At 44.6% G+C, this 1,153,433-nt stretch overlaps 5 protein-coding genes, 11 long non-coding RNA genes, 6 other non-coding genes and 4 pseudogenes across 52 annotated transcripts, besides 71 other annotated features; 16 read left to right on the top strand and 10 right to left on the bottom strand.

Moving 5' to 3' along the window:
- Positions 1-5,052: 5,052 nt before the first annotated feature.
- On the bottom strand, positions 5,053-65,010 carry LINC02826 (long intergenic non-protein coding RNA 2826). Its single transcript, NR_183612.1, has 10 exons — positions 64,793-65,010; positions 62,783-62,873; positions 62,426-62,690; positions 61,304-61,425; positions 20,213-20,319; positions 17,712-17,968; positions 15,981-16,059; positions 15,238-15,441; positions 5,950-6,094; positions 5,053-5,278 (listed from the first exon to the last, which is right to left on the bottom strand). It is a non-coding gene; the product is annotated as a long intergenic non-protein coding RNA 2826 (long non-coding RNA).
- On the top strand, positions 17,993-34,148 carry LOC105370056 (uncharacterized). The gene is made up of 3 exons (XR_001749370.2): positions 17,993-18,067; positions 31,642-31,856; positions 32,312-34,148. It is a non-coding gene; the product is annotated as an uncharacterized LOC105370056 (long non-coding RNA).
- On the top strand, positions 46,538-54,283 carry LOC105370058 (uncharacterized). The gene is made up of 2 exons (XR_945503.2): positions 46,538-46,644; positions 53,556-54,283. It is a non-coding gene; the product is annotated as an uncharacterized LOC105370058 (long non-coding RNA).
- Positions 64,592-65,279: an enhancer, noted in NCBI's record as "H3K27ac-H3K4me1 hESC enhancer chr12:126467800-126468487 (GRCh37/hg19 assembly coordinates)". NCBI's record gives its function as "activates a minimal SCP1, AML or CMV promoter by ChIP-STARR-seq in primed H9 embryonic stem cells {active_cell/tissue: H9 hESC(primed)}" and the evidence as "EXISTENCE:reporter gene assay evidence [ECO:0000049][PMID:30033119]".
- On the top strand, positions 65,159-89,849 carry LINC00939 (long intergenic non-protein coding RNA 939). The gene is made up of 6 exons (NR_034132.1): positions 65,159-65,329; positions 78,537-78,722; positions 81,191-82,333; positions 85,450-85,522; positions 86,552-86,791; positions 89,581-89,849. It is a non-coding gene; the product is annotated as a long intergenic non-protein coding RNA 939 (long non-coding RNA).
- On the top strand, positions 147,048-148,215 carry LOC100419701 (CTAGE family member 9 pseudogene; annotated as a pseudogene).
- Positions 186,904-189,655, top strand: LOC124903047 (uncharacterized). The gene is made up of 2 exons (XR_007063511.1): positions 186,904-188,705; positions 189,125-189,655. It is a non-coding gene; the product is annotated as an uncharacterized LOC124903047 (long non-coding RNA).
- A 150,927-nt stretch (positions 189,656-340,582) lies between these two features.
- LOC105370055 (uncharacterized) lies at positions 340,583-344,032 on the bottom strand. Its single transcript, XR_945494.2, has 3 exons — positions 343,918-344,032; positions 342,368-342,513; positions 340,583-340,832 (listed from the first exon to the last, which is right to left on the bottom strand). It is a non-coding gene; the product is annotated as an uncharacterized LOC105370055 (long non-coding RNA).
- Positions 364,577-364,676: a silencer, noted in NCBI's record as "silent region_5084". NCBI's record gives its function as "represses an Ori minimal core promoter by ATAC-STARR-seq in GM12878 lymphoblastoid cells {active_cell/tissue: GM12878}" and the evidence as "EXISTENCE:reporter gene assay evidence [ECO:0000049][PMID:35858748]".
- TMEM132B (transmembrane protein 132B) lies at positions 386,156-862,147 on the bottom strand. Of its 12 annotated transcripts, none has more exons than XM_047428241.1 (10): positions 767,232-767,478; positions 764,430-764,630; positions 698,190-699,081; positions 632,856-633,002; positions 528,908-529,094; positions 464,539-464,682; positions 404,252-404,457; positions 397,580-397,850; positions 395,901-396,092; positions 386,156-394,968 (listed from the first exon to the last, which is right to left on the bottom strand). In XM_047428241.1, exons 3-10 carry the CDS (start codon positions 698,801-698,803, stop codon positions 393,823-393,825), a joined length of 2,907 nt encoding a protein of 968 aa, XP_047284197.1. In that variant the 5' UTR covers positions 698,804-699,081; positions 764,430-764,630; positions 767,232-767,478; the 3' UTR covers positions 386,156-393,822. The 12 variants fall into 12 exon arrangements, with proteins under 12 accessions (XP_047284197.1, XP_047284196.1, XP_016874256.1 ...); XM_047428240.1 differs by having other exon boundaries at positions 764,430-764,508; XM_017018767.2 differs by lacking the exons at positions 764,430-764,630; positions 767,232-767,478 and adding exons at positions 721,026-721,126; positions 721,858-721,956.
- Positions 509,286-510,485: an enhancer, noted in NCBI's record as "BRD4-independent group 4 enhancer chr12:126022594-126023793 (GRCh37/hg19 assembly coordinates)". NCBI's record gives its function as "activates an origin of replication core promoter dependent on BRD2, P300/CBP, MED14 and CDK7 cofactors, and independent of BRD4, by STARR-seq in HCT116 cells {active_cell/tissue: HCT116}" and the evidence as "EXISTENCE:reporter gene assay evidence [ECO:0000049][PMID:35650434]".
- Positions 530,076-530,370: a silencer, noted in NCBI's record as "tiled region #9406; HepG2 Repressive non-DNase unmatched - State 22:ReprW, and K562 Repressive non-DNase unmatched - State 24:Quies". NCBI's record gives its function as "represses a minimal TATA promoter and a strong SV40 promoter by Sharpr-MPRA in HepG2 and K562 cells {active_cell/tissue: HepG2 | K562}" and the evidence as "EXISTENCE:reporter gene assay evidence [ECO:0000049][PMID:27701403]".
- Positions 612,009-612,531: an enhancer, noted in NCBI's record as "NANOG hESC enhancer chr12:125920548-125921070 (GRCh37/hg19 assembly coordinates)". NCBI's record gives its function as "activates a minimal SCP1, AML or CMV promoter by ChIP-STARR-seq in primed H9 embryonic stem cells {active_cell/tissue: H9 hESC(primed)}" and the evidence as "EXISTENCE:reporter gene assay evidence [ECO:0000049][PMID:30033119]".
- Positions 613,189-613,448: an enhancer, noted in NCBI's record as "active region_7322". NCBI's record gives its function as "activates an Ori minimal core promoter by ATAC-STARR-seq in GM12878 lymphoblastoid cells {active_cell/tissue: GM12878}" and the evidence as "EXISTENCE:reporter gene assay evidence [ECO:0000049][PMID:35858748]".
- Positions 615,104-615,302: a silencer, noted in NCBI's record as "fragment chr12:125917777-125917975 (GRCh37/hg19 assembly coordinates)". NCBI's record gives its function as "represses an EF-1alpha promoter that drives an FKBP-Casp9 reporter gene in an ReSE screen in K562 erythroleukemia cells {active_cell/tissue: K562}" and the evidence as "EXISTENCE:reporter gene assay evidence [ECO:0000049][PMID:32094911]".
- Positions 639,706-639,894: a silencer, noted in NCBI's record as "fragment chr12:125893185-125893373 (GRCh37/hg19 assembly coordinates)". NCBI's record gives its function as "represses an EF-1alpha promoter that drives an FKBP-Casp9 reporter gene in an ReSE screen in phorbol 12-myristate 13-acetate-treated (for megakaryocytic differentiation) K562 erythroleukemia cells {active_cell/tissue: K562(+PMA)}" and the evidence as "EXISTENCE:reporter gene assay evidence [ECO:0000049][PMID:32094911]".
- Positions 671,173-671,672: an enhancer, noted in NCBI's record as "H3K27ac hESC enhancer chr12:125861407-125861906 (GRCh37/hg19 assembly coordinates)". NCBI's record gives its function as "activates a minimal SCP1, AML or CMV promoter by ChIP-STARR-seq in naive H9 embryonic stem cells {active_cell/tissue: H9 hESC(naive)}" and the evidence as "EXISTENCE:reporter gene assay evidence [ECO:0000049][PMID:30033119]".
- Positions 717,369-717,428: a silencer, noted in NCBI's record as "silent region_5083". NCBI's record gives its function as "represses an Ori minimal core promoter by ATAC-STARR-seq in GM12878 lymphoblastoid cells {active_cell/tissue: GM12878}" and the evidence as "EXISTENCE:reporter gene assay evidence [ECO:0000049][PMID:35858748]".
- Positions 717,959-718,684: an enhancer, noted in NCBI's record as "H3K27ac-H3K4me1 hESC enhancer chr12:125814395-125815120 (GRCh37/hg19 assembly coordinates)". NCBI's record gives its function as "activates a minimal SCP1, AML or CMV promoter by ChIP-STARR-seq in naive H9 embryonic stem cells {active_cell/tissue: H9 hESC(naive)}" and the evidence as "EXISTENCE:reporter gene assay evidence [ECO:0000049][PMID:30033119]".
- Positions 718,685-719,411: an enhancer, noted in NCBI's record as "OCT4-NANOG-H3K27ac-H3K4me1 hESC enhancer chr12:125813668-125814394 (GRCh37/hg19 assembly coordinates)". NCBI's record gives its function as "activates a minimal SCP1, AML or CMV promoter by ChIP-STARR-seq in primed H9 embryonic stem cells {active_cell/tissue: H9 hESC(primed)}" and the evidence as "EXISTENCE:reporter gene assay evidence [ECO:0000049][PMID:30033119]".
- Positions 734,023-734,524: an enhancer, noted in NCBI's record as "H3K4me1 hESC enhancer chr12:125798555-125799056 (GRCh37/hg19 assembly coordinates)". NCBI's record gives its function as "activates a minimal SCP1, AML or CMV promoter by ChIP-STARR-seq in naive H9 embryonic stem cells {active_cell/tissue: H9 hESC(naive)}" and the evidence as "EXISTENCE:reporter gene assay evidence [ECO:0000049][PMID:30033119]".
- On the bottom strand, positions 758,133-764,422 carry LOC107984445 (uncharacterized). The gene is made up of 3 exons (XR_001749366.2): positions 763,489-764,422; positions 759,778-759,839; positions 758,133-758,521 (listed from the first exon to the last, which is right to left on the bottom strand). It is a non-coding gene; the product is annotated as an uncharacterized LOC107984445 (long non-coding RNA).
- Positions 763,298-763,347: a silencer, noted in NCBI's record as "silent region_5082". NCBI's record gives its function as "represses an Ori minimal core promoter by ATAC-STARR-seq in GM12878 lymphoblastoid cells {active_cell/tissue: GM12878}" and the evidence as "EXISTENCE:reporter gene assay evidence [ECO:0000049][PMID:35858748]".
- Positions 766,767-767,629: an enhancer, noted in NCBI's record as "NANOG-H3K27ac-H3K4me1 hESC enhancer chr12:125765450-125766312 (GRCh37/hg19 assembly coordinates)". NCBI's record gives its function as "activates a minimal SCP1, AML or CMV promoter by ChIP-STARR-seq in primed H9 embryonic stem cells {active_cell/tissue: H9 hESC(primed)}" and the evidence as "EXISTENCE:reporter gene assay evidence [ECO:0000049][PMID:30033119]".
- Positions 767,630-768,493: an enhancer, noted in NCBI's record as "NANOG-H3K27ac-H3K4me1 hESC enhancer chr12:125764586-125765449 (GRCh37/hg19 assembly coordinates)". NCBI's record gives its function as "activates a minimal SCP1, AML or CMV promoter by ChIP-STARR-seq in primed H9 embryonic stem cells {active_cell/tissue: H9 hESC(primed)}" and the evidence as "EXISTENCE:reporter gene assay evidence [ECO:0000049][PMID:30033119]".
- Positions 767,717-775,637, top strand: LOC105370054 (uncharacterized). The gene is made up of 3 exons (XR_945493.3): positions 767,717-767,804; positions 769,291-769,433; positions 775,558-775,637. It is a non-coding gene; the product is annotated as an uncharacterized LOC105370054 (long non-coding RNA).
- Positions 802,198-802,698: an enhancer, noted in NCBI's record as "H3K4me1 hESC enhancer chr12:125730381-125730881 (GRCh37/hg19 assembly coordinates)". NCBI's record gives its function as "activates a minimal SCP1, AML or CMV promoter by ChIP-STARR-seq in naive H9 embryonic stem cells {active_cell/tissue: H9 hESC(naive)}" and the evidence as "EXISTENCE:reporter gene assay evidence [ECO:0000049][PMID:30033119]".
- Positions 839,393-840,132: an enhancer, noted in NCBI's record as "H3K27ac-H3K4me1 hESC enhancer chr12:125692947-125693686 (GRCh37/hg19 assembly coordinates)". NCBI's record gives its function as "activates a minimal SCP1, AML or CMV promoter by ChIP-STARR-seq in primed H9 embryonic stem cells {active_cell/tissue: H9 hESC(primed)}" and the evidence as "EXISTENCE:reporter gene assay evidence [ECO:0000049][PMID:30033119]".
- Positions 841,412-841,662: a silencer, noted in NCBI's record as "fragment chr12:125691417-125691667 (GRCh37/hg19 assembly coordinates)". NCBI's record gives its function as "represses an EF-1alpha promoter that drives an FKBP-Casp9 reporter gene in an ReSE screen in phorbol 12-myristate 13-acetate-treated (for megakaryocytic differentiation) K562 erythroleukemia cells {active_cell/tissue: K562(+PMA)}" and the evidence as "EXISTENCE:reporter gene assay evidence [ECO:0000049][PMID:32094911]".
- Positions 854,087-854,618: an enhancer, noted in NCBI's record as "H3K4me1 hESC enhancer chr12:125678461-125678992 (GRCh37/hg19 assembly coordinates)". NCBI's record gives its function as "activates a minimal SCP1, AML or CMV promoter by ChIP-STARR-seq in primed H9 embryonic stem cells {active_cell/tissue: H9 hESC(primed)}" and the evidence as "EXISTENCE:reporter gene assay evidence [ECO:0000049][PMID:30033119]".
- Positions 862,155-862,364: a silencer, noted in NCBI's record as "silent region_5081". NCBI's record gives its function as "represses an Ori minimal core promoter by ATAC-STARR-seq in GM12878 lymphoblastoid cells {active_cell/tissue: GM12878}" and the evidence as "EXISTENCE:reporter gene assay evidence [ECO:0000049][PMID:35858748]".
- Positions 862,413-862,946: an enhancer, noted in NCBI's record as "H3K4me1 hESC enhancer chr12:125670133-125670666 (GRCh37/hg19 assembly coordinates)". NCBI's record gives its function as "activates a minimal SCP1, AML or CMV promoter by ChIP-STARR-seq in primed H9 embryonic stem cells {active_cell/tissue: H9 hESC(primed)}" and the evidence as "EXISTENCE:reporter gene assay evidence [ECO:0000049][PMID:30033119]".
- LOC105370053 (uncharacterized) lies at positions 887,514-897,195 on the bottom strand. The gene is made up of 3 exons (XR_945492.3): positions 896,712-897,195; positions 894,409-894,613; positions 887,514-888,020 (listed from the first exon to the last, which is right to left on the bottom strand). It is a non-coding gene; the product is annotated as an uncharacterized LOC105370053 (long non-coding RNA).
- Positions 888,439-888,939: an enhancer, noted in NCBI's record as "H3K4me1 hESC enhancer chr12:125644140-125644640 (GRCh37/hg19 assembly coordinates)". NCBI's record gives its function as "activates a minimal SCP1, AML or CMV promoter by ChIP-STARR-seq in naive H9 embryonic stem cells {active_cell/tissue: H9 hESC(naive)}" and the evidence as "EXISTENCE:reporter gene assay evidence [ECO:0000049][PMID:30033119]".
- Positions 904,852-905,426: an enhancer, noted in NCBI's record as "H3K4me1 hESC enhancer chr12:125627653-125628227 (GRCh37/hg19 assembly coordinates)". NCBI's record gives its function as "activates a minimal SCP1, AML or CMV promoter by ChIP-STARR-seq in naive H9 embryonic stem cells {active_cell/tissue: H9 hESC(naive)}" and the evidence as "EXISTENCE:reporter gene assay evidence [ECO:0000049][PMID:30033119]".
- On the bottom strand, positions 905,217-983,098 carry AACS (acetoacetyl-CoA synthetase). Of its 12 annotated transcripts, NM_023928.5 has the most exons (18): positions 982,816-983,098; positions 974,554-974,657; positions 971,922-972,042; positions 962,090-962,203; positions 957,010-957,107; positions 945,740-945,854; positions 945,452-945,533; positions 941,265-941,412; positions 933,976-934,056; positions 929,768-929,892; positions 923,764-923,828; positions 923,509-923,631; positions 920,259-920,372; positions 919,073-919,198; positions 914,461-914,530; positions 913,681-913,739; positions 911,669-911,871; positions 905,217-906,441 (listed from the first exon to the last, which is right to left on the bottom strand). In NM_023928.5, exons 1-18 carry the CDS (start codon positions 982,946-982,948, stop codon positions 906,304-906,306), a joined length of 2,019 nt encoding a protein of 672 aa, NP_076417.2. In that variant the 5' UTR covers positions 982,949-983,098; the 3' UTR covers positions 905,217-906,303. The 12 variants fall into 12 exon arrangements, 9 of the variants coding, with proteins under 9 accessions (NP_076417.2, NP_001306768.1, NP_001306769.1 ...); NR_183032.1 differs by lacking the exon at positions 929,768-929,892; NM_001319839.2 differs by lacking the exon at positions 911,669-911,871.
- Positions 914,641-915,272: an enhancer, noted in NCBI's record as "H3K27ac-H3K4me1 hESC enhancer chr12:125617807-125618438 (GRCh37/hg19 assembly coordinates)". NCBI's record gives its function as "activates a minimal SCP1, AML or CMV promoter by ChIP-STARR-seq in naive H9 embryonic stem cells {active_cell/tissue: H9 hESC(naive)}" and the evidence as "EXISTENCE:reporter gene assay evidence [ECO:0000049][PMID:30033119]".
- Positions 926,149-927,098: an enhancer, noted in NCBI's record as "H3K4me1 hESC enhancer chr12:125605981-125606930 (GRCh37/hg19 assembly coordinates)". NCBI's record gives its function as "activates a minimal SCP1, AML or CMV promoter by ChIP-STARR-seq in primed H9 embryonic stem cells {active_cell/tissue: H9 hESC(primed)}" and the evidence as "EXISTENCE:reporter gene assay evidence [ECO:0000049][PMID:30033119]".
- Positions 933,798-934,017: an enhancer, noted in NCBI's record as "active region_7321". NCBI's record gives its function as "activates an Ori minimal core promoter by ATAC-STARR-seq in GM12878 lymphoblastoid cells {active_cell/tissue: GM12878}" and the evidence as "EXISTENCE:reporter gene assay evidence [ECO:0000049][PMID:35858748]".
- Positions 942,701-943,200: an enhancer, noted in NCBI's record as "H3K4me1 hESC enhancer chr12:125589879-125590378 (GRCh37/hg19 assembly coordinates)". NCBI's record gives its function as "activates a minimal SCP1, AML or CMV promoter by ChIP-STARR-seq in naive H9 embryonic stem cells {active_cell/tissue: H9 hESC(naive)}" and the evidence as "EXISTENCE:reporter gene assay evidence [ECO:0000049][PMID:30033119]".
- Positions 943,201-943,702: an enhancer, noted in NCBI's record as "H3K4me1 hESC enhancer chr12:125589377-125589878 (GRCh37/hg19 assembly coordinates)". NCBI's record gives its function as "activates a minimal SCP1, AML or CMV promoter by ChIP-STARR-seq in naive H9 embryonic stem cells {active_cell/tissue: H9 hESC(naive)}" and the evidence as "EXISTENCE:reporter gene assay evidence [ECO:0000049][PMID:30033119]".
- Positions 956,961-957,462: an enhancer, noted in NCBI's record as "H3K4me1 hESC enhancer chr12:125575617-125576118 (GRCh37/hg19 assembly coordinates)". NCBI's record gives its function as "activates a minimal SCP1, AML or CMV promoter by ChIP-STARR-seq in primed H9 embryonic stem cells {active_cell/tissue: H9 hESC(primed)}" and the evidence as "EXISTENCE:reporter gene assay evidence [ECO:0000049][PMID:30033119]".
- Positions 964,915-965,426: an enhancer, noted in NCBI's record as "NANOG hESC enhancer chr12:125567653-125568164 (GRCh37/hg19 assembly coordinates)". NCBI's record gives its function as "activates a minimal SCP1, AML or CMV promoter by ChIP-STARR-seq in naive H9 embryonic stem cells {active_cell/tissue: H9 hESC(naive)}" and the evidence as "EXISTENCE:reporter gene assay evidence [ECO:0000049][PMID:30033119]".
- On the top strand, positions 965,238-987,258 carry LOC105370052 (uncharacterized). Of its 4 annotated transcripts, XR_001749365.2 has the most exons (4): positions 965,380-965,467; positions 966,938-967,043; positions 983,423-983,530; positions 987,224-987,258. It is a non-coding gene; the product is annotated as an uncharacterized LOC105370052 (long non-coding RNA). The 4 variants fall into 4 exon arrangements; XR_945491.3 differs by lacking the exons at positions 983,423-983,530; positions 987,224-987,258 and adding an exon at positions 968,241-969,101 and having other exon boundaries at positions 965,238-965,467; positions 966,935-967,043; XR_001749364.2 differs by lacking the exon at positions 987,224-987,258 and having other exon boundaries at positions 983,423-983,712.
- Positions 982,838-983,457: a silencer, noted in NCBI's record as "silent region_5080". NCBI's record gives its function as "represses an Ori minimal core promoter by ATAC-STARR-seq in GM12878 lymphoblastoid cells {active_cell/tissue: GM12878}" and the evidence as "EXISTENCE:reporter gene assay evidence [ECO:0000049][PMID:35858748]".
- Positions 991,952-992,173, top strand: TOMM6P1 (TOMM6 pseudogene 1; annotated as a pseudogene).
- BRI3BP (BRI3 binding protein) lies at positions 997,366-1,054,888 on the bottom strand. Of its 2 annotated transcripts, none has more exons than XM_011537940.3 (3): positions 1,054,530-1,054,888; positions 1,035,897-1,035,999; positions 997,366-997,571 (listed from the first exon to the last, which is right to left on the bottom strand). In XM_011537940.3, the coding sequence occupies exons 1-3, from the start codon at positions 1,054,740-1,054,742 to the stop codon at positions 997,402-997,404; spliced, it is 486 nt and encodes a 161-aa protein (XP_011536242.1). In that variant the 5' UTR covers positions 1,054,743-1,054,888; the 3' UTR covers positions 997,366-997,401. The 2 variants fall into 2 exon arrangements, with proteins under 2 accessions (XP_011536242.1, NP_542193.3); NM_080626.6 differs by lacking the exon at positions 997,366-997,571 and adding an exon at positions 1,017,302-1,023,542.
- Positions 998,793-998,892: a silencer, noted in NCBI's record as "silent region_5079". NCBI's record gives its function as "represses an Ori minimal core promoter by ATAC-STARR-seq in GM12878 lymphoblastoid cells {active_cell/tissue: GM12878}" and the evidence as "EXISTENCE:reporter gene assay evidence [ECO:0000049][PMID:35858748]".
- On the top strand, positions 1,021,110-1,023,090 carry THRIL (TNF and HNRNPL related immunoregulatory long non-coding RNA). Its single transcript, NR_110375.1, has one exon. It is a non-coding gene; the product is annotated as a TNF and HNRNPL related immunoregulatory long non-coding RNA (long non-coding RNA).
- Positions 1,052,689-1,052,828: an enhancer, noted in NCBI's record as "active region_7320". NCBI's record gives its function as "activates an Ori minimal core promoter by ATAC-STARR-seq in GM12878 lymphoblastoid cells {active_cell/tissue: GM12878}" and the evidence as "EXISTENCE:reporter gene assay evidence [ECO:0000049][PMID:35858748]".
- Positions 1,054,009-1,054,098: an enhancer, noted in NCBI's record as "active region_7319". NCBI's record gives its function as "activates an Ori minimal core promoter by ATAC-STARR-seq in GM12878 lymphoblastoid cells {active_cell/tissue: GM12878}" and the evidence as "EXISTENCE:reporter gene assay evidence [ECO:0000049][PMID:35858748]".
- Positions 1,054,189-1,054,248: a silencer, noted in NCBI's record as "silent region_5078". NCBI's record gives its function as "represses an Ori minimal core promoter by ATAC-STARR-seq in GM12878 lymphoblastoid cells {active_cell/tissue: GM12878}" and the evidence as "EXISTENCE:reporter gene assay evidence [ECO:0000049][PMID:35858748]".
- Positions 1,054,259-1,054,508: a silencer, noted in NCBI's record as "silent region_5077". NCBI's record gives its function as "represses an Ori minimal core promoter by ATAC-STARR-seq in GM12878 lymphoblastoid cells {active_cell/tissue: GM12878}" and the evidence as "EXISTENCE:reporter gene assay evidence [ECO:0000049][PMID:35858748]".
- Positions 1,054,519-1,054,568: a silencer, noted in NCBI's record as "silent region_5076". NCBI's record gives its function as "represses an Ori minimal core promoter by ATAC-STARR-seq in GM12878 lymphoblastoid cells {active_cell/tissue: GM12878}" and the evidence as "EXISTENCE:reporter gene assay evidence [ECO:0000049][PMID:35858748]".
- Positions 1,054,669-1,054,718: a silencer, noted in NCBI's record as "silent region_5075". NCBI's record gives its function as "represses an Ori minimal core promoter by ATAC-STARR-seq in GM12878 lymphoblastoid cells {active_cell/tissue: GM12878}" and the evidence as "EXISTENCE:reporter gene assay evidence [ECO:0000049][PMID:35858748]".
- Positions 1,054,739-1,055,058: a silencer, noted in NCBI's record as "silent region_5074". NCBI's record gives its function as "represses an Ori minimal core promoter by ATAC-STARR-seq in GM12878 lymphoblastoid cells {active_cell/tissue: GM12878}" and the evidence as "EXISTENCE:reporter gene assay evidence [ECO:0000049][PMID:35858748]".
- Positions 1,055,818-1,056,318: an enhancer, noted in NCBI's record as "H3K4me1 hESC enhancer chr12:125476761-125477261 (GRCh37/hg19 assembly coordinates)". NCBI's record gives its function as "activates a minimal SCP1, AML or CMV promoter by ChIP-STARR-seq in naive H9 embryonic stem cells {active_cell/tissue: H9 hESC(naive)}" and the evidence as "EXISTENCE:reporter gene assay evidence [ECO:0000049][PMID:30033119]".
- DHX37 (DEAH-box helicase 37) lies at positions 1,059,402-1,101,707 on the top strand. Of its 5 annotated transcripts, NM_032656.4 has the most exons (27): positions 1,059,402-1,059,616; positions 1,062,268-1,062,437; positions 1,065,910-1,066,022; positions 1,067,695-1,068,043; positions 1,071,043-1,071,191; positions 1,073,022-1,073,114; positions 1,075,934-1,076,030; positions 1,077,118-1,077,231; positions 1,079,565-1,079,666; positions 1,079,885-1,079,999; positions 1,081,315-1,081,410; positions 1,081,655-1,081,740; positions 1,082,721-1,082,865; positions 1,083,527-1,083,603; positions 1,083,907-1,084,139; positions 1,088,110-1,088,221; positions 1,091,398-1,091,504; positions 1,091,654-1,091,842; positions 1,094,322-1,094,446; positions 1,094,537-1,094,653; positions 1,095,963-1,096,135; positions 1,097,729-1,097,843; positions 1,097,983-1,098,120; positions 1,098,290-1,098,384; positions 1,098,474-1,098,547; positions 1,100,352-1,100,449; positions 1,100,646-1,101,707. In NM_032656.4, the coding sequence occupies exons 1-27, from the start codon at positions 1,059,511-1,059,513 to the stop codon at positions 1,100,729-1,100,731; spliced, it is 3,474 nt and encodes a 1,157-aa protein (NP_116045.2). In that variant the 5' UTR covers positions 1,059,402-1,059,510; the 3' UTR covers positions 1,100,732-1,101,707. The 5 variants fall into 5 exon arrangements, with proteins under 5 accessions (NP_116045.2, XP_005253647.1, XP_047285174.1 ...); XM_005253590.4 differs by lacking the exon at positions 1,100,646-1,101,707 and having other exon boundaries at positions 1,100,352-1,100,624; XM_047429218.1 differs by lacking the exons at positions 1,098,290-1,098,384; positions 1,098,474-1,098,547; positions 1,100,352-1,100,449; positions 1,100,646-1,101,707 and having other exon boundaries at positions 1,097,729-1,097,880; positions 1,097,983-1,098,076.
- Positions 1,059,489-1,059,698: a silencer, noted in NCBI's record as "silent region_5073". NCBI's record gives its function as "represses an Ori minimal core promoter by ATAC-STARR-seq in GM12878 lymphoblastoid cells {active_cell/tissue: GM12878}" and the evidence as "EXISTENCE:reporter gene assay evidence [ECO:0000049][PMID:35858748]".
- Positions 1,060,939-1,061,482: an enhancer, noted in NCBI's record as "H3K4me1 hESC enhancer chr12:125471597-125472140 (GRCh37/hg19 assembly coordinates)". NCBI's record gives its function as "activates a minimal SCP1, AML or CMV promoter by ChIP-STARR-seq in primed H9 embryonic stem cells {active_cell/tissue: H9 hESC(primed)}" and the evidence as "EXISTENCE:reporter gene assay evidence [ECO:0000049][PMID:30033119]".
- Positions 1,105,063-1,105,564: an enhancer, noted in NCBI's record as "H3K4me1 hESC enhancer chr12:125427515-125428016 (GRCh37/hg19 assembly coordinates)". NCBI's record gives its function as "activates a minimal SCP1, AML or CMV promoter by ChIP-STARR-seq in primed H9 embryonic stem cells {active_cell/tissue: H9 hESC(primed)}" and the evidence as "EXISTENCE:reporter gene assay evidence [ECO:0000049][PMID:30033119]".
- Positions 1,108,496-1,108,567, bottom strand: TRA-TGC4-1 (tRNA-Ala (anticodon TGC) 4-1). Its single transcript has one exon. It is a non-coding gene; the product is annotated as a tRNA-Ala (tRNA).
- Positions 1,108,773-1,108,852: a silencer, noted in NCBI's record as "silent region_5072". NCBI's record gives its function as "represses an Ori minimal core promoter by ATAC-STARR-seq in GM12878 lymphoblastoid cells {active_cell/tissue: GM12878}" and the evidence as "EXISTENCE:reporter gene assay evidence [ECO:0000049][PMID:35858748]".
- On the top strand, positions 1,108,815-1,108,886 carry TRD-GTC2-10 (tRNA-Asp (anticodon GTC) 2-10). The gene has a single exon. It is a non-coding gene; the product is annotated as a tRNA-Asp (tRNA).
- Positions 1,109,033-1,109,272: an enhancer, noted in NCBI's record as "active region_7318". NCBI's record gives its function as "activates an Ori minimal core promoter by ATAC-STARR-seq in GM12878 lymphoblastoid cells {active_cell/tissue: GM12878}" and the evidence as "EXISTENCE:reporter gene assay evidence [ECO:0000049][PMID:35858748]".
- Positions 1,109,311-1,110,510: an enhancer, noted in NCBI's record as "MED14-independent group 3 enhancer chr12:125422569-125423768 (GRCh37/hg19 assembly coordinates)". NCBI's record gives its function as "activates an origin of replication core promoter dependent on BRD2, BRD4, P300/CBP and CDK7 cofactors, and independent of MED14, by STARR-seq in HCT116 cells {active_cell/tissue: HCT116}" and the evidence as "EXISTENCE:reporter gene assay evidence [ECO:0000049][PMID:35650434]".
- Positions 1,109,553-1,109,822: an enhancer, noted in NCBI's record as "active region_7317". NCBI's record gives its function as "activates an Ori minimal core promoter by ATAC-STARR-seq in GM12878 lymphoblastoid cells {active_cell/tissue: GM12878}" and the evidence as "EXISTENCE:reporter gene assay evidence [ECO:0000049][PMID:35858748]".
- RPL22P19 (ribosomal protein L22 pseudogene 19) lies at positions 1,112,647-1,113,065 on the top strand (annotated as a pseudogene).
- Positions 1,119,492-1,120,691: an enhancer, noted in NCBI's record as "P300/CBP strongly-dependent group 1 enhancer chr12:125412388-125413587 (GRCh37/hg19 assembly coordinates)". NCBI's record gives its function as "activates an origin of replication core promoter dependent on BRD2, BRD4, P300/CBP, MED14 and CDK7 cofactors, with strong dependence on P300/CBP, by STARR-seq in HCT116 cells {active_cell/tissue: HCT116}" and the evidence as "EXISTENCE:reporter gene assay evidence [ECO:0000049][PMID:35650434]".
- Positions 1,119,492-1,120,730: a biological region, named in NCBI's record as "P300/CBP strongly-dependent group 1 enhancer GRCh37_chr12:125412388-125413587".
- Positions 1,120,021-1,120,090: an enhancer, noted in NCBI's record as "active region_7316". NCBI's record gives its function as "activates an Ori minimal core promoter by ATAC-STARR-seq in GM12878 lymphoblastoid cells {active_cell/tissue: GM12878}" and the evidence as "EXISTENCE:reporter gene assay evidence [ECO:0000049][PMID:35858748]".
- Positions 1,120,461-1,120,510: an enhancer, noted in NCBI's record as "active region_7315". NCBI's record gives its function as "activates an Ori minimal core promoter by ATAC-STARR-seq in GM12878 lymphoblastoid cells {active_cell/tissue: GM12878}" and the evidence as "EXISTENCE:reporter gene assay evidence [ECO:0000049][PMID:35858748]".
- TRF-GAA1-4 (tRNA-Phe (anticodon GAA) 1-4) lies at positions 1,120,618-1,120,690 on the top strand. The gene has a single exon. It is a non-coding gene; the product is annotated as a tRNA-Phe (tRNA).
- Positions 1,120,671-1,120,730: a silencer, noted in NCBI's record as "silent region_5071". NCBI's record gives its function as "represses an Ori minimal core promoter by ATAC-STARR-seq in GM12878 lymphoblastoid cells {active_cell/tissue: GM12878}" and the evidence as "EXISTENCE:reporter gene assay evidence [ECO:0000049][PMID:35858748]".
- TRD-GTC2-9 (tRNA-Asp (anticodon GTC) 2-9) lies at positions 1,121,117-1,121,188 on the top strand. The gene has a single exon. It is a non-coding gene; the product is annotated as a tRNA-Asp (tRNA).
- Positions 1,121,351-1,121,400: an enhancer, noted in NCBI's record as "active region_7314". NCBI's record gives its function as "activates an Ori minimal core promoter by ATAC-STARR-seq in GM12878 lymphoblastoid cells {active_cell/tissue: GM12878}" and the evidence as "EXISTENCE:reporter gene assay evidence [ECO:0000049][PMID:35858748]".
- TRA-TGC3-2 (tRNA-Ala (anticodon TGC) 3-2) lies at positions 1,126,707-1,126,778 on the top strand. The gene has a single exon. It is a non-coding gene; the product is annotated as a tRNA-Ala (tRNA).
- Positions 1,126,798-1,127,476: an enhancer, noted in NCBI's record as "H3K27ac hESC enhancer chr12:125405603-125406281 (GRCh37/hg19 assembly coordinates)". NCBI's record gives its function as "activates a minimal SCP1, AML or CMV promoter by ChIP-STARR-seq in primed H9 embryonic stem cells {active_cell/tissue: H9 hESC(primed)}" and the evidence as "EXISTENCE:reporter gene assay evidence [ECO:0000049][PMID:30033119]".
- Positions 1,126,798-1,127,501: a biological region, named in NCBI's record as "H3K27ac hESC enhancer GRCh37_chr12:125405603-125406281". NCBI's record gives its function as "regulatory_interactions: UBC".
- Positions 1,126,912-1,127,231: an enhancer, noted in NCBI's record as "active region_7313". NCBI's record gives its function as "activates an Ori minimal core promoter by ATAC-STARR-seq in GM12878 lymphoblastoid cells {active_cell/tissue: GM12878}" and the evidence as "EXISTENCE:reporter gene assay evidence [ECO:0000049][PMID:35858748]".
- Positions 1,127,086-1,127,256: a transcriptional cis regulatory region, noted in NCBI's record as "candidate enhancer chr12.4740 targeted for multiplex CRISPR interference". NCBI's record gives its function as "positively regulates UBC gene expression in K562 cells {active_cell/tissue: K562}" and the evidence as "EXISTENCE:mutant phenotype evidence [ECO:0000015][PMID:30612741]".
- Positions 1,127,312-1,127,501: an enhancer, noted in NCBI's record as "active region_7312". NCBI's record gives its function as "activates an Ori minimal core promoter by ATAC-STARR-seq in GM12878 lymphoblastoid cells {active_cell/tissue: GM12878}" and the evidence as "EXISTENCE:reporter gene assay evidence [ECO:0000049][PMID:35858748]".
- Positions 1,129,330-1,129,479: a silencer, noted in NCBI's record as "silent region_5070". NCBI's record gives its function as "represses an Ori minimal core promoter by ATAC-STARR-seq in GM12878 lymphoblastoid cells {active_cell/tissue: GM12878}" and the evidence as "EXISTENCE:reporter gene assay evidence [ECO:0000049][PMID:35858748]".
- Positions 1,130,707-1,130,916: an enhancer, noted in NCBI's record as "active region_7311". NCBI's record gives its function as "activates an Ori minimal core promoter by ATAC-STARR-seq in GM12878 lymphoblastoid cells {active_cell/tissue: GM12878}" and the evidence as "EXISTENCE:reporter gene assay evidence [ECO:0000049][PMID:35858748]".
- Positions 1,131,127-1,131,396: an enhancer, noted in NCBI's record as "active region_7310". NCBI's record gives its function as "activates an Ori minimal core promoter by ATAC-STARR-seq in GM12878 lymphoblastoid cells {active_cell/tissue: GM12878}" and the evidence as "EXISTENCE:reporter gene assay evidence [ECO:0000049][PMID:35858748]".
- Positions 1,131,127-1,132,530: a biological region, named in NCBI's record as "P300/CBP strongly-dependent group 1 enhancer GRCh37_chr12:125400549-125401748".
- Positions 1,131,331-1,132,530: an enhancer, noted in NCBI's record as "P300/CBP strongly-dependent group 1 enhancer chr12:125400549-125401748 (GRCh37/hg19 assembly coordinates)". NCBI's record gives its function as "activates an origin of replication core promoter dependent on BRD2, BRD4, P300/CBP, MED14 and CDK7 cofactors, with strong dependence on P300/CBP, by STARR-seq in HCT116 cells {active_cell/tissue: HCT116}" and the evidence as "EXISTENCE:reporter gene assay evidence [ECO:0000049][PMID:35650434]".
- Positions 1,131,552-1,132,231: an enhancer, noted in NCBI's record as "H3K27ac hESC enhancer chr12:125400848-125401527 (GRCh37/hg19 assembly coordinates)". NCBI's record gives its function as "activates a minimal SCP1, AML or CMV promoter by ChIP-STARR-seq in primed H9 embryonic stem cells {active_cell/tissue: H9 hESC(primed)}" and the evidence as "EXISTENCE:reporter gene assay evidence [ECO:0000049][PMID:30033119]".
- Positions 1,131,887-1,131,946: a silencer, noted in NCBI's record as "silent region_5069". NCBI's record gives its function as "represses an Ori minimal core promoter by ATAC-STARR-seq in GM12878 lymphoblastoid cells {active_cell/tissue: GM12878}" and the evidence as "EXISTENCE:reporter gene assay evidence [ECO:0000049][PMID:35858748]".
- Positions 1,131,896-1,132,190: an enhancer, noted in NCBI's record as "tiled region #517; HepG2 Activating non-DNase unmatched - State 1:Tss, and K562 Activating DNase unmatched - State 5:Enh". NCBI's record gives its function as "activates a minimal TATA promoter and a strong SV40 promoter by Sharpr-MPRA in HepG2 and K562 cells {active_cell/tissue: HepG2 | K562}" and the evidence as "EXISTENCE:reporter gene assay evidence [ECO:0000049][PMID:27701403]".
- Positions 1,132,874-1,132,986, bottom strand: MIR5188 (microRNA 5188). Its single transcript, NR_049820.1, has one exon. It is a non-coding gene; the product is annotated as a microRNA 5188 (primary transcript).
- Positions 1,133,305-1,133,644: a silencer, noted in NCBI's record as "silent region_5068". NCBI's record gives its function as "represses an Ori minimal core promoter by ATAC-STARR-seq in GM12878 lymphoblastoid cells {active_cell/tissue: GM12878}" and the evidence as "EXISTENCE:reporter gene assay evidence [ECO:0000049][PMID:35858748]".
- Positions 1,133,629-1,134,586: an enhancer, noted in NCBI's record as "NANOG-H3K27ac-H3K4me1 hESC enhancer chr12:125398493-125399450 (GRCh37/hg19 assembly coordinates)". NCBI's record gives its function as "activates a minimal SCP1, AML or CMV promoter by ChIP-STARR-seq in primed H9 embryonic stem cells {active_cell/tissue: H9 hESC(primed)}" and the evidence as "EXISTENCE:reporter gene assay evidence [ECO:0000049][PMID:30033119]".
- Positions 1,133,855-1,134,304: an enhancer, noted in NCBI's record as "active region_7309". NCBI's record gives its function as "activates an Ori minimal core promoter by ATAC-STARR-seq in GM12878 lymphoblastoid cells {active_cell/tissue: GM12878}" and the evidence as "EXISTENCE:reporter gene assay evidence [ECO:0000049][PMID:35858748]".
- Positions 1,133,883-1,136,887, top strand: UBC (ubiquitin C). Its single transcript, NM_021009.7, has 2 exons — positions 1,133,883-1,133,946; positions 1,134,759-1,136,887. The coding sequence occupies exon 2, from the start codon at positions 1,134,762-1,134,764 to the stop codon at positions 1,136,817-1,136,819; it is 2,058 nt and encodes a 685-aa protein (NP_066289.3). The 5' UTR covers positions 1,133,883-1,133,946; positions 1,134,759-1,134,761; the 3' UTR covers positions 1,136,820-1,136,887.
- Positions 1,138,776-1,139,070: a silencer, noted in NCBI's record as "tiled region #9680; HepG2 Repressive DNase unmatched - State 14:Gen5', and K562 Repressive non-DNase unmatched - State 8:EnhW". NCBI's record gives its function as "represses a minimal TATA promoter and a strong SV40 promoter by Sharpr-MPRA in HepG2 and K562 cells {active_cell/tissue: HepG2 | K562}" and the evidence as "EXISTENCE:reporter gene assay evidence [ECO:0000049][PMID:27701403]".
- RNU6-927P (RNA, U6 small nuclear 927, pseudogene) lies at positions 1,146,922-1,147,021 on the bottom strand (annotated as a pseudogene).

Raw genomic sequence — 1,153,433 nt, 5'->3', positions numbered from 1 at the left:
ATCTATGTTGTAAGCAGCTTCATATGATCTAAAATGCTTTAAGATTCCCTTCTAAGTTACTCAGAAATCAGAGTTTAATAAACAACAAAAATGTAAACATGAAGGCTTTGGAATTTTACAAATCCTATAGCAGAACTATTATTTTTCTAACTGGGAGGCTCGTAGATGTTACCTGGAATGGGAAAGATATTGTGCTGATCTTCAAAGAGCTACACCATCAGTCATAGTGTAGCATGAATGTGCAGTCAGGCAGACGTGGAGCTGCATAGGGACTGCAACTCAGTGTTGGAATCAATACTTACACATAACACGGTGAAGATTTGCACATAAGCCAAGAGGCAGAATTAATACTCATAGGGATTTCTTTTCCTGTATGACTATTTTTCACAAACTATGAAGACCCCAAGGATCCTATCACCTTACTGAGTGTAAAGGAAGTGAGATGAAGAAATTACAGAAGTATTGAATAGGAAAAGAAAGGGTCGGGGGGAATGCGGAAGAGAGTGGACATAGAGGTGAATACAAGGTTGAGAAAAGAAGAAAACAGCACACACCCATGGGAACCTAGAGTCTATCACTACATTTCCCATCATAAAACTCAACACAGGGCTTCCTGTTAAGCCTTTATGTTAACATGGATATTAATGTAAGCTTTTAATAACAGAGAAAAATGATCTGAGATTTGTTCCAATATATTATTCATAAGTTGTGCTTAAGCGACCAAAGCAGTGAATGTATTTTCTCTCACAAACAGAAACTCCAGGGCAGAAGAACATTTAGTGAAACTCTCACTGGGCTGAATGGTCACCACACAACTGATAAATGCCATATTAGATAACATTGGCCTGGCACAGTGGCTCGGGCCTGTAATTCCAGCACTTTGAAAAGCCAAGGTGGGAGGATCGCTTGAGGCCAGGAGACTAGCCTGGGCAACATAGTGAGACTCCGTCTCCAGCGAAAAAAAATTTTTAAATTAGCCAGGCATGATGGTGCATGCCTGTGGTCCTAGCTACTTGGGAAGCTGAGGTGGGAGGATTGCTTGAGCCTGGGAGTTTGAGGCTGCAGTGAGCTATGCTCACACCCCTGCACTCCAAGCTGGGTAACAAAGTAAGACCTTGTCTCAGAAAACAAACAAACAAACAAACAAACAAAAAACAACTAAAACCAAACCAAAACAACAACAACAAAAAACGATAACATGAAATTTCTAGGACACATTTCTCTCCTCCTCCCCATGTTATCTTACCCCAAGACCCTCTTAATGATTTGGGTTTGAACATGGGACATCTTTTTTTTTCCATAAGTTATTGGGGTACAGGTGGTATTTGGTTACATGAGTAAGTTCTTTAGTGGTGATTTGTGAGATTTTGGTGCATCCATCACCCGAGCAGTATACATTGCATCATATCTGTAGTCTTTTATCCCTCACTCCCTCCCATTCTTCCCCCTAAGTCCCCAAAGTCCAGTGCATCATTCTTATGCCTTTGTGTCCTCATAGCTTAGCTCCCACATATCAATGAGAACATACGATGTTTGGTTTTCCATTTCCAAGTTACTTCACTTAGAATAATAGTCTTCAGTCTCATCCAGGTCACTGCAAATGCTGTTAATTCATTCCTTTTTATGGCTGCATAATATTTCATCGCATGTATATACCACAGTTTCTTTATCCATTCATTGATTAATGGGCATTTGGGTTGGTTCCATGATTTTGGAATTATGAATTGTGCTGCTACAAACATGCATGTGCAAGTATCTTTTTTGAATAATGACTTCTTTTCCTCTGGGTGTATACCCAGTAGGGGGATTGCTGGATCAAATGGTAGTTCTGCCTTTAGTTCTTTAAAGAATTTCCACACTGTTTTCCATAGTGGCTGTACTAGTTTACATTCCCAGCAGCAGTGTAGAAGTGTTCCCTGTTCACTGCATCCACATCAACATCAACCGTTTTTTGATTTTTTGATTATGACTACTCTTGCAGGAGTATGTGGTATCACATTGTGGTTTTGATTTGCGTTTCCCTGATCATTAGTGATGTTGAGCATTTTTTTCATATATTTGCTGGCCATTTGTATATCTTCTTTCAAGAATTGTCTATTCATGTCCTTAGCCCACTTTTTGATGGGATTGTTTGTTTTTTTCTTACTGATGTGTTTGAGTTTGTTGTAGATTCTGGATATCAGTCCCTTGTCAGATGTATAGATGGTGAAGGTTTCCTCCCACTCTGTGGGTGGTCTGTTTACTCTGCTGACTATTCCTTTTGCTGTGCAAAAGCTCTTTAGTTTAATTAGGTCCCAGCTATTTATCTTTGTTTTTATTGCATTTGCTTTTGTGTTCTTCGTCATGAAATACTTGCCCAAGCCAATGCCTAGAAGGGTTTTTCCAATGTTATCTTCTAGAATTTTCATAGTTTCAGGTCTTAATACATCTTGAGTTGATTTTTGTGTAAGGTGAGAGATGAGGATCCAGTTTCATTCTCTTACATGTAGCTAGCTAATTATCCCATCACCATATGTTAAAAAGGGTGTCCTTTCCCCACTTTATGATTTTGTTTGCTTTGTTGAAAATCAGTTGGCTGTAAGTATTTGGGTTTATTTCTAGGTTCTCTATTCTGTCCCATTGGTCTATGTGCCTATATTTATACCTTTACCGTGCTGTTTTGGTGACTATGGCCTTATAGTGTAGTTTGAAATCAGGTAGTGTGATGCCTTCAGATTTGTTCTTTTTGCTTAGTCTTGCTTTGGCTATACGGGCTATTTTTTGGTTCCATATGAATTTTAGAATTGTTTTTTTTCTAACTCTCTGAAGAATGATCATGGTATTTTGATGTGGATTGTGTTGAATTTGTAGATAGATTGCTTTCGGCAGTATGGTCATTTTCACAATATTGATTCTACCCATCCATGAGCATGGGATGTGCTTCCATTTGTTTGTGTCATCTATGATTTCTTTCATCAGTGTTTTATAGTTTTCCTTGTACAGGTCCTTTGACTTCTTGGTTAGATATATTCCTAAGTAGTTTTTTTTTTTTCAGCTATTGTAAAAGGGGTTGAGTTCTTGATTTGATACTCCACTTGGTCGCTGTTCGTATATAGAAAAGCTACTGATTTGTGTACATTATTCTTGTATCCAAAAACTTTGCTGAATTATTTTTTAAGTTCTAGGAGCTTTCTGGAGGAGTCCTTAGGATTTTCAAAGTAAACGATCATATCGTTAGCAAACAGTGACAGTTTGACTTCCTGTTTACCAATTTGGATGTGCTTTATTTCTTTCTCTTGTCTGATTGCTCTGGCTAGGACTTCCAGTACTATATTGAAGAGGAGTGGTGAGAGTGGGCATCCTTGTCTTGTTCCCTTCTCAGAGGGAATGCTTTCAACTTTTCCCCATTCAGTATTATGTTGGCTGTGGGTGAACATGGGATATCTTATTAGTCATGGAGCATTGGACAAATTGTCTTTCTGTGCCTCTAAGTCAGATAATGTGTGTGATGTATAAGGCCCAGCATATGTTTTAAGCCACTAAAAGTTGTGGTATTTTTTTATTGCACCAGCAGGAAGCTAACACACAGAGTGTCCCTCACTCACAGCCCTCTACGACTCGGATTGTAGCCCTGATAGTTAACAATCCTCACAGTGAGATACCTGTCATCCCAGCAATGATGCCTGTAGTCTGTATGGGGGAAATAAGCAGCCAAATCCATTGTCCAGAGTCATTTTGAATTCATAAGATATTACATTTCTCCATATGCAATCACAGCCATTTATACCTGTATATTACTTCAAAATGTACAGCTTTTATATATAGAATTGCATGTCATATACCCAAGATAAGCAGGGATTTTAATTCCCATTTTAGAGGTAAAGTGGTTGAGGCCATGAGAAGTTAAGTGGTTTCCGGACTCAAGTTCAAGCAAATGGAAACGAAGGGAGACAGGTGTGAACCGGGGCTTTCTGACTACAAGTGAACATAGTGGTGTCTCTATAGGAGTGAGAGAGTCAGCAGCATTTATTGCATCTACCTGTATGCAAAGCCAAGGTGTATGAAATATCCAAAGTGTAGATGCCAAGGTATCATCTCTCAGGAGCTTTCCATGGGTTTGGAGATTAAATGCAAACATTCTAGGGAAAGACAAGAACATTGTGCAGCCCTACACCGTGGGCTCCAAGGCTCTACATGACCTGGTCTCTGCCTTCCTTCTTGACTTCATCCTGTCCCTCCCTCGCTCTGTTCAATATGCCCCAACCATACCCGACTGATCTTTGGTTCTCAAATATGACTCTTGCTTTGCATTTTGTTTTGCCTGGATCAATATTCATCTATATTTTTGTACAGCTGTGTCTGTCTCAATGCTGAGGTTTCAAATCAAATACCATCTCCTCATGGAGATCCTGCCTGACTTCCTATCTAACTAGAGTCAAATATCCTCCACTTATTCTAAATATCTTGGAGATGCTCTCTTCTATTCCATCATCCTGATTTCATGTTTGGAATATTACATCATTTGTTAAAATTATTTTATTTTATGTGTTTGTGTATTGTCTATACACTTTCTGTATTGGAAGATGAGCTACTTGTGTGCAGGGATCTTATATCCCATATTTACTATTGCCCCTGTCACCTGGAACAAGGTTTGGTACAGAAGGTATCTGTATAAAATGCTTGTCAAAATGGGCAAGAAGACAGGTGCACAAGACTCTAGGATGTACATTACCCTAGGTAAGGATACTTTAGGAGAGAAAGACATGTATGACTCTGGAGTCAGAAGATAGTCGGGTCCAATTTTCAGCTTTTTCACTGACTAACACTGTGCAATCTGGGAATTTGCTTTAAATGCTATGAAGCTCTAACTTCTCATGAATAAATGGTGCTATACACTGTGCTTTGCTCCAATGTTGCTGTGAGGCTACACCAAGATAAACCATGTGCTGTGCTTAGCACAGTATCTGGCCCATATTAAAGGACCAGCGTGAGCTCCTGTCACTGCAGGATGCTGTACACAGGGAACGGAACGCATGCCAAGCTGGAGAGAATAACACACTGCAGTAGATTGGATCATTGTTCCCAATGCCTCCTGCCCTCCTGCATTTATTTTTTACACACTCATCCTTTGCCATGTGGCTTTGCAGCTCCTCGTGCTAGAGGAGAACTGCCTTTCCCCATCTGATGCTGGACATGGCCATATGGGTTGCTTTGGTGGATGGAATGTGGACAGAGCAGCAGGTTTCTGATCTGGATGAGACTTCAAGAAGCACCACAATCTCAACTCATGCTTGTTCTCCTGTAATTAATAGAAGAGTTAATCCTGGGTGACAACTGCCCCTTCAGCCTGCATATCCACCAGCATAAACATTACACAAGTCAGTACATACAACATTTCTATCATCCAGGAAGCTGTTCCTTCCCTTTTCCAGAAATAGCCAACTCCTCAAATGCAACCACTTTTTAAATTCTACCATCTTAGATTAACTTTGCATGTCTTTAGACATCATATAAATGAAATCATATTTTTAGTCTTCTCATCCCTAAAGTAAGACATTTCTCTTCACCAAAACAAGTCAAGATTTCATGGAAGATGTGGGAAGATGTTACCATTTCTTTCATTTCTATTGCACTTGAGGAGCATCCATTCTCTGAATACTTAAACATTTCAGGGTTGCATTTTCCTTTCAGTCTTCCATTCTCTTCTTAACTGTAAAAATCTTAAGCAACCTTTGTTGGCAGGAGAGTCTAAGTAAGCCCTCCAGGAAAGTTTGATACGTCAACATTCAAATCATGCACATGTATGACTTTCCTCATGGTGACTTTGATTTACTGGCAACCTAGTAAAGGAACTAGTTTACAAGCTATGACAGTGTCAGGGACACTTTTGTAGTCTCACACCACTTTCCCGCCACTATACAGCCTATCATAACTTTCGTCTAAGGTAGAGATCTACAAACACAGTCATACCTCTGTGAAAACAAAGGGATGTTGCTCTCCTTCAAATGCAGCCCCAAGTATGCATGCTGCTATCTGCCTTCTCTGTCATTGATAAATTACACAAGCAGCGCTTATCAGATGAAGCACCTACTTATGTCGAATGAATGGCAGCTTCCTTAAAAAAAAAGAGATTTGCATTAAAACACTGATACATCTAGAGTTTCCACTGCATGGTAAATTGTTGAACTGGTTGGTATTAGCTGTCATTGGCACCTGTGAGTTCTTCGTGTATTGCTGAATGAAGCTGAAGTGCTAAGTTCTTAGGGATGTTGACAGATTTTAATTCCTGCTCTTTATCATTGGATAGCAAGCTCATGTTTGATATCACTTTTCACCCACATATTCATTTTAACTTCCACTCCCAATTTTCATTAACAGTTAAAAAGTGGCACTTGTGATTATTTTATGAGGCATACATCATTCAAACTTAGTTGGAGTGGAAGTCAATCTGAAGATGGGGGTGAAAAGCAACTACTTATGTCAGAATGAATTCCAGGTTCTGATGGCAACTTCTTTCCCCCCTCAAAAAAAAGAGTTGCATTTAAACACTAATACATCTAGAGTTTCAATTGCATGGCCAATGGTTGAACTGGTTTGTCTCTAAAGATGCTCATGATTGCAGATGCACATTTCTTTTTTTTAATTATTATTATTATTATTATACTTTAAGTTTTAGGGTACATGTGCACAATGTGCAGGTTAGTTACATATGTATACATGTGCCATGCTGGTGCGCTGCACCCACTAACTCGTCATCTAGCATTAGGTATATCTCCCGATGCTATCCCTCCCCCTCCCCCCACCCCACAACAGTCCCCAGAGTGTGATGTTCCCCTTCCTGTGTCCATGTGTTCTCATTGTTCAATTCCCACCTATGAGTGAGAATATGCGGTGTTTGGTTTTTTGTTCTTGCGATAGTTTACTGAGAATGATGATTTCCAATTTCATCCATGTCCCTACAAAGGACATGAACTCACCATTTTTTATGGCTGCATAGTATTCCATGGTGTATATCTGCCACATTTTCTTAATCCAGTCTATCACTGTTGGACATTTGGGTTGGTTCCAAGTCTTTGCTATTGTGAATAGTGCCGCAATAAACATACGTGTGCATGTGTCTTTATAGCAGCATGATTTATAGTACGTTGGGTATATACCCAGTAATGGGATGGCTGGGTCAAATGGTATTTCTAGCTCTAGATCCCTGAGGAATCACCCTAAAACCATAAAAACCCCAGAAGAAAACCTAGGCATTACCATTCAGGACATAGGCATGGGCAAAGACTTCATGTCTAAAACACCAAAAGCAATGGCAACAAAAGCCAAAACTGACAAATGGGATCTAATTAAACTAAAGAGCTTCGGCACGCAAAAGAAACTACCATCAGAGTGAACAGGCAACCTACAAAATGGGAGAAAATTTTTGCAACCTACTCATCTGACAAAGGGCTAATATCCAGAATCTACAATGAACTCAAATAAATTTACAAGAAAAAAACAACCCACCCCATCAAAAATTGGGCAAAGGACATGAACAGACACTTCTCAAAAGAAGACATTTATGCAGCCAAAAAACACATGAAAAAATGCTCACCATCACTGGCTATCAGAGAAATGCAGCTGCACCTTTCTTTTAACAATTTGAATGAAACTTTCCTCCAATAAAATTTCCTTTTCTCCAAGCCTCTTTAGGTCTGAAGAGTTTAGACATTGATATTCTTTGGCCTGCTTGGAATGCTATTTCTCATCCTCTTTTCCTTTTGTAAGAACAGCATTGAGGTTTATCTTTGAGGATTCCTCTCTCTGCTCCTCTGGGGTTTTCTGGTCTTGGTCAGGAGAACCAGGCATAGGACCCCAATCAGTCAGAGCACTAGGTCCTCTAGGACCACAGTGATGGGTTCAGGATGGACACACAGATCCCAGCTTTGAGATTGTTGCTGGGTTGTTGGAAAAGAGGCCACCTTTCTGCTGTGTAAGTCACTTTTGGCTGAAGCAGTTTCTTTCCCCTGGTTTCCTTGAAGCAACGTCTGTCTGTCATCCTGGGTGTGCTGCAGGTTTGCCTGTGAAGTCATTTCCGGTGTGTATACCCAAGCACTACCAAAAAGCTCTGTGCTCAAAGCATGCAGTTCTGTGCTTCAAGTCTGCTGGCGTCTGAGTACAAAAGACTTTCATAGGTGACCAGCTCTTAGGGACTGAATTGTGTTCCCCGAAAATTCATATCTTTAAGTCTTAAATTCGAGTAACTCAGAAAGTGACCATGTTTGGAAATAGTTTCATTGCTGAGGTAATTAGTTAAGATGAGGTCTTTAGGGTGGACCCTAATCTAATATGACTGGTGTCCTTGTAAGAAGGGAGACCAGGTGCAGGGGCTCACACCTGTAATCCCAGCACTTTGGGAGGCCAAGGCAGGATTGCCTGAGCCCAGGACCAGCAATGTAGTGGTCCTGAGACCAGCCTGGACAATATAGTGAGACCCCTTCTCTAGAAAAATGAAAATAAAAAAATTAGCCAGGCATGGTGGTGCATGCCTGTAGTCCCAGCTACTCAGGAGGCTGAGGTGGGAAGATTGTTTGAGCCTGGGAGGTCAAGCCTGCAGTAAGCTGTGATCCTGCCACTGCACTCAAGACTGGGCAACAGAGCAAGACTCTGTCTCAGAAAAAAGAGGGGGTCAGGGAATGTTGGACACACACACACACACACACACACACACACAGAAAGAGAGAGAGAACGCTGTGTAAAGATGAAGGGCAGAGATTGGGGCTGTGCTTCTCTACAAGACAAGGTATTTCAAAGATTGCCAGTGAACAACCAGAAGCTACAAGATTCTCTCTCGAGAAAGAACTAACCCTGTCAACACCACGATCTTGGACTTCCAGCCTCCAGAACTTTGAGATAATAAATTTCTGTTGTTTTAAGCCACCCAGTTTGTGGTGCATTTTTAAAAGATCCCTAGCAAACTAATACTCAGACGCAAACCTGGCTGTGAGATGAATAAATTCCCATGGTCAAAATGCTAACAGTAAATCCAGTGACCACTGTCAATTATCGTAAGTCTTTTGTTCTCCTGACCCTTGCAGTATATCAGTGGAAACTGCATACAGTGAGGTTATTATACAGGAGCTAGTAACGTTTAGCTGCATATGAACTGCCATCCTTTGTCAGTGTTTCTCAAAAATGATTTGTGATTAAGAAAACAAGTGGGGGACGTAGGCCAATATGAGCAGCTTACAAAATAAGGCTTTTGCAAAATACCATTAAATTGTCACAGGCCAACTGTTCTCACAATTGTATACGATAATTCTGTGTTGTTAGTCCAAACTGGGAAAAATAATCTCCTTATGCAAAATATATGTGATTAATAAAAGATGAACATTTTTATTCAGAAGTTCTTGCCCTTCCAAATACTAATTATATTTATTCCTTTTTATTCAGCTTTTTTATATAAATGTAATTATTGTTTAGGAAATTCATAAACATTTGTTGAACAGCAATGCTGATCACATCTCTTCAGTTGTGACTTGCAAAGCATTTCATTAAAATGAATTTTGCACCAAGCTTCACCCAGTGAATTTAACTGTGACAACAGAATAAAGCCACACATATACCAGGCACTTTAAAATGCTTCTGTACATATTATTAGCCAATGTTGCTGAAAAAATTACTTGTTTCCAAAGAAATGAGGAAAGGAGGTCAGGATGATGATGAACACAGAAACACTTCACAATGTAATCTACACAGACCTTGGTTTCAGCTTTTTTCACTTTCTGGTTTGTATGAGAAAAAGTAATGAAAACATCCACCTTACAGAAATAGCTTGGGTGAAAAAAGATGGCTTTTGAAGAACTCTTGTGGGATTTCTTGTTGACACTGCAGTCATTTGGCCAGGTGCAGTGTTTGTAAACACTCACCTGCACCAGTTCCTCCCCTGAACTCAGTGGGAGGAAGCACTTGTGAAGAGGGCCGTGAGAGCTGTACAAAAATTGTTTATGATGCATAAAAGCCCTTGTGGAGAAAAATGGTTTACCTGTGGCATCTTACAATGTTTGTGGTGTACACTTAAGCAGAGTGAGGGAACTGTAACATATTCAATTTCCCTGGAAGGAGTGCAGAAAATGCCACCCAAAATATGACACTTTGGTATGACTAATTACTTTGAACCAAGGGAATTTGGTAAACAGAAGGTGCAGGCAGAGGCTTTCTTTGAGCTTGTCTTATCTGCTTAAAAAGGGATCCTCCAAAAGGAACTCAATTGTCTTGAATTCCCTGCCTAGGAAGGAATCTTATCAATCAGAGAAGATTAACTTGGATTACAGGAGAGAACACTGGAGGTCGACAGCAGCCTGGATACTTTTATTACCTGAGAGACTTTTTATCTGCATGGTATGGTTTGGCTGTGTCCCCACCCAAATCTCATCTTGAATTGTAGCTCCCGTAATCCCCACATGTCATGGGAGGGACTGGGTGGGAGGTAACTGAATCACGAGGGAGGTTTTTTCCTGTGCTGTTCTCATGATAGTGAATAAGTCTCACAAGATCTGATGGTTTTATAAAGGGCAGTTCCCCTGCACACACTCTCTTGCCTGCCACCATATAAGATGTGCCTTTGTTCCTCCTTCACTTTCCGCCATGACTGCGAGGCCTCCCCAGCCATGTGAAACTGTGAGTCCATTAAACCTCTTTTTCTTTATAAATTAGCCAGTCTCGGGCATTTCTTCATAGCAGTATGAAAATGCACGAATACACTGCCTAACAAGACGACCGTACACTTCTTCCTCTCACCCTCCCAGAACTTGTGTCATCACCTCCCTCTAGGAGCCCCAAGCCCATATTCCTTTCTGTAGCTCAGGATCCTGTATAAGCTTCAATCACATGTCTCTTCTACTCTGATGTTTTGTGGGACTCCCATGTGTACTTGCATAGTTCAATATGGTTTTTCTCCTGTTAGTCTGTCTTACATCAGTTTAATTTGTAGCCCAGCTAAGGAACTTACAAGGATGGAAGATAGCCCCGTCTTTCTCTGCTACATTCTCTAGTTTAAAAAATCATTTGTTATTAATTCCTCAAGTTTAACTTTATTCTTTCCAAAGTACAATATTGTGCAAGGAGATCACCAAAGAGCTTTCTCCTTGGAACCCATCTCTCTAGGTGCCTCAGGGGCCTCATTTGAAAGTTTCTTTTGTTGTTGTTGTTGTTGTTGTTGTTGTTGTTGTTGTTGTTTTGAGACTGTCTCACTGTGTTCGCCCAGGCTGGAGTCCACTGGTGAGATCTTGGCTCACCACAACCTCCGCCACCCGTGTTCAAGAGATTCTCCTGCCTCAGCCTCCCGAGTAGCTGGGACTACAGGCGCACACCCCCATGCCTGGCTAATTTTTGTATTTTAAGAGAGATTGGGTTTCACTATGCCAAGCTGGTCTCGAACTCCTGATCCGCCTTCCTCAGCCTCCCAAAGTGCTGGAATTACAGGCATGAGCCACCGTGCCCGGCCTGGAAAGTTTCTACCTAATTTTTCCCATTCCCGTGCCTACAAGACCCGCCTGAGCAGAAAGTATGCTGGACACTTGCCGGTGGAGGAGAGCATTTTTTTTCTCTCTCTCTCTTTTTGTAGAGAGTGGTGAAAAGCACTAGCTGGCACTGCCTTTTAGAAATGCATCTGATTTACATGCAGGCCTAAAAAGAGAAACATCCAGGACAAAGGAGACTTCTGCTTCTGGCTAAAGTCAGGTCATTTACACAGCAGTGAAATTCCAGGATCAAGTCAGCAAGATACACAGTAGGATAACTGTCAACCATTTAGCTTATATCAAACACATTATTCTGCAGAATCCTCTTAAGATACTTTTCTGTCACAGACACTTGCACATAATCACAATGTTACAGACCAGCAGATCTTGGCACTACTAAAATAAACACTTTTAATATTCAGAGAATTTATTTGCCCTTCTTAGTAAATAGCTGGAGAGAGCAACTCAATTTTATGTTGATAAGATACAGAACAGGTATAGCTGTGACCTAAGTTTTATGGTATGTAAATATTCACCAACATTGTCATTCTCTCTCTAAGACAGTATAAAGTCCAGCCCTGTATTTTCTCCTTTCTTAAGGATTTAACCTGGCAGGCCTAGGACTGCATTTGTCAGAAGACCCTGGCTGGCACCTGGTAAAGGTGGCTTACTATGCCCAGACATTTTGTACAAATAATACAATCCCTGCCATACACCTGCTTTCCTTCTGGAATTTTAGTACCTCCCAGGAAGAGGGTGCCTATGGAATCAGCCCCTAGTAAAAATCCTGGGCATTGAGTCTCTAATGGACTTCTCTGTTATACCTGGCAGATTTCACACACATTGTCACTTGTATTCGCTGGGGAATTGTGTCCTGTGTGACTCCATGGGGAGAGGTTGAGGCTCGTCTCCCCCAGACTTCACACCATCCACCTTTTACGTTGGCTGACTGTCCTTCATATCTTTTTGTGGTAGTAAAACTTAGCCGTAATTATAAACCAGCAGATCTTGGCACAACTAAAATAAACATTTTTTAATATTTAGAGAATTTATTTGCACTTCTTAGTAAACAGCCTGAGAGAACAACTCGATTTTATGTTGTTAAGGTAACTTATCAGCATAACACTATATGCCGAGTCCTGTGAGTCCTCCTACTGAATTATGAAGCCTGGGGTGGCCTTTGGAAACTACAGGCCCTTTCCCCACCTCCCACCCTACCAAGGCTCCTTATTAAACTGCCAACTGGAGCTATTAACTTCTGTTTTTAGTTAAAATTAATAGCCAAGATTAATATAAAGGAGGCAGGAGAAAGGGAATTGTAGTTTTCAGTTTCGCACGAAATATTTTCTAAGTTAGTGAAAAACAAAATCCAGCTCACATCTCAGCAAATGTTATCCCCACATTTGCAAAATGCCCTGGTACTTGCTGATACAAGGCTTTGTCTTCCTGTGCAGTATCAGGGTCAGGGGCATACACATGTCATTCAGGTCCTGGCTTCCCTTCCTACCAGGCGACCTTGGATCCTAACAATCAATTAGACCATGATGTAAAAGACTTAGCTCACTGCCTGTTGCTAGATATCACTCACTAAAAGTTATTGTTGTGTTGTTGCTATCATTATTATTATTATTATTACCTGTCATCTTCCAAGCATACAGCCCCTGGTTCAGGTTTAATTATCAGAGTGACCTAAAAGGCCTGTGCTCACTGTGGGTGGGCTTCCTAAGCCCAGGTATTAAAAACGAGATAAAGACTCCATTATTTGACAACAGAAGTATATTAAATATTTGCAAATAGAATTTCAAAAATCACCCTTTTATTTGACAGTTCTTAATTATTCTCAGGGGTTCCATTGAGAAAATGCCTGATAGAATTTCTTGGTTTCTTTTTTTTTTTTTTCTGAGACAGAGTCTTGCTCTATCGCCCAGGCTGGATTGCAGTGGCATGAACTCTGCTCACTGCAACCTCCGCCTCCCAGGTTCAAGCAATCCTCCTACCTCAGCCTCCCAAGTAGTTGGGATTACAGGCATACACCATCAAACCCAGCTAATTTTTGTATTTTAGTACAGACGGGGTTTTACCGTGTTGGCCAGGCTGGTCTTGAACTCCTGACCTCAGGTGATCCACCCGCCTTGGCCTCCCAAAGTGCTGGGATTACAGGCGTTAGCCACTGCACCCGGCCAATTTCTTGGTTTCTCAAGAAAAATGGAGGATATGTTAGGCACATTGTTCAAGTTGATAATAGTAATGAATTCAGTGGAGTATGGAGTGAAAAACACTGTCACATCTGAGAGCTTGGACGGATCCCATGTAAGGAGAAATTGAAGGAGTACCATGCCCTAAGAAACGCCCAACAGGCCTGAAGCAGGAAGGTGTCCCTCCACATTCAAAAGGATGGAAAGAGAGAGGCAGATGGTGTCTCTTATTCACTGTGATTGAGAGACAGTGGCAGGTGGCATTCCTCATTCAACATGGTGTAGAGACAGACAGGAGATATCTTTCATCTAATATAGCAGAAAAACCATTAAATCTGCTATAAGAATAATCGTTGTTCACGTTTTGGCCCCAGGTCTTACCAAATGAGTGACTTTCACAAATCAGTTCGCTTACTCTTAGATCATCATAAAAGATTGATAAATGTGATAATTAACCTACTATTTGTGAATTTAGTGACTTGATTCTGAAACTTCACTATCTTGTGAATGACCTGACTTACTTGTTGGTATCTTACATGGATTTTTGGTGTATATGTGTCACTGGTATTCTGACACATTTTCAAATGATTGCTACCAGTGTTACTTTTCACTCTTAAATGGACTCAAATTTGCTAGGTCTGTCCCGCAAATCCTGGCCAACAGATGAAATGAGTACTCAGACACAAGTATGTAGCGTAAGAGCAGCTGGGTGACTGCCTGGCTCTAGTGACCAGAGAGCAGCCCCAAGAAGCTGGAGCTGCTTGCTTTTATTCAGTGCAGGCACAATGCCGAAAACCTGGAGCCCACACAACCTGTAGGTAATTAACATTTATTGTTTCCCCTTTCAGGAAGAGTCATGCGCATGGATGATCAAAGGTCAGTTCCTGGTCAACATAACTAAACAAGCTTGTTTGAGATAAATTCCCCCACATTCCCTTGTAGCTACTCCTTGCCCTTTGCCTCAGGGTTATAGAACAGCTGCCTTCAGCTATTCTCCCCTGGGGGCTCTGCAGAAACTTCTGACCTTTCAGAAGATTTGCGTCCTTTCCATATAGTTTTCCCACCACTCTGAGTGATCCCCCACATCTCCCTCTTTTCTGGTTTTTTTTTGTTTTTTGGGGGTTTTTTTGCACTAGGTTTTGTTGATTGAAGCATACAGATGTGCACAGCAACAGTTTTGACTGGCACAGCAGTTACAGCTTGTGTTCTGGCTTTACATCCCAGAACCAGTAAATAACATAAGACAAACATGAGTATAATCAGTATTATTCTTTTCCAATCAAGGTGTGATATGTAGTGTTACTTAGCACCTCAGTCCAATGTGTGCCATTACTGAGGGACCCCACTGGGGGGTATGTCAATCCCTCCTAGCCAATCAGTCACGTTATTAGAGCCTGGGAAGGGAGTGTCTGCCCAAGTAACAGAGTGGGAAAAAAGGCAGATCTAGAAGATGGGCCCAATAGAGTGTAGCAGTTACAGGTAGCAGGCAAAGTGAGAGAATAAAAAAGCTTAATACCCTACGAGAGTTGCAATGTACAACAGCATAGCGAGGAACACATTACCTGGAGTGAATGGTGTCTGTGCCTGGAGCAGGATTTGCTTGGCCTCCTGAGTTGTCTTCTTCAGCATCCCCCAGGTAATGTCCAGGGCCTGTGTCATCCAAGGAAGCCACATCATCCGGGATTGTGGGTCCTGTAGGGTCATTTTCTTCATTTTGGTACCGGGTTGGGTCCTAGCCATGCCATGGTATGGTTTGATGCCTCGTGCTGGAATCCAAAGAGGACCTGACGGGGTGTGAACACAAGCATATCCTCTTTCCCACATTAGCAAATCATTTGGACCACACCATATATTACTATTTACATCCTTCCATAAAACTGAAGGTTTTATATCTTGAGTGATTTTTGCAAAGCGCTTTTCTATACCTAATTGAAATTTATCATCTAAATTGAAGAAATTAAGGGTAAATAAGGCTTGTGCCAATAGTGTTGCAGGGTCCTTACTCATATTCTGCCTTTTTTGTTTTCTGAGCTTATTTTTAAGGGTGGAGTGGGCACATTCTACTATGGCCTGTCCTTGAGGGTTATACGGGCTACCCGTGGAATGTTGGACATTCCATGTGTGACAAAATTTTGAAATTGTGAGCTAGTGTAAGCCAGACTGTTATCAGTTTTAATCTTTGTGGGCCATGCCATAAATGTAAAAGGTTAAGAGAAGATGTTTAATGACATATCGGGCTGACTCTCTAGGAAGAGCATGAGCACTAATTAAGTGGGAATAGGTATCAACAGATACATGTACATACCTTAGTTTTCCAAATTCAGGGACGTGCATAACATCTGTTTGCCATAACTCATTAGGTTCTAGTCTTCTAAGGTTAACACCTGTTGAAGGAGGGGATGTGCCTGTGAGCTGGCAATCTGGGCAATGTAAAATAATTTGTTTAGTCTTTGGGTAAGTTGAAATTGTTTAGCTAAAGTTCTCCAATTCTGATGAAAAAATAGATGTGATTGTGTGGCTTGGTCAAGTAGTGACCTCATGACCTGCAAATCTGCTTGATCATTGCCATGAGCCAGCGGACCAGGCAGCGAGCTGTGGGCCTGAATGTGTGTGATAAAAACAGGATGTGTTCATTGATCCAACAATTGCTGAAGTCAGAGAAAAAGGGCACACAGGGTGGGCTCAAGAGTGGATTTAATGAGAGCTGTTTCAAGGTTTTGCACTAAATAAACAGAATAAGCAGAGTCACTAACGATATTGATGGGCTGAACGGAAAAGGTTTCCAGGGCCAATATTAGGGCTCCAACCTCAGCTCTCTGAGTGCTAGTAAATCCAGATCGAGTGAGAGAGTTATGCGGTTCCCACCAGATAGCCGCTTTTCCTCTGATTGCCTGCATTGCCTGTAACAGTCTATATTAGCATTTTCATAAGCCAATTGCAACAATAAGATATCAGCGGCCTGGGCATGACTAATTTGTCTCTTAATTGCCTGGGTTAACTGATTGATAAATTCAACAAATGGCTCCTGAGGCCCTTGTCAAACATTTACAAAAGATCCCTGTTGAACTCCACCTTCGGAAATTTGGTCCCAAGCCCTGCAGTCACATAAGGACACTTGTGCACAGGCTTGGGGGACAAAATTTAATTGTTGTACATTGACATAGGGACCCCTCCCCTACAGCATAGCAGCCGTTACGTTTTGCCTGGCCAATTGATTTTGGTTGGCTTGTTGTTCACACAACTCATCATATTCTGCCCTCCAGAGGAGATACTGACTGGCCTCTAAAGTTGTTTTAGCTAGCACTGACCAGTCCCATGGGGTTATATGGAGATTATCTGCTATGGCCTCAATTAATCCTTTCATAAATGGGCTAGCAGCTCCGTTTTCTCTAATGCTTTTTCTTATCTCTTTATAAGTCTTGAAAGTAACGGGTTCATGTAACTAATTGCCTTGTTGACCTTGCATCACCAGGCAGGACAAGAGTTCCCCTTCTAATGCCACTTGCCTAAGACAGGGTCCCATAACTGTAGTGTATCCCTTGCCTTTTTTCTAATTTATTGGAGGAGGAGGACTCAGGGAAAACCTTTCTCTCCTCTGTGGCACCTTTACCTGGTAATGGAGGGGCTGAGGGAGGAGGAGGAGGTGATAAGGTAGATGATGGTTCTTCCTCCCCTCCCTTTTTAGGCTCTTCTGTGTAGAGTGGGGCCAAAGCAGCCCTAACTAAGGCCCATAACATTAAAGATGTTACTGGGACCCGTTGCCCTTGCGCACGATGTTGTTTAAGACTTTTTCCCACTGTTCCCAGAGCTCTAGGTCTAACGTGACTTTTTCTGGGAACCACGCGTTGTGGAAAACAACAGTTTGCATTAGGTCCCTTAATTGGGCCTCTGAGACCGAGGCTCTGCTAGCTTTAAGCAGCTGTTTCAATACTTTATATACTGTTGCTGTTGAGCTGATAATTGTTGTCCCATGAAGAAACCCTAGCTTGAAAATCCCCTCGAACTTGGAAATCCCCAGCGCGCACCAATTACTTACTGCTCAGTCACTTCACATTTGTTTTCAGGGGTTCCCTTGCAATCCATTGCAGCGTTCCTCACATGGGGCACCACCTGCCTGGTCTGTCCCACAGACCCTGGCCGATGGATGAAGCGAGTACTCAGAGACAGGTATGCAGCATAACAGCAGCTAGGTGACTGCCTGGCTCTAGTGGCCAGAGAGCAGCCCTGAGAAGTTGGAGCTGCTTGTTTTTATTCAGTGCAGGCACAATGCCGATAACCTGGAGCAAACACAACCTGTGGGTAATTAACATTTATTGTTCTCCTTTCAGGGAACGTCATGCAGATAATCAAAGGTCAGTTCCTGGTCAACATAAGTAAACAAGCTTATTTAAGGTAAATTCCCCCAAACTCCCTTGTACCTACTCCTTGCCCTCTGCCTCAGGGTTATAGAACAGCTGCCTTCAGCCATTGTCCCTTGTGGCTCTGCAGAACCTTCCAACCTTTCAGAAGGTTTGTGTACTTTCTCTACAGTTTTTCCTACCATTCTGACTGATCCCCTACACAAATTGTTGGGAAACTCTCAATAGCAAGCAATTAATGTCCCTACAAACAATCATGCCAGAAGGTTAAGTACTTCTTTCAGGACATTGAGTTCTCCCTTTCCAGAAGTCCCTTATTTAATTCACATACACTTTCACTAAACTTCAACTGAGTGTCTGCTCTCCCCATAACCCCGCAACGGTCAGAGGGTGGAGACAGGGGCAAGTCATTGCTCTTGTCCTCATGGGACTCTATGGACAAGATCCATAAAAGCTGGCTCAGTTTGTGAGAGGTAGTGGCCAGATGGGGTTTTTTTTTTTTGGATAAGGTGCCTACTTATGCTGATATAGCCATACCACTACATAAGAGACAGGACACACTTTTTCATTTCAATTCAAATAGAACTTTAAATTTTCATATAGGGCTTCCTTTGTTGTAGGAGGAACCATTTGAATATCTTCAGTTACTTTTTAAGTGAAGGAGAAGGAAACACCTATTTTTTCCCAATGCCTGCATTTAGAATTTTTCAGAAGATAATTTAGAAAAAATTTGTATAAGAGCCAAGGAGCCTCCAAAGGGAAACCATTATATACAAATCCACTTGGATTTTATATTGATCTTATATCCTGCAATCTTATTCAACTTGCTTATTAGTTCTAGTAGCTTTTCTGTTGGTTCCATTTTTAAATAAATAATCATAGTATCTGTAAAGACAGTTTTCAATTTGGATATCTTTTTTTTTCTTACCCTACTGTACTGACTAGAACTCCTAGCACAATATTAAAGAGAAGTAGTGAAAGTGGACATCCTTTTCTCATCCCTATTTCCAGTGGGAAACAATCCAGATTCTCATCATTTATTATGACATTAGCTGTAGCTTGTCAGAGATGCCATTTATCAAGTCGAGGAAGTTACTAGTTTGCTGATGGTTTTGATTAGGAATAGGTGTTGGATTTTCTCAAATACGTTCTATGCATCCACTGAGATAATCATGTGTCTTTTCTCTTTTAGTTTGTGATATGGTTTGGCTCTGTCCCTACCCAACTCTCATGTTGAATTATAATTCCCAGTGTTGGAGGTGGGGCCTGGTGGGAGGTGATTGGATCATGGGGGTGGTTTCTAATGGTTTAGCTCCATCCCCCTAGTGCTATTTCATGATTGAGTTCTCATGAGATCTGGTTGTTTAAAAGTGTGTAGCACCTGCCACTACTCTCTTCCTCCTGCTCCAGCCATATAGAACATGCAAGCTTCCCCTTCACTTTCCACTGTGATTCTAAGTTTCCTGAGGCCTCCCGCAGCTCATGCTTCCTGTAAAGCCTGAAGAACCATGAGCCAATTAAACCTCTTTTCTTTATAAATTACTCAGTCTCAGGTAGTTCTTTATAGCAATGTTAAAACAAACTAATACAGTTTGTTAATTTATTGCATCACATTGATTGATTTTTTTACTTTAAACCAACCTTGCATTCCCAGAACTTCACTTTGTCATGATGCATTTTTCCTTGGTATATATTGTTAGCATTCTATTTGATACATTTTTTTCATCTATCTCTATATGTTTGCATCTGTGAATGACATTTGTTTTGTAATAGTCTTTTCTTGTAATATTCTTGTATCAGGGTAAATACTGGACTTATGAAGAAGTTCATAAGTATTCTCTCCTCACACACAGGCAGTCATTAGTACTTATCTGTTTACTCTAAGTCTCTTCTCCACAAATCTCCAGCGTTCTGTATCAGTGTAACTCTCTATACTCTGGTACTGTTAACTGCAATGTCCTCAAGACTCCCAAGTTCTACCTGGGTTCTCCTCTGCACTATGATCTGGAATCTCTCTGCAAACACTAAGCTAGAGCAATCATAGAGTTCATCTCATGTTCCTTATCTCAGAGATCATTGTTCATTGCTTTATGTTCAATAGCTTAAAAACAATCATTTCATATATTTTGTGTGACTTTCCAGCTGTTTCAAGGGAGAGGGTAAATATTACTTCTCTCACTTTATCTTGGCTCCAAGCAGAATCGGGGTCCAGAATTTTGAGTCTCAAAAGTCTTTTTTCTGACTTAACCATCCTCTCCAAAGCAATGAGTGTGTCAGAAGCCAAATCTTCAAATATAAGAAGGATCATGAGATGAAATGAAATACTTAGAAGAAATATCAGTTAATATTTTTAAATGTCATACCAACGCAAAATGCCTTTTATTTTCATACTTCGATATTGATCAGAACACCAAGCTATAAACATAGAGATAAGGGGCATTCCTATGATGTTTCCCAGAGATACATATGGGGAAAGCTCTCAATGACTAATGTAGATTTTGCAATAGACTTACATGAAGTAAGATTGTTTAGAAAAGTATTGTCCTCTTACCCAACCTGTTCTCTCTTCTGAAGCTGTGGACCTTTGTAGTTCAGAGTTTGAAGAAAGAATTTTCCAAGGTCTTCTTTAGCTTTAACATTATATGTCCCTATATTAAGCTCTAATCAGAATTGCTAAGTTACAACAGTTTTAATAAAACCAGGAATACAGACTTAACTGATGCAGTAGACTGAATGGTCTCATAAGGTTAACTATGTGTTTCTTATGGAAAGATTCACAAACCTGTGATAATAATCCTAGCATACAAGTGCGGGACACTTTACTGTGTCAACAGTAAGTTGGGCCAGTGTAGTGATCTTTGTTGGTAACCTTCCCAGCAACCATCATCCTCTTTTGCTCCCAATAGAGTCAAAATCTTGTTCAGATATCTACTCCTTTTGCACAGAACCATGAGCCTTGGGGTTATCTTCATGGATGGGTGTGATGGTAATCCATCTCCTTGGCATTGATTGGTTCATACATGGATAGATGACTTAGTATTTTCCAAAAAGAAGGAAGTTTTTCTTCTGGGAAGTACTTAGTGAAAAAAAAATTAGTTCCATAGAAAGTTATAGGAAAGAAATAACTTCTCTTGTTCCATGTCTAGATGTAATACCTGATACCACTACAACAGTCCTGCTACCTACTTGAGGTTGAAGGAAATGCCCAGGATGGTAGACCAGAGAAAAGGAAAGAGCCTTAATATCACTGAACTTCCGAATCAATCAACTCGGTGGCCTTTTGTAGGCTGGACTCTGTTATGAAGCAAGAGAAATTTCCTTTTTTAAGATGATTTGAGTTGAGATTATATTTCTTATTTGAAATTATTCAATCATACAAATATTGGTAACATTCTCATTTCTAAAAAATAATCTGAGTTACTTATCTGACCCAACATAACTTCTAAGTGATCAAGCTAGTGATAAAACTTAGTTTTTCTGGCTTCAAGATTATTGGAGGATGGAAGGGAGGAATATCTGAAGTAAAATCTTTAAATAAAATGGGGGTGAATGACTGAAACAAAATTGCATTATGTGCTGGTAAATTATTTTAGAGCAATGGATAACATCTAATCCTTTATCTTATCTTTTTTCTTAGGCTTCAGTCAGCCTCTCGTTCCAGTTGTTAGATAGAATTTTCAGAAAGGAGGCAAATTGAAAAATGGAATGCTAACACTTTTTTAAAATTTAACTCTCACTGTGTCCTTCTTCTCCTTGATATCTCTGATTATTCACTGGTTTTTAGGGACTGAGGTTAACTAAGTTTCAAGAATATGACTTATATAACCCCCACATGGTTTCTGGCAACATTAAGCCCTCACTTTTACTTGGAAATAGTTGCCTCTGGTTTAGCCCTGATGTTCCATCATAGACAGAATGTCAGTTCCCTTGTTCACTCCATTACTCTCTAGAGTCTTCTAAATGGCCCACTTTACTCACTGGCTTCCCTGGGTCCTGTTGCCATTTGAGTTTACTGTTTGTGGATGTCATTTGAAATCACAATTCAATTTCTTTTTTCCTAATTTTAGAAATTTTCAGGCCAGGCACGGTGGCTCATGCCTGTAACCCCATCACTTCGGGAGGCCAAGATGGGTGAATCACCTGAGGCCAGGAGTTTGAGACCAGCCTGACCAACATGGTGAAACCCCATCTCTACTAAAAATACAAAATTAGCTGGGTGTGATTGCACATGCCTGTAAGCCCAGCTACTTGGGAGGCTGAGGCAGGAGAATCACTTGAACCCAGGCAGTGGAGGGTGCAGTGAGCTGAGATCATGCCATTGCACTCCAGCCTGGGCAATAAGAGTGAAAATCTGTCTCAAAAAAATAAAAATTAAATTAAATTAAATTAAATTAAATAAATAAAATTCCAGTCACCAGATAGCCAAGATAGTGAATTCCTGATTATAAATGCTCATATATTTGTGAGTGGCAAATTCAAATTGTACTAGAGAATTAAGCTAGACGATTCTTTCATTTTTCTCCCTGTAATGGAAAATTCAGAAAGATTCTACATGCACAAGATGAGGGTAGGGGGGAGAGTTGATTAACATTTTCCTATCCTATTTGCGAATTGACATGTTTTCCATAAAATATATCTCATTTCTGAAGAAATACTAATATTTGAGCAAAATAAAAAGTTATCTTTTGATTCTTAATCATTTTTACTCTTTAATTTCCTGAAACTATCTTATGTTCATGCTACAAACAATTTAGTTCATTTTAAGAATACATTTATTTATGGAAGCAGCAAGTAGAGAACATTGATTTGCAATTTCAGGAGCTTGAACTGAAAGCTGTTGATTACCGAGCCCTGTTTGTAACCCAGAGGAGAATTTTGAAACCTAATTTTTGGAGCTTTTGAACACAAGTCACTCCCACTAACTTCTACTGCCAGTGAGATGTTGGGAATTAAGTATGCATAGGAGTAATCTAAATTTCCTTCTGATAATGAATAGTAATTTAGTCTGTGTCTTCCGGGTATGGCCCCATGACTTGACTTAAAGCAGAGTTTACAATTCATAAACACGCCATCTTAAAAGTGTCTTCCCTAAGTTACAAGTTTCTGCTCTTCAGTTCTAATGCAGTCAAACTTGTCTCAAGTGAAAATTCCTTTAACCCGTATTCCACTTTTGTTTGACACTCAGTGACACACGATGGCCCTGACAGGTTTTCCTCAATAACTGACAGCAGGTGAAAGGGTCTGCATGGAAACTTCTGCTACTTCACAGTTATAAAGTTCACATGGGGAGGCTGATTAGGGGCATGAGAGGGCCAAACTCCACAATCCAACAAATCCCCTGAGGCTGAGATTTGGATTCTGAAGGGATTCTTTCAATGCTTGTCTGTATACAAAGAATGTAGCCACCTGAACTCTAGAAGACAGATGAGAAAAATAAAATTCACCCTAAGTTATTTCTAACTTCAAAGACTACGGAGTAAAAGCCCAAAGATAGAATAATGGGGTTGGAATTTAAAATATCTTACGTCTAGAAATTTATGCTTTTACTCCAGTTATTTTTTTTCTCTTATCGTTATTTATTTATTTATTTACTTAATTACTTATTTTTTGAGACAAGGTCTTGCCCTGTCACCCAGGCTGGAGTGCAGTGGTGCGATCTTGGCTCACTGCAGCCTTGACCTCCTGGGCTCAAGTGATCTTCTTGCTTTAGTCTCTGCAGTAGCTGGGACTACCAGTGTGCACCACCCTGCATGGCTAATTTTTTAATTTTTCTTTTTTTGGGGGGTGGGGACAGAGTTTCACTCTTGTCTCCCAGGCTGGAGTGCAATGGTGTGATCTCAGCTCACTGCAACCTCCACCTCCAGGGTTTATGCAATTCTCCTGTCTCAGCCTCCCAAGTAGCATGGTGCCTGCCACCATGCTTGGCTAATTTTTGTATTTTTTTAGTAGAGACAGGGTTTCACTGTGTTGGCCAGGCTGGTCCTGAACTCCTGACCTCAGGTGATCCACCCACCTTGGCCTCTCAAAATGCTGGGATAACAGGCATGAGCCACCACGCCCGGCCTACTTTTTCTTTTGTAGAGACAGGGTCTCACTATGTTGACCAGGCTGGTTTCAAACTCCCACCTTGGCCTCCAGGGTAGCTGGGACCACAGGCAGGAGCCACCATGCCCAGCTAATTTTTGTGTGTGTCAGGGGAGAGCAGTTTGTAAAGATGGGGTGTCGCTATTTTGCCCAGGCTGCTTTCAAACTCCTGGGCTCAAGTGTTCTTCCTGCTCCGGCCTCCCAAAGTGCTGGGATTAAAGATGTAAGCCTAATTTATTTCTTAAAACAGGAACACTGCATTACACTGTTAATAGAAATCCAGTAGTACCTACCATCATAGGAAGTAACTATAGGAAATAAGTATTGTGCAAATTAATATGATAAAATGTTACAAAATCACAGCTATTCTTTTCTGCAGAGGCTTCTCAGTCTGGGTTTGGCTCTCTCTCTAAAACATATTACAAATTCACTGATGGCAAATACTCTCTCTCTTTTATGTAATCAAAAGGTCTGAAGGACAATCGAAATGAAAATATGTGATTTAATGTTATTTAAAGAGGTATCTGGTGCCACCTAAAACCTAAAATCGCCCAGCATTGATGCAGGTGTGTGTGTCTTCTGCCCTGGGAAAGACTGATGTGGTCTAACAGCTTCATTTTACTGATGAGATTTTAGCACAGAGAGAGGATGTGATTTATTCAAGGTATTTGGCAAAAGAAGCACCAGAACACAAGTCTTCAGGGTCTAAGTTCACAATCATTTAGCTATACCTCATCAATTTCTAAAAATACCAAGAAGGATGTGAACAGACATTTCTCAAAAGAAGACATTTATGCAGCCAACAAACATATGAAAAAAAGCTCATAATCACTGGTCATTAGAGAAATGCAAATCAAAACCACAATGAGATACCATCTCACACCAGGTAGAATGGTGATCATTAAAAAATCAGGAAACAACAGATGCTGGAGAGGATGTGGAGAAATAGGAATGCTTTTACACTGTTGGTGGGAGTGGAAATTAGTTCAAACATTATGGAAGACAGCTTGGCAATTCCTCAAGGATCTAGAACCACAAATACCATTTGACCCAGCAATCCCATTACTGGGTATATACCCAAAGGATTATAAATCATTATAATATAAAGACACATGCACACGTATGTTTATTGCAGCACTATTCACAATAGCAAAGACTTGGAACCAATCCAAATGCCCATCAATGATAGACTGGATAAAGAAAATGTGGCACGTATACACCATGGAATACTATGCAGCCATAAAAAATGAGTCCGTGTCCTTTGCAAGGACGTGGATGAAGCTGGAAACCATCATTCTCAGCAACACAGGAACAGAAAACCAAACACTGCATGTTCTCACTCATAAGTGGAAGTTGAACAATGAGAACATATGGACAGAGAGAGGGGAACATAACACACTGAGGCCTGTTGGGGGGTGGGGGTTAGGGGAGGGAGAGCATTAAGAGAAATACCTAATGTAGATGACGGATGGATGGGTGCAGCAAACTACCATGGCACATGTATACCTATGTAACAAACCTGCACATTCTGCACAAGTATCCCAGAACTTACAGTATAATTTTTTAAAAAAGAAAAATAAATTAATAAAAGAAATTCTGAAATCTTGAGATTAGAATACACATTACATGGATGTGTGCATGCTAGAACAATCTATGTACCTGAGCATTCTATGTATACCTATGTAACAAACCCGCACGTTCTGCACACATATCCCAGAACTCAAAGTATAATTTAAAAAAAGAAAAATAAGAAAAATAAATCTATGAAAAAAGAAATTCTGAAATCTTGAGATTAGAATACAAATTACATGCATCTGTGCTAGAACTATCTATGTACCTGAGCATTCTATGCCCAGCAATGTGGATAGACATCAGTTTATAGAACAGAAATGGGTTGGCACGGTGGCTCATGCTTGTAATCCCAGCACTTTGGGAGGCCGAAGTGGGTGGATCACCTGAGGTCAGGACTTCGAGACCAGTCTGGCCAACATGATGAAACCCTGTCTCTACTAAAAATACAAAAAAAAAAAAAAAAAAATAGCCTGGCATGGTGGCAGGCCCCTGCAATCCCAACTACTTGGGAAGCTGAGGCAGGAGAATCACCTGGACCCAGGAGGTGGGGGTTACAATGAGCCAAGATTGTGCCATTGTACTCCAGCCTGGGCAACAAGAGTGAAACTCCATCTCAAAAAAAAAAAAAAAAAAGTACAGAAATGGTACATGCCCTTGTGAAGTTTATAACTTCACAACTAGTAAGTTATAAACTTACTAGTAAATACATCATTTTAAAACATTGATTTGTTAATTTCAGAAGCTCTAACTGAAAGTTGTTGATTCCTGAACCTTATTTGTAATCCAGAGGAAAATTTTGAAACCTAACTCTTGGAGCTTTTGAACACAAGTCACTCTCAGTAACTTTTTTTTTCCTGTCACCTAATAACCAACCATCCTAAACTTCACGGTATAAAACAGGGGACAGCAAAGAAGGCCCCAAATCAAAATCTGATTGGCTGTCACATTTTGTAAATAAAGTTTTATTGAAACACAGCCACACCCATTCATTTACTATTGTATATGGTTGCTTTTTCACTATACTGGCAGAATTAAATAATTGCAGCAGGGACTGAATGACCCACAAAGACTAAAATATTTCCTGGTTCGTCCTTTACAGCAAAAGCTTGCAACCCCTTGGTGGAAAACAATAAAATATGTTTGAGCCAACTTAAGTGCCCAGTACTGTGCTGGGTTAAAGACAGACACTGATATTATAAACAGACCTAACGTCCATCCCTGCAAAGTGTACACTCAAAGACCCAGTTTTTGGGGTATTTTTTGTTTGTTCATTGTTCTTTTCTTAGCACCATCACCAATAAATACATGCAAAACTAAGAACTTAATGATCTCATATAGAGAAAGCGTGTTGCTCACTCCAGATGTAATAAAAGTCCATTGTCTGGATGCAAATGCTTCTTGTGGGTGTTGATTCATGATTTTCATTCACTAAAATGACCCTGCACCTTCGCCTCAGTTTCTCCACTGTGAAACAGAATCCTTTCTTTCTCTGAACATGTTAGCGTTTGGAACTGGCAGATCATGGTAGTACCTGGAGGTGAAGAAAGACTTGCTTCATTTCTGCCTATAGAAAATCGTTGTGTCTTCAAGTAAAACTTGATTTTTTTTCCTTATATTTCCAAACAGACTTTATGAGTGTGTTTAGGATTAGAAGTAATCACATAAAACATTAAAATGATCCTGACTTCTTAGTCTGATACAAAGGCAACTTGTCTATTTATGGACTCTGTTTGCGTATATAACTCCAATTAGTTAAATGTGAATGTTATCCACGCACCATTACTGACTCACGGCCTCCAGCTTTTTTTGGGAGAAAAAAATTATACTTACTTTTTCCCTATCATTAGTTTCCTTCCTAAAATTGTAATTCAAAGCTGCAGTTTTGATTCCTTGAAAAGCTGAGACATTAATGGTGGGTGGAAAGACATCCATCCATCTTAGGCTGATAATGCCCTTAATACGCCAGGGGCTTTGTGAGCCATGGCTTATGATCAATTATGCAAGTTCATTCTTCCACACCTCTAGGCTCAGATGTGAAGTCCATGTCGTAAGTAGTGAGAGCTGGTCCCTATGGTCTTAAGTTGAAAGGTTTGCTAAAAACACTAAGAACCAGAAGCCACTGGCCCACCAAGCCAAAGGCACGGCATGCAGACCACTCCTCTGGAACATGTCAGTGCAGCTCAAATCCCAGACCAAATCTGGAGGTTTTAGCCTGATGTCTGTAGGTTACATTGGTTCTCAAAGTTCTGTTTCTGAGCCTCTTTGCTTCTTTCAATGTTGATTTACACAATGTTAAAAACTGAAATAGTTGCTAACATAAAAATAAAGAGATTTCAAATCTAATTTAAGATTTCTGGTATCTCTTGAAAAAATCAGAGTATCTGTTAACACAAGGACCCCACGTCTTAATGATGACAAGGTCACTCTCCTTTTGCCTTTGACATCCGGCCACTGTCCCTTCCTTTACCTGAAGCTCACAGACATTTTCCTATCCAATGCCTCATTCTAAAGTTGTACACGTGCATAACATTCATACTTACTGATGTGGTTTGGCTGTGTCCCCACCCAAATCTCACCTTGAATTGTAATAATCCCCACATGTCAAGAGTGGGGCCAGGTGGAAATAATTGAATCATGGAGGCAGTTTCCCCCATACTGTTCTCATGGGAGTGAATAAGTCTCATGAGATCTGATGGCTTTATAAATGGGAGTTCCCCTGCACAAGCTCTCTTGCCTGCCACCATGTAAGACATGACTTTAATGGACTCAAACCTCTTTTTCTTTATAAATTACTCAGCTTCAGATATGTCTCTACTAGCAGCATGAGAACAGACTAACACACTTACATATCTAATCAGAGCCCATTTATTTTTCAGTGACATTATTTACAATGCCTTCCTTCAAAAACAAACAAATAAGCAAACATCATTTGGGGATGCCCACAGCCACTTGGCAGTTACTCCCCATGTCGACAGCAAGCATTCTGGGGTCAGCCTGCCTGGTGTAAAACCTGGCCCTGATGCTTGTACATCTGTATGGCAGCCGGCAAGCCCAGCTGCTTCTCTCTGCATCAGTTTCCTCATCTGTAAAATGGAGATAATATTAATATATACTTTGTAGAGTTACTGCAAGGGATTCATGGGATAATTTGTATGAAGCGCACAGGGCACAGCTTGGAAGAACAGAACCTCCTGACACAGGTTGGCAGTTGCTACCGTTATAACCATGACTACCTTACCACAAATGACCTCCTGCTGGTGACTGCTGTTCTCAGTTCTTCTGTCCCATGACTGACTTTCGCCTGCACTCTGTTGGGCATCGAATCACACTCTAAACTGCTTTACAGACTCTAGCTGAAGTGATTTCACCACAAATAAGATCATGTCGTCTAGACTCTTCAGCAGCTTTAGGGTCTTTCTGTTGCTCTTATAACGAAGACAGTGCAACCCACTGGAGTCCATGATGGCCAGTGTGGTCTAGCGCTTGCACTTCTCCAGCCTCAGCTCCTCCCTGCCCCAGCTCCCTTTGTGTTTCCATCCGCAGGGACCTTCTTTGGGTTCCTGGTATTCACACAGATTCTGTGCCCCAGGCCTTTTGCTCATGCTGCACTCCTTTTGCGGGTGCTCTCCTCTCCCCTCTGCAGCTCCTAAACATCTACTTGTTCTTCTCTTGACATCTCAGTGATGTAAGATATTTCTCCTCAGTCCTTTTGCAAGCTAGGGACCTCCAGCTGGTGATGCCCCACCAGGCCCCACTCAGCCATGCTGGCATGCCCCTGCTCACCTGTGTTATAGCTTGTGCCTGCATTCAGTGGTTCCCAAGCTCTTGTCCCACACCCAAGAAGAATGAGGATATGTGGGACATTGAAGGGAGGAGGGCAGAGAAGAATTTTATTGAGTGACGGAACAGCTTTCAATGGAGAAGGCATGTTGGGGATGGTCCCCGACCCCAGCAGTTGGGTGATTCTCACCTCCCCATGTAGCTGGGTCTGGGGCTTTTTACGGCCCTAGATAGTATTGGAAAAGGCAACATTCGATTAGTTAAAAGGAATTATTCAGAAAGAACCAATCGGGAAAGGGCAGGCAAACAGGAACAGAAGTTCTCACTCTGGGTCATGGGTTTCATTTGGGATCAGCAGTCTGGGCTTTTGGCCTTCATTCTGTTTTTGGCTTGAAGGTGGGGTTTCAACCGAGATCCATCCCTGTCTGTCTAGGCATTTTGCTGCCTCCTGTCACTATCATTAGTAGACACATTCCCACAGAAGCCTCCTTGACATCCCAAAGGGATGCAATCTTCCCTCTTCTGCTATTAGGGGACCATGTGCTGCTCCCTAGCAGCTCTTGTCACTGATAAAAAGATAAGTTTCATGTTTGACTCTGAGATCGTTTGCTTATTTTTCCTTCATTATACTGGGGCAGAGGCCAAGTCAAGTTCCATACACTCTTATGTCCTCAGGACCCAGCATAGAGCTGGGGCCCAGTAAACATGGGACCAAAGGAACAACTGACAGGGGCTGACTTATATTTAATTAAGTCAGTTGAACTCATTTAAGTCCTAAAGTGAAGCTCTTTGTAATGCAAATAGCTGCCCCTGATTTATTTGTAATGTTGGTTTTATTTTCACATAGCAAGTTACTAGCAGTGAATTATGTCCTCAGTCGTAGTCTTTTGGGAAATAAATGAACTAATTCTAGTTTAGTTGGGGTTTCTCACCTTAAAAATAGCTCACATTTCATGTGCCACTAACAGTTTTAAACAAAGTAATTTGGTTCTGTGTTTGCCCTGAAGAGAGCAATCTTATTCTACATGACAGTCTTCTGGAAAAATGATCCTGGTGAAGTGATTTTTTTTCTCTTTCCCTCCTTACCCCATGTACCCCAAAGCCTAGAGATCTATAATTGAAATGACAATCGTCCCCCAAAAGTCTTCATGTCCTAATCTCTGGAACCTGTGATTATATTACTTTCAGTGGCAAAATGGGATTAAGGTTGCAGATGGAATTAAGGTTGCTAACCATCTGACCATGGGATGGGGAGATTATCCTAGGATTATCCTGATTAAGGCCAGGTGCTGTGGCTCACATCTGTAATCCAGCATTTTCAGAGGCCAAGGTGGGTGGATCACTTGAGGTCAGGGGTTCAAAACCAGGCTGGCCAACATGGTAAAACCCCGTCTCTACTAAAAGTACAAAACAATTAGCTGGACATGGTGGCAGGGACCTGTGATCCCATCTACTCAGGAGGCTGAGGCAGGAGAATCGCTTGAACCTGGGAGGTGGAGCTGCAGTAAGCCAAGATCTTGCCACTGCACTCCAGCCTGGGTGACAGAGCGAGACTCCATCTCAAAACAAAAACAAAATGATTATTCAGGCAGTCCCGATGTAATCACAAGGGAACTTACAAGTGGAAAGGGAGGCAGAAGAGAGAGGGCAGAGAGATGGCAGCATGAGACGAACTCAGCTAGGAGTTGCTGGCTTTGTAGATGGAAGGGGCCAGGAGCCAAGGAATACAGGCAGCTGCTAGTGTAGCAGTCTTTCTCTCCTTAGCTCAGCTAGGTCCAAGTTCTTGTCTCACGACCAGGAAAATTTAGGCTCATTGACACCAGAGAGTAAGTGGAGTATAATTTATTAAGCAAAAGGAAAATTTTCGGTGGATATGGAATGAGAGGGGTGGTTCCCCCACCCAAAGGCAGGAAAGTGCCCCATGTGGCTGCATCTGGGGCCTTTTAAGGACTCAGAATGGAGAGTTTGTGCTGATTGGTTTGTGAGTGTGCAAAAAAGGTTAAAGCAAAGACACCATTCAAAAGTGGGCAGAACAGTGTAGAAAACCAATTAGGAAAGTGTAGGTATATGTAAAATAGGTAAAGGGTGGGGATCAATCCGAGGAAAGTTCACCAAATAAGAAGATGAGTTCTCAATCTGGTCTGATGATTTAACTTGTGGCTTGGTTTTTAGGCCTTACACTGTCTTTGGCTTGGAGATGGGGTTTCACCAAGGACCTGCCCCTATCTGCCTAGGCATTTGGCTGCCTCCTGCCTCTCTCACTACAAGCTGGAAACCCCAAGAAAATGGATTATCCCCTATAATGTCCAGAAAGAAACACAGTCCAGCAGACACCTGAGCTTTAGGCCAATGAGCTCTGTGCAACACTTCTTCTGCCTTTCAGAATTGTAAGTTAATAAAGTTAAGTTTTAAGCCACTAAGTTTGCAGAAATTTCTTACAGCAGCAATAGGAAAATAATCCAGGTACACCACATGTTAGTGCATCTCACTTTATTGTGAGATGTTGTGAGATGGGATATTGTGCATATTCCCAAATATGCATTTTTTACAAATTGAAGGTTGTGGCAATCCTGCCTCAAGCAGTTCTACAAGTGTCATTTTTCCCAACAGCGTGTGCTCGCTTCAAACTCTGTGTCACCTTTTGGTAACTCTCACAATATTTCAAACGTTTTCATTATTATTATATCCATTATGGTGAACTGGGATCGGTGATGTTACTATTGAAATTGTTTTGGGATGCCACAAATGGCACCCACACAAGATGATCAATTTAATTGATAAATGTATATGTTCTGACTGCCTCACCAAGCAGACATGTCCCTGTCTCTCCTCCTCTCCTCAGGTCTCTCTATTCCCTGAGAAAAACCAATCCTGAAATTAGGCCGGTTAATAACCCAACAACAGCCTGCCTGTGTTCAAGTGAAAGAAGAGTTGGATGTCTCTCACTTTTAATCAGAAGCTAGAAAAGATTAAGCTTAGTGAGGAAAGCATGTTGAAAGCCAAAATAGGCTTAAATCTAGACCTCTTATGCCAAACACTTACCCAAGTTGTAAAACCAAACAAAAACTGTTTGAAGGACATTAAAAGTGATACTCCAGTGAACACACGAATGATAAGAAAGCAAAACAGTCTCCTTGGTGATATGGGGAAAGTTTTAGTGGTCTGGATAGAAGAACAAACCAGCTACAACATTCCCTTAAACTGAAGCCTAACACAGGGCAAAGTTCTGACTCTCTTTAATTCTATGAAGGCTGAGAGAAATGAGGAAGTTACAAAAGAAAAGTTGGAAGCTAGCAGAGGTTAATTTATGAGGTTTAAGGAAAGAAGCCATCTCCAGAACTTAAAGGTGCAAGGTGAAGCAGCAAGTGCTGATGGAGAAGCTCAAGCAAGTTATCCAGAAGATCTAGCTAAGACCATTGATGAAGGCTACATTAAACAACAGATTTTCAATGTAGACAAAACAGCCTGCTATTGTAAGAAGATGTCTTCTAGGACCTTCATAACTAGAGAGAAGTCAATGCCTGGCTTCGAAGCTTCAAAGTACAGGCTGATGCTTCTGTTGGGAGCTAATGCAGCTGGTGACTTTATGTTGAAGCCAATACTCCATTCTGAAAATCCTAGGGCCCTTAAGAATTATGTTCAATCGACTCTGCCTGTATTCTATAAATGAAACAACAAAGGCTAGGTGACAGGACATGTGTTTACAGCATGCTTACTGAGTGTTTTAGGCCTGTTGTTGAGACCTACTGCTCAGGAACAAAAAGATTCCTTTCATATTACTGCTCATTGACAACGCACCTGGTCACCCAAGAGCTCTGATGGAGATGTACAAGGAAATTAATGTAGTTTTCATGCCTGCTAATACAACATCCATTCCACAGCCCATGGATCAAAGAGTAATTCTGGTTTTAAAGTTTTATTATTTAAGAAATACATTTTGTAAGGATATAGGTGGCTTAGATGGTGATTCTTTTGATGGATCTGGGTAAAGTAAATTGAAAGCCTCCAGAAAGCATGCACCTTTCAAGATGTCATTAAGAACATCTATGATTCACAGGAGGACCAAATATCAACACTAACAAGAATTTGGAAGAAGATGATTCCAACTCTCATGCATGACTTTGAGGGATTCAATACTTCAGTAAAGGAAGTAACTGCAGATGTGGTAGAGATAGCAAGAGAACTAGAATTAAGAGTGGAGCCTGAAGATATGACTGAATTGCTTAAATTTCATGTTAAAACTGTAACAGATGAGAAAAATTGCATCTTACGGGTGAACAAAGAAAATGGTTTCTGAGTTGGAATCTACTCCTGGGGAAGATGCTATGAACATTGATGAAGTCACAACAAATAATTTACAATATTATATAAAGTGAATTGATAAAGTAGCTGCAGGGTTTTACAGGATTGACTCCAATTCTGAAATAAGTCCTACTGTGGGTAAAATGCTATCAAACACCATGCATGCTACAGAGAAATTTTTTGTGTAAAGAAGAGTTGGTCTACGTGGCAAACTTCACTGTGGTCTTATTCCACAAAATTGCCACAGCCACCACCCTGATCAGTCAACCACCATCAACATCTAGGCAAGACCCTCCATCAGCAAAAATACTATGATTGGCTGAAGGCTCAGATGAGCATTAGCATTCTTTTAGCAATAAAGGGATTTTTAAAATTAAGGTATAGTTATTGTTTTTTCGACATAATGCTATTGCACACTTCATAGACTAGAATATAGTGTGAAGACAAGTTTTAAATGCACTGAGAAACCAAATACATTTGTGTAACTTGCTTTATTGCAATATTCAGTTGATTGTGGTGGTCTGGAACCAAGCCCACAATATCTCCAAGGTATGCCTGTGCAAGGTCTACACCAACAACTCACACAGCAAAGTCATGAAATCCACTCTGTAGGCCAGATTAAGGTTTCCCTGTCACATGATTGTGCCCAATGAAATTAATTCTTTCTTCCTTTACAAAGGCTTTACAGCACATTGTACATCTAATATAGCAGATTCTCTAAACTGCCTCTCTAACATTCCTTGTCTACTTTCTTATTGGCTTTACAGAACCCATATTTTCTTCTGAACATTTTATGCCTAGCTTAATTTTTTTCCATCACCACATTCTCCCTTGCACCTGGGGTGGCCAGTTGATCCCATTCTGGCCCATGAGACACTGTCATAAGTTTATGGAAGGGTGGTAGTTCTGGAAATGGTTTTGCTGTCCTAATAAAGGGCAAGACATGACTGTCATTACTCCTTTTACATTCTTCTTATTCTTTTTTTTGGGGGGGGGATGGGAATGTGATTGCTGGAACTTCAGCAGCCATTTGCAACTATGAGGAAAATGTCCATAAAATTGAAAAGGCATTCACCTAGATTATACTGAGGAGCTGCTAAAGTAAAGCCAAAAAATCTCTACATTTATTGATATAAGAAAAATAATTCTCTATGTATGCTATTATGGTTATCCAATTGCAATTGTGATTGATACCCAATAGCAAAGTACAATACTCACCACACTGTGCAGTCATTACAGAGAATAATGCAAATGTCCATCTCTTCTAAGTTCTTGGGGGGCATTCTCCATTCCTCTGCATTGCTCAAAGTCCCCAGCACAGTGTCTGCTCTGCTTTCTTAAGTCAATGGTGAGAAATATCCAAGTTGATTGAGTTATCTACAAGAATACTGAAAATTATCCAAGGAATCTAATTCAACAAGAATTTATAAACTCTTGCTGTGTGCCAATCATTGTTCCTGATTCTGGACTTAACAGGAGAATAAAGTACTACTCCTACCCTAAAAAAATTCACAGTGTCCTGGAGAGAAAAAACAATTTCTCAAATACAAGGTGATAAGTGTTGCAATAAGGATATGTAAAATATAGCAGCAACACACCATTGACAAAGGTGTTTGTCATTAACTGCTTTCAGCTACAGCAAATGCAGTCTCAACATGCTTATTCAAAAGAGGTTCATTATGTCCATTAGGAAGACTACACACCAAGTGGGTCCCCGAGTGTGTTGACTCAGTGGCTGAACCACGACAACAGGGGCTGAGGTTCTCAGTTTCTCTGTTGAAGTTCGTGATGGTTTCCTCTACAGGTTGGTAGCAAGAGGGTGGCAGAAGTTCCAGGAGCTCCATAGAGTTACGGAAATATTCACAGAACTGTTTCCTTCTTTCTCGGCTGTCCCTCGGGAGAAAGGAACATTTTCCTGGAATTCCATAGCAGAATTCCCCTCCCACCTTATTAATCAGAGTTGGGAGCTGGATGAGGAAATGGGATTACCTTGGTACAAATCAAACTCATGCTGGTGCCAGATTGAGGGGTCAGGTCCCCAGAGGCACGTGGATGGGGTCAGAAAGAGGGGTTACCTTCAGTTAGGAAGAAAGACAAGAGTGATAGGTTGCGGGAAGGCAACTCACACTTTCCACTATGGACATGCAGTTCTATAGAGATTCAGCATTTGATAGTTGGGTAGTTTGTTTAAATTACAAACATTTAATAGTATACTTACAGACCGGGCATGTTGGCTCACACCTGTAATCCCAGCACTTTGTGAGGCTGAGGTGGGTGGATGACTTGAGGCCAGGAGTTCTAGACCAGCTTGGCCAACATGGTAAAACCCTATCTCTACTAAAAATACAAAAATTAGCTGGGAGTGGTGGTGGTCGCCTGTAATCCCAGCTACTCGGAAGGCTGAGGCAGGAGAATTGCTTGAATCCAGGAGGCCGAGTTTGCAGTGAGCTGAGATCATGCTACTGCATTCCAGCCTGGGCAACAGAGCAAGATTCTGTCTCAAAACAAACAAACAAATATAGTACATTTACATTTAATAGTTAGATAGTTTGTTTAAACTACAAAACATTAGGGAATGAGTTATAGTGAGTCACCCAAAAGTTACAAAGCTGTCTTTTGCTTGTACCTATTTTTTAGTATTTTGGAAATTTTTATGCTAACTCCTCATTTTTCAGTGTTTCTTCTTCTTCTTCTTCTTCTTCTTCTTCTTCTTCTTCTTCTTCTTCTTCTTCTTCTTCTTCTTCTTCTTCTGCTTCTTCTTCTTCTTCTTCTTCTCCTCCTTGTCCTCCTCTTCCTCCTCCTCCTCCTCGTCCTCTTCCTCCTCCTCCTCCTCCTCCTTCTCCTTCTCCTTCTCCTTCTTCTTCTTCTCCTTCTTCTTCTTCTTTTGTTCTTTTTTTGAGATGGAGTATTGCTCTGTTACCCAGGCTGGAGTGCAGTGGTGCGATCTCAGCTCACTGCAACCTCTGCCTTCCAGGTTCAAGTGATTCTCCTGCCTCAGCCTCCCAAGTAGCTAGGATTACAGGTGCGTGCCACCACACACAACTAATTTTTGTATTTTTAGTAGAGACTAGGTTTCACCATGGTGGCAAGGCTGGTCTCGAACTCTTGACCTCAAGTGATCTGCCCACCTCGGCCTCCCAAAGTGGTGGGATTACAGGCATGAGCCACTGCACCCAGCCCTCAGTGTGTTTTTTAATATAATAAAGGACTGAAGATGTACCACAGCTTTTAAGAAGAAAAAGCATTTTCAAATGGAAACTAAAGATTATTTCAACATAATCCTGTCTGCTTCTGGAAGAGTGTGAAGATTATTCTAAAAAATTCAATTAAGCAATTCAATTAACCAGTGTGTATTGAGTATTCACTACGTACCAGACAAGTTGGCATTTGAAAATTTAAACATAAGGAAAAGAGTCATGCTGATTGTCATTTCTTCCACATGCACAATTTAGAAAATTGATGCCACTTTATCAAACCACAGCTATTTACTGCATCCCTACTATGTGCAAGGCATGTTCCTAGAAGCACTGACAATTTGAGAAATCATTTCAATAGGGATAAATAAAAATGATTTTTAAAATGTATTTGCTTTGATGGATGAGTTGATTATCGATTGAGATCAAGTTATTTAAGATTCAGTTTAAGGAGGAAGCTATAAATATTTAGGATTCTTGAAGTTGAAAGTGCTTGAGCACATGGAACTGAAAGGAAGGATGAGGAGTCATTTAGCTCTTACATAGGAGAAAATAGGAATTAGACGCTATCCCCGCAGTATCAGTTCTCCCAGGAAAAACTACCAGGCTTGCTCCTTGCCCCTGAGGTTTGCGGTCTCCAAAGTGTTTCTTCATCCCTAATAATTCAATTTCTAAGGGGCTCCCTTTACATAAAACATAATGTGACGATGCCCCTAGAGTCACATAACCAAGTGACCTGCCTCTACCACACACACCAAAATGCTCTAAATTCACCTCCCTGGTACAGAGGTATTACAGGAACCTGCAATTTGCCACCTGGAATCCCCACAACACCAGACGCGCAGCTGGCCCTGACCTGACCTCATTAAAAACACTCCAGTAAATGGATTCCTCCATCAGCCATCTCACCTAGACCTCAGCGTGCTGCCCTGTCCCCTGTGCTTGCCTCTCCATCCTAAAACCCTGCAAGGACTGCACCTTGAAGCCAGCAGCTTAAATGCTTCCACAGCTTCTCCATTCTGAACCCAATACCAGACACCTCTTTTGCACTTAGCAGCTGTGAGGTCCTCAGACAGGTGGGTGGAACCCAGAGGGTGCAAGTAGAAACCGAGACTTGTTAGTGTCTGGTTTTAATATATTGGGAAGGACCCCAGATGTCATGCAATAGCCTCTCATTCAGATTCAGAGAGGAGACATGGGGAGCCCAACCTCACAGCCTCTGCCTCTGAATTACAATACGGAATTCTTTCTACTACCGCTGAATTTCCCTGTGCAGGTAGGGGGTGGGGGAAGTTCAGGTGTCCTGGGTAAGGGGACATGATATCTTCATTTCAGCCATTGGACAGTTTGTTTTTCAGCAAACATCCTGTGTCTCTGGGACAGAGCACTTGGGCTGTGCTCAGAAGAAGGGCCCAGACCTTCTACACATGGCTTCAGGGAGAGATGACACTACTGATCCGGTCACATTCTGCCTTCTCCTTCCTTTTTCTTTCTTTCTTTCTTTTTTTTTTTTTTTTTGAGATGGAATCTTGCTCTGTTTCACCCAGGCTAGAGTGCAGTGGTGCAATCTTGGCTCACTGCAGCCTCCACCTCTGGGTTCAAGCAATTCTCCAGCCTCAGCCTCTCGAGTAGCTGGGATTACAGGCACGCACCACCACACCCAGCTAATTTTGTATTTTTAGTAAGGACAGGGTTTCACCATGTTGGCCAGGCTGGTCTTGAACTCCTGACCTAAGGTGATCCACCCACCTCGGCCTCCCAAAATGTTGAGATTACAGGTATGAGCCACCACACCTGGCCATCCTTCCTGTTTCTTGAATTTCCACAGAAACAGATTTTATTCAGGTCTTATCTAGGGACTTTTTGAGATATAGAAGATAGGTAATGCCAACAATTAGTTGTGATTTGGATCAGGGACTAATAAGGTAAAGTGACATTCTCTCAGATTCAAAAAGTGATTCAGAAAAATACACAATTGCAGGTGCTGGGTCTCTAGGCTCTTCCCCAGGTGCCTGGATTCCAACTTTTGTAGCCTAAATGTTCAACTGACAGAACAGGCCATCTCTGTGAAGGTTTGCCAGGGAAGAAAGTACAAAGCCAGGCAAACATCGTGGTTGCTCCCACTTATGTTTTTCCTAAAATAGTATTGCAAACTTAATGTGTATGTGAACCAGGCCCTCCTGCTTCAGCTCCTGGTTCCATTGCTATTGGGGTCTGGGGTTTCTGGCTTGAAAATGAAGTATCTTAGAATTAAACAGGGGCAGTCCAAAAGTTTTTCTTATTAGCAGCCTAAATTAACACCCTGGCCAAAATCATTCTGCTATTTTTCTAATATATGCTTAAATGCCATATTCCAATGTACTCCAATCTCTAGAACCAGATAGTACTAGTCAGATCCCTAACACCAAGGTTTCTTTACTCCTGTAAAAGGCATGGTCAGCATGAGGTTCGCTTTTGAACACCGGGGCTGGTGGGGGCAGGGCAGGGGCTTGTGTGACTATTTTCCCTAACTGTCCATTTCAACTAGGTCTTTCTGGATCCTTTAGAGAAATCAACAATTGTTACAGTAGGTGTAGATTGAGAGACACAGGGCACAGAAAGGTCTGGAGAATGTGTAAGTGGAGCCTAGTCATAGACTCTTTAGGAACTAATAACATCAGCCACATGGTGATTAGAAGGCCTTTCCCCTGACCCCTCCTCAATCAAGTAATTCATAACCAACAAACCTCCAAGCTCACTGCAAACACTACTTACTGCTTAATTTTTTTTAAAAAAGAAATACTGTGATGGTAGGGAAGATGGAAAATGCAGTCTTATAATAAATATATTCCTGTAAACACAGGTTTGTAGCTTTAAAGACTTTTGTAAAAGATCTCACCAGGTGTGGTAGTGGCTCACTCCTGTAATCCCAGCACTTTCGGAGGCCAAGATGGGGGGATTGCTTGAGCCCAGGAGTTCAAGACCAGCCTGAGAAACATAGTGAGACCCTGTCTCTTCTAAAAATTAAAATTAAAAAAAAAAAATAGCCAGGCATAATCACACATATATGTGGTCCCAGCTACTTGGCAAACTGAGGTGAGAGGATGGCTTGAGCCCAGGAGGTCAAGGCTGCAGTGAGTTATGATGGTGCCACTGCACTCCAGCCTGGGCAACAGAGCAAGACCCTGTCTCAAAAAAATGTGTATATATATTTATATATAAAATGTGTGTTTATATATATATATATATATATATATATATATGTAAACATTGTGTAAGTATGTAAGTATGTATCTAATATGTGTATATATGTGTGTGTGTATATATACACACACATATACATATATATGTATATGGCCAGGAGCTGTGACTCACACTTTGGGATCCCAACCTTTTGGGAGGCCGAGGCAAGTGGATCCCTTGGGCCCAAGAGTTCAAAGCCAGCTGGGGCAACATAGCAAAACCCTACCTGTACAAAAAAAAATACAAAAATTAGCCAAGTATGGTGGCACGTACCTCTAGTCCCAGTTACTCTGGGGGCTGAGGTGGGAAGATTGTTTAAGCCTGGGAGGCAGAGGTTGCAGTGAGCTATGATCATGCCACTGCACTCCAGCCTGGGCCATAGAGTGAGACAATGTCTAAAGAAAAAAAAATCTCACAGTGAAACATAGCAGATGATTACTCTGTTTCCTAAATTTAAAATGAAGTATTTAAAAAGTAATTTCACGTGACTCCAAAGTCAGATCATTACTAGCCACAGAGCAGTTAAAACTTCTGTGTCCTCATTCTGAGAATAAGAGAGATCAGTGAGAAGATTTTAGCATTCACTGAGTGCTTTATTTGTACCATGCCAGCTACATGTACCATTTCTATAAATTATCACAACAACCCCGTGAATTAAAAACTATTCACCCATTTTACTGATAGAGGAATTGAAGCACAATTAGAGCACCAAACCAGGCCAATCTGACTCCTTAGCCTGCAATGTTGAGATCTGTACCTCCTGTATTTCTAAATATAGGACTGATACAGAAGGGCTCCTGACTGAACCCCACCGTTAAGCCTGGAACCGCAGCCCTAAGTGAAAACGGCTGACCCTGTTTTTCCACCCAAATTTTGCCTTTTTGATCTACCATGCCCCTATCCTGTGCCCATAAAAAGACTTCAGCTGACACAGCAACACAAGTGGCTGAGTGTCAGGGATACAAGTGGCTGAGCACTGGGGATACCAGTGGCTCAGCAGCAAGGATACAGGTGGCTGAGTACTGAGGATACAAGTGGCTAAGCAGGAAGCAGAGAAGCAACTGAGTGTCAGAGACTGGATAGACACAGCTAACCTCAGATGGTGCAGCTTTGGAGAGGGCCCCAGCGAGAGATGGCCAGACTTCAGGGAAAGATCACCTTCTTCCCGCACCATCCCCTTTCCAACTCCCCATCCTGCTGAGAGCCACTTCCATCGTCCAGTAAAATCCTCCTTATATGCTACCCATCAATCCACTCATGTGACCTGATTCTTCCTGGATGCTGGACAAGAACCCAGGTGCCAACAGGGCAGGGGCTGTCACCCTGACCCTCCACTGAGCTGGTTGGCACTTGGCCAACCCTGGGTGACAGAGCTGAAAGGGCATTGGTTGTAATACAGTTGGACACTGCTGTGGGGCTGCACAGAGCCTGCTCCCACCAGAGAGGAGTGACTGGCTGGTTCCAGTATTCATTCGCTCCAGTTCCCACACTTGCTCCCTCACACACTCCCTCTCACAAGGGGTTTGAGCCTGTGGCAACCGAGTAAACGAGCCACACCCCTGTCGCAAGTTCCACAAAGGGATCAAGGGAATTATCCCATCTCGGAACCAGCCCTTTAAGTTTGCTGATGAGCTTTTCTTTTGGTTTGAGTTCTTCAGGAAGCAGGCCCTATGTGAAGGATTGCAGTGCCTGTGATTTATGAAAGAGTTAATCTCAGGACAACAAGAAGTAAGAGGGAGAAGAAAAGCAAGGATGTGATTCAAGGTAAAGTCTCAACCCTGTCTGATCCTACAGGATGTGTGAAACCACACCTCAGTCTATACTGCCTAGAAACAAAGGGCCAGGGCTTCTGTGTCCCCACACAATTCAGCCACTGGCTATGGGTTGCTCCAGGGGTGTGTAAATGCCCAGGTGCTTGTCCTGTCCCAAGGTGAGGCTGCCCTAGTAGCTCAAGGCTCTCCTTGGAGTGCCACTACTCTGAGGCGTTCAAAGAGCACAGAATACTGGCAAAGGGGACTCGAGAGGACCTGGGAAGGACACCTGTTCTGAGCACTTTCTACTCATCCTGTTGGTGAGGGAGGGACTCCTCACCCTAAATAGAAGACAGGTGAACACATAGCACCTGAAACTGCACAGGTGAGGTAGACTGTAGCTTGTGAGCCACATATACTCACAGAATGGGAGAGGTCAGTGAACACCAGACACCCCTCAGGGGAACACAGAGACTGCAATCAAGAACCCTGCAGCACCACTCACAATAGCAACACATGGACTCAACCTAGATGCCCATCAATGAAGGACTGAATAAAGAAAATGTGGTACAGATACACCATGGAATACTATGCACCAGGAAATACTGTGTATCTATGTAGCTATGAGATCATGGCCTTTGCAGCAACATGGATACATCTGGAGGCCGTTATCCTAAGTGAACTAAGGCAGGAACAGAAAACAAAATACCACATGTTATCACTCAAAGTGGAAGCTAAACATTGCATACACATGGACTCAAATAAGGAAGCAGTACTTACTGGGACCTTTTAAGGGTGCAGGATGGGGAAAGGGTGAAGAATGAAAAACTACCTATCAGGTATAATGCTGATTACCTAGGTGACAAAATTATCTGTACGCCAAATCCCTGAGACATGCAATTTATCCATGTAACAAACCTCCACAGGTACCCTTCGAAACTAAAATAAACGTTGGAAAGCAAAAAAAAAAAAAAAAAAAAAAAAAAGGAACAAAGTGAACCATCAGGAGCTGTAGGAAGCAGGCTTTGTAGTAACAAAAGAATGTGAGAATGTGGTGCCCCTGGTTCTGACAGGAGGATGTGATTGACTTGATTCAATGATTCTGTGGAATACCAGGGAAGTAAAATTGGTTAGGTTGAGGACATGGTGGAGTGCAAGCAGTCCAGCCCATAGATGAACTAGCTGGGTAGGGGGCATATCTTTTCAGCTACGGAGGAGGCATATCTGATGAGAGTAGAGAACACCCAGTTAGTCTTGGAGGCCCTCCAAGGCCCAAAGATGTCAAGACAACCCGTGAAATAATAGGCCCTACACTACAGCATTCCTAATATAAATATAGTCAATTACACAAGAAGTGAGTGGAGGAGAGGAGACTGATGCAGGGGGCATTAGGCTGTTCTTGCATTGCTATAAATAAATACCTCAGACTGAGTGATTTATAAAGAAAATAGATTAAATTGACTCATCGTTCTGCAGGCTATACAGGAAACAGTGCCAACATATGTTTCTGGGGAGGCCTCAGGAAGCTTTAGTCATGGCAGAAGGTGAAGAGGGAGTAAGCACTTTACAAGGCAAAAGCAGGAGCCAGAGAGAGAAGATTGGAAAAGGGAGTTGCCACACACTTTCAAATAACCAGATCTCATGAGCACTCACTCACTATGTGAAGACAGCACCAAGCCATGAAGGATCCAGTCCTGTGATCCAGACGTTTCCCATCAGAACCCACCTCCAGTATTGGGGATTAAAATTCAACATATTTGGGTAGGGACAAATATATAAACTATATCAACCCCAGCCCCTCCCAAATCTCATGTTCTTCTCGCATTGCAAAATACAATTATGCCTTACCAACAGTCCCCCAAAGTCTTAACACATTCCAGCATTAACTTAAAAGTCCAAAGTCTCATCTGAGACATGGCAAATTCCTTTCACCTATGAGCCTGTAAAATAAAAAAGTAGTTAGTTATTTCCAAGATACCCTGAGGTTATAGGCATTGGGTAAACGTTTCCATTCCAAAAGGGAGAAATTGGCCAAAAGAAAGGGCCACAGGCCCCATGCACATTTGAAACCCAGTAGGGCAGTGATTAAACCTTAAATCTCTGAAATAATCTCCTTTGACTCCATGTCCCACATCTAGGGCACATCGATGCAAGAACTGGTGTTCCAGGGCCTTGGGAACCTCCACCCCTGTGGAGTTTTTCCCTGTGAAAAAGCCATGAAAACCCTGTGCCTTTTTCATACTGAGGCTACAAGTTGCCAGTGGATCTACATTTCAGGGTATAGAGGATGGTGGCCCCCTTCTCACAGCTCCTCTAGGCAGTGGTTCCATTAGGGACTCCATGTGGAGGCTCCAACCCCACATTTCCCCACCTCACTGCTTTAGTAGAAGTCCTCTGTGAGGGCTCTTCTCCTACAGCAGACTTTGGTCTGGCCATCCAGGCTTTTCCATACATCCTGTGAAATCTAGGTGGAGGCTGCCAATCCTCAACTTCGGCACTCTGTATGCCCACAGGAATAACACCATGTGGAAGCTGCCAAAGCTTATGGCTCGCACCCTCTGGAGCTGCAGCCCCAGCTGTAGCTGAGCCCCATTGACCTGAGGCTGAAGCTAGAGTGGCAGGGATGTTGGGGAGAAGTGTCTTGAGATTACACAGGGTAGCAGGGCCCTGGGCCTGACCCATAAAACCATTCTTCCTTCCTAAGATTTTGGACCTGGGATGGGAGAGGCTGCCACAAAGTTCTCTGAAATGCCTTGGAGTCCTTTTCCCGATAGTCTTGACTATTAGCACTTGGGTCTCCTTTAGTTATACAAATTTCTCTAGTAAGTGGCTGCTCCAAAACCTGCTTGAATTCCTTTCCTGAAAAAGCTTTTTCTTTCTCTGCCATATGGCTGCGCTGCACATTTCCCAAACTCTTACACTCTGCTTCTTGTGTAAATATATGTTCCAACTTTAAGTCATTTATTTGCTCTTGCATCTGAGCGTAGGTTGTTAGAAGCAGCCAAGCCACAGCTTGAATGCTTTGTGGCTTAAAAATTCATTCCACCAGATACCCTAAATCTTTAGTCCAAACTTCTACAGATCCCTAAGGCATGGACATAATACAGCCATGTTCTTTGCTAAGGCATAACATGTGTGACCTCTGCTCCAGTTCCCAATAGGTTCTTCATTTCCATCTGCGACCTGTTCAGCCTGAACTTCATGGCCTACATCACTATCAGCATTTTGTCACAACAATTTAAGCAGTCTTTAAGAAATTCCAAACTTTCCCCCATCTTCCTGTCTTCTGAGACCTCCAAAATCTTCCAACCTCTGCCTATTACCCAGTTCCAAAGTCACTTCCACATTTTTAGGTATCTTTATAGCAATGCCCCACTTTTCAGTACCAATTTTCTGTATTAGGCTGTTCTTGCATTGTTATAAATAAATACCTGAGACTGGGTAATTTATCAAGAAAAGAGGTTTAATTGGCTCATGGTTCTACAGACTGTACAGGAAGCGTAGTGCCAGCATCTGCTTCTGGGGAGGCCTCAGCAAGCTTTTACTAGTGGCAGAAGGCAAAGTGGGAGCAGGCCCTAAACCTGGTGAAAGCAGGAACGAGAGAAGGGGTTGGGGGGTGCGACACATTTTTAAATGACCAGATCTCATGTGAACTCGGAGTGAGAGTTCACTTATCACCAAGGAGATGGTCCAAGCCATTCATGAGGGGATTCGCCCTCCAGAAGGAAACACCTCCCACAAGACCCCACCTCCAACACTGAAGATTACATCTCACCATGAGATTTGGAGGGTAAATCCAAACTGCATCACAGGGTCTCTCATCCTCCTAATGAGAGAGCATCACAGCGGATGGTTTCACCCACCCCTGCCATGATTGCCTAATCATAATATTAATGCACAAGTCACTGCACTCTCCATACCTAAGTCTCTGGCAGAAAAGCAATATTCAATTAGAGTACTTAATAAAATATAGACACTATTTGTAAGATTCCCTTCGAATAGACCTCAGTGATTTTTCTCCCTCAGTTATAACGACTGACTGAGTTCAGGATTCCCCCAGATCATGAGAGTTTAGAAACTACCATCAACACTCCACACTGTTCCCAGATATTAATGAGGGGCTCCTTGTATTGAGCAATTTGTTGTAAATCTGGTATGAATCTTGGAGTAGAGCCAAACAATATGATGAAAGTGAGACGGTGATCAAAGGAAACTTGGGGTGACAGAAGAGCTTTATCTTATTTCCCTTCATTTACCGAGAAGTCCTGTTAGAATCACCAGGTAGATTTCGGTGTGAGATGAAGATTAAAATAAGCAGAAGCATATTATTCACATACCAGTAAGATAAATTGCTGATGATTAAAGTGTAAATCTTGGTGCCCTAAGTTGATGATCTCTGCGGGTTTTGTGCACCATTTGTAAATGGCATTATCTTGTCAACTTGGATTTTGGGCAATTTCTTTTCTTTCATTGAGCAACAAACAACATGGCTCTCCCAGGCAACTAACTTGCTACCTAGAGAATGCCTTTGTTCTTGAATTCTAGGAACCAGAATTTGGAATGGAAGCACAAAATTGCAGTGTCTAATAGCCCTTTTCCAAGTCTTCATGAAGTCCGGTCACATGAATGAGAGCCCTTTCTTACGTTTTCCACTGAGGCATTCTCTCCTACCCCTTCTCACAGTGACCATATAAGTGCAGAACCAGGTAAAGATAATTTAATTGATGAACTTCCCCTTAAGGAGCCAGGGTGAACACTTAGCAGAAAAACAAAACAAAACAAAACAAAAAACCTTGGACTTTGGGTGATAATGATGTGTTGATGTAGGTTCATTGACTGTATCAAATGTCCCACTCTGGTAAGGGATGTTGAAATTGGGGTGGTTGCATGTGTGTGGGTACAGGGGGTAGATGAGAATTCTCCATACTTTCCATTCATTTTTTTCTGTGAACTTAAAAGTGCTCTAAAAATATAGTCTATTAATCTAAAAAAAAAGATTTGACAATGTCTTGTGGACTAATATAAAAAGTGGAGACTAGCCAAAACTTCAAAAATGTAGGAGAGGCTGGATGCAGTGCCTCATGCCTCTAATCCCAACACCTTGGGAGGCCAAGGAGGGAGGATTGCTTAAGTGTAGGAGTTCGAGGCCAGCCTGGGCAACATAGAAAGACCCTGTCTCTACCAAATAAATTTTAAAAAATTAGCCTGGCATAGTGGCACACACCAGTAGTCCTAGCTACTCAGGGAGCTGAAGTGGGAGGATCGCTTGAGCCCAGGAGGTCAAAGCTGCAGTGAGCTGTGATCACATCACACACTCAGCCTGGGCTTCAGAGTGAGACCCTATCTAAAAAATGGTCAAAGAATATAGACTAGAAGGAGACTTTCTCAAGAGGTGTATGGGAGAGGAAGAAAAATTACTCCGAAAAATGCTATTTGATATAATTTTCTCATTTTTATTTTTGTTGGAACCATCATGACTACAAAAATTCCCCACCCTCATAAAAATAATTATTCATTCACTTGCTCACTCACTCATTTACGAATTGTTTTTGAGAAGCTCCTATGTGTCAGCACTCTTGCAGATACCGGGATTGTTGAGGTGAACAAAACAGATATGGTCCCCACCCTCAGGCAGGTGCATTCTAGTGAGAGAAGACAAGAAAACTAATATATAAACAATAGTTTAGATGCTTGTAAGTGCTGTTACAATCATAAAACTTGGAAATAGCTGTGCAAAGACTAAAAGAAGAGAATTCCAAGCAGAGGGAATGAGAAATGCAAAATTTCTGAAGCTGTCCTTACCTTGACATAATCACGAAAGAGAAAGGCCAGTCAGGAGTGTGCCAAGCACTGAGCTCCGCAAGCACTATCTCATTAAATACTTCCAACAATCCTAGGCAACAGGTATTACTATTATCCTTGTCGTGTAGATAGGAACCTGAGGCACAGTGAATGAGTCACAGAAATCTACTAATTTTGAGGGAGACTCTGTCTCAAAATAAATAAATAAAGCCATTCCCACTGGAAGAAGAAGCACTTGAGTCCTTTCTCAAAACTAGTCAGGTTTTTTTGTCTAATATCCCAGAGTCATTCGCACTCTTACACATGACAAACCTGTATTTTAAAAACCATTTAGCTCCCCAAATATCTCAGAACAATAAAAGATACTGGGAGACGTGATTGGTGGTCCTTGTCTTGTAAATGCCCTTCTCTTGGTGAGTTTCTGTGCAGAATGGGCATTCTGGAGGAGGTAAGTTAAACAAAAGTCAACAGTTTCCTGACAATTAATAAAAAGATAATTTAGTGACAGAGAGGCAGGTGTGTACAGAGAAATCATAATTCAGCAGTGGAAAGCAGTGTGTTGATAATTTGAAACTATTTAAATCAGATAATAGGGAATGATTGGACTAAATTCTTTCCTATTTCCATCTTTTACTCTCTCCCCTAATTCTGTGCAGGGTAAACATTCCCAAGCCCCTTTGTTCACCTAAACTTCATCACTCAGAGTAGTAAATGGATAATTTTCGGCCACACACTAGAACACTGTCTATCTGACCTGGGTTTTTATTATCCAGATAACATATTTCCCATCTTCTTAATTTATGGCAGAATATGGCATGAAGGCTCAAGAATGAAAGAAAGAGATGGCTTTTTAACAAAAACTGTTAGATTGGTGCAATGATCTAGAATTCTGATGCTGTTTCAGTTGCCCGAAATTGGCGATCACACTTGTTCTTCTGGCATCCCCGCTCGGCGATGCATCTGCCAAGTTGCCTTTGGTTTTATGAGGCATGTGTTTCCAGAGTGTTTTGAATTAAATATCGTAAGAATCCAGCAGGGCTTTTAGGAATTCCACATGGATGGAAAGACAAATATTGGGTTCACAGCTGCCAAGGAAGCCAACACTTGAGGGGCCATAATCTCGAAGAGCAAGGAGGTACTGAGAAGTAAACACTACCCTCCAACTTTGTTCTCAAAACATTGCCAGGTTCTTAAACCACACAGGGGAGAGTGCTGTGCATCTAAACAGAAAGATGCTAAAAAGTAGATCAAAGTTCAAAGCGCTCTCAAGGTGCTGAGAAGGCAAAAAATGTGGAGTAGGAGTTTGCCAATTCTAAATGTGAGAGCATCTAATGATGTAGCCTGAAATATATATGAAGCAAAACTGAGAACTAAAAAGAGACATAGACAATTACACACACATAGAGAAAAACTTGAGCACCCATTTTTTTTTTATGAAATAAATAAGGAGTTATTACCAGATGGGTGCTCTGGGATTCAAGACCAGGTTTGTCTGACCCCAGACCTGAGACACAATAACTCTGAGCATTACTTTGCCAAGTTTACATCATCTTCACCTCTTGAACCTACATCGTTCTCTAAGTTGGATTTCCTTTGCTTGATTTTCATTTTGTGTTTTCGAGATCACTCTCAGTGAGTGGTTCATCATCACATCCTAAATAACCTATTTTATAGTTCCTGACATACCACAGGTATTCAATAACTATTTGCTGAGTGAACACCATCAATGTCTTATGAAAATAATTTATGAGGGTAAAGTCAGCATTGTTTTGTTGTCTTCGGACATTCAGGCTTGTGATCTTTGAACCACAATTCTGAGCCCTATTTTAGAGTGAAGTGAAACATATCACATCTGATATTTTTAAACTGTTGCCAGTGCATACGCTTTGACCACTTCTTGCTCCTTTCATTATTATCCTGACAAATTGTTTGTACCCAAATCCGCAACCATTTTTGGCTAAATTGTCTAATTACACAAGTTATACACATCCTTCCAATTTAAATGGTCCTCTTTTATTTGTTCATTTGTCCATGATCTGTTGTTAAGAACATCTTACATTATCTGCAATGTTGATATAGAAGAAAATAAAATCACTAACCCCAGAGCTAAATCTTCTGAGTCCTTTTTTTGTACAAGCAAGTCCTTTTTTTGTACATTTATGAGTCATAAATTTATTCCGTTACTAAAGATAAATAGGGTATTGGTATTCTCTTCATTCAGCTGTTTAATCAATAGGTCAATCACTCACTAAATAACTTGTATAATTAGTTAATTAAGTCCAAAATGGTGGTGGATTTGGAAACAATGAGTGGAGTTACACAATATTCATTTTGGCCAAGGATTCATCCAATGTATCTTATCTGAATATCAATTATATGATAATATGTAATTTTACTATTGGTCTACAGCATTTTATAGTAGAGATAAGTTATGGATTATGTGATCATTTTCATTCAAACTCAGAAAACCGAAAGCTGCATTTAAGGGATGACAGTATTCCATTAAAGGTTGATGACTACTTCCCATTAATAGATTCTGAAACCTTTTAAGAGAAAGTAATTGATATTCAATTTTAAGAAAGGCGAGAAATGTATAAACTCTGAAGCCATTTTCTCAGAAATGGAAGTGATTTTTAGCATCAAAAACTAATATAAAACAAACTATATGGGTACAGAGAAATATTACCCTTTTTCTCAATTTTAGGAGAGGAAGCATATGAGAATATAAGAGAGAACACATATGGCCCATTTTTATTGAACTTCTGCAAAGGTTTCTTCTCACCTACCTTAGTTTCACATTAAAGGCAATTCTGAGGAAACACATTGGATGTAGGGATGTGTAAATTAGAAATTAGGCCAGGCACGGTGGCTCACACATGTAATCCCAGCACTTTGGGAGGCCAAGATGGGTGGATCACAAGGTCAGGAGTTCAAGACCAGCCTGGCCAAGATGCTGAAACCCCATCTCTACTAAAAATACAAAAAGTAGCCGGGCATGGTGGTGCACGCCTGTAATCCCAGCTACTCGGGAGGCTGAGGCAGGAGAATCGCTTGAACCCAGGTGGCAGAGGTTGCAGTGAGCCAAGGTCGCGCCACTGCACTCCAGCCTGGGCGACAGAGCAAGACTCCATCTCAAAAAAAAGAAAGAAAAAAAGAAATTAATGTATGTTCACTTTTCTCTCATAAACACTTCTAGAATTTTTCAGCCAACAATTTTATTTCAGCAAGATATTCAGGTTGGTTGATTACTTTAAAACTTATATCTCATTATGATGTTTTGGGAACAAACAGAATATATGAAGACTGTGATGACAAGATTTGTTGTGAGACAATATCTCACAGTATCTTAAAACCCTCAGGAATTAAGACTGAGAAGGGTGTAGATTTACAACGTGGTTGTACTCTATTGTGAATCTGCTTAATGCCATTGAACTGTTTACTTTAATATAGTTAATTTTATGTTACATGAATGTTACCTCATTTTTTAAAAAAATACACTGTAGCCTTTTTTAAAATTGGATCTAATGTTATTTCATTTCTTTTTGAAATTTTTATCTGTTATTTTTAATTGACACATCATAATTGTACTTATTCATGGGATACATGGTGATGTTCAATACATATAATGTATAGTAATCATATCTGGGTAATTTTGTACCCTTTAATGAATCTTTCTCTATCCCTCGCTTCACCTAGTCTTTCCAGCTTCTGCTATTCTCTGTTCTACTTCTTACCTCTTTGAAATAAACTTTTATTTTAGCTACCACGTATGAGTGAGAACATGCTGTATTTAACTTTCTGTTTCCGGCTTATTCTGCCTAACATAATGTCTTCCAGTTAGCCAAGTAAGCTCTCCACGCTTCCATTTCTTCGTTTATAAATGTTTCTAAATATCTAACTAAAACATTGTTATGATGAGGTTCAATTGTGATTTAATAGACTACAGCATTTGTAAATGATAAAGCATTACAGAAATGCTAGTTGCTGTTTCTGTTTCTGCTCATGTTGTTCTTGATAGAATTGTCACCGTTTCTGCTTTTAGCTAAACTATAGGAAACTGTCCCCTATGAAGCAAGGAAGGGATTGTGCAAGCTATTTTCATCCATTGAGAAATACTTAGAAAAGAGTGTGCAACTATATTGGCAATTTTTCCTCTTATTTATTTGTGTTGATTGCATGCCCATTATAGCTGAATTCATGAAGACCATTGTCCTCTGGGTTAGATAGTTCCTACCTCTCCCTCCAGACGCACTTTTCACCCTTCCCCGCCCTCCTCTGTGCTCTGAAGACTGACTTCTTTGTACAGCATCACCTGGCTTCCCTTTCTCTCGACTTCTGATGAGGTTTAGTCAATGGAGACACCAGCAGAATTGTGGAGGACAAGAGCACAGAGAGATCAGGGAATTTATTTTGCTTACTCCCTCACTGCTGGTCATGGTTTTGTGAAGTCTGTTCATCTGGGGAGGCCCACAGTACCACTGGATAGCCATTTTCTCATGGCCACCACTCTTATGGGGTGTGACAATCTCGCCCACTTCTGCCCTTCCAGCCTGCATGTGAAGACAGCTCCACTGGAGAAGTTCCCATGTGTTTTGCCCCCTCTCACTGGTTCCCTTAATTTTGTCCACCCCTATGTGAGTATTCCCTATATTAACTCACTCCATTTACTGTCTTTGAATGTGCTACTTGTTTTCTGCCCTTCTGACTGATACACCTTCCCTAACAATATTAATAGGCAACATATGCGTGGTCATATGAATTCGGTGCTATTATTATAAACCACCGATTATACGTGAGGGACACGAAGCCCATTGAGATTAAGTAACTTGCCCAAGGTCATGCAGCTCATAAATGACAAAGTTGATATATGACCTGAGGCAGTTTGGCTACACCATAAAAGCTTTAACCCTTATGCTTTACTGTCTTCACCTATAAAATTGTTATTGGTGCTGCTTCCAAGTTCTTAAATGAGGGTTGTTCAGGCCAATGACTTTTCCCCTTACACTATCAGTGATATGATTTATTGTACTATTTAGTTTTCATTAGTCACTATTAATTGTGAGAAGTGCTTACTCAAAGTCACAAGCCAATGTCCTCCAATCACCAAGTGATACTTTCAATTAGTCTACTAAAAGAACCCCTCTTGCTACATCTAATCTGCCCTTGTTAACATGCTATTAGTGGGCAGCATCCAATTTTCTCTTTTCCAGACACTGAAATGAGGCAGGAGCAGCAATAATTTAGATACAATCAGAGTGGGTTATACAGCCTCATTTTCAAATTAGTAGGAATGATAAAATACTTTGCTACACCATCAAAGACTCCTCCATTTAAAAAATAAAAACAGGAAGATATCTCTCACATTTGTTATGTTTTAAAAGCGAACTTTAGTCTGCATGTATGCTCAGGAGTCTAGGGTGGGATTAAAAACAGACAAAAATACTGAAGAGAAACAGGCACTGGTGACCACTCTGGAAGTTTTGGGTATACCTATGAGATACATGTGATATTGTACACAAATAACACTGTTTAAAATTACTTGACTGGGGGCCATTTGTTCACATGCTTAGGTTTAATAGTGATCATCATATAATACGAACTTACTGCAGGCAGTAGACTCTCCTAACATTTCGCATGTCATAATTCATTTAATCCTTACCGAAGCCCCATGTGGTAGGTGCAGATTAATAAACCCATTTTACAGATAAGGAAACTGAGGCACAGAGACATTATTTAACTTGAATAAACTCAGGATTATTTGACTGGCTCCAAAGTCCAGGCTCATATGCCTTTCTTACTCCCCATTTGGTTTCAGTGATAGCTCCTGGATCATCATTTCCAGTTGTGCTATGAACTTACTCAAGCCCAAGTAAAGACACCGTCCCAGGTGGCCAGCTGGGTAACATCAGCTTGAAGTGAAATGACCAAGAACAATATTCTCTTTAGCTTCCTTAATATGTGTCAAGATTTTCCCTAGAATTCACATTCCTGGGCTTCTGAACAAAGCACTGAATTACCAGACTCAACTCCCCGGTGAGAACTGCAAAACCAAGCAACCTTTGATATATTTTCCTTCCAATATTTAGAACAAAATGAAAGAAAACAAAACCCTGAGATGGGCATTTCAGAATGTGGGCTCCTAAAACCAGCACTTGAAATACTTCCAGGAATGCCAGCCAGAACAGAAAGACCACTGGCAGCAATCTCCAAAGCACACTCAAAAGATCCACAGGTGGCCAGATGGTGCCATGACACAGCCAAGGCTTCCCCAAGGGCCCCAGGATGGAAGAAAATACCAGGGCTCTGTCAGAGACAAGCCTGCATCTGCCAGTGTAAAGAACCTTTCCTAGCCAAGTTATGACAATAGTCATGGGAATACGTTCCTGTCTTCCACTGCCTTTCCTCAGATGTGCACCTAATGTCCAAGAGGAGATTTATTGCAAATGCCTTCACAGTCATCAGGATAGAGAAGGAGTACTCAGGGTCTGGGCTTTGCTTTTCTCTTAAGAGGAAACTCTGTTAGAAATAAAAAGGTCTACAGGATATTGATTTTTCTCTTTTTTTCTTTGAAAAAAAGACTTTTTCACATTCTTTTAATTTTATGGACATGATGATGCCAGAAGTAACATTTGCCTACTTATTATGTGCTGATCATTGTGTTCCTCATTACATTTGTTTTCTCATTTGATAATACAACAGCCTAAAATAGACTGATGGTAAAGAGAGAGAGACAGAGAGAGAGAGAGAAAGAAAGAGAGAGTGAGAGAGAGAGAATAGAAGATAGATAGGATAGATGATAGATGATAGAGAGAGAGATAGATGATAGATTAGATAGATAGATAGATAGATAGATAGATAGATAGATAGATAAATACACACACAGAGAACTATACATGCACAAAAAAAGAAAGAAAGGGAAAAATAATCTGTAATTCCATCACCCTTAATCTTACAATTTTCTTTTTTGCCTATCATGGTCTGCAATCCCATGTACATATGTGTCTTACTGCATGGACATTGGAAATGTTCTTGGAAACAGCAATGGTCAAAAAAAATCCCCCCACCCCTAGAGTTTACTGCAAAGAATGACCCTTCCCCATATGACTTAGATAAAATTTACAAATGACCCTCTTTTTCCCCATGACAAGGACAGACATAGATCCTCCAAATTCCTATTCATTGTCTGGCAAATGATTAGCCAAGTCCTTTGACCCCACCAACCAGTCTGGATAAAACTTCGACTAATTTGACTTGATGAAACTTTAGTCGGGTTTTTCTCCTTCCCCAGGGTCACAAATTTTGGCTCACCTTTAAGCATTAGAACTCAGAACAACCCCTTCTAATAACCCCTCCTGAAACTCAGCTGACCTCAGGAAAAAAGTAATTCCTAATCAATCATCCAATCAATCCACTGACTCATCCCACCTCATGACACCTAATTATTTCTAGCCTTGTTTACTCCTCCCTCTAAAACAAGGGCCAACCCCTTGGCCATCCATGGCCTATTAGGAACCAGGTCTCAAAGCAGGAGGTGACTGTCAGGTGAGTGAGGGAAGCTGCATCTGTATTTATAGCCTCTTTCCATCGCTCACATTGCCACCTGAGCTCCACCTCCTATCAGATCATCAGCAGCATTAGATTCTCACAATAGTGCAAACCCTATTGTGAAGCGTACCTGCGAGGGATCTAGGTTTTGCACTCCTTATGAGAATCTAATGCCTGATGATCTGTCACTGTCTCCATCACCCCAAGATGGGACCATCTAGTTGCAGGAAAGCAAATGCAGGGCTCCCACTGATTCTACATTATGGGAAGTTGTATAACTATTTTATCCTATATTACAAGTAATAATAATAGAATCAAAGTGCATAACAAATGTAATGCACTTAAATCATCCCAAAAACATTCCCCCACCCTGGTCAATGGAAAAACTGTTTTCCATAAAACCAGTCCCTGGTGCCAAAAAGGTTGGGGACCACTGCTCTAAAAGAAAAGCCCCCTTTCTGCCTAGCCTTTTTTTTTCTAGCCTTGTTTTCTCCTCCCTTTAAAAGAAAAGTCCCCTTTCTGCCTGGCCTTTGAGATTTGCTTGCAAATCTCATATGGGAAGATCCTCCCTATTGCAATATGCATTTCTCCCTCATCTGGCTGGTTCTTGTTTAAATCCTCATTTTCAGTAAACTCTCTTTCTACCTAAGTTTAGATCTGTTTTTATTTGATATTATCTATCTAGAAAAAATAATAGTTGATGAAACTGGGACTGGCCTCTATTGCATATGCTCGTTTACAGAGAGGCAGCAGTGTGCCACCTGAAAGTTGGGCAAATTTGGTCTGGTTGCTCACCCTCTCCATACTTCATGTGTCATCACCTGTTCAATGCAGATGACAGTACCTGCTTCATGTAACTGTTGTGAAGACTAAAAGGTTAATATTAAATGCTAACAACACTGCCTGACACACCATAAACACCATACTAGTCTTTCCTTTTGCTGTTATTATTATAAGTTTTTCATTTAATGGTTTATTTTGAATAAATTCTTATGTTTTTAAAATTACTTTTCAATATAGTTTTAATGATGACTAATATTCCATTATGTGCTAAGGTCATAGTTCACTTAACTAATCTCCTATTATATTTTATTCTAATTATTCTCTAAAATATACAATGTTCTTGATAATTTCCAACCTAATATCATTACTCACATCCCTTATTATAGTCCCGGGAATAATTGTTAGATCAAAGGATATATAAATGTCAACATTTATTTTGAAAATATGTATGATCAAATATACGCCAGAAACACTGGGCAAGTGGTTCAGTGTAAGAGTACACAATTATTTGCACATTTTTAGCACATTTTTCCATTTTTTAACTCATTGACAATTTTATAATTTAACATTATATAGAATTTTTTCTTAAAATACTTTGCTATAGCATAAACATGCAAAAAAAAGTGTATGAACAAAAATGTATTGTCCATTAACTTATCACAAAGTGATATTCACAAAGTTTACCCACGTAACGTAATGGTGGCGAATATTAGTAGCACTGTAAAATCTCCCAAAGGCCACTCCCATTTTTATGAATTTTTATAAACAGCATATAGGTTTTTTTCTCTTTAACTCACAGTGAAAATCAGTATCTTTAAATTGAACAGTTCAGTCAGTTCACAGGTTATATGTTTGCCAATATAAACTTATGCTGCTATTTTATTATGTGCTTTCTATCTGTCTAGTCTGTTTTGTTTCGTTTCTTTTTTATCCTTGTTTTATAGTGCAAAATTTTTATTATTCTGTTTCCCATCTTAATTCTATTGCTTCTAATATTCCCTTCTACATTCTATTGCTATATTTTTAATTGTTACCCTAGACATTAAAAAGCATGTTCGATTTATGGAAGTTGAATATAATTTGATAATTTTCGTATCTTCTAGGACCATAAAAGGGTCTTAGAACAGTTTATATACATGTACTCACCTCCTGACATAAATGCTGTTTATGTCTTGTATTTTAATTCTACATGTATTTAAATCCCACAAGTCATTTTCATTTTTGTTTTACATGGTCCATACTCATCGATATATAGACACGCATTTTTACCCTTTCTACTCTTTGTTGCTTCTTGCACCTCTAACCCAAAACCTGGGATCATTTTTCCTTCTGTCTTCAGTACACTTTTCATTACTGTGGGTCTGTGATACATTTTTATCTGTTATTTGTCAAAAATATGTTTATTTCAAAATTTTTAAGGATATTTTTCACTGGTTACAGAGTTCTTGATTGGCATTTTTTTCAGCCATGTAAAGATATCATCTCACTGTTTACTGTCTTCCATTGTTTATGTTGAAAAGTCAGATGTCAAGTCTATTTGTTGTTCCCAGGAAGGTAATCTGTCTTTTTCTTTGAAACAAATTTCTTTTGAAATTTTTAATTGTTTCTGAATTTTAGTACATTTACTGTAATTGACACAGCTGTGGATCCTTTATAAAAGTATTTTTTCTTGAGTTCATAGGAATTCCTCAGTTTTCTTGATGTCTTTAATCAATTTTGGAAGGTCCTCAGCCATTATCTCCTCAAATATTGCTTCTGACTCATTTTATTGCTTCTCTGCTTTTAAAAATATAAATTCTTAAATGTTAGACCTTCTAACTGTATCCTCTGCAGTTCTTATTTTATCTCCTTTATTTTTAATCCTGTTGACTCTTGGTGTTTACTCTGGACTTTTTTCCCTGATGCATCTTCTTGTCCACTAATTGTCTCTTCAATGATTAATTTGTCCTTAAATTAATCCACTAAGTTTTACATTTTGCCTTTTGTTTGTTTCTTTGTTTTTACTTCTAAAACTTACTTTTATAGCATTAGGTGCTTTTTTAATAGTTTCCATTCCTCTGCTATAATTTTCAGTCTCATCTTTTATTTCACTTAACATAAATGTATAGTTGTCTTGAAGTCTGTGGGTAGCACTTACAATATGCAGAGGCTTTGTGGATTTAACCTATATGTTTCTATCATGTGTTGGTTTTTGCTGGTTTTCATCTACAGTGTTTTGGTTTGTTCATGAGCCTATTTAATTTTTATTTGTGGGGGACTATGTTTCTGCTTAATTGCTTGAAATGCTAGGATGAATTTTTTTTCTTCCAGAGAGAAATTGTATGTGATGCTGTAAGTCACACATGGGCACTTGCAAACTAATATGAACTCTATCTTATTTCCGCAGTTGGGGTGATTTCAAACTCAGATGAGGTCTTTGTGAAGGACTGCCTATTTGTGGCTCACATTTACCCCTAAGGTGCTATCCTGGGGAGACCCAAAATATAGTGTCGGTCCATCAGGCCCCCATCCAGCCACTCCCTAAATACCATTCCTTTTCTCCCTAGTCACACCAGATGTTCAATGTACCTCTCAGACCTCAGCATTCCAGCTAATTCCTCTGGAATTGGCCTGCAGGGAAGAGGGGCCTCAAAGTCCAGGATTCCTTCCCTGGATCTCTCTGTACAACCCTGGATACTAGCCTGGAAATCCTTTATTAATAAACCAATGGCTGCTATTTGCATTTGTTATTTTTCTGTTGTCCTTAATGGGAGAGTTATCTGAGAATCATCCCAAAATTACCTAACCTGCCATTACTTAAAGTAAAAAGCTTTTTACATTATTCTTTTATTTAGTTTCATTGATTTTTTTTGGTCAATGATAAATGATTTTTCATGGGCTTATAAATGATTTTTATTTCTTCTGGGAGTTGCCTTTTTGTATATGATAATGACTTAGTATTAATAAATCTACAAGTATTTTAATCCCTCCTTTGTTATCTCTGAGCTGGTGAAAATACAGCCAAATTATTTTGGCCATGTCAGGAAAAGTTTATTATAAAATATGAGTGTAAGTTCATTTTAGAAAAGATATAAACTTCTAAATTATCAGCAATTCCTGTGCTTTAAACATCTAGTTCCTAGTCATGGACAACGTTGTCTATTTTCAAAGTGTAGAACACATAACTCTCAGTTTTGCCTGTTAGGAAAGTACTAACATGGAGAATGCAAATGAAACCTACATATAACCAAGCCATTTATTAAACAGTATTTAATACTCTTTCATCACTAAACTATTGAAACAGCTAATAAGCTGTAATGTTGACTTATTTGGGGTTTTGCCTCATTCTTAAAGGTTGAAATGTTAAAAGTTACTGAAGTATCTATGGGGTTAAAAGTAGGGTAGACTTTATAAAGAGAACAGGTTTTATACCAATTGACAAGAGAATCTAAATGTAAATGTCTACTCAGAAAAAAACAGCAAAAGCTGAGTTTATGGATCAATAGCCTACCTTAATGCAGTTTGTCTAAGTGCCTTCACACATTTCCTCACAATTGATCTTGACCTTTAGATATGATATCCATTTTTACAGGAAGAAAACTTGGGTCTAGATTTAGTCAGTGTATTGGACTGCAGACATTGTTTCTTTCATAACTAATGATGACGAGCATTTCCTTCTCATCTCCATCACCTGCTAGATGGAAATCTTTTGATGACTACTCATCAATGCTATTTCTTGAATAATACGATTGCGCTAATGAAGAAGGCCTTGTTTCCTGGCAAAACTATGAAAAAGATCTGCTGAGAAGTACCTAATCAACCACCTAGTGGTTGCTCTCCACACAGTTAAACCCGAAGTTACCTCACCTAGGACTTAACTGTGAGGAGAGCAACCACTATAAGGCAAACAACAGGTTCATTGCTAGAACTCCCCCAGAGGCATGGGGTTGTGATGTGAATGCATCATGCAGCCTGGCAGCAGTGGAAAGCCTTTTGTAAGATATTTTTCAATGTTCCCCGGCCCCTTTGGTAGGTACACATCAACCTTTCTCACATAAAAGTGGTTCGCACTTCTCTGAGATCTCTGGGAAGCCAAAGATACAACACTTCCATCACTGGTTTTATAATACTGTCTATTTTCCAGAAAAGGCTGATGAAAGGATGTATACCCGTTTACCTCCAACCGCCCTTGGATTTCAGAATCTATGAAAAGAAACAATGAATCGGCCAGGCGCGGTAGCTCACGCCTGTAATCCCAGCACTTTGGGAGGCCGAGGTGGGTGCGTCACCTGAGGTCAGGAGTTCGAGGCCAGCCTGGCCAACATGGTGAAACCCTGTCTCACTAAAAATACAAAAATTAGCCAGGCATGGTGATGCACAACTGCAATCCCAGCTACTTGGGAGGCTGAGGCAGGAGAATCGCTTGAACCTGGGAGGCAGAGGTTGCAGTGAGCCAAGATCACACCACTGCACTCCAGCCTTGGCTACAGAGCAAGACTCCATCTCAAAAAAAAAAAAAAAAGAGAGAGAGAGAGACAATGGACCAATGCCAATATTTTCCCCTTTCCTTAGCTCTTATTGTGGAAAAAAAAATAATTGTATAAGAACATTTGAGGAAATGCTGACAGTCACTTTTTGACAAATAGACCAATAGGCCAGAGGCAACCCAGTAAAACCAACAGACACCCAAATGCTTAGGTATTTGGAGTTTTATGTCTTTCTCTAGCTCGCTGGAGTATTATGTCTTTCTCTAGCTCAGTGTTTCCCAGCCATTGATAATCTACATCTCACCTACATATGTAGTTTTTGATAGGTGTGCATCACCAGTGTTGGGAAAATACACTTCAAAACAAAATATCTGGCCAACGCAGAAAATCTCCCCATAAAGATAGTAGAAAAAGAAAATGTAGTTTTATCATTTTATTATTGAATAAGTGTTAAACCAGAATGTGATACACATCACAGGCAATCTGCTAAGAGATTGCAAAGATAGAAAGAAATCTCACCCTTTAATATAGTCAAAGCAATACAACTCATTACACATGTTCTCAAGATAAATAATAACTAGTTCTGAAGTAAAGGACCTAACAGCACCATTTGTCACACATAGTTCATTCTAAATTCACCAAGTAATTGAGGTTACCATCTGTGTTACCTAATTGGCTTCATACAGAAAAAAATACACTTTTTCTATCTTTATGACAGGAGATAGTTTTGCAACTTAGAGTAAGGAGACTATGCAAGTTAGACTCCTACCTTTTCACAGAAGCTGGGAGAGAGGGCAGCCATCTTCCTTGTAAACGATATTCCAAAAGGATGAGTCCCAGGTTCATAAGAAAAGACATTCCTGGTCATAAAGCTGGAAAAGACTTCTTTAGCTTTTAAAGAGATTTACATACATTTCAAAGAGACAGAGAAAAACAATTACAATTAGGAAATCTCTAAAGTGCTCTAAGAAAAGGAAGGAGGTATCTCTTTCTTTATTTTTCTTATTTTCAACAGGGAGAAGTCAGTCTCTTATTTTAAAATTGTATTTGCTCTTTACACCTGTACTGTTTTTATTTAATTTTTTATTCAATTCATTGATTCTTAAACTTAGCTAAACTGCAATTCATGAAATAATAATTTTGATGTATTGAAAATAATTTTAAAACATTTAAAATAAGTGAGTCATCACCAAAATTTTAGTTTTTATTTTCCCATATAAAATGACTTTACACGACACTAGTGATAGGACCACCACAATCTGGGAAGCACCGTCTAAGCTGAGCTCCATGGCTAAAATTGAAGATGCGATAGTCCTAGAATAACTAAGATGATTTTGCCAATGGAAGACTAAACTCCAGATACCAAAAAAGGAAAGCCTTCGTAGGTTCCAAAATATGTGAAATTTCTCTCTTTCAGGCAAAAGTAGGAGGGGGAGAAATTTTGACGGGAAATTTGTTAACATTTTAACACAGAGCATCCATGAAGAAATGGATCATTATTTTTAATTACATGCAGTTATTGGAAGAAGGTTCATATTAACAACCAGCACATTGATAACCAAGAGTGGTTCTTAGAAAGGGGAGGGGTGTTGGTTTAAAAGTAAAATAAAAATTGTATGGAATTATAAGTTCATAGGTATAAGCCAGATGCTCCCTATGTCTTTCAGCTCTCCTTTCTTCAATGTCTGCACATGGTAGCTCAAGTGAAGAGCTTTCGTAGTGGCAAGCTGAGCACTGCACATACACACCTCCCCACCACAAACCTGCACCTGCTCTGGACCAGCCACGGCTCGCTCCATGCCATGTCCTGGTTCCTGTGGCTCTGCCCATTATGCCTTGATGTTTATTGGACATCACTCCACCCCACTCAGTCACCCAAAGAGCTACTTACCTAATGCTGACCAAACTGGATTTAGTGACAACCCTGGGGCAAAATATAGAATGAGAGCCCTGGAAATTGAGAGCTAAATACCACTTTCCCAGAGCTTAAGAAAAGACAGCTAGAGCGAGCAAGAGAGAAGCCACTGGCTCTAGCGCCATCATAAATGGGGGCACATCCAGGTCCTCCTCCGTGTTTCTAAGTCCTCCTTGGTTCAAGAGTTTTCTTCTCCATGTCCTCTTGACAGCACCGTCCCATTCCTTGGGTGTTCTCCCTACTTATTTAAAAAGATGTCTGTATTAGTTTGCTAGGGCTGCCATTTAAAAATGACCACAGACTGAGTAAAACAACAGAAATTTATTGTCTCACAGTTCTGGAGGCTGGAAGTGTGAGCTCAGGTGTTGGCAGGGTTGATTTCTTCTGAGACCCCTCATCCTGGCTTGCAGATGGTGTCTTCTCCCTGCGTTTTCACATGGTCTTTCCTCTGTACATGTCTGTGTCCTCATCTCCTCTTAACAAGGATACCAGTCGTATTGGATGAGGGTCCACCCTAACAACCTCATTTTACCTTAATTATCTCTTTAAAGACCTTGTCTCCAAATATATTCACACTCTAAAGTACTGGGGAATTAGGGCTTCAATACATAAATTGGTGGAGGGGAGTGCAGTTCAGCTCATCACAGTGACTTACTCAACCTAGACTGTGCCCAAAAGTTCATGTCTTTTTCAATCAAGATATACAAAGATGTTTTTCTGAATAAAAACCCTGCAAACTTATGAGATGAATGTTGCCTTTCCCCATAAAACTTAGAGGTAAGACAGATATGTTATCTTCAAAACATTAATCCTCCCAAAATTGTAAGCATCCCTTCTAATTTGATTTTAATTTGATTCTAGATGTAGGCAAAACACACTTCCGTAAACATTAAGCAGTAAAAAAGCACAATGCATTTTAAAGGACTGGGTTTTCACACTGGATAGAGGTGGCATGGAATCCCAGCCCATCATCACCACAGGGACTTTGAGCGCGTTGCTTAGCCAGGTTGAGCTGCCTTCTTTTCTCCTGTCAACTGGGTATTGTTAAGGTAAGAAGCTTCTCATCTCAACCAGGCTTCCAGTTAAGGTGAAGAAAATAAAAGCTCACTCTCCTCCTCTTCTCCCACTAATAAGAAAAAAATTCCGGCCGGTCGCGGTGGCTCACGCCTGTAATCCCAGCACTTTGGGGGGCCGAGGTGGGCGGATCACGAGGTCAGGAGATAGAGACCATCCTGGCTAACACGGTGAAACCCCGTCTCTACTAAAATATACAAAAAAATAGCCGGGCGTGGCGGCGGGCGCCTGTGGTCCCAGCTACCGGGGAGGCTGAGGCAGGAGAATGGCGGGAACCCGGGAGGCGGAGCTTGCAGTGATCGCGTCACTGCACTCCAGCCTGGGGGACAGGGCGAGACTCCGTCTCAAAAAAAAAAAAAAAAAAAAAGAACAAAAACTCCTGGACATAAAACAGAAAGCAACCCACAGAAGGCTCTGAAATGTGGAGATTAGAAGGTGTAGCGGCTAGGGACCTCAGAATTCCAGGGAAGAGGAAGGATGCTGTTTACTTTTGCATCCTAAACACCCTGGCCCTCCAACCTAGGACCACCAAGGAGCACAAAGACAAAAAGCTCCAAGAAAATGTTGTTCTAGGTAGACAGCCGACTGGGAGGAGGGAGGCGCTGCAGATTGATCTCTTTTAACTGTAACCACTCCTCTAACAGTTAAGGAGCGCCGCTTCCTCACAGGAGCAGCTGGGCCGATGCCCCTCCCCACCTGAGTCCTCCACCAAGGGGCGTGGGGGGCTGGGCCCAGTCAACCAGCCTTTCCCAGAATTAGGCAAAGAATAGAAGGAGGTGGTGCCCCGCCCCCCGCCACCCCACCAGATACTGATCCCAAGGGGGCTGAGGGGTGGGACCTTGTCCAGCCACCAAGCTCTACACTAAGCCCCCCAGTAAAGGGGGCAGGCTCCACCCTTTCCTAAACAGCACTTCCTGTAGCCCAGGAGATTGTGGGGTCCAACCCTGGCCCCTGGCCCCAGGGGCACCAAGAGAAAGCCAGCAAAGTGATGGGGACCCGCCTGGGCAGAGTCTGACAGCCAGCCCTGCCCAGCCCTGAGCAAAAGTTGCAAAGAGAGGGTTTCCCCACAAAGCCCCTCCTACAGGAGCTGCCGCCTGCAGCCCGTGAATTGGAGGTCTCAGGAGGACAACTAGCCTCTCCCAGCAGAGCAAATGCCCCACAGAGAGGGTACCTTCCCCTACCGCGCCCTGCCCCCGGGGAGCCTAGTGAGGACCCCTGGCCAGTTTTAAGAAAAAGGCCACACTGGCGTGGGGCCCCTCCCCTTCTTACTGTGGGAGAGGTCTCTCCGTTGGCCACGCCCATTTCTGGTAAACGTCACAAAGAAGTGTGCCCCTCCTCCTCCCTAGAAGCCTGTGGGGCCGAGATGCCCGGACCTGCCCGGCCCGAACTAGGCAAAGTCCAGCGAATAGGTGAAGAGGTGGTGCCTCCTCCTCTCACAGGGCTCTGCCCCTAGGAGTCCAGGAAACGGGGGTGTCTTGTCCGCTGATGGTTCCCGCTAATAGGCAAACACCAGGAACGTGCAGCCCCTCCCCTCCGCCTCGCGCTCTTTCTGGGAGGAGCCTGGGGGGGGGAGGGTCCTGCCCACGGGCCCCGCCCTGCACTAGGCGGAAGCCCCCAAAGTATCAGCGCCGCTTCGTGGAGCCTGGCGACTGCTTTGGGAAGTCCTGCTGGCAGGCACTCTGCCCCTGGGGGTGTGCAAAGAGTTGTCCAGTTACCTTGATCTTCTCACAGCCTCCTCCCCAGGGCACCAGGAGAGACCAGGATTGGAGGACGGTAAAGAACACACTTCCCAGAGGATTCTTGGAGGTAGAGTCAACAGGAAGGGGTGGTGAGACCTGCACAGACCTGCTCTGTCCCCTGGGCCTGGTGACAGATGACCTGGATGTTGGGTGCAGCTGGGCAGGGACTGCAATTCTGTGTGTCCCTTTTTCTGGGAGCCACAGGAAACCCATGCCCTAATCCACATCAGACTACCACTTGTCCTTATCCTCCAAACGCAGCAAAATATTACACAAGGTCCAGGGCAAGGCAGGATGGCCACCTCGCTCACTCATCACAGCTGTCCTCTGACCTGAGCAGGGCCGTTCTGTCTCAGACCTGGAGACCCCGCACTCAGGGCGTTCAGGAACTCCCCGACCCACCAGGAGCCTCTCCTGGTGTCTCCCAGGGATTGTCAATAGTTCCATTTTCCTTGAAGAACTTGTTTTCAGGTATGCACTTCTCTAAACACGTATGCATTATTTTTTCTATTTTAAATTTAACCACGTTGTTTTATTTTTAATCACATCTACACTTTGTAAATTTGGAAACGGAGTGATTTTCCATGTTCAGTAATGATAGCAAGCTTCCTTTTAAAATACGTTTTACTTTTTATCTTCTTTTTTTTTTTTTTTTGAGATGGGGTCTCCCTGTGTCGCCCAGGTTGGAGTGCGGTGGCCGATCTCGGCTCACTGTAACCTCCGCCTCCCGGGTTCAAGTGATTCTCCTGCCTCAGCCTCCTAAGTAGCAGGACTACAGGCACACGCCATCACGCCTGGCTGATTTGTGTATTTTTAGTAGAGACAGGGTGTCACCACGTTGGCCAGGATGGTCTCGATCTCCTGATCTCATGATCCACCCGCCTCGGCCTCCCAAAGTGCTGGGATTACAGGCATGAGCCACCGCACTGGGCCTAAAATATGTTTTTTAAGGAAACAAACAAAAAGCAAGTCAGTGTGATGAGGTGGTAAATATAGGACAAAAAATCATGAAGGTGTTTCTCAAATGAGAAAATTAGAAAAAAACTGTATCTCACCTTTCCCCCTACCTTACACATGGGCGAGTGGCAAATGTTTATTGAACAATTGCACATGTAAGCACCCTGCCAGGTCGTCTTTACATCCCCAACCACGTTACAAGGTGGATGTGATGATCCCTGTTGGTGAGGACACGGGAGCTCAGGGAAGCCAGCCCAAGGCTACAGAGCCAGCATTGCACAGTCAGATATCAGTGAGGGAGAAGGAAAAGAAAAATCATTTGGGAAAAAGTCAGACTGCAGAAGCAGTCGGCCTGAATAGTCACAGCAACAGGCAGAAATAAAACAACCTGGGAAAACACTCAGGCTGTACCTGGACAGATAAACAAGCAATGTCCAGCCCAGAATCTCTTTGTTCTTTGTAATTAGTGAGCTCCCAGGAAAAATTTCCTCCCCTTTTCAGGCATATACATGATGAGAACTTGCACAAGGGGGAGGGAGCTTACCTAAAACAAACCCACAGTTATACAAACAAGAGAAGCTGTACTTTGTGCTTGCCTAGAGACATACCCACGGCCGCATAAGAGAAGGGGAGTTGCACAGACACCTTTACTGATAAGAAAAGTTACCCAAATAATTACAGGGAGGAGAGCAGTTTCTTGTAAAAAGCTTTTGAGGCTGGGTGCAGTGGCTCATGCCTGTAATCCCAGCACTTCGGGAGGCCAAGGCGGACAGATCACCTGAGGTCAGGAGTTCAAGACCAGCCTGGCCAACATCGTGAAACCCAGTCTCTACTAAAAATACAAAAATTAGCCGGGTGTGGTGGCACGTACCTGTAATCCCAACTACTCGGGAGGCTGAGGGAGGAGATTGGCTTGAACCGGGGAGATGAAGGTGGCAGTGAGCCGAGATGACGCCACTGCACTCTAGCCTGGGAGACAGAGCAAGACTCCATGTCAAAAAAAAAAAAAAAAAAAAAGCTTTTGAATTCAGCTGTAAACTGGCAGTCCACTTGCACTCCCCTCTCCACTGCAGAGAGTTTTCTTCTTTCACTTATTAAATTTTTGCTCCAACCCCAAGTTTGTGTCCAAGTTCCTTAATTTTCTTGGATTTAGGACACAGAACCCAGGATACTAGTTCAGACAATGAGGAACTGCTAGGTTAAGGTGCATTGGTGAGACTGCAACATCAGGACCTGGGTTTTCCTGAAGGTTGGAGGGAGAGAAAAGCCAGTTCCCTGGCTTAATCTCTGTGGTTGGCCACCACCCACTTAAGTTTCAAGCCACATAGGATCAAATCCACAGAGACGACGTTCAGGAATAGAAGCCTGAGCTCAACCACAGCAGTGTGGTGATAGGAATGAGAGAGTGGGGAGATGCCACAATATCCAGTTATATGTAGAAAAAGGCTATTGTGTCAGCAGATTTTATAGAAAGGGCTGGAATGAACAGGCTGCCACACACTGTCTCTGCAGGAACAAGATTCGCAAGGATACAAACAAATGCATTTATAGGAACTCACTAGGCAACAGCAATACCATTGCATTGATAGGTGTGCAGACATGTTTGTGCAGGGAGTAGAGAGAGAAGATGGGTAGCCAAGGAGAGAGAGAGAACAGCAAATCCCAGTGTTTCTTTCAGCACAACCTCTCAGGAACTCATAATTAATGCATTAATTCTCACACCCCTGTTTCTGGACTTTTGTGTGTTTCCTCACACTTCCTTTGATCTCATTTTCCAAAGGATAAATGAAGTCTAATGGAGATAAAGCACTGACATTTACAGAGGGTTAGAGACTAATGATATTAATGACATTCTTGTGGTTTGTCCAACATTATTTTTGTGCAGATTTCAATTCATGCTGCACTCATCCTGGGGGCAAAAGTTAAAGGTTTTCTAAAAAGCTACTTAGTGAATGTCTTAGTTAATGGAAAAGAAAATAAGTCAATCCTTTTTTTTCTAACCTTGAAGTTGCAAAGATTGACAATGAACTCTGTAATGGTGCATTCTCCTCTTGTGTGGTTTTTGAAAGCTGAGTTATCCTTCCTGTAATGATTCTGCACCTGCAAACTATACGTACGTGTCTCATTTTGTTTCATAATAAGAAATCATAAACAAACCCGAAATAGCTTAGAAATAAATGTAAGCAATTCATGACTAGAAATAAATAACATCTCTCACATTTCTTCCCTAGAATAAATATCATTGTTTACCCAAGGATGCCAACTATTTGCATGGTGGTGTTTAGTCAAATTCATTTGTTTAATACATGTATATTGGGCTAGTGTCTGGAGACACAGTGGGCTACAAGGGAAGGGTCTCTTCCATTTTAACCGAATATCAACGTTAGAGACAAATATTAGGTCAGATATTTGTCTTCTGTAAAGTGGCAGCACAGAGTCAAATCTATGTTTCCCTAGAACAGTGAGTACCTCCTAAAATTGAATCCATCATCAACATTTAAATATCAGAATATTGCATGTAAAAATAGTGTTTCCTTCTTCCCTTTGAAACAAAGATTAATTCACACTGGGCCTATATTACTGCATGAAAACAGCTGACTGCAAGTGCTGTGGTTTGGATGTTCCCCCCACCCCCCCCCCCCCGGCCCCAACAACCTCATGTTGAAATTTGATCCCCAGGGTTGGAGATGGAGCCTGTTGGTGTTTAGGTCCTGGGAGCATGATGTGGTTTGGCTGTGTCCCCACCCAAATCTGATCTTGAATACTAGCTCCCATAATTCCCACATGTTGTGGGAGGGGCCTGGTGGGAGATAACTGAATCATGGGCGTGGTTTCGCCCATACTGTTCTTGTGGTAGTGAATAAGTCTCACGAGATCTGATGGTTTTACAAAGGGGAACCCCATTCACTTGGCTCGCATTCTCTCTCGTCTGCCACCATGTAAGATGTGACTTTTGCCTTCCACCATGATTGTGAGGCCTCCCCAGCCACGTGGAACTGTGAGTCCATTAAACCTCTTTTTCTTTATAAATTACCCAGTCTTGGGAATGTCTTCATCAACAGTGTGAAAATGGACGAATACAGGGCATATCTCTCATGAATAGATGAATGTCCTCCCTGGGTGGTGGTGAGTGAGTTCTCACTCTCTTACTTTCCGGGAGAGTCTGCCTTCCTCAGTTTCTCTCTCTTGTCATGTGGTCTCTGCACACACCAGCTCCCCTTCAACTTCCCCCATGAATAGAAGCAGCCTGAGGCCCTTTCCAGATGCAAATGCCCAAGCTTTAACCTTCCAGTCATCAGAATTGTGGGCCAAATAAACCTTTTTATCCTTTATAAACTACCCAGCCTCAGGCATTCCTTTATAGCAACACTAAACTAAGAGCAAGTGAGCGCCAGCCATTCTTTTCAGTTGGGCCACACGACTTTCAGTTCACTACCATCCCTAACTGACTGCTTCTTTCACTAAATTCACTTTTCAAACTAATATTATATTTAGATAGCAATTTCTGAAAAAAATTGATTGCACAAATTTGTTTAATTATATCAGCAATCCGCATTGCAAAGGAAAAATTAAAGAACATGCTACATGGGGTGGAGAGATCTTCCCTAGTCTCAGGTCCCAGCCCCTGAGACTTCTCCAAAATCAGGCTGCAGGATTCAGCACTGATAGGGCCAGCCAGGTAAAGCTTCTGACCCGCACTGAGCTTTACAGATTGAAGTCATTTCAAGCTCCATTAAATAGCTATTCATGTTTGCCTGATAATGTGCATATTATTCTGGCTAAATACATCTGTTACCAGGAGCTGGTCTGCTTCAAAAATTCTTGGCCAGAGAAAGGGCCAAGACAACATCTTCTAGTTATTAGGAAGATTATTTAAGCTGTTGAAAAATGGTTTTGTGGCTAAGAATCATATAAATCCCGATATTTTAACTTGAAGCAAGGTGCTGAGCTATTACAGTATTCAATTATCTAAATGCTACAATGCTACAAGGCAAATGTTCCCAGGTCTGACATATTAATCTACTTGACATTTAACAAATTACACTGTGTTTTTATAGAGTGACAGCTATTTGAGAAGGCCAGAACACATGTCACCCAGCCTGTCCCCTGCCTGCCCTGACCACCTCCATTAACGCACCTGTTATTGATATAAAGGGGACACACTTAAATGTTTCCAGAAGAAAAAGCACCTGCAGCTTTTAGGAAAGATACCTCAAGGTCAGGGATTGTGCACATAAGGCTAAATCTGCCATGCCTTTCATCTTGAACGATGAATTTTGGTACAATAACAGAATTACTTCATCTTCAGTAAAATTCCAGCACATAGTCACTTCTCAGCTAAGTAAACCTTCTCTGTTAACTTTCCCTTATGAAAACAAAGGAGCAAGGACATTGGTACCTATGATCCGTCTTTGCCAAGCCACATATGACAATCTCATATGACACATGCAAAAGGCTCTATCTCATAACCACAATCTGTTAAACACCTTCTCCATGTAAGGCACAGCAAGAGGTATTTTGAATGTATTATCTTGTTGTCATCATAACAAAAGTAACAACAGCTAACTTTATTAAGGGCTTAGGATGTTCGGGCATGTACAACCCATGGATCATTGTGTTTAACATTTACAACAACCCTGCAAGGTGGCTGCTCTTACTATTCTATTTATTAACTTTTACTACTCATTTACCAATGAAGAAACTGAGGCTACAAGAAGTTAATTTGCCCCAAACCCAAACGTTTATAAACTAGAACTAGGGAATAAAACATTGTAGGAGCACGGGTCAGCATCAACTGCCATGTCTAAGAGCCACAGTGGACATCAACCCAGCCCAGCCTTCAGATGAAGGCAGACTTAGCCACCATCAGTTAAGAAATATCTGCAATTGAGCTTGCAGTGAGACACAATCACGCCACTGCACTCCAGCTTGGGTGACAGAGTGAGACTCTGTCTCAAAAAAAAAAAAAAAAGAAAAAAGAAAAAGAAAAGAAATATCTGCAATCACGTAAGACTCAGACTAAAGAAGAATCTGGGTGGCTGAGCCCAGACAGCCCGCAGAACCAAGGGAGACAATAAATGATCATTTTAAGCCGTTACATTTTGAGCAGTTGAATAAACTAGATACTACTAATATACCAGTTTTACCCATAAGGAAACTGGGGCTCTGGAGAGTTAATTTGTCTAACATCAAAGACTTGTCAGTGAAAGACCCGGGAAACGGTTTCAGGTTCCTCTGACTCAATGGCCCTTATTCACACAGGTGCAACCTACGGGCCACTCTTCTTTGCCAAATGTATTTGAACATTCTATGCCAAATACATGGGATGTGTCTCCAAGACCATCAGCCACTAAGCATGCATTATATGTAGGCATATGATAACATACACATAAGAGTTTTGATATGTGGACACTTTAATCCAGCCTTATATAATTTCTAACTAGGAATTTATCACACCTGTGTTCATGTAAAAAAAATGTAAAATCAGCTTATTAATGATAATGTTCAATGAAGACAGCACAAACACTATCTTCCATGAATCTCCAACCCACTGCACTGATTAAAATTAATTTTTAAAACATCCATGCATCACAGAAGTTGTAATCTGCAGAGCAGGGGATTATTTTTCTTCGTTGGGTAAAAATCATGCCTCTCTCCAGTTATCAGAAGGAACAGACGGTGCATAGCACAGTAAAAATGAGCACAAACCACAGCCTGATTGCCAGCTCCAAATCCAAGAACTGTCACTGCCTCTGTGACTTTGAACACGTTTCTTTCATTTTTGAGTAATGACTTTATTGAGATATAATTCATGTGTCATAAAGCTCTCCCCCTTGAAGTATACAATTCGATGGTTTTTGTTATATGCACAGAGTTGTAAAACCATCACCACTAATTCCAGATCATTTTCATAACTCCCAAAAGAAACCCTGTACCCAGTAGCAGTCACTGTCCATTTCTGCAGTCCCCCAAGACCCTGCAAGCACTAATCTCTTTTCTGTCCGTATGGATGCGGTTATTCTGAAGTTTACATATAAGTGGAATCATACGATATCATTCTGTGTCTGGCTTTTTTCACTTAGTGTGATGTTTTCAAAGTTCATTCATATTCTAGCATGCATCAGAATTTTATTCCTTTCTATGGCTAAATAATATCTCATTGTGTGGATGATTATCCAGGCCATATGGGTTGTTTGCACTTTCTGGCTATCGTGAATAATGCTGCTGTAAACATTTGTGTACAAGTTTTGTGTGAACACGCTTTTGATTCTACCACATGTAGTGCTGGGTTGTCGCTAGTGTAGGCATGTTTCTTACTCTCTGAGAACCTCCATTTCCTTGTCTGCAACGGGGCACAATAGCAGTGCCTCCTTCATGAGGTTGTTGTGAAGATTAAATGCATTAACTCTAGAGAAAGCATGTTAGGACCTTTTTCTATGATGCTAAACATTGTAGCATTTTCTCCCCAGCAGGTCTAGCATGGCCTAAGCTGTGCCTCCACTTCACACGCTTTTGTGCCTTTCCCCGTCGGCACACACAAGCCACACTGACTACTGGAACTTTCCAGTTATCTCTAGTCTCTGGGCTCTTTTGTTATTCCCTTGTCCTGAAATATCTTTTTTTACTGCTCTATTCTTGGCTGAATTTTCTCATCCTTTACGTCTCAGACTAAAGAACTAACTGCCTCCTAGGTGGGCCCATCTCTGAGCACCCTGAGAACAATAGGCTTGTCTTTCCTGTTCTCTGATTATTTTCAGTATAGCCCTATAAGGGCTGTCATATTCATTTCACCTGTTCTCCCATTTATTGTCGACCTCTCCACTGCACCAGAAGCATCAGAAGTTAGAATATACGCCTTTCTCACTATAGGCCTTCTAGCCAAGGTGAGGACACATATTTCATGCTCAAGAAATATTTGTCGAATGAGTGAATTAGTGAATTAAAAATTTTAGGTGGCCGGGCACGGTGGCTCACGCCCATAATCCCAGCACTTTGGGAGACTGAGGCAGGCAGATCACGAGGTCAGAAGTTTGAGACCAACCTGCCCAACATGGCGAAACCCCGTCTCTACTAAAAATACAAAAAAAAAAAAAATTAGCCTAGTGTGATGGCGGGCACCTGTAATCCCAGCTACTTGGGAGGCTGAGACAGGAGAATCGCTTGAACCTGGGAGGCGGAGGTTGCAGTGAGCCAAGATCGTGCCACTGCACTCCAGCCTGGGCGACAAAAGCAAAACTCCGTCTCCAAAAAAAAAAAAAAAGAAAAACAAATCTAGTGACTGCATATTGCAGGATCTGGCCAGCAGCCCGCAATGCAACAGGGCTCTCTCTTTGTTCCCAGGCGGATCGGCAGGTTGAGAAATAACAGACACACACAAGATAGTGAAAGCTGGGTCCCGGGGGATCACCGCCTTCTGGTCCCGCGGTGCCAACAATGCACTGGATATACCAGCATTTATTATTAAGTTTAGTGAGGGTGGGGGTAGGTTAGTGAGGGTGGGGGTAGGTTAGTGAGGGATTTAGGGTCATTTGATTATGAGGTGAGATGGTCACATGCGGATGAAGTAATTCTTTAACATAACATTTGTATGCAGAAGTACAGTATACAGAGATAAGAATTTACACTATAGTGTGTGGGTCAGTAATTTCTAACAGAGCCTTAGAACAGAAACACAGTCTTTCCATAACCTAGGATTAGCAAGATATTAATCAGCAGTAACAATTGCAACAAAAGCTGGTTACAAACAATCCATGGAAACAGGACATGAAGCTAGACAACCGGTTAGACCAGAAATTCTCAGAAGGGAGTATGCCTTAACCCTGAAGAGGCCTAGAAGAGCCGTGGCAAGATGAGGGTGTTTATAGCCCTATCTTATCCATATGGACAGGCACCCCCCATGCGTCCGTTTATAGGCTCCCCACAAGGGTCGCATTCCATTCCCAGAGCTATGAACATCTGCTTTTCTGGGATAGGAATCTTGGTGATGTGAAACCTCCCTGACTGCACGTCCATTCATAGGCTCTCTGCAAGGGGAAGCACATCACGCGCTGTTGGCTCATTCTGGCGTCCAACCTGGCATTGTCTTTACACAATCCTGCATGCAATTTTGTATTTACAATAATCAGGAGCATTTCATCTTTTACATAACATTCCATAGCAATAGTTTCAGGGGGTCTCCCTACAACTGCATAATATTTTGTTAGATATAAGGTCTTACCAATTTTAACAATTATTTTACATTTATTATGGCTTTTTGGTGATTCTAATTTTATCTATTATAAATATAACAAAGTATTTCGAATGGACCTGTGCTGAGAGTCATAGAGGTCCATGCACAGACTTGGGTATCACACACGCACTCACTTTAGTGATTCACAGAGAGGTGGAAGAAAGGGAAAAAGTCTAAGCTCATGCAGCATGGGAGGTGTGAGCTATGGGCTCACTGCACCCAGGGACAAGCTGGTCCTGGGACCCACAAACTCATGGGACCTCAGAGAAGTTTCTGGTATACCTGTAAGGCCTATTAGAAATTCTGAGAAATAACTGAGTCACCCTAGAATATTGGCTATTATTATTATATTAACCTTAAGCCCCATGGGTCTATACTAATGCTAAATTAACATTACCCAAGTAGTGGCTTTTCTCTTTTTTAATATAAATATTGCCTATATATGGAATAAGCTCTAGAAAAGTGAATTTCTTTTTTTTTTTTTTTTTTTTTTTGATATGGAGTCTTGCTCTGTCACCCAGGCTGGAGTGCAGTGGTGCTATCTTGGCTCACTGCAACCTCCGCCTCCCAGGTTCAAGAAATTCTCCTGCCTCAGCCTCCCAAAATAGGCACTGGCCACCGCACCTGGCTAATTTTTGTATTTTTAGTAGAGATGGGGTTTCACCATGTTGGCCAGGACTGTCTCGAACTCCTGACTTTGTGATCCACCCACCTCGGCCTCCCAAAGTGCTGGGATTACAGGTGTAAACCACCGTGCTTTTGACTAGAATTCAGAGTAAGAAATTCATCTTACGTTACACAAGTACACACAAATAATTCAAGTAACATTTCAAAAATCTAAATTTATCTTAGTACCTGTAATAAGGTAGTAAGGTATTCTAATTCTCTGAGCTATTCTATTCCATCCTATCCCATTACTTTTTTTTTTTTTTTTTGAGGTAAGGTTCTGCTTTGTCACCCATGTTGGAGCACAGTAACACAATCATAGCTTACTGCAACCTCAATCTACTGGGCTCAGGTGATGCTTCTGCCTTAGCCTCCCAAGTAGCTGGGACTGCAGGGGTGCACCACCATGCCTGGCTAATATTTCAAATTTGTTTTTGTAGAGACAGGGTCTCACTGTGTTTCCCAGGCTGGTCTCTAACTCCTGGGCTCAAGAAATCCTCCTTTCTTGGCCTCCTAAAGTGCTGGGATTACAAGTGTCAGCCACCATGCCCACTACATTTTTTTTCTTTTAATGTTAGTCTCAGCATTTATTTCATACCACAAACGCATCATGACTTGCAGCTTATTAAAACACTGCCTTGAAGACAGATCCCAGCCTAGAAGCTGTACAAGCCTTTGCATAAACATGCCTAAAAGCAGATCTTCCTAGCTGAGGGAGCCCAGGAAGAGCCCTCCTCACTATGTGTTGGACACACCCACTACCCAAAAAACAGACTATTTTCCTGGCACCTTTCCAACCTTGTGGATTACATAGTAAAGTCTCCCTTAGACACATACCACCTGGGGGGTGCGTGTGGTGGCTCATGCCTGTAATACCAGCGCTTTGAGAGGCCAAGGCTGCCAGATCACCTGAGGTCAGGAGTTCAAGACCAGCCTGGCCAACATGGGGAAACCCTGTCTCTACTAAAAATACAAAAATTAGCCAGGCATGGTGGCAGGAACCTGTAATCCCAGCTACTAGGGAGGCTGAGGCAGGAGAGTCCTTGAACCCAGGAGGCGGAGGTTGCAGTGAACGGAGATCATGCTACTGCACTGCAGCCTGGACAACAGAGCAAGACTGTGTCTCAAAAAAAGAAAAAGAAGAAAGAGAGAGAGAAAGAAGAAACAAAAGGAAGGAAGGAAGGAGGAAGGAAGGAAGGAAGGAAGAAGGAAGGAAAAAGGAAGGAAGGAGGAAGGAAAAAGGAAGGAAGGAGGAAGGAAGGAAGGAGGAAGGAAGAAGGAAAGGAAAGGAAGGAAGGAAGGAAGGAAGGAAGGAAGGAAGGAAGGAAGGAACCACCTGGGAAGCTGGGCGTCTAGAGCCTTCAAACTGTGCCCACCTCATTAATAATACTACATACAGCAAAAGCAAGTTCCAAAATTAGAAATAACACAAAGAAACAAAAAGATTTGTACACAACATTTATTACAATTTATAATATTAGGAGAAAGAACAAACAGTATTGGCCAAAGATCTGAACCAATTTTAATGTGATCAATAAAAATAATTCACAGATGAGCTGATGTTCCCCTTATCCTTCACCACTCATCAGTTCGATCACCCTTCCAAAAAAAGAATGGAGGAAAGGCACGAAAACCCTACTGTAAGTGCAACATGCCTGAGTTCCTATGAAGCCTGCAGTTGAGACAACAAAGCCTCCCTGGTCTCTCCAGGTGGAGTACGGCACTGGTTCAGAGGAAACTGTAGCAGCCTCTCTGGGGGCAGTTACATTGAGAAGTCCCTTCCTGCTGGAGGTTCTCAGCCTGAATCTGCTATTCCAGTGGCTTGGTGGGAAGCAGGAGACACCATGTAAACATATCCTTAAAAAATAGGAGAGGTGAACAAAAGACAGGCAGGAAAGACACAGATGGAGGCAGTGTGAGTGACAAAAACTCTGAACTCTTTCTGTTTTTTAACTTCTACAAACTTTTCTATATACTCTGTCCCAGGTGGCTGGGCAAATACTTGAGCCTTGAAATGAAATCTTGGAGTATTCAGTAACTCGCACCAGCTAAATCAATCATGAATTGTGTAATAAACTTTAGCCTTTGGCATTTCAGAATTTCAAGACTTTTATTGCGGCAGCTGTTCTTATAGTTTATCTTCTAAGTTATTTGTGTTTTCTTTATAATCTGTGTATACTTTTTATAAAAGGAGTAATACATGAACCTCTGAGTCAGGGAATAGAGCTAGAATTGTATGTTTTTTGCTATATGCAAATGATAATTTACTTTGTTTCATATTTTTACTTTCAAAATTATTTTTAAAAGGTAGTATTTCAGATAGATGATATAGTGTTTAATTACTGTTTAACAAACATCATTGCTGTGTGAGATCTCCCAGGAAACTTGTAATCACGCAAACATTGTTTTTGTAAACTTTTAAAAATCAAATTTACCTTCATACTTGTCTAGCAATTATCAATATGTGGGCAAAGGACTCACACAGAAGATCTATTAAAGAAGAACTAAATATATTGAACAAAATTATACAATAGAATCAGTCTTTCAACAATATGACTACTCCAAACCTCAATATTACTAAATTTATTGTTTTGCTAATCTTGTTCCACATATTTCAATTTTTTTAAATGAGTTTCTCTAAGGACTTCTGTGAGCGAGAAGAGTTTGTATGTTTCTTTAACATTTTCATTTCTCTTCTTATGTTCAAATGCTCTGACCATTTTTCTTTGAGTTGTCTATATTGTTATTTCTGAAATATATTAGTTCTTTAGATATGTGAATTTTAATCATATCTGGTATATATACTATAGATATAATTCCTAATTTATCACCATTATTTTAACTTTATTGATTCATTTTAATTTTTAATATTCAAGTTTATGAAAATATTTAGTAATAACTTTTATACCTCATTAATTACTAAGTAGGAATATTCTTCCTCGTATCTAATATATAGTCTGATATAATTCTTAAAAATATTTTTGCAGTCGCATTGTACTTAGCTCTGCATTTCATCAGGAGTTTATTTTTCTAACGCATGGGGTAGAAACCTAAATTTTTTTCCTGAAGTAGCAAAGCATCATTTATTGAACTGTCATCGGTCTATTCATACCACATTTCCCACTGATTTGAATATTGTCTTAATTGTGTGCTAAATTTATGAGTATGTGGATCTGCTGAATTCTGTGATATTGACCAGTCTATCAAGATCAATATTGGCATGATACTGTTTTAATTGCTATAAATTTATAGAAATATATGTTATGATATGTAGCAAATCAACCATCCCTCACTATTATTTTTGTATTCTTAAAGTAATGCTGGATTGCAAGAATAAGTATATCTCCAAATTTCAGTGTCTGAAACAAACAGAAGTTTGTTTCTCGTCCATGTAACCAAGGCAAATGCTCCTGGTTGGCAGGTGGCTTCCTCCAGGCAGTAAATCTACAGCCCAGGCTCCCTGCATCTTATGGCTCCAATCACTTTGGATCTCATCGTCGCCTGCACATTGCCATACACAGGGAAGGAGAAGAGATGGAGAAGGCAAAGACTTTCTGAAAGCCGTGGCTAAAAGCTGGCATGTGTCACATCAGCTCACATTCCATTGGTGAGAACATAGAATATGTAAGGCAAAGAGAAACCCAGGAAACTATCGCGTGCCGTTCTTAGATCTCTCCATCCCTAGCTGGTCTGCCTTCTTCTCTCCACATTTCTGAGTCTTTCTTCTTTGCTTAATTTACAATGTCCAGGGTGTTTTAGTGAAAGTAATCTTCTCTGTCACACTCCGCACAGCAGTTTCTCCATATCCTTTTAATATATTCCTTTTTTTGTGGTTAGAATTGAAATAATGGTTACTACTACCGAAACCCCTAAATAATAAGTACCTTGATGGAAGGGAAAAATGCAAATGACAGACTTCTAGCAAAAGTTAAAAACAAAAATAAGAAAGAAAGAAAGAAAAAATAGGAAAGAAGAAAGAAAGAAAGATAGGAAGGAAGGAAGGAAGGAAAGAGAGAGAGAAAGAAAGGACAAAAGAAAGAAAGAGAAAGAAAAAGAAAGAAGAAAGAAGAAAAAAGAAAGAGAAAGAAAGAAAAAAGAAAGAGAAAGAAAGGAGGAAAGGAAGGAAGGAGGGAAGGAAAGAAGGAAGGAAGGAGCTGTGTATAGTGGTACAAAGAGGAAATCCCATGTTGGGATGAGAATTTGAGAGTCTTAATTCACTCCCTTATAGAACTAAAGTCACGAGCCCTCAGTGGTTAAACTTTGAGGAACGTGATATCTAATTATCAAGGTATTAGCATTCCAGGTCTCTCTTGTAACTTTAACAACTACAAAGTACAGACACAGACATGGCCCACTATTGTCATCTGAGAGCAGGTGGTGCATGAGTGTGAACTGGTAACTTGGGAAGAGGAGCCAAGTAGAACCGTACATGAAAAGGTGTAGCATCTCCTGTAACCATGCACAAGGCAGAATGTGGCAGCTTCATTCTCTACCACCATTCTTTACCCTATTTCAACAATTTCTAAGGCTGGTGTGCCTGTGAGGAAAATATAAGATCTGGACAGATGGGATGAGGACATCTGGGAGGAGCCCCAACTCTCTGAGATTACCCCTATACCTCACTCCGTGCCCCCAGCCACATCAGTGAGGTGTTTCTTCTCATTTTCAAGCTCATTTAACTAGGACATAGTTTAGATATCAGGGAGAGTTTTCTAAACCAGATTAAAGATCCTCTCTGCCTGTTATTTCCAATCTGTGCTCTGAGGACCCAGGATTAATTGGAGAGCTGGGCAGGTGGCAGATCTCAGAATTAGTGACGTCACAGCAAACCCAAGAATTCACAGAGCAAAGCCCAAAATAATTTTTTTGCACTGCTTATCAGTAGATTCCAAGTGAAATGAAATTAACTTAGTTGATTAGGTTTTCAAGGGTTTTGGTGACAGAACCCACCCCCTCCTCCATATTTACTGATGAAGAGCCCATAATTTTTTAGCCTCTGAGGATTTAGCCTCTGACAGGGACCAGGTGTAGGAATCAACAGGAAGGATGCATGTGTGTGATGTCTCTAAGGGTGTATTTTGAAGAAGTCAGGATTGGAGTTCCCCAACCGCTCTTCCTCTTTTTAAAATGTCCAAGTGCAATGGCCCTGTCAGTACTGGCTAAGTAAAGGAAATTTCCCTTGCAAGGTGAAGCCAGATTAGTGAACGCAACACTTCTAGGAAATATGAACAAATGGGGTCCCACAATCTCAATGATCCTAGTATTTATCTTTCTAGCCTAATAAAGAATAATGTGTACCCCAGGGAAGGAGACCCTAGATGCTTATAAATAAGCCAAATAGAAGGTGAGATCCTCTTCCTTCGTGAGACCGAATGAACAGCTCAAGATTCCACAGCCAGCCACATATTCCCAACCACCTGCGGCAAGCCAGAATAGCAGCAGAATATATAATTTAGGTAAAGAGAGAGAGAAAAAAAGTCAAAGAGACAGAGATAGAGAGAATTAGAGCTATATAAATCACCAAGATATTTAGTATAATTTTTTTTATTGGAGAGGTAATTTAACCCTTTTCCCATTTAGAAAAAAAAGAAAAGTACAGCTCACTGCCAGCACTCATTTAATTTTACATAAACACATTCTTTGAGGCTGAAGCCAATCTGACTGATTTTCAATGTGAAAATAGAATATAAAAACTGTTATTGAAGCTATTTCTAAACAGAACTAACATCAGAATCGTCTGAATAATCAGAATCGTCTATTTCAGAAAACTCGGATTCATCAAATAATATTCGGCCAACAACTGTTCCAGAGTGATGTTAACATCACGTGTAGAATTGCTACATTTTCTGGGTTTTGATATTTTCCGTGATCAAGAATTACTATATTTTGTAAATGGAAATACCACTACTAAAAACGGAATGCTATGAATAAATGATGTCTTTTTTCCCCAAAGTTGATATACCAGAGCAATGCGAAAATAATAAAAGCCAGATATTTTGTGGCACTTATCTCGGGGTAAAGGCTGCAGCCGCAAGCACCACCGGCAATCATTCTTTTTTTTTTTTTTTTTTTTAGTAGAGACGGGGTTTCACCGTGTTAGCCAGGATGGTCTTGATATCCTGACCTCGTGATCCGCCCGCCTTGGCTTCCCAAAGTGCTGGGATTACAGGCGTGAGCCACCGCTCCCGGCCTGGCAGGCATTCTTGAGGCAAACGGGAAATGGGGTAAGTTACACAATCGATACAGCTCCGTCATCGTGGTTTAATTACTTTTCCACGTACCATGTTTCCTGACAGGTAGAACGATCAGCCTGGGCCTCCGTTTTTCATTCTACAAAGAATGAAGTGCATGAACTGTCCTCTATAGAATTGTGGAAAAAGTTGTTTTTATTGAGTTGTGGTTATCTTTGTCTTCATGGTCTAATTACGGAAATAAATGCTTTTCCGAGTCTCCGGGGATGGTCTGCCCTAGTCCAGCTCTCTGCAGTGTCTTTCTGGGTTTTTCCTCAGTGAACGGGAGGAACATTGGCAGCACTTGTGGTCTGCACCAAGAACTGAATCGAATTTCCATGTGTTATTGAATGTTCACAAAGACCTTGTACAGCGAGTGTTACTACCTCTGGTCAATGATTCAACTCAAGGCTCAGAAAAGTCAAGTGTCTTGTCCAGGGACACTTAGTCAGAAGTGAATCCAAGGTTTAAGCTCAAGTCTGCCTAACTCTGAATTTCACAGCCTTTTGCTACATATGGCGAATAATATATCCCTGAGCACTAAAGGCAGACTCCAAGGATCTTGTCTCTGCAATCATCATTCTGGCCATAATTTATGAAAAGCAACCCAAAGTATGTGATGTAATAAAAAGTACTATCTATGAGTTTACCCTTCCAAAAATTGAACTGAATTCTGAGCTCTAAATTTGGAATCAAAAGAACTTTTCTCTGCACTAATCATTTGGAACATCACTTAAAGAAAACAACGAAAAACTGGTGTCCCCTGAGAGAAAGCAATACAAAACATTATGCATAAAGAAATCCTTCCAAAAAATAAACCAAATCCAGTCAAATCTCTAGTTTTGACTCCTAGCTTACCGGAAATACGTGATGGGAAAAAAATGAAATGACACCACTATGATTCAATCAGCCAAATCCAGCATATGCAAATTTCTACCAGATAAATGGTTTAGTTTCTTCCCCAAACAAATGGCACAAGGAAACGGAGGTAAGAATGGGATGCTGTTATAGATTTTAAAAGATTTAAGAAAGTATAAACTAAATACACTATGTGCATCCTCTCTGAACGTGCTTCAAACATATCAAGGGGTCAATGAGCAGTTTTGAAACAATAAGGGAATTTGAACACTGAATGGTTGTCAGAAGATAGTAAGAGATCATTATTAATTTTACTAGACATAATGATGTTCTGATTTTGTTTTTTTTTTAAAAAAAAAACAGTGTTATTTCCTTTATAGATACATCATATAGTATTAACTAATGAAATGCTTTGATATCTGGAACGTTTAAAAAATATTCCCGATGGAGTAAGTGCAAAGAAACAGGTAAGCAAAATGCTGATAATTGCTGAAACACAGGATGTGTACCTGGGGCTTCATTTACTATCTCTTCATTTTCTATTTTGATATTTGTTGGACATTCTCATAAAAAGGAAAGTTATGTTTTATTTTCTCATAAGCTAGTAATGAAATAGCCCTACGTAACTGATATTGTAGAGACAAGAATAGGTGTAATAGAGCTTAAGGTTTTCATTTAAAAAACTATCTGTAGACTTCAATGGATCTTAGGTGGCATCCATGCAATAACACTCGTGGAACATGCAGGACAGGTGTGGAGCTCCATCTTCACACAGTGACATTTTTTATGCTTCTGTTTTCCCTAAGAGTGGAGTGAGAGGATGATTATTTTATATCATGGACTTCTTCCCTGCTATACTTTTTTTAATTATTTTACTTTCACTTCTGGGATACATGTGCTGAGCATGCAGGCTTGTTTACATAGGTATACATCTGCCATGGTGGTTTGCTGCACCTATCAACCCATCATACAGGTTTTAAGCCCTGCATGCATTAGGTATTCGCCCTAATGCTCTCCCTCGCCTTTCCCCCCACCCCCTGATAGCCCCCAGTGAGTCATATTCCCCTCCCTGTGTCCATGTGTTCTCATTGTTCAACTCCCATTTATGAGTGAGAATATGTGGTGTTTAGTTTTCTGTTCCTGTGTTAGTTTGCTGAGAATGATGTTTTCCAGCTTCATCCATGTCCCTGAAAAGGACATGAGCTCATTCTTTTTTATGGCTGCATAGTATTCCACGGTGTTATATGTGCCACATTTTCTTAATCCAGTCTGTCATTGATGGACATTTGGGTTGTTTCCAAGTCTTTGCTATTGTAAATAGTGCTGCAATAAACATATGTGTGCATGTGTCTTTGTAGTAGAATGATTTATAATCCTTTGGGTATATGCCCAGTAATGGGACTGATGGGTCAAATGGTATTTCTGGTTCTAGATCCTTGAGGAATTGCCACACTGTCTTCCACAATGGTTGAACTAATTTATACTCCCACCAACAGGGTAAAAGCATTCCTATTTCTCCACATCCTCTCCAGCATCTGTTGTTTCCAAATGTTTTAATGATTGCCATTCCACCTGGCGTGAGATGGTATCTCATTGTGGTTTTGATTTTCATTTCTCTAATGACCAGTGATGATAAGCTTTTTTTCATATGTTTGTTGGCCACATAAATGTCTTCTTTTGACTTTTATGTGGAAACAAATTTAACTGCACAGAGAGGTGAAAATTAATTAATAACTTTTAAAGTAATTCCCTAAGTTTCTAAGGATCTATATGTTTCCATCTGACTTTATTTTATTTAAGCTCTTGATTGATGCTGCATTTGGAGCAGGTTCATGAACATGAATAGAGTTAATCTGGGACAGATTTCCCTCATTTGATTTTTTCACTGTTTCCATCACAGAACTTATTTCATGCTCACCATGTTTGCAGGCATTGAGCTTGGTACTGGAGCCACAGAGCTGGATCAGACAGACTTGTGCAAATATTTCAGGTTTTTTTTGTGGGGGGGTCATATTTATAGATAAATAACAGTAAAGAGTGACGGGTTCTTATGAAAATGCATACACAGTGAAGTAGAGGGTGAAAAGGAGGGATGTGTTCTATGAGGAGGAAGAGTGATAAGAAAGTGTAAGGGGATGTGTCTGTGTCTAGACATATGTGTGTTCACGTGTGTGCGTGCTTGTGTGTACTGCATGTGTATATGTGTGGCCATGCACCTGTGTGCATGTTCATGTGTGTGTGTGTATGTGTCTGTGTTGAGGACTAAATTAATTGGGCTTATGGAAGCAGGGAGCCACTGATAGGTTTAATTAGAGACTGACATGATATGATAGTTTAGGTGGATTTCTCTGGGGGCTGTGTTGAGGGACAGTGGGGAGGAGAGCTAGAAGGAAGAAAAGGACACATGCATAACAGAAGCAATATCTGTCTATGGGATGGTGGAAAGAATCAGAAAAGACTTAATAAAACATGTGACACTTTAACTGAATCTTGAAATAGACAAGTGTTGGAGGAGGGAGTTGGACCAGATACTTCATGCAAAGGGAAGAAAAGTGCACAAACAAAATATGAGAAACAAGGCAGACAGGCATTTTTTTAAAATTTTCGCACCCACTGATAGACCAGTGATGCATTCACATCGTCTGCATTCATGATCAACAAAAGTGCTTTCCTAGAACATGAACCTCAACCCAAGTGTCGCCTCAAGTAGTGTATGCATGAACTCAAGCATTAAATTAGAATTGATTTTTTAAAAAACTCACACAAACAGATGTATTATTTAAAAATCTTTAAAGCAGGTTTAAACAGTTTTCAGGATTAAAAGCAGCCACTATTAGAAAGAACAAAAATACATTTGACATAAATATAAGGAGCCTCAATAGAACCTCCTGTACCCAGTCATTGTCAATGCCACATCCATTCATTCACCAGCCCTTATATCAATGCTTGCTGGGCTCACTTACCACGATCAGCACGTGCATGTCCTTATCTGAAAGCTTGCCACTCAAATGTGCTCAGTCTTACCTGTGTGGCTGGGAGTGTTGGGGATTTAATGTCAAGGGAAAGAATCTTCCATCAATGAATGATGAAAGTTAGTTTTCACAACTTCCGGTCCCCTTGGCCCTCATCAAAGGGCTCCAGGTGAGGTTTGGGCTCCTTGCTATCCTCCGAGTTTCCACGGTAGTTTTAAGCACCATTGCCCGTGGTAATGGCTGACATTGATACTGCACTTTTTTTTTATTTAAGATGGAGTTCCCCTCTGCCACCCAGACTGGAGTACAGTGGCGCGATCCTGGCCATCGCAACCTCCGCCTCCCAGGTTCAAGCGATTCTCCTGCCTCAGTCTCTCAAGTAGCTGGGATATGGGCACCTGTCACCATGCCCAGCTAATTTTTTTAAAATTTATTTTTAGTAGAGATGGGGTTTCACCATGTTGGCCAGGCTGGTCTCGAACTCCTGACCTCAGGTGATCCACCCACACTTTTTATTGTTTGCCTACACTTTCTAGACTTGCTTCATCAGCCTACTCCGTTTCTGGTTGATATGGTTTGGTTGTGTCCCCACTCAAATCTTATCTAGAAGTGTAATCCCCAAGTCTCAAGGGAGGGACCTGGTGTGAGGTGATTGGATTGGGGGGTGGTTCCCGCCATGCTGTTCTCATGATAGTGAGTGAGTTCTCATGAGATCTGATGGTTTTATAAGGCAGTTTTCCCTATTCTTGCTCACTCTTCTCTCTCTTTCTGCCATGTGAAGAAGGTCCTTGCTTCCCCTTCACCTTCTACCATGATTGTAAGTTTCCTGAGGCCTCCCCTCAGCCATGCACAACTGTGAGTCAATTAAACCTCTTTCCTTTATAAATTACTCAGTCTCAGGTCGTATCTTTATAGCAGTATGAGAATGGACTAATACACTGGTCTATCCTTCATCCAAATTAACTACCTGCACTGCAGTCCTTGTCTCAGGCTCTGCTTTGAGGGACCCCAACTGTGACAGCCGCATTAGAATGCATCACATACTGCAGTGAAATTCTAGAGTGGGTGTTGTCAGGTGGTGATGATTGTTAGATATGTCAGTCTGTTTTCAGGCTGCTGATAAAGACATACCTGAGACTGGGTAATTTATAAAGGAAAAGGAGGTTTAATGGACTCACAGTTCCACATGGCTAGGGAGGCCTCACAATCATGGCAGAAGGTGAAAGGCACGGCTTACAGGGTGGCAGCAAGAGAGGAAATGAGAACCAAGTGAAAAGGTTTCTGCTTATAAAACCATCAGCTCTTGTGAGACTTATTCATTACAATGAGAACAATATGGGGGAAACTGCCCCCATGATTCAATTATCTCCCACCAGATCCCTCCTACAACACATGAGAATTGTGGGTGCTACAATTCAAGATGAGATTTGAGTGGGGACAAAGTCAAACCATATCATTAGATAGGACACTGGAGAAAGGCAAGAAAGAAAAGACATCTGAAGAATGAAGGGAGCCAAAGAAATGCCAACATTTTGCTTTTTGAAGAAAAGCTAAATTAAAGTCAAAATGGATTTATCAATTTCCTTGGGTTCGTGAATGTACAGAACTTTATTAAGGTAAGTCAAAACTTCTCTTTTTATACTTAACCCAACTCAAATTGGCTTATGTAGGGGAAACAAGAAATCAAAACCCAAAGGAACATGCCAGTTCAGGAATATACAGTTAGCTAAGCTTCTTACTGAACAAATAAAATCACAAAGCATGTATGCAGATAGACCACAAGTGACTATAGTGAGGTAGTTTATTTCAGCTCTATTTATCTGGAATTAATGCTACACCATCTGACATATTAAGCAGTTATGCATCAGGTATCAGTAGTTACATCTTCCAGTGCCTCTTACAGTTGCCCCTGATGGTATATCTACTCGAAAGTATGTAAGTGCACTCACATTCTTCAACATTTCCTCATTAAAGCCAGATGGAATTGGGCTTCTTATACTTGCTATTCATTCATTTAATATTATTAGAGTGTCTACCATGTAGTAGGCATTTTCTGTAAATGCTGGGGATATCTTGATAACAAAGACAAAACCTTTCCCCACATAGATCTTAAATTTTAGTGCGAAGAGAAAGACAATGACTATTTTGAAGTTACGAAGGGGATTTGCTGATTTGAATGCCTACTTAGGAGATTCAGAAGTGGTTGGATTTAGGTGCTTAGATTAAGTCATCAGGAATTTCCACCTTCTACCCATAACAGTGAGCATCTGAAACTTACAAAACAATATTTCCTATTTTACTTCATTTTATTTTAGAGACAGGGTCTTGCCTGTTGCTCAGTCTGGAATGCAGTGGCACAATCATAGCTCACTGCAGCCTCAATTTCCTGGGCTCAAGGGATCCTCCCAAAGTGCTGGGATTACAGGTATAAGCCACCATGCCCGGCCAAGATACTCTATTTTTAATTTACAGTTTATATCAAGACACTGAGCCAGGGGAATTTGAAGTCACCCATCCAGTGGTCTTAGCATCTTTGCTCACACACTGAATGACTTGATGTAAATGACTGAATCAGACTTGTTTGCTTATAGCTGACACCACCGAGCAAACATATTCTCTCTTTCTCTGGGACAACACCTGATATGGTCTGGCTCTGTGTCCCCACCCACATCTCATCTTAAATTGTAATCCAAATTGTAATCCCCACATGTTGGGGGAGGGACCTCATGGGAAGTGATTGGATCATGGTGGTGGTTCCCCCTGTGCTATTCTCGTGAAAGTGAGTGAGTTCTCATGAGATCTGATGGTTTTATAAGGGGCTCTTCCCCCTTCATTTTGCACTTCTGTCTCCTGCTGCCTTGTGAAGAAGGACATGTTTGCTTCCCCTTCCACCATGATTGTAAGTTTCCTGAGGCCTCCCCAGCCATGCCAAACTGTGAGTTAATTAAACCTCTTTCCTTTATAAATTATCCAGTCTCGGGTATTTCTTTATAGCAGCATGAAAATGGACTAATACAGCACCTATCTCCCAGTATTGTATTTTCACAATGGAAGTTTTAATCCAGGGATGTCTAATCTTGTGGCTTCCTAGGCCACACTGGAAGAAGAATTGTCTTGGGCCACACATAAAATACACTAACACTAATGATAGCTGAGAAGCTAAAGAAAAATCACAAATAAATCTTACAATGTTTCAAGAAAGTTTACGAATTTGTATTGGGCTATCCTGGGCTGCGTGCAGCCATGGGCTATGGGTTGGACAAGCTTGGTTTAATCCATAGATGGAGCATTCTACACAGCTCCCTTAAAGATGTTCCAGAAGTGCTGACTCTGTGTCAGGCACCATGTTCACCACTTAGATGTTCGTTTAATCCTTACAAAAGAGCCATGGAGCATGGACTGTTACTGTGGCAGATGTGTTAGCCTCCTGTGGTTGCCATAACAAAATACTACAAACTGCGTGGCTTAAAACACCAGGAATTTATTCTCACTGTTCTAAAAGACGGAAGTCCGAAATCCAGGAGTCAACAGGGCTGTGCTCCTTTTTGAGGCTCTAGGGAAGAATACTTCCTCCCCTCTTCCAGCTTCTGCTGGCCACAGGTGTTCCTCGGCTTGTGGCCACATCACTCCAATTGCTGCCTCCATCCCACATAGCCTTCTTCCCTATGTGTGTGTTCTCACATGGTCTTTGTATAAGGATATCAGTTATGGGATTTAGTTCCTACCATAATCCATCATGAACTCTACTGCACTAATTACGTCTACAAAGGCCTTATTGCCAAATAAGGTCACATTCTGGGGTTTCAGGTGAATATAAATTTTGGAAGGACACTATTCAACCCAGTACAACAAGTAAAATTTAAAAAGGCACCCTTTTACCTTGGCATGTTATCTCACTTGATTTTTATAACAGCCCTGTAGATTAAACAGATAATATGTTATATTCCCACTTCTAGATATCATCACCCATTATTTGAGAGAATGGAAATGAAGTTCAGGGCTGTTAACACTCCTGCCACTGAAACATCCCAGGCCAGTGACCTTTTCATGTCTGACCTAACAGGTGGTTTCCAACCACAGTTACTTGTGACATCATTCCATCACTCCCCATACACATTCCCTGTAGATCAACTTATCTGGCCCTACAATTATAGTTACAGGGAATTTTACATTCTTCATCTTCCACAGGCAACTGAATCTTCTGGGACAAAAAGCATATGTTCTCCCATAGTAATAAAATTTCCCTTTTTTAGCCTGGCATGTGACTGCCAATAATAACACTTCCCAGACTCTCAGGTGTCCACGTCTATCCAAAGGGAAATATAGTCAGTGATAACTTCCAGACATAGATGAAACATGCCACACCTTATAGTCACTTTATGGGGTTCATTCTCTCTTCCCATAGACTGTCATGCTGTCATCATGGCTGGATCTGATACGGCCACCGTGGACCTTGAGGTGACCTCGGGAATGGAGACAGTGCATGGGAGAGAATCACATTGGAAGGGGCCTGGGTTTCTGAAGACCCTGTAAGACAGATCTCCTTGCAGCCCTGACTGCCCACATTAGGGCTTTTATGTTAGGGTGAAGTTACCTTGCATTGTCATATAAGCAATTGCTATTTGTGGTGTCTTGCAAATAAACCTATTCTGATCTAGTATGTTTCCTAAAAAACAAAAGTTTGAACCCAGCTCTTTACGTGTTACATGTTCTGAATACAAAAATAAGACCCAGTTTCTGCCCCCTAGCAGGACCCAAAACCCCTCAGTGAAGGCATACACCATAGGAATAATCTCACAAGTACTTTAGCCCCCTACCTAATGCAAACCTACTGTTCATAACTGGATTTTCTGAGAGTGGAGACCAACCCAACTGCACCCTATTTAAGACTGGAACCAACGGACAGTAAAAACAAAGTTAAATTTGTCTCAAAAGCAATACCTTTATTGCTGCCTCTGCAGAATTGAAGAAACATGATTGGATCTGAGGTAAAAATTGTCTTCCTGATACTTCACACAAAAACTCGAACTGTGGGTCCGCTCATATGGCAAACTGAGCTGTCTTTTATCTGGACAAGCACCGAGAGCAGAAGTCTGCCAACAGAAGCCACTTGTGACCCCAACATACAGATATTAACCCTGCCTAACAGGGGAATATGGGCAAATGTCTGTCATCATCCTGCCCTCCCCTCAATACACATCCCTCCCCTACCTGCAAGGATGAATGACCATAAAGGCAGTTGGATGCTGGCAAGTCTGTGGAGAAATAGGAACGCTTTTACACTGTTGGTGGGAATGTAAATTAGTTCAACCACTATGGAAGACAGTATGGCAATTCCCCAAAGACCTAGAACCAGAAACACTATTTGACCCAGCAATCCCATTACTGGGTATATACCCAAAGGAATATAAATCATTCTGTTATAAAGATACATGCAAGCATATGTTCATTGCAGCAATATTCACAATAGCAAAGACATGGAATCAATTCAAATCCCCATCAATGATAAACTGGATAAATAAAATGTGGTACATATACACCATGGAATACTATGCAGCCACGAAAATGAACGAGATCATGTCCTTTGCAGGGACATGGATGGAGCTGGAAGCCATTATCCTCAGCAAACCAACACGGGAACAGAAAACCAAACACTACATGTTCTCACTTATAAGTGGGAGCTGAACAATGAGAACACATGAACACAAAGAGAGGAACAATACACGTCAGGGCCTGTTGTAGGGGCAGGGAGAGAGAGAGCATCAAGATAAATAGCTAATGCATACGGGGCTTGATACCTCGGTGATGGGCTGATGGGTGCAGCAAACCACCATGGCACACTTTCACCTGTGTAACAAACCTGGACGTCCTGCACATGTATCCTGGAACTTAAAATTAAAGTAAATTTAATTTAATTTAATTTAAAGAAAGTTTGAGTTTAAGGCAAAAAAAAAAAAAAAGAAGAGGCAGTCGATCCCAACACTCCTGACAGGGAAAAACTTCCTATTTTCCTGGTCCAGACAGAATAAGCTGGAGCTGCTGTTGGGGAGGATAAAGCAGAAATGATGTCTTTAATAAAGATGAGGCCAGGCACCATGGTTAACACCTGTAATCCCATCACTTTGGCTGGCTCAGGTGGGAGGATCACTTGAGGCCAGGAGTACAAGACCAACTTAGGCAACATATCAAGACCCTGTCTCTTACAAAAAATAAAACTAAAAAAGTTATCCAAGTGTGGTGGTGCCGGCCTGTAGTCCCAGCAACTTAGGAGGCTGGGGCAGGCGGATTGCTTGAGCTCAGGAGTTCAAGGCTGCAGTGAGCTATGGCTGCACCACTGCACTCCAGCCTGGGCAACAGAACTAGACCTTGTCTCTTAAAAGATAACATAAAATAAAATAAAAATAAAAAATAAAGATGAGCAAACCATGGGACCCATGATTTGAAATGGTGAAGTAATGACAAGTGGAGGAAGGAGTCTGAATAACTACAATGAGATTGATCCATGGATGAGTTCACAAGGAATATGGTCCTTGTCTGTGTCTCCTACTCCCCATTATTATTAATATTATTATATGAATTGATGACATGTCTCTTCTCTTCCTCCTCCTCATTATTATTTTATTGGTGACAAGGTCTGTTTCCATTTCTTATTTAATATAATAATTCCCTGCAATCCAAGCAAGCAAAATGTACATATTTTTTAAAAAAGCTAAACAGCCCAGAAGTCACACACACATTTCTTTGGCTGGGGTGTACATATGCTCTGGGGGACACCACTCTGCCATGTGTCCTGCTGTCAGCAACACCAAGTGCACTTCTCAGCGCCAGTCCACACCGTGGGCATCTCTCTGGGCAAAGAGCTGTATCTAACACAAAAGGGGCTTCCATCAGGGAAACAGATGAGCTTGTTAATGAAGGGGATGAAAATCGGAGCCGTAATGAGTTACTGTATCATAAATGAATGCAAATTACATTGTCAGTGCTATTTACAATTTCACACGGCACAGAGTCTTGTAATTATGTCTATTCAATTATTCCATTCACAGAAATGTTCAGTAAGGGCTTCTCACCATGGCCAAAACCCATTTGGAAGCTCCGGTTGTACACGGAAGTTAGAACTGGCTCTGAAAGGATTAATCACCACATACTCAGTAATAAAAACATGGGTGAAGGGTCTAAGATGGGTCTGTATCTGAGAAATAGACGCTTAAGAGTTTAGAGACAGCATATAGTGACTGTGGGCTGTGTGGTCACCGAGTTGAAGCACTGAGTTGAACTCTAAATATCAACGTGGGTCAGGTCAGCAAAAGCTTCTGCAGAAGTAAAACATTGCAAATAAACTGTGACGACAGGTTTCTGCAAGGTTTAAAAATCCCTTCAGGCTGGGCGCGGTGGCTCACACCTGTAATTCCAGCACTTTGGGAGGCTGAGGCAGGTGGATCATGAGGTCAGAAGTTCAAGAGCAGCCTAGCCATGATGGTGAAACCCCGTCTCTACTAAAAATACAAAAATTAGCTAGGCATGGTGAGGGGCACCTGTAATCCCAGATACTCGGGAGGCTGAGGCAGAGAATTGCTTGAACCCAGGAGGTGGAGGTTGCAGTGAGCCGAGATCGCACCACTGCACTCCATCCTGGGCGACTGAACGAGACCCTGTCTCAAAAAAAAAAATCCCTTCAAAGGTAGATTTTTTTTTTCATAAAATCTGTAAGAGGGCTGGGTGCAGTAACTCATGCCTAAAATCCCTGCGACTCTGGGGGCTGAGACTGGAGGATCCCTTAAGCCCAGGAGTTCAAGGTTAGCCTGGGCAACACAGTGAGACACCTTCTTTTAAGAAAATAAATAAAAGTAGAAAACAATCTGTAAATATTTTAGTTTATTTCTTTGAAAAGGACGATTTTTCAAACATGATCACAAGACCATATCATGTCTAAAATGATAAAAAAATTTATATTATCACAGGCCTAATAAGCACTTGTTTTTGCAAGTATGTGAACCTATTTTAAATCTCTTCTATACATGTGGGATTTTATATTTTATATTCATAAATCATTGTATCAGCCTTTCATTTCACTTTGCTTCCTTTAAACCCAGCAAATCCCATATTTAGAACCACCTTCACTAAACTGTCCACAGCTCCTTCTGATTGGGCTTGGTTTCCTGCAAGATGTAAGCTAAATTGCTCAGCAGACAGAAGAAGACGTAGTTTGTCCTAAAAGCGGAGTTTAGTTACCATCCTGGTGGAAAATTAAAGCATTGACTGACATAAGTAAAATCTGCTTTTGCTATGTTATAAATAAAGCTTTTGGCTACCATAACGAAGGTCAGAATTGCAACTGCACAGAGGACAATAGTAAGCACCAGGATTATCTTAATCTATAGAATTTTCAGGGCAATGTTGGACAACTCCAGATGCCATCAGGCATTTTTTATGTAGAAGCACAGATGTCACGTGCCTGCTCTACAAAAGCTCCAATTCTGTCCTGGCACTATAGCGCCTGTGCTTGGAAAGTCTTAGCAGAATCATGACTGGACATAGCGGCTTCAATCCTTCATTGATATGAGTTGGGGCACAGGGGAGCAGCTTACTTCCTGCTGGGAGAGGTGGTTGGAAAAGAGCTATAAACCGAAACATCTCCAAAAACCATCCTTATTCTTCAGCCATTTGGAATCAGAATTTAGACTCTGTTGCTTCCAAACCTGCCTTCTATGGTCTTGTTGCCATGCGGCCACTTAGTAAACACTCGCACATGCTGGCCACCCACATCCATCTCTGTTTCTGAAACAAGCCAAGCCCATTCCTGCCTGCGGGCTGTGCCCTGGAGTGTCCTGTGCCTGGAGCTCCTCCTCCTGTTCTGGCTGTTTTGGATCTTTCCTCCTTACAGAACAGCACCCCATGCCTTAACCTAGAGGAGCCTTCCCTTTCCTCACTGTCTCAGGCAGCTCTGTCACTTCCATTCTAGTCTCCCTCCATCAAGCCACCTTGTTTAGTACCTTTATAGCATTTTATCACAACTTGAAGTGGTGTGTTTATTAGTTGCCTTGTGCGTTGTCTAACCCCTCCATTGTATGTGGCTATCCTGAAGGCAGGAATTTGATTGTCATGGTCACCATGGTGCCACCAGGGACCACATCAGTGTCTGGCATGAGGGAGGTGCTCATGGACAAATGGTACATGAACGAGTGAGTGAAGACCCTGCACTGGGGTCAAGGCAGATTGATATAGTTTGGCTGCGTCCCCACTCAAATCTCATCTTGAATTGTAGCTCCCATAATTCCTACATGTTGTGGGAGGGACCTAGTGGGAGATAATTGAATTATGGGGATACCTTCTCCCATACTGTTCTTGCGGTAGTGAATAAATCACATGAGATCTGATGGTTTCACAACGGGAAACCCCTTTCATTTGGCTCTCATTCTCTTTGCCTGCCACCATGTAAGACGTGCCTTGGTTTTTTCCCCACCTTCCACTGTGATTGTGAGGCCTCCCCAGCCATGTGGAACTGTGAGTCCATTAAACCTCTTTTTCTTTATGAATTACCCAGTCTCGGGTATGTCTTTAACAGCAGTGTGAAAACAGACTAATGCAGCAGACCTACCTTCATCGGATCCCCCAGTACAACCCACACCATGGGGAAGTTCCAGAAAATTTGTCTTCAAGGAGTCAGGTCTTTGACTTAAAATCAGTGAGAACATGGGGAAACCTTTTCTCTTTGATTTCCAACCAAGGACGTGTTAAAATAGCAGCAGTTTTAACATAAAAGTAGGGTGGACTTTGAATATTAAGGTGACCCAAGAGCTGAGCTACGTGAAAAGGGCGCCAAGCAGTGTCTTATTCTTGCCGGCACTGATGACGTCTGCCACATCAAAATGCAGGGATTGTGACAATCTCAGTATGTTCGAAGTAGCAACTTGCTGCATTTGAACTCTCTCTCTGGCCTCACACATGTAATATTCAGGAATATCTGTGTTCATAAGGGGAGCATGATTTGTGTCTTCTGGAATCCTTCTTCACGTCTGTTCCAACTCTGTGGTGTCTTTCTGAACAATTGTCCTCAGTCCTTCAAAGACTCAACTCTGCCAAACTCCTAAATAATGTCCTTCTGGAAACGGCACTTATTCCCATCATGATGACAGAGAAAAATAAGGGGAAAAACAAGATCCACATGGAAATAAGGCCTTCATCAAAAATGTGTGATGCCCTTTGATTGAGTTTCATAATGACGTTTGAATTAAAAATGCTTGAGCATCACACATGTCGTCAATGAAGTACATTTCTTGGAGAGGCTGTGTTGGAAATAGATGCTCGTTATGGATCTCAAAATGTTTTATTTTGTCAGAATTGGAGCTGGGGTCACGTGAAAATCACCACAGGCTTCCTCACGTTATCACATAGGCCCACAGGTGTGCTGGTAGCATCAATTTCCCTGTAGGTCCATACAGATAAGTTCTCTCCACTCCATGTGTGTGGAGATGGGTCCTCACAAACCACTTCCCCACTTTATGGAGGCAGTTGTGCTCAGGCACTAAGCTCTGGGGTCCAGCATCCTGTGTCCTGGCAGAGCTGGCCCTAGAGCGTGGAGACCAGAAGTGGCCCATGCCACTTGGGCAGGAGACCTGTCTGCTGGTCTCCATCTCACTATCCTGATGATGCTAGTTTTCCAGCACCAGGCATGCTGTCCTCTTCTTCCTCAGCTTCCTCTCCACCTGATGCTCTGAAGACTGGTTCAGCATGGTGTGCAGCCACCTCACCCGGCACCTGCCTCGGGTGCAAATGACCACGCGACCCTGAGTTGGGGTGTAAATGACTGCAGGACTCTAAGCTCTAAGAAACCAAAGGGCTCTGTGGTTAGGGTAGTCACCTACTTAAAATTAGGAGAGAGCCGCCTTTACACAAGATGAATCTGCACCTGATGTTCCACACCTGGAGGGCTGGGCTATCGAGGGCTTGACTCACGTGTGAAGGGCCAGGCTGCCTCACTCGGGCTGAACCTCCATGCAGTGCACAGACATTAACATGCTAATTAATAAGCTTGGCACCCATCATGAGATTCATCCCCACAAGAGCCATGTTTCATGGAAGGTGTGGCGTGCCCTGCCTCAGCGAGCACAAATCAAAGCACCTGTGAGCACTATATCTGTGCCCTCATAGTCACGCCTCTTGGAAGTTTCTCTGCTTTCTTAGTTGCAGTGGGATCTTTGCTCTTAGTGCTAAAGTTCGTGAGCCTTGCTCGGTTTCATCCATGAAAGTAAATCAGACACATCTGCAGCCACAGCAGGATGACACCCTGCCCTGAGAATATCTCACCACAATTTATGTTAAGTCAGACCAAGGGGAGATGCTGGACATATACTTACAACAGCCAGAGATAGAAATGTGTGTTTGTGTGTGTGTGTGTGTGTGTGTGTGTGTGTGTGTGTCTGGTAGGAAATGGGAGAAAGGAAAACGGGATTATTGAATATCATCTAGTCCAGGCGTTGTGGTTCATGCCTGTAATCCCAACACTGGGAGGCTGTGGCAGGAGAAACACCTGAGCCCAGGAGTTCAAGACCAGCCTGAGCAATATGGATAAACCCCATCTCTACCAAAAATAAATAAATAAATAAATAAAAAGCAATAATTAGCCAGGTGTGGTGGCATGTGGTTATAGTCCCAGCTACTCAGGAGGCTGAAGTGGGAGAGTCACCTGAGCCCAGGAGGCAGAAATTATAGTGAGCTGAGAAAACACCACTGCACTGTAGCCCAGGCAACAGAGCAAGACCCTGTCTCAAAAACAAAAGAAAGGAAAAAAGAATCATCTTGGAATTATTAAATATCATTATTGCAGGGAGAATAACCTAGTTACATCTAGACGCATCTTAAATACACCATGTCCAAAAGTTTAAAATTATTCCTAGGGCACAAAGGTAGATGTTTTGTCCCACTGAGTTTAAGAGTCAGACACTGCTATAGGACTTATCATTATCTTCATTTTGGAGGTAGGAAACTGAGGCACACAGGGGCTGAGATCCTGCCAGGATCCCCAAGTTGATAAGCGAGCTGAAATTCAGATCCTGGCAGTTTGACTGTAGAGTCTGAGCCCTTGTTCACTATTTGGCTCAAGATTTTTGCTTGGAATCTAGTTCTCAGGGAACCATAATAAACCATGTTTCCTCTGAACCTCATTTTGCTCCTACATAAAATGGGATCATACTATTAATACTTAACTTGTGAGCATCATTGAGATAGAACATGGTAAGGAAGGTTACAAGATGTAACATCCTGAGCACTACAGGTTACTCATTGATTCATGTCAAGCTGAGGGATACATCTTCCTGTCCCTGACCACAACTGGCCAGTCTCGTGCTTTCTGTCCTCTTCTCTGTGGACCCAGATCAAATTTCTTACTTGGAGAAGCTGCATCCTCACTGTTCACTCCTCACCAGGTGCATGCCAATACCTTCATTCGCTGTTTCTCCCACCTGCAATATCCCCTCGGAGAACCCGTAAGTACCCCATTCTCAGAGGGGCCAATCAACTCCACCACATCCATAAACCAGCTGGCTCCAAACTACAATGGCAGACACAGTCTACTCTACATGATCTAACCCTTACGTCCTGGCCACATCTTCTATGTGCTATGTCTTGTCTTCCCAGCCAAACTGCAAGCTCCCCAGAAGGTAACTAGTAGGTTTTTTAAAACTTACATCCCCTAGTATATAACACACCCAGCATAGAGCTGGGTACACTGTGAGTGCTGTCTACTCTAGGCAGGCTATTGATCAGCCTGGCTATATCACTCATAGATGCCCCAACCAATTGGACTGAAATTATTTGTCATACAACCCAATGCTGGTATATATAGAGCTTTACGTTTTGCTTGGTAACTGTTATCGATTCACCCTGCCCTTATTTTCAATTTCTTAAATGTGTACCCAAGACTAAATCTGTCTTCCTTAACATGAAGACTGTAGGAATAATCCACCAGGTTGAGTTTTGGGCTAGACAAAGTCATATGTACCCCTGTGGGCTCCTTAAATTTTGCTAACTGGCAAGAGGCTGCACTGAAAACTATATCTCTCCATGCGTTAAATCCAGGATTTAACTACAGGGTATTTATATTCAGTATGAAGAGGCACATAGGTGAGAGAGGGAATATAATATCGTTTTTTGGTTTTTTTTTTTTTCTTTTTTTTTGGAGACTGACTCTTGCTCTGTCACCCAGGCTGGAGTGCAATAGAGTGATCTTGGTTCACTGCATCCTCTGCCTCCTGCGTTCCAGTGATTCTCCTGTCTCAGCATCCCAAGTAGCTGGGATTACAGGTGTGCGCTACCACCCTGGCTAATTTTTGCATTTTTAGTAGAGACAGGGTTTCACCATGTTGGCCAAGCTGGACTTGAACTCCTGACCTCAGGTGATCCACCCACCTCGGCCTCCCAATGTGCTGGGATTACAGGCATAAGCCACCACACCCAGGCTGCATATAATATAGTTTTAATGAAATGAAAGATAGTTGAGGAAAAAAATAAGTACACAGAAACAACAGATATTGTATTCCAGCATCACGTCGCAGCCCATCTCCTGAAACCGTGGTGTGTGCAGTTCAGATTCTTCAGCAAGACTTTCAGTTGTTAGTGTAAGGATATATTTTGCCATCAGAAGTCTTTTTCTTTGCTTCCGCAACACTTATATTCCAATTTTCACCAACAGAAGTAAGTAATCTTCCCATCAGCACTGCTGCAGTGGCAGAGTAATAGCTGTCCCACACATTGATTCCTCTTTCTTCCTCACTATTCACGTTCTCAGAAGACTCGTGAGAAACAGGGCTCACATTTTTCCTTGACAGTGCTGTGTGGAATAAACAACAATTCCAGGAAAAAAGCGAGAGAAATTAGTAAAGCCCAAATCTTCAAAAAATAATTACTTAATAGATCTGAGGAACAGTTTGTAATGATGAAATTTGGAGGAGACAAGAGTTTTTAATTAAAAATGATGTTTATCAGAAACTTCTTATTTATCTCCTGGAAACTGAAAAAATCATCCATCCTAGAAAAGGAGTTTTGTTAAATTTTGAGGTCTTTTCTTCTTTACTACCAAACAAGAAAAGACTCACTAAGTGTATAGTTGTGTTAACAGCAACTTCATTGGTAATAGCCACAAAATGAGAATTAGCTCAGATGTCTTTCACCAGGTGAATGGCCCAACTAGCAGTAGTACATTCACACAATGGAAGACCAGTCCATAGTTAAAAATAAATGGAATATTGATATACATAACAACTCGAGCAAATCTCCAGGGAATTATATTGAAAAAAATAATTTTATGGAAAGATACTCTAATACCAAAAAGCCAGATTTGTGATTCTATATATACAATGTTATTTAAAGGGGAAAATTGTTTAGGAAAGGAGTAGCTGCCAGAGATTAGGGAATGGGGGGCTATAATGGAAGGTAGCTGGGAGATGGGTGTTAGAAAAGGGCAACAAAGGGAGGCTTGTGGTGTTGAAACTGTTCAGTACCTTGACTTGGTAGGGGATATAGGAACCTACATAGGTGAGAAAACCATATACAACTTAGTACACACATACAAATGAGTGCACGTATAACTGGTGAAGTCAAAATAAGATCTGGGGCTGGGCATAGTGGCTCATGCCTGTAATCCCAGCATTTTGGGAGGCTGGGGCAGGAAGCTCACTTGAGGCTAGGAGTTCACGACCAGCCTGGGCAACATACTGAGGGTCCCCCCAATCTCTATGAAAAATAAGAAAAGTAGCTAAGCAGGTGGCACACACTTGTTGTCCCAGCTACTCAAGAAGCTGAGGGGTGGAAGGATCTCTCGAGTGCAGGAGGTCAAGGCTACAGTGAGCTATGATCACACCACTGCCCTCCACCCTGGGCAACAGAGCAAGACTCTGTCACACACACAAAAAAAATCTATGGATTATACTTATGCACTTATGTCAATATCCTGGTTATGGTATTATGATACAGTTTTACAAATGTTACCGTTGTGGACATTTGGCAAAGGGATCAACGGATCTGTGTGCATTATTTCTTGCAACTGCCTGTGAGTTATCTCAAAAAAATTTTAACCACTCCCCAAAACAAAAAATAACCCCACATCTAACCACGAGAAAAACGACACCCAAATAGAAGGGCATTTTATAAAATGTCTGACTAGCTTTCTCAAAACTGTCAAGATCATCAAAAAAGTTGAATAGTGGATACAATTCACTACAAAGTATGAGAAACTGTCCCAGCTAAGAAGAGTTTAGGGAGACGTGATGACTGAATGCAATGTGGTCTCTTGGATCCCAGGATGGAAAAAGCACATTGGGTGAAAACTAAGGACATCTGAATAAATATGGACTTTAGTTAATAATAATATATCAATATTTGTTCATGCATTGTGACAAATGTACCATGGACATGGAATATTTTTAACTATAGGGAAAAATTGGGTATGGGATATATGAGAAGTCTCTATATTGTCTTGACAACTATTCTGTAAATTCAAAACTATCATTAAATACATAAATAATTGAATAAATGTTGGTAGTTCATTTAATAGTTAATTATTAAATAAAACACTGTTGCCCATCCAAGGGTCATGTCAAAAGGCAGGGGCCAATTTTGTCCTAACAATACAGAGAATTCCTTTCCCAGCTCCCATGAAAGGCATCTGCAGCCATGGCAGGCTTTGAAATCTCCTCCGTGGAAATGACACTTTGCTTCTATCACATAAGAGCACCATCTGCAGTGCTGTGCAGGAAAGCCACCAACCAGAACTCTGGATCTGTGTTCCAGGTCCGGCAACATAAGCGCCTTCAAGATGGCCCATGGGAAGTGGCTAAGGCATTCTCGGTGTGAGCTATTATTTATTTACTAATGAAAAACTATAAGCTAAAACGTTTACTCTAAGCACGAAGACGGCGTGATATATTTAGCTAACAATGTCCTCAATATACAGCCCTCTGGCATTGCAGTGACATTTTCTAGGGATGGAAACTATATTTTGCTTTCACACCTACGTGATTCAGGACCTGAAAAGTGGGGAAAGCAAAACAGTAATAGAACAAGTAAGAAGGTGGTTACAGCCTGGCTGTCTTTAGTATTAACTGGGTCAGACTTGAAAGTGGTAGGGCATAATTCTAAATTTCCCCAAGCTCAAGACCTGAACCTGTCAGGACTATAGTAAATGTGTGTCCTTGGAGAATACAGGTGACTACATTTAGATGGAATATGGAAGCCTTGTGAAATTTACTGGGAAAACAGACTGAAATGAGATTCATTTTTCAAGTCCTGCTTTCTTTTGTGATATATTTGCTTCTGTAGTCCCCAATAAAATAAGAGAGGATTGTTTTAACACCCTATGAATTTTCTTTGGGAGTCTATCAGCAAATAGGAAATATAAAAATGCATTAATAAAGGTATATCTGTAAGTACCAACTGCATGTAATACCCTTTAATATATTGGCCATTAAAACTTCATTTGTTCATATTTTTCATAACATTTTCTTGGAGGGAGGGCTAGTCTCCCAACAACTATTTCATCGTGGTCAGAAACAATAGCCTCATATTTGTTATTTCTGTCTCTGAAAGTAAAGGAGTCAGACTCTTGTAAAAATGAATTGATTGCAGGTATTTTACCATCTTTGCCTTTCTGTCTCCACTTCTAGGCCAAATATATTGAATCAATTTAGTTCAAGAATTATCTGGGCTTATGCCAGGGACCAAAGTTCAAAGAATATATAATAGAATAATACCTAGCTCTTGCTTTGAGAGAATTTTTTTTCTAGCTTGAAGCAAAGACTAACCTGAAATAATTATATTTGATTTAGCACCTTCTTTTACTGAGTGCAAAACATATGCCAAAAACAATAAGTATTATATCTATCCTATGAAATATACAGTATGCAATTAGCCTTAATTTTATAATGAAATATTATTCAAATTTGGCACTTTACAAATTCTCTATATTTAATCTGGTCAAGTGTAGTCCTAAAATACTGACAAGAATACTAACAATAAAGAAAAATATAGATTACTAGGTAAACTGATAATTTTATTATTACCAGTTTACCTAGTAATCTATATTTACTAAGCTGGAAACTATATTATTTTCATTCCTCTAAATTAGGTGTTAGAGCGCATTGTTATATTGGACTTGGACTTGCATGAAGATTTATCAGGGAATCCTCTGGAATGTGATAAATGTAATAGAAGAAAATGATTTTTATTTACAGCCTCTGTTGTTTGACACTTTATTTATTCCTGGCTTTGACTCCCAGAATTACCTGGAAAGTTCATTGCCTGTTGTTTCTAAATACGAATGCCTTCGTTACTTGGGTTTCCTTTTACTCTGGATCCCCTTTGAGTCTCACACGGTGGCATACAACTTTGATGAAATTGTTGTAGTCGTAATTTCCAGCGAAGCAGAATTTATCCAGAACAGAACGCTGACCTTAACATCAGCAGGAAAACCTTTTGGATAGCTGCAAGTTCAGGAATGCCAAAATATCTGGGAATAGGAAAACATCAGCTTCTTTGGGGAAAAAAGTAACAGCGAGTGTCTGAGAGCCATGGTTTAAAAGCTTGAGCTTGCATCTAGAAAGCCACACCCAGCCAAAGAAACGTCCGCGTATTTCTGAAAAGTGCTATTTTTTTAAATGTGATCTTTCTGTCAGAGACAAAAATAAAATAGAAAAGGAAAATGTGATCTGTCCATATTCCTAATTAATTTTATTTTCACAAATAAGTAAAAAATAAGATTTAACTTAATTATTTGAACATAGAAAATACAGTCATTCCATTTTACTTTTGTTATTTGCCAACTGCAATAACTGTCCATTCTAGGTTGGTTTGATTGATTGATTGATTGATTGATTGACTGGTCTCCTCATGACCTACTTTGCGTGGTTAATAATATCAAACGTTGTAATTTTACCTTGCTGACTGCTGGACATTTTTGTATTCTTAGAAATGTTCTTGAGTTTTGTTCTGGGATTCACCGAAGTTAATGAGAAGCAGTTTGAGCCTCTTTGGTTCTGCTTTTAAGAATTGTTTGGCTGAACAGGACTAGTACTCAGTTTAGAGTTGATTATTCCTACTGAAAAAGAAAGACCTTTCTGAGTACTTTCACCAATGCCCCACTGATCTTGAGGATTTCTAATGTGGCTAATGATACAGGCCCATAGCTGTAATCCCAGCACTTTGAGAGGCTGAGGTGGGATGATAGCTTGAGCCCAGGAGATCAATACCAGCCAGGTCAACATAGCAAGACCCCATCTCTACAAAAAATTTTAAAAAAAATAGCCAGGCATGGTGGCTTGCACTTGTAGTCTCAGCTACTCGGGAGGCTGAGGCAGAAAGATCACTTGAGCCCTGGAGGTCAAGGCTGCAGTGAGCTATGATCAAACCATTGCACTCCAGCTTGGGTGATAGAGCAAGACCCTTCTCTAAATATACATGTATATTTACATAGGCAGTATCCCCAGCACTATGTGTGTCCCAGGCCCTGGGACTCTAATTCTTTCTGGTAGTTCTTGTCCAGGCCTCAGGTAGTTTTCTCACACACATGTGTTAATCAGTACTGAGCTGAGATACTCAACATATCTTTGCATCTCTGTCTCTGCACAGCTCTATTCTGCCTGGTCCTTTGTCTTCCAGCCTGTAGCTGCCTTGGTCTTTCTTAGCTGTTAGCTCCATCTCTCAAGACAGGGAGCCTGCCAGGCCCCACCTCAGCCCCGCCCTGCACCACAGTCCAGAAACTCAAGACAGGAAGCTGAATCACTCACTTCATTTGTTCCTCATCTTTCTGTCCTTTGTTGATTTATTGCGGGTATATTACAAGTTATTTTTTCATTTATTTTTATCTGTTTTTTGTTGTTGTTGTTTTAGGCAGGAGGCTAAATCTGGTCCCTGCAACTCCATTTTTGCTAAGAGCAAAATGTTCACCCCAGACTTTTTTTCAAGAAGTCTATTCATTTGTTTAGGCAGAGATTTTACTACCAAAAAAATTAAATGAAACTCTCCTACTGAGGACCGGTTTAAAAGACGCACTTATTTGAAACTCAAAGATATGGAATTTTCAACAACCAAGACTGAAATATGGTTTTTGATTCATTATAGATTTCACCAAACTGGCAAGGACTGTCAACAAGTAGCACCCCTTAGTGGCCTGTATTCCTGATCAGAATTGCCAATGAGCTGTTTGCAAAACAGTCTATTCTAATGGATAACATCTCCATATGGAAGTAAGGTCGGCGTCAAAATGCAAGCAGAGTATTGCTGCTCTAAATCCCAAAATAGCAATAATTGTAAGAATTAACATGATCAATAATGTATGTAAATATGTACCAATCACCAATGCTAAGTGCTTTTAAAGTATAATATTACCTAATTTAATCATTGCAGCAGCATTAAGAAGTGGATCTTATCATTATTCCCACCTATAGATGGCAAAACTGGGGTTTAAAAAGATTAGGTGAACTGTCTATGGTTACTCAGGTATCAAGTGCTAGAGGTGAGCTTTCAATTCAGCTTTTTCTGACTGCAGAGTCCATGTGAGGCCTTTCTCCTCCATTCTGCCTCCCTGTGTAAAGAGAACCTTTTAGTCCATAAAATGCATTGTATCCAGCTTCTTAGCGTATGTGTTATTCTTTGCAAAAGGACAAAAGCACTTCCACTTCCTTCTTAGATATCCTTAAAGTTGCCTATGGAAATCTATGCTAAGGAGGCACAAGTAAGCAGCAGCAGTTATGCCAAAATCGATATTTACTATAGATTATGCAACGTAAACATTGGATATTCTATTAGGATAAAATGTGAGCTGTCATAATGCTCGTACTATGGGGAAATTATTATGGCAAAATAGGCTCAGTAAATATTTACTAGGGCAACTTATCCAGAGCTGTGCCCGATATTATATCCTGACTCTTGTATTAGCCAGGGTTCTCCAGACAAACAGAACTAGTAGGCTATATATGAATATTTAAGAGGAAATTGATTATGTGAATTGGCTCTTGCAATTTTGGAGGCCAAGAAGTCTCATCATTTGCATCAACAAGCTGGAGAACTAGGAAAGACAGTGGTGTAATTCAGTCCAAGTTTGAAGACCTGAGAATGGAGTGGGGAATGGAGCTGGGGGTGGTGGCTGGTGTAAGTCCCAGAGTCCAAAGAGCCAAAACTAGGAGCTCCAATGTCCCAAGGCAAGAGAAGATGGATGTTTCAGCTCAACAAGAAAGAGAGAGAGGGAGAATACACCCTCCATCATTTTGCTCTATTCAAGCCCTCAAGGGATCTTTACTCAGTCTACTGATTCCAGTGTCAATCTCTTCCAAAAACACCCCCAGCAATAATGTCCCACCCACCATCTGGGCATCCCTTAGCCCAGTCAAGTTGACATATAAAATTAACCAATGCAACTAAATCCTTAAAAATTTTTAGTTCATTTCTGGCAACTCACTAAGACATCTAAAAGTGCGATCCTCTTTCTTTATGTTAGAAATATGAAGAGGGATAAACAGAACATGAAGGGAGGGAAGAGAATATGGACTTCGAGTTATTTGGAACAGAGTTATATAAGTTTGACATGCTTCATATAATCTAAACAGAAATAATTATTCAAGACCATGTCTCTTTTATTCTTATTTTGCATTCTAAAGAAAAAGCAACATTTTAACCAATATCGTCAAGAAAGATCCTGTTATTCACTATTCTTAGTCTATATTAATTCAGGTAGTATTTGGATTCACTCCAGGACCAGGAAACCTAAAAATTTCTGCACAAACTTCTCCACGGGGTAAAAATTCTCAGCGATATCCCACAATAATCCCTGCTTAGAAGCTATCAATAGTGTTTATGCCAACATACCTTCCCCAGGAAGCAGCTCTGAGACACACAGCCTCAACACCTTTCTAAATATATGCAATGTTTTAAAATTGGTTTTGCCATGAAAGATTGAGGTGTGCCCATGAGACATTGACTTTAAATGCTTAAAACATCAATGTAGAAAAGTTGAAAAAGCAGTTGGATTAATGAGCCTCTCCCTTTAATTAACTCATTAAGTTGACAAGTATTTACTAAGTACGTGTTCTATGCCTAGTGCTATTCTGTCACTGTGGATGCAGTCATGACCATAACAGGCAAGTACACACTCTCAGAAGCTCACATCCTAACACAGCAACTGACCCTGGAAAGACAGGGAGCTTTACAACTGTCAAAGACAGAGATGGATAATATGGAAGAGTGGCAGAACTGAAATACTTTAGGTAACTTTATAAACAAGTGTGCCACCTCTGCTCTGAGCCCCTGTGCACACACTGACACAGACACACATTTTAACACATGGGAACTGTCACAGACACTCACACGAACACACCCTTCAAAGGATGTAAAAATCCTCCAAGATCTACTGAGGTTTTAGATAGCTTCATTTATCAGAAAGGGCTTCCTCACAGTTCATGAAAATCTCCTTTTCTTGATGATTCCACTGTTAAAATATTCCTTATTCTTTTTAGTGCCCGAGGGTCTTGTTACCAAAGTGTCTCCAAACACATTAAAACCACAGGCAATTTCTTTGTTCCCTCTGAGTCTGTCCTGGAAGATCCTGATACATTTACAGGTAGAGAAAAGTAGATGCAAATTGAAGACAATCATCCACAAACATTGGCTGTGTCCTTCATTGACATCCCAAGAGGTTAGAACTTACCGGAAAGATTCTGCAGTGATCCTTTAAAAAATGTTTTATTTTAATTGCTGTGGATACGTAGCAGGTATATATATTTATGGGGTACATGAGATGTTTTGATACAGGCATACGATATGTAGTAATCACATCAGGAAAAATGGGGTATCCATCCCCTGAAGCATTTATCCTTTGTGGTACAAACAATACCATCATATTCTTTTAGTTCTTTTAAAATGCACAATTAAATTATTATTGATGATAGTCACCCTGTTATGCTATCAAATACTAGGTCTTCTTCATTCTTCCCATTTTTTTGGTATCCATTAACTATCCTCACCTCTCCCACAGTCCCCACTACCCTTCCCAGCCTCTGGTAACTACTCTTCTACACCCTACTTTCATAAATGCAATTGTTTTGATTTTTAGATCCCACAAATAAGTGAGAATATGCAATGTTTGTTTTTCTGTGCCTGGCTTATTTCACTTAACATAATTGTCTCCAGTTCCATCCATGTTGTTGCAAATGACACGTTGTCCTTCCTTTCTATGGTTGGATGGTACTCCATTGTGTATAAATACCACATTTCCTTTATTCACTCATCTGTTGATGGACACGTAGATTGCTTCCAAATCTTTGCTATTTGAACAGTACTCTGCAGCAACTCTTGATCGGGGGCAACTCCCAACCTACATCTATAGGAGGTTTTTCTGATGCCCCACAACACAAAAGGTAAGTGCAAGCTGGCCCAAATAAAAGTGAATTCTTTCCATACATTATGATGGGGCTGTGGCTATATTAGGTGTTGTTGCAAGAACTACATTAAAACATAGCATTTAATGGGCCAGGCGCGGTGGCTCACACCTGTAATCCCAGTACTTTGGGAGGCCGAGGCGGGCAGATCATGAGGTCAGGAGATGGAGACCATCCTGGTTAACGTGGTGAAACCCCATCTCTACTAAAATACAACAAATTAGCCTGGTGTGGTGGCAGGCGCCTGTAGTCTTAGCTACTCCAGAGGCTGAGGCAGGAGAATGGCGTGAACCTGGGAGGCAGAGCTTGCAGTGAGCTGAGATCATGCCACTGCACTCCAGCCTGGGTGACAGAGTGAGACTCCATCTCAAAAAACAAACAAACAAAAACATAGCATTTATTTTCAGTACTAGTACTATCTAGTAGATATCTATTAGTACTACTGGAGTATTAGTGCTAGAGTATTAGTAGTGCCTCAAGTACTATCTAGTAGACACCAAGCCTAATGCTACACACGTTGCATGCAGTATCTCATTTAGCTCTCAGCAGAGCCAGGAGGGGTGGGTATTGTCACCATCCCTGTTTTATACATAAGGACAGTGGTAAGGCTCAGAGAGGTGAAGTACCCTGAGGGTAGGCATCCTGTACAACCTGTAGCATGTACAGGTTGTGTTCCTCAATATTTAATTGTTGATTAAAAATAAGGACTGCACACAAATTATTTTCACTGAAAGCCAGCCTGTTACTGGGTATGTGCATCTTTATTCCTTTTCAAATTTATTTCTATTTTGCTTGAGAAAAGCCAGCCAGATTTATGACGTGGTAGGACCCAGGATACCGTGGCCCCACTTTTCTCAAGAGATCCACTCGGACTCAACAAAAGAACCTTCCTGATAACTCTGCTGACACTGTGACTGAGCTAAGGGCACAACATTTATCAAAACAAATAACCATTCTGCATTCCGCTCCTAGACACATAACAAAATAGGTCTGGAGACTGGGGGAAGGGAGGGAAATTTGGATGCCACTTGTGGGGGCCACATTTTCTCTCCTGTGACTTGAATTCTTCCAGGGTGAAAAATGTGGGTCTATCTTAGCCTCAGGAAGATGCAGGACCAAAGGGAATAAATGCCTCTCTTCCCACCTGTCATGGGTGAGTTGGACTTTTGCACAGAAATCTCAAAGGATCTGAGACATCAACGCATCTTCCATCCAACTTGCTATGTAGCAAGATGACAAGACACTGGAACACAACAGAAAACTGAAAAGTGCGGTTAGAATATTTGACATTTCCCCATTGCCCTCTGACAGTGGAGGTGGAGAATTTCAGAGGTGGCCTGTTCATTCATTTTGTGTCTCTATCGCCATACAGGGTACTGTCCAGAAGCCTCCAGCCCCAAAGACTTTGTCCAGGCAACTTTTATGAGGTTCCAGAATAAGGAAAGAAGAGACTTTAGGGATTCAGAGAAACAGGAAAAAAAATCTCAAATTCACAGATGATGCCTGATTTTCTCTTTTGCAGTGGGAGCCTGGGAGATACGTTTTAAGAGGTCAGGCTTTCATTTATAAAGTCATACCCAGCAACAGCAAACTCATCAGGAGTTCTGAAAATTTGCATATTAGCAAATATGATCTGTCCACAGTTCTAATTAATTATATTCTAATAATTAAGGAAAAAAAAAAGACTTAGTTTGAAATGACTTCCATGGGTAGAGTGAAATATAAAGAACAGTACAATTTACAAATCTTTGTTTCTGGATAAAATAGATTAAAATATTAAGCTATGGTAGCAAAACCAGCATTAAACATAATCTCTGTATGTGTCCCTTTGGGTTAAATGGGGTTTTGGAAAGAACAATAAATTCAGAATGGTCCCTGAATTCCAGAATGAACATGAACAGATTCCTTCAGAAAGCTTAGCTCCAATATGCTGCCAGCTGATGATTTTGCCTTCATCTGCCAGCTAAAATTGTGGCTTTCAAAGCATCTCTTATTTTTACTCATTTATAATTGCCACAGCATGTCAATCTAACTTTTACTGTGTTTTACTTAGTTAGATATTGGTTAAGTTAAAATTATTTTTTCCCACAGCAACAGTAAAACATGAATATAATTAATAGAGATCAAATTCAAATTATTTACTTCAAATAGATCACCTGGGGAAGGATCCACGCTGCATAAACTGGTAGTAACATGCACATTTCAATCTCTACAGACCCTTGATTTCCAAGGTTAATCTCATTCATGGCCCTAGGCCAATCATGTCCCAATACTTTCTTGAATAAAACCATAACTTTTTTCCCCGAAGTACAAAAGCCATCTATATTCACAGTAGAAAATTCATGGAGGAAAAAAGAAAAATGATTTCCAGTCTACCAATCCTACAACCCACTGTGGTTAACCACTTTTAGTGAGCGTCGTTTCAGTCTTTCTTTTCTTTTTTTCTTATGAAAACATATGCATTAAAGAAGTACACTGAATATCACATTCTAAGGAGGATGTAGAGAAACTGGATCACTCGGTCGTCCATACATTGCTGGGGCGAATGTAAAATGGAAAACCTGCTCTGAAAAATAGTTTGGTGGTTCATCTTTAAATTGAATGTAGACTTACCATATGACCTGGCAATTGCATTCTTGAGTGTTTTGGGTTTTTTCGTTTTTTCAAAGAAATGCAAACTGATTTCTATGCAGAAACTTGTACACTAGTGTTCATAGCAGCTTTATTCATAATAGCCCCAGACTGAAAACTACCCAGATGTCCTTTAATGGGTGAATGGTTGATTAATCTGTGGCACAGCCATACTATAGAACACAATTCAGAAATAAAAAGAAATAAATTACTGACACATTCAACAACTTGGATGAACATCAAGGAAATTACTGTGAGTGAAAAAGCCAATCTCAAAAGGACACATACTGCATGACTCCATCTATATTTGCGAATAACATAATTACAAAGATGAGAACAGATTAGTGATTGCCAGGGGTAAGGGATGGAGGTATAAGAGAGGAAGGGTCTGAGGACTAGCAGGAGGGCACCCTGTGGCAAAGTACATTTACATACGGTGATCAATTGTGGTGGTGAGTATACGAAAGTATACATGTGATACAATTTCAGGCACACACATGCACACATCTGCAGAATGCATGTATAACTTGTGAAACCTGAACAAACTGTGAATTAGACCAATGCCAGCTTTTTTATTTTGGTGCTGTATTACAGTTGTACAATTATCTTAATATCAGGGCGGGCTGGGTGAAGGTTGTCTGGGACCTCCCTCTATGTTTCTTTCAAACTTTCTGCAAGTCTATAATTATTTTTAAATCTTGTTTTTTTTAAGTATAAGGAAGTAAGCTTGCTTTAATAAGAAATATATATAATATATATAATTATAATATATATAATAAGAAATTATATATAGCTTCAGTCATTATTTTTTCTAAAACCATCATGCTGTTCTAGTACAATTTTAAGGTTAAAGTATGAATCAATATGATATATAAAGAACACTCTATCTCATTCAAAAATATATTAAAGTAGGGAGCTAAGCTATGAGGATGCAAAGACATAAGAATGATACAGTGGACTTTGGGTACTTAGGGGAAAGGGTGAGAGCAGGGTGAGGGATAAAAAACTACACATTGGATACAGTGTACACTGCTTGGGTGATGGGTGCACCAACATCTCAGCAATCACCACTAAAGGACTTATTCATGTAACCAAACACCACCTGTTATCCAAAACCATATATATATATATATATATATACACATATATATATGCTATAGATTTTTTAAGCAAGCTGTGCATGTTACACTGTAGCCTGATTTAACTTTAACTATATGTAATTGCCATTTCTCCATATCATTATATTTTTTCAGCATTTTTAAGTGTCTTCATTAAATTCCCATGTAAAGCTAGACTATATTTAACTATTTAACTATTGGATATTTAAGCTGTTTCATACATGTCACTATTACTACTACTATGATATGCATGATTTTGGATATCATGGTTGATAACTTTTCTAATTACTTCCAGGATAATTTCCTAGATGTAAAATTTCTGGCTCAAAGGTTTTCCAAAATGTGTAAGGCTTATAATGGATATTTACCATTTCCACATCAAAAGAGGCTGCACACATTTCCTCTCCTAGAAGCATTTATGAGAGACTGTGGTTGACTCATCCTCCTCCCCTACAAACTGATCTGAGCAGAAATTTCTCTCCCCAGCTGCCTCCTGGGTTGCAGATTAGCACTCACAGAAAACTCACAGGCTGGAAACCCCAAACCTGTTACAAGGCTGTGGACCCATGCGAAGGATTCACTGGTGGGCACTGGTTAGGAGTCAGCCCCTCCATCAGCTGCAGTAGAGTGATGGGGGCTCCTGCCAGATGATGAGACACACTGTGATACCCTGAGCAACAGCAGAACTAGAAAACAGAAGAGTATCTGCCTCCCCATCAACTCTTCTCTATGCTGCATCCCAACAGAGTTCTTCCCTCTCAGGCCACAGGAGTTCACCCTCATAAAACATCAGTGAGTGTTTCCAAGATGACAATTAGTCTATTACCACCAAAAAATATTTTTTTGAGGAAGAACATTTAAAATATATACATATAGGCTGGGCATGGTGGCTCATGCCTGTAATCCCAGCACTTTGGGAGGCCAAGGCAAGTGGATCACTAGAGGCCAGGAATTCGAGACCAGCCTGGCCAACATAGGGAAACCCAAAATACAATAAATAAATAAATAAATAAATAAATAAATAAATAAATAAATATAAAGTTAGCCAGGTGGCACGTGCCTGTAATCCGAGGTACTTCAGAGGCTGAAGCAGGAGAATTGTTTGAACCTGGGAGGCAGAGGCTGCAGTGAGCCAAGACTGTGCCACTGCACTCCAGCCTGGGCAACAGAGCAAGACTCCGTCTCAAAAGTATATATATATATATATATATATATATATATATATATATATATATACACACATATGTGTGTATATATAGACATGTGTATATATATATATTTATATACATATAAAAAATAACTATTTTAGATATCCTTGCATTTTCAAGAAGGGAATCAGAAAAAAAAGTACTAAACAAAGTTGAAGGCCATGACAGAGTTAAAGTCAGGCAGAGCCAAGTCACCAGAGAGACCTTGGATTTCTTGGATTTTATCTCACGTTCTAATGATGCCATTGACAAGGGTTGCTGGGAGCACGATCTCCTTTACTGTGAGTTTCTGATGCATCTTCTACTGTCAGCTCAGCCTTTGGTTGCAAAGAAAGGATGAAATAAACTAGCAAACAGAATCCGTAAAGTTTGGTAGGTGACGGAAGTGGAGATTTAAACTGCAAATGAGGTCACTTCAAGAATTCGTATATTCCTGAACAGCATCGCTGGCCCAAGGTGAGTGAAATCATAAGAAGAAGGGCAGGTGAATTCACAGATGTTTGACTTGGTCCATGGAGTTTATGCCCCCCTTTTCCACTTGTTGAAGTCAAAAAAACAAATGTAGAGATGAATCTCTAAATTTAATGCTTTATTGGGAAGGAAAGAATTGTAATTCCAGGCATACGCATAGACTGTGTGGTCTTCCATATGTCCAAAGAACAAAGGTTACAGGTTTGTTTGGTTTTTTTTAAAGAAATGTTACATGTTCCTCTTTGAGAAAGAGTTTGTTGGCACCAGTGTATTAGTCCGTTCTCACACTGCTATAAAGAACTCCCTGAAACTGGGTAATTTATGAAGAAAAGAGATGAATTAGTTCACAGTTGCACAGGCTTTACAGGAGGCATGGCTAGGGAGGCCTCAGGAAACTTAAAATCATGGCAGAGGGTGAAGGGGAAGCAGGCATGTCTTCTCATGGCCAGGAGGAGAGAGAGAGAGCGAAAGAGAAAGTGCTACACACTTTTAAACAACCAGATCTCGTGAGAACTCACTCACTATCACAAGAGCAGCAAGAGGAAAATCCACCCTCATGACCCAATCACCTCCCACCAGGTCCCTCCTCTGACACTGGGGATTACAATTCAACATGAGATTTGGGTGGGGACACAGAGCCAAACCAAATCAACTAGTAAGGATTTGGGAAACTGGTAAGCTCCAATTGGTGAGCAAGGGTGGTGGGCAAAATTAGTCCTGAAGTTGCAGCAGGTTATCTCAGAAGCTATAGACGAAACACTTCAGGTTACAACAAGCAGTTTTAGCAGTTTTATCAGTCAGGCTTGCAGAGAATTATATTCTCAGAGCAATATTTTGTACCCTGTGTGCTTTTCCCCCTAGCTTTTCAGTTCTATTTTAGTTGAGCATGACAAGAATGACCCAATTTTTATAATCAACTTTCACATACTGCCAAGGCTGAGAGTGGATTCAAGACTGCAGGTCACACTCAGGGTTCCTCTCCTTATAAATGACTTGGTGAGAGCAAAAAGCACTTCTACTAGATTGGATCAGACTTCTGCTGTCTTCCTTTAGTTTTAGGAAAAGGAAAAATAAAAATAAAAATGACAGCTAAAGATGTATTCACAACAGAATGTGTCCCTAACAAGCCTTTTCTTTAAAGATAATTTATAAAGATGCATTTTGCAAAAGGTGATTCTGAGGACTCATCCCAGGCAGAGCAGGTGCTTTTTGCCTCAAGGCCCATAGTCTTCTGCAAGTTTGCTCTGGCCTGGTTCAGTGTTCCCTGTTTCTCTCCAACCTATTGCTGCCTGGGAATTTGTCCTCATGATAGCTGCCCCTGGGTATTTATTTCCAGTTTTGTATTTTTGATTGCTCTGATCAATATGCTACATTTTAATGTCTTGCTCATTCTATGTGCACTGCAATTTATGTTTAATTTAAAGTGAATCTGTGTTTTCTGGGGTGGCCTTTGTTTGAATACATAAAGTGGTAATCTAGGGGAAAATAAATGGTACTCTACTCTCCAGAGTAAAGAAACAACCTATAATTGTTTTAATGGTTGGTTAGGGACATCCCTTGCCACTCACTCGTTAGACTTGAGGGATGTGGCTACACTCTCGAAATGCAAAGTTGTGTGGGGCAAATAGGAACAGCGTTTGCAGAAATTCCTCCACCTGTGGGGATTTGCAGCATAACAAAAGTACCTGTGGAGAGTAAAATGATGATGATCAGAGGCTGGGAAGTGTATCAGGGAAGAAGGGAGATAGTGGGGATGGTCAATGGGTACAAAAATAAAGTTAAATGGAATCAATAAGATCCAGTATGCAGTAGCAAAATAGGGTGACTATAGTTAACAATAATTTATTGTGTGTTTAAAAATAACCAAAAAAATGGAATTGGAATGTTCCTAACACAAAGAAATGATAAACGCCTGAGGGGATGGATACCCCAGTTACCCTGGTCTGATCATTACATATTGTATGCTTGTATCAAAACATCGCATGGACCTCATAAACATATACAACTGTTATGTACCCATAATAATTAATTTTAAAAATGCAATGCCTGAGGACCCTTTTCTACCTGGGTGCTTAATCACTTTTCCAAAGATCCAGTATGTCTCATGCTTCTGGAGAAGTTGGCAAATAGTTTCTAACAGCTCTATCAATTCAGAGATTTATGTATCTGTATAGAGTGAATTCTAAAACTTTGTACCATCTCACTGTGAATACTGTAATAGATTAATAAAGCATGCTATGGGCATTCAATAGAAAATTACACCAAACTTGCCTGGAATGAAGGGAGATGGAAGCAATTCCAAAGGTCAGTAGATGGGGTCTCAATGCTTAGATCAATGTCTGAATAGGCCACCTATTCACTGGGCCAAAGCCAAGCCAGTTTTGTTAGTTAGGTGGGTATACAGTTAGGGATGCTTAAAATATTTTAGAATCTATTCATTCACTCATATGTTTATTCCCTCCACACAATATGTTATAATACTTATTATTGTCTAAGGACTATCCTTGGCCAGCAGTTTATAGAAACTTATTAGAGAAGCCAAGTCCCCTGCCCTTGGAGAACTTACCCTTAGGAAGAATGTTTCAGTTTCTTATTGCTGCTGTAACAAATGACCATAAGCACAGAAGCTCACAACAACACAAATATATTATTTCATAGATCTGGAAGTCAGAAGTCTGAAATGGGTCACCTAGAGCTAAAAATAAGGTGTTGATGGGGCTGCATTCCTTCTGGAGGCTCCAGATGAGAGTCCATTTCCTTTCCTTTTCCAGCTCCTAGAGACACTCACATTCCTTGGCTCATGGCAGCATCATTCCAACCTCTGCTTCCATTATCACATCTCTGTCTCTAGTTCTTACATGCCTCCCTCTTTCACTTATAAGAGCCCTGTGATTATATTGGACTTGCCAAGATAATACAGAATAATCTTCCCATCTCGAGATCCTTGTTTAATCACATTTGCAAAGTCCCTCTTGTAATGTAAGATCAAATTTTGACAGGTTGCAGAGATTAGGATGTAGACATCTTTGGGGCATCCAAAATATGGACATTCATTATTCTACCTACCACAGGAGATGACACAACATCAATTGATTACAACTGTGGAAAGTGCAAAAAAAATGAGGACTTTCTGGGTGCTCTAAATCAACATTAATGTTTATGCCAAACCCTTTTCTTACAACGTAGATTCTGTTTTAACCTGATGAACTAAGTCTACTTACCCTCTATCCTACAATTCAGTCGATTTTTATGTGAAGGTAACCTATTCCTCACCACCTTTGTTGAATTTATGATGCAGTTTCATCCTAGGTATTAATATGTAAGCATGCTGATAAACTTCATTAGGGAATCTTTAATGAACAGCTGATGGCTGCAGTTTGGCTCTTTATGACTAGGGAGACAAAATGCACTCTGTGCAATTGATGAAATTAATAACATATTGACATAGTACATCAAAGGGAAATTTCTGGAGATTGTAATGAGGGAGCTGAAAGAGAAAAATGCCCTTTATGTCTGTCTGGGGGAGAGGCCTATGGTGAGACTATATCCTCAAGACAAGCAAAGGCAAAAGGGATGCCAGGGAGCTTCCTTATGGCTCAGGGATTGGAACCTGGCCTCTGAGCTAGGGGTTCTGGGTTAGAATGCTGACACCGTTACTGTATTAGTCTGTTCTCACACTGCTAATAAAGACATACCCGAGACTGGGTAATTTACAACAGAAAGAGGTTTGACTCACAGTTCACATGGCTGGGAAGGCCTCACAGTCATGGTGGAAGGCAAAGGAGGAACAAAGTTATGTCTTACATGGCAGCAGGCAAGAGAGCGTGTGTAGGGGGACTCTCATTTATAAAACCACCAGATCTCATGAGACTTATTCACTACCACTAGAACAGTATGGGAGAAAGCCACTCCCATGATTCAATTTTCTCCACCTGGCCCCACCCTTGACACATGGAAATTATTACAATTCAATGTGAGATTTGGGTGGGGACACAGCCAAAGCATATCAATTACATTCTACCTGCAAGTTGTGGACACAATGCCTACCTTCTCATTGGTAAGATGGGCACCATGACAACAACAACCAGCTGACAGGCTCATCACCTTTAAAAGAGGAGTGACACATAACCAATGCTAAGTGTTGATGTTATCATCATGATTATCATGTTGGAAGATGCTAAGAGGGTGTTAAAGTCAACCTCTTTCCTTACATGAAAAATATTATGGCATATCATTGTAGTGCCAAGGACATCTGTGTTTTTAGTGCCCTTCCCCTTTGCTGTGTTTAGGGACACCTCTGACTTAGGCGAGGTATGCTGCCTGTCACATTAGGGGACCTACCTCCGCTAGCTCTCCTCAAACCAGGGCATAGGTCCAGGAGCTGGACTCCTTGCAAGATATGACCCTGTAAGCTTTCAGCCAGAAGCTGGGGACATAATGAAGGGACTCCAAAATGGCAGTGGGGCAGCCTCATCCAAGGGGCAAATATGGAAGTGGTAATAGTTCCTGAAGCAGCATCAGGGCTGGGGATGTCAGCAGTGCAGCCCTGGTTTCTGAGCCTGACTTTGCCTCTTATGTGCTGTGAGAACCTGGGAAAGTTACTATATTAGTTTGTTCTCACATTGCTATAAGGGAATACCTGAGGCTGGGTAATTTATAAAGAAAAGAGATTTCATTGACTCACAATTCTGCATGTCTGGGGAGGGAGGCCTCAGGAAACTTACAATCAAGGCAGAAGACACCTATTCACAGGGCAGTGGGAGAGAGAATGAGTGCCAGCAGAGGAAATGCCAGATGCATATAAAACCATCAAATCTCATGAGAACTCACTATCATGAAAACAGCATGGGGGAGCCACCCCCATGATTCAATTACCTCGCATCGGGTCCCTCCCACAACATGTGGGAATTATGAGGACTACAATTCAAGATGAGATTTGGGTGGGGACATAGCCAACCATATAAGTTATTTGACCTCTCTGTGCCTCAGTTATTCATTACTCCTAGAGAACAAAGCCCGTAACAGTATCTCATGTGCCGTTGTGAAAATTAAATAACTTTGGAGTACTTAGTTTCTGGAACACAGTGAGTGCTGTATAAATGTATGCTATTATTAGAATGGAAAGGATAGTTGAGGTCTAAAAGAATCATTAAATACAACCAAAGTAAGATAATTTTCTCACTTTGAATCTGTAGATTCTTTCAAAGAATCCTAGGGCAAGTTGGGAGAAAGGAGTCCTTTGGAAATCATTTGATCAGGTAGGATAACAGCTGTAGCTCCCACACTCCCAAATCCACTCTCTTTGGACTCCTGTTTTGACCTGCTCTTCAAAGATCTGAGACTCTTTTGCCATATTTATCATCATTGACACCTAAAAGAGGCATTGCCAGAGTCTCATCCAACCAGAGTCCTCTAGGATCCAGGTAGCAAATATTAAATGTGACTGTCACTACCCAGATTGAAGATGGCAAACAAGATTAAAATATTCATCTTTTCCTGCATTTTTCCTGCATTGAGTAAATAGAAAAAGATAGGGTTAGGAATCAGAGATTATTCAAAGTTGTTCCCAGAAAACAAAATAAGCTGAGTTGCTTTTGGTCCTTCTTGAAAAATCACGGTTTCTTAAATTAAAAATTTCCATTAGGAAAAGTATATGTGGCACGTGTGTATCCATATTACACACATAGGTATAAAGGTATATGCATATACATACAGTTGACTCTTGAACAATGCACTGGCGCTGACCCCCAGTACAGTCAAAAATTCTCAAAAACTTAACTACCAATAGCCTACTGTTGACCAGAAGCCTTACCAATAACATAAACAGTAAATTAACACATATTTTGTATATGTATTATACGCTGTATTCTTAACACAAAATAAACTCGAGAAAAAAGTTCTTAAGAAAATTACAAAAAAGAGAAATAATACATTTTTGTATTCATTAAGTGGAAGTGGATCATTATAAAGGTCTTCACATTGAGTAGACTGGGGAAGAAGAGGAGGGGTTGGTCTTGCTGTCTCAGGGTGGCAGAGATGGAAGAAAATGCATGTATAAGTGGACCCGTGCAGTTCAAACCTGTGTTGTTCAAGGGTCAACTGTATATGAATCTTCTTGCTTCAGAAAAAATATGTACTTTGTATACATATGTAACAAACCTGCATGTTGTGCATATGTACCCTAAAACTTAAAGTATAATAATAATAAATAAATAAATAAATAATTTTTAAAAATGTACTTTGCAAAACTATGGAGATGCAGTCTAGAAAGAGCATTTGCAAATATTATGGCTTACATGCATATGGAATAAAAAATTTATTGACTTTAGTGAGAACTATTCAGGATCTTCTGTGAAATAAATAAAGATAAGTAGTAAATTGGTTCAAACAAAGCAGTATAAATTCAGTAATATTGTACTCACAGTTCAGGGATAAACAGAACAGGACTCCTGGTTGAAAGCTGATAAATGTGCTTCAAAGCATGGGACCTGGTATTAGATAGATCACACTAGGAAGGAATATTCCAGTAATATCCAATGATAATACCCATCCCTTGCCTAAAACCCAAACTACAGCAAACCAGCACTAACTGAAACCCATGCATTTTGCTAGGGCTTTGGAATGTGTCCGTATCAAAGCAAGAGGGAAGCTACATCTTTGACTCTTACCTTGCTCAAGCTCTGAGCATGGCACCGTACACTCTGCTACAGCAAAACCCCCATTGTGTTCCTTTTATTTTATAGAAGAAAAGACAAGACGGCTATGTGATTTATTCCCTGCAGAGGGCACACCTAACAATCTTTGTCCTTAAAAGTCAGCTATAGAGGTCCAATTTTGCAAGATGCAATTCTCCACCCAAAGGCAGAGTGGTTGCATTGGGATCTGCCACCCATGACCTCTTCCAGGGATGCTGTTCTGTGAATCCCTTATCTAACTTGGACCACTCACTTCTGCTCTTGGTGAATTTGTTATGATGACACCTGTGCTTGGTTACTTATTTCCTCCTTTTCACTTTTGATTGCCTCCATTAATGTAGCACATCATAATACCTTGCTCATTTATGTGACTGAATACTTATGTTTAATGGAGGGCAATTGTTTTCTGGATGGTTTTTATTTGAGTCAATAAAAAGGTAATATAAGGGGGAAAGTGTATTCTTCTCCATTCTAGTAATAGAAACAGTATTTAATTGACACTGTTGTATCACCTGCTTGCTTGCCAGACCCAGGAGTGTGGTTATACCCAGGGAAATGCAAACTGATTTTGAGCAATGAAGAAATCATCTTGCAGAATGATCCCAACTTTGGAGGTTTGAAGCACAATGAAGACGCCCCTCAGCCCTCCCTTCTTCTACTGATTTACCTAGTAGTCACCTTCCCCAAATTCACTTTCTGCCTCTTGCCTCTAGAGAGAGTGTCCAGCTACCCTGTTAACTCTGATAAATTGGTTGTGTCAACATGGGCTCAGGTGTTCACAGGGAATCTGAGACCTGGTCCCACCTCAGTGAGAATGCTGTGATTGATTAGTGATGATGCAAGCGAACCCCCAAATTAGGGCTCATCTCAGAGGGTTCTTAGGTTTGCTCAGGAAAGAATTCAAGAGCAAGCCAACGGTAAAAGAAAGCAAGTTTATTAGAACGACAGTGTACAGTTAAGTGCCTGCTGCATAGACAGAGCAGGGATACTCCATAGGCAGAGTAGCACTGAGGGATTGCTGGCTAGCTATGTTCATAGCTACTCCTAAGTATATGCTAAATAAGGGGCAGGTTATTCACAAAGTTTCTAGAAAGGGGGCGGAGAATTTCCAGAACCTTATAAGGTAACATCCGGGCATTGTCATCGCATCTGTAAACTGTCACGGTGCTGGTGGCAGTGTCCCATAGCATGCAAATGCATTATCATTCCTAGTCCAAGCTGGTTTTAGCTGGTGTCTTTGCTACATCCTGTCATGAAAACACAACCTACTGATCTTCTACCTCAATGATGCCTACTGGGGACACAGAGTGGGAACAGACACAACACTGCCTCTGCCTAAATGAAAGAGGATGGAGCCTTAGTATCCAGGTTGATTTCTGATATTAATGACCCTAATATGGTAGCCCATACACACGACCAGAGCTAAGTCATCACGGAAAAGTAATGGAGCTTGCATTTACTGGTTTTCAAGACAACCTATTTGACTAGATCTACGTGTATTCATCCATTTGTTTATTCCTCCAACAAATATTGCTGATGCCCCTGATGTTCCAAACACTGGTCTCTGCTATGAGAGCATAAAAATCAATAAAATATTTCAGTACTTGCCCTCAGAATTTACGATTCAGTAGGGATGATACAAAATCCATTAGTTATAACTGCGACACATGCTACAAGGAAAACATTAGAGTGCTTGAAGCCCACATCACAGGATATGTTCCTTACACCAGGTAATGCTTTCACCTGACGAAGTATTTACTCTCCTTCCTACATTTCAATCTACTTTTTATGTAAATGTGAGTTAGTAATGTATTCTTCACTACTTCTGTTCCAGTACTTTCAATGCTTCTCATCCAAGTTATTAAAAATAAAAAGGGGCTGTTAAACACCTTCAAGGAAGATTTAATGAAGCTAAACAAATGCAATGTGTCCTTTTGTAGGTTGGATGCATGTAATTTACCAAACAATACAAAGATACCAATACCTACTGGCAGAGCAATTAAAGGGAAATTCCTGGCACTTGGATGGGTGGTTCTTTACATTATGGAAAAGTCCAACATATTGTAGGGGAATAACCAAGGAATAACATCCCTTGGTTCCATAGACAGTAGATGCCACAGCACCCTCCATTCACTGTGACTAGAAATGCCCCCACACCCTTACAAATGCTCCTTAGGGATGCGGTATGCTCTGCAATTGAGAATCACTTATGGTCAATGCATTGGTCTTTTTGTTGGGCAGTTCTACCAGATGGCATAAAAACAAACAGCTAAAGTTGGTTCTTGGTATAGGTTGATCCATGTGTTCACTGGAATGGAGAAGAGGAAGTTATCAGAGACCGAGTTAGCTTCTACACATCTTTGAAACTGACAGTGGATGCCACATACTTTGACAGAGCTTAGGGGTCTTTCAAAATAAATGTGTCTCCTGTCCACATGATGCCTTGCAACTGTCCTTCCCTCAGTTCATAAAAACTAGATTTTTAAAATTTTCTGGGAAAAAGAAAACTCAAAACAGTTCCAGGCCACATATCTTCTGGAACTTTCCTATTTTATACTTAGATGAATTAAAGTTGTTAAAATTAAAAGCCAAGGATTTACTGTCTTCATTCTCTGGATCCCCATGACAATGTGAACCTTCAGACAATGTCTACATTTGAGAGAGAAGCCCGATGCGGTGAGCCCAGGAGGGAGCAGCAGGAGGAGCACCTCTCTTAACTCATAACCATGTTATCTTTCCCCATGTTTCCTGTTTTCCCAAGTTTTATACCTTAAATAAGAAAAAGTAAGTAGATAACACATAAGACAGAGCAGATACATAGCAAATAAATATATAAAATTATTGAATAAAGCCTGCCAACACAGCCTTCTGAGTAAATGCAAATTTAAAAGTACATGTATCAAGAAAAGTTGCAGCCCTAGGTTTCAGAGACAAGAGCCACTCCAAATAACTGAGGCACCGTGCTCATGATGTGCTTATGACAAGTGTCAGGGAAAACTGCTGGAAGTCTTCAAAAACTTTAGCCAAGACACAGAAACTCCACTACCCAGGGTGCATTTCTTTTTGTGACATCTTTAAAGACATATAAATGGACACTATTATTGGCAACATCTGCTATCACCTGGTAAAAACATGTATACATTATTTTATTCAACAAAAATGTAGTATGTGTATATTTGTGTATGTTTGCACATTAATCAGTACACACAAATTTTTTTTTTTTTCGAGACAAAGTCTCGCTCTGCCACCCAGGTTGGAGTGCAGTGGCACAATCCTGGCTCACGGAAACCTCTGTCTCCCGGATTCAAGCAATTCTCTGTCTCAGCCTCCCAAGTAGCTGCGATTACAGGTGGCCGCCACCACGCCCGGCTAATTTTTGTATTTTTAGTAGAGACGGGGTTTCACCATGTTGGCCAGGCTGGTCTCGAACTCCTGAACTCAAATGATGCACCAACCTCGGCCACCCAAAGTGTTGGGATTACAGGTGTGAGCCACTACTCCCGGCCCAACAAAATTATCTGAAAATTATTTTTCTCTCACTGTGGGAGGAAAATCATGTTCAGAAGGGTTTACAGTCAATTGCAGCAACCTGGCAGAGTTTCCGTCAAGCATTATTTATAAAATACTAAGTATCAGTAAAAAACTAAAATTCAAATATATTATTTCAAGCTGATTTGTGATTAAAATATATGTATGATAAAATACAATTATAAAGTGTGTTGGTGTAAAATTAAAAATGAGTAATGTATGTACTTACCATGTGACTCACCAATTGCACCCCTGGGTATTTATTCCAGAGAAATGAAAACAGGTTCACACACAAACCTGTGTATAAATTTTCATAGCAACTATGTTGGTTCGTTCTTGCACTGCTATAAAGAAATACCTGGCTGGGCATGGTGGCTCACGCCTGTAATCTCAGCACTTTGGGAGGCCGAGGTGGGCGGATCAGGAGGTCAAGAGATCGAGATCATCCTGGCCAACATGGTGAAACCCCGTCTCTACTAAAAACACAAAAATTAGCTGGGTGTGGTGGTGGGTGCCTATAATCCCAGATACTCAGGAGGCTGAGGCAGGAGAATCGCTTGAACCTGGGATGTGTGGAGGTTGCAGTGAGCTGAGATCGCGCCAGTGCACTCCAGCCTGGTGATACAGCGAATCTCTCTCTGAAAGAAAGAAAGAAAAAGAAAGAAAGAAAGAAGGAAAGAAAGAAAGAAAGAAAGAAAGAAAGAAAGAAAGAAAGAAAGAAAGAAAGAAAGAAAGAAAGAAAGAAAGGAAGGAAGGAAGAAAGGAAGAAAGAAAAGAAAGAAAGAAAGGAAGAAAGAAAGAAAGAAAGAAAGAAAGAAAGAAAGAAAGAAAGAAAGAAAGAAAGAGAAAGATGGGAAGAAAGAAAGGAAGAAAAAGAAAGAAAGAAAAGAAAGGAAGGAAGGAAGGAAAGGGAAAGAAGGAAGGAAGGAAGGAAAGGGAAGGAAGGAAGGAAAGGGAAGGAAGGAAGGAAGGAAGGAAGGAAGGGAGGGAGGGAGGAAGGGAGGGAGGGAGGGAGGGAGGGAGGGAGGGAGGGGAAGGGAAGGGAAGGAAGGAAGGAAGGAAGGAGGAAGGAAGGAAAGGAAGGAAGGAAGAAAGAAAGAAAAAGAAAGACCTGAAACTAAGTAATGTATTAAGCAAAGAGTCTTTACTGGCTCATGGTTCTGCAGGTTGTACAAGTATGATGCTAGGCATCTGCTTGGCTTCTGGGAGGCCTCAGGGAGCTTTTACTCACATTGAAAGGCAAAACAAAAGCAGGCATGTCACAGGGTGAGAGCAGAAGCAACAGAGCAAGAGAGGGAGGTGCTTCACGCGAGTAAACAACCAGGTCTCCAAGAACTCACTCACTCTCTCCAGAACAGCACCAAGAGTATGGTGCTAAACCGCTCATGAGAAAACCACCCCTATGACCCAATCACCTCCCACCAGGCCCCACCTCCAACACTGGGGGTTACATTTCAATATGAGATTTGGAGGGGACATCCAAACAGTATCAGCAGCTTTATTGATAATTGCCAAAACCTGGAAATAGATCAGATGTCCTTCAAGGGAAAAAAATGGTTAAACAAACTGCAACACATCCACAGCATGGACTATTACTCAGGATTAAAAAGGAACAAACACACACTCCCCCTCCCTACTTTCCATCTTTTCTCTCTCCCTCCTTCCATCATTTCCTCTTTCTGTTCTTTCTTCCATTTCATCCTTGGTTCCTCTCTTCTTTTCTCTTCTCTTCTTTCTCTCTTCTGCCCCATATCTTCCTCTCTCCCTTCTCCTCTCCCTCCCTTCACCTCTCCCTTTTCCTTCCTTCCTTGTCCTCCTCCATCCATCATCTCTTCTCCCTCTCTTTCTCTCTTCTTTTTCCCTCTTCTTTCTCTCCTGTATGCCCCCCGCTCCTTTCCTCTCTGCTCCCTCCTTCTGTGACACTCTTCTCTCCTTCTTCCCGTCCTCCCTCCTTTCTTTCCTTCCTTCCCACTCTGGCTTCCCTGATGCTTTTCAGACACACAAAATGCACTCCCACCTCCTAGCCTGTGCAGGGGTCATTGATCCCTCTGCCTGTGTAAAAGTAAAATGGTGAAATTATCTTTAATGAGAAAGGAACTGCCTCCCCACCCTCCTGAGGGCATCTCCTTGAAATATCATCTGTCCAGGAGGCGCCAGGTCTTTTGATTTCACAACCCAAGGATCACGAGCTCCTGACCTTGGAGCTGTGGGGACGTGCCTCTGGAATTAGCTCAGGTGTCTCCCACAGGGAATACCAGAAACAATCCCAGAGTACATCTGTTTATCTCTTAAAAAGAAGAGAATTTTTCATTGTTCTCTCTTCCACTTTATTATACAAAGTTGAATGAAATTCTGTCCAGACCCTGTACACATATTCAAGGTACTTTTACATGCATGAGAATTAGTAAGTAATGCCTACTTGCTAATAAATTCTCCCTCTCTCTCTCTCCCCTGCCCTCTCCACCTCTCTCCCTCTCCCTCTCCCTCTTTCTTTCTCCCACTTATTTGTAGGAAGAAAACTTTTATTTCACTCCCTTCATTCAGGCCTCTCTCTGTGAGTGGTCACCCTCCCCGACTCGGTATGAAGAACGTTTCATTTCTCTTCACAGCATTTACTACCACCTATTTTATTTTAATATATTAATTTGCTTATTGCATTTATTCCTCATCGTTACTATCTAAGCTCCTTAGAGGAGGAACTTTTTTTTTCACAGCTGCATCCTGAATTCCTGGAGCAATTTGCTGTAGTCAGCAAATATTATTGAGCACATTCTTTCCACAGCTATTTACTGAGCAGTTACAAGATGCCGGGCACTTAAAATACCAGATGAGACCTGCTAAGCCTTTTGGATAGCTCAGTGGACCTACTACATAGCAATAACTTCCAGAGTTTATGCACAAACCATATTCTAGAATACAGAATTGAATGCCCTTCCTTCAGTACATTAAGCCACCTGTATTATTAGAAATCAAGATATAAATGGCAAACAATATGTTGAGTTAATGACAAAAAGTAGTTTACAAAACCCTGTGTTATAACAAACTTCCAGGTTTTTTGTTTGTTTGTTTGTTTGACAGTCTCCTCTGTTGCCCAGGCTGCATGCCGTACAGTGGTAAGATCTTGGCTCACTGCAACCTCCACCTCCCGGGTTCAAGCCATTCTCCTGCCTCAGTCTCCTGAGGAGTTGGGATTACAGGGGCCTGCCATCACACCCAGCTACATTTTGTTATTTAATAAAGATGGAGTTTCACCACGCTGGCCAGGCTGGTCTCAAACTCCTGACCTCAAGTCATCCTCCCGCCTCAGCCTCTCAAAGTGTGGGATTACAGGCATGATTCCTGTTGGAATCATGTATTTTCTGCCAGCGGCTTTTGAGCCACTTAAGCAGGTGACAGCTGACACCTAGAAGAACATATATAGGGAATAGTCACCACGCCCAGCCTAGGTTCTTTAAATTATATGTCTTAACTTTCTTTATCAGAAATAATGCAGCCTTTTGAAAATATTCTTATTTTTGCAAGCCGATTTTAGACTCATCTCTGAAGTTCCTAAGCCTTTGAAAGATAAAAATTCTTCTGGTTTGTACATGCAAATCCTCTACGGTCATCCTACCTCTGTGCTGTTTGAGCATTACTTTCTGGGACTCTCCTGGCTCTAACCTGCCTGAAAGACCCTGGAGAACAGGCCCCACATCTTTACTTTCTTGAAGGCCCCACTTCACTCTTCAAGGGAGATGTACACAGGACTCCTGCTATGGGGCATGCAGAAAGAAAACATGGCTCTGCACAGAGGATGAGACAGGGGTTGGGATCAGATACACCAGAATGAGATGTCTTCTTCCTGTGCCACTGAGGAATTGTGTGACCATGAGCAGGATCCTCGCACTCTGTGCGTCAGTTTCAACGATAGCCAAATGGAGATAGTAATAGCAGCAACACCCTCCCTGACTTCTATAAGGACCAAATGAGGTCAGGTCTGCAAAGCCCGTAGTCAAAATGGTCAGGGCATGGCCATTCCTTGGGGGTGGGGCTGGGAGGGTGAGGGACGGAGCAGGTGGATGGAGTCGGGGAGGGTTCTATTGGATACATTAGATTTTGGAAAGTTCTATCCAGTGTTCAGGTCACTAGGGTGGAATAAGGCTGGGAGGAGTGAATTGGAGAAAAAAGAACGGGAGCTGACTGAGTGAAAACATTTCACTCTATTTTAGGCTCTAGCAAAAAAGAATAATTGATTGAGGGCAAAAAACAATAATTGATTGAGGAGTTAAAAGGAAGATTCTCATAAGAGATTCTTATCTTTGCATGGAGAACTGTAGTAATTTTGTCCTGTGAAGGAATTAAAGTTTAACTCTAATTTACTAACTCTAATTTAATCTAAACTTAGAGAGATCACTATATAACAAGACCCAAAATTTATAACAGTCACCATTTTTTATCACAAAGTCATCCCAAGAAGTGTATTGAACACAAATTACATCCATCTATCATGCTTAGACATATGACATTGTAATCGTATCGGTGAAAGTGATCAGATATCAGCCATTTCACGTGGGCCAATTTAGTAAGAGTCACCAAACTAAACAGATAGAGCCACCCAAATGTTGACTAAAATCCACATTAATATAATTAATGTACACTCTCTTCAAATCGGATTCCAAAACTTACTTCATCTTCAAATATTCGCCCTGGCCCTGACCTCGGTTTTGCTCAAATAAAATAGTCCGAAAGCATCCTCTGAGCAGTCACCTAAACCGAGGCTTCTCATTCAATCAAACTGCCTAATCTCCTCCATTTAGAAACATCTGATACCCCCGGGGGCTATTTCCTTGAGACGAATTTAGAAGACTGCTTAGCTATTAGGCGTTTCTGTTTAGCTCTAAATATCCACTTATAAGTGCAAATTTGCCAGCGAGCCCCAGCACCTTGTATGACTGAGTCATAAACAGCACATGGTTCTGTTGCTCTAACACAATTGGCTGCAGGGCTCGATACCGTGCATCTGTCGGAATCGTGTATTTTCTGCCAGCAGCTTTTGAGCCACTTAAGCAGGTGACAGCCAACACCTGGAAGAACAAATATAGGGAAATAGTCACAAAAGATTGTAATGTGTAATGTTAGGACCATTTAAACACCAGAATGTGGAAGGGCTATAGATTTTTCTCTCTCTCCAAGGGATACAGGTCAAGGGGCTCCTGTTATAACGGGCAGAATTCCCCGCAAGCTGCTGCATTAATTAATGAGACCTGTGCCAACTGAGAGAATCACGTCCTGCCTCAGGCACATTTTGCTTCCGCTGACTTTTCCTGAGCTCTCATCCAGCTTCTATTCATCCTGCTGGCTGCCCCAGTACACTGTCAGTGTTAGGGTGACATTGTTCCCAGCAGGGCCCCCTCTGCACAGCCCCCAAAAAGGTTCCAGGCCGGCTCTCCATCCTGCATGGGCAGATGACCACAAGCCCCTGTTTGCCCAGGGCAGTTGTGGAATAATTAGTAATAGCAACTGTTTTATTCATAAAAGCATCCCTGTTTGGAGAATAAAGTGCACAGTTGCACTAGCATGGTCCACACCAGCTAACAGAGACACTCAACATCCTCAGCTACAACACACTCCAGTCATGTAGCCCCTTCCCATAGAGCAACCCCCAGCAGCCCTGCCACCTGGACAGGTAGACTGGCCCCCCCAGAGACCTGCAGACTTCCTGGGTGTCACCATCCATGGTGCCCCCAAGTTTTAAGCTCTCCATGGAAGGGTTACAAAGTGGCCGAGCTAGGATTCAAATTCAGCAAGTCAGTTCCACAGCCAAGAGCTGGTAGTAGAGGTCCCCATCTGTTGTTGGGGGAGTTTATAAGGAGCCAGCCAGTTTGGAGAAAGGGCGGGGGGTTGGAATCAAAGCAAGCTTGGCTTTGCAGGTGATGCAAAAGATGACACAGAGGGTGCTTCCGGGCAGAAAGAATGCCAGGGGTCTGGTGAACACACAGAGCTGTCTCTTTGGGGGGTAATCGCTGGTGAGTGGCCTGTGTACCCCTCATTCATTCCACAAACGTGCCTGAGGACCTAGGCTGTGTCGTGCTGGCTTCTAGGTCCTGTATCAGCAGCCAGCAAGGTCTCTCTGCTCAGGAAACTTACATGTTAGTGAGTGAGACAGAAAGCAAATAAATACATCCTCACTATTATTTCAGATTGTAAGGAGTGTTTTGAAGGACAGGAGACAGAACGATCTTACAGTGCAGTGGACATGAGGATGCAGGCCCAGCGTTTCCACTGCTCCTGCCTCGGCACATCTGCCCCATCTCTCTTCTTTATCTTCTTCTCCCTCAGGTCTCTCTGAGCTCACATGTCACCTCCTTGCTGAACTGTTTCCCGACAATGCTGTCTACAGAGGCTTAAGGTGTCATGGTCAGGAGCAAGCCAGTGTAGCCAAGTGCTGGCGAAGGTGGTAGGTGGAGGGCAGGTAGGGTCTTGTGGGGTTCTGTGGGTCACAATGAGGGTCTCAGATGTTCCTCTGAGCCTCCAATGATGAGGCATTTGGCAGGGAAGTGACATGATATAATCTATGTTCTGAAAGATTTCTCCGCCTGCTCCGTGGAGAATGGATGGCGGGAGATAAATGTGAGTGAACCTGAAAGCTTTGGAAGAGGTTGGATAGATGGTCTTCATTCATGTTCGGCGTGTGCCAGGGCTCTGCTTCCACTTGTCTCCAGAAGCCAAGACCACAGGGCCCTCCTGAGATAGATGTGACTAAACTCTAATAAATATAAATATACTAGTTGACTCGGTAGGATTTAAAATCATACAGGAAGAATTCCAGGACACATTTCCAATTCTCCAGGTGTTAATTTCGTGGCCAATCAATATACTTCCTCCGGTGTGAAAGAACAGCCCAGAAGCTAATTTTGAGAACCCATGAACTTGTACCCACATATAAGACCTGCATACGAAACTTGTGGAAAACCTGAATATAAACCAGCTGCCTCTGACCACCATTTCTTGCCCACATAGGAAATATTTTTGAAACTGAAATGCAAAGGAACTCTTTGATGTTATTATTTTCTTTACATTGGCCAGCAAAAGAAGAATTGAAATTGATGTAATTTTTTTCTTTTCTTTCTTTTTTTTTTTTTTTTTTTTTTTTTTTGAGACAGTCTCACTCTGTCACCCAGGCTGGAGTACAGTGGTGCAGTCTCGGCTCACTGCAACCTCCACTTCCCGTGTTCAAGCAATTCTTCTGCCACAGCCTCTTGAGTAGCTGGGACTACAGGTGTGCGCCACCACGTCCAGCTAATTTTTTGTATTTTTAGTAGAGGCGGGATTTCACCTTATTGGCCAGGCTAGTCTCAAACTCCTGACCTCGTGATCCACCACCTCAGCCTCCCAAAGTGCTGGGATTACGGGTGTGAGCCACCTCGCCCGGCCCAATGTGATTCTATTAATAAAATACATAGAACAGTCCCAACATGAGAAGCTGTGGTCATATTAAATCAGCCCTGTGCCTAAGCCTGTCCAGGATGCAGGCCCAGCGCTTCCACCCCTCCTCCCTCAGGACATCTTCCCCTATCTATTCTTTATTTGATTCTCTTTCAGGTCTCTCTCCGCTCACATGCCACCTCCTTGCAGAACCCTTTCCCAAAGATGCTGTCTCCAATGGCACCGGGCGTCACGGTCAGGAGTAAGCCAGTATAACCCATGATGGGGAATACCGTCTTAGTCATTTGGGGCAGTTACAACAAAGTCCTGTGGACTGGGTGGCTTATAAACAGCAGAAATGTATTTCTCATGCTTCTGGAGGATGGAGGGCTGAGATCAAGTTGCCTGTGTGATCAGGTTCTGGAAGGGTCCTTGTCTGGGTTGCCAGCTTGTCCCTGTGTCCTCAAATGGTGGAAAGAGGGCTAGAGAGCTGTCTGGGGTTCCCTTTTGAAGGGCACTCACTAATCCTATCCATGAGGGCTCCACCCTCATGGCCTCATTACCTCCCGAGGCCCCAGGCCTTTATACCATCAAACCAGGCATCAGGATTTTGACATAGGAAAGTTGAAGGGACACAAATACTCAGTCCATTGCACTCATCCCTCACCCTGGAACTTCCCCCAGCATGCAGTCCTTTTGTTTCTACCTAGCTCCAATTCAGCTTCCTGGGTGAAGGTGCTAATCTCAGGACATGATTCTCTCTGGGGCTGTGAAAGTCTCATGAATTGATTCAAGAGCTTGCAGAGAATTCTACCCACTGAAATGTGAGCAGGGAACGTTCGCAGGGCCCAGAGAAGGAGGAAACTTCTGCCAGGGCCCAGAGAATGCAGCCAGCTTGAGAAGGTGAGGGATTTACTTATCATCTTTCCTGCCACTTTCCTTCCATCTCTCTATTCCAGTCTGCAGTATCAGAACCTGGCTGGCAGGCTGGGGCTGAGTGAGAGCAGAAAGAGAGAAGAAATCCTTTTCACTGCATATTTCCAACCTGAAGATAATCACTTGATATTTCATAATATTTAGAATTTTGATTAATAGTTTAGTGGTGTATTAGGGTTCTCCGGAGGGACAGAACTAATAGGATATATGTACATATGCAAGGGAGTGTATTATGGAGAATTGGCTCTCAGGATCACAGGATTACAAGGCAAAGTCCCAGCATAGGCTGTCTGCAATCTGGGGACGAGAGAAGCCAATAGTGGCTCAGTTGGTGTCAGAAAGCCTCAAAACTAGGGAAGCTGACAGTGCCACCTTCAGTCTGTGGCAGAAGGCCTGAGAACCCCTGGGAAGCCACTGGTACAAGTCCCAGAGTCCAAAGGCCTTAGAACCTGGAATCTGATATCCAAGGGCAGGAGGATTGGGAGGAAGCATCCAACACAGAAGAACGAAGGAAACTGGGGGACCCAGCAAGCAAGGTCATCCCGTCCTCCTCCACCTGCCTTGTTCCAGCCATGCTGGTAGCTGAGTGGATGGTGCCCACCCACATTGAGGGAGGGTCTTCCTCTCCCAGTCCACTGACTCAAATGTCCATCTCCTCTGGCAACTCCCTCCCAGACACACCCAGAAACAATACTCTGCCAGCCATCTAGGCATCCTTCAAGCCAATCAAGTTGACATCTGATACCAAACATCACAGATGTGCTGTTTTAATTTAGGAAAGACCACTGGACTCTTTTTTTTTAACCCAATATTGAGGTGGCTGGTCCTGGGCTGGCTAACATTTTAAACAAGGGAGAGGCGAGGGTTACCCCTGTGAACACATATTGATTGCATTCCAGGGGCTGGCCCATCCACAGAACCACTATACGTGTTCCTTCCTCCTTTACTCTTCCTTTCAAAAGAGATTTGTAGAGGAATGAAGAGATCCTGCTGTGGAAGGAACACAATTGTGATAAACCCCAGCTTTCTTACCTCCTTTCTTTAAAAGTTCAAACATTTCCTGAAATGCTCTCATTTATTCACTTTGACTTTTGTTTTGAGTAGAAATGTTCCCCCTAAACTGAATGTGCAGACCACTTTTCTTCGGACATATTGAATATGTGCAAATGCCAGCCGTGCATTAATAGTCCTGGTCTTCCTACACCTCTGCCTGAAAGGTCCCTTTTGTATTTTTTTAAAGCATCTGGTTGTGAAATGATGTCACCTGGAGAAGGAGTCAGATCACGTCAGATCACGGTCCCTCCTCTTAGTGGCGGCAGACTTCAGGGCTTCATCAAGAACGCATCCTGGAAAGACTAGACTTTGGAGATGGGTACAGTTCATTCGAAGTCCTATGAGTACCAGGAGGCACGTCTTGTTCATTTTCTGATCACCACAATTGGCTTACACACCACCTTGATCATTGTTAACACTAAGATGTTGGTTCAACTTCATTCTAATTTTCAAGTTTGTTCTGTTGTAAGGGACAGAAACAGAGTCAGAAGCCACTAAGAACCTAAGAGGTGGCTTTGAGCACATGTGTCTTGGAGGAAAACTAGGGATTTTCATGGACTTGGGGAGAAGAAGGGGAGCCATGGGACCAGCACCCTGGATATGGGAGAGGAATTCAGAGCTGTCCTATCTTTGCAGGTCCAGTGCTTCACTGCTGGCCTCTGTGTGGCCTCTCTCTTTCTCACAACAGCCAGACATTTACCATGAGGTAGACCCAATGCCCAGAGGCCCCAGCTCCCTCCTTCTAACCTATGACTCCAAAAGTACAATTGCAACCATAAAGTCCCATAGAAAGACTCAGAGAGGCCAGGCCTGGGTCTCATGCCTACATGATTGGCCCCAGTAGCGCCATGTGCCCTCTTTGGCCAGGTGAGGGAATTCATACCCTCTTTATCAGAAAAGTGGGAAAAGGAAAGTTTTCTGAGCAGACAAAATAAAATTAAAATAAAATCTAACAGCACCTTCAAGCCCTAGGTATATACTCAGAAAAATTGAAAGCATATGGTCATATAAAAACCTACATATCAGTGTTCAATAGAAGCATTATCTAAAATAGCCAAAAAGTGGTCAGGCATGGTGGTTCACACCTGTAATCCAAGCACTTTGGGAGGTCGAGGCAGGCAGATCACTTGAGGCGAGGAGTTTGAGACCAGCATGGCCAACATGGTGAAACCCTGTCTTTACAAAAAAATGCATAAATTAGCTGGAAATGGTGGTGCATGCCTGTAATCCCAGCTACCCAGGAGGCTGAGGCAGGAGAATTGCTTGAACCTGGGAGGTGGAGGTTGCAGTGAGCCAAGATCACACCACTGCACTCCAACCTGGGTGACAGAGCAAGACTCCATCAAAAAAAAAAAAAAAAAAAAAAAAAAGCCAAAAAGTGGAAGCATCCCATGTCCATCAACTTATGAATGAATAAATAAAATGTGATCTATATGACAGAATATTATTCACCCATATAAAGGAATGAGGTACTGATCCATGCTACAATGCAGATGAACCTTGAAAACATGATGCTGAGTGACAGAAGACAGACACAAAAGGCCAAGTATTGTATGAGTCTATTTATATAAAATTTCCATCACAGGCAAATCTATAGAGACCTAATCAATGAGTAGTTTCCTAGGGCTTAGAGGAGACAGAATGGAGGAGGAACTGCTAACAGGTACAGAGTTTCTTTTTCAGTGACAAAAATGTTCTAAAATTTATTATAGTGAAAGTTGCCCAATTCTGTGAAAACTAAAAGCCATTGATTGGTATAGTTTAACAGTTGAATCTTAGGGTATGTAAATTATAGTACCATAAATGTATTAAAAAGAAAATAACATGGACTAAGAGATAGGGGCAAAATCAAATGGAGCCTAATGTCATTCATTCAATAGGCATTGTAGTATCGACACATGGCAGGCACTGCCATCTGCTCAGAAGCCAAGGAGGACTGAGATGTGAATATTCCCCTGAGAGCTCGCAGGTTTTGCAAGAAACAGACTTCTCACCCAACAGAGTCCATCAAGAGAGGAGTGCAAAAAGGAGAACTGCCAGGCACCAAAGAAGTTTAGAGAATGTGGTGATGAACTCTACCCTGTGGCAGGGGGTCAGGGAGGAGATCAGAAAAGCTTCACAGCAGAGATCACACCTGAGTGGGGTCTTGAAGGGTGAGGCTGTCCCAAAAACAAGATGGGAAAAGAGCGCTCCAGGCTGAAGCAGTGTAACAAAGCCATGATGGCAAGGAGGAGCTGGATGCTTGAGGAGCTAAGGAATGGGTTGGGGGGACAGAATGGGAGTGTGACTGGGGAAGGACATACAGGGAGCCACATATGCATGGTCTCCACCAAGAGGCCTCGTCCACCCTGATAAGGAAGGAACCAATCATGCTGATGAGAAGCTCTTTTTTATTGTTAATTAAAGGAAGGGTCTGATGGTCCCTAAATAAGGACAATGACTCATAGCTACAAGGCTCTTGCCACATGGAGGGCTCTGTGCAAAGGGTGTCATTTAATCCCCTAACCACCCCATGGGGCATGTGCTGTTCTTGTTCCTATAACAGGTAAAGAAACTGAGGCTCATGGAGTTTGCATATCTAGCCAGTGATTTCTCAGTGGTAGGCAGTGGATCTGAACTTCAAATGCAACTATATTAGTCCATTCTCGCGCTGCTAATAAAGATACACCCAAGACTGGGTAATTTATAAGGGAAAGAGGTGTAATTGACTCACAGTTCATTATGGCTGGGGAGGTCTCAGGAAACTTAACAATCATGGAGAAAGGGGAAGCAAACCTGTCCTTCTTCACATGGCGGCAGGAAGGAGAAGTGCTGAGCAAAGGGGGAATAGCCCCTTATAAAGCCATCAGATCTCGTGAGAACTCACTCACTATCATGAGAACAGCGTGAGGATAACTGCCCCCCTTTTTCAATTACCTCCCGCCTGGTCCCTTTCTTGACACATGTGGGGATTATGGGAACTACAATTCAAGATGAGATTTGGGTGGGGACAGAGCCAACCCATATCAGCAACTTTTCACTTCCCATGTCTGATATTTAGCCACTATATTATACTGCTTCTCCTAACAACAACAAAAAAGTAATTTATATTGGCAATGGGAAATTTTTACAATTCTTAAACCCAAAGCATTATTACTACAAAGCTAATATCTGAAGAGTTGATATTTGTGTAGAAATCATTAACATTGTATGCTCCCAACCTGATTTCAGTAAATGAGAGCATTTTTCTCAAAACCCAAAATTTCTGCCAGAATGAAGTGGTCCAGTAGTTCGTTGTGTATTCACAATGATTGCTAGGTACTCTGCATGGAAACTCAAATGATTCTGGATCAGTGAGTCCTAAACAAACCACATCAGGAGAAGGCCAAGCTTCACATTCTTGCCAGAAAGGGCTGTTTTTAATGCATACATGTATTTTAATGACAGCAAAAATTTATTGAGCTCGTACAGTAAGTCAAAACTATTCTAAGCACTTTGCACATATTGGCCCAGGTAATTGCACAGTAACCTATAAGTTGTGCATGATTATCTTCATTTAACATGTGAGGACACCACGGTATTAGAAGACTAAATTACTTGCTCAAGGTCACACAGTGAAACAGTAAGTCCAGCTTCAGTGTGTGTGTGTTTAACCATTATGCTACCCTCCCACCTACTCACCTGGAAAATCTGGTCTGACCCTATTTAACATAAAGAAGAATTAGGCTTGTAATCCTCCCAGCCTGGGCAACACAGTGAGAGCCCAATCTCTACCAAAAAAAAAAAAAAAAAATTAGGGAAAGGGATAGTTCAACTTGGATCCTTCTCAAAAGAGCTTGGTTATTAATGTGTCACCAGAAATACTTTGGCCACAGATAAAAATACCTGATACAAAAATTAGCTGGGCGTGGTGGCACACACCTGTAGTCCCAGCTATTCAGGAGTCTGAGGCAGGAGAATCACTTGAACCCAGGAGACAGAGGTTGCAGTGAGCTGTGATCGCCCCACTGCACTCCAGCCTGGCGACAGAGTGAGATTCTGTCTAAACAACAACAAAAAAAAAAAAAAAAAAAAAAAAAAAACCTGATAATTGGTCCCACTACATAATTCCCAAGATAATTAATTGTAAATGAATTGTAAGTAAAGTCGATGTATATCAATGTCCCAAAAGATTTGATAAATAAAAATCTGAATTAGGGTAGATGATTATAGCTTTTATTACCTGTTCTGCATTATGAGTTGAAGATACTGTGTTAATTTCCTGTCACTACTACAATAGATTACTACAAACTCAGTGGCTTAAAACAACACAGATTTATTATCTTATGGTTCTAGAGGTCTGAAGTCTTGAATCAAGGTATCAACCTTGATCTCCAGGTCTGCATTCCTCTTGCAGGCTCTAGATGATCATATGTTTCCATATCTTTTCTAGCTTCCAGAAAACACAGAAATTTCTTGTCCCATGGCCTTTCCCACAATCTTCAAAGCCAGCCGTGTAGCTAACTTCTCTCCTCCATGACCTCTGCTTCATCATCACATTTCCTTCTTTGACGCTAACCCTCCTTAAATAAATCCTGAAATATCCAGATAATAGCCAATGTCAGGATTTGCAAAATACCTTTTGTCATGTACAGTAACACATTCACTGATTCCAGGGATTAGGACACAGTAATGGTTCATTTTATGTGTCACCTTGACTAGTCTATGGGGTGCTCAGTTATTTGATCCACATTATTCTGAGTGTGTCTGTGTGAGTGTTTTTAGGTAAAATTAACTCTTAAATTGGTAAACTATGTAAAGCAGATTGTCTATGCTTATCCAATCCATTGAAGGCCTGAATAGAACAAAAAGGCTGATTTCCCTGAGTAAGACAGAATTATCCAGCCTTTTGACCTTCAATCAGGACATTGGCTTTCTCCTCCCTTTAGACTTAAAATGAAATATTGACTCTTCTTGAATCTCAAGCCAGTCAACCTTGGAGCTGGAATTGCAGCATTCCCTCTCCTGGTCCTCAGACCTCTGGACTGGAACAAGAACAAAATCATTGGCTCTCTTGTATCTCCATCTTGCCAGCTCAGCCTGCAGATCTTAGGGCTTGGCAGCCTCCATAATTGTATAAGCCAATTCCTTGCCATAAATCTCGTGTGTGTGTATGTATATATATTTACACAGGCATATGTGTGTATATATATTTATATATACACACGTATGTGTGTAGTATTTATGTGTACACATGCATGTATGTGTGCATATATACATGCGTGTGTGTACATATATACGTGTGTGTGTGTGTGTGTGTGTGTGTCCTATTGGTTTTGTTTCACTGGAGAACCCTAATACAGATGTAAACATCTTTTGTGGGCCATTATTCAGCCTACCTATCCCAGGTACAAATATGCTCACACCCTTTCTGTTTCTTAATTAATTATTTTTGCACCCACTAGAATAATGTCTCTTGCATGAATCCAAGTTGCTGAAAGTGTGGCCATCAAATCCCCTGGGGTCCTTAAAAATGTAGCCCTTTGGGGTCTATGCTGGAATTCCTGTGGGGGATACTGTGAAGGGCTGCCCAGATCCTCCTTCAACACAACACCTATTGCACAGATGATGGCAGGGATGTCAGAAAATAGCCTTAAGCTATAGCCCAAGACCGCAGAAGCTACCTTCCCCAAGGTACACCCTTCCCAGAGCATACTTCATCCAGTGACTGATGTATTCAGCCCCATAAAGGTCTGGCCATCTCTGTCTGATTTTGAGCACCTCTGAAGTTTCTTCCTGGTGCCAGAGCACCCCATGGGTGCAGTTGCACCTACAATGGCCTTGACTTCTTCTTCTGCCCTCTCCTGCTTCCTTTCCTTCCCTGCATTGGTGATGAGGGACTTCTTAATAAACATGTTTACAAAGGAGACCTCAAGCGACTCTTTCTAGAATCTAGGAAATCCGTTCCTAGAGCACTGTGCTGAGCCCTGCATATGTAAGCTTAACTCTATTCTGGAGTCTATTTCCTGGAAACCCTACCTGAGATATCTACTGTATTCATTTCCTATTTCTTCGGTAACAAATCACCAGAAACGTAGTGGCTTAAACCAAAGCAAAATTATTCTTAGAGTTCCGAAAGTCAACATTCTAAAATCAAGGAGTCAGCAGGGCTACATTCTTTTTGGAGACCTGAAGGGGAAATCCATTTTATTGCTTTTATAGCATCTAAAGCACACCTGCATTCCCTAGCTAGCGGCCCCTTCCTCATGTCACTCCCATGTTTTGCCTCTGACATCACATTTCCTGCTGCTAAGGCTAAACACCCTGCCTCTCTCTTATGAAGACCCTGTGATTACAGTGGGTGATTACAGACTCTCCAGTACAGTCTCCCCATCTCAAGACCCTTCATGGCATCTGCAAAGGCCTTTCTGCAATATAAAGCAATATATTTACAGGTTATGAGATTTAGGACTTGGTCATCTCTGGGGGACAGTTATTGGGCCTACCATACCCACTGAATCGGAATCTCAGAAGTGGAGTTGTATTAGTCCATTTTCACACTGCTATGAAGACATACCTGAGAGTGGGTAATTTGTAAAGGAAAGAGGTTTAATTGACTCACAGTTCAGCATGGCTGAGGAGGCCTCAGGAAACTAACAGTCAAGGCAGAAGGGGAAGCAATATGTCCTTCTTCACTTGGCAGCAGGGAGAAGAAGAATGAGTAAAAGGGGTAACACCCCTTATAAAGCAGTCAGATCTCATGAGAACTCACTCACTATCATGAGAACAGCATGAACGTAACTGCCTCCATGATTCAATTACCTCCCACTGGGTCCCTCCCACAATACATGGGGATTATGGGAACTATAATTCAAGATGAGATTTGAGTGGGGACACAACCAAATCATATTAGGTGTCAAGAATCCACATTTTTTGGCTGGGCACACAGTGGCTCATACCTGTAACCCCGGCACTTTGGGAGGCCAAGGTGGAAGGATAGCTTGAGGCCAGGAATTTGAAACCAGCCTGGGCAACATAGCGAGACCCTGCTATCTCTACAGAAAATTAAAAAGTCAGCCAAGTATGGTGGCGTAGGCTTTCCCAGCTACTCAGGAGGCTGAGATGGGAAGATTGCTTGAGCCCAGAAGTTTGAGGCTGTAGTGAGCTACGATCACTACTGCACTCCAGCTTGGACAACACAGCAAGAACCTGTGTCAAAAATAATAATATATATTTTTAAAAGAGTCCACATTTTTTATAAGTCCTTGAGGTAATTTTTACGTACATTTGAGTTTGAAAATTGCTTTCCTAAATCAATATACTAAGTTCTGGCCTTAATTCAGCTTGGCTTATGGTGTGTTTATTTTCAGGTTCCTTGACATTATTTCTGATCAATTACAACCATTAAATCCATCGGACATAAAATAATACCATTGAACTTTAAATGGGAAAGGGTTCTCCCTAGAAACCAGTGAGTACAGGCAGAAGCAGCTTTTGAGAGCCACTGAAGCTCCTCCCCCAACTCCCATTGCCCCAAACCACTACCCCTTCCCACAATAGTTGCCTGCTCACCACACCAAAAGGGACATTAATTCAGGTGAGAAGCATTAAAAAATCTGTTTCGAGACAGCTGACTTATTATTCAAATACCAGATAAAAACTGGTAAAAACTTCACACACACACACACACACAATCACATACACACAATCACACACACAATGTTAATTTCTGTTTGACCAAGCCCCTGTTACTTCCTTTCCAATTAAATTTAACAACTGTTTCCTGGCAGTCTTAATGCTAAGTCCAATGCTGCCTGCCTAGGGTTTTGTAGGAGAACAGAGCAAGTCCTAGAGATCTTGCAGCTTACAAAGTAGTAGACTGTCTTTAGAGTTAAACCTATCTGTGTGTGTGTGTGTATGTGGACAAAGTTAATATATTTTGTCTGTCAAAGCTATATGCATATATATAAACACATACAGCACAAACACATATACATATATATTTATTTAAGTATGCTTATAAATGCCTTGCCTTTGTTTGGACTACGTTGCTTCCAGACATTTAAATAAGCAAACAACCAAAGAGACTGACGAATCACAGGTGATAAACAGGTGTCCTAGGGTCTAGAAGACAGGGAGGAGGAGATAAAAATGCTGGAGTCCATGAGGCTCCTGAGTGATGTCCGCAGGAGCAACAACGACATTCTCATCACAGGGAAAACTCCGGCCCTCTGTAATTACAGTCAGCCTGAGGTTCCTTTTAGACTATTGGTACTCTGGGAATAGTTTGCATCTAAATTAAAATTGGACCTCAAAGCAGTCAGATGAGGTTGCATTTCTACAGATAGAAAAATGTGACAGGCAGGTTACTAATTGCTGGGGAGTTCTGCACCAGTGGCTGCAGAGAGCAGAAAAGGAGACAATAATTAAGCAGGTGGAGGTGCACTCAGCAAGAAGAACAGTAGAAAACCAACTGGGTGTCAGAAACTCACCCCTGGAATGCATGATTTCTCCTACCATATATTACATGTATAACACATAAGTGCATGTTTTATATATAATGTTACTTCTTACATTACTTTTCTAAAATATATAGGCAATATATATAGAATAATGTAAAAATAATAGTATATATAAAAACATGATATATAATGCTATTTTTACATTATTTTTATAAAATATGTATAGTCACATATAATATATATATTTTTTCAATACAAAGTATACATTTATATAAAATATAGTCTTACTTTTTAAAATTTAATATTTTTTTTGAGACAGGGCCTTGCTCTGTCACCCTGGCTGGAGTGCAGTAGTACAACCACGGTTCACTGTAGCCTTGACCTCCTGAGTTCAAGCAATCCTCTCACCTCAGCCTCCCAAGTAGCTGGGACCACAGGAGTGTGCTAACCTGCCCGGCTAATTTTTGGATTTTTTGTAGACATGGTGTCTCACCATGTTGCCCAAGCTGCTCTCAAATTCCTGGGCTCAAGCGTTCCTCCCACCTTAGCCTCCCAAAGTGCTGAGATTACAGGTGAGAGCCACTGCACCTGACCCAGTCTTAATTTATGACTTATTTAAAAATTTGTCTCTTTGATGATAAAATAAATCATCTCACTAGAAAAACTCTAAGAGTGAGTGCAGCAGCCACACAACTTTTGGTTAGGGCTCCCCTTTGGTGCCTGCTTTGCCATTCTAAATATTTATGGGGCCATTAATAAATACATCTGTCTGTACTGCCAACATGACATGGCAGGGTATTATGTTAAGATAGGGAAACTACTTTGTCCTTAGGACCCCTCCAAATTTTTTTTTTTTTTTTTGCTTCTCTAGAATAATAGACACCATTATGAGGAAGGAAAAAATCTGCATGCCTGCCCTCAGACCTGCGCATTGAGTTATTTACTGATGAAATTCCTAAACCTCCATCATAAGAACAATGTAGGGCATCTCCAGATTCATGTTCCTTCCTTATGGGGCAACCTCAACTCTCCTCATCTGTGAGAAACTGGTTGCATCCAAGGGCTTTGTTACTTCTTTTGCTCCATGGCACAATCATTGCTGCATTTAGAAAATCAGCTGACAGAGTGTGTAAGGGACCATAAGGTGATATGGTTTGGCTGTGTCCCCACCCAAATCTCATCTTGAATTGTAGCTCCCATAATTCCCACGTGTCATGGGATGGACCCGGTGGGAGATAATTGAATCATGGGGGCGGGTCTTTCCCTTGCTAGTCTCATGACAGTGAATAAGTCTCACATGATCTGATGGTTTTATAAAGGGGGGTTTCCCTGCACATATTCTCTTCTCTTGTCTGCCACCATGTGAGACGTGTCTTTCACCTTCTGCCATGATTGTGAGGCCTCCCCAGCCACGTGGAACTATGAGTCCATTAAGTTTCTTGCTTTTGTAAATTGCCCAGTATCGGGTATGTCTTTATCAGCAGTGTGAATCAGCAGTGTGAAAAAGGACTGATACATTAGGTAATGTATTTGCTGTTGAGAGCAGGGTCAGCTGAGGGGTGGGGAGCCTTGTAGGCCTGTCCTGGTGAGTGACACATCCATCTTCACTGTCCACTTTTATTAAAACATGGGGAATCACAGACATGGAGGATGACCACTCAGCTTGCTGTTTCTCTTTCTCACTCTCTCCAGGTTCCTGTACTTAATTCCTTTAGTTTCTCAAGATAGATGATGGCCAAAGGCAATATTTACAACTAATCTAGATAGCTGCTTCAGTGGAAAGAATTATAACTCTCACTTCTGCCCACGAGGACCAGCCTTATTTGTGAACCCAGAGCAGATGCCGTCTGATATTTATGTCTATCTCCCTTTAGTAAATCTTTATTAAAAGGAGCCTCTTCCGTCTGTATCTCAAGGCTTCATTCTTCCAATTTTATTAAACTTATTTTTATAAGCTACATGCTGTGTAAACATGTGTGTGCATGTGTGCCTGCAAGTGTGTGTGTTCTGTTGACTCATCCTTGAAGGAGTAAATAGGTCCATGATTTTATTTGATATTTACTCATTCCGAGTTATTTATTCATATGTATTCATATGAGTAACAGAGTGGGCAGACTGTTCTTAAATCCCCTCACTGACTGATGTTGAATTCATTGGTAGGGTTTCATAAGGATAAATGTCCAGGAACTCAGTGGCCTGGGAGGTAGAAAAGGATCCAAGGTTCAAGGTAGTCCTGGAAGAGGAGAGTTTCCTCTGTGATGTGTCCTCTTCATGCTCGGTGGTTTCACTGCAGTAGTGTTCAGCTGTCTATGCCTGTCTTTCTGTTTGGTTGTCCTCTGTGTTGAACAGACCCAATGGCCAGGCCCAGCCTCACCATTGGACTGCTTTTTCTGGGTGAATTCTGGCCACCCTTCCCTGGCCCCAGCTCGGTATCAGAGCTGCCCATGCTTGGGCTTCCCATCAGTGTTGCTATACAGCCTGTTGATCCCACAAAGACTTCCCGGTGATGTGGGCTCACCTGCCCCATGATCTGCCCACTCTTTATGCCTTTACCTGCATATTAGGACTGGATGGTGGCTTCTTCCAGAATCTCCATGCCAATGGTCGTTCTGCTGTTTGCAGGTATTAGGAAACCCCACTCAAACTGGCTTTAGCAAAAAGTGGCTCAGTGTAATCAGTGTAAATAAAATGTGCAAGGGAATAACTGACTTTGTGTGGATTTATGGACTCAAGGAAGTCATCACAATTCCGTTTCTCTCCTCTTAACTCTGCCATCTGCAGTGTTGGCTTCCTCTTCTGGTATAACCACCAGACTCTAGTTCCAGGCTCTCATTATCTCTATTCCTTCCAGTACCTGAAGTTAAAAAAAAAAAATCCTTTATCTGATAACTCCTATAATAGCCCTGGAATTTATAGAATGTCCTCCAATTTGCATTCCTAGCACTGTTTTCTCAGAAGGGACTTTATAGTTTGATTCTCAGTGTTTTCTTTCGATAGAGAGAAAAACACACAGAAAGAGACAGATCTAGAAATATAGAGATAACTATATGCATATTTATAGCTACAATATGTATGCATACATATCCGTACTGATATAGATATAGGCATATTGATGTAGACATAAATAGAGATGTATCCAAAATGTCATGGCTTTTATTGACATATGGATAATTACCTCTGTATTAGTCAAGGTTCTCCAGAGAAACAGAACCAACAGGACGTGTATATGGAGGGAGAGAAAGGCACTGATGATAAGGAATGTGCTTATGCTGTTAGGGAGCCTGAAGAGTCCTGAGATCTGCAGTCAGAAAGCTGGAAGCCCAGAAGAGCCAATGTGTAGTTCCAGTCTGGTCTCAAGGCCTGAAAACCAGGAGAACTGACGGTGTAAGTTCCAGTCCAAAAGTTGGCAGCCTCAATACAAAAGAAGAGTTAATGTTTTGGTCTGAGTCTAAAGGCTGAATAAAGACCAGCATCCCAGCTCAAGCAGTCAGGCAGGAGCAATTCCCCTCTTACTTAGCCCTTTTTGTTTTAGTCAAGTCTCCAGCTGATTGGATGAGGCCTACGCACATTAGGGAAGAAAATCATCTTTACTTGGTCTACCAATTCAAATGTTAATCTCATCAAGAAATACCTTCACATACACACATGCCAATCATCTTTACTCAGTCTAACAATTCAAATGTTAATCTCATCCAGAAATACCTTCATACACACACGCGTACGCACACATGTGCACACACACACACAGAATAATGTTTGGCCAAATGTCTGGACACCTCATGGCCTAGTCAAGCTGACATATAAAATCAAAACTGTCACAGTCCCCCTATAAATTGATGTATAATAATATAAAAACATTTTTGTTGTGGACAAAAAAATAATATATTTCTTCACAACTGTACAAAAATGTCATTAAAGATTTTTTATGGTATCCAAGAAATGGAAATAATCTAAATGCATATCGTGTATGAATTTAAAAAAGTATTTTATCCATGCAATAGAATATTGCTCAGCAATAAAAAAGGAATAGCCTGTTTATTTTATTCTAAAAATAAAAGTAATTACTTTTGCTCTAACCTAATATTTATGCAAAAACCTGGGTGAAACTCAAAAAATGGTGAGGAGTAAAAGAAGTCAAACACAGAGCACCAAACATGTAATTCCATATAATTAAAATGCAAGAGTAGACAAAACAACCATGGTGATAGACAGATATCACAACCATGTTTGCCTCTGGGGATTGCATTGACTGAAAATTTGCACAAGGAGTTTTTCTGGAATGATGGAAATGTTATTTATCTTGATGAGGATGTGGGTTGCATGGGTGCGGGCATGACTAAAACATTTCAGAACTCTACCCTGAAGAATTCTATGTAAATTATACTTCAAAGAAGCTGTGTCATAGGAGAACAGTTATCATCAAAAACAAAGACAAATAAATACCTTCGGTAAAAGACCCTTCACTTATGGCCAGACACCCTTCTCCCCAAATAAAACTAGAGGGGTAGCCTCAGGGAGGAATATTTATGTGACCTTTGGAGGCAGTGTTAAGCTTCACAGCTACAGGAGGAAGAATCTAACTGAAGAGGAGAAGAAACAGTGGGCACCTTTGCCCTCTACAAGCAGAGCATCTCGCCTGGCACCTGGCACACTCAAGTGTAGAGAATGGGAAACAGGCATGGATTAACTTTAATTTTCTTCATTTTCCAGGTTGGGCCCTGGGGCAGCCAGAGCTCCTAGACTGGTCACCTCTGACTTCAAGTGTCCTCATCCATTTCCTCCCATGCATTATACAAATGTTATCATTATCTATATGTTCATCTTGACCATAGAAGGTTGAGAAGCACGTCTTTATTCAATCAGTCCTCCCCTTCCCTGTCCCCTCTGATGGTCATTGCTGGTTTCCAGGTGCTTGTTTGGTTCTAAGTGGAACTCTCCATTGGGTTCCGTGTGGCCTACTGAGGTCCTGCAAGGTACTGGCAACCACAGGCCATTCTGCAGCATCTTTCAGTGCTGACCGTGATAACTCATCACTTCCAACTCATTCTGGAGACACTGGGCAGGTTTGGGCAGTGTTTTCTGAAGACCACAGCCAAGGTTTAGGTTATTCTGGGTTTCCTTGAGAATGGTGGTATATACCCAAAGTATTATAAATCACGCTGCTATAAAGACACATGCACACATATGTTTATTGCAGCACTATTCACAATAGCAAAGACTTGGAACCAACCCAAATGTCCATCAATGATAGACTGGATTAAGAAAATGTGGCACATATACACCATGGAATACTATGCAGTGATAAAAAAGGATGAGTTCATGTCCTTTGTAGGGACATGGATGAAGCTGGAAACCATCATTCTCAGCAAACTATCGCAGGGACAAAAAACCAAACACTGCATGTTCTCACTCATAGGTGGGAATTGAACAATGAGAACACTTAGACACAGGAAGCGGAACATCACACACCGGGGCCTGTCATGGGGTGGGGGGAGGGAGGAGGGATAGCATTAGGAGATACACCTAATGTAAATGACGAATTAATGGGTGCAGCACACCAACATGGCACATGTATACATATGTAACTAACCTGCATGTTGTGCACATGTACCGTAGAACTTAAAGTATAATTTAAAAAAAAAAGAGAATGGTGGTAAGCAATCGCTTTTATAGCACAATGCCTACTGAATTCAAGGATGGGAAAAGAGATAGTCAAAGGTTTTCTGATTGAGTAAAAGAACTGTAAACCCATGACAAACTTAGCCTGATTGCCAAAGCCCACAGAGACCATGAAAGTCACCTTCAATGGAAGCCAGCTCTTTCAACACATTGTAAACTTAAGAATCACAATCTGACGAGTTCCACATCTTTACTTGGGGATAAAATAGACCATCTGCAAGAATAACTAAAGAGAAAGTCCCTAGCTTTCATTTGGAGCATGGTTTGGACTCATATTTACCCTATATTTAGCAACAAGTATTAAAAATCTGACCAGGTTCATCTCCCACTTGAAGATGAAATAGACCTTCTCAAAGAAGACGTAGAAAGAGGGCCCTTAGCTTTCATTTTAGGCATGGTTTCGGTTTATATTTAAAGATGGAAATGGTCACTAGAAGACAAATTAAAAGCTCTCAAATACAAGTGTTTAAGCCCAAAAACCTCATATCCATTCTTGAAGAATGAAGAACAACCTAATGAAGCCAATGGATAGTTTGAATGAAAATGCTGCAGTTCAGGAAAAGTCTAAAACTGTTTTCACTAGAAGCTGAAAAATGAAAGAATGGGGAACATGAATGAATTTTCAAAAAATCCTATCTTTGAGTCTTGAACAAAGACATGGCCCAAGTCCTAAATAATAAAAGTGAGTTCATTCACTTCTCTGATGGACACCTGCAGAAGAGAGCTGTCCTCCCAGAGGGGAATGTGGATGGCAGTGACTGGGAATTGCATACCAAGTGAATCCAAAAGTAGAAACGACCTGAACAGTCAGGCACAAGTCATTTTTGCAGAAACCAGACTCTGCTGCTAAGTTCACTGCTTCTTTAAATACCCCAGGAAGAAGAAAGACAGGATATAGACAACAAGACATCTGAAGGAAAAGCAAATAATTGAAGTGATCTGAGTTCAAATTAAAATTTCCAAATTGAGCAAGCATCTTTGCAGTCAGAAAATGTACAATCAGAAAGTGAAATTCAAAAGCTTCAGCAGAAATTCAAAATACCATCTGAAATATATTGGGAACATATAACAAAACGCCAAAGCAAATTACTTGAGGAAGAAATTTACCACTTATAGAATGAGAAGACATTTTCTGAAGTACATGAAAATGTCAGCCATGCCCCCTAAGTACCTCGAGATGACCCAAAGCTGGCCAAAGTGCTTGAATGTACCACTTTTTTTTTTTCTTCAATGCCAGATTTTCTCCTATGGGGAAGAAACTTGCAAACATTGGCTGTCAGTGATGTCCACTGAGAAAAAGCTTAGTAACTTAAGAAAAGGTGATGTGCATGACAGTCACTAATTACCTGAAGAAGACTCTACATATCAGCTTTTATCGACTCACTCTTGTGGCCCTGCTGCCCCAAACTCAGCCCTGGGCAGGTGTCAGGACCACCTCGGGGATCCCTTGGGAGATCGGGCTCTAAGGTCAGAGTCTGAGCAAGCAGAGGTGGGCCACTGAGTAATAAAGCTCAGTCTGTATCCTGTCTCTGCTGCTCAGGTTTACCAGAAATCACCTCATTTCTTGAAAAATCTTATGAATGTATAATTTTATGCTTTTTATTATTTGTGGAGGGGCAGGAAGAAGTCATATTTTATGACAATAGCCATGCCTGTGCTTAACACATTAAGAATTTAACATCTTCTCACTTCTTTTACCATTTTTGAAAGGAGCAAAAGCAAGACAGATTGAGAGAGAGAAGGAAGGAGAAAGAGAGACAGAGAGGAGGGAACACAGAAGGGGAGAGAGGGAGAAGGACAGAGAGAGGAAAGGAAAAGCAAAAGGAAGGAAGGAAGACAATTTGGAAAAACAATAAAAAAATACTAACAGGCAGACTATGGACAATTGGGATGATGCCAGTTTGAGGGATAGTGTCTTTTCTACTGCTCAGACCAAAGGTCAGTGGCTTCCCAGGCTTTATATCTTTCAGAGAGTCACTGGGAGCACCCTCTTCCTCTGGGTGGCAAGCTCTAAGGAGGCAGGGCTCAGCTCCCAGCAGAGAACCTGGTATAGGGCAGTGCCTACCAGCTGTCTGAAGAATGAATGAATGAACAGTGACTTCAGATGTAGCTTGATCTAGGTGCTCAATTTGTGTCCATAGAAATAGCTTCATTTCTCATATATGTTTCTGGGTTGGACTTATATATTTACAGGTAGGCTTCTCCATGTATCATAGCAAATTGGGCTGCTCCAGGCTTACAATGTAGCAAATTGGTACTAGGTGCTCAGACCTCACAAGCACCTGTACACTCAGAGAGAGGCTGTTTTTCCAACAGTTCCAGGCCAAATCTGTGGCTGGCTCTTACTGATTTATGTTTAGCCACGTGGCTGTCACTGAAACAATCACTGTGGTCAGGGGCAAAGGACATGCTGATGATCCAGGCCAATGTGATGGGATGAGTTGACACCGGTGTGGACCACAAAATAAAAGATAATAGGCCAGGTGCGGCGGCTCACACATCTAATCCCAGCACTTTGGGAGGCCGAGGTGGATGGATCACCTGAAGTCGGGAGTTTGAGACCAGCCTGGCCAAGATGGTGAAACCCTGTCTCTACCAAAAATACAAAAATTAGCTGGGCATGGTGGCGGGCACCTGTAATCCCAGTTACTCGGGAGGCTGAGGCAGGAGAATTTCTTGAACCTGGGAAGCGGAGGTTGCAGTGAGCCAAGATTGTGCCGCTGTACTCCAGCCTGGGCACTAGAGCCAGACTCTGTCTCAATAAAATAATAATAATAAATAAAAAATAAAGATAATAGAATCAGGATTTCCCAGTCAAAAATTAAGGTGTGATTACTAGAAAAAAAATAGCCAGAATAAATGCCAGGCAGAGAAAAGCTTCAGAAAAATAAATGGTTTGGAGGTGAGAGTGGGATTCCCTGAAAAAGAGCATCCAGAGTGGTGGATGAGATTTAAACTAATATCACTGCTCAAACAAGCATGCAGTGGTATCACCACCACTGAAGTCTTCCCAGGGCCTCTGGAAAAATCTGGGCTTCTCCCCTGTCCAGGAACACCGCATGGGCCTCTGAATTGTAACCCCCTCCTTAGTGTTAGTGAAAGGCATCCCCAAGACCAGCACTGTGGGAAAAGAGGGAGTCCCCTCTTACTCTGCCTAAGGTGAGGTCTTCTTTAGGCCCTCCACCAAGTCACACTGGAGTAATTTCCCTTGGAAGTTTTCTGAGAAGCCCTGTCTGTGGAGCCAGGATTTTCTTTTTCTTTTTCTTTTTCTTTTTTTCTTTGAGATGGAGTTTCACTCTTGTCACCAAGGCTGGAGCGCAACGGCACGATCTCAGCTCACTGCAACCTCCACCTCCTGGGTTCAAGAGATTCTCCTGCCTCAGCCTCCCAAGTAGCTGGGATTACAAGCACACGCCACCACGTCCAGCTAATTTTTTGTATTTTTAGTAGAGACAGGGTTTCACCATGTTGGCCAGGCTGGTCTCGAATTCCTGACCTCAAGTGATCTGCCCGCCTCAGCCTCCCAAAGTGCTGGGACCACAGGCGTGAGCCACCGTGCCCAGCCCAGATTTTCTTACTAAGACCAAATTCATCAGCCAAAGAGTCCCTCTGCTCCTGAGTGTTAATGATCCTTCCTAAGTGTTGATTGGACCCAAGCTCCAGGCTTCTGCAGCCACAGGGACCTCCCTCTTCCCTGATCACAGTAGTCACATAGTTAGTTACCAAGCTATTATCTCATACCATAAACAATGATCTGAGGAATAGTCTTCAGTACTGCCTGGAGTTTCTCGGGAAGGCCATGTCTGTTTCCCATCCTCATCCACCAGTTCAGCATTTCCCGTGGGCAGCTGAGTCCTTTGGCCATCACAAAATCTTTGCCTACAGGCCCCAGTGACTCCACACTCCTGCTGAGGACAGTGTCACATCTGGTCTGGACATTCAACATGGGAAGAGCAATTTAATAAAAAGGAAGCATCCTTTTAACCAGCAAGATGAGCATTTAGCCAGGGAAATTCGATGACACTGTGGGAAGAGAACTGTGACTGTGAATGCTTTCCCTTCTCACTAAGGATTAGAATCTTATGATGCCTGGTTCTTCATAGGGAGTTGTCAGGACAGGAATAAACACAAACTTTACTTGTACCATTGAGCATACCACGATCTTAGTACACATCTGGGATGGAGCCCCACCCAAATTCCATGTCCAATCTTCTCCCCCTTCCCCCTCTCACTACCCACCAGATGCAGGCCCCAGCCTCTCCATTAAAGCATCACCTTCCTTTCTGCCTTAGATTTTTTTCAAGAACGTTCTCCCCCACCTGGAAATCTCCATGTCTGGTCTTTGCATTGCTGGTTTCTCTCTGCCATTCAGGTCTCTCTGGTTAAGACTCATTCTCAGAGAGGTCTTCCCTAAACACCAATCCGAAGTAGCACCCCAGTTATAGTTCATAACATAGCATGCATATTTTGAATTCTTCACAGCACATATAACCGGCTGGCATTTTCTTATTATTTATTGGTTCATTTTCTTTGTCTCGCTGCTGGAATTTAATGTCCGTGTGTGCAGGGACTGTCTGCCTTTCCCCTGTATATCTCTAGGACTCAGTGTTGTGCATAAAACATATTATGAGCTTAGTGAATATTGACTAAACGACGGATCGACCCCTCATGTCAACTTCATGCACTGGGTGTGACATGGATTCCCAATGTGAAACCATGGAAACACAGGGCGCCGAAGTGTGGCAGTCACGATCACACGTGGAGAAAGAGACAGAGATGGGATCTCACCCAAGTCCGATTTTATGCATCAATAGAACCACACGCATGTGCATTTGATTCTATTCATGGTCCAGTTTTAGAACAGGCATCTTCCATTCCGAATCAAGCTGACTTTTTTCCTTGTCAACCCATATAAAGTATGATGTATGTGTTAAAAACCACACAGACTGCATCCATTCAAAGTATAAAATTCTATGAGCTTTGATGTTGGTATATATTCTGGAAACCACTCCCACAATTAAGATACAGAACAATGTCATCATCCCCAAAAGATTCTTCATCAAAAGGGACTGTATCCCTTTACAGTCCATCCTTCCTTCTGCCCCTGGCCCTTAGGCTACCATAATATCCTATTTGACACAATAAATTAGTTTTCCATTTCCAGAAAACTAAAATAAATGGAGTCAGAGAATAAGGATTATTTTATGTCTGGTTTTCCTTCAGCATAATGATATTGAGATTCATGAGTGTTGCTACATTTATAATTAGTTTCTTGCTATTATTGAGTATTATTCCTTTGTATGTATATGTCATTTAAAAAAAATCTGTACACATGCTGTCACTTTATCATTGGCTGGCTGTAAGAACAGGGATATTTCACTGTCGTTTTGATTCTATCTCAGCCCTACTCAGGGAGTGAGGATTCAGAAATGGAATTCAGTACCTGAGATTCATTCTGGCATAGGATGTTAGTGTTTTGGGTTTTTGAAATTACCCTACATTGACAGTCAAACTCTGCCTTGTGTCTGTGGACTCTTTCTCCCACATGGTTTCCTGTCCTCCCCAGAGGTGGAGAATTCTTGTTTCTATGCCTCTACCAGCAGCAAAGCATCTTAGCCCGTGTCTTGGGAATTTAAAGAGATTGTTGTCTCTCTTAGAAAGGTATGAAGGTTTAGCTCCTACCGCTTCTGGAGAAGCAATAGGTTTTTGCCACTGTCCTGTGGGCTAAAGGGCGTGCTTCCTCTCCCCCAGCAACAAAACGCTTTGGTTAGTTGAAGAAAGACATCTGGGAAGCAGATGGGGTTTTGCGTCCTTCCCTCGGAAGCCACAGATCACCATCTGCATAGCCAAGGCACCCTGGAGTCTCTCTTAGGTAAGACCTGCCCTACCTCCAATCTTTCTCCTGAGCAAAGTCCAGGAAAAGACCTTCCACATGCATTGAACTCTCCTTGTGTCTGGGGCCCCCAGCTACTCCAGACTCCAGCCTGACTCATATGTGGTCCGAAACAATTCATGAAAACTTTATCTAATTTCTTCTTACTCGCCGGTGTGGCAACCGTCTCCTGTCCCATACTCTGGCAAGGGTAAAACAGTCTGAGTGTCCTCTCTCTGGAAGGTCTGGTCCTTCTCTGGAATTGTTTATTTGGTGGCCTTGAAATCTCAGCTCTCTCATGGGCACAGGAAAATGTGTGATTCTGTAGGTGACCCAGGTTTCTCTTGTTACTAGAACAGGAGTGATGTTCTTTACTACTTTCTAAAGCTTAAGCCGGAGGGAAAGCTGAACCTATTTTTTCTTAGATCTTTGCTTTTTAATGCTTCTGCTCTTGCTTCCTCTTATTGTTGAAACATGATATATTACCTTGCTCCAATGGCAAAACCTATGCATAGACCAGAGTGTGAATCAGATCTTAGAAGGATGGCCCCGTTGTCATGCAATAAACTTGAGTCTAAGAATTTCTTGTTTCAAATACTGGAATACTTCAATCAGGAGAAAATCATTCTAAGATGTATTATTTCCATATGGTTAAATATTAATTTTTGTTAGGATAAAGTTTTTTCACAGCTTCAATATGATACAGAATTGAAACTCTATGCAAATTTCCTAATATATAAGACCTCTAAAATTAAAAAAAGAATATGAAAAGATGATCCATCAAATAAAAAATATAAATGAGCAATAAATAGATGGAAAATGTTCAACCTCACCAATAATAAACACTTACGAATTACACGATGTTAACTACACTGATGAAATTTAAAATATATATGTAAAAAAAAATAGTATCTAAATGTCAAATAAGTATCAAGAGACTGGCCTGGTGCGGTGGCTCACACCTGTAATCCCAGCACTTTGGGAAGCCAAGGCGGGTGGATCACTTGAGGTCAGGAGTTTGAGACAAGCCTGGTCAACATGGTGAAACCCTGTCTCTCCAAAAATCACAAAAATTAGCCAGGCATAATGGTACATGCCTATAGTCCCAGTTATTCAGGAACCTGAGGCATGAGAACCACTTGAACCCAGGAGGCAGAGGTTCCAGTGAGTGGAGACTGCGCCATTGCACTCCAGCCTGAGTGACATACTAAGACTCTGCCTCAAAAAAAAAAAAAGTATCAAGGGACTGATAATTGTGTTTGCTTCTGAGGAATTTTTGCAAACTTATTGGGGTTTACAGTATGCATTAAGAACCTTAAGTATATACATACAATTTAACCCATATTTTCCACACCATGATATTTACCCTGTAGAATAAATCACAGAATGCAAGCAATGATTTAGTTCAAATATGTTCACTTATACATTGTTTATAATAATGAAAGGTTGGGGATAGTCTGTGTCTAACAATACTGAATTGGTTCTATCATAAGCTGTAAATTAGAAACCTATGAGTTAAATATCAGAAGCCAACAATTTTCATTTGGCCCGCCCACTGAGCTAAATTAAATTTGAATTAGTTTCCTGGCTAACACGGTGAAACCCCATCTCTACTAAAAATACAAAAAAATTAGCCAGGCATGGTGGCAGGTGCCTGTAGTCCCAGCTACTCGGGAGGCTGAGGCAGGAGAATGGCGTGAACCGGGGAGGCGGAGCTTGCAGTGAGCTGAGATTGCACCATGGCACTCCAGCCTGGGTGACAGAGCGAGACTCCATCTCAAAAACAAACAAACAAACAAAAAATTTGAATTAGATGACAGTATTTGTAAAAATCATTTCCCATATAGAATTCCAGAGTTCTAGCTTCTCTTAAAAAAACATAGAAAGACATGGAATAGTCTATTCCAGTGTGAAACAATAAGAATAACTAAATTTAAAAATTAAAAAAAATCCTTTGGCTGCAGCTAAGTAATAAATGTCCCCTTTAGCCTGGCCATGCGTTGTCTGGTTCTCTAACACTTATTACATCGTGACTGTAAGAAGGTAAAATTTTATAGATTCCTGTCAGAATCCTATAAGCATTGTGTTTATGACACTGGAATGAAGTAGCCAACAATGCATCCATATGATGGAACACTAGTCATTCATTAAACCATGTAATAAATGTTACAAGTTATGTAATATGTACATGATTCCTTTATTTGCATGTCTCTGTGTGTGTGTGTGTGTGTGTGTGTGTGTTTTGAGACAGGGTCTTGCTCTGTTGCCCAGGCTGGAGTGCAGTAGCATGAACACAGCTCACTGTATCCTCCAGCTCCTAGGCTCCAGTGATCTTCCTGCCACAGCCTCCCAGGTAGCTGGGACTACAGATGTGAGGCACCATGCCTGGCTAATTTTTTTTGCAAAGACAGGGCCTCACTATATTGCTCAGGCTGGTCTTGAACTCCTGGGCTCAAGTGACTCTGCCTCAGCCTCCCAAAGCACTGGAATTACAGGTGTGAGCCATCATGCCTGATCTGTGTTAGGTTTTTGTTTTGTTTAATGTTGCTTAACAAATCACAAAGTAAATGGCTTGAGACAGCACAAGTTTATCTCACAGAGGGTCAGGAGTCCAGGCACAGCTTCATGAAGCACTCTGCTCAGAGTCTCAGAAGGCTGCACAGTGTCAGCCAGGGCAGCAGTCTCATTTAAAAGCTGGGGTTCTCTTCCAAGCTCATCTGATTATGGGCAGAATTCCTCTCTTGCAGCTGTAGAGCTCGTGATTACTTGATTCTTCAAGGCCAGCAAGAATGTGTCTCATTGCTGCTTCAGGTCTCTGGCCACAGGAAAGCCTGAAGTCCCCTTATGAAGAGCTTGCCTGATTAGGTCAGGCCCACCATGGACTATTTATTTTTTTGAGACGGAGTCTCACTCTGTTGCCCAGGCTAGAGGGCAGTAGTGCGATCTCGGCTCACTGCAAGCTCCGCCTCCCAGGTTCACGCCATTCTCCTTCCTCAGCCTCCCAATTAGCTGGGACTATAGGCACCCACCACCACACCCAGCTAATTTTTTGTATTTTTAGTAGAGACAGGGTTTCACCATGTTAGCCAGGACAGTCTCGATCTCCTGACCTCATGATCTGCCCACCTCAGCCTCCCAAAGTGCTGGGATTACAGACATGAGCCACCACATCCAGCCAATCTTTGTATTTTTAGTAGAGACAGGGTTTCACCATTTTGGCTAGACTGGTCTCGAACTCCTGACCTCAAGTGATCTGCCTGCCTCAGCCTCCCAAAGTGCTGGGAAAACAGGTGTGAGCCACCATGCCCAGCCGACATTCTTTTTTTTTAATTAACTCAAAGTCAACTGATTAGAAAACTTAATTACATCTACAAAATTCCTTTTCTTTTATCATAGAGTGTAACATATCCATAGGTTCCACCCACACTGAAGAAGAACAAACATACCAAGGGGTATGATTCAGAGTCCAACCTAGAATTCTGGCTACCACAGTCTAAATGCATTTTGCAAAGAACAAAAGTCTAAAAATCAAATGAAACATCAAAAATGTGCCAAAATTATGACCCTTGTTTCCTCTGAATTTGAAATAACTTACAAATTTTATTTTCTTCTCTGCAATTACCCACATTTTCCAATCTCCTATGTTAGGAAGTGTTACTTTTGCAATAGGACAAAAATAAAGACAAAGTAAGACAATGAAGCCCTGGGTATTAGTCTGTTCTCACAATACTATAAAGAACTGCCCGAGACTGGGTGATTTATAAAGGAAAGAGGTTTAATTGACTCACAGTTCAGCATCGGTAGGGAGGCCTTAGGAAACTTACAATCATGGCAGAAGGTGAAGGGGAAGCAAGGCACTTCTTCAAACGGCGGCAAGAAGGAGAAGTGCTGAGCCAAGCAGGGAAGAGCCTCATTTATTTATTTATTTATTTATTTATTTATTTATTTATTTTGTTTTGTTTTTTGTTTTGAGACAGAGTTTCTCTCTTGTTGCCCAGGCTGGAGTGCAAAGGTGCAATCTCAGCTCACTGCAACCTCCACCTCCTGGGTTCAAGCAATTCTCCTGCCTCAGCCTCCCAAATAGCTGGGATTACAGGCATACGCCACTACACCCGGCTAGTTTTGTATTTTTAGTAGAGAAGGATTTCTCTATGTTGGTCAGGCTCCTCTTGAACTCCCGACCTCAGGTGATCCACCCACCTCGGCTTCCCAAAGTGCTGGGATTACAGGCGTGAGCCACTGCGCCCAGCTGGAAGAACTCTTTCATGAAACCATCAGATCTCATGAGAACTCACTCACTATCACGAGAGCAGCATGTGGGAAACTGCCCCCATGATTCAATTACCTCCACCTGGTCTCTCTCTTGACACCTGGGGATTACGGGGATTACAATTCAAGATGAGATTTGAGTGGGGACACAAAGCCTAACCATATCACCCTGTTTACATTATTTGAGGCCCAAGAACTAGTCAAGCCTGATACCCTGGACTTACACATCGGCTGACAAATTTTCGCTTTTAAAAAACTAAGCAACTTTGAGTCGTTGGGTTTTTTTATTTTTATTTTTTAAGTCTCTTGCACCTGAAAAGAGCCACGCATTTGGAAATAAAATCACTAAGTAACACTACTACCTGTCTGCTTCCTTACTCCAGAGCTATGCCTAGGGCTGCTCTCCACATCCAGCACTTCCTGGGATCAGGGCTACCCACTTGTGTTTATTTTTAAAACTGACCTACATTCCATGACTAAAGTGGGAAGGAATCTATAAGTGCAAGTTGCCTTTGCAGCGTCAGGGAGAAAGGCAGCAGAGCTGCGGAAGACATGGGCACAAGGAAAGGTCAGGCCTCGGGGACTGTGATCCCAGCAGCTCTGGAAGCTTTGTGATGTGCACAAAGGTAAATCACAGCAGGCCATGGTCGAGGAAACACAGTCACAACACTGTTTTAGTAGAAATGAGTTGAGAGAGAGATTTTAGGGGAGCCCTTTTATTTTAATGAAATCTGATATAACAAATTGGACCTCACCAAAGTTTGTCCTGAATAAAGTGACAATGATAAGCTTCAAAACTCAGAAATATGCAGCCCAAAGGTATACATACCAGTTTGTGCATTAAGAAATGACGTTTTTGAAGGAGGAGAGAGAGGGACGTAGGGCACGTGCATGACTGATTGATTACAGTTCTGTCCACCCTCTATATGCCATTCGCTATCACAGATTTCGATCAGTAAAAAGCTATTTTCTTAAGAATTCTTCCACCGCTGTTAAGAAGAGAGTACATATTTGTCTTGAGTGTGCAAATAATTTCATTTCAGCCACTCAAGCACCAGAAGAAAGTAGGAGCTGGGGCTGTGCAGAAAATCTGACCATGATGTAACCCTATGTTCCATTTCTAATTATGGACACGGAGACTAACTTTCCACAGGTTTGGAAAACAAAGTCTCCATGGGCACATTGGTGGCATTCATCCAGCAAAACATAAAACCATTCTTTTCTCAGATTCCTCCTTGTTTTCTCTTGTATTTTGATCATCCTCTAGGATGACAAAATGGAAGAGATTTTACATAAACCATCTTCATAGATGACTCTGAAGATTATCTGTTACATTTTGGATGGTGGAGAATAAAAGCTATTTTTTTAAAGCCTCATCTGCAAAGGAAACTTATTTCTAAATACTCGAGTGTCATATTATTAACAGAAGATTAGTTTCTGTTTTAATTAGAAAACTCTAGAGGATGCTTAGGCCAGTAGCAAACAGCTCTTCCTTGCTCTGGTTTGGGGACATTGGCAGGTGGTGACTATTATTCCAAGCAGGCCCCTTCCCTAACTTTGTTTCAGAAGGCATGAGGTTCTTTATGGTTCTGTGTCCGTGGGTAAGGCTGCAGCTGCTGATTATGCTAATTCTCGCTTACTTGCAAATAGGCCTGTGTTTATTTTGTGCCTCACCAGCTGTCAACAAAGACATTTTAGGAATAATTCCCACATTTAAAGGCAGACTTTGTTCTAGTGTCCCACTGTGAGCTGTCCCAGCATTAGACGCTTCCAGGGTTTGTGTGGAGAGCTCTGAGGCTAAAACAGTGGGCAAAATCCCAGGGCAGCATTCTCTGCCAATTTGCCCATCGCCTGCTCTGTCTCCCTTCACCTGTGAATGATCTTCGCCTTAGTGGGAACTCTCGCCCAGCTTTTTCGAGAGGAACCTGAAGCACTACTCTAACGGGCTCTTCATAGATTTGGGAGATGCCTCATTTTACCGTAGTCAGGGAGGTTGAGGCTTTCATTGCTTCCTAATCGGTTTGAGAAAACACCTTCTCAACTTGGAAATTCTAACGATCTTCAGAAAGCCTGTTTTACCGTTCCAAAGGCTTTGAAATGCATTCTTATTTAGCAATCAGAAGGGAAAGCAAACGACATTTTTTAAGCAAATAGTTGTGTTCTGAATCTTACTTTAGGGTTATGTTCTATTTATATGTTATAGTCCAGATTTAATTTTATTTGATTCCATGGAAGAAGTAGAGGAATTTTTAGTTTGCTTTTGCAACTGGTGATACTTCAAATAAAAAAGGGAAAAAAGTAAATCAAAGAGCATTTAATTTTCCACTAGTGTTTTTTCCTAACCATTGTCTCTGCTCAGCCATCTTTTTAGTTAATAAGTGAATTTGGATGAAGTAATGTTTGCATGAGAAATACTTTGACACTCATGTAAATCAAGGAAAGCATGCCTCTGTTCTTGGTTTTGGTTCACTACTTAAATTACTCTAAAATTATGTTTACAGGCTCCATCTCAATTTTCTCAAGCCATAATGTGAGGAGAGGAAAAAATCTACATGCTTGGGATTTTCTTGAAGGAAACCACAAGATCCCTGATGCCTCAGTAAACATGCAGACCTGGTAGTCTGCCTAAGCATAGGATTTTAATTCTAAACACCTAATTTTCTCCAGGCCTTTCCCACCCCACATGGACCAGACATTAACACATAGTAATTTATTTAAAACAATATCTACTCACTGCTATCTCTGGGTCAACCCTTGTTCTAAGCTCTGGGATTGCAGGGATAAATTAGCTAGATTCTTCCCTAAAGGAACGAAGGGTTAGAATGAAAAAAATACAAATAAGTAATAGTGGCCCTCAACCTTCTTTGGGGTAGGGCAAAAGGCAGCTGCAAAAGCTCTTTAGAGTCAGTAGGGGCATAGCTGAGTCCTTTTAGTGCACAGAATGTTAAACAGCGATCACAAACGGGGATAAATGGGTGAAGGGAATTCCAGAAAAGAAAGCTAATAATGGTTTAGAGAACCTGGATGTCAGACTAACCTGGATTCACATCCTACCAACACCACACATTAGCTGTATAACCAAGGAAAGGTCTTTACCATTCAACAGCTGCCAGATATAAGGTTAATGTACAAAATTCAATCACTTTCCTATATACCAGCAAAGGACAAGAGAAACTTAAAAACACAATACCATTTACATTAGCATCCCCAAAACTGAAATACTTAACTATAAATCTAACAATGTATGCACAAGATTTACATAAGAAAAACTACAAAATTCTGATTTAAAAAATCATATAACTATATAAATGGAGAGATATTCCATGTTCATGAGTAGAAAGATTCAATACTGTCAAGACGTTGGTTATTTTCAGTTAGACCTCTAGATTCAACACAATTCAAATCAAAATCCCAACAAGTTATTTTGTGGATATTGACAAACTTATGCTAAGGTTTATATGGAGAGACAAAAGACCTAGAATAGCCAACATAATAAAAGATAAATAAAAAAAGAAGAGCAAAGTCAGAGGACCGACACTACCCAACTTCAAGATTTACCATAAAGCTACAGTAATCAAAACAGTATAGCACTGTTAAAAGAATAGACAAGAGATGAATGGAATAGGTGAAAGAGCATGAATATAGACCCATGTAGATATAGTCAATCTTTGAAAAGGAGCAAAGGTGGGCTGGGCCCAGTGGCTCACTCCTGTAATCCCAGCACTTTGGGAGGCCGAGGCGGGTGAATCACAAGGTCAGGAGATTGATACCATCCTGGCTAACACGGTGAAACCCCATCTCTACTAAACATACAAAAAAATTAGCCGGGCATGGTGGCGGGCGCCGTCCCAGCTACTCAGGAGGCTGAGGCAGGAGAATGGTGTGAACCCAGGAGGCGAAGCTTGCAGTGAGCTGAGATCATGCCACTGCACTCCAGCCTGGGTGACACAGCCAGACTCCGTTTCAAAAAAAAAAAAAAAGGAGCAAAGGCAGTACGATGGGGAAAAGATGAAAATCTTTTCAATAAATGGTGCTGGAATAACAGGATATGCATATTTTTAAAGGTCGACCAACAGGCCTTATACCCTTTATAAAAATTAACTCAAAATGGATTATAAACCTAAATATAAAATGAGAAACTATAAAACTACTAGGAGAGAACAGCAAAAAATTCTAGACTACCTTGGGCACGGTGATGACTTTTTAGATACAACACCATAGGCATGATTCATGAAAGAAACAATTGATAAACTGGACTTCATTAAAATTTAAATCTTCTGCTCTACAAAAGGCACTGCCGGTAGAATGAGAATAAAAGGTATAGCCTGGGAGAAAATATTTGAAAAAATATGTATACCTAATAAAACACTGTTACTCAAAACAGACAGCTCAAAATTCAACAATAAGAAAAGGAACAATCCAATTAAAAATTGGGCAAAAGACCAGAAAAGATGCCTCATCAAAGAACATATACAGATGGCAAATAAGCGTATGAAAAGATGCTCCACATCACATGGCATTAGGAAATTAAAATATCGATGAGATATCACCATACACCAATTAAAATGGCCCAAATCCAGAACACTGACACCACCAAATGCTGGTGAGCATGTGGAGCAACAGGAACACCAGCGTGTCATTTATTGCTGGTGACACATAATGGTGCAGCCACCCTGGAGGACAGTTTGACAGTTTCTTACAAAACCAAACATAGTCTTATCACAAAATCCAGCAATCATGTTCCTTGGTTTTTACCCAAATGAGTTCAAAACTTAAGCCCACCCAAAATCCCATACACAGATATTTATAGAAACACAATTTCCAAAACATGAAAGGTAAATGGATAAATAAACAATGTTATATTTAGACAATGAAATTTTATTCAGCGATAAAAAGAAATGAACTATCACGCCATGGAAGGACATGGAGGAAACTTAAATGCATATTAGTAAGTGAAAGAAGCTGGCCGGTCGCAGTGGCTCACGCCTGTAATCCCAGCACTTTTGGGAGGCCGAGGCGGGTGGATCACGAAGTCAGGAGATTGAGACCATCCTGGCTAACACGGTGAAACCCCGTCTCTACTAAAAACACCAAAAAAAAAATTAGCCGGGCATGGTGGCGGGCGCCGGTAGTCCCAGCTACTCAGGAGGCTGAGGCAGGAGAACGGCCTGAACCTGGGAGGCAGAGCTTGCAGTGAGCCGAGATCTCACCACTGCACTCTAGCCTGGGAGACAGAGCGAGACTCCATCTCAAAAAAAAAAAAAAAGAAAGAAAGAAGCCAATCTGAAAATGCCACATACTGTATGATTTCAACCCTATGACATCCTGGAGAAGACAAAACTATGGAAATAGTAAAATGATCAGTGATTTCTAGGAGTTGAGGGGAGGGAGGGATGACTAGGTGAAGCACAAAGGACTTTTAGGGCACTGAAACTATAGTATTGTAGACTCCACATATACTGTATGTATAGTATCATACCGTATTATATTCTATAAGACACTATAATGGTAGCTACATGTCATTATACATTTGTCAAAACCCATAGAATGTACAACATGGAGAGTTAATCTTTTTTTTTTTTTTTTTTTTTTTTTCTGAGAATCTTGCTCTGTCACCTGGGCTGGAGGGCAGTGGTGCAATCTTGGCTCACTGCAACCTCCGCCTCCTGGGTTCAAGCAATTCTCCTGCCTCAGCCTCCCAAGTAGCTGGGTCTACAGGCGTGCACCACCACGCCCAGCTAATTTTTGTATTTTTAGTAGAGATGGGGTTTCACCATGTTGGTTGGCCAGGATGGTTTCGATCTCTTGACCTCGTGATCCACCTGCCTCGGCCTCCCAAAGTGCTGGGATTACAGGCCTGAGCCACCATGCCTAGCCCGAAGAGTTAATCTTAATGTAAACTGTGGACTTTGGGTGACAATAACATGTAAATGTTGGTTCATTAGTTGTAACAAACCTACAGCACTGGCGGGGAATGCTGTGTATGTTTGGGGGCAGGGAGTATATGGGGGAATGCTGAGTATGTTTGGGGGCAGGGAGTATATGGGACATCTCTGTATTTTCTGTTCAATTTTGCTGTAAAGTTAAAATAGTCCTGAAAATTAAAATCTGTTTAAAAGGGGGGGAAAGACATTTGGAAAATTCAAGACATAATTAAAATGCTCAACTTGTGGTGATAAAATTTTCTGCATCTTGACTGTATTAATTTTAATACACTGGTTGCAATTTTATACTATAATTTACTTTACTCTGTCCCAAATCTCCACTCATAGAAAACTTACCTGATCACCTTTTTTAAAATAATAGCCTCCTCCACAGTATCCTTATTGTTCTTTTTTTATAGCACTTATTACAATAAAAGATTGCATTCTACATTCACTTGATTCTGTGTTTATTGTCTTCTTTCACTTCATAATGTAGGCTCCACCAGAAAACAGACCCAGTCTTTGCAGCTGGTAGCTGCTCAATACCTATGTAGTGAGTAAACACATGAGTGCACAGATTTACTTACAATGACAATAATGATGATGACGGTAATGATAATAATGGTGACAGGAAGCTGAGGAAGGAGGATTGCTTGAGCCCAGGATTCAAGATTGTAGTGCGCTGTGATCAAGCCACTGTACTCCAGCCTAGGTGACAGGGTAAACCTTGTCTCTAAAACAACAACAAAAAATGATGATGGTGATAAGGATGATAACGGTGCTAGGCTGGGCATGATGGTTCACACCTGTAATCCCAGAACTTTGGGAGGCCAAAGTGGGAAAACCACTTGAGTTCAGTAGTTGAAGACCAGCCTGGGCAACATAATGAGACCTCATCTATACCAAAATAAAAATAAAAATAACACAATGGTACTGCTGATAATAGTGATGGTGATAATGGTTGATGATAGTGATGGTCATAATGGTTGTGGTAATGATGGTGATGATGTGGATTATGATGGTGATGGTGATGGTGGTGGTGATGATAATGGTGATGGTGACAATGGTAAGATAATGGTGATGATGGTAATGGCGATGATGGTGATAGTGATGGTAAGATGATGGGGTTGATGATTTACAGTAAGTTTAACTGGGGTAGGTCACATTGCTGTCCATTCTCAAAGTTCAGTCATAGTGTATTAGTCTGTTCTTACATTGCTATTAATACCCAAGACTGGGTAATTTATAAAGAAAAGAGGTTTAATTGGCACGTAGTTCCACATGGCTGGGGAAGCCTCAGGAAACTTACAATCATGGTGGAAGGGACCTCTTCCCAGGGTGGCAGGAGAGAGAATGAGTGCCAGCTGGGGAAATGCCAGACACTTATAAAACCATCACTCACTATCACGAAAACAGCATGGGGGAAAACACCCCCATGATTCAATTACCTCCCATCAGGTCCCTCCCACAATATGTGGGGATTATGGGATTACAATTCAAGATGAGATTTGGGTGGGGACACAAAGCCAAACCATATCATAGGGCTGCTGCTTTGCCTTCTATACTACTAATCTTTAAGGAACCGAGAATTTCAACTTTTGGGGGGTGCTGTGGCTTAGACTTATCCTGAGCAGTTGAAATTGAATTTTGCATTGGAACTAGCAAAGTGTAAGGGTACAGGCCTGATCATCCACAGACACTAGTGGACACATGAGGAAGGCCTCACCCAACAATGAGAAAAATAATCACCTATGCTTCTCAGTCAGGGTAACATGGTGCTGCATTGCTGAGGTGCTGAGCTAACTGTTGTTGCAAACACTTTGAAACATATATAGTAACTATAATACAAAGAAATATATTTATCATTTCATGTAGAATCAGAATAGGTGTTTTTGTTCAGTGAGTTCTCTCTTCCAAGTACTGAATCAGGGAGCTGATGCAGTCTCCTTCCAGCTTAAAGCTCCACATCTTCAATAAGTAGCTTCAAGTGTGCTGTGCTCAGCTGAGACAAACAGTGCAAGGAGTAGCAGCACAGGATTGCACGTGAGAGTTTTTAAAAGCTGCAACTGGATGTCACACACTTTAATTCTGCTCTCATTGCATTGGCTAATACTCAGATGCCCAGCCACAACTAACTGGTTAGGGAGGCTGGGAAATGTCACCTAGCTATGTGTTCAGGAAGGAGGGGATGCAGGTTTGGGGAACCACTCACCAAATAGTCTCAGCCACAGATGTGTGCCCCATTGAATGGCAAGGGGCGGTCTCTGGTCTTCATAGAGTATCTCAGCTTTTGCTCAGGATGGACTCTGCTTCTCTCCATAATCTTCCCATTTAACCCTCATAAAACTCTAAGGCAAAACCCCATGTATAATCCTCATTTTAAATATTGACCTGAGACTTAGAGACACGAAGGAATATGCCCAAGTTTGCCAAGATAGAAACTGGCAATAGGAGGACAAAAATCTCACTCCAAAGCCTAGACTATTTAAGATTATGTTATATGACTATTAAACCAGTCATGATTCTTCTTTATTCCAAGAGTTTGTGAGGAAGTTATCTGCGTCATCCTAAACGTGGGAACATCTATTATTCCTTGGTACATTTTTCCTATGTGCTGTGCCTTTCCAAGTCCCAACCCAACATAGATCACGTCTTCTGGATTTTGGATCTGGTTTCAATCTCCTTCATAACCTACTAATTATCTACAGAGATTGGCAGTAGTCAGTATTTTATTAAGAATGTTTGGGAAAATCTCAGTTCATACATATTGTAAGCTGGAAAGTACATTTAGAAAGCCATATCTAATCTGAACTGAATTTTTGATGCATACAACCCTCCTTTTCAAAACTCACTCAGCCATCCTGAAAATTTTCCCTCCTATAAGGGACATATTATTGGCTTCTCAGACCACCTTGCCTTCTATGTTCAGGAAAGTCTTTTCCCTTTCAACCTGTTTTTTATGTCCTTCATAATCTTTTCATAATTTTCTGTTTTCAGAAGATGAGAAACATACTAGTATTTGGATTTTCTATAAGAGGATATCAATAAAAGAATAAAAGGATAGCTTATGAGGGTGAAAAGTAGGAAGGAAGGTATGAAAGGGAATAAATTGCCCTCAATCAGGAAGACATAATGTATTTCTAGTCTTAGTCTAGGCAAATCTAATAATGTGACCTTAAATAAATCTCCTCTTTCTAAGGCTGCTTCCAAACCACATAAGTATAAATTCCATGTTCCTCAGCAGTGCATCGCTGGTTGTGATATGTCCACCTGTTAAAGCCTTGTCATTGACCTCTTCATCTCTCACCTCCTCCTTCTGGACAGTTTGTCCTCAGGCAACTGAACAGCAGGGATGAGGCAAAGCTATTGAGGTAGCTGTTGCCATGGTTTCCAGCAAACCAGACTCACTTGTGTGCTTGGCAGGAGAATGAGCTCCACTGCAGATGCCCGGTCGAGAATGCACCACAGAGGAATTGAGTTGCATTATCTCTGACTTCCCAGTGAACTGAAGAATGCTAGGAACCTAGCAGCCATCATTCAATATGTGAGCTAAACTGAAAGACATAAACCAGTTGTTTCTAAAATATCCTTTGGTTCTAATATTTTGTTTAATTTACTGCATAAAAGACCAAAACCTTCGTATATTAGGCTGTACTTAGTGTATTTGTCTGTCCTTGCATTGCTATAAGGAAACTCCTGAGACTGGGTGATTTATAAAGAAAATAAGTTTATCTGGCTCCTGGCTCTGCAGACTGCACTGGAACCAGCATGGTGCCAGGATCTGCTTCTGGGGAGGACTCAGGAAGGCCTTTGCCTTCATGGTGGAAGGCAAAGGGGGAGGAGGCAGCTCTCATGGTGAGAGTGGGAGCAAGAGAGTGAAGGGAGAGGTGCCCCACACTTTCAAACAAACAGACCTCACATGAACTCAAAATGAGAACTCAGCACCAAGAGGATGGCACTAAGCCATTCACAAGAGATCCATTCTCATGGTCCCAACACCTCCCACCAGGCCCCACCTCCAACACTGAGGATTACATTTCAACTTGAGATTTGGAGCAGAGAAACATCCAAACCATATCACTTAGTATGCTTGATTTAAAATAGAATATCAGACTTCTGGTTCCAGTTCAACTCATAGTGCAGTCACCATTGGAAAATTTATTGTAAGATTAATTAAATCTTCTTACTCCATGTGAACATAATTTATCACCACTAACCCAAGGAGCCCAGTTTTCTCTTGGAGCTGTGTGTAACGCCACTCAGAAGGTGTAAAGACTTTTTAGGGTCTGGGAACGTACAGACCTCCTAAGTCCATGGCATCTTCTGGCTCAAGCACAGATATCCTATTCTAGGATGCCTCTAACTGAAAATTGTCATGCCTGCATTGGCTCTGAGAAGTTTTAGGGAACGGGGAAGTCTGTATTCATCAGGATACCTTACAACAGAGACAAATCCCCAAATCTCAGAAGCTTAATACATTTTATTGAAATGTAGGTAAGCATGATGTGGGTCGGTCATCTCTCGTGTGTCTTACAGCTGCATCATCTGGAGCATGTAGCCTCAAAGAACATTGAAGCAGGATGAGGAACTTAAGGAGAGGCCCCATCAGCTCTTAACTACTCCAGCCCAGAAGTGATGCATATTACTTGCATTTACAGCTCATTAGCCAGAATTGGTCACATGACCTCAACATTACTGCAAGGAAAGCTGGGAAATTTAAGGGAAGAACATGAGACATTTGATCTGTACAAATTCCTCTGCTACACACCCCCAGATGTTTTGGGTCTCATTGAAATGCATTCTTTTTTAAAAAAAAAAAAACTTTTTATTTCCATAGATTTTGGGGGAACAGGTGGTATTTGGTTACATGAGTAAGTTATTTAGTGGTGATTTGTGAGATTTTCGTGCACCCATCACCAGGGCAGTATACACTGAATCCAATTTGTAGTCTTTTATCCCTCTCACCCCTTTCACCCTTTCCCCAATTTCTCAAAGTCCATTGTATCGTTCTTGTGCCTTTCCATCCTCATAGGTTAGCTCCCATTTCTCAGTTGGAACAGTCAATGTCTGGAGAGGACCTTTCTTCTTTCCATTAGGAACTGTACTTCTCAGTCTTCCAGTTTGTTCTGTTTGGGCTTCACATTATCCTGTTGTATTAGTTATTCTGAGCAGAGTAAAGCAAGAAAGCACACATGAAAAGAATAGTTTCAGAGAATGCAATGGATCAACCTTATTCTTCCTTCTAATAGCTTACTTTTACGCCTATTGCCTGGAGCTGTTCTTCTAATGAGACTTTAATAACTGCTGCAACTGAAAGTTCAGAGTTGGTGCCTCTAACTGCTTCCTGAATTTCCTAGAAGAAAGCTAATTAATCTGTGGGTTTTCCTGACCTCACCTTGTCTTTTGTTTTATTCCAATAATTAGTATCTCATTAGTGCATTTGGGCTTTCCTCACCTGGCTTTTGGTTCTTGTGCCATTCTGTGTCAGATATAAGATACACTCTGCCCCCAAACAGCTCAATAGTTGAGTTCACGAAGTGATGAAGACTTTTCTAGATCTTAATTATCCCTCAGAGAGGAGCCTAACTGCTGATTCAAGATCCCTAGTAGCTCCAAGGAGTCTTGTTTCTCCCCTGATAGCAGCAAAGTGAGGTTTGCTTACTCCAGTGGGTATTGGGAAGGACCAGTGTTAGAATGAAGAGTTTCACAGTTTCCCACACTTCGATGGTGCATGTGGTTTAAATGGTAGATACCCAGGAAGAGTAGGGCAAATTGTGTTATCCCATTTCTAACTTATCTATTCCAGACATTTCAAGTTGTCTTCAGATTGTGTTTTCCTTTTTTTTATTTTATTTTTTTGGCTAGAAAAAAATGACTTCTGTTGTTTTTACATAACTACAGAAACTTAAAGGAAAAAACACTCTCCCTTTCCTTGCACTTAAAAAAAAATGCTTATGAGGAGACAGTATCTCTCAAGCTGTTTGCATGGATGGGATTTTTTGCTCTTGAGCTCTATTTTTTTTTTTTTTTTTTTTTGAGACGGTGTCCCCAGGCTGGAGTGCAAAGGCACAATCTTGGCTCACTGCAACCTCCACCTCCTGGGTTCAAGCGATTCTCCTGAGTCAGCCTCCCAAGTAGCTGGGATTACAGGCATGTGACACCACACCTGGCTACTTTTTGTATTTTTAGTAGAGACAGGGTTTCATCATGTTGGCCAGGCTGGTCTTGAACTCCTGACCTCAGGTGATCGGCCCACCTCGGTCCCCCAAAGTGCTGGGATTACAGGCGTGAGCCACTGCGCCTGGCCTGGGCTCTCATTTTTTTTAATTTAAGTGTTATTTTAAGTTCAGAGGTACGTGTGCAGGTTTCCTACAAAGGTGCGCTTGTGTTTTGGCGTTTGTTGTACAGATTATTTCAACACTATTAAGCCTAGTGCCCATTAGTTATTTTTCCTAATCCTCTCACTCCTCCCACCCTCCACCCTCCAATAGGCCCCACTGTCTGTCGTTCCCCTCTATGTGGGTCCATGTGTTCTCATCAATTAGCTCCCACTTATAAGTGAGAACATGCAGGATTTGGTTTTCTGTTGCTGTGATAGTTTGCTAAGGATTGTGTTTTCAACTGCTTAGAATTCAGTTACTTTATTTTATAACAATTTGTAATTTCACACACACAATCTGAGTGTAAGAAGCATGTCTGCTTTATTCAGTGTGTTGATTCTGCACCTGTAAAGAAAATGGTATTAAGCACACACAAGGCAGGGCTAGTTTGAGCAGTAAAGATATAGTTTGCCACTTTTAAATGCAGACAGTTTATTTCTTACATAGAGAAAGAAAGAGCAGCCAAAGGTGCTTGCTCCCCATGGTTCTTGTCACACACCTCAAAAAGAACACCAAAGCTGCAATGTGAATTGTGGGATCCACCACTGCCAAAGAGCCAGGTCTAGATGGCAGCTAGGCGAGTTTGTAGTCTTATCACATCTGTTCTGAGTGTGACAGGGAGAAAAGCCTCATGCCTTATCAGAAACCAGGAGATGATGGATTCTGGCAGCCTCTACTGGAGACAGAGACGTTAGTGGGAGATTTTGTTTGTTTGTTTTTAAACAGGAGGATTAGAAGGCTTTCTGCTGAGACTCAGCTTTGCTGGGGTTCAAGCCTTGCCTGCAGAGACTATGTGGACATGAGCAAGGCACCGTGGCAGAGCTGTTAACCTACAACTGGCTCCCAGAGAGTGCTCGATAAATATTTGTTGAATAAATGTGAACACGTATGCATGAAGACCCCGGTGAGAAGATAGGGAAAAGTTTTGTTGTTTTTAACCTTGTAACTTTTATTCTGAATGTTCATTGCGGAGTTATATGGAAAAGGCAGTGTCCTCCCAGTGATGCTCAGTGGGGCTTGGAGACATGTCTGTGTATCTTTCAGACACAACCTAACATGAAACATGTCTGTCGGGCTGTATGAGTGTTCCTTTCTTCAAAGGAACATTATACGCATGCTATTCACAACTTAACCAATTATTGACAGTCACTCACACTGCCGAGAGACAGTAAGTGAGGGAGTAATTAAAGAGGGTTCCTTCTGAAATCAGTCAAGTGAGGTTCATACCCCTATTCTTCTCCATCCTAGTTAGCTGTGTTAATGATGGCCAATTAAAGCTCCCCGTGCCCTACGCTAATCATTTTACAAAAAAGGGATAATAATACCCATCTTTCATAGGGCTGGTTATGATTAGATGAGATAATACATGCAAATAACTGTCTCCTTTTGAGAAGTGGCTGTTCATATCCTTTGCCCACTTTTTGATGGGGTTGTTTGTTTTTTTTCTTGCAAATTTGTTTGAGTTCTTTGTAGATTCTGGATATTAGCCCTTTGTCAGATGACTAGATTGCAAAAATTTTCTCCCATTCTGTAGGTTGCTGTTCACTTTGATGGCAGTTTCTTTTGCTGTGCAGAAGCTCTTTAGTTTAATTAGATCCCATTTGTTAATTTTGGCTTTTGTTGCCATGGTTTTTGGTGTTTTAGACATGAAGTCCTTGCCCATGCCTAAGTCCCGAATGGTATTGTCTAGGTTTTCTTCTAGGGTTTTTATGGTTTTAGGTCTAACATTTAAGTCTTTAATCCACCTCGAATTAATTTTAGTATAAGGTGTAAGGAAGGGATCCAGTTTCAGCTTTCTACATATGGCTAGCCAGTTTTCCCAGCACCATTTGTTAAATAGGGAATCCTTTCCCCATTTCTTGTTTTTGTCAGGTTTGTCAAAGATCCGATAGTTGTAGCCAACAGACAAATGAAAAAATGCTCATCATCACTGGCCATCAGAGAAATGCAAATCAAAACCACAATGAGATATCATCTCACACCAGTTAGAATGGTGATCATTAAAATGTCAGGAAACAACAGGTGCTGGAGAGGATGTGGAGAAATAGGAACACTTTTACACTACTGGTGGGACTGTAAACTAGTTCAACCATTGTGGAAGACAGTGTGGTGATTCCTCAGGGATCTAGAGCTAGAAATACCATTTGATCCAGCCATCTCATTATTGGGTATATACCCAAAGGAATATAAATCATGCTGCTATAAAGACACATGCACACATATGTTTATTGTGGCACTACTCACAATAGCAAAGACTTGGAACCAACCCAAATGTCCAACAACGATAGACTGGATTAAGAAAATGTGGCACATATACACCATGAAATGCTATGCAGCCATAAAAAATGATGAGTTCATGTCCTTTGTGGGGACATGGATGAAGCTGGAAACCATCATTCTCAACAAACTATCGCAAGGACAAAAAAACCAAACCGCATGTTCTCATTCATAGGTGGGAACTGAACAATGAGAACACTTGGACACAGGCAGGGGAACATCACACACTGGGGCCTGTTGTGGGGTGGGGGGAGGTGGGAGGGATAACCTTAGGAGATACACCTAATGTAAATGACGAGTTAATGGGTGCAACACACCAACATGACACATGTATACATATGTAACAAACCTGCACATTGTGCACATGTACCCTAGAACTTAAAGTATAATAAAATATATATATATATTTTAAAATACATGCAAATAACTCAGAACAAAGCCTGTATACATTATGGGCTCAAATACAACTATTATTGCTGTTACTGTTATTAAGTTTTTGAACCCAACTCTTTCTAACCCTTTTGTAGAGGGTGTGTTGAATAGAGATCTATCAAAGCCACTTCTAAGGTTCTACCCAACCTGGCGATCTGTAAATTTTTATTTTTTTTAACTTTTATTCTAAATTCAGGGGTACATGTGTAGGTTTGTTACACTGGTAAACTTGTATCATGGGTGTTTGTTGTACAGATTATTTCATCACCCAGGTGTTAAGACTAGTACCCATTAGTTATTTTTCCTGATCCTCTCCCTCCTCCCACCCTCCACCCTCTGAAAGACCCCAGTGTGTGTTGTTCTCCTCTATGTGTCCATGTGTTCCCATCATTCAGCTCCCACTTACAAGTGAGAACAGACAGTATTTGGTTTTCTGTTCCTGAAATAGTTTGCTAAGGATAATCCTAAGTGTAATAATTCTGGGATTAGTGGTACATATGCCAAAAACCAACTATTAAAATATACAAAAGAGAAGAAGAGCAAGTTGCATTTTTAAAGTTATTGAGATAATTTTAAAACCTCGTGTTTTCTAAAAATATTTAATAACATGGGGAGATGCTTAAAATATGCCAAGTTTGAAAAGCAGAATGAGTCTAATTATTAAAACCTCAGAAAAATAAAATCCATTTCTAAAAGTTCATGAACATTATTTATGAATATATGTATTTCTTTCTTTCTTTTATGCCTAAACTAAGCACTAACAGTAAATAAATCAAAATACTAATCATGGTTATTTCTATTGGGAGTAGAGGTAATATTTCTTTTCTTCCTTTTGTTTTTCTTTAGTGTCTTTTTTATTCCTATAATAAGCAATAGGCTTTTATAATTATGATGCCTTCAGGGGCGGGCCTGGTGGCTCACGCCTGTAATCCAGCACTTTCGGAGGCCGAGGCTGGTGGATCACGAAGTCAAGAGTTCGAGACCAGCCTTGTCAACATGGTGAAACCCTGTCTCTATTAAAAATACAAAAATTTGCCAGGCGTGGTGGCACAGGCCTGTAATCCCAGCTACTCAGGAGGCTGAGGCAGGAGAATTGCTTGAACCCAGGAGGCGAAGGTTGCAGTGAGCTGGGATTGCGCCACTGCACTCCAGCCTGGGTGACAGAGCGAGACTCCATCTCAAAAAAATAAAAAATAAAATAATTAGGTTGCCTTCAATAGCAAATAAAATTTCTTGACCCAGTGATATCTGACTATGCAGAAATGTAACTGGCACTTTCAATTGGCCGTCTGCATGTCAGCCACAGTATAGACCTGTGCTAGGACACTTTTCATGCAACACAAGTGGCATGACAGGATATTCAGGATTTGGATGCAATAGGACATATTCTTATTCCTAAGGTGCCACAGACAAAATTAACACATTCCCAATTTATTTTTCTTCCCACTTAATTTTAGAGCAGAACATCAGGCCTAATTTATCAGAATCTTTTTTATTACTGATTAGCAAGGCATCGGATGATGATGAAAGGGGATAATATCACATTTGCACTCACTTCATGAGCAATGGCTCTATTTCGCTGATGGAGCATTTCCTTTCTTTCCTCATCAAATGCAGCTCAAAGGTTTGTCTCTGTAATGCACAGATGCCAGATGCTCTCCCTAATTAGTATCTCATGCTCCACAGTGACAGTCCCCAAACTTTGTCCATCATTTGCCAACATGAGGGCCTGGATTCCTTTCTCCATCCCAAGTTCCATAGCAGCCTCTTTTGCTGACCTTACAGCTGCTGGCTTTGTGGACTATTATTTGTGGGAGGCTATTTTCAGTGTCTTCTATTGAATATAGGGTTGGTGTGGTCATAGGTGATCACAAACTGCAGCTACATGGGTGGCAGGGTCCAGGGACCCTGAGAATCAACCCTGGAAATGCCCCCTCTTGCTCCAGTTTCTCACTGCAGCCCCTCCATTTTGAGCAATCAGTCATCATTGGTAACAGTCTCACCTGCCAGGACAGGGGAAGAGTCAGATACGGAGAGTCTTCTCTGGGGAGCAACTGACCATCCTTGGTGGATAGACCATTTAAACAAGTATGACAGTCACCAGGACATTTCACACATATTTTGTCTTCTGAGCCTAAGCCCATTGTCATGGACTGAATCTTTGTATTCCCCAAAATTCATATATTGGTGACTTAACCCCAGTGTGATGGTATTTGGAGACAGGGCCTTTATGGAGGTACTTATGTTCATAAACATTCATGAGGGTGGAACCCTTTTAATGGCATTAGTGCCCTTATAAGAAGAGGCACCAGAGAGCTTGCTCCTTCTCTCACTGTCTCTCCACCATGTGAGGACACAGTGCGAAGGCATACATCTGCATGCCAGGAAGCAGGCCCACACCTGGAACTGAATCAGCGGAACCTTGATCTTAGACTTCTCAGCCCCCAGAACTGTGAGACATAAATGTCTTAGTTCTTTAAGGCTAATATAACAAAGTAACACAAAATGAATAACCATCCACTATATGGTATTTTGTTATAGCAGCCTAAGCTAAGACACCCACCAGCCTGAAGGTAAGTGTGGTCATATGATTTGCTATATAGCCTGTGAAATGCGAGCACAAGCAGCATCTCACCTGTGGGAGGGAGCATTTACAGACAGGCAGTGCTCCACCACGTTCCCTCTTCTACCTTGTCACAATGACTGGCTGTATTAGTCCATCTTCACACTGCTGATAAAGACATACCCAAGACTGGGTCATTTATAAAGGAAAGAGGTTTAATTCACTCTCGGGTCCACATGGCTGGGGAGGCCTCACAATCATGGCGAAAGACGAAGGAAGAGCAAAGGGACTTCTCACATGGCAGCAGGCAAAGAGAGAGAACGAAGACCAAGTGAAAAGGGTTTCCCCTTATAAAACTATCAAATCTTGTGAGACTTATTCATGACCACGACACAGTATGGGGGAAACCGCCCCCATAGGTTAATTATCTCCCACTGGGTCCCTCCCACAACACTTGGGAATTACGGGAGCTACAATTCAAGATGAGATTTGGGTGGGGTCACAGCCAAACCATATCACCAGCCATGTCCCCCATGATGGTTCATCCCTCAGCCCAGGACCCAGAGTGAAAGAAAGACAAACAAAAGCCCCATGCTACTTTTCATACATTTTCAAACTAAAATACTTTACATGTATTCCTTTGGATGTATCAAATATTACATAATGAGCATGAAAATTATAAATTATTATGATGCATTGAGGTAGTTGCAGCAGAATGCACGCAGTGATTTCAGAAACTTACTCAGCGCTGCTTCTCCCAGCTAAGGATGATGATGGGTCTAGCATAGTGACTCACTTGTGGCCTTTGGAGTCCCTCTGGCCAACAGTCCCGTTTATTTCATTTAACGTTTACAATAGCCTTCTGTGGCAGGAATTCATATTACCTTCATTTTGCAGACCAGGAAATGAAAATTCAGGGAAATGAAGTCATTGCTCAAGGCCACAATGCCTGTAAGTGGCAGAGCCTGGAATCCCACTCAGATCTTGCTACTGCAGAAGTCAGTGACCTAACCTCTTTACTCTCTCCTCCCTCCACCCAGGGAGCTGAAGTCACTCGAAACACCTTCTGGACATTCAAGTCAGTGACCATCTTTCTTACTTCATTAAGGGTAATATAACAAAGTAACATAAAATGAATAATCTATACACAGCAGAAATTTATTTCTCACAGCTATGGAGATTGGAAAGTCCAGGATCTAAGATGTTTTGTCGGGTTTGAGGGCCTGCTTCCTGGCTTACAGATGGTGTCTTCTCGCTGTGTCCTCACATGGTGGAAGGGGCAAAGCAGCTCTCTAGGCTCTCATTTTTTTCTTTTATTTATTTATTTATTTTTTGAGACAGAGTTTCACTCTTTCTGCCCAGGCTGGAGTACAATGGCGCAATCTTGGCTCACTGCAACCTCTGCCTCCCCGGTTCAAGAGATTCTCCTGCCTCAGCCTCCCAAGTAACTGGGATTACAGGTGTGTGCCACCACGCCCAGCTAATTTTTGTATTTTTAGTAGAGATGGGGTTTCTCCATGTTGGCCAGGATGGTCTCGAACTCCAGACCTCAGGTGATCTGCCCATCTCGGCCTCCCAAAGTGTTGGGATTACAGGCATGAGCCACCGCGCCCGGCCTGGGCCCTCTTTTATAAGCGCACTCATCCCATCCATGCAGGCTCTGTTCTCAAGACCTAATCACCTCCCAGAGGCCCCACCCCCTGACACACTGGGGGTCAGAATTTCAACATATGAATGTTGAAAGGACACAAACATTCAGACCATAGCATCACCCCAGGCTTCAATTTTATCACCTACGGAAGACTAAAGTGTACACAGTCATAAGGCCTGAGTGATTAAGCTCATCTTGGTAATCATGCTGACTTCCTTCTTCACAAACAGACTCTGGTCACAGGAATTCCTGGAACTATTAATATTAGTGGAATTGCTGCCAGAGACAGTGGCACTGAGTGACAGTGCCAAGAGGCTGACCATAGCATATCTGTTTTGTTCCTGGCACACACTCATGGTGTGCCCCATCCAGGGCTCCATGGCCTCCCCCTGAGCCAGGGAGCTCACATCAACTCTTTGAGGGCTCATGGGGCAGCTTGGTAGCAAGGATAAAATACAAGGTCTGGAGACAAGCCCTGGCTGTCTCATGTGCCACCTGTGCAACTGTGACAAGTTACTTAATCTCTTCTGTCCTCATCTGCAAAATGGGGTACCAGTCATACTCACTTCAAATGTTTCTTGAGAGCAGGAACTAAAAGCAACCATTTCGCAGCGCCTGGCACTAGGTACACCTTTATCAATTGATAGTTGGCTTTTCCCGGCATTCAGAAGGTCCACTGTGTGCCTTAGATTCCTCTGGGAAAAGGAACAATTCCATCAACATGAGGCAGCCACTGTGTAAGTTTTAAGCCAGCCTTAAAGCAGAGTCGCAAAGAGACAGAGATCCACTCAGCAAAGCCTTAGAAAGCAATGCAGTTTGTGTAGTTTGTGTGTGTGTACGTGTGTGTGTGCATGTGCGTGTGTAAAAGTTTATATGACAGGATAAAACGTACAATATTTATTCAGTCTCTCTCCTTCTCTCCCATCTTTCCCACTTGGGACAGCTACTAAACACTCTCTCAGCCTCCGTCCCTCCCCTCTGACCTGCTGCCTTGCTGCCTCTGTGCACTTCTTGCTTCACTTCATCCTGTCCCACCCAACACCCCAAGAACCTCTCCCTCCCACCCCAACCTGGATATTCAGCACATCTCTAAATCATGTATCCTAGACCCTCAGTTTTTCTCTGAGACTAACCCACCAGGATACTGACAGAGTGAGTGTCAAGATGAACCCAGAGGTCCAGAATGCATCAGACTCACAGTAAAATTAGACCGCCACTCCAGGACAGGATAAATTCTGAACATAGGACTAAACACTAGGGATCGAGTGATGGCTTTGTTTGTTGTTTTGTTTTCTTTTTGTTGTTGTTTTGCACATTTTCATGTAGCAGGTAGGAATCACTGATCACACTTTCTCAAATGGTCAGGATGAAGAACTATATTTTTTTCATTGCTAAAATTCAAAATCCCTCTCCTGGTTGGGTTGGTGAGATTTTCTGAACTGAAAAAATATATCATTTATTCCAAGAGCAGCAAATAGTCATGAATTCCTCACATTGACCCCCACCATCAAGTTACAACTAGAGCATGACTAGGTAGATGACTGCTACGTATTCGTCACAGACTGCATCTTCATCTCCCTCCCAGCAGTAACCATTTTCATTCATTATTTTAAAACTTCCTTTATTTCCTATTACTTATCTCCTATGGGATACATACGCATATGTGTATACATGTATATTTAGTTTGTCTGATATATAAATGAACCATTTTGTTCTTGATTAGTTATCCTGCTCTGCTTGTTTTATTTTGCTTTACCTATGTTGATAAGTGTAGCTCTAGTTCATTCCTATTTACTGCTGAATTCTTATTTACACTTCTTAGTTCATTCTTTCATTGACTCTTATTTACACTTACTTATTCTTCCTCCGTAGTCACTAACACTCTTTCCAGCATTAGGCTGCTGTAAACTTCCCTATGCATGCTTCCTCTTCTACATGTGCAAGTATTACTCTAGGTTATATACCTACAAATGAAAATACTGAGTCATGATATATGCACATTTTCAACTATGCATGGCAATTCCAAGCTGATTTCTTAAGAAGTTGTACCAATTTATGTTTCTACCAGTAGTAGATGGGACCTCATGTCATTGCTTCACATGTTGGGAATTGTATTAGTCCGTTCTCAAGCTGCTAATAAAGACATACCCAGAGGCTGGGTAATTTGTAATAATTTATAAAAGAAATAGGTACAATTGACTCACAGATCAGCATGGCTGGAGAGGCCTCAAGGAAACTTACAATCATGGCAGAAAGGGAAGCAAACACATCCTTCTTCACGTGGTGGCAGCAAGGAGAAGTGTCAAGCAAAAAGAGGGAAAAGCCTTTATAAAGCCGTCAGATCTCGTGAGAACTCACTCAATATCAGAAGAACAGCATGAAGGTAACTGCCCCTACAATTAAATTACCTCCCACTGGGTCCCTCCTTCAACACATGGGGATTAGGGGAACTACAATTTAAGATCAGATTGGAGTGGGAACACAGCCAAACCATACCAGGAATTTTAACTTCTGACTTTTTAGGGGGAGTCCACCCATGCTATGGTCTGAAATTTTGTGTTCTGAGAAATTTGTATGTTGAAACCTAATCACCAATGCAATAATGGAGAGTTTAGAAGGTGATTAGGTCACAAAATTCTCATGAATGGAATCAGTTCCCTTATTAAAGAGCCCCTAAAGAGCTTGCTTGTGTCTTCCACCATGAATGGCCAGTGGCTTCTTGAGCCTCAGAAACTAAACTGACCAAGAATCTAATAAGAGCTTGAGAAAGGCAGTTTATTGGGATTTTCAACTTCAGCAGAAAGAAAAACAGCAAAGGAGGAAAACCTGCAGCTGGCTCACTGAAAGCAAGCTAGTCTCAGTTTTTATTCTTCTTTGGGCCTCATCCAGGTAACATCATCAAATATTTGAGGTGGCCCCTTGGCTGCACCTGTGCAGTCTGTCTTCATGCTTCTTCATACACCCCATCTCTTATTAGCATCTGAAATATCCACCCAGGGGTATAATTTTTATTATTAAAATGATGCAAAGGTTAGGGTAGGGCAAGCTAAAACCCTACAGCACATGTGTATTTGGGGAGGGTCTATTGGAAAGTCCCTATGCTGATGGCCAAGATGTTTGTGGTTAAAGTGCTCTATTTCTTTTAAGTCTGATTAACTGATTTTACGAGAGGGAGTGTCAGTGGCTGACAGCTATGGATCTGGGTGCAGCTGTAGTCAGCACAGCATGCAAAAAAAGTGGGGAGGGTTCCTTGCCCTGCGTTCCCTATCTACCTCATGAGGACCCATTGAGAAGTTGCCACCTGTAAGGAATAGGCCCTCACCAGACACTGAATCTGCCAGTGCCTTGATCTTGGACTTCCCAGCCTCCAGAACCAGAAAAAATATAGTAAATGTTTCTCTTTATAAGCTACTCAGTTTGGATATTTTGTTACTGCAGTCCAAACAAACTAAGAAAACCCCAATGAAAGATTTTTGCCATGGTTGCAGAATCTGAGTGTCAAGGCACTGGGGAAGAGCTCCATCTGTTTATTGAGACCTCTAACAGCTCACATCAGGTGGGGAAGATATTTGGCCTGTAAGGCACAGGTCTCCGGAGCTGGTGACTCTCCCATTTCACTTGCAGCTATGTCAAAATATTGCTGCTTCTTCTTTTTTTTTTTTTTTTTGAGACAGAGTCTCACTCTGTTGCCCAGACTGGAGTTCATTGACACGATCTCAGCTCACTGCAACTTCCACCTCCTGGGTTCAAGCGATTCTTGTGCTTCAGCCTCCGGATTAGCTGGGACTACAGGCATGTGCCACTACACCCAGCTAATTTTTGTATTTTTAGTAGAGACAAGGTTTTACCATGTTGGATGGCCAGGATGGTCTCGATCTCTTGACCTTGTGATCTGCCCACCTCGGCCTCCCAAAGTGCTGGTATTACAGGAGTGAGTCATCACACCCGGCCAAAATATTACTTCTTCTTAGAGTGTCTCTGCAGTAGCCTGTCTTAAAGAGAATTCCCTTCTCAGACACTATCCCTCAACAACAAGTGCTACATATGCCACCATCTGAAATCTAATCAAATATTTCTTTGTTTTCTGGTTTGTACTCTGCCTCACATCTAGATCATCATTGTATAACATGGTCACCATAAACCACATGGGGCTATCGAGCACTTCAAATGGGTCTAGTCCAAATTGGGAGTTGCTGTATGTATAAAATACACACACCACCTTTCCAAGTTTACTATGAAAAAGAAAAAATTAAAATATATTATTAATAATTTATATAATTACATGTTTAAATGAAAATATTTTAGATATATTGAAACCGCCTTTGCAAAATTATGACTGCCACAGTGAAAGAGATCTAAGTTAATTGACTCCATCTTGCTTCTAACCTCCAAGTTGTCCTTGTTCATTCCTGGGTGTACACTGAACTAACTTTGGAAGAAACTTAGTTTGTAGTTTATAGTTTAAAACAAAGACGATAACAGCCCCTTTCCAAAGCAGACCTCCTTCTTGCCTGAGGAGTAGATTGCCTTTGTAGGACTAATATTAGCCATAAGATTAGAAATTATGGTTTAGCAGTCATGCAACTGGAGGACACAAGATTCTGACCTTCCCTAAACTGCTCCTAAGATCAGTGCTTGAGACATTTTGCAGACTGCCCTTGATGGATCAACTGGCACCACCCAGATGGATAAACTGGCTCATATGATCTTGAGACCCCCACCCAGGAACTGACTCCGTACAAGAAGACAGCTTCAAATCCCTATGATTTCATCCCTGACCAACCAGAATTACTGGTTCACTGGCTTTCCCCCCACTCACCAAGTTGCCCTTAGAAACTCTGCTTCCTGAATGCTCCAAGAGGCTGATTTGAATAATAGTAAAACTCCAGTCTCCTGCATAGCCACGTTTGTATGAATTACTCTTTCTCTATTGCAATTCCCCCGTCTTGATGAATCAGCTCTGTCGAGGCAGTGGGCAAGGTGAATGCCTTGGACAGTTACAATGTAAGTTAAATAAATTATATTATGAGATTAATTTAACTTGTTTTAAGTATGTACCTTAAACTTACAGACGTGGCTTACATTGGACAGCTCTGCTTTAGAATGTGAGTTCCAGGAGGCCTCCACTTTGTCTCTTCTACCACCTTATCCCCAGCTCCAGGAGTGCAGCTGGTGCTTGAAAAATATTTGCTAAGCATCGACTGATAAACATTTAAATGTGAAATTTTCAGAAGTGCTCGAACCAGAGCAACTCCATCTTGAGTGAGGGCTAAGAAAATAAGGCTGGCACTTGCTGGGCTGTGTTCTCAGAAAGTTAGGCATTCCTAGCCTCTAGATGTTTATGGTTAACAGAACAAATTAATAATGTTTACTAAAACAGACCCAGACTTGGAAGTGTCCAGATAATCCTGCTATCTGGATAACAAAGGCATTCCTAATTTTGCTTTAAAGATAATAATACTGATTCTTGCAAAATATAGTAATTAAGAAAATTAATTCTTTATCACAAACCCTTATAGCAGAATGCATCTCCTCATATATACAAGCATTGTACCTAGGGTGGAGGCCTTCCTCTTCTTACTTTCGGGAACATCCTACTCTGTCTATGGAGTAGCTGTCCTTTCACCACTTTACTTTCTTAATAAACTTGCTTTCACTTTGCACTGTGGACTCGCCATGAATTCTTTCTTGCTTGATATCCAACAACCCTCTCTTGGGGTCTGGATCAGGACCCCTTTCCTGTAACAAAATTGTTTTCCATAACAGCTAGAATAGGGTGAAGCTTTACCTTGGCTGTCTGCATTCAAGTTAAAATACCAAGTACAATTTAAGATATATTTGTAACATGGAGAATTCTCCCAGCTCCCTGTCCATTGTCCCTGAAAGGACAAATACCTATTAAAAATAAGAGGCTTAATTCTCCGTGTTGAAAATAAGGGAAGAGACTGCCCTCTCCTTCTTTTTCTCAGAGAACTTTTGAATTGTACATTAATCCTCCTAAAGACTAAAGAGGCCATTTGTCAGCTTTATGACTTAGGAATGTGTTTCTCAAGGACATGGGACCCATCTCTTTGAAATGTAATCATCAGGAAGAATAGCACCCCTCTCCCAGCTTCTGAGGAAGGGTGAGAGCCTAACTTCCACAGGCCTCTCCCTCCAGTTGCAGAACTGCCTCCTGTCAAAAATGTAACTGCCAGGCTGAGGCAGGTGGATCACCTGAGGTCAGGAGTTTGAGACCAGCCTGGCCAACATGGTGAATCCCTGTCTCTACTAAAAATTCAAAAATTAGCCAGGCACAGTAGCAGACACCTAGCTACTCAGTGTTGTGGGAAGTCAGGGACTCTGAATGGAGGGACCAGCTGAAACTGCGATAGAAGAACATAAATTGTGAAGATCTCATGGACATTTATCAGTTCCCAAAATTAATACTTTTATAATTTCTTATGCCTGTCTTTACTGCAGTCTCTGAACATAAATTGTGAAGATTTCATGGACATTTATCACTTCCCCAATCAATACTCTTATAATTTCTTATGCCTGTCTTTAATCTTTTAATCCCATCATCTTTGTAAGCTGAGGATGTATGTCGCCTCAAGACCCTGTGATGATTGCGTTAACTGTACAAATTGTTTGTAAAACATGTGTGTTTGAACAATATGATATGAAATCAGGGTACCCTGAAAAAGAACAGTGTAACAGTGATTTTCAGGGAATGAGGAAAGAAAACCCTAAGGTCTGACTGCCTGTGGGGTTGGGCAAAATAGAGCCATATTTTTCTTCTTGCAGACAGCCTATCGATGGACATGTGAGTAAGAGAATATCGCTGAATTCTTTTCCCAGAAAGCAATATTATTAATTAATACCCTTGGAAAGGAATGCATTCCCAGGGGTAGGTCTATAGATGGCCGCTCTGGGAGTGTCTGTCTTATGCAGTTGAGAAAAGGACTGAAATACACCCTGCTCTCCTGCAGTGCCCTCAGGCTTACTAGGATTGAGAAATTCCAGCCTGGTAGATTCTAGTCAGACCGGCTGTCTGCTCTCAAACCCTGTTTCCTGTTAAGATGTTCATCAAGACAATGCGTGCACAGCAGGACACAGACCCTCATCAGTAATTCTAATTTTGCCCTTGCCTTGTGATCTTTTATTGCCCACTGAAGCATGTGATCTTTGTGACTTACTCCCTGTTCGTACATCCCTTCCCCTTTCAAAATCCCTAATAAAAACTTGCTGGTTTTGTGGCTCGAGGTCGCCATCACGGTCCTACCAATATGTGATGACACCCCCAGAGGCCCAGCTGTAAAATTTCTCTCTTGCACTCTTTATTTCTCAGACCAGCCAACACTTAGGGAAAATAGAAAAGAACCTACGTTGAAATATTGGGGGCTGGTTCCTCCGATAACTTCGGAGGCTGAGGCATGAGAATTGCTTGAACCCAGGAGGTGGAGGTTGCAGTGAGCTGAGATTGCGCCATTGCTTTCCAGCCTGGGTGACAGAGTGAGACTTTGTCCCCGCCTCCAAAAAAAAGTAACTGGCCCATGGGTTCTTTCTGCCACTCCACACATAAAGACCATGGCATTGCAGAAGAGAAAGAGTTTAACGGACACAAGGCCAGCTACAATATGCAGGAGACAGAGTTAGTACTCAAATCAGTCTCCCCAAAGGCCCATTGTTAGGGGTTTTTCAAAAGCAGGTTGGGGGAAGGGGTGGGGATGGCCAGGTAATGGGTGCTTGCTGCTGATTGGTTAGGGCAGAGATGAAATCATGGAGGCAGGGGATGGAAACTGTCCTCTTGAGCTGAATTGCTTCTGGGTGGGTTCCCAGAAGCCAGATGGTCAGGTTCAGGTGGAGCCATGGGTGTCAGTCAGGAAATAAATTTAAAAAAACCTGAAAAGATATCTCAAAAGGCTAATCTGCAATACTGATGTTATTTGCAGGAATGACTGGCAATCATTTATGTCTACACCTTAGTAGAATTCAGATTCCTCTCCTCACCTAACCTGATGGCCTTTCATTAGTTTTACAAAAGCAGTTGAGTTTTGGGAGAAGGGTATTATCATTTAAACCATAAACTAAATGTCTTCCAAAGTTAGCTCAGCCCACAAGCCCAGGAATAATTAAGGGAAAGGCAAGATTGGGGGGTTGGTTTAAATCAGTTCCCTTTCACTGCCATAAATTTCTCACTGTTATAATTTTTGCAAAAGTGGATTCAAAAAGATATGAAAAGTGTGTTTCTTCTCTAGATAAGGCTGATGAGCTAACACAGATGGCCACCCCAATCGCCTGGTGAATTTAAGATGAACTATAAGCAAATGGTGCTGGAACACCCTCTCACTAGTAATTACGTGTCTTGAACACATGCATATGGTTGTACCTTCTTGGCTGTACAAAAGAATAAGATTACCTTTGCAGCCTCTTAGCTGATTGTGTCAGAGGCATTTGAACCAGAGTGACTCCATCTTGAACAGACGCTGGGTAAAATAGGCTGAGACCTACTAGGCTGCATTCCCAGGAGAATAGGCATTCTTAGGCACAGAATGAGATAGAGGTCAGCACAACATACAGGTCACAAAACCCTTGCTGATAAAACAGGTTGTGGTAAAGAAGCCCGCCAAAACTCACCAAAATCAAGATATTGACAAAAACGGCCTCTGGTCAACCTCACTGCTCATTATACACTAATTAGAATACATTAGTGTCAGAGGCATGTGAACCAGAGCAACTCCATCTTGAATGGGGCTAGGTAAAATGAGGCTGAAACCTACTGGGCTGCATTCCCAGACTGTTAAGGCATTCTAAGTCACAGGATGAGACAGAAGGTCAGGACAAGACACAGGTCATAAAGACCTTACTGATAAAACAGGTCGCAGTAAAGAAGCCAGAGAAAATCCACCAAAAACAAGATGATGACGAGAGTCACCTCTGGTCATCCTCACTTACCACACTCCCACCAGTGCCATGACAGTTTACAAATGCCATGGCAATGGCAGGAAGTTACTCTATATGGTCTAAAAAGGGGAAGCATGAAGAATCCACCCTTTATATAGCACATCATCAAGAAATAACTGTAAAAAATAGGCAACCAGGAGCCCTTGGGGCTGCTCTGTCTATGCAGTAGCCATTCTTTGATTCCACTGCTTTCTTAACTTGCTTTCACTTTACTCTATGGACTTGCCTTGAATTCTTTCTTGGATCCAAGAACCCTCTCTTGGGCTCTGGATTGGGACCCCTTTCCTGTAATATCTTCCTGGCAACCACAGAAGGGACTAGAGTGCAGAAACCCCTGACCCAAAGGCTAAGTGGTGGGGTCCTGTAACATTAGCATGCTAAGAGGCACTCCCTCCAGCGTCATGACAGTTCACAAATGCCATGGCAATGTCAGGAAGTTACCCTATATGGGTCTAAAAGGGGGAAGAACCTTCAGTTTGGGGAATTGCCCACTCCTTTCCTGGAAAACTTATCTACCCCTTGTTTAGTATATTATCAAGAAATAACTACAAGTATCCTTAGTCCAGCAGCCCATGCTGCTGCTCTGCCATGGAGTGGCCATTCTTTATTCCTTTACTTTTTTGGTGAGGGGACAAGGTCTAGTTCTATCACTCAGGCTGGAGAGCAGCCGCAGGATGTCAACTCACTGCAACCTCTGCCTCTCAGGCTAAAGTGATTCTCTTGCCTCAGCTTTCCGAGGAGCTGGGACTACAGATGTACACGACCACACCTGGCTAATTTTTATATTTTTTGTAGAGATGGGGTCTCACCATGTTGCCCAGACTGGTCTTGAACTCTTGAGCTCAAGCAATCTGCCTGCCTTGGCCTCCCAAAGTGCTGGGATTACAGGTGTGAGCCACCACACATTCCTTCACTTTCTGACTCTTCCATGAGGCCCAAGAACCTTCTCTTGGGATCTGGATCAGGACTCCTTTCTGGTAACAAATTGCACGTGGTGCACATCACATGCTGATTGAATGCTTATTCTATAATAAAACTGTTTTCTCTATTTTTTTCCTGTTTTTTGTTTGTTTTGTTTTTTCTCTATTCTGTTTTCTTTCTCCACTATTTTTGTAAAGAGGTTATCTGAGTAGGGAGGCGATTTTGTTTTCAATTCTATCACTCTCCCCAAAACTGGAAACCTTACATGTTGGAAATGAGTACTTAAATGTTACCAAAACGTAAAAAAATGGTGGAGCAGTTTAAGCTGAGATCCAATCAAGAATTACTTGAAATTAACATAAAAATAAAGCAGAAAGCCAATTTGCCCAGGTATCTACAACTCCCTCCCCAGCCTTCCGGCCTAGTTAATAGCCGGCTCAGCTACTGTGAAAAGGGAATCCTTTGTTTGCACAAACTGCTGTTTCTTAAGGCCAACATCTGTAAAAACGTTCAAAGCCACTTTTAAAAAACTATAACAATCCACCCCAGCTGCTCCCAGAAGATTCCTGGGCCCGCAACCCGCCACTCCAGCACCGCAGCCTGGCTTCTGCACCTGCGCGAGGAAACTATCTGGGCCCCACAGGAGCCCTTCTGCCCCGCCCCGCGGCCACCTCGGCCTCCGCTCTGCGCCTGCGCTCGGATTGAGCTTTGACCCTTCAGGGAGCGCTGGGCCCTGCGTCACCGCCACCTCGGCCTCCGCTCTGCGCCTGCGCAGGATCCTCTTGGTCCTATCGCGAGTGGTGCAGAGAATGGCGGGATTGGGAGCGCGTCCTGCCAGGCTTTGACCCGCTCCCTCCAACTGCACATGCAGCCGCTGCGGGGACGCCGGGGTTGGGGCTGGGGGCGGGGAAGGAGCGTCCGGGAGTGGGCCGTGCCCCCATGGATTCCAGAAACCCGCGGCCCGGAGTCGCGGGGCGTCCCGAGGGAGACCTGGCCCCTGGTGGGAGGCGGGCGCTCCTCGAGGGCGGGGAGTTGGCGGGAAGAGGACGAGGCCGCGCTCACCGGATTCAGACCCAGAAACCACTTCCTCCAGGCATCCCGGCAAGAAACGGGCTTCGGAGACGGCGGCCACCCCTCTCCCTGCCTAGGAGTGCGCCCGCCGCAGCACCCGGGGCCTGAACGCAACGGGAGCTCCAGAGCCCGCGAGTCCCAGAGCTCAGGATGCAGGATCCGTTCCTCTTGAGGCCTACCTGGGAATTCCGTGAACGTCAAGCCAAAGTGGGACCCTAGGGATTCGCTGACCCGGTTCTGGATTCACGCCAATTGCCTCTCATTTCAGAGAACATTGAGGTAGCCAAGGTTTTCCAGAAGCCTCGCCCACTGCATCTGTGCTCTCCTGCTCGGTGTTTCCTCCTCCAGCACCAAGCTCCGGGTGCAGCCTCCTCTCTACCTGAGATGCGACCTCACACCTCCGTTTGCTCCAGGAGCAGCTCCAGCGGGTCCCCCTCCGCTCCTCTGCACCTGCAGCATCCCCTCCCAGCTGGGGTGCTCCCATTAGCATATTTAAGCACAAGCATACCTGACACCACTGCTGGGAAACACATCCATAGATGTATGGAAAAACTCCTCAAGCTCAGACACTTAGAAAACCCCAAACGAGATTCATCTTCTGAAAATACTCCTGCTGTGATAACAATGGCAGGATCTAATGATAGGGAGAAAATTGCTTCTGCCACATTTCTGTTACCCGTTTGTTCCTGATGTTTCTCCCCAGTATTTGACGATTGACGTCATCCAAGAACCCTTACGGAAGAGGACCTGGTCGCCTGTTTGAACTGAGCTTTCTTAGGGAAGCGGAGCTTTTAATTTACTTTATAGAAATAACTGCGTGTAGTACTCCTAGAAGATGGGAAATCTGAAACATGAAAATTTTCAGTATTTCTCTTCATATGACTTGCAAAAATGAACTCTTTCCTGTACTTAGAGATCTTAAAGTTTCATTGATACATTGAAAACAAAACTAACGTTTTAAATTATATACACACATGCCCATAAACATATACATACTTAACATACGTACATGTTTATATGAAATATCTCACATTTGCATGTATAGACATTATTGAGCAAAAATACCAGAAATAGCCAATGCTTTTGTTTTCTCAATAAAACAATGAAGTCCTTCAGGAACTTTCAAAGGGGTTTACTTATGCATAATTTTGCAGTCACTGGCCTGCTCTAAAGAATGGGGAACACTCAGACTTGCAATGGACAGAAAGGAAGTGCCCATGTATTGCCTTTGCTGTATTAGCCTGTGCCATAATTATCCAGCAATGAAAGAAATAGAGTTGTGATGCTTAAAATAGGGTTGTGGATAAAAGAGAATTTATTATTCTACATTCACAGAATTTATGAATCTCTCCCAATGTCAAGATATTTCTAGCTCTCCTCTTTTTATCCAGCTCTGGAAAAAAGGGCAAAATCATTAAACTCAACTAGGATTCAAACCAAAATCATTAAACTCAACTAGGACTCAAACCATAAAGCACACTTAACTATGGGATCATATCAGTCAACTAGTTTCAGTTTAAATATCACTTGAATTATAAGCTCTACCTCTTTTCTCTTGTGTATAGCTGACTCCTGTACATCCTTCACATTTCAAACAAGTTACTTGCTCTATTCCCAGCATCCATTGCTAGCACAACTCTTAAAATAGAGCACATTCTTGGTAAGTATTTGTTGAAAGAATTATCATTACCATGTGCTGGGCTATATGGGATGATGGATAGATGGGATGATTCAATATTTATTGAAATTAATAAGTCTGTGCTCTGCTTCTTCCAAACCACTTCCTACTCTATAAACAGGAACTCCTCCTATAGCTGTGAGTGAGGGGCAGATATCTACACATATAACTCACTTCGTGCTGGGTGTGGACAAGCCTAGTGTTATACAGATCTGGGCCTCACAGGACAGCAGAGTGAAGTCATGACTAGCCAAGGCCATTAATTCCATTTTTAGAAGAGGAGACATTTGTAAAGTATATAGGGTGACATAAGGTGACTTGTTTATAAGAGAATTTGGGGAACAAGTGGTTCAGGGAACAATTATTTCATCTCTTGTTTCTTTGTACATTACTATCTGCAGGCCTATGAGATGAGAACTGCAGTCTTCAAAATGATGATCATGGGGTATCAAAGAGAGCGAGTTATGATGAGTTATCCTCTACTCCCTACCACAGGAAATGGACCTATCTCATTTAAACTTTACTTCATTAAGATCTAACAATGCAGGACTTTTCTTCTTAATTCTCAGTTCGCTAGAACAAACCCTTCTCTCAGCATTTCTGTTATTAAAGTTCACTGGAATGCTTAAATAAAAGAGGACCCCTACCTTTTATATATTGTAATTAAGCAACAAAGCTGACATCTTTCTAAAATACATATGTGGTAAAGCAGAATCAACATTGCACTAGGAGACTGGAAAAAAACATGAAGGTTTTTGATATATACTACTTATATAAACTTGAGCCATCTTTTTATTTCTTTCAACTTCCATATCCTCAACTGTAATATGGGGCTTAGCCTCTATAGCCAAAAACTGTTTGGGGCTACAAGGAATTAATTAATATGAGAGTCCTTGGATATTTCTAAAATACAATAAAAGTGCAAAAGATTATTATGGTTAAACTGTTTATTTAAATCTGCCATTTACTAGTTTTGTGACTTAATCATTTAACCTGACAGCAATATAGTTAATAGTTATCAAACACTATGTGCCAGGCAGTGTTTAGTGTGCTTTAAACATAATAACTCATTTAAAGGTAAAAAAGAAGCAATGGACAACAAAAAAACCCTACGAACTAGATGTTATTGTCCTAATTTACACATTAGGAAACAGGCATGGGTTAAGTGACTTGCCTTGCCCAAGTCAGACAATTAATGAATGGCAGAGCAGGAAATCAAACCTGGGTAGGTTCCAGCATCCATAACTCTTAGTGAAAAATTCTATACAGCCATATCTGTAAAATAACAAAATACATTATCATTAAAGGAATATTAAATATGGATAAATAATGAGTATTCTACTATATGTGATGTTTACATGATTAACCCCATGTATTAGTTCTCACACTACTATAAAGAAATACCTGAGACTGGCCGGGTGCGGTGTCTCATGCCTGTAATCCCAGCACATTGGGAGGCCGAGGTGGGCAGATCACGAGGTCAGGAGATCAAGACCATCCTGGCTAACACGGTGAAACCCCGTCTCTACTAAAAATACAAAAAAATTAGCTGGGTGTGGTGGTGGGTGCCTGTAGTCCCAGCTACTCAGGAGGCTGAGGCAGGAGAATGGCGTGAACTCGGGGGGCAGAGCTTGCAGTGAGTGGAGATCATGCCGCTGCACTCCAGCCTGGGCGACAGAGTGAGACTCCGTCTAAAAAAAAAAAAAAAAGAAATGCCTGAGACTGAGTAATTTATAAAGAAAACAGGTTTAATTGGCTCATGGATCTGCAGGCTCTACAGGAAGCATAGCAGCTTTTGCATCCGGGGAGACCTCAAGAAACTTACAAACATGACAGAAGGCAAAAGGAAAGCAGGCACATCTTACATGGCTGGAGCAGGAGGCAAAGCGAGAGAGGGGAGGTGCTATACACTTTTAAACAACCAGATCTCATGATAACTCACTCACTCTCGCAAGAACAGCACCAAGGGGATGATGCGAAACTATTCATGAGAACTCCACCCCCAGGATCCAGTCACCTCCCACCGTGCCCCACCTTCAAAACAGGATCACAATTTGACATGAGATTTGGTGGGGACACAGATCCAAACCATACCACCCCTAATCATGAAACGGACTTGTGCACATTAATCAATATGTGTCCTGCTTTCCAATAAATAAGCACATATGTGGCTCATTCATTAATGTTCTAGAAGATGGATCACCTGATGATTAGATCAGTACCAAGCTTCATGACTTACAATGGGGCTATGTCCCAATAAACCCATTGTAAGTAGAAAATGCATTTAATATGCCTAACTTACCAATTATCTTAGCCTAGCTGACCTAAAACATGCTCAGAACACTTACTTTAGCCTACAGTTGGGTAAAACCATCTAACAAGCATATTTTATAATAAAGTGTTGAATATCTCATGAAATTTATTGAATACTGAAAGTGAAAAATAAAATGGTTGTACAGGTACTCAAAGTACAATTTCTACTGAATACATATTGCTTTCACATCATCATAAAGTCAAAAAATCATTAAGCGGAGACGTTGTAAGCTGGGGACTGTCTATATATTTGTTAAAATGTTCTGCCATTAGCCATCAACCAAACAGAAAGTATTCAATTTCCCTGGATTGAAGATCTCTAAAACCAGGATCTCATAGCACCAGATATCAAAGCAGACAGGCAGACACCTGGAGACACGTCTCCTGCAGAGAGAATCCATGAGAGGGCATCAGAGTTCACTTGAGGCTTACTGAGGAGGGAAGAGACACACTGCAGAGGTTTAGCTTAGAAATTGATTTGACTTAGCCAGGAGTTGATTTGTTTTCAAGGAATAGAACCTGCTTTGGCTTGCTGCATAGAAAGGGGGTTTATTAGAAATATGTGTATTACACTTCCTAAAAAAAAAAGTGTGACTGGACCTCACAAGAGCTAGGATTTAGAAAGTAATAACTCCCAATAAACAAGACAGTTCCTTTGTCCATCCTTGTTTCTAGAGATTCCTGATCTCTTTCTTCCTCTGTTTCTCTCTGATTCTCCTCCTCATTCTTTTCTCTCTGTGCAGACAAGCTTTCTCTGATCCCATTGCATATGACTCAAACCTGGCCACCTCGACCCTGGCTTTTTCTTGCAAATGTCAAACAGAGACTGAATAGTAAATCTCTAAGTCTATATTTGCAGGAAACAGATTCTGATAGCTCCAGCTGTGGCCTAAGCCTTCACTTTGATCTAATCATCTTAATGCCAGCCAGCCTCACTACACCTGTCATCCACTCAGCAAAGCATGAGGCAGGAGACTCTATGGAAGCAGCCAGGCTAGAGAGGCAAAGGGAATCAAAAAAAATAGTGCAGTGCAAATACACAGCACCGTGCCCTTAGCATTTCTAACTTTGCAAGGGTGTCTCGAGACCCAGGATTAACATGAAATGCCACACAGGGCTAGTTAAGCTTAAAACTAGTCCATGGGGTCTCACTTACCTGAAGAGGCAGCCAAAAGTCCTGACACCATTGTGTATCCTCCAGCATGGCTGCCAGCCAGTCATCTGAAGATGACATCATGTATATCAAGAAAGAAACTAGCCAGTAACTCCTAGAAATGTGTGTCTATATTTTTCCTGTTCTTAATGAAAAGGAAACAGAAGATAATTTACTGGGTTGATATTTAATATATCGCTCATAGACCCCAGTAATTTGATAAGTATGGAAGTACTCACTTACTCAAGATTTTAAAACAAGATGATAAGTATTTATTGTTCTCCTGTCATGCTTATTCACATCTCCTGAAGAAAAGGCATACAAATCTCATCCTTGAAACGCCAAGAGGCTTAGAATTCCAAGAGGTAATTTCAAAAATGTTGACTGTGAACCTACTATGTACAGTGAAGAGTTGGGCTAGGTTACTGGGACACAAGAGTTGAGCAATAAACTATTTTTCCAGGTGTTCAGGATTGAAAAGGATAGAAATGCTCACTTTAACTCTAACACAAGGCACAGCTTAATGTGTGGTAGAGTCAAAAGGTTAAACAGTATGCAGAAATTAAGGAGAGAACAATTCTGACTTGTATCTATAAAGGCTTTATCGATGTATTCATTATTTCAAATCATCTTTTAGGCTCAGCTCTGAAAACAAAATATGATGCTTGCATGAAGGACATCACTGATGGCCTGGTTGTATGGTCCTGAATGGGAGCATGACACTTGGGGAAACCTGTTTACAGCATGGTGCGCAGCTGACATTTTCTCCTAACTCTGAAATTAATTTCAACCCTGCGTTAATCAAGGTTTATCTTGGTTATATAAACATATTTATCTTTGATGCAAGAAAATACTAATAGCATTAGAATAAAATCAGAATAATGACAAATGTAAACTATGCCATTCATCCCAGTGAAAAATGACACACCAGGGAATAATACTGATGTTGTTTTCTTAACAAAAAACGTTTGAGTTAAAAAGAGGAAAAAAAGAATATACAGGAATGTAAATAATTTAATCATGATCAGGACTAACACCATTGTCAATTTAACCTATTGGCAGCATTTTGGACACAAATTCAGTCTGTAGTAATTACATCTTTAAATAAGCAGTATCCATGCCAAAAACTAGTGTCCCGTGGTCTTGTGGTCAGTGATTATGAATATATCACTGAAGCCTGTGAAAAAGTTCTTCCTGCCACATGTCCTAATCATTAGCAAATACGTGTTTTCTTTTGCCTACTTGAAAGTGGGGAGGGGGCAATCTGGTCTGGATGCAAAGGTATTCCCTTTACAGAAAAATCACAGTTTTACATCATTTATCAGAAGTAATGTGGCTGGGTGCGGTGGCTCACGTCTGTAATCCCAGCACCTTGGGAGGCCGAGGTGGGCGGATCACAAGGTCAGATTGAGACCATCCTGGCTAACATGGTGAAACCCCATCTCTACTAAAAACACAAAAAATTAGCCGGGCGTGGTGGTGGGCGCCTGTAGTCCCAGTTACTTGGGAGTCTGAGGCAGGAGAATGGCGTGAACCCGGGAGACGGAGCTTGCAGTGAGTGGAGATCACACCACTGCACTCCATCCAGCCTGGGTGACAGAGTGAGACACCATCTCAAAAAAAAAAAAAAAAGTAATGCTTACATTTATAAAATCACTTTCAGGGAATGTCCACTCTCATAGTTCAAATGGTTATACATCTCAAGCTTGAAATGATTTATTCCCACTTGATTTAATATTTTCTGGAATATTTCAAATGGATTTTTAAGTTCTCATGCACACAGCTTGTTGTTAAATTATGTAAAGGTGTCACATTGTCATGAAATGCCCAAGTTTGAGGAGGGTATTGAAATGATGCCAATATAAATTACCATAGCAACAAACACATAAATTCATAGCCCAACTTATCCTCTAGGTGCTGAAATCTTTTCCAGCTCTCCAAAGCTCAGGCACAATGCAAATCAAACATTTAGCTGCTGAGAGACTTGGAGTCCAGGTATTCATCAACTCTGACTGCTATTGAATCATTAGGAATACTCAATAATAAATAACAAAAGCCATTTCTTTTAAACTTTCCAGGTGTTAAAAAGCCAGAGATTGTGCACAGTAATTTCACCTGCATAGCATATCTCTATGTCTGTCATACATAGGCTACATTTTGATAATTGATTGTATAAGAAAGAGAAGTCTGCATCCTAGGAAATGATGTTCTCCTTCACTTCTAAATTTCTTTCAGTCTGGCTCACAGCAATGACATCTTTGTCTCCTAGTAATTAATATGAATCAAAGCAGAGTGAGAAGACAGACACCAAAAAAAAAGGAGATATCACCAGCACCATGAGCAAAATATGTAACTAAAAATATATGAGGAAAATATATGAGGCACCAGGAGAATATGCTTTATCTTGTCCTTGTTTGACAGGCACATAAATCTCTCATCGCTGCTCTCATCCAAAACCAAGAGCTAAAAATATGAGGTGGCACCTGTGTTCTTAAACAGTGTTTTATGATGACAACAGCTTTCAAGGGAACAGTGTATTTTTGGTTGAGCATACTGTGCTGTCCCTTCAGACAACAGAAAACTTAGGATCTAGATTTGATTCCAATTGGAAAGTTTTGTAAAGAGCATGTCCTAAGTTCAGCCTTCTCTTTGTGCTTGTAAACAAGGTTATGATATAAATTATCCACTCAAATGTCTCTTTCCCCAGAATTTATCCTGCATCAGCTTTCCAAGCCTTTTGGTGCCTGAGAACCAGGGTAATGGAAGCTCAAAATGTCAGACACTCCTTTTCCCCAAACACACAAATTCTCTTGAATCTTCAAGCAGGAATTTTGATTTAAAACAATAATGTTTCAATATCCTTATTTCTTCGAAAAATTTTTAGAAGAAAATATTTAAAGTGAAAGGCTACATAAAGGATTCATTCATTTTATATTTATATATATATATTCCATTATGTAGTTATATATATGGGGTTTTTTTTTCATACAGGGTCTGGCTTTGTCACCCAGGCAGGAGTGCAGTAGCAGGATCTCAGTTTATTGCAACCTCTGCCGCCTGAGTTCAGACAACCCTCCCACCTCAGCCTCCCACTTAGTTGGGACTACAGGCATGCATCATCATGCCTGCTAATTTTTGTATTTTCTGCAGAGACAGCATTTCGTCAAGTCACCTAGGCTGGTCTCCAACTCCTGGGCTCAAGTGATCCACTCACCTCAACCTCCCAAAGTGCTGGGGTTAGAAGCGTGAGCCACCATGACCGTCCCATCAAATATTTTTTTGAGCTCATGATACATGTTCACAATCCTGTAGACACTGGGGATTCAGAAGTGCATAAACTCTAGGTTCTACCCTCACTGTCCTCACTTTTATAGAGAAAATAAAGCAGAAATAGGGGGGATCAGTCAGGAGGCTGTTGTGTAATTCAGTCAAGAGACATAATGGTGGTTTGGACCAGGTAGCACTGACGTCACCAGAATTGATCAGATTCCGGTTATTTAAAAGTAGAGCTGATGGGATTTACTGATAGACTTGCTGTCAGTTATAAGAAAAAGAGAAGATTCAAGAACAATTGCAAAGATTTTGGCCTGAGCAACTGCATGAATGATGGTGCCATTTAATGAGATAAAACTGTAATAAATGCACTAGGAAGATGAGGATTAATTTTGGATGTGCTCAATTTGAGAAATATTTCATACATCCAATAGAAAATATCAAGAAGAAATTTGGATATATGACTCTAGAGTCAGAGGGATGCCTCCGGCTGGATATATACATTTGAGAAACATTGGTGTATAGATGATGTTTAAAACCACAAGACTCCATGAGAATGTAGATGGAGAAGAGGTCCAAGACTGAGCCTGGGCGCTCTCTGGCGTTGATACTTGGGGAAATAAAGAAAAACTACTAAAGAGGCATGAGGAGGGATCCAAGAGGAAAAAATATTCCACAAGGGTGGGACTGACGAGATGAGGCAGATGGTTTGAGTGTGACGCATCACCATAGTCATGATGTGCATGAACGTTTGTGCCATCAGCTGATGGAACAGAGCAAAAGCACTGGGCTTGGGAACAGTGTCTCAAGCATATAATCATACTTTCTGGGAACTATTGAGTCACTGAGAGATAACAAAATAACAGCACAGAAAGGAACAAACAAGTGATAAGATCTCAGCCTCATATACCAGCTTCCTTTGCATACACCTCCATTCCACTAGGGAACATAATATATCTTTTAAAACATGGCATATGTGGTGGAATAATATTTTTTAATGGGAGCTCATGTATTAAATTTTATCCTGTAATTTTTCTTCCCATTTAGGAAACAGCTAGAGTATTGCATGTTTATTGCTTCAGGGACGATAAGGCATGATGGAAAAAGAAAAACAACAGTTTTATTTTTGCTTTTGCTTTTTACTTTGGGGATTCAAAAAATTGAAGAAGCAACACTTGCAAACTGTTCTTATGAGGCTAACATTAGTCCAATACCAAAGACGGACAATGATACTACGAGAAAACAAAATTACAGGCCAATATCCCTCAGAAACAGAGAGAAAAAAATCCTCAACAAAATGCTAGCAAATGATATTCAATGGCATATTAAAAGGATCATTCACCATGACCAAGTGAAATTTGTTACTGAGATGCAAAGGTTTTTCAACATATGCAAACCAATTAATGTGATATACTGTATTAACAGAATGAAAGATAAAAATCACATGATCACCTCAGAGTGCAGAAAAAAATTTGACAAAATTCAACTTTTTTATAATAAAAACTCTCAACAAAATAGGTACAGAAGGAATTTAGGCCGGGCGAAGTAGCTCACACCTGTAATCCCAACACTTTGGGAGGCTGAGGCTGCTGGATCATTTGAGGTCAGGAGTTTGGGACCAGCCTGGCCAACATGGCAAAACCCCATCTCTAGTAAAAATACAAAAATTAGCTGGGCCTGGTGGCACACACCTGTAATCCCAACTACTTGGGAAACCAAGGCAGGAGAATTGTTTGAACCCAGGAGGCAGAGGTTGCAGTAAGCTGAGATCAAGCCACTGCATTCCAGCCTGGATGACAGAGTGATACTCTGCTCTCACCCGAAAAAAGGAATTTACTTAACATAATAAAGGCTATATATGAATAGCAACTAACAACTAACATCATACTCGTTGGTGAAAACCTGAAAGCTTTTCCTCTAACATCCAGAACAAAGCAAGGATGCCCACTCTTACCACTTGTATTAAACATAGTATTGGAAGCTTTAGCCACAGCAATTAGTCAAGAAAAATAAACAAAGACATGCAAATCACAAAGGAAGAAGTAAAATGATCTCTGTTGGCAGATGACACATGGCAAGAACTCAAATGACTACACAAAAAAGTTCTGTTAGAATGAATAAGTAAATTCCTTCAATAAAATTGCAAATTATAAAATGAACATACAACTATCAGTTCCACTTCTATCCACTAACAAGAAACTATCCAAAAAGGAAATTAGAGAAAGAATACTATTTACAATAGCATCAAAAAAGAATGAAATACACAGGAATAAATTTAGCCAAAGTGGTGAAAAACTTGTACACTGAAAACTACAAAACTACAAACATTAAAGAAGACTTTTTATTTGCAAAACAGAAACAAATATTTCATTCATTTGGAGAGCTACTGTGAAGATTTTATGAAAACAAATGGGGACTTAGAAAGGTTCTTGAAATACATCAAGTGCATAATTAATGTCAGTTATACATCAAGTGCAAAATTAATGTCAGCTATTATTACACACCAGATCTTTTCACCTCTATCTCATACGGTCTCCCTGAAAGATAGGTATGGGGGTCAAGGTTTTAGCTTCAGAAAATCTAGAACCCAATGAAATGAAGCTTGAAATATATGCTAGGGCAACAAAAGGAAGGTAGATATTCCACTGTCTCTTTACACTGATAAGTGTCTATTACTAACCAGACACCATGTAGGATTTTATATAAAACTCAATTCCTACACTCTAATCCAGTTGATTAAATAAATAAAACAATTTTCTATTTTTCCCATTATAGGTCAGTTCGGCACATAACACTTCAATAAGCAGACACAAACTCTATTATAGTATAGCTTTTCCTACTCTTTTTAGAAGTGCCCAACAACATTCTTCAGGCAAAAAATGGAAATATTAGTGGGAGGAAAGTAAGTACACAGAGCTCACCAGGCAAAGTGCTGGCTCCTTTGGGATGAATTTTCCCTCAGCTGAAAGGCAGGTGAAAACACAAGCCTTCTGGAAAATTTATTTTTTCTTGGTGAAAAGATCAGGCTCCATGACTTGAATGCAGAGAACAGCGGTGGAATGAGGTAGCCTTGAGGCTGTCGGTGCAGGGATAGTGTATTAGTCCATTCTTGCATTGCTATAAAGAACTACCTGAGACTGGGTAATTTATGAAGAGGTTTAATTGGCTCATGGTTCTGCAGGCTTTATAGGAAGCATGGCTGGGGAGGCCTCAGGAAACTTACAATCATCTGTGGAAGGCAAAGAGGAAGCAGGTATGTCGCATATGGCTGGAACAGAAGAAAGAGGGAGAGTGGAGAGGTGCTACACACTTTTAAACAACCAGATTTCATGAGAACTCACTTGCTATCACAACACTTTTAAACAACCAGATCTCATGAGAACTCACTCACTATCACAAGAATAGCCAGGGAGAAATCCACCCCCATGATCTAATCACCTCCCAACAAGCCCTTCCTCCAACACTGCAGATTACAATTCAACATGAGATCTGGGTGGCAATACAAATCCAAACCATATCAGATAGGCCTTCACTATATACAATGGGTGGGCAAAATGGGCTTAAAAGTCGAAGAATTAAGGCTTTGGTTCCTATAATAAACTCGGATACTCTTTTGCCACTCTCATGCAGTGCCATTCACCACCCAGGCTTTGAGTCAGAGTCCAGCACAGTAGCTCACTTTGATCTCTGAGTGAACAATGGCTTCGTCTCATTTGAGGAGGAGGGTATATTTGAACCTGTGAAACACAACAGAGGGATCATCTTCCTGAAGTGGTAAGGATGGCCTTAGCCAAGGTTGTCATTGGTGACGAAAGCCTGTGTTTGCTTTGATTCTGCAGGGACTTTACCTTTCCCCTTTTCCTGGGGAAAAAACTTTCTCACTTATGTGGGAAACTAATATTGTAATTCAATACCAGCACCTGGGAAGGGGGCCTAAGTAGCAAGATTTTAAATGTGGAAGGAGGCCCCCTGCCTAGAAAAGCAATTCCCATTTGTTCACAAATGGAAAGGGGAAAAAAGCCTCCTTGAGTCTGGGAAAAGTAGACGTTTTCAAACTATATCTGGAAGCTAGGGTAAAGCTGTAAATAGCTCCTGGGAAGAGAATGTGACTCTACATTCACTTATAAGTAAGTGGGAGTGGAAACCCAGAGCAGGTCTCATAAATGCAGGAAGCTGGAAATGTTTGGAGCTTCCTTTGGCAACAACTGACTAAAGAAAATGTGGGATATTTTCTTGTACCTGGGTCCCTGGAGCTTCCTCTTCTGAGGCCTGTTCTCCAGACTTCTGGTTGATTCTTGGAGCCACCTGATGCTCTCCTGGTTACTTTTCTTATTGCTTAAGATAGCCAGAGATGATTTCTGTTGCTTGGACCAAAGAAGCTTATTGCTTAGAGCAAATACTTCTATCATTTGCTTAAAATAAAAATATCCCCAGTCCTAAATCTTTATTAGACATTTCATGGCTCAAATATCTCATGGAAGTATGGCAAATTGAATTATCAACATGCTAATAAACTAGCCCTAAAACCCTGAAAAGCAAACACAGAATCGGCACAGAAGCCATTGCAATCTAATATGCCACCCACAGGAATGAGCTGGCCCTGTCGGAGTCTTAGAGGGATGTACTGTCCTAGAATGTTCACGGTCCCAGTTCTCACTGACAGAGATGTGGCTCTATCTCATCATGGAGCCAGGAGTAGCCACCATTATGCACATAGTAAACACCACGCAACCAAGGACAAAGTCTCCGCCCCCTCCCCTTCCAGAGAGAGCAGTTGCCTTGACCCTGGGTCTTGTCTGTCACCATCAAATATTAGTCTGCTCCTCAGCAAATTACATAACTTCCTTAAGCCTCAGTCCTTCATCTGTAATGAAGACCCATGCCAGACCCTCCCTCACGGGGGCAGGCTGTGAATATTAAAGATGATTATAATGCAGAACTTCATGTTGGCCCAGATATGTTAAGTGATAATGTAATGTTAACATTATTATAATTTTGGTTATTAAGGAGCACCATAGCATAGTGGTTATAAAAACAGGGTCTAGAGTTAGAGTTCTCATGCTTAAATCTTGAGTTTCCTCTTACAAACTGGGTGAGTTTGGACATGTCTCCTAATCGCTTTGTATCTCAGTTACCACATCTGTATTCCAACAACTCCTGGGTATTTATCCTAGGGAAAGTAAAACTTCTGTTCACACATAAACCTGTGCACAAATGTTCATAGCAGTCTTAATTATAATAGCCAGAAGCCAGAAATAACCCAAATGTCTTTCAAAAGGTGAAAATGTTACCAACACACCAGGGGTTCCATCTAGGTCCTGTTGCTGGCTGCACAGAAAGCCAATCACCAAGACCAGGAGTATTTCCACGGAAGAAGGCTTTAATTGGGTGCTAGAAGGCTTTAATCGGGTGCTCCAAGGAAATGGGAGATCATTCTCAAATCTATCTCCTCAACCAACTAAAATTAAGGGTTCATATAGCAAGGAAGGTATGTCACCATGTACAGGAAAACAGGAATTAGGGAGGGGTAAGGAAGAGGAGTTGGTCAACAGGAAGCAGGCAGTCAGTGAGGAAGTCATGACGGGTGAGGGGCTTGGCATCTCATTGTGCAGGTGCAGTGACCTGGTGAGTTTCAGCTCCTTGATACTCTCTGGGAGGCCTGATGGTCAGTTTCCTGAAAAAAAAAAAATCAGATAGGAAAAATGTAACTTTCTTACATTTCAAGACTGGAAGATTCCATTTCTACATTTATTCAAAAGAAATCATAAATAAACCATCAGTTCTATGGGACAATTGGGCTGGTTTCAAAAGGACAAGTAAGCTGTGGTACATCCTGAGGGTGGAATACTCACTTAGCAAGAAAAAGAAATGAACTATTGATAAACAAATTGAATGGATCACAAGAGTATGATGGTGAATGAAGAAAAGCAATTGAGAGGTCATGTACCATCTCATGTGAATGAACAAGTTATCATGATGAAGCGTAGGAGGCAGAGCTGGGGAGAAGATGAAACTGTGAGGAGGTAGCGTAAGGGGGTTTTTTTTAGGAGGATGGGATATTTTTGTTTCCTGTTTGGGGGCAGTGGTTAAGTGAATCTATACGGGTGATAAAATTTCCTACAACTATTCACCAAAAAAAAAAAAAACAATAAATGCATGTAAAAACTGGTAAAATCTGAATAAGTTAGTAGTGTTGTACCAACATTAATTTTCTGGTTTGTTTTGATAATTGTATTATGGTGATGTAAGATGTTATCACTGGAGGAAGCAGAGGGAAGTGTACCCAGGAACTCTCAGGGCTATTTTTACTTTTAGGTGAGTCTAAAATTATTTCACAATAAAATAAAATGAAATAGCACCCATGTAGGATTGAACTCCATTATTCAGTAAATGGATGGTGCATGGTGGGATGTATATTTCTTGCGATTGGAGTAGACATTTATAGGTAACCAAGAGGAACCTAGAACTATCCATGTGATAATGAATTAGAGTTGGGAACATCAACATGAATTTGTTTACCTTAACAGAGATGACTACATATGGAAATAGCTATAGATACATGTATATGCATGGGTTAGTATACACACATATATTTCCTTGCTCAGTTAGCTAAAAGGGCCTAAAATAAATGATTCATATATATATATATATATATATATATAAAATTTTTTAAAGCAGGCACAGTGGTGCATTCCTGTATTGATGTTGGTAGATCACTTGAGCCCAGGAGTTTCAGTCTGTAGTACACTATGGTCACATCTGTTAATGGCCACTGCACTCTAGCCCTGGCAACATAGCAAGACCCTGTCTCTAAAAAATAAAAATAAAAAATGTTACCCAGTAGCAATGAGCACGCCTAGTCAGATTTTGGTTTCTAATGTCATTCTCCAATAATAGGAGCCAAGATTCTTTGGAGAAATGCTGATAATAAATGTTTATGAGTTTATACTGATAGAAATAAATGATTGAATAAATTCATAAATGAGGGAGAAGGGACAAATCTTCCATGCAACAGGAATCCCAAATAATTTGCATGGATATTCTGCCTTCAACGAGTGAAAGCAGGAGAAAAAAGAGTAACTTTACAGTGGAGAAAACCTGGCAAACACTACCTCACCCAGGTAATCAAAGTCAGTATCTATGGTCTCTCTTCCAAAACACCATCATCCCCCCTCATGTAATCATGAGAAAAACATCAGACGAATTTCAGCAGTAAGGGGGTTGGCATCCTACAAAATACCTTTTTGAAGAATTCCTCAAACTGTCAAAGTCATCAAAAATAAGGAAAGCTGGAGAACTGCCATAGACAAGTGGAACCTAAGGAGACCTAAGCACGTGCCACGTAACATCTAAAATGGGATCATGGACTGGGAAAGGGACATCAGGTGAAAACCTAGAAAATTGGAACAAATTCTGGACTTGATAACAATGTGTCAATATTGGTTCATTAATTGTAATAAGTATACCATACTACAGCAAGATGTTAATAATAGGGGAACTGAGTGTGGTGTATATGGGATTCCATGTGAAAGGATTACATTAATGAACAGCTTGGTGTAGGACGGATATCTAATGGCAAAGCTTCCTTCTGGAGGAGAGGATAACTAGAGAATTTAGAATGCCTGGGGTGGTGGGAGGGGAGCATCTCTAAGGTTGGAGCTCAGAGGTAGAAATGGAGGAGGCGAAGAAAACCAAGCTAAAAATGAGAAACTCTACACAATTCAATAAAATACAGTCAACTACCTAAATCTTGAATATGTGTCTGCTTAAGTCAGTTTCCAGTGTAATCTGGGAGGGCTGGACTCTGCAACTGGAAGGATCTGAGAAAAAACAAAGTGCAGAGCGATCTAGGTGGGGAGGCCCGCTGTGAGTAGCAGGCATTGCTCCTTAAGCTTTGGGGTGGTTCTTACCCTCAGCCCTCTTGAGTTGTCCACAGGCATGCACTGAGGAGCACTCCAAGGGAAGCGCCTGCAGATCTCCCAGCTTCCGTCTCTCAGCTCTCCTCTCATGGGCACCTAGTGTTACAAACTCCAGCTACCTAGTCTCCTGGGACTTTCAGCTCCACCTCCTCCAGCCAGGGAATCTTAGGCTTCATCCTGCATCTGTCCTGAAAACTCTCTCAAAGCACTTAGAGTGCAACTGTAGGTTTCATGTTTGTTTCTGCCTCGCAGGGATCACTCTGTTGTGTTGTCTGGTGTACAATGTTTTGAAAATACATTGCTTCATACTTTTGTCCATTTTATTTTACTTGTTGTTTCAGATGAGAAGATAAATCCAGTCCCAATTATCTCATTCAAAAATGCAAGTTAAGTCAATTATTTTAGTTGTATAATATTCCATCACATTGTTTCTAGTCTGGGCTATTATTAATAAATCTGCTATGGAGATAAATGCACATGTCTTGTGCTGGACATATATGTTCATTTCTCTTGAGTGTATACCTAGGAGTGTCATTACTGGATTATAAGGTAAGTGTAGGTTTAGCTTCCATAGATCCTGACCAAAGCAGCTCTACCTCCAAAGTGACTGCATCTCAACGCACTATTGACTTTAGCTCATCAAGAGTGTTTATTACGGAAAGGTTTTTTCTCCTGACTCTAAACTGCAGTGGCCATTGTTCTTGTTAAAATATTGTATATCACAGCTATTACTCTTAGCTGACTGCAAAGTAGCCTGGATACCATCTATGCTGTGTGAGTCAGAGGAGGGAAACCTGCCCAACCATTCTTCATTACTTGATCTCAATGGAAATCCTGATAATTCTGCCTGAGCAATCGATCCTTTCCTCACCACTTTATTTTGAGTTTCTATCCTATTTCTGTGTCCCCAAATGTCCATTCTTATGGCCTCTGCTTTGCTTCAGAGAGTAAATATCCTTTAAAAAAGAAACAAAAAATAAAGGAAAAGAAATACACAAACAGAGTGTTTGGGATTCAGTCTTTACGGCTTCCCTACTTTGTAAAAATACCTATCAAAATTCTAATAATCCTCTCGCAAATGACCCTGAGTTTATATGTTTGGGGTACTCGCTGCAACTCTCTGGGGGGTCTGCATTTTCTGAAAGGGTACTGCATGCATCCACCTGCACACTTAAGTCACGCATAATGGAACAAAGTGTGCTTTTTCAGGCTCCCCCGTTGCACTGTTGGCTGAGAGCAGGGAACTTAATTGGTTTTAAAACAGTCAAATTTAAGACATGCTGTGTCTTCCTTTTCAGAGATCAATCTAAGCACTTTCATAGAACCATGAAAGTGCTCCTTGGGGTGAAATAAATTTAACAGAAAAATCTAAATATTCTCTCCAAATAGCTCAAGTTCATCTTTGTTTCTAATGTTCCAAAGAGAAAAATGACCCTCTGGTTTGACAGAGACTAAAATATGCTAAAATATGTCAATACTTTGAACTTTAGCAGAAATAATGCTGGTGTGCATTTGTTTAGTTTTGTTGCCAAGCAGAGCTGCGAGAATTGCCGTGAGTCTGGCCCTGGAATATAAGATGCTGCATAGCTGTGTACTATGGGACATTATCTTCTACAGGGAGCTCAGTAGCTGCAAATTTCATAGCAGCCTAGGTAGGCTGGGGGCTGGAGCAAAACTATAGACACAGGTTCATTGTCCTTCTCAGAAAGCAGAAATAATGTAGAGGTCTCCTGAAGACAAAATTATGAAACAGTCTGTACATTAGCCACTGCTCTCCTATGGGCCTTACCATAATTAATCATAATGATTTTTAATGACTGTCATCTGTAACTCCAATACTTTGGGAGGCCAATGTGGGAGGGTTGCTTGAAGCCAGGAGTTCCAGACCAGCCTGGACAACATAGTGAGACCCCATTTCTACAAAAAATTACAAGAAATAGCCAGGCATGGTGACACACGCCTGTAGTCCCTGTTACTCCAGAGGCTGAGGCAGGAGGATTGCTTGAGCCTAGGAGTTTGAGGCTTCATGGGCTATGGTGGTACTACCACACTCTAGCCTGGGTGACAACCCCTGTATCCAAATAATAATAAGAATGATGACGATGATGACTTCAAGTAGGCATTAGAGAGGCCCCTCTCCCATCTAGGTACCTATTATAGCTTCCTTGTCTCTCCCTCTACATTTGTCAGTCAAATGGTAGACTATTTTAAATCATGATATAATGCTGAAAATGGGCCCACAGTCTCACATATTCTATATTTTTTAAGGGACTGGGTGTCAAATATGTGGACAGAACATTGCCATCAACACTGTAGAGGCTGAAGAAGAAATGGGAGAGGCAGGTCTTATTTAACCAGAGGACTTTTCCATGACTGGCATGTCCCTACCTGACAGTGTCCCTGAGTGACCCTAATGACAGGAAATGAGCATTTCGGCCTGGCATCAAGTGCTGCTGCTGCAATAGATCGGCAGGGCACAGTGGTTGTGAGCTGTAGGGGAAAGAAGTGAGGCCAGCATAGTCACACAGCTGTCCATGACAAGGACAATGCTTTAGGACGAAGCATCTTCCAAGAAGGGTTCGACAGAAAGAGGTGGACACAACAGCTGCAAGACCAGTTGTCCCGGGAGAATGTCCCTTCTTGCAACTGGACACCCATTCCCGCAGGAAAGCTGTGCTGCTTCCAACACATCGCCATCCCCACTGTTACCCACGGCTTCCTTCAGCCGCGTGCATGGAGCTGTTGTTAGCTTGTAAGTTCTCCCTGTGCTGCAGCCCCTGAGGCCTTGATGGAGACAGGGGACCTGAGGGCTCTACTCAGAGGAGAAGTCAGTTGCCAGGTGGGTCCTAAAGCTGGGGTGGCCAGCTTTGATTCTGAGCTTCATGGAATACCTGAGAATTCTCCAGGCTCCAGAATGAGTTTGAGGAAAGGAATTGCCTGTACTGACCTACCCCTATTAAAAACAGAAATTGGGGTCTGTTATACCAAAGTCCCTAAGGAGACAAGCTCCAGAAGCTATAATACTCATGACTGGCATGGCTCATGTGGAAAGGACTTAGGAGTTCCGAGGAGAGAGAGTGTGAGAGGATGGAAGAAGCCACCCGGAGACACTGGGTGTAAAAGGTATAATCATGGGTTCCTTTTTAGTCAATTCTTAGTGCGAACCATGAAATAGGCGGCAAGGGTTCCTGAGATTATAAAATGAGCTGCTTGACCCCTAGATAGTGAAACCCACCCACCTGTCCATAGAACTGGTGTTTAATGGTTTCTTTGTTTTTTTGGTTTGGGGTTTTATTTTAATTTTTTTTGAAACAGAATCTTGTTCTGTTGCCCAGGATGGAGTGCAGTGGCATGATCTCAGCTCACTACAACTTCTACCTCCCAGGTTCAAGTGATTCTTTGCCTCAGCCTCCCAAGTAGCTGGGATCAGAGGCACGCACCACCACGCCCAGCTAATTTTTATATTTTTAGTAGAAATAGCGTTTCACCATGTTGGTTAGGCTGGTCTCAAACTCCTGACCTCAAGCAATTCACCCGCCTAGGCCTCCCAAAGTGCTGAGATTGCAGGCTTGAGCCGATGTGCCCGGCCTAATGGTTTCTTTGAATAAAGATAGAAACTGATCCTCTCAGTCTTGAAACTTGAGAAAGTTCCATTTGTCTCATCTGAGTTCCTTTCTCAGGAAACCAACCATCAGGCCTCCCAGGGAGTATCAAGGCAGTGAAACTCACCAGGTTACTGCACTTGGACAATGACACACCAGACCCCTCACCCATCATGACTGTCTAACCAGACACCTGCTTCCAGTTGATCGACTCCCCTTCCTTCCCCCTCTCTCATTCCTGTTTACCAGATATGGTTACATCTCTTCCCTGCTACATAAACCCCTGATTTTAGTTGGTCAGGGAGAGGGAATTGAGACTGAGCTCCCATCTCCTCCACTGCAGCATCTGAATAAAGCCTTCTTTCCTGACAATACACATGGTCTCAGTGATTGCCTTTCTGTGCAGTGAGTACCAGGACCTAAACTGAACATCTGATGTTTTGGTAACAGTAGGACATGTCAAAAGATTGTGAATTTCATTCCGCAGCATTAGCTCATTGCCCTCCTAATACCTCTATCTGGCCAGGCGCAGTGGCTATGCCTGTAATCTCAGCTCTTTGGGAGGCTGAGGTGGGTGTATCATGAGGTCAGGGGTTTGAGACCAGCCTGACCAACATGGTGAAACCCCGTCTCTATGGAAAATACAAAAATTATCCGGGAGTGGTGGTGTGCACCTGTAATCCCAGCTACTCAGGAGGCTGAGGCAGGAGAATCATTTGAACCCAGGAGGCTGAGTTTGCAGTGAGCCGAGATCACGCCACTGCACTCCAGCCTGGGTGACTGTGCAAGACTCTGTCTCAAAAAAAAAAAAAAAGGGCAGTTTTGGAGACAGACGCAGTTACCACCCAACACTGGCAGCCCCTCTGTGCTGAGTGTGGCCCTGGACTCCAGTCTCTGGCTCCAGCTCAGGAGTGAGTCTCACTGGCCAATCAGAGCACCCTATCTCCCTGAACATGGTGATTGGTTCAGGGATGGTCATGTGACCAAAGCTGAGCCAAAAAGATTTCATCCAGGAATGTTTGCTAAAACTGTGGGTGGAGACTAAATATATCAGACCCCCCAAAAAATTCTGAAACAAATTATTGTTAACTATAGCCACCCTATTTTTATGCCTGTATCAAAGCATCACATGTACTTCCATAAATATATAAGTATTATGAGTCCATAATACTTAAATTTTTTTTAAATCCCTGATATAGAAATTTTGAGTATTACATCAGATGCTCATCCTGATAATATTTAAAGGGTAAGGGTACTTCAGTTAGCATAACAGTAGTTCATTGTAGACTGGTTTTTACTAAACACTACATTGTGTTATCAAAATGAATAAAAATATGCAGTTTTAATGAAGTAACCGCTATTTGAAGTGAGTGGACTTTGGACTCAACCGTTTGAAATGCTAGCAACTGACGATCTACTTACAGAACCATCTTATCCCCATGAAGGCCACACTATTCACAAGCAGTGGACACAGAGCCAAGGAAAACTTACGACAGAAGAAAACATCGCTCTTTTTAAAATAAATCTTAGGTCATAGTAGGTGGAATTATTAATTCTGGGGAGAGAAATGGACTGAGGAAACTCTCTAAACATTGGCCCTAAGAAAAAAAATTGGCAAAGTATTATAAATCCTTAGCGGGATAAAGCAGTTGAATTTCTGATAAATTGGTTATGTGAAAACTTCCCCTTTTCATTAGTATTCATCAGAATTAAGCAATTGTGATGTTGACTAATGAGAAAATGACATTTTCCAGCGTCCCCTTTTTACACCGAGGATAGGATTATTTCAGCCTTGTGTGAAATACAGCACTGATCAGCAGGCACAGGGCACCAGACATCCTTCATACTTTCTCATGCCTGAGATGCAGCTACACAAGAGAAAGTGATTCTACACTCCCTTCCCATCCAGAGCAGGAAGGATGGGATGTGTCGAGAGGACCCACAAATATATTTCAAACCAATGGCTCACTGGCTTGCTTTCCTGTTTTTTTCTTTAATGAAATAATACTTTCCTGGAACTTGACACAAACCCAAGACCAGGACCAACTTATCCAAGGAGTGGCATTCTCCCACCTCCCACACGGACTGTTCCATCCTGGCTATTCAAAAGACAGGCAAAACACCACCTCAGTGCACCCACGCCTTCACCCCTTCAAAGACGATAGGTCTGAATGGATGGAGGAAGAAGTGGGGTTTTTTCCCTCTCTCTTTCTCTTTTAAACTTCATACTCAAGTCTCCTCATCCATCCATCCACCCAGTCTTCTCCCTTCTATGAATGTCGGGAAAAATAAAAACTTTCTATTTCATTTTAATAACACTGTTTTATGTTCCTGTTCTTGCAGTACTTCAAACAGTGGGAAGACAATAAAATTATATCTCTGAGCCAAGCTAGAGTTCTGTTCCAAAAAGAAAAAAAATATGGTTTCTTAAATTGCTTCAACAGTTTATTTATTTTCCTAATACAGCAAAATACCAAGAGAACTATTTCTCTGACCCTTGGACATCTTGTTTCTCCCCTCTAAAGCCACGTTTCTTCAGCTTTCAACTCAGATCACAAGGCAGCCTGAAATTACTTTCCAATTTCATCTTCCAACCCCTCGTTATAATGGACATTTGATTCTTCTCTCTGGTTCAGCAGAGAGAAAAGGGGAAATCCCTTTTTGTAACAACACGTGGTTTCTTTAGGGGTAATAGTCCTCCCCTACTCTTCACATATCTGGTTCCATTTGGGTGGACTCACCCCCAGACTGCAGGGAAGGCCCTAGTTCTAGACCTGGCCAATCAAAGCATCTCAGTGCATGGGCCCTAGAATCATTTCAGAGACAAGGGCGCAAGCCAATGAGCCCTACCTGGGACTCTCAGTGGCCTACTGGGGAAACAGTTTTCCTTCACTTAGGTTTCTTAGCTTCCAGGATGGGAGTTGGAGGCCTTCTTTGTCCCCACTTGAGGAAGTTCTGTCTGAGAGAAAGGCCAATTCAGAAGAAAGGAGAGACAGAGATTGAAGATGAGGGGCACTGTTTGAGTCCTAGACCTAGCCAGTATAATTTAATCCTTTTCAATAAAATGCAACCCGGCCAGGCGCAGTGGCTCACACCTGTAATCCCAGCACTTTGGGAGGCCAAGGTGAGTGGATCACAAGGTCAGGAGTTCAAGACTAGCCTGGCCAAGATGGTGAAACCCCCATCTCTACTAAAAATACAAAAATTAGCTGGGTGTGGTGGTGTGCGCCTGTAATCCCAGCTACTTGGGAGGCTGAAGCAAAGAATTGCTTAAACTTGGGAGGCAGAGCTTGCAGTGAGCTGAGATCACACCGCTGCACTCCAGCCTGGACGACAGAGCAAGACTCCATCTCAAAAGTAATAATAATAATAATTAATTTTTAAAAAATGCAACCCAACATGAGTTGGGTCTCTGTCACTTGCAACCAAAAGAGTCTTGATAACTGCACTCAACACACACTCTGCCTCCCATCTCCCTCATCATTTTCTCCCAGTTCACACTCTGTCTTGCTCTTGTGCCTTTAAGTATGCTGTACCCTATTCATAAAATGCCCTTTCCCTTGTTCAGTTGGGTGAATTCTCAGCCTTTCTTCAAGCTGAATGCTTGCTCTTCCATGGCTCCTCCTGGATGGGCCAGTGGACCCCTCCCCAGGGATCCCAAGACCTTGTGCAGTTCCAATGGACAGCGAGTCACTTAAGGTGTGGCAGCTGTCAGAGTCATCCAATCATCTTTGTATCTGCAGCCCCTACAATCCTAGACTCAATATATAGTTGCTAAATAGCACAGAAATTGCCGTGTAACTTTCTTTACACCCTCTGCTTTCTTCCAGGGCCCTGTCCACAAAACATCCTCCTCCCTCCTTTTCCCTCACGCCCCCAGCTTGTTGCCTTACCCTTTAACTTCCTGACCTTCACCATGAAGTGGGCGGAGTCTGCCACTCTCCTGTAAAAACCTGTTAGAGGATGGGTGGCAGGATGTTCAGCATCTTGGCAACAGCAGCAAGAGAGGAAAGATTGTTAAAGCTCTTACCTTTTTCTTTTTTCCTTTTTGGACAACACCATACTATAGTTATAGGAGCCTTCTTGTGACCTTCCTCAGCCTTTGAAGGCAGTCAAGACTGAGGGAAACATAGAGGAGCAGACATCCTTTTAAAAATATTTTCATTACTGCCAGCCTAGGAGCACCAGCTCTTCTGCACTTAGCATCAGTATCCAAACATGCTGTTATTAAGAGAGAGAAAAGGGGACCCAGGAGATAGCCTGTCACTCACTCACAGAAAGAGACAGTAATTCTTATTCAAAAGGAAGTCATTTGGGACAGATGAGTGGGAAAGAAAGTCCTAAACATTTTAGTCAAAGAACCCAAGCGTCCTACACTTCTTCTGTACCTTAAGAGAAGGTTCCTGACCCTAGCCCACCAGAATTCTCAGGAGAGCTTGCTTCAGACGTATTAGAATTTGGGGGTCGTTATTTCTTTCAGCTGCATTGTCAATACTTCCTAGAAGAGTTCCTGTCCCTACCCTCCCACCCCTAAAACTGGGTTGCACGAGTGTTTTGTGGGTCCCTTTACTTACGTACACCACCACACATAAGAAATAATTTAATGCCATGATTAAAAGCCCTAACTTGATCCTGATCCAAGTGTTTCTGCCATTTAATGGCTGTGCAACCTTGGGTAAGTTACTTAACCTCTCTGTACATGGCTATGCAATCTTGGGTAAGTTACTTAACCTCTCTGTGTATCACTTCCTAATCCATAAGATTTCAATAATATCCATTTGGTAGGAATATTGTGAAGAATTAGTGAGTTAATCACACAGTTTGGTTTCAGTAGCACCTGCACACAGCACCTTGTGCACACTACAACTTTCACTCTGTGTCATAGATTTTATTGTTTGACCCTGGGACCACTAACCTGAGTTATTTGAGGCCAGGTGCTATTTTCTGTGTTGCTGCTGTAACTCTCTGCCTCTGGGCATAGTGCACGGCCCAGAGATCATGCTCCATAAATGTTTGATGACTTGATGAATGTTGAAATACAAGTATATATTGTATGTAATAAATGATTGATAAAATTGATAAATAAAAGCAATAAATGACTGAATAAATAAATGAGGGAGAAGTGACATATCTCTCTTTCAGAGGAATAATTTATATAAATACGGCATCCTCAAGAAAGAGCATAACTCCCAACTCCTTAAGTGTGGGCTGTGCATAGTGAATTTATCCCAAAGAGGAAAGGATGCAGAGGAAGAAAAACAGTAACTTTATGGTGGACAAATCTGACAAACACTACATTAGACAAGCAATCAAGGTCAACATCAACAGTGATGAGTCATGTTCATAGTATACAGCCTTCATTCAGTGTGATGAAAGTGTTATTTTACTTCCCCGAACCCACTTATAGCCCCCAAACAAATGATGAGGAAAACATCTAGGAAACTCAAATCAAGGGATATTCTATGAAATTCCTGACCAATAATTCTCAAAACTGCCAAGGTCATCAAAAATGAAGTCTGAGAAACCATCACAGCCAAGAGGAGCCTAAGGAGACCCCATGACCAGATGTAATGTGTCTTGAATGAGATCCCAGAACAGAAAAAGGACATTAGATAAAAACCAAAGAAGTCCAAATAAAGAATGGACTTTAGTTAATAATGACATGTCAGTGTTGCTTCATTCATTTCGTCAAATGTACCATACTGACATACAATATTAATAGGGGAAACCGGCCAGGCGTGGTGGCTCACACTTTGTAATCACAGCACTTTGGGAGGCTGAGGCGGATGTGGATCACCTGAGGTCAGGAGTTGGAGACCAGCCTGGCCAAAACAGCGAAACCCCATCTCTACGAAAAATACAAAAATCGGCCTGGTGTGGGGGTGCAGGCCTGTAATCCCAGCTACTCGAGAGGCTGAGGCAGGAGAATCGCTGAAACCCAGGAGGCAGAGGCTGCAGTGAGCCAAGATCACACCACTTCACTCCAGCCTGGGCGACAGAGCCAGAGTCTGCTCAAATAATAATAATAATAATAATAATAATAATAATAATAATGGTAATAATAATAGGGGAAACTACATGCGTTGCATACAGGAACCTTCTGCATGCCTGATGTCATGAGTAGATGCCTGGCCTGGAGGTCATAATCTTCCCATGTGACCTTGGGTCAATCATAACCCCTCTCTTATTTGTAAAATGAGAGGATTACATTGATTATCTTGAGGTATTTTCTGATAAACTCTAATGAACTATATATAATTCTATGACCTAGAGCAAGGGTTGGAAAACTATTTATGGAGAGAACCAGAGAGTAAGTATTTTAGGAATTAATAGCCATTAGTTCTTGGTCACAATCACTCAACTTTACCCTTGAAGTGTAAAAACAGCCAGTGATGATACATGGCTGCGTTCCAATAAAACCTTACTACAGTCATGCACCCATAACCATGTTTTGGTCAAATGAACTGCAAATATGAAAGTGATAAGAGCAATAGGCTATGCCATATGGCCTAGGTGTGTAGTAGGCCATGCCATCTATGTCTGTGTAAGAACACTCTATGATCACACAATGACAAAAATCACCTAACGACTCATTTCTCCAAATGTGTCCCTGTCCTTAAGCAACCTGTGACTGTACTGACAAAAATAGAAGGTGGACCATATTTGGTCTGCAGTTCATAGTTTTCTGATCCTTGTTCTAGACTAGTGGTTCTCAATACTTGCTTTTAAACAATGGCAATGCTCTCAATACACTGCTATTTAATTTCTCTGGAGTGTTGTCTGGATGTAAATTTTTTTTTTTTTTGAAACAGAGTCTGGCTCTGTCTCCCAGGCTGAAGTGCAGTGGTGGGATCTCGGCTCACTCCATCCTCCACCTCCTGGGTTCAAGTGATTCTCCTGCCTTAACCTCCCGAATAGCTGGGACTACAGGCACGTGCCACTGCACCTGGCAAATTTTTTTGTATTTTTAGTAGAGATGGAGTTTCACCATTTTGGCCAGGATGGTTTTGATCTCTTGACCTTGTGATCTGCCTGCCTCGGCCTCCCAAAGTGCTGGGATTACAGGCATGAGCTACCATGCCTGGCCCCTGGATGTAAAATTTCTAAAAACTCGTAAGATTCTAGAGTGTAGCCAGGAAGAATCCCACTTATCTATAAGGATCCAAGAGGATTTTATGGATGGGTTATAAGATAAGTAACTGAAAGTTGATTAAGGAGGTGTTCTTATAGACAAAAAGGAAATAGAATTGGGACACTGAGTTTACTAAAAATGGAATACCACCACTTCACGTCCTCTTCATTACTCAAGGCAAAAAGCTAATGACCACCAGTTCCAACAACCCAAAACAAAAAAGTTTCTATTCTCTAGCATTAGTTTCAGAAATTTCTAACAGGGAAAATTTCTTATAGGCTATATCATACCCAATATTCTGTCTTTGAATACTGGGTTTTAATTTTTGCAGGCATTACGATCCAAACATTTTGTGGGTAACTGTATTTGCTGCCTTTCACTAATTGTAACCTTGCTGTTTTTGTTTTATGCTCCTACCAAACACTTTTAGTGGTCTTCCCATATTTAGTATTTCCTGCTTGATAACTCTAATGTTTTAGTCTATTTTCAGTTGCTATAAAGGAATACCTGAGCCTGGGCAATTTATAAAGAAAAGAAGTTTATTTGTTTCATGGTTCTTCAGGCTGTACAAGAAGCATGGAGCTGGCATGTTTCTGATGAGGGCTGCTTAAAGCTTCCAATCATGGTGGAAAGGGAAGGGGAAGCAGCCACATGACAAGAGCAGGAAGCAGAGAGGAGGAAAGAGAGAGAGGGGAAAGAGTGACCAGACTCTTATTAACAACAGAGCTCACAGGAACTAATAGAGTGAGAAGTCAGTCATTACCTTGAGGACAGCACCAAGCCTTTCATGAAGAATCTGCCCCATGACCCAAACTCCTCCTACCAGGCCCCACCTCTAACACTGGGGACCAAATTTCAACATGAGATTTGGAGGAGACAGATATCCAAAGTATACCTTCTAAGTTTATTTCAGGTTTAAAAAATCACACTCCCTAGCCTCTCTGCAGCCAATAACATCCACAACACAGTTTTGGCCAAATGGATATAAGTAGGTGTTGCTTGGAGGGGCTTACCAGGGAAGCTTTTTAAAGGGTGAGCCTATCAACTGACTTTGTTCTGCTCTTTGTTTATCTTTCCCTCTTTTGGACTGTGGTTGTGATGCTAGAGTGGAGTGACCATCCTGTGACTGAGAAAACAAACAATGGGATAAGCTCACAGTAGCATAAGCAAACAATAGGATAAGCTACAGATGACAAAGAAGAAAGCTGGAAGGATCCTGTACCCCTTGTGGCATCCTGGAACCATCATACCTACCTTGACCACTTTGTACCTCTGATGGATTTTGGCACATTCGGACTTGTTGAATGTTCTATTTGCCAGATTGTCTACTAATCACAGTGGAATACTATCTTAATTCTAATCTTTCATTTCCCTAATTAGGCTGTGAGCTCCTAGAGCTCAAACATTGCACTTTATAGGTTTCATGCAGTCCCTGCAGTGTCTAAAATGTACTGGCAAGAAATGAGTATGATATTAATCTACTTATTTATTTGGTAAGGAGTAAGAGGGTATTTGGGTGAAATATGATTCTGTACCAATATGACCTAAATTAAAGTTTCCTGTTGATCCCCATAGCTTTGGAGAACCTTCACTGTAATGGGCTAAGCACCTCCTACTTACCAGTGCCCCAAGATATGGCGTTGCTTCTGAATTGCCTCTTAAAATTCTCATTGACTCGTCATTTAGCATTAGGTAAAGTATAATAATAATAAAATTTTAAAAAAAATTCTCATTGATCTGTGAACTTTATAATGTCATGAAGATCAAAGCTTGCACATCCGTCACATCTCTCTGGCACCTTTCTGGCAAGTGGATGATTAACTGAGGATCAGTATTATGACATCATCTTTCACAGTTCCTTTACTGATATTTCTGGAAAAGTACATCCCAGAATAATTCACAAGACAAAATTGAAAATGCATCTGCTATGTCTCTAAGGGATGATGTTTGGGAACTTGGAGGATTCTGAATCTAATAGGAGAAATGCAAGAACATCAATAGACAGATGTCCATTCCAATTTGACTGGCATAATGTTCAGTGAGTAAATGGTATATGGTTTTGCCCAGATGCTGAGAACATCCAAGAGTCTTTGCCATGCTGTATATGCATGAAAAGAATCATTTCCCAGGGGGCTCTCAAATGGCCATCATGGTTTTGTTTTGTTTTGTTTCAGTTGAAAAGATGTTCTCTCTCATGTCAACCAAGGAATCAAATATGAACTCTTACTTCTACAAAAGCAAAATTATAAGGTCACTGAGATTCTCACGTTCTCCTTCTTAAAGGGTATGGTTGACAATCTCTAAGAAGATCCCAAAGACTCCTCTCTTCTGTTATGCAGTCCTTAAGTAATCTCATCTCCTTCAGTGTAAATTTGATCTAGGGACTGACTCTTAACAAGTAGGACATAGCAAAAGCAATGAGATGTCACTTCCAAGGCTAGGTTACAAAAAGAATGTACAGCTTTCCTTACTTGCCTTCTCTTGCTTTCTTTTTCTTTTTCTTTTCTTTTTTTTTTTTTTTTTTGAGATGGGCTCTCACTCTGTCGCCCAGGCTGGAGTGCAGTGGTGCGATCTTGGCTCACTGCAACCTCTGCCTCCTGGATTCAAGCTGATTCTCCTGCCTCAGCCTCCTGAGCAGCTGGGACCACAGGCGCCCGCCACCAGACCTGGCTAATCTTTTGTATTTTTAGTAGAGACAGGGTTTCATGTGTTAGCCAGGATTGTCTCGATCTCCTGACCTCATGATCTGCCTGCCTTAGCCTCCCAAAGTGGTGGGATCACAGGCATGAGCCACTGCGCCCAGCCTCTCTTGCTTTCTCTCATCTGCTCTGACAAAGGCCAGCTGCTGCGTTGTGATCTGACTTGTGGAAAAATCCAGCAAGGAATTGATGCTTCTGTCCCACAACCAGCGAGGACCTGAGTTCTGTCCACAGCCACATGAGTGAGGTTACACTGCCTCTTCTCCAGTTGGGCCTTCAGATTGCTGCAGCCCAACTGACACCTTAAGTGCAGCCTCATTAGAGATTCTGTGTCAGAGCTTCCTAATTAAGCTGTGCCAGTTCCCTGACCCATAATAACTGTGAGATAATAAATGCCTGTTATTTTAAAGCATTAAGTTTTGCAATGCAATAGATAACTAATACAAAGTAGAAGGTGACTTCATACATAAAGTACACATTGATTTCTATTGGTTCCAGAGAAATGAATTAGAGAAACATCTTGCAGCTCCAGCTTCATGCTTATCATCCATATTTAAGAAACAGGAAGCATACAACATGAAATAGAAACGCACTCATGCGGCTGATAGCTTCTTTCAGCCCAGGTGATGAAAATACGAGATATTTCAGAATGTGTCACTTGGCCACTGCACCATTCAGGAAAAAGTGACAAATATAAAAGTATTTTTTTAGAATTTTTTTAGCAGAATATGCTGTTCAAGAAGGTGATTGTGAAATATCATCAAAAATACGCATTCTAATTTTGACAAAAGTGAAAAAGTGTGTTTGCGCTTAGTAAGAAATAATATTTAACAGTCTGTGTGCATTCCAACCTGGAGAAAGGGGAAAATGGTTTCTATTTTATTAAAGTATGTTACTGGCTTCCTGAGATATCTCTTTTCCTGTTGGCCTGGAATATGTGATGACTTCTTCAAATAAAGGCAAAACTGAGATGTCTTCTCATGGCGTTACCTCCACTTTCTGAAGGCATCTAATCCAAACCAAAGCCTCAATTCTTTTAACATTCCCCAAAAGTACTTCACACGACCTCAAATCCTGTAATTTGCCCCTTTCAGCATTTTCATATTGAGAAGCCCGAAGGACCCCCATCGGGTGTGTTCTCTGCTGTTGCAACGAGTCAGTAAACTTAAATCTGCCCAATAACAAAGATCAAAGATTTTCTGTGATCTTTAGGCTTTGTTTCTAGTGTTTAAACAAATGAGAGGTTCTTTTATTGTTTATTTATTTATTTGGCCGTACCACAAATATTAAATGACACATATCTTTTTTTTTAACCAAACCCCAAAGAAACTTATGAGGAAAACAAAATACTGCAGTAATTCAATATTAGCACCACTGCTAATAATCCATTAGTAATAATTGTTGATTGCAACAGGGCCATACTCAGTGAATTCCCAGACTCTTCAACCACAATTCCATGTTTTTCTTTCTTCCTCTAAAAAATATTCCAGGGAATTTTTTTTATAGATTAATTTATTCTGCTTTGTATGAAAAGGTAAATCTCAATTTTTTATACTCCAAGGTAGAATAGACGCCATCAATTGCTTTAATTTTTTTTTCTTTCCACCCATATCTTTAGCTACTTCCTTTAGAACTAGATCCTCTAATTTTCTCTGGAGGAACCACCTTCCGCTTCCCTCCCACCCAATTGCATTTAGCCTTCGTAGAACCATCCTTGAAGACAAGAATATGACTCAGGCCAAACCCATTGGATTCTTAGAATTTGAATCTTAATTGGAGAGTCTCAAGAATCAAAATTGTTTTCCAGCCTCTGGTTTCTCCAAGACTACCATATATACTGTTCTTCTTGAGATTTTCTGAGCTCTTTATTCAGAGGCTAACCACAAGAATACAAGGAGCTAGGGTGAGAATCAAAAGCGACTAATGTCACAGAAATCTGGGGAAGATTTTAAAGAAGGAAAAGTGGTAAGTGCCCCAAATTCTGCTCAGAGGTCATGACAGGAAATTTGGAGCTATGCAGCCAAGTAGCCACCTGAGAGGACCATCATGCCCAAGCTTGTGATTCTCTGCAGACAATTATGAGAATGGGAATAAGCCCACCCCTACGTCTCCATCAATGAGCTGAAGCAGTGTGTGTGTAACCAGCTTCCCCGAATCTTCCAATCTTCGCATTAGGAACATTCCCACTTACCTGATACATTTATTTTTTTCTCCTTCTATTCAGTAATTTGTAACCTACAGCATAGGGAGCTGAAAAATAAGCCCTGAAACTAAATGTAAATACTTAGGACAAGATTGAAACAATATATTAGGAAATTACATCCACAGTCTTCCGCTTCACCCAACACTCCCTGATTTACCCAATCCAATTTGGTCTTGTTTAGGACTTTGAGGTATGAGGTAACATTGATTACTCCAACAATGTAACAATAAAATGTAACTTGTTTTGAAGAAAATGAAGAAAAATGACAGCTTCTTAGTGCCAAAACTGGCCTCTGGACACCAAATTCAGCCTGAGAAGTTACCCATATGCCCAGAAGCTTTCATTTGCGAGGAAAACTGAGACCAAGTGGATTTCAGAGTAATAAAAAATAAAATAGCTTAAGTCTCATAGGATATACCATAATCACAAGGCAGCTGAATTACTTCTGAGGCTGCAGGCCAGAGATTTTTACAAGGAAACTCCAACTACATGGGAGAGTTAAAGGATTATTCCTCCAGGCAAAAACTGAACCTTTCAGACAGGCAAGTAATGAAAAGCAGCAACCACCATACACATGCACACATGAAAACTTACACACATACACACACACATGCACATATATACATATACATGCATATGCACATGCAGATGGACACAAACGTGTATACATGTACACATGCATATATGTGCATATACACGCCCATGCACACACATACACACACACACACTCATTTGTGGCACTTTCATTTTTTGGTAATTATTAATTTTAATGTGAACTTCAGCTTGTATTTCTTTCATTTCTTGTAGGTAAATACCTAGGAATGGTGGTGATGGGTCATATGGTGAGAATATGTTTAACTTTCTTTTCTTTCTTTTTTTTTTTATTTTGAGATGGAGTCTCGCTCTGTCGCCCAGGCTCGAGTGCAGTGGCGTCATCTAGTCTCACTGCAAGCTCCGCCTCCCGGGTTCACCCCATTCTCTTGTCTCAGCCTCCCGAGTAGCTGGGACTACAGGTGCCTGCCACCATGCCGGGCTAATTTTTTGTACTTTTAGTAGAGACAGGGTTTCACCGTGTTAGCCAGGATAGTCTCGATCTCCTGACCTCGTGATCCGCTCGGCTCGGCCTCCCAGAGTGCTGGGATTACAGGCGTGAGCCACCGCGCCTGGCCAAGATTATGTTTAACTTTCTAAGAAATTGCCCAACTGCTTCCCTAGGTGGCTGTTCCATTTAAACCCCACTAGCAACACATGATATTTCCACTGACAGCCCTGGCCATTCACACATTAAAAACTAATAGCCATTCGAATAGGTACGTGGTGGTAGCTCACTGTGAAATTATTTCCATTTCTGTAGTGACCAGTGACGTTGAACAACTTTTCATTTGTTTATTTACCATCATCAGTCGGTATATCTTCTTTGGTGAAATGTCTATTCAAATATTCTTCCCATTTTTAAATTGGGTTATTTATTTTCTTATTGTAGGGTGGGAAGTTTCATATATATTTTCAATCAAGTCCTTTATCATACACCTGTTTAATAAATATTTTGTCCTAGTCAGTATCATTTCAACATTCTTTCAACAGAATCTTTAGAAAAGAAGAAGTTTTAAAATTTAATGAAGTCCAATCTGTATTTTTTATATTTTGGTGTCATATGTAAAAAAAATCTTTGCCTAACCTAAAGACATTTTCTTATGTTTCCTTCTGGAAGTTTTATATTTCTACATTGTAAACTTAGGTCTAGGATCCATTTTGAATTTTTATAAGGTGTAAAATAAGGGTTAAGGTACATTTCTTTCTATGAATGTTTATTTATTCTACAACCATTTGTTGAAAAGACCATTCTTTATACTTTGAATTGCATTTGAAGCTTTGACAAAAATCAATTTATCATACATGTGTAAGTCATTTCTGAACTCCATTTCATTCTATTGACAAATATGTGCATTAGTTTGCAAATGCTACTCTGCCTTAATTATTAGAGCTACATAGTGAGTCTTAAAATCAGATAGTGTGACTGCTCCAACTTTGTTCTTCTTTTAAAAATTGTTTTGGCTATTCCATTTCTTGCCTTTTAATATAAATTTCAGATCTATCTTGTAGATATTGCAAAAAAATGCCAGTATATTGATTCTGATTGCATTATATATACAGATTATATAAGGGAGAATTAACATTTCAAAAGTTTGTGAACATGGTATATACCTCAATATTTTGGTTTTACTTTTTTGTTAATGTTTTAAAGTTTTCAGCTTGTAGAGCCTGCTCATATTTTCTAGGTTTATACCTAGGAATTTCGCTATCCTTTGCTATCGTAAAAGGAATTGTTTGGTTAATTTCTATTTTCAATATTCATTGTTAGAATAAAGGAATATACTTAATCTTTGCGATCTTTGTGTATTTTCCTTGTATGCTGTGACCAAATTAAACTCATTTACAAGTTCAGTTGCTTTTTGGAGATTCTCTGATATTTTCTATGTAAACAATCATGTTATTTGTGAACAGTGGGGTTTTTTTCTTCCTTTCCAGTAAGTCTGTGATATATTTCTCTTTCTTGCCTCATTGCACCAAGTTCTCCAATGTGATGTTGAACACTGATTACAGTGAACACTCGCTTTGTTCTGGATTTTATGAGGAGAGCATTCAGCCTTTCACCTTTAAGATCAATGTTAGCTGTAGGTTATTTTAGATGACTTTTATAAGACTATGGGACTTTTTTCTATTCCTAGGTTGTAATTTTTTTTTATCATGAACAGATTGTTTTTTCAATCTGTTTGGGTAATCAAATGCTTTTTTCTTTTTTGGTGTGATAAATTACAATAATTGATTTTTGAGTACTAAAACAACCCTTTACTCTTGGGTATAGCCAACGTGGTCATGATGTATTACCATTTTTGTATATTCCTGAATTCTATGGATCACAATTTTGGTGAGGGTTTTTTGCTTCTGTGTTCATGAGGGACGATGAGGTTTGCATAATTTCCCAAAATATGGTTTATCATGCTGAATACTTCACTTGCACCTGAAAAAAAAATGAATAGCTGTTGTTGAGTGAAATGTTAGATAAATATCAATTGCATCAAGGTGGTTGATAGCATTGCTCAATAATTATTAATAATTGTAAATCGTTACTAATTTCCTATCTACTTTTTCTTTCAATAACTGAAAGAGGAGTATTAAATTGCAAGTATAGCTGTGGACTTTGCATTTCTCCAATTATTGCTCTTTTCAGTTCTATTACTGGTGCTTTATATGTTTGGAAAGTCAGTTTTTAGGAACGTGCTCATTTAAGATCGTTACATCCTCTTGGTGAATACACTCCTTTGTAATTGTCTAACGTTATTCTACCCCTGGAAATATTTCTTGTGAATTTCAGTTTGTCTGATATTACCACTGTGGTTCTGGCTTTCATTTCACTTGTATTTTAATTGTATATTTTTTCTTTTTGTCCTTCTACCTTTAATCTACCTAAATCTGTATGTTTAAAGTGGCTTTCTTGTAGATAACATGTAATTGCCTTTTTATCCAATCTGAAAATCTGTCTTTTAATTCGTATTTTTAGACCATTTACATTTTGTGTAATTATTGATATGGTTAGCTTAATATCTACCATCTTGCTATGTATATTCTATCTTTAATTTGTTTCTTCATTCCTCATTTTCTTGAGTCTGCTCTTGGGTAAAAAACTATTTTTTATATACTTTTCATGTTCACTATTGGCTTTTTCAAAATTTATGTTTTAAAATGCATGTTATTATATCTCTTTTAAAATTTATGTTTGTGTTTTCCATAAGATCTACAATACAGATATGTAATTAATTGCAGACCATCTTTAAATAATATACCACTTCCCATGTTGTGTAAGAGCCTCACAACAGCACACTCTTAGTTGCTTTCTCTCACCTTTCATAGCATTGTCATTCAATTTACCTTTATATGTGCTAGCAGAATACCAGCAATTCCTTACTAGTATTTCACTCTAGACAGTAACTTATTGTTTAGCACAATTCAAATTAAAGAAAAGGTCTTGTATATTAGCCTTTATTAACTATTATCAGGGGTATCCATTTCTTTGTGTACATTTCTGTCTGATATCTTATTCCTTTTATCTGAATAATTTCCTTCAACGTTTCTTGTATTGCAGATATGCTAATAATTCTATAGTTTTCTTTTAAAAAGTTATTATTTTATGTTTTAAAAGATGTTTTATCTGCACATAAAATTCTGGAACTGACAGCTTCTCCCCTCCCCTCCCCTACCCCCAAATTTTAAAGATCTCAAGCCATTGTTTACTTGTTTGTATAGTTTATGATGAGCAGTCTGCTTTGATACCGAACATTGTTTCATATGTAATCTGTCTTTTCCTCTGATTATCTTTATTTTTGTTTCAAGCAATTCTTAAATATGATTTTTGTCACACACCTCTTAGGTACTCTAATACTCACCCCTCTCTTTTTCCTATTTGTGTTTTAGTATGAGCAATTTCTATTGATCTAGCTTTGAGTTCACTGATTCTTTTTTTGGCTGTATAAGTCTAATGATAGAACTGTTAAAGGCAGTCTTCATCTGTTACCTCTTTAAAAATATCTCTAGGATGTATATCTGACTTTTATAGTTTCCATATTATGCTGAAACTCTCTATATGTTCATGTTTGTTGTCCACTTCTATTATTACAGACTTCAGCACATTAATCATATTTATTTTTAATTTTTAAATAATTTCAGCACATAAGTTAATTCTGAGTCTGGTTTTGTTGACTGGTTTGTCTCTTTATAGTGGGCTGTTTTTGTTTGCACTGGTTTTCTATATGTCTCATCATTTTTGGTTAAAAGCTGGACATCATTTGTGGGACTGTAGAGATTGATTAATTATTATCTATACTTACAAATGAGGGCATTTCTTCTGCTGCTTAGGGTCAGGTTGAGTAAATCTAATCAGGAGTTAAGCTGGGTTTGGGTTTTCCTGTTGCTGTAGTTATCACTGGCTTCAAATTTTTAAGGTGTTAGCCAGTACTTATTGTGGGGATTTGTTTGCCAAAGGATTTTTCTCAGCATTCCTTCTCCGCCCTAAGCTTTAGTCATTCCCTGTGCACCCAACCACTTAGTTTGTCTCTACCCATGTTCTGGTCTCTTCCCCAACAGTAAGGGAGAGTAATTATTGCTGTTACTGCTGGTAGTTGGAGGTGAGAGAGTCCTTGTCCTTCTGATCTAGCCTCAGACTTACACGTTCTCTTCATTCTCAAGTTTGAAAGAGGAGCTTCCTCGGTCATTTGCTTTTTCTTTCTGTGTTATGGATTGAATGTTTTTGTCCCCCCTCCCCAAATTCATATATTGATGTCTTCACTCCTAATAACATGGCATTAGGAGATGGGACATCTGGAAGATAATTAGGGTTAGATGAGGTCATGAGGTTGGAACTCCCATGATGAGATTATTGTCACTGTGAGAAAAAAAAAGAGAGATCGGAGCTCCCTCTCTCTCTATGCCATGTGACAACACAGTGAGAAGGTGGCTGCCTGAAAGACAGGAAGAGAACCCTCCCCACAAAACAACCATGCTGGATCTTGAACCTAGACTTTCCAGCCTCTAGAACTGCAAGAAAATAAATTTCTGTTATTTAAACCAACAACCTATGGGGTTTTGTTATGTCATCCTGAGCTAACTAATACTCTCAGTGTTATAGATGTCTAATGTTTCGACCCAGGGTGGTTTCCTTCTCTCCCTCAAGGCTAGAGAATCTTTTCATTGATATTTCCCAAGCACAAAAGTTCTTTACCTGTGTCCTGGGTATAATAGACTTTTTTTTTTTTTTGAGATGGAGTCTCACTCTGTCTCCCAGGCTGGAGTGCAGTGGCACAATCTCGGCTCACTGCAACTTCCACCTCCCGGGCTCAAGAGATTGTCCTTTCTCAGCCTCCTGAGTAGCTGGGATTACAGGTGCCCGCCGCCATGCCTGACTCATTTTTTGTATTTTAGTAGAGACAAGGTTTCACTGTGTTGCCCAGGCTGGTCTTGAACTCCTGAGCTCAGGCGATCTGCATGCCTTGGCCTCCCAAAGTGCTAGGAGCTACCGCACACACCTGGCCTATAATAGACTTTTCTTCCCTTCCCACAGAGGATTTTCTTTTCTTTTCTTTTCTTTTCTTTTCTTTTCTTTTCTTTTCTTTTCTTTTCTATTCTTTCCTTGTCATTGTTGTTCTTTTGGGGGAAAGGAATAGGGTAGGTCTTTGCTTGGGGCTGATTCAAGAACTAGCCCTATGACTCACTGATAGTACAAATGTAGGGAAAGTACTTAACCTCTGTAAGCCTTGGTGTCTTCACCACTAAAATGGGGAAAAGTAATAGTGTTTACCTCTAGGACTCTCGTGAGTATTAAATCAGATAAAAGCCTGTAAAGCATTTAAAATATTTCCTTGACACACAGAGTACTTACATCTTTAGTATTCAGTAAAAATATATTATATTATGTGGGTTTTAAAATGTTCATTTACTTCTAGCCCCTTCATCTGTTTTGCAATGAACCAATGCTATTTTAAAACCATTCAGTGCTTATGCAAGGCAGGGAATACCAAGGCTTTTGTGTTTGTGATATGCTTTTAATAGAGAGTAAGCTTATTTTCTGAAAAGAATAAATTCCAGAAAATCAAAAATAATTTAAAAATTGCATAATCCTAGTTTATTCCTCATAAAGAGTAGCAGGTGTAGCCTTTTATTAGTCAAACTAACATAACCACTATAACAACTGAATCTGTACATTTTAAAGCTCTACACTTGTAATGAGTCATTATATCTTGAAAAACAAGTGATATTTTATTAATATATTTGTATATATTATTATTATCAAAATTCAGCTTTACACCAAATATCAAATTCTGTATTAAATCTGAGTTTCTGCCTAACTTTTCCAGAGGCTTTTATTTAAATTTCAAAGAAGCATACATTAAGCTTCTAAAATGTTTTCCAAGCTGCCCCTAAACTTGGAAGAACTTTTCTTCTTGCATAGGCAGTCATGGAACCATGTTCCAGAGGGTGAGGCCCTTGAATTTCCTTGTTCATACAGGCTAATGGGGGCCTGGAAACAAATCTGAATTTTGGGAGAGTTCAGGACAATTTTAGAACCTACATAATCCCTCTCATCTTACCTGAAGAAAGTTCACTTAGCATCAACATGGCACTCCCTACAGCTTCTGAGGTCCCTGAGCAGTAGCTTAGCCTCTTCCAACACACACACCTACAAACACATGCCCATGCATTTTGACAAGTGTAATCCTCTTCAGTTGCTGATGGGTCACTGAGACTTATATCTGAGGGAGGTCTCTAGAAGGAGAACATCTTTTCACACTTTCAAACTCCATTCTAACGGTCAAGATATTGGTACTATCCAATTTTGCTTAGGGGATAGGAAAACAGATTCCATCTCACCCTTCTGGTGGGAAATTGACCTAACTTTGTGAAAACCTTTTAACAATATTTATAACTTTAAAGTGTATACTAATCCACCTTCAAGGACATATCCAATTTATATTTTTCAATAGCAACCAACACTATAGGCCCAAGGATATTCATTGCTGCATTAGTTTAAGGAAATACAGTTGGAGCAGGTCTTTGCAGAAAGCAATATTAGCCATTCAGCAGAAATGATGAATATTGACTTGTGTGGTAACGATGGCCTTATTCATTCATTTGAAAGATTTTTATTGGGGGCCTATTAGGAATCAGGAATAGTTCCTGTCATCAGAGTTACTACTCTGAACAAAACCGGTATGATTTCTTCTCTCTTGGAGCTTATCTCATAATGGGATGGAAAGAGCAATAAGCAATCAACAAAGAAATAGACACAATAATTTCCAATCAAGGCACATGCTATGAAGGAAGTTAAAGGGTGATGTAGTAGGAAATGACTGTGTGGAACAAGTTGGACTGGAAGGCTGCTTAGAGAGGATCATGTGTCTGAGGGGAGGACTGATGCTGAGAAGGAGTCAGCCATGCCAAGATCTGGGGAAAGAAGGTTCCATACCCAAAGAATTAGAGCAGGTGCAAAGGCCCTGAGGCTGGAGAGATGGGAAGAAACCAGTGTGATTGGTGCACAAAAGCCAGGGGTTACTTTAGCCAATCTTGGGGCAAAGGGAAATGAAAAGGCACATCTAGACACAGTCATACAGCCTGCAATTTCCAACCTGGTTCATTAGCTTAGAGAAAGCCCAGTCCGCATCAGGGTCTCAGAATTAACCTAGACAGTACCATCATTGCTCTACAAGGGCTTTTGGGTGGGAACAGTAGAGAATGCAAGGGGAAGTCAGATTCTTACCCTTGAAGACCCAATAAGTACGAGGAGAGCAGTTTCATGCACACGGTATGCTCAGTAAATGGTCCCGCCAGATGATCAACTGTAGTTCTAGTAAACTATAATAAACGTGATCACAAACGTTTGCGCAGTTTAGTTCCATATTACTGGAAAGCCAAGGTAAGGGCATCTGACCCGTAACCTTTTCTGACCTTTAAAGGATTATCAGATGTATTTACCTAAATAACATTGGAGATGTTAGAAACTTTCCAATGATTGGTTTGACCCTGATGGTTTGCTTATCAGCCTTTAAGTTAAAATTCTCAAGGCCTGAGTTTAAAATAATAATAGTGTTTTATGCATGCCCCTTTGTTTTTTTTCGTTTTGTTTTGTTTTGTTGTGTCTCGTTTTGAGATGGAGTCACACTCTGGCGCCCAGGCTGGAGTGCAGTGGCACAATCTCGGCTCACTGCAAGCTCCAGCTCCTGGGTTCATGCCATTCTCCTGCCTCAGCCTCCTGAGTAGCTGGGACTACAGGCGCCCACCACCATGCCCAGCAAATTTTTTTTGTATTTTTAGTAGAGACGGGGTTTCACCATGTTAGCCAGGATGGTCTGGATTTCCTGACCTTGTGATCCTCCCACCTCAGCCTCCCAAAGTGCTGGGACTACACGCTTGAGCCACTGCGCCCGGCCATCAGTTCAAATTTTAATCACATCCAGAAACACCCTCCTGAGCACACCCAGAATGATGTTTCACCAAATACCTGAGCACCTGATCGCCCAGTCAAGATGACCTGCAAAATTAACCATTATAAGCTCTAAGAGTGTGCTATAGTTTATCTCCAAAACTCATGTTGAAACTTGATCCCCAGTGCAATAATATTAAGAGGTGGCGCTCTTAGGAGGTCATTAGTTCATGAGGGCTTCTCTCTCATGAGTGGGATTAAGGCTGTATTTTTTTTGTTTTGTTTTGTTTTGTTTTTGAGATTGTGTCTCCCACTGTCGCCCAGGCTGGAATGCAGTGGCACGATCTTGGCTCACTGCAACCTCCACCTCTCAGGTTCAAGCAATTCTCCTGCCTCAACCTCCTGAGTAGCTGAGATTACAGGTGCGTGCCACCATGCCCGGCCGATTTTTATATTTTTAGTAGAGACGGAGTTTCACCATGTTGGCCAGGCTGGTCTTGAACTCCTGACCTAGTGATCCACCCACCTCAGCTTCCCAAAGGGCCCTTATTTTAAAAAGGTTTCACACAGTGTTCAGCCCCTTTGCCTTTCTGTTTTTCTCACATGTGAGAACACAACATTCATCCCCTCTGGAGGACACAGTGTTCAAGGTACCATCTTAGAAGCAGAGACTGGGGTCCTCACCAGACACCAAACCTGCTGGCACTTTGATGTTGGACTTCCCAGCCTCCAGAACTATGAGAAATACATTTCTGTTCTTTGCAAATTACACAGTCTCAGTTTTTTTGTTATAGGGGCACAAACTAAGACAGAGTGCAACCTAAAATATATGGGCCTTCTTTTTCACCTCCAAATACCTTTGCCTCTTTCAGTCCTGCACTGTTGCTATCAACTGGGGGTTGTGCAACAGAATGACTGCATGGGCCAGGCAGGTGATGTCCATGACAGATGTAAGCCTGGTTTAGAAACAACAGCAGAGCTGTGATGGTGCAGGGCCAGTTGCACACCTGACCCTGATGTCATGGGCACTGTTGGAAGTGAATTCCTATGAAAGTTTGATGCAGATTGTGTTATGCTCTGCTCAAAACCCTCCATGGCCTCTCATATCATTTAGGGTAAAAGCAATCAAATTATTTATAAGGGCCAAAAATTAGACCTGACCTGCTCTGATCCCCTCCCCATCCTAACTTCTAACTTGTCCAATTTCCTTCCACTTCCCCCCACCTTTCAGCCCTACCCACTGTACTCTACTTACTCAGTCTTTAGCCCCTCCAAAGATCAAACCGTTGCCATAAATTATATTATTAACATAGACTATCTGGTGTGGTCCAAGGTAGGTCAAGGGCCAAACTTTGAAATGTGCAGGGTTTGGACAACACAGGCCTGCTGAGTTAACCCTTATTTCTAACTCCAGTCATTGGCCCTTCACCATCCCTAGAATGAGCCAGAATTGTTCCTACCAAGGGCCGTTACATTCGTTCTTTCTTTCATCTGGAGCCCTTGTCCACCCAGAGAGACACATCCTTATGAAATATGAGTTATGCTCGGGTGTTTCTATCTCTCCTTGGGGAGAGACAGTAAGTTTAGTGGTAAACTTACTATTTTTTTTTTTTTTGCCTTGGGACTTATGAGCACCTGAAACATAGCATTTGTTTAAGCATTTATCATCTGTTTTCTCCCTTCTAGAATGGAAGCTTCTGGGGGCAAGGATCTTTTATGTTCACTGCTCTGTCTCAGAGATTAGACCAGTTCCTGAAACTTGGGAGATAACTAATGAATATTGGTGGAAAAAATGAATGAACAAATAAGTGAATGAAAATGGAAACTGTCATGGACTAATAAACTGCAAATCTATTCAAGGGGCCACCTGTGCTGTGTGCAGATCAGATGAAACATGACTATGATTTGAGGGCAGCTCAAGGGCTGCCAGGTTGCAGCATCTGCACTATCTTTTTAATGAAACAATCAACCAACTAATCAGTACCTATTAACCTCCTGTGCTTGGCCCAGGTCGAGATGCCGTTGTGTGGAGAGGGAGGAAAGGTACAAAATGCTCAGAGGCAATGGGAGCCTGCTTCAGCCTTTAATGAGCTCACTCTGCTTGGATTCACCATAAAGAAATGGAAAACAAATTAAGGCTATAAATGAGATAATGAAAAGGTGGCTCAAGGGCTGATGCCTATGAAGGGACAAGTTGTATTGATCTGATATAGAATTTTTAAAAATTGTGGTCAGTGGTCCTCAAGATTACCCTCAGGTTCAATAATTTGCTAGAAGGATGCACAAAACTCAAAAAAAAGCTATTGTATTCATAACTATGGTTTACTATAGCAAAATGATGCTGATTAAAATCAGGAAAAGTGAAAGGCATATAGGATAGAGTCTAGAAGAGACCACACACCAGCTTCAACCATGCTCAGCAATGATGTAAGGCAATGCACATGAAATATTGCCAACCAAGGAAGCACAGCTGATCCTTGGTGTTCAGAGTTTTTATTGGAGGTTGGCCACATAAGCATGCATGTGGCTGACCCTAGTTACTCAGTCTTTAGCCCCTCAAAGATCAAACTGATGCCATAAATCACATTATTAACATAGACTATCTGGTGTGGCCCAAGGCAGGTCAAGGACCAAACCCCACTTTGAAATGTTCAGGGTTTGGACAACAAAGGCCTGCTTGAGTTAACCCTTATTTCTAACTTCTCTTCAAAAACTGGAGATCTGTGGGCTGGGTGCGGTGGCTTATGCCTGTAATCCCAGCACTTTGGGAGGCCAGGGTGGGAGGATCACGAGGTCAGGAGATTGAGACCATCCTGGCCAACATGGTAAAACCCCGTCTCTACTAAAAAAATACAAAAAATTAGCCGGATGTGGTGGTGCATGCTTGTAGTCCCAACTACTCAGGAGGCTGAGGCAGGGGAATTGCTTGAACCCAGGAGGCAGAGGTTGCAGCTGAGATCATGCCACTGCACTCCAGCCCAGTGACAGAGCAAGACTCCATCTCAAAGAAAAAAAAATTGGAGATCTCTGACACCAGCCCTGCACCTCCACAAGGCAGCTCTCAGCTGGATAAGGAGCAGCTGTCCCCAGTCACATTTCACATCATCTGCTGGGTCCCTGGAGACCCTTGAGACCCTGGAGTTAACACCTTGAGATAATCCAGAGCTTTTACCATCTGAGTGCTGGCAGAGGAGCTAAGATAACGGAGGAGTCAACATGGTCTGAAGCAGCAGGGACGAGTTCATGCAAGAGGGAAAAATGAGGGGAGCACAGGGAGAATTCCTTAAAAACATCCTTCAAGTACAGAAGATTCCATTTTTTTAGCCAGCAAACAAAGCTTAGATTTTTATTCAGAAATCTTTGTAAGGAACTGGAACTGCTACTGTTGAAGCTCACTTATTTTTCTGTTGCCTGCTGGCCACAAATGAACAGAATAAATTGACTTAACAACATACCATGTTGTGCATGGTCATTTTTTCTATTTGCATTTTCATTTGTATTGATTGCAAAGATGCATCATGCCAAAATTTTCAATTTGACTGTGCTTTGATCTTATGAATCCACTTTCAAAGATGACCGTATGTCAGAGCCAGTCTTATAAGAGATGCTGAGACACAATAATGAAGAAATTGACATGTGATCCCCGAACAGAATGAGCTCACAACCTAAAGGCAGAAATGGGCATTAAACTATTAGTGACCTGTATAAGGAGCCCTGCCACTCCACCAGCATTGAGTTTGTTAGTTCAGCTCCAGGAAGGATAAGGTTAATTGAAGTATTTTGGGTTAATGGGGCCAATGTGGAGCGAGGTATAGGAGAGAGGCTGGGAAAGGTGAGAGTTCCAGAAAAGAGGGCTGGGCCGCATCTCAGAACAACCCGACCAGGGCTTTATTATAAGTCTCTGTATCCATTAAAATCTGAGAAAGCTAACAAAAAAATGTGTAATATTTTAAGTGCTTACATTTAACAAATTAATATGCTTAATTAATTATTGCATTTTTAAAAGCATATGCTCCAAAATATAATGATGGCCTTTTGACATAAAGTTAAGTGACTATATGTGAGGCCTTATTTGAGTTTTACACCTGCTTAAACATGTCTTCCCCACCTTCCTTCTCTCCTACCCTAATAGTACACTCTGGAAAATTCAGTTGCCTAGCTAAGACTCATATTGAGTCATTCCAGTCAAATATATGCCATCTCAAAAATGCTGATTGAAACCAGAATCTTAAAAAATAAATTATCATTAAATTAAAGTTGTAACATCTTTCCCTAGAGTATGAAGGCCACAGAACACATTGTTTTTGTAAACATCTGTCTGTGACTAACTCATAGACAAATCAGAAGGAGACTGGGCCCTCTCTTTTTGTTGTAACCTACAGGGTGGGATGGGACAAATAATCATCATATTATCACTTTCCATTACACCATCCTCCTATTTGGCATGGCAGTTTCAGGGACACTCCTGGAATCAGTTAACAGTGAAGTATTTATGTTAACAGGTGTCACAAAGTGTTTTCCAGATACTGTCTCATGGGAGACATGTAGCACATTTTTTTTTTTGAGACAGTCTTACTCTGTCGCCCAGTCTGCAGTGCAGTGGCACGATCTCAGCTCACTGAAAGCTCCGCCTCCCAGGTTCACACCATTCTCTTGCCTCAGCCTCCCGAATAGCTGGGACTACAGGCACCCGCCACCACGCCTGGCTAATTTTTTGTACTTTTAGTAGAGATGGGATTTCACTGTGTTAGCCAGGTCTCGATCTCTTGACCTCATGATCCACCCGCCTCGGCCTCCCAAAGTGCTGGGATTACAGGCTTGAGCCACCGCACCTGGCTAACATCTAGCACCTTTTAAATTCTGTCCAAGGCCCATGTAAAGTGACCAAATTCAACATTAAAATGAAAGGGATTTTGTTTTCCCTTTTCCAAATATAAAGATATGATCACACATAGAGTCTCTCTGCATGGAAAACTGAAATATCAATTATTTCCATATAGTTTTAGCTGTAAGCTTACAGGATAAGACCCTTACTTGCTACAGTGTTCTGGTCTAATGGAAACCAGGTAGGTGGTTCCTCCCACCATCAAATGCAGATGCTTTGACAGTCCCAGGTTAGAATTCACCACTTCACACTTGAGAAGTCACAGGGGATGACCCTCAAGTACTTAATTATCTCTCTTCCTTTCCAAAATGCTACTTAATGACATGCACACTTCCCTGCCAATCAAAGCAAGACTCTAACAGAAAGCCAAAATAATAGTGCCTTCCAAAGAAATGAGTTGATATCGTTCAGACTTTTGTTGCAACTCCTTCACACATCAAAACATTTCCATGCGGTGGCTGTACCCTCATGTTGCCTCTCTTCCATTCCCAAGATGACAGATTGGTAATAGAGAAGAGGTTTGGGGGTAATATGTTCAGTAAGTGTTAATGGATTGACCAAATGCTGAGGGAAGATTCTCATGTTAATGAGCATCTTCTTGGCGTTTAAAAAAAGGATCTCTGAAAGAGGCAATATTAGGAACAGTCACAAAATGTCCTTGCATCGCCTGACAACTGCAGGCAGAGACAGTGGTCGTCTTGGGTTCTTTGATGACGATGTAAATTGGACTCTATTTCAAACATCATCAATTATTTTAATCCTGCTAAGCAGAGCTTTTCAGAGTTTTCTCACCCTTCTTCATTCTCTTCCTGAGCGAGGTTGCTGAGTAAGAAGAGAAAAGAGGAGCATGGGAAGAAGCTCATCTACTCATAATGCTGCTTATATTTTCAGAATGTTTTCAGATCTGAGAGCTAATGCATAGTTCCCTGGGAATGTTAGAATAATATTAAGTGCACACACACACATACACACACAAGCACACACCTGTTCCGTGCCCTCCTCCTGGGACTTCCTCCAGGACCCACCCTATTCATGGTCCCCCTCCACCTCTGGGTCCCCACCCTCCATTGCAGGTTGCTCCACCAGCAGCACTGAGGTGACAAACCAGCTCTCTAGTCCATTGTCCAACGTGGAGACACAGAATTTGGCCAACCCATCCCATCTATGCATGCCTCAGTGCTTGCTGTGGCCTCTCTTCCAATGGCTTGCTCCTTCCTCTCCTCCATGTATCCATTCAAACACCCCTGCTTTATTTTGTTCCTTCAAACTTACCACTCAATATACTAGAATGTACTCAAATACATGCTTATTCTCTATCTCCTTTCCTTAGAATGTAAGTTCAAAGAAAGCAGGGATCTTATCCACTGCTGTAATCCTGGAACTTTTTTTTTTTTTTTTGGAGATGGAGTTTTGCTCTTGTCCCCCAGGCTGGAGTGCAGTGGTGCAATCTCGGCTCACTGCAACCTCCACCTCCCGGGGTTGAAGTGATTCTCCTGCCTCAGTCTCCCAAGTAGCTGGGATTACAAGTGCCCGCCACCACACCTGGCTAAGTTTTGTATTTTTAGTAGAGAATGGGTTTCACCATGTTGGCCAGGCTGGTCTCAAACTCCCTGACCTCAGGTTATCCACACAACTAGGCCTCCCAAAGTGCTGGGATTGCAGGCGCGAGCCACCACGCCCAATTCCGGGACATTTTACAACCACTGTCCTCAAACCCTCAGCATGTATCAGAATCCCATGGAAGCTTTGTTAAAATAGAGATTGTCAGGCCCCCATCCCTAGGGTTTCTGATGTAGTAGATCTGAGGTGGTACCCAAGAATTTTCATTTCTAGCAAGTTCCCTGGTGATATCGATGCTTCTGGTCTAGGGATCACACTTCTAGAACCACCACCTGAACTACTGTTGGCCATAGTAGGTGCTTAATAAATATTTGTAAAACAGATACATGAATGAAGGCTTTATGGTGTCTCCTGATTATTAATAAGCCTCTGTGGACATACCCAAGAGATGATTGCCCTCTTGCACCACATGCCATCTCCCAAGCCACCTTTTCCATGGATCTAAGTGCAGTCACACCTGGCCTTGAGGGGCCAGGACTTCATTCCCAGCACCCTGGTGAAGCCCTTCCCCTAAAAAGGTACGTGTCATCGCAGCTATGCCAAATCATTTTACTACAGATGGTTATGGCCGAGTTTAGTCTTTTTATGTCATCTTCAAAGTTCCCCTCAGGAGGACTTTCTATTTTATGTTCAAGGAGGAATATCATCACCCTGCTCATAATAACAAAAAACGAGGAACATCCTAAATGTTCAACAACAAAGAAATAAGTAAATGATGGTGTAGCCATATGCTAGAGTATCATTCAGCTGTAAAAATTATGTTTACACAGATTGTTTTAATAGCTGCAGTAAAATGGGTTTTATATAATACTACAAATAATAAAGCTGGAATAATATTCTCCTTGGAAGCTTGCTCCAGCTGGGGTAGGCATAGGCAGCCTTGCTCTGCAAATGCTGCACGGAAGTGGCAACACTTGCACCCGTGAACATGCACGTTTTGCGGATTTCCTTCTGCAACTGGAGGATGCTGTTTGGTTGGATGCAGGGAAGACAGGCAGAGGCAGTGCAATGATAGAGAGGGGCTGGGCTGGCATGCGTTTCCCATCTGACTCTGGACTAAATTTAGTTTCTCTATTTAGAAGAGAGAAGACCCGTTTTATAATAATACAGAGATGACAGTTAACTTTTATTGTGCAGTAACCATGTGCTGGACATACGTTCTAAGATATGTGCATACATTAATTACATTCCATTTTCTCAGTAATCCAATTATTTCAGGAAAGCAAATAGGCCAGTTTTCATCAAACACTTTGTGTGGCTGTGGGAACAAACAGGGCTGCTGTTTATCAAATACATTTATGTGAATGTGCTAGTTAAAAAAACAAAGATCTCTCTTGTGAATATTCTGATGGAAGGAAAATGATACAGCATAAGCAACTAAATTCTAAGGGATATTAGAAAGTGACAAGTGCTATAAAAATAGGAAGTAAGGCAGGGAGAAGGGGTGTTGATAGCATTTGGGTGATTTTTAAATAACAGGGTAGAGAAAAACCTAATTGAAAAGATGACATTTAGCTAAGACTTGATTTTGCGGAGGGAATTTATTGGCCTTGCAAAGGGAAAGTTAAATTTCAAGACTGTGCTATGGAAGAAACCCTAGTGTATTCCAGAAAGTGCTGGGAGGCTGGCAAGGCTGGAGTGGAGTCATTTAGGGCAAGGGCAGGTGGAAGGGAAGGCAGGTACAGCCCACGGGAGATGCAACACCTATGAAGCAAAGATAAGGATGCTGCCTTTTTACTCAGAGTAAAATGGGGAGCCATTAGGTTTGAGCAGAAGAGAGGCAAGATATAATCAGACTTCCATTTCCAAAGCATCATTCTGGCTGCTGCGTTGTCCCTGAAAAGGGGAAAAGTAGAAGAAAGTAGATCAGTTATGAGGCTGCCGCAGAATCCGAGTGAGAGATGATGGATTCAGACCAGGTGGTGGTGGTTGCAGGGGTAAGATGTTGTATTAGTGACCTATTGCTGCTATAAGAAATACCACCAGCAGTGGCTGAAAACAATGCAAATATTTCCTATTAAATTTCTGGAGGTAAGAAGTCCTAAAGGCAAGGTGCTGGGAGGGTTGTATTCCCTCTGGAGGCTCTAAAGAAATATCTGTTTTCTGTCCTTTTCCAGTTTCTAGAGACAAGAGACTGCCTGCATCCCTTGGTTTATGGCTCCCTCCTCCATTGTCAAAGCCAGCAGGATAGCATCTTCTAATTCTTGCCCTCACCTCTCTCTCTTATGTTTCTATCATCACATCACCTTCTCTGATTTGACCCTCCTACCTTCCTCCTCTAAGGACACTAGGGATTACATTGGGTCACCTGGATAATACAGGATACTGTGCCCATATCAAGGATCTTCATCACATCTGCAAATCTCCTTTTTTCATAGAAGGTAATATATTCACATGTTCTGTGGGTTATGACAGACATTTTTGGAGGGACATTTTTGGAGGGTCATTTTTGGCCTACGACAGGCATGGTCAGAGTCTACACATACTTTGAAGGCAGAGCCAAAGGTTATTCTGACAGGATGGATGTGGGCTAAGGAAAAGCAGTGAGTCCCAGGTGACCAGGAGGCTCATAACCTGAGCAACTGAAAGGATGGAGACTCTATCTGCTAAGAGATGTCCAAGTGTGGTAGAAAGCTGGGGAGGGGGCTCGGGACTCTGTCTCTATGAAGGACCCAAACACCCTTTGGGCATCCTATGTACAGGCAGCTTGACAGCTTTGGGGAAAAGTGTAGTCATTGGTATTTTCATAATGGGCACTGTCAGCAGGGACAGTGATGGGCTCTTCCTGGATGGTGGCTGGTGAGAGATAAAGGCTAGTTTGTGGGCTCAGGTGAGATGCCCCACTGAGATTTTGTAGAAAGAAAACCCTGGAAATCTAAAGTGGCTAAGTTCTTTTTTTATTATTATTATACTATATGTAACAAACCTGCACGTTGTGCACATGTACCCTAGAACTTAAAGTATAAAGTGGCTAAATTCTTAAGTGACTAGGTAGGGACTAGGACTCGTTGCAATTTGGGGATGCATATAAATATGATTGCTGTCTCTTGCAAGAGAATTATGAGGGCTAAGTGTGTGCGTGTGTTCATGTGTGTATGTGCATGTGTCTGTTTGTGTGTGTGCTATAAGCTCACCATATTAAGCTTGACATAAGAAAAATATAAAAGATTATGTCTACCCCCCCAAAAAATTATAGTCCATAATTCTGGGAGGTGGGATTATGGCTAATTTCTATTTCATTTTAGACTAGTTTTCTAAATAATCCACAACATGCTATATTAAGGACTTATTCTCTGAGACCGACATTTTTTTGAGAGGCCACATGGTAAAATGAAAATGATTAGTCTTACCTGGGCACAGATTGTGGCTCTACCACTCACAAGCTGAACCATGGTAAATACCATCAATTCCCACCTCTGTAACAAAGGAAGTTTTACTTGTGGATTAAATGGGATAACATTTGTGCATCAGTTAAGAATACTTTTGGCTATGGGTAATAAAACCTGACAGCAATAGCTTAAACAACAAACAGGTTTAGTTTCCTTTTTTTTTTTTTTTTTTTTTTTTGAGACAGAGTCTTGCTCTGTCACCCAGGCTGGAGTGTAGTGGCATGATCTCGGCTCACTGCAACCTCCACCTCCCGGTTCAAGCAATTCTCCTGCCTCAGCCTCCCAAGTAGCTGGGACTACAGGCGAGCACCACCATGTCCTGCTAATTTTTGTATTTATAGTACAGACGGGGTTTCACTGTGTTGGCCAGGCTGCTCTTGATCTCTTGTCCTTGTGATCTGCCCACCTCCGCCTCCCAAAGTGCAGGGATTACAGGCGTGAGCCACCGCACCCGGCCTAGTTTCCTTATATAGTAAGATGTCTAGGAACAAAAGACTTTAGCGTTGGCTCAGGGGCTCAGTGATGTCTGGACCAAGACTTTCGATTTTTGGCCCTTTGACTCGTGGTCACAAGATGGCTGCTGTAACCCAGCTATCATTGCTGTATTCAAGGCAAGAAGAAGGGGGAAGACAGAAAAGGATAGCATTACCAGCAAATCAAATGCTTTCCCAAATCCCCACAGAATAATTCTACTTCTTTCTCATTCACTAGAAATTGGCCACTACAACTAAAGGCAATCAAAGACAAAGGAGTAAGACAGTAAGTTGCCTTAAGACAATGACCTAATAATCACTTTCTTCCACCTGAAAAAACAAGCAGTGTGCCTAGTAGACAGGAGGCAATCTATAAATGCTAGCTATAACTATTATCAAAAATTTTAGAATACTTTTGCTTTTAAGAAAGCTAGTTTGGGGGATTTAAGAACTGTTGTCTCCTTTCAGCATCCCCAAGGCTTCTGTTTCCATTATTTTCCAGTCATCAATACTCGATAATGGGCAGGTTTTCTTCAATCGGCTCACACTCCAGTTTTCATCAGCAGAAGCCATTTTTCTCTGGCCATACACAGTTGTGTGAATAATCTGGGAATATTTGGAGTTAACTTACTAGAAGCCAAATGATTACTAAGGGCTCCTCAAGGAGATTGAACCACAAAAGTCCCATCAGCTCTATTACCCAAAGGATCAGCAGAGCCATGAACAGCAAGGGGGACAAATCCCACAGCTACTAATGCAGACTGTAGACTCATAATCAGCAGGTTTGTCCACATCCCCCCATGTCTGTTAACCTGGTCCACACCACCATCTATCTCCTCCTATCTTGACAATTCCAAGAGCTCCCAATTGCCCCCAGATCCTCCCAAGCCTCTGCCAGAGTAATCCCCTTACAGAGTAAATCAGACTTTGCCCCTGAACTTCAAAGTCTTCAACAACACCCATTGCATTGGGAATGAAATTTGCATACAGAGAATCCTGAGTGTGTGATGGACCCCAGCTCACATGCCACCTCCACCCTCCATCTTCTGCCCCTTCCTCTTGCTCACTGTGCACAGTCTTGGGGTTACTCATTGGAGACAAAACAACAGTCAGCCTTCAGGAAAGGGGACCTCATTTCAGGCGCCTTCACGTAAGAAGGTCCAAAATCCTAGCTTAGCACACAGATTTGATTAGCATTGCTGATTGACTCTGAGAAGATAGCAACATATGAGGGGAAAGCTTGTTTTCAGTCATTTCAGGAAGACACATGTGGGTCACAGGTAGGACGGCAGTGACAGCTGCCAGTGCACGTGGCATAAGAGCCACCGAGCTGTGACGCTCCTGAGCCATTCATCAGCCCTGGCAGCAGGACGTTGATGTTGATGAAGCAGCAAGCATGGGGGGAGGAATGAAAGATGCTCCCGTGCCTCCGCCTTGGCGCCGTCTTGCCTCCAGACACCAGGGCAGGGGAGCGTCTGCCTCTTCAGGTGACACGGACTCTGCTCCCTGGCTGAGAGATGAATTATAAACAGATTGAAGACACTCGCTTTAGGGACAATGCTCTTCTTCATCCCCACCCATAATGCAAAATTAATATGAGGAGGGATGAATGCAAATCTCTATCCACATGAAGCAGGAAAGAAGCTTTTAAAATGACATTCATCTGGGAAGGAAGCATTGCATCATGTGGAGTTGCTTTAAAAGCCATGAGCAGGCCTGGAGCAGTGGCTCACACCTGTAATCCCAGCACTTTGGGAGGCTGAGGTGGGTGAATGACTTAAGGTTAGGAGTTCGAGACCAGCCTGGCCAACATAGTGAAACCCTGTTTCTACAAAAAATACAAAAATTAGCCTGATGTGGTAGTGCACACCTGTAATCCCAGCTACTCCAGAGGCTCAGGCAGGAGAATCACTTGAACCTGGGAGGCAGAGGTTGAAGTGAGAAGAGATCATGCCACTGCACTCCAGCCTGGGTGACAGAGCGAGACTCCATCTCAAAAAACCTAGTAATAATTAAATAAAAACATAAGCAGTGCACCTAAGATAGAGAGGAGCACTTGGCAGGAGTCCTCTGACTCATGCAATGTCCAGGAACAGCCTCCATCACCCGTCATTTCCTGTGTCATGGGGTTCACCAGCCAGGAGAGTACCTGGACAATGGGCACCAACTGTCTTGCCCTTATTCCTTCAACCCCTGCACCCTCTACAAAGAGCAAAAGCAACTCTTCGAATAGAATGCCATGTGCTTATTCATTTATATAGTCATTCAACAATCATTTATTGGGCTTGTATTAGGTGACAGGCCCTGGGAATACGCAGTGAGCAAAGTGCATGGAACCCCAGTCTTCATGCAACTAAATTTTTGTGGGATGTAGAGAGAGAAAAATGGGCAACGTAATAATACTTTCTTTCCCAAATTAAGGGTAAACAAAGAAGACAGGACACACAAACACACATACACACACACACACACACACAGTAGTAGAGACAGAGACAGACGCAGACAGGGACAGAAAGGAACTTAATTGGCCTTATCCCCTTGGTTAAGTTAAAAGCAAAATCCCAATTGGTTAGGAGCAGCTCAGCATCCACCAAGCCTGTCAACACAGGTTCCTCAGTCCCGCTGGTACCCAAAAGATTTATTTAAATGCTTCCATCCTTTATCCTGTAGAAGGAAAAGGAGATAGTTCATGGGAAGGGATGTATTCCACCTGGTAACAGCCCATTGCAGACAAGCATAAGAGGCAGGCTCAGGCTGCAGAGGATGTGCAGATGGAATCTGAGGCCCTAAGAATCGCCACCTCTCCCACCAGCAGGCTCCCCACTGGCCGTAGAGAGAAGAAAAGTGAGGTGAGACATTTACAAAACACTTATCCATGGTAACACCATCCTATCAGCCTAAAGTCAGTGTCTAATTTGGTAATATGCGTATTCTTCCTGATTTTGATTGTTACAGTGTGGTTAGGGAAAATTATACCCTTGTGCTTAGAAAACACATACTGAAGTATGCTTTTTGCAACTTGCTACTAAATGGGTCAGAATATACATATATAAACATACACATGTGCACACACCTACCTATATGGAGAAAGAGAGATAAAACATATGAGAAAAAATGTTAATAAGTCTGAGAGATCTTATTCAGGAATTCTTTGTACTGCCCTTGAAACTTCCATGTAAATTTGCAAATGAATCAGAATTTAAAATTTTAGGGAAAAAAAGAGGTCAATAATCCAGATTTTACAAATAATTATTTTTCCCAATTGAATTCCACTATGTCTTGAATCCCACTTTTTTCTCTGAAGGTACATAAACTACTTAAAATATCTGGGACAAACCCTGAAAGAAAGTTGAATGAGATTCTTAGGGACCTGCCAATCTTCTCCCTGTGCTTGTGCCCCCACACATACGTGGTTCCCTCTGCCTGAAATGCTCTTTGTTCATTCTTAACCTGGTTGCCAGTTTCTAATTCTTCACATTTTAATTTGATATTGACTTGTTCAGTCGAAGAATTCCTAGCCTGAATCAAAGCTAACTCATCTCTTACATCTTTCTTACAGTACCTTGGATGGTCCTACCATACCTTAGCCCCATGTGTAATTATGTGTTTATTTTGTGATTATAGCCCCATGTGTAATTATGTGTAATTATGTGTTTAGTATCTGACTCTTGCATTGGGCCAAAAGAACTAAGAGAGGGCCGGGGGCGGTGGCTCACACCTGTAATCCCAGCACTTTGGGAGGCCGAAGCGGGTGGATCACGAGGTCAGGAGATCGTAGACCATCCTGGCTAACACGGTGAAACCCCGTCTCTACTAAAAATACAAAAAATTAGCCGGGCGTGGTGGTGGGCGCCTGTAGTCCCAGCTACTTGGGAGGCTGAGGCGGGAGAATGGCGTGAACCTGGAAGGCGGAGCTTGCAGTGAGCAGAGATTGCATCACTGCACTCCAGCCTGGGCGACAGAGCAGGACTCCGTCTCAAAAAAAAAAAAAAAAAAAAAAAAAAAAAAAGCTAAGAGAGGAGGGACCGGTTCTGTGCTGTTTTCCTGTGGAAGTAGCAGGCATTTGTTGTGCACTCAGGAAATATTTACAGAATGAGTGAGGAGAATGCACAGACTAAGGAAGAAAGGAGGGACAGAAAGAAAGCCGAAGGAAAGGAAAGAGGAAGGGACAAGGAACTGCCTAAAGTCATTCGAGAGACTTATATTTAAGGCTGTGGTCCCCTCACCTTCTGCCAATGCAGAAGTCTTAGAACTATCTATGACTCCTCTTTTTATCCTCATGTCCCACATCTAAGTGCAAGATTATCGACTCTCAGAGAAGGATTCTGTAGTGTCCAGCTGGAGGTGAGCAGTTCTTGTACTTGAGACCCTCCTGGCAACCATGAAGGGCTCCCGTTTCTTCTTCCCAGTGATAAGTCCAGCAACACTGAGTTAGTTCGTAAGGATGAGTTGTTACCCCATTGCCTACCCTTTGATCAGTATCGGATGTCTCATAAATATCTCAAACTGAATATGTCAAAAGCTGAACTGCAGTTCTACACACACACACACACACACACACACACACACACACACACACACAGAGTTCGCCTTCTCCATCCCATTAAGTATCCCTCCACCTGTGAGTTGCTCAGGGCAGAAGTCTTAGAACCATCCTTGACTCCTCTTTTTATCTTCATGCCCCACATCCAATATTTCAAAACTCCTGCTGGACCTGCCTGAATTGCCGCCAGCCTGCCCTGTGCCACCATCCCTCTTCTGTGTTATCACTCTATCTCCTAATGGCTCTTTTTGCTTTGCACCTGTGCTGCCTCCTGCAATTTGTTCTCCATCAGCAACCAGAGTAACCTCGTTAAAGCGTAAGTCACACTGAGCTTCTCTTCTGTTCAAAACCCTCCCATGGCTTCCATTCCACTTGAAGTTGAGAATCCGAGTATGCACCAGTATTGCAAAGCCCTATGGGCTATTCTCCCCCATGGGGTACCCTTGCTCACTCCTCTACAGCCACACTCGACTTCCCATTGTTCCATCAATGTACCTCTGTCTTCTGTGCATTTGCACTGGCTGGAGTTTCAGCCAGGAGGAACCTCACATCAATATCCAGGCTCAGGCCAGGTGCAGTGGCTCACACCTGTAATCCCAGCACTTTGGAACAGATCACCTGAGGCTGGGAGTTCGAGACCAGCCTGACCAACATGGAGAAACCCTGTCTCGTCTCTACTAAAAATAAAAAATTAACCAGGCATGGCGCATGCCTGTAATCCCAGCTACTCAGGAGGCTGAGGCAGGAGAATCTCTTGAACCCGAGAGCCAGAGGTTGTAGTGAGCCGAGATTGCGCAATTACACTCCAGCCTGGGCGAGAAGAGTCCATCTCAAAAAATAATAATAATAAATAAAATAAAATCCAGGCTCAGTCCTTCACCTCATTCAAGCTTCTTTCCAATGTTCTCTTATCAGAATGGCCAACACTGATGTAATTTAAACTATTTGTCCCCACTACTGCCACCACTAGCAGGCTGCCTCAGTGATTTTTACCCGGCTATATTAAATTTCTCTAGCACTTACCATTTTTAATTATATTGTCTGCCTCACCCAGCTAGATCGTCAATACCATCAAGATGAGAACTTTCATAGATTTTGTTCCAGTGCCTTATTCCAGCCAGCTAGAACTATGCTTGATACATAGTAGGTGCTTAGTAAGTATTTGTTTAATGAATTAATCAAGATCAGTGTTAAAGAAAGGTGTGAATAGTTAGCTTCATTACACAAACTTATTTCTTGGAAAATCAAGGCAAAGGGCATCTTGAAATTTCTACTTCTAGAATCAGATGCTATGCCAAGAATCAAAGATCATCCGCTATTTCTAAAAGTTATCTTTTCCTCTAACATTTCTCTTTTACAGCTTCTTATTTTAGAGAGTCCATATCTTTTTTTTAAGTGTCCTCTCCCTGTATTCTCTGTTTCCTCCAAGTTCATTTTGTCTGTTGGTTTAGTATAGCCTCTATGTTTTAATGTAGGCTTTCCTGAATTCTCAGGTAATTCTTTTTTTTTTTCTGAGACGAAGTCTCGCTCTGTCGCCCAGGCTGGAGTGCAGTGGCCCGATCTCGGCTCACTGCAAGCTCCGCCTCCCGGGTTCACGCCATTCTCCTGCCTCAGCCTCCCGAGTAGCTGGGGCTACAGGCACCTGCCACCACGCCCGGCTAATTTTTTGTGTTTTTTAGTAGAGGTGGGGTTTCACCGTGTTAGCCAGGATGGTCTCGATTTCCTGATCTCGTGATCCGCCCGCCTCGGCCTCCCAAAGTGCTGGGATTACAGGCGTGAGCCACAGCGCCCGGCCACTCTCAGGTAATTCTTGAAGGTCTCTTTATATTAGTAGTAATGCACCATAAAGCTGTTCAGGAATTCCGTAAATGTGAGTGGAGATTTTGCTACAGGGAGAAAATATTTGAAAACCATATATCCGACATGGAATTTATATCCAGAATATATAAAGTACTTTTTTTTTTTTTTTTTTGACAGAGTCTTGTTCTGTCACCAGGCTGGAGTGCAGTGGTGCGATCTGGTTTCACTGCAACCTCCACCTCCCAGGTTGAAGAAATTCTTGTGCCTCAGCCTCCCGAGTAGCTGGGACTACAGGCATGTGCCATCACACCCAGCTAATTTTTGTATTTTTAGTAGAGACGGGGTTTCACCATGTTGGCCAGGATGGTCTTGATCTCCTGACCTCGTGATCTGCCCACCTCGGCCTCCCAAAGTGCTGAGATTACAGACGTGAGCCACCGCGCCCGGCCTATATAAAGTACTCTTACAACTCAACAATCGAAATACACACAACCCGACCAAAAAACAGGCAGAAAGAATTAACAGACATTTCTCTTACAAAGAGACTAAAACGTGTATTCAACACCATAGTCCTTAGGGAAATGCAAATCAAAACCACAATGAGATATCATTTCAAGCCCACTAGGACGACTAGAACCCAAAAGTTAGACAGTACCATGTTGATATGGGTTGGATGTGTGTCCCCACAAAATCTCATTTTGAAATGTGAGCCCCAGTGTTGGAGGTGCAGCCTGGTGGGAGGTGATTGGATCGTGTGTGTGGGTCCCTCCGAATGGCTTAACACCATCCCTCTGGTGGTGAATGGGTTCTCACTCAGTTAATTCACACAAGATCCGGTTGTTTAAAAGAATATGGGGCCTTCCTTCTCTCTCTCTCTCTCTTGCTTCTGCTCTCGCCATGTGACGCACCTGCTCCCACTTTGCCTTCCACCATGATTGCAAGCTTCCTGAGGCCCTCACCAGAAGCCAAGCAGATGTTGGTGCCATGTCTGTACAGCCCACAGAGCTGCGAGCCAGTTAAACCTCTTTCCTTCACAAAATAACCAGCCTCAGGTACTCCTTTATAGCAATGCAAGAATGGCCTAATGCCCATGAATTGGTGAAGATATTTGTAAAAACTAGAAAATTGCCGGTAGAAATGTAAAATTGCACAGTCCCTTTGGAAAACATTTTAGCAATTCCCCAAAAAGTTAAACAGGCCGGGCACGGTAGCTCACGCCTGTAATCCCAGCATTTTGGGAGGCCGAGGCGGGTGGATCACGAGGTCAGGAGATCGAGACCATCCTGGCTAACACGGTGAAACCCCGTCTCTACTAAAAATACAAAAAATTAGCCGGGCGTGGTGGCAGGCGCCTGTAGTCCCAGCTACTCCGGAGGCTGAGGCTGGAGAATGGCTGTGAACCCAGGAGGCAGAGCTTGCAGTGAACCGAGATCAGGCCACTGCACTCCAGCCTGGGAGACAGAGTGAGACTCCGTCTCAAAAAAAAAAAAAAAAAAAAAGTTAAACATAAAGTTACTATATGATCCTGAAGTTCCACTTCAAATGTCTTCCCAATAGAATTGAAAACAAATGTTCATGCAAAGATATGTACACAAATGCCCACATTGGCATTATTCGTAATACCAAGAATTCAAACCAAATATCTCTCAACTGATGTATTGATAAACAAAATGTGTTTATCCATGCTATAAAAAGAAAGGAAGTACTGATACATGAACTAACATAGATAAATCTTAAACACACTATACAAAGTGAAAGAAGTCAGACACAAAAGGTCATACATCATATGATTCCATTTATATGAAATATCTGTAATGACAAAATCCATGAAGACAGAGTGGTGGTTGCCGGGGGCCAGTGTTTGAGGGAATGAGGAGTGACTGCTAATGGAGTGATGAAAATGTTCCAGAATCAGATAGTGGTGATGGCTGTTCAATTCTGAGAATGCACGAAAAGCAGCTGAATTGTATACTTTTAAAGGATACGTTTTATGTTATGTGAATTATAGCTTAATAAAGCCACATTACAAAAACACTTAAAAGCAGGTCTAATAGATATTTTTATATCTACCGTCATTTTTCTTAAAAGTCGTGACAACTCCTCTGTTGTTTCTAAGTTACTGCACATCTTGGCCACAAGAGATCAGAGGAACCCTAAGACAGGCAGCACTCTAAGTTAGGAAGTACTTATGATTTCTCCATGGTTTCCCACAGCAACTCCAGGCCAGCAAATTGGGAAAATTATGCTCCACAAACCTTCTGCCGTATTTTACCCTTTGTTAAACTTAAACCAGAGATGCAACTCACTAACCTATGCCATGAAATGGCGTTGACATTAGAATATTTATTTTATAAATAGAAATACACCCCCACTCTTTGAGCACAGTGGTTCATGCCTGTAATCCCATCACTTTGGGAGGCCCAGGCAGGAGGATTGCTTGAGGCCAGGAGTTTGAGACCATCCTGGGCAACAGAGCAAGACCTCATCTGTACAAAAAATACAAAATTAGTAGGATGAGGTGGCACACGCCTGTAATCCCAGCTATTCGGGAGACTTGGGTGAGAGGACCACCTGAGCTCAGGAGTTTGAGGCTGCAGTGAGCTATGATGGCACCACTGTACTCCAGCCTGGGCAATAGAGTGAGACTCTGTTTCTAAAAAAAGAAAAAGAAAAGAAATATATCCTCCTAGATCCTAATTCTGAAGGATCTTCCACCTCCAGTCATAAGAGGTGATATGTGTGGTGATGTTCATGACAAATGGTTGTCACAGAATGCATCTCAAGTCTTTGTCATTGTCATCCTTTAACGTGAAAGCAATCCCCCACAGTCTGTCAGGACATGAAGCTGCCCTAACATACATTCCAATCCACATGATAAATCTTCCTTGCAAAGATTTCAGCCCTGAGCTAGGGATTCTCAGCTCCAGCTTCACACTATAATCACTGGAGAAGCTTTTTAGTAGTATCATCCAGGCCAGGCACGGTGGCCCACGCCTGTAATTCCAGCACTTTGGGAGGCTGAGACAGGCAGATCACGAGGTCAAGAGATCGAGACCACCCTGGCCAACATGGTGAAACCCCATCTCTACTAAAAATACAAAAATTAGCCAGGCTTGTTGGCAAGCACCTGTAGTCCCAGCTACTTGAGAGGCTGAGGCAGGAGAATTGCTTGAACCCGGGAGGCAGAGGTTGCAGTGAGCCGAGATCACACCACTGCACTCCAGCCTGGGCGATAGAGCAAGACTCTGTCTCAAAATCAATTAATTAAAATAATAACATCGATTGGGTCTCATCTCAAAACAATTGAATCTGAATCTTTGGGGATGAATCCTGGGCATGATTATGTTTTAAAGCTCCTAAGATTATTTATTCCATTGTGCAGCCAGGCTTGAGAAACACTAATTGGACCAAAAGCAAAATCAACACAAAGCATATTTGGGCATTATGTGGGTCCAGTTCATAAGGGGGATGCATATTTCAAGACTTTATTATTTTGTTTTGTTAATGTCAGCAGTACTCACTGATGTCATTCTCATGCATGCAGATTAGCATGGAAAGTGAGGCTACTCCCAAGGGTCTCTTTGGCCTTCATCACCTCCAAGAGGTACAGAGTACAGGAAGACAAGAAACAAGACTGCCTGACTTGGTAGCACCAGGCTCCTCTTTCTCTGTGTCATCTCTGTGTGTGCCACCTTCTGTAAGGACTCTTTACACAGCAAGCACCAGCAAGTCCAAGTATTAAATGTCATTTTGGTTTGGCCAACATGAGTTCTTCAGGCTCAACCTACAGACCTTCACTGCACCCCACACAGCGTAGCAAATGGTACAACCTGGATATGATCAGCCCAGGCTTGGCCACCTATTGCCAGAGGCTTTGCCTGTGGTGGAAGGAGGTACTCCTGTTTCATTTATCTTGATAACCATGTCCCCTAGCTCTCAAGAGCAGCCTTATCCCCCTGCAGAAGACCCCCCGCCATAGGACAGAGCTGTTCAAGTAACTCTAATCTGGTTTCTTTGTTCAGCGGCATTGTCAAAAATTGCCACCAGTAACTTTATTCCTAAGGACTTTCTTGATCCAAGCGGATTTAGACTGGAGTTTCCAAAATGTTTTTCCCTAAATCTGGTTTCTTTGTTCAGTGACATTGTCAAAAACCACCACCACTAACTTTATTCCTAAGGACTTTCTTGATCCAAGTGGATTTAGGCTGGAGTTTTCAAAATTTTTTTATTTAACTCATTCCTTCTTTTCCAAAAAATTTACATGTTTTGATAGTCCATTCTGTCTCCACCATGGAGTTGGGGCAGAGCTGGAGAATCTTCCTCTTTTTCTACCCTTTCCATCAAAAACCATTGCTGCATTCTTCATTTGCCCACCAAGTATGTGCTGAGTGCTGCCTTCTCCAGATTGTATTACAGAAACAAGGTTTTTGTTTTACTGTATTAGAGATTTTTGTTGAGAGCAGATTTTAGGGGCTCTTGCCACACATAAAAACCTAACTATGTGAGATGACAGGTATGTTCATTTGCTTGACTACAGTAACCATTTCACCATGGATGAATATATCAAAACATCATATTGTGCACCAGAAAGATGTACAATAAAAAAATAATAAAAATAAACTCTGGGCAGATTATTTTGGGTCTTGATATTTCCTCAGCATACTAGCACATTTTCTATTTTTTTTCCAAACAGTCCTCATTGAGAGAGTCAAATTTGTTTTGTTTTCATCAAATCATAAAAATTTTATTTCACAGATTTATCTTGTTAATTTCTGAAACTACAAAGCAAAAAGATGCAAGATGAAACAAATTCTGTGAAGACAGTGCCTGACATAAGATAGTCAACACATTCTTATTAATGATTTCTCTTAAATGATTATATTGATTCTCTTTACATTAAGCTATTTGCTATTTATTTGGGACCAAGATTACCAACATATTGCAAAATGTATTATTAAGTGTCTATAATTGCATAAAGATTTAAATAAAAAAGCAGGACTCGCACAATTTATATTTTTTTTCCATTATGGAACACAAACACAATAATGCTACTCTCCATTGATTTATGTTATCAGCATATCAAGTAGAGTTGCTCATGAAAATATAACCCAATTTATATGTGAAAATTGATTGTAACAATGAAAAAAACACTTCAGGAAATAAACTCTAACATTTAGGCTAAAAACAACACCAGGTTTTTTGTTAAATATATCTTATTATTTAAAGATTTTGTAAGCTGGGCATGGTGGTTCATGCCTGTAATCCCACCACTTTGAGAGGCTGAGGTGGGCAGATCACCTGAACCCAGATGTTCAAGACCAGCCTGGGTAACACAGAGAAACCCTGTCTCTACAAAAAAAAAAAAAAAAAAAAAAAAATTAGCCAGGCATGGTGCACTGGCCATGCAGGCATGTTCCTGTAGTTCCAGCTACTCAGGAAGCTGAGGTCGGGGGAGTCGCTTGAGCCCTTGAGGTGGAGGTTGCAGTAAGCTGAGGTGGTGCCACTGCACTGCAGCCTGGGCAACCGAGTGAGACCCTGTATCAGAAAAAAAAGAAAAAAATTGTAATCATGAATTGCTAAGACATAGATGACTCTCCCTCAGAGATCTTGATCTGCTCCCATCCCCTTGTCAATCACTGAGTCTCAGAGTCCCCTGGAGGAATGGGAATCATAACTAGCGTCCCTGAGCACTCAATAGGAGCTCAACTGTGCTGTGCATATATCACCTCATTTAATCCCCACCACAGCCCTAGGACGTGGGATGTGGTTAGTGCACCCAACTCACACATAAGGCAATGGATGCCCAGGGAAGGCATGTAACTGGCCTGAGACCACACAGCCAGAGCAGGATGGGGCTGGAATTTGGTATTGGAGTCTGCATTCTTATGATCCAACTGCATGATAACCCTCAAGGCCAGTATGGCACAAACTCAGATCTTTTCCAGTGAACTAAAAGCTTCTTGAGAGCAGGGACAATGTTATTCATCTGTGTCTCTTCAGTCCTGGAAATAAGGCCTAAACATATTTAGTGCCCAGCAAAGATTTCTTGAGTTAATGATTAAGAGTCATTTTATAATTAAGCTGTGACTGCCTAGCATGCCCTAAGAGAATCAGAAAATGGGCTCAGTTGGCGAGACCAGAGGATCAGAGGAAGCAGAGTAAAATACATTGGATGGTGGTCATTTTCAGAGAATGAATCACTTTGGGAATACAGTCTAGAGAGAATTTCACAGGATTCTCTCCATTACTGCTTACAAAAAACTAAGTTGACCTAAGGGGTTTCCAGTACGTTGACTCCCCATGGTCATAGTTTTAAGTATTTGCTCAATGACTAACCCTATGGGCCAATCTTTTCCTTCTTGCACATAGGAATTTGAAAGTTATTTTATTTTACTTATCACTAAGTTTAGCTTTGTAACCTATCAACCACGGTTATGAATATTACACATACCACAAATTCCTCAAGTCAAAATTAGCTTAATTTTACCCTAAATACAAATGTGTAAACTACAGCATGTGGATGTGGATGTGTGTGTTTGTGTGTGTGTAATAACAGGTCTTTATTTTCTAATTATATAAAATATGCCAAAGCTAACATGCACAATACGAACAATAACATCTCAAGACCCCAATATGAATATGCCTTGGCCACACTAATTTGACAATCACATGACAATTGCCGTACGTTCCTTTTGCCGCCGCCAGTCATTAGGGTTCAACATTTGTCCTTCAAATCCTTCAGCAGCAGTGACTGCCATGCCTTCCTTCAGTACACATTCCCCATTCTCACAAAGATGAGCCATTCAGTTGCTTCATGTGAGAAGCCAGCAGTAGAGCAGGGCTGACCTGCCCTGCTGCTCTCTACTGCACTCAATGGCCAAGACAACCAAGGCTCCTGTGAAACATTTCTGCTGTCACTAGATGTGGTCGAAGGACGCTTGATGGAGTAAGACTGAGATGAAGCAAACAGCTTGTCCCACAAACTCAAGAGCGTGGGCTTCCAGCTGGAAAAGGAAAGTGCAGAGTCATGCTCTTGTTGCCTTTTGCAGTTAATACGGGAACTCCAGTGGGATGTAAGACCTTGAGTGGCGTTACAGATGAATTTGGCTTCCATGAACATATATATTCAATTACTATCCTGCTTTGGTTATTGATGATTTCATGCATCCTGTGACTGATTGTGCGAGGAGCCACTGCACTAATGGAAAATAAATGAAGGTCTCTTGCTATTATGTCAAGGCGTTTTTTAAAAAGACGCTGCAGGACCAAGAAAAGCAAAATTAAATCTCTTCTTACTTTATAGATGTAAATTTGCACATTCATGCTATATCAACCCTTCGCGTCACCTTCTCTCTCTACATATAAGGGTATTGTTTTAAATGTGTTACAGAAAGAAAGAGACAGAGAGAGTTTTCTGTAATTGAATTTCATTTCTATAGTGAGGCCATAAATGCTTGAAACTTAATCTCAGGTCTTGCTGCAATTGACTCAATCTGGATGGTTTCTACTTGAGCCCATAATGAAAAGCAATTTATGGCAAATCGGTACTAATGGCCAGTTAACTGTTTCTGAGCTTTGAACTAAAATTGAGATGTAGTAACATGTTTACCCAACCTCAAGTATGTCAATATTGAAAACTAAATAGCAAAAAGAGGTCAAAATTCCTTCAGCTTCTTCTCAAATAATGGGTGATTGGAGTCTCGTGATGCAAATGAATCTTCACCACTCAGAGGACTATGTGCTTTGAGAATAAAAAAAGAATAGCACCAAATGTGGTGAACATTTCTTGTTTATTTATTTATTCTCTTTCCTAACAACACTCTATTTAAATTGGAATTACCTCTTTCATGTTAGACATGATCTATTCCGGTGGTTACCTCCGCCAAGGTAGGTCAACTAGGCATCCCTTTTTAAACAGAGGGACAAATAATTGAAAGGAGCTTATGTTCAATTTCATTTGAAAGATGGCTTGTCCTCTAATCCCTTTGTATCTAGGGAGCACTGATGAGGTTCCCAGTGTCTTCCGGAGCTGCCTTGGGCCACCCAGGCCAATACTGAGCTTCCCGCTAGTTCCAGAGGCACACACTCTCCATCACCCTTATCTCTGTTCAATAAATCACCTTGTGCTTACATTAAGCCAAGTTGATTTCTTTTTGCTTGCAAAGAATTCTAGACCATATATCTACATATTTTTAAAATATTATTGATTTACTAATATATCTATTGAGTAGCAATTAAGTGCCCAGAGTTTAGCTTAGCACTCTGAAAGATCTGTACAATCCCTGCCCCCAAAACCTCAAGAAATCCCCCGATAGACCATGCATATGAACTGGGAAGGTTTCAGTAAAGAAACAGAAGGAGGGGGCCGGGCGCGGTGGCTCAAAACTGTAATCCCAGCACTTTGGGAGGCTGAGGCGGGTGGACCATAAGGTCAAGAGATCGAGACCATCCTGGCCAACATGGTGAAACCCCATCTCTACTAAAAAAAATACAAGAATTAGCTAGGCATAGTGGCATGCGCCTGTAGCCCCAGCTACTCTGGAGGCTGAGGCAGGAGAGTCGCTTGAACCCAGGAGGCAGAGGTTGCAGTGAGCCGAGATCACACCACTACACTCCAGCCTGGGTGATAGAGCGAGACTCCATCTCAAAAAAAAAAAGAGAGAAAAAAAAAGAAAGAAAAAGAGGGAGGAAGAAATTTCCACAATGTGGAAAATGCTGGATATATCTTTACACTTTGAAACAAAGATTCATGTTTGCATTATAAGCACACACACAGAGAGAGACTTTAATAAAGGCACAGAAAACTCTAAACATTGGAGCTTTGGATCTGCATTGATCTGATTTCTAGCAATTCAATGATTTCTAGCATTGGAACTGAGCTAGAATACCTGGGCTGGTGAGGATACATATTAATACCTGGTAATGGGCGTGGTCACCTGTGCATCAAATACACTTTCCCCGTGCACTTGCTGGAAGGCAACTAAGGCTTGTCCCACAGCTACATTCCCTAGTATCCCCTTTCCCAGAACCTAGATGGGATCATATGACTAGAATCCACTCAGGAAATATGAACAGAAGCAGTGTGTGTTGATGTGTCTTAAGATGCAGCTGTGTTTTCTCTACTTGTTTTTTTTTTTTTCCTTTGTTGCCTTCTTGTCATGGGTTATCACATCCATTTTGGAAGCCATGTGTTGAAGTTGGCAAAGTCGTGTATAGAACTAATCACTGCCGAAAAGTGATTCATCTAATGACTCAGAGCAACCATTCGGAGGGTTCTAGCAGTAAGAAATAAACATCTATTGTGTTTGAGCCATTTTGCATTTTTAGATTTATTTGTCATAGCAACCAGTATTATCCTAAACAGCACACTCAGATACACACACACAATAGAAATTTCTATATTTTACATGACTGCCTTGTTTTAGACAATTTTATTCAGCGAACTAGTATTAGCTGAAATCCTATCATTTGCTAAGTATTCTGTTAGGATTTGCAAGTGTAATTCAAACCAGGTCTGTCGAGTTTCCAACATCCTAGAATACGTACCTTAAAATATTTAATCAAGTAATAATATGGCTTTCCATTTATGTAACACATTAATATATAAAGTCATTTTTCACATCTACTAACTCATGTGGTTCTCACATTTCCTTAGTGTAGGCAAAGCAGAGATCATTAACTCCATTTCCAACTGTGAAACCAGACTCTCAACAACGTTCCCATGGTCAAACATCTAGCAAGGCTACGTCTGAACTGAAGTTGAGAGCAGTGGTTCTCAACTGGAGGTGATTTTGCTCTCCACCTTCCCCAGGGGCAGTGTCTGGAGACATTTATTGTTGATTGTCACACTTGGACAGGGGGTGCTACTGGCAGCTGGTGGGCAGAGTCCTGGAATGCTGATCAGCACCTTATCATGCACAGGACACTTTCTACAACACGGAATTATAAAATCCAAAATGCCAATGATGCTGAGATTGAAAAACATTGGCTGAGAGCTTCTGTTTCCTAATCTTTGGTTTATCCCAGGAGAGCTTCAAACCTCTCAACAACAACCCAGGAAATTAGAAGACTATAGAGAAACACTTTCAATATTCTAAGAAAAAAACATTTTTAATGAAGAATTCCATACCTACACAAATTAAAGTATGACAGGAAAACAAAAACATTCCCATATATTCTAGGTCTTTTGGAGAGCCAGTAATGACATAAACCACATAGATTAGGAAGCGAGTCAAGAAGAAGGAAGACTAACACATAAAAGAAGCAAACAGAATCCTTGGGATGTTGCTAAAGGAAGATCAAAGATGGGAGCTGCTCACTAGGTGTAGACAGCAACTTGCCCATGCTGGAGTAGGTCAAAAGACTCTAGGAGAGATGACCATCAAAAAAACAAAATTGGTGAAATATATTGATAGGAGGTTTAGACAACTAGTGGAGAATATGGGGTTGTTAATGATGAGTTTCTTAAAAATATAAAATAAAATAAAGTACCAGGACAATTACTGATATAGTTTGGATATTTGTCCCCACCCATTATGTTGAAAGGTAATGCCCAGTGCTGGAGGTGTGTCCTGGTGGGAAGTGTTTGGATCTTGCGAGCAGATCCCTTGTGAATGGCTTGGGCCATCCCCTTGGTGATAAGTGAGCTCCGGCTCTGAGTTCACACAAGATCTGGTCATTTAAAAGTGTGTGGCACCTCCCCTCCTACTCTCTCTCTTGCTCCTGCTTTCGCCATGTGGTGTGCCTGCTCCCCCCTTGCCTTCCGCCATGCTTGAAAGCTTCCTGAGGTCTTGCCAGAAACAAACGTTGCTATGCTTCCTGTACACCCTACAGAATCATGAACCAATGAAACCTCTTTTCTTATAAATTACCCAGTCTCAGGTATTTCTTTAGAGCAATGCAAAAAGGGCCTAACACAATTACTAACTCCAGGTAAAACAAAAAGTAACATAAAATAAAATGTAATCTAGTAATCCACATGGTTTACATGTGAATCATGTTTCACCATCCTAAATATGTAAAAATTATATGACCTAATCTAGATAACAATGTAACTAGGTGATGGGGCACAAAAGCTGAATATATTTCAGTGTGTCAAAAAGAGAATTAGAGCTGCATTGAAACTGAATTCTCAGGCTCAACAGCAGGAAGTCCTCTAAGAACAAAAGCTGAAAATATATCACCTGGAATTATACAGCAAAGTGCCACAAAAATTATCAAAACAGTTTAAAGTGGTTGCCTGTCACTCAGGGGAATTAGGCAAATAGTAGGGGACTATTTTGGCTCGGTTTGGTTTGGATTTTTAACAAATCCGGTTGAAATAATTGAATCTTTAAATTATGTAATGTATAACTTTGTTTCATTAAAAGTGCATTGAATTTTTGTAAGTTTTCTATGTAGTTTTTCTCCCAAATGTCCAATTTCTTCACTTAAAGATGAGACTATTTCATAACCCGTTGGAACTTTTGATTTCTTCTTCAAATGGTCTGACATTTTGTAGTTCATTTCTATGCAAGCATTTACCACTCACTGTATAAGTGATTCAAAGATAGGTCTTATACTTTATGGAAGTATAAATCATAGTCTATACCTAAAGAATTCACAAGCTCACTGGAGAAAGAAATTGGGAAGACATAAAAGAGTAAAGTGACTTTGAGTATTTCATAAATTCTTACATGACATTTTTTCAGTTTCATATCACTTAATTTAGAAACCATCTTACCATCGATTGTGTCTTACAATATATGATGTTTGCTTCTTAGTGCTATATAAAATAATATCTTTTAATCTATACAGTTTCAAGGTTGTCTGTTTATGGAATGTGTAACTAAAGATTAAGTTATTCAAAACAGACTCTAATTGTTGTGTGAGTGCAAAGATGGAGCGGGGAAAACTCTTTAGAGGAAGCAGGATTTGAGCATCATGTTTAGATACAGAGAAGTGAGGTCTTGCCTCCTAACCAGCTCTCAAATTTGCCCACTTGCTTCACACCCAGGGCTTCTGCCTTCCTTTAAGCCACAGTTTTCTTACCCCCAGATCACCAGTGCCATCTGGGCTGACCCCTTCAATTCTGCTCCCTCAGGCTTTTCCCCCTGCAGCCCCAGGGATCTTCCTGAAAGGTAAATCGAGTTACCCCACTTCCTCCTGAAGACGTTCCAAGGGCTCCCCAAATGCCTGGTGGGTAACAATATGTGTCCCCATTTGGTGGCTGCCAACCCTTCAGCCCCATCCCTTTTACCCTTCACACCCCACTGGACCATTCAGTCCCAAGAATGCATCATGCTCTCCCCATTCTGAGGCTTTTCTGGGTGCCATGCTTGCCTGGACGTTCCCTAACCCCCATTGGTGTTTGGCTAGCTCCTCCTCAACTCTAAGTTTCCTGTTTAAACATTTAATTTGCTCGATCCTCTCAAGTGTGGGTTCAACATCTCTGCTGTGGCTTCCTGTGGTATCTTGTGTCCCCACTGGAGCCCTATGCCATAAATAGCTGTTGCACTGAACCCTCAAGATGCAAGGAAAATAATCTAGAAACAATTCTGGTTTTGTCTTTTCCTTCCCTTTCTACCACTTAGAGGGATGACCCTTTGTCTTCCCCCTGGATAATGACTAGGAGGGTTTACAGCTCACAAGTTCTGACACAGAAAGGTTGTTATCCATCAATGTGTCACTCCCTCTTCCAACATGCAGAGCTGTCACAGGGAGCAGCTGTCCAGCTGGGAATAACATTTGCCACCATGACATTTAGTTGGGGGTGTGTGGCTAGTTGTCACCAATAGGGTGTGAGCAGTGGTGATGTGTTGCTTCTGAGCCAAGGTGAGTAGGAATAGAGAGTGTCAGCTTTGTACTTTCTCTTCCCCTATCCAAATACAAATATGCAAAATGGAAATAGCCGGGTTCTCAGCAGCACCTGGAAGTTGTTACTGAAACACCAGGGGTTTGGTCTGAGTCCTACTGCTTACTGCACAGAAAGCAAATCACTGAGACGCCGAGTATTGCCAAGGAAGAAGGCTTTAATTGGTTGCTGCAGCTGAGGAGATGGGAGCTCAGTCTCAAATCCATATCTCTGACTGACTAAAACCAGGGCTTTACATAGCAGGCAAGAAATGTAACAATGTGTAAGAAAACAGGAACTTGGGAAGGGCAAGGAAGCCATCATGGTGAATGAGGGGTCCAGCATCTGGTGTGGTGATCTAGTTTCCCTTCTTTGATATTTTTTGTGAGAAGCATGAGGTCGTTTCCTGAGAAAGGAACTCAGATAAAACAAATATACGCTTCAAGCTTTAACAGCACAAGGGTCCATTTCTATGTTTATCCAAAAGCAACTCTCTATGGGACTCTTAAGGCTGGTTTCAGAAGGACTTCCACTAGCCAGATTTAAGGGGGACATAATTCTCTTGTGTCTGTCCATTGAGATTTGGGGATTTATTTGGTATTCTGGTTACTGCTATTCTATCGTATTCCCCTATAATCAGTCTTATAATATCCTTAAGATCATATAGTCTCGATGTGTTATTTGAAAATTATATTAATTACATAAATCAAAATTTTATAAACTTGCTATAAGTAAAATGTCCTCCCTGTTTAAGTCGGCTCCCTCCCCAGTGAACATTGTTCCTTCGCCCCCATATCTGCTAGCTGCCTTTGTCTATTGGGGCTTCTGCAACAAAGTGCAGTAGCCTGGGTGGCTTATTGACAACAGTTTATCTCTCACAGTTCTGCAGGCTAAAAAGTCCAAAGTGAAGGCTCTAAAGATTCAGTATCTGGTGAGGACCCGCTGCCTCCTCGTCTTCATGCAGTAGAAGGGATGAGGGAGCTCTCTGGGATCACTTTTTTAAGGATACTGTATTAGTCTGTTTTCACGCTGCTAATGAAGACATATCGTAGACTAGGTAATCTATAAAGGAAAGAGGTTTAATGGGTTCACAGATCCACATAGCTGGGGTGGCCTCACAATAATGGAGGAAGGTGAAGGAGGAGCAAAGTCACATCTTACATGGTGGCAGGCAAGAGAGCATGTGCAGGGGAACTCCCCTATATAAAACCATCAGATCTCATGAGACTTATTCACTATCATGAGAACAGCATGGGAAAGGCCTGCCCCCATGATTCAATTACCTCCCACTGGGCCCCTCCCATGACACATGAGGATTATTACAATTCAAGATAAAATTTGGTTGGGGACACAGCCAAACCATATCAGGCACTAATCCCATTAATGTGGGCTCCATCCTCATGATCTAATCACCTCCCAAAGGCCCCAGTTCCTCATACCATCACACTGGGTGTTAAGATTTCAACTTATGAATTAGGGAGGGGGACACAACATTCCATCTATAGCACTAGCTAAGGTTTTTGATCCCAAGGGTGGCATGTAAATCAAGCAAACCTATTCTTCTTTTATTAGTATTAAGTAAGGTGGCTTTGCATCCCCCAGACATGGAAGGTGTTAATTTTTTTTTTTTTTTTTTTTTTTTTTTTTTTTTTTTTTGGAGACAAGTTCTCCTTCTGTTACCCAGGCTGGAGGGCAGTGGTACGATCTCAGCTCACTGCAACCTCCGCCTCCCAGGTTCAAGAGATTCTCCTGCCTCAGCCTCCCGAGTAGCTGGAACTACAGGTGCCTGCCACCATGTCTGGCTAATTTTTTATATTTTAGTCGAGACAGGGTTTCACCGTATTGCCCAGGGTGGTCTCAAACTCCTGAGCTCAGGCAATCTGCCTGCCTCAGCCTCCCGAAGTTCTGGGATTACAGGTGTGCACCACCATGCCTGGCCCTAAGGTGTTAAAATTTGACCCTTTTTCTTATACATATACATCCACGGGTCCTCCCAAGACCCTCCTCTGGAGAAGCTGCTATATCTGCTGAATCTACCCAAGCAAAATTTCCTTGGTACAGACGAGTCCCATCTTTCCCGCTAGATGTTTCTGAGTCCTCATGACCCCTGAGCTTCTGTTCCATGCAGAATAGCACAGCCCCTTTCAGTATGGGGTTCCTTGCTGCAGCCCACTGCCATCTTTTAAAATATCCCCATACCAATATTTTGACTGTTGACTGTGTTGTAATATGTCTCCAAGATTCATAACACTTAGATCCACCCTCCAAGAGCAGCAGAGAATTTTTCCCCCTCTCTCCATCTCTGCTGCTATAGGCTCTTTGTGTTGTTATTCTTTAACTATTGTGTTAAAGTGTTGTTGTTGTTTAACTATTGTCAACTCTGAATGCAATTTAACAATACAACTTTGTAATTACCCATACAGAAAAACTGTGTTTCTCAGCAACAAATCGGGAAATTAAATTCACCAGCTCACCCAAAGCTAAAAATGCCCAAATACTTCCAACTTTCTTTTTCCTTTAGCACCATGCAGCTTATCAAAAATGTTACTCTGGGCCGGGCGTGGTGGCTCACACCTGTAATCCCAGCACTTTGGGAGGCCAAGCCAGGCGGATCACTAGGTCAGGCGATTGAGACCATCCTGGTTAACACAGTGAAACCCCGTCTCTACTAAAAATACAAAAAATTAGCCGGGTGAGGTGGCGGGTGCCTTTAGTCCCAGCTACTCGGGAGGCTGAGGCAGGAGAATGGCATGAACCCGGGAGGCAGAGCTTGCAGTGAGCCGAGATCACGCCACTGCACTCCAGCCTGGGCGACAGAGCGAGACTCCGTCTCAAAAAAAAAAAAAAGGAAAGGAAAAAAAAGAAATCATCACACAAATATCTAGAAACCAAGGATAACAATTTCCTCATATTTGTAAAATAAATTATAATGCAAGTTGATTAACTTTTTTAAAATAATCAGCTGGTCCTAGACGATCTTTAATTGATGGAATAAAAATTGTTCTCTAGTTGTTTAAGACAAGAGACATTCTTTGATGTCAGATATTCATCATCAAAATAGTAACAAATATAATAATGCATTAACCATATATTGTTTGACTGCCATCTATGTGCTGATGTATAGTTGGGATGGAGACAAGCAGTTGCCCTCAAACCCATCCTCCTCTTCTTTCAGTGAGTAATAGAATACCCACTTTTCACCAGCTTCTCAGGATCATGGCCACACTTTCCAGCACCCCTTGTAGGAAGATGTAGCAACGTTACTGTGCCCAGGCCAATGGAATCATGGGCCTTTTCCAAGGCACGATTCTGTTTCCCCTTATCTCCTTCCTGCTGGTTGTACTGGGATGTGTTGAACCACCTGGGACCAAGTGGATAACATCCCAGGAATGGCCAAGCAACAAAAGAGAAAGAGTCCGGGTCCCTTGTGACTTTGGATTAATGAGGCCACTTAGTTGATGATTAATGGCAGCTGCCAAACCAACTCAGTTTTACTGGAGAGGGAACAAACAGGTGTCCTAATTATTCCAATGGGTAATAGTGAAGAAAAAAAGTAATACTCTTCAGATCTCAAGGAGCTTAAAGTGTAATCATAACAGCTGCTTTTTACTTGAACCAGGCCCTCTGCCCTAGTGCTTCTCAGCATCATTCCATTCAATGCTTACAACAATCCAATGAGGTAGGTCTATTACTCCCATTTTTCAGAAGAGGAAACTGAGGCTTGGAGATGATCAATTATTTTCTCCAAGTCATGTGATAATGGTAAGTAGTGACCACAGCCCAAATCCAAGTTCCTCCACTCCAAAGTCCATGCTCTTATATAATACAGCTCCCCGATGCAAAGACTGCGGCAGATTGATCTCTCACAGGTCAGCTCAAATTGGTTCCCTAGAGAAGTGTGTTGGAAAGAATTCTTGGTCACAAATGAAAGCAGGCAGATGGGCCAGGAAGCGTGTGATCATTGACTAGACCAGCTGTATTCATTTCCTGGGGCTTCCATAAAAAGCACCACAAACTGGGTGGCTTAATACTACAGAAATGTATGTCTCACACTTCTGGAGTTTAGGAGTCTGCTATTAAGGCACAGGCAGGGCCACGTTCCCTCTGAAGTTTCCAGGGAAGGGTCTGTCCCAGGCCTATCTCCCAATTCTAGGTACTCCTTAGTTTGCAGCAGCATAACTCCAGCCTTCACCTGGCATTCTTCCTGCATACATGCCTGTCCCTGTGTCCAAATTTTCTTTGTGACAAGGTCACCAGTCATATTTGATTAGGGGTCCGCCGTACTCCAATATGACCCCATCTTAGCTAACTACATCTGCAACAACCCTATTTTCAATTAAGGGGTACTAGGGGTTAAGACTTCAGGGGTGGGAGGTCTGTACTCAGGGAAGGCATTTGCCTTCTCTCGGATACTGACTTCCTTAAAAAAAAAAGAAAAGAAAAAAAGAAAAGAAAGAAAGAGAAGAAAATTAGAGAAGACTGTCCCTGGAGATAGATTAGAACTTTCACAATCGTTTTATAAAATGTCCTCACATGCTCATTTCTTAATGAATGCTTAATGCTTCCAGGGATTCAAATAAACAAAAACTGATTATCTATTTCCACACTAGATGAAGAACATATTAATAATCCCTTGTGAAAACAATTGAGGTTAGAAGTTACTGAAGATGAATCACACAGAAGGCTGATGGTAACATTAGTATTGAAACTCAGATTTTCCAACCAGAACTCTTTATATGGTAGAGCCTCAGGGAAATATTAGATTTTGGAAGCAGGGAAGGTAACATTTCTGGGAAAGCCAATATTTCCTTCTCACTAGCAAAAGGTCTGGCTTAGAAGATGATTCGTGCCTCCTTCACTGCAGAAGACAGACTTAAATTCCTGAGCAGGAAGCAGTGATTTCAAGGTCAAAGGATATCACCAGCAGTAAATCTCCTTCCCGTCTCCTGGGCATCCTCACAGTGCATCCTACTCAGGCAGCATTATTATTGTATCTCTTTTGTAACTGGAGATATTAAGGCCCAGAGAGTTGGCCACATCTTGTCAAAGGTCCAGGTGGCAGAAATAAGAGTAGTGGAGAGCCACAGGAGTCCTTGTTCTTGCTTTGCCCAAGGGCACATGGTTGGTTTCAACTCTCCCTCATATGAAGAGGCAACTTTACTCATATGTGAAAGAGATGCTGTGACCCACATATGTTTGCTTCTGATTCAAGTGAGAGGAAAAATGTTAGTTCTTTTTTTTTCAGGTGAGAAGCTCACACACACACACACACACACACACACACACACACACAGTTATTACCGCTTTGAGAGCACCATCTCTCAATTGTCTTGACATCAAGAACTTTTTGTTTTCTGGGATTTGAGCTGAAGAAAATTTTTTCAAACCATGAGGAAGAGGGAAAGGTCTAAAATGACCAAGGTTTGCAGCTTCACAGGCTATAAGCCCCAATATATTTATTAAGACAGATGAGACAAAATCCCATATAAATAGATCTTTATACCTATTCTGTTGCCGGTTTGTGTTAAGCTAAAATGTTGGTTTCTGGGAAGCAAAATAGAAAATAATAACCATAATAATATATCAGGAATTTCTGTTAGAATTTGTTCATTCAGAATGACAGATGTTCCTCCTATAATTCTGTATTTAAGGAGACAGAAAGAGAGGTAGAGGAGGTCTCGAAGAGTCATGCTCTTGGGACCTCTGATGTTAATGGACATCTTCCTCAGCTTGTCCTTTGTAAAAGGAAGTTTGCAACCGTTTCTAGTACAGTAATGAATGTCTGACTACAGGACAAGGAAATGGCCAAAATAATGAACAGAATAGACACCATCAAGAACATTACTAATTTGGGGGAAAGAAGACCCACTATTTGACATTGGGTCTTTAACTCTTGGACTTAAAGAAAAGCAAATTTCCCCAAACCGTTTCTAACACTTAAAAAAAAATTACACCAATCTGGATGACAATAAACCCACATTTCATGTAAATAAAACAGTTCATGGCGTCATTTACTATCTCTAATTTCATGTGTGGAGTCATTCTTGAATAAGCCAACTGCATAGCTTCATTAAGACAAGGACTGAAGGTATTAAGATTTTCTTTAATTCAGCATCTGATTCTCCTTTTTCTGTTGTTCCAGAAATTTATTTTTAGCAGTGTATTTGAAAGCATACGTCTTAGGTATGTTTTTCATAATATAAGCTAATTTTTATCCAGTGTCTACTATTTCATCTCACTTTAGAAGTACTCTCACTTAGGCTGGGCACAATGGCTCACACCTGTAATCCCAGCACTTTGGGAGGGCCAGGTGGGCGGATCACCTGAGGTCAGGAGTTCAAGACCAGCCTGGCCAACATGGCGAAACACCTTCTCTACTAAAAATACAAAAATTATCTGGATGTGATGCCACACACCTGTAATTCCAGCTATTCAGAAGGCTGAGGTAGGAGAATTGCTTGAACCTAGGAGGCAGAGGCTGTAGTGAGCTGAGATCACACCACTGCACTCCAGCCTGGGAGACAGAGTGAGACTCCACCTCAAGAAAAAAAAAAAAAAAAAAAAACTCTCGCTTAAAGAATAGCTATGCTCGAGGTGAGGGAAGCTACAAATTTGAGCTAGGAACATTTGAAAACTCTTCTATTTATTTTATTTTATTTTATTTGTTTGATGTATTTATTTTTTTGAGACAGAGTCTCACTCTGCTGCCCAGGCTGGAGTGCAGTGGCCCAATCTTGGCTCACTGCAACCTTCATCTCCCAGGTTCCAGAGATTCTCCTGCCTCAGCCTCCCGAGTAGTGGGGATTACAGGTGCCCACCACCACGCCCAGCTAATTTTTTGTATTTTTTTAGTAGAGACAGGGTTTCACTGTGTTGGCCAAGCTGGTCTCCAACTCCTGACCTTAGGTGATCCACCCGCCTTACCCTCCCAAAGTGCTGGGATTACAGGCATGAGCCACCACGCCCAGCCTGAAAAATCTTCTAATGTTAAGATCTTATAATGTGAAAATTTGTGTTTAAGATATTCCTTAGAATTCATAGTTTTCATGTTCTCTGCACATTCTTGTATTGGACTGTAGAACGGGTGGACCATATAAAAAGTTACCAACTGTCATTTTGGATCCTCATTGGTTTCTCCACTGGTGCTATGAAGCTTGGTTTTCCCAAAGGAGAAATAATGACAGAGTTTGTGCTGACAGTGACCCCAGGGCTGTGTACCCTTTGAGGGTCTGTGCTGCTCCTGGGCTCTGTGGAGCCAAGATAACTAGCTTTGCTCATGGAGATACTTATCCTATTAATATGGCACCAATAAGGACAGGGGAGGTGCTTGTTTTCAGTTTGTCATTTTAATTGAGGTTTTTCTTTATAAATCCACATAAAAGCCCTCTGAGGCATGGGTGTAAGCAGGGATGAGCAGTTTGAAGTGGGATTTGGAGCACGGACTTGGTTTACGGCAGATCTGGATTCAGGTACCTGCCTTGCCACTTGGTAACGAGGTGACTTTGGTCAATTTGCTTAAACTTCCTAAGCCTCAGCTTTCTCGTCTCTAAAATAGACATAATAACAGCATCTTCTTCGTATAGCTGCTATGCTAATTAAATCAGCAATAAGCAAAATTAAGGAGCGGTCAACAATCCCTTGTACATGTGTGTGTGCACCCTGTATCTTTTCCTTTTAAGAACTTCCTCTATTCAATTCCATGGGCTCCTGTTGGGGTTTTCAAATCTGCAGCTTCATTAATCAGTAACACGTATGTAGTATGTAGTGCCTACTACATGCTAGTCACTGTTTTGAATCCTCTACAGACAATAATTCATTTAATCCTCAGAACAACCCTATATATTAGGTATGATTGTATTTATTTTACAGGTAAGGAAACTCACAGAGAAGGTCATAAGACTTGCTGAAATTTACATAGTTATTAAGCGGCTGAGTAGGGATTTGAGAACAGGCATCCAACTCTAGATCTGAACATAACTATTTATCTATAACTACTTATCTATACCATGCAAGTCCATGTCTAGCATGTAAGCTATAATTCAGCCTGGCCAGTTATGTTTCCCCAGCCCTTAGAAACAAGCACTCAGCTGGAGTTGGAATATAAGTTTGCAGCTCCAGATAGTTTCTATTGCAAGGATTGACCTGCTACTCGGGGACAGAACATCACTCTATTTACTCTGAGACTGCTACTTATAAGGGAGACACAAGCCTGGAACTGCTGGGGAGTATCTTTTCAGCTCGTGGAGAGAAGCTGCCTGAGATAAATGTCAACAGCAGGCCAGGCGCGGTGGCTCATGTCTGTAATCCCAGCACTTTGGGAGGCCGAGGCAGGTGGATTGCCTGAGCTCAGGAGTTTGCGACCACCCTAGGCAACATGGTGAAACCCTGTCTCTACTAAATTAGCCAGGTGTGGTGGCATGCGCCTATAGTCCCAGCTACTTGGGAGGCTGAGGCAGGAGAATTGCTTGAACCCGGGAAGCAGAGGTTGCAGTGAGCAGAGATCGTGCCACTACATTCCAGCTTGGGCAACAGAGTGAGACTCTGTCTCAAAAAAAGAAAAAAGAAAATTAAAATGTCAACAGCAGAGCAGAAGCTGAGTTCACCAAATGAAAGAAAAGTAAAGAGATGCAATGGCCTCTAGATCCAGCCAAGCCTTAAATTCCTGACTACATGGGCTAGTAAATTCCTTTTTTAGGTGTAAACTGTTTTGATATGGTGTTCTGGTACTTACCCCATTAAGAAACTTAAAAAATAAAAATGCAGAATAAGCATTAGCAAGCTTTAGCAAATTTAAACATGCAAAATGTACTAATATACCCACACATAGACATATACATATATTAGAGATATTTAGTCAAGACTATGGCAGACTTAATGGAGTCAATTAATAATAACAACTTCACAATAATCATTAATAATAATTTAATCATTATAAGTCTGATTAAACCTGATAAGCAGAGATAGTGAGCATTTTGCCACTAAAGTGTACTGCGCAACACATGCTTGTCTGAATTCGTTAAGGATTTTTACTACAAAAGTTCAAAATCTAGTCTTGCAATACACCTCCTGCTACATAAGATTGGAGGAATTTTAAGAACCCAGAGGTCACAGGCTTTCATAGAATGCATATAAAACACATAAGCTTTAGATAAAATCAAGGAGTTCGGTTGCTATTATATTTAGTCCTTGACTAACTGGTCTTATAATCAATGCATGTCTTAATCTCAGGCTATACATGGCAGAGAAGACAGTAATACTAGAAGTGGCACTTGGGTTTCAGTAGGGACTATAAACCCCCAAACCACTTTCAAAACAGTTGCATTTATTCTTTCAGTTGGGTGATCTAATTTATTAAAGGGACTTATACAACCCTTTAGTATAGGGTTGTATAAATGTACAATGATTTTATATACATTCATATTATATGGAGATAGTGTTATATTGCTATTTTGTACATTTGATATGTACAACTTTATAAACATATATATGCAGTTAGTGTAAATTGAAGCTTGTACATAGACAAGATATATAATATTTTATACAGACATAGAACATGTGTAGTTAGTGTGCTATGTATGTTTGCATATATGTAAGATGCAGTTAGTGTGCTATGTATGTTTGTATATATGTAAGATGTAAAGTCTTATGTGCACGCAGAATATATGCAGCCAGTGTGACATGGATGTTTTCATATATGTAGGGATTTGCACAGCCCATCAGAATTGTGTACTCTGCAAACATTCTTCATTGTATCACCTTGTTGGTGTTTCCATATAGAGACAAACATTCATGTAATTGAGACCAGCCTAAGTACATATAGCAGCACATTCATCATGGCCACACACACATCCCTTTCTTAGCACGAAGCCAAGCAGTCATTCCCAACTCACACCCTCCTTTTTCAGTTTTACTTAATGCTTGCGGAATTTCTGGAGCATTAAAATGGAGCCCTAGTTGCAGAATAAAAAAGAATTATTTTTTTTCAAAAATAGATCTTTCCCTTTTTGTAGTATTTTTTCACTCCTTCTGATTTGAAATGCTGTCATAATTAGTAGCAGATGCTTAATTCAGACAGAGATTTTAAAAAAGGGATCTGGATGGAGTGAAATAAAGGGAAAATTACTAGAGAAAAGTCACTTCTTGTATCTAAATAGAAGTTCTCTGTTAATTTTTTTTTATATTTTCACACATGTAGAACACTGCAACACGCTGACTTATTCTAAATCTCCGTGTTCAACAATTTGTCCATGGCAGAAAATGCTTAAAAATAAAATAAGACCCTAAACACCTACCCCAGGATATGTTATTTATTGACGCTTTGGAAAGATGGCCATTAAAGAGTTTTTAAAAATATATTCCTGCGCTGTTTCATAGTATTTTTACACATTTCTCCCCAAATTCGATCCTAATGATACCAAATGCGTGTGCAGAGAAGGAGATGCATTAGGGAACGAAATAAGTGGAGAGGTATTAGGGAAGCAATTAACATTTATTAGCCATATAATATGTGGAAGGCATTACTTTGTACTAGGTGTTTTACTTACACTAACTATTGTAATCATTATAAAGCTATTGTGTTCCAGGTACTATAATTTATAGTGCAATGGCTAATGTAAATAATGTCACTGATTAAGCACTTTTTATGTTACAATTAATGGGCTGAGGACTTAGATATACTTTTCTAATTTTAATCTTACAGAAAACAGGTGAGTGGGCACTATCTGTACACTAATTTACACATGAAGAAAAGGATGCTTAGAGGGTAGGTAATTTTCCCAAAACACTTAGCTGATAAGTGGCAAAGTTACCAAGCCCACACTTCCAGCCACCTTCATGGCATGGCCTCAATGCTGGGTATACTGCAAAATACTTAGCAGAGGTTCCAATGTGCAATGCATGTTAGAAGAAAACAATAGTTGCCTGGGACCAGGACTGGACACAGGGATCTACTTGGGCAGGCCAAAACTCCAGGCTGACAAAATAGACCAGTGGAATAAATTGGGATACCAAGAAACTAAACTAAATACATGTGGATATTTGATAAATTACAGAGCAGTCAATGTAAATTAAGAGGAGATGGGTGTAAGTTTAATAAATATATTGGCCTTCCCTTGGAAGAAAACATTCACTTCCTACCATATGCAAATTACACCGAAAAGAGTGCCTCCAAGTCTCTCCCAAGTCCAAATCTTGATACTATCAGTCCCATCTTTCTTTCGGTTTTTATACATAACCAACTTTTTCCAGATCCAGATGAAGACGTGATCAAGATGGACAACCATTCAAAAGTCAACACTTGTGGGGTCATATGGAGAGAGAAGAATCTTTGCTAAATCTTTACTGTGTAGAGGAGTAGATCTGCTAAGGAGGATGTTCCTGATTAACATCTTAGTGCATTTGTTTGTTGCTCTTGTTGTGTTGTTGAATGAAGTATGCAAACGAGGGCCATTGTTGAGCTGCTTATAATAAGACTAAGACTGAATAATGTTTATTTTTGTCCTCTTTTTTCTTACACACTTCTTCCTTTCCTCTAAATTAATGTTGAATTATATTTTTTAGAATATTGACTTAGAGTCTCAATTTGTTAGCCAGCCAGGCCTTCCGTGTTTCTTGGCCATCCCTGAAGTGTGATAGGCAGTTCTGCTTTTATTTTCATAGAAAAAATTGAACACAGTTGATGTAACTGTCTAAAGAGTTAGTTCAAAGATGAGAAAAATGCCTCCAGAGAATTTAAAATACTGTGAATCTTACTTATGATGCAAGCTAGTTTTCTTATAAACAATATTTTCCACTTGATTCTGTCTTGAGAACACAATTTTTTTTTTTTTTTTTTTTTTACACGGGGTCTCGCTGTCGCCCAGGCTGGAGTGCAGTGGTGCGATCTCGGCTCACTGCAGGCTCCGCCTCCTGGGTTCACACCATTCTCCTGCCTCAGCCTCCCAAGTAGCTGGGACTACAGGCGCCCACCACCTCGACCGGCTAATTTTTTGTATTTTTAGTAGAGACAGGGTTTCACCATGTTAGCCAGGATGGTCTCGATCTCCTGACCTCGTGACTCGCCCGCCTCGGCCTCCCAAAATGCTGGGATTACAGGCGTGAGCCACCGCACCCGGCCGAGAACACAATATTTTATTTCCATTTCAGCATTACCTAATTCCCATATGGCAATGCCTAAAATCTTTTCTGATGTTAAATACGTTATAAAAGTGACATGTCAAATTTGAAAAATGTCACTAACGTGAAAGTTTTAATTATGAATAATTTTTAAATTACTTTTTTCTCTGTAGTAATAGGCTTGGTATTATGCAAAAACTCTAAAATTTGGAACTGTTTCAAACACTCCAAAAGCTGAAAGGGTCTACTTTTTCTGAGATCCTGATCTGTTTAAGGTCACACAAGTAATGTTCCTTGATTAAGAATCAACTTTTATTTTATTGATTTTCTGTATTAGTTTCGTACCTTCAATTTGGGGGTTTTGTTGTTATTGTTATTTTTCTTTTTTGAAATGGAGTCTCACTCACTCTGCCACCCAGGCTAGTATGCAGTGACGTGATCTTGGCTCACGGCAACCTCTGCCTTCTGGGTTCAAGTGATTCTTGTGCCTCAGCCTCTTGAGTAGCTGGGATTACAGGTGTGTGCCAAAAAACTCAGCTAATTTTTGTATTTTTAGTAGAGATGGGGGTTTCACCACATTGGCCAGGCTGGTCTCGAACGCCTGACCTCAACAGATCCACCTGCTACAGCCTCCCAAAGTGTTGGGATTACAGGTGTGAGCCACCGGGCCTAGCCTCTATCTCCAATTTGATTGTTTCCTACTCATATTTTCATCATTTCCCACTTTTACTTGTTTTGGTTTTATTTTTCTCCTTATTTTCTGGTATCTTCAGGTAGAAACTTAGGTTGTTGATTTGAGATCTTTGTTTCTTTGTTTCTAATAAAAAGATTTAGTGCTGTAAAGTTTCATCTTAGCACCACTTAGTTGCATCCCATACATTTTGATATATGGTGTTTTCATTTTCATTCAGTGTTATGTACTTTAGTGCCTTCAAGACCTCCTTTTTTACACATAAATTGTTCATAAGCATGTGGTTTAATTTCCACATATTTGGGGGGGTGTCCTGTTGTCTTTCTGTTATTAATTTCTACTTTGATTTTATTATAGTGAGAAAACACATTCTGCATGATCTTAATTTTTCTAGATTTGTTGAGCTTAATTTTATGGTCCTTAATATGGTCTACCTTGGTTGAATATTGCATGGGTACTTAAAAAAAATGAGCATTCCTCTGTTGTTGGAATGAATGTCAATTAGATCCTGTCAATTGATTTTGTTGTTCACATTTTCTATATCCTTGTTAATTTTCTGAGTAGTTGTTCTATCGGTTGCTGAGTTTATTGATGTCTCCAACTTTAACTGTGGATTTTCTGTTTCTCCTTTTCAGCTCTATTAGTTTTTTTCCATGCATTTTGAGGCTCTGGTGTTTGGTGTGCACATATAAAGGATTATTGTCTTTCTGGTTGATTTATCCTTTTATCATTATGCAGTGTTCTCATTTCTCTTTAGTAATTTGCTTTGCTCTGATGTCTACTTTACCATATACTAATACAGCTACTCCAGCTCATTTTTTTAATGATGGCATTTCATATCTTTTTCCATCCTTTTGCATTCAACCTACTGATGTCATTGAATTTGAAGTGAGTCTCTTTTAAGTAACATACAGTAGAATCACACTATTTTTATCCTCTCTGCTAATCTCTGTCTTTTGATTGGTGTATTTACATTATTTATATATTCATATAAGGTAAATATAGATTTTTTTGTTTTTAAATCTGTCACTTTACAATTTCCTTTCTATGGTTTTCCATTCCTGTTTCTCTTCTCTTACATTCCTGCAGGTTATTTGAACTTTATTTAGGATTCATTTTGATTGGTTTATGGCATTTTAGAGTGTATATTTTTGTGTAGGTTTGGTAGTGGTTGCTCTGGATGTGTCCCAAATATGCTTATATGATGTATTACAATCACTAGTGTCAACATTTTACCACAAGTAAAGTGTGAAAACTTCACTGCCATTTAGGTTATTTTTGCTTTCCTGCTTTTAATTGTCAATTGTCTTGAGTTTTAGATGGTACTTTTTGTTTCAATAATCAAATATGATTTTCAAAACTCATGAAGCAAAAAGTAGTCCATTGGACATATCATTTCTGTTCTTTTTATTTGTCCTTCGTAATTCCTGATGCATCTAAGCTCTTTCATTTTCTTTCTGTTTCTTATTTTAACAATTTTTAATGGTAGGTCTACAGCAAATTCTTTTAGTTTTCCTTTATTTCTGATGAATAGTTTCACCAGATACAGAATTCATGGTTCTTTTCTTTCAGCACTTGAAAATATTATATCACTTCTTCCTATCTTCTGTGGTTCAGAGGAGAAATCCACTGTTCTTTAAATTGTGTTTCCCTAAAGACAATTTATCATTTCGCTTTGGTGCTTTCACATTTTTTACTTTTTGGTCACTTTTCAGAAGTTTAATTATGAAACAATCTGGCATGCATTTTTTGCACGTGTCCTGTTTGGAGTTTTCTCAGCTTCTGGGATATGTAGGTTTGTATCTTTCACCAAATTTAGGATGTTTTAAGCTATTCTTTCTTAAAACAATCTTTCAGCTGCTTTCTTACTCCTCTCCTTTTGGAAATGCAATGATACAAACATTGAGTCTTTTCGTATTGTCTCACAAGTCACTGAAGCTCTATTTATTTATTTATTTCAGTCTATTCCCTCTCTGCTATTCAAACTGGGTAAATTTTCTTTTTCTTTACTTAAATTCAGTGCTTCTGTCCTCTGTTATCTCCATTCTATTATTGAGCTCACGTTGTTACTGTATTTTTTAGTTATAAAATTTCCACTTGGTTTTTTAAATAGCATTTACTATTTCACTGAGATTTTATATTTTCTTTTGTTTAGAAAGATTTTGTAATTGATTGTTGAGACACCATTTTCTGATGCCCGCTTTAAGTTTCTTTTAGATAATTCCAATATCTTATTCATCTTAGCATTGGCATCAGTTGATTTTTTTTTCATTCAAGCTGTGATTTTTTGGCATCCTGATATGGTAATTTCTATCTTATTCTCTAAAATTTGTCAATTATCTTAGGAGACTACTTTTATGATTCTCATTCCTATTTTTCTTCTCTTACAATGCCGCAGGTTATTTGAACTTTGTTAGGATTCCATTCTGATTTATTTAGTGTTTTACAGCACATATTTTTGTGTATGTTTGGTTGTGGTTGTTCCGGGTGTGTCGCAATATACTTGTGTGATGCATTGCAATCTACTGGTGTCAACATTTTATCACAACAGCTGAAGTGTGAAAACTTGCTTTCATTCAGTTTTTTTTTTTAACTAGGCAGTTACCCTGTTGATGTTTAGCATGTGGGTCTTGGTCAGTTTTGTGGACTATGGTTCCAAAGAGAGCTTAATTTTCAGAGCCCTTGTGATATTATTTTGGTCTGCTTGGTTTATCTAGTGGCACTAGAGCTCTCATGGATCCCTGCTGGCTTTGCCTAAGGGGCTAAAAGGGATTTCTCCAGGCCAGACTGGTAGGTGTCTTTCAGAAGGGAGGGGGTTTGGCGGTGGGATCCCCTTACCAGAGTCCTTCAATTAGCCTAATGTCTCTGGGCAGAAGAAAGGAGTCTCCAGCCCACAAGGACAAAGAGGCTTCCTAGACTGTGCTGCTTCTTGGGCCCCTCACCCAAGTGTCAACACTTTTATACCATGTTAGTTTACTATTGCTTCTGTAACAAATTATCACAAACTTAGTGGCTTAAAACAGTACAAGTTTATTTTCTATTTTGGAAAGAGAGAAGTCTGAAATGGGTGTCTCTGGGCTAGAATTAAGGGTCCCTTCCTAGATCCCCTAGGGTAGAACCCATTTTCTCATCTTTTGCAAACTCTAGAGGCTTTCCAGTTGCTCACCTTGTGGCCGTCTTTAATCTCCAAGGCCAGCAATGGCTGGTTAAGACTTTCTCATGCTATGTAACTCCAACCTAACAGTCTCCATCTTCTGCCTCCTGTGTCATTTCTAAGAACCCTGGTAATAGCATTGAGCTCATTCATATAACCCAGGCTAATCTTCCCATCTCAAGATCAGCTTCTTAGCAACGTTAATTCTATTGGCTACCTAAATTTCCCCTTGCCATGTAACCTATCATATTTACTGGTTCTGGGGTGTCTTAGTCTGTTTTGTGTTGCTATAAGGAATACCACAGTCTGGGTCATTTATAATGAACAGAAATGTATTTGTCTCACAATTCCAGAGGCTAGAAAGTCCAGGATTGAGGAATCGTATCTGGTGACGACCTTTTTGCTCCGTCATAAGATGGCGGAAAGCATCACATGGGTGAGAGAGAAAGGAAATTTGGCCGAACTTTTCATTTTATAAGAAACCCACCCTCATAATAATGGCATTAATGTATTCATGAGGGCAGAGCCTTCATGACCTAATCATTTTTTATAGGCCCCACCTCTCAATACTGCTGCATTCGGGGTTAAGTTTCTAACACATAATCTTTGGGGAACATATCCAAACCATAGCATGAGAATTAATATCTGGACAATTATGGGGATGAGGCAATTATATTGCTTGCAACATCTACCTCAATATCTCCAGGTGCCCTTTTCCCATTGTGGTCCGCACCTCATTGTAGAACTTGTGAACTCCAGGCAATTATCCTTCGTTAAGACAAAAAGAATTCTCTTGCAATATGTTGTTGCAGGTATAAAGCATAATATAGCAAATAATCATGTGCTCAGTACTTTAGGGATGAAAATTGTGAATATAATTTATGAAATCTCTAAATTATAAATCCCTAATTTTAATCCCTCCATGGAAACCTCTATTTGTGGGGATATTCTTTTAACTTTGGGTACTTCTTGGCATGAAAACTTAAAAGCACTGTTTATAATTTCGAGTAGGAATACACATAAAGGAGAAGTTTTATATTTGCTGTGATTTAGTATACGGTCTACTAATATTTCAAAAAGATATCTATTTCAATATATTTTACTTCATCTCATCTAATAAATTCCTTGTAAGCAGCAATGCTAGTAATTTTAAAATCTGTTAAAATATTATTGGTCAATATCAAGTTTGTCATAAATTTACCCTAACTTTGGAAACAGGCCCAGTAGCCAATTTTGCATTGTTTCTTGCAAAGGATCCGTAATTCACAATTATCATTGACTTAAATATAAGATATTTAATCCTGTGAAGCACAGGGTTTGTTTGAATAAAAAATGATTCCCCTTTAATTAGAGGTTTTCATCAAGCTAATTTCGGCATACTATTCAGTCCATGGTCTCCGCATTGCTAGCACCACTTTTAATATGGAGAAGGACTCAAGAAAGGACTCAGGGGAAGAGCAGAGTTAGAAAAATAACCAAAATATGTGTTGGGGACACAGAAAGCTCTAAGCCGCCTGTTTCAGCAAAAATATAGACGTTTGGGTTCTTTGATTGTGACAGTGTGTGATTCAAGTAATCAAAACATCTTGGTGAGGCATTTATTTTTGGTCTCCAGACAGGGATGTTGGAAGCTATGGGAAACTATCTGTCTGCTGTCAGTCTCTGGGTGTGACTTTGGAAAAAATGGGGTGTAAGGGCTCCCTGCCCTTCCTTTTCTGAAGGAGTTACTCCTCAGCCCGGCTGCGGGGCGGGAATTGACGTCACCGACGTGCTGGGTGTTGGTGGAGGCTGCACGTGTGATCCACTAGGGGGCACTGAGTGTCCTCGAAGGTCAATGGAAACGCCTTTAAAACACGTGGGTGCCAAGTCAGCCCATTTAAGCCAAAGATCATGCAACAAGCATTTGACACCAAAGCTAAAGCTCCCCTTCCAGAGAAAGAATTTGGGCTGCTGGGAAATTTTATTTGGGAAAATTACGTTTATTAACGACTTTGGAGCTATATAGTCCCAGACAGTAAGGTTTTACTGAGAAAATATCAGTATCCACACTAAAGTTTTCTAACGCTTTTAGTATTTGGGAGCTATTGGAAAATCTAGACAGTTCACTCAATTAGGAAATAATATCCTAAAAATATAACCAGTGTAATACCACGAAAATGTCAAATTTTCAGCAAATTCTTCTTTATCCCGGTTAAATTGGTACTGTGGAAACATGCTCTAGAAAATACTTTATTTTGCAGTAGTGATCATTGCCCTGACAATTGCCTTTCTTGTTAAAATGGGGCTCACAATGTGTATTGATTTCTGTGATAAGAGACACTGAAAGGTTCCATGGAAAATGAATACAGGGCTGCATCAGTGGCACCTGCTGAGGACCAATGGCCAGAGTGAGCTGTGTTCATGCTGGCTCAACAGGTGTCTCAGAGCCAGAAAACCACAACAGCTGGGCAGCTGTGCTTTTCCTCACCCCTTGGAGTGCAGCCTCCTCAGGCCGTGGCTGCAGAATCATGAAGTAGAGGCCATGGCCACTCTCCTTGCTCATTTGCCATGCTCACCCTGTGCTGCCGCTCAGCTGCATGGGCAGGTGTGATGGCTTCCTTACCCATCATTTACTCTAATCAGGTGGAGGGGGGCTTTTCCCTTTCACCTGAGGTCAAGGCTGCCTCAGCATAGAAAACACATCTCCAAGAAAAGATGAGGACATTTGGCGTTCGAGGAAAGTGCTAATTTTCCTGGGTTTGTGTGTTTTTGTTTGATTAAGAAAAATTGTATTTGGATAAACAAACACTGGCCATTATCATATTCAGTCCCTCCACTGTGTGGAACCCTTCCCGTGTCAGGAACATCTCTTATCACTTATACACATGGATTTTTTTTAAAAAACCAGCAACAATTTATTTACAAGATATGGGTCCATCTAAAGACAAGAGAAGCCCAGCAAATTCCTCTTTTTCTTTTAAAGAGCAATGTCAACACAAGTTGACAGAAACTGTGGCATATATTAATATTGACATTTTCTAAATAAATACTGTCAACACATGCAAAAGCATTGTAACATAATTATGGTAGTCACTTGTAATTATGGCATTTGTTAAAATGTTAATTTACAGCAACTGCAAATTCGTATTGGGGAAATAAGATGTAAGCTTCAAGTTGTTCAAGGACTGTCTTCTTCCCGTCCTTCAATGGCACTCTCTTAGTGCCGCAGCTTTCCTTGCAGATAACTCTAAAGAATTCACCTGAGATCAATAAGGAATTCAGTATAATATAGTTTGGATACTTGTCCACACTCAAATCTCTTGTCGGAATGTAATCCCCATCGTTGGAGGTGGAGCCTGATGGCAGGTGTTTGGGTCATGGGAATGGATCCCTCATGGCCTGGTGCTGTCCTTGCAATAGTGAGTGAGTAGCTGCAAGATCTGGTTGTTTAAGTGTGTGGCACCTCCAGCCTCACTCTCTTCTGCTCCCACTCTTTCCATGTATGGTGCCTGCTCCCATTTCACCTTCTGCCATGAGTAAAAGCTGCCTGAGGTCTCCCCAGAAACAGAGCGGATGCTGGCACCATGCTTGTACAGCCTGCAGAACTGTGAGCCAATTAAACCTCTTTTCTTTATAAATGACCCAGTCTCAGGTATTTCTTTACAGCAATATGAAAACAGCCTAACACAAAGGGCCCACGCAAATGGCCCAACAAGCATCCTCCAGTCACACCCCCACCCCCCACCATGAAACATCCACTTGAGTTGATCAGTCTTCAGTGGTGAGGAACATGGATTTAGAGTCAGAGAGGAATGGGTTCCATTCCTGAAACTGATACTTGCTATGTATAAAAGTTATATTTTAGGTAAATCCAATTTTCAAATCCATAAAATGTGAAAAATTAGAGTACCTGGTTCATTGGGTGGTTAGGGAGAAAATGAGATACTAGATGTGAAGTAATCAACACCACTATTACCTTTTAAGTCTACTTCTCAGTTAATAATAACTGTCATTATTAATTATAAAATAACGTTATTATTCTTTTTCCAAATAGAAATATTTATTAATAATAAGTTTTACTCTGCAATTTTGCTATGAATTTCTGAAGATGAAGGACTGATATTTTTCCAGTCACTGGTCCTAGCACAGCACTATTTATGAAGATGAGGTTTAGTGAGTATTGGAAACATGGGCTCAGAGAACCAAAAGTAATAGCAGACATTTCATATTCTGCCTTTAAAAATAGTTAGATGGCACAGCAACATACCTATAATTATCTAAGCAGATTATATACAAAATTTTAGTTTAGTTGCACCCCAAACTAAATTAATGCAATAGTTTTAGCTTACTGCAGAATTGAAAAATTATATTTTTTCCATTATCAAAACAAAAAGCACACTCTCATGCATTTTCTCTCTCTCTCACACACACACACACACACACACACACACACACTCTGTCATCTTTTTCCCTCCCTCCTAAAACCAAATGGCAAAATAAAGATTTAAAAATGTCTAGAGATGGGAACACAAATGTTTGTTTTATTATTCTCTATACTTTTCTGCAGGATTGATATGTGTCTCAAATTTTTTTTAAAAAAATTAATGTTTGTTTCTCTGGATCAAGCAACATCTTTCCAGATGAGAGTCTTGTCTAATGATACATGATAAAGATTTAACAACTGGATCTCTGAAAATAAACCCTGAATTTTTAGTGTTTGCCAATTTCCTTGGTGTAAATACACCCACAGTGGCCAATTTCAGGGAAACTCAAACCTAGAATTAGAGAGAGATGCATACAATCAGCCCTTGAAAGCCAAATCCAGAACACCACAAGACTTCAAAAACAGTTTTTTGCTAGTGGTAGTACCATGAAGTAAAGCTCAAAAAATAAGATTAATTCCAGCACAAAATGTCCCTTGATCACAGGTATTTAATCCAGACTTTAGTTTTGGACTATGGCAGTCACACAAACTTTGGATGGATTTTTTTTTTTTTTTGAGTCCCAGTATTGAGCAGGAAAAAAAATTGCTGCACAACTGTGATGAATGCATTTATTAAAATTCAGGTGAGCAAATATTGTCTATATAGTAGTTCTTTTTTTATATGAAAATCTTGGTTTCTTGATTTCTTTTTATTATTATTATTATACTTTAAGTTTTAGGGTATATGGTAGTTCTTAACCTCTTTTCGATGACATAAGCTTTTTGGATAATATGACGAAAGCTGTGAACCTCTTATAAGGAAAGCACACAAGTAACAGGATGTTGAAATGGGACTCTGTCTTGGTTTGGCTGGTCCCAAAATGCCAAGGTTAAAACAGGCAGGTCAACTGCCTCCTCATCCTGCAGCTTCAGTGATCAGCGGAACCACCCAGGCAGTATATGCTGAGTCAGAGTGCCAGGGCTTCAGCATCGCTGGTCGTCTGCTGAACCTGCACAGGCAGGATACTCCAAGAGAGCCTTAGAGGGGCTCTCAGACACTACCCGTCACTTGCCTCTTTCCAGAATGAGGTGTTAAGTCAAAGGCCAAAAGCAATGAAGTCTTTTAATAGGGTTGCTGAGGCAGACTGTATTTTCTGATATTCATGGGGGACAGTGTGGGGTGCCTTCCTTGCATCAAACTAAGTTGGAGTTTTCAAGAGAAAAACAAAATGTAACATAAGATACTTGGGAGTTGCAAAAATGAAGAGAGGAATATAAGCCCCACCAGAAGAAATTTAAAAGTGAAGAATTTTGGTTGTAACTGACAATCTGACGACAGGCAAAGACAGAAGGAGGAGGCATGGAGGGTGAGTGTCACTCCTACCAATGGCGAAGGTGTGTGTTTTCTGGGGATGACATGTGACTCCGCTCTTCTTCTTTGTGAGAGAGAATTGGCTTGGGAACATTTTTAAGGATTTTACCATGGAAAGTGTCCAAGGGAGGGCAAAGGAACTACAGCAAACAGAGGCTGCACAGGTTGAGTCATGGTAACCCAAGAGGCTGAAGGGCAAGTCATGAGTAGACAGAGAAGCAGTAGCCACATCAAGACAGCTGAGTCAGAGGACTCCAGGTTGGGGGTGTCCGAGGAGACCAGGTAAGCCCACATGGAAGAATTGTATACTGACATTGAACACTGCATATGTATTTATAATGGCCAAACAATTTACTGAATAGTAAGTTTAAAGCTTACTATAAAGTTACAGGAATCAATGCAGTAATCAATTCAGTGTATTTTTGGTATACACAGAGATGAGCACCGATGGAACAGAACAGAGTTTAAAAACAGATCAGCACATATGACTCACTGATTTTCAACCAAGGTGCCAATGCAATTCAGTGAGGAAAAGGATAATATTTCAACAAATATTGCTGGAAGAACTAGATTTTCTAAAAGAGAAAAATGAACTTTATTTCCTTATACCATAAATAAAATTACTTGAAATGGTACCTAGACCTTAATGTAAGAGACAAAATTATAAAACACCCCTAAGAAAACTTAGGAGAAATCTTTAAAAACTTCATGTGGGAAAGTATTTCTTATATGGAACATCTCCCCAAAAAAGCATGAACAAAAAATAAAAATAATTCATTTTTATGAAAATTAAAACTTCTGCTCTATGAAAGACATCATCGAAAAATGGAAAAGGCAAACTACAGACTTCAATAAAATATTTATAAAATATGTACCCAACAAAGAATGTGTATCCAGAATATACTGGAACTCAATAATAATTACTCTTATCATAATAATAATTTAATAGCTCTTATAGTTCAATCATAAGAAGACAAGGATGATAAATGTGAAAAAGATTTGAGCAGACATTTCATAAATAAATAATATGAGTGTCTAATAAGTCCATTAAAATATTCTAAATATTATTTGTGGACCAGGCTTGGTGGTTCACACCTGTAATCCCAGTACTTTGGGAGGCTGAGGCAGGAGGATGGCTTGAGCCCAGAAGTTTGAGGCTGCAGTGAGCTGTGATCACACCACTGCACTCCAGCGTGGGTGACAGAGTGAGACCTTGTCTCGAAAAAAATAAATACATAAAAATAAAAAAAGAATAAAACCATACAATTACATCTATTAGAATGGCTAAACCGAAAACAACTGACTGTAACAACGGCTAGTGAGGATGTCGAGCAACTGTAACTCTCATACATTGCTGGTGATATTGCAAATTCACTGATCCTTTCTCCTTTGATGTCTAAACTAGTATTTATTACATCAGCAATATTTCAGCTCAGATACTGTATTTTCATGTCCAAAAGTTTTATTTGTGTTTTTAACATTTCATTTCTCTATTAGCTTCATGTTTTCCTTGTACATATTTATAGGAGCTGTTTCACATTCTTGTCTGCTATTTTCACGCTTGGTCATTTCTGGGTATGCTGTTACTGGCTGAATTTTCTTCTGTGTATAGGTCACACTTTTTTTCCAGTAGTATTACATGCCTAGTAGTTTTTTATTTAATGCTGGACATTTTGTATTTATATTAAGTGTCTGAATATAATTTGGAAAGTAGTTACTTTCCAAACCTTTCCAGTCCAGCTGATCTTATAATTTGCTATGACCAACAGAATGTGGAACTCACATCTTTGTATGAGTTCTAAGCCTCAGGTTCATGAATTTTTGCAGCTTCTGCAATTGCAGTATTTGGAGTCCTACCAGTTCCGTATGAATAAACTCAAGCTAGGCTAATGGATGAGGGCAGTCACATACCCTACATGTCTTTGTCCACTGCCAATAATCACCCGAGTGACAGACACATGACAAGAGCTACCCAGGACTAGCACACCCCTTCAGTCCAACAGAGTCACCTTTGACATATGAGTAGTTCATCCAAAACCCAACCAAAATTGCTGACCCACAAAACCTTGAGATAAATAGTTAGTGCTTTAAGTTTCTATTGTGGGAGAAGTTCCTTAGAACACACTCACTGATACAGTGGTATTTAGCATATTAATACACCCCTTATTCACTTTTCTCCCATCCTTGTCTCACCTTTCCTACTCCCTGACTTCGGTTTCCTTGAATTACTTTCTAATAAGCTACATTATCCCAAACTCTTTCCCAGGCTCTGATTTCAGAGGAACCTAAACTAAGACAAGGAATAAGAACTTTTCTCTAGTTTTCATTTTGCAGACTGAAGCTCTGCATCATCTTTATGTAAACCACTCCCATCATGTTATCACCTACTATAGTGTCCATCTTTAATTTTCTTTTTTTTTTCTGAGACAGAATCTCACTCTGTCACCCAGACTGGAATTCAGTGTGGGGATCATGGCTCACTGTAGCCTCAACCTCCTGGGCCCAAGCAATCCCCCCAACTCAGCCTCCTAAGTAGGCGGGACTACAGGCACACACCACCATGCCAGGGGCAGATATATATATATTTGTTTGTTTGTTTTTAGAGACAGGGTCTCACTATCTTGACCAGGCTGGTCTCAAACTCCGAGACTGAACCAATCATCCCGCCTTGGCCTCCAAAAGTGCTGGGCTTACAGGTGTGAGCCACTGCACCCAGCCAATTTTCTTATCATGAAGGAAGAACATAAAGTACCTGGAAAGCAATCTGTGTTAATAAGCCTCAATTTTTAAAATTTTATCTAATTTTTAGAATATCTTGTTTATACCTAATATGGCAGGAAGCCTCTAAGATGCTGACCCACCTACGTGTTTTGGAATTTCACACCATTATGTAATCCTTTCCCTTTGAGTATAGGCAGGACCTGTGAATGGCTTCTAACCGACCGGATTTAACAGAAGTGATGGAATGCCATTTGTCTGATGAAATTGCCTAAGCTCTGGCTGTCATCTTGCTGGCTGACTCTGTTACCTTTTTGGTTTGCACATGTTGATGTAGCAAGTGACAATGCTGGAGAGGCTCACGTGTCGAGACTGGAGAGTAGCTTTCAGCCAAGAGTCTGAAAGAAACTGAATTCTGCCAGCAATCACATGAGCTTGGAAGCTGATCTTTCCCTGGTCACACCTTCCCATGAGATCTCAGCCTTGGCTGGCACTTTGATTGCAGCCCTGTGAGAGACCATAATACAGAGGACCAAGCTAAGCTATGCCCAGACTCCTGACCGAATCTGTGAGATAATAAATATGTGTTGTTTTCATCTTCCTCATGTGTGGTAATGTGCTATGCAGCAATTGATAAGTGATACACTAAGTATGAAAGTACTTTTAAAGGAACTCACATAAAGATGTCCAATGCATTTAACTTAGTTTTCAGGGAAATAAGCCTTTGTTTCATTGTTTTGGTTTGTTTGTTTGTTTGTTTTGGTTTGGCTTTGGTTTTAAGATGAAGGCTTGCTCTTTTGCCCAGGCTGGAGTACACTGGAGCAATCTCGGCTCACTGCAACCTCCGCCTCTGGGGTTCAAGTGATTCTCCTGCCTCTGCCTCCTGAGTAGCTGGGATTACTGGTGCACACCACCACGCCGGGCTAATTTTTGTATGTTCTGTAGAGATGAGGTTTCACCATGTTGGCCAGGCTGGTCTCAAACTCCTGACCTCAAGTGACCCACCCACCTTGGCCTCCCGAAGTGCTGGGATTATTCTTTCATTGTTTTATGTCAGTTGTACTAAAGTATAGCTCGCAAGCAATAGAATTCACCCATTTAAAATTTACCATTAGAAGTGTTTTGACAAAGGTACACTGTCATGTGACTATCATCACAGTTGGCAAAGTTTCTTAACAGTTTTATTGAGGTGCAATTTACATACCAAAATATCCAGTCCATTGAAGTGTATAACTAAATGATTTTTAGCAAATTTCTAGCTTCCCTCCTTTTTATACTCCTTCTCCATCGATTAATATAGTATTTAAGTATATTAAAAATATAGAAGTGATGTTAGGGAAAAGAGCAAAGTAGGAAGCACCAGAAATCTGTCTCTACACCAAGAAAACAAACGTGCTTGCCAAACCTGTCTCTTGTGATCATTTTGAAACGTTAGAGTCTATTCTAAAGATTGCACCTTCCAGGAGAAGGTTTGAAAAGTGAATTGTGGTTTTTCCTACATCAAAGTTCCAGACCTGCCCCCGTTCAAGCTGCATCACTGATGACCACACCCCTCACATGAGACCAGGAGACCAGATTCCCTCCAACCTCTGCCAGGGCGCCCTTGCCCAGAGGCTATCAACGTATGGCCTCCAGACCAGCAACGTCAGCGCCACCTGGGAACATGTTACAACTGCAAATTCCCAGGCTTCAGCCCAGCAACTCTAGGGTGGGGATGACACCCTAAGTCTGCACGATACGACTTTGCTGCATATTAGCATTAACTGGGAAGACTTTAATTCCCTGTCCCCAGTGCCCACGTCATGCCAAGGCGCCAATTAAAGCACCTGTTTGGGGTGGAACAAGATAGCATTAATTTGTAAGGATCCTCAGGTGTGCAGAAGGATGGGGACCGTTGATGTGTGGTTTCCAAGCCCTACAAGTGATGCTCATGATGCTGATGTGTGAGCCCTTGGCCTCAGTCTTCCCACCTGTGGATAGGGGATTGGAACAGCCTCTTCTTCCTCACCCACTAGGGCACAGCCAGATTCCTGAAATGCGAAAGGGTGAACAGCAAGTAAAATACACACGAAAAAGGCTAAAAATACTGACTCCCAGCAACCAGGCCTTTTTTTTTTTTTTTTTTTAAGGGAGTCTCACTCTGTCTCTAGGCTGGAGTGCAGTGGTGAGATCATGGCTCACTGCAACCTCTGCCTCCTGGGCTCAAGCGATTCTCCTGCTTCAGCCTCCCAAGTAGCTGGGGCTAAAGGCATGCACCACCATGCCCAGCTAGTTTTTTGTTTTTTTAGTAAAGATGGGGTTTCACCATGTTGGCCAGGATGGTCTCGATCTCCTGACCCTGTGATCCACCCGCCTTGGCCTCCCAAAGTGCTGGGATTACAGCCGTGAGCCGCCGCACCTGGCTGCAGCCAGGCATTTTTTAAGCCAACCACAGGAAGCCATTCGGGAGCCAGCAGGGCTGGCTGATATTATCTGATGGATAATTTAAAGAACGTGTGTCTCAACTCGCTCATCCACAGGAGATTGTGGATCATCCCTGGAGATTATAAAACTCACTCTCCATCTTCATGAATGTGGATCTCAGTGACTGGGGAGGTATTGTTTAATGGGCAAGGAGTTTTAGTATGGGATGATGAAAAAGTTCTGGAGCTAGATGATTGATGATGGTTACACTACATTGTGAATATTCTCAATGCCACTGAACTTTACACTTAAAAATGGTTAAAATGGTTAACTCTGGGTTTTGCTTATTTTATCACAATAGAAAAAGAAAACCAGGGACACACACACATGACTACAAACAAAACTGGGTAAATCTGTATGTATATTGTTGTTTTAAGTTTCTATTATGAATCTTACAGGGTATATACCCAAAGTATTATAAATCATGCAATGAGCAAAGACACATGCACACATATGTTTACTGTGGCACTGTTCACAATAGCAAAGACTTGGAACCAACCCAAATGCCCATCAGTGATAGACTGGATAGAGAATGTGTCACATATACACCATGGAATACTATGCAGCCATAAAAATGGAGGAGTTCATGTCCTTTGCAGGGACATGGATGAAGCTGGAAACCATCATTCTCAGCAAACTAACAAAAGCACGGAAAACCAAACACTGCATGTTCTCACTCATAAGTGGGAGTTGAACAATGAGAACAAATGGACACAGGGAGGGGAACATCACACGCACCGGGGCCTATCAGGGAGTGGGAGGGATAGCATTAGGAGAAATACCTAATGTAGATGACGGGTTGATGGATGCAGCAAACCATCATGGCACGTGTATACCTATGTAACAAACCTTAATGTTCGGCACTTGTATCCCAGAACTTAAAGTATAACAAAAAAAAATTTAAGTTTCTATTATGTATAGAGTATAGGCAGGACCTGTGAGTAGCTTCTAACCAACTATATATACGAGTACAAATAAATCTGGGTAAATCTATATACATACAGATTTATGTTTTATGTCAGCTTTACTAAAGTATAGCTCACAAGCAATTAAAAAAAAAAACTTTACTTGTCCATAGCCCTTTTGCATGTCAGGCATCTGGTTGTACCCTAATGGGTGAGGAGAGAGGCTGTTTCAATCCCCCATCCATTTGTAAATCTATTTATATACAGAGTCACCCAGTTTTATTTGTATTCATACATACACACAGAACTAAAAGAGATCTATCCTAGGAAGAGAAATTAATTTACTTGGAAGTGAATAGGGTGAACTGCGGCAGATAAAAATGAAGGTGAGGGGATCAATGAGGAGATCATCAGAAAGCCCAGTTCCAGATAATGATTCGTGTCACAAAAAGAAAGGAAGCAACTGACCCCAGAAAGATTAGGGAGCTAATTCAAAGGATAAAATAAGGGGCCAGGCGTGGTGGCTCACGTAAGTAATCCCAGCACTTCGGGAGGCCGAAGTGGGCAGATCACTTGAGGTCAGGTGTTTGAGACCAGCCTGGACAACATGGTGAAACCTGGTCTCTACTAAAAATACAAAAAAGTGAGCCAGGCATGGTCACACATGCCTGTAATCCCAGCTACTCAGGAGACTGAGGCAGGAGAATCGCTTGAACCCAGGAGGCAGAGGTTGCAGTGAGCCGTGATCACACCACTGCACCCTAGCCTGGACAGCAGACTGAGACCCTGTCTCAAAACAAAAAAAAAAAAAGGGAAGAAAAGGGACCAGATATGGGGTCAAGGAAGCCAGTGATATTACAAATGACTGTGTCACGCCCTCATGTGTTAAAACGTGTTGTGAACAGAGGAGATATGATCTGATACCTGGAACACGTGCACCCCAGGTATAGAAGAGAGTCTGAGACATACAGATTATACCAGAACCTGGAGACTGTTTGCACAGACCAAACAATCCCCTGAGCATGAAACAGGCACGGGAGAAACAGAAGACTCCAAAAGATAAAAATGACCTAAAATAACCTAAAAGTTTACATTGGGATGGGAGAAAGCAATGTGGGTACTTTTTTTAAAGTGAGTACATTGGAATCTGGTTTAAAAAGCAATCTGGCTAAGAATGCCAACGCAGAGTAAAATGATCTCAGTGTGGAGAAGGAAAAACTGAATAGATTGTGGGCTTTATTCTTTATTACAAAGGTATTGCACAAAATAATACATATTTTTCCTGCACAGGCTTTCAGCTAAATGTGCAGAAGAAGCCTTGGTTGGATTCATAATTGATCATCGGTCCACACGTAGCCCTCTCCCTCTCTAAGTTCTTTGTAACAGAGAACACGCATCTGAAAATGCTGAGAAAATGAAAAATAAAGGCTTAATTTGGTATTTTAGGCTTTTATTAGGCTTAAATTTATCACTTTTTTATTAAATGGAAATCTTCAGCTCCTGCTAACAATTGGCTCAATCATGTTGGCTTCTATTTTATCCCATGATGAATAGTAATTAATTGCACATCAATAGTTCTTATGCTTTGAACTAAATCAAGATGTAGGAACGTGCTTACATATAGACAAGTAATGCCAGTATGAATAATCAACTAGAAAAAAAATGGGTTAAAATTCCTTTGGTTTGCACAGGACTGATGGTTGATTGGAGCCTTGTTATGCAAATAATGTTCACCACTGAGAGATGAAAGATAAGAAAAAAAACTGCACTACCAAATGAGGTGGATATTCCCTATTTGATTTATTTTTTATGTACCTTTCCAGTTTCTTTTCTTAATATCATCCTATTTATTAGGCTAAAATTATTTTTTATTCATTGAACAGTTTTGGAGTAAGTTCTAAAATGAAGGCCCAATATTATGTGCTCCCTTGACATCTGGAGGAATCAGGAGAAACTCAAATTGATTAAGCCCAAGTTCCACTACCCACCTGCTCTCACAGATAAGATCCCCTGGCTCAAAAACCCTCCTTATCAAACAGACCAGGCACAGCTCTTGGTCCTGAGAAGCAGCCTTTAGTTTTTTGCCAACCAGTGGAATTATTCCAACAAGCCAATCGTATCTTCCTGTGAGAATGAGGGTCACCCTGGCCTCTTTATACTACAAAGCCTGCCTCCCACCGCCCCTGTTTCAGGGGCTGCATCATTTTTCTTATGTAAAATCATCCACATGAAGTGTCAGCTACTAACGAGTGCAACCCACAGTGGCCTTCCAGGGTGTCCTGTGTCCTTCTCCCCTGGGCTGAGTATACGTGATTAATAAATCTCATTTGTCCAGTGTCAGGTGTGGTGTGTTTGGTTATCCTCCTCACATTAGGGCAGCAATTCCTCCCTCACCAATGAGGTGAATAGGAGTTGATTAAAGCAACAGTATGTGAAGCTGCAAGAATGCCCCATTCTCTTCTGTGAGGAGCAATCACATAACCCAAGGCAGACCAATGAGTAATCCTTTGTGCTTAGACGAACAAAGAACCTAAAAATGGTTCAAGTTCTGTATCATACAATAAAGTTTTGCTTTCTATATACCTTTTTTTTTTTTTTGAGACGGGGTCTCGATGTGTCACCCAGGCTGCAGTGCAGTGGCACAATCTCGGCTCCCTGCAACCTCTGCCTCCCGGGTTCAAGCGATTCTCCCACCTCAGCCTCTCTAGTAGCTGGGAGTACTGGTGACCGCCACCACACCTGGCTAATTTTTGTATTTGTAGTAAAGACGGGTTTTCACCATATTGGCCAGGCTGGTCTCTAACTCCCTACCTCAAGTGATTTCCCCACCTCGGCCTCCCAAAGTACTGGGATTACAGGCATGAGCCATGGTGCCTGGCCTATATACTTTTATGCTAAGAGACTGATGATGAGGTTCCAACTTCCTACCTTCTTGAGCTGTCTTGGACTGCCCATTCCTAAGCTAGAATCTGTATGCAATTAGTTATCTATTGCTGTGTAACAAATTACCCCAAAACATAGAGATGTAAAACAGCACACACTTTTCTCACAATTTCTGTGGCTCTGACATCCCAGCTTAGCTTGGCCGAGCGCTCTGCTTCATGCTGTCTCCGAAGGCTGTAATCAAGGTTCCAGCCCACGGTTCCTCACAAGGCTCCTACAAAGGCAACAGCTGAGGTTGCCGCCATCTCAAGGTTGAGCTGGGGCAGGATCTGCTTCCAAACTCATCCAGTGGTTTCTGGAAAATGACTCAGTACCTCCTAGGCTGTTGGACTGAGGCTTGAGCTCTTTGCTGGCTGTTGGTCAAAGATCAGATCCTTGCTGTGTTGCCCTCTCCATCAGAATAAACATGGGTCAAGAAGCAGAGGGAGAACACCCAGCCATCAGAAGTCACAGTCTTTCATAACCAATCAAGAAGTGACATTTAAGCACTTTCATGACATTCTATACATTAGAAGGAACACATTAGACTGAACCCACATTCAAGAGGAAGGGTTACCTGCAGGCATGAGTATCAAGAGGCAGGGGTGATTGGGAGCCCTGCAGAAAGCTGCCCACCACACTGGGTTTGGTAAATAGTCACACTAGGGTAGACATGACCAAGTCTCCTTCAAAGATGGCATCTCCTTCCAAGGTGCGGGGTTCTAGCTAGAAAGAAACTTCCCAGCCCAAGATCACATTTCCCAGAGGCCTTTGCCTCTATGTGGGGCCGTGTAAGGGCCATGTAAGTGAATCTTGCCAATGCAAGGCCAGCAGGAGTGACATGTAGTACACGGGGCCCAGGGAGCTTATGGTGCAGGTGAGCTTTCTCCACTTGTCCGTGCCTTTCTTGCCACCTTGTCACAGATTCTTCCATCCATCTAGGAAGCCACCTGGTGAAAACGCAAAAGCCACAAGACACAAGGGCCTGAGTCCCTCTAATTGCTGCTCGCAAGAGAGCCACCATGTGATCTGGAACAAGCATTTGGGATTTGTCGAAAAAGAATTAATCATCAATTATGTATGAGCCTGTATGTATTCTGGAATTTATAACACCAGCCATCATTACATTAATGGGACACAACCACACACAAACACACACACACACACAATGGGTATTTCTGTATTCTGCATGACTAGTTATCAGTGTATGTGCTGGTATTCATCCATTCCCTCAACACTTTTTTTGTTCTTAAATCTGACTGTGGGTTACGTACTTGCTAGGAGCTATGGATGAAATAGTGAACAAGACAGATCCAACCGATGATCTAGAACTTACAGTTTAAAAGATATAAATAAGTATATCCACTCACAGTCTTCACTCACATTCATCTAGTCATTTGATTCCTACAACATTCCTGGAAAGTAGACAAAACAAAGGCCATTTTTTCGATTTCTAGGTGTGACAGCTGAAGCCCAGCAAGTTAGGGCACATGGCCAGTACTGGGCTCGGACAAGACCAAAGCCTGCTGTTTCTGAATCTGAATGAATGCTCTTCCTACCATACCTCACTACCTCCTAGTGTATATCCCAGCAAGGTAAGCAACACACTAGCAACACAATATGTATAATGTCAGGATGCCCAGATCCTAAGGGAAGAAAATGTTATGCAATAATAAAAACACAATCATCAGCCGGGCGCGGTGGCTCATGCCTGTTATCCCAGCACTTTGGGAGGCAGAGGCGGGCGGACCACTGAGGTCAGGAGTTCAAGATTAGCCTGGCCAACATGGCAAAGCCCCATCTCTACTAAAAATACAAAAATTAGCTGGGCATGGTGACGCGTGCCTATAATTCCAGCTACTCATGAGGCTGAGACAGGAGAATCACTTGAGATCATGCCACTGCATTCCAGCCTGGGCGACAGAGTAGGACTGTTGTCAAAAATAAAAATAAAAAATAAAAAATAAAAAAGCACAGTCATCAACTTGGGACATTGACTCTTTCTCTACCATGATTTTTTAAAATATTCCTTGTTCTCACAGAGCAATTTTATGCTTCTGAACTATCTGGTTGAGCCCCTATATATGTAAAATATATTAAGCTATTATTTTATTTTCCACACACTTTCCTCTCCATCAACTCCTTCATACATAGGGTTGTCTGGTAATGTATAGAACATCCAACTACATTTTAGTTTCAGATAAATTATAAATTTATAGTATAAGTATATCCCAAATATTGCTCTGAATATACTGATACTAAAAACTGTTCATCATTTATCTGAACTTCAAATTTAACCGTGGATCCTGCATTGTTACTTGGTATAATGATAAATCTACTCCCAACACACACTTCTTCCTCCTTCTTTTCCTGTGAGATGTGGGTTCAGTGTCTGCAGTTATTCCCATTTTATTTTATGCTCTTCTTCATCTTTAGAAATCTCAGCTGATCAATAATGAGATCGGAGGGAAATATGTTAAATAATGCCTTTCTACATTGATTACTTGAACCTCAGGTCACAAAGGGGAAAAATCCCTCAAACAGTAAATGACATGCATAATCCAAATGCCAGTGCAAAAGTCATATTCACTTTCTTTAATATGTACCAGTGTTGAACATTTAAATTTAGGAGTAGGGAATATAGTTTTGAAGTACTAATATTTTATGCAGTATTTGATATTTCCAGTCTCAAGAAATAAAATGCTGGTACAAAATTGCAAAAGGTAGCATTCTTTTGTGGAAATGTATAACCAAAAGCATTTGCTAACAATGCTTATAGAGACACTCTGTTTTCAAAAGGGCAAAGATGTGTGGAGGATAAGGAACATCTGGCGAATCCTCAACACCTTATTAGTTTTAAAAGATTTCCAAAGTTGCAAAATCATATTGAACAAAAGAAATAATGTGATTTCTATTAGGCAAAAATATTTTAGAGTGCCCTTCCTTGTGGCAACAGAAATGTGGCCATTTGCATCACTGTGGTCAGAGTGTGAATTAGTGGGGCCACTCCCGTCATCGTATGAAGAACATGAAAGGTTGACTCTTCCCACTAAGATGAACAAAATGAGAACATATCTCTGTCAACTTCCTCCCTTTAATGTAAAATTTTTTAAAAAGTGGTGCTCAGGGTAGATGGGAAAAAATGCCAGTGCTTATATTGATTCTCCAAACAAGTACCACACATGATAACATCTGTGTCAGTTAATTACCAAGGAAAAGGCAAGTTGAACTTGCTGATTTGGAGAGATTTAAATGGATACGAACAGCTGCCAATGCAACAGGATAGCATTCAAAGAATTTCAAGAAGTGAGAAGTAAGCAAGGGCAAGAAAAAGCAATGGGACAAGTGATTGTGGTTCTTTTTGATGAGTTTGTCCCCTGGGCCTGGCCACACAGTAAAACTCAAGTAAAGCACCTGACTCAGTGTCTCCCAGTGTTAACCCTTGACAACTTCTGAAACTACTGGTTGTAGAAGGAAGTTCTCCAGAATATACAGCCAGGACAGATGGAAAATCAATGTAACAGAGTAATCACAGAGTAATGACACGGTGTAACGCATCCATCAGCGACTCAGCTGAGAACTGAGGACTTTTTTTGTTGATACATAACATGTTGCATATTTATGAAGTACATGTGATATTTTATTACATGCATAGAACATGAAATGATCAAGTTAGGGTATTTGGGGTGTTCATCACCTTAAGTATCTATCATTTCTACGTGTTGGTTGGGAATATTTCAAGCCCTCTCTTCTAGCTACTTAAAAAATATCCAATACATTATTGCTAACTATAGTCACCCTACTCTGCTATAGAACATTAGAACTTGTATCTTCCATCTAACTGTATGTTTGTACCCATTAACTGACCTCTCTTCACACCCACCATTCATGCGTTCCCCCTTCCCAGCCTCTGGTATCTGTTATTCTGCTCTCTACCTTCCTGAGATCAGCCATTATAGCTCCCCCATATGAGTGAGAACATGAGATATTTGCCCTTTTGTGCCTAGCTTATTTCACTTAACATCATGACCTCCAGTTTCATCCATATTGCTGCAAATGACATTCCACTCTTTATTGTGGCCAGATAGTGTTCCATTGTGTACGTAAACCACATTTTTCTTTATCCATTCGTCCATTGATAGGTGCTTAGATTGACTCCACATCTTTGTTATTGTGAATAGTGCTGCAAAAAACATGCGAGTCCAGGTATCTCTTTGATATACTGATTTCTTTTCCTTTGGATGATACACAGTAGCGGGGTTGCTGAATCATATAGTAGTTCTACTTTTAGTAACTAGGAAGACATTTATAAAACTTCATAGAGGCTGAGATACACCCAATGGGTCTATGAATTTAAGCTCATGCACTTTGGGGGAAACATAAAAGAAGTAGCCAATTTGCAAATACCTACATATAGCTTGATAATTAAATAAATAAATGAACAGTTGTCGCAGACCAGCAGTGTTGCTAGGTGCTGGGTGAGCAAACAAAACAAGAGTCTTCCTTTCTGAAGCTTGAGCTCTAGATAACAGCGCCACCCAATGGAACTGTCCACCTTGCTGGAAATGGCTTATATCAGCACTGTCCAATATAATACTGGAAATGACTTATATCAATTCTGCCCAGAAACACAGTGCTGGAAAATGGCTTATATCAGCACTGCCCAATAGAACACAGTGCTAGAAGTGACTTATATAAACACTGCCCAATAGAACACAGTGCTGGAAAATGGCTTATATCAGCACCACCCAATAGAACACAGAGCTGGAAATGACTTACATAAACACTGCCCAATAGAACACAGTGCTGGAAAATGGCTGATATCAGCACTGCCCAATAGAGCACAGTGCTGGAAATGGCTCATATCAGCACCACCCAATGGAGTCACCATTAGCTACGCGTGCCTACTAAGCACTTGAAACATAGCTAGTGCAAATGAGAAACTAGTTTCATTAATTTAAATAGACACAGATGGCTAGGCTACCGTATTGGACAGCACAGGTCTACAGGTGAGATGGTTTCTAAGGCGAAAAATATTTTTTCCCAAGAAGCAAATTTGAAATCTTGGGACCCCACTATAGGAGGATACTCTAAGAGGTGTGAAATGTGAGAGTGACTGGTAGGAAGTGTGAGGAGAGAAACTAAAAATCAAAAAGGAGAATGTAGAAGGCCCACTGTGAGATCAGAAACAACACTTAGTTTATGAAGAAGAACATAGGGTCAAGGGTCTAAGACACACCCTCCGGCTTGCACACAAATCCAGCGGGCTGAGAGCCAGAGCCCATGGGAATCACTAGTTCTGACTCCATCCGTCATGCCACTGGGGTCACAAGATACATTTGGAAGAGGCCTCTTCCTAAAGGTGAAGAAGTCATTGAGGTTCTGATGACACTTCAAAATAAGTTTATAAATATAAGAAAATTTTGGTGTACTAAAGGATACATTTCCAAGGACAGATGTCCAAAGGAGAGGAATTGGAAATTTTATTAGCAAACTGTGGCAAATAAGATTCCATCCAGAAATTAAAGTCACTAGATTTATTTCTAAGAAAAAATCAGGCTGAGCGCAGTGGCTCACACCTGTAATCCCAGCACTTTGGGAGGTCAAGGCAGGTGGATCACTTGAGGTCAGGAGTTCAAGACCAGCCTGGCCAACATGGTGAAACCCCATCTCCACTAAAAATATAAAAATTAGCCAGGCGTGGTGGCACATGCCTGTAACCCTGCTACTCAGGAGGCTGAGGCAGGTGAATCACTTGAACCCAGGAGGCAAATGTTGCAGTGAGCTGAGATCGTGCCACTCCACTCCAGCCTGGGCGACAGAGTGAGACTCGGTCTCAAAAAGAAAATCATTTCTGTACGGAATCTTTAGATGGGGAAAGAACCCTTTAAGTCCTAGGATGAGTTAAACACCAAAGTTTATCTATGAAGGGGTTCTGGAATTAAAATCCATAGACAACTATGATAAGGAAGAGACCCACCACTGCAATTTGCAAAATAACACTTAACTTTCTGCAGCATTTCTTGCATTTTTTTTTTTTGAGATGAAGTCTCACTTTGTAGCCCAGGCTGGAGTGCAATGGCATGATCTCAGCTCACTGCAACCTCTGCCTCCTGGGTTCAAGGGATTCTCCTGTCTCAGCCTCCCAAGTAGCTGGGATTAAAGGCGTGTGCCACCACGCTCAGCTAATTTTTTTGTATTTTTGTAGAGATGGGGTTTCACCATGTTGGCCAGGCTGGTCTTGAACTCCTGACCTCAAGTGATCCACCCGCCTCGGCCTCCTAAAGTGCTGGGATTACAGGCATGAGCCACCGCGCCCAACCTTCTTGCTACTTCTAAAAATCATGAAACTGAGAAAGGATGAAGCTGCCCCTGGAATACACTTAAATATCCATATAAAAAGCGCACATTTCACCAGTCCTAGGAATGATAGTGTTAATAAATAGCAAGACATTCAACATGACAGAACCACTGTCCCTGGTGCCTCCTCGTTCTGGAGAGTGGGTCATCTTACGCTTCACCCACGTTCTCCAGCCTAGTGGCAAATCTGTCTTCCTTGTGTGTCATTTCAACATCTTTTCTTAGTCAGCTGATATTTTTCTTCATTTCTTTAACTTTATGAACAATCATTGTAAAAGTAAGAAAAAGTTGGGCTGGGCGCGGTGGCTCACGCCTGTAATCCCAGCAATTTGGGAGACTGAGGCAGGCGGATCACGAGGTCAGGAGATCAAGACCATCCTGGCTAACACAGTGAAACCCCGTCTCTACTAAAAATAAAAAAAAATAGCCAGGTGAGCTGGCGGGCGCCTGTAGTCCCAGCTACTTGGGAGGCTGAGGCAGGAGAATGGCATAAACCCAGGAGGCGGAGTGTGCAGTGAGCCAAGATCACGCCACTGCACTCCAGCCTGGGTAACAAAGCAAGACTCTGTCTCAAAAAAAAAAAAAAGTAAGAAAAAGTTTTGACTTTCTAATAAAACATAAAATGTGACTTTTAAGAAAATAAAGTTAAGATTATTAGCTTTAGGAAAAGGATAAAGTATATGAAATGAAACCCTTTATGACTTTAATGAATTCAAATACTAAATATAAAATTAGAGCCAATAGCTGCTTTATGAATCAAGGGATAAGTTTACTGCACCTAATGGTATATTTCATTCCTTCGAGGTCTCTCTCTCCCACCACCATCACAAAAGAACGCAAATACTGAAGTGTAAGTTAAACCAAGCAAGAAAAATTATATAAATACTTTCTAAAAATATTTTAATTTCAATCTTGATAAAAGAAAGGATAGCATCCTATAGGATGAATTGATTTAGTCTTTGACTTGCAAATTATACCCCAATTACTGTATGATGCAGAGAATATGCCATTGTCTATGAAGTGAATGACAGTTAATATGATCATCATGGAAATAAAGATAAAATGCAAAGAGGATTCAGGTATATAGTAATAATTTGAATTGTAAATGTAAAAAGATTCTTTATTCACTGGCTAAGATAAAGATGAGATACTCTCTATTACTCCCTTACTGGGTTGATTTTGTAGGAAAAAAAAAGCTAATAATACCTATTGATCGGCCAGGTGCGGTGGCTCACGCCTGTAATCCCAGCACTTTGGGAGGCGGAGGCGGGCAGATCACGAGATCAGGAGATCGAGACCATTCTGGCTAACACGGTGAAACCCCGTCTCTACTAAAAACACAAAAAATTTAGCCGGGCGTGGTGGCGGGCGCCTGTAGTCCCAGCTACTCGGGAGGCTGAGGCAGGAGAATGGCGTGAACCCAGGAGGCGGAGCTTGCAGTGAGCTGAGATCGCGCCACTGCACTCCAGCCTGGGCGACAGAGCAAGACTCTGTCTCAAAAAAAAAAAAACAAACAAACAAACAAACAAAAAAAAAACCTATTGATCACAGGTATCATGAATCGTGGTGTTACAGAGCTAAAACCTAGGGATCACTCGTCATTATTTGGCACAAAAATCTATTGACCCAATCAATGTAGCTATTAAAGGGAAAACTTAAGTTATGAATACCTTATTACCTTTTGTCTCTGCTCTATGGAACTGCAAAGAGCAGTTATGTAGGTGTTTTGATTGAGATTTTATTTTTAATCTGAAAAATTGAATGGTAAAAGGAAACTGTTTATAGGTCTTTACTTTCTTGTTTCCTTTATTCCACCTTTCTCTAATTCCACAAAATTCTTAGCTTTCACTCAAAACTACTAAAATAAGAAAAGAAAAAAGAAACATATTTATCATCACCAATCCATGATCGTTTATTTGTTTTTAACTAACTAGAAGGCACCAAAAACCAAAGAATAATTTAAGGGACTAAATGTGACTTAAAATTGAATTCCTTAGTTTCAAAAGTTTGAATTTCATACCACATTATAATTTTGTCTGTATATAATGAAGTAATTAAATGAATAATTAAAAATTCAGTGAATCTGCTTGTGTTAAATATTATAGATTAACATAAGCAGTTACTTTTACTTGTTTTCAAGACAGCACTAAAGGAAGCATAAATCAATTTTTAAAGGCATAAAGCCTTTAAAACTAAGGAGATGGGAAATAGAGAGAGAGAGACGCTGAGGCAGAGGCAGAGACTGGGACAGAGAGATATCTTCTTGTTTAAACCACAGTGACAAAGAATTTAGGAGCAGAAACCATGGACATAAACTTTTGGATGCTTAATTCCAGCAGTAGATCAAGAACGATGAATCATTCACAGTCTGGGAAATCAGGAGTCAATTCAATTCGTGCTACAGAAACCCCCAAATACTCAGGAAAATTTAGCACCAGGTGCCTCTAAACATGAGAGTAGAAACAGAGTTAAGACATTTTTAGCCCTTCTAAAAAACACTGATATTCATCCTTTTAAGTAAACAACCTCTGGACTGAGCATGGGTATCTGGATATCTACGTGTAAACCAGGCCCAGTTTACATGTAAATATCCAGAACACAGAGACATAAAACCATTCTCCAGTTGGGGTCTACATTCTTACAACTAGGGCTCCACCCTCCAGAAAGGAGGTTGAAAACTGTCTAGAAAATTTGACCAGCCCATGTGGATAAGTCTAAGTGTATTGGCATTAGGGCTTCCTAATTGAAGTAGCCCACCTGACCATCTACAGTGAAGCCCACCAAAGACAAGCCCCATGACATGCTGAACTGTGATGTTCCCCACTCTTTGATCTGAGCAGAAAACTAAGGATATAGGAAATACACACACACACACAGAGAGAGAGAGAGAGAGAGAGAGAGAGACTGGGACAGAGAGAGCTTCTTGCATAAAAAATAGATTCCAAGGCCAGGCGTGGTAGCTCACGCCTGTAATCCCAGCACTTTGGGAGGCTGAGGCGGGTGGATCACGAGGTCAGGAGATGGAGACCATCCTGGCTAACACGGTGAAACCCCATCTCTACTAAAACTACAAATTAAATACTAAAATAAATATATATAAAATATATATAAAATACTAATAAAAATACTAAAAATAAAAACTAGCTGGGCGTGGTGGTGGGCACCTGTAGTCCCAGCTACTCAGGAGGCTGAGGCAGGAGAATGGCGTGAACCCAGGAGGCAGAGGTTGCAGTGAGCCGAGATCATGCCACCGCACTCCAGCCTGGGCGACAGAGCGAGACTCCATCTCAAAAAATAAAAAAAAATAAAATAGATTCCAAAACAAATAGCAACTTGGAGGAAATGGAGATGCTATGGGAAGAAAAAAAAATCTCCAAATAAGGACAAAAATAGCAATATAGGTTTGTTATTGAAATACATAGAGATAAATAATAAAATAGAAATATTTATTTTGTTTAAAATAGAAAATAATAAAATGGCAATAAATATAAAAATAATAAATGGTGGAATATAATAAAATGGCAGGGATTGCCTCTGGAAGGAGGGAAATGAGAACCGCTACTTTTTGTAAAAAGCCTTGGTGAACCATGTGAATCTTTGTAATGTAAATGCATATATTTGCTATTAACATGCAAAGAATGTTAGTATGTATACATATCTCCTAGCTCCCTCCACGAAGATGGGTTAGAAGCAGTGACACCCCAGCAGGAATGAGTACAGCTAGCACCCAGGTCTTGATTTCTAAATTCGATTGTATTAGTCCATTTTCACACTGCTATAAAGAATACCTGAGGCTGGGTCATTTATAAATAAAAGAGATTTAATTGATTCACAGTTCCCCATGGTTGAGGAGGCCTCAGGAAACTTACAATCATAGCAGAAGGAGAAGCAAGCATCATCTTCACAAGGCGGCAGGAGAGAGAGAGAGAGACAGAGAAAGGGGAAGCACCAGACCCTTATCAAATACCAAATCTTGTGAGAACTCCCTCGCTATCATGAGAACAAGGGGGAAACTACCCCCATGATCCAGTCACCTCCCACCAGATTCCTCCCTCAACGTGTGGGGATTACAATTTGAGATGAAATTTGGGTGGGGACACAGAGCCAAACCATATTATTCCATCCTGACGCCTCCCAAATCTCATGTTCTTTTCACATTTCAAAACCAATCATGCCTTTCTGACAGTCCCCTGAAGTCTTAACTCATTCCAGCATTAACTGAAAAGTCCAATCCAAAGTGTCATCTGAGACAAGTCCCTTTCGCCTGTGAACCTGTAAAATAAAAAACAAATTAGTTACTTCCAGGATACAATGGGGGTACTGGTATTGGGTAAATGTTCCCATTCCAAATAGGAGAAATTGGCCAAGAGAAAGGGGCCACAGACCCCATACAAGTCCACAAACTGGCAGGGTAGTCATTAAATCTTAAAGCACCACAATAATCTCCTTTGACTCCAAGTCTCACATCCAGGGCACACCAATGCAAGGGGTGGGCTCCCAAGGCCTTGAGCAGCTCTACCCCTGTGCCTCTGCAGGGTACAGCCCCCAAAGCTGCTTTCCTGGGCTGGCATTGAGTGCCAATCACTTTTCCAAGTGCATGGTGCAAGCTGTTGGTGGATCTACCATTCTGGGGTCTGGAAGACGGTGGCCCTCTTTTCACAGCTCCACTAGGCAGTGCCCCACTGGGGACTCTGTGTGAAGGCTCCAATCCCTCATTTCCCCTCTGCATTGACCTAGTAGAGGTTCTCTATGAGAACTCTGCCCTTGCAACAGACTTCTGCCTGGACATCCAAGCATTTCCATACATACTCTGAAGTCTAAGTGGAGGCTCCCAAGACTCAACTCTTGTCTTCTGTGCACCCACAGGCCCAACACCATGCAGAAGCCACTAAGGCTTGGGGCTTGCACCCTCTGAAGCAATGGCCTTAGCTGCATCTTGGTCCCTTTTAACCACAGCTAGAGTGGCTGGAATGCAGGGTGCCATGTCCCAGGGCTGCACAGAGCAGTGGGGCCCTGGGTCTGGCCCATGAAACCATTTTCCCCTCCTTGGCCTCTGGACCTGTGATGGAAGATGCTGCTGCCAAGATTGCTGATATGCCCTGGAGACATTTTCCCCATTGTCTTGGCTATTAACATTCTGCTCCTTGTTACTTATGCAAATTTCTGCAGTGGGCTTGAATTCCTCCCCAGAAAATGGGTTTTTCTTTACCACATGGTCAGGTTACAAATTTTCCAAACCTTTATGCTCTGCTTCCCTTTTAAACATAAGTTCCAATTTCAAACCATCCCTTTGTGAACGCATATAATGGAACACTTTCAGGTCACATTTTAAATGCTTTGCTGCTTAGAAATTTCTTCCACCAGATACCCTAAATCATCTCTCTCAAGTTCAAGGTTCCACAGATCTCTAGGGCAGGGGAAAATGCCACCAGTCTCTTTGCTAAAGCATAGCATGAGTGATCTTTACTCCAGTTCCCAATAAGTTCCTCATCTCCATCTGAAACCGCCTCAGCCTGGACATAATTGTCCCTATCACTATCAGCATTTTTGTCAAAACCATTCACCAAGTCTCTAAGAAGGTCTAAACTTTCCCATATCTTTCTGTCTTCTGAGCCCTCCAATCTGTTCCAACCTTTCCCTGTTACCTAGTTTTGAAGTCATTTCCACATTCTCAGGTATGTTATAGTAATGCCCCACTATCTCAGTACCAATTTCCTGTATTAGTCCATTTTCACACTGCTATAAGGAATACCTGAGACTGGGTAACTTATAAATAAAAGAGGCATAATTGACTCACAGTTCCACATGGCTGGGGAGGCCTCGGGAAACTTACATCATGACAGAAGGTGAAGGGGAAACAAACACCCTCTTCACAAGGTGGCAAAAGAGATATAGAGAGAATGGGGAAGTGTCAGACACTTATCAAACAATGAGATTTCATGAGAATCCCCTTACTATATGATCCAATCACCTCCCACTGGGAACCTCCCTCAACATGTGGGAATTACAATTGGAGATGAGATTTGGGTGGGGACACATAGCCAAACCATATCAACCATTCATCAATAAAAGACACCAGGACTCCTCGGAGAACTTGTAAATTCTAGGGCTGGATAGAGAAAATACAAGATGAGCTGGAGCATCTTGTAACACCAGTAAGGAAATACTACACACACACACACACATCAAAGTGACAGGAGACCAACCTGAAAGAGATGCTAGGAGCAAAAGTTGAGACAATTTTAGCAACAACATAAATAAAAATTCTATTGAATAGTAAACAAGAGAATAACATCAATTTCCTTAAGTTCATGCTTATGTAGAACCAAATAACTGAAAAAACTCAATGTGGGAGATGATACTGTCTCAGATACCCTTCCCTACAGAAAATTCCAATTAGTGATTGTAAAAAAAATGAGGGAAATGGAAAACCACTGCTAGAATACCTAAGTTATAATCACTACAGACAACATTTACCCAGAGATGTTAATATTAATGTTTGAAAATTTAAGCAGATGCAGGATATTTGCAGAGTCTTAAAGAATATCTCTCAAAATTTATAGTTATTATAAAGAGAAAAATAGTAACCTTACAGTGGATAATCCTGGCTGACAGGACTTCAGCCAAATGATCTAGGTTAACACCACCAGTGATGTCATGTTGACATTTACACCCCCTGATTACAGTGTGATAAGGAGGCTCCCCCACTTCTGTGATATGCTATCCAACAATCATGACTTCAGTTAAACCACGAGAAAATGCAATACACATCCAAATTGGGAGGCAGTCTTCAAAATCACTGACCAGAATGGTTCAAAAGAATCAAAGTCATGAAAGATGAGAAAAGACTCTAAAAAATTAAAATATATTCAGATTTAAGATAAATGCCAGAGTGGCTGGCAAGATGGCCAAATAGGAACAGCTCTGGTCAGCAGCTCCCAGCAAGATCAATGTAGAAGGTGGGCGATTTCTGCATTCTTAACTGCGGTACCCGGCTCATCTCATTGGGACTGGCTAGACAGTGGGTGTAGCCCAATGAAGGCAAGCTGAAGCAGGGTGGGGCGTCACCCTCACCCGGGAAGCACAGGGGGTCGGGGAACTCCCTCCTGTAGCCAAGGGAAGGCGTGAGGGACTGTGTCGTGAGGGACAGTTCACTCCGGCCCAGATACTACGCTTTTTCCATGGTCTTCACAACCCGCAAACCAGGAGATTCCCTCTGGTGCCTACACCACTAGGGCCCTAGGTTTCAAGCGCAAAATTGGGCAGCCGTTTGGGCAAACACCAAGGCAGCTACAGGAGTCTTTTTTTCATACCCCAGTGGGCCTAGAACACCAGCAAGACAGAGCTGCTCACTCCCCTGGAAAGGGGGCTGAAGCCAGGGAGCCAAGTGGTCTAGCTCAGTGGATCCCACCCCCACGGAGCCCAGCAAGCTAAGATACACTGGCTTGAAATTCTTGCTGCCAGCACAGCAGTCTGAAGTCAGCCTGGGATGCTCAAGCTTGGTGCGAGGAGGGGCGTCCGCCACTACTGAGACTTGAGTAGGCGGTTTTACCCCACACAGTGGAAACAAAGCCACTGGGAAGTTCAAACTGAGAGAAGCCCACCACAGCTTGGCAAAGCCACTGTAGCCAGACCACCTCTCTAGATTCCTCCTCTCTTGGCAGGGCATCTCTAAAAGAAAGGCAGCAGCCCCATTCAGGGGCTTATAGATAAAACTCCCACCTCCTCCACAGTGCAGTGGTGCGATCTTGGCTCACTGCAACCTCTGCCTCCTGGGTTCAAGTGATTCTCCTGCCTCAGCCTCCTGAGTAGCTAGGATTACAGGTGCGCACCACCACACCAGGCTAATTTTTGTATTTTTAGTAGAGGCAGGGTTTCACGAAGTTGGCCAGGCTGGCCTTGAACTCCTGACCTCAGGTGATCCGCCTGTCTCATCCTCCCAAAGTGCTGGGATTACAAGCATGAGCCACTATGCCCGGCCAACTGTTATCTTCCTGGATTAAATATGGGTCCCAAGGATTTTGCAGAAATGTAAACTACAGTCCATGTCCTCAAAGAACTCAGACTAGCTTAAGACAGACATAAAAAAACTACAGAATTTATATTCTGTATTATAATTAGTTATTTAATGAACTATATTATAATTGTTATTTAATGAATTATTATAATAAGTTATTTAATGAACATTCTTTCACATTTTAATATTCCTAAAAGTGAAATGCATTTTCTATCTAACAACACCTTAAATTTTCAGTTAGCATCCTTCATTCTTTCTTAGTGGTACAAAATAATGTTGGTGCATTGTACAATTGAGGGAGTTTTAGCTTAAAGAAAATATGTTAATGAAAGGTTAAATTATTTGATCGTGATCCTAAGACCTGTAGGAACCAAGGAGGGTGGAGCTCCTGGAGGAGGCGGGACTTGGACTTGTGCCTCTTCAGTGCTTGGGCAAAGGGAAAGCAGAGATATCTCCTGACACTCCCGTCGAGGCATCCATTTCCCTTCACCCTCAGAGCAGCATCTGATTTTGTTCAAGCCACCACATTCTCTCCTATGTGGCCTATCCTGATTGAGCTGCTCTCTTCTCTTTGCATCCTGTCCAGTCGGTTCTCTCACTGTGGCCCCGATGTTCTATGTTTATCTTTCTTCCAGCTTTATTGAGGTATAATCATCAAATAAAAAATTGTATATCTATTAGGCCGTGCAAAACATGATGTTTTGATATGCATATACATTGCAAAGTCATTACCACAATCAACTTTGTTAACATATCCATCACCTCACATGGTTACTTTGTGTGTGTGTGTGTGTTGAGAACACTTGAGATCTACTCTTGGTAAATTTAAAACAGAGAATACATTGTTAATAACTATAGTCACCATGCTGAACCCCAGGATTCCAGTATTTGTTCACCTTATAAGTGAAGGTTTGTACCCTTTGACTAGTATATTTCTTAAGTAAAAAACTAATTACATCATTCCTAATTTAAAACCCTCTAATGTTGCCTTGTCGCCCTGAGGATAAATCCCAAACTCCAAGGATACAAAACCCATCACAATTTGGTATCTGCCTAATACCGAAGCCCTACCAGGGCCCTCCCTCCAATACTGTTAAACCCTGTAATTCACTCCCCAGGCCCCCATAACACACCACACTCTCTCACCTCTAAGCCTTTCACAGGAGGGCACCCCTGCCGGGAAGTCCCTTATCCCTTCCTCATCCTTTCCCCTGGGTAAAAACTCGGTCAATTCCACAGACCTTTGGCTCACACTTTGCAGCAGAGAGGGCATCCCTTATTCCAGTTCCCCCTTCTCACAGTGGAGAATGGCCACTGAAGAGCCTGGGGTAACGTCTCCCAGCCCCGCTGCCCTCCAGGTTCAGCCACGCAGCTGGTGCTCCCATGGAATGAGAGTGGAAATGAGGGGTGTCATTCCTGGGCCAAGGTGCTTAAGAAGTGGGTTTGCCATCTCTGTCCCTCTCCCACCCCTGTTTGTTGGCTGGATGCCAAGGTCTTCCAGGTCCTACATCTGCTAGGTGGAAAAAATGGACAATTATTACCTTGTGTTCATCCATTAAGGTTTGGGATTTCTTTGTGATAACAGCTACTGCTACCCTAACTGTCACACAGATAATATACGGGCATGTGTCTCTTAATGGGGACACATTCTAAGAAATGCATCATTAGGGTATGCTGTCATTGTGTGACCATCGTAGAGAGTACTTACACAAACTAGGTGATAGAGCCTCCTACACACGTAGGCTATATGGTAGGGCCTATGACTCCTAGGCTACAAATCCATACAGCAGGTTATTATACTAAATATTTAGGCAATTATAGAACAGTGGTATTTGTGTATCTAAACATAGAAAAGGTACAGTGAAAATAAGGTATAACAGTAAAAATGACACATGTGTATAGACAGTTCCCACTATAATCTTAGGGGACCACCATCGTATATGCAGTCATTGTTGACTGGAACATGGATATGTGGCACATGACTATATAACCTTATGATAAACCTAGTCTCAATTTGAAATTAAAAATTACATTGATTTGGCCAGGCATGGTGGCTCATGCCTATAATCCCAGCACTTTGGGAGGCCGTGGTGGGTGGATCACTTAAGGTCAGGAGTTCGAGATCAACCTGGCCAACACAGTGAAATCCTGTCTCTACTAAAAATACAAAAATTAGCCAGGCATGGTGGCAGGAGCCTGTAATCCCAGTTACTTGGGAGGCTGAGCCAGGAGAATTGCTTGAACCCAGGAGGCGGAGGTTGCAGTGAGCTGAGATCATGTCACTGCATTCCAGCCTGAACAACAGAGCAAGACTGTATTTCAAAAACAAAATTAAAAATTACCTTGATTAGACGCGACAACAAAATGCAGTATTCTGGATGGGATCCTGGAGTAGAAAAAGGACATTAGGTAAAAATCTAAGGAAATCTGAAAGAATTTATACTTTAGTTAATAATAATGCATTCATCTTGATTCATTAGTTGGAATACATGAACTGCACAAATGCAAGACGTTACCAATAGGGGAAGCTGCATGTTGGGGGAGGAGTGTTATATGGGTACTCTGTTTTTTTCTGTTCAATTTTTTAAAAACCTAAAACTATTTTTTAAATATTGCGTTCTAATAGGTATAAAGTTTCAGTTATGCAGATGATTAAGTTGTAGAGCTTCACGGTTTGTAAAGTATACAATGCCATATTGTTTAACGTAGTGCCATGGCTGGCTACCCTTTTAAAACATCTCCAGACCAATATATCCACTGTAGGTTCTATAATAGGTCACTAGGATTCACACAATTGTATCCCATTAGCAGAGAAAAAGCATAATTTTTTTTTTTGGCCAGGCACGATGGCTCACTCCTATAATCCCAGCACTTTGGGAGGCCGAGGTGGGTGCATCACGTGAGGTCAGGAGTTCGAGACCAGCCTGACCAATATGGTGAAACCCTGTCTCTACTAAAAATATAAAAATTAACCAGGCATGGTGGCGTGCACCTGAAGTCCCAGCTACTCAGGAAGCTGAGACAGAAGAATTGCTTGAACCCAGGAGGCTGCACTCCAGCCTAGGCAACAGAGCGAGTCTCCGTCTCAAAAACAAACAAACAAACAAGCAAACAAACAGAAAAGTATATTTTTTTCCTTCTGTTCTCCCATGCAGCCCTCTACTCTGCTGTCACAGATGGGTTTAGCTGTCTCTGATGTGAATCAGCACCAGCCGTTCACGCCCACCTAACTGCAAGAATTCAGGTCAAGCTCCACAGACATCCCTCCCCCAAGAATCCGATCCATAAATACCCTCAATGGAGATGAATCATCTAATAAGCTTTGAAATGTCTCATAGTGGTCTCCCTCACACCTCGCACTGGTATTTGGTTTCGATGCCTTTTTCACTCTTCCATCTTCACTTCCAATTCATCATTCTGAGGTGCATATTTACAAGTCTGCCTCTCTCCCCGGACAGTGAATATTTGAAGACAGAGACAATGTTGTATTCCTGGTTAGAACGCTAGGATCCAGCACAGAGAAGAAGGCAGAGCAGCTTCTCAGTAACCATTTTTCTGGGCCTGGGGGAAGACAATTCAACTGAGGGATAAGATGAGCCTCTAAATCAAAGGCTTGGGATTGGGGTTTTAGTGGGCTACCAGTACAGTTTCACAAGTTGCACACTGCTCAAATCAGTAAATTTCATTAACATAAACTACGGTATAAAAAGTGTCTTATAGAATGGAGCAGTGTAGGCATGACCTGCATGACCTGCAGACCCCCTGGGCAAGGCCTGGGTATGAGACACAATAGCTTGAGCCATCTCTCTTCCTGTTATCAATTCCCACCCTTAGGTAGCTAATTTGGACTCATGCAAGCCAAGGATCATCAGAAGATAGTCCAAAGATTAGAAAGGGAAATCGTAAAACCTCTACAGACAGCGAGACAGTGTGCTCTCACTACCTGTATGAAATGCAAAAAACCAAGTGCAAAATAATTTCAAATGACGAAACATCAGTGTGTTATATCAAGATATAAAATTAATTATACAAAAACTTAAATATTAATGCCAATTCTCAAAGCAGTATGATACTTTGTACAAACAAAATATTTAATTATGATGGAAGTTGCTCTGGATACAACATTCTAAAGCATCAAAACTTTAAAAAATATTATTACCAGAAATTATTCAAATTGAAGCCAAAATAGAATTGTTTCTTCCCTCTCTGTAAGGTGCTGTCAAGAAGCTATTATAAAAATAACCATACAGTTTAGTCTTAAGCTTTTCATAGTTTATTTAAAGGCATAAATTGAAGCATCTCTCTCAGGGGAAACAAAGGAAGTTTCTTCACAGGGACTTTTCAAAAATATCCCTGAAACCAAAAATCATGCTGATGACGCTAAAGAAGGTGTGTGGCAGAGCCCACATGTTGCCAGCTGGGATGGCCAAGGAGAGGACTAGAAATGAAGCAGAGGATGCCTCGGAAAATAGGAGGGTTGCCTGTTGCTGGGAACATGGGGAAATCCCCTGCAATTGTCTCTGCTCCAGAAGGATTTCAGGGACCTCATAAAAGGTATAACAGCCAATGAAGTATTTTCAGAAAATATGTTTACAAATAGGCATAACTAATTGAAATTTCAGCCACTTGAAAAAATGCAACAGAATGGAAAATGCCAAAACCAGTTAACAGAGAAAAAGAAGGATAACCCAACTCAAATAATGCAGGAAAGAAAGGAAAAATATAGGCATAGGAGAAGCAAGATCAACAAACTAAAATGTCTATTGTCTTAACATCAGGCAGCCTAAAATCTGTTAGGAAGGAAACCTCATGCTTTAGAAAATACAGGGATAGGCAATTTCGGGTAAAAACAGAGCTCTTGAGAGTGAAAGTATAAGCAAAAAGGGAAAACAATCAAAAAGATTTTTAAGCTCTTCTTCATGAAAAAATGAGAGAAATTTGTGACTAATCTACTAATTATAAAAATGACAAAAACTGAGCAAAGGAGCAGAGATGGGCAAGAGAGGGGCAGGGGGCAGCTGGTCCACAGGACACCTTTGTGTGCATTCAGAGGAGTCCCTTCCTCTGCTCCTGCCAGGATGCAAGGCTTGGTGGGCAGAGCGAGGGCTACGTGCCAGGCCCCCGCACCCCTTTACCAGGAGTCTCTGTGAGCTGCACACCTTGTACATCTATAGGCTATGGTCAAGGTCAAGAGGGAGGCCTCTAACTGATAGGGAGAGATGGTCTCTGAGGACATGACCCCACGCCCAAGGAGCCAAGTTCACTGAAGCACAAGCTTAGAAGCAGGATGCTTATGTTCTCTGTGAAGTTGTCTACATTGCTCCATTGAAGTTATAATCCCTGCTTTTGTTGCTCCAAGTGCTTGGCACATTCAATAGTCTCTTGAACATATGAATTCTTTTTTAAGCTTTATTGAGGTATAATTGATATACAAGCAATTGCACATATTTAATGTATACGTCTTGATGAGGTGGACATATGCATACACCTTGATATCATCACCACAACTGAGGCACTAGACATATGCATCACCCCCAAGAACTTCCTTGTGTTCTTTTGTGTGCTTTCTTCCTTCATTTTGTTTTAAGACCACTTAACATGAGCTCTGTCCTCTTAATATATTTTAAAGTGCATGACACCATATCACTAACTTCAGGTACTACAGGTACAGCAAATCTCTAGATCTTATTTATCTTGCATAAATGAAATGTTATACTCATTGACTCACCTCTCCCCATTTTCTCTTCCCCCAGTCTCTGAAAACCATTGTTCTATTCTCTTCTTCTATGCAGTTGACTTTTAAAAATTCTGTATATAAGTGAAATCATGCAGTATTTGTCATTCTGTAACTGGCTTGTTCACTTAGCATAATGTCCTCTAGGTTCATCCATGTTGTCACAAATGGCAAGATTTTATTCCTTTTTCACGTTGAATAATATTCCATAGTATGCATATGTAGATACATATTTGCTTTATCAATTCATCCATCAATGGATAATTACGTTGTTTCCATATCTTGGCTCTGGCAGATAGCACTGCAATGAACATGGGAGTATAGATATCTCTTTGACATACTGATTTCATTTCCTTTGAATATATACCAGAAGTGGGGTTGCTAGATTGTATTAATAGTAGTTCTATTTTTAATTTTCTGAGGAATCTCCATACTGTTTCTATAGTGGCTGCACCATTCTACATTTGTAGATTCTTTATGTGAGTATGCGTTGTGGAAATCAAAAAGAGGGCTAAGCTGGTGAGTCATTCACATGCTTCCAACAATGGCAGTCATTTGGGGATTGACAGGTGACCTTCATAGTCTCACAGAGAACAAGGTTAGTAGCCTGCAGGGAGTGGAAACTCAATGCATAATTTTTACAGAATTTAAAAATAACTGCAAGAAGCACAAAATACACTTTTCAGGAGACACCAGCCTAGAGGTGTTTGGTGATGACATCTGCCTGTTCGTGTTGAGTCCCTGTCAGATTGGTAAGTAAGGGCTTACTGCATTTCTTATTTCCCCAGTGATATTCTAATACTCTGAAATGATTACCTGATACATTTGTAAAAGCTGCCAGCCAGGCACAGTGGCTCACACCTGTAATCCCAGCACTTTGGGAGGCTGAGATGGATCAAGAGGTCAGGAGTTCGAGACCAGCCTGACCAACATGGTGAAATTCCATCTCTACTAAAAATACAAAAGTTAGCCAAGCATGCTGGCATGAACCTATAATCCCAGCTACTCAGGAGGCTGAGGCAGGAGAATAGCTTGAACCCGGGAGGCAAAGGTTGCAGTGAGCTGAGATCACACCACTGCACTCCAGCCTGGGCAACAGAGTGAGACTCCATCTCAAAAAAAATAAAATAATAAAATAAAATAAATAAAAATAAAAAAACAAGCTGCCATCAGCTAGACACATTGCCTGGATCTACACAGTAAGATGGCGCTGCCAGTAAAGAAAGTGCACTAGCAGTGCCATCTTACTATGCTGTCTACAGATAAGAGAGGACTGGATGCTACCCTGGCCCATCTGCTTTGCAACTATGCACAGTGTTTTTTCTGTGAACAGAAACCATCATCTCAATGTCTAAGAGGGGCTGAGTTCCAGAAGTCTCAGCCCAGAACCTCCACACCTACCCAGGCTGCAATCAGAATGCATCCAGGACTTGGTGAAAGCTGCTGAGAAAAGACACATTATTTTCTGCTAGATGTAAACCTGGAGGGACATGAGGCTGGAACTGCAGCAGCCCATGCTGCCTCCACCTACGAAGATCTTGTATGACAATGGAACGCATACAGCAGAAGGCAAGAAATGCAGTTCCATATAAACTATATCCTGAGGAACCCCTGGATTCAGCTAGACCTGAAGCCCATTCTTCCCCAAGTACTTTACCTACACAAACTGTACCTTTTTTGTTGCTTAAGCCAATTTGAATTAGATTTTCTGTCACTTGCAAATGTAAGAGGCCAAACAGTTATAGTTCATAAATTCAGGACCATGTGTTGTTAATTTTGGCCTTCCTGCTTTGTAGAATAGCATCTAAAGTAAAGCAGACACTGAAGAGGAAGGAAGGAAGGAAGGAAGGAAGGAAGGAAGGAAGGAAGGAAGGAAGGAAGGAAGGGAGGGAGGGAGGGAGGGGGAGGGGGAGGGAGAGGTGGGAGTCAGAGTGAAAGTTTAAGTTGAACAGCCGACCTGAGAAAGAGGAAGGCTATAAATGGATGGCCTTATAATCTCCACCAAAAAAAAAAAACACCTTCTTGTGCCCCAGGTGGCATCACCCACGAAATAAAATAGTCTATTAGGCTTATCCGTGTCTCCCATGGATAGGTACTTTTGTAATTAAATAACCACCTTTAAAAATCTTACTATATTGAAAGAAAGTAATTTAACTAATTTTAATTGGATGGTGAATTACACAGACCAGTGGATTTTGATAAACAAGTCTGTTCTAAATGGATACACTAGAAAAACCATTTCTAAAATAATTAATACTGAATTAGATTCCATGCTCAGGCCTCATTTGCAAACCACTACAAAGGATATTTATACTCCAGAACAGACAATTCTCCCACCTCATAGTAAGTTGTCCCTGGGAGATGAGGGTTATTGTTCCAGTTTATCTCTGAAACCTGGGCTTTTTGAGGGTTTGGATATCCAGAAAAGCCACAATAGTGAAGCTGACAGATCTTGCTTTTTCTGGGAATTGTACAATTACTGCATGTGCAGGGACAAACAACGCCCCCCCACCGCTGGGCAAAAAAAAAAAAAAGAGAAAAAACAGCTCAATTCAAAGCATGAAACCTTCCATTTTCATAGAGGAAAAACCAGCCATTAAAAGTGAAGGAATCTCCCATAGTTCTGGAATCGTGTTTTGTAGGTTTTGGGGGAATATTTTAGTTACACAAGGAAAAGTAAAACAGAACATAGGATGCATAAAGACAAAACTTATTTTTAAACATCTGAAATGTTTAGCCGTGCTTTGCCTCTGAAGAGGCCAATATTCAGACATGCAGATATGGAAAAGAGATCAAAGAAACGTTTACCAAATACAAACAATCTTCAGCTTCCTATTAAAGGATAAAAACAAAGTGAAAACCAATCGAATCAAACCCCAACAACCTTTCCATAGATTCCTATTTGGAAATATACTGAAATAAACACAATTACACCAGGGCGGAGGGTCTACATTCTAACGAAAGGGACAATGAAGAAACATGATCACAGTCATATTGGATTGGGCCTGCCTCACGTTGGGATGAGCTCATTGTAGCTACGTAATCTCTGTACAAAACCTTTTTGCAAATTTCTGGTCATTGTTGCATTAACTACGGGGCAAGACAGTACTGCTATGTAGAAAGCAACTGCTGGAAGATGTAGGCAGGAAGTCTAGCTGAAGGCAGTCTTTATAAGCATGCCATATAATAATTTCAGAATGTTAAACAGCTTCTACTAAGACACTGATCATTTTTGAGCCAGGTGAAAATGAATCTCCATGTTTGCCAATTTTTTCAGGAAATATCAAAATTCAAATTTTTATGTGAAATATTTGGTTTTGCATGTGGGCTACTATTATGATTCAAAATGTATTTTATGAGACCGCTTGCCAAAGGGAACCCTTCAGAAATCCAGGCTGCATTTCTGCTTCCGAACACCCCTTGGCACCAGCGAATGAAAATTCTGTATTAGATTCCTGTGGCTACCATAACAAAGTGGTTGATATGGTTTGGCTGTGTCCCCACCCAAATCCCACCTTGAATTGTAGCTCCCATAATTCCCACGTGTTGTGAGAGGGACCTGGTGGGAGGTAATTGAATCATGGGACCAGTTTCCCCCATACCGTTCTCGTGGTAGTAAGTCTCACGAGCTCTGACGGTTTCATAAACGGGAACCCCTTTCACTTGGCTCGAATTCTCTCTCTTTGCCAGCTGCCATGTAAGAAGTGCCTTTTGCCTTCCACCATGATTGTGAGGCCTCTCCAGTCACATGGAACTGTGAGTCCATTAAACCTCTTTTTCTTTATAAATTACCCAGTCTCAGGTATGTCTTTATCAGCAGCTTGAGAACAGACTAATACAGAAGCTGCCCCTCATTATCCTCGGGGGATACGTTCCAAGACCCCCAGTGGTTGTTTGAAACTGTAGATAGAGCTGAACCCTACACAAACTATGTGTTTTCCATCTGACAACTGAGTCAGTTAGTACGTGACTACCTGGCAGGCAGTGTACACAGCCTGGATCTGCTGGAAAAAGGAATGATTCACATCCCAGGCAGGACAGAGCAGGATGATGTGAGACTTCATCACACTACTCAGAATGGTGTGCAATTTTATGTTAACTTTTATTTTAAGTTCAGGCATACATGTGCAGGTTTGTTACATAGGTAAACTTGTGTCATGGGGGTTTGCCATACAGGTTATTTCATTACCCAGGTATTAAGCCTAGTACTCATTAGTTATTTATCCTGATCCTCTCCCTCCTCCCACCCTCCACCCTTTAATAGGACCCAATGTGTGCTGTTTCCCTCTATGTGTCCATGTGTTCTCATCATTTAACTCCCACTTACAAGTGAGAACCTGTGGCATTTGGTTTTCTATTTCTGTGTTAGTCTGCTAAGGATAATGGCCTCCAGCTCCATCCATGAATACAAAGTCATGTAATTTTAAAACATGTGAATTTCTGGAATTTTCCATTTAATATTTTCAGATCCTGGTTGACCTTGGATAACTGAAACCACAGAAAGCAAAACTGTGAATAAGAGGAGACTACTGTACCACAAACTTTGCAGCCTAAAACAACAGCAATTTATTATCTTACAGCTCTGGAGGCCAGAAGTCTAAAATCAAGGCATCAGCAGGACCACACTGTTTCTACATATTTGTAGGGAAATCCTTCCTTGTATCTTCCTAGCTTCCAGGAGTTGCCAGCAGTCTTTGTCATTCTTTTGCTTGTAGCTGCACAACAGAGTCTAGCTCTGTCACCCAGGCTAGAGTGCAGTGGCATGATCTCAGCTCACTGCAATCTCCACCTCATCAGTTCAAGCCATTCTCGTGCCTCAGCCTCCCAAGTGGCTGGGATTACAATTGCCCACCACTACGCCCAGCTAATTTTTGTATTTTTAGTAGAGACAGGGTTTCACCATGTTGGCCAGGCTGGTCTCAAACTCCTGACCTCAGGTGATCCGCCAACCTTGGCCTCCCAAAGTGCTAGGATTACAGGCATGAGCCACCATGCCCGGCCCACATGGTCATCTTCTTACAAGGACACCAGCTATATTGAATTAGGGGCCCACACTACTTTAGTATGACCTCATGTGAACGTAACTAATTACCTCTGCAATAACTGTTTCCAAATAAATTCACATTCTAAGGACATTCTTAGGACATCAACGTATCTTTTGGGGAAGGACATAATTCAGTTCCTAAAAGCCTACCCTCTAGCCCTCCAAAATGTATGCTCTTCCCAGAGTCATGTACCATATTGCAATATCCCTCAAAGCTTTAATCCATTCCAGTATCAAAAATTTCATCTATATTAGTTATGGGTTAGACTTAGGGTAAGATCCACCCTGGGGTAAAATTCTACTCATCTGTGGACCTCTGAAACCTAGAGAACAAGTCACCTACAAAGATACAATGGTAGGGGATTGTGCTCCATGCAGTCATTCAGGGACCTGAGCTCCTTGCATACTGTGGCCCTGCCACCCTCTGAAGCCTCAAACGTCTCTACAATCAACCAACGGAAGAGTAAGAGAAAGAGTGAGGATAAGGCAGGCTTGCCCTCAACCGCATCCTCTGAAAGGTTATACACATCATGTCTGCTTTTACACCATGTGCAAGAAATAGTCTCATGGTCTCAGTGGATTTGCAAAAGAGGTGAGCAGTGTGCCCAGGAAGAAGAGAGGAAAGCAGATATTGGTGAACACTAGCAGATTCTGCCACAGAGTCAACTAGATGACCCATAAAAACCTACCTTTTCCCCTGCATTGGTTCTCTTACCCCATCTACTGGCCAAAGCCATCAGAAGACTCTAAGCTCTTGAGGGAAGACAGAGCCACAAGGTGGAAGAAACCTGGGTCTCTGAGTGACTGCCTGACGCCCCTCCCACCACCAGCTGATTGCATTAAACTTAAGTGATAAATAAACTTCACTGGAATAAACTTCTATTAAGTCAAGCCACTGAGATTTTGAGGTTGTCTGTTGCTGCAGCTAGTATTATTTTAACAGACACAGGGCAGCCATGAATAATTGATAGATATCTCTGCAGAAACAGGATGTCTTCAAAACAAAATTCAGTTTCTACTCTAAAAATATATTTTTTATCTTATTTATTTATTTGGAGATGGAGTCTCACTCTGTCGCCCAGGTTGGAGTGCAGTGGCGCGATCTTGGCTCATTGCAACCTCCGCCCCCCAGGTTCAAGTGATTCTCCTGCCTCAGCCTCTCAAGTAGCTGGGATTACAGGTGCCCACCACCACGCCTAGCTAATTTTTTCTATTTTTAGTACAGACAGAGTTTCACCATGTTGGCCAGGCTGGTCTCAACCTTAGGTGATCTCAGGTGATCTGCCTACCTTGGCCTCCCAAAGTGTTGGGATTACAGGCATGAGCCACTGGGCCTGACTTAAAATATATATATTTTTTAATTCAAGACATCATTAAAAGGATAATTCCATTATCTATAACTTCTAGTCATTGTGTTTTTAAAGTTCCTGGCATTCAGTCTTGATTGCAACAACCTCTAATATTTATAAGAATGTTAATACTAACATAGTAAGAATAGTCAGACAAACTGGTGACAAAAGGAATAAAATATTAAACACAATAACTAACCAAAATTCTTATAAAAGCCTTGTAAACACTCTTTTGAGATATGCATCACGCTCATTTTATTACCTGCTCTATTAACTATCAAAATGTTTGCATATTTAAACCCTTTCTTGTTAAAGAAAACCTTTTCTTTCTTTGTTATGGGCCATTTACTTTATTATGTATTAAGCCAACAAGAGAAAAATTGATCTGACATTTATTCTAATATGTGATTTAATATACACATGCATGAGTCTTAGATATATATTTTTTTCCTATAACCACAAGCGAAAGTGTTTCTCTCCTACAGGCTACAGGGAAGTTTGTTAATATAGCTTTATAATTGATCCTTCTCTTATGTGGATGAAATTTCTAATTCAGTTACTGTCATTATAATCCATATACTAATCTCTTACCATATTTTAGTATCCAAAATAAAAATATTGAAAGATTGAAAAATTGGATAAAATTATCTTTGCAATTAATATTAACATTTATAAGAATGGGATCTTGTATAACCTAGAGAATTACTACATTTAATTTTGTTTACTCTTCTAATCACTGATCCTTTGTGTTGAGGGAGGTGACAGTTTAAGTGTACAATACATAATTGTATGTATATACATATTTATATTATGATGTTATCTTAATGATGTATATTTTTTAATAAAACCCTTTATGACTAAAGACATGCTGCCTCTCCAGGGGCTAGCCAGTTCTTAAAAATAGCCAAGGAACTCAGCCAGGAGCATTTGATATGCAAATAACCCAATCCAGAGCCAGACATCCTCCATCCAGCCCAGACACCTCAGGAGGCAATATTACTCTGCCATTATCATTCCAAGACCCAGGACCCCACAACTAGGGACCACCTATAGCTCAGAGCCTGCTGAAATCATTCAAACTAGCCAATCCTGCCCTGACTTGCTTTTCCCACAGAAACTCCAATAAAGGCTCTAACCTAATGCTTTCCCCCCACTCCTGTCTTCTGCCTCCTGACCACCTTGATGTCTTTCCCACATGTCCCTGTGACAAAGGGCATAACCTGCCTCCTGTCTTTAGGACATACAAGTGTGCAAACATTTTCCTGAGCTTCTCCCTGGTCTCCTCTTGTGCCCGTACCTGACTATCACATAAAAGAATACAGGCAAACCTTAGAGCTATTGCAGGTTCCCTTCCAGACCACTGCAATAAAGCAAATATTGCAATAAAGCAAGCCACCTGAATGTTTTGGTTTCCAAGTGCATATAAAAGTTATGTTTACACTATACTGCAGTCTGTTGAGCCTGCAATAGCATTATGTCTAAAATAAAAATGTACATACCTTAATTTAAAAATTCTTTATTGCTTAAAAAATGCTGATGATCATCTGAGCCTTCAGTCAGTTTTCAAAATAATTCAGTAAATTTTTTGCTGGTGGAGTATCTTGCCTCAATGTTGATGGCTGCTGACTGATCAAGGTGGCAGCTGCTGAAGTTTAGGGTGGCTGTGGCAATTTATTAAAATAAGACAACAATGAAGTTTGCTGCATCAATGGACTCTTCCTTTCATGAAAATATTTTCTGTTGCATGAGATGCTGTTTGATAATATTTTACCCATAGTCGAAATTCTTTTTTTTTTAATTTTTTATTTTATTTTATTATTATTATACTTTAAGTTTTAGGGTACATGTGCACAATGTGCAGGTTAGTTACATATGTATTCATGTGCCATGCTGGTGTGCTGCACCCATTAACTCATCATTTAGCATTAGGTATATCTCCTAAAGCTATCCCTCCACCCTCCCCCCACCCCACAACAGTCCCCAGAGTGTGATGTTCCCCTTCCTGTGTCCATGTGCTCTCATTGTTCAATTCCCACTTATGAGTGAGAATATGCAGTGTTTGGGTTTTTGTTCTTGCGATAGTTTACTGAGAATGATGATTTCCAATTTCATCCATGTCCCTACAAAGGACATGAACTCATCATTTTTTATGGCTGCATAGTATTCCATGGTGTACATGTGCCACATTTTCTTAATCCAGTCTATCATTGTTGGATATTTGGGTTGGTTCCAAGTCTTTGCTGTTGTGAATAGTGCCGCAATAAACATACGTGTGCATCTGTCTTTATAGCAGCATGATTTATAATCCTTTGGGTATATACCCAGTAATGGGATGGCTGGGTCAAATGGTATTTCTAGTTCTAGATCCCTGAGGAATCGCCACACTGACTTCCACAATGGTTGAACTAGTTTACAGTCCCACCAACAGTGTAAAAGTGTTCCTATTTCTCCACATCCTCTCCAGCACCTGTTGTTTCCTGACTTTTTAATGATTGCCATTCTAACTGGTGTGAGATGGTATCTCACTGTGGTTTTGGTTTGCATTTCTCTGATAGCCAGTGATGGTGAGCATTTTTTCATGTGTTTTTTGGCTGCATAAATGTCTTCTTTTGAGAAGTGTCTGTTCATGTCCTTCACCCACTTTTTGATGGGGTTGCTTGTTTTTTTCTTGTAAATTTGTTTGAGTTCATTGTAGATTCTGGATATTAGCCCTTTGTCAAATGAGTAGGTTGCGAAAATTTTCTCCGATTTTGTAGGTTGCCTGTTCACACTGATGGTAGTTTCTTTTGCTGTGCAGAAGGTCTTTAGTTTAATTAGATCCCATTTGTCTATTTTGGCTTTTGTTGCCATTGCTTTTGGTGTTTTAGACATGAAGTCCTTGCCCATGCCTATGTCCTGAATGGTAATGCCTAGGTTTTCTTCTAGGGTTTTTATGGTTTTAGGTCTAACGTTTAAGTCTTTAATCCATCTTGAATTAATTTTTGTATAAGGTATAAGGAAGGGATCCAGTTTCAGCTTTCTACATATGGCTAGCCAGTTTTCCCAGCACCATTTATTAAATAGGGAATCCTTTCCCCATTGCTTGTTTTTGTCAGGTTTGTCAAAGATCAGATAGTTGTAGATATGTGGCGTTATTTCTGAAGGCTCTGTTCTGTTCCATTGATCTATATCTCTGTTTTGGTACCAGTACCATGCTGTTTTGGTTACTGTAGCCTTGTAGTATAGTTTGAAGTCAGGTAGCGTGATGCCTCCAGCTTTGTTCTTTTGGCTTAGGATTGACTTGGCGATGCGGGCCCTTTTTTGGTGCCATATGAACTTTAAAGTAGTTTTTTCCAATTCTGTGAAGAAAGTCATTGGTAGCTTGATGGGGATGGCATTGAATCTATAAATTACCTTGGGCAGTATGGTCATTTTCACGATATTGATTCTTCCTACCCATGAGCATGGAATGTTCTTCCATTTGTTTGTATCCTCTTTTATTTCATTGAGCAGTGGTTTGTAGTTCTCCTTGAAGAGGTCCTTCATGTCCCTTTAAGTTGGATTCCTAGGTATTTTATTCTCTTTGAAGCTATTGTGAATGGGAGTTCACTCATGATTTGGCTCTGTTTGTCTGTTACTGGTGTGTAAGAATGCTTGTGACTTTTGTACATTGATTTTGTATCCTGAGACTTTGCTGAAGTTGCTTATCGGCTTAAGGAGATTTTGGGCTGAGACGATGGGGTTTTCTAGATATACAATCATGTCATCTGCAAACAGGGACAAGTTGACTTCCTCTTTTCCTAATTGAATACCCTTTATTTCCTTCTCCTGCCTAATTGCCCTGGCCAGAACTTCCAACACTATGTTGAATAGGAGTGGTGAGAGAGGGCATCCCTGTCTTGTGCCAGTTTTCAAAGGGAATGCTTCCAGTTTTTGCCCATTCAGTATGATATTGGCTGTGGGTTTGTCATAGATAGCTCTTATTATTTTGAGATACGTCCCATCAATACCTAATTTATTGAGAGTTTTTAGCATGAAGGGTTGTTGAATTTTGTCAAAGGCCTTTTCTGCATCTATTGAGATAATCATGTGGTTTTTGTCTTTGTTTCTGTTTATATGCTGGATTACATTTATTGATTTGTGTATATTGAACCAGCCTTGCATCCCAGGGATGAAGCCCACTTGATCATGGTGGATAAGCTTTTTGACGTGCTGCTGGATTTGGTTTGCCAGTATTTTATTGAGGATTTTTGCATCAATGTTCATCAAGGATATTGGTCTAAAATTCTCTTTTTTGGTTGTGTCTCTGCCCAGCTTTGGTATCAGGATGATGCTGGCCTCATAAAATGAGTTAGGGAGGATTCCCATAGTCGAACTTCTTTCCAAATTGGAATACATTCTCTCAAACCCTGCTCCTGCTTTATCAGCTGAATTTATAAAATATTATAAATCCTTTGCTGTCATGTCAACAATGTTCACAGCATTTTCTCCACGAGTAGATTATATTCTCAATCAACCACTTTCATGGCTCATCCATAAGCAACAACTCTTTATCCATTTTAGTTTGATCATAAGATGGCAGCAATTCAGTCACATCTTCAGGCTCTACTTCTAATTCTAATTCTTTTGCCATCTCCACATCCGCAGTGCCTTCCTCTGCTGAAGTCTTGAACTTCTCAAAGTCAGCCATAAGTGTTGGAACTCCTGTTAATGTTGACACTTTGACCTCACCTATGAATCACCAATGTTCTTAATGACATCTAAAATGGTGCATTCGTTCCCAAACATGTTCGATTTACTTTGCCCAAATCCATCAGAGGAATCACTATGTACGGCAGCTAACATTTTGAAATGTATTTCTTAAATTATAAGACATGACAGTCAAAATTACTCCTTGAACCATAGGCTACAGAATGGACGTTGTGTTAGCAGGCATGAAACAGTATTAATCTCCTTGTACATCTCCATCAGAGCTCTTGGATGACCAGGTGCATTGTCAAGGAGCAACAATGCTTTGAAAGGAATATTTTTTTCTGACAGGTAGGTCTCAACAGTGGGCTTAAAATATTCTGCAAACCATACTGTATACAGGTGTGCAGTCATCTGGGCTTCTTGTTTCATTTATAGAGCACAGGCAGAGAAGAGTTAGCACAATTCTTAAGGGCCCTAGGATTTTCCAAATGATAACTGAGCATTGGCTCCAACTTAAATCCACCAGCTGCATTAGCCCTTGACAAGATAGTTAGCCTGTCCCCTGTTTGGAAGCCAGGCATTGACTTCTCCCCTCCTGCTGTGAATGTCCTAGATGACATCTTCTTCCAGCAGAAGGCTGTTTCCTCTACATTGAAAATCTGTTGTCTAGTGTAGTCAGCCTCATCGATGATGTTAGCTAGATCTTCTGTGTAACTTGCTGCAGCTTCTCCATCAGCACTTGCTGTTTCACCTTGCACTTTTTTTTTTAGATGGAGTTTTGCACTGTTGCCCTGGCTGGAGTGCAATGGCATGATCTCAGCTCACGGCAACCTCTGCCTCCTGGGTTCAAGTGATTCTCCTGCCTCAGCCTCCTGAGTAGCTGGGATTACAGGTGCTCACTACCATGCCCAGCTAATTTTTTTGTATTTTTAGTAGAGATGGGGTTTCACTATATTGGCCAGGCTGGTCTCGAACTCCTGACCTCGTAATCTGCCCGCCTGGGCCTCCCAAAGTGCTGGGATTACAGACGTGAACCACCATGCCCAGCCCATCTTGCACTTTTATGCTATAGAGACAAGGTCTTTCCTTATACATCATGAACCAACCTCTTCTAGCTTCAAACTTTTCTTCTGTAGCTTTCTCGACGATCTCAGCCTTCATAGAATTGAAGGGAGTTAGGGCCTTGCTCTGAATTAGGCTTTGCCTTAAGGAAATATTGAGGCTCATTTGATCTTCTTTCCAGACTGCTTAAACTTCCTCCATATCAGCACTAAGGCTGTTTTGCTTTCTTATCATTCATATGTACACTGGAGTAGCACTTTTAATTTCCCTTAAAGAATGTTTCCCTTGCAATCACAACTTGTTGGAAAAATGGCACCAATAAACTTGCTCAACATAGAGTTTCCACAAACCTTCAATTTGTAAAAACCACAGTGTCTATAAAGCACAGTAAAGAGAAGTTCAATGAAACGAGGAATTTTTCCTTTGAAATCACAACTTGGTTAACTGTTTGGCACAAAAGGCCTAACTAGCTTTCAGCCTGTCTCCACCTTCAACACATCTTCCTCACTAAGCTTAATTATTTCTTGTATTTTATTTCAAGTGAGAGATGTGTGACCCTTTCTTTCATTTGAACACTTAGAGGCCATTGCAGAGTTACTAATTGGCCTAATTTCAATACTGATGTGTCTCAGGGGATAAAGAGGCCCTAGGAGAGGGAGAGAGATAGGTGAACAGCTAGTTGGTAGAGCAGTCAGGGCACATACCACATGTATCAAATTAAGTTTGTCATCTTATATGGCGTGGTTCATGGCAACCCAAAATAATTACACTAGTAACATCAAAGATGGCTGATCACAGATAACCATAACAGATACAATAATGAAGAAAACGCTTGGGCTGGGTGCAGTGGCTCACGCCTGTAATCCTGGTACTTTGGGAGGCCGAGGAAGAAGGATCACGAGGTCAGGAGATCGAGACCATCCTGGCAAACATGGTGAAACCCCATCTCTACCAAAACTACAAAAATTAGCCAGGTGTGGTGGTGCAGGCCTGTAGTTCCAGCTACTCGGGCGGCTGAGGCAAGAGAATCACTTGAACCCTGGAGGCAGAGTTTGCAGTGAACAGAGATCATGCCACTGCACTCCAGCCTGGCAACAGAGTGAGACTCTGTCTCAAAAGAAAAGAAAAAGCTTGAAGTATTGCAGGAATTACCAAATTGTGATACAGAAGCACAAAGTGAGCACATGACGCTGGAAAAATGGCACTGACAGATGTTCAACACAAAGTTGCCAGAAACCATCAATTTTTAAAAAACACAGTGTCTATGAAGCACAGTCGAGAGAAGTTCAATGAAACGAGGCATGCCTGTGGAAAACAGTCATACCCAGCCTGGATGCAACATACCTGCCATGAGCGCAGGTTCTGGATTTAGATGGCATGGGTGTAAATCTAGGCTCCACATCTTACACACTTGGGTTGTTACCTTAGGAAATTTACTGCAGTAGAATTGCAGTGGCTGTGAGGTTGAAGGCCACAAGAGAAGGATAAAGTTAAGAGAAATTCAGCTTGTAATTTTGTGGAGAAATTAAATAAGAACTCTGATGCAGCTTTGCCTGAAGTCCCGCTGCTACTGTTCTTTTACATTTACGTGAACCAATAAATTCTCTCTGTTGTTTAGGACAGACTGATAATAATGTTGTGTGTCACCAAAAGTAACCTACTAAGTCCTAACCTACTAAGTCCACATCTGATATGGTTTGGCTGTGTACCCACTGAAATCTCATCTTGAATTGTAGCTCCCGTAATTCTCACGTGTCATGTGAGGGACCCCGTGGGAAATAATTGAACAATGGGGGCAGTTTCCCCCCATAATTTTTTCGTGATAGTGAATAAGTCTCATGAGATCTGATAATTGTATAAGGGGTTTCCCTTTTTCACTTGGCTGTCATTCTTTCTTTCCCTGGTGCCATGTAAGACATGCCTTTGTTCTTCCCTCACCTTCTGCCATGATCGTGAGGCCTCCCCAGCCACATGGAACTGTGAGTCTGTTAAACCTCTTTTTCTTTACAAATTACACAGTCTCAGGTATGTCTTTATCAGCAGTGTGAAAACAGCCTAATACAACATCCAACAGCATTTGGCCTTTCTTCCAGATTTAGACTCTTCAGATGAATGGCCAAGGGTCTTGCTGCAAAATGCAGCATGCATTTTCTGTTCATGTCACATGATGCAATGTGCTGAACTTTAGGCCTTGCTTATTACAGAGAGAGGAGGAACAAGAAAAAAAGTGAAAAACTGTTGGGGTGATCAGCCCCAACATCAGGCCATGGGAGCTACGAATTCTGGCAGAGTTAAAGGAATGAGACAAGACAAGAGTGCATAAAGTGGGACCAGGGGGCCAACGCTAGTATGGAGGCTGTGAAGGCCCGGAGCTCTGGAAGCCTGCATTATTTATTGGTGATCAAACAAAGAAGAAGGTGGTGAGGATGTGGGGGTTGAAAAAAAGCAGTGTATCAAGAGCATGATCTACAGCTGTGACGGTTTGGCATTTTCTTTGAAGCATATGGAACATGTTCTGATACTTGAGATAATGGGAAACATGTTCTTCTAGTTTAAGATACAATCGATCTATGAGCCTGGGAGTGCTAGAAGCAAGGAGCCAGCAAGTCTAGACACATTCCAGAGGCCACAAGCAGTTTTATGCCCTAAGCCCTAGATTCCATCCAAGCCATGAGGGGTTTTATGCCCTGGGCTTAGATTGTGGTGCGGCAGGGCAGCCTTCCACCCTTTGGCACAGAGCTTGGTGTTCCAAAGGCCATGAGGGGTTTTAGACCCTGGACCTTGGACATGTTCCAAGACTCTTTTACATTATGTCAGATATACAAACCCTGCCTCAGCTTTTTTCCCAACACTCAGCTCTTCCCCAATAAAAAAAGAAAAAGACTTGCTAAAAAAAAAATAGTGTAAGGTGTAAGCCCAAAGGTTGCAAACACACAACATAAGAAAATGCTGGCCAGGTGTGGTGGCTCATACCTGTAATCCCAATATTTTGGGAGGCTAAGGCAGGAGGAACACTTGGGCCCAGGAGTTTGAGACCAGCCTGGGCAACATAGTGAGACCCCCATTTCTACAAAATTTTTTTAAAAATTAGCCAGGAATTGTGGCATATGTCTGTAGTCCCAGCTACTCAGGAGGCTGAGGTGGGAAGATTGCTTGAGCCTAGGAGGTTGAGGCTGCAGTGAGCCATGACCATCCCACTGCACTCCAGCCTGAGTGACTGAGCAAGACCTGTCTCAAAAAAAAAAAAAAGAAAGAAAAGAAAAAGAAAGAAGGGAAGACAAGAAAATGCTATCTCACAGATTGGCCACTTCCCTGGGCTTCTTGCCTAGTTTCTTATTTTATTTCTGCCCAGAGAGCCCTTTCCCACACTCAAAACTCTCCCTAAGCATTCTTTGGTTATAAAGCCTGCCCAGTCTATACGTATTAATGGCTGGGTGAGAAAGGCATGGATAATGGGTAAAGAGAAAGCATCTTTTCCAAACTCAAATATCCATTATGAAGCAAAAGGTTAGTTGCAAGCTTGCAATTCATCCTCTTCCTTTACTAGGTCTACCACTGGGAGGAAGAAAAAAAACACCCCCCACCCCACTCACATGTCCTAATAAACTAGTTATTAGAAGATAGTGTTGCCAGATGAAATACAGAATATCCAGTTAAATCTGACTTTCAGATAAACTACGGTGCTTTTTTTAGTAGCTGTATGTACCCATTACTGCATGGGGCATACTTATACTAAAATAATTCTACATAGAAATTCAAATTTAATTAGGCATCTTATGGTTTTATTTGTTCAATCTGGCATCTTTATTGGGAGACCTTCCAGCAAACACAGTGAAGGTATTTTCTAGCAGGAGAAGCCTTACCTATTAGCAGGATAAACCTGGACTGTCTAGGACTGTGTGTGTTAAATGCATCTGGAATCTATAAATTAGTGAGGCATGACTCCTTGAAAATGACTCGTTTGTTATAAAACTATCAAAATATAAAATAAAGCTGTTTCATGGTCAAACACCTCCTGTTTGTGGACAAACATGGTCACACGTTGGGTTACCACATAGATGTTCTTCTCACATCTCCCTTCAAGAGAACCCACTCCAGGGAGCTGAATTCTATGCATTCTATACAGATAGATATAGATATAGATATAGATATAGATATAGATATAGATATAGATATAGATATAGATATATAGATATAGATATAGATATATAGAGAGATATATATGCACACACGTATGTATGTATATATGTGTATATATATGTGTGTATATCTATATCTCTCTCAAATGCTCAAATACATAGAATTCAGCAGTTTTAGTGAACACAAGACAATGACAAATTGACAAGTCCTAATATATTTCCAGTAAATTTGATAATCAATTTCTCTCCTGTGTGACTATTCTCTGTTAATATCCAGAAGAGTCATTATCCAAGGCTGGACTGCACTGGTTGTTATGGTGAACTGTTTTCTCCTCAAGTTCAAATGTTGAAGTCCTAACCCCAAACAGGACTGACTTTGGAGACAGGGCCTTTAAAGAAGTGGTTAAGGTTAAATGAGGTTGTAAAGCTGGGATCCAGGGTCTGTGGCACTTTGTTATGGCAGCCTGAGCCAACGAATCAGCTGGGCTCACAGGCGGACGATGTCCCTGCTCATCTTCCTAGGGAGCCTTCATGCAGTCATTCAGGGACTCAGGCTTCCTCCTGCTCAAGCCTTGCCATCCTGTAGCTAGGCAAGGATGTAGGGCCTCAGGACCTTTACTCAGATCCTCTGCATCTGGCCAAGAGACTAGGGAAGGGAGTGTGTGAAGGACTGAGCAGGAGGCTACATGGAGAGAGCTACAAACGTGCACATCCCATTCCATGAGCCAGAATACAACTGATGGATGCTGGAAAATGCCATTCAGCTAAAGCCCCAGAGGCAAGGCAATGTTTGGAAACCAGCCAGCCAGTCTCTGCCACAGTAACATCACCCACCCTTGAATATTGTTGGCACAACTGAATGAGAGAATGCAAGGGCAGCGCTGAGCCCTATGCCTGGCTTATGATTAATAAGTAATAGTAATTTTTCTATTAGATGTGTGAATTAGATCTAAAAATATTTGCAAACAAGGTCAAGTGCCCATTATTATCACTAATAGTGTGTTGTCATTTCAGAGAAGTTGTGTATGAGCCCCTTTTGGTAAAGGCCAAGAGCCTGGGAGGTAAGTGTTCCTCCTGGAAAGAAAACTGGGCGCAAAATTGTTCAATACTATTTTTTGGAGAAACATGGATAAGAAAATGTGTTATGTAAAAGCTCAGACCTCTCTGAACATACAATGGAGCTTAAAACCATGAGGTTTTGTTTCCCACAAACCCCTAAACCATTCCTGTGGGATTAGGCTGAAAGTATCTTTATATATGGAGGAAAAAATGGAACTCAATTCAGGTGCTGTAGGGACTTAAGAGGTAACAGAACATCCCTCCCTTCAGCTCCCAAAGGAGGAGAAGGCAATAAAAGAGGTTATGAATGTCTAGAGATATTGGCAGAAACAGATTTAAGAAACATTGTAATTCATCAGCTCTGATCCAAAATCTTTATTATAGCAAGTGGTGGTTATTAGACAACTAGGCTTCGTGTATCCTCTGTGAAGTAGCAGCGGTGCTTTAAACCCACTTGAGCTGGTTAAGCTTTCATGGATTAAAAGCCTTTTAATAAAATCTGCTGAAAAGTTTTTCTCTCCAAGTGCAGTGCAGGAATGAAAATCATTGTACAACCATTATTTGAAACCTGGAGCAGAAAGATAATGGTCTCTGCTTTATAAATTTAGATGTAGCGATAGATTATGCCTCCCCATGCTGAAATCAATGGTAAAGGTCTATATAATAAGCATTCAAAAGTTCAGATGTTTATCTGAATTACAGGACCTACAGAGTCAGGTTTCTGCCCATCAGCTTGTCCAGGAGCAGGTTCATCTCTTTTGACACTAACATATGGCACACCAGTGTCTCCAAGGAGCACAGTCAGGGACCTCAACATGAGAGCACCAAGGGACAAGAGAAAAACTAAAGGGTTTTCCTACCCTGGCACCTAAATAAGGGATCACGGTAGAAATCAAAGGGTGCTCTGCTTTCAGATTAAACAAGAACCACCCCATCAATGGCACTGTCACACCTTCCTATCTTGAGGACTCCCCAGAATACCCAGGGCCCCAGAAGAGGCGTGAGGCTGCCTTTCAGGGAGGGTTGCATGCTGATAGTGGCCTGACTTTCCTGGATTCGGGTGCGAAAAGTATTGGCAGCTTTGTCTTCTCTCTGGCACCTGAACCTGTGCAAAGAGCCTACTAGAAACACAACCCTTCTCTCTCAGAACTATTGCACAGTCAGCTTACTTAATTTGCCTCTAATTAATTTAATATGCTGACAACACCCTACTCTTCTTTCCTCCTTCCTTTTCTTACCCCTTTCCACCTTTTTTTCCTCTTGAAACTTCATATCATACTCTCCTTTCTGCCTCATTTTATCAAACTCTGAATTGAAGGTCTTTGTAACTGTTCCTAAAACATCATACAAATATGTGCCCTTTACTGGGATCACTGCTCTGCAATCATATACACTTTCTGCTCACCATTTCCTCCCAGTATCAGAAGCCGCTGAGCTCCATCTAGTATAATATAGGAAAAGCAAAGCTAGGCACCTAGGGCGGATCAAGACTCACTAGTACACACACACACATGCACACACACACGTGCACACACATACACACACGCATACATATATACACACATGCACACACACGCCTATGCACACACGTACACACAGGCACACATGTGCACATGCATATACACATAGACTCATGCACGCACATATACATACAGGCACACACATACACACGTGCACACACATATACACATATACACATGAACACATGTGCACACACATATACGCACATACACACATGTGCACACACATATACACACATGCACACACACACAGTCACACACATATGCGCACACACGCACAAAAACCTCAACCTGTGTGGCATTTTTTTTCAACCCAGCATTTGACTCCTTTCAATATTCAGCATAGAAATATTGCAAGCCATCTAGGGCACATTGTAAGGAGCTTTAACCTAAAGGCCATCCCTAAAGCTTTTCCTTTAAAAGTGTGAGATGTAAGCTGGATGTGGGGGCTCATGCCAGTAATCCCAGCTATTTGGGAGGCTAAGGTGAGAGGATCACTTGAGACCAGGAGTTTGAGGCTGCAATGAGCTATGATCACATCACTGCGCTCCAGCCTGGGTGACAAAGTAAGATCCCTATGTTTTTAAAAAAAAAATTTAAGTGTGATATTTAAGTGAATGTACTATAGAACAAACCTGAAGTTTTTTCCAAACCAAAACGCCATCTATTTTTAAGAGAGCGTGCTCATGACTTCCCCACGGGAGACAAACCTAACATTTTGGCAGAGATATGAAAACAGATTTCAAAATCCTCCACTTTCCTTCACAGGTTGGAACTGTATATCAAATAATTTAAAATGTGATACATAATGGAGGTGTTAGTTTCAATTTGGTAGAAAATAAGAAAACATCACTTTTGTTATTGTGAAAATGCGGTTTTAACAATTAGTGACTATAATTTGGTGCAAACCTTGATAAGCTTTGAAATAGGAACTGTGGTTCCTAAGAAGTCCTAAGCACTAGTCAAGGTACCTAAATATTGGACAACTCTTGCTCCAATACTGAAGATTTTTTTCCTTACTTCAAAACTAGAAGCAATATTTTGTGGTTCGTATAGTCTTCATGCAACCAATAGAATCATTCCATATAGATGCAGAGTGAAGTATGATCTGGCCAAAATTAAGATGTGTAAATGTAGTTATTATAGGAAACCATCTTCTGTCTGCCACAGAGAAAACCAATCTGTGGACCAGCGAGGTTGCAGAAGACATAAGAAGCCAGGAAAAAGAGGACCCCTCAGACTCCGATGTCTTTCCAGGTCCTAGTTTCTGACACCCAATTTCAGCTTTTCTTTTGCATTCCACAAGACAACTCTGTTTCTTTTAATAGATACCCACTTCTGATTCAGCTAGCTCAAGGTGATTCTTGTCACTTGTGACCAAAGGTCCCGCCTTACAAAAATATCCAGCAGTCCTGTGAACTTCAAACCAGATTAATCCAGTCAATGAAGTTAAAACCAGAGCAAAAATGAATTTGCCAAGATGCCTAAATGGTCTCTCTGAAAATTTAAATTGCTTGGAATATAGTACCCCATAGATTCTTGTTCCAAACATGTTTTAACATAAGGAATCTTAGAACTAGAGAAATTCCTTTTTTAATCTTCTAATTCAATTCACCCAGAGCAGAACCCCTTTGAGTAACATTTCCGATGCTAGGAAACATTTTACCTCTCTTTTTATGGGTAGGATTGTCTTGTATGCAAGAAGTCTTTCCTTTGGGAGGTAAGATTGGCTTTCTCTATGTAGAAGACAGAAGACGATTTCCTGTATAGCCACATTTACATGTCTTAATTTTGGTCCAATCATATGTCACTCTGGAAAGCCATGCTATATGGAATGATTTTATTGGCTGCATGAAGACTATGCCAGCCACAAAATATTGCTTGTAGTCTTGAAGCAAAGAAACATCATCAGTGTGGGGGCAAGAGTTGTCCAATAGTCAGGTACCTTGACTAGTGGTAAGGCCATTGTGTGACTTTTCATGGCTTCACTACTAAGAGGATTAGACTTTCTAGTCCAGCCTTCCTCTAACTCAGGCACACAGAGGAAACCTAGCCTTGGTGCATGGATTTCCTCCTCTGGACCTGAACTCAGAGAAAGCCATGCAGAGACAAGACTAGTGGCAAGGTGGTGAGGTCTATTGTTTGCAGCATCAACACTCATGTGGTTTCTGTTACTTCCAACCAAAGCTCCCCACCTTGCACAAGTGTCCAGCAGGTTCTGGATTGATGGAATGACCTAAAACCAGGTTGCCATGTTGGGCTTCTGACAAGATCTTGGCTGCAGCCTATCAGCCTGCCTCTCTTGTACCTGCCAGTTTTCCGAGCCAGGGTTGCTTCAGTGAGCAAAGCACCAGGGGTACAAAGATGCTATTAATATGACTGCCATCTCTACTATTGCTGCCACTCCTAAGACACTGACTTCTACCATTGAAGGGGCAATCATAGTGACCCAGGCCCCTGCTGAGCCAGTTGCAGAATTTGCCTGATGTATTCTCCACTACCGCCCAATGGGTTGGTATTATCCTTGTCCTCCCCCTTTATAGATGAGAAAACTGAGGCTCAAAGAGATCAAACAGCTTGCCCTAGCATCCATAGGTATTAAGTATCAGAGTTAGGACTCTACCAATTCTGTCTGAATCCAAGGCTCTCTCCCTTAAACAGGTAACCCAGGTCTCAAACTCAAAAGCCCACAGGGCACATGTATACATATGTAACAAAACCTCCACATTGTGCACATGTACCCTAAAACTTAAAGTATAATAATAATAAAATTTTTTTACAAAAGCCCACAGGGGCCAGTCTGATGGTATAAAGGGTAGGAGTGAAGTGACGTGTGAGATAAAGTGGGAAGCATTGCCTCAGATCCTGCAGGACAGTGCAGGCAGAAATCCACTCCCAATGATGCCAAAGCTTCTGATTTTTAAAAAGAAATGAAGAATCTGCATTTTCATATAAAATCTGCTCATTTTTAATGTGAGCATCTGTTTCCATTTTTTAAAGGAAACACAACACTCTGGGAAGATTGAAACATACCTAGAGGTCCATGTTGGCTGCTGGACACAAGGTTGGGACTTGACCCTTGCAATGACCACTTCCAGGAGCTCTGGTGAGCTCTGCCCTTGCCTTATGGTGAAGATTCCCCAGACAAATGGGAGCCATTGTACTGCCCCCATCACAATCTGAATCCCAGGAAGAAAATGGGACTTCAAGGGGTCTGGAGGGAAGAGTGAAGGGGTGTGTGGCAATGGCAGCCAATGGCAGGTCCGTTGCAGCTCATCAGCAGCCCAGAAAAATCCAGTCTAGAGTCACTTCCACCTGCCGAGTTGCGTCAAGAGTGAGGACATTTCCATCTAAAAGCAGCAATGCTAAGGGTTCACGCAGGACACCAGTCTTAAGGTTTTGTAGATGTTGGGGGTGGGAGCAGGACAAAGTAAGGACATCAAACTGCCTGTTTTCTTAGAGGAAATACAGAGTGGTTTTAGGTAATTTGATACACCTGAAAATTCAGGGACTATGTTTTCTGCAGCATAAAACATGAACTCCTCAGAAGACTGCCAAAGCCTCCTATTAACCTTCCTGTCAATTGTACCCATCCCCATTCATATGCTGGAGTCATAACCCCCAGTACAACAGACGTAACCGTATTTGGAAACAGGGTCACTGCAGGTGGAATTAGTTAAGAAGAAGCCATACTGGGGAAGGGTGGGCCTCTAATCCAACAGGACAGGTGTGCTGATGAAGAGGGGAAATTTGAAGGTAGACACACACACAGGTAGAACATCACATGAAGATAAAGGAAGAGATTAGTTCCTTCTACTAGCCAAGAAATGCCAAAGATTGCCAGCAAACCACCAGTAGCAAGAGAGACACGGAACAGATTCTCCCTCACAGCCTCCAGAAAGCGCCTGCCCCGCCCACACCTTGACCTCAGACTTCTGAGCTCTGGAACTATGAGACAATATACTTATGTCATTTGAGCCATTCAGCTTGTGATGGTTTTGTTTTTTTTTTTTTTTTTGAGACAGAGTTTCGTTCTGTCACCAGGCTGGAGTGCAATGGCATGATCTCGGTTCACTGCAACCTCTGACTCCCTGGTTCAAGTGATTCTCCTGCCTCAGCCTCCTGAGTAGTTGGGATTACAGGCATGAGCCACGATGCCCAGCTAATTTTTGTAGTTTTAGTAGAGACGGGGTTTCACCATGTTGGCCAGGATAGTCTCGATCTCCTGACCTTGTGATCTGCCCGCCCCAGCCTCCCAAAGTGCTGGGATTACAGGCATGAGCCACCGCGCCTGGCTGCTTGTGATGATTTCTTAAGGCAGCCCCAGCAAATCAGTGCACTTGCCTTCCCTCTGCCTGCGCCCCAGCCACAGGGGCCTCCTGGCCTTCGCTCTGCTGTGCCCCTTGCCTCAGCTTGGAATGATCCTATAAAAGTCCATTCCCAAATTTTCTGCCCAGAAGGCTCTGGCACCAATAAGAATGGGGGTTTTTGTGATAGAAATCCAATGGTATCCATCAGTTCTCACGCTGCAAATAAAGACATACCCGAGACTGGGTTATTTATAAAGGAAAGAGGTTTAATGGACTCACAGTTCACGTGGCTAGGGAGACCTCACAATCATGGCAGCAGGCAAAGGAGGAGAAAAGTCATATCTTACATGTGGCAGGCAAGAGAGCATGTGCAGAGGAACTCACCTTTATAAAACCCTCAGGCCTCATGAGACTTATTTACTATTAGGAGAACAGCATGAGAAAGACCCACCCCCATGATTCAATTACCTCCCACTGGGTCCCTCCCATGACATTTGGGAATTACGGGAGCTACAATTCAAGATGAGATTTGGGTGGGGACACAGCCAAACCATATCATCAACCCAATCCAAACTGCCTTAAACAAAAGAGAAAGTTTATTGGCTCACCCAAGTGATATGGTTTGCATATTTGTCCCTGCCCACATCTCATGTTGAATTATAATCCCCAGTGCTGGAGGCGGGCTTGATGGGAGGTGTTTGGATCATGGGAGTGGACCCCTCATGGCTGGGTGCCAACTTTGCAATAGTGAGTGAGTTCTCAAAAGATCTGGTCATTTAAAAGTGTGTGGCACCTCCCACCACTTCACTATCCTTCACAGACCCTTCCCTCCGTCTGAACCTGCCTCATTCCCGACCAATTTCTCATTCTGTGTCTCATGAATGATTAGCTGAGATTAGAACTGCTTGCCCCTCTGAAATGAGCTAACCACAGAACATTTCCTGTTCAGCTGATGGAGACTTCCCCTGCTTGTAGAATTACTCAACTGTAAATATTCCCATCTGAAACTTGCGTACCCTCCCTATAAATGTTTAAGACAAAACCACTCTATGGAGACACTCTCAGTTTTAGATTTTCGGTGTTATTCCTATTGCAATTGGTTGGATAAAATCAATCTTCTTAACTTGTCTGGTTTTTGTCTTTTTTTTTTTTTTTTTTGAGACCGAGTCTTGCTCTGTCATCCAGGCTGTAGTGCAGTGAAGTGATCATAGCTCACTGCAGCCTTCAACTCCTGGGCTTACGTGATCGTCCCACCTCAGCCTCCTGAGTAGTTGGGACTATAGGCGTGCCACGCCATGCACAGCTTTTTTTTTTTTTTTTTTTTTTGCAAGAGACAGAAATTTCACCATGTTGCCAAGGTTGGTCTACAGCTCCTGGCCTCAAGCAAGCAATCCTCCAAACATGCCCTCCCAAAGTGCTGAGATTACAGGCATGAGCCAGCCTTGTTTTTGTCTTTGACAGTTGACTAACTTCAGATGTGGCTGGATCCAGGAATAATCAGACTCTCTTTTGCTCTCCTTCCTTGTTATGTTGGTTAACATCCTACCAACTTCAAGCACACTCCCCAACACACACACACACACACACACACACACACACACACACCCCTGCATCTTTTGAAACCCTTTTAAATTATTTTTATTGGCCAAAAACAGAGTGACATGCCTAGCCATGAATTCCCTGTAGCCTCAGTAAGGGAGGGCTCTGATCACTCAGATCTTGGTCCCTTGGCCCTCCCTAGAGCACAGCACATTCTGCTTTGCCTGCACAGTCCTTTATTCCTGCAAAAAATCTGGTGTTCATCTTACTCATAAAAGCTTCTGGGCTTGGTTGATCACTTATCTGGTATCCTAGGTCTGCCCTATCATAACTACATGAGCTAAAAATAAACATTGAGGGGTTACCAGAAGAATCAGGAAGAAATACTGCCCATGGAGACAAACAAATATGCTGACAGTAACTCCTGCTTATTTCTTTCTGCTGAGCTCAGATGAAACATCCACTGGGAAGATTTTCCTCGTTATTTCCTCATTCTCATGAAATCTCACCATTTCTATTTTATATACTCATATTTTTCACACATACCTGCCAATACACACTTTATTTTAATTACTTATTAATTTTCTTGAGGGCACTGATCATAACTTATCCATCCCTCTATCTCGAGTATGTAGTATAGGGCCTGGGATATTCATTCATTCATCCATTTAACAAACGCAATTCCATGCCCACAGTATCTGCTCCCAAGGTAACAGCTGGGAACATAAGGGTGATGTGTTAGTCTGTCTTTGTTGCCATAAAGGAATACCTAAGGCTGGGTAATTTATAAAGAAAAGAGATTTAATTGGCACACAGTTCTGCAGGCTGCAGAAGCAGCATGGTGCTAGCATCTGCTTCTGGTGAGGTCCTCAGGAAGCTTACAATCATGGCAGAAGGTGAACTGGTGGCCAGTGCATGACATGGCGAGACAAGGAGCAAGGTTGGGGAGGTGCCACCCTCTTTTAAAACAACCAGATCCTGTGTGAACTCACTGAGCAAGAATTCACTCATCAGTAAAAGGACAGTGCTAAGCCATTCATGAGGGATCTGCGCCCATGACCCAAATACCTCCCACTAGGCCCCACCTCCAACACTGGGGATCACATTTTAATATGAGACTTGGAGGGGACACAGATCTAAGCCATATCAGGCGGGCAAAACCAGACCTGCCCCAGCCCCGTGAGGTCTCAGTTCCAGTGGGAAAACAATCAAGTCTTCAAACAAACGTATGTCAAATGACCACCAGCGGAGAGCTACAGGGCCAATCTACATGGTCGTGCTAGTGTGGAAAGAGCGTGATGGGGTAAGAGCTACAGACAAAATCCAACAGAATATAAAATCATGTGATTTGACCTGCTCTTGCAGAATCAAAGACGGCTTCCCTAGGAGTGTGATGTTTGAACTGATAACCTGGAAGGTGACTGGCTAACCAGGTAACGACAGGTAAAGACTGATCCTAGCAGAGGGGAAATTGTGAACTAAGGGAAAGGCCAGCAGGAATGGGCCATGGAGGAGCATGGAGAACCCTAGTGTGACCAAGATGGAAAATCAGAAGGAGTCCAGAAGAAGCCTGGCTTTATTGGAAACGGGGAAAGGGTTAAAGCCTGTGGGAAAGAGGAGGATTTTATAGAAAAAGGAAATAGAAGGAGATTCCCATTTTAAATGATCCCACTGGTTGTAATGTAGAGAATGGATTTGAGGGTGCAAGAGGGGACGCGGGAAGTCCAGTTAGAAGGCACAGTTCATGCAAGAGGTGTTAAGAGTGACAACTCCAGTAAAAGTGGGCAAAATAAAACAAAATAGGATAAACAGGATAAAATGGCAAAATAAAATAGGACTGGGGAAAATGGAATGAAATGTAGAGACACAGAAGATACCTTGAAAAATACATAGAGATATGAATGTCACTTAAATAAGTACATTTCATACATTATTTTATGATCCTTTTAAGTTATAGACCTATTGAATAATTGAGAAGAAATGGATGAATAAACGAAAGAGTGTGGCAAAATTTAACAGGCTTTTTTATTGCTGGACATCTCAATCTTTTATATTCTGTGGTACCTTGTGAATCACTTAAAAATAAGATACAGTTTTCAAGGTTCCTCAGTATTATTTGACTCTGAAACAGCTTTTGTTTTCCCAGAAGCACTTCTCTTAAGGATGTTCCGTGAAAAACAGAATCATGAACCTTGCACAACCATCTCATTTTGCAGGAAGAGAAATTGGAGGTCCAGAGAGGAAAAATCATTTCCAAGCCCTCACACAGGCAGTCAGAGACTTACCATCATCACTTTTCAAAAGAAGTAGCTTGGTTTCATTTTAACCCATGAACTAATTCTCCCAAAGGATCCACAGCTGAGTCTTCAGAGAGCCACTCTCTGCTCAGGACTATTTCTGCAATTAGTCAAAATCATAATTCCCAGGCAAAGTACATCCTGATTTATCCTTAACCCCAAACAGAAAGCAACCTGTTTAAAAAGCCATTCCATAGAGTCGGCTGCCCTAAGACCCAGGCAGTGCTTTCTTCATTCTTCTCTTCTGTATGTTTGCACCTTTGAACTTAAAAGACAACCAACTCTCTAAATGCCCCTTCAAGCAGCTCTGGCAAGCTCCCAAATGATAATTAATGCACAGCGCATGCCAAGAGCATTCTTTTTATTTTATGTGCTGAAATAATAGACAATAACCCAGAAATGAAACTTTTGAGGAGATACAAGAGGAAAAAGAGATGTGCCAGTCTTGGGAACAGTAATTAGAATTTTGCACACAAAGATCCACACCGAGTTCTCAGAAGGCTAGAAACAGAGAGAAGGGAAGAAAGAAAAATTCACAGTAAACAGAGAATGCAATATAAACAGCTTATTTTATTTTATTTCTAAAGTGGATTCTTTGGGTAAAGGGGCTGTAATTAATTATAAACTATGCCAATGTCCAAGGAGAAGCCCACAGCAGTGGCCCCAGCACTTGACAGCCTGCTGTGAATTGAGGAATGCTCAATTCACATCAGGCTCAATTCACATCAATGCTCACTCACATGTGGCGGCTTTCCTCTTCCCTAAATGTGTTCCCGAGGAAATACCAAAGCTGGAAAGCCATTGACAACTCCCAATCTGTGGGCTTTTCAAGACAAGTACTTCCCTACCTATGTGGCCACTTCTCCTCCTGGACTTTGGGCAACTTAAGGGCAGAGAGGAAGCTTATGTTAGTTTCCTTGGGTTGTCCTAATAAATATCCACAAACTGGGTATCTTGCAACAGAAACCCATTGTCTCTCAGTTCTGGAGGTCACAAGTCAGAAATCAAGGTGTTGGCAGGGCCATTCTCCCTCTGGATTTTCTAGGTAAGAGTCCTTCTCTGTCTCTCCCCTAGCTTCCTTTGGTTGCCACAATCTTAGGTATTGCTTGGCTTGAGGACACCTCACTCCAGTCTCTGCATCCGTCTTCACAAGGCTCTCTCCTCTCTCTTTCAGAGTCTTCACATGGATTTCGTATAAGCACACTAGTCATTGGATTTAGCTCAGTGACTAACCCAGACTAGTCATTAGCCTACTCTAATCCAGTATGACCTTATCTTAATTCAATTACATCTGCAAGGACCCTATTTCCAAATAAGGTCTCACTGGTAGGTGCCCAGGGTTGGGATTTAACATATCATCTTGTGGGAATGCAACTGAACCCACAAGAGGATCTTACCACCCACTGTGTTCCCAGCACCCAGCACAAAACAAGGTGAAGTGTAGGTAGACTCTCATTATTGTTTCCAATTGAATTGAATTGAATTGCACCAAATGAAAACAAATCATCAAATTGCACGTAGAAAAAATAAACAACAAAAAAACAAAAACCTCAAGGCCAAGATCTGTAAATCTAAAGTGGCTAGAAGCTACCTGGTAGGGTTCTACCATTTAATATTCATCAATGCCTCATCTCACCCCATCCCACCCAGTTTTTTTCTCTTAAAACTCCAGTTTCCACATAAACAGCCCCAGGGATTGTTCCTGCCATGCTCAGGACCCTATTCAGGTAATGAGCTGTGTCTCTCACTAGCAAGAAGGGCAGGTGCCAGAGGAAGGACCCTACTCAGCCCTGGAGTTATATCCCCACCTCCTTCTGGGTGGCCTCAGGGGGTGCCATGGGGCCACTGGGTACACTGAGTCATACACCTCGGGATCCACACACTCCCCTGCTGGAACTGCTAGAGAACTGTTCCAGTATTCCACTCTCACGTGTGTAGACCTAGATCCATTTCCTCCAAGCCTGAATTAAATGTTTGCAAAGGCAATGTCTCTCCTGCAGGCTGACCTCTAATATCTACAGAGTCTAGCGAATAAGGGAAATGAAGCACCATGTACCCTACACCTAAAAGCTCAAAGTTAAAATCCAGTAAACAATCCTTAAAGCACGTTCTGTCCCTCTACTTTAATTTTAACCTTTATAACCACTTTTTTAAAAGCCAAGTTTGGATTAAACTTCTCAAACTTCACCGAGTTTTACACCAAAAAATATGGGGAAGACCAGCCTGTGGTTCCCAGGCTCTTTCCCTTTTCCCTTTTCTGTCCTCTGCCCCCACTTTTCCCTTCTCTGCCCAGCCCAGAGCAAAAGGGCCTCTCACATGCAGAAAGGCAAACCCCACAGCCCACACACCTGACAGTCTCAGACAACTGTTGAGAAACTGCCCTTCCTTGGCTACTCCGAAGTCCTGGGGGCAGCACAGCACAAGAGTGTTGGGGTTCACTCACAGCAGGGAGGTCCAGGCAGGTCCTCACTGCTGAGCAATGGAGAAAAGCCAGAATCTAAGCATCCAGGGCCCACATTGCCACCTTGAAGGCAGAAGATGCCCTGGAAGACGCAGCCCTTTGTCCCCACTGATCAATGGGCAGTCTATTCGTTTCCTGTCACTGCTATGACAATTGCCATAAGCCAAGTGCTTAAAGCAACACATTTATTATCTTACAGTTACAGAGGTCAGAAGTCTGGAGTGGGTCTGCAGGCTGTGTTCCTTCGGACATTCAAGAGAAAAAATCGTTTCCTTGCCTTTTCCTGCTTCTAGAGGCCACCCGCCTCCCTGGGCCTGTGACCACCCCTGCCTCTGACCTTTGCTTCCATCACCACGTCGCCTTCTCTGACTCCCACCATCCTTCCTCCCTTTCTATAAAAACCCCTGTGATTACATTGTGCACACCTGGGTCGTCCAAGATAATCTACCTATCTCAAGCTCTTAACTTAATCCCATCTGCAAAGTCCCTTTTGCCATGTAAGGTCACATATTCACGGGTCCAGGGATTAGGATGTGGACATCTTTTGGACCCTTGTTCTGCCTACCACAAGCATTATTTCCCGGGGGGCTTTGGTAAGGATGGAGAGTCGGCCAGGGCAGGTGTGTGGTGCCGACAGCAAAGATATGAGAAAGCCCCCAAGATTGCTCAGAGTTCATGCTCACTCCTGAATCAGCAGAGCAGCCCTCCTCCTTGTCTCTTTCTTAAAATCTGCAGCACACAGCAAAGGCCTGAGTGGGAGGAGGGCGTCATGCTTTCACACTGAAAGCTCAAAGGAGGACTTCCAAAGAACTATTCAGTGCTTGGTGGACATGGAAATACTGCTCATGAGTTACACAATGAGGAAAGCTAGAAAGGTGACAGTGTGCTCACCCTCTCAAGAGTGCACTTCTGGCCACCACAGGCCAGGTCCTTGCACACCTTTTTGCACACTTCTTTTTTTTTTTTTTTTGAGATGGAGCCTTGGTCTGTTACCAGGCTGGAGTGCAGTGGCACGATCTTGGCTCACCGCAACCTCTGCCTCCCAGGTTCAAGCAATGCTCCTGCCTCAGCCTCCCGAGTAGCTGGGACAACAGGTGCATGCCACCATGCCCAGCTAATTTTTGTATTTTTAGTAGAGACAGGGTTTCAAGATGTTGGCCAAGATGGTCTCGATCTCTTGACCTGATGATCCGCCCACCTCAGCCTCCCAAAGTTCTGGGATTACAGGCATGAGCCACTGCGCCCGGCCCCTTGCACACCTTTGAAAACACCCAGCTATATCGACGTGTCTGTAGTTTAAGGTGGACATCTGAAAGCCCCAAGTATGCATTTCTTTTTTACATTTCCTACAATTCAGTCATTGCAAAAACTCATTCTCTCCAGTAAGTTTCTTCTGATTGCTTGAACTGAAAAAGGTTTAAATGGAGATCATGTGCCAGGCAGAGAGGGTTTCCTGGTGAACTTCTCTAAGCAGTTAGCGTCCAAATCTGAGCCCACCTGTAAGCTGTTTGGAAACAAAAGAAGGGATCTCACCTGGGTTCTGGATATTTAATCCGTGACTTCACTTAGGCTTGGCAAGAGGGGCCGTAACCTCTAGAAGCAGGCAAAGAAATGGTTGCAGGGAGGCGGCCTTGTGAGGAAAGGGCGAGGCCTGGGAGGCTTTATATCTGGGGAGGAGGCAGGTCCACAGTCAATTCACCTGTGATTTCATCTTCCTGCTCCAGCCAGAGACACTCTCTCCCCTGCCTCCTGTCCTGGACTAAAGACAAGGAGTGAGGATGAAGGGCCAACCCAGACACCAGCTTCCCAGAGAAAAGGCAGAGCTGGGAAGAGCAATGAGCCATGAGGAAGAATGAGCCACTAATGAAAACGCTCATAGCAATCCTAAGTCCACGTCAACACCGGCTGCAGAAAGCAACAGAAATGGACGGCACAAAAATAAGACTTACTCTGTCTTAGAATTATCAGAAGAATTTGAAAACCTAATATATTTGCACAGCCCTTAGAAGACTGCCGGTTGCATCACAAAAGATAGGTGAGCATTAACCACTAAATGTTATTGATTCACACCTGTCTCACCTCTAGCACAGTCTCCCTAAGGACAGTGACCATATTTGATTTAGTTGCCAATGTGTTCTCGGCACTAGCAGGTGCCAGCTTGTAGAAGATGCTCAGTTAACACCTGCCAAACAGACAAATGAGGAACAGTATGGATGCATATGATACTAAGCATTTGCAAGATTAAAATTCAAATATGTTTATCAGAAACTGTGAAATCATGCTGCAGAGCCTTTCTCTAAACACAACTTTTCCAAATGTGGCCTTGATTCTGTCAATTTCCCCAGAGGACCAGCAACCATCTCTAGCTTGTTTTACTTTTTTTAACTTTTATTTCCAACTTTTTTTTAAAAAAAAACTCCTGTCTATTGGGTAAATGCACATTTACAAAACAGGAACAAACAGATGTCTCTCATTAGTACAAGATGGCTTTAATCTTTCTCACAACTTTAATTTTATTTTTCTGTTTAATGTTTATAACATATTTTATGGAATAAAGACTTCAGGCAAACAATGCCATTTCACAAGTTTCCACTCGGGGAAACCCTGCAGAGTTTAGACTGGGGACACCCCAGCTGCCATTTTTAATTGGTTCTGATGTTGGGGAGAAGCAGTCTCTCTTTGGTGCATCGTGGGGTTCACGTGAATGTTTACCTATTTTTCTGTAATGGACTTGCCCCAGTTTCCACTCTTTCCGCCTCACAAACACAGAATGTGCTTTTAAGCTAATTACCTGTATGTGTTTCTTCTCCATCTCTCTGTCTGGCAATTACCTGTATGTGTTTCTTATTCATCTCTCTATCTTCTTCATCTCTCTATCTTCTTCATCTCTCTATTGCCAGAGTTAGGCAATCATGTCCGAAGGCTGTGGACCCATCCCATTTGTGTGAGTGTGGTTGGATGGACGTGAGATGGCTCAATCCCAGATACTTCTTTAAATGCTACGGAGAGAGACATTACACGATTTATCTGTAAGGCCCAAAATGGCCCCCAGGAAACTACCAACATGCCCTTTAATGGGTCAATGGTTAAACAACTGCGGTGTAGGCAGATCATGGAATCCTACTCTGCTAGCAATGAGTAAACTAGTGATACACACAGCAACCTGGATAAATATCAGGGGCGTTGTACTGAGGGAAAGAAAAGCCAGTCTCAAAAAAGTACATGTGACACGACTCCATTTGAATTAAGTTTGTGAAATAACATAGTGATACAGATGAGAACAGACTAGTGGTTACTAGGAAGTAGGGGCTTGGGGAGAAGAGACTGAGGCTCTAGAAGGGTAGCACTAAGGAGTTGTAGGGTGAGGGTACAGTTACGTACCTTGATTGTGGTGGTTACACAAAACTGTCTATGTGGCCAGGTGTGGTGGTGCACACCTTTAATCCCGGCACTTTGGGAGGCCAAGGTGGGTGGATCACCTCAGGTCAGGAGTTCAAGACCAGCCTGGCCAACATGGTGAAACCTCGTCTCTACCAAAAATACAAAATTAGCAGGGTATCGTGGCACACACCTGTAATCCTAGCTACTTGGGAGGCTGAGGCAGGAGAATCGCTTGAACCTGGGAGGTGGAGGTTGCAGTGAGCTGAGATCGTGCCACCGCGTTCCAGCCTGGGCCACAAGACTGAATCTCCAACTCAAAAAAAAAACAAAACAAACAAACAAAAACAAAAAAACTATCCATGTGATAAAATTGCATGGAGCTATAAAGTAAGCACATACAAACACACACGCACATACACACAAGAGTGCATGTATAACTGGCAAAACATGAATGAGCACTGTGTATTGTACCAACATCAATTTCTTAGTTTGATATTGAACTACAGTCATGTGAGATATTAACTTTTTAGGAGGCTGCTCAAGCGTTCACGGCATCTTCCTGCATGTTTCTTTGCAACATCCTAGGAATCCGTAACTATTTCAAAATAGGTATTTAGGAATACATATGTTGGCATGTCAACCTTAAAGAAATTTTAGCTTTGGTTATAAATTCAGTTGCAGCCTATGGATATCCCCTCCTGTAAGCCAGAAATATATATAATATATATCTATTTCAGTGTATCAAAATCCATACACATGTCTGGGGTCTTTACAACCTAACCCAAGAACCTGGGCATCTAAATCTGGTCCACCTAGTCTCTCTCTCTCTCTCTCTCTCTCTCTCTCTCTCTCTCTCTCTCTCTCTCCCTCTCTCTCTCCCTCCTCTCTCTCTCTTCCCCCCCCCTTCCGCATTCAGCTATTGTATGTGCTTCCGTTTTGTGCTAGGAGTCTCGAGTCAGATACTCTTAACTCCATCAAAGACGTATTATTCTGAGACCAAATGTCTTCATTGTCTTCATCTCCCCCCCAGCCTTTGTTTCTCTTCTCTTATAATACATATATGATATTAATTTCTGGTTCTGACTGGCAGGATTCTCCTGGCACTTCCAGAAGAAGGAAGAAAGGAGCAACTATACAGAGATTTCTGACATACCTCAATACAGAATAAGCATTACAGGTTCCAGTTAAGTTCAATAACTAGCCCCACGCACGACAAGGGCCACTCGTCTTCAGCAATTTTCATTCACGATTATTCTTTTTCGTTATGTTCTTCCCTCCAATTCCCTGTGTATCATGATCCTTTTAAAATAAAAAACCTTTAACAGTCCCAATTCATCAGGTTTAAACTTCAGTTTATAGCAGGTGAGCTGTTGATTACTCAGTTTAATTAAAATGTAAACCTTTGCAGCTAAAGTGAATAAGTCAAAACTATAAAACCATCGCAGAAAACTTGAAAATCCTGCCTGAGCATGGTATTCACCCTCCTCCTCCATTCGCACTTGGAGAAGTGTTCTCACTGCCACTTTTCCCTGCCATCCTCTGCCACAGTCGAATCCGAACTAACACCCAGACTGATGATACATTTGCTCCTGGAAAATCATTATCAAAGTGCAGGGCCTGCGCTTTCTCAACAGGACAAGCTGGCTGGGGTCACCGTGCTAACTAAGAGTGTGAAGTGACAGCCCCAAGAAAGAAAAATTCAAATAGGAGGCCATCTCTTCACTTCTGATGACCATTTTTCCATAACCACCCATGTTGGGCACCATCTTGAGGAGGCATTTCTGATGAAAGAAAGACGTTGGATCCACTGGAGTCTAACGTCTAGGAAAGAGACAATAGGTCATAAGTGGACTAACCAAAAATAAGAAAGAAAGGTAAGTTCATTTTCTTCCTTTTCGTTGTTTCATCTGTTCCAAGGCCTCATTCGGCTCATCGAGACAGTAATTTGCATTTAAAAGTACAAAGCAGCTTTCAGAAAGTCTGTGCATTTTATGCCTCAGAGGAAGCAAAGATACCTTTAGGCAGCCAGTCAGGAATAATGAAGAAACACCACCATCAATAACAACAATAAAAACAAGAAAAATGTCTATCTTGTTTGGTGCAGGAAAGTGCCAGGCATTTAGTAGATAATTATTAAATATTTAATAGATGAATGAAAAAAGAAAGGTCACTTAAAATTTATTTTGTATGCCCTCTCTTTTTGTCCATACACATCCTAAATAACTTTGTTGTTACTGTTCCATATAAAATATTTGTTTTAATTATTTAATTATTAAATAATTATTAACTATCTAATTATTAATGCTTACTATTATTAATCTAATTATTAATACTAATCTACATTAACTTAATTACTAATTATTTAATAATTAATTATTTTCAGAGACACCTCCAAAAAGACTGTAATTCTTTGACATCTACACTGATTCCAATACCTTGGAGCTAAATATTAAGCAGGGACTAGACAAATGGCTGCGATACGGACAGGTCAAGGGCAGGAAGGACGTAGAATGGCAGGGGCTGGATGAGTAAAAGCCAAAGGCTGGAAATAACTATGGCCTAACTAGGAGTAATATAGGATGAATGTCTGTTAGGAACGAGTGCAGCCACAGTAATAGAGAGCACATTAACACTTTGTTAAACCACAGAGATATGATTAGCAAGAAGCATTGAAATGCATGGAGAAAGGGTTCAACAGCTCACCTATGTCATCAGGGCTCCAGGCTCATCTCTCACCGTCAGCTGATTGACTTTAATGTGCAGGGTTGTACCTCATGGTAACAATATGGCTGCCACATATCCGGACATCACACCCTCATAGTGCAGCCCCCAAAAGTAAAAGGGAGTAAAAGGGATAGGAATGGGTTTTTTGATTTTGCTTTGTTTTGTTTTGTTTTTTTGCATTACTTTTACTTTTATCAGAGAGAAATTTTTTTTGGAAGATGCCAGAAGACTGCTTCTAAGTATGTCTCAGTGGGTCAAACGATGCATCCAACACCATTGACAGCCACAAAATAATAGAACCACCATAACTGGCATGACAGAACAATCATGATCTATGCCCTGGACTAGAGGATAGGCAAACGCTGCCACCTAATATCTGAAGAAAACTGGCGATGGCTGCTGGGGGAATACCCAGCAACCTTTAATTCCTCTCCTCCTTAACAGACACTGTTCTCCCTTTACAATGAATAGGAAGGAGGCATCAGGCTCATTTCTGTTTTCTTTTTGTCTCTATTTTCATAATTATTTTCTATTATAAACAAATTATGTTGGTTTTCTATTCATACTGTTCATGTGGTTTCCATGTTAAACATTTGTATATAAGGAACATATTTTTAAATAAAAATATGAAGTCATTAACAATGCAAATAGTATGAAAAATATTATTTAAAAAGCAGTAAGAGTGTTGCACAAAGACTGGAAATTGGGCCGGGCATGGTGGCTCACCCCTGTAATCCCAGCACTTTGGGAGGCCGAGGCAGGTGGATCACTTGAGGTCAGGAGTTTGAGACCAGCCTGGCCAATGTGGCGAAACCCCATCTCTACTAAAAATACAAAAACATTAGCTGGGCATAGTGGCACACACCTGTAATCCCAGCTACTCAGGAGGCTGAGGCACGAGAATCACCTGAACCCAGGAGGCAGAGGTTGCAGTGCGCCAAGATCGCACCACTGCACTCCAGGCTGGACGACAGAGCAAGACTCTGTCTAAAAAAAAAAAAGAGAGAGAGATTGAAAGTTGGGAAACTCTGGGTAGAGAGTCCTGGGAGAGAAAGTTTAGGGATCTCTCAAGGTCCTTCAAGATAACCCATTATGTATTAGGGAAAACTGAAAATTGCATCCTCATTAATTTAAGGCAAAATCAACAGAAATCTAGACTTATGTCAGCTTATTTCATAGTTAAGAAATCTAAGCTTATTTCCTTCTGATGCCATCTTGCCACTCCTGATAAATCCCCAAACAGTTTCCCGGCTGGTGCGGATTCACGTATGGCCAGATAGTGGGCTGCTGTATCATTCACTGAATAACACATTGGCATTCCCCATTGATCACTGCCACAGTTACAATGGTTTCTGAAAACAACCTGAAGTATGCAAGGTCATGATTCAAAATACATTGATTTTTGTCCTAAAATTTAGAATTATAACGACAGAGAAAGCCATGGGCTAATACATTTATGTCAGTGATATGTGATTTATCTTTAGATGATGTTTCTTAAAGCAGTAAGTGGAGTTAAAGAAAAATGCTAACTTGTACAAAGTCAGTATGAGATGGTGTGTGGTGACAAGCAGATTTTTAAAGTCATAAGGATGACTCCTAAATGACTGAAATGTAGGAAAATCTGAGCTCTAGTGCATGGCAAGGCAATTTGTGCAGGGGTCCAGACCCTGTCTGAGCAGAATCCCAGGGCTGAGGAGACATGTGTGAGGAACTTGTTATCTATCTTACCCATTCTCCTGTCTCCACACAGAAACCTACTGAATCCGTCCTAGCTAGAGAAGAACCTCTTTGATATTTAGAGCCTGCTATGGTTTGAAAGTTGGTGTCCTCAAGATTCATATGTTGAACTCCTAATTCCTATGACAATGGAATTAGATGGTGGAGATTTGGGGAAGTGATTAGGTCGTGAGTGTGGAGCCCTCATGAATGGAAATAGTGCCCTTATAAAAGAAATCCCAGGCCGAGCGCAGTGGCTCACGCCTGTAATCCCAGCACTTTGGGAGGCCGAGGGGGGCAGATCACGAGGTCAGGAGATCAAGACCATCCTGGCGAACACGGTGAAACCCCGTCTCTACTAAAAATACAAAAAAAATAGCCAGGCATGGTGGTGGGCGCCTGTAGTCCCAGCTACTCGGGAGGCTGAGGCAGGAGAATGGCGTGAACCCGGGAAGCGGAGCTTGCAGTGAGCCGAGATCGTGCCACTGCACTCCAGCCTGGATGACAGAGCGAGACTCTGTCTCAAAAAGAAAAAAAAAGAAAAGAAAAAAGAGAGAAAGAAAAGAAAAAGAAATCCCAGAGAGCTCCTTCATTCCCTCCACCTGGTGGGGACACAGGGGGAAGCCGCCATCTATGAACCGGAAGCAGCTCCTCACCAGACAACAAATCTGCCGGCCCCTTGATCTTGGACTTCCGGCCTCCAGTCTGTGAGAAATAAATTTCTGTTGCTCATAAGCCACCCAGTCTATGGAATTTTTGTTTTAGCACCAACTCTGAGCACTGAACAGACTAAGACAGAGGATCCTGGGTATTATAGTGTGTAACAGAGCGGGTGAAATGAACTTGTGAAGTACATCAAAAAATAAGCACATTAAACGAAACAAGAGTGCTCACTTTTTGTAGCCAGGACAGCTTACAGCACAAGCGTTCCCCTCTTAGATTAGCCATCATCGCGTTATGACTTTCTTAAGTTTGGACCTAAGGTTTAAAGCAAAAGAGTAATGATGGATTCTTCAAAAGAGCTGGCAGGCCTCTAGAAAGCAGAATGTGGTAAGTGCCCACTAATGAAAGCACGTTCTAATTTCCTTTTCTGGTGAATGTTTATTTTCTCTTTTTCAAAGCAAACTCTGTTGAGCACCAAGGGTAGAAATGCATCAACCTTCTTCCATCTTGAATTAGTAGGAGAACACTCAGTCTATGCTGGTTTAAAAGTCTGAAGTTTGAGAAATGAGAAAAATAAATATAATGGTATTACCACCCAACTCAGATCAAAGATAATTTAAGTGACAGTGGCAAACATCAAGGCTCAACCATTTTAAATAAATAAATAATAATGTATTGCTATTACCTTGTCAGGCCAGTATAAATGTGGCCAGAGAGTTTTGTTGTTGCTCGTTGTAGTTGTTTTCCTTTAAGAGGCTGCAATAATCCTGCTCATTACCTGTATTTGTGATGTTAACTTGGGCACTTTTTCTTGGCTCACCGAATATTTTCATAATGACCTGTCAATTTGCCTTGTCCCAATTATCATGACTTTCAAATTAAGGACATCTGAACTAGCGGCGTTTGTGGAATTGGACACGGACAGTAAATCACAGAAAAAGGATTTTCTCTGTTATAGTTGAAGAAAACCACAGCCAACTCATGGCTGCTGTTCTGAGCACTGACCACGCCTCCCACACTGTGCTGAGAAGGTTGCTACATCTCCCATTTGTCATCACAACCACCATGAGGCAGACAACCATGACCCTTCACAGATGCCCGCCACCTCCCCCACAACCCCACAGACAGGAGGCATTATATTGGGCACAAGGGTGCCATGGCCCCTCATCCTCCAGTCTCCCTCTTCCCAGACCCACTGATGCCCCTTTCCTCTCCCAAGAAGAACTATCAGGGCCCTGAGATATCCTACCTAGCATCAGACCACATTCAACTTGAGAGCCCAGAGGCTGAAGCTGGTGTTTCAAATCTCTCTCTAATACCAGGTTTCTCAGCCAGGGCTCAGAAGCTGAGGGGCAAACAGGCACAGGTGTGATCAAGAGTCTGACTCCATTGTTCACATTAGCCCCATGAGACTTTCAAACCCCACCTTCCCCGACTCCCTCCTCCTCTTCTGCCTCCCATCCAGGCAAGACACAAGAAAGCCAGTGCTGCTGCCTCCTTTGGCACCAGGGGCAAATTCAAACCATGAAATCCCCCAGCTGCATGGGAACTTCTCCCCAGCCCCACCTCTACCCACCAGAAGGGCCCAAACCATTTTCTCTGTCTTGCTTAAGCCAGTCTGACCCTGCTTGTGCTACCTGCCCTCCACAGGGCTCCCTCGAGTGAGTAATACACTTTCTCTCCAATTCTCTTAGTGTCTGGAGTGTCATTAGCCCTGACATCCCACTTACACCTATTGGGAGAAGTCCATCCTCAAGGACCACAAAAGATCAGGATTAACTGCCCCTATGTAGCTTTGGAAAAATAGCTAAGTTTTTGCATACCTCAGTCTTCTCATCTATATAATGGGGATACAGGCAGATACAGCTGGTTACTGTCCCAATAGCTATTCCTTCTTAAGAAACCTGAATTTTGCTCAAGTTGGCAGTTGGGAAAAAATGTATAGACTCCTCCTAGCTTTCCTTGAGTAGACAAGTCCTACCGTTCCAGCCAAATAAAATTAGACAGAGGTCCCCAGGTGTGGCTTCTAAGAGACACCACAGAAAGAGAGACACCATTGGGCATTTTCTCTTCACCTTTTGCCCTCTGCCTCATCCCTTCTTTCCTATAAAATAGGCCAAGGCAATGAAAGTCCCAGGCTGAGGACACAGCTGAGAGACCATGGTATCATCTGGCTGCACCCATCCTGAAATGCTAATTGCTGGGTTTTACATTACATAAGAAATCAACACACACACACAAACACACACACACACACACACACGCCTTCTTCCTACTTGTGTATGTGGATGGGTTAGGATGTCATGCTCAGAGTCCTGACAGCCATTCTGTGACCATGAGGGAACAACACTGAGAACCAGTCAGTACACTGAGGAGGACATGGAAGAGCTCCAGAGACAACCCTAAAACCGCCCAGGTTTAGGCTCCCTGGTGTCTGAGATAATCGCCTCTCTTGTTTAAAGTCTTTCTAGTTCAACATTCTGCTACATGGCACTAATACTAGGTAGCATTAAAGATTCCAAAGAAACTTACAATTCTAATTGTGAAGTTCCAAGACCCATTATAAACACATGAAGATCTTCTGGTGTTGGGAGTATCCTTCCCCAGTGCCCTAAAAATATAAAATATAGAGCACGATTCAAGTCACAGAAGTATAAAATTGATCTGAGCACCATAGTGCTATCTTTCCTGGTGCAGTTTCCAAATGCCCTTTCCTGCTTCTGTGAATCTTTGTGAGTGCTGGTGTGTGTTCTCATGACACAAACTCACAAAAGTAGGCCATCACCTCTGATGTTTTTGATGAGTTCAGAGTTCTGACCTGAATTTATGAAGTGGGCAGTTTCAATGAAGAAAGACTACCAGAGATACAGCCAAAACCACTGGTGTGTGGAATTTAATTATCGGGGTGTGGGAATCTGGCTGATTTCTTTCCTCCTGCATGAGAAGTGCAATTACTCTATACCACCACCTGCCAGACGTTCACAGGGAAAATATTCAAGTTAAATTTTCTATTGTCAGCCTGGTTAGCAAACCCTTATAAAGCTCCAAGACCCATTAGCCAACTGTGAATACAAATTGTTTTCCGGTTCAGAAACGTCCATCCTTTCTCGGAGCCCAGGCTGACATCAAACGTGTCTAGACATTTTGTGGGTTAGAACTCCCTTCCTTCTGCTGGGTCTCCTACTGCACCCACCATAGGCTACTGCACCCATCAGAATGCCATCCATCTCAGTTTTACTGCCTGGTAAAAGCAGAGATTGCATTAAACCATGATTCCATGACAGACTGAGATAATACAATTTAGGGAGATTAAATGGACCTTAATTGTAGATGCCCAAGGTGTATACAGCAATGAGCAGTGTCAAAATGGATAGAAAATAATGGATGGCTGACCCCAGGCCATTTCTCAGGTGAACAGTTGATAGTCACTCCCACAACGTTCCAGTTATGTGCATTTCTTCCAATAACAGGGAGTTAAAAAGAACTCTTTCACTTCCCCCAAGCAAAGAACGGCAGGCCCCCCAATGCCAGGCATTCCACAGGAGGGAGCCTCCTTGCTTATCTTGGAGCAGCTCAACAATAAAGTAAATAGCATGCACTCATTATTCAAATGAAAGTTTAATTAATTCAGAACTTGTTCCCACACCTTCCTGGACAGCTTCTGATAATGAGCTCTCTGGGCTCTTCTTCCTCCAGCTTGTGATGTCATGCTAAATGGACTGCATCTAACAGCGTCTATGGGATGAAAATGCATGAGTGCAGGATGGTGGTTGACTCCGTGGTTTCAGAACCTGCTGAAATATCACAACCCTCCGTCCCAATTCCAGGGCCTCTTCCCCTCCTTCCTTGTTGGAGTGAAATTGATGGTTTTTATAAGAGTATCAGAGCTGCATGGGAAGAGACCCAGTCACAGGGAGCGTTTTCTTTAATTTGCATACTTGAAAATGACTCCAGCCCTTACTCCAGCCAAAGCATTTCATGAATGGCACAGCCAGTGATGCTGAATTGTCTGTAGTCCTCAACCTCACACATCACAGCATTGCTCTCTTGCCCCAAGGGTAGCCAGGAGTCATCCCCTTGTGAGAACTAGGGTGAGAAATAATGCCCCTGGGGTCAGAGGACAGAACTTGACCCCAAATCTTCCTCCAGCTCACACTGCCATTGCACGGATTCTACCTGCTTCATTTCCCCTCCTGTAAAATAAAGGACACCTGACCTACCTGCTGCATAAAGCACCTGAAGTGAGGTGAGTGACCACTGTGAACAGTTAGAAGCACATGGCGTGGTGAGTCCACATTCCCGACCCTCACCACATCCTCCCCTCCTCATGGTCATGAGCCTGGGACTGTGGAGTCCACAGAGAAGGCAGCGCCCAGCTCAACATGGCTGCAGCCTCACTGGGGAAGGTGGGGAGGGACTCTGAGAGCAGATGGTACAGAGGAAGAAACACTGATCATACGATAATTTTGCAATTGTGACTTAGTCCATAATACAATATCTTCTAGTTCTTCCTAAGTCCAAGTGCATCTGATGCATTGAATATATAATTGTCACAATGGGATCAAAACATAATGTTACTTGGTCTCTTCCTGCCCCTTTCAAATTTATGAATTGGCATTTCCCCCATCCCTGTATGAAAATTCTAGCAGATCCTATGGCTTTTCTGCTCACTGTTAAATAACGGCCTATCCCATGGTGTATTAATCTGTTCTTACATTGCTATAAAGAACAACGTGAAACTGGATAATTTATAAAGAAAAGAGGTTTAATTGGCTCACAGTTCCACAAGAAGCATGGCTGGGGAGGCCTCAGGAAACTTACAATCATGGCAGAAGGGCAAAGGGGAAACACATCTTCACATGGCGGCAGAAGAGAGAGTGAAGGGGGAGATGCTACACACTTTTAAAGAACCAGATCTCTTGAGAACTCTACCATGAGACAGCTGTAGGGGGATGGTGCTACACCATTAGAAACTGCATCCATGATCCAATTACCTCCCACCAAGCCCCACCTCCAACACTGGAAGATTACAGGTCAACATGAAATTGGGTGAGGGCACAGAGAGAAACCATATTACTTGGTTAAGTATGTCCGTGAATCCAGTTAATATTGTCATCAAAATATTCTCTCCAAGATAGAGATCAATCCTCCTGCAATTCTTCCCTCCTCTGTCCCTGAAACACCCCAAGCCCATGCCCCTCCAAGCTGACACTCTTCATATGGCTGACACTCTTCACCTCCTTGCAGTTCACGTCCCACAGTGAGGCTTCCCCTGGTCTCCTAGATCAAAGTCCCTATTCCAGTCACTCTCTACACTATCATCCCATGTTATTTTACTATGAGCAGCCATTGGTATTGAAATCATTTTACACTATGGCCTTGTTTACAGATGATCTCCCTCCACTAGGGTGCCCTACCTGAGGGCAAGAATTTTCCTCTCCTGTTCACTGCAGTAGCTTTTGTCTTCTTTCCTCAAAGCTACCACGCTGCCTCTCCTTCTCAGCTAGCAGCTATACCTGCACATGGTAAATGTTTAATATAGCTGTTAGCTCCCCTTCTCAGCTAGCAGCTATACCCTGCACATGGTAGATGTTTAATTAATAAATAAAGGATTTGAAAGTTAGTATCATAAGGAAAAAACTGGGTTTTCAAGAAAAAGCTGAACATACATTTCTGGTCACTGTCCTCTAACCAGAGTGAGAGCGAGAAGGAGAGTGAGAGAGAGAGAGAGAGAGACAGAATGAACCCGTCTAAGAACAAAAGGTACAGAGGAGGAGGCCCATCAATATCTTTCCATGACAATAGGCAGGATAGTCTGGCTCCTAAGAACCAGGCCTGTGAGAGGTGACACATTGGGGCAGATGCAGAGACAAAGACAGCTGGAAGTTCGCTAGGAACACCCAGGACATCCAAGTGTTTTCCGTCATAGACTGAAACTTGAGACTGATCTGGCCAGTAATCTGGATTGGCTGACTACTTTGTCACTCTTCATCCAGTTGCCATGGACTACATCTTTGTTTCCCCTAAACTTCATATGTTGAGATCCTAACCTCAATGTGATGGTATTAGGAGGTTGGATCTTGGGAGGTGATTAGGTTTAGAGGAGGCCCCCAGGGTAGAGTTGTCATGATGAGATTAGTGTCCTCATAAGAAGAGACAGGAAAGAGTTTTCTTCTTTTCTTTCTTCACCATGTGAAGATACAGCTAGAAAACAGCCATCTGCATGCCAGAAAGAGTGCCCTCCCTAGACACCAGATCTGTCAGCACCTTAATCTTGGATTTCCCAGCCTCCAGAACTGTGAAAAGTAAATGCCTGTTGTTTAAGTCACCCAGTCTGGGTATTCCATTCCAGCAGCCCAAGTAGACTAAGATACCAATGTTTGTGATATTGCAGCTTCTCAGCTGTGGCTCCTTTTAGTACGTCACTAAGATGGTGCAAAAGCAAAAGACTGTAGCCTTAACAAAACCAATGAATAATGACAACCAATTTCCTCTCACACTGAGGATTTATTGAGCATCCCCTGTGATCCAGGAGCTGTTGTTAAAAATGAAAATAGAGCAGAAAACAGAAGAGCAGAACCCCTGCCCTCATGGAGCTGACACATGGAAAATGAGATAACAAGTAAGCGGTCATATAGAAATCTGGGGGCCTAGAAAGCAGGAGGAGGATAGAAACTCTGTGGGGTATCATTATCAATAGGATGGGCAAGAGACCTTACTGAGAAGGGGACAGCATAGCAAGGAGCTGAAGGAGGTGAGGAAGGATGCATGCAGGTTCCTGTAGGAAACAGGTTCAGGCAAAAGAGGACAGCTGGGGAGAGGCCCTGAGCAAGGAGCTTGTGGGACATAGTCAAGGATGAGCTGGGAGAGGGGAGAATGGCTGGAGCTATGTCCCCAGAAGGCAAGAGCAGATGGGACTTAGTGCAGCCAGGAGGGGCTGCCTTAGGTGGTCTGTCCGTAACATAGGAAGGAGGGCAGATTTTAATGCCATAGACCCAGACTGCATTGGGAGGACAGGTTGTTGAAGGTTTCTTCTGCTTGCTTTTATTTCCTTTGTGAAATTGGAAGCTTGGACATCAGCTGATCATGAGAATGGGAGGAAGAGTGTTGTAGGTGTGAGGATAAAAGGCCAAAGTACACGTGTTAGTCATTTTAACACTGCTATAAGGAAATACACCAGACTGGGCAATTTGTAAAGGGAAGAGGTTTAACTGACTCACAGTTCCACATGGCTGGGGAGGCTTCATGAAACCTTCTTCAAGGCAGGCACTTTCTTCACAAGGCGACAGGAGAGAGAAGAGCAAAGGAGGAACTTCCAAACACTTATGAAACCATGAGATCTCGTGAGAACTCACTCGCTATGGCGGAAAAGCATGGAGGAAACTGCCCCCAGGATCCAATCACCTCCCACTGGGTCCCTCCCTTGATACGCGGGAATTATGGGGATTACAATTCGAGATGAGATTTGGGTGGGGACACAGAGCCAAACCATATCGGTATGGAATAGTCACCAGGAAAGCGGGTGAGTGGATCGTCAGGCCGCACAAGAACCCACCTGGCTGTCAGTGAGAACAGTCAGCAAGGATGGACGTTGCCAGGTCAGCAGCAGGATGTGGGTGCCCAAGAGTGAAGAGCTCAATTCTATCAGGGTGGGTGTTTTGCCAGGAAATAGGATGGTCACTATGGCAGTTGTCCAGGGAGTGTTACAAAGGGCTGAGGCAGGCTAGATGGGAATTCTAGCAACCTAGAGAAGGCTTTGGAGCAATGAGAACTCAGCTTCAGTCAGTTAGTTGCTGCACAAATAAATGAAAGCATGAATGTGTTAGCTACGGTATGAACGTGAGACAAGGGTCAATAATTTTTCCGATTTTTTATTGTTTTCTATAACATTTAGATTTTATGAGAAATCTTTTCTAGCAAATAATTCCCTATTTCAAAGCAAAAAGCATAATTTCATTAAACATGAAAAAAATCACATGACCCCCAAAGCTACTTAAAACCATGCCCCAGCATGGATTTTTAAAAATTCCAGTTTGTTTGTTTTTGGTTTTGGTTTTGGGGTTGTTTGTTTTTGTTTTTTGGTGGAGTCCCACTCTGTTTTCCAGGCTGGAATGCAGTGGCACAATCTTTGTTCATGGCAACCTCCACCTCCAGGGCTAAAGCGATTCTTGCGCCTGAGCTTCCCAAGTAGGGGGATTACAGGTGCACATAACCATGCCTGGCTAATTTTTGTATTTTTGGTAGAGATGAGTTTCACCATGTTTCCCAGGCTGGTCTCAAACTCCTGGCCTCAAGTGATCTGCCCTCCTTGGCCTCCCAAAATGTTGGGATTACAGGTGCGAGCCACCATGCCCAGCCTCCAGTTTTGTTTTTTTTTAATGAATCAAATATAAAATCAGTTCCAAGAGCTGACAAATGACTTGCCAAAAATGGAAACTTGATGAATTCAATGATATTGATGCAAAAATTGTACAGTCAAAATTAACAAAGAAAACCCACTAGCATGTTTTTGAAAATCACAGAATGGCTCATTGGGATTTATTCTTCAAATGCGGAGTGGTTGAATATTTTAAAATGCATTAATGTATTGCAAACCTTATATTAAAAGAGCTAAGGAGAAAAATCATTAGATTATGCCCACAAATGCATTGCATTTAATGAAATTCTACACATGTATTAAAAAATGGATTGATGCATACTTTTTATGTGTATATGGATATGTATACACACACACACGTACACACAGACACACACACACGTATCTCAGCTGAACACCAGCACTTTACTTAATGGAAATCCTAGAATCTCTGCATTGCCCAATCTCCCCATTACTATTTGATTTGGGATTGTGTTGGAAGTCAATGTAATTAAAAAAGAGAATATAAATGGGGAATAAAAATTGAAAAGGTAGAGATGAAACTATTCTTATATCTACCTCTAGAGATAAAATTACAAATAAAAAATATTTGTAGATGATGTAACTACATACCTAGAAAATCCCAAAGAATGAAAAAACTACAAATATGAAGAGAAGTTGGGGAATTAGCATGTAAAATGTCAATATAAAAACTTAATAAACTTCCCATATACAATCAAAAGGAGTCAGATGACATAATAGAAGAGTAATTAATGATAATAGAACACCTAGGTGAAAATATTAGCAAAATTTGTCCACAATTATATGAAGAAAGTTGTTAAACGATCCTGGTAAATATGAAAGTAGACTCAAAAAAATGGAAAAATATCCTGTTCTTGTATGAAAAAAAATGCAGCCTCAGAAAAATGTCATGTCTTCATAATTTAATTTATAAATGTAATATGATTCCAATAAAAATAATTTTCCCTGAAGCTAAAACATCTTAATTTTAGAAATTTAATTTGGAAAGATAAGCAAGTATCTCCAAAAATGCCAGGTAGTGGGAAGGATATCAGTAGATCCAAGCCTCTGACATTAAACAGAGTGTATGACTGTTTAGACTGGTAGACCAATGGAGTAGACTAAATGGTTTTATTATATTTATTCATTTATTTATTTATTTTGAGATGGAGTCTTGCTCTGTCACCCAGGCTGGAGTGCAGTGGCGAGATCTCAGCTCATTGCAGCCTCCACCTCCCCAGTTCCAGCGATTCTCCTGCCTCATCCTCTGCGGTAGCTGAGATTACAGGCATGCTCCACCACGCCCGGCTAATTTTTGTATTTTTAGTAGAGACAGGGTTTCACCAATGTTGGCCAGGCTGCTCTTGAACTCCGGACCTCAAGTGATCTGCCTGCGTCAGCCTCCCAAAGTGCTGGGATTACAGGCGTGAGCCACTGTGCCCAGCCGACTAAATGGTTTTGGAGTAACTGGTGAGCAATATGGGAAGGTTACAAAACCTAAATCTGCTATACCAAGATGCATTCCAAACAGGTAAGATGTTTTCTTAAAGGAATAAACACAAAAAGGAAAGAAAGACGGCAAGAATACAACTATGTGGATATTAGAGCAAAACATGGATGAATTCCTTTACAACTTAAGAAAAGGTAAAAGTTCCTCAATATGACTCAAAATCACAGAAAAATGGGCAAGAGATATGAACAATAATTTTGCCAAAAATAAATGCAAATGGATAATAAACATATAAGATGTTTATCCTCACCCATAATAATATATAAATTAAACCTGCATAAAGTATCATTTCTTGCTCATTAAATTGGCAAAATCCAAAAGTTTAACAGCATGTCCTGTTGGCCAGGCTGTGGGGAAGCCGGTGCTCTCACACATTGCCCATAGGAATGCAAAATATTAAAGGAAGGAGGAGGAAAAGAAGACACTTATGAGGCAATTGGGGAAATTTGAACACAGACTGGATGTTTGAGGATAGTGTTAAATTTTAATCAGTTTACGGTATTATGACAATATTAAAAATGAGGTTTAATTTGTTTTGTTTTGTTTTGAGACAGAGTCTCGCTCTGTTGCCAGGCTGGTGTGCAGTGGTGCGATCTTGGCTCACTGCAACCTCTGCCTCCCGGGTTCAAGCAATTCTCCTGCCTCAGCCTCCCAAGTACCTGGGACTTCAGACGTGTGCCACCACACCCAGCTAATTTTTGTATTTTTAGTGGAGACAGGGTTTCACTATGTTAGCCAGGATGGTCTCCATCTCTTGACCTCGTGATCCACCTGCCTTGGCCTTCCAAAGTGCTTGGATTACAGGCATAAGCCACCATGCCTGGCCGGGTCTTTTTTTTTTTTTTTTTTTTAGAAATGCACACAAAATTATAAGACGTCTGCATTTTGCTTTGATATAATAATCCAAGAGGAAGGTGGGTAGCGGGTAGAAATAGGGTTGAAATAAAACCGGCTGTGTGTTCATAACTGTAGAGTCTGGAGTATGGGAATGTGGAATTTCACCATACTAGTCTTTCTGCTTTATGTGAGTTGGAAACATCCCGAAGAAAGAAAGGGGAAAATGATGATTCCAAAAAATGCATTCAGCTCATGAAAATGGATTTGCAGCCCTGATTTGAGTTAATCCCCTCCTATTACAGTTGTGAAACCAAAGTTCAGAGAGCATCATGACCAGTGCAACGTCGCAAAGCAAACCAGCAGCAGCACCCAGACCAGGAACATTTCAGCTCCCTCCATCCTGCAAAGAGGGGAGGTTGTCACTGAGCCCCACGGATGGGTTCAGCACGTCTTCACGGCCAGGGAGGACCCTGGGACCGCTGAATAAAATGCTCATTAGTATCATTCTGGTTATTTACTGACAGATACCACAGTCAGAGAAAAACACCGCAATTGCTCTTGTGCTTATCATTAAATGCCTCCTTATGGAAAAATGCTCCTGAGCGGGGCCATAGGGTGAAAAACCATTTACACAGCATTCAATCCCGTGAGCTAAAAATGAGACTGGTAGAATCTGAATTAAGTGAGAAAAAAAAAGTACATTTTTCTCCTGCCAAGGTTACATGTTTCAAGAGCAACTGGAGGAAAAAAATGTTCCCAAATCTAAATATTAGAGGAAAATATTTGCCTCCCGGTACATGCTGGCCATGTAGCAGTGGACATGCGGTGGAGAAAACACTCACTCACAGGGCACCAACCCCATCATGGCCAGGGGCTTCCTGGGATCCCTGCCCGCTAAGGGTCCTCAGAAGCCTGAGTTTCCCTCCCTCACCCAGAGCTGTGTGGTGCCTTCCAGGTGCCTGTCTGCAGTGCCAGCTGCCTCTGGGCTGGCAAAGACTCAACTTCTGAACTCACCTATTGGGGGTGGGGAAAGGGAGGCAAAAGGGATGACCCCTCCGAAAGTGCCACAGTGTCTGCCTGGGACCTGCCCGTGCTGCACTGAATAAACAGGAGGAAGCCGCTCTCTGAAGCTGATGCCATTCATTCTTTAGGAAATGTGAGTGGGAACCACAGGAGGCCAGGGATGCAGTGAACGGTCTGAAAGGTATCAGAGATGATGGCTTCTCTCCCGACCCACGCTCCCAAACAATAACCACAGTCCCTGGGCCAAGGAGTTTGGGAGAATTCACCAAGAGGCCTGATCCTCTCCCCAGCATCCTCAGTCCTGTTTCCTCGTGGCCACCCTCAACCACAGATGGGACTCTGGATCCGCAGCTCTGGGATTAGTCCTGGCTCGGCCTCCAAGCACCCCTGGGCGTGTTCTCTGACTCTGGCCTCAACTCCCTCGTATGCAGGCTGAGGATAATAGTGGCCTCTTCCTGCGTGGGATGGGTCCTTAGGGAAGTGGATGCTGAAACAAGGTTGGAGGAGTAAGAGTTCCCTGAGGGGAAAGCCTGTGAAGGGGAGGAAGCAGGGTCGCGCTGTGAGAGCTCAGACCACGGGCAGATCTGGAAAGACTCCAGAGGCCACATACTTGATGCGGGAGGTTGAGCTCTTGCCTGAGGGGACATCCAAGCAGCACACCTTCAGGACCACTGCAACTTCCACCGAGCCAGCCCCAGCCCCAGGCAGGAGCAACAAGCAGCTCCCTCGAGAGATGGGCTGGTCTCTGAGGCAGTCAGGGAGCTTTGGGGATTTTCTTTTTTTCTTTTTTTTTTTTTTTTGAGACAGGATCTCCTTCTGTTGCCCAGGCTGGGGTGCAGTGGTGCAGTGGTGCGATCATGGCTCACTGTAGTCTAAAACTCCTGGGCTCAAGCGATCCTCCCGCCTCAGCCTCCTGAGTTGGTTGGTCTACAAGTGCACGCCACCATCCCTGGCTAATTTTTTAAATTTTTAGTAGAAACGAGGTCTCACTATGTTGCCCAGGCTACTCTCAAACTCCTGGGCTCAAGCAATCCTCTCGCCTCAGCTTCCCAGAGCTCTGGGATTACAGATGTGAGCACCACCACATCCAGCCTTTTTTTGTTGTTTTTAGGAGACGAGTCTCTCTGCATTGCCCAGGCTGAAGCACGCTAGCTATTCACAGGCAGAATCACAGCTATCAGCTCACTGCATCCTTGAGCTCCTGGGTTCAAGTGATCCTCTCAGCTCAGCCTCCCAAGTAGCTGGGATTACAGATACATACCACCGCGCCAGGCTATGGAGGCCCCAACCGTGCAGTTGATCTCAAGGCCACCTCTGCTGTTCATGGTTTCCTTGCCAATGTCCATTCCAGATTCTCCCACCAACCCTCCCCTCCCCTGGTCCTGGTGGCTCACATGCTAGTAGGACCAAACCTCCCTCCCTGGGGCCCTCAAGCCCTGGTGGCCATGCCCTCCAGAGGCTGGAGTGCCGCCCATGTCCACTCACAGTCACAATGGGGCAAGAGGCACCCATGGGGGTTACCTGAGCTCCACGCTCATTCCTCCTTCCCTTCATGTGTGACCATAGTTTTAGGTGCCCTGGATAAATGGCCACATGACTCCCTTGCTGCTGGTCCTCACATGCAGGAGTCCAGGAGCCCAGGCAGTGGCCATAGCTTGCACTTTAACAAGACCCTTTCTCTGTCCCCCAGAAAGCAGGCACCCCACATTCAGCCATAACCTCCAGCACACAGAGCCCAGAGTTGTGACTATGTCAACACAAACTCCCCCTGAGGACCTGGGGACTATGGGAAGTGGGGCCACTCCTGCTTCTGCACCTTGAGTCCTGGTCCTGTGTGGTCTTCCTGTTGGGGACACAGCACCACATAGAGGTCTGATTCTCCCTAGGTTGGGGGGCAGCATCCCCTTCTCACAGAAGCTGTTATGGAGCTGGTGTTTCAGCAGCATGTTTCCACGCCACTCCCCTGCACTGTCAGGCAGGCAGCTCCGTAAGGTCCAGCACATGAGATGACCAACGTGCATCATGCTCCAGCCCACACCAGCACCTCCTTCCTGTGCAGTGGCTCCCCTGATGCTATGCTGCGTGGGATTCAACGCCTGTGCATTAGTCACCCCAGAACCCCCTGGGGAGAGGTGCTGGCTGGGACCTTGCAGCCAAGAGCGGGAAACCCCTTCCAGCACAGGTGCACGTTTCAGTGGGAACAAGCTCCTGGCCCTTCCAGTACAGAAGGGCCCCAGGAAGCCTGGCTGGCCTCGAGAGATGGGCTGGTCTCTGAGGCAGTCAGTGATGTGCCCTCTGAGGTCCCTCTCCTAGAGGGAGCCCACCCCACAGAGTGCAGAGAGCTGACAGCCTCTAGCTGTGGGCACCTCAGGCTCGGCCTCAGCATCTGAGCCAAGGACATGCTTTTCCTGGGATGCTCCCAGCCAGTGAGCACCGCGGGGGTACAACAGCTCCACATTGCTGGTGTGAGGCTCCTCCATGGCCATCCTTGCATGGGAGCTCCCCCGTGGGTGGGCTGAGGCCTTCTCCAAGCTGCCCTATGATCTGGGCTCCTTCTTTGCTAAACCCTTTCCTTCCTCCTCATTTTCACAGGTGCCAGACATGCATCATCGTCCGAGGGCTCCCCTTGCCTTCCTCTGCACCCTCTCTCCCCTTCCCTGAGTGGGCATCTCCTGTACTTCCAGCTCCACCCTGGTGTCTGCTTCCCAGAGACCCTGCACTGGCACAGCCTCCACGAGGACATTGCCATCACAGGGCACAGCATTGCTCTTGCAGCTGGCAGGCTGGACACTCAGAGGTGGCTGCTGCTGAACCAGGCTTGAGCAGTGAAGTCCACACTGCTGGGGCTGTGTCTCCTCAGTCTCTGCTGCCATGGCCCCTCTGGGCATGTGATCATTGCTCCAGTTTGGGTTGGCCAATGACAGATCAGCTAACGTCAATGGGCTGGGCCTCCTTGTCTACTCATTGTTGAATGCCTTGCCTGTGATGGATGTGTCTGGGTGAGTGCTAACACATTAACATTCAACGGAAGGATTTTCACTTTGTGTCCAATCTCAGGTGATCATCCAGTGTTTCATCCCCAGAACTCCTTGTCCTCAATCTCTCAGATCCATGATTAGCCCACCAGGCCACCCATTACTGCCCATGAGATCATATAAATTCTCACTTCAAGCCACATCCCCTTCCACACAAAGTGGTTGTACAGGGCTCTATTCAAGGTTCTGCCCAGTGTAAAGATCTTTCCTCTCCACTGCCTTTCAAGGCCACGCCTGGGTATGGCTATGATACAGCAGCTGACCATTTTGGTCTCACATCCACATGTTGGTGGGTTCATCTTTAGACTAAGCTCCAGTGTGTTCCCCCTCCTCCAGGTGTCAGAGACCCTCAATATGGCCACAGGTATGTACTGAGGGATGGTGGGTTGCAACAGTTGTGGGCAACATGGGGTCATCCGGCCACAGGTGTACACTGAGGGATGATGGGTTCAACAGTGGTGGGTAACCTGGGGCCTGGATTCTGCCCATGCAGCTTCCTCGTGCCCTCTGATCCTGCTCAGGCTCAGGGCTGGACTTACCATTTCCGTCTTCCAGTGGACCATACTCAGCTGACCTAACGTTATGACTTGGAGGATCCTAAAGAATCCAGCTCATGAAAGACGGTTCCAGAGGCACAATCACTGGTCACTCAGTACCTCACCCACATCAAGGTTTCCATTTCTGCCAGGGCCCAACGGCATGCCAGAGATGCTCCTCAAAAGACATTAAATTCTCTGCTGCAAGCTTTTTTCCATGCTATGGTACCCTCTCAGCAGGGTTGCGAGGATGAACTGGGACACTGGGTGTGATGTTGCATCACGAAGCTAAATACAGACGAGGAAGGCTTGTATGAAGGGGGTCCCTCCCAGCAGAACTCAGAATACAGCATTTGGACACATCTTGGCAGATCACAGTGATGGCTGGAAAAACATCCTCCAGGAACATACCTGGATCAATTGTCTGTGATTTTTAACAGCTGGGGATCTGAAGGGGAAATGCACGTAAAGGGAGGGCTTGGGGAGAAGAGAAAGCAGCCAACAGGGAGATGGACAAACTTCCAGCACCTTCCCCAGAAGGGAAATTTGCAGGGGCTGGCTCACCATTCCACAGCTCCTTTCACCTCCCTCTCCACTTCTGCATCCACTTTAATCCATGATTTATGAATGGAATTAATAGAAACCAATCAGGCATGGCTATGCCTACAGCGCTTTGTTCAACAACACATGTTTCCCATAGTAATTATGTTAGAATAATCACAACACAGAAAAAAAAAATGCCTGGTCATCAGTACTGAATCACGAGTGCTAACAAGACTGATGGTTTTACCAATAAAACTGCCAGCAAAGGAAGCTGGGAGAAAAGACACACAGGCCTAGGGCTGGCCCTGCTTGTCGGCATGTTTTGCAATCATCATTCCAACTTTCAGTGGCTCCATTTCCTCTACTGAGAAAAAGAGGAATTTCTCTAGTTCACTGTTTCAGTTGGTTCTGCAAGACACAGATGTCCTGGGGGAACTGGCCTGGGAAAGAGGGGAGGCATTTCTCATTGTAAACAGTCCACCATTCCCTGAAGTTATTGGCTGTATAATAGAGTTTGTTCGTTTCTTTGTCTGATGCTGTCCTGATCCACTTTTGAGGCTTCTGGCAAAAGGCAGGGGCAGTTCCCCTTCTTCAGTATCTGATTAAGTCCATGTCCCCCACCACTTCCCTTATGGGTTTCCACACTCCAAGCCACTATGCATCTCCCTTAGTGCTCTAGGGCTGGGTATCAAACAACTAGAGACAGCTCTGAGCCCAAGAGCCCAAGAAAGTCCTCAAATTGCCAGTCCACAGGGAGCCCTGGAAACTTAACCAAGCCACTGCACTCGCCACACATTATGTGCCCTGCAACCTTCACTGCCCATGATGCAGCCCTCACTGCCCATGACGCAGCCTTCCCTGACCATGACGCAGCCTTCCCTGACCATGACGCAGCCTTTCCTGACCATGACGCAGCCTTCCCTGATCATGACGCAGCCTTCCCTGACCATGACGCAGCCTTCACTGCCCATGCTGCAGCCTTCCCTGACCATGACACAGCCCTCACTGCCCGTGACGCAGCCCTCACTGCCCATGACACAGCCTTCCCTGACCATGACGCAGCCCTCACTGCCCATGACGCAGCCTTCCCTGACCATGATGCAGCCTTCACCCACAACGCAGCCGTCTGCATAGTCCCGCCTGGAAGTTCCCTCTCTTTTGGAACTGTAAGCAACAGAGTTCTGCCTTTTATCTTTCTGTCACTGTGTTCTGTCTCACCAAAAACAGGACCTTTGAATCTTATAAAACAACTGCCAGAACTTGGGCTCTAGAAGAGGTGGATCTGCGCCCGACCAGTCTTTCGTTGCTCCCCTACTGTTTAGCTGTTCTGTTCCTCACTGCAATTCCTAGTTTTCTCTTGTATCACTCATGCAGCATTGGAACAGCCTAGTGAGTACTCCTGACTCAGACATCCCTGGGCTCAGGTTCTTACCCTCCAATGCTTGTACCTGCATTCTGTGCTCCTCCCTCCCCTCCTCCAAGAAGGGAGTTAAGCATTGCATCTCCTTCAAAGGCTGCTATGAGAGAAAGTCCAGACCACCAAGGACACTCACTAAGACAGACACCGCACACACACATGCACACAAATGCACACAGGCATCCCCACGTACTGGAAACAGGAGACAGAAGCCAAAGCTTCCATCAGGTGGTCTTAGCAGGCAAAGGAGGGCAAACTGAGTTCTCAGGCCCCACGTTCTTGACAGCAATCAACTTGGGCCCTTTGGTGTCATGTTCAAAGAAAGCTACATGACCAGTGACAGCCAAGCTGTCACCATTGTGCAAAGCAGATCCTCAACACACCACTGAAAACTTCTGACCACATTTCTTTACTGCACTGGGAATGATGTTCCCAAATCTTGTAGGCATCTTGTGAGTTATGCATTATACCTTCTGCAACTTAAAGGCATTTACATCTTCAAATGTGAACATTTAAACTATATCACATATTTGGAAACTACATGTTGGCTTTATTTATTCATTTATATTAAGTAAAAAAAAAATGGGAAAAAATGAAGTGGTCTGTTCCTCTCTTTAAATCAGAAAAGCCCTGCTGAGGCCCAAATAGGCCAGAACGCTGGTGGATGACCTGCAAAAAGTGCCTGTGATGTACTGAATTTTGAAACTTCGAGCTGAATTCTGTGGTCGCGTACATGTTTTGGCGAGAGGGTCTGCTAATTGAATTAAATTATTATAAATAGAGGGAAAGGGCAGAACAGGGAAAGTGAAAAGGGGAAGGATGGGGCGGGCGAGGAATAGGCGCAGGGGGTCTAGGACAGGTGCATCCCCAGGTGCGCGCCCCGCCCCTGCAGGACGCGGTGGCACCGCGGTGCGTTCCCAGCCTCCGGCGCTAGAGCGCGCGTCCCTGGCAAGACTCGCAACGCTGGCCCAGCCTCCAAGAGGGACCGGCAGGGGGCGCTCTGCACAGGGACCGGCGGGAGCTGAACCTGTGTGAGAGGCGCGGGGCCACCTGTGCAGGTGCAGGTGGAGCCACTCTGCCAACCCCTGGGGCAGTGGGCGAGGCTGGAGGGAGGATTGCTCTGTGCACAGGGGGAAGACATCTCACCTCTTACAAATCCTGAGGGTACTTTTGCTTTTTTTAAGGCAGTTTGGGAGGCAGTGTTGCAAAGGGTCCAGTAATCGTTGCAAAATCATTTCTCAGGATGTCTTAGAGACAGGAATCCCTGAATTTGAATCTCAGCTCTGCCCTTCACTGTGCAATCCTGGACAAGGGAATTCACGCTCTGAACCTCAGTTCCCTCCACCCCTAAAATGGGGATAATGAGTGCGCCTAAGTCATAGGGTTGGAGTGAGGATTAAATGAGATTCTGCACCTGCAGGTAGCACACAGAGTGCCTGGTAGAGACATGGTGAGCACCCACGCAGGGCTCTGTGAACAAATTTTGCACTTTTCATTAAACCAAATAATAGCTTTGCACAGCTAATCAGCCTAAACTTTACTCTGTTATTTGTTGGCAATTAGATCTGGCTGTTGATCCAATTACCCAAGTCTAGAATTAGATTCTAACCCTGAGCTAAGAAAAGCTGTTTTCAGCTGCTCCAACAACCCACCTGGTAGTAAAGGGACTTTCTGTGATCAGAGGGTTTCTCCTAGTTGGCCACAAGAACATCATGACCTAAAGCTACAGGTAGCAAAGGAAATTGTACTTTTCTCCCAAGCCCTAAGTAATTACAGTATGTCATTGCAGCCTGGCATTTACCTAACTGAATGAAACGATGTGCTGATTCCTGATCCAGCCAAAAGCTTAACTGTCATTTAAATAGGGCATGATATTTAAAATATTAATTTTGTTTTCTTCCAGCATCTTATAACTCCAAAGTATCATTTGGAATATATTTGTGTATATAAAGAATTCATCATTATTGTTTCTCTGTGGCTGAAATGACTGTTGGTTTGACTTCTGGACTTAAGTTGAGCCTCTAGTCATTGGGAAAGAGATGATATAATGAGTTTCTGCATGAAAGCCTGTTCAGTGTTAGAGAAAGATACAACGTAGAGAACCAAAGGTTAACCGCACAAGTGGGAATACCACATCCATCACTTATGATGCATTCTCCATTTCAGTGAGGCTTAATGACAACCACCCTTCCTGCTGCCAAGTCCATCAATAGATTAAAAGTCACTTCAGAATTCCCCAAAGTTCAACACCAATCACAGAAGGAATGCTGGAAATTATTACCTGCCTGCAAAATTCTAGTGCTGGAATGACTATACGATTTATCTAGGGTAGTGTTCTCCAAAGAGTTTTTATTGTGCACCTTTATCCCTATGTGTTTAGACACACGTCCACAAAATAACAATTATTACAGTAGCTGTTATCCTGCCTACCAAATATTTTCAGGTTACTGTTTGACCAAGAACATGATAGGATTATCACTCTCAACCGCTTCTCTTTTGGTGGGTCAGATGACAGGCCCTGTGATTCCAATGGGCTATGAGCAGAAGAAGTGGGTGTGGTTGGGAAGGGAAATCCATGGGGGACAGGGGAAAACCCAGCTGTTCATGTCACCTGTACTCTGTTCAGCAAGATCCAAGCCAACCCTTGCATGACCTGAAGCCCCTGCCTGGACTTTCCTGATGTCATCACCCACTACTGACCCTGGGTGGTCTTGTCAGACCTCCAATGCATCAGCCATGCTCCCCACTTAAGTTTCACTATTCCTCTTCAGTCTCTGGAGCACTCCCTTCCCCCAAATATCCCCTGCCCTTCCCACCCACTCCTTTTAGGTCCATGCTTGGATGTCAGCTTGTCAGTGGGCTTTGCTGACTATTCCCTTTTCAACTTTTGTCTCTGCCACCAACCACACTGTGCATCTCTCCTGCTTTATTTTTCTCCATAGCTCTTTACCCCACATGACCGACTCTGTATTTACTGATGTGCTTGTTTACTGCCTGTCTCCTCTTTCAAAAACATAAGTTCTGTTTATCGTCTCTCTCCAATGCCTAAAACAAAGACCATCATATATTAGGTGCCCAATAAATATTTGTTGGAACAAAGAATGAATAAACATCGAACATACAAACTCCACACACATGCCAGCTTGATGACTTGGCCTCCCTTTCTCCATCCAAACTTGTTTTTGGAGACTTGGGATTTAATGCGCATGTTTTCAAGAGAAACCAGTGTACTGGATTTTTCACATGTAAAGCCTGACTTTTCAAATATTAGCCATTAATCCTAAAGTTTATGAATAAATGCCACAAGGGTCAAATAAAGTCTGTGCAGACTGAATCTGACCCCACCATTTCCCCTTCCACATCCCATCTCAGAGCCCATCTCAGAGAAATTCTTCCATAAACAGGATTGTTCATGGTGATCACAATGACAGCTCACAGGGTCTTGTCCTCTGCAGGGGTCCTGACCTACACATGAGACATCTTCTGAGCTGGTTTCACCTCTGTGCGGCATTACAAAGAGATGTCACCTCTTTGAACTTCCATTATCTCATCTCTGAACAGGGATGGTGATCCCAGTTTGCAGATGATTGTTAAGACTGCCAAAACTAAAATTGCAAATTGCTCATGTCTGTTATAATGACTGATAGATGAGGTTTGTATGGCTTATTATTTTTGCATCTTAGTACCAATCTTAGCTCCCTAAGCATTAATTGACAATGGGGTATCAATCTATTGGTAGGTGTTTTCTGTGCACAGATCTTACCCTTGGGCCATGCACTATTGTCAGCCATTTATCATATAGAATAGAAAGAGAACCAAGCCAGGAGTCTGGGCACATGGATTTTCATCTCCAGTCCACCATCCTGTGTGTCAGGTGCATCTAGGAGCTTAGGACACAGCCATGACTGAGACAGGTATTCCAGAGGCTGATATTCCATAAAGGGGACACTGAGAAAAACATGTAAAGCAGGAAATGGAATGGTGCCTGAGATGAGTGCCCTGAAGAAAAGTAGACCAGAGAAGGGAGACAAGGAGTGCTAGGGGTATGAGGAATGACACTGTGGCCAAGGGAAGAGCAATGAGCTCCAGGAGGTGAGGGAGGAGCCAGGCACTACCTCTGGGAGGTGAGAGAGGAGCCATGGAAGTACCTCTGGGAAGTGAGGGAGGAGCCAGGCGCTCCCTCTGGGGGGTGAGGGAGGAGCCAGGCGCTCCCTCTGGGGGGGTGAGGGAGGAGCCAGGTGCTCCCTCTGGGGGGTGAGGGAGGAGCCAGGTGCTCCCACTGGGGGGTGAGAGAGGAGCCATGGAAGTACCTCTGGGAGGTGAGAGAGAAGCCAGGCGCTACCTCTGGGGGGTGAGGGAGGAGCCAGGCGCTCCCTCTGGGGGGGTGAGGGAGGAGCCAGGTGCTCCCTCTGGGGGGTGAGGGAGGAGCCAGGTGCTCCCTCTGGGGGGTGAGAGAGGAGCCATGGAAGTACCTCTGGGAGGTGAGAGAGAAGCCAGGCGCTACCTCTGGGGGGTGAGGGAGGAGCCAGGCGCTACCTCTGGGAAGTGAGGGAGGAGCCAGGCGCTACCTCTGGGGGGTGAGGGAGGAGCCAGGAGCTACCTCTGGGAGGTGAAGGAGGAGCCAGGCGCTACCTCTGGGAGGTGAGAGAGAAGCCATGGAAGTACCTCTGGGAGGTAAGAGAGGAGCCAGGCGCTACCTCTGGGAGGTGAGGGAGAAGCCAGGCACTACCTCTGGGAGGTGAGACAGAAGCCAGGTGCTACCTCTGGGAGGTAAGGGAGAAGCCAGGCGCTACCTCTGGGAGGTGAGAGAGGGAGACATGCATTACCTCCAGGAGGAGAGGGAGGGAGACATGCAGTTACCTGAGGATATAATGTTGAAGGCAGAAGGAACAAGAAGTGCAAAGGCCCTGAGACAGGAGAGTGTGAGGTTTGAGGAACGTATGGTAGTCAGTGGCTGGAGCAGACCAAGTGAGAAGGAGCAAGTGAGGTCAGAGTAAGGAAGAAGGAATATCACGGACATCTTTATGGGTCATGGTGAGAACTTTGTCTTTTACTCTGAGTGAAACGGGAGTGTATATGGTTAGGAGCAAATGTGATCTGACTTAGGTTTTAACAGACTCATTACTGCAACGTTGAAAACAGATTGAGAAGAAAAGGAGGAGGAGAGGAGACCCCAAACTACACCATACACTGATGTTAAAGTTCATGATGTATTATTCTCTGGACCTGTTTCCTTTTCAACAACATTGAGTGGGGAGCCTCTGTCCCACCCACATCCTGAGACTGATGTGAGTATAACATGCTCCATTGTAAAAGCCAGTTCTTCCCATCATTTTATGCTACGAGGATTCAAGTCCTGGTGCTACCACATGCTAGTTAGGGACCCTGGACCAATTATGTGGCCTCTCTGTGCCTCAGTAAGATGGGGATACTAATAGCTTCCATTCCAAAAGGCTTCTGTGAGAATTGAACAACATAATCCTTATCTAGTATATAGAACAGCGTGATCCAGCATAGGACCCCAGTGAATATTGTCAGCCATACCAGTAGCTTTTGCTCTGGCAACAAATAACACCAGATCTCAATTGCTTGTGCTAACATTAACATTCCCTTCTCTGGGGATCAGCTGTGGGTCAGCTGTGGGTTGTCTGCAACTTTGCTGGCCATTCCTGGGCTCAGGTGAGCTCCACATGTCTTCTCATTTCAGGACATAGGCTGAAGATTCAGTCTGAGATCTGCTGTTCTCATGGTGGACAGCACACAAAGGAGTGCCAGTGGAAACCCACTATATTTCCTGAAGAATCTTCTGTCCTTTCTGTTCTCCTTCAGCTGGTTGAAGTAAGCCACATGAACAAATCCAAAAACAATAGAGTGGGGCTATACACCACCTGATGAGAGAGAGCAAATAATCCAATCCACCTCAGAAGCTAGCAGCAACCATCATCATCATCATGTCATCTTATCACATCATCACATCATCATCATCACCATCATCATCACACTTTCACCATCATCACATCATCATTACTGACATCATCATATCACCATTACTGACACCATCATTACTGACATCATCACATCATCGCCACAATCATCATCACATCACCATCATCACCGTCATCATCACCATCAGCATCACATCATCACCATTATCATTACATCATCATCATCACCATTATCATCAAATCATCATCACCATTATCAAATCATCATCATCACCATTATAATCAAATCATCACCATCAACTTATCACCATCATTACATCATTATATCATCATCACATCATCACCATTATCATTACATCATCATCACGTCATCATCACCATTATCATCAAATCATCATCATCACATCATCACCATCATCACATCATCCTTATCACCATTATCACCATATTCATCACATTATCACCATCATCACCTGATCCTCATCACCATCATCACCATCATCATCGCATTATCACCATCATCACATCATCATCTTCATATCATTATCATTAAGATCATCATCACATCATCACCATCATCACCTCATCCTCATCACCATCATCACCATCATCATGGCATTATCATCATCATCACCTGATCCTCATCACCATCATTACCATCATCATCACATCATCACCATCATCACCTCATCCTCATCACCATCATCACCATCATCACATTATCACCATCATCACATCATCATCTTCATATCATTATCATTACCATCATCATCACATCATCACCATTATCATTACATCATCATCACATCATCATTATCACATTATCATCATCACATCATGATTATCACCATCATCATATCATCATCATCATATCATTATCATCATCACCACATCATCACATCACCATTATCATCAAATCATCATCATCACACCATCACCGTCATCATCACATCAGCATCATCATCATATTATCGCCATCATCACGTTATCATCATCACCACCATCATCATATCATCGTTATCTCCATCATCATCATCACTACTGTCATCACATCATCATCCTTAACATCATCATCATTACATCATCATCACCATCAGTATCATCACCATCACCATCACATCATCATCATCATATCATGAGCCCAAAATGATTGAAACAGTCTGTGATAGCCACACGAATGTGCCCACTGTAGAATATTCATTTCTTCTTTTAGTTGTTGTTTCTGGTCTATTTGGTGTCTCACATTGTATCTCAAGGATGATATGACTCACATGTAGCTAGCTTAGATGAGGTGCCCAGCAATGTGACAAGGGGGGCTGTCAGGGGAAGGGATGATGGGACCTCAGATTTTTATAGATTAAAATGCAGACCCAAAATGCAGAAATGAACTCACATTACAAAACAGAAATATTCTCCAAAGCAACTTACCAAGGAAATTTCCAAAATGGGCTACATTTTTGAGAAGATATCACTTTGACTTTTAAGCTATCTTATTTTTATACCTCCTTGGCCTTCAATTGTTGGAGGCACCTGACAAGTCAGCTTAAAGCGTCTCTTCTCCCAGGCCTTTAAGAAGCTAGCTTTGCCCAACAAATCCCCATAAAGAAATGCCATGGTGAAATAGTTCGTAAGGTGAGACTCTGCAAGCTTCCTCATTCATGTATCTTTTTTCCAAGTATATGTGTGTTTATGGAGTTTGAGCTGGTAAGTTGTAGGTATAGATCAACTTCTATCCTTATGTGTTACTATGTGAGAAAAGATTATCCGAAACTGAAGTTAACACAGAGGATAATATATGTGAGACATGGAGAGAGAATTGCTAAGCGTATAGATTGAGCAGCTGTATCAAGCTATACCTGAACTGACAACGTTGACTTTTCACTTACAAGTACCAATAAATTCCTTGGTTTTGTATTTGTTTAATGGATTTCAGTTGTCAATCAAAAGAATCCTGACAAGTACACAATTCATCCATTCAAATGTTCATTCATCAAATAGTTCTCAAGAACTCTTCTGTACCGGGCACTGGTCTCTGTTTCTTGGCGCTCACAACCCAAAGAAAGAGAAAACTCCAAGTAGTCATCTGGAAGTGATTAATTCTGTATTCTTGAGAATCTGGACATGTTGTGGATTGCTTGGGCAGTAGTTGTGTTCGTCCTCCACAAGCTACCTGACAGCTTCAGTTTCTTGGAACCTGGTTAGGGAGAGGCTACAAAAAAATGCTTAGATAAACACAGACAAAGTGTTTATCTTAGCAAACACAGAAAAAGTGCCATGCTTTTAAAATGTTACTTTACCCTGCCCCCACCCCAACATCAAACTTGTTTAAAAGGCATAAAATAGCATGTCTACAAATTCTTCTCATGAATGGTGATATTGTTCTAAGTTTGGGCAGTGAAGAAAGGAACCTAATCTAGTCAGCTCAGCTTTTCAGCCTTGTCATCCCTCCTCCTTCGTTGTATCTGATAATCCAGCCCTCCCCAGCTCCCCTAGCCTTCTGCTGAGGTCTGTACAGGGAACAGTAAAGAGGTGTAAGAATCTTTTGACAAAATCTCATATTTAAACTGCTCCAGCTTATTCATGTCTGTTGAGAATACTTGCTTTTCCTGTGTCACTGAGCTTTCTCTCAGTGCAGTCGACAGGCCAAATACTTGAAACTTTTCTCTTAGCTAATCTGGCTTTAATAAAAGAAAGTGCTCCCTTCCTAATGCTTCCCTTGCATCTTCTGAGAGGTGTGACTGATTATTTTACACACTTTGGAAAGCTCTTTCCTATCCCCAAGTGGTTAATCGCCTCCTTAACTATTGAAGGTCATTTTCTGTGTTTTGTTAGATATAGTTGTTGTATAATTCAGGCCATATTTTAAGTTTCTACTTAAGTTTTACGTTGTCCTTTTCTGACAGAATTTTCTAACCACAGAGATGCTAGCCCATTTTGGAGAATTTATTTGAAATGTTGAGTGCTTTATTTTCTCCAGATAGCTTGCATATATTCCAACATTCTCCTTGCATTTCACTTTGTTGTGCAAATCAGTTTCTACAAAGCAGCTTTTACCTTATAGTCCAGGTCGTCTCCACTTTCTGATTCACTCTTTATAGCCAATTCCAAGTTGCCATCCTCCTGCACCTTCTCAAAGGACAGCTGGAAAATCTGTCACCTTCAGCTGCTTTCTATCAGAGTCATAAGCTGACCCTGACTCTTACAACATGATCCCTGCATGTGTAAGATGTTTTCTACTCATTCAGGTCCTTCTCTCTTCCTTCCCTTTTCTGTTTCCTATGAAAGCAAGCTAGACTTCAAAAGAAGATGAGTATTTTTGCCAAAGCTACCTATTGGTGATATCTGAAGTTGAAGTTCATCTGAGAGAACCCTAAGGCACTTTTTGGCTTAAACCACTTGGGATTGGAGTGCTTTTTATTTTTTTAAAAAAAGCTACCTTTGAATATGAGCCATAAACAGTTGAAATGAAAGGTTAGGGGCTCTTTTTCCAGTTCTTTGAGGAGAACTTTGTTCTCAGCCAAAGATATATTTGCTCAGATTTGTATTCCTTGGTGCCAAAATAAGTATCTGAAACTTGTCCAAAGTGCGTGCCTCAACTGAAGGTGACTCAAGGTCTCCATAAGCTTTGTAAGCAGGCGAGGCTTGTCACGAACACCATGAAATGTTTTAACATGTGCAGAAAAATCTTTGGACCACCATTGTCCCCTCCTTAGAGTCAGCTGAATATTTACTATAAAAACAAACACAGAAGTAGTTGCCACCCTCTCTCAAGGAAAGCCCGTAGCAACCTGGGCCTTATCTCAAACCTTCAGACACCACCACCAAAGTCCTGCCCAGCTTCTCTGGTTGAGCTGGAAGTGGCACGGTGTAGCATTCAGCACTGCAGGACCCCGCAGATCACAACAGGCCATACAGAACCCTGCAGAGTGCTCCACTGGGAACCCAAGCAGCAGCCTGACAACCAGGGAAGAGCATCCGGAGAGCTGACGACGTGGGGGCCAGGTTTAATAAGGAAGAATTGTCAAACCATTCTGTCAAGGAACACAGATAATGAGAACATTTGTGTAGATAAGGTGGAGTTGGATATGTGTGCTTGAAGCCGCAGGTAGACGGCCTATGACTCTAGCTATTCTAGACCCCAGCAGGTCCCACAAAACACTAAGAGAATCAAAGTTAAGCTGGTTGCCTGTTCTCCGTGCCTGTGGTTTCTGGCATCAAGGCTGGGCCTCCTGCAGTGGGAGGGGTGCCTGCCTTGTCATCCTCTGCTGCTCCTTCCTCTCCATTTAAACTTTTCTCTGGCAGCCCAGCAGCCTGGCCCTGTCTACAAAGGTCACAGGAATCTTCCTCTCCATGTCTTCCTGCCTAGTTTTGTTTTCTTTTCTGCAGGGGCAGGAGGCGGAGGAAGAGAACGATTCTAAGATTGCAGGGAATCTGGCCACAAGTGCAGGAACAGAAGCAATAAGGGCCTTACCAAGAAGAGTCAGTTTTTACTTGCCTTCTTTGTTTTGGAAGATAACAGTTTTTCTCATGACATGACCTATTTTATGTAGAACTGAATAAAGTGCAACAGACAGATCTTAAGCATACGGTTCTGTGATTTTTTTTTTTTTTTTGAGATGGAGTCTCACTCTGTTGCCCCGGCTGGAGTGCAGTGGTGCGATCTTGGCTCACTGCAACCTCTGCCACCCGGGTTCAAGCTATTCTCCTGCCTCAGCCTCCTGAGTAGCTGGGATTACAGGCATGCACCACCACACATGCTAATTTTTGTATTTTTAGTAGAGACAGGGTTTCACCATGTTGGTCAGGCTGGTCTCAAACTCCTGGCCTCGTGACCCACCTGCCTCAGCCTCCCAAAGTGCTGGGATTACAGGCATGAGCCACCGCACCTGGCCAGTTCGGTGAATTTTTAAAAAGGCTTTTACCAATGTAATCCAGTCCTTGATCAAGATAAAGAACATTTCCATGACCCTAGTTAAGTCCTTTTCTGGTCAATATGCTCCCCGTGTGAAGGCAAACACTGCTCTGCTGTCCAGCCCCATAAATAAATCTGCCTACAGTTGAATGTCACGTAAATAGAATAATATAGTATATGCTTTTTTGGGTTTACCTTCTCTTATTTCACTCACTTGGTTCATGGAGTGGCATAATCAGTAGCTTGTTCCTTTTTAGTTCTGAGGAGCACGCCACTGTTGGATGAAGAGATAACTGTTCACCCAGTCCCCTGTTGATGGCTATTTTGGTTGATTCCGGTTTTTGTCTATTATGAATAAAGTTGCTATGAACATTCTTATTTGTGTCTTCATGTGGAATCATATTCTTATTCCTTCTGAATAAATACCAAAGAATGTGATTCTTAGGCAATATGGTTAAGTGTATGGTTAACTTAACAAGCCATTGGCAAAATATTATCCAAAATGATGATAGTATTTTACAGCCCTGCCAACAAAATCTAAAAATTATGTTTCCTCCACATCTTTGCCAACAATGGGTGTTTCCATCTTTTTTTTAAACATTTAAGTTCAGAAATACTTATGCAGGTTTGTTACATAGGTAAACTTGTGCCATGGAGGTTCGTTGGGCAGATTATTTCATCACCCAGGTATTAAGCCTATTACTCATTTGTTATTTTTCCTGATCCTCTCCCTCCTCCCACCCTCCACCTTCCAATAGGCACCAGTGTCTGTTGTTCCCCTCTATCTGTCCATGTGTTGTCATCAACTAGTTCCCACTTGTAAGTGAGAACATGCAGCATTTGGTTTTCTGTTCCTGGTGTCACTTTGCTAAGTATAATGGCCTCCAGCTCCATCCATGTACTTGCAAAAGACATGATCTCATTCTTTTTTATGGCTGCATAGCATTCCATAGTGTATCTGTACCACATTTTCTTTATCCAGTCTATCATTGATGGACATTTAGGTTGATTCCATGTCTTTGCTATTGTGAATATCAGCCATGATAGATGGTGTTTAGTAGTATTTTATTACGGTTTAAATTTGCATTTCCTTGATGGCAAATGGTATAAGGTATTCTTTCTTGTGCCATTCATAGATCTTCTTTTCAGAAGTTTCTATTCAAATATACTCCCCATTTTAAATTGTGATGTTTGTCTTTTTATTGAGTCAGTTGCTCCTCACATATTCTAGACACAACTCTTAGATTGAGAATACTTTCCTCTACTCTGTGGATTGCTTAGTTATTTGAATAATGATGTCTTTTGAAAAACATAGGTTTTTTATTTTTATAAAGTATAATTTATTAATTTGCTTTTTGAGGCAAAGTGATTTGGGGCCTTAATTAAGAAATCTTTTCTTACCCCAGGATTGAAAGAAAAATGTTCTCCCATGTTTTCTTCAAACAACTAAAGTTGTAATTTCAATTTAGTCGAATTTTCAACTAATGTTATAAATTTTAGTTTTTACATTTAGGTCTGTAACTGAATCTAGACTTTTGTGTGGTATGAGGTAGGACTGAATTTCATTTTTCTTTACATATATATATCAAGTTTTCTCACTATTTCATGAAAAGACTTTCTTTACTCCATTGAATTCCTCAGACTCCTGTGTTCAAAAATCAAACAATTATAAAAGAATGAATTTATTTCAGGACAATATTCTGTTTCAATGATTTATTTACATATCCTTATATCAATACTAAATTATATTTAATTACTGTAGCTTTTAATATGTCTTGAAATTGGGTAATCTAAGTCTTCAAAGATTGTTTGTTTTCAAGATTGTTTTGGCTATTCTAAGTACTTTGCATTTCCAATTAAAATTTTAGAATCAGCTTGTCAATTTCCATGACAAGGAAGGCTGGGATTTTTATTGGGATTGTTTTCAATCAATAGATCACATTGGGAAAATCAACATCTTAACAATGTTGAGTCTTTCAATCCAGAAACATCTCTCCATTTATTGTGTCTTCAACTTCTTTCAGCAATATTTTGTATTTTTACTACAGAGGACTTGCAAACACTTGTTATATTTATTCTTAAGTATTTTATATTTCTGGATATTATAAATTGTATTATTCTTTAATTTTATTGTATAAATTTTAATTTCTAGGATATAGAAATAACAGTGAATTATTATGTACAGGCCTTGTATCCCATGACCTTGCTTTTTTTTTTTTCTTTCTGAGATGAAGTCTCACTCTGTCGCCCAGGCTGGAGTGCAATGGCACGATCTTGGCTCAATGCAACCTCTGCCTCCCGGGTTCAGTCAATTCTGCCTCAGCCTCCTGAGTAGCTAGGATTAGAGGCATGCACCATCACACCCAGCTAATTTTTGTATTTTTAGTAGAGATGGGGTTTCACCATGTTGGCCAGGCTGGTCTCAAACTCCTGACCTTGTGATCTGCCCACCTCGGCCTCCCAAATTGCTGGGATTACAGGCATGAGCCACTGCTCCTGGCCATGACCTTGCTTTTAATATTGTTTGTTGTCTGTTTTTGGTATCAACATTAATGATGGATTCATAAGTTGGGCTGTTTGCTCCTCCTCTGTATTTTGACAGCTTTTCTTTAAAAATAATATTATTTCTTTCTTACATATTTGACATAATTCATGAGTAAAGCCACCTAGACCTTAAGTTTTCTTTGTGGAAAATCTTTGAATGTATTCATTTGACATGAATCCATACATATTTTGATTCTTTCTCTTCTCAGTTTTGCCTTTCAAGGACCATTTTATCTAAATTGTCTATTTTATTGACAAAGTTATTCATAATATTTCATTATTAACCATTTTATATCTGTACAGTTGTAGTAATTTCCTCTTTTTTGGCTGATATTGGTAATTTGCATTTTTTATTTCATTCATCTTACTAGGAATTTATTGATTTTATTACTTTTAAGGAAACAAATTGTTACCTCATTTTTTCTATTGTTTTTCTATTTTATTTATGTCTGATTATTATTTATGCCTTCTTCCTACCTATTTTGGTATTAATTTGTTTTTTTACATACTCCTTAGGTGATCATTTAGATCAAGGGGTGGCAAACTCTGTTTCTAAAAAAGGCCAGATTATAAAATATTTGAGATTTTGTGGACAATACAATCTCTGTTAGAGCTATTCAAATTATCATTCAGTTCAAAATGTTCCTGATTATTGTGATTTCTTTCTTAACCATGAGTTCTATAGAATTATGTTGCTTAATTTCTAATATTCGGAGATTTTTCAAGATAACATTTTTCCAGTTGATTTCTAATTTAATTTTGTTGTGATCAGAGTACATGTACTATAGGAATTCAATCTTTTAAAGTTTATTAAGAGTAGTTTCATGGCCCAATATAGGTTCTATCTTGGTGAATGTTCTATGGGTATTTGAAAAACATGTTCAGTTATTGAATGTAGTGTTTTATGTATTTAAATTGATTGACATTATAGTTCCAATTAACTATATCTTTTTTGTTTTTATACTTGTATCAGTTCTGAAAGAAGAGTATTGAAATCTTCCACCATAGAGATAGATTTTTCTAAATTTTCATTTAGTTCTGTTATTTTTTGCTTATTATTTTGAGGCTCTACTTTTAGGTGCACTGCCATTTAGGATTTTCATGTCTTCTTGATAAATTGACTGCAGTGTTATTGTTGTTGTGATGATGCTGATGATGATGTAATTCATCTTTGATCATATTCTGTTTTAGTATGCTTTATCTGATACTTAACCTAGCCATTCTGGGTCTTTTGTGATTTGTTTTGCATATACCTTTACCCAAATTTTTACTTTTAACCTCTTTATATATAAAGAGGTTATATATATATATATAACCTCTTGTAGATTACATGTGATTGGGTCTTCCTTTTGGTCTAGTCTGACAGTACTGATATGTTGAATTTGAGTCTACCATCTTGTTTTTTCTTTCTATTTGTCATCTGTTCTTTTTCACTTTTTCATTCCTTCCTGAATACCTTTATAGCAAGTATAACTTGACACTGCAATTTATCTCCTCTACTGCCTTATTAGCGATATCTCTCCACTTTTAGTCTTTTCCTAGATAACTATTTATCACTTTCTACCATGAATTAATATTGATCACTTCATGTATAATGTAAAACCTTAGCAGTGTACCTCAATTTAATCCTTCTTGTGCTTTGCGTTATTACTTTACATATATGTGTATGTATATATGAATAAAAATATATATACACACACATATATGTGTGTGTGTATGTCTGCCTGTGTGTGTGTGTATCCATGAAAGGGGCCTAATAGTAAGCTTGAATTGACAGAAGAAAGAATCAGTGAACAAGAAAGATTGATAGAGATTATGCATCCAAAGAATATAAAGAACATGGAGGAAAAAAAGAACAAAGAAAAATGAACAAGTCCCTGAGAATTGTGGGAAACCATTCAATACACCAATATATGGAAAAGGGGGGTACAAAAAGGAGGGAAAAGACAGAAAGAAACAATAAATTTTTTTAAGTAATGGCTAAAAATGTCCTAAACTTGATGAAAAACATTATCTATTCATCCAGGAAGCTCAACACAGTCCAAATTGAGTAAATTCAAAGAGATATACATTAAGACATAATAATAACAATGTTGGAAGTCAGAGAAAATCCTGAAAGTAGAAAAAGAAAAACAACTCATCACACACAAGGAAATCATAACAAGATTAATAGTTGCCTTTGCATCAGAAACAATGGAGGCCAGAAGGCAGTGGAATAACATATTCAAAATGATGGAAGATCAAAACTATCAACCAAAAGTCCTATAGCTAGAAAAATTATTTTTCAAAAAGGAAAACTAAAGATACTCCCAGATAAACTAACACTGAGAGAATTCGTTGCTAGCAGACTTTTCTTATAAGAAATACTAAAAGAAGTTCTTCAGGCTGAAAGTAAGTGACCCCAGACAGTAATTCAAATACACACACACATACACACAAATGGCACTGGCAAAGACAGTAATGTAATTATAAAACATTGTAGAGATACTAGTGCCATTTGCGTGTGTGTGTGTGTGTGTGTGTGTGTGTGTGTGTGTGTGTTTGAATTATTGTCTAGGATGAGTTCATATCTTTTTCAGGGACATGGATGAAGCTGGAAACCATCATTCTCAGGAAACTATCACAAGATCAGAAAACCAAACACCACATGTTCTCACTCATAAGTGGGAGTTGAACAATGAGAACACATGGACACAGGGAGGGGAACATCACACACTGGGGCATGTCGGGGGGTTGGAGGCCAGAGGACAGATAACATTAGGAGAAATACCTAATGTAGGTGGTGGGTTGATGGGTGCAGCAAACCACCATGGCACGTGTATACCTATGTAACCAAACAGCATGTTCTGCATATGTAACCCAGAACTTAAAGTATAATTTTAAAAACCATACTATCAGTGCATATCCCATCTATCTTAACTGATTTTAAAAAGCAATTGTATAACACAACATAAATATATTTGAATTGTTGGTCCTATAATGTATTTAAATGCAATATACTTGAGAAAGACAGCATAAATAAAATGACAAGGAGCAAAGCTGTGTGTGCATAATGAAATAACATCACATATTTACTCAAGTCCACCAGAACAAAGAGAATCAGAATGACAAATAAGAAGCTTAATATAACAAATTCTATAAATATATACTTTATCTCCTCTCTGCTCTCAGCTTCTTTAATAGACATAAATGATATATTTAAAGTAATAATTATAACTATAAATAATTGTATTTGTAACATATATGGTGTACCTTGTATAACAATAATACCACAGGAAAAGGGGGTTGATATAGAGCTATGTAGGAATAATGCTTCTATATCTCCCTGGAATTAAGTTAGTACAAATCTGAAGTTAAGACATAGATGGCAAGCTCAAGTACAACCACTCAAAAATAACTCAACAAATAGTGAAAAATCTATTAAAATGTTACATTGGAAAATGTTTCTTAATGCAAAAAAGTACAATAGAAATACAGGAATAAAAATGTCATGAGATATTTTTATGGCAGAAATAAGTCCAGCTCCATCAATCGTAACATTAAATGTGGATGGATTAAACATTCCAATAAAAATCAGAGATTGTAAAATGTATTTTTTAAAAGATTCAACTATGTGCTATCTACACATTTTAGACCCAGAGATACAAATAGATTGAAAGTAAAAGAATGGAGAAAGATATGTCATGCAAACAGCAACTACAAAGAAGCTGAAGTGGTTGTACTAACATCAGACAAAATCAACGTTCAATTTTTAAAAACGTTATTAGAGGTAAAGATATAAAAGTGCTAAAATAATAAAAAGGCCACACCACCACAAAGATATAACAATAATGACTATATATGCATACCTAATAACAGAGCCCCAAAATATATGAAGCAAAATTGGACAGCATCAGGGAGATAATTCAACAATACTAGTTGAAGATATCTATTATATCCGTCACTGTAAAAGTGTTAGCTAGAAGGAATAAGAGGTGCTGGCTTCCCAGCATTCCATCTTTCCCCCAAAGAACAGCACTGAGCAAGGGTCAGCTGGATACAATGCAGAAGAAGAAATTACCTTACTGCCAAGGAGCCCTGAACAAAAGGCTCCTGCCTCTTTATGAAACTGAGCTGTGGAAAGGCAGAAAACAAAGTACTGAGTCTAAACCATTAAATAGAGACTTACCATATGACCCAGCAATCCTACTCCTAGATATATACCCAAGAGAAGCGAAAACATATGTCCACACAAGAATATGTATATGAATATTTGTCACAAACAACTCATGCCCAGCAAGCGATGGGTAGAGAAATAAAATGTGGGGTATCCGTGTAATGGAAGATTTCTTTGCCCTAAAAAGGAATAAAGTACTGATATATGCTATAAGTTGGATCAATTTTGAAATCAGTATGCTAAGTGAAAGAAGTTTGGCACAAAATACACAAATTTTGTGATTCTATTCATATGAGATGTTCGGAAAAAAATGCAAATCTACAGATACAGAAAACAAATTTGTGGCTTTCTAGACCTAGTGGGTTGAGGAAAATGGACTGACTGCTATCAAGTACAGGGTTTCTTTTAGGCAAAATGAACATATTCTAAAATTGATTGTGGTAAAGATATGAATATACTAAAAGCTACAGAAGTCTATACTTTCAATTGTTTTGTATGCGAAGTGTATCTCCATATGCCTGTTAACAAATGAAAGGTGAACTCAATCTCCTACACACACGTGTGGGTGTGGGTGCAGGACGTATGTGGGAAATCTCTGAACCTCCAGCTCAATTTTGCTATAAATCAAAAAGTGCTCTAAAAAATAAGGTCTAATTAGAAAAACAAAGTAAACCCAAGCAAAAGTAGCTGATTTTGATTTTCTAGTGTGAATGTCTCATTAGTGTTTGGGCTGATACAAGACAGATTAGTTCTTGTAAAAAAATGTATTTTTATAAAAGCATTTAGCTTATTTACCTTACTTAGCCTCAAAAGGGCTCACAGTTTCTCGAACTGAGCAGGTACCTGCCTTCCTGCCCCACTCGTCACTCTTGGATGGGTTTTGTGGTTTGTGTTGAATCCCAAAGCTTTACTGATTCCAGGTATGTATTTAAGCACAGCAAATAATCCGTAGGATCAAACAGTTGTTCTAAAATCACTCAATATCCACCTCCTCTCCATTCTCCCATCCTCTCTCTCCATGGGTACTTTCATTTCCTAAAAACACTGCTGAAACTAAAAATAAAGTAGAATTTGAATTTTTAGCAATCTTGACAGAACACTCTACAGGAGCATTCCCCAAAGTGTGCAATGCAGTCCATGAGGATTTAAATAGGTTTAGACGAAAATAAGCAAATAACAAATCTAATTAATAAATAATTAATTTAAATGGGGAAAATGAAAAAGAAAATAAAAGTGGGTAACGTATAGAAAATTCAGAGTTAAGGAATGCTTAAAATGTTTTTTTTCACAGCCATATTTCTCAAAGTCTTAAATATGGCCTGAAAATCTTCATGGGAGAAGATTAAAAAGCATTCCCAAAAACAGAATGTGTTCACAGAATTATATTTTTTAGTGATTTGTTTCTTTTTTTCATCATCTAATCTGGCCAAGCTTAGTTATAACACCCTTGGAGAAATATCATGCTAAAGAGTTCACTACAGTGTGACCCAAACATATTTTACTTCAAATCTGCCTACTCAGTTCACGTGCTCCATCAACACCTTTAAACTCTTTTTTCCCCCCATTTAAGAACTGAACAGAATTCAGGACATGTTCCCAGGCACCCATCTCCTAGATGATCATACACTCTTTGGAGTAAGAAACACCTTAACACCTCAGACCCAAATCTAGAGCCCTGTACATGGCTGATATGCTGTAGGTTTGTTTTTCAAATATAACTCAGGTCACCTCTCCTTCCTGCTGGTGGCCTGCTCACCCCCTTCCCAGAGGAATCACAATACAAAGTCTGAGCTCCACAGCGAGGTTCCCTGACTCAGCCAGGCTCTAATGAGCTCCTGTCCCTTACATTTCAAGAACATGGAACTCCATACCTCTGTGTGTGCTGCTTCCTTAGCCTGGGATATGATTTTGACTTTTATCTGACCATAAAGAATTTATACCCAATCACTACTGCCAGAATTCTCTCTTCCTCAAAGTATCAGCTCACTGCAGTCATGGGTTTTCATTGCCCCTTTGCCAGATCCATAAACCTGGTAATAAGGTAGATGTTTTTTACCTTTTATTGTCACATTAATCAAATTAGTGGTTATTTTGGATCATTATTTCCCATTTCATATGAAAGTGTTCCTCTCATCATGAAAAACAAGCTGTTTTCCTGTTTTGCCCTATAATTTTATGTTAAGTAAAGCATATTGGTGGTTTTAAAATCTAGAATATTGAAGACTTGGGTAATGTGAGGTTTTTAAAAAGTATTTCACTTCTCATACTCTTATTTCAACCACATAATCGTTGTTATAAATAGATAAAATAAAGTGAACAGCGCCCTTGGTTCCATAATTTACCAATAGGTCTCCTATTTCCTGTGCCTTCTCCAAACACACTTCTCATCACCAGGATGAAGACAACATCAGGTGATTCCTGGAACCAGAGCGATCTCTCAGGGCCGCTGCAGACCCCACATATGCTCTTCCATCTGAAGGTTCCACTACAAGGCATATCTAACGTTTATGGTAAAACCACATGTAAATATGAAATGCATTTCTTTGGTAAAATTATTGTTTTGCCTATGAAATTATCTGGTTTTAAATACTCTTTATCATTTTCAATAGGCTACAATTTATTGGTATTCACTGTAAGCATTTGAAAATTCTTGGAAAGTTAGGAAGTCCCACCATGGATTGTTTTCAAACGTCATGAAAATTTCATGGGTTCTAAACTTAGCAGTGATGAAGTTGGCATAATATTAAGTCTTGTAGGCATTTAAACATAATCTGCAGTCATTTTAGGTTTGGTAGTTTCCCCTTTGCATTTGAGAGTCTGGATATGGAGTTGGAACTGCCACAGGGCTGACAGAGGTCTCCAAACATCAGAACTCGATTTCAGATCATGTAAGGAAAGACAGGAAGTTTAGAGGCTCCTTGAGAAGAAGAGAAAGGTTAGGACCAAAGAGCTCTTTAGTTTATAGATCCTCCAGGTACAGCAGCTTCAGACTTGCAGCAGTTATTTCATCATGCTCCCTAGATGAGCTTTAAGGGCTAACATTTCCTAATTAAATAGGAAGGAACCCTCCCAAGGACAGATGTGACTCATATAAAGTGACAATGATGAACAATAACATGCTCCCTGAATTGGCTCTTGGTTAACATCGCTTTCCCAATTTTTCCTCCTTCATCTCTGATCACCTTCTCAATAGACACAGAAAGGGACACTAGTCATCCAGTTAACAGACACCATAATGTATAAAAATCCAAATATACATTCTTTTTTTTTCCTCACTCTGTCCCCCAGGCTGGAGTACAATGGCGTGATCTCGGCTCACTGCAACCTCTGCCTACCGGGTTCCAGTGATTCTCCTGCCTCAGCCTCCTGAGTAGCTGGGACTACAGGCGTGCTCCACCACACCTGGCTAATTTCTGCGTTTTTAGTACAGACAGGGTTTCACTAAACATGTTGGCCAGGCTGGTCTCGAACTCCTGACCTCAAGTCATCTTCCTGCCTCGGCCTCCCAAAATGCTGGGATTACAGGCATGAGCCATCACGCCCGGCCCTAATATGCATTCTTATTCCTGCTGAAAAGGGCACTGGAAGGCTCCTAGGTCATAGAAGGTCTTTGAGATTTTGTGAAATAAAGTAAAAAACACTGAAATTGGAAATATAAGCTCCCCCCTGCTTTGTATGAAAAAAAAACTATTAATATTAGGTAATGTCAATGTCAGTATTGTCATTAATCTTGCAGGTTTAAAACAAGAATACCTGAATATACAATGTACAAGTTCATGCTAACAATTTTTAGGACAAGTATTATTTAAATATTTAGAATACTAAAAGATCAATTTTCAACAGCATTGACCCATAATAATCTGTAGCACCAAGCAAGGTTCTCTATTATGTGTAGCTCAAGCCAAGTTTGTGTCCAATCCACCATGGAAACTCACCTGTAGATTAACTGTGCGCCAAGGTGGCGTCAGAGGTCTTGGAGATGCTGCCTTCTTGAGTTCTGTTTTACATCGTTGTTTAAAGGAAGTGTCAAGGCATCGAAGAAATGGTTGTATTTCAGCCATATTCTGTTTATAAAGTTATTGCCCTTTGCATGAAGGGAAGGGATTTCTGTAAACAACTCTTTATGTCTAGAGTAGTGCTGACCATGCTATTGGTTAAGAAACTGCCACAGACCCATGTAACTATCACAGGGAGCATGGATGTTGGCTTAAGACTGCCATGGTTATCTGAGAAAGCCAACGTGACACTGTCATGGGCGGGTATTTGCATTTCTAAAGCTGAATTCTAAGAGATTTTAGTTAGCAATGGCAGACTTTAGTTCAGGCAACATAGCCATTAAAGCCAATTGTCTGGAGAGGGTAGAGGTATGGCATGGTAGAGGTCCTTTGCCTGGTTAATATTTGCAGAGCAGTGGAGACTCAACACATTGAAATATTTTAGTTGTTATGGAGTTAAATGTAACACATCCCAAGACTATGAACATGAACTGGAATTTTTGGTGCCTGAATGAGCTTTCCTGCCACTCAGACCTCATAAATACTTTCCTGCCACTTCAAACTTCTCCCTACAGGCAGAGACATATCTGAATAAAGCTTTTTCTCTCGTTAAAACTCAACTTCGTCAGCTTTAAAGAAAAATTGACTTTTCTTCCCCTTTTCCAAGAGCTGAGTTTGCATGTCTTAGCTATAGACATTCATGGGGCACCACTGTCTTCTTTCTGGATGGTCCCTTCCTAATGTAGACAAGGGCCCAACATGATGTTTTGCCAAAGTATTTTCTTTGGGGCTCAAGAGCCAGCCCATTTCTCTGGGAATCTTGCCCTTATGCTTAAATAAGCCATTGTTTTCCTTTATTCTCAAGGTCTCAGCCCATAACTGCCATCAAGAACCTGAAGACATAGCTTCCTCTATGCCAGACTTAAGGACATCTAAATATCTACCTCTGAACACCTATTTGAAGAAAAGATTATTTCCTGGAACCTACCAATTAATTGTTTTACTATAACAAGGAATCATCCAACATGTTTTATTTCTTCGTTTTCAAAATGTTTGGAAGTGCCTTTACAGAGACATTAAATATACGGTGGAACATACACAACAGATCATACTGAAACCATAGGTAATATAATGAGATAGATACATTATACAAAAAGGTATATAGAAGCACAATGTCATAACAGCATGCTCTGTTTATAATATCTGGTGTTTACCAGGGAACAAGAATCCAATTCAGAAATGTGGAAAGTAAGGGATAACACCTTTTCAAATGCCAGACAAAACTTGTCCCCACTGTTTGCTGCCTTGCAATCACCCCAAAGCACACTACTGGCTGGGCTGTGTAGGTTTGGCCACTCACTATGTTCTGCAGCTGAGATCCGGTCCACCTGCCTGAGAAGAGTCTGAGGCTGGGAACTGATACCTAAGATGCACATTTCAATTTTGAGACAACAGCATGCCCTGTAGACACACATTAAACATGAGCAGTATTGTAAAAATTATTTGCCATGGGAAGACACACACTACCTCCCTCTAAGAGCACGGGTCTGTTGCATGATACACGCTATGTGGATGTGACTATCTTTCAGTGTTTTATAGCCACTTATTTTTCCCTAGGTTTGATCATTTCCTTATGACTTAATTCTCCACTCTCAGCCTTTCATAGTTATGGTGTTTGCTTATGCCCACAAATAATGTGTGGGGAATACCTAGAAGACCCCTGTAATGGAGGTTGGACAATTGGTTTTGTTCTTGGAATCCACACTGAATGCCCTTGCTAGAAGTCCAAAATAAGGGTCACAGCAGAGGATAACTACAGAAAGGAAGTCACTTGGCAATCAAGTCCCTCCATGGGCCAGTTCATCTTTGGGCATGTGAACTGGTGGCTCTGGGGTAATTCACTGCACTGCAGCAACTGAGATGGCAATATGTCCGATGGACATTTCCAGGTGTGCCCGATGGAAACGGTCACCAACCAGATTAATGAAATGAGAAGGCTGAGTGCCTGGGCCAGTGTGCTTATCAGTGCCAGATGTGTGCTCCTTCTCAGCCTGTAATATTCATGGAAATGGAAAATGCTTCTACTATGTGGGAAATACATGGATAAAACAGAGATCCTAAAGCGGTTATGATGGAGGAAAAAGGCACGCTCTTTGAGGAAGCATCTCTAAGTGAAATAACTATATCATATGGTCAGTGTTGACACTGGCATTCTGTTATTTCATTCAGAAAGTCAAATTCTTACAAAGGAGATAACAATAACGTGGCAGACTATTTCAGCTCCAGCCTTACAATGGGAAACAGAAAGTCTCACTTGCTTTTTTGGCCACAGGAAGTACAGAAAGATGTGTCAGGTCAAAAGTTATTTCAGCCATCCCAAAGAAGTAATATTTCCAAACAGGTTTGAAAAAAATCAGCATTACATAGACCCCAAATCCCAAAGCGGCATCCATCTCTCTGTAAAGTGCTTTACTCCAATGGGCAATGTAGATGTATAGAGAGGTCTTCTATCCTCTCAGTTCCTGCAGCATCTAAAGAGACTCCCGTGAGACTCTTGTCGTTAACATGAAATTACAATGTTTCATTTGAACAACTGACCAAGAGCAGCATTAAATCCAAAGAAATTTTAAAGGCATCTCATAGAATATGAAGATTGTCCAATATTGTAAGTTGATAACATTATTGCTTGCTTGGACTGGGAAGATAATTTCCCTAATGAACTTGAACTGTTATTTCTTATCTGGAAAATGATGGTGTCCTAGTTGTCTTGAGTCATAGAATAGTCTATAAACACAGTAACCCAGATGAAAATGTTTCTGCGCTTTTTTTTTGTATTTTTAAAAATTTCTAAAAGCAAACAACAAAAAAACTTCAGAACCTATCTCAATTGTATAAAACCATAAAGAAACTAACAGGCATTAAGGATTTCAATACCAAAAAATTTCAAATGCCGTGTTTACATTTTGCACTCACACACAAAACCTAAAGTGTTCATTCTTTTACAAATCTTACTTCAAACTTTCTTTTATCCTTCTTTTTTTGAAACACATTTTACTAAACTCTATATATGCATGCACGCTGAGATCTGGGGAGAACTGGTTAAGTTCTTTTTGTTTTTCTTGTTTTGTTTCTGTTTGAGACAAAGTCTCGCTCTTGTTGCCCAGGCCAGAGTGCAGTGGTACGATCTTGGCTCACTACAACCTTCACCTCTCAGGTTCAAGTGATTCTCCTGCCTCAGCCTCCAGAGTAGCTGGGACTACAGGCATGCACCACCACGACTGGATAATTTTTGTATTTTTAGTAGAGACAGGGTTTCACCATGTTGCCCAGGCTGGTCTCAAACTCCTGACTTCAGGTGATCTGCCCACCTGGGCCTCCCAAAGGGCTGGACCAGTTGAGTTCTGTGTCAGTGCTCCCATGTTCCCAGGGAAAAGACAAGGAGGAAGCTGTTAGTGCAAAACAGTTACCCAAAGTGCTGAGAAGCAATTCTGATGGGGCTGGGGTTTTGCACCTGGGAGCACATTTTTGGCTCTTTTGCTGCCAATAGTTTAGAGGCAGGAAATCCTGCCTCAGTTTCACAAAGCCAACTCCTGTGTTTACACCCAGTTACCTGAATGATGTCTGAAGGGCCTGGAGAAAGACTAGGTTTGGTATTGGGCATTTATTATGACACGTCAAATTATCGCCAAAGAGGCATCCCTATTCATCCTAAAAGCAAGGAGTAGCATTTGCCAGCATGCCAAAAATGACTCTGCAGTTTCAAGAAATACACACACACCAACAGAGAGCCTCTAGCCCCTCTAGGCACTTGGCAAGTGTACCACCCATCTTTCAGCTGAAACATCTACTTCAGCCTCTCAAAAAGAATCCCCGCCTGTCCTGTGGTTTTCTTAGGTCTCTAGAGCTCTGCCTGTTCTGGAAAGCTCAGCACCCTGGGCCCAGTACAAAGCCCCTGCCCCAGATACATATACAAGACCAAGCCATTGACGAGCAAAGACCAAAGGGTGGACAGAGGTCAAAGGCTCTCAAACACCCGCAGCATCATGCATTTCAGCACTGACTTTCAACATGGTTTGACCCTGGACGGGGCCATGAGAAACAGGAGATCTTTTTCTGAGACATCTGGAGAGAAGCTTTCCCCAGCCTACTAGGATAACAAATAAGAAATGTTTTCAAGGTAAAATACGTTGGCAACTTTTAAGAAATGTTTTCTTTTGATGTCCATTTATTACTGCATCAAGGGTATTAAAATCTCTGGCTGAAAAGAAAAAATAAATCTATATTATAGCCAACCATACAGCTGCTTTATGGAACATGCAGATAAAATAATGAAACAACTGAAGAATGTTTAAATGTTTATTTTCATGTTAAAAACGATGTGTTACCCTGTGGTTAGAATATACTTTTATGCTGAAAAATGAAGTCACTTTATTTCCGAAATATTTCCAGAAAAAAAGAAAAGAAAAAAATCCAAAAGTCAAGAAGAATAAGATGAAAATGTTCTGGCAGATTCCATCATCAATCCCAACATAAGCCACAGCCTTTCTAGGCCAGAATTCCAAATTCAGTGCATTTCATGATGTTACTAGGTCTCAAATGTTTTTCCCACTATCAGTTTAGATATTTTTGAGTGGGATGTCTGTACATTTAAAAGCTACGATTTTGCATGCTTTCACTTTAAAAAACTCGGTGTTTCATTATATTGCCTATATTACATACAAAAATATCTGCAATCCATATTTTAGCATAACTTTTCCACCATCCATACCGTCCCTTTACATGACAGGTGATATGCATTACATCACACATATATAATTTTAATAAAAGGTGAGGGCTGCTGAGTCTATAAACCATCTATTGTGTCATTTACAGAGAATGAAATGGAAAATTGAGACCATTTTTAGGTAACTCGAGTAGAAAACACACTGGTGTCCCTGACTTGTAGGGTTCAGATGAAACCACGCTCTGTGGTCCTTGCTGTGAGACTGAACAGTTCCCTCACAGAGCCTTAATAATAGTTCTCTGACAGGGCCCCGACATCCCAGTAATGGGAAGACCCCTTTCTAAAATAATGAAACAAGAATGCTACCAAAATGCACAAAGGTGGACATTCTAAAAGTTAGCAAGTTAAAAATTACTTAGTCTACAGATGTGGCAATGGGACAAAAATTAATCAACTTTCCCCCTGCATGACTTTATAAATAGAAACTTCCGTCTACATAGTCAGGATTATTATAGTCTGGGAATTTATCCTGGCCAGTGTGCAATATATAACAGCTAGAAAGACAATTATTCCTTCTCTTGGGACACATGGAGTATTCTGAGGTTTGCTAGGTGTTGTTTTTCCAGGGTAACCTTCTATTGTCTTTTCTTCTTGCCTTCTCTCAAATGCAACACACCTGTGTGTTTAAGCATCAGTTCTTTGGTGTGGCAGCTGCTTCTTGATTCCTGTGCTCTGCCCTCTACTGCAGCACATCTGGACCCTGGAGGCAGCGGTTGCAATCCTCAATGGTTCCAGGTCATACGCTGGTCGTCTAGCATCTGAACCTCCCTTCATGTGACCACAGAGTTCACTGTCTGGTGCCTTCTCAAGAGGCTTGCTGGTGTCTCCCTCAGCAGGAGTCTGAGCATTCCATTCCCATGGGAGAGGAAGGGACTTTATAAATGTTTGGTTCAGGTTGTTTATCAAGACTAATAATTTGGGTCTATCAGCCATAAAATCCTGGAAAATCCAGGCAAATGCATGGTCCCCAGAAAATTAGATTTCATGGCTTAATAGTTTATATCTTTACCCCCATTTTAGATATTTTGGGGCACAGCACCTAATAGTTGTATATTGACTAGCTGGAAAACAAGGTGCTATAACCCATGGTTTATGATCTTCAGGAAATATTTAGAGGAGGAAATACTTTAATGACATTATTTCATGAGAAATAGTATCCATGCCAAATCTGAGAACAATTGACAGTCACTGTTGATTCTTACTAAATAGTTTGTTGTCTGGCTCTTCAGTATTCACACACACACACACACACACACACACACACACGGGTATATGTATGTATATGCGTTTATATACATCTGGGTGTGGGTTATATGGTGGAAGGAACCCTTCCCCCATGGCCTTCCATTTGATTGTTATTTTGAACTGACTGGGTTTTAACACAGAGGAGCAAAGGCGGCTACACAGGAGCTGTGTGACTCCCAGTGACTCTAAGTTGTCACAAGAAGCATCTTCAGGACTGTGGCCAGTTTCCAGCCCTGCTGAGAAACCACTGGCATGTTTGAACGCTCCCCAGTTTGTTCCCTGCACCCCGTCAAGCACTGCCATCAGAGGGAATGCTCTAATTTTTATGTTCCTGAATAACACTCCCCATGGCAGGGATAATTTCCTTCACCTCCTCCCCAGTTACACCCCCTACCCAACGTCTCACTTTACCAGTGGGCAGGACCCTGCTGTATGTGTGTAAGAGATTTCCTCCCCGTTTCAGCGGAGGTTCATCATTTTCAGAAATGAATTCCCAGTCTTTCTGGAATGCCAGAGATCCAAAGGGAGAGACGATTGAAAAGCCTCATAGAAGGAGCCGACTCACCTGGATAGCTATGTGTCAATCAGCACATGAGCTTTCTTCGGTCCTGGATGGTTGGCTCTGAGCTACCTCTGCACCAAACTCTTTGAAAAGCTTTTGGCTGACTGAGGAATCTTCCCATAAAGTGTCAGCCATCTCTCTGCAAGCTCCTTTTGCAGCTAATGCCTGGCTCTCCTTGCTTCCTTATCCCATCAAACTGAACTACTTTTGGAACTTCATCAGCTTCGGTTCCTAAGCCCCATTTTATACAACTAACTGAACGCTGGGCTCTGGAGGTCAGGCCTACATCACTTGCAATTTCAGCACTGTTCCCAAACACACTACAGTCCTGTGGGCCAGAGATACAGGAAGAACTTTTTGGCTGCCACGTCATGGCTAGAGGAGGCGGGGTTGTCATGTTCCCACCCAAGGAAATCTATAATAAGAGAACAACTGAACGCCTCTCCTTGGATTAGCTCAGTTATCAGCCATTTGGAGTCAGGGCACTGCTTCAGGTGACCCCCTGCAGATCCTTCCTACTTTGGGCCTTTAAAATCATATTTCTTAGAGATGCAAATGGCTCAGTAAAGCTCATAATGAGGCATACTAGTCCAGTGTCTACATTTCCAATAATACAATCTTAATAAATATGTCATCACATTTTGCTAATCTGAAATTTTTGCCTTAAGACCATTCATGATGCTATTAAAATAACATTTTTATTTAAACATTATGCAGGAGTTGTTTCTTTTTTTCTCTTGCCGTTTTAATTTTTCAATAGCTGTGGTTTTTAATTTTTTTTTCTATAATAGCTGCTTCTTGAGTTCTGGAATAGTCATTTATTTGTATGGATTTTGGGGGGAAACCCACTGCTTCTCTCCACAAATGCACACCCTTGTCAATGTTTTATCTCTGCCAAAGTCATGATTGAGTTTTATTTATTTATTTATTTTGGTCATTGTATGGATGGATTTCTATATATTGCTAACTTGAACTGTCATTCTACTTATTTAAAAAAAAAAAAACTTTTGTTCTGGTAAAATGGAAAGTGTAATCTGCATCTATTGCCTAGGCAATTTCCTTTCTGTGTAGGTCAATTCTACTTTAAGACTTCAGTTTGGATAGTAAATTGTGTTGGCCACAAAGCACTTGTATAAATACAGCTATGTTGGGGCCTTTTTACCCTCAGAAATGCACTCCAGGAGTTCCCCATGAGTTTTCAACAAGCAGAGAATAAAAATAAATGTTTGTGATTGACAACTTTTTTCCAAATGTTTGAAACTTCACATAGAAAACAGTAAAGAGATGGCCCTCCCTCACTGTATATTAACATTTTAAGTAAAACCCTTTGTCCCAGTGTTATACAAGAAAGTTCAACAACAAAAGGAAGGAAAAAACAAAGTGAGAATAAGCTTCTTGGATACCATCCCTAGATGATGAAGTGCAGAAAACTGGAAAAACCTGACATCCTGCATGGAGACCCAGGAAATAACATGGCATGGCAAATCCCAGGGAAGAAAACTCATGTGTAAATCAAACAGAGCTCAAGGAAAAGACTGAAATTTCTTCTCTTCATGTTTCAAAAAGAATTCCAGAGGTCAAAGGAACAGGTGCAGGTGCAAATGTATATAAAAATAATGAGCAGCGCTCATGACAAATCAGGATAGCTACATTCAGTCATCTTTCATGTATGTCTAAACTCAGGCCAAGGGGCAATAAGTGTCCACTGTGCTTTAAAAGGTCTAGAAATAGAAAAATCAACACCCAAATCTTTTCTAATTCCACATGGCCATTTGTCACGAGATGACTAACAATGTCTGTGGGGTCAGGTTTAATACATTTGCACTGAGCTCGTACCAGGCAGTCCATAAAACTGTTGTCTTAGAATTTCTCCAGTCCCCACATGTGGCTGTTTTAGAGGCATTTCCAAACTTAAAACCCAGCTTCTATAGCTCTCCAAACCTCTTTTACCTGCTTAGAAATGAATCCCACCAGACCTCCACAAATCAAACTTTGTTAAATCATCCCCTATTGCTGATCAAACTCACTGCTCCAGCATTCAAAAAACAGAAGGCATAAAGGTGAATACAAACATAAGAAAGGAGTTTACATCTGGTCTTGCAGACTTTCCATATAGTCTCTAAAGTCCTGTGAATCCCCCAGCCCCATATCTTGGCAGACCCACTTGATGTTATCATCGCTGTCAAACAGGATGGAGTTGGTGTATGGGCCGCCGTCCTCTGGGAGGATGGTGGTGTAGGAAGTGAACTTGACTCTCTTCCTCTTTGGGCCCGAAGAATTCATAGGTTCATTTTTAATTTCTTTCTCATAGACATAGTCAGAGGGTCTGAGTAGTTGACTATGAAAAGTCTTCTGGGAACTGCCATTCAGAAGGAAGTTCCTCTCCTCGAACTGCAGGCCCCTGTCTATCATGGTTGTGCACTCCTCTGATGGGAGTGTAATGTCAACAGGGTTCTCCAAAAGTTCCACTTCATTCCCAAGCCAGACCCAGTCGTGGGAATGGGGGATGTTGCCCTGCTCACTCACAGCAAACCTTTTGTGTCTGTATTTCCAGGCAAACGCCACGCAGTTGATCAAGAAGACCAGAATGGCCAGACAGAAGACGCAGAGCAAGGCATACATGCCAATCTCCAAGTCCGTTAGCCCCCTTGAGGTCACTGTGAGGTCACTAGGATTATTGGGGTCCGGTGACTTCCCTTGAGTGGGGAAGCTTGTAAAGGCATCTGGACCACCACTTTTGAGTAACTTATTCTTCCCTTCCATGGGAGACTGGGGGGTTGTGCTTTTGTTGGTACTTTCCTCTTGGCCAACAGGTGTGCCACGGTGGAACCATTCCTGGACTGCTCTCTCCTGGTTTCCTTCGCGCTCTATGGAATTACTGAGGTGGTCTTTATATTCCCGATTTATGCCCTCAATATCATTGCTGCCTCCTTGGTGCTCATCACTACTTGGTTCGAATTTGACCTTGACATTTCCTTTACCCACGGCAAGAACACTCTTCCTCTTGGTCTTCTGACAAGGTTCACTTATCATCATTTCTAACTTAATCAAAGGCCCTTGTCCTTCACCCTCTGCAACCACAATTGGCCATTTGGACTCAAGGTTTGCCTGGACAGACACCACCATTTCATCCAATGATGAGACAGTAACAGAATAATCCTTAGGATCGTAAATGTCTAAAGGTGTCACCGAACCATCACTGAACAAAATCCAAGAACTTACTATTGCTTCCTGAGGAAAATGAAACCAAAGCATTATGTTATAATCAGATTCCTTCACATTTGAAAACATAAGTATAATTTCCTATATAAATTGTTTAAATATAAGGAGAAGATTTCTATAGTTTTATAATCTTGAACAGTTCTTGTTATGCCTTGAACTGGTTGAACCGGCATCAATAATGTGCTGTAGCCTCACTGGTACAAGGAATAAATAATATACTTTAATGACTGCATTAAACTATAAATTAATTTATTGCATACATACAATAGAATTTGACTTTGACCTTTTTAAAAACATTTTGAAAGATCAGGCAATTTATCTGAATCAATTTCAGGTGCAACAAATCAGGCTACTGCTCAAGATAATATCACTTTGAACACTCTTCATTAAGAAGCCAGTGGTGATGGAGCAAAACATGCACTGGCTGGAAGGACTCGGGAAGGTGCATTGTGAGGCTGGCTGGCTTGAATGGTACAGTGGCTCTGGTATCTTTAGAAATAATTTATAGAAGTTTAGAGATGGGAGGACGTTTTAGAGTTGACCATACTTATTGTAAACAGTAGCAATTTGGTGCCTGTTAGCCATGCTTAAGTAGCTGAAATGGAATTTCCAAGTATCAAAAACCACCTGCTTTGGCAAAAGTGAAAACACGTGATCCTTTGGTCATGGTCTAGCAGCAGGCTGTGCCTGTCACAGATAAGCCCAGGGGAAAGCAAATGGCGTATAAGGATGTGGTCAGCGTGGAAAAGCACATAAGAGGAAATGTGTCTAAGCCACTGAATACTTTTCTCAGAGACAGGGTGGCCTGGATAAGAAGCAAGAAGCTTCAAGAATCCCCAGTCCTAGGCGTGAGGGCTCTCCTGCTCTCCTTCGCAGGATGTGCTAACTGAGAGAGAAGTCATCCCCACTGACCAAGGACGCAGGGCCCCTGGAACGCTCACCTGCTGTGGGGACTGAAGAACATCCAGGGCAGCAGCTGTGGAGACGATGGCCCTTTTGTCTGCTCGGTGTGGCTGCAGGGAGAGAGACATGCCAGCTACGAGCTGCACTCCCAGCTCCGCGATGGTGACTCGGTCATCCAGGACAATCACCGTCTTCTCAGCCAGGATGGAGTCAGACAACGGCGAGAGGACCTGAAAAGTCAGCGAGGAGACTCATGCATCTCTGCTCCTCATGAGCACCATGAATCCCTTAACTGGGGCTCCCAACAAAGTGCTCTCCCAGCCCTTGGCTCAATGCATGCATTTGTGGGAATCGGTTAGGGAAGTATTATGCCGTTGTTCAATCACACTTCACAATTACAGGAGTTTTATAAAGATCATCTTGGTCTATTTACTTTCCTCTGATTTATGTCATGATAACAGCAGTATATTTTCTGAAAGAATCTTGATTTAACTTACAGGCAATAATAAAAAACTGTCCATTGATATTAGGTACTCAAAGAGCAACATTTTCCCAACAACTAATATTTAGAATGGCACAGCTGGCCTTAAAACAGGGCAGGCATCCTGTATTACTTAGGTGGACCCAATGTAATCACATGAGTCCTTAAAAGCAGAGACCTTTTCCTGGCTAGGGGCAGAAGGGGAAGCCAGAGATTCACAGTGTGAGAAGGACTCCATCCAGCCATTACTGAAGGCGGAAGGGACCACGTGACAAGGAATACAGGTGGCCTTGCAGCAGAGTGACCCCTGGTGACCCCTGGCTGACAGAGTGCAAGGAAACAGGGACTTTGGTCAGTCCTAAAATCACAGAGAACTAAGTTCTGCCAACAGCCTGAAGGAGCTTGGAAGCCAAGCCTTTCCCCAAACTCCCAGATAAGAGCCCAGGCCAGCCGAGACCTGGAGTTCAGCCTCATGGTGCCCTGAGCACAGAATACAGCAGGCCCACACAGATGCCTGACCTGCAGAAATATTAGCTGACTAACGGGTGTTTTTTAAGCTGCTAGTTTGTGGTAATTTGTCACACAAGAATAGAAAACACAGAACATACCATGTTTCATCCAGCTTTGCCAAAAATATAGCTTTGGCTACAATAAAATCTGACTTAGTTAACTCTGAGCGGAAACATTTTAAGTTTGTATAAAGAAATATTCTGCACCATTTCTGCATAATTATCCTGTCAAATTGGCTAGAAAATAATTTAACTATCACTGTGATAAAGAATAGCTACGGATTATTATATTTTTAAAAACTTTTGTCTACTGTACAAGGTATGATACAACTAAAAGGTTAAAATTCAAGGTTAGGAGGAAAAACACTAGCTTTCAGCAGTATAACCACCTTCTATTGGTGATACACAAAATGGAGAATATGATGTTGGGGAAAAGATTATTTACACTACATGTTTCATTTAGCCTTCTTGGTAAAAGGGATTAGATATTTTTCTAAAGCCTCTAAAATACAAAAATTAATCTGAGTTTAGGTTATTAAAATTGGTGAATGCTCTATTGCTTCCCAGGATTCTCTTACAAACAAACAGAGGCAATACATGCACAGTGACACACGTTGATATACATGTCCACATGCACATGTGCACACAGACACACATCTGCACAACAGCATCTACCTGGCCACTCATCAACACAGACTGCTGTTGGGCAAGGCATGGCGGCGTGTACCTGCACCGTGGTTATTCCCGGCTCCCGACCAGCCAGGGTCCTGCCGTCCTGTAACTGAGCGATTTTCGGCTCCTCCACCTTCATGAACTCGGTCACAAGGTCAGTGATGTCAAACTGCCAGTCGGGGCCCAGCATGTAGGTCAGCTGCCCTAAGTCAGGTGACTCGGCCACAAACTGGGTGAGGACACGCACTGTGGCGTGCTGGTACTGCAGGGAGCAGCCTCGTCCCTTCTTCTCCTCATCGTCCTCGTCATCGCTTTCCCGGGTAGGCCTGGAGCACAAGGAATCGAAACAGAACAAAGTCTTCATTGTTAAGAAGTTCTGCATGCCCTTGTTTTTCAGATTCTAGGTGAGCCCACAGAATGAAATGAAATGGTCCTTCTCCTGCAGGACCTGCTCAGCCATCTATCCACTCCCAGTTCATTCACTCATTCCACAAGCACACTTTGATGAGGATGATGTGCTTTCTGCTTGCAACAAGAATGGCAAGGGCAGCTCCTGCCTTCCTGACCCAGACAGAGGCTGAGGCTCTGGTCTTGGCGTCCTGGAAACTGGTAATTTTAAAATCATTCCCCTGTGGGATGGAGGAACCTAAGATATGAGTCAGAACTGCTGTTTGGATTCATTTTGACCCCTCCCATTGGACCTCATGCCAAGTTCTCTACCCTCTCACAGGCTCAGCTACCTCCCCTTGGAAATGAACATAGGAACAGCTGGCCCCTTTCCTCTCTCATAGTACCACATGAGGACCAAGTAGGTCAAGATATGATGACACCTCAGAAATGGCCCTTTAGGAACCCCAGACCAACCAGGAACCATCAGCAGTGGACGGTTCTAACACCCGACCTCCTCATCAGCTGAGGTCCTTGAGTCTGTACAGAAAGAAGCAACTTCCTGAGCTTATGGCCCTAAAGTTTGCCAAAGGATCCTCTCCTTCCACCATCCTACCCTAATCTAAAATCACTGCTCTGTGAGCAAACCTGCTCAAGCTACTGCTAAAACATCTGAAATGTGTCTCTCCTGTTGCCCATCCTGGCTTCTCCCTTCCTTCCTTATGGCTCTGACCCTTCCTCTCTCCCTGGCACCTGTTATCCTCTAACCTCCACCTGTCCACAATCCACCCTGAGAAAGTCTCTCTGGCTCTGCAATTCCAGAACGTTCCCCTCAAGAAGTAGCAGTCCTGTGTCCCTTTATGAGAGTGCTTTGTTTGGTGACTACTGACCAGTCTGTGCCCTCAGTGCCTGGGGATTCTGTCAGGGGAGAAGGGGGGAAGGGGAGTGACTCATGCATGCTGAATTAGACCTACTGTGTGTCTTCTTCCACGTGCTTACATAATGATGAGAGCGGACATCCATCGCCCACGCAGCACACAACAGCCGTGCATATTTAATTCATGTAATCTTCACACACCCCCAAAGAGCAAGGTTGAATTATTTCCCTGATCTTACCAATGAGGAAACCAAGACATGGTTTGTGCGGCCACTCAGCCAGGGCCACACAGCTGGTTGTCTCCCGAGGCAGGGCCCACACAGCCAGACCAGCTGCCCCATCATGTGTGTCCTCTTCCTTTCTATAGCTAAGTCCATTCATCTTCACAACAGCTATGAAACATGTTCTTATTTTTGCATAAAGAAACCAGGCTCAGAGTGGTGAATATGTAGCCCAGATAGCTGGCAATTAGCAGGTCTGGATACAGCTCCATTTGACTTCTGAAACCCACCTTCTTTACTATATGACATTCCGCCTCCCTGAAAGGTCTGAGAACCATTTATAAAATGGTAGAAAAATTTTCACCAGCACAATAGCATAACAATTTTGGTTTCCCAAAGTAAGAAATGAGTATCTCCGTGAGTAAGAGAGATGGTGTTAGGTGGCAAAGAAACATAGCATTCAATTAAAAAAATTGAATAACATACTGAAAAGTTATTCCCATTTTATTTTCCAGTCCTTCTGAATATGTCACAGGGAATGTCTCTGTTCTGTGCTAGGATGTCTTTAAAGCTTCTCGGAACTAACTACTTTCCTTTAGTTAATAAAGACAAGCTCACATAGGCAGGCAATAGTGTCTACTCAGAATTTAACAACATTGTTTAATTTTCTTTGCAATAATTTTAGGTTAAATTTATTTTATGATAAATGACACTAGTTGACCATTTGTGCTAGCAATGGGAAGTTTCCTTTAAATTAATGGGTAAAATTTAAGAAGAACACCACTAGGCTTGTGTTTCACTAAAATGTGGCAGTATCATAACAATGGTCAATGAATACATCAGATGTTATAAATCCTGTAGTAATGAAACAAAATAATCCTGTTATTTTAGGATAGATTGTATCCTATTCATTTATTTAAACTTTTAATTTCAAAATAATTAGAAATTCACTAAAAGCTAAAACAACAACAACAACAGAAAAAAAAAAAAAAACAGGAGATCTTATACACTCTTTATGCAATTCCCTGAAGTTAGCATCTTCCTAACTATAGGAAAATATCAAAACCAGGAAATTGGCAATGGTATACATAGAGCTTATTAACATACAAGCATAACTTATTACAGTCTAATGATACCAAAGCTTTGCTACTTTGAGTGTAGATACCTTAGTTCCCTGTAAGTCCCATTACCCTGACCGCTTTTAACCCAAATGTCCAACAATGATAGACTGGATTAAGAAAATGTGGCACATATACACCATGGAATACTATGCAGCCATAAAAAAGGATGAGTTCATGTCCTTTGTAGGGACATGGATGAAATTGGAAACCATCATTCTCAGTAAACTATCGCAAGAATAAAAAACCGAACACCGCATATTCTCACTCATAGGTGGGAATTGAACAATGAGATCACATGGTCACAGGAAGGGGAATATCACACTCTGGGGACTGTGATGGGGTGGGGGGAGGGGGGAGGGGTAGCATTGGGAGATATACCTAATGCTAGATGACGAGTTAGTGGGTGCAGCACACCAGCATGGCACATGTATACATATGTAACTAACCTGCGCAATGTGCACATGTACCCTAAAACTTAAAGTATAATTAAAAAAAAAAAAAAAAAGGATACAATTGTTTTAAGTATGTTTTTCTGTCTATCCTAAGTACCACATCACATAATGTCATAATTTTCCCTTTGAATACCAAACATGATGTAAAAAATTGATGCGAAGGAAAGTCTATCCTATTTAACAGTGTTTTTACTCATTCTATCATTCTTCTTTCCTTTCTGAAGTTCCAAATCCTTTTCCATTATAATTTTTTCTGTTCCATTAGCCACCCTTTAAAGGTAGGTCTCCTGAAACAAACTCTCCAACTTTTGTTCATTTAAGAATGTCTTTATTCTCGTTTCATTCCTAAAGGATACTTTTGCCAGGTAAAGAATTTGAGGCTGACAGTTCCTTTCTTTTAGCGCCTGAAAAATGTGCCAAATCCTTCTGGCCTCCGTGGTTTCAGGCAAGAAATTCATTGCCATTCAAATTGGTATAACCTCTCTCTGGATGTTTTTAAGACTGTCTTTGTCTTTAATTTTCAGAAGTTTAATTACTATGTGTCTTCACATGGATTTCTTTGGGTTTATCATGTTTGTGGTTTCCCAAGCTTTTTGAAACTATGTGTTTATGTCTCTTGACAAATTGGAGAGGTTTTCAGCCATTATTTCTGCAAATACTGTTTGAGCCCGACACCTTTTCTCCTCTTGTTCTCGGATTCTAATTACGGGAATCCTAGATCTTTTGTTATGGTCCCACAAGTCCCTGATGCTCCGTTCCCTTTTTCCCCCAAGACTATTTTCTCTGTTATTGAGATTAAGTAAATTGCATTGTCTGTCCTCAGGTTCATTGATTTTATCCTCTGTCATCTCCACTGTACTGCCGAGCCTATTGAGGGCTTTTGTTCTCCCTCTTTCCTATATTTTCTATAATTTACATCTGGTTCTTTTTTATAAGTTATATTTCCTTGCTGAGATATTTTCCATTTTAATTGGTTCCAAGGCTATTTGTAATTTCCTACTGAAAGCTTTTCTTTTTTCCTTTGGTATGGCTGCTTTAAAATCCTTGTCAGATATTCTAACATCTGATTTATCTGGGCACTGCCATCAGTTGATCATCTTTTCTCATTCAAGTTGTGGTTTATCTAATTCTTGGTATGACAAATGAATTTTTTCAGTTATATTCTGGACGTTCTGTATATTATGACAGGAAACCCTGGGTGCAGCTGAAATCTATTGTAGTTAAATTTGCTTTGTTTTAGTGCATATGTCCTAGCCTACTTTTGTGCACTTAAGTTCTAATGAAAATTTGGCTTGAGAGCCCTCAGGTGCTATTCTGGTCTGTTTTGTTCCCCTGGCACTGTGGATTCCCACAGTGAAGCAGGAATCCCACTTGAATCCCTCTGGGTTTGCCCATAGGAGACGAGGGCACTTCCCTGGGCTGGGTGGAGGCTGGAAGATGTCAGGCAGGCAGGGCAGTATCACTTCCCCCAGCGGCCCTTCAAGTTTCAGCAAGGGTTTTCGAGATCCACCTTGGCCTTTTGTTTAAAGCACACTTTTCTGACAATGAATCTCTTAAAATTTATTCATCATTTGCTGTCTGGAAATACTGAAAATTTCAACATCATCAGGTCCCTGTTTCTTTTTGTCTCATAGCCCTTCCAAAATTTTCTCTATCCTCTTGCATTCTGCTATTAGCAGCAAGATGAATCCAAGTGCACATTCAGTAGTTTGCCTGGACTTCTCCTCAGCTAACTATCTGACCTCACTTGCTTTCCACACACCTGCAGGGAACAACCTTGCTAAGCACTCTGTCACCACCTAACCAGAATCCATGCTCCTCACCTCCCCCTGAACCCTCACTGGCAGCGTTTTTGAAGTTCAGATTTCTACTTCCCATTTGTCCACAATGATCTCGGCTTTCTGTAAGGTGACTTGGGATTTCTCTACAATGATCCTCATGCATCATGCACAATGTCTTTAACACCCACGTTTCTACTAACAATCTGTTCAAGGCAGTTGAGGCTTTTTCCATGATGCTCCTCAAAATCTTCCAGCCTCCACTCACTGCCTGATGCCAAAGGCACGCTCACATTTGAGGTATGAGTTACGGCTACATTCCACCCCTGGGCAACAGGCTCTGTATTAGTTTTCTATTGCTGCATGACAAATGACCACAAACTTCATGGTTTAAAGCAATGCCCACACCAACACACTCACAGTTCTGCAAGCCAGTAATCCAGGCAGGCTCAACTTAAGTCTCTACACAGAGATTCACAAGTTCAATATTAAGGCGTCAGCTGGGCTGGTCTCTTATCTGGAAGTGCTAAGGAAGAATCCACTTCTAAGATCAGCCAGGTTGTTGACAGAATTCTGTTCCTAAGGTTATAGAACTGAGGCCCTATTTCCTGGCTGGTTGTCATTTGGAGGCTGCTCTCAGCTACTAAAGATTACCCACATTCCTCAGCAAGTGGCTCAATCCACCTTCAAAGCCAGCAGTACATCATCACGTTGTTCTCATCCTCAAATCTTCCCAACTTCCCCTTCTGCTACCAGTTGGCAGGAACTCTCTGCTTGCAGAGGGCTTATCTGTTGGGTCCCACCACCTGGCTAATCTCTGTATTTTAAGGTCCATTGATTTGGGATTGTAGTTACATCTGTAAAATCCCCTCCCAGCACTACCAGATTAGGGTTTGAAGAAGCAGGAGATGGGGATCATGGGGAGGGAGACTTTTTTTTTTTTTTTTTTTTTTTTGAGACGGAGTCTCGCTCTGTCACCCAGGCTGGAGTGCAGTGGCAAGATCTCGGCTCACTGCAAGCTCCGCCTCCCGGGTTCAGGCCATTCTCCTGCCTCAGCTTCCCGAGTAGCTGGGACTATAGGCGCCCACCACCACGCCCAGCTATTTTTTTTGGATTTTTAGTAGAGACAGGCTTTCACCATGTTAGCCAGGATGGTGTCGATCTCCAGACCTCGTGATCCGCCTGCCTTGGCCTCCCAAAGTGCTGGGATTACAGGCGAGAGTCGTCTTTAGAACTGTCTACTATAGTATGTATCCATTCACTGAGTTCTGGGGACAACCCTTCAGTAATGTTATCATCCCTAATTGATAGATGAGGAAACTGAGAAAGAGATAGGTTAAATCACATGTCCAATGTCACACAGGTACAAGTTGTAAAGCTGGGGTTAAAATTCAGGCAAAAAAAGGAAGAGTCTTGCCCGGCGCGGGATGGTGGTGGGGAACAACTCAGGCAGCCTTATCCCACAGCCCACGGTCTTAACCACTGTACTGTGCTCCATGGAGGAAGGCTGACATTTACAAGCAGGGGAACTGAGAGTGAATAACATAGGAATGAACAATAAAGAAGTGAGTAAGGAATAGAAAATAGCTATGTCCTAAATGCCACATCTTGTGCTAGGTGCTTGTTATGTATTGCATTCGTTTTACTGAATCCTAGCAACTATTCTATGAGGTTGTTACTATTATTATTATTATCATCTTCATTATAATTTCCTCATGTCAAGGTGCTAGTAAGTACTCAAGTCAGATCCATCTGAACCCAAAGCCCAGACCACGCTTCCCGCTGTGGATGTTGCTTCCCAATGGCTTGAGTCCCTGAGGGCCAGTTTGCCTCCCACAAAGATCTGGACTCCAGGACAATCGGATCCACAGCCTTCTCTTTGATTCCTCACCTTCTGTTGGCAGCAACCGGGATCCTCCAGCCCTTGATCTGGCTCAGCTCGGTGTCTGAGATCTCAATCTGCAGGGGGAGCCTGGGTGCCCAGACAGTGACCTCGAACTGGGAGGTGAAGTGCTGGTGGGTGAAGTTCACAATCGTGTCCACTTTGCTCTTCATTTCCTTCCCATTCACAAAAATGGAATCACAGTTGTTGGAAACCTTTGGGAAGGAGGTAGAACCTTGAGATGCATCAGTAGGAAAAGCACAAGGAAAAAACAACAACAGTGAAAGTTCATGAACTGCAGCAGCTCTGATTTATTAGACACCAAAACAACCCAATGAACAGAACTTGTACAAAAGGTAATTTGTAGGCACTAATTAGTGACAAACACTGACAAATAGACTCCAGGAAAACTATTTTGTATTACAAAATACTGACAAGTAAAACCATTAACATAATTTAATGGAGTTATATAACCTCTGTTGCCTTTTGTGTGTATGTGTGTTTTTCTTTATCTTACCTTTTTTAGGTACTCAAACGATCACTAATCAAACCCCAGGTGCCTCATAGTTCACTCTTGCACCATATCTGAAGATGCATAAAAGGTTTTTATGTTACTGAAAAAGCACATTATTCAAGTCATACTGAGGTTCTCTGAAAAATCAGGAGAGCTTTGCACTAGATTAAAATCCTGGTAGGCAAAATAGTTGTGAAATGCATTAGAAACATGGATATAATTATTTTTGCCCCATTCAGCTATAATTTTGCAGAACGAATGTGGCATTTCACCGTGGTCTTTTGACTCAGCACTTGGGGGTGGCCTCTCTAATGTGCATGCTTCAGTAGGTTGAGCATTAGACCATTTAAGTCCCCATTTTACTTCACATTTTCAGGATAAGCAAATAAATTGTGGCTGACTTTCTCTCCTGGACAATCAGGAAAATGTATTTATGTAACTAGGTAGAGAGAAGAAAGAGGGATCACAAATCGTTTCATGAGCAGAGGACAGAAAATAAAAAGTATTGTGCAACCTTTGCATTCATACTGCTGAGGGGCAGTGTCAAGCCTGTGCTGCTGGCAGGGCCCCCACCTCAACCAGTGGGGCCACCACAGCCCCACTTTTGCAAGCCAGAAACTGGGACTTATTCTTGTTGCTTCTCTTCCTCACTTGAATCTGTAACTACAACTCAGGCCTCCCTTCTGAGCCCCAGACACACGTGCCCAACTGCCTATTTGACATGGTCAAGTGAATGGCTCAAGAACAATGTCAGAAGTGCCCACTTCCAAACTTAAAGAGTAAACTTCCAAGTGGTTTGAGATAAATTACCACCTCGCCACCCACCCCGCCAAAAAAAAATGGCACTAATACGAATGTGCTTCCTTGGAAATGAAACCGGCCTTTTGCCACCCAACAGCTCTACACTGTAGCTTGACATGGAAACCAAGGAGAAAATAGCTAATGGGACACTTAAGACTCACCCTGCATCCCCAGTCACAGGGATGGATCCTTGTCACTTCCACTTCTCAACACCAATGACGTCTTTAGGAATCCTTAAGTATAATTAACATAGGCTGCTCATTGGGAGATCTGCTGAAATCATTGAGACTTTGACTTGATAATCCCAGTCCACAAAGCAATGAACAAGGATTGCTGAAGAGTTACTGGAGTCTGGCTAAGTTCATTTTTGGAGCCCCTTTCCTATCCTGTCAGAACTTAGCAGTCTAAAGTCTTTTTCCTTCCAGGCCTAAGATGGTAGTAGATAGAGCTACCATTAGGCCTGATAGCTAATGTGTCTCTCATCCCCAAAATTCCACAGGGAGCTGAATATGGCATTTCTTTAACTTTTCAAATTAAAAAAAGAAAAGAATCTACTTCTATCCCTCTCTTTGCTTTATTTTATAAAAAGAGAGAGAAGAACAACAATGAAGCAAGCAAATTAGCTGTATTTTAGAGCATGTTTGAGGCAGTTAAATCTGCTTCATTGTGCCCAGGACTGTAAAGAGAATAATCAGAACAAGATCTCCATTCAGAGAAGAAAATGGAGTGGAGGGTCATGTTCTTATTTTTAATAGATGCTGACACAATGCTGAGCCTGACTGCCATCCATTTAGGTACTCAAGGTGTGGAAGCCCCATTATAGAGAAATATCTGCCTTCCCAAGGAAGCATTGCACTAGGAGAAGGTGAAGGCTCAGTAAGACCTCTGATTTCCCCTGAACTCACTGCTTGTTCTGCCTGTGGCATGCAGACTACCTCGAGAGAAGGAAGTCCCCCCAACCCTGCTCAGAAAAAAAGAGATTGAGGCCCCCTGTGATTTAGAAACCTGCAGTGGATACATTGGGGAGTTCTGCTCTCACTTCTCCCTAGCTCAGGTGGTTATCACCTATTGCCAGAACTTTCTCAGTCCAATGTTCTGTAGTGCAGACCTCAAACCTCTTGCATTTGTGGAAAATTACGGTTCTCCCTTGTTTACTGCTACCCAACCACCCCCAATCACACATCAAATCACTCTGAATCACATCCCACTGGAGAGAACACACCAGTTTTGGAAACTGTGAGGCCCTTTCTATGTTCATAAGGAATGAAATAATGTAACTGTCTGCATCCTTTCGGAGCACTACAGTCTTAAACCTGCCCCATCTTTTAGGAAGTGATGTATAGCTCATATGGGAAAAATAAATTAATTAAAAACATAACAAAGTAAGAGGGCTTAGCAATTCTTTATGTTGACTATCTTTTGAGTTTTTTCTCCTGGGACATGCATACCCTTAAAAAAGTGTATGCCTCCATTTTAAGTAATTCAATTAAAACAGCACAAATAAGGCTAATCATACTGAGTACTAAGACTTGAGGTATCTAACAACGTACAAAGGATATATTAGATATACAGAAACCAGAGTTTCTCACTTCATGGTCTCACCAATTACAGATGACCCTCATTATTTGTGGATTCCATATTTGCAAACTCATCTACTCCCTAAAAGTTATTTGTAACCCCAAAGTCAGTACTTGCAGTACCTTCCTTTTTTGGTCATTTGTGGAATTGCACAGAGAGGGGAAAATTTTGAACCACCTGCCATGCACGCATCCCCAGTTGAGGTCAAGCAAGTACTCGCTCTGCCTTCTTGTCTCAGCTCTCATACAAAGACCAGAGCATGGACAATATAGGGGGCAGTGGAGCACTGTGTGGGAAGCTTCAGCTTGGGCGCTGGATCCAGTAGGACAGAATCTGAATCCCTACTCTGGCACCTGTTAGTGAGGCAGCCTCAGACAAGTCACCTAACACTTCCAAACTTCAATATTTCTTTTGTAATAGAAGATTACAGACTATTAGAAATGTGTGTGTGTGTGTGTGTGTGTGTGTCTATTTCTCCTACAAGCAAAGGTTCAGTACTCGCTAATTCAGTGTTCATAGGCATTTTATAACTATCTCAAATAATGAGAACAAGACAGCTCATACTTGTACAGGACCTCATTGCCGCAACACTCTCCTTTCAATGCAGTAAGTCCCACGGTAATGCCACGAGGTGGGTGCCATGAGCCTCATTTTACCTGTACTGAATCCAGCATAGAGAAAGGGACCGCCTCTTGCACAGCATTTTGCGTGTGTGAGCCGGCACCTGACTGCTGACTGCTGGCCCAGGGCTGTCTCCTCTGCTTGGATCACCTCTGTCCTCTCCAGGAACTTCTGCTATACCAGATACAATCCAAACACCTTACAGGGGCCTACCAGGCCCTAATGCCCTGGACCTGCCTCCTTCTCTGGCCTCACCTTGCACGCCCTCCCTACCCGGCACAGGCCCCTCTTCATGTGTCTTCACTGCTCCCCTGAGCTCTCCTAGGCTTAGCCCCATCCCAAGGCCATGCCATGGTCTTCTGAGGATATGATCTGATGTCCTTCATAAGTGGTTTTCTACTGGCCAGTCAACTATGCACCAGCACCTCTGCCCGACACACATACACTTTCCTCTTTTCTAATACTAATAAGGTTTTCTTCAGGAAATCCACTGCCCTCCATTCACCACAGGCCTCCCTACCTCCATCATTAAACCCGCATCTGCTTTGCCAATGATTGGTTTAGGGGAAAGCATGTGCTATTACTCTGGCCAGTGAGCTGTGAGAAGGCTACTGGGGCTTCTGGGAAACATCTCCTTGATCAAAGAGACTCACCGAAAGTGGCGCCTCCTCCTCGCACTGCATGTTGTCCTGTGGGAACTGACGACAGGAACTGCTGCAGGGATCTCGGAGCCCTGAGGGAGCCAGCCGTGGCCCAGACTGACCCCGGAAGCTAAGGAACCCGGGCCCTCGATGGCCTAGAGGAGCCGCTGGACCAGCCCACCTGGACCCCCCGACTTTGAGGCGTTTTATCAGGTGATTGTCGTTCTTGTGGCTAAAGCCATCTTGGTCTATGTGGTTTTGTTACTTGCCACCAAAAGGATTATAAATGACATAGGACTGCATCTCAAATGCCACCCCTCAGAATGCATTCCCGGAGCCACTCCTAATTTAAACTTGGCACCCGCCTCTGGTCACTATTTTCCTGTATCTAATTTGCTGTGTGTGCTACTGTGTACACTGAATTTACAACATTGCTCCATTACTTAGACTCTTCCTATTGCTTATATCATGTCACTTAAACTGTATTAATTGCACCAGATTGCTCTGTTATATAATGTACTTCTTCACAATAATTACCACTCTCCTAATGCTCCTGGTTGTTTCTTATCTATCTTCCCCACCTGATGGTAATCTGCTTCAGAACATGGACCTTTCTCCTTTTCCCTGCTGTCTCTGCTAATAGCACAGCGCCATAGAAGTTATTCAATAAATAGATGCTGAGTGTGTGAATGAATATGTCACAACTGTTTCCTCTGAGACCCATTCATTTCTGTACACCACCATCAGTAGTGTGTGTATCTGTAAGAAGGCAAAGAAGGTGACTTACACAAGGTTATCATGGTAATGACATTAAGAAAAGTGAAAGTGATTTCATATATTATGAGAGAAGACAGACCAGAAGGAACAAAGCTGATAAATGTGAGGCCTTGGATTCCCAGTGGTCAATTGGCCTTTTAACTCAGAATTAAGATCTCTATGTGTGAGGTACATGTGTGTTTTATTGGCAGGGGAAGGAGGGGTGTGGGGAGATGACAGGATGACATAGCAAAATAAAGATCAGAGCCAGATTCCCATCATTCATCTAACTGATACCTTCAGGGCTCTCTGAGCCTCAAGAGGAACATTGAAAACCAAATGCTGTCAATCCTAATATAAGAAGAGCTGAGGGCAGGAACATGGAGATTGAAAACAGATGATTTGTGTCATGTTAATCTGTGAGCATGTGTGAGGTGGCTTGTAAATGTCATCCTGGGAAAGTTGCCTTTAGAGGTTAATATTTTTACTGTCAAATTACACTTTTGCAACTACATTGCTTTATAATAAAAGAGGCTAAAAGGGGCTCTCCAGATGTGAATATGTTTCCTTTGGGTATCTTGTAAGACACATCATTTACTTCATGTTCTATTTTAAAAAGAAGCAAGAATTTAATCTGTGCATCAGCCACCCTCTGTGTTTGCCACACTGTTGACCCACCTGCCTGCCCTGATGGGAGGCTGACTGCACGTTGGGCTTCCCTCACGACCCCTCTGCCAACCCGAGACATGTGCTGCTATGTTAGAAGAAAAAAAAAATGCTACAGAATCAGGTAGTATGTTTCTCACAAACGTACAAACAATGCTGAAATTCTACATTAAAAGAGGCAAAAAGAATCAAAACTATGTAGAGAAAAACCTTAGATATTCACTTATCATCTGAATCACTTTGTATGTATTACTGAGTTTAGTGAAGTGTACTGTGTCTGAGGCGCAGTAGGTACTCAAAAATATTCCTTTTACCTTGAGTTTTTAACTAATAATAAATGCCAAAAGGAATAATAATATATATCATGTATTAAGTTCTTACTATGAACCCTGCGTTGTTTTCAAAATTTTATGTAGAATTATACCCGTTAACCTCTCCAAATACTCTGTACATTACATTTTTGTCTCTATATTATGGAGAGTAGACTGAGGCCAAGGAGAGGCTGCTAGTTAAGGAATCACAGCTGGTGAAAGGCAGAGCATGTTTCCCACTCAGTCTCTCTGTGCCAGAGGCCTCCTCAGCACTGTGTTACTGCTTCAGTGCAGCCCAGGCAAGGACAACATGGCCCTTCCTCCAGAGGACCACAGGCCGATTGGGAAAGGCAAGACCTAAATACACACATCAGTACTTTTTATCAACCAGATTGAGTTATAATTTATGTGGAATACAGTGTATCCATTTAAAGGATAAAGTTCAATGAGTTTGGCAGTGTCCACCCATGAAAACACTACACAGACAGAACATTCTGTCACCCCAAAAACAGATCCTAATGCGTCTTTTCAGTCCATGGCTCCCTCTTCTCCTGGCCCCAGGCAACCACTGATGTGCTTTTCGTCACCACAGATTGGTTTTCATTTTCTAGAATTTTATATAAATGGAATCACAACATGCACTCTTTATGTCTGGCTTTTTTCACAAGTATGATGATTCTGAGAGTCATCCTTATTGTTACTTGTGTCAGTGGTTACCCCAGGCTCTTTTCCCTGGTTGCTTTCAGCCACAATGATGGAAATGCAACATTTTTTCTCTTATTTACCTATGACCTGGAAGTCCCCTACCCGCTTCAAGTTGTCCCCCCACTTTGCTTCCAGTTGTCCCACCTTTCCGGATGGAACCAATGTTCATCTTACATATATTGATTGATGTCTCATGCCTCCCTAAAATGTATAAAACCAAGCTGTGCCCTACCACCTTGGGCACATGTCTTCAGGACCTCCTGAGCCTGTGACACGGGCGCATGTCCTTAACCTTGGCAAAATAAACTTTCTAAGTTGACTGGGATTTGTCTCAGATATTCAGGGTTCACAAAGCTAAAGAAATAAGTTCAGATCTCCGATCCGCTCTCTATGTTGAGTATCCTCTGATCCCCGCTGTATGTTGAGTTCATTCTTAGTTTTTGTGTATTTAAAGCAGCCTGGATTATTCTCTGATAAAAATCGGAGACAAAATCAAGACAGCCAGATCCCCAGTTTCAACTCAGAAATGTAGAGCACTGAAAAGCATTTCTCCCACCCTTATCAAACTACAAATTAATAATTTTTATTAAGTTTGTCTGAGAACTGTGGCTGCAGGGTAACAAACTAACCTGCAATCTAGAGAAAGACATGATTCTTCAGGGAGAAATATATATTAAGCATTTGCTTCCCTGGAGTAGACATTGCTGAAAGCCACATAAGCTGATAAGAAGGATTCAAGCAAAACTTTTAGATACATTTCTACAGAACAAATGTGGACTATTGTGAGAGTGTAAAGACCCTGGGGACTGTAAATACAGGGGAGTTTGCACCCTCTTGCAGGTTCTAAGAATCTCACCAGACACTTAGAGAGAAGATGTGAGATAATCTCAAGACAGCTTCCTTCATGATCCTGGCTGCAGAGAGAAACGGCAGTCAGTGATAAATTTCCGCAGTTTCATCTCTTCTATTTCCCGTATGGGACAAAAGTCTTAGTCTTCAGACAGAAGTATAATAAAAACTGTCAATCAGGATACTGTGGAAACTCATTGCATCTAAAGGGAAGGAAACAGAAAGCTCTACCCGGAGGGAGGGATGAGAATACATGCTAGACACACTACAGCTTGAAGAGGGGTAGGAGCACCTTTGAAAGCCATACACTAGAGGCTAAGTGATACAGTGTCTACTAAGCCTAATGCTTAATCAGAACATCAGAGAATTTGGCCCTGGTCCTCCACTAGGCTAAGAAGCACCAAGTGAAAATAATAGGGAATACAATTAGGAGAGCTACAAGAAACAGATTCTCTCTTGAGCACATTGGAAATATTCAAAGCCAAGAAGGAAGCGGACACTGAGAAAATAACTCTGGAAAATTAGCTCACATTCTAAGTGCAAGGAATCACTAAAGGAATTTCAAGCCGATGGTGCACTGAGTGTAACCATATAGCAATCAAACCCGGGGAAGAGGAAAGCAAGATGGTAAAATAGAAGGCTCCATCGACCGTCCCCACCACAAGGACACCAATTTAACAACTATCTACACACCAAAAAAGCACCTTCATGGGAACCAAAACTCAGGGGAGCACTAACAGTACCTGGCTTTAACTTAATATCACTGAAAGAGGCACTGAAGAGGTAGAAAAGGGAGTCTCGAATCACCACCACCACCCACACCCACTCCCAGCAGTGGCAGTGTGCTGCAGAGAGCATTTCAGTGCACTGGGGGAGGGAGAGCACCGCAATTGTGAGGCATTGAACTCAGTGCCACCCTATTATAGCAGAAAGAGAAACCATACCAAATTTGCTGATACCCACCTACAGAGGGAGCATTTAAAGCAGCCCTAACTTTTTAACGATCGCCATTCTAACTGGCATGAGATGGTATCTAAGGAAGCAACAGATGCTGGAGAGGATGTGGAGAAATAGGAATGCTTTTACACTGTTGGTGGGAGTGTAAATTAGTTCAACCATTGTGGAAGACAGTATGGTGATTTCTCAAGGATCTAGAACCAGAAATGCCATTTGACCCAGCAATCCCATTACTGGGTACATACCCAAAGGATTATAAATCATGCTGCTATAAAGACACATGCACACCTGTGTTTACTGTGGCACTGTTCACAATAGCAAAGACTTGGAACCAACCCAAATGCCCATCAATGATAGACTGGATAAAGAAAATGTGGCACATATACACCATGGAATACTATGAAGGCATAAGAAAGGATGAGTTTGTGTCCATTGAAGGGATATGGATGAAGCTAGAAACCATCATTCTCAGCAAACTAACACAGGAACAGAAAACCAAACACTGCATGTTCTCACTCATAAGTGGGAGTTGAACAATGAGCATACATGGACACAGGGAGGGGAACATCACACACTGGGCCTGTTGGGGGTGGGGGCTAGGGGAGGGATAGCATTAGGAGAAATACCTCATGTAGATGACGGGTTGATGTGTGCAGCAAGCCAACATGGCACATGTATACCTATGTAACAAACTTGCACATTCTGCACATGTACCCCAGAGTTTAAAGTATAAATAAATAAATTAAATAAATAAATCCAGCCCTAGGCAGAGAGGAATCTCCAATCCCAGCAGTCCAAACTTGAATTTCTGCAATCCTTACCACTGTGGGCTAAAGTGCTCTGTGTTCCTAAATAAACTTGAAAGGCAGTCTAGTCCACAAGGATTACAACACCTAGGCAAGTCCTAGTGCTGAACTGGGCCCAGGGCCAGTGGACCTGGGGGCACGTGACCTACTGAGATACCAGCTGGGGCAGCTAAAGGAGTGCTGGCATCACCCTTCCCCAACCCCAGGCTGTACAGCTTACAGTACCACAAAAGACCCCTTCCCTCCACTTGAGGAGAGAAGGAAGAATGGGGAGAACTTTGTCTTGCATCTTGGATAGCAACTCAGACACAACAGAATAGGGCACTGATCAGAGTCCTGAGGCCTCCTTTCCATGCTCTAGCTCCCAGATAACATTACTAGACATACCCTGGGCCAGAAGGGAACACACTGCCTTGAAGGAAAGGAGCCAGTCCTGGCAGCATTTATTACCTACTAGCTGAAGAATCCTTGGGTCCCGAAAAACCAGCGGCAATATCCTGGTACTACATCAAGGGCCATGGCTGAGCCTCTGAGATTTGCTGGCTTCAGGTGAAACTCAGCACATTCCCAACTGTGATGGTTACAGGACAAGATTCCTGCTTAAGAAAAGCAGAGGGAAAAGTAAAGAATTTCTCTTGCACCTTAGGTACCAGCTTGACCACACATGGATAGAGCACCAAGTGGGCTCTTGGGGCCCTCAATTAGAAGACTTGCTCTTGGATGGCATTTTTGGGCCTGCTTTGGGCCAGAGGGGAGCCCACTGCCCTGCAGGGTGAGTCTCAGGCCGGGTAGCCTTCACTACAAGCTGACTGAAGAGATCTTGTACCTTAAGGGAACATTGGCAGTAGTCTGGCAGTACTCTGTAGGCCTGTGGTGGTGGTGGCCCCAGGGTGAGGCTTCTCTGCATTTGGAAAGGCGAAGGAAGAGGGGGAAGGACTGCGTCTAGTGGTTTGAGTGCCATCTTAGCTACAATGCAATAGAACACCAGGTAGACTTCCAAGGTTTTTGAATCTAGTCCCTGGCTCCCAGACAGCACCTCTGGACCTACCCAGATCCTGAGGAAACTCACCACCCTGAAGGGAAGGGCACCAACCTGGCTGACTTTGCCACCTGCTGATTGTAGAGCCCCAGGGCCTTGAGCAAACATAACTGGTAGCTAGGGAATGGTTACAGCAAGCCTTGGATGAGACCCAGTGCTGTGCTGGCTTCAGGTCTGATCCAGCACAGTCATAGTGGGAGTGGCCACAGGGGTGCTTATGTCACTCCACTCTCAGCTTCAGGTGGCTCAGAACAGAGAGAGAGAGAGACTCCATTTGTTTGGAAGAAAGTAAGGGAAGAGAATAAGAATCTCTGTCTAATAAACCAGAGAATTCTCCCAGATCTTGACTAAAACCATCAAGGGGGTACCACTATGCGTCTGCAAGAAACACAGCATTACTGGGCTTGGGGTGCCCCCTAAAGCAGATACAGCTTAGATCACAACACCTAAGTCCTTTTGAATACCTGGAAAGCCTTCCCAAAAAGAACAGGTACAAACATGCCCAGGCAGTAAAGACTATAATAAATACCTAACTCTTCAATGCCCAGACACATTTAAACATCTACAAGTATCAAGGCAATCCATGAAAACATGTCCTCACCAAATAAACTAAATAAAGCACAAGAGACCAATCCTGGAGAAAGAGAGATATGTGACCATTCAGACACAGAATTCAAAATAGCTGTCTTGAGGAAACTCAAAGAAATTCAAGATAACACAGAGAAGGAATTCAGAATTCTATCAGATCAATTTAACAAAGAGATTGAAATAATTAAAAACAAGCAGAAATTCTTGAGCTGAAAAATGCAATTGACATACTGAAGAACGCACCAGTCACTTACTAGCAGAATTGAACAAGGAGATTCAAGAAAGAATCAGTGAGCTTGAAGACAAGTTATTTGAAAATATATCTCCAGAGGAGACAAAATTTAAAAAAAGAATAAAAATCAAGCAAGCACACCTACAAAATCTATTTTCTTGTAGCACACCTACAAGAAAATAGCCTCAAAAGGACAAATCTGAGAGTTATTGGCTTCGAAGAGGAGGTAGAGTAAGAGACAGGTAGAAACTTTATTTAGAGGGATAATAACAGAGAACTTCTCAAACCTACAAAAAAAAGTCACTATCCAAGTACAAGAAGGTTATAAAACACCAAGAAGATTTAACCCAAAGAAGATTACCACAAGGCATTTAATAAACTCTCCAATATCAAAGATAAAGAATAGATCCTAAAAATAGCAAGAGAAAAGAAACAAATAACATACAATGGAGCCTCAATACATCTAGCAACAGAATTTTCAGTAAAAACCTTAAAGGCCAGAAGAGAGTGGCATGACATATTTAAAGTGCTGAAGGAGGAAAAAAAAACTTTGACACTAGAATAGTACATCTTGGCCAAAATATCCTTCAAACATAAAGGAAAAATAAAGACTTTCCCAGACAAGCAAAAGCTGAGGGATTTCATCATCAGGCCTGTCCTGTAAGAAATGCTAAAGGGAGTATTTCAATCAGAAAGAAAAGGACATTAATGAGCAATAAGTAATCACCTGAAGGTGCAAAACTCACTAGTAATAGTAAGGACACAGAAAAATACAGAATATTATAACACTATAAGTGGGATGGGTAAACTACTCTTATCCTAAGTAGAGAGACTTAATGATGAACCAATCAAAAATAATAACTGTAACAACTCTTCAGGACATAGTACAAAAAAATATAAACAGAAACAACAAAAAGTTTAAAAGTGGGGGGATGATGTTAATGTGTAGAGTTTTTATTAGTTTTCTTTTTGCTTATTTGTTTATGCAAACCATGTTAAGTTGTTATCAGTTTAAAATAATGGGTTATAAGATAGTATTCACAAGCCGCACGGTAATCTCAAACTAAAAAACATGTAACAAACATATAAAATATAAAAAAGCAAGAAAGTAAATTGTATCACCAAAAAAATCACCTTCACAAGAAAGAAAATAAGAAGGAAAGCAAGAAGGAAGAGAAGAGTACAAAACAACCAGAAAACTAGTAACAAAATGGAAGGAGTAAGTCCTTACTTAATAATAACAGTGAATGTAAACTGATTAAACTCTTCAATAAAAAAACAGAGTGGCTAAATGGATTTTTTAAAAAGACCCATTGATGTGTTGCCTACAAGAAACACATTTCACCTATAAAGACACATATAGACTGAAAATAAACGGATGGAAAAAGATATTCCATGCCAACAGAAGCCAAAAAAGAACAGGAGTAGCTGTGCTTATATCCGACAAATTGACTTCAAGACAAAACTCTAAGAAGAGACAAAGAAGGACACTATATAATGATAAATGAGTTAATTCAGCAAAAGGATATAACAATTTTAACTAAATATGCTCCCAACACTGGAGCACTCAGATATATAAAGCAAATACTATTAGAACTAAAGAGACAGACTCCAATACAATAATAGCTGGACACTTCAACATCCCACTTTCAACATTGGACAGATCTTTCCAACAGAAAATCAACAAAGAAACAGTGGACTTAATCTGCACTATAGACCAAATGGATTTAATAGATATTTACAGAACATTTTATCCAAAGCCTGCAGAATATACATTCTTCTCCTGAGCATGTGAATTATTCTCAAGGACAGACAATATGTTAGGTCACAAAACAAGTCTTAAAACACTTTAAAAAATTTGAAACAATATTAATTATCTTCTCAGACCACAATGGAATAAAACTAGAAATCAATAACAAGAGGAATTTTGGAAACTATGCAAATACATGGAAATTAAACAACATGCTCCTGAATGACCATTGGATTAATGAACAAATTAAGAAAAAAAATTGAAAAATTTCTTAAAACTAATGTTAATGGAAACACAACATAAGAAAACCTATGGCATACAGCAAAAGAAATCCTAAGGGAAGTATATAGCTGTAAATGCCTACATCAAAAAAAGAAGAAAAACTTCAAATAAACAATTTAATGATTCATCTTAAAGAACTAGAAAAGCAACAGCAAACCAAACCCAAAGTTAGTAGAGAACAGAAATAAAGATTGGAGCAGAAATAAATGAATTTAAATTAAATAAAACAATACAAAAGATCAATGAAACAAAAAGTTGTTTTTTTCTAAGAATGAGATCGTGTCTTTTGTGTGAACATGGATGAATCTGCAGGCCATTATCCTTACCAAACTAACGCAGGAAGAGAAAGCCAAATACCACATGTTCTCACTTATAAGTGTCAGCTAAATGATGAGAACTTATGTACGCAAAGAAGGGAACAACAGACAGTGGGGCCTAATTGAGGATGGAGGATGGGAGGAGGAAGAGGAGCAGAAAAAATATTGGGTACTAGGCGTAGTACCTGGGTGACAAAATAATCTATACAATAAGCACCCATGACATGAGTTTACCTATATAACAAACCTGCACATATACCCCTGAACCTAAAATAAAATTTTTCTAAAATTGGTTTTTTGAAAAGTTAAACAAAATTGACAAACTTTTAGCTAGAATAACTAAGAAAAAAAGAGATAAGATCCAAATAAACAAAAGCAGGGATGAAAAAGCAGACATTACAACTGATACTGCAGATATTCAAAGGATTATTAGTGGCTACCATAAGCAACTATACATAAATAAATTGGAAACTCTAGAAGAAATGGACAAATTCCTAGACACATTTAACCCACCATGATTGAATCATGAAGAAATCCAAAACCTGAAGAGACCAATAACAAGTAATGAGATCCAAGCCATAACAAAAAGTCTCCCAATAAAGAAAAGCCTGGGACCTGAGGGCTTTATTGCTAAATTATACCAACTATTTAAAGAAGAATTAATACCAATCTTATTCAAACTATTCCAAAAAACAGAGGAGGAGGGAATACTTCCAAATTCATTTTACAAGGCTAGTATTTCCCTGATACCAAAACCAGGCAAAGACATCAGAAAAAGAAAACTACAGGCCAATACCTCTGGTGCATACTAATCCAAAAATCCTCAACAAAATACTAGCAAACTGAATTCAACAATACATTAGAAAGATGATTCATCATGATCAAGTGGGATTTATCCCTGGGATGCAAGGATGGTTCAACATATGCAAATGAATTAATGTGATACATCATGTCAACAGAATGAAGGACAAAAGCCATATAATCATTTCAACTGATGCTGAAAAAGAATCTGATAAAGTTCAACGTCTCTTCATGATAAAAACCTTCAAAAAACTGAGTATACAAGGAACATACTTCAACATAATAAAAGCCATATACCACAGACCCACAGTTAGTATTATACTGATTAGGGAAAAACTGAAAGCCCTTCCTCTGAGATGTGGAACATGACAGGGATGCCCACTTTTACCACTGTTATTCAGCATAGTACTGGATGTCCCAGCTAAAGCAATCAGACAAGGAAAAGAAATAAAGAGTATCCAAATTGGAAAGGAAGAAGTCAAATTATCCTTGGTTGCAGATTATATGATCTTATATTTGGAAAAACTTAAAGACTCCACCAAAAAACTATTAGAACTGATGAACAAATCCAGTAACATTGCAGGATACAAAATCAACATACAAAAATCAGTAGCATTTCTATATGCCAACAATGAACAATCAGAAAAAGAAATTTAAAAAATAATCCCACTTACAATAGCAATAAATAACATTAAATTCCTAGGAATTAACCAAAGAAGTAAACGATCTCTATACTGAAAACTATGAAACACTGATGAAAGAAATTAAAGGGGACAGCAAAAAATGGAAAGATATTCTACGTTCATGTGCTGGAAGTATTGTTAAAATGTGCATACTACCCAAAGCAATCTACAGATTAAATGCAATCCCTATCAAAATACCAATGACATTCTTCACAGAAATGAAAAAAAAAATCCTAGAATTTCTATGGAACCACAAAAGACCCAGAATAGCCAAAGCTATCCTAAGCAAAGAAAGCAAAACTGGAGGAATCACATTACCTGACTTTAAATTATACTACAGAGCTATAGCAGCCAAGACAGCATGGTTCTGGCATAAAAATAGACACATAGACCAATGGAACAGAATAGAGGACCCAGAAACAAATCCACACACCTACAGTGAACTCACTTCCAACAAACGTGCCAAGAACATACACTGGGGAAAAAGCAGTCTCTTCAATAAATGGTGCTGGGAAACCTGGATATCCATATGTAGAGAAATGAAACTAAACCTCTATATCTTACCATATACAAAAATCAAATCAAAATGGATTAAAGACTTAAATCTAAGCCCTCAAACTATGAAACTACTGCAAGAAAACATTAGGGAATCTCTCCAGAACACTGGTCTGGGCAAAAACTTCTTGAATATTATCCTACAAGCATAGGCAACCAAAGCAAAAATGGGCAAATGGGATCATATCAAGTTAAGAGGCTTCTGCGTGTCAAAGGAAACAATCTACAAAGTAAAGAGACAACCCACAGAACGGGATAGAAATACTTGCAGACTATTCATCTGACAAGGGATTAATAGCCAGAATATATAAGGAGCTCAAACAACTTAATTGGAAAAAAATTGAATAATTCAATCAAAACATGGACAAAATATTTGAATAGCCATTTATCAAAAGAAGACAGAAATGGCAAACAGGCATATGAAAAGGTGTTCAACATCACTGATCATCAGAGAAATGCAAATCAAAACCACAATGAGATATTATCTCACCCCAGTTAAAATGGCTTTTATCCAAGACAGGCAATAACAAATGCTAGCAAGGATATAGAGAAAAGGGAACCCTTGTACACTCCTGATAGGAATGTAAATTAGTACAACTGCTGTGGAGAAAATTTGGAAGTTCCTCTAAATCCTAAAAGTTGAGCTATCATATAGTCCAGCAATCCCACTGCTAGATATATACCCAAAAGAAAGGAAATCATTACTTCAAAGAGATATCTGCACTCCCACGTTTGTTGCAGCACTGTTGACAATAGCCAAGATTTGGAAGCATCAACAGATGAATGGATAAAGAAAATGTGGTACATATACCCAATGGAGTACTATTCAGCTATAAAAAAGAATGAGCTCTTGTCATTTGCAACAACATGGATGGAACTGGAGATCTTTATCTTAAGTGAATAAGCTAGGCACAGAAAGACAAACATTGCATGTTCTTACTTATTTGTGGGATCTAAAAATCAAAACAATTGAACTCACGAAGATAGTGGAAGGATGGTTACCAGAGGCTAGGAAGGGCAGTGGGTGCTGTGGGGGAGGTGGGGATGGTTAATGGATACAAAATGATAGAAAGAATAAAACCTAGTATTTAATAGCACAGCAGGGTGACTATGATTATAGTCAATAATAATTTAATTGTACATTTTAAAATAACTAGAAGAGTATAACTGGATTGTAACACAAAGGATAAATGCTTGAGGGGATGGGCATCCCATTCTCCATGATGTGATTATTACACATCACATGCCTGTATCAAAACATCTCATGTACCCTATAAATATGTACCATAAAAATTAAAAATTAAAAAAATGTTAAAAAACCCTCAAACTTAGCTCAACTTCTGACTATATTAACAGAAATCCCAACATTATAGGCCTATTAGAAAGAAAGGTATACACAACTCTAATCATAAAAAGGATTCATCTCAGTATCTTCTGAGATGAAATATGATATACAAAATGTCCATCTTTAAATGAAAAGTACAAAGCATACCAAAAGTCAAGACAAAACACACCCCCAGGGAGAAAAAAAATCAATAATTAGAACTAGACTCAGATATGATTCAGTTGTTTGGACTATCAGACAGGAAATTTCAAATAATTATGATGAATATGTTAAAGGCTCTAGAGGAAATGATAGGCAACATAAAGGAGAAGATGGGTAATTTCAGAAGAGGATAAAACAATAAGGAATAATAAAATGGAAATTCTAGAAATAAAAATGCATAGTAGCAAAGATCTTGATGTCTTGATTTACTCATCAGTAGATTAGGCAGAGCCAAGGAAAGAAGCAGTGAATTTGAAGGTAATCAATAGGAATTACCCCAACTGAAACACAAAGGGAATAAGAGTGACAAAGAAAAGGAAAAGGGCATCCAAGAGCTGTGAGAGGGTCAAATGGTCTAATGTACATGTAATTGGAATCCCAAAAAGAGAGATAAAACAGGGCTCAAAAAATATTTGAAAAAACTATATAACCAAGATTTTTCCAGAATTACTGGCAGTCACCAAAACACAGATCCAAGAAGGTCATGTGAAACCAAAGAGGACAATTATAAACAAAACAAACACTTAGGCATGTAATATGCAAACTGCTGAAAACCAAAAGCAAAGAGAAAATCCTGTAGGGAGCCAGAGAAATAAGACATTAGCTACAGAAGAAGATGGATAACAATTACGGCAGACTTCTTGTTGGAAATCAGGCAAGCAATAAGACAATAGGATGGCATCATGAAGATTCCGAAATAAATAACTATTGCCCTATAGTTCTATACCCAGCCAAAAAAAATCTATCAAAAATGAAGGTGAAATAATTTTTTTAGACAAAAGCTTAAGATAATTGCTAACTACCTTAGTACAACCACTATGGAGAAAAGCTTGGGAGTCTCTCAAAAACCTAAGAATTGAACTACCATATGATCCAGCAATCCCACTGCTAGGTATATTCCCAAAGGAAAGGAAATCAGTATATTGAAGAGATATCTGCACTCCCATGTTTGTTGAAGCACTGTTCACAGTAGCCAAGACTTGGAAGCAACCTCAGTGTCCATCAACAGATGAATGGAAACAAACACCTAGGCATGTGATACTTAAACTGGTGAAAACCAAAAGGAATATATAAGACATATTAAAGAAAGTCCTTCAGGCAGAAAAAAAGAAGGTGTCAGTTGGAAATCTAGATCTACACTTAAGAATGGAATAATTTAAGGAAGAATAAAATTCATTTTTTCAGAGTTATAATTGTTCTGAAAAAATAGCTAATTATCTAAAGCAAAACTAGTAACAATGCATTGTGTGTTAATATTAGTAACAAAAGTAAAAATAAAATATACCAAAATAGCACAACCATATTTTACTGGCAAAAGACTTAAAAACATTTCATTAGGGAAGAGGATTTACAGATAGCAAATAAGCACAGAAAAAAATGCATAACAGCAAGAATTATCAAGGAAATACCAATTAAAACCACTAAGAGATAACACTACAAGCTCATTAGAATGGCAAAAGAAAAATATTTCAATACCATATGTTGTTGAGAGTGTGGAACAGCAACAGGAATTCTCATTCATTTTTGGTAGAAATGAAAAGTTGTACAACTGCCTTTGAAAACAGTCTGGCAATTTATTATAAAGTTAAACATTCAGTTTACTAAATGATCCATTAATCTCACATCTAGGTGAACTGAGAACACGTTTGCACAAAAATTCTTATGTGAATGTTTATAGCAGATGTGTTCAGAAGTGTCAAAAATTAGAAACAGCCAGATGTCCTTCAACAGGCAAATAGATAAACTGTGGTAAATCCATACAATGGAATCCTACACAGCAATAAAAAGAAACCCACTATCAATTCACACAATAACACAGATGAACTTTCAATGCATTTTTTAGGGAAAGAAGTCAAATCTGACCGGGCGCGGTGGCTCACGCCTGTAATCCCAGCACTTTGGGAGGCCGAGGTGGGCGGATCATGAGGTCACGAGATAGAGACCATCCTGGCTAACACGGTGAAACCCCGTCTCTACTAAAAATATAAAAAAATTAGCTGGGCGTGGGGGCGGGCGCCTGTAGTCCCAGCTACTCAGGAAGCTGAGGCAGGAGAATGGCGTGAACCCGGGAGGCAGAGCTTGCAGTGAGCTGAGATCGAGCCACTGGACTCCAGCCTGGGCAACAGAGCGAGACTCAGTCTCAAAAAAAAAAAAAAAAAAAAGAAGTCAAATCCAAAAGACTACATATTACATTATTCCACTTTTGTGCTGTCCTGGAAGAAACCAAACTGTAAGAACACAAAATGAATCAGTGGTTGAGAGAGGTGAGAGTGATGTTAACTAAAAGGGACAGCATAACAGAATTTGGTGAGGGTGCGACAGAACTGTTCTTCGGGTTACTGTGGTAGTGAGTATATGACCATGCATGAAAACCCATAGAACTGCATAGAGTTCTACACAAAAAGCACATTTTACTCTGTATACATTAATCAAAACATCGACCACGATGTTTGGAGGATCTCACTAAAGTGGGTGGGGGAGAAAGGCACTGACCTAAGTAACTCTGGAAAACATTGCTCTGACCAGATATGGCTGAAGACAAAAAGGACCGCACACAAACCCTGGACTCTAGTAAGATCGTGAACACAAACGCAAGCATCATAACTAAATTTGAGTAGCAATTTTTCAGTCTACTGTCAATAGTATAGGATGATGCTTTTAAAGATTATTTTAGAAATGAATATGCAAAGTCAAATAATTATCACAGTGAGCTCGAGGACAATAAGTCCACGAACCTTGGGGCTTGAGGAATCCCCAGTCACCTTTGTATCTTCTCACGCTAAGACCTACCCTGTTAACACTTCTCTGCCCTTATTGGATGGTGATATAAGTCCTTTGAAGACAAGGTTGTTGCCTTATTTCATTTTCTGCACCCTAAGATCATGGATGGGGCCTGGAACATTGTAGACATGCAAGAATGGTGCAGAGTAAATGAGATGAAGTGGGCTGTCCAGGATCATACAGCTGGCAACTGGCAGGTCCTGGGAGCCCCTCTCTGCCCCTCACCAGCACTGGAAGTCACTCTCAGCCCCCACTTCCAAAAGATCTCCCTAGCTCAGCCCTTCAAGATCTGATCATGATGCTTTGCACTTGGCTACATTTCTTTTTATCAATTCATTTCAAGCAGGTTCATCTGGCCTCCATGATTGGACCTTGGCTGGGATGTGACATTTCTTTATCTCTCTCTGTTGGTTTGCTCAGCGTTCAGCCTGTAACTGACTGAATGTCCAGGCCTCCCAGCCAGTGTGGGCCTTGGGGCAGGGTGGGCAGAATGGGGATCACTGCACTGCTTTCTCTTTCCATCTCATTCAACACACTTCCATCGTAGAATCTTAACATCTTGGCACTGAATGAGAACTCAGAGGTCTGATCTGTGCCCACTTAGTGGAGATGTAACCCAGAGAGGACAAGTCACTGTCTTAAAGGCATAGAGTTCACACTGAAGGTGAGGTTAAAATTCAGACCTGCCTTGGGGCCAGCAATGTTATATGGTGGGCTCTGAGCAGGACTCTGGGGACACAAAGTGAGTCAGAGAGGCGATGCCCTGCAGGAAGCCCAACTAAGTGAAGGAGACTGACTCATCTGCAAAATATTGTAAAATACAATGATTAGGACAGTAGGGTTTGCACAGTGCTTATAAGATGCCAGGACTCAGTGGCTGTGTTCAGCCCAACCCAACTACAAGAAGGGACTGATACCCATCTTAATTTGAGATTCCCAGGACATCTCTGTTCCAACAGGCCTCAATGACCCCCATAACCTGACCTTATCTCACTCCCTATTAGATGGCACCAGCATAGAGCACAGACAATCTCTGGAATCTGCTTGGTAGGACTCCCATATGAAGACAACAAAATATTCTTACCCAAGGAGAAAAAGCCCTGTCCAAACCACATGGAACAAGGTTTGATTCTACCTTTATAGTCAAGTGTTACCAAAATGTTGCCCCTTATCAAGACTATACAAGCAATGCAGGCCCAAGATTATGATTTGATTACAAAGTTTAGCATATGTTTATCTGTAGGATGTTTTCATTTTGGCATTTATTTCATGGCATAGGGAGATTTAAAAAGCACCACCAACATTTGTAAGCCTAGGAAAATATCTAGGCTTACAATTCATCAAATGGTGCCTGAGAAGGGATTGGGCGTTGATGATCTGGTGAAATCCCAGCATATCATGCTGCCCAGCCCCAGTTCTGACTGCACTCCCCGAACCTACTGGAGAAAAGCGCTGTTAATTAGGTGCCATTGGCACAGGTGCTCAAGCCACAAGCTTAGGTGTTCAGGGTCTGTACATAAATTAGTCAAAGAAAAGATAAACATTTTGGCAGAATAAGCATATTCTCAGGGGAGAAAGAGAGAACTGCAGGGCTTGTGTTTTCTAAACTTGTTTTGAAACTATAAAAATTTATTTTAGAAAAGAAATGTTTATCAAATGAATGCTCTGAATTGTGAACTCAAGGTATAAAAATTGTTAGCTGAGCATTTTTGTCTCTGAGACTTTGAGAAAAGGGAAAAGTAAATACAAATGATGTCCTCCCCACCACTTGCTCCAGAATGAGAGCAGAAAAAAGGTTTCTGGAAAGGCCCAAGCTGAAAAGACATGGCAGAGCTTCAGATCTGTTCAGTGCTACCCAGAGAAGGCTGGACACCTAAACTCACACTCAAAGTGGAGATTTCCAGAGAGAGACCCAGCAAATAAGAACACAGTCAGGCTGAGCAAGTCACCGAGGAAGGCTTGATGTGAAAGCATGGCCTCCACGCAGTCTGCAGGATCTACACCTTTCTTGACTGTGAGTCCTTTCCAGCACAGGAAAGGTTGGTTGGAAACCTGGCTATGAAAGTTCTACTTCTGTGTGGCCTCAGACCTGGCTCCCATGGTGACTTATTGTGATTCTTACTTTAAAAGACTCTGCTTTGTGGGAACCTTTGATTTACATTAGCAATAAATTAAGATAATCACATCTAACATACTATTCCAGTGTAACTTATCTAATGCAGGTAATCTCATCTAACATATCTGTAATAGAATTCAGTTTAAACATGTAATTAAGCCATATTTTTCAGCACAATTGGCCTGGGATGGAACTTTAAGGAGGTCTGGTGGGAGTTAACTCAACAACTAAATCCCTGTTGAGAACAGGGAGGTGACCTAAATGAGGAAGGTGGGTCTGCTGTGAATGACAGGACATGGGACTGCAGGGAGGACACCCCAAGCCCTGCTGAAAGGGACCTCAGCTGAGCCCACTGCTGCCATGTGGGAATGCAAGGACTATGTTCAGAGAGATCCTGATTCTTCAAGAGAAATGGGAAATCTAGATTCTTAGTGATACAATATTGGCATCTAAGTTATATATAGTTTTAAAGTACTTTTCTAGACAAATAGAGCGTGTCTTTGGGAAATATTTGTCTCAAGGCCTGTCATTTTATGATCACGTCATCCTGATATGTATAGCATGATGCCAGAGGAAAGGTAGGAAAGTATGTCACCCTTCGAGGTCCATATCTTGTCCTCATTAACATCATGCTCTCCATTCCTTATTAAAAACTTTTGCTGGTTCCCCACAGACTCTACCAGAGGTAAGAAATAGGTTCATCTTGCTGGCCAATGCAAATCAAGTCATAGTTGTTACTCAAGGGAGTTCTGCTTGAGAAGGAATCTGGGCTCCAGCATGAAGGAGTGCTGGGATTGATTAATGATGTCTACTATGACCACATGCTAGGGAGCAGTGTCTTACCACATGCATGTCTTATATCTGCCACTGAGATCCATAAATTTGGTCCACATACCTTAGCAGAGTTTTGATGGTCTTCAAATCTCCATCTGTCTTTCTAACCTCAAGCCCCGCTCCCATACTCCCACCAACATGCACCTAACACTCAAACTCCCCCTTCCCTCTACTCAAAGAGATCATCATTCCTTACATTCACCTTGCTTTTATAATTCTTGCTCTTATGTTCTTCTCTGTCTGAAATGCCCTCATCATTCTTGTCTGCCTCCTGTGCACCCCTCAAGACACGGCTCAAACATCACCTTCTCCATAAAGTCTTCCCCGTCTCTCCAATAGTAACACTCATGTGCCCCCATTTTACTTTTACATTTTACCCATGTTTACAGGAGGATTTATAAACGTGACCCATTCAAGGTCATAAATCAGGTCTTAATTATCTATGTGTCTCTGGCACACCTGGCACCACAACAGACTCAAAATGTATTTATGGATTAATGGAATTTATTTATTAATGGTGATTTAACTTCTTATGAGGTTTGAATCAATGGCATATCTTGGGCCAAGTCTCCCAAAGTTCAGTTGTCTGTGTGATATGGTTTGGCTGTGTCCCCAACCAAATCTCAACTTGAATTGTAGTTCCCATAATCCCCACATGTCATTGGAGGGACTCAGTGGGAGGCAATGGAATCATTGGGGCAGTTACTCTCATGCTGCTATTCTTGTGATAGTAAGTGAGTTCTCACAAGATCTGATGGTTTTATAAAGGGCTTTTTTCCCTTTTTGCTTGTTACTTCTCCTTCCTGCCACCATGTGAAGAAGGATTTGTTTGCTTCCCCTTCCACCATTATTGTAAGTTTCCTGAGGCCTTCCCAGGCATGCTGAACTGTGTGTCAATTAAAACTCTTTCCTTTATAAATTACCCAGTCTCAGGTGTGTCTTTATTAGCAGTGTGAGAACAGACTATTATAGTGTGGGACTCTTACAGCTTTTGTCATGTCTTCAGATCTTAAACTAGTTTGTTTTATCATTGGAGAAAGACAGCACATTAAGCTGGTTTGAAGTGATAATATGCATATTTTGTGGGTGATCTATAACATCTGATCTCTCCATCCTTCCATTAACTTGTGGAAGGAGGCTCACTTGCTGAAGATTTATAACTTTCATAGGCATGACTGGCCACTGTCCTTCAAATTCACACAGTTTGGGAAAGGCCAATTCAGCTCTGCCTACTCAGCTTTGTCCCAAGCAAGAATATATCTGTAATTCTTTGTGATAATGACATTATTGTCTAAAGTACATTAAAATAAATGTATAGATATTAAAAATCTTGAAAGGTATGTCTATGTGCCACCAAGCCTCATTTGATACATCCCCAGTGGCACATGTGCCGTGTTTGAAGAAATGCTGAAGTAAGAGATGTATTTCCTGAAAGCACACAGTAGGCACAATTGAAAGGCTCTGCTGACACATCGCAACTATGATTTATAAATCTCATTTGAAGATGCCATTAAGATGCCCATCTTACTGATGACTAAACAGAAGTCCCAGAATGACAGCACCTCCTACTCACTCAAGATGGATATTATAACTCAGTTGAAGAGTCTGATGCTCCATTGTCTTCCCTAAATCACTGTTGGCAACTCCTCATACAGAGGGTGCTTGTTTCAACACAGATTTATGGCCACAGAAGCCTCCCTTTCCTTTCACAAAATGGGATGAGTCACCTGACTCTCTCTTGTCTTGCAGGAAGACGCAATGCTTACAATATTCTAATAATTGTGTATTTTTAAGGATATGGATCCCCCTGTCCAGCAGCCTGTGGTCAGGCTCTTCAGAATAGACTATAAATCCTGCCTGCCACAGAGACCACATGCCCAGTTAAATGCCACAGCAGGGCCGGGCATGGTGGCTCACGCCTGTAATCCCAGCACTTTGGGAGGCTAAGGTGGGTGGATCACCTAAGGTCAGGAGTTCAAGACCAGCCGGGCTAACATGGTGAAATCCTGTCTCTACTGAAAGTATAAAAATTAGCCGGGTGTGGTGGCACACACCTGTAATCCCTGTTACTTGGGAGACTGAGGCAAAAGAATTGCTTGAACCCGGGAGGCAGAAGTTGCAGTGAGCCGAGATCGTGTCAGTGCATGCCAGCCTGGGTGACAGAGTGAGACTCTGTCTCAATAAATAAATAAATAAATAAATAAATAAATAAATAAATAAATAAATAAATATAAATAAATGCCACAGCAGGCAGGTGGTCCAGGGCACTTTCAAGGCCCAGAATAGCCTACAGAACACAGATGAGCAGAGCTTCTTGGGAAGCCAGGTGCTGACTCTTTGCCTGGATTTTTGTGTACAGAGATTCCGAGTACCAATCCAAGTGCTGCTCCCTTTATCCAGCAAGTACACATTTAGCTGTTTCAAAAACAGCCAGAAGAAAATCATTGGGGCAACATAAACATAGCCATTTGATACCTTTGCAGAGATAACTCAATCAAAAACTCACTTCCCACTGCCTCTACCACTACCAAATTTTCAAGGTCAGCCAGGAGCAGAATGCTTGCTGCCCAGCACTGCACTTCCAACTGCCTTACTTCCTTATAGATTTCAGTAATCTCAGAAATTACCATAAATTTAAAAATAATAACTAATATTGATAAACTTGACAGTTTAGGGTACTTCAAGTATGTTTCTTCAGTGGTTACCAAACTGGAGTCAATTGCATACTACCTTTAAGATTTGTATATTTACATATCACCTATAACATTATTAACATAATATTCTGAAGTGCTGACTTTGGAGATGACTTGGCTCTCTAAGGAGCTCTGTGGACCCACTCTCCACCAAAACAATCATAATTGGAGAAAATTTGTATTCTTTAAAAAAAAACATTTAAAGGATACTGGTTTAACCATTTAAATGGAAACCATCCTAAGGGCAGACATCAAATAAGGAGGCATCGATTTAAGAAAATCTCTGAAATCTCAGAAAGAAGAGCAAGTGGCACATGAGCCAGAACCCACTTCCTTCTTCCACACTACTCAGCTAAGAATAACAGAATCTCTATTTCAGACAGATGTGGTCAAAGATGGGGCTCTTACCACCCCCATACGCCAGGTGTAGCTGTGTTATTTCCCAAGGGGAGGCAGGCTACCAACATTCCTCATCTCCACTCTAGCTCCATGTGGCAGAGTCTAAATACCAGGTCAGTGTGACTAAGAGAGACACAGGCTCCCTTCCTCCACCCAGCCCTACTTGCAGGTCAGATGCCCCACTCCATGCATGGCAAGTTGAGACTACTATGGCCGAATAACCCTCACGTCAGCTCACTCATAGGCCATAAGTTCCAATTTGGGAGAGGCAGGCTGAGAATACTAGAGGCTAGTGTCCCCACCCAGCACCCTGCTTTTAAAATAAAGATGTCACCCAGAGAAAAATGGACCACTGCACCTGGTGTCTCAGATTTTTAAGAAGGAAGAGGAGCAGGTCATAAGAACAAAGAGCTCCCAAGCTCTCCCTAAAGGAACTCAGTCTTTATGGACCACACTCTTGTGAGGAAGTTCAAACCTAAGGGTATTCTCAAAAATAATGGAGTTTTTTTTTTTTTTGTAGTAAGCAATTAAAAAGGGACTGGCAGCTGCAGGTGAGCAACTATTAATATATAAACTCAAAGTCAGTTTCCCAGAAAGAATCAGATAAAGAGCTCTCCTGGGGTCTGGACAAACCTCAGAGACGCCTCAAACACTACCCCTCAAAGAGGCCTGAATTTAATGTATCAGACTGTGGAACAACTTATGCCCCGGGGCATTATTAGAAACAATAGAGGGATAAGCTGGAAAGTAGTGGAGCCTAACACCTTGGTATGATACCAACAGAAGTGAACAATTTAACAGAAATATCATGTAAGAGGCAGTGAAGGCCAGGCATGGTGGCTCACGCCTGTAATCCCAGCACTTTGGGAGGCCGAGGGGGGTGGATCACCTGAGGTCGGGAGTTTGAGACCAGCTTGATCAACATGGAGAAACCCCGTCTCTACTAAAAATACAAAATTGGCCAGGTGTGGTGGCGCATGCCTGTAATCCCAGCTACTTGGGAGGCTGAGGCAGGAGAATTGCTCGAACCCAGGAGGTGGAGGTTGTGGTGAGCCGAGATGGCGCCACTGCACTCCAGCCTGGGCAATAAGAGTGAAATTCCGTCTCAAAAAAAAAAAAAAAAAAGGGCAGTGAAAGAGCCCTACTAAAGTCACTGTCATAGCAGGGTGACTATCAGCATGCCCAAGGATGTGCCTTCTGAGAAGTGACATAAGGTGCTCACATTGGAAGGGAAATAGACTTTAATTAAATTTATCAGTCAGGTTGCTAAACGAACAAATAAGCAAACAACAAAAAGCCATGGGCATAGAGATCAGTACCCAGAGTGGTAAAAGCTTTCAAAAACAATGAAAAATCACAAACATGAAAAGAAATGTTGTCTTAGTCAGCTTGGTCTGTTACAACAAAATACCATACACTGGGTGGTTTAAACAACAGAAATTTATTTCTCATGGTTCTGGAAGATGGGAAGTCTACGATAAAGATGCTAGCAGACTTGGTTATTAGTGGATGACCACTTTCTGGCTTGTAGACAGCAGCTTTCTCACTGTGTGCTCACATGGCCATTCTTAATGCACATGGAGAAATGATGTCTCTGTCTTTCTCTTCTTATAAGGGCACTAATCCCATCACAGAGTCCCATCCTCATGACTAATCTCAACTTAACTACCTCCCAAAGGCCACATCTCCAAAAACCATCATGTTGGTCGTTAGGGCTGCAACACATGAATTGGGTGGGGGAACACAAAATTAAGTTCATAACAGAAAAGTGTTACCCACTGAAGGAAACTAAATATTTCATTCTTAAAATATATTTCGATATATTTTTAGACGGCTGTTCAAAGGACCTGACAACAGAAGTAGCTTTGCAAAGCTGTCTTTTGTGGAGCAAATTTGCATCTGTAGATACTCTACATTGATATGGCTAAGCTTTCTCTGAGGACCCTCCCTTGTGCAGATCGAGGAAATAAGCCTGACAACTTTAAAGGCCTGAAAGAAACATTTACTATCTCTTCTCTGAGGGCTGCTCCTTGTGGGGTTTCAGCTACATGGCAAGACCACCTTTGCCAGCCAGGCTTCCTCTTCTGCCTCTCCTATAACCTCTTTTGCCATAGTCCAAGCCTCCATTTTTTCTGTAACCTCGAGACGGTATAAAAGTGTCATATACACCATGGAATACTATGCAGCCATAAAAAATGATGAGTTCATGTCCTTTGTAGGGACATGGATGAAGCTGGAAACCATCATTCTCAGCAAACTATCGCAAGGACAAAAAACCAAACACCGCATGTTCTCACTCATAGGTGGGAATTGAACAATGAGAACACGTGGACACAGGAAGGGGAACATCACACACTGGGGCCTATTGTGGGGTGGGGGGAGGGGAGAGGGATAGCATTATGAGATATACCTAATGTTAAATGACGAGTTAATGGATGCAGCACACCAGCATGGCACATGTATACATATGTAACCTGCATGTTGTGCACATGTACCCTAAAACTTAAAGTATAATAAAAAAAAGTGTCAACCATTAAGCTATTTCTTTGAATTCTTTATGTGACTTCTTTGCACATTAATAAATGTGTATGACTTTTCTCCTATTAATCTGCCTTTTGTCAGTTGATTTTTCAGCAAGTCTTCAGAAGGCAAAGTGGAAGTTTAGCCTTGGCCCCTACACCACTCACAGTGGTAAAAAACAAAACAGGTACCAGATACTGCCTATGAGAGAGCACAGATGTTCAATGTAACAAAGAGTTGAAAGCAGCCAGTATAAATATTTCTAAACAATGTAGAAATATATTTAAAGACATAAATATGTTCAGAATTAGCATAAAGAAGTAAAAGAAGGCACTATGACAATGTACCAATAAATAGACAATATCAGAAAAAGAAATTTTAAAAAATACCAAATGAAAGTTGCAGAGTTGAAAAGTAGAAAAACTTAAATGAAAAATTTGCTAGATTAGCTCAAAATAGATTTGAGGTGGAAGAAGAAATAAGCAGCAAGACTGAGGATAGACTGATATAGATTATGCAATCCAAGGAACAAAGGAGAAAAAAGAATCAATACAAGTGAACAGAGCTTAAGAGAAATGTGGTCATCATTAAGCATCTAGATAGATAGATAGATAGACAGACAGATATCATATATATATATCTATAAAGGAATGATGAGAATTCTAGGAAGAGTAGAAAGAGAAAGGAGTAGAAAAAATATTTGAAGAAATAATGATTGAAAACATCCCCAAATTTAATAAAAATTTTAGTCTACACATCTAAGAAGTTCAGACTTCAAGTAGAATAGAGACAGAGATTCACACTCAGACACATCACAGTAAAAATTATGAAAGACAAAGACACAGAGAAAATACTTAAAACAGCAAAAGAAAAATGACTCATCTTGTATAAGAGAAACTCAATAAAATTAATAGCTGACTTCTCATCAGAAATAATAAAACCTGAGGACAGCAGGATAACATTCAAAAGGCTCAAAAAGTAAACTGTCAACCAAGAATCCTACAACTGGCAAAACTATCTTTCAAAAATGAGGGGAAATTAATATATTCTTGATAAACAGAAACTAAGAGAAAGAGTTGCTAGCAGCCCCACCTTACAAGAAATGGTAAAGGAAGTTCTTCAAACTGAAAGCAAGTTACCTAGACAGTAATCTGAATCCACATTTTTTAAAAAGCATATATCCATAATGGGATTGCTGGGTCTAATGGTAGCTCTGTTTTAAGTTCTTTCAGAAAATTTCAGACTGCTTTCCACAAGGGCTGGACTAATTTACATTCCCACTAAAAGTGTTCTCTTTTTTCTACAGCTTTGCCAGCATTTGTTGTTTTTCAAATTTTTAATAAGTAATTCTACCAAAAAGACACATGAACTCATATGTTCACTGCTGTACTGTTCACAATAGCAAAGACATGGAATCTACCCAGGTGCCCATCAGTGGTAGACTGGATAAAGAAATGTGGGATATATACACCATGGAGTACTATGCAGCCATAAAAAAAGAATGAAATCATGTCCTTTGCAGCAACATGGATGGAGCTGGAGGCCATAATCCTAAGCAAATTAACACAAGAACCAAAAAGTAAACACTGCATGTTCTCACTTATAAGTGGCAACTAAACATTGAGCACACGTGGACATAAGTAAGAGAACAGACACTGTGGACTACTATAGAGTAGAGGGTGAGAGGATGGGTTAAAAAACTATCAGGCACTATTCTCACTACCTGGGTGACAGGATCCACACTCCATGTCTCAGCACCATGAAATATTCCCATGTAAAAAATATGCACATGTACTCACATTTCTAAAAAAAATGTTGAAATTAGAAGAGTACCAGTAAAAGAAATTACATAATTGTAAGACACAGTATGAAAGTATATTTCTTTTTCTTCCTTTCTTAACTGCTTTAAAATCAATAATATAAAACAGTATGTATACAATTATATTGTTGGGCCAATAACATGAATAAATGTAATATATTTAACAATAACAGCAAAAAGAATGTAGGTGGGAGCAAAACTGTATGAGACTAAGAAAATGACATCAAATGGAAACTTTGATTCACAGAATCAAATAAAATGAGCAAGCCAGAAATGGTACCTGAGGAAGTTAATAAACAAACTATATAAATATGTACTTGCTCTACCTCTTCTCTATGCTTCTGAGACATAACATTATATAAAGTCTAATTATAATAATGCATTATTGTCTTTATAACATATAGACATGTAATATCTATAACAAATATAGCACAAACGGGTAATAGGAAGAAGTTATATAAAATTAATGCTTCTGTATCTCACTGGACTTAAGTTATAAAATCTGAAGTTTATCTGATAAGATATATGGTAAACCTCTTAACAACTATTAAGAAAATAACTCAAAAATAGTGAAGATATCATTAAAGAAATTAAAATGTTACACTAGAAAATTTAAGTGATATGAGACATACAGGAAACAGAGTAAAGTAGAAAATGTAAATTCAAACATAGCAATAATAACATTCATGTTAACTAATTTAACAATTCAACAAATAGGCAGATTAACAGACTGGATTAAAATGGAAGATCCAACTATGTTGTCTACAGGAGAAATATTTTGAATTCAAAGATAAATTCGGTTGTGGATATCCCATTTACTCTGATGTGATTACTACACATGTATGCCCATATGAAAGTATCTCATGTACCCCATAAATATAAACACCCACTATATTATATATATATAATATAGTGGGTGTATAATATATATATAAATATATATGATATATATTTATATATAATATATAAATATATATGATATATATTTATATATAATATATAAATATATATGATATATATTTTAATATATAAATATATATGATATATATTTTTAATATATAAATATATATGATATATATTTTTAATATATAAATATATATGATATATATTTTTAATATATAAATATATATGATATATATTTTTAATATATAAATATATATGATATATATTTTTAATATATAAATATATATGATATATATTTTTAATATATAAATATATATGATATATATTTTTATACAATATATAAATATATATCATATATATTTTTATATAATATATAAATATATATATAATATAAACACCCACTACATATATATAATCAAAAATAAAAAATAAAAAAATATATTTTTAAAGATAAATTAGATTGAAAGGAAAAGGACAGAGGGACATGTATCATCCAAATAACAACCATAAGAAAGCCAGAGTGGCTACATAAACATAAGATGGATTTTTTAATGTTACTAGACAACAGTATGACAAGTATATATAGTTGTCATACTGTTGTCTAGTAACATTAAAAATATATACTGTTTGAAGTATATATATAATATATATTTTATATATATTATATATATATACTTCAAAACATCATGTTGTACAAAATAAATACACACAATTGTATTGGTCATTTTTTTATTTTTATTTTATTGTTTATTTATTTATTTTTGATATGGAGTCTCGCTCTGGTGCCCAGGCAGGAGTGCAGTGGCAAGCGATCTCAGCTCACTGCAACCTCCACCTCCCGGGTTCAAGCGATTCTCCTGCCTCAGCCTCCTGAGTAGCTAGGATTACAGGCATGCACCTGTATTTTTGTATTTCTAGTAGAGGCAGGGTTTCACCAAGTTGGTCAGGCTCGTCTCAAACTCCTGACCTTGCAATCCACCTGCCTTGGCCTCCCAAAGTGCTGGGATTATAGGCGTGAGCCACCGTGCCTGGCCTTATTGGTCATTTTTTAAAAAATTAAAATTAAAAGGGACCTTTTTTAATGATAAAGTGGTCAATATATTAGGAAGAAATAACAATTATAAATATATGTTCACCAAAAAACAGAGCCCCAGATCTATGAAGCAAAAATGGACAGAACTGAGAGAATAAATAGAAAATTCAACAATACTAGTGGGAGTCTTAAATTCCCAACTTTCACGATGAGTAGGACAACTAGAAAGAAGATCAACATGGAAATAGAAGACTCAAACCACATTATAAACGAATTTGACCTAACATATCTATAAAATACTCCACAAAACAACAACAAAATACATATTCTCCTTAAGTGTACAAGGAAAATGCTCCACTATAGACCATATTCTAGGCCATAAATCAAGCCACAGTTAATTTAAATAAGTTAAAATCATACCAATAATGTTGTCGGATCATGATAGACTTAAATCAGAAATTTAGAAAATATAAATAAACTTGAGAAATTAACAAATATTTTGAAATTAATACACTACTAAATAACCAATCAGTCAGCCAATAAATAACAAGAGAAATTAGAAAACATTATGAGGTTAATGAAAATGAAGACACAGTACACCAAAATTATGGGATGTAGCTAATATAGTGTTTACATGGAAACAGTAAGAATATAAGTAGTTAATGCTTATATAAAAATATAAGTTCTCAAATTAATAACCTAATGCTCTACCTTCAGACAGTGGAAAAGAAAAGCAAACTAAACCTAAAGCATCATAAGAAAGGATAAAATAAACATTAGAGCTGAATTAATGAAATATATCATAGAAAAAAATAGAGAAAAATCAGCAAAACCAAAAATTGTTTTTTTTAAAATATCAACAAAATTGATACACCTTTACCTGGACTCACCAAGGAAAAGGGAGAAAAAAACCCAAGTAGTTATAAAAGTCAGTAATGAAAGAAGGGACATTCCAACTAACTTTACAGAAATAAAAACGAGTTGTAGATAAATGTTATGAATACTTGTGTGCAAACAGATTGCGTAACCTAAGAGGAAATGGTCAAATCCCTAAAAAGACAAATAAAAATTGGTGAAACTGACTGAGAAAGAAATACAAAGTCTGAATAGGCCTATGACAAGTAAACAGATTAGATTACTAATCAAAAATAAGAAGAAGAAAAACCTACAAAGAAAAGCCAAGGTCTAGATATCTTCACTGGTAAATTCCACAAAATATTTAAAGAAGAATTAACACCAACCCTAGACAAACTCTTCCAAATAATAACAGAGAAGGGAAATCTTCCTGGATCATTCTATAAGGCCAATTTTATCCTGGTATCAAAACCAAAGAAGTCATATAAAAGGAAAATTCCAGATCAGTATATCCTATGAATATAGATGTGAAATTCTTCAAGAAAATAATAGAAAACCAATCCAACTATATATAGCTTCATATATTTATTTTTTTAACCATTTGTTGAAAAGGCAATTCTTTTCTCCCATTGCATTGTCATTGGTTTATATAATAAAACCAACAATGGTTAAATAAAACATATATACACACACACATACAGAGAGAGAGAGAGAGAGAGAGATTTTACACCATAACCTAATGAGATTTATCCCAGTATCCCAGGAATGTAGGGTTAGTTTGACATCAGAAAATCAATTAGCAAAATGAGCATATCAATAAAGAACAAAAACACATGATCAACTCAATGGACACAGAAAAAGCACGTGACAAAATATACAACCAGTCCATGTTAAAAACTATCAACAAACTAGGAATAGAAGAGAAACTCCTCATTCTGATAAACGGCATCTACCAAAGCCCACAGCTAACATCAAGCTTAACAGTGAAAGTTTGTCACTAACGACGATCTTATGCCACCGTAAGATTAGCAAGAAGATAGGATATCTTCTCTCACCATTTCTATTCAACATTGTACAGGAAGTTCTAGCCAAGAAAATTAGGGAAGAAAATGAAATAAAAGGTACCTAGATTAGAAAGGAAAAAGTGAATTATCTCTCATTACATACGACATGCTATTATATATATAGAAAATCCTATGGAACCCACTAATAACAATTAGAACCAATGAACAAATTCAGCAAGCATGCAAGATACAAGATCAATATACAAATATAAATAGTATTTCTATAGAATAGCAATGAAAATTAGAAAATTAAATTAAGAAAATAATTGCATTTACAAAAGCACGAAAAGAGAAAAAAAATACTTAGGAATGAACTAAGAAAGAGGTACAAAACATGCTCTGAAAACCAAACCATTGTTGAAATAAATGAAAGAATACATAAGCAAATGAAAATACACCTCAGAATCAAAGTTCAAAAGATCCAATATTCTTTTTTTTTTTTTTTTTTTTTTTTTTTTTGAGACAGAGTCTCACTCTGTCGCCCAGGCTGGAGTGCAGTGGCGCAATCTCGGCTCACTGCAACCTCCGCCTCCCAGGTTCACGCCCTTCTCCTGCCTCAGCCTCCCAAGTGGCTGGGACTACAGGCGCCCGCCACCACGCCCGGCTAATTTTTTATATTTTTTTAGTAGAGACAGGGTTTCACCGTGTTGGCCAGGATGGTCTGGATCTCCTGACCTCATGATCTGCCTGCCTCAGCCTCCCAAAGTGCTGGGATTACAAGCATGAGCTACCACGCCCGGCCCAAAAGATCCAATATTCTTAAGGTGGCAATACCACCCCCCAAAAAAATTACCTACAAATCCAATGCAATTTCTATCAAAATTCCAGCTTTTCTAACAGAAATTGGTAAGCTAATTCTATTATTCATAAGGAAATGCAGCGGACCCAGAATAGCCAAATAACCTTGAAAAAGAACAAAGTTGAAACTCATACTTTCTGATTTCAAAACTTTCTAAATCAAGAGAGTGTGATGTTGACATAAGATAGACATATGATTCAATGGAATAGAAATTAAATAAACAAACACATTTTTGGTCTGATATGGTTTCGCTCTGTCCCCACCCAAATATCACCTTGAATTGTAATCCCCATAATCCTCACGAGTCAAGGGCGGGACCAAGTGGAAGTAATTGAATGATGGGGGTGGTTTCCCCCATGATGTTCTTGAGACAATGAGTGAGTCTCAGGAGACTGATGGTTTTATAAGCATCTGGCATTTCCCCTGCTGGCTCTCATTTTTCTCCCCTGCTGCTCTGTGAAAAGGTGCCTTCCACCATGATTGTAAGTTGCCTGAGGCCTCCTCAGCCATGAGGAACTGTGAGTCAATTAAATATCTTTTCTTTATAAATTACCCAGTCTCTAGTATTTCTTCATAGCAGCATGAGAACAGACTAATTCATGGTCCATTGATTTTTTTTTCAAAGGTGCCACAGCAATGCAATGGGAGAAAAGAACTGCCTTTTCAACAAGTGGTGATGGGACAATTATGTAGCCATTGGCAAAGAAAATGAAGTTATCTTTATTCAAACCATACATAAAAACTAATTCTAAATGATTAAAGATCTAAATATAAGAGCTAAAACTATACAATATTAGAAGAAAATGTGGAAAACTTTATGACTTTTGATTAACCAATGGTTTCATAGATATTACATCAAAAGTACAATTGAATAAAAAGTTAATTGGTTACATTTAGACTTGATCAAAACTGAAAACCTTTGTTCTTCAAGGAATACTATCAGAAAAATGAAAGGACAACCCACGGGATGGGAGAAAATATTTGCTAATCATATACCTGATAAAGATTTATATCTAGAATATATAAAGAGACCTCGAAACTGAGAAATGAAAAGATAATTCAATTTTAAAATGGGCAAGGACCTCAATAGACATTTTTCCAAGTTATATTTTTCATAAAAATCCACAAATGCTTAATATCATTAGCCATTAGAGAAATACAAGTCAAAATTACAATTTGATGCCCCTTGACACAGACTGGAATGGCTATAATTAAAAAGATAATAACTTTTGGAGAGGATATGAAGAAACTGGAACCTTCATTCATGGCTCATGGCTATGTAAAATGGTGCAACCACTGTGGAAAAGAGTTCAACAGTTTTTCAAAATGTAAAATATTGGATTTACCAAATGACCCAGAAATTCCACTCCTAAGTATACGCTCAAAAGAAATGAAAGCATATGCCCACACAAAAACATGTTTACAGATGTCCATAGTGACTTTATTCATAAAACTCAAAAAGTGAAATCAACCCAATTGTCCACCTATTGATGGATGAGTAAAATTTCAAATGAAATATTATTGGGTTATAAAAAGGAATAAACTGATACTTGCTACTGTGTAAATGAACCTTGAAACTATTATGCTATGTGAAACGTCAGACTTTAAAGACCAAAATATTGTATGATTCCGTTTATATGAAATGTCCAGAATAGACAAATAAATGGAGCTCAAAAGTAGGTTAGTGGTTGCCTAGAGCTGGGAAGGGTTGGAGAAAATGAGGAATAGTTGCTAATGGGTATGGGATTTAATATGGGGGTGATGAAAATATTCTTAAAGTGTTTGTGGTAATAGAGCTGACTTTACATTGATTTCTACATTTTTCTCAACCAAACTCTTGATGACAGTCCATATTTTATATGCTAATTTTGTACTGTTATGAGTGTTAAACTAAATTTGGTCTGAGGATACCTCTATGCTTTGAGTCCCCACATGAACAACTGTAATTAAACTAACTGAAACCCTAACTTCAGGTATTTTAGTAACAAATAGCTGTGTCTCAACCAACCACAGCAACCGAGCTTCAGTCAATCACAGGCAGCCAATTGATCAGTCTAGGTTCAGATAAAGCAAACTAATCAATAAACTGTTTCTATACCTCGTTCCATTTTCTGTCCATAAATGCTATCTGCCCACATTTCGGAGCAGAGGTCTCTAAACCTCTTTTCGTTCTGTGAGCTGCTCAATTCACAAACTATTCTTTGCTCAATTAAACTATGTGACATTTAATCATCTAAAATTTTTATTTTAACATAAGTTAAACACATTGAAGGGTATTACACTAAAAATGTTTGTCTCTACACTTTCCAAAATTGTGTTCTCTGTATGCTATACCACCTGACTGGATCCAGGTCAACCCTCTATGGACAGAATCAGAGCATACGCAGGCTGTACCGGAGCTCACCCTGCAAGAGACTAGGAATAAACCTCTGCAGTGGGACTCCCGGGTGTCCAAGACTACTCCTAGCAATAGTCCAGGGACTTCCAGGGAGCTGACTGGGTGGGCCTTTACAAGCCAATCAGCACATCCCATCTCCCACACCACACTGATTGGTTTGGGGATAATCAAGTGATTCAGTTCTGGCCAATGAGCTGTGAGGATATTTGCTCAGGTCTTCTGGGACAGAAGCTCCTCCCTGCCCTCCTGCAGAATTTAAGGCCGAGTAGCACCTGCCGCTCTAAGTTCAGTGCTGCTCTGGGCTCAGTGGTCCCAGGTCACCGGGACTGGAGCTGTTGCTGCCTGAGGAGGAGGCAGGAGGTCAAAGAGAAGACCCACTTCTGATGGGTAGCAGGGGAGGGATAAGAGCTCTGACAACATTGGTTATGGAAGCCCCAGATACCGAAATGCCTGATGCTGGAGTATACCTGTATGTGCACAGATGCACACACTAGCACACAACGTGTGCATGCTCACATATATAAGCACACATACAAACATGCATACACTCACATGTGCTGGCACACATGCACACATGTGCATTCTGGCCCACACATATACATGCACCCACATTATCTACATAGTAGCTAGCATGCACACAGCTGTACGCTCATGTGTGCACACATATTCACACATACATTCATACCTATAATCACACTAATACGTGTACACACATATGCACACATCATCTTTCCCTGTCGCATGAGCAAAAAAAAAAAAAAAAAGGAAAGAAATCAGTCCTTGCCCTGCTAATTTTAGTTGAATTCCTGTCATCTACAATAAAAAGAGTCTTCACCTTTTCATTCATATTTTAACTCATGGAGAGTCATGTTCTCCATTGACTGAAATCTGAACTGTTCATATTTTCCCTATGTTAGATTCCACATAGAGGACACAATATCTCTCGGGTCACCAACCCTTTCTATCCCCACCCACTTTCTACCCTTTAATTGTATTTCAGCAAAATATACGACATACAATACATTGTTCCCTTCAGCTTTTCATATCTCTCCCTCAATGTTCAAATTTACTGTCACACGTTATCCATTTCCACCAAAATACTGCCATCATTTTTACCCTCTTGTTTCTGATGCCAGCTTTCACAATGTATCATACATCATCAGTCTTTGCTGCCCATATCTAATTCTTCCAATTTCTTTGGTTCATCTTCTCAATACAAAATAATTTCCTCTCTCATCTTCTTCAGTCAGTCGGCTTGGATCTGAAACCTAAAACCTGGGGGATGGTGAACCAACATCCTTATTCTCTTTGCCTCAGCTGCCATATCTGTAATGTGGAGATCAGAACCCCTAACATATAAGCTTGTCTTGCATGAAAAGTACTTAAGAAAGTGTAGGGCTCAATAACAATTAAGTAGTATGTTGAAATTGTTAGTAATGACTCTACTTACAGAGTACAGACGCCCACTGAAAATTAAGAGGAGAGATTTTTCATACTAATATAGGGAATTCTGCTCAACTGACATGCTGACAGTGCTAGAACCTCACCAATGACTGGAACCAGGAAACAGGTAACCAGGCCTGTCTCTCTGCCTCTCAGCTCTGCTCCTCTCTTTGCTTTCTTTTTCTCACTCTGTGGAATGATTAATTCTGCTCTTCCATGCACATGGCAGACACAATATAGAGACTTGTTGCAGTTGCCACCAACACTAACTTATTTCAAATCATAGAGTCTGATTGGTCCAGCTCAGCCGGTTAACTGTCCAATCAGTACCAAGGGAATGTGTCCCGATATAAAGATGATTGCTAACCACCCACTCACATGTGTGAGCAGAGATGAGAGGAAGCAATTATCAGGAAGAAAGGGAAAAAAGAAAGATAATTATCTCAACGTGGGAAGACTGCCCAGAAGGTGTCTGCTGTGTTGATATAATTAAGTGAACACGATTTTCAAACTGGCTGCTTTCTCATTAGTGATGATTGATGCCATATTCACATTCATATGGGCCAAGAATCACCCAAGCAACAGTTTTTCCTTTTGTGTTTCTTAGTCCAAACTTCCACTCTTTAATAACCACCACCTCTTCTGTCACCCCCAAACAGTTTTGTGCACAAACTTTCTTTCCTTGTGCACTAAAGCGGGTCAGATGGCTTGAAATTCTCTGGTTGTCTGTCATAGAATCTCCCTCATGGAACCTGGCTACATGCCTATGAGAACTTAATCAGCCATGATTTTGAAAGCAAATTGTCTGCCACAAAGTGCCAGGCACTACATTCCAGAGTTATCTTCCCTATTCACAAACAAAGATTTCAGAAAGTGTTCCTTCCTTTGGTTGCCTACAAAAACGAAAAAATCCTCTACAGGAGAATATGCTCCACCACATCCAAGGAGCTCCTGGCATGATTCATATTGCACCTTGTGGAAACATGTTCAAACATTTGCTCATCAATTTATTTATTTTTTTTATTTTACTTTAAGTTCTGGGATACAAGTGCAGAACGTGCAGGTTTGTTACATAGGTATATGTGTGCCATGGTGCTTTGCTGCACCTATCAACCTGTCATCTAGGTTTTAAGCCCTGCATGCATTAGCTATTCGTCCCAATGCTCTCCCTCCCCTCCCCCACAACCCCCCAACTGGCCCCGGTGTGTATTGTTCCCCTCCCTGTATCCATGTGTTCTCACTGTTCAACTCCCACTTATGAGTGAAAACATGTGGTGTTTGGTTTTCTGTTCCTGTGTTTGTTTACTGAAGATGATGGCTTCCAGCTTCATCCATGTCCCTGAAAAGGACACAGTCTCATTCCCTTTTATGGCTGCATAGTATTCCATGGTGTATATGTGCCACATTTTCTTTATCCAGTCTATCATTGATGGGCATTTTGGTTGGTTCCATCTCTTTGCTATTGTAAATAGTGCTGCAATAAACATATGTGTGCATGTGTCTTTATAGTAGAATGATTTACATTCCTTTAGGTATATACCCAGTAATGGGATTGCTGGGTCAAATGGTATTTCTGGTTCTAGATCCTTGAGGAATCACAGCACTGTCTTCCACAATGATTGAACTAATTTACATTCCCACCAACAGTGTAAAATTGTTCTTAATTCTTCACAGCCTCGCCAGTCTCCATTGTTTCTTGACTTTTTAAGAATTGCCATTCTGACTAGCATGAGATGGTATCTCATTGTGGTTTTGATTTGCATTTCTCTAATGATCAGTGATGTTGAGCTTTTCTTCATATATTTGTTGGCTGCATAAATGTCCTCTTTCGAGAAGTGTCTGTTCATATCCTTTGCCCACTTTTCAATAGGGTTGTTTTTTTCTTGTAAATTTGATTAAGTTCTGAAGATTCTGGATATTAGATCTTTGTCAGATGGGTAGATTGCAAAAAGTTTATCCCATTCTGTAGGTTGCCTGTTCACTCTGATGATAGTTTCTTTCGCTGTGAAGAAGCTCTTTAGTTTAATTGGATCCCATTTGTCAATTTTTGTTTTTGTTGCAATTGCTTTTGGTGTTTTCATCATGAAGTCTTTGCCCATACCTATGTCCTGAATGGTATTGCCTAGGTTTTCTTGTGGGGTTTTTATGGTTTGGGGTTTCACATGTAAGTCTTTAATCCATCTTGAGTTAATTTTTGTATAAGGTGTAAGGAAGGGATCCAGTTTTAGTTTTCTGCATATGGCTAGCCAGTTTTCACAGCACCATTTATTAAATGGGGAATCCTTTCCCCATTGCTTTTGTCAGGTTTGTCAAAGATCAGATGGTTGTAGATGTGGTGTTATTTCTGAGGTCTCTATTCTACTCCATTGGTCTATATGACTGTTTTGGTACCAGTACCATGCTGTTTCAGTTACTGTAGCCTTGTAGTATAATTTGAAGTCAGGTAGCATGATGCCTCCAGCTTTGTTCTCTTCACTTAAGATTTTCTTGGCTATACAGGCTCTTTTTTGGTTCCATATGAAATTTAAAGTAGTTTTTGCTAATTCTGTGAAGAATGTAAATGGTAGTTTGATGCAAATAGAATTAAATCGATAAATTACTTTGGGCAGTATGGCCATTTTCACGATATTGTTTCTCTCTATCCATGAGGATGAAATGTTTTTCCCTTTGTGTACTCTTATTTCCTTGAGCAGTGGTTTGTAGTTCTCCTTGAAGAGGTCCTTCATATCCCTTTTCAGCTGTATTCCTATGTATTTTATTCTCTTTGTAGTAACTGTGAATGGGAGTTCATTCATGATTTGGCTCTCTGTCTATTGTTGGTATATAGGGATGCCTGTGATTTTTGCATATTGATTTTGTATCCTGAGACTTTGCTGAAGTTGCTTATCAGCTTAAGGAGTTTTTGGGCTGAGATGCTGGGGTTTTCTAAAAATATAGAATCATGTCGTCTACAAACAGAGACAATTTGACTTCCTCTCTTCCTATTTGAATACGCTTTATTTCTTTCTTTTGCGTGATCGCCCTGGCCAGAACTTCCAACACTATGTTAAATAGGAGTGGTGAGAGAGGGCATTCTTGTCTTGTGCTGGTTTTCAAAGGGAATGCTTCCAGCTTTTGCCCATTCAGTATGATACTGGCTGTGGGTTTGTCATAAATAGCTCTTATTATTTTGAGATATGTTTCATCAATACCTAGTTTATTGAGAGTTTTTAACACGAAGGAGTGCTGAGTTTTATCGAAGGCATTTTCTGCATCTATTGAGATGATCATGTAGTTTTTGTCATTGGTTCTGTTTATGTAATGTATTATGTTTATTGATTTGCATATGTTGAACCAGCCTTGCATCCCAAGGATGAAGCCGACTTGATCACGGTAGATAAGCTTTTTGATGTGCTGCTAGATTCGGTTTGCCAGTATTTTATTGAGGATTTTCACATCGATGTTCATCAGGGATATTAGCCTGAAATTTTCTTTTATTGTTGTGTCTCTGCCAGGTTTGGGTATCAGGACGATCCTGGCCTCATTAAATGAGTTAGGGAGGAGTCCCTCCTTTTCAATTGTTTGGAATAGTTTCAGAAGGAATGGGACCAGCTCCTCTTTGTATCTCTGGTAGAATTCGGCTGTGAATCTGTCTGGTTCTGGGCTTTTATTGGTTGATAGGCTATTAATTACTGCCTCAATTTCAGAACTTGTTATTGGTCTATTCAGGGATTTGACTTCTTTCTGGTTTAGTCTTGGGAGGGTGTATGTGTCCAGGAATTTATCCATTTCTCCCAGATTTTCTAGTTTATTTGCATAGAAGTGTTTATAGTATTCTCTGATGGTAGTTTGTATTTCTGTGGGGTCAGTGGTGATATCCCCTTTATCATTTTTTATTGTGTCTATTTGATTCTTCTCTCTTTTCTTCTTTATTAGTCTAGCTAGTGGTCTATCTAATTTAATTTTTTCAAAAATCGAGCTCCTGGATTCATTGATTTTTTTGAAGGGTTATTCATGTCTCTATCTCCTTCAGTTCTGCTCTGATCTTAGTTATTTCTTGTCTTCTGCTAGCTTTTGGATTTGTTTGCTCTTACTTCTCTAGCTCTTTTAAGTGTGATGTTAGGGTGTTGATTTGAGATCTTTCTAGGTTTCTAATGTGGGCATTTAGTGCTATAAATTTCCCTCTTAACACTCCTTTAGCTGTGTCCCAGAGATCCTGGTACATTGTCTCTTTGTTCTAATTGGTTTCAAAAAACTTCTTGATTTCTATCTTTATTTCATTATTTCCCAGGAGTCATTCAGGAGCAGGTTGTTCAATTTCCATGTAGTTGTGTGTGGTTTTGAGTGAGTTTCTTAATCCTTAGTTCTAATTTGATTTCACCGTGGTCTGAGAGACTGTTAAGATTTCAGTTCATTTGCATTTGCTGAGGAGTGTTTTACTTCCAATTATGTGGCTGATTTTATAATAAGTGCTATGTGGCACTGAGAAGAATGTATATTCTGTTGATTTGGGGTGGAGAGTTCTGTAGATGTTTATTAGCTCCACTTGATCCAGAGCTGAGTTCAAGTCCTGCATATCCTTTTTAACTTTCTGTCTCGTTGATCTGTTTATTATTGACAGTGGGGTGTTAAAGTCTCCCACTATTATTGTGTGGGAGTCTAAATCTCTTTGTAGGTCTTAAGAACTTGTTTTATGAATCTGGGTGCTCCTGTATTGGGTGCATATATATTTAGGATAGTTAGCTCTTCTTGTCGAATTGATCCCTTTACCATGATGTAATGCCCTTCTTTGTCTTTTTTTTATCTTTGTTGGTTTGAAGTCTGTTTTGTCAGAGACTAGGATTGCAACCCCTGCTTTTATTTCTTTCCATTTGCTTGGTAAATTTTCCTCCATCCCTTTATTTTGTTCCTCATCAATTTAGACACGATGTCATTTCACATAATGATGTGGAACATGGGACAGAAAATGCCCAAACACCAAATATGAAAGTTTGATTTATTACATTGAACAAAGTGGGCATTCATTAAATGCTGCCTTGAAAAATTGAATGAATCAATCAACAGGCAAAAAGATTCACATTTATTCATTTACTCAGTTAATATGCCCAGGATTAGATGCTGTGGATGCAGATATAAACAATGGACCCTGCCCTCATGGGTCTCACTTTCTACTGTGAGAGACAGATAAACAAATAACAAGTTGACAAGCAAACGGAGCAACATGTAAACAAGTCAATAAATAAACACAGTATAGTAATGTCAGCCAGTGGCAGGTGGTACAAAAGAAATGGAAAAGTGGAATGGAGAGAGTCAAAGCAGGGACTGGCCAGAGGTGAAGGAAAGAGTGGACTTGTGATGGATGATGATATGCTTCTATTTCTGCTGAGTCTTTTCAACTACATTGTCTCATGTTTCTTATTGGGCTCCCTTAATTAGTCCAGTGTTTTCTGTGTCTTGGATAGACAGAAGAGAATTCTTCAAGGGCTCTTTCCTCCCTCCAATTCATCCCTCACACTGTTGCCAAAATCACATTTATTTTCAGTTAATTTTCTAAAATTCTCACTCTATAAAATAAAATCCTCCAATGATGATAGCATAAAACCCAAACTCCTTGCCTTGGCTGAAATAACCATCACAATCTAGCCCCCACCTGTCCACCCATTGTCGCCTCCTAACTCATCCCTTATTACCTATGCACCTCTGCCAGAGAGCTGTGCTTTTGTTGACTTCTGCCAAGAGGACATTTCTTTTAATTGACTACCTGATGAACTGCTATGTAATCATCAAGACCAAAAGTAAGTTTTCCCCACTCACCAAATAGAGTATAGTCATTCCTGGCGCTAAGCTTACTTCCCTTCCACAGCTGAATTCTGAAAAAAAGGCCCAGGTAACTCAGACCATGTCTCTTTTTCCAGATTTCCCAGACTCAATGGTTAAGTTTGAGAACACATTCGAACCTTTAACATCTAAAACAAAAACTCCTGCAGAAGGGATCTTGCTTCATTGATTTCCCAAGCAACTTCTACTACTTCTTTATTTTGTCCTGAATCCCTGCCACAGAATGAGCATGGGACCCAAGCATGATCGTTCAGCTCCCACACACCCTACACCACTCACCAGCCCATCCCCACCCTCAATTCTCACCATAGGCCACACAGAGAGCGTAAGAGTCAGATTTATGTTAAGCTGGCTAGGGCCCTTCCCCAAAAGTTTTTCAACAAAGATGGTTGGAAAGATTTTTTCCTCCCTGTATTAATCCATTCTCACACTGCTAACAAAGACATACCTGAGACTGGGTAATTTATAAAGAAAAAGAGGTTTAAGGGACTCACAGTTCCACATGTCTGGGGAGGCCTCACAATCACGGCAGAAGGTGAAGAAGGAGCAAAGGCACATCTTACATGGCAGCAAGCAAGAGAAGTGTGCAGGGGAACTGCCCTTTATAAAACAATCAGATCTCGTGAGACTTATTCAGTATCACCAGAAGAGCATGGGAAAAACCCACACCCCTGATTCAGTTACCTCCCACTAGGTCCCTCCTATGACACATGAGGATTATGGGAGCTATAATTCAAGATGAGATTTGGGTGGGGACACAGCCAAACTATGTTGCTCCCTCACTACAAAGATCTACAGATGTGACTTGAAGCTGATTATGACTGTGATCACTGCTTTGAGGATAAGCTGGTCTGCAAGAAGGAAATTGATGCATGGAAACAAGAAACACAAAGTATCCTGACATAGATCCATTTTCTGGTTCCTGCCATCCCCAAGACCCCAGCCTTCCCCTAAGTTGCTTCTAAGAACCAGCACACCCCCTCTATTAGGGGAATTTGAGGTAGTTCAACCTCAGCACTCATAACCAGGAGTCATGATTAACACATCTTTACCTCAGACTCTGAGGCGCAATGCTCAGCCCCTTTGCATGTGGCAATGGATCATGTAAGGTTTGCATGTCAACCCCACAAAACATCCATCCTATTAAAGGAAAGTTTTCATCTGAAAGAAATGATTTTCATTTGCACATTAGTTTTCATTGGCACCTTTTCTATATTGATTTGTTTCTATTCTTCTAGGTGTCCCAGTCCCATCTTTGATTAACTCTTGGCACTCTTGGGGCTATTAGCCCCAACTTACTGAGACAACTCTGTAAAGAATTCATGTTTTAGGCAAGTTGCAGATGGCATATTGATTTACACTGAAAGACCCTTCCTCAGTGATAGTATCATGACTTTGTTGCTGCCTCGATTGTCTCACAGGCCATGGTCCCTGAACTTTTGTGGATTGGGGCAGGTTAATTTTTCAATGATTCCACATTCCATGTTCAATGAACACGTGTCACCTCTTACAGATCAGTCTGAAGGGAAATCTTTATTAGCAGTGAAAGACTTCCTTTCCTCAATGTATCCCATCTGTATTGTTCTGTGTGTTCACTTCATCTTCATTAAAATAATGGCGTGTAATTGCTGTGTCAAGGCAATGATTTCAGTTTGTTTATGCAGTGCTATCGACATTTCTAGAGGGCCAGGGTTTCCTTCTAGGGTTCTGATCAAACACAGCTTCCTTCATCATAGCAGTTCTCTAGCTTTACTTGTACAATTCATGTCAGCCTTAATCTCCGTAATCCTCCCACATCCTACACACCACAAACGCTCCCATTGCCAATTCTGAATCCTTAGGATTCATTAAGTCTTTACTAAACTCTAAAGATCACATTTATGGTGGCAGCACACAGGAAAATACAGATTGTGGAATAAAGTGAACCTGGACTCAAGCTCCATGTGCCTTGATTCATACCTGCATGACCTTGGACACCTAACTCTCTAAACTTTAGCAATGGAGAAAATATTTCTGTTATCTGAAGAGGCCACTGTGACATCTACTTGAAATGGCCAGTGCAAAGGACACTGGAGGGGAATGACAGGCACCCGGCAGGCACTGGACAAATCTGAATTCTCCATCTCTGTCTCTTATGAAGCTGCTGAAAAGAAAGAACAATCTGTAAAACTTTGAGAGCTCTCATTGAGTGATTTCTTTAAAAATGAAAAAATCACTCATGAATTTAATATTTTTGAATACATACAATGAGCCCAGTGCTGTAATATACAAAGATAGATACAGTGCCTGCTTGCTCATGCTGATTTATTGTTACACAACATGCCTTGATAGGTTTGAAGAGGAATTCTCCTTGCAGTTCTAAGAGAGTTAGAAATTACAAGTGTCTTTTTGAGGGAGGCAGGCCAAGTGCCTCCACACCTATCCAAGAGATGAACAACCTGAAGCCAGGCACATTAAGCACTCAGCTATGTAACACAGCACGAAAATGGCAAGGCAGGAGCTGAAAACCAGCCTTCAGATGCCCAGCCAGTGGGTTTTTTATCAATTTTTCTTTTGGGAACACAATATATTTAACATGAAAACAATTAGAAGATACTTTAAGACCAAGTAATAATTGTAATGATGAATATTAACAATTATTGATTGCATATTCTGTGCCAGAAACTCTACCAGGAATTTTAAATATGCTGTCTTCTTTATTATACATGACTTATTTATGAAACCAAAATTCTTTCACTCCATGTACCTGGCCAAAGTCCCATCTCTCCCAGCCAGAGCCATGGTGCATGCTCTAGTATCAGAGCTGGCAACTGCTGCAGGGTCTTCAGTGTTATTTTGTCACCTAGGGACACTTTCAATAAAAGCACATGGGAAGTCACTGTCCCTACATGTGGCCTTCAGACATAGATGTCTCAGCACATAGCCATCTAGGGCTCTGCCTACAACTGTGCTTCTATGAAAAGAAGTCAGACTGTAACTCAAATATTTGTCATTTGTTAGACACAAAGGATGTCAAGAAATTGTGTGAAATACTTATTCATCTCTCTGTTCTCGGAAACATATACTCTTGGGAGTGACATGGTTGACATTCTTGAGGACAGAAAGTGTTCAGTAGTTCAGGGCATCAAAAGATTATTTTATCACGGCAATCACTTGGGGCTGAGGCCTTTACTCTTTAAAAAAAGGCTTGTTAAACTGGACTTTAGAAGTGGTAACAAACACAGGAAACATTTTGAGGAGGGGCCCTTTAAGGCTAATCCAACATTGCAAGGAGGAACAGAAAATCAGACAAAGTGATTTAAGAGCTAAGATTTTTCTCTCAGCATTTCAAGTTAAATGTTGAATGTCTGGATGGCAAATAAAGAGCAGTTTAGAAAATGTAGTCAGAACAGAAGGAATAAATTGGGTATATGAGTAGAAATGATCTTTTGCTTCTGGAAGCCCACCCCTCTTGACAATGGAATGGAAAAGAGAAGCACACATTTGTTTAATAGGAGGCTGTGTAATCCACTTCGTCTACCCCCTGAGAAGGCTCATCCCATTGTTTTCAGCTGAGACAGAATCTTTATTGCCACCAGCTGCAAAAGGCAGTGTGAACTTCTGAAAGTCCATATCCGTTTAGTGATATAAATCAATAAAACACTAATAAACTGCTCATTCTAAACCCCCTGAGTATCTGGGGAGAACATGGGAGACTCTAAGAGTCTCTTATCTATGCCCATCACATCTCTGTTAGTACAAGTAACTCTTGGCTGGAAAAGGAGTTCTACCTCCTGTTTCATTCTTTTCATGTTCATTAGTTCCTGACATGAGTGAGTTTCTCTGTGGACATTTGAAATATTTAAGAGAAAAAAAGAGGACATGTGTTTGTCTGTGAAAAGTAATCTTAACCACTCAGGGTAAAGTTAGTTTGTGGATAGTCCAAGAGTAGGGAGAAAAAAAAAAAAGCCGCCCTGAGAAATAAGCATGAAATTGCTCCAATGGGGCTGGGTTCAATGTGAAATTTCACTCTCTTTAATGCAGTGGTCTAGAACCTGCTGGACTCTTTTGTAAGAACTACCAAGGCTCAAATCCCAGCCCTAGCACTTACCAGCTAGGTGATCTCCATTTAGGTGATAGTGATTAACTTCCCTGTGCATCAGATATCTTGTCTGTAAAATGTGGATCCTCACAGTCAGGCCTCACAGGATTATTTTGAGTATCATTGGTTGGTGCAAACGTAATTGCGATTTTTGCCTTTTTTTGATAGCAGAAACCACAGTTACTTTTGCACCAACCTAATATATGAACTGATACATGTGAAGAGCTTAGGTGCTGAGCACATAGCAAGTGCTCAATAAACGCTAGTTATTATCACATACAAAGCCTGTCTCTGAGGTTCATTTTGAAAAGCAAATTTCCCCAAATCCCCCGGAAAGTGATGGCTGAGGTAGGTTTAAATGCCACATCCACTGGACTCTGAAGCCCCCTTTCCATGAGCAGCGACATTAATTGCTGGCACCAATAAGCTCCACCATTAGCCTACATTCAAGTCTATTCATAGAGCACCTAACTCATGCCAGGTGCAGTGCTAGTGACGGGAAGAACTAATGAGGAAGAGCAATAGGTCCCTCCCCCTTCATGGAGCTGCCAGCTAAGGGCAAAGAAAGCTCAACAGGGCAATAAACCAGCACATTATAATACATCTGCCATGACATCAAAACTGCCTCTCAATAGCACTTGCTCAATACATGCATGTGGGAGAGAACTGAGTAGGAAGAGGTTGACTCTAAGGAAAGGCTGATCTACACTGAGTTCCCGTCATGCCTTTTGTTTGTCCATGGGAATGGCATCCATTCATTCTTCTAGCTGACATTTCCTGAGAACACTGAGCTCAACAGGCAGGGTGGGAGCTGATGAGGTTGAAAAAAAATTGATAAATTCAACCTCATCAAAATGAAAAACTTCTGCTCCTCTAAAGACCCTATTAGAGTATGAAAACACAAACCACAATATGGAATAACATATTTTCAAATATAACGTATTTTCAAATCACATATTGGATAATGAACTTGTATCCAGAATATAAAAACAACTCTCAAGACTCAATAATGTTTTTACAATAACCTAATTTAAAAGATTTAAACAGCAACTTCACCAAAATCAGTAGATGGCAAAATGGCACACTGAAAAGATGCTCAACATCAGTAATCGCTAGGGATATGCAAATTAAAACCAAAATTACAAACCTCTATAAATCCAATAGGAAGGCTAATATTAAAAAGACTGATCATACTAAGTGCTGGCCAAGATGTGGAGGTAACAGGACTCTCAAATCCTGATAGTGGGAAAGTAAAATGGTGTAACCACTTTAGAAAACAGTTTGGCAGCTTCTTAAAAAGTTAAAAATACACTTAATATGATACAACCTTTCTGTTCCTAAGAAGTGAAAGCTATGTCCAGACAAAGGCTGGCTTCAATGTTTATCGCAGCATTAGTTGTAAGATCCCCAAATTAGAAACAACCCAGATGTCCATCAATAGATTGATAAACAGTGATATATTCAAACAGTGGAATACTACTCAGTAATAAAAAGGAATGAATTATTGTTACACATAACATGGGTGAATGTCAAATTAACTGGATGGAAGAAGCAAGAGCAAATAAGGAAAGACAGGGAGCATACATTATGATTCTATTTGCCTCAGACTTTATAAAATGAAAATCTTCAGTGAGAAAGAGAAGATGAGTGGCTATCTGGGAACAAGTGGAGAGGGGCAGAAGAGAGGAGATTATAAAGGGACATGAAGAAAGTTCAGAAGTTAAGGATATGTTCACTATTTTGATTTTGGTGATAATTTCACACTCATGAAATCGTCAAAACTAATCAAATTGCAGACTTTAATATGTGAAGTTTACTGACTGTTACACCTCTATAAAGCTGTTACAAAGAAAAATAGTAGAGGTGGCAGTAGCCTCACACATTGCCTTTGTACCTAGATCCATTCATACCGTTGTCTACATCTTATAATTATGTGATCTACTTAATTTATAAAGTTTTTTAATTTGAGTTTCTTCAGGAAACCAAATGAACTTGAATATGAAGCTGACATTTTTTCAAGCATCAAAGCTGCAGGGCAGGAGTCTAAATTGTGAACCAAGTACCCAAACATGAATGAGAGTCCCCTTCCCTCCTAGTTAACACAAAATAAGTATGTCTCTGGGAAATAGAGGACCCTAGAGCCATATTGGATCAGGCCTGATATCCCAGACACTTTCACACGCCAATTCTCTAGTAATCCCCTAACCTCAGACCTAAGCAGGGCCTGGATGGAGAAGACTAGATGGAAGGCTTCTAGAAGAGAAGAGAAGGAAGCACATGGCCATGTTTACTGGGCAGGTGGAGCTGGGAGGCTTGCAGGTTTACACTGGCTCATTCCAAGATTTCCCTGAATTATGCAGAAACAATTCCAGAGTGTTGGTTCTTAATTAGAGATGCCAAAGACAGAAATGAACAAATGATCTAATTAATACTGCAATCATAATGAGGCTGACAGGAACAAAAGGTTGAGAATGCAGCAATATCTATCCCAGGCCAACAGGAAATATATGACACATCTCCAATTAGAACAGAACAATAAAAGTCCAAATTACCAGCATAAAGAAGGACAAAATTAGGCAATAACATCCAAACTGCCTGACAACTTATTCTTAGCTGCGCAGCTCCCAGTGATGGGCAAAGGAAAGGAAATTCATGCCCAGAAATAGAATAATGGTGTTTTTACATAAATTTTTGTCAAGCGTTGCTAAAGGGGAAAGAAATAGCCTTAAATCTCTTTTGAATTTTTCTGTATGTTCTTCTAAGTAAAATTCGGATTAGTCTTAGGCAGCTGGATTTGGGTTTCTGTGACTTGCTACAACAAAAACAAAACCAATACGCACCAATGCAGAAATTCCACTTGTTCCTGCCTTAGATCCCACTACCTACCACACTTGTTCGTCTCCTCTACCTGAATAGTCATGTATGTTGCTCAGTGACATCAGCTCAGGTGCGCCTCTCTAAGGACCACATTCAGCACACATCCACATTCCATCTCACCCTCTCTGTAAACACAACCACTTAAGGAAACTTTGATCATATAGAGTTTTGTAGGTGCTGCTGCACATTACCCCAAGAAATGCAGCCACTCTCTGGAAGATGCTGATGTTTTCCAGACTGCTGATGTTTTCCATCAGGCTTTATCTAGTGACCAGCTCCCCACACACTGCTCAGCAAACAGCAAAAACTTTAGTTTTTTTTTTCTGACATCCACTGCCTTACCTTACCCCTCACAGACCAAGTTTGGAAACAAAGTCCTTCCCTGGGACAGGGAAGGCTTTAAAATATTAATGTCCCTTTATTAGCCATTTAACATCTCATTATTTCAAGTCCAGTGATACTGGAAGGCCAGAAACTTAATTATTGCAGCCATAAGTTGGAAAGCACCATCTTCAAGATCCATGTGAGCTTATACTTATTTATCTGCAAGTGTGAAAGAGTTCATCCCCCACTGAAGAGGCATGACTGGCTTCTGTGGTTCTGAAAACCACAATTCATTTACAAACAATACAACTGCAAATGCATGAAAACATGAAGCCATCCTGAAGTAAAAAAGATAGACACATAAAGATTAAATCATAATTACAGTATGAACATTGCCTTTTCTTTCTTTTTCCAAAGATCTTAAAAAAGACTCAGCAAAGAAAAGAATACACACTGTGGCAGGCAGCATAAAGTCACCTCCTCCCAGAAGATATCTCTGCCCTAAACCCCAGAACTTGAAAATATCTACCTTACACAGTAGGGTGGGTTGAATTGTGGCCCCAAAAAAAGATATGGCCAAGTCGAAACCCCCAGCACCTGTGAATGTGATCTTATTTAGAAAAAGGGTATTTGCAGATGCAATTTCAATGATCTCAAGAAGAGACCATCCTGAATTAGGACGGCCCCTAAATCCAATGACAGGTACCCTTATAAGAAAAGAGGGTCATACAGAGACACAGGGGTGAGACCATGCAACCACAGAGGCAGAGATTACAGTGATGCTGCCACAAGCCAAGGAACACCCAGGGCCACCAGAAGCTGGAAGAGGCAAGGAACGATTCTCCTCTAGAGCCTTTAGAGGGACTGGAGTCCTGCTGACACCTTGATTTCAGATTTCTGGCCTCCAGAACTGCGAAAGGACAAATTTCTATTGGTTTAAGCCATCAAGTTTGTGGTAACAGTTCTAGGAAACTAATACCTTTGTCAAAAGGACATCACAGATGTCATTAAGTTAAGGATCTTGATATGGATTATCTTGTGGCCCCCAAAGTAATCACAAGGGTCCTTGTAAGAGGGAGGCAGCAGGGTCAGAGTCAGAGAAGGCGATGTGATGATGGAATTAGCCATGTGGGGAAGAGAGAGAGAGTTGGAGATGCTACGCTGCTGGCTTTGAAAATTGAGGAAGGGTTCACAGCTTCACAGCCAAGAAACACACATGGCCTCTAGAAGTTGGAAAAGGCAAAGAAACAGATTCTCCCCTAGAGCTTCCAGAAGGAATGCAGCCGTACTGACCTATTTTAGACTTCTGACCTCCAGAACTGTAAGATACATGTTGTTCCAGGTGATACGGATTAAAAAATGAAAATACATCTTTTGCAAATTCAAAAAAAGTCCACTATCAATTCATTCCCTGATGGGAAAATCATAGGAACAATATTTGGCTACTAGCTCATAGAAACACCAGCGTGCCACTCCCCACCGCAACACACACACACACAAACACACACACACACACGCGGGCGTGCATGCGTACACACAATGCCCTACATAACCTTCAAGAGTGACAATTTTAGATGTACAGAGGTTGAGGTCATAGGATCTGGGGCTGACCTCCTAGGTGGGAACTCTCACCCCTGTATCCACTAGAACTTGAGCTACAGCACCTTCTAGATGCCACTTCCTCATGTATAAACTTCGAATAGTAGTATTACCTGTCTTAAAAGCTTGTTGTGAAGATGCAATGGGTCAACACTTCTAATGCTCTTATTATAATGGTACCTGGTACTTAATAAATGCTCAATAAATGTTACCTATTAATACTCATTAGCTGTAGTAAGCTCCTACGGATAGAAGTCATATGCATTACACCTTTATATCTCCCAAAGCTGTTTATATATTGCCCTCCACAAGTGGATGATTAGGAAGTATTTGTGAAGTCCCATGAGAACAAAAGACGATTTGGATAGGATCAGGTCCAAGTCTTTACCCGATGCCAAATCCCTTTGACTACAGGGAACCTTCTACCTTTTTGAAGATTTTCAGTAACAGAAAATTCACTGACAATGTTCTGATAAAGGTGTAACAGCCATTTGTGCATAGTATCTTGTTCCATCTCTGGGAAGCTCTAGCATTCATTCATTCAATATTCAACAAATATTTACTGTGTTCCAGATACAGTGCTTAGGACTGGGAAAAGAATAGTTAGTAAAATAGACATAATCATAGATATTGTGGACCTTACAATCAAGTAGCAGTTAACATTCATGGATATGAATGTGGACGTTGTGTTAGGCCATTCTTGCATTGCAATAAGGAAATCCCTGAGGCTGGATAATTTAGATAGAAAAGTGATTTAACTAGCTCACAGTACCCTCATCTGCTTCTGGCAAGGACCTCAGGAAGCTTACAATCATGGCAGAAGGCAAAGGGAGAGCAGATGGCCCACATGGTCAGAGAGGGAGTGAGGAGGTGCCACACACTTTTAAACAACCAGGTCTCATGTGAACTCACTCATCACCAAGGGGACAGCACTAAGCCATTCATGAGGGATCCGCACCTATGACCCAAACACCTCCCACCAGGCCCCACCTCCACCACTGGGGATTACATCTCAACATGAGATTTGGAGGCTGATATGGTTTGGATCTGTGTCCCCACCAAATCTCATGTTGAATTGTAATCCCTAATGTTGGAGGTGGGGCCTGGTGGAAGGTGATTGGATCATGGGGGCAGATTTCTCATGAATGATTCAGCACCATCCCACTTAGTACTGTCCTCACGATAGATGGTGAGTGACTTCTAATGAGATCTGGTCATTTAAAAGTGTGTGGCACCTTCCTCTGCCCTGCTTGCTCCTGCTCCTGCCATGTAAGATGTGTCTGCTCCTCCTTCATCTTCTGATATGGCTGTAAGTTTCCTAAGGCCTCCCAAGAAGCTGAGCAGATCAGAACCATGCTTCCTGTATAGCTTGTGAAACCATGAGCCAATTAAACCTCTTTTCTTTATAAGTTACCCGGTCTCAGGTATTTCTTTTTTTTTTTTTTTTTTTTTTTTTGAGACGGAGTCTCGCTCTGTCACCCGGGCTGGGGTGCAGTGGCGCAATCTTGGCTCACTGCAAGCTCCGCGTCCCGGGTTCACGCCATTCTCCTGCCTCAGCCTCCCGAGTAGCTGGGACTACAGGCCCCCGCCACTACGCCCGGCTAATTTTTTGTATTTTTAGTAGAGACAGGGTTTCACCGTGTTAGCCAGGATGGTCTCGATCTCCTGACCTCGTGATCTGCCCGCCTTGGCCTCCCAAAGTGCTGGGATTACAGGCGTGAGCCACCGTGCCCGGCCTCAGGTATTTCTTTATAGCAATGTGAGAACAAAATAATACAGAGGCCCAAATATCTAAATATAGCTTGGAGACAAATATCCAAACAATATTTTGGATATTTCAATATGTCAATAAATATTATATCTATACCCATTCACCTGCATATTTATATCCACATGTGCATATGTATATAAATATGCAGGTGAATAGGTATGGATGTAATATGTATTAATATATTACAGGTCAAGCACTATGTGAATTTTTCTAGATATACATTCTTATTTAATCATCCTCTAAACTCCACATTGGGCTTTTTATCACACATAGATTTAACAATTCAATTACAAGTACATAGAATAACTTAAGGTTACCATCTGACAAGATTTCCACCAGAAGACATAAAAGAATAGCAGAGAATGAGCGGGAAATTTATCTTCAAATGCGCCCAAAGGTTACTCATCTAGACTTCCCCCAAAACTCCCTTTAAAACCTTGCCCTGGACTGCTCCCGAAAATGTGCCCTTAGCTCAAATGCCAGGAAAACATTTTTTTAAAAAAATCTACTGTCTTTTGTATTTCTAAAAACCCAGGTGTAGAGGGGCGTGGTGGCTCATGCCTGTAATCTCAGCACTTTGGGAGGCTGAGGCAGGCAGATCACTTGAGTCTAGTAGTTGGAGACCAGCCTAGGCAACACGGAAAAACTGTCTCTATAAAAAATACGAAAATTAGCCTGGCGCAGTGGTGGGAGCCTGTAGTCCCAGCTGCTTGGGAGGCTGAGGTGGGAGGATCACTTGAGCCTGGGAGGTCAAGGCTGCAGTAAGCCGAGATCACGCCACTGCACTCCAGCCTGGATGACCCAGTGAGACTGGGGATTTTCAAGGATTAGGGAGTAGTTTGGTTATTGTTAGTTCTGCCGTTTGCTGTGACTTTAGAACAAATCTCTAGAAAAGTACGTTTCCACTGTATCATTACCATCCCCATTTTATAGATAAGGAAACTAGGCTCAGAGATGGTAAGTAATTTGCCCAAGGTCAAACGGTGAGGAAGGTGGAGTCAGGATCTTTAGCAACATCACATGTCTGGAAGCTCAACCAAAGAACTCACTACCTCTGCAGTCTTTTTCTTTATATTGAGCTAAAACTGGTACCTTTCAACTTCCATTCTTGGAATCTAAAAAGCACAAAGCTACTCCATCTTCTACATGATGGCCCTTGAAAGACTTACAAAAAGCTGTCATGTCTCCCTCTCCACCTCACCCCTGAGCCTTTTCTTCTCATCAATAGGCTTAACACTCACACTTCCTTCAATCATTTCTCCTGTGATTTGATTTCAAGAGTCCTCAGCCTCTCAGACACTTTTTGGCAGAGCACAACCCAATTTTTTATTGTTCTTCTTACGGCCTAGAAAGATACAGAATTCTCCATCAGAGTGAGAGAGTGAAGTCTATCATTTGTTGCTTATTTATTTTTAGAGACTGGAGTACAAAAAATATCTCACCTTCCTCTGAAATCCACTATCAAAAACTAGGAGCACAAGTGTGACCAGAAATGACAAATATCCTTCAACCTCCATGTGAAAGACAAAAGGGAGTGGTGGAGACTACAGTGAGCTGGAGGGCACAGGTTTTATGCAGAGGAGCATCCTCTCTTCAACTCCAGACGAGGTTCACAGGAAATCATGGAGACCCAGGACCACCTGGTCCTGTGATTTTTCATAAGAAACTGTAAATCCAGATTTCTGTGCGAACTTGCCAATTTTTACATGGGGGCAACAAATTAAGTAACAATTTTTAAACTATGCAGACCCTCCCCGCACCCCCCACACACTTCTGGGTCAGATCTGGTCTGCAGACTGCCTGCCTGTGACCTCTGCTCTGAGGCACACACCCATTCATGCTAATAAAAATCAACCTGTAGCAGCCTTATCAAACAGTTGACTCACTGGATCCCAATACTGATAAAAACGCTAAGGCTTCTTGTGTGTGTGCGCACACACACACACACACACACACACAATCCTCTACTTGTTTTTTTTTTTTTTAACCTAAAAGTACAGCAGTCTCCCAGTCTCCTCCCATCCATGGGTAATATAGTCTAAGACCCCCAGTGGATGCCTGAAACCACAGATAGAACTGAATCAGACTGTCATCCAGCAGAACAAGTTTCTGTTCATGTCTTTCACCTAAATTTAATGTCTTTTCACATCTTAATGAAGAATTTATCACACACTGTGGCCTTAACTTTTGTATTTGAGATGTGACAGCAAAACTACGATGAATGTTTTTTCCTTCATCACGATTTCATGGATAGACGATTCGCTCTGACTGTAGATCTTAGTAACTCCAGCATATGATCTTTTTCCTTCCTTATTAAGTCAAGAACTCTCACCTTTTCACTTAAAAGAAGCACTTTATGACTTCTTGTTGGTCTAGCCGAATTGCCAGCATCACTACTCTTATACTTTGGGGTCATTTGTAAATAACATAAGGGTGACTTGAACACAAGCACTGTGATACCGCGACAGTCTATTTGATCACCCAGGCAGCTACTAAATGACTCAGAGGTGGGTGGTATCTACAGCATGGATATGCCAGACAAAGTCATGAGTTACAACCCAGGTGGGATGGAGCAGGAAGACTCAAGATTTCTTCACGATACTCAGAACAGTACACAATTTAAAACATGAATTGCTTCTTTCTGAAAATTTTCATTTAACGTTTTTGGACTGTGATTGACCACAGTGAAATGAAACCACGGAAAGTGAAACCACAGATAAGGAAGGACTACTATAGTTGTCAACTTGAAATTTTACATTTATCTCTTTTAATCTTGCCAGATTAGGCCAAGGTTCCAGCTTTTCAAAATCATGTATGTCCTCTGATTCTGTCCCGCAAAAGTCATACAATCACAGGCCAAACAAGTTCATTTGTTTGGATATTACCATAACTTACATCTTTCTAAATTCACATTTTTCCCTTATCTAACTCATGGTTCCAAGGCACAAAGATCTTTGGTGAGCCCTGCAAGACTCTCCCTAAAAATCATTCAGTGTTTTCTGTACTCTGAAGTATGACTGTGTGACAACTCCACAGACTCAGAGGATCTCTCCAAAGGGTGCTAATGAATGTGCCATGTATTTGAGGATGTCCCTGGGATGATGCCAAGGTCATAGCTCTGTGGACAACTCCATTCAACTTGGAGTTATAGTAAAATTTACTACAAACATTGACACTGAAGCCATAGTAAATGCATCACAGCCATTTAATTAAATCGCCTCAATTGACACAAGCCCCCAAACTTGCAACAGTCCTGGAATCCCCTTAAAAAGTGTGAATACAGCTCTGAGCTTGCGATCTGCAGGTTTCACTTTGTTCCTCTGAAGACTGGGCAATAATTTGTTAGACGAATCCCCATCCTCCTGAGGCTATATAGGTGACAGCTGAGCAAAAAGGTATCATCTTCCAAAACAACGTCTATGAGGATGAGCAGAGGATACTTTTAGTACATTTGTGTGGAGTGGAGAAAACCAGGTATATGGCAATAACGGGATCTGTGAACTTGGACCTGCCCCTCTAGAGTAGAGCTCTTCAGGGCAAGAGAAGGAGGATTCCACCCCATGGGGCTTCATAGCAGGCTCTTAGGTCAGAACAAAAGGCTTAGGAAACTACAGACTGAATCATTTGTTTGAGCCCATTATGACGTAAGCATACAGATACCATCTCTTATCAGTGTCTCCTTTCTAGAATGACATGGGAATAGTAAAAATAGTGTAAAACTTGCGCATTGTCAATAGCAACCAACAGCAGTTCATCATCCATATTTGTCATTGGTGCATATAATCTCCTGTGACTTGGCTCAGCTCTTTCTAAACTCTGAATATTTAAGGCCATATATTTAATCAAACCTGCCTACAGAATACAAGGACCACCAGGAACCCCAGGCAGGGCTATGTGTGCAGGTTTTAAGCCAGTCCACCTTCCATATCTAAGGACGATGAGCATTCCATGTCCAGGAAAGAGTCTATGCCAAACTTGAGTTTCCTAGGAATTAATTTCTTTGTTAATTAGACCTCACGAATACATCAGTCTTTTTTTCCGAAACTGTCTCTTGCTTAAGACACAGCATCCTGTAGGTCACAACAAGAAGAAATCAACCCCTCCCAGACCTTTTCTACTATAGGGAAACCCCTAAAGGTTTTCCTGTCTACCACGAAGTTTTCAATACTGAGACCAAGTTTCATGTAACCTCTAAACAAGAGCTTGTAGAATGTGAGGAAGGGCAGAACTCTGAGTTATTGTATTTTTCTAAAATAGCTGAATAGATTGGACTTTGGGGCTCTCTTAATAATTTAAAGGAGGAAGGATCAGTCATTCTAAAAATTCAAATCCTTTCTCCCTGAGGTCTCTGCTGCAAAAGCAATAGCAACCAATGTGCTAAGAAAAAATAGGCAGAAATATTAAATTTGGTGGTTCAAAAAGACCCCTTCAGAGAGCATGAAAAAAATATTTTCTGGTTCCTAGCAGAATTTGGAGTCAGAAACATAGCTAATTTGAGTGAAGAATCTAGCAGAAATGTCCCATTTCCTAAACTGTATCCCACTGGTTATATTCAAGTTCAGTTAGGTGGCACATGGGTGAACTTAATTTTATTTGAATAGTTATTTATTTTAATGCATATTAACAAAAAATGTAATACACCAAGCTCACGGACTTTATTGTCTTATAATGAAGCTAAATTAGTTTTTAAGTTTGAAAAAGTAATGCATTTATTAGCACCACACTCTAACCCACTGAGCTAACTGGCTACCCGAAAGAAGCAAGGCATTTAAAGAAAATATATTGAGTAAATAATATTATTAGGCACAGTGAGTTTGCAAAAAATGAGAAGGTCTTATTTGGATTGCTAAAGTTAGGAAAATATTGTCTTACGAGGAAAGATAGAGAGAAGAATAGGGGAGACAAGAAGGGGAGGAGAATAAATTCTTTCTGCTGGAGATTAAGGGTCAGGGATTCCCCTTTCCAGGGAGAGGGAAGCAGCATCACCTGCTGCAGCCGCCTGCTGATTCCAGGGAGTCTCTGCGGTCAGCTGTTTCCTCCTTCGTGAGGTCATTCTGGCCTCCAGCCCTTTAGAGCATGGGATGCTCAGTGAGAACAAGACCTTGGAGACAAAAGAAGGAACGACAAAAAGCTCTGAGCACTTAGGACAGCTGTAGATAAATCCCCCCTTACCTTAATGACATCTTCATCGGCAGACTTGCATTCCACAGACTCAGACACATCGACCACAGAACCATCCTCCTGGACCCCCACGACTTTGACAGGAACTGAAACAGGCTTTCCAGTGAGAATGGCAGTGTTCAAAACCTCGGTGTCCTAAACAGGAGAGGAGAGGGCTCAGATCAGCAAACGTGCATACCACAGGGGCGAGCAGGAGAGGGGTGTCCACCAAGCTCCCTACTGCCTTCATTCTCGTTCTGCGATTTAGACAGTTGTCTGAAGGGACAAAGCCACAAAGCTCACACAAAATGGAAGTTTCCAATCGGTGTTTCATCCCAGACTGAGATAATCAAACCTGATGGTTGGTTGGAATGTCTTCCCAGTCCCCAGGTGCAGGGTCATTCTCCCTCTCCCTGACCTCCTCTCCCTTACTCCATCCCCGCCGCCCTCAGTCCCACAGACTCACACATAGCACACGAGTTCCTTTCAGTATTTTTCAAATCTCGGCTCAAGGATCATTTGGGAAGTGAATGCCTATATTCTGGGCTTATTAACATAGTGAACATAGACTTCATTGTGATTTTAAACTAGGAAAGACAACAGCAGAAACAACAGAAGAGCACAAGTTGAACATTACGAACCTCTACACACCCAAGCTGACTGCCACACCCCACCTCCCCGACACCTCCAGAATCTCCAGAGATCTCCCTCCAAACCCAGGTATTTTTAAATGCTGACATGTGCGTTTCTCACTTCTTCTGTTGATTGATCCCCTCAGAGTTCTGTAGGTTCTAATATATGTTCATAGTTTATCTCAGTCTGTCAAATATTTGCCATCCCCACTGCCAACTTCCCTACTCAAGCCATCTTCTCTCAGCTGGACAACCACAATGCCCTCCCCAACTGGTTTCCCTGTGTTCATTCTCTTTACAACAAAATTATCTTTTTGTTTCAATATAATGCAGATTATTTCTTTCCTAGATTATAACTCTTTGAAAGTGTCCTGCTATTCTTAAGATAAAATCCAAACTCATGGACATGGAATGATCTGACCTTCTCACCTTTTACTCTCTCTCCTGCTCCTGTCTTTCTGTCCCTCACCACAGTTGAGCCCATTTACATCCCATCAACAGCATCTACCACAGGGTACTTCCCCTGTACCTGGGTTCTCTGATCTGGAAAACGGGGATAATAAAAACAGCTCCTGTATGGGGACCTTATGAAAATTTAATAAATCAATCAATGTACAAAGCTTAGAACAGAACTGGTACATAATGGGCAACAAGCATGCAATAAATCCAGCTGTTACAGTAAGTTCTCTACAGTATTTGCTCCATGAGTGAATTAAAGAACCACTGAGTAGATTCACAAGGGGACTGTGGCAGAGATGCCACTTCGCACTTGCCTGAAGAGAAAGAGAGTCAACCAGAGAAGATGGTAGACACCTGGGCAACACAGCCCAGCAATGAGAGTTCACCAAACATTCCATAATTGGCCTCACTAGAATGATCCAACTAGATAATTATTTCAGTGTCTCCCAGACTGTATCAGTGAGATCATTACTTGAGTATTGCTTTCACATTTGGAGTCCCTAACCTTAGCTCAGGCACTATGTGGATTCTATAGTCGGCCCCGCACTCTCTATTCCAAACTTGATTGTGAAGGCTTAATAGAGTAAGAGATGGAGTCAACCTTTAATAATAATAATAATAATAATAATAATAATAATAATAATTGCTAAAACTTAGCTATTATGTATGGAACAGGAAATGTTCTATGTGTTTTATATGTCATTACATCCTCATTCAGTTTTCTCAGCTCTCCCAAGGTAGTTACGGATATTATTCCCATTTTATAGATGATTTATTTTTTGTTGATATTAAACCTGCAAATAATAGCTACTTGTTAACAGAAAACATCAACTTTGTAATGAATACCTAAAAACAATAACAACCCAATCTAAGAAATGTGAAAAATTAAGTTTGTTTTTTACATGTGTCCCCTATTCTGGATGAAATTTTAAAGAGATAAATCCAAAAGAACAGAACTGTACTCCATGTTCCTGAGCACTCCCCTCTGCCCGGGGAGCTTAATTCTGTGCACACTTACATATATTTATATTAAAGCACATAGGACTGGAAGCACTGTGGAAGTTGAGATGAGAACTCACCTAGGTGGGGTAATGATATGGAAGTGGGAGTAATCTCATGAATACAAGGAACAGAGATTGTATCATAGTCCCAGAACAAACTGCTAAGTTCAACTCAATCATGCAGCTGAAAAAAAAAAAAATCAGTACAGGTATTTTTTGTGTGTGGTGGGCAGGCATTGATTTTGTCTAATGAGCATCCCTCTTCCTTCCTCTTTAGTGACAATGTTTCATTTTTTTTCTCTCTGTATCACCCGATTCCTGCCATCAGTGAATGTGGACTGGGTGGCGCTGATCCCAGAACACCCAGTCAGACTTCGCAGAAAAGCACATGACCAAAATACAGTCAATCCAGGTATTCCAGCCCTTGGCCCACAAAGACAGATTCAAGTGAAGCCCAAACAAAGAAAATCAGACAAGAGTAGGAGCTAGAAATATTCCTGGGAAAGATTTCCAGGTTCCTGAATCCAACTATACCTGAAGTCTGTTATCTTTGGAAATGTAGGTATACAAAATTAACTGTTTTACTAAAGTTAGTTTGAGTTGGGTTGTCAGTTGCAACTAAAATTCTTAACACATGAGGACAAGTAACAGGCTAGACACTAGGGAAAGAGAAAAGGTTAAACATCAATCTCCACCTTGTAGAAGCTCACAGCCTTCAAAGAAGACATTACAATATATTTCCCAAACTGAGTTTCAAGAAAGGTGACTTTAATTTTTATAATAAATCATAACTGATGCAAACTTATGATTCTATTACACATAACTTTGCAACCATGTTTCCTCCTTCAGCTTTTTCATGGGTAGCTGAGATTTTCATACCTTTTTTATCCTGTTTCCATCAACAGTCTCTCAAAAATCCCAAAGGCAATTCCTACTTACCTAGCACAATGAGAAAGCAATTTAGCATGGTAAATATTACATTGAAATCGTCCCCTGATCCCAGAGATGCTAAAAATTCCTAACCTATCAAAAAACAAAGTATTTTATTCTGCTCTTATTTGTGTGAGTTCTAGGTTTCATGCCTTGAAGCATATTTATAGTCCTTTATGACTATGTGCTTCCATTAATGTTGCACGTTAGGGTGATGTCAGTGAAAATGGCAGTCAAAACATCAGAAAATTCCCTTCTCCTGTCAAGATCAACTTTTTTAACTCTGGAAATAAACCAAAGGTTTATAGGCAACCAGGAGATCATTTATTCAAGAAAAAATGGCTAATTATTGGTAAAAACAGAACTTTGTGCCATTTTAACCTGACCTGCTTAAATCTCACACTTTCTAGTGCTGTAGTATCTTTAAAAAATAACAGCCTACATTGACAGTAAAAACCAGCAGTCTAGAAGCCACTGGAGGGGTCAGGTCAGGGCTGGAGATCTTTCAAAACCTCATTCCCAAATAATAGTCATTTATCGACTTGTCTAATGGTTCCCTGAAAAAACCCACTTGCAAGGTTGTCGGTATTTGGCTTCACTCTCAGTTCACCCAGTATGGAAAGCTCTTTCCCTAGAGATACTTGCCAGGCAACTGTTTGACTTTTAGCTGCCTGAAGCAGTGGATAACAGTTTAATCAAAAAGCTTCAAAGGAAAAGATGAAGAATGAGATGTCCATAGGGTCTTTGAAAGGCTATGACATATTCCTGGGAATCTATAAGATCATAATCATACTTAGGGCTGTGTGCATGCCTAGAGCTGTGCTCATACACAGGAAAGATCAGAGAATAGACCTAAGCTTTCACCTCTGGTTGATTTTGAGGCTCTGTGGAAGAAGGAAGTGAAAGCTAAGGCAGGTGTCAGGTATTTAAAGAAAACTCTGCCTAATCATTGGCTGACCACCAAGCTAACCAAGCAGAGACTTTATAGACTTTACAGAATTAGTTTATAAAAGTCACTAAGCAATCAACAGCTACTACAACAAACAACAAAAACAAACTTGGGGAGGGAAGGAGAATCTGATTCCAAGAGTTGCCACATTATATTATTTTAAATGTCCAGCTTTGAAAAAAAACTTATGAGACATGCAAAAAAGCAAGAAAATATGGTCCATACACAGGACAAAAAGCAATCAAGCAAATTTTCCCTGAGAAAGCTAAGGTATTGGACCTACTACACAAAGATGACAATTATTTTTAATTAAATGTTTTGAATATATTCAAAGAAATAAAATCACATCTAAAGTACTAAAAGAAAGTATGAAAGGCCAGGTGCAGTGGCTCACACCTGTAATCCCAGCACTTTTGGAGGCTGACACAGGTAGATCATGAGGTCAGGAGTTTGAGACCAGCCTGGCCAACATGGTGTAACCCCACCTTTACTAAAAATATAAAAAATTAGCCAGGTGTGGTGCCACCACACCTGTAATCCCAGCTACTTCGGAGGCTAAGGCAGGAGAATTGCTTGAACCCAGGAGGCAGAGATTGCAGTGAGCCGAGATCATGCTATTGCACTCCAGCCTGGGCCACAGAGCGAGACTCTATCTCAAAGAAAAAAAAAAAAGCAAGTATGAGAAAGCTGTCTCACCAAAGAGAGAATATCAATAGATATAAATTATTTTCTTAAATAATCAATTAGAAATTCTAAAGTTGAAAAGTGCAATAGCCGAAATGGAAAATTCACTCATGGGGCTCAACAGCAGATTTGAGCAGACAGAAAAAAAGAATCAGTGAATATAAAGATAGGCTAATTAAAATTAAAATGAGAGGAGTATAAAGAAAATAGAATGAACAAAAATAGTATAAATACAGCATCAGAGATTTCTGTGATGCCATCAAGCATACCAGCATAAGCACAATTGCAGTCCCAGAAGAAAAGGAGGCAGAGAAAAAGGAAGAAACAATATTTGAGTAATTAATGGCAAAGGTGTCCCAGATTTTATTAAAAACATTAATCTGCACGTCCAAGAGTTCAGCGAACTCAAAATAGAATAAACTCAGAGAGATCCGCACCTAGATACATCATAATCAAACTGTCAAATACCAAAATACCATATAATATTGAAAACAGCAAGACAAAAATACCTCATTATATACAAGCAATCTTCAATAAGACTAAGACCTGTTGTATTATCAGAAACTGGAGGCAAAAAGGTAGAAGGATGACACATTCAATGTGGTGGAAGAAAAAAGACTGTCAACCAAGAATTTTATATCCAGAAAACCTGTCTTTCAAAATAAAATGAAGAAATTGTCACAAACCAAGAAAAACAGAAAGTGAGAGAGTTCTTCACTAACAGACTCATCTTCCAAGAAATACCAAAAGAAGACCTCTAGGCTCAAATGAAGGGACACTAGACAGTAACTTAATTACACATGAAGGTATAGAGAGCACCAGTAAATGTAACTACATTGATAAATACAAAAGACAGTACAAACATATTTTTGTTTGGGACATTACATTTCTTCTATCTTATTTAAAGGAGAACTGCATAAAGGAATAATTATAGATGTTTGTTCATGGACACACATCTTGCAGAAAGATGCAATTTGTATGACAAAAACAGACACAAAGATGAATGTTGTATAAAATGAGTCAATCAACAAGAAAATATAACAATTATAAAACAGATGCACCTAACAACAAATCCCCAAAATACATGAGGTCAAAACTGACACAGTTGAAGGAAGAAATAAAAAATCCAACAATAAGAGTTGGAGACTTCAATGTTCCACTTTCAGTAATTAACAGAACAACTAGTCATAAGATCAACAAGGAAAAGGAAGACTTTAACAATACTATAAAGAAACAAGACATAACAGACATCTATAGAACACAGTAGCCAGCAACAGCAGAATACACATTGTTACTGCATTTACATGGAGCATTCTCTAGGACATACCACAGGTCAGGCCATTAAACAAGTCTCAACAAATTTGAAAGGACTGAAATTGTACAAAGTAAATTACCTGATATCAATAGAATGAAATTAGAAAAGGATAGGGTGGAAATTAAGAATATCTGTAAACATTCGGAAATTAAACAATCCTCTTTTAAACAACCAATGTTTCAAAAAATAAATCACAAGAGAAATCAGAAAATACTATGAGATGAGTAAAAATGAAAACACAACATGCCAAAACTTATGAGATGTATTAAAAGTAGTATCTAGAGGGAAATGTATAGCAGTAAATGCCTATATGGGAAAATTTAAATATCTCAAATTAATAACCTAGCCTTCTACCTTAGAGAACTAGAGAAAAAAGAGCAAACTAAACCTAGAACAAGAGCAAGGAAGACAATAATAATAGAGTAGAAAAAATGTTAAGTATAGTTTAATAATAATATAAATATTATATCACATTATTTATATTAAATATTGGTATTTACTATTAAATAATGTTATGTTGAATATTATTAGATATTATATTTCATAATATTTATACATTAATACAAAATAATAAATGACATATAATACAGAAAACCAATGCAATGAAACCAAAAGTAAGTTACTTGGAAAAATTTTAAAGCTGACAAAACTTTAGCCAGACTGATGAGTGGAGCAGTGCAGAGGAGATTCAGATTTCTAAAATAAGGAATTAAAAAGGGGCTCAGTCTTACAGGAAAAAAAATTATAGAGGAATACTAGAGCATATGCCAAAAACTAGATGACCTAGATGAAAAGAGCAAATTCATAAAAAGACAAAAACTACCAAAACTGGCTCAAGAGGAAATTGGAATTTCAATATCTATAACTGATAAAGAGATTGAACTAATAATTTAAAAATAAACTTTCCACAAAGAAAAGCTCAGGACCAGATGGCTTCATTAATAAAGTCTAACAAAAGATTGAAGAAAGAGTAATATTAATTTTTAGAAATTCTTCACAAAATTAGAAGATGAAACAGTTCCCAGCTAATTCTATGAGGCCAGTATTACCCTAATTTAAAAAAAAAAAAAGAAAGGCATCACAGGAAAAGAAAACTACAGGCCAATATCCCTAATGATTATAGATGCCAACCCCACCCCCCTGCCACACACACACGCAAAATACTAGCAAACAAATGCAAGCAACATTTTTTTAAAGGACTAAACACCATAACAAGTGGGAATTATCCCAGGGATGCAGGATTGGTTCAACATATGAAAATTAATCAATGTAATATACCTTAATTATAGAACAAAGGACCAAAATGTATGTCTGGATCATCTCAAGACATGTGAAAAAAAGCATTTGACAAAATCCAACACCTTTTAATGATAAAACTACTCAATAAATTAGGAATTGATGGGAACTTCCTCAACATAATAAAGGCCATCTATGGAGAACATACAGCTAATATCACAGTGGTAAAAGACTGTAAGCTTTCTTAAGATCAGGAACGAGACAAAGATGACTCTCACCACTTCTATCCAGTGTTGTACTGGAGGTTCTAGCCAAGGTAATTGGGGCGGGGTGGGGGGGATTAATTGAAATGAATCCAAACTGGAAATGAAGAAGTAAAACTATACCTATTTGCAGATGACATGATCCCATACCTAGAAAATTCCAGAAATCCACAAGCAAACCATTAAAGCTAATAAAGGAGTTCAGCAAATTTCAGGATACAAGATGAAAATCTAAAACTCAATTTTATCTGTAATGAACAATACATAAATGAAATTAAGAAACTAATTATCTTTATAACAGCATCGAAATTAATACATTACTTGGAAATAAGTTTAATGAAAGTAGTTGGTTAAACTTAAATGTCTCACAAAGTATTGTTGAAAAAATTTTAAAAATACCTAAATAAATAAATAAAATGTATCCTACGTTCATAGATTGGAAAACTTAATATTGTTAAGATGTCAACACTCCCCAAATAAATATATAGATTCAATGTAATTGCTATCAAAATTCCAGCTGCCTTTTTTCCAGAAGTACACAAGCTAGTGTTAAAATTCATATGGAGATGAAAGAGGCAGAATAGCCATAGCAATCTGGATAAATAACAGTTGGAAGGCTCACACTTCCTGATTAGAATTGACTTTCCAGAAATAAATTCTCTCATTTTCAGCAGATTGATTTTCAACAAGGATTTCAAGATAATTCAATGGTGAAAGAATAGTTTTTTCAACAAATGATGCTGGGATAACCGGATATCCACATAAAAAAGAACAAAGTTGGGTCCATACCTCACACCACATTCAAAATTTAATTCAAAATATATCAAAGACATAAATTTAAGCACTCAAACCATTAAACTCTTTAAAGAAAACTTAGGTATAAATCTTCATGACTTCAGACTCAGCAAATATTGCTTAGATATGACACCTAAAGCACAACCAACAAAGAAAAATAGATAAATTGTACTTTATAGAAATTAAAAACATTTGTGCTTCAAGGGATACCACCAAGAAAGTAAAAGGACAATCCACAAATGGGAGAAAATATTTGCAAATAATATATTTGATAAGGGTCTAATGTTTGGAATATATGCAGAAGTATTATACCACACAAAATAGACAAATACCCAAATTAAAAATGAGGGGATAGGATTTGAATAGACATTTTCCAAAAGAAGATATATTAATACAAGTGGCCAATAAACACATGAAAAGATGCTCAACTTCATTAAGGAAATGTAAACCAAAAAGAGATACCACTTCACACTGACTAGGACAACTTTAAATAAAAAGACATAAAATAACAAGTGTTGACTGGCAAGAATGTGTGGAAATTGGAACTCTCATACATTGTCTGTGGGGTGTAAAATTGTGTGACTGCTGTGGAAAAGTTTGGTGCTTCCTCAAAAGGTTAAACAGAGAATTACCATATGACCTAGCAATTCTACTCCTGAATATATATATATATATATATATATATGACAGCTAATAGGTTTGGGATTTCATTGGAGGAGTGATGGAAATATTCTAGAATTAGTGTTGATGGTTGCCAACCCTTGTGGATCAACTGAAAGCCACTGCATAGTGAAAACAAACAAACAAAAGATTCCATGTTATTCTGAATAGTGAGGTAATGCCATATGTCCTGGCATTTCATGTGTTGGGAACATCAGTACAGATATCAGTAGAAAGGCTCATACCACTCCTCAATGTCAGTGATGATTCAGTGTTTTGTGAAAGATGGACAACAATTTTGCCAATGAGAAAAAATTTGGCAGAATATAAACTCCAAGAAGTAGATATAATACAGGGCATCTTCAACACCCTTTTTGACCCGCTGAAGTTTTACCAGGGTGAGCAACAGCCTCATACTCTATGTCCATGAGAAGGATTCTTACATCAGCGAGTGAGCAGCCCTAAATATTGACAGTCTCTCCTTTCCTCTTCTTGTTTCTCAAATGGTCACGATTCCTTACGTGACAATAGTTCTGTTAGCTTCTAATCCGTAGAGTCAGTTGAATCTTAGGGATATCTTAGATCTAGAAAGAACTGAAGAACACATTGCCTTAAAGTACCTTGTTTTACAAAGGAAAGATAGCAGCAACTCCTTCCACGTTGGGAATCTGAAACCCCATTGGACGAGGTGAACTACCCACAGAAAATACAAAGGCAAAAGAGAACATCACAATCTGGTACCACATTTGAGAGAAAAGAATAATAATAGCTCTCATACAAGAGAGCATCTGCTATGTGCTCGGGATTGTGACAAGGGCTTCATATTAATTAATGAGGTTGCTTCTATTATTACTTTCACTTTACAGAGAAGAATGTAGGAAATAAGGAATCTCTGATTGATTTAAAAAAAAAAAAACTGACTGCTCAGTAACTCCACCTATGGGTATCTTTACTGAGAGAGATGCCCAAACAAGGTCATCAGTTCATGAAGGATATTCATCAAAGCATTGTTTCTAATAGGAAAAGATAAAAACTATCTAAATATCCATTAGTTAGGAAATGGCCCAATGAACTTGGTACAGGTCCACAGTATAAAATATTATGTAACAGATAACGTGATGAATTGGACCCTATATTGGTTAAAAAGAAGTTGGAGTACTTCCATTTTCTTAGCTATAAAAAATTTTTTTTCCAAAGAATTCATAAGGATGGCATTAAATAAATAAAATTTCCTCACAAGCACTCTTTTTGAGCACACAGTTTGATTGTATTTTACTGTCCATTTGAATTTGCCAATGAAACACAGGTGGAATTATGTGCTCATTTGAATCAGAAGCTCTAAGAACACAAGACTTCACACTCTCCCTTTCTATGCCATGGTGATGGTGGCTGCTCCATCATCCTGGCTCCCAAAGTGACCCAGAGCAAAATTCTCCAACTGATCTGTGTCAGACAGGCAGTGTGAGCACAAATAAACCTCTGTTGCTTTAAGCTATTAAAATTTAGGAGTCACAAGTAACTTTCGGCACATTATTTTGACTATGTACTCTCAGGCTAAAGATAAAAATAACTGTAAACACAGATTGAATTCTAGTTAGGTTTGTTTTCCACAGCAGTATGGGTTAGCAATTCTAAAACTGCTTTAGTATTCTAGGATTGAGCAAACAATATGTGTTGGGTAATGAGAGCCAGGATTCTCACTGCTAGAAAATTGAGTTTAAAAATGGAAAGGAGAAGGAGTTAGAGTGAACTCTGCAATCATGAACTGGGATGGGAAGTACCATCACAAAATCACAGGAGCAGGGACATACATGTGTCTACCTATGTATAACGTAGGTGTGTATATATGTACACATGTATATAGTTTTTTCCTAGTTCTGTTCACTGAGAGGGCTTAGATATAACACCCCTTTAGCAATCAGCACACCTAGTACCCAGAATGGAGCTCTAAAAACCAGTCTCCAATAAAAGAAAACAGAGCTCCTTAGAGAAATGGCTGATTTAAGTGCCAAGACAAAGAAAGTACAAGAACATGAGCCTGATATATCCTGTAGAGGCAGAAAGTAACAAAGTGCTCAAAAAAAATGTCAAAAGGACACAAGAGGCAGAGTGAAGGGGCACCCACTTCCAGTTTGGGACAATTTTAGCATCACAGTAAATAATCACAGTAGTCAATTATAATCTGTAGAATAAAATAAGCTTCTGAGTCCATATTGTCATAAACAAACAGTGAAGAAAGGAAGATTGATTCTTAGAGTAGAATTCCAGCTAATAAATATCAAAAGGAATGATGAAGCTAGAATATCACCACCTGGCAATCACTATTTATTACTATAATTGTTTCAGGCAAGAATCATTAATGGGCTCTACTACTGATTGAAAGGATGATAAGAAACAGGACATTTTCATAGTGCCAAAGTATCTCTGTGAAAGAAACATTAACTTCAAAGGGAAAACAGTAACTTTATGGTGTCTAAACCTAGCATATACCACCTGTCTTGGTCCATTTTGTGCTGCTATAACAGAATGCCACAGACTGGGTAATTTATAAAGAACAAAATTTTTTCCTCACTGTGATAGAAGCTGGGAAGTCTAAGATCAAGGCATCAGCATCTGGTGAGGGCTGCCCTCTGCTTCCAAGATGGTGCCTTGAACGGCGTAGCCTCTGGAGAGGATTGCAGAAGGCAGAGGGCAAAAAGGAATGAACTTCTTGGTCAATCCCTTTTATAACAGCATTAATTCATCCATGAGGGCAGAGCCCTAATGACATAAACACCTCCCAAAAGGCTTCAGCTCCCAGTGCTGTTGCATTCAGGATTAAGTTTCCAACGCATGGATTTTGGGAGACACACACAGACCATAGCACCCTGTTTTCCATGTGATCAAAGACAACATCACTAGCAATGGGATAAATATGCATTGTATGTCCTGAAAAGGAGATAGCATCACTTCTGGACTGTTTTCGACAAAAATCATGTAAACTGAATCTAATAATAAGGAAATATCAGACAAAACCCAATATGGCACATTTTGTCCATTTCAAATATGTCACAGCCTAAAAGACAAAGACTAGGAAACTGTTCCAGATTAAAGGACACAACAAATGCAATGTGTGATCCTGAATTGAATCCTCAAACAGAAAAATGTATTTTTCTTTTGCTATAAAGGATATTAGTGCAATAATAGATAAAATTTGAATATGGTCTGGGAACAAGATAACACTTTGCATTGACATTCATTTCCTGATACTGACATTTCACTCTACTTACGTAAGAGTTTTGAGGAAATTTACACAAACCTATTTACAGAAAAAGGATCATCATGTGTGTAACTTACTCTCAAGCAGTTCATTAAAATAACAACAATGTGTCTTTGTGTTGAAAGAGAGAATATGCACATTTGGGGGATTTTAGTGAAGGTATTTGGGAAACACATTTGTTCAGACTCAAAGATATAACCAAGAGAACAGGCAACAGAGATGAATCAATAAATAAATGCATAAAGATGCAGGATGTGGTAAGTGCCTAACAAACATAATTAGTGACAACTAATTTTTCTTAAACACTTAGATAAGTTCCAGGCACTGTGCCAAGTTATTTACATGCATTATTTGTTAATAATAATGCATATTTATAACAATAAACTACAATAGGTATCAACATTTGATAACCAACAAAGTGCCCAACAACAGTGCCTGGTATATTGTAAGTACCTGATAAACACTAACTGGTCTTATTAACATCTTATTTAATCCTCAAGCATCCCTACTGAAGCATTACTATTTTTATCCTCATTTTACAAATGAGGGAACTGAAGCTGAAAGATTCCATGATTTGGCCAGAATCACTCCGCTGCTAAGCTGCAGAGCCAGGATGGGAGCAAAAACATTTGACACCAGAGTCCCCGATCCCGGCTGCTGCGCTGGGTCTCCTCTCAGCTCCTCACTTGGAAAACAAACCTAACAATCGCATTTCTTTTCCCAGCTCAAAAGAAAGCTTTCAGCCTAAAAGATAGCTTTATACAGATTTTTTAATTTGAAATGTTTAAAAATATATTTTATAGATACAAAACTTAGTTTTTAGTAGAAACAGCTAAGTAGCCACAAAGGCCCAAGTCACAACCACGTGTGACTTCCAGTGTGTTCCACTCCAGCTGCTCTTCCAGCCTGTGAGGTTCTGGCCCACAACCCCAAGGCCTGGCCACCTACACTCTTTGATCCCTAGCACAGAAATGTCAGCCTCTGAGTAGGAATCTAATTCTGACCACATTGGGCCCTCAGACACCTTGACTTCTGATTTTTAAAATCGCAAGGCAGATGTAAATTTCACTCAGAGATAAGCAAGGATGTTGGCTCCAATTTAAATACTGATTTTTCAATCCCACTGTTGTGTATTATATAACGCTGAAATCAGCCAGCTCCCCCAACTTGATGGCTATTTTTAGACTCGGATCATTTATTATCTACGAGGCAGAAAGTGATTTCAAAATTCAGCTCTTTCTGAGTCTCTGAATAACACAAAGAAAATTATTTCAAATAGGATAGCACTCAGAGACAGAGCAATAAAATGTGACTCTGTTAAGGACCGACCTGTGTCTCCCAGGTGGTGACAACAGATGGAAGAAGCAAAGGCTGTTGGGGATGAGCTTTATCCAGTGCCCAGGTAAGTTCATTAACCAGTAACTAAGAGCAGTGAGGTGGTAAGTGCTGCTTAACTGACACGATTGAGGGTCACTCACAGGGAAGATGGTCATGCAGTAGGCCTTACAGGCAAGTTTACCTCACAGGGAAGGAGGAACAACAGTTCCTCCACTGCTGAAACAACAGACTACAAATACGTAAGGCCCTACAGCTCTCAGTACATATGGAGGTTCTACAAGAAATGGAAACTCAACCCATTAAAGTCACTAGACTGCAAACTTCTTGGGGACAAGGACCAGGTTTCTTTTTTCCCATTGGCTCGCATACTGCCCGGGGTGGAGTAGGATCTCAAACGTAGCCGAATGCAGGTAAAACCATTCAATAGTGACATAAGGAGCATCTTCTGGAAAACTTCCTTCCCTTCCCCCCCAACACTATCATAATAGTGACAAGGCTCCATGTCACTGCTTTATGCAAAATGGCCTCCCACTTCAAGTCACCATGGATTGGTCCAGATATGAGTAATGAACCATGCTGAACCAATGAGCCCTTTCTGTAAAGAATTTGGAATGAAAATGAAGAGATTCCAGCCTCTGACGCCTCTCCAGAAAGTAAGGAATATAAACTAAGAAGCAGTTGTTGGCCATTTTCTGCCAGGAGAGTGGCAAGCAGAGAGATGGGGGGGTTGGTCAAGCTTCCTAAGGAGCTCCCGTGCTGGTTCCAGTTCATTCCTTGTGCCCCGCTCCTTCCCTGCCCTTGGATTCCAGGATGTGTCCTCAACATTAATTCTCCTTTATGCTTTCATTGGCCCTAGTTGGTTTCTGTTACCACCAGAAGAGTCTTAACCAAGAGCTCTAAAAATATCCATGTCCCCTGCATCCTAAGTCCCATAGGGAAGGTAAGTGGGACACTGATAAAAGTAGCCCATGGTAAAAAGGACATCCTCAGCTGCACAAATGTTTCACCTTACCAGCTGCGGATGGACACCAGATCTTAAGCCCATCCCTCAAGGAACCTGCAACTAAGTGCTAAGAGGGCATCCGAGGCCACTGTGACGGGCACTGAACTCAGAGTCAAAAGTCCTGGATGCTGCTACCAATTTCCTAGGTGACCCTGGGCCAGCAATAATCTTTTCTGTAAGGTGGGGCGATAATATCCAGCATACCAGCTTCCTGGGGATAGGAAGATGCTTTGGGGAAGCAATGGTGATACTGCTGAGTGACTGGGGGAAATGCCAGCTTGGGAACCCCCAGTAGAGCTGGGGCATAACACAAATGCCCACAAAAGCCAAGCAGGCAACGGACATGAGCAGAGCAGCCCAGATAGACACTGAGACAGAAAGAGCAATGCCCAGAGCAGCTACTGTCATTACCCCACTTTACAGAAGAGGAAACTGAGCCTCTTGAGGTCACCCACCAAGTTAGCTGCTGAGCTGGGACTCGCCCAACCCCAAAACACATGCTCTTGACCGCTGCCCCAGAGAACTGGGTGGGAATCACACTGCAAAAGGATACAATTGCTGTGGTCATCGAGGTCAGAGATAAAGTGTGATTGTTTTTACTCTGCTGGTACCAGAGTAGAATTGTACCACGTCATAGTAAATTTTGCATTTAGCAAGAGACCCACATAAAGGGCAAATAATTAATCAAAGTAAATGTGGTCACTCAAATCATGACCAGCTACACACCCGCTTCTTTAGGATATGCAACAAATGGAAGCCATTGTGACCTACAAAGTGAGTGGTAAAAGCTCTGAAATTAGTATTGGATATTTAAACAAGAACCATCAAAAGAGCCAGAGGGGGGAAGAAAGGTATGCGACACTTGAGGAGATTCTATCCATGGCTCAGTCTCTGTATCTGACAGAATATAAGGCGGCAGAGTGAGGCTGTGATGATCTGTTAGCACTCAGCACCCCAGTCTCCATCTGACGAGGCTGATAAGGGCTGACCTTGAGAGCGGGAGTCTATCAGGCATTGCATGGGGGAAAACCTCTGGCTCTGGGCCAAAGGGGAGTGGCTGAAGATTCATGGAGAGACCCCCTCCTCCCAGTGAGAAGAAGACAAGGAAGAAGTGCTGGAGGGGATGGATACCCCATTTACCTTGATGTGATTATTATGCATTGCATGCCTGTATCAAAACATCTCATGTACCCCATAAATATATATGCCTACTATGTGCTCACAAAAATTAAAAGTAAAAAAAGAAAAGGGAAGAGGGAGAATGAGACAGAGAGACAGATACACAGACAAAAGCAGAGAGCCCACAGCTTACATGCAACACAGAGAAACAGACTGAGACAGAAGACAAAACACACATGTTTAAACAAAGCTAGACAGAGAGAATGAGATGAGTTAGAAAGATGGGGTGCTGGAGCTTAGAGACAGAGAAAGCCAGAGTTATAGACACAATGAGAGGGTCAGGGAGAGAGACAGACGCACGCAAGGTTAGACCCTGGGCTGGCTCCGAGGTGTCCTTCCTCCCTTTGCCTCTACCAACCCAGGTGGGCCCTGTTCATTCACACATCCCAGCTCCAGCGCTGAGTAATAATTACGTGTGTATTCTCTAATTCCTTGCACCACCTATTATACTAGCACTCCTTCAATTAGAACTGTAACCTGTTAAAAACATTTCTTTGTTGCCTGGGGGAAAAAAAAAAGTCTTCTCATCCAGCTTGAGCTACATTAAAATTTCACACAGCTTCTGGCTGTCACAGGACCGGCAAGCAAATGGCACCTGTTCAGTTAAAACCTAAAACTGAGTGGATGGCATTACGGAGAGAAATGGTCGAGGAAGCACTTAGCTCTATCAAAACCCAAGCCTGAACTCATAACTTTATTTAAATATGAATAAGCCTTCCTGTATCATTCCTGTGAGCTGACTGGTGCCTTGGTGACTGCAGTGAGCAGGAAGAGCCTTGGCTGGAGGCTCCGTTGGTCCCCAGTCCTTTGGTTAGGCCCCATGGACCGATGGATGAAGCGGGGAGGGAAAGAGATGTGTGGGGCAGGGGTCAGAGCAAGAAGGAGATGAGGAAGGAGAAAGGAAGGGAGACAGGAAAAGGGAAAGAGGGGAGAGAGCATAGGGTCCTAAAGAGAGAGAAAGAGACACAGATATACAGATAGAGACATTAGACAGCTCTATAGACAGAGAATGACAGCGAGAGAGAGATATAGAGAAAGACAGGTGGGGTGAGACAAATTGAGAAAAGGGCAGAGGGCCATGGACAAATGGAGGGAGACAAACAATGAGAACTAGCAAGTCAGCCAAGTGAAAGCAGGCTGTGGTTGTCAGCCAAAAAGACAGCCGGCTGCAGTAGCTCATGCCTGTAATCCCAGCACTTTGGGAGGCCAAGGCGGGCAGATCACCTGAGGTTAGTCATTCAAGACCAGCCTGGCCTACATGGTGAAACCCCATCTCTACTAAAAAATACAAAAATTAGCCGGTGTGGTGGTGGGCACCTGTAATCCCAGCTATTCTGGAGGCTGAGGCAGGAGAATTGCTTGAGCCCAGAAGGTGGAGGTTGCAGTGAGCTGAGACCGCACCACTGCACTCCAGCATGGGCGACAGTGCAAGACTCCATCTAAAAAAAAAAAAAAAAAAAAAAAAAAAGAAGAAGAAGAGGAAGAAGAAGGAGGAGAAGGAGGAGGAATCGAGAAAGAGAGAATGAAAAAAGACTTAGATCTTGCATGCCACAGAGATTTCCATTAAAACAAACCAAAGTGCCTCTCTGTGCCCACAGTGGGACCTGCCATTCCAATCCAGCCCTATCAACTGTGGCATCTGGCAACTGTTTCTCTAAAACTGATTGAGCCAGCCCCTGCACAAAGCATCACATTTGGTGCTAAACGCTGAACAGAATGCCCCTCAGAACAGATCCCCACAGGGAACTCTCAACCCCGCCACGTCCACTGAGGCTTCCTGGTGAGACTTGGTACATCTAAGAAGATTTTTCCAGCAAATGCTCGAAATGTTGTTGGGTATACGAGTGAAAATCAACAAAAATCAGAAAACATTTAAGATGTGTGAGCACTATTTATGTCTTACGTATTTTTATTCATTCAATACTCATAACAAATCTATGAGGAGGAAACCCTTACTATCTGCATTTTACAGGAAACAGAATAAGAAATTAGACCTCATTTTCCAATTGTCCGGGACTATACCCCCAATATCTGCAATTCAATAAATATTTGTTCAGAGGAAACAAAAGGGAAGTGAAGGAGAAGGGAATTTATGTGGGTTCATTTACCAATGCAAGCATTGTACCACTACCACTAATCCTATTTAGTGAAGAAACACAGGTACTAAAGGTTTTGGTCATTTTCTCATGGTGCAGAACTGGTAAGTAGCATATATTATTTTGGGGTAGATAAAACTTACACAATTTCCCTAAGTAGCCATAGGTTTCAAACCTTCCTCACAGCACTCCTGCTGCCTAGAAGAGCCAACAACATGGTGCAATGGCTCATGGCTGTGATATGAACAAGAAACAGGGAAATACTGGGTAGAAGAGGGCAGATCCCTGGCAAAGGCCCCACCCTCAAGCCTGGAAACACACAGCCCTAAATAAGAACAGGCATTCCTTTTTTCACACCCAAAAGTTGCCTTTTAGCCTTCCATGCCCCCCTGTCCTGTACTCATATAAACCCCAAACCCCTGGCTCCAGGAAGAGATGAACAAAAGAGGAGAAGAATAGCATAATAGTGCAGCAGAGAAAAGAGAAGAAGCATCTGTGTGCCGAGAGGAGTTCAGCTGGGGGCAGTCGGAGAGGACATCGGCCACTGGACAGCCAAACTCCATGGGAAGATCTTCTTCCCACTCCATCCCCCTTCCAGCTCCCCACCCATCCTGCTGAGAGCCACTTTCACCACTCAATAAAACCCTCACATTCACCCTTCAAGTCCATGTGTGACCTGATTCTTCCTGGATACTGGACAAGCACCTGGGTACCAAGGGGACATTGAGCTGGTTAACACTTAAGCCATCACAGATGGCAAGGCTAAAGAGCACACTGTAGCATACGCACACTTGGGCTTCAGGAGTCACAGGTCCCACCCCTGGATGCTGCTGTGGGGCCGGAGCCCAGAGGCACTTGCCCCAGCTCCTGCACCTGCCCATCTGCATGTATCCCCTCCCACACAGGGTTTGAGCATGCATGGCAGCTCAACAGACAAGCCACGATTCTGTCTCGCATCCTGCAAGGCGGGTCAGGGAACTCTCCTGTTTCAGCTGGACTTGGGGTGGGGGTAAAGCCTCAGGTGCAAATCCTGCTCGGTCACTTCAGAAGTCATTTAAGCTCCCTCTGACTTACTTTCTTTATCTGTAGAGGGTGATCACAACTGTACCCATGCCTCAAGAAGTCAGGAGTATTAATTAAGGCAATGCACTTAAAACACTTGGAACAATGCCTGGCCCCAAAGAACGTGCTCAAAAAAGGTTAGTTACTGGTTGTATTCCTCCTCCTCCCACCTCAGTTTTTCATGGAAAACCCCTACTCATCCTTCACACCTCCCACACAACATTGTTTCACAGTCAGAATCAACCGCTTCCTCAAATATGCCCCATAACACTCTGTAAACGCCCCCTCTTAGCATATGCTAGCAGGGTTTGCGTGGCTGTCTCTCAGATATGTTTGTGTTTGTGCTTTTGAATGCCTGGGTTCTAGCACAAGTCTGGGAATATGAAGAACATTTGAACAAATTAGTAAAGACCAACATATTATAGAACCCGCTAAAACTACACAGGAAAGTGGTAAGTGCTGGTGAATTAGGAGGAGGAAAAAACAAGAGGCACATCCTTGAAAAGAAAAGATCGAAATAGTTCCTTAAGCCCTTCAATCCTGGACCTATCCTATTCCCCTTAAATACAAAACTCACCACAGAAGAGCTTGTCTAATTAAGAAGCTTTCACGAACAATCTGTCTTATGGACAGAAGAGAAGCCTGCACATCCTTCTGAGAAAACCGAACAGAAAACAACCCTTTTCCCACTCAGTGCATCTTAGAATTTCTATCTCAAGAAAATGCTGAAAGGAGGAAGCAAGGAGCAGAACTCTATGAAAATTACATCCTATTCTCTATTTTTTCACACTGAACGCACCAAGAGCAAATGTGTTATGTCAGTATTGAAGCCATTCTTCCAATCCGTGTGATAAATTATTCAACATCGTTTCCTTAATATACATAAGCATTGATTAATATATAAAATAAGCAATTTGCTATTTTATTATCATTCAAAGTAACCGCTGTGTTGCCCTCGCTCTCATGAATAGTGTTTCAGGACTCAAATTAATGAAACTGCTGGCTGCAAATCTATTTTTGTCTTCACAGCTGTATTATATCAAATCTAGCCGTACCCTTTCTTTGCCTAAGTCTTCAAACACGTGAGTGGGCTTGTATTAGTTTCCCAGGGACGCCTTAACAAATTACTGCAAACTTGGTGGCTTAAAACAATGGAAATTTATTCTCTCACAGTTTTGCAGGCCAGAAGTCTGAAATCAGGGTGTCAGCAGGGCCACACTTCCTCCAACGGCTCCAGGGAGGAAAGCTCTCTTGCCTCTTTCAGCTTCTAGTGGCTCCAGGAGTTCCTTGGCTTCTGGTAGCATAACTTTCATCTCAAGGTGCCTGCATCTTCACATGGCCTTCTTCTCTGTATTTCTCCTTTGTGTGTGTGTCTTAAGCCCCCTCTCCTTTTTTCTGATAAGAACATCAATTATTGGATTTAGGTACCACCATAAATGCAGGATGACCTCTTCTCGGGATTCTTATTCACTTTTCAAAGGGCCTATGGGAACACCTCACTTGGCTTCACCTTATTGCACCTCACAGATACTGTGGGGTTTTTTTTTGTTTGTTTGTTTGTTTGTTTGTTTGTTTGTTTTTGAGACAGAGTCTCGCTCTGATGCCAGGCTGGAGTGCAGTGGTGCGATCTCAGCTCACTGCAACCTCTGCCTCCCGGATTCAAGCAATTCTCCTGCCTCAGCAGTTAATTTTTGTATTTTTAGTAGAGACAGGGTTTCACCGTGTTGGCCAGGTTAGTCTCGATCTCTTGACCTCGTGATCCGCCCACCTCAGCCTCCCAAAGTGCTGGGATTACAGGCGTGAGCCACCGCGCCCGGCCAGATACTGCGTTCTTTACAAATTGAAGGTTTCTGGCAACTCTTCATCGAGCAAGTCTATTAGCACCATTTTTCCAGCAGCATGTGCTCACTTAAGTCTCTGTCACATTTTGGTAATTCCCAAAATTATTTCAAACTTTTATTATTATTATTATTATTATTATTATTATTATTATTATTACGCATTATGGTGACCTGTGATCACTGATCTTTGATGTTCCCATTGTAATTCTTTTGAGGGTGCCACAAACGATGCCTATGTGAGATGCAAACTTAACAGTGTGTGTGTTCTGACTGCTCCACTGACCAGCCATTCCCCTGTCTCTCTCCCTCTCCTTCGGCCTCCCTATTCCCTGAGAAGAGACATGCAATATTGAAATTAAGTCTGTTAGTAACCCTAATATATTAGTCTGGTATCACGCTGCTGATAAAGACATACCCAAGACTGGGTAATTTATAACAAAACTCACAGTTTCATGTGGCTGGAGAGACCTCACCACCGTGGCATAAGGTGAAAGGCATGTCTTACATGGCAGCAGGAAAAGAGGGAAAATGAGAACTAAGAAAAGGGGTTTCCCCTTATAGAACCATCAGATCTCATGAGACTTATTCACTACCATGAGAATAGTATGGGGTAGTGATTCAATTACCTCCCACCAGATCCCTCCCACAACATGTGGGGGTTATGAGAGCTACAATTCAAGATGAGATTTGGGTGGGGACACAGCCAAACCATATCACCTACAATGGCCTCTAAGTGTTTAAGTGAACGGAAGAGTCCCACATCTCTCACTTTAAATCAAAAGCTAGAAATGATTAAGCTTCATGAGGAATGCATGTCAAAAGCAGAGAGGCCAAAAGAGAGGCCTTTGGCACCAAACAGCCAAGTTGTGAATGCCAAGGAAAAGTTTCTGAAGGGAATCAGAAGTGCTAACTCCAGTATACACACAAATGGTAAGAAAACAAAACATCCTTAATCCCCATATTCTCTTATGTGGAGAAAATGTCAGTGGTCTGGATAGAAGTTTGAACCAGCCACAACATTCCCTTCAGCCAAAGCCTAATTCCAAGGTCCTATCTCTCTTCAATTCTGTGACAGCTTAGAGAGGTGAGGAAGCTGCAGAAAAAAAGCTGGAGGCTATCAGAGGTTGGTTCATAAGGCTTAAGTCAATAAACTGTCTTTGTAACATAAAAGTACAAGGTGAAGCAGTGAGTGGTGATGGAGAAGCTGTAGCAAGTTATTCAGAAGATCTAGCTAAGATCTTTGAAGATGGCTATACTTAAACAACAGATCTTCCATGTAGATGAAACACTTCCATCTTCTTATATTGGAAGAAGATACTATCTAGGATCGCTAGAGAAGAGAAGCCAATGCCTGGCTTCAAAGCTTCACAGGATAGGCTGACTCTCTTGTTTAATGCTGCTGGTGACTTTAAGTTGAAGCCAGTGCTCATTTACCATTCCCCAAATCCTAGAGCCCTTAAGAATAATGCTAAATCTACTTTACCTGTACTCTAGAAATGAAACAACAAAGCCCGGATGATAGCCCCTCTGTTTATAGCATGGTTTACTGAATATTTCAACCACATAGTTGAGACCTACTGTTCAGGAAAAAAAAAAAAAGATTCCTCTAAAACTATTACTGCTTATTGATAACGCACAGTCACTTAAGAGCTCAGATGGAGATATAAGGAGATTGTTTTCATGCCTGATAACACAACATCCATTCAGCATCCCATTGATCAAGGAGTAATTTTGGCTTTCAGGTCTTATTATTTAAAAAATGCATTTCTTTTTTTAATTTTTTTATTATACCTTAAGTTCTGGGATACATGTGCAGAACGTGCAGGTTTGTTACAAAGGTATACACGTGCCATGGTGGTTTGCTGTAGCCATCAACTCATTACCTACGTTAGGTATTTATCCTAATGCTATCCCTCCCCTAGCCCCCTACCCCCTGACAGGCCCCGGTGTGTGATGTTCCCCTCCCTATGTCCATGTGTTCTCATTGTTCAGCTCCCATTATGAGTGAGAACATGCGGTGTTTGGTTTTCTGTTCTTGTGTTAGTTTGCTGAGAATGATGGTTTCTAGCTTCATCCACGTCCCTGCAAAGCACATGAACTCATCCTTTTTCATGGCTGCATAGTATTCCATGGTGTATATGTGCCACATTTTCTTTATCCAGTTTATCATTGATGGACATTTGGGTTGGTTTCAAGCCTTTGCTATTGTGAATAGTGCCGCAATAAACATATGTGTGCATGTGTCTTTATAGTAGAATGATTTATAATCCTTTGGGTATATAACTGGTAATGCGATCACTGGGTCAAATGATATTTCTAGTTCTAGATCCTTGAGGAATTGCCACACTGTCTTCCACAATGGTTGAACTAATCTACACTCTCACCAACAGTGCAAAAGCGTTCCTATTTCTCCACATCCTCTCCAGCATCTGTTGTTTCCTGACTTTTTTTTTTTTTTTTTTTTTTTTTTTTTGAGACAGAGTCTCGCTCTGTCACCCAGGCCGGACTGCGGACTGCAGTGGCGCAATCTTGGCTCACTGCAAGCTCCGCTTCCCTGGTTCACGCCATTGTCCTGCCTCAGCCTCCCGAGTAGCTGGGACTACAGGCACCCGCCACCGCGCCCGGCTAATTTTTTGTATTTTTTTTAGTAGAGACGGGGTTTCACCTTATTAGCCAGGATGGTCTCGATCTCCTGACCTCATGATCCACCCGCCTCGGCCTCCCAAAGTGCTGGGATTACAGGCGTGAGCCACCGCGCCCGGCCTTTCCTGACTTTTTAATGATCACTATTCTAACTGGTGTGAGATGCTATCTGATTGTAGTTTTGATTTGCATTTCTCTAATGACCAGTGATGAAGAGCTTTCTTTCATATGTTTGTTGGCCGCATAAATGTCTTCTTTTGAGAACAGGACTGAATGACTTATTATTTCAGGAAGATATACACTGACTATGCCCAGACACCTAAGGTCAGATAAACACTGGCCCCAGATCTGCTCTCTCTTGGGTCCAGGTCAGCCCTGACCTCGCTAGGACCACTTCATTCTGGAGTTGAGCCCACCCGCAGCTCCCAAGGTGCTTTTGGTGACCCAGGCCAGCAGGCAATCAGCACCTGGCATTCCTTGGGCCCCAGTGATTGGTTCACGTTCCAGCACATGACTGCAGCTGGACCAATCAGATGGGGCTTTCTGTAGCTGGGAAAGCACAGCCTCCCTGACCCCAAGCCCTCGGTGGACACCAGGTCTGACGCTGGCAGCAGCCTCTGGCTTGGTAGTGACTTCCTTGCATTAAGAAGCGGGAGCCCAGAGAGGCTGGCAGCGCTGGATTCGAACTTAGGGCCATGGGTTCTCAGTCTTTTCCAGTGGCTTCCTTATCACACGTGGAGCTGCCCACAGGTTCCTGTCTCATCTAATTTCCAGGTGGACTCGGAACAAGGACAGGCTGAATTCAGCCACCGCCTCATTTAACATGGAGCTGTCATTCAGGACGCATGTGTCAATCGGAGACAAAGCCAGCCTTCCTGCACATGGCAGAGCTGGAGCCCCAGTCTGCATAACTGACTTCAGCAATTTCCTCTCCTAACTACACCTGCCACTCTCCTCCCTACCCTGAAAGTAATAGGACTCAGCTTCCAGAGCCACCATGCCGCTCACACCACTTTCATGTCAGGAGGGTCACAGCATCCCCGGGAGGTCAGCAGGAAAGGTCCCACCATCCGCATCACACAGAGGGGGAAGCTGAGACCAGGAGGGCGTCTGGCTGGCTCAAGGTTACAAAATTTTCCCAGGGCAGGAACTCGCATCTTCTCTATTCTCAGTAAATATTTCTCCTGGGATATTTTTCTTATTACTTATCTCAGTAAGGGTTGTTTTCAGACCCTGTACCTGCAGTATGGCTTTGTGATAAAGGGAAGAACTTGGGTCTTTTTCTGTGGGGGAGGGGAAGACGAGGTCTCACTCTGTCACCCAGGCTGGAGTGCAATGGCACAAACATGACTCACTGCAGCCTCGACTTCCTGGGTTCAAGCAGTCCTCTCACTTCAGCCTCCTGAGTGGTAGGACTACAGGTGTGAGCCACCACACCCCGCTAATTTTTTAATTTTTTGTAGAGAGAGGGTCTCACCATGTTGTCCAGGCTGGTCTTAAGCTCCTGGCCTCAAGCCATCCTCCTTCTTGGGCCAGTCTTTCTTCACCTGGAATCCTGGGCCTTCCACTAACTGAGTGGACTTGCATAAGGAACTGATTTTCTCAAAGACTCAACTTTATCATCTAAAAACAGGATTAATTTTATTTATATTCTTAGTACATTCTCCAAAAACCTGATACTCTAAACCACATCACCCTGTTTTTTCTTCCAATCATATATCATCATCTCAAATTAACCTACTAATATATTTGTCATCTTAGCTTCTTCTGTAGGGGAGGTTGGTGAGACAGGAACCTTGTTTGTCAAGTTCATTTGCCCTTTGCCTTAGAACATGGCTAGAAACAGTAATTGCTGGAGAAAGGATTGGTGGATGAGTGGGTGGATCAATTGATAGCTTAATTAATACATCAATTGATTAGACTCATCTTCTTGATCTATAATGCCTTGGAACTAACAACATTTGTTTCTAACGCTGATGTTCTCTGATACAAGAAAGTGCTGGCTCTCCTAAGTACTGTTTCTATAAGTACTTCAGTCAATTTTTGAAGCCCTTTGTCAAATCAAGGAATAAAGTCTGCATTGTGAAGTGATATAAAGGTTTTCTAGTTATTTGGTATGTGTATCTTGCATTTTCACTTCCACAAAAGTCTAAATTTAAGGAATTCACCTATACCATGAATTCAGACTAGCCACAGATCATAGAGAATTCTCCAGACATTGAACGAAGATGCTTCTACCCATGTTTCTCCCCAAATCATTGAATTGATGATGTCAATGTGAATTCTGCCTTGGGTCAAACTTTCACAACTTTACAGAGTTCACCTAAGAAACCTGTAAGTTCTTCAAAGTAGAACTGTTTATCCCTTCTCTAGGTGGGAGAAGAGAACACACTGGCCACTGAGTTACAGATGGCAGGGCAGAGCAAACAGACATCAAAGACAATCCCCCAAGTCACCTAGCAGATTCACTCATCCAGTGACAACCTCTGATGCCAACTTCAGAGCACTGAGAAAGGCACCAAGAGGACACATTCAGCCTGTCTTCCAGTGCCTTTCCTCTCAAAAGGAAACGAAGGACGGATGATTGGATCCTGATACCAGGTAAAATCAATTGTCTGAAAGCCAGCCTGCTCATGAACAGTCCTGGTTATCTCACAAACCAGAATCCACAGAATACATCTGCCCCATAAGCTACTCACAGGAGGGCCTTTTATCAGTGACCCTTCCCCTTTCCAGTAATCCTTCTCTAACTCTAACCATCTCCAGCCCTTCTTAAGCCAGGTGCCCCTCAGCATCTACTCAAACATCATCCCTAAAGAAAAGACTGTCTCCTTTGACCAACAACCTAAATTAGCCACTCGGACAGCCAGTCACTGTCTAACCCATCACCCTGTTTTCTCCCCTTGACACCACTAATCAGTCTCGGAGACTATCTTATTTACTTACCTATTTTTTTTTATCTCTGCCATGTCCTTAGTTCCTGGACATAATAGGAGCTCAGTAAATACCCAGTGAATAAATGAATGAATTTAAGCTATCCTGAAGCAAGGTGTCCAGTCCTTCCTTAAATGCATCCTACTAAACAAAAGCACAGTTGAATTGGCATTTTACTTAATATGGATAGTAGATAGATTAGTGATAATAGATAGATAAATAAGATAGATTGATAAGATAGATTAGATAATTGACCCAGATGATATGTAATAGATGCTATACATCCAACATTCATTCCCCTTTCCATGCTATCAGAACCCATTTGTTCAGATTGCAGGAAGCCCTGATCTCAGGGGAGGCAGACCCCTATAGCAACCCCAAGAGATGAATCATGATTGGGGTAAATTGGTCACAGAGACCCCAGTCTTCTAGGTAAAGGATACATCCAGGGGCCGGCATGTAGTTCAACTCTGGGTAATAAGTGCAAGGGAGGCTACTTAGAAAGTCTTCTAAGGTAAAGGGATGGAAATATACAAAAATAACTATATATACACATATGTATATGAACATATGTGTATACATTAGCATGCATATAAAGATAAATATGTCTAAATATGGGAGTAAGTGTGTATATGATAACAAAGTGCTGTGTGCCAGGCACCGTTCTAAGAACCTGCCACACACAAGGCACGTAAGTCAAATATTGTTAAAGAGAGGGTCGTTTTTCCTTCGTTTTTCTTCCAGTCAAGAACAGAGATGTCCTGGCTAACACGGTGAAACTCTGTCTCTACTAAAAATACAAAAAATTAGCCAGGCATGGTGGCGGGCGCCTGTAGTCCCAGCTACTTGGGAGGCTGAGGCAGGAGAATGGCGTGAACCCGGGAGGCAGAGCTTGCAGCGAGCCGAGATCGTGGCACTGCACTCCAGCCTGGGTGACAGAGCGAGACTGTGTCTCAAAAAAAAGGAACACAGATGTAATGTCTATAGTGACAATGGCTAATTTTTATCATGAGGCTACACATATGAGGCAAAGGCCAAGAAAACCTCAAAGAAGCTCGCCCTGATGCTATACAGCTGCTGAAACAACCTCCAGATATCTTGTCACATGGGAATATAAACTCCGATTAGTTTGAGCTCTTATTCATACGGAACTGGTTTTCTCAAAGACTCAACTTTATCATCTAAAAATGGGGTAATTCTTATATTCTTAGCACACTCTTCAAGTGGAAGACACTCTTCCACATCCCCCGGGTTTTTCTTCTAATCATATACCACCGTCTGGAGTTAGTCTAACTGATGTATTTGTTCTCTTAGCTCTTCCCATGAACTATGTTTAGTTTGTTTGCCCTCTGCCTTAGAACAAGGGCAGAAGCAGTGGGTTCTAATCATAGTCTTTGACGTGCAGCCAAAAGCATTTATAAATGATATATACTAGTTACAGGCTTTGTGACGTTCAGGTCAGGATAACGAAAGAACTTGGGACCAATTGGACATTAGCATCCTGTGAAATGCAACAAAAGATAAAGAACATGAAAAATCAGTTAACTGAGGAGATGAGTGGCAAAAAGAAGGTACAGGAAAACACTGTAAGACATGAGCAACAACTGATACCAATTCTGACAGCTCGAATAAAATTTCTGAATTGGCAGCCTTTTATTCCAAGTTAAAATAGGATTTCTTTAATGAACTAGAATATGTGTTAGACCTCTTCTCCAAAGATACAGATGTGCATTTGACAGCAGACACCCAAGACAGCAGGTTGCTGTTATTTTTGTAGATCTCTCTGATTTTCAAAGTTGCATGACAGCTTATCTTATCCTTGGGTCCCCCATCCATTTTAACACCACCCCAAAATACACGTACGTATTTTCAAAAGCATTCCTTATTTTAGATATATAAACGTCAACGGAGAAACTGTCTTACTTTCTGTTTCTTATGCAAACTCGACATCCCAGTTGGGGTAAGGGTCTGTGAAATGACTCTTTTCTTTTTATATATATATATATTTTTTTTTACTATACTTTAAGTTCTAGGGTACATGTGCACAACGTGCAGGTTTGTTACATATGTATACATGTGCCATGTTGGTGTGCTGCACCCATTAACTCGTCATTTACATTAGGTATATCTCCTAATGCTATCCCTCCCCCCACCCCCCACCCCACAACAGGCCCTTTATCTCAGCTGGTATTATTCCTGCACTTAACCTCTCCAAAACACTGTACTGGGCACTTGTTTTTGTTTTTCTTTCCTTTCTCTAAACCTGAAAGGAAACAGTTTCAATATGATGCACTCTTTTTTTTTTCCAGACTGATTCTCAAGAATCTTACTATTGCTGATATCCTGGGCCACATTTTAACATCCTCCTGCCTTCAACCAAAATATTACATCACTTGTTTTTATATTAACTTCAATGAGGTTTAATTTGCAACCAATAAAATATACCTATTTAAAGTTTACATCCACAGGCAGCCCTCATTTTGCAAGGTTCCAATATGCATGAATTTCAGTTACCACAAGATGGTTAAGTAACATCAACCCCCAAACAAAACAGTTCAATTTTCAGTTTCCAAGTTTCCTTAACTATAAGCATATAAAGTACAAACCTCATTGCTAGCCCTTCAGCCCACGAATCACTACATAAATAACAGATGCACATCATGATGAGCGACCAGTCACATCAATCATTTCACATTCTCTTGGTGACTGGTTGTCGTGCGTCCATTATTCAATTCACATGCAGACAGCAAAGTATATAATTGTGTTGCCTCCTTGTCCCCCAGTGATAAAACCACCTGACACACACTGAAAAACTGATAATCAAAAGATGAAACTCGCCAACAAAGAGGAAAGTGCAGCAAAGAAATACAAAGTAAAATTAAATGGTGAAAATAACATTTAAATTAACTGTAAATGTAGTCATAGAAGAAACAGCTGACTGAGGAAATGTTGACACTCCCACCATTCAGGGCACTATAGACATGCAACCAAGAGAATGTGAGGACAGTGAACTCAGCAACATAAATGAGAAAAGTGGTTGTAACTGAGGGGAAGAAAAGTTCCAGAGGATGTGACACCAGCCAAGAAACCTCACATTAAAGGGATTCTTGGAGATATTTCACAGCATTCGAAGTGCAAAGAACAAAATGTTGGAGGCTGATTGAACATTATAAAAGAGCATGACGATCCACCAACGCAGAGAAAAGCCCGCTCCATATTATAAGCCACACAATTAGAAGAACTCAAGCAGTATTAGACTACTGTTGATAAATCTTTTTTTTTTTTTTTTTTTTTTTTTTTAATGAAATGGAGTCTCACTTTGTCGCCCAGGCTAGAGTGCAGTGGCACTATCTCGGCTCACTGTAAGCTCCACCTCCCAGATTCACGCCATTCTCCTGCCTCAGCCTCCCAAGTAGCTGGGACTACAGGCGCCCACCACCATGCCAGGCTAATTTTTTTTGTATTTTTAGTAGAGACAGGGTTTCACCATGTTAGCCAGCATGGTCTCAATCTCCTGACCTCGTGATCCACCCACCTCAGCCTCCCAAAGTGCTGGGATTACAGGCGTGAGCCACCGCGCCCGGCCTACTGTTGATAAATCTTATACAAAGAAAGAAAACATTTTAATTCTCAATGTTGCTAATCTTTTAAATTACAATATGCTAAATAAATATTACAATTTTACTATTTTTTTCATTTCCCTGTACATTTATAATCAACAGGAAGAGAGTTTGTAATGTTCTGACAGGACTTTTTAAAGGTCACAGAACAGTCAGAGTTTTTTTCATTCATTATTAATATTGAACAGTTTGAGCTTGCACAGTCATTTTCATGGCCCCACACTACCATGCAAAGCCAAGGACACCTGTACTTAAAACAAAGCAACTGTATTAAATTACATTTGGATGCTGTTGCCTGTCCAAGACTTTGGCAAAGGACTTGTTATTCTCTATTACAAAGGGAGATTAGCAAATTAGAAAGCTGTTAAAAACACAGTAGAATCTGTTCTTGACCTAATCAGAAATGTTGAAAGAGAATTAAAATATTCTCCCTATGTGATTCATTTCATTTAACACAAAGCTCATGCACTATGTAAACTCATCATAGCTTCTGGGATGAGTCTTCACTACACTCAGTCTTCATGACTTTCCTCCGTCAGACCCCACCCAATGTGAACTATCCAACTTCCAGGGCCATGATCCTCATCGAACTTCAGAGCCTCCCCTGAGCCCCAGCGGACCTGCTCGTAACCCTACTCTGTGCTCTCCTAACACCCCAGACAGGCCTGGTAGCGCACTTGCCACAACTGCAATCACATCATCAAGTATGTTCTTGGTTGCTTCACATCAGCCTTCCCTGTCAGATCACAAGGACGGGGCTCTTTGTTCCTTTTCCTCTCCATTGCATCCTGCAGCCCAGCCCTGGGACTGGCGTCTACCAGGTGCTCATTTAACATTCATTAAATGCTGCTGAATGAATGACTGTTCTGGGCCACTGCAGGAAATAGTACATTCCCTAAAGGGTATTCAGTACAGAGAAGCTATTAGTCCCTAAAGAACCCGTGCAAATTATAAAATGGTCCCTCTTCCATCCCTCACAAAATTGTCATAATATACCAATTTGGGTACAAGGCACTTTGTTGCCATGTGTTGTACAACTGTCCTAGTAAAATCCTAAATCTACAATGTCGAGAATGTGAATAAAATTGCCTTAAACATGCTATGAGCAGTGTGCAACCTGCACAACCTTACTCAGCAGTCCTAAGTGTGTTTAGACATGCTTAGGCTGGGAGGCCACTCAATGAGAACAGAAGCTGATCCTGCTGCAGCCAGGCCTGATGGCCCTCTGCCGCTCTCCTGACTCCCTGTGCAGGGACGTGTCTGTTATTCCCCATGCATTGCAGAGTGGCTTCATCTACTGACACATTACAGATTCTAAAACCACAAAAATGGATTTCAAATGAAATATTAAGCAATGAAGCTACAGATGTAGAAAGTTATCCACATCATGCGGTCAAACCATCATGCAAAAAGCTGATACAATGAATCTTACAGAGACATCAAACAGTGACATTCTGGAAAAGCTAGCTGAGAAAATGGAAGTAGCCCCTTCTGGTTGAGGAAGGCATGGGGAGGGGCCCGGGAGTGTGATGAGGTAGCTTTTGCAAGGCGACTTTTGGGTTTCTTTCAATGGGATTGCATCATACAGTGACTCTCTGGGGACTGGGGACTCTGCTTTGTCTAGATGACAGCTCCAAATCATGGTGCCCCCATTACACGGTTAGACAATGGAGCAAGGCTAAGGCAGCTCTGCTCCTGCCCTTCCAATGCCTCAGACACCAGGGCACCCCCCTCTGTCTCTGCCTAGAAAACGTGTGGCCACTGGTGGAGACCAGTACACCTTGAGGAACCCATTAGCCTATATTAACCCTGCAGAAGAACACAAGCTTGGTTCTCTTTCTCATTTGCAATCCTGTGGGAAGCACAAGCTATTCAACGTTTTCCTTAGGAGCTTAGAGCCAGCTACAAATACAGGGCCACGATCTAATAACGTAATCATTATTTTTTCCTCATGTTCATCTGTGAAGAAAATTATACAGGTTATTTTATCAGATGGTGTTTTAAATGAGCTTGAGTATTCATATATAATGCACAATGGTAGGAGCTATTACTGAGGGAAACTCAGGAGGAACTGAGAGGTTATTTCTTCTTTGCTTGGAGGAGGGTGTGGTAAGAGACACGAAAAGAAAACATTTGTCATCTCATGGCAAACAGGCAGAAGAGACTGTCCTCAGCCTAGACCATAAGAGATCACATGTGTTTCTGCTTCTCCTCCTCCTGTGTTGCCACCAGGACCATGAAAACAATGTGCCAGGTTAGATCCTTGATCCTAGAAGAAGAATGACAGACCCATGGCACAGAAGTTCCCCAGCTGAGCCACCCCAGATGAACCCTCCTGGCTCAACTGCCCCCAGCTGACCAGCCCTTGCATAAGAGAGAATAAAAGACTGTTGTTCCAAGCCACTGAACTTGAGGATATTTTATTATACAAAAGTAGCAAACCAATACAACGATAAAATGAAAAGAGAAAAGGTTAAAAGGTTAAAATGAGCATCATCTTGTTTAAAAAAAAAAAAAAGATAGATGTGGAGAAAAGAAACCAGAAATAGATGTGTCAAAACTCATCTCTAGGCAATAGATTATTTTTATTTCATTCTTCTTTATGACTGTCTATGTTTCACAGATTTTCTAGACTAAGAAAAAAATTTTGAAAAATGAAATTATTAGCTTCAATTTCCACATCATTGGTACAAAAGAAACAGAACAAAAGGGTTTTATTGTAAGCTAGAGCTAGAAAGTGGAATTTAATGGAAAGGAAATAGGATCTGGGGTCAAAAGCCCAGGGTTTGGTTTCTGTCACACTCACTGCTGATCTGTCTACAAGTACTTCTCCAAGCCACCAACCAGTAAAATGAAGTTAAGGCTCCTAACAGGATTGTTGTAAGAATTAAGTATGAAAAATATATACCGAAAAGCTATTTAATGATGAATTAAACCAGAGTAACTCAACATCTGGCAACAAGGCCCAAGAATACACACGTTAAACCAGCTCCAGGGCCAGACACAGTGGCTCACGCCTGTAGTCCCAACACTTCGGGAGGCCGAGGCGGGCGGATCACCTGAGGTCAGGAGTTTAAGACCAGCCTGGCCAACATGGTGAAATTCTGTCTCTACTAAAAATACAAAAAGTAGCTGAGCGTGCTGGCACATAACTGTAATCCCAGCTAATTGGGAGGCTGAGGGGGGAGAATCACTTGAACCTGGGAGGTAGAGCCAGGTTCTTGCAGTGAGATCTTGCACTGCAGATCTTGCAGTGAGCCAAGATCGCACCATTGCACTACATCCTGGGCAACAAGAGTGAAACTCCGTCTCAAAAAAATAAATAAATAAACTAGCTTCCCTAGTGATTCTGAAGCCCACTAGGGAAGAAGAACCACCAGCCTAAATTACCAAGAGTTTTTAAAAGAAATGTTGTGCTGTTACTCTTAGATACACTTAATACCCTAATCAGCTTAAAAAAGAATATTCTTTCATTCACCAAAAAGTAGTCTGAAGGTGTCCTGGGAAAACTTGTTTAAACAGAAAGAAAAATATGAATTGGTAATGGGAAAATTAATATCCCTTTAGGGCTATGTTAATACATATGTTAGTACCTAACTATCTATGGTAATGTATCAGTCAGAGTACAGCCAGGAGACAGAAACCGCACCAGTAACTGCACAGAAATGCAGTAATTTGATCAGGAAATTTTCAAAATAAAAATTACTAACTAATAAAAGATGGATAACTATAAATGAGTTTAAAAAAAACAGAATATAGAAATAGCCCATGGAAGGAGCAGCTACCACCTCTAGGGCTGAGGGAGAGTACCCAAGGAACAAACAGAAGGTGTGCCCGCCCCCCAGCCTGAGGTTCAGCCCTCATGAGTGGGTATGGCTGCAGCCCACTGGATGGTGGGGAAGTGTGCTGGGTGTCTTGAGCGAGAGCTGGTCCCCAGCTAGTAAGCAGAGTCAAACTCACTGGATGGCCCTTGCAGGCTCTGGGGGCTGTGCGGCAGGAACAGAAAGAAGAAGATACCAAAATCAGGATGAAAAGCCCTTCCCCTGATGTGCCCCACACTGTCCCTCTAGCGTCCTCTGCTGGAAAGGCCCAGTACTGCACCAGCTGACAAAGGAGAAATGTTTACAGGGTCCAGCTCCAAGACCACAAAGCAGGGAGAGAAGGATGGTGTAGGAGATGACCAGCAACAAAATGACAACTGGCACATGCTCGTTCTAGAAGGTTCAAGGGCATCTGTGTGCAGAGTCCTATCATACCTCACAGCACAATGTCTGGTGTTAATTTCTTCTGTCTACTGGGTGTTCAAAATCTGTGATCGGTGAACAACTAACATACTTGAAAGGCTTGATAAAGGGTTGCAATTCTTAATTTCTGCAGAACGTAAATTTTCAGGGGAGGAAATGAAAACAGAAGTTAAGTAATGTGCTTAACATCACACAACAAAGTAGGGATAAAACAAAAAATAAAATTTGTCTCCCAGGCCAGTGCTCTTAAGAGCTTCCATCACATGTGTTTCCCATGAGTTCTTTAAATCAAGAGAGCGGTGATGAGTAAGCCTGAAAGATTATAAAATGCTTTGTGCTGTGTTCCCAGTGAGCAGAGAGACCTGAAATTCATTTTCAAGGAGTGAACTGTGTGCATGTTTTCTACCTTCTTTCTTCAATAGAGCAGGAACAAGCACCATTACCTCCTACCTATGATGCCATGAATTAGCAACTTCTCAAAGATCCCCTTAGCTCACACAGCAGGATCTGAAAGGGAGGCTGTTTTCTAGAGACCTCAGAGCGTGGGTGGGTTCAACAGAGCCGAGGAGGCGGACTCACTGAAAGTCATTAGCCTTCTTCATTAACAAAGGAGATTAACCTGATAAATGCTTAGTGGCTGTTTCAACACACTGCTTGTTATCACAAGCATAATTTATCTCCACAATGATAAACAATACATCACAACAGCTGACAAAGTCTGCCCTATGAAGTGACATTTTCAGATGTAGCTTATATCAAATCATTTATTCTTAGAAACTTCCTTAGGACCAATCATTTCCCTTGCTAAAGGCAACTTTAGAGAGGATCTCTGATGATAGTAAATAGGACTAAGTATCAAAACTTTATTTCTAATTCATGATGCAACCCAGATCTCCCAAGTTATTTTCTCACAGGGTAACACAGGAAACTGGCTCAGGGGCTCCCCATCAAAAAAGGGCCTATGTACTTCCACTTTTTAATAACTCTGCACCTCCTTCCTAGCATAAGCCACCATCGTGTCTTGCCTGGACCTTTGCAATAACCTCCAATCGTAACCCTCAGCCCATTTCCCACACAGCAGCCAGACTTCCAGATAGTTTCTCAAACATAAACCATGTCAACTCCTCTGCTCAAACCCTCCCGTGACTTCCCACATTCATAGAAAAACATTCCCCCTATTTATTCTATGGCCCTGCAAGGCTACCAACATCTCTGTCCTTATCTTTACCATGTCCCCTGGACTCACGACATCCAGACCACCAGCCTTTCGCCTGTTCCTGGAATACTGTGAGCCTTTCCTGTCTCTCAGCCTTCACACACTTTTCATACCAGGGACTGTCGTCTTATCCTTCAATCCTTAGCTTAAAGGTCACTTTCTCATAGGGTATGTTTTTCAAACTGTGAGTCACAATCTATTAATGGGTCAGGAAATCAACTTAGTAGACTCAATCATTTTTTAATAAAAAAAAGTAGAGTTGTGGTCATCACTATAGTCATTAATATCAATTTTTGGCCACCAAATATTCTGAGATATCTGCCTACATCTGCAACATGATAGGAGGTATTTCCTGACCCTCCAATGGCTTGGGAAGGGGAGGCCTGTGACTGTTAACACCAATGAGTTGTGAAAAGAAGTGACATGTGGGACTGTCAGCCCAGAGCACTCAATTGCCAGGCAAGACCCTCCAGAACTCTTTTTCCAGGTGTGACCCATTCACTCCACATAGACAGTTGGGATTGCTGGAGCCTTTGGTGGGGGCAGACCTCTCTGCCTTCCCTTCTCTGTGGCCCCAGGAGACACAGTGGGCTCAGAGGATGGGCTGAAAGTATATAGACAGTAACTCTCATTCTTGAAGGGCTCTCAATACCAGGAATCATCCAGATAATATCAGATAAAAAGGAATCTCAAAAGCAGCAGGAAAGCATAGCTCAGTTTCCTTTAAATATTGCTTCTTGGCCATGTGCTAACTCGGGGCTGCACATGGGGCAGCAGGCAGACAGATCACAGAGTTGGCTGTTTCTTGGCATTCCTGGACATCAGGGTCCAGAAACACTGCTGGGCACCTGGAGCCAGGGACCACTGGCCTGGGGATGAGAATTCCTGAGCTGAATCCATCCTGCCTTGTACTGAGTAACCCTGGAGAAGGCCCTTTGGGGCTTCAGTTCCTCACTAAGCTACTCAGGATCAAGGGAAACCTGCAAAGAGCCAGGCTTAAAAAGCAGCAAAACCAGGGAGGCAAATGTTGCGGTTTAAGTCTAGACAAGTTAACTACCTACCAGAACAACAACAACAACAAAAGACAAAAATCCTCAGAGGAACAAAACAGATTCCAAAATATCTACAATATATTATCGACAAAGCTCAGTTTTCAGAACAACCTATGAAAATAACGAGCAAAAGATCTGAACAGACATATTAAAAAAGACAACACACAAATAGCCCAAAAGCACATGAAAAGACATTTAACATACTCAGTCATCAGAGAAATACAAATTAAAATCACAAGATTACTTTTATGCAGCCACAAAAAAATGGCTAAAATTAAAAACAATGACAATATCATGTGCTGACAAAGATGTATAGCACCTGGAACTCTCATAGATTGCTGTGGGAATGGGAAATGGTGCAGCTACTCTGGGAAAGTTGGGCAGTTTCTTACAAAATTAAGCATATGTTTACCATAGTACCTGATATGGTTTGGCTGTGTCCTCACCCAAATCTCATCTAGAATTGTAGTTCCCATAATCCCCAAGTGTCATGGGAGGGACCAGGTAGAGGTCATTGAATCATGGGGGCAGTTTCCCCCGTCCTGTTCTCATGATAGTGAATTAGTTCTCACGAGATCTGATGGTTTCATAAGGGGCTTCCCCCTTTATTGGGCACTCATTCTCTCCCCTGCTGCCCTGTGAAGAGGTGCCTTCCAACATGATTGTTAAGTTTCCTGAGGCTTCCCCAGCCATGCAGAACTGTGAGTCAATTAAGCCTCTTTCCTTTATAAATTACCCAGTCTTGGGTATTTCTTCATAGCAGTGTGAGAACAGATTAATACAGTACCCATCAATTCCACTCCTAGGTATATACCCAAGAGAAATAAAAACTTACATTCTCAGAATCTCTATAGAAATCTTAATATGGCTTTAGTAATAAAAACTGGAAGCAACCCAAATGTCCTTCAACTAGTGAATAAATTCATATATCCATACAATGGAATACTACTCATCCATAAAGAGGAACAAATTACTGATACACACAAAAACATAAGTGAATTTCAAAAGCATCGTTAAGTGAAAGAAGCCAGACCAAAAATTACATACAATATGATTCCATTTATATAAAGTTCTAGAAAAGGCAAAACAATAGCATCAGAAAGACAATACTTGCAGCCGGTCGTGGTGGCTCATGCCTGTAATCCCAGCACTTTGGGAGGCCAAGACAGGTGGATCACTAGGTGAGGAGATGGAGATCATCCTAGCTAACATGGTGAAACCCCGTCTCTACTAAAAATACAAAAAATTAGCCGGGCGTGGTGGCGGGTGCCTGTAGTCCCAGCTACTTGGGAGGCTAAGGCAGGAGAATGGCATGAACCCAGGATGCGGAGCTTGCAGTGAGCTGAGATCGTGCCACTGTACTCCAGCCTGGGTGACAGAGCAAGACTCTGTCTCAAAAAAAAAAAGAAAAGAAAGACAATACTTGCCTGGAGCTGGGATTGGGGATGGAAATTTATTGCAAAAGATGTATACATTATATATATGTGGGAACTTGGGAGGTGATGGGTATGTTCTGTTTCTTTATTTTAGTGGTGATTACACAATTGCATTCATTTGCTAAAATTCCCTGAATGATATACTTAAGAAGGATTAATTGTATTATATATAAGTTATGCCTTACAAAAGCTTCTACCAAAAATATATGCCCTTTTCCCAATCTCCTGAAGGCTTTAGAAGCCAGAACTCTTTGAACTGCAAGTGAAGGAAACTTACATTTATTGGCTTAATCAAAAAAGTCACCCATGGACTCCTGCAAGTGAAAATTCCAAATGTAGCTTGGGTATGACTGGATCCAGGGATTCAAAGAACCCACCAGGAATCTGTTCTCATTATCTCTTGTCTCTTCTTCATTTTTGAGGATTTCACTCCTAGGCAGCCTCTCCCTTCATGGTGGCAAGATGGCAGCTGGAAGCTCCTTCAAACGTTCTAGCAAAGGACCAAGGACTGATTATCGTTGAACCGTCTTAATCACAGTCACACTGTACACAGTGACACACAGTGGCCAGGGAGATGCAATATGCTGGTCGGCTAAAACAGGACGGTGTCAGCACCAAATCTCGTGTCTGTGTGGCAGGGAAAGGCATTTCCCCAAAGGAATATCATGGTGCCATGACCAGAAGAAGACAGAATTCATCTTGAGCAGGAGACAGTGGACATCCACACTGGTGTGTTCCGGTTGGGAAATGAAGAGCAATCTGAGCCTTTGTGACCACCTGCCCTATTCTAAGGATGTATCCTAAATGATCTATGGTTTGTGTGGCCCTTCCTACTGTACAGAATACCAGAAAGGTTTATCGCAGCCACAAACTACAAAGAGTTCCTATAAGGCACTTCTTAACTAATTTACAGGCAGCAAGCACAACATTCAGCAGTCTCTGACTCACTTCATTTATACAAACATTAACCTTGGAGAGCAAGCCGCTTGTGTAGTCCTTGACCCAGTTCAGCAGCCTGGGGTCACTTGATTTCCACTAACATTGAGCCTCCTCCCCTTGTGATTATGGTTTCCCCCACAGACCTGGAGGTCACGCTTACTCAGTATTGGGTAATCTCTCTCTCCCCCATGAAACAAGCCTACAGTTTATATTCTCTGAATCACACAGCCATTTGACCCATAGGAGTAATCAATTAAACAATAGGTTCTGTTCACCCAGTGTCATGGCTTGATTACTATTGTTTTCTGGAAATACAAGAATACTGCTAGATATTCAACACTTACTATATTATTTCACATTCACAGCAACGCCAAGATGTCTGCAAAGTCATCCATTCATTCAGGGTCACTTTTTTGGCCCTGCATAATCTGCCCACACCCTATACCCACTGCTCCTCTGACCTCAGCCCTACCACTCTCCCCTTCGCTCACTTTACTCTGATCCTATATGGCTTCTTGCCATCTTGCATTGACTGCGGGACAGGTGTAGAAAATGGCATAGAGATGAGTGGAATAAAGTCTGAAATACAGAGAATTGGGAGCTTATCATGAACATCTGTTTTTTGAGGTCTACTCTTTACCCATTTTCCCTTCTACTGATATCAGCACCTTCATTAGTATCTCTTGGAGGAAGCCTCCTTTTCTAGACCCTAAGTGAATGTGGTACATGGAGAGTTGGGAGCTGAACCCATCCCACAGTTCCATGGATGAAGAGCCAGACCCAGGCCACCTAATAAACCTCTTTCATCTCCCTGGACGCAGTGATTATTCCAAGTTAAAATATGAAATTTAAATCTGTGACTATACTTGCAAGTTTTTTTTAAGTTCCGGGGTACATGGGCAGGATGTGCAGGTTTGTTACATAGGTAAATGTGTGTCATGGTGGTTTGTTGCACCTATCAACCCATCACCTTAAGCCTGGCATGCATTAGGTATTTTTCCTGATGCTCTCCCTACCCACCACCCTCCTGCAACAGGGCCCAGTGTCTGTTGTTCCCCTCCATGTGTTCTCACTGTTCAACTCCCACCTATGAGTGAGAACATGCAGTGTTTGGTTTTCTGTTTCTGTGTTAGTTTGCCGAGGATAATAGCTTCCAGCTTCATCCATGTCCCTGCAAGGAACATGATCTTGTTCCTTTTTATGGCTGTATAGTATTCCATGGTGTTATATGTACACAGTTTTTTTAATCCAGTCTATCATTGATGGGCATTTGGGTTGATTCCATGTCTTTGCTATTGCAAATAGTGCTGCAGTGAACATAAGCATGCATGTATCTTTATAATAGAATGATTTATATTCCTTTGGGTATATACCCAGTAATGGGATTGCTGGATCAAATGGTATTTCTGGTTCTAACCTTTGAGAAATCACCACACTGTCTTCTACAATGGTTGAACTAATTGACATTCCCACAAACAGTGTAAAAGCTTTCCTATTTCTCCGCAACCTCGCCAGCATCTGATGTTTATAATCTTCTTAATAATCGCCATTCTAACTGGTGTGAGACAAAAACAAGCAACGGAAAAGGATTCCCTATTTAATAAATGGTGCTGGGAGAACTGGCTACCCATATGCAGAAGGTATTTAAAAAGCACTACAGTCATCCCTAGGTATCTGCATAAGATTGGCTCCAGGATCCAGAACTTGAAGGAAGCTCAAATCTCTTATATAAAATGATACAGTATTTGCATATACCTATTCATATCCTGCTGTGTAGTTTAAATAATCTCTAGACTACTTATAAGACCTAAAACGATGTAAATTTTATGTAAATAGTTGTTAGACAACATTGGTTTTTTAAATTTGTATTGTTTATTGTTGTATTGTTGTTTATGGTTGTATTATTTTTTATTGTTAAGTTTTCTAATATTTTCCATTCATGGTTGGTTGAATCCACAAATGCAGAACCTGGAGATAGGGAGGGATGACTGCATTATCATATAACTGAATTTTTAAGCTATAAGTATGATAGGGGTCACCACATTGACAGAGACTGTCTGGACTTCTGAGAAAAGTAGAGCCTAGAAATGAATAAAGACATATATGGGTCCCTGGATTCAGCTGTTTCTAAAACCCCAAGTATCCCTGGACTGTTAGACTTTCTGTTACATGCAACTGAAATAAGTGACTGAATAAGGGTCATATTCTGGGATCACCTTCCTAGATCTGAAATATGCATTTCTCATTTCCTGAGAAAGCAAACAGCATCATCAGAATGGAGGCCATCACACAGTCCAACAGCTGCCACATTGCTGACGCTCGTCTAGCACCCTGTATAATAAGATACCAAAATAATTAAAAGCCTGCTCTCCAATATACTCAAAAGAACAGAAAGCAAGGCTTCGAAGAGATATTTGAACACCCATGTTCACAGCAGTGTTATTCATAGAAGCTATAACATGGCAGCAACCCAAGTGTCCATCAACAGATGAATGAATGGATAAGCAAGATGTGGTCTACTCACATATAATGGAATAGTATTCAATCTTCAAAAGGAAGGAAATTCTGACACATGCTACATGGATGAGCCTTGAGGACAACATGCTATGCAAAGTAAGCCAGCCACAAAATAATAAATACTCTATGAATCTACCTACATGAGGAAAATCACAGAGGCAGAAAGCACCATGGTGGGTGCCTGGGACTGAAAGGAAAGAGGAATAGGGAGTTAGTGTTGAATGGGTACACAGTTTGAGTTTTGTAAGATGAAAACAGTCCTGGAGATGGATGGTAGTGATGGCTGCATAACAGTATGAATATATTTAATAACACTGAACTGTACACTTGAAAATGGTGACGATAGTAAGTTTTGTGATATTTTACCACAGTAAAAACTTCAGGAAAAAACAAATCTACCATCTAAAGACATTATTTTCCTCCAACAATCCTGACCTCTACCCTAGCAGACTCTTGAAGAAAGACATTGTTGAGCAGCAACATGGACGCAAGCTGTTTTCTCTCTGGGTTAGAGGTACGCATTAATGTACAGGTCAAAGAGCAAATCAAATTCATGCTAACTTTTCTAACTCATACATGATTTTATGCTTCCCAGAGTGGCTTTGCACCACCTTTGGTGAGGTCCACTTTGAGGAAGCAGGTGTTCACTTCTTTTTTTTTTTTTTTTTTTTTTTTTTTGAGACGGGGGTTTTGCTCTGTCGCCCAGGCTGAAGTGTAGTGGTGCGATCTCAGCTCACTGCAAGCTCCGCCTACCGGGTTCACGCCATTCTCCTGCCTCAGCCTCCCAAGTAGCTGGGACTACAGGTGCCCGCCACCACGCCCGGCTAATTTTTTATATATTTTTTTTTAGTAGAGACGGGGTTTCACCGTGTTAGCCAGGATGGTCTCGATCTCCTGACCTCGTGATCCATCAGCCTCGGCCTCCCAAAGTGCTGGGATTACAGGCGTGAAGGCGTTCACTTCTTTAAAACACCAGGTCTCGGTGGACTCACAGGGTTGCATCTGTCTATGTCTCCTCCCTTGATTTGAGGAAGTCATTTAGGCAGGATAGCACTATGGAAGCTGAGGAATGCTGAACACTCTCACCTTTTAGGGTGAGATTTATAAAGCACTTTGGCATATTAAAGGCTCTTAAGAAGTCCTGTGGTAATGAAATCTACCTACCTTTATTTAATTAAATTTCTTCCATATTTATTTGACACTCCAACCTCTCACTTTTCAAGGCCCATGCAGTCACATCCTGTGTGCCAAGAAATACATGAGAGAGAAGGCTGTTTTAGTGAACATCTGTCCAGTGATGCAAAACCCCAAGAGGCTGTATCAGAAGAGACAGTGTCAGGACAGACAGAATCAGGGGTGCCAGGGTCAAGCCCTAGCTCCCGCATAAGAGGCTGCCTGGCTCCTTCTGAAACTCAAGTTTCCTGCTCAATAACAAATATTTGTTGAGGACTCTCTATATGTGTCAGCTGCTGTTCCAGGTGCGAAAGATATAGCAAAATGTGTCGTGACAATGATTATTATGAAGAAAAACAAAGCAAGAAAACTGAAGCAGCATAAAAGGAGTTGGTCGTTCTCTCCAGGGTGATCAGGGAAGGCCGCTCTTACCAGGTGATATTTGAGCAGAAACCAGATTGAACTGAAAGCATGAGTCTTGTAGACATCTGGAGGAAGAGAAGGCCAGGCAGAGGGAACAGGAAGTACAAAGGCCCTAAAGCAAGACCATGTATGGCACATCTGAGAAACAGCAACAAGGCCAATATGGCTGGAGGGGAGATACCAAGGAAACAGAGAGTGATTAGGAGGTGAAGTCAGAAAGGTGGCCAGGGGCCAGATCTGGTGAGCTCTACTAGGTCATGATAAGGATTTCAGACGTTTTTCTAAGTGAGAGAAGATGACAGTGGAACAATGGATCAGAGGTCAGACATGATAGGTCTGGCTGCTGCGTGGAGAGCAGACTGTAATGAGCCAGGGTAGAACTAGGAGAGATTACACCACAAACCAGGCAAGAGATGCTGGTGGACTTGAGTAGTCACTGTAGAGGTCCTGAAAAGTCTGGATTAGGGACTGGATAGCCACAGTGGCTATAACAGTATCAGATAAAGTAGATTCTATAGCACATAATATTACCATGGACAAAGAAGTTAGTCTCATAGTGATAGAAGGTTCAATTAATCAATGTAATATAACCATCTTAAATTTTATATATCTAATAACAGAGCTTCAAAATGGATAGAGCAAAATCTGATAGAACTACAACAAAAAACAGACAAATCTCCAACAATAGTAGGATATGTCAAAACCCCCTCTCAATAATTGATATCAAAAAGTGGGAAAAGAATCAGCAAGGACTTAGCAGACTTGAACAAAACAATCAACCACCTTGACCAACTGACATTTATAGAATAATCCACTCAACAACAGCAGAATACATTTCTCAGTGTGCACAGAGCATTTATCAAGAGAAATTATCTCTACACCATAAAGCTAGTCTTAATAAATATAAAAGGAATTAAGTCATATAAAGTATGTTATCAGCCACAGTGGGATAAAAGTTAGAAATCAGTAATAGAAAGATATCTGGAAAATGCCCCCAAACATTGGAAAATCTGTAACACATTTCTAAAACCTATGGACCAAAGAAAAAAATCAAAAGCAAAATTAGAGAATATTGTGAACTGAATGAAAAATGAAAATACAACTTATGAGAACTTAGGGGAAAATTTATAGCACTAAATGTCTATAGGGGAGAAAAGAAAGGTCTACATCAGTGACTGCTTTCACCTTAATATATTAAAAAAGAGAAAATTAAAACCAAAGTAAGCAGACAAAAAGAAATCACAAATATGACAGCAAAAGCCAATGAAATATGAAAATATAATGCAAAATCTATGAAATCAAAAGTTGATTATTTGAGATCATTATTAAAATTGATAAAACTCTAGCCAGACTGATCAGGAACAAAAGAAAGAAGACAAAGAATCAATGCCAGAATAAGAAGGGTGACATCACTAGAGAGTCTAGACATATCAAAAGCATAATAGGGGAATATTATGAATGACTGCATGTCAAAGTTCACTCAAAATGACAGCCAACCATTCATCAAAGAATTGTGAAGATGAACAAGGGCCTGCCCTCACGGAGCTTACATTCCCAGGAAGAGAGAGCTAATAAGTTGCCAAACACATGTGTAACCAGAGGATTTTGGAGAGTGCTCATTCTGCGAAGGAAAGAAACCAGATGGGTGTCACAACGGGTCACTGAGAGACAGCACCATTACCTCATCGAGGGGAACACATCTGACCTAAGACCTGGGCGGGGAGAAGATGGAGCTGCTCTTGGGGTCAGAGAGAGCCTGTCAGAGAGAAGGACGTGTTCCAAGGCCTTGCAGTGAGAACAAGATTGGCCCATTCCAGAAAAGAAAGGAGGCCAGCATGGCCAGAAAGTATAGGAAAGGGATGAGAAGTGAGGGAAGAGGGTGGGCAAGAGAAGGCACACAGACCTCTTTCGGCCACTTAAGAATGTGTGTGTCATGGCGTCATTCACAATGCAATGGGAAGCCAACAGAGATTTTCATCAGGGGACTCATACAATCTGTTTAATGAATTAAATAGAGGGCCTGGCTGTGGTGTGGAGAATAGATGACAATGACACGGGAGTGGAACAGGGAGACCAGGCAGGAGGCCAGGACAGGCGGTCTGGCAGGAGATGGTGGTGGCTGGGCTCGGGTGCTGGCAGTGGAGACGGAGTGAATGGTTGAACTCTGGGTATATTTTGGAGATTACAGATCCTAGGACTTGCTGATGGGCTGAATATGATGCTTGAAAATGGAGAGGCATCCGGGGTAACTCCTCTATTTTTATTCCGAGCAGCAGGGTGATGATGGTGCCATTTGCTGATACAGGAAAGACTGGCGGAAGATTCTGTCAACACAAAGAATGGGACTTGAAGAACCTCCTGAACCCTGGAATTACCAAAATCTTAGTAAACCCTTTACAAATCAGGTTTTCAAAAACGAATGCCTCTGGCAGAGTTAATTAACAGGAATTCCACTGAATAAGAGGCTTGTTCTCAGAGTTACAAATGATGCCCTTTGAACTTGGACTCACATCAGAATCATTAAGCATTCAGCCCACGGATGAGGAATAGAAAGTTTCATTGATTGGCAACAGAACAAGAATGAATTCCTGCTGAAAATGCAAGTGGTCCCTGGCCAAGTGACTGTCTAACAGCTGATCACTTGAGATGTGCTTGCTAGAGTGCCACTGAGGAAGGTCTGTGTGTCTTGTGTGAGATGTGACAGCCAACAGCACTATCCCTAAAATTGGTGATGGCCGCCCAACAGAGACCAGAGTTATCTGCACCCTAACCCTGACCCTAATTCTTCACACAGTTGTTCCTCACCACAGAAAGCTGAGACTTGGGAGATGTGAATTCTTAGGTCAGTTCAGCCCTGCCTAGCTGGATATCATAAATAAACTCTCTCCAAACCAGGGTAAGAACAATATAAATAACCTGGGAAGAGTCACCCCATACCTCAGTTTCCCTGAGAGTGTGACCTTAATTAGATGATCGACAATGTTTCCATCCAAATCAGATGCACTCTGTGAGCTTTCAGCTGCCGAAGCACAGCGGATGGAGACTTGAGATGGGGATGGCAATGCTGACGCCAATAGGAGCCGAGCGTGCATGTGGGGGAAGCAGGCCTGGCTGGGGATGGGCACAGTGTGGAGATCTGCAGAGTTTCGGGGTGGTGGATGAGTGTGTGGACTCTGGAGTCAAGTGGCCTCTGGGGAGGTGCTGTTATCCCCATGTTGCAAGTGGGGACACTGAGGCTCAGAGACATCCAGGGACTTGCCCCAGGTCCCACAGCCAATAAGTGGCAAAGCAGATATTTGAAGCCAGGTTGGCCTGGCTCTAGGACCCAATGTTCCTAACTCTGTGCTTTAGAGGAGCTTTGCCATCTGTGGTCCCTGATATGCCACCTCCTAGATTTCCCTGCTCAGCCTGGCCAAGACAAGAACAGGACCTGACGTCCCCATCCAGGAAGAAGCTGACTCAGCTTCTACCTCTGCTCCCTTCTGCCTTTGTCATGTGGAAACAGCCAGGGATGGCATCAATCAATATCTCTCGAACACACGTCCTCCTTCCTCTCCCAGTGATGCCCCTCACTGCAGCCATTGTCAAGAATGGATGTCCGCCCCAGGTGACTTAGAAGGCCACAGACCAACAACAAGGCAGCCAAAGTTCCCAGGAAGGCCCCAGGAACAGTAGAAGTAGCCAGAAGAGGTGCCAGCAGGTGGCTTTAATGAGTCTTTCTGCTGTCTGGAGTCTTCGAAAGCATTTGTGTTTTGTGTGTTGGTTCGTTTTGCTTTTGGAAATTTATCCTATTGCAGTGTTTTATGGGAAATGTTTTTAATGCTTAAACAGTTTTTGAAAGGCAATACCCTTGAACAACATGGGTTTGGACTGTGCAGTTCCACTTATACATGGATTTGTGGGATGCAAAGCCCGTGTATGAGGAAGGCCGACTCTTTGTATATGTGGGTTCCCCAGGGTCTACTTTGGGACTTGAGTGTGCACAGATTTTGGTATCATGGTGGTGTCCTGGGATCAATCCCTCAAGGATACCAGGGACAGCTGGACATATATCCCATTAATTAGATAATCAACAATGTTTCCATCCAAATCAGATACACTCTGATTTTTTTTAAAAAATCCCAAAAAGAGTAAAAAAAGATCTCAAAAAGAGTAAACAGTAAGGCTCGTATTGATAATATCATATCTCTTAGCTTGGTTTTAAAGGTATGGCATGCATATTTATTTACTGGTATTTTTTTTTCAGGATAATCTCCCCAGATTCACATCCTTAACCTAATGACAGCTGCAAAGCCCTATTTGCCATGTGAGGAAACATATCCACAGGTTCTAGGAATTCACATGTGGGCATCTTTGGAGGGCCACTATTCTCCCTACCACAATGGATATAAGGTTTTGCCCACAGCGTGATTTGGTTATTTTCAAATGATCCATCTGGTAAAGAAGGTGTCTTTAGATAATGATGAATAAACAACATCCACTGAATATCTACCATGTGCCAGGCAATGTTTTAAGCACTTACTTATATTAACTTGTTTAATCCTCACAACCAGTGTGTGAGGTGGGCACCATCATTGACTCCATATTACAGATGAGATGCACCTGAATTGAGTGGATGGTGCAGTGTTGGCGAGTGAGTTCATGGAAGTGCTGGATTTGAGTCCTAGCTATCTGCCAGCAGACTCTGTGGCCCCCCAGGAGGTTTATGGTACAAAAAACCGAATGATCACCCCTGGAGCCAACAGAATCTGCCAGCCAGTGCTGCTTCCTACTGAAGCTTCCTGATGCTTTACATTTGGGAAATTCAGATGGATGGCATCGTCCCTGGGAGATGGCGCCTCTTAAGGACAGCAGCCTCTGTTTAACTCTGACATGCAACCAACTCTGTGCAGCAGTCTGTCACCACCTTGCAAGGAAACTATGTGCGGATTCAGCCACACCTTGCAGAGCAAAGACCTGACACCCTGTCCTTCATTCTTAAAGGTCAGAGGAACAGCAAGGTTGGGGCCAGCTGATACATGGCATGTGGAAAACAGGGGCAGCTCCACCATGCCCAGATGCAACCCACCTCCCTGCAGAAGCAATCCTGGCTTGTTGTGGCTGCTTTTCATGGGGGAATTCTTAACAGCCCACAAGACACAGTCACAGAAGTCTGATGTGGTTGTAAAATCACAGAGTAGAGGCATAGTCCCCCAAGGAAAGTAGACTGTGTTCAGCCGCCTTTGGTTTCTTGCTGCCTGGACAGGTAGAAATTTACTCTATCTGCAAGCTCCCCTCTCCTGCAAAGAGTGTGGGACCTTACAACCATCACCTGTGCAAAGTGGACATTTTCCAGAATCAAAGGTGGTTCTGGAGAAAATGCAAAGGTGGGCAAGTCTGCCCCAACCCCTCTCTTGGTCTTTTCTAAATACTCTCTTGCCTTGTCTGTCTCAGAAAAGAATCCAGCAGCTTCTTCAGCTGAGTCTAATTATAGAAAGACACAATACCTTCATCCCAGGAGTTCAGCTTGGTCTTTAATCGTGGCAGAGAATCTTTCCTCCTTCATTAAAAAAATTTCACAAAAAAGTAGGAGAATTGTGTTCCTGGCAAAAAAGCTTTCCTGAAATCCCCGATGGCAAGAACTGAGCCTCCTTCATCAGGTGCTGGCACACAGGCCCTTGGTCAAGGTATGGGAGGAATGACTGGCAAACAACCCTTTAAATCTCAGCAGCATTTCACAGGTTACCAAGCCCTGTGGGACTCCCAGTTAAACACAGTGGGCTGGAAACTTGATTCATCTTTTCCCCCGCTCAGGATCTCATTAAAGTGAGACTAACAGAATGAAAAAGTCAAAAATTCTCAACACAAAGGGGCCATCAGTGACAAAAGAGATCAGTCTTTTCTGGAACAATGGCGGTAACTGATGAAGTGAGTAGGGATGCCTGTTATAGAATATGAACAACAAATTAATATTAAGTAGAAGCATTGGATTCTACGAGCAAATATAAATGTGATAAAACTTGGTGTAAATACATCTATTAGATATATAGGTTATAAACAATTAATAAATACCTAGGCAGAAGTCTCATGGTGCTGTTTATTCATCTGTCAGGGAAGAGAATTAATCAATAGCAGCGCTGTCCAACAGATCTTTCCTCACTGCTAGAAGATTCTATATCTGTGCTGCCAGATGTGGTAACCACTAGCTCCATGTGGACACTGAGCACTTGAAATGTGGCATGTGCAATTGAGAAACTGAATTTTTAATTTTATTTAATATTAATTTTAATAGCCACATGAAGCTAATGGCTACCATATTGGATAGCTTCAGGTTCTAAACTAAAATTAAATTGTGGCATCTGAAAGAGCGGATGTAACTATAATGGTAGTAGTGATGGTAGTAATAGTAATAATAAAAATAAAGTGGATGTAACTGTAATGGTAGTAGTGATGGTAGTAATAGTAATAATAAAAATAATGACTCTAATCACTGACTTGTTTTTACCATAAACCTTTTCCCTTTAATCATAGTAAGATGATTTTTGTTTACTGTTTTGTTGTTGCTATTGTTGTCTGGGTTTGGTTTGGTTTTGGTTGTGGGGTGGAAAATCTGAGACAGGTTCTTGCTTTGTCACCCAAGCTGGAGTGCAATGGCATGATAATGGCTCACTGCAGCCTCGACCTCCTGGGTGCAAGCAATCCTCCCACCTCAGCCTCTCGAGTAGCTGGGATTACAGGCATGTGTCACCATGTATGGCCAATTTTTAAATGTTTGTAGAGATAGGAGTCTCACTATGTTTCCCAGGCTGGTCTCAAATTCCTGCGCTCAAGCAGTCCTCCTGCCTCAGCCTCCCAAAGTGTTAGGATTACAGGCGTGAGCCACTGTGCCCAGCCAGCAAGGTGATTTTTAAAAAACCAGTATTCCTTGTAGTGATTAATGGTTTTTTGAAGTTCAGAAACTTCATATTAGATTATTTGTCTTCTCTTAAATGTAAGTAAAAGGAAGGACCTAGCCCTTAATAAAGAAAAAACCCAGCACACAGAATATGCTCCCATTTTCGTGAAGTATGAAGTTCGCCGGCCACTTGCGTGTCCAGCCACAGTCATCTCTCTGCCCATACGTGGACTTTGACTCCATACATGGAACAATAATTTTCCAGTATTACTGCTGGCTCTATCGGGGGTGCTGAGATTCTGATTTTTCCATATATTGTTTAAAAATGTTATAATGAGCATGCATCATCTTAAATAAAAATAATAAAGCCTATTAAGATTTTGGCTGAAGCAGGTTGTCAGGTGCCAGGGGTCACGGGCTGCGCTGAGCGCTGGCTCGGGCTGCAGGAAGGAGCCTTTATTTGCTCACACTCAGGGAAATCGGGAATCCCTGGAAATCGCAGGGCCTGAGGACGCAGCCAGTCAGGCCGGGCAGGGGCTCCAGGAGCCTCCGCCGGGGAGGGGAGGGCGCGCGGCCTGTACAAGCCGGTCTGCGGCGCCATCTAGCGGGTGCGCCAGGACCATCGCCCACGAGGTCCTTCCCCGGAGGAGAGGCGGATGCCAATCAAAATGCCATCGCGACCCCTTGTCAAAGTAAAGCCATTTAGAGAAAGACTTGCTGGGCTCTGCAATCAGCTATGCAAAGGGAAAACAAGCGTTTAGGAACATTCCCTCGCTGTTTGTCTCAGGCGGGGCTGATGTGCAGCTGGAGGGCCCTGGGAAGGGGAGAGGCTGTAATAATTATTTACAAGGTGCATCTATTCCGATTGGCCAGTGGCCACACCACCCTGCTATTAAATATGTTGAATTTCATCACTATCTTAAGTATTTCACCTTCAAACAAAAATAAGAAACAAACTCTTAACATTTATCATACATGTATTATGTGACAAGCAGTGTGCAAATACTGCTTCACTTCATCCTCATGATAACAAGGTTATTCTGGCTTCTGGTAGGAATTATATTACACTTTTTACAGGATAGGTAAGGGGGACTGTGTTGAAGGTCACACAGCTTTAAGCCAGGCTGGAATTGAACGACAGCAGCTTGATTTTCTTAAGCACATGCATCTCACATCTCCCCAGCTGTGGAGAAGGGGCCCTTTCCTGATCAGTACAGAGGCTGGCAAAGTGACTCGCTAGCAAGAACTCTGGTTTACCAAACATAAATATCAGGCTTGCAGCGGGCAACCCAACATCAAAGTGCTCAGAGACAGCCTGCATATTCACAACCCCCAAACTGTGATACATAATCTAGTTCGCTGTCAACAGTGACTTGTTTTTTTAAAAGAAAATTATTGTCTCAGAACACAGGTTCCTAAGGCCGGGTGTGGTGGTTCACGCCTGTAATCCCAGCACTTTGGGAGGCCGAGGGGGGCAGATCACCTGAGGTCAGGAGTTCAAGACCAGCCTGGCCAACATGGTGAAACCCCGTCTCTACTAAAAATACAAAAATTAGCTGGGCATGGTGGCGCACACCTATAATCCCAGCTACTCAAGAGGCTGGGGCAGAAGAATTGCTTGAATTCAGGAGGCGGAGGTTGTGGTGAGCCAAGATCGCACCACTGCACTCCAGCCTGGGCAACAGAGTGAGACTCTGTCTCGAAAAAAAAAAAAATACAGCTTCCTGATTATTTTACTACCTTTAAGGGGTTGTAAAATAGGACCATAAAATCCCTTGCATAATCACTCTCAATTTGGGGATTTGGGGCTCACCCAACAAGCAGGACAATTCCAGGGCAGTATTTTCTGACGGATGTGCTGCATGACAGCCATCCTTGTGAGACAGGTCATAGATATTAATGATATTGACAGAGTCTTTAAAAATTTGTCATGTCTCATCCCTGCCGCTGAAGCCCCTGGAATTCCACTACTTTGTTGCTCTGACTGACAACCACCCATTTCTTTCCCGAACTTGCTTAGCTGGGTCTATTTTTCCCTTTCGCCTTCAGAAATTATACATCAGCAAAGGTTTTCCCAAATAGAGGCAGGTCAACTGAACCAAACATCTTAATGGGCTTTTCCCTTCCTTTCCACTGAGCTGACTCCAGTTCACTCTCCAAGAGCAGTCCCTGTAATATTGTTATGTTTTTAATGTAAGTTAGGAAACGGCATAACAGCTAAATCCAGTTATGGGGCCACTGTGGCAAGGGGTTTACTAAATGGCCTCCCTGGCACTATGTGCTGGAATAACAGTGTGGGTAGTTGGCTTGCAGCGCCAGGAGAGCCACAAGTAGGGTGCCCACTCTGCACCAAGTGCTACGGCGGCATTTACAAAGCACATGGCTTTCAGCTCAGCCGACAAAGACGGTTACTTGTGGCCATTTGTAAAGTGCACCCAGTGGACAGGCATTCTCCTTGACAATTTAAAATTAGTCCTTTCAGCTGTGAGAGGGTAGGATCAATCAGGTGAAATGGTGCGTATATAACTGAGGTTATGGCTGTTTGCAGAACACCTTGCTCATTCTGTTATATTAGAGAACCTAAGAGACAGAAACCTTCAGTCTATTCTAGATACCAACTGCCAAATGTTTTGTGTCTTCCTCAACGGTAATTATACTGACAAACTTGTAGTTTTGTGGGAAGGGGGAGAAACACAGACCTTCCAGGTAGGCTATGACATCAGGGTGACACAAAAATAATTCTCAGGCCAGGCACAGTGGCTCGCTCCTGTAATCCCAGCACTTTGGAAGGCCAAAGTGTGAGAATCACTCGAGCCCAGGAGTTAGAGAACAGCCTGGGCAACATAGTGAGACTTTGTCTCTACAAAAAAATAAATAAAAATCAGCCGGGTGTTGTGGCATATGCCAGTAGCCCCAGCTCCTCAGGAACCTGAAGTGGGAAGATCACTTGAGCCTTGGAGGTTAAGGCTGCAGTGAGCTATGAACATACTGCTGCACTCCAGCCTGAGTGGCAGAGCAAGACTCTGTCTCAAAAACAAAAACAAAAACAAAACAAAAAGAAAAGAAAAAGAAAAAATAAAATAACATTCAAAGACAGTAAAAGTTCTGTCCTGTCCTGATTAGCAGAGTCCAGTCAACACGACTGAGTGTGAGTATTGTGTAGCTGAGTGAATGGCTGGAGATTTAGCAGCCTGGCAGAGTCATCATCTGGAACTCCAGTTCTCACTGCACACGCGAAGGTGCAGTGACTGGGCTGCCCCGGATCTAAGTGGTTAATGGCACTCATGTAGCCCCCCGCCTGCCTCTTATACCTATAGTGAGCTAGTGTCCCCCTAAAATTCATGTTCACTGACAACCTCAGGATGTGACCTCATTTGGAAATAGAATTTTTGCACATCATTAGTTTAAATGAGGTCATACTGGATTAGGGTGAGCCCTCAATGCAAGGACTGGTGTCCTTATAAGGGGAGGACACAGAGACACAGACACACACACACAGCTTATGTGATGACAAAGGGAGAGATGAGGGCAAGGTGGCCACAGGCTAAGGAACGCCTGGAGCCAGCGGAAGCTGGAAGAGGCAGGGAAGACTCCTTCCCTGGAGGCGTCAGAGGGAGCACCTCCCTGCTAACACCTTGATTTCAGACTTCTGGCCTCCAGAGCTGTGAGAAAATAAATTCCTATTGTTTTAAGCCACCTAGTTTGGGGTAATTTGTTACTGCAGCCCTAGAAAACTAATATAGCACCCAAAACAGACATTGTTTACTGATTGGCATCATTTTTCCTGCCTAACATAGCGCTGCAGCAGACGACCATTTGGCACATGATGTAAAACCCACTTCCCACCCCCAAACCAGATGGAGCTTTACAGGATGCATCCTAGTTGGGGGTCGGGGAGTGGAGGAGAGACAGAGAGAAAGAGAGAGAGAGAGGAGAAAAGAAAAGAAATGGAAGCAACCTAAATATTCGTCAATAGGGAAATGGTTTAAAAAAAAAAAAACTATGGAATAACCTACTGCAGAATATAACAGTTTTTAGATAATAATTAAGCTCTATTCATATTAGCACAAAAGGGCTCCAAAGCATGTTGTTGACTGTAAAGAATATTACACTCAACATAATGCCATTTGTTTTAAAATGCAACCACACATAAAGCCGTACCAAGGATTTTCTGCAGCCCCACATACATTTGTTTGGTTTTGTTACAGACAGGGTCTCGCTCTGCGGCCCAGGCTGGAGTGTGGTGGCACAATCACAGCTCACTGCAGCCTTGAACTCCTGCGGCCCCATATATATATGAGAATGTAGATACATAGAAAGATAACGTTCTGGCTAAAAGAAATAAAATGATACACAATCATTCATTTGGGTGAGGCAGCAGGAATTAGTGAGCAGCCAACGGGCACTTATCTGTGATGTTTTAGGAAGATGTATTCAAGCACTGTTTAGATTTTAAAGTTTTACACAAAACAAAAGACGAAAGACAAGACATAGACTGCTCCAGAAGCCTTCAAACCTTTCTAAAATGCCCTCCTACTTATGGCTTCCCAAAGCTGGGACAGACCCCAAGGGCCCATGTGGCACCTGCTGGCCCTTCCTTGGGGTAAAGCACCCCTACTCAGCACTGGAGACTCCACAGACAGAGGCTACCCCCGTCTGAATCCCAGCGACCAGCAAAGTGAGTGAGCACAGGACACACAGAGGTGGGAAGGCAGAGAAAGGCTCTCTTGACAGGAAGGAGAGCTTTGCAAGAGTCAAGTCCCTGTTGGCCTTTGGGGCCACCAGGCAGAATCATTCAAAGAAAATAAAAGGCCTCCTGGGTACTTAATAAGTTTCAGGCCGGGCACAGTGGCTCATGCCTGCAATCCTAACAATTTTGGAGGCTAAAGTGGAAGGATTGCTTGAGCCCAGGAGTTTGAGACCAGCCTGAGCAACATGGTGAGACCTCATCTCTACAAAAAATTAAAAAGTAAAAAGTAAAAACTTAACCAGGCATGGTGGCATGCCTGTGGTCCCAGCTACTTGGGAGGCTAAGGCAGGAGGATCACTTGAGCCTGGGAGACTGAGGCTGCAGTGAGCTGTGATTGTGCCACTGCACTCCAAAATGGGCAACAGAGTGAGGCTTTATCTCAAAAGAAGAAGGAAGAGGAAGGAGGAGAAGGAAGAAGAAACAAGGAGGAAAAAGGAAGAAGGAGGAGGGAGGAAGAAGGAGGGGGAAGAAAGGAGAAGAAGGAAGGAGAAAGGAGGAGGGGGAGGAAGAAAGAAAGAGGGGGGAAGAAAGGAGCAATAATAACAGAAATAAAGTACACAATTAATGTAACACACCTGAATCATCCTGAAACCATCCCCTCATCCTGGTCCATGGAAAAATTGTTTTCCATGAAACCAATCCCTGGTGCCAAAAATGGTTGGAGACTGCTGATATATAGCACATATAACATGCAAAACATGTGTTGATTAACTATGTTGTCAGTAAGGCTTCTAGTCAACAGTAGTCTATTAGTAGTTAAGTTTTCAGTCAGTCAAAAGTTATACTGAGATTTTTGACTGTAGAGGGGTCAGTGCCCCTAATGCCTGCATTGTTCAAAGGTCAACTGTTTATGTTTCTTGCATTCATCAGTCCCCTCCCCTAGCATGACAGCATGAGAGTTGAGGCCTTGTCTGCCTAATTCATCGCCATTCACCAGAACAGTGCTCGGCACAGAAGAGGCATACAAACGCTGTCTGGAATAAAGAAGTATTTGTGTCCAGGCCTTGTTGTAAGGTTTCAGGCCAATACGACTAAAAAGGAATCTGATGATCTCTCATTGTAGCCTGTGCTGAGCCCATGTGCCCAGTTGCCTAGAAACTCACAAGTGTGCTCATTTTTTTATTCCAATCTTTTTGAAAGATAATGTGGTTTTTATCTGCATGTGCAGAGCCAGGCTTTTTAGTTTTAAGAACAGTCGTTGAAGGGTGGACTGCAGCCCTCAACACCAAGCCACCCACGGAAATAAAGCTCTAAGCTCAAAGCTCAGTAATTGGGCAGAAAACCTAAAGAAGGGACACCATTGAAGGAAAAAGGCAAATTTGTGCCTTCAGAGGAAAAAAAAAAAGAAATAGACACATTTGTTAGCATTTCTTAGCCACGGAGAGGGGGCAAAAAGACGATACAGATGTAGAAGATAATGCAGAAAGCACCACTGTCACCCTGGGTGGCAGCATCCCTCTCCTTAGACCACCCTTTTCAAGAAGCGGTTTTTGAAGCTTTTGACCATCTGTGCTGCTCTGCTAGAAATGGAAATCTTAGACATAAATGGTTTCCAAGGCCTAATAGTTTCAACTTCAAAACTTTCATCCATTCCATTTTCTCTCTTTTCATTCACTAAAAAATTATGAATCCAGCACATAGTGATGCTAAGTAAATGTTTGCTATTCACCGTTTGGGTGGCTGGGTTGGATGGGTGGATGGAAAAGTAGATGCGTAGATGGAAGGTGGATTGGTGGATGGAAGGGTGAATGGGTGGATGGAAGGGTGGATGGGTGGATGGAAGGGTGGCTGGGTGGTTGGAAGGGTGAATGGGTAAATGGAAGGGTAAATGGGTGGATGGGTGGATGGAAGGGTGGATGGGTAGATGGAAGGGTGGATGGGTGGATAGAAGGGTAAACGGGTGGATGGAAGGGTGGATGGGTGGATGGAAGGGTGGATGGGTGGTTGGAAGGGTGGATGGGTGCATGGAAAGGTAAATGGGTGGATGGGTGGTTGGAAGGGTGGATGGGTGGATGGAAGGGTGGATGGGTGGATGGAAGGGTAAATAGGTGGATGGAAGGGTGAATGGGTGGATGGAAGGCTGGATGGGTGGATGGGTGGATGGAAGAGTGGAGGGTGGATGGAAGGGTGGATGGGTGGATGGAAGGGTGGATGGGTGGATGGGTGGATGGAAGAGTGGAGGGTGGATGGAAGGGTGGATGGGTGGATAGAAGGGTAAACGGGTGGATGGAAGGGTGGATGGGTGGATGGAAGGGTGGATGGGTGGATGGATGGATGGAAGGGTGGATGGGTGGATGGATGGATGGAAGGGTGGATGGGTGGATGGGTGGATGGGTGGATAGAAGGGTAAATGGGTGGATGGAAGTGTGGATGGGTGGATGGAAGGGTGGATGGGTGGATGGGTGGATAGAAGGGTAAATGGGTGGATGGAAGGGTGGATGGGTGGATGGAAGGGTGGATGGGTGGATGGAAGGGTAAATGATTGGATAGAAGGGTGGATGGGTGGTTGGAAGGGTAAATGGGTGGATAGAAGGGTGGTGGATGGGTGGATGGAAGGGTAAATGGGTGGATGGAAGGGTGGATGGGTAGATGGAAGGGTAGATGGGTGGTTGGATGGGTGGATGGCTGGATGAATGGAAGGAAGGAAGAATGAATGAGTGAGCACCTCCCCACAGCCGCCTCCCTCTGCCAGCCTGCCTGCTTGGCTACTACCTCAGCCCCCACCCTGGTGTCCATGACTGGGTCTCTCCCACTTCCTATCAGGCATTCTCCCAAAAGCTGTGTGTTTATCTTCATGAAGTAGAGGCTGACTTGCTACCCAAAATGTCAACAGCAACCAACACAATCCAGGATCACACACCTGTGGCAGCAAAGTCCTAAATCATAAGTCTGGGGTTGAATCCCAGGACAGCAGCACCTTCTCAGAGGGCACCAGGGGCACTGCGTGGGCAATTCCATGAGTGCAGATGCTTCAACTGCCCAGTCCATGGCTGTCACAGGTAAGATTACAAGGCCAGACCCTCATTCCCCCAGCATCTGTGTATGCCACCCAGTTTTAACCAATGGGAAGGAAGGTGCCACGGCCAACTGGGGCCTGTAGGAATAAGTCTCCTCTCCAGGGAGAAATGAGGGATGGCACAGTGGATGGCATCCCTGCCCCTTCCTTCCTGATAGTGACAACCCCTGTGCGAGGAGCCCAGCAGGCCTAGGAAGGTGATGGGAGGCTAAGAAGAGCCTTCAGTTGAAACCCTCCAAGCTGCAGCTAAGAGCTAGCCAGAGGGGATTTACAGTGGGCAGTTTTACTGTGTCACAAGGCAGGAGGCCCAGAGGAGGGAGGCTGGTAACGGGGTAGCTGGGCAGCCTGTGACACTGGCGAGGACACAGCCTCCCACCCTGTCTCTGCTCTGCCATCCCAGAGTGTGTGCAGCTCCTCTCACAGTGACACCTCCCACTCCTTACACAGTCACGCTCAGGGACAGAAAGCAGGAATAGCCCTGTGCTTCAATCCTTTTTAACGACAAGTTATTATTTCTCCAGACCCCTCACCCAACTAGGCAACTTCCCCCAGGGTGCAATAATCACAAGGGAAGGGGATGAACAAATCGTGATGGTTTAGGCCAATCCAGATGCCACCCTGGGACTGTGGAGGGGTCCAACCTTACCCAGTGGACCAAAGGATGTGGCCACTCAGTGGGCAAAGATCATAACCGAGGCCCTTTTAGCAAGAAAGCTGGGAAGGAAGCAGGAGGCAGGAGTGGCCGTTGGCTAAGAGAACACCACTGGCCACCACCCCACCTGCAGAGTATACCACAGGTCCTTCTTCTTCTGTCCAGCTACAACAAAATACCTGAGATTGGGTCATTTATAAAGAACAGAAATTTACTTCCTCACAGTTCTGGATGCTGGAAGGCCAAGACAGAGACCCTAGCAAGGTCAGTGTCTGCTGAAGATCTGGTCTCTTTGCTTCCAAGATGGTGCCTTGTTGCTGCGTCTTCCAGGGAGGACGAAACACCATGTCCTCGCATGGCGGAAGGGACAGGCACAGGGGCCTAAGCCAGCTTCCTCCAACCCTTTTATAAGGAAGCCATCCATTTGTGAGGGCAGAGCCCTCATGGCTAATCACTTTCCAAAAGGCCTCACCTGGTAACACCACCACAAGGGGGATTGAGTTTCCTCGTGAATTTTGGAGAGGACACATTCAAACCACAACATACAGAACTGCAATGAATACTTGTGGATTCATACATTCTTTGTGATCCGTAATAAATGATCCAAACCAATGAATAAAGGGTAACTCCAGAACAAAGATCAGACATCCTAGCCTAGTATGCAAGCCTACTAGAGTGTTCTGCTGCCCCCTTCTCTGTTCCCCTTATCACCTCCCCTCAGCCCAAACACCAGCCCCACCAAGCCACCTGCAGCCCTCTAAGCGCCCATGCTCTTGCTCCTACTCATTACACACATCATTCCATCTGCCTAGAACACCTTCCTTCTTTCCACTTGGCTAATGTCCATTCACCTTCAAGAATGAGATAGCACATTCCTTCCTCCCCTTTCTTCCCTGACCCTCTCAAACAGTAGGAGCTCTCCATGAGCTCCCAGACCCTCTGTGATTCTGTCTCTCTCTCTTCACCCATATTGTGCCCACCCTAAACCCTTTGGCTGTGTCTGACTCAGCAAATCAGCCTCCTTTCCTCCTCCTTTTCTCCAAGAGGAGAACCTACCATCATCCATCCTGAGGTTGAACTTCTGTTTTACCTTCTCCCAAAGTTTGACAACTACACCTATAGATGGCTAGATAACACAATGACAATGATGAAAATTATAACAGCTCAACATTATTGAGTGCATGCAGTATGCCAGGCCAATGGGCAAACACTTTACCTTAGTATATCATTTAATCCTCACAAAACTATCAGGCAGGGAATGTGATTTTTACAGTTTACAGATAAATAATTGGAGCTTCAGAAAGATTGAGTGACTTGCCCAATATCATGAAGCTAGTAACTGGAGTTCAAATTTCAAACTAGGCAGGTTGACCCAATAGCCCTCACTCTTGACCAAAATATCTCACTGCCACCTACCTCGAAGGTAATCATAATTGAAATTTTCCCAGGCAAATCAATAGGATAACGAAACTGGCTGGATAGAGAGGATTGTTAATCCCACACGCCAGCTGAATCTGATCCAGTGCCCTATCTGGGACATTTTCCCTTTACATACATGACTTTTATATTTGCTTTGATAGTTTAAGCATGTTCATATTTTTTATGGCTCAGTTTATCCATCTGACACCACTGTGAAGTAGACAGAAGAGGTACTCTTGCTTGTAAACTCACACATGAGCTACTAAAGCAAAGGGAGGTTAGGTGACCAGCCTGAGGCTACGTGGAGAATGAGAGGCCAGCTGGGCTTTGACTTCGGGTCTCCTCCTCCCAGTCCCAGGATTAGAGGACAGTGATGTGAAATTGTGACCAGAGCCCACCCAGCCCCTGTCCTGTGGCTGTCCACATCCCCCCTGGGGATGAGGATGCCTGTGAAAACTAAGAGACTCATGTTCCTTGGTGCTCTGGAAGCTCTGCTCTGGGGTCCTCTGGAAGAGCCAAGCACAATGAAAGTGCATCCCCGATGAGGAGAGAGTAGTATCCCTAGGATCTTGGAGCTGTCAGAGGTGCTAGAGTGACATGGAGGCCAAGAGAGCTCCCAAGGCAGCAGCCTGGGAGGCATTAAGCTGTAAGCTGGTGCAGGCAGCAGCCTGGGGCTACAACACAATGACAGAGCAGATCATGCGAGAAGAGATGGAGAGCCCTGAGCACCCAGTTTGAGGAAGCTCCAACTAGAGAGAGCTGGAATCCTGCATAAGCAAGTGTGGTAGGAAAATAACAGCCCCCTCCAGAGATGTCCACGTCCTAATCCCAGAACCTGTGAATATGTTACTTGGCATGGCCAAAGGAATCTCTGCAAGTGTGATGAAGTTAGGGATCTTGAGATGGGGAGATTATCCTGAATTATCTCGGTGGGCCCCATGTCATCACAAGGGTCCTTAAAAGGGAAGAGAAAGCAGGAGACTCAGAGAAGGTGATACAATGATGGAAGCAGAGATGAGAGTCACGTGGACCCACGAGCCAAGGAAAGCTGATGGCCTCTAGAAGCTGGAAACGGTACAGAATAAATTCTCCCCTAGAGCTTCCAGAAGGAACCAGCCCTCCTGACAACTTTGCTTTAGCCCAGGGAACCTACTTAAGACTTCTGACCTCCAGAACTCTAAGAGAATAAATCTGTAGGTTTTTAAAGTCATTGAGTTTATGGTAATTTGTTAGCGCAGCACAGGAAAATTAATAATATGGCAAGCAAGAGCTCTCTAGCCAATGGACTCAGGCTCTGATGGTAGGCATAACCATTTGTTCATTTGCTGAGCAAATACTATATATTCGGCACCATGCTGAAAAAACATCCAGCAAGCAAAACAAGCATGGCTCCTCTCATCAGGGAGCTTGAAATCCAGTGTGGAAGACCTGCAGTATGCTTGTTATCGATTCATGGCCTCTCAGCTCCAAGTTCACCCCTCATTACCTGCTCTGTGAAAATAGATCTGAGCCCTATTTTAATATTTTTGCTTTTCCAATGGGCACGATATTAGGCTTTGTCAGTAGAACATACTGGAGAGACAGTTTGGGAGGAAAGGGTTGACTTTCTGATGCTGAGGCCCTCTCTCTGCAGCTCCTGCCATGCACAGACCTTCTCCAGCATTGGTGGCTTCCTCGGTGTCCCACTCCTACAGTTCATGGTGGCCAGCAGCACCTCACAGCTGGCAGCTTTCCCCAAGGTCCACCTTCAGTAGTTTGGTAGCAAGTGCATCACTTGTGAACAGCTGTCCCTAGCACTACAGAGGACAGATTCCCATCAAGCTCTACTCGAGTGCTGCATCAGCAACTTGTCTGCCATTCAGTAAGCTGTGACCATAACCTCTCAAGAAATGTTGCTTTGGGGGGATAGGCAGGGAAACCTCTTCTTTCAGCATTATAGTTCAGCCCTCAGGCTAGCAGCTGCTCCCTGTATCTGCCATTCCTATACTCTTTAGAGTTCTCTTCACTTCTAACTAACCAATCCCTCACTATCCCAGTCCTCTGTGATAGTTAACAATTCTCTATTTTAAACTTTCCGTGTTCACATTCTTTCTTATGGCTGGACCTAGACTGAGACAGACAGGACACAAACACTCATAAATAAGCATGGATCACAGACTGTGATGGGATCTGCACAAGACAAGGACAAATAAGTGAAAATAGAAAGGGGGAGACTAATTTAGCCAGAGTAACCAGGAGAAGCCTCTCCACGAGTTGACCTTCAAATGAAAAGTGACAAGAAATCAGCCATAATGGAGCATTCTGGGCCGAGGGAGCCAAAAGGAGACCTGAGAGGAACGAGACTTGGCATGGCCACGTTCTGAATATGCAAGCTTCTGAGGGACAGGCTGGATTTGGTTCACAGGAGTCACATCATGCAATAAAACAAGCAAGATAATGGCACTGGCTGGAGCCCGTCACCCTCAAATCCAGTTCCTGGCCCTCCTCTGATCAGTTCTGGATCATAGCAGTGTTGAGCCCTGAAGATGCTGCTTCCTAAGCTTATGCCTCAGCCAGCAGAATGAGATTAAGTGAAAGACTTTGCAGGATCTGGCAGGAGGAGGGAGGCAGAAGCCAGGTAATTCCTCACCCCGCTCCCAGCCCTGCCTCAGGTAGCATCCTTCGCAACAGTTGAATCTCTCCCACACTCCAGCCCTAACCAGGCTGCTCAAATGTGATTCTAGCTGCAGCAGTGACCCCCAGGTCCTGGGCTCTGGTAATAACCCCTCCACCCTCACCCTCTGGCCTGGGGGTAGTAGCAGATTCCCACTCTTACTAGGGTGCCCAGCTCTCTTCTGTTCTACATCTGCTTCTCATCTGTTTCATTCCCTGTGTACTTAAGTCCTTGCATTTAAAGCTGCTCTGTTCTAACTACAGAGGGATTTCTGCTTCACATCAGACTCTGAAAATAGTGAGCCCATTTTTTGTACATTATGTAGCTATGTACCCTAGTGCCCTTACTTCATGCAGGGGCAGTCCAGCATTAATTGCCACTGATCTTTCCATGACTTGCTTTGGAATAAGGAAAAGGAGAAGGGGAAGGGGAAGAGGAAGGAGGAGAAGAAGGAGAAGGAGAAAGAAGGAGAAGGAGAATGAGAAAGAGAAGGAGGGGAAGTGAAGGAAGAGGAAGAGAAGGAGGAAGGAGAAGGTGGAAGTAGAGGAGGTGGCAGCAGTGGTAGCTTCCAAACCCACAGTGAATGCAGTGCTACAGATAAAGCATAGAGCAAAGTGGTAAGGACATTGAGTAGAGATTTCCCAACCTCAGCCTGACCTAGCTGAGCTGGAGAATTTATAGATGGGTTCCCAGGCACAAGGGATGCAGTTTCATTCCACCTTAAAACCCACACCCATCCATCTCTGTTCCCTAACAGGTACTTCCCCGTCTAGATTGGCTGCCTTCAAACCACAATGTGGGTCAATGATGATAGGAATGATCTCCGTCAGTCTAATCTTCAAAAACTAAATGACCCTGGAAGCTTGGACTAAAGCACAGATCCATTCATTCATTCAACAAACATTAACTGTGCCAGCCATTGTGCTAGGTGCAGGGGTGAAAGATGTGGACACAACTGACCAGGATAACCCTACTGTCATGAATCCCACCTTCTGGGGAGGAAGACAGAAAATGAACCCTAAATATCAACCAGTGATAATGTCTAGGAAGAAGATAAAACAGGATGATGACAGGTAGAGGGTGATGAGCTGGCAGGGGAGGGAGGGCCAATTTTAGCCAACAAGGTCAGAGAAGGTGACTCCCTAACAGTTGAGGTGGGGAAAAGGACCCAGACGTGGGAGATGTAGGGAAAGTGTGTTCCAGCAGAGAGACACATTCAACGCACTTGAGACACTCGAGATTCGGGGATGGCAGAATTAATTCTAAGATATAGGGTTCAAAGGAGTCTCAACTTTGTTGTTTAACTTGCATGATGAATGATCAAAAGCACCCACAGATTTTTCTAGAGTATCTGGACATGGATCCCACACTTTGGTACCAGACAGGAAAGTCAAGGCAGTGCAGAAAATGGTTGAACATTTCCAGTGTGGAAAAGGGTATTAAGCAGGTAGTACCCATGGACTTACTGTCTCCGTGGAATCTCTGGAATTTAGGCTCTGGAATCTCACCCATGACCCTGATCTCAGATGTAGCCCCTGAGCTTGACTATGAACGTAACTTCAACCAAGCCCAGGAGAAGAAATCCAATCACCTCCAGGCCAGTGAAGCAGAAACACAGACAGTTTTGTGGACTCTGGGGCTCTACCCAGCTTAAAGTGGTCAGTTCCCAGCAAGGCTCTTTCAGTCCATCTGCATTTTAGAGTTTTCCAATCCATAAGTTACCTGGGAGACTTAAGGGCAAAGCCAATTGACAAGGGGTCAGTTACTTGGCATATAGAGCCACTGTTCCCAACGTGTAACCCTGATGCATTTCAACAAAACTGTTTTCACTCAGCGCAGCACTCAGTCCTGATATGCACGCAGATTGAGAAAATAAAGAATAAGGGCTCCCCAGGAAACAGTTCCGCAATATCCACAAATGAAAAGGGATTTACATGGTAGACCTTAAATAGTTCCCAAGGAGCCATTATGAAAAGCAGGTAGATCAAATGCAATTTAAGTATATTTTCCTTGTTTAAACAGTGTATCAGGTATGTGGAAAATAACAGATTATACAGTGCATCATGTTTAAAGAAAACTTCTTTGTGACACTTCCTCTGAAACCCCCAGATTCCTCACCATGGCAAGAGGGACGATGCCCACGAAGGTTGTCTGGCTGACGAAGATCTCGGAGACGACCAGCTCACTCATGGAGTCCTCAATCGGGTACTCCACCTGCCAGGTAATCTGCTGGGCCCCAGCCAGGTCACTGCTATTATCAATTCCAAAGTCCACTTGCAAGATCTCATAGAAGGATCCATTTACCCTGGAAAACAAACACATATTAAGGTTCCATTTAAAACCTCAGACTCAGCAAAATGTCAAGAATGTAATAAATTGCCACATTCTTATTTGTCAACCAAAAGAATGACTGCCAAGTTCAACAACTCACACGGCAGTGTTGTCGGAGCCTAATTCACAGCTGCCCATCAGCAGCCCACACCTCAGAATAGGCTGACGATCCGTCTCTAGGGCTCCGTGTTGCAGAAAGCAGGCTGTCTTTCACTGGATGAGTAACTCGGTCAGCATTTCACCTCTTCGCATGCCACGCACAGCTCTCCCCTCCCCAGCCCAGGCACGGGCATGCCACAGTCCAAGTTCCACACTCAGGAAAGGCCCCCAAGCCATTTCATGTAGCTTCACTGCTCTTCCAATCACAAAGCACACCCTGGACCTTGGCCATTCCTGCTTCTACTTAGCTGAGGTCTGTAGACCAGTTGTTAAAACTCTCCAAGCTTTAGAATTTGCAGAGAATAGTGGGGACCTCATGGGTGTGTGGAAGCATCAGGAGACTGAGAGTGAGAAAGAACTTCACACACTACGTGGTTTACTACATAAACTACGAGCAACATAAGAAGATACTACACTGGACTTCTCATTTCACCAAATGGGATTAGAAGTAATGTAAAAAAATCCCACCTGCCTTAATTCATGGAATGACAAGATCATATGTGTGTTTGCAGGTGGGGGGGCTATGAAGTTGGTGAATTCTTCATAACTGAAAAAGACTAGTGTGATTATGGTATTTGTATGTGCAGGGAGCCCCTTGTCATTGACATGGACTTGTAAATTGCAGGCTATCGCATTGACAGGGAAGTCACTGAACAGAGTTAAAACAGAAAGCCATGCAGCACAGGATTGTGAATGACCCTGATCCATCAGCCTGTTTCCATCCCAGTGAATCCAGCTCCACCCAGATACAAGGAAGGCAACAGCAGAGCAGCTGATCCGCAAGCTCCCCCAAGGCCTGAGCCACACACACCAGCAGCTCCTTCTCTGCCAATGAGCCTCCTAGGACCAATGTAGGCTGAGAAGTCTCCTTCCTGCCTCTGGGGGCCTAGGCAAGGTCTGCAGTCTGGGCTCCCAAACTCACAACCTGTGTGGAGTTTTGAAAAAGAAACTGCTGCCTGCTGCTTGTGTAATGGACTCTCCTACCACGGACAGCTCCCCTGCACTGGAGCTCCTACAAGAACAGTGGTGGGGAAACCACATCTGCTTCCTTGTATATGCCAAGAGGTATCAGAGGAACACTGGAATACAGCCACAGCACTGACAACACGAAATCACACTGACCTGATTGGTAAGAAATTCTACCCAAAGGGAAACCACATTGTACTCCACATAGAATAGGTCATGGGCAACCTTTTTCCTATTTAGCCAAGATTTTAAGGAACTCTCTGATACCACAGTGCCCAATATTGTGGCCACCAGCCACAAATGGCCATTTACGTGCAAATTAAAATAATTTAAAAATAAATCAAATTTAAATTCAGTTCTTCAGTCACACTATCCTAATTTCAAATGCTCACCAGCCACATGTGGCCCTTGGTGACATGTTGCACAGGGCAGGTAGACAACTGCTGACCTGCTTTGTACCCTGGGAAAGACATTCATGCCCATTCCGCCATCAGCTTCCTTGTCTGAAAAATGAGTGAATAACAATAATATTGGTCTTTCTACTTTCAGTAGAATTATGGGGATGGAATGAGGGAATGGGTGTGTACTCACTTCATGTACCATCCAGTAATATGAATTCATACTGTGATGATCTCAAAATCATAGGAGACACACAGCTGTGGAAAAGTTTAGGGGCTCCCGTGGGCAAACATAGCCAGGTGGTCCCAGCTGACCCTAAGCTGCACATAGGTACTTGGGATCTATAAATCTTCAAATATCCATTGGTACAAGTTGTTTTGCAAGAAAATATGTGTTGGGCCGGGCGTGGTGGCTCACGCCTGTAATCCCAGCACTTTGGGAGGCCGAGGCGGGTGGATCACGAGGTCAGGAGATCAAGACCATCCTGGCTAACATAGTGAAACCCCGTCTCTACTAAAAATGCAAAAAAAAAAAAAAAAAAAAAAAAAAAAAAAAAAAAAATCAGCAGGGCATGGTGGCGGGCGCCTGTAGTCCCAGCTACTCAGGAGGCTGAGGCAGGAGAATGGGGTGAACCCAGGAGGTGGAGCTTGCAGTGAGCTGAGATCACACCGCTGCACTCCAGCCTGGGTGAAAGTGCGAAACTGTCTCAAAAAAAAAAAAAGAGAGAGAGAGAAAATGTGTGTTGAATAGCAGTTTCTGAACTCATGAGAGGACTGAAAGTGTGCACACATGGGACCCCCCTTCCCATCAGGGGACCCCTATTTACCTGGGTATCTTTAGTGAAAGGCAAAGAAATAGATGAAGGGCTGAGCTTTCAGCTCAGTTTTCAGCTAGAGTCACCCCACCTGCACCCCTGCCATTTCCCATCAACCATATTCCAGCCTAATTTCTCTTCACTAGTCACAGAAATTCTCCACGAATCCATCTGTTAAGTCACCTCCTACGAGAGATGCTTGGTCCTGTCAGACCAAATTTTCAATTTCTCTTTGGGCCGCACTGTGCTTTGTAACCAGAACTAGGAAGCTGCTTCCAAAACCTCCCGGGTTCTCAGCATTCCGTAGACCTCAGAGAAGCTAATGCCAGGGAAGCGAAGATCCAGTGAGAGGAGAAATGAGCTCTTCCACCAGCCATTTCATCCTGCTAGATTCATACTCTGGTCCTGGGGTAAAGAAAGAGAAGTGGCCAGTCTTTAGGCAAAGAGGGTAGGTCTGCATAAGATGATCAGCCCTTCTGACTGTGGGCACGTCCTGCTCCTCTCCAATTTCCCAGCTTGTGAGCTGGACCAGCTGCAGGAACCTGCCCAAGTCCAGCAATGAATGGAATAACAATTAAGGCAGAGCTTCTTTTATGTACAGGTTTTTTTTAAAGTCATTTCTCTCAATCCAGAGGAAAGAGGTCTTATACTTTTAGGCAATGGGCATGCTTGCTAATGAGTCCATTTCTACAAAAATGAGTTCATAACTGGTAATTTGACCTGCTCCTGATCTAGTCTTGATAAGCCTTTCAAATATCAAGAAGTGTTTCATGATTCTCTCAGTTTAATAATTACAACCGCCTTTCAGGAATCAGGATCGGTGTTTCAGCCATGAGACATTCATTAGGCAATTTTTCCTGCAGTGGGGAAGGAGGCATGTGAGAGTGCGATAGTGTATGTGAGTGTGTGTGTGAGAATGTGATAGTGTGTGAGTGTGTGTGTGAGATTGCGATAGTGTGTGTGTGATAGTGTGTGTTAGTGTGTGTGAGATAGCGTGAGAGTGTGTGTGAGTATATGTGAGAGAATGCGTGAATGTGGGGGTGTGAGAGTGTGTGGGAGTGCATAGGAGTCTGGGAGAAAGGAGAATGTGTGCATGTGTGTGTGTCGGCACAAGAGAGAATGTGCAGCTCTGTGTGTGACAGAGAAATAGGATATGTACATGTGTTTGTGTGTGTAAATGTGTGCGTGAGAATGTCTATGAGTGTGTGTGACAGGGAGAATGTGTGGAGGTGTGTGTGTGACAGAATGTGTGAATGTGTTGATAGAATGTGTATTTGTGTGAATGTGAAAGAGATGTGCAAATGTGTGTGAGAATGTGTGAATATGTGTGAGAATGTGTGTGAATGTGTGTGAGAACGTGTGAATGTGTTGTGTGAGTGTGGGAGGGAATGTGTGTGAGTGTGAGAAAGAATGTGTGAAGGGGGTGTGAATGTGTCAATGTGTGTGACTAAATGTGTGAATATGTGTTGTATGAGTGTGTGTGAGAGGGAATGTGTGTGTGTGAGTGTGGGAGACAGACTGAATGAATGTGTGTGAGCGTGAGAATGTGTGAAGGGGTGTGAGCGAATGTGTCAATGTATGTGTGTGAGTGTGACAATGTGTGAATGTGTTTCTGTGAGGGAATGTGTGAATGTGTGTATGTGTGAGAGTGTGTGAGCAAATGTTTGAATGTATTTGTGAGAGAATGTGTGAAAGAGGTGTGAGTGAATGTGTCAATGTGTGTGTGAGTGTGACAGAATGTGTTGTTTCTGTAAGAGAACATGTGAATAGTGTGTATGAGTGTGTGAGAGAATTTGTGTGTGAGTGAATGTATGAATGTGTGTGTGTGAGAATGCATGTGTGTGAGAGAATGTGTGAACGTGTGTGTTTGAGTGTGCATGAGAGAGAATGCGTGTGTGAGTGTGGGAGAGAATGTGCGAACATATGTGTTTGTGTGAGTGTGTCTGCGTGTGTTAGGAGGAATCCGCCATGGAGTGGCGACACTGCTTGGCTGTTTCTCCCTCAAGCTAGAGCACACACCTTCCTTCCAAAAGGACTTGCCTCCCAGAAGCCCTGTTTGTCATGGAAACCTCCCCTTCCGTAAAAGCTAAGCCTCCTCTCTGGAGCCCTGGGACCCCTGAGGAGGGGCTGAGGCACCTTTTAGTGCACAGTGTGGCTGCAGCTCAGTCGTGCCAGCCAGGAGGAGGAGGAGGAGGAGAAGACACAGGGCAGCAGAGAGGGACAGGGCACCTAACCCAGCAGTGTGTCCCCAGGACCACATGCGGCTGTTCCTCAGTGCATCGCTCATGATCACAAGAGTGACTGCTTCACAGGACCAGGGAAGGGAGGGAGGGATCAGAAAGGTGGGAGGGAGGAAGAAATGAAGAAGAGTGGGCAAGTTCGAAAGCTTGAACTGTTCTCCAGCAAGTTGTGTCATTTACATAGATTATTTTTTGCAAACGTCTGGATGGTTCTGAGCTACCAGGCAGAGATGGTAACACTTTCCCCACATGGGAATTCTAAAAATGGGACAAGAGAAGCTGTCTCTGGTCTCAGGTATCTGTTTTTTCTTATGAGACTTTTTCTAGGCATTAATTTTTAAGATGACCAAAAAGCAAGGTAAACTACTGAGTGATGATTACACTGAACAAATGTCCCAAGATAGGATTTGCTGGTGCCTCTCAGGAGATACAATGGGAGACGGGGACCTCTGACTCCTCCTCTCGACCATGACCTCCATGAGGACACAGACGTGCCTGTACTACTGCTGCCCTGACTGTAGTGCTGACACAGTGCCTGAAAAACTGTAGGAGTTCAATGAGTATTTGTTTAATTCTTTGAACATACTTAAAAGACCCAATAGGATACCCTGTAAAACTCGTTGGGGGTGGGGGGCGTGTGGCGTTTGCATTCTGGGAGACAAGAAGCGACCAGCCAGCAGAGCCTTGAGCCGTATTCTCCTTCCAGGCCGTAAGTCTGTTTATATACTCTGCTTAGAGAAGACACGTCTGTCTTCACTACTGGACCACAGTAAGTTCCTCAAAAGCCAAAACCTATTATAACACCATAGTCACTGCAGTTCCTGGCACATTATTCACTAATATTTATTTGGCACCCCCTGTGGTGTGCTGGGCACTGAGATTCATTAGTAGACAAAACAGATGAGACTCCTGTCTTACTAGTCAGGAAAATAAAAGACCACATAATGACAAATGCTATCATGAACACGAAGTGGAAGAATGAAAGTTGTTTTAAGAATTAAACAAAATTCTTCAATTTTTAAAAATTAAAAAAATACAATTTAAAAATGGTCACCTTAAATTTCAAAATAGAATATAAATTACAACAGAAGACAGTGGAAGGGCGTTCTGGAGTAAGAAGCTGGCATCTGAGCTGAGACCTGAAGGGCGAGTAGAAACCAAGCAGATCCTCAACAAGTGTTTGCTGAATGAATAAGTCTATTTTAAGCTAAAAAATTCATAGGAAAACTGTATCCCAAACCATCAGCATGAACACAAGGTGCTAAACAAAAAAGAGCATCCTTCAAGTCTTTGTTTGAAGGCTGCCAGCTCAGTAAAGCCTCCTCTGACCACCCCAGTTAAAATTCTGTTCTCATCTCCACAATTCCAACCCCCTTATCCGGCTCTAGCTTTTCCATGGCTTTTATCTTCTAACATACTGTTATTTATTGATAATGTTGATACTCTCTCGCACACGCACGCTCTCGCTGTCTCTCACACGCACACACGCACACAGGCACACGCACACGCACATACAAGTATGTAAGTGCCTGTTTTGCTCACGAATGTATCCCCCACACTTAGAAGGCTGTCTGGGACATAGGAGATGCTCATTAGACATCTGTTGAATGAATGAATGAATGAAGAGTGTTAAACACAGTTTGAGCGGGTCTCAGAGGAGCATGTGCCGAGTGCAGCAGAGCCCCTGAGCTGCAGGTGAGTGAAGGAGACAGACCTGCGTAGGCAGGCAGGCCAGGGAAGGCTCCCGGGGAGGCTGGGCTGTGGCTGAGCTTTGAGGACTGGGCTAGATGACAGGCAGCTGCCACAGCCCCACTGCGTGGGGTCCCCTCATCACCCCCGTTTCCCCTCCTGACATCCTTCCCACTCCCTGAGTCCCCACCAACACTGATGTCCTGGAGAGGAGAGGGCACATTCCTGCTCACGGATCCCTTCAACAGACTAGAGGTCTTTAGTTCGTCTCTCTGCCTCTCATACAACCTTTTTTTTCATCAGGATCTAATGGCTGGCTCTCAGAATGGAGCATAAACAAACCATCTACTTCTGCAGTTTCATAGGATCCAGGCACCACCTCCTCATTTCCGTTTTGTCAAGGGCAGTTCTGCTTTCTCTGAGTATGCTCTGAAAAGACCAGGCAGGCAGCGGTTGGCAGTCAAAGGTCTACAGGCTACAAATACTTAAGGTCCACTAGTCTAAATCAGGGACTTATCTTTTAGGACTCAAAACATTCTCTCATTACTCGTTAGATTTTCTGACTTCCCATCATCAAATTGCTACACAGAACTTTAAAAAAAATCTAGGACTGTGCCAACTGGGCATACTCTAAGAAATTGGGTTCCTTTACAGCATTTCTGGCTGATGGGGAAAATTAAATCGAAATCCCAGAGGTTGCAGCTTCATATAACTGAGCTGCTCACAGCCAGAGCCATACTTTGCTTAATCATTCCCACTATCATGTTTTACAAAATTCGAATCAGCTGGCGATATTTTTAAATATGGAGAATCTATACCCCCCAAAATAGTAATTCTGCCTTCTCTGGAGAAGGTTAGGCAACACTATTCCACATTCCCATGTGGTAATAACCAGCTGGGGCAGAACACTGTCCCCTTTATTAGGGTTGAAACTTTCCAATAGGCCTGAGCCACTTTACTCACTTATCATGTCCCCCAAGTCCCTGCGGACATTTGTGATTTCTGAGAAAACACACTTGGTTTTGAGCTCCCTAGTAGGCACCTTTTGCACTGTGTTTCCAGCTCACCAGTGATTCCTCATTCTGCTGAGAATTCACGTACCTATTTCCACTCTTACCCTTGTCCATAGGGCGGGACATGGCATGACCTTATGAGACCCAATCTCTAGCCATGGGCTGGACTTGGTGGTGAACCCTCACCTCAACTGGATGAGGGACACTTCCTAGGAATGTGATTTCCAGCTAGGAAATTTGGAATTTGGGATGCTTTTTCTTTTCTTTTTTTTTTTTTTTTTGAGATAGAGTCTTGCTCTGTCGCCCAGGCTGGAGTGCAATGGTGCGATCTCGGCTCACTGCAAGCTCCGCCTCCCGGGTTCACGCCATTCTCCTGCCTCAGCCTCCCAAGTAGCTGGGACTACAGGCGCCCGCCACCACACCCGGCTAATTTTTTGTATTTTTAGTAGAGACGGGGTTTCACCATGTTAGCCAGGATGCTCTCGATCTCCTAACCTCGTGATCCGCCCACCTCGGCCTCCCAAAAAGCGCTGGGATTACAGGCGTGAGCCACCGTGCCCGGCCTGGGATGCTTTTTCAAGCAGAGATGTGAACTCTAACCAGCTGTGCAGTTATCTCTTCTACCAAGCAGACTAAGAACTGAAAAAAGAGATGAGAGTGAAAAGGACAGGGTAGAAGTTAGAATAAATATTTCCAGAGTTTCTGGTAAATTTCTACTTCCTGGTTGCAGTTCCTGGAACCGACTACAATGCTTTCCTTGGGTTCCATGAAACACCTTCGTATCCTTATGGTTCATCCCCCCCAAAAGGTGAAAGCAACCCAATTTTCTATCAAGCAATGAATGGATCAACAAAATGTGGTATTTCTATACAATAGAATATTATTTTGCCATAAAAAGAATTACTGAGAAATGCTGCAATACAAATGAACCTTAAAAGCATAATGCTAAGTGAAAGAAGCCAGTCACAAGAGAGGATATATGACTCCATTGACAGGAAATGTCCAAAGTAGGTCAATCCATAAAGACAAAAAGTAGAATCGTGGTTGCCAAGGACTGGGGTAAGTGGGGGAATGGGAAGTGACTGCTACTGGATGCAGTTTCTTTGAGTGTGACAAAAATATTCTGAAATTACATAATGCAATGATTCCATGACTTTCTGAATATACTAAAAACGACTGAATTGTTCACTTTAAAAAGATGAATTACATGGCATGCTCATTATAACTCAATTGTTTTTAAATAGAAGGAAATGAGAGTAAAAATCAAGTTGCACATGTATATGAATGGTATAATACTTTTTATAAAAATTAGAAACATATGCAATAATTATTTCTATAGTTTATATTAAAAACTGCAAAAAAACATGCATGGTAATGATAATGCCTACCTCAGAGAAGGGAGAGAAATAATGAGGTACTGAGGGCTCCAATTATATCTGTAAAATATATTTCTTTTAAAATTTGAAGAAAATAAAGCCAAATAGCAAGAGTTAATAAAGCTGGGGGTAGGTGAATGAGTATTTGTTATATTATTTTCTATACATTTCTCTAATCAAGAAATATTTTACGTAAACATAGAAGATCACCATCTTCAACTCTCTCTTGTTTGGTTTCTTCTGCTTTTGTTTAAATCTCAAATATATTTTTCCCTTGTAAATACTCCAAAACCTCTCCATCTGACTCCTAAGTCAGCACATAATCAGTCGGCCAACCCATTGCCCCACTTCCCAAACACAGGAAAAGGATGTTAGAGTCTTCTTATTTTTCTGTTTTTAAAATGTGTAAAGTACTTTGCAGACTGGCATGAGTGGTCCTATTTTTGCTTACCAACATTTTCTCAGAGCTGAAAACAATAAATCTTGATAATGAGCAAACACTTGAGGCACCTCCACTTTCTCGGCTGCCAAACCCATGACAATTTCTCACACTACAGCTCACCCTTACTTCCAGCTTATCTGATTTTATCAGCATCACCGTGACAAGCCCAGAGACAGCTAAGACAATTGCCACAATTTTTTCCCCACTGCCTCTATCTTTCTGACAACATCCAAAACCCTTCTAGCAAATGATGACTCAGAAATCATCTTACACCACGTTCTTAAATACAACTTTTCAGAATCGTCTCTGTTTCTTTCTATTACCAACCTGGAGGAAAACGCTTGTTACATAAAAAATGGACAATGGATTTCTCAGTGAAAACCATTTCTATTCAGGTCTCCTTAAAGAGAAGAGGCAAACCCATGCTGACAGACATGAGAAATCGAATGACAGACTCCAGACTCCAGACTCCAGACACGGAGGATGCAGGACTGAACCTTGTTACTGTCCTCTGATTCCCGAGGCAAACATTCGCAGCTTCACCTCAGATTGGAACTGGGGGTCTGATTTTGATTCATAACATAATGTTAACTTTTGAATAGATAATCCATTCCTAAGATGTAAAATTCAAAAAGTATAAAAGAATAGTCTTCCTTCTACTGCTACCTCCCGAGACTCCCAAATCCACTCCCCGCAGCCAACCCAAGTTATTCTTTTCCTTATTAGCCCTGCAGAGATATTCGATGCACCTACAGGCATGAAAAAGTGTGATGCTCTGCCCCACTTTTACACAAATGTGCACATTATACACTCCATTCTGCATCTAGAACATTTGATCTCCAGTCCAAAGGGAAAAGAGAGGCCTAGTTGTTCTCCTCATTAACTATGGAATGCCCTGGCCTGGAAGCAATCACCAGTCACATGGCCCCATCTGACCACAGGACCAGCAAGGATAATCCTCCTGCATGCGCAGAGAAGTGGTGAACGGTACCCATAACTAGAGCGCCAGGAAGCCCCGGCCCAGGCAGGTTACACAGCTATGAAGTGGAGCGTCCAGGACCCACCACACCTCTGATACCACAGTTCATGCTGGAGAAAGACTGAATGTAACACTTGTGCATTCATACATGCACATTTACTGAGTGACCACTAGGTCCCCAGCCCTGTGCCTGTTATATATCCACAGGGGGAAAGTGAAGAGCAGAGTCACACACAGAAAACTCTAATTACTGGCTGGGTGTGATGGCTCACACCTGTAATCCCAGCATGTTGAGAGGCCGAGGCGGGAGGGTCACTTAAGGCCAGGAGTTCCAGACCAGCCTGGGCAACATGGTGAAACCCCGTCTCTACCAAAACTACAAAAATTAGCCAGGCGTGGTGGTGCACACCTGTAATCCCAGCTACTCCGGAGACTGAGGCAGGAGAATCACTTGAACTGAACCTGGGAGGTAGAGGTTGCAGTGAGCCAAGATCATACCACTGCACTCCAGGCTGGGCGACAGAGTGAGACTCTGTCTCTAAAAAAAAAAAAAAAGAAAGAAAGAAAGAAAAAAAAAGAAAACTCTAATTACTTTTCAAACAGTCTGCTTCTGAGTGGAAACTTTTCTTCTGTCATGTTGCACAGGATTACTCTGCATCTCTACTGGGAAGGGCCTCATTAAGTGGGGATCCTCTACATGCCTAATAGGCAAGTTGACTCCATCAAGTAGAAGCATCTGCTAATGAGACCATGGTCCTGGAGTCATGCCATATGCACGCTGGTTAGCTAGATTTTCCCAGGTGGCCATGGAGGGCTCCTATAAGTCCAACACCCTGAAAGCCACTCTGGTTACCAGGGGCTAGTTGGCAGCTGCAACTGCAATCAGTGCCAATTTTTTCCCAGACCTGGTGTCTTCCCTGCTGAGGTACAGGAGCAGCATCACGCACAAAGGATTACACTGGGCTCTCCATTAAGGGAACTGTAACAATGAGATGACCAGGGCTTTGTTCGTGGCTGACCTACAAAGATCAGGCCCAAGATGAACTTCCTGCAGAACACTAGATCAGAAGAGTGCTCACATTCACCTAGAGCAAAATGTAAAGGCCGCAGATATTTGATTGTACTTACTAGGAGAATTTACTACTCTCAAAGGATGGAGTTAGAAGGTGCAAAGATCATGAAGTTTATTGCAGTCTTCCCCATTAAAGGCAACTCCAACCATCCTTCCAGTTACTCTGGTCAAAATCTTGGTCGTCCTTAACTCTTCTCTTTCCTTAATAGTGCACGTGTAATGTGTCCAGGAAGCCTGCTGGTTCTACCTTAAAAATATGTAATTTTTAAATACCTCACTCTAACTGCATCTACTGTTTCTGCCCTAGGCCAAGTCACCATCGTCTCTTGCCGGGGCGACTGCAATAACCTCCTACCTGATCTCTCTGTGTCCACTCTCACCACCACTCCCACACTCTCTTCTCTCCACACAGCAGCCAGAGTGCTTGTGTTAGAACTTAAGTCACATACTCTTCTCTCTTCTTTTCAAAACCTTGAGGAATTCTCATCTCAGTCACATAAAAGGCAAAGTCCTTACAAGAATCTATACCCGGCCCCTTAGCTCTATGGCCAGATACCTCCCTAAACACTTGTCCCCCACTCTCTCCCTGCTCATTCTGCCTGAGCCACAACGGCACCTTTACTGTTCCCCCAGCTCCAGCCATGCTGCTGCCTCAGGGCCTTTGCACTAGCTCATGCCTCTACCTGGGCCACTCCTCCCTATGACAGCTATACCATCCTTGGCCTCGCCTTCAGGACTAAACTCAACAGCTGTCTTCTCAGTGGTGTCTTCTTTGATAAGCCTGCTGAAAGACCCATCTCCTACACTAGAGCGATCCCTATCACCTTCCTTGCTGTTTCTCAACAGCACCATCAAACATACTCTATTTTATTTATTACCTTTCTTTGGGCTATTTCTGTCCACTAGATTGTAAGCCCAGTGAGGGCAAGGGTTTTGTCTGCATGTTCCTATATTACCCCCCAGTGCCTAGGAAAGTACCATAGTAGGCACTTCATAAACATATCATGGATGGATGAATGAATGAATGCATGCATAATCTGTGAACCTCAAAGTAAAGACACTTCAACATGACACCCCTTTGGCTTTCCTAGATTGTCATGTTTTCATCCTTGTGTCTGAGGTCTTATTCGTGTCCAACCCTGCCTAGGTCTAGACAGGCACCACTCATCTCCCAGTCTTCCAATTTCAATATTCATCTATGGGCTTCTGCATTACCTTCCATAGGAGCATGAGGAAATTTCTGTTTGGCAATTTTCCTGCAAAGGAGTTTCCCTCTGCCCTGCAGAAGTTTGGAATGGCAAAGCCATGATATGCTGGAATCTCAAAAACACAAACGTAATATTTGAATCCTAACTTATTGGGCACTCAGTGCTTCTGAAGCAACAATCTTCTCTTTATTGAACACCTTAAAATATGAAGTACTAGCATACAAGAAAGATATAAGACCCAATCCCTGTCCATGCAAACAGTTATACCTTAGCTTATCAAGTTTAGGCTGGCATGAGACCCAGAAGGGTATTGAAGCTATATGTTCATCATGTTGATGTCAGAGATGACTTCTATCTCTCAAACCTTTTTTGTGCATTAAGCTGGTTAGTATTTGATAAAGTATTTTGATAAAGTATTTTTTTCAAAAATTATGTCCCACTTAAGAGAGTTGCATGGAAAGAGCCATAAGTTACATAGAAATATAATTTTTTTTTACTTTTAACTCCATTATAAAATTTAATATTAAAAACAACTATAATTTACATGGGATAAAATCCACTATTTTAAGAATATACCATGAGTTCTGACAAATGCATAGTCATGTAACTATCACCACACTCAAGATATAGAATCTTCCCACCACCCTGAAAAAGTGCTCTTATGACCCTTTTCAGACAACTCGCTTGCCACACTCCCCAACTCTGACAACCACTGATCTACTTTTTCTCACTCCAGTTTTTCCATTTCTAGAATTTCATATAAATTGGAATCACACAGAATATAATTTGTATCCGGCTTCTTTCATTTAACATGAGGCTTTGATGGTTAATCCATGTTTGTGTGCCCATCAGTAGCAAGCTCCTTTCTATAACTGGGTAGGATTCTGTTGTTCAGAAGTTTACAATTCGTTTATCTATTCATCAGTTAATGCACACTTGAGTTCTTTCCAGTTCTTGGCTAGACTGAAAATGAATATGCTGTTGTAAACATTCATATATATCTCTTTGTATGAACATACGTTTTCATTTATCTTAATGCAATACCTAGAAGTAAGTTTGCTTGGTCATATGACAAGTATAGGTCTTTCGCAAAATTGGGAAATTTATAAGCATTACCTCTTCAAATATATTTTCTGTCCCTTTTCCTTTTTCTTCTTTTTGGACTCAATTCCACATAGACAACTTCCTATCGTCACACAGGGCCCTGAGGCCCTTTTAATTAACATTGTCAATGTTTTTCTTCTGTGTTCTTCAGACTGAATAAGTTCCATTGGTCTGTCTTAAAGTTCACTGACTCTTTCTTCCATCATCTCCAATCCTCTGGTAAGCCACCCAGTAATTTTTTTTTTTTTTTTCTGAGACGGGGTTTCGCTCTTGTCGCCCAAGCTTGAGCACAGTGGTGTGATCTCAGTTCACTGCAACCTCTGCCTCCCGGTTCATGCGATTCTCCTGCCTCAGCCTCCCGAGTAGCTGGGATTACAGGCATGCACCACCAGGCCCAGCTAATTTTTGTATTTTTAGTAGAGACGGGATTTCACCACACTGACCAGGCTGGTCTCAAACTCCTGACCTCAAGTGATCCACCCTGCTTGGCCTCCCAAAGTGCTGGGATTACAGGCAAGAGCCCCCGCACCCGGCCCCAGTAAACTTTTTTATTTCAGATATTATATGTTTCAGTTCTACAACTTCAACTTTATTCTTTTTGTAGTTTCTATTTTTCTCCATTTCATGTCTTTCCTTTCAGTAGGAGCATATTTTCCTTAATGTCTATAATGTAATAATAATAATAATAACTACCTTATAATCCTAGCCTGATAATTCCATTATCTGGGTCACCTTTGCACAAGTCCCCACTTACTGTTTTTTTTTTTTTTTTTTTTTTTTTTTTTGTCCTCTGGTGTGTGAGTCTCATTTTCTTGTTCCTTCTTATGTCAAGTAATTTTGGATCACGTCCTGGACACTGTGGAACAATGCATTGTAGAGACTCTGGATTCTATTACACATGTCTGAAGAATCATGTTGTTACTTTTTTATTAAATAGGGAGTTAAGCTGAGCTTCCTGGAGTCTTCATAATGCATGTGCGATTCCAGGGTCAGCCATAGATTTGGGCAGAGATTGTATACAGAATGTGAGGCCTCTCTTTCTCTAGATCTTTTTTTTTCCAGCATTCTCCCCTCATTTTCCAGTGGTTGTGGTTGCCCCAAACACTGCCTCTGGTTCTTCAAGCCGGTAAGACTGAGCTTTCTGCAATTCAGCTTCCCTGCATGGGTACTTCCATCAGTGTCTAAGTCATAAAATGAGAAACTCATCCAATGCCATTCCCTGCTTGCAAGTGTCTGCTGCTTTTGGTTACTCTCTGTAACCTTTAAATAGCTGTTTTTTGCATTTTCTCCTGAGTTTATAGTTGTCATCGGTGTGAATATTAGCATTGTAGCAGTTCCTCCACCATTATTAGACAAGGAATCACCAGTGCTAATGTTTTGCAGGCAGGTGCCATTACAACAGATTCAGTAACAGGTAAAAGATGAAGACAACTTTTCCAAGGAGTATCACAAATGACAACCAGCGTTCTCTAAAATTAAAGTAACTACCTTTGATTCAGTCACTCCCAAAACACATGGCACCTCTGAGTCACAAAGGATTATTTCAACACCACCAGAGCAAAGGAAAAAAATGAAAGAGAGGAAGAGAGACAGACAAACACCTTGAGATATTAAAAAAACAAATCCAAACAGAATCTTCAACCTCATTAACCTTGAAATTAGCAGAGTTGGGAGAAGCCCACAAGTAGTTTGACACTCTGAAGGCCATCTGGGTCAACAATCAGATTAGAATTCTTGTAACCTTCCACTCACCTGGCAGATTTTCAATAAATGTCAGCTAAGCAGAAAGTCAATGGAAGGGATTTGCAGGTTCCTGTAATCCCAAAATGTGTAAATCTCCCTAAGTGAAGAGCTCTCCTCCAGGAAACAGAAATTCTCCTGTCACCAATTAATTAATACCCAATGATTGTATCACGTCTGTGACTTGGCCCATTGTATTAATTACAACAGCCTCGAAATCTTTCTTATAGGCCAATTACTCTAAAGAAATTAGCTCTTAAGCCAACTACAAATAGAAAAAATTATGTGCATGTAACTTCTCTAGCTTCTCCTTTGCTGATTGTGTCTCTTAAAGCACTCCTGAAATTCTTTACACAGAACTGAGCCCATTCTTACCCTGCCATATTTTGATTAAGAGAAACTAATTTGGGCCTGAGGAGCAAGTGTGAACCAGACTGATACATCAATTATAGTGGTAAGAAGCTGGATTCTTTCCTTTCATCTCACAAGACTGCTCATCTACCCAGTTGCAGGATGCAAAAATATAATAAGATGGTCCAGGACAGGAGAAGGCCTAGTGTACGTGACTCAAGTAGCTGACTATCTGGATTCCAAGGAAAGGGACATCGAGTTCACACAGGATTCAGGTACCACCTCCTTGAATTTGCCCAATGCTCACTGCACATCAATCTTATTTTCAGAAACGGGTCCACTGGTGTATGTTCTCAAGGAATGAAAACTATTTCAAATAACGATGAGATCCAGCGGTGAGTCAGCACCATGTCAGGCCCTCTGAGAAAAAAGACCACTAATTGGCCTGAAACAATAGGATGAAAAAGCAAAAACCTGTTCTGGTGGCTGAGCCAGGCTGCACTAATGAGAGGCTGTGTGGCTGTGTGATGGCCATCAGGCTAACTGACCTTTGACATCATGTCTATGTCCCCCGTACACTCACCACCACCAGAGAGGGCCCCCAGGGTGCCAGGAGACAAAGCACAGCCCGGGGAGGGGAGGGGGCTGCGCTTGGGCCTCACAACTAAGCGAAGAGTAAATCCTCTCTCAGATCTGAACCTGCAAGGTCAGCACCTGCAGAGCCAGTTTCTCTGAAAACTCTTCTCCGTCTTAAGGCAATAATTCGTCTGCTCTCACTGATGTTGGACAGCCGATGCACCCTAATGAGAGATCCCAGGAGTCTGGGACCGCACCTGCTGAACTCAGAGTGAGAACACATGGTCTGAGATCTGTGAGCTTCTAATGGGAACCGAATGTTTAAAGTGAGGACAGTCCCAGAACATCAAAAAGAAGCCAGGAAACATAAAAAGAAGTTGGAGCCACAGAGTTGTCCATTCTCAATCCCTAATTCTACCAGAGTTTCACAAACTTATACTCTTTGTCTGGGTCTCCAAGTTATGGATTATGATATATTCATTCAAACATTCAATGAAATATTTTTGAGCATCTACTCTGTGCCAAGCTCTGTTCTCAGCACTGGGATCAACCGTGAGCTCTTCTGGAGTTTATATTCTAGTAGAAAGAAACAGTTAACACGCAAATAAAAAATAGATAAGGCAACTATTCAATCATGAATTTGGTATAATCAGTGACCTTTCCCAAATACTTCCAGCTCCGCATTTTCTGAACACGCGAGAGTACTGCACATCTGCTCCACTTGGGATTGGGTGGGCCCAGGTGACTAGTTTCAACCAACCCATTTTGTATCTCCCTTCAGTCCAGAATACGTACTTAGTTACTAGCATGAATCTCTGTTTCCCTCTGCCACAGCCACCAGCAACTTTCAAGATGAGGTGCTCCTTCAGCCATCTGAGGCACTGTAGTTGTCAGATTCCTCCTGCTGAACCTTGAAGAGCTCATATTTTGAGTGAGAAATAAACCTTTGTAGTTTTAAACCACTGAGATTTGGGGGTGGTTTGTTATCACATCATAAAATAGCCCATTCTACTGGATGCAGAGATAAAGATAAAACAGGATAAAGTGATGGGGAGAGAGATCATTTAGATAAAGTAGTGAAAGGAGGACTTTCTGAAGAGGAGAGATTTGAGAGCTGAGATTTCAGTGGCAGAGGACAAGGATCAGGGTTCCAGGCAAGGGGAACAGCAAGGGCAAAGATCCCAAAGTGTAGTAAGTTTGCTCCACTCAACCACACAGGTCCTACACATGTGCACATGGGCACACACATGCATTCGTGCGTGCATATGTGCACACACACACTCATGCAGATACACACACACGTGCACATACATGCACAAAATGAACTACGACAGTACCCTATTTTCACACAACTGGAAAATCAATGCTACACCTGAACGGTTATTCCTCATGGGTTTGCAGAAGTGTCCTCTTACATCTTACAAATACTTAGCCTTAGAGACATCCACCTGCACTCTGCCCTATACAGTACATGAATAATCTGTCATGCTTTCCAGACTGAGAGTCTTGCAAAATGGTCTCCTCCACCTGTCAATATTAGCATACAAAGGACACAAAATCTCCAAAGATGAGCTCCAAAAATGTCAGACCCCAGTACATTATTCAGCCATGGCATCCCACAAAATTGGGACCTAATTTAACAAATAAAAATATGAGATGTCCTGTTCTCACTTACAAGTGGGAGCTGAACAATGAGAACACATGGGCACAGGGAGGGGAACAACACACACTGGGGCCTGTCGGGGGTGGGGTGGGGAAAGGGAGACCATCAGGAAAAACAGCTAATGCATGCTGGGCTTAATATCTAGGTGATGGGTTGATACATGCAGCAAACCACCATGGCACATGTTTACCTATGTAACAAACCCACACATTCTGCACATGTACCTTGGAACTTAAAATTAAAATTAAAATATATATGGGATACCCAGTTAATTTTGAATTTCAAGTAAACGACATAATTTTTAATATAAGTATTTCCCAAATATTGTATGGAACAGAGAACAGTATTGCATAGAACATACATATACTAAAATATTATTCCTCATTTATCTGAAATTCATATTTACGTGGGTATCTTGTATTTTATCTGGCAATTCTCCACAAAATGGAAAGTCTCTTTTCTCTCAAAGATAGGAAGCTGTTTGTGAACCTTCCCATCCAATTACCAAAAGACAAGTTGAAGGATTTCTCAACCTTACAAGAGACTGGATTCCTAACTTTTCTGAACTGGCTCTCCCTTTATTCGATCTGACAAAAGCTGACATAAAACCCTTGTTCTGAACTGTCTTCACCTGTCTTCTGTTTCTTTGAGGACTTCCTTCAAAACCTTCCTATCCTTAGGCCCTCCCAATTACTATACGACTCTCTCTCTACTTGTACATCAAAGATAGGGACAAGCATTGGAGATCCTAACTCAATAGCACAAGGGAGATCAGAGACCCACCATTTATTAGTCTCTCGCTTGACCCCATAGAACAAAAATCTACTCTCCTCATTTGCTGCAACCAAGTTGACCTAAGCCTGCTACCTGGAGTTAGGACATCCACGTAACCTCACAGCCCCTCAAGCCATTCAGACTTTACTCTTCCCTGATAGTACCCAGTATTTTTCTATTTCTAGATTGACGTCCTACAAAATTCTTCCCCTTCCATTTCACATGTTTTTATCCATTCTTATGACATTCCAAATAAACCTCTCCATGCCTTACCCTCTGCAAGAGGAACCTCAGATTATCATGTCCTCAAATGGGAATGTTTCTTGCCTCCCTCTAGCTTCCTTGAAACACCTTGAAACTAGTGGTCCTCAAATGGCACCAACTTTGTCCCCCAGGGAACAGTTAGCAATGTCTGCAAACATTTTCAGTTGTCACCCCAGGGTTAGGGGAGGTCCTACTAGCAGCATCCAGTGGGTAGAAGCCAGGAGGCTGCTGCACTTCCTACAATGCCCAGAGATTTGTAGAGATTCCCCACCAGAGATTCCCCCAGCCTGAAATGCCAATTGTGTCAAAAGCTGAGACATTCTGCTTAGATAATTCAAACTTACAAGTGTTTGTAAGTGAGTCCTGTTTGAGAACCAAAGAGGCTCTCTATTGCAGGATCTGGCCAGCAGCCTGCAATGCAACGGGGCTCTCTCTTTGTTCCCAGGTGGACTGGCAGGTTGAGAAATAATAGACACACACAAGATAGTGAAAGCTGGGTCCCGGGGGATCACCGCCTTCTGGTCCCATGGTGCCAACAATGCACTGGATATACCAGCATTTATTATTAAGTTTAGTGAGGGTGGGGGTAGGTTAGTGAGGGATTTAGGGTCATTTGATTATGAGGTGAGATGGTCACATAGGGATGAAGTAATTCTTTAACATAACATTTGTATGCAGAAGTACAGTATACAAAGATAAGAATTTACAATATAGTGTGTGCGTCAGTAATTTCTAACAGAGCCTTAAAACAGAAACACAATCTTTCCATAACCTATGATTAGTAAAATATTATCAGCAGTAACAGTTGCAGCAAAAGCTTGTTACAAACAATCCACAGAAACAGGACGTGAAGCTAGACAACCGGTTAGACCAGAAATTCTCAGAAGGGAGTATGCCTTAACCCTAAAGAGGCCTAGAAGAGCCGTGGCAAGATGAGGGCGTTTATAGCCCTATCTTATCCATATGGACAGGCACCCCCCATGCGTCCACTTATAGGCTCTCCATAAGGGTCGCATTCCATTCCCAGAGCTATGAACATCTGCTTTTCTGGGATAGGAATCTTGGTGATGTGAAACCTCCCTGACTGCATGTCCATTCATAGGCTCTCTGCAGGGGGAAGCACATCACGCGCTGTTGGCTCATTCTGGCAGTCCAACCTGGCATTGTCTTTACACAATCCTGCATGCAATTTTGTATTTACAATAATCAGGAGCATTTCATCTTTTATTCCATAGCAATAGTCTCAGGGGTTCTCCCTATAGCTCTCAACTCAATCAGTCTTGCTCAAATCCAATCTCCTCTGAAAGGCCGAAATACTAAATTTGGTCAACAAATTATCAAAATTTTAGAATTTCCTAGGGCCTGTCAATTAGCTAGAGATATAAGATCAAATGTCTAGAGATACAAGATCAAATGTCTACACAGACAGCAGATATGCTTTGGGGATGGTCTGTGATTTTGGTAAGCTTTAGGAGCTTCTTATTTGCAGCTGGCATTTTAATTAAACATGATAACCACACCAAAGGCCTAGTAGAGGCCTTGCTTCTCCCAGATGAATTGGCTCAATTAATGTTGTGGGACTTACTCAAAAGCAATCTCAAAAGCAAAGGACAATCCTATAGAGATTATTATTATTTTGCTAACTGAGCATTCCCAAGCTTATCACCAACAGGTCCAGGTCACTTTCCCCAAAGATAACCCACAGGAAACCTGCATGCCCTTTGGGCAGGAGACCTGATTTACTAGAAATGAAAGCAATGGAAGACTGTGCCAGAAGCTCTTAGGAAGTCACCTCCAGAGACACCGTTAACCAGTATCCTCTGTAAGGACATTAGAACAAGCCCCATGGGACTCTAGTAACCCAAAGTAAATAAATGTGTTCCAAGGACCCCGCAGCCTGGAGTGTAAGCTGGTCTTTCCAACTAGAATCAGGGGGTATCCTCTTTACCTGTCTCCTGAGTTATGTTTTCTGAGTCCCTCCACCAGGGGACCAGCCTGGCTGGTTTATAAAACACAGGCTAACAAGACGTGGCACATGGACTGCAATGTCCTATTATGTAATCACAGACATTTCTCTGCTAGGAAGTCAGATATTGTCTCTGAAACATGCTAACAACATGGTTAGATGTCTCCAGCCAACAAAAGCTATTTGCTTAACTGACTGATCTGCAAGTGAAGGGGGCAGCAAAGGATGCTGTGTGTGATTTTCTCCACACCCTCACCCACCATCCACATACACACAGTGATTTATTGCACATATTCAGTGCAATTCCTACTAATGCTAAACAGAAAAAACACCTAGCCATCAACTCAGCATTCCCATGTAAATTAAATCATCCTTTACTGTTCTTCTCATTATCCTCCCAGCCTTCTGACCAGGACATAGAAATATACACCCTCAGAGAACCAGAGGATGCCTCTAGTTTAAAACACACTGGCTTGTAGGGTCATGTGGATCAATTTTGGCCAGTGAGTGGTAAATAAAGCAGCGTGTGTCAGGTCTGGACTGATCATTTAATTGCTAGTGGGAGAATTTCAGGGCTCTCTTCCCCTTTGGCGTGGTGAAGGATGACAGTCAGGATGGTGGTTGCTTTGTCTAAACTCACAACAACGAGCAGAGTCCTTTGCCAACTCATGATCAAGCATGGCTAAGATGTAAACGGGTCTCCTGTTCACCACTGCACCTGTCAGTCATGCCTGCCTCAGGCATGTTCCTGCTAGCCACCGGCTGCTCAACCCCAACTCCTGGCCACCTGCTGAGCGGGAACTCTTACTTGAAATGATTACCTAAAGCTTCATCAATAAATGAGTTTTTCAGACAAAGTCAAACTCCTAGCTTGATCAATAACATCTCAGAAATCAATTAAAGTAATAATGCAGCTCAATTTATGCTTAGGTAAAGAGAGGAAGAAACCCCTGGTTCAGAAGAAGAGGGCCCGAATGACTTCACAAAGAAAGAGATACAGATAAAAACAGTCTGGACAGTCCACAGTCAACACTTACCGAGGGTTCAAAAGGAACAATAAGTATCTGTGGCTCAAGACTCTACTCAGTCACCACCCAACTCACTTTTCAACAGTCCACAACTTTTATAAATCTCCTGGAATAAAGTATGGAACCTTGGAAGCCTGTAAGGATAAAATGATGTAGACAGGAAAGCCCCCATACCTTGTCAAGACCACACTAAATGAAATCGGCCTGAAATATTCCTCAAACTGCCAACCCCACACCCAGCACAGGCCATGAAAGGAAAATCCCAGATTGCTATAACATTGAATGGCATCCTTCAGTTGAAAATAATTGAGAGCATCACTCTCCAACTTGGGCAGAACATCCAAGCTGAGATTTGAAGTGCTTCTTACCTAGACACTTAAAGTACTGCTTGGCAAGTGCTTCCACGTAGGTCAACAGCAGGGCAATGAGGAAGGAAAGTGCTTCAGTCTCCTTGGAGGACAGCAGATTTAGGGCAGCCCAGGCTGGGTAATAGGGGGACCCCACCTCTCCTGGAGCTTTGAAATAAAGGTAACCATCCTTTAAAGAGGAAGCCGGTAAGACTCTAAATTAATCAGTGCATTTCATCAACCATGTTAGAGACCTACAAGACTGCCTAAATGCATGGTTTAAAAATGTGGGCAACAGCAAGTCCCATCAAGCTAATGAGGGAGGCATGACTAGAATATGCTTGTTATGAAAAGCACTGAAACCTAATCAATGATACCGTTCACAGCCTAAAGAAAGTCTGCACTAACAGAGAGTGGTCCTCGCAAGGCCTACAGAAAGAAGTGGGGGTAGAGGAAACTGAACACTTGACCTCCTTCTGGAGGGGATTCTGAACTAGCAGGAGGTAAGCTCCCAGCACGTGAAGAGCACCTGAGAATGAAGGCCAGAGAGAATGCAGCAGTGCTGGCAAAGGCAGGGAGTGACAGGGAGGATTCCATCACATCAAGCCCTAGGTCTAGCCAATGCACCGCATTTGCCTCCTGGGTTGCCCCCATCCTTGAGCCAATGTATTCTCTCTAATATTTGGTTAAGCTGATTTAAGCCTCTACTGCTTGCAACAACAACAAAAACTGGCATACTAATGTCTGAGCATTAAAGCCTATCATGAGATAGAGATGTGGTATTTTATGATACATAAGTGGCATTATTTTACTTGCCTCATAATTTCAACTGTGGTGACTTAACTGGCATTTAACCATATTTCAACTGATGTATAGGGAAAGCCAGAGCAATAAATTGTGTCAAGTGCCAGGCAAACCTCCTTTCTTAAAGCCTAGTACTTTCTTCCATTGGTAGCCTAATCTTTCCAGAAAATGTACTGGAATGCCAGTATAAAACCTCCCTGAAATGGCTAAATTACGAAGTCTTACAATTACACATCTCTCAGCCCCATTTTATAAGCTTATTTTGAAATCCAGGGAGGCTAATTTCCAGTTTTTTCTGTTTCAAAAACTGGAGTTAAGTGGCTGGCATCCCACTGTGATTCAACCAAGTGAAGAGCCCACAGGATTGATGACAATGCGATTCCAGGAGGACATGACATTGTGTTGTGTTACAACTTCAGCGAATCTCAATGAATTAAGCTCCTTTAGCAGCCTCTCAAACACCTTGCATATTAAATGTTCACAGATATCCTTTAAACAACTGCAGTAAAGTACTGAATTTTTTAAAAGGATCTTAATATTAAAAGACCAAAACATATTCATGAACTACCACCAAAGGAATGCTCAATGTCCTACCAGCCTCAACATCATTCCAAATGTACTAATCCCAGTGCATTTGTGATATCACAGGGATGGTCTATCCATTCTGCCCTGTGTCCTCAGCAGGGGTTTAGTGCCATGAAGGGATGAGCAGGCCCAGGCATTTCTGTCCACTGTTTACACAAAGAAATCTGAGCACTGTAACCTGGCAAATCTGCAGTGATCCCAGCAGGAACCAGGATTCCACTTATACTGGTTTAATGGAATAGAAATGGATGAAGTTAATTGTTGCATAGGTGCATGTGTGAATAAGAGAAATAATAAGGGATGTCAATGAATAAGAGAAATAATAAGGGATGTCAAAGAACTCAGAGATGAGCAACAACAAAAAGCTGCTATCACCCTGAGTTGGAAGGGTCAAGGGGAAGAAATAGGGTCACAAAAGTCCCTTGAGGCCTGGAGCCATGGAGGAGGGGCCATCCAACAGGAGCTACAGCCTTGGAGGGACACGGCCATTTCCAGGGAAGAGGGGGAGGAGGGACACAGCCATTTCCAGGGAGGAGGGGGAGGAGGGACGCAGCCATTTACAGGGAGGAGGGGGAGGAGGGACGCAGCCATTTACAGGGAGGAGGGGGAGGACGGACACGGCCATTTTCAGGGAGGAGGGGGAGGAGGGAAGCGGCCATTGCCAGGGAGGAGGGGGAAGAGGGACGCGGCCATTTTCAGGGAGTAGGGGGAAGAGGGACACGGCCATTTTCAGGGAGGAGGGGGAGGAGAGATGCGGCCATTTTCAGGGAGGAGGGGGAGGAGGGACGCGGCCATTTTCAGGGAGGAGGGGGAGGAGGGACGCATCCATTTCTTCCAGGGAGGAGAGGGAGGAGGGACACAGCCATTTCCAGGGAGGAGGGGGAGGAGGGACGCATCCATTTTCAGGGAAGAGGGGGAAGAGGGACGCACCCATTTCCAGGGAGGAGGGGGGAGAGGGACGCATCCTTTTCCAGGGAGGAGGGGGAGGAGGGGCGTGGCCATTTCCAGGGAGGAGGGGGAGGAGGGGGAGGAGGGATGCAGCCATTTCCAGGGAGGAGGGGGAAGAGGGGGAGGAGGAACACGGCCATTTCCAGGGAGGAGGGAGAGGAGGGGACGCATCCATTTCCAGGGAGGAGGGGGAGGAGGGACCCAGCCATTTTCAGGGAGGAAGGGGAGGAGGGACACATCCATTTCCAAGGATGAGGGACATGGCCATTTTCAGGGAGGAGGGGGAGGAGGGACGCGGCCATTTTCAGGGAGGAGGGGGAGGAGGGACGCATCCATTTCTTCCAGGGAGGAGAGGGAGGAGGGACACAGCCATTTCCAGGGAGGAGGGGGAGCAGGGACATGGCCATTTCCAGGGAAGAGGGGGAGGAGGGACGCATCCATTTTTGGGGAGGAGGGGGAGGAGGGACACGGCCATTTCCAGGGAGGAGGGGGAGGAGGCATGCATCCATTTTAGGGGAGGAGGGAGGTGCCCATTTCCAGGGAGGAGGGGGCGGAGGGACGCATCCTTTTCCAGTGAGGAGGGGGAGGAGGGGCGTGGCCATTTCCAGGGAGGAGGGGGAGGAGGGATGCAGCCATTTCCAGGGAGGAGGGGGAAGAGGGACACGGCCATTTCCAGGGAGGAGGGAGAGGAGGGGACGCATCCATTTCCAGGGAGGAGGGGGAGGAGGGACGCGGTCATTTCCAGGGAGGAAGGAGAGGAGGGGATGCATCCATTTCCAGGGAGGAGGGGGAGGAGGGATGCGGCCATTTTCAGGGAGGAAGGAGAGGAGGGACGCATCCATTTCCAGGGAGGAGGGGGAGGAGGGACGCATCCATTTTCAGGGAGGAGGGAGAGGAGGGACGCATCCATTTCCAGGGAGAAGAGGGAGGAGGGATGCGGCCATTTCCAGGGAGGAGGGGGAGGAGGAACATGGCCATTTCCAGGGAGGAGGAGGAGGGACATGGCCATTTCCAGGGAGGAGGGGGAGGAGGGACGCATCCATTTCCAGGGAGGACGGGGAGGAGGGATGCGGCCATTTCCAGGGAGGACGGAGAGGAGGGACACGGCCATTCCCAGGGAGGAGGGGGAGGTAGGGTACATCCTTCCTGCTGCCTCTCTTCTGTGCTCATGTGCATGCAGAGAAGCAGAAGGAGGGGCTCACTCTACCTCCCCCTCCTCCTGCCTGCCCTCTGGTCTCCCATCAATGCCAGTGCACTGGCAGCGCCCAGCCAGAAGCCAGCAGCAAGAGAACCCAGGTGAAGCCATGGATTGGTATGAACCACCCCCACCCCAAGCACACAGCAGGGAAGAAAAGAGAGGAAGGTGAGTGGAAGTGAGGGCCAGTGGAGAAAAACTAACATGCTGGGTAGTCGACGTTCCCTCTGGTGTGACCCCAAGCTACCTTCCAGATTCACCCCCTGCATCCTCTGTCTCCACTCTGCAGGGAACCACTTGGCTCCTCTGAACTACATTTCCCCATATCCCCTTTCATGTGTGTTTCTCGTTAGGGTTGGCCACAAGAAGATTCCTGGGAAATTCTGGAGGGCAGAAGGGGGCATGTTGAAATATTAATCCAATGCAGGTTTTGCACATTGAAGATGTCTTCCCCTAGATGTTTTTTGGCCTTAGTTTGAGCAATCACTAGCTGGGAATGCCCTCCTCAAAGTGCTCCCAGCAGTCTGGCCATGGCTCCAGCAAGCAGCATTGTGGAGTGAGACCTCCCAGTGTGGTTTTGAGGACTGCATGAGCTAAGGTGTGGAGCGCCAGGCCACTGCCCTGCAGGTGCTCGTTATTTATTATCAAAGGTTTCCAGGTCGCAGGTGACGTGCCACCTGCAGGGGTGGAACTCCGTAACTCCACTAGTCCTGATATGGAGTGCCACCTCCCTTTCTCAGAGTGCCTGGTATTTCTCATTCACAAGGCTCTTTGCCATTCGTCCTTAGATAGTTATCTATCTTCACGGGTTTATTTTCATCTCCCTTCCTGGACTGCAAGCTCTTGAGGGTGGAACTGAGCCTTTGGTTGGCGCTGTGTCTATCCCTGGAGCCTGACACAGGGCCCAGCCCATTTTGGAGCCAAGTGAGATCTGCGGGCGTGGCTGAGTGGCTGAGTGGACAACATGCAGGTTTCTTCACAGGACAGACCCTCCCAAGGGTGCGCCCTCCTGAGCCCAGGGACAGAGCACAGGCCGGGCCACCACTGCCTTCCTGCCCCTCTCAGACCCCATGCCTGCCCTGCTGGGACCCGAGGCTGCCGTAGCCTCCTCACCCAGGGCCCCTGGACGCACCTGCCTCCAGGAGTCCTGGCTCCTGTCCGCCCTGTGCAGGAAGCTGGCTGGGAACACCAGGGGAGGCCGGTAGGGAAAGGCCCTGGGGAGGTGGCGGCACATCCCAGGAAGGAGCAGTCGGGGCCCCTGCAAAGCAGCCGTGCAGTCCCCTTCCCTTACCCTCAGGTTTCAAGAGGGAAATTCACACCCAAGCTGCAGACAACAGATGCATGTGATTAGCTGTGTCATGGCATGCAGCAGTGTTTGGAGGACACGCGAGAGCCCGCTAAGGAATGGTGAGCAGCAGTCACTTCAAGAGACAGACGAGGAAGGCTGAGCTGCCACGGCAGGTGTAACTTGCACAGGAAACATTTGCACAAGTGGCCAGCGAGCCCCTTATGCGCCCCAGTACCCCATTTCTGCAAGGTGAGGAGCGGTGGGGGCGGGCAGCAGGGCACTCTCACCCTTCCCCAGAAACCCAGATCCCCATGACATGGGCCACTTTCACTCCACATAAGCAGTATTGATCCTCCTTGATTAAATTTTCCCCTTTTCCAGTAATACCCTGAAAATCCAATTTATGAACTTGGCTTAATTGCCATCTCAGTAGCTGGCTTTGCAAACTCCCTTTATCCTAACTGTGTTTCCCAGAGAAGGATATCGGCATTTCCATTTCTGCTCATTAAAGCTGGTCAGTTTAAATATTGTGTTTATTTCATCCAAAGTGGCCTCAGGTAAAAGCACAAAAGAAATTCCTCAGTCTCTGGAGCACGTGATGCACTTTGATGCTGTTTTCTGCCCTTGCCAGGGTGCACGGCTGGGTGGAATCAAACAAACAAACGCCTATCGATCCATCGAGCCAGTGGGTTGGCCCATACTTGACTAATGGACCAAGCTCAATTAGGCTCACATGGGCCAGCGGCAAATCATAGCAGAATATTCCACTCCACAGTGGGTTCTCTGGTGTACAGGAAGCCATATCTGAGACAGTGAAGGTAGGTAGAGGGTTCTCAGCTCTTGCAGAAGTAATTTGAATTGAATATGCCAATGGCACACAGGCAGCATTGTCTGCAGATGCAGTGAACATCATGGCCATGGAGGAAACCCTTGGTGAGCTGCGGCTTTGAAGGAAGTTTGGTTAATGATGGCCCTAACAGCTCAGGGTCTGTGATCACTCAGATAGGTTCACTTGGGTTTATCTTTACCTTGAAAAAGCTTTGTATTAGTAATTAGTAATCCAAAGCTTTGGATTAGTAAGCCTGGGCAACAGAGTGAGACCCCATCTCTAAATAAATAAATTTTTTAAATTAAAAATAATTAAAATAAATAAGTAAAATTTTAAAAATAATAATTTAAAAATATTTATATTAATAACACAGGCTTTTGCTAATAGCAAATTATCCCAAAATTTAGGAGATTAAAACAATAAACATGTATTATTTCACAGTTCTGGTGGATTGGAAAGTCAGGAGCAGCTTAACCGAGAGGTTCTCGTTCAGGTCTTTCATGAAGTTGCAGTCAAGCTGTCATCCAGGGCTGCAGTCATCCAAAGGCTTGACTGGTGCTGGAGGATCCACTTCCAAGATGGCACACCCATATGGCTATTGTCAGGAGGCCTCAGTCTTTCACCACATGGGCCTCTCCATAAAGCTGCTTGAGTGTCCTTACACCATGGTAGCTAACTTCCTCCAGAATGAATGATCCAAGAAACAGCAAGGAAGAAAGTGCAATGCTTTTTGAGACCTAGTCTTTTAAGTGGCACATTGCTTTCACCATAGAGTACTTTACAGAAGTAAGTCACTAAGTCCTGCCTACACTCAAAAGGAAAGAAATTGGCCGGGCGCGGTGGCTCACACCTGTAATCCCAGCACTTTGGGAGGCCAAGACGGGCGGATCACGAGGTCAGGAGATCGAGACCATCCTAGCTAACACAGTGAAACCCCATCTCTACTAAAAACACACACAAAAAATTAGCCAGGCGTGGTGGCAGGTGTCTGTAGTCGAGCTACTCGGGAGGCTAAGGCAGGAGAATGGTGTGAACCCGGGAGGCAGAGCTTGCAGTGAGCTGAGATCAAGCCACTGCACTCCAGCCTGGGTGACAGAGCAAGGCTCTGTCTCAAAAAATAAATAAATAAATAAAATAAAATAAATTAAGTTTCACCTCTTAAAGGGGAGTATCCAAAGAACTTGTACATATGTTTGAATACTACCACAGGCCTACTGAAAAAACATCAACAAGAGTTGAACTTTGAGGCTGGGCAGATACGGGTATGAATTCCCCTTCTGTCTTTAGTTACCTTGGGTTTAGTCTCTTCACGCTTCAGTTTCCTCATCTGTAAATGAGGATAACATCTACATTGCCAAGTTATATGAGAATTTAATTAGTAATATATGTAAAGTATTCAACACAGTACCTGGCACACAGTAAGAATTCAACTTAATGTCGTTAGTATTTTAGTTACTACTAAGAGGCAAGGAAAACCATTTAGCATTCTTTACAGAGTTAATCTCTGGAGTAACTCCCCCCAACATAACTAAAACATCATACGTGGAATTTATGTAGCTAAACAATAGATAATTATTTTTAATTGATAACTGATAAGTTTGAAGAGTGTCCTACAAATGACAGTATCATATAAGGTCATTGATAGTCCCAACACATTCAACCTCCAAAATTCTTAGAAGTTTTTATGTATATTCTGCCTCTGAAGGTTCCAGAACCAACTGAGAATTATACTGCAGGCCTCTTCCATCTTGGACCATTCAAACTGGCTACCTCTCCCTTTGAATGGAAATAAGTCAGAAAATATTTAATGTGATATTACAGGAGAATTGATCCAGATATCAAAACTCCCAGCTTCTAATGTGATAATAATACTTAAACTAATGGCCTGGCATGGCGGATCATGACTGTAATTCCAGTACTTTGGGAGGCTAAGGTGGGTGAATCACTTGAGCCTAGGAGTTCAAGATCAGCCTAGACAACATAGCGAGACCCCATCTCTACAAAAAGAAAAAAATTAAAATTAGCTGGGTTTGGTGGCATACGTCTGTAGTCCCACCTGCTTGGTGGAGGCTAAGGCAGGAGGATCACTTGGGACTATTCAAGGCTGCAGTGAGCTATGATTGTGCCACTGCATTCCAACCTGGGCAAAAGAGTGAGACACCCATCTCTAAATAAATAAGTAAATTTTTAAAAAAAACTAAAATAAATAAGTAAAAATTTTTAAATAATAATTAAAAAATATTTATACTAACAACACAGGTTTTTGCTATATGTGAGTTGTGTGACCTTGGACAAATCACTTAACTTCTCTCAGCCTCAGTTTTCTCAACCATAAATGAAGGTGCTAAATACCTGATTTCTTATATTTTGTCAGTCTCTAACTATCTTAATTCTCTGAATTTATCTGCTGGTGATATCTGAGATTGGATAACTAAAAAGCTTATGTAGGCAAACCCAGAGAAAATTAAAGAGATCATTGCATATGCAAATGTACTGCTAATTGCAAATGTATTGCTTTAGGGAAAAAGCCTCTCAGGACCAGTATCTGGTAAAAACAAAATGCTGATTGGTATAAATAAATATACACTTACATGTGATAAAAACCAATTTTTCCAATTCAGCCTTATTCCGAAGATCTTTAAAATAGGCTAGAATTTCATCTACGAATGTTGAGTTTTGTCCCTTATTTTCTAATCTGCATCAGTTAGGTTTCTCTTTGTCATGAAGCACCTCAAAATTCAGTGGCTGAAAACCACAGTCAACCATCCGGCAGTTTGCCATAGGTACACGAGTGGGCTAAGCCAAGTCCAGAAAAACCTTCCCAGCCCAGCTCAGCCCAAATGGCAGACCCAGATAATTAGATGCTGTATTAGTCTGTTTTCATGCTGCTGATAAAGACATATCTAAGACTGGGAAGAAAAAGAGGTTTAATGGACTTACAGTTCCACGTGGCTGGGGAGGCCTCACAATCATGGCAGGAGGCAAAGAGGAGCAAGTCATGTCTTACATGGATGGCAGCAGGCAAAGAGAGAGCTTGTGCAGGGCAGTTCCCATTTTTAAAACCATCAGATCTCATGAGACTCATTCACTATCACGAGAACAGCATAGGAAAGACCCGCCCCCATAATCCAATCACCTCCCACCAGGTTCCTCAAACGACACATGAGAATTGTGAGGGTTATAATTCAAGATGAGGTTTGGGTAAGGACACAGCAAAACCATACCATATGCTAAGTAAATGGTTGTTATCTTAGAAAACTTCATTTTAGGGTGATTTGTATCAAAAACTGATTTATAGACTTTATGACCCATTTCTTTTCCATGTCTTATTGCCTTGGCTAGACATTCAGTACAATGTCAGAACAATGATAATAATAGCCTTCCTTGTCTTTTCCCTAAGTTTGATTTCCTATTAAATATAATGTTTATTTTAAAGTTCTAGAAGATACTGTCTATCAAATTAAGAAGTTTCCTTCTATTTCTACTGTGCTAAGAGCTTTTGCATAAATTAAGAGCTAAAATAGAAGCTGTTTTCATTCTTTAAGCATGGAACAGCCTTTTCCAGACAAACAGAAAACTTCTTCAACCAGACCACCTTGGGAATATCAGGACTGGTTTACAATGGAAGAGACAAAACCAAGACACAGGAAACATTTAATCATAATACAGGATATAATATGATCACATGATATATATTAAAGATATGAACTCAAGTCCAATAGAAGTTCAGAGGAGAATGTGAGACTGGCCTTGAAAAAAATGTAGTAGGTGAAAAGCATTTTGATGACAGCACAGCAAGAGACAAATAGCAGACGTGTAGAAAATGGCAAAAACATGTTTGACACTCCTCGATGTTCACCTCGCCATTTCTGCTTCCTGGGTACATAGGAAGGATACATTTCCAAGCCTCTCTTAAAGCCATGTATCTGCAGCCTGACGGATGAAATGTGGGTGGAGGTGATATAAGCCACATCCAGTCCTGGCCTTTGAAAACATCTTGTGAGATCTTCCAGGGTTTCCATGGAAACTTCAAGGATGGCATAGCAACAAGCATAGTTTCCAGATGACATAGACATAGGACAGAAGTGGCTAGCATCGCTGATTACTACTTGGACTTGTTTGTAGCTACTTGGATGTGGCTCAGAAACTCCATCCAAGCCTCATTACACTGTGTTAAACCACTGAGATAGAGGGTTATTTGTTACAGCAGCTAACATTAATTACCCTAACTAGTACAACGAGCTATAATAGTAGAGGTCAAAGAGTTCAATAGTATCCTAGTAAATTTCTTAGTGACAAGCCACACTGTGTTATACCCATTGGACTGGAATTCTGGCATTCTGCTTCCCATTTTCCAAGACAGCCTTCATTTTGGGAGCTAAGGAAGAAATAACCTTTTTGCATTTCCTGTGAAAGGAGATGTACCTGTTATAATAAACAAACATCTATCAAGGCTATCGAATAATGGGTTCATGAAGGATGTGCTAAATAGTATTTCAAAGTAAAAAGTGCAGAACAGACTGAGACCTTCTGTTCTCAAGCAGATGAGAGCTTCCACAGTCAAAGGTAGCAGATTTCAGGTTCCTTATGGTTTCGGAACAAATTTTACAAGAACAACAATCCAGTAATGTGAAAGAGAACAATGCTACTCAGGTCTGCATACATTCCTTGAGGTCTTCAGACTGTTCAGTTCCCACTCAATCTCCTTAACTTCAGCTAAGAGAATAACATAAGCTTAACATCTATCAACAATGGCTCTACCAAAAGGAAGACGGTAATTAAATCCAATGAAGATATTAAGTCAGTCAAAAATAATTAGGACAGCCAGCAATCATACACGTTTGTCTCCTGACACTGGGAAATAGGATTTTACAGTGACCGAACCCTCAGAGGGTCCTAGCAGTGCCTGGAAACTTGATATTTAGAAGTCAATATCATTCAATGGCAAAATAATTTTCCGGGGGGTGGGCCAGAAGTAATTGTCACAGCCTTGCAGGCCTTCAATATAAATTCTCAAAGCTTTTAAACATAATACTAAAATGCACTGAGAGCCCCTGTTCCTTAGACACAGACAACTTCCCATCTGCAGCAGAAATGTGTAAGACCAACCACCTTGTTCTAATAAAATCTCAAAAATATGTCTCTTGGTCAAACTATCCTGACTTACCCAAGGTGACACAGCCAACAAATGGCAGGTCCAAGATTTAATCCCAGGCAGTTTAACACCATAGACCTTACTCATAACCAATACACTATAACACCATGTAATAAGGCACTAACAAGATGGGGCACTAATACTATAACACACTAATAATATGATACAAAATGATAATATGCCATAATAAATCAGAGATCATGCCAGCCTTTATACCCATGCCCTCTTCACTCAGAAATCATCCTGGCTGTCTCTTCACCAAGATCTTGTTGCTCAAATACATTTATTTTAACTGGACAGGTCTAGGACTTAGACGAATGCAGCATAATGAAGCCATAAGTGATATTTCTTCCAGAGGTAATCTTATGAGTGTCTATACCACCTCTACTCTGCCCACAACTGTCCTAATACACACACACATACAGAGAGAGAGAGATGCATTATTTTCTTGGTCTCAGGCAATTCCAACATTCTTGCCAGTAGTTAGACTGCACGGTAAGTGGATTCTGTAGTTGACAGCTAATAGGAATAAAAAGAAAAAGACATCGAGGTGGACTCTAATTGGTTCTTCGAATCAAAGATGGGGAGAAACAAAAGCTTAATGTCATTTCTAGTGAGCAGAATAAGTCAAGGTGCCAATGGTAGCTGTGTAGAGTATTTACTTTCAGTCCATCCTGCCTAACCCATCACAGTGAACACTTAATATTCAGATTCCAAAGCTTCCGGAGAATATACCCAGAACTGTTAACTTAATGGATGGAACTACAGTAACTTCAAAGAGCTCTAAAATGAGATACCCGGTATGGGTTTTGGTACAAAGAAGAGAGAAACAATTCAATTTGATAAAGAGGTGTTGGGTATCACTAATTGCCAAGTCCTGGACTTGGCATAACAGGTTAGAGGAGGAATTAGACCTAGTTCCGGCACTAAGGAAGGTCATAAGGACGTGAGGAGAATTTGTCCCATCTAATTACATGACAGTGTGCTAATATTTCTAATAGTGGTGATACTGTGTAGGTAGCACCAAAAACTCAGTAATTAATGCTGCTGGCAGGGAGTTGTGGTGGCGGAATGAAAGTGAAGGACAAATAGAACTTTGCCAAGGGGAAAGGGGGAAGAAACAACATGCAAATGGGACTCATTTCACCATCACACTTTGCGGAAGTCAAAAATATGAACATACAGTTAAAATAGAAGGCCATTTATAGAACCACAATTAGTCAGTTGCTCAAGCAAGAGACACCAGACTGATTTTCTCATTAGGTGGAAATCAAAAAAGAAGTCTTTGGTGTCTTCTTTCATGAACTTCAGACATTGCCCTGAGACTATCTTTTGGCCTTAGTAAAAACAGTCTTGTGATAAGGGACCCCATCATCCCATGTTTCAGAGCCATTATCCTGACTTTCCATAGTAAATCCATTAGTGATCTTTGGTTGTAAGCAACAGGCACTGATTCTAACTTGAGCAGAAGTTGAGTTTTTGGAGGACACCAGCCTACCAGTTTAAGAGAAAAGGTGGAAAAAAAATAGGTCTAAATAGGGTGCAGTGGCTCACACCTGTAATCCCAGCACTTTGGGAACCCAAGGTAGAAGGATTGCCTGAGCAAAAGAGTTTGAGATCAGCCTGGGCAACGTGGTGAGACCCTATCTCTACTAAAAAATTGTTTTAAAAATTAGCTGGGCATGGAGGCTGAGGGGGGAAGATTGCTTGAGCCTGGGAGATCAAGGCTGCAGTGAGCTATGATCACACCGCTGCACTCCAGCCTGGGTGACAAAGCAAGACCCTGTCACAATAATAATAATAATAACAATGAGTTTCAGAAACAACATAGAGACCAGGACAGCTCCAGAGTCTGGGTTACATAACAAATTAACAGCCTCACCAGTTCCAGAGATACAATGATATGCTCATACTGTCTTGTCCAAGCCTGCAGCAATCTACTCAAGACTCAAAGTCCCAGGAGGGAGCATCTGATCGGCTGACCATCGGTCAGCTCCTCACCCCTTGATCAGTGCAGAGTAGGACGCCTTGATTTACAGCCCCAGCCACAACCCTCATGACAAGAGAAGCCCCTAGAAGGAAATCAAGGAGCCACTACTAAAGGAAGCAGATATGGTTGCCAAGAGGCCCAGCCCCAACAATGTCCTCACCATCCATGTGTTCATACATATCGTGTGTACACTGAAGTTGGAGAACATTAGATTATGCAGATAATACCCAACAAGAGGGGTAAGGTGTAAGCAAGGCACAGTGGCTCATGCCTGTAATCCCAGCACTTCGGGGGGCCAAGGCAGGCAGATCACTTGAGGCCAGGAGTTCGAGACCAACCTTGCCAACATGATGAAACCCTGTCTCTACAAAAAATACAAAAAAAGAGGGGTAAGTTGTGAAAGAACACTTTCTTAGGGGTGCCTGCTCAGCTTATAGCCCACTTCTCTGAGAAAGGCTCCCCGCAGGTTTAGACTCCAGCAATTATGTTCATGTTAGGTTAATCCTTCCTCCCTCCCAAACCAGGCCATACCTGATTGGACCCGATCAACCTCTGACCCATAGGAAGCCAATCCATTGGCTGGAAACAAGGCAATCATATTTTTCTTTTGATAGACTGAGTTTCAAGACACAAAGAATAAGATTGAGAAACGAGTCAATATTAAAGGCACAACCCTAAAGTGAGTTTCCAGGAATTCCTTCCTCTGAGGTCTTTAAAATTACCCTTGGTGTTTTTCCTTCCTGATACCCATTCATTCATTGAATCTCTGGATTTCATGAGCAAATCCAGCATCCTCCTAATAAATTCTCTTCTTGCTCATGCCTCTGTTTCTATTCTTCTCAAAGCAATAGTCCCTGTCTAGTTGAAGACAAAAAGTTCACCCCATCCTCAGCTAACAGGAAGACAGATACCAAATTACCTGGTGTTTCTCTTTGCAAAAAAATAACTCAACCAATTAACAAGACCAAATTGCTTTTATCTACACCTTATTTTTTTTTAGTTACATTGTTTTTTTCTTTAATGTTTTTGACCCATAGTTGGTTAATCCACATATTCAGAACAGACAGATATGATGGGCTGACTGTATACACATACAGACTGTAAACCACTAAAACACAGCATAATACTAATAAATCTTATTAGAATATTTTCCAATCACTATTTTTTCTCACATATTTCACTATTCATTGTTAATGTTTTTTTTATTACACTTTAAGTTCTAGGGTACATGTGCACAACATGCAGGTTTGTTACATGTGTATACATGTGCCGTGTTGGTTTGCTGCACCCATTAACTCGTCATTTACATTAGGTATTTCTCCTAATGCTATCCCTCCCCCAACCCCCCACCCCACGACAGGCCCCAGTGTGTGATGTTCCCCGCCCTGTGTCCAAGTGTTCTCATTGTTCAATTCCCACCTATGAGTGAGAACATGCGGTGTTTGGTTTTCTGTCCTTGCGATAGTTTGCTCAGAATGATGGTTTCCAGCTTCATCCATGTTGCTACAAAGGACATGAACTCATCCTTTTTTATGGCTGCATAGTATTCCATGGTGTATATGTGCCACATTTTCTTAATCCAGTCTATCATTGATGGACATTTGGGTGGGTTCCAAGTCTTTGCTATTGTGAATAGTGCCGCAATAAACATACTTGTGCATGTGTCTTCATACTAGCATGATTTACAATCCTTTGGGTATATACCTAGTAATGAGATCACTGGGACAAATGGTATTTCTAGTTCTAGATCCTTGAGGAATCGCCACACTGTCTTCCACAATGGTTGAACTAGTTTACACTCCCACCAACAGCGTGAAAGTGTTCCTGTTTCTCCACATCCTCTCCAGCACCTATTGTTTCCCGACTTTTTAATGATCGCCATTCTAACTGGTGTGAGATGGTATCTCATTGTGGTTTTGATTTGCATTTCTCTGATGACGAGCATTTTTCCATGTGTCTGTTGGCTACATAAATGTCTTCTTTTCAAAAGCGTCTGTTCATATCCTTTGCCCACTTTTTGATGGGGTTCTTTGATTTTTTCTTGTAAATTAGTTTAAGTTCTTTGTAGATTCTGGATATTAGCCCTTTGTCAGATGGGTAGATTGCAAAAATTTTCTCCCATTCTGTAGGTTGCCTGTTCACTCTGATGGTAGTTTCTTTTGCTGTGCAGAAGCTCTTTAGTTTAATTAGATCACATTTGTCTATTTTGGCTTTTGTTGCCATTGCTTTTGGTGTTTTAGTCATGAAGTCCTTGTCCATGCCTATGTCCTGAATGGTATTGCCTAGGTTTTCTTCTAGGGCTTTTATGGTTTTAGGTCTAACATTTAAGTCTTTAATCCATCTTGAATTAATTTTTGTATAAGTGTGTAAGGAAGGGATCCAGTTTCAGCTTTCTACATATGGCTAGCCAGTTTTCCCAGCACCATTTATTAAATAGGGAATCCTTTCCCTGTTGCTTGTTTTTGTCAGGTTTGTCAAAGATCGGATGGTTGTAGATGTGCGGTGTTATTTCTGAGGCCTCTGTTCTGTTCCATTGGTCTGTATCTCTGTTTTGGTACTAGTATCATGCTGTTTTGGTTACTGTAGCCTTGTAGTATAGTTTGAAGTCAGGTAGTGCGATGCCTCCAGCTTTGTTCTTTTGGCTTAGGATTGTCTTGGCTCTGGGGACTCTTTTTTGGTTCCATATGAACTTTAAAGTAGTTTTTTCCAATTCTGTGAAGAAAGTCATTGGTAGCTTGATGGGGATGGCACTGAATCTATAAATTACCTTGGGCAGTATGGCCATTTTCACGATATTGATTCTTCCTATCCATAAGCATGGAATGTTCTTCCATTTGTTTGTGTCCTCTTTTATTTCGTTGAGCAGTGGTTTGTAGTTCTCCTTGAAGAGATCCTTCACATCCCTTGTAAGTTGGATTCCTAGGTATTTTATTCTCTCTGTAGCAATTGTGAATGGGAGTTCACTCATGATTTGGCTCTCTGTCTGTTACTGGTGTATAAGAATGCTTGTGATTTTTGCACATCGATTTTGTATCCTGAGACTTTGCTGAAGTAGCTTATCAGCTTAAGGAGATTTTGGGCTGAGATGATGGGGTTTTCTAAATATACAGTCATGCCATCTGCAAATAGGGACAATTTGACTTCCTCTTTTCCTAATTGAATACCCTTTCTTTCTTTCTCTTGCCTGATTGCCCTGGCCAGAACTTCCAACACTGTGTTGAATAGGAGTGGTGAAAGAGGGCATCCTGTCTTGTGCCAGTTTTCAAAGGGAATGCTTCCAGTTTTGCCTATTCAGTATGATACTGGCAGTGGGTTTGTCATAAATAGCTCTTATCATTTTGAGATACGTTCCATCAATACCTAGTTTATTGTGCTTTTAGCATGAAGGGCTATCAGATTTTATCGAAGGCCTTTTCTGTGTCTATTGAGATAATCATGTGGTTTTTGTCTTTGGTTCTGTTTATGTGATGGATTATGTTTATTGATTTGCATATGTTGAACCAGCCTTGCATCCCAGGGATGAAGCCCACTTGATCTTGGTGGATAAGCTTCTTGATGTGCTGCTGGATTCGGTTTGCCAGTATTTTATTGAGGATATTCGCATTGATGTTCATCAGGGATATTGGTCTAAAATTCTCTTTTTTTGTTGTGTATCTGCCAGGCTTTGGTATCAGGATGATGCTGGCCTCATAAAATGAGTTAGGGAGGATTCCCTCTTTTTCTATTGATTGGAATAGTTTCAGAAGGAATGGTACTAGCTCTTCTTTGTACCTCTGGTAGAATTCAGCTGTGAATCCGTCTGGTCCTGAACTTTTTGTGGTTGGTAGGCTATTAATTATTGCCTCAATTTCAGAGCCTGTTATTGGTCTATTCAGCAATTCAACTTCTTCCTGGTTTAGTCTTGGGAGGGTGTATGTGGCCCGGAATTTATCCATTTCTTCTAGATTTTCTAGTTTATTTGCGTAGAGGTGTTTATAGTATTCTCTGACAGTAGTTTGTATTTCTGTGGGATCGGTGGTGATATCCTCTTTATCATTTTTTATTGTGTCTATTTGATTCTTCTCTCTTTTCTTCTTTATTAGTCTTGCTAGTGGTCTATCAATTTTGTTGATCTTTTCAAAAAACCAGCTCCTGGATTCATTGATTTTTTGAAGGGTTTTTTGTGTCTCTATCTCCTTCAGTTCTGCTCTGATCTTAATTATTTCTTGCCTTCTGCTACCTTTTGAATTTGTTTGCTCTTGCTTCTCTAACTCTTTTAATTGTGATGTTAGGGTGTCGATTTTAGATCTTTCCTGCTTTCTCTTGTGGGCATTTAGTGCTATAAATTTCCCTCTACACGCTGCTTTAAATGTGTCCCAGAGATTCTGGTACGTTGTGTCTTCATTCTCATTAGTTTCGAAGAACATCTTTATTTCTGTCTTCATTTCATTATTTACCCAGTAGTCAATCAGGAGCAGGTTGTTCAGTTTCCATGTAGTTGTGCGGTTTTGAGTGAATTTCTTAACCCTGAGTTCTAATTTGATTGCACTGTGGTCTGAGAGACAGTTTGTTATGATTTCTGTTCTTTTACATTTGCTGAGGAGTGTTTTACTTCCAACTATGTGGTCAGTTTTGGAATAAGTGAGATGTGGTGCTGAGAAGAATGTATATTCTGTTGATTTGGGGTGGAGAGTTCTGTAGATGTCTATTAGGTCTGCTTGGTGCAGAGCTGAGTTCAAGTCCTGGATATCCTTGTTAACCTTCTATCTCGTTAATCTAATATTGACAGTGGGGTGTTAAAGTCTCCCATTATTATTGTGTGGGAGTCTAAGTCTCTTTTTAGGTCTCTCAGGACTTGCTTTATGAATCTGGGTGCTCCTGTATTGGGTGCATATATATTTAGGACAGTTAGCTCTTCTTGTTGAATTGTTCCCTTTACCATTATGTAATAGCCTTCTTTGTCTCTTTTGATTTTTGTTGGCTTAAAGTCTGTTTTATCAGAGACTAGGATTGCAGCCTCTGCTTTTCTTTGCTTTCCATTTGCTTAGTAGATCTTCCTCCATCCCTTTATTTTGAGCCTATGTGTGTCTCTGCACGTGGGATGGGTCTCCTAAATACAGCACACTAATGGGTCTTGACTCTTTATCCAATTTGCCAGTCTGTGTCTTTTAATTGGGGCATTTAGTCCATTTACATATAAGGTGAATACTGTTATGTGTGAATTTGATCCTGTCATTGTGACATTAACTGGTTATTTTTCCCATTAGTTGATGCAGTTTCTTCCTAGCATTGATGGTCTTTACAATTTGGCATGTTCTTGCAGTGGCTGGTACCGGTTGTTCCTTTCCATGTTTAGTGCTTCCCTCAGGAGCTCTTGTAAAGCAGGCCTGGTGGTGACAAAATCTCTCAGCATTTGTTTGTCTGTAAAGGATTTTATTTCTCCTTCGCTTATGAAGCTTAGTTTGGCTGGATATGAAATTCTGGGTTGAAAATTCTTTTCTTTAAGAATGTTGAATATTGGCCCCCACTCTCTTCTGGCTTGTAGGGTTTCTGCCGAGAGATCTGCTATTAGTCTGATGGGCTTCCCTTTATGGGTAACCCGACCTTTCTCTCTGGCTGCCCTTAGCATTTTTTCCTTCATTTCAACTTTGGTGAATCTGACAATTATGTGTCTTGGGGTTGCTCTTCTCAAGGAGTATCTTTGTGGTGTTCTCTGTATTTCCTGAATTTGAATGTTGGCCTGCCTTGCTAGGTTGGGGAAGTTCTCCTCGATAATATCCTGAAGAGTGTTTTCCAGCTTGGTTCCATTCTCCCTGTCACTTTCAGATACACGAATCAGACGTAGATTTGGTCTTTTCACATAGTCCCATATTTCTTGGAGGCTTTGTTCATTTGTTTTTACTCTTTTTTCTCTAAACTTCTCTTCTTGCTTCATTAATTTGATCTTCAATCACTGATACCCTTTCTTCCACTTGATCAAATCAGCTACTGAAGCTTGTGCATGCATCACGTAGTTCTCATGCCACGGTTTTCAGCTCCATCAGGTCATTTAAGGTCTTCTCTACACTGTTTATTCTAGTTAGCCATCCGTCTAATCTCTTTTCAAGGTTTTTAGCTTCCTTATGATGGCTTTGAACATCCTCCTATAGCTCAGAGAAGTTTGTTATTACCGACTTTCTGAAGCCTACTTCTGTCAAATCGTCAGTCATTCTCCATCCTGCTTTGTTCCATTGCTGGCAAGAAGCTATGATCCTTTGGAGGAGAAGGGGCGCTCTGGTTTTTAGAATTTTCAGCTTTTCTGCTCTGGTTTCTCCCCATCTTTGTGGTTTTATCTACCTTTGGTCTTTGATGATGGTGACCTACAGATGGGGTTTTGGTGTGGATGTCCTTTTTGTTGATGTTGATGCTATTCCTTTCCATTTGTTAGTTTTCCTTCTAACAATCAGGTCCCTCAGCTGCAGGTCTGTTGGAGTTTGCTGGAGGTCCACTTCAGACCCTGTTTGCCTGGGTACCAACAGTGGAGGCTGCAGAACAGCAAATATTGCAGAACAGCAAATATTGCTGCCTGATCCTTCCTCTGGAAGCTTCATCTCAGAGGGGCACCCGGCTGTATGAGGTGTCAGTTGGCCCCTACTGGGAGGTGTCTCCCAGTTAGGTTACACGGGGGTCAGGGACCCACTTGAGGGGGCAGTCCACCCATTCTCAGAGCTCAAACACAGTGCTGGGAGAACCACTGCTCTCTTCAGAGCTGTCAGACAGGGACTTTTTCTATCTACACTTTAAAAGGAAGCAAATTAAAAATCCAAAATACCCAGATAAGTATGTTTGAACTTTACCCCAAGACCTCAAAAGTTGATCAATATTAACTAAAGTTGAAAAAAATGTAAGAGTCTCAAGACCAAAAATGTAACAACTGTGCCACAGAGTAGGAAAAAAAAAATTTAGGTTCTTGGGGAAAAAAATTACGGAATTTTTTCTTTGAGAAAGCAAAATCTGTTGAAGAAATAGTTAACTATCTTTGCTAAAGGACTCTTCAGAATTATCTCATAAGGAAAGGGGTGGATTGAGCCAGAGAGAGAGAATATGCACAGTAAATCAGAATAATTACATTACTTGGCTGTCTGTATCACTCCTTTTTCTCCTGATAAATTTTTAAAATTATGATAAGATCAGTTTTGAGTTTGAATCTTTTCATAATCCATTCAGACACCTTTAAGTGAAAGTAAAATATATTGTACTCTTAAAAAAGGGAATATATATATATATTCACATTTGATCCAAAACCCAGTGAGAAGTAAAATGCGCAGTTGATAAAGACATAAATTATCATTTGCATGGGGCTGATGAGAGCCTGGTTCTAATAGAACTGGTATTAAATCAGAATTGCAGTAATGTTTTCCTGAGCCTGATTATAAGCATCTAAGCATCCTCTACTAAGGTATACTCAGCACTCCATATATTACAGTTGGCTGTCCACCAACAACTACCAATCTGGGTGGAGAGGAAGATTTTTTGTGTTGTTTCACAAAAATCACTGCCCACCACTGAAGCCTTATCAATGAGAATAAAGCTCAGATTCCATTCCCGTCTCCCACAGAGCTGCATCCCAAGAAATGCCAGCTTTACACAGTCCTACTTCCCAGGAGAGCCATCCAACTGGCATTCAGGCCTGAGCACTAAGGTATCTGTGGCTATGATTTTCAAAAGTCACTCCTGGAAACAGTTTGGCAGCTCCTCAAAAAGTTAAACATAGAATTACCATATGACCTGGCAATTCTTCGCCTAGGTTTGTACTCTCCCCCAACTCATATTAGCAACTCATATTAGCAACTCAACCCCACCAAAACATATTAGCACTCAGATACTTGAACACGAATGTTCAGCACTATTCACAGTAGCTAAGAGGTAGAGACAACCCAAGTGTCCATTGATACAGTAATGGATAAACAAATTGTGATTTATCCATACAATGGACTGTTATTGAGACATTAAAAGGAATGAAGTTCTGATCCCTGCTACAGGGATGAAATCAAAAGCATTACACTCAGTGAAAAAAAGCCAGACACAAAAGCATATTGCATGGTCTCATTTACATGAAATATCTAAAATCAGCAAATCCATAGACACAGAATGCAGGTTGGTGGTTATCAAGAGCAGGGCAGGGAATGGAAAGCCAATCCCTACCTGCTTAAAATGTCCTGGAACTCAATAGAGGTGGTGGAGGGACGACACTGCAAATGTACTAAATGCCACTGAATTGTTCACTTTAAAATGGTTAATTTCATGTTATATTAATTCATCTCAATAGAAAAATATAATTTTCCTTACCAAAATGGCCAGTTCTTTCCATTTTTAGAACAAACAGACTCATACATCCAATTTTTCTTCTTTTAACACTTTTTGGCTACCCGGCTTCCCCAAACATTAACTCAAACACATCATGTTTTAATTACAAGGAGCAAAAGCAGAAAGCAGGGTTACACATCCAACTAATACCAATGTAAAAAAAACAAAGCTAAATTTCACACTCTTATGCTCAAGAATTATATCAGCAATACTGAGAAAAGTTTAACTGATGTCTCAAATGATTCCATAATGGTCTAGAGACAGGAAACAAGATCATTTACTTCTCACCATCCCAAAGAAAGGTATAGGAAGAATTGGCCTTGTATTAGTCAGATTTCTTTAGAGGGGAACTAATAGGATAGATATCTATAAAGGGGAGTTTATTAAGGAGTATTAACTCACATGATCACAAGGTCCCACAACAGGCCATGTGCAAGCTGAGGAGCAAGGAAGCCAGTATGAGTCCCAAAGCTGAAGAACTTGGAGTCCGATGTTCAAGGGCAGGAAACATCCAGCACGGGAGAAAGATGTAGGCTGGGAGGTTAAGCCAGTCTAGCCTTTTCATGTTCTTCTGCCTGCTTTATATTCTGGCTGTGCTGGCAGCTGATTAGATGGTGCCCATCCAGATTAAGGCTGGGTCTGCCTTGGCCAACCCACTGACTCAAATGTTAATCTCCTTTGGCAACACCCTCACAGACACACCCAGGATCAATACTTTGCATCCTTCAATCCAATCAAGTTGACACTCAGTATTAACCATCACAAGCCTATTTTCTCCATCTCTCTCCTTAGGCCAGCAGCTATTTGGAAAAAATATGCATATTGCTAAGTTTTGCTATAAATAAAATATTATAATAATGTTGACAATAACAATGCTAATGATACTAACCTAAATTACAATGTCCATTGATTGTTTGCGAGTCAGGCACTGTGCTGGGTCCTCTTCCCCCCAACACACACACACACACTTCTAATTTATTCAAATTTTCCTCTAAACATGTCACCCGGGTAAGGTGATATCTACCTGTAATCCACCTCCCCCTTCTAGTTACAGCACCTGATTCTCCTTAAGGGCTCCACTTCTTCCCACACTCTGTCTACATGGTTCAGGTGGGGCTAACTCGGCCCCATCTCTGCCCAGGTATGAACAATCAGCACCCATGACACCCATTTCTGGGGCTTTCTTTAGAGTCCATGAAAATAGGCACATTCCCAGAGGGATTGTTGCAAGACCAGAAGTGAGCCTGGAGCTGATGGCAGCCCTCTGCCAGGCGCAGGGGACAGCCCACTTCAGCATAACACCAATCCACAGTAGGCAGAGCCCAGAGACGGACAGAGGATGTATCCTGACAGCAGGTCAGGTCCCCCTGGATCCAGCTGTGCCTAAAGCCCATCCTGCGCTTGTCAGTTAAATCAGCCAATCATTTCCCTTTGTGCTAAGGTCAGTTTCAACTGATTTTTCTGTTGCCATCAAGAGAATCTGGCCTGGAACACTAGAGATTAGCAAATAAAATAATGACATAAAGAAAATGCTCTGCCAGGCATGATGGCTCATGACTGCAATCCCAGCACTTTGGGAGACTGAAGCAGGAGGATTACCTGAGCCCAGAAGTTCAAGACCAGTCTGGGAAACTTGGGAGACCCCCTCTCTACAAATAAAATATTTGCCAGGTGTGCTGGCACACCTGTAGTCCCAGCTACTCCAAAGGCTGAGGTGTGAGAATCACTGGAGCCCAGGGTTTTGAGGCTGCAGTGAGTTATGATTGTGCCACTGCAGTTCAGCCTGGGCAACAGAACAAGACCCTGTGGAAAAAGGAAAGGGAAGAGGGAAGGGAAGGGGAGGGGAGGGGAGGGAGGGGAGGGGAGAAAGAAGGGAGAGAGAAAAGAGAAGAGAAATGAAAAGAAAAAAGTAAAGAAGGAAGGCAGGAAGGCAGGAAAGCAGTCAGAGAGGAAGAGAGAAAGAGAAAAAGAAGGCAGGAAGGCGAGAGAGAGAGGAAAGAAAATGACAGAAAGACGGAAGAAAGGAAGGAAAGGAAAGGAAAGGAAAGGAAAGGAAAGGAAAGGAAAAAGAAAGAAGGAAGGAAGGAAGGAAGGAAAGAAGGAAGGAAGGAAAGGTGAGCTCAATCTTGGAATTAGTTTAAAAAAAAACACATTGCTATTTTTTCTCTACTATCAGGATAAGGAAACTTGGATCTCTATTTCTTGAAGCTAACAAAAAGAAGAAAAAAAAAACTTGACTGAATCCCCTGGCTTTGCTAAGGCAAAGAAATCTTTTAGGGAACTTAAAGAAAAAAAACTCCTTCAACAGGAAGTTTTTGGATAAACCCCATATTGTGTGTCTGTGTCTTTTTAGTCAACTGTGGGACCCTTGAGAGCTGGAAAGACCTCTAAGCCATCTTGGCATCTCTCAAAGAATGTGGGGCAGTGCTATCCTCCCAGATTACTTGTGGAATGTGTGAAGCAGCAGCTGGTGTGGACTGTGGAAATGGAAACTCCACAGGAGAGTCCCATGAAAGAGCTGTTGACTGGCCCAATACAGAATGAAAATATACTTCAACTTATACAATTACAACACACAAAGTTTGATTCATTAATTAAGTCACTGAACATGTATTAGACACTATTATAAGCCACACACTTTGATAGCTGCTGGGAAGTCAGTGGCAAACAAAACAAGCATATCATCTACCTTCATGGAGCTAACAGAATAACTGGGGAGACAAACTTTGCAGAAAGAAAAAAAGAAAGTAAATAATATACAGTTACAAATAGGAACAAATGCTGTGGGACTATAAGAAGATACTTGGGAAAAATTAATGGTGGGGGGTGGGCCTTTTGGAAAAGTGGTGTTGGAGCAGAGGCCTATAGAAGGAGGGGGACCCACCAGGTGAAGAGGGCAGGGAATGCATCCTTGGAAGGGGGAACAGCAAGTGCAAAGGCCCTGAGGTGGGAATGAGCTGACCATGGAGGCAAATGTAAGGAAAGCCAGTGTGTCTGGGGCACAGAGAGTAAGGAGGAGGGTGCCAGATAAACCTGTGGCTCCAGTCTGGGACAGACACAAGCCACCATCAGCCATGGTGGAGCAGCTGGCATTCACTCTGAAGACAGATGACGGGTATTATTCACTTTATCTCAGCAGCCAAGGTAGTATTCTTTTAGCTGAATGTCAAGGCTCACACGTGGAACTGAAAACATAACTGGACTCACAAACACTGCATTTCTATACTTTGTTTGCGTGACTACAACAAAACACTTTAGACTGGGTGATTTCTAAACAACCGAAACTTATCACTCATAGTTCTGGAGGCTGGGAAGTCCAAGATCAAGGCACCAGTAGACTTGGTGTCTCCAGAGGGCCCGTTCCTCACAGGTGGTGCCTTCTCAGTGCCTCCTTACATGGCAGAAGGGGTGAACAAGCTCCCTTAGGCCTCTTTTATAAGGCGCTGGTACTATGCATGAGGGTGGGGCCCTCATTATCTAATCACCTCCTCTGAAGACCATCACATTAAGAATTAACTTTCAACATATGAAAGTTGGAGAAGGGAACACAGATATTCAGACCACAGCACACATTCTCCTCATAGAGCAGCAGGTCCTTCTACTGCAGGTCCTAGAACAAGATTCTAAAGAAACTGTTCCAGCCCCCACAGACAATGGGCTGTGAGGACACCTAAGTATTAAGGTCAGACCCGTGGCTCCCTGCAAAGACCAACCCCACGTCCACTGGGGACAGGATGCCTGAATTATCACTACAGTGGGAGCTGAAAATGCAGAGGCCGTTCTAACTTTAAAATCATCTGTGATTATCACAACAAGAAGTCAGCCAAAGTCAGGAGCTTGCCAACCACACATCCTCAGATGCTGGGTGATCGCTGTACCCCCCTGCACTGCTGTGGCTGTGTCTACACAGAATATAAACCATGGAGTTTCTCCAATCATCTGGATTATTCACCCCATCTCAAGACACTGATTCAGCCTCAATTTGCTTCCCAAGAGTTTACTAGAATTGCTTCCCTGAGTCTCCTCTCTCCCTTGGGGACCTGAGGCTAGGATGTTGGAATAGCCATTCATTCCTTAAGTCAATGAGTGCTTATTGAGCACCCACTATGTATCTGAGACTCTGCCAGGTATTAAGACCACAAGGTTGAACTCTATCCCAGGGAACCTCCCTCTCAAAAGGCACTGTAGAGCTGCTGTTAAGACCATAAGATCTGGAATCAGACCAAGAAATGAATCGTGCCTTTACCCTGTACCCCTTGTGTGACTTGGACAAGTCACCTAACCTTCCCATCAGTGACAAGGGGATCATAATAATGCCAGCTTCAGCAGGACATTTTGAGGATGAATGAGACCACATATGCAAAGCCCTTAGCTCTGATAGTCCTCTGGAAATGTCAACTCTCAGGTCCATCTCCAGGCAGTTCATTAAAAGGCAAGGCTAAGATCTCCAATATGTCAGACTCACTGTTTAACCCTGACTGAGCAGGGCGCTGTACTCCTGAGAGCTCTTCCCAGACAAAGCACATTCAGTCAGCGGCTCCCTGCAAAGACCAACCCGACGTCCACTGGGGACAGGATGTCTGAATCATCACTACAGTGGGAGCTGAAAATGCAGAGGCCATTCTAACTTTAAAATCATCTGTGATTATCACAACAAGAAGTCAGCCAAATGCTCACTGCCAGAAGGAAGCAAGGGTATGGTCACATGCTATGGCCCTGAACTGGTGTGGCTGGAAGATTTAATGACAACTCTGGTAATTACCTCTGTGAAAGGCCAAAGTCTGTGTTCATAGTTTCATTTTTATTTCATCTCTAACAGGACACATCCTGTCCCCCATACATATGACCACACCCCCGGACCACAGCAGCCCATGGCCCTCACACCAGAAAGGACTCTGTCCCGCATGGGACTGAAAACATAGAGAGATCACACAGAGAGATATTCCACTCGGCAAATCCCCTGAAGTGAATGCAGCAGACAGGCTGGAATGATTGAGCTCATGGGACACCAGGAGAGGCTCCATCCTTGCTGCAAGCAGGGGACATCAACACAGTTGCTGAGGCACAGCCCCACATGGGCGCCGGCCAGCTCCCGGCTGTCCCAGGGCTGCAAGGGAAGTTGTTGAGGTACGACCTCAGGCTTAACCAGAGCTGGTCAGGTCGAGGTAATTTCGGTGCAGCCGGCCAAGGGGGTCTTTCTCCCCTGAGCCTGATCTCTGTGAGGATGAGCGCTTGTGGCAGTGCAGGGGAGACAGGATTGCTGAAGGAGGGAAAAATGACTCCCAGAGAAGAATGTTCACTTAGAAAGTGTCAAAGGAGCCAAACCATGTCCTTATTCTGACCCATGAGCATATCAGTGAGCCCAGGAGTGAGGCAAACCCCCCAGGAGTGACCCCTGGTGTCTGGATTGGGTCCCCAGCCTCATTTTCAAAGTCACATTAACTTGGGACTTTTCTTTACAATTTTCTTTGCTATTTCTTTTTGCCCAATCTTGAATACCCACTAGATATACCACTGGGATACAGCTAATAAAGAAACTGGGTTTAGTGGAAAGAAAGTGGGTTTCCAGAGGGGAAAGCCTCGGTTAAACAAAGACAGACTGCACTTTGGATCATGTGTCACTTAGATCCTCCACAAGACAGACACAAATGTGGAGTAAAAAGTTGTATCAAGAGCAAGAAATAAAAGGAGAGGTAGCAGGAGAGGGCAGGGAGAGACTCCAACCGCAATGCAGAGCTGAAAAATTCTCCCCTAGCCAGGCTCAGGACTCTGCAGCAAAGACCACTCTGTAGTAGACAAGTCTTTCCTGGGCCAGAGACGGCCAGGCCCAGAATCCCCACTGTCTGCAGTTGATGGTTGGGGCTTGAGAAAGAGTGGGCCTTAGCTTAGCTCAGCAGCTGAGGTGGGAACACTGGAGACTGTTGGTGCAGCTCACTCCTCCCAGCAAAGGACAAGCTCTCTCTTGAAAGGAGATGTAAGCAGGCCCGTCATGGCTGGCTCAGAATTATCTGTACAATCCTCAGCATAGAAGTCCAGCTCAGCCATGGATGTCCCCAGCTATAACCAGCAAATGGGACTTTCAACCCGCATGTGCCTTTCAAAAATGGTCACTGGAAAGCAAAATAAATTGTATTTTAATATTGGGAGTGATGCAGCCTCCCTGCCTTGGTGATGACCCACTGCTAAACAGCATTTCCTAGAGCAAATCTGTCTTCACAACACACCAGAGAACCATCTGGTGTATGGATGAGGCTTGTGCTGTGAGGCATGGGGAACAATGCTTTCATCATGATTGCAGCACTCTGCACACAACCCTCTCATGAAAATCAGAGAAAGAATACTTTTATGTTACAGCTGAACACACACAACAACTACCAGGCAACTGTTTCAACAAGCAGTTTCAGTTAAAGGAATTCTCCTGAAATGGCACAAAATGAAACCTAAAAGCTCTTCATTTTGAGGGGAGAAGACACCGGGCTGGAAACCGGGTGACCTGAGCTCCAGTGGAGACTCTTCCCTGCCTCGTGTGACCTCATGTGATCTCATGTGATCTTGTCCTCTACTTCTCACTGGCCTCATCATCAAAGACCCAGGCACACCTACTCCCCTCCCAAGGCAGCACAACACAAATGTTCATGTATTTGTAAATGGAGATACTTGTCAAAATCACCATAAATAATATTTGTTTGTTGGCTGGCACATGCTAAGCCAATATGTATTGACCAACTGTATGAATGAGAATGAGGTCTTTTAAGGTAGAAAAAATAACATCACTTATAACTTTGAACAATTATAATCTTATATTTGTAAAGAGTGTTTTGGTTACAATGGCAGAAACGAAACTTAACATGCCTTGAGAACTAGGAGTAGAGGGAAATTACCTCAATCTAAAATAGCCCATATGTGAAAAGCCCACAGCTAACATCATACTCAATGGTGAAAAACTAAAAGCTTTTCCTCCAAGATCTGGAACAAGGTAAAGATGCCCATTCTCACCACTTCTATTCAACAAAGTACTGGGAGTCCAAGACAGAGCAGTTAGGCAAGAAAAAGAAATAAAAGGCATCCAAATTGGAAAGGAAAAAATAAAATTATCTCTGTTCACAGGTAATATGATTTGATAGGTAGAAAACCCCAAGGATTCCACACAAAATTGTTGGGACCAATAAACTAATTCAGCAAAATCAATGTATAAAAATCAGTTGTGTTTCTATATACTAACAATGAACAATCTGAAAATGAAATTAAAACAATCCCATTTACAATAGAATCCAAAATAATAAAATACTTAGGTATAAACTTAACCAAGACGGTTAGAGGATTGTATGCAGAAAATTTTTTTTAAAACCATTGAATAAATAAATTAAAGAAGGCTAAATGGAAAGACATCCCATGTTCATGAATTGAAAGACTTAATATTATTAAAATGTCCATACTGCTCAAACAATCTACAAGTTCAAAATATGTAATCAAAACAGTATGATACTGCCATAAACACAAACATATGCACAAATGGAACAGATTAGAGAGCCCAGAAATAAGCCCTCACGTATTGGTCAAATGATCTTAAACAAAGCCACATACACTATGGGGAAAGAAGAGTCTCTTCACCAAAGGTGAAATTCCTGGAACATACATTGGGCTTCCCCACCTCCATGATTTCATTCATGCTGTTCCCTCAGTCTGACATTATTTCCCTTACCATTACCACACGTCAAAATCTGTTCATCCTTCAAAAACACAACAAATAAAATTATTCAATGCAAGTGACAGAAAATACAGCCAAACTGGCTTAAGCACAAACAGACATTCATACCCACTAAATGGCTTTGATCAGAAAAACAGAAAAGAAAAAATATTGACAAGGATGTGGAGAAATTGGAACCTTCCTACATAGCTGGTGGAAATGTAAAATGGTGCAGCCCTGCAGAAAACAATTTGGTGGTTCCTCAAAAAGTTAAACATAGAGTTACCATATGACCCAGCAATTGTACTCCTAGATACATATGCAAGAGAACTGAAAGAATACATCTACACAGAAATCTGTACATGAATGTTTACAGCAGCATTATTCACAATAGCCAAAAGATGGAAATAACCCAAATGTCCATCAACAAAAGAATGGATAAACAAAATGTGGTCTGTCCATAAAATGAATAATATTAGGTCATAAAAAGGAATGAAGTTCTGATACATGCTATGAGAAAATATTATGAACCTTGAAAATATTATGCTAAGCAAAAGAAGCCAGATGCAAAAGTTCACACAGCTTATAATTCCATTTACATGAAATGTCCAAAATAGGCAAATATGTAGAGACAGAAAGCAGATTAGAGGTTATGAGAATATGAGAAAGGAGAATGGGGAATGATTACTTACTGGATATAGGTGTTTTTACAGGGTGACGAAATAGTTTTGTAATTAGAGTGAATAAATGGTTCTACAGCAATGTGAATATACTAAATACCACTGAACTGTACACTTTAAAATGTTGAACTATGTTATGTGACATTTACCTGAATTTAAAAATTACACAAAACAAAAGCATTTCTTCACTGATGTGTAGGAGGACTCATGAACCACAGTACCTGGATCTAAGCCAATAAGCATATCTCATTTCTCTGCCCACAGGAATGGTTCAAAGACTCAGTGCTGCTCTTTTTCCAAAGGAGAAGAAGAAGAGGGTGGGGGAGGAGAAGGGGAAAAGTGAGGAAGAGGAGAAAAAGGAGGAGAAAGAGGAGGAGGAGAGGGGAGACAAGGAGATGATGTATCTAATAGGGCTTCAAACAGGGCTGGATCCAGGAACTTCAATAATATTCCCAGAACCTTTGCTTCACCACTTCCCCATCCCCAACCCCACCATCTCTCTCCATCTGTCTATCTGTGTCTCAATTTCTCAGCTCTATTCTCTTCCTTGTCTCCATTCTGAGGTTCTACATGGAGGCAGGATGGCTGCCAGGACTATTTGAATCCATAAAGGAGAGGGAGGGTAGTGGTTGACAGAGGGAAAGAAGGAGAAGTTCTTCTCCCCAGCAGTACAACAAAAGCCTTGGGATGTTCACTGGCAGTTGGACCATATGCCCATCCCAGCATCAACTGCTGTGATGGGTGCAGGGACAGTCCCGAGATGTCTTCTTTGATCCATCGCGAACAGTGTGCCAATCCTCCTTAGAGCATCACTGTGCCTTTACATTAGCCTTAAACTTCATTTGTTTGTTCACATGTGTGTCCTCCACCTGACTCTGAGCTCCTAAAGGTGGAAACCCCTCGATAGCCAACACCAGGTCCAGACTAAGCCCTCAATGACTCATTGTCACAGAAATGCATAAACAACTGGACACTTGGTGGAAACCTACAGGTGTCTGCAGAAGGCAGAGCCCCAGCACAGGCCCAGGATCTGGACCATCTGCCATTCCAAGTGATAAGAGCCCTCCATTGCTCAGGTTTTGATATTCCAGCATTTTCTTCCTTTCTCCTCAACTACAAAGAACCTCTTTTTCTACTTCCAGTCATTCTCCTGTGAAACATTCATAATTCAGAAACGCCAGCCTGGCCATGGAGGTATCTACAGTCTGTGAATCATGTCAGTTGCTCTGCATAGCAGAACAGTGATGCTCACAACAGGAATGAAAGCCTCACAGAGGGGCACATAGAAATCCATCACTCAAGCCTTCAATTAGTGCTTTGGTTGTCCTGGTGAGAACTACCTGAAAAGGTCTGTATTTCATTTTCCCTTCCCCTCCGATATCAGGGAACAGAGCGATTTCCACCATGCTCTGAGCTGCCTTCTCACAGCAGGCATTTTATTAAATGCCAGTGGCCACCCATCCTTAGGCAGCTGCACCCTTGTTCCATCTCCTATCTGACAAGGAATGGGAAAAAACAGGGAATGGCCAGAAGTGGTCCTGCTACTGTGGGGAAAGGAGAATCTGGGGAGATGCTGCTAAAAATCTAATGATCTTGAAATGACATGCTTTAAATATCCTCTATATACTGGTGGTTCCTGAAGCTGTAGCTCCAGGCCAGACCTCTCTTCTGAACCCTGGCGTCTTAGGCCATTTTTGTGTTGCTATAAAGGAATACCTGAGACTGGGTAATTTATAAAGAAAATAGATTTATTGTGGCTCATGGTTCTGCATGCCCTACAGGAAGCATGGTGCCAGCAGCTGCTTCTAGTGAGGGACTCAGGAAGCTTCCAGTCACAGCAGAAGGGGAAGAGGAGCCAGAATGTTATATGGCAAGAGCAGGAGCAAGAGAGAGCGAGGCAGGGGGCCCCAGAATTTTAAACAACCAAATCTCATGTAACTCAGTAATTAAGATAAAGAATTGTTTATAAAATGACTGACCAAGTGTCTCGATTGATGGGTTGCCCAGATATCCTTCCACAAGACTGTATTGACCAGATGGCCTATTAAGCAATTAGCCCAATAAAATTGCAATAAAGTATGTAAGATTGTGTCCACTGGAGATGCAGCTAAGAGCCAGAGGCTGTCCGTCCAGGGGGCACACCCTAGGCCAGTGTCTCTCAAGGGAGTAGGAAGCCAGGTCCAGGCTTGCCTGCAATAATGTAAACCAGACTCTAAGATACTTTCCTGTTAACTCTTTAGCAGTGGATTGAGTTGGATAGGACATTGTCACTGAGCAGTTCATTTCTAGATACCAGGTAGACACACAAAGTCATAATGCATTAATAAGAGGAGTTATTGCCTTACCTGATGAAGGCATTAATTATTTAGTAACTGTCTTGTTCTCCTTATCAATCTCATCAATTAGAATAATATCAACACTAGTTAGAAGTGTCAGCACTTTTCATCATTGGACCTTACTGAAAATAATAGGCAAATTACAGCCTTAATTTCCATATATTTTCTAGGTAATTTCTGATCATTGAGAGGACAAAAGAATGAACCCACTTATTTTACAGAGTAAATTCAGGTCCAGAAATGTTAAATAACATGTCCAATACCATCCAGCTACCTAGTAGCAGAGCTAGGATTTTGAGGGATTAACATTTGAGGATTTTGAGGGATTAACATTAGAGGCTTTTCCAAAACACAATTATCATACCTCCAAAAAATAGTTTGGAAATGTTCCTCTTTCACAAGTGACATTAGCAAATTGGAAAATCATTTCAGACCAAAGGGCACTGCAGAGTATTGCCAATAAAAGTGTACAAAGTCTCATTAATGAGATACAATGACATGGAAAACAACACAATTCTTTTCCACAGCAAAACTACTGTAATTAAGCCAGAGCATGTCTGTGTTATTTAGCAAAATAAATGATTACCCCATGCCCTTGATGCTGATTGCTAATTTGAGCACTGAATTCACATTCTTACAGTCTGGTCTGGAAATCAATTTCAGAACTCATGCTCAGGGCAATTGAGTAACTTCAAGAAATTACAATGGAACACCAAAGTTGCCTGGTGCACCCCACACCACACAATGCAAATGATGCCAGTGTATGCAGAGATTGACTTTAATCACGAAGACAAGAAAGTTACTATTAATACTTCAGTCACTGAGCACCTGCTCAGGGCCAGGCCCTGCAGTAGATGCTGTGTGTACCAGGGTGACAGCTCCCCAACCCTGAGAAGCCCACAAGCCCATCAAGGACATTTGCTAAGAAGCACAGAATCTACTTGGGGAAATGACAAGCAACAGTCTGTATCAGAGAGGGCCTAAAGCAGTTTCGACCCATCCAACATTTAAACCAGATATAGGCACACCCAGAGGAAGCCATGGCTACTTCCTGCCAATTGCCAACCCAAAAGCTAAAGAGGGAGATGGCCTGCCCCAAGAAGACATGTGGCATTCTAGACCGAGTCAGAGCAAATCCCACAGAGTCCAGTCATCTCTTGTCCCACAGCTGCCCAAGGCTCACTGATATTCTGCTCCAAGAAGACATGACCCCTGGCTGAGAGAGAGTTCAGTTGCTATCAGGTTAATATTATTTACCATTAGTTTTAGGGTCACCTTTTAAATGGATGGTGACATGATTTGGCTCTGTGTCCCCACCAAAATCTCATCTCAAATCATAATTCCCATGGGTCAAGGGAGGGATCTGGAGAGGGGGGACTGAATCATGGGGTGGTTTCTCCCATGCTGTTCTCATGATAGTGAGGGAATTCTCATGAGAGCTGATGGTTTTAAAGTATAGCACTTCCTTGCTCTTGCTCTCTTTCTCCTGCCACCTTGTGAAGACAGTGCCTGCTTCTCCTTCACCTTCCGCCATGATTCTAAGTTTCCTGAGGCCTCTCCAGCCATGCAGAACTGTGAGTCAATTAAACCTCTTTTGTTTATAAATTACCCAGTCTCAAGTAGTATATTTATAGCAGTGTGAAAATGGACTAATAGGGATGAATATTAACAGAGCCTTTCCTGGAACAAGGAGAAAAAGAATACCTTGCCCTTCATTCACCATCCCTCTAATTCTATTCCTCCCAGCAATGAGAAGCTGGAGGTAGGTCATGACCCAGAGCTTGCTGTCAAACCAGGGAGAGCTGAGATTCCAAGGACTCTGCAGTGGGTGACTACATATTGCTTCTGTTAATCTCTCTCCAAGTGCACGGTCATGGAGTCCCAAAGACAATCAGTCCAGGCAATCACAATCGTAAACAGAGAAAATGCAATAGAAATAAAATTGATTTTATAAATGAAAAATGTGAATAGTTACCAGCACAAAGAGGGGGAAAGCTATAAGCAACTAACAGAGAGCTTAGGGAGAAGAAATTCTACTCTGAAATGCACATCACACTGACAGCACACCCCATTGCCATCCATCCCTATTGTGACAATAAAAGGATGTAGCAATTCAGACCACAATGCGAGTTCCTACTCAGTCTCAAGGGATGGTCAGCTAACAGAGGACTATGAATATTGCACTTTTAAAATATCCTGCCACTGATGAAAACCCATTTGCTTCACAAGTAGAATTTGAGTAAAGCAGTCTGTCAGGAGAGGATCAGAAGTATCGAGTGGACGCTTCATTCAGCTCAAGAGAAGTACTGCCATTGCTTTTAGTTTACTTAATATTTGAGAGATAAATTATTACCCTGCAAACTTTCACACAATTGGAACATTTGGAACATGATGCCAAGGTTAAAAGCTTTAACATCATAGAGACCAGTTAGCTTTCTAGAGGAAACCTCCATTCTTGGGTCCCAAACTCTATCCTAAGCTTAGCTACTCAGCAAATTAACAGGGGCCCTTGGGTCTGGGTCATGAGGCTTTGTGCATGGCTCAAACAAACAAACAAATATGCCAACATAATTGTATAGAGCACGACCAAAAGTTCACAGGTTGCTGCTTGTGGATTAGTCAAGTTTTCTTCCAGAGAGAAGAACCAAATTTTATTGGTAGTAATCATCCTCAAGAAGGTCATAGAAATATTTTTATTTAGAAGCCTTTATGGAAACTGAATGCAGGCTGATAGATATGTCAACATCTACTCCGAGTTCAACCAGCCCATAGTCCAGCCACACCTCAGCTCACCCATGCCTCACTTCGGGGACATCTATTTATCGTGCAGGGCTCAATTTGACGTCACCTATTCAGAAAAGCAACCTTTGACTTGCCAGGCTATACCAGATATCTGTGTTTTACACACTCTAACCTCCTAATATTTCTCTTTTTCATGGCATTTCTCATAATTATAATTAATTATTTGGGTACTTATTTATGGTCTAGCTTCACTGCCAGACTCGCCCCTCCATGAAGACAGAAACAGTCTTGTTCTTTCTGTTCAGCACAACCAGGCATAGCACACATAGCTGGTCCTCTATGAATACAAACAAAATTATTCATTTGAATAAAGAGATAATATAATATCTACTTAGGAATCAAATTGGCTAAGAGTCCTGGTTCATACATTCTAAAGGCTAAATGGTCAATCAGTTTGAAATCCAAGTGTAGGGGACATATATGATTTTAGTCAACCTGCGATCTATTCCCTTTATTCTGATTAACAGTACACCACATTTCCTTTGGCAAAAATACCATTCCACACTTTTAGTCCACGTGCTTCAGATGGAGTTGACTGCCATTGCAATCCCAGGGGCTGTCATGTGAGCCAGCCCAGCCAATCAGCATATTCCATGAATCACAGTGACTGGTTCAAATATGAGCACATGACTCAGCCTGGGCCAATGAGATCCAAGCTGAGACTTTCCTGAAATCATTGGGAAATAAAGTTTGCTTTCTATGAAGATTGAACAGCACAGCGAGGTCGAGAACCAGGCTTGTGGACGAGGCAGGGAGCAGCTTTCCTAACTCAAGGTGAGGAGACCAGCGGGATGCAAAGGAAGAAGGCAAGGGTGGCCTGGCAGCGCCGGGAGGAAACGCCCTGGACGTAAGGACTGGGATGAGATTTGAGGTTCATGAGAGAAGAAAACAACAGAGTCCAAAGTGCCTGTGGCAGATGATGAGAAAGAGCCGCTTACAACCAGTTCGAGGATGAAGTTTGCAAACTGGAATGAAGATGTGTTTTCTGTTGCCCTGCATGGTGTTTCTAAAGTGTCAACATTCAAAAATTGAGAGATTCTACCTCAAATCCAGATGTCTGACTTCTCTTGAAACAATCAACAGAAGTTGGTGTGGTCCCGGCCCCACATCCCTCTGCAGCAACTATCAGCTGAAGCTGAGGGCATCTCCTGGTTAGAGGGGCAGGGGCTCCCGGGGCCAGTACCAGCCCTCCAGTCTCATTACCTGTGATCAGCCTGGTGACAGTGAGCATGTGTGGGTTTGACCCTGATTGAGAGGAACTCCTCCTCCCAGGCCAGCACCAGCCCTTCAGTCTCAGTACCTGTGATCAGCCTGGCCACAGTAAGCATGTGTGGGTCTGACCCTGACTCTGAGAATCTCCTCCTTCCATCAGACTCACAGGCTCCAAATGCATCTCCCTGAATTCAGGGAGGACTCATAGCCCCGCCTAAAGAAGGTCCATAAGCTCCCAGCTCTGGCTCTCCTGGGTACTGCCAGTGCCTCCCCTGCTGAGTATTCCAATCTAACTTTGCTATTATTTCTCACTGAGATCACCTTCCTGAACATCTTTATTATTCAAATACATCAGAAAGCCCTTTGCAGCAAACATTCTCATAACTCAGATTATCCCACTGGGGAGAGCCACGCACCTTTCCTTTGTTTCATTAATGAATACAGGACATGTGGGAAAATATGAAGACAAAAATAACTTTCTGAGAGGAGCAAAATTGTAAAGATCTTTTTTAAAACTTTCATGATGACAACAAACAATATGTTTCATTGTCTTCAAAAGACCAGAAGTAAAAGATTGTAAGGAAAGGCCAAGATTTGATTTTGTGAGAATTTTCCAGGATCTTCCCTGTAGATGAGCAGCTAATAGTGGGTCCTCAAAAGAAGTGGCTGCCAATGACATACACACGCTGATGACACTGGCCCCAGTGGTCTGGAATCAACTGTTTTATTTCATCCTTTGACTCTGGTCTATGGGCTGAGAACAATGAAAAGGCCGCAGATACTCAAACGGTTGAGCAGTACTGTTGAAGAGTGAAATGCGTTGGACTGAAGGAGAGATGATTTCTTTAGCTTAAGAACGAAAATTAAGATGTATTCTTGGTAGATTTTTTTTTATTTTTTACTTTTTATTTTTTTGAGATGGAGTCTTGCTCTGTCACCCAGGCTGGAGTGCAATGGCATGATCTCGGCTCACTGCAACCTCCACCTCCTGGGTTCAAGCAATTGTCCTGCCTCAGCCTCCTGAGTAGCTGAGATTACAGGCGCCCACCACCATGCCCAGCTAATTCTTGTATTTTTCAGTAGAGATGGGGTTTCACCATGTTGGGCAGGCTGGTCTCAAACTCCTGACCTCAGGTGATCCACCCACCTCGGCCTCCCAAAGTGCTGGGATTACAGGCGTGAGCCACCGTGCCCTGCCAGCTTTATTTTTTTATGTTAACTTTTGTGGGTACATAGTGGGTATATGTGTTTATGGAGTACATGAGATGTTTTGACACAGGCATGCAATGCATAATAATCACATCAGGTAAAATGGGTTATATTAGTCTGTTCACACACTGCTGATAAAGGCATACCTGAGACTGTGTAATTTATAAAGAAAAAGAGGTTTCATGGGCTCACACTCCCACATGGCTGGGGAGGCCTCACAATCATGGTGGAAGGTGAAAGGCACGTCTTACATGGCAGCAGGCAAGAGAGGGAAATGAGAGCCAAGAGAAAGGGGAAACCCCTTATAAAATCATCAGATCTCATGAGACTTATCCACTACCGTGAAAACAGTATGGGGGAAACTGCTCCCATGATTCAATTATCTCCCACCAGGTCCCTCCCATAACACATGGGAATTATGGGAGCTACAATTCAGGATGAGATTTGGGTGGGGACACATCCAGACCATACCATGGGGTATCCATCCTCTCAAGCATTTATCCTTTGTGTTACAAACAATCCAATTATACTCTTCTAGTTATTTTAAAACATACAATTAAATTATTATTGACTACAGTCACCCTGTTGTGCTATCAAATAGTAGGTCTTATTCATTCTTTGTAACTATATTTTTTGTACCCATTAGACATCCCCACCACACCCTACTACTACCCTTCCAGCTTCTGGTAACCATCCTTTTACTCTCTATGTCCATGATTTCAATTGTTTTGATTTTTACATCCCACAAATAAGTGAGAACAAGCAATGTTTGTCTTTCTGTGTCTGGCTTATTTCATTTAGCATGATGATCTCCAGTTCTCTCGGTAGTTTTAGAAAACGTGCCCTCGTCAGCAAGACCCTAGACAAGCATGCAGGATAACAGTGGGAGGCAGCAGTGTTCATACTCCTGGGACCTCCAGAGTGACTTGAGCCAAGGACATGCTGGCGGTTCCCCACACGTAGAAGAGGGTCCCACTATTTGAAAGGTGAGGCAGCCTGCCCAGCTGCCCCAGTTTCAGCCCCTCCTCGTGTTCAAACCACACAGGCATGGACACATGAGAAACAGCAATTAGCAGGGAGCCTCAGGGGCCTCGTTGGCTCCACTCAGGCATAAGATGGACGGGGGTGCTCTGAAAGGGGCTTTGCTGTGGACAAATGGTGATGTCACCCGAAGATGCTAATTGCACATGGGGGGACCACAGGGAATCTGAGCTCCATGACCACACACCTATTTTGTCTCTCCCTGATGGACTTGGACAGGGCAGATAACATTCATGATTCCACACTGCCACATCTGTGCTGTCAGGAGTGTCATAGCATGGAACTAAAATAAAGACAGCCAGGTCAAGTGATGACAGGACTCATTCTCCTGTTGTGGTGCCTTTTGTGTACAGGACCCCAACATCTACTCTCATTTGTCCTCAGATGCTGAGTGTCCACGTGAGTCACCCTGACAACACCACCCAGTGTGACAGCAGTGCAGGCGGGAACATCTCCATTGGCTTCCCAGCCCTGGCCATTCTCAGAGGCAGGGGACACGGACGCTGGCCGCATGGATGTGAGTCTCATTTCCAGGGGTCCTGAGCCAGCTCCATGTGTGATCTGATCTCCACCTGGCTGCTCTCAACATAACCATCCCCCAGCCCTGAGGGAGCTCTGAGAATTGTGCAGCCCTCAGCTCCCCAGGACCTGCAAGGCCCCACTGAAACCAAATGACCCCTGCTGGTCGCCTGGGGTCCCAGCCTGGTTTGTTTCCTTCTCTCTAGAATCACAGACCTGTGCTGCCTGCTTAGTGTCTGAAAACTGCTGTTTCCTGGTTTCTATTCAAGCTCCAAGTTGTTTATGGCAGAGGTAGGGGACCAGTCTGGCCAATTACTCTGTCATGGACACAAGCTCCTGAGCTGCACTTTATAATAAACGCACATGACTAGGACTTGTGTCCCAGGCTCCATCCCTTGTCCTTGGACAAGGGCCTTGTCCAAGGCCCTTGTTTTTGGCCTCAGGGACGCCACTGCCTCCCACTCAGCTCCATCCCCCACACAGATTCTGTCCCTGAGTCCTGCTGGTTCTAGCCAGACCTGTCTCTGGAATCTGCCTTCTCCTCCCACTCGTCACACCTTACTCACCTTGCCTCATGACCACCCTCTGCCTCCTTCTTCAAACCTCTCCAGGGATCACCTGAGACGTACACCCCATCCTGATACAGCTCTGTTTAATCCTTACCCCACATTGTGACCACAGCAGGCCTTGCTTTCCATTAGGAAGACACTTGGGTCACCTCATCTCCACCTGCCTGTCCAGACCCAGCTCCTGCTGCTCCCATCACACTCACCTGGACATGTACACCTGTGGCCTTCTGCATCATGTTCACCTAGACGGGTACACCTGTGGCCTTTGCATCATGCTCACCTGAATGTGCACACCCACAGGCCTATGCTTCATGCTCAGCTAGACAAGCACACCATTGTCTCCTCTGCCCCAGGATGCTCTCCTTCCAGCCCTTCCCTTGCAGAGCCCCAGGCAGCTTCACCGTCACCTGTAGGATCCTGTCACCAGCCAAATCAACTATTCCCCTGCCCCAGCCTCCCAGTGGGATGTGTATAGTGGCCTCTCCCCTCAGAGTTGTAAACACATGGAGAACAGGAATTGCATTTTATTTTGTCTGTTTCCCTAGAGGCCCCTGCAAGGGTCCCATCCAAACTCAACGCTCACATTCTGGCTGACGTTAATTATGCCCAGATGAGCTGTAAGAGCTGGCCGTGATTAATAAAGAGATCAAGGAACCCCAGAATGCAGATCCCAATTCCAACTCTGAGCACAGGAGACCGATTCACCCTCCACCCCAATTAGGAGCTAAAATGGTGGAATTAAATTGGCAAACATGAGTTGGAAAGAAAATCCTCAAACTAAGCAAAATCAGGAGAAAAAAAGACAGTCTTAGGGGAGAAACTAGGAATCCCTGCGAAGGAGGTGGAGAGAAGGAAAGAGCTGAGACACGTTTCCTGGGTCACTCCCTGTCCATCAGCTTCCTGTCACTTGCTGTACATGCAGCTTTATCATCAGAGCGAGTGAATAAACAGCCCCCCTGAGCCACAGAATGAGCCTGAGCTTTCGAAGGGCAGGTGGGCAGGTTGCAGGCAGCAGAGCCCACTCAGGAGCATCTCCAGCCAGACCTGCCTGCAGCAGGGAGGGGAGGACCTCGGGATTTGGGCAGCATGTGTGTCTCCAGGGCTGGGAAAGAGAAGATCACAAAGGAAATGGGACAGGAGAGCTCCAGAGAGGGGTTCCCAGCCAAAAGAGAATGGGGATTTTTCATAAAAAATAGAAAACATACATTTTGCTACAGAAAAACAAATAAAATTCACAAAGTTCAGATGTAAGGTTTGGGGGTCCACAGGTCTTTCTGAAGCCCCTGCCATGTGCCAGCCTCTGAGGACACAGAGACAAACAAGACACAGTCTTTGCCTCCAGGGAGCACAGAGAGACTGCAGTGGGGAGGCCTGGGAATAAGCAGAACCTGATGCAGCCTGGTGAGTGGCCAGGTAGGAACAGCCCAGGTCTCAGAAGGAACCTGTAAGAGAGTAACGAGGCAGATTTAAAGCAACAAAAACCCTGCACCTCCCTCTTCCCTTTAGGGCTGAAGGCTCCTCAGCAGGCAAAGCCCCACAGAGGGTGGAGGCAGGATGAGCCCCCTAGATCCCGGCTCCCAGAAGCAGGGCCCCGACAGTGAGTGCCCTGGCAGCCTCTTGAATCCTTCATGCAAGGAGGCGTTTTTAGACTGTTTCCTGGGACCTGTTTTGGAAGCTTTGGGAAAATGCACAGTTATCAGCACACAGCTGGTGATCAATAAATGCAGGTTTAACTGTAATGGTCTGGGGATTCGTCCTGGCCATCTTCCCAGGAAAGCTGCTTCCTTTATAAAACCAGAAGCACAGTTGGCTCCTTTTCACCTTGTGTCAGTCAAATAGGCTCGGGGGTGCTGTGGTAGCAAACGCAATATTTGGGTGGCTTTAAAAATAAAACCTTATTTCTCATGGATATGCTGATACATGTCCAGCGGGAATTGGATGGGTGCTCCACTCTAAGGGTCACAAACTGCAGCCCATGGGCCAAATTCGGCCTGCCACTTGTTTTTGTAACTAAAATGTTATTAAACACAGCCACGCTCATTCATTTACTGCTTCTGTGCCATAACAGTGGAACGTAGTAGTTGCAACAGAGCATGGCTTCCAAAGCCAGAAATATTTACTATCTGGCCCTTTACAGAAAAAGTGCACCAGTCCCTGGTCTACTCCACATCTCTTTACTCCAGAATCACCCTGAGGTAGAGATCTGGAAAGTTCCACAACAGTAAGTAAACGCTGTGGCATAAAAGCAGCAAATGCAACAACTTCCACTTACAACTCCCTGGCCAGAAATCATCACATGGCTCCACCCAACCACAAGGGGGCTGGAGCCGTGATCAAATCATTAGTGAAACATACAAGTGATTACACATACCTTCAGATTACTTAAAAAAAAAAAAAAATCCAACCCTTGAAGATAATCCATCCCTGGACAACGACGTGTAGAAATGATCTGGTCCAACAACCTTTTCAGGGAACTCAGAAAATAGTAAAGAAAGAATAAAGACACTGCCCCCACCAAAATCACACAAATCACACACAGTTCCTTTCTCTTACTAGTATTTCTTCTTATTTAAACCTCCCGTCACCAACATCTCCTTGCAAATTTCTCTCGAGCTCTTTAGGAAAGTCCTCTGTGCCTTCCTGGGCTGGGCAGAATTTCAAATCTGATTTACTTTAATCACTAAGCACAGGCTGTGATTCCCACAAATGTCCCCAAATGCCAGGCTTTATCCTCATCAGCACTTTGTTCTTGCCTCGAACTAAGCCCCTCGGTTCCCAAGATAGCATTCACCACTAGTACTTTACGGTTTCCTGCATTCTTCTCCTTCCCTCTCCTCTCTCTCCCCCTAGTCGGGTCTTTATTCTTACTCCTTCCACCTTTCATTTCCTCCACCCCATTGTTCCCCCTCCTGAAATGTGCAGTTGCCTCTCCTCCACTCCAGACTCCCCTCCCTTACCCCCCAATTAGGAATCACTCCAGAATTCCCTTGAATCGTCAATGGTTGTTTGTTGCACTCTAGTAAACTCAAACTGCGTATTTCTTCTTTTAAGACATAGAGCACCTTCTGTTCAGATTGCTTGAGGGCCTTGGATGGTGAGGTGTATTTTAAGTTTTTAATGAGTCCAATTCAGTGCAGGAATTTTAAGTTCTACATTTAAAGTTCTCTTATTAGCTTCTCAGGGACCAAAAAAGTATCAGTGCATAGCACTTAAAATTTCACTTCTTAACCTAGAGATAGTTCACAGTTTCTATCATGATTGAAAATAAACATCAAGCGAGGCATCATATCCACTTGTTAAAGAGAAAAACAGCCAATGAACTAGGAAAGTCCTCAGATGCAAAGCAAACAAATGGAGAAACCTAACAGGATCATCCAGAATGGAATGGTTTCTATCTTCCTAAAACTATATTTATAAATCCTTTCCTAAGAGATAAATAAGCAGATTTCTGGATGACAGAAATGTTTTCTCTTTTGAGCGCTAAGCAAGATGTTTGCTATCACAGCTCTGTCTTTGCAAATGCCTATATGAAGACCTTAAATTACTGAAGAGGCCAAGCTATCTGCTAGCACTTGGTTTCATTACAGAGGGGGTGTTCATTCTCATCACCTTCATATGCAGAGAAATGCTAGGAATTGCCAGAAATGTCACACACACACACACACACACACACACAAACACACACACACACACGGCTGGCTGTAGGCAGGCACTTCCTTTTGCCATCTTTCTGCGTAACTGTTGCCATGTATAGGTTCACAATGGAAAACTGAGCCAGGGAGAAAAGGTGGAATAAATTCAAAGCCAGTGTCCTTATTTTGGTTATTATTTTATTTTAGATGCCAGACTGAAGCCAGGCTACAGTGCTTTTTCACTGTAAAGTTGTCATAATGATAACTTTGCTGCCTCTTTCTGAAAACAGAAACGTGGCATTCATCACAGGGCATCATCTACATAGGTGGGTCTAAGCCAGAGCCCAGAAATCTCTGTTAAAACGGGCCCTACTTGAAAGCTCCATTCAGCTCTCCAGAGCCATGTGCAGAAGCAAAACAATAGTAAATTCAGCAAGGACAAGAGATGTCTTCTGTTGAGTCTGGCCCTGTTCCTAGGATAGGGGATTAGGACAAGCTGCCCAAACAGTAATTAACAAGGCAGGACAATCCAAAAAGGCACCGTGATTGGCTGTGGCATGGTGACAAGCAGAGTCGGTACACACCAGGCTGAGCATCCTGCATGCTCTGGGGTTTGGTGACAGGCATCTGCCCCTACAAAATGGCAGGGTTTAATAAGCTAATGTGTGTTTGGAAATCTCCAAGAGAGGAATAGGAATAGAAAATGCACTATGAAGCAGCTCTCACACTGACTGGATCACCTATCCTTTACACTGGTGTTTCATGGAGCATCTCTAAACAGACTAACCTACTGTAATTGGCATTTAGGAAATAACTATGCTAAAGAAGGTTTTCAGTGATTTTTTTGCACTTGGTTTTCAATGTATAATTTACTTTCAAGTCAAAGGCCTTAGGCAATACTGATACAAATCTTTTCAATGATTACATTTCATCATGATAATATTATAAATGTATGAGACCTAGAAGAGAATTTAATAATTGTACATTAATGCTCTTGCTTTGAGGTCGACAAAAGTAAGGCCCAAAGAGACAAAATGTTTGTGCATGGACAGACACACTGCGATCCATTTTCCTCTGATACTTGGCCCAGCATCCGTCACCATTCCATGCTGACACTTCTTATCATCATTTTTCTCATTAGAGAAAAAAACTAGAAGGAAAAAGAAGAGATATGATGGAAAAAGGCAACTCCTTTTGCAGTCTACAAAAAGGTCACCAAATGCTCTCATTTAAAATTCATATTATAAAATTTGAAAGTCAAATACAAGGAATGAAAGCCCACAGAATGTGAGTGAATTAAAAAAATTTAAGTGTTGGATTATGTGTGTGTGTGTGTGTGTGTGTGTGTGTGTGTGTGTGTTTTACTGAAATGCAAAAAACAAACAGGATTATTTTTAAATTATAGGAGACAAGCCTTGAGATTTTAGTGTAAGAGATAAAGTGCAAAGCCACAGAATATAAGATTGATAATTAAACTACCGCAATACTTACAACGTAAGGCAAAAGACTCCATGAAAATGTGAAGGGAAGTGACAAACTAAAGATAATATTTGATACATAAATTTAAAAGAATGAATATCCAAAATATGTAATGAATACATATAAATCAATAATGAAAAATCAGCTAGTGGGCAAATGACACGAAAAGAGATTTCACAGAAAAGGAAATACAAATGGCCAATAAACATATGAAAAGATGTTCAATGTTGTTGTCAGTCACCAAAATGAAAATTAGACCAATAAGGGGATATTTTTGTCACTCATCACATTGGCTACATTTCAAAGATTATATAATGTCAAGCACTGAGGAGGCTGTGGAAAAATGAGAACTCCTATGCATCACTGGTAGAGTATATACTACTACTGTCATTTTGGAAAACTGTGGCTGCTCCACTACCATTTAAAATGTTCAATAGCTATAACCTAGCATTTCCATTTCCTGATAGCTAGAAAAGTACTTTTACATGTACACAGGGAGACACATGCAAGTATGATTAACCCATCATTATTAGAAACAGTACAAATTTGGAAAAAACTAAATGTCTGTCAATGCAAGAATGGCTAAGTAAACCATGATATAGCCCTATTATCAAATACTTTATAGAAGTTAAAAGAATCAAGTTGGGAGACTTTTGCTTTCAGTAATGGCAGTCTCAGTGACCCCAAGAAATTCTCCTGCTGGGGACAACAAGAGAAACTAGTCAAAATATAAATATGACTTACAGCAGACATCAAAAAAAATTTTAAAGGTAAAAAATTACACAGCTGGAATCCAGGGGATGAGATAGGTGCATGAAGATGAGCCCAGAACTGGGGGCCTCTTTTCTTCTGTGGGCATTTGCTAATACCAGACGGGGGTCAGCTAAGAGGCTAAGAACTTTCGACAACCTCACAAACCTAAAACAGACACCAGAATCCAGAGCCCACAAAGTGGAAGAAGCCTCACAAATCTTTCAACATCCTTCCCCCAACACACTTTAATTTGTTTGGGAACCCCAAAGAACCACACCATGGGAATAAGAGTGAATCAGACATGGACAGTCAGTCCCTGAACATGAATTAAAGTGATCTGAGTTTTTTCCTGATATCCTGGAATGCTAGTGCCTCTGGGCACATGCAAAAGTAAACTAACTATTCATGCTATTCATAAATTCTCTCTGGAGAAAAGTGCCTTCATCTAAGGACTCAAATTAATTATTTCCACAAACATTTCTGAAAACACGATGTCTGACACATAATGAAAAATACCTACACACATGAGGAGACGAGGTAACTGCCAAAGCATGAATAGTAAAAAAAAAAAAAACAGTAGACCACAGAACTGGACCCACAGGGGAATGTAATACTGGAGCTCTCAGGCATAATCTTAATGTTTTAACATCTTATTTAGAAATAACTTCAAACTTACAAAAAAGTTGCAAGAATATTACCAAGAATACCCAGATTCATTTATTGTCAATATTTTATGCTATTTATCATTTTCATTGTTGTTTTCTTATTCTTGTGCATCTACATGCACTCACTCTCTTCATTCTCTGTCTCTCTCTCTCCCCCAATATATACATACGTATGTATACACTTTTTGTACTTTTTCTGAACCATCTAGAAGTAATTTACTTATGCCATGGCCACTTACCCCTAAATACTTCGGTGTGCATTCCCTAAGAATAGGAATATTCTAGAACAGAACCATAGTACAGTCATCAATTTCAGTAAATTTAACATTTATACAATACTTATATCTAATTAACTGCTTATATTCCAGTTTTATCAATTGACCTAATAATGTCCTTTATAGCAATTTTTTCCCCAGGACAGGATCTCATGTGGTGTCTGTTATTGCATATCCCTTTAGTCTCCTTTAATTTGGAACACTTCTACAGTCTGTCTTTGTTTTTTAAGACATTGACACTTTTGAAGAGTACAACATACACACACACACACATACACACCCTCACTGCCTTTTAAAAAATAGATCTCTCCTGATTTGGGGTTTGTCTAATGTTTCCTCATGATTCAATCCAGTTAAATCACACATTGCTAGCTGGAATACTTACATAAGTGATGTTGTGTCCTTGTCAGAGAATCAAACCTGGGGGCAATGGGTGTCCATGTGCCCCTCATTGGTGATATTAATTTCAGCTACATAGTCAAGGTATTGCTCAGTTTCACCAACGTAAAATTACTATTTTTTCCCCTTATAATTAATAAGCGATCTGTTAGGAGACATTTTGAGACCATGTAAATAATGTGCCAATCATCAAAATTTTCCACTAGATTAGCATCTGCCAATAACTTGTGCCTGACACAATCTTTATTTATGCTGATGTTAAAATTCTGGGGTTTTTTCAATGCCAGCATTCCCTCCATATTTAATTGGGCCTCAGTATCTTACTGTACACAAGAGAAAGCCAAAAAGTCACTCTCCTATCACGATTTATTTATGTGCTTATTTATTTTTGTTTTATTATCTACACGGGTTTGTGAATTCCTATATTTTCAATAGTTTAGATTCATTACTGTGCCTATTTTGGTGCTCAAATTCTTCCATATTTAACCAGTGGAAACCTCTTCAAACTTTGTTCTATGTAATTAAGACATGCCATCATCATTTTTTTTATCTTCCTAATTTTTTGGCATAACTAACAAGACACAACAGGTTCACCTTGTATCTACTCTGACCAGAACTGAAGTCAGCCATTTCTCCAAGGTATCACTTCTTCTCTACTTTTAAAAGGGAAGAATACAAAAGAATATAAAATGGTAAAATTTGACTGCAAGTTATCCTCATAGCTACTGAAATGCAATTGATTCTTAGCCCTTCTACTGAACAGAGCTAAAAATATACATGTACATATAACATGTACAAATCCACATACACATACAGTTAAACATACATGCATACCCATATATACAGGTACAAATGTGAATACACAGTTTTGAAATCATAAGTCATACCACTACCTCCAGTTACAATTCAATGCCACAAGACTCTTTCTACATTTAATATTCAAATGTCATTTCTTTGGTTGGCTCCCAACTACACTAAAATGTTGACTCATTTGCTTACTCTTGAAAACTTCTAAAATTATTTCAGAATTGTTACACCCCTACCAATGCATAAAACATATTTACTTACAAGGACACCAGGATTTTTGAATTAAGGCCCACTCTAACCTACTGATACTTTAATCTTTGACTTCTAGTGCCTGGAACTGTGAGAAGTAAATTTCTATTGTTTAAGCAAAAAAAAAACCCCACAATTTGATACACTTCCATGTCATACCATACTCCCCAAGATACTAGAGAAAGATGAGCAAATTAAACAGAAAGGAGAAAACCATAAAGATAAAAGTAAAATCAATGAAATGGAAAATAGACAATAGAGAAAAGCAATAAAATGAAAAACTAATTCTTGGGAAACATTAAAAAAATTGATAAATCTCCAGCCAGACTAGTCAAGAATAAAACAGAAAATAGAAAAGTTATGAATATCAGGAATAAAATAGTATTACAGATCCTGCAAACATTAAAAGGGCAATAAGAGAATGTTATAAGCAATTTCATGCAAATAAATTAATTCAGCAAATTCCTTGAAAGACAAATACCAAAGCTCACACCAGACAAAATAGATAAACTGACCAGATATTTCCTCAAAGATATATGAATGGGCCAGGCGCGGTGGCTCACGCCTGTAATCCCAGCACTTTGGGAGGCCGAGGCAGGCAGATCACCAGGTCAGGGGATCAAGACCATCCTGGCTAACACAGTGAAACCCCATCTCAACTAAAAATACAAAAAATTTAGCCGGGCATGATGGTGGGCGCCTGTAGTCCCAGCTACTCAGGAGGCTGAGGCAGAAGAATGGTGTGAGCCCAGGAGGCAGAGCTTGCAGTGAGCCGAGACTGCGCCACTGCACTCCAGCCTGGGGCACAAAGCGAGACTCCATCTCAAAAAAAAAAAAAAAAAAAAGATATATGAATGCCAAATAAGCACAATAAAAGATGCTCAAAATTTTAGTTATTATGGAAATGTAAATAAAATCACAGTAAGATACCCCTATATACTTACTAGGATGGCTAAAATTGAAGACTGACAATATCAAATGTTGACAAGAATGAGGAGCAACTGAAACTCTCATACATTACTGTAGGAAGCATAAAATCATACAATCACTTTGAAAAACAATTTGGGAGTTTCTTATAAAATTAAATATATACTTACCATATGACTCAGAATTCCCATTCCTGAGTATTTACCCAAATATTTGTATGTGAATGTTCATAGCAGCCTTATTCATAATAGCTTGCAACTGGAAACAAACTAAATGTCAATGAACAGGTGAATAGACAATAAATTATATCTATACAATGGAATACTACTGGGATGGGGAAGTTGAATACTGATATACACAGCATCATGGATAAACCTTAAAGCATTCTTCTGAGCAAAAGATGCCAGACACATCTTTTCATCTTTATTAAACTGTAGGAAAGATCCATTCAATCTATAAAAATGAAAAGCAGGTCTGTGGTTGCCTGGGAAGAGGAGTAGGAATGTCTGATTGGGATAAAGCACAAAGAATACTTAAGATCAGACAGTATGGCACTATTCTGCATCTAGTTGATGGTGATTAGTTGGGTGAATAAATTTGTCAAAACTCATCAAAATGAATTTTTTTTTTTTTGAGACAGAGTTTTGCTCTTGTTGCCCAGGCTGGAGTGCAATGGTTGCAACCTTCACCTCCTGGGTTCAAGCAATTCTCCTGTCTCAGCCTCCTAAGTAGCTGGGATTACAGGAACCCACCATCATGCCCAGCTAATTTTTGTATTTTTAGTAGAGATGGGGTTTCACCTTTTACCAGGCTGGTCTCAAACTCCTGACCTCAGGTGACCCACATGCCTTGGCCTTCCAAAGTGCTGGGATTACAGGTGTGAGCCACCGCAAGTGGCCAAAATGTACATTTTAAATGGATATGTTGTATTGTATCTAAATTATACCTCAAAATATTTTGATTCTTAAAAAGGCAGCCACAGAAAGAAGAAATATTACCATGAAAGTAAAAATAGACTGACAGCAACTTCTCAACAGAGACAATGTAAGCCAGAAGACAATATAATGATATATTCAAAGTGCTGAGAGAAAATAACTGCCAACTTAGATTTCTACTGCCAGGGAAAATATTATTCCAGAATAAAAATGAAATAAAGTCATTTTCAGACAAATAAAAACTGACACCATTTACCTGTAGCAGAGACTACTAAATAGAATACCTATAAAGGCAGAAGAAAAGTGAACCCAGATGATTAGAGATGTAGGAAGAAAGAAAGAGGCAAAAAAGAAGCAAATACATGTGTAATATATGTGAGTGTTGACTATTAAAATAATACTTATGTCTTATCATTTATAGAAAAAGAATATTAACCTACACAACAATAATGGCGTATACAGAGCATGATAAATGGAATTAACATATTATAAGGAATTGTCTGGATATGTGGTAAAGTTATCAAATAATATTAGATTTTCATAAATAAAAGTGACGAATTCTCTAGGGTAGCTACTAAGGCAATAAAATGGTATATAACTTTGAAGCTAATGAGAATTTTTTAATTATTTAATTATTTCATCCTTCCATTTAATTCAAAAAAAAACAGAAATAAATACAGAATAGAATAGGAGTAAACAAGGGAAAATACATAGTAAGACCACAGATTAAAACACATATATTAGTCTTCACATTAAGTGTAAATAAACAACATATGCCAATTAACAGACAAAGGCTGACAGACTGGCAAAAATATAATTAAAACACAAGAGACATATCCAAAATATCTGAAACATAGGTTGGAATTAAAAGTTTGAAAAAATATATATGCCACATAAATAGTAATCAAAAGAAAACTGGTATAAAATAGCAATATGCAGTAGATTTTAAGACAAAAAGCACAGATATAGATAAAGAGGGTCACTTCAAAGCAACAAAAGATCAAATTAATCAAGGATTCATTGAGTCATGGTAACTCATTAGTTCTTAAGTAGAGTAAAAGCAAATCCAAAATGCAATACTCTGGTCCTTTCATGGTTGCTAGCCAGCATGTGATGGTAAGTAGTTAAATGACTTTGTGCCTTGGTTTTTATTCGGCTGCAATACCAGTCTTGGTGGCTTCCTGAGGTTGTTAAGAATGCCAAATGAGGTACTTCATTATGTGTGAAAGTGAATATGACTTGAACTGGAGAGGACAAAGAAACATTTATGGAGTGCCTACTATGTAGGAGAAACTGCCCTAAAAGCTTTATTATTCTTCATCTCTTGTAGTCTTCCCAGCAACCCTAAAATACATTTATTTTTATTTGCATCTATACAAATGAGAAAAAAGGAGTCTAGAAGAGACTAAAGGTCTTCCCCAAAATAAGCAAATTACAGAGCCAGGATTCAAATCCAACTTTTTTTTCTACTCTAAAGTTATGCCTAATCCTGGTTACTTCTTAATGAACATTAAGTTAGGTCTTCTAACTAGATATTCTGTAGGCCACTTTATTATATTACTTTCTAAAGCTCTATTTTAAGTTCACATCCTTAATATATAAATAGCTCATACAAATCAATAAGAAAATATTAAGATGCCAAAGGTAATAATAACTAGCATTCATTGAGCACCTACTATTTGCAGTCTGTGATCCAAGTGCATTGTATGAGTCACCTCACAACAGTTCTGTGAGGCCAAGCATCAGCTGGAGTCCAGTCAGTAATTTGAACAAGAAAAAAAAATTTAAAACAAATAACTATTAACTATAATGGGGAAGAACTTATCAAGATAAAAAGAGAACTCAGAAGAATACTGTGGAGCTGATGAAAAGTATCCAAGAAAGGAACAACTTGGCGGGGGCCTGGAGAGACCTCCCCAAGACTGGGATTCAGACTTTGTTGGAGAAAGCGAGGTTGCAGCCCCCAGGATAGCAGAGAATTCCACTGGGATGCCCACCCCAGAGCTGTCTCCCTGCGAGGCAAGGAGGGAACTCTATCCTGGGATGAAGGATTGAGGCTGGTGGGTGGGTGGGCAGGGGTGAGTCACAGTGTTGAGAGCCACTCCCCAGGAGGGTAGCACATGGCCTGAGGTGTGAGATGTCTGTCTCCAAGTCAAAGGAGCCAACTCTCCGCGGTGCAGGCTGGTGGGGTAAGCAGAGGGTGTCAGGGCAGCACAAGGCCTGGGGTGCACAGTGTCCACACTAGAAGGCCCCAACAAGATGGTACCCAGGCCTGGCCAGCTTGTGAGCTTGCCAAGGGATCACACGCTCAGGGTTCACAGCTGGGGTGGAGTGACTAACACTGGATGTCCTGCCCATGCACCACTGCAGCCAGATGTCAGCAGGAAAAAGAAGAAAAAAGAGCAGCACTCCAGATGCAGATCCCTCCTCCTACCATGTTCCTCCAGTGTCCTCTGCTGACAAAGCTTAAATACCGTACTCACTGCAGAGAAGAAAGGCTTAGACTTTGGCCCATTGTCTCAGAGCAGGTGGTGAAGGGTGAATTTGAGATTGAGGAGTAATACATTTATAACTGGGAAAGGTAGGTACATTAGTATAGCCAATTTACAAATGAAGAGACTGGGGCAGCAAGGGGTTCTATGCCTAAGGTCTCTAGTGATAGGGTCAGGACACAGATCCAGAGCCCACCTCGTCAACCACAAAGCTTCACTTCCATCAGTGGGAAAAGACAATTACCAAAAGTGGAAATACAAATGATTAATAAATATCTGAAAAGTTTTTTTTTTCCATTGGAGAGGAAAATCAATGTAGCAAATAATTGACTGTATCTTTACACTTATCAAATAAGCAAAAATGTTAATGTCCTTAGACCCATACTCTGAGGATGAGATGAGTTGAGCAGTTCATATACTTCTTGGAGCAGTGTTTCAGTAAGGGTTCAACTGGAGATGTAGAACTAGTAGGGGATATATGTTAAGGGGATTTGTTGCAAAGAATTGCCTTCCGTGGTTGTGGGGGCAGGCAGCAGGGTGGAAATTCTCGGGCAGCAGCTAAGGCTGCATTCTACAAGTAGAATTTCTTCTGGAGAAGGTCAGTTCTGCTCTTAAGGCCTTTCAATTAATCAATCAGGCCCACCAGATTATCTAGGATAATCTCGCTTACTTAGAGTCAACTGATTATGAACATTAATCACATCTGCAATATTCCTCATTGCAACACCTAGATTAGTGTTTGATTGCATAACTGAGGACTACAGCCCAGCCAGGTTAACACATAAAACCGACCATCTCAAGAATTCACTGATACTTCCTGGGAAGCAGTTTTCCAGAGCATGTAATAAATCTTAAAAGTATCAATACCCAGTACCATCACTTCTTGGAATGCATCTAAGGGAATACTTTGAAAGACAAAGATTCAAAGATTATTGATAATAGCAAAATATTTAGAAACAACCTTACTGGTTCCATTAGGGAAATTAAATTATGTAACATTTATATGAAAGAGTAGTAAGAGGCTATCGAAAGATTTACAAAAAGTTTACAATTACAGTTATAAACAGCTATAATAAAATATTAAGCCAAAAGAAAGACAGGAGAGAAAACTGTTTATATAGAACATAAAAAATTCAGAAAATAAGAACACTATGGAAGTAGGGGGAAAATGTTAACAATGGTTCTTTGAACTTCATGTTTTTCAATTTTTCAAAAATGACCTTGAATTACTTTAAAAATTGCACAAAGTAACATAAAGAATGTTCCATGCAAACTATAAAACATGAATTTACAAAGTGAGATGTCGTGCCAATATTTAGGAGTGTTTTAGCCTGTTACAGATTCCAGTTCTTTGTATGTATATGAGAGCAATGACCTAACTTCACCTTTAAGAGAAAGGAGGAAAGGACTGATAGTTAAGAAACTACACTTCCTTCAACCCAGTAGTCACTCCCAAATAGATATAATGTTTCCCCACCATTGTGAAGGCAACTTTAATAAATTACCACAGGAAAAAAAAAAATACACTTTCATCACCCCTGCCCTTCCCAATTCAGCTCAATTTCACGGTGCACGACTGCTTTCTATTTTATTGTCACTAAGGCACCAGAGAAAACAAGTAGAATAAAGACTACCATTGTTAACAGATTTTATATTTTTAAAAAAAACATTTTTCTTGCAGTTTCAATGGGTTATTTAGCTTCAATGGCATCTGTTGACACTGAAAAAAATGTAACTACCATAGCTATAAATCTGCTTTCCTTGTAAATGTTTAATTATAATGTTTCCATTTCAATTTAAGATAAATTCACTTTCTATCTTAAGAAACTGTTACCAAGAAAACAGACTGAAAACAAATCCCACAGCAGTGATTGTTACCCAGCTCCCTAAAACCCTCTTAAAGCACAGAATCCCGTCAATTCTTCCCAGCAGGCATCCCAGAGCTGCAACTTAAGAGTCTTTGAGGGACTAACACATAATCACAGGAGAGACCAAATCAAGGCCCTCCCCACTCCCATCTTCATGAAGTTTTCTGACTCTGCTGGAGTTCACAGAGAAAGGGGCCATCCTACAATCCCTCCATGCACCAAAGTTTACACCAAAGAAAGCTTCATAAATGTTTCATTTAAGGACCTGAAAATTACAACTGGCCCTCTTCTCCCCTCAATAGTTTACGATGGTGATCTTCTCCTGAACCACAAGAAACAGTCCTCCACCTCACACCTGGGTCTCCTGCTATGTGTAAGTAAAACCGTAGCCAACAGAAGGCCACTTTCTACAATTGAGAAGAAAAATAGCAGCACCCCAGGCTGCATCACCCAAGGCAGACACAGCTCCCCGAAATGCTGCTCAGAGACTCTGTGCTCTCAGCATGCCTCTCTCAGCAAGGGAGGTCCCTCAAGATCTGAGATGCTGTAAGGGAATCATAATTCTACATGAAAGTCTGCATGTGTCCTGGGATAAGGAGAAACTGGAGAACCACATCCATCGTTTAGCCCACTTTCTCACACTCAGAGGGATGGGCTAGTATCTTAGAACTGTCGACTAGCGACCAGGGGCAACCCTGACCACCACATCAACTTCATTTAACCTGCTCAGTATTTGTCAAAACTAAAATAAGTCTCAGATATGTCACACAAAGATATGCATTTCTATGTGCCTGAAACTCAACTCCACTTCCAGGACAGACTATTATTTTATACAAGATCAAAAGGTGCCACAGAAAAACACACCTGCCGTCATCCTGGCTCAGGGCAGTAGAGTCCCTTATCTGATACCTGATCATCGTCCTGAATAGAGCATCTTCTCTTATCTTTTTGAGGATGTAATTTAATAAGGGCTTGTTCTGTTCCCGTAAACTATACTAAATACTACTTTATATAAATTATTTACTTAATCCCCATAGCAAACCTCCAAGGAGGTATTATTCTCTTCCTTGTGTCACAGATGAGAAACTGAGTCACAGGGTCTGAGTCACCTGCCTGAGGCCACACAGCTAGTAAATGACAGGGCATGGATTTGAGCTCAGCTCTGACCCCCAAAATGGTAATTTTAAATAACTGTAGTATTTGCCTCCCTCTAGCAAATTCCAGGAGATCACAAAACATCCCCCAATGAGTGGATAATATTCAAATTCCTGATCCTATGGTCACTAGCTGACATAAAATTTAAACTATCTGTTGGTTCCCTATTTCATATATTTCCTGCCTCTATTTCCTCAAAGGCAGTAACAGCACACGGACAGCAGATTTCACAGCAATGTTCTCTCCTGAACACCTTCTAAACCTCCTGCCTTTTCTCCTCCTCAATAAATCATGGCCTAGGCCTCTGGCAAAGCTGTTGCTGTGTTTGTTGTTGCCTTTGAAACAGGTAAAAGTGGAATCCAAAAGAGGGGAGAAAAACAGAATGTACCTTGCAATTCTCTTGACGGATCCATTTTCATTCCCCTAATGGTGTATTTTGGGTTTTAAAAGAATATAAATTTTAGAGGAAAAAAATCTTTCAAAAATACTGCATTTGGATTTAAGTCTTTAGGGAGCATATCTGCTGAGGGAAGAAACCATCAAAAAGAACATTTACAAAGGCTGGGTTGCTTTTCATTTTCTATTGCATTTAATCTCCACCATAAGCCTGCAACAAAATCCCCATTTTACAGAAGAGATTCAGAAAGAGTTTGTTATCTGACTAAATTCACACGAGTGATCGGAGATGGAAGAGCCACCACTGATTCCAGCTCTCTGCCTTCAAATCCCAGGCTACACCAGCCTTTTAAAAAGCCTCTTTCCCCTGGATCTGAGTCACTTCTTTCTGTAACACATTGGGCTACTCTGTCAGACCCCAATAGGGTGGGAGGGACCTAAGGGCCTGGAGGGGCCAGCAGATAACTTCAAAGTGAGACCAACACAGGTTTAACACAAAAGTGCATCCAAAGCAAAACTCGCCATGTTTGCATTTAGAAAGAAACCCTGGTGAAATCTAAGCCCTTTCACTGGTTCATTAAGTGTTTCATCATACATCCTTTCTGTGTATTTATCACGGAGGTACTAAGGTTTATTTATAATGGGTGTTTTACATTGTTTCTTTCAACTTGGAAACCTTTTGTTTGCATATTAATCATATAGAAATACTCTTCTTTGTTACAAAGAAATGTGCTTTTTCACTTATCTGAAAACACATCACTCTTTGTCTATCTCCCCCCAACTTTTGATCTAGACATGGATGCTAATAATATTAATTCAATCAATATTACAGGTTATTTATTCTGTGCCAGACAATGTTGCAAGCACTTTACATTGATGAAATCATTTAATCCCACAACAACCCTATCATGTAGAGACAAAATTCTCCCTATCTTAAGGTTGAAGAAACTAAGGCCAAAGGATTTTAAATAACTTGTTCAAGGTCACATGGCTAATAAGTGGTGATATCAAGAAATGCTTCTCTGCCAGAAGAAAAACACCACTGTGCATTTCATAAACGCCAACTAATACCCAGCTTCAGTTTTTGGGGAACAGCAGGGAGCAGAGGGGATTGTGGGAAACGAGAGAGCATAGCCCCTTCTACACTGAGCAGCCACAGTCAGCTCTAGCAGTTGTGCCCATTCAAGGTTGACTTGAGTTTCCGCTTTCTCCAGAGACACCTGAAATATGTATTTTTAGTCAGATCTCCTGATATTTTTAATAAAAATAAATAAACTGAAAGAAAAAAACACTTAGCAAAACAAATGAAACAGGTTTATGGGCCACTGATTTGTTGCCTACATATTGGAGATTGCAACTGAACCAACACTGAGTAGCAATAGTTCACATGTTTAAACAGTTCAGGAAATCTGGTGTCTCCTTGGAAGCAAAGACTTCTTTGCTTAGCAACTGTTTAATCAGGGGGGAGATGCAAGGTACTAGTTCATTTATTAACGGGAAAATAATCGCGGGTCCTAATGAGTCACTCAGCATCAAAATGCATCAAATTCATCATCTGTTTCAGTCTTTGAAAATGATTAAACATCACTTTCTTTCCCTTTATAGCAAGATCCAAGTGATAACCAATCCATCAGCTTATCTGCCAATATTTAACAACAGCATTTTGCATTCATTATGTCCTACTTAAATCATTCTTTTAAAAAGAGGAATAATTTAATTCTGTCTCTTGACAGCAGAGACATTAAATGGTGTGAGTGTTTCTCTGACAAAACACCAAGAGCATATCCATGAAATCAAGCCAGAAGAATGCCAATCCAGAACAAGAAATACAACAACTAGCTTCCAGAAAAATCTTTTCATTTTCATATCCTGATACTAAAACCTGGAGGAGACACAACAAAAAAAGAAAACTTCAGGCCAATATCCTTGATGAAAGGATTTTTGCAAAAATCCTCAACAAAATACTTGCAAACTGAATCCAGCAGCACATCAAAAAGCTAATCCACCATGATCAAGTAGACTGCAACCCCAGGATGCAAGGTTGGTTCAACATACACAAATCAATAAATGTGATTCATCACATAAATAGAACTAAAGACAAAAGCCACGTGATTATCTCAATAGATGCGGAAAAGGCTTTCAATAAAATTCAACATCCATTCATGCTCAAAACTGTCAAAAAACTAGGTACTGAAGGAACATACCTCAAAATAATAATAGCCATCTATGACAAACCCATAGCCAACATCATACTGAATGGGGAAAAGCTGGAAGCATTCCCCATGAAAACTGGCACAAGACAAGGATGCACTCTTTCACCACTCCTATTCAACACAGAATTGGAAGTCTGGGCCAGAGCAATCAGGCAAGACAAAAAATAAAGGGCATTCAAATAGGAAGAGAGGAAGTCAAACTATCCCTGTTTGCAGATGACATGATTCTATACCTAGAAAACATCATAATCTCAGCCCAAAAGCTCCTTCAGCTGATAAACAACTTTAGCAAAGACTCAGGATACAAAATCAATGTGCAAAAATCACAAGAATTCCTACATACCAACAGTAGCCAAGCCAAGAGCCAAATCAGGAACACAGTCCTATTCACAATTGCCACAAAAAGAATGAAATACCTAAGAATACAGCTAACTATGGAGGTGAAAGAGGTCTACAATGAGAATTACAAAACACTGCTCAAAGAAATCAGAGCTGACACAAACAAAGGGAAAAACATTCCACACTCATGGATAGGAATAATTACCATCATTAAAATGGCCACCTTGCCCAGAGCAATGTGCAGATTCAATGCTATTCAATGCTCTTCCTATCAAACCACATTCTTCACGGAACTAGAAAAAACCATTTTAAAATTAATATAAAACCAAAAAAAAAAAGAGCCTGAACAGCCAAGACAATCCAAAGCAAAAAGAACAAAGCTGTAGACATCACCTTACCTGACTTCAAACGATATACTACAGGGCTACGGTAACCAAAACAATTATTGAAGATTTTGTGTGTAAGAATAGGCACTAAGATCTATAATAGCAAAAATTTTAAATAATGTTACTCAACAGAAGAATGGGAAAATAAATTATGGAATGTCTGTATCATGGAATATTACACAGCAAAGGGATAAAAGAACTAGAACTACATGTATCAATAGGGATTAACTTGGGAAATGCTACCTTCAGCAAAATAGGCAAATTGCAGAATGATTCTTTTAGCACAATGCCATTCATATAAAGTTTGAAAATACACCAAAAAACACGGCCTGTGGAAAGGTACCTCTGTAGTAAAATTATATAAACATTCATAAGATTGATAAACACCTAAATCAGGATAATGGTTAACCTTAAGGAAGGAAGGAAGAAGGAGGAAGGAGAATGCAATAGAGAGTTTTGTTTCTTGCTTTCTTTTTTCCAGCTCTGCAGCGTATTTTGGGAAATATTAAACTGTGACACAGCTGTGTGGTAGATAGGTGGATGTTTGCTACAATATCCTCTACAGTTTTAAGTATGCTTGAAATAGCTCTTAACTTTTTTTAAAGAAAAGAAAAACAACTTGTCCCTTTAAAGAAGAGAAAACAATTAGCTTATTTGCTGACCTGGCCATACCACGCACCTGCATGTATAGCAGATCGTGGGCACCAGCTTATTGTTGCCAGTTTTGCTTTGGTTCTTAGAAGTGGGTGCTTTAGCTTTGCTTCCTTAGTCTTTAAGAGTCTTAGTCCTTAAGAGTTACACCTCTCTGGAATTAAATGCAGAGCCGTTGCCAATCTCCAAAAACCTCCTTCCTTACAGAGTTACTGCCCAGATGGACATATCAGCCCTGATGGTATTAGATATTACCTTTGAATTCTTAAAAATATGTTTAATTCTTGGAAAGTCTCAATAAAGGGAGAAGAATGCAGTTGATTCTTGTAGGAGTTTAGTTTGAAAGACTACATGGAAGGTGAAAAACTACATTAGAAACAGCCTTTGAATATCCCTTAAAGTGGCCATAAAGCACATTACAAGAGACTTTTGCAGAGAAAAATCTTCTCCCCCTTTTTGTTGTTTTATTTTTTGTTGTGGTAAAATAAATAGAACACAAAATTGACCATTGTAAAGCAAGCAAGTCAACGGCATTAAGTGCATTCACAATGCTGTGCAGTCATCACCACCCACCTCCAGAACGTTTTCGTCACCCCAAGAGGAAAACCCATATTCATTAAGCAGCCACTCCCCCTTAGCCCTGCTCCTGGCACTCTGCTGTCCGTCTCTATAGATTTGCTTATTCTGGACATTTCATATATATGGAATCACACACCATGTGGCCCTTGATGTCTGGCTTCTTTCACTCAGCGTCATGTTTTCAAGGTTCTTCCATGTTGTAGCCTGTGTTGCTGCTTCATTCCTTTTCTTGGCTGAATAACATCCCAATATATGGAGACGCTACGTTTTTCTTTATCCATATGAGCATGTGGAGAAATGGAAACCCTCTTACATCGCTGGTAGGAATGCAAAATGGTGCAGCCACTGTGAAAAACAGTTTGGCAGTTCCTCAATAAATTACACATAGAATTACCATATGAACCAGCAATTCCACTGCTAGGCACCTACCCAAAAGCACTGAAAACAGGTGTTCAAACAAAAACTTATACAGGGTTGTTTATAGCAGCACTATGCACAATAATCACAGATGAAAACAACCCAAAAGTCCATCCCTTTTGTTTAAAGTAGCTGCCTTGTGTTGAAGTCATGTTACATTAAGATTTCAGATCCGCCAGCATCAGAATCATAGTCAGCGCATCGGAATGTTCACACCACGAGCAGGCCAGGGAAAGCGGATCCAAACCTGGGAGGAGCGGGGTCACTCTGCCCCAATCCCATGCTCCCTCCCAGGCAGCCCCTCCTGAGTGGATGGTGGGTGCAAAGACATCTGTCTTGAATTTTAGGTGTTATCTGAGTCTCTCTCTTTTGTAGAAGCTCATAGCCAAATCCTATCAGCTAAACAAGGGTGTGGTATGGCCCTTGAAAACTGCATCCATCAGAATTATAGACCTGAACACACCTGTGCTCTAGAGATGACCTGGCTTGAGGGTCAAAAGTCACCTGGCATCCAGAGAGGACACTTGCAGGTGGCAGAAGGGACTTGCGTATTCTGGGGAGATGCTTCTGAGACTTGGAGAAGATGGGCTGGAACCATGCCAGCCACTTGACTATAAATAGTTCAGCCATAGTTCTATGTTCCAGGGAGGTGGACCAAAAAAGATGAAGGCAAGTGGATTGGCCTCTTGGGGCTGCCGTAACAAAGTACCACCAATTGAGTGGCTTTAACCACAGAAATTTATTCCCTTGAAGTTCTGGAGCCTGGAAGTCCAATATGAAGGTGTTAGCAAGGTCTCCCCATTCTGAGAGCTGTGAGGGAGAACCTGTCCTGTGCGTCTCCCTTTGCTTCTGGTGGTTGCTGGCAATCTTCGAAGTTCCTTGGTTTGTAGATGCATCACGCCCTCTGCCTTCTTCATGCGACGTTCTGCCTGTGTGCATGTCTGTGTCCAAATTTCTCCCTTTTTTAAGACACCAGTCATCTTGGATTAGGTCCCACCCAACTCCAGTGTAACCTCTTCTTAAATAATTACAACTCCCATGAGCCTGTTTCCAAATAAGCCTGTGTGTGTGGTACAGGGGAAGAGGTACGATTCCATAACAGGAAGAGAGCATGGCAAACAGTGAGGCTGAGATGGACTGAGCACCTGGTGTGCTGGGCTTGTAGCTTCCACACTCACTCCCTTGGCCATCCCAAGACACCTGTGGTGCAGCCATTAGGATCCTAATTTTAACAATGAGCTTCATACAATGTGCTCATGCTCACACAGTTAGCTGAGAATGCAGTTCAGACAGTTGGACTCCGGAGCCCAAACCCTTTCTACTTTCCACTGGAACATGACCACGCACAGGGACCAGATGGAAAGAGGCAAAGACCGCAACGCCCACCAGATGCTTTGCCTCGGAACAGAAGGGAGGAAAGGATGTCTTCAAAGCTCATAGGAGACTGTTGTTAGGGAAGCAGAGGACCTCCCTGTGGGGCACCGAGGGGCAGGATGGAGAGGCAGACATCAGCACCGAGACCCTCTGACACTACCTCTGCTCCATCTGCTCTAGCTCCACAGGCCTCCCTGCTGCCCTGGTTAGGAGAGGTCCCCTCCATTTAGCTCCTCCTGCCCCGGGGAGTCCACTTGTCCCTTCCCTCCCATCTCTCAGGCCTCCAGTCCAGCACCTCTTCACAGTGAGCTCATCCCTGACTTCCTGCCCCCAAATCAGGGATTTCCCTACACCGGCATTCTCCATTCTTATCTCCTGCTTTATTTTTCTCCCTGACACTTTCTTCCATCTGTTAGTAAATCTTTATCATTGTCTGTTTCCTCCCACTAGAATATAAACTTCATGGAGGACATTGACCATTTTGTTCAGTGCGGTAAATTCAGCACCTATACTAGTGCCTGGCTCTTGGGAGGGCTCTGTAATACGCGCTGAAGGAATAAATGTTTCCAAGCAGTCCTGGATGCTGGGGCTGGTATGTCCTTGCTTGGCGACCAGGGAGGATGTGTCTAACCCCTCCCCCTGCAGAAAACTTGGGGGCCGTCCCAGCCCCGGGTGGGTAGGTCTGAGGGCTCCACCCCTTCCGCACCCCAGTCTCTCTTTAATTATGGTCCCCGTGACAGAAATTCTAGGCCCTTCCTGGCAACTGACCACAGCTCTCATCTGCCTTCTTTGGACATCAAGGGATCAAAGGTCTGCCTTGTTTATTCATACAGACATAATTCAGAAGAGCAAGTGGGGTTTTCCAGCCAGGGATGTGAGATGGGGGTTTCACGGTCACACATTTCAGTCCTCAGTTTCATTTTGGAAGGAACACCTTGAGCAAGATATGTCAGGGAACAAGAGACAGTGGTCACAATCTTCTCCTCCCCCTGCTCCCCTTAAGAAGAGACAATCTGTACAAAGCAGAGGTGCGGAGGATGAGAGGACACCTGAGCCCCCACAAAGGGGATTTTCCCGAGGGTTTCCCCAAACGCTTAGTAAGAGAGAGTACAGGGCTGGTTCAGGAGGCCCAGACTTCTCTCCTCATGCACTCTGAGTTTTACACGGAAAAGAAGTTTCAGCATGAGGAGGGGCTCTTCGCTCCTGACCCCGCTGCATCAGACCAGTGTGCGCAAGAAACACACCACTTCAGGGGTTTACAATAAAAGGAATTCGGTGCAGGGAATTGGTTACCCAAGCAAAGGAAAATCTGAGAAGGCAGACAGGATGGTGAAAAAACACAGAGATTAGAACAGCAAGAAGTCGCGACCACCTCTAGGCTGAAAGGGCAAGGGAGAACTGGCAGTGGCCAGAGCCTGGAGACCCCTCGATGGAACGCGACGTCTGACCACAGCCGGCGCCTCCTGTAGGGGCTGGAATCAGGTGTTGTGGGGAGCCACTGCCAGGGCGGCCACTGAGGCTGGGATGGGGAGGGAGGCCCCGGCTTCCCCCACCCTCCCACCCTCTAATCTCCCACCATGGCCTCCCAAGGGCCAAACCCAGATGGAAGCCAGCTGACCCCGGACAGGCCAAGGACACACACATTACAGACTGTGAATAGGCAGAATGGTGGCCCCATAAGACAGCCACGTCCTAATCCCCAGAACCTGTGAACACGGTGCCCTACATGGTCAAAGGGACTTTGCAGGTGTGGTTAGATTAAGGTTCCTGGGGTGGGGAGATTATCTGGATTAGCAGGTAAGCCTGATGTGACCACACTGGTCCTTACTAGAGGGGGACAGGAGCGTCAGGGTCGGAGAATGAGACGTGACCGTGGCTGCAGAGGTCAGAGGGATACAGGGCCACCCGCCAAGGAATGTGGGCAGCCCCTGCAAGCGGGAAAAGGTGAAAACACAGACCCTCCCAGAGAGCTGTCAGGAGGGAGGCAACTCTGCAATGCCTTGACTTAACACCCCGCGAAATTTATTTTAGACTTCTGACTTTCAGAACTAAGAAAGAATAAACATATATCCTTTGAAACCACAAAGTTTTTGATAATCTGTTATGTCAGCAATAGGAAACTAATACACCCACAAATATCTCATATGTAATACTCAATTTGCAGAGCCCCCTTCCAAGGCGAAATAACACATACGAAAGGAAAAGAGATAATTACATGGCATTACATTGCGAACTTTAAGAAAAAGGCTTCGGCGTAGGCAGAAGATAGAAAATACAAAATATCATTTTTTATGGCTGCATAGTATTCCATGGTGTATATGTGCCACATTTTCTTAATCCAGTCTATCATTGTTGGACATTTGGGTTGGTTCCAAGTCTTTGCTATTGTGAATAATGGGTGGGGGGAGGGGGGAGGGATAGCATCGGGAGATATACCTAATGCTAGATGACGAGTTAGTGGGTGCAGCTCACCAGCATGGCACATGTATACATATGTAACTAACCTGCACAATGTGCACATGTACCCTAAAACTTAAAGTATAATAAAAAAAAAGACAAAAAAAAAAAAAGAAAATACAAAATATCATTGTCTAGACTGAGGGTAGCGTTCTAGGGAGGGCAGTCAGCTGAGACTCGTGGCACAGAAATCCCAGTTGAGCCGGAGAGTGTTTGAAAGAGGAATGACCCGAGGGTCCTTCCAGAAATAAAGCCATTTGGAGTTCAAGTCGGGGGACACCTCCTTCTTAAAGGCTTCCAGCATTGCCCCGATGACCGTGACGTTCCACAGCCAATACCTTTACAAGCATCTAGGGAAGCTTCACTCATTCCAGTCCTTTAAAACTAATGAAGGATATGGTGATCTCTGTGGCCAGGTCTAAATCCTGTAAACCTGCAGTTATTAAAAACATTTAAAAATAAGCACACCGCAAGGACCCTGGCTGTGGGGCTGACTCAGAAGTTACTGGCAGGACTCACCATGCACAGCGTGGGGCACGCGGCATTCTTAGAAGACATAAAGTGTCTGCTCCGACACTTGCTTAAAGTAAGATGCAGGTGCTGCTTAAGGAAAGGCCTCCTTCTCGTTCCCACTTTTCTTGGCCAAATTGGCATTCCACTCTGAGGTGCTTTTGTCCACTGCTCATAGACCAAATGAGTGAACTACGAAGTGTGTCTGTGGAGCCTAGAACTCTCTTGGGAAGGGAAAACATTCTCACATAGCAGATTAATCTGAGTACAAACAGTGTCGACATGTGTGCACCAAGCATCACACCAACAGATACCAGATGCCGATTCCACCAAGGCCGGCCCATCAAAGGGACGGATGAGCCAGTGCTTGTCAGTTTTCATGCTTTTTAATGCACTGCTTGTTAAGTAAGCAAGTTGATATATCAAAAATGAAATTCTAAAAATGCTCCCAACCAGCAAAAGTAATGCTCATAAACAACAGGCCCCATCCCTTGGCTAGGCAGCAAGCCATGGGCATTGCAGGCCACATTCTAACACTCTCTTTCTCTCTCTCTCTCTCTCTCTCTCTCTCTCTCTCTCTCTATATATATATATATATACACACACACATATATATACACATACATATATATACACATACATATATATACACATACATATATATACACATACATATATATACACATACATATATATATATACACATACATACATATATATATATATATATATATATATATATATTCAAGGAATTCCCTTGGCCCATTCACTATTGTCTTTCAACAAAAGAATGCTTCCTCCAGGTTCCAATTTCCCAAGCTTGTGTGATTACAGTGGTTATGTTCCAATTAAAATAAAACGATAGATGCACCTGACTGAATGCCAGAGCTATAACCAGCCTGGCAGACCATGCAGACCTGGCTGACCATGGCGTCTGCCCAACCTTGCTTTTGCTTACAGGATTCGCAAGAGTAATTCCCCAAACAGCGCATACAAAATCAAGCCCCTGTCACACCCCACCAACACCCCGGCAGCGTGGCAGCAGAGCACCCCATGATCCATGTCCCAGGATCAGAACTGTCTCCCTAGCACAGGAAAAAGGGCGTTTAAAAACACGGCCCCCTATTTCACACATGGCAAAAGCGAGAGCCAGAGAAAGGAAGTGGACACTGCAGTGAAGTCACCAGAGGTTTCCAGAGCAGAATCCAGGTCTCAAGAGTCCCCAGGCTTCAGACTGCAAGCCCTAAGAATCCCATGACCAATGGCTGTCCACCCACCACGAGCCTTCTGCATTGCAGATTGTATCTCAAGCCAACCACCCACTTGTCCCACCTCGCCATTCACTGACTCCCTGTCTGTTCACTGTGATCCCCTCCACATACCTGGGAGCACCAAGGACAATGCAGCTGGCTGCCACCATGTCTAGCACCCAAAAGCCACCGTCCTGGAAGGCTGAGCACAGCCTCTTCCCAATCGTGGGTTTTCCTGCCCAGAGCAGTAGAGTCAGGGGGAAGAAAAGCAGCCGTGGCCCACAGGAAGACCTGGTTTATTTATACTGAGACATCCACACAAAGCAATCTAGTCCTAAGCACGTCGCTCAGTACGATTTCTCGGTCCTTATCCCAGACTCTCCTGACACTCTCACCTTCTGCCCATGCTCAAAGCCTTCCATAAATCCTTCCCAGGGGGCTGGTGTCTTTCCACCGAAGTAGAGTTAGCCAGATCATTTGCTTCTCTGTCTGTTTGCCATCATTTGCTTACATGCAGCGTTTCTCATCATGTCATCATTAACACGAAGGGGACCCCCCATTACCAAGGCAACAAGCAGAAAGGCAAGTTCCATTTCAATTACAGCCCCTGGATGATGGCGATAGCCCTCACCTGGGCTCCCAGGCTCCACCCTTGCTCCTCCAAGCAGATCTTTCAAAAAAGGTAAAGTAGATCACATCACTTCCCTCAAAGCCCTGCAGTAGCTGCTCATCCCATGCAGAATAAAATCCAAAGTCTTTTCAGAGCCTATGAAGTCCTATATAATTCAGCCCTTGGCCACCTTGCTGACCTGGTCCCCGCTGCCCCCTCCTTCACTCCATGCCAGCTCAACCCCTGACCATACTGGGGCCGGCCACCTCAGGGACTCTGGGGAGATGCTCTCCTCCCACATCTCTCCCTGCCTCCTCCCCACACTCCCTTCAGGGCTCTGCTCGTCAGAGAGGCCCTCCCTGACCGCCTTATCTGAAGCAGAACCTCCCAGTTACTCTGTCCATTTACCTGCCTTATTTTTCTTGTTAGCTTTTATCACCACCTGACATACAATTGCATATTCCTTTCTATAGATGTAAGTTCCAGGAGAGCCAGGACCGACTCACTGGTTTTGTTTCCAGCTGATTTCCCAGAACCCAAAACAGGACTCAGAAGGTGGGTGGCACTTGATAGACATCTGCTGAACTGAAGCACAGGACGCTGGATGCAGAGATGACCGTCGTGAAGACCTGGTTCAAGCTCGGCTGGATTCTGTGACTTCTGTGCTGCCCAGGCCATCAACCTACCAACCCAGCTCCACCTTCCCTGGGAGCCTTTGCAGATGCTCTTCCCTCTGCCTAGAAAGTCCTTCCCCAAGTCACTGAGTGGCTGGCTTCTCCTCATTCCTCCCATCTCAGAGCCAACAGCATTTCCCTAGACCGGGTTTCCGCCCACACTATCTCCAGTAGCCCCAGGCCCCTCTATCACATGACCCTGTTTTAGCTCCCTGCACATTTCATATCATTATCTACATGAGCTACCGTGAAATTCTGATCAATGATGTGACATCTAGCTCTCCAGTGTGCAGACAGCCCCGGCCAGTGCGCTCACCCGACAACCCCACAGCTACGGTCCAATCTGTTAAGGGGTGGAAGGGAAATTTACAAGAGGGCAGGTGTGCCTAAACAAATCATCCTGCATTATTCATTCATTTAGTAATATTTTATTAAGGATATGTGTCAGGCACGGTCAGGCGTGGTGTCAGGCACGGTACAGTGCTGGGTAACAGTGATTCATTGTGGAAGGAAACACAGTCCCTTCACTCCCAGAGCTCAAGGACTAGTTGCAATTAGCATCAGAAAGTAAAGTGGAGCTGCAAGAAGAATTCCAAATACATCTGTATATACTTCACCCTTAAGGAGGGAGCATAACTCCCCACCCCTTCAGCGTGGGCTGCACGCACTGTGCCCTCCTTGCAAAGAGTACAGTGTGGAAAGGGGGGAAGCAGGGAAAAGTAACTTTACAGTGGAGAAACCTTGCAACACGACATCAGGCAGGCCATCAAGGTCGACAGTCATAAATCATGTGAGTAGCATGTACCCTGATACGACATGATGAAAATGGCACCTTACCTCTGTGGCCTACCTCCCAATAAACCTATAACCTCAGTTTAGTTAAGTTAAAAATAATCGGACAAGGTTCAATAAAGGGGCCTTCAATACAACCCCTGACCAGTGTTCCTCAAGACCGTCTGTCAAGGTCATCTAAAACAGGAAAGGCTGAGAAACTGTCACAGCCAAGAGGAGCCTCAGGAGACACGATGACTAAATGTCATGTGGGATCCTAGAACAGAAAGAGGACATTAGGGCCGGGCACGGTGGCTCACACCTGTAATCCCAGCACTTTGGGAGGCCAAGGCAGGCGGATCACCTGAGGTCAGGGGTTTGAAACCAGCCTGGCCAACATTGTAAAACCCCATCTCTACAAAAAATACAAAAAAAAAAATTATCTAGGCATGGTGGTGCATGCCTGTAGTCCCAGCGACTTAGGAAGCTGAGGCAGGAGGATTGCTTGAGCCTAGGAGGCAGAGGTTGCAGTGAGCCAAGATCATGCCACTGCATTCCAGCCTGGGTGATAGAGTGAGACTCCCTCTTGAAAAAAAAAAAAGAAAGAGGACACTAGGAAAAAATTAAGGAAATTTGAATAAACTATGGACTCTAGTTAATGACAACATATCAGTATTGGTTCATTAATTGTAACAAATATACCATACTAATGGTAGGGAAAACTGGGTATAGAGTGAGTGGGAAGCTAATACAAGAAATCCCTGTAGTATATGCCCAATTTTTCTGTAAATCTATAACCACTCTGAAAAATAAAGTCTATTATTATTTTTAAAAGAGGATCATGTGATAAGACAGGGGAATATCTTCAGGGGTGAAGACCGCACACCCCTTCTGCAAACACCATCAGGTTACCCAACTAGCCACACTCAGCTACAGGCTGCAAACTGCTCATGGTCAACATAGCATGGGACCACGTGTGCCTGTACCTATGAAAAGCAACATAGGATGTTGGCCACATAATTGGATAAAATCAAATAAAATGTCATTTCAAAAGACACAGAAGGTTTCTTCTCACCCAAAAAGAGAACAATAACTGGGCACACTAGCTTTTATCTAGATTTAAAGGCATGGTGCAGGAGGTGAGCTTGGTTGGGGCAGGCTGTGTTAAATGAATACTTTCAAATCATGGAGAATTTTCTCTAGGAAACGGAGAAAAAGGAAGATGGAGGGTTGGGGGCAGAGGCAACCACTCAAAGGTTCATTTGATTGCTTTTGTAAAAGATTTGCAGCAGATCTGAGGAAGGCTTCATAATGACATATATAATAATGATATAATATGATATAATGTCATAATAATAGTGACATAATGGCAATAAATAGGTCAAAACAATAAATGAATGAATAAATTGATAAATGCATAAAAAATAATGACATAAGAATAAAATGATTTCATGGAGAGGCCCGGGTTTCTAAAAAATACCAACACAAAAGGCCAAATAAAGAGTCATTTACAGCTGGGTGCAGTGGCTCACACCTGTAATCCTAGTACTTTGGGAGGCTGAGGCAGGAGGATCACTTGAACCCAGCAGTTCGAGACCAGCCTAGGCAACATAGCAAGACCCTGTATCCACAAAAATAATTGAAAAATTAGCCAGGTATGATGGTACATGCCTGTAGTCCCAGCTACCTGGGAGGCTGAGGTGGATCACTGAGCCCAGAAGATAGAAACTCAGTGAGCCATGGTCATGCCACTGCATTCCAATCTGGGTAACACAGAGAGACCTTCTTCCTCAGAAAAAAAAAAAAAAGTACTTTCCATTAGCATGTACTTGGCAAGTTACCCTTCGTTTGTTTCTTCAACACCCCATCAGAAATCTGATGTAAAGGCTCTGGTTTTAAGTCATCATGCCAGCAGACCTATAGAAAGAAAGACTCCAATTCCCTCTGGTTCAATTTTTTCCTGCATAAGGAAATCACAAAAGTTAAATCCTACAGTAGAAATAACATCTGCACTTGGTAAGAAAGGTCGTGTTGGAATCTCAATGCCACTTGGAGTTCTAAGAGAAACTCTATCCTCTATTTCCATTTCACAAAGGACCTACAGTGCATGAACCTGGCAATGTGGTGATTAAGGCCCAGCATCCTGTAACCTCGAGCAATGTAACTGAAATCAGGAATCTGGGGGAGGCTATCAAAATTCTACCAAAGTGCTGACCTTTGGCAAAGTTTCTCTTTGGCCCCATCCACTTCTTGTTTTTAGATTACTCTGATACTGCGAAAAGAGCGTTGGACTTAAAACATTCAACACATACTTGTTGAGAGCCTACTCTGTGCCAGGCACTGCTCTGGAGCCTTGAAGCCTGGGTTCAAATCCCAGGTCCACCAGTCCTAGCTACATGGCTATGGGCTCTTAACATCTCTGACCCTCAGTTTCCCCATCTATAATGGAGCCAAGAGTGGTATCTTCTTCACTGGCTATTTTGATAATTAAAGGGGATAATATAGAGCATAGGACCTGGCACACAGTAGTGCCCAATAAATGTTGCATCAGGAAGGTCTGCTTCCAATGAATCCTGAAAAGTCCTCCCTCTTTGCATAGACTGCTCAAAGAGGCACCCATCCAGATGCACCCTCCCATACTCTAAGATCGTCCAGCCCCACTATCAAGCCTCACCTGTGCCACATCAAATTTTTGCATTTAAGAGCATTTTGCAAGACGAATATAATATAGTGTTAATATTACATACAGAATGGTTTAATAGGTCACCTTCCCAGAAATGTGTATTTCTAAACACTTTTAAACTCTTGCTCATGCTTTAGGGACCAGTTTAAATGTCACCTCCTCTGAGAAGCCTTTTTAGATTCTCTCCATACGGAACCCATTGTGTTCTCTTTGTTCCATCAAACTTGGTCTCTTGTCCTATGACTATGGGGAGCGCTGCCTACTGGTTCAATTCACTGTCTCAGCGTCTGACTCTTGCACTAGGGTTTCCAGCATCTCGAACTCTGATTCTCAAAAGGACTGTAACAGTCCAGCCAACTGCTTAGATTTACTGAGATAGGCAACAGGACCACTAGGTCGTGACGAAAGCTGTTTTAAGAAGACTAGACTAGCAGCTGGATGGATTAGTGGGGAAAGACCCGGTCAGAAACACCTTGACGTGGCCACACAGACATTCCAGGAATGAGCTGTATGAACCTGCATGTTGCCAGGGACATAGCCCTCAGCCAGTGAGAACCTCCTGGTCATCAGGAAGACTCAGGGGCCAAAAATAAGACTTTTTTTTAACAAACACACCAGAACACCCAAGTATGCTTTCTTCTGCTCTAAATCAGCCATCTTGAGAATTAGAACTTTAGAACTTTTTAGTCATCCAAAGGTAGTCACTTGAAATCTATGAACATATTATGGAACTGGCATCACCACTCAAAATGTATATTTAATCATGAGAATGAAAAGACAAGCCACAGAATAAAAATAGTTGCAAAACATATAATAAAAAAAAAGAACAACCCAACTTAAAAAATGAGCAAAAGACTTGAACAGACACCTGACCAAAGAAGATATATAGACGGCAATAAGCACATGAAAGGATACTCAGCATCATGTATCATTGGGGAGCTGCAAATTTTAAAAAATGAGGATACCACTACACAACTATTAGAATGGCTAAAATCCAAAATACTGATAACACTAAATGTTAGCAAGGATGTGAAGACACAGGAAGTCTCATTCACTGCTGATTGGAATGAAAAATGCTACACCCGCTTTGGAAGACAGTCTAGCAGTTTTTTACAAAACTAAACATATTCTTATCATATGATCCAGCAATTGCGCTCCTTGGCACTTATCCAAATGAGTTGAAACCGTACATCTACAGAAAAACCTGAATATGAACGTTTATAGTAGCATTAATCATAATTGCTAAAACTTGGAAGCAACCAAGATGTCCCTCAGTAGATAAATGTATAAACTGTGGTCCATCCAGGCAATGGAATGTCATTCAGTGATAGACAGAAATGAGCTATCAAGCCAAGAAAAGACAGCGAGGAAACTGAAATGCATATTGCCAAGTGAAAGAAGCCAATCTGAAAAGAGTACATACTGTATGAGTCCAACTATACGACATTCTGGAAAAGGCAAAACTATGGGGACAGTAAAAAGATCAGTGGTTGCCAGGAGTTCAGGGAGAAGGAGGGAGAGGGTAGGTAGAGCACAGGGGGTGGTTTTAGGGTAGTGGAGCTATCCTGTGTGATACTGTAATGGTGCATAAATGTCATTATACATTAGCAAAACCTACAACACAAGGAGTGAACCCCAATATGTAGTGTGGACTTTAATAATAATGTATCAATATTGACTAATTAATTGTAACAAATGTGCCACACTAATGCAAGATGTTAATAATAGGGGAACTGGAGGGGTAAAGGATAATGTGGCAATTTGCTATACTTTCTTTCCACTCAATTCTGTAAACCTAAAACTGCTCCCCTCAAAGAAGGCTATTACATTTTTGTAAATGTATAATTGAAAATTCTTTGTACAAGTCAGGATAGATTATGTTATGCTGTGGTAACAAATAACTTCAATGGCTTAAAACAACCAAGATTTAGTTCTCACTTGCACTACCTGCTCTGGACAGGCCAGCAACGGGGCACTGCAACCTTCTCCTTAACCAAGCTTGAGTCAGGCACCTCTGAGCCCTGACTTGGTCTCAAACCTGCCCTCCACCACCTCCTCCCCATGTCTCAACCCCACCCCATTCCCCATCCGTGCTGGACTCGCATATCCCAATTTTAGGAAGGATCTGCTAAGTCTGTTTAGAGGGAATCTCCCACCCCTGATATGTGGCTGCCTTCAGCAAGAATCCTAAGTAGGCTTAGCAAGAATCCCCCTACCCTTGCTGTCTCCTCTTAGTAATTTGTCATCCGCCTACCCCTCATTCACCCTCCTCCCCTCCTCCTCTCCTTGGCTATAAATCCCCAGCTGTCTCCACTGTGTTCACAATTGAGTCCCCCTCCATACGGAGGTCTCTTTTCCACTGTTGCAGGAAGAGTCTCTGAATAAAATCTGCCTTTACTGCTTTAACTAGCGTCAGCCACTGGTTCTCCCTAACCACTGAGGGGCTCAGGCTGATGGATGGATTTTGACACAGCCTTTCTGGCATTCCGCTAGGCCTGCTCCATCCTTCTCCAGATTAGAGTCTTTGCCTTAAAGAAAACAATGACTACATTTGACAACGCACAAACCTAAAATCTTGCTAAAGTAAAAACATAGTCCAAAATTAAGGCAACCAAGTAGGGAAAAACATTCGCAAACAAACACAGGAAAAGTTATTAAATGTAACCAGAAATTACGTCGATGCAAATTATGCCCATAAGAAGATAGCCATATTTCAACTATCAAATTAATTTTTTTAAGGTAAGGCCCACTGTTGGCAAAGGAAGTGAGCACTGGACACACACGGAGCCCTGTAAACAGGCAGGACAAGCTCACCAAAGCATCCAGAACTTAAAAACGCATCACGTATTTTGACCTGCCAGTTCATGTCTAGCTTTCCCTCCTAAAGATTTATCTACAAAGATATTTGACAGACATTTTATGCTTCAAAAGAAAAAATATTTTAAAGGAACGTTTAACAGGAAAAAGATGCAACCTCATAAAAATGGCCAGTAGCAATGTTTAAAAGAGGAAAAAAATGAAATATGGGGAATGAATAGAATATACTGCTATAATATCAATAGAATATTATACTTTAAAAATTACAGATTCATTGAAGGGCTCCACAAATCTTGAAATTGTTGGAAAAAATTGTTTATGTGTGTGTATTTGCATTTTTCTGGGAAGAGGGTTAACCACTTTGACCAATTTTTGTAAAGGGCTTGATAATAATCATTATAGTTAAATATTCAATGACATGAAAATATGTTACTATATATTTATTCTTTATTAGTACAGAAAACAAGTTTTCAAAGCTAAATGAGCAAGTCTAATATGCACAGAAATAACATATTTCTGTATATAGATGTGATCACATAGAATGCCAATATACTCAAAATATTAACAGTTATTACCCTTTCAATCATAGATTTGGAGATGACTTTTATCCCCTCCATTTTACCCAATTGTATTTTCTAAATTTTCTACAATTGAATCATCTATTACTTTTGAAGTAAGAAGCCTTTTGTTATACTTAAGATGAAACTGGCCAGCAGCATAAATTCAAAGCACTTCCCACTGGTTAGAAAAAATAAGTGGAGTGTTTTTAAATGTTTCTTTTCTTTTCTCCTGCAGGCCTGGGCTTTTTGAAGGGGTCAGGGAGGAGTCCTCCATTTCTTATAGGACTCTGTTGTCACTTTCTAGCATGAATAAAAACAAACAAAAACAAACCTCCCTCCTCTCTGTTAAGTGTGGCTCTCCCTACAGGCGGGTGCCCTGTGCACGACGCATTTCCCTACATGGGATCCTGGCTTTGAACTCCTGAAGTGGCTGGTACTCAGAGGTCTTCCAAGTGTCCAGTGGCAAGTGTGACTGTAAATCTAAGAATTGTGTATCTCAAATCCATTGCTTTCAAATCCTAAAATCGTTTAAAACTAAATATCTTTATCTTCTCCTGGGGCTTAAATGAATTTTCATTCATTCATGTCTCCCAGGAATTCTCAGCCCGGGCTGCACATTAAAATCACCTGGAGACTTTTCTTCAAAGGCCAATGCTTGTAGCCTACTGGGGTAAGGGCTAGGGAATCTGCATCCAGGACTGTCTGCACTTTGTAAAGACTCCCAGGTGACTGATGGGCATCCAGGATTGGGCCGCCTCAACCTGCTTATTCAACAGGTATTCTTTACGCCCCTGGTCTAGTTTCCTGGGGCTGCTGTTATAAATCCTCTCAGACTTGTTGGCTTAAAACAACAGAGACTTATTCTTTCACACTTCTGGCAGCCAGAGATCCAAAGTCAAGGTGTTGAAAGAAACGTGCTCCTGCCGAGGGCTCCAGGGGACAATCAGTGTCTCACCTCCCCAGCTTCTGGTGGCTCCAGACGTTCCTTGGTTTCCATGGCCGTGGCTGCATCACTCGCATCCCTGTCTCTGTCACCACGTGGCCGTTTCCTCTGTGTGTCTCTTAAAACGACACCAGTCCTTGGATTTAGGGTCCACTCAGCTAATCCAGGATGATCTCATCTCAAGATCCTTAACTTAATGACCTCTGCAAAGACCCTTCTGCCAAATAAGGTCACATTCACAAGTTCTGGGGAGGAGGACATAGACATGTCTTTTGAGGGGGCATGCTTTGACCACCTACCTCCCCTACTTCCACATGCCAGGTGGCCTGCTGGTGCTGTGGGCACTGCTTTTAATGAGTTTTCAGTCCTGTGGGAACAAGAGAGCTGAAAGCTGGCTGGGCAAGAGCAGGAGGAAGTGACCACAGCTCACAGCACAGGCGCTTTGCCATGCCTTCTGAGGAGCCCAGGATGGCAGTTTAAGCATGGACTCTAAAGTCGGACTGCTTTGACCACATACTGGCTCTGAGACCTCAGGAAATCATTTAACTGTCTCAATTTACACATCTGTTAAATGGGAATAATAATAACGTTCCATATCCACTTTACAGGGTTCTAATATTTCTGATTTTTAAAATTGTATTCACCTAGAAGACATAACATAGTGCCTGGTACCTAACAAGAGCCATATGGTTTTTCAATAGATTTTTTAAATAAAATAAGAAATGGACAAACAGAATCAAACAAAATTGTCCTCAAAGACATATTACATGTTCTGTGTGTTCTTTTACCTTTCAACAAAATATTTTATAGAAGGAAAGAAACTAACACAAATGGGGTCAGGTAGGAAAAACTACTTCTACTTTGTTGAAATAGAGGCACCTGTTATAATCATTCAACTGTCTCCCTTCTTTTCTTAAACTTGAATAAGAATCCTTCAGCACAATGAAAAATTTAGGCCAGTTCATGTTTCACAAATCCATACGATGGCACTTGATATGGTAACTGTCTTATGTCAACATTGTTTTTTGTTTGATGGCCAAATGTTAAGTTTCATAAAAAACAATGAATTAGCTCAGTTAATTAAAAGGATGACCTTTCCCTCTGCTCAAATGGTTATAATATTTTTCTAGACTACAGTAGGCAATGAAAAACTCCTGAAAGATTGGATTTTCCAGATTTTCCAATATGGTAGCTGATATGGTTTGGCTGTGTCCTCACCCAGATCTCATATTGAATTATAGCTCCCATAATTCCCATGTGTTGTGAGAGGGACCCAGTGGGAGGTAACTGACTCATGGAGGTGGGTCTTTCCTGTGCTGTTCTCATGACAGTGAATAAGTCTCATGAGATCTGATGGTTTTATAGAGGGGAGTTCCCCCACACAACCTCTTTTGCCTGCCACCATGTAAGATGTGACTTTGCTCCTCATTCACCTTCAGCCATGATTGTGAGGTCTCCCCAGCCATGTGGAACTGTAAGTCAATTAGACCTCTTTCCTTTATAAATTACCCAGTCTTAGGTATGTCTTTATTAGCAGCATGAGAAGAGACTAATACAGTAAGTTGGTACAGGTAGAGTGGGGTGCTATTATAAAGATACCCAAAAATATGGAAGCAACTTTGCAACTGGGTAACAGGCAGAGGTTGGAACAGTTTGGATGACTTAGAAGAGGACAGGAAGATGTGGGAAAGTTTGGAACTTCCTAAAGATTTGTTGAATGGCTTTGACCAAAATACTGACAGTGATAGGGACAATGAAGTCCAAGTTAAGGTGGTCTCAGATGGAGATGAGGAACTTGTTGGGAACTGGAATAAAGGTGACTCTTGCTATGTTTTAGCAAAGAGACTGGTGGCATTTTGCCCCTGCCCTAGAGATTTGTGGAACTTTGAATCTGAGAGAGATTATTTAGGGTATCTGGCAGAAGAAATTTCTAAGCAGCAAAGCATTCAAGAGGTGACTTGGATGCTGTTAAAAGCATTCAGTTTTATGTATTCACAAAGACATGGTTTGGAATTGGAACTTATGTTTAAAAGGGAAGCTGAACAGAAAAGTTCAGAAAATTTGCAGCCTGATGATGTGATAGAAAAGAAAAACCCATTTTCTGAGGAGAAAATCAAGCTGGCTGCAGAAACTTGCATATGTAATGAGGAGTCAAATGTTAATCACCAAGACAATGGAGAAAATGTCTCCAGGGCATGTCACAGACCTTCCTGGCAGTCGCTCCCATCAGAGGCCCAGAAGCCCAGGGAAAAAATGGTTTCTTTAGTGGGCCTGGCCCAGGATCCCCCTGCTCTGTGCAGCCTAGGGACTTGGTACGCTGTGTCCCAGCCACTCTAGCCATGACTAAACGGGGCCAAAGTAAAGGTCGGATCATGGCTTCAGAGGGTGCCAGCCCCAAGCCTTAGCAGCTTACATGTGGTGTTGGGCCTGAAGGTGCACAGAAGTTAAGAATTGAGGTCTGTGAACCTCTGCCTAGATTTTAGAGGATGTATGGAAATGCCTGGATGCCCAGGCAGAGGTGTGCTGCAGGGGCAGAGCCCTAATGGAGAACCTCTGCTAGGGCAGTACAGAAGGGAAATGTGGGATGGAAGCCCCCACACAGAGTCCCCACTGAGGTGCTGCCTAGTGAAGCTGTGAGAAGAGGGCTACTGTCCTCCTGACCCCAGAATGTTAGATCCACTGACGGCTTGCACTGTGTGCCTGGAAAAGCTGCAGACACTCAGCACCAGCCCATGAAAGTAGCCAGGAAGGGGGCTGGTGTACCCTGCAAAGCCACAGAGGCAGAGTTGCCCAAGACCATGGGAACCTACCTTTTGCATCAGTGTGACCTGGACGTGAGACACGGAGTCAAAGGAGATCATTTTAGAGCTTTGAGTGCCCCACTGGATTTCAGACTTCCATGGGGCCTGTAGTCCCTTCATTTTATCCAATTTCTCCCATTTGGAATGGCTGTATTTACCACATGCCTATACCCTCATTGTATCTAGGAAGTAACTAACTTGCTTTTGATTTTACAGGCTCACAGGCAGAAGGGGCTTGCCTTGTCTCAGATAGGACTTTGAACTGTGGACTTTTGAGTTAATGCTGAAGTGAGTTAAGACTTTGGGGGATTGTTGGGGAGGCATGACTGGTTTTGAAATGTGAGGACACGAGATTTGGGAAGGGCCAGGGATGGAATGATATGGTTTGGCTGTGTCCCCGCCCAAATCTCATCTTAAATTGTAGCTCCCATATTTTCCACATGTGGAAGGGACCCGGTGGGAGGTAAATGAATCATGGGGGTGGGTCTTTCTCATGCTATTCTTGTGATAGTGAAGAAGTCTCATGAGAACTGATGGTTTTATAAAAGGGAGTTCCCCTACACAAGCTCTCTTACTTGCCACCATGTAAGATGTGACTTTGCTCCTTATTCGCCTTCAGCCATGATTGTGAGGCCTCCCCAGCCATGTGGAACTGTGAGTCAATGAAACCTCTTTCCTCCATAAATTATCCGGTCTTGGGTATGTCTTAATTAGCAGTGTGAGAACAGACTAATACAGTACCCTTCACAGTGAACAGCTGGATTGGATCTTGACTTCACCTTGAGTTGGGTTACAGCAACGTGGGTGTGCCTGTTTTTTTGAAGAAGTCTATTTTAGGGCTTTTGCTTGCCTATCCTCTGAGCTTTTCTCTGCCTCTATTCAAATTTTTAGATAAGAATGGGCTCTGTATTGTGGTTTCTGTCCACATAAAAAGTTGCGGTTTATTTTCTCTGAGGTTTGGGTCCCAACAGCCAGACAAGAATCATTCAAAGAACAACCTCATCTCAACCTACCTAGCTGCACGTGGCTTCCATGCAAATAGTCCATCATCTAGCTTTCGGTTCCCTTGGTTCAGTGTTATCTGTTCTGAACACTTTCAAATTTGCTTATTTTTCTAATCTCCTTCTCCTCTTTTGGCAACACCACTCTTTATCTTGTGGTTTTCATCTTTATTACTCACATTTCCTCACAAAGAGTGTTCATTAAAATATTTTAAATTAAGATTTTTACTGCCTTTCTAACTGAGCATGTCGGGTCTTCCCATACAACACATTTTTAATTCTTATCACAGAATTTCAGGCAGTTTGTACATAATATGCTATCAAAAACTCTATTCCACTCAAGGTTGTCACAATTCAGAGATTACAGCATTTTGCAGGGTGTTTTGTTGGGGATATATTCATATATTCACTTTGTTAGCTGGCAAGCACGGTCCACGAGCCTGTACTTCACACCTCATTTGATATTACAATTCAACAAAAAAAGGGATAAAAAGAAGCAATTATTTATTTAGATGATGGAATGGATTTTGCGAGATTAGGTAAGCATAAATTGTCATGCCAAAGTGACAATCCCTGCCCTTCTTAGGGCCCAAGGGAGGTCAGATACTAAATGTGAAGTAAGAGAAGGAGAAAGAGGACACTTTTTCTCCTTTATGAGACAATGTGAGAGTGTCTCATAATTATGTAACTCTGCTTATATAACTACTTTACTTTTTTCCCCTGTAACCTTTTTTTTTATCTTTTCTAAAGAGAATGCAAAACTGATTCTCACAGAACCAAAAAGTGATAGCCGTGGCCCAGGTTGCTCTTCAATTTAAAACATTACCACTTGGTCAGTCAAATATATCAACAAAATTAATTTCCTAAGCATAGACCATGGATATCACCATTCTGTACCCAGACAGTGATTTCTGAGGGCAAGGGGCCAGAAAATCCCATTTGGACTCCTGTAGCACAACAGCAGGAGGCATGAGACTAAGGTAACTGGGGTGGCGCCCACTCCATCTCCTGTCCCCATCAGCATCTGCTGCCCACCAACAATCCCTCCCCCACTCTCTGCCCAAGCTCTTCCATTAGCGCTGGTCAAAACCCCTGGTTCAGGGCTGGCTACAGTGATTGGTTCAGGGTGGGTGCACAATCTAAGTTATGCCAAACAGAGCCAGTGGTGACCAGCACTGGGACGTGTGCCTGGCCTATCTGGGGACAGCAGCTTTCTCCCTGAAGTGACCAAGTTAGCAGATGTTTGCTGGGAGCTGCTAGCAGTCATCTTGCCTCCAGGAGGGAAGGGCCTGTCTGAGAAAAAGCTAAACCAGGGAGACAGGTTGCTAAGGTTACTGGTTGAGCACCTGACCCTACATTCCTGGTACCACGCCACCCCCAAACTTCTCTACCTGCAGGGACACAAACCCACCTGATAAGCTCAGCAACCAAGAGTGAGTCTGCCACTGGGAATACAAACACACAGGGCCCCCAGGCGAAGTAGAGAATCAAGCTACAACCTTTGACAGAAACCAGCTTCAAAGAGTGTGGCAAACACTGTGAGCTGACCACCCAGTAGGCACCCATTCTCCCATCCTCATTCCCTGGCAACAGAGACCATTTCCCACTACAAAGCCCGGAAATAATACCAGAGACTCATTTTCCAAGGGTACCCTGCCTCTCGGGCAAAAGCATGAAACCCACTGCGTATTGATAAGATCTAAAGGGAAGACTTCCATGGATATTGTTGGAAAGGTTTTCCTCCCTGGTAAAAAGGGACACATGAGGAGAGACCCCCCGCCTCCCCCTTCCAGTCTTTGGATATCGTTGGGTGAGTCTATGATGCCTGGAAGAGCTGCAGACATCTTGTGACCATGAGGAACCCAAGCTGGAGAGTGACAATCAGGGCACTGGGTATACTGGAGTGGGAAGACAGAAAACACCCAGGAGACACCGTTGTGCTGCTGGATTCACCATCCATGGCACCATCTACCTCTCAATTTCTTTTATGTGAGATGACAAAACCCTGCTGCAGCAGCCACTTTGAGGTAAATATTCTATTACTTGCAACTGAAAGCACCTAAGCAATGTAAAAATCCAAGGCTCCCTAGAAACTAACAACTCAGAATTTAGGAGTGTCTAGCAGGCAGACACAAATCTGCAGGGAAACCATGGGTCAAGCAGGGTTGTGGGCTGAAAACTCTGTCGATAGATGTAGAGAATGATGACTGGAACGTAGAGTTTAGAGTAAGAGGCATCCAGATTACTTAGTTAGTGATTCCTAATGGAATGCTTTGGACCACGCTGTCTGAGTCACTTCTCACCCTCTGAAAGAGATCTTCAAAAGCAGGCAGAAGAGAGTTCTAGCTGGGGTTGGCTGGGGTCACCCAAGAAGAGACAGCGCTTGCCAGCAACTCACTGGAAAAGACCCTCCATTTCTCATGCTCCCCTCCACCCAGGCCTTCATTCATTCACAGAAGGCCTCCGCCATTCCTAATGCTGCAGGCCTTGAAGAGTTTAGGGAAGAAAGAGAACTGGTTGTGACAATATATGGTGATAAGCAACAAACTCGGAAGGGGCTCGTGTGCTCAGCTGAGGAGTCCGAGCCCCCTCCTGGGAGAAATAGGAGCCAGAGGTTTTAAAGCAGGAGGCCACATGTCCAGCAAAGCTTGTTAGCCCTCCCAGTGAAGCAATCTCATAGAAGACTGGTGTTTAATGAAACAAGAAGAAAACAGAGGCAATGAGACTGTGTAGGGAAGGCGGCTGCAACACAGGTGAGAGTTCTTTCTACCTGCCAGATGTCCTGATGTGAGGTGACACGTGATCACCTCTCTCTGGGTCCCAGGTGAGTTCAGCCTTGTAAAGCCCAAGGCTGGTGTCTGAACGAGAGAAGACAGGCCGCCTTCCAGCAATGCCAAGTTCATTCAAATTAAGATTCTGAGGCCATGTGCCAATTCCCAAGTGTGATATCAGCAAAATAACTATATTTAAGCACTAAGGGACGAATGTCCAATAGCTAAAGCTACCCTCGGTTTGCTCATTACTAAGTATATTTTCCCCTTGCCTCTTAAATCATTTTTATTTCCCCCATTTCCTTCTTCAACTCTTCGCTGCAAACAATAACAATAGTAATAATAAAGATAAAAATTTAAAACGCGGTTACCAAACCCGACGCTGTGATAAATGTGAACTCTGGTGATTTTTGAGACTGCCGACCTCAAAAATCATTTCTCATTAAACGCAGAGGCATCGCTTTATCCACACGCACATTATTTTGCTATCAGCTCTGGCAGCCACTCCCCTCCTCCCCACTGCGGAGGTGCCTTGGGGATCTCCATGCTTACCTGCTCTGCGTGTCCGGGCGATGGCCCATGCAGGTGAGGGTGGCCGACGTCTGAGTGCTGCCATTATCAATTTCCTCCTGGACTGCCCATTGGTCCTCACTGCTGACTCTCACTGCCGTTATCTTCACACCTGCTGCCGCCTTAATTCTGTGGGGTGGGAAAACAATGATATTATATATAATAAAACCATTTTAGTTTGAAACAGGTAGTAAAAGATGGCACGAGAGCAGATCACTGGGAAAGCATCTGTAACATCGCCCCCTTCCTCTGGGAGATGTGGGGGAGAGTGGTGGCAAGTGGCTTTCCTTTAAAAACTAAGTGTCTTGTAATTTTTACAAGTGCCTGGAAGTAGGAGCCCCAGCTTTTGCCATGTGCATTAATTTTCTGTTTAATCAGTGTGCTGGGAACCAGATCACTTGCTGCTCCAGGGATCCCAGCATGATGCAAATGAGACAGATGCCTCGGGCCAGAAGAGATGGATCTGCAAGGCCTATTCTTCACCTGGAGATGGAGAAGAGTCTTTAAGATGCGGGGTGGGTTGTGCAAGGCCAGAAGATCACACAGCCCAGGGGATGGAAGAGGAGGCCATTGCACTGGGCACTCTGGGAGCAGGAATGGACGGGAGCACCCAGTCCTCAGGTGTTTGAAGAACAAATGTGGCATTCAGGCAGGATAACGGGGCCAGATGCTGCCTGGTACAATGTTCACAGAACACGGTTCCACCAGGAAGAATCAAGGACCCAGGTGTGTTGCCATTGAGAAAAGGCCAAGGAGAGTTCACAGTCTGGGTTTCTTTCTTTTCGTACACTGCTCCTGAAATGATCCTCACGTTGCTACTAACCAGAAAACATCTCCTCTATAACAGTGGGGAGTCCACGGACAACATCCATGTTCTCCCAGGGCGACCTGGGGACTTGGCCCAATGCTGTGTATGCATCTGGAGGGTCACCAGGATGAAGGCAGGCCGTGGGGTGCCCACTGCTTACTATGTCTTAACTGAACATAGGTATCACCACAAGGGCCCGCTGGGACTTCTGGGGATGTAAACTAATGCTGCGAACTAATGCTGCAGAGGTCAGTGCAGGCTGGGCTGGGAAGGTGACCAGCTCCTCTCTGCTTCCCAGAAGCCTGTGGACCCACAAGAAAGGCCCAGTGAGGCCCTGGGCACCCTCTCCCATGAACAAAAAAGGGATATCAAAGGCAGCCAAATATTATGTGGAGGAGTTAGAGGATGTCAGCAAAGACAGGTGCATTATGCCAGACATCCCAGCACCACCAAGAAAAGATTGATGGGAAGCAAAGATTACCTCCAAGATTAATTAATCAAATCCACACATAGCAGCAGGTCTAGGACACTATTTAAAAACAAGTGAATGAAAACAAAAAGACAACCTACAGAATGGGAGAAAATATATGCAAATTGTCTATCTGATAAGGGCCTAGCATTCAGCGTATATAAAGTATTCCTACAAAATCAACAACAAAAGCAAATAACATAATTAAAAACTCAGCAAAGGTCTTGACTAGACATTTCTCCAGAGTTATATAAGTGGCCAATAAACACATGAAAATACCCTCAACAACATCATTAGTCATCAGGGAAATGCAAATCCAAACCACAATGACATACCACTTAATACCCACTGGGATGGCTAAAATAAAAAAGACAGATACTAAGTGCTGGTGAGGATGTAGAGAAATTGGAACCCTCATACACTGCTCTGGGGAACGTAAAGTGGTACAACCACTGTGCAAAACAGTTTTCCAGTTTCTCCAAAAGTTAAACAGAATTACCATATGGTCTAGCAATTCCACTCCTAGGTATATACCTAAATGAATTGAAAACAGGCACTCAAACAAATACTTGTACACTCATGTTCACAGCAGCACTGTGGGCAATACGTAAAAGACTGAAAGAACTCAAATGCCCATCTATGATGGAGGGATAAATAAAATGTGGTCTATCCATATGACGGAATATTATTCAGCCATAAAAAGGGATGAAGTTCTGACACATGCTACGTGATGAACCTCGATAACGTGATGCTGAGTGAAAGAAGCCAGACACAAAAGGCCACATAGTATACGACTGCATTCAGATGAAACATTCAGAAGGTAAATCCATAGAGACAGAAAGTAGACTGGTGGTTTCCAGGGACTGGGGAAGAGTGAGGATGGGGGAAATGGGGAGTAGCTGCCTAGCTAACGGGTACCCAGTTTCCTTTTGGGATGACGACAGTGTTTTGGAAGTAAACAAAGATGGTGGTCCAACGGCACTGTGAATGTACTAATTGCCAGTGAAATGGCTAATTTTATGTGATGTAAATTTTACCTCAGTACAAAAAAGAAGATGGGGGAAAAAAAAACCACAGGTGAAAAATGACCCCTCCCAGGAGTGACTGAAACTTTAAAAAAATAGAATGTATCAAAATCAAACCAAAACACCTATAAGACCCAAGGAAGGCAGCCTCTCATGGTAGAGTTCAAGCAGGAGAGAGATTCTCGAACTGGAGGAAAGCCCCAACTTTACCACCCACCGTAAGGAACCTTAAGGGTAGAATTAGGAGATTCAAATGTCTGCATATCTCATTAAAGAAAATGAAATGTTTCTGCCTCCCTTTCTCCCCTTCCTGTAGGTCTTTACACAGACTCCAAGACATCCTTCTGCTTGCTCTTGCACGCCCCAAAAAGTCACTGCAATGCCCGCAATTCCCGGAGACTCAGATGCCATGCCTTGCCTTGACTTGATCATTCTTCCGCTGAATTCTGGGGTCCAAATCTGCTACTTTCACAAAGCTTTCTTTCTTGCCGTCATGATGTTCCAGGAATTAATTTATGCAAACCACAAATAGAGGCATCCTGTTCTGTCCCTGCCCCCAGCCATCCCATCTTGTTGCCAAAGGGGCAAACTGCAGAGAATGTTCCAGAGCCATATCTAGAGAAACAGGGTCCCTTCCGCTGTCCACACACCGCCTCCTTCCTATCGGTACTTGCTACCATAATAGCTTTTCTCACTCTCCCACAGAGTTCTTTCACCAAGCAGCCGTGTGGCCAGGCCTGTCACCGTTGTTCTCAACATCCAGATGAACAAATCAGACCCTCCCACCCGATAGCGCACGACCGGCTGAAGGTCACACAGCTGGTTCTGGCAGAGCCAGGATTCGAAACCAGATCCCCTCACTCCAAACCCCACTCCTTTCCCTCCTGCACTGGCCCATTAACAGAGGATTTCTTTTATGACACACATTGCATCATTTATTGCCTGACAAATGCCTCAGTAGTTAAGTCTGGGGACAATAATGTCTCACACTTTAGCTCCTTAATTGAGCCCTCATTGCCAGGCCCCTCTCCCTTCAGTCTTAGAGATACAACACGTACCCACGGAGGGTTCTTCTGTGAGATTTTTGTTCCTTCTTTTATTCTGACCCAAAACTAAGACACAGGTCCCCTCGTCCTCAGGGGCTTCCTCATTCATCAGCTCTGAATTGATTCATGGGACTCCGTGCACGATGCTTCTTCCACTGGGGCTTCTAGCCTCTGGTTTATCCCGACAGAGACTCTCACAGTGGGCAAACGCTTCCTCAGAGTCTGAGAAGCAGAGGGTCCAGTGCGGGGAGACAGTCCAAATCTTCCATAGAGCATTTCCTAGCACGGGGGGTGCCGTGGCAGGGGCTGAGGAAACACAGTGCTTGCTGGTCCTAAACAGGTCCAGGGGACCCAAGGAAGGCAGGGAGGCAGGACTTGAGACAAGTTGACCATTAGCCAACAAATGTCAACATTTTGAAATATTTTGTCAACCAGCACAGCCTTCCCAGCACCTGCAGGCTGCACATCAGGACCATCGGACTGCTTCCCCTTAGTGAAGTTATTACATTTGAAGACAAGCAGAGGAAAGACCAAGGTGGCCCCTCCGGGTTGCCGTCTGGGTGGGATGATCGGCCCCATGACACCACAAACGCATTTCTAGCTAATTGCTGCTAAGCTCTCAAGACAGCAACCAACCCTTTACCTTCCCCCGGTCAACTGGAGCCCAGATGACAGCCCATCCTAGCAGCCATCCATTTACTTTCCTTCCCAGAGGCAGGGAACCCCTCACACGTACCCTAGAGGTTTGGCCAACTGGGCATCTCCGGTTTTTATTTTTGTTTGTTTGTTTTTATTATTATTATACTTTAAGTTCTGGGGTACATGTGCTGAACGTGCAGGTTTGTTACATAGGTATACCCATGCCATGGTGGTTTGCTGCACCCATCAACCTGTCATCTACATTAGGTATTTCTCCTAATGCTCTCCCTCCCCTAGGCCCCCCCCCACCCTCTGACAGGCCCCAGTGTGTGATGTTCCCCTCCCTATGCCCATGTATTCACATTGTTCATCTCCCACTTACGAGTGAGAACACGCGGTGTTTGGTTTTCTGTTCTTGTGTGGGCATCTCTACTTTGTCCCCTGTCTCAGTTTCACTCCCTGACCACTCCACTCCACTCCACTCCTCCACTCACTCCACTCCACTCCACTCCACTCCTCCACTCCACTCACTCCACTCCACTCACTCCACTCCACTCCACTCCACTCACTCCACTCCACTCCTCCACTCCACTCCACTCACTCCACTCACTCCACTCCACTCCACTCCACTCCACTCACTCCACTCCACTCACTCCACTCCACTCACTCCACTCCACTCCACTCACTCCACTCCACTCACTCCACTCCACTCCACTCCACTCCACTCCTCCACTCCACTCACTCCACTCCACTCCACTCACTCCACTCCACTCACTCACTCCACTCCACTCCACTCACTCCACTCCACTCCACTCCTCCACTCCACTCCACTCCACTCACTCCACTCCACTCCACTCACTCCACTCCACTCACTCCACTCCACTCCACTCACTCCACTCCACTCACTCCTCCACTCCACTCACTCCACTCCACTCCACTCCACTCACTCACTCCACTCCACTCCACTCCACTCCACTCCACTCACTCCACTCCACTCCTCCACTCCACTCCACTCACTCCACTCCACTCCACTCACTCCACTCCACTCCACTCACTCCACTCCACTCACTCCACTCCACTCACTCCACTCCACTCCACTCCTCCACTCCACTCCACTCCACTCACTCCACTCCACTCCTCCACTCCACTCCACTCCACTCACTCCACTCCACTCCACTCCTCCACTCCACTCACTCCACTCACTCCACTCCACTCCACTCCACTCCACTCACTCCACTCCTCCACTCCACTCCACTCACTCCACTCCACTCACTCCACTCCACTCCACTCACTCCACTCCACTCCACTCCACTCACTCCACTCCACTCCACTCACTCCACTCCACTCCACTCCACTCACTCCACTCCACTCCACTCCACTCACTCCACTCCACTCCTCCACTCCACTCCACTCCACTCACTCCACTCCACTCCACTCCTCCACTCCACTCCACTCCACTCCTCCACTCCACTCCACTCCACTCCTCCACTCCACTCCACTCCTCCACTCCACTCCACTCCTCCACTCCACTCCACTCCACTCCTCCACTCCACTCCACTCCTCCACTCCACTCCACTCCACTCCACTCCACTCCTCCACTCCACTCACTCCACTCCACTCCACTCACTCCACTCCACTCCACTCCTCCACTCCACTCCACTCCTCCACTCCACTCCACTCCACTCCTCCACTCCACTCCACTCCACTCCTCCACTCCACTCCACTCCACTCCTCCACTCCACTCCACTCACTCACTCCACTCCACTCCACTCCACTCACTCCACTCCACTCCACTCACTCCACTCCACTCCACTCCTCCACTCCACTCCTCCACTCCACTCCACTCCACTCCTCCACTCCACTCCACTCCACTCCTCCACTCCACTCCACTCCTCCACTCCACTCACTCACTCCACTCCACTCACTCCACTCCACTCCACTCCACTCACTCCACTCCACTCACTCCACTCCACTCCACTCCTCCACTCCACTCCACTCCACTCCACTCACTCCACTCCACTCCACTCCACTCCTCCACTCCACTCCACTCCTCCACTCCACTCCACTCCACTCCTCCACTCCACTCCACTCCACTCCACTCACTCCACTCCACTGTCCACAGCCAAGCACCCCACTTGGCACTGAGGCTTGGGACACAATTATTTTTCTCGCTCGCCTCAGTCTTCCCACCCCTCTTAGGAGTGTTGCCCCCCCTCAATCAGCTCCTGTGCACACCACAAGCACTGCCGCCGGATGCCTCCTCACGGGACAGGGCTCCTCGGGTTCCAGTAGCCTCCAGGATCACAGTGAAGCCACACCCAAGAGGGTCCCTTGCTGCATTTGCAATTTGGAAAATAAGGGGATCCATAAATTCCAGTGTGGTTGATTTCCAGGACACGAGGAAGTCTCCAGAAACCAGATGCCTATCTCAGTCCCTCTTCCCTTGTGGCTGGCTCAGCAGGCATTCTAGGGCCCAGCAACTCTCCAAAGAGTGGACTTTCAAGCTGCAAAAGTGCCCTCAAAACTGCAGTAAAGGCAGCAGGCTTCTACACAAACTGAGGAGAGTACCTGTGAGCACATAAGTCCCAAAGTAATTCTCTCCATAACAGTTGAAGCCAAGACAGGGTTGATGCACTCCAGGACTGTCTTTGTCTTGACTTTTCAATTATTATTATTATTAGTTATCATTATCACTATTATTATTAACAATCCACTCTGGTGTATCCCCTTGTGCAGTACAAAAGTCAAAACACTTACTCAGCAGAATGGCTAAACTGAAAAGAGAGAAAAAAGCAAATGGTGGCCTGGTCATGGAGTGACTGGGACTCGTGAACATTGCTGGAATGAGTGTAATTTGGTTCAACCTCTTTGGAAAGCTATTTGGTGATAACTACAAAGCCTGAATTTCCGTAGACCCTGTAACAGCATTGCCACTCCTCGGTTTATGCCCAACAGAAACACATGCACCTGTTCCCCAAGACACACATACAAGAAGGTGCACGACAGCCCTGCCATCAGCCCAAAATGGAAACAACCCAAAATGCTCATTGCCTTAATCTGTTCGGGACAGTCTAACAAAATACCACAAACTTGGAGGCTTATAAACAACAGAAATTTATTTCTCACAGTTCTGGAGGCTGAAGTCCAAGAGCAAGATGTCAGCAGTTTCAGTGCCGGGTGAGAGCTTGCTTTTTTATAGATGCGGCTGTCATGCTGTGTCCTCGCATGGTGGAAGGGGTGACAGAGCACCCTCAAACCTCTTTTATAAGGGCATTAATCCCATTCCTTTAGGGAGATGACCTAATCTCCCAAAAGGCCCCACCTCCTAATAACTCTGCCTTGGGGATAAGAATTTCAACATGCGAATTTGTGGGGGATACAGACGTTCAGACCCTAGCACCCATTGACAACGGAACTGGTAAAGCGTAACATCTCACAGTGGAACACTATACAGCAGTAACGAGGAAGCAGCCTATCACCACACAACAACACAGCGACCCTCCAAATACACAGCTGAGTGGAAGAAGCCAGGTACCAAAAGCGCGCACTGTGCAATTCCGTTCGTGGAAAGTCAGAAGCAGGCACACAGATCTCCGAGGTGAAAGCCTGCACAGTGGCCGCCCTGTGGTAGAGGCAGTCACTGAGTGGAGTCCTGCTGGGCTTCTGGGGACCCTGCCATGCTCTGTCTCTCCTTCTGCATGCCGATTACTTGGTGGTTGTGAGAACTCATCAGTCTGTGCTCGCTTATGTGGACTCTTCTGCATGTAGGTTACAGTTCAATATGAAGTTCAAAACAGAGCAAGTGCATTGTAACAGGGACGTAAGTCAGAGCCAGGAGGACATGGTGGCTCCACCACTGCCCACGTTCACTGGTAGGTCTCCAGGTGAACCCAAATGTCACCACCCCAGACACACAGAGGCGTTTCTCCCCCAGACCTCCACCAGGTGTCCGCGGTCCCTTTGGTTCTGAGCGACAAGAGTGACCTGAGCTTTGGCCTTGTCTGTGATGGAGGACTGGATGCTGGAAAGAGTCTGAGTCCAGATGAGCATCCCTCCTGGTTGGACCAGGGAGAGAGACATTCTAGCTGCTGTAGATAAGTCAAAAGAAAGACAACTGGACTCCAGGCCAGCCTCTACCCAGCAGGGACAGACAGACAGGGCACGGGGTCACACCTTCTCCATCTCACTCCCCATATGTCTTTCCCAGCCCATAGCATCCACCACCTAGCTGGGCAAAAGGAAACCTGCTCTGTGAGTACACACCTGCATCTTTCTGTCTTCTACTTAGACCAGCCACTTTTGAACTAAATACTCCACTCTACAGGGTTTTGGGTTTGTTTGGTTGTCTACATAGTGGGTGGGCAGTAAAGGATTAACTTTGCCCGAAGAGAGGTCTGGCCTTTGCCTTCACCTCCTGAGAACTAACTTTTAAGCCTTTGGAATTTCTTGCCTGATAAGAGTGTCTTTGTTTACCTGAGGTCTTGGGCCATGCCAGATAATCTGTGCTTCAATATGATTTATAGTAGGGAGGCTTGGGCCACATGGGATCTGCTTGACCACTGGAGGGACTGGAGAGTCAGCCATGTCTATGTGACCAAGTTCCAAAAAAAGCTCTGGACACCAAGCTTGGGTGAGCTCCCCCAGTTGGCAGCACTCTGTGCCTATGGTTGCACATCAGCTCTGGGAGAAGCAAATGCTGTCCATACGACTCCACTGGGAAAGGTCAACTGGGAGCTTGCCCTGGACCTCTACTGGATCCTACTCTATGCACCTCTTCCCTTGGCTGAACTCAGTTTGTATCCTTTCACTAGAATAAACAATATTTATAAGTACAACAGCGTTTCTGAGTTCTTTGAGTCCTTCTAGAAAATTACTGAACCTGAGGGTGGTCTTGGGGACCCTCCAGACTTGCAGATGGCATCAGAAGTGAGGGTGGTCTTGAGACCTTCCCAGCTTTCCAGTGGGTGGGTCAAGTCTTTCACTGTCTGCCATGGGCGGGGGTTGGAGAAGGAAGCGTGCAATTAGAACTCACGCCATCAAGACTGTGAAATATTTTTATACCCCATATCATCCACCCAGTCCTCCGACGTTTAAAGAGGATTTCTTGAGTTTCAGGTACTACACATGAAGCACTTGGAAATGCAAAGAGGAGCATGGCTCAGTCCAGACCAGTGAGTCTCAGATGGTTTTGGCCACAGACTGAGACTGTGGCTCACCTTTCCCCGGTACCCATTTCACAGTAGAAAAAGAACTTGTTCACAAATGCTGAAATGTCTCAAGCCCCTTCTAGAAGCCAGGCACTGTCCTCCGCCTTGCACTGCTAATACACAGATGCCTCGTGCAACCCCGCAGGGGTAGTATCGCTTCTGCTTCCATTTTCCACATGAGGAAACTTGATGAGCATCACTAGACAGGCAAATTGTGTGGGTATGACCAGGGAAGGGAAGTTTTGCATTCTGCTTTAGCCAGAGGAGATAAAGAAGATTCCTGTTTGGACAGTAAAAGGTACTCACAGTCTACTGGAAATTCACTAGCAAAAAGATCTAGTTAAGCATATCTACTAACGTTTGAGTTAACCAAACAGCCCACAGTGGAAGAACTTAGTTCTTCATTAGTTCAGGAAACTGAACTAATAAATATTCCAAAAAAAAGCAAGGAAAGCTACAACCTGAATTCACAACCATCTGAAGACAATACTACCAAATGCCTTGATGATAATAAACTGTCCTGTCCAAACTCTGATGGCTGCAAGATGCCAGCAGCCATGTGCATCCTAGCGCCACTCAGGAATATTTGTGGATTATAATAGCTGAGCTTTACTGAGGCCACTCCCCTGAGCCAGACACTTTCCCAAGGGCTTTGCATAAATTTTCTCGTGCTTTACCTGTATCAACATATTTAATCCTCTTTACAGCACTATGAGTAGGTCTCATTATCCTAGACTTACAAATGCGAAATCTGTGGCACCAAACAATTAAGGAACAGGCACAAAATCACAAGGTGGAGGCAGGATGGAGTGTAGGGGTCCTCATTTCTGAGCCTGCCCATCTGGCCACTATACCTGACTGGCACAGCACAGGTATTCACACCAGCCTGCCAGGTTCAGGTCCTGGCTTTGCCATTGACTCTTGGTGCAGTACAGACTCCTCCTCTCTCAAATGATGAAAAAATAAGTGTCTATAAGGGGTTGAATAGTGTCCCCCAGGGATTCATATCTACCCAGAACCTCACAATGTGACCTTATTGAGCCACAGGGTCTTCATTGATGTAATTACTTAGGTATCTCAAGATGAGACCATCCTGGATTTAGGGTGGGCTGTAAATCCAATGAGTGGTGTCTTTATAAGAGACAGACAGGGAACCTGAGAAGGCAGCGATGTGAAGTCAGAGAGAGAGAGAGCTGGAGTTATGCTTCTATGGGCCAAGGAATATGAAGGACTGCCAGCAACAACCAGAAGGTAGGGGAAAAGCATGAGAAGGTTTCTCAACCCTACGGACATCTTGATTTTGGGCTCTGGCCTCCTGGAACTGTGAGAGAATAAATTTCTGTTGTTTTACACTATCGCGTTTGTGGCCATTTGCTGTGGCAGCCCCAGGAAGCTAACACAGTGGCCATCTCGTGAGGCTGCTGCAAGGGTTAAGTGAGCTAATACAATATAAAGTGCTGGCACAGACGGAGTGCTACAGGTGTGTTTATTATTATTATGTTACGCTGTATCTGTGAATCAAAGAAGGGAGTGAGACAGTCTGTCTAGGGAAACAGTGGCTTACATATAAACAAAATAAACTGACAAAATAAAAATAAATAAATTCTGACATCTTTGCTTTGGAGTGAAACACTGGGCATTCCTCCCTCCCTAGCAGAGCTGGATACACCCAGGAATGAATGTCAGGAAGGTGATGGAGAGAGAAGGATTAGGAGCAAGACTCCCAGAATTTAATTCCAGCTGCAAGAAGGACTAGCTGTGAGGCCTTGGATAACCATTGAACTTCTGTGACTCAGTTTCCTTATCTGTAAAATGTGGATAATAACACTATCTACCTACAGTGTTGCTATTATGAAGATTAAGTGAATTGGTGTATATTAAGTGCTTAGAAGAACACCTGGAACAAAGACGTGGATCAGCATTAGCTATTATTAATTTCCTAACAATGAACTACCATACGGTCTCCAGAGATCAGACACACAAGCATCTAAGCCTCCTACCTTGTGAGATGTCCTTTGGAACTACCCTAAGTCTCCAGCCAGGATTCTAAACACTTCTTCTCCAGATATGATTTCCTGATCCTATTCCTCTTCCTTAGCAGAAAATTCCTCTAACATCCCTAGGCAAAGGCAAATGTCTCCGTTTGCCAGAGTAGATCCATTTATTTCATAAGGGGTGCTCTAGAGAACATCCAGCCCTCAATCCTTTGGGCCCAAAGGACATTGCTGTACACCTGACAAATTCTGGACATGTCATAGCAGTTGCAATTGATTTTTAAAAATCCAGTTCTGGTGCATGTCCATGAAAACGTCCAGAGATAGGGCCAAATTCAGATGCAACTCACTATAGACGTTCAAATGTTACCTCCAGTTCCATTAGGCACTGGACCCTGTTCAGCTCTCATGCATGTGGGCTTTGTTCACCAATTCTTCTCATGGTCACAGTGTTGCTGCAGCAGCTCCAGATCTCACATCCTCATCCACAACAAAAAAGCAAAATTCTTTCCCTTAGATCAAAGATCCCAGAGCCAGGTTTTCATTGGCCAAATTAAACTGAGTGCTCAATCTTGAGCCAATCATTATGGCATCTAGGGTAGAGGGACAATGCTCATGGGCTTAGCTGGTCAACTAAGCTGGTCACTAAGGGTGAAGTTAACCCCCTCCTAATCACGTGGGAGAGGTTAGCAAGGAGTGGCTCCTGAAAGGAAATTCAAGTTACAACAGAACAAATGAATGCTGGGTATCAAAAACACAAACCTAAAACCAAACTATTGACATTTTCCTCTCTCTTAAACACAAGTTATACAATTGTTTCTAAATCCCAGTCCTTAGTCCAAATCCTTCCTAATTTTAGATTATCTTTGTTAGAACAATTTAAGCCCAGGAACATCTATGTCTTGAATATTCATTAAGTTTGTTTTAGAGAAATATCTTTAGGCTTGGTGATATTCTTAGCACTTGTTATTTAAAAATTACAATATCTAAAACTACATGGAAAAGATAATGGTCTCACCACTGTAATGAGTTTGCGGAATTTGGGCTCTGAGCATAGAAAAATATATGACCACAAGGTGGCAGTAGCATACAACGAGTTTTATTTGGGCAACGCTTTGACAGGTTTGCATGAAAGAAGCCCCTCACAGCATGAGACAGTCCAAAGGATGTGGCCTGAGGGGCCACCAGCCAGAGGGGAGGAGGGAAAGAACTCTGAAAGTAGAGGTAGATTCAAGACAGGGGCTCACATGTCTAGATAATGTCACTCAGCAGCTCAGTGGGGAGTCTCTGGGTCAGAGAGCTCTAAAGGGCAGTTGCAGCTTGAGTTCTTTTATAGCTAAAAGGTTTATCTTATTTACAACTAACAGACATTGGACTCAGTTTTGCAGGGTATGCAAAACAGGCAGGCTCCAAATGGCTAAAAATCTGTTTATTTGGGCTATGTTTAAAACAATTGGATGTGTAAAAATATGAATTTGGTGCCAGCAGGCTTTTGAGCTAACAGGTCCCAGCCTGCTGTGAAGAAACAAACAACACAGGGGCCAATGAGCAGGAACCATTTTTATCTCACTTACATAATAACCAATTTCTGACATACAGAAAAAAAAAATTATATGTATTTTCCATAGGTTCTTCATTACATAAACATTTGCTGTATGAATCCTTGAAATTATGGGATTACATACGGAAGGATAAATTGGCAGAACAAGAAACCACTTGTTGATAAATGGACTCTTCCAGATGTCAGTCCCTGCCCACACATGGCCCTTAGATGACAGCAGCATCTACCCCTGCCCACCACTTCAACATCTCTGCCATCTTGATTGGTCAGATTCTGCTGACTGCCAACTATAAATACAATGCAAAAGCAATGCAAATCCATTGCAAAGTGAAATTGCATATCTTGTAATAGTAGAGGATGGACAAATGCATGCAAAACTATCAACAAAGAGAATGAAGCCAGGGTCTACAATCACCCTTCAAGATATATTTACCAGCCAGGCATGGTGATTCATGCCGGTAATCCCAACACTTTGAAAGCCCAAAGTGGGCAGGTCACCTGAGGTGAGGAGTTCAGGACCAGCCTGGCCCCTGTCTCTACTAAAAATACAAAAATTAGCCAGGCGTGGTGGTGGTTGCCTGTAATCCCACCTACTCCAGAGGCTGAGGCAGGAGAATTGCTTGAACCCGGGTGGTGGAGGTTGCAGTGAGCCAAGATCACGCCACTGCACTCCAGCCTGGGTGACAGAGCAAGATTCCATCTCAAATAGATATAGACAGATAGATAGATAGATAGTAAGTAAACAAGTGAAGAGGAGAAAATCAGTGAGGACAATGGGTGCTTCAGAAGACAGCAGTTTCAATAGCCGAGTATCGTGAAGCTCTTGGGGAAACTGGAGAAGCCCTCAAATATTTCCGCTAAACGGATCCTTTTTGTGATCCTACTAGCAATGTCAAACATGAAATGAGAACTGCAATATTGTATAGTTATAGAAAACTGGAAGAAAAATGACAAATTATCAACATGCATTCTTTGTTCAAAGTGCACAGATCGGGAATTGCCAACCCCTAATTTTGTTTACTACAAGATAAAATAAACTTTTATTATAATCTTTATTTCATTTCTCAAGGAAGAAAAAAAAATCCCAATCAAGTTTTTTCTCACTATTTTCTACAAAATTTTGGTTCCCAATTTTAGTCAATTAATTTTAATTAGCCAAAAATACTTAAAGAAAATTTCTCCATCACACCCTTCTAGCTTTGAATTGCAATGCTCATAAAAATGTATATTTATGTGTGTGAAAATATGCTAATATTGTATGTTGGTGGGGAACAGAACACTGGCTCCTCGTGGTTCCTAAAACAGCACATTCCTTCTCGTCTCTAAACCTTTCCACCTGCCATTCCCCCTGCCTGGAAGCCTCTCCCACAGACACCACCATGACTCATTCCCTAATCTCCTTCAGATCTGGACAAATGTCACCTCTCAGTGAAGTTTTCCTAGACCACCCAATCTAAAATGGCAAATCCCTCTTATCCTCAACAACTTCTATCCCTGGTCTCCTGCTTTATTTTTCTCCTTAGCACTAAACCGTACCCAATATACACTTTGCTTCCCTTGTTTATTATCTGTCTCTCCCACTAGATATAAGCCCAAGGAGAGCAAAGATTCCGCAGTTTCTGTTTCCTGCATTATCCATAGTGCTGAGAACCATGCCTGGCAAATGGGAGGAGCTTAATCAATATTGGTCGAATGAAGGGTCTTTATCTAAGGTGTCATCCGTCTCTGGATGTCCCACGAATATGAGACTTCAAGGGCTGAAGATGCCCAGTAAGAGACATCACCAAAAAATTCCAAGGGCAGGGAAGGGGGTGAAGGCATCAGAACCCTGTGGACCAGAGGCTCTCAAACTTTCAAGCATATCAGAATCACCTGTGCCACTTGTCATGGCACAGAGATTGGGACCAAACCTCTAGAGACTGTGCTGCTATAGGTCTGGGGGGCAGGACCCATAGTGCTGTGTTTTTAAACAAGTTGCCCTTCTGAAGCACGGGGTCCTCAGAACACTCTGTGGGCAATACTGTTTGGGACACACCTCAGACATCACATTCTGTCGAGCGGAGTCATGCAAAAGAGGTTCAACACCCTTTCTGAGATAAGCCCAGCCTGGGGCACGGGAACATTTTCAGGGTGTGATTAAGGAAAACTGCAAGGATACTTTTAATTGGGGCTCTCCCACCAAACCACTTTCCCTGTGATAAATTAACCAAAGACAGAGATGCTTGCATCTCCCACTAAGCACCTGGAGGCTGGTAACGTCAGACTCTGCTGAGAGCTCCTTGCAACAGGTTACAGGGCATGGAAAAGAGAGTCCAAGGGATCCACAGAGGGCAGGAGCCTGGCCTGCCAAGATGACCATGGAGCAGGTGGGGACTCCAGTCTTACATGCTCCTGTCCAGGGGGCTGGAAACCCAGATATTTTGGGCCTCTGAGTCAGAACAGGAGCCATCCTGATGGATAAACAGACAACTGGTGCTGGAAAAGCACATCCACCAGAGAGAAGTACTGGAAATCATGAAACTCAGCTATGAGAACAGGACACCTGAAGGGGGATCTGCATGCCAGTGAGAACTTTCCCCAGGCAACACGTGCTGATTTCTAGAAGCTATTGCCACTCTCCCGTCTCATTGCTCAGTTTAATCTCTCGTCTAAGAAAGTCAAATACTAAGAAACTTATGTGTCTAGCTTTGGACAAATCAGAAATTTCACATTTTTACAAGAAAAAGAATGGTTTTAGTTATTTCAGTGCTTCTACTATAACAGCTGCCTTGATCTCATGTGTTACCTTTTGAGAGATGGCTAGGTATCAGCAACTGGGAGAGGTGATTTGTAGGCAATGGAGCCCATCAAAGCAAGAGAGAACTACAGATAAGAACAATCATCGCAGCTACAATTGTAGAAATGTCTGCTCCACCCCATCCAAGGCAGCTCTGAGTGTGAAAACAGCAGTAGGTTCATGTATGCAGGAAGCTCCATCCAGCCTGTGAAGCTGATCTGATCCTCAACCTGTTTGCCTATGCCTCAATGAGACAGTCGTTATGTTGTTTCCCCAACCAAATGATAGCTTCTACAATGCAATATTTTCTTCCCAGACTCCAGCTTCATAGACGCTTAGCCAATCTCAAACCTCAACACCTTCCACAGCCAATATAACAGAGTAAGTTTACCCCAGAGCTGCCTGTTGGATCTTTCCTGTTCTATGCTAGCTGTATTAGTTTCCCAGAACTGTTGTAACAAATTACCACAAACTGGTGACTCAAAACAAGAGAAACTTACGCTCTCACAGTTCTGGAGGCCAGAAGTCTGAAATCAAGGTGTTGGTAGGGTGGGTTCCTTCTAGAGTCTCTGAGAGATAATCCATTCCATGCCTCTCCTATAGCCCATCCCTCAATACACACACACACACACACACACACACACACACACATACACACACACACACACACACACACTTCCTTCTTCACATCTTCCACAGCAACAAGATAAGCAAGTCCAAAACTCTGCCTTGGCCCCAAGTATCTAAACCTAGCACAAAATAAGTGGACCCAGCCTACGGCATGTTTTACTTAGCCACTCATTTGGTGACAGTACATGCCATATGTATGTGTATATAAACTTTAGGATGATCTGCTACGATCCCTGGCTCCTGATGATTACAGCTTTGTAAATCTGTTTCCCTTGAGTGTGGGTAGGAACTGAGACTTCCTTGTAACTAATTAAATAATGCAAAGGCACTGGAATGTCACTCCATGACCACATTAGGTTTATAAGACCATCTCACTAGCTGACTGACTAGAACTATCTTCTTGGGTGGCTTTGAAGAAACAGGCAGTCAGGTTGGAAGACCTATGTGACAATAACCTGGGGGAAGTGGGGCTCTAGGAACAGAGGGCAGCCTCCAGGCACCAGCCAGCAAAAATCCAGGGCTCTCAGCCATACCACAAAAAGGAAATAAATTCTGCCAACAACTGAATCAGCTTGAAGCAGATTCTTCACCAGTTGGGCCTCCAGATGAGAACACTGCCCAGACAACACCTGGGCTGCAGCCTGTGAGATCCAAAGCTGAGGACCCAGCTGAGCCATGCCTGGACTCTCAACCCACAGAAACGATGAGATAATAAATGGGTGATGTTTTAAGCCTTTAAGTTTGTGGTGATTTTGCTACTCACCAATAGATAACAATTAGACCATGTCTTAAAACTTTCAATTTGATAGCCAATATGTAAGCATCAGACAATTTCACATAAAAACCCAGATTTCTGACTTTACTGAAACTTGACCACACTGAACTTGCATTCCTGCCCAGTAACAATGGGCTTGAGCTGAGCAGCAGCTGCTCCATCAGCCAAGGCCCACTCTCCAGTTACCACATCCCCCCCACCGCCAGTCCCTACTGCCTCCCTGACACTGAGGCTGACTGCTGGTTGCTACTAATTACTGCGTTTACCCTACGCTTTTTCTCTGCATTGACTTAGAAGGAAATGAAAAGACTTCTGTGTCTGTATCTATGTCAACTGTTTTCTCACATCGGTCTTCTTTGATCATTTATGCTACCAGCCTGGTCCCTACAGGCAATGGTTTTCAATCGATGAGATACCACCCCCTAGAAGGCACATATATAAAAATGAGTAGGGGTAGTTGGGATTTCCCAATAACTCAGGAAGCAGGTAAGAGGATTGTCAGCATTTAGAGGATTAGGGTTAGGGATGCTAAATGCCCTGCAGTGCACAGAAAAGTCTCATCCCACATCCAATGCCAATAGTTCTCCCATGGAGAACACTCTAGGTAGATTTTTCAGTCCCTCTCTAGATAATGCCCACCCCTGCCTGCCCCCAATGCAAATGCCGATGATATCTTTTCCAAGCAAACTGGACCCTGAACTGAGCTGCTGATGCTCCCTAACTGTTCTGTCCTTGTCACTATGTGGGACATACTCTTATTTTTCTCAGTGCATGTAAACAGAACAGGAAGCAACTTTCCTACAAACACTGGGTATTCTGTGTCACTGTCATGAAATCAACACCTGCCACAATTTCAAGTCCGTTATTGTCCCACTATCAGGAATGTGCTTTGTTCATCCACTTCACTTCTTTTCATAGCTCCAAGCATTGGTGCCCCAAGCATTGGTTCCTAACAAGAAAATCAATCCTCCTTCAGATCACATCTAAATTCTGACATGACAGAGGTTCCCCAATGCAGAAAGTCTTCTCTTCTGTCATTCTCAACCATGGACTCTGGTCCTTATGCTCCACAAAATAAGTTAATGACAATGTGCATCTCTCTCACAGCAAAATCATTAAATACACAAATATATACACACCATGACCAACACTTGGCAGGAGGTAGGGAAGTTGATATTTTCTCAGGGCCCAATAAAGGGTTTCTCATGATTCAATTAGTAGGGTAATAGTGTTTCATGGGAACCTGGGATTTGTAAATGGAGAGTAATTAAGAACTAAAAATGCTTTTGAAATGAAAAGGATTTGGAAAGAAGATTGAGTCTCAGGGCTTTGGGATTCAAATATGTCTGGGAGGCATTCCATTTAATTTAAGGTCTATTTGCCAAGTATCTGCTACCTGTCAGGCGTTAACCTACTGTGTGCAAAAGAAACAGGCAGTCCGAAGAGACACATAGAACAGTGAAGTTGGCTGGGCACAACTTCTCTAATCCCAGCACTTCTGGAGGCTGAGGCGGGAGGATCACGAGGTCAGGAGATGGAGACCATCCTGGCCAACATGATGAAACCCCATCTCTACTAAAATACAAAAAAATTAGCCGGGCCTGGTGGTGGGTGCCTGTAGTCCCAGCTAACTGGGAGGCTGAGGCAGGGGAATTGCTTGAACCTGGGAGGGGGAGATTGCAGTGAGCCGAGATCACGCCACTGCACTCCAGCCTGGGCAACAGATCAAGGCTCTGTCTCAAAAAAAAAAAAGAATAGTGAAGTTAAGACCACTGTAGGCATAATTTCTACAACAGTGATGTTAAAGCTGTATGTCTGCCTTGAATTCAAGACTCTAGCTGTGTGAACGTGGAAAAGTCATGTAACCTCTTTGTGCCTCTGTTTCCTCACCTGTAAAATTGGGCATATTAATGACAGTACTGGCCAGGTGTGGTGGCTCTCATGCCTGTAATCCAAGCACTTTGGGAGGGCAAGGCAGGTGGATCACTTGCACCCAAGAGTTTGAGACCAGCCTGGGAAACATAGCAAGATCCCATCTCCAGAAAAAGTATGAAAATTAGCTAAGTGTGGTGGCACGTGCCTGCAGTCCCAGCTACCTCAGAGGTGGGAGGATCACCTGAGCCCAGGAGGTCAAGGCTGCAGTGAGCCATGATCACACCACTGCACTCCAGCCTGGTTGACAGAGCAAGACCCCATTTCAAAAACAAACAAACAAACAAATAAATAATAGTACCTACCTCACAGTGTCACTGCAGGGATTAAATGGAGACAGTATATACAAAGTGCTTAGAACAGAGCCTGGCATATAATTAGTACTATACAGTGTTCACGATGATGATGTGGGTGATAAGAGTGTCCAAGTGCTGTCCCCTTCATAAACCAGCCTAGACTGAAATGCTGACATCCAAAAGAATCATCCTTTGGTGCTAAAATGCTTCAGGGGAAGACTGAGAACTAGAGAAAAACTACTGTGAGAATCATCCAACAAACTCCCAACCCTGGTTGTCCCACACACATAAGACCAGAAAGATTAATGGAAACTGCCCAGCATCCAGCCCCTACTCCTACACAGTGCTTGTATTTCCCATTGAGGAGCCACACTCACACTCAGTCCAGGTAGTTCATGCTGGGCTGACTCCACTGTTGGTTTCAGGGATTGGTATGTATGTGGCCAATCAAAGCATTGTGTCCTCCTGACAGAGTGATTGGTCCAAGGAGGAACCATTTGACCCAACCAAGCCAATCAGACTTTCCCATTCCCTGGCCACAGTTGATTGGCTCACAAGTAGACATGTGACTCAGGATTTGTCAGGGATTGTTGATTCCAGCTGTCTCTCCACTAAGCAATAAGCACTGCAAGAGTCTACCACCCGCCTAAGAATAAAACCATCAGAGAAATGCAGAGGCAATTAATGGAAAGAGCTTGCTTTCTGGCCACTCCATCTCAGCGTCTGGATCCAGCCAGACCTGAGACTCTCTTCGAACTCTTCAATTACACGAGCCAGGAAATTACCCTTAAGCCACTTTGAGTTGGGTGTCTTCTATTTGCAATCAAAAGTTCACTGACAAAAAACAATCAGGCTCTGACATTTCTACCACTCCGAGGACCAGATAAAACCCTCTCAAAGTTCACAGAAGATACACACATAACTTTACCGTCTGTAATCCAAGGACAAGAGAACAGATGGTGGAAGGATGTTCAATATTTCAACTGCCCTTGTGAGCACAGAGAGCAAATATTAAATAAAGGGAATTTATGGAAATAATCAGAGATCCTCTGTTGTCATATCCATCACTTTGGTAATAAATATTAATTTTAAAAAGCTAAGATACAAAAATTCAATTCATAACTCAAAATAACCTGACCTTTTATGGAATTAAACTCATTGACAGAAGTCAAACCTGCTATTTGTAAAATGTCTGGTCATATCAACTTTCAGGTGACTAATAATCATTTCATCACAGTAATTTAAAGCATTGTGTCAGCCATAATGAATTTTTTTCACCTCTTCCTCTCCAACCCAGACACACTCAACGGTTCACCCTGATGCACTGGATATTTCCTGTCCATGAAGACTTCTCAACTAGCCTGGGTCCTCACAGCTACCAAGAAACACACAGGCACACACATGCACATATACATACATCCATTTTCACAGCTTTATTTGCCACCTATATTTTTTTCTTAAAATTTAGACTCAGGAGGTACCTGTGCAGGTTTGTCACATGGGTACATTGCATAATGGTGAGGTTTGGGCTTCTAGTGTGCCCATCACTCAAATACTGAACATTGTACCCAATTGATAATTTTTCAACCCTCATCCCCCTTCCAACCTCCCCACTCCTGGAGTCTCCAGTGTCTATTATTTCCATCTTTACATCCATGTGACCCACTGTAGCTCCCACATGGAAGTGAGAACATATGGTATTTGATTTTCTGTTTCTGGGTTACTTCACTTAGGATAATGGCCTCCATATTATGATGATCCCCAGACTTATTTTTACAGCACAGAACTTTCTTCCAAGTCCCAGATTCATAGCCAAATGAATACTTGAAATCATCTCTTAGAAGTTGAAAGGAAAATCAAACTTACTTTGTCCAAAAACTGAACTCAAGATATCAACCCACCCAAAATAAAAAGGAAACTAATGACTTCTCTTGTCCCCCTTGAGAAAGGACTGCCAACCTCAAAGCACTCAAACCAGAAACCTACAGATCAACCCTGTCGCCCACTTGACACCCAAGTCAATCAATAAGTCCCGAGTGTCTCTCCATGTCACTGCCATCATCCTCATGTGTATCATTTGCAACCACTGCTGCAAACCATGCAGCAACCAGGTGGTCTGCTCAAAATCCCAAGCTGTCGCTGCCCACCTTAACGCTCTCCCCTAATCACTTCTATTGTTAGAAGAAGTCCAAAATCTGTCAAGCATGGACTCTGGAACCAGACTGCCTGGATTCAAATCCTGGCTCTACTGTTTATCTGCTGGGCAAGTTACTTAACCTCTCTGAGCCTCAGTTTTCTGATCAGTAAAATGGAATCATAGTAGCCACCTCACTGATGTCCTCTGAGAACTGAATTTTAAGCACTTAGTGGGTGCTGTTTGAATTCTCTTTAGGCTTGTGGCTCCAGGCTTTCCTACTGGTCTTTCTCAGTTCCTACCTGGCTATATGGGTTGTTCTCTGTTTGCCCCTCCAGATCCATTGTCTAGACTTTTCTGCCCTGCCCTGTACCATTAGAGGCTGAAAGCTATGAACAGCATTACTCAGAGGCTCCTTCGTCCTCTCTCTGGCTTCCAGTTGGGTTCAACCAATAGGAGAGACAGTAGGAGATTAGACAGTGAGAAAAGAGAGGTTGAGATATTCCTATCCCCAGCTTCTTCCTCCTGTGACAGTGCCTGGGTTTGTCCCATGAAGTTCCTGCACGAAGCACTGTTCCATATCACTATAATTCACTTCCCTGTCTCCGCCTCCTTGGGCCAGGGCCATCACTGTTTGCCACTGTTGCTTGTTCCTGGCTGGCTTCCTTGACTGCGCCTCCATCTTCATCAAAAGCCCCTTCATTAAGTTCTCTTTGAGGTGTGCCAGCTGTTCCTGCCTGAACCCCGACTGATGTGGGTGTTCGCATATACCGTTTGCTATGCCTGAAACCTTTATAGCTCACACCACCCCCCAGCCCTTTTACCCCCAATTATCTGGATAATCTTATCCATCTTTCAATTCTCATCTTAATTGATGCCTCCTCCAGGAAGCCTTCCCAGGTACACAAAACCAGGTTGTTGTTGTTGTTGTTTTCTTGTATTGCGTCTCTATTTGTCCTTCCTCATATTTACCACAACTAATACTAAATAATCACCTGTGTAAGTTTTCATATACATTGTGGTTGTCTCAAACAGTTAAGACCCATAACAGTAGAAATGACATATCTTGTTAGGTTTTTGTATCATTCCCACTTCATACAATGCTTTGTACCCACTCAATGCTCAATATGCACTTCTCAGATTAATCAATCAAACACCCAAAATGCAGCAGGTCCCTGTGATTGAAATGCCAGGCTTTATCCAATACAGAAAGAAACCAACAAACTGATATCAAAGGCAAAGCTACTTTGGCTTCTCAAGCTAAGGCAGATGCTCCTGGAAGGAAGGTGCTTATGCCTCTCTCTTTTACTGACATGGCTTCTAGTCGCAAACGGTCTCCAGTAAAACTTGGTGTTGGAGCCCTTGTTGCAAATGTGGGCACAGAGGCAGGCTACGCAGGAGGGAAGCTGGCATCGGATCACGGGGCCCCCAGGGCTCAGTCTGATGTACCCTCCCCCATCACTCAGGAGGAACAGCACTAACAGCACCTCACATCCAATTGCCACTTGAATACTTGCCAAGTACTTTCACACATATTACCTCAGGTGTTCCTCATGCAAGCCTGCGACACTGCGACGGAGAAATCATTCACATATCCACAATCACACAAGTGTGTAGTGCAGAGCCAGGGCTGGCCTAGTGGTCTTGTGGTTATTGGTCCCAGCCTGCAACTCCTCCCAGGAGGTGAGCCGGCCTCAGCCACGTGGGTTTTCTTGGTATGATCTTGGCTGTTGGTCAGGTGCAGTGCCCCAAACCTCCCCCTACTGAGGTCCCTTTGAAAGTACCCAAAAAGGCAGCATCATGAAGGGGCTAAGAGCACAACCTCCAGACCCCGATGCCTAGGTTCAAAGCCAAGTGCTGCCACTTTCTACCTGCGTAGCCCAACGCTAGTTATTTTAGCCTCTTTGAGACCCAGTTTCCATGTCTGGAAAGTGGGGATAACAGTGCCCACTTGGATGGCAGCCTTGAGCATTAAGCGAGTGAATGTATTTCCATGACACAGCACAGTGCCTGACCTGGCATACGGCAAGCACTAAATACATATCTCCTATTCCAACCCATTTTTAACCACACCAGCTAAATTGTCCCCACTAAACTAGCTTCCAGCCTTCAGGTAAGATGGAAATGTTATTCCACTTTGCCCCTCGTCTCCCAACCCAGGGATGGAGAGGAAAGCACGTAGTAGGTATATTTCTCAGTCTATAAACTCAAAAAAAATATTATTTTCTTTACTTTCTAAAATCCAAGTTAATTTTGATTCTCAGTCCTATGTGGCCAGGCTGGTATTAAAAATAAAACTAAGGCCGGGCACAGTGGCTGATGCCTGTAATCCCCGCACTTTGAGAGGCTGAGACAGGCAGATGCCTTGAGCTCAGGAGTTGGGAGACCAGCCTGGGCAACACAGAGAAACCCTAGCTCTACAAAAAATAAAATTTTAGCTTGGTGTGGTGGTGTGTGCCTGTAGTCCCAGCTACTCAGGAGGCTAAGGCAGCAGGACCAGACGAGCCCAGGAGGTTGAGGCTGCAGTGAGTTGAGATCATGTCACTGTGCACTCCAGCCTGGGCAACAGAGTGAAACCTTGTCTCAAAAAACTAATTAATTAATTTAATTTAATTTAACTGGAGGGAATCCCTCCTGAGGTTTTGTACTCTCTTTTAGGGTTTGGGAGGAGATATACTTGTGGGGTTCTGTGTAGGGACAAAGATGGGAGGGAGCAGAACGCAAGCAGAACTTCCACTGTCCACGCACACAGACTGCCCCTGAGACATCCCACATGGTGGCTCCCATGGCCCCTGCAGGTCTGCAGGGGAGTAGGGGAGGGTCTCTGCTACTTTGCTGCCAGGCTTGCGGCTAGGAAAGCTTTCAAAAGGCTACCCATGTCCCATCTACTCAGATCCATGGTAGTAACCTCAAGTGCCTCCAGGACCAGGCAAGTGATATAAAGGTGAGTAGCTGAGCAGGTAGAGGCTATGGAAAGCTGGCAACTAACACCCACAGGCCCCAATCTAAGGGCAAGTCTCTGTGAGCCACCTCTGCTTTCAACCTAAAAAAGAAGTGCTCTCTGCTAACAAGAGCTTCCATTTGTATAGCTCTATCCAGCAGGCAACATACCTTGACACGAACTTAACCGCGGATGACCTGCAGCCTGAGGGCACTCTGTGAAGGCATTCTCTGAGGAGTTTCTGCTCCTTCACCATCCCAACAATTCTCCTCCATGATCATTTTTCTCCGTCCAGGAACACAATCTCCTAACACCACATTTGACATAGTAAAGTTCAATTATTGATAGTGAGACACACACACACACACACACACACACACACACACTATTCTTTAGTAAATCTGTTTTAATCCTGCTGTGAAAAAAAAATAACTCTTTAGTGCAGACCCCAGAGTTGAAAAGGATAAAGAGGAATAGGTTAGTTACCTCCTGCTGCATGACAAATCACTCCAAACCCTAGCTACCCCAAAACAATATTTTTCCTCTTAAAGTTTCAAGAATTCAAGAGCATTTTTGCTGGATGGCTCTGACTCAGGTGGTTCTCTCTCTCTCGAGGTTTCAGTCATGGTATGGGGGCTGCAGTCATCTGAAGGCTTGACTGGGGCTGGAGGATCCACCTCCAAGGTGACTCACTCAAATGGCTATTGGCCTCAGTTCACCATGTGGCCCTCTCCTTAGATGCTACTTGAGCATCCTCAACATGGCAGCCAGCTTCCTCCAGAAAAAATGATCCGAGACAGAACAACGAGAAAGATGCAATGCTTTTACATCTTGGTCTCAGATGTCACACAACCTCATGTCTGCTGTATTTTATATGTTAGAAGTGACTCACCAAATCCAGCCCACATTCAGAGTGGAGAACTCAGCTTCACCTCATGAAGTGAGGAGTATCAAAGAATTTGTAGACGTATTTTTAAGCCACTACAAATGAAAAGGTTTTAGAGACTTCTACTAAAACCATGGACTCATTTTGCCTGTTCTTGAATTTCACAGAAAAGGAACCATGTGTCTCTATGGATCAACGTTAAGTTTACCAATATTAACCTAGCTATTGCATATAGCAGTAGTTTGTTTTCTCACTGCATGAATATACTGTGGCTTATTCATCCATTCCACTGTTGATGGACACTTGGGTTGTTCCAGTTTGGGGCCTTTATAAATAATGCCACTATAAGCATTCTTGTGTGTGTCTTTTGGTGAACACATTTGTGAATTGCTGTTGAATATTTAGCTAGGAGTGGAATTGCTGGGTCATGGATTTGTGTATATTCCAAATGGTACTAGTTGTGAGGACAGCAGTAACCATGGAGAGGAGAGGAGTCCCTGGGAAGGAGCATATGGAGCTTATGAGGTGCTGGTCACATTACGATTCTTGAACGGAGTGACAGTTACACAGGTTTGTTCATTTTGTAAAAATTCATCGAGCTATGCAATTGGAATCTGTGCATTTACTGTCTGTGGGTATATGTCTATATAAAGTTTTCTTTAAACTTTTAAAATACTTGAGAGGCACCTATTATATGCAAGGTACCATAGGGCTATGAGATCAGGCCTCTTTTTACAAAGGTGCCCTACTTATGAGAGCAGTGGTGCTAAAAGACTGCCAATGTATCTAGAAGAAACCCTGCCACATGTCCACAGGTCTGGCTTATAGCTGCTGCATGGAACTGATGGAATGCCACAATAACAACCAAAAATGGCCACTAATATTTACTGAGTTCTTTCCAGTATCAGGCTCTGTTCTAGGCTCTATAGTATCTCTCTTAATTATCATAACAACTCCATCTTCAGTTTTAATAATGAGGAAAATGAGGAACAGAAAGTTTAGGTAATTTTCCCAAGATCACACAGCTAACAAGAGCCAGAGCCAGCATTCAAGCCCAGGAAGTGTGGTGGCTCTAGGGCTAGAGAGCAGGAAGAGATATCTGTGATGAATTATGGAAGGATGGATGGAAGAAGAAAGGAAGGGAGAAAAGCAAAGGAAAGGATGAAAAGGAAGGGAAGGGGAGGGGAGTTGAGGGGAGGGGAGGGGAGGGAGGAGGAGGGGGAGGAAAGGAGCTGCAATTTCTCTGCCCACATCATCTAAAATATTCTTCATGTCCCATTATGCTTTATCCTGACATCCTGCTTTAATTTTTGCATAACACTTAGTACTCCCTGAAATTATACTTCTTTTAATTATTTGCTTACTTATTTATTGTTTGTATCTCCAGCTAGAATACAAGCTTCCTGAGGACTTTTATCTGTCTTGCTCATAGCTGTATCCTCAACACCCAATTTTAAAAACTAGATTTATCAATCTTGTGTGTTTGTGTGTGTGTGTGTGTGTGTGTGTGTGTGTGTGTGTGTGTGTACAGAAAATATGGAAGAAAAGAGGGGCAATAGAAAGACAAAGGCTGGAATGGGAGAGATCTTGGCTTTTCCTTCCTCAATTCCTGTGTTGTTGCCTTGTAACTAGTAGGAATTGCTTTTGTAGTTTGAGGATAAAATGCAATGAAGTATAAAATAAGAATGAATAAAAGGATGCTACAAAAGTTCTGATTTTCAGAAACAATATCCACATGTGTGCAATAGCTGCTGGGGCAGGAGCCAGAAGACGAGCAGGGATGGCAGACATTTCACCTTGTGTATCTATGCAGTCAAACAGCCCTGGGTGCCTGGAACACTGTTCTGGAAAAGATGTTGAGGCAGCCTGTGGGTTCAGCAGAAGAGAATGCTGTGACTAGTTCTATGAGCCATAAGCAAGTGCCGGGGTTGGCACTTTCTGCTGCATATTCACCATCCTGGCCTAGAGTATTTCCTGGACAGACTGTTGACCAACACACAATGCTCCAACTAGAGTGATCAGCTCAAATTATGGCCCAGGTTGAAGGAAGCTGGCAATTAAACCATACGGGACAACAGGTTTTTGTTTTGTTTTGTTTTTCTTTTTCTTTTAAGATGGAGTTTCACTCTTGTTGCCCAGGCTGGAGTGCAATGGTGGGATCTTGGCTCACTGCAACCTCTGCCTCCTGGGTTCAAGCAATTCTCCTGCCTCAGCCTCCCAAGTAGCTGGGATTACAGACGTGCACCACCACGCCCAGCTACTTTTGTGTATTTTTAGTAGAGATAGGGTTTCACTATGTCAGTCAGGCTGGTCTTGAACTCCCCACCTCAAGTGATCCACTCACCTTGGCCTCCTAAAGTGCCGGGATTATAGGAGTGAGCCACAGCACCCGGGCGACAATAGGTTTTTATGTTTCCAAAATGCCTCTGGAAAAGGAGATTTAACAACCTCCCCCACAACCAAATCCTGTGTTATGCAGCCCTCCATGCCTCGTGTATAATTATCATCTGTGCCACACTACCAGCCTTTCAGAACCCAAACATCAAACCCATAGACAGAAGAGCAGATTGTAGAGAAGACTCCTCCTTTCTAGTCAAAGACTCTGATCATTCCACAACAGTACTGACCCCCGAAGACTTTTCCTTCTTTTGAATTCCCTTAGTATTCACTCTCTGTTCATCTCAGTATCCAGAATTCTTTACATTGCCTTTTGCTGTTAGTTAAGGATGGATGGATGGATGGATAACGGATAAATTAATAAACAGGAGGATGGAAGATGGAGACAGATGTTTATCCATCTCAGTAACAAGCTTCTTAAAATTCACCACCATTTCTTATTTTAAACCTCCAATATCCTACTTGGAGCCTGGTACAGCAGCTCAATAAATGACTACCAACAAGGTAGGTGGTATTTACAAACTGGGGTTGCACATCTCAAAAGCTGTTTCCAATGCTGTTCCCATAAAAGGTATCCACAATAGCTTTTCAACCTACAGAAGGAGGGAAGACTTTGTTGGCTACAGACCTGTGACATGTGAAGTGGGGCTTCTGGTCTATGTAGGGACACACAAAAGACCAAGAAGACCAAGCTCCAGTTGGCACTGCCTTGATTCACCTTCCTGCAAGGGCAAAGTCTGTCCACTGCACACAGATAAGAGACCCAACTATTCTTTCATTAATAAACAACCAGAGGACAAACAACTCAACCCATTTGAGTTACTGTGTTCAAGGGTCCAGTATTTCTAGCTGTGCTTGTGGACTAAGCTACAGTGCTATTGACAGGGACTTGGAAAATAAAAGCAAAAAACTCTTACCCCTTTTTTCAGAAGAGAGACTTCCTATGCAATGGATCACAAATCTACCCACCCCCCCACCATCTCCCCGCCCCACCCCCAGAAAAAAGCAGAGGCAAATACTTTTAAGATAGAAGACTTCTTTCTGTCTGGGTCAATCAAGATCATGGATAATGCTGCCGGGGATCTTCAGAACCACTTTTCTTAGACAACATCTCCCCTGTACCTCAGTGTCCTTAACTGTGTGTCATCACTTCAAAAACAGCCTTTAGAGACTAACTATGAGTACCACACACCCAGAGGAATACAAAGTAAAGAAGCTCTGGGTTTTAGAGAGTGTGAGATTTATTTCTAACATAGCTGACAGGTCCTTGTGCAACATTAGCCAGATCATCACACTTCTTTGTGAGACATCAAAACAGCAGGCTGCATGCATTTGGTGAACTGTTCTTATCTTTGCATACCAGGAAACTCAATCAGATTTCACTGGATCCAGGAAAAACCTTTCTATTCCTCCTAAAAGCCAAAATTATTTGCATCTCAGAGTCTTTGCACTTGCTCTTCCCTCTCTAGCTCCCCACGGCTCTTTGGATATGCCTGTCTTACTTTATTCAGCCTGCTCACTCCTTGTCTTGCCTCCATGGGCATTTTAAACTGTAACAAACGAACAAGTAGAGAAGAAAAAATGCAACAAACCCAGTGAAAAAGCAAAAAATGCAAATGCAAAAAGAATCTACTAATTTGCTCATGTGTGATAGGTATTTTTCATTAGCTGGCATTGCTACAAAATCACAGTATGCCACTCCCTAATTCATAAAACACCAATGGTGCCAATGTGGACCCACATCTAGACCATAGTCATACGTAACCAGGCACTTTTTCTCCTTGAAAGCCATCTGACCTTACTTCCCTCCCACCATGCGTCCATCTAGACTCTTGCTGCATTCAAAATCAACAAATGGCTGGGCACAGTGTTTCATGCCTGTAATTCTAGCACTTTGGAAGACCGAGGCAGGCAGATCACTTGAGCCCAAGAGTTCAAGACCAGACTGGCTGACATGGTGAAACCCCATCTCTATAAAAAATACAAAAACAAGCCAGGAGTGGTGGTGAGCACCTGTAGTCCCAGCTACTTGGGAGGCTGGGAGAATCACCTGAGCCCGGGAGGCAGAGGTTGCAGTGAGCCTTGATCTTGCCACTGCACTCCAACCTGGGCAACAGAGTGAGATCCTGTCTCAAAACAAACAAACAAACAAACAAGCAAACAAGCACTTCATTACTTGTTTAATTCACAAAAAATGGCCACCATAAACACCAAAATACCAAGGATTTCTGTGTCTCTCCTACTAGAATATAAGTCTCATTAGATCAGAGAACTATCTAGTCAGTGCAAAAGCAATGGCTGGCAAATATAAGACACTCAAATATTTGTTGAACTAATAAATTAATGAATATCCCATATGAGAAATATTATGTAACACTGATCCACCTCCCATGGTTTCAATAAAAAATACATTAAGCCCCTGGCATTCACTAGACTGTTGTTTAGATCAATTGATTATGTTTCTTTTAGTTGCCAAACCTACTTACAAAGTACATGAAAGTGACAATAATAAAGTTATTTTCCTTGGGAAATTAAAGCCTGAGAGTTACATAAGGTCTTTGTCCAACACAAATTTTGTCAGCATCTATTCTCATGTGACCTAGGACATTTTAGTTCTGTCACTAAAAAGGCTCCCTCTGGCCATAAAGTCCAAGGTGCATTGATCGCCTCCAACAATAGGGTCCACAAGGCAGCCTCCAGCTGCCAAGCTCCTTGGCACGATGTGAAACAAAGAGACATGGTGAGGCTCTGCGGAGCTAACCTCCTCCCAAAATCAGAGGAGCAAAAAGATGCTAGACAGGTCCCCCAACCCTAGATATCCAACTCTCACACAGTTTTTTTTTATCCCTTCAAATATTATCAAGAAGAAACAGGAATAAATTAAAAAAACAAACTTTGATCTTGCCTAGTTTTTTAATCTTTTTTGCTGTGAGAGCAAAAGAAAACAATCTACATCAAAGAAAACAATCTTGCCTAATTTTAAAATGTTAGGAACTTGTTTTAAATGCCCAGCATTAAATTTTTTAAGTAAAATAAGTCAGGCACATGGAGGCAAATGCAGCATGATCTCACTTTTATGTGGAATTGTACAAAGTTGAATTCATAGAAGTAGGGAGTAGAATGATGGTTATCAGGGTCTGGGGGAGCTGAGAGGATGGGGAAAGGAGAGGTGTTGATCAAAGGGTAGAAAATGGCTGGGCATGGTGGCTCATGCCTGTAATCCCAGTACTTTGGGAGGCCAAGGCAGGTGGATCACCTGAGGTCTGGAGTTCAAGACCAGCCTAGCCAACATGGTGAAACCCCATTTCTACTAAAAACACACAAAATTAGCCGGACATGGTAGCACGCTCCTGTAATCCCAGCTACTTGGGAGGCTGAGGCAGGAGAATTGCTTGAACTTCGGAGGCAGAGGTTGCAGTGAGCCGAGATCATGCTGCCGCACTCCAGCCTGAGCGACAGAGTAAGACTCCATCTCAAAAAAACAAGGAAGAAACTTTCAGTTAGACTAGAGGAATAAGTTTTAGTGATCTACTGCATAGAATGATGGCTATAGTAAATAATAATGCATTATATGCTTCAAAATTGCTAAAAGTATATTTTAAATATTCTTACCACAAAAAATAAGTATGTGAGGTGATGGATTTATTAATCTGAATTAATCATTCCATGTTTTAAACATATAGCAAAACATCACATTGTACCCCATAAATACAAATGATTTTTAATAAACATTTTTAAATAAAAAATAAATTTTAAAACATAGAAACAAAAATTTAACTGATAGAAATAAGTGTTTTCAGAATATGGGACAGATACCCTAAGGGTACATGAGAAAACTTTAGGTGGTATGACAAGGATATAACATTAAATAATATTGAATAAAAGAAATACAGAGAGTTTCAGCCGGGCGTGATGGCTCACGCCTGTAATCCCAGCACTTGAGGAGGCCGAGGCAATCACCCTGAGGTCAGGAGTTTGAGACCAGCCTGACCAACATGGTGAAACCCCATTTCTACTAAAAATACAAAAATTAGCCGGACATGGTGGCACACGCCTGTAATCCCAGCTACTTGGGAAGCTGAGGCAGGAGAATCGCTTGAACCCAGGAGGCAGAGGTTGCAATGAGCTGAGGTCACACCACTGCACTCCAGCCTGGGTGATGGAGTGAGACTCCATCTAAAAAAAAGAAAGAAAGAAAGAAATACAGAGAGTTTCTAATCTTTTTCAACCCTTTTGATTAAATCAAGTAGAAAGTTGCAGTTGTTAATTTCTTCAACCTTCTCTAACACTTGCAAATCTGCCCTTTTAACAGAAAGAGCTAATAAGCCTCAAAGTCAAGGCATTTTAGAGCCTTCGCCTATCTAGCTTGGATGTAATAACTTTAGCTTTGTATATATTTATTATTTATAGTTGCCATCTATTTATCATGAGTGATGCTGGCTTTCCATTTTCAAAAGAAGAGACAAAAGTTTCTGTTTTAGGTAAACTTGCCTTTGTAAAAATATGCACTGACTTAAAGAAGATAGGGATTGAACAGTAGTAATGATGATGCATACACATGGAAGAAATAATGAGGTCTGATGGAAGAGAGACAATGCCAACTTCCCAGTCCCTGAAGTCAGAAGTTGCCAAGGTAATATGAGTTTAGATAGTAAACCCACTACTGTAATAGCTATGCATTTATTTTAATGTGTACTAGGAAAAAATAAAACTAGAAAATCAACAGATTGATTTTCCACCTTAGTGAGTGATAGAAAATTTTCTTTTAAGATAAACTTACTTCCCAAAAAATATGTATCAATCAAAATTAAAATAGTAAAGGGGAAAGAGTTTGGGTGGTATGTTGCTACGAGCACAAATCACGAAGGTGGTCCATGAATAACTCCAGCTTCAGAGATGACTGGGGCTGTCACTGACTTCCACAGTCAGCCTCACACTCTACTGCAATCCTGCAGCTGCACCCTGGGGGTCTTTGAGCAACAAATCAAAGAGGCAATTATCTACAACAAGAGGCCGTCTCACCGTCCAGTTCAATTCAGCTAAGATGACAGCAGCTGGTACCACAGTCTGAGAAACCCACTCCAGGTTGGGTTTGCTCAACAGCTCAGATGAAAGAAAAGAAAACATATCTGGAGGAGGAATCAATCTGCTAAAAAAGAACTCTATCTGCAGTTGTCAAAAAACCCTCTTCTGTGGAACACAGGACCCCTACCTTTACCTGTCTATGTCTCCTATGTCTCCACCACCAGCAATTCACAGAGTGACCAAGAATGGAAAGCCATTAACAAAGAGTTTTCAAGCAGAGAAAACAGATTTTTAAGAAGCAAAACACCCACAACTTTACAAAGTTAGCCCGATCTGGAATAATTCAATGAGTGGTTAAACCCTAAAACACATTTCAAGAGCAATGTTATTGAACTGAGTTTAATGTAATTTCTTGGCATCAAATTATTACAGCAATCAAACCACCCATCTTTCACAGACTTTTACACTTTTTAAAGGCCTCTTTTTAAACTTTTTAAACTTTTTCAAAGGCCTCTGTTTCTTGTTTACATCTCAGTTTGTCTAATGGTTCTGTCATCAAGAGACTGAGGCTCAGAGAAATGGAGTGGCTCAAGCAAGGTCATAAAGAGTCAGAACCAGGCTCAGACACCCAACTCCACAATTCTCCTCTTTCCACCATCCCCTGTCACTGCTCCTTAAGAAGGCAGTAAGAATATGCCTTCTTTGTGTTCTTACACCAAACATCCTGTTCAGAATCATCATTCTGTATCCTAGGACCATCTCTTGGAATGAAAAAGATAAAATTGCATGACCCCTACTAGAAAAATGGAGATGCTACTATGACTGCACTGAGAAATCACACTTACCTTCGAAGAAAAGAAGAACCATATCCTACTTTTGTCTGCACTTTAGGAGCCTGGAGATACTGGGTGCACCATGGAAATGATTTATATTTGACATAAAATCATGTGATAGTAACCTAAAATGCCAAACAGTCAAGGAAGAATGTAAGTTAGAGTTACCTGTGTGCAAACAACAGAAATCCTTTCTGGCCAGCTTATGAGAAGATTTCTAAAAGGGATGTTGGGCATCTCGTAGAATAGGAAGGAGAGGCCTAGAAACCCAAGCCCAGAAATGGGCTAAGATCCAGGGAAAGTAATTGGCAAGACCTCCACAGAGAACATCTGATCAGAAGCACCAGACCCCACCTCCAAGCTTCCACTTCAGCTGGCACCAAACAGCATGTATACCTGGCACCCATAGAATTGCATTTCCCATTGGCATCCATAGAATATCTTCCCCAGTAACCTATGCACATCACCTGTGGATCAACCAGCAGGAGGGACCCTGATCTCTGCCCCCATTCAGTCCCTGATTTACGTGAACACACATACATGTGCACTAACGCACATATGCATACACATATGTACATTCACACACATACATACATTCACACACACACACACACAGTAGTAGACACATGTGAAGCACTGCTCTGCTGCCCCTCAGCCCACCTGATTTCAGAACCACTGGAATGGACAGTTCCATGTGCCATAGCTAGGCGCTATCACCAAGGCAGTCTTGACTTCTCCACTGTTTTCTCCAAGTTACTGACCCAGATCAACCTTCAACCAATTGGGAAGGGAGGCCAATAGATAAACTCTTTAGCCTCCCCATTTTCCTGAGGGACAATTCTGAGGGTCCTTGTACACAGTTCCAAGAGAGCACCCCAGTGGTATGACGTCCCAGGGACCCTTCATCTTCCTCCTTGGTCTCACTCTCCCCATCCTCTCACTTCTGCTTTCTGGTATCACCTCCCAGATTAACTACCTGGGCCCCAGGTCCTGGTCAGGAGTCTGCTTTGTGTCTACATGCACAGCTTGCGTGCACTTGTACAGCATGAGATGTCTATGGGAGAGTGGGGCCTTGGACCACCAGCAGGTTGAAAGGTGTGTGGAATATCAAATCCCCAGTGTCTCAACCACAGGGGCTCAACACACCGTGCCTGTAACTCCACAGAGCTGGAATGGGGCTAAGGCTGGTTTTATGCATATAGTGTGCTTAGTAGCAAGGCCAACACAAATTTGGTGTCTTCCTTTCTCTCTCTGTATCTCTTGTACCATTAAGCATCTGACCAGGACAGAAGCAACTCTGAGCATTTAAAACAGGAAAATTAATCCAGGGAAGAGGGTGTGCATTCATGTGCATCTGGAAGGCCCAACTGAGATTAGTGCAGCAGGGAGCTGATAGCACCCCTAGGCCAGAAGGACAGAAGGAAGTAATGTTTTCAGAACCAGGGATCAGGGTCACACAAAGGACAATGGAACCACAGAGGACTCATTAAGCAGGAGAAATGTGGCTGCTACCATGGACACCATGGGTGGGAGGGCTGCGTTCCTCTTGCTTCCAATCTTCTACCAGTGCCTCCCATCAGCTGAAGCCAGTTGTGGGTAACTGGAAATCATAGCCTGCAGGGACAGCCTCCTTGGAAAAGGAAGAGAAACTAGTGGATCTGACGGTGAGAACCGAGCACCAACATATGCCATGCTCCAATCACATGCTTGGGATCACGTGCCCCACTCCAATGACGTGCTTGGAATCTATCCATAAACTCCTTGGTGCTGTGGGAGGTGATTCATCTGAGGCTGGAAGGATGCACTCATCTTGCTCATTGCAGTGGGTTGAATGATGGCCCCCAAAATATATGTCCATCCAGAACCTGTGAATATGAACTTATTTGTGCATGTAAGCAAGGTAAATATCTCAAGATGAAATCATCCTGGGTTACAGTGAGTCCCAAATCGAATGGCCAGTGTACTTATAAGAGACACACAGGAGGAAAGACAATGTGAAGACAGAGGCAGAGACTGGACTAATGTGACCACAAGCCAGGGATCTCCAAGAATTGCCAGCCACCACCAGAAGCTAGGAGAGAACCACGGGGACATATTCTCCCTCAGAACCTCAGAAGAAGGAACCTACCCTGCCCACACCTTGATTTCAGACTTCTGATCTCCAAAACTGTGAGAGAACAAAGCCCTATGATTTTAAGCCATCAAGTTTGTGGCAATTTGTTATGAAAGCCCTAGGAAATGAACGCATCCATCCTCAGCTCCATTTCTTTCCTGCACCACAGTATTCTCTCCTTTCCAAATTGAAGATAAATGCTGAATCAGAGAGACAGGAGCAAAATAGAAGTTCACAGATCTACCCTGAATGTAATGTTGTGATCTGAAAAACCCTCATCTCTCAAAGCTCTCAATTCCACACACCTCTACCTGTAGTGGCAGCACTTGGAAATGTCCTTGCTTCATTCATGATGGAAAATCTCAGCTCTGGAGCTGGGAGCATTTACTCCACAGGACATGTAATATTCTGGTGCTCAAATGCATTTTCAATCTGCCTCCCTTTCATGATGGGCTCTGCTCAATGGCAAAGCCATCCATCTACTTTCTGGATTAACTGGTCAGGGGACTCTATTATTTTCCAATGCTACTGTAACAAACCACCACAAGCTTAGTAGCATAAATATATTGTCTTATCATTCTACAGTTCAAAAATCCAAGATGAGCTAAAATCAAGGGGTTAGCAGCGCTGTGATCCTTCAGGAGGGCCAAGGAGAATATCCATTTTTTGTCTTTATTTTGGGGGGTTTTCTGTTTGTTTGTCCTGGAATCTGCTGTTGCTTGTTGGTTGGTTGGTTTTTGCTTTTTCCAGCTTCTAGAAGCTGGCTGCATCCTTGGCTTGTGGCCCCTTCCTGCATCTTCAAAGCCAGCACTGTAGAATTCAGTGCTCTCTCTTTGATTGTGAACTTCTGCTTCCCTCGTCCCATTGAAGATCCTGTGGTTACACTGGTTCCACCTGGATAACCCAGGATACCCTCCTTAACTCAGCTGATCAAGCCTAAATTCCATCTTCAACCTCAATTCCCCCTTGCCATGTAACATAACATATTCACAGGTTCTGGTGATTAAGACTTGGACATCTTTGGAGCATTATTATTCTGCCTACCAAAGGCAGGGAAGCTCCAATTAAATTCTTGATAGGGAGTTCCTTAACCTGAAAATGAAGGCTTGGTAGGCAGATCCACATTTCAACCTGCTGCATTCTTCCCAAGACAGGCAAGGCAGTGATAGGTGCTTTGTAGAGAGACCACCAGATGCTGGGGACTGAGGGGGGTGGGGGCTATACACATGAGACCTCACTCAAACCTCCAACAACAATAACAGGCAGTTCTAGTGTCCTTCTCCCCATATGAGCAAATGAGGCTCAGAGACATTAAAGATTCAGTGAAAGCCAGCAGCAGCACACACTGCTCTTTGGCCATTGTCAACTTGCCCCTTTCACCTTATTGACCTATAAACTTGTTTGCAGGAGTGGGGACAGAAATGTCCACTTAAATACATTCACCTCCAAAGACTCCCTTGCAGCTAGAAGTGACCATGGCACAGTTCTGGCCAATGAAATGCAAGTAGGTAGCTCTGGGTGGGAGCTCTAGGAAAACGAAGTGTTTCTTACAGCAAAGGCCACATCCAGCTGTGCATGTCTATTTCCCTTGCCCTGCTGCCATCTTGCTTCTTGGAATCCAGACATGATTCCTAGAGGTGTAGCAGCCATGAAGATAAAAACTGTGGGTTAAAGATGAAGCCAGGCAGAGCCTGAGTCTTTGATGGCCCAGAGAACAGCTACCTCCACCCTTGACTACTTACTTGTAAATTCTTCTTATGGGAGAAAACTAAGGCCCTGCTTGACTGAGGCACTGTCATTGGATTTGATGGTACGTGCAGTCAAATGCACTCCAGCTGATATCAGCTCACAGCTGGTCCATGGCAGAATAGGGATCTGAACCAGTCTTCCTGGATTTATTGTTCATGCTTTTTCCATGATACCACACAGTTTCCTGGAATTAGTGACAAGCCGAAGGAAGAGATCCACCCTATATCCACAGGTATTTCAATGTACAGGTCTCACCTACTTCCTGACCCCAACACCAGCATCCCTCCCAGCTGGGCGGCCCATCACTCCATACTCAGTGTCACCGTCTCTACCAGAGTGAGAATGCCTTCTCCCCTCCCATTCCCATATCCTCATTTAACCAACTTCTAACAGCCAAGATCAAGTGACACCTCCCCTTGTCCAGCCTCCCTAAATACCTAGCTTTCAAAACATTCTTGAAACCCCCTTCACATGAACTCATCTGACCGTATGTGTGCGCTGTATCCCCAAAAGAACTTAAGATTTTGTGAGTAAGGTCCCCATGCAAGTCACCTTGGTGCCTCCTAAATCTCACCAGCTGGGTGGGTGCTCCATGAATAGCTGTTAAGTGAACCCATAGCAAGCAGCCAGAGTTGCAGGCTCTAGAAAGAGATTCTCTTTAAAGAAAACAGTTCATTCCACTTCCCTAAGGGATCTGTCCAACTCCAAGAGAATCCTTTGAAAATATTCAGACGTCCCATGAGAGAGATCAGAACTATATAGTGGAATAAAAATTATAACAACATGGAAAATAATAATAATTAGATCCCTGAGCCAGGCCCTGTTCTGAGCTACTTACACATATTAACACATATTAACCTGTGTATTCCTCACCACAGCACTCTCAAGTAGGGGACATCATTACCCTCATTTTATAGCAGGGGGTACTGAGGCACACGACATGCATGAGAAGTGTCCAAGATTTAGGAATTCTGAACCTAACCACCCAACCTCACTCTTTGTTCTCAAGGTCTTGCTACCCAACCTCTACTTCACCTCCACCTTCTCCCCAGTCCAGCCCACAATCCAAAGTTCCCTGCCCTCTGATGTGGGCTTCCTCTCTGGGTCTCCCCTTGGTTCAGCTGCTCCTTGACCTTCAGGATAAGTCCCTGCTGTCTCAGCCCAGCTCTGGGAACTCTCTCCATTTCATGCCCCTAGGAGCAGTTCCCCATCAACTGAAGTAAATCAGCCCTCAGTAACCACATGTTCCCCACTACCCACCTGCACAGGTGTTCTGTGCCTCAGAGGCAGTGCACAGACAGCAGCTTGCAGACCTGCATAGCAGCAGCACTGGGGAAACGCAGGCTGCTGGCCCCACTCTCAGCGAGCCTCTCTGAGTGGGTCTGGATATGGCCAAGAGATCTGCATTTTACCAGCCTGCCCTGTCCCGCTAAGGGATCCCACTGCCAGTGGTCCCAGAGCGTGCTTGGAGAAACCGTGGGAGGGTTCTGGATGACCTGGAAGGCCAGTCACAGTTTTCTTCCCTGCTCCCCACACTGGAGCAGGCATTTATTTCACATAGATCTGCTTTCAGATCACTGTGATGTGCCTGGGGGCACTGGCTCAGGTGCCAAAGTCTGTGCCATGGCCACGGAATCCTAGGGTCCCTGCCTGGCACACTCAGCTCCCCCTTAGACAGTGGGCTTCATAGGGCGGCCTCAGCCCTTTTAAGGGGAAGGGGGAACTTGCTCTCTTTGTACCCCTCCCTCAACCTGGGAGCTTCTCCCCTGCAGGAAACTCCCTCTAGACTCATATCCCTCCAGGAAGTGGGGAAGTGGTGCTATCCCATTCTGAGATGAGGAAACAAGGACAGGAAGAGTTTAAATAGCCCCGAGCCCAGGCAGCTAGCCACTGGAGGAGCTGCTGGGCAGGAGGAGTGTAAATGAGCATCCACCGGGGCTGGTCTCCTGCCTCACTTAAGGCGGCACCTGCTGTCAACCAACGTTCCCAGTCCTCAGGCATCCCGTGCCCTGTCACTCTGTTTTGCTTTAGCATGGGTACCATCTGTATTATTACTTAATATTTTTATTTAAGTCTGTTCACTGGGCTTACTCAAATTTATCTGGGGAGGAAGCAATATATCAGCACTTGAAGTGGAAAAAAAAAGCAATATCAATTTCCATAAAGAGAAGAAAACCCTAAAATAAGTACAATGGAAAAAAACAATGTTATTGAATTGTAGCCAGACACTGCTGCCTGCCAAAGCCTCCCAGCCTGGGATGTGGGCTCTCATTTAAAACAAAAACAAGCCATCAGACAAGGAGATTAGCAAGAGGTTAGGGGGTGCAAGAGACTGGAGCCTCAGACAGACACTACCTCCTTGACTTAACCAGGACACAAAGAGGATGCAGCAGGAACCACCTCTCAACAGGTAATTCAGTGCTACCTCAGCACCAAGAGTAAGTGGTACCGGAATACCTACAGTCATCTGAGTTATCACCTGAAACCATTTTTCCCCTTCCCTGGCGGTTCCCAAGGTGTGAGTGCAGACTGATTTTAGGTGGCCTCTAAGATGACTTGAAGACAAAAGTCATTCCAGAACCTGATAACTATTGGAGAGAAAGGGAAGTAACAAAATGAAGAATTCACAGGAATATAGAAGGTGATTTAGTTCATGTGCTGGTCTCACTAACGTGGGTTTACCACGTTCTCTGAACCCTCATCATGTTACTATGGAAACACGCAGCCGTGGTAAGTCAAACTTTCTACCTGGGTGTGACAGAGTGTGATGTGTGCACCTCAAAGAGAGCCGGCAGCCACCAGCCACAGAATAAGCCACTTGCTCGCCCATCCAGGACACTCACTAATTACGTAACGTAGCTGACATCACATATCTGAATCCTGATGTAACTTTTTCATGTTGGTTTCCTTTCTTTCAAGATGAAAAGCAAAGATGGGTGTTCCTCCACTCCATGACTAGCTATACATAACTCCAAAAACATTTGTCCTTTAGCGACAAAATGTATCTCTTTGCTGTCACCTGGGGAATCACTGAAGAAGGACAGATTGGCACTAGATCCTGAAAGCAGCTAATAAAATGGCAAGGCACGGACACTTCTTTTCCCTTGAAAACTCAGCCTCCATCTCCTGAGTCTTTAGAGACTGTTGCATATTCAAATGAGTCCATCCACCTTGATCACAGGTTAGATTCTGAGTCTGAGATTGAGTTTCTTATAGACAGCAACAATGAGCTGGATTATTCATATGCATACACACACGAAAGGGTTAGCTGCTTTTTGTATCTGAGCTCAAATATTATAGTACATTGTGTGCTATCCAGTTGCAGTACAATTTCTGACACAATTTCCATAATAGCAAAATTTACATACAGATGGCAAATAAATAAAACCTTTCTGTATCTTGGTCTGCAGTTCTTATGGTCAGCAAATCCTATTAGGGGCTTTATTAAGCTGCTCAGTGATGGAAATGTTGTATCTGATCTTATGGATTTCAGCTGTGCAATCTAGCCCTGCTACAAAATGAAATGTAACTCTCAACATTTTTCTGCAACATGAAGCCACCAAAATTGAGGGTTTTTTTCTGTATGGAGCATTGGAAATATCCACTCTTTCTCATTTCTCATTCGAGCCACAGATGATCTCTTTTTTCTATCTGTTTCCTCTAACAGCACATAATTGCAATTAGCTAGTGAGCACCAAGGGATACAAGTTGATCAACATGCAAGGTTGCCAAGCAGAAATAAGTTTAGGCAAGAAAGATAGAGAAGCCGGGGCGGGGCGGGGTCGGGGGGTGCAGGGCAGAGGGATCTCTGCAATGAAACATGCATTAGGAAGACTTGGCTGAAACCCCCAGAGAAACCCTTAAGAAATCCCTCTCTGTGAGCCTCACCGTTTCAACTGTGGCAGGAGACATCCAGGACTCAAGGGACTGTCTAATTACTAGTTAAAATCAGCCACTTTCTATATCTAAACAAAGGAAAAACAAAAAAAAACATGTTTGTGGGTGAGCTGAGTTGAGGTCTGCACTATACAGACTCCCATGAGAATCCAGATACTTTAGAATTCCCTGTGCCCACGGAGAATTTAAATGGAAAAGCCATCTCCACTCTAAGAAGAATGAGCCTCCAGACAGAGGACTTCAGAGAGTCAGAGGTCTTGGTAATAACCCTTCCTTTTGCACTAACAGTGTTCTTCATAGCTTCAATCCCAAAGGAACATCCCTAAAGAGGAACATCCCTAAAGTGCAGAGCAAGATTCTTGTGTGTCACACATCTGCCAAGGAGTGGCACCGACAAACACATCCATCCCAAAAGTAAAATCCTATGCTCTTGGCTGGATGTGGTGGCTCACACCTGTAATCCCAGAACTTTGGGAGGCTGAGGCAGACAGTTCACTTGAGGCCAGGAGTTCGAGACCAGTCTGGCTAACATGGCAAAAGCCCGTCTCTACTAAAAATAGAAAAATTAGCCAGGCTTGGTGGTGCGTGCCTGTAATCCCAGCTACCTGGGAGGCTGAGGCATGAGAATCACTTGAACCCAGGAGGCGGAGGTTGCAGTGAGCCAAGATCACCCCACTGAACTCCTGCCTGGGAGACAGAGTGAAACTCCGTTTCAAAACAAAACAAAACAAAAAACAACTGTGCTCTTAAAAGACTCAAACTGATAATGAAACAGAACAGAAAACACAGGTTAGAAAGGGGAGGGGACAAGGGTAAGGGACATTAAGAAACTTCTGAATTAATAGCTGATGGCTTTAAAGGCTCTTTATTACTTTCCATTGCAGGGCACTACAATGGTACTTTGTAACGGAAGCTAAAGGAAGCTGGGGCTGCCATACGAAGTACCGTAGACTGGGGGCGCCTTAAACAGCAGAAATTTACTTTCTCACAGTTCTGGAGGCCAGAAGTCCAAGATGAAGGTGTTTGCATGGCTGGTTTCTTCCGAGACCTCTCCTTGGCTTGCAGATGATCATCTTCCTGTGTCTTCACATGGATCTCCCTTTTCTCAGAAGGTATCGGATTAAAGCCCACCCTAATGACCTCATTTTAACTTGTTGACTTCTTTAAAGGCCCTATATCCAAATACGGTCACATTTTGAGGTCCTGGAGGTTAGGGCTTCAACACAGGAACTTTGGGGGACACAATTCAGCCCATGGCAGGCATCAAGCCACATGAGTGAATGGCTGTATCCGAGATGTAAAGGCGTGTGGTTCCCATTTGCTGAGTCCCAGCTACATGCCACATATAGTTCTTGGCACTGGTGATACATGTCCCTGCCCGCATGGAGCTGACCTTGTAATGTGGGGGAAACAGATGACAAATAAGTGAACAAATAAATAACTTCACTTCAGGTGGCGATGAGTGCTTTGAAGAAAATCAGCTGGATAATGGGGCCAGGATTGCCAAAGAGGACCACATAGGGATGGTCGGGGAAAAGGGGACATCCAAGGTAAGCCATGAATGGCAAGGAGAGACCAGCTCTGCAGGCAGGTAAGGGAAGAGCATTCCAGGGAAAGGAAACAAAGAAAATGCCCTGAGACTGGAGTAAGCTTGGTGGGTTCCAGGAGCCTAGAAAAGACGGTGTGTGTGGCCAGAACGCTGCGGGAGATGACATCGGTGGGGTGGGTGGTCCGTCATGAACATGCAGCTTGGCCCTTTACTCACTTCATTCCCATCAGGCCCTGTGGCCTTCGGTCACAGTCAAGACCACTGCACATTTGTAGCAGGAAAGGGGACTTTTTACCTCCCAGCTGCCTTTCTACTTCCAACCCAATCAGAATTTCAAATACTTTGTGTAAAGTATCACCAATGTCAATCCTAACTAGTGCAAAATGGGTGTCCTTATTTCTACCTCTTTCCACTGGAAAAACATCTCTTAACATTGATCTGACATTGCAATCCCAGGGGCAGGCAAAAAGCTCCTTTGGCTAAACCCAATAGGGCATAAGAACTGGAAGAGGTTTTGATTTCCCATTGAGAGGAAAACCGCCAATATATTTATTAAAGTAGCAGATGTAACTGCATTGCTGTAAGTGAAGAAAAATCACTACTTGGGGATCCTGGAGGTAAGTGGCAAGTTTGCTAATTCTGGATTTCAACTTTAATTCCACTCAAGGGATACTTTATGAGCTCTAGCAAACTGCCAGTTCTAGCCGGGGACACAGGCTCCGCCAAGTCAGCAATCCCTGTCTGCAAGAAGCTCATAATCAAAGAGACTGACACAAATTCAGTTAGCTAAAATATGCTGGGATAAATGCTAGATTCCAAGTTTGAATAAAATTCTCGAAAACCAAAGAGAAGCACATGTTGAATTTCTTGCAAAAAGTGTTGTGGATTTAGACCACACAGACAGGAAGAAATGCAATTAAAAATTATATCTAACCTTAAAATTACAGTTGGCACAATGCATTTGCTTCTTTCCTGGTTTTTAGTGATTTTTTCTGAAATATTCTGTCTAACCGAAGTGAGTGACAGTCAATTTAAACATAATGGAGATAGAGGCCATATTTTTAATAGAGCTAACAGAGAGATAAATGGTATGCTATGCTTCTATGGTATTAAAATAAAATCTGACAAAATTCTTAACCAAACAATACCCTGCTAGTGAAGACGAAAAGATCACAAAGTGCAGCTTGCATCTCTGATTAGTGCTAATACTGTCCCTTTGAATTCCCCTTGAATTTCCCTATAATTATTTACTGCACAAGTCACTGGTCGACAAAATGTCAACCAGACAAACTGAACTAGCTCCACACAAACTAATTACACAGAGCAGATCTACTGTGAACACAATTACATACTTCTCTTTTAAATAAAATTCTCTGTTACTCTTAAGTGGGTGGTAAAAAGTAAGGTGGTTGCATAATTGTGTCCTGGAAACCCACAAGGTACACAGAGGAGAGTTTTCAAGCCCCTGGAAAGCAGCCCCACATTACCACTGGGACTCTGAGCATCACTTTATAACTTAAACATGCACAAGCTTCTCTCAGCTTTAGGGAAAAGAATCCCCTGACACCCCGGGTCCCTCGGATGCCCTCCTTCCTCCCTGTCTCTTCCCAGCTGTGATGATTAATATTAAGCGTCAACTTGATTGAAGGATTGTCTCTGCATCTATCTGGGTGTTTCTGGGTGTTGCTAGAAGAGATTAACATTTGAGTCAGAGTCAATGGACTCAGAAAGACCCACCCTCAATGTGGGTGGTCACCATCCAATCAGCTGCCAGTGTGGCTAGAGAAAGCATGCAGAAGGTAGAAGGAGCTGACTTGCTGAGGCTTCTGGCCTTCATCTGTCTCCTGTGCTGGATGCTTCCTACCCTCGAACATCAGACTCCAGGATTTTTGGCTTTTGGACTCTTGGACTTACACCAGTGACTTCCCAGGAGCTCTCAGGCCTCTGGCCACAGACTGAAGGCTGCACCATCAGCTTCCCTACTTTTGAGGCTTTGGGACTCAGAATAAGCCACTACTGGCTTCCTTGCTCCTCAGCTTGCAGATGGCCTATCTGCAAGTCAATCCTCCTTCATAAACTCCCTGTCATATATCCATATATCCTATTAGTTCTGTCCCTCTAGAGAACCCTAATACACCAGTCAAACATTGGAACAACGTAGAAAGACATTGCCTTTCCTGTTTCCATCAACTCACATGTGTCAGACAATGCTAATTACTCACCCAATATCCATTACCCATTTCTTCCCTATCAAGAAAACCCTGAAATTGGCCGGATGCGGTAGCTCATGCCTATAATCCCAGCACTTTGGGAGGCTGACGCGGGAGGATTGCTTGAGTCCAGAAGTTAGAGACCAGCCTGGGTGACAGAGCAAGACCCCCATGTCTATTTAAAAAAGAAAGAAGGAAAACCCTGATGGGGGGAGAAGGGACTGCCCAGATGCCCAGTTAAATACCTACAATTCCCTACCTCACTACAGGATGGCCTTGATTGTGAGAACAGTTCTGGCTATTAAGCAACAGTCAAAAGATGTTGGTTGACAATTCCAGGAATGTTCCTTAAAGAAGGGCAGACTTGGATGCACGTGATGTTTTGCTCCTCTCTCTCCTTTCTCCCTTCTGAGTGAAATATAGATGTGATGACTACAACTGCAGCGGCTATCTTGTGACAGTGAGGGAAAGAACAACATAATCATAAAATCCTTGATACTCTAACATTCTTGATCCACCAAACCAATACCTACCTGTGGACATTCCTGCCTTTCCTTAAATAGATGCCTGTCTTGGTGACCTCAGTGTTCTTTGGGGTTCCTACCACATGCAGCCGATCTTAAGCCACAACAGGGATTAACTTCACAGATCACTCATCCCCAAGCCCCTCCAGTCTGGCTTTTATTTCCAGGAGTTCATTCAATATCTTTTTTATTTTTGAGATGGAGTCTCACTCTGTCGCCCAGGTTGGAATGCAGTGGCACAATCTTGGCTCGCTGCAACCTCCTCCTCACTGGTTCAAGTGATTTTCCTACCTCAGACTCCCGAGTAGCTGGGATTACAGGTGCCCACCACCACACCCGGCTGATTTTTGTATTTTTAGTAGAGACAGGGTTTCACCATGTTGGCCAGGCTGGTCTCGAACTCCTGACCTCAGGTGATCCGCCACCTCCGCCTTCCAAAGTGCTGGGATTACTGGCATAAGCCACCACGCCCGGCCCATTAAATATCTTATTAAAGTTACCAATGACCTCCATAGGTAAAAATGCAAGGAATAATTTTCATTTCCCCTGCTTGAGCTCTCAGCAGGATTCAACTCTGCTGACTTTCTGTGGTTTTCAGTCTCTTCCACTGGCTTGTGTGATATCATATTCTCTTGGTTTCTCCACTTCTCTGGCTGACATTTTTAAGTCTCATCTTTGTCATTTATCAACCTATCAAATGTTGGAGTCCTTCAGGATTCATTCAAGAGCTCTTTTTTCTTCTCATGATTTTTACTGAAAAAAATCTCATCCTTTCCAAGGCTTCAGTTATTATTATCAAACTGCCAAACACACCTAAATTTGTATTTCCTACCATTTGACCCAGCCATCCCATTACTGGGTATATACCCAAAGGATTATAAATCATGCTGCTATAAAGACAAATGCACATGTATGTTTACTGCAGCACTATTCACAATAGGAAAAACTTGGAACCAACCCAAATGTTCATCAGTGATAGACTAGATTAAGAAAATGTGGCACATGTACACCATGGAATACTATGCAGCCATAAAAAAGGATGAGTTCATGTCCTTTGTAGGGACACGGATGAAGCTGGAAACCATCACTCTCAGCAAACTATCGCAAGTACAGAAAACCAAACACCACATGTTCTCACTCATAGGTGGGAATTGAACAATGAGAACACCTGGACACAGGGTGGGGAACATCACACACCGGGGCCTGTCATGGGGCCGGGGGAGGGGGGAGGGATAGCATTAGGAGATATACCTAATGTAAATGACGAGTTAATGAGTGCAGCACACCAACATGGCACATGTATACATATGTAACAAACCTGCACGTTGTGCACATGTACCATAGAACTTAAAGTATAATTTAAAAAAATCATGACAGGAACAACACCTCACATGTTTTATTCCTGTCATGGAACAAATTGAATGTAAAAAAAAATTGTATTTCCAAGCAAGACACAGGGAAGAGATGTTGTTACCTAAAAGCCCAGGAACTAGGACCATCCAGTGGGAGCTAAATTCCTGGCAGGGTCTATTCCTGAGGAGCATGTGTCCTATAGGAACAAAGCTATGGAGGATACGCAGCCTCTGACAGAGACATATCAGGAAGCAGAGCAAGAGGGAAGTTCTCTACTTTCTCTACCTTTTCCCATCCTAGTCTTCCACTGCTGCCTCCCACTGGGCAAATCCATGCAAAAAAGGAAATCATGACTCCATACAAATGTAAATTAAACAATGAATAAATAAAAATTTGATGAGGGGTGGAATGTGTACATAATATCACATAGTGACACCCCACAAAATTCTTATTAACGGCAAAGAGAAAAGCAGTAACTTCACAGTTGAAACTACTGGCAGATACCACCTTAATTATGTAATTAAAGTGAACCTCAACAGTAATGAGACAAATTAAAATTATGCACAACCTCATAGGATGCAACAAGAACACAGTATCATTTCTGTGGCATTAATGCAACAGATGCATAACCTGAATCTAATCATGAGGAGACAGCAGACAAACCCAAATTAAGAGACCATCTACAAAATATCTGTCATCTTAAAAGTGCCAAAACAAAACATATATAGATATCAAATATATGAAAATAGCACAAAGATGTGGAGAATGGACTATACTGTGGTAAAGTAACTATACTTACCTAGAGAAATAACATGTCAACTCTAATTAGATGATGATAAATTTAAAGATATATACTATGATCCCTAGAGCAATCACTTAAACATGCAAAGAGATATAGCTAAAAAGCCAATAGATTAATTAAAATCAAATACTAATATTTGATAACACAATAGATTAATCAAGAAAGAAGGAATAAAGAAAAAAACTAAGATGAGAAAAATAAAAAATAGCAGACCTAATTCCAACCACATCAATAATTACATTAAATATAAATGAACTAAATCTATTTCTGGTAATGGTTGAGTGAGATACTAGAGTTGGTCCTACGTAAACTCTAGACATAATTTTTAAAGTAGCTATCCAAAGGCACTAGAGAGTAAACAAAAACAGGAAGATCATGGAGGGGAGTCCATACTCAGAGGAAGACCCACTCTGAGGAAGAATTTCCCCCATTTTTGTCACATTTAGCCTGGAGAATAATGCAGTTATTATTGTAGGATGCAGAGAGAGCATCAACCTGGAAAAAAATGCAGTTGGGATTGGGAGGTAGGGAACCACAGGACTGAGTCCAAGATGGCAGCTAAAGAGAGATGAGAGAGTCATGGAAGAGAAAGAGAGAATGCTCAAATTCTACCTGTCAATATCTCTGGTTGAATATTGAATCTTGTATATGCAGATCAGTCTCAAAGCATGTCAGCTAAAGATAAAAGATCCATACTGAGATTGTACTTATGATCCAAGAAAGAGATCTGCAGTTTGACTACAACAAAATTAATTGCCTGCTGAAACAAAAGAAACAACACTTACTGGAAAATCAAAAATAAGAATCCAGAGTCTTCACAACTTAGCATTCATAATATTCAAGATACAATAAAAAATTGTCCAAAATATGAAGATTTTTAAAAATGAGACCCATTCCAGAGTGAAAAGACAATCAACTGAAACCAACCTGAGGATGACCCAGATGTTAGAATTACCAGAAGAGCATTTTAAAGTTGCTAATTACAACTGTCATCAGTGATGTAAAAGAAAATACGCTCTTAATGAATAAAAAGCCATGAAAACTCAGCAAACAAATAAAAATGACAATAAAAGAACAAAATGGAAAGTCTAGATCGAAAACTACAATAGCTAAAAGTAAAATTGCACTGGTGGACTTAATACCCAAATAAAGATGACAGGAGAAAGAATCAATGAATTTGAAGATAAATCAATGGAATTATTCAATGTAAAATGAGTGAGAAAAAAGACTGAAGAAAATGAACAGAGACTCAGAGGCCTGTTAGATAATAATAGATAGTCTAGTATATGTGTAATTGACATTCCAGATGCAGAGGAGTAAGGAAATGAGGCAGAAATGAATATTTTAATAAATAATGACTGAAACTCTCCCAAATTTGATAAAAGACATAAATGTACAAATTTAACTACACAACAAACCCAAGGCAGGATAAACATTTAAAAGTCCATACCTCTGCACATTGTAGCTAAACCGTTGAAAGGCAAAGATGATGAGCAAATCTTAAAAGCAGCAAAAGAACAGCAACACATCACCTACAGGTGACTGATTCATTAATGGCTGACTTCTTATCAGAAATTATGGAGGTCAAAAGCAAGTGAATCAAAACATCTCACCATCTCACCCCAGTTAAAATGGCACTATCAAAAAGACAATAAAAAAAATAACAAATGCTGGTGAGGATGCTGAGAAAGAGGAACACTCCTACATTGTTGGTGGGTAATCATCATATCAAAGAGATATCTGCACTCCTGCGTTTACTGCAGCACTATTCACAGTAGCCACAATATGGAATCAACCTAAGTGTCCATCAATGGATGAACGAATAAAGAAAATGTGCTGTGTACACACACACACACAGCAATATTATTCAGCCATAAAAAGAATCAAATCCTGTCATTTGCAGCAATGTGGGTGGAACTGGAAGCCATTATGTTAAGTGTTAAATAAGCCAGGCACAGAAAGACAAATATCACATGTTCTCACTAACATATGACAGCTTAAAAAAAAAGAAAGTGGGCCTCTTGGAGGTAGAGAGTAGAATGAAGGTTCCCAGAGGCTGGGAAGGGAAGTGGGAAGGAGAGGGATGAGAAGTTGATTAACGGATACAAAAATACAGTAGATGGAAGGAAATAGTTTTAGTATTCAATAGTAGAGTAGGGAAATTATAGTTAACAATAATTTATTATATATTTCCAAATAGCTAGAAGAGAAGAATTCTAATGTTCCCAACACAAAGAAAAATGTTTGAGGTGATGGATATGCCAATTACCCTGATTTGATAATTACACATTTTATACATGTATCAAAATATCACATCTGCCCAAAAATATGTACAACTATAATATAATTTTTAAATCAAGTAGAACAATATCTTTAAAATGCTGAAAGAAAAAAACTGCCAACTCAGAACTCTACAAATAGCAAAAAAAAATCTTCTGGAATAAAAATGAAATAAAGGATTTTCAGATAAAAGAGACTAAAGGAATTTATTGCCAGTAAATATGTACTTCAAAAAATTGCCAAGAGAAGTCATACATGCTGAAGGGAAATAACAACAAATGAAAACTTAGATCCCCAGAAAGGAATGAAGAACATCAGAAATGGCAAAATCTGGATAAATGCAAAAGGCTACTATTGCTTTTTCTTCCTAATGTCTTTATAATACATATAACTATTTAAAGTAAAAGTTATAATATTCTCTTCGAGGGTTTTTAACATATATCTATGTAATTATACAAAGTAACATTAACATAAAGGACATGGGATGGTTAAGTGGACCTACTATCTACATTTTATGGAAAGTCTATCTCAAAATAGACTGTGAAAAGTTAAGCATGTATATGGTAATTTCTGAAGCAACTACTAAAAATATAATGCAAGAAAGTGCAGCTAAAAAGCCTATATAAAAGTTAAACTAGAATTCTTAAAAGTATGCAAATAATGCCCAAAAAAAAAGCAGGAAAAGAAGAACAGAGGAATACCAAACAAAAAGAAAAAGAGAAACCAAATAATAAAGTGGTAACCCCAAATCTGGTAACATTAGTAATTACATTAAATATTAATAGACTAGCACATTAATGAAATTACATATTAAATATTAATGAAATAAGCATACTAATTAAAATACAGATTATCAAAACAGATAAAAAATACAAGACACAAGTGTATGCTATCTACAAGAGGCACATTTTAAGTATAAAGATACAGATAAGTGAATTTGGCAAGGTTACAGGATACAACCTCAGTACACACAAAAAAATCAACTGTATTGCTATATCCTATCAACAAAACATCTTAAAATGAAAATAAAATCAAGTCAATTTATAATATTAAAATATAAAATACTAAGAAATAAAGTTAACAAGGGATGTGCAAGATCTGTACAATGAAAACTACAAAGCATAGCTGAAGATAATCAAAGGAGATATAAATAAATGAGGAAATATACCATGTTCTTATATCGGAAGACCCAACATTGTTACAATGGTAATTCTCCATAAATTGATCTCTATAGTCAATGTAATTCCAGTCAAAATCACATAAATATCAAATCCTAGCTAATAATGTACATACTAAGCTATTTATAAGGAAGTGAACAAATGTCTGCAAACTACTTTTAAACACATCAGAAAATAAGATGGATTGATGGATGAAGAGATAGATTGATAGATATGTAGTAAAGTAAGAACAGTAAAATATTAATGGTAGAATCTAAGTGGTGGGTATATGGATTCTCACAATACATTTCTTTTAACTTTGTCATGTTTAAAATTTTTCAAAATAAAATATGGGAAAATATAAAATATTTCCAATATGTAAAAGAGTATGGAGAGGAATAAAATGAAAACCCATGTCTCCCACCAACTAGATTAACAGATAAAACATGCAGATACAGTTGAAGTTCCCTAGACACCCTTCAACCTTTGTTCTTCCCCAGAGATAACCAGTCCCTTGATTGGTGTTTATGATGTCCACATATATGCATGACCAAACAGGAATGTGTTTATATACAACAAATAGAATTATGAATATATTGCACGTTTTAAACTGTATGCTACTGTAGATATAAGCTAATAATTTGCTTTGTTCTTCCACTTAGCCTCAAATCTTGGGGATTTATCCAAGAATGGAGACATGAATTTATTTTCATATCTGTAGAGCATTCATCCGTATAAATATGTAGCTATTCATTTATCCACTTTCCTCTAATGAATATTTCTATTAAACCATCTCAAGATGTGGCCTCTCTGAGCCTAGCATAGTAGTGAGATGCTCAGATTCTGGGCATGGGAAGACCTGAGTCCAAACCCTAGCTTCTTGGTTTTGTGGATTTGAGGAAGTCACTTATCTTTCTAAGCCTCAGTTTCCTCATGTAACAGGTAAGGATGCTCATTCTGCTACCTCTGAAGATCATTGAAAAGAAGTACATAAGACGGATGGATAAAAAGCACATAGCAAAGTGCCTGCCACACACACACTCAATATTCTGAGTCTGAAACACAAGGAATAGAAAGTCCTAGGGGTGCCACCAACCCTATTTCACTCAGGCCCAAAAAACACTACTAGGCACTGAAAACTGCCAGCTCTATCTCATAGGGTTAAATTTCCAACGGGGAGGCAGACCCCACACTGCTTGCCCCTAGACCTTCACTCTCAGCCTGGGAAACATCATGCAAAGCCATAAAGGTGGTTTAGGCTGGATCCAGGCAGCTTCCTTCTTTACCGCTGTGCTAACACACCACTGTACCCATCAGGGCTTCAGAAGGTCTCATGAAGGGACTATTCACAGAGGTATAGGCAGGGTTGTGGGGATCAGTAAGGGATGGTGAAACATCCTGGGGCTGGCAACTCTGGGGACCCTTGTTCAATTGAGCCTTCATTTTTTAACTTTATTTACACTTAAGTTTAAAACTGGTACTTTATAGATGGTAAAGTTAGGATTTGAGCCAGCAAACTGGCTCCAGGCTCCAAGCTCTGAGCCACTCTACCCTGCTGCCTCGACCCCAGAGAAATCCTTGTTTGTGTTCAACGTGGCAGGCAAGGATGTCCCCTGCAGCACTGCTTGAGGTGCCAGTGAAAAACTGGAGGCAAACTAATGCCCACTGATGGGAGAATGACTAGTTAACTTACCATAGAGCTCTTCGAGCAGATACAAAGAATGGGGCATGAGAAAGTGCTCTTTAGGGTTCAACACTAAACTGTAAATGGGTTGGTTACCCCTTCGAAGCAATCAGGACTGGAAGGGGGTTGTCAGCATGGACGCTGGCCTTGTCTGTATTGTTGCAGATTATTGTTTTACAGTATTACTTGTGTATTTTAAAGTTAAGTTTTAAAAAGTCATAGATGAATAAGCCAATTATAGAAGGACAAATACTGCATGGTTTCCATTCTATGAGGTACCTAAAGGACTCAAACTCAACTCACAGACGTACAGAGTAGAATGGTGGCTACCAGGAGCCAAGGGGCAGGGAGAAATGGGACATTGCTATGTGGTGAGTGTAGTTTCAGTCCTGCAAGATGAACAAGTTCTAGAAATCTACTATCCAATAGTGCGCATGTAGTTAACACTACTGTACTGTACACTTTAAGATGTGTTAATAGGGTCGATTTCATGTCAACTGTTTTTTACCATGTTAAGAAATATACCTTATCCAGGGCATGTATAAAACTCCTTGGGGTTTCTTTTTTAAAAAACAATATTCCAGGTCATTTGAAATAAAATTACTGGGATAGACTTCCTAAAAGAAACAAAATGTAAGTACAAGGAGAGCATAATTGAAGAATGAGAACTCAGTATCAGGGTGTGATAGAGCCTTGTTCTGCAAGCATGTCAGTCAGGGAGTCAGCACCCAGGCACAGGGAAGCGCTGAGCAGGAGAAGGAAAGGAGGGTCTTGATGCTGGGTGTCAAGGTCAGCCAAGGTCATGCCCCAGCCACTTGCAGACAAGTAGCCCTACCAACAAACACTGCACACCTGGGAGCAGGTGCAGGCAGGCAGAGGCAGAGGCTCTGTTTCTTCATCTGTAAAACAGGCTTAAAAACAATCATTCCAGCCTCCTAGCATGACTGCAGGGGCTAAGGCCATGGCATATCTAAGTGTGGCTTGGTACAAACTAAGTGTTCACTAAGATATTGGCCACCACCATAATCTAGGTATACTCCAATTTTCCAAAGTTGTGATCTGAGATAAAGTAATCAGCTCAGGTAAAAATCTACTTTTGTGCACAGGCTCTTCAAGCATCTGAAATTTACACTTACTTCTTACCAGCCTCCATCAGAGCTCACAGACTCCAATGCAATTGGGAGAGAAAACAAGGCAGATTTGGGGGGTAAGCACCATGTTCTTATTAACGGAAACAGGCTCCCTAAATGCAGCAGATAACATTTGGAACTAGTGTCAGCTAAGCACAATGTGCAGGTGACAGTTAGCTTGGGAAACACTCACCTGTCCTCATTTCCAAGCTCTACCAAAATCTAAGCTCTTAGCTCTCGACTTGATCTGGGCTCCAAGGTTGCAGATTTCAGAGCATCTGTGTCTCTGCACACTTTCCTCAAGGGAAATCTGAGTTTTATTTGGGAAAAGAGACTAGTAAAGCCTGAATTTTTGTTGCCACATGGGGACTGTTCCTCAAATAGGTGACTGTTTTTTTAAATGTAAAAACTAAGCATTAAGATTATTAACCTTTGAAATGGGGGATCATGAGAGAGGCATGAGCTTTGAAGTGGGCCGATCTGGGTTAGGGTCCTGGTTCTGTCACTTTCTGGCTGTGTGACCCTTGGGCAAGTGACTTAGCATTTCTGAGCCTGTTTCTTCATCTCTAAATGGAGGAACCAGTCATTTCCAGAGCTGTCCTGAGGATGAGTGATGACAACGTACATAAGAAACTCATAGCAAGCCCTGCATGTGACAGGTGCATAGGGGGTGGGAGCCACTGCTGAGGGTGGGCTGGGCAGCGGGCGTGTCCCTGTAGTGTGTCTTTGAGGCAGCTTCCAGAATCCACTTAGACACCACTAAGACTGGCACCAAGCATCACAGTCAAATTGCTCCCAGGCACTAGGCTTGGTAGCTTCCTTATCTCATTTACTCTTCACAGCCCAAAAGACTGGTGCTATTACTACTCTCACTGTACAGGAGAGGAAGGCAAGGCTCAGAGAGGTGGAGTGACATGTGCAAAGTCACATAGACAGTAAGGAGGGGAGTTGAGATTTCACCCCAAGCCTTATTGATTCTAATCACTCAGAAAACTTGCCTCTCGAGAGCTTCCTAGGCATACCAGATTCTTTGATCATACTGCCCTACCCACACACCGTCTCCTATTTTCCTTTAATTGATCCAAAACCTGCCCATCGTCCACAGCCTCCTCCTCCAGGAGGCCTGCCCTGATTTACCCCCGTGGACTGCACTAATGACCTTAACCTGATGTCACTTCCTACCCACAGCACTTCCTCAGGTACTTAAGCCATACCTTGCATTGCTAGTTAATGCTCCAGGTCAAGAATGTCTGTTTCCTCAAAGCCTTCCAGACCCCCTGAGCACACAGACCACCTTCCTTCATTTCAGCACCAGGCAGTAAAAGTCTAACGATGTCTAATGTGATGTCTAATTGCTACCAGTTCACCTCTTCATATTGTTGACTAAAGAAAAAAATTAAGTTTTTAAGGAATTAAAATTTGTTTCATTTACAGTCTTATTGTAGACCATCGTCTAGGAGCAGTCTCTTGGAGAGGTTGTTTCAGACTGTTTTGAAACAGTGTTTTACTTTATAACTTATATATAGATTGTACAGGTTCAATGTGTGTAAAATTACATCAAGGTTTGGGGTGTAAGAGTAAATCGGGTTATAGATTATTAAAGTTTGTCTGGTTATAGATTGCAGAAGTAAAATCCCTTTGTCAGATGTTATCTTACATGTAGGAAAAGACAGGAACTAGGATTATTTATCTGTTAAAAAATGTAGTGACTCAGGCAAGAGATGTGGGGGCCATGTGTTCTATTTTGTTTTGTTTTGTTTTGAGACGGAGTCTTGCTCTGTCGCCAGGCTGGTGTACAGTGGCACGATCTCAGCTCACTGCAACCTCCACCTCCTGGGTTCAAGTGATTCTCCTGCCTCAGCCTCCCAAGTAGCTGGGACTAGAGGCACGTGCCACCACGCCCAGCTAATTTTTATATCTTTAGTAGAGACGGGGTTTCACCATGTTGGCCAGGATGGTCTCAATCTCTTGACCTCAGGATCTGCCTGCCTCGGCCTCCCAAAGTGCTGGGATTACAGGCGTGAACCACTGCACCTGGCCTTGTTTTGTTTTTAAAGTATTTTTCCCAAAAGTTGTAAGTCATCACAGGGTCGGGAGTTTCGTGAACTTCTGCTGGCAAGTAGAAATGACCAAACATGGCTTTTTACATTTGTTATTTTTCTTACAAGTTTTCGCTTTTGTTCATAAACCAACTGGCTGGTATTTATAAAATCAGTGTTGATTGTCTCATGTAGTTAGGGAGGCTACTTTTTTAGGAAGCTCATGGTCTTTAGTTGTAACCATAAGGAATGAGCACTGAGCCCAGAGTGTATATTTGTCTATCAGAAAATACTATTTGGATCATATCTTTTTTTTTACTAATATGATCTGGGGTTTTTTTGACATTGTCTTTTTTGTAGCCAATATAACATCTTAACAGGATTGTTATAAGAATATTATAGATTACATATAATGGTACATATTTAACAGTGCTAAAGTATATTATAGATTGGAAAAAACATAACTAATAAAATCGCAATATATATTTGCATAATTTTTATTAATTGTATTGGGTGTAGGAACACATCTGGTTAGAGATTACTAAGCACATCTGGTTATAGATTGTAGAAGCATAAACATTCACCCTGTCAGGTATTATCTTATGTGCAGGAAAAGGCAAGAACTAGGATCATTTATCTATTAAGAAATGCAGTGATTCAAGCAAGAGATGTGGGGGCCATGTGCTCGATCCTGTTTTGTCTTTAAAGCATCCTTCCGGAGAGCTGCACATCATTACGGAGTCAGGAGTTTTGTGAAATTATGCTGGCAAGTAGAAATGAGCAAACATGGCTTTTATGTTTGCTCCTTTGCCTCACAAAATAAATTCAAATAAGAAGTGATCAGGAAGAGCCAAGATTCTTCTACAATATTCACTTCTAAGTCATTCACTTAGAAATTACTGCATTTGAGACAAGAATCGTCAATGGATGCCAAAAGTTATAAGCAAAAGGATGATGCAAAACAAGATAAATGTGTAATCTCAAACAATCTTCCCAGGTGTTATTATTACCAACTACAAAGGGGGAAACAGCAACTTTACAGTGGAGAAACGGGGCAGACACAAACTTAACCATCACTGCTGAGAAGACACATCAGTTACCTCCTGATATGGTGCACTGAGGAGGACAGAGCACTTCACTGGTATTCTGGCCAAACAGGTACATCCTCAATCCAATCATGAGAAAACACCAGACAGACCCAAATTGAGGAACTTTCTCAAAAATAACTGGCCAGCAGTCTTTAAAAGTGTTAAAGTCATAGAAAAAAATATAAAAAGAAGTGTAAAAAAACAGAATGAAGGAGACAAGCAAGATATAACAACCCTGTGCTGTGGGGTTCCTGGAGCAGAAAAAGGATACCAGTGGGACAGCTGGCAATTTTTAAGAATGTCTGTTAAATAACAATATACCAACATTAATGTCCTAGTTTTGATATTTGTATTGTGGTTACATAAGATATTAGCATTAAGGGAAATAGAAGTTTTAGACTTTTCCATAAGTCTAAAAGGATTCCAAAATAAAAAGCTAAAAAATTTTTTAAAAAGTAAAACAAAATGAAAATGTCTTACATACTGTGGTTTCCTTCATGGCTCTTAGCATGGGTTTCAATTGTGTGTATTTCTATTTATTTGTGTGTTTGCTGTCTCCCCCCCATAGAGAGTGTGAATTTGATTAGGGATGGGAGCATGGGTGCTTGATTTCAAAAAAAAACAAGGAAATTAGAAGGCAAACCAAAGATATGCCACATATAATAGGCGACCACAAAACACTTGTACAATCAAAGACCACTACATAGAGCTGGCAGCCTCCAGGGCACCGGGAGAACGCACCCAACAGATTTCTGCCTCCAACCCAGGGATGGGGGAGACTGAGGCTAACCAGCAGGTAATGCCTGGGGTGCAACTAAGGCTGCATTGTCTTCTCATGGATAAGACAGTCAACACCAGCCAGGTTTCCCAGGGCGTGACATGAGTCCTGGGTCTGCAGATGGTTCTGATGCACAGGTGTGGCCTTAATAACATCAAGTCCTGGAGGGAGACAAACATCCCCATCAAGGTCTCCTTTAAGCCTCTGATGACTTCCAGTGGTGACTCAGTGTGGCCCTGGCCTCTCCATAGCACATGCTCTTCTTCTTCTACAGAGACCAGGCCACAGGTCCCCGGTCTTCGGCAGGTGATGGTGCCTACTTAGAACTTAATGGCATTGTTTTTTGTTGTTGCTATTTTATGTTAATTTATTTTTATAATACCCTTTCATGTTAACAAGTAATATTGGTTTCCATTTATGGTACCAGATGTTAGGTTTCCTTTCTAAATGCATTCATATGAGTTTTAAAAAGTGATATGATTTAAAGACAAAGAGTAAACAAAAACTGCACAGAAGGCACGGGTACATGATTTAACTTATGAAGGTGGCACATGATGGTATCTGATATGACCCAAAAAACTCAAAGCCAGTGTATGAATTACTCAAGTTTAGGATACACTGGCATAGCCCATTGTTTGATTAGAGGTGACGAATCAGTAATCACATTACAGGTAGGAGGAAACTTTTGCCAGAATTGCATCCCCTATGTGTCCTAACTTTCAATATTTATGAAATTGTTACTTATTTATATCATGAATTCATACAATCTTGACGATTCATTTATTCATTGCCATTGTTCCCTTTATCTGGGAACAATGCCTCACAATACCTAGGATACATTCATTCATTCAACAAGTATTTATTGAGCACTTACTATGTGGTAGACAATGTTCTAGATCCTCAAGATACATCAAAAATACAGGAGACAAAGGTCCCTGCCCTTATGGAGATGACTTGCTAGCAGGAAAAGCAGACAATAAACAATGATATCTTACGTCGTTAACACAAATATAGTAGGTCAAAAAATCAGGACAGGGCAAGAGGCCCAGTGGGGCAGGGGGTGCAGGATTAAGTAGGAAGCTAAGGGTGAGTTATTGAAGCCGGTGCAGAGGCCCTGGGTAGGAGCATGCCTAAAGGCCAAAAAGGGGGTGGGCCAGCATGGCTGTTGCTGAGTGGGGAGAGGAAAAGTCATGGGAGATAACAGGTCCAGACCACGCAGGGCCTTGTAGGCAACATGGCGGCCTGAGCCTTAACTCCAGAACAGACTACACGGGCAAAAATGGAGGCAGGGAGACCTCAAGGGGGCTCCTGTAGATGTCCAGCCAGGAGGGGATGCTGGCTTAGACCTGGGTCATAGCAGTGGAGGTAGATAGAGTCTATATATTTCAGAGGAAGAACTCTAGAATTTACTGATGACTCAGCTGTGGAGTGTCAGAGAATAGGGAGAATCAATCGTGGTTACTGGGTGTTTGGCCTGAACACCCAGGAGGAAGGTGGCTTCCAAGTTAAAGGAAGAGTCTGACCTGACCACAAAGTTGACACTTCATAAATAGTCACTTAAAGCATAAACTGTCCCCACGTACAGATTGGGAAACTGTGGCACAGAGAAGTTAAGTAACTTTCCCAAAGTCACACAGCTGGTATGTGGCAGAGTCAGGATTCAAACCCAGACAGTCTGGCTTCAGAGTTCACATTCTTAACCACTGGGCTCCACCGTCTAAGAGACGGAGAGGTCAGCCCAGGAGGCTCTCTGTGTGAGCTGAGAAAACCCTATTTTAATAAATCAGAGATAAAGCTTCCCAGGACCTCTCTCAGCCCCAGAGATATTATATTTGGAGGGGGCAGAATTTCATAATATTTCAAACTTTCCTGGAAGTGTAGCAAAGACCTACCCCAACTCCAGCCTGGCACTTCCCTGCCACCAGCCCCCAGCCCCCTCCAAACCCCACTTGATGACCCTTTGCTGAAGGGTTTTTTCAAGGCATGGGTGAGATGTACGTGCTAATGCTGCACAGAATCTATCTTGGTATTAGAGAATCACCGATTTAATTTTTGTTCAGACGGGCCCCTCTACAATGTGCAGTCTGAAATAGCAGCATGGCACGTGGAATGGTACACATCTGTTTCTTTTCCATGTGTCTCCAGCTCTGAAATTCGATCTCAGCAAATCTTGTGCACATTCACGCTTTGATCTGGGTCCTCACCTAAGCCAGAATGAAATGTGTCACATCTCATTCATAAGAGACATGATTAAAACAGACAATCAGTTACGCTGGGAAATAACACATTTCCTTAGGCCTAAGAAAAGTATCTTATTTCGAGAGACTGAATATACAAATGGACAACGGCCAGACAACATATAACAATACAACTCTGATCTTCCACCGTGCAGCAGCCAGGAAGTCAAGCCACAACCTCTGCAACAATCAGCCTAGAATAGTGATAGCCTGGTCAATGACTCCCAGCTCTTCTCTTTTCTGCCTCTGCTTCCAACTCCGGGCCAACCAGAGAAAGCCAACTGTGCTCCCAAGCCCATCACATAAAATGTCTGCTTCTAGCTATCCTGCCTCCAGCTCCTCCAGGCCAAAACCCTCCAATCCAAGCACACCTGAAGCTTTCTCATTCCTCTGCCTGCCTTTGAGTCTCTGCTAATGCAAGTGCTGGTGACCAACCCCCACTGACACAGTAAGCTCTGAGTAAATATTCCTCTGTTTGTTCTCATTTGGGTGGTCTTCATTTATATCCACAATCTCAATGCATTTTTCTCTGGCCATCAAATAAAGCTTAATAAGTAATCTAAATGCTGACCCAGAGAGCTTTAGTAGTGAATAAAGATCAGTCCCCAACCAGACAAGCAGAAGAGCCCAGAAGAGTGTTTTAAAGTGGGGGCTCTCAACTCACACATGCAGGCCTGCACCCCAATTCCACCATTTCCCCAATGCATGACCTCAGACAGGTAACCGCTCACCTCTCAGAGTCGCAGTTTCCATATCCATAACATGGACGTGACTAGTACTTACCTTGTATGCTGGCTGTGATAACACAGTGAGGGAATGTATAGAAAGGGTAAATGCAGAACCTGGGACAAGTACACATGATAATTTAAAAGTATGAATTAACAGTATCAATTAACACATATTAATTATAGCATAAAAGAGAATTGGTGTGCCAGGCACTCTTGTAAGTGCTTTACATGAAGTAACTAATTCACTCCATAATGCCAGCGATAATGGAGGGTGGTTTCACTCCCTGTGATGCACCCACTGGTCACTTCTGACTCCCACAAACACGCATAATGAATTGGCAATGCCTGCCTTTATAGATGAAAATCTAAACTCCCTTTTTAGCATTGCATCCTTTTTTATCCCAGTACTGAATCAGGGTTTCAAAATTCAAATACCCTCAGGAGCCAGATGGGTGACATATCTGAGTGAAATGGGCCAGGTGTGAGACAGAAGGGAGTGGTGGGGACAGGGGTGAATTAGACAGTTTATGATGCAGCTAAAGGGGGTGAACTACAACCAGCTAGTTCTAATTTGCTAAATCTTCAAAATTTTCAAAGAAAATGGTATATAAAATCTCCCAGTTGTTAGAGATTGGTAACTCTCTTAAATATTTGAAAGAATGCCAGGTGGGCTAAATAAGGCACACCTCTATGGGCTGAATTTGGCTACCGCCACCAGTTTTACAAACTGTTGAGTAGATGTTTTTCCTTTAAGTAAGCATCAAGTCCCCACAACTAAAGTTTAAACAAAGATTTGGGAATTTGAGAACATCCTTTGGCTGAACTGCCTCCTCTGGTCCTCTCCCTCTCCTGTCGCTTTAACTCCAAAGGCCAAGAATCTAAAATCTTGGTGGGTTCCCTAAAGGAAGAGGCTGCTGGAGGGCTGCAGACTCACAGTCCAAATTCCAAAGGCCCCAAGGATGCTATTTCCAGGAGGCTGACAGTTCATTGCTTGATTTTTCAAGGCCAAGTCAGAATTAAAGTCCATTTCAGCTCTAAAATTAACTTCTTAGGGAAAAAAGAAAAATACCTGAGGGGTTTCTACTTACCAAGAAGATAATACTCTAAGGCTTTCTACAGTCTGGATGTTGAGTCCTCTTCTAGTCTCATCCCTAAATGAATCTCCTCTTCCCTAAATTAACCCTTAGCTCTGGCCTGACTGGGCCCCTCCTTGTCTGTTAGAGGCAGTGAGCTGTGGGGGATGAAGGGCACAAGCTCTATGGTCAGATCACAGGGGTTCACACCAACCACTCCCTACCTGTGTGACCCTGGACACACTACTTGACTTCTCTGTGCCTCAAAGAAAAAAGGGAATAATAATAGCACTTGCCTCTTTCAGTTGTCTGTTGACAGAGTTTAATCAGTTAATTCATGTAATGGACTTACCACATGGGCTGAACCATTCTAAGTCTCAATGAATGTTAGCTAATGCTGGGTATGCCACTGCCCGGCCTGAAATGCCTTTCCCAGCCAGACTCCAAGGCTTTGCTGACCACCAGACCATCTGCCCTCCTTTTCCTCTAACTTCCCATCCAAAATATTATCTCTATATCAGGAGTAGCAAATAAGTTTAGTCTTATGTGCCAACCCCCCACAGCAGTGATAGGGGCTGCCTGAAGGGGTGGGTTCAATGTCCTCCATGGCAGAGGGAGTGCTGAAGTGCTGCAGTTGATTGGTAATGTCTGCCATGGCAGAGGGAGTGCTGAAGTGCTGCAGTTGATTGGTAATGTCTGCCATGGCAGAGGGAGTGCTGAAGTGCTGCAGTTGATTGGTAATGTCTGCCATGGTAGAGGGAGTGCTGAGAGGCAGAGGCAGTGAAGCCATCCCTTGGCCATTCTTGGTCTACAGCAAGCATATGACACTGCCTTATACTAAAAGAATCTCTGTGGGGTTGGATTTCAGGCTTCTCTAGTTTCTATCAGAGCCAAGAACTGGTTTTAGACCACCCCACCCCTTCCAGTGGAGTGACTAGCACAGGGCTCAGTCCACACCAAGTTTTGAATCAGTAACAGCCAAAGGCTAAATCAAGAGGCTCCAAATAGAATCTTGGCTTCTTCCAGGCTACAAAACCTACTTGGGATCTGCCAGAGCCTCGGAATCCTGTTGGTGGGCATCTGAATAAGCACAACTCCAAAAAGGCATGATCAGCCTCAGTCAGGATTGGAAGGAGCACACTAGACTCACAATGAATTCTCCATTTCTCCTTCTTTGCATCTGTAAAGCAAGGTTCACTTATGTTGGAATTTATATGCCCAGTTCCTGAATGCCAGGGAAACAACAATAGGCTAACATTCACTGAGGACTCACAATTTGCCAGGCATTGTTCTAAGAACTTTATTAAATTATTTAATCTTTACCACCACCCCAGGAGATAGATTTCATCACTATCCTTATCATACCAATGGGGAAACTAAGGTCCAGAGACGATAAGTGACTTGCCGAAGGGCACACAGCTGGTATATGGCAAAGCCACCACTGTCTCCTACTGATATCCATTTTTGTGAGCAAAATTAGGAAAAGACAGCCTTGTCCCCCCAGCACATAGAAGTCCCCTACTTTTAGCGATCCTAAAACCAAATCTTGATCATACAGATAGAGGCTGCTGACTCATTTTAACAAAGAATTATTTACTGCAGAGAAAGAAATTGTCTTAGAAAGCTCTTTCGTATATTTAGAAGTTGGAATTCATTTACAAGGTTTCCACTGATATGCAGCATTGTAGGATTCTGCCTGACACATCAAACAGGGCAGGGATAAGGCCAGACTATCATGTGAGAGCCTTAAAGGCCTTCCTGAAGAAGAAGCACTTGAACCTCACAGTCTAGAACGCAGAGTTCTAGAACAGTTGTATTTAATCCTGGTTTCACAACAGATTTACTTGGGGGAGCCTTCAGAAAATATAGATGGCAGCAGGATCCTTGTTTGGTTCTGTCAATAGGGGGTGCTAGAGGGAGACTGGCAGGTGGAAGGTGGGAGAAAGAATTTTCTCCTCTTTCCATTGGCTTCCTATTTGCTTCTTGTTCTGATGAGTGGCACCCAGCCTTGCTGCTTCATGACAGCAGCTGCAATTCACTTCCATAATAGCAGATGAATCCAGTTTGCAATATTTCCAACCATTGAAAAACCAGTTTTACGACTCCTAGCCCTGGTGACACCAGCACAGGCTGTGCCCTCTTCTCAGGGGTTTTAGTTGCTGCTCTACAGGGTCCCTGCTCCAAGCTCCAAGTTTTTGAAACTTTTAACTTCTTCCCTTATTCTCCCAGCTGGAGGGATGATAGCCGCTTTCTGCAGCTGCCTCTTCCCTAGTACCTCAGTATTGCCTTCTTGACTTTTCAATTACCTAGTTAACATTTCTTTATATATAGTTTATGGTTCTTTATATTAAATTCTTGCTTTTAATATACTTATGTTGTCTCAGTCTCTTGGCTGGACTTTGTTTCCCCCAGTTTTGAACTGTTTCTTTGTCTGCCCCCGTATTCCACTCATCCTTAAAGATCTAGCTCAAAATGAAAAATTTTCTGCCCACTGCAACACACATAACTCTCTTCTGTGAATTCCTGTAGACTTTAGGGTCTCTACTACTCAAGCTTCAACATGATCATATATTGCAGGGGTTGGCAAACCATGACCCCTGGGCTAAATTCAACCTTCTGTTTTTGTAACTAAAGTTTTATTGGAACCCAGCCAAGCCCATTCACTTATGGCTGCTTGCATGCTGCAACAGCAGAGTTGAGACATCACCAGAGAGACTACATGGCCCATGATGTCTTTTCACCATGTGGCCCTTTCCAGAAGCTTTCTGACCCCTGGTCTATTGTCTTGTGTGGGTCTCTATTTAATGTTTTGAATCTCTCACTACACTGGATACTGAGAACTGCAGAACTCTCAGCACATGACAACTCCATCCAAACCCCCGCACTAAAAAACTTCACCAAACTCTAATATGGCTTCTAGCAGCATAAGGCTAGCTCCCTAGGATCACTTTTGCACCTCTTATAGTACCTGCTTAAGAAAGCTCAGCATGGCCAGGGAAATTTCCTGTTTGTTCCAGCCAATGCACACCTGATGATACGCCCCTGACCTCCCTTTCCTACAGCATTTATGAGAAAGGGCTTACAATTGTAAACATCTGTCTCTTGCAACTAAGACGCATCCTCCCAAGCACCTGAGAGCCATTCTTCTGAAACAGAATCATCAGCAAAGACAATGCCTCTGTCTCACAGCCTCTGTGGGAAGATAAAATCCTAACTTTGATAACTGCCAGCCAGCAGACGCAGCTGGCCTCCTTGCACTCACACTGCCCAACCCTTTGTACTATGTCGCTTCTCTGGCTCTATGGAGACTCCACTCTTCCCCATCCCTCATTCTCCCTTTAAAACACACAGATCATAAATTGTAATGAAGCTCAGCTCTTTTACCTACTGTCCGTAGTTACTGAATAAAATCTGTTTTCACCACTTTAATGACCAGCTGTATTCATTTTTGACAATAGTCAGCAAATGATCAACACCCATTTTATTCATTGACAATTCATTGATTACTAAGAGTTGGCTTCTGTTCCATCCCACCTGGCAAAGCCTCTTACCTAAGAGTGAACTGGTCTGCCACAGAGCTACTGGTCAGAGAGACCAAAAAGGTGGCCGTGTCCCCTTCCCGGACTAGATTCAGAGGTACCGAGATGACCACATTCTCGTCCAAGCTCACCAGGGACCACTTCAGATCATCTTGGGTTGGGTAGACCACCACACTCCCAATCCTCTCTCGGGCTGGAAACGCTTGCTGGGGGCTCTCCAGGCCCGAGTGGATATTGTTCTCCCACTTGCCTTCCTCCTCCAGAGGACACTGGCCAGCCTTGTCAGCTGGGTAGAGCGTGAAGAAGAGCTCCATCGTGGTGCCCCCGAGCAGGGCTGGGATCTCCTCCTCTGGTTCCAGGTCCAGGCCTGAGCTGAACCACTCGGGCAGCAGCTCCAGCTCAGCCACACACAGCCCTGGGGCCCCTTGCAGCCGACAGCTGGCTGCCACTTCCCTGGCCTCAGGGAAAGCAAACATCTTGACACAGGGTAGATCTTCCGTAAGGTCACTGTCATCCCAGCCCATGCCAGTGACATAAAACAAGGTCTGCACTTTGGGTCTGTTGGAGTAGATGGAGCTGTCAAGGATGTGGGATTTCAATTTCCAGTTGAAGGGAAATTTGTCCATGTTTCCAAAGGCTGTAGATGTCAACAGGAGCTCCTGGGGGATTATCTTCTCCACTGAAAATGGGCCATAGCTGGCATTGATAATAGGGGGTGTCCTGGCTCGGTAGATGAAGAATGGCTCCACCCGGGCCTGCAGACTGGAGTTCCTTGTGAGGTCTTGGTTGGCTTCTTTAAGGAAAAAGGACTCCTCTGCATTGGAGATGTGCAAGTTCGTGGGGAGGTAAGCAGGGAGCGAGGAAAACTTCTGCAGGCTATCCACAATCCCTCGACTCTCTGTCACTGCACAAGAAAGGAAAGCAAAAGAATAAAACCGTGTTCTGAGATGTAATGAAATAAATGCAGTGCAGTCTCCACCCACCTCCCCAACAAACCGCCCACTGGCCACTGTTTCTCCCCCAGGTCTCATCACAGTGAAAGCCCTGTAATTATATAAAGTATGGTCTTCAGGATCTTCCCAAAAAGACAGCACAGAGTGGGGAGGAACCCCATTTACCACTGATCCAATAGTCTTGGGGGTGAACAGTTATCTTTCTAAAGGGAAAACATTGCTTCTGCTGCTTGTGCGAAATCATAAACTCAAAAGATCATGGTCATCGTTGTTCATCTACCCCACAGATAAAAGGTTGCGTACCTACCAAGTCTACCAATCAGGCATTGCACCATTGTATGTGACACGTTAGTGCCTTATTACTTTGATATTTATGCTGCTCTCTATCACTTCTATAAGTACAATCTACGTGGACATGATGACATCTCTACTATTGTTATTGAAAAGAGAGTGAAGCTACCGCTCAGCTTTCCTACTTCTAGAACTCTCTCCTTCCGAAATACCAATGAGAATGCACACAGGCTTATCTATCTACAAGGATGTTCACCACACCATCATTTAGAATTGCAAACAAACAAACTTAAGAACATATGTGCTGAGCCGGATGGCTGGATTTGAATCCTGGCTTTGCCACTTCCTAACTGAGCAACCTTCACCAAGTTACTTAGCCTCTCTGTGCCACAAATGTCCTCACATAAAGTAGGACAAACATGAATTCTACCTTACTGGGTTGCCGCAAGGATTAACGAGTTAATAAGTACAAAGCACCGCCAGGTGTGGTGGCTCACACCTGTAATCCCAGCACGTTGGGAAGCCAAGGCAGGTGGGTCACTTGACCCCAAGAGTTCAAAACCAGCCTGAGCAAAACAGTGAGACCCTGTCTCTACAAAAAAAAAAAAAAAACACAAAAATTATCCAGGCATGGTGGCATGTGCCTGTAGTCCCAACTACTTGGGAGGCTGAGGCAGGAGGATCTTGAACCCAAGAGGCGGAGATTGCAGTGAGCTGGGATTGCACCACTGCACTCCAATCTGGGCGACAGAACAAAACCCTGTCTCAAGAAAAAACAAAATAAAATAAAGCACATAGAACAATGCTGGCACACAGAAATGTGCTGTCAATATTCACCCACAATTATTATTTTAATCCATATTCAATAGGTTGATCAACAGGAAACTAAACATTTACAGTGGAATAATATGAAACTATTTCTTAAAATGCGGTAGAGCTACATAAACATACTTGAAAAGATGGCCACAATATGACATTAAGGATAAAAAAACAAATAAAGTGTAAAAAAAACAAAAATCAAATGTGTCATATTTGATCCTATTTGGTAAAGTTTTAAAATTCTACATATGTATATGTAAATGTATATATTTATGTTTGTGTGTCTATAGAACCCAAAGGCGAAAGTTTTTGTTTTTCACCATTTATGTTTCTGCTTTCTTTTAATTTGTTACAACCATGTATTATTTTGTTAATTAAAACACACAGCACATATACATAAACATGTACACATGAGTACATACATGTATGTGTGTTTCTTAGCATGTTTCTTTCAAATGGGAAAACACAGACAGCAAAGACCCAACAAGCTTTTTCAAAGTGAAGACAGCCCACCAGGAACCAGGGTCAGCAAAGCAGGCCAAGGGCAGACAGAGACTTTTTTTTCTTTTGCCCTAAAATGAACCTCCACCACTGGAGTCCTGTTTTCCAACCAGTGCAAGAAGAAATGGCACCTGACCGTGGCGCTTAAAATGCAGCATCCCAGAGGAGGAAACAGCAGAGAAATCCCACTCCATTCCCTCTGGCTCCTGGTGGCGTATTTTTCTGCAGCCATTAAAAATTCTGCAAAATATAGCTTCTATTGATTTAAACACTTTTTGGCCTGTTTGGGGCTGTGCTTGGTGAGCTTTCCTTTTCTAGAGGGTGAGAAAATCGTAACTAGATTGTGAAAAAGATACAGCCCACGTACGGGCTGATGCATCCTTTTTCTAAGAAGGCATTCAGAAAGCAAATTCTCCTCAAATGTCATCAACATGGCCAGTCCCTTGTTAGATTCATTACTCCAGCAGGGTAATTACTTATTCATTCCTCCAATTACTTACCTAAATATACTTATTATTCACTTATTATCTTTCCAGCATTGTGGCATGTAAAAATATTACAGGGACAATGCAGTCATGAATTCTGCCCCCAAGGAACTAGAGACTATGTTCAGCCAATCGGAAGCTCTGGAGGACACGGCTAACATTCAGAAAGCAATTCAGAAATTGGGCATTAAGATACTTAAAAATGCCCATCCCAGGAATTCACCTAGGAATTTGTTCTAAGGAAATAATCAAGAGATCAGGAAGGAGATTAATGTGCAAGTATGTTTATCGCAAGCATGATTTATAACAGCAACACACTGGAAGCAGCCCAAAAACCTGTCATTAGGGAAATGATCAAATAAGTGATTTAAGCCACACTATGTGTGTGACATTAAACTGCCATCAAAACCATGACTTCAACAAATCTGTAGTGTCAAGAGAAAACACAATATGTTAATTGAAAACGACCTCATAACTTCCTTTAAATTATCTCAAATCTATTTAAACACACGATATAGTCCCTTCCATAGTATAGACCTGGGTTTCCTCCAGAATGATGTCCATACAGGCTTGGCAGGATTTGGATCAAAAGATAGAGGAGGGAGAAATGATTTTGAAGAATTAGCCTCATCTAAAGTTTTAGCTGCTGCCGCCACCAAGGGGCAATCTGTATTTTGACAATGTCGAGCAATGCAGAAGCACCTCTCCAGATGAAATTTAAATTAGTGCTTTTTGTCATTGGTTTACTTCCCCTCTCCAAACCAGGAAGTGAAATTCAGGTGAATTTGCTCATGAATTACTTGGCAACAGGAACACCGTCAGCAGGAAACATCTGCCTTATGCAGCATCACAATATCTTTCAGCTGGGCTAAGCAGGCACACCAGACTTGGAAGTGAGTGGCTTGAATTTTACTTCTCGTAAAATTTAGGGGAAGTCCAACATAAGGCTTAAATTCTGATTTATTTACAAATAAGGAAAAGGAAATTAAAATAAATGCAAACTTTAATATGCTCTGTTTTCACTGTAGATTGGTTTATTGTTTTCTTTATCTTTTAAGAAGGTATTTTATACCTCTCAAAAATTGATTTACAAGAAATGTAAAGCTGCACCTTCTCTTCTTCATTGTAGCCAAAGCCTCCATTTTATCTGAAATAGCAGTGTAAGGTTTACACTCCTGTCCCACCATAACTCAAGCAAAATGCAATACAAATTTTGTCTGAAAGTGTATATGGAAAGCCATAAACGTCAGCTACCAGAGCCTTATTCTGTCCTCAAACCAGATTGCAACAAAATATAATATCTGAATTTAGGAGCATTTTATGAAGCCACGGGACTGTGTCCTGAGAAATACACTGAAAAGCTAACACTCTTCCCTTTAATCCCAAAATGTCACATAGTAACACCATTCTTTTTCCCATTGGCAGGTAGACCGTGTGGCCCGCGTTCTGAACGTGAAATGAGGCCCTATTCAGTCTGCCGATTTCCTAGAGAGGTATTTACCACTGGACAGAACGAGGTGGGCCCTGAGAGCAGGAAATGAGGAAGGAGCAATGAGGCCCAGCTGAAAAGAACTTCTCATCACTGCCCTCCTTATGAGCCAAGAAGAGAGTCAAGTTCAGGTTCAGAGAGAACACAAGGTGCACCAGACAGATGCTCTGTGGCTAAAGGATGCTCCGACTCAAAATACCAATGGCAGATGGCTCCAAGGAAGCCCTAAAGACAGCCTCGGCAGGAAGAGAGGGGAGGAGATTAATAATATTACTCCTAGAATGAAGCAACTCACAGGGTGCCGGGAATCCAGGCAGGGAACCTGTGACCCAAACTGAGTGAGTGGATGTCACTGCTGTGCTTAGCACACAAAAAACATTCCTGGACATGGACCTTAGTCAGCACTGGTGGGACATGAATCCCTGAACCCCAAGATGGTACAATGTGAACCTGCTACAACATGGGACACACTCAGAAATCAGTCCCTTTCACTGTTAGCTCCAGTCATGTCTGGGAGCTAACTTGCCAGTCTTGTGGCTACTGGTGACCCACTTAGGGTACAGGCCCACAACATTTCTGAGGCTGAGTCTCCTCTAATTCACACAAAACAACTCAGGCATCGAGAGCCAGGTGTGGAAAGTTCTCTTTCCAGTGGGCCAGGTGGCCAGGTGACCAGGTCACCAGGTCTTTGAAAAACACCAGGAAGAGAAACTCCTTACTGGTCTGTCAAAATGTGGCCCTAACAACTGATACAATTCACTACCACCTGGGTACCGCGGGAATAATCACAACCCTTACTGATTTCATGGTCGTGAAGGCCAGGAGCCAAAAGGAGGCCTTTGTCAGCATTAATATTAGTTCAGGTTGGTGCAGTAAATGTCATCTCTGGCGGCGGCGGAATGGACTAGAAAATCTTCCATGCTGTCTTCCACCCAGAGTTCTCCCATCTATTTCCACAGCTCCACTTTGGTGCTGTTTTCACATAGTTCTCCTTGCCCTTACTTGCACTTGCTGGGGAAGCTCATCACCCACATGTGAGCAGAGAAGACTCCTTCTGGTCTGGATTTCTTAGCTCAGAGACACCTTCTCTGAGCTGACCAGCAACTTCAGCCATTCCACTCATGCCAATGTAGTTCCCTGCTCCCTTGCTCTCTCCTTCCACGTGTGTTCAGCCAATTGGAAGCTCTGGTAGAAGACTGGCGGGTAGGAAGAGGGGAGAACCCAGGGTATTTCACCCTGTGTCTCTTCCCTGCAGCATTCACTGGCAGAAACTGCATCTCCTCTGTGGTTCTAACCCCATATAAAACCCCCACCATGGTCCCAGTTTCCTGTAGCAGGTTCTAATGCTTAACCCAGCAGCTTCTGGGTTCTGATAACCTAACCTCTTCCCCTTTTCCCTCTAGCCCAAAAGGTGACAACAGCTTCCAGCTCCTGCTGTTCTTAATTTCTAAATCACTTTACCATCCCCAGATGGTACTTTATCATCCCCAATTTGGTTTCTCAGATTTTCCAGCACCAGAGTAACTAATTCCCTTTATTAAATTCCCTCTGTAGAAATAACTAGAGTGATTTGTTTTCCTGACTAAAGCATGACTACTATATCCAGTCACTCATCACTCCATCCTGCTATATTCCCTCAAAGCCACTATCACCATCTGAAATTAGCCTTTGTGTTTTTCCTTGTTCCCTTGTTTACTATCCATTCTGTCTACTAAAATTCAGATACCATGAGAGAAGGGGCTTTGATGTCCAGTTTACGGCACAATCTCCAGTACCTAGCAGGAGAAATTAAATAGATATTTGCTGAATGAATGTCCATCAATTAAGACTGCCTTGGTTTAACGCTTGAGAGAATAAATCTCTCTGTGTTCCTTCTGAGTTTCTCTCTGGCTTCTTCCCAGGGTTGTTAATAGATACTGTTTTTATTAACACAGCATTTGCCCATCACACTATCACTCCATTCATTTGGTCCTAAAATATCACACCACTGTGGTCACTAAGCTGGCAGCTATGTTTGCCAACCAAAGAGCTGCAATTCTCAAGTAGAAGGAGAAAATATCGCTTAAAGGGAGATGCACACCATTTACAGGCCAACACACCTAGGCATATTTACCAGTCATGCCAGTTGATTATCACAGCAGTTGTAAAATAAGTTCTGTTAGACCGTTTTCAAAAAATTATGAAACTGAGGCACAGAGAAATTAAGCAATTTGAACATGGTCAACGTTAGAATTCATACCAGCTCTATCCAATTCCAAAGGCTTTCCACTTTCTCATATTACCTGAGGGCCTACCTGGCCTGGCAGTTCTACAATGAGGCCAAGGAGTTAACCATTTGGAGGTCATCTGAAGGAGCCGAAGCTTAATGCTCACAAGGCCAGGTTCATGGACACAATCCCTGTACACCCAATGAGGTTTTCATTGCTCCATGGTCACAGGTGACTGTATCTCCCATCCCAGGTACCTGTTACCAGCCTGGATTCTCAGGTAGAGCAGGAAAATAGGTACAGCTGACCCAGAGCATCTCAACCCAGCTGCTAGCAAAACAGCCAGTGATCCCTACCTTTAAGACACTAATAAAGATGGAAAAACATTACTACCTATAAACCACCTTACATATCCTGGAGCCTCAGGAGGAAGATCCTATGCAACAATTTGGGCCAAATGCTCTTGGATTAAGGTGGTCATTCATTAATAACAGCTGTGGTGGGGTGATGCTGTAAATTCCCAGTTTGCTCCTACCTCCAGCTGTATCCCTTTATTGTACCCTGGAGAACAGACCCTTCCACACCTCAGCATTTGAAACACGATTCATTCATTATAGAATCAAAAAAGAAAGGTAGCAAATACTTGACTACTGAATTCCAAGGCCACCAGTATAAAAGCAAGATGCAAGAAGTCAGGTGAGTCTCCACTTTTCTCAACTACATAAAACACATCATGGCCTGAGAAAGAAGAAGAGACACTACAGACAGGCAAGCAAAAGGCCACCAGTGGCAGCCGGTCATCAGGCAGGAGTGACACTTGCCTTTTGTCCCAAGATTCTTCTCACCCCTCAAGCTGGGCAGCCCTGCTTGGCCAAGCTGGGGCTCACAGGAACAGGAAGCAGATATGAGGCAGACAGAAAGCAGATGAAGGGCAAATAGGAAGTCAGCAGGAGCAAATGGGAAGCAGACAGGGAGAGAGAGGAAGTGGAAAGGAATCAGACACAGAACAAAATGGAAGAAGCAGATAGTTCCTGCTCCCAGCTCCAGCCTTGCAGTTGCCTCTATCTTCCCTTATAGGCAGGACCTAAGAAGGAACACCTGACTAAGAGTGGTTTTGCAGAGACCCACCCCTAGCATCACACACCAGAGAATAGAAGAGCAAGTTTAAAACTTAGAGCCTATAATGTAATAACTGACACATCCCACTTAACAGAGGAGGAAACTGAGGCACGGGGTGAGGGGAGTTAAATTACACAGTTAGTAAATGATGGTGGCAGGACAGGAATCCTGGAAAACTGGCTCTATGAATTGCACTGCTAACCATCCCCGTACAGCCTCACATTAAAGAAGTTGATGGGAGAATTCTTATTCCCAGAACTTCAGGATGATCCATAATTCCTTCTTGGTCCAGAAGGATACATGAAGATCCTAGAGCGGTGTATAAGGTAAAAACCTAAAAGGTGGGAATCTTAGATAAAAAGTCAGAATCCAGAGTGGCTTGTCTCTATCAGAGTCCACAGAATGGCTTTAAGTATCATGAAAAACACCTAGGTATTATAGTTTGCAGAACTACCAACAAAATAGAGAATATAGGCATAACATCAGGTCTGAGGGAGGAACAGAAGGAATTTAGTTTGGACACATTTGAGTGAAGGTAAAGGGAAGACTGGTAGAGAGATAGCTGAAAATATGGGATCATGGGATTCAGGGGAAGTGGACCCCTAATTTATCTCCCCACAAAAGTAAGCTCCTTTTACACAACACGCTACCTCATCAACTACCTCTGTATTCTCTAAGACAAGGATTCTCAACCCTGACTGCATGGTGAATGTATATATTATGCTTAGGACCTGCCCCCTCAGAGTTCCTTCAGATGGTCTCAAGTGAGGCCCAGTATTTTTCTGTGTTTGCTAGATGATTCAAATGAACAGCAGTAGAAAAAAGTTCATGGACACTACTGAGTAAACAGTAGGTGCTTTGTGTATACTCATAAAAATGAATAGTCAGGGTAAGGAGAGCCACCCTTGAGGGCAAGTCTTGGATCATGTGCCAGCAAGTCCATAAAACGTTAGAGGCAACTTTATAAATTAAAACAACAAAAAAGATGAAATATTTAAAAATAAGGGCAAAGGGAAAACAAGAATAGAATTATCATTATCATCATCATTTATATATACTAAGCATTTTGCAGGTATTAAAATCGTTATCATCATTAAGTCATCAGTTACTTAATCCTTGTAATAGATCAAACACCATTCTAAGCATTTTATATGTATTAACTTTTAATTCTGATAATCTTTTGACTATGAGGATTTAGTTTTTACCCCCACTCATAAATGAGAAAACTGAGGCACAGAGCAGTTATGTGACTTGCCTAAGATCACACAGCTAGTAAGTGGCAGAGGTGGAATTTGACCCAGGCAGTTTAGCTCCAGGCAGAGTTCTCACTATTAGCCATTATGTTCTGCTGCCAGAGGAAAGCTCGAGCAAGCAAAATCTACATTGTAAGAGCGTAATCAGTGACTAAAGGGAACTGCATATGTGGCTCTGAATTGCCCAGCTCTCAAAGCACAAGATGAGGTCACTATTTGGACACTGTCCATAAAATGAAAGCAAGAAGCAAAGCTTTTCCTGGCTCTAAGAGAAGTTCCTCTGGTGAGTGCTCCCAACTGGCCCCTGCAGGGCATGACATCATTTCCACAATACATTGTGAGCTTACGAGGATGCCTCCTCTGGTGGGCTCCATGTAAGATGGGCCTATAACAACTATGGACAACGAAGCAAAAGCAGTTTTCCAGAGGGCCCAGCGGTGTGTGCCAAGACTGCTGACAGCTTTTGGATAGTCTAGCTTAACAGAAAAAGAAAATCCAGAATGTGATTCTAGAAAACCCAACGTTGTACACTCTCCTCCTGAATGTGCTTTCTTCCCAAACCAGGCAAGGCTTTTAGAAAGAATCAGGTGGCAGAGCACTTGAGATTACATTCTGAGGCTAGAAATATTTTACAGAGACAGTTGAAGGCAAATGCACACAATTTGAAATACAACAGAGAATACCAACCTTTTGTCATAATTTCCACCACCATGTTATGCTGAGAAAGTCCTCCTCCATATCCCAGGATCAAATAGACACTACCTACACTTCTGCTTGCTTTCTGTGCATGGGTATGTATAGATGGGTGTGTCTCTTCATTTTTACACTTAATTCTTGAATCTATCTGAAATCTCTGCTGGTGTATAATGTGAAGTGAGAATCTGATAAAGTTGAAAATTAGCACGCACTGAATTCAGACAATAGAAAGATTTTATTTGACTTCGCAGTTTGAGTTTATTTTAATTGAATTCGAATGCTTTGTGTCAGGGTGCGCACACATTTTTCGCTATTCTCTAATTCACTAACACCCACTTACACCTACTCTTTTCATTCATTTCTGGTATGTGCCTCAGCCTTGATCTTAGAAATTGCTTTCCCAAATAGCTAGCCACTTTCTCCAAACTGTGTTTGTATAATTTCTCTCTCTGCCAATGATTTCTAATGCTTCCTGATTATGTTGTTAAGACCTGAAACATCCTCAAGTCTACTTGTGATTTACTTATTTAACTTCTTTGCTGTGTGACTACACTCATATGAATACATTGTAGCTGAAATTAATGTGGATTTACAATACAGTTTATTATGTAGGAGTGTTATGGACTGAAGTGTACCTCCTCCCAAATTCATACGTTCAAGTCCTAACCCTTGGCACCTCAGAATGTGACTGTATTTTGGGACAGGGTCTTTCAAGAGGCAATATAGCTAAAATAAGGCCATTGGGGGGTGCAAATATTTTTATCCCACGCTGTAGCTAGCTCCTCTGTCTTCTTGCACTGCGTTCTCAGCGTGTAACTTTGCTCCTCCTGGCTACACAGTGGCTGCTCTATCTCCATCCCTCTCAGGACACACCACCAACACCCACACTTGGATGCCTGACATTTCTCTGGAAGGTTAATTGTCCTTAGAGAGCAGTTGCCTTTTTGAAGAGCTACTGGGGAGAAGTACCAAGCATTCTGCCTTTTACTGAGGATGGGGGCATTGGAAGGAGGTCTGCCTGGAGTGGGTGTTCCATCGTCAGAATTTAGTTACTCCTCTTGCTTGCAGCCCTTTTCATGCTGTCCTTGCTCTATTTGCCAACATGTGGTCAAGAGCCCCCAGTTCAATTGGACTGGCGTCCTCATAAGATGAGGAAATTAGAACGGACACACACAGGGAAGACCATGTGGTGGCATAGAAGGCAGGCGGCCATCTACAAGCCAAGAGAGGCCTCAGAAGAAAACAAACCTGCTGGCACCTTGGTCTTGGACTTCCAGCCTCCAGAATTGTGAGAAAATAAATTTCTGCTGTTTAAGTGGCCCAATATGTGGTACTTTGTTATGGCAGCCCTAGCAAATTCATACAGAGGCATTATTGTTCTTTATCAAAATCCTATTAGCTAGACTTCCCTGCTTTCCACCTTCCAAGTTAACTTTAGAATCATATGGTCAAGTTGCCCATGTCAAAACTCAAATGGACTGTTAGCTGGAGGTGAGGATCTACACATTGAGAGTGTGGATGCCTTTCAACTTCCTGCCATATTTTTCTACGTATTTTCAAGTTTTCTAGAATGAACATGTGCTGCTTATTCAATCTAAGAGAAATATTGACATTCTTCCTTCAAAAAGAAGGATACGGAATTTACTTTTAAGTAGCAGACTGAGCACACTTATTCCCTCCATCTCCACAGAAACCCAAATGAAATAAAAGCATGAAAGTACAAAAAGGAAAAAACCTATTATCAAGAGAAATGGAGGGAGGATATCTGCAAATAAAATACTTCAACAAATTTAAGAAAGAGAATAAGCGGATAAAAGTGTGCTGATGGGCAGGACAGCAGAGGAAACCTCAGACCAGAACATTCTACATGTGCTGCCAAGGATCAAGGGGCTACTCTGCCCACTGGAGCCCAGAGGGGCTCCTGGCTACCTGCTGGCATGTACAGTAAGGACAGGTGTGAAATTAGAGCCGCAAAAAAGGAGAGTAACAGATTCTGAAGATGAGACACCCACTCCAGGCAGACCTCCTTCCAGTGCCCCCATCCTCAGGAAAAACCAGAATGCTTCATACTTCTCCCCAGTAGCTCTTCAAAAGGCAACTCCTCGACACTGAGTTAACCCTCCAGAGAAATGTCAGGCATCCAAGTGTGGGTGTTGGTGCTGCGTCCTGAGAGGGATGGTGACAGAGCAGCCACTGTGCAACCAGGAGGAACAAAGGTACACGCTGAGGACACAATGTGAGAAGACAAGAGAGCTGGTCACAGCATGGGATCAAAGAAAAAATAAGATCAAATCCTACTCGCCTAAGCCACTGTGGCCAGGGCTTCTGTTACTTGCAGCCAAACACAATCCTAAATAATAAGAAAAGAGAAGTACATGGCAGAGTGCCTGGCCCAAAGTAAGTAGGAAATAAATGTGTGTTGAAAGAATAAATGAATAAATGGAATAAAGTTGATATTTTTAATGCAAATAAGTAAAAACAATTAAAATGTGAAAAAGGGAAGAAGGTGTGTACATTAGCTAAATCCTCATCTTTTATAGAGAGAGCGCTGCTGTCTACATTTATTAACTCAAGAAGTCAAGGTAGATGAATAATTATAGAAGTCATCACCAGAAGAACTAAAACCAGAAATGGCTAGAAGTGGCGGACTTTGGGGAAGGAGATCAAGGATATAGAGGAATGGAAGACTATGGCCATTCTTTCAAAGTTATTCTGTACCATTTTAATTTCGCCATCTGCATGTATGACTTTGAGGATGAGAAGCCTTTGTGTGCAGGAGCCCAAACCTAGCCAAACAGGGGAAAATAGCATAGAACAGAATACCGGAAATTTGAGTATATGGATGAGGGGAGAACACCCTTAATCTAGATAACAAGACATTATTGGGCCTGTGGGTGAGATGGCCACCTGTCAAGGAGAGGAAAATCAAAAACTTCCTCGTCGACCGTATTGCATATGGCTGCTCAGGCAGGGACTTTCCCAGCCTCTCCTGTATCCACGTATGGCCACAAGACTTCTTCTTGAAAGAGAAGCAGGAGTGTCACATATCACATTAAAGCCAAAACAGGTAACTTTTACCTTCCACCAGTGAGAAGCAGGAAACACTGAAGCCCTAGGGCATGACAAAGCCATCACCTGGAAGGAGCCCCGGCCCTGGAACCTCCACGCGAGGAAAGCTGCCTGCCAAATGTGAACACCCACACTAGATGTGAGCAGGAAGCAATCTTTTATTGTGTTAAGCCACGCCTAGGAGTTTATTTGTCACAGCAGCTAGTGACAACCAAATAAACCAACATGGTATAGGCTTACGATTTGGACAGCAGTGGTCCCATCCCTACTAAAAAGTGGAAACAAATGGCATAGCACTTCCTTATGTAAACTGTGTTTTTGTGAGCAAGGAGGAGATAAAGACACTCAGAGAAACAAAAGTGAAGAGCTGTTCAGCCAACATGAGAGATTTCCATGCCATGCCAGATGCAGGGGGAGCATTATTAAATGGATTATATAGATTGCTTAGTGACAGTAATTTTGACCTCCTATAGGTACCACCAGCTGTTAAACAGTAGGAAATTTTGATGACCTTGTTATAATTTCCATTTATATTTATTCTAAATTGGACACCTTGGAGACTGTTTAAATAAGAGAGGAAAATTCACTGAGTAATCTTGACAGCTCTGCCACTGTGTGATTGGGAAGCAGCTGAGGCTTACAAAAGGCAGACAGACACCTGGGCTGGAGCCCCGGGTCTGCCATCAGTTGGATTTATGTACCAAGGCAAGTCACTTCATCCTCCCATTCGATTTCCCTCTGTGTCAAATGGGGTGTCACCTGCTGCCAGGTGCATCAGGGACACACCATGAGGTAACCCAGTGGCGTGACTTGTTATCGTGCAACTGCATGTATAGGAATGTCACAGGTGGTGCCTCTGCGGACTTCTCACTGATTCAGACTTGTTTCTCCTTCATCTGTTCATTACTGAAATCGAAAATGATTCTTTCATTTCCCAGAATGAAATGAAAGAATGCAAACCATGTAAGTCTAAACAAAATTGGAATTTAAGGTCAGTCATAGCTGGCATAGGCTGGCTTCAGGTCTGGCTGGATCCAGCAGTGAAGCAGTGTCATCACTGTGCATCTTCACAAATGTCATTTGAGGGAATGGTTAAAGAAGCCTCGGTACCTGTGTTGGGTGGAACACTACTCGGCAGTAAAGAGGAGCAAATGATGGACAGGCAGCATCATGGATAAGTCCCAAATACATCATGCTGAGTGAAAGAAGGCAACCTCAGAAAGCCACATGCTGTCCAAGTGCACTTACATAACACTCTAGAAAAATTGAACCAGAGGGATGAAGAACACATCGGTGACTGCCGGACAGAAGGGGCTGGAAAGAGTTTGACTACAAAAATTTTAAACAAGGGAATTGGAAGAGGGGTGATGGAGCTCTTCTGTGTCCTGACCGTGCCGATGCTTACACAACTCCATGCATTTGCCAAAAACTTAACAGCGCTCCATACCAAAAAGGGTGAAATGTACTGAAAATAATTTTTTTCCTTTGAGGGGGAGTCTTGCTCTGTCGCCCAGGCTGGAGTGCAGTGGCGCAATCTTGGCTCACTGCCACCTCCCCCTCCCAGATTCAAGCGATTCTCCTTCCTCAGCCTCCCAAGTAGCTGGGATTACAGGCATCTGCCACCACACCTGGCTAATGTTTGTATTTTTAGTAGAGACAGGGTTTTGCCATGTTAGCCAGGCTGGTCCTGAACTCCTGATCTCAAGTGATCCTCTCACCTCAGCTGCCCAAAGTGCTGGGATTACAGGCATGAGCCACCATGCCTGGCCAAAAATAAATTTTAAAGTAATTTTTTAAGATGCATTTTCCCCCATCACCCTGCTCTGTCTTCTACAAAGCTGACTTTATTCTCCATGTCACGGTGAGATCAGCATTTTCAAGTTTCACATTCTCCTTCTAAAATCCAATGAGAACTAGTGGAAGTCTATTTGTCAAAATTACAGGAGAAACCCTCAGTGCATCTCACTGTCTATGATAGGGCATTTGCCCATCCCTGAACAAATCACTGTGGCCAGGGGGATGCCTGTTCTTATTGGCTCAGCCAGGGTCATGTGCCCCTCCCCAGGAGCCTGGAGGTAGAATCAGCTTTAGCTGGAATAGGAGAGGTGGGGGTGGTTCCCCAAAGAATCATCATGGGGTCATTTCAACAAAAAGAACAAGGGAATTCTAGGTAGGAAACAACAAAAAATCTCTATTTTTCAAATAAAACAATTTACACCAAGTCAGTACTGATTTCTTCCTGCCAGCACTACTCTCAATACTGTAGGTGTTGAAAAAGAAAAGTCAGGACCATGCCTGGGGTCAGAAACCAGACATTTGAGCAATTACCCTGCAGAAACGTGTTACCTTTGCAATTTGACATACTGTGTTCAAAACACAAGTTGAAGATTCTGAACCCAGGGCCTAAAATAAACCAACATTCGCTGAACGGCTAATCTGTTTACTCAAGCATCCCAAGTCTTCAGAAGTGATCTCAGCGGGCAGGGACAAAACAGAAGTAGACTGAGGGCCGGCTTTATGTCACGCAAACTGTGCATTCCAGGGCCGCACGCTCAGAAGGAACTGTGCTCTGCTTAACGCTATGCTGCCATGCTCTTCACCTCTGAAATTCTTAAGAGTTGTGTCTTTGAACTTTTGCTTTGTAAGTGAAGTCTAATGAGACGGTCGTGCATGGCACAGAAGCAGAGGAGAAGTGTGCAATATGCTTGTCTGCTGTTTGCTCCTTGCTGCACTATTTGCATATAGCATTCACAGTGCCCCATAAGCATCATGGTCCCAGTGAATCCATTGTGCATGGAGCTCAGCAAGACTCAAAGCGAGTATAGGTAAGCGTGCTGCATCCATGACAACTAAACAGGGGCACTGACAGCTCCGAGGAACCAGGCTGCCCATTCAAACCAGAACTTGCTTCAAAGGCAGAAAAAAGGCAAAGACATTCTACAAAACACAACAAACCAAGGAACCCTGTCAGGTCCTTTATTACTCCTGTTACTTCCTGTATTCCTTCCAGCCACTTAACCGCTGAAAAGGAAGGCACAGAAGGAACAGCGAAGATCAGAAAACCCCTAGCTCCTCTCCCCTTCCTCGCCCACCAGGAGGCGAAGGGAGAGGTCTGGTAGAAGGAGTATCAAGAGGTGAGATGAGAAAGTGCTGAGGTAGTTCTGGGCAGCGTTTCCACTGTCCTGGTAGCAATGATATACCCATGCTTGCACGAGCTATGAAATATGGATTGAGTAACGGACGATTCTGCATATGTGTTAATTGCTCTTATATTTGCATTTAAAACTGATATCACATAATAAAAAGATAAATGGTAAAATTCATACTAATGATTTAAGATTTTAATTTTTCTTTTTCAGAATGGCCTTAAATAGCAAGTAAAAACACCATGAGAAGTTGAAAGAGGGGCCCCAGAAGGAAGGAAAAGGGCTTTATATTTTCATACTTTTCATGGCATTTTTTCCCTGATTTTGGAAGAAGGGGCTGAATTTTCATTTTTCCCTGAGCACTGCAAATTATGTAGCCAGCCCTGAGGACATGTGAGTTAACCCAGCAGAAATATAACCATGCCACAATCCCCAACTTTCTCCCAACACTTAGGCCAGAGGTTAAAAAAGCAGGCTCCAGGGACAGTATCTGGGTCACAGACATATTTTTATTTTACCTACTCAGTGATTTTCTAAAAATTGAATTAATCACACAAAAATCCAGATTTCTGGCTTTTCTTTAAAGATACAATAAGCTTTGACTAGGCTGTGCATGCATTCTTACCCAGCAGTAATCAGCTAGATCAGCAGGGTCACTGCTGCTCTCTTTAGCTAGCACCTGCATCCTAAAGCTCACCACAGTCCCCACCATTCCCTGTCGCCCCATTCCAGCTCTCACACTCACATATATCCCCTGCCTGCCCTCCAGTCCACTTTCTAAAAATGAGCCCAACACTGAGGAGGGCAGAGTTGGGAGAGGGAGACAGAATTGCAGGTTGAAACAGCTTCAGACTTAGACATTTATTCTTCATGAATGTAATTAATTCTATTTGCCGTATGTAGTGGGTTGAGTAATGTCCCCCCAAAAAGATATTTCCAGGTTCTAACCCATGGTTACCTGTAAATGTCACCTTACTTGGAAATAGAGCCTTTGCCAATGCAATTAAGTTAAGGTTTTCAAGATGAGCTCATTGGATGACATAAGTCCAATGACACCCACCCTAAAACCAATGACAGACGTCCTTATAAGAGAAAGGACAGGGAGACTTGAGACACACAAAGACATAGGAGAAGGCCACATGAAGACGGGAAGAGTTGGGGGGATGTGTCTACAAGCCAAGGAACGCCAAAGATCACTGGCAACACCAAAAGCTGGAAAACCGGCCTGGGACAGCGCCTCCCGCAGTCTTCAGAGGAAACAACAGGGCAACACCTTGATTTCGCCTCCAGAATGTGTGAGAAATCAGTGTCTGTTGTTTTAAGCCACCGAGTTAGTGGTAACTTATTACAACACCCACAGGAAACTAACGCACATTATAAAAAACAAAACATCATTCATCCTGGCTAGTCTGGGCAATCCGAAATCGCTCAGAGAATATCTTTTGTTCTCTTTCTTGTTTTTGGTTTTTTGTTTTTTAAGGCAGTTCATTATTTTCCAACACACAAAGTAACTAAAGAAAGGAAAAACTAATATTGTCCAGTCTTAGTGGCTGTTGCAAAGAGAAGCCACTTTAGTGAATCTGTAAGACGAGTTTTTAGCGTGTTTAAACAGCATGACCTCAGACGCCTTCAACATCCCTTTTACAATCCTGTTGAATCTCCAAGTGCTTGGAAACCCCTTTTCACCTACCAAAGCACTCTACTGTCTTAAAAAAAAAAAAAAAAAAAAAAAAAAAAAAAAAAAGCCAACTCTCTGAATTAATTTCTCAGATGACATAAGGGTCCCCGTGACGCAGAAAGTGCAGAGCTATGAAGAAATGCAGTGGGTGGAGGGCACAGCCTGCTTCTGGGGAGCTGCGCTTAATTGAGAGAAGATGACAGAAGTCTGTGGGAAAAAAAAATTGATGAAGAATAAAAGAAAGTAAAATATGTATTGTTCACTTGCCTGCTACAAGAGTTGCCAGATCTCAGAGGAAGAAGAGATGAATAATTGGCTGGCAGTTATCACAAGCTTATCAGTAGCATCCAATACATAAAATAATAATAATAATAGTCATTGCTAGGAATTTGTCAGATATCTACTGAGTACCAGTCACTGTTCTAACTACATTAACATGTATAAACATACTAAGTAACATGTTCTGATACATGGATTAACAAGTTTTAAATGTATTAACATGTATTAGCTCTTTAGACATTTATTCTTTACACAATCCTATGAGCTAGAGTATTATTTTCATATGGTATATTAATACTATTATATAATTATTACCTAAATAAATTTGGGCAGGGCTCAGTGGCTCACGTCTGTAATCCCAGCACTTTGGGATGGCTTGAGGTCAGGAGTTAAAGAGAAGCCTGGGCAACAAGTGAGACCTCAGCTCTACAAAAAAAATGTAAATAAAAAATAACCAGGCAAGACAGCAAGTGTCTGTAGTCCCAGCTACTTGGGAGGCTAAGGTGGGAGGATCGTTAGAGCCCGGGAGGTCAAGGCTGCAGTGAGCTGAGATTACACCACTACACTCCAGCCTGGGCGACAGAGCAACACCGCATCTCCAAATGTATCAAATAAATAACTTGTAATAATATAGCCATTTTATAGATTCAAAAACGAAGGCACAGAGAGGTCAAAAAACTTGCCTAAGGTCACACAGCCAGTAAGGGGTGCAGCCAAGAGTGGGCCCCAGAGTGTGGGCTTAACCCCTGCTCTGCCGGGTCCTGGCATCTGTACAGCTCCTGCTCCTCTTCCTCAGCTTGGGGAAGAGACTCAGCTTCTTCCTGGTGAGCCACATGTGAGCTGGTTCCAGATTTCACCCGGAGTAAAGGGCTCATGTGCTGCTTTTAACCATAGCGCGACCTCGAAACCCGTGGACTAAAAGCCACGGAGAACTCGGGAAAGAAACAGCACCTCCCCTTCACACAGACCCCAGGGCTTCGCCGTGGACCCCACCCTGGGTAAAAACCCTTAACAGCAGCCTTGGGAATCTTGGTGCGGAGGAAAAATACAAAGCCTCAGTCCCCTTTTCCTGGAATGCAATTCAGAGCTTGTCCTGTGTCGCTCAGAGTCAGCGGAGGACGAAGCGGACTCCTGGGGCAGCAACGCGGAGGAGGGGACCGACCCGGGAGCCCGGACTGAGCCCACCCGGACCAGGCCCTCCCCGGCGCTGTCCCCGCCCCGCTCCCAGTCCGGCTCCCTCCTCCGCAGACCCCGGGCCTCGCGGGCAACACCGCCACCCAGTGGCCGCCGCCGCCAGCGCTGCACGAGGAGCCGGTGGTGCATCCCTCCCCTCTTCCAGAGACGAAACCCCGATTTGGGCGGTTTAGGGCAATCTGGGGACTTTCACCAAGGCCCACTGCTGCTTTCCAACAGAAACCCCTTAAACACCTCCTGCCTCAGCCTCCTGAGTAGCTAGGAACACAGGATGTGCTAATTTTTATTTTTATTTTTTGTGGAGATGAGGTCCCACTGTGTTGCCCAGGCTGGTCCCAAACTCCTGGCCTCAGGCAGTCCTTCCACCTCTGCCTCCCCAAGTGCAGCTTGGTTAGGCAAAGTGTTGGAATTGCAGGCATGAGCCACTGTGCCCAGCCAAGAAATTTTAATTTGCCTGTGAATTTTTTTTCAAAGCAATACACTAGGTAGAAACATTTGCACATTTTAAAGCTTTTGATACATATTGCTGTTTTACAGAAAGGCCTCTGCCCTCTTGGCAGCATTGGATATACTTTTTAAAAAATCTTTGCCATTTCACAGTAAAAAATGATAGTTTATAGATTAAAAAATTTAAATTTGACAATTAGTGATTAAGTTTTTTAAATGTTTACTGGCCATTTTTTTTCTTTCTTTGTAAATTTCTTGTTGTCATTTGTCTATTGTTTCCATAGGAAGTACTTAACTTTTTTCTTGAGCAATAGAAGTTTTTATGCATGAAAAATGTCAACCATAACTATAGATAAATAAAATCATCTTCATGGCTGCAAAAAAAAAAAAAAAAAAGAAACCCCTTAAACAAAGCACGACTACTCTATGGGACCAGATTCTTTGTTTGCAAGTCACACAAACCCAAACCAGGATAGGCTTAGGGGAGAAAGGGAGTCACTGTCCCCAAACCATCAGCCTGGACAGAGGAGACCACAAGTGGCAGCCAGCACCCCGTGGGTTCTCTGTGCTCCGGAAGAATATGAAATTCTATTTGGAAGCGGGGACGCACCCACACCACACGCATCCCGTGACCCAGAGCAACACCTGGGTTTTCCATCAGTCCAGCGTGACACAGATCGTCGGACCACAGCGTCGGCCACGGAACAATGGCCACAGGCTGCCAGCAGGGCTACTGCATTGAAACCCTCTCTCCCCTTCCCTTTGTCCACTTCCGTCACCCTGAGAAATCACAAAGTGGAGAACTGATTTTTGCCTGTATCTGTCGCATTCCTTCCAGTGAAGATCGGGTAGTTTTATGAAAGGGCTTTTTCTTCCCTTTGTGTTCAGGGGTATTCACTCCATGGGGAAAATCTCTCTAGTCCCTGGCCTGAAAGCTGTTCCTGTTGTTTCCTTTCATTGGCCACCTGAGTGTCAAGGGGCCGGGGCTGGGGGAACACTTTAAAAGGCCAGTCTCAAGAGAGATGAATACAGCCTGTGTCAGTGACAATGAGTGGTTTGGGGACAAAGCCACGACAGCTCTGAGACATCCGTTAGGGAATCGTCCCAGGAAAGTAACCAACCCATTGTCCCATCTCGTTCCAGCCAAAAGCCACTCAGACCTTATCATCCTCCTCAAGTCAGTGCCTCATAGGACCCCAGACCCAAGGGTGGAGGGAGCTTGGGTTCTAGAGAAGGAGGCTTGGGCTAGAAAGTCAGCCTGCCTCTTGCCTGGCTGGGCTGCCTGGTGAGTGACTCAGCCCTACTTAGCAAGACAAGAATACCATCTGCCTCCTGGGGTTCTGTCACATTCAATGGGATGGATCAGGCACACTCATTTGTCTAAGTCAGCTTGGCCAGCTGTAACAAATCCATCATAGGCTGGGAGGCTTCAACAACAGATATTCATTTCTCACAGGTCTAGAGGCTGGAAGACCAAGATCAAGGCGCCAGCAGATTTGATGTCTGGTGCATGCCTTCTTCCTTATGGACATGCATTCTTGCCATATCCTCGCATGAGGGAGGAAGCGCTGGTACTTCTTTCTCTACTTATAAAAGCACTCATGAGGGCCCCACCCTCGCAACCTCACCTAAATCTAATTACCCCTCGAGGGCTCCACCTCCTGATACCATCACATTGGAGATTAGGGCTTCAGCAAATACATTTGGGGGTGGGGGAGAATGCGAACATTCAGTCCATAACAGGGTTCATTCAGTATCCATTAAGAGCCAGTCCTGTGCCCGGCACTGAAGTTGCAGGGAGGATAGAGCAAAGCAGCCCTGTCCTCACAGAGTTTAGTCTAGTTTGGAGCTGAAGAATGAACAAGCCATTCCAGTAAAGAAAAGCGAGAGTCATGAGGGCACATGTACCGAGGAGAGGCCCCAGTGCGGTCTTGAGGGAGCCAGAGAAAACAGGACCTGTAGTTCATTGAATGGTGCCCCCAAAACACATCCACCTGGAACCTTACTTGGAAATAGGGTCTTTGATGATGTAAGCAGGTCATATTGGACAAAGGCAGACTTTAAATCCAATGACTGGTGACCTTAGAAGCAGAAGAGAGAACAGAGACAGGGAAGGTCATGTGAAAATGAAGTGAGAGACTGGAGTGATGGGGCCACAAGCCAAGGAATGCCTGGAGCCACCAGAAGCTGAAGAGGCAGGAAGGATCCTCCCTCCCCTAGAGCCTTCAGAGCAAGTGTGGCTCTGCCAACACCTTGATTTTGGACATCTGCCCTTCAAAAGAGAATAAACGTATGATGGATGCCCCAGGAGACTAACACAGTAGCCGAAGGACACGTGGAATAGCCAGGTCCCATTTGGGGAAGAAGGCTCCCAGCAGAGGAAACAGCATGGGCAGAACACAGAACCCTGCTGCAGCTGCAAGGGTGTGGTGGCTGGGCAGGAGTGAGGGCACCGTGCTGGGCTGGAAAGGGAGGAAAGGGCACATCCTTCAGGGCTGGCGGAGGCCACTGCATTGTGTTTGGACTTTATCCCAGGGTAATGGGAAGCCACCTGAGTGACTGAGGTCCCAGGTTCATGGCACCACTTGATATAACACGGTTAAGACATCACTCTGCTATTACGGAGAATGGACTAAAAGCAGGAAAGGCCAAGACAGGGAAATGAATGCGATGGCCCAGCCCCAAGGGCAGGGTGACTTTGTTTTACAAACGGGCCAAAGACGGTCCTTGTAGACTGGCCCCAGGTTTACTTCTTCAGAGTTGGCTAGGGCCATCCATTCTCCAAGACCCCCGGTGCCAAAATCAAAATTTTACACAACCCATTGTTTTAAATGTAGCCCAAAGAAGCAGACTCTTAGCTATGTAGAGCCCGCCTGCTTTATATATCCTGAGAAACTGCACCCAGCATCTGCCAGCCACAGATTTTTTTTTTAAAACCTTGGACTATAGAAGACCCCAGGCAGCTGCTGTCCCTTGGAGCCCCCTGGCCCAGAGGCACCCAATGGTCCTGCTGTGTGACCTGGACACTTAAGCCCCCTCTCTAGCTCTCCTTTTCCCCAGGAGTTCCTTCTTCCTTCCTGGTTGGCTGGTGGCCCAGGTGATGGCCACAGTCTCTGGAAGGTCTCCTGCTATGGGAGACGTCCCCCGCATGCAACCTGTCAACATACTGCCCAAGTAAAAAAGCTCACTCTTCCTGATCAGGCCTGAAATCCTCAAACTCACCGCAGCCTCTACTGCAGAAAGGGCCACCAGGATGGAGAGGAAATGAAGAGATTCTGGTAGGACTTGGACATCAATTAGCTATGATGGGAGGGGAGAGGGTGCTGAGAGAGGGAAGAAAAGACAAAGAGGCATTTTGAGCTTAGTCTTGGGCACAAGGGTGGACCCGTCACTGGGACAAGGGAGGTGGGTATTTGGGAGAAGGTGCTGAGCTCTGCTTGGGACGTATTTAGTTTTTGATATTTGTGGGCCCCCATGTAGAAATGAGTTAGATGCTGATGCTGGAGCTCAGGAGAGACCTGTGAGCTAGAAGGAGATTTGGGTGTCAGCAGAAGAGAGGTGGTGACAGAAGCCATTGGGAAAAGTGGCCCAAAGAGAAACATGCAGAGTGGGAAAAAGAGGAGGGAAAGAGAGCCTTGGTGGAGAGAGGCTTTGGTGGAGAGAGGTTTTGGTGGAAAGGTCTAGCAGGGGGCAAGCCTGCAGAGAAGGCTCAGGGGGCATCCAGGGAGAGAGAGAGAAGGGAAAGCAGGTGCCTGTGTTGTTAGAGAAGGCAGGGAGACCCTGTGCCTCTGAGCTGCAAAAAAGCCAAGCCTGGAGAAGTGGCCCCTGCATGTGGCAATAGCTTTGGCAGCCTCGGTGGACAGTTTCAATAGTAACAAGGTGGCAAGAAGCACAATGAGTGAGCAGGACAAGAGGAAGGGGTGCACGGAGAACAGGCAACTCTTTCAAGAAGTTTGCTGCAAAGGGAGAATCTGAATAGGACATAGGAAAACCTCCCCTTGGGTCTGGTCCCATCCCTGTCCTGGTTGCACCAGGCCATTCCCTTCCTTCCGACCTCCCCCGGTGCAGACAGCAGTGGTGTCCATTCTGGATGCTGCACCAAACATTTCCCGTAGAGTCTGGAGCTGAGGCGAGGGCACCAAATCTTCAGCTTTATTCAACACCCCCCAGTTCCTAATTCCCACCTCCCCCCATCAAACAGCATTAAGCCGATGTTTACTATACAGGTTGCCAGGACAACGGAATGTCAGAGCTCATGTGCTCCATTTTGAGCTCATATTGTCTTCATTGGAAACAGGTCAACAAGGAGGGCAAGTGACTTTTTCAACCAAGTCTGGAATACTGACGGGGCTTGTCCAGCCTGAGACCAGTCACTTCGGAACAGAGTAATTCTCCTCCCCAAAAGCAATCAATAGATCACACAATGACTCTTCTGAAGCTCAAAGGCACGGGGACAGGACAAGTGCTGAGCTCCTCAGAGTTCTTTTCTTATTAGGCATTTGTTGGTCGCCTCTCCAGTGTCTACAGTCTTCTCTCCCTTTGTGGAGAACCTTGATTTGGTCATAACTGGGCATGTGACCTAGTGCCGGCCATTAAGGGAGAGAGAGAGACTCTGGGTTTGTGCAGAGGCTCCCTGGGGTGTCCCCCTCTCCCTGTGAACAGCGTGGTAGGAGGCTGGAGGCCCAAAACCCCCAAATGTCACTGCACTACATGGGGAGCTCAGAGCTGCAGGGCCCTGGAGTGGGGTCAACACCATGAAAAGCAAACCAGGAAGTCAAAGAAACTCGGTCCTCACACAGTCCAAGCTCTTGGGTCAAGCTACTACATCTGATATGATTGTATAGCCACAGCTCATTCCATGAGACACAAGAGAGAATCCACAGCATCCCATGTGATCCTATGACCTGCAGAGAAAGAAGAACTCTCACTAGAAGCTAGTAAGCCAGAGAGCTCCACCTGAAAAGTTGGAAACAACAACAACGACAACAAAACAAAGTTCTTAGAAACAGACACACACACACACACACACACACACACACACACACACACACACACACACAGGGTGGGAGGCAGGGAAAGAATGCAAGAGGTGAACACCTTCTTAACATAAAAATGAGCCAACTTCAGATCAGAAAAATGGAGGCCCCATGTTTCCAGAGTTCTCCGCAAAAATGTCAAATCTCTGATCAATAACTTTCAAATGCCACAATCCGTGCGTTCAAATAATTCTTTGAAGGCTTAGTAAATAAATATATTGACAAACAGATTAATTGCTAATCACTTCTCCGATATTGTCATTACTTCCAAACAGTTAGATCCAAAACAAGGCAGCTTGCACCAGAAAGCCTTCCCATTTCCCCTGGGCGCTGCTTTGAAGGTCCTCCGCTCCTGCCTGGTTTGAGGCTGCTGCTCCCATGGCCATGCATTCTAGGGGCATCAAACGCTCCTGTTTTGATGAGAATTCAAAAGGTTTCCTGTCAGCTGGGATGCTGTGCTTTTTTCTGGGTTTTGTGTGTTTGCGTCTTTACCTTACCCATATGTTCTGGGCCTGTGAAAAATGTAAGCAACTGGCAGATGTGTCCTGAGAAATCGCTGGCATGACTTATTCAATTTGCAAAAATTGTAAACACAATGGAACTGGTGCCTCAGGCTACATCTACCCCTTGTTATCAGCTATCTCAGTGGAAACAATGCCAGAAGAGCTCTCTGTTTTGCGTTGCAGGCAGGTAACCACTGTCTACACCAAGGGGCCCAGAGCAGGAACTGGCCCAAAGGAGTTTTGTTTGAGCCCCGTTGAAGTTGGACTGTTTTCCCCCAAAATAAGAGATTGCCACGTCCACAGCTCACCTTTCAAGCTGATAAGATCCAAAGACCAGACTTTTGGAGTCTAGCTAAGATAGCTAAGGGAACACGATCTCAGTTGTCACTCTAGGGCAGTGGTCCCCAACCTTTTTGGCACCAGAGACCAGTTTCATGAAAGGCAAGTTTTCCATGGATGGTGGAGGGCAGGGATGGTTTCAGGATGAAACTGTTTCACGTCATAAGGGGAACGCAACCTAGGTCCCTCGCATGCACAGTTCACAATAGGGTTTGGGCTCCTATGAGGCTCTAATGCTGCCGCTGATCCGACAGGAGGCAGAGCTCAGGCAGTAATGCTCGCTAGCCTGCTGCTGTGTGGTCCGGTTCCTAACAGGCCACAGACCAGTACCAGTCCGTGGCCTAGGGGTTGGGGAACCCTGCTCTAGGGAGTAAAATTGATAATTTGGCAAAATCTATCCAAAATTAGTCTGCACATACCTTTTGATTAATTCTTCTTCTCAGAACTTATCCTATGAATCTACCTGCACACGCGTGACGTGACACACCTGCAAGGTTCTTCGTGGAGGCAGTAATTCTACTTGCACCTTTCTGGTGCAGACCACCTTGTTTTGGATCTAACTCTTTGGAAGTAATGACAACATTGGAGAAGTGATTAGCAATTAATCTGTTTGTCAATATATTTATTTACTAGACCTTCAAAGAATTATTATTCAAACGCACGGATTGTGGCATTTGAAAGTTATTGAACAGAGATTTGACATTTTGCAGAGAATTCTGCAAACATGAGGCCTCCATTTTTCTGATCTGAAGTTGGGTCATTTTTATGTTAAGAAGGTGTTCACCTCTTGCATTCTTTCCCTGCCCCCGTTGTGTGTGTGTATGTGTGTGTTTCTAAGGAAATTTCACGGTTGGGGGGTTTGTTTCCAACTTTTTGGTCGGAGCTCTCTGGCTTATTGGCTTCTTTCTATAATGCTCACATGATTTTTCTGGGTGCCAGGCCCTGTGGATGCCTTTATATACACGAGCTCCTTTCGTCCTTATAACTCTATGAGGTAGGTAGGCACTACCATTTTCTTCATTAAGAAACAAGGAGCCCAGTACGGTGGCTCACGCCTGTAATCCTAGCACTTTGGAAGGCCAAGGCAGGCGGACCACCTGAGGTCAGGAGTTGGAGACCAGCCTGACCAACGTGGCAAAACCCTGTCTCTACTGAAAATACAGAAATTAGCCAGGCATCATGGTGTGCACCTGTAATCCCAGCTACTCAGGAGGCTGAGGCAGGAGAATCGCTTGAACCCCAGAGGCAGAGGTTGCAGTGAGCTGAGATTGTGCCACTGCACTCCAGCCTTGGGTGACCAAGAGAGACCCTGTCTCAAAAAACAAACAAACAAACAAACAAAGAAGCTGAGAGGCAGAAAGAGGGTAGAGAATTTGGCCAGTCTTTGTTTTTTGTTTGTTTTTGTTTTTGTTTTTTGAGGCAGAGTCTCGCTTTGTTGCCCAGGTTGGAGGGCAATGATGCAATCTCAGTTCAGTGTAACCTCCGCCTCCCGGGTTCAAGCAATTCTTCTGCCTCAGCCTCCCAAATAGCTGAGACTGCAGGCGCCTGCCACCACGCCCGGCTAATATTTGTATTTTCAGTAGAGACAGGGTTTCACCATTTTGGCCAGGCTGGTCTCGAACTCCTGAACTCAGGTGATTTGCCCGCCTTGGCCTCCCAAAGTGCTGGGATTACAGGTGTGAAGCAGTGCACACTGGCCAGTCATTTTCGTAGTGGCAAAAGACTAGAACCAAGCCAGTGTCCATCAATCAAGGAGTGACAACATAAGCTATAGGCCAGGCACACGATGGAATGTGGAAGGACAGTGCTTGAAAAATTGCAGCTCTTTATGTCAGAGAAGGTTCTCCAGACAAATTGTGTGTTAAGTGGAAAAAAACAAGGTACCGAACAGTACTCATGGTTTGCTACTGTCTATGAAGGCAAAGCAAACTATACATAGGGAAACATATACAGCATATATATATATATGCATAGAAAAGTACATTTCTATGATTTTCTATGCATGAAATATCTCTGAACACATTGGGGGGAAATGCTAATCATGTTGACTGCCTGTGCAAAAGAAAACTGGATTGCTGAGGGGTAAGATGGAATTTTTTTAATTATAATCACTTTTATACTTTTTGAAATTTGAACCATATGAATGTATTATGTCTTTGAATATTTTAACAGTTTTGTTCAGGTATACTTGGCATCCAATAAAACGTACCCAATTAAAGTGTATGGTTTGATGAGTTTAGCTACAAAGTTGTGCAACCATTGCCACAATTTAGTTTTAGAATACTTCCTACACCCCAAAAGCTCCCTGTGTTCACTGACAGGTAATCCCTCTTCCCACTCACAGCTCTGGCAACTATTAATCCGCATTTGTCTCTGCAGGCTTGAATGTTCTAGATATTCACATACATGTGTAGACATATGTATTAGTCTATTCTCATGCTACTAATAAAGACATATCTGAGACTGGGTAATTAATAAAGAAAAAGAGGTTTAATGGACTCACAGTTCCACATGGCTGGGGAGGCCTCACAATCATGGCGGAAGGTGAAGGAGGAACAAAGGCACATCTTACATGGCGGCAGGCAAGAGAGTGTGTGCAGGGGAACTGCCCTTTATAAAACCATCAGATCTTGTGAGATTTATTCACTGTCACGAGAACAGCACAGGAAAAACCCAGCCCCATGATTCAATTACCTCTCACCGGGTCCCTCCCACGACACGTGGGGATTATGAGAGCTATAATTCAAGATGAGATTTGGGTGGGGACACAGACAAACCATATCAACACACAGTATGAAGACCTTTGTGCCCGACTTCTTTTATTTCGCATAATAATTAAGTCACCCATGTTATTATATTTATCAGTAGGTTGTGCCTTTTTATTCCATTGTATGGGTGTCCTAAAGGGTGTTCATGCATTCACTAGTTGATGGACATTTAGGTTGTTTCCAGTTTGGGGCAATGACGAATAAACATTTATAAACAGGTCTTTTTTTTTTTAAAGTAGATATCTAGCAGTGGAATTGCTGGGTCATATGGTGGTGTATCTTAACTTTTAAGCAAACTGATGAACCAGGTGAGCTTGGTGGCTCACACCTGTAATCCCAACACTTTGAGAGGCCAAGGTGGGTGGATCACCTGAGGTCAGGAGTTTCAGACTAGCCTGACCAGCATAGTGAAACACTGGCTCTACTAAAAACACAAAAAATTAGCCGGGCATGGTGGTGCACACTGGAATCCCAGCTACTTGGGAGGCTGAGGCAGAGGAATCGCTTGAACCTGGGAGGTGGAAGTTGCAGTGAGCCGAGATTGCTCCACTGAACTCCAGCCTGAGCAACAGGAACAAAACTCCGTAAAGAAAAAAAAAAAAAAAAAGAATCATTTTCAAAAGTGACTACACCATTTTACATTCCCATCAGCACATAGAGGATTACAGTTTCTCCACATCCTTGCAAAAACTTGATATCGCCAGGTTTTTTATTTTAGTCATTCCATTGGTTGTGCAGTGGTATCTCATTATGGTATTAATTTGACTTTTCCTAATGACTAACAATGTTGGGGATATTTTCTGTCTTCAAAACACAAAATGTAAAAGTTTGACTCAGTAAACAAATCGAAATTGAGAGATGTCACATAACAGTTAGGACCTCCGGTTTCTCTCCCCCAAAGTCAGAAAAATCTACCACTTCTTTGGTCTACATTGCATGTATCCAGATCCAGCACCTCTTTTCCAGAACTCTCAGTTCCTAATTTCTCTGATTTAGACAGGCAAGACCAATGCATACGCTGAATCTCAGTAGCACCTTCAGCGGAGCCTGGGGCAGGATCTTTGAATCCACACACCAGTGGTTCCAAGTCAAAGACAAGAGCCTTCCTCTTAAGTGGAACAAATAAAGTTATAAATGAGCTCAGGTGAGGTTCTACCACCCAATGAGTCTGCTGAAAATTTACCAAAAACATTGTGGTTCTCAGAGGTTTGGGAATCTGGAATTGCAAATAGAGAGATAATGGGTGCATAACATCTGCTCCTTCTGGAAGATGTGTTGCTTTCCATATTCCCCACAGTCCCAATGTCTAAGACCAGCCTGACCCCAGTGCATTTTCCCTTGTCCCTATGGTGCGTGGTGTTTCAGGAGCAGACTCATGATTCATTTAAATGCATTTGTTTCCATTTAAGTCGGCCAAAGACTGAGGTCGACTCAGCTTCCCCCTTGTGGAGCCGTTCCTGTACTTAAACACAGGAATGGAAACAGGCCTGAGTTCTTCATAGAGCAAACAAACCTGTCCCTTCTCCTAGCCAAGCTCACCCCAGCAATGCCACCAGGAACCCCTAATGTCCTCTCCAGCGCAACAGGCCGGTTCCACACGCTAATAAAAGCTGACTGTTTCAAAGCCTGTTGGCAAATCTTATTAAAGTAATCCCCCTCCCTGAACCCAGATTATTACAGCCACCGTTATGGTAGAATAAAAATTAATTTTCTCAGCTATAATAAGAGCGATAAGAATGAATCACTTGGGACCAAATAAAGATTACAATTAGCTCCAACAGAATAAGACTAAATTTAACGTAGGCCAGCAATTTATTTGCTCCTATTTTCTCTCTGGTGCCTGCATGAATGAGGCTGCTGGATCAGACCTCCTCCCCAGCTGGGCCATTGTTGATACAGTTACATGAGGGGCTCCAGCAGGACGGTGAGGCTCCAAGCCAGCCCCCAAAAGGCCAAAGCTCAGTGCAGGACCCAGAGACATCACAGGAGAGTCCAGGCAAGGGAGGCCAGTCCTTGTAGAAAAGGTGAATTGTGCTGCCCTAGACCGGTGGCTCCCTTTTTTTTTTTTAGGCAGGGTCTTGCTCTATTGCCCAGGCCGGCGTGCAATGGCACAATCAGGGCTCACTGCAGCCCTCAACCTCCCAGGTGCAAGCAATCCTCCCACCTCAGCCTCCCAAGTGGCTGGAACTATGGGCACAAACCATCACACCTGGCTAATTTTGTTTACTTTTTATAGAGACAGGGTCTCACTATATTGCCCAGGCTGATCTTGAACTCCTGGGCTCAACTGATCCTCCCACCTCAGCCTCCCACAGGGCTGGGATTACAGGTGTGAGCCACTACACCTGGCCAGTGGCTCCCTTCTGATCACTGGACCTATGTGATAATTGAACCCTTCAGTATCCATCCCCCTCCTGGTAACTGCACCCCAGTTTTGAGTCAACAAGAAGGAAGGAAGCCCAGCGCAGCCCTGAGGGGAACCAGAGAGTCAGTGCCCATCTCAGCAGGATAGGGAGGGTAGTCTGAGGTCACCATCAGCTGTGGATGTGTGATGGATCAGAGTTAGTCTGCAGCCACATGAAGGGCAGCAGGGTGTGTGGCCACAGCAGAAGAGAGGCTTCCAGTCAGTGTGGCTCAAAACCAACCAGTCCTCCTGGGGCTTGAACACAAGGCGGCAGCCTCGTTAATGTGGAGGCGTTGGGACCCATACTGGAAAGCCAAGTTCTCGTTACTTCTCCCCTCTTCCTCTGCCTGTCCCTCTCACTGTGTGGATGGAATGACTGTTCACTATCATCATCAACAGCATCTACTGTGTGTTGTGCATAGTACACTGCCACCGGCTCTGAGCTAAACACGCTACACGTGCCACCATCTCTGCAAATCCTCCCACCAGCCCCGGGAGCTGTAGTCATGGGGACTAAATTCTTCCCATTTTACAATTGAGGAAACTGACATTCAGAGAGGACACAACTCTTATCCAAGGTTCACCAGGACAAAACCAGGACCTGAGCCACCTCTACCTGATGCTCTTACCACTGGGCCACCTGCCCTGAAACCCAGGATTATATCATGGCCTCTGGGGACAACCGGGGGACCCCAGTGGGTCAATACCAGCAAGAGAGGCCAAGGACATCCAGTCCAGCAACTTCCAGACTAATTTTTTCCTTAGCTATACAAACTGTTATTCAAACAACATATTTTTAATTGATTATGTAATATTTTTACAAGAGGATTTTTATAATACAGTGAACATACCTGGACCAACCATCCAAGTTAAGAAACAGGTCACTGCACATGGAATCAACCCAAATGCCCATCAATGGTAGACTGGATAAAGAAAATGTGGTACATACACACCATGGAATATTATGCAGCCATTAAAAGGAATGAAATGTCCTTTGCAGGGATATGGATGGAGCTGGAAGCCATTGTCCTCAGCAAACTAACACAGGAACAGAAAACCAAACACTTCATGTTCTCACTTATAAGTGGGAGCTGAATGGTGAGAACACATGGACATGGTGGGTCAGGGACAACACACACTGGGGCCTGTCAGGGTGGGGGTGGGAAGGGAGAGCATCGGGAAAAATAGCTAATGCATTCTGGGCTTAATACCTAGGTGATGGGCTGACAGATGCAGCAAACCACCATCGCACACATTTACCTACGTAACAAATCTGCACACCCTGCACATGTACCCCAGAACTAAAAATAAAAGTTGAAGAAAAATAAATTCATTAAAAGCTCTGTTTGAAAAAAAAAAAAGAAAGAAAGAAACAGGTCACTGCAAACACAGGTGAAGTCCTCCGTGGTCCCTCCCCAACCACAGTTCCCTCCTGACCCCAGAGGTAACCCCTTTCCTCAACTTGGGGTTCACCATGTTGTGAGTTTTTTTTACTTTTATTGTAGTATATAGTGCCTACATATGGTAAGATATGTTGTATCATTTCTAGATTTTATATAAATAGCATTGTACTCTATGATTCTACAACTTGCATTTTCCACCCAACATTATGTCTACGAAAATTACATTTATTGACATACATCGCCGTAACCCACTCACTTTGCTACTATTTGGTATCCCATTGTATGGAAATACCATATGGATCCATTCTCCTGCTGGAAGTTTAGGTTGGTTCCAAGCTTCTGTGATTACATACAATGTTTTAAGAAACAATTCTCACACACGTCTTCGTGTTTATATTTGCATTTCCACTTACCTAGGAGTGGAGTTTCTGAGTTGTTTAAGGGGAAAAAACACCCTTACAGAGAAAGATGATGAAGAGAACCACTGAGAGCTCCCCAGATGAAGCAAGGAGGGCAGGTCTGGGGCCCCTCAAAGTCACACTGGCCACCCCTTCTGGCAGCCCCAGAATGTGAAGGCTCCAGGTGAAAGCCCAGCCCTGGAGGTCACCTGCCCAAGGTCAACAGGCGGGAGACTCCACTAAGCTGATGACGGAGGAGGATAGAGATGATGAGGGGATATGACCCCATGGTGGGAAGGCAGCACTATCCTTTGATGATGTCCCCTTCACTCAAGCCAGGACCCCTCGCCAAAACCAAAGCCCAAAGTCCTGCCCCCAGCCCAGGAAAAGGCAAGGACAAAAGACTGAAGGGGAGCACCCCCACTTCCCAGTTCTGCCCGTCGGGTGAGAGCAGTGGATCCATGCTCCGGATGCATGGTGATCTTTAACAACAGAGACTGATGGGCAGGGGAGACTCAGCCTTTTACACAGATGCACCTGCAGCAATGTGAAGCTGCAGGTGAATTTAAACAATCGTGCCTAATAGTCACACGGTGCGCACTCCAGGCCAGGTGCTTCCAATCGCTTTGAGTATACCAACCCATGCTAATCCTCTCAACAACCCAGGTACTACAATCAGCTCCATCTGAGGAGGAAACTGAGGCACAGAGAGGGGAAGTCACTTGCCCAAGGTCAACAGGCGGGAGTCTCTGCCAGGCTGATGATGGAGAAGGATCGGGATAACAAGGGGTTCTGTCCCCAAGTTGGGAAGGCGGCACTATCCTTTGATCGGGAGCCCCCCATTCTGCTTCCAGCCCTCTCACCACCCTGCCAGGAACAAGAGGTAGGTGGGTTGTGGTGGGCAGGCAAGGAGAGGAGGCTTGGCCAAAGGCTGTGGCTGAGAAAGAGATGTACTTATTTATCGGGGACCTTAGGCGAGTCACATCAGGCCTCCTGCCCTGCTCCCAAACCTCCCATGGCTCCCATTTGACTCAGAGTAAAAGTCCAAGTTCTCATGGTGGCCTGTAGTACAGTTTGTGGGATGGTCCTTCTCACTGCTCTGTCCCCCTCGCTTACGTCACTGCAGCCCCCCACTTTGTGTCTAGTGGACATCTGGCACCGTTCTGCCACAGGACATTTGCACTTCCTGCCCCCTCTTCCGGAATGAGCTGCCCCAGGTCTTTATATAGTCAGTCCCTTCCCACTACTCAGACCTCAGCTGAAAATCATCTACTCAGTGCTGCCTTCTTTGACCACCTTCTAGAAAATAGCTTCATGGAAGCCAGGTTAAAGGTACATAGGACCTCTCTGTACTCTTTCTGCAGCTTTTCTCTACATTTAAAATTGGTTCAAAATAAAACATTTTAAAAAGGAAAGAAAAGAACCCTTTAGCTTGATGTATTGAGGAAAAGCAAGGTTAGAATGCCTGACATAGAGAAAGAGAAAGAGTGCGAAGAGATGCTGCTTAGAATCAGGGCAGGGGCAGGCCATGCAGCCACTGCTCCCGCCCCCCACCAGGAGCTTGGATTTTATTCTCAAAGGGGTCTCAAGCCAGGCAGCTCTGAAGCACATCAGCAATTGCCCATAGGACTGTCCTGTAGAGGAGGAATTAGATTTATCCTGTGTAATCCCTGGAATCCAGGATGGACTTGATGGGGAGGCAGATATGGATCTGTGTAGAAAGAATGTTCCAACACCTAAAGACAGAAGAGGAGGTAATGAGCCCTCTTCCTTTGAGCTGGGCAACTTGAAGCTAAGGGAGTGCTTGTTGGAGAGAACATTCAGGGAACTCAGTATCCAGGACAAACTCTGCTACTCTAAGACCACCTGTGTCCCCAGAAAAGCCAGCCAGGTGAGGGGGGGATGCTGATCTTCCATTTCTGCAACATCCAGGGGGTGGTGACCCAGGGTCCCCTGCTTGTTGTCCTAAGTACCTCCATTACAACCACCTCCAGAGCATCCTCAGTCTCTGGAGCCACTGCTGGGCAGACGTCAAGGGCTGCAAACTGCTGGTGTGCATTACAACAATTGGCCAAGTAGCAACTGCTATCTTTAGATGGGGAATGGGGTCTCCTGTTCACTCCAAGTCCCATCACCCCTTAACCACCAACAGGCAAGTGACACAGAATCTGAGGCTCCAACCCCAGCTCTACTGCCTTCTAGTTGTGTTACCTTGGCCAAGTGACTCCATTGTTCTGTGCCTCAGTTTCCTCATCTGTAAAACAAGGATCATGGTACCCACGGCATCGGGGCTATCATGAGGATTGCTTGAGTTAAGATACATACAAGCATTCAGAGCAGTGGCTGGAAAATAATAATAGTGTTAACAATTCCTATTATTGACCAGGCGTGGTGGTTCACGCCTTTAATCTCAGCACTTTGGGAGGCCGAGGCAGGCGGATCACTTGAGGTCAGGAGTTCGAGACCAGCTTGGCCAACATGGTGAAACCCCGTCTCTACTAAAAATACAAAAATCAGCCAGACGTGGTGGTGGGCGCCTGTAATCCCAGCTACTTGGGAGGCTGAGGCAGGAGAATCACTTGAGCCTGGGAGACGGAGGTTGCCGTGAGCTGAGATTGCACCACTGCACTCCAGCCTGAGTGACAGAGCGAGACCCTGTCTCAAAACAAAACAAAGAAACAATTTCTACTGTTATGCGCCTTCGCGTAGGCACAGCATCATCAGCTGGATTTGCTGCTGTGCTGACTCCCTAACCCCTAACCTACTTCCTTCTGTGCATAAGCTGCCTGGTTCCTGGCATTGGTTGAGTTTGCAAGCCCAGGAGGGTGCCTTCTTGAGTCTGTCTAGATCACATAGGAAAGAAAAACCCAGAGCAGAGCACTAAATAAACCTGGACAGTTAACCAGCCCCAACTCTGCCTGCAAGTGTAGACAGGACAGTGCCCCCAGACTCCCCTCTCCAGCTCCAAGTCTCCCATTTCTAGCGGCATCTGCAGACCTCCCACATGGCAGCCAGTGCCCACCAGAGGCACTTTGCACAAAGAAGACATTTCTCAGCTAATCTTTATTCTAATTTCTGAAAGAACAGGCCAGGCAACCTAGATAGTCATTAGCACTGAAGAAAGAAACATCTCATCCCAGCTCCTAACCCCTCAGACTTAGCTGAAAAATGACAGCAGCCTCTGGCAACTTCACTCATTTGAGCTGGAAGAAAAGATCTTTGTGCCTCCCTCGCGAGGGTTCGCGACCTCTTGTGCGGTTCCCAGTTTAGAGAATTTGCCCCGTTGAAGCCTTGCTGGCTCAGTCTCTTCCAGGAAGTAGTAGCTGAGCCCCTCTGAGCCCGGGTGCAGGAAGCGCCTCCTCAATGCAGCACAAGAAACCCAGGAAGCCCAGCACCACCTCTGGGGCCCACAGGAACACTTTTCCCCTGTTCCTCGCCTTCAAGGCAGAAGGCAGCGTTACCTTGCAAACCAGGCTTCTGAGCAAGAAGGAAAGAAAGAGCCTCCCATCTGCTGCCTAGAGTTGGTACCGAATCTCGGCAAAACCTCCAATTACTCTGGAGGAGCCATCGCTGCTGATCTTTGTCAAAATCTCCACATTCCAAGAAGGTGAGCCCTCGTTACTGTTTCCAGACGCCCACACAGAAGTCAAGGCCGGTTTGCATAGGACTGGAGGCTGGGACGTGGCAGCCTGCACCTCGAATTGGAGCAAGACTTTCACAGAAACAAAACGTAATCAAGTCCCCTGCACACACTCAGCTAAGCTCTCTGCACACAGGTATACATGAGTTCGCACGCCGCCCAGGCAGGTGCTGGATGACAAGAACAGAGACCAAAAAAGATGCACTGATCCTGGGGATGATGATTTGAGTTCAATCTGTATTTGCTGAAAGCCCATCATGTGCCAGAAGACAGAGACACAAAGAGATGTCCTGACAGAGAGGACGGCTGGCCAGACACTTTGGCGACACACAGGACCGGCTAGGTCATATGCGGGGCCCGGTGCAAAATGAAAAGGCAGGGAGCCTTTGGTCAAAAAGTATTAAGAATTTCAAGAGCATGACACAAAGTTTGGGGTCCTTCTGAGCATAGCATCCCCTGCAACTGCTCCAGTCCCATGTCCGTGAAGCCAGCCTGGGTTGCATGTGGCAGAAAATTAACCCAAACCAATGGAGGGAGGGGGGGAGGGGAGGGAAGGGGAGGGGAGAGGGGTAAGGGGTGAAAGGAAAGGTGGGGGAGGAGAGGGGAGGGGAAAGGAGAGGGGAGAGGGAAAGGGGAGGGGAGGGCAAAAGGGGAGGGGAGGGGAAAGGAGAGGGGAGGGGGAAACGGGAGGGGAGGGGGAAATGGGAGGGGGTGGGAAATGAAGGAAGGGAGAGAGAAAGGGAAGGAGGAAGGGAGGAAGGGAAAAAAGGAAGAGAGAAAGAAGGGAGGAAGGAAGGGAAGAAGAGGAGAGGAGAGAGGATGGAAAGAAGGAATAAAAGAGTTAAAGAGCAAGGAGGCATCAAGAAAGAAAGGAAAGGAAAAGGAAAAGAGAAATATGTGCATCATATAACTAACCATCTAGGAATTGCGTCTATCTGACTGGACACAGATTCAAATCATTCTCAAAACCAAGGTTTACTGACCCTTGCTAGGTGTCAGCCACTGTTCTAAGGGATTTACATGTATTGACTCACTTACTCATCATCACGAGCCCCTGACCTAGGTATTTCTATGTCCCCATTTTTAAGATGAGGAAACTGAGGCACAGAAAGGTTAGGCAGCTTGCCCCAAGATTCCAGATTCAGTACGCAGCCAAGCCAGGATTCAAACCCAGGCACTCGCACTCCCAGCTCACACGAGGGGTGTCCAATAAAAATTATGCACACGGTCCACATCCTGAGCATGTGCAGGCTTCCAGGAAAGCAGGTGCTTTGGTAGACACATCCAGCACCAGTTGTCTGTGGAGGCAGAAGGGTTAAAGGAAGAGCTCTCCATTGGTTTAGGGTATATTCATTAGGGATGGCCCATTCTAGACACCCTCATCCCCATCCTGTGTCCTTTCATAACTCCTCAATAGCACAGAAGACAGCAGGATGGGGAAATGGCCACAGTATACAGAGCCCACTGTGCCAACTCTGAATTCACACCTGAATCCTGACAGATTTCTGCAAGGTGAAACCTGTAGGAACAGCTCTCACGGTGAGTACATTTTAGACATTTCTCAGTGACTGTCCCTGAGTGGAATGCAACCATCCAGATACATTAGCTGTGCCATCCATCAGCCCAGCAGGCTCCAGAAGCAGAGGCCAACTTCCTCAGAGATGGTGGCGCTCAGCCTGGGTCTCTCCAGAGGACGCTGGGACATCTACCCAAGGGTCCTCAGAGGGCCACCCCAGCAACAGATCTTTTCATTCTTAATGTGAATTTCTTGCTAACCTTTAAAAATGGGGAGTTCAAGCCCAGGCATCTTGAAGAAACGGCTGAGCCCATGTCCAGAGCAAGACATGTACCAGATGAATCTGGAGGATCTTGTGCCAAGAAGTAGGAAAATGCTTTTACTGATGGGGATGCATCAAAAGGACATGCGAGGCAGCTGGAAGGAGCGCCTGCTGGGCAACGATGGGATGATTTAGAGCATCCAAACAACTAATGACTCAATGGGTTGAAACCCATCAAATATACTAAAATTCATGGGCTCACAGTGATACTAACAATGGAGCATATGGAGAGTCTATCGGGCTGAATTTCCAGCTTCTCTTGAAAAACTGGAAGATCTGACAGCATTAGACCTATACTCTCATATGATGACAGTTGGCTGGAGCTGGGAGCAGCTGTCCCTTGTAGGCAGAGCACAGGCTTTCCACTTTGCCACAGTCCCCACCACTCCCTATTACTGCACTGGAGAGAGCGTGCTCATTGTTTGTATATGAGCACCTGCTTCACTCCTTTATGCCATGTACTTCCTACTTCAGTCTCAAATATCCTTCTGATCTGGAACATCTCTCATCTAGCAGTTCCTGGAGGTCAGATCTGGCCTAGCTTCTCTAGGCTGCTTCCAAAAGGCCCATGATCAGAAGGAAATATCATGCTACTGAAAAAAGATGGACCACATTCCCCACCCAACCTCCCTGCCCCTGCCACACATCCTCTGGCCTGCCCGCTGTCTGCCCTGTTTGGTTGGGGTTCTGTGCAGAGGCATAGTGGGCTATGATTTGCATTTTCAAAGGCTCATTCTGGCTCCTCGATGAGAATAGACTGGAAAGAGATAAGCATGAGAGAAGCAAGATGCTAGAAGCAGCTTCCGCAGATTCCAGGAATGAGATCATGGGGCTTGGATCAGGGTGGAAGAGAGAAGATGGGCCAGAACCCTGGGAGTTCAAAGCTAGAGGTGGCGACTCACTGATTGATAGGATGTGGGATGTAAAAGGAAGAGAGAAGCTGGGATGACGCCAGAGTTTTCAACCTGAGCAAACTGGAAGGATGGAATTGCCGTCAGCTGCCACGTGTGTTCTGGGAAAGTATGACTTTCATGTCTGTTTAAATTAATTGAAATCCCAATTAACTTTGATTTAAAATCACCATTCCCAAGCAGCAGTTGCCTGCCTCCCCTCATAACCCAGAATCAAAATGGCACCGCTCTTGTAACGGTGACCCGGTTTCTCTATGACTAACAAACAGGGATGCCAAACGGGTTGAGTGCCAGTGAGCCAGGAGCATCCGTAAGAAAGAATCTCCCTTTAAAGGGCCACTGCTGCAGGATTCTTCTGCAAACCCCAGTACACACCCACCTTTTGTCATGCTCAATTATGTCTAAGAAGATGTGAACAGTGTATCAGCCCATCTTCCTAAAATAGCCCAGAAGAGCAAGCAGGAAATATTCCACCCCAAAAGGTCTTTCACTGAAGAGTTGGGAAGCTCCGGGAACAGGTGCATATAATTGAACAGCCTCGGACACCAGTACTCAGTGATGGGCCACTTGATGTGACATCGTATTTGATTTCTATAATTGCTCAGCCTGTGCCTTGAGTCAAGGAGACATCCTAAAACTGTTTCTCACATCGACACACCCGTTAGCAGATGAAAGGGAGGTGCCCTCCCAAAGCCTCTAAATGTACTGTGCCTCTCATTGTTCAGTAAGACCCAGAACTACCGTGGGGGTGTTGTTGGGGGGGAGGTCAAAGTGTTTCTCTGCGTGGCTGGCTACGGTTGCCATGGTAACCAGAGGCCTACCAGAGGAAGCAGCCACTGAGAGACAGCCCCACGGGGGACCCGTGGCTGGGAGCTTTCCGAGTAGAGAAGTCTTACCTCCCTGGGGTAGGGAGTGGTTAGGTAGACTTGAAGAGGGCAGTCTAACTTATAGGCCTGGGTTCAAGCCCAAGTTTCCCTGCTGATTAACTGTGTGAACCCTGGAGCTTACTCAAGAGCTCTGCACCTCAGCTTCCTCAACTGTAAAATGGGAGGGACCATGGGTGTAGTGGGGATCTAAGGAGACAGGCAGTGTGCCTAGCAAACAGGAGCCCTCAACAATCCTGCTATAATTCCCAGCCACCATCCACACCACCACCTCTGTCCGGGTCTCCCACAAGCCATGCCACTGCCCACCAGGAGATCTGGCTGGACACGTGTGCAGGAAGAGCTGCTTTGCACAGCTTGTGGTGGATGGTGTCTTCCAGAGGGTCACACCAGTAGATCCATCTCACATGACATTCCTTCCTACAGGGATGGGCCAATGTCCCTTCCCTTTGAGTCTGGGTGGGCCTGGGACTACAGTGAAAGGGACTCCATGGGCCTTGTGAGGCAGTCATAAAAGGAAATGCAGCTCCTGCCTGGTCCTCTTGGGACGCTCACCCTTGCAACCAGCTGCCATATTGCAAGGAAGCCAGGCAGCCACAGGAAGGGGCTCATGGAGGTGTTCCAGCCACAGCCAAGCTGTGATCCCAGCAGACAGCAGCATCAACCCCCAGACATTCGAGTGAGCCCTGAGATGACTCCTTTGAGCTGCCTAGGATGATGACAACAAGTGGACCAAAGACAGCTGTTCCTGCCACACCCTGTCCCAATTCTAAACTAGTGAGCAAAATAAATGCCATTGTTCTTTTAAGTCACCAGGTCTTGGGGTAGTTTGTTATGCAGCAATTGATCATAAGAACACAACTCCTAGAAATTTTAATTTTGAGCCTCACTCTAACAGCTCACTATAAAATTCCTTGAGGGCTCAGCCAGAGGACAGACTTTGCCAAGGAAGCACATCTCCGTTAGCTCTTCAGTGATGAACCTGGAGGGGAAGCAGAAGTGCTGATTTTTGCCTGTTGTATTGTCCATTTCCCCCGAGAATGGAAATTCCAAGAGGACAAACACCACATCTGAGTTTTCCCTGCCTAGGACAGAGCCTGGCACATAGTAGGTGCTCAGAAAATATCGGTCAAATGAATGAGAACATCAGATACAAAAAGAACCAAATAATTAAGATTCTAAAGTGTGGGAATGAATGTTTTCACCTGATGTGTACTAGTAGTAACCACAATAACCAAACTAATAAAAGCAAGCTGCAAAGATCTAATCTTACTACCCCTAAAAGAACAAACATCTGGCAGGTAGAGGAAGGCAGATAAAGTGATATTTTTCTTTTCAAGGCTGCTTCTGAGTCTATGAAAAGATAAAGAGCATCTTATTCCAAATAGCATATAAAATTGAAGCATTATTAAAATATATAACAAAGAATCTGAATGTCTCCTGACCACAATGTTCAGTTTAGGATTAGTCATAATAGCAGAGAACTAGAATCAGTTTACAAGCCCATCAGGTGGAGAAGAGCTAAATAAATCATGACATGATGGAATATTACACAGCAGGTAAAAAGATTGAGGTAAGTGTAAATGTGCTAACATGGTTAGGTCTACAGAATATATTGTTGGCTGAAAAAAAGCAAGTTGCAGAATACTATATCAATATAACATTTAAATGAAAAATTAAATGCACAAGAATAATATATTGTTCATGGTTCCATATATAAGGAAAAATATAAAAACATTAAATTCATGATCATATTTGCCTCTGGGAGAGGGGATGGAATTGAGGATGGTGCAAAAGAGAACTTCAATGTTTTCTGTAATGTTTGGGTCCTTTTTTTTACAAAATAATAAAAGACCTGCTGCAAAAGTGACAAAATGTGAACAGCTGACATTTCTAGGTGTGGAATACACTGATATTTGTTATGTTACTCTTTGTACTTTTCACTTTTTTTATTCCTCAAAATAAAAATTACAATTAAAAAAAAAGAAAGGTTTTTCACATCCTGCTAGTAGAATTGTAATTGGCAACCACATTTTAAAGCACAATGTGCAATAATTTATTAAAATGGCAAATGCATAACCCCTTGAGCCCAGCAATCTCATGTCTTAATATTCACCCTGGAGAAAGGCTAAGCACTCAGTCAGATAACAGGATATTAGCCAAGCATTGCTCATAATGGAAGACACTTGGAGACAGCTTAGATGTCCACAAGTGGGGAATAGCTAAGGTGTCCAGAGCAGTTCCATATTCCAGAACAATATACAGCAGCAGCAAAGAACAGAGTGGATGACATCTATGAAGTGGTGTGAAACCATCTTCAGGATGCATTGTTGAGGGAAAATAGGCAAGTTGCAAAAATATTATGTAAAGTATATCTTTTTTAAAATACTGTATTTTTCTACAGGTGAATATATATGTATACACATATATATAACTATATATATACTTATACTATATATAGTATATGTATATACTTATGTGTATATATATACTTGTAATATACTTGTATTGTAAGTATATATACTTATAATATACTTGTATTATACATATATACATATATTACAAGTATATATACTTGTATTACTTATATATACTTATATTACTTATATATATTTATATTACTTAATATACTTATATTACTTAATATATATATACTTGTAATATAAGTATATATTAAGTAATATAAGTATATATACTTAATATATATATTTAGTAATATAAGTATATAAGTAATATAAGTATATATAAATATATAAGTATATATTAATATAAGTATATATACTTATAAGTATTATAAGTATATATACTTGTAATATACTTGTATTATAAGTATATATACTTGCAATATAAGTATATATACTTATATTACAAGTATACACATAGACATGATCTGAAATAAAGAAAATAAAGGTGTAATAACTGTGGTTACCTCTGGAGAGAAAGTAGAGAGAGACGTGGGGCTTGGGATGCTGATCACAACAGACTTTAGCCCTATTTGTAATGTTTTCATTTTCACACAGATAAACAGTAATAATAATAATAGCACACCCTATCTCGCTTTTCTGATTTGCACTGTTCTAAGTGCTTTCCATGCATTCATTCATTCATTCAATCCAACAACGGTCCTAAGAGGTTGAGTGCTATTATTATTCCTATTTTACAGGAAGGATCCCAAAGTACAGAGAGGTTAAGAAAATCACTTAAATCAAAAAGAATCACAACCATACAGACTGAAACACATTAGTCGTATTTAAATCCATGGGTTTGTCATGATACTGCACGAAACCTTCCTGAGTGTCTACACCATTCATTCACTTATTCAAAAATGAGCCCTCTCTATGTGCCGGACAGAATCCCTGGTCTTGTGGAGCTGATGGGTTTAGTGGGAAAAAGAAAGACCACCAATGAAATAAATAATAACATGCATAGGATTCTAGACAGCTGCAAATGACATGGAGAAAAATGAAGAAGGATAAGCAACACTGGAGTGGACTCCAAGTGGTTGCAGTGTTAAGTAGGAAGCCAAGAACCTCCTCAGGCCAAGGGCCACCATCATAAAGGTCTAAAGAGGTAGGAGCACAGAAAGGGAAAGGAGGAGGTCCCAAGAAGAGGAAATAGGTGCAAAGTCCCTGTGGCAGGAGCATGCCCAGGGTGTTTCCAAGGCTAGCAGGAGGCCAGTGTGGCCAGACTGGAGCAAGTAAACAGACAGGAAGTCATAGAGGTAATGGGAATGACCAATTATTTAGAGCATTCTGATCAACTTGAAGGACACTGGCTTTTACTTGGAATGAGATGGACATCACTGGGGCATTTTGAGCAGAGGAAGAACATGGTGCAATTGACATGCAGCAAAGCTGCTTTGGTTGTTGTGGGAAGAAAGGATTGAGAAGGGACAAAGGAGGAGGCCACTGCAATGGTCCAGGCAAGCAACAATAATGGCTGGGAGCAGTGAAGGGAAGGAGAAGGAGTTAATTTCTGAATATATTTGGAAGACAGAGCCACAAGATTTGCTGAGGCTTGGAAGGAATTAGAGGGGAAGAATCAGGGATGCTCTAGGTTTTTTAGCCTGAGAAGCTAGAAGGATGGAATTGCCATCAGCAGTAGGGAAGGCTGTGGGAGGAACAGATTCAGGGCAAAGGTGGGAAGTATGGTTTTGGGCCAGGTGAGTATGAGATACCAATGAGACGTCCAGGTAGAGATGTCATGTAGACAGTCAGAGAAAGACGTCTGGAGCCCAGGGGAGAAGTCCTGGCTGGAGATAGATTGAATAAGCTTCATCTGCCATCTGCTAAAACCTGAGGCTCCAAGAGCTAAATGTGGCCGGCAGGTGTGTTGTGTTAAGCCTGCATAATATTTTTTAATTTAGATTTATTTCCCACATTTGTCGTAAGAGTCCAGATTTCCAGTCATGGTTGGAAAATTAGACAATCTGCCAACTTTAGACTCCAGTTCCTGGTTGGAGATGGGCAGTGTCCACCTCCTTGGACCAGGCAGCCAACCAAAGCTTCCAGTTGGCCAGCTAAGCTTATCACCTTACCTGCCTGGCCCCCTGGGGCCTATCGGTAACATTCCTGGCACAAGACTCTAAGAAATGAATCTCCACTTAGACAACAGCTGTAGCACAAAGCTAGTGAAGCCTGGAACTTCTGACTTTTCCTCCTTCTCTACCCAAAAAGCTCATTACAAGGATCTCGCAGACAAAATAACCTAGCATGATCTCTAACTTCACTGGAGTACAGAGTTGTTAAACATACCCAGCAATAGAGAAAGATGGAAACTCAACGTCAGCCAGGTGGGAAGCAACACGAACAGTCCATCTGGCTCTCATTTCCCTAAATCAAGATTTCCTTGTCTTTTAAACTTAGAGATCTCCAACAAAACAATAATAAATCACAGCAAAGTGTTAGGAGGTTTTCTTTGCCATCCCACAAAGCATGTATTTCCATTACCTGTCCCAGATTGGCCAAACGAAGACCAATGTATCTATAAAACGCAATGACATGTTAATACAAACCTTAGAAAAGATAAAATGCTTTTTATCTCCATCTTAGGAAAACCTAATAAAGAATTAACTGTCCGCGATGCCATGGAATTTCACTCAAGGCTTTACTTTATGCCAGGACTTCTTAGATCATTAACTTTTAACAGACAGCCTTCCCCCCCCTACCCTGGGCTTTGGACATGTGGCTGCCATCTCACACTACACTGATAAGCCATTAAAATTGGACTCCCACTTCCCATCAGAACTTTAGTTACGAGCTCCGGCTGATGCCTCCTCATGACAGCAAATCCCAGCATGAATCTCGTATGTCAAGGTTTGCAGCTAAAAGGTCTCAGCAGTATTTACTCACACAGGTCTCTTATTGCTGAATGGGAACCCCTGAATCTAAACTGTCGCCCACGTCTGATCTCCATGATGGCACTCCTGAAGAAGTTGTAGGAGACGGGTTGAAAAGAAGGCAACTGATATTTGTAAGGCTTCAGAAGTGTACCAACATATTCAGAGTAGCTGGGGAGTTCTCCAATCCATGACAAGGAGTGCCCAACCTCCCCAGGGGAGTTAAAAAGTAACAAGTCTAATATCCTGAAACAGCAAAGCAAATGTCTTACTTCCAACAAGACGATGGCTCCAATAGTGATTACCAGAGAGAACAATGACCTCCCAACACTCAGGAAAAAGCTCACCAGTGCTATGCTAAGAATGTGTCAATACCTGCACTACGAATGTGAAGCAGCAGCAAAGAAGAAAAGATTTTTTTTTTTAGAAATGGGGTCTCACTATGTTGCCCAGGCTGGAGTGCAGTGGCTATTCACAGGCGCAGACATGGTGCACTACAGCCTTGAACTCCCTGCCTCAAGAGATTCTCCCTCCTCAGCCCCCCAAGTAGTTGGGACTACAGGCAAGCAGCACCATGCCTTGCTAAAGAAGAAAATTTTTAAACACTAGTTCCTGGTGTTTGGAAAACTGGATATCCACATGCAAAATAATGAAGCTGGACCTTTATACCTTATACCATACACCAAAACTGTCTCAAGATGTATTAGAGACTTAACTAAAAGAGCTAAAACTATAAATTCCTAGAAGAAAACCTAAGGGCAAAATCTTCATGATCTTTCAAGGGTGTTATATTTATGAAGTCATTGCAAAATCCATGAAGGACAAATCTTCATGGATTTTGCAATCATTTCATAAATATAACCAAAAAAATAAAAGCAACCAAAATAAATAAATTGGACTTCTTAAAAATAAAATTTTTGTGCATTAAAGCAGGGGTCCCCAAACCCTGGGCTGTGGACCAGTACCAGTCCGTGACCTGTTTGGCCACAAAGCAGGAGGAAAGCCCGGCCAGTGGGCAAGCGAAGCTTCATCTGTGTTTACCGCCGCTCCCCATCGCTCACGTTACCACCTGAGCTCCGCCTCCTGTCAGATCATCAGTGGCATTAGATTCTCATAGGAGCACAAACCCTATTGTGAACTGCGCATGCGAGGGATCTAGGTTGTGTGCTCCTTATAAGAATCTAACTAATGCCTGATTTGAGGTGGAACAGTTTTATCCCAAAACAATCCCCCATCACTGTCTATGGAAAAATTATCTTCCATGAAACCAGTCCCTGGTGCCAAAAATGTTGGGGACTGCTACATTGGAGGACACTATACCAAGAGAGTGAAAAGACAGCTCACAGAATGGGAGAAAATATCTTCAAATTCCTATGTGATAAGGGTTTACTATCCAGAGAATAGAAACTTCTACAACTTAGCAACAAAAAGACAAACAACCCAATTAAAAAATGAGCAAAAGACTTGAATAGACATTTCTCCACAGAAGATATACAAATGGCAAATAAGCACATAAAAAATTCTCAACGTCATTATTCATTAAGGAAATGCAAATCAAAGCCACAATGAGATACCACTTCACACTCACTAGGATAGCTACAATTTTTTAAAGGGAAAATAATGTCTGGGAAAATACATGGAGAAATTGGAACCCTTACAGATTGCTGGCGAAAATATAAAATGGTGCAGCTGCTGTAGGAAACAGTTTGGCAGTTGATCAAAAAGTTAAGCATAGAATTACCATACGATCCAGCAATTCCACTCACAGCTATAGACCCTAAAGATCTGAAAACAGATATTCAAAGATACTTGGCCATGAATGCTCACAGCAGCATCACTCATAGTATCCAAAAAGTGGAAACAGCCCAAATGTCTATCAACAGATGAAAGAATAAACAAATGTGATCTATCCACACAATGGAATATTATAAAAAGGAATGAAGTTCTGATAGATGCTGTAACACGCATGAGCCTGGAAAACATTATGTTAAATATAGGAAGCCGGACACTAAAGGACAAATATTGTGTGACTCCACTTACATATGAAATATCTAGAATAGGCAAAGTTATAGAGACAAAAAGTAGATTTGAGGTTATCAGAGGCTGGCAGGAGGGGAGAAATGAGGAGTTTTTGCTTAATAGATACAGAATTCCCTTCTGTTTTTTTTTTAATATGCAGAGTCTCGCTCTGTCCCCAGGCTGGAGTGCAGTGGTGCGATCTCAGCTCACTGCAACCTCTGCCTCCTGGGTTCAAGCGATTCTCCTGCCTCAGCCTCCTGAGTAGCTGGGATTACAGGTGCCTGCCATCATGCCTGGCTAATTTTTGTATTTTTAGTAGAGACGGGATTTCACCATGTTGGCCAGGCTGGTCTCGATCTCCTAACCTCAAGTGATCCGCCCACCTCGGCCTTCCAAAGTGCTGGGATTACAGGCATGAGCCACCGCACCCAGCCTGCTTAATGGATATAGTTTCTATTTCAGATGATTAAAAATTTTGGAACTAGACAGAGGTGATTGTTGCATTTCATGGTGAATGCAATTAATGCTACTGAATTACACTTAAAAATGGTTAAAGTGGCAAATTTTATGTATATTACAAAAATAAATTTTAAAGAAGGGGGAAAACACCTTTTGCCCTCTTTGCAAGCACCGAAAATCCAGAGTCCCATCCCAGACTTTAGATTCGGGCAGGCCTGGGTTCAAATCCAGCTCTGCCAGTTATAGATTGTGTGTCTGTACTGGCTATCCCTTTCCACAATAGTGCTGTATAACGAACAACCCCAAAACTCAGTGGCTTAGAGCAGTAAGCATTTGTCTAACACATCCCTCTGCAGGTTGATGATTCCACCTGGGCTCACTGGACAGTTCTTTTAGTCTCAGCCAGGCTCACTTTTTTTTTTTTTTAGACAGGATCTGATTCTTTCACCCAGGCTGGAGTGCAGTGGCATGATCTCAGCTCACTACAGCCTCCACCTCCTGGGATCAGGTGATCCTCCCACCTCAGCCTCCCTAGTAGCTGGGACCACAGGAGAGCACCACCATGCCTAATTTTTTTTTTAATTTATTTTTGAGACAGAGTCTCCCTCTGTCGCCAGCCTGGAGTGCAGCAGCACAATCTCAGCTCACTGCAACCTCCGCCTCCCAGGTTCAAGCAATTCTCTTGCCTCAGCCTCCTGAGTAGCTGGGATTACAGGCACGTGCCACTGCACCTGACTAACTTTTTATTTTTAGTAGAGACAGGGTTTCACCATGTTGGTCAGGCTGGTCTCGAACTCTTTGACCTCATGATCCATCCACCTCGGTCTCCTAAAGTGCTGGGATTACAGGCATGAGCCACCGCACCCAGCCAATTTTTTCTTTTTTTGTTTTGTTTTGTTTTGTTTTGTTTTGAGACGGAGTCTCGCTCTGTCGCCCAGACTGGAGTGCAGTGGCATGATCTCAGCTCACTGCAAGCTCCACCTCCCGGGTTCACGCCATTCTCCTGCCTCAGCCTCCCGAATAGCTGGGACTACCGGTGCCCGCCACCACGCCCGGCTACTTTTTTGTATTTTTTAGTAGAGATAGGGTTTCACCACGTTAGCCAGGATGGTCTCGATCTCCTGACCTCGTGATCCACCTGCCTCAGCCTCCCAAAGTGCTGGAATTACAGGCATGAGCCACCGCGCCCAGCCAGACTCACTTAAATATCCGGGGCTCTACTAGCTCTTGGCTCATCTAGACTGGCCTTGGTGGCACGACTCGGATCTTCTCCACTTGCCTTCCATCCTCCGGTAGCTTGGGTGTGTTCTCCTCATGGCTGCAGACAGCATGAGGCAAAGAGGAAACACAGAGGGTCTTCAGAGCTGGGCACAGGGCTGGTGCACGGGCCATCCCCCTGAATTCTAGTGGCCAAAGCAAGGCACGAGCCCTGCTCAGATTCAAGGGGTAGAGAAATAGACCCCGCCACTTTAGCAAAGTAATTCAGCCCTGAATGCAATCAAGCTCTGCCAGTGTCCTTTGACAACTCAGCACCTCCACATAGATCCCTCTATAAAATGAAAAATACAGATCAGTGCGAGGATTCTGAGATAATCCACAGAAAGCAGGTAGCACTGAGCCTGACATATTATAATCCACTAACAAATGTCAGCTTTTATGAGATATTATCAGCCACTTAGGTCAAATGCTCGAAATTTCAACTAAAGAAATTTTTTAAATAAATACCAACATGTATACCAACATACATACATATATATATATACATATATATCTCCCAGAGTCACGTAGCAATGGAGGCAACCTCATAACATTCTCCTTTTGAATTATTTGTAAGTTATATGCCATGGGAACCCATCCTCAGAAGTCACCGAGAAAGCTGTCATCACAAAAGCACCCCAGTGCAGGCATAGTACAGGTAAGGCTGTTTGCAGGCAGCTGAAGGAACAAGGCTCGCCCAGTGCAGCACCTAAGTGTGTGGACTCTGGAGGCACAGTGGCCGGGGTTCAGATCCCAGCCATGCCCTTTGCCAGCTGTGTGGCCTCGGGCAAGTTACTCCACCTCTCTATGTCTTAGTTGCCTTATCTATAAAATGAGCTAATGACGGCTCCTCCTACCTCATGGAGTTGCTATGAGGATTAAATGAGTCAAGTCACCTGATGTGCTCAGAACAGGTCCTGGTATACAGTAGGCACTCTATAAATTGTAGTTATTATGACAAAGATGTTCCCCTTTGCTCAGACAGGGCCTTAGTGTTATCTAGGGCTGGGCGCAGGGTTGCAGTGACATGATCTCTGGATGTAGGCAGATAGGTAGGTGCCACTTCTCTAGGGCCACACACAGGGGCCAAGGTGCCATCTGATGCCACTTGGGGGCTGGCTCAGCTTCCCTACAGCCTCTGGCTCTGTCAGGGTGTCAGGTGGTCGGGCTGTAACAAGGGATATAAAGAACAAAAGAGACCAGGTGCAGTGGCACATGCCTGTAATCCCAATGCTTCGGGAGGCTGAAGTGGGAGGACTGCTTCAGGCCAGGAGTTGGAGACCACCCTGGGCAGCACAGCGAGACCTTATCTCTACATGTACCAAAAAAAAAAGAACAAAAGGGCAGGCTAAGAGGAAGGGCCGTGGCTGGGGTAGGGAGAGGGGTTCCTTTAGGTGGGGTGATCGTGAAGAAAGGGAGAGAGCAGGCCTGGAGGTATCTGGGGGAAGGTGTTGCAGGCAGCAAGCACAGCGAGTGCAAAGCCCCCGTGGCGGCCCACGCAGGGCGCATGGGAGGAACAGCTGGGAGCCAGACCCTGCAGGGCCTCAGGCCATGAGCAGGACTTGGGGTTCTTGCTCTGAGTGAGGAAGGAAGCCAGCAGGGAGTTGAGAGCAGGGAAATGGCATAATCTGATTGACAACTTACAGAACCCCACAAGCTCTGTGTGGACAGACAGCAGGGCAAGTGGGGGACGCAGGCCGGTCCAGGAGAGTGAACCAGGGTGGGAGGGGTCACTTAGACCAGGGTGAGAAGAGTACAGATTCTGGGCATCCTTTGGAGGAAGAGCCAGCAGGATCTGCTGGTGGATCAGACAGGATGTGAACACTGACACTGACGTGGTGACATGCGTCTGGAAAAGCGGTGACAAGGGTGGCCCCAGGGCTTTGGGTCTACACACTTGGAGCAATGAGGTGCTGCTTCTGGGATGGGGAGACCAAAGGATGCACAGGCTGCATGGGGCTAGAGGTGGCTCCTGAAGGCTCTAGGGAGCTCCTGAGCAGGTCAGGGAAGGGTGAAGCAGGCGCCATCAGCCCAGAGTCGGTCTGGAAGGCCGCAGACTGGAGGCAGCCATCCAAGGTATTGACATGGGAAGGGCTGGAGGACCAGGTCCTGGATCATTCCAGATGCCGAAGGTCAGGGAGATGGATGGGGAGCCACAATGGGGCTTGGGAGGAGCCGCCAGGGAGGCAGGAAGTAAGCCAGTGAGTGATGAGTCCCAGGGCCCAGGGAAGAGCAGATCCAGGAGGGAGGGAGAAAGGAACAGACCCGAGTGTTGGAGAGACAGTGGGGTGACTTTGACAAGAGCTGCTGCATAGTACAGTGGGGGGTACAGCCTCATAAAAGCGGGTTCAAGAGAGAACAAGGTAAAAGAATGGATGGCAGCAGAGCGCCAGGGTGCACACCTGTATAGTCCCAGCTATGCAGGAGGATCGCTTGAGCCCGGAGTTTGAGGCCAGCCTGGGCAACACAGCAAGACCTCATCTCTAAAAAACAAGTGATGGGCCGGGCGTGGTGGCTCACGCCTGTAATCCCAGCACTTTGGGAGGCCGAGGCAGGCAGATCACGAGGTCAGGAGATTGAGACCATCCCGGCTAACACGGTGAAACCCCGTCTCTACTAAAAATACAAAAAATTAGCCGTGCGTGGTGGCGGGCGCCTGTAGTCCCAGCTACTCGGGAGGCTGAGGCAGGAGAATGGCATGAACCCAGGAGGCAGAGCTTGCAGTGAGCCGAGATCGCGCCACGGCACTCCAGCCTGGGTGACAGAGAGAGACCCCGTCTCAAAAATAAAAAGAAAAAAAAGAAAAAAGAAAAATAAGTGATGGGAGGGAGTAGATGTAACACTTTTTTTTTTTTTTTTGAGACAGAGTCTCACTCTGTCGCCCCGGCTGGAGTGCAGTGACGCGATCTCGGCTCACTGCAAACTCTGCCTCCCGGGTTCAAGTGATTCTCCTGCCTCAGCCTCCCGAGCAGCTGGGATTACAGGCACCTGCCACCACACCAAGCTAATTTTTGTATTTTTGTTTGAGACGGGGTTTCACCACGTTGGCCAGGCTGCTCTCGAACCCCTGATCTCAGGTGATCCGCCAACCTCAGCCTCCCAAAGTGCTGGGATTACAGGTGTAAGCCACCATGCCCTGCCGATGTAACACTCTTGAGGAACGTTTCCTACAAAATGGAGTAGAGAAACTGGCAGTAGCTGCTGGGTGGGTGGGAGGGAGATGGACTGGTCAATGGTATTGGGGTTTTTTTGTTTTCATTTTGTTTTGTTTTGTTGTGTTTTGGAGACAGGGTCTCACTCTGTCTCCCAAGCTGGAGTGCAGTGGCGCAATCATGGCTCACTGCAGCCTAGAATCCTTGCTCAAGTGATCCACCTCAGCCTCCACAGTAGCTGGGAACACAGGCTCGCGCCACCTTGCCCAACTGATTTTTAACTTTTTTGTAGAGATGGGGTGGCCTCACTATGTTGCCCAGACTGGTCTCGAACTCCTGGGCTCAAGTGATCCTCTTGCCTCAGGCTCCAAAAACACTGGGATTACAAGCATGAGCCATCATGCCAAGCCTAAAGGTATTTCTTAGGAGGCGAGCATGCTTGTTTACTGTTGGGAATGGTCCAGCGGAGAAAGGAGCGTGGATAATGTGGGAGAAAGAGAGAGGAGGAAGAACCACAGCAGAGTGAAGGAGTAGGCAGGAGGAAATGGGATGTAACCCATGAGCCACCCCAGGGCTCCCCCTTCATTTATGGGTCCACTCACTCCTAGAAGATCCTGTCCCTGTTCCTCCCAGGGCTCATGTTCCTCCAAATCACAGGTGGAGGTCTAGAGCACCAGCAGTCTGCTTGGCCAGCACCTGCACTGAACTGGGTGTGAATATTTAGGACCTCACCCTTGAGCATCTCAATTCTTGCTTCCACTTACCTAGCTGCAGGGAAGTGAGGTCCACCTTTTAGCCCCAGTATTGAGCGTAATGCCTGACACATCGTAGGTGCTCAATAAATGCTGATGGAATGAATCACCAGCAATAGGTGGCCGCTGAAGCGTGGTCCTGCTCTGCTTTCTAAAACTTGGAGGATGGATGGTGTTGGGAACAGCACTAAGCCAGAAGGCTGGCCATTTTCCCCAGGACGCTCCACACAGGGCACCCCAGGAGAAGGGCTTCTGGTGACAGTGGGCCAATAACAATGCTCAGAGGCCCATCCACACCTGTCACCCTATCACCTGTCAGGTCTACACCATGCAGCAGGGAGGTTGAAACATGTGCCACCGTGTGCCTGCCTCGGGACATGAGACGATCCCCTTCCAAGGGGAAAAAGGCTCCCTCCTCCTCCCATCCACCCTGTTGTCTCACTGGGTAGGAAAAGCCATCCAATGCTGACCCAGGCAGGACCCCCCCAAGGAAACCCAGAGTCTCTGGACCTGTGGCCAGCACAGCAACCTCCAGCTCCGTCACCCTCCCCTTAGCCTAGAGAACAGAGAGCCAGCAAGACCAAGACCATTCTTCCCACTGCTCTGCTCTCTCAGAAGGACGGATGGACGAGCTCACTCACAGCTGCTCGTGCAGACCTGTTAGGGACAAGCATGCATCTTCCACAGCAGCTGGGAATCTGCAGGCCTCCTGTGCACGGTTAAGAGATTACCAGGCCCCGGCTGTCAGTTTAACAGCTTTCCCCGGCTCCTTTTGCTGTAATCCCTAACGTAGCACAAGGAGCCTGAGGAGTCCTCCTGCCCAGACAGCCTGGTCCCAGTTCGGTGATTCTTCACACAGTGATAAAGGAGTGGGATGGAAAGACACTTTGCAGCCAATGCTCACTGGAGCATTCATTCACCCAGGTGACAGTTAGGAGCCCCCGCCAGGTGCTGGGTTCTATGCCGAGCATTTGAGATACGGCAGAGAAGCCATTCTTCCCCTCATGGGATGGATGTTCTTGTTGGGGGAGACCAACAGCAAATCATAAACAGAGCAAGTAGATTATCCAGTTTGTCAGAAGGTGATACAAGCAGTGGGGAACAGGGCAGGTGGTGCCCAATTGGCAGGTCACAGTGTGAAGCAGAGAGGTCCGGGAAGGCCATCCTGGGAGGCGGGATCTGGGCAGACAGTGTGAAGTAGAGAGGTCCCGGAAGGCCATCCTGGGAAGACGGGATCTGGGCAGAGACTTAAAAGGATGTGAGGGTGTTGGCCAAACAGATACCTGGGAAGCGCACTCCTGGCAAGGGAACAACGGGAACAAAAGCCCGGAGGTGGGAGGTGCCCGGTGGGTGGGAAGAAAAGTGAGGAGACAAGTGTGGCCAGAGCAGGGCATAGGCAGAAGGAGATGGGATCAGGAGAAGCCCAGGACCACGCTGTACTGGGCCGTGGGGCCACCATAAGGACTTCGGCTTTTATCGGAATGAGATAAGGTGTGCTTATGGATTCTGAGCAGAGGAAGGAGAGGATCAGACTCGGGTATCAGAAGGCTCCCTCTGACTTGGAGTGGCTGTGAATGTATAGTACAAACTCAAGGGCAACCTTTTCTTTTTTTAAGTGTAAAAAGAAATGTCATTGATACGTGAAGAGAGGAGAAAAAGCATACTCATATAAAGTGTTCAATTAAAATCAGAACCTGTTACTCTAAGTGCTACTATCAGCAAGAGCTATTTCGCCACAGTGCTAAGTGCCGCCTGATTGTGTTATGCATCGTTTTATTTAATCCTGGAGATGAACCTGTGAATAAGGCATCATTCTTGTTCCCATTCCACAGAAGGCAAAACTAAGGCTCTGTCTTGCCCAAGGCCCAGCCACCGATGCACAGTAGAGTCAGGTCTCAGACTCAAGTCCTGGCTTTAAGTACAACATGGTCTGCCTCCTACGCTTTGGGCAACATCTGTGATTTTGGCACACTATTGAGAATGAACTCAAAGGAGATGTCTAAGGAGATACAAGACATCATCACAACAAAGCAGCCTGCCCCAGACACCCAAGTCTGTCTGTCTCTGTCTCTGTCTCTGTCTCTGTCTCTCTCTCTCTCTCTCTCTCTCTCTCACACACACACACACAGGTTTCATGGAGGAGAGACAGCCGGCCTATGTGACCCACACTTCCCAGAGTCTCTCCTGTAAGCCACCACATACAGTGTTTCTGTTCCATCATTTCATGTCCACGTTCCCTTCCAGCTCCTGCCCCAACAGGCTGGATCCCTGTGTGAGTGGCCATAGGAGACGCTCACAGACCTTCCCTCGAACATCTCATAGATCCCTGGCTGGAAGAAGGGGCCCCACCCAGAGCTCTGTGGTTCTCCCACTCCCAGCCCAGCCACGGAGTGCTCTCCCAGGTGACTTGTCAGAACAGAAGCACAAGATAATTATCACACTAATGAGCTTTTTTTCCTTTTTAACTAACTGGCAACTTTAGTTCTCTTTGGTCATTTTGCTGTTTAATCATGGCTGACTCTCGTTAACTTTTGTTCACTTCCTTTTTGTGCTTTTTTTCTTCTGCAGCCTTTGCCTCTAGTAGAAAAACTGAAAATACAGAAAAGCTTAGAGTGGCTCACACATACACAATCCTACCACCCGCCGTTAAGGTTGTACATGCTTCCTGCATTTTTCTTTATGCATAGTTTCAATAAGTTGATATTTTATTGTATACACCACTTTCATTCTGCATTTTTTCTGCCACTTAGCATAAACACTTTCTCCTATTATTAAAAATTCTTTATACAATTATTTATAAAGACTACCTAATATGCCATGGCATGGCTCTTCCACAGATTTTCTCAATCATTCTCCTGCCTTAAATCAATATCATGTATACTGTGACCAGCAGGACTTCGGAGTCAGCAGACTGGCTGCTTACCACCTTGGGCAAGTGACAAGCTTTCTAAGCTTCAATTTCCACGTTTGTATGGTAGGGAATTGAGGTCATAATAACCTCAAAGTTTGTTGGGAAGATTCGTAGTTGATATATAGGCAGCTCTTACTGCAGTGCCTGGCACTTATTTAGACCTTCAGTGGCAGCCATAATTATTTTATCAAGGAACCATGTCCCCATCATTGGAAAACTAGGTTGTTTTAAATTTTCTACCATTATAAATAGTTCTGTGATGAACATCTCCATGCATAATGTTTAATCCACTTTTCCCATTTGAGATTATTTCCTTTTGATAGATTTCCAGCAGTGGAATTACCAGGTCCAACAGTGCATGAGTAACTCTTAAATCTCTACCAGGTCTGGCTTGTTGCATCTAACCAATATTGCCAGCAATGCAAGCATGCCTATTCCAGTTGTCTGCTGCCTAACACACCACCCCAAATGTAGTGGTATATAGGCAGTTATACAGAACAAAAGCCAGTTTATTATAGCTCACAGGAGCTTGGAAATGGGAATTCAGATCAGGCACAGAGGGCATGGGCTGTCTATGCTCACAGTGGTGGAGGCCTCAACAAAAGAGACTTCAGTGACAAGGCTGACTCTGAGGCTTGGGACTTCCTTCACCTGGAGGCTTTCTCACTCACAGGTCACCTCTAGGCTTGCTGGCTGCAAGGCTGGGTTCAGCTGTCAAACGGGGTGGCTTGGGCTTCCTCACAGCATGGCAGCTGGGCTCCAGGAGGAAAGTATCTCAAGAGGGAACATTCTAAGAGAACCAAGCTGCATGGCCTTTAGGGACATAGCTTTGGAAGCCACACAGTGCCACTCCATAGTTCAGAGCGGTTACAAGCCAGCCCCAATTCAGGGGGAGGGGACATAGACCCCCACACCTCTCAAGGGGTGGAATGTCAAAACTTTGTGACAGGTTTTTAAAACTGCTGCAATAAGCACTATTCACAATAGCAAATACATGGGATCAACCTAGGTGCCCATTAGTGGTGGACTGGATAAAGGAAACATGACGCATATACACCATGGAATATTACATAGCCATAAAAAAGAACAAAATCATGTCCTTTGCAGCAACATGGATGCAGCTAGAGGCCATTATCCTAAGCAAATTAATGCAGAAACAGAAACCAAATACTGCATGTTTTCACTTATAAGTGGGAGCTAAACACTGGGTAGACATGGACACAAAGATGAAAACAATAGACGCTGGGGCCTATTCAAGGGAGGAAGGAGAGGAACAATTGCTGAAAAACTACCTACTGGGTATTATGCTTAGAACCTGGGTGACAAGATCAATCGTACTCCAAACCTCAGCATCACACAACATACCCATGTAACAAACCTGCACAAGTACCCCCTGAATCTAAATGTTGAAATAAAAAATAAAGTTAAATAAAACTGCTGCAATACGCTTTACTAAGAATTGACTCAATAAAGTAATACAAGGGCAGCAGGTCCTCTTGTCCATGTGAGCAACCACAGGTGAACAGGGAGTCTGACAAATTGTGCCAATGTCTCAGGGAGAGACTGTACCACATCCCTGGCCATCAATTTATCCCCATGTCTCCATTATGTCAATGGCATGTGTTGAAAGGAGCCAGCCCCATAGCACTGAGCTCCCCAGCTCCCAAAAGAATCCAACCCATGACCTGGGCTTAAGAACTCCTCGCTCAATTAAATATCCATTGTTCTTGCACATCCAGCAACCATTCCCCATACATTTGCTAACAACACCTCAATTTTCCTTGGAGAAACCACTCTGAGCCCACATGGTTTGGGTGGTCATGTGACCCTGACCTGGCCAATCAGCATTGTGCAAACTTCTAGCCACTGAATGAGTTCAGAGGCAGGTACATGATCCAAGGAAATCCAGTGAGATTCAGTCTTGTCATTTCTGCTGAACCGACTGAGAAAGAGAAGCCTCCTTTTCATCACCAGCTATACGAATGACATAAATTTGGATTGTCACAGGTCACTCCTGAAGGGGTAGCCAGAGAAAGAGGCCAACTGGAAACAGGCAAGGAATGGAGAGAGACCAAGTCCTAATGTCTTCATTTGAGTCCTTGGATTTAGCCATACCTGAAGCTGTCCCTCCCAGATACTGCAGTTTTGTGAGCCAATCTCTTTCTTTGTGCAAGCCAGTTTTGAGTTGAGTTTCTGTCACTCGCAAACAGAAGATTTGTAGCTGCTACATTGTCTCATTATAGTCACTTTCTAGTCCTTACTTTCATGACCAAACTCAACCAATGCAGTACAAAATGTTTTTTTAATCAAACCAAATCTTCCCTGGCTGTAGGCCACCAGCTCCAAAACCAGAGAAATGGAAACATTTCACATTTGTTCCAGTGTGTAAAACCTTTCAAGCTAACACCTCCCTTCCATTCTGTCACTGCAATTTTAAAAATAAAATGGGAAATAAAGGTGTTTCTAAGCAACAAATTATATATGTAATGGGGGAGGGGGAGGAGAATTAGAAGGTTTAATCTAGGTAGAAACTATTCCCATTTCTTTCTGAAGTCACTACCTGCTTGAAACCTCCACAGGAGAATGAAACAAAGGTTGAGCTATTTTAGTTCTTCTCTGATATGTTGGTAATAAATGTATCCTAGAAATTCTTGAATAGTGATACCATAGGCAAATGAGTGAGACTACTCTGATAAAATAATTTGTTAGAAAAAATATGGCTTTGGATATTGTGTTAATTATCTGTTGCTATTTATGGATTACCACAAACTTAGCAACTTAAAACAATGTGAATTTTAATACAGACAGAGTTTCAATTTGGGAAGATGAAAAGGTTCTAGAGATAGACGGTGCTGATGGTTGCATAATCATGTGGATAGACTTAAGGCCACTGAACTGTACCTCTACAAATGGCACATTTATGTTATGGATATTTCACCACAATTTTTTTTTAAAAAAAGCAAATATGTCTCATGGTTCCCATAGGTCAGAAGTCCAGACACATCATGTCTGGGTTCTCTGCTCAGATTCTTGCAAGGATGAAGTCAAGGCATGCCCTGAGGTGTGGTCTCATCTGGAGCTCAGGATCCTCTTCCAAGATCACTCAGGTTGCTGGCAGAGTATAGGTCCTTGCGCTTGGAGGACTGACATCCTCATGCCCTTGCTGACTGTCAGCCAGGGGCTGCTCTCAGCTCTTAGACACCAGCCACATTCTTGGTGACATGCCCCCTCCATCTTCAGAGCCAGCATGGAGAATCTCCCTCTAGCACTTCAAACCCCTCTAACTTCTCAGTCTCTGGCCAACAGACTTTCATCTAAAGAGCTCCAGTGATTAGATCATGCCCATCTGGACAATCTCACTTTGTTAGTTCAGGTTGCTATAACAAAGTACCACACACTCAAGGCTCATAAACAACAGGGACTTATTTCTCACAATTCTGGAGGGTTGAAAGTCTAAGGTTAGGTGTCAGCTTGGCCGGGTTCTGGTGAGGGCCTTCTTCTGGGTTGCAGATGGCCACCTTCTCACTGTGTCCTCACATGGCAGAGAGAGAGTTAGCTAGCCTTCTAACCTCTTCTCATAAAGGCACCAGTCCCATCATGAGGGGTTCACCCTTATGATCTAATCACTTCCTAAGGTCCCCACTTTCCAGTGCCACCGCATTGGGGATTAGCATTTCAACGTATGAATTGGCTGGGGGACGGGGAAGGATTAAGTGGTATGGAGACACAATTATCTTGTCTTTAACACTCTCTCTATCTTAAATTCAACTGTGCCATAAAACACAATCCAGTCTCAGGAGCGATATTCCTCATATCCACGGTCCTGGAGATTACACAGGGCATGTGTACCTTCAATTCTGTCTACCATACATGCCTTGAACTCCAGTGATTCCAATCATAAGTATACACTCTGGAGGAAGTTTTGCATTTGTACACAAGGAGATGTACCAGGACACTCACTGTAGTATTGTTTACCGTGGCAAGAAACAGCAAGCAGCCTAAATGCCCATCAGCAGGAGGACAGATGAATATTCCGTGATATATTCATATACCAGAATACTATGCAGCAGTGAAATAAACTACAGCAATATAGATCAGCACAGATGAGTCCCACCAACGTGGCAAGATGAACACATTGCGGAAGGATATGTTTAGCAAGATGCCATTTATATAAAGTTTTTAAACACACACAATGCCTCATGTAGTTTATGATTACATATATGGATAGCAAACTTAAGAAAAATTGCTAAATTCAGGCAGTGGTAATCTCTAGGGAGAGCGAGAAGGAAGGAAATCTGGGAGGAGTCTACAGGAGCATCGATTGTAACTGTCAGGCTTTATTTCCTCGGTTGGGTGGTGGGTGCACGATATTCATTAAAATATTCTCTGTGCCTCTTTGCATGCCTGGAATATTTCATGATTTTGAAGGTAGTAAGGTTTCATAAATCAATAAGAGCAGAAAGTTGAAAGTGAAGCTCTAGAATTGCCTGCTGTTCAGAAGCTTCGGCAGTTGGGTAATTCCGATGCGTAATGAGCTACTTGAATGAATTACGGCCCAAACTCAGCCAAGATTCACGGACGGCTTTCATTTTGTTCCAGTTTTGGATTTTAAAACATACCGACTTTGTAGGCTCTAATGAAGAAACAATCACCACTAGAAAAACACACACGGCATATCCAGGCTTCCTCTTGCTGACATGGTATATCTTTGATTTAAGGGGGACATAAAGCATGATGGATTATAATTGGGGGATTGAAGAGCGCCCAGATATGTCAGCAGCATGACTAGGGGATAAATTGTCCAAAAGCCTTGGAAACCTTCCCAAGGTGAGGACTTTTGAGACTGCTGTAGCATGAGAAACACTGCTTCCCTCTGTCCAGAGACAGTGTGGCCCGATGGTTGAGCCCATGCACCCTGGAGCCACTTGGGCTCAGATCCATGTTTGGCCACTTCTTAGCTGTGTGACCTCAGTCAAGTGACTTGATGTCTCTGTGCCTCAGACTCTGTCTGCAAAGTGTGGCTGATGAAAGTATCTACTTATGCATCTGCTCTGAGAAGTAAATGTGCTAACACGTGTAATGCAGCTAGAACCAGCCCAGCATGTGGCAGGTGTGTGATCCATGCCACTATTGTTATTCTCTGTCTGGGTTCCATTGTCAAATAGTGTGGACCTCCAAATACAGGGGTGGGTAGAACCCATGCCAGAACTAGACTTCCTGGTTTCAAATCCCAGCTTCACCACTTAAGAGTGATGCAACCTGGAGCAAATCATGTGTACTCCCTGAGCCTCAGTTTTCTCTCCTGTAAAATGGGGATGATGATCATGGCAGGTGGGTTCTTGTGCCGATTAAAGAAGTTAACACAAGGAAAGCACCAGAAGGGTGCCTTGTGCCACCGCTTTTGAAATAACAATTCTATCTTCATTTTAGGAAGAAGAGAAGAACCTTCTTGAAAGGCCAGGTTGTTCAGTGTTTGTGTGAGTTTGCTTATTATAAATATATAAATACTTCAGATTCCTTTGGCAGAGAGTATGGGACTCAGAACCCACCTCAGCCAGGAAGGGGTCAGAACCCCTGAGCCAGAAGTACAAGACACACATTGCTGAGAACACTCCAGGTCAAGCCCATCAAAGCTTGGACAAATTCTCTTAAGAATAGGTAAGGTGTGGTAACTGCTTAACTCCTTGCAATAAGGTTTAGAAAACTCAGCGTTGCCTACGAGCCAACCCCAAGCCACAGTCCCCTGCTGCCTCTGCATGGCACCGCCTGCCCTTTGAGCTTGGCCACAGCCCACCAGCCAACTACCATCAGCAGCCTGGGGTAAATTTACAAGAAAACTCCCACCCAGCACCCCACTGTGAGGAATACCCCTAAAACAAAAGTTCTCAACCAGGGATGATTTTGCCCCCAGGGGGACATCTGGCAATATCTGGTTGTCACGAATTTGGGGAGTGAGTGGTACCGGCATCTAGTGGGAGGAGTCCAGGATGCTGCTGAACATCCCACGATGCGCAGAACAGCCCCCTGCAACAAAAAACTATTTTACCCCAAATGCCAAGAAAAAAACCTAAAAATACAAGCGTAACATGGTCCTAGATGTGATTCCAAGAATACCCACACAGCATGCCCATAGTAACAAAAAAGCTGGAAACAACCAAAGTAACCAGCAATATGAGATGAGTTACAAAAATAAGTGAATAAGTGATGCACCATCCCTGCTGCAAAGCTAGCAGCTCTTTTTTTTTTTTTTTTTTTGAGATGGAGTCTTGCTCTGTCGCCCAGGCTGGAGTGCAGTGGCGCGATGTTGGCTCACTGCAACCTCTGCCTCGGGGATTCAAGCTATTCTCCTGCCTCAGCCTCCTGAGTAGCTGGAATTACAGGCGTGCACCACCACACCCGGCTAATTTTTGTATTTTTAGTAGAGACGGGGTTTCACCATGTTGGTTAGGCTGGTCTTGAACTCCTGAGTTCATGATCCGCCCACCTCAGCCTCCTAAAGTGCTGGGATTACAGGTGTAGCTGGCAGCTCTTTAAAACAGAAAGAGGCCGGGTGCAGTGGCTCACACCTGTAATCCCAGCACTTTGGGAGCGCAAGGCTGGCGGATCACCTGAAGTCAGGAGTTTAAGACCAGCCTGGCCAACATGGTGAAACCCCGTCTCTACTAAAAATACCAAAAAAATTAGCTGAACATGGTGGTACCAGGCACCTATAGTCCCAGCTACTCAGGAGACTGAAGCAGGAGAATCGCTTGAACCCGGGAGGCAGAGGTTGCAGTGAGCCGAGATCGCGCCATTGCACTCCAGCCTGGGCGACAGAGTGAGACACTGTCTCAAAAAAAAGACAGAAAGGGATCTCTATGTGATGTGCTGGGACAAAGATCTAAGAGGTATAGAATAATGTGAAAAAAGCAAGATGCATAATAGTGTAAGTAGTGTGTTCCCTAGTATTTTTTAGAAGGGAAGGTATAATTCTGGCATGTGCATTTGTTTGTTCTGGAAGCGATCCTCTAGAACTGTAAAGTGGTTACCTTTGGAGAGAGACTATGCAGGGAGGTTTCATTTTTGTTTTGCATCATTCTGTGGTTTGCGTTTTTTGTCCTTCTACTAATATTACTTGCATTTTCTGTTTAAATGTCAAAACAGAAAAAATTCATCCCTTGAGGTTATTTGGGCAGGGAGATTAAGGCCCTTTTTGTTTTCATCTGAGTATTGGTCTACATGTGCTTTAAAAGCTTGGAAATGGTACCTTTAAAAATAGTTACTTAGGTGCTAGAGAATGAAATAATTTAAATTATGTGTACTGTAGTAGACAGAATTAAATGCCTCCCCCAAAAGATGCCCACGTCCCAATTCCCAGAACCTGTGAAGATGTTACCTTACATGGTAAAAGGGACTTTGCAGATATGATTAAATTAAGGATCTTGAGATGGGAGATGATCCTGTAGTGTCCAGGTGGGCATGATGTCATCACAAGGGTTCTTATAAGAGGGTGGTGGGAGGTCCAAATCAGAGGAGACGGGGCCACAGAAGCAGAGGAGGGAGGGAGGAAAAGGTCGGGGCAAGGCCGGGGAGATAAACAGAGACAGAGAGAGATGGAGAGGGAGGCTGATTTGAAGATGCTACCCTGCTGGCCTCAACAATGGAGGAAGGAACCATGAGCCAAGGAATGCAAGCAGCCTCCAGAAAGCTGAAAAAAAAAAAAAAAGAGGAATTCTGGCCAGACCTGGTGGCTCACGCCTGTAATCCCAGCACTTAGGGAGGCCGAGGAGGGTGGATCACCTGAGGTCAGGAGTGCGAGTCCAGTCTGGCCAACATGGTGAAACCTCGTCTCTACTAAAAGTAAAAAATCAGCTGGGTGTGGTGGCACACACATGTAGTCCCAGCTACTCGGTAGGCTGAGGCAGGAGAAGCACTTAAACCCAGGAGGCAGAGGTTGCAGTGAGCCAAGATTGTCCCACTGCACTCCAGCCTGGGCGACAGAGTGAGACCTCATCTCAAAACAAAAAAAAAAGGAATTCTCTCCTAGAGCCTCAGAAGGAACACAGCCCTGCTGACACCTTCATTTTAGCCCAGTGAAACTGACTGCAGGCTTCTGACCTCCAGAACTATTATATAAAATAATTTATCTCTGTTGTTTTAATCCACTAAATTGGTGGTAACTTATTATAGTGATATAAAACTAATATTTATTATTTTATTATACTAATATTTATTATTTTATTATATTTTCCCACCAAAAGGTGTTCCTGCCAAATACTTCACCAGATCCTTGAAGAACCCAGAGTCAGGCTGGTATCCCATTCTCTATATGTAGAAACTGAGGCACGGCACTATTCAATGACAGTTGCCCATGATCATTCAGTTACTTGGTGTCAGAGCAAGCAGCAGGGCTTAGTTCTGTGCCAGTGCTCTCCCTGACACACAAAGGCAGAAGAAGGCTGTACCCAAGAGCATGAGTTCCGGAGGCAGAATGCCTGGGATTATGTGCTGGTTCTCCCGCTACTGGCTGTGTGATCTTGGGCAAGTGAATTAACTTCTCTGTGCTTCTCTCTTCTCATCCGCCAAACAAAGATAAAATAATCCCTGCCTTAGAAGGCTGTGGTGAGGATGAAAGGTATACATGTAAAGTACCTGGCGCTAGGGTGACCTCGATAAACATATGAGGATGATTCATTTCGAGTTAATGGGGAATTGAGCATGGTTGTTTCCCATGGCTGGTCCTCAGTAAATAGGCCCTGAGTGAAATGCTCTTGCCTCTCTTACCCTTGCACAGGGTGTCTAGGCGCAGAAAGCACCTTAAAACTCCCTGTCAAGGATGTTTACCTTCTCTAATGTTAAATGATGCCCCCCACCACCCCAGGTTCTCCTCTACCTCCCCAGGCCCTGCTCAATTGCTGGGAAACGCTTTGCCCCCTGGCCACTTGGCGACGCCCCAGGCCAGGCCCTGGAGTATGATGGGGCAGCGGCCAGACCTGGGGTCTCCCTCATGTTGCTACCAGGGATCTGGGGTATGGGTGGGGGCTAGGAGACCTGGGAGCAGCCCCAAGGGAACTAGGACTCCTTCTGTGGGAACCACCTGTGCCCAGGTGGCCTCACCTGGTGAACACTGGGTCTGACTCACTTTGGGAAAGAAATTTCACCATGTGCTTTGAAATCTCCACATCATGCTTGAATGGTGTGAATCCCCTCTCTCACTGGCTCAGTCCAGCGCTGGATGGATGCCCAGAGCTCAGCAAAATAAAGGGAGGCTTCAGCTGGGAGTGCCCAGGACTACTCACTGGGGCCTAGACGCTGAGCCACGACCACGCAGCTCTGGCTTCCTCTCTCCCTTCTGGCTCTTTCCTGTAGTTCCTTTAGCTATGTCTTTGCCTCTGACTCTATCTACCATTGTAGCTAACATTAGTGCTAGCCAGGAAATCTTCACTCTTCATTTTTGCGGAAATCCCTCACTCAACCTCAGTCCACCCGGTTCTTAGGAAGGTTAACTCCACCCTCTGGTTCCAGAGGCCCTGGCCTGACCAATCAGTTTATTGTACTCCTGCCCTCAGCCAAAACGATTGGGTCAGAGATTGTCACATGACACAAGTTGGTCCAATGAGATCCAATCCTGAGACTTGTTACTATGGGGAGGAAGGAGGTTTTCTTTTTCCCTCCAACCTGGGAGAATACAAACCTTTGACTGATGGTGTGGGGTATCTTACAATATCAGCTCCATGCAGGCCAGGATTTGGGTGTGTTTTCTTCCTGCTATATCTCCAGCATCTAAGACATGTGGCACATTGTAGGTGTGTAGTTAATATAATAGAATAAGGACTTAATAAGCCTTCTTATCTCTGAAAATAAAGCCAACACAGAGCAAAGCAGGACTCACAGACCAGGTCCAAATGACATGGTTCGTGCACCTGAATATGGCCCTGCCTGTCCACTTCTCTGGATATTTTAGCTACATTGGCCAATAAATTGTCAGATCTACTCTCACAAGTGCAAAAGGAAATGTATACAAGAACACTGCAGCATCGTTTATAACAGCAAATAAAAAAAACGCAGAAGCGATTTGAATGTCTATCCACCAGATACTGGCAAAAGAAACTATGGTATATCCACGTGATGAAATGAAACACCATCATTAAAAAGAGACAATGCTACGCAAACTGGCATGGAAGACCCTTGAAGATATAAAGTTCAGGTTTAACAAAAGCACAGAACTGGGGGTATAAGAAGGGAGCAGGGGGGAGGAAGAGAGATCTTTGCGGTCTAACCCCTGCTCCACGGCAGCGGGGTCTTTGTTCTGTCCACTGCTACAGCTCCGTGCCTACAGCAGAGCCCAGCACATGCACAGTGCTCAACAAATAGTTGCTGAACGAGTGAATGAATCAAAAATAGGTGATGGCTCATACATGCATAGAAAAATCTCTGCAAAGATTCATGTAACACTGGCTGCATCTGGGAGGGAGGTGAGGGAGGCTGGGGAACAGGTGTAGGAGGAAGAGAGACTGAATTATCAGTGTATCCCTTTTGAATTTTGAGCTATGTACATGTACATCTATGCAGAAAAATTCACTAAACAAATAATAAGACAAAAAATCACCTACCATAGAAGGAAAAATCTCTTACCTCTACCTAGACAGTGACATCCCCTAGGAAACAGGGCTGTCAGTCAAGCCTGGTCTCCTCTGGCCATCCTGGGGTAGAACTGAGTGGGGTAACAAAGGTAAACCAAGTCAAAGGATGGAAGTTCAAGTACCAACCATGGCTACTGACTCACTTGGAGGCTTTGGTAATTCTACTCCCCTTCCTGGACCTCGATTCCTTTATCTGTAAAATGAGAGGGTTGATCTCAAAGTCTGTCCTGGAAATCTAGGATTCTGCGACAACAAGCAAACACTACTGAAACTCCTAGTATCTCTCCAGAGGGAGTGGCAGACAGACCAACAGTCTCACTTGACTCCTTCCATGCTTATCTCCCTTTGAGGTGGAATGCACTGGAATGCATCTGCCTTGGTCTGCACCAGACAAGACGCATTACAGGACAGCTGCCGGAAGCTACTCGGAGGCTAAATTGTTGGACGCGACATCTTACCTTGCCCCCTTCCCTGGTAATTTATGCTCTGGACTTGGCCCTATCAACGCTTCATTACAGAGACTGGCACTCATGGTAATTACATGTTTCCCGGGCCAGATTACTTGTTCTCAGCATCTTCCTGGTTTTTAGCACTCCTGTTCCTTTATCAAGGACAGCTGAGCATCTGCCAGGACCGCCAGCGAGAGTCGGGTACACAGCAGGAACAGAAGACGGACCCTGGTAACTCTAGTTTTCTCACTTAATTTTCATGAGTTGAAAATAGCTTTCCGGAATATAATACATATTCAACAGATTTAAATAAATAGTAATTTTGACTACTGAAGCTCAAAAACTTGGCTAGAATATAAGGAGGTTTCACTGCTAAAATAGTACCTACTTGAAGAAAACCTAATATGTACGAATCCAGAACCACAAAGCAGAACAATTTGGTGACTCTGCATTTTACAAAAGGATTTGCCAAACAGATCATTAATTGGCAAGTCCCCTGGGACTTGTAAAAGGGGGCTCATGTTAAAGCTAATCAAATTGAAATTGCATACAGTTGTGCGCGAACACAGCTGCTGCCTAAAGTGGGGCTGCCTTTGATGCTGCGGTTCCCATGATCTTTGGGTCTTTCCATGAGTGAACAGAATACCCGCTTTCTCCTGCACCAAGCTCTCGGGCTGTACCACTTGGACTCCCAACAAACACTTGGAGGGCCGTCCCAAAGAAAGATATAAGGACCACATTGGAATGGTTGTTCAAGGAACCAGGGCCAGGAAGGAAAGAAAGAGAACACTACCAGGTATTAAGCCAAGTGCTTACTATGCACCCAGAGCTCAGAATGCACCAGGCACACACATCTCCCTGCGTGCTCCCAGTGACTCTGTGTTATTAGAAGAGGAATCTGAGGCTCAGAGAGGTCAAAAGATTTAGGGACAGTCACACATCCCCAAGCAGCAGCACCGGGAGCCCTAGCTAGGATCTCTGATTGCCACATCCAAGCTCTGCCAATTAAATCACAAAATCATATTCCCTTTGTCCCCAACAAAGGGGAGGGGACAACATAGCTGCCCTTGGGCCTCACAGTCACTAAGAGGTCAGCAATAGGCATGAGGAAAGGACACCAGTGCCCACATGAGGTGCCATGAGATGTGTGTGCAGGCCATGGAAGACGCGGAGAGTGTTATGAGAAGTCAGAAACAGATGGCATCCTTTGGTTGTGGAATGGTTAGGGCAGGGGTGGGTTGGAGGAGCTTCCCTGCAGGGCAGTCTGAACTGATCCTTGCAGAAGAGGACAAGCCTGGATGAGCTGAGGAGTGAGGGAGAGTGTCCCAGGCCGGGGAAGGCGGGGGCACCAGGGCACAGAGGCAGGCAGGCAGCACACGGCATCCAGCATCGCAGGGGGCAGGGAGCTGGGCAGTGTGAGTGCAGCAAAGGGTTTACAGAAGGGTGTAGTAAGAAGGCAAGCTCAGATGGGAAAGACAGGCCAAACCAAGGATGGCAAATGTGATGCACACAGCACCACTTCCATGTCCGTGACAGGCACCAATAAGCAATTGGAGCACACTCTCACCAAGCTTCAAAAGTCTCTCTTTTTTTTTTTTTTTTTTTTTTTTTTTTTTTTTGAGACGGAGTCTCCCTGTGTTGGCCAGGCTGGAGTGCAATGGCGCAATCTCGGCTCACTGCAACCTCCGCCTCCCGGGTTCACGCCATTCTCCTGCCTCAGCCTCCCGAGTAGCTGGGACTACAGGCGCCTGCCACCTCGCCCGGCTAATTTTTTGTATATTTAGTAGAGACGGGGTTTCACCGTGTTAGCCAGAATGGTCTCGATCTCCTGACCTCGTGATCCGCCCACCTCGGCCTCCCAAAGTGCTGGGATTACAGGCGTGAGCCACCGCGCCCGACCTCAAAAGTCTTCTTAACACAGGTCCCAGGGAGCCATTGCTGAAGCTTCAGAGTTTGCACCTGAGATGAAATCACTTTACCCTCATCCCTAATCCAAGGGAGGGGAGTAGAGGGACATTGTAGAGAGCACCTTCTGTGTGCCCAATATTACGCTACGTGATGCAGTGCTCACCGTCGCTCTGCTAACTGGCAAACTGAGCTCTGTTTTATGGTCAAGAAAATTGAGGCTAAGGGAACTTAAGCTCAAACACAGAAAGCAAGAGGGGAAAACTGATTCAAAGCCACCGGGGTGGGCTTTCGAAGCCTGGTTTTTTTCCACCACATCCTGTGGCCTCCTTCCCACTTTCTCCCGCCACCACCCATGTCTGAATTTTAATTGTGTGGGGAAACATTTCAACATCTATTCTCCAACCCTACCAAGCAACCCACATCCCAAGCCAACCCACCTCAGAAGCAAAACACAGGTTCCTCAATCGCCCGCCCCAGTCCCCGGGCTTCCCTGCCTGCCCTGGCCCATTCCTGCTCACACCCACTCCGCATTTGCATATTTCTGCCAACCTCTTCCCTCCTCCCTCCCCTGGGTGCTGGAAGGGGTGACTCTTCCCACTAGGGAGGCATGCCCTGTATCCAGGAACCGCTGGGGGTCCCCTGCTGGGGCCTTTCTCACCCCTCTCCACCCCAAGGCCAAAATGCTTAGGGTTCATTGTGTGGTAATTCCCCAGCGTTCCCTCACAGAGAACTTCATGTCGCTTTCTAATTGAATTGTTGTCATGGAAATCACTTTCATTTGCTCTGAAAGGACTTAACTATCAGCCCCCCGTTTTCTCACTTCTGCCTTTGATAATAATCAGCTCACTCCTACCCCCTCCTCTCAACTCCCAAATCTTCCTTCAATGAGCATTCTTCCCGCAAAGTCTGGAGTCAGGGAAATCAAAAGTCTGGTTTCCTTCCTAATCCTCGCTGGAGCATTCCCCGTGCTGCTGACCGAAGAGTTGTACTATCTGCCCTGAGGACGCACAGTAGGACTCACTTCCTGGCTTCCCAGTGCCTGGGTGGGGTCATGTGACTACTCTGGCCAATGAGACGTGAGCTGTCCCGGCGTAGGGGAGCAGCAGCATCTGCTCCCAGCGCCCTGACATCCCACAGCAAGTGAAGACGGGCTGCTCCTCCGGCAGCCTAGGTCCAGGGGAGGGAGGCAGGGAGCAGAGCCCATGGCCAGGTGCGATGGACACTCAGATTGAGCAAGGAATAAACCTTGTTATTTTAAGCCATTGGCATTTTGACATGCTTCGTTATCCCAGCTTATTCTCACTGATACACCCTCCGTTAAAAGGCGAAGACCAATTAAGTTAGCCTCTTTTTAAAAAATACTTTTTATTTTTTTAATTGTCACATAATAATTGCACATATTTATGGAGTACATAGTGAAGTTTTTATACAAATAATGCATGGTGATCAGATCAGGGTAATTGGCATATCCATCATCTCAAACATTTATTTCTTTGTGTTGGGAACATTTAATATCCTCCTTATTTAACTTCTTTAGACTAAAGCTAGTTTCCAAGAAGGCACTGGCTCCAATTACCAATCCACGGAGAGTCCTACGTTTTTGGAGGATCCCAAGTGTCTGCCATTCGCAGCCTGGGAGTTTCATTCTCAGCTCCACCACCTATGAGCTGGGTGACGAAGGACAGGTCACTTCCTCTCTCTGTGTCTCAGTTTTCTCATCTGTAAACTGAGGGATAAAAGTAATACCTACCTCTAAGGATGGTTGTGAGAATGAAATGAGTCAATCTATGTAGAGTGTTAAAACAGCACCTGGCACATTGTGTAATTTAAGTGTTAGTTATTAATATAATCACTGATACATGTATCATTATCATCTTCATCAAGGCAGGGACTCTGAATTGTTTTAATGGTGGAATTGAGTTTACAATGAACCATCCTGTTAGAGGGTTTCTCAAGACCACTCTCATATGTTTAGTGATTCACTAGAAGATCTCATGGAGCTCAGCATTTGGTTGGACTTATGACTAAGGCTTATTACAGCAAAAAGATATACAACAGGATCAACAAGGGAAAAGACACAGGCAGATTTTGTAGAAATCCATGCACCAGCTTCCTTATATTCTCTCTTCCTCCCATGAGGGTCACACAAAGCACACTCTTCTTCCAGCAAGAAAAACACAGCAACATATGCATGCTGTTTCTGTCCCGGGAAGCCCATCAGAGACTCAGTGCCCAGGGTTTGTATTGGGGACTAGTCACATAGACCCCTCTGCCTAGCATGTACCCATATTCCAGATTCCCAGAAGGAAAGCAAGTGTTCACCATAAGTCACATGGTTTGTACAGTCTAGGAACCAAGACACACACTTATTCAGGGAATAGTCCAAGTGCCAAGCTCCCAAACACCAGCCAAAGGTCAACCCTGTAAGCAGGCCTTTCTAGGGATAACAGTCTCAGGCCTGCTGCATTTATTTTTCTATGCATACCCTTCAAACAGCCCTATAGCCTGGGATGGACCTACCTGGCAATGGCCTTGTATAGACTAATGGAGTCAGCCAATCACAGATGAGGACCCTGGAGCTCAGAAGGACATGTGATCAGCTGACCCAGCTCCTGGTCTCTAATCCAGGGATGGCAAAGGTATGGTTAAATGCCCAAATACCTCCACTACCAATGACCCCTGTCTGTACCCAGCATGGCACTTCTTCCTGTTGGGCAAGGTAGACACAGAAGCTTTCTCAGTGCCGGGCTAGAGGGAGCCATTTGTGCTGGAGCAGAGGTGGCCAAACAGATCTTCCCTCGCTGGGTTACATCCAACCTGGGCAGAGTTATTGCCTCTTAGAGGGTCTTCAGAGAGGGAAATTCAAGAGTTTCTCTCAGTCACTCTTTCCAGGGTTCACCACCTTGAGCAACAAAAGCTACCTCCTTACAACCAAAACAATTCTTTTCTGCTGTATTTTTAAGTTCTGTTTTTTCTTGCAGAGCCTTCCATGGACAGGGAAGGCCAGTGTTTCATATCTTGCCTTTAAAAACCAAACATGAACATTTGATAAAAATAATGGCATAGTTTGCTGGCTTTCTAAACTCTGGGTTAAACACCCCACTCGCTCATTCCCACCCCATCCCCAAAAAGAAGCTCAATGCTCAATACCTAGCCAGCCCTCACTAGTTTATATAAACTTATAACTGCCTGCATACCCATTAATAAAAAATTGGTTAAATGACTCATATTACTCCATTTATCTTAAAAAAAAAAAAAAAAGATGGAGATTCCCATTTTTGACATGGAAAGATGACCTTGATTGACAGTTAAATTTTTGAAATTAAAAACCAATATGAGTTTGTTGCCCTCACTTAAAAACAAGGAGAATTCACATAAAAATCTGGATTTCTTGATTCTCCAGAATAAGGGTCAGCACAGTCTTTCTGTAAAGGGCTAGAAAGTACATGTTTTCCACCTTACAGGCCAAATGGTTTCTATTGAAGCTTCTCAACCCTGGGGTTACGGTGCGAAAGCAACCGTAGACAATATGTATATGAATAGGCATGGCTGCTTTTCAATAAAACTTTGTCTATCAAAACACATAGAGTGCCACATTTGACCCACCGGCTGTAGTTTGCCAACCTCTGCTCTAGAAACCAGAAAGCCAGAGATAGGCTCTTTCCAACACTTCCATCCCAGATCTATCACGAAACAAGCGGCTGCAAGCTTAGAAACCTAGAGAGTCTTGACACAAAACACAACTGGGAGAAGCAGGCTGGTTTTAGGACAACTGGAAGTGGTGGTGACTTGGGCACACTGCAGAGTTCCAGACTTTTCCCATCGGAGAATGCTGGCCCTCTGTGAATAGATCTGATTTTTCTAGAGATGCCAAAAATCCAGGCTTTTACATAAAATTTCTGTTTTTAAACAGTAGCCATTTGTCCAACTTTTTTTAACGTCGTTGTTAGCTCCCCAGAGCTGCCACAACAAATTACCACAAATGGGATGGCTTATAACAACAGAAATTTATTCTCTCATAGTCCTGGGGGCCAGAGGTCCAAGACCAAGGTGTGGGTAGGACCCTGCTCCCTCCAAAGGCTCTGGAGAGGTTCTACGCCTTTCTCTTTGCCTCTGGGGTCGCTGGAAACCCTTGGTGTTCCCTGGCATGTAGGCACGTCACTCCAATCTCTGCTGCATCTTCACATGGCCTTCCCGTGTGTGTGTGTATGTGTGTGTGTGTGTGTGTGTGTGTGTTCTCCCTCTTCATCTTTTTTTTTTGAGACAGAGTCTTGCTCTTGTTGCCCACATAGAGTGAAATGGCACGATCTTGGCTCACTGCAACCTCCGCCTCCCAGGTTCAAGCGATTCTCCAGCCTCAGCCTCCTGAGTAGCTGGGATTACAGGAGCCCACCACCACGCCCAGCTAATTTTTGTATTTTTAGTAGAGACAGGGTTTCACCATGTTGGCCAGGCTGGTCTTGAACTCCTGACCTTGTAATCCACCTGCCTCAGCCTCCCAAAGTGCTGGGACTACAGGCATGAGCCATCGTGCCCGGCCTGTTCTCCCTCTTCATCTAAGGACACCAGTCATATGGGATTAGGGCCCACCCTAATGACCACATCTTAACTTGACCACATATGCAAAGACACTCTTTCCCAACTAGGTCATGTTCACAAGTATTAGTGGTTAGGACTTGGACATATGTTTTGGTGGACATAATTCAACCCACGGTACCCACAAATCCAGCTCATAGCCTTCTGACTCGCAACCTCTACGTTAAAATCGCATGTGGTAAGACAGTGTGATGAAAGACCGTTTGATTAGAATCCAAAGTTATGCCCAAATTGGATTGCCGGGAAGGGCTGCACCTCTCCCTGCCTACCTTTCAACAGTCCAAACCCTCAATCAATTCCTCTCTTCAGACTTAAACATTACACGTGCCTCTTGGAAAGCAAGCTGACTTCACCGGCGCTGACAGTTGTTACTGCACCAGCTGTCAGGGGAGACGCCAGCGCTTCCGCCATTTGACTGACAGCCACACCAACAAGGGTCAGGTCAAGGCCAAGGGCATAGGCAAGCACTGCTTAACAGACAGGCAGCCCCCAAAGGCACGAGGGACTCACACCCACACAAATGCACTCTCGAAGTTACCCCATGGAGAAAAAGCATCCTCTCATTCCCAACTCCACTCCAGCCATTCAGCCTTGACGGACACCCCCAGACAGCATTGAGATGCCTGAAATCAAGCATAGCCCATGGCCTACTCGTCAGAAATCTCATCTAATGATTATTAGAACAAAGTCCGGGATGGATAGTTCCTTTCACCTGGTGGCTTTGTTCTAATTAGCCAAATGCCCAAAACAACTCTCTGCAGTTCTGGTCACTGTGATCAGACCCACAGTCTGATCTAAATGGCTGAAAAATGCTCAGAGACGCACCTCTGTCGTGCAGAGATCAGCTGCTGTCACCAGCTGGAGTCGTCTGACCGCTTCGAGGTCAGAACAGAAGCCAGGGCAGTCACAGTTCTAAGAATAGGGTTTGTCTGTTTTTCCTTATCCTTTATTCAAATATCCAACAGATGTAAACTATATATTTAAATAAACAAAGGAATGCATAAAAGGCACCACTGGCACTGATTTCCCAACTAACTTCTAATGCTCTAGTGGCCAGAGTCAAACACCCATGGATACTGAGAAGATGTTTGTCAATTTTCATTAGTATTTACCTTTAAAAATAATTTTAGGCTGGGCACAGTGGCTCACACCTTTAATCCCAGCACTTTGAGAGGCTGAGGCAGGAGGATTGCTTAAGCCCAGGAGTTCAAGACCAGACTGCACAACATAGGGAGACCCCATTTCTACAAAAACTTAAAAAATTAGCCAGGCATGGTGGCATGTACCTGTAGTGCCAGCTATTCAGGAGGCTGAGATGGGGAGATTACTTGAGCCCAGGAGGTCAAGGCTGCAGTGAACTGTTATCACACCACCACACTCCAGCCTGGGCAACAGAGTGAGACCCTGTCTCCCAAAAAAAACACATTAGCCAAAGGTTTCCAAGGATGCAAGATAACAAAATTACAATAATCTCCAAAGCTAGGAAGGTGGGACATAGTCAACTTACCATCTGTTCAACTCCCACTCACCTTTCAAAACCCACTTCAGAATTATCTTTTGTTTGAGCAGCTTTACCCAACTTCTTCATTCAAAGAAACTCTCCTTAATAATCTGGATATTCCTCCCATCAAAGCCACATCAGATCACTCTCATTTATTTCTTGCATTTCTCCTGAAAAGCATGTCTCCATCAAGGGCAAGGGACTCAGTTTCTTTGATTCCTCAGCCATGATCATCAGGCCTGACACATAATGGGTGCTACCAATAACTTCCTGAAAGAATGAGCTAGGGCAAACACTGCACTGGTCCTATGAAGAAGAAAACCTAAGATGACCTCAAATTAAGAAAGCCAGACTTACACTCCACAATGGGCTAACAGAATATGATTAAATAACAAAAAAAGCTGAATCTACAAACAAATCCTAGGAATTCAGAATCTGGAGTGAGCTGTGAGCTGGGGTGATCACAGAGCTCCGTGGAAGGAGAGAAAAGTCCAGCCCACGTTCCGGGTTAGCTGGGTTTGGGACGGCGCTTTGAATGAGGAAGTTGGGTAAAGTTGCTCAGACAAAAGATAATTCTGAAGTGGGTTTTGAAAGATGAGTGGCAGTCGAACAGATGGTAAGTTAACCATGTCCCACCTTCCTAGCTTTGCGGATTATTGTAATTTTGTTATTTTGCATCCTTGGAATCCTTAGGTTATTTTTTTTATTTTTTGGGAGACAGGGTCTGATCTCACTCCATCACCCAGGCTGGAATGCAGTAGCGTCATCATAGCTCACTGCAACCTTGACCTCTTGGGCTCAAGTAATCTTCCCATCTCAGGTGAATGAGAGGCCGTGGGCATTTAAGTTATCAGAGACGGCATAGCTAGTGGTCTTTAGGTCGCCCTTAGGAGGCACCCAAGTTCTCAACCAACTAAAATAGACAAAGATGTAAGGCAGATGTAGATCAAAATGTCAGCTGTATTACCGCGAAGTTAATATTGGGGAATGCAGCCTGTTCTCCTCTTTGGGGTTCTTCCCCAAATGAACCCAAGTTGGGCACTGAATGATAGTCGCAGGCAGCACTCAATGTCTGAATAGTCTGGCAATGAGCATTGACAATGAGCATTAACAACAATGCACCATGATCGGAACACCTCTGTGTCGCCAGAGCGGGGATCAACCTGGACAACCACTTTGGAAAACAGTTTGTCACCATCTGGCAAAGTTGAAGATGCAGTGAACATATGACCCAGCCATTGTAGACACTGAACCTGGAGGATTCAGGCCTGTCTGTGTTGGGATACACATACAAAAATGTTCACAGCAGCCTTGTTGATTGGAGCAAAGGACAGGCAACAACCCAAATGTCAGCTGTAAAACGGATAAATCCTGGAACATTCCTAGAATGGAAGAGCATACAGCTGTAGAAGGGGGTGAATCACTGCGACACATTTCAATGTGAAAGAGTCTCCCAAATGCAATGTTTAGTGAAAGAGGGGCGGCACCAAAGGACACCCAGAGTATAACTTCACTTACACACCACTCACGAAGAGACCCAAAAAAATAATGTATTATTTAGGGAGCAAACAGAGCAGCAAAGGAATGACGAACACAGAATTCAGGAGAGAGGTTCTTTCTGAGGGGAGAGGGAATGAGACTGGGGAAGAGCACAGAGGGCGCTTAAAAGTAGAGGAGAGTCCAGGCACACTGGCTCAAGCCTTTAATCCCAGCACTTTGGGAGGCCAAGGTGGGTGGATCACCTGAGGTCAGAAGTTCAAGACCAGACTGACCAACATGGTGAAACCCCATCTCTACAAAAATACAAAAATTAGCCCGTGTGGTGGTATGTGCCTGTAATCCAGGCTATTCGGGAAGCTGAGGCGGGAGAATCACTTGAACTCGGGAGACAGAGCTTGCAGTGAGCCAAGATCGCACCACTGCACTCTAGCCTTAGTTGTCTTAGTGACAACAAGAGAAAATTGGGATGTCAGGGGAAATCGAGATATGCTGTTACTGTATGTACATCACCCTTTTACCCTATGTAAAAGAAATAATCTTTTCTTTTCTGTTTTTGAGACAGGGTCTCACTCTGTCACCAAGGCTGTGTGCAGTGGTTTTGATCACGGATCACTGCATCCTCAACCTCCCAGGCTCAAGAGATCCTCTCACCTCAGCCTCCCAAGTAGCTGGGACTACAGGCATGAGCAACCATGCCCAGCTAATTTTTGTATTTTTTGTACAGATGAGGTTTCACTGTGTTGCCCGGGTTGGTCTTGAACTCCTGGACTCAAGAGATCCTCCCACCTCGGCCACCCAAAGTGCTGGGATTACAGGCATGAACCACCACACCCGGCCTGTTTTTCTTAACTAAGTAGTAGGTACATGGGTATTCATTGTATGGTTTTATTCTTTAAGTGTAATTTATAAAGATGATTTTGTATCTATTCAAGTTAGTATTTAAAAAACAGAATTACATATATAGAGAGAGATAAATAGAGATATATGTGTGTTCAAAAGGGCACTATTTTTCTTAACTAAGTAGTAGGTACATGGCTATTCATTGTACGGTTTTATTCCTTAAGTGTAATTTATAAAGATGATTTTGTATCTATTCAAGTTAGTATAAAAAACAGAATTACATATATAGAGACAAATATAAATAGAGATGTTTGTGTGTTCAAAAGGGCACCATGAGTGGAGAACATCTCCAGATGAGGTCACCAGTGGCCCTCCTGACCCCCGGCATCTGACTGTTTGAGCGAAGAATGACATTCAAATGCAAACAGATGAGCCATGCTCTGCGCAGAACACTCTGGAAGTGGAAGTGCCAACATCTGTAGCAGGGATGGGTAATGACCTGCCAGGCAAGGCCACAGTGTTAAATTAATCCCTGATGTGTTGGAGGGTTTTTATTCTTTCATTGGGTCATTTAATAATGTGACGACTCCCTCCTTCCCTCCGCCTTTAGCTCCCCCATTGCCATGGAGACAATTGTGAATCAGCTATCATAAATAAAAATAATCCAACTGCACCCGCCCGCGCCACATGCCACTTGGATGTGGTGCCAACTCGAGTTTATTTTTTTTTTAATCCAAGAGCTCTCAGGAGCTCGAGCAGTGCAGGACATCTCCTGAGGAATGGATGCTATTCAGTGCCTGTTCAAAGACAGGCCTGGGCGCAGGGGATCAGAGGCTTATGCCTGCCTCTTGCCAATCGCTGGACCGAAGAGGGAGTTTTTGCCTAAATGGGAATTTCCCACCCGCTGGGGGACAGGGACGCCCTATTCATCAATATATTCTGCTGCAGAAACTACTCCTGTACCCCTAAATAACCCCCCAAAAGGTATCCCAAGGGCTTTTCTGCAAATGCAACAAATGCAACAATCCCTTTAGCTCGGAATTCAAAGCCCTCCACAGCCCTTTCCCAAGTCCTCCCAGCAATGTGGAAGATGATTTACAAAAAGGTTTTCAGGAACATGGAATCCCACCATTAGAAGGCTATTCCTTTCTTAATTCTCCTGTAATCCTTCTCATAAAGAGAGGAAGCCTCCATCTCTGCTAATGAGTCTCTAACATTTGGCTAATGGCCCTTGTTAGACGGGAGACAGCAGGTCTCTGTCTGAGAGCCTTTGGCAAGCCGCGGTATCTAGCTGGAATTTAAGGTCATTGCTTTGTTTTCATTGTCTTTATTTTGAAGGTTTCTGGCTATTTATGGCAAGTGATACTGGCTTTCTATTTGTGGTAGTGATAGAGTCTGCTTTTAAAATAATCATATTTAAGTAAAAACTTGAGTTGATTTTTAAAAATAGGTATTAAATTTTTTACAATAGCCAGAGAATACTGTAGATATGGTCAAATATATATTATATATTATATGAAGGTAATATATTTAAAAAGGTAATATATTAAAGGTAATGAAGGTAATATATTAAAAAAACCAAAGTTTGGGAAACATGGCCTCTTCATTGTAGCCTTTCTTCCTACCTGTGCACATGCCAGCTGTGCACATAGTAGGTTTGCAATTCAAAACTGTTGAAAATATAAAAGACAATCAGAGAGAGCACCAGAGGTGAGCATAGCTCAGGATAAGCCAAGTACCACCTTCAGATGGGTCTTATCCCATTTCACTCTAATTTTTAAAATTTTTTTACTCAACCCTCATGAATTGTGAGTGCTACAAATACCAAGGGTCAAGAATAGCAGACTCTCAATACAAAACCTTCCACCTCTCCACCACCATACCCATGGCAGACACTGTCAAACAATTGCGGAATTCCTTCCCACGATCAATCATAATGAATGGAATGAAGATCACGGTGTGCTAGAGTCTGCCATTTGTTCTCCAACATCCTTGCAACAGTAATCAATCCCCTGACTTTTGCCAAACTCGTGGCCACTGTGAATAAAAACCACATTTCCATCCCAGTACTTTAGGAAGCTGAGGCAGGAGGATCCCTTGAGGCCAAGAGTTTGAGACCAGCGTAGGCGACATAGTGAGTCTCCTTCTCTACAAAAATAAAGATTAAAAATTAAAAATTAGCAGGGTATGGTACATGGTGGTGCACACCTATAGTCCCAGAAACTCAGGAGGGTGAGGTGGGAGGATCACTTGAGCCCAGGAGTTGGAAGCTGCAGTAAGCTAGGCTTGCACCCCTGCACTCCAGCCTGGGTGATAAAGCAAGGCCCTATCTCTTTCGGGAAAAAAAAAAAAACAACTATGTTTCCCAAGTTCCTGTGCAGGTAAGCATGGCCATAAAGCTAATGCTCCATCTCACTTTCTGTCAGTCCATCTTTTTGCCCTGGCTCTTGCTGTAAGAAGTTGGGCACATGTGGAGCCCCCAAGTACCTCTACTGCACCTCCTACCCGCCCCCCCAACCCCCACAGAGTCTCTGCAGGAGCCTGTTCAGCTCAAAACCATGAGTGCAAGGGATTCAACATCCTGGAGAGCAACCCTTGACCAATGGGGTTTGGCAGACGGAGTAAATACTCCCCTCATCCGTGTCTTTGGTGAACAGTCCTGAGGTGTGTTTCACTCTGCTCCTGGAAGCAGTCTCAGCAGGAGGGAATCCCAAGGCCTACAGTGGTAACCACCTGGGTCATGCAGCCTTGGATTCATTCTTCCCTCCTCTCCTGTTTCCTCTTCCCAGTTGCCCCATTCCACTTCCTTTGAATACATTTCCAAAATAAATTACCTGCATTCAAGCCCTTATTATCAGCTTCCACTTTTAGAGGGAACCCAAGTTAACATAATAAGTTCAGGAAATGGGATATTGTGGGGTACTACATGCAACTTCTTGGAAAGTGGCCTTAGGGAGCAAAGGATCATATGCTAACAAGAGGGAAAATAAAACTTAGCAGGGTAGGATGCATGGTGGTGCACCTGGAGTTCCAGCTACTCAGGAGGCTGAGGTGGGAGGATGGCTTGAGCGTAGGAGTTCGAGGCTGCAGTGAGCTGTGATTGCACCACTGCACTCCAGTCTGGGTTACAGAGCAAGACCTCGTCTCTTAAAACACACACACACACACACACACACACACACACACACAACAAAGATGTGAGATGTGGCATTAGCTTTCTGGCCATGCTTAGCTGCAAAGGAACCTGGGAAGTGTAGCGTTTTTTTTTTTTAAGAGACAGGGTCATGTTCTACTGCCCAGACTAGAGTGTAATGGTGCAGCCTCGAACTCCTGGGCTCAAGTGATCCCCTTGCTCTTTTCCATTTCCTGCTACCTGGAATGTGGGAGGCACATCTGGGACTCTATCTTGGACCATGAAGAGAGACCCACACCTTAGGAATGATGGTGAGCTGGAAGGAACTGGAAACAAAGAGGGTTTTGCCGAGAGGAGCTGCCATACCAGTTCTGGATACTTATTTCTGCGCTTGTATATGAGAGGGAAATACACTTCCGTCTTGCTTAAACCGTTGTTATTTAAGGTCTCAGTTCCCTGCAGCCAACCTAACACATAGGATTTAAGTGATCAGTCATGCTCCGTGCTGGATCCTACTGAACTAGGGAGATATAAGGTGACAGGATGATCCCCGGACACCAGGATTTCTCATTTTGTTTAAACAAGGAGAAGGTTTTTATTCATCCTGGGTGAGAACACAGTACATCCTCTCCCAAGCTCCCTTGACAAGCTGCTGTGCTGAGAATCCTCAGGACACAGGTAAAGAGCTAATTACCAGGCTCGAGTCCCAAGGCAGCTCTCAACAGCTCTCTGATCTTCAAGAAAAATGTCATTTAAACAGCACCTCTGCCAGAGAACCAGAAAGGCTGCCTGCCTCGCTCCACAAAGGGCCTGCATTTGTCACCCTGCTTTCTGCAGCCAAGGAATCATTATTTTTCCTGGTGCCGCAGGAGGAAGGTGAAGCAGCAAGGAGACCCTCCAAGTCCCCGGAATTCCAAAAACACTCAGGGCAGCACCTGGCCCGAGTCACTGGCAATGCTCAGGTGATGAAGTAAACCTAAGGGAAACCAGCCCAGGTCTGCTCGATGAACTGCAAAGTAACTGCAAATATAATCAGAGGTGTATCTGGGAACCCAAGATCCTTCAGAAGAGGGTGTTGCCTTGGGGCGGTTATTATTGAGGCCAAGAAAAACAGCAGCTCCTGCAAGAAACCCAATTAACTATATCAGTTGGTAAAATAAATTCCAGCTTGCTAGTTAACAAGGTAGAAGTTCTTCTGAACAGCCTCTAAGATCAAAAACTAGCAGCATGGTAAGATTGCTGGGGTAATAAGATGCGGTGCTGGGAGACACAAACAGGGATGCTGATTCTAGCCCCCAGCTGCTGTGTGATGCCTGGGAAACCCACGCCCTCTCAGAGCCTCGCTAGTCTTTCTTGTCTTTTATCTTAATTTTATTTATGTTTTGAATGGGTAAAACATTTTCATGTCTCAAACTTCAAAAGATACACGATTCTAGAATAAAATGTCTCCTCCCTTCTGTCTTACACTCAACTCCCCAGAAGCAAGCAACGTTATCAGTTTCTCATGAACCTTGCAAAAATATCGTGTGTATATAAAAGTGCACATATACACACACACTATATTACTTTTTCTTTTTAACATAGTCACATACTATATGCACTGTTCTGCACGTGGTTTGGTTTTTCACTTAGCAATCTTTTATGGAGATGGTTACAGCCAATATATACACTGTCTTCATTTTTCTCACGCTGTATAGCATTCCACTGTATGGCTATGCACCAACATTTATTTACCCATGCCCCTCTTGATGGACATTCAGGTTGCCTCTAGCCTTATGCTACTGCAGGGTTGCAGTGAATAACCTCATGCATGGGTTAATCTGCACAGGTACAATCTCTCTGAATGATAAATTCTCAGAAGTAAACTGGATGAGTCAAAGTGTGTGCATTTGTAATTTTAACTGATAATGCCAAACTCCCCTCCAGAGAAGGTGAGCCAACACTTCTAACACAGTGTATAAAAGCCGAGTCCCAATTTCCTCATTTATGAAGTTGATAGATCCCTGAGCTCTGCCAGTCAGAGGATAACACCATCTCCCTTTGGCATAGCAGCCTTTATTTTTCGTTGTTGTTTCTTTTTCTTTTTGTAGAGATGGAGTCTTGCTAAGTTGCTCAGGCTGGTCTCGACCTCCTGGGCTCAAGCCATCCTCCTGCCTCAGCCTCCTAAAGTACAGGGATTACAGGTAGTGCAGGCACTACCTCACCTGGCTCATAGCAGCCTTTAGAGTAGAGAGCACCAACCAAAGGTCCACAGGCCAAATGCAACTTGTACACGAATATTGATTGGTCCACACTGCATTTCTTACACCGAACCAAGATTGAAAAAATCAAGACACTTCTCATTTTAAAAAAAAATCTAGATTTCTAGCTTCTCTCGAGAAATCAAATCTGTTAACTCTAAGTTGATATTCTCACAGAATAATAAGTGACAGTCACAGATTAGGAGCCACTGCCCCCCTAACCCATGCTCAAGCTCTGTAATGAGCCACAGTCCCCACCACTCCCTATTGCATGCCCCAGCCATGAGTGCGAGTTTCAGTTACCTCTTATCATCCCAACTGCAGTGTTTCTGTATAGTAGAGAAACATTTCTGTGTGACAATGTGCCTATCAGAAGAACAAACCAAAAAGAGAGAGGATGTGACAGAAAATGGCTAATTCTAGTTTCCTTTCTCCCCTTCTTCCTTTTATTCATGGAACCCCCCAACACACAAGGTCGGAGATTACCTTTCCCAGTCTTCTTGCAGCTGACAGTGCCTGCATGGCTCATTTCCAGACTTTGGGACATGAGCCAAAGTGATGCATGCAATTTCCAAGCCACACCCTTTAAAAAGGAAATTCGCGGCCCTGCACTTCCTCACTCCTTTCCCCACCCAGCCTGGAATACACCTATAGAGATGAGGCAACCCCAATCATGACACACAGACACCAGCCTAGGGAGTAACAGAGCAAAGAGATGGAAACCCCTGGGTCTCAGGATGACCTCAGAGATCAGAGCAACTCCTACATGGGGATGGTTAAACGAGAAGGGAAAAAACGGTCTTTTCTGAGCCACTGCACGTTGAGGTCTCCATGATACAGCGCTTGCCACATCCCCAAAAATGGGAGAAAGCATGGTTCTTTGTGAACAAGAAGCATATTCCCAAGTGTTTAACATTCAAATGCCTGGCCTGCTTGACCAGCAAGGCTCACCATCCTGAACTCACCAAGGCTCACTATCCTGGGTCCAATACAATGACTTGCTCACCACTGTGGTCTCACTGGACAGCCCAGCCCAGAGTGCCATGGGACACATTCGCTTTCAAATTAAATGACTTCAAGGCAGTCAGAAAACACAGACTTGACTGATAACTCACAGCCAGACAATCTCATGAGCTACTGGGACTTGGATAAGAAGCCCAAAATCACCCTGATGCTAAAATAAATTCCAAATATCTAATACTTTCAAAAGAAATCATTGAAGTATCAAAAGAAAACTTGGGTAACATTTTTTACAAGTGTGGTGTGGAGAAGGCCTAACCCAACCCAAACCTGACCCTCAGCCCCAACCATGCCAAAACAGAAAAATCTCCAAAGCAGAAAATGCTGTGAGCAATTACTTGATCTCTGTGAGCAGGCCTGGCCTGAGCAACTAGACTTGCTTCCATGCCATTCTGTGTGTTTCCATTTTGACCATGTACATATATTACTCTTAAGATTTTAATTATAATTATGCTCAGTTATAATAAATTGATTTTAAAGGGAAGGTAATACCCAGTGCCCACTGGCGATAGAATGGGAAAGCAGTGATAGATTCACATAAGTCAATGCTCAACAGCAGACCTTGGCAAATGTTTTCCATAAAGGGCCAGAGAGTAAATATTTAAGGTTGTACTGGCCGTTTAGTCTTTGCTGCATATTCTTCTTTGTCTGGGGTTTAATTTTTTAATTTTGGGTTTTTCTTTTTAGGGTCTCTCTTTGTCACCCCGGCTGGAGTGCAGTGGCGCGATCTCAGCTCACCCAGACCTCCACCTCCAGGGTTCGAGTAATTCTCCTGCCTCAGTCTCCCTAGTAGCTGGGATCACAGATGCCCGCCACCACACCTGGCTAATTTTTGTATTTTTAGTAGAGACAGGGTTTCACCATGTTGTCCAGGCTAGTCTTGAACTCCTGACCTCAGGTGATCCACCTGCCTCGGCCACCCAAAGTGCTGGGATTACAGGCGTGAGCCACCACGCCTGGCCTGGGGTTTTTTTTAATATATAATCCTTTAAGCTTAAAAACTATTCTTAGCTCACAAGCTCAATTTGGCCCATAGGTTATACTCTGCCAACCTCTCTGTTCTACAGCAATGAGAATGAATGAGAAGTCACTACTTGTAATAATGTGGATAAACCGCACAGACATGAGTCAAGCAAGAGCTCCAGTCTCATGACTTGTTTATAGAAAGTAAAAAAACAGGTAAAGGGTAAAGGTCATCTATGCTGGTAGAAGGAAGGATGGTGGTCACCTGGGGTCAAGGAGGGTGCTGTGTGATTAGGTGCAGATTGCAGAGGCCCCTGTTTTCATGAGTGTGTTCAGTTCGCAAAAGTTGTCAGGCTGTACACTTGTGATGTTTGTGCCCTTTTCTGTATATACAGTAGTCTCCCTTTTTCCTTGCTCTCACTTTCTGTGGTTTCAGTTACCCATGGTCAACTGGGGTCCAAAAATCGATGAGTACGGCAAAGAGATATGTTGAGAGGCAGAGAGAGAGACCACATTCACGTAATGTTTATCACAGTATATTGTTATAATTGTGGTATTTTGTTATTGTCATTCATCTCTTACTATGTCTAATTTATAAATTGAGCTTTATCATAGGTATGTATGTATAGAAAAAACAGCCTATATAAGATTTAGTACCATCTGTGATTTCAGGCGTCCACTGGGGATCTTGCAATGTATCCCCTGCAGACAAGCGGGGAATACTATATCTACATACAGTCATGCACCACAAAATGACATTTCTGTCGACAACAGACCATGCATACCCTGTGAATTAAAATACTATATTTTTACTATACATGTTTAGAGATGTTTACATACACAAATGCTTATCCCTGGGCTGCAATTGCCTGCAGTATTCAGTACAGTAACAAGCTGTACAGGTTAATAGCCTAGGTGTGTAGCAGGCTCTACCACCTGGGTCTGTATAAATATACTTTGTGATGTTCGCACAGTGACAAAATCACCAAACAGCAAATTTCTCAGAAGGTATCCCTGTCATTAAGTAACGCATAACTATGTATTATAGTTCAATGAAAATTTCAAAAAATAAATGAATTTCGTAAGGAAAGATGGGCTGAGCGTGTCTATGCACATGCGTTTGGGTGTTTGCATTCATGCAAGGGGAAAAGAATGCAGATGGACTTTATAATCGAGGGGGTGAAGGAGAAGCAGACCAGAAAACAAATTAGGCCACTTTAAATTGTGTTTGAGAACAAGGTGTGTCATTTTATTGCAGGGAACTGCATGCTTGCCACGCAACAGTTGTGCACCAGCTGTGAGCTGCTCCACTCTCCCAGACCCAACTGCTTCTGAGACCCCTAAAGACCTGAGCTGGGAACAACTGGTAATGTTCCTCCCACCCAAAACAGTCCATCCCCCATCAACACTCCAGCAACTGGGCCCCAGGCCCTATCTGCCCAGAATGGTCCACCTTGCTTCGCTTGGGCCCCTCCAGGCTGCCAAAGCCCATCCAGAACACCCTACCTTTTCTGACTTCCCGGGACCCTCAAAAGCTTAGTAGAGTGATTGCCTCCAAAATGTCCACATCCTAAACCCCAGAACCTGTGAATATGTTACTTTATAAGACAAATGGGACTCTGCACATGTGATTAGGTTAAGGATCTTGAGATGGGGTGGATATCCTGGATTACCATGGTGGGTGCAACATCATCTCATAGGCACTTATCAGAGGGAGGCAGGAGAGGCAGAGGCAGAGGCAGAGGAAGCGATGTGACGATGGAGACAGGTTGAATGCATGCTTTCAAGACGGAGGAAGGGGCCACAAGCCAAGGAATGCAAGTGGCCTCTAGAAGCTGGAAAAAGCAAGGAAACATATTTTCCTCTAGAGCTTCCAGAAGGACACAGCCCTGCCTTGATTCCATTCCTTAAGAGTCATTTCAGACTTCCAACCTCTAGACAGTAAGATAATAGATTTGTGTGTGTAAGCCACTGAATTTCCAATAATGTGTTACAGGAGCAATAGAAAATTAATACATGGAACACCACAAGTTTTCCCAAACAGCCAGTACCCAGGACTATGTCTGGGCCAAACCTACTCCACAATTCCCTCAGATGGTTGTGACTTTCTACATCTGGTTGGATTTCACCCATAAACCATTAACACAGCCACAGACACTAACAGTTCACATCCAATCACATCTCCCAGGCCACCTCTTGCACCAAAACCCTTGGTTATACTGCACATCTGACTTCCGGTTTGGAGAAGATGTTTTTATACCCATATCTCAGATACACACCAACCTCAAAAAAAATTTTTGAAACACTTCATTCATTCTTGATACATTTATTGACCACCAAGGGACTGGAACTGTCCTGGGTGCTGAAGATACGGCCAGAAACAACAAATATGCACGAAGACCTCACATGTGCTAGGCACTACTCCGAGTCTGAGGTATAGAGAAGGGAACAAAAACACAACGTCCTCGCCAAGTGCCAGGCACCAAGGACTTTACATGTCAGAGCTTATCAAGAATCGTAGTACCCTGATGAGAATGTGTTATTATTCTGCCTAGTCGACAAGTGAGGAAACTGAGGCACAGCCAGGTCAGACAGCTTGCACAATGCCACATGCAGTCTTGCTTCCAGTATGATGCTTTGAGGCACGTACCTCTCCATACTGTCCAGCAGAAAAACAGCTGCTCCCATCAAATGTTCATTCCACTCTGAGCTGCATCCGGTGTTAGGTGAAGTGGAGGGTACAGACACATTACATAAGAAAAATCTGACCTCAAAGTCAGGAGATCATTGTCCCCACAGATGTAAAACCACCACTGCCAATACCACGGGATAATAGACAATAGCAAACTCAGTTGATTACTTGAGAAGGAACGAGCAGTTCTAAGTGGAAAACTGCTGGGTAAAAGCTTCCCCTGCTGTGAGCTATTCAATTCATTCATTAAGGATGAAACAGACTCCAATCCACTCCATGCTCAAGGGGCCTGGGAGGCTGGTTTATTGCATCTGGGGGCACCAGGCTCTGCAAGGTGCTCCCCAATAGTCGGTCTGCCTTGAAGAGGCCCTTCCTGGCCTCTTAGCTGAATCCAAGGGTCAGAAAGTCAAATGCCTGCAGGGATCAGACAGCAACAGTAAATGAACAGAGGCAGCCAACACACTTTGCTTGAATATTAAATACATGAGAATGATCTTCACTTCTACAAAGATGTTCTCTCCTATTGTTCTCTAAACACACAGCCCTCTGGAAGCCTCTAATTTTTGACAGCGTCTTTCTGGGAAACAGAGAGATATTTGTCTCCCATAAGAAAAACTATAGTTCAAGAATGATTATAAATGGTAACTGACAGCCTCAATGTAGGGTAGACAAGAGGGGGTGGTGGTGACTGTGGCAAAGTGGCAAGCCCACGCCTTAACTAAAGGGGGCACACACTCATCAGCACCATTCCAAAAGCCTGTTTCTAAGTGGGGATGCACAGCCAATGTTGCCAGTGCTTTCTCTGTTTCAAGACAGACCAAAAATACAGCTATTTATGAGCAATAGTCCATTTTTTTTTATGTTGGCCCCTATTTTTTCAGACACTTCTTAAGCAAAACAAAACATATCTGTTGGTCAGATTCAGTCTTTGGACTGAATCCAAGCTGGGACCAAAGGTGCATACCACCAGGTCTGGCTAAGGTTTCCTTTTTTTTTTTTTTTTTTTTTGTAGAAACAGGGTCTTGTTATGTTGCCCAGGCTAGTCTCAAACTCCTGCCATTAAGCAATCCTTCTGCCTCAGCTTCCCAAAGTTCTGGGATTACAGATGTGAGCCACTGTGCCCAGTCAATATTTATCTTTAAATTGACCCACTTGTTTTTAAACTTAATGCCAAGTTTAGCCTTGTCCTGAGGTATAGGTATTACTGGTTTGTTGTGCTGGTTATATTTCTTTCTGACTCATATTAAAATAAATATAAGCTGCGCATGGTGGCTCACTCCTGTAACCCCAAGCACTTTGGGAGGCCGACGTTGGAGGATCACTTGAGCCCAGGAGGTCGAGGATGCAGTGAGCTATGATTTCACCACTGCACTGCAGCCTGGGCATCAGAGCGAGACCCTGTCAGAGCAAGTGGGCATCATTTTTCATCTCCTGCTTAGGGGAAATAAGGGCCATTGATTATGGAAGCAAATGCCAGTGTCCAGGGACACATATAACCCCTTTTTCTGGCCTTCCTCTGGTTAAATAAATCTTCCATTCAGCCTCCATACACTCCAGATATTCTGAAACCATTACATTTTCATGTAATGTTATTCTTTCAATAAAATCCGTTGGTTAATCACATAGCTACTAATGACAATTTGAATTTTCTGCACTTGTGGAGCACGGAATATTAATAAGTTTCAGATAATACATCCTGATTTGGGGTATAGGAAATATGGTCATGGTATACATGAGTTCACCTCTCACCAAATATCACCAGTGTGCAGAATTCCTCTCTCTTTCAGCTAAGCATTAAAATCAATTCCACTGGATCTTTAAATCAGACAACGATATTAGAGCAACGAAGACCACCTGGTACACAGTCCCATCCCAGGCCCTAGGATAGAAGCCAGAGAATATAATAGCACATTTCAGGTCCATGAAAAGTGACCTCTGAGGAGACTCACTCTGAATTTTGTGGCAGTCAATGAACAGTGATCTGAGAGATTCTTTCTTGTATGTGCCCTTACATCATTTTGCAGGAAAAGAAAGAAAAAATGGGCACTGAAAACAGTCACAGAATTTAAGACAGGATGTATCTTTGCCCTAAAATACCTGGACCAGAAACTTCTCACCGGGAAGACAAGTGGGTGGAAGTTGCAAGTTTCATTGCACTGGAAAAGCAGGTACGCTATTCAGCCAATGTAAACACAACCAGTGTGCACACAGCCTACCTATCAGTGAGGCAGAAGATGACTGGATGGCACACACATTATTTGGTTGTTTGAGGTGGTAGACAAGGGAAATTATTTTGTATTAATCACACACACACACACACACACACACACAATCTGTAGAGACAGGGTCTCGCTCTGACGCCCAGGCTGCAGTGCAGTGGTGAAATCATAGCTCACGGCATCCTCGACCTCCCGGGCTTAAGTGATCTTCCAACGTCGCCCTCCTAAAGTGCTTGGGGTTACAGGAGTGAGCCACTATGCCCAGCCTTTATTTATTTTAATATGAGTTAGAAAGAAATATAACCAGCACAACAAACCAGTAATACTTATACCTTAGGACAAGGCTAAACTTGGCATTAAGTTTGAAAACAAGTGGGGCAATTTAAAGATAAATATTGACCAGGCACAGTGGCTCACATCTGTAATCCCAGAACTTTGGGAAGCTGAGGCAGAAGGCCAGGAGTTTGAGACCAGCCTGGGCAACATAACAAGACCTTGTTTCTACGAAAAAAAAAAAAAAAAGGTAAACCTTAGCAAGACCTATGGTCCCAGCTACTTGTAAGGCTGAGGCAGGAGAATCACTTGAGCCTAGGAGTTAGGGGCTGAAGTAAGCTATGATCGCACCATGGTTGACACAGCAAGACTCTATCTCTAAAAAATAGAAAAACATACATAAATAAGTCATAATAGAGTTTGTACACACTTAAATGGTGGCTAGGTCATAGCGGCAGCTTGGCAAACCCTGGAACTATTTCAAGTAGTGATGTACTCCAGAGACCAAGACTCATTTTGCCAAAACTGCAAGCTCTAGCGCAAGACAGGAGCCCCAAAGCTCCATAAACGTTGACCAAACATGTAAGTGAATGGTGGCAAAATGACAGAACAAAATACGTCTCTGGGTACCAACATACACTTCGATCTCTCTCTCAAAGCTCCAACCTGGCTTGCACAATCTCTTCAGTGTGGATACCAGTGGTTTCTACCAAGTTAGCTTGCATCCATGGGCTCATTCCATGCAAAACATAATTTCTACAGTTGGGAGAAACCCTTCCCTAGGACGATGGCTGCCAAATCCACAAATGAGTGAAGAGACCCCTCTGGGCAAACAAGGTCACCGAGAGCTGACTGGAAGACTCTGCAGTGAGCTCAGCCCAAAGCCACGAGGGCGGCAGCACCCCCATCCTCTCTTTTAACCTTGATTCTAAATCTCAGCTCTTACCAGTATGCGCGTTCTCATAAATCCAACAAAACCTTAACCGCAGCATTAAGTCCTCGTGTGCTGCCTTCCCCCATAAACAAGCAAGATTTATACCTTCCCAGGGCTATTATCCAGACACATTTATCTTTATTTCTGTGCGTAAGTAATGAGTGGGATGCCACTGCCGACGAGTCCCCGGGGATTAATTACAGAAACCATTTAAGGAGGGTTCCCTCCCAATTCTTAGAGCATTTTTCAAACCCAGGAAAGAGAATTTCATTTAAAAGACCCAACGGCCCTTATGAGTAGCGTCACTACTGGGTTCCAACTCAACCCGGTGACAAATTTCAAGCATCCAGAAGGCTGACGACATTGCTGGGCTTTTCTCTAATTCTTTAAATCTTGTGACAATTACTGAAGTGACAGACATCCAACTCAAGGAGAAACCCTCTGCCAGGCAGCCCTGTGTGGCTAAGAGGTAGACCTAGTCAAGCATGAGTCATTCATTCAACGAATTTTATCGGATGCCTATAGATGCCGGGCATCCTGTTACACACTGAGAATGCTGGTTTTCAAGACAAAGTTCCTGTTCTCATAGGATTTTAATCTAGTGGGGGAGACAAAGCATCAAGAAGTAGACAAATAATTTCAGAAAGCAACTACATGCAGAAGAGATAATAAAACAGGGTGATGGGGTGATAAGATAGGTTGACTGGGAAAGCTAAACTCATTCCCACCCAGAGACTTTTCCCTCATTTTTTTCCCTCTTCTTGGAACATCACTGGCACAGTCATCCTCACAGTTCACAGCTGACGTCCATCCCAACTGGCCATGGTGTTGTTGCTGACTGCTCAATGCCGTATCGTATGTCTACTAAGGATACAATGCCTCTCCGCTGCCTGGATCACTCTTTCTCTGGATCTTTCCAAGGATGGCTCCTTCTCCGCATTCAGTATTCAGATTAAATGACACCTTGCAGAGAGGCCTTTGCTGATCATCCAATCTACAACAGCCCCCACATCCCAGTCACTCCTGATCCCGTTATCCTGTTTTATCATTTTTCTGCATGTGGCACATTGCATTTTTTAAAGATAGCAGCATACCGCGTCCCATGCCACAAGCTCTTCTACAATGTCATCTTGTCATTCTTCCCACCAAGAAGTGGGGTCTATGTCCCTTCCCATTCAATCTGGGTGGGCTTATGAGGACTTTGACCAGCAGGGTGCCATACAAGTGATGCTATGTGACTCTGGAGACAGGATCCTCAAAGGCCATGCAGCTTGCCTTGCACTTGGAGTCTGGAGGCCAACATGTTGTAAGGAAACCCAATCACACACAGAACCACATGAAGATACTCAGATTGGCAGCTCTAATCTTCAAGCCATCCCAGCCCAGGAGCCAGACATATGAATGAGGAAGTCATTGGTGCTTCCTGCCCCTAGCTATTGAGTCACCACCAGCATAGAGCCTTCCCAGCTGAAGCCCAGACATTGTGGAGCAGAAACAAGTCACCTCCACTGTACTCTGTCCAAATTCCCAACTCATAGAACCTGAGAACATAATAAAATGGTGGTTGTAAGACACTAGGTTTGGGGTAATTTCTTATGCAGCAATAGTACCTGGAACACGGCACTTACTGCTTCATGAAACCGTCTCATTTGTCTGCCTTCTCCAAGGCAGGAACCATGCCTGCTTTGTACACAGCCCTTAAACAGTGCCTACACACAAGAGGCTCCCTGTAAATATTTCCTGAACAAATATAGAGGGAAATAATGGCAAAAACTTGCACAGTTTAAAAACCATAGCATCAGTGTCTTATAGCTGCTGTAACAAATTGTGCTGAAATGAACTTGGTGGCTTAAGACAATACACATTTACTCTCTTTGTTCTGGAAGCCAGAAGTTCAAAATCAGCAACACTGGGCTGAATTCAAGGTGTAGCCAGGGCCTCACTCCCCCAGAGGCCCTAGGGAAGAATTCATTCCTTGTCTCTCCAGCTGCTGATGGCTGCAGGCATTCCTTGGCTTGTGGCCACATCATCCCAGTCTCTGCCTCTGTGGCCACATCACCTTCTCTTCTGTCTGTGTCAAATCTCTATCTGCCCACCTCTAACACTTTGACTACATTTAGGGCCCACCCAGAAAAATCCAGGATAACCTCCCCATCTCAAAATCCTTAACATAATCACATCTATAGAGTTTTTGGCATATAAAGTGACATTCACAGGCTCCAGGAATGGGGGTCATCCTGGTGGAAAGGAGGTTTATTCAGCCTACCACACCATCCAAGACAGGAGGTCCAGCTCCTGGACAACAGAGCAGCTCCCGCACACCACCCACACATGCACAGGGTTCAGCCAGTGCCACATCTGGTGACAGAAGCCAGAACCAGAAACGCAGAATCTGTTTGGAGGAGCAACAGCAGAGATTCAACAGCACGCAGAAAAGCCTGCTTGGTCATTCATTCTCCCTGCACTGACCAACGGTAGAAACAGGGAGCCTCCAGGTGAAATTGCTACTTGACTTTTTTTTTCAGAGACGGTCTTTCTCTGTTGCCCGGCCTGAAGTGCAGTGGCATGATCATAGCTCCCAGCAGCCTTGAACTCCTGGGCTCAAGTGATCCTCCCACCTTCACCTCCCAAGTAGCTGGGACTATAGGCGAACATCCCCACACCAGATTTTTTTGTTTCTGAGAGTTGGAGTCTTGCTATGTTTCCCAGTGGGTCTCAAGCTCCTAGCCTCAAGTAATCCTCCTGCCTCAGCCTCCCAAAGTGTTGGGATTACAGGCATAAGCCACCGTGCTGGCCTTGACCATCTTTTTTACCTACAAAAACTGCAATTTCTAATAAATCCCAGGCCTCATGAAGACAAGGATCTCCAACTCCTCTCTGAAAAGGCTTCTTGTTGGAATTGCTCCTGAGAAGCAGAAATCTCTGTGTAAAGAGCCCCCTGTTCTCTCAACTGCTCACCCTTAGATGAACAGAAAAGTTACCCAGAAGAGGTGAAGCGCAGGTCAATGGACAGTCCTCAACAGCCCTGAACTGACTGCACAATTTAGTTGCCTCATCGTCTCACTTTTATAATATTAGGTTGGTGCAAAAGTAATTGCGGTTTTTGCAACTGAAAGTAATTGCAAAAGCTGCTATTACTTTTTGCACCAACCTAATACAAACTTAAAAAGCAGAGGAACCCTCTAATGAAAGTGTGGGCAAATGTTTTCTGTAAAGGGCCAGATGGCGAATATTTCAGGCTTTGCAGGTCACGTCTATTCATCTCTGCTTTTGTAGCTCCAAAAACAGCTGCAGATAATATGTAAATGATGGGTGTGGCTGTGTTCCAATAAAACTTAATTTACAACAAACAGGCTGGGGACCGGATTTGACCCAAAGACCCTACTTTGCAAATCTCAGCTCCAAGTTAAAGTTTTGCCTTCCAACGCAAGCACCAACAGACCTGAAAGCAAGTTTACCGGCTCCCCTGACCACCCCTCCATGACTGACCTTCCTCGCAGCACAGCTGATGTTCTTAAGTTGCCCTCAGCGAGGCTGTATTAAAAATATATGAATCCTGTGATGTGGCCCACTCCCTTTTTTAGAGACTGTATTGCAATTTCCAAACACCTCCCTGTTTTCCAGCACGGCTGTCAGAGAAGAAAGTGCAGCGGATTCCTGAAGCTGGCCTCTGTCTCTTTCCAGCAGAAGCTAATCATTTTCAGCTGCAGCAAGATCTTCAGAGTTTGATGACAGGGGCCAGGACATGAACGCACTGACTGACCCAGAATCGCTTCTGTGAAATCCAAGAGATGAGAAATTCAAATGTTTTTCTTTTTAAAATTAAAAAAAAAGCGACACACAAAACCAGATGACTTAAAACTCAGTGATTAGGGTTGACAACAGAAGCATAAAACAGGGCCCAGGTGAATTTACTAATTGTTTCTCAGCATCAGATACCAGTTTCATTAAACCCACAATCAGTCGCTGTGACAGCTTCAACCAGAACATGTCCTTCCAGAGCCATCTTTCATCTCTACTTGTTGAAAGATGTCGTTTTCCCTCAGACACATCCACTCTCGAGAACATCTCATTTCACCTGTATTCCAACTGCCCCTGTGAGATCAAAATAAATAAATAAATAAAATTTTAAGAGAGGAAGGAAAAGGGCAGAGACCTCGCTCCAAGATCCCCAGTCCCTGCCCGGCACTCTCCAAGGACCAGGCTCAAGCAGGTGCGCTAGGTGGACTGTACTAATTGTTGAACAAGAAAAGATCCTTTAATATGGTGGAGCTGAACCCAAGGGAGCAATTTTTAGGAGACGAAAAGGCATCTGTATGCAGCAGGATACATTTGCACACTTTTCCATTTCATTAGGAAAGTCTGCGGATTTTTGACAGTCACCTTGAACAGAATCAAAGACAGAACTGATAATTGCCTAAAGCCTACAGCACAGCCATGCCGCCCCCGTGGGCAACTGTGGCTCTACAACCCCCACCCCCTCGCGCCCACATACAGAGAAAGAGAGAGAAGAGAGGAGGGGGGGTGAGAGAGAGAGAGAGAAAGAAAGAAAGAGAAAGAGAGAGAGAGGAGGAGAGAGAGAGGAGAGAGAAGAGAGAGAATTTGCTCCGCAAGCTGCCACCCTCTCCTCCCCGCAAGCCCCTACCTTGGTTCTGAGCTAGGGATGGAGGGTGGCAAAGGCAAGGGCACATCACGTGGATTTCGGCAACCCCCACTGAAATGCAAAGCAACACCCTCCCTCAGCTGCTCCCCGCATTTCCACGCATATCATCAAATCAAAGAGGAGGAGAGCTTCCTGTCAACCTCCTCGTCACAGTCCCCATCGTTTAAAGTAGGAAGAGGCGGCCGGGCACAGTGGCTCACACCTGTAATCCCAGCAATTTGGGAGGCTGAGGCGGGTGGATTGCCTGAGATCAGGAGTTTGAGATCAGCCTGCCCAACATGGCAAAACCCCATCTCTACTAAAAACACAAAGTATTAGCCGGGTGTGGTGGCAGGCACCTGTAATCCCAGCTACTTGGGAGGCTGAGGCAGGAGAATCACTTGGACTCGGGAGGCGGAGGTTGCAGTGAGCTGAGATTGTGCCACCGCACTCCAACCTGGGTGACAAGAGTGAAACTCCATCTGAAAAAAAAAAAAAAAAAAGTAGGAAGAGGCTCCTAGGCCCATTCCTAAGTCCCAGGAGAGAGGACCTTGCACTTAAACAAATACGCAATTCCATCTCTAATCCAAGTGTCTCTGGAGGGGATACAGGCAATCTCGCAGGGTCTTTGTGTAGGTGATGGGTAAGGAGGCTCCCCAGGCAAAGCTGTGGCTCTCTTGGTTAATGGACAGAAAACTAACCAACTTACAAGCAAAACCTCAAGGAAACATCTGCTGCTGCTTCCTGAAGTCTGCAGTCTAAGGGGGCTGATGAAGGCAAACAGAACCTCGCCCAAGCTCCTTTCTTAAGTTCTCCTGATCAGGATGCCGCCAGGTCTTGTCTACAATTTTTTGGTTTTGCTCTTCTTCTCAAAGTTAGTTTTGCTCTTTTTTTTTTCTTTTTTTGAGGCAAGATCTCACTCTGTGACCCAGGCTGGAGTGCAATGGCACAAACGTGGCTCACTGCAGCTTCGACCTCCGGTGATCCTCCCACCTCAGCTTTCTGAATAGCTGGGACCACAGACATGCACCACAGGCCCAGCTAATTTCTGCATTTTTTGTAGAGATGGGGTCTCACTATGTTGTCCAGGATGGTCTCTAACTCCTGGGCTCAAGTAATCCTCCCGCCTCGGCCTCCCAAAGTGCTGGGATTACAGGCATGAGCCACCGCGCCCAGTCTAGTTTGGCTTTTCTTGCTCCTTCCCTCCTTCGCCCATTTATTTCAAGCTCTCTGCAAAAGCCAAGCTCCACAGAAACAAAGACAAACACAACATTGTTCAAGAGAGTGATGCCCCCTGCAAATGCCAAAGTCAGACCCAGGTTCAGAACCTGACCCTCTGCTTCTTAGCCGGGTGACCTTGAGCATATTATTGTAACTTTCTTGGGCTCTGGAATAGGGATAATAACAATACAGCCTCATGGGGTTATTATGAGGATAAAAAATGAAGGGATGGGCCAGGCACCGTGGTTCACGCCTGTAATCCCAGCATTTGGGAAGGCTGAGGCAGGAGAACCACTTGAGCTCAGGAGTTTGAGACCAGCCTGGGAAATATGGTGAATACCCATCTCTGCCCAAAAACAAAGATTAGCTGGGCGTGGTGGTACACACCTGTAGTCTCAGCTACTAGGAAGGGTGAGGTGGGAGGACTGCTTGAGCCTGGGAGGTTGAGGTGGCAGGGAGCCATGATTATACCACTGCACTCCAGCCTGGGCGACAGAGTGAGACCCTGTCTCAAAAAAAAAAAAAAAAAAGTGGGGGGGAAAGAAAAAAGAAAATGAAGAGATGTATGAAATGTTCTCAGCACTGTGCTCAATAAATAGGCTTTATTATTATTACTGTTTCATTAGCAGATTTTGCACAGACGAATAACTGGCTAGTCCTCATTAATGGACTTAACGCAGTGCCTGGCACATGGTGAAGCTTCCATAAATATGAACCAACGGCAACACTCAGGGACCCAGCTCTCATGACAAGGTGGATAAAGTGCTGAGAAAATGCAGAGATGAGAGGGTTTAATTCTGTGTGGGGAGGAGGGGGTCAGAGGCAGCCTCCACGAGGGGGTCATTTCCTCTGCCAAGCTCCTTTGCAGTGACAGATGAATTTCTTACAACAAGACAGCTCACATTCCCATCTCAGCATCTCTCGAGGAGGAAGGCTATTCCCTCCCGGCTCCACGGGGCTCCAGACACAGAGCAAACAGATTTTTTAAAGTTGTTTTCGTCTTACAGTTAACCCCTTTGAGTTCTTAGAAATGCCACTACTTTTACAACTGTCCCAGAGGTCTGGGATGAGGTCAGGTACCCTGTTTCAAGAAAATGTTGACCAATTTGAGCTTTTCCCCAGCGAGTGCACAGACCGGAGAGTGACTCTGGAACCTAATCAGCTGGGAAACGGGGAGGAACTGTGGGTACTGAGCCAGAAGATCCACCCTCAGGGGAGACAGTCATCCTTGGTCATGGGGCAGGGACCCTGGGCTTGTCTGTGTGGTTCTGTGGGAGGCAGGATTAGGAGCCACAGCAGAAGACTTCTCTGAGACAAAAGTCCATGCAACAGAATCACAGGGACACCTTCTAGGGGTTCCGGGTGAACTGTGGGAGTCACATGACATTTCCCACCCGTGGAGTTGGCCAGGTTTGTTCAGAAGCCATCTTTGTTCTGTGTGATCTCACCCCCTGGCCATAGCTGATTGGACCAGCGCACGACACCTGCTTGTAGGTGAGCCAATCAGATTCTCTCTCCTGGACCCTTGGAAATGAGAACCAGAGACAGCGAGTGCAGGCCTCCGTGGGAGGCTGGAACAGACACGCCTAACGGAAGAAGCTGTGAGGCCACCACATGCCACCGTGGGAACCGGAGGCCTGGAGAAAGGCACTCACTAGAGAGAAGGGAGAGGGAAAGCAAGTTGCAGAGGGAAGCAAAGCCCAGGAAAGGGGAATTCTGGTGGCTTCCCATTGCCTCCTCCGGGCCCTTCCTGAGGCCCACTAGCTGCATTCTGCCCTGAGCTTCTTTTTGGCTTGTCTTGGTTGTCATTATTTATCACCCAAGAGAATTTCTTACAACTCTTGCTGGGAAACAGTGGCAATCCCATCACGTTAGGTAGTGGGTGCACCAGTGTCAGTGTATACTAGAGGAAGACCACCTCTTTGTAAGAAGGCTTCACATACAACTCTCCCCAGTTAGGTGGGAGGTTGAAATTGGTGCACCCTAGAAATCCTTCCAGCTCCCAAATTCTAGATAACTTCAGATCATGCATAAAGGCCTTCAGGCCAGATGTGGCACCTAACTGTGTTCTAAAGTGCTGTATTGTTCTTTTGCTTTGTTTTGACCACCCGATATTTTTAAAATTATGATTATTAACGTTATAAACTTGGGAAATTTCACATGAAAATCCAAACGAATGGCCTTTCTAGGAAAATCAGCTCTGGCAACACTGGGCTCGTTACTCCCAAACAGAACCAATAAACTAGAACTGAGTTACCACTGTCCCCTTCATCTGGGGAACATGGTCTCCAGTTTGCCAGAGTCCACACCGTTCCCTATTGTCTCAGCAGCCCCGAGCCTGGGTATCAGTTGCCTCGTTGAGTTTATAATGCTATTTTTCTTATGGTAGAGAAAGGTTTCTTTATAATCAAGTGCCTATCAAAAGAGTTCAAAGATAGGCAGAGAGCAGCGAATTTCTTAAACCCAGACTTCTTCCCTCTCATACATTTCCTGTGTGAGCCCTGCAGGTATTTCAGTTTGCAATCCCTGGTTTAAAGGCTCATATAGCTGAACCTAAGTATGACTCCATCTTAAGCCCCATCCTTGAAGAAAAATCTCAAGACGCAAAATACATTTCCATCCAGTTCTTTTTTCTAAAATGCTATTTCATGGTATTTAATATTGAATGTTTAAAACTGGCTGGTTCAGCCCAAATTAATGATAGTTTTTGATATTTTCAAAAATCATCTCACTTTCTGAGCTAAATGCACCATGTATGGAGAAGCAAATCCCTTCTCCATGCCATTAAATCCTTAATCTCTCAGGCCAGCCCAGGAAGACACCTCTGCCCTATTGAAGGATGATGTCCTACTGAAGAAATCAAAGGGGATGCCACTCACTCCTGAGCACTGCTTTTCCACTTATTGTTAAATTAGCAATAGTCGGAAATGATCTCTTCTTTTTAGAGAAACCTCATTAAATGTAACAACAAAATCAAATAAGGAGAACAGGGCACTGAAGCAGAGGAAATGCTGAAAGGTCACCTTGGCAGTTGTGTGCACAGTGTGCTGGGCTTTTTAAGGGAATAAAGGAAGACTCAGATTTCCAGGAGGTAAAGATGGGGACAGCCACTTCCTTTTACCCAGCAGACCGTGGGCAGGGGCCTGCAGGCTCCTGAGTGTGGATGGGATATTTTTGAAACATAAATCGCTGTGCTTGCTGAGCTCTGTGATTCTTTCTCACTTGCAGCCCCCTCCTACTCAGTCCACTGGGTCTTCTGGGCTCACTGCTTCAGGGAAGGGGGAACCCAGAGAGAGCCAAGGAAAGCAAAGGGGATGCTCAATTTTTGAGTTTCAAAAGCCTGCACCTCTTGGAGCACACTAAGTGCTCCTGTGCTTAGACAAAAGATTGGATGGAATTGGTGATAAGCCTGAGCGAAGTTTCCATGCTGGAGACTGCGCAGGATCCTGGACTGGGGGCAGTGTGAGCAAGAGGGGAAGGGGACACGATGAGGGTGAAAGGTCAGCAGGGCCAGGACGAGGGTCCCAAAGGCAAGAGGACCACAGACACGAGGGCGTCAAAGAATCTGGAGAAGGCCTGATATGTGCAAGATGGAACAGCAAGGTAACTCTTTCTGCCAAGAGCAAAGTGACTTGACATTTTCTTTATGCAATGGGGACTTATTGCAGGTAAATGAGCCAGTTTTGCACAGGCTTCTGAAATACCACGAGGAGCTCACCAGGGACCTTGTCTGCAGCACTCACATTTTCCCACCTGCTGTGCTGGGCACTGGGGTGTGCCGCCCAGATCCCCCCACAATGTGGGCCTTTTTGCCCAGCTGCTGTGACGCTGCTGTGGGTGGCCTTAGCTGTCAGCTGACCTGCCCGTGCCCAGGGTGACGCAGAGCCAACTGACTCAGTCAGGGGTGTAAAAACACAGGCATGTCTGCTTAATGGGGGATTCTCCCAATAAAACGCCCTGCACTCTGGCCTCCGCCTCAGAGTCTTCCTCCTGGGAACTCAGCCTTGTAACCACTGGCCTGTCCCCCAGACTGGTAACCACTAATTCAGGGCAAAGGTGATGTCTAGGTCCCACTGAGTTTCTTATGAGCTGTGTGGCCCGATGGGGGACTCTCTGAACCTGTTTCTTCTAACTGTGACATGAGATTAAGGATACTTGTCCCACCCTTCCCATTGTCAGACCACGAGCTCTGAAAGGGTCTTACAGATCCCTTCATCTAATCAGTCACCCAGTGCTTGATGATAGCTTGATGACAACTGTCAAATTGCTTCAAGACCTGCCTGACATTGCCAGTAATTACCATCTTGGTATGAATTTCAGTGATGCAGAACCCCTGTCAGAGACAGCTGCGTTTGTAAAAGCAAGTCTGGATGACACAGTGATGATTACATCATCTCCATCTTCATCGCCATCTCATAGTAAAGTTAACCCACTGTGGCATCTGGCTGATGGTTTTGTGGGAGAGGATTCTATGTCCCACCGCAAACTAATCACTACTAATAGATCAACTTTCTAGATAATTCCTCGGCAATGTGGTTCAAAGAAAGACCTAACAGCTCCTGCCCTTGTGAGAATTTTCCTTTTGTTTCACTCGGTGGTTCTCAGAGCGTGGTTCTCGACCCGGCAGCACCTGCAGCGTCTGGGAACCTGCTAGAAATGCAAATCCTCGGGCCCCACCACAGGTCTACCGATCAGAAACTCTGGGATGGAGCCCAGCAGATGCCATTTAACAAATCCTCCAGGTGATCTTATGCTCACTCAAGGGTGAGAATCACTGAGCTAATTTAAGCCTCTGAGCTGTCACTTGTCTGAAAGATTGTTTCAGGTCCTGTGGTCCAAGGATCAGAAAAATTAGCACAAGTCTTACCGATCCCAAGTCACCATGAGAAACACAAGTCCAGAGAGGTATGTGAAGCCCTCCCCCACTCCACCTGGAGGTCACATGCTCATAAGGGGCTCAGTGGCACCTAGACCTGACCTTTGCCCTAAACCAGGGGTTACCAGTCTGGGTGACTGGCAGGTGGTTAATAAGAGGAAGGTGTCACAGGTTGGGTTCCCCAGGAAGAAGACTGATGGAGATGACAGCAGGACATGTTGGTGCGGACCCTCAGACCAGCACCTGCAGAAGGGGAAAAAGCAGCCACAGTGGGCAGAGGGAGAAGGGGAACTGTGGTGCAGGCCCAAAATCGACTACAACTGGGCAGACATCCTCACATGCTCCCCATACCCCACTCCCCTGACCCAGTCTCCTTCCCACAAAAAATGCTAGCCTAAAGCATAAGCCAACACATAAATAAAGCAGCCAGAATCAACTACACTTCTGCCTTTAAGTGGAACAGATAGATTACTTTATAATTTATTAGCCTTCCATGGGGCACACTCAGACACAACGCTATAGGCACATTCAGATGGTTTTCTACACATCTAGCGATATAAACTCTATCAAACGCTATATAAATCCAGATAAAGGTAATAAAGTTAGTGTAGTAAAAAACCAATGGCAATGCAATCATTGATGCCCCCTGGTAACCTATCTAAAATATTACAATAACTCAAGTCTCCATATGGAGATTTCATTTTCTTTTTCTCCTCTGAGAAAAGCCTGTTGTGAGCTTTAAGATATTTAAATAAGGATAGATTGAATTAATATGGTTTACACTCATAAAGATGCTTTTTCCGGTGTTTCTGAGGTTCTCTTTTCTTGACTATATCTCCTGCTAGCTCCTAATTTTTCCTCCTGAAGAAAGACAAGATCAGGGAACCTCAGAATTGCAGAGCCGTCGCTTTAAACTACAAGCTGTGGGTATCAAAATGCCTGCAGGTGACAGTTACAGCCTCTTTTCAGACTCTCTTTCCTGGTCACCACCTCCAAGATCTGCTTCTGGGAATAAAAATCATGGTGGCTGTGATTTTATGTAAAGTCTTCTGCCATGCTGCCTGGCTGCATAGAACACATGCGCTAATCCAAAGCCACACTGAAGGATGTGTCCCCAAAGCAGGAAGTGTCTCAAGGTATCTTTTAGCTGCAAATCACAGAAAACCAACTCAAACTAGCTTAAGTGAAAAGTGAGTTAATTGGCTGGAAAATAAAAAAAAGAGACAGCAAGGAGTAGTCCCTACTTCGTGCCATCTGGAGGTGGGGGCGGCACGTTCCCACACTGTCCCAGTAAAAGTTCTGAAATGAGGTCTAATAGGTCAGGCCTATCCCAGGGCCGGTGACATCGGCTAGGGGAAATGCTATGCTCTGATTGGCCAGGGGGATGCTGTTCTCTAATTGGTCAGGGGGCTGCTGTGCTCTGATTAGCCAGGGGGCCATGTTCTGATTGGCCAATAGGAAGGCTGTGCTCTGATTGGCCAGGATGTTATCTCTGATTGGTCACTTGTCTCCCTGGGGCCAAGATATGTCAGCCACCCCTAAACCAAATATGATCGCTGGGATGGAAACATGGACATCAAGCCTGAAGAATCATCGAGGAATGCCTTTCAACAGGGTACAGACGGGAGTGGCCTGGCAGGGGCATCAAAGATGGGTTCATGTCGCATCATCTGTGAATAGGCAGAATCTTAGGAGAACCTCCAAAGATCCCCCAGAACCTGTCTCCTATGAGGTTTTAAACTAGATAGAGCCTGTTATACGAAACTGTCCCATGCAAGTTGCCATCAAACTAAAAGCAGACAGAATGGAGCTTTTTCAGCCTGAAGATGGGATGTGATATTTGTGTCTCATACAAGTAAGAAGCCTTTTAGGATTGTTCTGAACAACTCCAGAAGTTCAAAGGGGTGGGTGATTATGGACACAAAGAAAGGAGAAAATAAGGCGTAACAGTCAGATGTGAACTTTGATGGAATGGGTTACCTTATAGGTAGTGAGTGCGTCATTACTGGAAGCAACCAAACAGCACACAGAAGAAATATTCCTGCATAGGGGAGGGTCCCCTCTCAGATTCCTTTTATTTGATTTAATGTCTTCTAAAAATACTATCCCAAGCCTTAAATAGTAATAACTTAAGTGGAAAATCCTGACTGTGCCCCTACCCCCACCACCTCCCCCACAAACCCCAGGCTCTCCCGGTGGGAAATGTGATGAAATGCTGAAACCCCAAATGGTGTCACATCAGAGACACTGGAAGTGCCTAACAAGCAGATGGATTCAAAATGACAGATGCCTCCAGACTGCAAAATCCATCACTTCTGTCCACAGGAACAAAGGGTGAGAAGATAGGTGCCTGAAAGCCGGCTCCGATTTAAGAATCAAAGCACTTCACAAAAGAGCCCGAAATGGAAAAATCAGTATTTGTTTGTTCTCTGAAGCCAACACTGGAACCAGGGCTTCCTCTTTAAATGGCACTGTGTGTGCTGGAGACGCTGAACTTGTCCTGAAGTCTCGCATGTTGTGCATTCATGCCGAAGCAAACGGGAATCACTTAATAAGGGCTTCCAAATGCCACTGCACAAATAATAATAGTAATCACAATCATAACACCGGCACGCTGTTTCGAAACAAGGCATCTGAGTGGGGACAGCATGTTAATAAACAAGATGAGAGACGCAGCCCAGGAAGCTGACTTCCTCAGAACAGAACGAGTCCCCTATTCATATTCATAATCCTTTGCATTATTTACACGGATCAACTTGCTCCCTAACTCCAAACCGGCTTGAGTTCCCTGTGGCAGGGAAGGCGGGGAAAGGAGGGGCCACCAGCTAAGCTCACACTGACAGCAATGCTGGTTTTTATGATCTAACAGGCTTGACATTCTCCTCGGCACAGAGCGACCTCCAGTCCAGTCAATACTGAGAGCTATCACTGTCATGAAGCGGAAAGCCAGCAGGATCACTGGATCACTGGAGAGGCAGCGCCAGTCACTGCCAGGGCCCAGATCAATCCCCACTGGTCAGTGGAATGGCTCTGCCCATCCTTCCAGTGGAAGAAGCACACGAGGGTCCCGTTTTGTGTTAAAATGGTCCTTGTTATTATCACTAGCCCAGCCTGCATCTGGCTGCAGAGATGTCGGGTGAATCAACTCAGGTATCCCCAGGGAGGCCTGACCTGGCAGCTCGGGACCCCATTTCAGAGCCTGGACCCTGGAGGACTGCTGGGGTGTGGGGTAGTGGGACAAGCCTGGGACACCTGCAAGGATGTGATGTGGGACAAGCCAGAGGCTGGAAGGGTCTGGGACATCTGCCCAGCACTCCCCCGGCACTGCCTGGGCTATCTGCCCACCTGGCAGAAGAACCAATGCTGCCAGGCCTGTTCCCAGGGCTAAGTCCCCCCCCATCCCCCGACATTCTGTATGAGCAAGGGGCTGGGGTGCTGGAACCGTCAAACATTTCACAGATGAGACCAGCTAGGTCTGACACTGTTTCCTGCCGGGGAGCAGCTGCTGCCCCTCCAAGTCTAGCTACACAGAACTGCACAGGCCCCATCGAAGCCCCCCATCCTGGGTCCTGCCTGTCTCAGGAGTCAGAGGGCAATGTGCTCTTCACAGACTGCCCTGGCTGTGACCTTCCAGGGTCAGAATTCCAACCTGATCCCAACAGTTCTTACCTCGGCCACCTGTGACCAGGATCAACCTGCAGAGGGGTGGGCGGGAGGGGCAAGAGTTGCCTGGTTGCGGGGGGTCTTTTCCTGGCAGGCATGGTGGGGGCCAGAGTAGCAAGTCATTTTCCTCCCTCCTGAACTGCAGTGGGGGGCTGCCTGGGGGGGCATCTGGGAACAAGGAAAGGTTCTTCATTTTCAACATTGCCCTTTTTTTATAAAATGATTCTGAAAAGAAACCAAGTGAAAAGAAAAATAACAACCAATAAAACGAGAGGAAACCAACAAAAGTACTTTTGTTGTTGCCTTAGAATTATTTCAAGGGATACGGGCTTTCCACTAGTGCTAGTAATTCAGAATTGCTCTCGTCCTGGGTAAATACTTTTAAGTGGAAAAACTAGCAGAGATGGTCGGTGCTGACTGATGTCTGGGAAACAGTTGCCCAGCTCCATCCGCCCCAATTGCACAAATGGGGAAACTGAGGGGGAAGCCGAGAGAGGGAAGTGAATTCACGCAGATGGTGGGGGCAGGGGTGACCTAAAGGCCCCTGGCCAGACATTTCCACTCCACCATGCTTCTTTCAGCGGCTCAGGAGCTGCCACCAGCACTCTCACCTAGGAGGGAATTTTCATAGTAAAGCCATCCTGCAACGGCTGCCTAGATGAGGACAAGCCATCATCCCTTCGCATGGCTTTGAAGGTTTTGTTCAAGGGGGTCTCGCTGTCATGTGAATGAACTGACCTTCTCTGGGGAGGGGAGGAAGGTCTCCTTACCATAAGCCAGCACAGTCGGAACCACTTCGCTGGCACTTGGCTGGTAAAATTTTTGTCCAGACACCCACCTTCAGTTCCCTTGGGTGTATACCAGTGACAGTGGCCGAGAGGAGGTGTTGAACAGAGAACACTGGGGAAGATGCAGCCTGGGAAAGCAAGGCCCCACATCAGCGGGGTCTGGGCCCTGGGTCCCCAGGCCGGAAGCTGGTTTGGCAGAAGCAGCTCCCTGAGGGGCCAGCACTGCACAGAGCTGTGCCATCCTCTCCCCATAGCGCGGTCATGCCTCACACCCACCTCTGCTCTCACTCCAGAAGCACTGAGCCTCCCCAATAAGTTGAATAAGTTGAAGATGGAGCTGCCCTGTCACCCAGCAATTCCACTCCTGAGCATAGACCCAAGGGAACTGAAAATGGGTGTTCGGGAAAAATGTACACACTCATGTTCGTGGCAACATTATTTACAATAGCCAAAAGATGGAAACAACCCACGTCTATCAACCGACGAATACACAAAACGCAGCATATTCATACAATAGAATATGATTCAGCCATAAAAAGAATGACATTCTGACACAGGCTACAACGTGGGTGAACCTCAAAAACATCACGCTAAGTGAAAGAAGCCAGACACAAAGGCTGCATTGTGTGTGATTCCATTGACAAGAAATGTCCCGAATAGGCAAACTCAGAGAGACAGGAAGGAGGTTAGTGGTGGGCAGGGGCTGGGGGGAGAGGGGGCGTTGGCGGTGACTGCTAATACGTATGGGGCTTCCATTCAGGGTGAGGCAAATGCTGTGGCTACATTTGCAGGTCTGCATTCGTTCAGGTCTGCAGAAACAGAAAACCAAATACTGCATGGTTACACTTACAAGTGGGAGCTAAACGGGGGTACTCACAGACCCAAAAATGGGAACAACAGACATTGGGGACTATGACGGAAGAGGGATGGGGGGAAAGGGCTGGAAAAACTACCTATTGGGTACTATACCCCCTACCTGGGTGATAGACTCATTTGTACTCAAAACCTCAACATCACCCAATATACTTTTGTGGCTGGCCACAGTGGCTCACGCCTGTAGTCCCAGCACTTTGGGAGGCCGAGGCAGGCAGATCACTCGAGGTCAGGAGTTCGAGACCAGCCTGGCCAACATGGTCAAACCCCATCTCTACTAAAAATGCAAAATTAGCCAGGCATGTTGGCGGGCGCCTGTAGTCCCAGCTACCCAGGAGGCTGAGGCATGAGAATTGCTGGAACCCGGGAGGCAGAGGTTGCAGTGAGCCAAGATTGTGCCACTGCACTCCAGCCCAGACAACAGAGTGAAACTCTGTCTCAAAAAAAAAAAAAAATTAGCCAGCCATGGTGGCGGGTGCCTGTAGTCCCAGCTACTCAGGAGGCTGAGGCAGGAGAATCCTTGAACTCAGGAGGCAGAGGTTGCAGTGAGCCAAGATCATGCCACTGCACTCCAGCCTGGGTGACAGAGTGAGATTCCAATAAAAAAAAAAATTATATATATATATATGTGTGTGTGTGTGTATATATATATATGTGTATATATATATGTATATGTATGTGTATATATGTATATGTGTGTGTATATATGTATGTGTGTGTGTGTGTGTGTGTATATATATATATATATATATATGAAGAAAGAGAGAGAAAGAGAAAAGAGCACAAACCTGCACATGTACCCCGATTCTAAAATAAAAATTGAAAAAAAGAAAATGTTCTAGGACTAGAGAGAGGTGGTGGCTGCACAGCAAAGTGAGCACCAGTCGGCACTAATGGTAAATGTTATGTTATGTGTTTAACATAATTTAAAAAAAGAAAGTGGACTAACAGGATGGAGCAGTGGGCAGTGGGAGGCTCTGGGGCTGGACCAGGGGACAACTGCTGCTTGGCAGCACCCTGGCCCCAGAGAACAGGAGATCTTGAAGGACAAAGGAGGCCTGCAGGCTCAGGCTCCGAACTGTCCAGTGTGATCCTCAGACACCCTAGAGGGACAAACACCTCAAGTGCACGGGGTTCCTCCTCCAGCTGAATGTGGAGAGGGAAAGGGACACAAGAGATCCTAGCACTGGGATGTCCTCAGGCTTTGCATCTCCACCTAGAGTCAGCTTAGTTCTGGAGTGGTTCCAACTAGGCTCAAGGCCAGGTTCTGCCACTGATAGGCTGTGTGATTTGGAACAAATCACTCAACCTCTCTGGGCCTCAGTTTCCTCGAGGATAAAATGGGAATGATATTGGGAGACTGAGGTGGGAGGATTGCTTGAGTTCAGGAGTTCAAGACCAGCCTGGAAAACATAGCAAGACATTATCTCTACTACAAATAAAACAAATTAGCCAGGCAGGGTGGTACATACCTCTATTCTCAGCTACTCAGAAGGCTGAGGCAGGAGGATTCTTGAGCCCAGGAGGTTGAGGCTACAGTGAGCTATGATCACACCACTAAACTCCAGCCTGGGCAAAAAAGTGAGACCCTGACTCAAAATTTTTAAAAATGGGGGTGATACTAGGACTGGGTTCATGGAGATGATGTGAGGATTAAAAAGGGAGCTCTCCTATGGTATTTTAGAACAGGACTTGGCATATAGTTAAGTATCTCAGAAAATACTCGTTGTTATTCTATTCATTCACAACAGATCTTTGGAGGACCTGCTACATGCTGGGACAGAACTTCAAACCAGAACTGAGTGGACTTGCCATGCTCCCCACGGGTCTGCCTTCTAGTCCGATTTCATTTGCAGGAAGGAGACCTCCCTTGAACAGGTGGACCACAGATACACCAAGTGCAGCCAATGCTAAGAAAACTTATACACATTGGTCATCAAACTCTATTCATACACATCTATAGCAAGGAGAGCTTTAGAAACTGTGTTAGTTTCCTAGGGGTGCCATGACAAATCGCCATGGACTGGACGGCTTCTAGCAGCAGAAACGTATTTTCTCATGGCCCTGGAGACCAGAAGTCCAAAACCAAGGTGCCAGCAGAACCACGCTTCCTCTGAAGGCTCAACAAGGTGCCAGCGGAACCATGCTTCCTCTGAAGGCTCAACAGAAGGTGATGCTGGAAACCCACTGTCGTACAGAAAGGAGAGTGAGAGGAAAGAGGGAATCTCGAGTCACGAGTCACATCCAGATGAGTCCAGACAACACTCCTTTAAACAGGGGGTCCAGGGCCTGGGGTGAGTAAACATAATTCAGGGGTCCATGAATGTGCATGGAAAAAACTCACATCATGAAACCCCAGCTGAAATAGAGCATCACAAACTGAAGCAGCAAACCTATGTGTGTCAGCAGGACCTGTGATCTTGCCTCCAAGAGAAGCACAGGTATTTTTATATCCCATTCCCATTTTTTCAGATCTCGAAATATCATTTACGCTCACCATGACCTCAGAATGATGCCTGTTTTATACCCCACTGTATCTTGGTATTTAAGCATGTTGGAAAAGCAAATTACCATATCTCAAATTTCTTTTTCCTTATATTTTGATATCTGGAGTTCAATAAAATTGGTTTCTTTTGTCATCCTCTGTATTTTACGATATGCATTTAAAAGACATTTTTCTCAGACAACTTCATCTAACTACTAAAAGGACCCGTGGCACGAAATGGGTTAAGAATCGTTGTTTTAAAGGAGGTACTCGCCCTACCCCCGCCCACCACCGTTCACTCACTTCTGGGGCACTGGAGACTTTCACGCCCACCCGTTCACTCACGCGATCACTCATTCAACAAATGTGCATTGAGCACGTGCTCTCCGTCAGGCATGGGACGAGGGCCCGGCATTTTGGAGCTTCCAGCCTAGCAGCCTAATAAAAGCAGCAGACATTTATCAACTAATCCCACCACAGAGTCCGTAATCACACACTGCAGTGAGCTCCGTGAACACAAAACTTAGGGGGCACAGGGAGCTCACACCTGGAAACTGGATGCAGTCCGGAAGAGAGATGGGAGTCCAGGAAGTAGTGTTGGAGCTGACATGCTCTGCATTCCATTCCCTAGGAGCATGCCTGTCTAAGAGTAAGGTGCATGTCCTTTTTAAAAACTTCTGCTTGAACCAAGAGGTCAATGCTGGGGTATCTGGGACTCATTCCTACCCTCTGACTCCAGGCCATCTAAGGCCAGAAGTTTTGCTCACGTGGGTTTGTTTTTGTTTCTGCTTTTTCAAACTGCCCATAGATGAGGCTTACTTGCAAGGAAGCTTAGCAGGGCCCATAAAATGCACTACTGAGTCCCAGTAAGATGTCAGCTCTAATAACAGCCCTGTCAAAAGGAAGTAGGTAGCTGGGAACATGCCATTAACCCAAATAGCACTTCTGTGAGGGCTGTTCTACCACGGATGCCATGGAAATGACAGGGACTTGGGCCAAAACCAGCCCCAGTTCACTCCCTCACCCCAGGGTGACAGCCATAGCCCAGAGACACTCAACGTGTTAGGCAGGGTTTTGTTGCAGAGAACAGAATCCACTCCAGTTCGGTGAAGCAGAGTTGTTTTTCCCAGGGGCAAAGTCCTTACAGAATCACCAGAAGGTGGAAGGAATGAGCTCTACAGGTCAACGTTCCGGAAACGACCCTGCAAGCCACATGGCAGATCCAGGGCACCAAGGGAGCTGTTTTCTCTTGTAAGATGAAGATGCCACCAGCTGAATTGGGATGTTGTCACCACAGCTGCTAGCTCCAAAATCACGCCACAACCACCATCTGGAAGCCACTGCAATAAGGCAGCCACTACAATCAAGAAAAAGCCATAATCCACAGGCCACCCCTACTGCACCAATGCCTGCGGCATCCCACCCCTTGAAGCCAGTACCACAAGGCCTGCTCTCCACTTCCCCCCAACAAACCATGAGCAGGCAGTGGGGCCTCGGTAACACCATCTCGCGAAAGCCGGGCACCTCCACGGCAGCGCTCGCCGGGAGGATGAGCAGAGGGTAGCCCTGGCTTACCTCTCCCTTCCGCATTCACATAAGTGCCCCCAGGCTGCCACACTCAATTCTGGGACTCTAGTGCCATCAGGGAAGACGCATGCCATCCTGTTGGTCCTATGGAAAGGCAAGGATGCTGGCTGAAACAAAAGACAGCCATCTAATCACTATGAGAAGACCACCTGAGAACAAACGCAACACAGGCAAATACAGAGCCAAGAGATGAAAAGAAAGAGACGAGGATCCAGTGGAACTCCCTAAGTTCCTGGATCCAACCATTCCTGACGCCAGAAACCCTAAACTTTTCCTTTATAGAAACCAAATGGGAATTTTTTTTCTTAAAGCCGTTTGACTTAAGTTTCTGTTGCCTGCAACCAAAAGATCCTGACTATGACTATAATTCAATCCCCAAGGCCAGAGAGCCTTAGCCCTATCCTTGGGAACATATGTCAGAACAAATCAGAACATCACAGAACCCCCTGGCCTGGCTACTCATCCACACCACAAAATCTCACACTCTTCCCTAACAGTTTCCAAGCCTGGGACTTCATCTCATCTTTCTTTCTCTCTCTCTTTCCCCACCCCAAAACTGAATTGTCCATCCATCACCTCCTCCAGGAAGCTTTCCCTGACCTTCCCATACCAGGCATCTCAATTCTGCCTCACCCCGCCCCTCACCATGCTCTCCCTGAACACGTTATTACCATAATAGTTACCACATTAGACTGAAACTCAGTCTCCCTCTAGAGAATGTAAATCTTTTGAGGACATCTTTCATCTTCTATTCCAGGCGCCACATCAGAGACTGGGTTGGTGTGGGGTTCTGCTGATCTTTTCTTAACAAAGGAATGAATGCATCTCCTTCAGGCCTACCATCTGCTTCACCTCCCCTGTCTCTTAACAATACCCTGATTCCCTTCTTTCTCAGCATTCTCAACACTTTTAAATACAAACACCCAGGGTTTTGAGAGGAAATAAATCAATACAGGTCTGTAAAACGTCCCATGTGGGTGAAACGTCGGTGCTGACCGCCCCACCTGTCACGGATCAACTTTTCTCAGCCTTTTCTTCCGTGCATTTCTCTGGCCTTCGGAGCTTTCCGAACAAAATGTTTCTCAAAAATTGAGCCCAGAAAACAGAAGCACCAGACTTATCAAAATAGCCATCTGAATGCACTGCAATAAACAAGCAAATACAAAATCAACACCTAATGCTCCCGGGAATTAACTTCAGCAGAAAAGCCCAAAGCTTGAAGAAAAGGGAACAGGGACAGAAAACCAAATTACACGCAGCAGAGAAAGCAAAGCCCACATCTGAGACTGCGTTTTTGTTTTTTTGGTTTTTTTTTGTTTTTTTTTTGGTTTTTTTTTTTTGAGACGGAGTCTTGCTCTGTAACCCAGGCTGGAGTGCAGTGGTGCGATCTCGGCTCACTGCAAGCTCCGCCTCCCAGGTTCACGCCATTCTCCTGCCTCAGCCTCCCAAGTAGCTGGGACCATCTGAGACTGTTTTGACAAACAGAGGCGACCACTTGAGAGAAAATATGCAATAACCTCCCAGAAATGTCCCCAACATCTTTGTCCTCAGAAGTCAGGCCCTTTAGAAAAAAAAGAGAGGAGAAGAAGAGGAAGAACTACAAAATCCAAATACAACCAAGTCTGGTTTAGAAAAATAAATAAGTGCAGCTGCTCTATGCTCCCTGGATCTTGGGCTTTTGTGACCTTCTCTGGTGACATACACTAAAGACTTGGTCTTGGGACATCGAGTCTGCTCCTGAAGTCATGGCCCCTCTAAGGAACCAGCGGAGGAGGCCATGACAGCAGAGGAACCCTGGTCTGTTCATTCAACACCATCAACCAAGCATCCACCATGTACCACAACAGCACCAAGCACAAGGGATGCCACTGCCTGCAAATATCAGTGCTGGTGCTGTGAAGTTCACCACCCAGGAGGCAAATGCAACTTTAAGTACGCCAACGTGGCCGGGCATGGTGGCTCACACCTGCAATCCCAGCACTTTGGGAGGCTGAGGCAGGCAGATCACCTGAGGCCAGGAGTTCGAGACAAGCCTAGCCAACACGGTGAAACCCCATCTCTACTAAAAATACAAAAATTAGCTGGGCGTGGTGGTGGGCGCTGGTAATCCCAGCTACTTGGGAGGCTGAGGCACGAGAATTGCTTGAACCCAGGAGGCGGAGGTTGCAATGAGCAGAGATCACGCCACTGCACTCCAGCCTGGGCAACAGAGTGAAGCCCTTCTCAAAAAAATAAAAATAAAAAAGTTTGCCAACTTATCCTGGCAAGCTATCACATCTAGGAAGGAAATGAACAGGGTGGTAGGAGAGAGAACAGGGGAGGCCTGCTTGGGCTGGGGCGGTGCAGGAAAGCCTGTCTGAAGTGAGAACACTGACGTCACAGCTAAAGGATCCAGGGTGAGCCAGTGGCAGCAGCAAAGCCACAGCCCCTTGGTGCCCCCTGGAGGTCACCTGCGGCACTGGTGACGGCCCCAGGATGCTAACAACCTCCTACCTGGAACACCTACCTCTCTCTACCTGGGCTCTCTCTCTGGCCATATTAGCATTCTAAGCCTGCTGCTGGCAGTGTCAGCAAGTCGATGCTTCTGGGTAGAACCCAAATAGAGAAGGGAGGAAGGCCAATGGATCAATATCCCAGCTCCTTCATGCCTCTTTAGGACACTCAGTGGGGCTTGAGCCCCAGCTGCCCACAGCAGTGACCTGCTCACTCACTCACACACCTGTGCTTGTCTTTCCTCCCTCTCCTGCTCCACTCCTGCTCCCGCACCATCCTGCCTGCAAGCACCTCTCCGATGCACTACAGGTACCCAAATCTTTGTCTTGGGGTCTGCTTTTGGAAAGACCTAAGTTCAGACAACCATGAAAATACGGAAAAGGAAAAAGCCTATCTAAGGCCCTAAGGGCAAAGAGCTTGGCTTTTCAAAAGACAGAGAAGCCAGGGTAAGTGGCCAGGAAAGGTGCAGGAGACAGCTTGAAGTGGTGCAGGATACATCAGGTGGGGCCAGGCTGGATGGGCTTCTGCAGCTGGCCTGGGGAACCAGGACTCTGTCCCAGGGGCAGCAGTGGGGAGGCTCTAAGGTAGCACCGTATACAGACAAGAGACATGATGCAACTGCCTCTGTAAAGGACTCCATGGGTCTCATGTGTCCATTAACGGATGGCAGATAAACTTATACCCGATAAGCAGAATGTGGTCTACCCCAACAATGGAATAGGGTTAAACTATAAAAAGGAATTGACCGGGAGCGGTGGCTCACACCTGTAATCCCAAGAATTTGGGAGGCCAAGGTATGTGGATCACTTGAGGTCATGAGTTTGAGAACAGCCTGGCTAACATGGCAAAATCCCATCTCAACTAAAAAACAAAAAAAACAAAAAAAAATAGCTGGGCGTGGTGGTATGCACCTGTAATCCCAGCTACTCAGGAGGCTGAGGCACAAGAATCACTTGAACCTGGGAGGAGGGGGTTGCAGTGAGCCAAGATCACACCACTGCACTCCACCCTGGGCAATAGAGAGAGATTCCGTCTCAAAAAAACAAAAAAACAAACAAACAAACAAAAAATTCAACTATTAAAAGGAATGAAGTGCTGGTCCGGCACAGTGGCTCATGCCTGTAATCCCAGCACTTTGGAAGGCTAAGGTGGGCGGATCACTTGAGGTCAGGAGTTCAAGACCAGCCTGGCCAACATGGTGAAATCCTGTCTCTACTAAAAATACAACATTAATCGGGCATGGTGGTGGACGCCTGTGGCCCCAGCTACTCGGGAGGCTGAGGCAGGAGGATCGCTTTAACCCAGCAGACAGAGGTTGCAGTGAGCCGAGATTGTGCCACTGCACTCCAGCCTGGACAACAGAGCAAGACTCTCTCCAAAAAAAAAAAAAAAAAAAAGGAATGAAGTGCTGATAAACATTACAACATAGATAGACCTCAAAACTGTTATGTTATGTGAAAGAAGCCAGACACAAAGGGTCACATATTTGTACGAGTCAATTTACATAAAATACCCAAACTTGGCCAATCCATAAAGACAGAGAGCGGATCAGTGATTGCTGGGGCTGGGGCAGAGGATTAGGGAGTGGCTGCTCAATGAGTATGGGGTTTCCTTTTGGGGGATGAAAGTGTTTTGGAAGTAGGTAGAGATGGTGGTTGCACAACGTTGTGAATGTATTAAGTAACACTGAATGGTTCGGTTTAAAGTAGTTAATTTTATGTTATATAAATTTCACCTCAGCTTAAAAAAAAAAAAAAATCCAGCAGCAAGAGCCTCCATGGGCCCACAGGTGGATAATCAGCCAGCTGGAAGGAAGAGGGAGAGATGACAGCAGCTGGGACAAAGGTGGGATCCATGGAGGTGAAGAGAAGTGTAACATTTGAGATATAGTTTGGAGGTTCCAAATCATAATTTGGCACTCCCAGGCTAGTCCCAGCTTTGGCAGGACATCATGTGAGAGTTTGTGGACTCTGTCTTTATTTGCTGCCTGACCTGGGTTGAACTTCCCACAAGCCCCTAATTGTAAAGGTGAGAAATGCAAATGCAGCCTCTCCCAGGGGCACCACCATCCAGAGTCCACCATGACCACCAGTGAGTGGCAGCTGCAGCACAGCTCCCTGGAACTGGGGGATCACAGTTAAGAAGGAAGCCAAACTAGCATGCAGAGGCTTAGGAATATTCACCAACCCCATGATGCTACAGGCTCTAGGAGCAGGATCAGCTGCAAAGAGTACGCTGGAAAGAGATCTGTCAGTTCAACCCCTTCCTCACAACTACATTGTTCACAATGCCCCCTCAGCTCTCCCCACACCCCATTTATCCCCACAACAGCCTGCACCCTAAGATAAAGCAACTGGAATATTAAACAAAGAGATAGGGGATAGAGGAAGAGCCTTGCCTCCCAGTGAGCAGAGAAGTCCATCTGGAGGTGTTATCATTTTAGGTGCATCCTGGTGTCTGGTGACACACAGAACCTTCTCATGAACAGCGCCAAGGACCTATCTGATCCCATCTTGAACAGAGGACATCTCTCGGATTGTGGCTCCTGAACCCCCTTCATCAGAATCACCTGTACTGCTTGCTGAAAATACAGATCCCTGAGCAAGGCTCAGAACCTGAAGGGACCGAGGGGGGTTGGTACAACATGGATCGTTGGGCCCCACTTGACTCGGCAGGTGGGGCCCGAGAATGTACATTTCTAACAGGCTTCCAGGGAGTGCTGATGTGGCCAGTGCAGGACCCCACATGGAGAACCACTGTGTAGTCTATCATGAGTTGGTTTCAGCGGGAGGTGATGGGGAAAACCTCACCTTCTCTAGTTCACAGGGCTGAGTCATTAGGTTGGGAGGAAGCGCCATGGAAAATAGGGGGTTGGGTCCTTTGCAGTGGTGTCACAGGATGGGACATTTTCAACTGGACCAACAAGAATTGTGTGATCAGGAAAAGCAAACAGTCAGGAAGTGGGGAAAGGCAAAGATACAAGAGGAGGATGCAAAAACTATGAACTTCATCACATCACACACAGCCCAGCACTATCCCTGGCCACAGCCACTTGCCCACAGACAGAATATAATCCAGGAAATATTTACAAAGACCAACTGCCTGCCAGGAGCTGTGCTATGAGAGTCCCAGGAAAAATATCTACATCCCTGACTACAGCAATCCTTTGGTGTCCAGTGGGAAAGACAAACTCTTATATACATCTTCATAATAAGAAGCCAGTAAGAGAAATTCCTATCCCCTATAAAATCAGCAAAAAATTCCATGATCAGACCACAAGCGCTCATGAAACGGCTGCTATGGGCCAGCACCATGCCAGGATCTACGGGGAGGCAGTTGAATAAGAGAGAGTCCGCTGACCTGGAGGTTCAGGCTCCAGGAAGAGGGTCCTTAGCATAAAGCATTATCAATTCAGCAGTGGCTGAGAAGCTCTGCATCCACGAGCCCAATCAAAGGGAGAAGCCCCAAGCCTACTAGTGGAAAAGTCTGTTTTGATTCAGACTAAATGGCCAAATCCTGGTCCTAGAAGATATTTTCAATTGCCTATGCCAACATCCTTCCACCCCTTTCTTGTTAAAAAGGGAACCCCAAGTTTATTTGAGGCAGCTGAAAATTTCTTTTTCTGTCCTTCCCTGCAGCTAAGCGTGGCCATTGACTATGAGTCATTGACTTCTGGTCAATGAGATATAAGTAAAAGCATGGGGTGGGACTTCTCAGAAGACAGCTTAAAAACAGTCAAAATGGCTATTGGGACATCTGCTTCCTCCAGGGCCTGCCTGGAAGGTGGAGATGATGGCCAGAACTCTGGGAGCCATCTTCAACCATGAGGTGACCATGAGGATGGAAGTCACAAGCCAAAGATGGCAGAGCAGAAACTAGAAGGATCTTGGGTCTTTTTGACATCATGGAGCCACCACATTAGAGGTGAGAGATGGAAATTAACTTCTATCCTGTATAATCCCTTATTATTTTGGTTTTCTCTGCTACACACATCCAAACCTACTTCTACATGACTGTTGAGGGACCAGTAACCACTTTGTTTCAGACACTGGGGTGAGTTAAAAATCCTAGTCCTGGCCTGGATAAGTCCCTTTTGCCAAGATTAACACACTGACCTACCTAGGGAAACAAACACCCCAAGCCAGGGACATCAGAGACACATATACAGGCCACAATGACACTCACAGTGGTATGGAATCACTGAACTGGAAAGGTCTTGAAGACCATCTGATCCAACCAACCCATTTCACAGATTAAGAAGTTGAGACTCTTGGGAAAAAAAATGATTTTCCCAACTTCTCCAGGCTAGAGCTTTTTATACCAAAGTAACTTTCATCAGAAAGATCTTCTTATTAGCTAGAAGAGTCCATGATAATACTTTTGCCAGATCTAAAAACAGAAAAGAACAACATAGCCATTTCACTGAACACCTCAATTAATTAATTGCCCAAACAAGTCAAGCTTGAAGCTTGGGTCCTTAGGAAAAACATGAGAGCTACTTACACATTTATGAGAGAGAAAAAATGCACAATGTGACTTTGTACATTTAACCCTGTCCCAATATTTATAGCACATCCCTGTCTGTCTGGCAAGCAGGTGTCAATTCTATATTTGTGCCCAGGACTTTCTCCTAATGCCAATTTATAATTCAACTAATCAGGAGATGTTTATTGGCTGGGAATTCATCAGGAAAATTCCATGATCAGGAATTCTCTATTACAGATATTTGTCTCAAAAAAAAAAAGGTAAGTGAAAAGTGATAAAAGCAAAAAATTATTTTTTTTCAAGAAGATATTCTTAGAAGAGAATATTTAAGAAATCAACTGACTGTAATATGGGACTGCCACCTCACTTTCAAACTTCTATCTTCTTCAAATGGACACACTCTACTGGAGAGCTCCAAAAAGAATTAAACAAAAGAATCTAAGCAAAGAACCATGAGATGGTGATAACACAAAGGAAAGGCAAAGATGTTCACATCAGCATTGTTTATAATGAGGAAAAAAACTAGAAACAACATAAACTCCCATCAATGGAGAGATTTTTTAAAATAAATTATAATATATGAAGACGATGACCACTACACAGCTATTACAAAGGGTAAGGTAGATCTATATATGCGTAAGTGTGTAAAGTTCTAGAATATAAACTATTTTATATCAAAGTGCAAAAAAGTATGTATACTGTGCCTTCCTTCACATAGATTTTTAAAAAACACACACACCCATACATGGACTGGTTTGTGCATATATTTTTCTAGAATTATGGAGAGGTGGTATTTTTAGAGTGAAAGACTGAGTTTTGGTGGGGGGGGGACACAAAAGAAGTTTTATTTTGTAACTTTACTATTTGAACTGTTTTTACGAAGTACATGCATTTTTTTAAAGTATTAATAGGGATCGGTACAAAGATTGTAAGCCTTTGGGTTTTTTTTTTAATTTAAAGAAAAAGATGTATAAGCAATTGCTTTCAAACTCTGTTCTGTGAAATCCTAGAATTTAAAAAATATGCCTTAGCAAGCTTCTACCCTGGTTCCAATCAGAGCGGCTGTGTTTTCTAGCCTATGTTCCTGCATAATATTTCTTAGGGGGAGAAAAGAGTTCCACCACTAAAAAATATGTTTCAAAATCCACTGGGACATGGGCAATATAAATGTGCCAGATTATTCACATCGCTTCTATTAAGACAAACATGCTCAAATACTCCTGTGTGGACCAAAGTAAGCTCTGGAGTTCCAGTTCTTAGAGCTCAATGTAGTCCAAAAACCCCACATTTCTTGGACCACAGAAGGTCACTCATGCAGTAGGTTGAACAGTGGCCCCTTCACCTCAAAACTCATGTCCGCCCAGAAAATACAGCCTTGGCAGATGTCATTAGTTAAGGTGAGGTCATACTGCATTGGGGTGGGCCTTAAATTCAATGACTGGGGTCCTTATGAGAAGAGGAGCAGGACACAGATATACACACACACACACACACACACACACACACGGAAGACAGCCACGTGAAGACAGAGGCAGAGACAGGAGCGAGGCAACTGCAACCAAGGTACGCCAAGGATTGCCAGAAGCCACCAGGAGCTGGAAGAGGCAAGGAAGGAGCCTCCCCTAGAGCCTCCGGAGGGAGCACGGCCCTACCAAAAACTTGGTTTCTGAATTCTGGCCTCCAGAATCGCAAAATAATAAATTTCTGTTTTGTTAAGCCACCAGATTTGTGGCAATTTGATATGGCAGCCATAGGAAATTAGTATAACTCACCAAAGGGACAGGTGGTGTAAACAACAGTATGGACAGGCCACGAACCAACAACCAGACCAAGAGAGATTCACCTTTATCTTCACTGTTGCAGGGGTTATTGAACTCTAGCGTGCTCAGCATCACCTGGAAGACTTGATAAAACACAGATGTGTGGCTCACGCCTGTAATCCCAGCACTTTGCGAGGCCGAGGCGGGCGGATCATGAGGTCAGGAGATCGAGACCATCCTAGCTAACAAGGTGAAACCCCGTCTCTACTGAAAAAAAAAAAAAATACACACAAAAAAACCACAAAAATTAGACGGGCGTGGTGGCAGGCGCCTGTAGTCCCAGCTACTCAGGAGGCTGAGGCAAGAGAATGGCATGAACCCAGGAGGCGGAGCTTGCAGTGAGCCGAGATTACGCCACTGCACTCCAGCCTGGGCAACAGAGCGAGACTCCGTCTCAGAAAAAATAAAAAAATGAGAAAAAAAAAACCACAGATGCCTGGGCCCCACCTGCAGAGCTTCCAGTTGCATGGGTCCAGGGCGAGGCCTGAGGACCTGCATTTCTAACGGGTCTCCAGATGCTGTCGCTGCAGTCCAGGAGCCACACTTGAAGCAGCATTGCTCCACCGCTTCACACAGAGGAGAAGCCAACACACCCCTCCCCGCAGCGCCAACCTGAGAAGCACCACCTCCTTCTCCTTAACATGTTAGCCTCACGTGTAAGGTTTTTTAACAAAAGTTTCTACAACCAGCAATTAAAAAAAGAAACTAGAGGAAATCTGCAGTGTCTCCTCTCCTCCCAAAATACCTTAGACTGTGAGGAGACATCTGTTGTTTTTGCCTGCCCGGGCTCCAGTCCTCCTTCTTCTGTTCATCTTGCCCAGCTTTCCTTTGAGGAACCATCCTCCGCCCTGTTCCCGGCCCTTGTCCTTCAGGGAGATTGGTGCCACCCCAGCATGTGACCTAAGGCTGCTCCTGCCCCGGCATTTTCTATCCTCCTGAGCACAATAATAAGTGGTTCTGGAATGGGCACATGCCCTTAGGGAGACCCTTTAGACGAAATTATGAGAGGAATGATTAATCTATCGAGCAATAGCTGTTCTCTTTCCACTGGGATTGCACAGCTAGGCGACTGGGAGCGTGCAAGGCCGGGAACATCAGCAGCCATCCTGATATCTCATGAGGAAAACCTGTGCAGAAACACAGCCAACAGAAGCCAGCAAAGCCAGGAGTCACAGAGGACATTCCCAGTGTTACTGTTTGAGCCCCTGGATTCAGCTATGCCTGAAGCTGCAACACGAGAATATCTGTGCCTTGATTTTTTCAGTGCTGAGTCAATAAATTATTTGACTATTTTTCTATAGATAGATGACAGATAAATGATAGATGACAGATAGATAGATACATTGATGCACAGGTAGGTAGATAGAATTTACTTATGTATTTAGCCAGTTACAGTGGGTTTCTCTTAATGGCAACCACAAGATTTTCAACTAGTACAGATTAAAACGTTGTGTTCTAAGAGGCAGGTAATGGAAGAGGAATGAACCTAGTGACGGTAAGGACCTTCGAGGCCAGGACTCACCGCACTGACTGAATCACAGGCACAAAATATAAGTATGCTCTAATGTAGTAAAGTGCCGAGAGTTCAAAAGCAAGTCCTGGATCAAGTGTTAAAATATTAAAGAATTCCCCAGAAAGACTTCTAGAAAATGGTGACCTTATCCATCAGCACGCATTTGGCTGAAATAACAGAAAAACCCACTAAAAGCAGCTTAAGCCATAAGGACATGCGTTATTTACTTAACGAGAAACTCGGAGGTGGGCGGTGGCCAGGCTGCTTAAGAGACTCAATTGCGTCATGAGGGACCCAGGCTTCCTTCCAGCTCCCTGTCTGCCCTCCTCGGTGTGCTGGCAAGGTCTCCCTCGCCCGCGGCACCATAGCTATGCAGCTCTAGTTGGTCAGGTCCTCAGGGTCTGCATCCAGGCAGGAAAGATGGGAAAAGAAGAAGATTTTCTCCTCCTACACTCCTCTCTTAGGGAGAGAATTAGTCAAAGAAGCCCCAGTACACAGGCTCTTCTATCTCATGGGCTAGCACCTGGTCACGTGGCCACTTCTAAACCAATCACTGGAAAACAGGGAAGTGATTGATACATCGGTTTGGACCAATCAGGATCCCTCTCTGGAGCTGGGCCCATCACCTCCTAAACAAAATGTTATTCTAGCAGCCAACAGGGGGTCGGCCGCTGTGGGTAGGCACCAGTGACGTCTGCTGCAGAGAGCATTCGATCCAACCCTCCATGCACCATGTCCCCACACGTTCCAACCACAGAATTGATCCTAACAAGCCTGAACAGGTCCAGCTCCGCCCACCAGCCCTGTGGCAGAAGCAACTGAGTTTTATCCTCCCTGTGTTTTCCAATCAATCTGGTCAAAACAGAAGCACGGCAGAAATGCTGAGGTCAGGAGAGCATCAAAACCCAAATTGTTCGACTCTTCCCCCAGATCTTTTCTGGGCCAAGAGAGTTGCTGCTGCCTTCCCACCCCAGAGGTGCTGACCTCCACAACTCTCCATTAATCAAGAGCCCAGGGCCAAATCCCTCCTCACTCGCCTACCATCTGCAATTGTTCACACACACGTGGTCCTGGAGCCCCGGGGTGCTAACGAGGGCAGCGGGGTGAAGAGCCAGAGGCCAAGGGAATTCTGGCCAGTCCGAGCTCATTGAGGCCTCACAGTCCATCTTTCTGAGGCTCGGAAACCGAGAGGCGGAAACAGGGGGTCTTCCATGTCAGTGGCTCCCAGGAACTTTGCTAATGAGGTGGCAGATTCCAGCTACTCTTGATGTCTTGATTTGGGATCCCCCAGAAGCAGATCTGAGACAATAATTAGAGTACAGGTGTTTCATTTGGAGATGATTCCAGGAAGCATCGTGTGAGGAATAGAGAAATGCAAAGAGAGAAAAAAGAAGTCAACAAAGGGTACGTTATCAAGCCAGGACAGTGCTGTGGCACAGAACACTGCAGGCAACTAGTGCCCAGTCCTGCTGAGCAACACTGGGCAACACTGGGACACAGTGTGGAGATTCACTTTGGAGTTATCCCACCCCATGGAGCTGGTCTCCTGGAGGTCATTCATTCCTGGTACTTTTGTTCAGCCCTACACACAACCAGAGCAGCTCTGATGGCCACATTGAAACTCACAGGTGTCAATCGTGGAATGCTGGACCTGCACAAGAATGGCAAGGGGGTGAGGGCAGGGAGGGAGAGCATGCTGAATCTGCCTTGGTCCCTAAGCTGCTGATTCTATGTGATCCTGAGAGAGGGGAGACACTGAGCTCAAGAGGGAACCATCCTAATAGATCTCCAAAGCACCAGCAACCCCACCCCTCTTGGACTCAAGGGAGTCTGCCCTTTGCTGCCCAGCAGGTATTTCCAACCCTACCCAGTATCCAGATCCAGTCACAAGAGCCCACAGAGCACAGTCATTAAAATGACAGGTTATGGACCCAGACCACCTGGGTCTGAATCCCAGCTCTGCCACCCTGGAGCTGTGTGTCCTTGACTAAGCTCTTCAACCTCTCTGTGCCTCATTTTCCCCATCTATAAAATGGGGATAATGAAGTGCCTTTCTCGTGGGGTTTTGTGAGGATTAAATGAGTTAATACATGTGAAGTGCTTCCTGCCACAAGACCTCAACAAATGCAGCCAGTATTAAATCCCCATGGAACCTGGCTCTCGCTGTCCCCTTTCAAGCCAGGACAGTGCTGTGGCACAGAACACTGCAGGCAACTGGGCCGCAGTCCCACTGGGCAATGCTGGGAGACAGTGCCAAAAATCACTTTGGAGTGAACCCACCCCAAGGAGCTGGTCTCCTGGAGGTCACTCACTCCTGGCACTTTTGTTCATCACTGCCTCACATACCGGGAACATCCTTAAGTGAAAATGGAATTTTCAATATTATTGCTACCTAACACCGTTACAGCACTTAACAGTTTATGACACATGTAATTATCCACTATTATAATAACCACCAGTCCCCAAGGGCCTAGAAAGCACTAGGCACAGCTAGGCGTTAAACATGCATCACCTCTAATCCTAGAGAACTCTCCCTCTAAAATGTGACATCTGGGACCTGGTGAGATTGATTTTCCCCCCAGTGCCGGCATAGCACTGGCTGAATGAATACATGAAGGAATGACCAATCCAATAAACCCTGACACGTAGATTTTACCCCACTTTACAGATGAGAAAACTGAGGACCTAGGAAGAGTGGACTTTCCCAAGGGAACCAGCAATGCTCAGATTTGAATCTATGCCTATCCCTAATTCTAAAGCTAACCTCTTACCACTGTGCCCGTGAGGCCTTCTTAATGGACTCTCCCGATTCCCCTGTCTGGAAGGAAGTAGACATGAGAACCACAAAATCTTAGGCATTTGCTGACCATTTTTATGCCTCAGTTTCCTCATCTACAAAATGGGACAGACAATAGTGCCTTTCTCAGAAGGATTGCTGTGTGAAGATTAAATGTGGGAATGTGTATATAGAGCTTAAGACACTGCTCAAGAGATGGTAGCAAGTAGGAAAGTGTCACAGCCAGTGCTCAAGAAATGTCAACTAATATTATCAGCTCCAAACCCTTAACAAAGAGGGTAAGTAGCAGGGCCAAGGTGGAGCTGGGGCTGGAAGCTGGGGTACTAACTCCCACTCAGGGCCCTTTATTTGCTCTGTCACAACTCTGTGTGACTCTGTCGTATGCAAATTTGACACCCTTAGCTGAGAGCAAGCTACTACATGGATGGGGAGTTGATGCTGCTGCTGCATTTAAATGAAAACCAAACAGGTATACTTGAAACTAGCCCACAAAGAGGTACACACAAGGACACTATCGGTATTCTTTTTTGCATAAGGCAAAGACTAGAAATAGTGCAAATGTCCATCAGAGGGTAAAATGGAATTTGTAGGTTGATAGGAAGCTAAGAGCAGAATTATTATACTAGAAAACCTAGATCCTGTCTGCTTGCTCCCCTAGGATGGTGATTTGACCATACTGTTTGTCCTGGGCCCACAGGTGGACTACATTTCCCAGCCTCCCTTGCAGCTAGGAGTGGTCATGTGACTGAGCCTGAATTAATGGAACGCAAGTAAGAAGGAGGTGCACTACTTCCAGACCTGGCGCATATATGGGAATGTGCAAATTTGTTTTCCTATATGCAGAGACCCAGCACAGAATTGCAAGCCCCGCGGAGGTAAGTGAGCTGCAAGATGAAAGAACCCTGAGTCCCCATGTGGAAGGCTTGCCTCACACTCTGATTGAACTGTTCCATGGAAAAGAAACAAACTTCTATTGGACTAAACCACTGAGATGTGGGAGTTGTTTGTTAGAGCAGTCAGCCCACTGCGATAGAGTTAAGTTCTTCCAGAAACATGATGGAAATCCAAAATATAAAAAAGGCATAGCACAGCCAGAAATGAACTTCCCACCTCTAGCAAAACTTGCCTATGTGCAAGGCTGGCTTCGTGTGTGAGTGGCCTGTGCTGTCACACAGGGACCTGATCTCAGAAAGCCCTTATCCTTGACTTAATGCTCTGCTATCGCCCTCTTGAAATTCTTGACAGTTTTCTAACCTGCATTTTCATTTCTCACTGGGCCTTACAAATGGTGCGGCTGGTCCTGCTTACGTGGCCAGTAACCTCTCACCCTGCTATATACTCTGGGAGCCCAGGGAAGTTACACCATGAATCACTGCATCTGCCCCTGCCCTGGGCAGCCACCTCACTTTTGACCAGAACTTTGTTCATCCTCAGCTGATTGATTTGGGAACTGGACCTCGCCACACTGTGGGTGTGTGAATGTGTGTGCACATGTGTGCAGGTCTGTGCCCTCCTCCCTCCACTCCATATTCCACCTGAACCACTGCATGTGGTATCCCACACCTCCACCAGAAAGGATGAGGAAGGTCTACATCTCCTAGGATACAGCAATCCCCTTTAGAAGATTCTTTAGAAGATCTCTGTTAGGAAAGAAAGAATGCAAAAAAGTGTGTGTGTGTTTGCATGTTTAGGTATTGTGGTCTTGGGATCAGGGAAGGAACAGAAAACCTGCTTTTCAACAGATACCCCTTTTAAACTGTTGGCATAGTTTTACCATGTATCTGCCTTCGATTCAAGAAAACAATTTTTTAAGTGGCCAGAAAAGGCCAGGGAAGGGAGAGGAAGAAGGCTTTCTAAAAGAAATGGCATCAGATATTCAGTTGGGGTTTTTCTTCTGCCCTTCCTCTTAAAACACATCTAAGTGCACCTCTAAGCGTCCCTTGGAGCAGCTGCCCTCAGAAGTGCTGCCCCAAGACAGGCAGGGAAGGGTCTGCCTGGGCAGCTCCAATCCCTCAGGAAGCACAAGAAGTCCTGCCTCATACAAGACAGTCACCCACCTGAGGACAATGGGATGAGTGCTTCAGCACTGCACAGTGGTCAAGGAGAGCTCTCTGTCTCCTGGAAGTCCTTAATATCAGAAAACAGTCGGCACCCTGGGAAGTCCACTTAAAGTGGACCCACTTAAAACAGAGACTGAATTTTCACGATTAAAAAAGACATGACTTTAACCTAGAATTACCCTATGACCCGGCAATTCCACTTCTAGGTATACACCAAAGAGAAATGGAAACAGGAGTACAAACAAAAACTCATACAGGGATGTTAATGGCAGCACTATTCACCATAGCCAAAGAGCAAAAACAACCCAAATGTCCATGAACCCAAATGTCTATCAACAAATGAATGGATTAAAAAATGTGGTATATCCATACAATGAAATATTATCCAGCCATAAAAGGGAATGAAGTGCTGACACATACTCCAATGGGGTTGAACCTTAAAACATTAGGCCGGGCACGGTGGTTCACGCCTGTAATCCCAGCACTTTGGGAGGCTGAGGCAGGCGGATCAACTGAGATCAGGAGTTCCAGACCAGCCTGGCCAACATGGCGAAACCCCTTCTCTACTAAAAATACAAAAATTAGCTATGTGTGGTGGCAGGCGCCTGTAATTCCAGCTATTCAGGAGGCTGAGGCAGGAGAATCACTTGAACCCAGGAGGCAGAGATTGCAGTGAACCAAGATCGCGCCACCCTAGGCAATAGAGTAAGACTCTGTCTCTGAAAAAAAAAAATATTATACAAAGTGAAAGATGCCAGACACAAAAGACCACATATTGCACAATTTCTAGTAAATGTTCAGAATAGGCAAATTTGCAGGTACAGAAAGTAGATTAATGGCTGGCGAGGGCTGGGGGTAGCGGGACAGAGAGTAACTGTTAAACGGTGTGATTTTATTTTGGGCTGATGAAAATGTTCTGGAATTAGTGGTGATGGTTGCAAAATATTTTAAATATTCTAAATGCCAATGAATTATATACTTTCAAATGTTTCATATGATGGATTTTATGTTGTGTGTATTTTACCACAAAAAAGTTAAGGCATGACTAGAAATTTTTCTTGAAAAATCAAGTAAAAATTTTACAAATAACTCCGTTGTTTTATGTTTCCCAAAATGTAAATTATAGTTGCAACTACAGGTCAATCCTTAGACTAAAGCAAGAATAAACTGTTGAAGGTAGTCATTTAATTCGTCCAAAAGATCATTAAGAGCAGGATGCAATCTCCTTTCCTTCTCATTTGACTTCTGTAACATGATCATAAAAAGTGCATTTTTGCTAAAATATCTCAAGGCATCATCAACTTCCTCAAGGTCATCTCTTACTCTTTTGATATTCAGATCACTTTATTTTGAAGCATCTGTTAGTTTCGTCGATTTCCTTTTCTTCCAGCACTAAGTGCCCTAGCTGAGAGAGTTCCTCATTGGTCAGTGGTTTTGCTGTGGTTCTGGCAATTTGCCAATATCACTTTCATCGACTTCCTGAAATCCTACATTTCTTGCAAGATTTGCAATTTCACTTTATGATCTGCACTGAATTTACAGTTCATTATGTAATGTATTGAATCTACAGTTCCTGCCTGATCCTTCAAAGAAAGAATAGTGAAAAAAATGGGATGAGTGAGAACAGACACAATCAATATTTTACCCTAGACCATTGAGTTCTCCAATGGGGGCAATCTTGCCCCCCAGGGACATTTGTCAATGTCTAGAGACATTTTTGGTTGTCACACTGCAGGGTGGGTGGTACTACTGGCATCTAGCTGATGGAAGGGCCAGGGATGGTGCTGAACATCCTACAATTCCCAGGACAGCCCCACAATCAAAGATTATCCAGCTCAAAATGTAAATAATGCCAAGGCTAAGAACCCTTGGTCTAGAGGGATGTTGAGTGGGAAGTAAATTTAGAATAGAAATTGTCAGTTCATTGGCAAGTATTTTCATGTTTGGACATTTAATTCCCAGGCAAATACCTGAAGCAGTTCCAAGAACAAATGTTCAGAAAGTGAAAATCCCCCATATTGCTGTATGGAGTCCCTATATTTATGGAGAGCCTGGTTTGTGCAATTGTTTCCTTAGTCGCCTTGGCTGCCAGGATACCCAAGGCCAAATTTACGATCTCCTGGCATACATTTCTGGTGCTGACCCACCCCAGCATTATAGTAACTATGCAATTCTCCCTTATTTTCCTTTTGTCTTAATCATTTTAATCTTATTATACTGATTTATTTCTGTTTGCTGCCTTGAGTCCTTGAGGGAAGAAAACAGAGATAAAAATAAGCAACAAACACATAGCTTAAACTATATAGCAAATAAGGCAGAGAAACTTATTGTCCCCTGGGAGTCACAAACACCCACTGCTCCCTTTCCCACCTTTCTAATAAAGGTGATGTGGGGCTGTTATCTCACCTTCTTCCTGAAATACTTGGGCCTTGACAGCAATCCAGTTTTTCTTATGCAAAGGCTCAAAGGGAAGATTTTACAAGGGTCTACAGCAAGCCAGTTTCATCACCTTGGGAGACTGCAGCAGCCCTCTATTTCTGAACTGCAGTCCTGGGGCTCCACAACCGCTCCATGAGCAGGCGTCATCTTACCAGCCTCACTGGATTGCCCCAACCACGCTAGTTGGGCTCCAGCCCACAAATACAGGAAAGCTACTCCTCCTTCCAATCTCCCTTCCCACAAGTTGTCCAAGTTATACCAGACCTTCAAGGCCCCACGCAAGTCACACCTCCTCCAGGAAGCCTTCCCTGAATTCCACATGAATGTCCCTTCTCTGAATGTCTCCTGTTCCTACAGGGATGAATTACACCCTCTGTTTAATCACTTTGTTTTAGGTAGGCCAGTTATCTCCAAGGCCATTTCAAGACCTTCCCAGCTCCCAAGCATTCTTTCTTTTACAGGCTTCCACTGTACTAAACATATTGAAATGTTCCTACGACCTGCCTTACATAAAATTATGAGTTGGGAAAAACTGTGGTTGTTTGAACATTTGTTTTGATATTACCATTTTCTTTTCAGATCTTAGAACCAATAACTTTTTCAGATCTCAAACATTTTTCGGGGGCCTGGATATAGTCATGAGCCCTAGGCACTGTGCCCACAGAACCCAGTGGAGAAAATAACCACTCATTTCTCCGACTAGACGGGAAGCTTTTGAAGACGAGGGGCAAGTGTTATCCACTCTGAATCCTCATGCACTGAGTAGAGAACAAAGTAAGTGCTCACAGAACATTATTCCATTAGTATTTACTGAGCACCTACTATCTGCCAGGCAGCATTCTAGGTCCTGGGTATATATCTATGAACTAGACAGATGAGGTCACTGCTCTCATAAAGCTGACATCCTACTGTAAAACACAGATGAACAGATAATGATATGTCACATCAGCTGGACAGAAATGCTATGAAAACAAATGAAGCAGGAAATGAGTGCTGAGCGCTACTGTAGGCGGGGTGCTCAGGGACAGCCCCTCTAAAATGATGACATGTGGCTAAAGTCATGAACTGAGGGTATGAGCCACGCACACATTGGGCAAGAGTGTTCCAAACAGAATTGCACGTGCAAAGGCCCTGGGGCAAATGGGTGCTGGGCCTCTCTGGGACAACAGGAGGCCAGTGGCTGACAAAGAGTGAGTAAGGCAGGAGAGGCCTTGTGGGCCAAGCTCAGGACTGTGGGTTTTTACTCTGAGCGAGCTGGGAGCCGTGGAAGGGTTTGGAGCAGAGGAGGGATGTGAACTGATTTAGCAGCTTAAGAGGTACACGCTCCTACGATCTGGGAAACAGACACAGCAGGACGAGGGTAGAGGCAGGAAGATCACCTAAGAGGCTGCCGCAGCCCCAGGACCTGCTGATTGACTGCCTGACCACAGAGCGTCAACACCAGGAGCTCCGTGGTGCCTGCCTCCCACTGTGAGAAAACCCAAGCCTGATCAGCTTCTCACTCCAGACCTCTTGGAAATGCCGACAGAGAAGGGCCTGAATCGCTATCGTCACTTTCTCCAAGGCTGGCAGGATGCCCAGATCAAATCAATACAGAATACACAAGCATTTAATCTGCACTTGTTTAAGCAGCGGCTGAGCCTCCAAGAAACAGCATTATCTTGAAAGCTTGTTAAAGGTTTGCAGCCAAACAAAATCCCGTAGACTTTGTTACGTGTCTCCAGGCGGTGAGGCTGGGTCGCCCCTGGTTCTCACAGATGTGGTTTGGGGCAAGAACAACCTCAGCCCAGACACAAGGTGGCTTGAGGAAGGAAGGAGGCCCCTTCCCAAACCCTGATGAGAAATACCTCCATTGACCAAGATGTGGTTTTCAGTGTGCTACAAAACAGTGCATGCAATATGCTACTCTTGCTATAAGAAAAGTGGAGAAAATAAAAACATGTATTAGTAGTTGCTTGTATATTATATAAACAAACTCTAGAAGAATCCACAAGAGGTGAACTTTAAAAGGTCACCTTGTGGAGCTCAGGGGATGGGACAGAAAAGGTTGAATGCCTACTTCATAGGGCTGTCATGAAAATCAAATGAGTCCGTGTGTGTAAATACTTACGGCAAATACTGACACACAGCAGGCTTCCAAAAATGTTAGCTGTCGCTATTGATGAGATGTAAAAGGGGGTCCCTCAGCAAAGGGGGCCGTCAGGGGAAGGCTGCTGGGGGACCCCTGGGGGAAACAGTGGCTCCTTCAGATACACAGATCCTAGGGTGCCCACTGAATGGATCCAGTGCCACTGAGGCACCTGTGAAAGGGATTGTTATTGATTATGCCAGGTGTAAACCAGGGCTGGCTGGTAAAATCAGGACCTAAGCCCCTAATGTCTTCTGTCACAGACCAGTCTCAGCTAGGGCTCTTGGAATTGTTCGAAACCAAAGTGGACCTGATGGAAGGAGATGGGCAGCCCAGAGCCTGGCGGGGAGGGTTGGAGGACCAGGTCTTGAGAAAGACCAGGTCCTTCCCACACACACAACAGAGGTGTGAAGAGGACCCCCGATCCAGCTCTGGGGATCCAGGCAGCCTCATCACACCTTTATTGTGCCTAGGGGAAGGACAGTTCCCCCAAGATGCCAGGTGAGCACAAACAGCTGCCCACTCCAGGCACACTTCAGTTGATTTTTCACATCGTTAAGCAACCTTCTGATTAATAGGAAGAAATCTAATTGAGATACGACTTCCTAGTCAGAATGCACTAGGTCCCCCAGATGCTCTCCTTGGGCTTCAAGGAAGATAATAGAATTCTGCAGAGACCATCTCGAGCTGTCGGTGTCATCCAGAATCTTCATCCAAACCCTGGGAATGCATTTCTGCATCTCTGCCACGTGGCCCTGAGATGCCACCAGAAACCTCGCCATCATGGCTATACATTTAAGGGGAAAAAAGTGCAACTTATTGCAACACTCCAGCAATATATCTTGAGCAATGGATGACTAATCTAGAGGCTCAGGACCTCTCACCACAGATGGCTCTCATTTTTTAAAATTGAGGTGAAATTCACATGGCATAAAATTAACTATTTTAAAGGGTACAAGTCAGTGGCATTTAGTATATTCACATTGTTGTGCAAACACCACCTTTATCTAGTTTCAAAACATTTTCATCACCCCAAAAGGAGACCCTGTATCCATTAAGTGCTCGCTCCCTATTTCCCTCCCATTCATGGGCAGGTTTTTGTTTGGGCACCTGTTTCCAGTTCTTTTGAATATAAACCTAGGAATAGAATAGCTGGGTAATTCCAATAAAAAAAAAAAAAAAAAAAAACAGCTTCAACAAGAAAGATGTCCCTCCCTCTCTCCTACCCATCCCAAGTACTTTTATCTTGCAGATTAGAGAATTTATCAGCCTCAAGTTCATGGTGGGATCCTGGGTGGCCCAATCAAAGGAGCTGATGGGAACAGTTCACACTGACCTTTTTGTACTCATAATCTTGATCCACAACCAAATCCGAGTCACAACCGACAATGCAGAATACAGCCAGGGTGGGGGTTTCTTCCCTCCTACCCCAGAATGCCATGTCGTGGGCGTTTGAGATTTTTAGATTTCATTTCTGCACTGGAAATCTAGAAGCCAGATACAAAACATTACAATTTCACAGCAAAGAAAAATAGCTCTGGAAGCTCTCGGTCACAAGGACAAAGAGACAAAAATCTATGGAAAATACTAAAATAGGCCCTTTTTTCTCATTTTAAGGGGAAAGGACGATTGAGAGCTTGCCTTTTTTTCTTTTAAAATATTTTTATTATATAATTTAAGTTAAAAAATGCACATGGCATGAAATTCGAAGAATACAAAAGCACACCATACAACATTATCACCTCCCATCCCTTGTCCCCCAGGCAATCCATTACCCTCCCAGAAGGTACCCAACTCCCCCAGTCTTATAGGACTCCTTAGGGTGTTGCTCCACCTATTTGCAAACATATACATGTGTATTGTTCTCTTGTCCACACTTGGCAGTACTAACTCCCTACATCTTGCTTTATGCATTAAAAGCACATCTTACAGTTCCATCTCCCTTAAAATTGGCCCGCCTCATTTTTTAACAGCTGCAAAATATTTCCCTGCATGGATATGTCATAATTTGCTTAATCAGTTTAGGCTATCCTCAAATCTCTCCTCTTACGAACAACTGCTGCAGTCATTATTAAGACATTTTGCACACGTGGAAATTTATCTGTGTGATAAACATCTCAGTGCGCAATTGCTGGGTTCAAGGCATGGACGTTTTAATTTTGATACATAATGCCTGTCAGTGCATTTAGAATTAAAGGAAGGAAGGCCAGGCGTGGTAGCTCACACCTGTAATTCCAGCACTTTGGGAGGCCAAGGAGGGAAGATCACTTGAGGCCAGGAGTTTGAGACCGGCCTGGGCAACATGGTGAGACCCCCATCTCTACATAAAAAAACATTGTTTTAATTAGCCAAGCATGGTGGTGCCTGCCTGTAGTCCCAGCTACTCGGGAGGCTGAGGCGGGAGGATCGCCTAAGCCTGGAAGGTCAAGGCTGCAATGAACTGAGATTGTGCCACTGCACTCCAGCCTGGGCAGCAGAGCAAGACCCTGTCTCAAAACAAACAAACAAAGAATTAAGCGAAGGAGTATATAGGCAAAAGAGAACACTTTCTACATCTATACCCCATCCCAGGCCCTGAAACTCAGAATGACCTAAAAGTACTGGTACCCCAATATATAAGATGGGAAACTGAGGCTCAGAGAGGAGAGTGAGTGACCCAGCCATGTACCCGGCCCCCAGCCTGGCCTCTCTTCCCCACCCTCCTGCCTAGCTGCCACTGAGGTATGGCCTGCAGCTGGCTCTCTGCCTCCCAGCCCATGAACTCCAAGTGCCCTGAATCTGTTGATTTACGGTTCTGCTTTGATACCCATATTAATCACCATAACTTTTAATTGAGCTAACACAAGCATCGTATGTTGCTAATTACACAATGCAGATGAAAAACTCTTCCAGATGAATTTAACTGCTTAGTCCAATCAGACTGGCAAGTTGAGTTTTAATTACAAGCCAGTGCATACAGGGAAGGCATCTGCGCGGCCGAGTGGCTCAGGGCCTGACGGCTCCAGCTTGTGAAGCGCCAAGATCGCAGCCAGTGGCCACAGCATCCTGCCCAGCCACGCAGGAGGCATGCGGATAATGGAGGAGCTGCTCGATGCCTCCGGCCAGCTTGCTGCCTCCGTGGACCCACCCGAGCCCCTGGGTCCAGACATCTGTGGAGTCTCTGGCAGGAAGAAGGATCTCCAAGTCCCCACGGCTGCACTCCCCAACCATTCCAGCTCAGAAAAGGAATCACTGACTCCTTTTCTCAGGAACTAATCAAAGGCCTGTTATCAGTGACCTTTTCTTGAACATCCTTTAACATCCTGTCAATTTGCCCACACTCACAGAGCAGAGAGAATCAGGCCACGATAACGGAGTAATTCCAAGGGCAATGCCAGGCTGAAAAGACATCTCAGCACTGATTTTCTCAACAAAGACACAAAGAAGGCCTCCAAGGCTGAGGGCTGGAGAATAAAGCTTAGAGGAAGAGAGGTGTTACAAAATGAAGTTTTGTGTTCACCTCCCCAAGCCACATGTGAAAGCCCCAATGCCCAAGGTGACTATATTTGAAGGTCAGGCCTTAATGGAGGTAATTAAGGTCACATGAGGTCATAAGGGTGGGACCCTGATCCAACAGGACTGGTGTTCTTTTAAGAGGAGACATGAGAGAGCTTCTCCCCTGCTTCAAGCCTCCCCACCCACCCTCTACCTTTAGGACACAGAGAGGAGGCTGCCATCTGCAAGCCAGGAAGGGAGCCCTCACCAAAAACTGACCTTGCTAGCACCCTGACCTTGAACTTCCAGCCTCCAGAACTGTAAGAAAAGAAATTTCTGTTGTTTAAACCACTCTGTGTGGTATTTTCTTATGGCAGCCCAAACTAATACAGGAGGCAGATGGAATCAAGGCCTCCAGGGATGCCCAAGTTCAGAGGCCAAAGAGCAGAGAGATTCTTAAGAAGGGGCAGATAAAGATGGCTGTGGTAAGCAGAATAATGGTGCCCAAAGATGTGCATGTCCTAATCCCTAGAACACTGCCCTCCTGGCAATAGAGACTGTGATCAAGTTAAGGCTCTTGAGCTGGGGAGATTACCTTCTGTTATCCAGGTGGACCCAGTGTAAGGGTCTTTATAAGAAAGAGGGCCAGTGCAGTGGCTCACGCCTGTAATACCAGCACTTTGGGAGGCCAAGGCGGGTGGATCACCTGAGGTCTGGAGTTCAAGACCAGCCTGGGCAACATGGTGAAACCCCATCTCTACTAAAAATACAAAAATCCTCTAGGCGTGGTGGCGCATGCCTGTAATCCCAGCTACTCGGGAGGCTGCGGCAGGAGAATCACTTGAGCCTGGGAGGTGGAGGTTGTGGTGAGCTGAGATTGTGCCATTGCACTCCAGCCTGGGCAACAGAGCGAGACTCCATCTCAAAAAAAGAAAAAAAAGAAAAGAGGCAGGAGAGTTGGAGTCAGAGAAAATGCAAGGGTGGAAGCAGAGGTCAGAGACAAAGAGAACATACTATGCTGCTGGCTTTGAAGATGAAGAAGGGGCCACAAACCAAGGAATGCAGGTACCCACTAGAAGGTAGTAAAAGCAAGAAAAAAGAGATTCTCCCGTAGAAACTCCAGAAGGAATGCAGCCTGCTGACACCCTGATTTTAGCTGGGTGACACCCATTTCTGACTTTTGACCTCCAGAAGTTTCAGATAATAAATTTGTGTCATTTGAAGCCCCTATGTTGCAGCAGCCACAGGAAATTAAGGTAGTGGCAAATGTCTCCTTCATATCTATAGAAATCCTGGCAGGAAAAAGAATTTGCCCTCAATGATGGTTCGAAGGAAGAGATTTCAATGACGGGTCTATATACAGAAGTGGAGGAGCATCAGGGGAGTGGCAGGGTAGGTGTAGCACCAAGAGGCTGGCAATAGGGGGAAGCTGTTACTTCTTGAGCCTCAAGGGACAAGGAGAGAGTGGTGTTATGGAGCCAGTGAGGGCTGCAGCTGGGAGAAGAGGCTTCCTCATTAGAACAGAAGTCTCAGAGGGAGGCGAAGCCCCAGGCAGAAATGTGGAGACCGAGCACAGAGGAGCAGGGAAGCAATGCCCTCAGTCTCTTTTCCAACCCTCTCATTTCCAGCCGGGTCTCTCATTGTCCAAATCCATCTGGAAGTTGAAGGGCAGGGAAGTCCAGATGTTGCAGCCCTTGTGGGTCAGCTTCCGGGGAACAGAAAAGGGCAAGGAAGGGTGGAGAATAAATCTGGGAGAGGGCAACTGGGAAATATCCAGCTCATCTTCTTTTTGGCACCAGCCTGACTGCTAGAGTGGGCACGTGTTGTTTGGGCCTGACAGCAGCCATTCTCCCTTCCCCTGGAAACCATGCCCTGCCTTTCTCCTTTGGAGGCCTCCTGTCCACTCTCTATAACGTGGTCCAGCCAGAGGGATCCCTTCCCTCCCTGCTCCAGGAGAAGGCACATGACCTAGGCTTGGCCCGAGTCACAATGATTGGGCCAAGGATTGTCACGTGACCTACTGCTAGCCAGTGAGAGTCAGAACTGCCATTTCTGTGAGAACCATCAGGAAAGAGGTGTTCTCTTCCTGCTGGGCTGCTCAGCTGGTGGGATATGAGGTCTACCCAACAGCCGTGCTTTAGAAGAAGCTGCCCTGAGAATGGAGCCACTATAGAAGAAACTAGTGCTGAGAGACAGAGGGAGGCTGGGTCTTGATGATGGCAATTAAGGCCCTGGGTCAGCCACATCAGAAGCCTAGGAGGACTTTCCAGATGCATAAATCAAAAGATGTTTTCTTTCAGCTATGCCAGTTTGACTTGGGTTTTTGTCATTTGCAACTGAAGGAGTCCTAACACCTCCTCCTGAAGCTAACCCTAATGGCTCCTGCTCCCGATTCAGACCTCCACAGAAGCACTCCTTGCACTGTATTGGAATTATTTATCTGTCTATCCCCCCAGTAGACTGAGAGCTCACTGACGAAGGGGTACTATTGTTCTCTCTATCCCCCAAACTTATGTGCCCTGGCACACAAAAAGCATCAATAAATATTCGAATGACTAAATCCATCCATTTGGATAGATTGATAAATGAATGAGTTATCCTAAAGACAGATTTGGTGGCAACCTAGCATCTGCCATTTTTGTAAAGTAGATTCTAACCTGGCACTGGCCACAAGGAACCTCCCTTGATGCTAGGAGTACAGGTGGATGAATAAGCAAGGTAGTCATGATCTATACTTACAGAGATCACACTCTATCTAGAGCAAGGGACGCTAGATCATGTACAGGTAAACCCTCTATCCAGGCAACAAGGGAGACTCATTCAGATAGTGATAAGTGCTAGACAGAAAAATCACACAGTAATTTATAGAGAAGGTCTAGGCTGGAGAAGCCATCACTGAATCAGAAGCCAGAGAGTGACCAGTTAGAAGCCATTTGACTAAAAATGAAAGAATCTTTTACGGGCTCAGAACTCCGGGCTCAAAATTCTGATAGCTTTCCAGTTGGCTTCCCATTAGAACCATATATGGAGCTTTTAAAAATTACCCAGGTATACCAGAAAGAATGAAAACAGGTGCTCAAACAAATACTTGTACACAAATGTTCTCAGCAGTGCTATTCACAATATCCAAAAGGTGGAAGCAACCCAAACACCCACTAACAGATGAACGGATAAACAAAAGGTGGCATATCCGATAGACAATGGAAGATGATTCAACCATAAAAAGGAGCATAGCACTGACACAGGCTACAACGTGGATGAACCTTAAAACCACTGTGCAAGTGAAAGAAGCCAGACCCAAAAGGGTGCATATTTTAAGACTGCATTTGTATTAAATAGCCAGAACCAGCACATCCATAGAATAGAAAGTAGAAGCGTATTTGCCAGGGGTTGAAGGCAGTAGGGAGTGACCGCTAGTGGGTACGGGACTTCCATTTGGGAGGATGAAAATGCTCTGGAACCAAACAGAGGTGGTGTTTGTGCAACACTATAAATGTACCAAATGCCACGGACTTGTACACTTTAAAATGGTTGTGTGTTGTGTGAACTTATCCTCGGTTTTTAGAAAAACTTAAAAAAAAAAATGAAGTGAAACAGTTAGACCCTGTCGATGATAGGTTATATAACCCTTTGTTTTTGTATTTTGGCTTGTACAAAAAAATATTGAGGCATTAAACAGGATTCTAAGTATGTGAAAGAGGGCTGGGCATGGTGGCTCACACCTATAATCCCAACACTTTGGGAGATCGAGGTGGGAGGATCACTTGAGCCCAGGAATTTCTTTTTTTTTAGACGGAGTTTCGCTCTTGTCGCCCAGATTGGGGTGCAATGGCTCAATCTCGGCTCACTGCAACCTCCACCTCCCGGATTCAAGTGATTCTCCTGCCTCAGCCTTCTGAGTAGCTGGGATTATGGGTGCCCACCACCACACCTGGCTAATTTTTTGTATTTTTAGTAGAGACAGGGTTTCACCACGCTGGCCAGGCTGGTCTCAAACTCCTGACCTCAGATGATCCACCCGCCTCGGCCTCCCAAAGTGCTGGTATTACAAGCATGAGCCACCACGCCCGGCCAAGCCCAGGAATTTGAGACCAGACTGTGCAATATAGCAAGACCCTGTCTCTACAAAAAATATATATATTAATTAATTTATTAATATGTGAGCGACTAAACAGGAAAAGTACCCAGGTCACATCCCTAGAGGTTCAGTAGGTCTAGATCCTGCCTGGGCACCAGTATCTTAAAGGTTCTCCATGCCCAAAAATGATTCTACCAGGGAGCCAGAGTGGAGAAATTCCGCACTGGGATAGGAAGCCCTGCCATCGAAAGCAGAACACAAAGCAAAGCCCACCAAATGTCAGGACCCAAGCTGCCGGCAATCAGCCTCACATCTGTCCGGAGTCAGACTGAAAAACTACCTATGGCAGAAGGCTGCCATGGTCCCTGAAGAGGGAAGAAAGGTGACCAAATCCACACATTCTGGATCCTGTTCAAACCAACAAATGATTTGTAGGTTCATTTGTGTCTCCCTTCCAAGCCATTAGTGCCCATCAGTGAATGCCCAGCTGGTGCAATTCACAAGGGTGTTTACACGCCCTGAGACCTGCTCTGCCCACAGGGAGCTGAGCTTGCTCAATTCCCCAGACAAGATGGTTAAAGGCAGGGTCAGAGGTGGCTGGCATGGGAAAAAGAGAGGGCATCCTTCACTCATCCTTGCCAGCGAGAAGCCAGGAAGAGAAGGCATTTATTATATTTGGTGACAGAGAAAGCCAGACTGAGTGCTAAGGAGGTGAACCGTGTGCAGCGGGTGGAAGGAATGAGGGCGGTCGCAATGTGCATGCTGCCTTCTATTTTTAGTCTTTATTTTTTGGATCCCCTGGTTTCCCACCCTACTCCTCACTGAGTCCTCCCACCAGAACTCAGCCTCCAGGCCACTGTTCCAACATTCTATGCCCTGGAGATGGTGCAGAAAACAGGCAGCAGACAGCTGGTCTGCTCGGAGCAGCCTCGCTCCCCCTCAGTGGGCTGTGCCCCAGGAAGCCCACAGGGTTGGAGGCTGACTTTGGGGAGGTAGCAAGGAAGAGGAAGATAACATGATAGAAAGATGACTGGGGAACACATATTTGGGGCAGGAGACAGTTTAAATTCTTAACTCCAGACCCATAAACCCAGCTGCATACCCAACAACTCCATGGGAAACAAATATCTCAAATTGAACCTGCCCAACCTGGAGTTTCCAATCACAGTCGAGCCTGTTCCACCCAGAGACACCCCAGCTCAGCTGGTGGCAACTCCATTTTAAGGTTTTGGCTTAAGCCAAAACCTCACAGATATCCCTGGACTCCCCTCTTTCTTTCATACTCCACATCTAAACCATGAAAAAATAATCCCCTTGTTTTCACATTTTTTTTTTTTGAGATGGAGTCTCACTGTTGCCCAGGCTGGAGTGCAATGGCACAAGCTCAGATCACTGCAACCTCTGTCACCTGGGCACAAGTGATTCTCCTGTACTTTCTCTTTTGAGACAGGGTTTCGTTCTGTCACCCAGGCTAGAGTGCAGTGGCACCATCAGAGCTCACTGCAGCCTTGATTTCCTGGGGTCAAGTGGTCCTCCTGCCTCAGCCTCCCAAGTAGCTGGGACTACAGGCACATGCCACCATGCCCAGCTAATTGTTTTATCTTTTGTAAAGACAGGATCCACTATGTTGCCCAGGCTGGCCTCAAACTCCTGGACTCAAGCGATCTGCCCACCTCGGCCTCCCAAAGTGCTGGAATTACAGGCATGAGCCACCACACCAGCCCTCTATTTTCAAAATATAGCTAGTATCTTCCCTGTCCCCTCCACCTCCCCTGCCACCCCAAGCTCCCATGACTGCTCACCAGACGACAGCAGTAGCTTCCTTCCTGCCCCGCCCCCCACCTCACACTACCCACATGAGTCTGCCTCCTGTACCACAACAGGGAGAACCTTTTAAAATGGAAATTGGTCCAGTCACTTCACTGCTGAAACCCTCCAAAGCATCCCCATTTTAATCAGGGCAAAAGTTCAAAGCCCTGCCATGGCCCACGGCACCATGTGATCACCCTCATCGGCAGTCCACATCCCCTCCCTCTGCTCTGGCCCCCACAGCAGCTCTGCTGCTCCTCTAACACACCTGATGGCTTCTGCCCCAGGACCTTTGCACTCGCTCCTTCCCGCAGATAGCCCTGCAATTTGCCCCTTTAAGTTCCCTGGATCTCTGTTCAAACATTACCTTCCTGCCCAGGTCTCCTCAGACCACCCAATCTATGACAGCATCTCCCTACCCCACACCCAACCTCACTTCTTGCTTTATTTTTCTCCACAGCATTTACTGCTTTGAACATGCTGAATATTTTAGTGACCTATCTAGCTTCTCATCTGCCTCCCCGATCTGACTGTCCACCCTGCAAGAGCTGAGATTTTTGTTGGCCTTGTTCATTTATACATCCCCAGAGTCTGGATGCTGCCTGACACAGAGGAGACTCCATTGCATTAATACCTGTTGAATGAATGAATGAATGACCAAGCGAATGAGCAGGCACCTACGAGACTCACAGGACAAGGCGAGGAAGACACTCTGGCCATCTAACAGTATTTATCTCCAGTGAAGGAGAAAAGAAATCAGGATTGGGGAACAATTTCATGTTCCACAAGGAGAGACTATACCGGTACAACTGGTGTCATTGTGTTCTTTAATAAAATTAGTAACCCTTGCATTCCATCAGATAACAAAGGAAACTCATGGAACAAAGAAGGGCCACCACACAAAAAGAGCAGCCTGTCTGAGCCACTCAGACTCCACATCTGCCAAAGAGGTGCCTGTGATCTGGGCCAATGGCCGGTGGGTTGGAGAGACAAGGAACGAGTGTCTCCATGCTCCCAAGCGTGACCAGCACCACAGCAGCCAGGAACAAAGGAAACGGGGTGGCAGGGTCCCTGCCGTCAGTCCCTCAAGCAAAGCAGGGCTGACTGAGCCAACACCCTTCTCCCCTGAGGTGACCAGGACAGAAAGGGGGCCAAACCCCTTCCCCCAGTCGAGCACTGTCCCAGTGACCAGCCACTCTGCTGCCACTGCTAGCGTCTGCTGTCCCAGGCTGGGACAAAGGTACACAGCAAGCCCACTGCACCATCCCCTGGGGCGGTCCATCCGCGAGCCTCTGCCCCACTTAGAGATGTGAGCCTCACCCAGCAGGCCAGGCTCCCCAACATTCATTTACAGAAAGAGAGCGGCCCTCGTGTGCACCCAGGCTCAGGCTGGCCAGAGGCTTCCCCTTTTCTTTTTCTTCCCTTTAATCCCCAAGCCTCTCACCACCACCTGCTGGCTCCCGCTTCCCAGGCAAGAGCCACATCAGAGTACAATCCCTTCCCCTCCATGCGGGAGCTCCCTTCTGATTTCCCAAACATAATCTGCCTCCTGTAAATCAATAACCCCGGGCTCAGTTGACATTCGAGTGGCCGCAGCACTCAGAGGGGACGCAGCACTCAGAGGGGACACAGCTACAGAGCCCCTGCCCGAGGCCTGAGCACCCTCTGCACCTAGGAGGGTGCCTGTGGTGACGGCATGAAGGGGCACACGAGGGCAGCCACTTCTATGGCAGCCAAGAACCCTGTCCCTTTGGACCCTGGACACAAAGCTGAAATGGGCTTCATGGAACCCAGGAAGAGGAAACCTGTTTACCACAGGGCTGTGGAAGGGGCCTTCCTTTCTACCACGCGGCCATCTCAGCAAGAAACAGACCCCCACCAAAGGCCTTGCAGGGGGTTCCCCACTGCTCTTAGATCAAATCCCAATCCCTTATCCATACAGTGGAAGACGATTCCACTACAAAACACTATGCGGTCCGGACACATGCAATAGCAGAGATAAACCTCGAAATGTTATGCTATGAGAAAGAAGCCAGACACAGATGGCCACATGCTATGTGATACCATGTATATGAAGTGTCCACAGCAGGCAAATCTGGAGAGACACAAAGCAGATGGGTGGTTTCCAGGGCCTGGAGGAATGGGGGTGGGGAGTGGCTACCTGCAAGGTACAGGGTTTCTTTTTGGGGTGATGAAAACGTTTTGTAACTAGCTAAAGGTGATGACTGCACAACACTGTGAATGAACTAAATGCCCTTGAATGTACACTTTGAAATGGTTGTTATGTAAATCTAAGCTCAATAAATTGTCCTCTTTAAAGTTGAACTCTTTCCCTTAGTCCACATGGCCCTGCCCACCTTCCCCAACTCTGTCTACTGCCATCCCTCCATTCATTGCCTAACTGATACTAGTTACACCAGACATGCCAGGTGAGCTACCAGGGAGATGTGGGTTCAAGCTCTGGCTCTGTGTGATCTGTGTACCTCAGTTTCCCCAACTGTTCAATGAAGAAGTTGGATTAACTGAGGCGTGGGGAATGCAAATTCAAATACCTAGACCCACATTGTCCAACACAGTAGCCATTAGCTAGCCACGGGTAGCCATTTAAATTTACTTAACTTTAAATATATATTAATTAAATTGAAATGAAATGAAAAATTCAGTTCCCTAGTGGGATGTTATTCAGTCTTAAAAAGGGAGGAAATTCTAGCACATGCTACACATGAGTGAACCTCGAAGATACAATGTTAAGTGAAATAAGCTCGTCACAAAAGGACAAATACTGTATGATTCTACTTATATTCAAATGAATAGAGACAGAAAGATGGTGGAGGCCTGGGGAAATGGAGAAGGGAGAAACGGGAGTTACTGATTAATGGGTATGGGGTTTCCATTTTGCAAAATGAAAAAGTTCCAGAGATGGATGGCGGCGATGGTTGGATAACAGTGAGAATGTGCTCGATGCCACAGAACTGTACACTTAAAAATTGTTAAGATGGTAAATTTTGTTATGTATGTTTAATGCAATTAAAAAAACCCAGTTCCTCAGACACAGTGGTCACATTTCAGCGCTCCACATCAACATGTGGCTGGCGGATACCATATTGAACAGTGCAGCTAGAGAAGATCTCCATCACTGTAGAATGTATCCAATAGCACCGGTCTGGAGGCTTCCAACAGGCAACAGAAATTAGTGACCATTCTTAATGGAATGTAAGCTCCCTGACAGCAGGGGCTACAATGCCAGCACCAACAAGCATGCCTGGCACATAGCAGGTGTTCAACTAAATGCCAGTGGAGTGAACTGGGGCTGTGTCTAAAGGGAGCAGCCTCCACTCCCTGCAGTCCATAGTCACTCCCTGGGAAGAGGACCCAGTGCTACCGGCCCCACTGCTGTTTCAACGAGAAGCCAAAAATCCAGATTTTCATATTAAATCTTCTAGCTCTTAAATATTGGCTCAAAAGTTATTAAAGCACTGGGCTGGCCAAACAGATATGCCCTGGGCTGTATGTGCCACGAGATGCTGGTTGATAACCAGTGGTACAGGAGTTGGTAAACGTTCCTTCCACCGAATGCATCAGGAGCCAGGGCTCACAGACCTGCACAGAGAAACAGGCGGGGCTCTTACTCCAAACACCTCCCCCAGGAGCCTCTGCGAGAAGCATGGGAGGAACGAGCCAATTGCATTTTCACCACTGTTAAATATGTGCTCAGCACAGAAACAATGCGTCCAAGCCCCAGGTGAAATTAATATTCTAATTCAAGTTTCTCACATTGATGAAGGTAGCTGGCTGCCACCAGCTCAGAATGCTAACAACTCGAAATGAATCCCCTGTAGAGGAGCAGAGCGAATGAATGAAGTGGAAGTGGGAGGCAGGTGGCTCTGAGGAAGGGAAGTCTGGGTCCCAAAGCCACCACAAGGACAAGACACAAGGCAACCGAGCAATGGGCTAGTGGCTCTTCCCAAGCCACTGAGCAGAGGAAGACTAAACACCCACACCAAGCACGCTGTCCAGGAGCCAGACCAGAGACTGTGAGGACCTCGTTTATATCAATCAGACCAGGGGCAGTAGTTCACTCCTGTAATCCCGACACTTTGGGAGGCCGAGGTGGGTGGATCACTTGAGACCAGGAGTTCAAGACCAGCCTGGCCAACATGGTGAAACCCTGTCTCTACTAAAACTACAAAAATTAGCCAGGCATGGAGGCACGTGCCTGTAATCCAGCTACCCAGGAGGCGGAGGCAGGAGAATCATGTGAACCCGGGAGGCGGAGGTTGCAGTGAGCTGAGATTGCACCACTGCACTCCAGCCTGCGCTACATAGTGAGACTCTGTCTCAAAACAAACAAACAAACAAACAAAAAATCATAGGCCCCCAAGCCACAGCACCAGGAAAGGGGCATCTGGTGCCTCTGAGGAAGACCAAAGGAATACCATCCCACCAGAAAAAACTAAGCGAAAAAAGCTAAGGGAGCAAGGCCATGGGACCACTGTCTCCTAGCTGTGGGGTCGGGCAGTCCCACCCTCTATCCCACCACTCACAGCCTTTCTGAAGAATCCAGGAGCTAAGAAGCTCCTTCTTCCCCACCCCACCACTCCCCAGACCAGATTCAGGAGGGTTAGAGGCATTTTCGGTGACTTAATGATTAACCCTTACTGAGGGTCCCGCCTGCTGCAATCTTTCTCCAAATAATTTGCGATGGCTTGAAAGCGTGTCTACAAATCCTTTGACGTTCCTCTGATCAAAGGGTGGAGCCAAATTCCCCTCCCCTGGATTATGGGCTGGCTGCTAATGAGTAAAATGCGACGGACGTGGTTTCCAAGGCTGGGTCATAAAAGGCCATACAGCTGCCAGCTGGCTCTGTCTTGAGACACTCACACTGAAGCCCACAGAAGTTGGGCTGCTCTGAAGCTGCCAGGCTGGAGAGACCACATGGAGACAGACAGAGAGGCCCAGCAGCCCCGGCCATGCCCGCCCCAGCTGCTCTGGTCAAGTCACACCCTCCCTCAGCCTCAGGCTCCTTGTCTACAGGGTTGCTGAAAGGATTCATGAGATGCTCCACATAAAGGGCTGAACACCCTGCCTGGCACGTGGTACCCTCACTGAAAGGATTCACAAGATACTCTACACAAAGGGCTAAGGACAGTCCCTGACACATGGAGCCCTCATTGAAAGGATTCACGAGATATTTCATATTAAGAAAGGGCTGAGCACCCTGCCTGACACACGGAGCTCTCATTGAAAGAATTCATGAGATGCTCCACATAAAGGGCTAAGCAGAGTGCCTGGGTACATGGAGCCCTCACCAAAAGGATTCACAAGATATTCCACACAAAGGGCTAAGCACCCTGCCTGGCACACGGAGCCCTCATTGAAAGGACTCATGAGATACTCCACACAAAGGGCTAAGCACAGTGCCTGGTTAATGGAGCCCTCACTGAAAGGATTCATGAGATACTCCACATAAAGAGCTAAGCACAGTGCCTGGTACACGGAGCCCTCATTGAAAGGATTCATGAGATACTCCACACAAAGGGCTAAGCACAGTGCCTGGTTAATGGAGCCCTCGCTGAAAGGATTCATGAGATACTCCACATAAAGAGCTAAGCACAGTGCCTGGTACACGGAGCCCTCATTGAAAGGATTCATGAGATACTCCACACAAAGGGCTGAGCACCCTGCCTGGCACATGGAGCCCTCATTGAAAGGATTCATGAGATACTCCACATAAAGAGCTAAGCACAGTGCCTGGTACACGGAGCCCTCATTGAAAGGATTCATGAGATACTCCACATAAAGAGCTAAGCACAGTGCCTGGTACACGGAGCCCTCATTGAAAGGATTCATGAGATACTCCACATAAAGAGCTAAGCACAGTGCCTGGTACACGGAGCCCTCATTGAAAGGATTCATGAGATACTCCACATAAAGAGCTAAGCACAGTGCCTGGTACACGGAGCCCTCATTGAAAGGATTCATGAGATACTCCACATAAAGAGCTAAGCACAGTGCCTGGTACACGGAGCCCTCATTGAAAGGATTCATGAGATACTCCACATAAAGAGCTAAGCACAGTGCCTGGTACACGGAGCCTTCATTGAAAGGATTCATGAGATACTCCACATAAAGAGCTAAGCACAGTGCCTGGTACACGGAGCCCTCATTGAAAGGATTCATGAGATGCTCCACATAAAGGACTAAGCAGAGTGCCTGGGTACATGGAGCCCTCACCAAAAGGATTCACGAGATATTCCACACAAAGGGCTAAGCACCCTGCCTGGCACACGGAGCCCTCATTGAAAGGATTCATGAGATACTCCACATAAAGAGCTAAGCACAGTGCCTGGTACACGGAGCCCTCACTGAAAGGATTCATGAGATACTCCACATAAAGAGCTAAGCACAGTGCCTGGTACATGGAGCCCTCATTGAAAGGATTCACGAGATACTCTACATAAGGGGCTGAGCACAGTGCCTGGCACAGGGAGCCCTCATTGAAAGATGGCTGCAGTGATAATGATTACTGCCATTTAGTGAATCCAGCAAGTCCACTGACCTAACCGCTCCATCTCAGCCCTAGGTAGGCTGCTTTGGGCATCTGTTATTCCTTTAAGGTTCTCTATACTTCTCAGCCCTTTTTATTCCAATCCCCTGTTATACACAGGAGTTGATAGTTCTTTATATTAAAGTTTCCCTGTTCAAAGTACTCTGTGGAGGTCAGCATATATACTGGAATTTCTCACAGGTCAGCAGATATGGCTACAGCATGCACCAGGGTTTTGCCCTATAGATAGTGTATACTCCATCCATGTCTGCCAACCTATGAGAAATTCTAGTATATATGATACATCCCAATTTTACAAGGGAAGAGGAAAAAATTATACTTTACATCATGTATTAATGAAAAATATTTTAAAGTGCTTTATGGAGAAAACATTTTTTATATATTGGCAGCCAATAGATCATGAGTTCTGGATAGGCAGTAAAATTCTACTAACTCTAGAAAAAAAATTATAAAATCCTATCAGTAAAAATGAATATGCTGGTGTCAGGTAAATGTTTGTATATGTCAAGATGGTCACAGAAGTAACCAATTAACATATAAAATGTTAAAGATATTGGTAAGCTCTACCTCTGATCAGCTCTGTTGCTTGTGATGTGTCATTTCTATGAAGAAGATCCTCTCAAAGCTGTGAAATTCACACTTTCACTGAGATTTCTGTGTGCAGCTGTGCACTGCCTCTAGGGGGTAGCATCAACAATATTTTTGTCTTTGACATTCAGCTTTCCAACCATAAGCCAGGTGCAGTCGATAGAGATAATTTTTGAAACATTTTTGATAGCAGGGGAAGGGATGGGGACAAGGAAGGGCCTCTTGTACCAGTAATTACTGGCAGATGGCTTCCACTCTGTGTCTCACAGCATTCTAGGCACTGGAAGTAAAGCAGGGAAGGAAATAAAAAAATATTCATGCAACTTTGCCCCTGATGAGCTCAGTATAGAGGCAGACGTAAGCTTCTGCACATTCTCCAACCTAGATTTCAGTCAAGCCAAAGCCTTTCAAAGGAGAAGACAGTGCCAGGCAACGGGATCTGAGAAGCCTTCATGGGACTTCACCAGGACTCTCTGGTTGCAAGTGAAAGAAACCCAATTAAGAAAAAGAAATGTGTTGGATCACGTACTGGGGAAGTTCATGATCAAGTTCATATCAGAAACAGCTACTTTGGGGCACTCAAATATGGTCACCAGGAAACTCTCCCTCACTCCCCCTGCACTCCAGGTTTTTCTCCATCCTGCTTCATTCTCAGGCAGTTCCATAATGGTAGATAGCTTCTAGGACAGCCTCCAAAGATCTGGCCTCATGGTGTTCACAGTCTTGTGTAGCCCTCCTTGTGTAACTTCCCTCTAACTGATAGAATGGCTCAACATTGAAGGGACATCACTTCTGTGATCAGAGATTGTTACTCACTGTCTCTGATGAAGCAACCTGCCATATGGAGAGGGCCCCAGGGACAGGAACTGAGAGCAGCCTCTGGCCAACTGTCAGCAAGGGACTGTGGCCCTCAGGGCAAAAGCCCACAAAAACGGAATCCTACCAACCACCATGTGAGCACAGCAGCAGATCATTCCCCAGTCCAGCTTTCAGATGAGACCCAAACCTTAGCTAACACCTCGACTGCAGCCTTGTGAGAGCTTCTGGGGCAGAGGACGGACCTCTGGCAGAGGACCTGGGGCTGTCCCTGGATTCCTGGCCCACAGGAACTGTGAGATAACACATGTGTGCTGCTTTAAGCTGTTAGTCTGCAGTCATTTATTTCACAGCAGTAATGACTTACCTCTAGGCTCACATCCTAACAGATTGGCATCTGCAACAGAAAAGGAAGACTTCTTCCCCAGCGCTTTCAACAAACATCCCAGGGCTGGCCCTCATTGGCCCAGCTTAGGCCATGTGCTCAACCCTGATCCAATCCCTGAGGCCTGAGAGATGGGACGTTCTGATTGGTTGTGTGCAAGTCATGAACTGGCCCATGGGAGGGGGAGGAGAAAGTTTACCAACACCCAAGCCACAGGGATTTACAGCAAGGGAGAAATGGTCCCCCAAAAGAAAATGAGGGTGTGACACCAGGGTGAGGAAGCAGACAAGCTCTATCATATGACAGAATCTGAATACGAAATAATGTGGGAGAAGAGATGAGCAACACCACAGAGACGACCACCAGGGCACATAGTAGGTGTTCACTGAACTCACCGACTGGCAAAGCAGACCAAAGCAGTTGCTGACATTTGTTAAACACTGATGTGATGTCAAGCTTAACTACGTTAAGTTTTTCTTACACAATATCTCCCTTAATCCTCACAACATCTCAAGGGGTAGGAGTTCCTCTTCTCCCCATTCACAGATGAAAATGCTATGGCACAGAGACATTAAGTAATTCACCCAGGGTCACAGAGCTAGCCAGTGGTGGAGCTGGGATTCAAACCCAGGCAGCCTGCTGCCTAAGTTCATGCCCTTAATTTCAGTGATGTACTTCAGTTAGCAAGCATAAGCAGCTAGCAGAGGGGCAAACAGTATATAACGAAGCAGTGAGCGATATAAAGCTGACAGGAAGTGCTGTAGTAGTTCATTCCCTCACCCAAACACTTATTTAAATCTTTCGTGAAGAAAGAAAGGGAGTAAGAGGAGTAAGGAAAACTTGAAGGACAAGAAATATTGAGAAAGAAATTCTAGCACCTTTCTCCCTCATACTGTGCTCTCTGCTACAGTGTGAGAGAAGCAGAATTTAGTCACCCTTGTGAAATGACCTGAGATGACAGGCAAATTGATCAAATAGAAGATGAGGCTGCTTCGGAGCCTGTGTAAATGATGCCAGTGCAAACAGCAAGGCCGACACCTCCTCCCCCAATACTTTTCCCCCTGAAATATGCAGACCCTCTCAGCAGCTCAGCCCATACATTTAAGAGAGAAACACTTAACTGGGCTGGGCATGGGGGGTGGTGGGTGGAGAGAGAAAAAAAAATCAAAGAAATAAAATTTCCATCATAAATTCATAGTGCTTTTTAGACAGTTTTCCATTAGAAACAAATGTGTTTGTGCTAAGTGCTACAGAGGCATAGACCAGAGAACTTAGACGGTGCTCCTATTCTAAGATCAAAGCTCCTAGAATCTGGAGAAATGCCATGAGTAGATGGGCTGGCATTCCAAGACCTCTGAGAATTGTCCACAGCCAGAACCACCAGGCACAGAAACTTGGGAAGCACTGGCTGGGTCCTGCCCTCAAGAAGCTACTCTTGGGCAAGAGGTCTGGATTCTAAGAACAAGTCCCCCTTCTTCCACCATCTCCCAACTGCCCCTAGGCTCGACATTTCTCTGTTAACTCAATCTCCTCAGATGTCAGTTCTTTCTTCTGCCATCACGCAATCATACCCTCACTTTCCTTAAATGTCTAGAGATCTTCAGTGGGTGCTGATCCCTACCCAGTATTCCTGGTGGGTGGGATAGACATTTGCAAATCTTTCTGAACTCCCTTTCTATGCCTGAGGAATCCCCCATCTCATGAGGCAGAGGAAATTCACTAGCTACACCTTGCTATATGCGTGCCATGGAATACTAGCCAGCAATTCAAAAAAAATGAGGTAGTTCTGTATGTACCTGGAAGATGGAGATGAATACTGAAGAGACAAGGGGTATATGTATAAAAACAAACTTAAAACAATGGGATACTATAGACTTCCTACAGGAAAAAATACACAGCAAACCAACAATTGATTACCTCTTGAGAGAATATGAAATTGGTCAAAAAGGACTTCAGGCTTATCTATAATACTTCTAAAACCATTTTTATATATTTGAAAGAGATACATTTATGCATTCAGCAAATTGCTTTTATTTTCCTCCTGGCACCCAGAAAAACGACATGTCCCCAGCCCCCACCTTAGAAGGCAGAATGAAATCACACACACACGAACTCTATTAAGACAAGTGTGGTTGTAACACTGGTGGTTCAAGTCCTTTCTCCAAATGCAATCCTACTTCCTGCCGAGGGATTTACCACAAACTAACAACTTTGTGCCCGGTATCCATTCTTTCCTTCTTCCATGGTAACAGAAACCCGGATTTTTAGCAACCTAAGATAAAGACTGAATTTCTCAGGTTCTCTTGCAGCAAGATGTAGCCATGTGACTCAGTCTTCACCAATGAGATACATGAGGCAGCACCATGGGGCTGCTTCTAGGACTCTTCCTTAAATGACAGTTGATGTGTATCCTCTGCCCTTTTTTTAATCTATACCTTCATCCTGGTGCCTGGGATGGAGATGAGATGGCTGCACCTGTAGCTGTCATTTTGAGCCATGAGGACAAAAATCACAACCTTGAAATGGTAAAAAGGAGGGAGAGTCCATAAGTACTTCATGGAACAGATTCAACTTAACAGTCCTGGGCTACATAACTTCAAAATCTTATTGGAAACTTCTGCTTTTTAAGCCACCACTATTTTAAGTCTCTTCACTCACTGATGAACCCAATCTGAACAGATATGCACAGTACATCAAATCTAGGCTTCCTTGTTCCCCCAGAGATGCCCCAAGCATCATCCTTAATGTGTCACTTGAGCTCACTGTATCACAGCCCCCCAGAACCTACAAACCATGGCAGCAAACTCAGAGAGTTTCCACCTGCTCCAACAGGGACCCAGGAACCCTAAGAGCTGGACTCACAACTTAAATATCAGCATTACCGTAGCTAAGATATCCAACGCATTCTTGGTTTCCTCCCCCTCTCTCTCTCCCCTCCTTTTCCATCAGCCCTGCAAGCATCACCCCTTCATTCCCTCATTGAGGTCAGTAAGGTTAACCACTGGCGTGGGTCCCCACACCTTCCTGCACACTTGTAAAATTATGCAAAAGTGCATACGATGCCGTGTATGTGCCAGTTTCAGGGGCAGCAAACAGCAGTGATTAAGAGCCAAACTCCATCACTACCACTGTGTGCTGCCTCTGAAACAGCACACACACCTGCTTCATGGCAATCCTCTTATTTATACAATATAGAATTCCCAGAAGTGGGATTGCTGGGTCAAAGACCAGATGCTACTCTAATCCATATTGGCAGATTATCTTCCAAGTATTCGTCCTCAACCAAAGCAACCAAAATATGTGTGAAGTCACTGGGCTGGGGTTTCAGAGGTCACACACACAATAAAGAAGCCGGAGGAGCTTTGGAAGCAGCTCAAAGGGCAGCCTCCAGGGGCAGGAGGGAGGCAGCATCAGCTCCTTTCCTGGCATAGGGACCCCAGAGGCATCAATCACATGTGAGTGCTCTCCAGACCTGCCGGTTCTCACCACCCTACTTGGTGGTCTGCAGTAGTAGTTTTTCTTCCTTCTGATGCAAGCATCCATATTTTCCTTTGGGAAATAACCTCTGCTCCTCTCTGGCAACGTGGTTCTAATTCCAGTTCCAGAAATGAGCTTCGGACTTAAGTATGGTCGATCAGATTCCATCCCCACAGTCCCAGTCCCTGGCTGAGGGGTCAGCACATGACCCAAATTACTCCAGTAAAAGTCAGTCCTGGGGTTCTTGCTAGGATGACTAGGAAAGAAACATTCTATTTCCGCTGGTTGGAGGACAGGCTGGAGCCAACTGTGGCCAGCTTTGCCATCAGAAGGGGGGAGGCTGTCTGAGAATTAAGTCAACACAGAGAGAAAAAGAACTAAGAGACCAAGTGGCAGACAGAGCAGAAGACCCCATTAGGAGAGTGTTAAGCCCCTGGACCCAGCCATACCTGAAGCCATTTCCCTCTTAAATTTCCCAGCTCCAAGGATGCCTACATTCCCATTTTTGTCCCTTACAACTATGAGAATTCAGACTAAAATAGTGACATACCCTTGCATTGGCACATCATCTCCATTGCAGCATCACATTGGAAACTTAAAATATCATAAGCCTGGGTGTCACAGATTAAACATAAAGAAGGCTATATCCATCTTTTAACCCAATATGAAGAAACACAAGGTTATAAGAGATCTATGGATTGGAATCACACTGAGTATAAAATCACTGATCAGTTCCCTCCACAGCCTCCCTACAAGGGGTCTTCTGTGCTGTGAGCCACTGAGCTTTGCCTACAGAGTAAAAAATATCTCACACACACATGTGCTACTATTTTTTAAATGTTACATAAATCTACTGTAATTACCAAAACCTACTCATTCAAAAGCATTACTAAGTTGATGGCAACTTTCGATCAATCTGTTTTTCTTTTTCCACTGAGAGTTACCAAACCCACAATTCTCATACCGAGGAGCTGGATAATTTTTTCTGACATTAAAAATGATGGCTTGTTTTTGAACACTGTCAGTGTCCTATAAACATACATTCACAGAGCATTCCCTACTTGAACATTTAAGGCAAATTTTGTCTTTAAAAGGACCAGACCAGAGAGCAGACAGGTTATTTAGGCTTTGCAAGCCATATGATACCTGTCACAACTACTTAATTCTGTCACTGTTGTAGAGAAGTAGTTGTAGACAATATGTAAACAAATAGGCACCGCTGTGTTCCAATAAAACTTTATTTAAAAAACAAGTAGAGGGCCAAATTTGGTCCGTGGCCTATGGCTTGCTGATGCCTGGATTAAAGGGTACAGAAAATAACAAGCAACAAGTCAGGAGCCGAGGCCGCCTAAGGGTCAAACAGAATTTACACATCTCTAAAATGTCCTGGAAGTTGATGGAGGAAGTAAAATTTGATTGACACAGACCTTTTCACATACACCTCTACTAAATAAAACAAAAACACCTGTACCAGCAAATGAACAATAAACTGTGCCAGAATCATCACATCATGAACAGAGGAAGAATTTTTTTCTTTTAATCTTAGCGATTTCCATGGACACACAGAGGGGAACAACACACACTGGGGCCTACAGGAGGGTGCAGGGTGGGAGGCGGGAGAGAATCAGGAAAAAATAACTAATGGATACTAGGTTTAATACTTAGGTGATAAAATAATCTGTACAGCAAACCCCCACGACACAAGTTTACCTACATAACAAACCTGCACATGTACCCCTGAACTTAAAATAAAAGTTAATTAAAAACAAAAATCTTAGTGATTTCAGCAGGAAAAATGAATACCAAACTGAGTCTGACAGACCACAAGTCAAATCCTAACTCTGCTCTTTCCAGCTGTGTTTCTCCTGGGGCAAGCAGCATAACTGAGCCCTGGTCGCGTCAAGCATCATTATTAAGATCATCAGCATTATACTAACAATATTCATCATTGCCACTCTTTACTGAGCACTTACTATGTGCCAGTAAACATTCCACAACTATCATCTCATGACCCCTCTTAACTTCATTCTCCTTAATGATGTTTTGTTTCTTTTTGTGACGGAGTCTTGCTCTGTCACCCACGCTGGAGTGCAGTGGCATGATCTCGGCTCACTGCAACTCTGCCTCCCAGGCTCAAGCAATTCCCCTGCCTCAGCCTCCTGAGTAGCTGGGGCCACAGGCATGTACCACCATGCCCAGCTAATTTTTTGTATTTTCAGTAGCGATGGGGTTTCGCTATGTTGGCCAGGTTGGTCTTGAATTCCTGGCCTAATGTGATCCACCCACCTCGGCCTCCCAAAGTGCTGGGATTACAGGCATGAGCCGCCGTGCCCAGCCATTAATGATGTAAAAATATCTCCATCTTACAGATGCAAAAATGCAGGCCATCCTCCACTGGGACTCTTGGGAAGATCAAACAAAAGGCAAAGGCCCAACTCACGGATGAAGTTCTGTTGTTCTGTTTGTTAATTTCATCACTAAGAAATATTGATTTGGTCCCAATTCCAAGTACAGTAATGAGCACATAGTAGACACTCAATAAATATCTACTAAATGAACCCAATTCATCAGCAAATCTTGTGGCTCAAATTTCAGAATACACCCCACATCTCACTACTTCTCACCTCCTCTGCAGCAACCACTCAGTCCAAGCAGCCATTGTCACTTGCCTGGACTACTGCAGTAGCCCCTCAGGGCTTCTGCTCCTGTGAGTCAAAGCAGATCCCTCCTCGGCTCTAACCTGCCAACAGCTCCCATCTCACTCAGAGTAAAACTCAAAGTTCTAACCAAAGACTAGTTTGGTTAGAACTTTCACTGCCCTGGCCTCCTTTCCTCCTGCTGTTCTCTCACTCGTTCAGCCCAAAGAGTGAGGGAACAGCTCTCACTGGCCTCCCTTCTGTCCCTCGACCCTGCCAAGCACATTCCCACCTCAGGGCCTTTACACCTGCTGTTCCCTCTGCCTGGAACACTCTTCCCAAGATAGCCACCTGGCCTCCTCCCTTACCCCTTTAGGTCTTTGTTCAGATGCCACCTTCCTGACTCTGCTGTATAAAACTGCAAACCTGGCCAGGTGCGGTGGCTCACGTCTGTAATACAGCAATTTGGGAGGCCAAGGTGGGTGGATTGCCTGAGGTCAGGAGTTCGAGACCAGCCTGGGCAAACACAGTGAAACCCCGTCTCTACTAAAAATACAAAAATTAGCCAGCCATGGTGGTGAGCGCCTGTAATCACTGCTACTTGGGAGGCTGAGGCAGGAGAATCACTTGAACCCGGGAGGCAGAGGTTGCAGTGAGCCAAGATCACTCCACTGCACTCCAGCCTGGGCAACAAGAGTAAAACTCCATCTCAAAAAAAAAAAAAAAAAAAAACCCGCAAACCCTCCTCCCCAGCGCTCCATCTCTGCTCGCCCACTCCATTTCTCCACAGCACAGACCACCAGGTAATGAACGGTGTGTTTAGTTATTTATTGTGTTCAGTATCCGTCTCTCTCCACCTTAATGCTAACCACAAAGACAGGGTTTTTTGCCTGTCTTTTTCCTGCTGATATCCCCAGCACCACGGACAGGGGCTGGCACAGTGCAGGTGCACAGTAAAAATGTCTCGGAGAAGACAAAGGCAGGAAGGCAGGAAGGATGCAAATTGGAGGGAGTCTCCAGGAACAAGGCCAGCTACAGCGAGTTCAGAGCCCATTTTACAGAAAGGGAAACTGAGTCTCAGGTCAAGAGGCGAGGCCAACACTGCCCAGAATTCCCAATTTCTTGAGAAAAAACAGAAACCTGTATAGTAATATTGACAGCTCCCAATTTTTAAATGTCGGCAACTAATAAGAAAAGTCTGCAGGCCAGATATGGCCCAGAGGCAGCCAGCAGCCCTCCACCAGCCTGGAAAAGTTATGATTCGCTGCTGCTTAGAGACAAGTTTTCTAGCAAAATAACATTTTCCATCTACACCATGCCTCCCCCTTCCCTTCCCTTGCCCAACCTAGAGACTCGCAAAAAACAGGTTCCCCTCCCACCCGGCCCTCCCACCTCTGCCATCTCTCTGCCCAGGTGCCCCCCAACCCCACTGACCTGGCCCCCTCTGCTCGCCAGGAATGCTAGCAGCCTGCAGCAGCAGATGGCACAACTACAGAAAGGAAAAATACCAAGCCAAAGACATAAATACGTCGGCAGAGTACACAACACGGAGAGGACCCAGCAAACAAAGAGCCGCAGACTCCGGGAGCCAGGAGATGAGGTGCTGCCAGCCCCACTTCCAGAGTTCCAAAAACAAAGCCAAGACCCCTTGGAAGGCCCGGGGGAGTCACCCCAGGAGTGCCGGCTGCAGCCACGGCAGTATTTTCATGTGTCCATTTGCTGTGATGTGTTGAGAGCCCCGGCAGGAGGCATTCAGGACACAAAGCAGACATCTGAGGCATGATTTACTGAGTCACCCCTCCCGGGCACTGCATCCCGGACTCGGAGGCGTGGCCACAATGAGTAAGACCCCCCCACCAACGGGTTAATTCAGACCAGGCTCGGAGCACCGAGCAACTCTATCACCCTCAGTAATAAAATACAGCAAATCAAATTGGACTGTATTGATTTTTTATGTAACTATTTTAGGGCCGAAGCATAAGGAGAGGGTATTGATCAGTTAAGAGTCAGGTGTCAGGAAAGGGAGACAGGAGCACCCTGGCTGCAGAACCAGCTGATTTTGCCAAGGGAAGGCACTGGAATTCAACTCCAAAGAACCCAGGCTTCTTTCTCTCCTGCCCCCAGCCGGCAGAGAATGGGCATTGAGAGTCCATTCTGCCCTGAATGGGAAGATGGAAAGCCACACAGCTGGTGGAGCAGGAAAGCGATGACCAGCTCCTCTGAGCTCCTCTGCTTCATTTCTCTCCCCATGGCACTTGACATTGAAGTTCAGATTTCTTTGTCCACTGCTTCACTGTTGTCTTGCTCTGCAAGAATGACAGAGTGTGGGATTTGTCTCTTTTGTTCCCTGCTGTGTCCCAAGTGCTTAGCCCCGATTTATACCTCTGTTCAATGAATGAATGAATGAGCTGGTTGCCATTTCTTGAGCACTTGCTGTGTGCCAGGCACTCTGCAAAGAACCGTGCAAGGATTCACATGCCTTCTGCCTGGAACCCCCTTCTCTCAGTTGGCTCTTTCTGGTCATTAAGGTCTCAAATTAGAAAACTGCCACCTCCTCTAAGAAGTCTTCCTGGATCGCACAGTCACTCTTCATCATATCGCCTTGCATTGACCATGAAAAACACAAATTAATGTCTGGGATTTTCCTGTGGGTGTATTTATGAGCTTCTTATTTGTCTCCTCATCATCACCCAACCTGCCCTAGAACACAAGCCCTGGAGATCACAGGCACCCAGGCCTGAGGGCAGGGAAATTGAGGCAAAACTCCAGGACAAGAAGGCACCATCAGGGCAGAAGTCATGAGCTCTGGGGAGGAGACCCTACCTTGCCATTCATGGATTGACTTATCTTGAGTCAGTCCCTAGGTTCCTCTGAGCCTCAGTGTCCCCATCTGAGGACACATCCTACCCCTCACTCAACAGTTGCCCAAGAATCCCATGAAATCCTGAAGTGAGAAACCACTTGGCAGACGGCTGATGGTTCATGATTCTTCTCTTTGCAGCTGTGATGGTTGCATGTGTCCCCAGTCAGCCCTTCCTTTCTTGCCTCCTTTCCTGTCCTGGGACTCGTGCCCTGTGCTAACAGCCTCAGGGCTGTTAGGCTGTTGTTGTTAGCACAACAATGGCATCAGCACGCCGTTGTTGTTTACAAACCTCTTTCTTGCTGAACCACCCAGCCTTGTAATGAGAACAGCCAGGGAGAATTTCGGCGCCCATTTTACAGATGGGAAAACTGAGTCTCACAGAGGCCAAGGGGCTAAACCAGTATTCCAAGATCTCCCAATTTATTGAGCAAAGACAGAAACTGGATTGTGACACTGACATCTCTGAATTTGTAAATCCTGGTGACTAACAAGAGAAGTTTGCAGCCATCCGCCTTCCAGGGGCCTTCCACATCTGCTGTTTCCACAAACGCCAAGTCCCTCCTGCCGAAGCAGGCCGGGGCTCCCGAATGAGGAGGTGGACTTTAGAAGGGACAGGTTTCAGCCAGGCATGGTGGCTCAACACCTATAATCCCAGCACTTTGAGAGGCCAAGGCAAGAGAATGTCTTCAGCCCGGGAGTCTGAGGCTGCAGTGTGCTATGACTGAGCCAATGCACTCCAGCCTGGAAACAGAGCAAGACCTCATTTCTAAAATAAATGGGGGTTGGGGGAGGGGAAAATTCTCCAAACTCTGTTTCTCACAAAAAACCCAACTCTCCCCTTGACTCAAGACACATCCCTTAATCCCTTGGGTGCAAATCAGCCTCAAAATCCAATAAATTGCACCAAAACTTCAGTGCCCATGAACTGAATGTAGTAGCTAAGAGAACCAACTCTGGGACAGACACACCAGGGTTCACACTTGCACCCCATCACTTATTGGCTGTGTGACTTTGCAAACCTCACATTGCCTCTCTGGGCCTCAGTTTGCGTATCTGTAAAATGGGACAAACAGAAGTCCCTACCCCATTAGGGTTGTTGAAGAATCCGTGAAATAAAATCTAACGAAGGGCTAAGAACACACAGTGTGCCCAACAGCAGGGTTAGTTATTGTGTTACTACTAATTCTGAGGTACATGATTCTTCTCTTTGCAGCTGTGATGGCTGCAGCACGTGTCCCCAATCAGCCCTTCCTTTCTTGCCTCCTTTCCTGTCCTGGGACTCATGCCCTGTGCTAACAGCCTCACGCATCAGCACACCATTGTTATTTATGAACCTCTTTCTTGCTGAAGTCCCCAGCCTTGTAATGAGAACAGCCAGGGAGAATTTTGGGGCCCATTTTACAGATGGGAAAACTGAGTCTCACAGTGGCCAAGGGGATAAACCAGTATTCCAGTGCATGAGACCAAAATTCGGCCTGCCAAAGTCTTGCCCTTCAACATAGCCATCTAATCACTCAGGGGCACAGAATCTGAAAGGACTCCCAGTTGCCTACAGAGTTGACTCTGATGTGTTTGATTTCTACGGCTCTAAGCCTTAGTTTGCGTTAATACATTTATTTGTTGCAAAGAGAGAGGGAACAGAAAGGAAGTGAAAGACTCGGCAAAGGCTAGCACATCAAAGGAGCTTAACGACTACCCACCACCTGGGAGTATAAGCCTGGCTGGTTCAGAGGCCGGGCCACACCATTCCGCACAAGGCTAGAGAGTGAAATTTGGTTGCGTGAGGTGCTGGGTAAGACACAGACCAGTGCCTGGGCTGGGATCCTAATCCTGTGTGACCTCAGCCAAGTTACTTAGCATCTCTGGACCTCCAGATCCTCCCTTGTAAACTAGGAATAATGAGAGTGTCCACTTGCCAGAGTGGTGAGCATCCCATCAAGTTCATGCAGGGAAAGGCCTGGATGGTGCCTGCAGCACAGGAAGAAGCACCTGCTTTCATCACCACCCCTTCCCCATCACCATCACCATCACCACCACCACCCCTTCCCCATCACCATCACCACCCCTTCCCCGTCACTGTCACCATCACCACCACCACCCCTTCCCTGTCACCATCACCACCCCTTTCCCGTCACTGTCACCATCACCACCACCCCTTCCCCATCACCATCGCCACCCCTTCCCCATCACCATCACCACCCCTTCCCCACCACCACCACCACCCCTTCCCCGTCACCATCACCACCCCTTCCCATCACCATCACCACCCCTTCCCCATCACCATCACCATCACCACCACCACCCCTTCCCCATCACCACCCCTTCCCCGTCACCATCACCACCCCTTCCCCATCACCACCACCACCCCTTCCCCATCACCATCACCACCCCTTCCCCATCACCATCACCACCCCTTCCCCATCACCACCCTTCCCCATCACCATCACCACCCCTTCCCCATCACCATCACCACCCCTTCCCATCAACATCACCACCCCTTCCCATCACCACCCTTCCCCATCACCATCACCACCCCTTGCCATCACCATCACCACCCCTTCCCCATCACCATCACCACCCCTTCCCCATCACCACCCCTTCCCCATCACCATCGCCACCCCTTCCCCATCACCATCACCATCACTATCACCATCACCACCCCTTCCCCATCATCACCATCATCACCCCTTCCCTATCACCATCACTATCACCATCACCATCACCATCACCACCCCTTCCCCATCACCATCACCACCCCTTCCCATCACCATCACCACCCCTTCCCACCACCACCCCTTTCCCATCCCCATCACCACCCCTTCCCATCACCATCACCACCTCTTCCCATCACCACCCCTTTCCCATCCCCATCACCACCCCTTTCCCATCACCATCACCACTAAGACTTGCTCTCTAACTTTCGGATTTGACACTGGCTGTCTTGGCCAGGCCAGGCGGCTGTCATTCTCATGACCTTGGGATCCTTGTATGGAGTCACAGTTCCCTAAAGGACTGTATGGTAGAACTCCTCTACCAGAAGAGCTCCCAGGTACAGGGTTAGAAAGTCATAGGTGAGGAGTTAAGGAGAGGGGAGCCCAGGCCTCCAATTCACTGTGTGACCCTGAACAGGCGGTCCCTGTGCCCAAGTCTCCTTCCCATCTGCCGGGGGCTGCTGAAGGAGGGGCTCTGAGGCACCCTCTTGCTCTAGAAGTCAACCCACCTACTCTGCTGAAGAGTTGGCAGCACCCCCGTCACCCACGGTACCAGGGTGCCTCCATCTCGCCACAGTGATTGCTGAGTCCCATGGCTTCAGGGGAAATGGACCCCCTCCATCCCCATTCAAATTGAGACACAGAAGAGAAGAAAGGAGCCACCCAGCCACATAGAGCTGGGAGACGCATCTGGGAACAAGGCCCCTGAAAGGGCTTTGCCGGCCCAGAGACCACCCCCACCCCAGACTCCCAGCCAACAAATGAGGGTTTTCTTTTGCTCCCTTGGATCAAGGCAACCACCGTGCTCATTGTTGGCTCTGAGTGCAGTAGCTCATGCAGAAGCCCCACGCCTCCCCAACTCCCTGCATCCGGTGGGAGGAGAGGGGATGAAATGATTTACTCTGGGAACCTCCACTGTGCAGCCATTAAATCACTGGAGAAGGCGACGACATTTGCATACCACTCCCCACCACTTCCCAATGCCACCTCTCTGAAGGGCAGCGCCACACACAGGCACCCCCCCCATCACTATTGTAATGAGAAATATACCACATGCCACACCAAGGTGCCAGGCAGGAGGAAGAGAGCCTCTGCCCTGAAAGCCAAAGCTCCCCCCTGCCACTCAATGTGGCCCCTCTGTCGTGGGGCAGGTGGGGGTGCTCCACCCACCCTGATTTCATAGACCCTAGACCCCCGTGCATAATGAGTCAACGAAGCAAGATTCGTTCATTTTCCTCAGCAGGGACTGTAACTGCACCGCTAATTTGCAAAGCCACAGCATGTACAAAAGTGGCTCGAATAATAGGGGCCCCCTAGTCGCTAAGCTGGGGGATTTGTGCTGACTCTTACCAAGTACAGTTCCATATGTTTAAGCACTTGCAAGGCTGAAAGAAGTACACCCACCCTACTCTTTACCATGGCAGCTACCCACGCAGGAAGGGGGGTGGGGGACAAAGAAGCCAGTCCCTGCGTGTGTGTGATGGGAGACAGTGTGCGCATCTTTGCCTCTGAACTCTTCCAGCCCCTCTTCCAGAGCCTCAGCCAAAGGGGGTCGGTAAACCATGGCAGAAATCACCCAGAAAATCCAACCAGCCCTGAAGGAAGCTCTGGTTAATTCCTCTGAACCTCTCAAAACCAAGTGTAGGCAGCTAAGTATCTTTCAGGAATTTCTTTTTTTCTTTTTTTTTTTTTTTTTTTTTGCCATCCCTCCTAACTAGTGCTAAATATAGAGTTATCAAACTGTCGTCTCTTTATGTCCCTGGTAGGGACCAGTTAAAGACTTGCATGTGCTTCCAGGGACGGGGCGATGGCACTGGGGGCTCTGCCCGGACGGCATTTGTCGGAACGAGCTGCCCTGCTGAGACTCTCCCAAAGAACAGCAGGGGAGCAGGCAAAGAGCCGGCCAGCAGCAGGTTTCAGTGGGAGCTCACCTTCCCTCCCAACATGGGGCCTTCCAGAGCCAGGCACAGGCTCTTCTGTTGCTGGGGGAGAGGGCGGGGGACGGGGGTGGGGGGGTGGTAGGGGGACCATCCTATTCTCTTACAAAGCATTATGCAGGCAGCTTCTCTGAGAGACTTCCGATATTCACTTATAAGCACATCCAGGCAAATGCTGACCCCCGTGGAGAAACAAAATAGAGACAAAACTGCAATTTTCAAGTCCGAGGGACTGCACTTTTGCAAACAGGTCCCAGGGCTTCAGCTAAGAGAAAACAGCCTCGGCCCCAGCAGCAGCCCCTCTCGTGGACCGCAGAGGAATGCCGAAAGCAAAACAGCTATCATAGCTGCTCCTTAGCCAAGCAGGCAAGATTCATCCACGTTAAGCCCAATGCCATTCTCTAGGCTGAACCAAAGCCGAACGCTGACGGAGATCTCCAATAGAAGGTTTTCTTCAAGTCGAAGGTGTTGGTAAATATTTTGGGTCACTTAAGGGCATCTCAAAGGAAGCCGACACTGACTTTTTCCATGCAAATAAAATACATCGAACATCAAGTTGACATGCCAGGTTTGCTCCTAACTGCAACCTTACCAAGACAGTGAAAGCCGAAAAGTTATAGTTGTATTTTTCTACTGCATTCTGCCTGTCTGTGCGATTTGTTTGTTAAGGAAATGGGGAGAGATTTTCTAAAGCAAAAGCTACCTGTTCCCAAATCATGGGTCTTGATTTTAAAAGGTTTGGAGAACTGAGATTTCAAAAGCACATGAAGGCTGCTCGTGACTGTTCCCGGGGTTCATCTGAGCCTTTAGGATTTTCTCCACTGCTTGCATGGGGTGGGGGGAGGGGAGGAATTGTCATTTTAGGATACGCTTTCTATAGAACCAACATGTAGCCACACCAAGGTGGGTAGAAAGCTTTCCAAACTCCAGCGAAGACAGACAATACCTGACTATTTTGCTTTTCCCACTCACTAGGATTGGGCGACAGCTGAGCTGGTTCAGCAGGGAGTCCAGCTCCCCGGTGCCCAGGCAATGGCTCTGGACAGCACCGCGTTCCAGGCTCCCCGGCGCGTCCTGGACTGCTTGGCCGCGGCTACCCTCTCCCGCCCGCCTTGGGGTCAGGGCGCTGGAGTAGACCGCGTTTGCAGGAGGCGCGCAGCGGGCTGCTCTTTGGCCAAGAGGAGGCCATTTGGCGAGGGTGGGTAGCTTGGGGAGGGCAGTGTGAAAGCAGGGGAGGGCCGCGGGGCGTGGGGAGGGGCTGCGGACAAGCCAGACAGCGCCGGCCGAGACATCTCCGGGGCCCGCAGGTGTCCCGGGAACGCACCACTGTGCGACCGCGGGCAGCAAGACACTGGAGAAGGGCTGCGTCGACGCCCCCGCCCAGCAAAACCCCTGGAGGAACTGGGACCTGGGGGGGATTTGGCCCAAGGCAGGGCGGGGAGGGGGCTCGATTCCTGCAGTCGCGTCCCCACCCGCCTCGAGAGGCTGAGTGCCCCGGTCTGTGGCCCCCGTGCGTCCCGAAAGGATCCGCAAGGAAGCTAAGGGTTTGGGGGAGAAGGCAGGCGGGCTCTCCCCAGGCGCTAGGCAAAGGGGAACGCGCCGGGGGCTCCTGGGTTCCCAGGGTCTCCCCAGGTCTGTCCAAGTCCGGGAGATGCGCGCTGCCAGGGACTTGAGAAGGAGGTAGCCGCCCGTTCACCCAACTTTGTGCGCCTCGGCCGGGGTCGGGGATGGGGTCCGGGGACGCGTTACCTGGGCACTGGAGCGCAGTCAGCGCCAGCAGGAGCCCGAGCGGCGGCGCCCGGCCCGGGGGCGGCATGGTCCTCGGCGCGCGGTGGGTGCGGCGCGGGGCTGCTCCTCTCGCGCGCCCGGCCCGGCCCGCGGCTCCCGGAGCAGCCCCCGGCGGCTACGCCCGGGCGCCGGGCATGGCTCGCTCCCAGCGCGCCGCTCCTCCCCAGACGCATGCGCCGGCGCTGGCGGCGCTTCCTCGGCTGCGCCTCTGCGCGCTCTCCTGGGCTCGGCCGTGCGTGGCTGGGGAGCTGGGGCGGCCGAGGCTCAGCGCCCCGCGCCCTGGCCGGCTGCCCCGCAGTTGGCCCGAGTTGCGCGGCCCCCGCCGCCGCCGCCGCCGCGGCTCCTGCGCCCCAGCGCCCGTCCCATCCCGGTCGCGCCGCCGCCGCCGCCGCCGCCTCTGCCATCGCCATCTGCCGGCCGCCCCTCGAGCCAGCGAGAGAGTGAGCGAGCGAGCGAGCGCCGGGGGGAGGAGGAGGAGGAGGAGGAGTAGGAGGAGGAGGAGGAGGAGAGGAGCGGAGGGCGGGGCCGCGGCCGGGGGAGGGGCCGCCCGGGAGCCGGGGCACAGGCGGCAGCCCGGCCAGTAGGCGGCGGGACGCGCCACTGCTCGGCGGTTCGGGGGAGGGCGCCCGGCCGGGAGGCTCCGGGAGCCCGCCGGGGGTCGCGGGCGCTCGCGGGTACAGGGGCTGCGGGAGGGGTGCGCAATGCAGAGAGGGGATGCCCAGCTAGATCCGGCGTCTTGGGGCGCAGCGGTAGGAGTTGCCAAGGTCGAGGGGTGAGGAGGCCAGCGGAGGGTCACCGGGATGGGGCAGCGACCTCTGGAGAGGTGGTGTCTGCCGGGGCCAGAGACTGCAAGACTGAGCGCGGACAGGAGGTCCCGGGTTAAATGTGGCACAGCTAGGGAGTGCCTGTGGGAGAGGGGAGAGGAGAGAGGGGAGGGCCTCCGGGAGGCCGAGGCTGTGTGCAGAGCCTCTGCACGGCACCGGGATGGGGGCTAGGGGTGCGCAGGCTGGGTGCGGTGACCTGAAACACAGCGAAGGCGGCCTGGGGATGGCCACCCGGGTGAGGCAGGGTCCCTTATTTACCCAGGCTAGAGGATGCGCCTTCCCATTTCGCGCAGGCCCTAGGAGCACGCGGAGGCAGCCAGGAGTTCTCCTGGGAAGGGCAGATTCCCTGGCGGTCCCGGGAATGAGTTCCCAGCGCAGGGTCAGGCAGTGACGGAGCGGAGGTGTTGCGCAGGGCCGGGTACTAGGTGGTCGAATTCTTCCATCCAGGGGCAGGGACGCAGCCAGAGTGCGGAGGGAGGTCACAGGTCACACGGAGCCCCAGTACCTATTATCCCAGAAACCACTGATCCTCCTGGGCGCCCCACCCCCAACCAGGGCAAAGCCACGGGGGGCTAAGCCGAATGAATGAGTCATGCTGGGAGCATGTGGGGGAGCCTCCAGCAGCGCTCAGATGCCTTCAAGCTTCCCCACCACGCTGGGAGGACAGGGGATATGGGGGGTTGCCCACCTGGGAGGGTGGCTTGGAGTCCTGGCTCCGCCCCAGCCCCCACCACACCAGCCACTTGCTCTGCCATCTCAGTTTTCCATGAAAAAGTGGGTCAAACTCTTTGAAAATGGTCAATAAGGCAGCGTGGGGTGATGAAAAGACAGATTTGGGGAAGGCTCTGGAGTCATGGAGTCTTGGCTGAGAATCCCAGCTCTGCCGCTCCTTAGCTGTGCAAGCTGGGGCGAGTCCCTTATTCCTCCCTGAGCCTCAGTTTTCTCATCTGAGAGATGGAAGGCATTGCACATCACCTGGTGTCCCCAATAACACATACAAAGCCCCTGACCTAGGAAGTCGGAACTCATTTAAAGGAGTCAGTGTCAACATTATCATTCTCATCATCATGGCCATTATTATGATAGATCTGATTTTCCTCTGCGGGCCCAGAGCTCACATCAGAAGGACAATCCTCCCCACTCCCGGCTGCCAAGAGGGGATGGGGGACAGGGCACCTGCTTGATTAGTACAGACAAGCTCATTAGCAGAGGCAGCACTCAGTTCTTCCTAGATAAAAGAAGGAAGAAAGCCAGGGGCAGGTGGTGAGTCTCCAGCCCAGGTTAATTAGGAGACGTAAAGGGATTTTCCCGTGGCTGTTAATCGGCTTCCTTTACAAGGGGCCCATGCCCAGGCCAAGCCCCCTTTGGGCTCCCTGGCAAGGCCTGCAATGTGTGGAGAGCCATACAACAGGCTGGACGACGGGATTGGGGGTCTCCTCGGGCTTAGGGTGGCCTTGCGAGGGGCCCATCTGTCCCCTTTCTGTGACCCTTTCCCCAGATAAGAGGATGATCCTGGAGACGTGGTCAGGACTCTCTTAGGGTCCTCTGTGCCCGGCTGCCCCCAACACCTCTTTCCTGTTCACTTGTTCATAAGCATCTGCAGAGCTGAGCACCTACTGTGTGCCGGCCTCTGCAGGGGATGGTGAAGCAGAAATGAATGGACGACAGCAGGGGAGAGCCACAGCAGGAGTGACCGCGGGGTGCTGGTGCCAAGGTGAACCGTGTGTTTGACCAGGAAGCAGGTCAGTGAGGCTGGGAGACTGTGGCCAAAGATAAAAGTCATTTTCTGGCAGGGTAAGGGGTCATTCTGTGGCTTTAGTGGCGGTGCTTGGAGAGGGTTGTGAATCAGTCCAGCAAGTCCCCAAGCCAGTGGTCACACAGTCCCAGGTGTGATGGCAGATGGCAGTTGCCTTCCCCCCAACCCCACACTCAGGACTACCTGGTCATACTCCAAGAAAGCACCTTTCAGTGGGGAAGGGCACTTCCCCATTAAAATATGCTGATGGTGGTTGAGCCAGACGCTGAAGAGAGGAATCTCCTTTTGAGGGTAGCTTTTCCATGCCCCAGCTGTGTGACTCTGGACAAGCCCCTAATCCTCTCTGAGCTCATACGTGGGGTAGGGATGAGAATTCCAGCCTGGCTCAGCCTGTCTTGTGGTTGGATGAGGATTTCTGCATATTAACCATGCCCCTAAGCCTGTATCTCTAAAGGGGGTGTTTCTGGAGGAAATAAGCAGGGGAAAAAAGCCTCCCTGGATTCTGAAGGGCGGGGGGGAATCTGAGAGGCTGGCGGCAGTAACGAGGAGACCCCAGGGCTGAGCGGAATTCTCCTCTCACTCCTACCTAGACTCTCGCCCCCAGCCTGCTGGCCTCATAGCCTGGGCAGGACCGTAAGAATTACACAGCCTACAATCTCCCCCTAAGTATAGATGGGATACTGAGTCCAGGAATTGTCCTTCTCCTGGATCTGTAAGTGTGGGGAGGCCGACTCGACTAACAGCCAGCCTCGAGCCCCAGCATAGCCATGCAAGGCTTCCTCAGGCCGCACCACCCCCTGCACAGCAAGAGACTGCCTCCAGCACGGATTGCTCCCGGTCCGTCCCCGCACCCCAGTTCTGCTGCAGCTCAGCCCACGCGCCCGCCGGGCTACCGGCGAAGAGCAACATTGCCATCTCGTGGCTGAAACTGGAACTGCAGGTCTGGAGGGCGCTGCAGAAGGAAGGTCAGGGTGGGGGTGCGGGTAGGGGTGAGATGGAGGCGAATAGGCAGAGAGGTTTCCCCACCTCAGCCAACTGGCAGCGGCAATAACAGACCCCTTTGCCCTTGAACGCCAACACGCAGGCAGCTGCTGCCGTGGTGACCACCCGTTGAAATTCTTTGCAAAGCCTGGGACTGTTTGTTGTCCATTGCACACATCGATGTTTCTGGCATGTTCAGGGAACACAGAATTGACTTAGATTGCATTTGCACCACAGGTGAGTGGTAGGGGAAAGGGGCCTCTCAAAATAGAAGCCAAGCTCACTTATACAGGTAATCAAGGATTTACTAAGAATAAAGAATTTCAAGAAATCAGTTACTTGCACACCTGGACATATGGACCCATGATGGAAGGAAGGAGCCTCTTTATGGCAACTTGCAGTCATCCATATCACTCTCTGTCCCCTCCCCTGCTTTGTTCTTCTTCGTAACAGTGGCTACCACCCAGCATCATATGTACAGAGAGTGGCCCAATCAGTCCTGGTTATATTAATGTATGAATGAAAGGAGCTCAGGGCTGGACAGTACAGTAAGCACTGAGCCCTGGGATGTGAGCCCATGAACACTCAGACCAGGAAGGACTTGACTTCCCTTCCAGGTCCACTCCCAACTGGGAGGAGGCCACAGGGGAGAAATGGCTTTCTGGTGTGTTTGAGCAGAAAGCACCTTGAAGAGCTCTGACCCCTGGCTTCCCAGGATAAAATGATTCCTGGACCGGCAGGGGCTGGGAAGGGTGTGAGGTGGCAGCCAGGGGTGAAGGCACCATCGGGATGGGATTTTGGAGCAAGTGTAAAGTGTGCTAGAGCAGAACAAGACTAATAACAAATAATAATGATAATAATAAATAATGATGCATCATTGAATACATACCAGACACTGCTCGAAGCAGTTTGCACGTGTGTTGGTTTTTAATGGTGGTAAAATGCACATAACATGAAATTTACCATTTTAATCACTTTAAAGTGTACAATTCAGTGGCACTTAGTACATTCGCAGTGCTATGCAACCATCACCACTCTCCAGTTCCAGAACTTTTTCATCACCCAACCAGAAACCTGGTACCCAATCACTCCCCATTCTCCCCTCCCTTCCACCCTTAGCACCCACCAGACTACTTTCTGTCTCTATGAATTTGACTGCTCCACTAACTAATTTAAGTGGGATCATACAGTGTGTGATCTTTTGTGTCTGGCTTCTTTCACTCAGCATCGTGTCTTCAAGGTTCATCGACGTCGTACCCTGTCAAAGCTTCACTCCTTTTTATGGCTGACTAATATTCCACTGCGTGGGTAGAACATGTTTGTTTGTCCATCATCTGTTGATGAACATTTGGGTTGCTGTCTACCTTGGAAACACTATTATGAATAGTGCTGCTGTAAACATTCATGTATAATTTTCTGTTAGAACACCTGTTTTCAATTCTTTCGGGCTTGCGTGTTTTGATTCATTTAATCCCATAACCATTTTATTGGCTGAGAAAACTGGAGCACAGAAAGATGAAGCAATTTTTCCATGGCTGCACTGTCAGCCAGCAAATGGCAGAATCATGTTTAACCCCAAGCAGTCCAACCCCAGTGTCTGTTAACCAAGATGGATGAGTTAAGCCAACCATCCCTTCTCCACCCACCATGCCTCAGCACAACCCAAGACCCCCAGGAACTAGAAGCAGCCCTGTCTCCCTTCCCAAGAGGCTCCCTATTTGTTTGAGTGGCAACATGCCCAGCCCTGGGGACGGGGTCAGAATCCTAACAGGTCTCAGCCTACCACATTCCCTCAAGCCAGGGACGGTTCTGGAAGAGGCAAGGGGGTCAGAGTGACCAATGAGATGTAAAGAGGAGCTGGAGGAGGACCACTTTCCTTGATCAAACAAGAGAGACAAAGTTCCTTTTTGCCCTCTTCCCTCTTCCTTCTTGGCAGCTTGTTGAGTACAAGTGTGATGGGAAGGGCCCTGGCAGCCTCTTGTGCCCATGAGGCACCACAGTGCCCACTGATGGCTACTGGTGGGAGAGTGGAAAGACAGATCCTGGCAACATCCTGGAGCCAATGTGTCACCCCAGAAGTGCAGTCCCAAGGCCAGGGGCACTCACTGAGCTGATATTCTGCATTGAGCTCATAAACTGCATTGTTTAAACACTGCTATTTGGACATCCGTTACTTTCAGCAAAAAGCAGCCTAATTAAGAAAGGTGGTGTTTTAGTCAGAGTCTCCAGAAAGACAGAGAACCTATAAGTCCCAGCACTTTGGGAGGCCAAGGTGGGCAGATCACCTGAGGTCAAGAGTTCGAGACCACCCTGGACAACATGGTGAAACCCTGTCTCTACCAAAAATAAAAATAATTTTTTTAAAAAAAGATATACAGAACGAAAGCTATGCAAAGGGATTTATTAGGGGTATCAGCTCACTTGATTGTGGAGGTGAAAAAGTCTCATAAGAGGCCATCCACAAGTGGGAGACTGAGGGAAGCCAGTGATGGGGCTCAGTCCCAATCCGAAAGCCTCAGAACCAAGGAAGCCAGTGGTGTAACTCTCAGTCCAAGCTGAAGGCCTGAGAGTTTGCAGGGTTGGGGGCTGGTGTAAGTTCCAGAGTCCAAAAGCCAGAGAACCTGGAGTTCGATGTCAAGGTCAGGAGAAGGAGGGCAACCCAGATGCAGAAGAGAGCACGCATTCACCCTCCCTCTACCTTTTTACTGCATCTGGACCCCCGCCAGCAGAGGAGCTTCCGTACTCAGGTCACAGACTCACATCCAGTCCCCTCCAAAAACACCCTCACAAGCGCACCTGGGACAGCCCAATCATCCTAATCAAATACCAAACCACCTGGGCTTCCCTTTCAGCAGAAGAGGGACAACCCCACTCCCTGCAGGAGCATTGAGGATAAATAGTGCTTTCCCAGCTATCTGGGCACCCCTTAATCCAGGCAAGTTGACAGCCAAATCAACCATCACGGTGGGTTCAGGAAAAGCCCCAAGTGGACTGTTATATGCATTTATCCCATCAACAAAATAGCCTGAGACCTTAAGTCAAATGGTTAAAAAAAAAAAAAGTAGAAAATTCTATTTCTTTTAAACTGACTTTGTGAGAGTTATATTGTTATTATTAGTTCTCTGATGTGGCATAACTCAGTATTTTTCAAATTCTTTGTTCCTCGCAGAAACTCAAAGATACAAATATTCAAAAAGCAAAACTGCCACCTTTAAAAGATAAACACTTCTAATATTTTAATGTATTTCTCCAGTCCCTTTCCTATGCATACTCGACATAGTTTTTTTAATTAAAAATGGGTTCACATGATATGTACTGTTTTAAATTGCTCTTCATATGTAATTATATATTGTGAACATCTTTCCATGGCATTTAAATGTTTTTCCATATGATAATTTTAATGATGTTGCACAGTCCTATCATTGGATATGCTGTAATTTGTTTAACCAATTTTTATGATGCCAAACATTTGAAGTCATTTACAATTTTTCACTGTTAAAAAGCAACAGTCTTATTCCTGCACCATTATACATGTGCAAGATGAGTTCTTCGGGATGTATTCCTAAAAATGCATTGTAAAATGAAAAGATACGCAGTTTAGAAATTTCACATTAACTGGCTCTCCGAAAACTTATGCTGATTCGAATTCCTGTGAATGTACGGCAGTGCCATTTGCTCAAATCTTTATTCAAGGTCTACAAACTCAACCTGGTTAATTGACTCATTTTAAACCTACACTCTCTGTGTTATGCAACTATTAAAAGATTAAAACTTCAGGTATTCATTCTATATCAAGAATTGGTAAATATCAAGATAATTCAATAAAATTTAGAAAATCAGTGAAATCATCACTAGTTGTAATTTTACCATTACCTATTACATTTTTTTTTTTTTTGAGACGGAGTCTTGCTCTGTCACCCAGACTGTAGTAAAGTGGTGCGATCTTGGCTCACTGCAACCTCCACCTCCTGAATTCAAGCAATTCTCTTGCCTCAGCCTCCCGAGTAGCTGGGACTACAGGCATGCACCACCACACCTGGCTAATTTTTGTATTTTTAGTAGAGATGGTGTTTCGTCATGTTGGCCAGGCTGGTCTCGAACTCCTGACCTCAGGTGATCTGCCTGCCTCAGCCTCCCAAGGTGCTGGGATTACAGGCGTGAGCCACCGCACCCAGCCTTATTACACTACTTTTAGGTCCACTACCCCTTGTTAAAAATCTGGAGATCTGTCCAGATGTGAAGGGCCATAATTATTCCATTGTTGAGAAAATGGGTGGGTTGTCACATCTGCATAGCTCTTTCTCTTGACCACATTTGCCTTTGTATGCTTACAAATATTTTTGATTTCTCTTGCAAATTACATTTATTCTTTAGTCCTTTGGGAGAGCTTCCTGTGGGAAAATTGGAGCACATTTAGAACCACACTAGGATTAATGTTAATTAGGGTTGCAAAGCACTACAGCTCCATGGAGGTACAGGAAGTGATCCCTTCGGCACGGACAGGATGGAGTGGAATTACAGAAATGTCATGGGGAGGTGAGACGGCTGCTTGATGGATGTGGTCCTGCACGTCCTCTCTGAGGGCCTGCCTTGGAGTTGCCTGGCTCGCCAAGTCACTACATTTAGCCTACAAGGAGCCAAGAGTTTTCTTCTTGTCTGGAGCCACAGGGCTCAGAATAGTGTTCTATTTTTATGATGACAACAAAACCTAAGTCAAAAGGGATTTATTGACTCACATACTCAAAGTCTCCGTGGCTTCAGGCTTGGCTGGTTCCAGGGGCTCAACAAACTCAGGATTTAATCTCAGCAGGAAAGTGGCAGGAAAGGAATATTATTGGCCACAGTGAGGTCACATGCCTATGCCTGGACTAATCACTGTGCCCAAGGGGACGGACTATGGTAATTGCCCAGGCCTGAGTTACATGTGCAACCTTGGGGCTGGGAGGGAGATGAGCCCCATCTGAACCACACAGCCTGAGAGTGGGGAAGGGTGGCCCTCCCAAAATGCAAGTCCTAGAGCTCAGTAAACCCTAATTTTGTTGTTGTTGGGTTTCTTTTTTTGTTTTGTTTTGTTTTGAGACAGGTCTCACTCTGTTGCCCAGGCTGGAGTGTAGTGATGCGATCTCAGCTCACTGCAACCTCCAGCTCCTGGGTTCAAGCAATTCTCCTGCCTCAGTCTCCCGAGTAGCTAGGACTACAGGTGCCTGCCACCACGCCCAGCTAATTTGTGTATTTTTAGTAGAGACGGGGTTTCACCATGTTGGCCAGGCTGGTCTCAAACTCCTGACCTCAAGTGATTAACTTGCCTTGGCCTCCCAAAGTGTTGTAAAAAACAACAACAACGACAACAACAACAAGGTCTCACTCAGTTGCCCAGGCTGGAATGCAACAATGCAATCATAGTTCACTGCAGCCTCAACCTACTGGAATCAAGTGATCCTCCCACCCCAGTGTCCCAAGTAGCTGGGATGATGGGCATGAACCACCTCACCCAGCTGATGAATTTTCTTCCAGCGTGTCCAGATCTCGTCGTTATGCTTCCCTGGCTTAGAGGAGGAAACCCCACTATTATCAGTGCAGGTGTCCCACTGTGAATATTCTCTAACACCTAACAAAATGACTATAATCATTTTGTCCTACTGTTTATTAAGATCTTCCAAGGTGACAAACCCATTAACCATCCCAGGAACACTGAGGGAAGTATTTTATCCCCGTTTTACAGATGAGAAAACTGAGGCTCTAGGGTTTAATCAGTTTGCCCCAGGTCATCCAAATGGCAGAGTTAGGATTTGAACTGAGACCTAGCTGTCCCCAGGGCCCTCTCTGAGCCACCACAGTGCTCTTCCTCTGTCTCTTGAGAAGGGGATTCCAGATGCCAAGACCCAGAGCCAACTACAGAGGGACACAGCACTGTCACTGGGTGACAGTCACCCCTCAGGAGCTGCCCTTGCAGGAGCTGTATCCATGGTGTGGCCCACACCGTTGTTCACCACTGAGTATTATGTAACTTCCTCCATCCATGTTGAAAGCAAACAGGGAATAACAACCAGGCTATTAGAGCTGATGATGGAACCTCAGGAACAGAATCGGATTGGCTGGGAAAGCCAGGACCTGCTGAAAACACTGGGATCCCTGCCATGAAAATTCATGTGCATTAAAGATGCCAAGGTGCTCAGGTCTGCATCAGCCCCCAGGCAGACCTCACATCTGTTCTGGAACGAGGGACACCACTGCATTTATTAAACACAACTGTTGAAGTCCCCCTGGGTACAGCATCCTAGAAACCACACCATCTATATTTCATTGTGATCATCACCTTGACATTTGTAAATTCATAATGTATAATGAACTAACCTGAAATGGAAATCTCTTATTAATTGCATAAAACAGAGAGTCTATATTAAAGATGAATAAATAAAACAAGATTGAGTTTGTAGACCTCAAATAAACTGGCCATGAAAAGAGCCTTTGTCCACGTGACTCCTTGGGATTTGAGGACTGGGCTGGTCGCTGAGATGGCTCTTGGAGAGGCCAGTGGCTTCCCTCATCGAGGAGGTCGTGCAGGCAGGTGCAAGGGCTCCCACCAAGATTGTGGATGCTGTTAGGTGTGACGCCTTTTGCTGATTTCTGCTGCAGATTTCAGAAACACGAGTGAGTCTCTGAGCTGGACATGCTTGCATTGCCTGAATTCCCAAGGTACATTGAGATGCTCTGGACACTCAAGGACATGCACGCCCCTGGACGCAGCATTGTGTGACATCTCTCAGAGGCCAGCTCCCGCCTCTGCTAACCGTCAGCATCGTCTCAGGGTCTCCCTAGTATGCACCATCACCGGGTTCCTGGGCTGGATGGAAAGGCACCTAGAGCTTTCCTCTACCCTCTGTCTTCCTTTCATGGCCATTGCAAAGGAAGAACATCAGAGTCACATCACACGTGACTTCTTTCCTTTCTAGTCACAAGTCCTGAGAGAATTCAGACAAGAGCGAGGTAACTGAGGCAGCAGACAGAAACTCCAGGCCGAGGAGCCCTGGCGTCTAGAAAGTAGGCAGGGTTGTTCTATGTAACCTTGAGTTTGTGGACAGGAGGGATGACAAGAAGGGAGAGTTGCTGGGCAGAGGCTCAGGAGCAGTGGGAGGGGAAAATGGAGAGACACTACCATCTAGTTCTACTAAAGGATGAGAGAACACTGTATCTGCCAGCTGTGGCCACAGTGATGCTGTGTAACAGACCAACAGGAAATTCAGTGGCTTCCACAATGACTTATTCTTGCTCACACATCTGCAGTTTGGCTGAGGATCCACTGATCCATGCCAGGCTCAGCTGGGCTTTTCTATGAGCTGTGCATTGGTTCCAGTGTCCAAGTGTTTCTCCTTCTCTTTGGGCCAGCAGATGAGCCAGGGCAGGGTCATCTCAAGGCAATGATGGAAACACAATAGGGCAAGCCCAACCACACAACCAGATTTCAAGGGTGTGCTTGCATCATGTCTGCTAATATCCCATTGGCCAAAGCATGTCACATGGGCAAGTGCAAAGCCAAGGTGAAGAAGGACATTCTGCCCTTAGTAGGAAAAATGGCAATATCACATGGCAAAGAGTGTGAATACAGAGCAAGATGAAGAATTGGGAACAACAGCACAGTCTACCAGAAACATATCCATACCATCCCTTGCAAATCACCACCAAGGCTGCAGCAGCTAGGACTTGGTTTAGCTATCAGTAACCAAAAAAAAAAAAAGGCTTAAACAAGATGTAACTTTGTTTCTTTCAAATTCTTAAAGTCCAGAGGTGGCCAGTATAAAGCAGGTATGATGCTGCATGGTGTCAGGAACCCAGATTCCTTCTATTTTGTTGCCTCCAGTTCCCAAGTCACTTTATAGTCCAAAGTGGCTGCTGAGCTCCAGCCATCACATTCAGATGCCAGCAACCAGGAAAGCAAGTAGAGAAGAGCACAGTTTCTCCATTTAAAAACACTTCCTGGGAGGGTAACACACACACTTTCATTTCATCCCATAGATCAGAACTTAGAACACGGTCACATTACACAGCAAGGAAGGCTGAGAGATGTACCTTTCTTTATTCTGGGTGGCCAGTTAGCATTAGGTTTCTGTTCGTATGCAAAAAGGAGAAGGGAGATTGGGAGAAAACAATCTTTGTCACAAAGGCCAGTAAGTAGGGCTGCCCCCTGCCAAACCTGCCTCTTGGCCATTGCATCAATTAAAACACTTTGGTTTGCAAGTAAAAGAAGGCCCGTGAAGGGAGGCTGTGTGAAGACAGGAATTTATTACATGAGTCCAGGGCTGCTTCACCAAACCCAAGGGCATGGGCACAGCCGGGTCTCTGGAGTGAGCTGGAAGCCAGGAATGGCTTTGTAAGAAGCACAGAAAGCCCCGTTCTGCTTCTCCAGTCTTCCCGCTGGATGCAGATGGGCATTCTTTAAGTCTCCATCAATGTGGCAAAGAAAACGGCCAGCAAGAGGCCAGAGTTAGCCACCCCTCTGGTCAAGAGAAGGCTGAGGCTGCCATCCCTTGGTCCTGGGGAGGCCACTGGAGGGGACATTCGTTCCTGACTGGCCAGTGGCATCCTCCTTATCTCTGTATCAGAGCTAAATCCCTTTGGAGAATCACCTCCCTCGGGGCTCCCTGCACGCTCCTAGCCAGGGGTGGGCATGCAGCCAGGTCAGACCCATGAGACTCTCCCTTTCAAACACATCCATTGTAAGCAGGGATGCAGGAATAGGGCAGGAGGAGCAAGCTCACCTGGTACCACCCACTTCCAGCCTGGCTCTCCGTTTTACAGATGAGTTTTACAGCAGGTCTCCTGCTGACTCCGTGAGCCTCCCCATAGCTTGCCACCATTATCCACAGTTTGATTTCTGTCACTTGCAACCAAATTATCCTGTCTGGCACGGATTACTCCAGCCTCCCTGGGCCAGGTATGCTGGGGACAGGGTCGCTGCTCCAACAGTTTCTGCGGTGACCACAGGATGGGGGAGGAGGAGGCAGAAAAGTCAATGGATGTCACATAGATGTCCCTCTCCATGTCCTTTGATACTGCCTCTTGGGAAGCCTTGGGGTGAAGGGGAAACAGCACAGGCTCCCAGGTCAGAAACTATCACAGTTCAAATCCCAGCTCTGCCACTCACTGGCTGTGTGATCTCAGGCAGGCAGCTCAGCCTCTCTGAGCCTCAGTTTCACCATTTATACAATGGGGTTGGTGATGGCTGTTATGTCTTGAGTTGGGCTGAGGCTTGGAATATGTCCACAGATAAAGTGCTTGGCACATACTAGGTACTGGGTAAGGAGCAGCCATTATTAACTTACTGGGTTTTACAGTGGGGGGCAAGGGATACCCACACAGGAATTTGCTTTGGGCCTTACCCTTCCCCCACCAGCCCACCCCCCCCACTCCCACTGCACTCCGTCCTCTAAGGCATGGGTCAGCAAAGTTTTCCGTAAAGGGTGAGACAATAGGAAATAGTTTAGGCTTTGCAAACCATACAACATCTCTGTTGTAGATTCTTCTCTTTTTTTCCATTTAAACGTACAAAAACCATTCTTAGCTCAAGGGCCTTTACAGAAACTGGGGATGGGCTGGACTTGGCCCATGAACTGGAATCTGCTGGCCCCTGCCTAAGAAACAGCTCTGCTCATCCCAAAATAACACCTCCAAGCAAATCTGTGAGAGCTCCCTGGACGTTATGGAGCAGCAAGCACAGCATGGAGAACAGAGAAAACCAGGGGGTCTGCCATCAGTCACGCCCTGGGGTATGGGTCTGCCATCGGTCACGCCCTGGGGTATGGGTCTGCCATCAGTCACGCCCTGGGGTATGGGTCTGCCATCAGTCACCCTCTGGGGTATGGGTCTGCCATCAGTCACCCTCTGGGGTATGGGTCTGCCGTCAGTCACACCCTGGGGCGTGGGTCTGCCACCCAGTCACCCACCTGGGGCGTGGGTCTGCCATCAGTCACCCCCAAGGGCATGAGTCTACCATCTGGTCACCCCCAGGGGTGTGGGTCTGCCATCAGTCACCCCCAGGGACGTGGGTCTGCCATCCAGTCACCACCAGGGGCATCTCAGATGTACCTGTTCCTTCTTCAGAACCAAGCAAGGGGCCTCTCAGAACACAACTAAAAATAACTGATTGGTGCAGCCCCTATCCTGTGCAAGACACTGCCCGTGAATGATTTCACCAAATCAAGATATGCTGGATCTATCCCCATTCTGCAAATGAGGAAGGTGAGGCCCAGACAGGTCAAGTAACTGGACTAAGATCACACAGCTAACAAGTGTCAGAACCAAGATTTGAACGCCAAGCAGTCTTTCTACTCCCATCCTTGTTTTCTCCTATCTTTGTGATTTACAGGACAAACTCACCTTCCATCCCTAGATGTGGATGCTCTGAACCTGACACTGGCCACGGGCTGACCCTGAGGTCAGGGCTGCTTGGCTACTGCCACCACCGAGTGCCCACCAGCCCCTGGGGCCCCCTTGGACTGGGCCAGGAGCCCCCTCTCCCTATTGAAGCAAGGCCTAATTTCCAGAGCTCTTCGGGAGATCTCATGCAGCTAAAAGGAGAGGCTGTAAACACTAAATATAACTGCTTGAAGCAGCGCTGACAGCTCCTTGCAGAACAGGGCCCTGATTATATAACGAGGCTGCCTGGGGAAGGGAGACTTGTGCCTGCTCAGGTTTTTCCAAAAGAAAAAAGAAAAATCAGATAAAGAAAGTTAAAACTGTTCTCCTTAAACCTCATTCATTCATTCCCTGGACAGAAACTTATTACGCCCTGACTGTGAGCCAGGCACTATCACAGGCACTGGGGATGTGACAGCGGATCTCACACACAAAATTCCCTGTGCTTGTGAAGCCGCCAGCCTAGTGCAGGGAGACAGACCATAACCAAATAAATAAGTAAACTACGGAGCAGGGTGGGTGAAAACAACTGCAAAGTCAAACAGGCAAAGAGTATTTTTAGAGTGGAAGGGGATGATTTTAAGCAGGGAAGGGAGTCTGCAAAGATGACATTTGAGCAAATGCAGAGAGTGAGAGAAGGGGCCACTCAGGGGTCTACAGGGAGAGGCTCTCGGGCAGTGGGAGCAGAAAGTGCAAAAGCCCTAAGGTGGGACCATGCACCCATTACAGAGGCACAACTGAAGACCCATGGCCAGAAGAAGAGCGCTCCCAGCAACCGTAAGACAAAAGTTGTAGCCACCAACAAGCAGGTGTGGTTGGGCTGGCTGGGGTATGGAAATGGCTCTCATGGGGAAGAAGAATGAGCACTGATTCATTCCTACTTTCTTCCGTAGGCAGAGTTCTAGGGCAGCCCCTAAGATTCCTGCCCTGTCTAATCCCCAGGGGGCTGTGAATATGATGAATTTTACACCTGTAATTAGGTTGTCATAGGGTGCAGTTGACCCTGAGAAAGGGAAATTAGCCTGAGTGACCCCTTAAAAGAGACTGGACTCTTTCTGAAGTCAGCAATTTGAGGTGTGAGAGATTCAAATTGAGGGAGATTCTCTGCTGCTGGCTTTGAAGATGGGGGAGGCCAAGGAGGAGACATGTGGGGGCCTGTAGGAGCTAAAAGCAGCCCTGGCAGACAGCCAGCAAGGAAATGGGGACCCCAGTATGACCACCACAGAAACTCAACCCCCACATGACACAACTACACGAGCTTAGCAGAGGGTCCCAAGCTCCAGATGAGGACACAGCCCAGCCAACCCCTTAATTACAGCCTCGTGAGACCCTGAGCAGAACACCCTGCCAATGCCATGCCTGGACTCCCTATCTACAGAACTGGGAACTCATAAGTGGGTTTTGTTTTCAGCTGCTAAGTTTGGAGTAACTTGTTACATAGCAACAGAAAACAAATACATATTCATTAAATATCTTTGAGCACCTACTATATGCCAGGCCGTGTTAGGTGCTGGAGACATAGCCATGAGCAAGACAGACAAGACTCCTTCTACATGGAGCTTACATTCAAATTAGGAAAATGGACAATGGGCAAGAAATACACAATGGACACAATAATTCACAAGATAATGTGAGAGGGAGGTAATGCCAGGACAATGGCCTAACAGGCTGTTTCTTTTTCCTTTTAGGGTCTTGCTCTGTCACCCAGGCTGGAGTGCAGTGGCGTGATCATAGCTCCCTGCAGCCTTGAACTCCAGGCTCACGTGATCCTTCCACCTCAAACTCCCAAGTAGCTGGGACTATAGGTGTATGTCACCACTCCCCCCTAATTTTTTTTATTTTTTGCAGAGACAGGGTTTTGCCATCTTGCCCGGGCTGGTCTGGAACTCCTGGGTTCAAGTGATCTGCCCACCTCAGCCTCCCAAAGTGCTGGGATTACAGGTATGAGCCACCATGCCTGGCCAATGGGTTAAGTTTCAATGGCCCAAGCCAACAAACCAGCCCCAGCAGACAGAATCTTTAACCCAATCGCCTCTCCAAAGCCCTGTGTCATTTGCCCCACCCATCTCCAACCTCATCTCCTGTTGTTCTGTCCTCTCTCTTTGTGCTGGAGCCTCCTGGATATCCTTCTCTTCCCCAAACATACTATGCTGTTCCCACATCAGGGCCTTTGCACTCGCTGTTCCCTCTGCCCAGAACACCCTTCCCCCAGATCGCTGCATGGCTAGCTTCCTCTCACCTTTAAGGCTTCTCCTGAAATACTGCCTCCTCTGAGACCTTGTCTGACCACCCCATTTAAAGAAGACCTCCCACCCATGAAGCTAGTGATCTACCATGTTTTACTGTCTTTATAGCATGTGTCATTCTCCTAAGTTATTTGATTTATTAATTCACTTGATGGCTTATTTCCTCCCCTGGAATACAAGCTCTACTGCTGCAGAAACTGTCTTTTCATCACTATTTCCCTGAGACTAGAACAGTTCCTGGCCCAGCACAGACACTCAGGAAATATCTGTTGACTGAATGACTGGAAAATTCCTTTGATCAGCCAGTGGTTGTTTTTATTTCTTCCATGGGGAATAAAAAAAGCACTGAAAAAAGGAATAATTCATAGAAAAATGAAAATCCTAAGCAATAGTGAGACATCCATTTGCATAATGACAAGCATCTGATTTTTAATATAATTCCACCTCCGAAGTGAAATGTTCGCTATTCAGATGCAGCCAGGCCCCATGAAAGGGCTCAGATACACAGGAGCAGCAGTTACAAGGGTGGGAGTCAAAATCCTCCAGCGGCTGCTTCCCCGCCATCCCAACAGTCTCAGCTGCTGCCATCTAGAACTTGCCAGCTATTCCCGACACTGTCAGCTGTCTAATCCAACACCCGTTCCCAACTTCTTTCTTTCTCCCTTGCCTCCTCGCTCTAGAAGGGGTGGGAAAGCTAAATACCCCCTGCCGCAGACTCTCTTGCAGTTCTACTTCTGTCCCGTGAGATGAAATAAAACAGTCTGGAGATCATCTGGGGATCTCTGCTGCTGGCTCTGAAGATGGAGGAGCCCAATGAGAAGACACGTAGGGGGCCTCTAGGAGCTAAAAGCAGCCCTGGCAGACAGCCAGCAAGGCTACCTAAAAAAAGAACAGCGGTGCCTGACCAGGACCTATCCCTTTTTCCTGCTTAAATGTAGCCTTGATGGCTGGAGTCACAGCAATCATTTTGTGACCATGAGGAGAAGGGCAAGAGAATCACAGAGATTTTTGGTCCTTATGTCACTAAGCAGCTTTATCATTACCCATAAATAACCACCTCTAGAATTCTTGGTATATGAGAAAAATAAATCCTAACTACTCCACAGTGGTGGGGTTTCCTGGTGTTTGCAAGCAAAAACATTTCTTGCTAATATGCTGACTGTATGGGTACAAACAGCTTCGCTTAAGTGAATGAAAACTGTCTTTTGCCCAAAGCAATTGCATACCCATTATCCAACCTCATCATGGCAATATCCCCTGAGAGTTTGCATGGGCAGACTTTATATCCCCCACGTTAGGCAAAAAATCTGAGATTCAGAGAGATTAAGTGACCTGCCCCAGCATCACACCATGCAATGAAACTTGAAACTCAGAACTAAAACCTGGGCCAGGCACAGGCATTCACGCCTGTTATCCCGGCACTTTGGGAGGCCAAGGTGGGAGGAAAACTTGAGCCCAGGAATTCAAGACCAGTCTGGACAATATAGTGAGACCCCATCTTTACAAAAAATATATAAAAATTAGCTGGGCATGATGGTGCATGCTTGTGGTCCCAGCTACCTATGAGGCTGAGGCAGAAGGATCACTTGAGCCCAAGAGGTTAAGGCTGCTGTGAGCTATATCATGCCACTGCACCCCAGCCTGGGTGGCAGAGCAAGATTTCGTCTCAATAAATAAATAAATACTAAAACCTGGACTTCCAAATTTCCAATGCAACTTACAGAGAGACAAGAACCCATAATATAAAACAAGATCCCTGGGGCAGCTCTAATAAACCTAAAAAGAAAAACTTTCGTTGTAAATTTCTGCTTTAGGCTAAGAGAAAACTGTCATAACCCACTTAGAAACCCAGGACCCAAGTATTCCAGTCTCGAAGTAGTGTTGTGGTCAATGAACACTGTCCCTCAGCCAAAAGGGAACTCCAACGTAACTTACGGTCCTTATTTGCATTTTTTTTTTTTTTTGAGATGGGGTCTTGCTCTGTCGCCCAGGCTAGAGTGCAGTGGTGCGATCTTGACTCACTGCAACCTCCGCCTCCCGGGTTCACGCCATTCTCCTGCCTTAGCCTCCCGAGTAGCTGGGACCAAAGGCGCCTGCCACCATGCCCGGCTAATTTTTTGTATTTTTAGTAGAGACGGGGTTTCACTGTGTTAGCCAGGATGGTCTCGATCTCCTGACCTCGTGATCCGCCCGCCTCGGCCTCCCAAAGTGCTGGGATTACAGGCCTGAGCCACCGCGCCCGGCCCCTTATTTGCATTTCTTGAATGCTATAAAGGCAACACATGGTCCACAGAAATATTTCTTAAAATTCTCCTCCCCTCCCTGATCCATGTCCTTCACACTCCATACCTCCTCTAATTTCTCCAAACTCTCCCCAAACCTCTCCTCCCAGCCTCTTGGGTCCTTCTTCCTGTTCCACTTGTCAATTTATTGTCACTCGGCTCCAAACCCATCCTTCTTTGCCATGTTTGGTGATCCTGGAGCTGACCCCTGGAAACATTTCTCCTTTGCCAGCTGGTAGAATGTTCGGCTTTGTCCGTAGAAGGCATGGGTTACACTGTGCAGCTATACAGCAGGAGAGCCAATCCACTCTGGGTTCCTGTCCTCCTCTCCTACTGCAAGCAGCTCTTCTACCAGCAGCTCTCAGGCCAGCTTCTGTGACCCTCTCAGGCCATGCTCTCCTCACTTGGTGGCCATTTCCACAGTAGCCTTGAGGGACCCTCAGCTACACTGTCCCCACCCAGTGGCCACTTCTGCAGGAGCTCCAGCCATCCCCTCAGGCCATCCTCGCCCCACCCAGCAAGCAGCTTCAACCAACCACCTTTGACTCTGCCCTTGAACCATGCTCTCCCCACCTGGTGGGCATTTCTTAGAGAACAGCTGTGGCCACTCACATGCTCTGGCAATAGCAGATGGTGTATATGGACTAGCTGCAGGCTTCGTCGTCTGACAGTGTCCTCATCCAGCAAACTGCATGTTCTTGTAGTAGCTACATTCTCTTCGGAGAGGGCTGGTTCTTGGTCTCAGGGACTAGAATAGTTCTATATTCTTCACTTTCCATTTCCCCTCAGTCTAGAGGGAGTAATAACTTTTTTTTTTTTTTGAGACAGAGTCTCCCTCTGTTGCCCAGGCTAGAGCGCAGTGGTACAATCTCGGCTCACCGAAACCTCTGCCTCCCAGGTTCAAGCGATTCTCCTGCCTCAACCCCCCGAGTAGCTGGGACTACAGGCATGTGCCACCATACTCAGCTAGTTTTCATATTTTTAGTAGAGACGGGGTTTCACCATGTTGGCCAGGCTGGTCTCGAACTCCTGACCTTGTGATCCACCCGCCTCGGCCTCCCAAAGTGTTGGGATTGCAGGTGTGAGCCACCACACCTGGCAGTAGTAACTTTTTTATACCTAATATTTCTAGACCCCTTAGAGTCCTCTTTGACTCCATTAGTAAGTTAAGCACATCTTACTAGTTAATAATTCTTTTTTTGTTGTCTTGTCTTTTGTGTGTGTGTGTGTGTGTGTGTGTATGTGTGTGTGACAGTCTCTCTTTGTCACACAGGCTGGAGTGCAATGGTGCTATCTCGGCTCGCTGCAATCTCCGCCTCCCAGGTTCAAGCAATTCTCCTGCCTCAGCCTCCCCAGTAGCTGGGACTACAGACAGGTGCCACTACGCCCAGCTAATTTTTGTATTTTTAGTAGAGACGAGGTTTTGCCATGCTGGCCAGGCTGGTCTCAAACTCCTGACCTCAGGTGATTCACCTGCCTCGGCCTCCCAAAGTGCTGGGATTACAGGTGTGAGCCACCACACCTAGCCCTGTCGTCTTTTTTTTTTTTTTTTTTTTGAGACAGGGTCTTGCTCTGTCACCCAGGCTGGAGTGCAGTGGTGCTATCATAACTAACTGCATCCTCAGTCTCCTAGGCTCAAGCGATTCTCCCACCTCAGATTCCCAAGTATCTGAGACTACAGGCACGCATCACCATGCCCAACTGTTTTTTTATTTTTTGTAGAGACCCAAGCTGGTCTCAAACTCCTGGCTTCAAGTGATCCTCCCGCCTTGGCCTCCCAAAGTGCTGGGATTACATGTGTGAGCCACCATGCCCAGCAATAATTCTATATATTGGACTGTCCCAGTTCAAATTACCAATGTAGAATCAGTCAGGGTCTCCTGATTGGACCCTGGCTGATACAGAACTAGTTAAGAAAGTGGTTCTAGATACATACAGACCTCCAGGAGTGGGAGTTGGAGACTCGTCATGCCTTTGGAGTTGAGTGCCATGCTGGGATTTTGACCATGTGAAATGGGACACCAGTGACCCATAGCATGCAGTGCCATCACAGCGAATCAGCCACACCATCACCTGTGGTTGATTCTGACAAAGTGCTGACTGAAGCACATGCCTTGGGAAGGTAGGTGGCTGAGGCACTTGACATGATGCCCGTGACGATGCCCTCAAGGGCTGCAGTGTGGGATGGATGCTTCTGTGTGCACTGGAGCATCTACAGGAAAATAAAATAGAATCTCAGGTCCCTTAACTCATATCAAAGCACAGTCCTAGGGCCAAAGAGCTTCCCCGATGCCCTCAGTGAAAATTCTTATTTATTGTAGCCTGGCTTATTTACATTAGCCAGGGCTAGTGCTACTGAAAATAAAAAACACAATTGAATTGTGTGGGTTATGGAATTACACTAGGTGGATTCACAGCCTCACCACACTTCTCATGTGAAAGGTAGGACATTAAGGCCAGGCGCAGTGGCTCAGGCCTGTAAACCCAGCACTTTGGGAGACCAAGGCAGGTGGATCACCTGAGGTCAGGAGTTTGAGACCAGCCTGGCCAACATGGCGAAACCCCATCTCTACTAAAAATACAAAATTTAGCCAGGTGTGGTGGTGGGTGCCTGTAATCCCAGCTACTTGGGAGGCTGAGGCAGGAGAATCGCTTGAACCTGGGAGGCAGAGGTTGCAATGAGCCGAGATCATGCCATTGCACTCTAATCTAGGCCATAGAGCAAGACTCCATCTCAAAAAAAAAAAAAAAAGGTAGGACATTAAAAGGGATGCTGAAGCTTAGAATGGGGACATCTGGTGGGACTCAGATGAAACTGAGAATCTTGAACCCACAAGTCACTCTGAGCCTCTGTTGCCAAAGGAAGGAGCTTGCTCTGTTGTGTCTAAGGAGACTAGCTGTCCTTTTCTTGAAAACTGTATGACAATCTCACGTGAGGAGATGCCCATTCTCCTTCAGACCCACCACAACTACTACCTGTTGGCACCAGACTCATAAGTAGAATCTTAGATTTTTAGTACCCACTATGGCCTCAAATGAGATAGCTTTTACACCAAGAGAACTGCACGATTTTGCCAATATATATTGGCAGAAACCTAAGGAGTATGTGAGGGTGTCAGACCAAGGCAGGCAGAAGAACAGGAGCAGACTGAACTCACTGACCGAGGTGCACTAAGATTTTGGATATCATGGGTTAGTTTCCTTAGCTGGAGGTGGCTCTCAAAGCTTACTTGGTTGGTGGCTGGAACTAGGACTCCATGGTGGCCTAAGTTTAGTGAGCAGAGATGCCAGAGCTACCCTGGCATGCTATGGAGGAGGGAGTCCAAAGGCTTAGGGAGATTGGAGTGTTGAAAGGATTTACCATGGCAACCTGCACACCCACCCACCAACTACATCCCCCAGGAGACCCCAGAAAATGCTTTCTCTATGAAGGAGCTGAGAAATACATTCATGGGGGGAACACCTGCATCCTTAGAAGGTCTGTGGCTTTCTCCTTTATAGGCTAGGTATGATGGATCGGGGGTGTGCCCACCATTGATATGAGCTCCCAAGAGCAGAAGCCAAGAGGCAGTGCCCAACCTCCAGACGCAGTGCGAGCATACCCGCCATAAAGGACCGCACGACATGCCTGTGGTCAGCAAGCCCTGGCCTGTAGGAGGTTTGGCAAAGACTAACTGTCCCAAGATCCCTGCGACTGAAACAGATGAGAAGCCCGCCAGAGTATTGCTTGGGGACTCATTTCACAACAAAGGGAGTGGAGCAATGGGTTCAGGCCCATAGAATTAACCTCAAGGAGAAGGAAAAGAGTCAGAGGCACAGACGACAGGAGAGGCAAGAAACCAGCAGCCCCAGAGAAAGCAGCAAAGAGACAGCAGGTACTGTTGACTGTCCAGTTCCCAGGAGGCCAAGCTGTGTGTCCTGCCCTGGGGCCCCGTGTGAGACCCTGATAACCTCATGAGGCTGGGTGGTATCATGTGGGCTTTGTATTCTTTCCCCCTGTCTAGCAGATAATAGATCTGTGATTACTGGCTCAGGGCAGGGATGTGACTTTCACAAAAGCAGATACAAAAGCCTTTAAGTTTCATCCTTCTGTTTCTCTTTCTTTTTCTTTTTTTTTTTTTTTTGAAATAGAGTTTTGCTGTGTTGCCCAGGCTGGAGTGCAGTGGTGCGATCTCAGCTCACTGCAACCTCCACCTCCCTGGTTCAAGCAATTCTCCTGCCTCAGCCTCCTGGGTAGCTGGGATTACAGGCATGTACCACCACGCCCAGTTAATTTTTGTATTTTAGTAGAGACAGGTTTTCACCATGTTGGCCAGGCTGGTCTCGAACTCCTGACCTCAAATGATCCACCCGCCTCGGCACCCCAAAGTGCTGGGATTACAGGTGTGAGCCACCACGCTCAGCTTCCTTTTTTCTTTTTTCTTTTCTTTTTTTTTTTTTTGAGATGGAGTCTCACTCTGTTGCCCAGGCTGGAGTGAAGTGGCACGATCTCAGCTCACTGCAACCTCCGCCTCCCAGGTTCACGCCATTCTCCTGCCTCAGCCTCCCGAGTAGCTGGGACTACAGGCACCCGCCACCATGCGCGGCTTTTTTTATATTTTTAGTAGAGACGGGGTTTGACCATGTTAGCCAGGATGGTCTCGATCTCCTGACCTCATGATCTGCCCGCCTCGGCCCTGCAAAGTGCTGGGATTACAGGCGTGAGCCACCGCACCCAGCCTTCTTCTTTTTGTTTTTCAAAGACCCTAGCTCTTAGGTTCTGGAATCATAAAATGAAATGTCCATGGGAATCAGGCTAACTGCCGTATGTGAGTGAAATGGGGCCGGTGCAGGGCAATAGGGAGTGGACTAGACTGCAGTAAACTGGAGAGTGAACGCTCTGCTTCAAGACGTTCCAATTTAATCTTTTAAATACAACACTAGGGAACAGGTATAGGACTCCAGATTGACTGGGATTTTTTGAAATCACGGAGGAATCAGGGCTCAAAATAGAAATAAATCTGAGTGGTAGAAAAAGGAACGGGAATTGCTGCGGTAGACACCTGTCTTGTGTGTCCCCCTCCGTACGTTTGGAGAATCCCCCACTGTCTGAGTCTTCATGAGACACAGCAGCTGCCTCGCACAATAAATGCCAAATAATTTTAAAATAATAATGGTAGGCCGGGCACGGTAGCTCACGCCTGTAATCCCAGCACTTTGGGAGCCCAAGGCGGGCGGATCACGAGGTCAAGAGATCGAGACCATCCTAGCCAACATGGCGAAACCCTGTCTCTACTAAAAATACAAAAATTAGCTGGGCGTGGTGGCACCGCCTATAGTCCCAGCTACTCCAGAGGCTGAGGCAGGAGAATCGCTTGAACCCAGGAGGCGGAGGTTGCAGTGAGCCGAGAGCATGCCACTGCACTCCAGCCTGGCGACAGAGCGAGACTCCATCTCAAAATAATAATAATAATAATAATAATAATGGTAATAGCTAAAATTTAAAATGCTTACTCATCACCTCTTCTACACGCTTCACATATATTCTGTTATTTAGTTCACATAGCCCCCTCCCCCCACAGAGGTAGGCATGACTACACTATCCCCGTTTTGTAGATGAGCAAGCCGAGGCATGCATGGCGTCCAGGCTCACACAGATATGTGGCAGAGCCTGGATTCAAACCCAGTCTGGCTCCAGCATCCACGCACTTAATGCCTTGCCACCCCTCCAATGAGGGTATTAGCTTGTGACAGAGCTCGGCCAACCAGACTTGGAATCTGGAGCAATTGATCTGAAGAAGCAGAGACAGGGAGAAGCTATTCCGGTGTCAGCAACAATGTCGAATATCCAGGGACAGCAGGGCGGCGGTGATGATCAGCTCTGATGTTCTCTGGCTCTGTCGCCCATTGCCCGGCAGCAGTGGTAGCGACGGCCTCATCAGGCGAATTCCGTGGCATGCTTCCCTTTGTCTGCACGTCTTCTTTGGAGTCTATTTTTGCAGTTTCTCAACAACTCTGCGAGCTCTCCAGGTGTTGTTTCAATCAATTCCTTTTCCACTTGAGTCAGCTGGAGTCCGCCTTTGTTGCTCACACCCAGGTATCCCAACTGATGGGTCCCATTTGATGCACACCTGTGTCTGTGAACCCAGATCTGTGGCTGTGGCACTTACAATAAGCTCCCTTGTGACTCGAGCTTCTGTGGGAGGGATTCTGGTCTTTGCAGCTCTCCAGCCCTGGATTCGAATAACCCTGACTTTCCAAACTCTGAAGCCACACCAGGAGGGGAACAAGGCTGCAGGTCTACCCAGCCCTAGTACAATCACATCTGTTCAGGTGACAGTGGCCAGGACTGCTGCAGATAGTGCCATTATGGCCAGGTATTGAGCTGACCCAGATGAGGGTTTTCTTTTTTTTATCACATTTCACCATTATTAAGAATTAGCTCTGTGTCATTAGCACACCACGCTATCAACTCAAATCCATCCTACCATCTGGAAGAGGCTCACACGAACAGCATGGAGCCCAGATGGATGCTGTTAGGAGAGCTGTGAGCAGAGATCAACAGAGAGGGAGGGAGGGAGAGACAGAGAAAGACAGAGCAGACACAGAGAGAAATAGAGACAGACAGAAATAGAGAGACAGAGAGAGAGAAATAGAAAAACAAAGAGAAACAGGGAAAGAAAGGGAGAGACATAGAAAGAGGGGAAGGGAGAAAAAGACAAAGAGATAGTGAGAAATAGAGACAGCAATAGAAAAACAGAGAGAGACTTATAGAAAAGGGAAATCAGGAGGAGAATGGCGTGAACCCAGGAGGCGGAGCTTGCAGTGAGCCGAGATCATGCCACTGCACTCCAACCTGGGCGACAGAGCAAGACTCTGTCTCAAAAAAAAAAAAAAAAAAGAAAAGAAAAAGAAAAGGGAAATCAAAGAGGAGAGAGAGATAGACAGAGAGAGACAGAGAAGAGTGAGAAAGAGAAACAGAGGAAAGGGGGAGAGAGAGACAAAAAGACAACGAAAGAGATTGAGAGTGAGCAAGAGAGAGTTGTAAGGAGAGAAACTGAGTAGCAAGGACTGTAAGAGAGACAGACAGTGTCGAGGACACCCCGTGACAAGGAGAGATGGGATGTGTCAGGGCACCCTGGGACAAAGTTCCTGGGACAGATAAAGCCACGGCTGTGCTTCCCTCTCTCCCAGCCACCATGCCCAGCCTTGCAAAGGAAGGCGGGGCCCTCCTATTAAGGTGTCAAAGGTGAACAAGAATGAGGAACAACGCAAATGTCCATTAATAAGGGAGGGGCATAAATTACACAAGATTCATACAATGGAATACTATACAGAAACTGAATTTTAAAATATTGTTTTTAAAAAACCAAAAAAACAAAAGTTTAAAGGAAGAACTCTCCCTTGGGAGATGTGTTAGTCTATTCAGGACGCCACAACAAAATGCCTTAGTGGGTCGTTTATAAGCAATAGAAATTTATCGCTCACAGTTCTGGAGGCTGGGCAGTCCAAGGTCAATGTGCCAGCAGATTCCATGAGGGCCCACCCTCTGCATCACATGTGGCCCCTTCTTGCATCATCTTCGCTTGTTGGAAGGGGTGAACAAGCTCCCTTGGGCCTCCTTTATGAGGGCACTAATCCCAATCATGACAGTGGGGCCCTCATGACCTCGTCAGCTCCCAAAGGCCCCACCTCTTACTATCCCCAAGGTAGGGATTAGGTTTCCACATATGAATCTTCAGACCATAGCAGGAGACAACAGTCCTAATTATGCACAATTTGCTTCAACAGCTTCCCCTGCTCCTTCCTCAGCTTGGCATTTCTGGCGGGTGACCTAAGACAACAGAAGGGTGTCACTAAATCACATTTGGGGCTGTCACCATGGTTTCCAGAGGAGCCTCTGTGAAGCACATGTTTCCGCCTCCCTCATTGGAAGCTGGCCTTGAATCGGGGGCCTTTGGAGGAAGGCAGAAGGTTCTAGTGCAAGGAGGTGAACCCCTTTCCCTCTCACCTCCCCCCATCCCCATCCCTACCCACCCCCCAACACACACACACACACGGCCATGGCTGGGACAGTTAGCAAGTCCTTCCTCCAGCCTGGTCAGACCCAGAGCAGGAAGAGCGCTGTGACAGAGTCCCCTCCCAGAGCCATGCCTCAGCAGGCTATTCCCAGGCTGCTCACAAAGGCCCCATGAAGAACCAGGGCAGGAATCCATTTGCCATGTGCCCCCATTTTCTAGACACGGACACTGAGTCCCAAAAGGTGATGTGACAAGCTGGCTAAGAGCCAGGCCTTCTGCATTCACAGCCTGCCAAGGGGGCCAAGGCGGAGCCACAGTTTCTGCCTGCACAGCAGCCGTTCCCTTCCCTGCTGAGAGGAGGAGGCAGCTCTCCTTTGGTGAACTACAAAGGGATGTTGTTGAAAAGGGATGCTCCCGACCATGAGTGGTCACATGACCCAAGCCTAGCCAATCAGATTCACAGGGAGGGTTTGGGACAAGCTGGGTACCCTAATTTCCACCAATGAGAGTCAGGCCTGGGAGTTTTGCTGGAACCCTTGGTTCTGAGAAGGCCAGCTTCTTGAAAAATGCCCCTGGAGTGTTCTTGGGTTGCTGAAAAGCAGGCCCTGAGAGGAGGCCAGGAGGACAAGGGATATTGGGGGTGATTCCTGTGAAAGATAAAAGGTGGAGGAAGCAGAACTGGGAAGAAAAGCCTTCAGCCCCTGACATGAATCTGACGGCAGCTATCACAGCGAGGTCCGGTAAATTTATATTTATATTTATATTTATGTTTATATTTATAATATTATGAGATATAATACTCATCATCTAAAACATTTTGAGTACCATACTTAAACGTTTTCGTTTTTCCAGACTTGACCTTTGTACATCAAAGGAGGCTTCTTTACACCCCGCACAGCTTGGAAGGAGTCAGTGAGCAGAACTAGGCCCAGCCGCTGCCTTTGGTTTGTCTTCCTCTGAAGGAAAAATACGCCAGCAAAGACAACGTTCTATAACCCCGTTTGAGTGTCTCATTACAATTACATAATGATAATTGCCAGCTTTGTGTTCCATTTGGCAACTTGTTGAAGTAATTGAACAAAGTATAACTAATGAACACTTATAATGAAGTTCATAATTAGGTCCTTGAAACACTTGATATAAAAAAAATTTTCAGATTCTTTTTTTAAAAAAGCTGTACTCAAGTGAGGTGAAGTGAGGCAGACCCAGGAACTGGAGAAAGCTATGAATGGTTCCTCTGGTTTGAAAGGAAGAAAGCCCTGCAAATCATTACCCAGGTAACAGCACTGGACTCCTAGAGCCGATACACTAACTTGAAGGAGATGGTGGATGTGAGTGGCTAACGCGACGCTTGGCAGGCAGTAGGTGAACAAGAAATACTTGTTCCTTCCCTCCTGTTGGGCAGGAAGTTCACTGAGGGTAGACAGTGCTATCCATTACTGTCTATATTCTGTGGGGCCTTGTCTGGGAGACTGACACCCGGAGGTTCTTAGAAAGTGTAGCTAAAAAGAGAATATTGAACCTGCTGCTTCCTGAAGACCTTCTTCCCTGCCACTCAAGATGAACAATAATAGAGGAACCACAGGTCCCACACTCAGATCAGCAAGAGTAGAGCAGACTCTGCAGCTGGCAACCCAACAGCCATTCCCACAATCGAGGTAAAAAATTCAATACCTAAATAGTAACTTCACAGTGGCGAGGCCTGGAAGCCCCACCTTACCCAAGCAACCAAAGTTAACATCCCCAATAATGGGACTAATGAGCATTAGTCCCATTATTGGGACTCTGATGTGTGGCCTCTGATATGACCTACCAAGAAGGCCTCAGCACCACCTCCACACAGTCCTGCCAAAAGTTCATAACTGAATCCAAACATCAGGAGCCATCAGACCACCCAATGGGAAGAGCATGCTGCAAAGTCACTGGCCTGTCCTCTCGAAAACATCAAAGTCATGGAAGGCAAAGAAAGTCCCAGGAAGTTCTTCTGATTCACGGAGAATAAGGAGATGTTTCAATAGAGTGCACTGTGTGATCTGGGCCTTTATTCTGCTATAAAGGACCTTTTTTTTGTTTTCTTTTTTTGAGACGGAGTCTCTCTCTGTTGCCCAGGCTGCAGTGCAGGGCCGCCGTCTCGCCTCACTGCAAGCTCCACCTCCTGGGTTCACGCCATTCTCCTGCCTCAGCCTCCCGAGTAGCTGGGACTACAGGCGCCCGCCACCACGCCTGCTAATTTTTTGTATTTTTAGTAAAGACAGGGTTTCACCATGTTAGCCAGGATGGTCTCGATCTCCTGACCTCGTGATCCGCCCGCCTCGGCCTCCCAAAGTGCTGGGATTACAGGCGTGAGCCACCGTGCCCGGCCAAAGGACATTATTAAGACAATGGGCAGGATCTGAAAAAGGTTAGTAGATTAGATAATAGAAGTTTCCATGTTAATTTCCTGATGATTGTGCTATGGCTATGTAAGAGAATATCCTCATTTTTAGGAATTCACAATGGAGTATTTAGGGACAAAGGGACATTGTGTCTGCAGTTGACTCAAACCATTCAGAAAAAAAAACACATACGTGTGTATGTATGCACATGTGTGTATGTAGGGAGAGAAAAAGATTAAACAAACGTCACATGATGCCAACACTTTGGCAGTTTGAGTGAAGAATATCTAGAACTGTTTATGTTATTATTGAAACTTTTCTTAATTTGAAATTATGTCAAAACACAAAAAGGAAAGGAAAGGAATACAGATACCTGCTTCCCAGTTTCCCCTAGAGCTAGTGGTGGCCAAGAGACACAGTTCTAGCCAATGAAATGGAGGAGAAGGCTGCTGAGGATCTTTCTGGGGATAAATTTTCCTCTGGTAAAATAAGAATGGGCTTCAAAGAGAATTCTCACTGCACTGGCCGCCTCATTGCTTTAAGTATGTGAGGATGTGGTGCCGGGGCTGCAGCAGCCATCTTGTGACCATGAGGAAAAGGCCAAGAAACTCACAAAGCTTTCCCCATGTACGAGTTTCCTTGATACTGTTGCCCCACTTATGAGGTTACATAGGATCATTCAATTCCTGTAATCCTTCAATCCCATTCATCATTCCAGGCCCAATGTCAGAACCTGTATCACTCAGGACCAGGTGGACAGGGCAGCTCCCATGTCAAACATTACCAAAGGGAAAAGAGAGCTTTGGAGACTCTTACATCAGCAATTAAGTGCTGTGGCCTAGAAATGACACGTCCCTTCCACTCACAACTCATTGGCCTTCATAGAACACAGGGCCTAGCCTTGATTCCACAATTCTTATTCTTGAGGGGTCTGCATGCCTAAGTTTTGCCCCTTTTCCTCAACTATAAATTCCTCATGGTAAGTTTTTAAAGATACTGATGCCTAGACTTTTCCCCAAACTATTCAAATCATCAGCTGAAGTCAGGAGTCTGAGACAAGCCTGGGCAACATGGTGAGACCCCGTCTTGACTAAAAACACAAAAATTAGCCAGGCATGTTGGTGCGTGCCTGTAATCCCAGCTACTCGGGAGACTGAGGCATAAGAATCACTTGAACCTGGGAGGCAGAGGGTTGCAGTGAGCCAATATCGCAGCACTGCACTCCAGCCTGAGCGACAAAGTGAGGCTCTGCCTAAAAAATAAAAAAAAATCAGAATCCCTGGGAGTAGGGCCTGGAAATCGGTATTTTACAATTCAGGTATAACATACATTTATAGTCCATAGCAAAAATTTTAACTATACATCTCAAATATTTTTATTACAGTAAAATATACATAACATAAAACTTGCCACTTTACCCATTTTTAAGTGTACGGTTCAGTGGCATTAAGTACATTCACAGTGTTACGCAAAAGTCACCACCATCCATTTCTAGAACCTTTTCATCATCCTAAACAAAAACTATGTACCCATTAAACATGCTCTCCCCATTCCTTCTCCCTCCCCGTCCCTGAATAAGCTCTGGTCTACTTTCTGTCCCTATGAATTTGACTATTCTAGGTACTTCATAGAAATGGAATCATACAGTATTTGTCATTTTGTGACTGATGTTCTGTCACTTACGATAATGTGTTCAAAGTTCATGTACACTATAGTGTCAGAACTTCATTCCTTTTCACATAATATTATGAAATAATATTCATTCCTTTTCATATAATATTATGAAATAAAATGTGTTCTATCCCTACAATAGAATATTATTCAGCCATAAAAAGGAATGAAGTTCTTCTATCTTCTACAATATTCTATTGCAGGGATAGAACACATTTTGTTTATCATTCATCAGTGACAAAAGCTTGGGCTGTCTCTGCCTTTTGGTGATTGTGAATAACGCTGCTACAAACATTAGCATACAAGCATCTGTTTGTGTCCTGGCTTTCAGTTCTTTTGGGTATATACCTAGAAGTGCAATTCCTGGCTCACTGGGTAATTATAAGTTTAACTTTTTGAGGAACCACCAGCGTGTTTCCACAGCAGCTGCCCCAATTTACATTCCCACCAGCAAGACACCAGGGTTCCAGTTTCTCCACACCCTCACCAAAGCCCAGCTGTTTGGTACACATATATGAACTCAAGTAACCACCACGTGGATAAAGACATCTAACATTTCCTGCACCCCAGAAGGTACCCTCATGAGAACTGGTATTGTTGCAAGCTCCCCAGCAGCCAGGGTCAAGAACCATGCCCTAAACTTTTAGTGGTTCTATCTCTGGCAAGGCTGGCTAACTCTCTACCTAAAAATAAACCTCGAGTCTGAAGATGGAACATTAAAAATGACACTGTCACCTTGACAGAGTGGCTAATAATGCCCCAGCGGGCAGGAGCCCATCAATCATGGGCCGCTGCCTTCTGTTTGGAGAGCTGAGGAAGACGCCAAGATGGAAAGGAGGGATGCAGCACAGGACAAGCCTGGGTGGCTGCCTGGGCACGGAAATCCCAGCCCACACCTCCCCAGGCCTCTCCCCAAACTGGGAACAAGAAATCTAGCAGCCAGACAGAAGTGCTGCCTTCCCTGAATTCAATTTGCAAGGTCAATCATGTAAGAACCCAGGCCTAATAGAATTGTCACATCTGTGTCACGGTCATTTACAACGCACTCTTGCCGCGTCTGAACATGAAAGCAATTATGTGATACATACTTTGGCAAGAACCTGAGGTTCCCATCAAGGGGGAGAGAAACACTGTCAAGTCAGGTTATTTAAAGAAAGAAAGAACGAAAAGAAGGAAAGCCACAAAGACACATTCATTAAGAAAATTTGAAAATTTCCACTTCCCTAGAAATCACATAAGAAGACTTAAGAGTCAGAATCCTTTTGAAAGCTCCATTGTCTTAAGAGTATAAATAGCATCTTTTTAGAAACACACAATTTCAATCAAGCTGGAATAATGGGAAGTACCATTCATGGAACGTTGTCTTTTAAAATTTCATGACACATGAAATGATTCTCACTCCAAATCTAATTAGAGGCTCAAGCATATGAGAGTTTGTGACGTCAAAGCGCTTGGAAAACGTACATGTAATTGATCTTCTTCACTGGGGTATGATTTCTTTTAATCAATCTAGATATTCAGGAAGTACCCAAAGAAAGGACCACGAGAAACAGGGTTATCAAAAGAGGGAGTTCTCTATCCTTCTTGGGAGCTCTTTCCAAAAGGGCTGGCCCTAGCCCATGGGATCTTGGGCAAGTTCCTTTAACTTGAGCCTTATTCCCCATCTTCAAAATAGGGATAATGATGACACCTACCTCCTAGGGTTATAGTCAGGATCGTGGCCCCGGAACAGTGCCAAGCATATGGTATGTACTTGAGCAATGTTAGCTATTATTGGCACCAAGTGGCTAAGCCCTAACGGCTCAGCAGAACCCAGCCCAAAGCCCACACAATTGTGACTCCAGCCCCTGAAGCCAGTGGTCTCGGGCCCTGTTGCAAAAGGACAGATCGGCAGACGACACAATAGGAGCCATATCCTTCAGCCACCAGACAGCCCAGGCTGACAAAAAACTTTAGCAACAGGCACAGAGGGGACCCAGGAGTCATTACCAAAACTGCATTTCCCTCCACCCCAGCCTGGGTGAGACATGAGCGCCCACCACCTCCCTCTTCAAATGCCTTCTTTCAAGTGCCAGTTCCCACCAGCAGTCCTTCAGCACTGCTTGCCTGCAGGCCAGGGACTCCTGCCCCAGGCCACTCAAGGTTTCCATCCTACCTGCAGCCTCTGATGGACCATAGAAGGGCACCGTCTCTGCTCTCCCAAGATATTTTTCAAGGAAATGGGCCATTGACGTAGACAGGTGGCACAGCACACTGCTCAAGGAGTCTGCAGCCAGGCTGCCCGGGCTTCAGTCCCCAATCCACTACTGTTGGCTGGCTGACGCTGGGTGGGTCAAACTCTCTGCACCTCAGTTTCCATCCTGTAAAAACAGAGATCATAAAAGCATCTTCTTTCGGTATACTTGGGTGAGTTAACGAGTCTCAGGACAGCCTAAGAGAACCTGAGGGTTTGCTCAAGGAGTGGTTTCCACTCTGCTCCGCCCACACTGTAGACTTTGCAGAAACATGACTATTTTTTAGTAGCCCAAGTTAATCTGTTATGAACTCCCACTCTCGTAGGGATACGAGGTGAATCTGCCATGGGTGAGACTTCCCTTCTTTCCCCAGCGTTGTGCCTAAATTTGGGCAGGAGTGTGTCTCGCCATAGCAGGAGATGGAGGGGACCTGTTCTCACTATCACCTCCCCACTGTGGTGCCCACTGAGGTGGCCTCATTGCTCTCTGGATCTAATCATTGACCCAGGGAGGCCCTTCTGGCAGAGCCTGGGGATGACGATGATGCAGACCCCGCAGGGCGGTCTGAGGGCTGATGAATCAATGCACATGTAGCCCTTAGAACAGGGCCCAGCCATGCTGGTGGTCATTCCATGTTAGCCACTTTGACCTGGCAATCGGGGACCCAAGGAATGTGGGCCCAGCCTTGCCTGATCTTCCCTTTTATTCCAAGAGAAGCTGTGAAATCTCCCAATTTCTAAATTGGCATTGGATCCAAATAAACAGTGATTGTGAGAAGCAAGCAAGATACAGCTGAGGGCTGGATTTGAACCCTTGGCCATTGGGTTGAGACGTCTGTCCCCTGTTGCTAAGTTTGCCATTCATGGCTAGTCCCATTTTACAGATGGAAGAGGTGAGGCCCTGAGTGGTCGAAAAACTTGCAGTATGACCCAGCTGGCTGAGCCAGGACTTGAACCCAGACTGTTGGATCCAGGGTCAGTCCTCTCACACTTGTGCCTCCCATTAACATCCATGGCCTTTAGATAGAGCAGGCTCCTGCTGTCCTCAGCTTCCCTGTGGCTGTACTCGACCTTCTTCTTGTATTTACATCACCAAATCCCTTGTTCCAGTTACTACTGCTGTACAACTATCCAAAAATTTAGTAGCATACAACAGAAGTGATCTTATTATATTTCACAGATTCTATGGGTCAGGAATTCAGTCAGGGCTTGACTGGGTGATTCTTCTGTTCCACGAGGTGTCAACTGAGGTTACTCAATGATATTCAGCTGGCAGATGGCCGATCTGGAGGCTGAAAGATGGCTCCATTCATATGCCTGGTATCTTGGTGGGGATGGCTGGAAGACTGGGCTCTGCTGGGACTTCTGGCCACAGCACCTCCACGTGGCTTTTCCAGCATGGTGCCCCGGGTATGAGACTTCTTAAATGGTAGCAGGCTCCTGCCAGTGAGCATCCCCAAAAGAACCAGGCAGAGCTACCTGGTTTTCCTGGTCCAGCCCGTAAGTCACTGAGCGTCACCTCCGCTATACTTTATAGAACAAACCAGACACCAGCCCACCTAGATTGGTGGGGAGGGGATATAGACATGCCCCTCACCAAAAGAAGTGTCAAAAATTGTGCAGCCGTTTTTCTTTAACTGCCACAACCCCTGAGGTAACTGTAAAGTTCAGGAGGACAACAATTGTATAAGATGGATTTATCTTGGAAGGGGTTGCTTCTCCTCAAAAGGTGGCCTCCCACTTAAATCTCACTGATCCTCAAAACCCAATTCTTTCATCTGCATTCTGTGCAAATAAGCCTCATTTGTCTTCATGACCCGTGAACATGCAGACCCAGAAGAACTTTTTTTTTTTTTTTTTGGAATTCTGATTGGGAACTCTTCCAGGCCAGAGCCAGGCAATTCTTCAATTCTCCGACCGCCCGAAACAAGGCCTGTCTTACCGATTTGCATGCATCCACCATCACTGGGGACCTCATTGCCTGAGGCAAAGGTCCCCAACCTTTTTGGCACCAGGGACCTGTTTCGTGGAAGACAATTTTTCCATGGGGAGAACTGATTGTTTCAGGATGAAAGGCATTAGCTTCTCATAAGGAGCGCACAACCTAGATCCCTGACACGCCTGCAGTTCAAAATAGAGTTTGCGCTCCTAAAAGACTCGAATGCCACGGCTGATCTGACAGGAGGCAGAGGTCAGGCGGTAACGCTCCCTTGCCTGCTACTCACCTCCCACTGTGTGGAGCAGTTCCCAGCAGGCCACTGGACTGGTACTGGTCCACGGCCCGGGGCTTGGGGAGCCCTGGTAAGCCATCCATAGTCAGGCAGCGAATGAGGCAGTGACCTAAACTCACAACTCAGCCGCGGCACTTCTTCCTCACTTGGAATTCTGCCTCCTCACAAAAGCCTCATGACTGCTATTAGGTGGAGGTGCTTGTCATGCCTGAGATTCATCCTCTCCCCTCCAGCCTCAGAGCCCTTATCCTCCCCTGAGGCACCTCCATTCCCCAACCTCAGGTCACGTGTCTCCGTTTGGACTGGCCTCTCCTCCTGCCGCAGGGCAGTCACATGATCCAGGTGCCGCCGATCAGAACCTCCCATTCCCCTGGTCTCCATGATTGGTTCAGAGATAGGCACATGACCTGGGCCAGGCCAATGGGACTCCTCTTCGGGCCTTTTGTTGGAACTTCGGCAAAAAGACAAAGACTGAAGCCTACGCAGAAGGAAGAAGGACGGAGAGATTATAAAATAATAGGAGATAGCATTTACTGAGCACCTGCTATGTGCCCAGCACTATTTTATTGGCAACATGGTTATTTCACTGGCATCACAGCCCCGTGAGATACATAGTATTCTTTTTTCTCTTTTTCGTTTTTGTTTTTTTTTTTTTTTTTTTGGAGATGGAGTCTCACTGTGTCACCCAGGCTGGAGTACAATGGCACAATCTTGGCTCACTGCAACCTCTGCCTCCTGAGTTCAAGCGATTCTCCTGCCTCAGCCTCCCGAGTAGCTGGGATTACAGGAGCCTGCCACCACGCGCGGCTAATTTTTGTATTTTTAGTAGAGATGGGGTTTCACCATGTTGGCCAGGCTGGTCTCGAACTCCTGACCTCAGGTGATCTGCCCGCCTCGGCCTCCCAAAGTGCTGGGATTACAGGCATGAGCCACCACACCCAGCCACGATGCATAGTATTATTAATCCCCACATTTCTAGATGGGAGAAAGGAGGTTCAGAGAAGTTAAGTGACTTGTCTATGGTCACAAAGGAAGAGGCAGAGCCATCACTCACATCCAGGCACTTGGTTCCAGAATAGTGTTCCAGATGTAACAGACCTTCAGGATACCTGGTTATGTTTTAATTTCAGATTAACAATAAATACTTTTTTGGTATAAACACATCCTATGAAATATTTGGGACATTCTTACACTGAAAAACTAGCTATTCATTGTTTTTCTGAAACTTACATTTAACTGGGTGTCCTGTATTTTATCCAGCAACCCAATTCCAGAGCCCATGGTCTTAACCACTATGCCCTACTGCCCATACAGATGCCATGAGAGATGTTGAATCCTGATTACATTGACCCAGCCCTATATCCTGCTGTGCCTGAAGCCAGTGATGAGAGATGGCTTTCTGTCACTTGCCTCTGAAGAGTTCTGACTGACTTAGTGCTATGCCGAATTCAAATGAGCACTTTTTTGAACCCTTACCCTGTAGTTGGGACCAAGGGGTGGGAGATACAGAGGAGATAAAGGAGGAAGATTCCCACCCTCAAGGACCGGAGTGGGGCTGAGAAGACAGAACTCACACATGTGGAGGTGCTAAGTAGAGTGTGCCGCACACTGAGGCCTGGGCCACTGGCCGAGTGTGTTAGTGCTCTATTGCTGCATAATAAATTATCACACACTTAGCAGCGGAAAACAGACCTAGACTCTGTTGTGCTGGGGTGGGAGCAGGAGACAGGCACAGGGAGGCTACAGAGAGAAAGAAGGGGCATGGGAGGAAAGGAGAGAAGGGGCCAGCACCTGTGAAAAGAGGAAACGAAACAGGGCTGGTTGCTGCCTCCAGCTTTTTAAAGGAAACCACCTGCCCGTCCAGGGCCTACCTCCCCAGCCCTCAGTCCTATTACTGTGTGCAGCCGGTTCCGCACCTGAAGGGGTTATATGACCCAGGCCTAATCAATCAACATATTTCCTCCTCCTGGCCAGTGATTGGCTCAGGTTTGGTCATATGATCCAAATAGCCAATAAGCTTCAAGATGGGGACTCACGTTGAAACTACGGGGAGGGGGGGAGGGGATCTTTCTTCCCCTCTTATCACTGTGAGGACATAAGCCTGGAGCTCAAAGAATCCATCTTGCCATCATGAGAGGAGAGTCCATCTGAGAATGTCAACACAGAGGAAGGCAGAGATGAGATGGAGAGAGAGAACACTGATAATGTCATCAGAGCGTCTGGATCCAGCCACACCTGAAGCTAATCCTAGCATTGGAGTTTTCGAAATGGTGAGCCAATTACCCCTTTTCTGCTTGAGCCAGTTGGCGTTGGGGTTTCTGTTACTAGTAGCCAACAAAATACTTAGTCATGACTGAAAAAAACAAACAAAAAAGTGGATGCCAAAAACAAGCAGACCAGGTGCCACAGGTAAATAGTGAGCAGGGTCGGTGAGACTGATAAGCACAGAGCCTGCAAAATGGAAACTGGTCCAAGTCTCGTGGTGCCACTTGACAACCACTCCCTTTGACTCTCCCAACAACCCAACATGACTTGTGATCTCACTGTTTGAGCCAAGGAAAGAAAGAAAGAAGTAGGAGGGAGTCCCAAGATGAAATCTTTTGGAAATAGTCCCAGAGCATAATGAATTGACTAACACCTGTTTCTCCCCTGGAAGTCATCTAATGAAATTATTAGACCATCAATTTACCACTGTGATGGCCAAGAGTGCTCTCCAACGGGATAAACCATGACAACAAAGCCAGAGTTCCAATTGTAATGGGCCTTACACACCTTTTTTTAAAACAATTTTTCCTTTTTTATTTATTTATTTATTTTTTTTTTGAGATGGAGTCTCACTCTGTTGCCTAGGCTGGAGTAGAGTGGAGCAATCTCAGCTCACTGCAACCTTCGCCTCCAGGGTTCAAGTGATTCTCCTGCCTCAGACTCCTGAGTAGCTGGGACCACAGGTGTGCACCACCATGCCTGACTAATTTTTGTGGGTGTTTTTTTTTTTGTTTTTTGGGGGTTTTTTTGTATTTTTAGTAGAGATGGGGTTTCACCATGTTAGCCAGGCTGGTCTCAAACTCGTGACCTCAGGTGATCTGCCTGCCTTGGCCTCCCAAAGTGCCGGGATTACAGGTGTGAGCTGCCATGCCTGGCCATTAAACACCTTCTTAACAGGTCTTTACTTGCCTATGACTCTCTTTGGACACAAATTGGCAGGAAGCTTTTAGAAATCATTTGCACTAATCTAAAAGGCAGTCATGGCTCAGAGAAAAAGAATCTCAGCTCATCAAAGCCAGCTTAGGCTTCTGAGGCCTAATCAGACAGTCTCCTGATCATCTTTGCTATGTGTTCACTGCCTGTCTGCTGGATGGTCAGAACGCTTGTCGTGTTTTGTGCACACATGGTGCTCAGGCACAGTGACAGGAGAAGAGCAAGAAGGGAAGGAGGAAGCTGGTAAGCCGACGTCATGGAGCCACTGGGCTTTCACCAGCCAGCGCCCAGTGCAGACCCACCTGCTGCCCCTACTGAGCCCAGCAAAAGGAACTGCCCTCGGCGCGATCCTCCAAATGCTCATCCAATGATGTCACTGCTCTGGGCGCCCTTAGAATGTGTTCCATGCCCAGCACCACAATCCCACCTCCTCTCCCACTCTCTTGCCCCCTGTATTAGTCAGGGTTCCCTAGAGGAATAGAACTAAGAGGATAGATAGATATAAAGATAGATATATAGATAGATATAAAGGGGAGTTTATTAAGTATTAACTTACGTGATCTCAAGGTCCTACAATAGGCTGTCTGCAAGCTTAAGGAGCAAGGAGAGTCAGTCCGTGTCTCAAAACTGAAGAACTTGGACGTGATGTTCAAGGGCAGGGAGCATCCAGCATGGGAGAAAGACGTAGGCTGGGAGGCTAGGCCAGTCTCGCCTTTTCACGTTTTTCTGCCTGGCAGCTGATTAGATTGTGCCCACCAGATTAAGGGTGGATCTGTCTTCCCCAGCCCACTGACTCAAATGTTAATCTCCTTTGGCAACACCCTCACAGACACACCCAGGATCAATACTTTGCATCCTTCAGTCCAATCAAGTTGACACTCAGTAGTAACCATCACACCCCCATATTCTCCAAATAGGCTTTCTTGTTCCTGTAGTTCAGTTCATTTCCTTCTCAGGACCTCTGGTTGGCTGGTCATCCTACGATCTTCACATGGCAGTGTCAGGCCTCCCAGGCTACAGCTTCAGTGTCACCTAAGGGAGGCCCCCCGACCAATGTGGCTAAAGAGCATCCTGTCCCATCAGACCTCCTCTTGTTTCCTGTTGGCCATCTGTCCCCCTCCACGAGGCATACCCTCTATGGTGCAAAGAGCTCAACTACCCTGGTGATCAGTGGGCCCAAGGATAAGCACAGATGTATCCATTGGACACATGAGTTAGTACCTGGTCCCCTGGCTCTGCAGAACACTGAAGAAAAGCCACTTGATTGGGACATAGAGCTGTCACTGAACTGAGAACCACTGAGGGCACAGGCTGAGGTCCAGTGGCCATGAGCAGCCGCAGTTGGTCAGTGTTCTGTGAGAACAGGGAAATCACCCTGCTTGCCTGCCTGTCGGAATGGGCACTGGGCTTTCAGGATTCAACTTGAACTAGAATAGAAACTACATTCTGACATCCTCACAGCTATGTTCTTTGGGGTTTGGGGATTTGGGTTTTTTTGTTTTTTTTTTTTTTTTGAGACAGGATCTTGCTCTTGTCACCCAGGCTGGAGTGCAGTGGTGCAAATCACAGCTCACTGTAGCCTCAACCTCCCAGGCTCAAGCGATCCTCCTGTATTAGCCTCCTGAGTAGCTAGAAACACAGGTGCATGCCACCACACCCAGCTAATTTTTAAAAGTTTTTTTGTAGTCAGGTCCTCACCATGTTGCCCAACCAGGTCTCAAACTCCTAGACTCAAGCAATCCTCCTGCCTTGGCCTCCTCCCAAAGTGCTAGGATTACAGGCATGAGCCACTGTGCCTGGCTCTTTCGGGTTTTGATAGGCATGCAATCTCAGCTTTAAGGGCACACACGCACACTCATATTCACACACATATGTTCACACACACATACACATACATTCACAAACACACATAAGGCCAAAGTGTTGTAAAAACCGATGCGTTTGCCTCACAAACCTCACAGTCTACCCTTCAAAATACAGAGATGCGAACACAAGCAGCATCGCCTCCGCACACGTGCACACCCACGCCCCACCCCAGCCGATTCTTCATCTCTCCTGGGCGGCAGGACCCAGCGGGGTAACCCCCATCCCAGCTCAAGCAAAGCAGCAGCCGTCCAGGAGAGATGGAGTCGGGCACAGAAGCAGCCAGATTCCTTCATTCCTGTGGGAGGGGCTGCGACTGTCCCCCATCACCATTCCCCACCCTTCCTTGTCACAGAGCCATCTGCACCCACCACTAGAGTTCTGGGAGGGCACCTGTCACCCTGCTGGGCAGCACATCTCCCCGCCTCCTACACAGCTGAGTGCAGTCAGGTGACAAGGTTGTGGCCAAGGGGGTGAGGGTGAATGTTAGGTCACCTCCTCCATGACTGTGGTGAGCCAACATCTTCCAAGTGGACAAGACCTGCACACCAGGGGAGGCAGCAACCATTTGGAAGCCCAGGTCCTTGGGTGACCTTGCAAAACAAAGCTACCTACCCGCCCTGGCCTACCCATTCACCTCAGAGCGGTGACAGGAGAGAAGACACATTCCGGATTGAGCCAGATTTGGGGGCACCTGTTAGAGCAGCCCAGCTTGAACCCAGTGACAGATTATCCCCCATAAAGCTGCATGTGACATTCCCTCTGAAGGCTTGAGCCCATCACAGGATAGGTTGTGGCTGGGTCCTCAAAGGGAGTGTTGTTCCCCATGAGCCCTTCTCCTGGGCATTTGCAGACTCGAGGGAAGGGGCTCTTCTGTTCACCTACAGCCATGGTGACAGGGGTGGTACGACATCAGGAGGATGCCTTTTCTAAGGCGTGTGGGTTTCAGGCCTTCTGTTTGGGAAACAGATGAGTGAGCCAACCTGGGCCCTATCCTAGAGGGCTCAGATGCCCCTGTGGGGACAGGTCAGTGGCTGACTGCAGCTGGAGTTGATCGTTCAGCTCCAGTTGAGGAGAATCCTCCCGGGCGAGAAGGTGGGGCTGGGCAGCCCAAGCATGAGAAGGAGGCCTCCAGCCTGGAGAAGGTTCCTGGAGGTGGGCAGGAAGGGCCTGGAGGAGGACCAGCTGCTCAGAGGCCTGCTGGCCGTGGGAGATAGCAGAATCCTGGCAGCCCTAGCCAGGCTGTGTGGCAGATCCTGATGCCTTCAGAAGCTCCTGATGGGCCAGGCCTGGTGGGGAGCTGGAAGAAGACGAGAAGGCACGGTGCAGCCCACGGCCATCTCAGAGATGAAAAGGCAGCTGGCCGGCAGGTGGTGGGTTCTTTAGAGTGATGCTCGGGCCAAGGAACGTCAAAAGCAGGCTCAGCACCACGTGCACTCAACTGGCTGTTGTTCCAGACCATCTGTCCCTCATTAATGAAGTTGTCCGGCAGGGCTTATTAATAAGGATGCGTGGGCTTATTCAGCCTGGGCCGTCTTGCTGGAACTAAAGGGCACGCTGATTAAGCTGTAATGACTCCTCAGGCACTGTCAACATGAAGGGAATCTCCAGGCACCCAGTGAGAGGAGAGGACCTTGCAGGCCCCAGGCCCGACCTGAACCCTAAGGCCCACGGGCCACTCACAGGGGAGGACAATCCCAGCCCAAGTGTCATCAACCAGGGCTCCCTGCTGCTCCCAACAACCACCATCCACTTCTCCCTCGGCCAGCAGGACCCAGACTGTGTTTGCAAAGTGAGGTCAGCAGAGTAGCAGCCCCCCAAAGATATCCACATCCTAATCCTTGGAACCTGTGAATGCGTTAGGTTACATGGTGCTGTGGGTTGGATGTGGCTTGTCTATATGCCAAAACTCATGTTGACATTGACACCCAATGTAGCAGTGTTGGGAGGGGTCAGATCCCTCCTGAATACATTAATCCCCTCTGTAGGGGGTGAGTTCTCACCGTCACTTGTGCCTCGTGAGAACAGATTAGTTCCCAAGGGCGTGGTTGTTGAATGGTCTGGTTTCCTCTCTCACTGCGTGATCTCTGCATGCACCTGCTCCCCCTCCATGTTCTGCCCTGAGTGGAAGCAGCATGAGGCCCTCACCAGATGCAGCTGCCCAGTCTTGGACTTTTCAGCCACCAGAATCATGAACCAAATGAACCCCTTAATAAATTATTAACTTATAAATCACCCAGCTTCAGGTATTCTGTTACAGCAAAACAAAATGGACTACGACGTCGTGAGGAGGAGTGAGGGCTGCAGATGGAATTAAGGTTGTTAATCAGCACACATCAAAATAGGGAGATTATCCTTATTCAAGTGGGCCTGCTGCAATCACAGGGGGTTCTTACATGTGGACACGGTGGGTGGGAGTGTCAGCGTCAGAGAGCTACAGTGGAAGGAAGGTGTGACCGGCCATTGCTGAAGACAACAGGGCACCAGACAAGAAACACAGTGGCCTCTAGAAGCGGGAGAAGGCAAGGAAATGGATTCTCCCCTGCAGATTCCTGAAGGAACACAGCCCTGCTGTCACCCTGATTTCAGCCCAGTGAGACCCACAGCAGACTTCTGACCTCCAGGACTGTAATAAACTGGGGCTGTGTTAAGCCACTGCCTTTGTGGAAATGTTACAGCAGCTGTTGGAAACTCACAAAAAAGGGGAACAGGTCCTCTTTGAAATACTCAGACCCCCGGATGCCCTTGCAGCGAAGGCGGCTGCGTGTCCCCAGGCTGGCTGGTGAGGCCCAGCAGATGCTGCCGGCTTTCCAGAAAAGCCATCATTTTGCAGATAAAAAGGGACACACTCCAGAGATGCAGCTTTTTGCCTTTACCCAGCCCCCTTCTCACTCCCACCTTCTTCCTGCCTACAGCACGGATGAAAGACTAGAGGTGGGGCAGCCAGGCAGGGCCAAGATGATGACTGCCACATCCTGAGGACAGCAGAGTGCAGCAGACAGGAGCCAGGACTGCTGCACTGTGGAGTTGCTGCCCGGCCCCGGGAGAATGGACTGCCTCCAACTTCCTGTGACGTGAGAGCCATAAACGCTGCTGGGCCAAGCCTGGATCCCGTGGCATGTAGCCACACACAACCCAAGTGACATGCAGCTCTTGCGATGACAAGAAAGGAGCCAGAAACCTGGCTGGCGCTGGGTGTTGGGGGATCTCAGGGTGGAGGGGGCCCAGGGTGCTGGCTTCACACTGAGCAGCACTCCTCGTTGGTCACAAGGGAATGTGGGTAAGTACCAGGGCCCTGGGAAGTGCCCCCAACAATTCGAACCACACAACTCCAGGGCACAGCTGTTGGCGGGCGCACAAGCACCACCAGCCTCACACACGCAGATGCGGTCCCCCCTCCAGAGAAAACACACCAGCACACTGCACACACAGCATGGGTGCATGTGCACACATGTATACATTTATTGCATAAAATTCATCATAGCACTTTCCCCCATATTTTTATAATCCAAAAGGAAAATGATTCAAGAAAGGATTTCATTGTGCTCAGTTTCAAAAAATATAAAAATGGACATCAGATTAGAGATACAAGTTCATACGCTGAACTGAATTGTACATACCAACTGCCTGGCTATGGAAACCCGTGACTTGACTTAGGGGTGCTGATGACATGATCTCGACAAGAACCCCCTAGCAACTCTCAGGTGGAGGCAGCACAGGGATGCGGTTCCTGGTGAGGAGGGTCCTCACTCGGTGACCACACTGCCTGGGCTCACAGCTGGAGGGCTCACCCATGAGGGACACGGGTGGACACCCACTGCTTCACATGCCTAATTCACATTAGAAACATGTAAAGCCATTCAGTCTGTGCAATAAAGAGATCCTGTATGAAATCCACTCATTCCTTGGAGGGAAGCTGGCCCGGAGGCACGCTCTGGTTGACGGGTGACGCACAGTCCTCCAGGGCCTGCATTGCATCCATGACACAGACACACGTGAACACCCAGCCCGCCGGTCCTAGCAGCCAGCTGTGAAAGCTGTGTCAAGTCACGGGGGTTCCTTTCTAACAGCTAAAGCTCAAAGGCATACTGGACCCTGAGGGAAAACAGGAGAGCCTGAGATGGGAAGGGAAGAAAGGGATTTGCACCTTCACAGAGCAAAATGGGACAACGGGACGGGGAGGTTGAAGACAAGACCTTGGCTCAGGAGTGTGTCTGTCTTCAGCACCAGCCAGCCCCACCGTTCCCGCTGCACTGTGTGTGCAAAGACACACACTCTCACCACAGTGCCACACCTGCGGCCCAGACACTCCCTCCTGGTCTCTGAAGGCCAGAATCCCACTCGTGTGGAAGATCCAGGTACCCACCAGATTTAACAAAACAGAGAAACGATCCCTCCCCAAGCCTACAGAACACTTGGTGCGAGCATCCTTTTACAACAGCTGTAGGTTTCTGTATAATTTCTTGAGCACACAAAAGTTACAGTGCACACGGGTGCGGCTGAGTGACACGCCAGCCAGTCTGACTCAGAAGCCCTGCAGCTCAGGGATGTCCCGGTACAGATCCAGGGTCTCGGGGTTCGAGAAAGCACCTCCTTGCTCCACGGCTTTTCCAGCGATGATCTGTTTGACGGCAACTTCCACTTTCTTGCCGTTGAGCGTATACTGCGAGGGAAAGGTAGAAAAACAGGAACATTTAAACCTGAAGGGGGGAAAATCCGCAGCCCTGGATATATCCAGGCCCCAAAGGCCCAGCTCCACCTGGAGTGCCAAGAGTGAATGGGTCTCGGCTCTAAGATGCCCCTCTTCCCACCAGGTCTGCAAACGTGCACCGAAGTACGGTGAACTGACCACTGTCTCTCTGTTTGGGGGATAAAACCTGTTCTTCTGAAAGGCACTTTCAAGGACTGGTGCTGAAACTCAACTCTAACACTCTCCACACCCCACCCCCGCCCCCTGGCACGGCTGTTGAGAAACTGAGGCTATTTCAAAGTTGCCCAGAGGTCACCATGAGCATGTTCATTTTTCTTTTTTTCTTTTTTTTTCTTTTTTTTTTTTTTGAGACAGAGTCGCACTCTGTCACCCAGGCTGGAGTGCAGTGGTGCAATCTCCGCTTACTGCAAGCTCCCCCTCCCAGGTTCACACCATTCTCCTACCTCAGCCTCCTGAGTAGCTGGGACCATAGGCACCTGCCACCACGCCCAGCTAATTTTTTGTATTTTTAGTAGAGATGGGGTTTCACCAGGATGGTCTCATGTTAGCCAGGATGGTCTTGATCTCCTGACCTCATGATCCACCCATCTTGGCCTCCCAAAGTGCTAGGATCACAGGCGTGAGCCACCGCGCCCAGCCGAGCATGTTCATTTTTCTAACGCTGCACACTCTACTGGGCCCCGTTGGGACCCACGACACGTGTCACATCCAAGCTGGCCTCGAGAGGGCCCTCCAGACACCCCACTGACCCCGGCAGTGCATATTCCAGATGGGAATATAAAAAAGAGTATCTCTCAGGGTTCAGGGTCAGCCTGACCAGGATAAAAATGCAGGCATAGACCATTCCTAAATCCCAGCAGACACCCTGGGCAAGAAAGTTTTCAGGGAAGATGTGGCTCCTGCCACCCCATCTGGGGGATGCTGGGTAAATTCCTGAACCTGAGTTCACTTCCTCGAATGAAAGTAGGGGTGCCAGCACCTAGGCTATAAGGCTGTGAGTCACTGGGTGAATGAATCAGTGCACACACAGCTTCAGAAGTGCCTAGCTACTATGTTTTATGATGATTTTACTTTTATTTATACTTTTTTACTTCTCTATATATTTTATCACGTTATTCTATGATAAAGACCATTACTTTATTGATATTGCCATTACTTCAGAAGTGGCCCAGCTTCCTAGAACTAGAGGCAAGAGTGTCCCCAAGCTCCCATGAACTCCTCCTCAGAGCCAGCCATCTGCACGGGACGGTGTGTTACTTCTTCTCACAGTCGGGCCCTTTCCAAACATTCAGAGCTCCAAGATTTATGGCACATGTGTTTCACCTTGAATCCAGAAGAGCCCTTGGCAGTGTTGGTGTGTTGTGGGCTAGGAAACTTCAGGAGCAACAGAGCCCAGTGACGAGTCCTCGATCACTGGCGCCTTTTTTTTTTTTTAACCTGAGATGTAATTAAAATTCATTCACTTGAAAATTCAGTCGACGTGTGAACTAATTAAGGATCTAAGCACCGGCTTCCAAGGGCCTGCCTGTCACTTCATGTGATGTCGCCGGCCCTCCCGCTGTGAGATGCAAACGTCTCGCCTGCTCTGTGCCCTGCTACGCTTCACACAGGGGTCCACGTGCAGCTCACGGGAGCTAATACCGCCACCTTCCACCCGCTGGCAAAATACAGCAGCATCCTCTTAAAAGAAATCCTGCTACCATTTCCTCTGGGGAGAGGGGAAAAGGTAGAGGAAAGGGAAAGAGAAAGGAAGAAGCCACCGCCCCCCTGCCCACCCCCACACCAGCTCCTGCATGAGGCGTCCCCAAGTAGACAGGAGCCCAGCAGCCTCCTGTCAGGAAGGGCCAGACATCCCAGCCATGACCCGAGCAAAGGCCCGCTGGACTTGGGACAGCCATGGCTGCCTGAGGGCTGCAGTCGGGAAGCCCTCAAATGCCAGGAGTCCATTCCACTTGGCCATGACCCTCGCGGGGTCCCCAGGTCTTTATTCTGGGTGAGCAGAAGGCAGAGCTGACTATGGACACCCCTTCCTTGGGCAAGACCCCTCATCTCTCTGGGTTTCCTCATAAGAGGAAGTAAGATGGGTGTGAGGAAGACAAGTTTGTCCCGCCTCACCAGGGTCACAGGACCAGCTCCCCACCCCCCATTCACTCACCAGACACCAAAAGCATCTGCTGTTTGCCAGGCAGTCAGCTGAGCTCCGAAGAAAAGGAGGTAGACCCACAAGGTTCCTGTCCTCAAGAGGCCTCCACTCCACCAGAAAGATGTGCACATACACAAGAACTCACCCTCAGCACCCCCATGGTAAACACTGTCAAAGCTAAAGATGGAGGCCAGGACACTGTTCAAACAGGAAATGCAGGGAAAGCCTCTCTGACTTTTGCACAGAGAGCAACTGAGATCAGGTGTGTGGAAGGGCTTTGCACAGCATGCGCACCTACTCCGAATGAAGGCTGACGGTGAGTGGAGGCAGCACAGAAACAGAGGCACGGGGACTGCGTTCTGGGCACCCTGTGGCCCACGGCACCCACCAGAGAGGCTCTGTTGTCAACTCATCTTAGAGATGGGGAAACTGAGGCTTGGATGCTGCGTTGCCCAAAGTCATGCCTCAGGGGCAGAGGGGGGGCCAGAGCTAAGTGACAGAGCCCCTGTGCATAAAGACCCTCAGAGAACCCGCTGTGAAGGCTGGCGGCAAGGACTACGCCGGCCAGAGCCTCCCCAGTCCCCCGGGGCCGCTCACTCCAATGGTGCCGCATCACCACCCTGAGCTGTGGCGGGTGAGTGAGGGGCTCCTCTCCTCGTGTCACAGATCAGAGATGGGATGAGTCTTACTCAACACAAGGAGTGTGGCTGGCTCTGGGCCCAGATCTCTCCTGAGCCCTCACCAGGAACCCCCTAAATGCTGAAAATGGCACTGGCTTCCCAGGGAACAGAAGCGGCAGTGTCTCTCCACACAGAGACAGAGATGCGCCCCGGGCTCAGGCTGTTCTCGGGGTGGTGAGGGGTGGGTAGCCCACTCCCTACAAGCAACATGTGAAGGGTCAGACCTGCAACAGGCTCTCCTGCCTCAGCAAGGCCCCGGGACTTTGCAGATGAGACCTCAGTTGTCCTCTTCTGACCCTGAAGTGGGTCCAGTTCCTGAATGGGCAGGCTGGGGCCACGCCGTGTCACCTCCCTGTGGAGGCTGGACCCCTCCCTAGCTCAGCAATAAAAGAGGTAAATCCTCTCCTAAGCCTGCCGTGAGGGCTCGAAAATGTAAGGGCATTCAAAAATCTGGAAGAACCCTCCAAATAACTTCCCGAATGCACCCAGGAGGAGACCTTATCTGGGGAGAGAAAGAGCCCAGAGCCCAGCTGGGTGCCCTGGACGCAAGCCCACAAAAGCCAGGACAACCAGGGAAAGAAAGGTGCTGAGTTTTCCCCCTTCATAATAAATTGTTCCACTACTCTCGTGATCAAATATGGTTTGGTAACAACTGTTTTGGCAGCAAAAGACCTAAGTTCTTTTTCAATAATATAAAGCCAAGGGGATAAATGCAAATTCCAGTTCCCTAAAATGTTCCAGATAAGACAGCACTGATTCACTGAAGGAAAACCTTAGACCCTCATCAGAAAAAGACAATAAGGGTCACTGATTCAAGAAGTACCTTCTTGGAGAGCATCAGTGTCCCCACAGAGAGCCGCCAAGAGTCACCAACCAAAAATAAGGGAAAAAGAAAGAGATGGATGGAAAGCCCCAAGCTGCAGGGCTCTTCCCATGCAGAACCAGAACACAAAGGAAACGTGTGGACACCACAAAAAGCAACCAACACCGCAGATGCGGGCAGGCGCCGGGAGGAGGAGGGACAGGGGTCCCGAGTGGGAGTCAGCGCAGATGTGGACAGGCGCCGGGAGGAGGAGGAACAGGGTCCCGAGTAGGAGTCAGTCTTCCAGGGATGATCAGGGATTGCACACCGTTGTCGTGCTGCAAGCGCTCTCCCCAGCCCCCACTCCTGGACAGGTTGTTTTGAAGATGTTGAAATAACTTTTAAGGCAAAGAGAATGATCTACGGGTTTCAAAGTAAACGGCATCAGATATTTCAACATTCTCCAGGAAGCAGACTCTCCTGGTAAATCCTGTCTCTAGTTACACCTCACAGAATCAGCCCTGCTCCCGGGCAACATCAAAGTCAGCTTCCCCTGGGAACCCAGTGAGTGTGTGCTCCCATCTTCTCCTTAACGAATAGCCATTCCATAGGCTTCAAATACAGCCTGCCACTGTCTAAATTGTTGTATACATTCACATACACACACACACTCACACACACACAGCAGCTTCTGTCAGCTTGCGGGGTATCCGTTTTGTAAGCAATGCAAATGAAAGCTGTGATCCAATTTGGGTGACCCTCCTCCTCCCCCACTTAGAATCAAAGCAGAGCGTACTGGGGCCAGGGGCTGGGGGATGACGACACAGCCTTAGGAAGACCTGCCTCTAAAAAGAGTCAAGTCTTGTCTGTACCAGCAGAACTTAAAACTAAAAGGCAACAGCAACGGCTCCCAGCAGCACTTTAAAAAGTTAAAATTGGCTGGGTAGAGTGGCTTACGCCTGTAATCCCAGCACTTTGGGAGGCTGAGGTGGGCGGATCACTTGAGGTCAGGAGTTTGAAACCAGCCTGGCCAACATGGCAAAACCCCATCTTTACTAAGAATACAAAAATTAGCCAGGCATGCTGGCATGTGACTGTAATCCCAGCTACCAGTTAACTCAGGAGGCTGAGGCAGGAGAACTGCTTGAACCTGGGAAGCGGAGGTTGCAGTGAGCTGAGATTGAGCCATTGCATTCCAGCCTGGGTGACAGACTCAGTCTCAAAAAAATAAAATAAAAAATAAAAAGTTAAAATTAATGTTCTCATTAAAAATTTTGAGAATACACTAAAACCAGGGGATAGCAGGGAGAAGCCAGTTGGACCTGCAGGGCTGGGCCTGCTAACCCTCTGAACATGGGTATTTAGCAGAAGTTGCTTTAAATGCAGTCTTAGGAAGGGTAGGAAAAAGGATGGCAGGGAGAGGATGGCGTTGCTAGGCAACGTGGACAAACGATATATAAAGCACCGGCAAGCTGCTCAGATGTAAGCGCCCCTCAATGTGTGGGCTCGTGGGGCGATGGCTGCGGTCTCCTCGCTGGCGGGAGATGGCCATACCGGGATGCCCTTGGTTTCCAGGATGAGGCTGGGCACGTGTCGCGCAGACAAGCCCATGCGGATGGCGTCACGGATCCTCTTAACCAAGTCAGGCTGGAAGGCGTGCCCGGAGGCCATCTTCAGGAAGAGGATCACCCTCTCCTCCCTGTACTTGTTATACTGGGGGACACACAGGCTGTCCTCCACCTCCTCGAAGGATTCCACTGTGGAGACAGGAGAGGGTGCACATTCACGCAGGGGGCCCCTCAGTGTGGGGTCGGGCCTCACAGCAACCTGGCAGAGCAGGAGGGGCAGGCTGGGTCCCCCAAGCCTTCCAGCGGTGCCTGTGTTCTCCCAGTCCACCCAGGAGAAGGGCCTTGGAGGGACATTTGCTGAGGAGGCCGTTTCACAAGCGGAAGAAAACCCATCACTGGGGAGGCAGAGAGAGCTTCAGGTTTGGCAGGATGGGTGATGTTCTACCAGGAAGCCAGGTGTGGGCCTTACTTAATGAGAAATTAATTCAAGATAAAAAAGAGGGCCGGGCATGGTGGCTCACGCCTATAATCCCAGCACTCTGGGAGGCTGAGGTGAGAGGATCACTTAAGTCCAGGAGATTGAGACCAGCCTGGACAACATAGGGAGACTTTGTCTCTACGAAAAATCAAAACCTAAGTTAGGCATGGTGACACACACCTGGAGACACAGCTACTCGGGAAGCTGAGGCAGGAGGATCGCCTGAGCCCAGGAGGTCGAGGCTACAGTGAGTTATGATGGCGCCACTGCCCCCCAGCCTGGCCAACAGAGTGAGACCCTGTCGGCCTCCCAAAAAAGGAGGCAGGTGGCCGGGCACAGTGGCTCACACCTGTAATTCCAGCACTTTGGGAGGCCGAAGTGGGTTGATTACTTGAGCTCAGGAGTTTGAGACCAGCCTGGCCAACATGGCAAAACCTCATCTCTACAAAAAATACAAAAATTAGCTGGGCATGGTGGTGCACGCCTGTAGACCCAGCTACTCAGGAGGCTGAGGTGAGAGGATTGCTTGAGCCCAGGAGGCGGAGGTTGCAGTGAGCTGAGATCACACTATTGCACTCCAGCCTGTGAAGAGAGTAAGACCCTGTCTCAAAAAAAAATTTTTTTAAAAAAGAAAGCAGGTGCCTGTGGTGGGGACTCCACTGGAGTGAGGAAAAAAGGCTGGAATCAGACATCGGGATTTCTCTACCCTGGCCACACAAACGACCTTGACATAAGTTTAGGACTCTGACCTAAGCACTAGCATAAGAGGCCATCTGACCAACTCTGCGGCCTGGGCTGGGTCTGGGTCCCTGGGCTGGGAAGTTTGAAGGCCCACAGGTGACTCCACTGTACAGTTGTGAGATCCACAGGCCTACACTCTCTGTGCTTGGTGTCCTGCATGATGCTGTGTGACCTTCAGCAATCCTGAACCCTCTCTGTGCTTCTGGTTTCTTCAACCATAAAGAGTAGACACAAGTTGGCCGGGCGTGGTGGCTCATGCCTGTAATCCCAGCACTTTGGGAGGCCGAGGCAGGCGGATCACTTGAGGTCAGGAGTTCGAGACCAGCCTGGCCAACACGGTGAAACCCCATCTCTACTAAAAATACAAAAACTAGCTGGGCATGGTGGTGCATGTCTATCATCCCAGCTACTGAGGAGGCAGAGGTTGCAGTGAGCCAAGATCGCGCTCCAGCCTGGGTGACACAGCGAGACTCTGTCTCCAAAAAAAAAAAAAAGAGTAGATAGACACAAGTAACCAGCCCAGCAGAGCTCACCGGGAGGATGAGCTATAATGAGGAAGAGGATGGGCAAAGGGACCTTAAAGACCCCATTTGAGGTTTTATGAGGATGGCAGTGTGGGCAAGGTATGTTCTGGAAAGGAGGTCAGGCTCACAAATGTCCACTGTCACACCAGAGAACAAGGGGCCAGAGTTGTGCCAAAGGTGGGGCTCCTGGGGCTCCCGCCAGGACCCTCCTCCTTCCTGGAGACTGGAGAACGCTCAGGGAGGGGAAGCACGTACCAATGTTATAGATTTCCGAGCTGCCGAACCGCACCCCGTTGGGGTTGAGGGTGCCGTCACTGGAAAGAGAGAAGAGGTCAGGGCCACACCGCAGCTCTGGAGTGAAGCAAGTCCCAGGGGTCCCACGGGAGGGCAGTCACCCCCCACTTTCCCATGGCATCCCCCAGGACTAGTCACGGACACTCCGCTCCCCAGCTCCTTGCCCTACCACCCGGCTCTTTCTCCCTCTCAGGTTAAAGCTTTCCATCGAGGGAGGCAGGAACATCTGTCACCTCACTGCCTTCCCACCTGCACACGTGTCCCCCATTGCAGGTGTGGACACTGCTGTGCCTTTGCTGTGGAACCCCCATCCTGACACTCCCTACCCGAGAACCCCATCACAGGGCAGGGAGACTTGGATCACGCCCAGACCCATCCCTCGGGAAGGAAGCTGGCACAGGGATGCGCCACCCCAGGAATGACACAGGAAGGGTCCAAGATGAGGGACAGTCAGCCATGTTGCAGACTGAGCAGACAATGCTTCCTCAGAGGGGGTCTTCAGGCCCAGGGATGGTGTGTGCACAGGCACAGGGGTGGGGAAACATGGCGCACCAGCCGGTGGGGGCTGGGGGGTCCCAGACACCAGCAGAGGTGTGGGTGGTGTGGACACCCTGGTGCTGGAGTGGAGTGAGGTGCCCAGGAAGGGGGTCACTGACTTTTATAGAAAGCACCTCCTCTCCCACCCCCATGCCTCTGGAAGGTGGGGCTCCAGGAAAGAGAAGCCGACTCTGCAGCCCTTACCTCCGGCCAAGCATGACGATGCCCCCGGTCTTGGGGTTGATTCTGCAGTAGTCGCCATGAGCCCAGATACCTGCAAAGACAGCAGAGGTGCCCGGTCATCCCGAGGAGAAGGGGCCATGACAGGCTGCCTGGACAGACGCTGGGTGTAGGTCCGCAGACATCACTGGGGCCCAGAGGCAGGTCTGGCATGGGGCTGGGGGCCAGAGGGAGCCAGACAGTTCCTGCCCCAAGGAACATGCCCTCTAGCGGGGCTGCTGCCCGGGCAGCTCTGACACCGCCGGCGAGGAGGAACGCAGCTCCTCAGGCACCAGCAAGGACCCGGGAATTCACAGAGGGCAGGACCAAGCTCGGCCAGGCCACTGGGGGTCAACAGGAGTGTCTGGAGACAACCCTGAGTGTAGCACAGGAAAGAATAAGCCATGTCTTGGGAAGCAAGAGTGGCCAGGGGCAGTGGAGGGCACAGGGTGTGCAGAGGTTGGGGCCAGATCTTGGAATGGAATACACGTGCTCGTGACCAGGAAGGAGGCTACTGCACCAGTCCGAGTCATGTAGGCTTGAACCAAAACATTAGCCACATGGACAGAGAGCCGATTAGCAGGTAAAACCCAGGGGATGAGGAGACGGGGAAGAGGAAAGAGCCAGGGATGACAGCAACACAGTGTCAGCAGGCCACGTGAGTGGCCTCATGTGCAGCTGTTCAGAGAAGGCCTGCACGCTGGGGTGGCACCATGAAGCTGATGGACCAAAGGGATCAAATCCCAGATTTGGATGCCGCCTCTAAGGAGAGAGGTTCCTTGGCCACATCCTCCACCCAGGCGCCAAACAGTGAAGAGAAGCCACACAGCCGAGAGAGTCACCAAGGGAGCAGTTAACCAGCTGGGGGCCTCCTCCTGCTGACACCACCACCAGCCCTTGATCAGCCACACTGAGGGGAACTGGCTGGCCGTAATCAAAAGCGCATCTCTGCTGCTTTGTAATGCCAGAAGTCATCTGCCTCAGCAGCAGGCTGGCCTCCTGCAATAACGCCCCGAAGATTTCCTGCGATCCGGGAAGGGAAAACAGTAAAGAAGCCAGCTTCTGTGTCTTCACTGACGGGCGGCAGCCTCAGAAGGCATCTCCTCCCTCCCAAATCTCGAGACACTTCTCCAGCACTTCTCCACTCTGTGGCAAGAGCTAACCCAAACAGCTTATGACTCAACAGCTACCTAGTCTACTCACGCATTTATGTGACATCATGAAGCAGACACTGCCACAAGCCACCACCAAGCCTTCTATGGGGACGAAGGCCAAGGGGACTGTGTACAGGAGTGCATGGTCCCTGGGAGGCAGCTGAAGAGAATGAAATGAGCCCAAAGCTACTTATTCCAATGCAAAAAAAGAGAACTGCAGGTCTTCAGGTCTTTCCTCCCGCCTCCCCAAGCTAGAGAATGAAACCAATTCTTTTCTCATTGGACTTTTAAAAGATTCACATACACAAATAAGGAAAAAAAAAAATCCACTCCTAGGCTTGCAATGGATGTGCCTAGCTTCTGCAGGAGCACGCCTGTATGGCTACTCAGCAAACTGAGTCTATGAATGGCAGCCCTGGAAGATGAGAGCTGCAAGCCTGTGCCGCTCACCTGGGAATCCTGCCTCATTCTGGCACTTCGGTGCCAGCAACAACATACAGTCTTGTTTGCCTGGAGTCAGATCTCCCTTTAATCGGACGAGAAATTTCTGGGTTTTCTGGGCCATCTGCAGTACTGTGCCCTAATTACTGAGACCCCGGAAATGCAGAGAAAAAGGAGGATGTAAATCCACTCTGAAGAAATGTTTTTTGTGAAAACTTCCCCGACACACTTTGATCCCTTGCAAAGCCAGGCTGAGAGGAGCAATCCACTAGTGGCTGGCTCCAGGGCACCACAGAGGAAGTGGCCTGATGGCAAAACGAAGCCGCAGAAACGATGTCTTCCTTTCTACAGCAGACTGAACAGATTTAGATCATTCTCATTCTTCAAGGCACTGACTTAAGCTTCGAGTCTCCTGGGAGCTGAGGCGAAAGTGGAAATACAGTGGGAACAGGTGACTGCCGATAGCAGACCAGGCCTGTTTGGAATGTGGCATCTGCAATGACCTAAATCTTAAGTCTGCTTTTACTTTCTTTTAAAATTTTAAGTTTTTAAAAATAATAAAAAGTGGTCAGGCCTGGTGGCTCACGCCTGTAATCCCAGCACTTTGGGAGGCCGAGGTGGGTGGATCACAAGATCAGGAGTTTGAGACCAGCCTGGCTAACATGGTGAAACACCGTCTCCGCTAAAAATACAAAAATTAGCTGGGCGTGGTGGCGCGCGCCTGTAATCCCAGCTACTCAGGAGGCTGAGGCAGGAGAAGCTGAGATCGTGCCACTGCACCCCAGCCTGGGCAACAGAGCGAGATACCGTGTCAAAAAATAAAAATAAAAAGCCATAAAGAAAACCAAAATGGGCTCATAATCCCACCACTCATATAACCCCATATTCATACTCATTATTCATTTATTCACACAATCACACATATGTACTTCCTTTTTAAAATTTACACAAGGCCGGGTGTGGTGGCTCATGCTAGTAATCCCGGCACTTGAGGAGGCTGAGGCAGGAGGATTGCTTGAGCTCAAGAGTTCGAGACCAGCCTGGTCAACATAGAGGGACCTCATCTCTACAAAAAATACAAAAATTAACCAGGCATGGTAGCACACACCTGTAGTCCCAGCTACTTAGGAGGCTGAGGCGGGAGGATCCTTTGAGCCCTGGAGATCAAGGCTGCAGTGGATGGAGATCACACCACTGCACTCCAGCCTGGGGCCAGACGGAGACCTTGTCTCTAAAATAAAAATTTAAAATTTACACCAAAGGGATGCTATGTCCTCTGTTCTTAAACTCTCATTTTCACTTACTAACATCCTGGGTATCTTTCCATACCAGCACACGGCCTGTTTACATTTTCACCTGGCATCATTTTTTAAGGTAACGACGTCCAAAAACCCACTCCGAGTTGTGGAAACGAAGGCTTGCTCTTGTTGCTTGGTTTTGCCATCACGCCATTTCCTATACAGCCCAAGAATCTCTCAGCGCTGGTGCTTGAGGAAGGGTCTAAGTGCAGCCTATGTTCACCTTGTCCATGATAAACAGCTTCAGATCTCATTATCTGATCTGCCTTTGTCTTTCCATATTTATTCATATCTCTCACCTACACTCAGGAAGTATTGGAGGAAGCTACCTTTAAAACTGACTTCATGACAGGATTATTCAAAGAGAAGCAAAATCTTACCCTAAAGGTAAGAGGACTACAAAAACAAAGCAATTATTTCAGCTCTGAGTTTCCTGGCAGCCAAGGCAAAAATGGAAATATAACACGTCACAAAGTACTTGTCTTCTCCAAGAAGGAATATCAGTTTCAAAAAAAGATTATTCTGAAATTAATCCTGAGAGACATCTATCACATGAACCCTTGCACATGTGACAAATAAAGTGACAGAAAAGAGAGTTTTCAAAGAGCAATGTTACAGAAGATGAAGGGCCATCATTTCTTGGATGGATCCTCAAGCTGAGATTCTAATCCTTTTGGCCTCTCCTCCCAAGGCAGGAGGCCCTACCCTCCTCTTCAGGGTCATCTGATGAGTGTTTCTCTACATCCACTCTTGCTTTTCTGCATTCGTCTGTCTGCACAGCTGCTCACGGCAGGAGCCAAGGTGGGGCATAGGTGCAGCAGGTATGCAGTGGAGGCTGAGCCACCCCTGGGGGGATGCCCCACGCTGCTGCAGGAAGGCACTATTCCAGGCACAATGGCTTTAACGGTGAAACGCAAACACGCAAGGCAGGAAGGATACCTGGCAAATCCTACCACTTACCGCTTTCTGATTCTCCATACGTGGTCTGTGCTAAACCAGATTACCTTTTGAGAGACTGCAGAAAGCAAGTACTGAGTATAAATAACTCTGGAACAGAAGGCTTGCTAAACGATGAATTATATAGCAGCAGTAACTCGAGACTGCTTATGAAATAAGATTAGAGGGAGGCAGGAATCAGAGCTTTAAATAAAAGACTTCCCTGCTTTGGGGCAAGGCACCACTCAAAAGACGACACCCAAGGGTGTCAGTCTATGTGAGAGTGACGTGTCGGGTTGTAAATGCTTCCACCGCAAAAGCGCTCTTCCTCCAGCATCTCCATGAGGACTGGATGATGGTGAGAGACACGAAGGAAGAGACCCGAGCCAGACGCCACTTCCACATGCCACTCCTCGTGAACAGGCAGGCATCACCCTGTTTCAGCCCCACACCCTCCACCCTCCCACATGCAAACCAGAGGCTCGTGCCAGCTCCCAGCAGCAGGGGCTGGGGCCAAGAGGCTCTGGGCAGAGGTGGCTGAGATTCAACTAAACCAGATTGCAGTTGCACACGATAGCTTCAAGCTGAAGACAACAAGATATTGATCAAAAATTCATTATCCCCCCACTGGCGGAATGAACTATAAGCAGCTTCTCCAAGCCCTGGTGGGGGAAGGAAGAGGGGAGGGGCACGATGGTACAGAATTAGACACAGAAGGCCCAGCCAAGGCAGAGGCTGGCCAGCTCTGTCTGCATCTCTCCAACCGACCTGGGAATTTGGAGAAATACGCCTTCCTGTACTTGTTGCCGTTCTCATCGTTCCAGAAGTGTGTGGGCTGGCAAGGGATCGGCTTAGTACACACCAGCTCGCCGCTCTCTCCCCAGACCGCCTTTCCTGGTATGGGAGAATTAAAAATAAGCCCAACACACACCACAGCCACACACCCTGGCTGTCTCTCTCTCTTTCTTAAGCTATTACTTATTATGCAATATTCCAGACATATACAAAGGTACAGAGATGGTCCACGCCCACACACCTGTCACAGCAGCCTAATAATGCGTTCCTCCCAGATGAAGTCCCCTCCCTGTGTGCTCCCCAAAATCGCTGTCTCGGACGTAGTGATTTGTTATTCCCATGTGTGTTAACATTTCTGCTCCATCCACACGCATCCTTGAATAGCATATGTCGTCACTCTGCATGCCTTTGAACACATACACGCTGTCCTTCTATGTGTCCCGCATCTTCCTGTGCTCACTCAGCATGACATCTGGGCTCGTTCGGGCTACTAGGTCTCACTCTGGTTCATTCGTATTCACCACTTGGGCATTCTCCACATGTGATCACAGAGTTTCTTCCTCTCAAAGATGGACATTTCTATTGTTCCCAATTTTGTTTTCCATTACAAATCATGGGGCGCTACAAACATTCTTGCATGGATCACAAGTAAGTCTTCTGGGAGTGGCATTCCCAGATCACAGGGCACGTATGCATCTTCAGCTTCACTGACTCCTCCCACATTGCTCTGCAGAGCAGGTGCACTGAGCCCTGCTCACCCCTCCTAGCACAGCTGGATTTCTAGCTGCCAGGCCCAGCATAGCGGGAGACTATCCCTTCAATGACCAGGTTCTCAGAAGCTCAGAGCTGGCTGCTGCCTGTGTATCCAGCACCAGGGTTCAGATGCAGGGCAATGACCACCCACCTGCCCACTGTTCCCGAGCACACATCTCTCCACCTGTCCTCCAGCTCGACCCTGACCTCTCAGAGGCTAGGGACCAGAAGCCCGGCGGGTGTTAAACCAAGCTGGAGGGAAAGGACATCACACTGCAAGTGACAGGGGCCTCCCCTCCGAGGGCTGTTTTGGAGAACTATGTCCAAGCAAAGTTACACATCCGAACGCTCCCACACTCCCAACTCACGCCTAATCACAGAAAGAAACAGTTGGTGGAGCCATCACCTTCCTCGTTCCACGCTTCCACGGCCATGCCCAGGTTCCGGGCCTGAATCTCCCCTTTATACACAGGAAGAGAAAAATTGTGGCCCATGAAGCAGGAGATGATGTCGGTGCCTCCTGCAAGCAATGGCAAAGGGAGACTCAAAATTTAGAAGCCCAAGACAAATTGTGTTAAATTAGTGAGCAACAAAGGAGAAGGTGCCAAGAGGACAAATATCTACTCTCCCAGACAAACACTGCAACATCCCAGACAGGTGGGGCTTCTCTTCAGGGAGCAGTGGGAGAGGTGATATGGAAATTAGAATGAACCCCCCACATCTGGTGATTGACGTTTTAGCCGAGCCTTCCTGCCAGAGGATCCGCTAAGTAAATGACCTCCTGTGGTCATGCTGAAATTCAAGACTCAGGATCGCAGAAAATGGAAGCTTTGCCTGTGATACATACCTGGCAGGCACTGCCTAGACAGACCCATCACATGGGAAGGCTCGAGTGCCATGGTTTATGTGGACTTAATGGTTGGAAAAACAGAAATGTGGCTGGGCGAGGTGGCTGACGTCTATAATCCTAGCACTTTGGGAGGCCAAGGTGGGCAGATTGCCTGAGCTCAGGAGTTCGAGACAAGCCTAGGTGACATGGTGAGACCCCATCTCTACTAAAAATACAAAAAAATTAGCCAGGCGTGGTGGCATGTGCCTGTAATCCCAGCTACTCAGGAGGCTGAGGCACAAGAATCGCTTGAACCCAGGAGGCGGAGGTTGCAGTGAGCCAAGATTGTGCCACTGCACTCCAGCCTGGGCGACAGAGCAAGATTCTGTCAAAACAAACAAACAAACAAAACAAAAAGTTCCCAGCTGCAAGATTGTGGAGTGTGATTTTATTTCTTCCTTCAGGCAGAGAATAAAATGTGATGTCTTCTCTGCCATTTCATGTCACTGACTGATGTGTCCCACGAAAATGAGTGAGTCACGTTCGTTTCTGCCACCATCAAGGTTGAGCAGGGCTCCTGACCTCCTTCCTGCTGCTCACTCTGCTGGTGGGAATGGCTCAGACCCCCCACCTCAGGCCGAGGAACCAACGGTGGGGAGGAAGGCTGAGGGGTCGGCCTCAGGCTTCGGGCAAATGGCACCTTTTTTTTTTTAGACGGAGTTTCACTCTTGTTGCCCAGGCTGGAGTGCAATGGCACGATCTCAGCTCACTGCAACTTCCACCTCCCAGGTTCAAGTGATTCTCCTGCCTCAGCCTCCCTAGTAGCTGGGATTACAGGCATGTGCCACCATGCCCAGCTAATTTTGTATAAATAGCACCTCTTAAAGAGGTGCTTTGAGAGTATGTTTTTAAATCACAAGGAGAAAAATCAGAACTACAAATATGTAAAAATAAAATAAAAGTGACCCAGGCCAGGCACGGTGGCTCATGCCTGTAATCCCATCATTTTGGGAGGCCAAGGTGGGAGAATCACTTGAGGTTAGGAGTTCAAGAACAGCCTGGGCAACATGGTGGAACCCCGTCTCTACAAAAAATAAAAAAACATAACTGAGCGTGGTGGCATGCACCTGTGGTCCTAGCTACTCAGGAGGCTGAGGTGGGAGGATCACTTGAGCCTGGGAGGTGGAGGCTGCAGTAAGCCATGATCGTGTCAGTGTGCACTCCAGGCTGGGCAACAGAGCAAAACCCTGTCTTTAAAAAAAAAAAAAAAAACTGACCCAAAGATTTCTATGGGCAGCAATGGAATCAACTCTTAAGTCATGTGAAGGGGAATTGAGGTGTGTACCCTAAACTACATCTGTGTAAAAATGGGGTGCTCTCGCCCCATTTACACACACTCACACACACTCAAGCACACACGCTCACCTATGCACAGAACATCTCTGAAGGGAACGACGTCGGCTTCCTTGGGGAAGGGGGACGGCAGCCATGAGGACACCTTTGTGGACTGAATTTTTTACCACGTGCGTGAACCATTTTCTAAAGCACAACTTTATGTTAAGAAAAAAGTTATGAGAAAAAATGCACTTGGGGGCCAGACACAGTGGCTCACACCTGTAATCCCAGCATTTCGGGAGGCCAAGGTGGGTGGATCACCTGAGGTCAGGAGCTCGAGACCAGCCTGACCAACACGGTGAAATCTCATCTCTACTAAAAATATAGAAAAATTAGCTGGGCGTGGTGGCACATGCCTGTGATCCCAGCCACTTGGGAGGCTGAGGCACAAGAACTGCTTGAACCCAGAAGGTAGAGGTTGCAGTGAGCTGAGATCGCACCCACTGCACTCCAGCCTGGGTGACAGAGCAAGACTCTACCTCAAAAAAAAAAAAAAAAATTCACTTGGAATCCACATATAATACACCCATATATATACATACATGAGTGTGCATGTACACATCCATATATACCTGTTTTCCACCTGCAAAAATGACCGCACCTTGTAATTCTGCAATCTGATTTTTTCACTCATCATGGCCAATGGCCATGTTTCGATGTCCATCAGTGTATTTCATGCACTTCTAATGGCTGCATAAATTAAGACTGTACCCTAAATTATTCAATCAATTTCCTTCTGCTGGGCATATAGGTAGTGTCTATTTTTTACTTATATAAACAATGTGGCAATATTTGTCCTTCCATACAGTGGATTCTCACTATTTGCAGATTCTATTTTGGGGAATTTGCCTACTCACTAAAAGGTATGTTACACCTCCAGATCCATACTCTGGAGCTTTTGTGGTCACTCTCAGACATTGCAGAGCAGTCAAAACCCTAAGTCACCCAGGCACATTCCCACTGAGGTCACACAAGGCGACACAGCCTCCCTGCCTTGCTCTCACACACAGGAGCCCAGGGCAGGGTGGGGCAGGGTGCTGTCTTCCCGGGCGTGGCATCCCAGCTCTAGCACCTGACGGTGGGGCAGCCTTGGGCAAGTCACTGAATGCTTCTGAACTGCATTTTCTCTTTTGCAAGATAAAAAATGTAGAACCTACCAAGATGTATTGTTTTGGATTTTAAGACTATAATCGATGTGAGAGGTGTGTGTGTGTACATAAATCTATTTCCCCCAGGAGCAAGGGTTCCGTATGGGTTCCGTGTTCACAGTGACTTCGTGGAACATCACTGCCTCAGATCATGAGAAGGGACTGTGCGTATTGGCTGCCCAGCGGACTGTGTCCTTGGGATGAATCCAAGCACTGGGCAGAGGTGTGCATACTTATGGGGCCGGCGGGGATGGCTGGAAGGACTGTCCCCACCGGGGCCATACCTGAGATGGAGCCCAGGAGGATGCTGCTCTTGATGCACCTGTAGACATACTCGTAGCTCTGGGCTTTCAGTGGGGAGCCAGTGGACAGGATCGTGTGGAGCATCTGGAGACTGTGGGTTTCCACTGGGGTGCAGAGTCACCAAAAGATTAAAACTAAACCCAGTGCCTGAAGCCTCACTCGCAAGCAGGAAATAGGATGGATTTAATTTCCTTGATTGGCAGTACAGGGAATGAGTACTGAAGAGGCACACTCACCCGGCTTCATGGCCTTCTCTTCCAGCACTGACAGCCACTTGGCCCCAGTTACCAGGACAGTGATGCTAGGGTGCAGGCGGGAAAGAAAACACCAGAAACTCTTCAAGGCTCTTGCACCAAAGCTTTCTAAAGTTAGTGATTTATTTCTGACAAGTTTGCAAAACCCAAGAGAGAGCAGTTTTCTGGGTTGAACTCATACTTCATGTTTACTCGAGTCTGAGTCACGGCACCTGACTTCCTCACAGGTGCACCTGACTGCTCTTTACACTGATTTCAGCACGCAGGGCCAGCTCCCTTTACCACGAGGCGTCACATAAAACAGTCGCTCACCCGAACCCATTATCTTCCCAACTGCAGAGTATTGTATCTTGGGGGACCAAAGGAGGCCATAAAAATCAAGTCCCCTCAAATTCTATCCTCACACATTCATTCACCAATGAAGAGAAGGCTACAGAATTATTATTATTATTATTTTAGACAGGGTCTCCTTCTGTTGCCCCAAGCTGGAATGCAGTCGTGCAATCACAGCTCACTGCAGTCTCCAACTCCTGGGCCCAAGTGATTTTCCCACCTCAGCCTCCCAAGTAGCTAGAGCTACTGGTGTATGCCACCATGCCCAGCTGAGAGACAGGGTCTTGCTATGTTGCCAGGCTGGTCTTGAACTCCTGGGCTCAAGTGCTCCTCCTGCTTTGGCCTCCCAAAGTGCTGGGAGAATTCTTTATTTGTGAAAACATGTGCCATACTTGAAACTCTCCACCCATCCCCTTTTCTTAAACAAGATCACATTTTTATGAAACTTAGAAAAGTCCAGCTCTTCTTGAACATTCAGAATCCACCGTTCTATGCATTTGTGCTCACAGAACAACACACGCTGCTGAATATACCTCACTGCGCTTTCAAGGGCAGCCCTGTCTAATATGCTATTTCCTTCCTCAGCTTTTCCTCCAGCCAGGCGGCCCTTCACATGTAAACTCAGTCGGCCCAACTAAAGAACGTTATTCTCTTCGGGGCCTAGAGGAGGCTGTGAGATTCAGACTCTTCTGGGTCACTCTGGGCAGTAGAACCTCAGTCCTGCACATTCGGTGGAGAGACTCATCCCACGGAAGACCGTCATAGCATTCGCTGTCTGAAGCCACGAGGCAACATGGCACAGAACATCCCGGAATTCAGGGCTGGCTGGGCTGGGCGTGGCTAAGGCAATGGCAGGGTGGGTCTCCCTCCACGCAAGGAGGCGGGTTACCATGGTCCTTCCACCTCCCACACCTTCGTTCTCTTACTTCCCCAGACACACCCTGCCACCAACAAAGCCACCACTGTACCCTAGAGATGGCTGGAGTTTTGGGGGAGGGAGACTAGCTCCTCCCACCATCCCCCATGCTTCTTTCATAAACTCAGAGTTTGATTAACTACTTCAACATCATAGCCAAGGACTAAGGTGTCACTTCCTTTGCAAGTATCACTAACAGAGGATGGAGACCTCATGACTCTAATGGTGATCACCCGGCCCTGAGCAGCAGTGACCACCTCCAGCTACAGGTACAAAGCTCTCCAATCAACAGCCACGCCCAAACAACACACGGGTTTTGTGCAATCCCCCCACTGCCCACCCCCAGAAAACTCGAAGGCTCTCTGTGGGTCTAAAGTGCGTCTAAGTGCAGGCAAGACTCTGCAAACCCTGATCTTGGTGAAGCTCCGCCAGCACTCAGAGGTGATGCTCTCCGGCCTGTGAGTCACAGTCCTGCTTGTCTGAAGAAACGGCAAAGTCCCCCATCTATCTCCAGGGTGCAGGTAAGACGGTTAGGAAATGCAACACCATTCAGCTCTTGGAAGCACGGGAGCCCACCTGCGGGCACTCATGCCACGTCTTATTTCTAGCAAGTACTGTAGGGGTCGCTGCACCAAAGCATGAGACAGTCTCAGGTCCCTAAACCGTTGGGACCCGGTGCCCGAGACTGCCCAGAGCCCTGTTCGGAGGGAAGTGTGGATCAGCCCACAGGCAGCCCCTCCAGGGTCGCCACTGCGCCTGTGGGCTCCAGCAACCTGAGTCTCTCAGCTTCTGCCCCTACCCCAGCCCTGGCAATGCTCTCTTCACTCAGGCGCTACACTGCCTTTTTTTTTTTTTTTTTTGAGATGGAGTCTCTCTGTGTCACTCAGGCTGGAGTACAGTGGGGTGATCTCAGCTCACTGCAACATCTGCCTCCAGGGTTCAAGTGATCCTCCTGCCTCAGCCTCCCAAGTAGCTGGGATTACAGGCCTGCACCACCACACCTGGCTAATTTTTGTATTTTTTGTATTTTTAGTAGAGACGGGGTTTCGCCATGTTGGCCAGGCTGGTCTCGAACTCCTGACATGGTAATCCACCCACCTCAGCCTCCCAAAGTGCTGGAATTACAGGCGTGAACCACCACGCCTGGCCTACACTGCCCTTTTAATAACATGAACCAGATCAGTGTTCTCCTGATTCAGTGTCCACTGCTGTTCCATTCCACTCGGGGAAAAACTCACCCTCCAAGCAGCTCCAAAAGTCCCCGCCCCTCTGACCCCTGCTCCTGCCCCCAGCCCCGCATCAGCCCTTCACACTCGGTCCACAGGAGGCCCCTCCCAGCTTCCACAACACATGGATCTTAGGCCCATCTCCTCGTGGTTCCCTCTGCCTGAAGTACACGTCCCCAGTCCTGCAAAAGTAGTTCCTGAACCTTTCGGCCTCAGCCCAAATGCCAAGACCTCTCGAGGACTCTCGAGGACTCCCTGACCCCAGGTCTCTGACAGCACTCCTCAGAGCCTGAGGTTGGCCTCTGTCTTTTCCTTACCTTCCCCCTCCCAGTGCCAGCCCCATGAGGACAGAGCGTGCTGGCCCCTGGTCGCTGCTGTGTGGCCCCCAGGACCCCCCAGGGAGCTTGGCTCAGAGCACGTAGTCCAGCACACACGGGGTGCAGATCCCGACAAAGTGCTACCCAACCCATGCACTTCCTTAGAAGGACAAGCCTGCTCGCCCACGAGGCCCCTGCCCTCTAGAACCATCTTAGACAATGGCCCCATTCAGAGACGGGCAAAACTGGGCAACCCAGACAACGTCCACACCTGCCCCACTACTAGCAAACTGGACAAAGTCCCCGGGGTCCTGGCCCTAATTCTGTCCAGAATAGTCCCCTCACTAGAACCCAGAAACACACCCCTGTGAAGAAGAAAATTCATCTTTTCAAATTATCTTGTCTGTGCCTACAAAATAAATGCTCTTTGATCGAATGTGTCAATAAGGCTGAGAGCTGACATGCTGGTAATCAACAGAGATCTCACCCCTCATTTACTAACAGATGTGGGTTTTAATCAGAGGCACTGAGACAGCATCACGAGGACTGTGCCTGCCCCGCATGCCTCTTGCCACAAAACAGGGTTTGCCATGACTGCTTTCAACTGTTACACAACATTCAGTTTCCAGGAGGTGGACAGAACTGAGCTGAAGTGTCCTGCCCCGCCCAGCACCCGCTCCCTCTCACTGCTGGTGGCGACCAGTGTAGTGGTTTAAAGCCTGCATTCTTCCGAAAGCCCCTCACCCGCAGCCCCTGCCAGGGTGCCAAGTCACACCTGCCTCGCCAAACGGCGCAGGAGGCTCTCTCAGGCGGGGCGATGGCCACATCCAGAGGGAGCCCTGCGACAGCACGACCACACCTCAATCAGCCTCAGCGCTCTGGCCAACCCAGGGCCCGTGATTACGGCACGGAACCAGCCACCATGCTGTGAACACTTGCACATGTACGCGTGTACACAGGTACATGCACACATACACAAGGCACACATGCATCCACATGTACAGCACTCACAGCTGCATGCACATGCACACACACCCGACACCTATACATGCACACACATCCATGCACTCACTTGCACTTACACATGTAGGTGCACATACACTCATGCACATACGCACTCCCACGCTCCCTTTCACAAGATCACGCTCCATGCACGCGCGCACACACTTTCACATACACTTTTGTGCACACACGCAGACTCACACCCATGCACACACAGAGCACGGTCTCCCTGGGATGCTTCATCCCTGGATCTCATTAGCACCGGGCCTCACTGATGTACATTTCCCTCTCCACCCCTCCTCCAGTAACCCCCGACCCAGTGCCTGCCTCCCCGACACACCAATAAAAGTTCCTCCACCTGGAGCCTGGCTTAAGGGTAAAAGGGTAAAGATTCTAAAGCCATCTGAAGTTCCCAGGGATTTGATTAACCTTTTGCTGGAAACAATCTCATTAGGAAATAGCCTTCCTCACTAAGATTGTGAGCCAAATGTCAGGATTTAAATATTACCCAGGCCAAGTTATATTTAAAATGTTTAATGGCCAAGGATTTAAAAACATGAGTGGCTCCTGTTTCCCCCAAGAACAGATTCAGATGTAATTAGGACAGAGCATGGTTGTTTCTGGGCCCCTGGAGCTCTGGCAACTTCTATATTCTTATCTCTGGAAACACTGTCATTAGGCCAAGGGTGACCAAGACCACAGTGGCCAGAACACGCCAGCCAGTTGTGATTAATTCATCAGCAAAGTGCTGACGAGACTGGATCTCATGAGGCCTTTCTAATGATGATGATGAGAAGGAGTTGGGGTCGGGGGGGAGCAGGGACCACTACACCTATCCCCATTTGCATAATTCTCAGGCACCAGAAGGGTACCCAACTGGCTCTCGCCTGTGCTCATGGGATTCCTGTCTACCATCCAGCCAGGGCCACAGGAAATAAATGACCACCTCCAGGGGCCCCAGGAAGCACTCAGTGCAGTTATGATGAGGTGAGGAAGACCCTAGAAGACAGGTGGCTGCCAGCCCCAAGGGACGGCTAGGAACAAACAGGGTTCTCCTCCTGCCAATGGGCTCAGGAGAAAGGTGGCAGGAAATCCAAACACCACGCAGCCCCCCAGTCACAGGTTCTGCACCCACCCCTCATGAACTTATCCACATACCTCCCCTGTGCGTTCAGCCTTCACCTCACTTCATCTCTGATATGTTTTAGCTGTCTCCACCCAAATCTCATCTTTAACTGTAGCTCCTATAATCCCCATGTGTCGTACGAGGGACCCAGTGGGAGGTAATTGAATCATGGAGGCAGGTTTTTCCCGAGTTGTTCTCTCGATAGTGAATAAGTCTCACAAGATCTGATGGTTTTATAAAGGACAGTTCTCCTGCACACGCTCTCTTGCCTGTTGCCATGTAAGACATGCCTTTGCTCCTCATTCACTTTCCATCATGATTGTGAGGCCTCCCCAGTCATGTGAAACTCTGAGTCCATTCAACCTCTTTTTCTTTATAAATTACCCACTGTTAGACATTTCTTCATAGCAGTAGGAAAATGGATGAATACAATCTCACTCCTGAATCTGCAGAACCTGTGTGAAACAGGACTCTAGGCGACCCTCGGTTTTCCTCCTTTTGCTGGGAAATGCCACAACTAGAGAAATAAGATGAATGCACAGTATGATGACTGCAGCTGACAACGCCGTACTATGCAATAAGTGCTGGAACTTTGCTAAGAGAGTCCATTTCAGGTGCTCTCCTTGCTAAAAACAAACAGGTAACTGTGTGAGGAGATGCAAATGCGAATCTGCCTGACTGCAGTACTCATTTCACTATACGTATACACAGCAAAATACCATGCCGCGTGCCTTACGATACATACCATTTTTACTAAAAAATAACCTTCAAAATAGAAATAGATTCTTAAAAGAAATGAGATTGCACACTGCCCGTAGGATTTTTCTCAGCCCTCACTCTGGAGGGAAGAGCCCTGGCCCTTGGTGTCCCTCCCTTCCTAACAGTTTCACCTTCTGCTTCTGGCACCTCCCATGCCCTCCTCTTGGAGAGGGGGCGTCCACAAAGGCAGAGCATGCTGGAGACGCCCCGACCACGGTAGAAGGCAGGCACAGCTCTGCATCTGATCCCAAGGAGCCTTCCTGGTGCTGCCTGTCCCTTGCTTTGAGCACAGCATCTTGGTACCTACCCTATCCTGTCAACCAGGTCCCAGAGCACATTGGGCGTGGGCACCAGGGGGGAGCCATCGTACAAGACCATGGCCGCTCCTGTGGCCAGAAGGGACACCATCCAGTTCCACATCATCCAGCCGACCTGCAAAGACAGGAGGGATGCGGCTTCAGCGGGCGCTAGGCAGCTCCCCCCAGCGCTGCCCCCTCAGCTTCCTGTGTCCCTGGGAAACCACCTAAGATGGAGCCACAGGTTGGTGCTAACTTCCCATTTCAAATGCAGGACACTCTGGCCCGGCAACTCCACATCTAAGAATGGATCACACAGACATATTCACACATGTGCATGAAGATGTGTCACAGAATGTCTGTTGCACCCTTGCTGGTGACAGAGACAAAGCAATGTAGGTGTTATCGACACAAGCAAGGCCACAGGAGGTGCACACTTGCTACTGACACTCCTACACAGTCACTGAACCCACATGAGGCGTTCTGAACAGCACCTGACCCCCAGCAGTATGACAGCAGCCATTGCACAGTCATGAAACAGAATGAGGTCTGGACTGACACGGAACCACCCCAAGACATTGTTCATCCATGATGAATGGTGTCGGGAACCTGCCTCCCGCCCGCCACAGCCTAGTGCCATCCCCAAATCATGCGGGCTACAGTGACCCAAAACCAGCGTCCCCTGGAGGGCCCACCCACACCTACTCCCCACGCACAAAGGCAGAGGGCACAAGGACACAGCCAAAGGTCTCCATTTAGTTGAGGTGCTTTCTTCTTTTTTTTTTTTTCCCCTGAAACAAGGTCTCACTCTGTCACGCAGGCTGGAGTGCCGTGGCACAATCAGAGCTCACTGCAGCCTCGACCTCCTAACCTCAAGTAATCCTCCTGCCTCAGCCTCCCATGTAGCTGGGACCACAGATGTGAGCCACCACGCCCAGCTAATTTTTTTATTTTTTGTAGATGAGGTCTCACTTTGTTGTCCAGGCTAATCTTGAACTCCTGGCCTCAAGGGATCCTCCTGCCTCAGCCTCACAAAGTGCTGGTATTACAGGCATAAGCCATCACACCTAGCCATTGAGCTGCTTTCTGAACAGGTCTTAATGTACTCGTTCAATTTCTTTTATTGAGGAACTGTTCCCAAAGAGGAAACCAGTGCCTGGAAGCCCCAAGCAGCATAACATTCCTGGCCACCTCATTGTCCAACAAAGCTGCTAAAAGCTGAATCAAGGCCTGGTGGCTCACACCTGTCATCCTAGCATTTTGGAGGGCAAGGTGGGAAGATCACTTGAGCTCAAGAGGTTGAGACCAGCCTGGGTAACACAGTGAGACCTGGTCTCTATGGAGAAACATTTTTTTTTTTTTTGAGACGGAGTCTCACTGTGTCACCTAGGCTGGAGTGCAGTGGCACAATCTCGGCTCACTGCAACCTCTGCCTCCTGGGTTCAAGTGATCCTCTCACCCCAGCCTCCCAAGTAGCTGGGATTACAGGTGCCCACCACCACACCCGGCTAACTTTTTTGTATTTTTAGTAGAGACAGGGTTTTTCCATGTTGGCCAGGCTGGTCCCAAACTCCTGACCTCAAGTGATCCACCTACCTCATCCTCCCAAAGTGTTGGGATTACAGGCGTGAGCCACCGTGCCTGGACTCCAAAAAAAAATTATTTTAATTAGCCAGGCATGGTGGAGTGCACCTGTGGTCTCAGCTACTTGGAGGCTGAGGTGGAAGGATTACTTGAGCCCAAGAGTTGGAGGCTGCAGTGAGCCATGATCACCACTGCACTCTAGCCTGAGCAACAGAGTGAGACTGTCAAAAGAAAACAAGAAAGGCAAAGGGAAAAAGGAGGACAAAAGGCAAAGGGAAAACGGGAAAGGAAGGGAGAGGTAGGGAGGGGAAGGGAGGGAAAGGAAGGGGAAGGAAGGGAGGGAGGGTGGGTCACAGTATAGCCTGGGCCCAGGGCTGCAGGACATGAAACAACTGCCACCAAGGCTGCTGTTAGAACCCAGGTCGGGAGGCCGGGCGCGGTGGCTCATGCCTGTAATCCCAGCACTTTGGGAGGCCGAGGCAGGCGGATCATGAGGTCAGGACATTGAGACCATCCTGGCCAACACGGTGAAACCCCATCTCTACTAAAAATACAAAAAAAATTAGCCAGGCGTGGGGGCGGGCGCCTGTAGTCCCAGCTACTCGGGAGGCTGAGGCAGGAGAATGGCGTGAACCTGGGAGGTGGAGCTTGCAGAGAGCCAAAATCGCGCCACTGCACTCCAGCCTGGGTGACAGAGTGAGCCTCCGTCTCAAAAAATAAAACAATAAAATAAAATAAAAATAAAAGAACACAGGTGGGGTCAAGCTGCTCCAGGAAAAATCTAACTGCCTGATTCTTAGTGGACAGGATCCTTCCAGTAAAAATGAAATGCCTCTGAGAAAACTGCTCCAAATTTTTGAGTTCTTTCCATTGTATCCTTCCTCTCAATACAAGACCCTCCCATTTTAAATTGCCGTGTCCCAGGGAGGCAGCCGAATCCTGCATCATCGTAGCTGCTGGGAGCTTCCTGCACCTCCGTAAGGACACTGCACTGATGCTGCTGCCCGGGCTTCCCGCCCTGAAATGTTTCAGAAAGGACCCAGCACACAAGGGTCCATGGTGGGGGTGGGGCTGGCACTGGTATTCTACGTTAGGGATTGGGGACAGGGGTGGGTTGTAGAGCAAATCCCTGCAGAAAAAAAAACCTGAATCATTTGTCTCAAGCCCCTTATTAATTCACAGCTGGTCACAGAGAGCAGGGAGGGGCCTCTCCACAGTCACACATCAAAAACACACCCAAGGTCACCACTCTTGAGCCTGTGTGAGATCCCAGGGGTCTGTCCCCTGCACGGGTGTATGTGTGAGGTCTCAGGGGTCTGACCCTTTCTGCATCTCTGTGTAATCCCAGGGGTCTGTCCCCCGTCCTCCATCTGTGTGCAGTCCCAGGGGTCTGTCCCCACTCCTACATCTGTGTGCAGTCCCAGGGGTCTGACAGTCTCCTGCACCTGTGTGAGGTCATGGGTGGGGGGTCTGATACTCTCCTGCACCTGTGTGAGGTCACTGGGGTGGGGGGGTTGTCCTCCCTCCTGCATCTGTGGGGAGTCTCTCATAAGGGGCACAGAAGGGCCCTGGGCATTGACCTCACAGGTCAGGCATGTGCCTGCTGCATTCCACTTGGCATAAAGACTCAGCAGGCCAGGGGCGGTGGCTCACGCCTGTAATCCCAGCACTTTGGGAGGCTGAGGCGGGCGGACCACAAGGTCAGGAGTTCAAGACCAGCCTGCTCAACATGGTGAAACCCCATCTCTACTAAAAATACAAAAAATTAGCTGGGCGTGGTGGTGCACGCCTGTAGTCCCAGCTACTCAGGAGGCTGAGGCAGAAGAATCGCTTGAACCCAAGAGGTGGAGGTTGCAGTGAGCCAAGATCCAGTCACTGCACTCCAGCCTGGGCGACACAGCTAGACTTCATCGCAAAAAAAAAAAAAAAAAACTCAGCACAGAAGCATCACCTAGGACCTGTAGCTAGATCACTGTGGAAGCTCTTGATGTTTTGAGTTCTCCTCCTCTGGGGTAAAATACACTTCCTTTAACATGTCCTAACCTTCTGTCTTTCAGTGCTCAACAAGGGCAGGAAGGCCTCCAACACCTTGAGTTGAGTTATGGTTTCATGGCGTGGATTCCACGCTGCTGAGGCAGGGTGGGCGGAGGAGCGGGCCCAACTCGACACCGTGCGCTGGGGAAGCCCTCACCACAGTGCAGCACAGGCAGCGCCCCAGAGAAGCCCCTACCACGGCGCAGCACAGGCCGGCGCCCGGGGAAGCCCTTACCATGTGTCACGGGCCAGCGCCCGGGGAAGCCCTTACCATGTGCCACGGGCCGGCGCCCGGGGAAGCCCTTACCATGTGCCACGGGCCGGCGCCCGGGGAAGCCCTTACCATGTGCCACGGGCCGGCGCCTGGGGAAGCCCTTAACATGTGCCACGGGCCGGCGCCTGGGGAAGCCCTTACCATGTGTCATGGGCTGGCACCCAGGGAAGCCCCTATTGTGGTATAGCACAGGCCAGCACCTGGGGAAGCCCTTACCATGTGCCACGGGCCGGCGCCTGGGGAAGTCCTTACTATGTGTCATGGGCTGGCACCCAGGGAAGCCCCTATTGTGGTATAGCACAGGCCAGCACCTGGGGAAGCCCTTACCGTGGTGTAGCACAGGAGGATGTCACTGCTGGTCATGTTGCCGTGCAGCAGGTGCTCCTTCAGATGCTGGATGAGGGTGCCCTGCAGGGGAGACACGGGGGAGCGGGTGCTCTCTGTTAGGCATACAGTACCAGGAATCTGGTACCTGGCCCACGCGCTGCTCAGACGCTGCCAGGAAGAAGCCCCAGCAGATCCCCATTTTCTTTCCTGGGAGAAGCAGACTTTGGAGGGTTCCCCCCACTCCCCTGTGATGAGCCATGCCCCCATGTCCCTCTCCCCCAAGAGCTGAGCGTGGCTTGTAGTCTGGAGAGGAAAACCCTGACACTCCTGTCTGCCCTCAAGCTCTCGGTGCCCAGGACATCAAGGGCACCACGGAGGCCCACCAGCTTCAGGCAGAAGAGAAGTGACCCTTCCTGAGAAGAGAGTCAACGAGCAAAAGACCAGGGCCTAACCCTTCCAGGACGGGTGCTAGCCCAGCCTCATGAGGGACAGGGAACAGCGGGGTGAGGGGGATGTGGTGGGGGTGGGGCACTGGCAACAGAGCAAGACTGTAGCTGGGACTCACGTTCAAGATCGGATTTCAGGAATGCCTCAGCTGAGGGGACAGCACAAGACCCTGCTTCTGGCTAAAACACCCAAGCAGAACCGCTCCCTCCCACCCACTATGCCCTATTACCTTTTAATTTTGGTGCTTAATAGGCAATGTATTTGCACGGTCCAGAACTCTGAAGCAGATACTATGAAAAGCCGTCCTCTCTCCCTGTCCTGTACCCAGTTCTCCCAAGAGGCAGCCGGTCCTAGCAGTTTCCTGTGAACGTCTTTCTTGCTGATGCCGGCACATATTTATTAATGCCATTTTGTTCATTGTGACACAGTGTCCCGCACTTTGCCTTTTCCACCTAACAGCACACCTGGGAGCTCTTCCTTGGCATGCCGGGAGCTCCCTCATGTCTGTTTACAACTATATAATCTTCCACTGCCCAGAACACACTTGTTCCAAGCAACTCTGTGTGTCTGGCAGGGGCAGGGAGGAGAGGAAGCTTCCCATCGCCAGGCACAACCCAGAGAGCAGAGCCAGTGGCCCCTGCACCCGTCACTCCACGCTCCCAGCCTCGGTTTTCCTGTCTTTCCAACGGATCTCGTACAAGATCCTGAGGACAGACGGGGATGCTGCCCCTTCAGTGACCACTGCCCTTCAGTCTGGTCCACAGATGTGAGCCTCTGGCTCATCACAAAGGTGCTCCTGGTTGTGGAGGGCCTAGAAGGCTGAAGCAAGGACTTATATATTAAAACCCAGCCATGAAGGCCCTCATTATACCCAAGGGAAAAGCTTCCAAAAGCCAGTTGCAGGAGATGATCCCTTTAAGAGCTCACCAGGAACAATCCTATCCAACACAGGCTCCCATTCAGGAGCCAAAACTCCTATTCCGGAGTCCATCCCAAACAGGCAACCGCCACCCAGCCCACAAACAGCAGCAACTGAAGCTTCCAGAGACTGCCAGGCAGACAGGCAGACGCTGCCTGATATGGTTTGGCTCCAAGTCTGCATCCAAATCTCATCTTGAATTGTATTCCCATAATTCCCACATGTTGTGGGAGGGACAAGGTGGGAGATAATTGACTCACGGGGGCAGTTTCTCCCATACTATTCTCATGGTAGCAAATAAGTCTCATGCGATCTGATGGTTTGATAAGGGGAAGCCCATTTCATTTGGTTCTCATTCTCTCTCTTTGCCTGCTGCCATCCATGTAAGATGTGACTTGCTCCTCCTTGCCTTCTGCCATGATTGTGAGGCCTCCCCAGCCACGTAGAACTGTTAAGTCCATTAAACCTTTCTCTTATAAATTGCCCAGTCTCAGTATGTCTTTTTTTTTTTTTGAGACAGAGTCTCGCTCTGTCACCAGGCTGGAGCGCAGTGGTGTGATCTCGGCTCACTGCAACCTCCACCTCCTGGGTTCAAGTGATTCTCCTGCCTCAGCCTCCCAAGTAGCTGGGACTACAGGCACACACCACCATGCCCAGCTAATTTTTTTTAGTTTCAGGAGAGACAGGGTTTCACCATGTTGGCCAGGCTGGTCTCGATCTCTTTACCTTGTGATCTGCCCACCTTGGCCTCCCAAAATGCTGGGATTACAAGCATGAGCCACCACACCCAGCCCTCAGTATGTCTTTATCAGCAGCATGAAAACAGACTAATACACTGCCCTTTTCTGCAGTCCCCCAAGGCTGCCTCCGGGCTCTGGAAGCTGAGCTGCAGGGTGGAGTTTAACAAGAATCCCCAGTCAGGGTCAAGAGACAGCCTCCCCTTCCCTTCCCTTCCCCAGGCACTCAAAAGCTTCTTAGAAAGTTACATGACAATCTGTTCTCCTGCACAGTGGGTAGGCAATAATTTGGGGGTGACAAACTTTTCAGGAACTGTCTCCATGAACTAAATCTTTCCACGAATCCACTTAAAGGACAGGGAACTCGGATTCTAGGAGCCTGTGGCAAATCCCTCTCCCACTTTCTTTTTCACTTAAAATCAGCACTTAACTCTACAGCTTCGCTCACGTGGTCTGCTGAGAGCACAGCAGAGATAGGAGCCCACCTTCGTTCAGTGGTTCATTAGCCTCATTCTCTCAGATGGCACAAAACAAATGATGGGCCCTCCTCCTCTCTCAAGAATTTCTCTGTGTGACTCTTAACAAGTTACATCCATCGTTTTTCCCTTAATTCTTAAATATTTATGGTCAAGTCTGAATGCTTTCCCTGAGGGTAAGGCAGCATAAACAGTTTCCTGGGTCTCAGCGCAGGAGAGTAATTTCATGTAAAGGAAGAGAAAGGGGAGCCACTTTCTGACACCTTTCACAGACTTAGGAAGCACAAACCAACAAACCAGTAACAGAACCCCACCCTACTCAATTGGGAAGATTACGAGCAGCCCTAGGACTCTGGCCTATGTTGCCTCACTGTTTTCAAGTTTGTAGTCAAGATAACTCTAGAGAACGAGCAAGATGCTTAGTCACTTCTCCAGAGATGCAAGAGCCCAGTGAAGATGGAGTACATATAATTTTTCCTGATTTTTCCACACTCTAAATATACCAGGCATGATCATTTTATGAGCAAGCTATATTATATCTAATACATTTTTATGCTCCTCTTAAAAAAATGACATGCACTATGCAAAGAGCACTAAAAATAAAAGTACAGTTATACATTTCCATTTTTCCTAAAATGTCTTGTTTGGCCACATACACCCGCCCCCGCCCCGACCCTTGTCTGCAAGATTTCTAAAAATGCTCATCTCGGTGGCTCACTCACAGACCTGCACCCAGGTGCAACAGGGCTGCCCTTTCACAGGGAAAACGCGATTCCAACTACACCTTAGTCTGTGAACACACCCCGACTGGCTTTCATAAAATCAGACGATTTGAGCGACAGGACAGCTCGCTGCCTGCAAAGAGGCAACTCCGTTGAGCCAGTGTAACTGCTAGAAATAAGGCCTTTGCCCCCCACCCCTGACCTCAGCCCCTCGCTCCCACCCCTGGGTTTCTTGAGAATTAACCTGCTGTGCGTGGACAGGCTCTTGGACCTTCAATCTATTTCACAGCCTGCAACAAGACCTTCAGTGAATCTAGATCTAGGTGATGATGAAACCACATTGGCTCCTTTCCACATTCTGATGAAAATACTCTGTAAAAAGCCTAATAGGGCTTTCAAATGATTCCAATGTAAATATTTCCTTTTTATGGAAGGGATTCAAACTGCTTCTAGGTAGAGGGAACGTCTATAAAAGCTAAGTGAGCTAGAATAAGGGAACTTGTATATTTCCTTTTCAAATGCCACTGTCTTATCAAGCAAAGGTTTCTCCACTTGGAGAATTCTCTTCTTCTGAGTTTGGGGGAAAAAGTGGTGATCAGAAGGTTTGACCAAGATACAGTGGATTTTTCTCCTCCCTATAGGCTGAGCCAACTGATAGGGAAATGGGGAAATGAGCTATGGGGAGAGCTGAAGAGCTGGCCCAGAGGAGAGCCTAGAGCAGCGTGAGGGTGGGAGCCACGGCGTCGCAAGCATCCTGACTCCCACAGACCGGCCCAGGAGAAGTCTGAGTGCAAGGTAAGGATTCAACCGAGTCAGGAAGCCCAGGGGCAGAAGAGGATCAGAGGAAGTAAGATGTGATAGCAGTTATTAGAAAAGCACTACATTCAGCTGGGCGTGACGGCTCAGGCCTGTAATCCCAGCACTTTGGGAGGCCAAGGAAGGTGGATCACGAGGTCAGGAGTTGGAGACCAGCCTGGCCAACATAGTGAAACCCCGTCTCTACTAAACACACACACACACACACACACACACACACACACACACACACACACACACACACACACACAAACTTAGCCGGCCGTGGTCGCGGGCGCCTATAATCCCAGCTACTCAGGAGGCTGAGGCACAAGAATCGCTTGAACCCGGGAGGCAGAGGTTGCAGTGAGCCAACATTGAGCCACTGCACTCCAGCCCAGGTGACAGTGCCGGGACTCCACCTCAAAAAAAAAAAAGCAAAGCACCACATTGACCCAGGCATTTCATTTCTGAAGAGTGGCCTAGTGAAATCACAGAAATGAAATACACTAACGTTGTATCCCCCCGATAGATGCACGGAGAAGAACACCACATCATTTCCAGCGTGTTCCCACCAAAGCTGCATCACCTGGACCTAACCACGAGGAGACACCAGACATACCCAAACAGAGCCATTCTGCCAAACCAGGAGCCTGGGCTCTTTGAAAATGTCAGTGTCACGGAAGACGAAGAAGCCCAAGGAGCTGCTCCAGACATGCAGGAGACCTGACGACTGACGTGCCACCGCCTGAGCTGCTAGGACGCTACTGGGGAACTGGCGACCTGACTGTGGACCATAGATGAGGGGGCGGCACTGCACCAACGCCAACCTTCCTGAATTTGATGAGCGCGCTACACACTCTTCTGTAAGAGAACGCTCCTGTTCTTGGGAGATACGTGCTGAAATATTAAAGAGTGAAAGATCATTGTGGCTCCAACGTACTCTCAACTGGTTCAACAAAAAGCAAAATAACAACATGTGTATATACGCTGAGAGAGAAAGAAGGCGAAAGAGGCTTTTAGGACGTGTTAAAAATGGATGTTGACATCAGGCACAGTGGCTCATGCCTGTAATTCCAGCACTCAGGAGGCCAAGGCGAGAGGATCACTTGAGCCCAAGAGTTCATGACCAGCCTGGGGAACATAGCAAGACCCCATCTCTACAAAAACAAAAAAGTAGCACGTGCCTGTAGTCCAAGGTACTTGGAAGACTGAGGTGGGAGGATCGCTTGGGCCCAGGAGGTAGAGGTTGCAGTGAGCCATGATCACGCCACTGCACTCCAGCCTGGACAACAAAGTGAGAAACTATCTCAAAACAAAACAAAACAAAAGGACGTTGAAAATGTTAAAGACAGAATGTCAACAATGGAAGAATTCAGCTGAAGGGTACCATGGAGCTTACTATTCTTGCAGCTTTTCTAGAGGTTCTCTAGGTATTTTATTTTTTTCAAAAATAAAAGGTTTGGTTGAGCATGGGTGGCTCACATCTGTAATCCCAGCACTTTGGGAGGCCAAGGCAGGTGGAATATATGAGCCTAGGGGTTTGAGTCCAGCTTGGGTAACATGCCAAAACCCGGTCTTAAAAAAAAAAAAAAAAAGCCACAAAAATACAAAACAAACAAAAAAACGAGTAGGGCATAGCGGCACACGCCTATAATCCCAGCTACATGGGAGACTGAGAGGGGAGGACTGCTTAAGCCCAGGAGGCAGAGGTTGCAGTGAGCCAAGATTACACCACTGCACTCCAGTCTGGGCGACAGATCAAGACTCCATCTCAAAAAAAAATAAAATAAAATAAAATAACAGGTTAAAAGTCACTAACCTATACATATACATTCTATTGCATAGTAGTAACATATTATTTCAGGTGCTTTAATAAAGTTAGACTTTCGGTGAAATAAGAAAAATTAAAAGCATGTGTCATGGGCTGAACTGTGTACCCCCAAAATTCGTATGTTGAAGCCCAATACCTAGTATCTCAGAATGTGACTAAATGGGCCTTTAAAAGGTGACAGAGTTTAAATGAGGCTGTCAGAGCAGGCCCAGATCCGATCTGACTGGGGTCCTCAGGAGAAGAAGCTTGGACCCATACAGAGACACCAGCGGTGTCACGTGAAAGATCACACGAGGACAGAGCAAGAAGGCGGCCGTCCACAAGCCAAGGAGAGAGGCCTCAGACAAGAGCAACTGTGCGGCACCTTGGTGTTCCACACAGCCTGTGGTGTTTCGTTATGGCAGCCCTAACAGACTCGCAGCACGGGCAGGCTCTTTCTCAGTTAATTAGACTCTAATAATAACCTAATAACCTAGTAACCTAGCCTTCTAATAACCTAACCAGTGGCTTTCAAATATTTTACCACAACCCACGGTCAGACATAAGTTTTACAACGCCCCCAGCACGTGCACACATTCCGCTCCATGTAATGACAGCTTCACAGAACACCACCCATACCTCTTATGAGCCTATTCTGTGCTAATATTTTATTTTATTTTTATTTTTTGAGACAGAGTCTGGCTCTGTTGCCAGGTGGAGTGCAGTGGCATGATCTCAGCTCACTGCAACCTCCGCCCCCTGGGTTCAGGCAATTGTCCCACTTCAGCCTCCCGAGTAGCTCAGACTACAGGCATGTGCCACCACGTCCAGTTAATTTTTGTATTTTTTAGTAAAAATGGGGTTTTGCTATATTGGCCAGGCTGGTCTCAAACTCCTGGGCTCAAAGCAATCTGCCCACCTCAGGTTCCCAAAGTGCTGGGGTTATAGGTGTGGGCCATTGCGTCTGGCACTGCGCTAATATTATCTATTCTTGTCTATTCTGATTCGTTCTTTTTAAAATACTGGCAGGGCCCACCTATTGAGTTCACAATCCCCCAGGTGGTCCAGACCTGCAGGGTGAAAGTAGCTGGTTCAGCCAGCGCACCCCCCACCCCCAAGGCACACCGCGCTGTACAGTGACCTCCAAGCCTATCGCCATGGTGTTAGGTGCCATCCCAGCCTTTGAAGTGGCAGCACTCCACTGCCCTGGGCCCAGTGCCGGATCTCCGTGCAGCACCCCACTTGGAGAGAAGCTGCACGTTGGACTCTCCGGGGATGGGGTGCAGTTTGACAACTCCAACACTGCCATCATCAGCTGGGAGGCCCTGTTGAAGCAAACAGACAACAGGAGGCCCTGCAGAGCCTTCCCCAGAGACCTACCCCAGCGGAATGCACCATGCACTTGGGTGCGCCCGTGGTGCCCGATGAGAACATGATGAACAGTGGGTGGCTGAAGGGCAGCTGCTCGAACTCCAGCTGCGGGGCCTGCTCACTGGTGCCGGTGGCAAGAAAGTCATCCAGAAACACACTGTGGGCCGAAACGCAGGGAAACACGCCATGAACGTCCCAGAATGCTGGACCGGACCCACTGATTCCACCCGTGCACTTCCCTCTGTTTCTACCCCCAGAAAAGCCAGGATTCCAGGGGGACGGTGGCCAGATTTGGAAACTTCCTGGGACCAGGGGAGGCAGTTAGATCTCAGAGATTCAAGCTAATTGAAGGAAAACTCATCGAACGAGTGAAGGTTTCAAGTTGCTTAATCAGCACTGCTGACAGGGCCAAGGGCTGTCTTTTAGAGAATATTTTAAGTGTTTTCATAACCACCACGGAGAAGGATCACTTACAATGAACAAGCCATGTGTGTACCAACACGGCTGAAGGAGGCTTTGGAAATGGCCTTGAAGTCTTCTGAGCCCATGTCCTTTGTTTGCTATTGATCACCTGATTAGCAAACGCTTTGTTTCCAATGATTGCCCAAAAGGAAGCACTCACCAAGTGGGTCTGAAGTAAGATGCTTCCCCCGTGGGGAGAAGGGAGAGGAGGAGATGCTAGATTAATGAGCCCTTCCTACAGATGTGGGGTCAATTTCCTAAACTACAGCTCAATGACAGAGAACCGCTCAGCAAATATCATGTGTTGTCACTAACTTACTAGATCCTGAGGTTTACAATAGCAAGATACAAATATCTGTGCAAGAACAAATAAAATTAATCCCAGCTATTGACTGTCACCCAGGAAGTGTGCCTAGGCTTACCCCCAAAGCTGACAGGCAGCATTGTTGTAGGTGGCCAAGAACCACCAAAGGGGCGACACAAACAGGAGATTTGTTTTCTGCACTAGAAACAGCCGCAGAAGCCACAAGCCATCTTGGGAAAAGGTGGTTTTCTATTTTGAATTCAGCAGCAACATCCATCTCAAAACATTGGCCCTATACTCAACTGACAAATGGACTTTCTCTCAGGGAAGGAGGTGGGAATCAGTTAAACGCAGCCTGCAGCCATTTGCTAGGGATAATTACTCTGAAATACAAATGCCATACAGACTAAAATGAAGAATTTTGCTGTCTTGCATGAGAAGGCATCCTTAAATATAAAGGTTTCTCCTGGGGAAGACATGGTGGTTTAAAAAGGGCATCCAAAATAATTCAACTCTAAGCAAGAAACAAACAAAGCCGTCTGCTCCAGCATGTCAGGAAAACTATTCACTGTGGAACTTTACAGCCAATGAAAACCCCATCCCACCTCTACCTCCTATAAGAATCCCATTATAAAGTGCCAGATCTAATCAGATACTTCACACAGAGAAAAGCCTTTTCTGTCAAATGGCCCATAAATCACAGTACATAATGATTACCTTTGTTAAAGCTCTTCTAAGAATGAAAAGCCCACAGGGTGGCTCCCCCGGCCCCGTCAATTCTCCACAGATGGGCACGTACCCGTTTCTGCTTTATCTGTGGCATCCACAATCAAAGGATGGACTGCAGTGGGAGTCCAGCCCCTGGGGTGTCGGGCTAAATGAAGTGGCTAACATGATTCTGCTGGATGCCCTCATTTTATATCAACTGCTGATGAATATTATTCAGAAAAAATAGCCAGGCCAACCAGGGGGCTGGTAAACCCTGTCTGGTTTTCCTCCTAGCCTCCATGCATCATGGCCTCCATCCATACACCTGGGGCACAAAATCCGAGGTTGCATGAAAGAAAGCCAGCGCTCTGGCACCTGGTTATAATTTATTAAGGTCGGCAGGGTCCCACAGTCCATGGGACAGGCACCCGGGCCTGCCTGTGAAGAATCTGCCCACCCTGACTCAGGTGCTTCAGGCGACAGAGCCCACCGCGGCCGCACAATGACAGGCAGGATCACTGAGAGCTGACTGTGCACGCTTTGCAGAGCAGCAGCTTATTTAATCCTCCCAGCCAGCCTGAGAGGAAGGTGCTGATAAGAGTGTGGATGTTTGTCCCCACCCTCATCTCGTGTTGAAATGTAACCTCCAATCTGCAGGTGGGGCCTGGTGGGAGGTGTTTGCATCACAAGGGTGGATTCCTCGTGAATGGCAGGGACCATCTCCTTGGTGATGAGTGGGTTCTCACTCTGAGTTCACACAAGAGCTGGTCATTGAAAAGTGTGTGGCACCCCGCCCCCCGACCCCCTCCACTCCTGCTTTCCCATGTAAAGTGCCCGCTCCACTTCCCTTCCGCCATGATCACAAGCTCCATACAGCCTCCCCAGAAGCAGATGCTGGCACCATGCCTCTCGCACAGCCTGCAGAACCATAAGCCAATTAAACCTCTTTTCTTATAAATTACCCAGTCTCAGGTATTTCTTTATAGCAAGGCAAGAACGACCTAATACAGGTACCACCTCATCTCCATTTTACAGATGGAGACACAAGGCTCAGAGAGGTTACTGGCACAGGGTCACACAGCTGAGAGCTGAACCTGACAAGTCGGATCTGGAGACCATGGCCCTCGCCAAGCCACCACTTTGCCTGCAGCACCCTCCAGGCTCCAGAATATGCCCTGCACACACAGCTGTCCCCAGACCCTGCTCATACCTCAAAGCCACCCCCAGATGCCACCTCCCCAGATCCTACAGGGAAGCACCCAGGCCCTGCTGTCAACCCCTGGGCACATCCTGTCCCTCCCACTCCTAGTGGTCACAGCTCAACCTCCCTGCAGGTGGGTCTCACCTCTCCAACTAGATTGCAACTCCCGGAGGACAGGACACATGATTTGTACCTTGTGGTGCCCCTGAGAACACCCTGACAGACGGTAACAAGCCATGCACCGACTACCACTTGCTGGAACAAAAAGGGCTCCGCCATCTCCTCCTCTCTTCCACCTCTGGTCCCCGTGGCTGGTATGAAGACACCCTGCCATGTTTACATAGCCCCTCCTCACCAGGCCTCAAGGAGCCACGTACAAGGTGCCCTCCAGTGGCCCCGACCCAAGGCTCAAGGGAAAGCTTACCCCGTGGGGGTAAACGCCTGAGCTCAGAACCCTCTCCCCACAACTGTTTCAAGAAAAATTAAAGGAAGGTATAACTCCAAGAACTTTGGGAAGAATTCAGCTTTGACTAAACCATAATCCATAATCCATTTCCTTAATCTCTATTCAAAATGAAGATTCTTTTTTTTTTTTTTTTTTTTTTTTTTTTTTTTGAGACGGAGTTTCGCTTTTTTGCCCAGGCTGGAGTGCAGTGGCGCTATCTTGGCTCACTGCAAGCTCCTCCTCCCGGATTCACGCCATTCTCCTGCCTCAGCCTCCCGAGTAGCTGGGACTACAGGTGCCCGCCACCACACCTGGCTAATTTTTTGTATTTCTAGTAGAGACAGGGTTTCACCGTGTTAGCCAGGATGGTCTCGATCTCCTGACCTCGTGATCCGCCTGCCTCGGCCTCCCAAAGTGCTGGGATTACAGGCGTGAGCCACCATGCCTGGCCAAAAATGAAGATTCTTACAATCCTATTGGGTACACAAAACATGTGGCTTATTCTTCTACAAATGTCAGAAAAGCCAAGGAAGATGTCATCAGCAATGGGGAACACACGCATGTCCTAAAAGGTGAAAAATACATATACGAGTGTTTATGTATGCATAGCCATACATACACATGTACACATGCATGTGCACCTGTGCACGTATGCACGTGTGTAAATGCACATGCATGTGTACACGTGTAGATATGTGTGCCTTGTCGTGTGCATGCGTGTGCAGTGCATGCACCATGTGCACATACATGTAAACATGATTTCCAATGCAAAATTTCTGTGGCCAATCTAGGAAGGTGGGCTTGGCCCCATCAGAGCCCCCTACATAAGGGACACCAGATTGGAAGAGTGAGGGTGCCTGGGACTGTCTCTCTTCCGCCACTCATTCACTATGTGGCCTTGGGGGATTCACTCTGGGGCCTCAGGTGTCTTATCTACAAAATGATGCTTTTAACTAAAACCTCCTCCACTTCTAAAATTCTCTGAGTGACCCCAAGTAGAAGATCCAGAGGCCTACTTCCCCGCAGGAGCTCCAGTGGGTCCACACGGACCTGTGGGTCAGAATGCGGTACATTACCTGTTTGGAATCTTTGAAAGGTCTATGTTCTCTCTGGAGGACACATAAGGAATCACCACCACTTTCTTCAAGTCTGGTAGGCCTGGAAGGAGCGAGAGGAGAAAACACAAGGTTACAGGACAAAGATGCTTGGCTGCTTTTTTTTTTTTCCACAAAATATAACACAATCTGGGGCAGAGAATATAACACAATCTGGGGCAGAGACTACCCAGATTGACTCCTGGCAGACTCTTATGTACCCACACACACACCCAGCCATGCCGGCTGGGAGCCGGAAGGGCCACACACCTTTAACCACCTGCTGCAGCTTTTCCATGTGGTTGTGCTCTTTGCCATTATAGACAACAGCCTCCACAGAGAAGATGAGCTTTGGCTGAATTTGAGAAAACCGGTCCAGCACACCCTGAAAGCAGGAGGAAAAAGTCATCATTGATCATCCAAAAGGCAAAAACCAGCAGGCATGGTGGTGGGTGCCTGTAGTCCCAGCTACTCTGGAGGCTGAGGTGGGAGGATTGCTTGAGCCCAGGAGTTCAAGGTTGGAGTGAGCTATGCTTGCACCACTGCATTCCAGCCTGGGCACGAGTGAGACCCTGTCTCTAAAAAAAAAAATGGCAAAAACCTTCAGTAGCCAATAGGACCACTGCATTTCACGGGAGAGAAAGGGCATCATCATCAGTGCATGACCAGGTCCCTGTGTCCCCAGCACCCGTAGCCAATAAAGAAAGTCGATGAGGCCGGGCGCGCTGGCTCACACCTGTAATCCAAGCACTTTGAGAGGCCGAGGCAGGTGAATCACTTGAGGTCAGGAGTTCAAGACCAGCTGGCCAATATGGTGAAACCCCATCTCTACTAAAAATACAAAAATTAGCCAGGCATGGTGGCACATGCCTGTGGCCCCAGCTACTTCAGAGGCTGACGCAGGAGAATCGCTCTGCAGTGAGCCGAGATCGTGCCATTGCACTCCAGCCTGGGCAACCGAGCAAGATTCTGGTTTTTTTTTTGTTTTTTTTTTTAAAAAGGCAAGCATGGTGGCTTACACCTGTAATCCCAGCACTTTGGGAGGCTGAGGTGGGCGGATCATGAGGTCAGGAGTTCAAGACCAGCCTGACCAACATGGTGAAATCCCATCTCTACTAAAAATACAAAAATTACCCAGGCATGGTGGCACGTGCCTGTAGTCCCAGCTACTCGGGAGGCTAATGCAGGAGAATCGCTTGAACCCAGGAGGCAGAGGTTGCAGTGAACCAAGATAGTGCCACTGCACTCCACCCTGGGCGACAGAGTGAGACTCCATCTCAAAAAAAAAAAAAAAAAAAAAAGTTGATCAAAGCACAACTTATATCTGAGAACAACCACTATGCCAAGGAAGGCATCAATATCAAGAAATACCAGAAGTATTTACAGACATATACTGAAATATGAAGAGTATAGAGTGTGTGTTTACACTACCAAAAAGATTCCCCACCTTACAGAAAGAGCCTGTTAGCACAGCTCTGCTAGTGTATACAAAAGAAGATTCATCTTCCAAAGAGGCCACAACAGCAAAGCAAAGTGGCCCCATATTTTGGTTCTCGGAATCTTCAATTAAAGAGGAACCTGAATCCTCCAAGCAGTGCATTTATGCCAACCAATGGCATAAGCCTACACGTGCATACACTAGTTAATGAGCCCCATCTTAAAAGGCAGGATCACCACACCCATGTCTCTGGTCTGTACTGCACGTGGAGTCTGCAGTCCAGCCAAGGGCACTGCTTTCCTGAAACAGGGGATTCCTTCCATGCAGGCATGGGCTTGTTCTTGGAACTCATAACATTCACTGACACTCCCTGAGTGTTAGTCCAGATTATTAATTATTAACAGATTATTAATGTTAGTAACAGATTAAAGCACTCTCAGACAAGGCTTCTATTCACTTCCCTCCTGGCCATCCTCAAGGTTACACTGTGTTAAGAGACTGCCATCTGCAAACATGGGTAGCCATCGCCCAGATGGCTGCTATTCCCTCGCACATGAGCCTGATGCAAGCAGTTCAAGACCAACACCTAGGGCTACCCCCAGGGCACATACAGTGGCCCCAGAACCTGTGAGTAAGGACTTCACAGCACAGGCTCTCCACCCTGGCTGCCTGGTAGCACCGCCTGCAGTGGGACTATTAAGTTAATTAAGCTCATTAGGATAACTAATTAACGGGTCAGGAGCGGCGGGCATTTGTTTTCAGAGCTCCCTGGTGACTCTTAGCAGGGAAGCAGAAACGCTGACTCTGGGGGAGTCTAAGGGGCAGAGTGTTGTGGGAGGGAGGCTGGGCAGCTCAAAGTGTGGTCCCCCAGGCAGCCAGTCAGCCTCACCTGGGGCCCCAGACCTAATGAATCGGACACTCTGCAGGAGACCCAGCAATCTGTTCTCACCAGCCATCCAGATGATCCTGAGGTGTGATAAAATTTGAGAATTTCTGTGCTAAGAGTTCTAGGATTCAGAGTTTACTCAACACTGTCCAATTTCCCCAACTAGAAGGTGAATTAACAGAGAAGAGTAGGGAGTAGAAAGCATTTGTTTATTCCATGTGCTAGGTGCCAGGCACCGTGCCAGGGAACCAGACAGACAGGGTTCCCACTCCCCAGAACATACGATCTATCAGAAACACAACAGGAAAACAATTGCAAATGTTATTGTTTTCCATTTCCAATGTTTTCAGTAAACTACACTCAAAATTAGGTAGCCAGGGAAAGAAAAAGAGAGAAGGAATTAAAGCCATAAGGAAAAACTAATGATGGACTTGACCAGCAAAACCAAAAATCATTTTTCCAAAACAACCAATAACATAAGCTTCTTAGCAGGCATGGTGGCTCGCGCCTGTAATCCCAACACTTTGGGAGACGAGCTTGGACAGCTACAAAAGAATTATTTTATTAAATTAGCAGGGCACCTGTAATCCCAGCTACGTGGGAGGCTGAGTGGGGAGGATTGCTTGAGCCCAGGAGCTCGAGGCTGCAGTGAACTGTGTTCGCAGCACTGTACTCCAGCCTGGGCAACAGAGAAAGACCCTGTCTTAAAATAAAATAAAAGTAAGCTTCTTGAAAAATCTGGTCAAGAAGAAAAAATGCATTTCGGCCGGGCACAGTGGCTCACGCCTGTAATCCCAGCACTTTGGGAGGCTGAGGCCGGCAGATCACTTGAGGTCAGGAGTTTGAGACCAGCCTAACCAAAATTGAGAAACCCCATCTCTACTAAAAATAGAAAAATTAGCCAGACACGGTGGCCCATGCTTATAATCCCTGCTACTTGGGAGGCTGAGGCAGGAGAATCGCTTGAGCCCGGGAGGCAGAGGTTGCAGTGAGCTGAGATCATGCGGCCTCGGTGATAGAGCGAGACTCCATCTCAAACAAACAAACAAACAAAAAAGGAAACCTAACATTTCCAGTTATCCCTTGTAGAACACTTACTCTGTGTCAGGTGCTGCCCTAAGCACTGGACCGATATTCGCTCATTTACTGCTCAGAATGACCTTGGACATGGGTGGCCTTATCACCCTCATATTGCAGGTGACTAAGCTGAAGCATGTGGCCTCTCAAAATTAGAAATCACACTTGACTACAGAATAAAAGATTCATGAGCCAGAAAACAATGTTTAATAGATTTTGAAATCCAGATAGAATGGATGACTTCTCAAGAAAATAAAAATTACCAAAATTTATTCAAAAAGCAGCACCACAGCTGAAGTGACAAAGGTCTACCTCCTCCAGGGACACCAGGGTGGGCAGCTCTGCAGGCGAGCACCACCAAGTCTCTGTAAGCTACAGCATCCCTTCTGCGTAAACCATTACAGAAGTCGGAGAAAGACAGGAAACACACAAACCAAAAGAGAGAGAGATTACAGACCAATGTTATCGACTACAGCAACAGGCTAACAGAGGGGGAAATCGCATGATTATCTTGGAAGCTTCTGATAAAAGGCAACATGCTTTCCAAACCCATGCTTTAATCAGCTGGAAACTGAAGGATACTTCCTCACTGACAAAAGGTATCTGGCAGACACCTGACGGCACATTTCGCACTTGGTAAAAGATAAGATGTCCAGTGAGAAAAGGACATGCAAGACGCCCACCCCCAGCCCACCTGCACCTGTGCCGAACACCCCCACCTACGTCCCGGGGTGGGAACTAGAAACAGTTTGCCCCCTACACACAATGGGAACAGCTGCACACAAAATCTGTGAAAGTCACCAGAAAAACCACTAGAACAAATCAGTTAGGCAAGGTGGCCACATATAACTCAATCCAGCAAAATAAATAGTGGTGTTAAACCCCAGCAATACAGTTTGAAAAGGTAATGAGGGCCAGGAGCGGTGGCTCACGCCTGTACACCCAACACCGGGAGGCCAAGGCGGGTGGATCACTTGAGGATCAGGAGTTCAAGACCAGCCTGGCCAACATGGTGAAACCCCATCTCTACTAAAAATACAAAAATTGGCCAGGCGTGGTGGCGCACGCCTGTAGTCTCAGCTACTTGGAAGGCTGAGGCAGGAGAATGACTTGAACCTGGGAGGCAGAGGTTGCAGTGAGCTGAGATCATGCCACTGCACTCCAGCCTGGGTGACAGACTGAGACTCTGTCTCAGAAAAAAAAAAAAAAGGTAATGAGAAAAACAGAACAAAAGAAAATGAGAAAGTCACTGAAGGATTTTTTTTTTTTTAGACAGGGTTCTGCCCTGTCACCCAGGCTAGAGTACAGTAGACAGATCACAGCTCACTCAGACTCAACCTCCCGGGCTCAGGATCAGGCTGTGTGCCACCACACCCAGCTAAGTTATTTCTTTTTTGTAGAGATGGAGTTTTGCCATGTTGCCCAGGCTGCTCTCAAACTCCGGGATTCAAGTGATCCATCCGCCTCTGCCTCCCAAAGTGCTGGGATTACAGGTGTAAGCTACCCAGCCCAGCCCTCTAAAGAATATTTAATCTGGGAGAGAGACAGAAACAAACACTGGTTCGGATCCACTTGTTAAAGGGTGTGTACTGGATAGTAGAAAGGTGATGAAAGTTAAAAAAGAAAGAAAAGAAAAAGATAAAAAGGTGTACAGTAGAGAGAAGCAGAAATGAGACTGGTCGGAAGCTACTACGACGGCACGCGTGAGAGATGGCAGTGCCTAGCCGGGGTCACAGAGGAACCGAGGAACCGCTCAATCAAACGTATGAAGGAGGACAGTGGAGAGGCGGCAAGAACAGCCAACGGTAGGGAAGGGAGTGAAAGGGTGTGGCGCACAGCCCGAGCTCCTGGTTTGGCAGGGTTGTAGTGGCGGGGGTTACTGAGATGGGGCTCCCCCTGGGGACTTGTGAGCTCCTCTGGGGCTCACTGAGTCTTGAGAACTTCTGGCAGCCCCGCCAGTGCTGACTGGACAGGGGGAAGGAAGGCTGAAGTGCTCTCAGGATGCACAGTCATGACAGGAAGGAGGGGTCTTCCTCCAGCTGAACACCTTGGCCACTGCGGAAGGCACGGGAGGAGGCGCAGACCAAGCCAAGCTTCTCTCTACTCCCGCCACTTCCTCTGCCCCTCAGCAAAGTTCACGGCGGGCGGGTGGGGGACAAGGGAATGACTGTGACATTATTACAGAGACGCCCTTGGAGCTGCCCCAACGCACTTTTTTTTTTTTTTTTTAAGTAAAACATTGGCCAACTTCAGCATCAGTTTAAAAAAGTGCATGGGACATACAGGTAACAGGGACTTGGCCCCTGGCCTCAGGACATCAGGCCTTCGGTCACCGTCCACCTCCTCCCTCCTCCATTTCAAGGGTACCCCCGGTACCCCTTCCTCAGTGACGTCCTTGGTGGACAAAGACTATTTCCTACTACTTCTTCTTCTGCTCTAAACTGCTACACAGAGGTGGTTGCAGAAAGCCCCAAAATGGTGCCCCCCAGGAGTCCAGCAGCAACAGGCCGAGTCTGCAGGCAGGTGGCACCCCGGTCCCACCAGCATTTACTCCGCAGGCCACCAGGGCTAGCCCTCCTTGCGTCTGATGCTAACATACACCCTGCCCAAATCCATCAGAAGAACAGAATGCCCAGAAATGGCCCTTCCTGGCACCAAACCCTCCTGGACTGAGAATGCCACCCCTTCCTCCTCCCCAGCCACTTCTGATGGGCAGGAGACTGGGACAGAAGCATCCAGGAGAGAAGTCTTCACCCCCTAGACCAGCGCCTGGGCACTGGCACTGGAACAAGGCATCTAAACAGAAGCTCACCCCCAGCCAGGCAAGCCCCTCTTCCCCATTCTCAGTGCCCAGATGCACCCCCCGAGAGCAAGTGCCTGCCCTTCCTGGAAAGACACCACGTCCACTTAACTAAGTGCATGCACAGCGATTTCTCAGACTCTTTCATGTCCTGCTGGGACTTGGGTGTCCCTCTGTTTACTTCTGACGCTCTCTATGCAAATATCAAGGTAACACATTCAACCTACTCTAAGGCCATGGTCCTTACTCCTCCCTTTCCTGGCCACATGGCCCTGGACAAGGTATCCCTGCACCTGGCTCCCTCCAGCCCCAGCCACCCCTTATGCAAAGTGAGTCCCAACACTCCTGACACCCAAGCTCCCTCACCCACAGGTAAGGGGCCTGTCCAGACCTTGGCTGTGGCGAACACACAAACCACAAATGGCATGTCTACACTGGTGCCCTCTCTGTGCCCGGGATTCTAAGATGGACCGAGAGTTCTTGGTTTAGTGGGGAAGAAATGATTGCCAGTTAAAACATATTGAGCATTTACTGAATGCTTACTATGTGCCAGGCCCCAGTCTGAGCTCATTAGAAGCACTTACTGCCCTTCACAGCCTTAAGAGAGGGGCAATAAGGCTGGGCACAGTGGCTCATGCCTGTAATCCCAGCACTTTGCATCACGAGGTCAGGAGATCGAGACCAGCCTGGCTAACATGGTGAAACCCCGTCTCTACTAAAAATACAAAAAATTAGCTGGATATGGTGGCAGGCGCCTGTAGTCCCAGCTACTTGGGAGGCTAAGGCAGGAGAATGGTGTGAACCCAGGAGGTGGAGCTTGCAGTGAGCCGAGATCGCGCCACTGCACTCCAGCTTGGGAGACAGAGTGAGACTCCGTCTCAGAAAAAAAGAGGGGCAATAGTATCCACTCCCTAACCCTGATAAGGCAGGAACGGGGTGAGTGACTTGCCCAAAGCCTCACAACTGGCCAGAGGCATGGCTGGGCTGCAGCCTGGCTTGTCTGATGTGGGTGCTGGTGCTCCTCACCACTGTGCTGGCTCCACTCAGAAAACACTAATACCGTACATGGAACAGAAAATCAAAACAGCAGAACAGATTCGGGTGCTAAGATACTGCAGCAGACTGAATCAGGAGGAAGAGGAGGAAACCCAGAAAGCCGCTGGAGTCAGCATCTCCAAAGCCCAGCGTCAAGAATAAGCAGGTCCCACAGGGTAGGCGGGAGGGAGAAGAGGCTGTTCTGAACAGAGGACATAGAGATCAACACCCAGGGGCAGGTGGAGTGGGGCCCAGAGGAAGACCTGCCAGGAAGCCTGAGGCCAGGGAAGAAACAGAGAGAGCCAGCCTGGGAGAGCCCCGGAGGGCGGCAGAGAATTTCCACAAGGAAACTGGGATCTCAGAGAACCAGCCCAGTACAGGGTGACCAGGATCTCAAGGTGAAAGGACTGAGCCTGCCAGTGATCTGGGGCTCAAATACCACAGGACCCCAGGCACAGTGACAGTGATCAGGCTACAAAGACGAGTGTTTCTGAATCAGAGGTCTGGCCCCTAGCCCCATGAAAAGACTCAGGGGTCCTCTGACACAGCTGAAGTTTTCCTGGCTGGACCAGCAGGGATCAAGATCTCGAGCATCCAAAACCAGCTGTCAGCCTGTCCTGGCCCAGGAGAGCTGCTCGAGGACAGCTTTCATGTTGCAACAAAACAAACACACCTATGAACATGTGTCTGACCTGAATACGGTGCTTAGCAACCAATCAAGCATTGAAACCAACAGCCGGTGTTGAATCATGGTGACAGCCACCCAGAGCGAGCGAGAATGGCTGTCCTATTTACACACACAGACACACACACACACACACACACACACACACACACACACACACACACGGCCACCTGATGGCACTTCAGGAGGACAAGGCCTGCAGGCTACAGGCTGGGCTCTCTGGTGTGCAGGGATCAGAGGGTGGCCTTCCCTGACATCTCTGAAAATGGCAAAGGCTCAAAGGTAAACAGTGAAACAAAAAACCCAAAGCCATCAAAAGACTCAGGACCTAGAGATCTTGCTGGGGCTGGAAAGGTTGGGAACCCTTAGAACAGAGCACTTCCCCAACCTGGCGATGCCCTTCGAGCCCAAAAGCATTAGTAAGGCAAGCTGAGATGCCCAGGCAGCCAGCAGAGAGCAGGCAGAAGGAGGTGGGCAGTGGTGGGAGAGAGCATGGAATGGGTAGAAGTAAAGCACAGGGGAGTGACGGAGGCCAGAAACGCGTTCCCCCAGTGTCATCGAGTAAAGACGGATGCCCCAGCACTCCCTGGACAGCCCACTGCGGTCTGTGGCTCTGCAGCAGAGAGGGTCCCTTCAGCACCCAGCACAGCCAGCCGAGGAGCTCTCAGTGGACAGGCGTGTGAACCCACGAGTCCAACGGTGCGACTCCATCAACAGAGACCAGAAGTCAACACAGGATTTGTAGGAGAGTGGCAATTTCCCTTTACGATATTCTCTGAGATTCAAAGAAATATAATTTCAAAGCAAGAGAAAACATGATTCCAAAGGGAAGACATTCACGCTTCATTGCAGTTTCTGAAGAGCGCCCCTTACTGAAAATGGGGCACAGTCTGAAGTTTAACATGGTGATGATGGAAATTAAAAACAGGATCTCTTTTTTAAGTAGAGATCTGCAAACCGATGCAGGAACTGTCCACGAGCCCAGAACCCATCAGCCTTGGCTCAGTTCCAGCCCCACCTCATCAGCAACTCCAGGAATTCATCCCTGTTAGTTTTAGCCCCTGAACAAGGATGGTAAATAGAGGGTGAGCAGAGGCTTTCGCGCAGTCGACCTGTGCCAGGTCCTTACTCAGCTCCGACAGCGGGTGTCCAGGTGTCTGTGGGACCAAGCGCTATGAACATGGCATCCACGCAGGCCCTCCCACGCTGGGTGCACACGGCCAGGAGTGCTGCCCAATAATGCCTGCCACGAAGCCACCAAATGCCGACAGACTCCCTGCCAACCGGCTGGATCTCAGTTCGAGTGCGAGTAACGTGCGTCACACACACCCCCGTCTCCGGCAGGATGGAGTCTATACCTCGGACACTAGCAAAATGAGCGACAGAGAGAAGCATCTCAGCAGGAGGGCAGGTGGCCCTGTTTTCTGACCTGAGACGTAGCCGCAGGGCCTGGGACTGTTCACTTCCCAGAAGCTGCGGGAGCCATGGGGTGAGCAGAGCCATGCTGCCATCTAGTGCGCCCAGCAGCTCGGCCAGCACTTCCCACTCCAGAGGTGGCTCGGGGAGGCGGTGATTCCAGAAAACCCTGGACCAACCCCGGCCAGGAAGCAGTGTCCCCGAGACCATGTTTGCTACAGAGCCATGCATCCCTCCTGAGTCCTTCCAGGATGGGCAGATCCTGCCGGACTGGAGTCAGCGGGGAGTGACGTGCACAGGACAATGACCCAGCGAGGCTGGATGCAGCTGTGAGACAGGCTGGGGTCCAGCCCTGCCACTGCAGCCATGCAGAGTCAGAGGCTCTCCCTCTCTCCACCCCCTGGCCTCAGACAAACCACCAAAGGCCGATTCCAGTTGCTCTGATATCACCTCTCCAGGGGGAGGAGGCTACACTCCAGCTCTGGGAGGCCATGATCACTCCCCTGCCACACACGGCTCTCCCAGCCTCTCACAACCCGTTTACAAAAGGTTAGTCATAATTTAACTCAAAACACACCCATCTCCCGACTAGTTCAAACAGTAGCTAACACTTACTGGGCTGGCCTGGAGGGTCACACCCTGTCCCCGGCTCCACACAAACGTGGCTCCTGCCATCTGTGCAGTTGCACTAACACTGCTGCCATTCTCCCTCTGGGGACACCAGGGCACTTGCCCATGGACACTGATCAAGGAAGCCACATGGAGCAGAGGCAGCCAGCCTGCCCGGCCTTGAGCACACCCTGCCATCCTGCCGTCTCACCCTGGGGCCCTTCCCTCTGCCCTGGACAGCCTGGCTCAAGGTCGGCTGAGGGGTCTGAGTGTCCAGTCCGGAACTCCACCCCTCCAGACCCTCCCACAAGGACACCATTGGCCCCAGCAGCCCAGGCAGCCCCCACAGAGGGCCCTAGGGACAGGAGAGGCCACAGGTTGAGTTTCTGTCTAGGTCAGTCCCTGCTGACCTGGGGAGGTCCTGGGGTGAGATGGCCTGGGAAAGAACACAGGAAAGTTCCAGAAGGCAGGGCACGGCCATCCAGCCACACAGTACAGATCTACAAGGTGGCCACGCCCTCCCTGAACCCAGCAGGGCTCCATCATCAGCCCAGCTGGTGCTGCGGCCTGATGCACGGCTGGCCAGTCTCACTCCTCTGGGCCTGTGTCTGATCTCTCCTCCCACGGTGTGGAGAAAGGACACTCCTCCTCCAAAACCTTACTGAAAAAGCAAGCCTCTAAGTAGACATGATTTCTAAGCTCACACCCAAAAGCCTCACCTGTGGACAAGCACAGACACCAACTCCGGGCACTGGGTTTTAAAGGGCCAGCGGCCACACCTGCAGCTGGTGCTGCTGACTGACGGACGGCACAGGGCCTGGCCCAGAACAGAGGCAGCTGGCACCAGGAGGAGCGGTCAGGGACACGGATGCTGCATGTCCTGTAACAGGTTCTCATGGCTCCTGAAGGTCCCTGACGCTCAAGGCTCTGCAGCCAGGAGAGGGCCCTGGCTGGGGAGTGGGGGCCCCAGGAAGACCCGCTCTGCGGCTGCTTCATTTGCCCCGTGGAAAGACCTATAGGCTGGGGGGCCCCAGTGGGGATCAGCACATGCTTCCGGCCCTGCCTGGGCCACTCTGGGCAGCTGGACACACCCTGGGGTGGTTTGGGGACAGAGAGGCCACCCTCCCGGAGTGCACACCCACACAGTACGGGTCCAGAGGAAGGGGCTGGTAACAGCAGAAACCAACACAGGGAGGTCCTGGGGAACTTCTGCAGGCAGGACTTTGAGAACAAAAATCTAGAGAACTCTCTTCAGAGGACATACACTTAGCAAACCTCACGTGGTCACTAAATCCCAGGTGAGGAAGACAGGGCTCGACCTTACTAGACCTTAACAACACTGGGTGCTGCATACGCCACCTGCCCACGTCTTCGATGAACACGGCGAGGAGTGGGGGAACGTCAGGACTGCTTGAAAGGAAGAACCAGACGCAAGTCCTTCTGGCTTCTTTCCCCATAGAGGCAGCTGCAACGCCACCTCCTCCCGCTGGGCTCACGCTGCTGTCCGGCTCCCCTGGGAATTCAGCCCATGCAGCCCCTGCCCAGGATGCTCACAGGGCAAGGGGTGCCCCCTCTGTCACAGACCCTGACTCACATTCACACCGAAGTCCGGGGACGTGGAGCTCCAGATGGCACCAATGCTTGCCGCAGCCAGCATCGCCTCGACAGCGTGCTCACTGTTGGGTAAATAACCTGTGGAGAAAACATAGGAAGAAGCCTTGGGTTCAGGGTGTATGGGAGGTAGCAGATGTCCAAAAGGTTTCTCTGAGAGCCAAGGTCAGAGTGGGAAGGGGGCTGGCCTTGAACTGCCTGAGGATCCTGACCACCAGCCCCCGCCCAGATGAATCGCCTGCTGCCAGCCTGTCAACTCCCCACCATCCCCCTGCAATCCATTCTCCATGCTCTGATGACAATGACCCCGTGGGCTCTCCTCCCTCTGCTCCCCATCCCTCCCTGGGATCTGGTCACAGCAGCCTTCTTCCGACTCCTCAGTTGTCCTAATCACCTCCTGCCTTTGCACAGCTGTCTGATCTGCTGAACACTCCTCCACGCACACCAGCAGTCTCCACTCAGTGTGCGCTCATCCTGCAGCTCTTCACTCAAATGAAACTTCCTCAGAGCAGCCTTCTCCAAGGCTGTCTTGCCCCCAACCCGGTGAACTCAGGTCCCCCAACTAGTTACCTGCAAAGCACACTGTATTTCTCCTTCACCAAACTTAGCATAACTGCAAATGAATAATCACCTGTGTAACTGGCCGTCTAGTATCTGGTTCTCACATGAGGGCTGGGACTTTGCCTGTCTTGTTCTTTGCTTTACCAAATGCCTTTTACCATGCCCTGCACATCAAGGGTCCTCATATATTTGCCGGCTGGCAGATGGATGGATGGATGGATGATGGATGAGGAATGATGAATGGAGGATGGATGGATGAATGAATGGACGGATGACAGATGGAGGATAGATAAATGGATGGAGAGATGGATGATGGGTGAATGGGTAGGCAGAGAGAAGAATGTATAGACGGATGGATGATGTATGAGGGATGATGAATGGAAGATGGATGGATGAATGGATAATGAGTGAAGGATAGATGAGTGGATGGAGAGATGGAAGATGGGTGAATGGGTAGGTAGAGAGAAGAATGTATAGACAGTTGGATGGATAGTTGGATGGATGGTGGATGAGGATGATGAATGGAAGATGGATGAATGGGTAGATGATGGGTGGAGGATAAATGAATGGATGAATAGATGGATGACGGATAAATGGGTAGGTGGAGAGAAGAATGTATAGACAGTTGGATGGATGGATGGTAGGATAAATGATGGATGAGGGATGATAAATGGAAGATGGATGGATGAATGGGTAGATGATGGGTGGAAGCATAATAAATGGATGGATAGATGGATAATGGGTAAATGGGTAGATGGAGAGAAGAATGTATAGACAGGATGGATGGATAGATGGATGGATGATGGTGATGGATGATAAATGGAAGATGGATGGATCAATGGGTAGATAATGGGTGGAGGATAGATGAGTGGATGGATAGATGGATGAGGGATGGATGGGTAGGTGGAGAGAAGAATGTATAGACAGATGGATGGATGGATAGTTGGATGGATGATCTATGAGGGATGATGAATGGAGGATGCATGGATGAATGGGTAGATGATGGGTGGAGGATAGATAAATGGATGGATAGATGGATAATGGGTAAATGGGTAGATGGAGAGAAGAATGTATAGACAGGATGGATGGATGGATGGATAAATGATGGTGAGGGATGATAAATGGAAGATGGATGGATGGATGGGTAGATGATGGGTGGAGGATAGATGAAGGGATGGATAGATGGATGACGGATGGATGGGTAGGTGGAGAGAAGGATGGATAGATGGATGGACAGATGGATGGGTTGATGGATGGCTGCACAGACAGGTGGACTGGTGGATGGTTGGTTGGATGGATAGAGAGGAGAGGGAATGAAGAACACAAGCAGTACTGTCAAGAGCCATATTCAAGCCTATAAGGGGCAGAGGTCCTCAGGCCCTCCATCTCCTAGCAGGCTGGCTTTCATGACAACAGAGGCAGGGAATCCTCATGGCCACAGAGACTATGATCAATTAACCAGATCACTCTACACATTCCAGAGGAAAGGACCTGTACAGTAGGGCAGAAGGCAGTCACGAGACGAAGGGCCATGAACAAGGCCTCATCAGAGCGAGGTGCAGCTACCCAGGTGTGCCCCCAGGGGTCCCTAGTCAGCTGGCTCCCTTTTTCCCTCCTTCTCCCCCCTGCAGTGGGTGTTTCTGTTTGTCTGGATTCACACGCGACTCCCCTGCTGGGCCATAAGCATCCAAGGGGCAGGGGTCACACCACCATGGGGTTCCACCCACATCCGGCAGATGGTTGGTGTTGGCTGAGTTTGCAGCGAAGATGAGACTTGGCTATGAGCGTAAACTGAAGCATCTCAACACTGTCACCCCCAGGGTCAGGGCAGGACTCGGTGCCCAGGGGAGGCTGCTTAACCATCTGACTCCATGTGGCTGACAAGTGAGGAGGAGCTGGCCCTTCTCCCATGGTACATCAGACGCCAACCCTGGGAACCACTTCACAGACAAAGGAAAACGGAGCTAGGCGCAGCTTTAACTCCATCTTTTGAAGACTCTAAAGCATCCAACCCCATTTTAATCATTTTCTAGTGTTTTCTGGAAAACTCAAAGTCCCAAATCCTAGTAACTATGATCAGGTCAAATCCGTATCCAACTGAGACCCACAAAATGGCTGGGGCACAAGGAACCAGCTCACCTCTGAAGGGTCCAGGGCATCGCGGCCAGGCGTCTCCTCAAAGAAAGCATAGCTCACAGGGACCTTGGCTGTCCCCAATATAACCTGTTTTGTCTCTCCTTCACTCAGAAACGTTTGCTTCAAAAGATTTTTTTAAATGAGAATTGGGAGGGAAGAAAAAAACTGGGGACAGAACATTTTGCATTCCTTTGCAAGACCTTAAAAGTGTACAGATTAAATCAGACGACCAAGAACCCAAAAAGTGAGGTTTCAGCCTCAAAAATGCCTGCTTTGTGACTAGACGCAGTGGCTCATGCCTGTAATCCCAACACTTTAGGAGGCCACGGCAGGAGGATCTCTTGAGCCCAGAAGTTTGAGACCAGCCTGGACAACATAGCAAGACCCTGTCTTTACCAAAAATACAAAAATTAGCCAGGCATGGTGGCACGTGCCTGTAGTCCCAGCTACTCAGGAGGCTGAGGTAGGAGGATCCCTTGAGCCCAGGAGTTCGAGGCTGCAGTTGAGCCATGATCACGCCACTGCAGTCCAGCCTGGGCAACAGAGTGAGACCCTGTCTCAAAAAGAAAAAAAAAAAAAAAAAAAGTCTGCTCTGATGATCAGCCCAACACCCATAGTCATTCATTCAATAAACACTTCTTAGATGCTGCTAGGTGCCAGGCACTCTCTATGAAGATACAGCAGTGAGGAGAAAACAAAGCCCCTGCCTTCTAGTATGGAGAACACACGCACACAAACACACCAAGATCCCTGCAGGTTCAGGTGAGCCATGAGGACTATGATGAAAGCAGCTGCAGGAAGAGTGGGATGCATTTTTCGAAGGCTAACCAGGAACGGCCTCTGAGGAGGCAACCCCGACAAGCCAGGGTGAACCCTGAGGATAGGCTGAAGGAGAACAGGCCGCCAAGGGCTGAGACAGGAGGCAGCCGGCATGCCCATCGCTAGATTCCTTCCTAGTCAGCTACCAAACGCTGAGCACTAACTCCATGTCCAGTCCTGTTACTCAAGGGGGAGGCGGGGCAGGGTAGTGGGGCCTGGCGCACAGGATTCTTGGTCCAGCCACTTACTGCACTTATAGATGACAAGGCCGCCCAGCTCCTCCTGCCTCTTTGCAAACAAGCTGAACGGCAATTTGCAGTAAGTTCCCTCGGGAGAGGCACACCCGTGCCAAACACCAAGGCTCCAAAGCCCAAGCCCCTCCCCAGTGGCTTTTCCTGCCACCCGCCCCCTGTGGTCCTTGTCCGATGACATGGAGGGGAAAGGGAGGGAGGTCGGGAGCCCCAACCACCAGGGCTGCACTGGAAGATAAATCTCCTTCGTCTGCACCTGCTCATCCCCATGTACACACCTACCTGCATCTCAATTAACTAACAAGTATGTTTGGGGTAAAGAACAGGTCCATGCACAGGCCTTTACATTTTTTCCACAAGTCAAGGTGAAAGGAAAATTGTAAGAAAAATACCTAAGCAGTTCTTCGTGGGAAATCCTCAGTTGCTATCCCAGGGAACAAAGGAGAGCCCCGGCCCAGAGTGGGAAGACAAACCACGCCTCAAGGTCTACACATTCCAGCCCCTGCTCCTTCCAGAACAATCCCCAAATGGGGCCTGCTCTTAGGTCCTACTTCCCTTGCTTTATGGCTCAAGGCGGGAAGGGCGTCAGAACGGACCAGCACCTCAGGAAACTCTAGGCAGAGTGGAAGAAAGTGGACGAGGCCTTTGGGATCAGACCTGGGCACCTGCCCCACCTCCTGCCCTCCATGTTCCACCCCACAGAGCTCCTAATGCCCGTGTAGACGCCTCCTGCTTGCTGCCTCCAGGCCTGTGGCCTCCTGCTTGCTGCCTTCAGCAGCCTCCAGGCCTTTCACAGGCCGTTTCTGCTGCCCAGACTGCCCTTTCCTGCCCTGCCTCACTGCAGGGCTAACTCCTAAATGCGCCTTCCTCCCTCCAGCAAGCCCGTATTGAATGTGCCTTCATCCCTCCAGCAAGCCCATATTGAATGGGCCTTCATCCCTCCAGCAAGCCCATACTGAATGCGCCTTCATCCCTCCAGCAAGCCCATATTGAATGCGCCTTCATCCCTCCAGCAAGCCATACTGAATGCACTCCCTTGATGTTCCTGGAATTGTTTTAGGCTCTGGGACAAAGCAGGGAACAAAGCAAAGCAAATTCCTGCCTTCGCAGAGCAGCATATTCTTTCAGCAATTTTCCTTGGTCTATTTTTTCTCCTTGCATGTAGAGTCCAAGTCCCACAAGGTTCCATGTAATATGACATGACTCCCCCTTATTTGAAAGCCGTCTTGACCTTCACATCACCCATTCTACCTTGGTCTCCTCCCTCAAACCATCACCAGCACCCAAAATACTTACCAACAACCCGATCTCCTTTCTTCACACCCATTTTCCTCATTGCTGCTGCAAACAAAGCCACTTCTTGCCTCAGCTCTTCAAAAGTCACCTTCACAATTTCCTCTTTGCCTTCCCCTGGGAAGAGAAAAAGGGTAAATTGTACACAGACCACCGCAAAAAGAAAAGTTGCAAGCCAGACACTGAATGAAAAATCCCACCTGTTTCAATGCAGGTTATTAATCTACACCCAGGGAAAACAGACGCAGGGAACACAAGCAAGATACAGGTCAACTTAACCTCACACAGAAGAAAGGCTGCAAGAGTCAGCCGAACATATACACTAACAACATGTGCTGCGTAAAGATTCTCTATTAGGCCCGGTGCAGGGGCTCATGCCTGTGATCTCAGCACTTTAGGAGGCTGAGGTGGGAGGACTGCTTGAGCCCAGGAGTTCAAGACCAGCCCTGACAACAGAGTGAGACCTCCATCTCTACCAAAAACGTAAAAATTAGCCAGGCATAGTGGCACACGTCTGTAGTCCCAGCTACTTGGGAGGCTGAGGCAAAGGATCACGTGAGCCATGATCACACCACTGACCTCCAGCCTGAGCAACAGTGCAAGAACCTGTCTCAAAATAAATAAATAAATAAGATTTTCTACCGGGAATGCTTTTATTAACTGAAGAATCCTTTAATTATAATTGTGGGTTTTTTTTTTTAATTACAGATTCACAAGAAGTTTCAAAGAAAGAACAGAGAGGTCCCATGTCCCCCTCACCCAGCTGCCCCAGTGGCTACATCCTCCATAAACAGAGTACACCAGCAAAGACAGGAAACAGAAATGGATGCAACATGCATGTGTGTAGTTCCACGAAACAGACGTGGATGCGACGTGCATGTGCGTGATTCCGTGAAACAGATGTGGATGCAACGTGCACGTACGTGGTTCCATGAAACACATGTGGATGCAACGTGCATGTGTGTGGTTCCACGAAACACACGTGGATGCAACGTGCACGTGCGTGGTTCCATGAAACAGACGTGGATGCAAGGTGCACGTGTGTGGTTCCACGAAACAGATGTGGATGCAACGTGCACGTGCGTGGTTCCACGAAATAGACATGGATGCAATGTGCACGTGTGTGGTTCCAGGAAACAGACGTGGATGCAACATGCGTGTGCGTGGTTCCAGGAAACAGACGTGGATGCAATGTGCATATGTGTGGTTCCAGGAAATAGACATGGATGAAACATGCACGTGCGAGGTTCTCTGCCACCTTACGGAATTTCCTGCAACCACCACAATTGAGATATAGGACATTTCCACCACCCCAAACCCTTCCCTCCTGTTGCCCCTTTATAGTCATCCCTGACCCCTACACCACCCCCACCCCGGGCAATCACTTACATATACTCTAGCTCTATAATTCTGCCATTTCAAGAATGTTATATAGGCTGAGAGAAGTAGTTCATGTCTATCATCCTTGCTCTTTGAGAGGTTAAGGCAGGAAGATCACATGAGGTTAGGAGTTCAAGACCAGCCTGGGTAAGATAGTGAGACTCTACAAAAAATGTTAAAACTAAGGCTAGGCAGGGTGGCTCATGCCTGTAATGCCAGCGCTTTGGGAGGCCAAGGTGGGCAGGTTGCTTGAGCTCAGGAGTTCGAGACCAGCCTGGACAACTGGTAAAACCTCGTCTCTACAAAAAAAATTTTTAAAAATTAGCCAAGCATGGTGGTGCTTACCTATAGTCCTATCTACTCGGGATACTGAAGTGGGAGGATCACCTGAGCTCAGGAGGTTGAGGCTGCCATGAGCTGAGATCACACCACTGCACTCCAGCCTGGGTGACAGAGTGAGACTCTGTCTTGGAAAAAAAAAAAAAAAATTTAAAAACTAGCCAGGCGTGGTGGTGTATACCTGTAGCCCTAGCTGCTTGGGAGGCTGAGATGGGACGATCACTTGAGCCCAGAGGTTTAAGGCTGCAGTGACCTATGTTCGTACCACTGCACTCCAGCCTGAGCAACAGAGTGAGACCCTGTCGAAAAGAAAGGAAAGAAAGGAAAGGAAAGAAGGAAAGGAGGGGAGGAAGTGAGGGAGGGAGGGAGAAATGTTACATGAAATATAGAAAGTGATCCTTTTTTTTTTTGAGATGGAGTCTTGCTCTGTTGCCCAGGCTGGTGTGCAGTGGTGCGATCTCAGCTCACTGCACCCTCCGCCTCCCAGGTTCAAGCAATTCTCCTGCCTCAGCCTCCCAGTTAGCTGGGATTACAGGCACCTGCACCTAATTTTTGTATTTTTAGTAGAGATGGGGTTTCACCACGTTGGTCAGGCTAATCTCAAACTCCTGACCTCAGGTGATCCAGTGACCTCGAACTCCCAATGTGCTGAGATTACAGGCGCGAACCACCGCACCCAGCCAGAAGGTGACCTTCTAAGATTGGCATTTTTCATTTGGTGCAATGCCACTAAAATTCACTTAAGTTATTGCATGCATCAATAATTCACTTCTAGGCCGGGCACGGTGGCTCACGCCTGTAATCCCAGCACTTTGGGAGGCTGAGGCAGGTGAATCACCTGAGGTCAGGAGTTCAAGACCAGCCTGGCCAACATGGTGAAACCCCGTCTGTACTAAAAATATAAAACTTAGCCGGGCGTGGTGGTGGACGCCTGTAATCCCAGCTACTCAGGAGGCTGAGGCAGGAGAATTGCTTGAACCCAGGAGACGGAGGTTGCAGTGAGTCAACATGGTGCTACTGCACTCCAGCCTCGGCGACCGAGTGAGACTCTGTCTCAAACAAACAAACAAACAAAAAAATTCACTTCTTTTATTGCTCAGTAGTATAATTTTTTAGAAGATTAAAAGTGACACAAGCTTACTGTCAAAAACTTTGATAGTACAGAAAAAAATTAAAAAAAAAACGATCAACCACCCGTTATCAAAGAAATGTATGTTAAAACAGGAAGATACCAATTTTCGCCTAACAGACTGTACAAATGGGAAGGGACAGTGTGTAGCCGGCCTCCACAATGGCCCCCCAGTGACTCCTGCCCGCTGGTATTCACACCTGACCTGGGGAATCGATGGGTTACTGTGGAAATGACAATGACTTCTGAGCTGTGGTCATAAGAGTCACTGCAGTTCCCATCTGGCTCACTCTAGGGGATGCCAGTGGCCATGCTGTGAGGTCACTGAGGAAGCCTCTGGAGGAGGCAGCCCACACGAGGAGGAACGAGGCCTCCCACCAACAGCCACGTGGGCACACCATCTTGGATGTGGTTCCTCTAGCCTCAGTCAAGCCTTCAGATGCCTGCAACCCCTGCCAGCATCCTCACTGCAACTTGATGAGTGATCACCCAGCTAAGCCACTGCTGGATTTGTAACCCACAGAAACTGGGAGGTAAGAAATGTTTGTTCTAAACTATGGCTTTCAGGAAATCTATGACATGGAAAGATAACTAATACAAGTAAGACTCAGTGTTGTGAAGGTACAGGAAAATGATTTGAAGATAATTTCTACAGTATAGAAGTTACTCTTTTGACCATTACCCTTGATGCAAATATTTTGCTCCTGATTGATCATCGCTTTTCAGTTCTATAACATGAATTACCTCTTTGTGTGTGTGTGTGTGTCTGTGTGTGTTTGAGACAGAGTCTCGCTCTGTCACCCAGGCTGGAGTGCAATGGCACCATTTCAGCTCACTGCAACCTCCGCCTCCCAGGTTCAAGCAATTCTCCTGCCTCAGCCTCCCGAGTAGCTGGTACTACAGGCACCCGCCACCACACCAAGCTAATTTTTGTATTTTTAGTAGCGACAGGCTTTCACCATGTTGGCCAGGCTGGTCTCGAACTCCTGACCTTGTGATCCACCCACTTCGGGCTCCCAAAGTGCTGGGATATACAGGTGTGAGCCACCGTGCTGGCGAATTGTCTCTTTTAGAAAGTGAATAAACATCCTAATTTCCCTTTGGCATAAATCTGGCTTTTTCCAGCCAGGTGTTACAGCTCACACCTGTAATCCCAGCACTTTGGGAGGCTGAGATGGGAGGATCACTTGAGCCCAGGAGTTCGAGACCAGCCTAGGCAATATGGGGAGACCCCATCTCTTAAAAAAAAAAAAAAATGAAATAGCCAGGCACAGTGGCACATACCTGTGGTCCCAGTTACTTGGGAGGCTGAGGTGGTAGACTTGCTTGAGCCCAGGAGGTCAAGGCTACAGTGAGTTGTGACTGCACCACTGCACTCCAATCTGGGCAACAAATCAAGACCCTGTCTCCAAAAAAAAAAAAAAAAATCAGGCTGGGCGCAGTGGCTCATGCCTGTAATCTCAGCACTTTGGGAGGCGGGCAGATCACTTGAGGTCAGGAGTTCAAGACAAGCCTGGCCAAAATGGTGGAACCCCTCTCTACTAAAAATACAAAAATTAGCTGGGCATGCTGGCACGTGCCTGTAATCCCAGCTACTTGGGAGGCTGAGACAGAAGAATATCTTGAAGCCAGGAGGCGGAGGCTGCAGTGAGCCAAGATGACGCCATTGCACTCCAGCCTGGGCAACAAGAGTGAAACTCCACCTCAAAAAAAAAAAAACTCGTTTTTTTTTTCCTATTTGCCTAGAGTTGTACGCGTCTGCCCTTCATCCTCTCCTTGCTGCCCTGGGGTAGCCTTTTTATTACCTCTCCCACATTCCCAGCCCAGAAAACTTTCCATCATGTGAAAATACTCGGTAAGCTGATAGCTACTCTTCAAAAGCAAAATGTGCTGCGCAGGCAGCTGTTCTAACAATCTCAACACGGATGTGCTAATGCATGTTGTTTGCTCTACTCGCTGGAGCATGAAGGCAATTGTGCACATGTATGTATTTTTTTAAGCAGGGCATCGCATGGCCTCGACGGGGATTACCCATAGGAGAGATGAGTTTTGCTGAGAACGCCTGAGTGAGCATGGAGCAGAGCTCCGTGAGCACCTGCACCCAGCTGGGTAAGGAACAAGTCAGGAAAAACATGCAGAAAACGAAGCACAATGATCTTAAAGCCCCCGAGCCAATAATCGGCTGCTTAGGCCCTTGCTTAAGTAAGGGATGCGATTTGTAAACTAACTGTGATCACTGGCATAAGGGTCCTTATTCCCACTGCAATTATAAGGAAGGGATAAAGCTCATTAAAAGAAGGGGCTCTGCTAGGCGTGGTGGTTCACGCCTGTAATCCCAACACTTTCAGAGGCTGAGGCGGGTGGATCACTTGAGGTCAGGAGTTCAAGACCAACCTGGCCAACATGGTGAGAAACCTCATCTCTACTAAAAATACAAAAATTAGCCAGTGTGGTGGCGCACGCGTGCAACCCTAGCTACTCAGGAGGCTGAGGTGGAAGGATGGCTTGAACTGGGGAGGTGGAGATTGCAGTGAACTGTGATCACGACACTGCACTCCAGCCTGGGTGACAGAACGAGACTCCATCTCAAAATAAAATAAAATAAAAAGGCCAGGCACGGTGACTCACGCCTGTAATCCCAGCACTTTGGGAGGCCAAGGCGGGTGGATCACGAGGTCAGGAGATGGAGACCATCCTGGCTAACACGGTGAAACCCCATCTCTACTAAAAATACAAAAAATTAGCCAGGCGTGGTGGCGGGCGCCTGTAGTCCCAGCTACTCGGGAGGCTGAGGCAGGAGAATGGCGTGAACCCGGGAGGAGGAGCTTGCAGTGAGCCGAGATCAAGCCACTGCACTCCAGCCTGGGGGACAGAGCTAGACTCTGTCTCAAAATAAATAAAAAATTAATAATAATAAATAAAAAATAATTTTAAAAAGGGGGGGCTCAAATACTTAAGAGAAGAGATGGTGGGAGTGAAGAGAAGACAGGCTAAGGTAAAGGGGTAGGGGGTGTGAAACAGACACAGAATTATAACCCACCCTCGAGACAGGGCCGGGTTTAAAAAAATAAAAGGCAACTGGCTGGATTCAGCCAATACTGTATGTAACAGAGAGAGAGAGAGAGAGACACCCCACCCAGTTCAGTCTCCACCCAGACACCCGTATTACAAGTTCTGGGAAGACTGGCTTATGTCATCACTAGGAATCAAGTATATTTTTAGTTTTTTAGTTTTGGGTTTAGATTTTTAGTTTTGGGTTTTTGGGTTTTTTTTAAGGATTCACATTTGACCGTTCCCACTTTACAGGAGAAACCAGGAGCTCATGAAGTGTCTGAGACATTGGGTTAAAGCACACACATTTAAAGAGACGAGGAAAAGAAAAGAGACGCAGCGTTCTCGTTCTCCTTCTCAGGATTACGAAAGAGGCGACTGGGTTGGCACCCTAGGGAGGTTCCCACATGCACTGCAGTGCCTGAGGCAGGCCAGTCTCACAGGAGCCTCTTAGGGATCAACGAAATGTGGTCTGCCTGTACTGTGGCAGATTACTAGGACATAAAAGGAATGAAGTACTGATCCATGCTACAATGTGGATGAACCTTGGTAACACTGTGCTGAGCGAAAGCAGCCAATCACAAAAGGCCACATATCGTATGATCCAATTATACAAAATGTCCAGAACAGGGAAACCCAGGAAAGAAAGCAGAGAGGTGGGTGCCAGGAGCTGGGGGAGGCAGGAACAGAGAGTGACTGCTAATTGGTATGGGGTTTCCTTTCGGAAAATGGAAATGTTCTGGAACTAGGGGTGGTGGCTGCATAACCTCTTGAAAAATGCTAAAAACCACTGAGCTGCAGGCTTTAAAAGGGTATTTCTGTGGTATATGAATTATATGCTAATTGGAAGAAAGGAGCTGGCTGGACGCAGTGGCTCATGCCTATAATCCCAGCACTTTGGGAGGCCAAAGCAGGTGAATTGCTTGAGCCCAGGAGTTCGAGACCAGCCTGAGCAACATGGCAAAACTTCATTTCTACAAAAAAACTTAAAAAAAAAAATTAGCCGGACACAGTGGTGCATGCCTGTGATCCCAGCTACTCAGGAGGCTAAGGTGGGAGGATCGCTTGAGCCTGGGAAGTCGAGGCTGCAGTGAGCCACGATCGTGCCACTGCACTCCAGCCTAGGCAATAGAGTGAGACCCTGTCAGAGGGGTGACCCTGGGGACGCAGAGCTGGAGCACGGAGCAGTCCCCTAAGTCTCCTTTCCCATGATGCAATCCCTTCCCGTTCTCCACCCAGCAGCCAGGTCACCACGGGATCACCCAGCCCTTGCTCAGAACCCTGAGGATGGCCCACTCCCTCTCACACCTCCCCACACTCCTGGACTCACCACCGAGGCCCCCCAGCTCAGCCTTCCTGGCTGTTCCCCACAGACACAGAGCCTCCTCCAGCCCAGGGCCTTCTTCTGGCTGTTCCTTGTGCCTGGGAACATGACTTCCGCAGAGGTGCGGGGAGGAGATTCCAGGTACAGGGGTCAGCCAGAGGAAGGCTTCATCAAGTTCCGTAGACTCCTCCAAACAGGCTTTCCCTGGCAGCCCTGTCTAAAACAGCCCTACACCCCACCCCATCATCCCTTTCCCATCACAATGCTTTACTTATTCTTCCAAGCATGTTTTCTTACTTATTGTTAAACCACCACGCTTTGCCCCCCGGAACATCAGCGTCTCCCAGGGCAGGCAGCTTGTCTCCTTGCAGAGGAGGCTTTTTTTTTTTTTTTTTTTTTTTTTGAGACGGAGTCTTGCTCTGTCGCCCAGGCTGGAGGGCAATGGCATAATCTCGGCTCACTGCAACCTCCACCTCCCGGGTTCAAGCGATTCTCCTGCCTCAGCCTCCAGAGTAGCTGGGATTATGGGCACCCACCACCACGCCTGGCTAATTTTTTGTATTTTTAGTAGAAATGGGTTTCACTATGTTGGCCAGGCTGGTCTCGAACTCCTGACTTCAGGTGATCTGCCCGCCTCAGCCTCCCAAAGTGCTGGGATTACAGGCGTGAGCCACTGCACCCAGCCCTAATGAGGCATTTAATACAGATCTGAGGAACAAATGGATGTAACAGACAGGTGGGCATGCAAAGGGCACGGGAGAGCCAGTCAGAGCCCTGACCCCAGACCACCTATCTACTCTGCCATGACCATGTCAAGGCTGAGAACCAAGGAAAACAGCAATGGAACACTGACCAGCCCCATATGGTACGTCGAGACGTTGCTCCATGGCTCTTCACCAGGAATGTGCATCAGAAGTGCCCATGGGCTTTGAAAATACATGGAAGCCTGGGCCCCAGCCCCGGAAGATGTGTCCCAGTAAGTCTCGGTGGGAACTGGACTGCCATGATCTTTACCAACTGCACAGGGGCTGCTGGTCCTTCCCACGATGGCAGAAGGGAGGCCCTGCTCTGTAGCCTGGGCAGGGCCACTCACTGCCTGTTTCCAGTGGTTTGGTTTCTTGTGCTGATCTAGGGAGTGAGTGAAGTTTCTGATGAGTATTTTATACCACAGTGAATTAATCTTTCTCTGGCTTCTAATAAAAATTGCCAACTGGGGCCGGGCATGGTGGCTCACGCCTGTAATCCCAGCACTTTAGGAGGCCGAGGCGGGGGGAATCACCTGAGGTCAGGAGTTCGAGACCAGCCTGGCCAACATGGGGAAACCCCATCTCTACTAAAACTACAAAAATTAGCCAGCAATGGTGGTGCTCGCCTGTAATCCCAGCTACTTGGGAGGCTGAGGCAGGAGAATCACCTGAACTCAGGAGGCAGAGGTTGCAGCAAACTGAGATCACTGCATTCCAGCCTTGGCAACAGAGGAAGATTCTATCTCAAAAAAAAAAAAAATTGCCAACTTGGAGACTCATTTTGGCATTTAATATAGATTGTCAACTGTTTCTGTGTATGTTGGCCTTATTTCCATGATTAGAATGTAATATTCTGGAGGCAGAACACGACTTCAGTTTATCTCTGAGTCTTACATTACAAGATGTCTTAGACACAAAGAGTGTCCAATAAACTCTTGCTGAACATACAATTTTTTTTTTTTTTTTTTGAGACAGAGTCTCACTCTGTCGCCCAGCCTGGAGTGCAGTGGCGCAATCTCAGCTCACTGCAAGCTCCGCCTCCTGGGTTCACACCATTCTCCTGCCTCAGCCTCCTGAGTAGCTGGGACTACAGGCGCCCGCCACCACGCCTGGCTAATATTTTGTATTTTCAGTAGAGACGGGGTTTCACCATGTTAGCCAGGACAGTCTCGATCTCCTGACCTCGTGATCCGCCCACCTTGGCCTCCCAAAGTGGAACACACAATTTAAAAATAATAATAAATTTTTAAAAGCTGCACAGGGGCCGGGTGCAGTGGCTCATGTCTGAAATCCCAACACTCTGGGAAACCAAGATGAGAGGACTGCTTGAGCCCAAGATTTCAAGACCTCCCTGGACAACATAGCAAGACCCTGTCTCTACTAAAAAAAAAAAAAAAAAAAAATCAGCCATGCATAGTGGTGTGTGCCTATAGTCCCAGCTACTCAGGAAGCTGAGGTGGGAGGATTGCTTGAGCCTGGGAGATTGAGGCTGCAGTGAGCCATCCATGATCATGCCAGTGCACTCCAGCCTGGGCCACCACACCCGGCCTCTGCACCCAGCCTCAACTTTATTTTAAAAGGAAAAGCCAATGGGAAGAGATTCTAGTTATAGTTCCATCATTAACTTTCTGTGTGACACAAGCTAGTTACTTAATACTGAGTATCTCCATTTTGCCCATAAAGCATGACCACACACTGGCCCTTTCCCCTCCCCAGCAAAAATAAAGTCGACAGAAATCTTAATTACATCAGAAAGGTGCCAACATATGGTTTAGAAATCCTATCTCTCCAAATATGTGGCACCGCATGCATGCACCATCTAGAACTTCCACGGAGGAAATCCCAGGTCTCGCCATCAGGACTTACTTGCAATGTAAAGGGCAACTCTGTCATTCTCTTTGTGCCGCAGGAGGTTTTCTGCATAGTTGAGCCGACTGCCTTTGAACCACTCGGGGACATCTGCGATTCCTTTCGATGTGTCCACAACCTATAGAGAATGACAACAAACCAAGACGCACACACATGAGACTACGCTACAGATCAGCAAAACATGAGACTATGTCACAAATCAGCAAAAGTGGTTCTTCTTCCCAGGAAGCCAGCTCACTCATTGGCCCAGAGCATTTTTAAATCATTTTATGGACTGAACTCTGAACTGGCCTAAAAGCTAGAAACTGAAAGTAGGGATTAATGCCAACGGAAAACAACCATCCCCAGTAACATATGTGTTCCACAAATACTCATTAAACACCTACTCAGTGAGAGATCCTAAAGACAAAGACGACACCCAACACGTCAGGCTCTGCCCAGACGCATGGAAACCAGGAGAGCAAGCTCCAGGACCACCTGCCCCTTGCCTACAACTTTTGGGGGCTTCAGCCTTTGCTTCCTTCCTTGGAGTGCTGGAACCTTGATTTTTATTGTCAAAGTCCCAAAAGATCAACATTTCAAAATGGTTTGCCCCAAGGAGACAATAAATTCGACTTTGAATGGCAGGACTCCCTTTTTCCCGATATTTATTGATTTACAGTGTAAGGAATTGAAAAGTTTTTTCTAAGCTGCAGGTTAAAAAAATAACAAAACTCCAGCCAGGCGCAGTGGCTCACGCCTGTAATCCCAGCACTTTGGGAGGCCGAGGCAGGCGGGTCACAAGGTCAGGAGCTCGAGACCATCCTGGCTAACACGGTGAAACTCCATCTCTACTAAAAATACAAAAATTAGCCAGGCATGCCAGCGTGCGCCTGTAGTCCCAGCTGCTGGGGAGGCTGAGGCAGGAGAATGGTGTGAACCCAGGAGGCGGAGCTTGCAGTGAGCCAAGATCACGCCACTGCACTCCAGCCTGGGGGACAGAACGAGACTCCATCTCAAAAAAAAAAAAAAAACTCCAGCTGGGCACAGTGGCTCACGCCTGTAATCCCAGCACTTTGGCAGGCCAAGGCAGGCGGATCACCTGAGGTCAGGAGTTTAAGACCAGCCTGGCCAACATGGTGAAACCCCATCTCTACTAAAAATGCAAAAATTAGCCGGGCGTGGTGGCGGGCGCCTGTAATCCCAGCTACTCAGGAGGCTGAGGCAAGAGAATCACCTGAACCCAGGAGGTGGAGGTTGCAGTGAGCCGAGATGCACTCCAGCCTGGGTGACAAAAGCGAGACTCGGTCTCAAAGAAAAATAAAGAACGAAACTTCTAAATAGTTTAAAAAACTAATGCCGGGCACGGTGGCTCATGCCTGTAATCCCAGCACTTTGGAAAGCTGAGGCGGGCAGATCATGAGGTCAGGAGGTTGAGACCATCCTGGCCAACATGGTGAAACCCCATCTCTACTAAAAATACAAAAATTGGCTGGGCGTGGTGGCGCATGCCTGTAATCCCAGCTACTCGGGAGGGTGAGGCAGGAGAATCACTTGAACCAGGGAGTTGAAGGTTGCAGTGAGCCGAGATCACACCACTGCACTCTAGCCTGGCAAAAGAGCAAGAATCCATCTCAAAAAAAAAAAAAAAAAACTATGACAATGTGGCCAGGCATGGTGGCTAATGCCTGTAATCCCAGCACTTTGAGAGGCTGAGGCGGGTGGATCACCCAAGGTTGGGAGTTTGAGGCCAGCCTGGGCAACATGGCAAAACCCTGTCTCTACTAAAAATACAAAAATTAGCCAGGCGTGGTGGTGCATGACTGTAATCCCAGTTACTCAGGAGGCTGAGGCAGGAGAACTGCTAGAACCTGGGAGGTGGAGGTTGCAGTATACTAAGATGGCCCCACTGCACTCCAGCCTGGGCAATAGAGCAAGACTCCACCTCAAAAAAAAAAAAAAAAAAAAACTACAACAATGTAAATGTACTTAACATCACTGAAGTGTACAGTTTAAAATAGTTAAGATGGTTACATAATAGTTTATGATATATGTATTTTAACATAATTAAACCTTTTTTTTTGAGACAGGGTCTGGCTCTATTGCCCAGGCTGGAGTGCAGTGGCGCAGTCACAGCTCACTGCAGCCTCAACCTCCTGGGCTCAACCAATCCTCCCACCTCAGCCTCCTGAGTAGGTGGGACCACAGGCATGCACCACCACGACCAGCTAATTTATTTTTTTGAAGACAGGGTCTTGCTATGTTGCCTAGCCTGCACTCAAACTCCTGAGCTCAAGGGATCCTCCCATCTTGGTCTGTCAGAGTGCTGGGATTATAGGTGTGAGCCACTGCACCCAGCCCCAAATATTTAAAAATTAAAAACAAACAAACAAACAAACAAAACTACTATTTAGGATCACTCAAGTTCCCAGGACAGGGCCTGGGGTCCCCATACAACAGAGGATTAACAGGCTGCAAAGTTCTCGATGAGGTCTGTGATAATTTAATGCCAGTTCTCTAGGGCAATGACTTTTTCCCATCTGCATGAGGTTGTAAAAAGGAGATACAATTCAGTATTCCCCAAAATTAGCATTTCACTTTGAAGCACGACCACAAAAAGAGATGATATCCACGGAAAATCTCTACTTACCTCATCATACACACGTGAGAAGACAATTCCACTGAATTTCCAGAACTCTGCCCAGAAGTCTGAATATGACTCAACGGACCAATGGTACAAGTCATCATAACTCTCTAAAAATGAAATAGCTCAGATTAACCTTAGAAGGGAAATCTTGGCAATCCATTAATAAGATGGACACACCTCAGAAGCCTTGAGCATGTCCAAGCGAGCCAAATTCATCTGAGGAGAAATGGTCTGGGGGAGGAAGGAGCTTAATTTGTATTGACGCAAACCCAACACCACTAGTCCCCAAAAAGAACAAAAGCTGAGGCGGTGATGTTTTGAGTCATCTTCAGTGATTTTATATCTTAACTACCATGCCTAAGAACATAGACTCTAGAGCCCAAATGCCCGGGTTCAAATCCTGGTTCTGCCACTTATTAGCTTTGTGACCTCAGGCAAGTGCAAAATGGGGATAATTAATAATCCCCCTCCAGCCACAGGGCTGTTGTGAGGATTTAAATGAGCACATGTAGAAAGTGCTTAGAACAGGGCCTTGGAAATTAACACCATGGCATTAGGAGTTCACCATTATTATACCATACAACCTTAGGAAATTTATAGTCGATACATTGGAAAACCCAGAAGTTCAAAACTGGTAGTCTGTTGATGACTTCTCAAGGCCAGTATAATGTTGGGAGGTGTTACTACTTATTTCGATTTTTGAAGCAATATGTTCACAAGACTCAAAATTACGAAAGTGTAAAAAGTCATATGGAGGCCAGACGCGGTGGCTCACGCCTGTAATCCCAGTGCTTTGGGAGGCCGAGGCAGGTGGATCACCAGGTCAGGAGCTCAAGATCAGCCTGGCCAAAATAGTGAAACCCCATCTCTACTAAAAATACAAAAAAAATTAGCCGAGCATGGTGGCGGGTGCCTGTAATCCCAGCTACGTGGGAGGCTGAGGCAGAGAACTGCTTAAACCTGGGAGGCCGAGGATGAAGTGAGCCGAGATCGCGCCACTGCACTCTAGCCTGGGCAACAGAGCGAAACTCCATCTCAAAAAAAAAAAAAAAAAAAAAAAAAACAAAAGTTACATGGTAAAAGGTCTCCCTCCTTTTATTCCACAACAGTCTAACTTTTATGCCCAGGGGAGTTCCCCCTTGCAGATTCCACTCAGTTATACTCAAAATAACTTTTCCCCACCATCAAGACATGAGCTGGAAACTTGACACAAAGAGATGTATTTAACTCCTAAAGGAAATGTGACTTCACTGAAAAACTAACCCCAGCCTCGCTGAGGACTCTTTACCCTCTCAACTGCCTAGGATCCAAGTGGATTGGCCACAGTGAGCCAATCAGTCCTTAGGGACAGGAGAATTTTATCCTATCGGGGACCAAGGGAAGCCATACAGTGCTTCTGTTTCAAAGCACAGCCTTGCTAGGGCTCCAGGAAGGCAGAGACTGGCAAGGATATAATAACATAACAGGAAGATGGCCAATGGGGTATCAGGAATGGGGGAAAAGGTATAATACAACCGCTGAGCTGAATTATCTCACTGCCATCAGTGAAGTCAAGCTTGCCCATCCTCACTGTTCCCAGCCCCGGTGGGGAAGACAAGAAGAGACACGATGCTCCCTGCCCTTCAGCAGTGTCCCCTCTGACTGTGGTGTCCAGGAATGGTCCTCAGTTATGTTGGACAAGGAGGGATCACAAGAACTGGGGCAGGGACAGCTGAGAGGATCGCTTTAGCCCAGAAGCTCAAGTCTGCAGTGAGCTATGATCCCACCACTGCACTCCAGCCTGGGTGGGCGACAGAGTGAGACCCCATTTAAAAAAAAAAAAAAAGCGCCAGGAGCGGTGGCTCACGCCTGTAATCCCAACCCTTTGGGAGGCCGAGATGGGTGGATTGCTTGAGGTCAGGAGTTTGAGACCAGCCTGACCAACATGGTGAAATCCCATCTCTACTAAATACAAAAAATTAGCTAGGTGTGGTGGTGCATGCCTATAATCCCAGCTACCTGGCAGGCTGAGGCAGGAGAATCTCTTGAACACAGGAGGTAGAGGTTGCAGTGAGCCGAGATCGTGCCACTGCACTCCAGCCTGGGCAACAAGAGCGAAACTCTGTCAACAACAACAACCAAAAAAAAGTATCACAAAAGTGCATTCGCCAACAGCATCACTAAGGAAGGCAGACGCGGCCAGCCCCATGAATCTGGAAGGATGCAGCCACAATGGCCTCTTGACACCACAAGGACCCTGGGAGACGACAGCAAAAGCGGCCGACTTCAGGTGGAAACTTTCCCACTGTCAGCAACTCAGCCCTCTCATCAAATGCGACTCTTCAGACACACTCTTCTGCTCCCACGCTCCCCGCCTCTACCAGGGAGGACGCTGCAACCGCAAGCCCAGGTCTGATTCAGCCTGTGCAAGCTGCTCACACTTAAAAGCCTGTTGTTGCTTTTTTATGGGCTACTTCGTGAATTTGCATCTCCACCTTGTGCAGGGATCATGCAAATTTTTCTACCTAGTATATGTGCTGCCAAAGCAAGCACATAAATCCATTTTTAAATGAAACTCCGGCTTCTCCTGAGAAAAGTGAGTACCTGACTGTGGTCATCAGCCAGTAATTGTCACCTCCAGGCATTCATGGCCCTCTATGGTCCCCTTTCCAACCTGAGAGGGCTGATCTGTGTCACCAACAGGGTATTGTGGAAGTGGCCAAACGTGAGTTCCAAGGCCAGGTTGTAACGGTCACTGCAGCCACATGGCTCTCTTGGGTCACCTGCTCCAGGAGAAGCCAGTGAGGATGCTCACGCAGTCCTAGGTGGCATATGGCAGATGTCTCCTGCACTACCTTGCTGCCACCACCAGCACTAACTTACCGCCATGTGAGTGAGCTCTTGGGGACGGGTGCGTTCCCACTGCAGCCCCTCAGGGACCCTGAGCCAGAACCACCCAACTAGCCACTCCCCAGTCCTGACCCACAGAAACTCAGAGGTGATAAAGGTTTATTCTTGTTTTAAGTCGCTAACTTTTGGGCTGATTTGTCACCAGCAATAGGTAACAAATGCATTGTCCACACCACACAGTGAGGATTAGCTAGAACTGGGAACAGCTGCCTCATCGGGCCCTCAGGCAAATGCCAGAGGCAACAACTAACCAGACGGCAGACTACAGCTCCACTGCCTACAGCTACAAAGTCTTAACTGAGACTTCGTGCCTTGGTTTGTTCAGCTGTGAAATGGGGCTACTACTACCACCTACTTGGTAGGATTACTGAGAGGATTACATTAGTTGATACATATCAGGTGCCAGATGGAGCCCGACATACAGAGAGAGCTCACTGAATAGTAACTATTATTATCTTGGGCACCTGTCTGGTCCCTACAGGCTTCTGAATTTTCAGCCCTTCTTCCTCTCCACCTACGAGAATCTTGGCCAGCCCACACCTTCAAATCTTAGCTGAAGATTTTATCTGCCTCTTTTTTATTATTCATTTTCTTAGAGACAGGATCTTACTCTTCTGCCCAGGCTGGAGTGCAGTGGCATGATCATAGCTCACTGCAGCCTCTAACTCCTGGACTCAAGCAATCCTCTTGCCCCTGCTGCCCAAGTAGCTGAGATTACAGGCTATCCGCCCTTCTAAACCGCATTCTCTGCTAAACCCAGCGCACTGCTGTTGTGCTGGACCCCTGTTAACTCCAATAGATGGCACCAGATTCCAGAGATCTGGAAGCAGTGAGCCAGACACAGGGTTTATTGGAAACTTACCTACAGGGATGGTCTGGGGGCAGCAGGCTGGACAGGAGAACCGCAACCGCTTGTAAAATGCACGCAGTTTATACAGCACCTTCACTCAGCACCCTCCCCTAGCAACTTCCACCTGGTAACCTTTACTTAATCCAAAAGAAAGGGCCTCAATCCCCCTGTAGAGCTTGCATTCCATGGGATGGGCCGGGGGTTCAGATGTTCCTCATAGACAAGGAATAAATCCGGGTTGGCCACTCCTGGATTCCTTAGCTTGGAACTCTGAACACACATTCTTCTGAAGTTACAGCCGTCAGCTGCATCTGTCATACAACAGTGCAGTACTCAGAATGTCAACACCAATGCCCCATTCGTGGAATGCCCAGCGTCCACTAACGTGTGGCACTATCTTCACATGAGCTCTCTCCCCTAGCCACCCGGAGCTATTTGAGAACAGGGCCCAAGCCTTCTATTTGTTGGCAAACTCCATCCCAGCTGCTTGCACAGAGAGCCGACGTGCAGCTTGTGGTACACAGAAGGACACTTGGCACAGTCCTCCAAAAGAGCATGCCTTTGAAACTGGTGCCACCTCCCTGCCTCCTAATTACAGAGGGCTAGTACATGCAGCATGTCTGCCAGAGCTTGCTAGAGGCCTGGAATCACAGGCACATATGCCAGGCTGGAGCTGCAGCCGACCCCAAGGAAGTCTGCATCAGAGGACCCCAGAGCCCCACGTGGATGTGCAGGGAGTGCACAGGTGGCTTCAGCTGGAAGCAGTGACAAGAACCAACCAACCTGTGGTTATGGCAGTGGAAAAGAGGGTGGGTAACCCTACCAGAGCCTCCCAAAATGCAGGGATAGAAACGTCCTGCCAACCTTGGTCTGGGAAGACGGGCTCACGGAGAGGCGGCCGGAGTGGGGAATGCCCCTGCCTTCCTCCCTGAAGCCTGCAGGGCGGGAGCAAGGCTGCTGAGGATGTGTGCCTTGCTCTCTACTGACATCCAGTCCAAAGCATGGCCCCATACTGTATACAGGCTACAAGTGAGCCTCTGCTGGGACACAGAGGAGAGGATACGAGTTCGCGGGCACTGTCTTTAAGCAATAAGAATGCTCACAGCCGGGCGCGGTGGCTCACGCCTGTAATCCCAGCACTTTGGGAGGTCGAGGTGGGTGGATCACAAGGTCAGGAGTTCGAGACCAGCCTGGCCAATATGGTGAAACCCCCGTGTCTACTAAAAATACAAAAAAATTAGCCGGGCTTGGTGTTGCATGCCTGTAATCCCAGCTAATCAGGAGGCTGAGGCAGGAGAACTGCTTGAACCCGGGAGGCGGAGGTTGCAGTAAGCCGAGATCGCGCCACCACACTCCAGCCTGGGTGACAGAGCGAGACTCCATCTCAAAAAAAAAAAAAAGAATGCTCACAAATACACAAAAAGGCAGGGCAGAATGAAAGCCCAAATTACATGTGCTTGGAGAGAAGAGGGAAGGCAGAAATATTCAAAGAGAATAATCAAAAAGAAGATAGCATTTGAGCTGGATCTTCAAGCAAAGCCCAAAGCCTCCAGGGCCAGGAATATGAAAGGGGAGAGTCAGGTGGAAATCACCTTCAAGAGTGGTAAGAGGAGAAAAGGACAAAAACAGTGCTAAATGCCCTCCTCCAAACTAAAGGGAGGGGCCTCACTCAGCTCCGGACAATGCTGCCACGTTGGGAATGCAGACCCAGCATGACAGGCCTTGGGGATCTCAGAGGTTGGAAAGCTTGCTTTTCATATATGGTCTCCCAACTTTTATTTATTTGAGACAGAGTCTTACTCTGTCGCCCAGGCTGCAGTGCAGTGGCGAGATCTCGGCTCACTGCGACCTCCACCTCCTGGGCTCCAGCAACCCTCCCACCTTAGTCTCCAGAGTAGCTGGGACTACAGGCGCATGCCACCACACCCAGATAATTTTTTGTATTTTTCGTAGAGATGGGGGTTTCACCATGTTGCCCAGGCTGGTCTCAAACTCCTAGGCTCAAAAGATCCACCCATCTCAGCTTCTCCAAGTGCTAGGATTACAGGTGTGAGCCACCACGCCCAGCCCCCTCTCCTAACTTTTAAATGCAGGCAACTCAACAGTGTGTCTGGAGATGAGACCTGGCCCATGGGCCACCAGTCTGAGAGCCCTGAAGGAGGGAAAGGAGCTCCGCAGCCATGCTCGGGCCCTCCCAGCACTTGCTCATGTTTACTCCACAACCCCAGGGACCCAGGGCAGAGCTGAGCACTGGGCTTGACCATCTCCTGTCACCTGCACACCCACTCAATGACTCAGGTCCTGTTATGCCCATTTTACAGATGAGGAAACAAGGCATGAAGAGATCCAATGACTTCCTCCTGATCACACAGCTGGTAAGTGGTAGAGCTAGTTCAAAACCCAGGTAGTCGGCCGAGCACGGTGGCTCACACCTGTAATCCCAGCACTTTGGGAGGCCGAGGCAGGTGGATCACCTGAGGTCAGGAGTTCTAGACCAGCCTGGCCTACATGGTGAAACCCCGTCTCTACTAAAAATACAAAAATTAGCCGGGCATAGTGGCAGGCACCTGTAATCCCAGCTACTCGGGAGGCTGAGGCAGGAGAACTGCGTGAACCCAGGAGGCAGAGGTTGCAATGAGCCGAGATTGCGCCGTCGCACTCCAGCCTGGGGGAGAAAAGCGAGGCTTAAAAAAAAAAAAAATCCAGATAGTCAGATTACAAATCCCTTCTCTTCAACACTTCCCACGGAGGAAGGTGGTTTCACCCATCTAATAGGGCTGCCCGATCTGAAATTATTTCATAACATCAGGGCTAGACAGGCACCAGACCAGCATTCTGTTATTGCTGGCAGAGGAAACAGATGGAATCAAGGCAAGGTGACACAGAGGAAGAACATAATCCCACATGGCAGCCTCCTGCTTCTTCCAGGAGTCTCCAGGCTGCCCTAATCCAACACATACTCATTTACCAACTGCTGTCCAGAAGCCCCTGGGGCAACAGACTACACCTGTCTCCAAGGGAGAGGAAGGGAAGGAGAGGAACAGCTCTGGGTTAGCCTAGGAAAATGACTCTGTGGAAGCTCCCCACTGCTGTGGAGGGCCTGGAAGCTGCCAGGCAGCCGTCTGCAATTTTGTGGTCAACAAGGAACCACTGAGAACTTCTGAGCCAAGGAGTGACAAAGTAAGACCTGTATGCTTCAAGATTACTCTGGCAAAGCAAGCAGGATGCAAATGGATGGAAAAGCAGGAAGCAGGAAAACCAACCACTGTTTGGTGAGGAGGAAAGGAGGCCCCAGAACCCCTGACAAGGGGCTGCAAAGGAGGAGATGTGAGCGACATGGGGCTGTGGCAGAAGACTTCTGGTGCCACAGGTGACTGGGGTGTCCATCCCTGTGAGCCTGAGCAAGAACAGTGACGCCACCAACAGAAACAAGGGAGTCCCTGCGCCAGCGGAGGGGGTGAGGAGGGGAGACCATGAGTTAAAAATCCCCTAGGAGGCCAGGCGCCGTGGCTCACACCTGTAATCCCAGCACTTTGGGAGGCCAAGGCGATCGGATCACCTGAGGTCAGGAGTTCGAGACCAGCCTGACCAACATGGAGAAACTCCGTCTCTACTAAAAATACAAAATTAGCCAGGCGTGGTGGTGTATGCCTGTAATCCCAGCTACTCGGGAGGCTGAGGCAGGAGAATCACTTGAACCCGGGAGGCGGAGGTTGCAGTGTGCCGAGATCTCGCCATTGCACTCCAGCCTGGGCAACGAGAGAGAAACTGTCTCAAAAAAAAAAAAAAAAAATCCCCTAGGAATACCTAGGGGAGGCAGGGTGGAGGGGTGGAGCTGGTAGTTGGGCAAGCCAGCTAGAGCTCAGGAAGAGCACCCGGAGCGGTTACCCCACGGAGAAGGAGCCTTTGCCCCACCCGCACCGAGAGAGGCAGTTTCTGAGGTTCAAGGTGATGGGTGGAAAGAGAGTCTTTTACTAGGTTCTGTTTGGGGGCTGGGAGTGTAGACACGTGGACAGGGCCTCCTGCCTGACCATCCTGCTAGGTGCTGGCCTCCAGCAGGGGCAGCTGGAGATGAGGGAGGTCAGGGGGACAGAGTGCACGGCACTGGGGACTGGCAAGGGACCCCCACAAACAGAGGAAGAGCTGCAAGTCAAAAAGGCCCTATGTCCGGGGGAAGCCCCCACAGGCCGGAGGTCAAGACTCCAGGGAGCACCTCACAGGTAGGAAAGCCTAGCAAGGGGTCACACGGTCAACAGGCAGCTGGCCCTCCCGAGGGGTGACACTCCCGGGGAGAGGGTGACCCCCACATGCAGAGGAGACGCTGCAGAGTCAGGAAGTGCCAGGAGGTGCTGTGGAGGGGTGATGTTCCCCAAGACTGGGGGGAACCCCGCAGTCAGAAGGCCTCCCCGCCATCAAGTGGCTCCTCCAGCCCCAGAAGCGTGAAACTAGCCATGGGGAGACCACCCAACCACCCTGCACGGCTCCCGCCCATCCCCCGCAGGCCCGGCCGCGCGCCCGACTCTCACCCAGCGCCAGGCCGCAGGCGGCGCCCACAGCCGCCCGGAAGCGGTCCATCTGCGTGTTCTTCTTACTGTCAGGCTCCCACATCACCTGGCACTCCAGGATCTCCTCCCGACCGGGGCGCTCCTCCTTGGACATGGCGGCGGCGGGCGGCCGGGGCTGCGACGAGGGCTGGGGACCAGGGGCCGGGGCTGAGGCGAGGGCCGGGGACCTGGGACCGGAGGAAGCGACGGTCAGGAGCGCCTGGCGGGCTGGGTCAGCGACGGCGGCGGCGGGGAACAAGGGACTGAACGGCCGCCGCCGCCTCCTGCGGGCCGCTTGGCCCAGGCCCCGCCCCGCAGGCCCCGCCTCGAATCCCCGCCCCCTTCCAGGCCCCGCCCTCCCGCCTGTAACCCTCCGCTGAGTGCAGCGCCGCTCAAAGGAGTGCTCGCAGCCGCCGGCTCCAGCGCCCGCGGCCGGGGGGCGTGGGGGTGAGGGGCGCTCACGAGCCTTGGCCCCAGCTCCCCGACCTCACCTGGAGCTGGAGGGCGTTAGGGCAGCCGGAGAAGCCAGGCGTCCGAGCCCGCTGTTTCCTACACGTGTACATCATTCATTCGCTATTTCTTCCTGCAGGTCTTTACTGAGAGCCTGCGGCATTCGGAGGACTTTGGGAGCTTTGCGGATACAGCAGCGAACAAAACAAAATTCTTGTTCTCTGTCAACAGGAGAGGAGGGGTACAGGTGTGAGGAAGACGGGAGACGATTAACAAATAAGTACATCGTGTACATACACAAGATAATGTCATAGTATAATACAATAATATACATAGTATGCCAATGGGTATCAAAATACACATTTGTGAAAGGAAAATAAATCTTGGGGCCCCACTACTAAGCTAAAGGGAAAAGAAAAGCTGGGAACTGCTTAGGGCTAACCTGCCTCCATTCTATTCAAAGTCACCCCTCTGCTGAGTTAAATGCACACCTGATTGCCTCCTTTGCAGAGGCTAATTGAAAACTCAAAAGAATGCAGCCATTTGTCCCTTATCTACCTATGACCTGGAAGGCCCCCTCCCCGCCTTAGCTTTTTTTTTTTTTTTGAGTCTCACTCAGTCGCCCAGGCTGGAGTGCAATGTCCCAATCTCAGCTCACTGTAACCTCTGCTTCCCAGGTTCAAGCGATTCTCCTGCCTCAGCCTCCTGAGTAGCTGGGATTACAGGCACACGCCATCATGCCCAGCTAATTTTTCGTGTTTTTTTTTTTGTTGTTGTTGTTGTTTGTTTTGTTTTTTTGAGACGAAGTTTCGCTCTTGTTACCCAGGCTGGAGTGCAATTGCGAGATCTCGGCACACGGCAACCTCCATCTCCCAGGTTAAAGCAATTCTCCTGCCTCAGCCTCTCGAGTACCTGGGATTACAGGCATGTGCCACCACGCCTGGCTAATTTTGTATTTTTAGTACAGACAGGGTTTTTCCATGTTGGTCAGGCTGGTCTCCAACTCCCGGCCTCAGGTGATCCGCCCGCCTCAGCCTCCCAAAGTGCTGGAATTACAGGCGTGAGCTACCGAGCCCGGCTCATTTTTGCATTTTTGTAGAGACGGGATTTCACCATGTTGGCCAGGCTGGTCTTGAAGTCCTGACCTCAGGTGATCCACCCGCCTCGGCCTCCCAAAGTGCTGGGATTACAAGAGTGAGCCCAGGTCTGAGAGCACCCCCTCCAGAGCCTCCCTGATCTCCCAAAATTTGGTGGAGATCTAAAGTTTATTTTGCTGTACAACTCTTTTCTTTGCAGTTTTACTTGCTTCCAACAAGGAAGGCAAGGTTTCCTGCTTCCATGACAATGGAAGGCAGGTAACTCCTTTATGGAGTTTGAGCTCGCTTCCAACAGGGAAGATGAGGTCTTTTTTCCTGCTTCTAGAATGGTAGAGAGCAGTCTACAGCCTAAGACCCATCCCTAGGTAAGTAACTGAATTGGGGTTTGTCTTGGCTAAAGTTAAGGTTAACAGCCAGCTGGTCTTAATGTCAGAGGCATTTGAACCAGAGCAACTCCATCTTGAGTGGGGGCTGGGTAAAATGAGGCTGAGATCTACTAGGCTCCATTCCCAGACAGTGAAGGCATTCTAAGTCACAGGATGAGACAGGAGGTCGGCACAAAATACAAGTCATAAACACCTTGCTGATAAAACACGCTGCAGTAAAAAAGCCGGCTAAATCCTACCAAAACCAAGGTGGTGATGAGAGTGACCTCTGCTTGACTTCACTACTACACTCCCATCAGCACCATGACAGTTTACAAATGCCATGGCAATGTCAGGAAGTTACTCTATATGGTCTAAAAAGGGGAGGCATGAATAGTCCACCCCTTGTTTAGCATATCATCAAGAAATAACCATGAGAATGGGCAACCAGCACCCCTCAGGGTGCTCTGTCTATGGAGTAGCCATCTTTTTATTCCTCTACTTTCCTAAGGAACTTGCATTTGCTTTAGTCTGTAGACTCGCCTTGAATTCTTTATTGCGTGAGATCCAAAAACCCTCTCTTGGGGTCTGGATCGGGACCGCTTTCCTCTAACATTAATTTATCCTTACCATTAGAGCGTGCTCAGTGATCATATAAGTTGTGCCATTTTTTGTTTGGCTTAAATGCTTTTTTGGTTGCTTGTTTGTCTCTGTTTTTGTTGTTGCTTTGGTCTTTTCCCATTGGGTTTGATCAACTATATCTGACTTGATCAAATCAAAAGGAAAGTTCCAAATTGCTGGGAACAAGGACTGTAAAGTGGCTAAATTCACACACACACACACACACACACACACACACACACACACACACGTGGCCTGGTAGGGGGAAAAAACAACCAGCAAAAGAAAAAAATTAAAAGAGGAAAGATGTTTGATTTTAACTACTAAAGGGGCTTTATTTACATAAGGCCACCTTTTTGCTAGCCAGGCCAAAGTGAAAGCAATGGCTGTTGCCCCAAGCTGCAGTTCCATAGCTAAGGCTCTGCCTGCTTTTTCTAACCACGACAGCCTAGATTTAGTTCCTAAATCAAGTCCTTTCTGGTTTGCTACTTGGTACTTCTGAAATAGCAGCAATTTGTCCTAACAGAAATATAGTAATGAGATTTTAAAAAGATTTTTTTAAAGGAGCTCAATGGTTAAAAGTCAGCTTCATTAAAAGCTAACATCCAAGATGTGTGTGCGCATGTGCTCGTGTTTGTATTTAAAAGGCTATCATGTTTTTGTTTTTGTTTTTCTCTCCTAGGAACTGATGCTTTTTTTTTAGAGCAAAGGTTTTTTTGTTTTTGTTTTTGTTTTTCTCAGTTGACTGAATTCTGTTTTTTTCATTAACAGCTATTGCAACAGATGCTACTCTGGGGTTTTTAAGGAAGAGTGTAGTTTAGACACTTAGAAATGTCTTTGTTGGCCAGGCACGGTGGCTCACGCCTGTAATCCCAGCACTTCAGAGGCCAAGGCAGATGGATCACAAGGTCAGGAGATCGAGACCATCCTGGCTAACACGGTGAAACCCCATCTGTACTAAAAATACAAAAAATTAGCCAGCCATGGTGGCGGGTGCCTGCAATCCCAGCTACTCAGGAGGCTGAGGCAGGAGGATGGCATGAACCCGGGAAGCAGAGATTGCAGTGAGCCGAGATCACGCCACTGCACTCCAGCCTGGGCAACAGAATGAGACTCTGTCTCAAAAAAAAAAAAAAAGAAATATCTTTGTTAAAAAAAAAAAAATTTAAGCGTACTGTAAAAGCATCACATCGTCTAACTTCAAAATACTTCTCCCTTTTTGGAGACCCAGGATTCAATGTGGGCTCTGCCCAGAGCTCAGAGATCCAGTTAAGAGGTAGGTAGTCCTGGCCGGGCGCAGTGGCTCAGGCCTGTAATCCTAGCACTTTGGGAGGCCGACGCAGGCAGATCACCTGAGGTTGGGAGTTCAAGACCAGCCTGACCAACAGTGAGAAACCCCGTCTCTACTAAAAATACAAAATTAGCTGGGCATGGCGGCGCATGCCTATAATCCCAGCTACTCAGGAGGCCGAGGCAGAAGAATCACTTGAACACAGGAGGCAGAGGTTGCACTGAGCCAAGATCACACCATTGCACTCCAGCCTGGGCAACAAGAGGGAAACTCTGTCTAAAAAAAAAAAAAGAAGAAGAAGAAGTCTGAAATAATCTGTAATCTTTTTAACTTTTTGCTTAAAACATTGCTGATCTTTTTGTTTTTCTGAGTGAAGAAAACTTTTAAGCTATTTATAGCTTTTAACAATTGAGTACGGGATACGACTATGAACAAAATTTGGAGCATATTTGTTTCTCTCTACCTGATTTCTACAAAATTTTGGAAACTATTTGTGAGTATTCTTAACTTACAACAATACAGTTAATTGCATAAGTGCGGTAAGAACCTGTTTTCATTTGTAACAGGACACAGTTGGAGAAACAAGGCTTTGACTGGAATGGTGTGCTTTCCTTTAAGGGATCAAACTTGACTTATGGAGCAAATAAAAGCCCCTTGGAAAAACTGGCCTCATACCTCTGCCTACACAGTCCCTGTACAGGATTCCTGACCTGTGGTAAGTAAACAATGTCACTTTCTGACAGGTCCAAGAACTCCAAGTTTATCTTGGAACCTCAAGAAGAAAGGGATTCAACCAATTCATAGGTATTTGATGGTATGAATCCATGCCTGGACTCAGCTTTAAAATGTCTCATCTGAGATTCCTTCTATGGAACAAAGTTCCATCAAAGCCAATTTAAAAGCCTATGTTAAAAAATATATATTATTCTTGCAGCATTGTATACAAATAATCAGGCCAAGTATAATAAAGCAAATAAGTCATACCATTATTTGTCCTTAGTAAAAATGGGAAACTGGAGAGAGAAAAATTATGTTTCAAAAACTGTAGTACACCTGTTGTTAGATTCTAGTCTTGCTTAATGTTTTTCAATTTTTATTATTGTCTACAGTTTGGACCAAATTCTAATTTTTCTTGACTACAAGCCTGCAAAATAACGTTTTCAATTTTTTTTCTTCTTTTTTCCCATTTTTTCTAATTTGGAGTCACCAAAAACTAAGCTATGCTTTCATAAAGCCCTGCAAACTGAAGCTAGACAACTTAAACTTCAGAAGAAAATAACAGCAACCTATTTACAAACATAAGACATTTTCATCCCTGCCTACTGATGTATGGACTTCAGGGTAATGTGGCCTATATCAATTTTCCAGGATTGTTCTTTTGTTTGTTATTGCTTTTCTCCCTTCCTCCCCCGTTTTCTCTTCATAGGACATGAGACTTCACAACCTGCTAAAAATGAGCCTTCCTAATAACTTGGGACCTACCTGTCTAGGAATAAACCATTCTAGCCATGAAAGATCAGATGAAACCTGAGAGCAGAGACTCATTTTCTTCTTCTTTTTTTTTTTTTGTTTTCTTGAGACAGAGTCTCACTCTGTCGCCCAGGCTGGAGTGCAGTGGCCTGATCTCGGCTCACTGCAAGCTCCGCCTCCCAGGTTCACGCCATTCTCCTGCCTCAGCCTCCCGAGTAGCTGGGACTACAGGCGCCCGCCACCGCACCCGGCTAATTTTTTGTATTTTTAGTAGAGATGGGGTTTCGCTGTGTTAGGTTGGTCTCGATCTCCTGACCTCGTGATCCACCCGCCTCGGCCTCCCAAAGTGCTGGGATTACAAGCGTGAGCCACCGTGCCCGGCCTGAGACTCATTTTCTTCTAAAAATGCTTTCTCCAAAAGATTTTTAAAAAGAAAAGGGGGAAAGTGTGATAGAAAAATAAATCTTGAGGCCCCAAAATCATGAAGCTAAAGGGAAAAGTCAAGCTGGGAACTGCTTAGGGCCAACCTGCCTCTCATGCTATTCAAAGTCGCCCCGCTGCTCACTGAGATAAATGCATATCTGATTGTCTTCTTTGGAGAGGCTCATCAGAAACTGAAAAGAATGCAAGCATTTGTCACTTATCTACCTGTGACCTGGCAGGCCCCCTCCCCACTTCAAGTCTTCCCACCTTTGCTTCGAGTTGTCCCGCCTTTCCAGACAGAACCAGTGTTCATCTTGCATATGCTGACTGATGTCTCATGTCTCTCTAGAAGGTGTAAAACCAAACTCTGCTCTGACCACCTTGGGCACATGTCAGGACCTCCTGAGTCTGTGTCGTGGGCACACGTACTTAACCTTCGCAAAATTAACTTTCTAAATGAATTGAGACCTAACATTCTCTGGGTTCACACATTACAGAGAAATACATATTGTATATAATATTTGTATAATAAAAGGTATTATGCTGGGCGCAGTGACTCACACTTGTAATCCTAGCCCTTTGGAAGGCCAAGGCAGGCAGATCACTTGAGGTCAGGAGTTCAAAACCAGCCTGGCCAACATGGTGAAACCTCATCTCTATTAAAAATACAAAAAAAATTAGCTGGATGTGGTGGCACATGCCCGTAATCCCAGCTACTTGGGAGGCTAAGGCAGGAGAATTGCTTGAACCCAGGAGGCAGAGGTTGTAGTGAGCCAAGATCGTGCCACTGCACTCCAGCCTGGGCAACAGAGCGAGACTCTGTCTCAAAAAAAAAAAAAAAAAAAAAGGTATTAAGTGCTGTGGAGAGAAAGCAAGGGAGAGTACAGAATGTGGGGGGAGGGGTGTTTCTCTTTAAATAGGGTGGCAGGGAAGGCCCCCTTGAAAAGGCAACTTCTACCAGTGACCCGAAGAAGGCAACAGAAGTGAGCAATTCAGTCTCCAGGCAGGGGGAACAGCCAGGGCTCAGACCTTGAGGCAGGCGAGTGCCGGGGGTGCTTAGGGAACTTTGTAAGGAGGACAAGATTTTTCATGTGAGAGACCTGGGGTAGAAGATAAAATCCGCAGAGGAAGGGGTGGTGGCTCAGGTAGGTCCTGGAGCCCAGTGGAGACTTTGGCCTTTATCCTGGGTTAAGGCGAGACCACTGGAAGGTTTTGAGCGGAGAGGGACCCGCTGTGACTGTGGCTGTGATAGGAATCTCCCTGATGCTGAGTTGAGAATAGTCTTCAGGGGCAAAGGCAGGAGAAATTATGCAAAAGATGATGGTGGCTGGACCAGGGTGGAGTTGGAGAGAAGAAATGGACTTCAGGTATATTTTGGAGGTTTATTTATCATACCCCTACTGTGGGCTCCGTGTTAAAGACCATCCCAAGTTGTTTGTCTTCATTTATTATCTTAGCCACCCAATCAACTTCCCCCAAAATAGTTTTTTGCAGTGTTGGAGCTTAATTTGTTTTTATTTTTATTTTTTAGAGACAGACGAGGTTTCGCTGTATTGCCCAGGCTGGAGTGCAGTGGCGCAATCATAGCTCACTGCAACCTCGAACTCCTGGGCTGAAGTGATCTTACTGCCTCAGCCTTTCGAGTGGCTGGGATTACAGGATCGCGCCACCATGCCTGACCAGTATTGGAATTTTATGAAGTAAACTCCCACTTCCACCACCTAATTTTAAACAGCTTCCATCTCCCAATCACCACATATAAACGGAGATTCAAACCTAAAACAGGGTGCTTGCTATATAAACATGACTTCTAGGTTGCCCCCTCCCTGGCCTCCAAATTCTGGGGCCACCTCTGGCTCTTTGTCTCCCTGTTACTGCATTTGCCAGGCATGAGTCCATTTCCACCCAGAGGGAGATTCATCTTTGAGAGATCTACGTATTTGTGTTCATTCCTTTAACACCAGAATGCAAATTCCACAGGGGCAGGATCCTTGTCTCACTAGTGCACCACGCAGTCCCCAATGCCTGACCCACAGTAGGAGTTCAAGAAACATTCATTCCCTCAGCACGTGCCTAGAGGTTGCCCGTTGTGAGTTGGGCAATGGGGACCCAGCTGTGTAAAGCACAGACCCAGCCCTCATGCATGTGGAAATCCACTTTGACCAGTGGGTTGACCAGTTTTCATGGGGCAGGGAAAAGCCTGGATTTATATATCTGACGGCCACTTGGTTCACTCCTAATTCCTCCAGCTTGGCCCACCCAACCAGACACAGCACCTGTGAGGTAGCCCAAGGCAGAGGTGAGCCACAGCCAGAATGACTGGAGACTTAGCCCTCACCCCCTGTGACATACTTCCAGACACTCACGGGCCTTCGGAGGTGTCTTTTCAAGACTCATCTTGCTTCCTCTCCCACGTCCCTTTTTTTTTTTTTTTGAGACAAGAGTCTGGCTTTGTCTCCCAGGCTGGAGTACAGTGGCGCAATCTCGGCTCACTGCAAGCTCCGCATACTGGAATATGTTGAAAGGGGTTTCATATAAAACACATGAGTATTTGGAAACAGCAAAGATATTTCCCAAAAAGTACCAAACGGATGGTCTGGAAGAGGAATGGCACCCATAGTTGAGACAGAAACCAGAAGTACCCGAGGATAGTCCATATGCTCTGGGAAATTGTAATCTCACTTTTCTCCTCTCTTCGCAAAGCTTGATATCTCTTTGCACACATAAAAACAAAAGCCAAAGTGCTAAGAAGAAGCTGGAAAAATACAAAATTTCTGTCTTAGGGAGAGAGTCGGTAAAGAAAATCAACATGGCGGACACTGATGGCTGCCTGCTCAGTGAGAAACCCCTGTCTTCCTTGCCAAAGAATCCCCACTTTGGAGTCTCTCCTGACAGGACTGTGCGCAACCTCAGGGTCTGTATCCTGACTTCAGTTGAATTCTAGACATTTTCATCACAGGCTTAAATGGTCATAAAAAACGAGCACTTTATATCAAAGTAAGAGGTGGATTGGCTGTAATTGGAATAAATATGCCGTGTTGTGATTGAATAAAATAAAATTTTGATGTACTGTATTGAGGAATGCACACCACATCAGAAAGAAGCCACTTTTTTTTTTTTTTTTGAGACGGGCAGATCACTTGAGGTCAGGAGTTCGAGACCGGCCTGACCAATATGATGAAACCCCGTCTCTACTAAAAATACAAAAATTAGCCAGGCATGGTGGCTCGTCTCTGTAGTCCCAGCTATTTGGGAGGCAGAGACAGGAGAATCGCTTGAACCCCGGAGGCGAAGGTTGCAGTGAGACAAGATCATGTCGTTGCACTCCAGCCTGGGCAACAAGAGCGCAACTCCGTCTCAAAAAAAAAAAAAAAAAAAGGGCCTGTGCGAAGCTTCCTACTATGGCTTCCAGCGGGATCTGGATGAGCGCTGCCTGCTTGGCTAATGAAACTCCCGAAATACTGGACAATGTGGGAGATTAGCCTCAGGGCGTCTACCGCTTTGCCACTGATAGGAGTGACTTCTGGAGGAACTTGATCCTCGATTTGGGACTCTTTGCTGCGGGAGTTTGGCTGGCCAGGTACTTCAGTGACATTGACCTCATGGCACCTCAGCCAGGAGTGTAGCCAGGTAGACAAATGGAATCCTGTGCTGAGCCCGAATCTTCCAAGAACAGCCTGCAATCTGTGGCCACCACAAGATGTGCCCTGATAGCAGCTGAAGTTTGATTCAAATGGCCACTTTCCTTTTCCCTTTCCCTGCCTAGTTTCCTTTTGTTCCTCGAGTCCACGGAGAATTCCATTCTCTGGTCAGCAGAGAGGCTTAAGCTACAGTATTGCGTCTGTTCTGTAAAGTTCTGTACATAGTTCCTAAGCTTCTGCAGGGGCTGATCCTCGCTGTTGTCCTGAGAAATAACAATGCTATTTTAACAAACATTTGAGATAAATATTGCACACAAAGACAGTCATTTTATTATTTTAATAAGAAACTTTTGCTTACAAAAACAAGGTGTGAAAAGTCAAGATTCACAAAACTTGTAAAAACATGATTTATATTTCGCATTTGAGAGACAAAGACAAGCCCCAAACATGGGGGAAAAAAAGGTCAGCCTGGCCAACACAGTGAAACACCGTCTCTACTAAAAATATGAAAATTAGCTGGGCATGGCGTCAGGCGCCTGTAATCCCAGCTATTCAGGAGGCTGAGGCAGGAGAATCGCTTGAACCCGGGAGGCGGAGGGTGCGGCGAGCCAAGATTGCACCACTGCACTCCAGTCTGCTCAACAAGAGCAAAATTCAGTCTCACCAAAAAAAAAAAAGGAAAAAAAAGTGATCAAGGAAGGATATCCCTAATGAAGTAACATGAGCTGACACCTAAATGAAGTGACACATCCAGCCCAGTGCTGATCTTCGGGAAAAGCCTTGCAGAGGGCATAGCACATGCAAAGTCCCTGAGGCCTGCTTGGCACTGTCTTAACGCAGTGGCTATATGAGGCCTTGGGAGGCCGTGGGGTAAGTACTTTGGGTTTTATTCAAACTGTGATGAGAAGCCACCTGGCAGCTTTTGAGTGGGGAAGTGACATGATATACATTCTGAAAGGATTATTCGTCTGTTGTGTGGTCATAGAGTGTGGTTGGGTTTGAGGGGTGGATGGAACAGTATAAAAAATAAATTTAGCTGGGCGCGGTGGCTCACTCCTGTAATCCCAGCACTTTGGGAGGCCGAGGTGGGTGGATCACGAGGTCAGGAGTTCAAGACCAGCCTGGCCAAGATGGTGAAACCCCGTCTCTACTAAAAATACAAAAAATTAGCCGGGCGCGGTGGCAGGCACCTATAATCCCAGCTACTCGGTAGGCTGAGGCAGGAGAATCGCTTGAACTCGGAGGGCAGAGGTTGCAGTGAGCCAAGATCACGCCACAGCACTCCAGCCTCAGTGACAGAGTGAGACTCCATCTCAAAAATAATAATAATAAAATAAAAAAATAAAATAAATTTATGGGCCAGGCACTGTGGCTCATGTCTGTAATCCCAGCATGTTGGGAGGCCGAGGCGGGCGGATCACGAGGTCAGGAGCTCGAGACCAGCCTGGCCAACATGGCAAAACCCCGTCTCTACTAAAAATACAAAAATTAGCCAGGCGTGGTGGCGGGTGCCTGTAATCCCAGCTACTTGGGAAGCTGAGGCAAGAGAATCACTTGAACCTGGGAGGCGGAGGTTGCAGTGAGCTGAGATCGTGCCATTGCACTCCAGCCTGAGCAATAAGAGCAAGACTCCATCTCAAAAAAAAAAAAAAAATTATGGCCGGGTGCAGTGGCACATGCCTGTAATCCAGTGAGCCGAGATCATGCCACTGCACTCCACATTGGGCAACAAGAGTGAAACTATCTCAAAAAATAAATAAATAAATGTATATACTTACATAGTGGTATATAGAGCTATAGATATAGCACTGGTTTCTCATAGGACAAATAAAGAGGCTGAATTTAGGGAGGGATTTCCACGATACTGGTCATCCCCTATTAAGCTGGGTGGTGACTACTTGGTGTGCATTTATTATTTCATAAATTGTACATACATGTTATATTCAGATAGCTCTACATCCCATAGTGTAAATATATACATTTATTTTTATATAAATATAAATCTGTGAATACTTCTATATACATAGAACTATTTTGGAAGGGAGAACCATCAGGATATGCTGCTGGATTCGATGAGTACTTGGAGCCGGACTAGATGAGAACAAGTTCGAGCCTCTGATTTTACCCAAGTCATAACCAAAGCAACAGTGCAGAGACGGAAGGAAAGGCTGGAGGAGCAGAGGGACAGGAAGCTGCAGCATCTGCACAGACAGCAGCTGCCGACACAGTGGCTCCCCGAGGTCAGGCCAGAAGAAAGGGAAAGGGGTGATTCCAACTGCAGACTCAGGCAGGTCCCCTGAGTCCATCAGGCCAAAGTGTTGCTTGAGGATTTCTTTTTCTGGCCTCCATGGTGTGGTTGCATCAACACTCCCCGCATGCCCAGGGGGCTGTGGATATTGAGTCGGTGCCAGTTACTAAGTACGAGATGTGCCGGAGTTGATGTCTCAAGGTTGAGCTTCCCCACCTCCTCTCCAGCCCCCAGGGGAAAGCAGAGGAGAAAATATGACCACGCAACTTCAAATCCTCATCAGGAATAAAGATAAGAAAACGATGGGACCGGCTGGGCGCAGTGGCTCATGCCTGTAATCCCAGTGCTTTGGGAGGCAGAGGCGGGCAGATCACTTGAGCCCAGGAGTTCAAGACCAGCCTGGGCAACATGGCACAACCTCATCTCTACTGATGCCGAGCCGAAGCTGGACTGTATTGCTGCCATCTCGGTCCGGGAGGGAGGTGGGGGGTCAGCCCCCGCCCGGCCAGCTGCCCTGTCCGGGAGGCAGGTTGGGGGCGCCTCCGCCCGGCCGCCGCCCCGTCCGGGAGGCGGGGGGCGCCTCTGCCCGGCCGCCCCTTCTGGGAAGTGAGGAGCCCCTCTGCCCGGCCACCACCCCGTCTGGGAGGTGTACCCAACAGCTCATTGAGAACGGGCCATGATGACGATGGCGGTTTTGTGGAATAGAAAAGGGGGAAAGGTGGGGAAAAGATAGAGAAATCAGATTGTTGCTGTGTCTGTGTAGAAAGAAGTAGACATGGGAGACTTCATTTTGTTCTGTACTAAGAAAAATTCTTCTGCCTTGGAAAAAATAAAAATATAAAAAAAAATAAAACAATTAATAAAAGCAGGGCCCCAAGACTCTGGGTGAGTCTTACTTCACTAAGCCTAGGGTGAAAAACTAGAAACAAACTAAAGTCCTTCAACATGGGAACGGCAAAGTATAGTATAATCCATACTGTACAATGCTATGCACATCCACTAAAAACAATCACATTCACCTACAAACATCACAGTTCTCAAAGAGATTTTTTTTTAATAGAGATGGGGGCTGGGTGCAGTGGTTCACCCCTGTAATACCAGCACTTTGGGAGGCTGACGCAGGAGGATTGCTTGAGCCCAGGAGTTCAAGACCAGCCTGGGCAACATAGTGGGACCTTGTCTCAATAAAAAATAAAAAATTAGCCAGGCGTAGTAACATGTGCCTGTGGTCCTAGCTACTCAGGAGGCTGAGGAGGGAGGATCACTTGAGCCCAGGAGGTGGAGGCTGTAGCGAGTTATGATTATGCCACTGCACTCCAGCCTGGGTGACACAGCAAGACCCTGTCTCAAAAAATAAATAAATACATAAATAGAGACAGGGTCTCCCTATGTTATCCAGAATGGTCTCAAACTCCTGGGCTCAAGTGATCCTCCTGTCTCAACCTCCCAAAGTGCTGGGATTACAGGTATGAGCCACCACGCCCAGCCTCAAAGAGACTGTTGAAGAAGATAGAATAAATTGTAGAATGACACGTACAGTTGTAGAAAAATACATACAAGAAAACATTTGCGTTTAAAATTTTCTCTGTTGACATATATAAAAATAAATATATATATACATATATATACATATATGTATATATATATATATTTTTTTTTTAAGAGACGCAGTCTCACTCTGTCGCCCAGGCTGGAGTGCAGTGGCACGATCTCGGCTCACTGCAACTTCTGCCTCCTGGGTTCATGCCATTCTCCTGCCTCAGCCTCCCGGGTAGCTGGAACTACAGGTGCCTGCCACCACGCCCGGCTAGTTTTTGTATTTTTAGTGGAGACATGGTTTCACTGTGTTAGCCAGGATGGTCTCAATCTCCTGACCTCGTGATTCGCCCGCCTCGGCCTCCCAAAGTGCTGGGATTACAGGCGTGAGACACCACCACCAGCCTGACATATATATATTTTTTTCTATACATTAATGTATATGTGTAGAAAAAGAACTGGAAGGGGCCGGGCACGGTGGCTCACATCTGTAATCCCAGCACTTTGGGACGCCAAGGTGGGAGGTCAGGAATTCAAGACCAGCCTGGTCAACATGGCAAAACTCCGTCTCTACTAAAAATACAAAAATTAGCCAGGCGTGGTGGTGCACACATGTATTCCCAGCTACTCGGGAGGCTGAGGCAGAAGAACCACTTGTACCTAGGAGGCGGAGTTTGCAGAGAGCTGAGATCAAATCACTGCATTCCAGCCTGGGTGACAGTGAGACTCCATCTCAAAAAAAAAAAGTGTATTTTCTTATATGTCCGAAAAAATTCAGATGACTGTATTCTTATTCATTGAATCTAAATCAAGAAGATTAAGCCATAAAATGCCATTTTTGGTAAGTTGGTAAATCTGGAAAATTCTGCTAAATCACTGAATTGATTATTTGGCAAAATGACTTTCAATGAATTGATCTTTGATGAATCAGCCCACTTCTGCTGGGATCACCTGACCCCAACTCAGCCAGTCAACAACTATAGAATGTTCCTCCCCTCTCCACCCCCAGGCACTGTAAACATGATCTTGTTTTGCTTCTTTCAAGTGCAAGGCCAAATCATCCTTATTTGAAATTGATTATTACTTTCAATGAAATTAATACAATGAAATACAATGAAATTTCATGAAAGCAGGGACCTTTCGCCTTGTATTCACATGCGGCAGGCACGCAATAGATATTTGTTACATGAATGCATCTTATGCTACAGCTCACAGACATCTGCCACTGAGGACTCATAGCAAATACTTGGAAGACACAGCTACATTTCTGCTACTCTCTGTAGGACACCCTGTAATTCAACATCACCAACAACCAGGAGACATACCCTAAAACGGGGTTTAGAAAATACTGAAACTTATTAGCCTAATGCTAATAGTGAAACAAAGGATCTCCATCAACAGAGGCCTCATTTAATCCTAAAGAGACTCAGACCAGCCAGACAAGCCATCTGAAGCTTGCTATGCTCTGCTGTCTTGATTCTAACAGGGCAAGAAAAGATGACCAGATGAGGTGACACTCCATCCTCTGGCTTCTTTTTCCTCTTATGTAAGTGTGAAGTTCTCTCTTCAGTAGCCAGGCTTCTGGAGAAAAGGATCCTGAAAAATACAAAGTCCCTAGTGTATTAGCTGGCACATACGGTGAAGGGAGGGGATAGATGTTGTAATAAGATGCAAAGAAATCTTACTTGCGCGCACACACAAATGTCCCTTACCTTTTTTATACTATCTCTTATGCAGATGGTTAAAGACCTCGAGAAGGCTGCTCCTAGATTAGGAGCCTTACCCCACCCCATGTCATAGCACGTGGTTAAAATTCAGAGCACCCACATTCTCCACTCCATCACCCCATTGCACTTTCATCATCTGAAATGAAGCCCTTTATGTGCCTCCAAGAGCAAGCGCCATGACCGCCGGGCTCTGGTCCCCGTGGTTCCCTTGGGGGTTCCCCGACGCCTAGCACGAGGCAGGGCACAGAGCAGCAGCTCCTGAAACATTTCCAAAAAGACTGAAGGTATTAAGGCTGCAGAATTTGCAGGTCTCTTCTGTCTATACTGTAAGTCGATATTGTGCATTTCTTTTGGACATTTTGGGCACTTTAAGCCTTTCTTTTATTTTTATTAGCCTTTATTTGTTTTCATGATTCTTTTGGTGGCGTTCCTTTTTAATTTTTAAATTTATTGATTATTAATTTATTCTTTTTTTTTTTTTGAGACGGAGTCTCGCTCTGTTGCCCAACCTGGAGGGCAGTGGCGTGATCTCGGCTCACTGCAACCTCTGCCTCCCGGGTTTAAGCGATTTTCCTGCCTCAGCCTCTGGAGTAGCTGGGACTACAGGCGCCCGCCACCATGCCCAGCTAATTTTTGTATTTTAGTAGAGACGGGGTTTCGCCATGTTGGCCAGGATGGTCTCGATCTCGTGACCTCGTGATCCGCCCGGCTCAGCCTCCCAAAGTGCTGGGATTACAGGCGTGAGCCACCGCGCCCAGCCTATTAATTTATTCTTTAGTGTGTCACGCAAGAGTCTGAATTTGCAGGAGGGGTCCTTAGCAGTAGTGGAAGACTCCTGGCAAAGCTGCTCGGCTCCGCTCGGTTCTCCTCCATCTGCCAGCACACGCGTCCTCTCCGCCTCGCCCAAGTCAACCCCACGGGCCTCCTGCGCGTCCCCACCCCATCCCCTCCCAGTCCCCTCCCTTCCCGCGACCCCAACGCCCGGGCGGCGGAGGGATCCCGGACACACTCACGCGCCACACTCAGCCCGAGCGCTGATTGGCTGGCAGAGAGTTGGGCCACATCGGCCCAGGCCTCCGCGTCTGGAAGATCGGCCTGAGCGCCAACCAATCGCGACGCGTTCCGGTTCATAGGCCGCACCTCCCAGCCAATCCTGAAGAAGAACCAGAAAAGGGCGTGCCCAATCGGAGCTTAGCAATGGGGCGGAGTCACCCTTCGACCAAGGCCAGTGCCGGGCGCTGTCACCTTGATATCCTGACTGGCACCGGCGAGTCGGTCCTGCCCCACCCGCTCTGCTCCCCAACCCGAAACCACCGAGACTCCAGGGGGTCACGACCTCTAGCTTGACTTCTGCGCTGCCAAAGGAGGGTTGTGCCTGAAGTACCTGGGGGATGTTTATTCTTCCGTATGCGTATTCAAATACGCAGATGAGCCCCTAGGATGAGTGCGCTGGGGAATAGGAGGGAACCAAGCTAAGCCCAGTGGGAGAAAGTGGAACACGTTCGCAAGCTGAGTAAGTGATTAGTGCCCTGAGATAATAAAAGGACCACAGAATAGTGGCTGGTGCTGCTTTTGATAGATAGGATGGTCTGAGTTAAATCTGGGCTCTCTTGGCCCGGCGCGGTGGCCCACCTGAGGTCAGGAGTTCGAGACCAGCCTGGCGAACACGGTGAAATCCCGTCTTTACTGAAAATACAAAAAATTAGCCAGGCGTGGTGGCGGGCACCTGTAATCCCAGCCACTCGGGAGGCTGAGGCAGGAGGAGAATCGCTTGAACCCGGGAGGTGGATGTTGCAGTGAGCCGAGATCGCGCCATTGCACTCCAGCCTAGGCAACAAAAGCCGAAACTCCATCTCGAAAAATAAATAAGTAAATAAAAATAAATTTGGGCTCTCTTGCATATACCTTGTGGCCGGTGGCAGGGGCATTTCCCCACCATCACCTCTACTTGGCTATGGGGTGAGCAGAGGCAGGGAACCCCAGGCTGAATCCCCACAAACGCAGGCTCCTAGAACGGAGATATTTTTGTAGGGCAAGGACTAAATGCCATGTCTTCCTCCCTCTCCCTATTCCAATGGGTCCAAACCGAATTTCTTTTTTTTTTAATTATTATTTTTTACTATTATTATTATTATACTTTAAGTTTTAGGGTACATGTGCACAATGTGCAGGTTAGTTACATATGTGTACATGTGCCATGCTGGTGTGCTGCACCCATTAACTCATCATTTAGCATTAGGTATATCTCCTAATGCTATCCCTCCCCCCTGCCCCCACCCCACAACAGTCCCCAGAGTGTGATGTTCCCCTTCCTGTGTCCATGTGTTCTCATTGTTCAATTCCCATCTGAGTGAGAACATGCGGTGTTTGCAAACCGAATTTCTTATTACCCCTCCTAAACATAAAATGGATATGAGTAACTATCAGCTTGCCTCTTTAGGGCAGGGCCTGGATATGTCCGTTGTGATTTGCCTTTTACTTAGGTTGGGCCACCTTGGGGTGAGATCTGATGAGCTGAGGAACCTTAGGAACACACATGGTGACTAGTCAGATCTCATGACACCCATGAGCCAGGCAGGCATTTCGAGGCGGCATTGCATCTTGGAGAGTATACATCCCTTTACTACAGTGTGCCCCAACTCCCCTGGGATAAAACCACAGAAAAATGACCACTTTTCCTTGTAGGAATTTAGTCTTTCAATCTGTCCAGAGCATTTCTTCTCTAACCACCCAACCCAACTCAACTATCCACCCAAACTCAGAAGTTTAAAGAGAGGGCCAGACCACTTAAAATCTTTTTTTTTTTTTTTTTTTTAACTATAAGAAAAAAAGTAGGCCGGGCACAGTAGCTCACGCTTGTAATCCCAGCACTTTGGGAGGCCGAGGTGTGCAGTTCACCTGAGGTCAGGGGTTCAAGACCAGCCTGGCCAACATGGTGAAACCCCATCTCTACTAAAAATACAAAAATTAGCCAGATGTGGTGGCATGCGCCTGTAATCCCAGCTACTCGGGAGGCTGAGGCAGGAGAATCACTTGAACCTGGAAAGCGGAGGTTGCAGTGAGCCCAGATTGCGCCACTGCACCGCAGCCTGGGCAGCAAAGCGAGACTCAGTCTCAAAAAAATAAATAAATAAAAATCAAAGCTGTATAAAACGGGCTGGGCATGGTGGCTTATGCCTGTAATCCCAGCACTTAAAGAGGCCGAGGCAGGCGGATCACCTGTGGTCAGGAGTTCCAGACCAGCCTGGCCAACATGGCAAAACCCCGTCTCTACTAAAAATACTGACTGCACCACTGCACCACTGCACTCCAGCCTGGGTGACAGCAAGACCCTGTCTTGAAAAAAAAGAAAAAAAAAGGCCGGGTGCGGTGGCTCACGCCTGTAATCCCAGCACTTTGGGAGGCGGAGGCGGGTGGATCACAAAGTCAGGAGATCGAGACCATCCTGGCTAATATGGTGAAACCCCATATTACTAAAAATACAGTTAGTATTTTTGTACTAAAAATACAAAAAATTAGCCGGGCGTGGTGGCGGGCTCCTGTAGTCCCAGCTACTTGGGAGGCTGAGGCAGGAGAATGGCGTGAACCTGGGAGGCGGAGCTTGCAGTGAGCCGAGATCGCGCCACTGCAGTCAGTCCAGGCTGGGTGACAGCAAGACTCCGTCTCAAAAAAAAAAAGAGTAAAGAAATGCTGAAATTGCGTTACGCTATAAATCCCTGTTTTAAATGTTTACATTTAGTAATGTTTTTAATTCTAATTAAATATGTACAATGTTAGAACATATACACAATGCAGTCTTTTTTGCTATTCAGAGAAAAATTTCAGGATTTATTAAAGATTTTAATCATTGCAGGCTTACAACAGAGGCTGTGTTTAAAGTTTAAAGTTGCATGGTGAATACTGTGTGCTTTCAAAACTATCAGTGATTTCCAGGAAAGTCTTGATCCAAAAACAAACAAACAAACAAAAATGAATCTGTGACTGTGGGAATAATCATTTTTAGAGATAAGTTCTAAAGTTTATGTGAGACCTTTGTGAATGTGAGATCCATAGCCGAATTAAAATAAATGTAAAAACACGCACGTATGACTGATAATGCTAAAGTCGACTGATGGAGGAAAAGGATACTATAAGCATATAACTCTAGAAATGAAAAGATAATTTAGCCTGAGCTCACAGCTTCCAGCTCTGGTAGGGCTGCATACAGATCCATTTCCTTTTCTATTATTTTCTCCAGTTCTGTTCTTTTAAACATTTTTTTTTTCCAAGACGGAGTCTCACTCTGTTGCCCAGGCTGGAGTGCAGTGGTGTGATCTCAGCTCACTGCAACCTCTGCCTCCCAAGGCAGAGGTTCTTGGGAGGCAGCTTCTTGCCTCAGCTTCCTGAGTAGATGGGACTACAGGCGTGAGCCACCAGACCCGGCTAATTTTTGTATTTTGAATAGAGACAGGGTTTCACCATATTGGCAAGTCTGGTCTCAAACTCCTGACCTCAAGTGATCCACCCACCTAGGCCTCCCAAAGTGCTGGGATTACAGGTGTGAGCCACCGCGCCCGGCCTCTTTTAAACATTTTCTAAACATACAGATATGTATAGCATACTTATGTGTCAGTTATATATAGATTCTCAGCTGTCTAAAATCAGTTTTTTTGTGGTTTTTTTTTTTGAGACAAAGTCTCATTCTTGTCCCTCAGGCTAGAGTCAATGGCGCGATCTCAGCTCACTGCAACCTCCACCTCCTGGGTTCAAGTGATTCTCCTGCCTCAGCCTCCCAAGTAGCTGGGATTACAGGCACCTGCCACCACGCCTGGCTAATTTTTGTATTTTTAGTAGAGACGGGGTTTCACCATGTTGGCCAGGCTGGTCTTGAACTCCTGACCTCAGGTGATCTGCCCACCTCAGCCTCCCAAATTTCTGGGATTACAGGAGTGAGTCACCGTGTTCAGCCAAATCAGCTCTTTTTAATGATGGTATTATTTTTCAACCAACCCTTAAACAGACCTGCAACCATTGAACTAAAACCCTTTGAGAAAAATTTTGATACAGAAAAATAAATGTAAGAAAGGAGATAATTTATTGTCCTAATGTAGGGCCAATCGTAGGCACTCAATATTTAGTTATTGACAGATGCATTTTTACACATAAGTCTGACAGGTCACAAGGGTGGGGAGGCACTGAGGGAGAAAACATCATCTTAGAGGCCAGGCGGGGCGGTTCACGCCTGTAATCCCAGCACTTTGGGAGACCTAGGCGGGCAGATCGCGAGGTCAGGAGTTCGAGATCAGCCTGACAAACATGATGAAACCCCGTCTCTACTAAAAATACAAAAATTAGCCGGGCGTGATGATGCCGCCTGTAATCCCAGCTACTCAGGAGGCTGAGGCAGAATAGCTTGAACCAGGGAGGCGGAGGTTGCAGTGAGCCGGGATCGCGCTACAGCACTCCAGCCTGGGCGACAGAGTGAGACTCCGTCCAAAAAAAAAGAAGAAAACATCATCTTAGCATTGACTGGGGACTTTCTGACTTTTATCTAGACTTAAACGGGTTTGATCACTTCATTCTTTCTAAAGGTTCCATTTCTTACGCAAAGTGGTTGACCCTTAGATGCCAGTTTTACACTCTTATGTGCTAAGTTCTTTGCAGTGGTTTTTTTTAGCTAGTTCTGTTAATTTTCAATTTCATAGGCTGCACTTTGCATTTTCCCAAACCTTATGTTTTATGATTTAATCAATATCCAATCCATAGCCACCCTCTGATATTAAAGTCAGGTATAGATATAAGAATGAGAAAAAAATTTTAATTCACCAGTGATTGGAAGTAACTGGCATTATGTCTTTAGTAATTATAAGGATGAATGGCTAGGATGACTGTTTTGAATATTAAATACAATAAGTTGAAACTTTATTATAAAATATCTTGTCTGGCCAGGTGCAGTGTGGCTCACACCTGTAATCCCCAGAGCTTTGGGAGGCTGAGGTAGGAGGATCACTTGAGCCCAGGAGTTCAAGATCAGCCTGAGTGACATAGCAAGACTCTGTCTCTGCAATAAATTTTAAAGTATATTTTAAAATTATCTGCCTGGGACAGGTGCGGTGGCTCATACCTGTAATCCCACCACTTTGGGAGCCCAAGGCAGACAGATCACTTGAGGCCAGGAGTTCAAGACCAGCCTGGCCAACATGGTGAAACCCCATCTCTGCTAAAAATACAAAAAATTAACTGGGTGTGGTGGCGCATGCTTGTATCCCAGCTACTTGGGAGGCTGAAGGGGAAGAATAGCTTGAACCCAGGAGGCAGAGTTTACAGTGAGCCAAGATCAGAGCACTACACTCCAGTCTGGGCAGCAGAACAAGACCCTGTCTCAAAAAAAAAAAAAAAAATTGGCCGGGCATGGTGACTCACACCTGTAATCTCAGCACTTTGGGAGGCTGAGGCAGGCCGATCATGAAGTCAGGAGTTTGAGACCAGCCTGACCAACATGGTGAAACCCCGTCTCTACTAAAATATAAAACTTAGCTAGCATGGTGGCGCATGCCTGTAATCCCAGCTACTCAGGAGGCTGAGGCAGGAGAATCGCTTGAACCCGGGAGCTGGCGGTTGCAGTGAGCCAAGATCGCGCCACTGCACTCTAGCCTGGGCGACAGAGAGAGACTCCATCTCAAAAAACACACAAAAAAACAACCAAAACAAAAACAAAAAAGACCCTATCTCAAAAGAGCTCTAATCCCAACATCGTCAATTTGTGTTGAAGACTTGTAAACTTGCCTGTTGTGAGAAAATAATCTTTCTTTCCTTTTTTTTTTTTTTTTTAAATGTCTTGCTGTGTCACCTAGGCTGGAGTGCAATGGTGTGATCACAGCTCACTGCAGCCTCTGCCTTCTGGGATCAAGGGATCCTCACACCTCAGCCTCCCAAGTAGCTGGGACCACAGGTGTGCACCATCACGCCTGGCTAATTTTTATCTTTTTATTTTTTGAGACGGAGTCTCGCTCTTTCACCCAGGCTGCAGTGCAGTGTTGCGATCTTGGCTCATTGCAACCTCCACCTCCTGGGTTCCAGCAATTCTCCTGCCTCAGCCTCTGGGTAGCTGGGATTACAGACACGCACAACCACGACTGGCTAATTTTTGTATTTTTAGTAGAGAAGGGGTTTCACCATGTTGGCCAGGCTGGTCTCGAACTCCTGACCTCAGGTGATTGGCCCACCTCGGCCTCCCAAAGTGCTGGGATTACAGGGTGCGCCACCACACCCGGCCATGCTTGGCTAATTAAAAAAAAAAAAAATTGGCAGAGATGAGGTCTCATTATCTTGCCCAGGCTGGTCTCGAATTCCTGGGCCTTGGCCTTCCAAAGTGCTGGGATTATAGGCATAAGCCACGACGCCTGGCCAGAAAATAATCTTTAAAAAGTGTTTAAAGCCCCTCAGTCATAGCAGGAACTGTGCAGCGGTTCTGTGGGAGTGGAAAACAAAGCCTGGCTTGTTAGCACACCTCAAGATTCTGGGGTAGACGTTGAGCAGCAGACGTTCAGCCAGCATCACTACATGAGCCTGCACGCTTAGCCTCAGGAGAACACACACGATCTTCCTGACATGAACATCATGAAGAGCCCCAAATCCCTGGGCCTGAAAGAACTTAGGCCCACCTAAAACAATTGCAGGATTAAATAATACCACACATTGTTATTTCACCATGGCTAATAATGCTTCCCCTCACTGCCTCATAGCTGAAACACACAGAGCAAGTGAAGTGTTTTTTTTTTTAACCCATCAAGCTCATCTACCAGACCAATGATATAAATGCACATCTTCATTCAGTCACCATACAATCGATTTCAAATTTTCTGCATTAATAGAAGATGGATAAAATGAATCCATCTTTAACAGGCAGGGCACAGTGGCTCACATCTGCAATTCCAGAACTTTGGGAGACCAAGGCAGGAGCATCACTTGAGGCCAGGAGTTCAAGGCTGCAGTGAGCTATTAATGTGCTATTGGGCTGTGCATGGTGGCTCACACCTGTAATCCTAGCACTTTGGGAGGCCAAGAGGGGCAGATCACTTGAGGTCAGGAGTTTGAAACCAGCCTGGCCAACACGGTGAAACCCTATCTCTAATAAAAATACAAAAAAATTAGCTGGGCGTGGTGGTGGGTGCCTGTAATCCCAGCTACTCGGGAGGCTGAGGCAGGAGAATCGCTTGAACCCAGGAGGCAGAGGTTGCAGTGAGCCAAGATTGTGCCACTGCACTCCAGTCTGTGCAACAGAGTGAGTGAGACTCCGTTTCAAAAAAAAAAGTGCTATTGCACTTAAGCCTGGGCAACACAGCAAAATCCCATTTCAAAAAAAAAAAAAAGATGAAATTCACAACCTAGTTCCTAAAGAATTAGAGGCAAAAATGAACATTTAATGTTTTATAATTTGCACTAAGTCCAACAACTTGCATAACAGTCACAGAAACACCATGGGAACTAAAGGGTAAATAAGGTAATTTGGGAAGAGCAGCTGTTGATCACAACAAATTTACCAAGTGGGAAGAGGGTAAAGATTGAAAAACTACCTATCGGGTACTGTGCTTATCACACAGGTGATGAAATAATCTCTACACAAAACCCCCAAGACACACAATTTACCTACATTACAAACCTGCACACGTATCCCTGAACCTAAAATAAAAGTTTTAAAAAACCAAATTTACCAACAGCTTTAATGTCCCTCAATAAGGGAATGGTTAACTAAATTCTGGCATATCTGTAAAATGGGATATTATGTAGCCATTCAGATAAACTAGGGTCTAGAGAAGTGTAGATGCTATTTGTGTTTTTAAAGTGATACGCAAAAGGGCCGGATGTGGTGGCTCACGCCTGCAATCCCAGCACTTTGCGAGGTCAAGGCAGGAGGATCGCTTTAGCCCAGGAGTTCAAGACCAGCCTAGGCGACATAGTGAGACCCCATCTCTACAAAAAAGTTAAAACATTAGCCAGGTGTGACAGTGCACACCTGTAGTCCCACTTAGGAGACTAAGGGGGAAGGATTGTTGGAGCCCAAGAAGTCGAAGCCACAGTGAGCCATGATCATGCCACTGCACACTAGTCAAACATAGCAGGACTCTGTTTCAAAACAAAAAGATACGTACTTATTTGCTCATGTAGTCATTGAATATCCCTAACAGGAGCCACAAGATACTGGTAACAGGAGTTGCCTTAGGGCAGCAGAACATAGCGTCTGGGGACCAGGCAGGAGCTCAGTGTTCATTCAACACCCTAATGTAGCTTTGAATTGTGTACTATGTGGTGAATTGCCTTTGCCAGCAGGGTTTCAGGACATGTGTCCTGAAACTTACTGAGGACCCCAAGAGCTTTTGTTTCTGTGGGTTATATCTATCCATTAAAATTAGTAACACAACTAGAAATAATTACCAAATTATAAATAAAACTAAGAAACCAAAAAATATGTAAGTGTTAATTCATTTTAAAATAATGCTGGGCGTGGTGGCTCACACCTGTAATCCCAGCACTTTGGGAGGCCGAGGCAGGTGGATCACGAGATCAGGAGATGGAGACCACCCTGGCTAACATGGTGAAACCCTGTCTCTACTAAAAATACACACACACACACACAAATTAGCCAGGCGTGGTGGCAGGTGACTGTAGTCCCAGCTACTTGGCAGGCTGAGGCAGGAGAATGGCATGAACCCGAGAGGCAGGGCTTGCAGTGAGCCGAGATCACGCCACTGCACTCCAGCCTGGGCGACAGAGCGAGACTCCGTCTCAAAAAAAAATAAAAATAAAAAATAACAAGGATAGGCCAGGCACGGTGGCTCATGCCTGTAATCCCAGCACTTTGGGAGGCTGAGGCAGGTGGATCACCTGAGGTCAGGAGTTCAAAATCAGCCTGGCCAACATGAAGAAACCCCACCTCTACTAAAAATACAAAAATTAGCTGGGTGTGGTGGCATGTGCCTGTAATCCCGGCTACTTGGGAGGCTGAGGCAGGAGACTCACTCGAATCTGGGAGGCAGAAGTTGCAGTGAGCCAAGATCACACCACTGCACTCCAGCCTGGACAACACAGCAAGACTCTGTCTCAAAAAAAAAAATGAATAAATAAATAAATAAAATGAAATAACAAAGATAAACCCATTCCATGTGACCATAAACAATGTATTTGTTATGAAAAATAACTATACTTTGAGGTGGGGCGCAGTGGCTCACGCCTGTAATACTAGCACTTTGGGAGGCCAAGGTGGGGGGATCACCTGAAGTCGGGGGTGCAAGACCAGTCTGACCAACATGGAGAAACCGGTCTCTACTAAAAATACGAAATTAGCTGGGTGTGGTGGCGCATGCCTGTAATCCCAGCTGCTCAGGAGGCTGAGGCAGGAGAATCGCTTGAACCCAGGAGTTGGAGGTTGCAGTGAGCCGAGATCATGCCATTGCACTCCAGCCTGGGCAAAAAGAGCAAAACTCTGTGTCAAAACAAAAAAACAAACAAAAAGAACCTATACTTTGAAAAAACAAAAACAAAAAAAAATAGTGTTAATGAGAACGGCATGGTCCTACTTTTTTTTTTTTTTGAGATGGAGTCTTGCTCTGTCACCAGGCTGGAGTGCAATGGTGTGATCTCAGCTCACTGCAACCTCCACCTCCTGGGTTTAAGCAGTTCTCCTGCCTCAGCCTCCCGAGTAGCTGGAACTACAGGCGTGCGCCACCACACCCAGCTAATTTTTGTATTTTCAGTAGAGATGGGGTTTCACCATGTTGGCCAGGATGGTCTCAATCTCTTGACCTTGTGATCCGCCTGCCTTGGCGTCCCAAAGTGCTGGGATTATAGGCATGAGCCACCGTACCCAGCCATTGTCCTACATTTTTGCAAATCTCTGATATGTAGCTAAAGAGAAGACAGCTGGACCCTCATCTCCGCTTTTGCAGCTTTTCCATTCATTCTGTTTGGAGAGCACACATCTCGTGGCCTCTAGAAAATTCCATTGTACATTCATGAGAGAATGAAAGTGAAAAATATAAATAACCTGTTATTAATAGTATTTTATGTAACTGGAGGAACCCAGACCACACTTTGAGAACTACACACCTTTGCAAATGAATGAGTGAAAAGATGAATGAATGAACGAACCCTTTTAAGCCTCCACGTCTCCATGATTTTTCTATACTTAAAAAAAAAACCCTATTGGAATAACATTCCAATGATTTTCCACAACTCACACAGGGTGTGCAATATGAAGAAAGGATCTAAAAACAGGGGAGCAATTTTTCAGTCTTTCAAAATCGAAGTTGATGAGAGTAGAATTAGTCCACTTGTTTTATCTCCTCCCAAGGCGAGTAGCAAGAATAGTTTAACCCTGCCTGGTACGAGCTCCTAAAGCCTAGTCAAACATAGCCTCTTTGCATAGGGCAACTCAGACCCCTGCAGGCCAAAAAGTGTCCAGAAAAGATGAATCCTAGCAAAGGATCCCCTGAGATTGGTTTAACTGACTGAGAATGATGAAAGGCATGCATTTGAAAAAAAACTATTAAAAGATAACTCTGTAAATTTTCACAATACAGAGGGAACCCGTGGGCCTTGCACTCTCTGTGCAGTGCAGCAGAAAACAGAATTTGGAATCACAGCTGCTGGGTTTCAGTCCTGACTTCCATGATTCCTTATTAGCTGTTCCATTTTGTGCAGGTCACTTGACCTCTCTGAGCTTTATACAACAGAAATTTGGTTTTGGGGTTTTTTTATTTTTTGAGATGGAACTGTGCTCTGTCGCCCAGGCTGGAGTGCAGTGGCACAATCTCAGCTCACTGCAACCTCCCCCTCCCAGGTTCAAGCGATTCTTCTGCCTCAGCCTCCCAAGTAGCTGGGATTACAGGCGCCGGCCACCATGCCCGGCTAATTTTTCTATTTTTAGTAGAGACGGGGTTTCACCATGTTGGCCAGGCTGGTCTTGAACCCCTGATCTCAGGTGATTTGCCTGGCTTGGCCTCCCAAAGTGCTGGGATTACAGGCGTGAGCCAAGGCCTGACCTTGGATTTTATTCTATTCTATTTATTTTTATTTTTAATTTTTTTGAGATGAAGTTTCGCTCTTGTCACCCAGGCTGGAGTGCAATGGCACGATCTCGGCTCACCGCAACCTCCGCCTCCCAGGTTCAAACAATTCTCCTGCCTCAGCTTCCTGAGTAGCTGGAATTACAGGCACGCACCACCACGCCTGGATAATTTTGTATTTTTAGTAGAGACGGGGTTTCTCCATGTTGCTCAAGCTGGTCTTGAACTCCTGACCTCAGGTGATCCACCTGCCTTGGCCTCCCAAAGTGCTGGGATTACAGGCATGAGCCACCACGCCCGGCAGATTTTATTTTTAATTCAAAATTAAGTACTTTGAAAGCCACAAGCATCTTAGTTTTAAGTTTGAGAACTCATTTCTTTTAGAATAGGTTTAATATAGTGTCAAACATCGGATGCTTTATTCTGAGCTTAGAATTACTGCCATTTGAAGATAACCAAGAAAAGGCATCCCACATCCCCTTCCCTTGTTTTTTGATGGAACAGAACGGTGAACTTTTTTTTTTTTTTTTTGAGATGGCTGGAGCACAGGGGCACAACCTTGGCTCACTGCAAACTCTGCCCCCAAGGCACAAGTGATCCTCCCACCTCAGCCTCCCAAGGAGCTAGGAACACAGACGCACACCACCATGCCTGGCTAATTTTTTGTATTTTTGGTATGTTGCCCAGACTGGTCTTGAACTCCTGAGCTCAAGTGATCCACTCACCTTGGCCTCCCAAAGTGCTGGGATTACATGCATGAGCCACCGTGCCTGGCTAGAATTGTGAACTTCTACTGCTTAAGATCAGGGAGAATTGATGCCACACTTCTGATTAGAAGCCTAGAAACCAGCACTTTTAGAAATTCCAAATGCACATACACACGTGTACTTACACTTTCTCACATAAATGCATGCTCAACACACGTGTATACATGCACCAGTTTCTTTTTCTTTTCTTTTCTTTTTTTTTTTTTTTGAGACAGAGTCTTGCTCTGTTGCCCAGGCTGGAGTGCAGTGGCTTGATCTCAGCTCACTGCAATCTCTGCCTCCTGGGTTCAAGCGATTCTTCTGCCTCAGCCTCCCAAGTAGTTGGGATTACAGGCGCACAGTAACACACCCAGCTAATTTTTTTGTATTTTTAGTAGAGACGGGGTTTCACCATATTGGCCAGGCTGGTCTCAAACTCCTGGCCTCGTGATCTGCCCGCCTTGGCCTCCCAAAGTGCCGGGATTACAGGCGTGAGCCACCGTGCCTGGCCACACGCACCAGTTTCTTTCCACTAATTAGATAATTTCCTGACAGATGGGACTTCCTCCAGGGCACTAAGGGAATATTTCATCTACTATAGCTATGCCTAAATTAGTGTGTCCACAGGTTGCCAATCTGCTATCTGGGGGTGATTTAGGGACTAGATCAAATAAAGCCTTTTTGGCAGGGCGTGGCGGCTCACGCCTGTAATCCCAGCACTGTGGGAGGCCAAGGCAGGTGGATCACCTGAGGTCAGGAGTTCAAGACCAGCCCAACCAACATGGTGAAACCCTGTCTCTACTAAATACCAACAATTAGCTAGACGTGTGGCACGTGCCTGTAATCCCAGCTACTCAGGAGGCTGAGGCCGGAGAATCATTTGAACCCAGGAGGCAGGGGTTGCAGTGAGCAAAGATTGTGCCATTGCACTCCAGCCTGGGCAATAACAGCAAAACTTTGTCTCCAAAAACAAAACAAAGCCTTTTGTCATTTTAATTTTTTCATATGAAGACAACCATCTGTCTTAGTAAGGTCAGGATGCTGTAATACAATAGTATAGACTAAATATTTATTTCACACAGTTCTGGAGGCTGGGAAGTTCAAGAGCAAGGTACTAGCATACTCAGTATTTGGTGATAGCCTTCTCCCTGGTTAAAAAACAGCCACCTTCTTGTTGTGTCTTCACATGGTGGAGTCGAGGGGTATCTGGTCTTTTCCTCTTCTTATGAGGCCACTAGTCCCATTATGGGGGTCCACCTTCAGGATCTCATCTAGACTAATCACCTCCCAAAGACCCTGTCTCCAAATACCATCACATTGGGAATTAGGGATTTAACATATACATTTTGAGGGGCTGCACACATTCATTCTGTAGCACCGTGACCAGCTCACAAAACTTCATTATTCTACAAGGGACTTGCATGATGTTGAGTACTAAATCTCCCAATAGTGCCCTGTGTTAACATTGTGCTAGCTGTTGTTTCATGGTTAGCAATGGTTAAGATATATTTAGATCATATTTGGAGCTAAACCTAGCATTATCTACATTGAAGCCACCAATATAATCAATGATGAGCAGTTACTAAATAAAAAATATAGATCACCTGGCCAACATAGTGAAACCCTGTCTCTACTAAAAAAAAATAATAATAATAAATAAATAAAATAAAAAAAATTAGGCCGGGTGCGGTGGCTCATGCCTGTAATCCCAGCATTTTGGGAGGCCAAGGCGGGGGATCAGAAGGTCAGGAGTTTGAGACCAGTCTGACCAACATGGTGAAACCCCCGTCTCTACTAAAAATACAAAAATTAGCCAGGTGTAGTGGTGTGTGTCTGTAATCCCAGCTACCCAGGAGGCTGAGGCAGGAGAATCGCTTGAACCTGGGAGGCGGAGGTTGCAGTGAGCAGAGATCGCGCCATTGCACTGCAGCCTTGGTGACGAGCAAAACTCCATCTCAAAAAAAAACAAAAAACAAAAACAAAACAAAAAAAACTATAGATTACTCATTTTGTTAATTTTTTGTTAATCATCATCAAAGATTTGACCATGGACTATTGACTTGGTTTGCTTTTCTTTGGGGCTTCAGAACAGGTGCTTTGGATATATGCATGTTATCATTTTTCAGTGGATATTTTGCTACTGTGAAGATCAAGTGTTGGCTAATGTATGTAATTCATAAAATTTCCACAAGCTGTTTATTGAAATTCTGTTTACACTTGTCAGAAATAAGCATTTCCTTGTTTAATGAAAGATGGCTAGCTTCAGTTAAGACCACACCTGACAGGCCGGGCATACTGGCTCACATCTGTAATCCCAAAATGAAAAATGGAAAAAAAGTAAAAAAGAAAAAAAGAGGCCAGGCATGGCGGCTCACACCTGTAATCCCTGGGAGGCCAAAATGGGAGGATCACTTGAGTCCAGGAGTTGAAGACCAGCCTAGGCAACATAGTGAGACCCCATCTCTACAAAAAAAAAAGCATTAGCCTGGTGTGATAGCACACACCTGTAGTCCCACTTAGGTGGGATACTGAAGCATGAGAACTGCCTGAGCCTGGGAGGTCAAGGCTAAAGTGAGCTGTGATTGCACCACTGCACTCCAGCCTGGGCAAGAAAGCAAGATCCTGCCTCAAAAAAAAAAAAAAAAAGACAATACCTATTAGTAAGTGAATGTTTTGGGTGAAAACAGCTGATCATACCAACTGTCGGTGAGGCTATGGAGGAACTGGAATTCTCACACACAGTGGGTAGGAATGTAAAATGCTACAACCACTTTGGAAAACAATGTCTTAAAAAGTTAAACCTATACCCTCAATATAATCCAGCCATTCTGGTCCTAAGTATTTACCTGGGAGAAGTGAAAAGTATGTTCATACAAAGTCCTATACATAAGTGTTCATAGTCGCTTTATTTGTAATAGCCCCAAATAGGAAACAACCAAAAAGTCCATCAACAAGTGAATGGATAAGCAAATTGTGGTACATCCATACTATGGAATACTACGCAGCAATGAAAAAGAGTGAACTATTGATAAGGGCAACAACTGGGATGGATTTCAAAATAATTATATTAAGTGAAAGAAGCTGGGGGGTGGGCATGGGGAGACACATGCTGTTTCATCCCATTTACATAAAATGCTAGAAAATGCAAACTAGGGCCGGGCGCGGTGGTTCACGCCTGTAATCCCAACACTTTGGGAGGCCAAGGTGGGCAGAATACAAGGTCAGGAGTTCGAGACTAGTCTGGCCAATATGGTGAAACCCCGTCTCTACTAAAAATACAAAAATTAGCTGGGCGTGGTGGCAGGCGCCTGTAGTCCCAGCTACTTGGGAGGCTGAGGCAGGAGAATTGCTTGAAACTGGGAGGCAGAGGTTGCACTGAGCCAAGATTGCGCCACTGCACTCCAGCCTGGGCGACAGAGTGAGACTCCATCCCCAGCCCAAAAAAAAAAAATACAAACTAATGTCTAGTGACAGAGAGCAGCTCAAAGGTTGCCTGGGGATGGAGAGCAGTGAGAGGGACCCCAAAGGGCCCTGAGGTGATGGACATGTTTGCTATTTTGATTGTGGCAAGTTTGATGTCCATGGTGTACGCATATATGAAACGTTATCCAAGTTACATTCAAACATGTGCAGCTTATTGTATGTCAATTTTACATTGATAAAGCTGTTTTTGTTTTTCTTTTTTTAAAAAAAGGGGCTGGGTGCAGTGGCTCACGTCTGTAATCCCAACACTTTGGGAGGCCGAGGCGGGCAGATCACCTGAGGTCGGTAGTTCGAGAACAGCCTGACCAACATGGAGAAACCCCGTCTCTACTAAAAATACAAAATTAGCTGGGTGTGGTGGCACATGCCTGAAATCCCAGCTACTTGGGAGGCTGAGGCGGTAGAATTGCTTGAACCCAGGAAGCGGAGGTTGCGGTGAGCTGAGATTGTGCCATTGCACTCCAGCCTGGGCAACAAGAGTGAAACTCCGCCTCAAACCAAAACAAAACAAAAACAGCCTGGGTGGTGGCTCACGCCTGTAATCCCAACACTTTGGGAGGCCGAGGCAGGCAGATCATTTGAGGTCAGGGGTTCAAGACCAGCCTGGCCAACATTGTGAAACCCCATCTCTACTAAAAAATACAAAAATTAGCTGGGTGTGGTGGTGTGCGCCTGTAATCTCAACTACTAGGGAGGCTGAGGTGGGAGGATTGCTTGAACCGTGGAGATGGAGGTTGCAGTGAGGCGAGATCTCACCACTGCACACTAGCCTGGGTGACAGAATGAGACTCTGTTTCAAAAAAAAAAACAAAAAAAAACCAGAAAAACAAAACAGTACAGGGGGCCTTGGTTAGAAATAGGAGTGTAAACCAAAAAGTGACTGGGGCAGGTCTCAATGGATTAGTGGCTTATTTTGTCAAGGTTGACGCCGGGCCCAAGGAAAAGAAACATAAGTCACAGTAGGATCTGTGGCCTGTGCTGTTTCCAAAATGGGTTCTGAGGACTTAAATATTTAAAGGGGAATGCGCAAGCAGGAGGGGAAGGATGGAAGAAAAATGTGGGGAATGGTAGGCAGTGAGGCAGGGCTGAGTCTCACTCGGCTTTGACGAGCACTCATGAATCTACATTTTATGTATATTTATGTATTCATTTTTATCTATTTTTCTGAGACAGAGTCTCACTCCGTCGCCCAGGTTGGAGTGCAGGGGCGCCATCTCGGCCCACTGCAACCTCTGCTTCCTGAGCTCAAGTGATCCTTCTGCCTCAGCCTCCCAAAGTGCTGAGATTACAGGCTTGAGACACTACACCCAGCCCAAATCTACATTTTACACAAGATAAAGTAGGCAGCTATCTGTTTGGGAAGCAAAGGAAGGAAGTTTGTGTTTGTTTTTTTTGTTTGTTTGTTTTGTGGCTCAGTTCCCAAGCTTAACTTTGCCCTTGGCATAATGAGTTTGAGATCCCGAGATTCTATTTTTCCTTCATAGGTGCAAAGGGGCTGGTAGCAATGCCGCCAGCTGCTCTGGGGCTGCAGCGGGATTGGCAGCGGGCAGAAGGGGCAGTGGGAGATGGTGAGGCTGTAGCTGGTCAGGCTGGGGCAGGGTTCCCGGCACCCTCTAGGTCCGAGGAACACTGCCCTCGGTGACTTCTCCTGTGAAGTCTCATTCCTCTTGTACTTGACATTCCTCTTAATCCCCATCCGATAACCCACTCCCTCCTCCTCCTCGGCCTATGGTGTTTAATTCGAATGTTGCTTTCAATGCATTCTTACAAAATGATTATATTTTGAGATAGGATCTCACTCTGTTCCCCAGGCTGGAATGCAGTGGTGCAATCATGGCTCACTGCAGCCTCAACCACCTGGGCTCAAGCGATCCTCCCACGTCAGCCTCCCGAGTAGCTGGGACTGCAGGCACAGGCAGGCGCCACTGCACCCAACTAATTTATTTACTTTTCGTAGAGGCAAGTTCTCACTATGTTGCCCAGGCTGGTCTTGAACTCCTGGACTCGAGCGATTCACCTGCCTTGGCCTCCCAGTGCTGGGATGACAGGCGTGAGCCACTGCACCCGGCCACAAAATAGTAATTTTTTTTGTTTGTTTTTCAGACGGAGTTTCACTCTGTCGCCCAGGCTGGAGTGCAGTGGCGCGATTTCAGCTCACTGCAACTTCCACCTCCTGGGTTCAAGCAATTCTCCTGCCTTAGCCTCCCGAGTAGCTGAGACTACAAGCACTTGCCACCACGCCCGGCTAATTGCATTCTTAGTAGAGACGGGGTTTCACCATGTTAGCCAGGATGGTCTAGATCTCTTGACCTCGTGATCCGCCCGCCTCGGCCTCCCAAAGTGCTGGGATTACAGGCATGAGCCACCTCACCCGGCCAAAATGATTATTTTAATAGCAGGTATTGACTTTATTCAAATGAGCTGCCCCTCCTCATTCTGGTTTCCTTCTCACCCCACGCTGTTACTGTCATTACTACCTACTGCACGTCCTCCAGTGCCTCACCGCCCCCGCTCACCTGCCTGCTTTCCCAGTGACAGGCCACCCAGGCTGCCCCCAGATAACTTCACAATAACTAGCCTCAAATTGTCCCCTTATCGACCTATGTGAGATTGTCTTTGCGTAAAAAGCAGGAGCAGTACTCTTGGGTTAAGAGTAATTATACTTGGTCAAGGTAAATTATACTCCTGTTACATTTGCTCCTAAATGTTTACTAAGAATAGGATTTTTAAGGCTGGGCATGATGGCTCACGCCTGTTATCCCAGCACTTTGGGAGGCCGAAACGGGCGGATCACTGAGGTCAGGAGTTGGAGACCAGCCTGGCCAACATGGTGAAACCCCATCTCTACTAAAAATACAAAAATTGGCCGGACATGCTCGCTTGAGCCCAGGAGATGGAGGCAGCAGTGAGCTGAGATCTCGCCACTGCACTCCAGCCTGGGTGAGAGTCCATCTCAAAAAAAAAAAAAAAAAAAAAAAAAAAATAGAAAGAAAAGGATTGTTAGGACCTGAGAAAGCAGCATGGGTATGCGGGGTGGGGTGGAGAGGCACGCATCACTGTGCTAGGACTGTCAGATTTGGCAACTAAAAATACAGGAAACTTGCTTACATTTGAATTTCAGATAAGCAACCAACACTTCTACACTATACTAAAACACTACTGGTTGTTTATCTGAAATTCAAATTTAACTGGGCATCCTGTATTTTATCTTGCAACCTTACCTCCAACTGAATACATAAATTCAAGGTTTTATGACTCTTCTCAGATCGAGGAATAGAACCATAGAATCCTGGTTACACATCAAAACTGGGGAAACTCCACAAATGTTTGGTTAGAAGTGATGAGATATATTTTAAAAGTCCATACAACAAAATTACAATAAACATTTATTAAGCTGTAATTTTCACAATATTTTAATTCTGTTCTGAGATCTACAAATATCTCTACATAACACCAAAGCCAGTGATTTAATAAATAAGAGGAATGTATATATCGCTTTGCAAAAAAATGCCTGATACATTTATCTCTATATAAGATATTTGTAGAATCAGTTTCCCAAGGCTCACGAAACTAAAGTGCACACACACACACACACCATGTACACACACACACTATTCAAATCAAATGGATTTATATTAAGTGCCAAATTAAATGCTATACAAAATTTATAACCAGATACACAAAATATGAAGTCAATCATGAATCCACTGTTGATAATGGATACCATACCTCACAAGTGTGATTTCCAGTTAAGAAGAGGGAGACAATTGCTTCATTGGGTTTTTAGTGTGTGCTAATCACCATCACCATCACAAGTTAATCAGTTTAATTACATGGTATTCAGAGATTAAACACACATGCAGATATTAAATGGACACTACAATAAAACCTTTAAATCTGCAAAAAGACATGAGAACACATGGTCAATAATACCACTCGCTGCCACAGCTTTTCAGTAGACAATGCAAATGGCAATCAGCGTTTTAAGCCACCACAAGAGAAAAACTGGTACTGGTGCACCTCCTACATATCAAGGAAAAGCAAAACACAGAATAATTTAATATGCTGAATAAAATTTGTTTACACCAGATACTATACATCACACTGATGGTTGTCCAGTATGAATTTTAAGGGTATTATGTTAGATTCTGCAAAATATATTCCTATTATTCACAAGTGAGGAGTCAAAGTCCAACTATTCAAATGGCCATAAACAAAAATGTTGCAGAAGGTATAGACCATTAAAAATAAAAAAGTCAGGAGTGGGGCAGCTGACCCCTTAGGAGCCTCAGGAATTCCTTTTAATGCAAGATAGATGGCAAGAGCTGGCTTTTTGGTTAAGTCAGCCAGTTCGGAAACCCATCAGGGAGAAGTTATCAGGTGTCAACTTGTAAGGCAGATGACATTCATCAAAAGCATCTTAAGAAGTAGCAGTGATCACAGAAAGGAAGCAATTCAGGATTTCCACTAGCAACAAATTGCATTAACCATGTCTAGGCCATTTGACAGCTGTTATTCTTAACGCTCCATAAGCCTGAATCACAGGGCCAGATGAGCGACTAAGCTGCTCACATCCTCTCTACAAGGCAGCCCTCCCGGGCATGCACAAAGTCATATTATAGTCTTCCTAATCACTGACCCAAACCTTTGCGTTCTTACTCAGCTCCCCAGAGGGGACCACCCCACTTGGTTACCACCATCACAGTCATAAAGACATAGTCCCAGTTCCCTGACATCGCTGCCTCCCGACTCCTGCATGAGACAGGCTCTCATTTCTGGGGTAAGTGTATGAAACACCTTTCAACGGCATTCACTTACCCTTTGTGAATTAAGACACAGGCACGATTCACAAGGTCTGCTTCCCAGAAATTCTATTGCTGTGCTCTGTTACCAGAAATGATATGGGGGCTGAAATCCAAAGCAAAAGAAACCAAAGGGCGGGTAATGCCGACTGGTATTGGAAAGTGTGTGTGTGTGTATATATATATACATATATATACACACACACACACTTTTTTTTTTTTTTGAGACTGGGTCTCACTCTGTCGCCTCAACTGGAGTACAGTGGTGTGATCTCAGTTCACTGCAACCTCTGCCTCCCAGGTTCATACAATTCTCCCACCTCAGCCTCCTGAGTAGCTGGGACTACAGGAACCCACCACCACACCTGGCTATTTTTTTTTTTTTTTTTTTTTTTGTATTTTTTGGTAGAGACGGGATTTCACTATGTTGGCCAGGCTGGTCTCGAACTCCCGACCGCAAGTGATCCACCCGCCTTGGCCTCCCAAAGTGCTGGGATTACAAGCTTGAGCCACTGCACCCAGCCTGGAAAGTATATTTATGAAAGGTTTGCACTCCACAAAAGCATCTTTGCTAGGGTGTCAAGGAAGAGATCACTAAACCAACCCCAACACATCCATACAATTCCAGCAATCTAGAGAGGGCTGGTCCTTTTCCTTTTCTGGATTATTTTCTGTTCTCAGTAAAACAAGTATTTACTGTGATACTGAAACACTGGGAAATTAACACTGATTAAGATATTTTAAACACTGAGTCTTAATTATAACAGAACCAGTTTTCATCAGAATGCTTTTACGTCACATTCAGTGAAGTGTTACGCTAATATATTCTACAGCCCTGAAGATAGAAAAAAGGTTTCTCTCCAGGTATGAGATATGGTACAAAAATACATTTTTCCACATACAAAAGAGAGAAAAAAACAAAGACATGTGGCGGGTGGCGAGGGGAGGCCCAATCCCAACACCCTACAAGGTTCCATGGAATGGAGAAGGAACAAAAAAATCCCCAATTATTTTGGGGTAAGATGTGCCCCAGAAAAGGTGAAATCTATGCAATAAAACCCAGGTTTTCTTCAAATCTAGCATCTAGGATTTCTATCAGAGTTTCAAATAATCAGAATTTCTATCAGAATTTCTACCCTGAGGTGACACCTACTAACTGTAGGTTCTTTCATTAAAAATGAAGACATCTTTCACCAGAATGTATCAAGCTATAAAACTGGCTTCAGAGCCTACACTTAGCCAGAGTGGAAAAAAAAAATAGTGCATATTTTCGACAGCAATTTTGAATTGATGCTTGAGGTCTCAATCCACCAGCACCCAGATATCATGTTACCTCCCTCAGTTGAATACAAGTTAAAATGATGATCTTATCGAGATCTCAATAGAGCACAGTGCCCTTCATGTTTCGGGTAAGAGGGTGGGAGGAGGAATGAAGCGGGTATTACACCCAGCCCAGTGACAGCTTAAGCCTTAACATGCGGGCATCTTACAATGACCATAAACAAGGGAGGGGCCAAGGCAGGGCTGGCGATCATTAGCTTTGCGCACAGAATGCCATGTTTTCCCCTGGCCAACATAAGCAAAGCTGTTTTAGTACCTAAACGTGGTATAGCCAAATGCACAAAAGGAAAGAAGATAGAGATGACCTCCCGAGTTATTTATACCTTGTGCTAAAATAGATTCATCTACAAGTATCTAAATGACAAAACTAGAATGATTTCAACCCAGTAATCCTGTGTTCCAATGTGCATGGATAAAGATTTGATCTAGGCCCAGCGCGGTGGCTCACGCCTGTAATCCCAGCACTTTGGGAGGCCGAGGCGGGCGGATCACGAGGTCAGGAGATCGAGACCATCCTGGCTAACACGGTGAAACCCCGTCTCTACTAAAAATATAAAAAATTAGCCGGGCATGATGGTGGGCGCCTGTAGTCCCGGCTACTTGGGAGGCTGAGGTAGGAGAATGGCGTGAACCCAGGAGGCGGAGCTTGCAGTGAGCCGAGATGGTGCCACTGCACTCCAGCCTGGTTGACAGTGAGACTCCATCTCAAAAAAAAAAAGATTCGATCCAGCAAATAATTTTTTTTGAGACGGAGTCTCACTCTGTTGCTGAGGCTAGAGTGTGGTGGTATGATCTCAGCTGACTGCAACCTCCGCCTCCCATGTTCAAGCGATTCTCCAGCCTCAGCCTCCCAAGTAGCTGGGATCACAGGCGCCCACCACCAGGCCTGGCTAATTTTTGTATTTTTAGTAGAGACGGGGTTTCACTCTGTTGGCCGGGCTGGTCTCAAACTCCTGACCTCAGGTGATCCACCTGCCTTGGCCTCCCAAAGTGTTGGGATTATAGGGGTGAGCCACCCTGCCCAGCCTGCTCCAGCAAATCTTAAATATCCATGCACACTGAATAAACATGCACCTGAAACAGGTGCACGTTTCAGGAAGTGAATGGAACTCTCCAGGAGAGTTTGGGTCCCATCATGTGTACCTTAGAAACAGAAGTCTCAAAAGTCTCAACAACATCCACAAAAACATCTGCATCTGTTTTCCAGATACTTGCAACCAAAAATAAAACTTCACAGGAACACTACACAAGAAGTGGTAGACAGCTAAATCTTCTCCAAACTGAGACCTGGACCATAAGGTCTTGGTTGTAGCAGGTCTGGCAGGGGTTATCTATAAACCTGCACGCAGGGCACTGTGAGCGGGTTGCCAGGGTACATCTGTGGCCAGGTAAGGGCCACAGAGACAGTCGTGATCCCCAGCAGCTTCAAAGCTGCAAAATGCTGGGCTTTTTTTTTTTTTTTTAAGATGAAGTCTTGCTCTGTTGCCTAGGCTGGAGTGCAGTGGCGTGATCTCGGCTCACCGCAACCTCCACCTCCCAGGTTCAAGCAATTCTCCTGCCTCAGCCTCCTGAGTAGCTGGACTACAGGCACCCACCACCATGCCTGACTAATTTTTGTATTTTTAGTAGAGACGGGGGTTTCACCATGTTGGCCAGGCTGGTCTTGAACTCCTGACCTCAGGTGATCCATACTCCTCGGCCTCCCAAAGCGCTGGGATTACAGGCATCAGCCACTGCGCCTGGCCTAGGGCTTTCTTTTTTAAAAAACAAGTCCTAACAAAAGGGGGTTTCTACCAGCCCCTGAGCCACACCTTCTGAAACTCCCTTGCCCAGGATCCCCACAGCTGTCCACCTCGCAAGTCCCACTCTCTGCCCACAGAGACTGCCTAAAAGGAGGACACAACAGATTTCAGATAAAAAGCACCTGTGTATCGTAAATATTTCAGGAAAAAGAATTCAGATCTTTTCAAAGGCTTGCTTATTGCTGCTAATTGTTCCTGAGGATCTTTCTAAGCAGCAATATACTTGAGAATATTAGCTGCTACTGTTTGTTTTCCCTCTAAGGTCCTGAGGAAATCAAAAGAAAAAAAAAAAAACCCTCAAGGGTATAGCTTTTGTATATAGCCCTAGTGAGCAAACTGCAAATTGGGACATGCAGTAGATTCTGGAGCAATCTCCAATCCTTACCAGGTACTTCCTGGCATCAAATCCCCAGGACATTTCTTGGCCCCTCCTTGCATTTTCCGTTTCAAAATGTTGAGGTTAAAATACATCGAAGCACAGAGGGAAGAAAATCTCAGGTCTTCTAGAAATGGCGATGTCTTCATTTAAAAATAGGACTGATGGGGGCTTGGCAGGGGTCTCTAGGATCCAAAAGAGGTTGAGTTGCATCCTGCAGCCCAACTGTCCACATTTAGAAGTGACAACATTCATGAACTAAGTCAACATCCACCAAAAATAACATGAAATAAAGCTCACAGTTTGGGAACATGAAAATAACGCACACAGACCTCACCCACCAATCCCTAAGCTGTGAAAACAAACGCTCGCATTTAAACTTTTCTCAAATGTCAAATTAGCATATTCTTCCCCTCCATGTAAAGTTTTAATAAACTTGACTCAATCTGCCTTTATTAAAAAACCTTACAAAAGATGTATTTAAATGCTTGAAAAAATTAACTTTATGCTCTATGCACAGATAAATTTCTCTTACTGTACAACTAAATATGGTTATATCCTTTGTTTAAAAAATATTTTTTCCCCCACTAATTACACTTCGTGTGTAGTTCCACGTCAATGATCTTTCCGCTCTTCTGGGAATGTGTCCTAAGAGCTGCCGGGTGGGTGGAAATAGCCCTACACAGCGCCACTTTCTTGCTCAGTCGTGTTTATTAAGATTGTTTGGGGTTTGGGGTTTTTTTCCTCCGTTTTCGTTTTCTGAGACAGCGTGCTGGTAACTGTGGACCCGCCCGGCCGGCTGACCTTCACTTGTCCTTGGAGCGGTCCAGGCTCTCGAGCACCCGGTTGAGACGGATGTTGAGCAGTCTGACCTGCTTCTCCAGGTGCTCCAGCTTCTCCTCCACGCTGGGGTTGCTGGGGTTGCTGGGGCCGCTGGGACTGCTTCGCCAGTAGAAGCCCATGGGCCCGGTCATGAAGTAGACGGCCACCACGAAGCACAGCGGCAGCACCGCGTTCTCCGGCTCGCCCTCGTACTTGTGCAGGATGTACACGCAGGACATGGAAAACAGGACGACCCGCACGATCCAGAAGAAGCGGCCGAACACCACGTGCAGGACGCTGAAAGTGAAGCCCAGGGTCAGGGACAAGAACCAGTAGGCCAGGAGGACGACGCCGACCAGCAGGAGCGCGCGGGCCGGGCTGCTGGACACCGAGGCTGGGCTGAAATACTGGGACAGGTTGGAGACTGCGGGACAGAAAAGAGGAACAGGGCTCGTTACGCAGGGGCCAGGGGTTTCTTAACAAGCTAGAATTGGATAGTTGAGCTGGCCTGTGGGGCTTAAAAGGCCTTTGCAACAACCAAAGGAACTCAAGGAAGTTCCTCTGTGAATAGTCACACTTTGCTCCATGAGGACACACAGGGAAGCCTCTTTTTTTTGAGATGGAGTCTTGCTCTGTTGCCCAGGCTGGAGTGCAATGGTGTGATCTCGGCTCACCACAACCTCCGCCTCCTGGGTTCAAGCAATTCTCCTGTCTCAGCCTCCGGGGTAGCTGGGATTACAGGCATGCGCCACCACACCCGGCTAATTTTGTATCTTTAGTAGAGACGGGGTTTCTCCATGTTAATCAGGCTGGTCTCGAACTCCTGACCTCAGGTGATCCACCTGCCTCGGCCTCCCAAAGTGCTGGGATTACAGGCATGAGCCACCATGCCCAGCCAGGGAAGCCCTTTAAGACGACCTGCCATGTTGAGTTTTAAAAACCTCTCCATATACTGGTTTCTCTTCAAATCATATACATCTTTCACCTTTAGCCTGGGCAACATAGTGAGACCCTGATATGGACTGGCTCTGTGCTCCCACACAAATCTCATCTTGAATTATAATCCTCACGTGTGGAGGAAGGAACCTCGTGGGGGGTGATTGGATCATGGGGGTGGTTTCCCCATGCTGTTCTTGTGACAGTGGAGGGGGGGGGGTTTCATGAGATCTGATGGTTTAAGTGTTTGGCAGCTGCCCCCTTTGCTCTCTCTTTCTCTCCTGCTGCCTTGTGAAGAAGGTGCTTGCTTCTCCTTTGCCTTCTGCCATGATTATAAGTTTCCTGAGCCACGCAGAACTGTGAGTCAATTAAACCTCTTTTATTTATGCATTACCTAGTCTCAGGTTTTTTGGTTTTTTTGTTTGTGTTTTTGAGGTTGGAGTGCAGTGGCACAATCTTGGCTCGTTGCAACCTCTGCATCCCAGGTTCAAGCAATTCTCCTGCCTCAGTCTCCCAAGTAGCTGGGATTATAGGCACATGCCACCACACCCAGCTGATTTTTGTATTTTTAGTAGAGATGAGGTTTCACCATGTTGGCCAGGCTGGTCTTGAACTAGTGTCCTCAAGTGATCCACCTCCTCAGCCTCCCAAAGTGCTGGGATTACAAGTGTGAGCCACTGCGCCTGGCCTCGGGTATGTTTTGATAGCAGTGTGAAAATAGACTAATACAGACCCAATCTCTAGAGAACACAAATTTTAAAAAAATTAGACAGGTGTGGTAGCACACACCTGTAGTCCCAGCTACTCAGGAGGCTGAGGTGGGAGGATCACTTGAGGCTGGGAGGTAGAGGCTGCAGTGAGCCATAATGTGCCACTGCACTCCAGCCTGTGTGACAGAGTAAGACTTTGTCTCAAAAGACAACTTTCACCTTTTACTAAAACACCTCTGGAAGTGGGGCATAGCCTGCAAATTGTCCTTCAATTTCCATAGTAACAAATGCCCACCTTCAGGCTGGGCACACAACTACCTAGGATTAAAGCATTTCCTAGCCTCTCTTGCAGCTACATAACTAAGCTTTGGCCATGTGTTCCCTAAAAGTAGCAGGAATGTGTCCTTTACCTCTTCTGCCTGCTGGAACATGGATACAATGGCTGGAACTGGAGCAGCCATTTTGGAAGGCACTCATGGAGGAACAATAAAATGGAAGGTGCTTTGGTCCAGAGCACCACATGCATCAGAGCCATCAAACCCGCCTCACCACCTCCCTGAGAACTTTCATATAAGAGGGAAATAGGTGTCCATCTTGGTTAAGCCAATGTTATGTTGGATTTCTGTTTCAGCCAAACCTGATCCTAACTGGTACCCACACACGAAGTTCCATCTCAAGAATGCAGTGAAATGTAAGAGTAGCATCTTCTGTGTGCCTGACTTGAAGAAATTCAAACAAAAAAGTTAAAAGAACAGTAGAATATTCCTTTTGAAACCAACTAGACTGAACAATTATTAAAAATTCTGAATGTTGCATTCTCTATTTACATACTTTTTAGATTAACCCATTTGAAAGATGTACACATCATACTTCATCATACATCTAAGAATAAAGACATCATTCACCTCAAAACCATGATACTATCATCATTCTAAGAATATTAACAATTCCAGGCTGGGCACGGTGGCTCATGCCAGCATTTGGGAGGCCAAGGTGGGTGGATCACCTGAGATCAGGAGTTTGAGACCAGCCTGGCCAACATGGTGAAACCCCATCTCTACTAAAAATATAAAAATTAGCTGGGCGTGGTGGCGCACACCTGTAATCCAAGCTACCTGGGAGGCTGAGGCACGAGAATCGCTTGAACCCAGGGAGGCAGAGGTTGCAGTGAGCCAATGGCGCCACTGCACTCCAACCTGAGACACAGTGAGGCTCTGTCTCAAAAAATAAATAAATAAATAAATAAATAATAAATTAACAATTCCATATAACATCACTTGAATTTCTCAGTTATCCAGGAATAGCTGTTTCCTCCCAACCCTCACCAGGACCCAGCGACAGTTCACGTTCAGCATTTGCCATCACTTTAGTCTCCATTAATTGAGAAGAGACCCATGACATTTTAGAAACACTGAAATTCTGAAGTCTAATTTTTCCAGGATGGTTTTCTTGCAGGAGGTCCCACATGCTGCAATTGTTTGTTTCCTGACAGTGTTGTTTAATGAGTTCAAGGAGAGTTATATCCTAAGCCTTCTCACACAAGCAGTTCTCAAACTTGTGTGATTCCTCCAGGAATCCCCTGGAGGGCTTAGGAAAACAGGTTGCTGGGCCCCACCCCCAGGACATCTGATTCAGTAGGTCCTGGGTGGGCCCAAGAATCTGTGGTCTTTTTTTTTTTTTTTTTTTTTTAAGACAGGGTCTTTTTCTGTCACCCAGGCTGGAGTGTGATGGTGTGATCTCGGCTCACTGCAGCCTTGACCTTTTGGGCTCAAGCGATCCTCCCACCTCAGACTCCCGAGTAGCTAGGACTATAGGCATGCACCACCACAGCTGGCTAATTTTTGTATTTTTTTGTAGAGACAGTGAAGTGGTTTGGTTCTGTGTTCTCACCCAAATCTAATTTCAAATTGTAATCCCCACGTGTCCAGGGAGGGACCTGGTAGGAGGTGATTGGATCGTGGAGGTGGTTTCCTCCATGCTATTCTCATGAAAGTGAGTGAGTCTCACGAGATCTGATGGTTTAAAAGTGTTTGGCAGTTTACCCCTCGCTCTTGCTTCCTCTCTCCTGCCACCACGTAAGACGTGCCTTGCTTCCCCTTTGCCTTCCGCCATGATTACAAGTTTCCTGAGGCCTCCCCAGCCATGTGGAACTGTGAGTCAATTAAATCTCTTTTATTTATAAATTACACAGCCTCAGGTAGTTCCTTATAGCAGTGTGGAAACCAGCAAATACAGATAGGATCTCGCTATGTTGCCCAGGCTGGTCTCGAACTCCTGAGCTCAAGCAACCTGCCTGCCTTGGCTTCCCTAAGTGCTGGGATTATAGGTGTGAGGCACCACGCCCAGCCAAAGAGGACCAAAGTGTGACACAACGATCTGGAGTGGGCAAGCGCAAATCCAGAGCAGGCCTGAGATGGGAAGCCTCAACCCTGGAGCTCCTCCGGTCAATAACGACACCTACGGCGTGAACATCTCATAGTTCCCCAAAATGATCAGACTCCGCACAGCTGGCCAGTGTCTAGAGTCCAACACTGTAAACAGCAGCCATCTCTGGGACTAAAGGCTTGGGGTCACCAGGACTCCCCAGAAGCCAGAGTGTGTTTGCTACACTGTGCCTTCCTGAGGCATCGTGAGCATTTTGACTAAATGTGGTTGACTTGGGAGCTGACTTTCACACCTGTCCCCTGCAGACTGGAGGCTAAACCAGTGTTTCCCAGACCTCTCAGTCTCAAGACCGTTTGCACTCTTCAGTATTATTGAAGCGTCCCCAGAGCTTTCGTTTATGTGGGTTCTACCTAACTGATATATTTTCCATAGCAGAAAATTAGGTAGTTTTTAATTAGTTGTTAATTATCTTTTAAATTTTATTATTTATTTATTTATTTATTTGAGACAGAGTCTTGCTCTGTAGCCCAGGCTAGACTTCAGTAGCATGATCTTAGCTCATTGCAACCTCTACCTCCTGGGCTCAAGCGATCCTCTCACCTCAGCCTCCCAAGTAGCTGAGACTACAAGCATGCACCACCAAGCTAATGTTTTGATTTTTTGTAGATACAGGGTCTCACTGTGTTGCCAAGGATGGTCTCAAACTCCTGGGCTTAAGCAATCCATCTGCCTCAACCTCCCAAAGTGCTGGGATTACCAGATGAGCCACTGTGTCCAGCCATTGTTAATAATTTAAAAACATTGCTATCATTAACTCATTTTCAAATAACAACCCATTACAGATGCTAGGCTTTGAGTATTTGTGTCCCCCACAAAATTCCTATGTTGAAATCCTAACCCCAAAAGTGATGGTCTTAGGAGGTGGGGTCCTGGGGAGGTGATCAGGTCGTAGGGGTGGAGCCCCCATGAATGGGTTTAGTGCCCTTATAAAGAGGTCCCAGAGAACCGCCTTGTTCCTTCATGTGAGACACAGTGAGGCATCGTCTACAAGAAAGGGCTCTCCCCACAGCCTGCATCTGCCAGTGCCTTCATTTTGGACTTCCTGCCTCCAAACTGTAAGAAATGAAAATGTCTGTTAGGCCGGGCACGGTGGCTCATGCCTGTAATCCCAGCTCTTTGGGAGGCCAAGGTGGGCAGATCATCTGAAGTCAGGAGTTCGAGACCAGCCTGACCAATATGGCGAAACCTTGTCTCTATTAAAAAAAATACAAAATTAGCCGGGCATAGTGGTGCATGCCTGTAATCCCAGCTACTCAGGAGGCTGAGGCAGGAGAATCACTGGAACCCGGGAGGCTGAGGTTGCGCCACTGCACTCCAGCCTGGGCAACAGAGAGAGACTCCATCTCAAAAAAAAAAAAAAAAAAAAAAAAGTCTGTTGTTGATAAGCCACACAGTCTATGGAATTTTGTTATAGCAGCCTGAACTGACCAAGACAATAGGTTAACACAAAATATTTTTCACAAAAAGCAACTGTTTCTAAAGCAGAACAAACCACTCTGAGAACAGTGGCAGTGCTTTGAATGTTTGCCAGTCTCTTTCCTATCTAGCTATTTAGAGGAGACCTGGCCCCCAAATCTGGTTTTGAATTCAGAGGAACAGAACACCAGCCACAAATGTGAGCCATGTTTGTCACTGAAAATTTTCAAGTACTCACAGCAAAAAAGGCAAAAAAAAAAAAAAAAAAAAAAGGGTGGAATTAATGTTAATAAGATATTTTGTTTAATCCAATCTATCTAAAATGTCATCATCTTAACGTGGCATCAATATATATGGAAGTATTAAAGTACGTACTGAATCCCTGACCTCAGAGACATGTTACGGGAGAAGAGAGGAACTCACAGTCACCCCTCCTAACCAAAAGGGTCTCAGGGACCTCCTGGGGTTCCTCTGAGCATACTTTGAGAAGCATCGTGTCATCAAGGGGCCAAGATAGTGATCAGCCAGGAAAGATGCCCAGAGACGAGAATGCCACCCCTGCCTTCCACCTCTCGGTGACTTCAGTGAAAGCTGTCCTTTAAACCAAGGAAGGGTGGTCCAAAGCAACGTCACTCCGAGGCCCTGAAAATCCTAAAGAAAACACGAGTGGCCCTGCACGTTCTGACAGCAAAGGGGCACCGTCTGACTTCCCTAGCGCTGCCATGGCCAAGTAGCTAAAAAGGAGTAGAAGGCCGGGCGCAGTGGCTCATGTCTGTAATCCCAACACTTTGGGAGGCCAACGCAGGTGGATCACCTGAGATCAGGAGTTCGAGACCAGCCTGGCCAACATGGTGAAATACCGTCTCTACTGAAATATAAAAATTAGCCAGGCGTGGTGGTGGGTGCCTGTAATTCCAGCTACTCAGGAGGCCGAGGCAGGAGAATCGCTTGAACCCGGGAGGCGGAGGTTGCAGTGAGCCAAGATTGCGGCATTGCTCTCCAACCTGGGCAACAGAGCAACATTCTGTCTCAAAAAAACAAAAACAAAAACAAAAACAGAATTAGCCAGATTTGGTGGCATGTGCCTGTAATCTCAGCCACTCGGGAGGCTGAGGTACTAGAATCGCTTGAACTCAGGAGGCGGAGGCTGCAGTGAGCCGAGATAGCGCCACTGCACTTCAGCCTGGGCAACAGGGCAAGACTCCATCTCAAGAAAAGAAAAAAAAAAAAAAAAAAGAACAGAAGTTTATTCTCTCAGTTTGTTTGGAGGCTGGAAGTCTGTGAACAGCGTGTCAGCAGGGCTGGCTCCAGAGGCTCGAGGGTGAATCTGCCCGGGCCTCTCCTAGTGTCTGCGGATTGCTGGTGATCCTTGGCACTCCGTGACTGCCAGACACACTCCTCTCTCTTACTCTGCCTTCACGTGGCCTTCTCCCTACGTGTGTCTGTGTCTAAATTTCCCCTTCGTATAAGGACACCGGTCACATTGGATTTGGGACTCACCCTACTCCAGTATGACCTCATCTTAACAAATGACACCCACAATGACCCCATCTCCAAATAGCATCCCATTCTGAGGCTCTGGGGGTTAGGACTTCAACAGATAAAACAGATGAATACGGGGACACACAATTCAACTCCTAACAGGCACTGTTCAAGCAAAGTGAATGTTTTGGTGGCCAACTTGTTCCTCAGCGTGGGTCGGGTTTACACCTGCACACTTGTCAAGTCCTGATGGCTGCAGCAGGGGAAGCTGGCTCTGGGTGCAGCTGGCCAGCCGCCCCTCAGTGTGGAGAAGTGAGATTGGCAGGTCCCAGAACTGCACAGTGATGTACATTTTGAAGGAGGGCCCCTTTGTAAGCCCCCGAGTGTTTACTGAATACCGACCATGGGCTGGGCGCCATCCCACCACCCTACACACACAGTCATCCAGTCCTCATGACTCGCTGATAGGGTAAACAGCATTTTCCACACAAGGACTCCTTGCCCAGGGTCCCACAGCTAGGACAGGGCAGAGCTGGGATTTGGAACCAGGGGATCCAGTTTCCGGAGCCACACAACCCCTGCCCTGTGCCGACGCATCACTGAAGCACGATTCCTATTTTCCCCAGTTTACTGGAAACTTTGTTGGAAGTGGCCTCAGCAGCTTCAGAGGGGTAAGCAACACGATGAAGACATGAGCCTTAAATCCATCCTTCTAAGCCATCCTTCCAACTCCTGGACATGTGCTCTGTGCCAGCAGATCTAGAATGGGGACAAAGGCTGTGCCATCTATCGTGTGCTGAGCCCTTGAAATGTGACAAGTCAGAACTGATGTGCGCTCTAAGTGTCAAATAGAGACTGTCTCAAAGGCCTTAGTTACCCAAAAAACTGTGAGACACCTGATAATTTTCTATTAATTATAAGTTGTTTTTAATATATTGGGTTAACTAAAATATCTTATTAAAATTAATTTCACCTGGGCATGGTGGCACATGCCTGTAATCCCAGCACTCTGGGAGGCCAAGGCAGGCAGATCACTGGAGCTCAGGAGTTCGAGACCACCCTGGGCAACATGGCAAAACCCCATCTCTATAAAAAAAAAACATTAGGGGGGCACGGTGGCTCACGCCTGTAATCCTAGCACTTTGGGAGGCCGAGGCAGGTGGATCATGAGGTCAGGAGTTCGAGAATACCCTGGCCAAGATGGTGAAACCCCATCTCTACTAAAAAAAAATACAAAAATTAGCCAGGCATGGTGGCAGGTGCCTGTAATCCCAGCTACTCGGGAGACTGAGGCACGAGAATTGCTTGAACCCGGGAGGTGGAGGTTGCAGTGGTGAGATGAGATCGGCCACTGCATTCTAGCCTGGGCGACAGAGCAATACTCGGTCTCAGAAAAAAAAAAATAATAATAATAATACAAACGTTAGCCAGATGTGGTGGTGCACACTTGTGGTCCCAGCTAGTTGGGAAGCTGAGGTGGGAGGATCACCTGAGCCTGGGTTGGTGGAGGTTGCAGTGAGCTGGGATTGCACCACTGCACTCCAGCCTGGGCAACAGAGCAAGACTCTGTCTCAAAAAAAAAAAAAAAAAAAAAAAAAAAGGCTGGGCGCAGTGGCTCATGCCCGTAATCCCAGCACTTTGGGAGGCTGAGGCGGGCGGATCACGAGGTCAGGAGCTCAAGACCAGCCTGGCCAACATAGTGAAACCCTGTCTCTACTAAAAATACAGAAAAATTAGCCGGGTGTGGTGGTGCATGCCTGTAATCCCAGCTACTTGGCAGGCTGGGGCAGGAGAATCACTTGAACCCAGGAGGCAGAGGTTGCAGTGAGCCGAGATAGCGCCATTGCACTTCAGCTTGGGCAATAGAGTGAGACTTCGTCCCTCCTACCCCCCACTCCCCACCCCCTCCCCCCCAAAAAAGGAAGAAAAACTAATTTCACCATTTCTTTTTACTCTTTTGACATGGTTACTAGAAAACTTCACATCACCTAGGGGGCTCACATTTTTTTGCTATTAGACCATTCGGGGCTACAGAGTTCCCATTTTAACCAGACTCAAAAAAAAAAAAAACACTGAAGAAAGAAATTATAGAATTGTGCTCACAGAAACCTTTTTTACCAGAATATCCAACGTTGGTGTATGGCTTCCTGTAAAGCATTTTGCACTCAAACTTCTACGCATAAGACACGAATTCCAAAGGGCTTCGGATGCCTTGAAGCTTACGCATCAAACAGAACTAGAAAAGCTTCGACACGGAAGCAAGCTCGTTTCGCCTCCAGAACGCGCCAGCTGCTCCCCTGATGAATGCAGGCATTCAGGGCTCGTGGATCCGCTGCCGATGCCTCTATTCTGGGCTTCTTCCATATGATTAGGAGGCTGTTCCTACTCTGTAGTTTTTCATTCCAAGCTGCGTGCGATTTTCTGCAATCAGGTTTGTTTCTCCAGGGTTCAATGGGTGGCGACGAAAACACAGAGAGTTTGACAATCCGGGCAGGTGGTGGATACGGAAGCTAAGAGGATTGCACGCGGTGGCTGCATCTGGGGGAGGGTGCGTTAACTCTGCCAAGTCCCTGGAGGGGCCATGAGTGGCCCCAGGGGGCTGCCAGGTGCACAGTGTCCTCTGGCTATGCTGACGCCTCTGATTCTTTGTCTGAGCAGTGAGGTGACTGAGTTGGCCTAAGGCCTCTTAAAGGTTGAACTCAATGAATTAAGGCTGGAGACATTTCTGAATGGCCTGGGGTGTCAACAGGTATGAACCAGTGTGCCCATCATGGCCAGTGGACCCCACTCCCCCATCTCTGGGTGTCAAGCACCAATGGGCGCTGCTGAGAGATTCCGCATGTAACAGGGCTATGGTATAATGGTTTCCCGTGACTGCCGCAACAAACCACTACCAACTGGGTGGTTTACAACAGAAATTCATCCACTTGCGGTTCTGGAGGCTGGAAGTCTGAAATCAAGGTCTTGGTGGGGCCACACTCCCTCTGAAAGTTCAAGGGAGGATCCTTCCTCGCCTCTTCCAGCTTCTGGTGGTCCCAGTGTTCCTTGGCTTGTGGCTCCGTCCCTCCAGTCCCTGTTTCTCATTTCGCATGGCCGTCTTCTCCCTATGTTTCTTGGTGTTTCTGTGTCCAAATTCCCCACTTCTTATAAGGACAGCAATCATTACACTGAGGGTCCACCCTAATCCAAGACGATCTCATTTAACTTTATCACATCTGCAGACCCCACTCCCAAACAAGGGCTCACTCACAGGTCCAGGATTAGGACTGGAACACATATTCTTGAGGAGCACATTTCAGCCCACATGACTGGCTAAGCAGTGGGACCCACAGCCCTCCTGCTCTTATTAACCAAGGGTGGGCTGGGTGTGGTGGCTCACGCCTACAATCTCAGCACTTTGGGAGGCTGAAACAGTAGAATGGTTTGAGCCCAAGAGTTTGAGACCAGCCTGGGCAACATGGTAAGACCCTGTCTCTACAGAAAATTCAAAAATTAGCCAGGTGTGGTGGCATGGGCCTGTGGTCCCAGCTACTCGGGAGGCTGAGGTGGGAGGATCACGAGCCCAGGAAGTTGAGGCTGTAGTGAGCTGTGATTGAGCCACTGCACTCCAGCCTGGGCAACAGAGTGAGATCCTAAACAAAAACAAACAAAAAGGGCCTCTTTGTGCCAGGTGCAGAGCTGGGGCCAGAGTGCAGCCTGGAGATGCCAGGCCTAGGCTGTTGACACAAATGATGTGGTTTATGACAACACCTGCGTTCCCTCTGGGAGTCTAGAATTTTGACACGTGTCAAGCAGAGGGTGACTACATGACCAGCCCCCAGTAAAAAGCCTGGGCAGGGAGTCCTTGGTGGGCACCCTCTGCTGGGGGAATTAAGTGTGTCCCGTATGACTCCACAGGGAGAGAACTCTGAAGCTTGGGCCTGGCCTGCCCGGGAATTCGCGCACCTTTTCCCTTTGCTGATGGTGTTTGCGTCCTTCCGTCACAATAAATCACGGCTGTGAGGACAACTATATGCTGAGTCCTGCCAGTGCTCCTAGGGAACCGGTGAGCCTGTAGATGGTCTTAGGAACCCTGCCACATGCAGCAACTGCAGACCTTCCCGTGAGACAGGTGGCAGCTGGGACCAGGGACCAGGGCGGTGGGGCTGGAAAGAGCCCAGCTGGGGAATTTCCTCTGGAAAGGCCCAGGGGAAGAGCGGCCTCCACCTTGTGGACAGAAGGAGAGCAGTGGAGCGGGGGCAGCTAGGAGATCCCTGTTTACCTGGCACACCATGGGGCACGGTAGAGAAAACGGGAAGGTTACTTCATCCTGAGAGCATGGGATGCCTCTGAAGCTCTTAAGGCGGTAAGGGACAAGGTCTCCTCTGGGTATAAAAGCTGTACACCCTGGGCACTCTGCCCGGGTTAGCTCCTGTCACCCACCGATGGAATGCAGGTGGAGGTGGGGCAGAGCCACCTGGGAAGGGGAGTGTAAGGCTGGGGGTAGCACAGGCTGCAGGACTGGACTAGGAGTGCCCAGCTCAGTTACCATGACCGTTGCTGCCTTGCCATCCGCCAAGACCAGTATCAGTGCCCCCTCCCACATGTAGAAAGGGAGGGGCCGTGCCTCACCAATGTTCTCTTCCTGATTATAAACGTGTGACTAGCACTGCACTATCAAACTGGACTACCCTCCTCCCCTAGCCCACAAAACCAGGGGCCAGCTCCCCTGGCAATTCTTGCCCTGTGCGGTGGGTATGGTGGATGGGCTGGTGCAGCATCAGGTGACACCTGCTCCCAGGCTGCCTTCCTGGATGGCAGAAGCTGGAGAGCTAAGAACCGCATTAGCCTGCCTCCCTCGCAGCTAGGGACTGGACAGAAAGTAAGTTCCACCTGGCAGTTCCCCCATACACACACGACTTTGGAAATTAAGTGAAGTGTTGCAGCTGATATGCATGGTTCCAGAAATGGCAAGGGTCCCTGCACCCACATGCAAAGTCTAGTTGTTGTGGCGGCAGCAGTGGCCTCCTGGTCCTCAAATTATACTACAGTTGTGTGACTTCGAACTCAACGGTTTCAACAGCTGCAACCCTGGACAGCCAGTTCGGCAGTGTCTGAGGCCATGCATCTCTTCCTCAGCCTTTCTGATGGTTCTGTGAGTGTCTCTGTCTCATGAAATCCCCTTCTGCCTAAATAACTAGTCATTTCTTGCACGGATGCCAGTAAGCCAGAGCACTATACCTCTGGTCCATGTGTTTTGCACACAAATTGGCACTCCCACTACCCAGTCGCACCTTATCCTAAGTGGCATCTGGGAAATCTCAGCTTTGATGGGCCATTTGTTTTTTATTTTTATGATTATTTGAGAGGAGTCTTGCTCTGTCGTCCAGTCTGGAGTACAGTGGCATGATCATAGCTCACTGCAGCCTCGAATTCCTCATCTCAGGCAATCCTCCTGCCTCAGCCTCCCAAGTGGATGGGGACTACAGGTGCACATCACTGCACCCAGCAATTTTTTTGTACTTTTTTTTTATAGAGATGGGATCTCACCATGTTGCCCAGGCTGGTCTTGAATTCTTGGGTTCAAGCAACCCTCCCACCTTGGTCTCCCAAAGTGCTGGGATTACAGGCATGAGCCACCATGCCTGGCCTATATATGAGACTATTAAAATAAAAAATGTTCACTCATATCCTCACTGACCAGCCCTCCGCAACCTTCTCATGTATTACTCACTGTGAGTACCAGTTCCACACTATGAGAACCACCAAAATAGAATGACACCTTACGTGAATGCCACCCCTACACCTACCGTCAAGTCCAAGAACATCCAAGAGCTCGGTCCAGACTTTCCACAGTGTCTCCACGAACATATCCACTCCCAGCACAAATCTCTCAGTCAGCCTGGCCAAGAACTGCAGAAACAAGAAAACGGTCATCACCCAATCACTGTTTTCCTCCATCAGTCAAGCAGTGAACTGGGGAGCTTGGGAGTTTATACCTGGGAAGGGAAAAATAGTGAGCCCATGATGAATACCACACATGTGGACTACTGGCCCAGGGGATTGACTTGAACTGGGTACTGATCACAGCCTAACTGAGAAAAACTGGTGAAAACGACCCCTTCCTTGCAAGGGCTGAACAAGGCACCTATGGAGGCTGGGACTCTCTGCAGGGCCGCGTTACGCCGCTTGCCATTGCTCCTGCTGTCTTTCATGCTTCCTCTTGGGTCAGGATCTCTGCCTTCCTCTGCCTGATTTCTCTAAAGAGACAGGGTCTCACTGTTGACCAGGCTGGAGTGCAGTGGTGCAATGATAGCTCACTGCACCCTCAAACTCCCGGGCTCAAGCAATCCTGCCTTAGCTTCCCAAGTAGCTAGGGCTACAGGTGCAGCCACCACACCAGGCTTTATTATTATTTTGTAGAGATGGGCTCTTGCTATGTTGTCCAGGCTGGTCTCAAACTCTAAGCCTCAAGCAGTCCTCCTGCCTGGCCCTCCCAAAGTCCTGGGATTATAGGCGTGAAACACTGCACCGCACCCTGCGGGTTTCTCATTTTTAAAGAGTGGAAGTTTCTGCTCCAAGGAAGCTGGTAATGATACAGCCCCATGCTCTATCCAACTCTAAGGACCCTGAGCCTCTGAGGTCTTTATTTGCCCTCCAGGTGACACAGGGCTAAAGAAACATGAATACAAGGTACAGCCTCATTTTAACTTTTTTTTTTAAAAAATTAGTGATATTGTATACATGTAGCATAAAACTCAAGCCTACCAACAGGTATTCAGTGGAGACTAAGCCTTCCCTCTCATTTCCTGGCAACTGGAATCCCCCTCCGGAGGAACCCTTCCTTAGACGTGCCAGGTGAATAATGGCACAGACATATTCTTTCTGCAATGGCAGCACAGGTGTACAGCTGAGCTGCTTTGCTCATGCAACACTCTGTCTTGGAGATACTCACACTCAGACCACACAGAGCTGCCTCATCCTTTTTAAACATGGTACACCTGGAGCCAGGCCCATACTCATGGATACCTACATGGTTTCCAGCCTTGGCTATTACAGGGGAAAAAACAGCGAGCCCATGATGAATGCCACCAAGTGGTCTACTGGCCCAGGGGATTAACTTGAACTTGATACTAATTGATGACAGCCCAACAACTGAGCAAAACTGAGTAAAACACGCCCCTTCCCTTGTAAGGGCTGACCAAGGTATCTATGGGGGCTGGGACTCTGCAGGGCTGCATCACGCAGAGTGCTGCCATAATAGAACCCACCTACATGGGCCACTCGGCTCACGTGTGAAGGGTAAATGCCTCCGTGAATTGGCTACAGCTTTTTTTTTTTTTTTTTTTTTTTAAGACAGGGTCTCGCTCTGTCACTCCGGCTGGAGTGCAGTGGTATGATCTCGGCTCACTGCAGCCTCCACCTCCCAAGTTCAAGCAATCCTCCCACCTCAGCCTCCCGAGTAGCTGGTACTACAGGCACGCACCATCACACTCAGGTAATTTTCATATTTTTAGTAGAGACGGGGTTTCACCATGTTGGCCAGGCTGGTCTTGAACTCCTGACCTCAGGTGATCTGCCCACCCCGGCCTCCCAAAGTGCTGGGATTATAGGCGTGAGCCACCACACCCGGGCAGCTACAGTATTTTATGTTTTAATTTAATTTTATTTTATTTGGAGTCTCGCTTTGTCGCCAGGCTGGAGTGCAAGTGGCACGATCTCGGCTCACTGCAACCTCCTCCTCCCAGGTTCAAGTGATTCTCCTGCCTCAGCCTCTCGAGTAGCTGCGACTACAGGCATGCGCCACCATGCCCAGCTAATTTTGTATTTTCAGTAGAGATGGGGTTTCTCCATGTTGGCCAGGATGGTCTCGATCTCTTCACCTTGTGATCCACCCATCTCAGCTTCCCAAAGTGCTGGGATTACAGGCATGAGCCACCATGCCTGGCCGGCTACAGCATTTTAAACTGGATATCCTGACTGGATGGTTCCTACAGGACAGAGGAGATAAGAGCAGGGCTGAATCAGGGACCAGGAGAGTAGAAAATGCCAATAACCTCAGAGGTGGCACTGTGGCTGAGAAAGCACAAGCCAGGCTGTCGACTGCATGGGTTCAAATCCCAGCTCTGCCTCTTACTAGCTGGGTGTCCATGAGCATATTATATATATTCATAAGCTCTCTGGGGCTGCAGGGTTTCCACTAACAATGGAGATAACAGTACCTACTTCATCTGGTTATTGCGAGCTTTACATGGGATATTCACGTGAAATGCTTTGAGCACATGGTAAGTGTTCAAGACTCCTGTTGACATCCACATCCAATATTCTTCTTCTTTTTTTTTTTTGAGACAGGGTCTCACTCTGTCACCCAGGCTGGAGTGCACTGGTGCAATCTCGACTCAAGGCAACCTTCGCCTCCTGGGTTCAAGAGATTCTCCTGCTTCAGCCTCCTGAGTAGCTGGAATTCCAGGCGCCTGCCATCATACCCAGCTAATTTTTGTATTTTTAGTAGAGATGGGGTTTCACCATGCTGGCCAGGCTGGTCTCGAACTGCTGACCTCAAGTGACCCGCCTGCCTAGGCGTCCCAAAGTGCTGGGACTATAAGCATGAGCCACCATGCCCGGCCGATGTCCAATATTCTAACAGAAGTATTGACTCCACGATGTCCTGTGAGGACACCAACATTTTAGCCCTAAAAAACAGTATAGAGGCTGGGCACGGTGGCTCACACCTATAATCCCAGCACTTTGGGAGGCTGAGGTGGGAGGACTGCTTTAGCCCAGGAGTTCGAGACCAGCCTGGGCAACAAAATGAGACCCCCCCCCCATCTCTAATTTACCTTAAGAAAACATTATAGGCTGTGCCTGGTGGCTCACGCCTGTAATCTCAGCACTTTGGGAAGCCGAGGCGAGTAGATCACCTGAGGCCAGGAGTTCAAGACCAGCCTGGCCAACATGGCGAAACCTTGTCTCTACTGAAAACACAAAAATTAGCTGGGCGTGGTGGTGCACGCCTGTAATCCCAGCTACTTGGGAGGCTGAGGCAGGAGAATTGCTTGAACCTGGGAGGCAGAGGTTGCAATGAGCCGAGATCATGCCACTGCACTCCAGCCTGGGTGATAGAGGGAGACAGCATCTCAAAAAAAAAAAAAAAAAAAAAAAAGATGGCTGGGTGCGGTGGCCCACACCTGTAATCCCAGCACTTTGGGAGGCCAAGGCAGGTGGATCACCTGAGGTCAGGAGTTTGAGACCAGCCTGACTAACATGCTGAAACCCCATCTCTACTAAAAATACAAAAAAAATTAGCTGAGTGTAGTGTTGTGCGCCTGTAATTCCAGCTACTTGGGAGAGACTGAGGCAGGAGAATCGCTTGAACCTGGGAGGTGGAGGTTACACTGAGTCAAGATCACGCCATTGCACTCCAACCTGGGCAACAGAGCGAGACTCTGTCTCAAAAAAAAAAAAAATTTTCATAGGAGTGTGAACCCTATTGTGAACTGCATGCGAGGGATCTAGGTTACATGTTCCTTGTGAGATCCTAATGCCTGATGATCTGCCACTGTCCGCGTCACCCCCAGAAGGAACAGATGCAACTGTCTAGTTGCAGGAAAACAAGCTCAGTGCTCCCACTGATTCTACATTATGGTGAGTTGTATAATTATTTCATTCTATATTACAATGTAATGATAATAGAAATAAAGTACACAATAAACGTAATGCGCCTGAATCATCCCGAAACCATCCCCCGACCCAGTCCATGGAAAAACTGTCTTCCACAAAACTGGTCCCGCTGCCAAAAAGGTTGAGGACCGCTGCATTAGAAAGAAGAGGAGGGTGGCCAGGCGTGGTGGCTCATGCCTGTAATCCCAGCACTTGGGAGGCCGAGGCGGGCGGATCACAAGGTCAGGAGATCTAGACCATCCTGGCTAACACGGTGAAACCCCGTCTCTACTAAAAATACAAAAAATTAGCCATGCGTGGTGGTGGGCGCCTGTAGTCCCAGCTACACAGGAGGCTGAAGAAGGAGAATGGTGTGAACCCGGGAGGCGGAGCTTGCAGTGAGCCGAGATCGCGCCACTGCACTCCAGCCTGGGCGACAGAGCGAGACTCTGTCTCAAAAAAATCAAAAAAAAAAAAAAAAAAAAAAGAAAGAAGAGGAGGGTGACTGCCCCTCCCTTGGGTGGGGGTAGGCGGCGGGATCTGGGAGGAGGGCCTGCAGAAGACCAGCATGAATCAGAACCACACCCATGAAGAGGTCTTCCAGAGATTCCATGTCACGGTACACATCCCAGCTCAGTGGTTCTCAGAGTGTGGTGGTGCCCGGACTAGCAGCAGCAGCATCACCCAGGAGCTTGCCAGAAATGCAGACTCTCAGGGCCCCATCCAGATCCACTGCCTCAGACTCTCCAGGGATGGAGCCCAGCAATCTGTTTCCACAGCCCTCCTGGTGATGCTGAGGCACACTCCAGGTTGAGGACCTTGACTGAGAGAGGCAGTTGCACATGTGCCTTCAGAGCGCCACTGCACTAAAAAGCTGCAGGCAGGCCAGACATACGTGCACAATGGAAGAGACGCGTAGTAAGACATGATCTGCTCACAGAATGGAGTCCAATTCCACAGCAACAAAAACAACGATGGACATATCCAGCAACATCGAGAAATAGCAGAAAATAATAATAATGAGTAAATAAATAGATTACAGAATGTACGCTCTTTTTTTTTTTTTGGAGACAGGGTCTTGCTCTGTTGCCCAGCCTGGAGTACAGTGGGGGTAATTACGGCTCACTGCAGTCTCAAACTCCTGGGTTCAAGCAATCCTCCCACCTCAGCCTCCCACGTAGCTGGGACCACAGGCAGCTGCTACATGCCCAGCTCTTCCTGTTACATTTTTTTTTCCTGAGACAGAGTCTTGCTTTGTCACCTGGGCTACAGTGCATTAGCGCCATCTCAGCTCACTGCAACCTCCCCATCCCAGGTCCAAGCAATTCTCTTGCCTTAGCCTCCTGAGTAACTGGAATTACAGACACATGCCACCAAGCCTGGCTAGTTTTTGTAAAATAGTAGAGACAGGGTTTTCCTATGTTGGCTAGGCTGGTTTCGAACTTCTAACCTCAGGTGATCTGCCTGCCTCAGCCTCCCAAAGCACTGGGATTACAGGTGTGATCCACCGTGCTCAACCTACAATTATTTAAAGTATGTGTGACTTGTACATGTTTGTCAATACATGGCAATTTATTTGGGGGGGGCGGAGACAGAGTCTCACTCTGTCACCCAGGCTAGAGTACAGTGGTGCGACCTCGGCTCACTGCAACCTCTGCCTTGTGGATTCAAGCAATTCTCCTGCCTCAGCCTCCTAAGTAGCTGGGATTACAGGCATGTGCCACCATACCTGGCTAATTTTTATATTTTTAGTAGAGACAGGGTTTTGTCATGTTGGCCAAGCTGATCTCAAACTCCTGACCTCAGATGATCCACCCACCTTGACCTCCCAAAGTGCTGGGATTACAGGCGTGACCCACCGCGCCCAGATAATATATAGCAATTTCTATAATTTGTTCAAATGGAGGGAAAAAGAAAGGTTTTTGTGAGAAAAGAGTAGCAGGCCTTTAAAATGCCACCAAGTGCCCAGGAAAGGGTGCGTGGAAGCAATTATTCTGGGAGGAAGAGACTTTCCTGCTCACACTGTTGAACCTCTCTGTGCCTCAGTTTTCTCTGCTGTGGGAGAAATGGGACTAAGAGAGGATTCAAGAGCAGAACCTGTAAAGACCTCGGCGTGGCGCCCAGCACACGGCAGGTGCCCAGCGTGTCGGAGCAGCTGAGGTGGTTCTTGTCAGATTCATGGGTTGCAGGGTGGCAACCTGGAACTCCCTGCAAGCTGAGCAGTCACCTCCCATGTAACACAAGCTGACAGGCAGGTGCTCTGAAAACTGCCATGCCTGAGAAGCTGGCGTGCCTGAGGAGCTCCTAGCAGTGCTAAGAAAGGTGTAGGTCAGAGGTTCTTTCTCACGGTGGAAAGAACGGCACCTGTCCCCTCCTGAAAACTGGCCCCGGGCAGGAGAGGGTGAATTCGGGGAGGATCCCATCTCTTGCCGTTGAACCATTTGGCTGGAGAATTTGCTGTTCCCTGTGGGGCTGGGCCTGCCTGCTCTGGTGTGTGACACCCTGACCCACTTTGTGTGGATGGAGACACAGGAGCCCTAAGGGGAATAATATGGGCTGAACTCTGTCCCCCAAAAGGCTTATGTGGAAGCCCTAAACCCTAGGACCTCAGAATGGGACTGTATTTGGAGACAGGGTCTTTACAGAGGTGATTAAGCTGAAATGAGATATTTACGGTGGGCCCTAATCCGATGCGACTGGTGTCCTTATGCAAGTAGGAGAGCAGGACCCAGATAAACAGAGGAAAGACCACTCGAAGACACAGGGAGAGGGCGGCCATCTGCAAGCCAAGACGAGGGGCCTCAGGAGAAAGCAACCCTGGCACCTCGAGCTCAGATTTCCAGCCTCCAGAATGGGAGAAAATGTATGTCTGCTGTTTAGGCGACTGGGCTGCAGTGCACACAAACACAGGAGCTTACAGCGAAGCCCAAAGCCTGGAGGCAGTTCCAGCAGAAATCCGGTGAAAATGCAAGCCTGAATCTTATCGGGCCTCTAGATCTTTTTTTTTTTTTTAAACAGTCTTGCTCTGTCACCCAGGCTGAAGTGCAGTGGCGCGATCTCGGCTCACTGCAACCTCCGCTCCCCACCCCACGGGTTCAAGCAATTCTCATGCCTCAGCCTCCCGAGTAGCTGGGATTACAGGCGTAAGGCACCATGTCTGGCTAATTTTTTGTATTTTTAGTAGAGATGGGGTTTCAACCATGTTGGCCAAACTGGTCTTGAATTCCTGACCTCAAGTGATCTGCCCGCCTCGGCCTCCCAAAGTGCTGGGATTACAGGCATGAGCCACCATCCCTGGCCAGGCCTCTAGATCTAACCACTGGTTCTTGGGGATCTGGGAAATGGGACACAGGGAAACACCACCATGAGGATGCACCCAGCCAGATGCAGATGGTGGAGATGCTATGGGGTGAGACCCAGTTTCTCCACAGAATAAGATGGCATCCAAGAAAAAGCATGAGGTGGGGGCATTAAAATTAAAAGTGACTTAAATCATGATGATTTGCTGTACCCTGGATGTGATGGGATGAAAATGGTCCTTAACTCTGTGTCTTCCTCCCCAAAACCCATCACCCAGTCTCATTATGAGAAAAACATCAGACAAATTCCAATTGGGAGCATCCTACAAAATCCCTGACCGGCTGGGCGCTGTGGCTCACACCTGTAATCCCAGCATTTTGGGAGGCCATGGCAGGCAGATCACTTGAGTTCAGGAGTTCAAGACCAGCCTGGCCAACATGGTGAAACCTCTTGACTCTACTAAAAACACAAAACTTAGCCGGGTGTGATGGCATGCAACTGTGGTCCCAGTTACTCAGGAGGCTGAGGCAGGAGAATTGCTTGAATCTGGGAGGCAGAGGTTGCAGTGAGCAGAGATCACACCACTTCACTCCAGCCTGCGTGACACAGGGAGATTTGAAAAGAAAAGAAAAAGGCCTGATCAATGCTCCTGAAAACTGTCAAGGTCATCAAAAACAAGTAGAGCCTGAGAAACTCCCAGCCGAGAGGACCTCGGGAGACCTGAGGACCAAATATCGGGTGGGATCCCAGATGGGATCCTGGGACAGAAAAGGGTGGCAGGAAAAACTACAGAAGTCTGAATAAAGTACAGACTTCAGCGAATAATTGATGTACCAATATTGGTTCATTAATAGAACATGAATATACAACGTTAATAATGGGGGAAACAGGGTGAGGGGTATATGGCGACTCCCTGTATTATCTTCACAATTTTTCTATAACTCTAAAAGAAAAGACTATTTTTTAAACTCTACTTATAAAAAGAATAAAGTTAATTTTTTTTTAAAAAAGGCTTAGGGCCAGGCATGGTGGCTAACGCCTGTAATCCCAACACTTTGGGAGGCCAAGGCCAGAGGATCGTTTGAGTCTGGGAGTTAGAGACTAGCCTGGGCAACATGGCCAGACACTGTCTCTACAAAAAATTAAAAAATTAGCTGGGCATGGTGGCATGTACCTGTGGTTCCAGCTACTCGGGAGAAGGCTGGGGGATCATCGAACCTGGGAGGTTGAAGCTGCAAGTGAGCTGTGTTCGTGCCACTGCACTCCAGTCTGGGTGACAAAGCAAGACCTTGTCTCAAAAAAATTTTAAAAAAATTTAAAAATTTAAAAAAGAGACTTAAAAGACACTTCATGTGTAGACTTTGTTTAGATACAAATTCAAACAAAAAGTTTTGTAAAGACATTTTGGGCCAGGGAAATCAGAAAATGGACCTGCATTAGATGTTAAGGAATTGTTATAAGCTGTAATGATGGTATTGTGTGTTGTGTGTGTGTGTGTGTGTGTGTGTGTGTGTGTGTGTGTGTGTGTGTTTTTGAGATGGAGTCTCGCTCTGTCGCCCAAGCTGGAGTGCAGTGGTGCAATCTTGGTTCACTGCAACCTCCGCCTCCTGGGCTCAAGCAATTCTCCTGCCTCAGCCTCCTGAGTAGCTGGGATTATAGGTGAGCGCCACCATGCCCAGCTAATTTTTATATTTTTAGTAGAGATGGGGTTTCACTATGTTGGCCAGGCTAGTCTCAAACTCCTGACCTCTAGTGACCCACCCGCCTCGGCCTCCCAAAGTGCTGGGATTACAGGCATGAGCCACCATGCCCGGCCGGTATTGTGGTTTTGATTTTCACAAAATTTTTATTGTTAAAGATGCTAACTGAAATATGCAAAGGTGAACTAATGTATTGGATTAGCTTTAAAATATTATTCCAGGCACCCTCAAAAAAATTTAGGAAGGAAAGAAGTAACCAGAATGGCAGAAAGTTGCTACATGGGAAGACCTGGGTGAACAAGGGTTCACTCTACTCTCCCTACCTTTGGTTATGTTGGACAATTTTCAGAATGGAAAGTTGAAATAAGGGGACCAGGTGAGCAAACTGTGGATGCCTGAGGACTCAGACAAACAAGGCCCAGCCATCGCCTCCATGGGAGGGAACAAGATTGCTTCAAGCCTGGGATTTCATCAGCGCTCTTCTTGCAGCAGTCAGGCGGGGGACATCCAACACCCGGGGACATCCAACACCGGGGTTGGGTGACAATGGCCTTCCTGCATCCTAATCTCGCTTTACCTCCATCACCCTCAGGCACATGCAAACGGGTCCTATGGAAAATCAGGCCATGAGGGCAAAGGCATCTTGATAAGCAAGCCAGGGAGAGGGGACGGGAGATTCTGCCATTCAGAGGTTTCCCAAGCATCTGAAGAACACACAGAAATGCAAAAGCCAGATGAACGGAAAATGCTGGAACATAACATACAGACCACGTATGAACCACAGAGGGGAAAGGGCACCCCCAGCGCAGTGGGCCTGCCCAGCCTCAACCCAGAGATCAAATTCAGCGTCAACCAACGAGAATGCGATGGCACAAACAGACACCACGAGCCCCGATATGGTACTGCCTCAGCAAGGACACATGATGCCTTCTGCAGAATTCTTGCCATGAAAGCTAAGTCTGAGCCTAACCCGGAGGAGATAATCAGAATAATACAATACACACTGTGGGACATTTCAAAAGACAGTTCTGGGCCAGGTGTGGTGGCTCACGCCTGTAATCCCAGCACTTTGGGAGGCCAAGGTGAGTGGATCACGAGGTCAGGAGATCGAGACCATCCTGGCTAACACAGTGAAACTCTGTCTGTACTAAAAATACAAAAAATTAGCTGGGCGTGGTGGCGGGTGCCTGTAGTCCCAGCTACTCGGGAGGCTGAGGCAGGAGAATGGCGTGAACCCCGGAGGCGGAGGTTGCAGTGAGCAGAGATTGTGCCACTGCACTCCAGCCTGGCAACAGAGCGAGACTCTGTCTCAAAAAAAAAAAAAACAAAACAAAAAAAAAAACCAGTTCTGGACTGTCAAAACCACAGCAATACTACTTCACGTCTGCCAAGATGGCTAGAATTAAAAAGGTAGACCATAGCAAGTGCTGACAAGGATGTGGGGAAACCAGGCCCCACATGCTGGTAGGCAGGTAAAACGGTACATCTGCCTTGGAAAAGGGTGACGGTTCCCCAAAGTGTTAAACAAAAAGTTCCTGTATGACCCAGCAACTGGACTCCTAGGTATGCACCGCAAAATACTGGAAACAATGCCCACACAAATATTTGCACATGGATATTCACAGCAGCATCCATTCACAATAGACAAAAAGTGACATAAACCGAAATGTGCATCAGTTGATGATCAGGTAAATAAAAAGCCATAAAGAGGAATAAAGTATTGATCCTGCAGTATGGATGAACCTTGAAAACATGAGGCTAAGTGAAAGAAGCCAGACACAAAAGGCCAGACTGTACAGGACTCCACTCCTATGAAAAGCCCACAGTAGGCTCAGAAATAGAGACAGAAAGCAGATTGGCAGTTGCTTAAGGCTGGGAGTTGGGGCAAAGGAAAAAAGTAGTGACTGCTAATGGGTACAGAGTTTCTTTTTGGGGTAATGCAAATGTTCTAAAACTGACTGTAGTGACAGCTGTACAGCACTGTGAATATACTACAAACCGCTGAGCTTTCAATGAATAAACTGTATGGTATATGAATTATAGCTCAAAAAAAAAAAAGACATTTAGTCTGTGATCTTCAGAAATGTCAATGCTGTAAAAGTCCCTTACTGGGCCAGGCGAAGTGGCTCACGCCTATAATCCCAGCACTTTGGGAGGCCAAGGCGGGAGGATCGCATGAGCCCAGGAGTCAAGAGACCAGCCTGGGCAACACAGGGATTTCGAGGAGAAATCCTGTCTCTACGAAAAATACAATAAATAAATAAATAGGCATGGTGGCACATGCTTGTAAGCCCAGCTACTCAGGAGGTTAAGGTGGGAGGATCGCTTGAACCCAGGAGGCAGAGGTTGCACCGAGCCGAGACTGCGCCACTGCACTCCATTCTGGGCTACAGAGTGAGAGCTTGTCTAAAAGAAAAAAATGCATAATTGGGGCCGGGTGCGGTGGCTCATGCCTGTAATCCCAGCACTTTGGGAGGCCGAGCCGGGCAGATCACGAGGTCAGGAGATCCAGACTATCCTGGCTAACACGGTGAAACCCCATCTCTACTAAAAATACAAAAAAAATTAGCCGGGCGTGATGGCGGGCACCCTTGGTCCCAGCTATTTGGGAGGCTGAGGCAGGAGAATGGCGTGAACACAGGAGGTGGAGCTTGCAGTGGGCCGAGATCGCGCCACTGCACTCCAGCCTGGGTGACAGAGCAAGACTCCGTCTCAAAAAAAAATAAAAATAAAAAAAAATTCATAATTAAGTCCCTTCCTCCACCAAAAGTGAGGAAACTCTGACAGACTAGAGACATGAACACTAAATGCATGAGCAGTCCTTGACTGGGTGTTGGATTTTTTATGAGCTATAAAGACAATTTGAATATGGACTATCTGTTACAAAATACTGTACTATATTTAAGTTTCTTGGCTGAGACAATGGTATTGTGGTTCTGTAGGAAAAAGTATTAAGACGTCTGCAACTAACTTTCAAATGATCCTGCCAAAAAATAAAAATAAATGTGTGTGCATGTGTGTATGTGTCTATCGGATGTGTTTGCAGAGAAAAAAGTTTGAGGGGAAATGTAAGAACTGGTGACTTTAGGGGAGATGTTTGCAGCTATTCCTTGTTCTGTTCTTTCAGCATTTTAGTACTTTGAAAAATTATCAACATAAAAAATTATAGGAAACAGGCTGGGCGTGGTGGCTCACGCCTGTAATCCCAGCACTTTGGGAGGCCGAGGCAGGCAATCATGAGGTCAGGAGATCGAGACCATCCTGGCTAACATGGTGAAACCCCGTCTCTACTAAAAATACAAAAAATTAGCCGGGCGTGGTGGTGGGCGTCTGTAGTCCCAGCTACTCGGGAGGCTGAGGCAGGGGAAAGGTGTGAACCCGGGAGGCAGAGCTTGCAGTGAGCCGAGATTGCGCCACTGCACTCCAGCCTGGGTGGCAGAGCGAGACTCCCTCTCAAAAAAAAAAAAAAAAAAAAAAATCATATGAAACTTTATCTTAACTGTGGTAATTTTTCACAAGTGTGTATGTCAAAAGGTGTCAACCTGTACACTTTAAATACGCACAGTCTATTGAGGTGTAGTGCAATTACACCTCAAAAAAGCTGTTAAAATGTTGGTAGGGGAAAAAGGACTGGAAAGTGTCAAAGTTATTTTGCTCAAAATACTTTCTTGCAAACAGCAAAAAATGCAAACCTCTTTACAAAAAAAAAAAAAAAGCAAAAACAAAAGAACCCAACAGCTCAATAGAACGGCAAAAAAAAAAAAAAAAAAGAAAAACCAAAAGGCAGTTCCCAGAACATATCGATGGATTCTGAATAAATGAAAAGACCATCTGTCTCATACATAATAAAGCCAAAAAGTTTAATGAGGCTGGGTCGGGTGTCTCACACCTGTAATCCCAGCACTTTGGGAGGCCGAGGCGGGCGGATCACGAGGTCAGGAAATCGAGACCATCCTGGCGAACACAGTGAAACCCCGTCTCTACTAAAAACACACAAAAAAATTAGCTGGGCATGGTGGCAGGCGCCTGTAGTCCCAGCCACTTGGGAGGCTGAAGCAGAAGAATGGCATGAACCCAGGAGGTGGAGCTTGCAGTGAGCCGAAATTGCGCCACTGCACTCCAGCCTGGGCGACAGAGGGAGACTCCGTCTCAAGAAAAATAAATAAATAAATAAATAAAAATAAAAAATAAAAAACTTAGCAGGGCATGGCGGTGCAGACCTGTAATCCCAGCTACTTGAGAGGCTGATGCAGGAGGATCATTTGAGCCCGGGAGGTAGAGACTGCAGTGAGCCAAGATTGAGCTACTGCACTCCAGCCTGGGCGACAGAGGGAGACTCTGTTTCAGGGAAAAATAAAATAAAAATACAAAACAGTGCGCATAGTGCAAAATAAACAAAAACCAACAATAGGGAGCAGATCTATAGATCCATATATTTATACATGTTCAGAATATCTGGCTGCTTCGGGGAAGGGGGTGGTAGACGGGTCGGTAGTGGGAAGTGGAGTTAGTTTCTTAACCTTCAGAACTACATGAAATTGTATTCCATGCAACTACGACCAAGGAGCAAGGGAAAAAAGTACTAGTTTCTCGACCTGGCATTCAGGATGTTTCCACCACATCAGTCCAGCTATATTCTGCCTGAGAGGAATCATTTTCTCCACATACAGTAGGTGCTTGAAATTTTTCATTTGTTTGTTTTTTTTGGAGACAAAGAGTTTTGTGCTGTCCCTGAGGCTGGAGTACAGTGGTGTGATCACAGCTCACTGTAGTCTCAACCTCCCAGGATCAAGCGATCCTCCCTATGCAACCTCCCAAGTAGCTGGGACCACAGGTGTGCGCCACCATGCCTAGCCAAAGGTTTTGGTTTTTCGTAGAGATGGGGTCTCACTATGTTGCCCAGGCTGGTCTCAAACTCCTGGGCTCAAGCAATCCTCCCACCTAGGCCTCCCAAAGTGGTGGGATTACAGATGTGAGCCACTGCACCAGGCCAATTTTTTTAAAAAACTGTAGTCATATACACATAAAGTTGGCCATTTTAACCATTTTAAAGTGTACAATTCAGTGGCATGAGCACGTTCACAATATCATGCAACCATTATTATCTAGTTCCACAATCTGTCATCACCCCAAAAGGAAACCCTAGATCAATTAAGCAGTAATTCCCCCATTGCTCCCTCCCCCAGCCCCTGGCAACCACCCATCTGCTTTCTGTCTCTACGGATCTTCCTATTCCAGATATTTCATATGCTGTAAATGGAATCATATAATGTGTGCCCTTTCGTGACTGGCTTCTCTCATTTATTCAAGGTTCGTCCAAGTTGTAGCATATAGCAATACTTCATTCCTTTTTATGGCTGAATCATATTTCATTATACAGACACATCACATTTTATCCCTTCATCAGCTGATAAGACATTTGGGACATTTCCACTTTTTAGCTATTGTAAAAAGTGTTGCTATGAACACATGTGTATAAGTTGCTTAATAATTTTTTTTGAGACGGAGTCTCTGTTCCCCCGGCTTGAGTGCAGTGGGGCGACTCAACCTCACCGCAACGTCAGCCTCCCGGGCTCAATCTATTCTCCTGCCTCAGCCTCCCAAGTAGCTGGGATTACAGTCGTGCACCACCACGCCCAGCTAATTTTTTTTTTTTTTTTTTGAGACGGAGTTTCACTCGTTGCCCAGGCTGGCGCGCGCAACGGTGCAATCTTGGCTCACTGCAACGGCCGCCTCCCGGGTTCAAGCGATTCTCCTGCCTCAGGCTCCCAAGTAGCTGGGATTACAGGCATGCATCACCACGCCTGGCTAATTTTTTGTATTTGGTAGAGACAGGGTTTCACCATGTTGGTCAGGCTGGTCTTGAACTCCTGACCTCAGGTGATCCATCCACCTTGGCCTCCCAAAGTGCTAGGATTACAGGCGTGAGCCACCACACCTGGCCTAATTTTTGTATTTTTAGTAGAGACAGGGTTTCGCCATGTTGACCAGGCTGGTCTCGAGCTCCTGACTTCAGATGAGCTGCCCACCTTGGCCTCCCTAAGTGCTGGGATTACAGGTGTGAGCCACCATGCCAGGGCATCACTTAATAATTTTTAAAGGAATTAACAAGTCTATTACCTCCTACCAGACAAATTCCCTTCATATAGAAATATTCTACCATTTACTAAATGCTTATTCAGTCCCTGGCATTGTGCAGCCCAACCAATCTCCTTTAATTCCCCAATTTATCTCCTCTGAACAAATGGGACACAGATAAGTAAAGCAACTGGGTGGTGCACGGTGGTTCACGTCTGTAAATCCGGCACTTTGGGAGGCCGAGGCAGGCAGATCACCTGAAGTCATGAGATCGAGACCAGCCTGGCCAACACAGTGAAACCCTGTCTCTACTAAAAATACAAAAATTAGCTGGTCGTGGTGGCATCTGCCTGTAACCCCAGCTACTAGGGAGGCTGAAGCAGGAGAATTTCGTGAATCCGGGAGGCGGAGGTTGCAGTAAGCCGAGAGCTCGCCATTGCACTCCAGCCTGGGAGAAGAAGCGAGACTGCATCTCAAAAAAAAAAAAAAAAAAAGAGAAGTAAAGCAAAAAAAAAAGAGAAGTAAAGCAACTGGCTCAGGGTCACAGAGCGAGTGAGAAACAGCTAGGATTCAAACTCATGTCTGTTCCCATGCTCCAAACAGGATGGTCATAGGTGTATTTCAGACAAGTCCTAGATTAGAATATGGGAGGCCGGGCACGGTGGCTCAAGCCTCTAATCATAGCACTTTGGGAGGCTGAGGAGGGCGGATTACGAGGTCAGGAGTTCGAAACCAGCCTGGCCAACATGGTGAAACCCCATCTCTACTAAAAATACAAAAATTAGCCAGGCATGGTGGCACACACGCCTGTAATCCCAGCTACTCAGGGGGCTGAGGCAGGAGAATTGTTTGAACCTGGGCGGCAGAGGTTGCCATGAGCCAAGACTGAACCACTGCATTCCAGCCTGGGCGACAAAGCAATACTCCATCTCGGAAAAAAAAAAAAAAAAAGACTATGGGGTGTTTTTTTAAATACCATTAAACTTCACAAAGCAGGTTTGGCTCTAATTCGTAAACCCAGGCATGCTGAAAACTACAGTTGCTGGCAGACCCAGTTTTCCTTTATTTAAAATTCACAAAACAGGCTGGGCACGGTGGCTTACGCCTGTAATCCCAGCACTTTTGGAAGGCTGAGGTCGGCAGATCACTTGAGGTCAGGAGTTTGAGACCAGCCTGGCCAACATGATGAAACCTCATCTCTACCAAAAACATAAAAAATTAGCCGGATGTGGTGGTGCTCACTTGTAATCCCGGCTACTCACTTGTAATCCCGGCTACTCAGGAGGCTGAGGCAGGAGAATTGCTTGCCCAGGAGGCAGACGTTGCCGTGAGCCAAGATCGTGCCAACGCACTCCAGCCTGGGTGACAGAGTAAGAGTCTGTCTCAAAAAATAAATTAATTAATTAAATTTAAAAAAAAACCCATAAAATTAACAAAACAATATCCCCAAGCCTGGCCAGTGTGGGCTACACTCAGCAGGAAATAAAATAAGTCAGGCCAGGTGCAATGGCTCACACCTGTAATCCCAGCACTTTGGAAGGCCGAGGCGGGAGGATCACTTGAGGTCAGGAGTTTGAGACCAGACTGGTCAACATGGTGAAACCTCTTTTCTACTAAAAATACAAAACTTAGCCAGGCATGCTGGTGGACACCTGTAATCCCAACTACTTGGGAGGGTGAGTGGGGAAGATCGCTTGAACCTGGGAGGTGGAGGTTGTAGTGAGACGAGATCACTCCACTGCACTCCAGCCTGAGCAACAGAGCCAGACCTCCGTCTCAAAAAAACAAAAAGGAAAGAAGTCAGGTCAGCCTCTGGATGCTGTACTGACTCGGGGAACAGGGAAGGGGTCATGAAGCAGGAAAACAGGCGAGAGATACTAATGTGGGCTCCATGTCCACTCTGCCTAGGTTCACATCCTGGCTCTGCCACTCATCTGACCTGAAACCAGCCACTTCACTGCTCTGTGTCTCAGTTTCCTCATCTGTCAAATGGGAACAGTAACAGTACCTACTGCACAGGGTCATTCTAAGGATTACATAAGATTATTCTATCTACAAAAGCACTTAGTAATCATTAGTATCTCTATTAAAGGCACAAACCCCGGTTTAGCCCAGGAAGAGCTCTGACCCCCAGATTCGGAGATGCTCTGCCAGAATACAGATTGTCTTATTTAAGTAAAAGTCTTAAATAACCACTCGTATTTCATGTTTGTTGGCCTTAGATTGTCACATGGAACCACCGTCAGTTGAGACATGGGGATCCTGTGGTCACCCTGCGTGAAAAAGACAGGCTTATTTTTGCTCTAAAACAAATGATTTCTGCCTTCAAATAGCTCCGAAACGGCATCAAGAGGAAGTAAGTGAGACTCCCTGCACTCACACCCCTGATCCTTTCCCGCGCCAGACTCCAGGGCAACCTTTTCACATTCAGGCGTTCAGCCCTGCTTCCTTGCCCCTCTTTGGCCACCTACAAAGCGTTCTCTCCCCTACATGTATGAAGACACAGACCCACCTGTGCAAGAGGTGCCCCTGCCCACAGGAGAGGGAGGTCAAAACTTACTGTTTTCCTAACAAATTAACCTTTCATGTTATCCAGTAAGAACATGCAGTCAATCTGATTTCGGCCTTCATATTCCCTTCTATTCCCCACTCCCTCTCAATGAGCAGAAAACTTTAACTTTTTAGCCATGATTCTGGGCCAGGAAGGTACCAACTAGTCATAATTACAACCTCGCAATGAAGGGGAATGATTACTATCCCCATTTAACAAATAAAGAAACAAGCTCAAAGAAGTGAAGTCACTTCCCCAAAGTCATCCAACTGGTAGAGCTCCAACTTGAACCCAAACTTCTCTGACTCCAAAACCCCAGGAAGGCTGGCGGCAAGCAAGAGCCCCCTCCTCCCCAGGGAACAGCAAAGGAACCGCAATACCACACACAACTGTCCCCAGTAACTTCCTCCTTCTCAAGAGCTAGTCGGCGGACTTCGGCCCGGAATGGCACCCCTATCGCACCTAGCTCCAGAGAGCAGGAATTGGGGAAAACCCCCTGCGATCCTCCTGGGACTCAACACCCTTCCCAGGAGGCTGCAGGATCCGGGACCTCCCCAAACTAAACAAAAGGCTCCACGCGAAAGGCCCCGCACACAGTAGGTGCTCGGTTTCCCAAAGCCACCGAGCAAATCGCATTGCTCCCTTCTTTTCCTGTAAAGTAAAAACAACTCCAAGTATCTTCAAAGCAGGAGGAGGAGTGGGGCAGAAGGTCCCAGGGGAAGTGGGTCGGGATGCGAGGCTAGGACAAACCCGGGGTAGCTGGGGAGGGCGCAGCCGCGTGGGGACCGAGAGCGCCAGTGTGCTGCCTGGCTCACAGTAGGAGCCATTCAAACGCGGTGAATGAATGAATGAGACGCGCGGCAGGCGTCAGCGCAGCCGGGAGAGACTCTGGCTGCGCCGACCGCGGAGGCAAGGTCCAAGGAGAAGCGCGGCGCAGAGGAGAGGGCGCCCCGAGGCCCGGCCGCCCAGACCCGCACTGGTCAGGCCCGGCGGGGGCCGCAGGCGGCAGGCCCCGAGGCGCAGGCCGGACCCCCTCTTCCCGCGCGCTGGCCGGGCGGGCAGCCCCGGAGGCCGCGCTCCTCCCAGGTCGGCCCCGGTAGCCAGGTGCGTGGCGACCGGGGCAAGGTGACCGCGGGCGCGGGCCCGGCGCCCACCTTCTGAGCGGCGCGCACGTTGTCCTCGCCGAACAGGCTGCTGACGCTCTGGGAGAAGGTGTTGACCGTGCGGCGGTAGCTGTTCTTCTCCGCGCCGCCGCGGCCCCGCGCCCCCTGCGCGCCCGGGGCCAGCAGCCCGAGCAGCAGCAGCAGCAGCAGCAGCAGCAGGAGCCCGGCCCGGGCCAGGGGCCCGCCTGAGGCGCGCGCGCCCATGCTCGGCCGGCGGGGCGCGGGGTCGCGATGCGGGGTGAGGGCCGTGCGCTGGGCCGCAGCGGGCTCCGGCTAGGGCAAGGTTGGCGCGCTCGGGGGCCGCGCGCCGCGCCTTTACCCACAGCCGCCGCCGCCGCTGCTGCGCCACCTGCCCCGCCCCGCGCGCAAAGGCGCACGGCCCAGCCCACGCCGCGCCCCGCCCCCGGCGCGGGACCAACGCGACCCGGCCCCGGGGCCCCGCGCCCGCCTCCCGGAAGCCTGCCCCGACCCGGTGCGGCTTCTCATCATTTAAAAAAAAATTCTCTTTTTTAACTTATCCGTGGAAAAGCAACCCGTGCCTGTAAAACTTGCAACAGCTTCAACCAGGAAAGTGACTGCAACTGATTGAAAAACATGAAATAGACATATATGTAATCTCCCTGAATGTATTATAATGGTACCCCAAAATTCGCCCTCGTGGGCATCAGCTCATTCATCCTGAAAATTTTAAATAACAAGAAAGCATCAGGCATCCTCCTGCCCTTCCTGAATGAACTGTATTTCAGAGCCCCAAAATAGTTGGGGAGGGACTTTCTTTTACAAAGTCCAGCTAATACATGAGGATGAATGAGAGAATCCGAAAATTATTTGGCACCCCTCAATAGAATGATGGATTCACGCGATGATCATCAGAAATGGGTACAACCAAGAGGGGAGGGTTTGGCGGGGAACTTGAAAATGGAGGGGCTAAGCCGCGAAGTCCCGGTCCCGCCAATCGATCTTAGTGCCAGGAAGTACCAGCGCCACCTGCGATGGATTCTTGCCAAGACAAGTTGAGCATGAACCTGATGGGGCCTCTAGATCAAACCTACAGTTTACAGGAAATATGGCAGATAAGGAAAACTTAGAAGCAGCAGAAGCAACCAACCAACTCCAGCATGTGGGGCATTCTACCAAACAAACGACCCAGTTTGTTCAATAAATAATTGGTATAAAAGGTGAGCGAAGAGGAGGATAATTGGTTTTAAAGACTTAAGAGCCATAATAACCCATGCAATGCAAGGACCCTGTTTGCATCCTAAATCAAACAAATCAAGTCTAACCAACATTTTTTTTAGACAACCAAGAAAATAAAACTCAATTTTTGCCAATCCAAAGAATACAAAATGCTCTTATTTTTGAATTTACATTTTCTGGATTCCTAGTAAGATTTTCATAGATTTATTGGCCATTTGAATTACTTCTCTGTGAATTACCTATTCATATCCTTTGCACATTTTTTCCTGTATTGTTTATCTTTTTAAAAACTTTTTTGTAGGTCGGGTGCGGTGGTTAACGCCTGTGATTCCAGCACTTTGGGAGGCTGAGGCGGGTGACCTGAGGTCGGGAGTTCGAGACCAGCTTGACCAACATGGAGAAATCCCTCCGTCTCTACTAAAAATACAAAATGAGGCCAGGCGCCGTGGCTCACGCCTGTAATCCCAGCACTTTGGGAGGCCGAGGCGGGCGGATCACAAGGTCAGCAATTTGGGAGGCCGAGGCGGGCGGATCACGAGGTCAGGAGATCGAGACCATCCTGGCTAACACAGTGAAACCCCGTCTCTACTAAAAATACAATAGCCGGGCGTGGCGGCGGGCGCCGTAGTCCCAGCTACTCAGAGCCTGAGGCAGAAGAATGGCGTGAACCCGGGAGGCGGAAGTTGCAGTGAGCCGAGATCGTGCCACTGCACTCCAGCCTGGGCGACAGAGCGAGACTCCGTCTCAAAAAAAAAAAAAAAAAAAAAAAAAAATCCAAAATGAGCCAGTTATGGTGGTGCCTGCTTGTGATCCCAGCTACTCGGGAGGCTGAGGCAGGACAACCGCCTAAACCTGGGAGGCGGAGGTTGCAGTGAGCCGAGACTAAGCCACTGCACTCCAGCCTGGGCAACAAGAGTGAAACTCCGTCCCAAAAACAAAACAAAACAAAACAAAAACCTTTTTTTACGCCAGGTGTAGTGGCACAAGCTTGTTTTGGGAGGCCAAGGCAGGAGGATTGCTTGAACACAGGAGTTCGAGGCCAGCCTGGCCAACATAGTGAAACCTATCTCTATAAAAAATGATAATAATAATAATAATAATAAACTTTTTAATTAAGGTATAACATACAGAAAAATACACAATCATATAAATTTTTATGAATTTTCACAAACTGAATACCCAAGGTAACCAGCACCCAAATCAAGAAACGAAACATTACCAGTTCCCCCACGAAGCCTCCCTTTGTCCCCTCCCATTCACTATGTTCCTCTTAAAATTTAGGGGATTCATTTGCCTGTGTTTGAAGTTTATGTAAATGAACCACACAGTACTCTGGGGGTTGGCTTCTTTTGTTCAACTTTTTTTTTTATTTATTTTTTATTTTTTGAGACGGAGTCTTGCTCTGTTGCCCAGGCTGGAGTGCAGTGGCATGATCTCGGCTCACTGCAACCTCCGCCTCCGGGGTTCAAGCGATTCTCCTGCCTCAGCCTTCCGTGTAGCTGGGACTATAGGCACGCGCCACCACACCCGGCTAATGTTTGTATTTTTAGTGGAGACAGGTTTCGCCATGTTGGCCAGGCTGGTCTCAAACTCCTGACCTCAGGTGATCCGCCTGCCTTGGCCTCCCAAAGTGCTGGAATTACAGGCGTGAGCCACCACGCCCAGCTTTTGTTCAACTTTATATTTGTGAGATCCATCCATGCTGTTATGTATCTGCCTTCTTCTTGCTGTCTAGAATGGTCTATACCTTCTGGAAGGTAATTCACTGATATATTATATTTTAGAAGGAAATATAGGCAAGTGTACTACTACCTACTTAACATTTTTTAAACGTTTCTTAAACTTTTAATTTATTTAAATAAACATATTTAAAGAAGAAACTTTAGATCACTATCATCCTGAGCAACAAAATCCATAAAAACACAGATTTGAGCCTGGGTGCAGTGGCTCAGGCCCGTAATCTCATCATTTTGAGAGGCCAAGGTGGGCCGATCACTTGATGTCAGGAGTTTGAGACCATCCTGGCCAACATGGTGAGACCCCATCTCTACTAAAAATACAAAAATTAGATGGGCATCTTGGTGGGTGCCTGTAATCCCAGCTACTTGGAAGGCTGAGACAGGAGAATCGCTTGAACCCGAGAGGTGGAGGTTGCAGTGAGCCGAGACTGCTCCACTACACTCCAGCCTGGGCGTCAGAGGGAGAGTTCTGTCTCAAAAAAACAAAAACAAGCAAACAAACAAAAAACCCCATAGATTTGATACGCTAATTATGATTTTTTTAAACGTCATTCATTAAGGCCTTCACAGTGGCTTATGCCTGTAATTCCGGCACTTTGGGAGGCCGAGACAAACGGATCCCTTGAGCCCAGAATTTTGAGACCAGTCTAAGCAACATAGGGAGACACCATCTCTACAAAAAAATAGAAAAATTAGCCCGTCGTGGTGGTGTGTGCCTGTAGTCATAACTACTCAGGAGGCTGAGGTGGGAGGACAGGTCAAGGCTGCAGCGAGTGGTGATTGCACCACTGCACTCTGGCCTGGCCCACAGGGCGAGATCTCATCTCTTAAAAAAAAAAAAAAAAAAGTCGGGCGCGGTGGCTCATGCCTGTAATCCCAGCACTTTGGGAGGCCCAGGCAGGCAGATCACGAGGTCAGGAGTTTGAGACCAGCCTGGCCAACATGGTGAAACTCCGTCTCTACTAAAATACAAAAACTAGCTGGGGGTGGTGGCGGGCACCTGTAGTCCCAGCTACTCGGAAGGCTGAGGCAGGAGAATCGTTTAAACCCGGGAGGCAGAGGTTGCAGTGAGCCGAGATTGCTCCACTACACTCCAGCCTGGGCAACAAAGCCAGACCTTGTCTCAATAATAATAATAATGCATTGTTTCCCAGTGTGTTACAATGTGATGCGGTAATGGGAATTTAAAGTTATGTAATAGACAACTTTATTTTTTTTTTTTTGAGACAGAGTCTAGCTCTGTTGCCCAGGCTGAAGTGCAGTGGTGCAGTCTCGGCTCACTGCAACGTCCACCTCCCGGGTTCAATCAATTCTCTGCCTCAGCCTCCCAAGTAGCTGGGATTACAGACGCCTGCCACCAGGCCTAGCTAAATTTTTTTTGTATTTTTGGTAGAGACGGGGGTTTCACCATCTTGGCCAGGCTGGTCTTGAAATCCTGACCTCGTGATCCGCCCGCCTCGGCCTCCAAAAGTGCTGGGATTACAGGCGTGAGCCACCGCGCCCGTAGAGGCCTCCTTTTAGATCTTCCATCTATCCCTGTGATGGAAATATTTGGTGCCTTTTTAAAAGTACACGACTAATACGTTTCTTGTAGGAATATCAGAAAATACAGATGCGCAAACCAGGGTTGGGGGGAAGAAGTTTGGAGTACTGGGGGCGGGGTATATTTTAAAAGGTGGCAAAACACTTCCACTCCCAAGAAGCCAAATTAGTATCAGTAGATATAATTCATATTTAAACCCAGACTACCCCAAGCGAGAACAGCCCAGGACTTAAACTCCGGCCTCCGCTGGGACCTCAGGCCCCGCCTACTTCTCTAAATAGTCCCGCCCCCTGCCCGGCCCGGCTCCGCCTCTCCTCTTCGCTGGGTTTCTCTTGCAACCCCGCCCCTCAGCGGCAAAGTCAGTTACAGTTCTCGCGATAACACAACCCGGAAGTCTCACGGCCGGAGTTGGTGGTCTGGGAACCCACGTGGGCTGGGTTTCGGATTGCTCTGCTGGTCCGGCCGCTGGAGCGCCCACCCTGGCCTAGTCGCCATGGGGAAGCTGCGCCGGCGCTACAACATCAAGGGGCGCCAGCAGGCGGGCCCCGGACCCTCGAAGGGCCCCCCCGAGCCGCCCCCCGTGCAGCTGGAACTGGAGGGTAAGACATCCCCGGACCGGGGCTGGATTTCGGAGATTTCCCAGGGCGGCCTGTGCCCTGCCTTCAGGACTCTCGGGTGGGGATCCCAGAGGGGTGGGATGGATCATCTGGAATGGGGGAATGGGTCCCCCCATTCCAGATGATCCAAAGGAGAGGGGCTTAGTGACAGCCTAGTTTTAACAGTGTATATGGAATACCCGGGATTTCTCTCGCCCTCAAATAGTAACATGGAGAATTTGGCAAAAAAAACAGGAGTAGTTCCATCCCTTCCCATGACTTCGATTATAATCTCTTTATAATCTCCAGCGACCCCCAAATGTGTATTTTCAGCCCAGTCTTGTCTGCTCAGCTCCAGGCTGGCTGACATTTCTCTCAGACCCCTTTTTAGGAGTAGCCCTTATTACATGCCAGGCACTATTCTAGGCACTGGAGACATAGCAGAAAGGGAGATTTTTAGAAAATCCCTGAGTTTACCTGCTGTATAGGAGGAGACAGGCAAAGAATAAACATATAGAAATTTATGCGGCTATAGTGAGCAGATAAAACAGAAGAGGCCATTGGGTGGGTTGCAGCATCCCATAGAGTTGCTGGAGAAGACATCACTCTGTTAGAGTCAAGATCTGAAGGAGACCTGAGTGGCTGCCTGGAGATGAGAGAAAAAACAGGGGGCCAGGGCAGGTCGGGCCTGGACTGCAGTCTTGGCGAGGACTGGGGCTTTTTCTCTACGGGAGAGGGCAGCCATGGGAGCATTTAGAGCAGAGGAGGCGTGGTGGTGGGCACCTGTAGTCCCAGCTACTTGGGAGGCTGAGGCAGGAGAATGGCTTGAACCCAGGATACGGAGGTTGCAGTGAGCCAAGATCGCACCACTGTACTCTAGCCTGGGTGAGAGAGCGAGACTCCATCTCAAAAAAAAAAAAAAAAAAAAAAAAGTTCCACAGACAGGCTGGGAGTTGAGGCAGATCCCCTAACATCTCTGTGCCTTCGTTTTCACATCTGCAGAATGGGACCAGTAGCACACGTTGAGCAGCCTTAATCCAAAATACTCCAAAATTCAAAAGTTTTTGAGTGTCAACATGACACTTAAGGAAATGCTCATTGGAGCATTCCAGATTTCAAATTTTTAGATTAGGGATGCTCAACCAGTGAATAGAATACAGATGTTCCTAAAGCTAAAACAGGTCTGGTTCCTAGCATTTCTGGAAAGGGATATTTAACCTGTAGTAGCCGTCTTACCTCCTATCAGAGTTTTGGAGATGGTAATTTGGGAAAATATGTTGCTTTGAAAAGTAAAGAAAGGTTACAGAGGTGGGGTGTGTCCCAGGACAGGTGACAACCGTTATGATGGCAGTGACAATTCAGGATGGCACCTCAAAGACAGCCGTAGACACTGGGCTGACACTTGGAACTGGACCACCTGAGCAGAGGGGCTGAGGTCTCTCAGACCCAGAGATTTGGGGAAAGTTGTTTCTCACATCAGAACAGGACATTTCCATGTATCCCTGCCTTTCTCAGGGGCCAGAGGAATCTCATAAGAACATGACTCAGATTACCTTCTTTTATTTATTTATTTATTTGAGATGGAGCCTTGCTCTGTCGCCTAGGCTGGAGTGCAGTGGCGTGATCTCTGCTCACTGCAACCTCCACCTCCCGGGTTCAAGCAGTTCTCGTGCCTCAGCCTCCTGTGTAGCTGGGATTATAGGTGCATGCCATCACACCTGGCTAGTTTTTGTATTTTTTGTAGAGACGGGATTTTGCCATGTTGGCCAGGCTGGTCCCCAACTCCTGGCCTCAGGTGATTTTCCCAAAGTGCTGGGATTGCAGGCGTGCGCCACCGCGCCCGGCCCCACCGTACACTCTTAGGAGAACATCAGGCTGGGTGCAGTGGCTCACGCCTGTAATCCCAACACTTTGGGAGGCTGAGGCGGGTGGCTCACTTGGGGGTCAGGAGTTCGAGACCGCCTGGCTAAGATGGTAAAACCCCGTCTCTACTAAAAATACAAAAATTAGCTGGGGCGTGGTGGTACATGCCTGTAATCCCAGCTACTTGGGAGGCTGAGGCGGGAGAATTGCTGGAACCTGGGAGGCGGAGGTTGAAGTGAGCTGAGATTGCGCCACTGCACTCTAGTCTGGGGGACAAAGTGAGACACCGTCTCAAAAAAACAAAAAGAGAAAATCATAGTATTTTTTGGGGGGTTTTCTTTTTTTTGAGATGGAGTCTCACCCTGTCGCCCAGGCTGGAGTGCAGTGGCAAGATCTCGGCTCACTGCAACCTCCACCTCCCAGTTTCAAGAGATTCTCCTGTCTCAGCCTCCCAAATAGCTGGGATTGCAGGCACCCACCACCACACCTGGCTAATTTTTGTATTTTTAGTAGAGACAGGGTTTCGCCACATAGGCCAGGCTGGTCTCGAACTCCTGACCTCAAGTGAGCCACCTGCCTCAGCCTCCCAAAGTGCTGGGATTACAGGCATGAGCCCCTGCGCCAAGCCTTGAGAACATCATAGTATTGTTATGAAAATAGATTTGAGCTCACAGATCCCCCTGTTCCTGTGTGCAGACTCAGGAGGCCCCCATGCAAGTCAGGGGGCTTGTGGGAGGCGGGACCAGAGCTACCTCAAGGAGAATGGGGACTTAATAACTGTGCTCTCTCAGACAAGGACACGTTGAAGGGAGTTGATGCAAGCAACGCGCTCGTTCTACCGGGGAAGAAGAAAAAGAAGACCAAAGCCCCTCCCCTGTCGAAGAAGGAGAAGAAGCCTCTGACCAAGAAGGAGAAGAAAGTGCTGCAGAAAATCTTAGAACAGAAGGAGAAAAAGAGCCAGGTACACCCCACTCGGGCAGGGTCTGCAAGTGGCTCTCCAGCATAGAGAGAGATGGGGGGTCTCTCTCCTCCTGAGGGTGTCTCTGTGGTGCAACTAATAGAACTTTCTGGAATGAGGAAAATTCCAGTGCATGGTCCAGTGCGGTAGCCACTAACCACATATTGCTGTTGAGCACTTGAAATGCAGCTACTATGGCAGAGGAACTGAACTGAACTGTTCCGGAGAATGTCAAACTTTTTTCCTTGTTTTTTCTTCTTTTTTTTTTTTTAATTTAAATTTAATTTTTTTTTCTTTTTTGTTTTGTTCCCCCACCCCCGACATCTTTTCTGGCTCTACCAAACCTTAAAAAAATTTTTTTTTTTTGAGATGGAGTCTTGCTCTGTTGCCCAGGCTGGAGTGCAGTGAAATGATCTTGGGTTCTCCTGGTATCAAGTGATTCTCCTGCCTCAGCCTCCTGTGTAGCTGGGATTACAGGCGCGTGCCACCACGTCAGGCTATTTTTTTTTTTTTTTTTTGTATTTTTAGTAGAGGCGGGGTTTCATCATGTTAGCCAGGATGATCTTGATATCCTGACCTCGTGATCCGCCCGCCTCGGCCTCCCAAAGTGCTGGGATTACAGGCGTGAACCACCATGCCCAGCCAACCTTAATTTTTTCATAGAGGAAAAAAGTTTGTCATGGGAAATTCAAACATTTGCAAGGGAAATTCAAACATTTGCAAGAGTAAAGAGAACAGTATGATGAACTCCCATGTGCCCATCGCCAGCTCCAACATTGATCAGCCCCTGGTCAATCTTGGATTATCTCCACTGCTGGTCACTTTCCCACCTCTGGGTCATTTTGAAGCAAATCCCACATACAGTGAATCTGTACTAGTTTCCTGGGGATGTCATACAAATGACCACAAACTGAGGGGCTTAGGACAATAGAAATTTGTTCCTTCCCAGCTTAGGAGGCCAGAAGTCCGAGATCAAGGTATTGGCAGGGCGGTGCTCCTCACTGGGCTCAGGGGAGGGTCATTCCTGGCCTCTTCCTGCTCCTGGCGGCTCCAGGCGTTCCCTTGGCTTGTGGCTGCGTCACTCCAATCTCTGCCTCCCTCTTCCCTCGGCCTTTCCTCCGTGTGTCTCTTCGAAGGGCGCTTCTCATTGGATTTAGGTCGCGCTCAGATACTCAGGATCATCTCATCTTGAGATCCTTCACGTAATTACGTAATTACATCTACAAAACCTTTTTCCAAATAGGGTCACGTTCGCAAGTTCTGGGATACGAACACGTCTTTGAGGGAGGCTGCCATTTAACCCACTATACATAGCATTATATCCATAAATATTTCAATTTGTATCTCTATAAGTAGAGACTTTTAAAAATGACCAGAATACCATTAGCACACCTAATCTTTTATTTTAATATCAAACATCTAGCAAGTGGTTAAATTTCCTGTTGTTTCATGGATACTCCTCACCCTTTTCTTGTTTTTTTTTCCCATTGTAGTTTATTTGTTGTTTGTCTTACAGTTTCCTACCTTCTGGATTTTTAAATTTTTATTTTATTTTATTATTTTTTGAGATGGAGTTTTGCTCTTGTTGCCCAGGCTGGAGTGCAATGGCATGATCTCGGCGCACCGCAACCTCCACCTCCCGGGTTCAAGTGATTCTCCTGCCTCAGCCTCCCGAGTAGCTGGGATTACAGGCATGCACCACCACGTCCGGCTAACTTTGTTATTTTTAATAGAGACAGGGTTTCTCCATGTTGGTCAGGCTGGTCTTGAACTCCCAACCTGAAGTGACCCACCTGCCTCGGCCTCCCCGAGTGCAGGGATTATAGGCGTGAGCCACTGCGCCCAGCCTTAAAATTTTATTTTAAACATGCTCCTCTGCCATCTGAGCTTTTTGTACATTAGTATTTGGATCTGTAGCAGTGACTGTCATCCGGAACAGTTTTGCGCGCCGCCCCCCGCTGCCCCAGGGACATTTGGCAGTGTCTTGAGACATTTTGGGCTGTGACAACTTGGGAGTGCTGCTGGCATCTGGCGGGTGGAGCCATGGGATGCTGTTAACAGCCTATAATGCACAGAAAAACAAAAACTTATTTGGCCCTAAATGTCAATAGTGCTGAGATTGAGGAACCCTGACCTGGAGCCTTCATGAGAATCAAGTTTGACTTTTGGTGAGGCCACTGCACGTGGGAGCTGTGTCTTCACATCAGGAGGCTTGAGGGTCTCTCTCCAGCAGCCGTGGATGGGCAGTCCCCAGAGCCTTGGTAGGGGGAAGACTTACTCACCTGTGAGCGTGTTCTTTTTTTTTTTTTTTTTGGAGACAAGGTCTTGCTCTGTTGCCCAGGCTGGAGTGCAGTGGTATGATCTCAGCTCACTGCAACCTCTGCCTCCCAGGTTCAAGCCATTGTCCTGCCTCAGCCTCCCGGGTAGCTGGTACCACAAGCATGCGCCACCATGCCCGGCTAATTTTTGTATTTTTAGTAGAGACATGGTTTCACCATGTTGGTTAGGTTGGTCTTGAACTCCTGACCTCAGGTGATCCACCCGCCTCGGCCTCCTAAAGTGCTGAGATTGCAGGCGTGAGCCACTGTGCCTGGTCAGTGTGTCCTTTTTAAATCCTATTTAGGGTGCTTTCCCGCTGTGCTATACCTTGTTCTGTGTGTGTGTGTGTGTGTGTGTGTGTAATACACACATAGAAGTGTGTAGGCTGGGCGCGGTGGCTCACGCTTGTAATCCCAGAACTTTGGGAGGCCGAGGCGGGCAGATCATGAGGTCAGGAGATCGAGACCACGGTGAAACCCCGTCTCTACTAAAAATACAAAAAATTAGCCAGGCATGGTGGCGGGCGCCTGTAGTCCCAGCTACTTGGAGAGGCTGAGGCAGGAGAATGGCGTGAACCCAGGAGGCAGAGCTTGCAGTGAGCCAAGATCGCACCACTGCACTCCAGCCTGGGTGACAGAGCGACACTCTGTCTCAAAAGAAGTGTGTATAAAACCTATATGTACAGTTACAAGAACAATAAAGTAAAAACTCACGAAACCCTCACCCAACTAAAAGAAGCCAACTGGGTACACCCCCTGCACACAGCATTGCTCAGGGTAGCTCGGGGACCAATTCACATCAGACACACAAAGCCGCCTCCTTCCTCAGAGCAGCTAGGGAGCACTGCTGTACATGACTGAACTGTGCTTTATTCATCTCCTGTTGATGGACATCTGGTGGGCCATAATCTTCTACTGTGATACCCTGCTGCAGAGAACCTCATTTATACAACCCCAGATTCTGTAAAAGGGGTTAAAAAAGCCAGCTTGCTGTGTCTGTTGATGGAAGAACACCATGCACCAGTAGAATTGCAATTTGACCGCCGATTTTAAAGACTCCAGGTGTTAATGATGCTGAAATTTTATTACAGTCTCACTTCCCTTCTTAAGAGAGGGTCGTGATGGCAAATGCATAATACACTCGTTTCCTTTCCCAGCGAGCAGAGATGCTACAGAAGCTGAGTGAAGTCCAGGCTTCCGAAGCTGAGATGAGACTCTTTTATACCACTTCCAAGCTAGGCACTGGGAACCGCATGTATCACACCAAAGAGTGAGTTGGCCAGTCCTTTGCTAACCCTGCCCTCCCTCCAGGGCCCCCTAGGGAGGGCGCACAGGTTATGGGGTCCTCTGGGGGTGGAACATTTGAGAAAATACCTTTATGGTGGCCTGAGTGGCTGAAAATTCATTGTCATCCTAAATGCCTCTAGTGGGTAAAGGCCACAGATGCTGCTGAACCTTCTGCGACACACAGGACAGCAAAGTTTCTCGCTCCAGTGATGTCGGTGTTTTCCTGTGGTGTAGAGTCCCTTGTTACAGCTCTTCCAGCTTTTGTGCAGCTGATTAGGCCAGAAATTGCCATTAGGTGGTCAAGGGCTGGATTTGGCCCATCAGCGGGTTTGGTTTGGTTTGTGTCGTGTTTTTTTTTGTTTTTTTTTTTTGAGACAGAGTCTTGCTTTGTCACCCAGGCTGGAGTGCAATGGCGTGATCTCAGCTTACCGCAACCTCCACCTCCCAGGTTCAAGCGATTCTCCTGCCTCAGCCTCCCAAGTAGCTGGGATTACAGGCATGCACCACCAAGCCCGGCTAATTTTGTATTTTTAGTAGAGACGGGGTTTCTCCATGTTGGTCAGGCTGGTCTCGAACTCCCAACCTTGGGTGATCTGCCCGCCTCGGCCTCCCAAAGTGCTGGGATTACAGGCGTGAGCCACCGCGCCCGACTGGTTTGTGTCGTTTTTTAAGGCATGAGTGCTGTTTGCCAATATGTTAGCTTCCTGGCGCTGCCATAACAAATTACTGCAAACAGCGGTGGCTTAGAACAACCAAGCCAGAAGGGTGCCGTGGCTCATACCTGTAATCCTAGCACTTTGGGAGGCCGAGGCGGGTGGATCACCTGAGGTCAGGAGTTTGAGACTAGCATGGCCAACATGGTGAAACCCTGTCTCCACTAAAAATACAAAAATTAGCTGGGCATGGTGGCTCATGCCTGTGGTCTCAGCTACTCTGGCGGCTGAGGTGGGAGGATCACCTGAGCCTGGGAGGTTGAAGCTACAGTGAGCCGTGATTGCACCACTGCACTCCGTCCTGGGCGACAAGGTGAATTCATGTTCCCACCTAGTCTCGACTAGTTGGACGATCCGGCCACACCAGCAGTGTCCCCACCAAGCTGCTGACCCTTAAATGGCCTGTGTGCCCCTCCCACCCAGTCCCACCCCACTCTGTGGTCTCCTCAGCCTGTGCTGCTCATTTACATGAGGCCTGACTGGTGCCTGTGAGCACTGTCAGTTAGTGACTGTTTATCGAGTGCAGAGACTGTCCCAGGCTCTCTGCTAGGCCCTGGGGATAGAGCAGTGCACAGAAATAAAGTCCTTTCTCTTAAGGAGCTTCCCAGTGTCATGGCGGGAGATGTAATCGTGGGAAGTCATCAGGCGAGTGCATCTGTGTCCCACGCTGGGAAGCACTGAGCAGAAAATGAAGCAGGGAAGAGCGAGGTGGAGGGAGAAGGGTGAGATGTGGGGTCTGTGTGTGGTCAGGGAGTCTCCCTGACAGCTAGTGCTTAAGCAGAGGCTTAAGTGGAGTGAGAGGAGGTATCTGCAGGAAGGGCATTTCAGGGAGTGGAACAGCAGGTGCAAAGTCCCTGAGGCAGAAAGGGGTATGGCCTTGGAGTCCTGACCTCTGGGATTGAGGTGGGGCCTCTGTGCCTGAAGTCTCTGCTATCTCAACAGGAAGGCTGACGAGGTGGTAGCCCCGGGCCAGGAGAAGATCAGTAGCCTCAGCGGTGCCCACCGGAAGCGTCGCCGCTGGCCCTCAGCTGAGGAGGAGGAGGAGGAGGAGGAGGAGTCGGAATCGGAGCTGGAGGAGGAGTCGGAGCTGGACGAGGACCCAGCTGCTGAGCCGGCTGAGGCTGGTGTGGGGACCACCGTGGCACCTCTGCCGCCAGCTCCAGCACCCAGCAGTCAGCCCGTGCCGGCTGGGATGACTGTTCCTCCTCCTCCAGCTGCAGCCCCACCACTGCCCAGGGCCCTGGCTAAGCCCGCCGTCTTCATCCCCGTGAACCGCTCCCCGGAAATGCAGGTTCGCCACCCCGTGTTTGTGATTAAGAATCTAGGTTAGCGGGCAAGGGGCGCACAGAGGGCGTCCTGGTGAAGTGGGGCAAGGGCATCCCTTCTCTGTGCCTCCATGTCCCCATCTGGGAAAGGGGAGAGTGACTGCGCCTCCCTTGAGGCTGTGGCAGGGATTGGTGCGCGAGGAGGATCACAGTGCAGGGCGGGTGTCTGGCGGCACGCCTGGCAGGCTCGGGGCCCTGGAGGTCGGCGGCAGTAGCTTCATCGCCACTGCCCTCTGACCAGCGGGCCTGGCCTGGGCTGCCCCGATCCAGACAAGAGTTTGGGCTGTGAATCAGTTGACCCGAAATCAAGTGCTGATTCCCCTGCTCTCCAGCTCACTTCCCGCGCATCTGTAAAATGGGAATATTCCGGCTACTGAAGGGGCTCCCCCTCTCTGTGCCTGTTTCCTTCCTGGTACAATGAGTGTCTCACTGGGTTGTGATGACAATGAAAGGATTTGGGGCATGGAAAGCCCACAGCCCACGTAGGAACTCTGGATCCCTAGAGGAGTAATGTTGGCCGTTGAATGGAATTGGGATCCTGCTTCTAAGTACATTTTTCTGCTTTTATAAGTCTTCATCAGGGTAAGCTGACCGCTCTAGCAAATGACCCCAAAGTGCCAGTGGCTTCACACCACAAACGTTTGCTTCTAGGTGATGTCATCACCCAGTGCCATCTGGTGGCAAGGAGGGTGTGGGGTTCTGCTCCGCGCGGTCACTCAGGGGCTTGGCCTCCTCCATCCCGTGTCCCTGCCATCCCTTGGGACTTCAGTTCCTGCTTTTCTTTGTGAATTTTTCCCTATTCGTATCCTGTCCATATTCCTAAGCAATACATACCGTAGGTTTGCCTGTATTTAAAAGTGGCATCATGTCCTTTACGTTATTCCAGTTTGCTTTTTTGTTACTCAGCATTATATCTTGGGATACATCCATGTTGATGCAGGCAGCTGAGGCTCATTTACTTTTTCCCCACTGCTATCGAGTATTCACGGTGTGAATATAGCGCAGGATGAGTATTCTGTTGCTGGATAGTTGGTTGTTTTAGCTTTTTGCTGTTATCTTCACTGCTGTTTTTGTTGTTTGTTCGTTTGAAACAGGGTCTCACTCTGTCACCCAGGCTAAAGTGCAGAGGTTTGATCTCAGCTGACTGCAACCTCCGCCTCCGAGGCTCAAGTGACCCTCCTGCCTCACCCTCCCAAAGAGCCTGGGACTGTGGGCACACGCTACTACGCTTGGCTAACTTTGTATTTTTTTTGTAGAGACGGGGTTTTGCCATGTTGCCCAGGCTGGTCTTGAACTCCCAAGCTCAGGCAACTCCCAAACTCAGGCAATCTGCCCACTTTGGCCTCCTAAAGTGCTGGGATTACAGGCATGAGCACATGACTAGCCTTCACTGCTTTTTTAAACGTTCTTGTCCCTCTCCTATGAGCGCATGTGCAGAAGTTTCTCTTGGGCAGTGTTTGCAAATGACGTGATAGCCATCTTTGGGTCATGAATTGAGTAGCTTTTAATCTTTTTTTTTTTTTTGAGACAGTGTCTTGTTCTGTTACCCAGGCTGGAGTGCAGTGGTGTGATCACAGTTCACTGCAGCCTCTACCTCCTGGGCTCAAGCGGTCCTCCCACCTCAGCCTCCTGAGTAGCTGGCACTACAGATATGTGCCACCATGCCTGGCTAACTTTTTTATTTTTATTTTTTTGTAGAGACAGAGTCTGGCTATGTTGCCCAGGCTGGTCTTGAATTCCTGACCTCAAGCAGTCCTCTGCCTTGGCCTCTCAAGTCGCTGGGATTACAGGCGTGAGCCATCATGCCTGGCCTCATATTTTTAAAAAAAACAAATGGAGGCCAGGCACGATGGCTCACGCCTGTAATCCCAACACTTTGGGAGGCCGAGGCGGGTGGATCACCTGAGGTCAGGAGTTTGACACCAGCCTGGCCAACGTGGTGAAACCCCGTCTCTACTGAAAATACAAAAATTAGCCAGGCATGGTGGTGGGTGCCTGTAATCCCAGCTACTCAGGAGGCTGAGGCAGGAGAATCACTTGAACCCAGGAGGTGGAGGTTGCAGTGAGCCAAGATCACACTATTGCACTCCAGCCTGGACAACAAGAGTGAAACTCTGTCTCAAAAAGTAAATAAATACAACAAGTGGAATAGAATAGAATAGAAATAGAACAAAAATTAAGAATATGAGCTTGTTGGCCAGGCATGGTGGCTCATGCCTGTAATCCCAGCACTTTGGGAGGCCGAGGTGGGCAGATCACCTGAGGTCAGGAGTTCAAGACCAGCCTGGCCAACCTGGTGAAACCACATTTCCACTAAAAATACAAAAATTAGCTGGGCGTGGTGGCATGTGCCTGTAATCCCAGCTACTCAGGAGGCTGAGGCGGGAGAATCGCTTGAACCCGGGAGGCAGAGGTTGCAGTGAGCCGAGATCGCGCCATTGCATACACCTTAGGGTGAGCCATGTTTCACAGAACTGTTCCTTCCATATACGATACATATATGTGCCTGTGTGTGTACTGAGTCATGATATAAAATGTGTTTCTTTCCATGAGTCACAGGAAAAAATGTAGAAAGCCCCTGCTCTGGAATATGTACCTAGGAGAGGAACTGCAGGGCCACACATCTTAACTTTGAGAAAATTTGCACCAGATTATTTATCGAAGTGGCTGGGCCGTTAATTGAGACTCCTGCCAGCAACAGCCGAGGGTTCCCGTATCTCTGAGAGACTGCTCTGCCCCAACCAAGCTGTGCCTGGGGATGTCAGTCCTGGTGTCCTGAAGGATGTGATCCCTGTCTCTGTCTCTCCTGGACCATGGCTCCTGGTCCCCTCCCCAGCTGTCAGGGCCTCTGTTCCCCAGCAGGCACATCTGTTCAGCACCCATGTGTCAGCTGCCACCTTCCTGGAGGTCCCATCACTGTCTATAGTCTTGCTGCTCCCTAAGTGCTGACTTCCTCTCCTTCCAGGAGGAACGGCTGAAGCTCCCAATTCTCTCCGAAGAACAAGTAATCATGGAGGCTGTGGCCGAGCACCCCATCGTCATCGTGTGTGGTGAGACCGGCAGCGGGAAGACCACACAGGTGCCTCAGTTTCTCTATGAAGCAGGCTTCAGCAGGTAGGGGCTGGACACAGGGTTCTCTCTGGGTCCCTCAGTGACACTGGAGATGCCCTGAAAGGTCGATAAGAGCCTGGGCTCCCCAGGATCCAATCCTGGATCTGCCCTGTGCATGCTGTGTGACTTCAGACAAGCTACTTAACCTCTCTGGGCCCCAGCTGTGAGATGGGAATAATAGCGCCTACTTCACAAGGTTGTCGTGTGGATTAAGTGAGTGAACTTGCGTAGCACACTTAATTCCTGGCACGTAGAGCTATGTGCTTACTATTTTCTTTTTTCCTTTTTTTTTTTTTTTTGAGACAGCGTCTCGCTGTGTCACCCCGGCTGGAGTACAGTGGTGTGATATTGGCTCACTGCAACTCCGCCTCCCGGGTTCAAGTGATTCTCCTGCCTCAGCCTCCTCAACAGCTGGGATTACAGGCGCCCGCCACCACACCCAGCTAATTTTTGTATTTTTAGTAGAGACAGGGTTTCTTTTTTTTTTCTTTTTTCTTTTTATTATTATTATTTTTGAGACGGAGCCTCACTCTGTTGCCCAGGCTGGAGTGTAGTGGCGCGATCTCGGCTCACTGCAAGCTGCGCCTCCCGGGTTCACGCCATTCTCCTGCCTCAGCCTCCCAAGTAGCTGGGACTACAGGCGCCCACCACCACGCCCAGCTAATTTTTTTGTATTTTTAGTAGAGACGGGGTTTCACCATGTTAGCCGGGATGGTCTCGATCTCCTGACCTCGTGATCCGCCTGCCTCGGCCTCCCAAAGTGCTGGGATTACAGGCATGAGCCACTGCACCCGGCCAAGAGACAGAGTTTCACCGTGTTGGTCAGGCTGGTCTTGAACTCCTGACCTCATGTGATCCACCCACCTCGACCTCCCAAAGTGCTGGGATTACAGGCGTGAGCCACCCCGCCCAGCCTGCGCTTACCATTTTCACTGTGTAGCCTGCTATTGGCACTTTTGACCCATGTGTGTTGGGGTCCCCAAGACCATGCTCAGGTTCGGTGATTGACCGGGGACTCCCAGGACTCAGCATGTTATCCTGCACATGGCTATGGTATATTACAGCGAAGGACGCGATCAGCAGAGGGCAGTGGTACCTGGGGTGTTCTGGGGAAACCCAGCTCCAGCTTCCAGAGTCCCCTCCCGGTGGACTCACACAGGACGCACTGGATTCTCCAGTAGCCACCTGTGGCCACACAGGAACTATCCTCCACCAGGGAAGCTAGTTAGAGATTCAGGGTCCACGGCTGTTACTGGGGTCGCCTAAGCCCACCCTGCCTGGCAGGAACGAAATCCTAGACGCCTAAAAGGAAAGCAGGTGTCCGGCATAAACCACCCTGTTTGCACAAACAGGCTGGGCACAGTGGGCCCCGCACTTACAGGGAATGGAAGGAGCTCTCCTGTTGTACAGGTTCAGGCACCCAGCGAGGGCCAGCCCCGTCAGCAGCCTTTCGAGGGAGAGCAGCTGCAGGTCTGTGGTGTTAATGTTCCCACAGAGCTGGGACCAGCCACCCATCGGCTTGGCGGGTTCCTGTGTCTGGAGGAGCTTGTGCTTGACTGGGGCAAACAGAGCTCCCAGCCTGGTTCCCCCAGGCCCCGTTCCTTCTAGCGGCTGCCTGGTGTCCGCTGCATGGTGAATGTCGAACCGTTTTCTATGTGTTGGCCTTTGGGCTGTTCCGTTTGCTGTTAAAAGTAGTGCAACCTGGCACTGTTTCCCACCGCCCCTGGGTGAGCGCCAGGTCAGTATGGCAAATCTTGCTGTGGAACTGCATGAGGCTTTGGCATGAACAGGTGGGGCCGCGCACTGTTGATGGCCATGTTCTTCCTCCCCCAGTGAAGACAGCATCATCGGTGTCACGGAGCCCCGCCGAGTGGCCGCCGTGGCCATGTCCCAGCGAGTGGCCAAGGAGATGAATCTGTCCCAGCGGTGAGGGCTCTACTTCCCTGGGGCGGACTATGGGGTGGTCCTGTGGCCTTGCCCAGATGTGGGAAGCCCAGGAGGAGGTGAGCAGCATCTGTGCCGAGGGTGCTGGGTGGAGTGTCACCTCTGCATGTAGCACTGGGAATCATTGTGTGAGAGAACTTTCCAGGACCTGCCCAAGCAGGGGGCCTCCAAGCAAGCTTACGTCCTGCACAGTGTGCCGAGGGGACAGAGTGGCCCATCCAGGGGCTCGAGAACAGAGCAGGGGGCCAGATGCAGGCAGTCACGGAGCTAGTACCTAGCATTGCCGGGTTAATCTAAAACTCAAGGTTCTAAAGTACAAAATCTTGGCCGGGTGTGGTGGCTCACGCCTGTAATTCCAGCGCTTTGGGAGGCCAAGGCGGGCAGATCACCTGAGGTCTGGAATTCGAGACCAACCTGACCAACATGGAGAAACCCTGTCTCTACTAAAAATACAAGATGAGCCAGGTGTGGTGGCACATGCCTGTAATCCCAGCTACTCGGGAGGTTAAGGCAGGAGAATCACTTGAACCCGGGAGGCAGAGGTTGCCGTAAGCCAAGATCGCACCATTGCACTCCAGCATGGGCAACAAGAGTGAAACTCTGTCTCAAAAAAAAAAAAAAATCTTCAGGCGGTAAGTCTGTAGGACTTGCTTTGGAAAGCAGCCTTGAACAGGCAGATATAGCACTTGCTTTACAATGGCTGGGAGCATATGTTTATAATGCAGAGGCCTGTGTCTAACATGTCCAGCATGGTCTAAAATCCAGAAGGCACAAAAGAGCACAGAGTGAGAGCCTGCCTCATCTGCCCACTCAGCAGATGTTACTAGGCAGCATCTAGTGTGCCAGGCCCATCCTGGGCTCTCAGGACGTGGTGGTGGACCAGACAGAGCCACCGGCCCCCGGGTCAGCATGCCAGTTGGGGGACTTGTTGTCTTTGTACGTTAGGCTCGGAGGACGCTAAGGCAGGGATGGAGTACTGGGGGCCCCTTCTCACCCAATGCCCTGCCTCCTCTCCAGGAGCAGCCACCACTGACCATCTCCTGCACGTCCTCCTGGACAATTCTGTGCATAGTTGGCATGCGTCTAGGAAAAGCTGCCTCATTCTCTTTTTAACTTGTTAAATATTATAAAAATTTGGGGACTGGGTGGCCGGGTGCGGTGGCTCACGCCTGTAATCCCAGCACTTTGGGAGGCCGAGGCAGGTGGATCATGAGGTCAGGAGATCGAGACCATCCTGGCTAACACGGTGAAACCCCATCTCTTGAAAAAAATACAAAAAATTAGCCGTGCGCAGTGGCGGGTGCCTGTAATGCCAGCTACTCGGGAGGCTGAGGCAGGAGAATGGCGTGAACCCAGGAGGCAGAGCTTGCAGTGAGCCGAGATTGAGATAGCACCACTGCAGTCTGGCCTGGGCGAAAGAGCGAGACTCCGTCTCAGAAAAAAAAAAAAAAATTTGGGGACTGGGCACGGCGGCTCACGCCTGTAATCCCAGGACTTTGGGAGGCCGAGGCAGGTGGATCACCAGAGGTTGGGAGTTTGTGACTAGCCTGACAAACATGAAGAAAACCCATCTCTACTAAAAATACAAAAAAATTAGCTGGGTGTGGTGGCACATGCCTGTAATCCAGCTATTCAGGAGGCTGAGGCAGAAGAATCCCTTGAACCCGAGAGGCGGAGGTTGCCATGAGCCGAGATCACGCCATTGCACTTCAGCCTGGGCAACAAGAGTGAGACTCCATCTCAAAAAAAAAAAAAAAAAAAAGCGTTGGGGGGGGCGCATATACATAAGTAGAAAGGATAGTATAATGAGCCCCCAGGTACCCAAGACCCAGTTGTAATAATTGTCAACTCTTGCCCTAGCCTGTTGGATCTGTACTCTCCTCCTGGCCCCCCTCCCCCCCACTGTTTAGAAGCAAATCTTAGGTATCTTATTTTATCCTCAATATTTTGCTGTACAGATCTGAGAGATAAGAACTAATTTTTTTTTTTTCTTTTTTGAGACGGAGTTTCACTTTGTCACCCAGGCTGGAGTTCAGTGGTGCGATCTTGGCTCACTGCAACCTTTGCCTCCTGGGTTCAAACGATTCTCCTGCCTCAGCCTCCCGAATAGCTGGAATTGCAGGTGCCCGGCTAATTTTTGTATTTAGTAGAGATGGGGTTTCACCATGTTGGCCAGGCTGGTCTTGAACTCCTCACCTCAGGTGATCCACCCACCTCGGCCTCCCAAAGTGTTGGGATTACAGGCGTGAGCCATTTTTTGTTTTTTGAGATGGCTCTATTGCCCAGGCTGGAGTGCAGTGGTGCCATCTTTGCTCAGTGCAGCCTCAACCTCTTGGGCACAAGTAATTCTCCCACCTCAGCCTCCTGAGTAGCTGGGACTACAGGTGCACACCACCACACCAGATTAATTTTTGAATTAAGATAAGGACTTTTTGTGAAACACATACAGCTGCAGTACCCCGATGATAGTTGCCAAGTCTGTGAAGTCTCTGGAACACACTCCAGCCCATGTGCAGGTCTCCCCGGTGTCTCCTGGCATAGTCACCATCCGAGGAGGGCTCTGGCCGAGGTGTTCAGGGCCTGGCTCCTCAGTTGCCCTTAACAGCTCCTTCCCTTCCCTTCAGAAACCAGGATTTTGGAGGGGGAGAGTGGACTGGGGAGATGTCTGGGACTTGTTTCAGGTTGCCAGCGGGCCCTGCCCTCAAGCCGCCTGCCTGCTCCACGGCCTGCCTTGTAGTGGCCCCGTGGCGACAGCCCCAGCCAGGCACGGCTCTGCCCTAACCCGAACTCTGCCCATACAGGGTCGTCTCCTACCAGATCCGGTATGAAGGAAACGTGACAGAGGAGACCAGAATCAAGTTCATGACGGATGGTGTGCTGCTTAAAGAAATCCAGAAGGTTGGTTGTGGATCCTGGCTCACAGAGCAAGGCCAGTGGGCATGGGGGCGGGATGCTAGGATGTCACCTGGGATATGAGCAGCCGGCAAGCCACCTGTTGATCCAGCACTCCCACGGTGCTGCTGTGTGACTTTGGGTGAGTTACTTAACCTCTCCAAGCTCAGTTTCTTGATGAGTATGTTGGTGCATTCCTTAGAGAATCATTTTGAAGCGGAAGTTGTAGAGTGCATGCTGACAGCTTAGCACAGTGGCCCGTACCTAGAAGGTGCTCGTGAAATGTGAACTTGTATTTTTATTGTGACTGACTCACAGAGTTCACGCCTTGCCGGGGGTGTACTGAAAGCCTGTGGTGTGCAGGCTCTGCCCTGCGGCGGGTCCAGACACAGCCCCCTCTTGGGAGCTTCGAGTCCAGTTGCGTTTGGTGAGGGGCAGCACCAGACTCGGAGTGGGGTACCAGCCTCAGGCTGAGGGAAAGGGGAGGGGCCGCTGGGGCTTGCCCTTGAGCGTCTTCACGGTCCCTGGCCTCAGAAGCTGCGTCCCAAGGACTTTCCATTTGTAAATCGGAACCCCAGCTGCTGCCTCCCTAGTCAGCCCACTTGGGCCTTGGGGAAGCACCCCATGCTTCCTAGGGAGCCGGCCATTCGGTCAAGTGGGTGGCACGCGTGTCCAGAGAGCATGCAGGGCCCGGGTGGGGGACTGCTGTCTGGTGAAGAAGCTGTGCTCCGTGCTGGCTGTGACGTCCCCTTGGGCAGGGCCAATCTCCCAGGGGGATGGCAAAGGTGATTCCAGCCCTCCTGGCTTTGAAGCCACTGGGACTCCTGGGGGTGGCAGTGGATGCAGTTTGGGTCTGGGTGGCCCCTGTCTGTGTGGCACCTGCTGTCCAACTGCCCACGGCCCCACCCCACATCTCATGTCCATTTCCCACCTGCCCTCCCACTCTGCGGGCATCTGAGTTGAGCAGCTCACCTCTGATGAAGAGCAGCTGCCCTTCCTCTAACACTGTCTCCTCAAGTGGGAGTTCTGGGACGTGAAGCGGCCCTTGGGGCTTAGGCTGGAAGGGTGGGCCTCACCCCGGACCTCCCCCCAGGACTTCCTGCTGCTGCGGTACAAGGTGGTGATCATCGACGAGGCCCACGAGAGGAGCGTGTACACGGACATCCTCATCGGCCTCCTGTCCCGCATTGTGACTCTCCGGGCTAAGGTAGCGCAGGAGGCGGGTGCTGGGGAGCCCCGAGCCCTAGGCCCCCCCCAGCTCTGTCAGAGGCTTGGGCTTCCTTCACCTGTTCCCCGTTGTACCCTGGGCTGCTGCCATGAGCAGGTACCCCGAGCACAAGGTCTCCCTGGGCCTAGGTCTAGGCCTAGTGCCAGGGCTGTGAATCTTGGAACAGCCCCTGTGTGATCCCCTCCCCACCGCCCCGGTGCCAGCCTCATAAACTGGTGTCCTTCTCCCCATCCAAAGCAAGAGGCTCAGGAGAAGTGTTGATGCCTTGCCAGGCGCAATGGGGCTGGTTGATGAGGCCTCTGGGCCTCTGGGATCAGCAGAGCAGGTGGGCCTGCCCAGCCAAGGGCCAGGCTCCCGGAGCTCTGAGAGGGGCTCCCCAGGGCCTCTTTCTCCATCTCCCTGCCCCAGCCTGACACAGGGGCCTGCTGAGTTGGTGGGTGCCACCCTGGGGCGCGGCTTCATGCAGTAGGCCTGTCTCACCCTCCCGGCGGGGAGAGGGGCCTGCGCTCCACATGTGCCATGAGCCTGGCCACATTCAAGGCCCTGAAAATCAACAGTGAACAAGACGCTGTCTTGTTCTAACAGTTCCTGCCCTCCTGGGGCCTCCACTTCAGCAAGGGTGGCAGGCAGGACGCAGACTCAGAGTATGTGAGCCAGTGACAGACAAAGCCGGGGGCAGTGGAGGGAGGACACAGGGCTAGTGAGGGCTTCACCCGAAAAGTGACCTCTGAGCTCAAGTGGAAGGCTGAATGAGGGAGGGAGTGAGCGGCGTGCATTGCAGAGCGAGGAGAAGTCTGACTGGAGGAGAGCAATGCAAAGGTCCTGAGGCGGGCGTCTGCCTGGTGCCTTTTTTCTTTTGGTAACAAGCTTTATTGGGCTGTGATTCACATTTCATATCATTCATCTGTTCAAATGTACAATTCAGTGGTTTTTAGTCCGTTCACAGAGTGTGCAGCCATCACCACAGTTTTATATTTTGTCACTCATCAATCCAACAAGAAACCCTAGGCCGGGCACGGTGGCTCACGCCTGTAATCCCAGCACTGTGGGATGCTGAGGCGGGTGGATCACTTGAGGTCAGGAGTTCAAGACCAGCCTGGCCAACATGGTGAAACCCTGTCTCTACTAAAAAAACGAAAAATTAGCCAGGCCTGGTGGCGCACACCTGTAATCTCAACTACTCGGGAGGCTGAGGCAGGAGAATCACTTGAACCCAGCGGGTGGAGCTTGCAGTGAGCCGCGATCGCGCCACTGCACTCCAGCCTGGGTGAGAAAGCGAGACTTCATCTGAAAAACAAAAACAAAAAGAAACGCTGTGCCTTTTATGGTTTTTTGTGGTGGTGGTTTTTGTTTTTTTTTTTCGAGGCAGGGTCTCATTGTCACTGAGGCTGGAGTGCAGCGGTGCAATCACAGCTCACTGCAACCCCGACCTTCTGGGCTTAAGGAATCCTTTTGCCTCAGCCTCCCAAGAAGCTGGACCATGGTCACTCTGTGTGTAACCATTTGCAAATGATTTCCCCCAGCGGCTGCAGAATTCCATGGTACTTCCGCACCAGCAGTGTCAGAGCTTCCAGTTTCTCCACATCCTGCCAGCACTTGTCGTTTTCCATTTCTGTTATTCTAGACATCCCTGTGGGTGGACAGTGACACCTCACTGTGGCCTTGGTTTATGTCTTTGGGGGCCATCAGGAAGTCTAGAGTGGCCAAGCAGAGAGGGTGAGGTGGGGTCCGGAAGGCACGGGGGTGAGGCAGACAGGGACGGTCACTGTGGGGCAAGAGAGGGGCCTGTGCTGGGTGTCCTGCCTCCCACAGAGGTGCTTTGGCCACTCCTTAGCTTCTGGGTTTGGGGTTTCGTAGCAGCAAAGGCAGCAAGAGCTTGAAGCAGAGCTCACCATGAGGCCATTAGGCATTGCTGAGCGGCCTGGGGACCAGGGAGCTCCCGGGAGCTCTCTCCCACCCCCCACAGACCCCAGAGAATCAGGCAGCTCTTCCCTGAGCCCCCGGCACAGACACTCAGTCAATCTTGGTGTCAGGTGGGAGCTGGGTTGGGTGGGCCCCAGTCTCAGCCCACCTGCCTCATATTCTACCATCAAAGCCTGACTCTGAAAGACCCCCTGGAACAAGCCACCGCCCTGGGAGCGGCAGGTCCCACTATTGACTCACTTTCTCCAAGGAGCCTTTGGCATCCAGAAAGGGGCAGAGGGTGGGGGCTGGAAACGGGGTGGGCAGCAGGGCACCCCCATGCCGATTTCCCAGGCTTCAGACCCACCTGCGGTCCTGGGGCCACGGTCACTGAGCCTGTCCTTTTGCAGAGGAACCTGCCACTCAAGCTGCTCATCATGTCGGCCACGCTGCGGGTGGAGGACTTCACCCAGAACCCACGGCTCTTCGCCAAGCCGCCGCCGGTCATCAAGGTAACACAGGGTCCCATGTCCTCTGTGAGCTTGGATGGCACAAGGACGCCCTGGTGTCGGGAGCCCCCTGAGAGACCTCACTTGGTCACAGGGGGGATTGACAGCAGCTTGGAGGGGGTGTTAGAAACCTTGATTCGGAATAATGGGGAAAGGGAAGGCAGCCCTGGGCCGAAGCTCGTGTCCCCCCCACTCCCCATGCCTTCCTGGGCGTCCCACAGGTGGAATCCAGGCAGTTCCCAGTGACTGTGCATTTCAACAAGCGGACACCGCTGGAAGACTACAGTGGCGAGTGCTTCCGGAAGGTCTGCAAGATCCACCGGATGCTGCCCGCAGGTGAGGCCCTGGCCAGGTCAGGGGAAAGAAGCCTCCCTTCCTAAACCCTCGCTGAAAGCACGAGTGTGGGAGGGCCCATCTCCGAGTGGCTCAGAAAAGTCCCTTGACCCTGCCAGGCCTCGGCTTCCTCACTTATTCCAGAGTGTTCATGACACCTGTCTGGCCTTATTCCACTCCAAATACTATGAGGCTTCAGCAGCTACCAGATGGTGGAGCTTGCCATCTGTCCCCATCTGATAAGCAGAAAAACCCACAGGGCCCAGGCCAGTGCTGGCAGGTGACCATAGACACTGTAGGGGAACGGGCACATCCCCCCAAGAGTCACGGATACCCTTCACAGTTCTGCCTTGTCCCCATCATACCTGCTCCGTTACCCACCTCATGTTACTGAAATGGATGTGACCTTTCTGTGTGAATAGATTGTGATCGCTTCCAGCCAGACTTTTTTTTTTTGAGACGGAGTTTTACTCTTGTTGCCCAGGCTGGAGTGCAGTGGCAGATCTTGGCTCACTGCAACCTCCACCTCCCGGGTTCAAGTGATTCTCCTGCCTCAGCCTCCCAAGTAGCTGGGATTACAGGTCCCACACTGGTCGCACACTGCCACGCCTGGCTAATTTTTTGTATTTTAGTAGAGATGGGGTTTCATCATGTTGGCCGGGCTGGTCTCGAACTCCTGACCTCAGGTGAGCTGCCTGCCTCAGCCTCCCAAAGTGCTGGAATTACAAGTGTGAGCCACTGCACCCAGCCTAGCCAGAGACTCTTGTGTGCCGAATTTGGGCCCAAGGCTGGCTTTCTTCATGTTAGGGAGGCAAGGAGCCATGGGGGTGCTTCCCAACAAGCTTGACCTCGTCCTTCAAGGAAGCCGAGGTTGCTGCTTCGTGATGCTCTGTCCTTGCTCTGCTTATGGCCTTTCGGGGCTCCCATCCATTCTCTGGGAGACTGGGGCTGGCAGGAGGTGAGGCTGGAGCTTGGGCAGTGAGCCTTCCTGCAGCCTCAGGTCTCAGGGCAGCCGCGGCGCTGTCACTGTCGTGAGTGTGGTGTGCAGGGTTCCGTGTGAGCACGCTTCTCAGGGCTTTTGGGTCTGTTCCTGGGAGTGATGCTGCTGGGCTGTGCAGTCGCCGTGTTTGTTGAACTCCCTGGCGGCAGCTGCTTCAGTCTGGGCGTGCTGCCCCCTGCTCATCTATGTCTGTGTACTCCTGTCCTCCCCCATTATCCCTGGAACCTTGCCTCTCAGAGCATGGCTTGGCAGGTGCTTTTGCTAAGCAAATGTTTGTGAGTGACTGATGGATAACAGAGGGGCCCATTCTTTCCACAGGTGGCATCCTGGTGTTCCTGACGGGGCAGGCTGAGGTGCATGCGCTGTGCCGCAGGCTCAGGAAGGCTTTCCCACCCTCCAGAGCCCGGCCACAAGGTAAAGAGGACGCCCCGACCAGCACTCTGCCCTGAGCAGCTGGGCTTGGCCTCGCGCTCCCTGGCTGGGGTGCAGCTCCTGCCTCTGAGCTTCTCTCTGGAAGCATCAGCACCTTTGCCATCCCCCACCTCACCCCCGAATAAATGGCCACCACTGAGTGGCCATGCCTTGAACAACAAAGGGCAGTGTGCTGGCGACCACGCCGGCCACAGACGCCTTTCTCCCCAACCTGCCCCTCTCCCAGAAAAGGACGACGATCAGAAAGACTCGGTGGAGGAAATGCGGAAGTTTAAGAAGTCAAGGGCCAGGGCCAAGAAGGCGCGGGCTGAGGTACGTGGGGGGCTGGCAGGGACTCCTGGAGAGTAAGGCTGCGTTGTCCAGGATGGCAGCTACCAGCCCCATGTGGCTGCTTAGGTTTAAGTGTAATTGGAATAAAATGAAGTTAAAAATCCAGTTCCTGGTCAGGCACAGTGGCTCATGCCTGTAATTCCAGCACTTTGGGAGGCCAAGGTGGGAGGATCGCTTGAGGCCTAGAGTTTGAGACCAGCTTGGGCAACATGGTGAGACCATGTCTCTACAAAAAATTTTTTAGATTAATCCAGTGCAGTGGCGCATGCCTGTGGTCCCAGCTGCTCAGAGGCTGAGGTGGGAGAACCATCTGAGCCCAGGAGGTCAAGGCTGCAATGAGCTGTGATGGTCCCACTGCACTCTAGCCTGGGCAACAGAGTGAGACTCTGTCTCAGAAATGGAAAAGAAGGCCAGGCGTGGTGGCTACGCCTGTAATCCCAGCACTTTGGGAGACTGAGGCAGGTGGATCACCTGAGGTCAGGAGTTCAAGTCCAACCTGACCAACATGGCGAAACCCTGTCTCTACTAAAAATACAAAATTAGCCAGGCATGGTGGTGTGCACCTGTACTCCCAGCTACTCTGGGATGGCTGGGCTGGCAGGGGCTTTCCTCTAGCCTCTGCGTGAAGGCACCGTGGGTCTTGTGCTCCGTGACGGTAGCGTAAGCACTCAGCCGTCTCTGACTTGCCTGTTGCACTACCGATGTGTCAGGCAGCGATCCAGGTTCCTCACGTGTGTTCACACAACCCTCCCACCAGCCTGGGAGACAAGGTCTATGATAGTCCCCAATGTTTAGGTGGGGAAATTCTGGCAGGAAGAGAGAATTATGTGGCCTGCCCCGGGTTGCATGGCCCATGGGTGTGGACCGGGGCTTCCATGCGAGGGCACCTGTCTTCCTGCACGTGCCACGTCCTCACACCCAGGATCCCTGCAGCCCAGGTGTCTATGTCTTGTTCGCCGTAGGTGCTGCCCCAGATCAACTTGGATCATTACTCGGTGTTACCGGCAGGCGAAGGCGATGAGGACAGGGAGGCAGAAGTGGATGAGGAAGAGGGGGCCCTGGACTCCGACCTCGATCTGGACCTGGGGGATGGCGGGCAAGATGGAGGTGTGGCCCGAGCACCGATTCCTGCTCATGTTCATTATCTCTGCCCTGAGGATGTGCCCAGAGCCCTTGTGGGCCCCCCGGGGGCCGGGGTTCTAGCAGCTTTGTCCCCGATGCTTCCTGAGTTCTTGAAACTGCCTGGCACGAGGAGGCCTCAAACATTTGCCATGTTGAATGTAATGGGGGCTGCCAACCCCTTGCTGAGGGACGCAGGCCTTCAGAGCCTGGGGGTGTTGCCCAGCTCCGTGTGCTCGCAGGGGCCCCCTGAATGCAGGCAGACCCAGTGCCCTGCTGTGCCCAGCCAGGGGCTGAGTGGGGCAGCAGAGAGTACCCCAGTACGGGCTCAGCCTGACCCCACCACAATGCTGCCAGGACACGAGGAGTGGAGTCAGGCTCCCGGGATCCATGCCAGGGGTTTGGAGGAGGAGATTGTGCAGCACAGGGGTTCAGATCCGGTTCAGGGCAGCAGAGACAAGAGAGCCCCTGGGAACCTCTCAGCAGTTCCCCCAGGCTTGGCCTGGCTGGTCCCAAGGGGAGCCTCTGCAGCAGGGCAAAGAAAGGAGCTCTGGTGGAGCAGCCTGGGGGTGCAGGGCCGCTGTGGCCAGCTCCTGCCTGTGGGCATCTGTCCCGGCCTGGGTGCCAGTGACCTCTGCTTTCCCTCCAGGTGAGCAGCCGGATGCCTCCCTCCCGCTCCACGTGCTCCCGCTGTACTCTCTGCTGGCCCCAGAGAAGCAAGCACAGGTAACCGTGCTGGGCCGGTGCCCAGCTTTTGGGGCACTTTTAAGGGCATTACAGTGGGGTTGGTCAAGCCCTTGGTGGTCCTCTCCATCTGCTGTTTGATCAGCATCCCCAGAGTTTTGAGGAATATTGGGGTAGTTTTGGAGAATAGGGAACCCTCCCCCAAGGCACTGGGCCCCAGATGGGATGGCTTGTCCTTGCTACGTCTCCAGCACACCAGCCTGGCTGGCTTTGTCCTTGAGCCTCCATTCCACGATTTCTTTTCTGATTCTGGTGTTTTCCTGCCATCCCTTCCCCGAATCCTAGGTCTTTAAGCCTCCACCGGAGGGGACTCGGTTGTGTGTTGTGGCCACCAATGTGGCCGAGACGTCGCTTACCATCCCTGGCATCAAGTACGTGGTGGACTGTGGGAAGGTCAAGAAACGCTACTACGACCGCGTCACTGGCGTATCCTCCTTCCGTGTCACCTGGGTCTCCCAGGCATCAGCTGACCAGCGAGCGGGCAGAGCAGGACGGACGGAGCCCGGCCACTGCTACAGGTGGGTCACCCAGGCTCCTCCTCAGGGACGTTGGTGCCGCCTTGCAATAGCCACTGAGGAACAAGGGAAGGATGCTGACCCCCACCTCCATCTGTAGTATGTTCCGTGTCCTGCCGGGCCCCTGTGACTTTGGGGTGCTCCCCAGCCCTTTTGCTGGCTTTCAGATACTCACACTATTTTTTTTTTTTTTTTTTTTTTGAGATGGAGTTTCACTCTTGTCACCCAGGCTGGAATGCAATGGCGTGATCTCGACTCACTGCAACCTCCACCTCCTACGTTGAAGCAATTCTCCTGCCTTAGCCTCCCAAATAGCTGGGATTACTGGTGTGCGCCACCACGCCCAGCTAATTTGTGTATTTTTATTATATGTATTTATTTATTTTAATTTTTGTATTTTTAGTAGAGACGGGGTTTCAGCATGTTGGCCAGACTGGTCTCGAACTCCTGAGTTCAGGTGAGCCACCATGCCTGGCCTACTCGCACTGTTTCTTTTTTTTTTTTTTTTTTTTTTTTTTGAGACGAGTCTCACTCTGTCGCCCAGGCTGGAGTGCCGTGGCGTGATCTTGGCTCACTGGAAGCTCCACCTCCCGGGTTCACGCCATTCTCTTGCCTCAGCCTCCCGAGTAGCTGGGACTACAGGCACCTGCCACCACGCCCGGCTAATTTTTTTTTTTTTTTTTGTATTTTTAGTAGAGATGGGTTTTCACCGTGTTAGCCAGGATGGTCTCGATCTCCTGACCTCGTGATCCACCCGCCTCGGCCTCCCAAAGTGTTGGGATCACAGGCGTGAGCCACCGTGCCCGGCCACTGTTTCTTTATTCTGCTACTGAGGTCAGGGGCAGCTCTTGAGTGCTGTTTGTTAACAGCTTGATCAGGATATAATTCACATACCATAAAGTACATAATTTTAAAGCATACAATCCAGGAGTTTTTAGGACAGTCACAGAGTTGTGCAACCATCACCACAATCAATGTCAGAACTTCCCATCAACCCAAAAAGAAACCCCGTGACCACTGCAGTCACCCCCCTTCTTCCCCGCCCCAGCCTGTGGCAAGCATCAGTCCACTAGTTTTTGTCTATAGGGATGTGCCTGTTGTGGGCAATTCAGATAAATGCAATAAAGTCATACAAGGTGTGGCCCCTCGTGTCTGGCCTCTGCCGCTCAGCACGGTGAGTTTTCAAGGCTCACCCCGGGTGGCAGGTGTCAGCACCCCGTTCCTGGCCGTGGCTGAATGATATCACACCATATGGATGTGCCGAGTTTTGTTTGTCTGTTCATCAGCTGGTGGACGTTTGGTTGTTTTCACCTCTTGGCTATTGTGGATAGTGCTGCTCTGAACACTCAGGTGCAAGGATTTGTCTGGCTCCGGTTTCATTGCTCTTGCAGTGGAACCTAAGAGAACCGCTGGGCCGTATGGTAACTCTGGGTTTAACTTACCGAGGAGCCACCAAACTGTTTTCCACAGCAGCTGCCCCATTTGACATGCCTACCAACAGTGAATGAGGGTTTCAGTTTCTTCACGTCCTCACCAGCACTTTTTAATTTTTTTTTTTTTGAGATGGAGTCTCGCTATGTCACCCAGGCTGGAGTGCAGTGGTGCAATCTCAGCTCACTGCAACCTCTGCCTCCTGGGTTCAAGCAGTTCTCCTGCCTCAGCCTCCCGAGTAGCTGGAATGATAGGCATGCACCACCATGTGCATATAATTTGTTTGTTTGTTTGTTTGTTTTGTTTTTGAGACTGAGTCTCACTGTTGTCGGCCTGGGCTAGAATGCAATGGTTCAATCTCAGCTCACTGCAACCTCCGCTTCCAGGATTCCAGCAATTCTCCTGCCTCAGCCTCCCAAGTAGCTGAGATTACAGGTGCCCACCACCACGCCCAGCTAATTTTTGTATTTTTAGTAGAGATGGGGGTTCACCATGTTGACCGGGCTGGTCTTGAACTCCTGACCTCAGGTGATCCACCTGCCTCAGCCTCCCAAAGTGCTGGGATTGCAGGCATTAGCCACGGCGCCCGGCCAATTCTTAGATTTTTAGTAGAGACGGGGTTTCACCATGTTGGCCAGGCTGGTCTTGAACACCTGCCTCAGCCTCCCAAAGTGCTGGGATTATAGGCATGAACCACCACGCCTGGCCAGCACCAACACTTATTTTTAATATTTTTGTTTTGCTGGGGTTTTTTTTGAGAGACAAAGTCTCACTCTGTTGCTCAGGCTGGAGTTCAGTGGCCCAAGTATAGCTCACTGCAGCCTCCGCCTCCTGGGCTCAAGCAGTCTTCGTGCCTCAGCCTCCCAAGTAGCTGGGAGTAGAGGCACGTGGCACTGTGCCTGGCTTCAGGTGTTTTTTTTGTTTTGTTTTAATGTGTGACTATTTCCTGTCACACACAGCCCTGCCCTGGTCCTGAGAACAGGTGCCCTTACCTCACCCACCCCCACTTTTTTTTTAATATGAAAGCTTCAGTATTTTTGAGCCTAGCTCTCCTAGTGGATGTGAAGTGGTATCATATTGTGGATTCGGTTTATGTTTCCCTAATGACTAATGAAGGCCTCTTTTCATGTACTTATTGGCCCTTTATGCATCTTTCTAGGGAACTGCCTATTCAGATCTTTTGCTCATTTTTTAATTAGGTTATTTGTCCTTTTATTATTGATCTGTAAGAGTTCTTTAGGCCAGGCGCCATGGCTCACGCCTGTAATCCCAGCACTTTGGGAGGATGAGGCGGGCAGATCACAAGGTCAGGAGTTCAAGACCAGCCTGGCCAACATAGTGAAACCCTGTCTCTACTAAAAATACAAAAATTAGCTGGGCATGGTGGCATGCACTTGTAATCCCAGCTACTTGGGAGGCTGAGGCAGGAGAATCACTTGAACCTGGGAGGCAGAGGTTGCAGTGAGCCAAGATCATGCCCCTGCACTCCAGCTTGGGCGACAGAGCGAGACTTCATCTCAAAAACAAAAAAAGTTCTTTATATAATATAATCTGGATATTAGATCCTAATCAAATGTGTCATTGACAAATATTTTCTCCTAATCCGTGTGCTGTAATTGTGTGTGTGTGTGCGTGCACGTGTGTATGTAAGTGTGTGTGCGTGCGTGCACGCGTGTAAGTGTGTGTGCGTGCACGCGTGTATGTGTGTGCGTGCGTGCACGCGTGTATGTGTGTGTGCGTGCGTGTGCGTGCGTGCACACGTGTATGTGTGTGTGTGCGTGCGCGCATGCGCGCGTGTATGTAAGTGTGTGTGCGTGCGTGCACGCGTGTATGTAATAAATAGCTTTATTGCTGTTCCTTTTGTCAGGGCTACATGTTAGTTAAAAAGTAGAAAATTTAGAAAATTTACAAAGAAAACCAGTAAGAAGTAACTGTAGTTAAAGTGTAGAGTGCTATGCACCATCCCCTGTTTTAAGTACTCTACATGGAATAATACCTTTTCTTTTGGTTTTGAGACGGAGTCTCGCTCTGTCGCCCAGGCTGGAGTACAGTGGCACCATCTGGCTCACCCCAACCTTTGCCTCCTGGGTTCAAGTGATTCTCCTGCCTCAGCCTCCCGAGTAGCTGGGACTACAGATGCACGTCACCGTGCCTGGCTAATTTTTGTATTTTTAGTAGAGATGGGGGTTTCCCCATGTTGGCCAGGCTGGTCTTGAACTCCTGACCTCAAGTGATCCACCCACCCCAGCCTTCCAAAGTGCTGAGATTACAGGTGTGTGCCGCCACACCCAGCCAGTGGAATAATAGCTAATTAATTTTCACCAATTCCTTACGAGGCAGCTGCAATTTGAGCTGCATTTCACAGGTGAGGAGAATGAGGCAGGAAGCGGTAAAGCACCGTGCCTGCTGTCAGGTGAAGATCCAGTCCCAGTGGCATGACTGAGTTTTGTTTGTTGTCCCGGTTTCTGTCTGCCCAGGCTGTATTCATCTGTGGTTTTTGGTGTGAGTTTTGTGTTTGTTGTCCCGGTTTCTCTCCATCCAGGCTGTATTCATCTGCGGTTTTTGGTGACTTCGAGCAGTTTCCTCCTCCAGAAATCACCCGGAGGCCTGTTGAAGACTTAATCCTTCAAATGAAGGCGCTCAACGTTGAAAAGGTCAGTTGCTGCCCCCAGCCCCGCTCTCAGCCACCCCAGTGGACCACCTCCCTTTCCCTGAGGCAGGGAGCCCAGAGCTGGGTCTGCTGGTGCCTGGCCTGCGGCAGCTGCTTACACAACAGTGCATCAGCAGGTGCTCCCAGGGCTTCTGGGCTCCTGTGACCGCTGCCTCCCCAGTGCTGCATCGCCCGTGGACACCCAGGGGATGGCTGTCTGGAATAGAGGCAGCAGGGTCCTGCACGCTGTTCATGTACTATCCGTCCGTGGGGCGTGCAGAACGTGCTGCCGGCTCTTCCTGGCTGCAGCCTTCTCCGACCCAGTCCTCCAGTGGAGGGGGGGATCCCTCTAGGGTCACCCTCCCTCCCCCTGCTCCAGGGCAGGCTAAGCCAGGCAGTGCCCCGTGCCACGCTGCGTGCTGTCCTGTGGGCGTTCAGATCCCCATTTAACTGATGAGGAAACGGAGGCAGGGAAGTGAAGGTTTTTGTCCAGGGACACACATCTAGTAAGTGACAGAACCCACATGGTCTCCTAGTGCCTTTTAAACATCTGTGCTCACTGATTTTTCTGGATGTTAATATGTTCAAAATCATAAAAACTTCAGATACTTGAGATCATCAGGGAGAAGGTGAAGCCCGTCCCACTGTCCGCCATTTGTGACCTGTGTCCCAGTTACGTTTCCAAACACATAACATCCTGTACTTTATTCCTGTGGTTTTGTGAATATTGTCTGATATGTTACACGCTGCTTTGGGGGCTTGATTTTTTCACCTAATAAAAATCATGGGTGCTGGCCGGGCCTGGTGGCTCACACCTGTAATCCTAGCACTTTGGGAGGCTGAGACATGTGGATTAGTTGAGGTCAGGAATTTGAGACCAGCCTGGCTAACATGGCAAAACCCCGTCTCTACTAAAAATACAAAAAAAAAAATTAGCCAGGGAGGCTGGGCGTGGTGGCTCACGCCTGTAATCTCAGCACTTTGGAAGGCCGAGGCAGGTGGATCACAAAGTCAGGAGTTCAAGACCAGCTTGGCCAACAAGGTGAAACCCCGTCTCTAGTAAAGATACAAAAAATTAGCTGAGTGTGGTGGCACACGCCTGTAATCCCAGCTACTCAGGAGGCTGAGGCAGGATAATCACTTGAACCCGGGAGGCGGAGGTTGCAATGGGCCGAGATTGTGCCATTGCACTCCAGCCTGGGTGACAGGGCGAGACTCCGTCTCCAAAAAAAAAAAAAAAAAGCCAGGTGTGGTGACAGGTGCCTATAATCCCAGCTACTTGGGAGGCTGAGGCAGGAGAATCACTGGAACCTGGGAGGCAGAGGTTGCAGTGAGCCAAGATCATGCCGTTGCACTCCAGACTGGGAGACAGAGCAAGACTCCGTCCCAAAAAAAAAAAAAAAAAGCTGGGTGCATTGGCTCACAGCACTTTGGGAGGCCGAGGCGGGTGGATCACAACATCAGGAGCTCGAGACCAGCCTGGCCAATATGGTGAAACTCCGTCTCTACTAAAAATATAAAAATTAGCCAGGCGTGATGGTGGGCACCTGTAGTTCCAGCTACTCGGGAGGCTGAGGCAGGAGAATTCTTGAACCCAAGAGGCAGAGGTTGCAGTGAGCCGAGATCACGCCGTTGCACTCTAGCCTGGGCGATATAGCAAGACTCCATCTCACAAAAAAAAAGAAAAAAAAGAATCATGGATGCCAAGTATGTGCTGGGCGTTCAGCACGTGTGACCTCAGGTTATCCTCCCAGCCACTCTAGGAGGGAGTTACTAGTGTTATCACCCCATTTTCCAGATGAGGAGCCTGAGACACTGAGACAGGCCTGACTGTGGGTCACGTGGATAAAAAGTGTCAGGGCTGGGCTGGGAGCTCAGTGTGGCTGGGAGCACTGTCGGGAGTGCCTCCCACAAGTGACATCAAGTCCACTCTGTAGAAACTCCGCAGTGGCTTCCCCTGGCTCTTGAGTCAGCTCCAGAGCAGGCCCCCTCCTGCCTTCCCCCAGACCTGGGTTCCTAGCATTGCCTCCTTACCTGCGTGCCTGCTGCAGGCTCACCACCCCGCCTCTAGCTTTATTGAGATAGAGTTCAGGCACCACACAGTCACCCATTGAAAGTGTGTGGGTCAGTAGTTTCCAGTGTGTTCACAAAGTTGTGCGGACATCACCACCGTGGCCATTTTCATCACCCCAGAAAGGAAGCATGTACCCTTTATCTGTCACCACCTCCCAGCTCCCTGGCCCCTGTGCCCACTCCTCTCCATGGATTTGCCAGTTTGGGACATTTCATGCAGATGGAATCCTACAATGCGTGGCCTTTGTGCCCGGCGTCTTTCCCTGAGTATGATGTTCTCAAGCTCCATCCGTGGTGTAGCGCGTGTCGCTGCTTCACTCCTATTCGCGGCTGAATCATTGTCCATTTTATGGGTGGCCCACGTTTTGTTCATGCACTCCTCCATTCAGAGACGCACAGGTTGCTTCCATCTTTTGGCTATTGTGATAAATTTATTCACGTTATTATTACTATTTTGAGATGGGGTCTCACTCTGTCACCCAGGCTGGAGTACAGTGGTGTGATCTCGGCTCACTGAAACCCCCACCTCCCAGGTTCAAATGATTCTCCTGTCTCAGCCTCCCAAGTAGCTGGGACTACAGGCGAGCGCCACCACACCCGGCTAATTTTTGTATTTTTAGTAGAGATGGGGGTTTCACCATATTGGTCAGGCTGGTCTCGAACTCCTGACCTCAGGTGATCTACCCGCCTCAGCCTCCCAAAGTGCTGGGATTACAGGCGTGAGCCACCGCACCAGGCCAATTTATTCGTATTATGCCTCACTGACTACCTGTGGCCCCTCCTGGTCAAATGACGCTCAGTCCTCATGAGTATAATAGTCTGTTAAAAACCGAAAAAAGCACCCAGCGGGGGCAAAGCACAGCCCTCAGTGCCTAGCCAGTGCTTGGGACGTGTTTTTGAGTGAATGGATGAGGTGAGTGAGTAAAGGAGGCCTTGGGGTTCCATTGGGACCTGGCCTTTGAGAGTGCCCCAGGCCCCTGTGTCCCCACTGGCATGAGCTGAGCCCGGAGAGAGGGGTTGGAGGGAGTGCCTGCCACAGACGGAGCAGGAGCACCGGACTTGTTCTTGGCATTCACCCTGTCCCTGCCACGTCTCCTTGTGTCCCAGGTCATCAACTTCCCCTTCCCGACGCCCCCCTCCGTGGAAGCCCTTCTTGCCGCCGAGGAGCTGTTGATCGCACTGGGTGCCCTGCAACCGCCCCAGAAAGCAGAAAGGTAAGGCCAAGAGATGCAGAGCCCAGTTCCTGCCCCGTTCAGGGCCCTCTCTCCCTTTTGCTGGGCCTGAGCTGCCTCAAGCGTGGGGCCTCCCAGCTGTGGCTCCAGAGCTCCTCTCAGAGCACTGCCACCACCACCTCCATCTCCAGGGTGAAGCAACTGCAGGAGAACCGGCTGAGCTGCCCCATCACTGCGCTGGGCCGGACAATGGCCACATTCCCCGTGGCACCCCGCTACGCTAAGATGCTGGCACTGAGCCGACAACACGGCTGCCTGCCCTATGCCATCACCATCGTGGCCAGCATGACGGTGCGGGAGCTGTTTGAGGAGCTGGACAGGTGCGAGGTTGGCGGCTGGGCACTCAGGGCCAAGCTCAGTTCCGACGGGGGCTCTGGGCTGAGAGTCCCAGCTACTCAGGAGGCTGAGGTAGAAGAATCATTTGAACCCAGGAGGTAGAGGTTGCAGTGAGCTGAGATTGTGCAACTGCACTCTAGCCTGGGCAACAGAGTGAGACCCTTCTCTAAAAAAAGAAAAAGAAAAGTGACACTAAGACTGTGAAAGTATGTTGAAAGTATGTTTAGTGCATTGTGTATTTAACAAAATTTACTTATAGATTATGACTACATGCTAATTCTTAGAATGAACAATTATTTAATAATTTCCTGGCATCCTATTGCGTAGATCTGCCTTTGGCAGCTTAATGATAAAAGGGGTCATTTCTGCAGAGATTTCTGGAAGCAACTTGAGTTTCTCAAGGGCTTGGTAAGTCTTCAGCGTTCACATCATTCCTCCTGAAACCGCCTTTCACGCCATCAGTTTTGACCATCTCTCCCTCAGCTGTGAGCCAGGCTTCTGCTGCCACCATCTCTCGTCCACTGTGAATGGTACAGGCAGGCCCACAATGTCACTTCATCGACTCTGTGAGCCTCTGCATCTTGTGCAAAGCCTGCTGCTTCCCTTAGGGTCAATCTGCCTGTGTTTGGACCATCTTGTCAGATGACAGAGCAGACACTAGTTGGGAAGGCAGTTAGGTGGACACTGGGGAATCTGTTGAGATCTGGATGGTTTTTCTTTGTTTATCCTCCACCACCTCCCCTCCCCGGTCCCACCCACCCTAACCAGGAACTTTGCTTTAGGCCACATCACTGCATGGGCCATTCCATACCGCAGCCACTAACCACACGTGGCCTCAGCCTGTGAAATGTGGCAGTTACGGCAACAAACTGACTTAAAACCTTACTTATTTTTAATAGTTTAAATTTAAACAGCCACATGTGGCTAGTGGCCACTGTATTGGCCAGTGCAGTTCCAGACGTTTCCCTGTGCTCTGCACGGACAGAGTTTTAATTTGAGGAAATGAGATCAGATGGTCCTGTATCTTTTCAGGGTCAGTGCATCTGAACTTCAAAAGCAGCTTTAGCCGGGCATGGTGGCTCACGCCTGTAATCCCAGCACTTGGGAGGCCGAGGCAGGCAGATCACTTGAGAGGTCAGGAATTTGAGACCAGCCTGGCCAACATGGTGAAACCCTGTCTCTACTAAAAATCAAAAAGCGGGCATGGTGATGGACACCTGTAATCCCAGCTATTCGTCAGAATCCCTTGGGGGAGAATAATAGGGTTCTCTGGAGAAACAGAAAGTGGTGTCAGTTTCAGTTGGGGTCTGAAGGCCCAAGAACCAGGAGCATCGAGGGCAGGGAAGACCCAGCTCACGCAGTCAGCAGAGCCCGAAGTCACACCTCCTCTGCCTACTTGGGCCCTCAGTGGATCAGATGTGGCCCACACCCACATTGGGGGAGGGCAGTAGCTTTATGCCAGTCACCAATTCAAAGAAACACCCAGAAATAAGGCTTAATTAGCTATCTGGGCATCCCTTTGCCCAGTCAAGTGGACACATAATTAACCATTACATGTAAGGTCTTGAAAACCAGGTGTCTTGGCCTCTGCCCAGATCTCCTGGTCCCAGCATCTCTAAGACTCCCACGTGATGCTAGTGTCAAGGCTCTGTAGCGTGGTGACTGAGAGCTCAGGTATGGTTCGAATCTCTCTCTGCCATTCTGAGCTGTGTGACCTTAGGCAAGTGACTGTACCACTCTGAGCTTCATTTTCTCCATCTGGAAAATGGGGATGATGATAATGATAATAATTGGATTGTTGGTAGAATTAAATGAGTTAACACAAGCAAAGTGCTTTGAGCCGTGCCTGACACATATGTTAAGTGTTAGTATTATTTTCAGGTTTGGAAGCCACTGGCATCATTCATTTATTCAGTCCACCCTTGGCAGCTATTTAAGCAGTTTGCAGAGTTTTTTATTACCTAAAAATGGTGCAGTGGCCGGGCACGGTGGCTCATGCCTGTAATCCCAGCACTTTGGGAGGCCGAGACGGGCGGATCACGAAGTCAGGAGATCGAGACCATTCTGGCTAACACGGTGAAACTCTGTCTCTACTAAACAAAAAATGCAAAAACTTAGCCGGGCCTGGTGGTGGGCACCTGTAGTCCCAGCTACTCGGGAGGCTGAGTCAGGAGAATGGTGTGAACCCGGAAGGCGGAACTTGCAGTGAACCGAGATCACACCACACCACTGCACTGGGCGACAGAGCGAGACTCTGTCTCAAAAAAAAGAAAAAAAAAAGAACAACAGTGCAGCGGTGGCTGCCAATGGTGAATTTTGAGCTGGACCTTAATACCTTAATTACATTCATCAGTGACCCCACAAGGCCTCTGAGCCTGTCCCGATGAATAAAGGAGTTCCCCCCGCTGAGGCCCTGAGCGCAGCCGAGGCCCCAGCCCAGACAGTATGTATGTGTGTTTGCAGACCAGCGGCCAGTGACGAGGAGCTCACCAGGCTGAAGAGCAAGCGGGCCCGGGTGGCCCAGATGAAGAGGACCTGGGCAGGGCAGGGGGCTTCTCTGAAGCTCGGCGACCTCATGGTGCTGCTGGGTTTGTGCCCTGCCCGTTGGAGGGTGGCGGGAGGGTCACCCAGGTCTGGGATGGGTCAGAGAGAGAGCATGCCCCCTCTTCGTTCCCCAGGCGCCGTGGGAGCCTGTGAGTATGCCAGCTGCACACCCCAGTTTTGCGAAGCCAACGGGCTGCGGTACAAAGCCATGATGGAGATCCGGCGCCTGCGGGGCCAGCTGACCACCGCAGGTACGGCCCCGTGCCGGCACGCCGCTGCACCCGGCGGGCAACCTGACCTGGGCACTTGAAATGTTTAAAAAAGTGATCCATAGAGTCCACGTTTGCAAACTTGCTACGCACCAAAATGTATTTATAACCCTAAATCAATACTTGGGGAGCTTTTCCAGGAACAAGGGAATGTGCACATGAGCAGGGCACTAACAGATTCGAGCTGCCAGCCTGCACCCTCCCCCACCAGGTCGTCGCTCGGTTTCACCTTTTCCCTGGCGATACCCCCTGCCATTTTCCATCACCGCTGTGGCCTGGACCCCTCTTCCCTCCCACATGTCCCCCAGACCCTTCTCATGCAGAAGGATGAGGCCTTGCCCTGGACTCTACCTCAGCTCAGCAGCACAAATACTTCCTGCCACCAACACCCAGGGAAGCTTGAGAGGAAGGAAATGTCCTCCAACATATGGCAAGAGGACGATGCGTAGAGAGGGCAGCGTGGACACTGGGTCTCTTCTGGGCAGGCCACGTTCTTGCACCCAAGGCTAGTGGAGAATTTGCCTTCCATTTAAGCAGATCCCAAGGTTTGATGCCAGAATTGATGGCTCTCTTCCGGCCGATCCTTCTCCCAGCGCCAGGTGCATGGTGGTGGCCCTGTCACCATGCTCTGTGTCCTTCTGGCTGTGGCTTTCCAGAGCAGCCCCATTCCAGGTGCAGCAGCTTAGAATTGCAGTCAGCCTCCAGACAGTGCTGGTTACAGTGGCTTGGTGACATTAGACCTTTATTGTTGCAAGGAAGAGAAGTCACTTGAGTCAGCAGCCCAGGGCGTTTCTCTGCTGCCATCCTCCTGCCATTCGCTGTGCCTTCCATCCTAAGGTCACCTCTTGGGCTGAGGAGGTAGTTGGAGGCTTAGTCACCTCTGCCTTCCAGGCAAGAGAAGGGAAGGATGAGGCCAGGGCACCCGCCGGCTGTCCTGTTCCCGTATTGAACGTTCCCAGGAATTCCAGCCGCAACTTCCTTCTTCACATCATGGACCAGAACTGAGTCTGAGGCCACCTGGGTGTTAGGGGAGGGCTGTCTCCTCGAAGAATGCTCTGCTGCCCAGGCAGGATGTGGGGCTTTGTCCCAAGGGAGAAGGAGGGAATGGGGGGGCGGCTGCAATCCTGCCTGCTGGGGGCTTTGGGTCCTGCTGGTGGCCTCTGGGGAGGGGTTGAGACAAGCAGGTGGCTGAGGCTAGAGCACTGAGCATGGTTGGGACTTTCTAGGAGGTCAGGGCAGAGCTGGCTCCGGGCCTTGCCACCACCGACCTCACTCTTGGTTCTCCCCTCAGTCAATGCCGTGTGCCCCGAGGCTGAGCTCTTCGTGGATCCCAAGATGCAGCCGCCCACCGAGAGCCAGGTGACCTACCTGCGACAGATCGTGACGGCAGGCCTGGGGGACCACTTGGCCCGCAGGGTCCAGAGCGAGGAGATGCTGGAGGACAAGTGGAGGAACGCCTACAAGGTGCGGCCCCCACCGCCTCCCTGCCCGGGTAGCTTGGGGCACCTGGTGAGGGGCAGGCGGGCTGGGCCCTCAGGGTCTGGGGAGGCTTGTTCCCTCTCAGCTGTGGGTCCCCACTGAGGAACAAGTGGGGCTTGCAGTAGAATCACATCTTCCTTGGTTAGTTTCTCCCAACTTTTTTTTTTTAATAACAGTTTAGTGGAGATAAAATTCACACAGCATTTAAACTCTTTTGGGGTTTTTTGTGTTTTCTAGAAACAAGGTCTCGCTCTGTTGCCCAGGATAGAGTGCAGTGGCACAATCATAGCTCACTGCAGCCTCGAATTCCCAGGCACAAATAACCTTCTCGCCACAGCCTCCTGAGTAGTTGGGACTGCAGGGGGCACACCACCACCTCCGACTAATTTTGTTGTTGTTGTTTTCTTTTTTGAGACAGAGCCTCACTCTGTTGCCCAGATTAGAGTATAGTGGTGCGAACTCAGCTCACTGCAACCTCCACCTCCTGGGTTCCAGCAATTTTCCTGCCTCAGCCTCCCAAATAGCTAGGATTACAGGTGTGTGCCACCATGCCCAGCTAATTTTTGTATTTTTAGTAGAGAAGGGGTTTCACCATTTTGGCCAGGCTGGTCTTGAACTCCTGGCCTCAAGTGATCTGCCCACCTCGGCCTCCCAAAACGCTGGGCTTACAAGCAGTGTTACCCAGGCTAGTCTTGAACTCCTGGCCTCTAGGAATCCTTCCACCTTGGCCTCCCAAAGTGTTAGGATGACAAGTGTGACCCACTGCATCTGGCCTGCATTTAAACCCATTTAAAGTGTTCAATTCAGTGGGTTTTAGTATTTTCACAGAGTTTTGCAACCATTATCATAGTTAACTTTAGAACATTTTTATTACCCAACAAAGAAACCCCACATATGTAAGCTGTGAGTCCCCAGTTCCCCGTCACCCCCGTTTTCATGATCCTGCTTTCCATCTGTGGATCTGCCTGTTCTGGACATTTGGCATGAGTGGAATCTTAACATACATGGCTTTTCATGTCTGGCCTCTTGCACTTAGTGTGATGCTTTCAAGCCCCATCCACGCCATGGCAGGTGTCGGTGCTTCCTTTTTTTTTTTTTTTTGAGAAGGAGTTTTGCTCTTATTGCCCAAGCCGGAGTGCAATGGCGTGATCTCAGCTCACTGCAACCTCCACCTCCCGGGTTCAAGCAATTCTCCTGCCTCAGCCTCCCAAGTAGCTGGGATTACAGGTGTGTGCCACCATGCCCAGTTAATTTTTTGTATTTTTAGTAGAAATGGGGTTTCACCAACATGGTGAAACCAGCCAGGCTGGTCTCGAACTCTTGACCTCAGATGATCCACCCTCCTCGGCCTCCCAGAGTGTTGGGATTACAGGCGTGAGCCATTGCACCCGGCACTTCCTTCCTTTTCACGGCTGGATCAGACTCCAGCGTGTGGATGGGCCGCATTTCCCGGCAGATGGAGCACTCTCCCACTTTTGCGGCTGGAGTGGATAATCAGATTCTTCTCCTGGGTTGAAAGTATGCGGAGCCCCTGGGCATGGGTTCTTCCCTGACCACATCACTCTCCATTCTCTGCAGACCCCTCTCCTCGACGACCCTGTCTTCATCCACCCCAGCTCCGTCCTTTTCAAAGAGCTCCCCGAGTTTGTGGTCTACCAGGAAATCGTGGAGACCACTAAGATGTACATGAAAGGTGCCGAGGCCTGCGGACAGCCCCTTGTCCCCCGATGGTGACGCTAATGGGGGTGTGGCTGGGACCCTGGGGCAGAGGCATGGCAGCCCCTCCCACGGAGGGTGCCGCTGTAACCCCAGCTTCCTCCCCCGGCCCCCAGGCGTCTCTAGCGTGGAGGTCCAGTGGATCCCGGCCCTGCTGCCCTCTTACTGCCAGTTTGACAAGCCCCTGGAGGAACCAGCCCCTACATACTGCCCCGAGCGGGGGCGGGTGCTGTGTCACCGGGCCAGCGTGTTCTGTGAGTTGGGGCAGTGTCCTGGGCAACCTGAGCCTCCTGCAGCCGTGGGCTTCTCGGACACACGGTCCTGTCCCCTGCCCCCGGACGTGTGTGTCTCGGGTGGGGCAGGGATGGGACTCGGGAGGGCAGCTGCAGGAGGGTCCCTGTCTCACTGGCTCCCACCTTCTAGATCGCGTGGGCTGGCCGCTCCCCGCCATCGAGGTGGATTTTCCAGAGGGGATTGACCGCTACAAGCACTTTGCCCGGTTCCTGCTGGAAGGGCAGGTAGGTGGCACAGCGGCTCCAGACCCTCATCTCGGGTACCGTGGGCAGCAGCAGCCCGGGCCTCACCCCTTCCTGTGGTCTCTCATCAGGTCTTCCGCAAGCTGGCCTCATACCGGAGCTGTCTGCTGTCCAGCCCCGGCACCATGCTGAAGACGTGGGCCAGGTACTGCCTTCGGTGGGAGCCTCGCAGTGGGCAGGAGGGGTCCGAGGCCTGAATGACCTCCCCGGGGCTGCCAGGACAAAGCACCACACACAGGGAGGCTTAAAACATCAGAAGTCTGTGCTCAGGTCTGAAGGCTCTGCAGAGCCACGGTCTGTGCAGCGGCTCTCGGGGAGGGTCCGTCTTGCCTCTGTCGGCCTCCTGGGCTTGTGGCCACATCACTCCAGTCTCTGCCTCCATCTTCACGTGGCCATCTCTCTGTGTGTCTTTAGTCTCCCTCCCTGTGTTCTCCTTATAAGGACACCAGTCATTGTATTCAGGGCCCACCCTACTCCAGGATGACCTCTCCTTAACTCATGACATTTGCAGTGACCCTCTTTCCATATAAGGTCACACGCTGATGTTCTGGGTGGACATGAATATGGGATAGGGGAGACACTGGGCAGCTCCCACAGAGCCGCCAGGTGTCAGTGGGAGGCATCCTGCCCTCCTGGCCCTGGGGACTTCCTCCCAGCTAAGCAGACCCCTGCCCCATCCCGCCCACCACCTCTGCTTCAGGGCTCACCCTTGCCCTCTGCCTCCTGCTTCTGCTCTCCTCCTGCCTGTGGTCCAGACCCACAGACACCTCCCCCTTCCTGGGGCTGGTGGGGCCTATGGTGCAGGGGCTTGGGGCACTGGAGGCAGGCCTGAAGGTGCAGGCAGGTGCCAGGGACTCGAGATGGGGCGTGGGGCACAGCACCCGCTGCTGGGCTGTCAGGAGCCGTGTCAGTCACTCAGCTCACGTTTTCCAGTGTGGCCCTGTCCCAGGCATGTTCTCGGGGCTGGGATACAGACACGATCTCTGTCCCACAGCAGCGTTGCTCGGCCCCAGAGGGACAGAGCAGGACATGAGTGAGGCCTCGGTGGGCAGGGGGTGGAGTGCGACTGGGCTGGTCGGGGAGAGCCTCACTGGGCAGATTCAAAGGAGCCAGGGCTGCAGCTGGGCACAAATCTGGAGGAAGGTTCTAGATGAGACAAGTTGCATGCACAGAGCAGCCTTGGTGGGCAAGGAATGTGGACCAGAGGCAGCCAGGGTGGATGGGAGGAGGTGGGATCTAGAGCCTTCTGTCCCGGGATGATTAGGGGAAGGGGACCCTTTGCCTTCTCTTTTATTTTATTATTATTATTTATTTTTTAGAAGGCCTGTCTAGAGAATTATGTTTTTTTGCTTTTGAGTTTTGTTTGTTTGCTTGTTTGTTTGAGACAGAGTTTTGTTCTTGTTGCCCAGGCTGGAGTGCAATGGCGTGATCTTGGCTCACTGCAGCCTCTGCCTCCTGGGTTCAAGTGATTCTCCTGCCTCAGCCTCCTGAGTAGCTGGGATTACAGGTGACCGCCACCATGCCCGGCAAATATTTTTGGATTTTTAGTAGAGCTAGGGTTTCACCATGTTAGCCAGGCTGGTCTCGAACTCCTGGCCTCAGGTGATCCACCTGCCTCAGCTTCCCAAAGTGCTGGGATTACAGGCGTGAGCCACCACGCTCAGCCAGTTTGTTTGTTTTTGAGACAAGTTCTTGCCCTGTTGCCCAGGCTGGAGTGCAGTGGTGCAGTCATGGTTCACTGCAGCCTCCAACTCCCAGGCTCAAGGGATCCTCCTACTTCAGCCCCCTGAGTAACTGGGGCTACAGGTGCATGTCACCATGCCCAGCCAGCTCTTCACCCTCCTGGGTGGGGCTGGTGGGGTGGTGATGCCTGCCCTGCTTTCGGGCCCCCAGCAGCAGCCGGTCTGTGCCCTGGCTGCCTGCCACCAACGTGCATTCCTGCCCCACAGGCTGCAGCCCCGTACGGAGAGCCTTCTGCGAGCCCTGGTTGCAGAGAAGGCTGACTGCCATGAAGCCTTGCTGGCTGCTTGGAAGAAAAACCCCAAATGTGAGTTTGACCAGGGCCAGGGGGTGGGAGTAGACAGGATGGGGTCACTGAGGCAGGGGCTTTGTGCTTTGTGCACGGTCAGCCCTGGCTTGGCAGAAGGATCTGGCCCCACGGCTGCTGGCCAGCTTTTTGCCACCTGAGGAGAGTCCCTGGGCCCAGGGTCACCCTGACACTGTCCTCCTTCCCTCCCCTGCAGACCTGCTGGCTGAGTACTGTGAGTGGCTTCCACAGGCCATGCACCCCGATATCGAGAAAGCCTGGCCCCCCACCACTGTCCACTGACCAGAAACCTGGCTGCAGGGCCGAGGACTGGTTTGGGGACTGGAGGGCTGGCAGCAGCCTGTCACCGTGCGACCGTGACCACCTGGCATGGGCTTCGTGGCCTGCTCTCAGGAAGTGGGTCAAGCCCTGGGAACCCTCATCCATGAGAGCTCGATCCCGTATGAAGGGTGCTGCCGCCCGTGCCATCTGGCCCGGGGGTGACTTTTTGAACTGTTTATTATATGGTGGATGATGATTTCATCTCACGTGCTGGACGCTGTTCTGTTCAGTGTGCTCTTTGGACTACATTAGTCCCCTGTGGAGCAGCAGGGCTGGAGATCTCTGCAGTCCCTTCCCCGCCCGCCCTGCCAGAAGGCCGAGGAGGCACGTGGAGGGCCTCCTTCCTGCAATTCTTCCCTCTCCAGAGTCAGGGAGGGCTGCCCAGCCCTGGCCTCACAGCCGTCCCAGATGTTAGGTGAGCCACTGAGCTCTGTGTTGACCTTGAGGGGCCTGGCTGGGGGCCCCCAGGCTCCATGCCTTCTTGGGAGGGTGGCCGCCAACGCCTTTCCTGTGTTATGGCAACAGGGAGTGGGCATCTCATCTGCCTGTGGTCAGCTCTCAGACGGCAGGGAGCGGAGCTGACGTTGGCTGTGCTTGGTCACCGCTGCCATGCCGCAGAGGATGCGCCTAGCTGGGCTGGGGCCACACGACTATTATGTTGGCCTTGAACGGGGACTGCAGAGCCCTCAGTTTGTCTCCCTTGTTCCTCTGTGGCTGAGGTGGGAGGGGGAGGGTGGGGTAGGTCCCCCAGCAAGAAAGAGGGACAGGAGCACCCCAGGCAGGACCAAGGAGTCGGGAGGCCCCTGCCTTCTGTCCTCCATGGTGAGGGCACAGATGTCTCCCCAGAGCCCAGCGCTGGCAGAATGGATTCTGCTCCTGGCTTTGCTTCTGCGGCTTCGGTGGAGACAGTTATGGAATAAAATGTTCCTTGCACCCAGATTGTGTTGTGGAATGCACTTGGGGAAGGACACCCAGGTGGCCAGTGTGCTGTCCCGGGACGTGGCCTGGTGGCCGACCTGCCTTCCCAGCACTGCTGTCTGCTTTAAGGAGGCCTCTCCTCACTGGGTTTACTTACCTCCCTGGCTGCTCTCAAAGCCCAAGCAGCAACCTCTCCCCACCTGCCCCAGAGCCGAGATGGCAGCCCGGCCCTTCTCACTCTATGTTCCTCCCCAGGAGCCCAAGGCAGGGCCATGAGCCAGGGCAGCCTGCAGACACGTTTCGCTTGACCCGCCCGGTGATTGAGGAGGACTTGAACTCCTCACTAACATGTAGAATTGGGCTATTTCCCACTCGAAAGTACTGACCTCCAGCTTTCCTAAAATCCCACCGCACATGGGCTAGCAATTCTGAGATGAAAGCGGAAGCTGTCATTCCCACCAGTGTCTCAGGCGCCAGGGCAGCCTCCTCAGGGACGTCCCTGCCTCCTCATTGCACTCCACAACCACAGCAGAGCATCCACAGTTGTAATTAGGCAATTCTTCTTAAAAAATGTTATGTAATTAGCACACCATAAAATTCCCCATTTTAAGGTATACAGTTGCTTTTAGTGTATCACAGTTGTGCAACCGTTACCATGACCTGATTCCAGAGCATTTTTATAGCTCTAAAAAGATACCCTGTACCCATCAGCAGTCTGCCCCTATTTCTCCCAGTTCCCCAGCTCCAAGCCCCACGAATCCACTTTCTGTCTCTGGATTTGCCCGTTCTGGACATTTATCTCTTTTGCTGCTTTTGTTTGTTTGAGACGGAGTCTCGCTCTGTTACCAGGCTGGACTGCAGTGGCGCAATCTCGGCTCACTGCAACCTCTGCCTCCCAGGTTCAAGCGATTCTTCTGCTTCAGCCTCCCGAGTAGCCGGGACTATAGGCACATGCCACCACACCCAGCTAATTTTTGTATTTTTAGTAGAGACGGGGTTTCACCATGTTGGCCAGGATGGTCTCGAGCTCTTGACCTCGTGATCCACCTGCCTCCGCCTCCCAAAGTGCCGGGATTACAGGTGTGAGCCACCGCGCCTGGTTTGTTGCTTGTTTTTTCAAGAGGATCTTATTCTGTCATTCAGGCTGGAGTGCAGTGGTGCGATCCTAGTTCACTGCAGCCTCCATCTCCTGGGTTCAAGTGATCCTCCTACCTCCCAAATAGCTGGGACTACAGGCACACTCCACCATATTGGGCTAAAATTTTTAGTAGCGACAGCTCTTGCTATGTTGCCCAGGCTGGTCTTGAGCTCCTGAAGTACTTCATTCCTTCCTATGGCTGGATAATACCCCATTGTATGGATAGACCACATTTTTATTTGTTTCCGTCTTTTGGCTATTGTGAATAGAGCTGCTGTGAACATTGATGTACAGGTTTTTGTTTGTGTGGATGTATATTTTCCATTCTCTTGGGTATATACCTAAGAGTAAAAAAAAAAAAAAACCAAGAGCACCATTGCCTGGCCAATGTCATTTAGCTTTTCTTTTTTTTTTTTTTTGAGACAAAGTCTCAAAAAAAAAAAACTTTCATCCAATTTGAATTAATTTCTGCATATATGGTGTGGTCAGGTGGTCAACATTCTTTTGCATGTGGTTCTCAGTCCCATCGCCATTTGTCAAAGAGGCAGTTCTTTCCCCCCGAATGGTCTTGCGACCCTAAAAGACCCTCCCTACTGTCTCTAAAAGAGACATTATCTGTCACCCAGGCTGGAGTGCAGTGGCACAATCATAGTTCACTGCAACCTCGACCACCCAGGATCAAGCAATCCTCCCACCTCAACCTCCTGAGGAGCTGGGACTACAGGCGCACACCATCACACCAAGCTAATTTCAAAATTTGTGGTAGAAAGGGTTTCACTATATTGCCCAGGCTGGTCTTTTTTGGAGATGAAGTCTCAACTCTCACCCAGCTGGAGTGCAGTGGCACTATCTCAGCTCCCGGGTTCAAGTGATTTTCCTGCCTCAGCCTCCTCAGTAGCTGGGGCTACTGGCGCCCACCACCATGCCCAGCTAATTTTTGGTAGAGACAGGGTTTCACCATGTTGCCCAGGGTGGTCTCGAACTCCTGAGCTCAGGCAATACAGCTGCCTCAGCCTTCCAAAGTGCTAGGATTACAGGTGTGAGCCATTGTGTCCAGTCCCTGGATGGTCTTGAACTCCGTGGCTCAAGCAATCCTCCTGCATTGGCCTCCCAAAGTGCGGGAATTGCAGGCGTGAGCCACTGCACCTGGCCTGGCCCGTCCTTTTTATCAGCTGCAGAACATTTCACACTAGGTAGCGCTACCATTGTTTTTAAAATCAGTCCCAGCAATGGGTACTTCCTAACCTTGCTATAATGAGCAAAGATGTGTTGAGCATCTTTATAGACAAGTCATTTCATACCTGGGTGTATATCCACAAGACAAATGCCAAGAAGTGGGATTGCCAGGTCAAGAGACTTGGGGATTCTTCCCTTTGAAAAATGGTTAGGTGGCCGAGCGTGGTGGCTTACACCTGCAATCCCAGCATTTTGGGAGGCCAAGGTGGGTGGATCATTTTAGGGCACAAGTTTGAGGCCAGCCTGACCAACATGGTGAAACCCCATCTCTACTAAAAATACAAAAATTAGCCAGGCGTGGTGGTGGCTGCCTGTAATCCCAGCTACTCAGGAGGCTGAGGCAGATCCAGCCTGGCGACAGAGCGAGATTCCATCTCAAAAAAAAAAAAAGAAAGAAATGGATGAACCCTTCCGCAGGCAAGCACTGCCTTTTTCTTGCTTTCCTGGATGACAAGAGTGAAACTCCATCTCAAAAAAAAGATAAAAGAGAAATGGTTAGGTTGTCCTCTGTGAAAATCGTGTCCCAGATCAGATCACGTCACCAGCCTGCTTTATTTTTTGTTCGTTTTCTTTTTCTTTTTCTTTTTTTTTTTGAGACAGAGTTTCGCTCTTGGTGTCCAAGCAGGAGTGCAATGATGTGATCTCAGCTCACTGCAACCTCCACCTCCCAGGTTTAAGTGATTCTCCTGCCTCAGCCTCTCGAGTATCTAGGATTATAGGTGAGCGCCACCACACCCAGCTAATTTTTTGTATTTTTAGTAGAAACAGGGTTTCACCATGTTAGCCAGGCTTGTCTCGAACTCCTGACCTCAGGTGATATGCCCGCCTGGGCCTCCTAAAGTGCTGGGATTACAGGCGTGAACTACCACGCCCGGCCACTGCCCTGCTTTAAAGCCCTATGAAGAGTCCCCATTACCCAAGGGATCAAGGCCAACTCAAACGTGGCCTCTGAGACTGGACCTGCACGGACACTCCACTCACACCACACCCAAGGGCCAACCTGCTCTCCTTCCACCTTCCCCGAAGCAGCCCTGTTGGCCTCCGCAGGTGCCGTTCCCTCTCCTGTGGTGCTCTGAGCCTAACTCCTGCTCCCTCTGGTTTCTCATCTTCAGAGGCAAGCCCCTCTAGACGCCTCCCTAGGGAGGGTGGCCTGCCTGCCACCCACTCTGGACAGCAAGCCCAGTGACAGCAGATCTTCTGTCTTGCTTACCATCCTGGGTCCCCAAAACATGGTAGGGCAAATGTTAAAAAGTAAATTGCAGTGAATATTTGTAAGAACACTGGAAAAAGCTTCCAAATTAAACAAGGCCAGGCATGGTGGCTCATGCCTATAATCCCAGCACTTTGGGAGGCCAAGCCAGGCAGATCGCTTGAAGCCAGGAGTTCAGGACCAGCCTGGCCAACATGGTGAAACCCCGTCTCTACTAAAAATACAAAAATTAGCCAGTGTGGTGGCAGGCGCCCGTAATCCCAGCTACTTGGGAGGCTGAGGCAGAAGAATCACTTGAACCCGGAAGACAGATGTTGCAGCGAGCCAAGATCGTGCCACTGCACTCCAGCCTGGGCGACAGAGTGAGACCCTGTCTCTCTCAAAAAACAAAGCAAAACAAACAAAAACAAAGTTAAACAAACTTCCCAGAAACTATAAAGGAAAGGGGAGACATTTTACCTTATCGAAATCTTACATTGACATGGTAAATTGTATAAACAAAGTTAGAAGATGAAAGAATAGATGAAAAATACTGCAAAACATGATAAACAGCGTCATACTATTGGATGAGCTATTGCAATTTGGTGAGAAAAACACAACGGGCAAAGGCCATGAAAAAATTAGTTGCTACATCTAGGCCGGGCGTGGTGGTTCATGCATGCCTGTAATCCCAGCACTTTGGGAGGCCGAGGCTGGCAGATCACGAGGTCAGACAAGATCAGGAGTTCGAGACCAGCCTGGCCAACATGGTGAAACCCCGTCTCTACTAAAAATGCAAAAATTAGCCAGGCGTGGTGGCAAGCGCCTGTAATCCCAGCTACTCGGGAGGCTGAGGCAGGAGAATCACTTGAAACCAGAAGGCAGAGGTTGCAGTGAGCCGAGATTGTGCCACTGCACTCCAGCCTGGGCAACAAGAGCTAAACTCTCTCTCAAAAAAACAAACAAACAAAAAAAAACTGCATCTAAGGTCGAGTGCAGTGGCTCACACCTATAATCCCAGCACTTTGGGAGGCCGAGGCAAATAAATCACCTGAGGCCAGGAGTTCGAGACCAACCTGGCCAACATGGCCAAACACCGTCTTGAATGAAAAAATACAAAAATTAGCCAGGCATGGTGGCGCGCACCGGTAATACCAGCTACTCGAGGGCCTGAGGAATGAGAATCATTTGAACCCAGGAAGTGGAGGTTGTGGAGATTTGAGATCAACCACTGCACTCCAGCCTGGATGACAGAGTGAGATTCCCATCTGGAAAAAAAAACACAAAAACCTGCATCTGCATGGCTGGTAGATACCTGAAAACATGCACACCCTAGAAAGTAGGCAGGAAAAAAGCAGAGAAATAATTCAGTTCTACTTCCTACCCAACAGATTGGAAAAATTAATAATCATGGCCATACCCAGTGCTGAGAATATAAGGAAAAGAGCACCTTCATACATTGTTATTGAATATGTAAGTTGCCACAGCCTTTAGAAAAAAATCCAGCAATATTTATTGTTTTTATTTATTTTTTTTTTCTGAGACAGAGTCTTGCTCTGTTGCCCAGGCTGGAGTGTAGTGGTGCAATCTCTGCTCACTGCAACCTCTGCCTCCTGGGTTCAAGTGATTCTCCTGCCTCAGCCTCCTGAGTAGCTGAGACTACAAGTGTGTGCCACCACACCCAGCTAATTTTTTATATTTTTAGTAGAGATGAAGTTTCACCATGTTGGCCAGGCTGGTCTCAAACTCCTGACCTCAGGTGATCTGCCCACCTCGCCCTTCCAAAGGGCTGGGATTACAAGTGTGAGCCACCATGCCTGGCCCAAAATCTAGCAATATTTAAAATAAACCAGGCATGGTGTTTATGCGTGTAATCCCAGCACTTTGGAAGGCTGAGGTGAGAGGATCACTTGAGGCCAGATGTTCGAGACCAGCCTGGACAACATAGCGAGACCCCTGTCTCTACAAAAAAAAAAAAAAGAAAAATATTTGCTGGAGGTGGTGAAGTATACCTGTAGTCTCAGCTTTTGGGGAGGCTGGGAGGTCTCTTGAGCCAAGGATTTCGAGGCTGCAGTGAGCTATGATCGCACCACTGCATTCCAGCCTGGGCGACAGAGAAGTACGTTTGTAAAAGTATCCATGCCCTTTGACCCTGCATTGCTCCCTGTGGACATCTGCCCCATCGAGGTACCGGCGCCAGAAGGCAAGGAAAACGCATGCACCAGATCACTGACTACAAGACTTCAGTGAGAGGAAACAAAATTACCCGAATCCCTAGGAGGAATGGTAATAAAGCGTGCTACCCCTCCGTTAGGAAATACTATGCAACCACGTCCAGCATTTGTCCTGAACTCCATCAGGCTCGCACTTCCTCTGCAGCACCCCTGGAGGAAGTCTCCAGCAGCTTCCTGGGCGGTGGCTGCACCTCCTTCCCGATCTCCCCACGTCCACCCACGCCCAGGGTGTGTTCTCCGCATGGCAGCCAGAGGGAGCCTTTTCAAACCTGAATCTGGTCGCGTTCCCCTGCGTCAGGCCTTCCAGTGTCTTCGAAGATAAAGTTCATCCTCATTCACTAAGCTCCAGGGCATGGCTTTCTTCCTGCCCCTTCAACACTGAGCGCCCTTCCTCCAGCCTCAGGGCCTTGGCACCTGCCGTTTCCTTCGCTGGAAGCACTGTTTCTGCAGAGGTCTCCCCTGGCAGCTAATCTAAAGCAACCCCCACTCCTGCACCCCTGAGTTTCCATCTCATCGCTATTATTGTCTTCATAAAACGTATCGCTACTTGCTTATTGTTAAGTCTCCAGGACTGGACTATAAAGTCCAAAAAGGCTGAGAAAGCTTGCCTGGCCTGTCTTATCCAGGGATACCAGGGGACGTACACTTTACCCGGCACACAGTAGGTGCTCAGTGCATGCACGGAACCTGACATGAGGCCCTCAGGAGTTAATGAATGGTCAGTTGCAGAACCTTTCTAAGGAATCCATGTTTTTCTATCTGCTTGATGAAACAAATAACTGGGAGTATTCGTTTCAAATGGCAGATTCCCGGCCCCGTCACTGACCTACTGAACGCGAATCTCCGGTGGAGGGGCCCAGGGCATTTGTGATTAGGGGCAGGGAAATGTGCTGGCGCAGCCCCTTCCAAGGGAGCTTTCTTCGCAGGCAGGTTGTTGAGGGTTGCCTGGGTCCTCTTCCAAGCTTTTGTAACCACGTGACTGTAATTTGCCCGAAAAAGGCGGAAAAGTCTGGAGATGCCGGGGATTGAACCCGGGGCCTCATACGTGCAAAGCATGCGCTCTACCACTGAGCTACATCCCCTACCCCTTGTGTTGGTCTTTTCTGGGGATGGTGATACAGGAAGTGCCCTTCGCTCTGCTAGTTCAGGTGCCTTAGCTTCGGAACGTGCAGTGCCTCCAGCCACTCAAAGGGGCCTCTACCCGCCTTGGATAAGCCCAGCAGCCAGGGTGCCCGGCGCGGAGCCTGGATGGCCCGGAAAGGTTAGGAACGATAGCGAGAGAATGGTATGGACATAAGAAGGGAGCTGCAGGGAACACAGTACGGCTTGTCCTCGTTAGTATAGTGGTGAGTATCCCCGCCTGTCACGCGGGAGACCGGGGTTCGATTCCCCGACGGGGAGGCCGGGTACTTTCGTATTTTTAAATACAGAGGGGAGACTTTGTTGGCGATGCTTTTCGGTGTTCCAAAATATACAGAGTAGGTATAAGAGGATGTGCACATCGCAGGTGTGCCTGCAACACTGAATTAGGGCCCTTACGAGGGTTCCTTCCCCTCCAAGGAGAGTTCGAGGGAAGAAAAAACAGGGTGCTCGGCAGTGAGCATAATAGGTTCATTTTTATGTCAAAAAATTATAGATATGCACACAAATGTGTGAGTATATTAATGTTTCTGATTGGCATCACGGTAACAACAGCAGCAGGAGCAGCAGCCAACAATATACAGTTCTTAACGTGCGGGGGCGGTATTGGTAAGCGCTTTAGTGTTCACGCATTACATCCTCAAGGATCCTACCAACGAGCCGTTTTCTCCACATCAAACTGATGAAATACAGGCTCAGACAGAGGCTCCGTGGCCCGCCCGCGGTCACATCAGTCACGATCAACTGTAGACATAGGGGGCCTTTGGGGAGAAGGACTCGGGTGGTGGGTGGGAGGAGTGACTTTTTGACTTTCCATTTCTGTACCTTTCTGGACTTTTGGAATTCTATTTTTTTCTCCCTTCTTTTCTTTCCTTTCCTCTCTTATTCGATTTTTATCAAAATGATACGTCTAATTTTTAAAAGTCAGATACAACTGAAGAATATTTATTCCTTATGCATGAGGTCCCTATTGCTGTGTTTTGACTTCATTGGCTGCAGCCAGACCTCACAATTTAAACTAAAACCCGATTAGCTAACAGTTCAAAAATTTTTTAAATAGGTAAAAGCAGTGAGGAACATAGGAAAAAAGGATGTTCCTTACGAAAGGACTTAGAAAAGTAATAATATTCCTAAATAAGGAAGAGTGTAGGCTGCAAGCTGGGACATGCCTGGGCACGTCCAGCACGAATATTTTGACAAAGGTACAAGGACATAGAATGTACTACGTGCCTGTGAGCATGTTTAGCACAGATACCGAAGTCAGAGTGTGCTTATTCTGTTACATTTGCTACCTAAGGCTTAACAGAGAGTTATTACTATAAAATAAGAAATTTGAAGAAAGTTAGTTCTGAGAAAAGATATTAATAACATTTATGATTTAAAGGGGAAGCTTTGAAGAGGAACTTTTGCTTTCTACATTTCCTTCCCTTTTAATTTTTATAATTTTTCCTTTTTAAACTGTTTTAGCATGTTTTGGCTTAATTGTTCTACTTGAGCTTTTAAGAGGAGAAATCTCTTAGAATAAGGTGGAGGAGAGTTAAGATAGGTTTTAGTAGTTTTGGTAAGAACTGTCGTTATTAATTTTGTCATTAGCTTCCAGAGGCATGGTATAACATCCGAGAAGGAGAAGTGTACCTATTACGGTAGTAATAGAAGTGAGAATTGAGGTTATAGTTTCCTTCCGTTGACCAAACCATCGTCCTAGCCAATTTGAAATAGGGTTATTAATTCTAGAATTTCTAGTAAGCTCTTTAGATAAAGCAGTGAGACCTTGTAAGGTTCTGGTTATACTTCTGTTAGGAGTCGTGTTATTTGGGATGAAGGTTGTACACAACATTGGGTTTTAATTATAACACAAACACCACCTTTCTCGGCTAATACTACATTTAAAGCCATTTTATTTTCCTAAGCCATTTTAGTAGTGGATCCTAACTGTTCTGCTATTCCTTTAATAGCATCTTTAAGTATAGTTAATAAATTGTTGTTGATAGTAATAAATATTGTTTATCCAATTTACATTCTTATTAATTGTTATTTGTGGGAGAAGGGATTTGAACCTCACAGCTCTCTGATTTCTAGCTTTGAATTTATCTGATATACCTCGTGGAACGTCAGTTGTATCTAAATAAACATGGGGGTCAAAGGACCTACGAGAGGCTTCTCTTGTTTTACGATGTCATGTTTTTTTGTTTGTTTGTTTTTCTGGTTGATGAAATGCCAGGGTAAAAGGGATAGCTAACTGAACTAGAGCACAAGTACCGCTCCAATTATTTGGCAAAGTGTCCAGTAAAGGTTCTCCAAAATACCACCATACACCCACTCGGGGATGAATAAGGGCTGACTGATGGGTCAGCTCTTGGAAGTGCCTGACCTCACTGCATTCTGTTAAGTTTCTTTCTTTCTTTCTTTCTTTTTTTTTTTCCTCTTTTTGAGAGGGAGTCTAGCACTGTCGCCCAGTCTGGAGTGCAGTGGCGCGATCTCAGCTCACTACAAGCTCCACCTCCCAGGTTCACGCCATTCTCCTGGCTCAGCCTCCCTAGTAGCTGGGACTACAGGCGCCCGCCACCACGCCCGGCTAATTTTTTTGTATTTTTAGTAGAGCCGGGGTTTCACCGTGTTAGCCAGGATGGTCTCGATCTCGTGACCTCGTGATGCGCCTGCCTCGGCCTCCCAAAGTGCTGGGATTACAGGCGTGAGTCACCGCGCCCGGCCGTTTCCTTGACTTTTAAAAGAAAAATTAGGTTGGTGTCCTGGAACATGGACAATGGCTATTTCTTCCGGTAATTGAAGATTATTAAGAACATGAACAACTAGTGTTTCATGAGCAAGTTCCTTACCTTTACTGTTAAATAGTTCTCGCTCAGCCTAAATTTTTCCAAATGTATGAGATACTCTGAAAGCATATTTAGAGTCAGTATAGATAGTTCCTACCTGGTTCTGTAAATATTTTAGGGCCTAAGTGCGAATAACTTGCAAGCTTGAGCAGACCAATTATTTGGTAATCTTCCTGATTTTACTTTTTTTAAGGTCTCTTTATCAATTACAGCATATCCATTATGTTGTGTCCTTTCAATCATTTAGGAGGAGCCAGGGTGGTCTCAAACTCCTGAGCTCAAGCAATCCCCGCGCCTTAGCCTCCCAAAGTGTTACGATTACAGGTGTGAGCCACCTCACCCAGCCTAATATCTTTATTATAGAAATAATTTTTTAAATCACTAAGAAAAATTCAAAAATATCAATAGATCACAATCAACAGGCAATGAATTTACAGAAGAGGAAAAATGATTCATTAATAAAACTTACAGAAAAGCTTGGCTCTTAGAAGTATTTAAATAAATGGAAGTAAAACACAAGTTACTACTTTCAACCCATGATGTTGTGAAAGTTGTCAGAATCAAAATGAAGTCATGGATGTTAAGTAAGTAAATAAATAAATAAATAAACCCTGACAAATAGAACCAGGGAAGGCCATGAAGAGAGGGTTCCCGTGCTTGCAGGCCTGATAAAAGACTCTAGAAAAACCACAACCTTGCACAAACGCCTTCGCGACCTTACACAAAAAAGACTACTGCAAGGACATCCGCCAAGCAGCTGCCTGTCCAGCCTCAGACTACGGTCACCTCTGTTATTGATCTTTGCAGCCAACCATAATTATGTCAGAACAATTATGTAATCCTCCTCCTTTTTTTCCTGTAAAAACATTTGTCTTCCTGCCGGGCGCGGTGTCTCACGCCTGTAATCCCAGCACTATAGGAGGCCGAGGCGGGAGGATCACGAGGTCAGGAGTTCGAGACCAGCCTGGCCAACATGGTGAAGCCCCGTCTCAACTAAACATACAAACATTAGCTGGGCATGGTGGCGGGCGCCTGTAGTCCCAGCTACTAGGGAGGCTGAGGCAGGAGAATTGCTTGAACCCAGGAGGCGGAGGTTACAGTGAGCCAAGATTGCACCACTGCACTACCAGCCTGGGTGACAGGGAGAGACTCCATCTCAAAACAAACAAACAAACAAATGTTGCCTTCTTTCTGCCTCCGCTACCGCCATGGCGCCCATGAAAAAGCTTGTGGTAAAGGAGGGCTAAAAAAAAGGAAGCAGGTTCCAAAGTTCACTCTTGATCGCACCCACCCCGTAGAAGATGGAATCATGGATGCTGCCAACTTTGAGCAGTTTTTCCAAGAAAGGATCAAAATGAACGGAAAAGCTGGGAACTTTGGTGGAGGGGTAGTGACCATCGAAGGGAGCAAGAGCAAGACCAGCGTGACATCCAAGCTGCCCTTTTCCAACAGGTATTTGAAATATCTCACCAAAAAATATCTGAAGAAGAATAATCTACATGATTGGTTGCGCGTAGTTGCTAACAGCAAACAGAGTTACGAATTACGTTACTTCCAAATTAACCAGGACGAAGAGGAGGAAAACGAGGATTAAATTTCATTTATCGGCCGGGCGCGGTGGCTCACGCCTGTAATCCCAGCACTTTGGGAGGCCGAAGCAGGTGGATCACGAGGTCAGAAGTTCGAGATCAGTCTGGCCAACATGGTGAAAACCCTGTCTCTACTAAAGATACAAAAAATTAGCCGGGTGTAGTGGCGTGCGCTTGTAATCCCAGCTACTCGGGAGGCTGAAGCAGGAGAATTGCTTGAACCTGGGAGGCGGATGTTCCACCGAGCCGAGATCACGCCATTGCACTCCAGCTTGGGTAACAAGTTGAGACTCCATCAAAAAAAAAAAAAAGGAAAAAGAAAAGAAAGAAAATGTTTGGAGTGAGATAGAGATGGGGGTTGCACAACAGTGCGAATGCACCAAATGCCACTGAATTGCTCACTGTAAAAGAGTTGGCTTTGGCCAGGGGCAGTGGCTCACACCTGTAATCCCAGCACTTTGGGAGGCCCAGGCGGGCGGATCACCTGAGGTCAGTAGCTCGAAACCAGCCTGACCAACATGGAGAAACCCCCATCTCTACTAAAAATAAAAATACAAAATTAGCCGGGCGTGGTTGTGCATCCCTGTAATCCCAGCTACTTGTGAGGCTGAGGCAGGAGAATCGCTTGAACCCGGAGACAGAGATTGCTGTGAGCCGAGGTCGCGCCATTGCACTCCAGCCTGGACAACAAGAGCGAAACTCCGTCTCAAAAAAACAAAAACAAAACAAAACAAAAAAAAAACAAAAAAAAACACACAAAAATATATAAAAATAAAATAAAATGGTTGGTTTGGGCCGGGTGCAGTGGCTCACGCCTATAATTCCAGCACTTGGTAAGGCTGAAGCAGGGAGATCACTTGAGGTAAAGAGTTCGAGACCAGCCTGGCCTCTACTAAAAAGCTCATCTGTACTAAAAATTAAAAAATTGGCCAGACATGGTGGCGTGTGCCTGTAATCTCAACTATTCGGAAGTCTGAGGCAGGAGAATCGCTTGAACCTGGGAGGCCGAGGCTGCAGTGAGCTGAGACTATGCCACTGCACTCCAGTCTAGGCGACAGAGAGACTCCATCTCAAAAAAAGAAAATAAATAAAATAATTGGTTTTGGCCAGGCGCATTGATTCATGCCTGTAATTGCCGCACTTTGGGAAGCCAAGGCGAGGGGATTGCTTGAGGCCAGGAGTTTGAGATATAGTGAGAACCCGATCTCTAAAGCTAGTTTTATGTTATGTGAGTTTCACCTCAATACAAAACAAACAAACAAAAACATTTACTTTTAAGAATGACCGGCCGGGCGTAGTGGCTCACGCCCGTAATCCCAGCACTTTGGGAGGCGGAGGCAATCAGATCACCTGAGGTCAGGAGTTTGAGACCATCCTGGCCAACATGAAACCCTGTCTCTACTAAAAATACAAATAAAACAATTAGCTAGGTGGAAATTAGATGGGTGGCCTGCAGTCCCAGCTACTTAGGAGGCTGAGGCAGGAGAATCTCTTGAACCTGGGAGGCAGAGGTTGCAGTGAGCCGAGATCACGCCACTGCACTCCAGCCTGGTGACAGAGCGAGACTCCGTCTCAAAAAAAAAAAAAAGACTAAGCCTAAGCCATGTTTGGAGAAGACAAGAATGGAATGGGAAGGATGGAGCTATAAATGGCTTCAGCCTTTTCAGAAACTGCTTCCAGATCCCACACTCGGACTTCATAATCTATATATGGAATTTTGCCTTTAGTGAACAAATCTTAAATACAAAAGGAAAAACCTATGCAGAAACAACCTAAATAGCCACAGATCAGAAGATAGTTAAATGAATTGCTCTATATCAGGTGATGAATAGCACGTGCCAATTTAAACTGATGTGAATTTTTTTTGTTTTGTTTTTTTTGAGACAGAGTCTCGCTCTGTCGCCCAGGCTGGAGTGCAGTGGCATGATCTTGGCTCACTGCAAGCTCCGCCTCCCAGGTTCACGCCATTCTCCTGCCTCAGCCTCCCGAGTAGCTGGGACTACAGGCACCCGCCACCACGTCCAGCTAATTTTTTTGTGTTTTTTAGTAGAGACGGGTTTCACCGTGTTAGCCAGGATGGTCTCGATCTCCTGACCTCGTGATCTGCCCGCCTCGGCCTCCCAAAGTGCTGGGATTACAGGCCTGAGCTGCCGCACCGGGCCAAACTAATGTGAATTCTTTTAAAATGCCTCTAAATGGTGTCGGGCATGGTGGCTCAAGCCTGTAATCCCAGCACCTTGGGAGCCGTAGGCAGCGGGCGGGCGGGAATCACCTGAGGTCAGGTGTTCAAGACCAGCCTGGTCAACGTGATGAAACCCCGTCTCTACTAAAAATACAAAAATTAGCCTGGCGTGCTGACGGGCACCTGTAATCCCAGCTACTCGGGTGGCTGAGGCAGGAGAATTGCTTGAAACCGGAAGGCGGAGGTTGCAGTGAGCGGAGATCGTGCCACTGCACTCTAGCCTGGGCGACAAGAGGGAAACTCCATCTCAAAAATAAAAATAAAGCCTCTAAATGTTTAATTTTTTTCTTAACACATGGAATTGATTACAAACTAATTTGTCTCATGGGGTGAAAAAACATTTATCTTTTTTTTTTTTTTTTTTTTTTTGAGATGGAGTTTCACTCTTGTCGCCCAGCCTGGAGTGCAATGGCGTGATCTCCTGCCTCAGCCTCCCGATAGCTGGGATTACAGGCATGCGCCACCACGCCTGGCTAATTTTGTATTTTTAGTAGAGACGGGGTTTCTCCATATTGGTCAGGCTGATCTCGAACTCTGGACCTCAGTTAATCCACCCCGTCTCAGCCTCCCAAAGTGCTGGGATTACAGGCGTGAGCCACCGCGCCCAGCCCCAAAACAGTTATCTTAAGTTCAGTAATTCCTTCCATTTCATTTCTGATTTCTTATTCTCTTGTGAAACTAAAATTGATGTTGCTGCCTTTTGTTAAAAATAAAGCTGGGTGCGGTGGCTCATGCCTATAATCCCAGCACTTTGGGAGGCTGAGGTGGGCAGATCATGAGGCCAGGAGTTCGAGACCAGCCTGGCCAACATAGTGAAACCCCGTCTGTACTAAAAATACAAAAAATTAGCCGGGCACGATGGCGAGCACCTGTAATCCCAGCTACTCAGGAGGCTGAGGCAAGAGAATCACTTGAACCCAGGAAGTGGAGGTTGCAGTGAGCCAAGATCACGCCATTGCACTCCAGCCCAGCCGACAGTGTGAGACTCCGTCCCAAAAAAAAGATTAAAAATAAAATATATAATCTGATTCCATTTTAATACAATCTATCTGTCAATCTCTCATGCTCTCTGTATATATCCACTGCAGAGAGGCTTAGAATGGTGTTCAATTACTATCCATGAGGGATATTTCTAAGAAGAAGGATATGGATGCTTATTAGTTCACATCTTCATACTTTTCTATGATTCTTGATACTGAGCTTTTTTTTTTTTTTTTTAATGGAGTCTTGCTCTGTCACCAGGCTGGAGCGCAGTGGTGTGATCTCGGCTCACTGCAACCTCCACCTCCCGGATTCAAGTGATTCTCCTGCCTCAGCCTCCCGAGTAGCTGGGACTACAGGCGCGGCCACCACGCCCAGCTAATTTTTTTGTATTTTTAGTAGAGACAGGGTTTCACCATGTTGGCCACGATGGTATCGATCTCCTGACCTCGTGATCCACCCACCTCAGCCTCCCAAAGTGCTAGGACTACCGGCATGTGCCACCACACCTGGCTAATTTTTGTATTAGAGACGGGGTCTCACTATGTTGCCCAGGCTGGTCTTGAACTCCTGGGCTCAAGTGATCCACCCACCTTGGTCTCTCAAAGTGCTGGGATTACAGGTGTGAGCCACCACACCCAGCCTCATATTTTGCTTAAAAAAAAAATCAACTCATGAAAATGAAATATGTGTGCTGGGCATGGTGGCTCACCCCTGTAATCCCAGCACTTTGGGAGGCCGAGGCGGGTCGGTCACTTGAGGTCAGGAGTTTGAGGCCAGCCTGGCCAACATAGTGAAACCCCGTCTCTACTAAAAATACAAAAATTAGCCAGATGTGGTGATGTGCGCCTGTAGTCCCAGCTACTCGGGAGGATGAGGCAGGAGAACCACTTGAATTCCAGAAGGCAGAGGTTTCAGTGAGCCAAGATCCTGCTACTGCACTCCAGCCCAGAAGACAGAGCAAGACTCCATCTCAAAAAATAAAATAAAATAAAATAAAATAAAATAAAAAAATATGTGATTGGTAATTGTAGTGGGATGAATAGTGACCTCTTACAAGATATATCTGCCCAGAACCTCAAAAGGTGACCTTACTTGGAATCCAAGGGTCTTTAAAGAGATAATTAAGGGAGAGAGCTCAAATGAGTTGATCCTGGATTAGGGTGGATCCTAAATCCCATGACATGTGTCCTTATAGGAGACAGCAAAGGAAAAAGCAGGCCATTTGTGGTAGCTGACACCTGTAATCCCAGAACTTTTGGAGGCTGAGGTGGGAGGATGGCTTGAGCCTGGGAGTTGGAGACCAGCCTGGGCAGCAGATTGAGACCCCCATTTCTACAAAAAATGTAACAACAACAACAAACATAAAGAAAGAAAAGGGGAAAGTACACAGAGGCATGGAGAGGAAGGCTATGTGAAAAAGTGGGCAGAGAGTGCAATGATGAAACTACATGACAAAGGACACCAAGGCCACCACTAGAAGCTGGGGGTGGGAGGTGGCATGGGACAGTTTCTTCCCCAGAGCCTCCAGAAGGAACAAGCACTGCTGACCCCTTGATTTTGGACTCTGGTCTTCAGAACTGTGAGAGAATAAATTTCTGTTGTTTTAAGCCACTCAGTTTGTGGTGATCTGTTACTGCAGCATTAGAAGCCATTAAGTGATTAAGTAATTAAGACCTGGCAACTTGTTTATCCAACAAATATTCATTGACAGCCTCCTATATGCAAAGCACTGAGCTGATACATTATCAAGTGAGAAAAATAGGGCATTGGTTGTATGAACTGAATCATTTGAGAAAAAACTATGGGGAACAAAACAAAATGAGTAAGTCATTTTTAAAATATTAGAAATTGCCAGGAGACTCCAGTTTTCCCTTCTCAATTTCTTTAGCAACACACATTTTCGGAACACACACCTTGGTTTGGGATTGCTGCAGACTGAAGAGCCGGATGGACACCAAAGCCCACTCCTTCTCTCACAGGCTCAGAGCTGGATGTGCTGCATTGCTGGCCTAGCTGTCTGGAGCTGGATCTAGCCAGACCTGATACCCATATCAGAAATGAATACACAATGCTGGGCCCCCCCAAAGGCCATTTGCCATGCTCTTGTGGGAGGATCTTTAGAAGGGGCTCTATTCTTGACAGGAAGGGAGTGAAGAATTTCAGAAGAGAGACAATGTGAAATCTTTCCACTCTTTTGGAAAATCCAGCCACAGTGAGTAGGGTGGAAGGTGTATTAGTCTCCTCAGGCTGCCATAACAAAATACCATAGGCTGGCGGGGCTTGAGATACAGAAACGTATTTTCTCACTTTTCTGGAGGCTGGAAGTCTAAGATCTAGGTGCTGGCAGGCTTGGTTTCTTCTGAAGCCTCTCTTCTGGGCTTGCGAATGGCTGCCTCCCTGCCGGGTCCTCACATGGTCGTCCCCCTGCATGTGTGTCTGTGTCCTAATCCTAATCTCCTCCTCTTTCGAGGACAACAGTCACATTGGATTAGGGCTTCCCCTAATGACCTAATTTTAACTTAATCACATCTTTAAAGGCCCTATCTCCAAATACGGTGACATTCTGAGGAACTGGGTGTTAGGGCTTCAACATACAGACTTTGGAGGGATAGAATTCAGCCCATGACACCAGGTTTGAGGACTCTTAAGGGGACTCCGGTTTGCTCCAGGAAGTTCAGGAAATTGGCTGACCCAGTGCATCCATTTGGAAGTGTAGTGGGCATCTCGAAACGTAACATGCCTGTGACTGAAGTCTTGATTTCCTTACTCACTCTGAGGCACCTGCCCTCGGGCAAGAGCATCACCATCCGTCCAGTAGCCCAGACAGCCGCTGGGTGTCATCCTTCACCCCCCTTTCTTTCCCCTTTCCCTATATGAAATCCATCAACAAGTCCTCCCACCCTCCTTCTGAAGCCAGTCTCAAATTCGTCCCTTCATCAACACCTCCAACTGCCTCCTCGCTGGACTTCCTGCTGCCACTCTGGCTGGCCAGTCCATTCTCCACCCAGCAGCCGGGGTGACTTTGCAGATGGAAATCATCTCACTCCCCCATGGCTTTCCAAGATCCAGGGCACCCAGGCTCATCTCCTAGGCCTCCAAAGATGGCGAGATCTGGTCTCCGCCCCACATTCAGACCTTGCCCCCTCCCCTCACTCCTCTTCCCCTCCACCTCTTCCATCATGACTTCTTTCTGTCCCTCTGACAAGCCAACCTGGTTTCAACCTCAGGACCTTTGTACTAGCTGTTCCCTCCGTCTGTGATGCTCTTCCTCCAGGTCTTCCCGTGGCTCTTCAGTCTTCTGGTCTTCTCAGATCTTCCCTTCTCTTGCTGCCCCCACAGTGCAGGTATTTTATTTTTCTTAGCATTTACTATTATGTGGACTTATTTTGTTATTGTATTTGGCTTTTTTTTTTTTTTTTAATAAGATAGGGAGCTCACTATTTTGCCCAGACTGGTCTCGAACTCCTACCCACAAGCGAGTCTGCTTTCACCTGGGCCTCCCAAAGCTCTGGGATTACTAGGTTGAGCCCCCGCACCTGGCCTGTTAATTGTATTTGTTGATGGGTCAGACGATTATTAGGTGCTCGGCGAATGCTTCTTGAATGACTTCAGGTCATGAGGGATTTCCTGATTCTTTCCCGGACAACACCCGCACCGTCCAACCGCCCACTTCCCGAAGCGAAGAGCCCAGTCTGGATGCCAACCTGTTGACGTCTTCCCGCTTGGAAGCTGAGCAGGTGCTCACAAGCATGGAGGCCACACTCGGAGGCCGGATCTGAGTCACTCCCTGCCCGAGGAACGCTGCGTTCCGGCTGACGCGTCCTCCCGTAGGCCCTGGCGAGGTCAACATCCCTGCCACGCCTCGCGCTGCTTGCGGAGCTGCGCCCAGGGGATGACCTTTTTCCTTTGCGCGGAGAAGGGGGCTTGAGAAACCCGAGCTCTGAACCAGGTGGGATTCATTCATTCACGCATGCATTCATTCATGTAGTCAGTCAGTCAATCAGTCAACAAATATTTGTCAAGGCCCCACAATGTGCTAGGCACTGTTCTAGGTACTGAGGGACACAGCGGTGCCCGAGGTAGACAAGGTTCCTGCTCCTCTTGTGTTTGTCATGCTTGCTGGGGAGACGGACAAGGAAAATGATAAAGTTAACAGTAAATAGTAAAGGCTGGGCCATGGCGGGAGATGTGATCAGAGAAGGCTTCTCAGAGGTCGTGGCCTTGACAGACGAACAGGCCACCGCACGCAGTCCCTGCTGAACCTGCATTCCCAGCGTCTGTGTCAAAGACCCGGGGCGGCAAAACGACCAGGAGGATAAAAGAGCATCGCAGTCGTAACGGCTGCCGAAATAGCTCAGTTGGGAGAGCGTTAGACTGAAGATCTAAAGGTCCCTGGTTCGATCCCGGGTTTCGGCACTTCCTCTTTTTCCTTCCCCCCGGGGGAAAAAGGAGGTGCATAGACGAAGCCGATTCCTTCCAATTGATCAAAGGCTTTTACTTTCTATATTTAACAAAGCCCCGAGCAGTGTCCGCGAGGAGCCAGAGGGAAAGGAAACTCCCCCTCCACTCCCCGTTTGGGTAAATCAAATAAGGTCAAGTTTTTCCCGTCTCCACCTCCTCCATGTCTCAAATGCACATTTGTTGATGCCTGTTTGTTCATTTTTGCTTTCTGTTTTTTAACGTCTGCTTTCTGAACTGGAAACGATCGCCTTAAAATGGCATGAAGTCAAGTCGGACCTGTTGTTTTGTGGGAAATACAAGATACTTAATTCTTTGGAAAGTGTTTAGGGAAAGCTACGTTTACCTTAAAACAGTCTCTTGAAGAACCTGTTTTATGGGCGGTCCTCGTTAGTATAGTGGTGAGTATCCCCGCCTGTCACGCGGGAGACCGGGGTTCGATTCCCCGACGGGGAGGCCAAGTACGTTTTTACCATTCTTCCGTATTTTTCCTTACTCTTCCTATGAAGAATAAACCCGGCAGGTAAACGGGACTCTGGTTCTGTGGTTGTCTCTGGCCTCGTTGCGTGCCACACTGTTACAGGAAAGCAAGAAAAAGGCAGTGCTCGCATGTGGAAGTGTTCATCCATTTCGTTCTTTTTTTTTGGAGACCATTTCTTTTTTTTTTTTTTTTTCCTCAGACAGAGTCTCGCTCTGTCTCCCAGGCTGGAGTGCAGTGGCCCGATCTCAGCTCACTGTAACCTCCGCCTTCCGGGTTCAAGCGATTCTCCCGCCTCAGCCTCCCAAGCAGCTGGGACTACAGGCGTCCGCCACCACGCCCGAGTAATTTTTATATTTTTAGTAGAGACGGGGTTTCACCATGTTGCCAGGCTGGTCTCCAACTCCTGACCTTGTGATCTGCCCGCCTCGGCCTCCCAAAGTGCTGGGATTACAGGCGTGAGCCATTGCACCCGGCCTAGAAACCACTTCTTTCTTTCTTTTTTTTAAGTCGGAGTTTTGCTCTGTCACCAGGCTGGAGTGCAGTTGTGTGATCTCAGCTCACTGCAACCTCCACCTCCTGGGTTCAAGCGATTCTCCTTCCTCAGCCTCCCGAGTAGCTGGGATTACAGGCATGCGCCACCAGGCCCAGCTAATTTTTGTATATTTGGTAGAGATGGGGTTTCACCGTTTTGGCCAGGCTGGTCTCGAACTCCTGACCTCGGGTGATCCTCCTGCCTCGGCCTCCCAAAGTGCTGGGATTACAGGCCTGAGCCACCGTGTCTGGCCGTGTTCATCCATTTCTTGCACCCCTCCTGCAAACTGTTTGGTTTATGTAATGGTTTCTCAGAATAAGATTATCAGCTTCCGAGGCCAGGAACTGCTCCTTCTGCTTCCGTCTTAGGATTTGCTCCAGCCCCGAGGGAGGGCCCTTGGAAAATGTTGATAGATTTGAGACGTTTTCTTGTCTTTAGGCAGTTGCAGACTCAGCTTCCTGAATACAGCTATCACCTTTCCCGGGCGCTTATCTTTTGTTAACTTTCCATATTCATTTTACAAATATTTACTGAGTACCTATTATGTGCCAGGCACGGTTCTAGGCAGCAAGACAGAGAAGGTGCTGCCCTGTTGAGATTACCACCTAGTGAAGGACCTGGCATTGAACAAATAGGATAAAATGGGTAAATGCCATGAAGAAAAACCAGGCAAACCAGAGGCATGGGATAGGGAGTGAGTGGGATTCATAGGCCCCTTTAGAGAGGTGCTCAGGGAGGCCTTTCTGCGGTGGTGGCATTTGAACCAGGACCAGGAAAATGAGAAAGAGCCAACCATAAGAAGAGCTGGAGGCCGGGCACGGTGGCCCACGCCTGCAATCCCAGCACTTTGAGAGGCAGAGGCGGGTGGATCACCTGAGGTCGGAAGTTTGAGACCAGCCTGACCAACATGGAGAAACCCCGTCTCTACTAAAAAATACAAAATTAGCTGGATGTGATGGCACATGCCTGTAATCCCAGCTACTTAGGAGGCTGAGGCAGGAGAATCGCTTGAACCCAGGAGGCAGAGGTTGCAGTGAGCCGAGATCACGCCATTGCACTCCAGCCTGGGCAACAAGAGCAAAACTCCGTCTCAAAAAAAAAAAAAAAAAAAAAAGAACTGGGAACAGCATTCTAGGCAGAGGGAACAGCAAGTGCAAAGGCCCTGAACTGGGAAGAAACAGTGAGGAAGCTGGTGTGGCAGAAGCACCCATGGAAGAGGATAGGGAGGACGGAGGAGTGGGGCAGAAGGAGGTGAAGTCAGAGCGGTCCTCAGAGGCCGGATTACATCGTACCTTGAAGGGATATGGAGGGCAGGAGGTATGGGTTTGATTCTGAGAGTTTCATGCAGAGAGAAACATTCAGGTTTGTTTGAGCAGTGCCCTCTGGCAGCCAGGTGGGTGGGCACAAGAGGAAGCAGGGGCACTTGCGGACTGAGAACAACCCGTGGGCTTGCTCCTCAACCACATCCAAAATGATGCCACCTATGGCGCCATCCTGCTCTTCTGCTGCCAGGGTCTCTCTCCCGTGGCTCCCACTTAGGCTGGGGAAATGAGGTCAGAGGATGGTTTACACGGTGGTCCCTATTCCTCACCTCCCCACTGCCCTCCTGCTCTCCCCCATCTCTCCAAAACGGGTCAGCAAAGCATCACGCCGGGCTGAATAGAAGAGGCAACTGCCCTCCAGCAGAGTCCTATGATAATAACATTTATAAAAGCCAGACCCACATTTCACAGTTCCTGCCTTCTATTTATTTATTTATTTATTTATTTATTTGAGACGGAGTTTTGCTCTTGTTGCCTAGGCTGGAGTGCAGTGGTGCAATCTCGGCTAACTGCAACCTCCGCCTCCTGGGTTCAAGCGATTCTCCTGCCTCAGTCTCCTGAGTAGCTGGGATTACAGACCCGTGCCACCATGACCAGCTAATTTTTTGTATTTTTAATAGAGACGGGGTTTCCTCATGTTGGCCAGGCTGGTCTCGAACCCCTGACTTCAGGTGATCCACCCATCTCGGCCTTCCAAAGTGCAGGGATTACAGTTGCGAGCCAGTGCACCTGGCCTTATTTATTTATTTAATTTTGAGAGAGGGTCTTGCTCTTTCGCCCAGGCTGGAGTGCAGTGGTACAATCTCAGCTCACTGCAGTCTTGACCTCCCAGACTCACGAGATCCTCCTGCCTCAGCCTCCTGAGTGGGGGTGGGGTGGGGTGTCTCACTGTGTTTCCCAGGCAGGTCTTGAACGCCTGGGCTCAAGCAGTCCTCCCACCTCGGCCTCCTAAAGCACTGGGATTATGGACCTGAGCCACTGCACCCAGCCCAGAGCCTGTGCTTTCTACCAGACACTATTATACATATTTTATGTGTAACTCATTAAATTGTCACAATAACCAGATGAGGTAGGTACATTGAAATCTCTTTCACAGATGAGGCCCAGAGGTTAGGTGATGCAATCACAGCTGCTGTGTCCAGCACTTCTTGCCCCCAGGCTACTAACTTTTCTGACAATTTTGCATGGTCTTTGGCTAGGAAGAGTTTCAAGTGCCAGCAGCTGTCAGGGAACTATGGAGAACGAGGCGGCAGGACATTTTTGATGCAAGCTTTCCTTATCACAATAAGTGTCTATTTCCAGCCAAGAAATCTCAAGGCTGATGGAAAGAGGTATAGCCTTCAGTTTTCCGCCCTCTCCTAGCTTCTCACCCATTCTTTCCCCAAGGAACAGCTTTTTGATGACCTGAAGGACACCAGACATTGTGACTTCTCTCCCCTGGTGTGCTTAAGAAACCCTCTGGAAGAGAGATGCAAATTCACAGTTTAAGAATGGCTCTTAGGGCCGGGCACGGTGACTCACGCCTGTAATCCCAGCACTTTGGGAGGCTGGGGCGGGCGGGAGGGGGGCAGGGGGCGGATAACGAGGTCAGGAGTTTGAGACTAGCTTGACCAACATGGTGAAACCCCGTCTCTACTAAAAATACAAAAATTAGCTGGGCGTAGTGGTGCACGCCTGTAATCCCAGCTACTCAGGAGCCTGAGGCAGGAGAATCGTTTGAACCCGGGACGCGGTGGCTGCAGTGAGCCAAGATCCTGCCACTGCACTCTAGCCTGGGCGACAAAGCGAGACTCGGTCTCAAAAAAACAAACAAACAAACAAACAAAAAGAATGGCTCTTTTCGGTGGGCAATTGTAAAGAGACTCCTTCCTCCAAGCTGAAGCCCTCATTCTGGGAAGTGGATATGTTTCTTTTCAGTTTGCTGATATTTATATTCAGACGGATTTTTTTTTTTTTTTTTTTTTTTTAGATGTGGTCTCCCTCTGTCTCCCAGGCTGGCGTGCTGTGGGATGATCTTGGCTTACTGCAACCACTGCCTCCTGGGCTCCAAAAATCCTCTCGCCTTAGCCTCCCGAGTAGCTGGGACTACAAGCGCTCGCCACCACATCCGGCTAATTTTTTGTATTTTTGGTAGAGACGGGGTTCACGCCATGTTGGCCAGGCTGGTCTCAAACTCTTGGCCTCAAGTGATCCGCCGACCTCTACCTCTCAAAGTGCTGGGATTACAGGCATGAGCCATGGCGCACGGCCATAATAGTTCTTTTGGGAGGAAAAAATGTCTTCCAGCTGATATGCAAACCTCAAAGTCACTGAAGGTTGGTATGGTTTTAAAGGATGAGAAATCAGAGGTTTCTGGGTGAAGGTACAATCAAGCCAATGCCCTTATTTGTTGGAAAGAAACTCGATTTTCCTTCTCTTCTCTTCTGTCTGTGAAGAGGAACATTTAAGAATGGGTCAGTTTACATTTGTTCCTTGGTTCTGGTATCCGCTAGAATTTTAGTTGCAAGGTTATGAAGAGCTAACCTACTTGGGAAACATAAAACAATTTTTTGTTGTTGTGGTGGTTTTGCTAAACTCTAACACTCACTTAAACACACAAAAGTTTAATTTAGAAAATATCCTTGGCTGGGCGCAGTGGCTCACGCCTGTAATCCCAGCACTTTGGGAGGCCAAGGGGTGCAGATCACCTGAGGTCAGGAGTTCGAGACCAGCCTGGCCAACATGCTGAACCCCCCCCCATCTCTACTAAAAATACAGAAATTAGCAGGCGTGGTGGTGCACGCCTGTAGTCCCAGCTACTCGGGAGGCTGAGGCAGGAGAATCGCTTGAACCCAGGAGGCGGAGGTTGCAGTGAGCCCAGATCATGCCACTGCACTCCAGCCTGGGCGACAGAGCAAAACTCTGTCTCAAAACAAACCAACCAACCAAAAACTAAAAGCCTCTCGCACTCCCGTGTGTATTGCAGCTTTATTCATAAGTGCCTAGATGTGTCCGTCAACAGATACATGGATAGAGAAAATGTGTACATACGCAATAGAATACTATTCGACCTTAAAAAAATACAAAACAAAATGAAATCCTGTCATTTTTCCTCTACGAAACAAAAATAAAAACATGGCTAAGTTTGGGCGACATTACATAAAGTGAAATAAACCGGGCACAGAAAGATAAATACTGCATGATCTCACTCACGTGCGGAAGCTGAAATAGTTGGTCTCACAGAGAGAATAGTGGTTACTGCAGGTAGTGAAGGTGGGGGGAGGTGGGATAGCCAAAGGGGGGTTACTGGATACAAAAGTACAGCTGAATAGGAGGAATAAGTTCCAGTGTCCCTATAGAGTGAATACAACAACTTATTGTACGTTTTCAAATAGCTGGAAGCGTGGATTTTTAATGTCTCCCAGCACAGAGAAATGATACATGTTTGAAGGGATGGATGTGGTCATTGCCCTGATTTGAACATTACAAATTGTGTACATAGATCACAACATCACACCACACCTCATAAATGTGCACAATTGTTATGCGTCCAAACAATAATAAAAACCAAAAATAAAAATGAAACACGTGGAAACAGGAAAAACGCCTTTAAGAATAGAGTATAGCAAGGACTTCCAAAAGCAAGTACAGGAAAGGGAGGGGGATGTAGCTCAGTGGTAGAGCGCATGCTTTGCATGTATGAGGCCCCGGGTTCGATCCCCGGCATCTCCATTGTAGTTTTGTTGCTTTCTGTATTCGTTTTGGTCCGTGGTTCTTTATCATTAAAGTGCCATGGATGTGATTATCATAAGCATTGTGATTCCAGGCACTACTTGGAGCTCAGATTCTCACACCAGGTGTGATCTTCCCATTCTGAAATCTCTAATGTTTCAAATGCACATGAGTTAGAAGAGGCTGATGGGAGTAATCAGCAGAAAAGTGTTAAGGCAAAACCTGACTTGATGACTGAAACCACAGCAAAAGTGAGCAGGATGATCATTTGGGGAGTGTACACCACATCTCGTGCCACCATGATTGTACTGCACTGGCCTCGAGGGCTGTTGACGCATTCTTGGCCATCAGAGGGCAAGTGTGTAAGTTGCTGGAAGGTCTGGGCCCCCCTGTTTGCCATCTCACTCCTCCTCTGCACTGCCACGAACCACCTCATTTGCATGGGAGGAACCCAGAAGCAAACTCACATCCCAGCGGGGCTTTGCTCTCTGCTTCCTCAGCAACACGTCTCCACGGCTGTAATGCAAGTGCAATTTACATTTATATTCATACACTGTGTTCCGGGGTGAGCAGGCCTATGCAAACCTACCCCAAAGGCCAAGGGAGCTGAGAGGCCAAAGAAAGGGGTTGACAAACCCAGTTTCTCAGGAAAAAACATTTATTAGGGACTTACCAACAGAAGCCATAGTCTCAGGGTGGTCATCAGAGGATATAAGGTTTGCTGCGCCATAACCCCCGGCCCAGGGCTTCCATACCATAGGGAAGGAATATATGTAGGACAATTGAAGTTGACCCCTCAAGCAAGGCAAGAATGTTATGTGAATCCGCATAAGGGAAGGATTTATGATCTAGGTTGTTCTGATCTAAGGGCAGAATTTATGGTAACAGTAAAGTAGAAATCTTAGAGACCTTCCTGGAAGAGGCATTAATCGGAAGTTATCTTGGTGGATTAGCAACCAAGATGGAGTTGCTTTCACCTCCACTGTGTTTCTGTGTTTTATCACTGAAAGCAAAAGATGGTGGCTCAGGCCTGTAATCCCAGCACTTTGGGAGGCATGAGGCAGGAGAATTGCTTGAGGCCAGGAGTTTGAAAGCAGCCTGGGCAACAAAGGGAGACCTTGGCTCGGAAAGGAAAGGAAAGGAAAGGAAGGGGAAGGGGAGGGAAAGGGGAAGGGGAGGGGAGGGGAGATTGATTTACTTGCATGAATGATCTTTAGGCAAAAATAAATACATAAAAATAAATTATATTTTTTAAAGTTTAACCAGTTCCCAGCTCTCTAAATAATAATAAGAATGAAAGAAGGGATTCGGCTGCATTCTGTGGTACAGTTCTTTGCAATTATAATGAATTCCTCACCTGTCAGCCCCTTTCTTTCATTTGACTTGACTTCATGTTTTAAATGGTAAAAGCGTCTAATCCTAGATCTAGAGCTTTCATTTTTGAGATGAAGAAAATGAAACTTGCGAACTGACTCACCAGTTAGGTGGTGACGCATTGGTGACAGCTTGTTTCTAATGAGCTTCAGGAAAGGTTATTTCTCCCTAAATGTCAACAAGGTTTTAGGGGAAAATCATTGAAGATAATTTCTGAAGTCATCAGGCCTAACACAAAACTTACATGCTTCTGTAACTGCCCAACAGTTTCTCCTTGCCCGCTGCCTAGACAGAGCCCATTTATTAGGACAGGGAAACTGTGATCCGCCCACCTCAGCCTCCCGAAGTGCTGGGATTACAGGCGCAAGCCACCTCGCCCTGCCATAATAGAGAACGTTTAATTCACACACAGCTGGCAGTGTGGGAGACGGGAGTTTTACTATTACTCAAATCAGTCTCCCTGAAAACTCAGGGATTGGAGTTTTGAAGGATAATTTGGTGTGTAGGGAGGTCGGGAAATCGGGAGTACTGATTGGTTGGGTCGGAGATGAAATCACAGGGAGTCGAAGCTGTCCCTTTGCCCTGAGTCAGTTCCTAGGTGGGGGCCACAAGACCAGATGAGCCAGTTTATCAATCTGGGTGGTGTCAGTCGGCCCACTGAGTGCAGAGTATGCAAAATATCTCAAGCACTGGTCTTAGGTTTTACAATAGTGATGTTATCCTCAGGAGCAATTTCAGCATGGACAGAATCTTGCAGTCTCCAGCTGCGTGACTCCTAAACCATAATTTGTAATCTTGTGGCCAATTTGTTAGTCCTGCAAAGCAGTCTAGTGCGCAGGCAGGAAGGGGGCTTGTTTTAGGAAAAGGCTATCACCTTTGTTTCAGAATTAAACTATAAACTAAGCTCCTCCAAAGTCAGTTCAGCCTACACCTAGGAATGAACAAAGACAGTTTGGAGGTTAGACGCGAGATGGAGTCAGTGAGGTCAGATCTCTTTCACTGTAATAATTTTCTGTTATGACTTTTGCAAAGGCAGTTTCACTTCTGTTTTACTTTGTTTCTTCTTTTGTTTATTTATTTATTTATTTTGCTTGAGACAGGGTCTGTTTCTGTTGCCCAGGCTGGAGTGCTGTGGTGCAATCACAGCTCACTGCAGCCTCAAACTCCTGGGCTCAAGTGATCCTCCCACCTCATCCTCCTGAGCAGCTGGAACTACAGGCATGCACCACCGCCTGGCTAATTTTTGTTTGTTTGTTTTGGTAGAGACAGGGTTTCACCATGTAGCTCAGCTGGTGTTTAACTCCTGGGCTGAAGTGACCCTCTCACGTTGGCCTCCCAAAAATGCTGGGATTACACGTGTAGGCCACCATGCCTGGCTATTTTTTTCAATATTTTTTATTTTTATTTTTTATTTCTTACTATGACCCCACACTTATATGACATTACTTTGTACCTTATAATTAAATATTTCAGCCAGGCACATTAGCTCATGTCTGTATTCCCAGCCCTGTGGGAGGCCAGGGCAGAAGGATCACTTGAGCCCAGGAGTTCAAGACCAGCCTGGGCAACATGGTGAAACCCCCATCTCTTATTTTATTTTTTGGAGACAGAGTCTCACTGTCACCCAGGCTGGAGTGCAGTGGCACGATCTCGACTCACTGCAACCTCTGACTTCAGGGCTCAAGTGATTCTCCTGCCTCAGCCTCTGGAGTAGCTGGGATTACAGGCGTGAGCTACCACACCTGATAATTTTTGTATTTTTAGTAGAGATGGAGTTTCAGCATGTTGGACAGGTTGGTCTCGAACACCTGACCTCAGGTGATCCACCGGCCTCAGCCTCCCAAAGTGCGAAACCCTCCTCTCTACAAAAAATGCAAAAATTAGGTGTGGTGGCGCATACCTGTAGTCCTACCTACACAGAAGGCTGAGGTGGGAGGATCACCTGATCCGGAACATCCAGGCTGCAGAGTGAGCCGTGATCATACCACTGCATGACAGAGCGAGATACTGTTTCAAAAAACAAAGAAACAAAGCCAAATATTTCTACTAGTGCATGACAAGGAAAAAAAATACCGCAGGGAGTTGTTATTGTTAAAGGTTGGTGTCAGGAATTGGAGCTTCCTAGAAATACTCTTTGAAAAAAGTGCTTTTTCAACTATTAAATTTTATTTTACCCTTAAACAAAGCTTATTATATGAGGTCACATGAGTTGTCAAATTCATAGAGACAGAAAGTAGAATGGTGGATGCCAGGGGCTGGTGGGAGGGAGAAATGGGGAATCAGTTTTTCATGGGGACAGAGTTTGTTTTGCAAGACGAAAAGAGCTCCAGAAATGGCTTGGTGGTGATGGCTGATGCACAATACTGAATGTACTTCATGCTACAGAAATGTACACTTAAGAATGGTAAATTTTATGTGTATTTTACCACAATTTTAAGACAAAACCAAACGACGACACAAACAAAGCCCAAATAGGTTAAATAACTTCCTAATGTTCCTAAAGTAGGCAAATTTGGAGACTAGCTAAGTCCGGTTTTGACCGCTGAGATGAATGGGTTATTTTTAAGCTGGAGCGGTTTGTGTTCCACCACACAGTTATACAGCACAAGCAGAAACAGGAAGAAGAACACATTCCCCAGGTTTTTTTTTTTTACTTCCTGTTTGCCAGGCCTCTAACCTGCAGGCGTCCTTGACAACCTTTTATGGTTATATAAGCGATGACAAAGCAAGGCAAACCCTTCCCACCACCTCTCTGATTCCACCCTTTTTCTTGGGGGAAGCAAGTTTGTTGACCCTCACTCATGCTCTCAGACAGTTTCATGGGGCTGGATTAAGTCACATACAAGGTGGTGAATTTCAGAAGGGGGAACTGAATCCTTAGGGGGAGGGGAAAAACGAAGGCGGAGGAGCAGGCGCTGATCCAACCCCGCCCTCCCCAGCTGCAGCCCAGCACCCCGGCCCTTTGTGAGCTCAGCTCATCACACGCTCCCTTCCGCCTGCCAATCCCGCCCTGTTGCTGGGCCTCTGTCCCTTCTCCATTGGTGCCAGCTCTGAAGCAATCTTTTCTGGGGCGCCTGCAAAGGACGGATCTGTGGGTGGAACGAACTGAAAACGGATCCAGTGACTCATCCCGATTCTTGCACATTCTAGCACATCGCATTCTAGGTCAGCAGGGTTTAGGTTTTAAGAGCGTGACTTGATACCTGACTCCTGAGTCCAAGTGGGACATTTAGACTTTGGGAACCCTTTCGGAAAACAGAAAAGCAGTTGTTGCAACAACAAAAATCCTTTGTAGGACAGGGTTTCTTAATTTCAGCACTATTAATATGTTGGGTCTGATAATTCTTTGTTGTGGGGGACTGTCCCTCATAGAATGTTCAGTGGCATCCCTGGTGTCTACCAACAGTGCTAGTATTAGTAGTAGCATCCCCTAACCTCCCCTGAGTTGTGACAACCAAGAATATCTCCAGATATTGCCAAATGTCCCCTGAAAGAGCAAATCACTCCTTGTTGAGAACCATTGTTGTAGAGAAACATCAGACACCTGCGTTTTGGGAGGCCATTTTCTTCCCTGTCACCTCAGTGACTTTGGAGAAAGGTTTATTTCTGTTTGCTTCAATAACCATTTAAGTCAGGGAATGCTGGGATGTTTTCAATAATTTTTTTCTGCTAGAGACAACATTGGTTTCTCTTTGCAGCTAACCTTTGGCCCATTACCCACCCTACCCTCATCCCCTCTTCTTCCTTTTTCCTCCTCCTGTCCTCCTCTCCCGCCCCTGCCTCTGCAGTTAGGGCTGTTTTTTCTCTGTACCTTTTGGACTCTGAAAAAAGCTATGTCACAAAGCTGGTGACTCAGCCTTTAAACAACATGAATCACAAGGCTTGCAGCAGAGTAACAGCCAAAAGCAACCAGGGCGTGGTTGAAAGCCAGGCCTGGTCACCTCAGAAAGAATCTCAGCTTTTTAATCCCTTCAAAACTCCTTCCCGAAATGTAGGGGAAAAACAAAAAACAAAAACTTTGCAGAAATGTGTATTGGAAATCACTGGGGTATCCTGCCAATCCTGGAAAATGACACTTTTATTATTCGTTTTAATTTCCCAGTAACACATGAATTCATTCTCTTTAAAATGTTAAAAATTGGAGATGTCAAAGTCTGTTTTGAACAATGCACAGATCTTGGATTTTCATAAATACACAGAAACATGGGTTACCATAGAAAATATATAGCAGGTTCATTTTGCTTTGATGCATATTTTAAGTCTGCCGTTTAAATAATGTAATGTTCATAACTTAAAACAAGAATGCAGCCTTTTCCTAATGGCAAAATATTTTTCAGTTGGTAGCCTCTTTTTCTCTTTTTTTTGAAGCTTTTAAGGGTAGAAATCAAAATAGCCTCCCTACCTCCAATACATTTGTAGAAACAGGGACTATTTGTAGAAGAGTCCAGAAGGAACAGTGGCTGGGAAATTGAGGGCATGAGGGAGACTTTTCACTGTACACTTTAAAAAGACACATTTAAAAAATCTCACCATGTTCGTATATTTTAAAACATTTAAAAAATATACTGAAGAAATGACACGTAGGGATCACAAAATAGGTTGTGGTAAAAATTTAAAAAGCTGGCTGGTGATGCTTTTCTCCCCACTTCTTTTACCAAAATAGAATTGCCCTGTAGAATTACATTTCATATTTGACACCCTACCCTGCACTGAAATAAGGTTGGGATTCTATTCCTGTCTTTTAAAATCTCCGGTTTAAATGGGTCCGATTATTGAATGGATCCTGCTTACAATAATCGTACCCATTGAAACCAGAGAAATTTCCATGCCTCCCTGTTGGCATCAAGTAGGACCTTTCCATACCTGGCCCTCAGAATGTACAGGAAGGTGGAAGAACAGTCTAGAAGGATGTCGTTCGCTCAGCCTTGCGTTCCAGCTAAAATAAAACTGTGTGGGGTTTCCGCCTCTTTTTTCCAAATTTAACCTGGACACCCAGCTCCTCTGCAGTGTCTCCCCTGGAAAGTTCTCGAGCGTTCCCCAGCTTTAGGGCCACGCCCGCCCTGAGATCTGCCGAGTCATTGTCCTTGTCCCGCGGCCCCGGGAGCCCCCCGCGACCGGCCTGGGAGGCTCAGGGAGGTTGAAGGGGGCTGAGCAAAGGAAGCCCCGTCATTACCTCAAATGTGACCCAAAAATAAAGACCCGTCCATCTCGCAGGGTGGGCCAGGGCGGGTCAGGAGGGAGGGGAGGGAGACCCCGACTCTGCAGAAGGCGCTCGCTGCGTGCCCCACGTCCGCCGAACGCGGGGTTCGCGACCCGAGGGGACCGCGGGGGCTGAGGGGAGGGGCCGCGGAGCCGCGGCTAAGGAACGCGGGCCGCCCACCCGCTCCCGGTGCAGCGGCCTCCGCGCCGGGTTTTGGCGCCTCCCGCGGGCGCCCCCCTCCTCACGGCGAGCGCTGCCACGTCAGACGAAGGGCGCAGCGAGCGTCCTGATCCTTCCGCCCGGACGCTCAGGACAGCGGCCCGCTGCTCATAAGACTCGGCCTTAGAACCCCAGTATCAGCAGAAGGACATTTTAGGACGGGACTTGGGTGACTCTAGGGCACTGGTTTTCTTTCCAGAGAGCGGAACAGGCGAGGAAAAGTAGTCCCTTCTCGGCGATTCTGCGGAGGGATCTCCGTGGGGCGGTGAACGCCGATGATTATATAAGGACGCGCCGGGTGTGGCACAGCTAGTTCCGTCGCAGCCGGGATTTGGGTCGCAGTTCTTGTTTGTGGATCGCTGTGATCGTCACTTGGTGAGTAGCGGGCTGCTGGGCTGGCCGGGGCTTTCGTGGCCGCCGGGCCGCTCGGTGGGACGGAGGCGTGTGGAGAGACCGCCAAGGGCTGTAGTCTGGGTCCGCGAGCAAGGTTGCCCTGAACTGGGGGTTGGGGGGAGCGCAGCAAAATGGCGGCTGTTCCCGAGTCTTGAATGGAAGACGCTTGTGAGGCGGGCTGTGAGGTCGTTGAAACAAGGTGGGGGGCATGGTGGGCGGCAAGAACCCAAGGTCTTGAGGCCTTCGCTAATGCGGGAAAGCTCTTATTCGGGTGAGATGGGCTGGGGCACCATCTGGGGACCCTGACGTGAAGTTTGTCACTGACTGGAGAACTCGGTTTGTCGTCTGTTGCGGGGGCGGCAGTTATGGCGGTGCCGTTGGGCAGTGCACCCGTACCTTTGGGAGCGCGCGCCCTCGTCGTGTCGTGACGTCACCCGTTCTGTTGGCTTATAATGCAGGGTGGGGCCACCTGCCGGTAGGTGTGCGGTAGGCTTTTCTCCGTCGCAGGACGCAGGGTTCGGGCCTAGGGTAGGCTCTCCTGAATCGACAGGCGCCGGACCTCTGGTGAGGGGAGGGATAAGTGAGGCGTCAGTTTCTCTGGTCGGTTTTATGTACCTATCTTCTTAAGTAGCTGAAGCTCCGGTTTTGAACTATGCGCTCGGGGTTGGCGAGTGTGTTTTGTGAAGTTTTTTAGGCACCTTTTGAAATGTAATCATTTGGGTCAATATGTAATTTTCAGTGTTAGACTAGTAAATTGTCCGCTAAATTCTGGCCGTTTTTGGCTTTTTTGTTAGACAATGCAGATCTTCGTGAAGACTCTGACTGGTAAGACCATCACCCTCGAGGTTGAGCCCAGTGACACCATCGAGAATGTCAAGGCAAAGATCCAAGATAAGGAAGGCATCCCTCCTGACCAGCAGAGGCTGATCTTTGCTGGAAAACAGCTGGAAGATGGGCGCACCCTGTCTGACTACAACATCCAGAAAGAGTCCACCCTGCACCTGGTGCTCCGTCTCAGAGGTGGGATGCAAATCTTCGTGAAGACACTCACTGGCAAGACCATCACCCTTGAGGTCGAGCCCAGTGACACCATCGAGAACGTCAAAGCAAAGATCCAGGACAAGGAAGGCATTCCTCCTGACCAGCAGAGGTTGATCTTTGCCGGAAAGCAGCTGGAAGATGGGCGCACCCTGTCTGACTACAACATCCAGAAAGAGTCTACCCTGCACCTGGTGCTCCGTCTCAGAGGTGGGATGCAGATCTTCGTGAAGACCCTGACTGGTAAGACCATCACCCTCGAGGTGGAGCCCAGTGACACCATCGAGAATGTCAAGGCAAAGATCCAAGATAAGGAAGGCATTCCTCCTGATCAGCAGAGGTTGATCTTTGCCGGAAAACAGCTGGAAGATGGTCGTACCCTGTCTGACTACAACATCCAGAAAGAGTCCACCTTGCACCTGGTACTCCGTCTCAGAGGTGGGATGCAAATCTTCGTGAAGACACTCACTGGCAAGACCATCACCCTTGAGGTCGAGCCCAGTGACACTATCGAGAACGTCAAAGCAAAGATCCAAGACAAGGAAGGCATTCCTCCTGACCAGCAGAGGTTGATCTTTGCCGGAAAGCAGCTGGAAGATGGGCGCACCCTGTCTGACTACAACATCCAGAAAGAGTCTACCCTGCACCTGGTGCTCCGTCTCAGAGGTGGGATGCAGATCTTCGTGAAGACCCTGACTGGTAAGACCATCACTCTCGAAGTGGAGCCGAGTGACACCATTGAGAATGTCAAGGCAAAGATCCAAGACAAGGAAGGCATCCCTCCTGACCAGCAGAGGTTGATCTTTGCCGGAAAACAGCTGGAAGATGGTCGTACCCTGTCTGACTACAACATCCAGAAAGAGTCCACCTTGCACCTGGTGCTCCGTCTCAGAGGTGGGATGCAGATCTTCGTGAAGACCCTGACTGGTAAGACCATCACTCTCGAGGTGGAGCCGAGTGACACCATTGAGAATGTCAAGGCAAAGATCCAAGACAAGGAAGGCATCCCTCCTGACCAGCAGAGGTTGATCTTTGCTGGGAAACAGCTGGAAGATGGACGCACCCTGTCTGACTACAACATCCAGAAAGAGTCCACCCTGCACCTGGTGCTCCGTCTTAGAGGTGGGATGCAGATCTTCGTGAAGACCCTGACTGGTAAGACCATCACTCTCGAAGTGGAGCCGAGTGACACCATTGAGAATGTCAAGGCAAAGATCCAAGACAAGGAAGGCATCCCTCCTGACCAGCAGAGGTTGATCTTTGCTGGGAAACAGCTGGAAGATGGACGCACCCTGTCTGACTACAACATCCAGAAAGAGTCCACCCTGCACCTGGTGCTCCGTCTTAGAGGTGGGATGCAGATCTTCGTGAAGACCCTGACTGGTAAGACCATCACTCTCGAAGTGGAGCCGAGTGACACCATTGAGAATGTCAAGGCAAAGATCCAAGACAAGGAAGGCATCCCTCCTGACCAGCAGAGGTTGATCTTTGCTGGGAAACAGCTGGAAGATGGACGCACCCTGTCTGACTACAACATCCAGAAAGAGTCCACCCTGCACCTGGTGCTCCGTCTCAGAGGTGGGATGCAAATCTTCGTGAAGACCCTGACTGGTAAGACCATCACCCTCGAGGTGGAGCCCAGTGACACCATCGAGAATGTCAAGGCAAAGATCCAAGATAAGGAAGGCATCCCTCCTGATCAGCAGAGGTTGATCTTTGCTGGGAAACAGCTGGAAGATGGACGCACCCTGTCTGACTACAACATCCAGAAAGAGTCCACTCTGCACTTGGTCCTGCGCTTGAGGGGGGGTGTCTAAGTTTCCCCTTTTAAGGTTTCAACAAATTTCATTGCACTTTCCTTTCAATAAAGTTGTTGCATTCCCAATTGGTGTTTTTTTTTTTTTTTTTTTTAAGTTTATTTTGCATTAGACTGGGTGAAGGGGGTCAAGGTTTTCGGTCTACAAATGTTCCTGTGGTAACGGTGAAATGTCAGTGAAGGGGGTGGCCTTAATATAGTATGAACTGTAGAAGGTGGGTGCAAATAAAAGCCAGCTTCAAGACCAGCTTGGCCAACGTGGTGAAACCCTATGTCTACTGAAAATACAAAAAAGGCAGGTGTGGCAGTGAGTGCCTGTGATTCCAGCTTACTTGGGAGGCTGAGGCAGGAGAATCCCTTGAACCTACGAAGCAGAGGTTGCAGTGATCTGAGATACTGCCACTGTACTCCAGCTGGGGCGACAGCAAGACTCAAAAAAGAAGTTATTGGGAGATGGAAGTATTTTGCATATGTAGATTTGCTTATAAGTTAACTTTAAAAGTACTGGTTTGTGGGTGATGTGTAAGGTAACGGAATGGGAGAATTACTGGAACACCAGGAAAGGAATTTTAAAAGGTGGGAGTGATGGGGTAACTGAAAGGATGCTTTCAGTGCATAGGTCTATATAAATGCACATTGAGCTGCATAGACAGTCATGGGATCAAATTTTAAGAGGATGTGGAAGGTAAAAAAAGGCATAGCTACCAAGGTGTGGAAAAAGAATTAGTGGTTAGAGAGTGAGCTATTCGTTGAAACAATTGCGTTCTTGAAACAATTCTTGCTGGTAAAATGTCACATTTTATGTGACTACAGGTGGAGGATTGGCACATAACCTAACCAGTGGGGGAAACAATTGACCTCTGGATTTGTCCAAGTGTATAGTAGCATTTGCCCAATCGAATGGTCCTGGTAAGGTGTTAATGTTGACTAGAACCAAAGGTGGAAGTTGCAGGGAAACTGGTTTAGTACAAGGGTGGACACCAGGCAGTCATCCAGAGGCCCATTAAAGGCCTTGGAATGTTTTTCCGAAGGAGAATCACTCCCTCTTCTCTCGCTTAAAGTTTTAGGGGATTCATGAACAGCTGCTGTGGGATAGTTTCATGTCCCTAGCAATTGTAAAGCAACTGAGGGTGGCTTAAACCAGTTTTAGCTTTAGGGTTAGGGTTACTGGACTAAAATTTGAGAAATTCATAAATCTTAAGGAAATCCATTGTGAGTTTTCATTATGAGTGCATCCAATGTATAATTTCCATGACCCTCCCATGCAAGTGAGCATGTGAATCAGGAAACGTTACAAGAACCCAACAAACTCAACCACTACTAGACAGGCGATCACTTCCAGTTAGTATGCAACTTTCTGTGTAATTTTAGTTACCATTAAAATCTGGATGACCTTAGTGTAAGGAAAAAATACCTTGAATAGTGTTAAAGATGTACACTTGGTGTCAGGCATTGTAACATTGATAAATCTGTGTAAGGTGCTTTTTGAAAACTTCAAAGCTGCATCAAGTCAAGTACAAGAAAGGCCATGGCTGCTAAAGCTGTTGAAGATGTGGGATGGAACTGGGTCACATTGGTGTTAACAGCGTTGTGCAGAGCCGGCAGGATCTTGGTGTGAGCGAACATTAGTCTATTTAATAAAGCTGTGTGAATGTTGTAGAGGTGAGGATGCTCACTTGAAAACTCACTGAAGAACACTTGGCCCCTTGAACTAAAGTGCTTCTATCAAGTTCAGTGAGAAATTCCGAATTACAAGCATAGGTACTAGAAAAGTTTTGAAAAGCAGTATAGAGCAACATAAGCACATTCATAAAATTAGTGATGTAGAAAGTGAAATTTCCACGTATGGTCACTCCCAGAGAAAAAAAATACGTTTATTTACCTTTTTTAAAAATAGGGGATTTCAGGCCGGGTGCGGTGGCTCACGCCTGTAATCCCAGCACTTTGGGAGGCCCAGGTGGGCGGATCACCTGAGGTCAGGAGTTGGAGGGATGGCAAATCCCATCTCTACAAAATATACAAAAAAATAGCTGGGTGTGTTGGCAGGCGCCTGTAATCCCAGCTACTCGGAAGGCTGAGGCAGGAGAATCGCTGGAACCCGGGATGTGGAGGTTGCAGTGAGCCGAGATTGTGTAACTGCATTCCAGCCTGGGCAACAAGAGCAAGACTCCGTCTCAGGAAAAAAAAAAGGGGGGGTTGGATTTCGCTTGTTGCCTAGGTTGGTCTCAAACTCCTGGCCTCAAGTGATTCTCCTGCCTCTGCCTCCCAAAGTGCTGAGATTACAGGTGTGAGGCACCATGCCAGGTCTCTTACTGTTTGTAATTAAATACATACACATTTTGTGTGTTTGTGTGCAGGTTTATAAAGTCAAAGGTGATAGTAACCCATTTAAGTTCCTACTCAATTTTACTTTCCAGGGATAACTAACTACTTTTTCTTTTTGAGATGGAGTCTCGCTGTGTCGCCCAGGCTGGAGTGCAGTGGCGCGATCTCGGCTCACTGCAAGCTCCGCCTCCCTGGTTCACGCTATTCTCCTGCCTCAGCCTCCCCAACAACTGGGACTACAGGCGCACGTCGCCATACCTGGCTAATTTTTTGTATTTTTAGTAGAGACAGGGTTTCACTGTGTTAGCCAGGATGGTCTCGATCTCCTGACCTTGTGATCCGCCTGCCTCTGCCTCCCAAAGTGCTGGGATTACAGGCATGAGCAACCGCGCCCAGCTGGGATAACTACTTTTTACAGGTTGATATTCTTTTGGACTTTTCCCCTGTGTAAAAATATACTATATTTGTTATGTACATATTATGTACATACAGACACAAATTGGACCATTCTCAGTATAATGATTCTCAGGTTTTTTTTTTTTTTTTGAGGTGGGGAACTAGATAATTATGGACATCTTTCCATACTAGCATATCTAGATCTACCTCATTCTTTTTAATATTTTTGCTAGTATTCCATTGTATGAATGTCCTATGATTTACTTAACCTGTCCATCAATATTTGTTTCCAGGTTTTTGCTATTATAATGCTGCTGCAAAGTACATCCTCACACATCTTTATTTTGTCTATTCATATTTCTGTAAGATAGGTTACTAAAGTTGGAACTGCCAAATTAACACTATCATACTATTTTGTTTTTTAATTTTAATTTTTTAAAAAATGTAAAATGTGCAATTTCAAGAGGAGAAACTTGAACACAAGGAGCAAAATCTATTTTTATAACATCCTATTAAAAGCTTGCTTTACATAAAGATTTTGAAAGAATAGCATAAATACAAGATTTCTATTTTAATTGGATTCTTAGGGCTAATAAAATAATCAGCCTTAGCACTTATTTATTTATTTTTTTTGAGACGGAGTCTCGCTCTGTTGTCCATGCTGGAGTGCAGTGGCGTGATCTCGGCTCACTGCAAGCTCCACCTCCCGGGTTCACACCATTCTCCTGCCTCAGTCTCCCGAGTAGCTGGGACTCCAGGCGCCCGCTACAAAGCCCGTCTAATTTTTTTTGTATTTTTAGTAGAGACAGGGTTTCACTGTGTTAGCCAGGATGGTCTTGATCTCCTGACCTTGTGATCTGCCCGCCTCGGCCTCCCAAAGTGCTGGGATTATAGGCTTGAGCCACTGCGCCCGGCCAGCACTTATTTTTATAATTCTTCATGATTACTGTGTTACTGTCCCATGATATTTCTCAATTTTTAAATTTTTCAAAAAAATTAATCCTTAATGTGCATATTTTTGAATTGTTAATATAACTTTTTGAGGTGATGTCTTCATGTGTTTCAACTACTTAAAAACTTTTAAACAGTATATAATAAAAAATCTTCCAGGCCACTCACACCTGTAATCCCAGCACTTTGGGAGGCTGAGGTGGGCAGATCACCTGAGGGCAGGAGTTCGAGACCAGCCTGGCCAATATATATATATTCATATATTCATATATATATATATATTCATATATTCATATATATATATTCATATATTCATATATATATATATATATATATATAGCAAAACCTCATCTCTAATAAAATACAAAAATTAGCTGAGCGTGGTGATGCATGCCTGTAGTCCCAGCTACTCGGGAGGCTGAGGCAGGAGAATCTCTTGAACCTGGGAGGTGGAGGTTGCAGTGAGCTGAGATGGTGCCACTGCCCTCCAGCCTGAGTGACAGAGCGAGACTCGGTCTCCAAAAAAAAACAACAAAAAAATCTTCCATCCTTGTCTCCCATCCACCCCTTCCCCCCAGCATGTACTTGCAGACTTTATGCATATACAGTGAGTACTGTATATACACAAATAATAAAAAAATCATATATATAATATATGTAATTCCCCTTTACATGAAAGGTAGCACACTGGTCTGTACAGTCTGTCTGCACTGTGCTATTTCACTTTATATTTTTATAGTTTGACAGAGTTCTAACATTTCTTTTTTTTTTTTTTTAACAGAGTCTTGTTCCTGATTGTTAAATTTTAAAGCATCCCAAAGTTTGGTTTCACACTTGAATGAATACCATGTAAGGATTCACTTACATAGATGTGGTTGCCTGAATCTTAAGAATAAAATAACATTGTTTGTATTTATTTAAATTAGTGTTCCTTTTATGGTTTGCCTGAAAGCACAACAAAATCCTCACCAAGATATTACAATTATGACTCCCATACAGGTATACTGTTTAGAGATTGGCAAGCACCTTTTAATTAAAGGAGTCAGCCAGCTTAGTGTGCAGTATTTATTTCTGCCGGAAGAGGGAGCTTCAGGGACAGACTTTGGTTTAGTCATGAAGCCTGCAGCACTCCCAAGCGGTTGTGGTTGACCAAGCAATTTATGCTTTTACCTTTCTACTTCCAGAGGCTTGTTTACTTATCAGTAAGCATTAATTTAGTGTCCCCTCAGATGCCTTTTACTTTCTTCTTTTCTGCCTAGAATAAGCTGCTCTTCCAATTTTGCAGCTACATGTTTCCACCCCAGTTGGAATTTCTCCATAACATCCATTGTAGCTATCCTTCAATCTACAGCCTCTATTTCCTGTTATAGCTGGTCAGGTCTAATCCCTCAAAATACTCTGTCCCCTGCTTCCCTTATCTGCTGGCCACCTTTTTCCCCCACATACACACTGCCATGTCCCACCCTTCACTCAAGTTGTTCCCTGCCACCTCAACAAATTTAAGTCCATAAAATAGAGTAAGTGTTCCTGACTGTTAAATTTTAAAGCATCCCAAAGTCTGATTTCACACTCGAATGAATACTATGTACGGATTCATTTACATAGATGCGGTTGCATGAGTCTTAACAAAAAAATAACATTATTTGTATTTATTCAAAGTACTGTCAAGATATAATGTCAAGATCTAATTCAAAGGTTCCACAAAGCCTTCCTTGACTGCCCCCAACGAAGATTATCCATTTTCCCTGAAATCCCATTGACTTTTCTATTTTGTAAGGAGGCTCGTGAGACTCTGTCTAAAAACAAAACAAAACAAAAAGAAACAATCAAACGGCTTGCTTCTGTTCTTTGATCTGCTAGTAAGCAAAAATTACACATGGTGACAGGAGCTATGTGAGGCTGTCAGGTTGAATGGGAGGAGTTTGGGATCCTGCTTGTGGATGGTTGGAAGAGGCTTTCGGGAAAGACAGTATTTATGTGAGACCTGGAAGATGGGCCTTAGCTTTGCAGAAGGTGGAGAGGCAGGAAATAGCACGGGGGCCCTGGGGCTGGAAGACTTGGGCATATTTGAGGAACAGAAAGGAGACCAGCATAACTGAGGTGGGAAAAGCATGTGAAGAGATGGGGCTGGAGGAGGCCGGGAGTGGTGGCTCACGCCTGTAATCCCAGCACTTTGGGAGGCCAAGGCAGGCGGATCATGAGCTCAGGAGATTGAGACCATCCTGGCTAACACGGTGAAACCCCGTCTCTACTAAAAATACAAAAAAAAAAAAAAAAAAAATTAGCTGGGCGTGGTGGCGGGCGCCTGTAGTCCCAGCTACCTGGGAGGCTGAGGCAGGAGAATGGCGTGAACCTGGAAGGCGGAGCTTGCAGTGAGCCGAGATTGCACCACTGCACTCCAGCCTGGGAGACAGAGAGAGACTCCGTCTCAAAAAAACAAACAAACGAAACAAAACAAAACAAAAATTAGCCAGGCGTGGTGGTATGCACCTGTAATCCCAGCTACTCGGGAGGTTGAGGCAGGAGAAACGCTTGAACTCAGGAGGCGGAGGTTGCAGTGAGCCGAGACTGCGCCACTGCACTCCAGCCTGGGTGACAGAGGGAGACTCCATCTCAAAAAAAAAAATTTTTTTTTTTTTACAAACGGTGTCTCCCTCTGTCGCCCAGGCTGGAGTGCAGTGGTGTGATCACAGCTCACTGCAGCCTCAACCTCCCCAGCTGAAGCCATCCTCTTGCCTCAGCCTCCTAAGTAGCTGGGACTACAGGCGCGCACCTCCAGGCTTGGCTCTTATTCTTTTTATTGTTTTTGAAACTATAGAACCTATTTTTAAAAAATGTTTTGGTTGTTTTTATTGCTGCTTTTCCTTTTGGGGTTAGAACACAAGTTTTGATGGGAAACAGGTTAGAACACATTCATCTCTTCCCATAGCGATGGTCATAGAAAAACGGGGCATATTTATAAACTCTCAGTTGATCTTAAAATGTGCAAAAGCTGCCGAACTCCCGGGAGTGAAGGGCGAAGCTCGTTAGCATCAACTGTGGCTGGGGAGTGACCGTAGGCAAGAGGGAGGGGCAAGTGTGACTCAGCGCTGTGTGGGCCAGTGTTTAGAGGCCAGCGTGTCCCTGCAAGCACGTGGGACAGTGGTCTGTTCTGCACTGTGCGTGACTCCTCGAGGAAGTCCACTTACCAGTTTCTCCTCACTGGTATTTTTGGGAGTTTCTGAAGAATGCTTGCACTCTTCACAAATCTGTGCTTGTTGTCATTTGTCACTCAGCCAGCTGGCTGCCTTGGGAGATTCTGCCCATGACCTCTGACATCTTAGACTTGGCTTCTCTGGGTTGCCTCAGGGATCTGGCTCTTTCCTTAGGACAGCTAGACATGGGGGTAGTGAAAGGAAATTGCAACGCGGAGAAATCACAATTGTGTGCCGCAGATATTAATGCTCCAGGGTCCTGCTCCTTCCCTGGGGGATCTGATAGGTCATTCCTGTCTTTGGCCCAGAGCTGACATCCTTCCTTAGCTATATCCCCCAAACCTGGAGCCAAACCTCACCCCCTTCTGTGGGGCCCAGTGTAAGGAGAAAAAAAAAATTTACCTCCCACCCAGATGACATCATCATAACCTCCAGATGATGTTATTACCATTCTGCTCTCAATGAAGACAAAGTTAACGCTAGTTTGCAGGAATTTTAGCATATGTATGTATGCATATATATATATATATATATATATATATATATATATATATATGAAACAGAGTTTCACTCTTGTTGCCCAGGTTGGAGTGCAGTGGCATGATCTCTGCTCACCACAACCTCTGCCTCCCGGGTTCAAATTATTCTCCTACCTCAGCCTCCCGAGTAGCTGGGATTACAGGCATGTGCCACCACACCTGGCAAATTTTGTATTTTCAGTAGAGACGGGGTTTCTCCATGTTGGTCAGGCTGGTCTCAAACTCCTGACCTCAGGTGATCCGCCTGCCTCGGCTTTCCAAAGTGCTGGGATTACAGGTGTGAGCCACTACGCCAAGCCGGTTCTTTTCTTTTAATATCATATTAAAATAGAATTTTGGCTTTTCCTTTGGGCCAAAACAATCATTAAATTTTTTTTTTCTCAGAACAAGAGTTGTCTTTCCTCAAATGATGAATTAGAAAAATATTGAAAGTTTGAAATAACAGCACTCTCATGCTTCCAGACACCAAGCAGATGCTTGTTCTTAAACCATTTACTGGCAAAGGGAATGGGATGGCCAGTGATAGGTCAAGGTTAGCCAGGATCTTCTCCTGGGGGTGGGATTGCCATCCCTGAAACAAGTGAATGTGAAGAGAATTTTTATTTATATTTTTAATTAAACATATTATTTAAAATTTTTTTTTAATTTTTTTTTTTTTGACACGGAATCTCGCTCTGTCACCTAGGTTGGAGTGCAGTGGCTCGGCTCACTGCAACCTCCACCTCCCAGGTTCAAGCGATTCTCATGCTTCAACTTCCCGAGTTGCTGGGATTACAGGTGTGCACCACCACACCCAACCAATTTTTGTATTTTTAGTACAGATGAGGTTTCACCATATTGGCCAGACTGGTATTATTACTATTATTTTCTGAGACAGGGTCTCACTCTGTTGCCCAGGCCAGAGTGCAATGGCGAGATCATGGCTCACTACAGCCTCGACTTCCCCAGGCTCAAGTGATCCTCCCACCTCAGCCTCCCTGGTAGCTGGGACTAATAGGCGTGCACCACGATGCCCAGCTAATTTTTGTATTTTTTGTAGAGGCAGGGTTTCGCCATGTTGCCCAGGCTGGTCCCAAAGTCCTGGGCTCAAGCGATCCACCTGCCTCAGCCTCCAACAGTGCTGGGATTACAAGTGTCAGCCACTGCGCCTGGCCCCTAACTTTTTACTCTGCAGAAGAGAAGCATCAGGCCTATAAGCAGAACTGAAATTGAAATCTCATTGGTCCACCAACTAGAATTAGACTAAGTGGTAGTACACAGATTAGGAAACAGAAAAATCAAACTACAGAGGTTTAAACAAGAGGGTATTTAAACACCCTACAGGAAAAATCAAACTACAGAGGTTTAAACAAGGGGATGTAAATTTTCTCACATAAGAAATCTAGCTGGGGACGGTGGCTCATGCCTGTAATCTCAGCACTTTGGGAGGTTGAGGTGAGAAGATCACTTGAGGCCAGGAGTTTAAGACCATCCCTGGCAACATAACAAGACCCCTTTCTCTACAAAAAATAAAAAATTAGCTGGGCTGATTTAAAAATAGATTCTATAGTTTCAACAACAATAAAAAGAATGAGAGCCAGGCCTAGAGGTGCATGCCTGTAGTCCCAGCTACTTGGGAGGCTGAGGCAGGAGGGTTGCCCGGTAGGTCAAGGCTGCAGTGAGCTATAACTGCACCACTGCACTCCAGCTTGGGAGACAGAGTAAGGTGCTGTCTCAAAAAAAAAAAAAAAAAAAAAAAGGAAGAAGATGACATCTGGATTTGGATATAAGGGACTCTGATGTCAGGGTGTGATTCTGCTGTTCTTTCTCTCATAGTTGCAAGATTATTGTCACAAATCCAGACACATCTGTATTCAAAGGAAGAAGCAGGGAAGATTGGGGTCAGCCACATGAGTTTCTTTTATGAAGAAAAGCGTTCACTGACTTCCTTCAGGTCTCATTGGTCAGAACTGGGTCCAGTGGCTGTCAATAGCTGCAAAGGAGGCTGTGAAGCAGGGAATAGGGTTTTTATGTTTGGTTTAGACCAAGGTTTCTCTAACTCAGCACTATTGACTGACGTATTGGCCTCGAGAATTCTTTGCTTGGGGCTGTCCCGTGCATTGTAGGATGATTAGCAGTATCCCCGGCCTCTATCCCGTGGACCCCAGTCATCCTTAGTTGTGACAGCCCAGAAAGTCTCCAGACATTTTCTAAGTTCCCTGGGAGGCAAAATTTTCCCTCCTTGTAAACCACTGGTTTAGACCAATTATAACCCATTAGTTGAAGCTGAATGTGTCGCCACCCTGAAAAAACAATCAGAATGCCATATGGGTTTGAGGGTAGGCAGCTGAAAGCAGCGGTGATGGAACCTAAGGGCACCTACTTTTGATCTGTCTTCTGGATAAACTCAATGTACACATCCTTTTTTTTTTTTTTTTTTTTGACATGGTGTCTCGCTCTGTCACCCAGGCTGGAGTGCAGTGGTGCAATCTCAGCTCACTGCAACCTCCACCTCCTGGGTTCAAGTGATTCTCCTCTGACTTCTTTCTCCCAAGTAGCTGGGACTACAGACATGCGCCACCATGCCCAGCTAATTTTTGTGTTTTGTGTAGAGACGGGGTTTCACCATGTTGCTCAGGCTGATCTCAAACTCCTGGGCTCAAGTATCTGCCTGCCTCGGCCTCCCACAGTGCTGGGGTAATAGGCATGAACCACAGCACCCAGCCAAGGCTATTTCCTTTTTTAAAATGTAAACAGGTGCCATGCTAAACTACTCTGTATCATTTCAATTTTAGCATACATGCTGCCGAAGTGAGCACAGGTATTTTATTTATTATTGTTATTATTAGTTTTTGAGACAGAGTCTTGCTCTGTCGCCCAGGCTGGAGTGCTGTGGCATGATCTCAGCTCACCGTAGCCTCGACCTCCCAGGCTCAAGTGCTTCTCCTACCTTAGCCTTCCAAGTAGATGGGACTGCAGGCATGCACCACCATGCCTGGCTAATTTTTGTATTTTTCATAGAGATGGAGTAGCACTATGTTACCCAGGCTGGTCCCAAACTCTGGAGCTCAAGTGATTGGCACACCTCAGCCTCCCAAAGTGCTGGGATTACAGAAGTGAGTCACTGCGTCCGGCTGGCTATTTTTATCCATAGATTTTTGCCCTTGTGTGCATATATATCTGAAAGATAACTTCTCAAAGTGAACTTGCTGGGTCAAAGGCCATATGCATTTTAAATTTAGACAGGCTTTGTCAAATTCCCCTCCAAAGAGGTTACACAAATTTACCCTTCTACCAACAGCCGTCAGCAGTGCCTTCCTCACACCCTAACAACACAAGGAGCTCCTCACACTTTGCTTATTTATCTGCCAGGTGAATTACAGTATCTCATGATAGTTTTCTTTCTTTCTTTTTTTTTTTTTTTGAGATGGAGTTTCACTCTTGTTACCCAGGCTGGAGTGCAATGGCGTGATCTTGGCTCACTGCAACCTCTGCCTCCCGGGTTCAAGTGATTCTCCTGCCTCAGCCTCCCGAGTAGCTGGGATTACAGGCATGTGCCAGCACACCCAGCTAATTTTGTATTTTTAGTAGAGATGGGGTTTCTCCATGTTGGTCAGGCTGGTCTCGAACTCCTAACCTCAGGTGATCCACCCGACTCAGCCTCCCAAAGTGCTAGGATTACAGGTATGAGCCACCGTGCCCGGTGATAGTTTTACCTTAAAAATTATTCTGTGTTCCCTCACACAATAAGGACCTCATTGATTATTTCACTTGACAAAGTCACTTTCCATGTAGAAAACACTTCTTGAAGCCCTTGGGATCTCAGCTGGGGACGCGGAGACTTTGCCCTCCAGGAGGGCATCTAATGTTTGTGATGATTGCCTCATCTGTCGTTTGCACTGAGCTTGTGTTGCTAATTATTAGCTATGGTGGATGCAGAGAGAAAGACGGAATTGGATATGGAATGGCAGAAGCTATGACAAACTGCAAGAGTGCCTGGCTGTCACTGTTTAAAAAATTATAATGTTTCTCAAAGGTAATTTTGTTATAAAGTAATTGTGCAGTTTGTTCATTTAACTGTGCAGTTTGTTTATTTGTTCATTTAACAAATAAGGGACTGTAGAGATGGCGTCTTGCTATGTTGCTTGGGCTGGTCTGGAACTCCTGGGCTCAAGTGATCCTGCTGCCTTGGCCTCCCAAAGTGCTGGGATTACAGGTGTGAGCTACTGCACCTGGCCAGCAGGGCTGTCCTTTTTCACTTGCCCCAACCTCAGTGGCTGATGGACTGATTTGCTCCTGGAATCTAAGATTCATGCAGCCACAGAGGGACAACCCTGGTGACTTAGCTGAAGCGTGTAACATTGAAAATAATTATAGCCGGGTGCAGTGGTTCACACCTGTAATCCCAGCACTTTGGGAGGCCGAGGTGGGTGGATCACGAGGTCAGGAGTTTGAGACCAGTCTGCCCAACATGGTGAAACCCCGTCTCTACTAAAAATACAAAAATTAGCTGGGCATGGTGGCATGCATGGTGGTGGGCAGGAGGATCACTTGAACCCGGGAGGCGGAGGTTGCAGTGAGCTGAGATCGCACCACTGTACTCCAGTCTGAGTGACAGAGCAAGACTCTGTCTCCAAAAAGAAAAAAAAAAAAAAGAAAAAAAAGAATTATGGTGTGCCCATGCTCACAGCCGAAATCAGAAAACAACCCTAAAAAACAACCCTAAAAGTCCACCAGTGTAGACCAGGCACAGTGGCTCACGCCTGTAATCCCAGCTCTTTGCTCTGTCACCCAGGCTGGAATTCAGTGGCACGATCTCAGCTCACTGCAACCTCCACCTCTCGGGTTCAAGCGATTCTCCTGCCTTAGCCTTCCGAGTAGCTGGGATTACAGGTGCCTGCCACCACAACTGGCTAATTTTTGTATTTTGAGTAGAGATGGGGTTTCACCACGTTGGTCAGGCTGGTCTTGAACTCCTGACCTCAAGCAATCCACCAGCCTCGGGCTCCCAAAGTGCTGTGATTACAAGCATGAGCCACTGTGCCCAGCCAAGAACAGTTTTTATATTTTATTTTCACATTGAAAATCAGTCACATTTGCTTCAGCCTCAAAGAGCGTGTTTATGTAAAATTAAATGAGTGCTGGCAGCAAACTGCACTTTTTTTTTTCTAAACAGGAAATGGGTTAATGGGTATGGAGTTGTAGTTTTGCAGGATGAAAATGGGGACCGAGTTTCAGTCTGGGAAGACGAAACTGTTCTGGAGATGAATGGTGGCAACGGCTGCACAGCAATGTGAATGCCCTTAGTGTCACACACACAAATGGATAAAATAGTTAAAAACTATGTGCATGGTGGTAAGACGTGGAAAAATGTTTAGAAAGCAGGCAGAAACAGGAAACAATTGTTGAGTCTTCCATTTGGGGGGCTTCTAAAATGTTCCCAGATGGTGGAGCACTGCCCCCTCCCAGCGTGGGGAGGTTTCTGTGCGTGCTCACGGGCACCACGCTGAGTTAGGGGCTGGCAAGGGCCCTGGTGAAATGTTACCGAACCTAAATTGAGAGTCCATGGCCAAAAGCCAGAGCATCTCTCAAGCGTATGCAGGCTGTCCTGGCACCCCGGTTCTCTCCAAGGCCACCACAAAAAACATAAGGCAGCCACAAGGGGGAGTGGGGAGGTGACTCGCTCCTAGCCGGGTGCTGGCATCACCTAAAGGAAGTGGGCACGGAGCGTGGTACCCGCAGGTGGCGCCACCGTTCCCCACACCGTCCCTGCACCCCTCCATCTCCGCACCCCTCCATCTCCTCCGTCCTTTAAAAATTGTGGTAAAATACTCATAACACAGAACTCGCCATTAAAAAAAAATTCACCATTTTAACCATTTTGAGTGTACAGTTCAGTGGCATTTAGGACATTCACAATGTTATGCAACCACCTCCTCCATCTAGTTCCAGAACATTCCTTCATTCCCAAAGGAAACCCCTGTACCCATTAGTAGTCACCTCCTATTTCTCCCTCTCCCCAGTCCCTGGTGAACACCAATCTGTTTTCTGTCTCTTTTTCTTTTTTTTTTCAGACAGGGTCTTGATCTGCCATCTGGGCTGGAGTGTAGTGGTGCAATCATAGCTCACTGCAGCCTCAAATTTCTGGCCTCAAACAATCCTCCTGCCTCAGCCTTCCAAAGCGCTGAGATAACAGGCGTGAGCCCCTCTGTGTTCTGTCTATGGATATGCTTACTCTGGAGATTTCCTATAAATAGAATCTTGCACTGTGTGGCCTTTTGTATCTGGCTTCTCTCACTTTTTTTTTTTTTGAGACAGAGTCTTGCTCTGTCTCCCAGGCTGGAGTGCAGTGGTGTGATCTCAGCTTACTGCAGCCTCCGCCTCCCGGGTTCAAGTGATTCTCCTGCCTCAGCCTCCCAAGTAGCTGGGACTACAGGCGCCTGCCACTATGCGTAGTTAATTTGTTTGTACTTTTAGTAGAGACGGGGTTTTGCCATGTTGGCCAGGATGGTCTTGAACTCCTGACCTCAGGTGATCTGCCCACCTCAGCCTCTCAAAGTGCTGGGATTACAGGCGTGAGCCATTGTGCCTGGCCCTGACTTCTCTCACTTAGCAGCAGGTTTTCGAGGTTCATCCATGATGTAGTATGTATCAGTGTTAAAAAAAAATTTTTTTTTTGAGATGGGGTCTCTCTATGTTGGCCAGGCTGGTCTCTAACTCTTGACCTCAAGTGATCCTCCTGCCTCAGACTCCCAAAGTGCTGAAATTAGAGGTATAAGCCACCATGGCCAGCCAATATTTCATTTCTTTTTATGGCTGAATCATATTCCGTGGTATGGACAGGCCACATTTTGTCATCCATTGATGGGTATTTGAGTTGTCTCCCAAATAGTTTTTTAAATGGTTAAAAGTGAATGAGTATTATGTGATGTGTATTTTTGCTTTTTGCTGTTATGAATACTGCTGCTATGAACATGCATAAACAGGTGTTTGTTTGAGTGCCTGTCTTCAGTTCTCTTGGATGTATGCCTAGGAGTGGAATTCCTGGGTCATATAGTGATGCTATGTATAACTTGATTCTTTTTCTTTTCGTTTTTTTGTTTCAATCAAGCAGACCCTGAACCAGAATAGGTTCAGAGAGACTCCCTGTATGTTTAACTTGTTGGTGAACTGCCAAACTGTTTTCTTCCCCTTCCTTTCGGATTATGATGAGCAAAACTTCTCAATATAGAGACTTTCAGCTCATCCTTGAATCTCTCTGCAAAGCAGCCAGGGATTGCCTTAAAACTGGTACACGACTCCTGCCCCATCCCTGCTTAAACCCCATCAACTGCTTCTTCCCAATGCATACACAAAAAATGCAACTTCCTCTGCGAAGGCTACAAGGCCCTACAGGACCAGGGCCTCCCGATCCTTGCCCCCCTGACCACTCAGGTCTGAGGTCAAAGTCAGTTCCTTGGAGAGACTCCAAGATTGTCCTATCTGTTGTTTGTCCCACACCGTCTCTGTCTCCTACATGAACCTGAGTTTGTTTTTCATCATCCTCATCCCAGCCAGAGCAGAAGGAAGGATGATACCTCGCTGCAGACCACAAGGTCCAGCTGCCCTGGGCCCGTCCCTGGTGCCACTCTCTGTCTCACGGTCTGTGCTCCAACTGCCGAACCAGCTCCTGCCACAGGCCCTTTGCACTTGCTGCCCACCCCTACCCAGAATGCTCTGCTCTCATGGGTGACTTTTTCTCAATCATTTGGTTTTGATTCAGATTTTATCCATCAAAGAGGCCCTCTGTGGTAGGCTGAACAATGGCTCCTCCAAAGATGTCTGCATCCTAATTTTCTGGGACCTGTGACTGTGTTACTTTGGAATTAAATTAAAAGTGCCGAGATGGGGAGATGATCTGGGGCTTATCTGGTGGGTTGATGTAACCACAAGGGTCCTTATGAGAGGGACACAGGAGTCAGTCTTGGGGAAGAAGGTGACGTGGACACAGGGGCAGCGGCTGGAGTGATGAGCTTTGCGGGTGGAGGAGGGGGCCGTGAGCCAAGGAGTGCAGGCGACCTCTAGAAGCTGAAAAAGGTGAGGAAACGGATTGTCCCCTAGAGCTTCCAGAAGGGATGCAGCCCTGCAGACTCCTTGACTTTAGCCAGGTGAAACCGTTTTGGACTTCTGACCTCCAGAAACGAAAGATAATGAGAAGATAATCAATTTGTGTTGTTTTAAGTCACTATGTTCATGATTTGTTACAGCAGCTAACAGAAAGCTCCTTGACCAACCCAGGCCCCATCCCAGGCAGAGTCTAAGCCGCTCTTTTCTTTTTTTTTTTGGGGGGGGGGACGGAGTCTCACTCTGTCGCCCAGGCTGGAGTGCAGTGGCGTCATCTCGGCTCACTGCAGCCTCAGCCTCCGTGGGCTCGAGTGACTCTCCAGCCTCAGCCTCCCCAGTGGCTGGGACCACAAGCACACACCATCACACCTGGCTAATTTTTAAATATTTTGTAGAGATGAGGGTCTCACCATGTTGCCCAGGCTGGTTTCAAACTCCTGGACTCAAGCAATTCACCCACACATCAGCCTCCCAAAGTGTTGGGATTACAGGCGTGAGCCACCACACCCAGCAGTTTGCAAATTTTAAAACTTTCTGACTCCGTTGCCAATCTGTCCTTCAGAAACATGTTGCCAATTCCCAGCCTTACCCACAGCAAGGGAGAGGTCGCTTCCCTCTGCTGTTGGCGTCGTGGCTACAGAAAACACTGCTGCCCTCCCTGAGGGCACCATTCCCTCTCTCCCCTTCCCTTGACCACCAGTTAAAGGATGTGCAGCCTCAGTCTCCTGGGCTGTTGACATTTTCACGTACTGTTCCCTCTGCCTGCAAATCTTTTCCCAGCTTTGAGTGGCAGGCCTAATTTGTCATTTCCAGGTTAGTTTAACTCAGAGAGGCCTTCCCTGACCTCCCAACCTAAGGTTGCCATCCGGTCCTGCCTGATCCCATCTGTTTTACTTCTTTACTTAGCACTTTTGGCTCCCTGGTATTTACTTAAGTCTCCAGCATTCTCCATGAGCAGGGGCCTCGTCTGTCTCACTGCTGTATCCCGGTGCCCAGAACAGGGCTTGACAATAGTAGGTGCTCAATAAATACGTGTAGACTAAATAATGAATGGATAATAATTTTTTTGCTATCTTGGTGAGCTGTTTCTGTTACAGTTTTGAGTCTTATCTTCCCAAAGGATCCTTC

Source organism: Homo sapiens, chromosome 12 (genome assembly GCF_000001405.40).
Source record: "Homo sapiens chromosome 12, GRCh38.p14 Primary Assembly".
In the NCBI taxonomy this organism is placed as follows: Eukaryota; Metazoa; Chordata; class Mammalia; order Primates; family Hominidae; genus Homo; species Homo sapiens.
This window is presented reverse-complemented; position numbering and strand designations above follow the sequence as displayed.

Excerpts from the sequence above, each read along its gene's own strand:
- TMEM132B (NM_001366854.1), bottom strand. The coding sequence starts at position 861,733 with ATGCCGCCCCCGGGCCGGGCGCCGCCGCTCGGGCTCCTGCTGGCGCTG. Across the intron at positions 633,003-698,189 it reads GCAGACCAGTTCACTCTTAG|AATTAAGGCGGCAGCAGGTG; the intron begins GTAAGAGGCTTT and ends CCCACCCCACAG. Across the intron at positions 464,683-528,907 it reads GCATCGTCCCTCTTGCCATG|GACACCGAGGTTTTGAACAC; the intron begins GTGAGGAATCTG and ends TCTCCTGTTTAG.
- AACS (NM_023928.5), bottom strand. The coding sequence starts at position 982,948 with ATGTCCAAGGAGGAGCGCCCCGGTCGGGAGGAGATCCTGGAGTGCCAG. Across the intron at positions 934,057-941,264 it reads GCATGGTGCATTCCGCTGGG|GGCACCCTCATCCAGCATCT; the intron begins GTAGGTCTCTGG and ends TCTCCCCTGCAG. Across the intron at positions 911,872-913,680 it reads CTCGGAAATCTATAACATTG|TGGAATCCTTCGAGGAGGTG; the intron begins GTACGTGCTTCC and ends CTGTCTCCACAG.
- BRI3BP (NM_080626.6), bottom strand. The coding sequence starts at position 1,054,742 with ATGGGCGCGCGCGCCTCAGGCGGGCCCCTGGCCCGGGCCGGGCTCCTG. Across the intron at positions 1,036,000-1,054,529 it reads ACGTGCGCGCCGCTCAGAAG|TTCTTGGCCAGGCTGACTGA; the intron begins GTGGGCGCCGGG and ends TTGTTTCTGCAG. Across the intron at positions 1,023,543-1,035,896 it reads GGATGTTCTTGGACTTGACG|TCTCCAACCTGTCCCAGTAT; the intron begins GTAGGTGTAGGG and ends TCTGTCCCGCAG.
- DHX37 (XM_005253590.4), top strand. The coding sequence starts at position 1,059,511 with ATGGGGAAGCTGCGCCGGCGCTACAACATCAAGGGGCGCCAGCAGGCG. Across the intron at positions 1,083,604-1,083,906 it reads CCCCAGAGAAGCAAGCACAG|GTCTTTAAGCCTCCACCGGA; the intron begins GTAACCGTGCTG and ends CCCGAATCCTAG. Across the intron at positions 1,098,121-1,098,289 it reads TCACCGGGCCAGCGTGTTCT|ATCGCGTGGGCTGGCCGCTC; the intron begins GTGAGTTGGGGC and ends CCCACCTTCTAG.
- UBC (NM_021009.7), top strand. The coding sequence starts at position 1,134,762 with ATGCAGATCTTCGTGAAGACTCTGACTGGTAAGACCATCACCCTCGAG.